Raw genomic sequence first — 848,183 nt, forward strand, 5'->3', positions numbered from 1 at the left:
ATTCGCTGTGTAATGCTGTGTTTATAACAAAATCAATAAATACATTAGAAATAAAACAACAACAAAGTAATCATGACGTCAAGATTCACAGCATGAATTGAAGTCTGTCAGAGAATTACAAAATAGGAGACAATGACTAGCCCACTTCTCTTTCGCTGTACATAATTCAAGGGGTGGGGAAAGTATTATATACCATCTCAAACAGTGGTGAAGCATAACCAAAGACAGACAGACAGATGCTGAATTCAGTGGTGTAACACAGGCCCAGTATCCACTGCGGTGTGGGGGGGGGGGGTCCCTGAGCTGCAGGAGGGCCCCCTCAGCACAGTAGTCGGGCCAGAGTGCTTCGGATTCAATCCGGAGCAGGGCCCCTCCATGTAAATTGCAGGGGGTCCCCTCAACTTTCGTTACTCCAGTGGCTGAATTTTATCCAACATGGTTATGCTCTTCCTTTCAAGGTACCTCCTTCTTCTTTAACACTGAAGAAGCCACCCGTTTTTCAATTACATTTTTGAAAAATGGAACATAGATTCTTTAGCAAAAGAGAGCCATAGCACCACTCCCAACATCCCAAAAACGAAAAAGCACCTAAGTGTGTTTCCTCTTTCATAATACTGAATGGTTTTGGATCAAAGAAGGCAAAACAGTGAATTAGTAAAGAAAAGTGTTGGATGCTGGCTTTCCTTCAAATCATTGCCCAGCTAAGACTAGAAGTAACATAGTTGGACAATGTAGGAAGGTAGGATCCTTCTGCATGGTTACCCCCACTTTTTGCTTGGTGCTAAGCTATTTTTGACTAGTCTGACTGGGATCTTGCTAATCAGGACCCCAGTCTATCTGCTTTCTCCCTAAAGAGTGTACTTAGGTACATCCCCGATTGGATACTGGATTACACATTTAAGTCCCTAGTATATGGTACTAAGGTACCCAGGGCATAGGTACCCTAGAGGTCTGCCATGGGCCGAAGCATGCATGATGCCACCCATGGGAGACCATGAAAAATGGAACCACAGGCCTGCCATTGCAGCCTGTATAAGCTGGTGCTAGCACCACTTACTAAAGATATAGGTTTCCTATATCTAGGGCCACTGCTCTCAAAACCTATAAGTCACCTTTATAGCAGGCCTTTGCAATCCAGACGGTAGGGTGCTTGGTTCTGAGTGAGTGGGTGCCCCTGCATGAGCAGGACACTTCTGCAGCCTATGGAGTCTATTTTCCCGGGTTGTCAGTGAAGCAACCATATAGAGGAGCACCCCGTAATTATGCGATGACCATCTCAAAACTGGCTGCAACGAATCCTATCATGTTTGGCATCAAACATGCTGGAATCATACCCCCACACCATAAATGGTGTGGGAGGTATGATTCCAAGTACTGTAAGAGCCCTTCATTATGCTCTCCATGTCCCCGGTACCAGTATTCCAGACACGGACAGCACAAAATGGTTGCTGTCGCCCAGAGACATGATTTTGTCCTCCTGTGGCTGAGCCAAGCTCGAACAGGGGAAGGCAGAACAATAGGCATCCTGTCACAGGAAGGTGTGACCACCTCTCAGACAGGATTTAGTGTATTGGGGCAGGGTGGGTGCGCTTACCTGCGCCACTCAGTGTGTATGAGGGGCTCATTTAGTATCCCCATGCATAGTCCAGTTCAAACTAGTCCTGGGAGCCGTTGGCTCCCGCTTTGGCACAAAACTGGACAAAAAACATGGGAGTAACCTCCCCACTGTCCAGACCCTTCCCTGGGTGGGTACCCTAAATCATCCCAATCCTTTCCCTAGGGTACTTAAGGGCTTACCTGGGTGTAGGTCCCTAGATTGTTCGTGGAATAAGATTCAGATCATATACCACTTCTTCTACTGTCTGGGCACTCTGGACTTCGTTTGGGCTTGACTACATCTCCCTTCCAGTCTGCTGCATCATCAGTGCCTGTGCACCATACAATAACCTTCCAAGGCCTGTGGGCATCCAAGACACCTGAAGGAGTCACTCCCCTGCATTTGATGGCACCGCAACTAAGCCAACCGGTCTGCTGACCCTGAGCTCCTCCGGACTCCGAAAGGTTCTGCATCACAGGTGGCCTGCCCTGCCCTCAAACCAAGTTTGAGGCCAGTATCCCTTGTTGGGGTTGCAATAACCGAACCCCTGTGCACCGAGTCAACTTGCAGTTACAAAGGTTTGTTGGGTTCCTTCCAAGAAGATCTTTGGGCTCCAGGTAGCCCCAAACTTGAGCTGCTCCTGTGACCAGGATCTTTAGCCACACCACATTGTGTGCATCATGGCCTGCATCTTTTGGTGAGCTGCTTTAGGTCCACTCGTGACTCCAGTGCCTCTGGCCTGTGCGTCCATTTGAGGATCACCTTTGCTTCTCTTGGGCTCCCCTGATTGCTCAGGCCTGCTCTGACTCCCCTGCTTGTGGTGAGTCCCCGGGACCTTGCTGGTCCCGACATTGCTTCTTCTTAAGCCCCTGCATTTGTTACATTTGCCAAGGCTTTTAGGTGCTCCCGCCGGACACCAACCCCTCAGCACTTGATATCCTTTGGGGGACAGCTCGTGCACGGCTCCTGGATGTCCTCAGCATCGCCTGGTCCTCACAGCTGCAGAGTCAAGGTCCTCGTCATCTCTCCTGCAACATCCGACATCGGAGGGCATTCGTCGCCCAAGTCTCCTGGTCACTTCTGAGTGACAATGACTCTGTCCCCTCTGCTTGCAGGTACCTCTCAACTTGAATCCACCTTTGGATTCCACTGGAGACCTTCTCCTTCTTTAGCAGTGGCACTTTCCTGAAGTCCTCCATTGGGTCCTACGGCAGTTTCCGACACGACTTCACATGGATGCACCTGGCTTCCCTATTGTATGTAACGTTGGTACCAGGGTATCCACAGGTGGGGTGGCTCTCCAACCATCTGTCTTCTACGAGGTTTCTTCAGGGTCCTTTGGGAAGGGTCCTTAATCTTTAAAAATCAAACCACTACTTACACGTAGACTTGTACGTAGCACCTAGTCGTGTTTCTACACTGCACACGCTCTCCATGGGGTTCCTATTCACTCATCTTTGGTGGTTGCTTGGGCCCCCAGCACTTCTAACCCGAGTTGTGGCTCTTATATCACTTTCTTAGTATATGGTTTGTTCCCCCCTGGGGTCCACCGTGTATTACCTGCTATCTACTGTTTTTTTTTTGCAAAGTATTGTGTGCATTTTGCATATCTCCAGGTAGGAGATATTTGTAAGTGTTAGAGAGTATTATATAATAAATACATATTTTTAAAAATAGCTTGTGTGGTTGTTTTTCACTTAATCAATACTATAAGATTGCATTATGGTAAAACAAGCTGCTTTACATTTCTTCTGGAATAAGCCTGTAGGTTGCTCTGCACAGCTACCAATTAGAGAAATCCTAACTTGTCAAAACACTGCAAGGGCATATTTGACAGATCCATAATTCAAAGGTGTCAGATGCTGTCATATAGAACGTTTTCTTCCTAAGGTGTCAATAGAAGAACGTAGACTTTATCTCATATGAAGAAAATGTAATTCTTCCACACCCCCTGTATTTAGCTAAATAGGCCTACAGCATTAATCAGTTAGAGTGCATTTAGCCACCATCAATGCCCTATAGAAAGTGCTGTTCTCAGATTTGTTTTTACCATTCCTGTTATTAAGGATTTCTTCAAGTGGTTAAAACACCCTTTTTCTTTCCATTCGATAACACCTTCTCCTTGGGAACTTAAAGTAGTTTTATCATGATTTCTGGCTCCTCTATTCGAGTTGTTGTGCAAGTCCTGTTTTCAACATTTTTGTGGAAAATAGTTTTTCTGATTGCTATCACTTCATTTCTTGGAGTGAGTGAAATCCAAGCTCTAATACGTTTACATGGTTTTCCACTCAGTGAGATTTTAAGGACGACTCTGCTTGCTCTCTTTTCTTTTTCTTGACACACAACCAATGATGTAGACTGCCCCCTTAGCATTGTTTTGTATGCTTCCTGGAATGATATACTAGTATCTACTGTGCCAATACTTTCCTTAAACAAGCATTTGCAATGCAATCAGTCTTGCCTTTGGGACGTTATATATATTTAGCAATGCAGCTCATTAGAGTGCTGAAACATCTACTGTTCTTTAACATTGAGGAAAGTAAGCACCAAGCTGCATGACACGCCAGGTATGGGAACTCATGGATAGAAATATTGCTTTTCAGCAGGAAATGGTATAGTCCAAAGCTGTGTTTTTATGGTAAAAGCAGGGCCTTCTGTGGTCATATCACTGAAAATACAAGATTTGAAAAAAATATTATTGTCTACGGGTGCTTGTGGAAGACAGTTTCTATGGACTGGAATCTAGATAATGCTAAAGTGATTCTGGTATTTTACTGACCTCTGCTCTTCGTTTTCTATCAAGAAAGACAAATAGAGGCAGTTGCCAGAAAAATAAAAAATAGAAAGTCTCTAAGCAGAAAGCAACTACAGAATTTTACTGACATCTACTGGTCGTTTTCTATCAAGACAGTTAAATAGAGGCAGTTGAACAAGCAGAAAGCAATTCTGGTATTTCACTGACCTCTACTGGTCGTTTTCTATCAAGACAGTTAAATAGAGGCAGTTGACCTAAGTGGAAGCAGTCAAGTCCCAGGGCTGATCTCCAGAGCCAATAAAACACATACACATATAAGTATATAATAAAGTATATACAAGGGGTCTCGAATGCTCGACCTAAAAACGGAGCCATGGCCTTTTTAATCTTAGTCGGCAGGTATTTGTTCTTAAAGTACCATGGATCCAATGGCCAGCCTTTCTTAGACCTTCCATCCAGCCCTAGAAACACCTCCCACATTGAAGAATGGTCTGAAATTCCTCTACCAAGTATTCTGGCCCTGCAGAAGTGATCCACATGTACATGGTGCATGAGAAAGTGTCTGTATGTGAAAAGTTGTTGTGTGCACCAGAATAGAAGGTGCAGTGTCTGTCTGATGGGTTTCGTGTTCTCCTTCCATCGGAATCCAGCAAGGGGTACAGTCACCGTACTAACTCTCTATGGAGTTCTCCTATCCATTTCCTCAATCAGGATTAAATTAATAATACCACCCAGTATAAACACTTCCATCTGTAGTTGCAACAACAAAGAACCCTGGGGCAGATTACAAGAAACTAACGCAGCGTGCTGCCACATGTTATTTTGCAGCCACGCGTTGCATTCGTTTCAAAGCAGAGGGATTGAGACATCTTTTCAACAACTTGTCACATCTCTGTGCTTCCCTCTGCGCTGGCACACAGATTGCTGCCATGCACCAGTGCAGACACCCTTGCACTATGGTGCAAGGATGCCTGCGTCATGGGTAGATTGTTTTTGTTCAGGAAGAGGCCCCTTCATGCACAAAAACAATCAATTGAGGTGATTTCTTCTTCCAATGAGTTCTGTAAAATGCAGCACGCATTGAAAGAGGGGAAAAAAGGAGAAATTAAAACATTTCTGCTTGTTGGACCTCGCCACACCACCCCTAGGGTGGCGTAGCATTTTGACGAATTTCCAGATTTACGATTGGTCGTAAATCTGGAAATGCATCAATGGACACGGGTGTTATGTGGGAACACAGTAACACCCATGTCACGCTCATAAGACGCAAAGTGTTGCTTGAAAAGGGGTGATATTGGCAAGCACAGGTAATGCCACGCGGGGTGGCTTTACATGTGCTTGTTAATATCACGCAGCAGGTTGCTGTTGGAAGCTGGAGTCCCCGTCCCGCACTACTGTCACCAAGTGTGCGACTTGGGGCTGCCCACTCACGTTAGGTAAAGGAAGGACACCATTTGAGATAGCCCTGCTCACTCCCTTAGTAGCTTGGCACGAGCAGCTAGGCCCATCTCCAAGGCACAAGTGTTCTGTATGTGCAACCACGCCCGCAGCAAACCCCTGGTGACACCACAAATGGACTCCACACGAGTTTGATCAAAACAAGTATAAAGTTTATACAAAAAGATATACAATCAGACCATACAATACATAAGCCAACATAGAATAAAGGGTAATATGCGTTCCGGCTGGCTGGTAGGTTCAAATCCCAACCACCTCTTTCAAAATGCTATGCTGGTCGCATTGCTAGAATCACACATGTTGCAAAAGACAAATGATAGTGCACTGCGTAACAATATAATCCTGTGCTATGCAAAGGAGATATAATACAATGCGCAATGATACACCCCGGTACCTGCAATGGGAGAAATAATGCAATGCGTACCGCTACTTGTATGTACTGCGCAATGAAGGAATAATGCATTGCGTCACACCCCAAGCATGTATGCTGCAATGAAGAAACAATGCAATGCGAGCCGCTACAATCATGTACTTTGCAATTAAGTAATAATCCAATGCGTAATGACAAACATGTACTTTGCAATTAAGAAATAATGCAATGCAGGCCGCTACACAATCATGTACTTGGCAAGGGAGAATTAAAGCAATGCGTAGCGCTAAAATCGTGTACTTCGTTAGGCAATAATAATGTCAGGCGTCCTAAGACAGCCCGGCAGTTCGTTACCAGCAAAATTGGCAGTGTGTTTTGCGACAATCAGCCTCTTCGATAACAGTTGCCCCCCACACAGTTCAACGATGACACAGAGTACAGCTTATTACTCTGGCCCCTGTACTGCCACTCCTTTTGTCAGTTCAGGCCTCACTGATCCAAAGCAATAGGCTCACGTCGTTAGAAGGACTGGGAGGCCGAGAGAGTGTCCCTCCGAGAGCGCACCCTTCCCAGGTAGTAATCCACATTCCCTGGGGGCGCGACCCCACTCTCCTCTCCTCCATCCTTGAAGTAGGCCTGCCGTGCAGAACTCTCTTGATGGGCTTTAGCGGCTCGACCTGGCAGCTCATCTCTTCCGTGGCTGCCGGTCTGGGCTGCGACTGTTAGGAAGGTCTCAGGCGGTCGTAGAGCACACATACCCACCTCCGATGCACACGCCGACCAGGCGCTCTTCACTAACGCCGGCAGGCACTCCTCCTTGCGGTCTCAGTAGGCATCAAGACACGCTCATCGCGCTGCAGAGACTCACTTTCTTCCGGTGCACACGATGATCAGCCAATCACCTCAACAGTCCCAGGTTGCACCAAAGCACACATGCTGCTTCACTGAGACTTACTCCAACTCTGGTGCCCCGATATCCAGGTGCTCTTCACCAACGCCTTCAACCGCACCTCGACACGCTCACCGTGTCCGAGCCTCACTTCTCCTCCAGTGCACTCGATCACCAGGCGCTCTTCACCAACCCCTTCGATGCACCCTGACACACACCCTGCGCATCCGAGGCTCACTCCACTTCCAATGCACATGTTGGTCATGCACTCCTCACCAATGCCTCCTATGCACCACGACATGCACCCTGCACATCTGAGACTCACTCCACCTCCGATGCACACCCCAACCAGACGCTCCTCACCAGCACCTGCTGTGCACCACGACACGCACCCTGCGCATCCGAGACTCAATCCAGCTTCGATGCACACGCTGACCAGCGCTCTTCACTAGCTCCATGGGTGCACCACGACACGCACCAAGCACATCAGAGACTCACTTCAGCTTCGGTGCACACATTGACCAGGCACTCTTCACTAATGCCTCCTGTGCACCACAACATGCACCGGGCATGTCTAAGTCTCCCTTCTCCTCTGTGTGTCCAAGATCACAGGGCAAACCTTCCGAGGGTCTCAAGCTGCCACAACACGTGCCCACCGCATCGCTAGAAACTTCTCCGGAAACTTTTATGTTCCTGTGTTTCCAAACAGGAAGCCAGCTCACCTCGGGCCCTTGGGGTTAGAAGACACAGCACAAAGCGCAGTCTACGTCAAGCAGGGGGACCCAGCGCCTCCAAGCACTGTCCCAACTGCCTCTTTCTTAGAGCAGTAACCTGCAGACCAGCCCCAGATCACGAAGCAAGGATTGGTCTTACCCCAACTGTCTCTTCAGTTACTCCTTCTTTAGCAGAGGTTCCTCTTGACCACAAAAACTGGTCCAAGCCTTTTCAGTATCAATCCATTTCTGTTTCATTCCAAAGTTCAGGGGTTTCAGCTCTCCTAGTTATACCCCTTAATGTCTTTGAAGTTTGTTGTGCTCAGGGTCCCTGACCCCTCCCTAAATCAGTTCTGGGTGTCTCCCAGTGTCACCTTTCTACCTTTGATACTGGGGTCAGGATCCTTAATCAATCAGCAGGAGATGGGTCAATCGGTTTATAGCACCAGCCCAGGCCTTTTCACCTCCCAGGCTTCTCCTCCCCCTACTCTCCAGATTCAGGGCAGCCTGGTGCCATCTCAACCCCTCCCTGGGTCACGACCTCTCCCAGCTCCTCGCACCTCTCAGATCCAGACAGCCAATCCACATTCAACAGAGACACACCAAATGCTTAAAGCACAAAACTCAGCCACTTTCTAAAAGAGTGGTTTCTGAACACACTGTGACAAAACCACCTTCATAGAAAGATGTGTTATGACATTGGGAGTTCATACATACTAAACTTGACCTCTCCATTATAAACTTACAGGAAACTAGGCTAACAAAATACAATACCCAGCCTCCCCCCTTCTGTCCTGTGGGCAGAACAAACTTTCACCAGTGAAAACAAAATGGAGTGTTTTTCACTGTTAGGACATAACACACACCTCAGTATATGTCCTGTCTTTTACTTACACTGCACCCTGCCCAGGAGTTACTTGGGACCTACCACAGGGGTGCCCAGGGTGTATGCAAAAGGGAAAGTAAGCCCTGACAAGTGGTTAAACTTGTCAGGACATCCTGCTAACTTAGCTCTCTGCGTGCAGGCCCTACACTGAAGGCCTGAGTTCCCTTCTCTGCACGCCTCTGCATTACTAGCCCTTGCACCCACAATGCACAACACTAGGGACTTTACTAGTAAGGCAAACATACCAAACATGACCAACTAATTACCTTTACACTTTACATAGGGAATACGTTTACTTTGATACTGATCAGCAGTGGCAAAGTACCCAAAGCATCTAAATTGGCAACTCTATAACAGGAGAACGGTCTAGGGAGAAAGCAAAAAGTTTAGGGGACGTTATCCAAAATGGCCAAGTCCTACAGTTGCGCTGCAGGTGCGTTACGTAATGTGATGCACCGGCAGAGCAAGGGGCTTGTAAATGTACCCCCAGTGCTTCTGGTCCTGGGAAATGTAATTTAGGAGTTATATACACAGAACAGAGATTGAACCTCATTTCATCCCAGTGTTCTGCCAGCGACATATATCTTCCATTGGTGTCTACCATGTCTGCTGTGGAAAATCAGGTGTTATCTTCCTTATCAATAGGCTGCCTCATTGTGAATCTGAGGTATAACCTAAGTCAGTCAGTACCTTGTATCCTTCCCTCTCGAGTGCCTCACAACTATTTCCTCTAAGTCTTCTGGAGCATTATCATATCCAGTCCATGCCTCTTAATATATTTTGTGACAATCCCTTTCTATATTTTACTACCCCATCCATTGACATTCCAGCATATCACTTTCAGGTTAGAGCTACCAAAAATCTCTGACTGTATTGGGTTATCTGGAGGAACCAATAATCCTTCTACCTCCCCCAAGTCCCTCCATTTCTCTTAATGGTCAGTTAGGTCTTCAATGTAGGGTTTCAGAGATATGACTCCCAGTTGTACCCCTGAATGTCCCTCCTCCCTGCTGCCCTTATTTGCAAATGTAGAACTACCTGTCCCCCCACCAATGTTCTGAGTGCCTATTGCCCCAGATAAAACATAGAAACCAGTTCTATCTCCTGGAATCTTGCTACCTTTCCAGTGCCTCCCCCACCACAGTGTATGCATAGTATGTGCACTTCCACTTATCAGTTACCGATTATATTGATATATTTTTTTATCTTTTTTCGGCTGTTACCTACAATTGCCCAAGATTCTAGTTTGCACTCATATTAGGCGTTGACAGCAGAGACGGCTGTCCACATCCCCCAATCAGAGAGTGAGCCCTTATTGCCAATCATCTCTCTCTCTTTTTCCCCCAGATTGCAGGCCCTAGTACTGCCCTCTTACTGTTTCTGTCCACTGTGTTCTAATTCCCGTGGAGTTTTCCCCCTCCCCCAATAAGATCAAGGTTTTTCTGGAGCATCATCGACCTGATCGGTGATTGGTCTCCTTGAATCACTCTTTTTTTCTTGCCTTGCCATTGCACACCTCCTTCCATCTCGTCTCCATCCATCCATACTTTCCCAGGCTTCTTCTGGCATCAAAAGTTCCATGTTTTACCCTTAGCTAAAATCTGCAGCTTAGTTGGAAATAGCATTATGTATTTGATGTCTCTTTCTCTCAGTATGTGTTTGACTTTGTCGTTGTCTCCAAATGTTTAGGGTAAAGTTTGGGAAGATCCTTATTTCTGGACTTTGATATTGTAGATGTCATGCAGTTTGGTTACATGGAGGATGGCTTTGCTATCTCGATTATTGAACATCCACACTATTATTTTTTGAGAGAGAGGGCTAGTCTCGCTGGTTGCAATGGGGCTCTGTGGGCCTATTCAATTGCAAAAATGTATGAGAGGCCCTTTGGTTTGAGTGTTTGTATGATGACGTCCTCTAAATATAGTTCAAAGTTGGGTCCTTACACATGATAGTATAATTATATTATATCTTGTGAACACCCTTCAGAGTCCCCCAGTCTTACCTGAGGGATGTCAGTCAGTCAGTTGACCATGACGCAGTGGCCCTTTGCTTCTTTTATGAAGGCAATATATTTTCTACCTGTGAGACTGTATCACTCTTCTTTCTGATATCTCCTCTCAGAGGAGTTTAACTTAATAGCCGCTGAGTCTATTTTAGGCTGCAGTTATTGCTTAAATTTGTGTATTACTGACTTAATATCCTTTAGGGAGGATTCCATTTCTTCTGCACCCTCCTCTGCATCTCCTTGAGGCGAGGCCACTGCCATCAATGGGGCACTACGACTGCCAGTTTGCAGCAGAGCAGATCTGTCCATCTTATTCTGTTGCCCATTCTTACTTCCCCTGTGGTAGCCCATTGTGCTTCCCGACAACTGAATTAAAACCAAACCAGTTCAGTTTTAGTGGAGGTGGAACTAACTCAAGAAAAAGCGGAGCTCACCTTTGCCTACCTGGGATGGGTGGGAGAATGGGTGATGCACTTTCTCCATGTTAAAGTGGTGGCGCTCATTCTGGGACCCACCCAATCACTGCCTCTATTAGAACAGCACAACCAGGCTGCTGCACTATGCTCTCTCCAATAGACAAGTGCCCATAGGTTTGCTGGCTGCAAAAGGTGATCAGATTGCTATGTGGGAAGATCCATGTGAAAATATGGACAGCAGGCAGGTGGCTACGCTGGTAGTAAGTATGCTGTTTTTGACAAAAGATGCTCTTTTCTCCTCCTTTTAGCACCCTTTCTGTTTCAGGACTTAAAGTCCCAGGAGCGGCAGCCATCTTAGGTTGGGTCTGGGCTTATAAGAAGTAGCCCCGTCCAGGCTCACGTGATCACTATTGACGAGATGAACTTCCTGACAATCATTTTCTCTCTGTCTACGGCAGTGTCCTAGGCAAAGCAGTGGCATTGCAAACTCTGGATGTAGTCCTCCCCATCTCCCGATTCTGTAGCCTCACAGCCTTAACAAAACCAGTCTCGTAAGTAAAAACTAAATTTTGAGCTATTGCGTCAAGAACTTTCAAATCTATTAGGGACATGGAGGAGAGGATTAGGCTTCTCTTTCTTTACTTAAGCATTACAGCGGCCATTGAAAACTTTAAACTACAAAACCCAATAGGCTTTTCCACTTCTTCACCAATCACAGGTCACCCAATAGGGTATACATATAACAGTGTCACCATAGTCCCTGCTCTTTCTTTGCCACCCAACAATTCAAGTCCATGAACATCGAACCCATAGAAATAGAACTCTGCCAGCCATCGGACATTGTTCACAAACCAGCTCCCATGAACGAAGATGAAACTCCTGCGTTATAATCAGGTACAGCAGCAGCCACACTTCAAGATCCATCAGGTCACTTTGGTCTCAGAGCCTGAAAGAGAACAAAAGCCATAATATCCCACATCCAGGAACTATATTACAAACTCTGGGGGGGAGAAGAATATCAAATCACAACAATCATATTGTTAATATAACAAAACATGTATCCAATATACACACATGAACAACAGTCAAAGTTATGACAAATCATATCCTAGGGTGGGATAATCCTCGCTTCCAAGTCCTTACTAAAATTGAAAATTCTTGACACAGAAGCTAGACTTTTGTTTATTCCATTTCGGGAACAGAGGCTTCAAGTTATGATAGTTTTAAGTCGAACCACCACATCAGAATCAACATCAACAGTTGGCTTATGATGAAATACTTTAAATGTTGAATCAGAAGACCAATCCGCAGCAGCCATAATGTACTCCAAGCAAGAACACAACCTTTTGAGGCCATAGCCTTCCTCACTGAATGAGTCCCAATGATGGAGACATCAATACCAGCTTCAGACAATAACTACTTAACCCACTGTCAGGACCCTTACACCTCAAGTGTCCACTGTGGCGCACACGAGGTCGTGGAAGAAGAGAATAACGCCAGTGCAGGTTTCCTGGTCAATGCTGATGCAAATTTGGCACTCTAGGATGGCGGCCGGCTGCCCGTTCTGCCCAGCGGTCTAGTCTTCCACCTAGTTGCCGCTGCAGTTCAGGTGAAGCACGCGCTGATTATCATCTGCGCACTTCACCGAGTCGTTTAGTCGGAGCAGTCATGGAGTTCGAGTGAGGAGAGATTTATAGCGCAAAAGTATTTAAAAATCTAAGTTTCTACTCAGAAGACTAGTTTGTTGGAGCTTACTATCTCCGGTGAGCATTTTCGTCCGATTTCAATCAGTCCTTGAAAACGCCGTTGGAGTCAGTAGTTCCGCCGCGAGTTACAGACTCAGTCAGCCTTGTCGGGTACCTGTGGAGAAGAAACGCGAAACAACAGAGATAAGTGATATTAAGAAATTCGCACAGAGTACTTGCAAATAACTAAAGACTTGTACAAATATAAGGTGTTGTTAAATCGTACTTACCCCAAAACAATCTTGACTTCACTGCAACCTACAAAAGAAAGAAAAAGAATAGGAAGTTAGTTTAAAGAATATAAGAAGAGGATACACGCATACACAGATAGTTTATGTAAGTATAGAGTTACCGGTCATAACAGAATAGTGAGTTAGAATAGAGAAGTGGACAGCTAATAATCTTTCTATGATTAAATACACAGGAGTGTACACACCAAGAAGAGAGAGCATTTAGGAAGATAACAGACTACAGAGTTCCTGAAGAAAATAAGAGGAATAGAATAGTTATCATACTCCTAACAAGCAGCACAGAAAAGAGGCACTATCTTGGGAGCACACTGGTAGGTGTAGAGATAAGAAATCGAGCATTTAGGGAGGTAGAGTAGGAACACAACAGGTATTTATGTTTCCTTTCCCTACAGGTTCCAGCCATAACTAAAGGTCTGCAGGTCGGACAGGTTAAAAGGAGCCAGCAAGGACAGTCTCTTCTTCTCTCTCGGTTTATTTTATCCAATATCCCCCTTCCCCCTGGAATAACAATTGAGAGACTCATGCCAATTGAGCTCTGGGTTGTTGTTCGGGGTGGTTTGGGGAATAAGCATCTCTGTTCCTGTGCAGTCAAATTAGAAAGAGTTTTCTCGGATCCTGATACCCATCGGGCAAAGGTCGCTGAAGAGACTGGGCAGAAAGGTTTCTGCAAAGAAATCAACAATTAACCTGCCACATCATTTATTAATTCATTAGTACAATCCTCATAACATTTTCAACCATTTACAGCCCAGTTTCTGATGATGTTGAAAAGCAGGACAACTCACATCTGAAATTTTTCTTTGTGCGCTAAGAGATTGCAAAAGAGAACCCCGAAAGGGTAAATACTCAACCTGCCAAATCCAAGGCCTTACATCAGAGACCCGTCTGCAAGGAAATACTGCATAACCGCAAAGTGAGTTTCGCCAAAAATTGTTTGTGCGAAAGATCTTAATTTCCAGGCAAATCCCTGAGAAAACAGAGTGTGATATCAATATCCCGCACTATAGAGTACCTTGGTTTTGGTGGACCATCCAACCTAATCCCCTCAAGAGTTTACAAACAAGAGGGTGCTCTCCCAGAGGCTTACCAACCAGATGAGGACGACCAGTCCATACAGCTAAACCGATGTGATTAACTGTCCTATATGCCAGCCCCTGACTTGCCAAATAAGTTAGAAAATTAGCAATCATATGGATGCCTGATCCCAAGGGATCTACCTCTCATTCACCACATCAACAAACCCACCTATGCCAAGCTGATTTATAACGCTTGTGTGGAAAGGGAGCCAAAGATTGTGACATGAAAAACATTGCATCCTGTGAAACTCCCGGCACTTGCCAGCATCGCCAGAAAGACTCCAGACCATGAGGGACAACTGCCTCTGCATCACTAGTGGGTGTGGTAATCCAATTGGATCCCAAAGAAGATCCAGGAATGAGAAAAGTCACACCAGAGGTGCACATGACAGGGTTAACATCACTAGAAACCATGACATGCCTTCCAATAGGGGGAGATCAACATAATCTCTGCTCCTTGATGGCAAATTTGCATCAGCACTTGCTGAATCATGGCTAATCGGGGAAACACAAAGTTTGCCCATTGACTAGGATTGGGATTCAACCTCTAGCTGTAAAATAGGGGTTGTTGCACATTCAGTTGGGACACAAAGAGATCCATTATGCACTGACCAAATTTCAAGTCCAGTTGTTGAAACACCATGGGGTGAAGTCCCCAGTCGCTGTAAGCCCAAAGAAAATGAGAGTTCCAGTCTGCCACCACATTGGAACTGCCCAGAATGTATTCCACTGTCACCGATATGTGATGTTGCAGACAATAATGCCAGAAGTCTTTGGCTATCTCTGCCAGGAGACAGGACCTCGTGACCCAAAAATGATTAATGTACTTTAGAGCCAACACACTGTCCATATGCAATAGGATGCAACAACTTGTTTTCCTCAGGGACAGAGTCCGAAAAGCAAAGGAACCTGCTTGGAGTTTCAGGCAATGAAGGTAATGTTCTTCCGGGGACCCACTGCTCCCTGTACCCGCTAAGCCACAACCGGCTCCCCAGCCCCATCGACTGGCATCCAATTCCATCCCTACCTACAGGACGGATGCAAAAATGGCTTTGCCGTTCCATGCATCCATGTGATCTAGCCACCAGAACATTTCCATCCTGGCTTTCATGGACAATACAGTCTGTTCTGTGTAAGCTAAACCCTGCGAAGATGTAATATCTTAAACAGTTGCAGCCCCCAATAATGCAGAGGGCCCGGAAATATTGCCTTAATCGAAGAGCCCAAAAGACACACTGGGTGAGCCAGAATCCTCAAGGAGATAGTTAGAAAGGCAAGTGCTGTCCTAAACTCCTCCTTGATCAAAATCCAAATTTTTAACAGAAGCAACGGTTGTGTCAAAATTGAGTCCACTCGGAACCCCAAAAACTCCAGACTTGTGTGAAATGATGATGAATGTCAGATCCTGAAGGAGCCGAGTCATCCAAAAGAGGTGGAGTAAGACCAAGTCCACGCTCTCTGGCATGACTAGGATATCATCTAAGTAAATATTCAGACAAACCCACCTTTCCTGGAGATACAGTACCACCAGTCTGAGCAACTTGGTGAAGCACCAAGGAACGGAGGAAAGGCCGAAGAGCCTAATGATAAACTTGAACCATCGATAGTGCCATTAAAATTGCAGACACCTCAGGCTGAAGAGCCTAGTGATAAACTCGAACCATCGATAGGGCCATTGAAATTGCAGACACCTCATATGAGGCGGAAATATAAGAACCTCTACATAAGTGTCCTTGAGGTTGAGACGTACCATCAAGTCTCCCTCCAATAACAGATCTCCCAACAAGGGTATGTCCTCCATCTTGTAATGTTGCTAAACAAACCAGGAGTTGAATTTCAGAGATTTAAAACAAGACTGAACCCGTGGTCCTTTTTTAAAACCAGATAAATTGTGTTGATAAACCCATGAGGGTATGTACTTGATTTCAACTTTCTGCAACAACAATGAAACCTCGTCATCTATAAAAGTGCTCTCTGTTAGGGAAAAATGGAGAGGGCTCTGCCTCAGTCTTTGAGACGGGGAGGAGCAGAATTCCAGGTGAAATGCCTGAACCGTCTGAAGTACCATGGATCTTGAGTAAGCACCTCCCAATTGTGGTAAAATATGCTTTCCGAAGACGGATCTTTATCTAAATGAGGTGCCACAAGAGTTGTTTCCTCCCTTCTATCCTCCACGGTTTTGTCTACCTCTACCACCTCAATTGCGGGTGTGGTAGAAACTGGACCAGGGGCTCCACCATGTCCTTTGGGCGCATATCCTCTTGAGGCCTGACAGAATCCTCGGCTAGGCACCCGACCCTAACGTGTCTGGCATGATAAAAAGGCCACTATAAAAAACCTTTTTGAGTCACGTTTGGGCTTTGTCTAGGGCAGACAAATTGGACACATATTTTCCCAGGTCTTTAACCAATCTATTGCCAAACAAAAGACCATTGGCCAGGGTGCCCACCTCCGTGGAGGCCAAATCCACCAGCTGAAGATTGATCCACAGAAGAAAAGATTTTCATCACTCTGTGGACAAGGCACAGTTAGCATTCCCTAAAAAGCACAGTGCTCTTTGTGCCCATTCAAGGACTTCCGTTGGGTCAAGATGGGTGTTTGGAATTGGGGTCATATAGAAGGTGTTTGTAGGCCCGAATCTCTGATCCCATACAATGCGTCTTTCACTTACGTTTAAATACTGGGCGCAGCTAATCCTGCGCCTCCTTGGAATTAGAAGTATCAGGTGAGGAAGGAGAAGACATCAGCCACCTATGCTGTGGAAATCGATTAGGTACACAAATTACCCTGAACAAATGAACTTCCATTTCCACAGTCTTTAAGGACCGGAAATGCCATCTGTGACAGCACTTCTGCAGAGGAATATTTTATTGAAGGCACTTCCCAGGCAGAGCCCTGATCACCCAACTTCACTTCTTTGACTGAGGATTCTCCTATAGGACCTCCCAACACACATCTACCTATAGTTCTATAAATCCAAGCCCTGAATCAATGCTCTACTCACTGAGTGTTGTACATGTGAATCGAGAGTTTCCAAAAGCTGTTCTTCCAGTATGGCACCTCTTCAAATTCAGCATATTCAGTATAGTCATCTCCCTCCTCTGTTTACTATGCCATTGTTGTAATGGAGGGGTGGAAGAGGTTCAGGGGGAGAATATGCCCAGGTCCGATCCAATTCTGGACTGTCACAGGCTTAGAGCCTCAAGCCAGCAAGTCTGGAAAAATAATATCTAGAAACTGCACCCATACTGGTAACTATTTTTATTGAGTGCGGAGGGAGCCATCCCAAAACTCTCCTAGGGCAGTGCCCTTGACCACCCGTTTACTTGCCCCTTTGGGTGTTCCAGGGGCTGGAGAGTAGTCCGTTCGGTGTAGCACAGGGCGAGGAGCTGATCTGACTGTATTTATCTACGATCGGCTGCTCGCGAAAGCGCAAACCAGGTACCACTAAAAATAGGGCTTCCCTTGTAGAACAAGCGATGCGCATCTGTCCCGCTCCCACTCCACAGATATGTACGGGTGTCAATAAGCCTAATTCATGCGTGTAAGCGCAGTGCCCTTATGGAAAATGTTGATAAGCAAAGCGCTTAAGCACATGCACAGTAAATCAATCTTAAGAAATAAATGCACTTAACTGGCTGCTGCAGCTGCAAAAAAAGAGGGCGGAGTTTGGTGCCACTGTTATATATACACCCTATGGGGTGACTTGTGATTGGTGGAGAGAAGGAGTGGCAAAGCTTACTGGGTTATGTAGTGTAAAGTTTTTATTGGCTGTTGCTTAAGTAAAGAAAGAGAAGCATAAGCTGAAGCCTCTGTTCCTGACATAGAATTAGAAGACAGGTCTAGTCTTCGGTGGTAAGCTCATTTTTGCCCGAGGTAAAGGTCTCAGGCTGAAATTCAGGTTGGGCGCGCATTCTCGTTTTCTCTCTGTTTGTTGTAAGCTACTATGCCAATTCTCTGTCTGGAGTCAAACTAATTAGGCGACTCACAGTGGTTAACACGCATTGGTCAAAGTATACGAGATTTTATGCATACTGAAAAGATATGATTGTGCGCCATACGTGATTAGTCTATGGTGCCATTAACAAGGAGAATGTGTTTGGAGATTGTGCAACAGTCAAAGAGAGTGTAGTTAACTCTGAGGTTATCCCTCATTCATATAGTGACACAAGAGAGTAAAACTAGGCTGATGCAATGTGCAACTGTCAATCGAAACCAGATGTGAATTCCCCAGGCAGACAGAGGCATGGGATGGTAAAGCAAGAAACTGACCACTTTCTAGAAGTGATGTTATCCACACCAGGTGCAGCCCCACTCCCCAGAACCTGGGGCAAATAAATATAACAGCTATACTGGTTCAGGGAGAAACGTATGTGAGAAATGTGTAACTGACCACCCCAGAAGAGTTTGTCAGAAAATATCTCAATGAAGAATACAAACAATATATAGAAAAGTACAAATGAAAAAGTACAGACAGACCAAATAGTTTTTGGGAAAAAAGCTTTCTGTTACTGAGATAACTTTTTATAAAGCATAAACTATATCAAAAAAGTAATACAAACTTACAAATGGTGCTCATAAAGTTGTGCATAACAATATAATACAAATTACAGTCTAAACAGAAAACAAACACAATGGAAGGTGAAAAATACAACAAAAAGTGTTTGATACATATAGCTGGTTGACCAATGCAATAAATACGTGCTCTTAGTTGCCAGAGAAAATGTCAACAACGTTTTAACCTTATCAATTTAATAGGTCATAATCAGGACACAAGGGGAAGCATTTGAAAGCAACCATGAGAAAACTTTAGTGACGCAATAAATGGTTACATCAAAAATCCAAGTTCATTTAGATGCCTCAACTTGATCATAGGACTCTAAAAACCGTAGCCTAAAGTTATATCATAAATAAGGAATCTGGGGGCATATTAGCTAGAACCTCATTAAAATTATCGCCGTTTTAGCGGCAGGAAACTGCCGCTAAAACGGCGATAATGGGCTTGCTAATATGCTTTATAGAATTCCAATAGAAGCCCAGGTTGGCACAATTCAGTGGTCTAGAAAGATTCAGTTAAAAAGTAGCTGCTGCTCCTTTCAGCCGGTTTTGTGGGAATAAGACAAATCCACCATTAAAAAATCGTAAATCTCTTTCAGACCACCAAAAAGGACCGGAAGTCAGGATTGGTGTACAGGACTAACACTGTTTATGGTTTTGACACAATTCTGTAGGAAATCAAATAGTGCTAATACATTATTTAGCCAACAATATCGTCAAATTTTCTCTTTTCTCAAGAAGTGAAAAAATTAAAATGTCATGTTCACAAATTTTTCAAATATTTGAATGAATTTATATGTATTGTTGTAAAATAATCGAAACATGGTAGCATTGTAATGTTTTGATGTTCTTTTGTATAAATGTTAAGGTTTTTTCAGAAGATTGAAAATTGTGGTGTGTACAAGGTGAAAGGAACACTTAAATGTAAAAAGTATAAATAACTACAAAAAATAACTAAACAAGCACAGAGTCAATAAAAGGGACTTCGGTGGTAAAACATCCAGCGTGATTTATGGTGTCAGAGGTACTTTGTTTAGTTGGAATTAGTGTTTTTGATTCTAGCCTCTGTTCTCCTTAAATGAATCATTCCCCTTAATTATTTAAACACGGACATCTAACCTGGGCTTCTATTGGATTTCTGTAACGCATATTAGTAAGCCCATTATCGCCGTTTTAGTGGCAGTTTCCTGCCGCTAAAACGGCGATAATTTTAACGAGGTTCTTGCTAATATGCCCCTCAGTTCGAAGCTCAAATTAACGACATTCGCAGGACCACATCCAAAAACAGCAGTGATTTACCGTGGATGGAGAGCACAGCAAACTGGCTAGTAAGTTGAATTATCACTTGGTGAATTGTCAAAGTCCCCAACATTGAAACGCATTGGCACATTATAACTTTTGAGAAGCTGATCACAATTGATGTGTTCGTATTAATAAAATCGATGTCAATATGCACAAGATACACTTGCATACACAAACGAAATCTCATCACTTTAGCAAATTTGCTGGACGTAAACTCTCTATAAACCCAGACTTAGAAGTACGTGGTCAGGCAGGCTCCGGCGTCTAGACCTTGGGTTACTGATTTACAGGTGACAGGTGGGGTGGTACGTAGCCAGCAGACAAACACACAAACAGGAAACTCTGCTCAATCCCAGAGGCAAGCACAGTGACACCACAATGTTCCAGGTAGATTGGTCCCGATAAAGCACACATGGCTAGAGGGGTGCACGAGTTTCCAAAACACCATAAAGTCAGATACCACATGAAGTTAGGAACACACAGACAATCAGCAAACAGCATACAAAGTACATGCAGTGATCATGAGCATCTCATGCCGGACATTTGGTCATGTTACCCACTGGCCTCAATTGTATCCACGCAAGGTCAAGGCCCACCTGCATTTGTTATCAGGGGCCTAATTTACAACTCCACAGACAATGCTCACAGTCTTTTACCAAATAAGGTTCATTGGAAGCACTTTACAATACCCAGAGTAGTATATAAAAATACATTCAAATTGATTGTACTTTGAGACAGTCCTCAGACCCACTCCTGTAACTGTGCTATCGGCCAAAGGGTTTAATTAAACCAACTGTTTCAATCTTGCCAAACACCTCTTGTCTTTTGTTTTTTTCAAGGTAAATTCATATTCAAGCAACATATGGACGTTTAACCTAATATAAATTCAGCAGGAAATAAGACAAAGAAGTACATTGCCCTCATTACGGACCACATGAACTGTATTTTTATATTCTTATATTGTAAAAGAAGCAATTCTCTGCATTACTAATAATGAGGAGCATGAACATATCGGATGAACTCGGAACCTGTTGCAAATTTAGCAGGGAATGGCATTTATGACAAGGAAGTACATTTCCCTCATTAGGGACCACAAGAACTTTATTTCTATGTTCTCATACTAGGGATGAAGCAATTCTCAGTATTTTTATTCACAACATTTCTGTGGATGAACTCAGTAAGAGTCAATATTTGTGACTGTTGTATGTTATGTTCCTATATATTTTAAAGAGATGATAGATCAAAAATCTATCATCTCTATGAAATTGTTTTTCAGTCACATATTAGCTAACATAGGATGAATGCATAAAAATAGAACAGCATAAAAAATCTTAGGAGTTAACGCATAGAATAAAGTCCATGTGTTACAACAAGCACATTGTTAAATAAGTTATGACCTGGTAAGGTGTTTGTGTATGCATTTATACTGCCCTGTCAAAGCCCAGCACACCGGATGTGTGTGGATCAACAGATTGTCATGGATTTGGAGATGTGGGTGGTTAAGGAGAGGAGCAGTACACTATTGCTGTGTCTGAGGGCTACAGTGCAATACTAAAAAGCAGAGGAGACAGAGGGCAACCCTGAATAGTTTTTCTAATAATATTGAACATCGGAGATGTAAAAACCATTACATGTCACTACAGCTGCAGGATTAGAGTACAGCCATTTGAACTTGCTGATAAATCCATCCCCCAGTCCTACACTTGCTAGCTCCTGGAACAACTATTCCCACTTAACTCAACGGAATGATTTTTCAGTATCCAAGGATAAGGCTACCTTTTCATCTCAATAAGCCAGAGGTCGATAAGTAGTGGGGGACACAGTCTACCTGGGTGGGGTGTATCAGTAGTGAATCTTATTGCCCGCATTAATTAATAAAATCATCCTGTGGCTCCCACACTGCACAGGGTCTTTATCTGACTGCTGGAGAAGAGAAATACATGCAGTATTTAATTCTGGGAGGCAGTTACGTTTTACCAAACAGGCAAAGTTGGCCCCGGCCTATGGGCCCCACTCCTTTTAGGGATCCATTGACCAGGGATCAAAATAATTTTGATTTGATCTTGAAGGAAAATTACTATCAAGCTTTCTTAAAATGTTTTTAATTAGTTTTTGTTTAATAACGTTAATAATAGTTAATGTTTTGTTTTGTGTAATAAAATTGGTTTATTAAAATTGTTGATTGGTAAAATTAGAAATGTATTAGGAAATAATTTGTGGGAGAGGGGGAGGAGGTGAAATTTCAACTGCCAAGGGGCCTCCCCGGTGTTTAATCTGGCACTGCTGGGAGGGGTTGGGGAGCTGGGGGTGATTTCTGAAGAGTTTTGGTAACGGGGGCACAACTCTGACTTTGCACATTTCATAAAATTCCTTAAGATTCCTGTCTTGGCCCGGGGGTGGACCTGATGGCATTGCGTCAGTAGTCTTTACTATTTCTTCTTCCGATATTTAGTCTTGTAGTTGTAGGGGTCAGGGCTCCTTTTGTGGCCTGTCCCTGGTGTGCAGGAAGGCCTAGCAGAAGCAGCGTACAACATACACATCACACAGATGTACTGGGTGCGGGCGAAGATCCCGAGCGGTCTCCAGCCCCTTTATTTAACAAGCCAGAGGAGTGTTGAAGGGTGCAACAGTGTCGTGAATAGGCTGGTTGTCTTTCTACATACCTCCTTTCCTTGAGTGGCTACATCCCACTCAGCTGCCGCTCTGGATGCAGGAAACACACAAAGTCTCAGTCACTGACTCGGGGCAGGATTCAGCCGCAGACCACATGTCTGGCTCCAGGAGCTGGGGTTGCATTCTGCTCCAGCCGGGTACTCGAGACGGTACAACTTCGAGGGTCTTGGTACAATGGGGTTTCAACTGGAGTCGCTCCATTGACCCTCACTGGCATAAGGCACTCTCCAGCAAGAGAGGGCGTTAGATCAGGGGCTTTGTCTACTTCTGCCTCACGATTAAGGTTCCACTCACTTCCTGGCCGGGGTCAGATCACTTATTTGAACCAGGACACGTTACTGGTCACCACTTGTGCCCCCCTCCATGGAGAGACCATGGTCCCATTGGTAGTGATGATCTTCCAGACCTCGGGCTCGTATGGCGTCTGGAAATTCCACCCTGGGTACCAGACATTGATGACAACGTAGTCGCCCACGCATAGCGTGGAGAGCTGTGCTTCTCACGCAAGACTTGCCTTTTGATTGGTAGCTCCTTTACTGGCCTGGGTTCCTTAGCTGTCAAACTCTGAAGGGTGTCAGGCAGGGTCCGCTGGGATGTTGTCATGCAGGGCCTGTCGGAACAGCAGGTGAGATGCCAGTGGTGCTAGGCGGGGTCTGTCACTAGCCGTTTAGAAACTGGTGGAGACAGCTTTCAGCATCTGCTCCTTTTTTAACCCCAATCCTCTGCGCCTGGTTGGGGGTCAGCATGAAGCACTCCACCTCACCATTTGCCTGTGGCCATCGCAGTGTGATCTTCCTGTGCTGTATGGAAAGAACCTCCCTCTCAATTTGGGTGTACCTCCTCTCGGTCTCTGAAACCGCTCTGCTTGCATACACCATGGGTAACCAGTCCTTGTTTGCGTTTTCCTATAGGAGGACAGCTCAAAGGCCTACTGGGCTTGCATACACGACCAAATATATGCTCTTCCCAGGGTTAAAGTAAACCATGACTGTCTTGTCCATCAGAGCATTCTTGATAGCATAGAAAGCTGTGTTTGCTTGCGCGGTCCAATCCAAGGCCTCTTCGTGTGAGGGCTCTCAGAGGTCCAGACAGAGATGCAACTTTTGGTATGAAGTGACCACAGTAGGTAGCTATCCACAGAAAGCTGTGGACTTCAGTCGGCATGGTGGGTATCTGCGCAGTCTGTATGGAGACAGCTTTCTTCAAATCTACTTGGAGGCCATCGCGCGAGAAGATATGTCTGAAGAGGTACACTGACTCTTGGTAAAACAAGCATTTTGTTTTGTTCAGGGAGTGTCTCTCGCAGATGCACATGATGTTCCTCTAGGCTGCTGGAGAATATCAGAATGTCATTGCTGAGGTTCAGGATGCCCTGCAGGCCTGACAGGGCCTCCCGGATGGCATTTTGAAACACTTCAGCAGCCAACAACAACCCAAAGCTCAGCCATTTGTATTGTCTCAAGCCCACATCAGTAGAGAAGGTGGTAATGTACAGGCTCTCAAGGGCAAGTTCGAGCTGGTGCTACCCTGAGTTAAGGTTGAGCTTGGAGAACCCTTTCATCCTGTTAAGATCAGCTAAGATATTGTCCATGGTGGGTGTCAGGTGGCGTTCCCTCTTCACAGCCTGGTTGGGAAGGTGCATGTCAACGCAGAGACTGATAGCTCCTGGCTGCTTGGGCTTTGGGGAGATGACCAGGGGTGACACCCATGGGATCGGGGCTGTGACCTATTCAATAATGCACAAATCCTCCAGTTTCCAAAGCTCTTCCTCTACCTGTGGACATAGATGCAAGGGTACCCTTCGGTGTCTCAGCACTGTCGGCAGAGACCCTCAACAGCTGCGGAAATTCGTGCAGGATGGAGTCTGCATGCGAGTCGTAAATTAGGTTGGCGAAAGATACCAGCCCCAGGTCTTCCACAGTGTGGCAGCTGAGAAGAGTGCCTTTATGTCCTTTTGTCATGTGAAATCCGGCCCGGTGGTATGTTTCTCACTTGCCTCCTCCTCTTCTAGCACCCTTTGCAGAGGGAGGGGCTCCCCACCATAGGTGTAGATCTTCGCCTTGGTGGGGGCAAGAGGGGGAAGGGTGTGAGGTGCTCATACTGCTCTGAGTCCATGACATTCATGGATGCTCCGGTGTCAATGAGTGCGGCTGCCGCCGAAGCTGGTTGGTGCGGATGGCAAAAGACACCATGAACACATTGTCTTCTTCCCCTTTGGACCCACCCAATGGGGTGACGTCTTCCTGCCCGATTGAGTCTTTGAGCAAAAGTTGCTTTAGGTTGGCTGGCATTCCACGCAACCTGCCAAAGATGGCTTTGGATCTTCCACTCTGGCAGACCTTTGCAAAGTGGTTTGCCGCACCTGGAGCAGACGTTCCCTCTTAAGTTACAAAGAACGTATGAGGAGTGCTCAGTACCACATTTTCTGCAGAGCTCATCCGTAGGCATCTTTGGGGCTGCGCAGGCAGGGCCTGGGCACTTCTGGATGGCACCCAACCTTTCTTCCTCGATGTGGGCCAGTATGGAGGCGCTGGTTGTGGCCTGGTGCCTGTTGAGGTCCACTTTCATCTCTTCAGCTTGAGAATTCGATAGCTCATGGATCGAGCTAATATAGGGATATCATCAAGTGATATTCCTGGCTGTCTGAGGATTAGCCGTCATAGCATCACCGACTAGCACCCTTGTGTATGAGTTGGGCCTGTATCACCTCCTGCTGGTCGTGGAAGGTGCAAATGCTTGCGAGTTTTCTCAGGTATTCGTAGAAGACGTCAACAGATTCTGTATCGGACTGTTTTGCTTGGTGTGGTTTGAAACGCTAGACACCTGGGTTGGTCTGGGGGTCAAAATGCCTGTTTAGCGCATTCACCGTGGCTTCAAAATTTTCATCACCTGTGTCTTGGAGAGTCTCAAACAGATCATACAGGTCCCTGCTGCCATAGTGCATGAGCAGCGACCTCTTGACGGCTCCATCCGACTCTCGAGCCTCTGAAGTAGTGATTGAGGCATGCAATCCATTATCTCCAGCAGGGGGCACTGTTGTGGGTCGGAGAGCTCACTGAATGGCTGGAGAGGGGGTCACTGCCAAGTGGCTGTGGTGTTTCAGTGGCGGGCAGCATCCTTTGGCGATCCGGCTGTGCTGGCTTGTGCTGGTGTGCTCATGGTGCAAGAGCTGGTCCTGTGAGCATTTGGGGCTGTGGTGACAGATTACCGGGGATGGGCCTGACCCGAGGCTGGCAAACCATTGTTTGTGTCTCTGGCCACTCTCCCCTGGTGTGTTGCCTGGCACCTCCTGTGGTCTTGAGTGTTGTGGCCTTTGCGCCAGGATATCCTTTGAATTAGTAATCCCTTCTTAATTTTTCATGCAGTGTCGCGTGCCTGATCCGATTTCCTTTATGTACGTATTTATTTCATTTTTTGCTTCGCTTTTTTTTTTTTTAATGTCCTGGCATGCTGCCATACTCTCAACCGGATGCTGGACAGTCCTCACGCTCTCGCCGGGAGGCGGGCTCCTGTTGGGTAGCTTTCAATGTGCCACATGGCTGCTGGGGGCCTATGCAGCAGGTGCGTGGTCTTCAGTAGGGCGGGGCTGGGCCTGCTGAGACAGTATCAGCATTGGTATGCTGGGCAGAGCTAGGCATGGTGGTCCACAATCACCGCGGTTCAGCAGCAAACGCGGGCGAGAGTTAGACCGGCAGCTTAGCTCTCACTTGGTGGAGGAAATGACCGGGCATCAGCGTTCTGTAAAGGGGCCTGCGGCGGTCAATACAGGCACAGAAGGGGCTTGACATGGAGCAGTGGACAGGCTGCCACCAGATTGGTGCAATAGGATCGCTGCACAGCGACTATAGCCAGTAATACCAGGAACGATAATAGCGGCCAGCTGAGTCCCATCGGGGATGAAGCTCATGCGGTCTGCTGTACAGGGCAGCCGACACGTGACCTGGATAGTGCTGGTGAGTACCGGCCTCGTAGCTAGTGTATAGGGCCAGGCCTTCTTTTGTGGCCGGTCTCTTGTGTGCAGGATGGCCTAGCTGAAGCAGAGTACAAAAGACACCACACAGATGTACTGGGTGCAGGCGAAGACACCTAGCGATCTCCCGGCCCTTTATTCATCACCTCTCAGCAAGCCCGTTCCGAGGAGTGTTACAGGGAGCAACATTGTCATGCAGAGGCCGGGTCGCACTCTACAGTAGTGACTGTGCTAAGTCAGAAGATATTGTCATTCAGGCGAAGATGAGAAAAGTGTCTTCCTGTGATTTAGAGTCATTAGTATCAATTGTATACAGTGATTGATATTAGTCTTTCAAAGTTAGCATAACAAAAGTGTGTCATTAATTTACCTCGTCTGTTAAGGATTGCTAGAATAGCGTATTGAACTTCTTCTTGATTGAACTGGAAAGCTAAGAGGCATCCTGCCTTTTCTTTCCTTCAATAATAAGAGTGCCTCTGCTTATGACATCAATCAGTAAGGAATTTAGTTCATATTTTGCACTAAAAGAAGTTTGAGCATTGTCACACAACAGTCAAACATGTACCCATCTGATAGTTCAATAACCTTTTTTTTTATAGAGCATCTGTTGGGTAGGCATCTTTTTCTTTCTTAATGGTGACTCATAAGCTCTCTGATGTGGGCTTTCCCTGCTGCCCAGTGCAATGGAGAGGAGGTGACTGTACCCTTATTATCTGATAGGTATGTTGTCAGTAATCTTGAATGCATGACTTATCTTTTAACTTGTAGTAGGACATGTTTAATGTCTATTGCCTATGTGCTGGTTTCTGTAGTCCTAGATCTAAATGAATTTGTAATGTCAGAGGACCAGAACCTTGGTAGTATGGCAACGTATGTTAGATGAAATTCAATTTGAATGCGAGTGCCACGTTTACAAGATATAAATGTATAGTTACTTCCCATGGGATGAGTAATACGCCAGGGGTCTGTTAGTGAGAAGTTCTGGCTCAAGTATTTAAGAAGATGCAACAATCTAGGGTGTGCTATTTTACAGTGATCGTTTTTATCTAAATATGGGTCCAGTAACTGGTTTCAGTCATGGCATACCAGTTTTTTACTTCAGGACATGAACAATGATAGTCTGAAGAGATCTCTAAAAAAATGGCACTATTATTCCCCACTGGAGTTTATATGGATCCCGAGATCTTTGTCTGTTGATGTATGGGTAGTTTGATTAAAATAATGTGGCCAGCAGGGTCATACATGACTTGCATGTGGAGTCTCATCCGCACTAGAATTGCTACCTCTCTTTCCTATCTGCTTTGGAGGAAACACCTGTTGGGTCCAACTCTGGGGGTTTACATGAAAGAACACCCTTGCACACCCATTTGCTCTTTGATTTATTGCTTTCCTGTGGGGAAAGGTGTGCCTCTTGTAGGAGGGCAATATCAGGTGATAGTGACTGCAGGTACGCAAGTGTTTTTTCCTTTTAATGTAGTGTATTAAAAAGTTAATGCTCAATGACAATCGACATAACATGTTTAACAGTCATAGATATTTAGGGTTTGCAGATAATACATTTTACAGGACTCAGCAACTTACCACTCCTATTGAGGAGACAAATGTATGATAAAAACTAAATATAGGAAGCTGGCTCTGTATATACTATACCAAAGTAAAGCATAGTGTTCACAGAGTCCAGTGGCTCCCCAAAGCCTTACAGAGGTACTAGTAGATAATACCATACTCCTTGTGGTAGTGTGGGCGAGCGGTAGGCTTATCAGACGGTAGTGTTAAGCATTTATTTTACACACTCAGACAAGAAATGATGTCACACACTCAAAGACTGAACTGAGACTAATCGTTTGTATCAAAAATATTTCTTTAGTTGTATTTTATTTTTAGAACCAAGCGGGACTTGGTACAGGTAAATAGAATTGTACTTTTCAAGACAGATTGATCAAAACAATCAAGCTGGATGAAAATTACTTGTTGCAGGTTTGTACAATATTTCAAAGCAATAAGTACTTGTTATTTCTTTGTGATTACTTTTTAGAGTACTTTTTAAATTTGTTTTTCTACTCAGTGTGGTACGCCTAGATATCACACTGGCTAACAACAAGACACATGCAAATACTGATAGAAGATCCACAATCTACTTCCTCATATCACATGTGACACTCATTGTGGTTAGAAAAAAAACTGAATTATTTATTCTTTAGCTTCCAAAGGAATTTTTTGATCCAATTTTTTCAATAAATCTTGTTTGTTTGCTCAATATTCAATTAATCAATTTTTCATAGACCACAGAAAATTACATCATATAGCAAAAATTACATCACATACATAACATATATTCCATGTAGTATTTATACACATGTTTTAGACAACACTAGACATTAAATAGACAACACATTCATGTTTGGTTGTCTTTTATTTCTTGCTCTAGAGTAGGAATTTCATATAGTTGTTGTTGTGAAAGTCGTTGTGCTGTCTCAATGTTCAAGACCATTAATAGTAATACGTGCATTTCTTAAAAATAGTCTCCAACCCTTCTGTTCTGGTCTTTTTCTTCTTTCTTTGTCCCTCCCCCCAGTTTTTGTTCCATTGATGTAATTTCCCTATGTTGTATGTGAACTTTGTTTGGAACCTCAGCTTGTCCTATTGTTGTTTATTTAGTATACTTTTTTTGTCTTTTCAGTGGCTAGTGCTGTCTAAAACATTTGTATAGATACTATATGGAATATATGTTATGTATGTGATGTCATTTATTTGTATGTGATGTAATTTTCTGTGGTCTATGAACAATTTATTAATAGAATATTGTGCAAGCAAACAAGATTGTTTGAAAAAATTGGATGACACAATTCCTTTTGAAAATAAATATATCAGTTTGCTTTCCAATCACAATGAGTATCATGTGTGATATGAGGACTTAGATTTTTTATCTTCTATCAGTATTGGCATGAGTGTTGTTAGCTATATAAATTGGCCTAACCTTACTGCATATGGGCTAGAACCCTCGATTGTTGATCATAGTGTAGCTGGGGCTGGCTTGCGAGGTTCTTCTACTTTATTTTGAATTTTGGAGGTCAAACTAAATATTCTTTCTTCTATAAATCATTTTCTTTGTGGTACACTTTTGCACCGCTTCGGTATGCACCTATCCATGACAGGACAAGACAATTTTGCTTACACTGAAGACCACATTAAAAAACGTTTGACCACACCATCCCTATTTGCTTCCATTGCCTTTAGCACTACGGCTAAACAACAAAACTCATCTGAAAAACTCATCAGACTCAAGAAGAAGCAAATTAGGACGGATTTGCATGTTTATTTTGTACTTGAACATTTGAAAGCAGGCACAATTTCGGCAGGATTGCAAATATTGATCATTCCGGTACTTTTACTGAAGATCCCATGTACAAAAAAGGCTACAGCTTCATTAAGACTAAATGCAGCAGGGACCTAATGGTCTTGACCATTGAGACAGCACAACAACTTTCACAACAACTATCTGAAATTTCTACTCTAGAGCAAGAAATAAAGGACAACCAAACAATTACAGGTGCAAAGACTCTGTTGGCTAAAGTGGAAAAAGAGAATGCTGAATTGAAGGATTTCACAGTAAACCAAAAAAGATATAAATAAAAAAAAACAAAAAAACTTCTCACTGGAAACAACATATCCTTATCTGCAAGCAGATTTTTACTCTCGTCCTCATTCGAGAAGATACCTCTCTGATTTCCAAGGAAGGTCAAGGAATAAGGTAATTTCCTTTTCAGATGCATCATCCTCCTTTGGTGGTATAACGGACACCACAGAAGGAAATCAACAGGGAATCCGTCGTACTAATAACCAACAACAGCAATTAGGAAGAGGCCATAAGAGGCCACAGGGATGAAACTGTCACGGTTCGCGGCGATGCCGCTTCCGGCCATCCCCGCAATCACACACACAGAACGCCGGAATACTCACTTCCGGCCGGAAGTTGAGTCCCGGTCTAGTCCCGGGCAGCAACCTGGGAGCACAGAAGCACTTCCGGGGGAATCGCTTAACCATCGCGTTTCCCGCCGGCTCTGTGCTTCGAATTCCTTGCTGGAGGTTCCTGTGAGGCGGACTTCATTTCGCCGTTGCTGAGACCTGCCAGTCACCTGCAGAGCCAGCCCGCGCTGGAGCGCTGCTCTGCTGTCACGTCAGCTACACGCGCAGGAGCGCTTGCTGAGACTCGTCTGTTCCTCACAGAGTCACGCCGCGCTGGAGAGCTGTTCTGTTTTCACGTCTGTGCTGCTCAGGAGCGCTTGTTTGTTCTTCCTCCTGGGTTATCCAGGGATGTACCTGTTTTTGTTTCTTTAACCCTTACCGCGCAGGAGCGCCTTGAGGGGGTTAATAGACTTTGCACAGGAGTGTTTGTTTTGATTTTGTACAACTTTGGTTTCCCACCACGCAGGAGCGCTGCTTGGGAAACAGCTCTGCTAACAAGAGTACTTAAAGAAGTTTGGGTTACTTATTAGGGATGTCACAGGTTGAGTGACTACGCACTATTCCCTGCTACACGCGCCGGAGCGCTTGCTTACCAGTATTGACTTAGTTCATTTGCACCTGCGCAGGAGCGCTTCTTTTGGTTTGGGCTTGGGTGAAACGCACAGGAGCGCCTCACCTTCGCTATTCTTATCCGGAGCTGAACCTGTCTGGGGACCATTATTCCCGGAAGCATTGGTGAGTTCTCAGAGGGTTACTAGGTCTGTGTGTGCATTTGTGGGGTGGTTCTTTTTCTGGTCTGACTCCTTATCTGATCTGGCTCTTTATTGGTTTCTAGTTGAAACCAGGACACCCCGCCAGCTCCACGCTATCATTTAGCCTCTACACCCTGGCTCCCATGCCTGCGTCCATCTCATCCCTGCTGGGTCTTACCTTCCACGAGGGTCAGGTGGGTACAGGGACGGTTGCTCTTGTCGTCTCTGCGGAATTTGTCGTCTCTGCGGAATTGCGTCACAAGCAAAGGTAAGACTTGTGGGGCACCTGACAGAAACAGGTACCAAACCAACCATGAGAAATGACAACCATACAACAATACTACAAGACATAGTTCCTTCTCCCATTTTGAATTTACCCAACTGCCCTCTCACAGAGACTGAAGAATCAGTTTTGCGAAAAGGTCTTTAATTTGTTCCCACAAATACAACCAATTTCTCAAAATGAATACAGAGGTAATTGAGTTCTGTAGAAAATTAGACAGAAGTCCTTCTTTTCAGAAAATGACACTCCAATTACCATGGTACCCACTGAGCTGAGAAATAAATCGACTCTGTCTTTCATCCAACAAAGTTCCGAAGGAGATATTAAACTTTGAAAATTTTTTCTGCAATAACTCATACGAAAGGTAAAAAAAACTTTGTTAAACATAATATCTTACAAGTAGAAAAAGATGCTATAGCAACATTGAAGACTGATTCAGCCATAACAATCAAGCTGGCAGACAAGGGGGGCTCTATAGTAATTATGGAAACCTCAGACTATCGGGCAGAAGTTGTCAAACAGATGCAGGACATACAATGTTATCGCAAAATAAAAAAAATCCCACACCTGCAATTCAGGGAGAATTATTGATACTTCTCAAAAATGGTTTAGACCAAGGAATAATTAGACAAAAAGAATAAGTTTTTAAATAAAAAACGCAAACGGATTCCTTTGATGTATATTCTGCCGAAAATACACAAAGGTGAAACCTATCTCCCAGGTCAACACATTATTTCTTGTTGTGGGTCAGCCTTAGAGCCCATATCAAAATACGTTGATTTCTTTTTAAAGCCATTCCTACAAAAGGTACCATCTTACCTCCAGGACACCACAGAATTTATAAATAAAATGGAATCCTTAGAGTTCAGACCTAGTGACCATATCTTGGTCACATTAGACGTGGTATCATTATACACCCAGATACCTCAAGATGACAGTCAGTCTGCAACTGAGGCTTTTTTAGAACAAAGACCAAAACCTGCAAGAGTTCCAACTGATTTCATTTTAAAACTGGCCAGCTTTGCCTTGAAAAAAAACGACTTCAGATTTGGCAATGATTATTATTTCAAAACCAAAGGGACTGCCATGTGCTGTCCCTTTGCGCCGAAATTAGCCGTGTTGTACAAGGCAACATTTGAGGATAGATTTGTTTACAACAATAACCCATTTTTCCAACATATTTCAAATTGGGTACATTACATTGACAATGTGTTTTTAATACGGAACAGTGATGAATGCGAACTATTACAATTTCACGTGTGGTTGAATGCACACACACAGGATAATAAATTCAGTTTAAACTACAACTCTAACAGGATGACATTTCTGGATGTTGAGTTATTTGTCTCAGATGGAATGCTTATTACAATGCTCCATAAAAAAACAACCGATAACAACAAAGCCTTACACTATACAAGTCATCACCCAGGAAGTCTACGAGACAACCTCCCATTTAGGCAATTTCTTAGGATCAAACGCAACTGTACACTAAAATCGGAATACATACAGCATGCAACTACTTTGCTTGAGAAATAAAAATTACGAGGCAACCCAAAAGACTAATGAAACATGCCATGAAATGGTCATGGTGGACACGAGAGAAGTCCTCTTGCAGGAAAAAAGTAATACCCAAAACTGAACGTCTTGTATGTTTTACCACCTTCTGCTCATGCATCAACCTATTGAAAAGAGTAATTACTCAGAATTTGCATCTAATTCAAAATGCACATACATCGTTCTCAAGACCATTGTTCGCTCTAAAAAAGAAAAGCAGCATTGGCAACCAAATTATTTGTGCAGTATTACCACAAGCACACACTAGAAGCACACTAAGGGAACAGCTACATTTACCCCCAGTTGTTGGGACACCACAGATGTGGAACTTGTGCATGTTGCCCTCAAACAATCAAAGGATCCCTATTTTCATTTAAGGATACCAAATGGAAGCATTATGCTTTCTCCAACTGCAAAACAAAAAACGTAGTCGATGGTATACTGTGCCCATGCCCAAAGCTCTACATAGGCAAAACGAACCAGGAGTTAAGACAGCGCATAACACAGCACAAATCCCGGATTTGCAAGAAAACAGTTAATGCCCCACTAGTAAACCATTGGCTATACAACACTCATACCAAAAACGATCTAAAGTGGACTGTGTTATTGTGGTGGTGACCTGGATAGGAAGCTCATACAGAGGGAGGCAATGCTTATTATTAAATTTAACATAGCTGTTGGTGGGTTAAATGAGCTGTCAGAAATTTTTAACATATGACCACATTCCGCATCCTGGAGTTGATTAATCATGGATCCTTATGCTACCCACATCGCATTGAGCTCCTACGTACTCTGTTTAAACAAAGATTACATTATTTCACACCCATTGTTCAAATTTGACACAATCCTGCTGCAATATTCACAATTTCAAGGTATACATCCGTAGTTGTGCATTCACTTGCATTGCCCGAGCTTATTTAGACTATACATACCGTCAAACTCAGTTTGCGTGGCCGCTCGATAGCGCGCCATGCAACATGCTATTGAAAAAGACCTCGTTGCACCCGGAAGCGATTAGAATGATCCAGAGAATGGGACCCAGGGGGACCTTGGCGTTAGCCGGTGTCCCCCTGGTATCATTCGCGCGGTGGAACAATCCACCTAGCGCGTGAGGTTGAGGTTGGGAAAGGGGGCGGGATTAGGGGAGGTTACTTGGGGAGGTGCTTGGACGGGAACACGTCACTCGGGAGGTGCAGGGAGCCAGATTCTTTGTTTGTGGACGTCGCATTTCTCCTCACAGCGGAGGCCTTTCCTGGCAGTTTCCATGGAGGGTGACTGAGTTATAAGGGACGCTGTACGAGCCTTGGTGGAGTCAACCTGCTCTGTCCTGGTGCCTCTGCGGTCATGGAGGTGGGCTTCAAGCGCCCGAGGCGTTCTGCTGCGCAGGGGGTGAGTGAGGCTGTGGCGGCGTGTATGCCGTCTAAGAGCCGCGCACAGCTGCTGCCATTGTCAGCCCAGAATTTACCGGCTGTAGTGCGCAGAGGGCGCTCCTCCGGTCGGAGCGCGCGTATGAAGGGAATTTCTTCGCGCTGTTCTTCTTTGCCAGACATGCCAGGGAGGCGTTTGGGGGCCATATCCTCTTATTGTTTGGGACTGCCTAGGAGGCGGGACAGCAAGCGAAGTGGAAAAGATTGTTGTAGTCTACCAGCACCCCTCTCTCGAGTCATTAGCGAGGAGGGAGAGAGTCATGTGGGGGTCATGCAGTGTCTTGAAGAAGCGGAGGGTGCTTTTCCAGCCAAGTCTGTTCAGTTGAAGGGCAATTTTAAGGAGAACTGCCCTCCTTTGCAAAAGGAGTTATCGTTTACAAATATAGCTCCTCCTGTCCTTGGTGTTGGATGCTCTGCTGCGTTGGTGGACTACTCTACTGACAGTGAAGAGGAGGAAGAGGGCCATTTTGAGGTGGCAGATGGTTTGTCACTACACCATGCTGAGGGTGATACTCAATCGGTTGGGGCCACACGGGGTGAGGCTAGGATTGAGTTTGTATTGGCCCCCCGGCCTAGAGGCCCCCCCGGTCAAAAGCTGCTTTAGAGCGTACTAAAGTGGCTTACACTGCTGATATGGCCTTTCCAGACGCTGTTGTTGAGCGGGTTGTCATTTTGGGGCAGGATGGGGAGGTATGCCCTACAAGGGAACATGTTCACGAGCATGTAGAAGATTGTGGGACTCCTGCAGACATTGTCAGAATCTCGCCCCCCCCCTTTTCACCCTCAGGTCGACTTTGATTCTTCGCTTGGGCCTCAAGGTGGACAATGGGTATGGGTTGAGCATTCTGATATTTCGGCGGCGGAGGTTGGAGGTTCCATCCGGGATCCTGGTCTTGGTAAGTTCACAGCGGCTTCTGGCAGGAGCGGCGGTAAGAAGTTTGTAGCGGATTCAGTCCCTAGGTCAGCGTCTAGTGTCTCCAGTTCAGCGTCTGCGAAGCAAAGTGCGGCTTCTGGTAGGTCTCTTTCTTCACGAGGCGGATCAAGTGCAGATTTTGAGTCATCGGCCGGGCTCTCTAAGCGAAGACCTGTGACCTCTTGGACAGATTATGATGGTGGGGTTGGGGATGGTGAAATGCTTAGCACAAGTAATGATGTTTGGGATTTATCCATGGTTCATTGTGATCAAGTTTATGGGAATGATAATGCATATGAAGAGGTTTTTATGGAAGATTTGGATAATAATGCGACTCCTTTGGGTTCTAATCAGGAGTTGGCTAGAAGGGATCGGGGTACAATCAATTGTTCTATTCTGTTACAGAGATCAAGAGCGGATTTTTCGTAGGACCAAGATCAGCGAGGCGGACATCATGGTCGCGATCATCCTCAGGAATTTCAGAAGTGTGCAGCTCAGTTAACATCAGGTAAGCCTAATTGGTGGGCTGCTTGGTCACAACCTTTGGTGGCGATACTTGCCGCCCCTGCTACCCCGGTCCACCGCAAGCGTTAGGCTTGTTTGTTTTGGACGGTGCAGGGCACTACCTACTTCCGGGCTCTTTCCCGGTGCCGGGCAGTGATTGGTTAGAGGGTGGGGAGGTGGTGCTGAGTGATAGGGCGGCCCCTACAAAGCCCCAGGAACTCCAGACGCTCTTTCTAAAGACACGCGCATTCGTTACTGCTCCTAGCGCGACCTGGATGATGATGACGCTCTGTGTGAATTGATTTTAAAAATTACACCAAGCACGACCTTTTAAAATATTGTATGTGAATTTATGCACTGTGTTTTAACTTGCTCTTTTAAAACCACGATTGCACTTTACTAACCTTTCTGTGGCGATACTTGCCGCCCCTGCTAGCGTTAGGCTTGTTTGTTGTGGAGGGTGCAGGGCGCTACCTACTTCCGGGCTCTTTCCCGGTGCCAGGCAGTGATTGGTTAGAGGGTGGGGAGGCGGTGCTGAGGGATAGCGCGGCCCCTACAAAACACTCAGATGCCTAACACGCGCAGCGGGGACGCGCAGCGCTCGCGGCAATCCTGCGCCGAAGACACGCCAAAGACCAGCCCGTCCGTGCCAGGACGGGCCACAGGGCGAAGGGCAATGTCCCTCAACTCAGCCCTATACAGGTAATGTCATCGGACCAAATAAAAGCTCTGCGCCCTACGCCAAACGAAAATTGCATTTTGCTCGATATTCCCGACTCGGGAACAACTACCTGTCCCCATTGCAGTTGACAATTTCATCTATTCAACCCTACCCCCCTCGTAGAACTAGACGCAGGAAGCAAGTAAAGCAGCCCCTCCCTACTAACGATAATTACCTGTTTTATAGTATTAACTGTCGCTCCTTGCCTATGCATAGGTTAGATATCTTTGATTTGCTAATGGACGATAAACCCAGCGCTCTGTTTCTTACAGAAACCTGGCTACATACAGGGTCTGGCCCTGATGTAGCCATGGCCCTTCCTCCGAACTACGCGATTGTCAGGATGGATAGAACTCGCAAAATGGGGGGCGGAATCGCTATTGTTTATAATAAAAAATTTAAATGTACATTTGAGCCAGTAGTAATCCCTGAGTGTGAAGCTGCATCTTTTAAAATCTGCCTCAATCCCAATTTTACATTGTCAGGCATCTTAATGTACCGACCTCCCGGAAACGGTACTAAATGGGCAGCTGAATTGGCCAATCATATTACCCCTTTCCTTTTAGTATCCAAAAACTTCTCCATCTTTGGAGATTTAAATCTTCCTCTAGAAGACAAATTAAATACGACATGTGTCAATTTGTTGGAAGATCTCATAGCTCTTAATATTCATCTCATAAACTCAGGGCCTACCCATAGGGCAGGACATCTACTTGACCCTTTATTTTCAAATCTCCCCCAACTTACCTGGCTGGATACCACCCCTGTATGTTGGTCAGACCATTTTTTAATCAAATTCAAGCTTAAAGCACTTAGTGTTTCCACTGACCAAACCAGGCTATTGCCCTTACTAAAGAAAAATTGGAAATCCCTAGACATCTCCAAACTTAATGCAGAACTTAGCATGCACCCACCTAACAAAAACCAAACTATGGATAGTATTGCGATGGCCACTCAACAATGGCTTACAAATGCGGCAGAGTCCTGTTTACCCACCCCTAATACCAAGAGGAATATTCATCGTCCTCCGGCCCCATGGTTTAACGACTCACTTAAGGAGGAAAAAACAAAATGCAAGGCACTTGAAAGAGGGTGGTGAAAAGATTTCGATCCGGATAAAAAAAACAGATATCATACAGCTAGAAATCTTTACCACACTGCATGCAAAAAAGCACGTGCCACATATGTAGCTAACACCATTACGGGAGCTGCAAATAAAGCAAAAATACTGTTTAATACAGTTAAAGATCTCGCTGGAGCACAAACTACTGCCCCATCGCGTCCTCTGAACGAGAAGCAGTGTCAGGACTTAGCCCAATTTTTCTCTGATAAAATTGAAAAACTAATCACTGAGATAGATGGGAACAACCCAGACACTGCCTCTAAGGAAGAGTGGGAGTCTACTCCGACCATAAACCAGACCCTCCAAAAATGGCCACCTATTACAACTGATACCCTTATTTCCATTATGAAAACGATTAAATCTGGCTCTCCACAGGATCCTATTCCCATTAACATAATTAAGTTACTGGACGCACCCGCCCTTGAAATTATTGCAGAAACTTTAAACTCATCTCTAGAGCTTTCCGCAGTACCCACCGTATGGAAACATGCCATAGTGACTCCACTCCTGAAAAAACCTACAGCAGATCCAGACATATTGGCCAATTATAGGCCTATTTCACTCCTCCCAGCCTTTTCCAAATGTCTGGAAAGACATGTGCATTCAGCCTTATCTCTTTTCTCAGAGGAAAATGCCCTTCTTCACCCTACCCAGTCAGGTGTTCGAGTAGGTTTCTCCACGGAAACTGCCCTATTGGGTATCTCTGAAATTATTAGGAAACTTCTCGACGATGGTCAGACGGTTGAGCTTGTTCTACTTGACTTAAGCGCAACCTTTGACACTGTGTCGCACAAAAAGTTACTTACCTTGCTGGAAAAAAATGGAATCGGCGGACCTGCTCTGCAATGGATTAGATCCTTTTTGAGCCAACGGACATACCAAATAGCTTCGACTGCTGCATGCTCTGGACATTTCAATTCCCCCTATGGAGTACCACAAGGTTCCATCCTTAGCCCGCTTTTCTTTAATCTCTATCTCAAACCCTTAGCAGACCTTGTGGAAAAAGCGGGACTTACCTTCATGTCATATACAGACGATTCTCAGATTGTCTTCTCTTTGTCTGAACCCCAGATATCATCTTCGTCTCGCCTTAAAGAGGGCCTTTTGAACATCTTCAACTGGATGACAACTAACCAGTTGAAATTAAATGGAGACAAGACGGAGATTCTCCTCCTGGGCAAGCAGCCAGAGCTGTGGAGTACATCACACTGGCCTGCCCAGATGGGCAATCTTCCTATACCAGTGACTCATGCAAGGAATTTGGGAGTAATTCTGGACAATTCCTTGTCTATGAAGCAACAGGTCAACAAAGTAGTTGGCCTCTGCTTTACAATCATGAAGTGGCTCAGGAAGCTCCTTTGGATGCTGCCTGTCCCCATGCAGAAAACGGTGGTCAACGCCTTAATTACATCTCGGCTCGACTACGGGAACATCCTGTATCTGGGTGCAAATAAGGCAGTAACAAAGATGCTGCAGCTTGTACAGAATGCGGCTGCCCGACTCCTTTGTTTTATACCTAAGAACAACAGCGTGTCCCCCTACCTGCGTGAGCTGCACTGGTTGAGGGTGGAAAATCGTATCAGGATTAAAGCCTTAAACTATATGTTTAAAATTAAAGCAGGTACCGCGCCCAAATACCTTCAGGCATTAGCCCTTCCCTACATTCCAAAAAGAAATCTACGATCCAAATCAGCGGAAAAATTTTGTGTACCTAGATTCAAGCTAGCTAGGATGGGAGGAAGATCTTTTGCCCATCAGGGTCCATCCATCTGGAACACACTCCCAATCCATATACGAAAGGAGCAAAGTCTTACCAGGTTCCGAAAAGAGATAAAGACCTGGTTGTTCGACCAGTGTTTTTGAACAACCTCTGCTGTATATTCCACCATTTGTGCTGTGCTCTTAGGCGCCGGGAAACCCTTTTTGGGTAAATGTTTGCGCCATATAAGTTTAAAAAATAAATAAACAGTACTGTTGTCTCGGAGGATGTTGAGGGCGGGGTTGCAAATCAACCTTTGGGCGGTCTGAAACAAATGGGTGTAGAGTCTGTTACCGATTTGACAACTTCGCCTCGTAATGTTACAAGGGTGGATAATAGTTTGTGTGAAGACAGGCAAATGTCTGAGAGGAACATTTCTAGTAGTAGTCAGGTTTCAAGTACTATTAATGTCCGGAAAAAACTTCCTTATATGGGTTTAGCTATGCCTTTGGGTATGCATCTCTCTGAGAAAACTAAACAAAAGATTTGGCAACATAAATTTGTTGATGTGTTTAAATTGCTGCATAGAGATATTCAAGCCAGGGAGGGGTCCAAGGAGGAAGAATGGGAGTGATCTAGACGCCCCAGAGTACCCAAGAATATTGAAAATTAATTTATGCCAGCTTGTACTGTGAGAGACATCAGGACAGGGCGGTAGCCATGTTTAAATATTTAGATAATATTCGAAGAGCACAGTTACAATTTGGTGGTTACGCTTGGCTCAATTATGATGAGGAATTTAAGGCCAGAGTCAGCATTTTCAATGACAAACCTTGGGGGGAGGTGGATCAAGAACTTTGGTTACAGTGGATGTCCTCTACTCAGCCGCCTGCAACGATACACACTGCTAGTGGTTTGCCCATAACTTATCGGCCCTTTCTGCATCGTCCCGCCCACATGGGGGCGGGTGTATTGGGTAGGGAACAATTGCCTGCAGCAGGTGCCTGCTGGAATTTCAACCGACTGATTTGCATATGGCCATGTCTGAACTGGGGTGGCCGAGTGAGTGAGTGAGTGAGCTACATCGGGTACAATTTCTGTAATGGCTCCAACTGGCTCGGGAGAAACACTGGAGCCATTTTCCGTAGTCATTAGTTCTGGAGCTATGTTTGTAGACAGTCAATCAACCCCTTCCAACCCCCCCAAACAGTTAAACCGATTATAATGAGCAAAAGGGGTATCCGGCAGTTGGTTAGCTGGACGTACGGCATGTTCCCGATATCTGGGTCTCCGCTCTACCCTTGTCCAGTTGCCTTGTACTTGCTCATGGTACATACGGGTGGGGGGGAAGAAGAAGGAGACTGGCAGGGACTGTATAGTGGAGTCCAGTGATCTATTTGTCCCTGCACAAATATGTAGAACTGTGCCTGGGTCGCGAAAGGACACCATGATGCAATCCCCCATGATTGTTTTCCTCGTCCTCCCCAGCCAAGGTACCCTTCTTACCATGGTGATCTCATTATTAAAATGAGGAGGTAGGGGCCTGTTCCAGTTAAGCCACTTGATGACTTTCCTCTTTAGTGTTATAACATTTTCTTTTTCACCACTTTCCAAGGAAGGGGCACCCGCCAGTACTACCATAAAGCTATTGGCTTCCGGGGGCAAATCCGGTCTCCGGGTTCTAGGTGCAAGCCTCCCTTCCTGAGGGGGGGAAGAACTAACGTTTGGTTGGGATCTATGGATTGTGCCAAGGGATGGACCATGTGTGGCTGCTGCTGCTAGCTCAAGAGGGACAGTATTAGGGCTACTCAATGGGGGTGGTAGTTGAATAGACATAAGTGGTTGCAAGGGGGCGACTACGGGAGTGCCCTGTGTGGGGCCCACATTGGGGTGGGATGTTAGTGAACCCTGCAGAGGGATTTGGCCCAGCAGCTTTATTCTGTTTGCTAGTCGCAGCATTCAGACTAACTAGGGTAGCTTCTAAGGTAGTAAGCCTGGTCTCTATTTTTTTTAGACTCTCACTGATAGGCGTCAGAAGTGATTTTAGTAAAAATTCTATGCTCCAGAGAGTTACAGCAGGGTACCGCGAGGTATGGCAGCAGAACAAGCAGTCCCAGCAAAAAGGACCTCGCAGGAACAGAGCTCGCGCTCAGAGGTCAGCCAATGTCTCCCAAAGAGCAAGGAGCGAGCAGGCTCTTTCAGCGGTGCTCAGGGGGCGTGGCCAGCAGGGAGAGCGTCCAGGTGCAGGAAATGGTGGCAGCACAGGGACTCCTGGGCAATGGAGTCCCTGATCCTCACCTGGCGCTCGCAGCCCTGCTCCCCGCAGTTCTAGCAGTTCCCCTGTCCCAGCAGGCAGCAACGGTGCGCCCAAGCACACGGGCGAAGCGGGAACCGCGGAGCGGGTACCGCGAGGTATGGCAGCAGAACAAGCAGTCCCAGCAAAAAGGACCTCGCAGGAACAGAGCTCGCGCTCAGAGGTCAGCCAATGTCTCCCAAAGAGCAAGGAGCGAGCAGGCTCTTTCAGCGGTGCTCAGGGGGCGTGGCCAGCAGGGAGAGCGTCCAGGTGCAGGAAATGGTGGCAGCACAGGGACTCCTGGGCAATGGAGTCCCTGATCCTCACCTGGCGCTCGCAGCCCTGCTCCCCGCAGTTCTAGCAGTTCCCCTGTCCCAGCAGGCAGCAACGGTGCGCCCAAGCACACGGGCGAAGCGGGACCCGCGGAGCGGGTACCGCGAGGTATGGCAGCAGAACAAGCAGTCCCAGCAAAAAGGACCTCGCAGGAACAGAGCTCGCGCTCAGAGGTCAGCCAATGTCTCCCAAAGAGCAAGGAGCGAGCAGGCTCTTTCAGCTGTGCTCAGGGGGCGTGGCCAGCAGGGAGAGCGTCCAGGTGCAGGAAATGGTGGCAGCACAGGGACTCCTGGGCAATGGAGTCCCTGATCCTCACCTGGCGCTCGCAGCCCTGCTCCCCGTAGTTCTAGCAGTTCCCCTGTCCCAGCAGGCAGCAACGGTGCGCCCAAGCACACGGGCGAAGCGGGACCCGCGGAGCGGGTACCGCGAGGTATGGCAGCAGAACAAGCAGTCCCAGCAAAAAGGACCTTGCAGGAACAGAGCTCGCGCTCAGAGGTCAGCCAATGTCTTTTTACTTTTTAGATACCATTACATGTTCTGAATCTTGGTTGAGACTGCTTGATAAATAGGCATTCGAATTTATAACAGATAGGGTAATAAGAATGAATCATGAACCGATTTGGCAGGAGATTTTCTGACGTTCTTAATGCAATATGGTTATACCTCCTGCCTATCGGGTTCGTATATATATATATGTTTGTACATATGGTCTTTTTTCTATGTATTTTGTATGTATATTCTACATGTATATATATTTTCTGTATATTTTTGTATGTTTGTATATGTGGAGATGTATATGTGCTGCTCAGAAACAACATTGGGTACATGTTTGTTACATATTATGTTTTGTATGTGTTTTGATATTACAGCCCTGAAGAAGTTCTGATCTTCAGAACGAAACGCGTCGGCTGGCTTTGGTTGACAATTTTAAGAAATTAAATTACATTTTGAATACATACCAGGATTCAGCGTCTCAATAAGGACGTTAATAGAAATATCGATGAAAACTTTTTGTCGTGCTATGGGTATCAAAGTATTGTCTCATGAAAACATCACAGGTGTTGAACAGCATCTCTTTCGGGAGGATGGGGTACACCTGTCCCAGATGGGTCAAGCATACTATTTGATGGAATTGAGAGATTTGCTGGCCGGTTTGTGGGGCGAAAACTTATGGTGTGATAGCAATATTAAATAGTTTATTTCTTCGCAGGTTTGGGTGGGGCCAGGAAAACACTTTGGTTTTCCTGGGTGGCGCTTTTTGGGGGTCTGCATAGTCTAGAGCGGACTTATCCTTTCCCTCTGGGTGGGGGGAGGGTAGACAGAAAGATGGTTATGAAAATATAAAGAGGAGAGAAAGAAAATGTTGGGATTGTACAGTATGTGGATGTTATTGATAAGTATTGTTGGGAATGTTTTTGAATATATATTTATGATGAAAACGTTTGCGAAATTTGTCAATGTGTTTCTTTCTCTCGTAACTAGTTTTGCTTCAATTAAAGGATTATCTGTTTTGCCTGTCTTAATAAAGTGACCTTTTTTGCTAAGTCTATTAAAGTGTGGATCGTTGTTATTGCGCGATTGGACCCAGAGGGACCTTGGCGCGAGCCGGTGTCCCCCTGGGATGATTCGCGTGGTGGAACAATCCACCTAGCGCGTGAGGTCGAAGTTGGGAAAGGGGGTGGGATTAGGGGAGGTGCTTGGGTGGGAACGCGTCACTCAGGAGGTGCAGGGTGCCAGCTTCTTTGTTTGTACCTCCCACCCACCCCTTTTTAGATTTAATTTATTTATTTTGATTATTAAAAAAAGAAACACGTCACATTAAGACAGGTAACAGTTTTTTATCCTTTTGCTGTTCTACAGGTTGGGCGCTTTTTGGGGGGTCTGGATAGTCTAGAGCGGGCTTATAATTTCCCTCTGGGGTGGGGGGAGGGTAGACGGAAAGATGGTTATGAAAATATAAAGAGGAGAGATAGAAACTGTTGGGATTGTACAGTATGTGGGTGTTATTGATAAGTATTGTTGGGAATGTTTTTGAATATATATTTATGATGAAAACGTTTGGGAAATTTGTCAATGTGTTTCTTTCTCTCGTAACACGTTTTGCTTCAATTAAAGGATTATCTGTTTTGCCTGTCCTAATAAAGTGACCTTTTTTGCTAAGTCTAGTGAAGTGTGGAATGTTGTTATTGCGCGATGGGACCCAGGGGGACCTTGGCGCGAGCCGGTGTCCCCCTGGGATGATTCGCATGGTGGAACAATCCACCTAGCGCATGAGGTTGAGGTTGGGAAAGGGGGTGGGATTAAGGGAGGTTACTTGGGGAGGTGCTTGGGTGGGAACGTGTCACTCGGGAGGTGCAGGGAGCCAGCTTCTTTGTTTGTACCACCCACCCACCCATTTTTAGATTTAATTTATTTATTTTGTTTATAAAAAAAAAACACATCACGTTAAGACAGGTAACAGTTTTTTATCCTTTTGCTGTTTTACAGGTTAGGCACTTTTTGGGGGGTCTGGATAGTCTAGAGCGGGCTTATCCTTTCCCTCTGGGGTGGGGGAGGGTAGACTGAAAGATGGCTATGAAAATATAAAGAGGAGAGAAAGAAAATTTTGGGATTGTACAGTATGTGGGTGTTATTGTTAAGTATTGGTGGGAATGTTTTTGAATATATATTTATGATGAAAACGTTTGGGAAATTTGTCAATGTGTTTCTTTCTCTCGTAACAAGTTTTGCTTCGATTAAAGGATAATCTGTTTTGCCTGTCTTAATAAAGTGACCTTTTTTGCTAAGTCTATTAAAGTGTGGATTGTTGTTATTGCGCGAGACGATGGACTGAAGCAACGAGTCATACGGAGGTAAGTGTTTTGCACATTGATGCAACAGGCAAATTCCAGGGGAAGTCAGTAGATTGAAGCTAAACTTTAAAGCCAACCGCATACTGAAAAACAACGCTTTGCACCGCAAGCTTTGGGAGGACATTCAAATAAGGCACTTCGGCATGCGATTGAGTCTACATTAATGTGGCTTTAAATCCTATGAGCATAGCTCACATGGCGAGCTCCTTCCCGCATGCTTTTCACACTGTTATCACTTAGCCAAAAACGTGCCAAATTGAACAACCAAAATACACAAATCTTCAAAATGTAACATGCAGTGCTCCTATAACCGCATCGCTGCTAGAGAGATTCTCCTGCTGTGCTGGACAGCAATAAAAACGGGTGTGGTCATGACGAGCTCAGCTCGTCATGAGCACAGGAGCACTGTACTGCATGATGAGCTGAGCTCGTCATGAGCATGGAAGGGGTTAAGAACGGGTCCTTTCATATTAAACGTTTTTCACTTGTTTCACACACGAACGTCTTGACAAAAAATTGGATCACAAATTTCCTTTGGAAACTCAAGAATAAATAAATCAGTTTTCTTTCCAATCACAATGAGTGTCAAGTGTGATATGAGGAAGTAGATTGTTGTTCTTCTATCATTGGCATGTGTGTTGTTGTAAGCTATATAAATTGGGCTAGCCTTACTGAATATGGGCCAGAAGCCTCTGTTGTTGATCATAGATATCACACTGGAACATTTCCTAGTTAAAGGAAGTAAACCAGTTTTTCAATAAAACACAGTTGCTTAGGTTTCCATATAAACATAATTCAATACTTTTTCAGAGGAAAACATTCAATGCATTCCTATGGAGAAAAATTAAATCGGTTTGCAGGTAAGCAATCGGTCTTTGGGGTTGAGTTTCTGGGGTTAGAACAAGAGTTCCTCTAGTGTCAAGTAAGCGCTCAAAAAGCACTTACAGCAGCACTAGGGCAGCGAGGTGCAGAGTGCTGTTCCCCAATGTTAGCCTTTGGGCAGGGGGGCCGTTGGTGGCTGCTCTCGGGCAAGCCACTGGGTTGAGGGAGCAAAGCTTCTAGGGTTAAGCTTAGGGCACTGGGGGACCCGAGTTAGCACACAGGGTGTGCCCACAGTGGCGGTGGGGTGCAGGGTGCTGATTTGGCGTCAGGTGCCCTTTTGTTTTCAGTGGGAGTTGCCAGTTTTCGGTATTGGCTGCAGGCTCGGTCCAGGAAGTCTTCCGGGAGGAACCAATAGCAGGGCTGGTAAGTTGGAGGGCATGGGGATGTAGGTGCGCCTCAGGTCCTCTTTTCCAGGGCAACTGGATGCAGGAGTGCCTTTTGAGGTCGGATTGCACCATACCGGACCATCGCGGTTGGGAGGGGAGTCTCCATGCAGAGGCTGCAGGTGACGTCGGAGAGTCCTGGATGGGGCAACCCACAGTGGACTTGGACTCTGGTGCGCTGGGGGACCCCGCTGGTAGTGGTGAGCCACTCTGACTTGGACCATAGGCTACTGGTGCAGTGGTGGCTGCAGGCCTCTGGTTTCTTTGTCTTCAGCAGACTTGCAGTCCTTCTTTAGAGACTCTTTGGAACAGAGCTGCTGTTCACAAAGAATCCGGTCTTAGTTGAAGGCAGTCAGTCCTCCCAGGGCTTCTGGAGGTTGCTGGCTGCAGGACAAGGTGACGTTTGGCGCAGGATCTCTGGAAACTGCAGATGGGCCGGTTGGGTCAGTTCTTTTCTGCCATCTCCTCTGCGTTGTGTCTTCTTTCGTCCTTCGTAAGATGCGGGAATCTGCCTTCTGATTTCAGGGCTGCCACCTAAATACTACATTTAAGGGGCATTTTAGGGGTCTCGAGGTAGTAGCCAATGGGCTACTGACCATAGGGTGACTACACCCTTGGTGTGCTCACCCCACATGGGGGAGTGTGCACAATATTTTATCCTGATTTGAGAGTGCCTGCCATCTGCAAAATCGCGGGCACTGAAGAGTGGGCTTCACCTCGCCTCCCACTACCTGAGGGGTGGGGTTGGCAGAGGTGGGCACACCTTCTAGGCCGCTATAATTTTTTCCTACCTAAAAGGGGGTGAGACAGGAAGGGGGGCTGCTCCTGATAGCAGGAGAAGCCGGGGGTTGCGTTACAAAGGTGCAAGGCCTTTCAAGTTTGCCTAACACACCTGGGGAAGGTGTGAACACCTCCACTAAGGAAAGGCTTTGTGTCTGGGCCCAGGGAGCGACGTCTCCCACCCCAGGGGTCCAGAAACTTGTCTCATGGTGGCAGGCTGGTGTCTACCAGTCAGGGAACCCACCAGAGGATGGTTGTTTTTCAGGGGGCATCTCAGAGATGTCCTCAGAGTGCATTGTATAATAAATCCCACACTGGCATCAGTGTGGGTTTATTACGCTGAGAAGTTTGCTACCAAACTTCCCAGAACTCAGTAAAGCCATTATGGTGCTGTGGAGTTCATAATGGCAAACTCTCAGACAATATACTCTTTATGGCTTTACTACACTTACAATGTCTAAGAATGGACTTAGACACTGTAGGGGTACAGTGCTAATGCAACTGTACCCTCACCAGTGGTATAGTGCACCCAGCTAGAGGGATGTCTTACCAATACCATAGGCAGTGGGTTGCACACATGTGTGTGTGCCATGTTAACTCTTCACTTTTCTCTGCACCAAAACACACATCCTGCAATGGTAGTGTGTGTGTGTTAAGGTACAGGACTTCTAAGGGTGGCACAATATGTGCTGCAGCCTTTAGAGGCCTTCCCTGGTCAAGGTGTCCTTAGTGCCCATGGTACATCTCACAAGGGACTTACATGTGCCAAGAGAGGTGTCAATTGGGGGTACAAAGGTGCAGTTTTGGGAACTAACACAGGCCCTGGGAACCTGATTGGCAGGGACCCAGGGCACATCAAGTTAAAGTGCATCAGAAATCTGGCAAAAAGTGTTGGGGGTGTTATTGCAAAAGAAACCCACTTTCCTATGCAAAATATATGCAGAGGACTCCTCCTACTGTTATTAAAAAATTGTGTATGGTTCTGCTAACACCATGATTGTAGGGAAGAGGAAGGTTTGGACTTCCCTATGTATGTAGTGATATTTGGAGAGAGCTATATAAACCTGAGGATAATTCTTAAAGAGAAGCATATTACCTACACAGAGCCCCTTAAGTGTATGCATTTTGGACAAACATGTTGAAACTGTATTAAGTGTTTTACTGGAGTACCAAGCGAAGGGGCTGGCCCTGGCATGTAGATTCCATCTATATTGTCATGAGGATGGAGCTTGCTTTCTATTTTGACGGTCATCGTTAGGATGACTGATGGAGGCAGTGAGATGACAGAGGTTGAATCAGTGGCTTCCAATATTACAGGCCAACCAATGTGTTTGAGGGCTCTATTCAATGAAGTTATGTATTCTTTACCAACATAAACAAAAAGTGGGCATCGTATGTCTTATATACCACTAAGGAGAATTGCACCGGTTAAGAACAATAAAAATAATGCTTCCCCCTCACAGTAGTGTCCCCAGTACCATATTGCCCAGAAATCTGGTCAATCAGTGAGTCCCTCCTGACATCAGTGGTGCATATCCAGTTTGTATAGTTTGTGTGATGCAAACACGAGGGAGTCAACGATAAACCGGTATCAATATGTCAGCACTGCTTTGTAAAGTCTACCCAGTTCCACTAACTTGTATCAATCTTCTTGTATGAGAATGCTGATAAAAATTTTCATGTTTCTCCACTGTTGCCCAACTGCATTGTGAGCAGGCGGTCTGTCTAGTCCACTGGGGAAGTACATTAAGTTGACGCCTGACTGTTGTTTCCATATCTGTTGGTGTCCCTGAATCCAAGAAGCGTTCAAGCTTGTCTTTGTCATGGAATTCCATTGTCTAAACATCGCACGTGATCCGCATATTAGCCAGCTCCAAGAGGCCAAAACAAATCTCCATCTTCTTGAGCCTCACCCTTTGCACCAGAAAGCGCTTTCTATTTTGCAAAGTTTCAGTCGAGTAGTCCTGTAAGGCCAAGTCTTTGAGGTCTTGTGAGATGAATGCACCTTTACGCTTCGGTTCTTGAAGTATCCGGCACCCTTGTTGAGACTGGACGAAGCACAGTATAATTTGTCTCAGGGTAGTGGCTCGAGTGTGGATTATATGAGTATGCTGCAACTTGAGCAGGGAATCAACCATTTTTTAAGTGGAATGCATTAGAGAAAGGTGATCACGTCACCCTTTTTCTGATACCCCAAACCACAGAAAGACATATATTGTTTCTGAGAACCCTCCCCTCCAGCTCAATGAGCGTTGTTTGTATATGCCAGTGATCTTGCTCCAAGGCAATTGCCTTAGTAATTGTTCGCTCCACCTTCATCACCCTCTCCCATGTCGCCATAAGGCAGGTGTTGAGCCCTGCAATGTCTGTTCTAAGTGGCGTTATTTCTTAAGAGGTCCTTGTTGTGTTTCCTCCAATAGGGAATACCGACATTTTGAGTGCAGCGAACTCCTTAAAATGTGACCAGGGCAGTGTCTTTTGAAATGCTGTTCAGTGTTGTCGTTGTTTTGGCAGTGGTTTTGCCCACAAACTGTCTCAGGAAACATCAACTGCCATTCATGTTTCAATATGAGGGGGGGTGTATTGACAACAGAAATGTCCTTATGAGCGCCCCTCCGGCTATTGGCTGTGTTTGCCTACGTTTTAGAGGTTTTATTGCAGTATTCAGTTGGGCTTCATAAAACAGTCGCCTTCAAATGAGAAGCACTATGAGAAGCAGCTTTAATAAAAGCAGATAGGCTTATGGTGTATTCATGGGGACTTACACCAGTTCTCCGCTGTCATAAATAGCGTTTAACACTATGATATAAATGTATACCAATTGTAAGGACGCCAGAATTATGGTTTCCTATTGCTTAGGGCTGGGCAACGTGTCTGCCTGTAAATTTGCATTGACAATATACAGCATTGAAGATGATGCCCACGTACTGAGAATCAAAGACTATGCATTAATTGCAGGTTGGTCTTTCCAAATGGCCATTACATCATGAGCTGGTCGTCCGTAATATGGAGAGTGGTGACCTTTCAGAAAATGCACCATGTTGATAACACCAGTGAAACTCTGCACCCAATATGGTTGCTGCCTACACCTGTCCCCTTTCTGGCTCTATTGCTGCCTACCAATACCCCTTCTTTCCCGCCAGTGGTTGCAATTCACCTCTGTCAGCTGGTATGTCAATCAGCTGGCCCGCTCACGGTCACTCTGAAGTTTGGTCTAGGCCCACGTCATGCTCCTTACTGCTCACAGGGTCCAAGGGATGCTCTCTCTCATGCCAGTCAGGGTTTCAAGGCATTAAACCTCAGGCAGCCGTCTGTTTCTGCCTTCTAAATATGCCTCACAAGCACGGGGTACCCCGTAAAGGTTATGAGATGTTAAAATGCTTTCTAAAGCGCACAACTGCCCCAGAAGGGGCCTCCCTGTGCTAGTCAATGGATAGATCATCAACCTAACTGGAAAACAGCCAGGTTTTCATCTGATTCCAGAATTTAAGTGGTCCTGAATCTGCCAAAGGTTGGGTGGCATGGAGGTCCATAGGGTCGGAGCTAAGACTCAAAAGGAGCAGCCAACCATGCTGGCAATGATGTGGGACAGGTTTATATCAGCTTTCACTGTATGTAGATGTGCATCATGGGAGCTAGGCTAGGTGCTCCTTGCTTAAAAGAGATTTTATGGGAGAGGCATATGGCCTTGAACTCAGTGCATTTGCTGATGGGAACCCAATGAACCTTGGACAAAAGATGGGAAGTGGAGCTGAATTTAAGAAGGGATAAAAGCAGTCTAGAGGTGGCGACCTGCAATTGGTTCAGATCAGACTGTATTGTGCCCAGATACAGGATGTTGCAGTAGTCAAGATGTGAGATGACCAAGAATTGTACAATAAATTTGCCTACTTGCTAGGAGTTGAGTCTGAAACTTGGCTTAAGGATCCTAAGAATACCAAAACATCTTAACTTGGGTTTCAAAGGATAAAGTATTAGCCATCCATACCCCAAGATTTTTCACCCATGATTTTGGGTTGGGTGGGGGGGGCATAGTATTTCTTACCACCATTGATCACTCCAGAGATGGGTGTGCCTGCCCAACAGGAGGATCTCCGTTTTATTGGCATTGAGTTATAAGCAATTTTCATACATCCATCCCACGACCGCTGTTAAGCAGTTTTTAAAGTTGATGCAGCTGCTGGTTGATTCTGCTGACAAGGAGATACTCAGTTGAGTGTCATCAGCATGACACTAGTGAAATTCCAAAGGACTTCACTAGCACAGCCAGGGGTCTGACGTAAATGTTAAAAAGGGTGGGGCTAAACACCGATCCCTGGGGACGCCATTTGCCAGCTGTCTTTGGGATGAAGATGACGAGGGGATACAACTTGAAAAAATCACTCTTGTTTAAAAGAAAAAGAGTGAAAACCAAGTCAGCACTTTGCCCTGTACCTCCAGTTAAGAGAGGTGAGATAGTAGAATCACACGATTGAGAGTGACAAAGGACACACTTAAATGTAGGAATATCAGAGCCTGGGTTATGCCATCATCTCCAGACCTGCGAAGGGCTTCAGTGATTGTTAAAAGAGTGGTTTCAGTGCTGTGTGATGGTCAAACCCAGTTCTAATATTTGATTTTGTTCTAGAAATTTGTTTATGATATTGCTTACATGCATCTCCATGACATTGATTAAAAATTGCAGGAGGGAGATTGAACAATAGTTTCTGGGTGTGTGCCATCTAGCGAAGGCTTTTTTCAACAAGAGGGATAACCTTGGCATTTTTCCATGATATTGATACTACTGCAGTACTCAGGTAGATATTGGGTACCCAGAAAGATAGCTGTAATACACTCTTGAAATTTTAAAATGCAGTCAGGTTTCCATGGCTCTCCGGAGATCTAGATTGTACTTGATGTATTAAGTTTGAAATAGTGTCCATGTCAAGCAAGACCAGTAGATCCAATGGTGGCCATTGCATGTGGGTAGGCCTTGTGTCAGGGGAGGGAGGCAAAACTGCCTCCTCTTCCTTGTTGAAATGAAGAAAGATATAGTTGACCTTATTGACAAAGTAATCAGCAAGTTCTTCACAGTGACTGTTTGAAGCCGCTGCTAATCCGGGGGTGGATGCAAGTTTAGTCAGGCTATTAACAATAGAAACGATTTCCCAGGAGGGATTACAGATTTTTTTTTTATTCTGTCTGCAAAATAGTCAGCAGGCGCTCTTTTAATCAATGTCTGGTAGCATTTAATTGTTCCCATATATTGAGTTGATGAGACTATCATAAGATATGCGCCACTCACGCTCTAGTTTTTTACAGTGCTTCTTTCCCAGGAGCAGTATTTTGGTGAACCAGGCAACTGAGGGCTGTTTCCTAATTCTGTAGGACTTGGCCGGGATAAAATGATCTAATGCAGTGATGAGTCATGCTTTTGTGCAAGACTCTGCCCGATCTATCTTAGAGTCCAGTTAGGGGACCCTACTCTCAATGAAACTTGAAAAGGTAGATGGGTCCAATTTATGTCATTGCAACTCAGAAGTGCTAGTAGTGGTATTCATAGTGCTAGAAAGGTCTATGGTCATAGGCACTATGTAGTTGTCTGACAAGGTCACGGGGATAGAGACATTTGTTAGAAGGAAAGACATATTACAAAAAAAACAGGGTCCAACAGACGGCCGGTCAAATGAGTGGCCTGATTTACTAACTGGGCTACCTGCTGGGTAGCAAGGTCATTGGTAATATCTTGGATTTCTTTGTCATTGATTAAATCAAGGTGCAAATGTAAGTCTCTGATGATGTTGAAGTTAGACAGTTGAAGCGAGAATGAGAAATTCCCTGAACTGTTTAGAAGGGCCAGGAGGTCTGAAAATCAGAAGGCCTGAGAAGGTGATAGTTTTATTAATGGATAGTTTATATAGCATAATTCCCAGTTCTCGATAAGTACAGGCGACAGAGTGCACTCAATATTGGTTCTATGAATAATCGCAATGCCACACCCACTGCTTGTATGCCTGTCACACCTTTGAATGTGGTAGGCCACAGCAGGTTCAGCATGTGTGGAGTGGGTGAGCCATGTTTCCGTGAGAAATAGAACATCAAGCTTATGACCCAAAACTAGGTGAAATATAGCAGCATAGTGCCCGACCAGCGAAAAACAGTTAATGCTGTGCATTTTTTAAGTTAGTGACATAGATTTAGATATAGTTAGTTACTCATGCCTCGGCTAAGCTAGTGCAGAGCGCCAAAAGGGTCCATCTGCCATCTTACTTTGGCACCAGGTTCCTCCCCCTTTTGCTTTTCAACTTTGGCTGGAAAGACCAGGTCAGTCTTTTAGTCCTTTGGTTCTTTCAGGTTCTGTACTCTTTGTATGAGGTCAGTTAATTATAGTAATCACTATTTTTAGTCATATGTAGTTTTCTGACATTTTTTCATGACAATGTAATTTGTGCACCTTAACCTACAAATCCGGAAGTTTCCTGGAAATCTGGAACTGCTTTCTCTCTTCCTATCTTCAGTGGATCACCTTCTTCTGGACCTGCTCTGGGAGAGAATAATTGTTCAAGGATCTGGAGGTATGGCCGTCTTGAATGCTTTTTTCTATGATTCAGTTGGTTCTGTTCGGTTGTAGAGTGTTTGGATCACCTTGATGTTTGATTTCTTGCTCTGGGTCTCTTATTGGGCCACCTCCTGCTCACATAGGGTAGAACTACACAGCTCCCTGGAAGGGGGGAGGAGATTCTCTCTTGCTACTTAATCACTCTGTGTTTTTATTCCACTGACCATGCTTATTCACTTTTTGTCCAGATGTTTGACATGACTTTTTTCTTCCCCTGCTGTTTCTGGTATCCTACAACTGTTTGATTACGTAATGAGGTGGCCATGAAATCATGTCGCTCCTTGTGTGGACCAGAGTGGATATTTTTCCAAGAGGAACTGCATGAACTTGTTTTCCTTTAGTGTCTTTTGGATTTTAGTACACATTCAGTTGGACATCTAATGTCTAACCCCCTCCTTCCATTTCAAGGCAGGTTTTTCCCACCAGTTGTACAACTTGGTGTCTCTGGATTTGCTCCATCTGCTCGTGAGAGTTGCCTATGGTTTTGTATACTTCTGATCCTTGGTTGTAACAGAATGTTTGGTTTGCTTTAAGAAATGGGGTCTCTCTCAGGATGATGCATTTTAAATGCAGGTCCTCCTCAGGGAGGCCTGGAGGGTTTGGCATGTTTGAGGATGGTTCTTTACACTCATCAAGAATTTGATTCACCCCTGTTTTATCAGTGGTCTGGTATGGATGGTGCACTCAGTACTGTTGGTTGTGCTTTGTCCAGAGGAATAGGAGGCTGTGGGATCCTGAACTTTGGGTGTAATTTGTGTCACATATTCCTGCAGAGTGTCCTTTTATGTACCTGTGTCTCTGCTCAATGTAGTTTTCCATCATCAGTGCTGCTGAGTAACTACTCTAGCTGTTGGGGCTCCACTGCTCAGATGTCAAGGGGAGACATTCCCCATCTTCTCTCCTGCTAACAGGCTAATGTAAGAGGATGTTCCAGTTCAACAGCAGAATAGGGTTGTCATCACAACCGGTGATAAAGGGCACAGTTGGGTGGCCACCTGCGGGTCCTTTCGAGCTTCATTCTCCCGGCTCAAGATGGAGTGTCATTACTCTTTTTTGGTGTTGTAGTAGTAGCTGCCTTTTGATCGTGGTAGTTGCAGCCTCATCTCATACATTGTTGGTCACTGCTACCTCCCAGCTTCCTTTCCCCTCTCTAAAGTGGTTTAAGCTTATAAGAATTTCATTGTGTATGTCTCCTGCTGAACTGGGCAGAATTCCCCTTCTCTCTCGACAACACAATTGCATGTGCTAGCCATCAAGCAGCCAGTTGCCCTCTGCTGAGTTTTTCTCCCATCTCCCTGCCCATCTGTTTTTTAGTCTTTCTTCAAATGTTCTGTGTGACATGGGGGCAGGTCAGTGCTGGCTGTATTGAACCTTTGGCACTTTGTACATCATTTGTTTTGCATATAAAGGTTGAAAAGATTCTTGCTATTCTACCTTGAGATTTTAGTGGTAGGCAATCAGAGATGTCTGAGGTTGATTTGAACGGACTGGCACTTTCTGCTCTGTAGCTCCTCTGTGGTTGATCTGTGACATGGCTCCTGCCCAGAGCTCATGTTCTTCACTGGGATATATTTCTGATTGAGAGTGCTCCGCATTTCTCTTCTTTGGGAGATTTTCCTTGAAAAGGATACTCTAATGGGTCAATTTGTCTCAGCCATCATGGCTGCTGTGCTGGAGTATTTTACAGACAGGTTAGCTAAGTTAGTCTGTTCTTCCCATCAGTTCCCTTGGGCAAGTGGTGAGCTAGGTTTTTGCTCTTCCTTCTTTCTGTCACAACCAATTAGGGCTGTTTTTCCCTGTCTATGTACAGTGTGATTTGCATCTCCCTGTTTGGGTGACAGGGTATAATCCTGGTATTTGTCAAGTACGGGTGTGCTTCGACGCATTTAAGCAGATTGGATGTTCTGTCATGTGATGGTTCAAGTCTGTGAATTTTTCAGCCTACTGTCTGTGTTCTTGTTTAGCCTCTTAGGTTGAGATGGTGCATAAACTGGAGTTGAAATTTGGTTCCTAGGTGTTCTCCTCTGTATCTTTAGGTTGATTCTTTGTTGTGTTCGGCTGCAGTGCAGATTTCACATGTACTTGTAATTATTTGGTATTTCATGGAAAGTCTCCATGTCCAGTGGGTGGCATTGGCTTGGGACATCCTCGCACTGTAAAGGAGGAGACAATGCATTAACCCTAGGATGTAATTTCCTATTTAGTGCTAAACTTAAATACTACAGGAACCATCTTCCTTGGCCTATACCTTAAATACCCTTCCCTCCTTCCTTAGTGAGTCTTGCCTTTCATCCAGAACTATTGGCTTTGACCTAGTTTCAACGCCTAGTGTTGCAGGTTTGGCTGTTTGTTATCCACCCATCATTGGACTCGGTTTCTTCTCGTTATTATCCAAATTGTAATGTCCTGATTACTTAGCAATAATTTCACTACTATGAGTATAAGTTCTTCTGAGTGGCAGAAATCATGTTCAGTCCCACCATGGCAGGCGACCTACTACCTATGTAGAGATCTTCGGCTCTCAGATTGAAATCTTTTTGCCAAGAAGGGAGCTATTTCCACAGTGGATCGGTATAAAACACTGAAGGGTTGCTGCGTAGGTGCAAGGAGTTTTCTCCCTGCTAATGGGACTCATTCTACATTTTCTCTGCCTGTGTCTGCCATGCTGGACATTGGAAAGGAAAAAGAGTGACAGTAGTACCACCCTCAGTGGGGTGATACAACCTTCACTGTGATCTGGTGGTCCCTTGATGGTTGGGTCACCAGTACAGAGGTTTACACCGGCAGAGGCTCCGCTGATATAAACCTTGTGCTTACCACAACTCTTACTGAGTATTAGGTGCAACATTCCTAAACTAGTAAGGGAGAATCTTGTTTTGGGAATAAATAAATAAAACATTTTGGAAAACATTTTTATAAAAAACATGCGAGGCTGTGCGGCAAAAACACTTCTCAAAGAATTGTTATGTTATGTTATGTTATGTTAATTTATTTCTTCTATAGCGCACGGCTACTCCATGGAGCATCCCGGCGCTTTGGCGAAGAATATCCGCAAATAAAAACAACCACACAACAACAGAAGGCAAACAGAAAGAAAAAAAGAGATCTATTTAGTATAGAGCCACGTTTTCAAATCTTTCCTGAAAGCAAGAAGACTGGGAGCCTGTCTCAGGGATAATGGTAGATCGTTCCAGGCCTTTGGTGCTAGATAGCGAAACGACCGACCTCCCATTCTCGCACGCCTAATTGCAGGAACTGTCATCAAGGATAGACAGGATGACCTCAGGCTCCTGCTCGGTAGATACCGGGAGAGACGTTTTCCAATGTACTTAGGGCCTGTGCCGTGTAGAGCTTTAAAGGCCATAGTCAGGCTTTTGAAAAGAATTCTCTTTGCGATAGGTAGCCAGTGTAAGGTGTTCAGTAGAACAGTGGCACCTGCTCTTCTCGGGAGTCCATAGATGGCTCGGGCTGCCGAGTTCTGAACTACTTGCAAACGGGTCAAGAGATATTTTGGTAGACCCAAAAAGAGTACGTTTGCGTAGTCCAGTCGAGAACCAATCAGGGCCTGAACAATTATTTTCCTATGATCAAATGATACTAAGGGAAGAAATTTCCTCAGCATCCGCAAAAAGCATTTTCCTGAAAGACACGAGATGTGAGGCCCAAAGGACAGATCACTGTCCACTATCACTCCCAAGTTTTTGGCCTTGAAAGACACATTGTCAGGAGGAAACATGTCTTGTGGCCACCAAGATTTCCAATTAGGTTCGGGAGCGCAGCCAAAAAAGAGCAGCTCCGACTTGTCGGAGTTGCATTTCAAGCCATGACACCTAAACCACTCAAAGACCGCACCAAGACATCCCCTAATCTGTATGCAATTAAACGACCCGCCCCTATCACATGTGAATAGGAGCTGGGTGTCATCGGCGTATGATATGATCTGGGCGCCGAACGACTCCGCGACTGCCGCCAGAGGGGCCATAAAGATGTTAAAAAGCATGGGGCTAAGAATGGAGCCCTGAGGGACTCCCACCTCTAGCGGAGCCATGTCAGCGGAAAAAGGGGGCGCCCAGATCGTTTGCCGGCGGTCGGCCAGAAAAGATTTGAACCAGTTCCACACCGTTCCACGAAGGCTACATTCCCAGAGTCTTACAAGGAGGCCATCGTGAGGAACGGTGTCAAATGCCGCCGACAAATCTAACATAACTAGCATGGCCTTTCCCCCAGAATCGAGCACTTCCCTGATGGCATCAGTGACCTCGAGTAAAGCCGTCTCCGTGCTAAAATTAGCACGGAACCCGGATTGCGAAACGTGCAACAGGTCGTTTCCTTCGATGAAACTGGAAATTGTCCTGTGCACGTATCTCTCGGTCACTTTCGCCAGAGCAGGGAGAAGGGAGATTGGCCTGTAGTTGGCATGGATGAGGGGGTCCAAGGTAGGTTTCTTGAGCAGTGGTAGAATCATGGCGCGCTTCCATGCCTGTGGCACCACACCTGTAGACAAAGAAGAGTTCAACAGAGGGTTTAACAAGGCATTTAGGGCAGGCGCCACTTTCCCCAGATGTTTGGCCGGGCATGGGTCTAGAGGGGAGCCAGATTTCAAACCTGACAAAAGATCCAGAGATGTATCAAGATCCATAGGGGGAAATTCGGAGAGAAAAGGGCCTTGACCCTCCACAAGAGATGATAGAGGTAAATGACTCAGATCAAGTCGTGGGCAAGAGTAAGAGAGAGAGGCTTGAATAGTTGTAATCTTGCTAACAAAGAAAGTGGCTAGTTGTTTTATCCATGATTCATCATGAGTATGACTAGGAGTACAGGTGACAGGAGAAGTAAAGTCCTGAACCACTTTAAAAATTTCTTTGCAGACATTTTCAGCCTCATCAATACGACGTTCGTAGTAGGCCTTTTTTCCATCCCAGATTGACTGATGATAGGCTTTAACTACTGCTCGAAATTTCAATTTTTCTGTCGGATCATAGGCCCGCCTCCAAACTCTCTCAGCCCTTTTACAATCCTGCCTTTGCATCCTCAGCTGGGGAGTGAACCACGGGGCCGACGCTCTTCGCTCACCTGGTTTAGACTTCTTTTCGGGGATTAGGGTCTCACATCTGGCTATAAGCCATTTTTGGAAGAGAGCAAGATTCTCTTCCAAATTGCGCAAAAAAGGACAAGGAAAAGTGATGAGAGCCTCCGATAACATATCCGCCGAGAGCAGATGGAAAGGGCGCGAAATCCGGGTTGCCTCTATTACTTCTCTCTCCCGGGTGAGGGCAGTAACAGGCAAAGAAAAGGAGATTAAAAAATGATCTGACCAAAGTACTAAGAATAATAAGTAAGAATTGAGGCTGTGACAAGGAAAGTGTGGTCTTCAAGTTATGAATATTACCTATTAGTATTCTAGATTTTTCTTTTATGTCAAACATCAACATGTAAAGTTCTGTTCCTCTTGTGCTTGGATAAGACAAGGAAGAGGATTTGTGAATTGGGGTACTAACGGGGAACTCTGAAGACAGCAAAGGATTTCACTACACCAGTGAAACTCAAAGTGGAACTCAAAGTACCGCCCTTTACAATACGGGCTCCTGGTCATCAGCAGCACTATTTGACTGTTCCATAAGCTATTCACATAAACCTTAGACCATGAATTCAAAAGGTTCACTGGCTTTATTAAGCTTAATTCATATTATTTGTATACACAACACAAGTAATCTTCTTTATAAATGTCTTGAGAAAAGAATCACAAGTGTAACAAAACAACAGTATCAGACATTGAACATTGTCATACAAAACTCATAATGACATGAAACATAACAAATTGGTAAGGAAGATCTACTACACAGATCATTACATAAACACAACATATACACATATGTATCAACTAAACCAGTCCTAGATTACCGTTATACACAAGGAGGACAATATCTTGTTGCAAGCTAAGCCTGCCGTCCTGCCTATGAAAATGAGACAGGGGTAAAAATTCATTAGAGTTCGAGTCTGCTAAGGGGGGCTATATTGGCGTATCTTGTCATGCATTACGGAGCTGCACTGACGATTTTCATTGGAGTGTGAGCCTGCTAAGAATTTAAAGTAACGGAGGGTTGGCAGTCATTCAAACAGATTCTGCCCTCACGAGCTTCCGACAGCACATCACATAAGGAGGATTGCGCACCATCTGTTCACAGATAACAGACCTGTTTCACGCCATCTGTAAAGAACCAAAGACCATGTCTGAGTCCTGAGAAGAACCCTCAAACAATCAGGGTTTGTAACGCATTGACTATCAAGCAAAGGGGATCATCCAGGTGTTGTGCCGCAAGAAATTGGACAAATGTAGTTTCCTACTTTTAGGCAACACCCATAGAATTTTAACCCCTTGCTCATTACCACAGGCAGGACGGTATGCTTTGCTTGAGACAAGATGCTGTCCTCCTAGTGTATAATGGTAATCTAGGACTGGTTTAGTTGATACATATGTGCATATGTTGTATTTATGTAATGATTTTTGTAGTAGCCTTCCTTACCAATTTGTTATTTTTCATGTCATTATGAGTTTTGTATGACAGTGTTCAATGTCTGATACTGTTGTTTTGTTACACATGTGATTTCTTTCCCAAGATATTTATAAAGAAGTTTACTTGTGTTGTGTATTCAAATAATATGAATTAAGCTTAATAATGCCAGTGAACCTTTTGAATTCATGGTCTAAGGTTCATGTGAATAGCTTATGGAACAGTTCCCCTGGACACTTTCTTCGTTTCCAAATATAGAGTGGTCCAGTCCAGGTTGTTTAGGACCCAAGCCTTGCTTGTTTACACTGTTTATTTGAATAAGCACTAACATTCAGAACATTGATAAATAAACAAGCAAGGCATTCATTAATATGCAGGAGCGTTTCACCCTAGTACGTCAAGTCATATCACTGCATTGCAAGGCATTTTTTTTCAAAGCAAATGTTTTCAAAATGAATTTAGAAACATTCCGGTTTCCCCCCCACCCAGACAACAATGCCATAGTAAAATTAGGAGACAAGACAAAGCAGTTGTCATGTGCACCCTGTGGATGGCCTGGGTTACTAATATAGAAAGACAACATTATAGTTTATTAAATCTATTAGAAGAGACAGTTTTGCACAGTGCGCATCCTCAACTCATGTATTTCAAGGTCCACTTATATGTGATCATGAAGAAAAATTCGACAAAGTTGAAAAAGCAGTTGCTTAGGATCACACAATTTGGTAAAGTGAGAAAGCCAGGATTGATCCCAGTTTTTTGGGGTTTCACATTATGGAATTCAGCCACTAGATATACGTGCTTTGATTCCTTTATGCCCATCTTACACCCCACCCAAACATCCCAGCCCGACAGCCAACCTGCTGACAGACAGACCAAAGGCCATGATGTGTGGCCCCTGGTAAAATGTTTGCTTGTACCCATGCCCTAAACTCAAGTGATGATAATAATAAAGAGACTATGACGAGGAATTGCCCAGACAATTTGCATCAAAATGGGACAGTTTTATTGGATGATTATTAGGGGACGACAGCAATGAGTGTTGCTTACTGTGGATTCAGGAGAACTGTTTTCTAATCTTGGTTTACATCAAAACATATGGTTTGCACTTTTGCTCCCCCCATCCCCTGGAAAATCATCTCAAATAAGGAGCTGTTCCAATTTATTGTAAACTTTGCAATGTATGAGAATTGTACAGTCGTCACCAGATCTAAACTCAATTTCATACTAGCCCCCGGAACTATTTGGATTTCCTGAACATTTGCTATATTGTTTTAACTACCAATGAAACTGGTTGAGGTCTCTTATTTTTCTGTGAATATTAGAAGAGGGCGAGACATGGCCTAGCTTTAAAAAAATCAGTGATGTGTAAGGCCATTCAACTCAACCATAGCGTCTATTGTAAACAGTTTCTGAATTCAGGCTCAGCTGGAGCATGTGTAACTTAACATAGAATTTGTTTGACAAATGCAATGATGTAAATTCACATACTTTTTGTGGATGCTAGAAACAGACAGTTTCCTTCATTAAGCAATAGTCTGATCATGGTCACCTTCAGCGTCACACCAACAAAATGGAAATATACCACAGCATGGCTGCAACCAGGGCTTCCACATAGCATTATACAAAGAGAGCTGCTGAGGAACCGGCGTTATGGTCTTCTGATGGTCTGCTACGGCCTGGTCAATTCTTTTTATCAGCTCGAGGAAACGGGGCTCGGTATCTTCAGAAATGGGTCTATCCTCAGAGGGATCTTTGGACAGGTCGTAGAGCAATGGAGGGTAGTGATGGGCTACAAAGGGCCCATCACATTGGCAAAACATTAAATCAAAACAGCCAACACCCCCTTCTGGGTGAAATATTGGAGTGATATAATGAGCCTTCCATATTGCACCACCTATGAAAAAAAATAGTTAGAGATATTGAATCTTTTAAAAATGGTGTTCCTCTGTATCTCACAAGACAACCATTACAAAGCAAGATAGTGAACACATTGGCTCCAGTCTATTCATCATCATGGTAATACTTTCATTTGGTTTATTAGAAAATGAACCATACAGAAGCAATAAATATACATCACAGCAATACATATCATATAATAATGCCAAATACACTAATTAGAACCATAAGAAGAATATCATACAAAATAATTAATACAGCACTCCAAATTAGGAGTGGTAACAGTTCATTAATAATCCCAATTTAATGGGCTCTTTCAGAAACCCAACCCCAGAACAACAAATATGCTCTGTAGATAATTGTCAAAATAAAAAGGTTTTAAGTATAACATGAACGCCTTAAATGTGGAACTATAAATCTGTCCCCCTAAGAGCTTAACATCTACAAAAATGTATAAAGTGCATAGTGTCCAGTGCTAGGCTGAATCACTCCCACAAGATGGCAGCCTCTCAACCTTGTGCCATCCTCCAAGTAGCAAGCAAGCAGTATAACATGCCTAACCTAAATCTAGTCAAGAGATATTTAGCGTTTATACTGTTCACCATGGCCAGATATGGCTCCTTCTATGGGGTGGATTTCACCACAGCATGCGCAGGAACTGTAGGTTTAACTAATTGCTTCAGCTCCCTCATGTCTTTCCTGTAAGCATAGAAAATAAATTAAGTTAATTTCATATGTTCTCTAGTAATGCTATAAGGGTCATTATATAGATATGGTCGCTCAAGAGCACAGAACATCTGTGAGCTGCATTCAATTGCAAGCAGTCTCTTGTAATAATCTTATTGCTGGATGATCCACTCGTGACCCAACATATAACCATCTAGAAGGGGGCCATGACATTGGAAATACATCCCACACAGAGTTCCAGGTGAGCTATATATGCCAGAGTGGTCTGGGTAGGAACAGGAGTCGCCTAAAAACGGAGTTCTCCGCCATTTGTAAATAGATGGATCCTCATAGCCCCAAATGTCGCTCTCATAAGCAGCGGCAGAAAGACACTTTACTTGATAAATTGAAATAATGGTTGGAAGTGGCTTATTACCCTGCTTGGCGGTGAAGTCGCTGACTGCTGAGATGGACCTAATCAGTGAGAATTTAATGGACCATGATCCGTCTATTGCTTTTAAACAGACAAATGTATATAGGCCTCAATTCTAATGCAAAATGGTTGATTATTAAATCCGCTTTTTAGATTAATCCTGCACTCGATATGTGTAACCAACTAGTAATTTGGGTGTTAGTAGTCTAAGTAAAAGAAGGTGATTCTTTCATGTATGCATTGGGTGTGAATAGAATGTCTTTGAATTGAGCCTGGTAGTAGGTGTCTCTCTTTTTTTTGCCTGTTGGCACACATCTGTGGCAGAGCTTTCTTTTTTTGAAACAGCAATAGGTTATTCAAGCACATGTGCTTCTTTGGTCTCTTTGTGCACCCATACAAGCTATACGTTTCCCCCACCACCACAATCTGGGTATGTATTGGCGCAAACCAACATCATTATCCTATTAAAACATGAACAACTAACACAAAAGTGGAGATATTTTATTTAAAGTTTCAATTTACTTTTTCGCACTATTTTATTGCATATGAAAAGCTGGCTTAGGGTAACTGTCTCTTTTGTAGTTATGGCCCTTGCTATGTCTGGAATCATACCACACCCATATATCATCTAAGCATCCTAAGGTTTGTAGAACCTGGTGCCATAACTTTCTCACTGATTTGTTGGCAAGGAGATTACTTTGAAAATGAAATGATTTGTAGCATTTGTTTTTAAATTGATTGCTTTCCCAGCCAGTTTTCCTTCCACTGGAACACAACTTGCCAAGGCTTGACCCACATCTGTGTTCCCCTGATTTTCTAGGGATTGAGGTACCAGAAAGTAACTTTGAATCAATATCCCAACACTGGACATCAGGTAATGTTTTAGAAGGAAAGGCTTTCATAGTTGTTTCTGCAGTATTTCAGCCCATGTTGACTACCAACCCTAGATATTTGTCATAAAGTAGCTACAGAGGGAAATCTGGGATGATGCAGCTTGTATGATCCCCAGCTGGTTTGATTAACAAGAATGCACTGAAAATGTCAAAGTGTAGGTACAAAAATCTTAATTTCTTCACGTTCCCCTGACAGAAAACTGCAGAAATTCCAGTGAAAGTCCCACCATTCAATATTTCCACACTTCTCCTGATAGAAAAAGTACCCCACATGTCAGTAGGCCCACTGCATGGGATAGGAATAGGCCAAAACTTGAACAATATGAAAATACCATTGACAATACACGGATTTCACTCAGTCAAAGTTTTTGCCAGTATCTTTTCTTTATGGAATTCCCACCCATGCACGTGAGATTTAAAAAAAAATCTTTTTATTGATTTTAATCACAGGTAGAGTGCATTGATCTACAGCAAATTTCCATTCCACAATGCATCAAACAGGGATATTCCCCAATTTAGGGAGTCGGCCAAGTAGTTGTAGATATCAAAGACTTTTAAACAATCACATACATGGGGAAGAATTATGCGAGCAGTTCCATCACTTACTTACATTCCACTATGTAAGACTGCACAAATGACCTGCAGGCATTCCACTATGCAAGATTTAACTGTTTCTTCAATAGTTTTCACTACCACCTTCGAAAATGACCACACGTGGCTAGGCCTTAACATTTGTGCTAGTGTCCATAGCTCTACACATTTTCTCCAACCCAAGGTGCCTGCCCGGGTGTCCCCAGTTTTGCCTGTGTATAGTGCCAGATCTTAAAAAGAGCCTCTTTTCCCTCATATTTCCTGTGAAGGTGTTGACTTTTGTAAGAATGTCATCTCACTGTTCTCTGTCAAGGGTTTTCCCCAATTCCCTCTACAGGCCCTCTGGAACCAAAATATTTCTCCTGATTTCGGGGTATTCAGTAAACAAATGCAGGAAATTCAATATCCCCCCTCATTGTAGTCAACAAAGAATTTCTCAAAACGGCATAGAGCGGTTTGTGATTGGTTTTTAACCAGAAGCTGTTCAAACTAGTGCAGGACTTGAAAATATCCTAATTGCTCAGATTTTTACAGGTTAAAGTCCCCTTTGGCTTATTAGAAGATTTTAGCCTTCTCTCATTAGGCCTGCCCACAATGGTGTATAGCCCCCCATCTTTCCATGTTGGAATGCTTGCCTGTCAACACCCGGTGCGAATTTCTCATTTTCCCACAGTGGTGTGAAAGGAAACGCATATGTTTGTAAGCCTCTTCTTAGACATACACCACCAACAATCTCTGGGTGGCACCTGCAAAGGAGGTGATGCATCGTTTGGGGCTCTGTGTGCTTTCATGGTCCATTAGACCTCACAAAGTGACTGCTTGGTGTGTGATCAATCGTACACCTTCCATTATCTGTTTCCATTCTAGTCTACTCAATTAAGTAGCACAGGTGTAATATTTAGAAAACTTGGCACACGTTGTCCATCCTGTCTTCTCCCCATTTGAGTTCAACCTTGCTAATTCTCGCTCTTTTTTTCTGCCATATAGACAAACATACTTTGCATATTAGGTATGTATTTTCTGTTTAGGCACTGCACTACTATTTAAAAGATAAACAAGCTTTTAGGAATGATAGTCATTTTAAGGACTGCAATTTGCCCGGTCAGGAGACAGGTTTGTTCCTCTATCTCCAATTTCAGTGATGTTTGTGCACTCCATAAATTCTAAGTTTATGTCCCTAGATTTTGCTAGTGATTTGATCAACAAACAGGAAACAATCCCCCTAAGGTCTTGATTGTTGTGTTTGGAGATTGAGACATTTGTCCCATCAGATTAGCATTAGCCGAAGCAGCGAGCTAACAGGGCCAGTTAAATAAAGCAGTATGTCATCCGCAACTTGTTTGAACTTGTAGCCTCCCAGTTTGACACACTTTGTTTGATTGGTCCCTAATACACTGTGCTTTTGGTTCAAAGTTGAGTGTAAATATGAGTGACTGGAGTGTGAACCTCTGTCCTCTTACTTTTTCTAGCCATTGGGATAGCATGTTATTCAGTGTAATTTAAGCCCTGGAGGAATGGTAATCTATCAACACCCAGTTAACAAATCTCACCCTACAGTCGATCTTGCCAAGGGTATTCTACAAAAAGTCCCTATCTAACCAGTCAAGGGCTTTTTCAGCAGTCAGGAGGACCAGCATACGTTTCCTATTCTTAATATCACGAGATTCAACACCATCTGCCTTCCAGGGGTATTACCTTCCCTGTCTGGGTGCACTAAGTTCCTTATAATGGCTTGCATGCGGAGTCATTATATTGGTTAGGATTTTTGCATCTATATCAAGTAAAATATTCTGTCTATATGAAGCAATGTTAGTGGTCACTTTGTTTAGTTATAAGAGAGATGATGGATTCTGAGATTGTTAGGTTTACCTTTCAAGCCTTTACTGCCACTTAAAAAAACTTCCCAGTCTCTAAATTCTTTAATATAGCAATAAGCTTGTTTTGTCATAAGTAAATTCAATAGAGGTAGAGCTGGCTTATTTTCTGATTCAAAATACAACATATCTAGCTTGGTTAAGAAGCAATTTACTATTTCCAACATGCTTATCTACCCTCTTAATTCCAATCATCTTCCTGTATAGTTTTGGGATTGTGTCCATTTGTGGGTCACCTCCTCTTCTCTCAATTTGCTCCTCTGTTTTACTAAGAAAGGCTCACCTAATTTTTTCAGCTGTGCAGCCTTCACTTTGAAGTTGCCCCTCAGTACTGCCTTCATAGCATCTCATAGGTTTGGTGCACTAAGTTCTCCATTGTTGTTAAGTCTAATACACTCCCTTATGCTTTGGCTACTGTTATTCACAAGCACCTCGTCACTAAACAGGGCGTAGATAAGGAATTACATCTATTCTGCCTCTTTCTGGGGGGGGGGGGGAGGAAAGCGGGTCTTTCAAATTACACAAAAGTGATCAATGATCCAACAAAGTTATGGGCCTCGGGGTCACCTCCTCTAACTCACACAGCAACATTTTACCTATGGGTATATGCTCTATTCAGCCACAATTCTTAAAAGATGCTGGTAATAAGCAAAATCGATCACCTGCATGTATCTGAACGATCATCTGTCCTCTAAACCAAATTTCTATAATAAATTACTTGGTGGATAAAATTACCACAGTTTCCCCACACTGGTTTAGTGTCTTATTAACCTTCCCATTCATTGTTATGTTTATATCACACCTGATTGCAATAGGTCTAACTTCCTACCTCCACTAAGAAATGGGGTCCCTGATTAGTGCTGTAGATTACAGTGAGGGTCAGAGGTCTGCCACCTTGTGTGCCTCTAACTGCCAACCGTCTCTGCACCCAGTCTTTCAATTGCACTTCTACTTGGAAGGTGGATGTGCAGTACATCAGTGTGCCTACTCCCATTGCTTTCATAACAGATGAGAAGGACTGTGTGGAAATTCCTTGGCTATAAGGCAGCACTGATAGGTTATATGTCAAAAAGGAGGGGAGAAGATGGATCAGAAGGAGATCCAAGGGCTCAGATTACCATTCACGGAAATTAGAGAATGGAAGGTCCAGCCACAGTCAGAGCCCCAAGGGACAGTGACAAGCAAAGACAGACTCTGCTGTTCCTAAAGGATAGAAGGAGGGAAAAGTGCGGTCACAGGAAAGGTAAAGGTAGTGGTCAGTGGAGTGCTACCCTGGGTATCCAATTTGTTGGTTTTAATGGCCTCACACACCCTTGCGAGTGTCATGCTTCATCATTGGCGTTTGCTCCTCGTCGGGCAGGCGGTGCAATGCCCAACGGGCTCACCCCAAAGAGGGGCTCTTTGGCGGAGATCTTTTTACCAACTGCCTATGGGTGAAGTGTGGGTGAGGGGCCTGAAAGGAAGGGATAGTGTAGATACGTGGATTAAAATGTGGCACAAGGTACCGGAGATCAATTTATTCTGGTGGTCCCCTGCCACAAGTAAAAACAGTGGGTAGCCTACGATTGTAGGAAATTAGGATTCCACGTCACGATCTAGGACTACTATAAATATTGTGAGGTCAACATGTTTCTCGCCTTTGCACAATGGCTGCGATTCTTCAGGACCTAATTAGTTACATCTATCTCTAGCAAAACATGACCTGGTTTAGTGTCAGTTAATATTTTATTATTATATAGTTGTACTACCTGTATGGGACAGCTCTTGCCTAGGGAGACAAAAGAAATCATTACCATAGTTCAGTGACAACAAGTGCCTTTTGTGACCGTGAACACGCCGTGTTTTTGTGGATCAAGTGACACATTAGCAGTGACATACTAGTGAGTAGTGGTGACCAGTATGTATTGACTTATATCACAATTCAACAAAACACAACATCCATAGATTAAAACCACAGTAAAAGTTAAAAACAGCAGCAGTTTCTTCAAAGTCTTAGGTCCAGAGACCTATAGTAAGGGTAACATGTTTACTCACCTAAAGGTCAAGGTGTATAGGTGTCAACAGTACCCCGTAGGTTAGACATCAAGGGGGGAGAACCATAGGGGTTTAAGGCTATACAGGGAACAAGCAAAATTGCAGGCTAAATGACTCATTTATCTTTATTAAACAAACGCCTGCCGGTGTTAGGATGAGGAAGGAGTGGCTGGCTATGAACAAGAGACACTGTGACCTCTCTGTATATGGAGGATCGAATGGCTTCGTGAGCCTAGTTGCCAATATATGCTGTTCGCTATTTCGATGGTTGATTCCAATGTTAACATAACCAAATGTGAGGCTTCATGTGCTTGTGAGGCTTCACGCGCTTGTTGGGAAGATACCCCAAAATAAATACATCTTGGAGTAGCGTCATGCACAACCCTTATCATGGATGTAAGTTAGAGGGAGGTTGGCTGTGGTTAACCCCCATCTATAGTTAGCTAAGGGCATTTAAGTCGCTTAAGTGGTGTGTCATCGGTCACTAGTTAACAAAGTGTACTCCCTGTATCACATCCGGGTTGAGGGTGGCCTGATCTTGGCTATATATTTTTAAGAAATGGTGAGCGTTCCCTCACAGTGCCCATATCGTGTTAATCGGAGTGCGCTTCGTGAGGCACATCTAGTATGAGCTCGCCAGAGTAGTTAAGGAAATGTCGAGCTGTTTTATGCTCCCTCCCGGTGCCCGTATTGTCAATCCTGATTGGGCCAGACTCGGAGGATAATATTGTTCAAGCGATGTCTATACCGCATATAGGAGTTAGCTCGTGGTAGGTTAGTTTAGCCGGAGACATCGCCGCTGTGCGGCTTAGTGGAGTGCAGGTCGCGTTACCATAAGCCAGTCACAGTGTGTGCTGACTAGTCTATTGGAGTTGGCGCGTAGTGGGTCAGGTTAGCGGGCACTGATAGGTTGCCAGGAGATGGATCTCCAGAATGAACCCAATATCCATAACTAATAGAGAGTTCATGCAGTATTCTACCTGTTCTAGCATCTGACAATAAATGTTGTAATAGTAAGTCTAAGCCTATGCTTTACCTATACATGCATGTTCTATGATATGGTGTGTTATGTTCCATTGTGTCATTTACTGTATCAATTGCCCCCGCGGTATAGTAGAGTAGTCTGATTCTCCCCCAAAGTAGCGTCCCCAATCTTTAATCCAGTCATGACTCGTTCGCAATTCTCTAATGTCATTTGTGCTAAAGATGATGACTGTCTCAAAGTTATGTACTATAATAAAAGAGTGGATCTACTTGTGTTGGCCCCAGTTGGCCTTTCCTGCTACAGGATTTATTCTTAGCAATGTAAGAATCTCTCGCCTGCTAACCTCCCTTCATTCAATTTCTTTTATATACCAGCTCAAGCATCTACATTTTCCTGTTCTGGTAGGCCTTGCCTCTGTACACCTTCAGAGTCTGGTGCATATACTGTGGCCCTGGGCAGTTCTGAGTTGACTTTCTGAGGCTGTTCTATTGCTAGTTAATAAAATTGCCATGTCTGTCTCATTCTGGGGCCAGGCTGTGTTGATTCTAAAATCTTTACTCGATTCTGGTTTCTGACCGGTCCCGCCAGTAGTTTCACTCTTGTCCCTCTTTCATTGGGCTTATTTTCTAGATGGTGCAGGATTCTGTGGGAAATGTTGTTGCCCATTGCCTTGCCTTGCTAGTCTAAGATGATGCTGAATGGGTGCCCCGTGTTTATATGACTAAATCATGACTTTTCAGGAATTATGTCACAGGTTTTAGGCTGGCAGTTTTTGTAGTGTGACTACCAGGCGGTCATTCTGAACTATAATTTGTTCCTTAGTAAGATATTGAACTGTTTCACAGCTCCCTGCAAAAACCTGTTCTATGTCACTGAAATGGTGTGCCCATGCTAGGATGTCCACCAGTCTCACTATGCAGAGCTTTTCTATACCATCCTGTGAAATCTGAATTTAGATGAGCTCGCCCCTGACCTCTCCAAGAAGGTCTCAAGAAGGCTCTGCAACTTATTGGTGTATTTGCCCTCCATCCTTTTGGGAACTCCTCTGATTCAAAAGTTGATTGGTCTGAAGCAGTTTTCTAAGTCTACTTGTAACTCTTTTAAGAGCATGACATGAGCATCCAGCATCATTATAAGTGCTTTCTAATCTGCAAGTAGATAAGTTCTTTCGTCCATCATGGTCTCCACTATGGTGACCTGTTTATTAGTTCCTCTGTATACTTCCTCACCTACTTCAGGGCTTCTTTCAAAAGTATTCTTACTGCTAAATGTAGCTCTTGAAAGAACTCTATCACGAAGCTTTTGATTATAGTTTCATCCTCTTCATGGTTTAGCTCTTTCAAATCATTTGTGTCTCTGTCCATGTGCTTGATGAGGCAAGAGGGTCCTTCAAATATTTTAGATTATCCTTGTTGGAGCCGGATTTTGATATTTTGATATTTACTTCTACTCGATTCTGCATGTAGAGAGGCAAGGGCCCATGTTGCAAGAGGCTGTCTGATTTTCTTAAGTCACTGCAACTGTGGGGCCACATCTATAACTGAAAATGGTCTGTCCGTGACAGATCAGAATTTTGGCATGTGCCTTTCTTTCTGTGGCAGTCTTAAGTCGCTTATAAGTGCAGGCTGCCCCCACCACATCAAAAGGCTCTTGCAATTTTCACTTCTGCTCCTTCAAGCTGTATGCAAGAACAGTTCTCTGTCCTTGTCCTTTCAACCTTAACCTTAGTCGATTTCCATAATATCCTTTGCTGGATATCATGGGATTCCAATCCAGGACTCTGGGGTTCATTTATGATGGACCATCCCTCCCCTCTGCACTCCGCTACCCTTTTATCTGTCCTTGCTTATATTTAGGGAGAGTCCTTTATAATATGGTCAACCTGTTGCAATGCATACTATTCTGCTCATTATTACTTGTTATTTTCAATTATAGGCCCAGCTCCCTGTACACACAGATCTCCAATCATTCAAATCTGAGTGCCCTTTACCTGCCCTTTTATTTTGTCAACAGAGTGTCTGGCCTAGGTTTTGGCTCGAGTCCTGTCTATGGTTTAAGGTAGTGTCAGGGGTTCCATCTACATTTGTGGGAGTTGCTGTCCTGTGCCTCTTCTAAAGGCTGTTCTCAGTTGCTCCTCAGACATTTATTTTTGGGTGCCCTTCTTAAGAGGATGTCCAATCCCCAATACCAGGCAGTCTCTAATAATTATTTCAGGATGGGCTGTAAATGCTAGCCAAGTCAGCCAGTTATTTGCTTCTCAACCCTACTGGTGATGTCTTTGTCCTAGCTTTTGGCCCCTCATGCATCCTGGTTCACCACCCGTCTGCCCCATCCTTTTCAGAGGTGCCAGTGACTTCCACTAACCTCCATCCTTAATGGGTAGCACTCCTGCATGTCTGCCGGGGGCCTCTCTCACATGCATTACAGCAGGTTATGCATTTAACAGAGGGCCGCAACGCTCTTTCATGCTGTCTGCCTAGCTCCTCCGTATGCAACATACACGAAGTTGAGCTGTATCTGGTGCTCTTTTCTCCTGTGTTGCTTCACCTGAGTCCCAACTCTGAATCCACCCATGGGAGTCTCTTCTAGGGCCTCTATCAGGTTTAGCTAACCTACGCGAATCATTATCAGGAGGGAAGTTGCGTTTACCTCCATTGGGGCATGGAATACTTGGTCCATGCAGTCATCAATCACACTAGACTGAAACCCAAAGACTGAATGAAGGTGTCAAACCACAGGACTTTCTGGTTAAGAAAAAATGGTAGCATCCTGACAAGCCAAACATCCCGGGACTCCCCAGACGTGCAGTTCTTATCATCATTGCATCTTTATTTCGACAAATTTTGTCATAAAAAGAATTCACAAGAATTAAACATTTTGAGAAAATTAATACAGATTACACAAATTATACAATTAGTAAGAGCAAGAAAAGTGCAAATAACCAAAGGGCCTGATAATCATGAACAGTCCATAGTTAATTAAAAACGTCTGTGGGTTCATCCATAGCGTACCTGGAATATCAATTCATTCATATATATATATATATCGGTGCATCCACAGCTTATGAAATAAATAGGTCTACATTCAGGTAATGTTAGTTAGCAGCCTTCTCTTATTCCACATGGCTGCCAGGTATTTAGCTCCCACAAATACAGTCACAGTGGAGAGATCCGTTTTAAAAATTATATAGGCTTGCATACAATGTGTAAAGCCCAGGTTTTTGCATAGGGGAATGATCCAATACCTTCTAAACTTTTGGTAGGCTGGACAAAAAAACAATACATGCAAGTCGTTTTCCTGCTCGCAATTACAACCAGGACAGTTTTTAGGAGAAGACGGACACCACTTGCTCGTGAAAGCTCTGATTGGCAGGGTGCCATATCTCCACTGTAAATACAATTTTCTGGTTAAAACAGGGTAAATATAGTTTAAAACACCTTCAAAGTAATAGAAGTCTTTAATATGTAAAAATGTTGCAGATAAAGTGCCAGTTCGTGCGTTCTGTGTCAGGGCAGATAGTTTACTTTCGTAGTACAACTTTGCCAAGTGCTTGCGTGGGACCCGAAAGCAGGCTGTCTCTGGATCAGACCACAGTAGAAGCAGACCTAGCCTCCCAAACGCTTCTCTCAAATACTTGAACCATGGGAGTTTCCCCACGGTAGGGAGTCTTAGGATTTCCTGAAGCTCCAGCCTGTAATTCATGAGCTCTGGGGTGGTTCAAAGCCTCTGCCAAAACGTTAATGGTTTCAGACCCAATTCCTCATCTATGGGTCTGAGGCCCAGGTCAAGCCTAAGCGGTGCGAGGGGCGTGCTGGGGGGCAGAGCTAAGAGGCGCCTTAAAAATTTATTTTCAGTGGCCACAATCTCAGGTCTACACTGGTGCCCCCAGAGTTCACCACGATACGTTACTGCCCCCCTTGCCTGTAGTTTATATATTTCTAGGGGTGGGCCAATCGGTTTAACGGAAGATTTGTTTGATAACTTGAAAATGGCCCCCGCTCGCTGCGCCAATTTAAGTTGAGATTTAATTTGATGGGGGGCCCAGGTCATGGTTTCATTTAAGGTCACCCCCAAATACTCAAAAGTCTGGACCCTTTCAAACCTTGCTACACCTATCCTCGGGGTTGGTCGTGTGGTTACTGGAGGATTAAAAATCATAAATTTGGTTTTGAGGGCATTTATCTCTAGGCCCCGTTCGAGGCAAAATGCCTCAAAACCATCCAACACGCGTTAAATACCCATAGGGGATTTAGACAATAGCAAAGTATTGTCTGCAAACATAATTGCAGGCATCCGGCAACCAGCGAGCTTAGGGGCATCGCTGTTTGGTACCGCATTCAGGTGAGCGATTACCCCGTTGACAGAGGCAGAACAGGGTCGGTGCAAGCACACAGTCCTGTCTCACCCCCCTGTCAACGGGGAACCTGGGCGACAGCACACCGTTTTTTCCACACCTGACCTGTGCAAAGTTCTCCTTGTGGAGCCGCATTATTATGTTCAGAAGTTGGAGAGGTACTCCCAGCTCTAATAGCACAGACCATAATTTCCCCCGTGGGACCAGATCGAAGGCCGCACGGAGGTCCACAAAGACAGTGTAAAGTGTACTGCCCTCAATCCTGACAGTTTTCCAGAATAGGAGGGTCAGACGAAAAATTTGATCTGTAGTGGATGTATTTTTCTAGAACCCTGCCTGCTAGGGACTCAGGATTGACCCCCTTTTGTACCACAGGGACTCAGGATTGAGCATTCCTCCATCCAGTCTAGGAGGCGGTCTAAAATCAGCCTCGCAAAGATCTTTTGTGGCACATCGATGAGGCTGATGGGCCTGTAGTTGGCTGGGAGAAGAGGAGAGCCCTTCTTGAAGATAGGGACAATCTCTGCTCCCAGTCAAGTACTGGGGACCGCCATTCCCCTCTGGACGGCGTTAAATATGGCCGTTAAGTAAGGGGCGCAGACCATGGGTTCATGCTTAAATAGATCGCCTGGGAGTTTGTCCAGCCCCGGCGTTTTGCCAGCTGCAAACTTAGATATTACTGCACAGACCTCTTCCACAGTGAAAGGGTCCCCGTCCGTTTGAGCAGTAAGATTTGACAGCGAGCCCCCTTGGTCCCCAATATTTTCGGCAATAGCCCCTCCGTAGAGGGTGCAGAAGTGATCCTACCACACACCTGCGGCAATATTTGGTTCAGCTGCCGGCAGAGGCTCGCCTGACCCCGTATTCACGATTAGCCAGAATTTCCGAGCGTCTCTTGTTTTGAGGGCAGACATTAAGGTCCCTGCTGCCATAGTGCATGAGCAGCGACCTCTTGACGGCTCCATCCGACTCTCGAGCCTCTGAAGTAGTGATTGAGGCATGCAATCCATTATCTCCAGCAGGGGGCACTGTTGTGGGTCGGAGAGCTCACTGAATGGCTGGAGAGGGGGTCACTGCCAAGTGGCTGTGGTGTTTCAGTGGCGGGCAGCATCCTTTGGCGATCCGGCTGTGCTGGCTTGTGCTGGTGTGCTCATGGTGCAAGAGCTGGTCCTGTGAGCATTTGGGGCTGTGGTGACAGATTACCGGGGATGGGCCTGACCCGAGGCTGGCAAACCATTGTTTGTGTCTCTGGCCACTCTCCCCTGGTGTGTTGCCTGGCCTCTGTGGTCTTGAGTGTTGTGGCCTTTGCGCCAGGATATCCTTTGAATTAGTAATCCCTTCTTAATTTTTCATGCAGTGTCGCGTGCCTGATCCGATTTCCTTTATGTACGTATTTATTTCATTTTTTGCTTCGCTTTTTTTTTTTTAATGTCCTGGCATGCTGCCATACTCTCAACCGGATGCTGGACAGTCCTCACGCTCTCGCCGGGAGGCGGGCTCCTGTTGGGTAGCTTTCAATGTGCCACATGGCTGCTGGGGGCCTATGCAGCAGGTGCGTGGTCTTCAGTAGGGCGGGGCTGGGCCTGCTGAGACAGTATCAGCATTGGTATGCTGGGCAGAGCTAGGCATGGTGGTCCACAATCACCGCGGTTCAGCAGCAAACGCGGGCGAGAGTTAGACCGGCAGCTTAGCTCTCACTTGGTGGAGGAAATGACCGGGCATCAGCGTTCTGTAAAGGGGCCTGCGGCGGTCAATACAGGCACAGAAGGGGCTTGACATGGAGCAGTGGACAGGCTGCCACCAGATTGGTGCAATAGGATCGCTGCACAGCGACTATAGCCAGTAATACCAGGAACGATAATAGCGGCCAGCTGAGTCCCATCGGGGATGAAGCTCATGCGGTCTGCTGTACAGGGCAGCCGACACGTGACCTGGATAGTGCTGGTGAGTACCGGCCTCGTAGCTAGTGTATAGGGCCAGGCCTTCTTTTGTGGCCGGTCTCTTGTGTGCAGGAAGGCCTAGCTGAAGCAGAGTACAAAAGACACCACACAGATGTACTGGGTGCAGGCGAAGACACCTAGCGATCTCCCGGCCCTTTATTCATCACCTCTCAGCAAGCCCGTTCCGAGGAGTGTTACAGGGAGCAACATTGTCATGCAGAGGCCGGGTCGCACTCTACAGTAGTGACTGTGCTAAGTCAGAAGATATTGTCATTCAGGCGAAGATGAGAAAAGTGTCTTCCTGTGATTTAGAGTCATTAGTATCAATTGTATACAGTGATTGATATTAGTCTTTCAAAGTTAGCATAACAAAAGTGTGTCATTAATTTACCTCGTCTGTTAAGGATTGCTAGAATAGCGTATTGAACTTCTTCTTGATTGAACTGGAAAGCTAAGAGGCATCCTGCCTTTTCCCTCCTTCAATAATAAGAGTGCCTCTGCTTATGACATCAATCAGTAAGGAATTTAGTTCATATTTTGCACTAAAAGAAGTTTGAGCATTGTCACACAACAGTCAAACATGTACCCATCTGATAGTTCAATAACCTTTTTTTTTATAGAGCATCTGTTGGGTAGGCATCTTTTTCTTTCTTAATGGTGACTCATAAGCTCTCTGATGTGGGCTTTCCCTGCTGCCCAGTGCAATGGAGAGGAGGTGACTGTACCCTTATTATCTGATAGGTATGTTGTCAGTAATCTTGAATGCATGACTTATCTTTTAACTTGTAGTAGGACATGTTTAATGTCTATTGCCTATGTGCTGGTTTCTGTAGTCCTAGATCTAAATGAATTTGTAATGTCAGAGGACCAGAACCTTGGTAGTATGGCAACGTATGTTAGATGAAATTCAATTTGAATGCGAGTGCCACGTTTACAAGATATAAATGTATAGTTACTTCCCATGGGATGAGCAATACGCCAGGGGTCTGTTAGTGAGAAGTTCTGGCTCAAGTATTTAAGAAGATGCAACAATCTAGGGTGTGCTATTTTACTGTGATCGGTTTTATCTAAATATGGGTCCAGTAACTGGTTTCAGTCATGGCATACCAGTTTTTTACTTCAGGACATGAACAATGATAGTCTGAAGAGATCTCTAAAAAAATGGCACTATTATTCCCCACTGGAGTTTATATGGATCCCGAGATCTTTGTCTGTGGATGTATGGGTAGTTTGATTAAAATAATGTGGCCAGCAGGGTCATACATGACTTGCATGTGGAGTCTCATCCGCACTAGAATTGCTACCTCTCTTTCCTATCTGCTTTGGAGGAAACACCTGTTGGGTCCAACTCTGGGGGTTTACATGAAAGAACACCCTTGCACACCCATTTGCTCTTTGATTTATTGCTTTCCTGTGGGGAAAGGTGTGCCTCTTGTAGGAGGGCAATATCAGGTGATAGTGACTGCAGGTACGCAAGTGTTTTTTCCTTTTAATGTAGTGTATTAAAAAGTTAATGCTCAATGACAATCGACATAACATGTTTAACAGTCATAGATATTTAGGGTTTGCAGATAATACATTTTACAGGACTCAGCAACTTACCACTCCTATTGAGGAGACAAATGTATGATAAAAACTAAATATAGGAAGCTGGCTCTGTATATACTATACCAAAGTAAAGCATAGTGTTCACAGAGTCCAGTGGCTCCCCAAAGGCTTACAGAGGTACTAGTAGATAATACCATACTCCTTGTGGTAGTGTGGGCGAGCGGTAGGCTTATCAGACGGTAGTGTTACGCATTTATTTTACACACTCAGACAAGAAATGATGTCACACACTCAAAGACTGAACTGAGACTAATCGTTTGTATCAAAAATATTTCTTTAGTTGTATTTTATTTTTAGAACCAAGCGGGACTTGGTACAGGTAAATAGAATTGTACTTTTCAAGACAGATTGATCAAAACAATCAAGCTGGATGAAAATTACTTGTTGCAGGTTTGTACAATATTTCAAAGCAATAAGTACTTGTTATTTCTTTGTGATTACTTTTTAGAGTACTTTTTAAATTTGTTTTTCTACTCAGTGTGGTACGCCTAGATATCACACTGGCTAACAACAAGACACATGCAAATACTGATAGAAGATCCACAATCTACTTCCTCATATCACATGTGACACTCATTGTGGTTAGAAAAAAAAACTGAATTATTTATTCTTTAGCTTCCAAAGGAATTTTTTGATCCAATTTTTTCAATAAATCTTGTTTGTTTGCTCAATATTCAATTAATCAATTTTTCATAGACCACAGAAAATTACATCAAATAGCAAAAATTACATCACATACATAACATATATTCCATGTAGTATTTATACACATGTTTTAGACAACACTAGACATTAAATAGACAACACATTCATGTTTGGTTGTCTTTTATTTCTTGCTCTAGAGTAGGAATTTCATATAGTTGTTGTTGTGAAAGTCGTTGTGCTGTCTCAATGTTCAAGACCATTAATAGTAATACGTGCATTTCTTAAAAATAGTCTCCAACCCTTCTGTTCTGGTCTTTTTCTTCTTTCTTTGTCCCTCCCCCCAGTTTTTGTTCCATTGATGTAATTTCCCTATGTTGTATGTGAACTTTGTTTGGAACCTCAGCTTGTCCTATTGTTGTTTATTTAGTATACTTTTTTTGTCTTTTCAGTGTCTAGTGCTGTCTAAAACATTTGTATAGATACTATATGGAATATATGTTATGTATGTGATGTCATTTATTTGTATGTGATGTAATTTTCTGTGGTCTATGAAAAATTGATTAATAGAATATTGTGCAAGCAAACAAGATTGCTTGAAAAAATTGGATGACACAATTCCTTTTGAAAATAAATATATCAGTTTGCTTTCCAATCACAAAGAGTATCATGTGTGATATGAGGACTTAGATTTTTTATCTTCTATCAGTATTGGCATGAGTGTTGTTAGCTATATAAATTGGCCTAACCTTACTGCATATGGGCTAGAACCCTCGATTGTTGATCATAGTGTAGCTGGGGCTGGCTTGCGAGGTTCTTCTACTTTATTTTGAATTTTGGAGGTCAAACTAAATATTCTTTCTTCTATAAATCATTTTCTTTGTGGTACACTTTTGCACCGCTTCGGTATGCACCTATCCATGACAGGACAAGACAATTTTGCTTACACTGAAGACCACATTAAAAAACGTTTGACCACACCATCCCTATTTGCTTCCATTGCCTTTAGCACTACGGCTAAACAACAAAACTCATCTGAAAAACTCATCAGACTCAAGAAGAAGCAAATTAGGACGGATTTGCATGTTTATTTTGTACTTGAACATTTGAAAGCAGGCACAATTTCGGCAGGATTGCAAATATTGATCATTCCGGTACTTTTACTGAAGATCCCATGTACAAAAAAGGCTACAGCTTCATTGAGACTAAATGCAGCAGGGACCTAATGGTCTTGACCATTGAGACAGCACAACAACTTTCACAACAACTATCTGAAATTTCTACTCTAGAGCAAGAAATAAAGGACAACCAAACAATTACAGGTGCAAAGACTCTGTTGGCTAAAGTGGAAAAAGAGAATGCTGAATTGAAGGATTTCACAGTAAACCAAAAAAGATATAAATAAAAAAAAAAAAAAAACTTCTCACTGGAAACAACATATCCTTATCTGCAAGCAGATTTTTACTCTCGTCCTCATTCGAGAAGATACCTCTCTGATTTCCAAGGAAGGTCAAGGAATAAGGTAATTTCCTTTTCAGATGCATCATCCTCCTTTGGTGGTATAACGGACACCACAGAAGGAAATCAACAGGGAATCCGTCGTACTAATAACCAACAACAGCAATTAGGAAGAGGCCATAAGAGGCCACAGGGATGAAACTGTCACGGTTCGCGGCGATGCCGCTTCCGGCCATCCCCGCAATCACACACACAGAACGCCGGAATACTCACTTCCGGCCGGAAGTTGAGTCCCGGTCTAGTCCCGGGCAGCAACCTGGGAGCACAGAAGCACTTCCGGGGGAATCGCTTAACCATCGCGTTTCCCGCCGGCTCTGTGCTTCGAATTCCTTGCTGGAGGTTCCTGTGAGGCGGACTTCATTTCGCCGTTGCTGAGACCTGCCAGTCACCTGCAGAGCCAACCCGCGCTGGAGCGCTGCTCTGCTGTCACGTCAGCTACACGCGCAGGAGCGCTTGCTGAGACTCGTCTGTTCCTCACAGAGTCACGCCGCGCTGGAGAGCTGTTCTGTTTTCACGTCTGCGCTGCTCAGGAGCGCTTGTTTGTTCTTCCTCCTGGGTTATCCAGGGATGTACCTGTTTTTGTTTCTTTAACCCTTACCGCGCAGGAGCGCCTTGAGGGGGTTAATAGACTTTGCACAGGAGTGTTTGTTTTGATTTTGTACAACTTTGGTTTCCCACCACGCAGGAGCGCTGCTTGGGAAACAGCTCTGCTAACAAGAGTACTTAAAGAAGTTTGGGTTACTTATTAGGGATGTCACAGGTTGAGTGACTACGCACTATTCCCTGCTACACGCGCCGGAGCGCTTGCTTACCAGTATTGACTTAGTTCATTTGCACCTGCGCAGGAGCGCTTCTTTTGGTTTGGGCTTGGGTGAAACGCACAGGAGCGCCTCACCTTCGCTATTCTTATCCGGAGCTGAACCTGTCTGGGGACCATTATTCCCGGAAGCATTGGTGAGTTCTCAGAGGGTTACTAGGTCTGTGTGTGCATTTGTGGGGTGGTTCTTTTTCTGGTCTGACTCCTTCTCTGATCTGGCTCTTTATTGGTTTCTAGTTGAAACCGGGACACCCCGCCAGCTCCACGCTATCATTTAGCCTCTACACCCTGGCTCCCATGCCTGCGTCCATCTCATCCCTGCTGGGTCTTACCTTCCACGAGGGTCAGGTGGGTACAGGGACGGGTGCTCTTGTCGTCTCTGCGGAATTTGTCGTCTCTGCGGAATTGCGTCACAAGCAAAGGTAAGACTTGTGGGGCACCTGACAGAAACAGGTACCAAACCAACCATGAGAAATGACAACCATACAACAATACTACAAGACATAGTTCCTTCTCCCATTTTGAATTTACCCAACTGCCCTCTCACAGAGACTGAAGAATCAGTTTTGCGAAAAGGTCTTTAATTTGTTCCCACAAATACAACCAATTTCTCAAAATGAATACAGAGGTAATTGAGTTCTGTAGAAAATTAGACAGAAGTCCTTCTTTTCAGAAAATGACACTCCAATTACCATGGTACCCACTGAGCTGAGAAATAAATCGACTGTCTTTCATCCAACAAAGTTCCGAAGGAGATATTAAACTTTGAACATTTTTTCTGCAATAATTCATACGAAAGGTAAAAAAAACTTTGTTAAACATAATATCTTACAAGTAGAAAAAGATGCTATAGCTACATTGAAGATTGATTCAGCCATAACAATCAAGCTGGCAGACAAGGGGGGCTCTATAGTAATTATGGAAACCTCAGACTATCGGGCAGAAGTTGTCAAACAGATGCAGGACATACAATGTTACCGCAAAATAAAAAAAATCCCACACCTGCAATTCAGGGAGAATTATTGATACTTCTCAAAAATGGTTTAGACCAAGGAATAATTAGACAAAAAGAATAAGTTTTTAAATAAAAAACGCAAACGGATTCCTTTGATGTATATTCTGCCGAAAATACACAAAGGTGAAACCTATCTCCCAGGTCAACACATTATTTCTTGTTGTGGGTCAGCCTTAGAGCCCATATCAAAATACGTTGATTTCTTTTTAAAGCCATTCCTACAAAAGGTACCATCTTACCTCCAGGACACCACAGAATTTATAAATAAAATGGAATCCTTAGAGTTCAGACCTAGTGACCATATCTTGGTCACATTAGACGTGGTATCATTATACACCCAGATACCTCAAGATGACAGTCAGTCTGCAACTGAGGCTTTTTTAGAACAAAGACCAAAACCTGCAAGAGTTCCAACTGATTTCATTTTAAAACTGGCCAGCTTTGCCTTGGAAAAAAAACGACTTCAGATTTGGCAATGATTATTATTTCAAAACCAAAGAGACTGCCATGTGCTGTCCCTTTGCGCCGAAATTAGCCGTGTTGTACAAGGCAAAATTTGAGGATAGATTTGTTTACAACAATAACCCATTTTTCCAACATATTTCAAATTGGGTACATTACATTGACAATGTGTTTTTAATACGGAACAGTGATGAATGCGAACTATTACAATTTCACGTGTGGTTGAATGCACACACACAGGATAATAAATTCAGTTTAAACTACAACTCTAACAGGATGACATTTCTGGATGTTGAGTTATTTGTCTCAGATGGAATGCTTATTACAATGCTCCATAAAAAAACAACCGATAACAACAAAGCCTTACACTATACAAGTCATCACCCAGGAAGTCTACGAGACAACCTCCCATTTAGGCAATTTCTTAGGATCAAACGCAACTGTACACTAAAATCGGAATACATACAGCATGCAACTACTTTGCTTGAGAAATAAAAATTACGAGGCAACCCAAAAGACTAATGAAACATGCCATGAAATGGTCATGGTGGACACGAGAGAAGTCCTCTTGCAGGAAAAAAGTAATACCCAAAACTGAACGTCTTGTATGTTTTACCACCTTCTGCTCATGCATCAACCTATTGAAAAGAGTAATTACTCAGAATTTGCATCTAATTAAAAATGCACATACATCGTTCTCAAGACCATTGTTCGCTCTAAAAAAGAAAAGCAGCATTGGCAGCCAAATTATTTGTGCAGTATTACCACAAGCACAAACTAGAAGCACACTAAGGGAACAGCTACATTTACCCCCAGTTGTTGGGACACCACAGATGTGGAACTTGTGCATGTTGCCCTCAAACAATCAAAGGATCCCTATTTTCATTTAAGGATACCAAATGGAAGCATTATGCTTTCTCCAACTGCAAAACAAAAAACGTAGTCGATGGTATACTGTGCCCATGCCCAAAGCTCTACATAGGCAAAACGAACCAGGAGTTAAGACAGCGCATAACACAGCACAAATCCCGGATTTGCAAGAAAACAGTTAAGGCCCCACTAGTAAACCATTGGCTATACAACACTCATACCAAAAACGATCTAAAGTGGACTGTGTTATTGTGGTGGTGACCTGGATAGGAAGCTCATACAGAGGGAGGCAATGCTTATTATTAAATTTAACATAGCTGTTGGTGGGTTAAATGAGCTGTCAGAAATTTTTAACATATGACCACATTCCGCATCCTGGAGTTGATTAATCATGGATCCTTATGCTACCCACATCGCATTGAGCTCCTACGTACTCTGTTTAAACAAAGATTACATTATTTCACACCCATTGTTCAAATTTGACACAATCCTGCTGCAATATTCACAATTTCAAGGTATACATCCGTAGTTGTGCATTCACTTGCATTGCCCGAGCTTATTTAGACTATACATACCGTCAAACTCAGTTTGCGTGGCCGCTCGATAGCGCGCCATGCAACATGCTATTGAAAAAGACCTCGTTGCACCCGGAAGCGATTAGAATGATCCAGAGAATGGGACCCAGGGGGACCTTGGAGTTAGCCGGTGTCCCCCTGGGATCATTCGCGCGGTGGAACAATCCACCTAGCGCGTGAGGTTGAGGTTGGGAAAGGGGGCGGGATTAGGGGAGGTTACTTGGGGAGGTGCTTGGGCGGGAACACGTCACTCGGGAGGTGCAGGGAGCCAGATTCTTTGTTTGTGGACGTCGCATTTCTCCTCACAGCGGAGGCCTTTCCTGGCAGTTTCCATGGAGGGTGACTGAGTTATAAGGGACGCTGTACGAGCCTTGGTGGAGTCAACCTGCTCTGTCCTGGTGCCTCTGCGGTCATGGAGGTGGGCTTCAAGCGCCCGAGGCGTTCTGCTGCGCAGGGGGTGAGTGAGGCTGTGGCGGCGTGTATGCCGTCTAAGAGCCGCGCACAGCTGCTGCCATTGTCAGCCCAGAATTTACCGGCTGTAGTGCGCAGAGGGCGCTCCTCCGGTCGGAGCGCGCGTATGAAGGGAATTTCTTCGCGCTGTTCTTCTTTGCCAGACATGCCAGGGAGGCGTTTGGGGGCCATATCCTCTTATCGTTTGGGACTGCCTAGGAGGCGGGACAGCAAGCGAAGTGGAAAAGATTGTTGTAGTCTACCAGCACCCCTCTCTCGAGTCATTAGCGAGGAGGGAGAGAGTCATGTGGGGGTCATGCAGTGTCTTGAAGAAGCGGAGGGTGCTTTTCCAGCCAAGTCTGTTCAGTTGAAGGGCAATTTTAAGGAGAACTGCCCTCCTTTGCAAAAGGAGTTATCGTTTACAAATATAGCTCCTCCTGTCCTTGGTGTTGGATGCTCTGCTGCGTTGGTGGACTACTCTACTGACAGTGAAGAGGAGGAAGAGGGCCATTTTGAGGTGGCAGATGGTTTGTCACTACACCATGCTGAGGGTGATACTCAATCGGTTGGGGCCACACGGGGTGAGGCTAGGATTGAGTTTGTATTGGCCCCCCGGCCTAGAGGCCCCCCCCGGTCAAAAGCTGCTTTAGAGCGTACTAAAGTGGCTTACACTGCTGATATGGCCTTTCCAGACGCTGTTGTTGAGCGGGTTGTCATTTTGGGGCAGGATGGGGAGGTATGCCCTACAAGGGAACATGTTCACGAGCATGTAGAAGATTGTGGGACTCCTGCAGACATTGTCAGAATCTCGCCCCCCCCCCCTTTTCACCCTCAGGTCGACTTTGATTCTTCGCTTGGGCCTCAAGGTGGACAATGGGTATGGGTTGAGCATTCTGATATTTCGGCGGCGGAGGTTGGAGGTTCCATCCGGGATCCTGGTCTTGGTAAGTTCACAGCGGCTTCTGGCAGGAGCGGCGGTAAGAAGTTTGTAGCGGATTCAGTCCCTAGGTCAGCGTCTAGTGTCTCCAGTTCAGCGTCTGCGAAGCAAAGTGCGGCTTCTGGTAGGGCTCTTTTTTCACGAGGCGGATCAAGTGCAGATTTTGAGTCATCGGCCGGGCTCTCTAAGCGAAGACCTGTGACCTCTTGGACAGATTATGATGGTGGGGTTGGGGATGGTGAAATGCTTAGCACAAGTAATGATGTTTGGGATTTATCCATGGTTCATTGTGATCAAGTTTATGGGAATGATAATGCATATGAAGAGGTTTTTATGGAAGATTTGGATAATAATGCGACTCCTTTGGGTTCTAATCAGGAGTTGGCTAGAAGGGATCGGGGTACAATCAATTGTTCTATTCTGTTACAGAGATCAAGAGCAGATTTTTCGTAGGACCAAGATCAGCGAGGCGGACATCATGGTCGCGATCATCCTCAGGAATTTCAGAAGTGTGCAGCTCAGTTAACATCAGGTAAGCCTAATTGGTGGGCTGCTTGGTCACAACCTTTGGTGGCGATACTTGCCGCCCCTGCTACCCCGGTCCACCGCAAGCGTTAGGCTCGTTTGTTTTGGACGGTGCAGGGCGCCACCTACTTCCGGGCTCTTTCCCGGTGCCGGGCAGTGATTGGTTAGAGGGTGGGGAGGTGGTGCTGAGTGATAGGGCGGCCCCTACAAAGCCCCAGGAACTCCAGACGCTCTTTCTAAAGACACGCGCATTCGTTACTGCTCCTAGCGCGACCTGGATGATGATGACGCTCTGTGTGAATTGATTTTAAAAATTACACCAAGCGCGACCTTTTAAAATATTGTATGTGAATTTATGCACTGTGTTTTAACTTGCTCTTTTAAAACCACGATTGCACTTTACTAACCTTTCTGTGGCGATACTTGCCGCCCCTGCTAGCGTTAGGCTTGTTTGTTGTGGAGTGTGCAGGGCGCTACCTACTTCCGGGCTCTTTCCCGGTGCCGGGCAGTGATTGGTTAGAGGGTGGGGAGGCAGTGCTGAGGGATAGCGCGGCCCCTACAAAACACTCAGATTCCTAACACGCGCAGCGGGGACGCGCAGCGCTCGCGGCAATCCTGCGCCGAAGACACGCCAAAGACCAGCCCGTCTGTGCCCGTCCGTGCCAGGACGGGCCACAGGGCGAAGGGCAATGTCCCTCAACTCAGCCCTATACAGGTAATGTCATCGGACCAAATAAAAGCTCTGCGCCCTACGCCAAACGAAAATTGCATTTTGCTCGATATTCCCGACTCGGGAACAACTACCTGTCCCCATTGCAGTTGACAATTTCATCTATTCAACCCTACCCCCTCGTAGAACTAGACGCAGGAAGCAAGTAAAGCAGCCCCTCCCTACTAACGATAATTACCTGTTTTATAGTATTAACTGTCGCTCCTTGCCTATGCATAGGTTAGATATCTTTGATTTGCTAATGGACGATAAACCCAGCGCTCTGTTTCTTACAGAAACCTGGCTACATACAGGGTCTGGCCCTGATGTAGCCATGGCCCTTCCTCCGAACTACGCGATTGTCAGGATGGATAGAACTCGCAAAATGGGGGGCGGAATCGCTATTGTTTATAATAAAAAATTTAAATGTACATTTGAGCCAGTAGTAATCCCTGAGTGTGAAGCTGCATCTTTTAAAATCTGCCTGAATCCCAATTTTACATTGTCAGGCATCTTAATGTACCGACCTCCCGGAAACGGTACTAAATGGGCAGCTGAATTGGCCAATCATATTACCCCTTTCCTTTTAGTATCCAAAAACTTCTCCATCATTGGAGATTTAAATCTTCATCTAGAAGACAAATTAAATACGACATGTGTCAATTTGTTGGAAGATCTCATAGCACTTAATATTCATCTCATAAACTCAGGGCCTACCCATAGGGCAGGACATCTACTTGACCCTTTATTTTCAAATCTCCCCCAACTTACCTGGCTGGATACCACCCCTGTATGTTGGTCAGACCATTTTTTAATCAAATTCAAGCTTAAAGCACTTAGTGCTTCCACTGACCAAACCAGGCTATTGCCCTTACTAAAGAAAAATTGGAAATCCCTAGACATCTCCAAACTTAATGCAGAACTTAGCATGCACCCACCTAACAAAAACCAAACTATGGATAGTATTGCGATGGCCACTCAACAATGGCTTACAAATGCGGCAGAGTCCTGTTTACCCACCCCTAATACCAAGAGGAATATTCATCGTCCTCCGGCCCCATGGTTTAACGACTCACTTAAGGAGGAAAAAACAAAATGCAAGGCACTTGAAAGAGGGTGGCGAAAAGATTTCGATCCGGATAAAAAAAACAGATATCATACAGCTAGAAATCTTTACCACACTGCATGCAAAAAAGCACGTGCCACATATGTAGCTAACACCATTACGGGAGCTGCAAATAAAGCAAAAATACTGTTTAATACAGTTAAAGATCTCGCTGGAGCACAAACTACTGCCCCATCGCGTCCTCTGAACGAGAAGCAGTGTCAGGACGTAGCCCAATTTTTCTCTGATAAAATTGAAAAACTAATCACTGAGATAGATGGGAACAACCCAGACACTGCCTCTAAGGAAGAGTGGGAGTCTACTCCGACCATAAACCAGACCCTCCAAAAATGGCCACCTATTACAACTGATACCCTTATTTCCATTATGAAAACGATTAAATCTGGCTCTCCACAGGATCCTATTCCCATTAACATAATTAAGTTACTGGACGCACCCGCCCTTGAAATTATTGCAGAAACTTTAAACTCATCTCTAGAGCTTTCCGCAGTACCCACCGTATGGAAACATGCCATAGTGACTCGACTCCTGAAAAAACCTACAGCAGATCCAGACATATTGGCCAATTATAGGCCTATTTCACTCCTCCCAGCCTATTCCAAATGTCTGGAAAGACATGTGCATTCAGCCTTATCTCTTTTCTCAGAGGAAAATGCCCTTCTTCACCCTACCCAGTCAGGTTTTCGAGTAGGTTTCTCCACGGAAACTGCCCTATTGGGTATCTCTGAAATTATTAGGAAACTTCTCGACGATGGTCAGACGGTTGAGCTTGTTCTACTTGACTTAAGCGCAACCTTTGACACTGTGTCGCACAAAAAGTTACTTACCTTGCTGGAAAAAAATGGAATCGGCGGACCTGCTCTGCAATGGATTAGATCCTTTTTGAGCCAACGGACATACCAAATAGCTTCGACTGCTGCATGCTCTGGACATTTCAATAATTCCCCCTATGGAGTACCACAAGGTTCCATCCTTAGCCCGCTTTTCTTTAATCTCTATCTCAAACCCTTAGCAGACCTTGTGGAAAAAGCGGGACTTACCTTCATGTCATATACAGACGATTCTCAGATTGTCTTCTCTTTGTCTGAACCCCAGATATCATCTTCGTCTCGCCTTAAAGAGGGCCTTTTGAACATCTTCAACTGAATGACAACTAACCAGTTGAAATTAAATGGAGACAAGACGGAGATTCTCCTCCTGGGCAAGCAGCCAGAGCTGTGGAGTACATCACACTGGCCTGCCCAGATGGGCAATCTTCCTATACCAGTGACTCATGCAAGGAATTTGGGAGTAATTCTGGACAATTCCTTGTCTATGAAGCAACAGGTCAACAAAGTAGTTGGCCTCTGCTTTACAATCATGAAGTGGCTCAGGAAGCTCCTTTGGATGCTGCCTGTCCCCATGCAGAAAACGGTGGTCAACGCCTTAATTACATCTCGGCTCGACTACGGGAACATCCTGTATCTGGGTGCAAATAAGGCAGTAACAAAGATGCTGCAGCTTGTACAGAATGCGGCTGCCCGACTCCTTTGTTTTATACCTAAGAACAACAGCGTGTCCCCCTACCTGCGTGAGCTGCACTGGTTGAGGGTGGAAAATCGTATCAGGATTAAAGCCTTAAACTATATGTTTAAAATTAAAGCAGGTACCGCGCCCAAATACCTTCAGGCATTAGCCCTTCCCTACATTCCAAAAAGAAATCTACGATCCAAATCAGCGGAAACATTTTGTGTACCTAGATTCAAGCTAGCTAGGATGGGAGGAAGATCTTTTGCCCATCAGGGCCCATCCATCTGGAACACACTCCCAATCCATATACAAAAGGAGCAAAGTCTTACCAGGTTCCGAAAAGAGATAAAGACCTGGTTGTTCGACCAGTGTTTTTGAACAACCTCTGCTGTATATTCCACCATTTGTGCTGTGCTCTTAGGCGCCGGGAAACCCTTTTTGGGTAGCTGTTTGCGCCATATAAGTTTAAAAAATAAATAAACAGTACTGTTGTCTCGGAGGATGTTGAGGGCGGGGTTGCAAATCAACCTTTGGGCGGTCTGAAACAAATGGGTGTAGAGTCTGTTACCGATTTGACACCTTCGCCTCGTAATGTTACAAGGGTGGATAATAGTTTGTGTGAAGACAGGCAAATGTCTGAGAGGAACATTTCTAGTAGTAGTCAGGTTTCAAGTACTATTAATGTCCAGAAAAAACTTCCTTATATGGGTTTAGCTATGCCTTTGGGTATGCATCTCTCTGAGAAAACTAAACAAAAGATTTGGCAACATGAATTTGTTGATGTGTTTAAATTGCTGCATAGAGATATTCAAGCCAGGGAGGGGTCCAATGAGGAAGAATGGGAGTTATCTAGACGCCCCAGAGTACCCAAGAATATTGAAAATTAATTTATGCCAGCTTGTACTGTGAGAGACATCAGGACAGGGCGGTAGCCATGTTTAAATATTTAGATAATATTAGAAGAGCACAGTTACAATTTGGTGGTTACGCTTGGCTCAATTATGATGAGGAATTTAAGGCCAGAGTCAGCATTTTCAATGACAAACCTTGGGGGGAGGTGGATCAAGAACTTTGGTTACAGTGGATGTCCTCTACTCAGCCGCCTGCAACGATACACACTGCTAGTGGTTTGCCCATAACTTATCGGCCTTTTCTGCATCGTCCCGCCCACATGGGGGCGGGTGTATTGGGTAGGGAACAATTGCCTGCAGCAGGTGGCTGTTGGAATTTCAACCGACTGATTTGCATATGGCCATGTCTGAACTGGGGTGGCCGAGTGAGCTAAAGAATGGTGATGGATTAAACCCAGATCAGTTGACTGGGGGTGAGTGTTTGATTTGCTCAAACGCTCCGTCCATCATCCCCTTTTGTATCGCTTTGTTCGCCCTAAGTGTGGCAGGGTATGCTCAGACGTGAGTCCCTTGCTCACTTGGCCACTGGATTCAAGATAACCTGGCTGAGGAGGATTATGAATCCGAAACCGGTCCCAGGATGCTTGTTTCCGGTCCAGGGAAGACATGGCTTGGCAGTTCGGGCTGGACTGTTCCCATGAGGCACAGGGTCAGACTGATTTGCATATGGCCATGTCTGAACTGGGGTGGCCGAGTGAGCTAAAGAATGGTGATGGATTAAACCCAGATCAGTTGACTGGGGTGAGTGTTTGATTTGCTCAAACGCTCCGTCCATCATCCCCTTTTGTATTGCTTTGTTCGCCCTAAGTGTGGCAGGGTATGCTCAGACGTGAGTCCCTTGCTCACTTGGCCACTGGATTCAAGATAGCCTGGCTGATGAGGATTATGAATCCGAAACCGGTCCCAGGATGCTTGTTTCCGGTCCAGGGAAGAGATGGCTTGGCAGTTCGGGCTGGACTGTTCCCATGAGGCACAGGGTCAGACTGATTTGCATATGGCCATGTCTGAACTGGGGTGGCCGAGTGAGCTAAAGAATGGTGATGGATTAAACCCAGATCAGTTGACTGGGGGTGAGTGTTTGATTTGCTCAAACGCTCCGTCCATCATCCCCTTTTGTATCGCTTTGTTCGCCCTAAGTGTGGCAGGGTATGCTCAGACGGGAGTCCCTTGCTCACTTGGCCACTGGATTCAAGATAGCCTGGCTGATGAGGATTATGAATCCGAAACCGGTCCCAGGATGCTTGTTTCCGGTCCAGGGAAGACATGGCTTGGCAGTTCGGGCTGGACTGTTCCCATGAGGCACAGGGTCAGACTGATTTGCATATGGCCATGTCTGAACTGGGGTGGCCGAGTGAGCTAAAGAATGGTGATGGATTAAACCCATATCAGTTGACTGGGGGTGAGTGTTTGATTTGCTCAAACGCTCCGTCCATCATCCCCTTTTGTATCGCTTTGTTCGCCCTAAGTGTGGCAGGGTATGCTCAGACGTGAGTCCCTTGCTCACTTGGCCACTGGATTCAAGATAGCCTGGCTGATGAGGATTATGAATCCGAACCCGGTCCCAGGATGCTTGTTTCCGGTCCAGGGAAGACATGGCTTGGCAGTTCGGGCTGGACTGTTCCCATGAGGCACAGGGTCAGACTGATTTGCATATGGCCATGTCTGAACTGGGGTGGCCGAGTGAGCTAAAGAATGGTGATGGATTAAACCCAGATCAGTTGACTGGGGGTGAGTGTTTGATTTGCTCAAACGCTCCGTCCATTATCCCCTTTTGTATCGCTTTGTTCGCCCTAAGTGTGGCAGGGTATGCTCAGACGTGAGTCCGTTGCTCACTTGGCCATTGGATTCAAGATAGCCTGGCTGATGAGGATTATGAATCCGAAACCGGTCCCAGGATGCTTGTTTCCGGTCCAGGGAAGACATGGCTTGGCAGTTCGGGCTGGACTGTTCCCATGAGGCACAGGGTCAGACTGATTTGCATATGGCCATGTCTGAACTGGGGTGGCCGAGTGAGCTAAAGAATGGTGATGGATTAAACCCAGATCAGTTGACTGAGGGTGAGTGTTTGATTTGCTCAAACGCTCCGTTCATCATCCCCTTTTGTATCGGAATTTCAACCGGGGCGTCTGCACCAGGCAGTTTTGCAGATTTAAACATGAATGTCCGCAATGTGGAGGGAGGCATGCCCTTACGCAGTGTTTCACAAACCAGAATGTTGGGGAACAAGGGAGGGGCCAAAGAGGCAGAGGGAACACTCACCAATTTATTTCAAAATGCTCATACCCCAGTTAATTTGCAGTCAATGTTGGTATGGTCGGAAAGGTATCCTGATGCGGACGCTGCCTCTAAATTGTTTTGGTGTTTTACGGTTGGTTTTAAAATAGGTTATCAGGGGCCATGGTACCATCATTGGGCTGATAACTTAAAATCTGTCAAAGAGTTACCTCTTTGGCACCCTGAAAGCACCTGATTTCGTCTGATCTCAGAAGTTAAGCAGGGTCATGACAACACAGTATGGTTCCAAGGCATAAATCACATTCCACCACATCCCCGTGGGGGCAATCATGTGCTTAGCCTGAGAAGAAGAGAAGCCTTATGGCTATGTCGCTTGCGCTGTTTAGAAATGGGACACAATACCGATGATGAGATGCATTATTTCTTGTAAGAACATCTGCACAGATTCTGGTAAGAATGAACTCATGCTATAAGTGCTACAAGCTACACTACTGTCTAAGAAATGTTTATCAATGTATTGATGTGACATGCTATCCTAAAGTGGTTAGATGTATATATCTCTGAATATTATCTGTTTGACCTTCTTCCATCATACGAAATATATTCACTGACAATCACTGTGCAAACATTGGTCCCGGATGGGAGCCATACCAGTTCTTTATTATATATATATTTTTTGTTGTTTTTATTGTTTATTTTTATTTTTATTAACTTTTCATTGTGCACCTTTTGTTCATATATTATTTCTATTTATCTTTGCTTTGGCCTATTTGCACCTTCATAACAACATTGAATATAGAGGGCATGATAAAACTAGGGAGGAATAATCTGATACGTTAAAATGATTAAAATAAATAACTTTAAACAGATTATTAGTGTTCCGATTAAACGATCGATGCAATGCATAGTAACAAATACATGTTCTAAGATGGCCGCGTCTGTTGCCGCGTCTCCTCTGTTGGACCTTAATACAGCCCGGAGGCACACGTGACCGGTTGGGGTCAGGTGGGGCGGGGTGGTAGTACTTTATCGACTACCGGTTCCGGGTTTTGCCTAATACGATACGGGCGGGCTTTTCAAGACTTCGGAAGATCGGTGTTTGTGCATATTTGACCTTTTGCCGAGGTAAGACGACTATTTCTTTATATTTCACCTTTTTCTGTATGGTAACCTGGGACACCAAAACCCTCACTATATATACCACGATAATAACTTTCCACTGTTTGTGCCTTTCACTTGCGACGTTTTTTTGAATGGGTACTTGGCAATTAGTACTGTTCACTTGTGGACACCTTCCGACACATCGAACGTTAGCAGCACGGGTGAATTATTAAGACAATATATATGGCAGAACTTTAGATCGGTCGCTTTCCTACAACCTGAATAAGTATTTATTTCTTCTTCGTCCAATTATTTCTTATGACAAATGTCGCCATTTTTTATTTTTTTTTGCTCTCTTAACTAGGAGACTACATTGTATGATAATTCATGAATTGGACCTAATTTTCATTTTCAATCTTTATTTCGATCTATTTGGATCATAAAAGAAGTACAAACAGTATGCAATCAATTTAAAATGATGCCAAATGAGACAAAGATTAAGGGGCATTACAATAAGCCTGTTAAAATCGATTACAGTATATTACATTTAAAAATCATCAGTACATTTCATTTATCGCGAATCTATCTCTGACTTCATGTAGCGGGTACAGGTGTGCCACATCGCTGTTAAAAATGTTGCCACCGCAAACACAATTGGGGTTGATAGATCAGTCTTTAAAATTCTGTAAGCTGGGAGGTAGTGCCTGAAACCTAGATTTTTAAGAAGTGGGACGAGCCAGTATTTCCTCGATCTTTGATAAGCATTACAGAAGAATATAATATGCAAATCGTTTTCCTGATGGCATGGGCATGACGGGCACTGTTCTCTCAACGATGACTGGGCCCAACGGTTAGTGAATGCCCTGGTGGGGAGTGTACCGTATCGCCACTGCATAAATAATTTTCTGGACAAAACGGGAGTAATACCATCGAGGACTTGCTCTAGATAGTATGAGTCTTTAGATTTGATAAACAGATTTGTGAGGGACCCCTCCCGTGTACTCCCTCTTAAGGCCAGTAACTTTAGCTCATAAAAATCCTTCGAGAGGAGTTTGCGTGGGATCCTACTGCATGCATTTCCTGGGTCTAGCCATAGCTCAGGTCTTCCTAGGCTCTCGCATGTTTGTTTTATGTATCTCAGCCATGGGATTTGTATTGCATTGGGTAAGCGTAGGATCCCTTGGAGCTCAGTCCTATAATTCGTAAGTTCTGGCGTGCTCCAGATACGGCGCCAAAAGCTAATTGGTTTTAATCCCAGCTCTTCTGTAATTGGTCTAAGACCCAGGTCCAGTCTCATCGGGAGAAGCGGGGTGCTTAGGGGTAAAGCCGCCAACTGCCTGATGAAGTTATTTTCAGTAACCAACAGGTTTTGGGCAGGTGTGTGACCCCACAGTTCCGCCCCATATGTGACAGCCCCTCTTGCCTGCATTTTGTAAATTTGAAGCACGGGACCGAAAGGTTTATAGGTCGACCCACTTGCCATCCTGCAGATGCCACCCGTTAACTGGACCAATTTCATATTGGCCTTGGTCCGGTGCGTGTCCCAGGTCATATCCTGATTGATAGTTACCCCCAGGTATTCGAAAGTGGGAACCCTCTCTAGTCTCAGTGCACCTATGGTGGGGTTGGGGCGTGTTGAGGAGGGGGGTTGAGAATCATGTATTTGGTTTTCAAGGCGTTGATCTCAAGCCCCCGCTCCACACAAAAAACTGAAAACCCGTCCAAGACCCGTTGTATTCCCATGGGGGACTTGGACAGCAGCAGGGTGTCGTCCGCAAACATAATAGCGGGCACCCTGCTGCCATTGAGCTTGGGAGCGTCAATGTCGCCTATCCTAGTCAAGTGGTCGATTAACCCATTGACAAAGAGGCAGAACAGGGTCGGTGCAAGCACACAACCCTGTCTCACCCCCCTGTCAACAGGGAACCTTCCAGAGAGAGCCCCGTTTCTACCGCACCTGACACGTGCAAAGTTCCCCTGGTGTAATCTTATCAGAATGGTCAAGATGTCAGCCGGAATACCCAACTCCGCCAGTACGGTCCATAGTCTGTCTCTTGGTACTAAATCGAAGGCGGCTCGCAAGTCCACAAATACCGTGTACAAACTGCCGCCCTCGATTACCGCAGTCTTCCAGAACAGAAGATTCAGATGGAAGATCTGGTCCGTGGTTGAGACCCGACTTCTGAACCCCGCTTGGTAGGGACTAAGGATGGTGAATTCCTCTATCCAATTTTGGAGGCGGTCGAGTATCAGCCTGCCAAATAATTTCTTGGGTACATCTATGAGGCTGATGGGCCTGTAGTTGGCTGGGAGCAGAGGTGATCCCTTCTTGAATATGGGAACAATCTCTGCGCCCAGCCAAGTACAGGGGACCTCCATACTCCTCAGGACAGCGTTAAATATCGGCGCCAAATAAGGGGCCCATACATCAGGCTCCTGTTTGAATAAATCGCCCGGTAAGCCGTCCAATCCAGGCACTTTGCCTGATGTCAGCCCTGCAATGGCTGCTCGTACCTCTATCCCTGTGAAGGGCTCCCCTTCCACTAATACGCTGGTGGTAGATGGAAAGTTGTCAGAGGCCTCGTCAACAACCCTGTAAAGGGACTGGAAGTGATCCTGCCAGGCCTTGGCTGATATATTGGGTTCGATCGCCGAGGCTAGGTCCTCGGACCCCGTGTTGACAATACGCCAGAATTTACGAGAGTCCCTGCTAGCTAATGATATGGTGAGGTTTTCCCATTTTTCCTGTTCCCATTCGCTTTTGGCATGGGTAATCAGGCGCTTGTAGTCCCTTCTCCTGGCCTGTATCACAGATCTATCTGTACCTTCCTTAATCGAAGTCAGGAGATCTAATTTGGCTTTGCGACATACAGCGTTATACCAAGTGGGGCGGTTAAGACGAACAGCCCCACTCTTTCCTGTGGAAAAAAGGACTTCGGCCACAGACTTGATGAGGTCCTCGTGCGTCGACCACAATTGCTTGTGTGTGCCCTGGGAGGTGGGATACTCCATTATTGCACACACCTTTTCGAGAATGGGGATAAGCCGGGCGTAGAGCCCAGAAACCTTCTCTGGATTCGAGGCTAGCTTCTCCCACCTCACTCTCCATCTATTATTCGTCAGCGCCAGCCCTGAGGAAGCGGCGTCTGCCTCAGCCCCTCTATCTTCTAGTTCGGGAAGGGCATATTCCAGTTCAAGCACATTGTGGTCGCTGTCTTCCCTGGGTATCACCCGGAAGTCAGTAATATGCGACCACAAAGAGAGTTGAACCAGGATATAATCCAGTCTAAACTCCCTGCCCTTTTTTATTGTATGTGGATTTGGGAGGGATATCGGAACTTGTACGTCCATTGCAAGCTCGCACGCCGTGTTTCAGGGTTAAGGCAGTAATTTGGACAGCTAGAGGAGTCCAAGCTCTAGGGGGGGGCTACCGAGGGGGGTACCGACCACGCGGCATCCTCCTCCTGGGATAATCCATCCAATAAACCTGAGAGGGGCTCAAAGTGACAGTTGAGATCACCTCCTACCAGAAAGGGTGTACCCTGTGGGATGTCACTGAGAAAGACAGAGTTCCTCGATGGTATGTTACTCTTGTGTAATGTTTACCGGCCTGGAGTAAACATTTACCACAGCCAGTCTACTCAGGTTCGGCCACTCCAACAGAACGCCGAGAATGTCCTCTGAAGCTGTGTGGAGGAATGTGGCCTCACAACCCAGGTCGGTAGCCACCCAGGTTGCGAGACCTCCAGAGGGACGCCCCTTACCCCCCCCACTTCGCAGGAATGGAAAATGCCGCGAAACCTGGACGGGATACAGCCTCTCTTGCCCAGGTTTCTTGGAACAGGCATATGTATTTGGCCTCAATAAGTGAACTCCAGTACGGGCAATTCAATTTATTCCCCAGGCCAGCCACGTTCCAGGATAATATCTTAAACGAGGGTGGACTGGGATGAAAGATGGGAGGAGGGGGAGTGACCATATCAGTTGGACTCGTAGATGGATCAACAATGTGCGGTCGTTCCACTAGCTCAACTATGGGTTCCCTAGGAGTGGATGGGGGTCCTGTAATGTTCAAATCAGCCACTTTAGTATGGTTTTGCTCCTCGCAATGGGCCTTCTCCGGGGTTTTGGCGGGACATTCAGTAGGGGGGATACTTTTTCCATCCTTGGGGCCCCTATGTAAGCCACCAGCCTCCCCCCTCTTGACCCAGTTCTGTCAATCCACCATGTCTAGGCAGCTGTACCTATTGTATGTTGGAAGATAAGTAGGCTGCTGGAATCTAGGGCGGTGGAAATCTCCTCTCTCTCTGTTGCCCCAGCCCCCCCCTCCTGGAGATTGTTTCCCAATCCTCCTCCTCGCGTACATGGAAGGGTGGTGGGTAGAAGAAAGATAGGGGTAAGGACTGGATAGATGTCCCCTGCTCAGGGTGCGACATCTGCATATGTGTGAAACGGTCCTGGGATCCCTGAAGTTTATTAGGACACAATCTCCATTGATTGATTTCCTTGTGTTACCCATCCATGGGACTCTCCTTACCATGAGAACCTCGCTCGATATTCCATAGGGTAGAGGTCTATTAAAGGTAAGCCAATTGGCTACCTTGTTTTTCAGAGCAGAAACAGGTTCTTTAGAATCGGATTTCAGCTCTGGTACCCCAGCTAGAATGACTGTGTAAGGACTCGCCTCCAGCGGCAAGTTTACTGGCCTAGGTTTTTTATAGATGACATTTGCTCCCTGTGTGCCTGTAAGTTTCTTTGGAGGGTGACTAGATAATGCAGCGCAATCAGTCGGCTGAAGGGTTGCAGTGTGTGGAATAGGCGGCTGTGTTTGTAATATCTTGGGAACTAACCCAGCATCCTTCGCTATGGGTGCTGATGTAACCTTCTTGTTGCTGAGCTCTACCCCGCCTCTAGCTACATTGTTGTTTGTTTTAAAAGTGTCAGCAAATTGCACAGTTGCTTTTTCTATGGTCACTAGCCTGGCTTCAATCTTTTGTTTTGGACCTAATACCTTTGTCGTTATATTGACATGGACACGATTCACATTGATTTTTGAGAATAGACATCATATACTCGAGGTATGTTGGTCTCGTTTATATATAACTTTTTGGACTTACTTATTATTTAATATTCTTTGTTCTGGAATTTTGTTGGAAGCGATTCGCGTGTTATTTTATGTTCTGTAGAATAAGGTTACTCAATATATCTTCCTATTACATCTAGCCCGTGAATACCTGATGAATACCAATTGATATAGCCACATGGTTTGGATATGGTGATATATATTTTTGTTCAACAGCGACTAAAAACTAATATAAACGAAGTATTACATTTCTACAACAAGAGGATTATTGTCGCTTTTCATTCGATAACTTCAATCGGTATATTCCTCCCTTTTTTACTGCTCCTGTCTTTACAGACTTTCAGGCCTTCCTCCCTGTGCCTTGCAACTAGACTAGAGTAGTCACTTATTTCTCGCTTGACTGAAGCTCCGGTGATGCGAATGGTAGCATCTTGAGCTGATGGGTCGTAGTCCGATAATAGATTTCGAATTAAGTGAACATGACCATCAGTTTCTCCCCGCAAATGATTCTATAACATTATATGTGGATTACATAATGATGATAAACACCAACAGAGCTAGGATTTATAATTCCCCCACACAATGGTCTATGTTTTTAGACATGTTATCAGGTCAATGTGGTCTGCAAACTGCGTATAGAATTGGGAAATCTTTTTGAATTCCAAAAATCTTTATTTCGGCCATACGGCCATCAAAGATACACAACAACATAAAACATATACACCATAAAACATCGTCAATAGCATGATACATGTTTATACATTATAAAATCATTCATATCTGTAAGTTGAAACTATCAGGGTTACATTTAAAAAGACTTGGAGCTAACTCAAGGACCGTGGCTTCAGCAAACTGGTACGAATATGCCAAACATTGGTAAGAAATTTAGCCAATGCAAACACAGTTGGACTCGAAAGATCAGTTTTTAAAATTCTATACATTGGGAGATACTCTCTGCCACCAAGGTTTCTAATAAGTGGGAGGAGCCAGTATTTCCTCGCTTTCGAGTACGTGGGGCAGAACAGAACTACATGCAGATCACTTTCCTCAGCATAAGAGCAGGTTGGACACTGCTTGGGGGAGGGCGGGTTTGTCCAGGAGCTGGTGAAAGCCCGCAGGGGCAAGATGCCGTATCTCCATTGCAGAAACAGCTTCCTGGCCAGCACGGGGGACATGGCGTCCAGCACCCTTTCCATCCTGTATATATCTTTACCTAACAGAAACACAGAAGTCAGTGATCCCTCTCGCTGATTTTCCATGGCCGAGGATAGTTTATGGGCATGATAGGCATCAACCAAATTTCTGCGTGAAATGTTTAGTGAGGCCTCAGCAGGGTCGGACCAAAGATCAGGAAACCCCAGTACCGTACATAGATTCTGAATATGTTTTAACCAGGGGATCTGTAACGCTTTTGGGTGGGATAGCAGCTCCCCTAGTTCAGCCTTGTAGGCATAGAGTGCTTCACTGCTCCACAGTCTTCGCCAGAAGACTATGGGTCTGAGTCCTATTTCATCGGCTATTGGTCTCAATCCTAGATCTAACCTCAGGGGAAGGAGCGGGGTGCTTGGCGGGAGTGCAGTTATCTGCCTGATAAAATTATTCTCAGTTACCGACAGACTGCGAGTTGGTGTGTGTCCCCACAGTTCCGCCCCGTACATTGTGGCGCCCCTGGCCTTGTATATCTGGATGAGCGGACCCAGAGGCCGATAAGTCGAATTTTTCAGCATCCGCGCAATGCCCCCAGTAGTCTGTACCAGTTTAAGGTTGGCCTTGGTCCGGTGTGCCCCCCACGACATGGACTCATTCAGGGTTACACCTAGGTAGTCGAAGGTGGAGACTCTCTCCAACCGTGCCTCTCCCAGTAGTGGGTTCGGGCGCAATTTTTTACTTGGATTCAGGACCATGAATTTTGTTTTTCCAACATTAATTTCTAGGCCCCTATCCATACAAAAGGCCACGAAAGAATCAAGGATCCGCTGGATCCCCATTGGGGTTTTGGACAGCAGCAGGGTGTCATCCGCAAACATGATTGCGGGCACCCTGCTGCCGTTCAATTTAGGAGCGTCAGTGTGTTCAATGCCATTCAAATGGGCGATTACCCCGTTGACAAAGAGGCAGAACAGGGTCGGTGCAAGCACACAGCCCTGCCTAACCCCCCTGTCAACGGGGAATCTGTCCGTCAGCTCCCCTGACTTTCCACACCGCACCCTGGCATAGTTGTTGTGGTGTAACCTCTGTAAGATTATTAAAATGTCCGCAGGTACGCCCATCTCGGCCAGGACCCTCCAGAGTTTGCCTCTGGGCACCAGGTCAAAGGCGGCTCTTAAATCCACAAATATTGTGTATAAGCTGCCACCATCGTAAACCACTGTCCTCCAGTAGATGATGTTCAGTCGGAAGACCTGGTCCACCGTTGATACTCCCTTCCTAAATCCAGCCTGGTAGAGGCTAAGGGCTCCCGTTTCTTCTGCCCAGTCCTGGAGCCGATTAAGCAGTACCCTCCCAAGGAGCTTCTGGGGTACATCAATCAGACTAATTGGTCTGTAATTGGCTGGGAGCAGGGGAGAGCCCTTCTTGAATATGGGAACCACCTCCGCCCCCAGCCAAGTACTTGGGACTTCCATGCCGCATAAGACTCCATTAAACAAAGCGGCTAAATATGGGGCCCACACATCTGGTTCCTGCTTAAAAAGATCTCCAGGCACGCCATCCAGTCCTGGCGCCTTGCCCGAGGCCAAACCAGCTATTGCTGCCCTAACCTCTCCCACTGTTACTAGTTCCCCCTCATATGCCACCTGGGCACTACAACTATCACCCATGCTATCTCCCCCCATCGAGCTATAAAGGGTTTGAAAATGAGCCTGCCAAACCCCAGCTGCGATGTTGGGCTCAATAGCTGAGAGGAGATTCCCCGACCCCCCATTCACTATTCTCCAGAACATTCTATGGTCTCCTATTACAAGGGATTTGTTGAGCTCCTCCCATTGGCTCTCCTCCCATTCAGTTTTAGCATGGGCGAGTACTTTTTTATATGCCCGTCTGCTTTCTCTTACCGTCTCCCCACCTGAGCCCTCCTTGATATTTCTTAGAAGTTCTTGTTTTGCTTTTTTACAGGCTGTATTATACCACATGGTTTTTGGCGCTTGCCCCCTCCTTGCATTATGTGCATTACTATACAGGATGGGAGTCATACCCTCTATAAGATCTTCATGGGCCTGGTATAATTTACCAAGTATTTCAGTATTGCCCCTCTCGATGTCCAAGCCTCCTACACTCTCTAGGATAGGGATTAGCCCAGCATAAAGCTTCGGGAGTTTCTCCTGACTTGCAACTATTTTTTCCCACCTGATCCTTTTTTTGTTGTTGGCCAATAGCAACTCAGGTAAGTTCCCCTCACTCGGTATTGTGGGTTGTTGAAAGCCGGGGTGTATGAGATCCAGTTCTAATGCGTTGTGATCACTATCCAGCCGTTCGGTAACCCTAAAATCCCTAATGGTAGGCCAGTTGGTTATCTGTACCAGAACATAGTCCAAGCGGGATTTTCTTCCCGCTCTGTTAAAAGTTGTTCTACTAGGTACATCTGACTTAATTCGCCCATTACAGGCTCTAATTCCAAACTTTAGGGTTAGGGCTGTGATCTGTAACGCTACGGGAGTCCAAGCCTTCGGGGGAGGAGCTTCTACCAGTGGTACTGACCACCTGGCCTCTTCTTCCATCTGGAAGCCTTCTAAGAGGCCAGGCAGTGGCTCAAATTGGGAATTTAGGTCCCCCCCTACTATATAGGGTAAGTCTCCCGGTATTTCAACTAGGTAGGCTGCGAGCTCATCAATCGTAGGTGACTTCTGGCTACTCCCACTGGCCTAGAGTAGATGTTGATTAAGGCAAGTTTTACTTGATTCGGCCAGGATAGTAGGACCACAAGGATGTCGTCAGATGGTACCAATAAGCGTGAAGCCTCACAGCCTAGGTGGGAAGCTACCCATGTTGTTAATCCACCAGAAGGACGGCCTTTGCCCTCCCACCTGGCCGGAATAGAAAAAGACTGGTATCCCTGATGGGTATGTTCTTCCCTGGCCCAGGTCTCCTGAAACATGCAAACATCCCCTGTCTCAATGTATGCAACCCAGTCTGGGGTAGACAGCTTGTTGACAATTCCAGCCACATTCCAACAGATAAGTCTCAGATGCTCCGTATCAGAAGTTACGGGAAGGGGAATATCGGATTTAGCCGGCTCAGTTGGATCGTAGTTTGTTACATCGGGTACAATTTCTGTAATGGCTCCAACTGGCTCGGGAGAAACACTGGAGCCATTTTCCGTAGTCATTAGTTCTGGAGCTATGTTTGTAGACAGTCAATCAACCCCTTCCAACCCCCCCAAACAGTTAAACCGATTATAATGAGCAAAAGGGGTATCCGGCAGTTGGTTAGCTGGACGTACGGCATGTTCCCGATATCTGGGTCTCCGCTCTACCCTTGTCCAGTTGCCTTGTACTGGCTCATGGTACATACGGGTGGGGGGGAAGAAGAAGGAGACTGGCAGGGACTGTATAGTGGAGTCCAGTGATCTATTTGTCCCTGCACAAATATGTAGAACTGTGCCTGGGTCGCGAAAGGACACCATGATGCAATCCCCCATGATTGTTTTCCTCGTCCTCCCCAGCCAAGGTACCCTTCTTACCATGGTGATCTCATTATTAAAATGAGGAGGTAGGGGCCTGTTCCAGTTAAGCCACTTGATGACTTTCCTCTTTAGTGTTATAACATTTTCTTTTTCACCACTTTCCAAGGAAGGGGCACCCGCCAGTACTACCATAAAGCTATTGGCTTCCGGGGGCAAATCCGGTCTCCGGGTTCTAGGTGCAAGCCTCCCTTCCTGAGGGGGGGAAGAACTAACGTTTGGTTGGGATCTATGGATTGTGCCAAGGGATGGACCATGTGTGGCTGCTGCTGCTAGCTCAAGAGGGACAGTATTAGGGCTACTCAATGGGGGTGGTAGTTGAATAGACATAAGTGGTTGCAAGGGGGCGACTATGGGAGTGCCCTGTGTGGGGCCCACATTGGGGTGGGATGTTAGTGAACCCTGCAGAGGGATTTGGCCCAGCAGCTTTATTCTGTTTGCTAGTCGCAGCATTCAGACTAACTAGGGTAGCTTCTAAGGTAGTAAGCCTGGTCTCTATTTTTTTTAGACTCTCACTGATAGGCGTCAGAAGTGATTGTAGTAAAAATTCTATGCTCCCGAGAGTTACAGCAGGGTACCGCGAGGTATGGCAGCAGAACAAGCAGTCCCAGCAAAAAGGACCTCGCAGGAACAGAGCTCGCGCTCAGAGGTCAGCCAATGTCTCCCAAAGAGCAAGGAGCGAGCAGGCTCTTTCAGCGGTGCTCAGGGGGCGTGGCCAGCAGGGAGAGCGTCCAGGTGCAGGAAATGGTGGCAGCACAGGGACTCCTGGGCAATGGAGTCCCTGATCCTCACCTGGCGCTCGCAGCCCTGCTCCCCGCAGTTCTAGCAGTTCCCCTGTCCCAGCAGGCAGCAACGGTGCGCCCAAGCACACGGGCGAAGCGGGACCCGCGGAGCGGGTACCGCGAGGTATGGCAGCAGAACAAGCAGTCCCAGCAAAAAGGACCTTGCAGGAACAGAGCTCGCGCTCAGAGGTCAGCCAATGTCTTTTTACTTTTTAGATACCATTACATGTTCTGAATCTTGGTTGAGACTGCTTGATAAATAGGCATTCGAATTTATAACAGATAGGGTAATAAGAATGAATCATGAACCGATTTGGCAGGAGATTTTCTGACGTTCTTAATGCAATATGGTTATACCTCCTGCCTATCGGGTTCGTATATATATATGTTTGTACATATGGTCTTTTTTCTATGTATTTTGTATGTATATTCTACATGTATATATATTTTCTGTATATTTTTGTATGTTTGTATATGTGGAGATGTATATGTGCTGCTCAGAAACAACATTGGGTACATGTTTGTTACATATTATGTTTTGTATGTGTTTTGATATTACAGCCCTGAAGAAGTTCTGATCTTCAGAACGAAACGCGTCGGCTGGCTTTGGTTGACAATTTTAAGAAATTAAATTACATTTTGAATACATACCAGGATTCAGCGTCTCAATAAGGACGTTAATAGAAATATCGATGAAAACTTTTTGTCGTGCTATGGGTATCAAAGTATTGTCTCATGAAAACATCACAGGTGTTGAACAGCATCTCTTTCGGGAGGATGGGGTACACCTGTCCCAGATGGGTCAAGCATACTATTTGATGGAATTGAGAGATTTGCTGGCCGGTTTTTGGGGCGAAAACTTATGGTGTGATAGCAATATTAAATAGTTTATTTCTTCGCAGGTTTGGGTGGGGCCAGGAAAACACTTTGGTTTTCCTGGGTGGCGCTTTTTCGGAGGTCTGGATAGTCTAGAGCGGACTTATCCTTTCCCTCTGGGTGGGGGGAGGGTAGACAGAAAGATGGTTATGAAAATATAAAGAGGAGAGAAAGAAAATGTTGGGATTGTACAGTATGTGGATGTTATTGATAAGTATTGTTGGGAATGTTTTTGAATATATATTTATGATGAAAACGTTTGCGAAATTTGTCAATGTGTTTCTTTCTCTCGTAACTAGTTTTGCTTCAATTAAAGGATTATCTGTTTTGCCTGTCTTAATAAAGTGACCTTTTTTGCTAAGTCTATTAAAGTGTGGATCGTTGTTATTGCGCGATTGGACCCAGAGGGACCTTGGCGCGAGCCGGTGTCCCCCTGGGATGATTCGCGTGGTGGAACAATCCACCTAGCGCGTGAGGTCGAAGTTGGGAAAGGGGGTGGGATTAGGGGAGGTGCTTGGATGGGAACGCGTCACTCAGGAGGTGCAGGGTGCCAGCTTCTTTGTTTGTACCTCCCACCCACCCCTTTTTAGATTTAATTTATTTATTTTGATTATAAAAAAAAAAACACGTCACATTAAGACAGGTAACAGTTTTTTATCCTTTTGCTGTTCTACAGGTTGGGCGCTTTTTGGGGGGTCTGGATAGTCTAGAGCGGGCTTATAATTTCCCTCTGGGGTGGGGGGAGGGTAGACGGAAAGATGGTTATGAAAATATAAAGAGGAGAGATAGAAACTGTTTGGATTGTACAGTATGTGGGTGTTATTGATAAGTATTGTTGGGAATGTTTTTGAATATATATTTATGATGAAAACGTTTGGGAAATTTGTCAATGTGTTTCTTTCTCTCGTAACACGTTTTGCTTCAATTAAAGGATTATCTGTTTTGCCTGTCTTAATAAAGTGACCTTTTTTGCTAAGTCTAGTGAAGTGTGGAATGTTGTTATTGCGCGATGGGACCCAGGGGGACCTTGGCGCGAGCCGGTGTCCCCCTGGGATGATTCGCATGGTGGAACAATCCACCTAGCGCATGAGGTCGAGGTTGGGAAAGGGGGTGGGATTAAGGGAGGTTACTTGGGGAGGTGCTTGGGTGGGAACGTGTCACTCGGGAGGTGCAGGGAGCCAGCTTCTTTGTTTGTACCACCCACCCACCCATTTTTAGATTTAATTTATTTATTTTGTTTATTAAAAAAAAACACACCACGTTAAGACAGGTAACAGTTTTTTATCCTTTTGCTGTTTTACAGGTTAGGCACTTTTTGGGGGGTCTGGATAGTCTAGAGCGGGCTTATCCTTTCCCTCTGGGGTGGGGGAGGGTAGACTGAAAGATGGCTATGAAAATATAAAGAGGAGAGAAAGAAAATTTTGGGATTGTACAGTATGTGGGTGTTATTGTTAAGTATTGTTGGGAATGTTTTTGAATATATATTTATGATGAAAACGTTTGGGAAATTTGTCAATGTGTTTCTTTCTCTCGTAACAAGTTTTGCTTCGATTAAAGGATAATCTGTTTTGCCTGTCTTAATAAAGTGACCTTTTTTGCTAAGTCTATTAAAGTGTGGATTGTTGTTATTGCGCGAGACGATGGACTGAAGCAACGAGTCATACGGAGGTAAGTGTTTTGCACATTGATGCAACAGGCAAATTCCAGGGGAAGTCAGTAGATTGAAGCTAAACTTTAAAGCCAACCGCATACTGAAAAACAACGCTTTGCACCGCAAGCTTTGGGAGGACATTCAAATAAGGCACTTCGGCATGCGATTGAGTCTACATTAATGTGGCTTTAAATCCTATGAGCATAGCTCACATGGCGAGCTCCTTCCCGCATGCTTTTCACACTGTTATCACTTAGCCAAAAACGTGCCAAATTGAACAACCAAAATACACAAATCTTCAAAATGTAACATGCAGTGCTCCTATAACCGCATCGCTGCTAGAGAGATTCTCCTGCTGTGCTGGACAGCAATAAAAACGGGTGTGATCATGACGAGCTCAGCTCGTCATGAGCACAGGAGCACTGTACTGCATGATGAGCTGAGCTCGTCATGAGCATGGAAGGGGTTAAGAACGGGTCCTTTCATATTAAACGTTTTTCACTTGTTTCACACACGAACGTCTTGACAAAAAATTGGATCAAAAATTTCCTTTGGAAACTCAAGAATAAATAAATCAGTTTTCTTTCCAATCACAATGAGTGTCAAGTGTGATATGAGGAAGTAGATTGTTGTTCTTCTATCATTGGCATGTGTGTTGTTGTAAGCTATATAAATTGGGCTAGCCTTACTGAATATGGGCCAGAAGCCTCTGTTGTTGATCATAGATATCACACTGGAACATTTCCTAGTTAAAGGAAGTAAACCAGTTTTTCAATAAAACACAGTTGCTTAGGTTTCCATATAAACATAATTCAATACTTTTTCAGAGGAAAACATTCAATGCATTCCTATGGAGAAAAATTAAATCGGTTTGCAGGTAAGCAATCGGTCTTTGGGGTTGAGTTTCTGGGGTTAGAACAAGAGTTCCTCTAGTGTCAAGTAAGCGCTCAAAAAGCACTTACAGCAGCACTAGGGCAGCGAGGTGCAGAGTGCTGTTCCCCAATGTTAGCCTTTGGGCAGGGGGGCCGTTGGTGGCTGCTCTCGGGCAAGCCACTGGGTTGAGGGAGCAAAGCTTCTAGGGTTAAGCTTAGGGCACTGGGGGACCCGAGTTAGCACACAGGGTGTGCCCACAGTGGCGGTGGGGTGCAGGGTGCTGATTTGGCGTCAGGTGCCCTTTTGTTTTCAGTGGGAGTTGCCAGTTTTCGGTATTGGCTGCAGGCTCGGTCCAGGAAGTCTTCCGGGAGGAACCAATAGCAGGGCTGGTAAGTTGGAGGGCATGGGGATGTAGGTGCGCCTCAGGTCCTCTTTTCCAGGGCAACTGGATGCAGGAGTGCCTTTTGAGGTCGGATTGCACCATACCGGACCATCGCGGTTGGGAGGGGAGTCTCCATGCAGAGGCTGCAGGTGACGTCGGAGAGTCCTGGATGGGGCAACCCACAGTGGACTTGGACTCTGGTGCGCTGGGGGACCCCGCTGGTAGTGGTGAGCCACTCTGACTTGGACCATAGGCTACTGGTGCAGTGGTGGCTGCAGGCCTCTGGTTTCTTTGTCTTCAGCAGACTTGCAGTCCTTCTTTAGAGACTCTTTGGAACAGAGCTGCTGTTCACAAAGAATCCGGTCTTAGTTGAAGGCAGTCAGTCCTCCCAGGGCTTCTGGAGGTTGCTGGCTGCAGGACAAGGTGACGTTTGGCGCAGGATCTCTGGAAACTGCAGATGGGCCGGTTGGGTCAGTCCTTTTCTGCCATCTCCTCTGCGTTGTGTCTTCTTTCGTCCTTCGTAAGATGCGGGAATCTGCCTTCTGATTTCAGGGCTGCCACCTAAATACTACATTTAAGGGGCATTTTAGGGGTCTCGAGGTAGTAGCCAATGGGCTACTGACCATAGGGTGACTACACTCTTGGTGTGCTCACCCCACATGGGGGAGTGTGCACAATATTTTATCCTGATTTGAGAGTGCCTGCCATCTGCAAAATCGCGGGCACTGAAGAGTGGGCTTCACCTCGCCTCCCACTACCTGAGGGGTGGGGTTGGCAGAGGTGGGCACACCTTCTAGGCCGCTATAATTTTTTCCTACCTAAAAGGGGGTGAGACAGGAAGGGGGGCTGCTCCTGATAGCAGGAGAAGCCGGGGGTTGCGTTACAAAGGTGCAAGGCCTTTCAAGTTTGCCTAACACACCTGGGGAAGTTGTGAACACCTCCACTAAGGAAAGGCTTTGTGTCTGGGCCCAGGGAGCGACGTCTCCCACCCCAGGGGTCCAGAAACTTGTCTCATGGTGGCAGGCTGGTGTCTACCAGTCAGGGAACCCACCAGAGGATGGTTGTTTTTCAGGGGGCATCTCAGAGATGTCCTCAGAGTGCATTGTATAATAAATCCCACACTGGCATCAGTGTGGGTTTATTACGCTGAGAAGTTTGCTACCAAACTTCCCAGAACTCAGTAAAGCCATTATGGTGCTGTGGAGTTCATAATGGCAAACTCTCAGACAATATACTCTTTATGGCTTTACTACACTTACAATGTCTAAGAATGGACTTAGACACTGTAGGGGTACAGTGCTAATGCAACTGTACCCTCACCAGTGGTATAGTGCACCCAGCTAGAGGGATGTCTTACCTATACCATAGGCAGTGGGTTGCACACATGTGTGTGTGCCATGTTAACTCTTCACTTTTCTCTGCACCAAAACACACATCCTGCAATGGTAGTGTGTGTGTGTTAAGGTACAGGACTTCTAAGGGTGGCACAATATGTGCTGCAGCCTTTAGAGGCCTTCCCTGGTCAAGGTGTCCTTAGTGCCCATGGTACCTCTCACAAGGGACTTACATGTGCCAAGAGAGGTGTCAATTGGGGGTACAAAGGTGCAGTTTTGGGAACTAACACAGGCCCTGGGAACCTGATTGGCAGGGACCCAGGGCACATCAAGTTAAAGTGCATCAGTAATCTGGCAAAAAGTGTTGGGGGTGTTATTGCAAAAGAAACCCACTTTCCTATGCAAAATATATGCAGAGGACTCCTCCTACTGTTATTAAAAAATTGTGTATGGTTCTGCTAACACCATGATTGTAGGGAAGAGGAAGGTTTGGACTTCCCTATGTATGTAGTGATATTTGGAGAGAGCTATATAAACCTGAGGATAATTCTTAAAGAGAAGCATATTACCTACACAGAGCCCCTTAAGTGTATGCATTTTGGACAAACATGTTGAAACTGTATTAAGTGTTTTACTGGAGTACCAAGCGAAGGGGCTGGCCCTGGCATGTGGATTCCATCTATATTGTCATGAGGATGGAGCTTGCTTTCTATTTTGACGGTCATCGTGAGGATGACTGATGGAGGCAGTGAGATGACAGAGGTTGAATCAGTGGCTTCCAATATTACAGGCCAACCAATGTGTTTGAGGGCTCTATTCAATCAAGTTATGTAATCTTTACCAACATAAACAAAAAGTGGGCATCGTATGTCTTATATACCACTAAGGAGAATTGCACTGGTTAAGAACAATAAAAATAATGCTTCCCCCTCACAGTAGTGTCCCCAGTACCATATTGCCCAGAAATCTGGTCAATCAGTGAGTCCCTCCTGACATCAGTGGTGCATATCCAGTTTGTATAGTTTGTGTGATGCAAACACGAGGGAGTCAACGATAAACCGGTATCAATATGTCAGCACTGCTTTGTAAAGTCTACCCAGTTCCACTAACTTGTATCAATCTTCTTGTATGAGAATGCTGATAAAAATGTTCATGTTTCTCCACTGTTGCCCAACTGCATTGTGAGCAGGCGGTCTGTCTAGTCCACTGGGGAAGTACATTAAGTTGACGCCTGACTGTTGTTTCCATATCTGTTGGTGTCCCTGAATCCAAGAAGCGTTCAAGCTTGTCTTTGTCATGGAATTCCATTGTCTAAACATCGCACGTGATCCGCATATTAGCCAGCTCCAAGAGGCCAAAACAAATCTCCATCTTCTTGAGCCTCACCCTTTGCACCAGAAAGCGCTTTCTATTTTGCAAAGTTTCAGTCGAGTAGTCCTGTAAGGCCAAGTCTTTGAGGTCTTGTGAGATGAATGCACCTTTACGCTTCGGTTCTTGAAGTATCTGGCACCCTTGTTGAGACTGGACGAAGCACAGTATAATTTATCTCAGGGTAGTAGGTTTACAAGTGGCTCGAGTGTGGATTATATGAGTATGCTGCAACTTGAGCAGGGAATCAACCATTTTTAAGTGGAATGCATTAGAGACAGGTGATCACGTCACCCTTTTTCTGATACCCCAAACCACAGAAAGACATATATTGTTTCTGAGAACCCTCCCCTCCAGCTCAATGAGCGTTGTTTGTATATGCCAGTGATCTTGCTCCAAGGCAATTGCCTTAGTAATTGTTCGCTCCACCTTCATCACCCTCTCCCGTGTCGCCATAAGGCAGGTGTTGAGCCCTGCAATGTCTGTTCTAAGTGGCGTTATTTCTTAAGAGGTCCTTGTTGTGTTTCCTCCAATAGGGAATACCGACATTTTGAGTGCAGCGAACTCCTTAAAATGTGACCAGGGCAGTGTCTTTTGAAATGCTGTTCAGTGTTGTCGTTGTTTTGGCAGTGGTTTTGCCCACAAACTGTCTCAGGAAACATCAACTGCCATTCATGTTTCAATATGAGGGGGGGTGTATTGACAACAGAAATGTCCTTATGAGCGCCCCTCCGGCTATTGGCTGTGTTTGCCTACGTTTTAGAGGTTTTATTGCAGTATTCAGTTGGGCTTCATAAAACAGTCGCCTTCAAATGAGAAGCACTATGAGAAGCAGCTTTAATAAAAGCAGATAGGCTTATGGTGTATTCATGGGGACTTACACCAGTTCTCAGCTGTCATAAATAGCGTTTAACACTATGATATAAATGTATACCAATTGTAAGGACGCCAGAATTATGGTTTCCTATTGCTTAGGGCTGGGCAACGTGTCTGCCTGTAAATTTGCATTGACAATATACAGCATTGAAGATGATGCCCGGGTACTGAGAATCAAAGACTATGCATTAATTGCAGGTTGGTCTTTCCAAATGGCCATTACATCATGAGCCGGTCGTCCGTAATATGGAGAGTGGTGACCTTTCAGAAAATGCACCATGTTGATAACACCAGTGAAACTCTGCACCCAATATGGTTGCTGCCTACACCTGTCCCCTTTCTGGCTCTATTGCTGCCTACCAATACCCCTTCTTTCCCGCCAGTGGTTGCAATTCACCTCTGTCAGCTGGTATGTCAATCAGCTGGCCCGCTCACGGTCACTCTGAAGTTTGGTCTAGGCCCACGTCATGCTCCTTACTGCTCACAGGGTCCAAGGGATGCTCTCTCTCATGCCAGTCAGGGTTTCAAGGCATTGAACCTCAGGCAGCCGTCTGTTTCTGCCTTCTAAATATGCCTCACAAGCACGGGGTACCCTGTAAAGGTTATGAGATGTTAAAATGATTTCTAAAGCGCACAACTGCCCCAGAAGGGGCCTCCCTGTGCTAGTCAATGGATAGATCATCAACCTAACTGGAAAACAGCCAGGTTTTCATCTGATTCCAGAATTTAAGTGGTCCTGAATCTGCCAAAGGTTGGGTGGCATGGAGGTCCATAGGGTCGAGCTAAGACTCGAAAGGAGCAGCCAACCATGCTGGCAATGATGTGGGACAGGTTTATATCAGCTTTCACTATATGTAGATGTGCATCATGGGAGCTAGGCTAGGTGCTCCTTGCTTAAAAGAGATTTTATGGGAGAGGCATATGGCCTTGAACTCAGTGCATTTGCTGATGGGAACCCAATGAACCTTGGACAAAAGATGGGAAGTGGAGCTGAATTTAAGAAGGGATAAAAGCAGTCTGGAGGTGGCGACCTGCAATTGGTTCAGAGCAGACTGTATTGTGCCCAGATACAGGATGTTGCAGTAGTCAAGATGTGAGATGACCAAGAATTGTACAATAAATTTGCCTACTTGCTAGGAGTTGAGTCTGAAACTTGGCTTAAGGATCCTAAGAATACCAAAACATCTTAACTTGGGTTTCAAAGGATAAAGTATTAGCCATCCATACCCCAAGATTTTTCACCCATGATTTTGGTTTGGGTGGGGGGGGGCATAGTATTTCTTACCACCATTGATCACTCCAGAGATGGGTGTGCCTGCCCAACAGGAGGATCTCCGTTTTATTAGCATTGAGTTATAAGCAATTTTCATACATCCATCCCACGACCGCTGTTAAGCAGTTTTTAAAGTTGATGCAGCTGCTGGTTGATTCTGCTGACAAGGAGATACTCAGTTGAGTGTCATCAGCATGACACTAGTGAAATTCCAAAGGACTTCACTAGCACAGCCAGGGGTCTGACGTAAATGTTAAAAAGGGTGGGGCTAAACACCGATCCCTGGGGACGCCATTTGCCAGCTGTCTTTGGGATGAAGATGACGAGGGGATACAACTTGAAAAAATCACTCTTGTTTAAAAGAAAAAGAGTGAACACCAAGTCAGCACTTTGCCCTGTACCTCCAGTTAAGAGAGGTGAGATAGTAGAATCACACGAGAGAGAGTGACAAAGGCCACACTTAAATGTAGGAATATCAGAGCCTGGGTTATGCCATCATCTCCAGACCTGCGAAGGGCTTCAGTGATTGTTAAAAGAGTGGTTTCAGTGCTGTGTGATGGTCAAACCCAGTTCTAATATTTGATTTTGTTCTAGAAATTTGTTTATGATATTGCTTACATGCATCTCCATGACATTGATTAAAAATTGCAGGAGGGAGATTGAACAATAGTTTCTGGGTGTGTGCCATCTAGCGAAGGCTTTTTTCAACAAGAGGGATAACCTTGGCATTTTTCCATGATATTGATACTACTGCAGTACTCAGGTAGATATTGGGTACCCAGAAAGATAGCTGTAATACACTCTTGAAATTTTAAAATGCAGTCAGGTTTCCATGGCTCTCCGGAGATCCAGATTGTACTTGTTGTATTAAGTTTGGAATAGTGTCCATGTCAAGCAAGACCATTAGATCCAAGGGTGGCCATTGCATGTGGGTAGGCCTTGTGTCAGGGGAGGGAGGCAAAACTGCCTCCTCTTCCTTGTTGAAATGAAGAAAGATATAGTTGACCTTATTGACAAAGTAATCAGCAAGTTCTTCACAGTGACCGTTTGAAGCAGCCGCTAATCCGGGGGTGGATGCAAGTTTAGTCAGGCTATTAACAATAGAAACGATTTCCCAGGAGGGATTACAGATTTTTTTTTTATTCTGTCTGCAAAATAGTCAGCAGGCACTCTTTTAATCAATGTCTGGTAGCATTTAATTGTTCCCATATATTGAGTTGATGAGACTATCATAAGATATGCGCCACTCACGCTCTAGTTTTTTACAGTGCTTCTTTCCCAGGAGCAGTATTTTGGTGAACCAGGCAACTGAGGGCTGTTTCCTAATTCTGTAGGACTTGGCCGGGATAAAATGATCTAATGCAGTGATGAGTCATGCTTTTGTGCAAGACTCTGCCCGATCTATCTTAGAGTCCAGTTAGGGGACCCTACTCTCAATGAAACTTGAAAAGGTAGATGGGTCCAATTTATGTCATTGCAACTCAGAAGTGCTAGTAGTGGTATTCATAGTGCTAGGAAGGTCTATGGTCATAGGCACTATGTAGTTGTCTGACAAGGTCACGGGGATAGAGACATTTGTTAGAAGGAAAGACATATTACAAAAAAAACAGGGTCCAACAGACGGCCGGTCAAATGAGTGGCCTGATTTACTAACTGGGCTACCTGCTGGGTAGCAAGGTCATTGGTAATATCTTGGATTTCTTTGTCATTGATTAAATCAAGGTGCAAATGTAAGTCTCTGATGATGTTGAAGTTAGACAGTTGAAGCGAGAATGAGAAATTCCCTGAACTGTTTAGAAGGGCCAGGAGGTCTGAAAATCAGAAGGCCTGAGAAGGTGATAGTTTTATTAATGGATAGTTTATATAGCATAATTCCCAGTTCTCGATAAGTACAGGCGACAGAGTGCACTCAATATTGGTTCTATGAATAATCGCAATGCCACACCCACTGCTTGTATGCCTGTCACACCTTTGAATGTGGTAGGCCACAGCAGGTTCAGCATGTGTGGAGTGGGTGAGCCATGTTTCCGTGAGAAATAGAACATCAAGCTTATGACCCAAAACTAGGTGAAATATAGCAGCATAGTGCCCGACCAGCGAAAAACAGTTAATGCTGTGCATTTTTTAAGTTAGTGACATAGATTTAGATATAGTTATTTACTCATGCCTCGGCTAAGCTAGTGCAGAGCGCCAAAAGGGTCCATCTGCCATCTTACTTTGGCACCAGGTTCCTCCCCCTTTTGCTTTTCAACTTTGGCTGGAAAGACCAGGTCAGCCTTTTAGTCCTTTGGTTCTTTCAGGTTCTGTACTCTTTGTATGAGGTCAGTTAATTATAGTAATCACTATTTTTAGTCATATGTAGTTTTCTGACATTTTTTCATGACAATGTAATTTGTGCACCTTAACCTACAAATCCGGAAGTTTCCTGGAAATCTGGAACTGCTTTCTCTCTTCCTATCTTCAGTGGATCACCTTCTTCTGGACCTGCTCTGGGAGAGAATAATTGTTCAAGGATCTGGAGGTATGGCCGTCTTGAATGCCTTTTTTCTATGATTCTGTTGGTTCTGTTCGGTTGTAGAGTGTTTGGATCACCTTGATGTTTGATTTCTTGCTCTGGGTCTCTTATTGGGCCACCTCCTGCTCACATAGGGTAGAACTACACAGCTCCCTGGAAGGGGGGAGGAGATTCTCTCTTGCTACTTAATCACTCTGTGTTTTTATTCCACTGACCATGCTTATTCACTTTTTGTCCAGATGTTTGGCATGACTTTTTTCTTCCCCTGCTGTTTCTGGTATCCTACAACTGTTTGATTACGTAATGAGGTGGCCATGAAATCATGTCGCTCCTTGTGTAGACCAGAGTGGATATTTTTCCAAGAGGAACTGCATGAACTTGTTTTCCTTTAGTGTCTTTTGGATTTTAGTACACATTCAGTTGGACATCTAATGTCTAATCCCCTCCTTCTGTCATGTATTCCTATAGGTTCTGAATCGATCCCCCTATTCCTGACCCTATTCTAGTTAAACAAACCAACAAGTTAACTAGCAGTCAGCCCATGAGGCAGAAAACCCCCATGATGCAGATACCGTTATCTGACGCAGTCACACTACGGCACAGGAACGTGTTATCTGATTAGGTCATAACACTTGCGATCTAATTAGACAAGCGATATTCCTCCAGCCCCTGATAAGGCATACGGAGTTCTCATAACAAATCAAACCTATGACAACCTGGGCAAAACCCTGCGGCCATTGTTTTGATTTCACCAAGAACTTTAGTAAAAGAATGTGCTAACGAGCAAGTCGTATGACATCTTTATTGACGTATCTATGTCCATCCTTACGTCAATCTCGGCACCTTAAAGGTATAAATATTACCGATCTTGCCATATGCAAACACACGCGTGGTGACGAGACGGAGCAGCCATACTTGCCGAAGCGAAGAGCAGAGCAGACCCCGCTGGCGCAGCCCCGCCTTTCTGACGCGCTGAGAGACGCGCTGCTTTCTCCTGCCGAGAATCCAGCACCGGCGTTTCCGGGTAGCCCTCGCAGGCAGCCTGGAATATCGAGACCAGAGAGAGAGATACCATTCCTCATTCATCCTAAATTCCAGGTACAGAACTGAATAACCCCTCACAGAGAATTCTTTAGTTATTCACTTGGCAAAAACAAACTTAACTTAAACTGTAACTATCTATTCCCGCCCACGTATTAGACTTAGGTCAGGTACACGGGGTAGGCGTATCTAGAAACACCAGTTGAGTATGTTTAGTCAAATGTATATGTGTATATAATATATTTTATTCATTTTAAAACATCTTATGGCTTAGAAACCATATCAATGTTTTTACAGTATTATTTTATACTATTGCTTTTAATGTATGCACTTTACTTAACTATAAGTATTGCAATAATATCGATCCATTTCTCTTGTATGAGAAAAGAGACTGATCAATAAATAACACCTTTTTATTGAACACGCCCGTCTCTTCCTTTTCTCTACATTCTGATGAGACTAAGAATGCACGTACTGACTGAGTAAAATAATTTGCCTTTTGTTCACACGACTCTCGAGATTGACTCTTAATTAGGGGAGAGCAAAGTTGTCATGTTCTATGGTTGTCAGAAACTAAATCCCTTCTTGTCTAATCAGGGAAGTTAATTCCTCCTTGAACATTTGAGAAAGTTTCTAGTGAACTCTGAGCTACGCTGGCAAACCCAAAACTTTAAGTCTAGTATCGACAGTAGTAGACCTAGTTAACGTCTGGCCTAGGCCTTTACTGCTGTAGGTATTATTCCAATGCGCAGAGCCTATTGGGAAGATAGGAGCTACACTACATGGCGCCCAACGCGTTTGGAAAGGGCGATAAAACTAACGTAAGACATTTAGAGTAACTCAGTCGTGCTTTCTCACTCAGACCCCTTTTCCCAAATACTCCAAAGACGTCTGGAGTGGGTGAAAGGTTATATCCGCCAGACCTCGCAGGAGGGAACTCCTATGTATGGTTCTTGGTAAAGTCAACGTTGAAGGATAAACAGTTCCAAAATATTGTGCATCTAATCTTTGTTTCCATAAGAAACCTGATCTGCAAACAAACAAAATAACCATCCTGTCGGTAAAATGACAGACAGTGATGAAGAAAGAGAGGCAGTTAGATTAGCAGCTGACATAGCAGAAGCTGATACTGCACTACAAAATGCAGACCCGGATATAATACTCATCCCGGTCATTAAAAGAAAATCTATAACCTTGAAACTTATAGAAAATGGACTGACACCTAGAGGTGGCACAGTCATATTCGTAATTGAGGCACACGAATATCGGCAGACAGAGGTATGTTATTCATGGATACATTTTCCAGCAGCAAATGCTGTAACAAAGTACTTCCACTATTACAAAATAGAGGAACCTCCTAATGAGTACACTCCTTTCGAGGAGGTGGAAGTACCACTCAAATTCCAAGAGCATTTGCTCTTATTTGATGGCGCCCTAAAACATAATAATCACATCACCAGGCTCGGTCCTTTAGGTAGACCAGGAGCAACGTGGCCGGTCCTAGCCGGATACACACCACATCCAGACATCAATGGGATGTCTGCAGCAGAGCTGTTAACACAGCTAAAACAATTAATAAAAATTCATAGACAATTAGTTCAGTATGTGATGCGGACTTCAACAATTCAGCCAGCGATTAAACTTCCACAGCTGACCCCTCACCAGGGGAACACAAATAAAATTACACCACAGAACATCCAATCCTGCCTAGGTAAAGTACCGGCTAAACGGGAATAAATACCATTCTGGTTGGCACAGAAAATTACCCAAATAGAGGCGGTGTTTCCTGACACCACCCCGCTAGAAAAACACAGGATTCTGACTATCTGTCTCCCAATGGGAATCGCACCACATATAGAGGACTGTGACACTTGGGGTACAGTCTTTGCTTCCATCTACACAAAAACGCACGGTGTTCCATCCATTTCGGTGATACCAGATGTGCTAAAACAAATTCAAGACGAATACGGTCCAGAACCCGCTTTAACTCTTGGTATGAAATTACTGAAAGACTTCAAGCAGGTCTCGGCTATATTATTAGCCAACATAAAAGGTGAAGCAGCCAACGTGGCGATCCGCCAGAGGTTAAAAGAGACAGATATAGCAGACCAACCAGCTGAAATTGCCAGAATCATAGAAAAATCCTATGAGGAACTAGGTAGAGATAGTTTAGGTGGAATACCAGTAAAACCGCAACTGACTGAAAGTCCAGAAAAAATATTTTTTAATAATAATTCACCAAAAAAGAACTGGGATGGAAACAAACAATCCAATCCTAAAGAAAAGAAATTCCAGTCCAGAGGAAGGTCTCCTAGGCGAAGAGAAAAATCTCCGAACCAAAGACACAGGTCACCCCAGAGTGACCCCTCTGGGAAAAGATATAACCTTAGAAATAGGGATAATATAAAAAAACCTGATAGATATCAAGACATTGATACGCGTCCCTCTCAATCTTTTCAGACTTCCTCGCAGAAATCGGAAAGAAGAGGACGATCAGAACAAAGAGAAGAGCACGCCAAGTCCAAAGACAAGGAACCTGCTCAACTAAAAAAGAAATTACAATTTCCAAAAAAGAAGGTAGCCAGTATCAAGGTAGTTAACAATGCCGAGAATACTGAGGACACAACTGAAAAACGGAGAGTGGGCTCAGACAATGCTAGACAGTGCAGCAGAAGTGAGCATAGCTCGCAAAGTCCTTATGAATCATCTGGAGACAGTGGACACGAATGAATATCTTCAAGTGGAAACTGCAGACACCAGGGTTAGCAAACCTCACAAGATATATGAGATAACATTACGTATAGAGGGAGATAAGACTAGGAAAATAAGGGGACTATTTTGGGATAACCTCTCCAAGGGTTATGACATCCTTCTAGCTGAAAAAGACTGGCCACCAGAGTTTGTCAGGGAGTGCCCTCATGGCGAAGAAGTAATTATGCCTGCCTTCTCAAATCAAATTCCAATTCATAAAAAATGCACACTTGCTAGAAAGTGGGCAGTGGCTCTAGCACCTGCTTTATATAAAAATCATGTAGGATGGGATGAGGATTCTCCTCCTCACAAAATCCAGTTAAAATCAAAACCTACTGCACAAAGGCAGTACCCAATTAAACAAGAAGCTAAAAAACAGGTAAATGAACTACTAGATCAGCTAGAATACCAGGGGGTGATTGAAACTTGCACCTCACAAATGAACAATCCTTTGTTTCCGGTCTCCAAACCAGACAATTCATATCGTCTAGTTTTGGATTACCGACACCTTAACACATGTTGCAAATCTTTTGCAGTGCAAAACTCACACAGTGCTGCACTAATGAATAACATAGTGCGTAAAAAATACAAAACAACCTTAGACATCTCTAATGGATTCTTTTGTCAAAACATAGCACCAGAGAGCAGATATTTAACTGCATTCTCAGTAAATGGCACTCAAAAACAATTCTGTCGGTTAGCCCAGGGGTACAAGAACAGTCCGGGGGTATTCTCAGCGAGAGTAACAGAATTACTACAACTATATGATGATGAAGCATTATCTTATGTCGATGACATTTACTTAACAGATGATGACTTGGAGACTCACTTGAAAAGAGTGAACACCATAATACTTGGGTTCGCTGCAGAGGGTTACAAATTCAACTTTAAAAAATCCAGAATTGCCCACCTGAAAGTCCTATACGAAGGATATGAATTATCAAGTATAGCCTGGTTGACAATTTTTTGAGAACTAGAAGAATTAAAAAATCTAGAATATGAAGAAACATATCCTCTGCCAATCGACATTCTGCCTTTACGACATTACGCCTGTGTAATCTATACAGACGGACATGCTCAACCCTCCGTTTGGGGAGAACAAGCATACAACCCCACATGTGAGATTACAAAAGAAGTGTGGCGCGGAGGTAAACTAAAACCTCTATTAACAAAGACACACTCAGTAGAAAGTAATTCAGAAAAACAAACTGAAATATTAGCTTTGAAAATGGCGCTAGATAATGCGGATCGCGAATTCCCGACACTTATAGTGTCAGATTCATATTACTGCGTCAAATCATATAACAGCGATTTGCAGACATGGATTCAAAAAGGTTACAAAAATGACACAGATGCACCAATAAAGCAGAAACTGCTCTGGGAACAAATAGCTCTTTTACAAAAAGAACTACCAAAGACTCACGTGACACACTCACTGAGTCATCAGCGTGATGGCGTTCACGTTGCAGGGAATTCATTGGCCGAAAAAGCCACAGCGGCAGCCACTAAATCGGCTCCCGTAGTTCGAAAAAAGCGTACATTAAAATACATTGACGGTGAAACAGTGCTGGCAGTGAAAACGTCATCAAAAGGCGACTGCTCAGCGTTACCGATCAACTATCCACTCAATTATACATACATAATCGATGCAAACTCCGTCCCTTTTGCTCGAATCCCTGGAGTGGGGGATAGGGTGATTCCAAACATGGACAGGAGAAACTTGTTAATCGCAGACGCACATATGGGCGAGGGTCTCAGACACCTTAAACTAAAAGATTCTCTGGAAGAATTACAATCAAGGTACTGGTGGCCAGGCATGAGCCTGCGTCATACCATGTTTGTAAAAAACTGCCCAAACTGCAACAGAGATCGCAGTGGGGAAAGAAACAGTTTAATACCTCGTCGTTCTACTCCAGGAAAAATCAGGAGTAAAAAGGAAGGGTTGCGATTAACATATACAGGCTAGTTCCACTTATAATGTAGATCACCAGCACTCGGCTGACGCCAGAACTGTTATAAAAGATTTGCGAGTCTTTATCGGCACATACGCAATTGGCATGCTGCATTCGGACAATGGTCCTGCTTTTAGCTCTCGGGCTTATAAGGAGGCCATGGTCAGCATGGGCGTGCAATTGCGGTACTCTTGTCCATTTCACCCTGAGGGGAACGGAATTGTTGAAAGAAAAAACCGTGACATAAAGCAATCTATAACGGCAAAGGTATTAGGTTCGGGAGCTGGGTGGGTCAAACATCTAATAAGTGTCCAACGTAGTCTCAATAACTTGCCAAGAAATTCTCTGAAGGGATTCAGTGCGTACGAATTATTATTTGGAACTAGGATGATGATCTCTGACATTGATAATCAGACTTCAGTGGTGAAAGAAAAAACCTTTGATATCAAAGAACGTTTGGCTATTTTGCAGGACTTAAACAAAACAAGAAAAGACCTGAGCAACATAAAGTTGAAACAACAGCCAACAACCACTGAAGAACCACCACCTGTCCCAGCAAGACCTGTCTGGATTCCAAAAGTCGGGGATCTAGTCAGGGAGAAGATCGCGGTAAAGAAGGAATTTGGGCCTTCTTACAGAAAAGCAGTTCCTGTCTTGTCTGTCAACGGGACAAGATCAGTTGTACTACCGCCACTTGCTGGTAAAAAGGAGAACCGAGTTGTATCCATCGACCTGGTAAAACCACAACATGTGGCCGATAACAAACAGTAGGCCAAGTGGACTCCCAATAAGTAGCAGAACACCAAGGTTTGCTACCAGTACAGAGGTCCTAACGAAGAGGCTCATCACATTCGAAACGCCTACAGAAGAACAACAAGGACTATGCAACAATGCAATAGAACTAAGACCTCTGAATACCCAAATAAAAACATTTAGCAGAGACACACCAATCTATAATGAAGTACCAAGTGAAAATGCAAGAAACAGAAATCCTGAACCAATTGGAACAATTGACAGAACTGCATCCGGCTACTTCATTAACTTCGATGATTCCTCTGAGGGCTTCAGCGAATCAAAGACACAGCCATCATCAAAAACCTTTAAAGACAAAGCTAAGGAACTTTTGAGACAACTGAAAGAAACATATCTGATTTCTCCATGGATTGAATTTTGGGTGGGTTTTGGTGCATTTATCCTCATACTTTGGCTCATCATGGTACTTACTTTGGGACGCTTCATTGAGGGAAAATATGCTAAAATGGACACAGCAAGTCAGAATATCAACTTGATCCTCAAACCACACACATCTTCACACATCGAGAAAAGAGAACTTTCTTCAGCCAACTTCACAGCCAATCCGATACCTGGTGGGGTAGCCTGGGACAACACTGACTATGAAATTTATGGTCCGGTCGAGATCCTGAAATATCCACACCAAATTAAGATCTCATTGAGTGACTTTGCAAAACCAAACTCATTTGCTGATGATTGGGACTTCGAAAGCATTAATAATATGATGTCTGACTTAGTAATGTCTGCTAAATTTACCAAACATGATTATTTGCAGGGTTCTACAAATTATGACAGTATGTATTGCTATAACCACTATGGTAACCACTTTTTACATAGATCTGCACAACCTAGAAAGGTTTTAAATTATAATCAATGGGAACATTGTGCAACACCTCCAAAAGGGAGCTCAAGAACCGTTTACGACAAATATTCATATTTTTCAGGTTTTAACACAAGTAATGCTGAAACATTTTATTTTAAATTGTCGAACAAGACAGGAACCAAAACCATGATAACCAACACAAAATTGTTATATTCAGACTCATTTTTTGAACAAATTAATACTTTTGGATTTGATTATTGGGACAAAAATGTTGAATTGAAAAGTGTTTGGGGTACAAAAGAATGGCAAGTACAGGGTATAGAAGCTTTGTTTAGAGCCTGCATGATCCCAGAACAAATTATATTTTTAAATGACACTGTTCAACAGACCACCTGTCTTGGCTTAGCCAAAATCAAAGATTTAAATAAACCGTCTATTCCAAAGCCAATAATGTTTAGCAATAACTCTGATACAGATGAAGAGATAGACGTAAACCATATATTAAACCAAAACAGAACACATCCTGATTGGAAACAGTGGTTGATCTGGCCCACAGATACTAATAACTGTCAAGACAGATTCCTGAACAAAACACAGGGGTTCAAAATGACCAGGCCAGACCCTAGATATCCTCAAAGACATCACCCAGGGATAATAACCACCTACAGTGTGGGCAAATTATGCCTTCAATGGCTACAAACTTCCACACTGGCAGAAATTAAGCAACACCTAACTTTACTTACTGATGGTGCTGACTTGCGTGATTTCACTTTCGGACCACGCAAACAGCGTCAAAAGCGTTTCATAGCAGCCTCTGTATATGCAGCATACAATGAGGCCTGGAAGGTTACTCAAATTGAAACAGCAGAGAGGATACGGGAAATTGACCGTATTAATTTGGAAAAATCACTTTCTGTAGTGGACAATGGGTTAATGACTCTGTCCTCCAGAATTTTTTCTTTGGACAGCATTGTGTCGTCAGCAATCGATATATTATCGCAAGACTTACTGCTATTACAACACGGTCAGTCACAATTGCGTTCTATTGTACAGCTTGGCTGGACGTTACAAAATCTGCGTTCAGGCTATGTGCCTTGGCGTTTAATCAACACAACGTCACTATTCCAAATCTTTAACCTTACTGATAGACAAATCAGTATGGCGCAAAAGGGTGCTGATTATACAATCTTGAGCATTGAAAAACTAGAAAGATTACCAATGACAATGTCAGAACGACCTGTCAATGAATGGATAATACATGGGATAATAAATATTCCAATCTCAACCTTCAGGTTTCAATACTGCCAAAAATATATACAGGCTGGCATGTACGAGAAATTGGGAAAGGGGTACCTTAAAACAACATGGAACCTGCCCTATTCACATGCATGTGTCAGTAATAAAGGACAGAAAGTGTTTCTTAGTGGCAACAATTGTGCGATGTCACTGAGTGGCACACTTCTGTGTAACGGAATTAGTTTGCATGGAGCCTGTGAAGGGAATTCATACAACCTTTCATGTCACCAGCAAGGCGCACCTGCAACAGAAATAGAACCATTCTTTCAAAGACTCTATAATGGGAGTTACATTCTTATTGTAGACCGCAGATGTTGTAGTCTTATGCCCGGGACTCCTTATCTAGTAACTACTACTGCGAAGGTCAAGTGCTGTGGACGCACATTGTTCCCCAGCTCCTTCCCAGACAGGGAGGCAAGGGCATGGCCCGATTTGAAAATTACTTCTATTCGAATAGATACTTTAAGCAGAATGAAAACAGTCCTTCTTCAGACGCCTACCAGGCTCTCGTCATCAAAAGAAACGTATGATCTACAAGTCGCAAGGACGACTGCAGAGATACATACATTATTATCAACTAATTCCCCCGTACATTTCGCGGAAATCCTGAATGAAATCTTAAATATTTCTGATACCAATGGGGTCTCAAAGGTATTTAAGACAGTATTTTCGATGGCATTAACACCATTCAAAGCCATACTGGGTATTTTTCCAGATTTCGTCCATTCGATTTTTGGCGGACTTCCCCTGATCCTGGGACTAATTGCAGGAATCCTATTCTTAGTCCTTATTTTTCGTTATGGCAACCCATGTCACAGACAAAACTCTTGCGACAAGGGAAGAAACAATCCTAGCCATTGGATACCGGGACCGGATATCAAAAATCCTGGGACTCTCCCGGCTTAGAGACCTGAACATGACTTGGTTTCTATCATTTCGACCAATGTGGCAAAGATGTGTTTTACCTGTATTGAGGTGTCTGCTATGCGGAGAAGAATGCGTGTTAGACACCTGTCTGACGCTACAATCGGATGCGAAGATGGATGCAGAAACATTGTTGAGCCCGATCAAGGTTCATGCTTTGTGCTGCCCTCAAAGGCTACCAATCCTGATGACGGCATTCGTGGAAGCTTCACCACTACGATTGATGGGTAGTGAAGTTCAAGATGAAAGCAGCATCGAACAGGTCTGACCTTCTGTCAGTAATGCAAATCAGAATGTCAATGGAGACAATCATGCGCAAGAATGCATGATTACACCTATTTCCGAGTTAGTGGAACTTTCCCAGGAAGCTGTTGACAGTTTTTTCGAAAGCCTAAATGATATGATGTTCTCACCCGAACAGAAATAGAGACTTTTGAGCAAGCTCGCACACGGCGTTCCCTGAATTCGGCCTTCAACTTTAAAAATAAAGTCACATGAACATTTTCGCTCCAGTTCACGGACAGCAGTTTTTCCAGCAGCCCCAAATATTTTTGCATATTTTTCGGGACACTATCTTCTGCTTAAAGTAAGAACTATTCTTAGAGAACTAAGGTTTCTAAATTTTAGATAGCTTATAGACATTAGCTGCCCGCTGGCATGTTCATAAAGATATTTTATTCTGTGATGGAATGGTCTCGAAACTTTTTTCTGTAAGAAACCATTTCATGTGTAATTCTCATATACCAAATAAGCAATAATGTATACAAATGCGATTACTTTGGCATTTTTCTACAGCTTGAGTGCATACCATATATATATGTCTGCAATTTTTTTCAGTATATTTGAAAATTTCAAAATGCATTTATGTATTTTGGGGTGGTAAGGTATACACACTACTCTATAGTATGTTGTACTATGTTATACTATGCCTAGATTAGTAAATATGTCCATAGTTAGCGTGGAGTGGGTGTCATGTATTCCTATAGGCTCTGAATCGATCCCCCTATTCCTGACCCTATTCTAGTTAAACAAACCAACAAGTTAACTAGCAGTCAGCCCATGAGGCAGAAAACCCCCATGATGCAGATACCGTTATCTGACGCAGTCACACTACGGCACAGGAACGTGTTATCTGATTAGGTCATAACACTTGCGATCTAATTAGACAAGCAATATTCCTCCAGCCCCTGATAAGGCATACGGAGTTCTCATAACAAATCAAACCTATGACAACCTGGGCAAAACCCTGCGGCCATTGTTTTGATTTCACCAAGAACTTTAGTAAAAGAATGTGCTAACGAGCAAGTCGTATGACATCTTTATTGACGTATCTATGTCCATCCTTACGTCAATCTCGGCACCTTAAAGGTATAAATATTACCGATCTTGCCATATGCAAACACACGCGTGGTGACGAGACGGAGCAGCCATACTTGCCGAAGCGAAGAGCAGAGCAGACCCCGCTGGCGCAGCCCCGCCTTTCTGACGCGCTGAGAGACGCGCTGCTTTCTCCTGCCGAGAATCCAGCACCGGCGTTTCCGGGTAGCCCTCGCAGGCAGCCTGGAATATCGAGACCAGAGAGAGAGATACCATTCCTCATTCATCCTAAATTCCAGGTACAGAACTGAATAACCCCTCACAGAGAATTCTTTAGTTATTCACTTGGCAAAAACAAACTTAACTTAAACTGTAACTATCTATTCCCGCCCACGTATTAGACTTAGGTCAGGTACACGGGGTAGGCGTATCTAGAAACACCAGTTGAGTACGTTTAGTCAAATGTATATGTGTATATAATATATTTTATTCATTTTAAAACATCTTATGGCTTAGAAACCATATCAATGTTTTTACAGTATTATTTTATACTATTGCTTTTAATGTATGCACTTTACTTAACTATAAGTATTGCAATAATATCGATCCATTTCTCTTGTATGAGAAAAGAGACTGATCAATAAATAACACCTTTTTATTGAACACGCCCGTCTCTTCCTTTTCTCTACATTCTGATGAGACTAAGAATGCACGTACTGACTGAGTAAAATAATTTGCCTTTTGTTCACACGACTCTCGAGATTGACTCTTGATTAGGGGAGAGCAAAGTTGTCATGTTCTATGGTTGTCAGAAACTAAATCCCTTCTTGTCTAATCAGGGGAGTTAATTCCTTCCTTGAACATTCGAGAAAGTTTCTAGTGAACTCTGAGCTACGCTGGCAAACCCAAAACTTTAAGTCTAGTATCGACAGTAGTAGACCTAGTTAACGTCTGGCCTAGGCCTTTACTGCTGTAGGTATTATTCCAATGCGCAGAGCCTATTGGGAAGATAGGAGCTACACTACACTTCCATTTCAAGGCAGGTTTTTCCCACCAGTTGTACAACTTGGTGTCTCTGGATTTGCTCCATCTGCTAGTGAGAGTTGCCTATGGTTTTGTATACTTCTGATCCTTGGTTGTAACAGAATGTTTGGTTTGCTTTAAGAAATGGGGTCTCTCTCAGGATGATGCATTTTAAATGCAGGTCCTCCTCAGGGAGGCCTGGAGGGTTTGGCATGTTTGAGGATGGTTCTTTACACTCATCAAGAATTTGATTCACCCCTGTTTTATCAGTGGTCTGGTATGGATGGTGCACTCAGTACTGTTGGTTGTGCTTTGTCCAGAGGAATAGGAGGCTGTGGGATCCTGAACTTTGGGTGTAATTTGTGTCACATATTCCTGCAGAGTGTCCTTTTATGTACCTGTGTCTCTGCTCAATGTAGTTTTCCATCATCAGTGCTGCTGAGTAACTACTCTAGCTGTTGGGGCTCTACTGCTCAGATGTCAAGGGGAGACATTCCCCATCTTCTCTCCTGCTAACAGGCTAATGTAAGAGGATGTTCCAGTTCAACAGCAGAATAGGGTTGTCATCACAACCGGTGATAAAGGGCACAGTTGGGTGGCCACCTGCGGGTCCTTTCGAGCTTCATTCTCCCGGCTCAAGATGGAGTGTCATTACTCTTTTTTGGTGTTGTAGTAGTAGCTGCCTGTTGATCGTGGTAGTTGCAGCCTCATCTCATACATTGTTGGTCACTGCTACCTCCCAGCTTCCTTTACCCTCTCTAAAGTGGTTTAAGCTTATAAGAATTTCATTGTGTATGTCTTCTGCTGAACTGGGCAGAATTCCCCTTCTCTCTCGACAACACAATTGCATGTGCTAGCCATCAAGCAGCCAGTTGCCCTCTGCTGAGTTTTTCTCCCATCTCCCTGCCCATCTGTTTTTTAGTCTTTCTTCAAATGTTCTGTGTGACATGGGGCAGGTCAGTGCTGGCTGTATTGAACCTTTGGCACTTTGTACATCATTTGTTTTGCATATAAAGGTTGAAAAGATTCTTGCTATTCTACCTTGAGATTTTAGTGGTAGGCAATCAGAGATGTCTGAGGTTGATTTGAACGGACTGGCACTTTCTGCTCTGTAGCTCCTCTGTGGTTGATCTGTGACATGGCTCCTGCCCAGAGCTCATGTTTTCTTCACTGGGATATATTTCTGATTGAGAGTGCTCCGCATTTCTCTTCTTTGGAACTTTGAGATTTTCCTTGAAAAGGATACTCTAATGGGTCAATTTGTCTCAGCCATCATGGCTGCTGTGCTGGAGTATTTTACTGACAGGTTAGCTAAGTTAGTCTGTTATTCCCATCAGTTCCCTTGGGCAAGTGGTGAGCTAGGTTTTTGCTCTTACTTCTTTCTGTCACAACCAATTAGGGCTGTTTTCCCTGTCTATGTACAGTGTGATTTGCGTCTCCCTGTTTGGGTGACAGGGTATAATCCTGGTATTTGTCAAGTACGGGTGTGCTTCGACGCATTTAAGCAGATTGGATGTTCTGTCATGTGATGGTTCAAGTCTGTGAATTTTTCAGCCTACTGTCTGTGTTCTTGTTTAGCCTCTTAGGTGGAGATGGTGCATAAACTGGAGTTGAAATTTGCTTCCTAGGTGTTCTCCTCTGTATCTTTAGGTTGATTCTTTGTTGTGTTCGGCTGCAGTGCAGATTTCACATGTACTTGTAATTATTTGGTATTTCATGGAAAGTCTCCATGTCCAGTGGGTGGCATTGGCTTGGGACATCCTCGCACTGTAAAGGAGGAGACAATGCATTAACCCTAGGATGTAATTTCCTATTTAGTGCTAAACTTAAATACTACAGGAACCATCTTCCTTGGCCTATACCTTAAATACCCTTCCCTCCTTCCTTAGTGAGTCTTGCCTTTCATCCAGAACTATTGGCTTTGACCTAGTTTCAACGCCTAGTGTTGCAGGTTTGGCTGTTTGTTATCCACCCATCATTGGACTCGGTTTCTTCTCGTTATTATCCAAATTGTAATGTCCTGATTACTTAGCAATAATTTCACTACTATGAGTATAAGTTCTTCTGAGTGGCAGAAATCATGTTCAGTCCCACCATGGCAGGCGACCTACTACCTATGTAGAGATCTTCGGCTCTCAGATTGAAATCTTTTTGCCAAGAAGGGAGCTATTTCCACAGTGGATCGGTTTAAAACACTGAAGGGTTGCTGCGTAGGTGCAAGGAGTTTTCTCCCTGCTAATGGGACTCATTCTACATTTTCTCTGCCTGTGTCTCCCATGCTGGACATTGGAAAGGAAAAAGAGTGACAGTAGTACCACCCTCAGTGGGGTGATACAACCTTCACTATGATCTGGTGGTCCCTTGATGGTTGGGTCACCAGTACAGAGGTTTACACCGGCAGAGGCTCCGCTGATATAAACCTTGTGCTTACCACCACTCTTACTGAGTATTAAGGTGCAACATTCCTAAACTAGTAAGGGAGAATCTTGTTTTGGGAATAAATAAATAAAACATTTTGGAAAACATTTTTATAAAAAACATGCGAGGCTGTGCGGCAAAAACACTTCTCAAAGAATTGTTATGTTATGTTATGTTATGTTAATTTATTTCTTCTATAGCGCACGGCTACTCCATGGAGCATCCCGGCGCTTTGGCGTAGAATATCCGCAAATAAAAACAACCACACAACAACAGAAGGCAAACAGAAAGAAAAAAAGAGATCTATTTAGTATAGAGCCACGTTTTCAAATCTTTCCTGAAAGCAAGAAGACTGGGAGCCTGTCTCAGGGATAATGGTAGATCGTTCCAGGCCTTTGGTGCTAGATAGCGAAACGACCGACCTCCCATTCTCGCACGCCTAATTGCAGGAACTGTCATCAAGGATAGACAGGATGACCTCAGGGTCCTGCTCGGTAGATACCGGGAGAGACGTTTTCCAATGTACTTAGGGCCTGTGCCGTCTAGAGCTTTAAAGGCCATAGTCAGGCTTTTGAAAAGAATTCTCTTTGCGATAGGTAGCCAGTGTAAGGTGTTCAGTAGAACAGTGGCACCTGCTCTTCTCGGGAGTCCATAGATGGCTCGGGCTGCCGAGTTCTGAACTACTTGCAAACGGTCAAGAGATATTTCGGTAGACCCAAAAAGAGTACGTTTGCGTAGTCCAGTCGAGAACCAATCAGGGCCTGAACAATTATTTTCCTATGATCAAATGATACTAAGGGAAGAAATTTCCTCAGCATCCGCAAAATGCCGAAGCATTTTCCTGAAAGACACGAGATGTGAGGCCCAAAGGACAGTTCACTGTCCACTATCACTCCCAAGTTTTTGGCCTTGAAAGACACATTGTCAGGAGGAAACATGTCTTGTGGCCACCAAGATTTCCAATTAGGTTCGGGAGCGCAGCCAAAAAAGAGCAGCTACGACTTGTCGGAGTTGCATTTCAAGCCATGACACCTAAACCACTCAAAGACCGCACCAAGACATCCCCTAAACTGTATGCCATTAAACGACCCGCCCCTATCACATGTGAATAGGAGCTGGGTGTCATCGGCGTATGATATGATCTGGGCGCCGAACGACTCCGCGACTGCCGCCAGAGGGGCCATAAAGATGTTAAAAAGCATGGGGCTAAGAATGGAGCCCTGAGGGACTCCCACCTCTAGCGGAGCCATGTCAGCGGAAAAAGGGGGCGCCCAGATCGTTTGCCGGCGGTCGGCCAGAAAAGATTTGAACCAGTTCCACACCGTTCCACGAAGGCTACATTCCCAGAGTCTTACAAGGAGGCCATCGTGAGGAACGGTGTCAAATGCCGCCGACAAATCTAACATAACTAGCATGGCCTTTCCCCCAGAATCGAGCACTTCCCTGATGGCATCAGTGACCTTGAGTAAAGCCGTCTCCGTGCTAAAATTAGCACGGAACCCGGATTGCGAAACGTGCAACAGGTCGTTTCCTTCGATGAAACTGGAAATTGTCCTGTGCACGTATCTCTCGGTCACTTTTGCCAGAGCAGGGAGAAGGGAGATTGGCCTGTAGTTGGCATGGATGAGGGGGTCCAAGGTAGGTTTCTTGAGCAGTGGTAGAATCATGGCATACTTCCATGCCTGTGGCACCACACCTGTAGACAAAGAAGAGTTCAACAGAGGGTTTAACAAGGCATTTAGGGCAGGCGCCACTTTCCCCAGATGTTTGGCCGGGCATGGGTCTAGAGGGGAGCCAGATTTCAAACCTGACAAAAGATCCAGAGATGTATCAAGATCCATAGGGGGAAATTCGGAGAGAAAAGGGCCTTGACCCTCCACAAGAGATGATAGAGGTAAATGACTCAGATCAAGTCGTGGGCAAGAGTAAGAGAGAGAGGCTTGAATAGTTGTAATCTTGCTAACAAAGAAAGTGGCTAGTTGTTTTATCCATGATTCATCATGAGTATGACTAGGTGTACAGGTGACAGGAAAAGTAAAGTCCTGAACCACTTTAAAAATTTCTTTGCAGACATTTTCAGCCTCATCAATACGACGTTCGTAGTAGGCCTTTTTTCCATCCCAGATTGACTGATGATAGGCTTTAACTACTGCTCGAAATTTCAATTTTTCTGTCGGATCATAGGCCCGCCTCCAAACTCTCTCAGCCCTTTTACAATCCTGCCTTTGCATCCTCAGCTGGGGAGTGAACCACAGGGCTGACGCTCTTCGCTCACCTGGTTTAGACTTCTTTTCGGGGATTAGGGTCTCACATCTGGCTATAAGCCATTTTTGGAAGAGAGCAAGATTCTCTTCCAAATTGCCCAAAAAAGGACAAGGAAAAGTGATGAGAGCCTCCGATAACATATCCGCCGAGAGCAGATGGAAAGGGCGCGAAATCCGGGTTGCCTCTATTACTTCTCTCTCCCGGGTGAGGGCAGTAACAGGCAAAGAAAAGGAGATTAAAAAATGATCTGACCAAAGTACTAAGAATAATAAGTAAGAATTGAGGCTGTGACAAGGAAAGTGTGGTCTTCAAGTTATGAATATTACCTATTAGTATTCTAGATTTTTCTTTTATGTCAAACATCAACATGTAAAGTTCTGTTCCTCTTGTGCTTGGATAAGACAAGGAAGAGGATTTGTGAATTGGGGTACTAACGGGGAACTCTGAAGACAGCAAAGGATTTCACTACACCAGTGAAACTCAAAGTGGAACTCAAAGTACCGCCCTTTACAATACGGGCTCCTGGTCATCAGCAGCACTATTTGACTGTTCCATAAGCTATTCACATAAACCTTAGACCATGAATTCAAAAGGTTCACTGGCTTTATTAAGCTTAATTCATATTATTTGTATACACAACACAAGTAATCTTCTTTATAAATGTCTTGAGAAAAGAATCACAAGTGTAACAAAACAACAGTATCAGACATTGAACATTGTCATACAAAACTCATAATGACATGAAACATAACAAATTGGTAAGGAAGATCTACTACACAGATCATTACATAAACACAACATATACACATATGTATCAACGAAACCAGTCCTAGATTACCGTTATACACTAGGAGGACAATATCTTGTTGCAAGCTAAGCCTGCCGTCCTGCCTATGAAAATGAGACAGGGGTAAAAATTCATGAGAGTTCGAGTCTGCTAAGGGGGGCTATATTGGCGTATCTTGTCATGCATGACGGAGCTGCACTGACGATTTTCATTGGAGTGTGAGCCTGCTAAGAATTTAAAGTAACGGAGGGTTGGCAGTCATTCAAACAGATTCTGCCCTCACGAGCTTCCGACAGCACATCACATAAGGAGGATTGCGCACCATCTGTTCACAGATAACGGACCTGTTTCACGCCATCTGTAAAGAACCAAAGACCATGTCTGAGTCCTGAGAAGAACCCTCAAACAATCAGGGTTTGTAACGCATTGACTATCAAGCAAAGGGGATCATCCAGGTGTTGTGCCGCAAGAAATTGGACAAATGTAGTTTCCTACTTTTAGGCAACACCCATAGAAGTTTAACCCCTTGCTCATTACCACAGGCAGGACGGTATGCTTTGCTTGAGACAAGATGCTGTTCTCCTAGTGTATAATGGTAATCTAGGACTGGTTTAGTTGATACATATGTGCATATGTTGTATTTATGTAATGATTTTTGTAGTAGCCTTCCTTACCAATTTGTTATTTTTCATGTCATTATGAGTTTTGTATGACAGTGTTCAATGTCTGATACTGTTGTTTTGTTACACATGTGATTTCTTTCCCAAGATATTTATAAAGAAGTTTACTTGTGTTGTGTATTCAAATAATATGAATTAAGCTTAATAACGCCAGTGAACCTTTTGAATTCATGGTCTAAGGTTCATGTGAATAGCTTATGGAACAGTTCCCCTGGACACTTTCTTCGTTTCCAAATATAGAGTGGTCCAGTCCAGGTTGTTTAGGACCCAAGCCTTGCTTGTTTACACTGTTTATTTGAATAAGCACTAACATTCAGAACATGAATAAATAAACAAGCAAGGCATTCATTAATATGCAGGAGCGTTTCACCCTAGTACGTCAAGTCATATCACTGCATTGCAAGGCATTTTTGTTCAAAGCAAATGTTTTCCAAATGAATTTAGAAACATTCCGGTTTCCCCCCCACCCAGACAACAATGCCATAGTAAAATTAGGAGACAAGACAAAGCAGTTGTCATGTGCACCCTGTGGATGGCCTGGGTTACTAATATAGAAAGACAACATTATAGTTTATTAAATCTATTAGAAGAGACAGTTTTGCACAGTGCGCATCCTCAACTCATGTATTTCAAGGTCCACTTATATGTGATCATGAAGAAAAATTCGACAAAGTTGAAAAAGCAGTTGCTTAGGATCACACAATTTGGTAAAGTGAGAAAGCCAGGATTGATCCTAGTTTTTTGGGGTTTCACATTATGGAATTCAGCCACTAGATATACGTGCTTTGATTCCTTTATGCCCATCTTACACCCCACCCAAACATCCCAGCCCGACAGCCAACCTGCTGACAGACAGACCAAAGGCCATGATGTGTGGCCCCTGGTAAAATGTTTGCTTGTACCCATGCCCTAAACTCAAGTGATGATAATAATAAAGAGACTATGACGAGGAATTGCCCAGACAATTTGCATCAAAATGGGACAGTTTTATTGGATGATTATTAGGGGACGACAGCAATGAGTGTTGCTTACTGTGGATTCAGGAGAACTGTTTTCTAATCTTGGTTTACATCAAAATATATGGTTTGCACTTTTGCTCCCCCCATCCCCTGGAAAATCATCTCAAATAAGGAAGCTGTTCCAATTTATTGTAAACTTTGCAATGTATGAGAATTGTACAGTCGTCACCAGATCTAAACTCAATTTCATACTAGCCCCCGGAACTATTTGGATTTCCTGAACATTTGCTATATTGTTTTTACTACCAATTAAACTGGTTGAGGTCTCTTATTTTTCTGTGAATATTAGCAGAGGGCAAGACATGGCCTAGCTTTAAAAAAATCAGTGATGTGTAAGGCCATTCAACTCAACCATAGCGTCTATTGTAAAAAGTTTCTGAATTCAGGCTCAGCTGGAGCATGTGTAACTTAACATAGAATTTGTTTGACAAATGCAATGATGTAAATTCACATACTTTTTGTGGATGCTGGAAACAGACAGTTTTCTTCATTAAGCAATAGTCTGATCATGGTCACCTTCAGCGTCACACCAACAAAATGGAAATATACCACAGCATGGCTGCAACCAGGGCTTCCACATAGCATTATACAAAGAGAGCTGCTGAGGAACCGGCGTTATGGTCTTCTGATGGTCTGCTACGGCCTGGTCAATTCTTTTTATCAGCTCGAGGAAACGGGGCTCGGTATCTTCAGAAATGGGTCTATCCTCAGAGGGATCTTTGGACAGGTCGTAGAGCAATGGAGGGTAGTGATGAGCTACAAAGGGCCCATCACATTGGCAAAACATTAAATCAAAACAGCCAACACCCCCTTCTGGGTGAAATATTGGAGTGATATAATGAGCCTTCCATATTGCACCACCTGTGAAAGAAAATAGTTAGAGATATTGAATCTTTTAGAAATGGTGTTCCTCTGTATCTCACAAGACAACCATTACAAAGCAAGATAGTGAACACATTGGCTCCAGTCTATTCATCATCATGGTAATACTTTCATTTGGTTTATTAGAAAATGAACCATACAGAAGCAATAAATATACATCACAGCAATACATATCATATAATAATGCCAAATACACTGATTAGAACCATAAGAAGAATATCATACAAAATAATTAATACAGCACTCCAAATTAGGAGTGGTAACAGTTCATTAATAATCCCAATTTAATGGGCTCTTTCAGAAAGCCAACCCCAGAACAACAAATATGCTCTGTAGATAATTGTCAAAATAAAAAGGTTTTAAGTATAACATGAACGCCTTAAATGTGGAACTATAAATCTGTCCCCCTAAGAGCTTAACATCTACAAAAATGTATAAAGTGCATAGTGTCCAGTGCTAGGCTGAATCACTCCCACAAGATGGCAGCCTCTCAACCTTGTGCCATCCTCCAAGTAGCAAGCAAGCAGTATAACATGCCTAACCTAAATCTAGTCAAGAGATATTTAGCGTTTATACTGTTCACCATGGCCAGATATGGCTCCTTCTATGGGGTGGATTTCACCACAGCATGCGCAGGAACTGTAGGTTTAACTAACTGCTTCAGCTCCCTCATGTCTTTCCTGTAAGCATAGAAAATAAATTAAGTTAATTTCATATGTTCTCTAGTAATGCTATAAGGGTCATTATATAGATATGGTCGCTCAAGAGCACAGAACATCTGTGAGCTGCATTCAATTGCAAGCAGTCTCTTGTAATAATCTTATTGCTGGATGATCCACTCGTGACCCAACATATAACCATCTAGAAGGGGGCCATGACATTGGAAATACATCCCACACAGAGTTCCAGGTGAGCTATATATGCCAGAGTGGTCTGGGTAGGAACAGGAGTCGCCTAAAAACGGAGTTCTCCGCCATTTGTAAATAGATGGATCCTCATAGCCCCAAATGTCGCTCTCATAAGCAGCGGCAGAAAGACACTTTACTTGATAAATTGAAATAATGGTTGGAAGTGGCTTATTACCCTGCTTGGCGGTGAAGTCGCTGACTGCTGAGATGGACCTAATCAGTGAGAATTTAATGGACCATGATCCGTCTATTGCTTTTAAACAGACAAATGTATATAGGCCTCAATTCTAATGCAAAATGGTTGATTATTAAATCCGCTTTTTAGATTAATCCTGCACTCGATATGTGTAACCAACTAGTAATTTGGGTGTTAGTAGTCTAAGTAAAAGAAGCTGATTCTTTCATGTATGCATTGGGTGTGAATAGAATGTCTTTGAATTGAGCCTGGTAGTAGGTGTCTCTCTCTTTTTTTTGCCTGTTGGCACACATCTGTGGCAGAGCTTTTTTTTTTGAAACAGCAATAGGTTATTCAAGCACATGTGCTTCTTTGGTCTCTTTGTGCACCCATACAAGCTATACGTTTCCCCCACCACCACAATCTGGGTATGTATTGGCGCAAACCAACATCATTATCCTATTAAAACATGAACAACTAACACAAAAGTGGAGATATTCTATTTAAAGTTTCAATTTACTTTTTCGCAATATTTTATTGCATATGAAAAGCTGGCTTAGGGTAAGTGTCTCTTTTGTAGTTATGGCCCTTGCTATGTCTGGAATCATACCACACCCATATATCATCTAAGCATCCTAAGGTTTGTAGAACCTGGTGCCATAACTTTCTCACTGATTTGTTGGCAAGGAGATTACTTTGAAAATGAAATGATTTGTAGCATTTGTTTTTAAATTGATTGCTTTCCCAGCCAGTTTTCCTTCCACTGGAACACAACTTGCCAAGGCTTGACCCACATCTGTGTTCCTCTGATTTTCTAGGGATTGAGGTACCAGAAAGTAACTTTGAATCAATATCCCAACACTGGACATCAGGTAATGTTTTAGAAGGAAAGGCTTTCACAGTTGTTTCTGCAGTATGTCAGCCCATGTTGACTACGAACCCTAGATATTTGTCATAAAGTAGCTACAGAGGGAAATCTGGGATGATGCAGCTTGTATGATCCCCAGCTGGTTTGATTAACAAGAATGCACTGAAAATGTCAAAGTGTAGGTACAAAAATCTTAATTTCTTCACGTTCCCCTGACAGAAAACTGCAGAAATTCCAGTGAAAGTCCCACCATTCAATATTTCCACACTTCTCCTGATAGAAAAAGTAAATGTAAATGTAAATGTATACTTGTAAAGCGCACTGTTACTCCATCTCGGAGTGTCCTGGCGCTGTATACCGCTGGGGAACCCGTCCTGGCTTTCCCTGTGAGATGGTCCCTCCTGGGCACCCCCAAGGTGCAGCCAGGCATCCCCGGCGCTGATAGGGCCGTTGTGAAGATTAAGCAAGCTATTGCCCAGAGTTGCAGAGTGGGACCCATGATTAGCTTAGGCACCTAGGCGAGAATTATCGAGTCCGCGGACATTGACCCAAGACCCTGCCGCGACGGGAATTGAACCCTGGTCCCGGGTTGACATCTGTTTCAGGGTCTGCCGCTTCTAACCAGTGAGCCACACTTCCCAAAAAGTACCCCACATGTCAGTAGGCCCACTGCATGGGATAGGAATAGGCCAAAACGTTAACAATATGAAAATACCATTGACAATACACGGATTTCACTCAGTCAAAGTTTTTGCCAGTATCTTTTCTTTATGGAGAAGCGTGGCTCAGTGGTTAGAGGCGGCAGACCCGGAAGCTGAGATCGACCGTGGACCAGGGTTTGATTCCCCGCCTCGGCGGGTCTCGGGCTCAAAAATTCCACGGACTCGACAATTCTCGCTCTGGTGCCTACTCAACTCACGGGGTTCACACTCTGCGACTCTGGGTAATAGCTTGCTTAATCTCCACTACGGCCCCTCGCGGCGGGATGCCTGGCTTTCACCTTGTGGACACCCTCCCGGGGTTTCGCACAGGGGAATACCAGGACGGGTTCCCTAAGCAAGCGCCGGGACGCTCACGGGCAGCCGTGCGCTCTACAAATCCAGCACATTTACATTTACATTTACACATTTACATTTACATTTATGGAATTCCCACCCATGCACGTGAGATTTAAAAAAAATCTTTTTATTGATTTTAATCACAGGTAGAGTGCATTGATCTACAGCAAATTTCCATTCCACAATGCATCAAACAGGGATATTCCCCAATTTAGGGAGTCGGCCAAGTAGTTGTAGATATCAAAGACTTTTAAACAATCACATACATGGGGAAGAATTATGCGAGCAGTTCCATCACTTACTTACATTCCACTATGTAAGACTGCACAAATGACCTGCAGGCATTCCACTATGCAAGATTTAACTGTTTCTTCAATAGTTTTCACTACCACCTTCGAAAATGACCACACGTGGCTAGGCCTTAACATTTGTGCTAGTGTCCATAGCTCTACACATTTTCTCCAACCCAAGGTGCCTGCCCGGGTGTCCCCAGTTTTGCCTGTGTATAGTGCCAGATCTTAAAAAGAGCCTCTTTTCCCTCATATTTCCTGTGAAGGTGTTGACTTTTGTAAGAATGTCATCTCACTGTTCTCTGTCAAGGGTTTTCCCCAATTCCCTCTACAGGCCCTCTGGAACCAAAATATTTCTCCTGATTTCGGGGTATTCAGTAAACAAATGCAGGAAATTCAATATCCCCCCTTATTGTAGTCAACAAAGAATTTCTCAAAACGGCATAGAGCGGTTTGTGATTGGTTTTTAACCAGAAGCTGTTCAAACTAGTGCAGGACTTGAAAATATCCTAATTGCTCAGATTTTTACAGGTTAAAGTCCCCTTTGGCTTATTAGAAGGATTTAGCCTTCTCTCATTAGGCCTGCCCACAATGGTGTATAGCCCCCCATCTTTCCATGTTTGAATGCTTGCCTGTCAACACCCGGTGCTAATTTCTCATTTTCCCACAGTGGTGTGAAAGGAAACGCATATGTTTGTAAGCCTCTTCTTAGACATACACCACCAACAATCTCTGGGTGGCACCTGCAAAGGAGGTGATGCATCGTTTGGGGCTCTGTGTGCTTTCATGGTCCATTAGACCTCACAAAGTGACTGCTTGGTGTGTGATCAATCGTACACCTTCCATTATCTGTTTCCATTCTAGTCTACTCAATTAAGTAGCACAGGTGTAATATTTAGAAAACTTGGCACACGTTGTCCATCCTGTCTTCTCCCCATTTGAGTTCAACCTTGCTAATTCTCGCTCTTTTTTTCTGCCATATAGACAAACATACTTTGCATATTAGGTATGTATTTTCTGTTTAGGCACTGCACTACTATTTAAAAGATAAACAAGCTTTTAGGAATGATAGTCATTTTAAGGACTGCAATTTGCCCGGTCAGGAGACAGGTTTGTTCCTCTATCTCCAATTTCAGTGATGTTTGTGCACTCCATAAATTCTAAGTTTATGTCCCTAGATTTTGCTAGTGATTTGATCAACAAACAGGAAACAATCCCCCTAAGGTCTTGATTGTTGTGTTTGGAGATTGAGACATTTGTCCCATCTGATTAGCATTAGCCGAAGCAGCGAGCTAACAGGGCCAGTTAAATAAAGCAGTATGTCATCCGCAACTTGTTTGAACTTGTAGCCTCCCAGTTTGACACACTTTGTTTGATTGGTCCCTAATACACTGTGCTTTTGGTTCAAAGTTGAGTGTAAATATGAGTGACTGGAGTGTGAACCTCTGTCCTCTTACTTTTTCTAGCCATTGGGATAGCATGTTATTCAGTGTAATTTAAGCCCTGGAGGAATGGTAATCTATCAACACCCAGTTAACAAATCTCACCCTACAGTCGATCTTGCCAAGGGTATTCTACAAAAAGTCCCTATCTAACCAGTCAAGGGCTTTTTCAGCAGTCAGGAGGACCAGCATACGTTTCCTATTCTTAATATCCTGAGATTCAACACCATCTGCCTTCCAGGGGTATTACCTTCCCTGTCTGGGTGCACTAAGTTCCTTATAATGGCTTGCATGCGGAGTCATTATATTGGTTAGGATTTTTGCATCTATATCAAGTAAAATATTCTGTCTATATGAAGCAATGTTAGTGGTCACTTTGTTTAGTTATAAGAGAGATGATGGATTCTGAGATTGTTAGGTTTACCTTTCAAGCGTTTACTGCCACTTAAAAAAACTTCCCAGTCTCTAAATTCTTTAATATAGCAATAAGCTTGTTTTGTCATAAGTAAATTCAATAGAGGTAGAGCTGGCTTATTTTCTGATTCAAAATACAACATATCTAGCTTGGTTAAGAAGCAATTTACTATTTCCAACATGCTTATCTACCCTCTTAATTCCAATCATCTTCCTGTATAGTTTTGGGATTGTGTCCATTTGTGGGTCACCTCCTCTTCTCTCAATTTGCTCCTCTGTTTTACTAAGAAGGCTCACCTAATTTTTTCAGCTGTGCAGCCTTCACTTTGAAGTTGCCCCTCAGTACTGCCTTCATAGCATCTCATAGGTTTGGTGCACTAAGTTCTCCATTGTTGTTAAGTCTAATACACTCCCTTATGCTTTGGCTACTGTTATTCACAAGCACCTCGTCACTAAACAGGGCGTAGATAAGGAATTACATCTATTCTGCCTCTTTCTGGGGGGGGGGGGGGGAAGCGGGTCTTTCAAATTACACAAAAGTGATCAATGATCCAACAAAGTTATGGGCCTCGGGGTCACCTCCTCTAACTCACACAGCAACATTTTACCTATGGGTATATGCTCTATTCAGCCACAATTCTTAAAAGATGCTGGTAATAAGCAAAATCGATCACCTGCATGTATCTGAACGATCATCTGTCCTCTAAACCAAATTTCTATAATAAATTACTTGGTGGATAAAATTACCACAGTTTCCCCACACTGGTTTAGTGTCTTATTAACCTTCCCATTCATTGTTATGTTTATATCACACCTGATTGCAATAGGTCTAACTTCCTACCTCCACTAAGAAATGGGGTCCCTGATTAGTGCTGTAGATTACAGTGAGGGTCAGAGGTCTGCCACCTTGTGTGCCTCTAACTGCCAACCGTCTCTGCACCCAGTCTTTCAATTGCACTTCTACTTGGAAGGTGGATGTGCAGTACATCAGTGTGCCGACTCCCATTGCTTTCATAACAGATGAGAAGGACTGTGTGGAAATTCCTTGGCTATAAGGCAGCACTGATAGGTTATATGTCAAAAAGGAGGGGAGAAGATGGATCAGAAGGAGATCCAAGGGCTCAGATTACCATTCACAGAAATTAGAGAATGGAAGGTCCAGCCACAGTCAGAGCCCCAAGGGACAGTGACAAGCAAAGACAGACTCGGCTGTTCCTAAAGGATAGAAGGAGGGAAAAGTGCGGTCACAGGAAAGGTAAAGGTAGTGGTCAGTGGAGTGCTACCCTGGGTATCCAATTTGTTGGTTTTAATGGCCTCACACACCCTTGCGAGTGTCATGCTTCATCATTGGCGTTTGCTCCTCGTCGGGCAGGCGGTGCAATGCCCAACGGGCTCACCCCAAAGAGGGGCTCTTTGGCGGAGATCTTTTTACCAACTGCCTATGGGTGAAGTGTGGGTGAGGGGCCTGAAAGGAAGGGATAGTGTAGATACGTGGATTAAAATGTGGCACAAGGTACCGGAGATCAATTTATTCTGGTGGTCCCCTGCCACAAGTAAAAACAGTGGGTAGCCTACGATTGTAGGAAATTAGGATTCCACGTCACGATCTAGGACTACTATAAATATTGTGAGGTCAACATGTTTCTCGCCTTTGCACAATGGCTGCGATTCTTCAGGACCTAATTAGTTACATCTATCTCTAGCAAAACATGACCTGGTTTAGTGTCAGTTAATATTTTATTATTATATAGTTGTACTACCTGTATGGGACAGCTCTTGCCTAGGGAGACAAAAGAAATCATTACCATAGTTCAGTGACAACAAGTGCCTTTTGTGACCGTGAACACGCCGTGTTTTTGTGGATCAAGTGACACATTAGCAGTGACATACTAGTGAGTAGTGGTGACCAGTATGTATTGACTTATATCACAATTCAACAAAACACAACATCCATAGATTAAAACCACAGTAAAAGTTAAAAACAGCAGCAGTTTCTTCAAAGTCTTAGGTCCAGAGACCTATAGTAAGGGTAACATGTTTACTCACCTAAAGGTCAAGGTGTATAGGTGTCAACAGTACCCCGTAGGTTTGACATCAAGGGGGGAGAACCATAGGGGTTTAAGGCTATACAGGGAACAAGCAAAATTGCAGGCTAAATGAATCATTTATCTTTATTAAACAAACGCCTGCCGGTGTTAGGATGAGGAAGGAGTGGCTGGCTATGAACAAGAGACACTGTGACCTCTCTGTATATGGAGGATCGAATGGCTTCGTGAGCCTAGTTGCCAATATATGCTGTTCGCTATTTCGATGGTTGATTCCAATGTTAACATAACCAAATGTGAGGCTTCATGTGCTTGTGAGGCTTCACACGCTTGTTGGGAAGATACCCCAAAATAAATACATCTTGGAGTAGCGTCATGCACAACCCTTATCATGGATGTAAGTTAGAGGGAGGTTGGCTGTGGTTAACCCCCATCTATAGTTAGCTAAGGGCATTTAAGGCGCTTAAGTGGTGTGTCATCGGTCACTAGTTAACAAAGTGTACTCCCTGTATCACTTCCGGGTTGAGGGTGGCCTGATCTTGGCTATATATTTTTAAGAAATGGTGAGCGTTCCCTCACAGTGCCCATATCGTGTTAATCGGAGTGCGCTTCGTGAGGCACATCTAGTATGAGCTCGCCAGAGTAGTTAAGGCAATGTCGAGCTGTTTTATGCTCCCTCCCGGTGCCCGTATTGTCAATCCTGATTGGGCCAGACTCGGAGGATAATATTGTTCAAGCGATGTCTATACCGCATATAGGAGTTAGCTCGTGGTAGGTTAGTTTAGCCGGAGACATCGCCGCTGTGCGGCTTAGTGGAGTGCAGGTCGCGTTACCATAAGCCAGTCACAGTGTGTGCTGACTAGTCTATTGGAGTTGGCGCGTAGTGGGTCAGGTTAGCGGGCACTGATAGGTTGCCAGGAGATGGATCTCCAGAATGAACCCAATATCCATAACTAATAGAGAGTTCATGCAGTATTCTACCTGTTCTAGCATCTGACAATAAATGTTGTAATAGTAAGTCTAAGCCTATGCTTTACCTATACATGCATGTTCTATGATATGGTGTGTTATGTTCCATTGTGTCATTTACTGTATCAATTGCCCCCGCGGTATAGTAGAGTAGTCTGATTCTCCCCCAAAGTATAGTCCCCAATCTTTAATCCAGTCATGACTCGTTCGCAATTCTCTAATGTCATTTGTGCTAAAGATGATGACTGTCTCAAAGTTATGTACTATAATAAAAGAGTGGATATACTTGTGTTGGCCCCAGTTGGCCTGTCCTGCTACAGGGTTTATTCTTAGCAATGTAAGATTCTCTCGCCTGCTAACCTCCCTTCATTCAATTTCTTTTATATACCAGCTCAAGCATCTACATTTTCCTGTTCTGGTAGGCCTTGCCTCTGTACACCTTCAGAGTCTGGTGCATATACTGTGGCCCTGGGCAGTTCTGAGTTGACTTTCTGAGGCTGTTCTATTGCTAGTTAATAAAATTGCCATGTCTGTCTCATTCTGGGGCCAGGCTGTGTTGATTCTAAAATCTTTACTCGATTCTGGTTTCTGACCGGTCCCGCCAGTAGTTTCACTCTTGTCCCTCTTTCATTGGGCTTATTTTCTAGATGGTGCAGGATTCTGTGGGAAATGTTGTTGCCCATTGCCTTCCCTTGCTAGTCTAAGATGATGCTGAATGGGTGCCCCGTGTTTATATGACTAAATCATGACTTTTCAGGAATTATGTCACAGGTTTTAGGCTGGCAGTTTTTGTAGTGTGACTACCAGGCAGTCATTCTGAACTATAATTTGTTCCTTAGTAAGATATTGAACTGTTTCACAGCTCCCTGCAAAAACCTGTTCTATGTCACTGAAATGGTGTGCCCATGCTAGGATGTCTACCAGTCTCACTATGCAGAGCTTTTCTATACCATCCTGTGAAATCTGAATTTAGATGAGCTCGCCCCTGACCTCTCCAAGAAGGTCTCAAGAAGGCTCTGCAACTTATTGGTGTATTTGCCCTCCATCCTTTTGGGAACTCCTCTGATTCAAAAGTTGATTGGTCTGAAGCAGTTTTCTAAGTCTACTTGTAACTCTTTTAAGAGCATGACATGAGCATCCAGCATCATTATAAGTGCTTTCTAATCTGCAAGTAGATAAGTTCTTTCGTCCATCATGGTCTCCACTATGGTGACCTGTTTATTAGTTCCTCTGTTTACTTCCTCACCTACTTCAGGGCTTCTTTCAAACGTATTCTTACTGCTAAATGTAGCTCTTGAAAGAACTCTATCACGAAGCTTTTGGTTATAGTTTCATCCTCTTCATGGTTTAGCTCTTTCAAATCATTTGTGTCTCTGTCCATGTGCTTGATGAGGCAAGAGGGTCCTTCAAATATTTTAGATTATCCTTGTTGGAGCCGGATTTTGATATTTTGATATTTACTTCTACTCGATTCTGCATGTAGAGAGGCAAGGGCCCATGTTGCAAGAGGCTGTCTGATTTTCTTAAGTCACTGCAACTGTGGGGCCACATCTATAACTGACAATGGTCTGTCCGTGACAGATCAGAATTTTGGCATGTGCCTTTCTTTCTGTGGCAGTCTTAAGTCGCTTATAAGTGCAGGCTGCCCCCACCACATCAAAAGGCTCTTGCAATTTTCACTTCTGCTCCTTCAAGCTGTATGCAAGAACAGTTCTCTGTCCTTGTCCTTTCAACCTTAACCTTAGTCAATTTCCATAATATCCTTTGCTGGATATCATGGGATTCCAATCCAGGACTCTGGGGTTCATTTATGATGGACCATCCCTCCCCTCTGCACTCCGCTACCCTTTTATCTGTCCTTGCTTATATTTAGGGAGAGTCCTTTATAATATGGTCAACCTGTTGCAATGCATACTATTCTGCTCATTATTACTTGTTATTTTCAATTATAGGCCCAGCTCCCTGTACACACAGATCTCCAATCATTCAAATCTGAGTGCCCTTTACCTGCCCTTTTATTTTGTCAACAGAGTGTCTGGCCTAGGTTTTGGCTCGAGTCCTGTCTATGGTTTAAGGTAGTGTCAGGGGTTCCATCTACATTTGTGGGAGTTGCTGTCCTGTGCCTCTTCTAAAGGCTGTTCTCAGTTGCTCCTCAGACATTTATTTTTGGGTGCCCTTCTTAGGAGGATGTCCAATCCCCAATACCAGGCAGTCTCTAATAATTATTTCAGGATGGGCTGTAAATGCTAGCCAAGTCAGCCAGTTATTTGCTTCTCAACCCTACTGGTGATGTCTTTGTCCTAGCTTTTGGCCCCTCATGCATCATGGTTCACCACCCGTCTGCCCCATCCTTTTCAGAGGTGCCAGTGACTTCCACTAACCTCCATCCTTAATGGGTAGCACTCCTGCATGTCTGCCGGGGGCCTCTCTCACATGCATTACAGCAGGTTATGCATTTAACAGAGGGCCGCAACGCTCTTTCATGCTGTCTGTCTAGCTCCTCCGTATGCAACATACACGAAGTTGAGCTGTATCTGGTGCTCTTTTCTCCTGTGTTGCTTCACCTGAGTCCCAACTCTGAATCCACCCATGGGAGTCTCTTCTAGGGCCTCTATCAGGTTTAGCTAACCTACGCGAATCATTATCAGGAGGGAAGTTGCGTTTACCTCCATTGGGGCATGGAATACTTGGTCCATGCAGTCATCAATCACACTAGACTGAAACCCAAAGACTGAATGAAGGTTTCAAACCACAGGACTTTCTGGTTAAGAAAAAATGGTAGCATCCTGACAAGCCAAACATCCCGGGACTCCCCAGACGTGCAGTTCTTATCATCATTGCATCTTTATTTCGACAAATTTTGTCATAAAAAGAATTCACAAGAATTAAACATTTTGAGAAAATTAATACAGATTACACAAATTATACAATTAGTAAGAGCAAGAAAAGTGCAAATAACCAAAGGGCCTGATAATCATGAACAGTCCATAGTTAATTAAAAACGTCTGTGGGTTCATCCATAGTGTACCTGGAATATCAATTCATTCATATATATATATATCGGTGCATCCACAGCTTATGAAATAAATAGGTCTACATTCAGGTAATGTTAGTTAGCAGCCTTCTCTTATTCCACATGGCTGCCAGGTATTTAGCTCCCACAAATACAGTCACAGTGGAGAGATCCGTTTTAAAAATTATATAGGCTTGCATACAATGTGTAAAGCCCAGGTTTTTGCATAGGGGAATGATCCAATACCTTCTAAACTTTTGGTAGGCTGGACAAAAAAACAATACATGCAAGTCGTTTTCCTGCTCGCAATTACAACCAGGACAGTTTTTAGGAGAAGACGGACACCACTTGCTCGTGAAAGCTCTGATTGGCAGGGTGCCATATCTCCACTGTAAATACAATTTTCTGGTTAAAACAGGGTAAATATAGTTTAAAACACCTTCAAAGTAATAGAAGTCTTTAATATGTAAAAATGTTGCAGATAAAGTGCCAGTTCGTGCGTTCTGTGTCAGGGCAGATAGTTTACTTTCGTAGTACAACTTTGCCAAGTGCTTGCGTGGGACCCGAAAGCAGGCTGTCTCTGGATCAGACCACAGTAGAGGCAGACCTAGCCTCCCAAACGCTTCTCTCAAATACTTGAACCATGGGAGTTTCCCCACGGTAGGGAGTCTTAGGATTTCCTGAAGCTCCAGCCTGTAATTCATGAGCTCTGGGGTGGTCCAAAGCCTCCGCCAAAACGTTAATGGTTTCAGACCCAATTCCTCATCTATGGGTCTGAGGCCCAGGTCAAGCCTAAGCGGTGCGAGGGGCGTGCTGGGGGGCAGAGCTAAGAGGCGCCTTAAAAATTTATTTTCAGTGGCCACAATCTCAGGTCTACACTGGTGCCCCCAGAGTTCACCACGATACGTTACTGCCCCCCTTGCCTGTAGTTTATATATTTCTAGGGGTGGGCCAATCGGTTTAACAGAAGATTTGTTTGATAACTTGAAAATGGCCCCCGCTCGCTGCGCCAATTTAAGTTGAGATTTAATTTGATGGGGGGCCCAGGTCATGGTTTTATTTAAGGTCACCCCCAAATACTCAAAAGTCTGGACCCTTTCAAACCTTGCTACACCTATCCTCGGGGTTGGTCGTGTGGTTACTGGAGGATTAAAAATCATAAATTTGGTTTTGAGGGCATTTATCTCTAGGCCCCGTTCGAGGCAAAATGCCTCAAAACCATCCAACACGCGTTAAATACCCATAGGGGATTTAGACAATAGCAAAGTATTGTCTGCAAACATAATTGCAGGCATCCGGCAACCAGCGAGCTTAGGGGCATCGCTGTTTGGTACCGCATTCAGGTGAGCGATTACCCCGTTGACAGAGGCAGAACAGGGTCGATGCAAGCACACAGCCCTGTCTCACCCCCCTGTCAACGGGGAACCTGGGCGACAGCGCACCGTTTTTTCCACACCTGACCTGTGCAAAGTTCTCCTTGTGGAGCCGCATTATTATGTTCAGAAGTTGGAGAGGTACTCCCAGCTCTAATAGCACAGACCATAATTTCCCCCGTGGGACCAGATCGAAGGCCGCACGGAGGTCCACAAAGACAGTGTAAAGTGTACTGCCCTCAATCCTGACAGTTTTCCAGAATAGGAGGGTCAGACGAAAAATTTGATCTGTAGTGGATGTATTCTTCTAGAACCCTGCCTGCTAGGGACTCAGGATTGACCCCCTTTTGTACCACAGGGACTCAGGATTGAGCATTCCTCCATCCAGTCTAGGAGGCGGTCTAAAATCAGCCTCGCAAAGATCTTTTGTGGCACATCGATGAGGCTGATGGGCCTGTAGTTGGCTGGGAGAAGAGGAGAGCCCTTCTTGAAGATAGGGACAATCTCTGCTCCCAGTCAAGTACTGGGGACCGCCATTCCCCTCTGGACGGCGTTAAATATGGCCGTTAAGTAAGGGGCGCAGACCATGGGTTCATGCTTAAATAGATCGCCTGGGAGTTTGTCCAGCCCCGGCGTTTTGCCAGCTGCGAACTTAGATATTACTGCACAGACCTCTTCCACAGTGAAAGGGTCCCCGTCCGTTTGAGCAGTAAGATTTGACAGCAAGCCCCCTTGGTCCCCAATATTTTCGGCAATAGCCCCTCCGTAGAGGGTGCAGAAGTGATCCTACCACACACCTGCGGCAATTTTTGGTTCAGCTGCCGGCAGAGGCTCGCCTGACCCCGTATTCACGATTAGCCAGAATTTCCGAGCGTCTCTTGTTTTGAGGGCAGACATTAAGGTGGCCCAGTTGTCATTGTCCCATTCGATCTTGGCATAGTGAATAAGTTGCTTATATTCCAGTCTCCTGGATTTTATTAGTGCCTTGTTATTATTTTGCTTCACAGCCCGTAACAAATCTGCCTTCGCCTTTCTGCAGGCCGATTTGGCGCCAGGGGGTTTAGTACCTCTGCTAGAGTGCTGGTTAGCTCCTGTTGTAGGTCCCCTAGTTTTTGATGTATGTCAGGGGTGCAATTCTGCGTAGTTAGAGCACCAACAGCTCCCAGTACAGGGACAAACCGAGCGTAAAGCTCAGCCACTTGCTCAGGGTGTGTTACCAGTTTGTCACATCTAACTCTACGCCTATTGCTAGATAGAACCGCCCTTGAATCAAGAGCATCATTTGGCATACAGGTATCATTGGAAATGCCAGGAGAGGAAAGCTCCAAGATCAACGCGTTATGATCACTCTCGCCTCTGGGAACGACCCTAAAGTTGATGACCTTGTCCCATGCACGACTTTCAACAAATATGTAATCCAAGCGAGACTCTTGGCCAGGCTTGTTAAAAGTACATGTTGGGGGGGATATCAGATTTTTGCACGTCCATTACAGGCCCTAATTGAATGATTAAGTGTTGGAGCCATGATTTGGACGGCTAAGGGGGTCCATGACCTGGGTGGGGGGCCCTCTATTGGGGGTATATACCAGTGCTCATCCTCATCCAGGATAGCACCATCCATCAAGCCCGGGAGTGGCTCGAAGTGGCAATTCAGGTCACCCCCTACCACAAGTTAAGTACCATGAGGAATGGTGTTCAAGAATAAAGAAAGCTCCTCAATGGTTCTGGACTCGCTTGTAATGTTTGTAGGCCTGGAATACACATTAACCAATGCGAGCCTTGAGGCATTTTGCCACTCTAAGACTATGCATTGTACATCCTTCGACAGAGTGTTCATGGTCCTGGCTTTACAACCCAGATGGGAACCCACCCAAATAGTTAGTCCCCCGAATTGCCGACCCTTTCCCCCCCACCTAGCCAGGACTGAAAATGAGGCAAAGCCACTCCGTAGTAGGTCCTCCCTAGCCCAAGTTTCCTGGAAAAGGCACACGTCATTATTATCTATAAAATAACCCCACTCTGGACAGCCCATTTTATTACGCAGATCAGCCAGGTTCCAGGACAATATTATCAGTGAGTCAGCATTGGTTCTAAGTACCCTGTTTGGGGAACATTGTCCTATTTTAATTGTATTGACTAATAGGATGTGTAAGGTATTTGGGCCTGATGTCAAAGAGTCACAATTGCTGGCTCCAGTGGGTGCGCATGCCAGTGGGCTTAAATGGATACTCTCCCCATGGTCAGCTCCTTGGGACTTTTCCTCACTTTTGTGTTTAACAAGCCCCCTCTGGTGAATTAAGTTAGGGGTAGAACCATCGGTTGTCCAAGGTCGGCCTGCTACCCCATAATTACGCTGTAGTCAGTCGACCTGGTCCAGGCAGCTGTACCGGTTGTAATCAAGGTACTGGGTAGGCATATAGGTGTTGTGGGCCTTGTCCCTAGGCCCACTGCTCTGCCCTCTGGATACCACCCTGGTCCAGCCCACCTCTATTTCCTCTTCAGGACAGGAAATATCAGATGCATAGAAGAAGGACAATGGTAGGGACTGGATGATTGTATCGTGGTCACTGGCCGGCCAACTACAGATGTGGTAAACGGTTCTGGGGTCCATGAAGTTAACTAGGACACAATCCCCGCTAATATTCTTGGTAGTGTTGCCCACCCAGCTAACCCTTCTAACCATCAAGATTTCACTTGAGATATGTGGTGGGAGAGGTCTGTGTTTGTTCAGCCAGCTTGTGACTTTGTTTTTAAGTGATACAAATGATTCAGGAGCTAGGGTATCGAGCTCGAGGACTCCCGTTAAAACCACTGCAAGGGGAGCTGCTTACGGGGGTAAATCTATTACCATTTTCTTACTCGATATGTTACCCTCAATGACTTTTTGCTCCCCGCGCGAGGTAGGCTTTTGGGCCAACCTCGTAGAGCTAACAGGAGGGGCAGAATGGGTAGTCCTAATTGGAAGACCCCGAACTGTAGAGAGGGTAGTTGCTGTGGACTGGATGTTAGTTATAGGAACAACTCCCTCATCGGTGTCAGGCTTCCCCTGCTTGATTCTGGCAGTTTGTAAACAGTCAGCCATAGCCCCAGCAACTTTTTCTAGATTTATTAGCCTGAGCTCAATTTGGGCAAGTCTAGCATCTAAGGGGCCTAACAGGGACTTCAGAAGAATACCTATATTAGAAATCGATAAGTCTCCCTCGGCCAGGGTTACCCCACCAGTATTAGAGTTGTTGGGCATCACTGTGGGAGAACTCAAGTCAGAAGATGTGACAATTCCGCTAGTTGCAGGGGGAGCCACCTTGCCTTGTACCTGGACCATGGAATCCTGGTGGCTGGATTGTTTAGCTAGCTTCGCCTTTCTCCCCCCGCTTGTCTGGGCCCCACATTTTCTTTTTGGAACAGCCCCCTCTCGATTCCCTCGCAGCTGACGGGTATTAAGCTCAGGTAGGCTGTCAGCTGCCGAGTTGTCACAAATGTTGGCCACTGGAATGGACTCAGGGATAGCCTGTAGGGAATCTCTGCCCCTTGCGAGGCTACTCCTGGGCTTCGGCGAGGCAGTGGTTATCAGACAAACGTCCTGGCTTGGGGAGTCAGCAACAGGGGAACCATGCACCTTTCCGGAGTTCTAGCATTTGCTATGTGCCCCAGCGAGGATCTCTTAGCATTGTCAATTCCCTGGGACAATCGCCGTTCTAAAATAGTTATTTCGTGTGATCACACCGAATTTGCTCTAACCAAGAAATTGCCCAAAGTACCTGCCACATATGTGCCTGAAGACATTGCTTTACTCTTGGTCTCTCGGCTCGTCATTGTCCGACCTGGCGTGTAACAAGATGACCAGTATTGGTGGAGGCACTGGGTCACACCAAGATAGTCGTGGTGAAGGCCAAGAGGGGTGGCCCGGTCCGGTCTTTCACAGTCTCGAACGGCTTAAACGGGCCCAACCTTGGCCCGGGGTTCGCCCGGCGCACGCCCGCGCGCGTTCCGCGCAGCAGGTGGCGTGCCGAAAGATGTAGAGCGTGGGGGGAGGGGCGGGAAGAGCACACAGCGTCACTCCCCACGGGCTGCTGGTCCGCGCAGTCCCGCTGGCGTAGAATCAGTGCCCCAGAACACACCAACAGAGTCCTTCTCTCGAGCGGCTCCCGTGAAGCAGGGGCCGCGAGGCGCTGCTTTTATATCCGACGTGGAGGGGGGGGGCAGGAAGAGCACAAAGCGTCACACCTCACGGGCTGCTGGTCCTCGCAGTCCCGCTGACGTAGAATCAATGCCCCAGAACACACCAACAGAGTTCTTCTCTCGAGCGGCCCCCGCTTCTTTGCGGGGGCCGCGAGGCGCTGGTTTTATATCTGACATGGAGGGGGGCGGCAAGAGCACACAGCATCACACCCCACGGGCTGCTGGTCCTCGCAGTCCCGCTGGCGTAGAATCAATGCCCCAGAACACACCAACAGAGTCCTTCTCTCGAGCGGCTCCCACGAAGCGCGGGCCGCGAGGCGCTGGTTTTATATCCGACGTGGAGGGGGGCGGGAAGAGCACACAGCGTCACACCCCACGGGCTGCTGGTCCTCACAGTCCCGCTGGCATAGAATCAATGCCCCAGAACACACCAACAGAGTCCTTCTCTCGAGTGGCTCCCGCGAAGCGGGGGCCGCGAGACGCTGGTTTTATATCCGGTTTGGAGAGGGGTGAGAAGAGCACACAGCGTCACACCCCACGGGCTGCTGGTCCTCGCAATCCCGCTGGCGTAGAATCAATGCTTCAGAACACACCAACAGAGTCCTTCTCTCGAGCGGCTCCCGCGAAGCGGGGGCCGCGAGGCGCTGGTTTTATATCTGGGTGGAAGGGGGGCGGGAAGAGCACACAGCATCACACCCCACGGGCTGCTGGTCCTCGCAGTCCCACTGGCATAGAATCAATGCCCCAGAACACACCAACAGAGTCCTTCTCTCGAGCGGCACCCGCACATTCAGGTTGATCATAAACACACCTTAGATGGGATTCAGTGACACATTTTTCACCTGTAGATCGAGGCCATGTTCGGGTGATGTGGGGGTTGTGAAGACGCTGTGTTGTTGGCTTGACCAAGATGGTGCCCCGGGCCGTCTGTCAGTTCTTATACGTTTTATGTATATTATGATTTTGAAGCCAACAATGAAATATTACTGATCATTAGAAATGTGTAGAAATAAGCTGCTTGAAGGATTCCAAAAGACAATTGAAGGATCCATTGATAATGCTTTTTGACCAAAATCTGTTGACAGAGGGAGAATAAGAATGTTCGTACTTCACGAACACAGTTTTTTTTTTCTCCAAAGATACACATCGGGGCAAGATCCCACCTCAAAGACCTATTATTTTTGGGATGGGGTCACATACAGAAAGAGTTTCAGAATATGTTGACATCTTTTTGGGTCCCATGGTTTCCACTTTACCATCTTTTATTAGAGATACTAAGGACTTACTGAATCAGATCTTGGGTGTATCTTTGGAAAAAGACTACTTCCTTCAAACAATGGATGTATCTAATCGATGTACCATAATAGATCATTGTAAAGGACTAGAAGCGCTTAGATTTTTTTGTTTATGAAATCCTCTAACAATATTCAACATTTAAGAACGATATTGGATTTGATGAAATTCGAGATTGAGAATAACCTTTTCTTATATCAGGAGGAACTGTACCATTTGGAATGCAGAACAGCAATAATTATTAGGTTTGCTCTCTTATGCGAATCTATTTATGGGTTTGTATGAGATGAAGCATGCCTGGAGTGGCGATGTATACTGCCCCAACAAAGTGATACTTTGGGGCAGATACCATGATATTTAAAATACAAAGGGAAGTTACGACAGGATGTTATTGACACTTACGCTTAGGTAACTTTCACAACACGGTTACATTTACAAACAAACGATTGGTCACGCCCCCTAGACCCTTGCCCATGTGACTATATATCCTCACAGACCACGATTCACATTATGTTTTTCTGCAATTTTTATACATTGTTAAGGAAAAGATGAGCTAGGACTGAGACAATGCCTTCCCGCATTTATTAAATTGCAACTTTTAGATAATGAAATTTTGAATGATTGTATAGCTACATATATGAAAGGGGTTGTTAGATTGAGAGAAACAATGTAATATATCATCCCCTAACTGCGATCAACCAGATGCCATTTCTAACCCATGCACATGTTTGAATGATGAAGTATGAGGCTGATGTCTTTTTAATAACGTTTTTTAATGGCTTTTAAATCGTTTTGTAGAATTGATGTATGTTCTTCTTGTACCATGCTTTTATGGTTTAATACTTGAATTGAATAAAGCGAATTTTGATTTGATATGGAAGTTGGGCAGAGGATGAACATAAATATCATCAGTATCTCAATGACAATATCTTTAATGTGACCCTAAGTTTGGAATATCATACAATTAATTTACTCTTTTTGGATGTAGAACTTTATATAGAGAATCATCAGTTACTAACATGAATGTTCCGCAAACCAATGGCTGTGAAAACATTGTTGCATGCTAGGTGAGCCAATCCTCTAGAATAATAAGATAATACACCCACGACGAGTTCCTGTGCTGACTAAACGCATTTAACATCACCGCACACAACTTCAGTTTTATGGACAAGCAATGGCTCTAGTGCTTTATTGGATTAATGCATTCCCCTAAGGGATGGGCATTTAAATGTATTAGAGCAGTTTGAATCTGGGAAGGTCCACTCCGCCTTTCATCATTCTGAGGTTGACAAAATGATTAACATGGAGTTGAGTAACACCACATATCCAAGAAACTCCTCAGGCTGAATTTGCACTTTATATGTACATATTATGTTATCTATAGATCAGTGGAACTTACTGTTCCACAATGTGCAGCCAGGCCGTCACAAAGTGTTCTGATGCTAACACTATACATCAACTTCAGTGACTGAAAAATGAATACGAATAAGATAATGTAGACAAATGTAGAATTCCGTAGCTATCCTTAGCGCAGCAAGTGCAGTGGCATCAGCGCCCAGGCATGAGAGGGATCCACTGCACGCAAATATACCTATCTTTTATTGCCCAGCATGGAATTTGGAGGCTAATTTCAATTGCTTCTACTATGCCCATGACACCCTTGCTACGCTAAAGGTGAACTTGAAAAGGAAATTACCTGATCATGCCCCTTAACTATTCCAAACATCTGCCACTAATCAACTAAAAATATCAAGAATCAAAAAGCAATTCTAAGAGAAGAGGGGAAGCCCCGTAACTGCAAACTTAAAGTATGTAATCACTCAGTGGCCATGCAGAAGGATCCCAAAAAAAAATTTAAAAAAAAGAAAAGTAAAACAGGGAACTCTGTCCCACAAGGGTTTTTTATTGGTGGGTTGTTCTTCTAAAAAAAAAAAACAAGAGATGTTCAGGGAAGAGTCCGCAGACAAGGGAAGTAGTCCTCTATAATGTTCCTTTCTCTCTCCCTTCCTCTGGTTCCCAATTGGCTCTTGCGGGGCTTGACAGTTCGCTCTACTTATCCCTCAAATGAAAACACACAAAAGAAAACAGCTGAGGGTTAGGAGAAGGGCTACTGGACTCTAGTAAGCCTCCACCTTATCACCCAAGTGACTGTGTTTTACAGGTGTTTCAAAACGTGCAGTGCTCTGGTGTTTCAAATCTCCCACCACTTCCCAATCACAAATTAGCGATAAAGTGGTACTTGCCTTCGGCCACGACCCTCCGGGGTCGTGGCAGAAGGAGTCCAGACATCCTTCTCTCCCAGGGGACGGTTGGACTGATAGCTGTTGTCCCTGGGCTGGCCTCTGCAGTCTGCCTCCTTCTCGTGGGTCTTCCTCCCAGGTTCCTCAATCCTGGAATCCTCTCCTGAAACACCCGGTCCTTCCTTCAGCGCGTCTTGCTCCAGCGTCTCTCTCTCCTCCAGCATCTCTTTCTCTAGCATGTCCTGCTGTTTCAGCGTCTCTCCCCTCAGCGTGTCCTCTTCCTCCAGCGCTTTAGACGCCGCGGTGGTCACGTGTTCTGCATTCTATATCGCTGACACGCAAACTGGCTTGGCTTCCTGAGGCACAGTGGCGGCCATCTTAGGTGTCCCGATCGCTGGATTACACTGCCCCTCCGCGACCCACATTATAGCTAGACATTCTTTTTCAACAGTGGCATAATGTCTCTCCCTGGGGAACAGTTTTCTACTGAGGTATAACACAGGTTTGAGATGCCCTAGGGTATCTGGCTGGGACAATAAGGCACCAATCCCCCTATTTGATGCATCTGTCTGCAAGACAAAAGGTCTTTTGAAGTCTGGGCACATTAAAACCGGTGTGGTATACAAAAGGGTTTTCAGGGAATGGTAGCTGTTTTCTTGTGCTTCTGTCCATTCTATTTCATTGTCTGAATGTCTTTGGGCTAGAAAGTCGGTAAGAGGACTAGCGATGTCTGCAAACTGGGCTATAAACCGTCGGTAATAACCTACCAACCCAAGGACGGCCCATACCTCCTTCTTAGTACTGGGGCGTGGTATGTTCTGTACCGCTTCTACCTTGTTGTGTTGTGGGCTTATCGTACCGGCTCTGGTGGTATAACCTAAGTACTCAATTCGGTTGGTTGCTAACGTGGTTTTCTTGGGATTTAGTGTAAGTCCCGCCTGGTACAAGGCAGAGAAAACTTGGTTCAGGTGAATCATATGGGTGTCCCAATCTGGGCTGTAGACGACTATGTCATCTAGGTATGCTACAGCGTATTATTGGTGATGTTTCAGAAGGACATCCATTAGCCTCTGAAAGGTGGCGGGGGCACCGTGGAGACCAAAGGGCATTACGTTAAAATGATATAACCCAGAGGGCGTTGAGAAAGCTGGGTTTTTTTTGGCTTCAGGACTTAGAGGTATCTGTCAATACCCTTTGGTCAGATCGAAAGTGGACATCACTGTAGTTCCCCCCAGACGTTCTACCAATTCGTCTACATGGGGCATGGGGTAACTATCGAACTTGGAGTGAGCGTTTAGTTGACGAAAGTCTACACAGAATCGAAGGCTGCCATCATGTTTGGGTACAAGGACCACCGGGGAACACCATTCACTTTCGGAGGGCTCAATAATACCAGTCTGTAGCATGGTATCTACCTCTTGCGTACAGCTGCTCGTCGGGCTGCAGGGATCCTATAGGGTTTAAGTTTTATCACTTTTCCACTTTCTGTTTTGATATCATGTTGTACTAAGGAAGTACAACCAGGCATACTAGAACACAGTCCTGCATAGTGATCTAAAAGGTTATATAGCTGATGCCTTTGTTGGGACGTTAAGTTGTCGCAAACTTTGGGTCTCTCTGTTGTGGTCTCTGAAATGGTAGGGAATGTGATTTCGAGGGGTTTTGTGAGGGTAACATGTTTAACCGCAACCTTAGTCTGGGAAGCAGGGTCCTCCCATTTTTTTAGGAGGTTAATATGGTATATTTGATCATCCTTTCCTTTATGGGGAATGGAGACTCTAAATGTAACGGGGTCCCTTTTTCCTTTACTATATAGGGACCTTGCCAGGTCGCTAACAATTTTTTTTCACAGGATGGCAAAAGGATTAGTACCTTGTTTCCCACATTTAGGTGTCTCATCCTGGCTCCATTGTCATAATAGGTCTTTTGCTTTTGTTGTGCTTGTTCCATATTACTATGTACTTGCTTCCATAGAGTGGATAGGTTGTCTTTTATTGATTTTGTGTACCCAAGAAGAGCTTACCCTCGTCCTCTTCCTCGGTCCATTGTTCAGCAGCCATTGCAAGGAGCGTACGGGGTTTTCAGCCGAATAGGAGTACGAAAGGGCTGTATCCAGTAGACGCTTGTTCTTGGATGCTGATAGCGAAAAGGACAAGGGGAAGTTTCCGGTCCCAGTCCTTCCTGTTTTCATTGATACTTTTTTTAGTATCGTTTTTATGGTCCTATTACACCGCTCAACCAAACCATCTGTTTGAGGATGGTAGACGGCTGTTCTGATGTGGCGAACATCAAGTAATTTTCATATTTCCTTCATAAGACGGGACATGAATGGGGTTCCTTGATCGGTCAGCAGTTCACAAGGAAACCCCACTCGAGAGAAGAAATCAACCATGGCCTGTGCTACCGAGAGGGTGGTGGTACTGGTGAGAGGAATGGCCTGGGTACCTGGTGGCATGATCCACCAGAACCAGAATGTATTGGTGACCCCTTGCCGAGGGAGGAAGGGGGCCTACCAAGTCCATACCGACCCTCTTAAAGGGTACGTCAATAATAGGCAGTGGGTAGAGAGGGGCTTTTCTTTCATTTGATGGATTAACCAATTGACATGGGGACATGAGGAACAGAACCTTCCCACCTCACTGTAAATCCCCGGCCAGTAGAATCTCTCTAACAAGTATTTGAGGGGGTGTTCTTGCCCATAGTGCCCGCCCCCAGCATGGTTATGAGCAAGATGCATAGCTTGTTCCCGGAAGGATATAGGGACAACCAATTGTTCTATCGGTTTGTCAGGGAGCTCACACTTTCTAGAGAGAAGACCTTGTTTCATACATAAGGGCCTACCTTGTTGTGGTCTTCGTGTTCCTCTGCTTGTTTCCATGCATACACTAAACTCCTGTCATCTCTCTGGTTTGCCCTGAAACTCCGGGGTGGCATGTATGTGCTTTCTGGGGAGGAAAGAAAACACGTGACAGAGGATTCAGAAGATTGTCTATACCGCTCCCTCTCTCTCCTTTTTTCCACCCTTGTTTTATTAATCTTTATGGGGTGCTTTGTATGTCTTCTGCAGCGAAAGGAGCAGTTGTCATTTGTCTTATTGACTACTCTTGAAGCAGTGCTGTTAAAAACATGAGTGTCAGACGTGACCGTAATTCTTCAGCTAAATACTTAGCAGTGATTGGCTGTAAACCGGGAAAACGAGGTAACCATGTGTATTGGGTGGTATGGCACGTTTACTCCTAATATTTTTTTCCGCGGACTTTCAGTCCGCATACCATTACTCCGCGAGGTCTTTGACCTCACATTCCATCACTCCGCATTTTTTCACAACGCTTGTGCATTTACCACGCATACCTTTACAACGAATTACGTTGTAAAGGCATGTATGGTAAATGAACATGCGTTGTGAAAAAAAAATAGACTTCAAGAAGATGGAACCAGGAGGAGTGTGGAACCACGACGATGAGAGAGGTAGGGGGTTTGGGTTAATTTTTTAGGGGTGGGGGGTCATGCTGGGGTAGTGATTGTGTGGTGTAGCGTAGTGTTTGTGTAGTGTAGTGTAGAGTTGTGGTGGCTGTGTAGTGTAGGGTCATGCTGGGGGTAGTGTTTTAGGGTTTAGGGTAGTGTTGTAGTGTTTGGGTAGGGTCATGTAGAGGTAGTGTTTTAAGGTTTAGGGAAGTGTTGTAGTGTTTGTGTAGTGTAGGGTCATGCTGGGGGTAGTGTTTTAGGGTAGTGTTGTAGTGTTTGTGTAGTGTAGGGTCATGTTATGTTATTTATGTTATGTTATTTATTTATTTATATAGCGCTCGGCTACTCAAAAAGAGTGTCCCGGCGCTTTATTGGAGAAAGGAAACACTGCAACATAATAACATAACACCAGATAAAAAGAAAGAAAGAAAACCAAGATACCTGATAAAACTCACAATAAACAGACTACTGACTGAACAGCCAAGTTTTAAGGCCTTTTCTAAAGGCCAGCAGGCTAGTGGCTCCCCGTAAAGCAAGCGGCAAAGAATTCCACAACTGTGGCGCCAGCAATCCAAAAGAGCGACCTCCGAGGCGCGCTTTCTTTACACGAGGAACAACTGCCAAGTACAGGGATTCCGACCTCAGAGACCTGGTCGGTTGGTAAAAGACCAGTCTCTTTTGGAGGTACTTGGCTCCCCCCTTGTGAAGAGCCTTATAGGCCAAAGTTAAGGCCTTAAAGGCAATCCGCTTACGGATGGGAAGCCAGTGCAGAGTTTCTAACAGGCCCGACGCACTGGAACGCCTATTCAAACCATAGATTGCTCTTGCAGCGGCATTCTGCACCACTTGAAGCCGCTGCAGCAAGTACTCTGGTAGGCCCAGGTAAAGAATGTTGGAATAATCCAACCTGGACCCAATCAGAGCCTGGACTGTCAATCTCCTGTGCTCCTCAGAAAGCAGGGGCAGAAACCTCCGCAGCATCCTAAGGATGCCGAAACAAGTGCCCGACACCCCCAAGATCTGGGATTTCAAGGTTAGCCTATTATCCATCTTGACCCCCAGATTCTTGGCAACCTGAGAGGAACAAGACGGGGGGAACATATTTGATGGCCACCAGGCCTGCCAGTCTGGCTCTGTGTCACACCCGAAGAAAAGTACCTCGGACTTATCAGAATTGCACTTGAGGCTGTTCAGATGGAACCAGTGAAAAACAGCCCCAAGGCAATCCCGGATACTCTCCCCATCAAAGTCACCTCCTCTCGTACAAGAGAAGAGGAGCTGGGTGTCATCCGCGTAGGATACGACCTGGGCGCCAAACGACTCCACCAGCGCCGCCAGAGGGGTCATAATGATGTTAAAGAGGGTCGGGCTCAAAATAGAGCCCTGTGGGACCCCGACTCCCAGAGGCGGCATCACGGCGGAATCCGGCGGCGCCCAGATCGTTTGCCGGCGGCCGGCTAGAAAGGAAGAAAACCAGTCGAACACCGTCCCCCGAAGGCCTATCTCAAAGAGTCTGGCGAGAAGACCATCGTGGGGAACGGTGTCGAACGCCGCCGACAAATCTAACATCACCAGCATGACTTTGCCCCCCGAGTCCAGAACCCCTTTAATGGTTTCTGAGACCTCGAGGAGCGCAGTCTCTGTGCTGAGATGGGGACGGAAGCCCGATTGGGTGGCATGCAGGATCTCGTTAGTTTCCAGAAAATTGGACAACACACCTTGTACGTGTTGGGGTAGTTTTTAGGGTTTAGGGTAGTGTTGTAGTGTTTGTGTAGTGTAGGGTCATGCTGGGGGTAGTGTTTTAGGGTTTAGGGTAGTGTTGTAGTGTTTGTGTAGTGTAGGGTCATGCGGGGGGTAGTGTTTTAGGGTTTAGGGTAGTGGTGTAGTGTTTGTGTAGTGTAGGGTCATGAGGGGGAAGTGTTTTAGGGTTTAGGGTTGTGGTGTAGTGTTTGTGTAGTGTAGGGTCATGCTGGAGGTAGTGTTTTAGGGTTTAGGATAGTGCTGTAGTGTTTGTGTAGTGTAGGGTCATGCTGGGGGTAGTGTATTAGGGTTTAGGGTAGTGTTGTAGTGTTTGTGTAGTGTAGGGTGATGCTGGGGGTAGTGCTTTAGGGTTTAGGGTAGTGTTGTAGTGTTTGTGTAGTGTAGGGTCATGCAGGAGGTAGTGTTTTAGGGTCGTGTTTGTGTAGTGTATGTGTAGTGTAGGGTTTTAGGGCTTAGGGTTGTGTTTGTGTAGGGTAGTGTATGTGTAGTGTAGGGTAGTGTTTTAGGGTTTAGGGTCATGTTAGTGTAGTGTAGGGTAGTGTATGTGTAGTGTAGGGTAGTGTTTTAGGGGTTAGGGTAGTGTTGTGGTGTGGGTGTAGTGTAGGGTAGTCTTTTTGTAGTGTTGGGTAGTGTTTTAGGGTTTATGGTAGTGTTTGTGTAGTGTAGGGTAGTGTATGAGAAATGTAGGGTAGTGTTTTAGGGTTTAGGGTAGTGTTGGTGTAGTGTAGGGTACTGTTTGTGTAGTGTAGGTAGTTTTTCAGGGTTTAGGGTAGTGTTAGTGTAGTGTAAGGTAGCGTAGGGTAGTGGGTAGTGTTTTGGTGTAGGTGTAGTGTAGGGTAGTGTTTGTGTAGTGTAGGTTAGTGTTTTTTGCAGGGTACTCACTTACCATTAAATCTTTTACAATGAGTATACCTTTAAAATGCATGCCTCCGCGTTGTAAAGGCATGCGCGATAAAGGCATATTCGTTGTAAAAGTTTGCTTTGTGTTAATTTGAGGAGTGATAGTATTTGCGGAATCATTTTTGCGGAGTGATGGTATGCGGGGTATTTGTATGCGGAAAAACGTCACATATTCGTATTGGGCTGCCCGTGAGGTTAAGTAAAGCGTTCTGATAGTCGGGTGCTCAAAATTACGTGCCAGCGTGCAACAAACAGTTTGGTGCTCGCTCGGAAAGCAAGGCGATTGAACATGGCGAATTCAAAAAAGTTATCTTGCATGCAACGTGAGACATTAAAATGTCGCACTACGGCTGGTAACTCGGAAAAATCATACTGTTCATCGTTGTTACAGATCGGGCTCTTAACTCCCAATAGATGTAAACACTCAGTGGCAGTATGTTACAGGATTCAAGTAAGACGCCATTCAAATCTGGTGTCTTTTAAGGAAATAGACGATGGATTACTGACCACGTGATCTATTACCCAGGCATAAGTTTGAGCTCCATCTTTTAGTGGGTAGTTGATTATAGCATCGATTGAGAGTTCTCAGTGTGTCTGATTCAAATCTTTCATGCACATAAACTGTGCAAAAGAATGAAAAAAGCGGCTGTGCCAATGTAAATCTTATCCAAAAGAGTTAAAACGTCGAAGTGTAATATTGTGAACTTAGGTGATGAATGATGTGCGGTGTAAGCGCCATTGAGGATCATGGTGCTTTCAATAGTACATATCTATGTAAAAAAAGGGGGCAATGTGTCAACTTCATGAGGTTATAGAAATCATAAATTTCCAAAACATAAATGGCACGTTTCTGAAATAAGAATATGAAGTAAATTGCATGAGACTAACAGGCGTTTAAAAAACGTGATTATCAATCTGTGAGTGACAGATTCTTAGTTCATAATAACTTTATCACAGAAAACACGCAAATTCCAAGTGGTCGTTGAGTCCCTTGGGCTTCATTGAATCTAGCCTGTAGATCCAATCGTTCTCACTCTGTAAGAGAACTTCAATTTTCATCACAACTTCCAAGATGGTAAATTTTAGTTGTGCGATGTTGTGTTTTCTCTCATTGAAATGAGTTGCAATGGTTGATTTGGTGGTTTTTGTCCTGATGTTACTTTTATGTTCTAGTATGCAAGTCTTTATTTTTCTGTTACTTTTCCCAACATAAACTAGGCCACACGGGCATTTTAACAGATACATTACATTTGAAGTGTCACAAGTGGCTGTGACATTCAATTTGATTGGTGTGGCTTTCATCAGGTGCGTGATGGTATTGCCTTTAATTATACTGAGGCAGTTGCTGCAGTTATGACAGGGAGTGGTCCCTTTGTAAGAGACTGAATCTGATTTGGCTGTGGGTTTCAAACGTTCTTGGATGTTTCTGCTCCTAGTATAAGCGAATATTGGTTTATTCTCGATAGTACTGTGCTAATCCTATGCTTAAAGACTTTGCTGTAGAAATACCAAAATACTTTGTCCCTTTCTGTCTCAGCATGGATGGGACTGAGCTAATCCTACGTTTAAAGACTTTGATAGAAAAGCAGATATTTGAGGTGAGCAAATTTAGAGTGTCGCCGGTGTTGAGAGTGCTCTATACTGGAGCTGTTTACCGCCTGTACTTATGAACTACCCAGAGTTCTCTGCTTTTTGGCTTATTTTATGTGTCACTCTATGCCTGAAAGGGTATTATGTTGACTTATACTGAGTGCTCCCTTGTGTCTGGACAAAGCTTTACCTCTCTGAAGAGCTCTAACGAGAGCAAAACACGTGTCAGGGGTTACTTTTATTAATTTCAAGTTGGCTTGTATGGTATTTTACCAGTCCTAAACTGTAAAACTGAGCCTGGAGTGGTAAAAGGCTTTGACCGACATTGTAATGAGGCCATAAATGCTTTAACTATTTAGTTACGGTTTTCAAGATATTTTGGAGGCAATACAGCACAATAACAATTAATCAGCCATGTACAATGTTGTAATCGATGAACCAAATAATTTCAGATGTCAGTCATGTCATCAATGTCATAGAACATATTGTGAGTAATGTAATATGTTTGCTCGTATGCAGTGCATGGCAAGGGCGGCGGTATAGTTACTTCAGTTAACCATAACTCATTGAATTTCAGTGGTTTGTTGGAGTTTAAAATGTGATGCTTCAACTGACATTTTCACCTAATTATAACTTTACATTTTTTTAAATGTAAAGTAATATTTTATTACCATGTGTAACTATGCCAACCTCTGCTGAGAACCGCCTTTGGTTGTGAGTGGCATGAAGTTGGCTGCAGGCCCTAGCCTGTGGCCAGGGCCTGTGGCTAATACTTAGTGGGTGGAAAACGTTTAAGGGAGGAGCTAAGGTGGATGAGGTTTGTTAGGGAGAGTTTCATGAAAATTTGTCAAACGATGCAATGTTATTAGCAAACAAAAAAATACATTTCTTATGATAACTAGGTCCTAATTGTAAATATACAATTGTGACCACCCCAGTGAAATATATATACAACACATAGGATTCTGCAATCCCTGTGCAAAAACCTGCCTCTTATTTAATTAAGATAGAGGAATTGTCATGCATCCAGTTTCTTAGGATAAAGAAATTACATCAGAACTCAACTTTAATATCTTATTACAGTTGACTTTGGATTTCATAATGCTGTTGTGAGAACCAGCATTCCAGGACCAGAAGGAGGTACAGTGTGGATAGAGTCCACAAACCCCAGAGGTATAACAGAGGTTAAAGTCAGGACTGACCTTACTCTCAAAAGTGGTAGCTTGGCTGAGCAGTAAGGCAGTACCAGAGGACAGTGTAAAGCATTTGTTGTACACACTCAGTCAGCAAAGGATTTCACACACTCAAGGACTGAACTCCAGGCCAATTGTTTCTATATCAAAAAGATATAGTTGGTTTATTTTTAGAACCAACAGGCATAAAAATATACTTTTCTCTATATGAGTACTCTCATGTAATTACTTTGCAAAGAGGCAATACACTTTGTAAACACAATAGATTCAGGGGTTGGAGGAGGCAACACAATTCGAGACACACTATAGCATTGAATCAATGGGTTTTCAACATGTAAATACAGTGGATTACTTTGTCAATTACTTTGGCAGTTCCAGGACTGGATTCTAGATTCAGTCCTGTGGTCTAAGCTGAAACCAATTTAGTAAAAACGTTTTAGATTTTGCAGTGATTTTTCAGAAATATAAAGCTGTTTTAAAAGTTCACACTTACAAACTTTTCAATGAAAATCTGGCAATGTTATCCAATGGGAGAAAATTCAGGTTGCAGGTAAAGTACGATCTCGTTACTTTTGTAATCCAGTACTGGGTTTCTAAGCCCAGCACTGGGGTCTCAACTTAAAATAGGTAGGTAATTGCGTTTCAGTATTTCGTAAGATTTTGAAAGAATATTTCAAGTTTTCAAAAGTAGACACTTAAAAGAAATTTCATAGAAAAACAGACAATGGAGTCCTATGGAGAAAATACAGATTGCTAGTAAACCTGGCAAGGATTACTTGTATGGTTCAGTACTGGGCTACAAGGTACAGTACTGGCTTCTCACCTGATCACAGGTGAGTACTTCGGAATTCGGGTGATTTTATATGAATATTGTTAGTTTCCAAAACTTCACACTTAGAAGATTTTTCGAGTCAAGCCAGTCAATGTTATTTAATAGCAGGTAAGTGAGTTACCGGTTTCCAGGTGAGTACTCGACTGGTGAAGTTATGGTTCTAGTACCCCAAAGGGAGGCACAGGGAGCTGTAGGGCGCGGGTTCTGGGGTGTCTTTGGGTGTCGGAAAAGCTTACCCTCAGCTCGTCGCGGTTTGGATTGCTCCTGGTTATGAGTCTGCAGGCATCATCTGTTTGGTCGAGGAGGGTCTTTGGGCACTGGACTTTGGGTCCCAGTCACCGGGGGACGTCCTCGTGGTCTTGGTTCGCTCGGGCACAGGCCGGTCTCGCCGGGTGCAGAGTGGGCTGGTTCGGAGCTTCCTGGCTGGCACCAGGGGCTAGGTTGCAGCAGAGCCTCTGCTGATGGGAGTCCCAATCTTGAGATGGGTCAAGGCAGGCAGGTCCTCTGGGTGTCCCAAGGTTGCTGTCCGCGTGATTTGCCGGGGATAGGTAGGAGCAGGTTCCAGGGTCGACAGGTTGGTAGGGCTGGGGCCAATTCAGTTGTTGTTGTCCTGTTGTTAGCAGCTGCGCGGCGGGTCCTCTTCCTCTTGATCTACTTTCTTCTTTTCTTATCGGGATCTGAGGGAGGAAGGTTCAGGGAGCCCCTAAATACTGAATTTAGGGGTGTTACAGGTAGGGCAAAGGCAGGGACCAATAGGTCCCTGTCCTGGGGTGGGTACACCCCCTAGCCTGCTCCTCTCCTGTGGGAGGGGGCAGGAGCCTAGCTGTGATTGGGCAGGGCTCCCCATCTTCAAGATGGCCGGAGCCCGGGGTCGTGCTTCACCTCGTCTCCCCCACTTGAGGGGTGGGATCGGCACAGGCTGGCACCCCCCCTTCCTGGTGTAGTTTTTCCCGCCAGTCTTCCCGCCAGAGTGGGGGTCAGAACTGGTGGGGGCCAGTTTCTGGGTACAGCAAACGGTCTGGAGAAGCTCACAGAGGTGGCATGCCTTTGAAGCTTCTCCCTGCCCATCCTGGGGGAGGAGACCTAGCACTTCGCCCAGGATGTGCATTGTTGCAGGCCCAGGAGAGTGGGGGCTCTCCACTCAGGGGTCCAGCAACATGTCTGCTGTGTGGCAGCCTCTGCAGCCACTCAGCCCAGACGTGGATTGTAGGTTAGGTTTTAAGGGGGCATCTCTAAGATGCCCTCTGGTGCATTTTACATTAAATCCCACACTGGCATCAGTGCGGGTTTAATGTGCTGAGATATCTGGTACCAAACTTGTCAGTCTTCAGTGTAGCCATTATGGTGCTGTGGAGTTTGTAATGACAACCTCCCAGCACCATATACTCTTAATGGCATCACTGCACTTACAGTGCCCAGGAATGGCCCTGGGTACTGTAGGAGCACAGGGCTCATGCACCTGTGCCCACACCTCTGGCATAGGGCACCCAGCTAGAGGGGTGACTGAAGTATGCCAGGGCAGTGGGTTCTCTGGGCATGGCAAACAGGGATGTGTGCCATGTGGACTCCTTGTTTAGTTCTGTACTTAGACACTCAGCCTGCAAAGGCAGTGTGTGGGTGTCAGAGTACAGGGCCTCTGAGGGTGGCACAATCAGTGCTGCAGTCCTCAGGGGTCTTCTCTGGTCACCATGCCCTGGGTACCTAGGGTACCATTTACTAGGGGCTGATAGGTGACCAGAGAAGCCAATTGGGTTTTAGTTTTGACACAGTTTTAGGGAAGCAACACAGAACCTGGGTACCTGGTTGGCAGGAACCTAGGGCAAACGCAGTCAAAGCACATCAGCAGTTCAGAACAAAAGTGGGGGCATACCAATGCAAGAAAGATGGCGCTTTCTCGCACTTATCACTTCTCAGAGTTCTCTGCTTTTTGGCATAATTTATGTGTCACTCTATGCATGAAAGGGTATCATGTTGACTTATACTGGGTGCTCCCTTGTTTCTAGACCAAGCTTTACCTCTCTGAAGAACTCTAACGAGAGCAAAACACGTGTCAGGGGTTACTTTTATTAATTTCAAGTTGGCCTGTATGGTATTTTACCAGTGCTAAGCTGTAAAACTGAGCCTGGAGTGGTAAAAGGCTTTGACTGACATTGTAATGAGGCCATAAATGATTTAACTATTTAGTTACGGCTATCAGGATATTTTGGAGGCAATACAGCACAAGATCAATTAATCAGCCATGTACAATGTTGTAATCGATGAACCAAATAATTTCAGATGTCAGTCATGTCATCAATGTCATAGAACATATCTTGAGTAATGTAATATGTTAGCTCGTATGCAGTGCATGGCAAGGGCAGAGGTATAGTTACTTCAGTTAACCATAACTTATTGAATTTCAGTGGTTTGTTGGAGTGTAAAATGTGATGCTTCAACTGACATTTTCACCTAATTATAACTTCACGTTTTTTAAATGTAAATTAATATTTTATTACCATGTGTAACGATGCCAACCTCTGCTGAGAATGGCCTTTGGTTGTGAGTGACATGAAGTTGGCTGAAGGCCCTAGCCTGCGGCAAGGTCCTGCGGCTAATACTTAGTGGGTGGAAAACGTTCAAGGAAGGAGCTTACGTGGATGAGGTTTGTTAGGGAGAGTTTCATGAAAATTTGTCCAATGGTGCAATGTTATTAGCAAACAAAAAAATACATCTCTTATGACAACAAGGTCTTAGTTGTAAATATACAATGGTGACCACCCCTGTGAAATATATATACAATAGATGGGATTCTGCAATCCCTGTGTGAAAACCTGCCTCTTATTTACTTAAGATAGAGGAATTGTCATGAATCCAGTTTCTTAGGATAAAGAAATTACATCAGAACTCAACTTTAATATCTCATTACAGTTAACTTTGGATTTCACAATGCTGTTGTGAGAACCAGTATCCCAGAGGAACGGAATGTCAAGTCATGGAAAATAATTAAAGCAGAGGTTTAAGGAACAAATGTAACATTTTTTTTCTGCAGCTCAGTTTTCTAGCCGAACAGAGACTAGCAGAAAGAAGATATTTACTGCAACATGTTTATGTTTTTGCTCTCCTTAGGTAATTATAGAAAATTTAGAAAGGTTACAATATTGTATATTCATACACTTTCTGAGATCCTGCACCTTTTGTTTCTTATAAAACAGATTCTAATATCTTTTTGCAACAAATAGCTAAAAGCTTTTTTGATGAGTTTTATTTTCCACTTAAGTTCCTCCCCTAAAGTAACTATAACTTGTGCCTCCACCATACACAGTGTTGTCAACAATGAGGTCATTTCAGATGTTGCAGTGAAATTATCAATCTTGTCCTGGTACAAGTCATGACTGAGGTAATATGGGAAGTAATTAGCAGTACATGGGGGGGTGAGTTATAGAAACTTTAGTGCACAAGTTATTGTTACTTAAGATAACTAAAACTAATTTCACTGGTTTTATTAGTTTAAAATGATGTGTCTTCCCTTACATTTTCACCTAACTATACATCCCATAATTCTTTATTTTTTTCAATTAATTTTTTTAACGGAAAGCAATATTGTATGCCGACCCCTCAAAGTACACTGCCATTGCAGCCAGGCCCTGTGTCCAATCACCGGGAGCAGTCAACCCCATACCAAGCATGGCCTGCTCAGTGTAGAGATTGATCCAGGGCCACGTGCGCACCAATTCTGGCATGTCTATATGTTTCTTCATTTGAAAATCAACACATCTTCAATGAACTAGCCCCGTTTTACGAGAATGTATCTAAATGATCCTGCTATATAAATGACATTTTCCTTTCATGGCAGGGACCGCGAGAATCCTTGGAAGCATTTATTCAGTGGCTCAATTTGGGTAATGAAAATCTCAAGTTCACTTCATCAAAAGATAACAACAGCTGTGATTTCTTGGACATTAGGGTTGAAAATAACAGTGGCACCTTGAAAGTTGAGCTTTATACTAAACCAAGGTATAGGAAATCAATGCTTCACTATGATCGCAATCGCCCTATAAGTCAAAAAGACAACATCCCGTTCGGCCAATTTTTAAGGGTCCGCCGGAATTGTACCAACTTGGGAGATTATAAGTTCCATGCCGAAAAGGTAATACAAAAATCTACTGATAGGGTTTACCCTAAGAAATTGGTAAAAAGAGAGTATACGAGAGCCAAAAACTATCATAGAGACTCCTTTTTTTAACCTAAAATAAAAAATACAGAAACTAAGAAACAACAAATTCATTTGTTACTAATTTCAGCAATACATGTAATAAAATAAAAAATCTAGGGCCAGATATAGGTAGCCTAATATCGGTCAGTAACGGCCGAAATTACAGAATTTCAGCCGTTACTGACCGGTATTAGACTTTTTAGATGTAGGAGGCCAAATTTAAGGATTCGGTAATTTACTGAATCGGTAATTTAAGGAATCGGTAAATTACAGAATCCTTAAGATACCGATTCGGTAATTTACCGAATCCCTAATGTAGGGAGCACTCAAGTGAGTGCATTTCTCATTTAAGGATTCGTTATTTACCACCAACTACAAGTTGGAGGTAAATATCGAAAACCGTTAAAAAAGCAATTTTGTGATTTTTTTAACAGTGCCATGTGGCAGACATACATGCCCTTAGGGCATGTATGTCTGCCACATGTGCACCCATGCACTATTCAAGGGTGCAACAGGGTGTCAATGTGACACCCTGCCACCCTTGTAAGTCTTCCCCCTATTACCGATTCGGTATTTACCGAATCGGTATTTCCCATTCATTCCTATGGGCCTTCAGGCCCATAGGAATGAATGGGAATTACCGATTCGGTAAATACCGAATCGGTAAATACCGAATATTACCGATTTGGTAATATTTACTGAATCATTAGCTACATCACATTTACTGATTCCTAAATACTAAATCGGTAAAGTTCAGTATTTAGGAAACGGTAATATGTGATTACCTACATCTGGCCCCTAATTACCAGAAACGGGCAACTTATAAATGGCAAAAATATAGCTACTTTCAATAAACCGATCTTTTCATACAAAATAAACCGCACCATAAGAAATTGCTTAGTACACACCTGCAGAACAAATACCGAAAGCAAACAACTTAGTATAACAGATGGTATGGTACTTAAGGGCAACTTCCCATGTAGTTCCTGTAACAGCTGTGCAAACATAATAAAAGGGTAAGCAATAGCACATAATGGTACTACACACTATTTGAGAAGTCTGGTTAATTGCCGGACAAAAAATGTTATTTACTTAATAGTATGCCCCTGTAACAAAGGTTATATAGGTGAGATTTCACACGAAATAAGAATAAGACTGAATGAGCGCAAATCTGCAATTCTAACAAAAAAGAAAAACACTCCGCTAGTGGATCACTGGAAAGAGAGGAATCACACAATAGATGAGTGAAAATGGTGCATTGTAGTAGTAGTACAAATAAACATAAGAGGAGGTGACTCAATGATTAAAAGGAAAAGGGGAGAACAATATTTCATGTCTAAATTTAACACCTACAAGAACGGATTGAACAGCAAAGAAGAATGGGAGAGGCTTATATAATAATGTAGATACCTAAGTCTCCCTTTCTACTCATTCTGATTAGAACTAGCATATTAATCATAGTAGCTGTTTAATCTAGTTTTATATCCTGAGTATTGACATCAACGCAAAAAATGTTTTTAATTGAGTGATAACGATCTCTGTATCCCTAGCCAGATTTCATGTAATATAATGGCTGGGTGGTAGTTTTAGATACAATGTATTAGTCATTGTAGATCATGTGAAGACAACTAGTCATTAAAATTAAACACTGTATTCTTTTCCGCTAGGCTTTATGTTGAATGACTATTTCAAAATGGCCGCAGTCTTTTGCAGGATATATACTACTACATCATAGCCAGTACTGTTAGTTGCAAATAGGTTCGAAAAACACTTCTCCATAGGTTTTGGAATAGCCCCCCATATATAGCTGATATAACTAGTTTGGTAGAACCAGTGGTTTTGATGTGTCTAATATCATTCATTGAGAAACTAGGTCTGGCCAGTGATAACAATAAAGACCATTTTAAGATGGCTGACTCAGTCCGGTAATACCTCCAATATGGCAGCCGAGTAACTCCGCAGCATCTCTTACACAATGCAGTATAGTGGAGCGGTTCATTTACAGTCAACCTGCCGGTTTCCTGTTATAAAAGGAAGCAGCTCCAGGCAGGGTGGTTTGAAACATCGGGAATTTGAGGATAGAGATGCAGAGCCGGTAGAGCTGTGATATGCTGAGTCTTGACGAATCCAAAATAGTAGTATGTAAGTCGTTTTTTCGTAAGTTTTACGTTTGGTAAACAGCAATTAGAGGAGTGGTCATTGCTGTTTTAAAATAGTTAATCTCAAACCTTGAATTCAAGTTTTCCATCCTTCCTCTTTTTTCTCATAAACGACAAAGTCACACACCTTTGGATGTGTGATACGCAATATAACTGGTGATTTGGCTTTATGAATAGCGAAAATTCACCTTTGCATTTTGGTTTAGTAAGTGTACTAACCGGAATGTAGATAAAACTCTGATATAAAAAGAGATCTTTAATAGCAAATATATTGCTTTATGCTTCTGCCGGATTACCATACACTCATAGAAATTTCTATTTTTAGATTGTGCAGAGGACAGTGATTTCCCAACCTGGGCCTCTATAACCAAGCCATACAGCAATATACAAAAGCAAGGTGGCAGTTTGTCCATACCGATTGGGTTGCAAGGTAAGAAGTTGCTCCAGCAGATAATTATGCATATTTAATGATTTGAGTTTTCATATTGTAAAAATGTTATCTGTTACTTTGTTTTTTTGTATGGCGCAAATCACCACTGGTCTCTAAGCGCTTTGAAAAAAGAGGAACACAACCAAGTCACTAATACTCCGCCTGCTGCCGGGCTAACCGTTAGGCAAGAGCAATTGCCTTTTTAAACAGGTAGGTCTTCAAGGCCTTTCTAAAGGGGAGTAGCAATGGTTCTCCTTGTAGAGCTTCCGGCAGCTCATTCCAGATTTGAGGAAGGAGAACCGACAACGCTCCTCCACCTTTGGATTTCAGTTTGAATCTCGATGATGCAAGCTTACAGGCCTTGGAAGAGTGTAAGGCCCTGCCTGGAATGTACCTTACCAGTCGATCTTTAATGTATTTTGGAGCATTCCCATAGATAGCTTTGTGGGCTATGCAGAGGCACTTAAATTGCACTCTATGTTCAATAGGCAGCCAATGCAGTTTAAGTAAAAGGGGGGTAGCTCGTGTTCTCCTTGGGAGGGAGAAGACAAGCCTGGCTGCATCATTCTGGACCACCTGCACTTTTCTGAGAAGTTTCCGAGGGAGACCAAGGTAAAGAGCATTACCATAGTCCAGCCGAGAGATAACTGTGGTGGACACAATGGATTGTAGTACAGGGAGAGAGAGGATAGGGACCAATTTCCTCAATTGCCTAAGTAGGCCTGTACAGGTGCCAACCACTGCGGATACTTGAGAGGCCATGGACAGGTCTGAGTCAATTTTCAGCCCTAGGCTTTTTACCACTGTCCCTGGAGTTGGTACCTCCCCCAGTTCGGGGGGGCCAAAAAAGCTCACACCACGGGCTGTTTTGAGATGCGATGATGAGCACCTCGGTTCTATCAGGGTTGACCTTCAGGAGATTGTTTGCCATCCAGTTAACCGTGAATCTCAGAAGATTTTTTACCCGGTCTTGTGCTTGGCTAGTGTTGTCCAGCTGGACCAACAGTTGAGTGTCATCCGCATAGTTAAAAACTTGGCAGTTTCTATGTGTTAGCTCTTCCACTAAGGGTTGCAAATAGATATTAAATAAAAGAGGGGATAATGCTGAGCCCTGGGGCACACCACACGTTACTGGGCTGGCCGATGATAGTTGATCTCCCATTTGCACTCTCTGGGTCCGACCGGTTAAAAAGGAGTTTAGCCATTTAAAAGCTTGCCCCTTTATCCCCAGATTCGACACACGGTTCAGCAGAATGGAATGGCTGACCGTGTCGAATGCTGCTGACAGATCTAAGAGAATCAGGGCGCAAGGCTGTTTATGGTCAGCCCTGAATCGCAAGTCGTCAACAACAGAGGCCATCACCAGGTCAGTGCTGTGGTGTGCCCTAAAGCCTCCCTGTCTAGGGTGGAGTAGTTCATGATCTTCCAGAAAAGTGGCCAAAGTGGTCAAAACCTGTTTTCCAGGATTTTAGCCAGAAATGGAAGTTGAGAGATGGGCCTGAAGTTTTTTTAGAACTTTTGTATCAACCCCTACTTTATTCAAGAGGGGGATAACCCTAGCTTCCTTCAGATTCGCAGGCAGGTACCCTGAGTCTAGTGACTCATTAAGTAGATCCAGGAGTTGCTTTTCCAAACCCAGCAGGGCCATTTGAAATATCCTCGGCGGACACGGGTCCATCCTAGAGCCCGATTTAGTCTGGTTGGCTATTGCCGCCAGACACGTAACGTCCATGTGGGGAAAGCTATTCAAATTCAAATTCCCGCTCTTGCCAGAAGGGCTGGGCGGGTCTACAACACTGAGATCAGTCGAGGTTGTAGTGATGTCCATGATAATGTCCCGGACTTTCTGAAGGAAGAACTCCTGAAAGGTATCACAGTTTGGGAGGTCGATTGAAGCAACTCTGCCCCCCCTCTGTGTGAGTTCCTTCAAGATGGCAAAGGTCTCTTTTTGTTTATTACCGGCCTTGCCAATTCTATCCTCATAGAAAGCTGCCTTCCTTAGTAGGATATCTGATTTGTACTTGACCAGGAGGGTCTTATAAGACTCAAGGTCCGTAGAATTATAATTGAGTCTCCACTTCCTCTCGGCTTGACGGAGGAGTTGTTTTTTTCCTCTTAAAGTAGCATCAAACCAAGGGGCTCCTTTCCCTTTCACTTTAGCTCTCTCAGTCCGTTCCGGGGCTAGTGCATCAATTGCGACCAGAAGCCGAGATGTAAAAGCTGCACTTTTTTGGTCTAGATTACCCTCACATATGGATGGAACGGGGATTGAATTAAGCGTGGAAACCAAGGATTCAGCTACTATTGACTTCCAGGCTCTGACCTTCTTCCATAGGGGCACGGTCGATACAGGAGGACCGTCACACGGTACCCAACATTTTATCAAGGAGTGGTCCGACCACACGCAAGGACTGATATTAGTAATCTCCAACCGGGGTATAGAAGACCAAATCAGATCCAGAGTGTGGTTCCTGACATGAGTGGGGCCATTTACCAATTGCAAGAGGTCCAAGGAGGTCAAATTTGTTTCACACGTAGCCTCTACAGAATCTCTGGGTAACTTATCCCAGTGATAATTAAAATCCCCCACCACCAAAAGGTATTTATATCTTGATCCAAGATCAGTTAGGAGCTCCAGAAAAACATCATTAAAATCTGGGGAAGGTTTAGGCGGGCGGTAGACTACCATCATTACGATGCAAGAAGATTTCAGGAAGACTTTTATTCCCAGTAACTCTGCGCTATCGCAGTTTTCTGCCATGATTTGAGTCACCATAAGAGTCTTTTTAAATATGGCCGCGACTCCCCCACCCCTAGTATCCCCGGGTCTGTTATGCCATACCGCATCAAAATCCATTGGCAATGCTGCCAGGATATCTGAGGTGGATGTATCCCCCAACCATGTTTCCGTGAGAGCTAAGATGTCAATATCCCCATCAAGGAGCAGGGAGAACACTTCAAGATGGTGTTTATGCAGGGACCGCGTATGGAGTACTGCTACCTTCAGGTCATGTATCGTATTCACCTGAGGGAATCTCTGGGCCAGTCCAATATCATTCCCCTCCAGACTATGATCCCTCAATAACGATTCCTCTAATAACTTTGCTTGTATACTTCCTCCTAACACCTCATTGCCTAATTTTAGTGCTAGGAGTGTCTCAACAGAGTATATATATTGTTGCGCAGGGGTCCTGGCCCCTGGGTCTGGCCTGGTGCGGACGGGCACAGACTGGCTTGCCTCTGGCGCGCCACCGGCGTGCCTGCTGCGCGCGCGCGCTGCGCGCTTGCACTCCTGCCATTTAAATAATGTTGAGCAGGATTCCCTGCAGCGCTAAAACGCTAACCAAGATGGCGTCTTGGAAGCGTGCATCGGTCCCTGATCCCACACCCAAGATGGCGGTCAGGCGAGGCGAGGACGTGAAGGCTCACCAAAAGGGTGAGTTGTGCAATAAAGTTTTATGTGCAGACAATGCGGAGTTCCCTGGGATAGTCGCTATGTTGGGCATCCGTTTTTAAAATTTTAATTCCCAGCAAGTCAAAATATTCAGGACGAACAAATTTCCACAGGCAAGCAAGTTAAAATATTAAAAACGAACAATTACAACGGACAAAGTGCAAAGTGCTAGGTCAACGTTCCAATCGGCAAAGCGTTTCAGTGCCTCAGCGTGTTTCTATTCTAGTGTCTGCGCGCTTGCACTCCTGCCGTTTAAATAATGTTGGGCAGAATTCCCTGCAGCGCTAAAACGCTAACCAAGATGGCATCTTGGAAGCGTGCATCGGTCCCTGATCCCACACCCAAGATGGTGGCCGGGTGAGGCGAGGAAGTGAAGGCTCACCAAAATGGTGAGTTGTGCAATAAAGTTTTATGTGCAGGCAATGCGGAGTTCCCTGGGATAGTAGCTATGTTGGGCACCCGTTTTAAAAATTTAAATTCCCAGCAAGTTAAAATATTCAGGACAAACAATTTTCCACAGGCAAGCAAGTTAAAATATTAAAAACGAACAATTACAACAGACAAAGTGCAAAGTGCTAGGTCAACGTTCCAATCGGCAAAGCGTTTCAGTGCCTCAGTTTCTATTTTATCTTTATTTAGGGAGGGCCAATTTTGAGGAATACTCCGGCAACTCCAACACATGCAACACTATAATAAATAGGTTGTCTTTGTGACCCCTTTTATCATAGGTGAGTCCTTGTTTTTATGAGAGGAGCATGCCTCATATGTGAACAGCATGTTCATTGTTTTTGTGCAAATATTTAAAATGTGTGCCTTTGCCTTGTAGATACTATCTACGCTCTACTTCATACATTTGATTGATTGTATATTGTGAGAAATTAATCATTGACGTTAAAGTGTGTGTCGTGTATCATTCATAGATGACCACATAGATTGGTGTATCCCTAAACTTTACATTTTGTGAAAGTGTGCTAATATTTAGGCAATAACTCAATATCTCTCTATCTTCTGATAGATTCCCATGACACAGTTCTCTTCCATTGGCTATTTATGCTATTTCAAACAAGAGACGACTTCTTTTGGGTCTCACTATAATTTGATTTGGTGAGGTTTTTTCCCTTAGTCCTCTTATTTAGAGGTTACTAATGGGTAAACAAGTAAATAGACAACCACAAGGATCGTGTGATATATGCACATAAAAAAATTCAGAAAAATATATTCAATACATTTGGGTTAGGAATTATTATGTATAGCTGCTATTATAGGTAGATTAATTCAGTAGCGGGGGATTGAAAGAAAAGTGACCTCAAAAGAACAGTTAATGTTACTTTTCTAGAGAATGTGTTCAAAACATAGAATGCTTTTATGTACTCATAATTTTGATAATAAATGTTCCGTATTGTTATTTAAATAAATTGAAAGAATTTCTGTACTGAAGGCGAAGAACGATCAAACTTTTTGCCGAAATGCTGCATCGACAATCTCTCTGTTTTTAATGTGACATTTTTAAAAACGTATTTGTTTTTGTTTTTTGAAATAATTAAATGATACCAATGTGCTTAGGAAATCACTGTTTTGAAATACACTGGTGACCATATGAATTTGCACTTCATGAATTAGCACTTAAATAATTTCAAAACAATTTGTTTATGTTTTTAGAATGATTTTAGATAAATAATTACAATTTGAGTACATTATTGATTCTTGAGCAATGATTGTTACACAACTCAGCAACTTGAAAATTATTATTTTTTTCCTGTATGTTATAAGATTAGGAAGATCTGTTTGTGATACAGCCAGTACCTATACCACATGATCCAAATTGTAGGTGGGTTTTAATATCTACTCGTATATGCATCTTGTTTATATTCGTAAAAAATGTTTCCTTTGTGTTTCACAGACTGGTCCCTTTTCCAAGCATCAGGGTACCTCCCTTCTGTCGTTGAAAATTCCCAGGGCAAATCCTACACCCAACCCACCACTGGCAGTCAACCCATCACTGTGTGTGGCCTTTGGCTGCACCCTGTTAGGGGTTGGCTGCAGGGCTTAGCCTGGGGCCAAGCCTTGTACCCCACCTGCAGCTGTTGAGGGTTGGGAGGTTGGGCAAAGGGGCTGGCACCGGGCGCATACAGCTGACACTGATGTTACAATATAAAATATACAATCTACAAGGTGCTATTTTAAGTAAAGTAGACCTACAGACTTTCTCAAAGGGTCAGAACACTAAATTAAAAAAATGCACCTATTGGTTTTCTGACGGGGTCAACATATTAAAAAACAAAGCACACCTATTGGCTTTGTCCAATAATTAACAAACATTATAATCAAATGTATATTTCAATAATGCACACACTGCAATGTTCAATAAAAGTGAGAGTTAAATATAGCGTATTTAAAAATAAAATCAACATATCTACGAGTATTTTTTAAAACATTTTAAAGCTACAAAGTGCAGCCATAGAACCATCCACAATGGGGGCCCTGCTCCCCAGCTGAGAAGCATGGAGCTCCAGTTAGGAGTGCTTTAAAAAAAATATGGTAAGCTCTCCCGGGGCCATGGATTTAACTATCCAGGAGACTTACTATTTTTTGGGGGCTCTGAAAGGGGGACAATGCACCCCCTCACTTGTAAATTACTATCCTCGGGATGGGGTCACCAGTTCTTCTGGAAGGCCCAAAGAGAGAGTGTGCTCGTTCCCCTCCCCTTTTTCAAATTACCAGCCAAGGGGAATGTGGCACACCGGTTCTGTTTAAGGCTCAAAAGGGGGGCGCATGCCCCTTTGCTTTAAAAATAAATCCGGGCTGTGGCATGGGGTCCCCATGTAAAAGGTTAAATGATGGGGACTGCACATCCCACTCTTCTCCATAATATTAGCTAGGGCTCCCTGGCGGATCACGTACCCAAGCCCTATTTAAGACTCAATGAGGCTGGCCCCATGTCCCCCTCCCCATCTTTCATTCATATAGCCCACCCTCGGGCTCTGGCCCACCCCAGGTGAGTTTTTTTTTTAGCACAGGAACCCATGCTTTTTTCTACGTTTGCTGCAGATCCACTGCAAATTTGTGTCAAATTTAAACAAAATATGTTTTTGGCTTGGGTGAGTCCTTCTGGGACCCCATCACCAGGCCTAATGGAGTATGGTATACTTACCCTTCCCTCATATCTTTATCAAGGTTTTTTCAAGGCAAGGGACTAAGTACTGATTCCTAAGATGGCTGCTGCCATATTGTTTTTCATAGTCTTGAAGTCTGCCAAACCCCCGGATCCCTCACAGTGTAAACTATACCAAGTTTTTGAGGCTTAATATCTCAAAAACTGCTGAACGAATTTATATCAAATAACAAAAAGCACACTTTCAGGGCCCTTTTCTCGGCCCAGCTTGATGGCTTACCCCAAAACTTTCCAAGATGGAGCTCAGCTGGAATAGTTTTTTTTTCAAGTTTTGTGAAGAATCATCAATAGGCACCAAAGTTATTAGCAAACCAAACAATGCATTTTCTATGGAAACGTGGTTCTAACTATAACTAACCATGTAAATGCACCCTTATTGTTGACAAATTGATGGAATTATATTGTCCATGGTCATTCATTAATTTACCGTAATGGTTAGTCAATTGATGATGAATGAATGCACCCCTTGCTTGTTATAGTATTTAAGTACCACTCAAGCATTTGCTCCTCACATACATAGGATAATTTAAGTCTAACTATGGCAATTCAATCCATTTACCGTCTCACGTTGGTTATTTATTTTATGTTGTGATGATGATATGTGTTGCATCTCCTTCGGGAGTTGATTTTAGGGCTATATTTCATCCAACAAAATCAATATTTCATTTTATTTATTGGCAACAGCTGATCTATAGAAGAGTCGCAAATTGATTTTGGTGCAGGAATTTGATTTATTGCAAACAAAACTCATTATTGCTATTAACCTATTTACATCTGATACATTATGCGAGATAGGATGATTGAAGAGTGTATTCAGGCATGAATTTTTCACAATTAAATACTATTTATTAAAGTACTTTTCAGTTGTTTATTTGAAATACTAATGCTTTCATGACCACATTATTCCTCATCCAACTAGTGCATCAATAGAATGAAAAGACATGCTGGATTACTCACTGTCCTTTTGATGCCAACGCACTGCATGCAAATGTATCCCACAGAAGTGAAACAGGAACTCATGCTCTGAATGAGGAACATGACCTTGAAGTAAAGGCATGAGGTTTTTTCCATCAATTATCCTGTTTCAACAGAAGTAGACAATATTTGGTTATGGTGGAGTCATTGTTATAGATACACTTTACAAATGATCAGTACTGCAGTTTAAAATAAGGTTTGCTATTGAGAACATGCATTTTTCAAAGTTCACTCGAGGAACCAGGCTTTTCAAAATGTATTAAAGCCTTGTACCCAGTTCCATGTATTCAGTCGCCTTAGTGCAATGGAATATCAATATACAAAAATTATTAAAATTGTATGTAGGAAAGTAGGATCAGCTTTCATGGTTACCCCCAGTTTTTGCGGGTGTTATACTGTTTTATGACTAATATGGCGGGGATAGTGCTAATCAGGACCCCTATCACAGTACTCTCTCCCTAAATTTGACTATGGTAATTACTTTGGTACCTTCCAAATTGGCTATTGGTGTACCCTTCCAAGTCCTTAGTATGTGGTACTAAGGTACCCAGGGCATAGGTACACCAGGGGTCTCCTATGAGCTGCAGCGTGTATTATGCCACACATGATAGACCACTCAAACTATAACTACAGGCCTGCAATTGCAGCCTGTGTGAGCTGGTGCTAGCACCATCCACAACAGATATACGCTTTCTTTTATCTGAAGTCACTGCACTTAAAACCTTTAAGTCACACCTAAGGCAGGCCTTTCAATCCTGAAGGCAGGGTGCTAGGCTATAAGTGTAAGGGTACCCAGCATGAGCAGGTCACCCCCCTACAACAAACCCTTGGGTTGATTCTCCAGGCTTTGTAAGTGCAGGCAGCCTTTTTATGCATCTAGTGGACATCAGGCCAATTATGAGATGTCTAACTATATATTGGCTGCACTGTGTTGACTTGCCAATGCCAAGGCTTGTTGACTCTCTTCACCAGAGATCTTCAGGCAACAAGAAGCTCCAGTCTCCAGCATTTCGTTCTGCCAAGATCTTCGTCCTCACTGCATCCTCTGCACTGTGGGCCTGCAGCTTTAGTGAGCTGGTCGAGGTCCTTCTAGGACTCCTGTGTCTTTGACCTGTGAGTCCTCTTGAGGGTCTTCATTGGCTTCAGTGGGATCCCCTGCTTTCTCAGGGCCTGCTCTGACTCTCCTGCATTTGTGGAGTCCCCTGGACCTTTCTGGTCCTGACACTGCACCTTCTTCTTTCTTCAGGCATGTTATTGCTGCCAAGGCTTGTTGGTGCTGGTGCTGGACACCAACCCCCTGGTTCTCAACTGCCAACATCTCATGAACAGCTCGTGGTCTTCCACAGTATCGCCTGGTCCTCACAGCTGCAGCAACAAGGTCACCATCAACTCTCTTGCATCTTCCATCATCAGTGGTCATTCAACTTCCATGCCTCATGGTCACTCCCGAGTGGCATAGGCGCTGTACCCTCTGCTTGCAGGTACTTCTTTTCAAAAATCCATGCTTGGATTCCACTGGACTCTTTCACCTTCTTCTCCAGCGGCATCTTCACTGAAGTCCTCCATTGTGGTGTACAGCAGTTTCAGACATCACTTCGCACCAATGCACCCAGCTTTTCTGGTGCAGGTATCCTAGTTCCTGGAGTAGGCACGGGTGGGGTGACTCTCTAACCTTCCATCTTTTACAGGGTTTCTTCAGGGTCCACTGGGAAAGGTCCTTCTTCAAACCGGCAACAACCATTTCTTTATTTACTTGCATTGAGAATGCAGCTGTGTTACCACTCTTCACACAGCCTCCGTAGGTTCCTGGGTACTTACCTAGGGTCCCCAGCTCTTCTGACTTTTCTGGGTCAATTTTCAACTTCTGTCGCAGTTTGAATTCCACTTCTTTAGTATATGGTTTGGTCTTCCCCTGGAGACCACTGTGTATTTGTGCTTACTTACCTGTTTCCTTTTGGAATATTGTGTGTATTGTGTTCATACTCTGGGTATCAAATCTACAAATGTGTCAGTGAGTGTGTTTAATAAATATAACTATTTTTATAACTAGATTGTGTGGTTCTTTTTCATTTAACCTACACTATGATTAGTTCTGGTAAATCAAGCTGCTTAACACTTCCTTTGGACTAAGACTGAAGGCTGCTCTTCACAGTAACCACTTAGAGATTAGTGGAGGGTGTTTCCCTTAAATATGTGAGCACCATATACTAAGACAGCCTCCTACATTGGTGTGCAGAGGTTTGGATTTAAACCTGCACTGTTTTACCAGCTAATCAAGGCATGGGTTACATAAAAAACCATCACTAGCATTAGGCAGATATAAAAATATTGTTTTAGGCAAGTAACTTCTACTGCACTTTTAGATTGATTGTTAAGTGCCTAGCACACCCCTTTCTCCAATCTTTGGAAGGTTAGTTTTCACTAGGGTAGGTAGGATCAACACAACACTACACCTAGTCACCATGTTTTTAATTATGGAACCCAGTGGGTCCCAACCCTATAGATACAGTGGTCCCCAGTTCAAGGAACTGAGGACCCTGTGTACCTCTACACAGTTAAAGACAGGAAGTAACCCACCACTAAGCTCCTCTTAGAGATGCTTATGCTAGTTGGCCTCCAGAACCCTGATCGATCAGAAGAGCAGGACCTTAATTCTGAGCATGATCAGGAGGAGTCTGATGACTCCACCCTGGTAAACTCTGATCCCCCAGGGAATAATCAGGATAGTACAGAGGGTGTCCCTACAGGTAGGCCCACCTTTGTTCTTCCTAGGAGGGTACAGAGGAGGCAGGGGTGGTCTAGGCCCTCCTTTACTCATTTGTAATTTCACTGCTTCTGGTATTTCCATTTGGAACTCCATCTCCAGCAGGAGGGAGGACTCTTTAGAAGGAGAATACCACCCGATCAAACTTGGGAGAGTTAGACTCCAGCTCAAGCAAGAATAGTTGGCCCTTGGTAAAGAGACCCTGGAGGTTCAGAGGGCTAGGATGAATTTGGGACTAGAGTCCCATGGTGGCAGCACTGGTGTACCTAGAGTCAGGGAATCATCCTTTGATACTAGGAACCTGAGCAGGATAGTCCCAACTTACCAGGAGGGGGGTGATATCCTTAAAATTATCACTGCTTTAGAGAGGGCCTGTAAAGTATAGAAGGTCCCTCAAAGGCAGTGGGCATCTATCCTGTGGCTCTCCTTTTCTAACAAAGGTCGAGACAAGCTCCTCACTGTTAGAGAAGAGGATGCTGATAATTACTCAGTCTTAAAGAGTGCCGTCATAGATGTGTTTGGCTTAACTACTGCACAGTACAGAGTTAAATTTAGGGAGACACAGAAGGCACACACTCAAGACTGGGTTGGGTTCTTAGACAATGCTATTAAGGCTATGAAAGGGTGGCTTCATGGAAGCAAGGTCCAGGACTATGCGGAATTGTGCAATTTGCTGATGAAATAGCACATCCTTAATAATTGATCAGAATCTACAACTGCATCAGTACCTGGTGAGCTCTGATCTGACCTCTCCCCAAGAATTGGGAAGGAAGGTAGACAAATGGGTCCGCACCAGGGTTAAGCAGAAAAACCATGGTGGTGGAGGTGACTAGAAGAAGCAAGATGCTTCTAAGGCCCCAGAGAAGGGTGGGTAGAAGGGTAAAGATAACAAGGAGTCTTCCCAAGGTCCCCAGAAACCTGCCTCTGAGGGTGATTCCCTGAACTTCAACAACACGAAAAAGAAACATTATTGCTACCTATGTAAGGAGAAAGACCATAGGCCAAGGGATGTTCATTGTCCTAAGGCTAGTACCAAGGAAGCTACTACCACTGCCCCTTAGGCAACGAGTCCCCTCGCACCAGTACAAGAGTAGTACGACTCCTAAGGGATTGGTAGGGTTAACCTTGGGTTTTGAAGTAGGTGTAGGTTCTGGCCTAGTCAGAACACCGACTCAGGCGATCCTTGTCTGTGACAGAGGCATGGATCTTGCCACTATACTTGTAAGTCCCACTAACTTTGGCAAGTACAGGCAACAGGCTTTGATTAATGGAAAAGAAGCAAGGCTTACAGGGACACGGGCAAGTGTCACAATGGTGACAGAAAAACGTGTGGCCCCTGAACAGATCTCACTTAGTCATCTGTACCAAGTGATCAGCACCAGCAAATGTTAGGACTTATCACTCCTTGGCAGTTGTGAATCTCGGTTGGGGAGGGGTAACTGGCCCTGAAAGAGTTGTGGTTTCTCCAGACCTACCAGTAGATTGCCAGTTGGGCAATGATTTAAAAGCTTCAGCCTGGTCTGAAGTAGAGTTCAAGACACATGCACAGATTATGGGAATCTCTGCCACTGCAATTGCTGTCAGCAGGTCTCAGGCCAAACAGCTAAGCACTGAGGGAGCACCGGCTCCTGAAGAAATGGACCAGCTGGCTCCTAAGAGAAGGTGCAGGAAGGGTGTATCCTCCTCCCAAACTCCCAGTGAGAGTCAGTATTGTGAGGGAGCTGATCTCAGTCCCTGTGAAGGAAATGCTACAGAGGAACTTGACCTTACCAGGCAGAGTTCTTGGGGGGCAGTGGGCCCATCCAGGGCTGATTCGACTTTGGAGCGAAAATCCTGCCCCTCTCTTGAACAGCTCAGACAGCAAGCTGCTGCTGAGGAATCAGGGAATGTCAGTGGGTCTCAGAGAATTTATTGGGAAGATGGGCTCCTGTTGTCTGAGTGTAGAGACCCCAAACCTGATGCCACAAGAAGGTTGGTAATACCTCAGAGGTTCAGGGGTTTTCTTCTATCCCTTGCACATGACATTCCCTTGTAGGACATCTTTGGCAAAGCAATACTTGGGACAGGCTCGTCCCTCATTTTCCCATGCCCCATATGTCTGAAGACACCAAGGAGTTTTGTCATTCCTGTGTCACCTGCTATGCTAATGGTAAGTCAAATGGCACTATGAAGGCCCCCTTAATTCCACTTTCAGTGGTTGGAGTTCCTTTTGAGAGGGTAGGAATAGACTCTGTTGGTCCCTTAAACCCTCCAACAGCATCTGGACACAGTTACATCCTAGTGGTGGTGGACCGTACCACTACGTATCCAGAGGCTATTCCCCTTAGGACCACTGCCGCTTCTGTAGTAACTTGTGCCCTTCTGGGAGTCTTTTCCAGAGTGGCTTTGCCTAAGGAGGTCTTAACAGACAGAGGTACAAACTTCATCTCTAGTGATATTACTGCAATGTGTAAAGTGTGTGGGTAAACTACAAGTTTACCACACTCTACCAATCACAGTGCAATGGGCTTGTCGAAAGGTTCAACAAGTCCCTCAAGGGTATGCTCATGGGGCTCCCAGAAAAGCCCAGGCAAAAATGGGATGTCTAACTACCCTGCCTTCTCTTTGCCTACAGAGAGGCTCTACAGAAGGGGTTTGGCTACAGCCCATTTGAACTTTTGTTTGGACATCGAGTTAGGGGTCCATTGTGTCTGGTTACAGAGGGCTGGGAGCAGCCTCTCAAACCTCCTAAACAGGCTATTGTGGACTATGTCCTTGGCCTGCTTCACGTATGGCTGAGTACATGAAGAAGGCCAGCAAAAGTTCAGCCAGGAGCTTCAGAAAGCTTTTCATGACCAAAAGACTGTACTGACTGTGTACCAGCCAGGAAAGAAAGTGTGCGTGTTGGAGCCTGTGGCCCCGGCATCTCTTTAGGACAAGTGGAGCGGCCCACACACCATTCTTGCGTAAAATGGTGAGGTCACCTATTTGGTTTACCTAGGTACTCTTAGAAGTCCCCAAAGGGTACTTTATGTACCGCCTAAAGCATTTTGTTTTCCCTGACATGAGCTTTCTAATGTCCACTGTTGAGGCACAGTAGGAAGAGAGAGACCCTTTCCCTGATCTCTTGTCTCATGACCCTGTTGATGGGTCAGCTGATGGAGTAGCCTTAGCAGGCAGCCTCACTGACCAGCAGTAACCTCATTGCAGGAAAGTCCTCAATCAGTTTAGCACATATTTTCTCTGACTCTTAGTCAAACCACCTTGTGTACCCATCAATTGGACAGATGTGACAGTGTGCCTGTGAAGAATAACATTTCCAGACAGCCTGACCATGTCAGAGATTGCATCAGGACTGAAGTCCAAAAAATGTGGAGTTGGGGGTGATTGAGCCTTCAGATAGCCCTTGGGCTAGTCCAGTAGTTCTTGTGCCAAAACCTCACAATAAAGATGGTAAGAGAGATACAAGGTTGTGTGTAGACTACAGAGGCCTCAATGCAGTCACATGGACTGATGCCCGTCCAATTCCAAGGGCAGGCGAGATTATAGATACGTTGGCCTCACCAAGTATCTTAGTACATTTGACCTGACAGCTGGCTACCGGCAAATCAGACTCTGAGGATGCCTAGCCAAAAACAGCATTTTCAATCCCAGTGGGCATTATCAATTTATTGTAATACCTTTTGGTCTGAAAAATGTACCTGCTACATTTCAGAGGGGGCTGAACAAAGTTCTCACCGGTCTGGAAGCCTGTAGCGTAGCATGTCTAGATGATATTGCTGTCTTTAGTTCCACCTGGGAGGATCACCTGGTCCACCTCAGACATGGTCTGGAGGCCTTGCAAAAGGCAAGCCTTACTATCAAGGCCACAAAGTGGAAGATAGGGCAGAGCAAGGTTGTATACTTGGGTCACCTGGTAGGTTGATGCCCTGTTCAACCATTGGAGAGCAAAATCCAGACCATAATGGACTGGGTTGCTCTCCCACTACCTAGACTCGGGTCAGAGCTTTCTTGGGTCTGACTGGGTACTGCGGGAAGTTTGTTAAGGGATATGGGTCCATTGTGACTTCCCTTAATGATCTCACCTCCAAAAGGATGCCTAAAAAAGTTCAGTGAACAGTTAGCTGTCAGAAGGCATTTGATGACTTGAAGCAGCCATGTGGACAGATCCCATTCTGCAAATATCTGATTACTTCAAAACCTTCATTGTCCAGGCAGATGCTTCTGAGATAGGGGTAGAAGCTGTTTTGTCAAAACTTAATGCACTGGACCAGGATCATGCAGTAGCTTTTATAAGCAGACGGTTGACCTCCAGGCAGAAATATTGATCAGCTATTGAGAGGGAGGACTTTGCTGGGGTTTGGGCCTTGAAGAAGTTTAGGCCACACATGTTTGGTACTCACGTCATTGTTCAGACAGACAATAAGCCCATCTTTTGGATTAAACAGATGAAGGGTAAAAATCCTAAACATTTGAGGTGGTTAATTTCCCTACAGGGGATGAACTTTTCTGTGGACACCGACCTTGGAATAACCATGCCAACGCAGATGGACTCTCCAGATATTTCCACTTTCAAAATGGAGACTAAATTTTGCAAGGTCAGTCTTATCTCCTTTCTTTTGGGAGGCATGGGTTGTGTAGGAATCTTGGATTTGCTTTCATGGGAACCCCCACTTTTTGCTGGCGTTAGTCTGTTTTTTACTAGTGTGACAGGGATCCTGCTAATCAGGACCCCAGTCACTGTGCTCTCTCCCTAAATGTGGTTATGGTAAACACTTTGGAACCTTCCCAATTGGATTCTGGTGTACCCTTCTAAGTTCCCAGTGTATGCTACTAAGGTACCCAGGGCATAGGTAAACTAGGGGTCTCCCATGGGCTGCAACATGCATTATGTCACCCATGAGAGACCACTCAAACTGTGACTACAGGCCTGCCCTTGGAGCCTGTGTGAGCTGGTGCGAGCACCACTCACAACGGATATAGTTTTTCTTATATCTGAGGTCACTGCACTTAAAACCTATGAGTCACCCCTAAGACTTTCAATCCTGAATGCAGGATGCTAGGTTCTAAGTGTGAGGGTGCCCTGCATGAGAAGAACACCCCCTACAAACCCCAGAGTCAATTCTCCAGGCATTGTAAGTGCAGTCATCATATCCCAACACTGATTCCAGTGTTGGATTTAGGTCCCATGTACTGGGGGCTACCTTAGGGACCCCCGTGGTATTCCCAGTACCAGCATTTCAGGGTCTAACAGCAAGCTAATGCTGCTGCAGACCACCGATGTGTTTCTGCCCTCCTTCTGCTGAGCTGAGCTCTGGGAGGAGAAGGTAGATCAATAAGTTTCCTGTCACAGGGAGGTGTGACCATCTCCCAGACAGGACTTAGTGTATTGGGCTGGGGTGGGGGCACTCACCAGCACCATCAGTCTGCTTTGAAGGGCACATTTGGTGCCCTCCCTGCATACCCCAGTTTAGAAACAGTTCAGGGAGATGTTGGCTCCCACTCTGGTGCAATACTAGACAAAGGGCATGGGAGTATCCTCCCCTCTTTCCAGCCCCTCCTCTGGGAGAAATCCCTGAATCGTCCCAACCCTTTCCCTACGGTACTTAAGGGCTTACCTGTGTGTGGCTCTTCAGAATCATAGCAGGACAGGATTCAGATCCAAAACCACTTCTACTTCTACCATCTGGGCACTTTAGACTTCGCTTTCGGAACCAAGACTGCATCAAGGAAGAATCCTGCTGCTCCTGGTCTCGTCATCATTGCGAGTCTTCTGCATCGTCTGTGCCTGTACTTTATCCAGGGTCTTCTCCAGACCTGTGGGCATCAAGGACATTCAAAGTATTCTCCCTTGGAGTGAAGGAGTCACTTTCCTGCATCTGCTGCTCCTGACGTCCCACAGACTTTGAACGGCAATACAAGTGACAGTTCTGCAACTCCCTCGAGACCTACACTGTCTTATCAGCAAGTTTGAAGCCGGTATCCCTCATTGGAACAGCTGGAACAGCATCCCTGTGCACCAGGTTGACTTGCCAATGCTATGACTTGTTGACTCTGTCCTTTAGGGATCTTTTGGGCTACAAGAAGTCCATCAACTGTTGTTTTGCACTTCTCACCCGAGTGGGATGGGTATGATCAGACGTGAGTCCCATGCTCTCCACACCACTGGAGTCAAGCTATCCTGGCTGAAGACGGCTGATAGCCAGAAACCGGTCCTAGGATGCTTGATTCCGGTCCAGGAAAGACATGGCTTGGCAGTTCGGGCTGGACTGTTCCCATGAGGCACCGGGTCAAGGCTGATTTGCATATGGCCATGTCTGAACTGGGGTGGTGTGGAGTGCAAAAAAACGATGGATTTAGGCCCAGATCTCTGTACTGGGGTGAATGTATGACATTGTTCTGCATTCTGTCCATCAACTGTTGTTCTACAAGAAGCTCCAGCCTCCAACATCTCTTCCTACCAAGATGTTTGTCCTCACAACATCCTCTGCACTGTGGGACTGCATCATTGGTGAGCTGCTCATGGTCTTTGTGCGACTTCTGTGCCTTGGCATATGTTTTTTTTTAATGTCTTCTTTGGCTTCAGTGGGCTCCCCTGCTTGCTTGGAGCCTGCTGTGACTCTCCTGCATTTGTGGAGTCCCCTGGACCTTGCTGGTCCTGACACTGCACCTTCTTTGTGTTACCATGTCTGTTGCTGCTGTCAAGGCTTGCTGATGCTCCTACCATACACCGACCCCCAGGTTCTCGACTTCTGATGTGGGAAAGCATGCAAACAGCTCCTGGTCTTCCATAGCATTATCTGGTCCACATTGAAATTTTTACAGCTGTAGTGACAAGGGCACCGTTAACTCTCCTGTATCTTCTGTCATGATCATTGGTCTTCCGTGCCTCCTGTTTACTCCCAAGTGACAGACTCTGTCCTCTCCGCTTGCAGGTACTTCTCTTCAAGAATCCACACTCTTTCACCCTTTTCTTTTAGTTTTCTATAGTGCGAACTAGACCCGAAGAGATTGGGTATCAGAACGCTTTACATAGCAGCAGTTTAGTTACATAAAGACCCATTAATTTTTTGTTAATAACAGGGAGATTAAGTGATTTGCCTAGAATCACAGGATATTGAATGTTGTTGCAGAGATGCACTTGGTTCCCCAGCTTCAACGTCATCCGCTCTAGCCGTAAGGCTACATGATCTCCACCTTCTTCACCGGTCGATTCAACACTGAAGTCCTCCATTGTGGTGTACTGCGGTTTTCAATTTCACTTTGCACCTATTGACCTGGCTTCCCTGTTGTAAGTATCCTGGTTCCTGGGGTATTCACTGGTGGGGTGACTCTCCAACCTTCTATCTTCCACGGGGTTCCTTCAGAGTACCCTGGGAAGGGCCCTTCTTCAAAACTGCCACTGCGACTTCCCCATTGACTTGCTTTGAGCACGCAGCTGTGTTTCCACTCTGCACACAGCCTCCGTTGGGTTCCTGGGTACTTACCTTGGATGGTTCCTTGGATCCCCAGCTCTTCTGAATCAAGTCTCAACTTCTGTCGCAGTTTGCATTCCAATTCTTTAGTATATGGTTTGGTCTTCTCCGGAGACCACTGTGTTCTTTTGCTTACTTATGCGTTTCCTTTTGAAATATTGTGTGTATTATGTTCATATCTCCGGGTAAACCAATATGTTAGTGAGTGTGTACAAAATATAACTATTTTTATAACTGAACTATGTGTTTCTTTTTTATTTAACCTACATCAAATTTGTTCTGGTAAAACAAGCTACTTAGCACTGAACTAAGCCTGAAGGCTGCTCTCCACAGCTACCACATAGAGAGCTTTCTATGGTTGTATAAGACCACAAGTGTTGTTTGGATTAGTGCAGAATGCTTCACTTAAAAAATTGTGCACCACATACAAGCCAGCCTCCTGCACTGTAGAGCAGCTTAAACATGATTATATTTTTCTGAGGAAAAGAGATGTAGAGGTAATTTGCCCTCATGGCAGGTTGCCATTTATGAATGTTTAGGTTCTGGTTCTGGAATACCACCCCAGGTATCCTGAGTCAGAACCTTAACATGCTTCTTTATAGATTACATTTTACAACATATCTCTTCTTAATACCCACAAAAATAGTACACCATTTAACTAAATACAAAAAATAATGTGAATGAAAAGAAGGAATTCAATGAAAACATAGAATTAATTCCACATGTTTAGAATCTACTATTGTAGAACATTTAGCTTAATTAAAGGCCCTTTAAGGGTAAACAACAAGTGAACAAAATGAGCCTAAGCAAGGAATGGGATGGATGAAGTAGTCTACCTTTGGGTTTAACCTTTAACAAAGGGAGTCCAGTGGGATAAGGATGAAAGTGATGTTCAAACAATATTCCAATGCTTCAAATAGCCTTAGATTGAGTGGGTGGTGAAGAAGATTACATTTTATGCAGAAGAAATTGTCCTTTGGCTCTTAGTTGTAGAAGTCAGGATTACAGATTCAGTTTGAGCTTTTTTGCTGCTGGGTCTTCTTCAGAATCTCTGGATCTCAATTTTACCCAGCAGGCAATGCTGATGGGGAAAAGCTGAACAGTGGTCAACAAGTGAGACTGTAGTTGTTGAAGCTTGCATTGGATGGCACTTCAATTTCCTTTGAACTGGTCATGTTTATGTTGCGTTGGTGCATTTTATCTTTGCAACACTTTTTCTCTGGATCAGTTTTCTACTCAGTAGTTTTTAAGCAATAACAGAAGTACATCCCAAATGAGCTTTTGAGGTTGTTCAGACAAATGGAACAAAATTAAACAAGAGTAACCATAGGCTAGCAAAACCCTCCTCTTAACAAAGGCTAAGGTGAATGCTGAGAGGACATAGCTCTTGGCTTCAAGGAGTTACTTTGTGTATGTTACTGACTCCAATGTTTTCGAAGACCCTGCAACAGCCAGGCAGGTACAAAAACTAAAAGAACGAAGGTGCCAAACAACCAGGCAAGGAGAGAAACTGAATAAATTACAAATGGGGCTGACGTAGCTCTGGTAATATTTTCTCTGTAGAGGGAAAGGCACAGAGTATAGGAAACAGCTAACTATCATCTTAACCAGAGATCCAGTATCATCTTTCTCCAAAGCTTTCAGAAAATGTTGACACTCACTTTTCATTAATGTTGCAAGTCTCAGGTCCTAATAGACTGGGTCTAATGTAGCCATGGCGTAGTAGGGCACTCCTTCTGCACAACACCGAACTCATCCCTCATGGAACAACCTTCCTGCTGCCACTGGGTTAGCAAAAGCAGGTTCCCTAGGTCGGCCACTTCTTGACCTGTAGGTTCCGCAGCTCCCTCTCAGGTTCATCCTCCACTGGAACGTGGGATATTTAGGAACAGGTTTCCAGCACTCCTTAGCTCTCCTATTCTTGACAGACATCTGAGCCAATGTTTCAGGCTCCAGATCCTTCTGATCACCTTGGGCTGCCATGGACGGTGTGGTAAAGCATGCCCACTCAGGCAACCACAACATCTCCAAGTGAGACCTGTATTTCACCTCCCTTCAGGTACTGTGTTCCAGGTTGTTACCTGGCAGACAATCCACAGTCATGGACAGGCTCACAGCTATTTTCAAAGAATGTGACGACCCCCGCACTCGAAGGGAACCTGAGCCACTTTGCGCAAGTGCTCACTGTTGTCTACTGACACAACTTGGTGAAGTACATTAGGGACTACTTCCTCTTCGACACCAGGTGACACCTGATAGTAGTCACACTGGCTCCTGTGTCTCTCATTGAGGGTCATCGACTTCCTGTATTTCTTAGTGTTATCATGTAGGAAGGTTCTCTGGACCATCTCACTGTCTGCTAGAGAGACCAGTCATCTCAGCTGGGTCCCAACACCCATATGGGATCAACTTTTCCTCAAGTGCTTTACTGGCCATCTCCAGTATCTACCCATCAGCGGGGGTCTGTGCCCACCTGATCACTAGCAAAACATTTCTGGGATACCTTCTCTGCAGGTTTATTTGAAGAGAACCATGGTTTCCTATTGCTAGGATGGTGGGAATCCTTACCCTGGGAACTAGATCTGGGCCCTTTAGAGACCTCATTCTTACTTATTACACTTGTCACCTCCCCTCTGCTGTTGGGGACCCTGCCCACCTTTAAAGAGGTCTCCTCCATTCACCTTCCTGTGGACCCTGGTACTCACCCAGCAGTGTACCTCTAGAGCAAGATTCCTGGGGTCAGTCAGCTTGCTGTGCATCAGGTGCTTGCACAGCTCTGCAAAACTGAGTCCAGACAAATGCTCCCACACAATCAAATTATACAGCCCCTGGTAATCTGTAACATTAGTGCCCTTCAACCACCCATCCAATGCTGTACAAAAGGAAATCACACACTCCAGCCATGTCTGGGTATCAACTTTCGTACTAGGTCTAAACAAATCCCTGTATCTCTCAGGGTAATATTATATCAGGTAAGGAGGGCTGTCTTCATTTCTGGGTAGGAGAGTGCATGTGCATCCACTAAGGCTAGCAATGTATCCCTCCCCTCCACTGTGAAATTATTCCATATGCCTGCCCCATAGCATCTCTCAGGCACCACATTCATGTGAAGCGCTGCCTCATAGCCCTGAAACCATCTCTGGATGTCATCCCATTTGGCATACTCTTTTCCTGCATGCTTTGGCGAGTGCAGTACTTTCTCAGTGCATGGAAAAAATGCTGCCACCATCTGTGTTGGGAATTAGCTTTCAAGTCCAACTCATTTAACCTCACTTCTTGAGCTAACATTATTTTTTCTTCTCTACTGCCAATTGAACCTTTTGTGGCTCCCTCGCATGCTATCTCGGAGCCTTTCCAGCACAAATAACGTCTCCTGGTATCCCACTTGTCCTCTGGCTAAATGTGGGGAAAGTGTGTGTTTTTAGCCAAAGTTTGCAGTTTACAAAAGCTTCTGTGTAAGACACCATTGTAGGAACCACACTAGTCACACCACCGCGAATACTTCCAGGTGTCTAGTTGTCAGAAATGGCTGGATATGGTAGATTTCCCCGGGTGTTGCCTAAGCTAAGGCCCAAAATCCACAGCTGGATGCATTGTAAAAAATGCTGTATGAAATATCTCTCCAGCTTGAGCTTTATGTAGCAGGTGCTAGGCCCAGCCACACAAGTGGGCGCCCATTGCACAACATCGTTCATGTGTTTCCAGCTATAGGATGTCACCTATTGATGTCCTGCTGGTTGGATATCTTTGATCAAGGAGTACTCCATCTCTATTGATTACTGTTTTTTTCTGCGTTCCAATCTTTCTTAATGCATCAGTAACGCATGTGTCCAGGCTATTTTGCGTACTCCAAACATCTATAGCTGTATAGTAAATGATACATACTTCTCTGGATGTTAACCCAAGTATTACCTTTCCATGTGTTTCTGCTCCCTCTTGTTGGGTTCCATCCGTAAAATGATTCTATAAGCATGTTTGTTACCCTTAGGTACTTCTGTTATGTTTTTTTATCCCATGTGTTACATAAGTTTTAGAAGTACCACTCGGACACTCCTTTGAGCTTGTTTTCCAGGTTTTGATGCAGGAGAACCTTAGGTGCTCCCGTTCTTTCTGCCAATAATTGTACTGATTAATCTGTGTTTATCATTATGCCTGAATTTTTCTGAAATGGTCTTGGATATGTTGGCTTAGTTCCCAATGTGTACTTCACACAAATACCACTTGACAGGAGTACATCACATGTATGTAAACTCCTACAATCAACAATAATTACACCAAAGAGAAAGAGTTCTTCGAATTTTAGTCTACACATCTGTGGAGTCCCTGATGTGTAAGAGTAGGTCCTGCAGAATGAGACTGATGTGTGTCTACATGCTCCAATGTCTTGAGAAGTGAGGCATACTGTTGGTGGGGTACTTGTGTATTTTGGGAAGAGCATAGAAGTCTGGTATCCTAAGATGTGACTCACTGTTAAGTACTGGTGTTCGTCTTCCTTCAAAAGAATCATGACTTCCCAGAATTGTAGTTTCTGATGAAATATCTGTAAACTGTAATGCATGAGGGCAGAAGATGCTTCTCATTATACTACTTTTTAAATTTCCAGGATCACTCTTACATCATTTGTTGTATACCACTACATTGCCACTTTTGTCTCAAATTGTTTGGTATGTACTTTTCCTTGAACTTTACGGGGCCGTATTTTTAGGGCTCGCCCCTAGCGATACAGTGCACAGCACTCCTCGCACAGGCGAGAGCCCCTTTGTGGAGGGTTCCAAATTGGACCCTGGAATTGCACACGCTCGTGCGTGTGCGATTCCTTTCTGTCCACGGTATTGGCGTTTGTGGTCGTCTTTTTTAGAAAGACAGCACGCAATAGGCCATGGCAGTCGTGTTGCTCCGCCCATGGCCTATTGGTGTCTTTTACCCGCATGCCGACATCTCTTTTCAATTATCGTGCCCAGACACGGGCGCGATAATGGAAAACAGATCGCTCACTGTGGCGCACGCGCACCACTCGCGGGATTGTTATTCTTTTGAAGCATGCGTGTGGGGAGGCGCGGGGGCAACTATGGGAAGGTAGAGCTTATATCCAACTCCGTATCTCACTGCTCCAATAAAGTATCTTTGCAGGATCCGCAAAAACTGCCCAATATGCCGGTCCTGCTTATGAAATACGGGTTATCAGTGTGTGTATTTCAAGGCTTCGGCCTTGACTCGTGTCCTAATCCCACTGTCCAATATGACTAAAATGTGTCCCCCTGCCTCCAAATCTACAGGGGTGTGGATAATTTAGAGATAGGCAAGCACCAATGGGCAACAACATAAGCAGCAAAACATGTCTGGGCGACAGTCGGCATATTGCCCAGCTCGGTGCAAAATGGTGTAGAGCACAGAAACACGCCAATGACTCCCCTTCGCTGCGCTGCCTCTACCTGTCCCTGCTTCGTTCACTGCAGAGCTCTTGTTTACTGACCTCTGCTTCTTTTAAATGGGGGCTGCCGCTTGCACCGTCGCATCTTGTAAACAATACAGGGAGGAGCCTAGAAGGGGCTGTGGGGCTGAATTTCTGCTGATTCGGCAGATCCGGTGTGACAGCGGCGGTGATGTCCTAACGTTTGCGTAACTCTTTGCTTTCGTAACAGATGTCGCAGGATGTATTGAGGGATCTGAGACCAGCACATCACCTCAAAGCTGGTAAGATTGTACAAAGTGTTAAAATACCCGGCGCTGGCTTCCTTGCAATTAGCCGAATTCAGTCGCATGGGGGAGACTACATTTTTGTACATTCGAGATCGACAAAGCGAGCAAACATCCCAGTCTCGACTCTGAGACAGAGCCAGCGTTTCACTTTGTCTTTCTGTGTGCCCTCCTGCCGGCATGCGATCTTGGATGGCAAAAGTGCAGTCCAAACCCTGGGCCAATCTCACCGCAGGACTGACAAGATGGTCGAAGGTCTTCTGTGCCGGCATCTGTGAGAGAATATAACCCAAAGGCGGCATGCGGGGCTCTGTAACTCAGCTCTTTTTTACGCAGTTTTACATGGCACGAACTCTCACTCTCTTTTCACAAGTACCACTGCCATCGGGCAGTGCCCTTGTAATGTGCAAACCCTACGCCATGCACTGTGCCTGTTGTCAAGCATTCTGTAAACTTCACTCGCTGCTGCCAGCTTACAGTGCAGCTTGGAGGCCGCCCAGTCTTTTGTGATGAAATTGGAAATTGTGTGAAGTGTGAGCCACACTTATGCCTTACATCATAGGACGCGACAATTATAGCAGGCAGCGGCCGGTGAGATTAAACTGTACTTTGCAGAAATATGACAGCAGGACTCTGTACCCGCTGTGCTCAACGGGCCTTTCATCAAAGAACGCGACAATTATAGCAGGTGGCAGACACCCTGCCATTAAACCCGACTTTGCAGTGATGTGCTGGTAGGGAATATTGTGTGCAGTTCTGCATGTCTTCCGTTGCCTTACGAGGGCATGGGATGCGTTGCACCGCAGAGCCCACTCTGTGCAGCCTAAGTGTGATGGCTTACAATCAGTCCGTCAGTTGGTTTGTGGAGCGCTTCTTGTCGCCCATGAGCGTATCGAGGCGCAGGCAGGGTCAAGTTGATTAGCCAAATGGCCAGGTCTGCAGGGCTTACCTCTGTGGGATGGAGTTTAAGCTGATGTCGAGGTGCTCGGGGAATACATCAGGGAGGAAGGCGGCCTCTTCTGCCACTTTGGAGCTGCCCCTCTGTCCGGCCCCTCGTCATTGCTGCTGGGGGTTGGGGGCTTTTCATTTTGTGTTACGTCTCTTCTATACATGTGTAGTAAGTCTTGAACTCCAATCTTTAAGTGTTTAGACATGAATGCAAGTACTGGGCTTTGAACTTGAAGGTCCTGAATTTCGAAGCGAGTGGACAGGCCTTACAATATTTGAATTTGTACAATTTCTGAGGTAGCGTTAACTAACCAACTGGGGGTGACCTGCAGCTTACGTTGTTCGAATCCCGGCAGGGCAAGCTCAACCTTTCAAATTACCAAGGTTGATAAGCTGAATACCTTTGAATGGGTCAATAGTTATATCTGCTATTGATCGTTCTTGGAAGTGATTCGCGATAAGTGGTGTAGTGTGTTTTATTTTTCAAATTAGAGCAGTTTTATTCATTTCACCTCAAACAGTTTAGCACTGTCCAGAGGTGTTTACAACTAGAAGCTATATATGTGTAAATGAATAAACCTGCTGACAAATAGCGTGATATGAAATGCTATATAAAAGGCTCATCCTTGTTGTTGCCCTTTTCCTCCCCTCATGATGTAATCCTGTTACATTCTGTCAGTGACCTGTTGATTGGTGGTCGGTTGCCTCAACGTGCATTTTGCGCTCTAGATATCTGCGCTGGGGTCGCTGTGCTTCATTCACCTCCTTCACAGCTAAGGTCAGAGACCTGCCCTGCCCCTGTAAGGTCACTACCCTCACCCACCCTGTCCCCGACACTGCTCCGAATTAACAGAAATAGCCAAACCTTTTTGTCTTTGTTGTATTGGACTTTTTTTTTTTTACAATTTGGCAGATAATCTGTTGTGTTTTACGACAGGAGAGTATCACGTTGCATAGAAACCAAGTACCCACATCCCGCCGGAAATACACTGTAGAAATATTGTTTAGAATGTAATCTGTTCATTTACACATGCTGTTAAGTTTTCCCTTTAAGCGCTATAATGCCCATGACATGTGCTTTAAATGTCTACTCTTCTAAAAGGAGCACACACATGGCCGCATGCTTTGCAGGACGACTGCTGGCACTCGCACGGGCTGAGTTACTGTCCGCTTCAGTGAACATGTAAGACTACATCACGACAAACAAGCATTTGCAATGCAATCGGTCTCGCATTATTAAAGTTTGATCTATTGGTGTTACTTAGCAATGCCAATAGCTCAAACGTTAATAATGTGAGACCTATTGCATTGCAAATGCTTGTTTTCTAGGTAACAGGTATCATGTTGAAGGTCACACTTAAAAAATGCCATCTGAGGAGCATCAAAAAACATAAGGCGATTGCCCGGTTACTTACCGGTAATCTTCATTACTCCGAGTCCTAGTCTTCCTCGCCACAGTAATTAACAGTGAGCATTCTGCTCCTACAGAAACTCCAAGTAAAAAGCTACATACTAGTCTTACTATCCCTCCAATATGGCCCCCAGTGGCAACCACAAATCAGATAAAAGGACACAAAAGTCCCAACACGATTTGAAAAACAAAGCCGTAGACATGAAGACACTAAGAGGGACGGGAGGGAAGGGAAACTATATTGTGGCGAGGAAGACTAGGACTCGGAGCAATGAAGATTACCGGTAAGTAACCAGGGCATTACCTCCTCGTCCGTCTTCCTCGCCACAGTAATTAACAGTGAGCCGATACCAAAGCAAGAACAGCTTCATGTAAGGAACACAACCCGCACAAGTAATGCATTAGAAAAACACATACATAAATGACAATAATGGAAAGAGATACACATCTCACAAAGTAACAGAACCGCGGACTGAAGAAGCAAAGGCCACAGAAGCCCCACCCCCAACCTCAAGCCTGTAATGAGACATGAAGTTATGAGGCGAAGACCAAATGGCCACCCTGTAAATATCTGCCATGGAAACACCTGGAAAGGCAGCCCATAAACAGCAACAGATCTAGTAGAAACGCCCCTGAAGCGGATGAGAGGGAACCATAGAGAGAGCAACATATGCCAAAAGAACAGTCACCTTAATCCACCGTCTGAGAGTGGAAAGAGACGCTCTCTGCCCCTTTCAAGTCAGACCAAAAGTCACAAATAAGTTGACCACCTTACAAAAGGAAGAGGTGGGGGCCAAATAAATGACCAATGCGCGCCTAATATTGAACAACAGGAACACGAACAGCACTAGGAGTAGTGCAGAAATAAAAAAGCAGGTCGTGTTGGGACTTTTGTGTCCTTTTATCTGATTGGTGGTTGCCACTGGGGGCCATATTGGAGGTATAGGGAGACTAGTATGTAGCTTTTTACTTGGAGTTTCTGTAGGAGCAAAATGCTCACTGTTAATTACTATGGCAAGGAAGACGGACGAGGAGGTAATGAAATTCCGATATAGGGTAGCAATGCTGGGCCTACTGCTGGTGAAGCAATTTAAAGCCATATATATTTTTACCTTGGGGGTTCTAAAGAACGTGACTGCCAAATGGATGTGATTGAATAGGCATGGGCTGAAGAATTAAGGCTTAAGGTGACTAGACGCTATGAAAAAGTGAGCATTTGGCAGTGTGGGGGAATATGTAACATATGGTGAGCGAGAATGAAAATGATTAACAGGAAGCAGTTCAATGAATACGGCCTGTGGGAGATGCACAGGCATGAAGTACCTAGGGAGCAACATATGTGAGTATGAACCATCTCACAGTAAACTGAAAAGCAAATACTTAATATAAGGACTGGGTAGTATTTTATTAGCATATACACGTATTTGTTTACAAATGTATTATAATGGAGTTGTGTTTATTAGCTGTGTGGCTCAATATGTTAAAATACTGTATGTTCATAAGAGAGTGATAAATACAATAACAAAAAAATAAAGTTATGACATCCTGGTATACAACATGGAGTGAAGGATTTAATGCGTAGAGAGCAGAGTGTTCCAACTTCCAGTTTGTTGGTACCAAAATTATACTGACATTAAATAAGACTGATCGGTGTATCAACAGGGATCTTACTGACAAAGGAAGCTGAACATTCCCAAGAGCACATATTTCACAGTATATTAGATAAGTAATCAGGATTAGGTCCAACCATCAACACATAGCATCATTTAAACACAGTTAAGAATTTAAGTAATATATATTGATTGAACTCAAAGTAAAGCCTGCATTTACTTTAGCAACAAAATTTGCCGTTGATGCCTTGGTATCCACATGTAATTCACTTTCCATATGGATGATGACATCTTTTTCATGCAACTCATCTGAGCCCTTCCTTCACCCCAGGCTGTGTTTTGTTGCTTCACTGAGGCCCACGAAGTGAGTAGCTATCACGCATTGTAGTCTGCATTTATAAAAATGTACTAGGGACAGAATAGTGGGATGGCATTGAATATCGTACCTGTCGTCTGGTAGTTCACCACCTCCTAGATGAATTACTGTAGGAAAGATGTCCATTAGGCTTGTAGGTTCATCAATCTCAGTCCCAGCAGGTAAGACGCCTGGCCATCGCAAAATTCCTGGTACACGGATGCCACCTTCCCAACCTGCCATTGCCTTTCCACCTGCAGACAATCATTAAGACAACACATTTATATAAAGTTGTCGGGGCACCAGTAAATGCGTTTCCACAGTAAACATAGTACCACGTGAGTTCATTTTGAATATTTTATTGTATATGTTTATGTAGCTCAGTAAGAACAATATGGTATCAGTGTGCTTTACTATTAACCAAACAGATGAAAGCAAAAGAATCTCACTTACACAGTCATGTGTACAACCGGAAGGCTAAACAGGGAATAAATAGAATGCCACTGGGAATCCATATATCTGTGTGTATTACTTTGCCTTCATTTTATGCATGGGAGGCAAGCTCAGTGCGGTTTACTATGAACCAAACAAATGAGAGCACTAGATCAATTGTGAACCATTTGAACAGCAACAAATCCAAACAAGGAGGGAATTAAATATATCCATTTCAATTAGAGATCATAAGCAATTTGTAAATTGCTACTCTGTAACAAGGGCTTTTTGGAATTCTTCTAATGAACAAGAAAAAAGCTTGGAAGTGCAAGGGCATTGGAAGGTAAGTCTGGGTGGTGAACCCTGCTCTCTTCACGGAGTTTGCGTAGATTTCCACACTCCGCGTTACGCGGAGAACGCAGAGGTTTTTTTCCTTGCCCGTGTTTGTCAACGTCAATTTGGCAAGTGCAAGCGAGGAAAATCCACCTCCTGCGAGCTTTTTCCTTATTCGCGATCGTCAGCATCAAGTTGGCGAGCGTGGAAAATCAACCTCTCGTCGAGATTTCTCAATGCAGGTGGTCAGATTTCTCATTGCGAGTGGTCGCACATGCTTGCGACTGCTCGCGTTGAGAAACTGTCCGTTCAATTTGAGAAAGCTGCCACTGGAGTAAAAATCTACTCAAGTGGCAGAAAGGAAGCAGGGCCTTCTTGTGCTGTGCATGGTGCCATTCTCAACGATTGCACAGTGTAGACAAGCACCTGGCACTGAAAACCACCACGAACAGAATTTATCCAACGCACTATGTAGCATGGTGGATTTCTTTTTGCACTTTGCAGAGTTACTCCGCAAAATATGCCCAGGCTTATTGGAAGGGTAACATTAGAGCATTAGAAGAGCTATGTGTGGAGAACAAAGGAGAAAACAAAGGAGAAAATTGTGTGAGGTAGAGTGAATTTACATTAGTTCACAACTACAAAGGAAAAATGATTCAATAAAATGCAATGGTGAACTACACTTACATTTGTGATGAAGAAAGTACAATAAATCAATATTGGAAGACACAGAGAGAGCAGAGGGCAAATGAGTGCGTGTCTGTTTCATGAGTGGAAATATTAGCACTTTCAGACTGACCAGTCTTAAAAAGGTACCATAGCGAAAAAGGAAGAGAGTATTTTTATGCTAACTACATGACAACCGCAATATGGAAATAAAAGTTGGTGTGATTGCCGCTGTGGGTGTGTTTGTGTCATTAGAATTGAGGACTGATACAGACCTGTGATATCAATACAGCGATGAGATTTGTATCAATAAAGCCAAAAAGAGCACGACCAATTCCTGCAAACAACATTGAACTATATTGGGGAAACTGTTACTGTAAAGATGGTTGCAAGTGTCAGTTCTGCAGCCTCAGCCATGGTATACTTAGTCATACAGACAGGTGAGCTATCACTAGTAGTGCCAACAACTGAGATATCTGCAGTTACCCTTCTAACTAACCAAGCCATTTCAAAATTGAACTTCCTGCATGCATGTTTCATAGACCTGAAAGCAGCCTTCGACACTGTCCCGAGACTCAAGCTATGGTAAGCTCCAACCAAACTATGAGATGCTATTATCAACCTTTATTCACAAACATGGGTTCAAATACAAAGGAGACAGGTGAAGCCTTACAAACAAAATTCCAACAAGTAACGATCTAAAACAGGGGTGCTTGTGTGCCCCCTGTTTATTCAACATATACACAGCCAATTTGGAGAAAAATCTTCGCTCAACAAAAGGTATTCCCCCATAATTGGGGAAAACAGAAATAATAAGTCTCCAATACGCGGGCAATATTGTCCTCCTATCATAAATGCCACTTGCTGTGCAGCGGTTGATCTCCCAACTTGGAGCATACACCACCTCCGCCCAATTAGCAATCAACCATCAAAAATCAAAGGTGGTGCGCTTTTCCGACTGCTATAAAAAACGCACCAAATTCATTTTGACGCGAAATGTTAAACCTTCGTCCCAGGTGGACATATACAAATATCTAGGGTTCCAATTAGACCTACATCTCAATTTAAAGCAACACATGTGCCAAGGGCTAACAAAAGCCAAACAACTGGTATTTGCATTCAAAACCCTGCACAAAAAACTCAGCAGCTGCTCAACAAGCCATTTGCTCAAGGTTATCGCAGCAAAATTCTTGCCATCCATATCGTACGGATCTGAAATGATAAATGCAAAGGACTCTAACGTTGTAAACGCTGCACAATCTTGTGTCTTCAAGAAATTGTTTTTAATTCCACACCACATTTCACAAGCATAGATAAGACTAGAATATGGTCTAAAAAAACAGATACCTGCAAGACAAGGAGCCTTAGTTAAATACCATTGGAGGATGAGGGCAGCTGAAGCTAACACCCTGGCCCATTACTTTTGCAGGAGCTCGAAAAACTATCCAGGCTAAGCAAATCCGTATTCCCAGTCCTAAAGGAATCGCTTTCTGCATTACTGTTAGACATGGTTTGGTACACATTATTGACATACTCTGAGTTTAAAAATGCAGCGAACAAAGCCATCAAGCATCACTCATTGCTAATAGACAAAGCCGCCTTGGTACAGAAACCCCAGGCATGGGCCGTGACGCAATCTTACAAAATGCTGAAACTCCAACCGTACCGGTCAGAACATTTTTCATATAAAAAAAAGCAGAACCGACCCCTACTAAGGCTGAGGGATATATGATTTTTCAACGATTTCAAGTTCCACGCATGGCATAACCACGCGAATTTTACATCGCAAGTGGCTTTACCACGCTGGAATTTACAACGAAGGATTGTACCACGTCTTACCTGCACGTCTTTCTCCAGCAGCCCTTACTTCCATCTACCATGGAAACAAGCGTCAAAACACGTCTTCCAAAATAAATAAAGGACTTCTTTTTTGACGTACACTGCACGTCTTTGGGGGAGGCTCTTTCCTTTTACTTCATTAATAACACAGAGCGTTTTTTTTTTTTTTAAATCTAACTCGCTCCTTAATTGTTGTTATTTTTTGGGGGGGAGACCCCCCCAGCCCCCCCAGCCCCCCTAGCCCCCCTCCCAACCCTCCCCCAGCCCCCCCAGCACGACTGGACGGAATACCACGTCTCCCCCCAACCCACGCTGAACGTACTTTCGTGGTATAGACGGTCGTGGAAGGCACCCACGTTGAAAAAACGTTTGCGTGGTAAGTGTACCGTGGTAAACGTTATGCGTGGGGATGCCTTCGTAGTAAATGATGTTTCCCAAGGCGGATATATTTTCCTTCGACAGATCTCAATCCAAAATGGAAACAGACGTGGATGACAAAAGCATGCCGCCTTTACGGACAAAGAGACAGGCCGCTTTTACACTTTTTATGTATTTGTCCTGTGCTACTAGACATTCGGAAAACACTGCTTCAAGAAATACTGAGGAGAGAACAAATAAGGACCTGCAGAGCAGCGATCGTAAAATGTCTTGGAGGCTTGTCAGTTCAAAAGTCCTGCAAAGGACTAGACAAGAAGGAATGCTGAACCGAACTGTATAAGTGGGGACTACTTTGCACATTCACTTTTTTAATGTTGTCGTTTATACTTTCTTAGCGCTTGCAGCACATTACATCCTGTCGAAGAAAGCAAGTCAGTTCTTAACTTACCTATTTAGAATGTTTGTTGTCCTTCACACACATGAAGCCTGACGTGTTTATACCTTTCATGCCTTTTTATTGGACTAATCGCTTTGACGTCTTAAGCATGCTGGTGGCTTGTTCCACTCTTTCATGCTTTTAAAAAATTCTAATAAAAGTATTTTTTTTACAACTGAGAACAATTACACATTATATGATTCAGTGTGTTATTCGAAATCATTTTCTCATTAAATTGAGTCAAATCCAGCTACATTCCAAATAATGTCAGCCCTCAAAGAGCACAAAGAAGACAACTGTGCAAAACAGTTTAGTATTATATCTTTCAAAACGCGACTATTTCAATATTGCAGGGATCAAAGACATCCGATGGATGGTTGAAAGTGGCGAATCTGAAGTTGAGCAGAAAATCAGGGACACAGCAAGGATTTTGTTTTAGAGTTTTATATAGCGGGAACTCGACCCTAAGTTCTCAAGTATCAGAGCGCTTTACATGAGCACCAGTTTCGTTACAGATGGACACATTCATTTTTGTTAGGCACAGGGAGGTTAAGTGACTGGCCCAGAATCACAGGATGTTGAGCATCCCTGCCGAGACTCGAACCTGGTTCCCCAGCTTCGAGATACACCCTCACAAGACTTAAACCGCTCTAGCCCTAAGGCTACATCCTCTCCCCTATCTTAAAACGTGATCAGTCCTGCTTTTAAACCAACATTTGCATCTGTTCACTCCACCTCAGTCTCAATAGAGAAGATCCCAAAGAGGACCAATAACAGCGGATTGCAAATAGTAAAACGTGAAAGTTTTACTATTTGCAATCCGCTGTTATTGGTCCTCTGAGGAAGCTAAATTTAAGAGAGTAAACGTCTCTGTGCTCTTGCCATGAAGACCTAGGTTGCATCTACTGTTGAGACATTTGAATTCTCCTGATGGAATTCATAATTGACTGCTCTTGTCAATTACATATCAACAACGTTGTAATAATTACAAGATGAAACTAAGAAGACAGCAGCATCACCGCCAATTTAACTGGCTGTAAAACATATGCGTTTTTAACAGTTTTTTGTTGTTTTTAATAATTAGGGAGTGAGTTGGAAATGCAGATTGACAAATCGTGAACTTTTTTCCTGCACCTGTGAAACCATGATTTCATACTTGTAAGAGTTGAAATCTTACAGTTTATGAGAGAGACATTTCTTGCTCAAGATGCCAAGAAGTCCACTAGGCATATTTACCAGGATGAAGAGTTATATTGGTTTGTTCAGTGGAATTGCTTTGCAAGCAGTAAACATATATTTAATATAATCCTTGACTCAAAACCAGAGTAATTGTATACATATTGGGGAAGTATGAACACAATGTTCCTGTTGAAGAGATAAGTCTAGGTAGGCTGTGAATAGAGAAATGCTTTGAGTGGAAGAAGACATTATGGAATGGCACCCACCATACTGGTGTTTCTATAATCCTTACAAGATAAAACCAAAACATGAGCAGAAGCTTCTACTTGGGTAGGCACCAGGGCACAAGTCCTAAAAAAAGAAGTGGGGGGACTGACCTAGTTTAGCAGTATGCAAGTGACATTACGGTGTGCGACAACACAGCGCGTGACATCATGGCGAATGACAACACAGCACGTGACATCACGGCGTGCAACATTACGGCGCACAACATCACGGCGCACAACATCACGTCACACAACATCACACATGGCATCACAGAAATTGACATCATAGAAAGTGGCATCACAAGCCATGATTTTACAAGAAGTGGCATCATAAGAAGTGACATCAGATCTGAAGCCCTCACATATATGTTTAGCAGGTCTATCAAGTGTACGGCTGAGCACATTGCGGGGATAATAGCAGTGCATTGCGAGAGTAATAGAACAGTGAGCTTCTACACCTTACAAATCCTCAGTTATATGTGATACACCCTGTACATTCATTTATAAAATTATATAATTTATTGTTCTGTGGTAAATAAATAAATAATACCCTATTTTTGAATGTATAAATGAATAACAGATAGCTCAATAAATAAGAGTCAAGATTCGAGGTAGTAGGAGTTTCGCAGGTTTATTACAGCATAAAGGACAGGAACAGGACAACCTGCATAGGAATAGGATGGCAGGGCCCAGCAGCTGCCGGGGCTGGATCTGGGATGAGCGCGCTAGCATTTAATAACAATACACAAGCATATATAGTAAAACAGTTGCATTACAGTACATATGATAGGCGGAGCAGTGGGTGGAGCAAAAGGCGTATACATAGACATGTGATGCAAACGTAACAGAATATGTCATGAATGGGGCGGAAACATGGAGGGGGCTACCTAAGGAGCCGGGACCTCTAACCTGGTGGTGCGCGCAAACTGGCAATGACGTATCACTAGGAGAAACTGGGGGCTATGAACTCTGTGCTAGGAGCAGAGACTGAAGTCTGGAGAGTCAGGGCGACATGTACCTAAGCAGTATCTAGTATCTGATGTTTAGAGAACATGTTGATATAAACTAGAAGTCAGGAGGGGAAAGGCTAACTTGATTCTAAGACTGGACCATGCATTATTCTACATGTAGTGCGTGATGAAGAATATTAAATGACCATTAAATGCAGTATTTCTCTTACATGGAACCGGAAAGGCTAGACAATGACGGAAACTATTGATGCAGTTCAGTAGCTTAGGAATGCAGAGAAGGAGGACTGAACTGATAACTGAAACTATAAGATACTCTTGGCAGACTCAGAGGCAGAGCCAGGCTGAACCGGGCACTGCGAGGCAGGAAGTAAGTGAAGGGTCGAGGATACAGGTGGGGGCTGTATCGCTCCTCAGCGAGGTTTCAGGAGACAGGAGCTGAATCTGGTGTCCAGGCCCTTTTGAGGCCTAGAAACGGGGACTTTATAATGGAATAACGTGCACACTGAGAAACGTGGAAACGTAGCTTTACATAGACCTGATATTCGTAGTATTCACGAGAACTGGAAACTGGCATACTAGAGGTGGACACAACTATAATTGCGTCTTGAATCGAACATAGGGAATACATATGCATATTAATCATGCACACATAACATATGATGGATGACACGTAGGGACACAGAACATGGCAGAATTTACTTTTCCACATTCCCTCCTTGTCACTACGTTTCCATCAGGAAACATCAATATTCATGATACCATCTATCATTTCATACAGTATCATTTGCTCGTCTCGAATTATCCTGGAACGGGATTTAGAACGGGGCTTGGGATTAGGAATACAAGAGGTAGCACAAATGCCGCAAATCGCAGGGCCACATTGTATACAGAGACAGCAGCTGAATATGATTGCTACTGCAATACCTAGGAAGGACAAGACTTTCCATCCCCAGGCGGAAATTATATTCCAGAACCAACCGGACCATGTCCAGGTGCCTGGATCTTGGTGTATCAGATGGGCAATTTTATGGAGTCTGGTTATAGCTGAATAAACAGACGGCGCGTTATTTGGAATGAAAATGCAGCAACTAGATCCGATGACTCTACAGGCCCCGCCCCTATCGGCCAGTATGACGTCAAGGACGAGACGATTCTGTAAAACGACAAATCTCATAGCAGATTGCTCTTCGGTTAAGTTACCTAGAGCAGAGGCAGTCTCATTTACTACAGCTTCGAGGGTTCTGGTTAACCTACGGATCAGTTTACTATTCTGGATAGGGCCTATAAAGAAGAAGAAACCTCTGTTGAAATCTGTATACTGTTCTAGAGCAGTTTCAGTATAATCGACAATTGGGGACTCCCTTCTATGTCTAATGTGTACTAGATGTGTGTTTCTGTGATAATCAGGTGGGGCTAGGAAAACAGGTGGCAGTAGGAAGGCAATGTAACAGGTTCCCTCCCAATCGAGGGGCAGACGAACATATGCAGTTTGACCACAAATAAAATAAGAATGACGTGAAGCTTTGAAAATAGATTTCCCACTGTCACTATACTTGACAATAGTAGTACAATCACTATGTCCTATATGTACAGAACCATAATTTCGGACACATAATTCGCCTTTGACTGGTAATACTGAAATAGCAGGTAAGTCTGGAGTAGTATCAGACTGAACATTCAGGACCATGAAATTCGAAGAATAGTTACCTAAATTATACACTTCATTTTCTAGATCTAAACCTGTTCTGTGGGGGAGACCTTGCCTGTCTGGAAAACATGTACTGTTAAGAAAAGACATATCTGTTGAGGATGACGTTAACGTGGACCATGCTCCACACGAACCATTATGTGAAAATGGATAAGGAAAAAGTGGCAGAACTCCCTTCGGTGTCTGGAAAGGGGGGAGTCGACCACACACCCAACAATTAGTGGCATTGCTGGTCTGGTGTGAGTAATGTAACATGCGGATAAAGGAATTATTTCGCATAGCGAGGCGGTAAGAGAGTTCATGGGGAGGTAGGTCACTAAACATGTGCTCTACAATAGCATTAGAAGACATATTTACATGAGGAACTGGAAGATACAGGTAAAATGCATAACTGGTGCAGGAAATCATAATGCTGAGGAATAATATGAAACTTAGAAAAACGATACATCGGATTGAGTTTTGACTGACTCTCTCACTATGGGGGTCTATTTTATACATGTCAGAAACAGTCTAACCGTTTCACCTAGGGGAGGACTTAGACAATCAAACTGACTGACTTATTTTACTAGACCGGAGTTTTAACTTATACTCCTGTTGCGGAGTTTTCTCTAACAGGAGGGGTGTAGTAACATTGTCTTTTGCGGGACAGTCCTTGAGAACAATATTTTGGCAATCCTTCAAATCCTGGGAAATGTTCTTTAAGACGGGTTTCAGTCCATAAAACTTTTTTATATGAGAAAGGTGCACCCAGCCTTTGCGACCTTCCAACTTCACGGCTGTACGGGTGGTGAGGAGGACCTGTCGGGGCTCCTTCCAGCGAGGCTCCAGCGGACTTGATCTGTCAAAATTCCTCACCAACACCATGGATCCTGGAACGATTTCATGCGGTGCCACCTCGGTATTGTCTGGAAATGCGGCGGCAACCTGTGAACGACATGAGTTGAGGGCAGACATCAAGGAAGCTAGGTAATCTGTCAGCATATTACTTGAAACATCGGTAATACTTCGGGGTCTAGGAGTACCCCACATATTTGGGGGGCGGCCGAATACGACCTCATACGGGGACAGACCTGATCTGGAATGTGCGACCATGCGCATATAAAATAAAGCAACTGGTAGAGCTACCAGCCAGTCCACACCTTTTTCTTTGCATACTTTAGCGATACGGATTTTCAGAGTCTGATTATGTCTCTCTACGAGACCGGCTGCTTCAGGATGGCGTACACAATGAAACTTCCACTGGTACCCTAACAACAGGGAAACGTGCTTCATGAGTTCAGATGAGAATGGCTGACCGTTATCAGAATATACGACTCTAGGGAGTCCATAACGGGGGAAGAACTCACGAACCAACTGCTTGGCAGTGGTCGCGGCTGTGTAATCTGGGACTGGATATGCTTCTGTCCACCTGGACAAAGCGCATACAACTACAAGGACATACTTGAAACCTCGACATCGCTCCATCTGAATATAATCCATCTGGAGGACTTCAAAAGGGTGGTCAGGGGGCTGGAATCCACCTTGTTCCACCGGGACACTTTTACCTGGATTAAACTGACAACATATCATACAGGTACGGACTTTCTGCTTGGCTGCAGCTCGTAAATGCTTGTTGAACCAAATGTTCTGGATACTGTCTAACATAGCTTTTTCTCCTAAATGTGCTGGACTATGTGCGGTATTAATAATGACTTGAACCATAGAGTCGGGGAGAAACCATGTTGCTCTACCCTTCGTTAGCCATCCTTGATCTGTCTGGACCCCTCCTTGTTCGGACCATTTCTTAATTTCTTCGGGAGTAGCATGTAACTGTATATCTATGACATCTTGTGTAGGGTCCTTAACTGTCATGCATGTAGTCGGATCTGGAGTATGTGTCTGATTAACTGGAATGTCTGGAGTCTGTGCTGTAAGCTTGGCTGTGCGATCTGCTAGATCATTACCTTGGGAAATAATGTCAGTAACTTTCGTATGTGCTTTGCATTTCATGATAGCGATAGATGTCGGTAAGTGTATGGCATCTAACAGAGCTTGAATAAGGAGACCATGCTGAATCTTGGTTCCATGAGAAGTCATGAAACCTCTCTCCTGCCAGAGCACTCCGAAGTCGTGTACGACTCCAAATGCGTAACGTGAATCCGTGTAGACATTAACTTTCAAGTTCTTGGCGTGTATGCAGGCTTGTGTCAGAGCAACTAGCTCTGCTGCTTGAGCGGACAGGGTGTCAATACGGTGTGTCTCAATAACTTCAGTGTCAGTAGTCACTGCATACGCGGCGACTAGTTCTCCTGTACTTGTTCTCATACATGAACCATCCACATAAAGTGTCAGGTCGGGGTCTGGTAACGGAGTATCTGTCAGATCTTGTCTTGGCTTTGTCGTAATGTTAACTACTTCCACACAGTCATGTGTGGCTGGATTTGAATTAACTGATGGTAACAGTGTAGCAGGGTTCAGGATGTTGCAGCGTCTGATTTCTATGTGTGGCTGGAATAATGTCAATTCATAACCTGTTAAACGTGCAATTGTCAAGTGCTGAGTTTGTGTTCGGTTCAAAAGAACTTCCACAGAGTGTGGAACCTGTACTGTCAGGAAATGTCCTAAGACTATGGAATCACTTTGCCTGATAGCTAGTGCTGTGGCTGCAACTGACTTGAGGCACGCAGGCAGAGCCTGGGCTACAGGATCTAATGTGCTCGAAAAATAAGCACATGGCTTGTATTGTCCTGCTTGATCTTGTGTGAGAACAGATAATGCTGTACCTTCGCGTTCAGTAACGAAAAGTGTAAAAGGCTTACTGTAGTTCGGTGTCGCTAGAACTGGAGCTTGGCATAAAGCTTTCTTTAACTCATTGAAACTAAGTGTATGTTCAGATGTCCAAGGGAGAACAGTCGATACGGCTGCCTCCTGTGTCGTTAACTGTATCAGTGGTTTGGCTAGAAATGCATACTGAGGAATCCATTGTCTGCAATAAGAAGTAAGGCCAATAAAAGCACGTACCTCCTTCTGGGTCTTGGGCTGAGGAAGACTCGCTATTAACTGGATACGGTCTGGTGTCAACTGCCTACCCCTCTTGGACAGTAAGTGTCCTAAGTATACCACTTGCTGGACACAGAATTGAAGCTTAGAAGGGGACACCTTGTGCCCTATCTCGGCTAGGAAATACAAGACTGTAAGGGATGCTCGCTCGCAAGCACGTTCAGAACGGGCTGTGATCAGTAGATCATCGACATACTGGAGCAGGGCAGTGTCAGTTGGCATGTGAATGTTGTCTAGTTGTCTCTTAAGTGCTTGACTGTAAATACTAGGACTTTCTGTGAAACCTTGAGGAGCTCGTGTGAATTTATAGCTCCTTCCATTTAAACAAAATCCGAAAAGGAACTGGCTGTCTGGATGAATGGGAACACTAAAAAACGCGTTCTTGAGGTCGATTACAGTAAAGAACGTGGCTTCGGAATCAATGGCTGTTATGGGTGCATTTGGATCAGTACGTTTCATGACTGGAATGATCGGAGAATTACATACATTGGAGTCAGTTTCTACAACCACTCCTTGAGCAATAAGCTCGTCAATAATTTTGGATAAGGCTGCTACAGCCTCAGGTGGCAATCTGTACTGTCTGATTCGTGGTAACACTACACCTGGCTTGAGAGTCACACGATAGGGTGTGATTTGCATATAACCAACATCAGTTGGACCTTGCGCCCATAAGTGCTGTGGAACATTAGACAGTCTTGAATCAAAATCTCGTAATACATAGTGACCCTTAAAGTCACGTAGGAACAATCGTATTCCCTCTGGGGAACAGCATATAACTGCACCTAATTCTTTCAGTGTCTTAATGCCTAATAGATTTTCTGGACATGACTTAGTAAGTAACAGATCAGTAGTGCGGGACAATGGACCTACTTCTAGAGAAACTGGCTTTGAGATCTCATTTACGATAGGCTTTCCTGAAAATCCAAGGGAAACATTTCTTGAGCCTGAGAGCGGAGCCCCTGGAACTTCGGCGTGACTAATTGTGGTCCTACTTGCCCCTGTATCAATCAAAAACTTTCTGTCTTTCCCTAATACTTGACTATGAACATAGGGACTTTCTTGATCTACAGGTATCTCGATGAGAGGCAAGCCTACCTCCCTCTCTAGGCTGTTTCATGAATACTGTTGGTACTCTGGATACTCAGACTGTGCATACTGGTACATCTGCTGTGTGACATGCTGTGTTGCAGCGATAGGCTGCGGTGCTGTAACTGTCTGTGGTGCATTCTGTAACTGAGGAGTCTGTGAAACTTGTTCTTGTCTAGGCGGACGTGGTCTTTCTTTAGTCTTACCAGTAGCTATGTTGTGTTTCAGAACTGCACACTCGTTTATAAAATGACCTGGCTGTTTACAATAATTGCAATTCCCTTTAACGGGAGCTGCAGGATGACTGGCTTGATTCGGACCCCTCTTCTGACTGTCTTGAGGAACAGATTGTGCAACTAGTACTTTCATTTTCGTGTCTTTCATACGTTTTCTTTCATGTTCTTGCTCTTCTCTGATTCTATTCTGGTGGTATTGGAGCATCTGCAACATCTGGGACGGGGTATTAGCTTGCCAGGTACTTTCGACTTTCAGAACTCGATTTTTAATTGATGAACTTGAATTCTCGACTAATTTAGTAACAAAAAGGTGAGGGTATGACTCACTACTTGTCTTGAGGCCACTGTTGATGCTAAAACATTTCTCGAATCTAGAATAAAAATCACTAATATCTTCGTCTTGTTTCTGTTTACAGGCTGAGATTGCATCCCAGTCTTCCTTTTTAGTTGTTAATAATCTGGGTAAAACTTGAATCAATAATTCTGGTAATTCTTTACATTTATCTCCGAGACCGGTACCTGGTACTCGTATCTTATCTTCAGCTTCTAGAACTGCCCAATCGATCTTTTTCTCTCCCACCTCCCAGTCTTTTTCCTTGAGCTTTTCATACACCCCTGCGGGCAACAGAACCTTTAACATTTTAATTATATCTGGATACGTGTATTCTCCCATACGGAGCATGTCTTTTAATTCTCTATGGAACCCTGCTGGATCTTTATCATGACAGGGAATTAATTTCTTCATCTCCAGAAGTTCCATCTTTGTGATCGGAGTGTATACAAACACTCGCTGCATTTCGCCACCCGTTCCTCTAACTGGGTGGACTTCTCGTAACGGATTCTGTCTGTCTATGTAAAATGGTTTACTTTCTGGGGGTGAGACATGAACAAAATGCGGGTTCAGAAACGTTCTATATTTGTGGCGCTGTTCCAGAATGACACTAATTAAATCGGTACCTAGACCTCTCCATCTATACTGGAGTAACTCGTTCAGGATATCATGTAACGGACCTGGATCAGAATGTTGACCCTCATACAGAGTAATGAGGTGCTGAATCATATACATACCCACCAGTCGTTGCTCGGCTGGGGGCATTTTCAGAAACATTTGTGCCACTATTTCGTCTGGAAAAGTGGTAGAATCAGTAATCCATCGGACTGCTGATCGGGCTAGTTCTTGTTCATGCATAGTACTTAACTCACTGTAACCGATTCGTGATTTCAGAATGTGATCGGTAGCTTGAAATACTTGTTCTAGAGAACCTTGGTCTGGTACTGGATGATGGAACGTAGACTTGGGTTCTAGACGTAAATGGCGATCTGGAAATCTAGGTTGTCCTACATACGCTATTCTGGCGGAATTCTCGTCGTCTAACTCTTCAGTATCAGAGTTACTTTCTTTCTCGTTTACTTGTGCTGCTTTACGTTGTTCGTGTAACTTTATTATTTCTTTACGGATTTTCTTGTACATACTCTCCATAGCACCGATAGTCTTGTGCTTACCCTCGGCTATACTATTACTCCACTTCATCAGGGCTTTCATTTCGGCCTGATTTTTGGACGGGTAATCTTGTTCTCTTATTAGACAATTAATCAGAAACTTTAATATCATGAGCTGGGTCTCAGCTTTCCTTTGGGACATGACATCACTAATACTTTCTGGATCTTCCCCTGTACGGATGAAACGATATATTCTGTCTAGATCCTCCTTCATATCTGGTAGGGTGACTAGATACTCGGCCACATTTCTTACGCGTAATGAATATAAAACCATATCATCTTCGCCTGGGACTGGGTCATAGCAGCATTCGGCAAGGGATTTTCTTATTTCTGCAACAGACAGTCTGGGCGTACGTTGTGACGCTTGCATATGTAATTCGGCTGCCGTTAAACGCTTATGTGGCGGCGGGGTTCGAGGAGGACCTCCTCCTGCGGCCCCTAGACTAGAATCATCAACTGATGCTTTTCGTCCTGGCAGGGTGGGAAATTGGAATGCGGGCTGGACTTGTATGGCGGGCTGGACCGGGGGGACCGTAGCAGGTGCTGCAAAGGGTTCCCGTGGTGTCTGGAGGAACGGGAAGTGCCTGATTTACAGGGACTGGTGGAGCGGGAACAGGATTTGCATATTCTGGGACTGTGTCGTCCAAATAGGACGAGATGAAAATATCAGCTGCGGTTGGTTTGTGACGTAACTTGATCGGAACTAATGGTGGCGGGAAATTACTGGATGCCTCCGGGGTCGCTTTTGGCAAGCCCTCGGCAAGGAGAGGATACATACCCTTAATGAGGGCATTCCTCTGTCTGTCTGACTGTTCGGCTTTGACTTGTTCACCTATCTCGATTAGTTCTTTTTCTTGTGCTCGTTCCGAGGATTCTCTACTTAATTCTGACTTTCTGATTTCTTTTTCGGTTCTTTTATGAGCTTCTTTACGCCATAGCTCGATGGCATCTTTCTGTGATTGTCTGGCTTTCTTTTTCCATAATGCCTCTTCTACTCGCATGATGCACTCGGCATCCCATGTACCCGATACGGGCCATCTATACTTTTCTTCTAACTGTTTTGTATACTCTACCCATAAATCTAGATATAGTATGGCACTTATGCCATGCTTCTGATACATAAAATGACCTGGACTGTCCCTAGGCGGGACAGGAACTGCTTCCTCTAACAAACCCTTTCTAGTTTTTAACTGACGTAATTTTGAAAACAAGGGCATGACTGGACTGTAATCTAGACACAATACAATACACAATGAACACGATACTTATTCCCCATTCATACCACGACATTAAAATACATGAAAAACATTTAGAAATAACAGTTCGAACAGAATACTACCTGGAATACTGGCTACAGGAAAACAGAATGCATGAATTTTTCTCGAGAACTGAACTGACTAGAACAGAAACTAGATGCACTGCTGAAACAGTACGAAACTTACCGGTCTCATAAAGAGACACGTCAGGACCCGTATCCACCGAAGTGGACACTTCGTTTGTGTGTCTGGGTACCACCGACCCACGGACCAGAGTCAATTAGATTGACCCTGTCTAGATACTACCCCAGTAATGGTACTCACCGGGCAGCAAGAACGGAAGGCCTCGGACTGGACTGGACTGCTTCGACGACGGACAACGAACTTCGGACTTAAGTTACGGGTGGACCTCCGGATACCTCGGACCTTGGACTCTTGGCTTGGGCTCTGGTCGGGACTCGCCGCATTCCTCCACCGCCTCGTCTGGATGCTGGACCGCCTCCTCCGTCTCCTCCGTGGGCCTGAGGGATACTTGAAGCAGAAATATCTGCACGTGCACGGTATGGTTCCGTCACGGCTGCAGAGGGTCAGGGGGCCGGCGTGGCTTCACCGGCGCGTGGGGAAAGGGCAAGTCCCTATTCGGGCGCCATTATGTGGTAAATAAATAAATAATACCCTATTTTTGAATGTATAAATGAATAACAGATAGCTCAATAAATAAGAGTCAAGATTCGAGGTAGTAGGAGTTTCGCAGGTTTATTACAGCATAAAGGACAGGAACAGGACAACCTGCATAGGAATAGGATGGCAGGGCCCAGCAGCTGCCGGGGCTGGATCTGGGATGAGCGCGCTAGCATTTAATAACAATACACAAGCATATATAGTAAAACAGTTGCTTTACAGTACATATGATAGGCGGAGCAGTGGGTGGAGCAAAAGGCGTATACATAGACATGTGATGCAAACGTAACAGAATATGTCATGAATGGGGCGGAAACATGGAGGGGGCTACCTAAGGAGCCGGGACCTCTAACCTGGTGGTGCGCGCAAACTGGCAATGACGTATCACTAGGAGAAACTGGGGGCTATGAACTCTGTGCTAGGAGCAGAGACTGAAGTCTGGAGAGTCAGGGCGACATGTACCTAAGCAGTATCTAGTATCTGATGTTTAGAGAACATGTTGATATAAACTAGAAGTCAGGAGGGGAAAGGCTAACTTGATTCTAAGACTGGACCATGCATTATTCTACATGTAGTGCGTGATGAAGAATATTAAATGACCATTAAATGCAGTATTTCTCTTACATGGAACCAGAAAGGCTAGACAATGACGGAAACTATTGATGCAGTTCAGTAGCTTAGGAATGCAGAGAAGGAGGACTGAACTGATAACTGAAACTATAACATACTCTTGGCAGACTCAGAGGCAGAGCCAGGCTGAACCGGGCACTGCGAGGCAGGAAGTAAGTGAAGGGTCGAGGATACAGGTGGGGGCTGTATCGCTCCTCAGCGAGGTTTCAGGAGACAGGAGCTGAATCTGGTGTCCAGGCCCTTTTGAGGCCTAGAAACGGGGACTTTATAATGGAATAACGTGCACACTGAGAAACGTGGCAACGTAGCTTTACATAGACCTGATATTCGTAGTATTCACGAGAACTGGAAACTGGCATACTAGAGGTGGACACAACTATAATTGCGTCTTGAATCGAACATAGGGAATACATATGCATATTAATCATGCACACATAACATATGATGGATGACACGTAGGGACACAGAACATGGCAGAATTTACTTTTCCACAGTTCATGTAATAAGTGCATGTTGATGTAAAGCGCTCTGACACACTGCATTGGAATGAGTAAAGCTATACAATAAGAATTAGTGGTACTTAAATTATTTCAACACCTCCTCACGGGCAGCAAGCTCTAGATAAATGCAAATTGCTATGTGTAAATACTCGGAAAGAGCAACACATCTGATATTTTTACAGTGCATGCATATCTCTTAAATAGGGACTGAACAAAGTGAAAAGCTGCCTCTCTTAAGTATGTGTGAAGTGCTAACAAGGTGTGAGATTTTGTTTCACCTCCGCTTCATTTGCATCAGGTGAGAGGTTCCTGGCTGCTCCCAGACAAGACTGGAACAAAAGGAGGCTTGATGGCCCCTCAAATTCAGCCTTTGTTATGGGTCCAGCAGGAGTCTTAAATAAGAAAGCCCCATCCCCACGTTGTTGCTTGTTTCAGATGGAAAGTAAACAACTTGTGGGCGCTGCTGAAAGTGTTCAGGTGTTTGGAAATTACACCTGGACAAGTTCAGCACATTATTCAGTGGGCCCAAATTCTTGGCAGGGTTGACAGTGCTTAACCTGTGAAAAAAGTGGGTGGACACCGTCCACCCAGGTGTGCCTCCGTTCCCTGGTAAGCGCTAACAGGTGGTTGATTGTCTTTCGAATTAATATGGAAAAAGGGAGAGCGGTCTAGTTTGTTGATGTGGGGAGCGAGAGGGGTGAGAAAAAAACATTTTGGTGTTTGGAAATGACAAGGCAAAATCATTTTGGGGGAATTTAGCTTTAAGGTGTGGTGTTGCCTCCATTATTGTAATCTTTGTATGCATGAGCAAAGAGTACATTAACGACAATGTTTCAGGTCAGCATATTGATTAATGGATTTTCCTAACCAGTCTAAAATTAAAGGGGGTGGTTCGAGAGTTGGATAGACAGTGCCACCACAGACTACCTGAGCCCACTGCAACAAGAGACAGCACAAATGTAACAATAAAAAACGTGTGAACCATAACAAACTCGGTCAAAATGAATGCTTCAATTTTAGGAGTGGGCAGCAACAGCCTAGTGAGCAATAACAACGGCATGACTCAGCTACACAGCTTTCTACAATAAGTCGGCATTGAAATAGGAGCTGAAGGTCATCAAGGTAGGTTTCCACCAGAGTTGATGGAACATAAATTACCCTAGAAATCTGGCATTGCAAATAATCCTTGAACAGACACACCCATCACATGGTTCGAGATTCTAGACTGCAAGACAAATGAAGTTGAAGAGAAAAATGGGCAGAGGTAGATTTTAGGATCCTACTTTGGAGGACTCGCTGAGCATAGGGCTGCCAAACTACGCATCTGCTTGCGCCACATTGAAAAGCTTGGGGTCTCATAGATTGTTAGCATCCGCTTGTCAAAAGGCAAAGAACAAAGTTAAGGAGGGGAGTTTAAAAAAAACAGGAAAAAAAATTGTTTCCCTTTTTAGCTCCTCTCGGAAATTTTGCTCATGCCTACAGCCTGAAACCACAGAAAAGACAGGCACAAAACATTTTTTTTTAGGTTTGGTGTAAATTTGATCAGCAACTTTTTATGATATTAGCATTTACAAAAGGTGAGTAGTGGTATTTAAAGGGTTAACACTTTAGTACATCTCTGCTGGTTTAATTAATTAAAAGTTATTACTTGTAATTTCTTTTGCGCTCCTGAACTTTTGAAGAAATATGATGGCTGTAAAAGGGCCCTGAAATACTTTTTCTTTCGATCTTGAAACTCTCAAGCAAGTTGTGAATTTAGAGTTTGCAAATGTGCAAAAAATGCATTTGCGCAGCCATGGGGGCCAAATCTTAGTGAGGGCCACCACCAATGGATACGAAGGGTATCTGAGGGTAAGTAAAACTCAAGTCCCAAAACAAAATTGTGCATGACTTTAGAGTCAAAGAATTTGAAAGTCATATGACCGGCCATCCTAGGTACTGAAGCAACTGCTATTTTGCGGTTGAATCCCAAATCACTTCTCACTAAAGAAATTCATGACCAAAGGCAAACGTGTGCCTACAGTCAGAGTCCAAGGACTGGAGCTCAATCCCTCCTACAAGCAGGGGAGAGGGCATATGGCTTATTATTAGGTCCTTGCACTCAACACCTGCAGTGCATGACCGGAGCTGTGCACAGCTGGAGTTAACTGACCGAGGGTGTAGGGCACAAAGCCTGGCCACAGGCTCAGTATCAAACTCCCACTGCACCCGGCCCAAGGACATGTGCAGTGGTAGCTGGCTGACAGCAGAGGGTTGGGAGGAGGTCTGGCTACAAGCCAGGCCCTCCTCCTAGCTCCTAACCTTGCAACCAATCCCTGCTATAAGTGGGCACGCACTGTGAGGGTTACAGTCAGTGGTGGGTTAGTCCAGTGGCAAAACCCCAATGTACATGAATGAAGGCCTTGCGCTGCAAGGGTTGGCTGACAGCAAAAAGGTGAGCCATTTCACTTTCCACAGGCCAGGCTCTCTGGCTGCTGTAGGTCGTGCATCATTGCTGTTTTATGTGTTGGGAGGGTTCACAGGCCTCGTACTATAACCAGCTTCTGCAGTGCACTGCTGATGGTAGTTTTCAGCAGGGGCTGGAAATTATTTCAGCGTAGTTAACTGAAAAAAGCAAACCGTTCAGCTTCAAAATGGCAAGTCGCTTAAATTCGCCCTTTACTGCTACTAACCCAAAGAACACATGCAATAAATTGTGCTGATCACCATATTCAAATCACCAATTTACAAATAATCCAGAAACAAAGGGAGGAGAAAAAAAAGAGAACAACAAGGTGGGTGATGCAAGTCATGGCGTATGTTGTGTGTGAGTTTGGTAACCATAACTGGAGATTTATATTTATGTCGCATTTGAGCCAGAAATACGACTCTGTTTTTAACGGTTTGTTACAATGAATCAATATAGGATAGCCTAAAGCCTTGATCCCTGTTGGTCTGGCAGCAACAAACAATATGATGGTGTCAAGAGTCGATCAAGAAGTTTCCAAAAACTTCCCAGGAGCAGAATAAATCCTTTTCCCAATGTCTCTCCAAGATCCTCTCCACACCCTTTAATAGAACTAAGAGGGGGTGTAGGATTTCCCAGGGGGAAAGGAGATGGGGAAAAAGAAGAGGCTGCCTCCTTTTCTTCTTAAGGTGTCCTCAAGTTCTACCGCTACTTCTAGAGCTTTTTAGCATTAATATTTTTATGAACATTGTAAAACAAATTAACACCCTCAATATGGCTCTTGTTTTATTCGGAGAGGACGGTATAGTTAGTAAGTGGCTGAAGAGCCCGCAAAGAGGGCTGTTATTCTATCTGATCCTGATTGCCCGAAGGGAAATTTTTATAAAATGGAGGGTCCCCCTGTCCCCGAAGGTGGAAGATTGGGCTAAGGCAGCCATTAAAATAACTGGTTTAGACCAAGCAGTGACGAAGGAGACTAACCCCGACATTTGGCCTGACTTTTTGACATGGAGCATATCCTTGGGTCTTGAATATCATTCTTTAGTCCAATGATTACACCATGACACCAACAAAGGTGTTGGTCTGGTAAGGTGTGCAGACCGAAGCGAATGCAGTGGCCGCAGAGCGTACAGTTTAGTGGGCTGCTTCATAAGTATTGCAGACGCTTTTCTGGTGATATGAGCATTACATTTTTTTTTAACCACTTGGATGCTAAGGCACTTGGAGGTGCTTCATGTAATTTCCATTGAAATCAATGGAAACTCCATGACGAGTTACCCTTGTCATTAGCATCCAAGTGGTTAAAGAACTGTGTACCATGATCAGAAATGAGAACCTTCGGAATCCCATGTATCTTTCCTGAATGCAAGTTAAACTGTTTAGCCATTTCTTTAGCACTAGGAATGTTATTTAATGGGACATAGTGAGCATTTTTCGTGAAAGCATCTACCATAACTAATATTGTGTGGAAACCCTGTCTAGATGGCAGGTCTACAATCAAGTCTATTGTCACAGTGTGCCAAGGATGAGGGGAAATTGGCAATGGCTGTAGCAAACCCTGAGGGGACTGCCAAATTGATTTCCCCTGAACACAGATCCCACAGTCCAATACATATTGTTCAATATCATTGGTCATATTCAGCCACCAAAATTGTCTCTTGATCAGCTCTTCAGTCTTATTGATTCCTTTGTGTCCGGCCAATGGATGACAATCGTACAAGACTCTCTCCTGTAGCTCAGAAGTGGGTATGAACAAGCCCCCACCGCAGCATGGTAGACCATTTCAGATTTCCCTAGAAGGTACTTCCTTGACCCATTGTTGCATTTCTCCTTGTGGCAAGGCCTATTTGATCTTCTTATCCAAATTGTGCTGGCTATAACCCCCACTATTCTAGATTTCGGATTATTTTCTAAAATTCAATAACCACCTTTTGCCCTTCAGTGTCAATTCTGGACAAGGCATCTGCTTTTCCATTCTTGTTTCCTGGTCAGTAAGTAATTACAAAATTGTAATCTGCAAAGTAGAGGGACCACCAGAATTGTCGAGGTGTAAGAGTTCTTGCCGACTTAAGGAACTGCAGATTTTTACGGTCTATAAATACTGGTCTAGCTCCCATCAGATAGTATCACCACTCTTTGAAGGCATCCTTTATGGTTAGTAACTCCTTTTCAGTGATGGTATAGTTGGATTCTGCTGGAAGCAATTTCCGGGACCGGTAGGCAACTGGATGCAATTGGCCTGTTACCTTGTGTCTTTGAGACAGAACCCCGCCAATAGCCTGATCATAAGCATCCGTTTTCAAATAAACCGGCTCTGTTGGATCTGCATGAAGCAGAATTGGTACTGAAGTAAAACTCTCTTTTAGGGACTAGAAGGATGCTTCAGCTTCTCTGGATCAAACAAATGGAACTCCTTTCTTTAAGAAATGAGTTATTGGAATCACTTTTTGAGAGAATTCTTTAATAAATCTCCTATAGAAATTTAGGAATCCAATGAAACTTTGTATTTCTTTGATGGTTGTAGGAGAAGGCCATTCCAGAACTGCCTTTCTCTTTCATTCATCCATGGTTATTCCTTCTGGAGATAGGATGAAACCAAGGAAATCCACTGTGTGAACATGAAAGCACACTTCTCAAGTCTCATGTATTAGCTGTTTTCCCGCAGCATTTCCAAGACTCCTTTTACATGTTCTTGGTGTTGCTCTTTCGACGCTGAGTAAATTAGTATATCATCAATATGACCGATGGCAAATCTCTCTATATATTGGCTCAGGGCATATTTTATGAAGTGCTGAAAGGTATCTGGGGTGTTACACAGACCATAAGGTATGACCTGATATTCTTATAGGCCAAACTTAGTTCTAAAATTGGTCTTCCATAAATCTCCTTCTCTGATTCGGACAAGATGATATGCCCCTCTGATATCCAGCTTTGAGTAAATCCGTGCTCCTTTGAATTGATCCACTAGCACAGAGATCAGCGGTAAAGGGTACCTCTTCCTAAGGGTTCTTCGAATCAGAGCTCGGTAATCTTTACAGAGCTTTAATTCTCCCTCTACCTTCTTGGGTACAAAAAACAATGGAGAAGAAACTGGGGACTGGGATGGTCTGATAAACCCTTTCTTTTATTATTTTAGAATGTATTCCTTCAGGAATCAAACATACTTTTCTGTTAGGGCATAAATTCTGCTGCAAGGTAGATTAGCCCCAGGTTGCAACTTTATTTTACAATTGTAGGATCGATGAGGGGGAAGCTTCCCAGCCTCAACTTCACTGAAGACATCCTGGTAATCCTGGTACATCTCTAGAATCTCTTTGTATGTATAACACACACGGAAACCCTGGTCTCACACAAGCAGGTGGCCAGACTAGATTCTTTCAATTGATTCTCAGTGTGATAATAGAACTCCTTACAATATTCAGAATTCATCTTGATTTACCTTTTTTCCCAATCAATGTGAGGTTATGTTGTGTCAGCCACGGGAGACCTAGAATTAACTGAAACTGTGGTGCATTGATTAGATTAAACTGCAAGAATTCTTCATAACCATCTGGTAAAATAAGTTCTACCTTTTCAGTGTGACTCACGATAGGACCTCAAGAAAGGTTTGTGCCATCTATATCTCCAACCGCCTCACTTTTGTCCTGCGGAATAGCTTTTAATCTAATTTATGTAGTGAACTTCAAATCACAAAAGTTTCCTGTGGCTCCCGAATCGATCATCACTGGCATGTCTGTTTGTACAGAGGTTCTGAATTTTAATGTAACTGGTAAGGTTAAGTGTGGAGCCGAAGATTGTAGAGTATGTGCTAATAAATGAGAATCTGGAGCTGATGCTTCTTTAGCACTCACCAATTTAACCCCTCCTGCTGGTGGTGCCACAGGTTTTCTTTTGACAAGGTCTTTGGTTTCTTGGGACAGACTTGGACAAAATGGCCACTGACTCCACAATATAAACAGAGATTATTTAGCCTCCTCTTCTCTTTTTCTTCTTTCGAAAGAGAAGCTCGCACTACTCCGATTTGCATTGGTTCCATAGATTGATTATTTTCCAATGTTCTTAACCCCTTCGACGCTCATGACGAGCCCAGCTCGTCATGGAGTTTCCATTAACTTCAATGGAAATTACATTCAAAGCCATAAAACACCTTAGCATCCAAGTGGTTAATCCTTCTGGTCTCATCCAGTCATAACCGGGCATGCTTGAGAGAAATTCCCATCTTTTTTCTCTTTCAGTCTGTCGATAATCTAATTCCAGGACAAAATCAATAAGAGCTGAAACTTCTGAGTGTCTATTTGGTATCTGCAACAAGGCAGCTTTCAGTTAATCTTTTAGACCTCTGTAAAATAATGCTGTCCTCTTTTTTTTCTGGCCAATAAATCTCTATGATCAATTAGTTGAATTGAGCAAGGTACGCAACTGGCTCCTTGTTTCCCTGTCTCAACTCCAACAACTCATTGTCTGTGGCCTGAGGCTTGTGCAACCCTTCTCCTTTCAAATATTCTCAAAAACTCCTTCTTGAATTCATCAAAGTCATACAGGAAAGCTGAGACCTTGTAAACCAGTGGTAAAGACCAGGCGGCAGCCTCCCCACTTAGATAGGACAAGATAAAGGCTGCCCGGGTCTGTGCATCAGGGAAAATTCCTGTCCGGCACATGAAATGAAGAGATCACGGAGTTAGGAAAAGTTGGGCTTTTTGAGGGTCTACACTAAAACGCTCCGGAGGAACTAACGGAATAACTGGTGACAAGGAGTGAACAACCTGAGTGGTGCTTCTAGGGTGAAGAATTGGGGTGAAACTGGAAGCCTGAGACTCAGGAGATAATGCTGCAAAACTGGTTCTGGAGAAATAACCGTCCATTTTACTAGCTAAATCTGTAGTTTCTCTTTTGGAAGCCAAAAAGTCCTGCCTCAAACTACTGTTCTCTTCCCTAATGGCTAACAACTCTTTTTGAATGGCTTCCAAAATCCCGCCTACATTTTTAGATTAAATGCTTCTGCCATTCTGGTCAGGAGAGTAATTAAATCATGGGCACTTCACTCTGTCGAAAGTCTATCAAGAAGTTTCCCAGAAATTCACAGGAGCAGAATAAAGCCTTTTCCCAATGCCTCTCCGAGATCCTCACCACACCCCTTAATAGAACTAAAAGGAGGGTGAAGGATTTCCATGGGGGGAAAGGGGATGGGGATAGATAAGAGACTGCCTCACCTTCTTCTTAAGGTGTCCTCAACTTCTACCGCTACTTCTAGAGCTTCTTAGTGTTAATATTTTTTGAACACTGTAAAACAAATGAACAGATTACTTCATGCTAGAATATGCTCTAAATACACTATGCTTTTCAATTTGTTTCTCTTAAAGAACATACCCTTAATAAGACTGGCTATTGCTCCTCTTCTGATTATATTTCTTTTGTTTTGTATTGACTATTCTTTTCTCATACGTCAATTTAGTTAATTTCATTACAAAAGCCCTTAATTGCTAATGTGAGAAAATACTTTTCTGAAAATAGTTATTCTGCAACACACAGAACTTGTAAGAATTACACTTTTCAATTAGTTCTAGTTAATATTCATTTTTCTTGGCTTGAACTGAAGTTATGTTCTAAAAACTTATTCTATTAATTCCTTTTCTTTATATTTCTCATATAGGTACTAGCGTGAACTGGTACTGGGTGATGCTGAGGAAAAAAGGTAAGTGACAACCTTCAGCCTTGGACTCTCTGGGGAAAAGCAATATGCTATTGAAAGCGTCTTCTGTCATTTTCTTTTTTCTTTGTAGACTTCTCCTTGAACCTGAAACAACACCTGATGAGAGACGGAACACTATCTCTATCGATGAGTTTGGGCAAGGCAGAACTAAACTACACTATACTATTCTCTAATACGCAGGAAAATACACTCTACTACTCTCCTGACTAAACTCAATGGAGTGCGCCTTTGGGAGAGTGGGTGTGTGCTTTACAGTTATCTGTGATTCTAGCTCTCCCAGCTGGAGCGCTAGGATCAGCTGTTTTCTCCGAAACACTTCCCCCACCATTTAGTAGGTCTTGTTTAGCATTTGCTGACAGATGGGCCATAACACTCTTCTAGACCACCTTGAAGATGGGCCAGAGTCTTGGGCTCAGGTGTAAAGTTGTTTGATGTTGCATCATACTAAAGCCACCAAATCGGAATTGATCTTACAATATTACCATTGAAACGGGTCAACTATGGTGCCCCCCAATGACTCTTATCACCTTTAATGTTTACATGCAACCCATGACTGAAGTCATCTCATCTCCAAGTAAAATTCCAGAAGTGTGAAAATGACACACGTCACATTCGATTTGGGAACAATCTAGCACATTGGAGAAATTTCACTAACTGTCTTTGAAACTTACTGTTGAATGAAATGCAATCACTTAAATGATGGCAGAACCAAGCTCATACTGGCCATGATCCTGCCAGAACGTCCCTCCCATTCAAAAGGCACCAAGAAATAGGTGCACAACCAGCCCCAACAAAGAAGATTAATACAATGTGAACCTAGTTTGACCCAGACTTCTCTTTCTCACAGAAGTTCACAAATGTGATACAGAAGATAAGTTGATCACACTGATGAAGGGTCAACCAAAGTGAACTTCATATCACACCAGTGGTGGAGCTTGTAGGGGACATAAGCACCCCCCCTGCTTCCTTCTAAAGTCTTAGTGCTCCCCTAAGTCTGCCACGTAAAAAGATACAAAAATGTGTTTTTTCAACACAATTATTGGAGCAACTGTGGGGCCTTTTGCAAAGCCTCTAGGTTTCAATGTGTTTACCTGTGTGGCAGGCCCCAAACAAAGGTTTTTTATTATTACTTTTAAAGTAAAGGTACAAAAAGAAATATATAAGAAGGCAGAGTGACATTAATGGCAGGGTATTCAAGGGTGCAACCAGCAACAATCATCAGGGGTGAAATATACTTTAACAATCATACCAAATCTCAATGTATAATATAGAGGTCTTCAGGGGTAGGTACATCATGTGGAGTCAGAGTCCGGGCGAGGTCCCCTGTGTGTGTGATGCAGTTTAGCACAGCTGGAGTTGTAATGGGGTCAGTGAGGGAGAAGAGATAGTGGACTAGGGGTGTCATATGTCAGTTGGGCACGCGCATAATGGTATTAGCTCCCAAGAGAGGGTTAGTTGTTTGTGCAATATCCCAGATGGCGCAGACAAATATTAGGCTTAGTGGACTGGTGGTGTTACCAATGCATCGCAACTTTGCACTTGGCTAAAAGAAGCAGCATTGCAGGAAGATGCCTTACATCATTAGGAATCTCCTTCACATAGTCCAATAGGGCCACCAGGGTAGTCCTACAGGGGCCGTAGTCACTAATGGTGATGGCATTATAGAAAGTGGTCCAAAAATGGTCTCAAAAGGGGGTGGTGATGGATGGAGCATCTGAATCAAATAAAACACTCACACCCAGTCAAAAGATCTGGGTTTAATCCATCACCGTTCTTTAGCCCACTCTGCCACCCCAGTTCAGACATGGCTATATGCAAATCAGTCTGACCCTGTGCCCCATGGGAACAGTCCAGCCCGAACTGCCAAGCCATGTCTTCCCTGGACCGGAAACAAGCTTCCGAGGACCGGTTTCTGGCATTCCAGCCGTCTTCAGCCCGGCTTGCTTGAATCCAGTGGCAAAGTGAGCAAGGGACTCACGTCTGAGCATACCCTGCCACACTTATGGCGGCCAAAAGCGGTACAAAAGGGGGTGGTGATGGATGGAGCATCTGAATCAATCAAACACTCACACCCAGTCAAAAGATTTGGGTTTAATCCATCACCGTTCTTTAGCTCACTCTGCCACCCCAGTTCAGACATGGCTATATGCAAATCAGTCTGACCCTGTGCCTCATGGGAACAGTCCAGCCCGAACTGCCAAGCCATGTCTTCCCTGGACCGGAAACAAGCTTCCGAGGACCAGTTTCTGGCATTCCAGCCGTCTTCAGCCCGGCTTGCTTGAATCCAGTGGCAAAGTGAGCAAGGGACTCACGTCTGAGCATACCCTGCCACACTTATGGCGGCAAAAAGCGGTACAAAAGGGGGTGGTGATGGATGGAGCATCTGAATCAATCAAACACTCACACCCAGTCAAAAGATCTGGGTTTAATCCATCACCGTTCTTTAGCCCACTCTGCCACCCCAGTTCAGACATGGCTATATGCAAATCAGTCTGACCCTGTGCCTCATGGGAACAGTCCAGCCCAAACTGCCAAGCCATGTCTTCCCTGGACCGGAAACAAGCTTCCGAGGACCGGTTTCTGGCATTCCAGCCGTCTTCAGCCCGGCTTGCTTGAATCCAGTGGCAAAGTGAGCAAGGGACTCACGTCTGAGCATACCCTGCCACACTTATGGCGGCCAAAAGCGGTACAAAAGGGGGTGGTGATGGATGGAGCATCTGAATCAATCAAACACTCACACCCAGTCAAAAGATCTGGGTTTAATCCATCACCGTTCTTTAGCCCACTCTGCCACCCCAGTTCAGACATGGCTATATGCAAATCAGTCTGACCCTGTGCCTCATGGGAACAGTCCAGCCCGAACTGCCAAGCCATGTCTTCCCTGGACCGGAAACAAGCTTCAGAGGACCGGTTTCTGGCATTCCAGCCGTCTTCAGCCCGGCTTGCTTAAATCCAGTGGCAAAGTGAGCAAGGGACTCACGTCTGAGCATACCCTGCCACACTTATGGCGGCCAAAAGCGGTACCAAAGGGGGTGGTGATGGATGGAGCATCTGAATCAATCAAACACTCACACGCAGTCAAAAGATCTGGGTTTAATCCATCACCGTTCTTTAGCCCACTCTGCCACCCCAGTTCAGACATGGCTTTATGCAAATCAGTCTGACCCTGTGCCTCATGGGAACAGTCCAGCCCGAACTTGCCAAGCCATATCTTCCCTGGACCGGAAACAAGCTTCCGAGGACCGGTTTCTGGCATTCTAGCCGTCTTCAGCCCGGCTTGCTTGAATCCAGTGGCAAAGTGAGCAAGGGACTCACGTCTGAGCATACCCTGCCACACTTATGGCGGCCAAAAGCGGTACAAAAGGGGGTGGTGATGGATGGAGCATCTGAATCAATCAAACACTCACACCCAGTCAAAAGATCTGGGTTTAATCCATCACCGTTCTTTAGCCCACTCTGCCACCCCAGTTCAGACGTGGCTATATGCAAATCAGTCTGACCCTGTGCCTCATGGGAACAGTCCAGCCCGAACTGCCAAGCCATGTCTTCCCTGGACCGGAAACAAGCTTCCGAGGACCGGTTTCTGGCATTCCAGCCGTCTTCAGCCCGGCTTGCTTGAATCCAGTGGCAAAGTGAGCAAGGGACTCACGTCTGAGCATACCCTGCCACACTTATGGCGGCCAAAAGCGGTACAAAAGGGGGTGGTGATGGATGGAGCATCTGAATCAATCAAACACTCACACCCAGTCAAAAGATCTGGGTTTAATCCATCACCGTTCTTTAGCCCACTCTGCCACCCCAGTTCAGACATGGCTATATGCAAATCAGTCTGACCCTGTGCCTCATGGGAACAGTCCAGCCCGAACTGCCAAGCCATGTCTTCCCTGGACCGGAAACAAGCTTCCGAGGACCGGTTTCTGGCATTCCAGCCGTCTTCAGCCCGGCTTGCTTGAATCCAGTGGCAAAGTGAGCAAGGGACTCACGTCTGAGCATACCCTGCCACACTTATGGCGGCCAAAAGCGGTACAAAAGGGGGTGGTGATGGATGGAGCATCTGAATCAATCAAACACTCACACCCAGTCAAAAGATCTGGGTTTAATCCATCACCGTTCTTTAGCCCACTCTGCCACCCCAGTTCAGACATGGCTATATGCAAATCAGTCTGACCCTGTGCCTCATGGGAACAGTCCAGCCCGTACTGCCAAGCCAAAAATGGTCTACCACCGGGCATTCCCATGCTAAGTGAAGAAAGGAGGCATTGTGTGCTCCACATCTACAGCCCCACACATATTCAGAGATGCCCATGTGGTATAGATGGGCAGGGGTTCAGTGCATCTGGTGGAGAAAGCAAAGATGCAGCAAGCACAGTCTATTATGGGGGAGAGGACCACACCTGGGAAAGTCAAGACAAGAATTACTGTCTTCTTCTCCACTATATTAAATAAACAAATAAAATATCAACCGTTAGTGTTTCCATTATGGGACCTTGAATCGTTCTCTTCATGGAAAAATGGATTTGTTGGCTTACACAAACCACCAATGGGAAACATCCTTTACGACGCAACTTTTACTACGCAGTACCTTTACAACGCAGGATTTACAACGCAAGTCATTACAACGACTTGCGCTGGAGGGCGCTGTAGGATAGGTAATAGTTTAATTTACTATCCAAAACCTTCCCTACTATCCACGGGGACTGGAGTTGGAATAGTAAATTAAACTATTGAGGAAACTATCCTGAATGCATCCAATAAGTCAAAAACTTTATTCATCATAGTAAATGACATGTCTAACCCTGACTGCGCAAATAATACGATTCTGGCCTCACAAGAGCTATGTGATAGTTTGGCAGTGTTTTTTGAAGATAAAATCATTAAAATTTTAACTGGGCTAAATACTCCTAATGAAGGAGAGAAGGATAGTGAAGCAGATACTCAGGTTTTGCCTAGTAGCAGTACCCCATGAAGGAACCAACAGAGAACTTATGCCGACTCTGAAGATCTTTCAGATCCCTTCACAAGAGGAGTTTAACATAATTGCAGCTGGTATCTCCTCAGGGGGAAACATCCTTTACGACGCAACTTTTACCACGCAGTACCTTTGCAACGCAGGATTTACAACGCAAGTCATTAGAACGACTTGCGCTGGAGGGCGCTGTAGGATAGGTAATAGTTTAATTTACTATCCAAACCTTGCCTACTATCCACGGGGACTGGAGTTGGAATAGTAAATTAAACTATTCACTATCCAGCGCCCCCCAACGCAAGTCGTTGTAACGACTTGCGTTGTAAAACCTGCGTTGTAAAGGCATGCGTGGTAAAAGCATGCGTTGTAACGACATACATGCACCACCAATATAATACCTTCATACGTTAACACTATTATTGTTTGTATGGAAATCTCTAGCAAATGGAGTGGCTTCAGCTTTCAATTGTCTCCATTTGTCTTGGTCAGCAATGCAGGTCCCAATACTGCATAGCCAGGGCAAGCAAGTATCCAGCTCTGCAGATGATAAAACCACTTTGTGGAGTAATAATAAAAAGTCAGAACTGATCATTCTCGTAATATATTAACAAAGGGCATCTGAGCTCTACAAATAAGCCTGTTGGTTGCATAGAGGAAAGCCTGCACACACCATTAAGGTGCAAATCGGACACCATATACTTCAATATGAGGCGTGAAAAATGTGTGACACCCTTTCTGTCTTAGAAAGGGGAAATTTGCCACTAACTATGTGTCATTCCTTTTTCAGAAATAACGAATCAATACAAACGTATGTATAACACGCATGTTTTAGAGTAAACAGCGTAGAATGTTTTTTACTGTTTATTGAAATTGCACACCCTAAATAGGGGCTCATAGGAGTGGTAAATACAGGGCTGGTCCCTGTATGGCCCTGATGAAAAGCCTTGGGGAGCTTGAAACATGTTGACCGCACACTGATTTAGCCCTCATAAAAGGTTAAATTGCAGTGTCACCCCCCTTTTTTAATATACCAACCTAGGAGCTAAATAAATTTGTTGAGGCCCACTCGCACGGTATTTTTAATCACTCACACCCACTCCACCACCATCTCACTCACATCACACATAGTCTTTCACAACAGAGTGCTCCTGCGTATTTCGCTAGTCGCAGCACGCCCCTTTTCGTAGAGAACTGGGATGGCCCCAATGATGAAGCATGTCACCATGGGGAAACCCCGGTGAGTGAGGGGACACTAGAAAGAAATTTTTCTTTCTCATTGGTTTGTACTGACAAAATCTGATCAGTGACCATCACACAAGCTAGGTCTCTGAATCCAGTACATTTGATTCCTACTATTTATACTACATTATTTGGAGGCCGACCTAGCCTTGTCTAACCTCCTTCTCCCTCCCCTTTTTTGCATTTTGGTTGCATAGAGGTGAACATTAAAAGGAACTGTGTGATGCATTTCAGAAGAACCCAAATATGCAGCAGCGTTATATTTCATAATGCAGTCCCATGGGCAGTAAATGATAGGCCTCCTCTGCACAATAATTCAAACCAGGGTATGGACTGGTGGACATTGCTTTCCAGGGGGGAGGCCTGGGACAGCTCAGGGGATCTTGTTGTGATTGCTGAAAAATATTCTTATCTAGCTTATCAACCATTAAAGTGGACATTTACTCTCTAAGTCATGGCTGTGAATTCTTACCTATGTGACAGCAGCCATGAACTCTGTTTTCTTCGTGAGGAGTTGCAGTCCAACACCTATGGGTGATGATGTCTATTCAAGCACACATATTTCAATAGGAGGCTTCTACTAGGAAAAATCAAAACTCACTAGTTTATTGTTTTCTTAGAATGCCCAGGGATTAGCCTGACTGCACTGGTTAATATGAAACATTAATGGACAATGGAGTAGACTGGTGATGGTAATAAAGTTTGACCGAAACATTTCCAACAGACAGGTTAATAGGAATTCTTGAATTTCTTGCAGAAGTGGAAAGAAATTTTCATATGTAGAACTGGATTTCGTATAAAAGTTACAAAGACATCTGCAGTCAGGCGTAAAGGCACATGTAAATAAGATGGTATAATGGAGAAAAATAGCAGCATATTGCTGTTGCTTACAGATATCAGGTCAGCAATAAAATATATTTGATTTTCAAAATAATACTTAACTTAGAGTATCTGCCGCATATATTAAGGTGTTTGCCTGATACATTATATGTTATTTTCTCTGAGGTAAAACTTAGTTTACTTTACATTCCGGTGCTCCCCTTTCCTGCCTCGCAAAATCAATTTTTCCATTTATTGAAAAATGGTGCATGGCAGACTGCAGCAGTTTTTCGAAAATGTAAAAGTGTTCTTAAGTTCAGTGACATTCATTACCATTTTCCTAAACAAGTGTAAATGACCTGATACCACTGGACTATCAAGTTAAAAATATTATGGTACTAAATCACCATCGCCTAAATTTTGACATCCAAAATATTGTGAAGGTATGTATATGGCTATGTGCAGATGCACTATTCTTAACTGCAGATGTATCTCGCTTAACACTATATATATCTTGAAGAAACATACATGTGGATCTAAGAATACTACATCTATCCGTGGATGTACCCACTTACCTTCATGATAAATTGCTTCTTGATATTAAGGGCACAATATTCTGGCATCTCAATATTTTTGTATTTGGTATTCTGACCTACAACTGTAAATCAGAAAGCTGTCTCTTGATCCCCATGAGCAACCCGTAACTGTATTGAACAGCCATAGTTCTTTGTCAGCCTCTTTATTTCTTAGCATGGTCAATAAAACATTTGCTGAGGTTTCTACTATTCCTCAAGGGTTGAATACCATGGCAGAGGGAGACCTTGGAGGCCAGTTGGAAGTGAGCAAAGCAAAGAGGAAAAAATAAAAATAAAACATATGCGATCTTCTGTAACATTTGTAAATTATGCCCGAGTGAAGTTAATTGTTTGAACTGTGCCTCACAAATATAGTTTCAAATAATACACATTAGTATTTGCTTGTGTGCTTGTATGTTTGGATGTTTATTCTATCACATTTGTTCAGAGATTGATTTTCCTATGAGTGTGTCCTTTGAGCTTCTGAGAGGGAGTTTCAGTCGTCTCCCATGCTAAAGCAATCACTTACACTATATTGGTGTGTGGTCAGAGCAATTAACCCCTTTTTCTCTCACTAGAAATGCTCGGTGAAGTTCCCTTTTTTCAGTAAGATAATCTACATATCCTTGACAAGTACTGCAGTAATGACACATTTCAATAAAATTTTGGCATTTTGCAGTTTAGAAATGACAAATGAGAGAGAAGATTTTTAATGTTTTCGTGGTTATCTCCATCACTGATAAGTGTGCTTAATGGCTTTGCGCTATTGTTTTTTTGTCTTTTGTTCAAAGAATGTTTCACCAGACTACTTGTTAAAGTCACCTCTCACCTTTGTATATTCCATTCCAGCCACCAACTTGAACATTTCCTTTTCTGTCCTCTAAATGCGCTCCATGGTCAGAGGCAAAGTAGACCAGCGTATTGTTCTTCAGTCCTTTTTCGTCTAGAGAATTGAGAATTTTCCCTGTTTGAAAAAATGCAATTTACATGTTAGATTGAAGGTGCAGCCAAAATAGGCATCTAAATTTTGCATGAAATGCAAAAAATACCCTCGAACAATTCTTTATGATAACCAATTGAATGAATCATCTTAAGTAACTTGCCCTCTTAACCCCTTGGCGCTAGGGGGGAGGGGGGCCGTGCAGCACCGCCATGCTCGTGACGGAACCACTCCGTCACGAGCCGCGGTGGCGCTGTGCTTGTGATGGAATGGTCCCGTGACGGCCCCACCCGCCTAATAGAACGCTCAGCGCAGGTGCGAAATCAGCACCGCACGGCGCGGCGGCCGGGCCGTGACCGAACCATTCCGTCACCAGCACAGCACCACCGTGGCTCGTGACGGAATGGTTCCGTCATGAGCATGCAAGGGGTTAAAAGACATCTGTACTTAGCTTGTACTAAACCACAATCATTCTTTCAAGAGGTGTTATAGATCAAGTGCTCTGTCTACAAAGTGGTTAAAACTGCGCACCAATGTTTTGTGACCAGTAAATTATTGTGAGCCCACCTATGGGCCAATAGGCCAGTTCATAAAATAAGGGCATCGTAGTGGGTTGCAGACCAATCTGCCTAATGAATATGAATTACAGAAATATATGACCCAGTACGATTGGCTGCAATCACAGGGATGATGGTCTGCAATGGTGAGCAAAGCACCATGCCTGCAACTACTTAAAAAAAAAAATGCTTTTTAACAAATGTTTTTAATGCAGCTCGATTTCTATAAAGGATAAGGGCCTCATTTAAAAAAATGAAGTTTTGTTTTCATAGAAGTTTCAAAGAGAGTTGATAGTGATCCCCTGACCCGCTTCCTACTTCCCCAAAACTTTTACACTGCAAAAGCTGTTATTACTGTTCTTAAAAAGAAGAGGGAACCCTGCAATCTTTGCCAGAATTCTGCTCTCTGCTCCCCAGTAAAAGATCTGCACTGGAGAGTTGGGGATGAGGTCTATTCCCCCGCTGCTCATAACGTAGGCTGGTGCAAAGGCATTAATAGGGCCCATGGCAGCGGATCGCCATCACAATTAGACCCCAGAGGGTGTGGCTTGTCCTGCTATTAAGATCAATGCCTTTATTGTTGCAGTCCTGCCTATGCCGGAATCTGAAACAGGGAGCCTTAATACTGTGCTATCTGCAGTGCCGTGGTCTACCTGGGCTGCTGATGTCCATCTGATTTTGTTGTAGCGCTGGATCACATTATTGGAGGCATGTGGCCAGCACAGCGGCCAGTCAGCTGCTTGCCCGCACCTCCAGGTACCATAGGGGAGTTTGAACGTATAGGGGAAAAAAAGAGACACAAAATGGCTGACCATGTTCTCCGAGGCCCATCACACAAACCAGTCTACTTCATGTTACTGTCGAAGAAATGTCATTGAGACAATAAATCACTCTCGTTGTCCTCTGTTTATTACCTGCTGGGATTAGAGGCAAGACATTGGCAGATGGGGTGTGGGAAACTGGGACAGCCATTTGACTCACTGACTCTTACCATCCTAGTCAACTAAAGATCACCCAGGAAACAGATTGCAGAGGGAAGGACTATACCGGCTTCCATTTACATTTCTTAATGATCTCCTTCCATTTATGAGGTGAAGAACCGGTGCACCAGTGACCTGACAGAACACCACTGGCCCCTTTGACTGACCTTGATCGGAGTGCAGATCCACCACCTCGTGTTCTTAAGATAAAGAGCTTAGCAATTTCACTCACTGCAAGCACAGGAACATTGAGGAAAGACAAATCAGATGGCCAAGCACAGTAGGCCAAGACTGACATATATGTCAAGTCATCTCAGGGAACCACTTAGCAGAAGGTCACACTTAGATAAAATGGTTGTGGATGGCTCAAACTACACTGCCTCAGCAAATGCAATCCTGAATGTGTCCTAATACCTGTGCCTCCCTGTAGGGGAACTGGTCAAGGGGATTTGATAGCTCTCTCCTTTTTAAGGATCTTTGTAATGTGGATGATTGTGTCACAGAATCAGGAGCCTGCATTCCACTAACAGAAGACACTGTCACCCAATTACGGTATAAAGTGACTCGCCATCAGTCTCATCTTCTACAACACCATGTGCCTTGAAGAGAGAACTGAAGATTCAGAGGCGAGAGCACAAGTAACAGCCTCAGGATTGCTGGTATGTCACGGGAGTGGAAGTATCCGGCCTGAACAATCTCTCCTCTTGTAGCTCAGAACTGGGGTCCCACCCGAAACCCCAACCCCATTCTTTATTATCAAAAATGCATGAGGCACTACTCCGGAGCCCTCCCATCCATCCAGAATGCCACCTAGATGAAGAATAGTGAGAATTCTCAACCTTATGGAATATAATGCTATCTTAAGTTCTTCCTGCCAAAAAGGAGAGAGATTTTACAAAACAACCCATGTCATACTATTCCCAGACTATACAAGACTAGTCCAGCCCCAATGTAGAGATGAGAAAAGATCTCCAGGGAGTGGCCAGCAAACTCAAGGCATAGACACAATAGGGAAGCACTCTGGAACCCTAATGCCTTGATAGGGCATAATCAACATACCAGAGGAGTTTAGTTTAATCAATTGGAATATGAGCATCTTATATATAGACAAAGACGAAGAAGAAGGATGTAATTCAAAACTGGTGAGCCTCCCCATCGTTAATGCAAAGAACACTCTTAAAACATGACAGTTAATTGTCTGTTTATAACACCTTTTTCTTGATGAACTTTCATGCTGCCACTATCCAGTCTGCTCTCTGACCAGTGATTATTCATTTCTGTTCATATCATATTTGCTACCTCCTCTCTTTCTGTTGTTGCTCAACAAGATCACTGATTAACAATAGTCAATTTACAGCTATTCCATGTCTTAATAGTAAGCCTGGGATAAATGTAAATGATGCTGGTGTAATTTACGTATATTCAGGAATTATGTGACACAAGGACACATTCAAGCTAAAATATAGCACTAAATGCCAGATTTGCTTTTTGCATAATTATATGCAATTTTGCGTAATTTTCCTGATATCACATCATTATGTGAAAGCCAATTATATGAATATTGTACTGTGTCTAATTAATAGATAGAGGTCTCTCCTCAATGTCAACTGTACGTAGGCTTAGAATATAAGTTACACGAGTAGCATGTCACTTTCCACCTGCCATACCATTGCTGGGATGGACTAGGTTTAGTAATGCACTTTAGTAAATATAAACCAGTGGTCTATGCTAGCCTTTTTGATGCACAGCACTGATGCCTCCTTGAAAGTAAACACTAGCTATTAAACCACTGGACACCTGGATAATAATGGGAAGTCTGATACAGGGTCTAGACTGGGGTGGAGGGAAAGACAACAGTATGTCATTATGAGCAGACAACCTGCTACTATATGCCATATTCCTCAGATGGACATGCCAGATGCTTAACGAAAACCTTTGAATTTTGGTATGGCCTGGAGCCTACAAGTGGGAGAAATTGGTTATCTACCCATTACAGGGAAGAGACTTAGAAGTAAATTGACAAACCAGACTAGAAATAGCCCAAGAAAGCTTTCAGTACTCATGGATGAACCACATCAATGACCCACAACGAGTTTTGGACTTAAACCTAATACCCCTGCAGAGGTCTACCTGAGATGACCTAATCAATGGAAACTCCCTTCCTATTTCAGTTGTAGGAAGAGTAGCCCAACTTACAATGGACTGCCTCCCAAACTGTTATACGTCCAGTGGAATTACCCCATTGAAAATCCACAGGGTTTTTTCCACAAGGTGCATGAATACTCCCCAAGCTTCCTATGGGCCCATAGACGCACAGACTGATAATTGAAAATTTTGAACAATCATGCTATGGTGGAGCATTGGTGATGGCGAACATGCAGCGGAACTACTGGGTGTCTTCATTGATGGTGCTCAATGAGTGGGTAGTTGGTCAACAAGATGACCTGGCCGCATGGGTGGGGTTGGAGGGATGGATGGAGCAAGTCATACTTTTTGCCATCTATAGAGGGCAGGTGCCACTGACTCTCCCCAAACCACACAGGTGGCCTTCGATTGCTGGGCTAGTTTGATTACTTGGGACAGTCGAGTGAACATGAACAAGAGATGCCACAGGACATTGGGATGTATAAGAATACTTAGTGTAGGTGATGTTTGGGACCATGATCACATGATGCCCATCCTAGAAATATCCAAAGAATTTGAGATGAATGAGTCGCACTTTTAGAAACAGCTCCAATTATGACATGCACTAGTGTGTAATCAAAGGGTGCAGATTGATCGCCTAGAGTCCAACCCACACAAAGAAAAATGAACACTTGGACTACTGGATGGAATAAAATCTCTTAGATGCATGACAGTCTGGCATTTAATCCTCTTGACAAGGTAATTGAAGTGAAACAAAAAGGGAGACAGATGTAGGTCGATTAGACAGCAGTGATTGGTAAGAAACTAATATGGCAACCCCAGTTAAAGATTTTAGCAAATCTCTGATTTAATTTCTATACATGCAAAGAGTATATATTCTTTCAGAGCACATTTGGAAGAGCAGTAGAAATCTCTTACCATAACACTTAGATGCCATACTGTGGAAGGGGATTTTTTTCCATGTGACCTTGATATGCAAATTGATGAAAAAATACTGGACTTCTATATGCTAAATCCTGACACGAGTCCTCCAACTACCTATGGCTTTGTCCTCCAAATCAGCACCAGAGACAATCAATAGGAAAGGAGGGTTTCCAACTGTGCGCCAGGACTCTCATTGGTCTTGGGTTTTTTTTAGCCATAGGGGTAATTGCTAAATATTGGATATGCTACACTGCCCCCCTGTTTATGAGTGGGTCCATGAAAGGAGCAAGGATAGAATAATGGAAAACCTTTACAGCAAGCAAAAAAACACCACTTCAAACATGCCAATATTTGGGGCCCCTGGATGACTCTCTTTAGCATTGCCTTGTGAATCATCAATGTTTTTAAGCAGAGAATGTAACCTTTGTGTGTATTGTGCGGAGTGGTTTGTTTGGCATTTGTGCCAGCCGCCATGTCAAACATGAAGTCGGTGTTGTTATACCACAGCATATTTACACTAGCTTTTATGAAAATATCAATAGTAAGAGTTATAAAATGAAGAGGACATTATTGGATTTGTGATGTATTCCTATAGGTTCTGAATCGATCCCCCTATTCCTGACCCTATTCTGGTTAAACAAACCAACAAGTTAACTAGCAGTCAGCCCATGAGGCAGAAAACCCCCATGATGCAGATACCGTTATCTGACGCAGTCACACTACGGCACAGGAACGTGTTATCTGATTAGGTCATAACGCTTGCGATCTAATTAGACAAGCGATATTCCTCCAGCCCCTGATAAGGCATACGGAGTTCTCATAACAAATCAAACCTATGACAACCTGGGCAAAACCCTGCGGCCATTGTTTTGATTTCACCGAGAACTTCAGTAAAAGAATGTGCTAACGAGCAAGTCGTATGACATCCTTATTGACGTATCTATGTCCATCCTGACGTCAATCTCGGCACCTTAAAGGTATAAATATTACCGATATTGCCCTATGCAAACACACGCGTGGTGACGAGACGGAGCAGCCATACTTGCCGAAGCGAAGAGCAGAGCAGACCCCGCTGGCGCAGCCCCGCCTTCCTGACGCGCTGAGAGAAGCTGCTTTCTCCTGCCGAGAAATCCAGCACCGGCGTTTCTGGGTAGCCCTCGCAGGCAGCCTGGAATATCGAGACCAGAGACGAGAGATACCATCCCTCATTCAACCTAGATTCCAGGTACAGAACTGAATAACCCCTCACAGAGAATTCTTTAGTTATTCACTTGGCAAAAACAAACTTAACTTAAACTGTAACTTTCTATTCCCGCCCACGTATTAGACTTAGGTCAGGTACACGGGTAGGCGTATTTAGAAACACCAGTTGAGTACGTTTAGTCAAATGTATATGTGTATATAGTATATTTTATTCATTTTAAAACATCTTATGGCTTAGAAACCATATCAATGTTTTTACAGTATTATTTTATACTATTGCTTTTAATGTATGCACTTTACTTAACTATAAGTATTGCAATAATATCGATCCATTTCTCTTGTATGAGAAAAGAGACTGATCAATAAATAACACCTTTTTATTGAACACGCCCGTCTCTTCCTTTTCTCTACAATCTGATGAGACTAAGAATGCACGTACTGACTGAGTAAAATAAATTGCCTTTTGTTCACACGACTCTCGAGATTTACTCTTGATTAGGGGAGAGCAAAGTTGTCATGTTCTATGGTTGTCAGAAACTAAATCCCTTCTTGTCTAATCAGGGAAGTTAAGTCCTCCTTGAACATTCGAGAAAGTTTCTAGTGAACTCTGAGCTAAGCTGGCAAACCCAAAACTTTAAGTCTAGTATCGACAGTAGTAGACCTAGTTAACGTCTGGCCTAGGCCTTTACTGCTGTAGGTATTATTCCAATGCGCAGAGCCTATTGGGATGATAGGAACTACACTACATGGCGCCCAACGCGTTTGGAAAGGGCGATAAAACTAACGTAAGACATTTAGAGTAACTCAGTCGTGCTTTCTCACTCAGACCCCTTTTCCCAAATACTCCAAAGACGTCTGGAGTGGGTGAAATGTAATATCCGCCAAACCTCGCAGGAAGAAACTCCTATGTATGGTACTTGGTTTAGTCAACGTTGAAGGATAAAAACAGTTCCAAAATATTGTGCATCTAATCTTTGTTTCCATAAGAAACCTGATCTGCAAACAAACAAAATAACCTTTTGGACAGTAACATGTCAGACAATGAGGATGAAAGAGAGGCAGTTAGATTAGCAACTGAACTCGCAGCAGCTGATGCTACCATGCAAGACGCAGACCCGGATATAATACTCATCCCGGTCATCAAAAGGAAATCTATAACCATAAAACTTATAGAAAATGGACTGACACCTAGAGGTGGCACAGTCATATTCGTAATTGAGGCACACGAATATCGGCAGACAGAGGTATACTATTCATGGATAAATTTTCCAGCAGCAAATCCTGTAACAAAGTACTTCCACTATTACAAAATAGAGGAACCTCCTGAAACGTACACTCCTTTCGAGGAGGTGGAAGTACCACTCAAATTTCAAGAGCATTTGCTCTTATTTGATGGCGCCCTAAAACACAATAATCACATCACCAGGCTCGGTCCTTTAGGTAGACCAGGAGCAACGTGGCCGGTCCTAGCCGGATACACACCACATCCAGACATCAATGGGATGTCTGCAGCAGAGCTGTTAACACAGCTAAAACAACTAATAAAAATACACAGACAATTAGTCCAATATGTGATGCGGACTTCAACAATTCAGCCAGCGATTAAACTCCCACAGCTGACCCCTCACCAGGGGAACACAAATAAAATTACACCACAGAACATCCAGTCCTGCCTAGGTAAAGTACCGGCTAAACGGGAACAAATACCATTCTGGCTAGCGCAGAAAATCACCCAAATAGAGGCGGTGTTTCCAGACACCACCCCGCTAGAAAAGCACAGGATTCTGACTATCTGTCTTCCAATGGGAATCGCACCACACATTGAGGACTGTGACACTTGGGGTACAGTCTTTGCTTCCATCTACACAAAAACGCACGGTGTTCCATCCATTTCGGTAATACCAGATGTGCTAAAACAAATTCAAGATGAATATGGTCCTGAACCCGCTTTAACTCTTGGTATGAAATTACTAAAAGACTTCAAGCAGGTCTCGGCTATACTATTAGCCAACATAAAAGGAGAAGCAGCAAACGTGGCGATCCGCCAGAGGTTAAAAGAGACAGATATAGCAGACCAACCAGCTGAAATTGCCAGAATCATAGAAAAATCCTATGAGGAACTAGGTAGAGATAGTTTAGGTGGAATACCAGTAAAACCGCAACTAATTGAAAGTCCTGAAAAAATATTTTTTAATAATAATTCTACATCACCAAAAAAGAACTGGGATGGAAACAAACAATCCAATCCTAAAGAAAAGAAATTCCAGTCCCGAGGAAGGTCTCCTAGGCGAAGAGAAAAATCTCCGAACCAAAGACGCAGGTCACCACAGAGTGACCCCTCTGGGAAAAGATATAACCTTAGAAATAGGGATAATATTAAAAAGCCTGATAGATATCAAGACATTGATACACGTCCCTCTCAATCTTTTCAGACTTCCTCGCAGAAATCGGAAAGAAGAGGACGATCAGAACAAAGAGAAGAGCACACCAAGTCCAAAGACAAGGAACCTGCTCAGCTAAAAAAGAAATTACAATTTCCAAAAAAGAAGGTAGCCAGTATCAAGGTAGTTAACAATGCCGAGAATACTGAGGACACAACTGAAAAACGGGGAATGGGCTCAGACAATGCTAGACAGCGCAGCAGAAGTGAGCATAGCTCGCAAAGTCCTTATGAATCATCTGGAGACAGTGGACACGAATGAATATCTTCAAGTGGAAACTGCGGACACCAGAGTTAGCAAACCTCACAAAATATACGAAATAACATTGCGTATAGAGGGAGATAAGACTAGGAAAATAAGGGGACTATTTTGGGATAATCTCTCCAAGGGCTATGATATCCTTCTAGCTGAAAAAGACTGGCCACCAGAGTTTGTCAGGGAGTGCCCTCATGGCGAAGAAGTAATTATGCCTGCCTTCTCAAATCATATCCCAATTCATAAAAAATACACACTTGCTAGAAAGTGGGCAGTGGCTCTAGCTCCTGCTTTATATAAAAATCACGTGGGATGGGATGAGGACTCTCCTCCTCACAAAATCCAGTTAAAATTACAACCTACTGCACAAAGGCAGTACCCAATTAAGCAAGAAGCTAAAAAACAGGTAAATGAAATACTTGAACAGCTAGAATACCAGGGGGTGATTGAAACTTGCACCTCACAAATGAACAACCCTTTGTTTCCGGTCTCCAAACCAGACAATTCATATCGTCTAGTTTTGGATTACCGACACCTTAACACATGTTGCAAAACTTTTGCAGTGCAAAACTCACATAGTGCTGCACTAATGAATAACATAGTGCGCAAAAAATACAAAACAACATTAGACATCTCTAATGGAATCTTTTGTCAAAACATAGCACCAGAGAGCAGATATTTAACTGCATTCTCAATAAATGGCACTCAAAAACAATTCTGTCGGTTAGCCCAGGGGTACAAGAACAGCCCGGGAGTATTCTCAGCGAGAGTAACAGAATTACTACAAATATATGATGATGAAGCATTATCTTATGTCGATGACATTTACTTAACAGATGATGACTTGGAGACTCACTTGAAAAGAGTGAACACCATAATACTTGGGTTCGCTGCAGAGGGTTACAAATTCAACTTTAAAAAATCCAGAATTGCCCATCTGACAGTCCTGTTCTTAGGATATGAATTATCAAGTGAAGGCAAAAGCCTGGCTGACAATTTCCTAGAGAAATGTGCCGTAATCCAAGCACCTAGAACACTAAAAAACCTACAGTCGATTCTAGGCTTCCTAAATTTCGGAAGAACATACATTGTAAATTACGCAGAAAGGGTCAAACCCCTTTATGATCTGATAAAACCAGATTTTAAAAGATCCAATTGGACTCAAATACACACAGAAATTTTGAGATCCCTACAAACAGACATGCTAATTAAAACAAAATTAGAAACACGTGATAACACACGCAATCTTGTGATTGGAGTCATCCCAGGGAGATGCGGATTCACATACCTAACCTCTAATGAGGGAGAAAAGGTACCAATTGCATTCAAATCACACTTGTACACTAAGGCTGAAATGAAATTCAGCCCAACGGAAAAAATTCTTACCGCAACACAGACAGCTATAGCAAAAGAACGAGCCCTGGCACAAGGTAAACGAATAATAATCGTGACACCAATACCAGCCCTAGAGGCGGTAACAAAGGCAAGCATTCCAAATGCTAAAGCACTCCATCCGAGATGGATACAATGGGCTAATTCTCTTGCTGCAACAGACGTGGCGTACGAATTTGATCCTTACTTAAAAACACAAGAATTTCTCCAATATGAATTTGAATGTCCTCAGCCGACCGAAATTCTGCCTCTAGACCACTACGGCTGTATAATATATACAGACGGATCAGCACAACCCGCAGTGGGGGGTAAGCAAGCTTACAGTGCTGCGTGCGCGATCGTTAAAGGTCGCTGGCACGAAGGAAAATTTAAACCAGCAATCACTAAAACACAATCTTTAGGAGATTGTACAGCTCAGCGAGCTGAACTACTGGCGTTCAAGATGGCGCTTGAAAATACCGATCGAGAATTCCCCACACTCATAGTGTGCGATTCGTATTATTGCGTTCAGTCTTACAATGAATACTTGCAGATCTGGCTTCAGAATGGTTTCAAGGATGCGAAAGGTGGCACAATCAAGCATAAAATGCTCTGGGAACAAGTAGTTCTTTTACAAAAAGAACTACCAAAGACTCACGTGATACATATGCTGAGTCATCAACGTGATGGCGTTCACGTTGCAGGGAATTCATTGGCTGATGAGGCCGCGAAGGCAGCTGTGCAAACGGCTTCCGTAGCTGCCATCACCCGGTCAAAAACAAAAATAGACAGCGAAATATTACAAGCTGTCAGCGCTTCAGAAAAGGATCCGATAGAAACACTCCCGAAAGGCTTTCCAGTAAAATACTCATATATAACTGATGCAAACAATGTTCCTTTTGCTCGAATCCCTGGAGTGGGGGATAGGGCAATTCCAAACATGGAACATAGGTTAGGACTAATAATAGCGGCACACGAAGGGCTTGCTTCTATCCATGCTGGCGTCTCAGCCACAGTATCATTATTAAAACAGAGATACTGGTGGCCACAAATGAGAAGACAAACAAGGAACTATGTTCTAGAATGTGAAATATGTCAAAAAATGAAAGTATCAACGGTGAGACGTCCAGCGCAGACGCCCCTTCTAATCTCGGATAAACCATTAGCCTGTGTTTATCTAGATCACTGCGGTCCCTTACAAAGGGACGGTAACTATAAATATATCTTGGTCGCAGTGGATTCATGCACGAGATTCATATGGATGTGGCCCCAGCGAACGGCTGACGCCAGAACTGTTATAAAAGAATTGCGAGTCTTTATCGGCACATACGCAATTGGCATGCTGCATTCGGACCACGGTCCTGCTTTTAGCTCTAGAGCTTATAAGGAGGCCATGGTCAGCATGGGCGTGACATTGCGGTACTCTTGTCCATTTCACCCTGAGGGGAACGGAATTGTTGAAAGAAAAAACCGTGACATAAAGCAATCTATAACGGCAAAGGTATTAGGTTCGGGACCTGGGTGGGTCAAACATCTAATAAGTGTCCAACGTAGTCTAAATAACTTGCCAAGAAATTCTCTGAAGGGATTCAGTGCGTACGAATTATTATTTGGAACTAGGATGTTGATCTCTGACATTGATAGTCAGACTTCAGTGGTAGAAGAAAAAAGCTTTGATATCAAAGACCGTTTGGCTATTTTGCAGGACTTAAACAAAACAAGAAAAGACCTGAGCAACATAAAGTTGAAACAACAGCCAACAACCACTGAAGAACCACCACCTGTCCCAGCAAGACCTGTCTGGATTCCAAAAGTCGGGGATCTAGTCAGGGAAAAGATCGCGGTAAAGAAGGAATTTGGGCCTTCTTACAGAAAAGCAGTTCCTGTCTTGTCTGTCAACGGGACAAGATCAGTTGTGCTACCGCCACTTGCTGGAAAAAAGGAGAACCGAGTTGTATCCATCGACCTGGTAAAACCACAACATGTGGCCGATAACAAACAGTAGGCCAAGTGGACTCCCAATAAGTAGCAGAACACCAAGGTTTGCTACCAGTACAGAGGTCCTAACGAAGAGGCTCATCACATTCGAAACGCCTACAGAAGAACAACAAGGACTATGCAACAATACAATAGAACTCAGACCTCTGAAAACCCAAATAAAAACATTTAGCAGAGACACACCAATCTATAATGAAGTACCAAGTGAAAATGCAAGAAACAGAAATCCTGAACCAATTGGAACAATTGACAGAACTGCATCCGGCTACTTCATAAACTTCAATGATTCCTCTGAAGGCTTCAGTGAATCAAAGACACAGCCATCATCAAAAACCTTTAAAGATAAAGCTAAAGAACTTATGAAACAACTGAAAGAAACATATCTGTTTTCCCCATGGATTGAATTTTGGGTGGGTTTTGGTGCATTTATCCTCATACTTTGGCTCATCATGATACTAACTTTGGGACGCTTCATTGAGGGAAAATATGCAAAAATGGACACAGCAAGTCAGAAAATCAACTTGATCCTCAAACCACACACATCTTCACACATCGAGAAAAGAGAACTTTCTTCAGTCAACTTCACAGCCAATCCGATACCGGGTGGGGTAGCCTGGGACAACACTGACTATGAAATTTATGGTCCGGTCGAAATCCTGAAATATCCACACCAAATTAAGATCTCCTTGAGTGACTTTGTAAAACCAAGCTCATTTGCTGATGATTGGGACTTCGAAAGCATTAATAATATGATGTCTGACTTAGTAATGTCTGCTAAATTTACCAAACATGATTATTTGCAGGGTTCTACAAATTATGATAGTATGTACTGTTATAACCACTATGGTAACCATTTTTTACATAGATCTGCACAACCTAGAAATGGTTTACATTATAATCAATGGGAACATTGTGCAACCCCTCCAAAAGGAAGCTCAAGGACCTTCTATGACAAATATTCATACTTTTCAGGTTTTAACACAAGTAATGCTGAAGCATTCTATTTTAAATTGTCAAACAAGACAGGGACAAAGACCATGATAACCAACACAAAATTGATATATTCAGACTCATTCTTTGAACAAATGAATACTTTTGGTTTTGATTATTGGGACAAAAATGTTGAATTGAAAAGTGTTTGGGGTACAAAAGAATGGCAAGTGCAGGGTATAGAATCTTTGTTTAGAGCCTGCATGATCCCAGAACAAATGATATTTTTAAATGACACTGTTCAACAAACCACCTGTCTTGGCCTAGCCAAAATCAAAGACTTAAATAAACAGTCTATTCCAAAGCCAACAATGCTCAGCAATAGCTCTACAGATGAAGAGATAGACGTAAATTATGTATTAAACCAAAACAGAACACATCCTGATTGGAAACAATGGTTGATCTGGCCCACAGATACTAATAACTGTCAAGACAGATTCCTGAATAAAACACAGGGGTTCAAAATGACCAGGCCAGACCCTATATATCCCCAAAGACATCACCCAGGGATAATAACCACCTACAGTGTGGGCAAATTATGCCTTCAATGGCTACAAACTTCCACACTGGCAGAAATTAAACAACACCTAACTTTACTTACTGATGGTGCTGACTTGCGTGATTTCATAATGGGACCGCGCAAACAGCGTCAAAAACGTTTCATAGCAGCCTCTGTATATGCAGCATACAATGAGGCCTGGAAGGTTACTCAAATTGAAACAGCAGAGAGAATACGGGAAATTGACCGTATTAATTTGGAGAAATCACTTTCTGTAGTGGACAATGGGTTAATGACTCTGTCCTCCAGAATTTTTTCTTTGGACAGCATTGTGTCTTCAGCAATCGACATATTGTCGCAAGACTTACTGTTATTACAACACGGTCAGTCACAATTGCGCTCTATTGTACAGCTTGGCTGGACGTTACAAAATCTGCGTTCAGGCTATGTGCCTTGGCGTTTAATCAACACAACGTCACTATTCCAAATCTTTAACCTTACTGATAGACAAATCAGTATGGCACAAAAGGGTGCTGATTATACAATCCTGAGCATTGAGAAACTCGAAAGATTACCAGTGACAATGTCAGAACGACCCGTCAGTGAATGGATAATACATGGGATAATAAATATTCCAATCTCAACCTTCAGGTTTCAATACTGCCAAAAATATATACAGGCTGGCATGTATGAGAAATTGGGAAAGGGGTACCTTAAAACAACATGGAACCTGCCCTATTCACATGCATGTGTCAGTAATAAAGGACAGAAAGTGTTTCTTAGTGGCAACAATTGTGCGATGTCACTAAGTGGCACACTTCTGTGTAACGGAATTAGTTTGCATGGAGCCTGTGAAGGGAATTCATACAACCTTTCATGTCACCAGCAAGGCGCACCTGCAACAGAAATAGAACCATTCTTTCAAAGACTCTATAATGGGAGTTACATTCTAATTGTAGACCGCAGATGTTGTAGTCTTATGCCCGGGACTCCTTATTTCGTAACTACGACTGCGAAGGTCAAGTGCTGTGGACGCTCGTTGTTCCCCAGCTCCTTTCCAGACAGGGAGGCAAGGGCATGGCCCAATTTGAAAATTACTTCTATTCGAATAGATACTTTAAGCAGAATGAAAACAGTGCTTCTTCAGACGCCTACAAGGCTCACGTCATCAAAAGAAACGTATGATCTACAAGTCGCAAGGACGACTGCAGAGATACATTCATTGTTATCAACTAATTCCCCCATACATTTCGCAGAAATCCTGAATGAAATCTTAAATATTTCTGATACCAATGGGGTCTCAAAGGTATTTAAGACAGTATTTTCGATGGCATTAACACCATTCAAAGCCATACTGGGTATTTTTCCAGATTTCGTCCATTCGATTTTTGGCGGACTTCCCCTGATCTTGGGACTAATTGCAGGAATCCTATTCTTAGTCCTTATTTTTCGTTATGGCAACCCATGTCACAAACAAAACTCTTGCGACAAGGGAAGAAACAATCCTAGCCATTGGATACCGGGACCAGATATCAAAAATCCTGGGACTCTCCCGGCTTAGAGACCTGAACATGACTTGGTTTCTATCATTTCGACCAATGTGGCAAAGATGTGTTTTACCTGTATTAAGGTGTCTGCTATGCGGAGAAGAATGCGTGTTAGACACCTGTCTGACGCTACAATCGGATGCGCCAATGGATGCAGAAACATTGTTGAGCCCGATCAAGGTTCATGCTTTGTGCTGCCCTCAAAGGCTACCAATCCTGATGACGGCATTCGTGGAAGCTTCACCACTACGATTGATGGGTAGTGAAGTTTAAGATGAAAGCAGCATCGATCAGGTACGACCTTCTGTCAGCAATGCAAATCAGAATGTCAATGGAGACAATCATGCACACGAATGCATGATTACACCTATTTCCGAGTTAGTGGAACTTTCCCAGGAAGCTGTTGACAGCTTTTTCGAAAGCCTAAATGATATGATGTTCTCACCAGAGCAGAAATAGAGACTTTTGAGCAAGCTCGCACACGGCGTTCCCTGAATTCGGCCTTCAACTTTAAAAATAAAGTCACATGAACAATTTTACCTCCAGTTCATGGACAGCAATTTTTCAGCAGCCCCAAAATCTTTTTGCATATTTTTCGGGACACTATCTTCTGCTTAAAGTAAGAACTATTCTTAGAGAACTAAGGTTTCTAAATTTTAGATAGCTTATAGACATTAGCTGCCCGCTGGTATATATTTTATTTATTCTGTGATGGAATGGTCTCGAACTTTTTTTCTGTATTAAGAGCCATTTCATGTGTAAATTCTCATATACCAAATAGCAATAATGTATACAAATGCGTGATTACTTTGGCATTATTCTACAGCTTGAGTGCATACAATACATATGACTGCAATTTTTCCGTATATTTGAAAATTTCAAAATGCATTTATGTATTTTGGGGTGGTAAGGTATACACTATACTCTATAGTATGTTGTACTATGTTATACTATGCATAGATTAGTAAATATGACCATAGTTAGTGTGGAGTGGGTGTGATGTATTCCTATAGGTTCTGAATCGATCCCCCTATTCCTGACCCTATTCTGGTTAAACAAACCAACAAGTTAACTAGCAGTCAGCCCATGAGGCAGAAAACCCCCATGATGCAGATACCGTTATCTGACGCAGTCACACTACGGCACAGGAACGTGTTATCTGATTAGGTCATAACGCTTGCGATCTAATTAGACAAGCGATATTCCTCCAGCCCCTGATAAGGCATACGGAGTTCTCATAACAAATCAAACCTATGACAACCTGGGCAAAACCCTGCGGCCATTGTTTTGATTTCACCGAGAACTTCAGTAAAAGAATGTGCTAACGAGCAAGTCGTATGACATCCTTATTGACGTATCTATGTCCATCCTGACGTCAATCTCGGCACCTTAAAGGTATAAATATTACCGATATTGCCCTATGCAAACACACGCGTGGTGACGAGACGGAGCAGCCATACTTGCCGAAGCGAAGAGCAGAGCAGACCCCGCTGGCGCAGCCCCGCCTTCCTGACGCGCTGAGAGAAGCTGCTTTCTCCTGCCGAGAAATCCAGCACCGGCGTTTCTGGGTAGCCCTCGCAGGCAGCCTGGAATATCGAGACCAGAGACGAGAGATACCATCCCTCATTCAACCTAGATTCCAGGTACAGAACTGAATAACCCCTCACAGAGAATTCTTTAGTTATTCACTTGGCAAAAACAAACTTAACTTAAACTGTAACTTTCTTTTCCCGCCCACGTATTAGACTTAGGTCAGGTACACGGGGTAGACGTATTTAGAAACACCAGTTGAGTACGTTTAGTCAAATGTATATGTGTATATAATATATTTTATTCATTTTAAAACATCTTATGGCTTAGAAACCATATCAATGTTTTTACAGTATTATTTTATACTATTGCTTTTAATGTATGCACTTTACTTAACTATAAGTATTGCAATAATATCGATCCATTTCTCTTGTATGAGAAAAGAGACTGATCAATAAATAACACCTTTTTATTGAACACGCCCGTCTCTTCCTTTTCTCTACAATCTGATGAGACTAAGAATGCACGTACTGACTGAGTAAAATAAATTGCCTTTTGTTCACACGACTCTCGAGATTTACTCTTGATTAGGGGAGAGCAAAGTTGTCATGTTCTATGGTTGTCAGAAACTAAATCCCTTCTTGTCTAATCAGGGAAGTTAAGTCCTCCTTGAACATTCGAGAAAGTTTCTAGTGAACTCTGAGCTAAGCTGGCAAACCCAAAACTTTAAGTCTAGTATCGACAGTAGTAGACCTAGTTAACGTCTGGTCTAGGCCTTTACTGCTGTAGGTATTATTCCAATGCGCAGAGCCTATTGGGATGATAGGAACTACACTACAGATTAATCAGTTAGAAATACTACACCTGTGTGGACTGAATGAATTGTGGGACTTGGAGTTTTACTTATAAATCAAATACTCTTTAGTAAGTAGATAAGAGATACTGTTGGAGGTACAATAGAGAGCATAGAGAGTCTTTGTAGAAAATTACATGTGGTAGGTCAGATCCTGGTTACACAAAAGAACCGTATGAAGAAGAAAGGAACTCATTTGATCAATAGAGTGCATGGCATTGGAGAATATATTGGTTGAACCAACAGGTTTTGATTTACTGTTTTGTTGGCATAGCCAAGATGTAGAATTTCAGGACTTGTTACAACTGAATCACTGATTTGTTATTTTGTTTTACTTACAAGCATCTTCTGATGAGAATTGTTTACGAGAACTGAAAATTGAAATGTTGTCCCTGATCTATATTGAGATTGCACCCATCACAAATACTGATGGAATAACATAGTTTAATTCATAATTGATTAAAAGTTTGCAAAAATTCCATTTTATAAACTCAAATGGAACAATAAAAAATCCAATACTTGATCAGCAAGGATGGAATAAAATCCTATACTAAATATTTCCAAATTATTATAGTCTTCTTTGTGGAATAGAAAATATGCATGCCTTACACCCATCAAACTGATGGGTCTTTTACATGTTTGAGAAGACTCATGGACCAGTCACCTTCAGAGCATAACAATATAGTACAAATAATTGTGCGCATTTTAAAAATAGATAGAATGCAGGTGCGCTGCACAGAAACATTTCTCTGACCATCGCTATTTGGCATCTGGTCGAGCTGTCCCCTTACACTCTTTAAAAAAATATTTTTATAAAATTGTCCATTTAAATATCAGAACTTAGACATCAGAAATTATCAGATAACAAACAACTTCCACTTTGGAATTCACAGAAGAAGCACTTGAGATAGGTACTTCAATTTAACATACAGCAACCAATTCCAAAGAAACTAGAAGACCAGAAAAGCATGAAAAAGGTGAAAAAAATTTGGCAAAGAAAAACTATTGCCTACACTGTAATACATTATTCAAATACTACAGAGAAAAATGAATACTGGTTTACTTTAGAATAGGTCTGAAACTGACTTGGTGTCAATATCACAACACATTTTTAGACAAGCGGTACACAACACTTAACAAATGTAGCTTAGATATGATGTCACTTACTATTGAACAGCTTTCAAGCATTTGGAAGAACATTGAAGTGACCATTTTACAACTGAAAACCACATTACAAACCCAAATTAATGACAGCCATTAGTATAAAAGTTTGGAAGAAATCAATATTAAAACATATTCTTGCAAAAATGAAATCAATGACATAAGACATTATCAGCCAGATTCATCAAAGCTAAATCGGCTCGCAAAGGGCCAGATTCTGCGAATCTGGCCCTTTGCGAGCGCTATTTTTGCATTTGGGATTCATCATCCCAAATGCAAAAATCGCATTTGTAGAAATCGCAAATTTGCGAAGAATTGCATTTAAGGAATCTTAATTAGAGATTCCTTAAATGCAATTCATGAACCATTTAAAAATTGCGAATTCGCAATCTGGTGCCGCTATTTACTGCGAAGTCTGACTTCGTGGTAAATAGCAAAAAGTTAGAAAAATGCACTTTATTGCAGTATGTTACACACAAACTTTGGACATGTGTGTGCGCAACACCAGTGTACATGAGCATTTCAGGGGTGCTACAGGGACACCCTGGCACCCTTGAAATCGCATCCTTATTTGCGATTCGCAAATTGCTAATCGCAAATAAGGAATGACTCCCCATTCATTCCTATGGGCCTTTAGGCCCATAGGAATGAAGGCCCATAGGAATGAAAGGGGAGTTATTCCTTATTTGCGATTCGCAATTTGCGAATTGCAAATAAGGAGGCAGTAGAAATCGCTATAATTTGTGCGATTTTTACATGAATCCCGTTTTGCGAGTCCTTAATAGCGTTTCCTTAATAATCGCTATAAAGGACTCGCAAAACGGGACTTTGATGAATCTGGGGGTATGTATTGATGGAACACCTACAATCACTTAAAAGAAGAAGTTAATGGCGGGGCAGAAGTATTAATGAATAAACAACAAATGTCATCAGAATCAAGCAATGCATATAACGTTCAAAGGTCAACACCAGATATATATATGTAGGAAGCACTTAAAATGTTAAAACAAATATAAAACCAGATAGAAGTACAGGTTGCAAACTACTCAAATATTCAAAAGTCCTTTTTCAGAGGTATGTTACACAAACATGGGAACACCGAGGCGACACCATAAAAAGACCATTTTGTATTCCAAAAGAAACATTCATATTTTAAAGCATAACCGCTCACCGAAGAGACAATAGTGCCTTGAAGGGGAACTTTATTTGTATTGATTCATTCCAGCACAATTTTAGAAACAGAAGCCTAAGCATTATTTTCCGCTCTCGCAAGACAACACCCAAAACTTGGTCTAAATATAAGGAGTTTGACTCTAGTACTAAATGTGTGCTTCCAATGAGTTAAAGTTGTGGACCTATTTATAACTGCAGTGTTGAATGAGCTAAGGATTGACAATTTTGATAAAGTAAAATACTCCAACTTGAGTAATAAAGAAAAAGCTGCCATTGAGAGGCTCAGTAAGAATCCAACAATGGTCTAAAAAATAGCAGACAACAGCAGTGCAATTCAATCAATCAATCAATCAGGCACATTTATAGAGCGCGCTACTCACCCGCAAGGGTCTCAAGGTGCTGGGGGGGGGGGGTGCTGCTACTGTTCGAAGAGCCAGGTCTTGGGTCAGTTGGGGGGGAGGGAGTTCCACATCTTGGCAGCCAGGTAGGAGAAGGATCTTCCTCCGGTGGTGGTTCTGCGAATCCGTGGGACGGTAGCGAGGGCGAGGCTGGCGGAACGGAGCTGACGGGTGGGTGTGTAGAACGTGAGGCGGTTGTTATGTGGTAAATAAATAAATAATACCCTATTTTTGACTAGGCATATAGCATAACAGATAGCTCAATAAATAAGAGTCAAGATTCGAGGTAGTAGGAGTTTCTGCAGGTTTATTACAGCATAAAGGACAGGATCAGGACAACCTGCATAGGAACAGAATGGCAGGGCTAGAGTGGCCCGGCAGCTGCCGGGGCTGGGTCTGGGATGAGCGCGCTAACTTTTAATAACAAAACACAGGCATATATACATAGCGCGAACACATAGCATTACATTGCAGTAGGCGTAGCAGTGGGTGGAGCAGAAGGCGTGACGCGTAGCAGTCGCGAAAGATAACAGTAAAAGTGGGTGTAACTGGGCGTATACATAGACATGTGGTGCAAACGTAACAGAATATGTCATGAATGGGGCGGAAACATTGGAGGGGGCTACCTAAGGAGCCGGGACCTCTAACCTAATGGTGCGCGTAAACTGGCAATGACGTATTACTAGGAGAAGCTGGGGGCTATGAACTCTGTGCTAGGAGCAGAGACTAAAGTCTGGAGGGTCGGAGCGACATGTACCTAAACCCTATCTAGTATCTGATGTTTAGGGAACATGTTGATATAAACTAGAAGTCATGAGGGGAAAGGCTAACTTGATTCTAAGACTGGACCATGCATTATTCTACATGTAGAATACTAAATGACCATTAAATACAGTATTTCTCTAACGTGGAGCCGCATAGGCTAGACAATGACGGAAACTATTGATGCAGTTCAGTAGCTTAGGAATGCAGAGAAGGAGGACTGAACTGATAACTGGAACTGTAACATACTTTTGGCAGACTCAGAGGCAGAGCCGAGCTGCACCGGGCACTGCGAGGCAGGAAGTAAGTGAAGGGTCGAGGATACAGGTGGGGGCTGTATCGCTCCTTAACGAGGCTTCAGGAGACAGGAGCTGAATCTGTGGTCCGGGCCCTGTTGAGGCCTAGAAACGGGGACTTTATAATGAAATAACGTGCACACTGAGAAACGTGGCAACGTAACTTTACATAGGCCTGATATTCGTAGTATTCACGAGGACTGGAAAATGACATACTAGAGGTGGACACAACTGTAATTGCGTCATGATCAGACATGGGGAATAACATATGCATATTGGTCATGCACACATAACATATGATGGATGAGGCGTAGGGACACAGAACATGGCAAAATTTACTTTTCCACATTCCCTCCTTGTCACTACGTTTCCATCAGGAAACATCAATATTCATGATACCATCTATCATTTCATACAGTATCATTTGTTCATCTCGAATTGTCTTGGAACGAGATTTAGAACGGGGCTTGGGACTAGGAATACAAGAGGTAGCACAAATGCCGCAAATCGCAGGGCCACATTGTATACAGAGGCAGCAGCTAAATATGATCGCTACTGCAATACCTAGAAAGGACAGGACTTTCCATCCCCATGCGGAAATTATATTCCAGAACCAACCAGACCATGTCCAGGTGCCTGGATCTTGATGTAACAGATGGGCAATTTTATGAAGTCTGGTTATAGCTGAATAAACAGACGGCGCGTTATTAGGAATGAAAATGCAACAACTAGATCCGAGAACTCTACAGGCCCCGCCCCTATCGGCTAGTATGACGTCAAGGACGAGACGATTCTGTAAAACGACAATTCTCATAAAGGATTGCTCTTCGGTTAGGTTACCTAGAGCGGAGGCAGTCTCATCTACTACTGCTTCGAGGGTTCTTGTTAACCTACGGATTAGCTTACTATTTACAACTGTACCTAAATAAGGGAAGACACCTTTATCAATATCAATAAATTGCTCTGCGGCGGTTTCAGTATAATCGACAATCGGGAGATTTCTCTTGTGTCTAGTATGTACTAGGAAGGAATTCCTATGGTAGTCAGGTGGGGCTAGAAAAACAGGTGGCAGTAGGAAGGCAATGTAACAGGTTCCCTCCCAATCGAGGGGCAGACGAACATATGCGGTTTGACCACAAACAAAATAAGAATGACGTGAGGCTTTAAAAATAGATTTCCCACTGTCACTATACTGGATAACAGTAGTACATTCACTATGGCCTACTTGTACAGAACCCTTATTTCGGACACATAATTCGCCTTTGACTGGTAGTACTGAAATAGCAGGTGAGTCTGGAGTAGTATCAGACTGAACATTCAGGACCATGAAATTCGACGAATAATTACCTAAATTATAAACTTCATTTTCTAGATCTAAACCTGTTCTGTGGGGGAAACCTTGCTTGTCTGGGAAACATGTACTGTTAAGAAAAGACATATCTGTTGAGGATGACGTTAACGTGGACCATGCTCCACACGAACCATTATGTGAAAAAGGATAAGGAAAGAGTGGCAGAACTCCCTTCGGTGTCTGGAAAGGGGGGAGTCGACCACACACCCAACAATTAGTGGCATTGCTGGTCTGGTGTGAATAATGTAACATACGGATAAATGTGTTGTTACGCATAGCGAGGCGGTAAGAATATTCGTGAGGAGGCAGATCACTAAACGTGTGCTCTACTGTAGCATTAGCAGACTTATTTACATGAGGAACTGAAAAACACAGGAAAAGTGCGTAGCTAGTGCAGGAAATCATTATGCTGAGAAACAATATGAAACTTAGAAAAACGATACATTGAATTGAGTTTTTACTGACTCTCTCACTATGGGGGTCTATTTTATACATGTCAGAAACAGTCTAACCGTTTCACCTAGGGGAGGACTTATACAATCAAACTGACTGACTTATTTTACTAGACCTGAGCTTTAACTTATACTCCTGTTGCGGAGTTTTCTCTAACAGGGAAGGGGTTGTAACAATGTCTTTTGCGGGACAGTCCTTAAGAGCAATAGTTTGGCAGTCTTTAAAATCCTGGGAATCCTTGGAAATGTTTTTAGAAACGGGTTTCAATCCATTGAAAAGTTTTACATGAGAAAGGTGGACCCACCCCTTCCTGCCTTCCAGCTTGACGGCAGTACGGGTGGTCAAGAGGACCTGACGTGGCTCCTTCCAACGAGGCTCCAGCGGACTTGATCTGTCAAAATTTCGGACCATCACAAGGGAACCTGGAACGATTTCATGCGGTGCCACCTCGGTATTGTCTGGAAAAGCGGCAGCAACCTGTGAACGACATGAGTTGAGGGCAGACATCAAGGAAGCTAGGTAATCTGTCAGCATATTACATGAAACATCGGTAATACTTCGGGGTCTAGGAGTACCCCACATGTTAGGGGGGCGGCCGAATACGACCTCATACGGGGACAGACCTGATCTGGAATGTGCGACCATACGCATATAAAATAAAGCGACTGGCAGAGCTACTAGCCAGTCCACACCTTTTTCTTTACATACTTTGGCGATGCGGATTTTCAGGGTCTGATTATGTCTCTCGACTAGACCGGCTGCTTCGGGATGGCGTACACAATGGAACTTCCACTGGTACCCTAACAACAGGGAAACGTGCTTCATGAGTTCAGATGAGAATGGCTGACCGTTATCAGAATATACGACTCTAGGAAGTCCATATCTAGGGAAAAATTCACGAACCAACTGCTTGGCAGTGGTCGCGGCTGTGTAATCTGGGACTGGATATGCTTCTGTCCACCTGGACAAAGCGCATACAACTACAAGGACATACTTGAAACCTCGACATCGCTCCATTTGAATATAATCCATCTGGAGGACCTCAAAAGGGTGGTCAGGGGGCTGGAAACCACCTTGTTCCACCGGGACACTTTTACCTGGATTAAACTGACAACATATCATACAGGTACGGACTTTCTGCTTGGCTGCAGCTCGTAAATGCTTGTTGAACCAAATGTTCTGGATACTGTCTAACATAGCTTTTTCTCCTAAATGTGCTGGACTATGTGCGGTATTAATAATGACTTGAACCATAGAGTCGGGGAGAAACCATGTGGCTCTACCCTTCGTTAACCAGCCTTGATCTGTCTGGACCCCTCCTTGTTCGGACCATTTCTTGATTTCATCGGGAGTAGCATGTAACTGGATATCTATGACATCTTGAGTAGGGTCCTTAACTGTCATGCATCTAGTCGGATCTGGAGTATGTGTCTGATTAACTGGGATGTCTGGAGTCTGTGCTGTAAGTTTGGCTGTGCGGTCTGCTAGATCATTACCTTGGGAAATAATGTCAGTAACTTTCGTATGTGCTTTGCATTTCATGATAGCAATGGATGTCGGTAAATGTATGGCATCTAACAGGGCTTGAATAAGGAAACCATGCTGAATCTTGGTTCCATGAGAAGTCATGAAACCTCTCTCCTGCCAGAGCACTCCGAAGTCGTGTACAACTCCGAATGCGTAACGTGAATCTGTGTAAACATTAACTTTTAAGTTCTTGGCGTGTATACAGGCTTGTGTCAGAGCAACTAGCTCTGCTGCTTGAGCGGACAGGGTGTCAATACGGTGTGTTTCAATAACTTCGGTGTCGGTAGTCACTGCATACGCGGCAACTAGTTCTCCTGTACTAGTTCTCATACATGAACCATCCACATAAAGTGTCAGGTCAGGATCTGGTAACGGAATGTCTGTCAGGTCTTGTCTTGGCTTTGTCGTAATGTTAACTACTTCCACACAGTCATGTGGGTCAGGGTTCAAACTGACTGATGGTAACAGTGTAGCAGGATTCAGGACGTTGCAGCGTCTAATTTCTATGTGTGGCTGGAACAGTGTCAATTCATAACCTGTTAAACGTGCAATTGTCAAATGCTGAGTTTGTGTTCGGTTTAAAAGAACTTCTACTGAATGTGGGACTTGTACTGTCAGGGAGTGTCCTAAAACTATGGAATCACTTTGTCTGATAGCTAGTGCGGTGGCTGCAACTGACTTGAGGCACGCAGGCAACGCCTGGGCGACTGGATCTAATGTGCTCGAAAAATAAGCACAGGGCTTGTATTGTCCTGCTTGATCTTGTGTAAGAACAGATAATGCTGTACCTTCACGTTCAGTAACGAAAAGTGTAAAAGGCTTACTGTAGTTCGGTGTAGCTAGAACTGGAGCTTGGCATAAAGCTTTCTTTAACTCGTTGAAACTAAGTGTATGTTCAGATGTCCAAGGGAGGACAGTCGATACGGCTGCCTCCTGTGTCGTTAACTGTATCAGTGGCTTGGCTAGAAATGCATACTGGGGAATCCATTGTCTACAATAAGAAGTAAGGCCGATAAAGGCACGTACCTCCTTCTGGGTTCTGGGCTGGGGAAGACTCGCTATTAACTGGATACGGTCTGGTGTCAACTGCCTACCCCTCTTGGACAGCAAGTGTCCTAAGTATACCACTTGCTGGACACAGAATTGAAGCTTCGAAGGGGACACCTTGTGCCCCATCTCGGCTAGGAAATACAGAACTGTCAGTGATGCACGCTCGCATGCACGTTCAGAACGGGCTGTGATCAGTAGATCATCGACGTACTGGAGCTGGGCAGTGTCAGTTGGCATATGAATGTTGTCTAGTTGTCTCTTGAGTGCTTGACTGTAAATACTAGGGCTTTCTGTAAAACCTTGAGGAGCGCGTGTGAACATATAGCTCCTTCCATTTAAACAAAATCCGAAAAGGAACTGGCTGTCTGGATGAATGGGAACACTAAAAAATGCATTCTTGAGGTCTATGACAGTGAAGAACGTGGCTTCGGAATCAATGGCTGTTAATAGGAAAGAGATATCTGGGACAACTGGGTACTGAGGAATAATACATTTGTTAAGCTCTCGTAAATCAATCACTAAACGATATACTGGGGGTGCATTTGGATCAGTACGTTTCATGACTGGAATGATCGGAGAATTGCATACATTGGAGTCAGTTTCTACAACTACTCCTTGAGCAATGAGCTCGTCTATAATTTTGGATAGGGCTGCTACAGCCTCAGGTGGCAATCTGTACTGTCTGATTCGTGGTAACACTACACCTGGTTTGAGAGTCACACGATAGGGTGTGATTTGCATATAACCTACATCAGTTGGACCTTGCGCCCATAAATGCTGCGGAACTTTAGACAGTCTTGAATCAAAATCTCGTAATACATAGTGACCCTTAAAGTCACGTAGGAACAATCGTATTCCCTCTGGGGAACAGCAAATAACTGCACCTAATTCTTTCAGTGTCTTAATGCCTAATAGGTTTTCTGGACATGACTTAGTAAGTAACAGATCAGTAGTACGGGACAATGGACCTACTTCTAGAGTAACTGGCTTTGAAATCTCATTAACTATCGGTTTTCCTGAAAATCCAAGGGAAACATTTCTTGAGCCTGAGAGCGGAGCCCCTGGAACTTCGGCATGACTAATTGTGGTCCTACTTGCCCCTGTATCGATCAAAAACTTTCTGTCTTTCCCTAATACTTGACTGTGAACATAGGGACCTTCTTGATCTACAGGTATCTCGATGAGAGGCAAGCCTACCTCCCTCTCTAGGCTGTTTCATGAATATGGCTGGTACTCTGGATACTCAGACTGTGCATACTGGTACATCTGTGATGTAACGTGCTGTGTTGCAGCAATAGGCTGCGGTACTGTAACTGTCTGTGGTGCATTCTGTGACTGAGGAATCTGTGAAACTTGTTCTTGTCTAGGCGGACGTGGTCTTTCTTTAGTCTTACCAGTAGCTATGTTATGTTTCAGAACTGCACACTCGTTTATAAAATGACCTGGCTGTTTACAATAATTGCAGTTCCCTTTAACGGGAGCTGCAGGATGACTGGCTTGATTCGGACCCCTCTTCTGACTGTCTTGAGGAACAGATTGTGCAACTAGCACTTTCATTTTCGTGTCTTTCATACGTTTTCTTTCGTGTTCTTGCTCTTCCCTAATTCTATTCTGGTGATACTGAAGCATCTGGAGCATCTGGGACGGAGTATTTGCTTGCCAGGTGCTTTCGACTTTCAAACTCGATTTTTAATTTGTGGACTTGAATTCTCGACTAATTTAGTAACGAAAAGGTGAGGGTATGACTCACTACTTGTCTTGAGGCCACTATTAATACTGAAACATTTTTCAAACCTAGAATAAAAATCACTAATATCTTCATCTTGTTTCTGTTTACAGGCTGAGATTGCATCCCGGTCTTCTTTTCTCGTTGTCAATAATCTGGGTAAAACTTGAATCAATAATTCTGGTAATTCTTTACATTTATCTCCAAGACCGGTACCTGGTACTCGTGCCTTGTCTTCAGCTTCTAGAGCTGCCCAATCGATCTTTTTCTCTCCCACCTCCCATTCCTTTTCCTTTAACTTTTCATACACCCCTGCGGGTAGCAGGACCTTTAACATTTTAATGATATCTGGGTAAGTGTATTCTCCCATACGGAGCATGTCTTTTAATTCTCGATGGAACCCTGCTGGATCTTTGTCATGACAGGGAATTAATTTCTTCATTTCAAGAAGTTCCATCTTTGATATTGGAGTGTATACAAACACTCGTTGCATTTCGCCACCCGTCCCTCTGACTGGGTGGACTTCTCGTAACGGATTCTGTCTGTCTATGTAAAACGGTTTACTTTCTGGGGGTGAGACATGAACAAAATGCGGGTTCAGAAACGTTCTATATTTGTGACGCTGTTCTAGAATGATACTAATTAAATCGGTACCTAGACCTCTCCATCTATACTGGAGTAACTCGTTCAGAACATCATGTAACGGACCTGGATCAGAGTGTTGACCCTCATACAGAGAAATGAGGTGTTGGATCATATACATACCCACCAGTCGCTGCTCGACTGGGGGCAGTTTCAGAAACATTTGTGCCACTATTTCGTCTGGAAAAGTGGTAGAATCAGTAATCCATTGGACTGCTGATCGGGCTAGTTCTTGTTCGTGCATGGTACTTAATTCACTATAACCGATTCGTGATTTCAGAATGTGATCGGTAGCTTGAAATACTTGTTCTAGAGAACCTTGTTCTGGTGCTGAATGATGAAAAATAGACTTGTGTTCTAGGCGTAAATGGCGATCTGGAAATCTAGATTTTCCTACATACGCTATTCTGGCGGGATTCTCGTCTTCCTCTTCAGGATCAGAGATACTTTCTTTCTCGCTTACTTGGGCTGCTTTACGTTGTTCGTGTATCTTTATTATTTCTTTACGGATTTTCTTGTACATACTTTCCATAGCACCGACGGTCTTGTGCTTACCCTCGGCTATATTATCACTCCACCTTGTCAGGATTCTCATGTCGGCGGAATCTTTAGACGGGTAGTCTTGTTCTCTTATTAGACAATTGATCAGGAACTTTAATATCATGAGCTGGATCTCGGCTTTCCTTTGAGACATAGTCTCGCTAATACTTTCTGGATCATCCCCTGTACGGATGAAACGATATATTCTGTCTAGATCTTCTTTCATATTTGGTAGGGTGACTAGATACTCGGCCACCTTTCTTACGCGGAATGAATATAAAACCATATTATCCTCGCCTGGGACTGGATCATAGCAACATTCGGCAAGGGATTTTCTTATTTCTGCAACAGTCTGATGTCTAGGCGTACGCTGGGATGCTTGTGCATGTAATTCGGCTAACGTTAAACGCTTGTGTGGCGGCGGGGTTTGAGGAGGACCTCCTCCTGCGGCCCCTAAACTAGAATCATCGACGGACATTCTTCGTGGCGGAGCGGGAAGTTGAAATGCTGACTGGACCGGGGGTACCGTAGCAGGTACTCCGGTGCCTGGAAGAGCGGGAAGTGCCTGACTTACAGGGACTGGCGGAGCGCGAACAGGATTTGCATATTCTGGGACTGTGTCGTCCAAATAGGACGAAATAAAAATATCAGCTGCGGTCGGTTTGTGACGTAGCTTGGTCGGAACTAATGGTGGCGGGAAATTACTGGATGCCTCTGGGGTCGCTTTTGGCAAGCCCTCGGCAAGAAGAGGATACATACCCTTAATGAGGGCATGCCTCTGTCTGTCTAACTGTTCGGCTTTGACTTGTTCACCTATCTCGATTAATTCTCTTTCTTGGGCTCGTTCCTGGGATTCTCTACTTAACTCTGACTTTCTGACTTCCTTTTCGGTTCTTCTATGCGCTTCTTTACGCCATAACTCGATGGCATCTTTCTGTGACTGTCTGGCTTTCTTTTTCCATAATGCTTCCTCTACTCGCATGATACATTCGGCATCCCATGTACCCGATACGGGCCATCTATACTTTTCTTCTAACTGTTTGGTATACTCTACCCATAAATCTAGATACAATATGGCACTTATGCCATGTTTCTGATACATAAAATGACCTGGACTGTCCCTAGGCGGAACAGGAACTGCTGCTTCCAGCAGACCCTTTCTAGTTTTTAACTGACGTAACTTGGAAAATATAGGCATGACTGAACTGTAATCTGGACACAATACAATACACAATAAACACGAAATCACGTCACACTCATACCACAACATTAAAATACATGAAGAACATTATAAATAACAGTTTGAACAGAATATTACCTGGAATACTGAGAGCAGAAATACAAGAATTTTCTCGAGAACGGAACAGACTAGAATTACTGGATGCACTGCTGTAACAGTACGGAACATACCGGTCCCATAAAGGAACGCATCAAGACCCGTATCCACCTAGGTGAACACTTCGTTTGTGAGTCTGGGCACCACCAACCCACGGACCAGGAGTCAATTTAGATTGGTCCTGTCTAGATACTACCCCAGCAATGGTACTCACCGGGCAGCACGGAACGGAAGGCCTTGGACGGGACTGGACTGCTACGACGACGAACTTCGGACTTCGGACTTCAGTTACGGGTGGGCCTCCGGATACCTCGGACCTTGAACTCTCGGCTTGGGCTCTGGTCGGGACTCGCCGCGTTCCTCCACCGTCTCGTTTGGATGCTGGACCGCCTCCTCCGTCTCCTCCGTGGGCCTGAGGGATACTTGGAGCAGAAATATCTGCCAGTGCACGGTATGGTTCCGTCACGACTGCAGAGGGTCAGGGGGTCGGCGTGGCTTCACCGACGCGTGGGGAAAGGGCAAGTCCCTATTCGGGCGCCATTATGTGGTAAATAAATAAATAATACCCTATTTTTGACTAGGCATATAGCATAACAGATAGCTCAATAAATAAGAGTCAAGATTCGAGGTAGTAGGAGTTTCTGCAGGTTTATTACAGCATAAAGGACAGGATCAGGACAACCTGCATAGGAACAGAATGGCAGGGCTAGAGTGGCCCGGCAGCTGCCGGGGCTGGGTCTGGGATGAGCGCGCTAACTTTTAATAACAAAACACAGGCATATATACATAGCGCGAACACATAGCATTACATTGCAGTAGGCGTAGCAGTGGGTGGAGCAGAAGGCGTGACGCGTAGCAGTCGCGAAAGATAACAGTAAAAGTGGGTGTAACTGGGCGTATACATAGACATGTGGTGCAAACGTAACAGAATATGTCATGAATGGGGCGGAAACATTGGAGGGGGCTACCTAAGGAGCCGGGACCTCTAACCTAATGGTGCGCGTAAACTGGCAATGACGTATTACTAGGAGAAGCTGGGGGCTATGAACTCTGTGCTAGGAGCAGAGACTAAAGTCTGGAGGGTCGGAGCGACATGTACCTAAACCCTATCTAGTATCTGATGTTTAGGGAACATGTTGATATAAACTAGAAGTCATGAGGGGAAAGGCTAACTTGATTCTAAGACTGGACCATGCATTATTCTACATGTAGAATACTAAATGACCATTAAATACAGTATTTCTCTAACGTGGAGCCGCATAGGCTAGACAATGACGGAAACTATTGATGCAGTTCAGTAGCTTAGGAATGCAGAGAAGGAGGACTGAACTGATAACTGTAACTGTAACATACTTTTGGCAGACTCAGAGGCAGAGCCGAGCTGCACCGGGCACTGCGAGGCAGGAAGTAAGTGAAGGGTCGAGGATACAGGTGGGGGCTGTATCGCTCCTTAACGAGGCTTCAGGAGACAGGAGCTGAATCTGTGGTCCGGGCCCTGTTGAGGCCTAGAAACGGGGACTTTATAATGAAATAACGTGCACACTGAGAAACGTGGCAACGTAACTTTACATAGGCCTGATATTCGTAGTATTCACGAGGACTGGAAAATGACATACTAGAGGTGGACACAACTGTAATTGCGTCATGATCAGACATGGGGAATAACATATGCATATTGGTCATGCACACATAACATATGATGGATGAGGCGTAGGGACACAGAACATGGCAAAATTTACTTTTCCACAGTTGAGGTATTCGGGGCCCATGTCGTGGAGAGCTTAGTGAGCGTGAGTGAGGAGCCTGAACGTGATCCTTTTTCTGACGGGGAGCCAGTGCGGGTCTCTCAGGTGGGCAGAGATGTGGCTGTGTCGGGGGATGTCCAGGATGAGTCGTGCAGAGGAGTTCTATATGCGCTGGAGTCTTTTCTGTATTTTGGCTGTGGTTCCGGCTTAGAGGGCGTTCCCGTAGTCCAGTCGGCTGGTGACGAGGGCCTGGGTGATCGTCTTTCTGGTGTCGGTGGGGATCCACTGGAAGATCTTTTGAAGCATGCGCAGGGTGTTGAAACATGATGACGAGACGGCGTTGACTTGCTTGGTCATCGTGAGGGAGGAGTCCAGTATGAAACCTAGGTTGCGTGCGTGGTCCGTGGGCTTGGGGGCGGTGCCCAGTGCAGGTGGCCACCAGGAGTCATCCCAGGCGGAGGGGGATGGTCCAAGGATGAGGACTTCTGTCTTGTCTGAGTTCAGTTTCAGATGGCTGAGCTTCATCCATTCCGTGACGTCTTTCATTCCTTCCTGGAGGCTGGTTCTGGCGGTGGCGGGGTCGTTGGTGAGGGAGAGGACCAGCTGGGTGTTGTCAGCATAGGAGATGATGTTTAGGTTGTGTTGGCGTGCGATGGCTGCGAGGGGGGTCATGTAGATGTTGAAGAGGGTGGGGCTGAGTGAGGAGCCTTGAGGTACGCCGCAGATGATCTTGGTGGCCGCTGAGCGGAAGGGAGGGAGGCGGACTCTCTAAGTTCTGTCGGAGAGGAAGGAGGTGATCCATTCCAGGGCCATACCTTGGATCCCGGCGTGGTGGAGGCGGCTTGTTAGGGTGCGGTGGCAGACTGTGTTGAATGCGGCCGATAGGTCGAGGAGGATGAGGGCAGCAGTTTCCCCGTTGTCGAGCAGGGTCCTGATGTCATTGGTGGCTGCGATGAGGGTTGTCTCGGTGCTGTGGTTTGCTCGAAATCCGGACTGCGAAGGGTCGAGGGAGCCGTTGGTCTCGAGGAAGGAGATTAGCTGTTTGTTGACAGTTTTCTCGATGACTTTAGCGGGGAACGGGAGGAGCGAGATGGGGCGGAAGTTCTTGAGGTCCGTGGGGTCCGCGGTGGTTTTTTTCAGGAGGGCGCTGATCTCAGCATGCTTCCAGCTCACTGGAAAGGTGGCGGAAGCGGAGGAGTTGTTAATGATGTTCCGGAGTTGGGGTGCGATGATGGAGTTGGCTTTGTTAAAGATGGGGTATGGACGGGGTCGGCTGGGGAGCCGGAGTGGATGGTGTTCATCACGTGGGTGGGGTCTTCATTGCTGACAGGGGTCCAGGCGCAGAGGGTGGTGGTGGGGGGCGTTGGTTCAGTGGTTGGGTGCGTGGTCTGGGCGCCGAAGCTGTTGTGTATGTTGGGGATCTTGTGGTGGAAGAACGAGGCGAGTGCGTCACAGAGGTCTTGCGAGGGCGTGATGTCGTTGTTGCTGGCGCTGGGGTTGGAGAGCTCTTTAACGATGTTGAAGAGTTCCTTGCTGTTGTGGGTGTTGTTGTCTAGTCGTTCTCTGAATGCTGTCCTTTTGGTGGTGCGGATCAGCTGGTGGTGTTTGCAGATGGCGTTCTTGAGGGCTGTCATGTTTTCTGATGACTGGTCGTGGCGCCAGGCTTTCTTGAGGGTACATCAGGATTTCTTGGAGTCTTTGAGGTCGTTGGTGAACCACGAGATTTTCTTGCTGCTGGGTCTGCTGGGAGGATTCCTCAGCGGTGCGAGGGCATCGGCGCAGATGGTGAGCCACTGTGTAAGGTTACGGGCTGCTTCGTTGGAGTCCGTAGTGTTGGTGGGGGGGTTTTGGCTCAGGGAGGTGGTGAGCTGGTTGGTGGTGATCTTGCTCCAGCATCTTCGGGGAGCCAGTTGCGAGTGGTGGTGAGTCATTGTTTTCCTGAAGTTGAAGTGGACGCAGCTGTGATCTGTCCAGTGAAGTCCGGTGGAGTGGCTGAAGGAGATGTGGTTGCTGGAGGAGCAGACTGTGTCAAGCGTGTGGCCGGCGTAGTGGGTGGGGGTGTTCACCAGTTTCTTGAGTCCGAGGTTGGCGAGGTTGTCCAGCAGGGTGGTGGTGTTGTTATCGTTGATGTTTTGCAGGTGGAAGTTGAGGTCCCCCAGGAGGATGTAGTCTGAGGAGGTGGGGTCATGCGGGCTGATGAAGTCTGCGATGGCATCGCTGAACTGTGTACGTGGTCCCGGGGGTCTGTAGATGAGAGTGCCTCTGAGGGTGGTCTTGGGGTCGGTGTGTATCTGGAAGTGAAGGTGCTTGGCGGCGGTGAGGGTGTCGTTGGAGTTGGTCGTGATGCGGATGGTGTTTCTGTGGACGATGGCGATGCCTCTTCCGGTTTGGTTGATGCGATGCCTCCGGGTGATCTTGTAGCCATCCGGTATGGCTATGGCAATGTCGGGGGCTGAGGAGGCGTTCATCCAGGTTTCTGTGAGGACGGCGAGGTCTGGTGCTGTTGTGTCGAGGAGCTTCCAGAGTTTGACGTCATGCCTGTGGACGGAACGGGTGTTGAGCAGGATGCACTTGAGGGGATTGTTGATGGTGTCTGGCCTGGCGGGTGTGGTGCAGGTCCGGAGGCAGGTACATTTGCAGGCTTGGCAGGTGAAGGGTCCGTGGGTGCATTTCGGGGTGGCTCGGTGGCAGGCGGGGTTCCGGCTGGTGTTGAGAGCGTGGAGGGTGGCGGTATCGTAGGTCAGTCGCTTGGGCTGGTATCGTTGAGGACCAGGGGTCCTGGCGCTGGGCGCGGTCCAGGCGCAGACGGGCTTGCCTTTGGTGCGTGTGGACTCCGCTATAAATGGCGAAGTGGGAGGGAGGGGCAGCTGGGAGCCGTGAGCGGGGAGGCGAATGGGAGGGGGTACAGAAGAGAAAGGGGCGGGGCCGCAGGGGAGCAGCGGCGGGGAGCGGGGGGAATACAGAGCGGGAAAAACGGACGTGAGGGGGCAAGAACAATACTGTCACGGCAGCAATACAGACACAAAGTACAGAAACACAGAATACTCAGCTGCAGGAGCAGCGGCGAATCACGGGCAGAAAAACAGGCACAACTCAGCTGCAGGGCAGTGGTGAACTCGTGGCAGCAGCGGGGAATCCCGGGCACACTCACGGGGAGTCGCGCAGTGCGTGGAGCGACAGGCCCTGAAGCAGGGTCAAGGGTCACAGCTCACCACTGCATGGACTCCGCCATAAATGGCCAAGTGGGAGGGAGGAGCAGCTGGGAGGCGGGAGCGGGGAGGCGAATGGGAGGGGGTACAGAAGAGAAAGGGGTGGGGCCGCAGGGGAGCAGCGGCAGGGAGCGGGGGGAGTACAGAGCAGGAAAAACGGAGGCGAGGGGGCAAGAACAATACTGTCACGGGCAGCAATACAGACACAAAGTACAGAAACACAGAATACTCAGCTGCAGGAGCAGCGGCGAATCACGGGCAGAAAAACAGGCACAACTCAGCTGCAGGGCAGAGGCGAACTCGTGGCAGCAGCGGGAAATCCCGGGCACACTCACGGGGAGTCGCGCAGTGCGTGGAGCGACAGGCCCTGAAGCAGGGTCAAGGGTCACAGCTCACCACTGCATGGACTCCGCCATAAATGGCCAAGTGGGAGGGAGGAGCAGCTGGGAGGCGGGAGCGGGGAGGCGAATGGGAGGGGGTACAGAAGAGAAAGGGGCGGGGCAGCAGGGGAGCAGCAGCGGGGAGCGGGGAGAGTACAGAGCAGGAAAAACGGAGGCGAGGGGGCATTAACAATACTGTCACGGGCAGCAATACAGACAAAAAGTACAGAAAGACAGAATACTCAGCTGCAGGAGCAGCGGCGAATCACGGGCAGAAAAACAGGCACAACTCAGCTGCAGGGCAGCGGCGAACTCGTGGCAGCAGCGGGGAATCCCGGGCACACTCACGGGGAGTCGCGCAGTGCGTGGAGCGACAGGCCCTGAAGCAGGGTCAAGGGTCACAGCTCACCACTGCATGGACTCCGCCATAAATGGCTAAGTGGTAGGGAGGAGCAGCTGGGAGGCGGGAGCAGGGAGGTGAATGGGAGGGGGTACAGAAGAGAAAGGGGCGGGGCCGCAGGGAAGCAGCGGCAGGGAGCGGGGGGAGTACAGAGCAGGAAAAACGGAGGCGAGGGGGCAAGAACAATACTGTCACGGGCAGCAATACAGACACAAAGTACAGAAACACAGAATACTCAGCTGCAGGAGCAGCGGCAAATCACGGGCAGAAAAACAGGCACAACTCAGCTGCAGGGCAGCGGCGAACTCGTGGCAGCAGCGGGGAATCCCGGGCACACTCACGGGGAGTCGCGCAGTGCGTGGAGCGACAGGCCCTGAAGCAGGGTCAAGGGTCACAGCTCACCACTGCATGGACTCCGCCATAAATGGCCAAGTGGGAGGGAGGAGCAGCTGGGAGGCGGGAGCGGGGAGGCGAATGGGAGGGGGTACAGAAGAGAAAGGGGCGGGGCCACAGGGGAGCAGAGGCGGGGAGCGGGGAGAGTACAGAGCGGGAAAAACAGAGGCGAGGGGGCATTAACAATACTGTCACGGGCAGCAATACAGACACAAAGTACAGAAACACAGAATACTCAGCTGCAGGAGCAGCGGAGAATCACGGGCAGAAAAACAGGCACAACTCAGCTGCAGGGCAGCGGCGAAATCGTGGCAGCAGGGGGAAGCCTGGGCACACTCACGGGGAGTCGTGCAGTGCGTGGAGCGACCGACCCTGAAGCAGGGTCAAGGGTCACAGCTCACCACTGCGTGAACTCTGCCATAAATGTCCAAGTGGGAGGGAGGAGCAGCTGGGAGGCGGGAGCGGAGAGGCGAATGGGAGGGGGTACAGAAGAGAAAGGGGCGGGCCGCAGGGGAGCAGCAGCGGGGAGCGGGGAGAGTACAGAGCGGGAAAAACGGAGGCGAGGGGGCATTAACAATACTGTCACGGGCAGCAAAACAGACACAAAGTACAGAAAGACAGAATACTCAGCTGCAGGAGCAGCGGCGAATCACGGGCAGAAAAACAGGCACAACTCAGCTGCAGGGCAGCGGCGAACTCGTGGCAGCAGCGGGGAAGCCTGGGCACACTCATGGGGAGTCGCACAGTGCGTGGAGCGACCGTCCCTGAAGCAGGTACTTATAGACAGGGATTTTTATGAGAGAAAAATTGAAGAACACTTTTGTGATGACAGTAAAGAAGACGTTTCTCTGAACAACTGATACAACTTCAACAGAGCAATTCAAATAATTGTTGGACACAATCTTGAAAAATGCAATGGTTTTGATTTGGATTACTGTTATGACAACAGGCCTGAAACACATTGTGGGGGATCGTGTAGTTTCCATCATGATCGCAGAGGGCATTCACTCCACCATGCCAAGGGCTAACGCAACTTTGTTGAAAATAGCTATGCTGCCTTGAGTAAAGCTCTTAAAATGGATGCCTTCAAGGTAGTTGTATGTCACCACTGTATAGCCAATACTTGGGGCACCAGACTAGCATTGATCAGGAGCATTATGGAGACGAAAAGGAAGATTTGTGAAGCTGGAAAGCTGTTGGGTTTATCACAAGGAGCTTAATGACATGCAGAAACTGCACTGGAAATAATGCAATGTCTGGGGCGCGTGGACTATAGGGTATATATGTCCCAGTGACATGGAGAGGGAGATAGACCGGGGCATATATTGTTGTGGTTGGAGATGCCTAGGTCTGTGATGGGAGCCAAGAAGATACAAGGTGGATTGATGCTTAGCACTCAGGTTGAGATCAATGGTGCCTTTACAGATTACTATCGCTCATTGTACTCTGCTCCGCTAGAGCCAGACTATGCTCGGTTGAGGGCTTAAGTACGTTTAAATCCTCTTCCTCGCATAGACTGGCTGCAATTCCAGGAACTAGAAATACCCTTGCAGCAGAAGAAATTCAGGCTTCTATGTTCTACATGGCTTGGAATACAACACTGGGGCTTCATGGGTTTTACGCCGTGCAGAAAGTGTTAGATATGTACCATGCTTCTAGACACATGGACCATCCACCGGAGCCTCTGCAAAGCAGGGGAGGCTTCCCATGGAGGTTCACTCTTACTGCCTTATGTCTGCATTAAACACTGATTACAAAATCCTTGACAAGATACTTGTGAATCGTTTGCTACCGATTCTCAAGAACTTGATCCACCGAGATCAAAATGACTTTATAATGGGGAGGCGCATATTTTAGAACATTTGGTGTCTTCTCTATCTGATGGGCGCAGCTGCAATGTAGCAGGGTTGGTCTTTCCTTATGTCAAGGCTAAAGGCCACGGGGTTGGGACCTGTAATACTCTGCTGGATTCAACTACTGTTTTCTGATAGGTTGGCTAGAGTTAAAACCGGTTCAGGGATCTCAGCATGTTTTTTACTGAGAATAGGAGCACGAGGCAGCCCTTGTTCCCCTGTCCGTCCTTATCTTTGAGCTTACCATGGAAACTTTGGTGTACTTGCTGTATTTCAGGTTCCCGGCAAGTGGTATTCTTTGCACAAAGTCTGGTATATCATTTTGCTTTATGCCGATTATTCGCTTCTCTTCATTTGGAACATTATAGGGTACTCCTGTTTGTTTCCCTTCAATTACTGGGCTCCTGACAACCAAAGTGTGTTAATATCACAAGGAGGGACAGGGGCTTGGGAGGTCCAGCACACAGGCCCCATGCAACTGTGGACAAACAGAAAGAGTATGCTATTCCTATGAGGGAGATAAGAGAGAAGGAGAAAGGGGAGAGGTGGGGATTGGGGGGGTTTACAACCAGGTGTTGGAAAAAGAGAATGCGTAGTTGCACTAGGATAGCTCCAATAAAGAGCAAAGGCCCTCACACACCGAAGGGTGTCAAACTTCATCATAGGGTAGCTCCTCATTGGGCCGGTGCTGCAATGGCCAACGGGACCCGCAAGGGGGCTCTTTGTCGGATGTTTTCTCTGGTTGCTGTCGTGAAGCTTAGGGTATTGGGAGAGCCCTTGTGTAATGAGTAGAGGTGGGATGGAGTGAGTGTGATTTTAAAAATAGCTACAAGGATCTCCAAGTGTAGTTTATTCACTGGGATCTTGTGTTACGAGTTAAAACACTGATTGGTAAGTCTTGGACTGACTGAGGAGAACTAGACCCACTTCTGTTCAAAGGATTGTGTAAGGTGGGGTGCTAGAGGGCGCACGGCAAGATGGTCGCACTTCAGTGAGGCTCTGCCTGACCGAGCCATCGTCCGATCAATATCTGCTGCATCCATAAGTTACTTCATTGAATATTGGTGGTTGCGACCTGCTGGAGCATTGAGGAGCGACATAGAACGGTTTGCGGGCTCTGGGGACGCTGAGTGCAGGACATTGCTGACCTGCTGAGTGGGCCGTACGGCTCCTGTACAATGGCGGCCTAGCCGGAGCTGGAGGATGGAGGACGGAGCTCATCTGCCTGTATACTGCCGAGACCCCGGTTGACTAAAGCGCTGGCTAGAGAGTTGCTGGACCTGCGGTGGGGTCGCGATCAGGAGCGGACCCCTTGAGCATTCGGCGGCAGGTGGGGACTGAGGCTGCGGCTGGGCCTCGGAGGCGGCGGTGCGTGGAGGCCTGAGCGGGGCTCTGCGGCAGGTGAGGACGGAGGCTGCGGCTGGTTCCTCGGAGGGCAGCGGTGAATGGAGACCTGAGCGGAGCCGCGGGAGCCCTGGTGGCAGAGAAGGCATTGCGGTGAAAGCGGAACATCCGGCGGCCTGATATACAGAGGACGGCGGGTGGTGCGGAGCTCCCGAACTGGCTGGGGGCTGCGGGCCTGCTCTGAGACCGGCGGCGGACCCTACTTGCCTTCCCCCCGGAGCTGTTGGAGGCGGAGACGGATCCCTGCCTTCCCTGCTGCTGCCGGCTGTGGTAAGCGGGGCTGGGGTCCTGGGGATGATCGGGATCGCGGAGGCGGTTTCGTGCTGGACTCAGGGCCGTGGCCCTGCGCGCTGTAGCCGGGGAGAGGGGAAAGAGCAGCGAAGACTTAGGTGAGCAGCATTGGCGTAGAGGAGTTGGCAGGCCTACGCAGCGAGGAAGACGTGGGGGAGATGGCAGTAGGCCGCGCTTCCCTGGGCTGTCCTGGCAGTGGTGGGATCTTGGGCCTGATGCTGGTGTGTTCCTGGGCCCTTTGTAAGAGGAGAGATGTATGACTGGCATGATTAAGTAAAATACGCCTCTGCATCCTAAGACTCATCTTTCAGGGATTTGCTGCTGGTGTAAACCGGAGGCCGCACTTGTCTGGAGGTGGGGGGCGCTGGGGGCCTGCGGGGTCTGCTCGCGCTGGACTGCTCCATCTGCCGCATTTTGAACGGTCGCTGGACCTAGTGGAGCGATTACTCAATGCTCTCTGCTGACCGGGACCTTGGGCCCCCTGCTGGGTGTGTTACCATGGGCTGTAATGATAGAACGCAGTAGAAACTATCGTTTGAGGCTAGGCGGCAGCCATCATCCTCGCAGCAGGCGGCAGCGGAACCAGAAACAGCGGAGGTGGCGAGCACCTCCCCGACGTTAGAGGCCACTCTAACTGCCATGCAAAGAACGCTGCAGTCCATCAAGGGCACGATGGCTGCGGTTAACCACAGGCTAGATCACATATCCAACCAACCGGAGCGCTAAAACACGCGGATGGGAGAGGTGGAGCAGAGGGTGTCTGCCGCGGGAGATGGTCTGACCACGGTATCAGATAAAGCGCTTAACATGGAGCGGGTTCTATCGCTTATTCAGGCGCGCAATGAGGATTTGGAGGCGCAGTCCCGGCGCAATAATATCCACGTTACGGGACTGCCGGAATCCACCAATGTGGGCAGAATGGAAGAATACATGGATCGGCTTATAACAGAGATCTTTGGCGTCGAACACTTGTCCCGCATGTTGATAGTGGAGCGCGCTCACCGCTCTTTAGCTGCCAGGCGGCCCCGGGTGCCCCACCGCGCCCTATAATAGCACTCATACTGAATTACAGAGACAGGGATGTCATCTTGAGACTGGCGCGGCAAAAGGGCACTATTGATTATCAAGGGAACCGATTGACCTTCTTTCCGGATTTCATTGTGGTAGTACAGGCGGCACGACGAGAATTCGCCAATGTGATACAATTTCTTCGTAAAGAGGAAGTTCCTTACGCCATGTTGTACCCAGCCCGGCTGCGCATTGGTGCAGCTGCCGAAAACAAGATCTTCACTTCTCCAAAGGATGCACTGGAATATGCGAAAAAATTGAAAAGGCGCAAGAGAGACTCTGCTGGCGGTTCTGAGGAAGACATGCTGGAAGCTGCGGAGAGCTAGGTGTTTTGGGTCCTTTATTTGTCGAACTCCTTGTTTGCCACGTAGATTATAATGTTCCGTTGTGCAATGTTTGTAAATGTCAATTGGGGGTTGGGGGGGGATGTGAGGGTATATACCCGCTATGCAAAACTGGATGGTCTAAACTGCTTGGACTGTTGTGCTCTATTTTGGTCCTGGACTCAGTGCCGTAGCTCTGTGCAGGTGAAAGCGAACTGTGCCTAATACGCCATGCTTTTTGCTATGCTACAGGTGGGACAACAAGGCTGTAGTCCTTCTGATGGGAAGCTTTGGGTGTTGTTTACAATGGTGGTATGACAACTATACTGTGTTGTGATGTTACCCTATTGTTGCTTGGTCACCTCCTAGGGAATGGGAGGCTTACGCATCTACGCCCCCCTGAATGGGAGAACCCCAAATACGGCAGAATGTTGGTTGTGGGGGGAGGGTGGGAGTGGGATGGGATCAGCTTGGCAGGTTGGGGGTGCTTAAGTGGGAGGGGGGTGGGCTCAGAGGGAAGCTGGGTGGAGGGTTTGATTGCAGGTGGCAGTTTGTTACCGAAAGGGGTTTGTAATGTGCAGCTCTGTAATGTGTGTTTCTCAGTTCTGTTACTTTCTGATGCAGGCAATTGTGTTCTGTATGTGTCCAGTATCACGATACAATGACTCCCATGGATAAAGGGGGCAGGATTAATTGGCTTACCTGGAATGTGCGGGGGCTTAATAGGCCACAAAGTCCAGGCAGGTGATTGCGTATTTAAACAGGCATAATATCCAAGTGGCATTTTTGCAGGAAACTCATCTGAAAGGACGTGTTGCTGACGTAGTGGCTAAACAGTGGGCGGGGGTCCGACTTGCCACTTCATACTCGTCATATGCCCGGGGAGTTATATTATTGATTAAGAAAAACGTTCCCTTTGTCAGCTCCTATGAGGATATTGATAAGAAGGGTAGGTACATTATTTTGCAAGCTCCACTCTGTGGCACTTTGGTCACTATGGTTAATGTGTATGGGCCCAAGGTGGACGACCCGGAATTTTATGTAAATTTGTGGAATAAGGTTTACGCTTTGCCGCCATCTGCTATTATTTGTGGAGGGGATTTGAATGTGACTCTCGATCGTGACATGGATCGTAAAACCGGACCGCTGGCTGCGGACAAGAAGGCTGTGCAAGCGGTGAAGGATGGTATGATTGAACTTGGTTTGGTGGATATGTGGTGCTTAGGGCATTCTGGAGTGAGGGAGGGGACCTGCTACACATCAGCGCATGACACCTGGTCCCGACTGGATTATTGGCTCACTACAAAAGATGTGTGTGGGTGGATGTTAAGAGTGGTACACTTGCCTTGCATGCTATCTGATCATGCACCTGTCCTGCTAGAATCGTTGATGCCGGCACATGCGCCCGTGCCTTTCTCCTGGAGGCTACAGCCTACAGCGCTCCTAGATCAGGTGTTTCGTGAGGGTCTGCGTGAGGCGGTGGAGAGTTATTTTGACACGAATGTTGGTTCTGTGGAGGATTTGGGTACACTTTTGGAGGCATTTAAGGTGACTGTGCATGGGGTGTGCATAGGCATGCAAGCTGGAGTGCTTAAAACGCTGAGGAACTCTATGGAACAGTTAGAGCGTGAATTGGTGGGGATGGAGCGTCAATATGAGAGTGAACCGGCGGGCCTCTATTCTGGCATCTATACGATAGAAGGTGACTGAATACAATGATTTGGCTGAACAAGAGGTGAGGCATTTGTCTAAGAGGACAAGAGCCCGATATTATGGGGAGGCGGGCAGGCCGGCTTGTGGGTTGGCAGACAAAATCAGAGACCTTTGGGCTAAATATTGTGGGGTGCAAGAAATCAGAGATGGCGGTACTGTCGTGACTGATGCCACGGGTATTTTAGACCACTACGTCCAATTCTATACACAGATGTATGCTTGTAGGGAGACCGCAAATGAAGAGGACATAGCACGTTATCTTGATGATGTGGCCCTAGTTTGGTTATCGAAGGCACAGCAAGATTTCCTAATGCACCATATCACTGAGGGGGAAATTAGGGACGCCATTGCTGGCCTTCCGAATGGAAAGGCTGCGGGCTCTGACGGGCTCCGGTCAGAATTCTATAAAGAATATGTGGATCTGGTCATACCTCACCTCACGGCGATGTTTGCGGAGGCACTGGATCAGGGACGGCTGCCGGTATCGTTGCGGGAGGCACTTATTGTGGCACTGCCGAAGCCGGGGAAGCCCTTGGATAGCTGCGAATCGTACCGGCCATTGACGTTAATGAACACAGATGTGAAAATACTTGCAAAAGTCCTGGCGACGCGCTTGCGCTTGCTGCTTCCAGTAATGGTATTACCGTACCAATCGGGATTTGTCCCTGCGCGTTCCACGGCTCACAACTTACGGGCACTGTTTGCGGTGCTTCATCTGCTCAAACCTGAATTGGCGGCGGCAGCTGTATTATTGGACGCTGCCAAAGCGTTTGATTCTATAGCATGGCGTTACATGTTTGTGGTGCTGGATCGCATGGGGGTACCTATTATATTTACGTCGTGGATTAAGCTGCTGTATACGGCCCCGATGGCACGAGTGCGGGTTAATGGGCGGATATCTGCTGATTTCCCATACAAAGGGGCACCCGACAGGGGTGTCCACTCTCGCCACTGCTTTTCGCCCTCATACTAGAACCGTTGGCGTGCATCCTGAGACAGCGACACGCTGCTTCAGCGCTTAGATTTCATCTCAGACCATTGGCGGTGTCAATGTACGCTGATGATATGGTGTTGTATGTAAGAGAACCGGAGAGATATCTGGAAGGGTTGATCAGGGAATACGTCCGTTTTGAACGGTTTTCTGGCCTTGCTATTAATTGGGACACGTCCATTATATTGCCCCTGACGGATGTCACTAAAACCTTTGAGCTGGAGTTTCCATTGGCATGGGCTACGGAACCTGTTCGGTACTTGGGGTGTGGATCCATAGAGACCCTCAAAAAGTAATTCGAGCTAACTATGGGGTAGCCATATCTAAACTTGAGGACCAGGTGGTCCGCTGGACGCGTCTGCCATTGACATTCACAGACCGGGTCGCGCTGATTAAAATGGTGGTACTACCCAAGTTTTTATATTTATTTGTGAATATACCGTTGGACCTGACGTCTCATTTCTTTGCATCTCTTAAACCACTGCTGATCACGCTGGCCTGGGGGGGTAAGAAACCGAGGGTAGGGTGGGACACGTTGACTAAACCGCATGAACTGGGCGGATTCGCAGTTCCGGACATGCACCTCTGTTATCTATGCGCCCAGGCACACTTTGCTACCTATTGGATTGCGGCGCCGCCATACACGCCGCATGTGGCGATTGAGGCGGGTGTGGTCCACCCGCTGCCTCTTAAGGCTATGATTGTGAACCCTCACTCGGTTCTTCAGAAAGGCGAAGTTGACACAGTGCAGTGTACCTCTAGTGCTTGGGCCGAGCTAGGTAGGCGTGCGGGGCGGCTGCCGCTATATGCACCTGCCATGCCGCTGCTGCATCATGCCAACATATCGGTTTCGACTGAATTAGGGGCACTTCAGTAGTTGCACGCTGCTGGGCTGTGGACTATGGGGGATATGTTCCCTGGGGGCACTTTTCTCACGACGCAAGCGATGTTAGAATCTGGAGGTAACGCTGCTATGGCCACGTTAACATATGTCAGGTTGCGGGCCGCGGTGCGCAGTCTGTATCCATCCTTCCCTGATGAACCGGTCACCTTGGGGGCGTTGCAGTTGCTGTATGCGACGAACACACGTGTAAAATTGGTTTCTAGGCTATACCGAGCCTCGCAGGTAGACGAAGGTGCTGTGAATGTGTCCTCTAGAGGTAAATGGGATGACTGTCTCTTGGTACCTTTGACGGATGACGAATGGACTGAATGTTGCTCGATGACTGGAGGGCTCACCATCAATGGCAATTTTAAACTTATACACTATAAGTGTCTACATCAGTGGTATTACACCCCCGCGCAACTGCATAAATACGGGCTGCGTGACTCTGCGTAATGCGTGCGATGGATGATGCCGATTTTATGCAAGGTGCTTGGGCTTGCTCACGGGTTGCTACGTTCTGGGCGGAAGTAACTAAGGAACTGTCTGACATGACGACTGTTGCTGTTCCTTGTGACCCGAGGGTGTGTTTATTAGGGATTGTGTCAGGTATACCGGCGGGGATGCGTAAATTAGTAGCCCTATCTTTACAGCTAGCGAAGTGCAGAGTGGCCATGTGTTGGGGGGGGAGACGAGCGCCGGATTTCAAGAGTTGGCTACAGGACATGGCCTACTGCCGTGATCAGTTGACATGCTATTATGAGGAACTACCGTCTGCATCGAGACCGCAAGACATTTGGGACCCTTACACTACTTATATGTTAGCAAAGGTGGCTGAAGACTGAAATAAGTTCGCACATTTGTTATTACTGTTTCATGGTGCTAACTCTGTAATCATGGATCATGCTCTATTCTGTATGTGTTTTAACTGCTTTATCCTCCAGGTAGCCATACCAACTCGGACTTGCCTATGATTACTGCCTTGAATGCCATAGCTGTGTTTTTTCTTGTTATGTATCAGCGATATAATGTCTGCTTCTGGTAATATTTTTGTGAAGGCTGTGATGCACACATCCTGGCTGCACACGGGATTTTTGACTGTCTGTTATTTTGAAACTGACAAATAAATTTAAAAAAAAAGGATTGTGTAAGGTGTGCAGGGGGTCGACATGTTTCATGCCCTTTACTGTCCAAACTGATCTAGGCATTTCATCAGGACCTAAATATCACCTCCTACTCATAAGGGATGGCTTTGATTAAGTAAAACTCTAAAAGAAAGTCATCTCCCCTAAAGTCTGGACTCTAAAGTAGTCCTGTTAAGTGGTGAAAGAAAGAGGTGAATTGTATACCTTCTGGATAAAAGGCACCTCTTTAGAGGAATTGATTTTTCCCAACCGTGTCTGGCCAGGGTAATTGCTAATTTAGCGATTGAGGGAATCTCGAGTTGAGTTTCTCATCTGAGTGGGACCTACCTACATCTGGCCGTCACAGGACTACTATTTTTACAAACGATATTAAACACTTCCATATTTTGTACATCAATATTACTTACCTAAAATCAATATTCTTGACCATAATATTTTGTTTGATGATATTTCTGACCCACAATTTTTTTACCTCGATATTTGTGTAAGTGGATATTTTTACATCGATATTCCTACTCTGCACCTTTGGAAGGGGCTCGTTAAGGGCCTTAACTTATGTATTCATGTTTTGCGACTGAAATCTGGTCGCAAAACACTATTTTGCCACATCTTCAAAGGGGTAGATAAGACATTCACTAACTGGAAGGGGCCCTGTTATACCTGTCAGCCTTAAAGTGGTCTTCTCCTAAATAGCTTGCCTGATTGCCTCCAATTTTGTGTAATTCTTTTTGTTGGTCCTAGGACTCTGAGCCCTTTATCACTGACAACCAGCGGTAAAGTGCAAGTGCTCTCTCCTCTAAACATGGTTTCATCGACTTATCCACAAATGGCATATTTAACACCTTGAATGCTACAGCAATTCCCGCTGGGTGCTGGTCTCCCTTAAATCCCATTGTTCATGACGAGCTGAGCTCGTCATGAGCACACGAGCAGTGTACTGCATGACGAGCTCAGCTCGTCATGAGCATGAAAGGGGTTGATTTACTTTCATGCCTCTAGTAGAGTGCACTCCACCTCCACAGGGCCTGTAAATGAAATGCTACGAGTGGGCCTACAGCACTCATTGTACTGCCCACACACGTAGCCCTTTAAACATGTCCCAGACCTCCCACTGCAGAGCCTGTGCGTGCAGGTTACACTGTCATGCCGACTTGCATTTAAAACACCTTGCAAAGCTTTAAACAGCCCTACAGAAGACTCTTGGTAGCACATAGGGCAGGGTGATGTGTAATCAAAAAGTAGGACATGAACTTTTAGGTTTTACATGTCCCGGTAGTGATAAACACCCAAATTCATTTTCACTACTGTGAGGCCTAACCCCTCTGGTAGGTTACATTGGAAATTCCTTATTACACTTTATAAGCTGTAATTTCGGATTGAGAAGGAGTGGATCTGTCATGTTTCATATCATTGGAATGGTAATGGTAAATCATATTTACTGGTAAAGTCAAAATTATCATTACCTTTTTAAAAATGTCACATTTACAAAGATGGAAAAAAAACAGCTGATGGATAGAATGCAGAACAATGTCATACATTCACCCCAGTACAGAGATCTGGGCCTAAGTCCATAGTTTTTTGCTCACCACACCACCCCAATTCAGACATGGCCATATGCAAATCAGCCTTGACCCTGTGCCTCATGGGAACAGTCCAGCCCGAACTGCCAAGCCATGTCTTCCTTGGACCGGAAATCAAGCATCCTAGGACCGGTTTCTGGCTATCAGCCATCTTCAGCCAGGATAGTTTGACTCCAGTGGTGTGGAGAGCACGGGACTCACGTCTGAGCATACCAGTCCCACTCGGTGTGACAAATGCAAAAAAAAGTTGATGAACAGAATGCAGAACAATGTCATACATTCACCCCAGTACAGAGATCTGGGCCTAAATCCATCGTTTTTTGCTCACCACACCACCCCAATTCAGACATGGCCATATGCAAATCAGCCTTGACCCTGTGCCTCATGGGAACAGTCCAGCCCGAACTGCCAAGCCATGTCTACCTTGGACCGGAATCAACCAACCTAGGACCGGTTTCTGGCTATCAGCCGTCTTCAGCCAGGATAGTTTGACTCCAGTGGTGTGGAGAGCACGGGACTCACGTCTGAGCATACCCGTCCCACTCGGGGGGACAAATGCAAAATAAAAGTTGATGGACAGAATGCAGAACAATGTCATACATTCACCCCAGTACAGAGATCTGGGCCTAAATCCATCGTTTTTTGCTCACCACACCACCCCAATTCAGACATGGCCATATGCAAATCAGCCTTGACCCTGTGCCTCATGGGAACTGTCCAGCCCGAACTGCCAAGCCATGTCTTCCTTGGACCGGAATCAAGCATCCTAGGACCGGTTTCTGGCTATCAGCCGTCTTCAGCCAGGATAGTTTGACTCCAGTGGTGTGGAGAGCACGGGACTCATGTCTGAGCATACCTGTCCCACTCGGGGTGACAAATGCAAAAAAAACAGTTGATGGACAGAATGCAGAACAATGTCATACATTCACCCCAGTACAGAGATCTGGGCCTAAATCCTTCGTTTTTTGCTCACCCTGTGCCTCATGGGAACAGTCGAGCCCGAACTGCCTAGCCATGCCTTCCTTGGACCGGAATCAAGCATCCTAGGACCAGTTTCTGGCTATCAGTCGTCTTCAGCCAGGATAGTTTGACTACAGTGGTGTGGAGAGCACGGGACTCACATCTGAGCATACCCGTCCCACTCGGGGTGACAAATGCAAAAAAAACAGTTGATGGACAGAATGCAGAACAATGTCATACATTCACCCCAGTACGGAGACCTGGGCCTAAATCCATCGTTTTTTGCTCACCACACTACCCCATTTCAGACATGGCCATATCTGAATGTACTGGGGTGAATGTATGACATTGTTCTGCATTCTGTCCATCAACTGTTATTTTTGCATTCGTCACCCCGAGTGGGATGGGTATGCTCAGACGTGAGTCCCATGCTCTCCACACCACAGGAGTCAAGCTATCCTGGCTGCAGAGGGCTGATAGCCAGAAACCGGTCCTAGGATGCTTGATTCCGGTCCAGGAAAGACATGGCTTGGCAGTTCAGGCTGGACTGTTCCCATGAGGCACAGGGTCAAGGCTGATTTGCATATGGCCATGTCTGAACTGGGGTGGTGTGGAGTACAAAAAAACGATGGATTTAGGCCCAGATCTCTGTACTGGGGTGAATGTATAACATTGTTCTGCATTCTGTCCATCAACTGTTGTTTTTGCATTCGTCACCCCGAGTGGGATGGGTATGCTCAGACGTGAGTCCCATGCTCTCCACACCACTGGAGTCAAGCTATCCTGGCTGAAGACGGCTGATAGCTTGAAACCGGTCCTAGGATGCTTGATTCCGGTCTGGGCAAGACATGGCTTGGTAGTCCGGACTGGACTGTTCCCATGAGGCACAGGGTCAGAGCTGATGTGCATATAGCCAGTGTCTAACCCAGGGTGGTGTGGAGTGCAAAAAAATGATGGATTTAGGCCCAGATCCTTGTACTGGGGTGAATGTATGACATTGTTCTACATTCTTTCCATCAACTGTGTTTTTTGCAATTTTCACCCCGAGTGGGCTGGGTATGCTCAGATGTGAGTACCAGGCTCTCCACACCACTGGAGTCAAGCTATCCAGGCTGATGAAGGCTGATAGCCAGAAACCGGTCCTTGGATGCTTGATTCTGGTCTGGGAAAGACATGGCTTGGTAGTTCGGACTGGACTGCTCCCATGAGGCACAGGGTCAGAGCTGATTTGCATATAGCCAGTGTCTAACCCAGGGTGGTGTGGAGTGCAAAAAAACAATGGATTTAGGCCCAGATCCTTGTACTGGGGTGAATGTATGACATTGTTCTACATTCTGTCCATCAACTGTGTTTTTTGCAATTTTCACCCCGACCGGGCTGGGTATGCTCAGACGTGAGTCCCAGGCTCTCCACACCACTGGAGTCAAGCTATCCAGGCTGATGAAGGCTGATAGCCAGAAACCGGCCCTTGGATGCTTGATTCCGGTCTGGGAAAGACATGGCTTGGTAGTTCGGACTGGACTGTTGCCATGAGGCACAGGGTCAGAGCTGATTTGCATATAGCCAGTGTCTAACCCAGGGTGGTGGGAGTGCAAAAAAACGATGGATTTAGGCCCAGATCCTTGTACTGGGGTGAATGTATGACATTGTTCTACATTCTGTCTATCAACTGTATTTTTTGTGATTTGCTTATGGCCATGTCTGAACTGGGGTGGTGTGGAGTGCAAAAAACGATGGATTTAGGCCCGGATCTCTGTATTGGGGTGAATGTATGACATTGTTCTGCATTCTGTCCATCAACTGTTGTTTTTGCATTCGTCACCCCGAGTGGGATTGGTATGCTCAGACGTGAGTTCCATGCTCTCCACACCACTGGAGTCAAGCTATCCTGGCTGAAGATGGCTGATAGCCAGAAACCGGTCCTAGGATGCTTTATTCCGGTCCAGGAAAGACATGGCTTGGCAGTTCGGGCTGGACTGTTCCCATGAGGCACAGGGTCAAGGCTGATTTGCATATGGCCATGTCTGAACTGGGGTGGTGTGGAGTGCAAAAAAACGATGGATTTAGGCCCAGATCTCTGTACTGGGGTGAATGTATGACATTGTTCTACATTCTGTCCATCAACTGTTGTTTTTGCATTCGTCACCCCGAGTGGGATGGGTATGCTCAGACGTGAGTCCCATGCTCTCCACACCACTGGACTCAAGCTATCCTGGCTGAAGACGGGTGATAGCCAGAAACCGGTCCTAGGATGCTTGATTCCGGTCCAGGAAAGACATAGCTTTGCCGTTCGGGCTGGACTGTTTCCATGAGGCACAGGGTCAAGGCAGATTTGCATATGGCCATGTCTGAACTGGGGTGGTGTGGGGTTCAAAAAAACGATGGATTTAGGCCCAGATCTCTGTACTGGGGTGAATGTATGATATTGTTCTGCATTCTGTCCATCAACTGCTGTTTTTGCATTTGTCACCCCGAGTGGAATGGGTATGCTCAGACGTGAGTCCCATGCTCTAAACACCACTGGAGTCAAGCTATCCTGGCTGAAGACGGCTGATAGCCAGAAACCAGTCCTAGGATGCTTGATTCCGGTCCAGGAAAGACATGGCTTGCCAGTTCGGGCTGGACTGTTCCCATGAGGCACAGGGTCAAGGCTGATTTGCATATGGCCATGTCGGAACTGGGGTGGTGTGGAGTGCAAACAAACGATGGATTTAGTCCCAGATCTCTGTACTGGGGTGAATGTATGACATTGTTTGCATTCTGTCCATCAACTGTTGTTTTTGCACTTTTAGAAAGATGGCATTTTTCTGCTCTTATCCCTTTGTGCCTGCAACCTGTCTCCAAAAACACATCTGGGGAGGGTGACAGCTGGAATTTGTGTATTCCCTCTAAACAGCCTCACACAAAAGGTGCTTAGGTGTGACAGAGTGGCCATCCTCTCCCAGATGGGCAATCTTTAGCAGGATGGGAGGGAAGAGCTGACACAGCTGAATAGGTGGTGTCCTGTCCTCACCCAAAGGTCTCCCCTGTAGTGAGTCTGGAGCCAGAGATGGGAGAGAGTATCTCTGTGCAGTTGACAGCTCTTCTTTGAAGTCACTCTCACTTCAAATGCAGCACTGGGTATAACAACTGGACATCTGACCGTACCACTTCAGTGCACAAATGGACCTGTAAAGAAGTCTGCCCGGTGGAAGAGCTACTGTGCTTCTACACGGACTGACACTCTGCTGGGGTGCAACTTCAGAAGAACGCTTTTCTGTTGTGCTGTCCTGATGACTGTTACCCTCTGCTGGAGCCATTTCACTTGAACCCAGAGTGCCTCCAAGGGCATGCTGGCTTACATCCTGTTTCAAGTCTTAGGGATATGAAAGACATCAACTCATCCGGCAACAGCACCTGGACTTTGCTTGCGGCAATCTTTGCCCTGTCAAGTGCTGCCAATCCAGTCCCGGGCCCTTGGAAGTGGGTATAAAGTGTTGCTACAACCAGAACTCACAAATCAATGCCATTGCGCTGATCGAAAATGGCGCATCTCCTTCAATGCATCAATGCTGCTGCGAGGACCATGGGCACCACAATGCCAACAGTGCAGGAATCCTCTCAAGTCTCCGATGCATCTCGGTCTTTGTGTGGCTGGGTGCTGACGCATCGACTAATATTGTACTTCGATAACAACACATTGCCTATTGCTTCTGCATCTCAGCTCCGTTGATGGCACATCTAAGGTACTTTTCAATGGGCCAACGCTGGTCTCTATATCCGACCCATGCTCCATGATGGTCAGCCTGAAATGTTTGATCTACCCTGGTCTAACGTAACCAGATAGCCCTGGTTGACGATTTAAGCCTCTAAGCTCTACCATTTCATTTAATCTTTAAAAAAATTCATCATTCCGGCTATACTTATTGAATTTGTAATTTTGGTCTTATTTTGTTCATAAAAATAAAAACTTTCTAAACTGGTGTGACTTTACACATTGCCTCTTACGTTAAGCCAGACTGCTCTGTGCCAAGCTACCAGAGGGTGAGCACAGGCTAATTTATGGTATGTATCTGACTTACCATGACTAGGATTATGGTTTCTGTAGTGATAGGGTGCATTGCTCCGCCAACCTAAAACCCAATTTCTAAAAGGTCCACAAAGGACCACTTACCTTTTGTGAATGTTTCTATTGACCACTGCCTGCTCCTAATCAATATATATATATCATTTTTTTTAACACATCGCGTTCTCCATTAGGGATAAATACATTGCTTTATTTACAAGCAATCATAGACTTGGTGGTCTTTTGACATCAGCAGGCCACCATGGCAGTGTATTTAGCCAATCGTATTGGGTCATTATTTGCCACCTACCTTATGCATATTAATGAGGTAAGCCGAATTGGGAAACACTGTAAATCAGTATTTTGTGAACCTACCTCTTAATACCTATGTCGGTTCATAAAATACCAATGGATTCGGTAATAGCTGGTGGGCAAATTGCGTCCACCATTACCAAATCCATTTTTGTACATTCTGTTAAAGAAATTGAAAATTACGAATCGCTATCTGTTGCGATTTAGGATTTTTGGGTTGGAATCTTTGTAAATGAGGGCCTTAGTGTCAAAATTAATGCCTAGCTGTAGTTTGCAGAAACGGGGTGGGGGGTTGATGTCCCAGAGAAACGAAGGCATTGCAAATGAGTTGCAAAGCACAGCACACATTCCAATGGATACAATTCTTCTGTGATAGTGTATGCATAGGAATTTGCACTGGGGTATGCTGCCACTACAAATTCAATGTTGGACAGCACAGCAGACATTGACCTAGGCGCAATTTGTTTTTAAGAACACTTTATTAGTATTCTTCAATTTTTACACTACTACATTTAGTATTACTTTATGACCTATAATTGTTATGTTTACTTCTTCCTGTACCCCACAATATTGAGCTTGAGTTACATTTGTGGAATTTATATAGTTGTGTATTCGTAGTATTTTTATATGTATTTATTACACACAGACTGGATGGAACTTTTGGGTGCCATTCATTACTACTTGTTTCTGTCTCCCCTGGGCCAAGTGTGATATTCCTTCCTTGTGTGTGACATGTGGGTCTACAGATCTATTGTGTGTTTTTTTGTCTGGCTATTTCCTTGTGCACTAAGTTTATATGAATTGGAATGCCTATGATCTAGGGTGGTCTATCGTTATTTCATACACTTTATGTAATGGAACAACTCAATTCAGTGTCCGGCAATAGGATCTTTGTACATCCCTCTTCTTCCCTTTATGGAGCGCTCTACTTTCTATTTGGCCTAGGCGCCATTGTGCGAGGCTGTGTCTGGTGCAAGGTAGGCTGTTTGTGCAGGGGCACAGGTGAGGACACCAGCAGTAGTCCAACTATAGGTGATATTGCTCTGCACTGTGTTTTCTTTCCCCTTTCAGCAACACATGCAGCATGTCATTTTTGCTATGCTGTGGTTTATGAAAATTAAATACATGAGGGCCTTTATTTCCTCTATTATGGATTCTATATCTGCCTCCCTCTGGCTTACGCTCTTAAATGTAGCAACATGCACTGGTTGAGGTAACAGCAGATATTAAAGCATCAGTAGCATTAGTCCCGGTCGGACTGGTCCCAACGGCAATGAGGGAGTGCCCGCTGGGCTGGTCTGACAGATCAATGTGTGGGCAATTTTTAGCAGTTTGTCGGCCTGCTTTATGGCCAGGTGCGCCAGTTCTTTTCTTTGTATTTCCTTGATAATACAACAAACATTGCCTGCAGCAAACACAAAGGTAGTAAGTGTACCATACCTTGGAAAATATCCATACAGCGTGTCTTTACAAGTTCAAAACTGGCCTGAGTTGCTAAGGATGGTCACTTTTATTTTGGTGCCCCTGCCGATTATTTTGTCCCAGTCTGACCCTGGCATTCATAAGCATGCTGTGCAAATTCAATTCTCATGGTTAGGGAACCATTGCACTCCACAGTTCTGTGTGGCACTGTGGGCCTCTGCACACGTGGCGCAGTTGTGGGGGGCTTGCACTTTTGGCAGGAGCCATACACGCATGGCGGAACTTCTTCAGTGTAGTTTCTTATTACCTAGGTCCCGCAACCATTCCGGGGGCCCCACCATTGACTGCTGGGCCTCTGCCACAGTTCACAGTGGGGCGTGGGTAGGCCCAGTTGCAGAGGAGCCACTTCATCCTTGAAATTTGATTCTGTCATGTGACCCTGGTCTCTGCCTTCCTCTTCACAGGTGTACAGAGCTATTCCAAGTCAAAAGGTGAGCCTCTATATATGCAAACGTAGTCAGCTAATAATCAATGGTAAACAAAGTTGGACTCACACATCTGAAGGGCTACAATTATTTAAAGGGATTTCCCCTAAGGCGTGACACAGATGTGTGGCATCTAGCCTACAAGGTGAGCTGTCACTTTTGTTTTATTGACTGGAGCCTAACAGCCTCTGTCCCATCAGTGTCGATTGCTGGCTCCTGGCCACATATAGAAAGCAGACAAAGGAGGTGGGGTATGGGCATGTAGCCCATTTCCCAGCCAGGTTGTTTAGGTTCCTGGCCACAACATTGTGCCCTGGTATCACTTCTCTCAAACCATAGGCTGAAATGCTGAAACTCACTTGATCCAGGGAAGGTGAACTCAAAGGGTCCTTCCCTTTCCATTCATATTTATGTGGCTTAAAATCAGCCAGATACACTTCACTATACAATAATTTCAGCACGGAGAGGGTAATTGAAAGAACAGCACAGGGAAGCTGGCATGAAAATCAAAGAGCTAACTATAACTAAAACTAAACCCTATGAGCCAGCCTCAACAGTAAAGGTTATAAAACATGGGAAGAACGTTCAACTATGGGTCACCCCCCTCTGATGTACCCAAGTACAGCTCACAGACACTACTTCCTATCAGGAGAAATCATATGGTGCTGTCATTACAGGTGACAGATTTTTAGGGCTGGGATTATCCCATTCAGATGCAGATAAAGAGGTCTATACGCTAAAACCCCTAATCAGGAAACAAAAATGCCTTCCTGCATTTCTAAACCAGAGGTCCAATAACCTCATAAAGATAAATGCCTAAACCGACTGAGGCCGCAACAAGAACACCTTAAGTGCTTATTGCACTCTGCAGATCGGCCATAGAACATAAAGCAAAAATATAAGCCACGCTCGAGTTCCCAGAACTGAATGCTTCATTCCTTATGGAGGGATGACTTGACACCCGTATCAACTACCGAAACATGCTCTACTAAGATATTTAGGGCCTCATTTATGAGGTTTTGCCGTAGGGAAGCTCAGCAGGCCTTCCTGCTGCGCTACCCTACGGCAAAAGAAAAGGGCAGGAATGCACCGTATCTATAAGATACAGCACATTCCTGTCCTTTTCCCTGTGCCAGCGCACAATGGGCTGCCTGCGCCAACACAGGCACCTTTGCACCACGGTGCAAAGGTGCCTGCGATGCGGGGATGATTATTTTGGTACAGGAAGGGAAACCTTTCTGTACAAAAATAATCACAAGAGGCCTTTCCTCTTTCTATGTGTGTTGCAGAATGCAGCACACATAGAAAAAGGAAAAACAAGGAGAAATAAAGATATTTCTCCCCGTTGCGCCTCCCTTACGCCTCCCCTGGGCAGGCGTAAGCTTTTGGCACTGCCTCAGATTTACGATTTTTTCCGCCACCAAACCTTTCAGCCAGGTCTCTATAACTGTCACAGCATCGTGACCCTCAGCCCCCTCCGGAAGGCCTATTAGGCGGACACTATTGCGACGAGAGCTGCCCTCCACGTCCTCCATCCTGTTTTCCAGGCAGCGAAGCCTTTGTTCATAGTCCTTCATCTGCTGGCTCAAAGTGTTTGTGGCCGGCTGAACTTCAGCCAAAGTATGTTCAACAGTAGTGACTCGTTCTGACAGTTTTCGATGATCTGCATGAAGAAGTTGCGTGTGAGCTATTACCGAGCTCCACAGCGCCTGTCCCCAAAATGGCTGCAGCAACCTCGAACCCCCAATGTAACAGTCAGTGGACTGTTCTCAACTCGTAAATGCCCCTCAGTGGACTCACGAGAGTCCTGGCGGCCCAGGACCATAGCGACAGACGATCTAACACTAGAGAACTGCTGTAAGAGCTCTGCAGTGCCTGTCCACTAGATGATAGCCCCACATCAATCTGGTAAAGGTAACCCCTCACATCCACAGATGCCGACATAATGCTCTCCATGAAGATTGCTGCCATGCAGAACGAACCAGAACTGAAATAGGAGAAAGCAGCCAGATAACCACCAGCGCCGCTCCTGAAGCCCAGGCCGCCTGATCCCGTAATGGCCGCCACCCGAAGGACGCTCCACGTGAAGCACTCCGACTGACTGGATTTGGCCTCCCCAAGAACATGCAGCCTCCACAGTGGGTCGTCTGTGACCTACTTCATTGAGATGGGGGCCCTGACTCAGAATGAGGGCTCTGGGGTGCAACACGCATGGACCCCCGGCTGCCTGACCCTGGAATGGCCGCCAACCTCAGACGCCCGACCTAAGCTGACTAGAAAATTCACCCCCAATGAACTATAGTGAACCCCCCACGAACCTGCAACCACGGTCTTCACTCTCTGTCCCTCCTGAGGCTCAAGAGGAAGGTCCTCGTCATCTCGTGCAGGAATCTTCAGACCCTCTGGGGGCAATGCCGAACAGACCCCCCCAGACACCGAAATAACCCCTCCCGCACCCCCTCAGACACCGAAGCTAAGGGACAACTCCTCAAACACCGAACCGGCCCGAGGAGGAGGAGAGCCTGGAAGTGTCTGCTCCGGACCCCGCTCAGCGGCACTGCATGGAGAACTCCATTGTGATGCCTGTGAAGAAATGGACCTGCTTTCTGAATGCCTCGCAGCAGATCCATGGGAACTTTTTACTGAACTACCTACCCCCTACCTCTCCCTGCTCTACTCCTCTCCTCTTTCCTGCTACTAACCTTTGCCCTCACCTGTCCTTGCCCTAGTCCCCACCCTGTTTACCTGTGAATTTTCCACGTCATTTGAGAGCTAGTTATCTTGTCTGATGCCCGATGGAGCTACCTGGTTTAGCTATAGGGGAGACAGGTCGGGGATTCCCTCCTTGGATGTCACCTACCCAGTCGGTCTTTAGCCAGACTTCCTTTCGTCTCTCCTGTCGTCTCTTCCCGCTTCCTCCCTCTATTTATATCTCTACTTCTCTCTCAATATATTGAGACTGAACTATTTTGTCTGATGCCCGATGAAGCTACCTGGTTTAGCTATAGAGTAGATGGGACGCGGATTCCCTCCTTGGTCGTCACCTACCCAGTCGGCCTTTAGACACATTTCATTTAGTCTCTCCTTGTTGTCTCCTCCCCTATCCTCCCTTTCTCACCTTCCCTGTTCCCTCCCCTCTACGCTCCATTTATTTTGCCCTCCATCTTATTTAAATGTTTCCCATTGAGACCTAGCTATTTGGCCATAGCCCGGTGGACCTACCTGATAGCTATAGAGGAGATGGGTTTTGGGACTTCCCCCTCGACTGTCACCTACCCAGCCGGTCTTTGGGCAGATTTTCCTTCGTCTTTCTGCAGTTTCTCCCTCCCATCCTGTTTTTCTGCGAACCTCTTCCCTCGACACTTGAGACCGAACTATTTTGTCTGACGCCCGATGGAGCTACCTGGTTTAGCTATAGGGGAGATGGACCTTGGTCATCACCTACCCAGTCGATCTTTAGACAGACTTCCTCTCGTCTCTTTGGTTGTCTCTTTCTTTATTCTCACGTTCTCACCTTACCTATCTCCCACTTCTTTTCTCTCTCCTTCCTCTCCTCTCCTAATGTATTGCTGATGGTTTAATGTAATGTGTAATTGTTGATCTTTTTCTGTTATACTGTTAAACCACATTGTTGCACTTCCTTTCGTCCCTCCTGTCATCTCCTACCGCACCCTCCCTCTATTTATGTCTCTCCTTCTCCCCTCTCTCAATGTATTGATACTGAACTTTTTTGTCTGATGCCCGATGGAGCTACCTGGTTTAGATATAGGTGAGCTAGGCCGTGGATTCCCTCCTTGGTCTTCACCTACCTAGTCTGTCTTTAGACAGACTTCTTTTCGTCTCTCCATATTGTCTCTTCCCTTATCCTCCCTCTCTCAAGTCCCCTGCTCCCTCCACTACTTTTCTCTCTCCTTTCTCTCCTCTCCTAATTGTATTGCCTAATTTTTGGGATTTATTGTGTTATTGTTGAACTTTTTCTGTTACATTGTTGTTTCTCATGTAAAGCGCTCTGATACCTCCGGGTCTAGCCAGCGCTATATAAAACTCTATAAATAAATAAAAATAAAAATTGTAAATCTGGGGCAGTGTCATGCCCCACTGCACGCCCCTTTAACGCAGAACACGGCGTTAAAGGGACTGATATTTATCTGGCAGCATTAAGCCAAAAAAAGTGGCTTAGTGCTGCCTGATAAATATCATGCAGGCTTCTGCGCCACGGAATGTCACAAAAAGTGACGGTGCGATGGTGCAAGGGGCCTCATAGTCATAGCCTTCGCAGGGACGGACAGAACAGAAAAGGGGTAGTAGCCCCTACACATAAAGACTCCTTGGGCATCAAACTCCTAAACGAGCTCAACTCCTAACAGTCAGTGCCTCGAAACTGAATTTGAAAACTAAATGAAACATCAATTTTATGCAATAATATTTACCAAAGTCACAAGAAGAACTTCCTTGAAGGTAGACTCCAAAATCATGTTTTTAGCAGAATTTAACGATCGCTTCGGTAACAGAACCAACTCTGTCCCTTGAAATGTTGTTTTCGTCTTTTAAGAAAGTAATCTCATAAAATCATAATCATTGTTAGTTTATTTCGGCAAAAAAATCCATAAAACCACAATTAAACAGTCAGGATATTTCCACCATATGTAGTCACAGCAGTAAAATCACACAAAAAGAGAAAAAGAAAAGTAATATTGTATAAAATGCAAGCATAAAAACATAGACCATATTCAAGGTGCATACAGTACTGAAGACTAAATAACAGTCTTGGTAAACAAGTATGAGTTCCAGTTCAAGAAAATATCACATTGCGGTCTTTGATTATCAAAAAGTGCCAATCCAGAGTGCATATTAGATAATAACCTTTTGCAAAAACTTTCAAATATACTCCGGTGGTCACCAACCCCTGGGATGGTGAGACGTTAATCACCGGAGCATGACAGCATCCGAGTGCTCACCTCTACCAGATTACCTTCGAAACCATAGGAGCCTTGCTACATGAATATATATAGATGCTGCAATGACAACTATTTCACTGGTGTCTGTGTGCAGAATTTGAGTGCAGTGATATACTGTCTAAAGTGCAAGAGCTTACACAATGGCTTAAGTCATTTCCCAAGAAGGCGGGCATATGCACTACAGAAAAAGGCAAAGTGGTGAAGAGTTACTTCTTCCTGATTGCAAGAGGGGCACTTGTAGAGGGACCAGTTCGCGGTGAAGCTTTTAACAGGGAGTATACCATATCTCCACTCCAAAAATAGATGATTAGCATGGCACCCCAGTTTGACGACACAAAATTATTCTTATGCAGGAGCAGGTTTAAAATCTAAAAATGCATAATTCAGGTTACCAGGATTGATTTCTGTCATCTCTCACTCCCAGAGATTTTCCTTATAGTGATCCTTTATTAATGTGTAGCAGACTAACTTAGATTCATCTGTGTTCTCCCACAATTCTGCTAAGCCTATTTCCTGGAACTCAGACTTGATAAAAACAGACCTTGATATCTTTTCCCATACCTTTTGGCAAAGAAGCAGTTTGATCAACTATCTATAGGATACAAACAACTTGGTAAACCACAGCATGTGCCAATAAAGCAGGGATCTGAGCAACAAGGTAAAATTGATTGAAAAAAATGCACACATCAAGCCAAGGAGCTGTAATCACCCCTTGCTTAGATATAGTATACCTATATCTAAACCTATATCTGGACACATATATACCTATCAGTCACTCCTATGGCAGGCCTTAACAATCCTGGAGGCAGAGTGCTTGGTTTTATGTGAGATAGTGCTCTAGCATGAGCTGAGCCTGTCTGCAGAGGTCGGAGCCATTTCCGTACTGCTGTTCCAGGGATACTGCCATACCATATACTCTTAAGTGCATTATAATCCTCGGGGTTAATGCTAACTTTGGTTTGGCTTTATCAAAACATGTCGTGTTTGGTGTCATACACTTTGGAATACTACCCCCTCGACGGGGGTAGCATTCCACCCTTCTAGAGGGAGAAGACATGTTACTGTACTTAAACGCGGTTAATTCTAACCAGAGCCTCAGCATCACAAAATGGATGCTGCTGCCCCGACACAAGTCTGACCTCCTGCTGCTGACCGAAACTTGGCAGGGGAGGCCTGGACAAAGGGTTTCCTGTCACAGGGAGGTGCTACACCACCCCAGACAGGAGATAGTGGATTGGAGCAGAGAGGGTTGAAAGAAACTAGACACTGCCTGGGGCACACAAGGTGTCCCATGCAAAATCCAGTCAAACCGGTTCTGGGGCACTCCAGCCCCAGTCCTGGCGTGAAACTGGACAAAGGGAAAGGGGTGTAACTACCCCCTTCCTGGGTCCCACCCATAGGAGGGACCTAGCAGGTAATCCAGCCCCCAGATTTGGAATAAAGGGGGGAGCAGTGCCAATGCACATCAGATTATCCTGACTGAAACTTATGAAACGAAACTCTGGACCCTTCGACATCCTACTCGACGTAGACGACTGAAGAATCTCCCTTGTGGTCAAGGAGTGACCACCCTGTGCAAACAGGCACAATCCAGCACCTCACCATTTGCTTTGTTGTAGTTCCTGCCAGAACTCGAGCAACAAACATCAACAAAACCCAGCTTTCCTGCTTTCCAACAGCCCGATCCACACTCCCTGCAAAGCGGAGACCTGTGGAGGCGACTTGAAGCGTGGGGCCGGTCATCTTGGAAAAACTACGAAGCGCTGACCGTGCAGCTCCCCAGGGTCCCTTGAAGCTGTGCATTGGAGTTTAGGAAGATCCAGCCCCGCGCAGCTGTTGCTCTGAAGCTCACCCCTCCACACTCACCGAGTGCTGCATGGGGCCCTTTTGCATTTTCCTGCTTGACGCTTTGGTCCGGTCGCTTGCCCGTTGGCTAGTGGCCCCAGTACCGACGAACCTTTGAATTTGCTCTGCTAGTCTGGTTGCTCCAGACTTGCCCTCGCTCCCCTGAAAAGCAGCACCCGCTCTGACCTTGCTGGTCCGAGTAAGAAGCACTCTTCGAATCCTGCGTGGGTTGCCCTTGCCAAGGCTTGTTAACTCCGATCCGGGAGACGACACCGCCAACAGCGAGAGCCTTTGTCGGACAGCTCGTACTTTGACCCTGGTCATCCTCGATGCCCCCGAGTCCACGTGGCAGCGGAGACAATCTTCATGACAAGCACCTGATTGCTCCCGACATCGCCTGGTTCCTTCCTTGTTCCTTCCTGGTCAATGGCTAGTGACCCAGACTCTGTCCCCTCTGCTTTCAGGTACTCTAAGTCTTCGATCCACCCTTGGATAGCACCAGACACTTCTCTTCTGGCCGCCTGCAGCATCTTCATCTCCTGGCTCCATAGATCTACACGACGAGACCCGACACGCTTTTGCACCTGTGCACCCGCTTCCTGTGGGTGAGGTAACTCTTGAACGCTGGTGCCCCTGTAGTGGTTTACACCTCTAGTGTCTAAGTCTAAAGTTTTGTCCTACTAGTCCAGTCGTAAGACTCTTAAAACTGTAACTCGATAACTTTTACGCACCATTGACTTTGCATTGGTGCATGCGTGTGCTTTTAGCGCTGCACCCGAATCCCGCGGGCTACTCCCGTCCTAACTGCTGTTAGTCCAGTGTAGTCCCAGCGATTCCCAAGGCCCTAGGCCTTACCACTGATCGAATAGTGATACTTATACCACTTTTTTGATATATGGTTTGAGTGACCACCGGCCTCATCCATAAACGTGCAACTTTCATATGTTATATTGTGCTTTTGTTTAAACGCTTGTGCTTCTATACTCATAAAGAGCACAGGGGATTATTCTGAGAATAAATACATATATTTTTATAATATATAACTTGTGTGGTGTCCTTTCATTTGATATTACAGGATTGCATATGGTAAAACAGCTGCCTTCACATGCCCTCTTGAGTTAAGCCTTTAGGCTGCTTAGTCCATGCTACCCCTAGGATAGCTTGTCTTTTAAGGTTGACTTACAATCACCACCATAAGGGATTGTTTGGACTGATACAAGGTGCCCACAGAATTGTGGACATCATATATCAGGCCAACTTCTCACATTGGTGTGCAGCGGTGCGGATTTGAGCTTGCTGTTGTTTTACCATTGCAATCTTTTTATCAAATTGAAAGATCACATTAAGTATCTTAGGTACATTTAAACAAAGCTTACATATTTAAGTTCTACTGAACTTAGTAGTTGTAGATCAAAGGGCTTAGCACACCCTGCCTACAACTCACTAGCAAGGTACAGTAGGAAAACACTTAGTGTAGGTAATTGCATCACTTACACCTCACTAGAGTCATGTCTGGCACAGGTGAAGCTCCCAGCTCTCTACCTGTGTTGGTTGACCTTACCAAGGCACCTTCCAGCTATGACAAACTCAGCCACAAGGACTTGAGTGCCTTGTGCACTGCAAGGAAGCTGAAAAAGGGTCACAACCCTACCATTCCCATCCTGATAGCCATCCTGGAGAAGGATGATCTCGAGAAAGCTAGTACAGTTCCCTCAGGGTCAGGAGAAGGAGTGAATCCCCCAGATACTGAGAACACCACCCCAGAGGTAGAAGATGAGGAGGTGGACCCTGAATCAGAAGAGGAAGAGGAAGAGTCAGATCATGATCAACGGGATAACCAGGTACCAGTTGGAAGGCTTAGCCAAGTCAACTTGGACCTACATGGAAATGGAGAGGGCCAGCACCTCCCCAGAGTACATAACAGAATACTTCCAGGCAATAGAAGGGAGAGATCTCCTTCCAGGGATTCTCACCTTTCTAGTGCTTCAAGGGACTCTCAAAGGGGAATGACTTCCCCCCAGAGAAAAGAGCATAAGGCCAGGATGAGAGCTGTCAAACTCCAGATAGAGAGGGAGGAGGTAGCCCTGGCCCAAGCTAAACTTGCTTTAGCAAGGGAACACAAATTGAGTGGGTTAGAACCCACTGGTGGCATCAGTATTCCCAAAGAGAAAGACAGCTCCTATGATACTAGAAACCTGACAAAGATTGTGCCCCCCTATAGGGAAGGGGATGACATCCACAAATGGATAACTGCTCTGGAGAGAGCCTGCATGGTACAGCAGGTTCCTCAAGAACAGTGGGCAGCAATTTTATGGTACTCCTTTCTGAGAAAGGGAGAGATAAGCTCCTCACAGTTAGACCTGCGGATGCTAAAAACTACACAGTCCTGAAGAGTGCTCTTATTGATGGGTTTGGCTTAACTACTGAACAATACATGTTGTTGTTCAGAGACACCCAAAAAGCTCGGACTCAGGACTGGACTGATTTTGTAGATTGCGCTACTAAGGCTCTGGAGGGTTGGCTACATGGCAGCAAAGTACATGACTATACAGGATTGTATAATTTGATTATGAGGGAGCAGATCCTAAGTAATTGTCAGAACCAGCTTTTGCACCAGCACCTGGTAGACTCAGATCTGACCTCTCCCCAAGAATTGGGTAAGAGGGCAGACAAATGGGTCAGAACCAGGATTAGGCCTAAGAATCAGGGTAATGACCAAAGGAAGGATACTCCCAAGGCTCAAGAGAAGGGTGGGGATACATCTAAAGACAAGTCTCCCACAGGGCCCCAAAACTCCACGGATGGGGGTGGGTCCCAAAACACTTCCTCTGTCCAGAAGAAACCTTACTGCCATGCCTGTAAGCAGACTGGCCACTGGAAAACAGACAGCTGTTGTCTAAAGAATAGCAATAAAGAAAATATACCTCCAAGTAGAGCTCCAACACCTCCTGTTACTATTAGTAGTAATCCCCCAGGTGGTGGGAGCACCCCCAAGAATTTGTCTGGGTTTACTTTTGGAGCTCCGGTGGACTCTGGCCTAATCAGGTCCCCAACTGCAGCTACTCTTGTCTGTGAAAATGGCATGGGGTTTGCCAACTTCACTGATTGCCCAAACACTTTGAGCAAGTACAGGCAAGAGCCCCTCATCAATGGTCAAAATGTTGAGGCCTACAGAGACACAGGGGCTACTATCACAATGGTGACTGAGAATCTAGTCCCCTCAAGGCAACTTTTACCTGGTGCCACATATCAGGTGACTAATATTGATGGAGTGCAGAAAAATCATCCCATGGCATTGGTAAATCTCAGCTGGGGATGTTTCACTGGCCCAAAGAGAGTGGCAGTGTCAACAAACTTGCCTGTAGATAGTCTACTTGGGAATGATTTAGAAATCTCAGCCTGGGCTGAGGTGGAACAAGACACCCATTCTAAAATGGTAAATCTCCATGGAAAGGTTAGTGGGGCTGTGATGGCCACAGCCCCAATCCAAGATGTCCTACCTGAAAAGGTTGGTAGGGCTGTGCAAGACTCAGCCTCATCTTCAGCAGAATCCCTTCCTGAACAAGTTAGCAGAGCTGTTATGGTAACAGCCCATACCCAAACTGAGTCCCTTCCTGAAAAGGTTGGTGGGGCTGTGATGGCCACAGCCCAAACTCAAACTGATTCATGTGTTGTGAAGCCTGAAACTATGGATCACTCCACACAAACAGAGAGCATTGAGGAGGAAGAGAAATCTCCCTCATACCAGACATTAGGAAAGGATCAGCCTCCTCAGGGAACTGATCTTACCCCTTGTGAAGAAACTGCCCCAGAGGTAGTCAGGCCTAGCCTGGCAGAGCCCCTGATGTCAGTGGACCCTTCCAAGGTGGGACCCAGTCTGGAGCAGGTAGCCTGCCCCTCTCTACCCTGCCTCAGTCAGCCCAGGGCTGCAGAGGTCAAGGAGGTCAGTGAGCCCCTAAGGGCCCCCTGTCAAATAAAACACCCCCATCAGCAGATTAGGGGCACCAAAGCTAGCAGCCCTAGCAAGGTGAAAACTTTAAAAACTTCTGAGGGATCCCCCTTACAACTAGTTAGGGACCCCCCCGATTGATGGAAACTGTTGGGCACAGCCAAACCTGGGACCTAAGTGCCCCAAACCTGACCTGTCCCTCCAGTAAGCCAACAGAAGGGACCCAGCCTCCTGCAGTAGGCAGCCAGAGGTTGACCCTGAGAGCACAGTGCAACTCAGTCAAGGAAAGAAAGGCACACATGGTGGAAGACGATTGGAGGAAGCTGAGCCCTGCAGTAGTGGAGCCTCACTTCAGTACTCCATCTCAACACCAGCCTTTTACTTTGCCAAAACACACCACAGGTAGTGATTCCCTATGGTGGAGACCCTCTGATACCCTTAGGGTAAGGGATTGCTTACTGGACCATAAGACAGGGGGTAACCATGCTAGTGCAGGTACTTCCTTATATGGCCACTTAGGCAATATAGGCTTACCTGGTCAAGGATAGCCTTACCTCCTTTCGTTTGGGGGGGGGGGTTATGTAGGAAGGTGGATACCTGACTATGGTTACCCCAGATTTTTTGCCTTGTGTTTAGCTGGTTTTCGACTTAGTTGGCCTGGGATCCTGCTAATCAGGGTCCCAGGCTATCTGCTCTCTCTTTAAATGGACTCCATGTACCCTAGGTACATTACCAATTTGGTACTGGACACCTTATCAGCCCCAGTACAGTGCACTATAGGTGCCCAGGGCATAGGTGCATCCAAGGCCTACCAGGGGCTGCAGCATATCTTTTGCCACCCCTGGCTGGTACTTAAATTGACACAACTGGCTGATCACTCAGCTGGGGCAAGGTGGTGTAATGACCCCTTGCTTAGATATAGTATACCTATATCTAAACCTCGATCTGGACACATATATACCTATCAGACACTCCTATGGCAGGCCTTAACAATCCTGGAGGCAGAGTGCTTGGTTATATGTGAGATGGTGCTCTAGCATGAGCTGAGCCTGTCTGCAGAGGTCGGAACCATTTCCGTACTGCTGTTCCAGGGATACTGCCTTACCATATACTCTTAAGTGCATTATAATCCTCGCGGTTGTTGCTAACTTTGGTTTGGCTTTATCAAAACATGTCGTGTTTGGTGTCATACACTTTGGAATACTACCCCCTCGCCAGTTCTGTCAACGGGGGTAGCATTCCACCCTTCTAGAGTGAGAAGACATGTTACTGTACTTAAACGCGGTTAATTCTAACCAGAGCCTCAGCATCACAAAATGGATGCTGCTGCCCCGACACAAGTCTGACCTCCTGCTGCTGACCGAAACTTGGCAGGGGAGGCCTGGACAAAGGGTTTCCTGTCACAGGGAGGTGCTACACCACCCCAGACAGGAGATAGTGTATTGGAGCAGGGAGGGTTGAAAGAAACTAGACACTGCCTGGGGCACAATCAATCAATCAATCAATCAATCATGCCATTTGTATAGCGCACTACTCACCCGGGAGGGTCTCAAGGCGCTTGGGGGAGGGGTATGCTACTGCTCGAACAGCCAGGTCTTGAGTTGTTTCCTGAAGGCGAGATGGTCCTGGGTCAGCCGAAGGTGGATGGGGAGGGAGTTCCAAGTCTTGGCAGCCAGGTAAGAGAAGTATCTTCCTCCGGCGGTGGCTCTTTGGATGCGTGGTACAGCTGCGAGGGCGAGGCTGGTGGACCGTAGCTGGCGGATGGGCGTGTAGAAGGTCCGGCGGTCGTTGAGGTACTTGGGGCCCAGTTCGTGGAGAGACTTGTGTGCGTGGGTGAGGAGCCGGAACGTGATCCTCTTGTCGACGGGGAGCCAGTGCAGGTTCCTCAGGTGGCTGGAGATGTGGCTGCGTCGGGGCACATCCAGGATGAGTCGGGCGGAGGCGTTCTGGATGCTGTGGAGTCTTTTCTGTAGCTTGGCTGTGGTTCCGGCGTAGAGGGCGTTTCCGTAGTCCAGTCGGCTGGTGACGAGTGCCTGGGTGACAGTCTTCCTGGTCTCGGTCGGGATCCAGCGGAAGATCTTGCGAAGCATACGCAGGGTGTTGAAGCACGATGAGGAGACGGCGTTGACTTGTCTGGTCATCGAGAGGGAGGGGTCCAGGATGAAGCCCAGGTTGCGTGCGTGGTCGGTTGGCTTGGGTGCGGTGCCCAGGGCTGGGGGCCACCAGGAGTCGTCCCAGGCGGAGGGCGAAGATCCCAGGATGAGGACTTCCGTCTTGTCCGAGTTCAGCTTCAGGCGGCTGTCCTTCATCCACTCAAGGTGTCCCAAGGTGCACACAAGGTGTCCCATGCAAAATCCAGTCAAACCGGTTCTGGGGCACTCCAGCCCCAGTCCTGGCGCAAAACTGGACAAAGGGAAAGGGGTGTAACCACCCCCTTCCTGGGTCCCACCCATAGAAGGGACCTAGCAGGTAATCCAGCCCCCAGATTTGGAATAAAGGGGGGAGCAGTGCCATTGCACATCAGATTATCCTGACTGAAACTTATGAAACGAAACTCTGGAACCTTCGACATCCTACTCGACGTAGAAGACTGAAGAATCTCCCTTGGGGTCAAGGAGTGACCACCCTGTGCAAACAGGCACCATCCAGCACCTCACCATTTGATTTGTTGCAGTTCCTGCCGGAACTCGAGCAACAGAGATCGACAAGACCCAGCTTTCCTGCCTTCCAACAGACCGATCCACAGTCCCTGCAAAGCTGAGACCCGTGGAGGCGACGTGAAGCGTGGGGCTGGCCATCTTAAAAAAACTACGAAGCGCTGACCGTGCAGCTCCCGAGGCTCCCTCGAAGCTGGGCATTGGAGTTTGAGAAGCTGCAGCCCCGAGCAGCTTTTGCATCGAAGCTCACCCCTCCACACTCACCAAGTGCTGCGTGGGGCCCTTTTGCATTTTCCTGCTCGACGCGTTGGTCCGGTCGCTTGCCCATTGGCTAGTGGCCCCAGTATCGACGAACCTTTGAATTTGCTCTGCTAGTCTGGTTGCTCAAGACTGGCTCTCGCTCACCTGAAAAGGAGCACCCGCTCTGACCTTGCTGGTCCGAGTAAGAAGCAATCTTTGAATCCTGCGTGGGTTGCCCTTGCCAAGGCTTGGTAACTCCGATCCGGGAGCCGACACCGCCAACAGCGAGAGCCTTTGTGGGACAGCTTGAGATTTGACCCTAGTCATCCTCGATGCCCCGAGTCCACGTGACAGCGGAGACAATCTTCATGACAAGCACCTGATTGCGCCCGACATCACCTGGTTCCTTCCTGGTTCCTTCCTGGTCACTGGCTAGTGACCCAGACTCTGTCCCCTCTGCTTTCAGGTACTCTACATCTTCGATCCACCCTTGGATCACACCGGACACTTCTCTTCTGGCCGCCTGCAGCATCTTCATCTCCAGGCTCCATACATCTACATGACGAGACCCGACACGCTTTTGCACCTGTGCACCCGCTTCCTGTGGGTGAGGTAACTCTTGAACGCCGGTGCTCCTGTAGTGGTTTACACCTCTAGTGTCTAAGTCTAAAGTTTTGTCCTTCTAGTCCAGTCGGAAGACTCTTACAACTGTAACTCGATAACTTTTACGCACCATTGACTTTGCGTTGGTGCATGCGTGTGCTTTTAGCGCTGCACCCGAATCCCGCGGGCTACTCCCGTCCTAACTGCTGTTAGTCCAGTGTAGTCCCAGCGATTCCCAAGGCCCTAGGCCTTACCACTGATCGAATAGTGATACTTATACCACTTTTTTGATATATGGTTTGGGTGGCAACCGGCCTCATCCATAAACGTGCAACTTTCATATGTTATATTGTGCTTTTGTTTAAACGCTTGTGCTTCTATACTCATAAAGAGTACAGGGGATTATTCTGAGAATAAATACATATATTTTTATAATATATAACTTGTGTGGTGTCCTTTCATTTGATATTACAGGATTGCATATGGTAAAACAGCAGGCTTCACATGCTCTCTTGAGTTAAGCCTTTAGGCTGCTTGGTCCATGCTACTCCTAGGATAGCTTGTCTTTTAAGGTTGACTTACAACCACCACCATATGGGATTGTTTGGACTGATACAAGGTGCCCACAGAATTGTGGACATCATATATCAGGCCAACTTCTCACAGTTCCCAATAAAATTATTTTCAGCTTTGAAAGAGCCTCAGTTCTCTCCTGCCACCATAGCTATGATCCATACATAGCTGCACTTTTAGCTTTTGTATTATAGATATCCACTGCAGGTACTAGAGGACTTGCCTGGGTTTTCTTCTGCATCTTAATGACAGCACCAGCCTCTGGCCGAAATTTCAGGGTACTCCTATTAATCTGCATTTCTCAGCTAAATTTGTTTGATAAACAGATCCCCAAATAAACAAATTCCTGGACTTGCTCAAGCAGAGACTCTCTAACCAGAATGTTCATTCTCACCTTTTTTTATGGGTTGAAATTCATAAATTTAGTCTTATTAATACTCAGCTCCAATCCCCTATCACTGCAGAATTGCAAAAACCTATCCATTATGGCCTGCAGACCACACACGGTTTTTGATATTAAGAGATTGTCGTCTGCGAATAGCATGGTGGAAATTCTATGGCTATCTAATTTAGAGGGCATCATTCCCAGAGTAGTCCGGTGCTTTAACCAAATCATTAAAATAAAGCGTGAACAGGGTCGGGCCAAAACACACCCCTACCTCACACCTGTCTCAATCAGTAAGGGGTCTTTTAATTCACCTTTATTTCCAAATCTAATTCATGCTTAATTTGCAGCATGTAGTTTTGTAAGAATCACCAGAAAATTCTCAGGGACACCCACCTGCTTCAGCACCTCCCAAAGTTTCGCCCAAGGAATAGAGTTAAATGCAGATCTAAGATCAACAAATTCCACATACAAATGGCCCTGGTTCAACAATACAGTTTTCCAATAGAGACAGGAGAAATCTAACATTTGGTCTTTTGTACTTATAGTTTTCCTACGGCCCGCCTGAAAATCAAAGTATGTAATTCACTTGTGCCTACTCTAACAGTTCCCCAAGTATGAGGCCGCAAAACATTTTGTGACATCAATTAGGCTGATCAGTCTATAATTACCATGATAATCTCTTAAACCCATTTTAAAATTGGGACTATTTTGGCTTTCTGCCATGACCTAGGTATAGGGCCACCTCCCAAGATAGATTTAAAAAGTGCATGGAAATAGGGCCCCCAAACAAAACCTGACACCTAATCGGGACCTGGAGCTTTATTAGGGCAGATAGTCTTGACTGCCTCCACAACATCGTTGAGTGTAAAATCAAGCTAATCAGCAGTCTTAATCAAAGTGACAAGCCAAACTGGGGAAATGTTCGGGGCAGTAGCACCCCTGGCTGCATAAACTTCTCTAAACTGATGCACCCAAGTCTGTGGCTGCAGTTAAAAATCAGTGCAGGCTGTATCACGTTGACAACCATGTGCCAATGTGCCCCAGAAAAGTTTGTCTCCCAGAATGACTGCTTCAACCAGAGCCTCCCACATTCCCAGTTCACACTATGTTTCCACTGTGGGCAGAGTAGATTTATAATCCTTGCTAGTAGTGCAAATTTGCAATCTATTATTAGCCTTTAATGCCCTATTCAAGTTGAGCCTAGCTGCCCTACACTGGCTATTAAACCAGGCACCCTGGGTTTGCAGCTTACTTGTTTTACCTAGATCTTTAGTTAGTAGCACCTGGAGATCTTTATAAAACTGATCTTGAATGTTATTTACAAAACGATCAAGAAAATCAGGGGAAGTGGAAGGTTGTCTACCCAGTTATATACACCGGCTTCTTACACCAGGTTTCTTGCAGAAGACAAATGTCAAAAGTGTCCATAATTGGGGGGGCGTGGCTTGCGCGCCGCACTGAGATGGCGGATCCCGCTTGAGCTCGGGGACAACAGCGGCTGTCGGGACGATTTTGGGATCCCGTTCGTTGCCGTTTTCACTCCCGAACTCCAGCTAATGTATCGGAATGTACTGTGAGCATCTGGATGTACATTACAGCAACTGAATAAGGCAAGAACTATCCTTTTCTTCGCTTAGAAGCCTCGCTGCTGGAACTCTAGCGAGCGGCCGCCATTTTGTTTTTGCGGTGGCGACGCTCGTTTTTCTGTCACGAAGCACTAAAATAGAGCGTTGGTTCTTTTGAAAATGACAAGAGGAGGTGGTATTTATATTTTTCCTTTATTCTGTTAGTCCTTTGGACGTGCCTTTATGACTACAAGCGCAGATATGTTTGACTGGATTCTTTTACCTCCCTCTGCTGTCTCTTCTGGTAAGCTACTTCACCTGAGGTGTTAGTGCTGCGTAACCTAAAATAGAGCGTTGGTTCTTTTGAAAATGACAAGAGGAGGTGGTATTTATATTTTTCCTTTATTCTGTTAGTCCTTTGGACGTGCCTTTATGACTACAAGCGCAGATATGTTTGACTGGATTCTTTTACCTCCCTCTGCTGTCTCTTCTGGTAAGCTACTTCACCTGAGGTGTTAGTGCTGCGTAACCTAATCTAGAGGTTGCTTGTCAATTGGTCGATACTGCTGTTTCTGCGCTCTAGTGGTAGCTTGCGTGTCTTTTTCTTTTGCCTCAACTGTACCTGTCAGCCATTGTGAGCTCTCCTATCACAGCCATAGTCTGCGCTTCTGGATTATACAGTGTTAACTGTCAGTGAAACTTGGTGAAGTGTCAGTTGGGTCCCGTTTGGCCTATTTTTTGATTGGTCCTTCTACGCATCCCTATCCTGGTGCATTTTTGGTGCATTTACTGGGACCTTGCTCCTATGGCGGACAACATGGGGCCTGCTTCTACTAATAAAGACTCTAAAGGGACTCTAAAACGATCTAAACAACAGTCCCCCACTCCTGAGTCCTCTCAGAAAGATTCTACTACCACTTTGGATGCTATTTTGGCGCGTTTAAATGTTGTCCACGATATTGCGCAGTCTACCAAGACTAATACCAATTTACTGCAAGTTGAGGTAGCAGCTATCAGGAGTGACTTTAAAGCCTTATCTGTCAGGGTTTCCACTGCAGAATCCCGTATCAGTGTGGTGGAGGATAATACGCACCAACACTCGAGGGCTCTTCACCAGATGGAGCGTTCCATGGCGGCTTTGAGTAGAGACCTTACAGAGCAAGAAGATTGTAATCGGAGAAGTAATCTACGTATTTTTGGTCTTCCTGAGGATACGGAGCAAGCAGCCTCCTCAATGATTGATTTTCTATCCAAATGGCTTCCTTCTACCTTGCAAATTTCCTTTCAGAAAGACTTTGAAATTGAAAGAGCTCATCGAGTTCCTACGTTCAAACCCAAATCTTCAACATATCCGAGAGCGATCATTTTTAAACCGCTGCGTCATCAAAATTCGGAACAAATTTTGGCTCATATGAGGAAGGTTAAGTCGGTGACTTGGGAAGGACATCGAATTACTATCTCACAAGATTTTGCTAGAGACACTGTAATTCGGAAAAAAGGTTTTCTCAATCTGCGTAAACGTCTTTTGGACATGAACATCCCCTTTTCCTTTGCTGGTCCTTCCAAGTTTCGTATCACTGTTGAGGGTCGATATCGTATTTTTGATGAACCTTCTGACCTTTCTTCCTTTTTAGATAACCAATCTGAATCGCAGATGGATTCTTCTCCTGCTCCAGGTTCCTCTTTTCCTGCTCCTGGTTCTTCTGGAACTTGATTCCCCTTCTGTTTTCTTTTTTTGTCTGGCTCTTACATATGCCTGTCTGACATATGTCGCTGTTTCAGTGTTACATGCTGTTTTTGTCTCACCCTCCTTTTCAGGTGATTTGCTTTTCGTATCTCTATCATCATGGTTACCTGTGCTTTTTCAGTAACCTATTAGTTTCTTTGTTTTCCTTTTTTGTTTTGTTTTCTTCTTTTCTATCTATTATTCCATCTGCGTTGGTTGCTATTTTGTGTCCTCCGTTATTTTCCCTTTACACTCGTGTTATTTTCTGATTGTTAAATGTCATTATCTTTGACACTTGTTTCTTGAGGTGTTCTTTTGTTTTTTTGTAGTTTTTATACCTCTTGACAGGATTTTTCATCTCTCCGTCTTCCCCTTATGTTGTATTATTCCGATTTGTATTATCTTGTTGTTCTTCCTTCTCTGTATGGTTTTTCACTTTATATGCAGTTTTGTTTTTCATTCCGTTTGTTTTGGTCTTTCGTTGATTCTCTGTTTACTAGTGTGCTTCGGATGTGTTATTTCACTCTATATCTTGTTGCTTCCTTGTTATTACGGTTCTCTCTTCACCCTCTCTATAACTTAGATACTGTATCTATCGTTTCCTTGTACACCTTAGTGATTCTGGTTCTATTTCTACTTTTATACTGTTTATGTAGGTATAGGCCCTCTTTCTACGATCATATGTTTAATTCTGTCTTTTTGTTTTGTGCTTGGAGTCTCCGTTCGAGTTATACTCGGTCCATATATTTGATTGCTTTATTATGTTCCCGTAATTTATAGGCTCCTTGTCTACTTTATCCACATGTTTCCGTCTATATTCCTTTTTCTTGCTCTTTTGATGAATTTCTATTTATTGTTACTTCTCATTCACATTTATTGCTGATATTTTTAGTACAGTATTTATTAAGTATTAATTATGCCTATTGCTATGTTTGATTAATTCACTGACTGTTTCTATTATATGTATATAGTTCATATTTTTTCGGTTCAATAATTTATAAGCTCATTGTAACCTTTATCTAAATGTTTCATTATACGTTTCTTTTTCTTGTACTTTTAATGAATTTCTATTTATTGTTATTTCTGGTTCATATCCATCCATTCATAATGTTTTCTATTACAGTATGCCTTACGCATTAATTGTGCCTGTTGATATTTTTGCTTCCTTCACTGGTGGTTTATATTTCATGTATATAGTTTGTTATATTGTCCATCTTTGACTCATAGTTTTGCATTATGTCTCTTTCTTATAGAATTTCTTAAACGATAAGTCTGCATATTTTCTACTTATGGTCCATATACAGGATACTTGTTATTTCTTTTCATTTAGTTGTTTGTTTGCTTTTTAGATCGCCTTCTTTTTATGATGATTGCTTGCTCATATATTTTCAGGATGTTTTTATTTTATCCTGTATTGCGCCTTTGTTTTCCTATTTTTCTTTAGCTCACAAACCTCTTAAGACCTTCACACTTCTATCTCGCTCTCTTTTTTGCATTGCTCTGCTTCTTTTATTACCCTTTTTGCCTATCTCCTACTTTTCTGGCTATGATTGGGTTGTTAATTTTACTTTGATTATTGGCTATTTCCCGGCAGCCTGCTTGCTTCCCGCATCCATGTCTCCCCTGGTATGAGTTTGGTCCTCTCTAGACCTCCCCTGGTGGGTCTCTTTCCTTTGCTTTTTCTATTCTTTTCTGGTACTTCTCTTTCTCCTCTTCTTTTCCTCTTCTTCTCTTCATTCCCTTTCTTTCCCTTTTTCCTTATGGATCCTCGTGTAGTGCTTTCTTTTGGTATAGAGCGTTGTTGGTCCTTGGTATGTGTTCTGTTTGACGTCTTACTCCATCTACCATACGTCTGGTTCGGTTTTTATTTCTTTGTTAGCCTATGTCTGGTTTGAATGTAGTTTCCCTTAATGTTAAAGGATTAAATCATCCGGTTAAGAGGGCCAAGGTTCTTGATTATTCTAAATCTCTCTCTTCGGATTTAGTGTTCTTACAAGAAACAAAGGTCTCCTATAAAGAAGCGTTGTTATTACGGAAAGAATGGGTTCTTGATGTGATGTGTTCGGATGCCCTTGGTAAGAAGAATGGGGTCATAACTCTTATTTCTAAAAAATCTGGGTTATCAGTAATTTCTGTTGAGCATGATTCTGAGGGCCGTTGGTTATTATCTCGATTGTCTAATGGCTCTGCTGATATTTATGTTTTGAACATCTATGCCCCAAATGCTGATGATCCTTCTTTTTGGCAAAAGATCACAAAACATTTAGCTCTTACTCCACATAATGGTCATCTGATCGTTGGTGGTGACTTTAATTTACCACTTGATCCAGTGCTGGATAGAAATTCGGCTTTCTCTTTCCGCCCTCCTAGATCTCATAAACAATTGTTGAATGTGTGCTCTTCTGCAAATCTTCAAGATATTTGGCGCCTTCATAACCCTACAGGTAGTGATTTTTCCTTCTTTCCCCCCTCATTCTAGTTTTTCCCGTATTGATTATCTCCTAGTGCATCTTCTTTAGTACAGCAATCATCTTCTCCGTACATTCATCCTATTCTTATCTCTGATCATGCGGCTGTTTCTTTCTCTCTCCTAAATCTCGCTCCTAAGAGTAAACCTTCCTCTTGGAGACTTAATACGGAAGTTCTCCATGATGATGTTCAAGTTCAAAACATACACGATGAAATTGAACATTTCTTTTCTGATAATGAAGGCTCAGTTAGTTCTCCGGTGGTCTTATGGGACGCTTTTAAGTGTACTCTCCGAGGACACATTATTAAAGTTATGGGGAAATGAAACGCTGACATGAAAAGGGAACTTGCGGAGTTAGCAGACAGTATTAAACAGCAGGAGCTTATTTTTTCACGTACTAATGATAAACAATTGTTGCAATCCATCAAAAATTTGAAATATTCCTACAACACTCATTACCAAAAGAGCTCATATTGGGGTTCAGGCCCAGAAATCCAAACGGTTACTCCTGAAGAATCGGGCTGGTAAGATACTAGCTGCAACTTTAAAATTTCAAGAGTCAAACTTTAAATCCTCTCAAATTTCTTCTATTACTGATAAATCTGGGGTTAAACAATTTCAAACTAAAGAAATTCTTGAGGTGTTTCAAAATTTTTATAGTTCTCTTTATACCCCCACTAATCAATCCTCATTTGATGCTTGCCAGGAATTTTTAAAAACTATTCCTCTAAATTCTGTCTCCTCTGCGGATGGAGAGAAATTAGGTGGCCCCATCACATCTGCTGAAATTATACATGCTATCAAGTCTACTCGGTCTGGTAAAGCCCCTGGGCCGGATGGTTTTCCTATTATGTTTTACAAGACCTTCCTCCCTTCTATGGTTCCTCGTCTTAAAGCTGTTTTCGATGTCTTTATTCATGAGAGCGCGGTTTCTGGTACTGCGGCAGATGCCACTATTGTCGTACTTCCGAAAGACGGAAAAGATATCTCAGACCCTAAAAACTTTCACCCTATTTCCCTTCTTAATATGGAGACTAAAATCTTTGCTAAGATTCTTGCCAAGCGGTTAGAATCTTATATTCCATCTTTAGTTCATTCATCTCAGACGGGTTTCGTGAAGGGTAGACTTGCTAGAGACAATATCCGTACCTTCTGTCATATTCTCGGTACTGCTAAACGGTCTACGCTTCCAGCGGCGGCTCTCGCCTTAGATGCCGAGAAGGCCTTTGATAAGGTTTCTTGACCTTTTCTCCAGGCTGTTCTTCGTGCCCATAATCTTCTGGACTCTTTTGTCAACATGGTTATGTCCTTATATGCCCAACCGAGAGCTAATATCCGTGTCAATGGAGCTACTTCTGAGTTTTTTAGTCTCCGTCAAGGTACCCGTCAAGGCTGCCCTTTATCCCCGCTTTTGTTTTTATTAGCTATTGATCCTCTTCTTAGACTCATTGATCTACATCCAGATATCAAGGGGTCTACTTTTGGTCCGCATCGCATAAAAACAGCGGCTTATGCGGATGATGTTCTTATTTTTTCAGATGCTATTGTTTCGGCTCTTCCCGCGCTTACAGATATTATTGCTCGTTTTTCTACGTCTCTGGTTATACGCTTAACAGAGACAAGACTGAGATGTTTCCCCTGAACGCTTATTGTTTCCCGGCGCATATGGGTACTGCTGGCTTTAAGTGGCAATCTAAACATCTCAAGTATCTAGGGATTTGGTTTTGTGGTACGCTCTATGATACGGTGGCACATAATGAGGCTAAAACTCTTCTCAAAGTTCGTCACCTTCTAGATACTTGGTCCCCTAAACACATTTCTTGGTGGGGTCGTATTCAAACTCTTAAAATGATGGTTACTCCTATTATTAACTTTGTTTCCTCTATGCTTCCGGTGAAATTGTCCTCTTCTTTTTTTCGTGAGATTGACTCCATTACTACTAAGTTTCTTCGGAGTGATAAGAGGGCTAGAATTGCGTATAAGTATTTGAGGAAACCTTATGAGATGGGTGGTTGTAATTTCCCTGATTGGGAAAGATACCAGACTGCTTTTTTGGCTTCCAAAGGTACTTTGTGGTTTTCCACGTCTCCTGTCACACGCCTTCCTGGGTGTTTATTGAGCAACATCTCTCATTTCCCTTACCACTTTCCTCCTTTTTAACCACATCCACTTTATCTATTCCTTTTTCACGCTCCATTATTTTAGATACTATTGCAGCGATGAAGTCTGTGGATAAGAAAGTGGCTACCCCGATCCATAAATCGAGGTGGTCTTCTTTATGGCGTAACCCTAGATTAAAATTTGTTATTGATCCTGCGTTGATTCCTTATTGGTCCTCTAAAGGAGTAACTTTAGTTCGTCATTTATATGACTTCAATAATGATCCTTTGTCCTTTTCCTCTTTAGCTAAACAGTTCTCGCTCTCCAATTTGGACTTCTATACTTTTCTAAAAATCAAAGTAGCTCTTGCTAAAGTACGCCTGGAGCCCAATTCTCCTACTGTTATGTTATTTTCTTTGTGGCTTCAAAGATCTATAAATTTCTGTCTTCCACTTCCTATGCCTTACATACTGTTACCCAACAAAAGTGGTTACATCATTTTGATAAGGATCTTACTGACCATATTTCGCCAGACACCTGGCAGCTGATTGGCAAATTTTCTCTCCGTGATAAGATCGCCCCTTCTTTAACCCAATCTAAAAAAAATTCTCTCAACCTTCTCCATTGGACTCCTGTGCGTTTGCATTCGTTACACTTGAAGGATGATGATCTCTGTTGGAGCTGTGGTCTGGCTACTGGCGATTATCTGCATATGTTTTTTACCTGCTCTCTTTTACAACCCTTCTGGGATCTCATAAATAAACATCTCATATTAATTTTTAATACAGATTTTCAGCTTTCCTTCCCTATGGTCCTCTTGGGCCCTTTAGCTTCCCGAGTGCCCCTGCCTTTGGATACCTTAGACTTGCAATTGCTTGATCTTTTACTGACAGTTGCCGTTAAGGTAATCCTTATGTAAATGAAATCTTTTTCTTACGTATCCTATCATACATGGTGGGCATGGGTTTCTTTTTTACGCAGCGCACACATTTCAGTCGATGTGGCTCATCTTACCCCTACAATTTCTAGTAATGTTTGGAAAGCTCTGGACGCTTATATGGATTTGGCTTCGAAGGGTTAGGTTGCCCAGTATCTTTTCGTGTCCTCTACTTGATTGCTGTTTGTTATTTGTGTTGTGTGTGTTTGTAGTACTGCAGTGGATCCTTCCCTTCCCTTCCTTTTCTCTTTTTCCCTTCTTCTTGCTACCTCCTTTCTACTTTTTCTTCCTCTGTCTTCTTTTCCTTTCTTTTTCTCTCTTTCTACTTCTCTCATTCATAATAGTGATACTGTTTGCGGATATTTTGGTTCATTGATTTTCCCCTTATGAATTTCTTATATTTTTACCTCTATATTGGTTGCGGAAATTCTTTCTATTTGACTCAATCATAAGTACTATGTCTATGGATTTCGAGTTTATCACTATGTATTGTATTTATCTACTTCTTATACTTTTAAACTTAATAAACTTATTGAACACAAAAAAGAAAGTGTCCATAATTGTCCCGCAATCAGGATCAGCTACATTCGCTTTCAGGCCAGCAACATTACATGAGATAAAATTCAAGTTTGTAGATTGCGGCTTGGAAGATATAAACTGCAAGGAAGGATTCCCTACTGATGGGACAAGTCATTCTTTTAGGGCTCCCATAACCTCCTGCGGCCCTGGGATAGATTCTGGCCCCTCATTAGCCTGGGGTGGTTTGGACTTTAGGAGGATTAAGGTTTCTGATGGACATGAACAACGTAGTTCCAGGCCTATAATGTTACTGGCTAATTTATGGGAAACTAGTTTGACCTCCAGATAGTCAAAATCATTCTCCAAGTGGGTGAAACGCTTCACCCCATGACGTCCTGCCAAATGAATAAGGGGCATTTCCTGATATTACGCATCTAGTAAGTCACTTTACTGACAGTGACTCACTGCCTTCATTTGCTTTTAGTGGGAGCCTTTGGTCCTTATGCACGTAGATCGTATCTCTTCTACTGCCCCCCACCAACCTTTGCTCCCAAAAAGGCTGGGTCGTTGGAATACCAGAACCAAGGCCATGGGATAACAACCTCCTTGTAGTTGGAGAAGCAGTAATACCCTTGCTGCTCCTCACAGGTCCCAGGCCCCCTGGATCAGATCTCATTGATGTAGAAGGGTTAAGACTGGAAGAATGTGATGCTGATCCTCAAGAACGGATCCTTCCCGCCCGTGCCGCCGCTGATGCAAATTAGTCAGGAGGCTTTGTTCCAATGTTTTTGTGATAATGGGCAAGGGTACTGCAGGTTCATCTGAATGGAGGGTGCCTCTGGAATGAGGAGCACACATGGAATCCCCACACGATGCACACTGCTCCGTGACATTTGCCACAGAGTTACTTGACTCTGAAAATCGGTCAGAAGTGTAAATTGGGCTCTCAATTTAATTACCAAGTCTGTAACAGCTTTAAGGAGAGTGCATGTCAAATCAGAGGGGTGGGGAGGATTGGCTCGTCAGCTTTTCAGTGCCCCCCAATGGTATTGGCACAGACTCTTTAGCACTGTGCAAAGTGGCAAGAGGGGCTAAGCGATTGCTACATGAAACATCAGGCATGATGGTAACCACACTTTATACTGTGTCCAAAGTGTCTTCTGTTGCTGGCATAGTGTCTAGAGGAGTACTCACGACAAAGCCATTGTTTGACCTCAAGAGTTTTCCAGTGCTTGGCCGCATAAGTGGGACCATTTGCCACCATTTGTTTTGTAAAGATTTCCACCAGAGATCTCCCAAGCTCCCCTGCGCTATGAGGCTGAGCCAGTTAAGTGGCCAACTTAGGTTTATGACAGCTCAATATCAATTTTTCTTCTTCTATTAGTGTGTCTATTTAGGCTAACGTGTTTTTACTTTGTTCCACAATCGACTTTTTCTTTTTGCCGAGTGCCTGCATGGATCTCTCCAATTGTCCCCTCTTCCCCATGCTTGTCTGCCAGGTACCACGCAGTAAGACTACCTAAAACCTCTGACCAATGTACAAGCAGTTAGGGGAATTCAAATTCCTACCTTCCTGAAGTTGAAGATGCCAGTGGGGTGGCCCTGCCCTGCCTCTTCCCCACTGCAGGAGTTGATGGCGTGCTTTAAGCACAAGGAATGGGGGCGGCACCACCTAGTGCGATGATGTCTGGGCCGGAAGTCCTCCCAAATGGCCCCCAGCAGCAGTTCAGCTGCGTCCCGGGCTGTGGGAGTTAATGGCACACTTTAAACGCAAGGAATGTGGGCAGCGCCTCCGGATGCAATGATGTTTGGGGACTGAAGTCCCCCCAAAGAGCACCCAGCCGCAGTTCAGCAACATCCTGCACTGCAGGAGTTGGTGTGCTTTAAGCACGAGGAATGTGGGTGGTGCGTTGTCATCTGCAGCCTGAATCCCCCAAGTGGCCTCCAGCAGCTGTTCAGCAGCGTCCCACGGTGCAGGAGTTGATGGTGCTCTTTAAGCGTGAGGAATTCGGGCGGCTCTTCCTTGCGCAATGATGTCTGGGGCCTGAAGTCCCCCCAAAAATGACCCCCAGTAGCAGTTCAGAACCATCTCATAAAATAATAAGACAAATAACGCTTAGCAAGCGGTCTACTTTTGATTTGTTCATCATTAAAAAAAAAAGACTAAATAATGTTTAAAACCCTATTTCGATTGAGTAGACAATCTATTTGAAAATTCTGATCAACATGCCTTTCTCCAGCACAAGTATAAAAGAACAAGCCAAATTTCCCTTGATGATTGACTAAAAAGTTATGAGCAAAAACACTGCAAAATAATTACTCACAACCAGATGGAAAGAAGTAAATCGCCAAGCAATACGCTATAACAACATTGCAGCATCAACTAACTACAAGGTGCCTCTAACCACCTTAAAAGCAAAATGGGTATATGAAATCAATTAGTCAAATGGAAAAGATATAGAACAACATTTTACATCCAATTTTAAAAGCCCTAACATCAGCCGAGAAACCTTACAGAAAACATTATTGCCCACATGCATCAAAGTGAATTGCATTCGCACACGGTGCGAATCGCAAAATTCGGCCGTTTGCGAATGCAATTTCATTTTTTGGGATGCATCATGTTTTTTACTATTTTCACAATTTAAGGAATCGCAATTATGTTGCAATTTCTTAAATTGCGATTGCATTTAAGAAATCGCAATTTGTGATTTCTTAAATGCAATGCGTGAATATTTTTTTTTGCGAATTCGCATATTGGAAGAGGTAAATTACCATGAAGTTGAATTACATGGTAATTTGCGAAAACTTTCAAAAATGCACAAAAGTGCATTTTTGAAAGTTTCATTGTAAACACACACATGCCCTTGGGGCATGTGTGTGTGAAAAATGTTCTTAAAGTTTAATTTCAGGGGTGCAGGGGGGGGTCCTTGGGACCCCCCGCACCCTTGAAATAGCATTCTCATTTTGCGATTCCTTAATTGCGAATCGCAAAATGAGAATGGTTTCCCATTCATTCCTATGGGCCTCTAGGCCCATAGGAATCAATGGGAAGGGATTCCTTAATTGCAATTTGAATCGCAATTAAGGAAAATTAAGAAATCGCAAAAAAAATTGCGATTTCTTAATGCATAGCATTTTGCGATTTCTTACTTGTGATTCCTTAATTTTCGTAATTAAGAAATTGCAAAATGTCACAATGATGCATGTGGCCGTATACTGCTAACCAACTTGTCAATTTTCCACAAACTATGTAACATAGAGAAAACAGACCCAAATAACTACTTGAAATTATTTAAAAAAAAACTATGAAGCCCCTTCCACTCGTTATGCTAGACTCTTCTCAATTTAAATACAGTTCACAAAGTTCCTAAAAAATGCAGAAGGTGAGGAACATATTTTTGTTGACACAAGATTTCACTCCTTCAAAATAGATGTGCAATTATATAGCAAAATAAGACTCTGTTGAACCCTTCTTAAACTACACCCTTGAAAATAACATAAAACTCCATGACCACCCTCTTACAATGAAGATCTGATTTCCTCCTCTTTAACCCAAAAATAGCATCACACTTCTTTCCACGTTGAGTCAAAATCATTAAATACTCCATGGATGATAAAAGATTTCGCATCTGCCTAAAAAGGTAACATCAACCCCCTAAAAAATGCCCTCAGCAGAGATAGAAGAACTCACCAGTTTCACACTGATTAAAAGCCATCAAGCACAGTCAGCTAACAGTTGAAAGAACACATTAATAAAAACAAGACGTTTATCGGCAGTTGATGACACACTAAATATCTCTGAAAAAGCAGAATCTTACACAAAGTCTCTCTCAACCTCCCAGCAGATTTTGACATTGCTGACAAGCAGACTCTCCTTGGAACCCAGAATAAGGATGGCAAATGGAGGCATTGTCTTAAAATCTATAAAGTATGAAGGGTAGATCCTACTCAGTAAAAAAGACATCTGATCATCAGAACTTTCTATGCTACTATGTGGAATGCCACAATAATCCTTTCCAGCTTATCACTTTTCAGTTTGTGTGAACAACTAGTTAATGTACTGATCAGGGAAACACGCCTAAATATGCATCAATATGTGGATAACACAGAGCTTTACCTAAACATAAACTCTGAACTTTTCACAGTAGATCTCCATAAAGACCCAGATTTATCTCAGTAGGATCAATCCAAACACTTCCTAAAACTGACTAGATTTGTATTTTAATCAAACGGAGTGACAACCTAACATATTAGGATTAAAAAAACAGCAATCTCTAGCGAAGCAAAGACTCTTGTTTTTATAGTGGACAGCAAACTAGCTGCAGAAAAACTCTCACAATATAACATAACATGCTCATTGGCAACGGTGCATCAGTCACAATCTCAAATAATTGTTCTATTGACTGAACAGACTGAACAAAGGCACGCCCTGAGCTGCATACCTTCATAAAGCTAGTGTGGCTCCTGTAAAGCTTTCCTATTCTCAGCAGCAAAGGCAAAATATTAGTACAAAAAGACAGACAACAGCATACTTAGGATAGTCTACATCTATACTAATATAACAAAGAGAGAACCCAAACCTTTGAGGCGGGTAATCTCAGGAACCACAGCACCAATCACAACACCCAATACAGCGTTGGAAAGGGCAGTTGCAGCAAAAGGACATAGGCTATGCAGACGCCCACCATATACATTTAAAAGGTAAAAGAACCGTGCTAGCAAAGTAGTCCCTTGTGGGCGTGTCTGCGTTGTGCTGTGGGCGTGTGCTGGGGGCGTGACAAATGCTGGGGGCGTGTGGTACGTTCCGCCCTTGATGCCATGTCTCATATTGTGTGTTAATCCCACCCTGCTCCCTTTAAATACCCCTGCACCCCATATTCATAACACACCCTTACTCCTTAAAATACACCAACACCCTTAAACACTAACCCATCTTAACCCTATAAATATACCCTGTACGCCAAAACCCAAACCTGTCCCTAAACCCTAAAAATACCCCTGTACCCCAAAACCCAAACCTACCCCGAAACCCTTTAAATACCCCTGTACTTCAAAACCCAAACCTACCTCTGAACCCTAAAAATACCCCTGTACCCCAAAATCCAAACCTAGCCCTGAACCCTAAAAATACCTCTGTACCCCAAAACCCACACCTACCCCTGAACCCTAAAATACCCTTGTACCCCAAAACCCAAACCTAGCCCTGAACCCTAAAAATACCCCTGTACCCCAAAACCCAAACCTAGTCCTGAATCCTTAAAATACCTCTGTACCCCAAAACCCAAACCTACCCCTGAACCCTAAAAATACCCCAATTCCCCAAACCTAGCCCTGGTCCCTAAAAATACCCCTGTACCCCAAAACCCATACCTATCCCTAAACCCTAAAACTACCCTCGTACCCCATAACCCAAAACTATATCTGAACCCTTAAAATACCCAAACACCCCAAAACATATACCTCAGTACCCCAAAACATATACCCCTATACCCATACTTACCTTATCCAAACATTAAAAAAATATGCTTTTACCATTCATGCATTTACAACGAGTTTCGTTGTAAATGTATGCGTGGTAAAAGCATATCAAATGTAATGCCATGCGTTATAATGGCATTGCGGAGTCAGGGTACTTTGGTAATGAAAGTATGCGGAGTGATGGTATGCGGAAAGAAAGTTGCGGAATAATGGGTGTTTACCCTCCCCAGGTAAGAACATTGGTGGCACGGCAGCCCACATCTCCAGCAACATACTCATATTTTTTCACCACCCATTTGAAAAATGCACAGGTCTCTCTCATTGATGGCCAGCACCGACATACACTTTTAGAAACACCTCCTGCCACAAGTTCTAGAATTGCAAACTTTAGAGCTGGGGAGCTACCTTCAAATCTCGGCATCAGCTCAACATCCTGTGATTCCAGGCAAATCGCTTTGTCTCCCCGTGCCTACCACAAATGAATGTGTTCTTCTGTAATGTAAATTGTGCTCATGCCATGTTGTCGAGTTTGCGCGATATAATATTGCAAGTAAAAATAAAGTAGGGAAACTCAAGTTCACACACTACTGAACGCGCACTCTTAAGTGCATCAGCAGTGCACTGTGAATCGGAGCGTTTCACAGGCCTGGTACAGATAAGAAATGCTATCAAAACGAAATCCTGCAAAACAATATACTACTGGCCGGCAGCAATTCATACTCTGACAACGTCGCGACGGGCTGCTAGTATGTTATAAACACCTTACATCATAACTTTATAACGTACTTAGCTACGAAGCTTAAAATCCTACGAGAAGACAGAAAATCCAGATGGACAGATTGGCTAATGCTAGAAATACAAAAATCTAATAAGCAAAATATATGCAACTAATCATTTTCTGGGGCAGCACCTAATATTTGCAGGAAAATTGCTCCAGAACATACTGATGCTCCCTGATAATTTTTTTCTAAGAGGAGGGTGAAAAAACTAATAAGGAAGCAACATTATAACCTAACATACAATATAACACAGCATCACAATTTCAGAGTTCTTCGGACTTACATTACGATGCGACTAGAATGATTTTCTTCTGAACTATGGACCTGATTCAGAATTTGTCAGACAAAGTGCTCCATCACAAATGTATGCTTTTGTTTTTGTCTCACGAAGTCCCCCGGAATCATCAATAGACTGAGCAGTGGAGGGGCAGGGCACTTTTGATATCCTTTGGTTCGTTTGCCTTCCATCCAGCAGCTCCAGTGTCATCAGGAAAATCAATCTACATGAGGAAGGAGGTTCTTCTTCTATGCCTCAAAAGATTGTGTGCAGGGAAGACAAGTCATCAGGGTTTTATTCAGAATGAGGTTTTTAATAGATAGTTTCATGTTCTCTCAAGTTCCCCCTCTCTTCCTTGTCTGAGTGGTGGGTGAGGAGAGACTACTTTTTTCTAATTCGATTTAAAATTAATTTCTTAAATAAGCTGTTCTTTTTTGTTGCGAATAGGTTATTATTATTTAGGGAGTCATTTATGGCCTAGAGGTTAAGGTCTATGACTCGCAGACTGAACAATTTCTTTCTTAGCACCAATTTTTCTACACCCCTGTTCCCTGAAGGATTTAAAAAATTTACATTTTTAGACAGATTTTAGGCCAACCTTGGGGACTTCTTAAGGGCTTATAAGGAGCGGTTTCTTTCCTTTATTGTACTTTACGACAGGAGCACACTAAACAATGCAGATGATCTTAACTATGTCAACACCAATAGAGGGTTACTACTCTGTCTTCCATCATACCTGGGAAGAAGAAGTCATTGGCACATGGATTCTAGAGGTAATTTGCTATGGTTAATCTCTGGAGTTCAAGATGATAGGTCTAGTTACAAAACCATTCTCTACAACTTACGCCCAGAATTCCTTCAAACAAGGAGCACTGGAACAAGAAAGGTATTGTCTGTTTTTGTGGTACCATGGATTCAACTGCAATGGGGATCGTTAGCTTGACATCTTCTCCTACATTGAGCACCATCATCCCAGGAGATGGGATGTCAGGTTCCACCACTAATCAAAAGGGTGGCAAAGGTTTTAAAAAGGCATATTCTTAATTCAAAGTAAAACAGTGGAATTATTCTTTTGCCCCGCACCTCATTAATCCTGACTAAAGATAAATGCCAGATTGGTTGAACAACAACTAGTGTCATCAAATAATTCAAGTATAAGGTCTTCCAGAAGAGATGCTACATTCATTAAACTATAGAGAGATGATAGTGGACAACACTCACCAAAGCGTACCCCAACATACAGTCAGGGACAGGATCTCTTTCTCTGCTGGTCTTCGTGTATCAAATAATCAAATGGGCAAACAAACATTTGGCCACTATCCAAGCACCTATATCCAATGGAATGAGAATATAGTAGCATACAGATTAAGCAGAGACTTTCAACTTTTCCACAATTTAGTCAGGCTCAGCATGTCTTTGGGGGAATATGTCAAATGTTTGGGATCCATCAGATAGACTTTTTTCCATTCCTGAAAATGCTCTTCTTCCGACATTCCTTTCCAGATACCCAGAAGAATGGTGTTGGGAAGACTGCTCTAAGATTTCCATGGCCTTATCTCCTCCTTTGTACATTCCTCCCATTTTTACTGATAGCCAATTTAATGGCTCATCTTCATAAGGAAAAGTTGTATCTGATTTTTGTAACTCACTTTAGCAAAGAAGGAAGTGGTTTTCTTTACTCAGAATAATGTCCCAGATTGGGTTTTTCCAATAGAGCCATGTCCTCTGTGAAGGCATCTTCTTCCGCCAATGCCTTGTCAGAGGATGTGTCAATCAATTTGGCTGTTAAAAATAAGGGTTTGAACTGCTATTCTACACCTGTTGCTCTTTCAGTACAGGAATAGCATTATCAATCTACTGGACAATCTTACGATCTTCTTATTAAGATCTTTCTTCTCAGTGTTCTGATCCTGGTCCTTTAATCCCTCAAATTAAAAACCTAAGTGGTTTTTCAACTCCTGCAATATCAAACCAAGACTGAACTCAGAATCAAGTTCAGAACAGAGGGTAAGGATGGAGATAGCAAGCGCAAAAAAGCCTGGTATGAACGGGGTATACAGTATATGATAGTCACAGGAATACTACCACAAGCATACATGCGTCAATTAAAATAACTATGACATAAATAACCGAACATTATATACACATGTAGTTATAAAATAGGGTTATTTGGACTATCCTGTTGGAATCTGCTCTTCCTATTCAAATTATATGCTTTTCTTTCAGAAATAATCAAAAAGAAACAAAATATATGCTTCAAGAAGCAGTTATCCCACTGAGGTTTTTCTTTATAATTCATCACATAGAGAGAACCTGACAGCAAAATAGACATAGTAACAGAATATACAGAAAGATATTGTGATACAGAAATATTGCATTTAAAGCACTGACTACACAAATATAATAAGCGATAGATGGGATTTGGTTTAGCATAGCTATCTCCGCATTTATGTACTTTGATTACAAAATATATATATATATATATATATATATATATATATGCGATATATGCATTTAGATGTGGAGTTAAGAATAGCATACCTATACTTACCAGTACATACTTACCTTCACAATGTTTTGGTAGCCAACATTCTGTCTACAATATGCTGCAGCACAATATTTTTGTGCTTAATACTCCGATATATAAATCAATGCCCTCCAACGATGAATGCAACCCTACCACATACTTTAGGTGAGCCACATCTGTAAAGGTAACTTACCAACCATATCGTCCATCTCTTCAACATAGTCTCCATATGGCCCATGTTTACTCTTTCCACTACACATTTTAGTGACAATGAGTGGGCTGTGAACATGCAGGAGCGAGAACATGAGGAGGAAAGGTCTTTGTTGGTTTCTTGAAAACAAAACAGAACACCTCCATATTACTGAATGTTCATATTCCACAAGGGACTTAAATAATGACCCATTATCTGCTTATGTTCAGTAATTATTTATGCTTCAAAATAATTTTGCTTTAATATATTGAACTGCTATGTGGCATACCAGAGTGCTGCAGTGTACTGCAATTGCTCACACTCTATTGAAGACCTTAATCATTACAAACTGTTTTTAGATATTACTTTATACCATAGTTTTTGTTGCTTGCTAATAGTGGTAGAGAAGGAATGCTACTGTTGCCCAATTTGATGGAGCTCAATGTGTCCAAGAATGGTAGAAACTCTAATAGTGTTGGTGCTGGTGACATGAGTAACTGTCACTATCAAAATTATAAATTGTGAAGGATTACCACATACACACACACACACACACACACCCACACACACACAGGCATTTCACCAGCTTCAAGCAGGCAACGTTTCCAAAGACTGATTACCCCCTGAACGTCCTGGAACTTTCATTTTATTAATCATGGTTACCTGATTTTAGAGTCATCAGGCTGTTTTAAAAGGGGCATTTTATATATTTTTAAAATGGTACTGTTAGCACTTATCTGCAAGCGCGGTATTACTATTGACGCCGCTTTTAGAATATTCATCGTAGAAGTGTTTTTAGGACCTAACCGCATATGCTGTACCTGCACATGTCACTTTAGAGCCAGCAACTTGCACTGTATTGATTGTTAGCGCTACCAAGGTGTGCTGGTTTTCTCCATCTGTAAGAGTGGGTCACCGGAAGTCACGCCATCTTGGTTAGCGCTCTAGTAGCCAGGTGCCCTCCTCACTACTTACGAAGATGCAATGCAAGCGAGCAGCGCACGCGCAGTGGGAGCACAGACGGCGCGCCAAAGGCACTGAGCGCTGGCCACGATGCATCTCTCCCCCGTCTTACCTACACCAGGGATGAACTTATTACCATTGGCACTGAGAGACTTACAATCACTGACAGCAGGGGACAGACCTGGGGTAAGGATACTCTCAAAGACACTAGGTGAAAAGCGCTTAATTGTGGTATGATTAACGCAAGATCCCTTGTTAAATACCACTCAGAAATCTACTCATTGGTAGAACATCAAAGTGTGGATATTCTGTTTCTTACAGAAACCTGGAAGCGACCGGACAGGGAATTCAAACTAGGCCTAGCCTGCCCTCCAGGCTTCAAGATATTTCATAAGCCAAGGGCAGCTGGGAGAGGGGGAGGGGTCGGAATTATATACAAAGCAACCTGGAACTTGGCTCCTTTGACTATAGAGGAGTTACAGGGCATTTGAGATACTTGGGTTCTCACTCACAGAATGCAGCAGCAACTTGAATTCTGGTATTCATGTTATAGACCTCCTGGAGGAGTTGCCCCTTATTATCAAGAACTGATCGACGTGGTATATAACCTCTCACAGACTCATGCTAAATTAATGATTCTTGGTGACTTTAATCTTTGGGAGAACAGGAATGATGATACTGCCATTAAAGAACTGCGCCAAGCCTGTGAGAATATTCACTTACAGCAGTTGGTATTAAGCCCCACCCATCTGGGAGGTCATGCGCTGGACCTAATTTTTGCTAATGACACAGATGTTGTTGTAGGGGAGATACTCCCGTTATGCTGGCCAGACCACTTCCTGGTTCTTTTTTCATTAGGGCTAGCCACTATAAACAAAAAGAGTCTTAACCCGACCCTTATGCGTATGGGTAGGAAATGATCTAAGCTCCCATGACTTATTGATGATAGTAGCTTTGGTATTAATAAAATTGTGGATGTGAATTATGAGAATCTGAGCAGTCAGATCATCAATACATTAGATAAAGTGGCCCCGTTAAAAAGATTTAAATGCAAAAAGAAGCCGTCTGCTCCCTGGTACAATGAGGAGCTGATGCTGATGAAAACTGAATGCAAACAGGCAGAAAGGAAATGGAGAAGGAACTATGAGGACTCAGATAAAATTGCATTGAAAAAACTGCTTCATATCTATAAGAAGTGGTGGGTAAGACCAAAGCTAAATATCGAGGAAACTTTCCTGAATGCATCCTATAAGTCAAAAACCTTATTCATCATAGTAAATGACATGTTTAACCCTGACTGCGCAAAGAATACGATTCTGGCCTCACAAGAGCTATGTGATAGTTTGGCAGTATTTTTTTAAGATAAAATCATTAAAATTTTAACTGGGCTAAATACTCCTAGTGAAAAAAAAAAGGATAGTAAAGCAGATACTCAGGTTTTGCCTAGTAGCAGTACCCCATGAAGGAACCAACAGAGAATTTATGCAGACTCTGAAGATCTTTCAGATCCCTTCACAAGAGGAGTTTAACATAATTGCAGCTGGTATCTCCTCAGGCTCTCCTCTGGACCCTTTTCCACATAAACTGTGGAAAGTGTTCTGAATGGAGCTTTTCCCGCTTCTACCCCAATTATGCTCCCACCTCTAACCAACGGCACAGTCCCAAAGTGCTGGAAAAAGGCAGTTGTGTCCCCTCTTCTAAAGAAAGCTTCATTGGACCCTTCGTGCCCATCCAATTACAGACTGATATCCTTGTTACCATATCCGATAAAGATCTTGGAAAGAATAGTGAGTAAGGCCATCTCGAAATTTGCAGAAGAAAAGAAACTTCTAGATGAAGTTCAGATTGGGGTCCGACCGGGACACAGTGCCAAAACTGCACTTGTGCCAGTCCTTGGTGACCTTCAAATGCGGGCCAACAATGGCCAAACTGCCATCTTAGTGATTTTGGACATGTTGGTCGCATTCGACACTGTCAATCATAAGATCCTGATTAAAAGACTCTAGGAGAATGGTCTCAGGGACAAGGCACTGGACTGGTTGCAGTCATATCTCTCAGGTAGACAGTAGGCAGTAAACCTGACTCAATTTCTCTCTCAGAATAGTCCTGTAAAACATGGTGTTCCACAGGGTTCGGCTATTAGCCCAATCCTTTTTAACTTTTATTTGTGCCCACTTATCTCCCTTATAAAATCCTTCGGCATTGAAGTTATTAACAATGCTGATAACACCCAACTTGTCTTTTTCTTTGAGGGTAATAAGGCAATTCCCCCAGAAAAATGTCATAGCTGTATGCGGGAAACAGCAGGCTGGCTCAGAGCTAATTACCTTCAATTTAATGGCAATAAGACAGAAATACTCTACTGTTCCGCGAGTAAAATATCTCGTCCTCTAACGTCGGATTTCTGGCCAGCCTCTGTAAACAATCCTGTGATGCCTGCTAAGACAGCTTGTAACTTGGGAGTAATATTAGAAAGTAACCTACAGCTGCACCTTCAAGTGAACAAAACAGTGAGCACCTGTCTATCTCTGCTCCGAGCTCTGCGAAAAATTATTCCTTTTCTACCGACTTCAGCTAGGCCTCAAGTGATAAGGAGCATTATTATGAGCAGACTAGACTACTGCAATGCACTATTACTGGGAGCCCCTGACTCCCTGTTAAAAAAGCTGCAAAGGATTCAAGTAATTGCAGCTAAGCTTGCACTAAACAGACAATGCAGAGCGTCTGCCTCACTTGCCTTGAAGGATCTCCGTTGGTTACCTATGGCACAGAGGGTATAGTTCAAGGCACTCTGCATTGTCTATAGGGCAGCCCACAAAATGGGGCCTATGCCTCTGCAGAGGAAATTCTTCTTGTATTCTCCTACTCGAAACCTCCACTCTTCCTCAGCTAATCTGATGTGTATACCACACTTCAACAAGGCTCGATTAGGAGGCAGATCATTTAGTCTGGTAGCACCTAGACTATGGAAATCATTGTCTATCAAGATTAGACAAAGTAATTCTTTGCTGAGGTTTAGGAAGGATTTGAAAACCAGACTTTTTCCAAGAAACTTACTCTTAGCCCCTCTGTTCAGACCTTCAGTAACACACAGTGTTTTTAATGGTAATTTCAGCGCCAGGATACCTGTAGGGTGGCAGCCACGGTATATAAGTGTTTCTTACATTACATACCAGTGAAATGCCTGACAAAAACATGCTAAAGTATACAAAAAAGTGATGGATGGAATGCTTGAATTAATTTCAGTCACTAGTAATTACTCAGACCGCATCCCAACCCTTCGTTCTTTTGTACACCATGTCACCTCAATTTGGACCCATCTATATACAAATCAGTCTTGACCCTGCTCCAATCGGAGCAGTCCACCATGAGCTGCCAAGCCAGGTCCTCCATGAACTGGACCACAAGCAACCCAGGACCGTTTCGACCTAGCTATATCTGGATGAAGAGCCCATATTAAGGGCAATACGGCTGGGCAGCATGCTCCCATTCACAGAGAAATTGCCTCTCTTGATCTCATGTGATTTGTTTCAGAATTCCGACGTTTGATGCTCCTAAATGTATATGCCAGGACTGTATCTCCTATTAACATCTCTGCAACTGTGGTTTTATTGGATGAAGTAATTGAGATGGTCCAACATGAGGCTAAAATCCTGGTTGGAGGTGATTTTAATGGAAATTGTGAGCATTCTCCTGTTATTAACGACCTGGTAGAAGTGGAGGATGGGCAATGGGAATTCCTTGTCTTATTGATAAATCTGGACAGTACTCCTTTTCCAATTCTACTATCCATCTGGCATCTCCTGTGGTTAGGCGGGAAGTCAAAGCTTGTAAAGAGCGCACTCGCTCTGACTGTAAAAGATCACCCACGTTTGACAGTCAGTCAGTCAGTCAGTCAAGATTTCTTTATTTCGGTTAATAAAAACCATAAAATCAATACAGAATTCATTATTACACATGTTAAAATTATAAAAATTGTACACATGATTACAATTCAAGTTTTGCCAGATAAAATGATTAAAATCTTGGTACAAAGACAGAGTGAAATGGGTATCATAAATCCATAAACCAACCACAATTTCAGACAGTCCACGGTACATTATTAAAATAAGTATGGTTTTTGGGCGATTTCACCCTACAAATGAATTCAGCTAGGGGAGTCTCAATTTGTTTAGGCGTGCTGCCGCTACCAAAAAACTAGCTACACTGTAGGTGACCTGGACAGAATCAAGCATTTGTAGGTGTAGGAGGGCAGGCCTCACCTGCACAAATTTAATTCCTTCAGGATTGGATTTAAAAACTTTTTACGGACCACCGAGTAGTGCTCACAGAACATCACTAGATGGAGTGTGTCCTGTATGGAAACATTATCACAGGTACATGGTGGAGTATCTTCTGGAGTCCCCCATTTAGGATAAAAACCCAACGTAAGGTGAATGAGATTAAACCTGAATCTGACCAGAAGGAAGCGATGGAAGGGCTTAGTCACATACTTCAAGTACGGTTCCATAACTGGGAAGATTGCCAGGCCATAAATTGATCTCACTGTGGGTTTCCTGAGTTCAACCTCCTCCCTCTCTAACTCCAACAAATTGCAAAAGTTATGCTTGACCCACCCTACATCCTCATTCCTTAGGCCCTGTGGTGATAGATACATTTCTGGACGCCCTAGCCTATCGCATACCGCTCTAACATACGAAAGCCAGGGTATTCTATCCGCCTTATCTAGGGCCACACAGTCCTTGAGTATCAGATGGTTTAACGTAATCTCCTCATTCCACCATGTTTTGACCCATCGTAACAGCGGGCCATTTTCAGATGGTCAGAAACATACCCCAAGCCCACTTCACAGTGAATCGAAAATGTGGGGGATGATTTTGGGAGTGACAAGAGTGATCTGATAAACTTATTTTCTACGATTTGGATCCTGGGTGATGGCACATAGCCCCACATGTCAGACCCATATGAGGCAATTGCCATACACTTTGACTTATAGATCCTAATCATAGCCTCCATGGGTCCTGCTCCCAGTCTCTTGGAGAAGTGTAAGAGAGCTGTGGTAGATCTTGCAACCACATTGCTCTTAAGCTTCAACTGGGGACCGCAGCTCCCCCTTTCATCAAATACAACTCCCAAGTAACAGAAAAAAGGCACCCTAGAAATTTCTGTACCGTTACATGTGAAGGTTTTAACCTTCATGTTCTTTTTACGTGTTCCGGTCACCATTACATGGGATTTTGAGGTATTAATTTTTAAGTCCAGGGCTTCCATAAAAGTACCGAAGTGATCTAACAATCTCTGCAGCCCCATGCCTGTAAGTGCAAGTAGGACGGCATCGTCCGCGTACAGAAGGACCGGGATGCCCGACCTGCCCATAGGCGGGAAGTCCAAGGTGGCCAAGTCCAATGATTTGGCCATGGCGTTAATGTGGATCGTAAATAGAAGAGGGGCCAGAATGCAGCCTTGTCTTACCCCTCTTCCCGATCTGAATTGCTCAGTACACCTGCCATCCCTTGTTACCCTAACGGAAGCAGACAGGTTCTGGTGGAGATCACTTAAAAAATTAACCAAGGAGGCGTCTAGACCCATATCCCGCAAAATAAACCAAAGTTTTGAACGATTGACTAAATCAAATGCAGAAGATAGGTCCATAAAACCCAAATATAAAAGACCCTCCTTCACCACTGTGTATTTACTAATAATAAAGTGCAGATTTAGACATTGATCCATGGTCCCCCTGTGAGCTCTAAAGCCATACTGGAGATCAGAGAGGACCCCACTCCCCTCAAGCCAGTCCCCCAGTCTCTGTAGGATGACTCTGCCCAGAATCTTAACGGCAGAGTCCAGCAGGTAGATCGGCCTGTAGCAAGCGGGGTCCCCTCTATTCCCCTTCTTAAAAATGGGAACAATGATGGAGGATGACCAGGAAAATGGAAAACCTGCAGTGGGTATTGCATTAAAAACATTTGTTAAAATTTTGGACCAGAATTGTGGGTACAGGATATACAAATCTGCAGGGACCTCATCCGGTCCCGGGGCCTTATGTTTACTTGTGTCTTTTATCGCCTTTTCCACCTCCGAAGTATTAAACTTAATGGGCATAGTGTTTCGGACCACATCAGTGTCAGGGGGAGTTAAGGCCCCTTTCTCTGTGTCATAGATGTTTTTAAAGTGCTCAAGCCAGCTCTCATCAGCGATTACACAGTCCATGTCTGATTTCCCATCCTCTGTGAAAAATGACTGATTGATAATGGCCCAGAATTTCTTGCTGTCCCTTAATACATCTGTGGATCGCAGACTATCCCAGGCCTCTTCCTTAATTTGGTGCTTGCGTGTTGCAAGTGCCAATATATATTCCTTACGGAGGTTCGCCACTAATGCTTTATTCCTTGGTCTGTGTTTCAGTGTTTTAAGTAAGGCACCGTGGGCGAGTGAACACTTTTTGTCGAACCATTTATGGACCCTTCCACAGTGTGCACTGTCACCAGACTCCAGATTCTTAGAAATATGTAAGCAAACCTCAACATAAGCAGCCACAACCCTCGGCCCCTGATGAAGTAGCATCTCTGCAGACGGCCATTTTAGCCTCGGTTTCCTGTGCGAATTCCTCAATAAAGGCCTCTGGAATGACCTTCTTCCACGTAAACCGCCTACCCTGATCCCTGGTTAGCAGGTGCCTTGGTGCCTCAACTCCTAGATCCCTCCCAGACATGAAGCTACCGAGGTCCACTACCAACAGAACCGGGTTGTGGTCGCTAAAAATTGTGGTCACTACCCTATAAACCAGGGTTTTAGACAACACCCCAGGAGATAAAAAATATAATCGATAATGGTTTTAGCACCCCTACCTATAAATGTTGGTGCTCTGACCTCATCTTTGCCTAAGCCTGGTTTGAGTAAATTTAGGTTGGAGAGGAGGCTCTCGAGGGCATCTCCCTCCTTGCTATGCTCAAAATGGGGCATCCCCTCCCCAGGCGATCCTCCATATCCGTCATTGTAACAGTCCCTCAGACAGGGATGAATGTTAAAATCTCCCAGGAGAACCATCTCTGGGACAGAAATGCAATCGTGTTTATAGACTGACAAAAAATGTTCCAGGGTAATCAAATGCTCATTCCCAGATGAGCCCTCCCTAGAATTATAAAAATTAATGAATACAAATTTCTGATGGTCCGAAATGGACCATTCAATTATAAGGAAGTTCCTGGGAGCAGATTCTACTTTCTTAAAAACCCCTACCAGATTTAGTGAAAACAGGGTGAGCAGACCCCCTGCAGGCACTGCTGGGGTAGAGAAGCTGAGATAACCATCCAATAAAAAACTGGACGATACATTCCAGCTCTCTTGGAAAGCCAGTATATCATACTGTTTGACAAACTCCTGCCAGATAGGATCCGAGGCTTTAGAACTAACTCCCGCCACGTTCCAGATGAGAATTTTGCATCGGGGCCACTGTAGACTAGGCTCCCCCCTATCGTCCGCTAAAGTATCGAGGAGTCAATCGTTCGTCTCCATTGAAGTCAAGGGGGAGAAACGATTAGTGAGACTAATGGCTACTGGGTAGGGGCCATCCTGTAACACAGGGCCAACTGAGCTAGAAGAATCTCTAACCACCCCTCCAAGCAGCTCTCGACTGGATCTTTGTTGTGCGATGTTAAAATGCTGCTGGTAAGATGGGCGTGAGGTGACACAGACAGGCCCCTCCCGGCGAGTCGCCAGAGGTTTGCCAAAAGATCTTGTTGGCCTAGCCGGGGGATAAAAGAAGCCCAGAGGGAGCGGTCTAATGCCATCGTTTGACAAATCTGAGGCATCCCAGAGCAACCTATGTACACTGTCGTAGTTGTTAAAATTTACCACAAGGCAGTCCCCTGGGATAGTTTTTGGATGGTACCCCACCCAGCTCACTCTCCTTGCCGCGATAACAGTGCGTGTGATGTCTGTACCTCCACTGCTTAACTCTGCGCAGTATCCCTAGCCAAAGCCATCAAATCATTACTTGCTTCCCCTTCACCGGCCCCTATTGGTGACAACCGCCACCAAAGGAGCCGCCTCTGGGGGCAGATGCAAACATTTTGCTCTATAAGGAGCCCCACTAGCTTCATGATTATTTATTTATTTATTTTTTATATTTCTTTTTATTGAAACATTGAACAGAAAACAAGCAAGGCATAAATACGTTACAAGAGGCACTGGTTCAGACGAGAAACAATAAAACAAAGTCAGCAAATAATACGTTGAAGCGGGGGGTAGGGGGCAGAGCGGCCAGGTCCATGTACATACAAAGCATGGTTGAAGTGTGGGATCAGGGGGAGGGAGGAACGTCAACAGTTGCTAATATAGGAGGTGTACAAATCTCGCCTCGATAGCTATTCCAGGATCCCCATACTCTACACCACTTTCTGGGATGACCCCTGGCCAAGTATACAGTTTTTTCCCTAAACATGCACCAATCCATGTTTTCCTTCCACTGTTCGACCGTAGGCGCCCGGTGGGAGCCCCATAGTTGAGCAATATCTCGTTTAGCGATCATGGTTCCCAGGGTCGCCCACTGCGTCTGCGCCACATTGTAATCCGTGGGTTCCCAGACGTTTAATAAACATCGTCTAGCTTCAGGCTGAAGGGCAACCCCAGTTATCGCGCTCATTACCTCGTACACTCCCCTCCAAAAAGCTGCAACAGCACGTCACTCCCAAATAATATGCAGGAATGTGCCTATCTGCCCACATCCCCTCTTGCACAACCCCTCCTCAGAGAAGCCCATGTGAACCAAACGGGGGCCCGTGACGTACACTCTATGCAGAATTTTAAGCTGTACTAGTCGGAGTCGAGCTGGAATCGCAACCTCCTTTGGAGAGATTGCCGACTGCCAGTCCTCGTCATCCAATTCAAGTCCGTCACGGGTCCACAAGTCTCGAAGATGTAAGAGGAGGTCTGATCTTCCGTTAATCAATTTTTTGTAAACCAGGGAGATAGTACTGTCGGGTACGTATCCATCCAACAACCTATCCTCAAGGGGGGATGACTCTGGAATAACCTCCCCAGCCGGAAAAACCGATCGTAAGGCATGGCACACCTGGGCGTAGCGGAAGTATTCTGTGTCACTCAAAGCAAACTCCTCCTTCAGCTCATCAAACGATTTAACCTGGCCCTTGTTCCAAAGGTCACCCACCTTACTGATACCAATAAGGTCCCATTTGTCGAAGCCCTTGGTGTTCCATAGCTTGCCAAGCCTATCAGAAGCAAAAAGAGGGGTCACCAAAGTCAGCCGATCCTTCCACCCCGTCGAGGTATTGGCGTCCCGCCACAATCGCACCGCGGTCTTAGTGGGTCCCGTCAATTCCCTAAAGACCGATCCAGAATACAGCGCTCTATAAAAATTACCCCCAGGCAGTAACCACTTGTCCATGGCAAAGGCGGGATTCGACTCCTGACCATATATACAATAGTTAATGGCTCCCAGGTGGGATGCCCAATAATAACGTTTTATATCAGGCAGAGCAATACCCCCGTCATACCACGGGAGTGTCAGCTTGGCAAGTGCGATACGGGGTCTACTGTCCCATATAAGTTTCCTCTGAAGTTCCTCTACCGATCGAAAATAACTCGCTGGGACTAAATCAAGGGTATTCTGGAGAGCATAAAGAAAACGCGGCAGAGACATCATCTTAAAAAGGGCCGCGCGACCCAAAGGCGAGAGCGGTAGCCCCCGCCAACGCGCGACATCTTGTTTGCAATCTAGCGAGGGGAGGAAGAAGATTGCGGTACTATCTAGTCACAGGATCCAATGAGACGTATATGCCGAGATATCTGAAACCCGTCGTCGCGATCTGAATCGGACAATTACCCGGGAGAAGAGGAACCTCACCAGAGAGAACGTACAAGTAAGATTTCGACCAGTTAATAATTAGACCAGAGTTCCTGCCGAAGGAAGCCAAGACATCACACAAAACCATCAGCGACTTCCGGGGAAAGGTCAGATACAACAAGATATCATCTGCGTATAGGGAGATGCGGTCCTCAAACTCGGGTGACCACCGAATACCCCTCATCGAAGGCTCCCATCGAATCCAAGCAGCAAGGGGCTCGAGAGCCAGAGCAAACAAGAGCGGCGACAAAGGACAACCCTGACGCGTTCCCCTCTCAAGACCAAAAGGGGCTGAAACTCGACCATTTACAACAATTTGCGCGAGGGGGCTTTCATAAAGCAGCTTAACCCAGTTGATAAAGGCTGGTCCGAATCCAAACTTGGCCAAGACCGCCCACAAATACGGCCATTCAATAGTATCAAAGGCCATCGTGGCGTCCAAAGACGCCAAGATGGCCGGCTCACGCAACGTTGCGGCGCTCGCGAGAACACCATGCAGACGCCGAAGATTCAAAGCAATGTTCCTATGTGGGATGAATCCGGATTGATCCAGATGAATCAACTCACTAATGACCGTGATCAATCGGTTGGCCAGCACCTTCGCAAGGATCTTAGGCTCAGCATTCAAAAGAGAAATAGGTCTATACGAGGCACATCTGTCCCTTGGTTTCCCTTCCTTATGTATGACAACAATAGAAGCCAACCGCTGATCACGGGGAAGGACGCCGTGCTCCATGGATTCCAAGAACATAGCACGCAAATAGGGGGACACCTTATCAGGACGCAACTTGTAAAGTTCGATAGGCAAACCGTTGGGGCCCATGGCCTTTCCCGAACGTAGGGAGCGAATTGCGAGGGCCACCTCATCCACGGTCAGCGTAGCCTCCATTTGTTCTCTATCAACTTCGGAGAGGCACAGCAGTGCAATATCTCGCAACAGCAAATGCGAATCCTCCTCTGGTCTGTCAGACACCGAGGAGTACACAGTACGGAAGTGTTCCGCAAAAGACTGTACAATACCTTCAGGGTCAGAGACCCGAGAACCATCAGACGTCTCAACCACAGGCACTACTTGACTGGCTCTATCCTTCTGATCAAGCCACGCAATCAGTTTACCAGCCTTATCCCCCACATCATACAGGCGACCCTGTTGTTTCCTACTCAGAGCCTTAGCCGCGTCAGTAACCAACGCCCTATAGTCAAATTGTTTTAATTGCAAAGCATGTGTCTTGGCGCGCGTAACCCCAAACTCCAAATCAAGCTCTAAATCCGCAATCTCAGCCTCGATCTTGACCACCTCCTCGTCCCTCCGTTTCTTAAGACCAGCGATCAACGACAGGGCCTGACCCCTCAACACCGTCTTAAAAGCCTCCCACAGAGATACCGCGGACGACACAGATCCCTCATTTTCCAAAAAGTATCAATCGAGCGACTTCACCAGGGCAGCACGAGTTACAGGATTCCGAAGGTACCAAGGGTTAATTGGGGCGACCCGTCCCTCAGTACTGGGCTCCAAGTCCACCCGAAGCCCCAATGGAGAATGATCAGAGATTCCGCGAGCCAAGTGTCTGACCTCAACGATGGAGAGGGCCTGAGAAGCTGGCACCAAAAGATAATCGATCCTCGAGAGGCTGCCATGGGCACCAGAATGAAAGGTGTATTGCTGCTGCACAGGGTGCAACAGTCTCCAGCAATTTACCACCCCCAGGGTGTCAAGGAATTCCGGAAACCAGGGTTGCGCTCCCCGCAAATCTCTGGGCTGATATCTATCAGCCATACCAGAAACCACTGCATTAAAATCGCCCCCTATAAAGAGGGGCCCCTCAGGAAGAGCCAGGACAACCCGCCCCGTCAGAAAAAGTAACCGACTGAAGTCTAGGGGCAACAAACAGAAATCAAGGAAAGGCAACGACCCTCCCACCTGCCCATAAGAGCGACATAGCGCCCCCTATCATCCAAGATAACATTATCAACCACAAGCGGAAGTGAATTACGAACGAGGATACCAGCCCCCCTGGAACCTGAAGAAAAACCGGCGTGAGCAACCAACCGGTATCCCCTTCTGTTCAAGGCACAGCAAGCCTTGCCAATCAAATGCGTCTCCTGTAGCAATACTACATCAGGAGCAAGTCGCTTCAAAAGCTGCAACACTACCCCTCGCTTTATCTTATCCCCCAGCCCATTCACATTCCAACACAGTATCTTCAGCCCCCTACCCCCTATCCCGAAAGAGAAAGAAGTCCCAACTCCAAGGAGAACTCAGCACCCCGAACAAATTGACTAAAAGTACATTGCCTTGCAAAATAACAAACACACAGCCCAACAAACCCCCCAACCAAAGACCCGTTACAACACCCCCCACCCTGCACCCCTGCATAAAACCTCAGAAACCACCCAAAAGTGCAGTGTGCCTGTCGCCCCCCGATCTAACTAAGCTACAGAAAGAAACGTAGAGGAGGAAGAAGACTCTCCATTAACCCCCCCACCCCCCAAATGTACATATAACCAATGTCAGAATAGTCGAACCACAGTTTGAGGCCCATCAGGGACCCCAGGATCCAAGCCGTAGGCGCTTATTCTTGTTCCACCAATTCACCGTCGGCTCCGCCTGATTGCTCCTCCGATGAGCGCTGATTCGGCAAAGTGTCCAGCCAGTCAGAGACCACGTCTGGTCGATCGAAAAAATATGTCCGCTCTGCGTGTTCAATCCCCAGCCTGGCGGGGAAAAGCATGGCATATTTCAGTCCCATATCACGCAAACGTCTCTTCACACCAAGAAAACTGAGTCTCTGCTTCTGAACCGCCTGGGTGAAGTCTGGATAGAAACTGATATTTGCATTGTCAAACTTTGTAGGGCCACCAATCCGTGAGGCCTGTAAGATAGCGTCCCTATCTCGAAAGTTGAATATTCGAGCAATGATGGGCCGCGGTGGGACGCCCAGTTTCGGTGGGTCCCCCGGGACTCTGCGGGCGCGCTCAGCCGCAAAAAATTTGCTGAGGCCCTTAGGTGCAAGGTGGCTGACAATGAGGTTTTCAACGAAAAGGTCCGCAGCAGGGTCTTCTGCTCTCTCTGGGACTCCAATAATACGAACGTTGTTCCGCCTGGCCCGTCCTTCATAATCCTCCAGACGTCGTGTAAGAAGATCGCCATTAGTCTTCAGACGATGGACCTCAGTCTGTAGATCAGTAACATCACTCGTCAGGCTGGAGGTCTTAATGTCCAGAGATTTGACCTTCTCGTTTGTTTTGGCCAAATCAGTACAAATCAAATTAACATCAATCGCCACCGTATCCAGTTTATGGGCGAGAGTCTCCATTTGATGCCCCAAGGAGGAGTTAATCCCATCGATTGTAGCCATGACATCTTGCAGGGTCAACTCAGCAGTAGAAGATGGCGGATCTTTAGCGCCATCTTGTGGTTTGCCCGAGCCACCGGGGGACCCCTTGAACTGGGCATATCTATCCATGACGTTAGTCTGGGTATTGCTGCCTCGCCGGGTGGTTTTACTCTTAAGCTTCTCAGTATCAGGTTTCCCTGCCATGACGAGGGACCCGGCAACACAGCCTGATACAGCAAGTCAGGAAGATGATAAAGACGGGTCTCCGCTGATAGAAGCGATCAAGCATAGAAGCAGGCCAAACGTAGTCCGAAAATGACCAAATGAGGAAAAAGCACGGTATAGGTTGGCACAGCGCGAAAGTACAGAGGCACCGGGGTGGGCACTGACACAGTCACAGAGATCCCCAGCAAAATCGAAAGTGAAAGTTACACGACTGGTTGATTCCACCCCAACAGGCCATTGTTGTTCAACTACCACTCGGGCACCGTTCCAATTCCACTGCCAGGCGTCGCGGAGACGAAGGCCTCAAACTTCAAAGCACCATAACTTCGGAATCCAAGGTCCAAATCGAAATCAGATTGCAGGTACCGCCTCAGTCGCGGTTCACCTTCACAAGAACGTTGATGTAAAACAGGATAAATGACAGGATAAATGCAGGAGGTTCGAGGGTCTCGGGAGCCCTAAGCTCACGCGGCCATCTTGGTTGCGCGCGAAGCTCCTTCAGCTTCATGATTATTGATATATAAGCCAGACCTAGTGTGTCTGGGCCCCTCCACAGAACCCCCATGAACCTGGGTACTCTCACTCAGACTTTCCCTATGATTGTTTGCAGTATTACCACCTGGGTTACTAGTATTACCAGGTGGATAGTTAACCAACTTCTCGTTATGACTTGAATGTTGTTTAAGAAGGGTATCAATTTTCTTACACTTAGCCAATAGACCGGTTACACATTCATTTAAAGTATCCACTATATCCTTTGCTACTGCTTCCAGAGCTGGTTCAAGTCTTTTTTTATAAACAGTTCTTCCACAATGTCACAAACATGATCCCTTAGGGTAGCAGCTTGGTGGTTAGATTTCCCATGAGCAGATTTCCTCTTGGCACCCTTTGCATTAGATCTTCGTCTGCGCGTAGTCATGAGCGAAGGGACCAACGGGGTTGTGACCTTACTAGGAGGATGTAGAGGTGGTGGACTTACAGGAGCGATTAGCGGGGCTGCTGGACGGGGGGTATTAATAGTGACAATAGTAGGTTCCAATGGTACGCACTGTGCATGTTCAGGGATAGGTCCATGGTCAGTAACAGAGATATTATTGATAGGTTCGAGGCCAAGTTCCTTTTCAGCATGAGCTATTTCCTTCGTCAAAACCCCCACCGCAGAAGTCAAATATGATATTATGGATTCAGATTTCCGGGGAATCTTGGCAACCTTACCTTCCTGGTCGCCCCGACAAGTCTGTTTTCTCTTCCCCATGACGGGAGTTGGAGAGGTGGCCCGACCCGACCTCTGCTGTCCCCTGATGGCCACAGATGGCCACAGATGGCCCGCCCTCTGCCCGGGCTCAGCCCGGCGTCGCCCGCGCGCGTCCCCCGTTGCGAGAGGCGGGCGCGCTTTTGGTGGTGCAGGGGGTCGCTGTGGTGTCGTCAGCAGCCTGCGCCTCGCAGTCACTGCTGGGTAGTGTAGTTCTCAATGGCCGTTTCCCTCACGGCGTGCGGGCCCCGTCCTCCAGTTGGGAAGTGGAAAAGACAAGGAGGCAACAGCGGGAGGCAAGCCGTTCCCCTCATGGCCGTGTCTGAAGCAGCAGCGGCTGGTGTTATCCTGCCCCCTGAGGTAAGCACGTTTGACAGAGGAATTATACTAATTTCATGGATTGTGTTCTTTTGGACACTAGGCTTTGGCTGCTATTGATTGATGTGGCAGTGGTGAACCGAATAGATCGTGGCCATAACCCTCTTACTACTTTTTTTTAAAAGTGGATGCCATGAGAAGAGCTAGGATTGCTTGCGACATGGCAGTCAAAACTTCGATCACTGATCACGGCCCTACATTGTCGCCAACCACAAACTGTAGGCACCCCGTCTGATGCCAACAATTGCTTTTTTTCCCTATGCAGACTCCTTGTTGGCCCCCTCTTCAGGAGAGTAGAGTCCTTTTTTTAGTTTGGAAGATACCCATGCTGCAATTCGTCAGTTAAAAATGGCCAAGGCCCCCAGACCTAACCGAATTCCGGGTGACTTGTTAATGACTGTAGCTTCTGTGTTGGCCCTTTACATACATTTTCTATCAATACAATTGTGGCAGGTGTGGATATTCCAGACACTTGGAAGGGGATGGAGATCTTCTCAATATTTAAGTAGAGTGATGCAGGCAGTCGCTCGAACTATAGGTCTATAAGCCTAATTGACTACTTACACTTATTTTTTTGGAAAGGCAGATACTTGCTAAGTTACTTAGCTGGGTTAAACAGAATAACATTCTATCCCCCCTGCAGGCTGACTTTCGTGCCAAAACAGGCACTTTTGACCAGGTTTTTAGGTCTGCACTCCTTTAATAGAAGTATGCTCTGATAGGTGTAACGTTCTAATGTTTGCCCGGCCCGCTGTAGACCCGGAACCAGTTCCACACAGTGTATCACTCTCTGGCCAGGCGTGGCCAGAGAGCTATAAATAAAAGGGCCTGGGTCGCTTGGGACTTCCAGCCCAGACCGAGTATCTGTGTGGTCTCACATCATTCATTGCCAGCGTAATCGCAATAGCGCTGTGCCTTCGCGATGCCCTGTGAGCGGCACCCCTGTGGTCACCACACGTCACACTGGCGACGAAGGTGGGATCACAGTGATCATAATCATAGCGCAAGAAAGAACGGCTTACCAGATGGCAGCGGTAGCGTGAAGACAAGCGAAGTCCCGCCAAGCCCAACAAGACCAGCTACGTCATCCAGAAGGATCACAGAAGCAGCCAGTCCGAGGCCGCGGGGTGAGCAGTCTGCAAATTAACCCCAGCGGCAGGCACCCCTGCCGGTTAGGACGCCAGAAAGACCTGTGTGCGCCTCTAGCTGCGCCCAACACGGCTGGAGAAGCGACGCGACTAAGGTCCCGGCGTGCGCATGCGCTGAGAATAGAAGAGGCCTCAACGGCCTGACCACACTGCAGACACAGGCCCCAGAACACGGGAAGACATCGCGACTGCACACAGCGGCTCCTAGAGAGCGCAAAGGAAACCCAGTGACAGCACAAATCTAGAAAGCGTGATTCCACGTGAGCAAGCATTGGCAGAAGCATACCCCAGGAAACAAAAACCAGCATTGGCAAATGCAAATACGGCAAAGGACAGCGGAGCACACGGTGCACAGCACCAAAGCGAGTAGGACTATAGAAGTATCAAAGGCGATAATCCTACGAGTGGCCACACACACACAGAAACCAGCACAACGCTGTAAGGGTCACAAGCACGCCTAGTAAAATAAAAGGACAGACACCCACAAAAGCCAAGTCATGTCGAACGTGCCAGGGCCTGCAGCCCAACAAGCAGCGGCACAACAAGCTGCAGCGCAACAAGTGGTGACGCAATACCAAAGATTCTCCAGGAATAGTATCTTATGCTGACCACGGCCTAATTGCCGGGGACAAAGATAAGGTCATTCATACCATCATTGGCAACTTACACCCCACTTTTTCAGTATCTGAATCAAAAGAGGAGGAGGAAACAAGTAAACCGGACAAAAAGCACCAGATAAAAAATGCAAGCATGGCCGTAAGAGAACAAAAAACCTTACAACACGATCATGATCTGAGAGCTTTAAAGATTACGACTAACGCAACAGGCAGGTGTGTCACAACAAAACAAGATCTTCGCTAACCTGTGGAACCAGCTCAATGTACAGGAATCAGATTAATGAAGCAAACAAAAACCAGTAGGGAGACATTAAGAGTCCACGAAACAGAAAGCGATCCAAAATTAGGGACCTCAAGTGAAAAAAATACCACAGAATCTCAATCGAACAACATGAGATCAACATCAGAGGAAATTGAACCAGTAATAACATTCATGCCAGAATTTGAAACAAAGGGAAAACACGACATCCTCAACAGAGGAAACATCTTAAAATTGTTCAAGGAAATTCCAGCCCTAAAGGGAATTGTTTCCCAAGACATGGAAACTGTAGAGTTCCAGCAAAATAAAGCAAGGCCAGGAATAGAAAACTCAGTTACCACTTGGAAATCAAAAGAGTTAGCAGCACAAATCTACGCACACAAAGAAACATTTGAGAACTGGGGAATTAAAATATTTCAACACAAGCAACCGAAATACCCTTATCCTTTACAAAACAGCTCGGATTATCAAAAGGACAAGGAGCCCCAAAGGCCCCAAATGAAATCATGTTTACAAGCAGCTAGAGCAACCTCCCCCGAAAAAGGAACAAACACAAAAACCGGATTAAAAAATCAGACACTCATTTACCGGCACCAAGGCGGTAACCAAGACTGGTCTTGGATCCCATCTGTACTAAGCGGAAAGGGCTCCTAGAACTGACAAAACAACTATACTCAGAAAACAAGTAACTGGCAGACAAAAGTATAATACAAGTGGGGACCAAATTAAACTATGCTCCTGGAACGTGCATGGCTTCAATTCCATGGAGCAGGACCATGAAACTCTAACATTTTTCGACAAGTCGGACATAATACTTTTACAAGAAACATGGAACTTAACACAAATAGGAATCCCAGGTTTCACGGACCATCATATACTAGCAGAAAAACATGCGAAATATGGACATCCCCGGGGAGGCTTATCAATCCTCATCTCACAGAAATATAACTGGACCCAAGAAACAATGGATGTTGGACTAAACTGGGTTCAAGCTATAAAAATCACAATACAGCCCCGGCAACAACTGCTAATACTAAACATTTATATACATCCAGATCAGAAAACAAAAAAGGAAAAAATGGAAACACTGTTAACCCTGATCAAAACCTTACAAAAAACCAACAAACAATGTTCCATGATAATTTCAGGAGACTTCAACCAAAATTTACACAACACCAAATCGACCAGAACGAACAGAGATAAAGGGGCAGCAGAAGCGACCACTCAAATTAACCAGAAGAAAATAGAAAAAATGTGCCTATCAATATTAAAAAGTAAAAAAAAGGAAGGTTTGACTCAACCGTGCATCACCTATGTAATCGGTAACGTTAAATCAGTACTGGACTTTACACTAGTAACAACGTACCTGACAAACTTAATCGTGGAATACACAATAGTCCAGCGCCTGGAAAGTGATCATAATCCGCAAATTCTCAGGTTGAATATCACTGCACCCAGAGCCGAGAGAACAAGGTCATTAAACCAAGAAACAGAAAAATTCAACCTACGAAAAATAAAATGGAGGGGCGAGGACACACAAAAAATCATGACTACGGCTACCAACTTCATGCTGCAACACGGGAGCCTCGACAATGGTGATCCAATAAAAATCTGGGAACATTTGTTGGAGGTTTTAATTGAAAACCACTCAGCGCATCCGAGAGGTAATAGAAATCAAACAAGAGCACCAGCGCCCTGGTTTAACAAGGATCTAAAACAAGAAAAAAAGAAACTAGCAAGGATCCAGCGAACAGCAGTAAAGAGCCAATATACAAACATAGTAGATCTCAGAAGTATGAGAAAGGATTACCGGCGAAAACTATGGGCAGCAAAAGGCCTATATAAAGAACAGGTATGGACAAGGCTACTGATTTCCACCAAAAAACCCTCCTCCAGAGAGTTCTGGGTAATCATTAATGAACTAAATCTGGGACAAACACTACAACAGGATCCCGGGATCAGCAACAAGGAATGGGAGAACTACGTAAAGAATCTCTACCTAACAAAGGATCCCAAAAGAACAAAAAAAAAAGGACAAGGGAGAGCGAGGATTATAGTGCAAACCCACTCGTCAGTGTCACCACAGAACCAAATTTTAACCAGGAAGAACCAACGATAACCCAAGCCCAAATAAGAAGGCTACTACAGAAATTAAAATCAGAAGGGGCCCCGGGGCCAAATGGCATGCCAACCGCAGTCTACAAAACAGACATGAATTTCTGGGTGGACCTATTAACTACACTATTCAATGACATCTTAAAAAAAGGAATCCTTCCAGAAACATGGAGAGGTAACATCATCCACCCAATTCACAAGAAAGGGGATCGGAAGGAGCCTGGAAACTATCATTTAATTTCTTTAATTGACGTAGAAGCAAAGCTGTACGCCTCATGCCTGTTGAAAGAACTGCAGGATTGGGAAACCTCAACAAAAATAATACCTAGGTTTCAAATCGGATTCAGAATGGGGATGGGGACAACAACCAACCTGGTTACCCTGTGCTTACTAACCGAGAACGCCAAAAAAAGAAAACACCACCTATATGCGTGTTTCGTCGACATAAAATCAGCATTCGACCACGTAAGCAGGCCCAGGTTGTGGAGAAAATTAAGAGGTTGGGGGATGCCGGAATATCTAATAAATGCAATTTCAAGACTATACAGAGAGACATGGGCCAAGGTCAAACTAGGTAACGGTAGCAGCCTTACCAACAAAATTGAAACACAAGACGGACTAAAACAAGGCTGCGTCCTCGCACCCAGTCTCTTTAACCTATATCTTGCCGATATCGGAAGAAAAATAGATGGAATAGAAAGCCATGCACCGAAACTAGGCAACGTTCCGGTACCTATTATGCAGTACGCCGACGACATAGTCTTACTAAGCAAAACACCGGTCGGGCTGCAACGCCTAGTGAATACGCTGGTCACGTACTTAACTGAGGAAAACCTGGAGCTGAACAAAACCAAAACCAAAGTGCTTCGAATTACGGAGCGTAAGAAATTGAAATACACATGGACAATTAATAATTCTCTCCTCGAAGAAGAGGACTCGTACAAATACCTGGGGATGACCATCGAGCGGGGTAATACAAAAAAGAAGCACATTCAGGTACTAAGAGGGAAAGCACAATCTTTAATATACGCATACAGACAACTGCAAAAGACTGCTGGTGGTCCAAACTATACCCACTTACTGAAAGTCATGGCCGCCCAAATAATCCCTACCTTGTCTTACGGTCTAATCAGATGGCTTGGGAGCGAATCGGTAATCTTAAACAGCCTTCAAAACAAAATATACAAAGTGGTGTTTGGGTTGCCAAAAACAGCATCGGCAGCCCAAGTTCGCCTAGAATTTGGTTTACAAAACCAAGACATTAGGTCAAACTCCACATTTGTAAAATTTTGCCACAAGATCCGATCCGCACCCAGTGACTCCTTGAACAATATGTGCTGGGAGGAAATAAACCTTTTAGTAGAAAAGCCTAACACCACACATTGGGGAGAATTCCTTAACCAGAGTTTGTTAACCCTGGGACTCCATGAAGTGTGGAAAAAAAACATCGATCACAAGCAGTTTTGCAAATTAGCAAATGGTGCGGCAAAAAAGATCTCCTTGGTCAAAGACAAAATAATTCTAAGCAAACGGAGACACGCCTGGACAGTAGTAAACTCCTATTCCACCCAAAAAACACAAGTTTACTTAGGCCAACACTACTGCCAGTACTTAAAAAAACCTCTAATAGCGTACCGTCTGGGCATGCATTTCACAAAAGACCTAATGCCTTCCTGGAAACGAAAAAAAGAAAGCGCAAACTGCAGACTATGCGGATAGAAGAACGAAACAGTGCAACACCTACTATGTGTATGTCCCGCACTGCAAGCCTTAAGAAGAAGATATCTGCGGGCAATCTTCAACACACTGAAAATCGGCACATGCAGACAGGCGGTCATACGATGGTTAAGCGGTGCCTCCCCCACACTATCATGTCGGGGAATCAAATTTATGTCCTTGGCAACAAAACAGATATTAGAAAAGGAACAGACTTAAGGAATATATAATGACTAAACTGAAACCAACGGACCTAACACGCTGTGTCCGGGGACCATGACAACGATAAAGACTATTGATAGACAATTTTCAGACTCTACGACATTTTTTTAACTCGTATTTTAAAACTTGTTGCGGTACTGTTTTTTTTAATTATCTTTAAACATTGTAAAGATTTTAATTAATCAAACAATAAAATCATGATGATGATGAAGTGGTGACACACCCAGTACATCCCCAGATCACAGCACTCCAGCCGTTCAGCGAGCTCGCTGACCCGGCTACCGCATCTCCAAGGTGAAAAGCATGGGTTAGCCGCCTCAACAATTATTTTATAGCTACCAGAGAGACAGATGGAGCGGTAAAGAGGTCGTTGCTATTACACTTTGCTGGTGATGAGATATATAAAATGTTTACACACCTACCAAACACTGGCGCTGCCACGGACCATGACGCAGCCGTCACTGCATTAAATGCTCACTTCGACCCCCAACTCAACCCTCATTACGAACGTTTCAAGCTAAGGCAGGCCAGACAACGACAAGGGGAATCCATGGATGCGTATCACACACGTCTCAGAGAACTGGCCAGTACCTGCACGGATGATGACCAAACCAAAGAGGTGACAGCGCAGCTCATCCAAGGGTGTTGCAACAAGACGCTAAGGACACTCATATTACGACAGCCCCAAATTACCCTAGAAAAGATACTCATTTTCGCACGCTCGCATGAGCTGTCAGATGTCCGAGCGACAGCTATGGAAGCAGCACCAACTTCACACCACGATCAAGCAACCAACGTCAAGATAGAGCGGGCCAACGCAATTCGCACAGTACCCCGAGGAGGAAGGGGTAGGTGGCCAACCAAACAAACATGGCAAACATCGTGTGGATGGTGTAGACGGGAAGAACATCCCCCTGAGAGCTGCCCGGCAAGAGAAAAATCATGCTCGAAATGTGGAATCCCAAACCACTTTGCAAGTGTGTGTCGAGGGGGCTTACGAGGAAGAGGTAACACTGGAAGAAGGCCGCCAACGGGAATCTGACACTAGAGGAGCCATCGACATCAAAATCGAACAGAACACCCACTCGCCTAGATGACTCGTCCATGGAGGAAGAAGAGGAGTGTTATTTTGTGTCATTTGCGAGTGGCCTTAAGAGGAGGTGATGGCAGCAACCGAAGTGCAACATCTAAATCGACGGATCCCGGGTGACCTGCTTAATTGACACCGGGGCGACTGTCAATGTGATGGGCTCACAGCACTACAAGAGACTAAGCCCGAGGCCAGCCCTCACTCCATCAAAAATCAAGATCCTGACCTATGGAAGCACAACTCCGCTTCCCCTAAAAGGAAAGATGACCGTTCAAGTAAGGTCGGAAGGTCATGAAGTGACGACAGTCTTCCATGTCATGGATAGAGAAGCAGACATTCTAGTTGGAAGCCATACGGCTGAAGATCTCGGTCTGATAGCTTTTGCGAACGCTCTTAAGATTCGACAAGCTGATGATATCCTGGAGATGTTCCCACAGCTATTCAAAGGACTAGGGAGCATATGGAGGCCTCCCGTGAAACTACACATTGACAAAGCCATAGCCCTGACGTACCGACGGATTCCGTTTCATCTTCGACCGCTAGTCGAACAGGAACTACAGGAGCTGGGACGACAAGGAGTTATTGAAAAAGTGACTGGCCCGACACCCTGGGTGTCACCCATGGTGATTGCAGAAAAACCAAAACAACCAGGAAAAATCTGAATATGTAAGACATGAGAATGCCGAATCGAGCGATCAGACGAGAGAGGCACCTGACCCCTACAGTAGACGATATCCTAGCGGACCTAAATGGTGCACAGTGGTTTTCAAAGCTAGACTTGAACGCCGGCTATCACCAACTGACGCTGGTGGAGGAAAGCAGATATATAACCACGTTCTCAAACACATCTAGGACTTCGGTGCTATAAACGGCTCAATTTTGGGATATCCTCAGCGGCGGAAATCGTCCAGATTAAGTGTAGTACTCAATGTAAGTGACGATATTTTGATCCACTCAAAAACCATCGAAGAACATCACCGACGAATACGAGCCACCCTCCAACAATTGGCAGAACATGGCATGACGCTCCATAGAGAGAAGTGCCAATTTGTCCTAAATTCCATTGATTTCTTTGGATATGTCTTCAGCGCGGATGGGGTCAAAGTGGTTCCCTGAAAGTCTCAAGCAATCCACCTCGCTCCCGCACCAACAAACGCATCCAAGGTGAGAAGCTTCTTAGGGATGGCAACGTACTGCGGACGTTTCTTTCCGAATCTGGCAACTATTGCAGAGCCGTTGCGTAATCTCACGAAAAAGGAGACTCCGTGGAAGTGGACCACCGAAGAAGATAGGGCATTCAAACATGTGAAGAAGGCTCTACTGGATAGCATGACGATGGCCTATTTCGACACATCACGTCCCATGGAACTGATTGTGGACGCTAGTCCGGTGGGTTTAGGAGCCGTGCTTACCTAGGAGACGGAACCAGGGAACTGGGTACCGTTAGCATTCGTGAGCAAGGCCCTTACTGCAACCGAAGCAAGATACTCACAGATAGAACGGGAGGCACTCGCGATTAAGTGGGCATGCAATCACTTTCACCTTTATGTGAGTGGAAACCCGTTTCGAGTGATAATTGACCACCAACCACTCTTGCCGTTATTCAAAGGGACAGCACCACATCCTCCCCCCAGGATTGAAAGATGGGCAATCCAGCTGCAACACTATCAGATGAAAGTACTGTACCGACCAGGTGCCAAGAATCCAGCAGACTTCCTGTCCTGCCATCCAGCCACAACAACTGAACCCATCTTAGAACAGGAGACGCAAACAGAAGATTTCATCGACATGATATCTCAATGGTCGTGTCCCCGAGCGATCTCGATGGAAGAGATCAAGGAACACCTTGACAAAGACACCTGCCTCCTGCGAGTATTAAGCGCATTGAGAGGAGGATCGTGGGAAAAGTTTCTCAAAGACGTCCAAGGGTGGAGTGAGTCTGACCGCGATCGTCTTGGCAAACTCTGGAAAGTGAGACACGAGCTCAGCTCGACTGAAGGTGGGGTCGTTCTAAGAGGATCTCACATTGTAGTGCCAGTCAGCCTGCAGGAATGAGCAACTGTTCTTGCACACAAAGGACACCAGGGCATAGTACGGATGAAGTCCCGTATGAAAGAAAAGGTGTGGTTTCCGGATCTGGAAGCTCATGTTGAGGCCGTTGTATGCAACTGTAGTGGGTGCCAACTCACTGGCCATACGGCGGCTTCAGCGCCCGTCATCACGGAGGATCCAGCCCCATCCCCGTGGGCATGGCTAAGTCTTGACTTTGGAAGTTCCCCAGACATAAGAGTCACCGTAGTCATTGTTGACAGCTACACCAAGTACCCCATCGTTGAAGTCATACGGTCAACGTCGTTTAACAATTTACAGCCCGTTCTAGAGAAATCGTTCGCATTGTTTGGCATCCCGCACATCATCAAGACCGACAATGGGCCCCCGTTTCAAGGTGGGGAATTCAGAGACTTCCTGGCACACCTCGAGGTCAAGCACCACCGGATAACTCCTCAATGGCCCCAAGCTAACGGCGAGGTGGAGTGCGATAAACAAAGTGCTGCGAATCGCAACAGCTGAGGGTGCAGACCCAGAATACAAGCTTCAACAGTTTCTGAGAGAGTATCGAATTACACCTCATTGCATGACTCTGAGATCTCCGTGGTCACTCATGCTGGCAGGGCCACGCAAGGACATGTTTCCAAAGGCAGAGTGCAAGGAACAGAAACCATATGATCCGACGATGGCTCAAGTGAAGAGACAAAACACCAATAATCGAACCACCAGATGACGCAAAGCAAAGACCCGTGTCCTGCCACCCGGGTGCTCTGTACTGATTCGAAATTGTTGGAACCCTGGGAAGTTCAGAACACCCTATGAGCCTGGTGTGTGGGTGTGAGGTCCAACATGGAACCGCTGTCACGGCGGAAAGGAACGGCGAGACCGTGCCAAGGAACATCTCATGGTTCAAGTGAAGTCCCACTCCTGCCACAGAACCACCGGTGGCAGAACGGCCGGAGCCCCTGGAGACACCGAAGGACGATGCCGAACATGGGGTCGGGGCGAGCGTCCCGTCGAGTCCGGAGAGGCTCCAAACACTAGGATCCTGCAATCCTGAACAACCGGATACCCGTGTGGGAGCTCCAAGTTTACGAAATCAAAGAGACACTCGTCATCAGTATGGTCTCAGGCCGAATCCAAAGCCAAGCCGAAGATTGGCAGACTTTATTTGCTGAGAGTTCCTGACTTTAGTTTGATTAAATACCAACCTGATAAGGGATGTAAAGTTCTAGTGTTTGCCCGGCCGGGTGTAGACCCGGAACCAGTTCCACACATTGTATCACTCTCGGGCCAGGCGTGGCCAGAGAGCTATAAATAAAAGGGCCGGGGTCGCTCGGGACTTGCGGCCGGATGTATGACATTACAACGCATGCTTTTACCACGCATGCCTTTACAACGCGGTTTTTACAACGCATGCCTTTACAACGCATAGTGCTTTGGGGCGCTGGATAGTGAATAGTTTAATTTACTATTCCAACTCCAGTCCCCGTGGATAGTAGGGAAGGTGTTGGATAGTAAATTAAACATATTCCCTATCCTCGGTCGCTCCCCAGCGCAATGCGTTGTAATGGTTTGCGTTGTAAAAGTTGCGTCGTAAAGGCACTGCGTGGTAAAAGTTGCGTTGTAAAGGATGTTTCCCCATCCGGCCCAGACCGAGTATCTGTGTGGTCTCACATCATTCATTGGCAGCGTAATTGCAATAGCGCTGTGCCTGCGCGATACCCTGTGAGCGGCGACCCTGTGGTCACCACACGTCACAATAGGTAGGCAAAGATTATGTGTTGCATTTGTGGACCACTGAGCAGCATTCAACTTGATACAGCGTGAGAGGCTCTGGGAGCTGCTAGCTAAAAGTAGGGCACCTGTCACTCTTCTAAATCTTCTCATGAGGCTGGATGAGGGGACTTATGCCCAGGTCCGCTGGGTCAATAGAGGAGAGTTAACTCTCTGTATTTATATTGCGCGTGGTGCGAGGTTGTGTCCTTGCTCCTTAGCTATTCACGTTATATACAAATGGAGTGGTTGAGGAGCTTCAGGCCTGCAAAAATGATTTCTCGCCATTGAATGGCAAGAAGGTACTCATTTTATTATTTGCAGATGACTCTCTGCTCATTTCAAAGACCCCTATGGGATTATAGTTGCTTCTGAATACATGTCTGGGCTTCTGTAACCAGCGAGGTTTTGAGCCAAATGCCAATAAAACCAAATGTATGATTTTTGGATCTGGGAAAACCTGCAACTGTTTTAAAGGTAGACGATGTGCCTCTCGAGTGAGTCTGTAGCTTTGATTACTTGGGAGTCAGAGTGACTGATAATTTGAGAACTCCAGGTTAAATTGGCAAAAGCTCTTTGCTAGTGACCCCAAGATCCAGTGCTATTTATCACTTCCATAAGCCCTCCTAATCATGACCTATCTGCCCTGCTTTTGTGGCCTATAAGGCAGAGGCTCAGAGGGCAGAATTTTTTGGTGCCGAATGATGGGCATATGTTGAACTTAGAGACTGATCATGGCTGAGAACTCATTTATTAGGTCACTTATTCCATTCCCAATAACTACGCCTCTTCTACCACTTTTCATAGATTTAGGTCTAAAGCGAACTGCAGATTTAGTACAACTGAAGCATTTGACCTACTGGGTATGCATCTGGACTACACCTGAGCTCTCAGCATATCTGGAGTGCCTGACGACTGTCTGGGCACATGAAGTATATCCAAAGTTCCCTGGTTCAAGTTCATGTCGAGCTGGTTTAGGAAGCTTGGCCTGACTAAGCTATGGGACAACTCTTGTGCCATTCATAGGTCAGAGTTGGCAAGACTGAATGAAATTTATTTACTAAAATTATTTTCTTGAGAGGCAGATACTAAGTGGGTTCTCTGGCAGCAGCAACAAGGTGATGGATGGAATGTTTGAATTAATCTCAGCCACTGGCAATCGATCATGTCCAATCCCAAGCAATTGTTATTTTGCACACCATGTCACCTCAGTTTGGACCTATCTATATAGAAATCAGTCTTGACCCTGATCCAATCGGAACAGTCCAGCCTGAGCTGCCAAGCCAGGTCCTCCCTGAACTGGAACACAAGCAACCGAGGACCAGTTTTGTCCTAGCTATACCTGGCTAAAGAGCCCATAATAAGGGTGAAAACAGCAAAGTTTGAACTGAGGTGTCATGGTGGGTGAAAAATGATGGACAGGTGTGGCCTGAGCAATTGCCAGTGGCTGAAATTAATTGCAACAACTACAAAATTCAAGAGTACGATTCGTCTATACAGCTGCTCACAAGCTACTGCACCGCATTAAGGTCATAAAATAAGCACATTGATCCTAGTGCTAAATAATTAGAACTACTGCCGATACCCCCTATGTGTCGAATCTAAAATCTGCTGCTCGATACCACATTTAAGAGTGGTACATCGTTTCACAAAATTTCCTGTAGGCGAGACCCTAACAAATTACGCTTAAGGTTACGCCATATCAATCAATATATAGTTTTTCGATCACATCTGACTGTCAAAATAACGACTTCTACTAGAAAGGGATTACAATAGGGCTAATACAAATACAAATATTCATCGTCCTGAAGATGGTCTCACAGATTAATACCTAAGAGACCGAAACATCAACCAGCACCTTGTCCTTTTCCATTCATTAATTGTATTATGTTTAAGGATAGGCTCAACCAGGATCTACAGAGTTATATATTCATGTATAGATTCTTATACTTGTAGAAAACTGTTTTCCATCTATATTTGTATTATATAATTTAATGCCTTTTTTATGAACTGATAAATTCGAGATTTTTCTACACACCTGTGTTCATGTATATCTGTCTTTGTTCGTTTCATGTTTTTACAATAATGTGCATTGTCTTAGGTTAATAGTGAACAGTATATAGGATTTAGTCCTTTAGAGGTTTATTAAATTATCCTCTTAATTTTTACAAAATAATACTATTTTGTTTAAACAAATTCCCTTAAAGGCACCCCTTACCCGTCCTAAAATTAATTCAAGCATTCCATCTATCTCCTTGTTGTTGTTGCTGATGCAACAATCTGCACAATAAATGGATTCCAGCAAGTTATACTCCAAATTCTCGTTATTTACGCCCATTGCAGAATTACTAGGACCAATAGTAACAGTAATTCAAGGGGAGGGGAAAATGGTGATTATTCTGAGCCAATCACAATGGGGGCGTTGATGGGTTATGGGTCAGCTGTGAAGCACCTGTGTACTATCAATGGAGCTTTGAACACCATGGATTCCACATGTAATGATGCACCAAATAAGGAGATTCTCCTTTATAGAAGCTTTTCTATTTACCCATGGTACACCAAGTTGGTATGTGAGTGTACTGACTGAGGCACTCCACTCCCTTTCATCAAAATGTGTTATCAACCTCCTTTATTACTGATCTGAGGTGCTGGTGCTTTTAATGTTCCCTAAATGGCAAGGTTTGAAATGAGTGACGAATCTGTTTGATTATCATTCTAAACAAATCTTCACCCAGGACATACTGAAGTATTTGGTGGAAATGACTCCTACCAGGATCATCTACATCTTACCAAGTAGTCACTGCTTAGTTTCTGTTTATTGGGTCCAGAGTCTCATGAAGAGTTGATGTATCTAAGTCAATAAACTAAAATAGTAGATTGAAGGTGCTCTGTGCGACAGTTTCTTTTTTTTGCAGCAGCAGCAGCAGCAGCAATAATTGTCTACTTCTAAAGCCTGTTCATCAATTATTATTTCTGCATTACACAACCCTGCGTTGATTTTGGAAACTCACATTTAGTTCTCCAGAACAAACAAGCATTTGCAATGCAATAGGTCTCGCATTAGGAAAGTTTGAGCTATTGGTATTGCAAATGACAAATTGTTTATTTATGTGTTGGTTATGAAAATAGCAAAATGAATAGCTATGTCATTTACAATGCCAATAGTTTTAACTTTCGCAAATGTGACACCTATAGCATTTGTAATGCAATATGTGTTGTATTTACGTGACTTAGATGTATTGATATCACAAATAACAATGGCTTTTACATTTTTTAATAATTAATACTTAAATAAAAGTCATTGTAATTTATAATGGCAATAGCTTAAACTTTTGTAAATAACTTTTGTGAAGATTATGTTCAGTATATTTTATTGTGATGAAAATCCAAGAACAGAAGTGAAATATTAACATCTTTTTGTGACATCTATACTACTATTATAAAGCAAGAACTTTGAACCTTCGAGGCGGGTAAACTCGGGAACAGCGCCAATCCATACACCTGATACATCATTGTAATCGTCAGGGTGTGCAGATGGACATAGGCTATATAAACTATAAAAATATGCGTTATTTAAAAAATGTACCTTAAAAAAAAGTAGTCCCTTCGAAGTAGCGCCGGCCGCAACCTGCGTGCTGACGTCAGGAGCGCGGGGAGGAGCGGCGTCCAGGAGCGGCAGACATGGCGCGGGGGAGGAGCGGTGATGAGCGGCGGACAGGCGGTGAGGACCGGCGGACAGGCGGGAGGAGCGGTGACAAGCGGCGAGGAGTGGCGGAGCGGTGAACTGAGGAGCGCGGGGGAGGAGCGGTGGCTGAGGTAAGACTCCGGGGGACCCACGGACAATGTTGGGGCAGACGGGGGTTGGGGCAGGCGGGAGATGTGGCGGGCGGGGTCCCGGGCTGCTGGACAATGTCGGGGCGGGCGGGGGGCGGGGCGGGCGGGGTCCCGGGCTGCTGGACAAAGTCGGGGCGGGTGGGGGTCGGGGAAGCCTGATTGCTCCCGGAGAAGTTCGGGACGGGCTGCTAGTTTGTAATAATGCTTGAAACATTGAGAGAACATATTTGAACCAGTTCTTGTTGAATGGTTGCACAGATTAATGCGGTGGTGGCGCTGAGTGATGTTGTGGTGGTGACGAGTGATGCTGTGGCTGCAAGAATTAGGTAGTAGTGTTTCCCAAGGAAACGTCTGCACAATTCAACAACTACAATTGTATTATGTACATCATGTAACGCGTGACACAATTCGTATAGAGCACAACATATATGTAAAATTCGGGTGCTAAACCACCCCAGGCACCTACTACCCAAAAGTGCTGTCTGAACCCAAAAACAGTGAAAACCAAATAGCAAAAAACAGTGATGCTGAGGCGTTCAGTGATGCTCTGGTAGCGCATAGTGATGTTGTGGTACTCCTGAGTGATGCTGTGGTGGTGCTGAGTGATGCTGTGGTGATGCGATAGATACATAGAGTGAGTGCGATAGATAGATAGAGGGAGGGTGATAGATAGAGAGAGGGCGATAGATAGATAAAGGGAGGGCGATAGATAGATAGAGTGATGGCAATGGAGGTAGAGCGATAGATAGACATAGAGTGCGATAGATAGACAGAGTGAGGGCGATAGATAGACAGATAGAGTGAGGTCGATAGATAGAGTGAGGGCGATAGATAGAGTGAGGTCGATAGATAGATAGATAAATAGATAGAGTGAGGGTGCTAGATAGAATGAGGGCGATAGATAGATAGATAGAGTGAGGGCGCTAGATAGATAGAATGAGGGAGATAGATAGATAGATAGATAGATAGATAGATAGATAGATAGATAGATAGATAGATAGATAGATAGATAGATAGATAGATAGATAGATAGATAGATAGATAGATAGGAGTGAGGGCGATAGATAGGAGTGAGGGCGATAGATAGCTAGAGTGAGAGCGATAGATAGCTAGAGTGAGGACGATAGATAGCTAGAGTGAGGGCGATAGATAGATAGATAAATAGATAGATAGAGTAAGGGCGATAGATAGAGTGGGGTCGATAGATAGATAGATAGATAGATAAATAGATAGAGTGAGGGCGCTAGATAGATAGAATGAGGGCGATAGATAGATAGATAGAGTGAGGGCGCTAGATAGATAGAATGAGGGAGATAGATAGATAGATAGATAGATAGATAGATAGATAGATAGATAGATAGATAGATAGATAGATAGATAGATAGATAGATAGATAGATAGATAGATAGATAGAGTGAGGGCGCTAGATAGATAGAATGAGGTAGATAGATAGATAGATAGATAGATAGATAGATAGATAGATAGATAGATAGATAGATAGATAGATAGATAGATAGATAGATAGATAGATAGATAGATAGATAGGAGTGAGTGCGATAGATAGGAGTGAGAGCGATAGATAGGAGTGGGGGCGATAGATAGATAGAGTGAGGGCGATAGATAGCTAGAGTGAGGGCGATAGATAGCTAGAGTGAGGGCGATAGATAGCTAGAGTGAGGGCGATAGATAGCTAGAGTGAGGGCGATAGATAGCTAGAGTGAGGGCGATAGATAGCTAGAGTGAGGGCGATAGATAGCTAGAGTGAGGGCGATAGATAGATAGATAAATAGATAGATAGATAGATAGATAGATAGATAGATAGATAGAGTGAGGGCGCTAGATAGATAGAATGAGGGAGATAGATAGATAGATAGATAGATAGATAGATAGATAGATAGATAGATAGATAGATAGATAGATAGATAGATAGATAGATAGATAGATAGATAGATAGATAGATAGATAGATAGATAGATAGATAGATAGATAGAAAGAGTGAGGGCGATAGATAGAAAGAGTGAGGGCGATAGATAGAAAGAGTGAGGGCGATAGATAGCTAGAGTGAGGGCGATAGATAGCTAGAGTGAGGGCGATAGATAGCTAGAGTGAGGGCGATAGATAGCTAGAGTGAGGGCGATAGATAGCTAGAGTGAGGGCGATAGATAGCTAGAGTGAGGACGATAGATAGCTAGAGTGAGGGCGATAGATAGCTAGAGTGAGGGCGATAGATAGATAGATAGATAAATAGATAGATAGAGTAAGGGCGATAGATAGATAGAGTGAGGGCGATAGATAGATAGAGTGAGGGCGATAGATAGCTAGAGTGAGGGCGATAGATAGCTAGAGTGAGGGCGATAGATAGATAGATAAATAGATAGATAGAGTGAGGGCGATAGATAGAAAGAGTGAGGGCGATAGATAGCTAGAGTGAGGGCGATAGATAGCTAGAGTGAGGGCGATAGATAGCTAGAGTGAGGGCGATAGATAGCTAGAGTGAGGGCGATAGATAGCTAGAGTGAGGGCGATAGATAGCTAGAGTGAGGGCGATAGATAGCTAGAGTGAGGGCGATAGATAGCTAGAGTGAGGGCGATAGATAGCTAGAGTGAGGGCGATAGATAGCTAGAGTGAGGGCGATAGATAGCTAGAGTGAGGGCGATAGATAGCTAGAGTGAGGGCGATAGATAGCTAGAGTGAGGGCGATAGATAGATAGATAAATAGATAGATAGATAGATAGATAGATAGAGTGAGGGCGCTAGATAGATAGAATGAGGGAGATAGATAGATAGATAGATAGATAGATAGATAGATAGATAGATAGATAGATAGATAGATAGATAGATAGATAGATAGATAGATAGATAGATAGATAGATAGATAGATAGATAGAAAGAGTGAGGGCGATAGATAGAAAGAGTGAGGGCGATAGATAGAAAGAGTGAGGGCGATAGATAGCTAGAGTGAGGGCGATAGATAGCTAGAGTGAGGGCGATAGATAGCTAGAGTGAGGGCGATAGATAGCTAGAGTGAGGGCGATAGATAGCTAGAGTGAGGGCGATAGATAGCTAGAGTGAAGACGATAGATAGCTAGAGTGAGGGCGATAGATAGCTAGAGTGAGGGCGATAGATAGATAGATAGATAAATAGATAGATAGAGTAAGGGCGATAGATAGATAGAGTGAGGGCGATAGATAGATAGAGTGAGGGCGATAGATAGCTAGAGTGAGGGCGATAGATAGCTAGAGTGAGGGCGATAGATAGATAGATAAATAGATAGATAGAGTGAGGGCGATAGAAAGAGTGAGGGCGATAGATAGCTAGAGTGAGGGCGATAGATAGCTAGAGTGAGGGCGATAGATAGCTAGAGTGAGGGCGATAGATAGCTAGAGTGAGGGCGATAGATAGCTAGAGTGAGGGCGATAGATAGCTAGAGTGAGGGCGATAGATAGCTAGAGTGAGGGCGATAGATAGCTAGAGTGAGGACGATAGATAGCTAGAGTGAGGGCGATAGATAGCTAGAGTGAGGGCGATAGATAGCTAGAGTGAGGGCGATAGATAGCTAGAGTGAGGGCGATAGATAGCTAGAGTGAGGGCGAAGATAGCTAGAGTGAGGGCGATAGATAGCTAGAGTGAAGACGATAGATAGCTAGAGTGAGGGCGATAGATAGCTAGAGTGAGGGCGATAGATAGATAAATAGATAGATAGAGTAAGGGCGATAGATAGATAGAGTGAGGGCGATAGCTAGATAGAGTGGGGGCGATAGATAGGAGTGAGGGCGATAGATAGATAGAGTGAGGGCGATGGATAGCTAGAGTGAGGGCGATAGATAGCTAGAGTGAGGGCGATAGATAGCTAGAGTGAGGACGATAGATAGCTAGAGTGAGGGCGATAGATAGCTAGAGTGAGGGCGATAGATAGATAGATAAATAGATAGATAGAGTGAGGGCGATAGATAGATAGAGTGAGGGCGATAGATAGAGTGAGGGCGATAGATAGATAGAGTGAGGGCGATAGATAGATAGAGTGAGGGCGATAGATAGATAGAGTGAGGGCGATAGATAGAGTGAGGGCGATAGATAGAGTGAGGGCGATAGATAGATAGAGTGAGGGCGATAGATAGAGTGAGGGCGATAGATAGAAAGAGTTAGGGCGACAGAGCGAGGGCGACAGAGCGAGGGCGACAGAGCGAGGGCGACAGAGAGAGGGCGACAGAGAGAGGGCGACAGAGAGAGGGCGACAGAGAGAGGGCGACAGAGAGAGGGCGACAGAGAGAGGGCGACAGATAAATAGAGTGAGGGCAATAGATAGAGTGAGGGCCATAGATAGATTGAGTGAGACAGATAGATAGATAGATAGATAGATAGATAGATAGATAGATAGATAGATAGATAGATAGATAGATAGATAGATAGATAGATAGATTGAGGGAAATGGACAGATAGAGTGAGGGAAATGGATAGATAGAGTGAGGGCAATGGATAGATAGAGTGAGGGCAATAGATAGATAGAGTGAGGGCAATAGATAGAGTGAGGGCAATAGATAGAGTGAGGGCAATAGATAGAGTGAGGGCAATAGATAGAGTGAGGGCAATAGATAGATGGAGTGAGGGCGATAGATAGAGGGAGGGCGATAGATAGATAGAGGGAGGGCGATAGATAGATAGAGGGAGGGAGATGGATAGCTAGATAGATAGATAGATAGATAGATAGGTAGATAGATAGATATATAGGAGGGAGGGCGATAGATATAGTGAGGGCGATAGATAGAGTATGTGCGATAGATAGATAGAGTGAGGGCAATATATAGATAGAGTGAGGGCATTAGATAGAGTGAGGGCAATAGATAGAGTGAGGGCAATGGATAGATAGAGTAAGGGCAATGGATAGATAGAGTGAGGGCAATGGATAGATAGAGTGAGGGCAATAGATAGATAGAGTGAGGGCAATAGATAGATAGAGTGAGGGCGCTAGATAGAGGGAGGGCGATAGATAGTTAGAGGAAGGGCAATAGATAGATAGAGGGAGGGAGATAGATAGCTAGATAGATAGAGTGATGGCAATAAAGTGAGTGCGATAGATAGACAGATAGAGAGTGCGATAGATAGACAGATAGAGTGAGGGCGATAGATAGACAGATAGAGAGTGCGATAGATAGACAGAGTGAGGGCGATAGATAGATAGACAGAGTGAGGGCGATAGATAGATAGATAGAGTATGGGCGATAGATAGATAGATAGAGTATGGGCGATAGATAGATAGAGTGAGGGCGATAGATAGACAGAGTGAGGGCGATAGATAGCTAGAGTGAGGGCGATAGATAGCTAGAGTGAGGGCGATAGATAGCTAGAGTGAGGGCGATAGATAGCTAGAGTGAGGGCGATAGATAGCTAGAGTGAGGGCGATAGATCGCTAGAGTGAGGGCGATAGATCGCTAGAGTGAGGACGATAGATAGCTAGAGTGAGGGCGATAGATAGCTAGAGTGAGGGCGATAGATAGATAGATAGATAAATAGATAGATAGAGTAAGGGCGATAGATAGATAGAGTGAGGGCGATAGATAGAGTGGGGGCGATAGATAGGAGTGAGGGCGATAGATAGATAGAGTGAGGGCGATGGATAGCTAGAGTGAGGGCGATAGATAGCTAGAGTGAGGGCGATAGATAGCTAGAGTGAGGACGATAGATAGCTAGAGTGAGGGCGATAGATAGCTAGAGTGAGGGCGATAGATAGATAGATAGATAAATAGATAGATAGAGTAAGGGCGATAGATAGATAGAGTGAGGGCGATAGATAGATAGAGTGGGAGCGATAGATAGGAGTGAGGGCGATAGATAGATAGAGTGAGGGCGATGGATAGCTAGAGTGAGGGCGATAGATAGCTAGAGTGAGGGCGATAGATAGCTAGAGTGAGGGCGATAGATAGCTAGAGTGAGGGCGATAGATAGATAGATAAATAGATAGATAAAGTGAGGGCGATAGATAGAAAGAGTGAGGGCGATAGATAGAAAGAGTGAGGGCGATAGATAGCTAGAGTGAGGGCGATAGATAGCTAGAGTGAGGGCGATAGATAGCTAGAGTGAGGGCGATAGATAGCTAGAGTTACGGCGATAGATAGCTAGAGTGAGGGTGATAGATAGCTAGAGTGAGGACGATAGATAGCTAGAGTGAGGGCGATAGATAGCTAGAGTGAGGGCGATAGATAGCTAGAGTGAGGGCGATAGATAGCTAGAGTGAGGGCGATAGATAGCTAGAGTGAGGACGATAGATAGCTAGAGTGAGGGCGATAGATAGCTAGAGTGAGGGCGATAGATAGATAGATAGATAAATAGATAGATAAAGTAAGGGCGATAGATAGATAGAGTGAGGGCGATAGATAGATAGAGTGGGGGCGATAGATAGGAGTGAGGGCGATAGATAGATAGAGTGAGGGCGATGGATAGCTAGAGTGAGGGCGATAGATAGCTAGAGTGAGGGCGATAGATAGCTAGAGTGAGGGCGATAGATAGCTAGAGTGAGGGCGATAGATAGCTAGAGTGAGGGCGATAGATAGCTAGAGTGAGGGCGATAGATAGATAGATAAATAGATAGATAGAGTGAGGGCGATAGATAGAAAGAGTGAGGGCGATAGATAGAAAGAGTGAGGGCGGTAGATAGCTAGAGTGAGGGCGATAGATAGCTAGAGTGAGGGCGATAGATAGCTAGAGTGAGGGCGATAGATAGCTAGAGTTAGGGCGATAGATAGCTAGAGTGAGGGCGATAGATAGCTAGAGTGAGGGCGATAGATAGATAGATAGATAGATAGATAGATAAATAGATAGATAGAGTAAGGGCGATAGATAGATAGAGTGAGGGCGATAGATAGATAGAGTGAGGGCGATAGATAGATAGAGTGAGGGCGATAGATAGATAGAGTGAGGGCGATAGATAGATAGAGTGAGGGCGATAGATAGATAGAGTGAGGGCGATAGATAGATAGAGTTTGGGCGATAGATAGATAGAGTGAGGGCGATAGATAGATAGAGTGAGGGCGATAGATAGATAGAGTGACGGCGATAGATAGAAAGAGTTAGGGCGACAGAGCGAGGGCGACAGAGCGAGGGCGACAGAGCGAGGGCGACAGAGCGAGGGCGACAGAGCAAGGGCGACAGAGAGAGGGCGACAGAGAGAGGGCGACAGAGAGAGGGCGACAGAGAGAGGGCGACAGATAAATAGAGTGAGGGAAATAGATAAAGTGAGGGCCATAGATAGATTGAGTGAGACAGATAGATAGATAGATAGATAGATAGATAGATAGATAGATAGATAGATAGATAGATAGATAGATAGATAGATAGATAGATAGATAGATAGAGTGAGGGAAATGGATAGATAGAGTGAGGGAAATGGATAGATAGAGTGAGGGCAATGGATAGATAGAATGAGGGCAATAGATAGATAGAGTGAGGGCAATAGATAGATAGAGTGAAGGCAATAGATAGAGTGAGGGCAATAGATAGAGATGAGGGCAATAGATAGAGTGAGGGCACTAGATTGATGGAGTGAGGGCGATAGATAGAGGGAGGGCGATAGATAGATAGAGGGAGGGCGATAGATAGAGGGAGGGAGATAGATAGATAGATAGATAGATAGATAGATAGATAGGTAGATAGATAGATATATAGGAGGGAGGGCGATAGATATAGTGAGGGTGATAGATAGAGTGAGGGAAATAGATAGATAGAGTGAGGGCAATAGATAGAGTGAGGGCAATAGATAGAGTGAGGGCAATGGATAGATAGAGTAAGGGCAATGGATAGATAGAGTGAGGGCAATAGATAGATAGAGTGAGGGCAATAGATAGATAGAGTGAGGGCAATAGATAGATAGAGTGAGGGCGCTAGATAGAGGGAGGGCGATAGATAGTTAGAGGAAGGGCGATAGATAGATAGAGGGAGGGAGATAGATAGCTAGATAGATAGAGTGATGGCAATAAAGTGAGTGCGATAGATAGACAGATAGAGAGTGCGATAGATAGACAGATAGAGTGAGGGCGATAGATAGACAGATAGAGAGTGCGATAGATAGACAGAGTGAGGGCGATAGATAGATAGACAGAGTGAGGGCGATAGATAGATAGAGTATGGGCGATAGATAGATAGATAGAGTATGGGCGATAGATAGATAGAGTGAGGGCGATAGATAGATAGAGTGAGGGCGATAGATAGACAGATAGAGAGTGCGATAGATAGACATATAGAGTGAGGGCGATAGATAGACAGATAGAGAGTGCGATAGATAGACAGAGTGAGGGCGATAGATAGAGTGAGGGCGATAGATGGATAGAGTGAGGGCGATAGAGGGACAGAGTGAGGGCGATAGATAGACAGATAGAGTGAGGGCGATAGATAGACAGATAGAGTGAGGGCGATAGATAGACAGATAGAGTGAGGGCGATAGATAGACAGATAGAGTGAGGGCGATAGATAGCGATAGATAGATAGATAGATAAATAGATAGAGTGAGGGCGCTAGATAGAGTGAGGGTGCTAGATAGATAGAATGAGGGCGATAGATAGATAGATAGATAGATAGATAGATAGATAGATAGGAGGGAGGGCGATAGATATAGTGAGAGCGATATATATAGTGAGGGCGATAGATATAGTGAGGGCGATAGATATAGTGAGGGCGATAGATATAGTGAGGGCGATAGATATAGTGAGGGCGATAGATATAGTGAGGGCGATAGATATAGTGAGGGCGATAGATAGAGTATGGGCGATAGATATAGTGAGGGCGATAGATATAGTGAGGGCGATAGATATAGTGAGGGCGATAGATAGAGTGAGGGCAATGGATAGATAGAATGAGGGCAATAGATAGATAGAATGAGGGCAATAGATAGATAGAGTGAGGGCGCTAGATAGAGTGAGGGCGCTAGATAGATAGAGTGAGGGCGCTAGATAGATAGAGTGAGGGCGATAGATAAATAGAGTGAGGGCGATAGATAAATAGAGTGAGGGCGATAGTTAAATAGAGTGAGGGCGATAGTTAAATAGAGTGAGGGCGATAGATAAATAGAGTGAGGCCAATAGATAGATAGGAGTGAGGGCGATAGATAGATAGGAGCGAGGGAGATAGATGGATAGGAGTGAGGGCGATAGATGGATAGGAGTGAGGGTGATAGATAGATAGGAGTGAGGGCAATAAATAGATAGGAGCGAGGGCGATAAATAGATAGGAGCGAGGGCGATAGATAGATAGGAGCGAGGGCGATAGATAGATAGGAGCGAGGGCGATAGATAGATAGAGTGAGGGCGATAGATAGATAGAGTGAGGGCGATAGATAGAGTGAGGGCGATAGATAGATAGAGTGAGGGCGATAGATAGATAGAGTGAGGGCGATAGATAGATAGAGTGAGGGCGATAGATAGATAGAGTGAGGGCGATAGATAGATAGAGTGAGGGCGATAGATAGAAAGAGTTAGGGCGACAGAGCGAGGGCGACAGAGCGAGGGCGACAGAGCGAGGGCGACAGAGAGAGGGCGACAGAGAGAGGGCGACAGAGAGAGGGCGACAGAGAGAGGGCGACAGATAAATAGAGTGAGGGCAATAGATAGAGTGAGGGCCATAGATAGATTGAGTGAGACAGATAGATAGATAGATAGATAGATAGATAGATAGATAGATAGATAGATAGATAGATAGATAGATAGAGTGAGGGAAATGGATAGATAGAGTGAGGGAAATGGATAGATAGAGTGAGGGCAATAGATAGAGTGAGGGCAATAGATAGAGTGAGGGCACTAGATAGATAGAGTGAGGGCGATAGATAGAGGGAGGGCGATAGATAGATAGAGGGAGGGCGATAGATAGATAGATGGAGGGAGATAGATAGATAGATGGATGGATAGATAGATAGATAGATAGATAGATAGATAGATAGATAGATAGATAGATAGATAGATAGATAGATAGATAGATAGATAGATAGATAGATAGATAGATAGATAGATAGATAGATAGATAGATAGATAGATAGATAGATAGATAGATAGATAGGTAGATAGATAAATATATAGGAGGGAGGGCGATAGATATAGTGAGGGCGATAGATAGAGTATGGGCGATAGATAGATAGAGTGAGGGCAATAGATAGATAGAGGGCAATAGATAGAGTGAGGGCAATAGATAGAGTGAGGGCAATAGATAGATAGAGTGAGGGCGCTAGATAGAGGGAGTGCGATAGATAGTTAGAGGAAGGGCGATAGATAGATAGAGGGAGGGAGATAGATAGCTAGATAGATAGAGGGATGGCAATAAAGTGAGTGCGATAGATAGACAGATAGAGAGTGCGATAGATAGACAGATAGAGTGAGGGCGATAGATAGACAGATAGAGAGTGCGATAGATAGACAGAGTGAGGGTGATAGATAGATAGATAGATAGACAGAGTGAGGGCGATAGATAGATAGATAGAGTGAGGGCGATAGATAGATAGATAGAGTATGGGCGATAGATAGATAGAGTGAGGGCGATAGATAGATAGAGTGAGGGCAATAGATGGATAGAGTGAGGGCGATAGAGGGACAGAGTGAGGGCGATAGATAGACAGATAGAGTGAGGGCGATAGATAGCGATAGATAGATAGATAGATAAATAGAGTGAGGGCGCTAGATAGATAGAATGAGGGCGATAGATAGATAGATAGATAGATAGATAGATAGATAGATAGATAGATAGATAGATAGATAGATAGATAGATAGATAGATAGATAGATAGGAGGGAGGGCGATAGATATAGTGAGGGCGATAGATATAGTGAGGGCGATAGATATAGTGAGGGCGATAGATATAGTGAGGGCGATAGATATAGTGAGGGCGATAGATAGAGTATGGGCGATAGATATAGTGAGGGTGATAGATATAGTGAGGGCGATAGATAGAGTATGGGCGATAGATAGAGTGAGGGCAATGGATAGATAGAATGAGGGCAATAGATAGATAGAATGAGGGCAATAGATAGATAGAGTGAGGGTGCTAGATAGAGTGAGGGCGCTAGATAGATAGAGTGAGGGCGCTAGATAGATAGAGTGAGGGCGCTAGATAGATAGAGTGAGGGCGATAGATAAATAGAGTGAGGGCGATAGATAAATAGAGTGAGGGCGATAGATAAATAGAGTGAGGCCAATAGATAGATAGGAGTGAGGGCGATAGATAGATAGGAGCGAGGTCGATAGATGGATAGAGTGAGGGCGATAGATAGATAGGAGCGAGGGCGATAGATAGATAGGAGCGAGGGTGATAGATAGATAGGAGCGAGGGCGATAGACAGATAGGAGCGAGGGCGATAGAGCGAGGGCGACAGAGCGAGGGCGACAGAGCGAGGGCGACAGAGCGAGGGCGACAGAGCGAGGGCGACAGATAAATAGAGTGAGGGCGATAGATAAATAGAGTGAGGGCGATAGATAGATAGATAGATAGATAGAGTGAGGGCAATAGGTTGAGTGAGGGCAATGGATAGATAGAGTAAGGGCAATGGATAGATAGAGTGAGGGCAATGGATAGATAGAGTGAGGGCAATAGATAGATAGAGTGAGGGCAATAGATAGAGTGAGGGCGCTAGATAGAGTGAGGGCGCTAGATAGATAGAGTGAGGGCGCTAGATAGAGTGAGGGCGATAGATAGTTAGAGGGAGGGCGATAGATAGTTAGAGGAAGGGCGATAGATAGTTAGAGGAAGGGCGATAGATAGATAGAGGGAGGGAGATAGATAGCTAGCTAGATAGATAGATAGAGTGATGGCAATAGAGTGAGGGCGATAGATAGACAGATAGAGAGTGCGATAGATAGACAGAGTGAGGGCGATAGATAGATAGATAGATAGATAGATAGATAGATAGATAGATAGATAGATAGATAGATAGGAGGGAGGGCAATAGATATAGTGAGGGCGATAGATATAGTGAGGGGGATAGATATAGTGAGGGCGATAGATATAGTGAGGGCGATAGATATAGTGAGGGCGATAGATATAGTGAGGGCGATAGATATAGTGAGGGCGATAGATAGAGGGAGGGCGATAGAGGGAGGGTAATAGAGGGAGGGCAATAGATAGAGGGAGGGTGATAGACAGATAGAGGGAGGGAGATAGATAGCTAGATAGATAGATAGATAGAGTGATGGCAATAGAGTGAGTGCTATAGATAGACAGATAGAGAGTGCGATAGATAGACATATAGATTGAGGGCGATAGATAGACAGATAGAGAGTGCGATAGATAGACAGAGTGAGGGCGATAGATAGATAGAGTGAGGGCGATAGATGGATAGAGTGAGGGCGATAGAGGGACAGAGTGAGGGCGATAGATAGACAGATAGAGTGAGGGCGATAGATAGACAGATAGAGTGAGGGCGATAGATAGACAGATAGAGTGAGGGCGATAGATAGATAGACAGAGTGAGGGCGATAGATAGATAGATAGAGTATGGGCGATAGATAGATAGAGTGAGGGCGATAGATAGATAGAGTGAGGGCGATAGATGGATAGAGTGAGGGCGATAGAGGGACAGAGTGAGGGCGATAGATAGACAGATAGAGTGAGGGCGATAGATAGCGATAGATAGATAGATAGATAAATAGATAGAGTGAGGGCGCTAGATAGATAGAGTGAGGGCGCTAGATAGATAGAATGAGGGCGATAGATAGATAGATAGATAGATAGATAGATAGATAGATAGATAGATAGATAGATAGATAGATAGATAGATAGATAGATAGATAGATAGATAGATAGATAGATAGGAGGGAGGGCGATAGATATAGTGAGGGCGATAGATATAGTGAGGGCGATAGATATAGTGAGGGCGATAGATATAGTGAGGGCGATAGATATAGTGAGGGCGATAGATATAGTGAGGGCGATAGATATAGTGAGGGCGATAGATAGAGTATGGGCGATAGATATAGTGAGGGCGATAGATATAGTGAGGGCGATAGATATAGTGAGGGCGATAGATAGAGTATGGGCGATAGATAGAGTGAGGGCAATGGATAGATAGAATGAGGGCAATAGATAGATAGAATGAGGGCAATAGATAGATAGAGTGAGGGCAATAGATAGATAGAGTGAGGGCGCTAGATAGAGTGAGGGCGCTAGATAGATAGAGTGAGGGCGCTAGATAGAGTGAGGGCGCTAGATAAATAGAGTGAGGGCGATAGATAAATAGAGTGAGGGCGATAGATAAATAGAGTGAGGGCGATAGATAAATAGAGTGAGGCCAATAGATAGATAGGAGTGAGGGCGATAGATAGATGGGAGAGAGGGCGATAGATAGATAGGAGCGAGGGCGATAGATGGATAGAGTGAGGGCGATAGATAAATAGAGTGAGGGCGATAGATAAATAGAGTGAGGGCGATAGATAAATAGAGTGAGGGCGATAGATAAATAGAGTGAGGCCAATAGATAGATAGGAGCGAGGGCGATAGATGGATAGAGTGAGGGCGATAGATAGATAGGAGTGAGGGCAATAGATAGATAGGAGCGAGGGCGATAAATAGATAGGAGCGAGGGCGATAGATAGATAGGAGAGAGGGCGATAAATAGATAGGAGCGAGGGCGATAGATAGATAGGAGCGAGGGCGATTGATAGATAGGAGCGAGGGCGATAGATAGATAGGAGCGAGGGCGATAGATAGGAGCGAGGGCGATAGAGCGAGGGCGATAGAGCGAGGGCGATAGAGCGAGGGCGACAGAGCGAGGGCGACAGAGCGAGGGCGACAGAGCGAGGGCGACAGAGCGAGGGCGACAGAGCGAGGGCGACAGAGCGAGGGCGACAGAGCGAGGGCGACAGAGTGAGGGCGACAGAGTGAGGGCGACAGAGTGAGGGCGACAGAGCGAGGGTGACAGAGCGAGGGCGACAGAGCGAGGGCGACAGAGCGAGGGCGACAGAGCGAGGGCGATAGATAAATAGAGTGAGGGCGATAGATAGATAGATAGATAGAGTGAGGGCAATAGGTTGAGTGAGGGCAATGGATAGATAGAGTAAGGGCAATGGATAGATAGAGTGAGGGCAATGGATAGATAGAGTGAGGGCAATAGATAGATAGAGTGAGGGCAATAGATAGATAGAGTGAGGGCGCTAGATAGAGTGAGGGCGCTAGATAGAGTGAGGGCGCTAGATAGATAGAGTGAGGGCGATAGATAGAGGGAGGGCGATAGATAGTTAGAGGGAGGGCGATAGATAGTTAGAGGAAGGGCGATAGATAGTTAGAGGAAGGGCGATAGATAGAGGGAGGGAGATAGATAGGCAGATAGATAGCTAGCTAGATAGATAGATAGAGTGATGGCAATAGAGTGAGGGCGATAGATAGACAGATAGAGAGTGCTATAGATAGACAGAGTGAGGGCGATAGATAGATAGATAGATAGATAGATAGATAGATAGATAGATAGATAGATAGATAGATAGATAGATAGATAGATAGATAGGAGGGAGGGCGATAGATATAGTGAGGGCGATAGATATAGTGAGGGCGATAGATATAGCGAGGGCGATAGATATAGTGAGGGCGATAGATAGAGGGAGGGCGATAGATAGAGGGAGGGCGATAGAGGGAGGGTAATAGAGGGAGGGCAATAGATAGAGGGAGGGTGATAGACAGATAGAGGGAGGAGATAGATAGCTAGATAGATAGATAGATAGAGTGATGGCAATAGAGTGAGTGCTATAGATAGACAGATAGAGAGTGCGATAGATAGACAGATAGAGTGAGGGCGATAGATAGACAGATAGAGATTGCGATAGAGGGACAGAGTGAGGGCGATAGATAGACAGATAGAGATTGCGATAGAGGGACAGAGTGAGGGCGATAGATAGATAGAGGGAGGGCGATAGATAGATAGAGGGAGGGCAATAGATAGATAGAGTGAGGGCGATAGACAGATAGAGTGAGTGCGATAGATAGAGTGAGGGTGATAGAGTGAGGGCAATAGATAGATAGAGTGAGGGCGATAGATAGATAGAGTGAGGGCGATAGATAGATAGAGTGAGGGCGATAGATGGATAGAGTGAGGGCGATAGAGGGACAGAGTGAGGGCGATAGATAGACAGATAAATAGATAGAGTGAGGGCGCTAGATAGATAGAATGAGGGCGATAGATAGATAGATAGATAGATAGATAGATAGATAGATAGATAGATAGATAGATAGATAGATAGATAGATAGATAGATAGATAGAATGAGGGCGATAGATAGATAGATAGATAGAATGAGGGAGATAGATAGATAGATAGATAGATAGATAGATAGATAGATAGATAGATAGATAGATAGATAGATAGATAGATAGAAAGAGCGAGGGCGAAAGAGCGAGGGCGAAAGAGCGAGGGCGAAAGAGCAGGGGCGACAGAGCGGGGGCGACAGAGCGGGGGCGACAGAGCGGGGGCGACAGAGCGGGGGCGACAGAGCGGGGGCGACAGAGCGGGGGCGACAGACCGAGGGCGACAGAGCGAGGGCGACAGAGCGAGGGCGACAGAGCGAGGGCGACAGAGCGAGGGCGACAGAAAAATAGAGTGAGGGTGATAGATAAATAGAGTGAGGGCGATAGATAGATAGATAGAGTGAGGGCAATAGGTTGAGTGAGGGCAATGGATAGATAGAGTAAGGGCAATGGATAGATAGAGTGAGGGCAATAGATAGATAGAGTGAGGGCAATAGATAGATAGAGTGAGGGCAATAGATAGATAGAGTGAGGGCGCTAGATAGAGGGAGGTCGATAGATAGTTAGAGGAAGGGCGATAGATAGACAGAGTGAGGGCGATAGATAGATAGATAGACAGAGTGAGGGCGATAGATAGATGGAGTGAGGGCGATAGATAGAGTGAGGTTGATAGATGGATAGAGTGAGGGCGATAGAGGGACAGAGTGAGGGCGATAGAGGGACAGAGTGAGGGCGATAGAGGGACAGAGTGAGGGCGATAGATAGACAGATAGAGTGAGGGCGATAGATAGACAGATAGAGTGAGGGCGATAGATAGATAGAGTGAGAGCGATAGATAGATAGATAGAGTGAGGCGCTAGATAGATAGAATGAGGGCTATAGATAGATAGATAGATAGATAGATAGATAGATAGATAGATAGATAGATAGATAGATAGATAGATAGATAGGAGGGAGGGCGATAGATATAGTGAGGGCGATAGATATAGTGAGGGCGATAGATATAGTGAGGGCGATAGATATAGTGAGGGCGATAGATAGAGTGAGGGCGATAGATAGATAGAGTGAGGGCGATAGATAGATAGAGTGAGGGCGATAGATAGATAGAGTGAGGGCGATAGACAGATAGAGTGAGTGCGATAGATAGAGTGAGGGCGATAGATAGATAGATAGATAGATAGATAGATAGATAGATAGATAGATAAATAGATAGAGTGAGGGCGCTAGATAGATAGAATGCGGGCGATAGATAGATAGATAGAGTGAGGGCGCTAGATAGAATGAGGGCGATAGATAGATAGATAGATAAAGTGAGGGCACTAGATAGATAGAATGAGGGAGATAGATAGATAGATAGATAGATAGATAGATAGATAGATAGATAGATAGATAGATAGATAGATAGATAGGAGGGAGGGCGATAGATATAGTGAGGGCGATAGATATAGTGAGGGCGATAGATATAGTGAGGGCGATAGATATAGTGAGGGCGATAGATAGAGTGAGGGCGATAGATAGATAGAGTGAGGGCGATAGATAGATAGAGTGAGGGCGATAGATAGATAGAGTGAGGGCGATAGACAGATAGAGTGAGTGCGATAGATAGAGTGAGGGCGATAGATAGATAGATAGATAGATAGATAGATAGATAGATAGATAGATAAATAGATAGAGTGAGGGCGCTAGATAGATAGAATGCGGGCGATAGATAGATAGATAGAGTGAGGGCGCTAGATAGAATGAGGGCGATAGATAGATAGATAGATAAAGTGAGGGCACTAGATAGATAGAATGAGGGAGATAGATAGATAGATAGGTAGATAGATAGATAGATAGATAGGAGGGAGGGCGATAGATAGAGTGAGGGCGATAGAGAGATAGAGTGAGGGCGATAGAGAGATAGAGTGAGGGCGATAGAGAGATAGAGTGTGGGCGATAAAGGGATAGAGTGAGGGCGATAGAGAGATAGAGTGAGGGCGATAGAGAGATAGAGTGAGGGCGATAGAGAGATAGAGTGAGGGCGACAGAGCGAGGGCGAAAGAGCGAGGGCGAAAGAGCGAGGGCGACAGAGCGGGGGCGACAGAGCGGGGGCGACAGAGCGGGGGCGACAGAGCGGGGGCGACAGAGCGGGGGCGACAGAGCGAGGGCGACAGAGCGGGGGCGACAGAGCGGGGGCGACAGAGCGGGGGCGACAGAGCGGGGGCGACAGAGCGGGGGCGACAGAGCGGGGGCGACAGAGCGAGGGCGACAGAGCGAGGGCGACAGAGCGAGGGCGACAGAGCGAGGGCGACAGAGCGAGGGCGACAGAGCGAGGGCGACAGAGCGATGGTGTTCGGGGTGGGGTCACTCGTGGTTGGTTCTGGCGGTGCTTTGAAGCTGTCGTGGATGTCTATGATCTTGCGGTGGAAGAAGGCGGCCAGTGAGTCGCACAGTTCTTGCAAGGGCGGGATGTCATTGGTGTTGGCGCTGGGGTTGGAGAGTTCCTTAAAGATGCTGAAGAGCTCTTTGCAATCGTGTGCGTTGTTGTCCAGGTGGGCTTTGAAGGAGGATCTCTTGGTTGTTCTGATGAGTTGGTGGTGTCTGCGAATGGCGTCCTTGTGGGCTGCGCGGTTGTCTGACGCGCAGTCTTGGTGCCATTTATTTTCTAGCATCCGGCATGAGTGTTTGGAGGTCTGGAGTTCTTTGGTGAACCAGGTGACTTTCTTGGAGTGGCCCCGCGTGTGCCCGGTTAGTGGGGTGGAGGGGATGGGTGTGTGTGTGTCTGTATGTGTGTGCGCGCGTCTGCGTCTGTGTGTATGTGTTATCCACTTGCTGGGAATCTGAGACAGGAGATGTGCATGGCGCGTGGGTGAACGTGTGCGCACACATGGTGAAATCTCCGACGGCCTTGTGCATGCCCAACCCCAGTCCAACATTCCCAGCAAGTGGATAACAAAAGATCTTTCGCTGGACGCAGAGCTTCGCGCTGCTAACACCAGCTCGACCTAAAAACGTGCCCTGGAACCATGATAGACATGGCTGACGAGCCCCAAGCAGGACGACACTTGTCTTGGGTTGCTCGTGTTCAGGTTCAGGGATGGCCTGGCAGTTCTGGCTGGACAGTTCGTATTCGAGCAGGGTCAAGACTGATTTGTATAAGGCTGGGTCTAAATTGAGGTGGCATGGTGGGCAAAAGAACGATGGATTGGAATGCTACTCAGATTGCCAGTGGTTAGACATCTTGCAATCATTTCTCCCATCACATTTTGTGTATCTAATAATAACAACAATAATATTGTATGCCTAATAATAACAGCAATAATAATACTAATAATAATACTAATACTAATACTAATACTAATACTAATACTAATAATAATAATAATAATAATAATAATAATAATAATAATCTTGCACTTATTTTCAATCAGCGATGTTGTCAGTACCTACCTTGCTATGTATGCCTGTGCCTCCTTCACCATCAGAGAGGCAGACCTTTCCAACCTCATGGGCTGCTCAATGATTTCATGGTTTCTCATTATTATACAATTCCAATACCGAGCAAATCCATACCATGAATACCAAGAGATAAAAAACAGAAGGCCACAAAAAGTAAAACAGGTATAGACTTTCCAGCTAATTGACAAAAGACCAGTGAGCTTTCCTATAAGTAGTGTGAAGACTGCAAGGGCGACAAGTTGACTGCATAACATCAGCCTGGACTGAAGATGGGGATTCAAAATAGTACCACCCATAGCATCACAGTCTTCAAAAAGGGTAAAGGGCATGCCGTAGAAATAATCAAACCCATTCTTCAAGGGATGGTGACAGTGGTCATTTCTAGATTCACAGGACAGTCCAAGGTGCCATTTACCTGCAAAATAAGACGACATAGACTTTACTGAAATGTCTTTCTCAACCAAAATATACAGTGTAAACATGCATTTCAAATTAAAGCTGTTGGTTAAAGAATCACATAGAAATAAATATTCTCAGCTGGAAACAGTGCATCATTCTATAACTAGTGAAGGTTCAGTAGTGGGAAAACTCACCAGTAGCTGAATCCTATCGTAGCACAGACACTCACCTAAGCCAATACACATAGTATTAGGCCTAGTAGGAGAGACTGGGAGTAATTCAATAGTAGGTGTCCTTTACCACGCTTACATGGGCTGTGCAAAACGTGCCATGCCAATGTCAATCATGGTGACATTTTGTACTTAAAATACATAAACAAAACACGCCATTTCCATCACGTGGCTCAGTGTTAAAAATTCCAAACTACCCTGGAAGTTTCAATGAAGCTTGAAGCCTAGGTAGGGCTTCAGGAGGCCATATACATTGTCTCAAATGTTGCACTATGTCAGACAGTGTGCACAGACTACAAGAATGGGTAGTGGCCAGGGGAGTACCACAGGGACCTGGTTTCTAAGTGCCAGGGATGGGGACCTGCAAGCCTCCCCTGCTCGCCCAAGATAAGAAGCTCTGTCTGAGCCCTGGGTCAGAGCACCGGCTGGCCCAGGAGTGTAAACCTCCAGCCCTGAATTCCACTCCATGGCCGGCTATGTCACTTGGAGCCTGAAACAAGGATCAGCAGGCCTGGGAAGGCCTTCCCTGAATGCCTAAGATAAGAAACTGTCCAGACCCCTGGTCAGTGTTGGGCTGGCTTGGGTGGAAGGCACAGCCGTGGCCACCTTGTCTGGCCTGCCATGTCACAAAGAGTCCGGGACAAGGTCCCACAGCCACGTGGAGGTCTTTCCTGGTTGCCAAGGTTTATAAGCTCTAACTGGGCCCCAGGTCAAAGCTCTGGTGGGACCTGGAGTGGAAGCCTACAGCCCTGCATTCCCTTCTCCAGCAACCAGTGTTGCAAAGTGACTGTGACAGGGTCTGCAGGCCCATGGTGGTCTCGCCTGCTTGTCTGGGTTCAGAAGCTCCAACTGGGCCCCAGGTCAGAGCTACAACTTGCCCCTAGGTGAAAGTCTCCAGCCCTGTGCACCGTTGCCTGACCTGCCATGTCTGCAAGGGCCCCAGATTGGGACATGCAGACTCAGGGAGACTTCCGTAGCATGCCCAGAATCAGAAGATTGCACCAGGCCCTGGGTCAGAGCCACAGCGGGCCCTGTGGTGGAAGACCCCAACCCTGGGCTCCGTTCCCTAGTCCACAATGTCTCAAAGTGCCCCGGACAGAGATGGGCAGGACCGCAAAGGCCTTTCCTGATTACCAGGGATAATATTCTCTGACCAGGCCCCAGGTCAGAGCCCCAGGATGGAAACCTTTGGCCCTTACCTACTTTCTCCAGCCTACCGTGTTGTAAAGTGTGAACAATGAGGTCCTGCAGGACCGGTGTGGTTGCCCCTGCTTGTCTGGGTTTAGGAGTGCTGATTGGGCCTTGACTCAGAGCTCCGCAGGCCCTCTACAACCTCTTGCCTGATAATCAGCTCTGGCTCTAAGAACCTGGGCCTCAGAGCCCCAGTCCCCTCCAAGTGTGAGCGGAATCTGTTTTCAGAAATGACAGCACAATCAGATGGATATCCTTCAAGTACAGGCATCTGGTCGCTCCGAGCCCTGAACATCTGCCATGTGTTCCTTTGGCATAGTCAGATGGCTGGGCTACCCTGGAAGCCCTAGTGATGGGCTCATTTGACTGACCCCAGCCTGGGCTCCAGGAGGTTGGGTGCATTTTCTCAGACATCCCAATCTGTCACTCAGTCTGCAGGTATTCCAAGAACAGGGTTTAACCTTGCTCCAGGTTGGTGGGGACAGGGTACCTGGGACCCCAAATTCTCTGTTCATACCCACTCAGGTGCCATCAGAGCCTGGGTGGGGCTCACTGGGGGCCTGAGTATGTAGCTGCTTTCCAGCCTTGTCCGAAAGGCCTTTCCTCCAGGCTTGATTTTATGAAAGCAGACAGGGATATGAAGCTGACATCCCCATGCAGGGCAGACTGTTTAGGGGTGTTCTAGCCAGCACTATACTGTGATTACAAAGGTGCGGCAGTGAGCCTGCAGAAGGATAATAAACGATGGAGAGGCTTGAGCGACTGACAGTAATAGCCTGAACCCTCTGGCATCTTTCAGAGGTAACCAAAGGCAAAGTTCCCAAACCTCCCCTTGTGTGTTCTGGCCAGCAGAGCTGTCTCTGGATGCAGTGCACTTAGGTGAAGACAGGGCATGGGGTGTCCGTTGGGAGGATCCAACTGACATGTGAGGGACAGGGCTAGTAAAGTCCTGGGCCCTCTGTGAGGGGCACGATGGGAGAGATGCCTCTCCTGAGAGGAACCCATGCTCACTTAGCAGGCACCTGGGGAGGTCAGTCAATCAATCAATCAATTAATAAACCTCTTGTAGAGAGCGACTACTCACCCATAAATGTCTCAAGGTGCTGGGGGAGGCACTGCTGGTCCATTGAAGACGCTGAGGTTCAGCCGCAGAGCCAGGTCTTGAGTCCTTCATGAATTGAGGCTGAGATGGTGATTGCCTGAGGTGGAGAGGTAGGGTGTTCCAGTTCTTTGCTGTGAGTAAGAGCAGGGTCTTCCTCCAGCTGTGGTCATGTGGAAATATGGTACAGTGGCCAGGGCCAGTTGTGCGGAGCAGAGGACTCTGGGAGATACTTGAAATGCGAGGCATTGGTTGAGATACTCAGATCCAGAGTTGTGTAGTGCTTTGTAGGCATGAGTGAGGAACTTTAAGGTGATTCTTTTGTTGACTGGGAGCCAGTGGAGGTTTCTTAGATGGTCGGTGATGTGGCTGCGGAGAGGGATGTTGAGGATGAGTCTGGTGGAGCTGAATGTTCTGCAGTTTGTTGAGGAGTTTCTGAGTGATGCCAGCATAAACAGCACTGCTGTAGTTGATTCTGCTACTGATGAGTGGATGGGTAACCATCTTTCTGGACTCTGTGGGGAACCACTTGAATGTCTTTCGGAGCAGGCATAGCTTGTGGAAGCAGGATGATGAGACAGCGTTGATCTGGTGACACCAGGATGATACAGAGGTTCCGCACATGGTCTTTGGGTGGGGGGTCCATGTGCTGCGGGCCACCAGGAGGAATCCCAGGTGGAGAGTGTGGAACACATGATGAAGACTTTGGTCTTATCCGAGTTGAGCTTGAGGTAGCTGCTCTTTATCCAGGCAACAACAGACTTCATCCAGTTGTGAAAGTTGCTCATGGGGACTGTGGCTTTGTTGGTGAGGGAGAGAATCAGCTGGGTGTCATCGGCATAGGAAACTATGTTGAGTCAGTGGTTAATGACGTGACTATGTGCAGGGCCATGTATATGTTGAAGAAAGTGGGTCTCGGGGAGGAGCCCTGAGGCACTCCGCAGCTGATCTCTGTGGGTTCTGAGAGGAACTGAGGTATTCTGAGTCTGTGTTCAGCCGGTGAGGAAGGAGCAGATCCATTCCAAGGTATTGTCATGGATGCCGGTGTGGTGGAGTCTTGTGCATATGGTGCCATGAGAGGTGGTATCGAAGGCGGCCGGGAGGTCCAAGAGGATGAGGGCAGCAGTTTTGCCTCGGTTGAGAAGGGCATAAACATAGTCTGTGGTGATGATGAGAGCGTCTCATACTGTGGTTGCTTAAGAGGCTGGATTGGGAGATGTCCAGGATGTGGTTGGCTTCGATGAACTCTGAAAGTTGGGCCTTGATGACCTTCTCGATGACTTTGGCTGGGAAGGGAAGAAGAGAGATGGGTCTGATGTTCTTGAGATCGGTCGGGTTGGCAGAGGGTTTCTTCAGCAAGGGTTTAAACTCTGCGTTTATCCAGAGAGGTAGTGGAGTTGCTGGAGCAGTTGATGGTGTGGCTGAGTTGTGGGGCGACGGTGGAGCCTGCTCTGTTGAAGATGTGATCCGGGTACTCCAGAGTGGATGCTGTTCATGATCTTGAGGGTGTTATCTGTGGTGAGGGGGGGGTCAAGCTGAGTAGGGTTTGTTAGGGTTCAGAGTTGTAGGGTGCAGTGGTTGCAGGGGGGAGGGTCTTGGGCACCGAGGCTATCGAAGCTGTCATATATCTCCTTGATCTTGTGGTGGAAGTAAGTGCAGAGGTTGTTGCAGAGGACTTGGGGGGATGTCAGCAGTCCATGTTGGGTCTGGCAAATACTTTGACCACAGTGACATTTTCTTTACCATTGAGTACATTGGTGTTGATCCTTTCTTGTGGGGCCTCTTTCTTCGTTGTTCTGATCAGGTGGTGGAGTTCAGAGACTGTGGTCTTGAATGCTTAGTGGTCTTCCAGAGTCTTTCTGCTCCTCCATCTCTTCTCAAGTCATCTACAGGTGCATCTGGACCCATGAAGGGCAGGAGAGAACCAGATGGCATTCTTGAAGTGTCGCTTGCTTCAGGCTTTCCTCAGGGGAGACAGAGGGTCAGCGCAGTCTGAGATCCCTCAGTGAAAGTTGCGTGCTGCGGTGTTGATGTCTGTGGATGTCCGTGGAGGGATTTCACTGAAGGAGGTGGTGAGCTGTTCTTAAGTGACCATGACCCAACTTCTGTGAGGGTAGCGGTGGGTTTGGTGGTGTACGGTGGGTTTGGTGAAGGAGAAGTGGATGCATCAGTGATCGGTCCATTGGAACTCTGTGGTGTGGTTGAAGGTGATGTTGTCGCTGGTGGAGAAGATGGGGTCAAGAGTGTGTCCTGCTGAGTGGATTGGGGAGGTGACCCATTGTTTGTGTCTCCTAAGGTTGGGACCCCTGAAGGAGCTATCACCTTAGGCATTTCAAACCTGATCCCTCCTTGGCTTCGAGTGACAAAAGAGTGGCTTGTCTTGAGTGGCAGGGCAGCCTGGATAAGAAGCCAGACCATGAGGGAACTTTGACTCCTCTTAATGGAGATTCAGTGCCCCCTCAGTGTGAACTACTTCGAGGGGTGGGAGGAGATTATTTCCCACCTTCTCAAACTTCCATATGTGTATCAAAAGACGGTGAGGTGTGGGGGAACCTAGCTCTTCTTCCATCTGAAGCCCTAGCTCCAACCTGCCCTAGTGGATAGTGGAGGGCTGAGGTGCATGTGGAGCAAACCTCCTTCATTGCAAGGTACCTGGCAGACTGGTCCCATGTGTCCAGACTGGGATTTAAAGACTCGCATGACCCTATTTGGTAGGGCCGGTGGTGGAGCTTCCTGCCCCTGCTTTCATTGGAGCCTCTTGCTTGCCTGCCTGCTGTGGCTTGCCACTGGATTCAAGCAAGTTGGGCTGAAGACGGCTGGAATGCCAGAAACCGGTCCTCGGAAGCTTGTTTCCGGTCCAGGGAAGACATGGCTTGGCAGTTCGGGCTAGACTGTTCCCATGAGGCACAGGGTCAGACTGATACAGAGTGCATTTACGGTATAATCTGCATTTATATCAGTGTGCATACTAATGTTTTCCTTACAGTGTCACAGAATTGCAGTTCTCATATATAGCTACATTTGTGTGGTTTGACTAATATTGCATAATTTCTGAATAATCATGTATTCATTTAACTGCTAGTCAGCATTTGTATTATCACTGTATATGTATCCATAACCATGCAATTAAACATGTACTGAATGATCGTTAACTTGACCAAATGCCTTAATCACTTAGATTTAATGATTATCCTTCAACAAAAACGCTTGCTTGGGTTGCAATGTTTCTCTCTTCTGCAGGTGCATTCATATGATCTCACAGTTAGTGAAAGGACATTGTGTGTGAGAGATAGTGAGGCTCAAGAGGTGTATTATTGGCAAGGACGAGAGGCGGTAATGAACAAAGGAGGACAACGGTCCGTGCTGTATCTGAAGACGGAAGGAATCCAAGAACATTCTAATGTGTGGATCAGAACATGGGAGTTTCAAGTGTACTTGCCAAAGTTTTACCATGTGAAGGTGGATGAGACAAGGGATATGAGAGTCTTAAATTGATTATCACACCTTAGCTTCAGGCAGATTCCTTTTAGACTTCAAGGGGCACAGACCACTTTGCTTTTCTCTATTGTGTGGCTTTATTCTACAAAACCTTTCATGTGAGAGAACCTCTACAGTAGCTCTCTATAAAGCAGACAACTTTCTGCTCTATTGGATCAAATAATTAAAGTTTCCCTAGTCATACTAATTAGGTTAGGCTTAGTTATGGAATCTGACTTTACTCATGCGGAGGCAAGGGGAACATAAATCATATTCTGATAAACAAATTCTGTTTTTAATCTTCTGCATTGCCATTACTAAATTTGTTTGTTTCATGTTGTTAAGGCTTTATTTTGTTAGACTGTTTGGTCTGCCAGTATTGATTCTGTAGTTGTATGTTTTCTTAAGCCTAGTGTACATCAGCTTAGCTCTGAATTTGTAATACATCTATACTTAATCAGTTCAATCTTTTATTGAAGATCTGGAACTTGTATGAGGTCCACATAAAAGTACATACAAATTATTGCATAAAAAAATTAACCATAGCAAAACTCATTCCACAAACCATCGTAAGTTATCAGAGGCCTGCAGTAGCATGTCTAAAAAATTCTTTGGATAACATTAATCAATATTGTCAATTATCCTTATAGGCAAAAAAATTAAGATTTTCACCAATGGTATAATTTTAGCTCATGGACAAAAACAGAGGCGCAATGACCTCAAGCATTTGGGCAACAACAAGAAAAACCGATCCAACAGAAAAAACATTTGGAATTAGCAGCAGACGGATTGAAGTGGAAGGGCGTATCCTAAAAAATGCAAAAAATTTACATAGGGCAGTAAATAGCAGCTAATTCGAATACAAAGTAAAGTCCAGAATTCATCCTCAGCAGAACGTTCAATTTGGAATTAGCTGCAAGGTAAAGGAATGACAGGAAATGTCCTAACCTGTGCAAAAAGCTTAATCCTATTTACCCACTTTGGCTCCTCACTGTGTGGCCAAATGGCCTACACTGTAAATCGAATTTGTGGATGGAGCTAACTCTTCTTTATTGTTCAGGCACCTAGAAAGTTCTGTTGCAGGGAGATTTGGACAAAGGGCCCAAGTGCTCCAGCAGATGGTGCCAGAGGATGGTTAGGTCCTGAGATAGGGGTGTTAGAATACTTAATATTAAATTATTTCAGATCTCAGCCCAAGCCCTTGCCCTAGACTACATATTTTTGTTAGGAACGGCAGAGTTCAAATTTTTTGTTACAGGGTTGTAAAGGTGGAGAGTTATCAGGTCTGACGTGGCCAAGATTCTGGGACGATATTAAAAAAGTGTAGAAGACGCTGTTTTGCAATTGTCTGCTAAGTTTTTGTGGTGCTTGTCATGGAACGTCGTTGACAGCCCAATCGAGATAGGGAAATTCATCTTGTGTGTGAAAATGAGGTGTTTTTAGTGTGGTGAACCCTTTTGCGTGGGGGAAACCATACTACTCAGGGTATTTTCCCATAGGTCGAAGTTTCATTTGAGTGTGTGTTGGAGTAGATCAAAAAGTGTTATTCCAAATAATTTCTTGAATGATTGAATATTGTTGATTTCTTAAGCGGAGAAGAAAAAGTAATTTGTTGCAATTGCTTTACATTTGCTTGCATGCGTATTGATGAGGAGAATGCATTCATAAAAATTGTAAGTGAGAGTAAACTGCTGCAAGGAGTGAGGCTAATGTCAAGGTGTGTTGCACTGATATTGGTCATTTGGTGTAAAGCCATGCAGTTATTGGTTGTCTATGTCACAGATTGCCGCTCTGGTATTGGTTGTGAAGTCTACACAAGGATTGTGAGTAAACTATTAGTTTTTGTTCTGAAATTAAATTCTATTAGTGATTATCGGCATTGTTATCTGAAAATGTATGAGATTTGATTAGGGCAGATGTGACAATAACCTTAAAGAAGAGGCATCACCCGAGGATACTGCAAGTCTTTATAGGACAATACACGTAGGTCTTCACATTTGTATTTGGCTTAAACAATGGCATAAGATCACTGAGAAAGAAGGTGCACTGGCATTTCCATACTATGGACATTTAATGTGAGAAATATTGAACATTTTAGGATAGTCACAACCCAGACTTACACAGTTTGGTGCACTCAATACTTGGGAGTGTGTAGTTCATGCCACAGAGAGGGAAAGGTATCAGGGAAGAACAAGAAAAGCAGTGCGTACATATGTTAATGCATGGTGGGATGCAGAACAGAGGAAATGGAAAATCGACATGATAGAGGGGGCTAAGTTATATCCTGCATTCACGGGTGATAAACTTCAGAAGGGAAGGAAAAAGAAGAAAAAGAGGGGATGAGTCAAAGGAACAAGATGAGAGAGACGAAAATAGTGACAGTGACTCTAGCGACAGTCTTCTAAATGTGTTGCTTTTCACAATGCCCACCTCCGTATAATGAGATTCTGGAAGGTGGAAGTGCTAATGCAAATGGAAATTCAAGAGTGGCTACCTCACCAATAAGTGTGAACCCTAGTATGAAAGGAGCCATCCCTATAACTGTGAATCAAAACCAGATAGGAGAAAATCCAGGGATTTGTGTCTCTGGTACCTCCACAGGTCGTAACATTCCAGATGAGCTCATTGTTCTGGTTACCATTGGTCCTGTGGTTTCTATATGTATTCCCAGTTTCACAGGAAATGTAAGATGTAATTTTGCTGTCCCAGCCCAGACAAAAGCCACAGAGAAGGCCCCCGCAATCTGGAATGTAGAAAGATTTTCCCTCTTAGTTCCAATGAATGAGAGTTTCCCTTGGGCACTTCTACGCTGCGCCAGGAGAGACAAAGTGTGTTTGGCCCCAGCTACCCTTGACAAAAGTGTGACTATAGGGAGCTGTCCTCACTACACCGCCAGTTCAAGTCTAGATTTTAATTGAACTCGGTTTCACTCAGAGAGCAAGGGGCTCTACCACATTTAAGCTGAGCAGTGTCTCAGTAGGGTGACTTACCCATACTCCTGGATCTTAAGGAGGTAGGGTCAGTACCTAATGGGTCATATTGTTGAGAGTCCTGATGAAAGCTGGGGTAGTACATTTTGCAGGCTGAAACATGTCGACGGTTTTGCAGAGTGGAGGGGTAGGTGTCTCATTATAAGCTCTTCAAACCAGCATCCACTAGTCCATTCTTAATCTATACAGGGTACCCAGTATTAAAATTGTAATAGGGACTCCCTGGTACCAGTTTTAAACCAATATATCTGCACATTTTTCACGTATGATCCAGTTTTTCTCAATTTATGTTGTATTGTCTTCCCCCTCCCTATTGCTTCACCTCCAGCGTTGGTCTGCGTGGAGGTGTGTTAGCAGCCCTATGATGAAGCATGACACAGCTTGCTGCTTGTGAGGGCAATTTTAATCACTCTTGTGTATTTCCCCCACACAAACTTTCTATTATCAAGATTTCTTGACCCTCTTCTAGGTTGTGATTAAAACAATAAAAAAAGCTTCCCTTGTGTGGCAAGCACAGATTCAAAAATGAACCAGACAGGATTTGGACCTTTAAGGTTATTCCTGGGATTTGCTGGATTTAGGTACACTTAATAAGGAGCCACCCTTAAACACACACAGTGACAACCCTAGAGAGGGAGCAGCACCTAAAAACCCTGAATGTTAACAGTTCTAACACTCAGGGGCTCAGTTTTAACACTCAGGAGTTAGAGGAGAGGTTGAATGGTCCAAATACAACTTTGAACGAGAGTGGAAGCACACAATTAAGTCAAGAAATGATTAAGTCATCATTAAGGATACACTAAGTGGATGTAAGTAAATTAAAACTTGAAGTGGATGAAATGATAAGTGGAAGTCTTGAAGTGGCTCAACTGGATACGTTCCAAGAAGGTAAACTTTGGTTTAGGAATAAGGATTTTACTAGACGAGCAAGGCACGTCTGTGACAAACTGTCTAACACATCTCAAAAATATTAAGCAGATCTAGATAGAACCAAGGCCACACAGAAACGCCACAGCTCTGTTTTAGTGATAGGATATAGTGTACGAGAATACCAGGAATTAAATTGCAGATTCAAGAGTTGATTCATAACATTCAGATCTCGAGTGCATTAGTTAAGTGGGAGGGTAAATGGGTGAAGAAGCGGGGTACCAAGAGATCCATGGGGGAAATGTTTCATCCTGGGGAAGGGGGAGCACATACTACAAGCTTCCCTTTACGGGAAGTACCCAGTTGAGGTGATGCTCATGTACCTTGGAGTAAGAGATCCTACTTCATTCACAAATGACTTTTTGAGATTAAGAGTGAAGCCTGTAGAATGGTACAAAGTTGAGCGGTTTGTGAAAATCTTTAAGGTGTTCTGGGCTGATTTGTATACTCTGTTTGATATTGTGGTCCCATGTGACTTGTGGACAGCAAGTAAAATAGCTGGGGAAACATGGCGGCAGCTAGCTGAGCTGTTGCGGTGCTCTGACCTGAGTTCCAGTCCGTAATGGTCTGCGGGTGAGCGTCGAGTGGGAGAGTGAGCGTTTGGCGGATTGGCGGATCGGCGGATTCGAGCGCGTTTTGACAAAATTCAACACCCGAGTGCCTCGGTGTTCGGAGTTTGATGTGCGGAGGCAGAGAGTGCTTTTTCGGCCCCGGAGCCGTTCCTGGAGTTGCTGGTCTAAGCGGTGATTTTGCCGGCAACTCTGCAGCCGGGTGTACCGCAGTGTGTGCAGCCGAGCTTACTCAGCCTTCCGACCCCAACCCCGAGCCGGCTGTAGCAGGGAGGCGGCCCGGTTTGCTGCCCGATTTTCAGCTTTCTCGGACAAGCACAAGACTGGCTGCTTTTGGCTTGCAGCTTTGGAGCTTGGCTGCGCTGGAGCTCCGCCGCGGGAGGAAGATCCACAGCCTTCTCCTGTGCCCGTGAAGAAACTTGGTGGAATCCAGCCCCGGCATCTCCTTGGTATCCGGTAGGAGGTGCGGGGGGGCGGAGGAGGAGAAAGACACAAGGGGTGTAAAGTCCAGCGTAGAGGTTGTCTCGGCTAAGGCTGCAGAAACACCACAGGGGGCTCACAGCAGGTTCGGGAGTCCGGAGGTACATAGCGTAATATCTGCGATATCTGTGCCTGCGAATCTGGAGGTGCCTGATATCAGCCATATCCCCGGTCTATTGCCTCCTCTAGAAAGCGGTACAAAAGTGAGTACCCCAACTACAAATTCAAAGCATAAAGCCAGAAGGAGGGGGAGAGGTACTTTTAGCAGGAAGGCTAAAACTGCTGGGGGGCCACTGACCTGGGTGTGGTGGTTGAGGTAGAACTGAGCCCAGAGGCAACAGCAGCTTCGAGTCAGATAGCACAGGGGGTCCCCTCAAAGAATACAGGGCTAGATGTAGGTAAATGATATTTACCGATTCATAAATACCGAATTTTACCGATTCGGTATTTATGAATCGGTAAATATTAAGGGGGGAGATGTAGGTATTTCCAGATGTGGAAATACCGAATTGTTAAAATTCGGTATTTACCGATTCGGTAAATACCGAATCGGTATTTCCTATTGATTCCTATGGGCTGTGAAGCCCATAGGAATCAATGGGAAATACCGATTCGGTAATTACCGAATCGGTAAATACCGATTCCAGCAAGGGTGCAGGGGGTGTCACTTTGACACCCTCTGGCACCCCAAAAATAGGCATGTGCGCCATGTGGCACACAGACATGCCCTAAGGGCATGTCTGTGTGTCACATGGCACAGGTGTGCATGCACACATGTGCATGCACACCTGGATTCTGTATTTTACCACCCAATTGGATTGGGTGGTAAAATACCGATTCTTAAAGCCCTGTGGCACTCTGACATGTGCCAGCTACATCTGCATTTACAGAATCGGTATTTTACCGAGTCTGTATTTACCGATTCGGTAATTTTACCGAATCGGTAATTACAGAATCGGTAAAATACCGATTCTGTAAATGCATGCCCTACATCTGAAAACCCTAATACCGGTCGGAAACGGCAAAAATCGGCCGTTTCCGACCGGTATTAGGGCTCCTACATCTGGCCCAAAGTCTCCTCATATATAACTGGTGAGGTTGAATCGAAACGTGCTTTTACTTGCAAAATGGCAAAGGGCTCTAAAAGCGCCAAAAACGCTAAGGCAGCTAATAACGTAGGGTCTAGGATAACGCCGTTTTTGCGGTCTTATTTTAAGGTTGTCCCGCAAATCTTGCGTCTTTCTGACCAACAACCACCTGAAGCCCCCTCTCTTACGATGGCGTCGCTGGTACATCACGAGTCCACTGCCATCAGCCACAGACACAGATTTAAACACCTCTATCTTAGTGCTTGTTCCTGCTACAAGGCTAGTCTCTGCTACAGTGAACACCCCGCAGGACCTAGCTGAGGTGGAGGATGCCGATGCTGAGGCAAATATAGTTTATGCCACAAATGAGCTTCATGAGATAAGGGTGGTTCTTCCGGATTGAAGGCCGGGGCTGAGGGTGAGGTTAATGTGGATGGGCCCCTAGCCCAGACTATGAGTCCTCGCGGATCGCCGATTGTCCTCCTTTCCGACACCCCGGTACAAAAACCAACAGATGGATTATACTCTATGGAACCGCCGATCGTCAGTCCGCCGGCTATCCGTGTAGAAAAAGACTCTTCAAAATTCCACGGAGCCGCTGATTTTCTCGCCCCCCTCAACACACCTGGCTACAGCGTCATTGTCGTTGGCACCTAACCCAGGGTTGCTGTCATCAGAGTTGCTATTTAACACTGAGCTACTACAGGAGGACTTACGGGGGGCTACGGCATTGTGAATTGTGGCCAGCATCAGGTCTCCTTTCTGCTTATGCCGGGTAGCCCGAGTGCATTGGCAATACTCCTAAAGCGTTTATGGTAGGCATTTGCTTTAATGCTCCTAAAGGGTACGACAGCACTCCTGTCCCTAATGTTTCTCAATATGTATTTTACTAAAATAAATAAATAATGAAAACACAGTGGCCTCAGTTAGCCACAAGATTCTGGGCTTAAATTTGGTAACTGTTCTGGGAGCAGCGGTGCTCACCAATGCAATAAAGTGCTGCCAGGAGCCTGAGCCTGGACAGAGAGGGTCTAAAGGTCTACCTCCTTCAGATGGTAGGCAGGGTAGAGCATATGTGCCCTCCCCTTTAAGGGGGTCTCTCAGGCCTAGCCCCCCTTTAACTCTTACGAAAACGCAGTGGCAGCTGGCATGGTTTGCGGGTGGCGGGGTGGGTGCGGGCGCGTGGGGGTCTCAAGGGAGGGGTGGAGGAAACTGAAATAATTAATAATAAAAGAAACACTTACATTGCCATGCGGATCCCACGTCTCTGCTCCTGCTCTCCTCTTCTGATCGAGGCACAGGAAAGGCTCCCCTGACCAATTGCAACACTGCAATGCAGCTTTGTGATTGGTTTTGAACATCCTGGTTTGATCCTCAACCAGGGAATAGGGGCCTGCACTTGTTCACAAACGCAGGCTGTAATGCAGCCTGCACGTAGATGGAGGAAAGTGCGCATGAGTAGTTTGGGCAGCTCAGGAGGGCCGACCCAACAGTCATCATGCACTTAGGAGTGGGCAATCCATGGCTCCCCTACCCTGCTCTGAGCGCAGAGCAGCCCCGCCCACCCACCTGCCCACAAAGCAGTAGAAAACATAAAATGATTATAACTCAAAGGTGGGATTATGTTATGTTGCCTTTACTTTGCAGTGCACTGCTTAAAAGCAGTGGGGCGACGCACCTCTGCCGTAGCGGGAGAGATGCCCTTGCCAAAAAGTAAAAGGACAAATGAACCTCTGGAACAAAGGATAAAACTGCAGGAATAGCACAGCTGCAAAGTGTTTTGATTTTTGTTTTCAGTGCTGTAGACAGGTCCAACCGGGAAGCAATTGATGTAATTTCTATAAAATGACAATCACAATATCAGATAAATGAGAACGCAGGATTTTATTCAGTGGAAATGTTTGGAGGGGTAATATCCTGAGCCCAAGTACTGATCCATTATTCACAGCAGAATTTTATCCAACACTTCATTATCTTCAATTGAGGGTCCTGGTGCACCCAATACCATGCACTGTAACTAAGAGTCATAGTCATGGTCAGAGTCAAATATTTTGTGTTCGGTGAATCATTTGTACGTTGTTCCATTCTCAGTTAATTTAGCCTAATAAGATGCTTTACTCCCATATTGGAAAGTAATGAATGGACACAGAATTATTGCCTCCGTGCTATGCTTTATCACAGAGAATACGAAGGCAAGGCTCCTTCCTACTCAGGGCACTGTTATCTACTGTCTTCATATCTTCACCCAGGGGCCCTCTTCCCAATCGTCCTGAAAATGTAGGATATTTGTAGTCATCTTAGTTCCCATGTTTTAGCGCAGTAATCTTTTTTTGACGCATTACTGCATCATGAAAATAGAGTAGTATTACAGTATGTTGTTTTTATCATATGCAGAAGTAAATGTTGGTATAGTAACGTATCATCACCACTGGGCAGCTGACATGTAACCCGCAACCTCAGCTGGCGGGCTAGAACCTTGGCAACCTTGTAAAGAGAGACTGGAACAAAAAGGTGCCATGGTGGGAGGAATGGTTGCGAGGTAAGCAGAGCCCACCATGTTAACAAAATAGTTCACTAACCACATAAAAAGAAAAGAAAAACTGACGATTATCACCGGTGAAGAGCTGGCAGTACCCACTCTGCTCATAATTGTAGAAAAACTGGGGCACTTAATGCACAGTATTCTCTTAGCTGATGTGCATGGAGGAAAGGAGTATTCAGCTGGTTCGGAATGAGTAGCACAATAATAAGGGACAGATTTTCCTTGGATGAGCATGTAAGCAACGTCATGTCACAAAAGAAAAAACAATTTTTTTCACATTTAAATATGTCCCATATTACGTAGCCACCAAATCTGAAAAGTGGATCTCATAGAATCCAGAACATATTTTTTATCTACAGATTGCTTCCATGGTTACACGCAACAAAGGTGCATTTCAGGGTGATATTTAAAATATACTGTACCTATGAGCCCAGTACTATAACCCTGCTGCTGCATTATTTCTGCGAAGGTCGTCTCATTTGGAGGAATCCCACCAGATGCTGCTAACCACATCAAAACACGGTGCCAACTACTGTAGTCCATTCCTATAATCAAAATAACATATATTTTGGCTTAGTATACCTACAAACATACCTGGGCATCAACATTTAACAGTTTATGGTTGGCAGATACTCAATTATTTTGCACAATAAGCTGCTCGTGCGCAGACTGAAAATAAACAAGCATCAAGGGGTGAAGGAAGTGACCCGCGTTGGGCCACCTCTCAGCCTTCCATACAAAATGAAGTGTCGGAAGAACAATGGAGAATATACCAATACTTGTTTTATTCAGATACACAGTCTCAGAGTGTTACAGAGGGAACTGAAATCAACAAGCATAGAGATACATTATGTACATTTCATAGCTGGGCAAAGCAACACCCACAGTGGAATTTTCCAGGCAGATGCAGCTGGACAGTAAAATACAAAAAATAGGTTTGGTTCCCGTATCTCTCACAACCTAGCACAGTCCAAGATTGCCGCGCCCACCACCAGACAAGTGTGAGAGGGCCTCCATCTTGTAAGAAAGGTATGCACTAATATGAACAGTCTATTCATTAGCGAAGCAAGACCTAACATTTCAGAAACAAAACTTGGCACCTATGGCGGGCGGTCCAATTCCACGGGAGGATGGCGGGCGGACAAAGTCTGCCCCATCCTAATGGACCCCTAAGTGTTTATATATTGTATCTTTAAATCACTTTAAAAAACATAACGTTACAGTTAGGAATTGTAATTATATCTTTCTTTGAATTAAAAAAATCTTAGAAATTCACTGAAAAAAGGAGGGTAAAAAAACTGCTAAAGTTAGGTGAAAATATCAGTGACAATGTAACATTTGAAAAAACTAGAATTCACCAGTTATAGTTATCTCAAATAACGTTGATTGGTGCAACTACAGTAACTAAGATGTGAGCTAACGCCATGCACCGTCTTTTCATAAATCATTTCATATGCTGTAATCATGAAATCAAGGATGTCATAGATAATATAATGAGTGATGTAAAATGTGGAGTAATTAGCAATGCATGGCAAGGGCACGCGTAAGAATTACAATTCTTAACTATAAAGTCACTTTCATTTTTTTAACGTGAGGTCATATTTTTTTACCATATAATATGCCAACCACATGCCACAATGGCCTTTAACAGAACATGCAGTGGGGTTGGCCACAGGGCCTGGCCTGTCGCCAAGCCCTTCAGCAAACCCCACCACAGCCCTACACCAGCCGGTGTCAAGACCAGCCTCTTCAGGTAGTGCTGCTTGTCTGGAGTCATGAGGTGCAGCATACACATATTTACATTGGGCAATGCAACACCTCCACGCGGTTCGGTGACTAAATATTGAGGTACAAAATATAGACTGCCCAAATTATCGACTCTAAAATATCGAGGGACAGAATATAGAACGCCTATCTACAAACAGGTAAGTACTAAAATATCAAGTACAAAATATAAAATGTTAAAATATAGTTAACTAACATATTGAATTTTTTAAATGTATTAAAAAAAATAACAGTAATTAAATAATAAACACAATTAAATAAAACATAGTTTAAATAATGTAAAAAAGCCTAAAATGTAAAAATAATAAATGTAATGTATTTTTTTTAACATATATATTTACTTATTATAAAATAATTATTAATCTTAATTATAAAATATTTAAAACATTACAAATATATTTACATATATATATATATATATAAATAAATCTATTATCTAAATACAACAATAAATATTATATAATAATTTAAATAATTAAAGTAATACTTTTGATGTTAATTAACAATTTACACTAAATATATAAATATAACAACATTAAAAACATTACTAAGCTAAGGGAATAAAATTAATATTCACACTCCAACAATTGAAAAAGTAAAGAATTTGTTGGATAGTGGGAGGGTAAAAATTACTATTCCCTCACCAGTTAGTGCTACAGTGGGGAAAGCGTTGGATAGCGTAGGGGTAAAGATTACTATTCCCACTCCAGAGAGTGCAACAGTAGGGAAAACGTTGGATAAGCGGAGGGTAAAAATTACTATTCCCACTCCAGAGAGTGCAACAATAGGGAAAGCGTTCTATAGCATTGAGGTAAAAATTAGGGGTGGGCGGAATTTGCGTAATGGCGTTACGCAAATCCTTGCGAAACGGTAAAAAATCTCTGCGAACACGCAGGAATTCCGCAAACACGCGGAATTGCTTGCTCGCAATGCTTTTTACTGGTCGCAATCACTGTTTTCGTGCTTGGGGGGAAATATCTCGCAAACACATACTTGAGAACACGAACAAGCAAAAAATGTCACAAAGTCGCGTAACGCAGCATTTTGAGCAATTTTGCAGTTTCCGTGGAACGCAAAATTACCCAAATTCAGCAAGCGGAATGGAATTTACCACCCAGGCCTAGTAAAAATGACTATTCCCACTCCAGAGAGTGCAACAATAGGGAAAGTGTTGCATAGCGTTGGAGTAAAAATTACTATTTACACTCCAATGAGTGCAACAGTAGGGAAAGCGTTGGATAGCATAGGGGTAAAAATTACTATTCCCACTCTAGAAAACAGTAAGAAAAGTAATGATTTAATATTTAAATAAGAATACATTATCAATACCAATAAAAAAATGAATTAAAATTAATTACCAATCACAAAATATTTAATAATTAATTATAAATAGCAATACATATTTGTTAATGCAAATTAATTACCTATTATTAATTATTTAACTAATTAATTTTCAATCCCAAAAATGTAATAAGTAATACAAAATTACTTATAATTAACAAATTATTTATCAATACATAAAAATATTTTCAATAATTACTTAATTACAATTAAATTACTTCACACCCTATTCCCCTATAACCCACAACCCGCTACGGAATTAAATTATGCAAAAATTAAATATTATAACATTCATTACTTTGAAAAAATTAAACATACATTACAAAAATGATATATCATTTTAACACATATACTAGCATACATAACGATTTTTTTTTTAATATTATGAAAAATTATATTTTAAATTCGATATTATGGAAATCGATATTTTAAACCTCCATATTGATATTCTATCCAACTATATTTTGGTAATTCGAAATTCTGGCCTCTCTATATTTTTAACTTGATATTCTGGCCAGTCGGTATTTCAAATTCGATATTTTGGGTGTTTATCCCTCCACTCATCTACCACGACATCCGATGCCATCCTCACTCTTATCAAGCCCCTCAATCTCTGCCCCACCACAGAAAAATGTAAGACAAATCATTTATCACTATGAATAAAAAAGAGAATTATGCCTCCTTGCAATAAACAAATAGCTGGCTGCTATCAACACATTGCCATTTGATTTTCAAACACTCTATTCCAGAGCACTTGTGCTTTGGAAACAAAGAAAAAATCTTAACTTTTGAGGGTCTTCTTCGTTTTGTCTGACAGGAGAAAAATGTCCCCATTACTGCACGCATTTTGAAGTGGCACCTGTCTCCCTTTTGCATCCCCCAATGAAGAAGAAAAAAATCTGTCCAGATCGTCAATTGCAAAAAAGGAAGAAAAGATGGAAAAAACACAACAGCTCGGTGTTCAGCTTTGAATTTTTTTTACCCTTCAGTCAACACACACATGCATTGACTCACAGGCTGCACTATCATTCTTCAAAACAAGCCTCCATCAGAATTTCGCTCCTAGATAGATTTCCTTGTTCCTGGTCTGGCAGCAGACGCATACAAATATTTACTGGAGCTTATCAACATAAAAATACAAGCAGAACCTTCCTCTCAGCCCCTCTGGTTCCTAGCAGCAGCCTGTGGGTCTATCCAGAAAAACTATGATGCATCACACCCAGTGCATATTAAACTACAACCCTGCAGGCACAGCGAGGGTCTCCAGAGAGGTGAGGGATACAAGCTCACTCAGTTCCACCGTGAATGAATGAACCTGTGATATAGCGTGTGAAAATAACAACCATGGCACTTGAATTGAGAATAAATTCTAATTAGATACATTAAAAAAGAGGAAGTAGAAGGTCTGTACTCAGAATTTATTCTAAACTTTGTTAACAGTAACAATTACAAAACATACATTTTAATCGTTAAATAAACAGTATTAAAATATTCATAAATTCAACAATACATAATCAAAATACATTCAAAATGTATCACATCAATTTAAAAAGTGGCATAACAGATAGTTCTCTTTTTAAATTGATGTGATACATTTTGAATGTATTTTGATTATGTATTGTTGAATTTATGAATATTTTAATACTGTTTATTTAATGATTAAAATGTATGTTTTGTAATTGTTACTTTTAACAAAGTTTATAATAAATTCTGAGTACAGACCTTCTACTTCCTCTTTTTTAATTTATCTAATTAGAATTTATTCTCAATTCAAGTGCCATGGTTGTTATTTTCACACGCTATTAATCCCTGACCTTGGACTTGTAGTATCCATTTGTTTCAGGGGGTCCTTGTTTTCTTCGCATAATGAACCTGTGATGTAGACATTAAAGTTGCTGAGTGGAATTTGAATTCACGGCAAATAAAATAATGTTCCTGGGAAGGGAATAAGAATCTTTCTAAACATGTGACCCACTGAGCTCATGTTCAAGGAGAAAACACATCAATGCAAAATTGTGAGGTCTGTTGCTTGTGTCATTTGGCATTAAAATATAAGTTTTTCCTTCCGGTTTATTAGGCAAGTCGAATGCCAGCTCATAACTAAAAAGGGAATTATGTAGTGAATCATGTTGTCAATTAAAGATTGATTGCACCTCGTAGGTTTAAAATGTGATGTTATAGTTAGGAAATAACATTAAACCATAGAAATTCACTGAAAAAAAACAAAGGTTACAGGGATGTTGTAGTTGGGAAATATAATTTGGTTGGAAACCTTAGAAATTTACTGAAAAACCAACAGTTACAGGGGCGTTATAGTTAAGCTTGGAATTTAATGGTAAAAAAACTGTGAAATTCAGCAGTTCTAGTTACCTGTGCTAACTCTAACTTACACCCCCGCAATGCACTGGTTATGACTTCACATACTGTTGTATGCTCCTGCATGGCCCATTATAGTTTTCCCTATATTAGCTGAACTGTGCACCTTTTAGGCCTAATTTTCCTTTGCACACATTACTATAAAAACACAATTTGCTTTTGTGCCACATTTAACTTACCTAACCTGCATATGTTTTTGCATTATGTCCTGTTTCTAGGATTTATTCTGAACACTAAGCATGGGCGGATTTTGCGAATTGGCAATCTGCGAACATGCGTATTTACGGATTCGCAATCCGAAAATCCGCGAACTCTCGCGAATTTGCGGATTATTTTTTTGTGTGTTCGCAAGGGATTCTGCCAGTTCGCGAGGGTTGTGTACCAATTCGCAATTGCGAACTTACTTGTCGGCTCGCAACGGCCGCGACTATGTTGTTTCTACGTCTGGTTCATCATCACAGGTTCACAGCACCCTCTGTTTCACCACTGCCACCCTCTGATACACCCATGCCACCCTCTGGTACATCACTGCCACCCTCTGGTTGGTTTATCACTGTAGATTATGGGGGTGAAAAAAAGCAAGCACACCTGCCCTGCTTCAACTGACATGAATTAATTTGGGGTTGATTAATGTGTCACTGAATTTAAACTTCCAGTCTGGCTGGCACCTGCTTCCTTATCTGTAATTTGCTTTCTGTTGCAGTGCAATTTTTTTCACAGGACCTTTGTGGCCTACTTGTAGCTATTCTCTGAGCCTGCTGGGAGGGTCAGAGCAGGGTCATAGAATAGTTGCAAGTAGGCAACTGATCTCTGAAGGGGCCCCTCAGGAAGCACTACAGGGAATGGTTACTAATGATAAGATTGAACTTTTGCACCTGCTGAGTGCTTTCAGTTTTGTCTGTAATTGCTTTCTGTTGCAGTGTAATTTTTTTAACAGGACCTTTGTTGTTTACTTGTAGCTATTCTCTGAGCCTGCTGTGAGGGTCAAAGCAGGGTCATAGAATAGTTGCAAGTAGCCAAATGAACTCTGAAGGGGCCCCTCAGGAAGCACTACAGGGAATGGTTACTAATGATAAGATTGAACTTTTGCACCTGCTGAGTGCTTTCAGTTTTGCAAAAATCCAAATATCCAGCAGCATCCACAAAAAGTAATCCTTCCAGGTCAAGACCCAAATCAAAGTGACCAGCACATGAAGAAAGCACTGGGAGGAGCCTGCTGGACAGGAACAGGAAGTTGGAGACTGTGGGGCACTTCCTACCTCCCACCCCCCCCCCCAAAATGGACTCCTTGCAAAGAAAAAGTGCAGGCAAATGTCAACCTGAGGAGTTATTCTGATAAAAATCATAATTTTCAAGGTTTATGCTGCCTGCTGGTGGATTTCTTGTGCAAAATTGCAAATTTTGCAATCTCGCAATTGCGAGATTGTCGCTGCCCGCCGCATCTACGGGTTCGCAAGTGTTTACTCCCGCGAAATTGTATAGTATTCTAGTTGGCAAGTGCGACCAAGCAAAAAATCCGCTTCGCACGGATTTTACGAATTTTCGGCAAGTTCGCGAGAGTTCGCGGATTGCGAATTTGCCGAAAATCCGCAAAATCCGCGAGCGGAACGGATTTTACGCCCATGCTTACTGAACACCATAGACAAGGTCAAACAACAATGTTATTCTTAGTGGGCAGGCACTAGCACATAGACATAACACAAGAATGCAACTGCTATTTATGCACACACACGTTCTATCATACAGATGAGCACATGAGCAAAGAACAAACCCGGAATGAGAGTTCTGCAACAAGAGCCATGCATCTGCTGAGATGTGGAGTGTCCATCTGTGTTTACTAAGGGGCAGGGTCTGCCAGTAATCCCAGAGATCTTTAATATACATCATTTAACTTCATTATCGAGTGGGGATTAGGTTACTCTGTCCTATAAAATGACAGAACTTTTCATTATATGCATTATTAACCATGCTAACAGTATTTGTTTTCCAATTGTGTCACGTATACTGCAATTCAGAGAGTCTAACTAAATATTCTAAACTGCCTTCATGTTTCCTGATCATCTTACTGAGGACAAGTACAAGTCAGAGAGAGAAAGGGTGCTTCCTGCAACCGCGATCCTTGAGAGGGTCAAGCATGTTGTGTTCTGCGGTTCCAATTCACTTGTTCCTCTGGTAAGGTTAGGAGGGCAGGTAAGGCACTATAGCTTGTTCGACTTAAACCCATAGGTACTGAAGTCATATGGTGACTCAGTCTCTACATACTGATGTTCTATGGTTCTAACCATGGTCCTGTTTAGGATCAGAAACCCAGCAACATGGTACTTACTTGTGGGAACCCTGAGTAGTGCTTGTACTTGTCCACAATACCACAGCACCTTTTCCCAGAGACATCTGTGGTGCTGGGGATCTCTCCGCAGTTACTAGGCAGTACCTAGTTTTGTTGGTTTTTCAAGCTTGAACATTAAAAGGTTTTTTACACCCTGATTGCGCTCCATTTTGAATCAGTTTTTTATATCGTTATGGCCCAGCCCGCAGCTACTGGTGTTCATTGCAGTCCGGCAGCAACTTAACATTTAATGCAACATGAAGTTCCTTGTGCTGGCTCTACTGTGATTTTTGTAGTTGAAGTGGATGCAGTTTTACTCTTTGAGGTTATTTACTCCTGGGTCACTTTCCCGGCTGGGGACGCTAATGAAAATACATTTTATGAATACACCCTGCCGGCTGTTTCTAATATATATCGTCCGTATACACTTACTGAAATTCCACCTACTGTCTGAGTGCACCAGACTTGGTTAAATAGTTCCCTTCCTGTGGCGCTGTCTGGTCCCAAAGGGGCCACCCGGCAGTCATTACCAGCGTATAACTCGTATCTGGACTTAGTTAATATTAATTTAGTACAAACTAGAGCTTTATACACAGGTCTTGCTCTCTTATTTCCTCACTTGATCCAATTTATTGCATGCGCCTTACTGCCCAGACCAGCTAGGGTTGCCTTGCAAGGACAACCACAGGTGCTGGCAGGTCATGTTATTAGTCCCGCAATTGTTAATTCAGTTTTGGTCTTATGATGCACAATTCACTCAGGACTTGGCCAGTGACATCTCTGATGACATCATCCACAGAACCACTCACACACCCACTCATTCCCACATAGAACCTCACATACACACACAATAACTCACCTATCCATTCAGACCAACCAGTCACTCACACATCCACTCACTCAAACATGGAAACACTTAGGCAGAGAGTCACTCACCCTACTAAGAGAGCTCCTCACTCCCCAAGTCAGCTATTCACACAGCCATTGACACACACACACAACCACTTACATAACAATTCACACATCCGTACAACTACTAACACGCCCATTTACCTACACAGCAACTAACAAAGACATGCACTCTAATACAGCACTCACACCCACATTCACTTTCCCATACATGCACTCACACACCTACTCAACCACCCACAGAGCCACCCATACAGCCACACAAACACTTACATATGCATTTAAACATCCATACAGGCAATCACATACCCACTGACTTACCCATACAGCCACTCAGCCATAAAACCACTCACTCACCCATAGAGCTATTCACACAGCCGCACAAACACTTACATATGCATTTAAACATACATACAAGCACTCACATGTGCACTCACCTATACTACCACTCACACACACACACACACTCACCTACCTAGGTCATAAGCTATGCATTGTGGAGGGCATACGTTACAAGTATACGCACAAGGATACATACAGTCACACGACGACTCACATAACATACATTAAAAGTAGTATGACTCTTTAGTAGTACAACTACATAATACTTTACATTTTGTAGTACCTCAGTATATATGTTTAACAATCATACAATCTTACAAAATACTTACACTCACTGGATGGTGTCATCAGTGATGTAATTTGAGATTACATCAGTGTTGTCACTGACCATGTCATGAGCAATGTAATTGTGAGGTCATAAGTAGTGCATTGCGGGGGCATAAGTTATAGTTAGCTCAGGTACTATAACTGCCGGTTTTGTACCAGTGAAATCTAAGCCAAACTATAACCTCTCTATAACCTTTGTTTTTTCCAGTGAATTTCTAAAGTTTTTTTAAATTCTTTTTGCTAACTATAATGACCCTGTAAACTTTGATTTTTTTAAGTGAATTACTATGTGTTTTAACCAGTACTCATGCTTGCAGAGTGGTGGACATAGGGGTGAGGCCTCTGACCAGCTCTCAGGAATCCTGCTGAGTTGGACTGACAGGAGGTATTAGGAGGTCTTATTGTCCCCTAAGGACCCTCAGCATCCAGGAGAACTTCATCCCCCAACCAGCAGTGTCCAAGGAGGCACATGTGAAGAGTGGTGGAGAAAGGGGGCATGGCCACTGAAGACCACTCTGAAATTGCGCTGTGTTTGACTTACTGGAGGTGACAGGAGATCTTGTTGGCCCCCCAAGGACCCTCAGCAGCCAAGGGGACTTTATCCAACAGCGTGCCAGGAAGCCCAATTGCAGATTGGTGAAAAAAGGGGGCTGGCCTCCAACATCGGGCCAATAGCTTTTTCCATATTCTTTTTTTTGATTATATAAAAGAAGGGGGGTGTGGCACCATCCCCCGGGGACAGAAGTTTTAAAATGGGGAGTGGGCCACTTAGCCCCCTTACCTGGGCCAAATATGTCCCCCAGGAACTGACTTTTCAAAATTAATGAAGGAAGGTGGGCACCCCAGGACATTGCAGAAGCCGGCCCTGGGGTGGCGGTCCCCAGGGGCAATATTGGCTCCAGGAAAGGGGCCATGCGGCCTCCCCCTCCATTGTTTGATTCAGACCAAGGGAGGTGGTGTTCCTGGGGCTGTGGAAGGCCACTTGGGCTCCACTGCACTCTTTTTGGTTAAACCGCAGGAAGGTGGTGGTCCACAGGGCTGCAGGGGCCTAACACATTCAAATTTAAAGTCTAAGGAAGGTGGCATCCACCAGACTGTGGGGGGCCTGCATGCCCCCGCTTTTATTATACAGAAAGGAGGTGGCGGTCCTGGGGCTGGGGGGGGCAAGAGACCCCACCTTTATAAAAATATAAGTTCCAGGAGGTGGTGGTCCCCAGAGGAGGCCATGCGGGCCTCCCCCAGATGAATGTTTTAAGAAGCCCTGGGGAGGTGGTCACCCCCAGGGCATAATAAACCCAAGGAGGGGGCCATGTGCCCCTTCCTGTTTTTGAATAATGCCCCAGGGCCTTCGCCCCATCTGGGGGCTGATAATTCACAAAGCACAGGAGAGAGCATTTCTTCAAAAAATATATATATATTTTAGGTGGGATTTGTGGATCCAGTGCGTTTCCCGCCCAAATCTTGTTTTTTAAATATGCTTTTTAGGCCCTAAGAAGTCCCTATAGGACCCCTCCAAGTGGACTTGAGGGTCAGGGTATTTCAACCCTGCCTCCTTTTCTTTAATTTTTTTCTGTGACTCAGTTCAACTAAGTCACAAGATGGCTGCCAACACTTCCTGGTTTCAAGTGTTGGCAGCCAATCAAATTTCAGTAGGGTTTCAGCAGGATCCTGGGTTCCCACATATCTATATTTTTTAACCTTAAATATCTCTGAAACTGCTGAATGGATTTATACTAAATCACAAAAAGCACACTTTCTGGACCAACATCTAACTTATTTGCCAAATTAGGTATACTTCTGTTCAGTGGTTCGGGCTGTAATTGTGTTCAATTTTTTTTAAAATCCTAATAGACGTAATATGGTGAAAACGCATTTTGAGTCCCCCCTTTTTCCTCGGCCCCTGCTTGACATATTAACCTAGAACTTTCAACACCTAAGATGACCCAAAAAGGGGAAGATTTTTGAAAGTTTTGTGAGGATTCATCAAGCGGGGTCAACGTTATTGGCAAAAAAATAAACACTTTTCCTAGGTAAACTTTGTTCCTAACTACCTACTGGGTATCACAAGTAGGATATATAAATATAGATTGCATATATATACTCACAGACCCACACATAACTCTCACACACCCACTCACAGACGCAGACCCATACCACCTCTCATACATACACTCAGACTCATATAGCCACTTACACACTTATTTACAGACCCATACCACCACTCGCAGATCCACCCACACAACTAAGCATACCCCTTGTCACACACCCATAAAGCCACTCACACATACACTATACAGTTATTCATGTAGCCACTTAGAGACCCATACAGCCATTGATACGCCAACTTGCAGACCCATACAGCTGCTGAGACACCCATTCTCACCTATACAGGCACTGACACACCTCGTCACCCACACACAGACCCATAAACACTGTAATACAGCCCCTCACGACTCAGGGCCATGCACATGTCCACTGTTTTAAAAGTGTTGTTCTGTTAAATTAATGTTTTTGGTTACGAACGGAGCCGTGGATAAATCTCAAATTCTAAATGTACTGCTTTGTATTGGATGTGTTCTTTTGGTTTGTGGATTTACGACTGAGCAGAGTGAGAAACAATAAAAATGATTCAAACAGAAAATGAACCAATGTTTGGGAAAAGGGTTGGGTCTGATAGAGCCTTTGTATTTATGGGGTGTAGAAGATAAATACACATAAAACATGATGTAGTCTTTCAAGCTATTGAGTAACCTTCATTAGGATTTCCTGTCCAACACCAGTAAATGTGCTGAGGTCATTGCCACTACAGTGCACAATCATAAGATCTGGATGTTAGTAATCCACAATGCTTTCAGCTAAAGGCAGCAATTGATGCTACTTTAATCCTCTCTGGCCAACCAAGTAAGGACTACATTATATAACCCAAGTCCCTGTCAATGCCACTCTTGCTAGCACTTTCTCTGGTCCAAAACACAAAGCCAAGCCCCACAATCCAAACTCTGACTATTTTGGAAGCAAACAGGAGTAGCATAAAGGTGAAGGCTGCAGCTGAATGAGACAGTTTTTAAAATGAAAACGCACTTTAAATGGAGGAAAGCACCTACATTAAAAAAGAACCTATTTGATTGGATGGTATTAAAATGTAGGTAGCTAAGATGAAGTCGTGATTTTATGAAAAAAGTAACTGCATCTGTAATTGGCTTTGAAAAACATGTAAAATAAAGTTATGCTGGTTGGGATATGCTTATAATTCTAATCAGCCAACCACACCTGCTACAGTCGCATTTTAAGTTAGTATGCTGCTCACAGAAAACCTTTGGCCTAGTGCTAACAGTCAGTGTTCCAAACATGGTTGCTATGGAAATGGAGCTAAAAGTGCTCGCGGGGGGAATAAAAAAAAAATGAGTATACTGGTAATCTGATCTGCAGAGTGGTATGGAAATATTGTTCCTTAGGGAGTGTTTGGGTTATAATATATTACTTTTTAAAAAGTAAACTATACATTTCTTGGTTTAATAGCAGATGTTTACATGGATGTATTGGCTGTGTGGATTCAAGAATCCGCAGCGATGTTACACAGGGCATTGCAATGAGCGCCTCTGTGGATTAGCGAATCCAGTCCAAACCACTACAAAATTGGGCTTCTTAACCGGAGTGTTAGAAAGGGTTAAAAAAGAATGACCATTCAGAACTAGTATTACAAATGTAAAAAATTAAAGGAAGGGTGTGATTTGCTTACTACATCAGTATCACTGAAAGCAGAGTGGGAAGGGTTACCATTTATGGTTTGCTTGTACTGAGAGTGGTATACTATTCCGGTACCTTTGACTTCCGGTTTTCACCGACAATAGATTCTAACTGATATTGAGATAAAAATTGAAGAAAAGCAAAGCATTTCACAGGTATATCAATTGTGGTGTACTTTGAAAAAGTATATGCATATAAAATGTTATGAGTGTAGATAAGGTGCAATAAAATATGTAGGTTTTACACAATAGTAAAAGGGAAAAGAAAAAGGAGGGTAGATGACAATATTAAGATAATCCATAGGGTGCAGCAAAGGAGAAATAAATATGTCTTAAGACAAAATATAGTTCATTTATTAAGCTGCAATGAATGAATGTGTTTGAAAGTAGATGTCGGTGATTGATTACCCTATATAGTATTTTATTTGCACCCACACACACAGTGAGGCAGGCACTCATACAATCAGTTACAGTGCAGAAAGCACATATCTATGCATCACTGATATGGCTAGATTGAGACTGACACACAGATGCCCATCAAATAAATAATTTACAAATTTCTCTACATACGTCACCCCTAAGGTAGGTCGTAGGAAGGCCATGATGTAGGGTGCCATTTACTTAAAAGGTAAGATGTGATTTTAACTTACACTGAGTTACACATGCACTTGCAGTCCCATATGCCCAGTTATACTCTCAGTCTCTCACCCACACTGCGACTCACATAAATGTTTAAAAAAATAGGAGCCACTCATACACCCAGACACACAGAGACCAATGCACTTACACATTCAATCACATACCCACACAGCACTTATGTCTCCAGCAGTAACAGAGCCAGTTGCACACACTTTTTTTTACCACAATACTCACTAACACAGCCAGTAAGCAATCCATACATTCACTTAGACACACTTTTAAAGACCCAGAGAGTTGCTAAGTGAGCAAGTCATATGCCAACATAGTTTTACTCATCCAGTGTACACACCCGTAAAGGCACTGATCGACTCAGATATGTATTCAATACTGACACAACCAAGTTACTCATCCATACAATAATAAACACATGAATACATGCACAAGAAAATGAAGATGCACTCTGATTGAAGTTAGTCAGGAAACATATGTAGTCCAAAGTTCTTCTCTTTATTAAAGTTGTTTGTCTTTTTAAAACCGGTACACAGCCAACGTGTTTTGTTCCCTAGTGCCACAGGAACTTTGTCAGGGCTTGCAAAAGAGTCAGCCAAATTAATATAACCGAAATATTCCCAAAAAGTCCATTGAGGTGTATCGTCACCTACTTATGTTGCCCAATTAGGTTCAGTCCAAATATCTGTTGAACATGGACAGTTATTCCAGAAGGACATATTATGTGTTATGTAGCACAAATGTAAAAACAGCCGCTCCGCTTCACTCTAAGAGGACAAGAATGAATAGTACCAAAACAATAATATCTTTGACGGGATCAAAAGGGCATCCAAAATTTAGTCGTCTTCAGATTTAGAGCAAGCAGCTGTAGAAAATGCCCACATTAGTGTTCTTCCAGGGCAAGCAAAGAACAAGCCATTCCAGTTTGCGGTTTGATGGTCAATTTATTAGAGCAAAAAGACAACGCATTTTGGCCTGAAGGCCGAAACATGTTGTCTTTTTGCCCTAATAAATTTATTAGTTTTAATGTAAAGCTACTTTTATTGTTTATTTGCTTTTCAGACATCCACTTGTATTTTCAAAGGAAGATTTACAATGTCAAAAAACAAGCAAGAAGCAAAATAGAAGAAACAGTACTATCTGCTTAAAACTGACAGTGAAAAGGGACATAATGCAGAGAATGTGCTTATTGAGAAAAGAGATGCTAGTAGGTTAACTAAGACGTTTCTTAAAATATTATGAGAACAAATGCAAAATGTTAAAAAAAATTGCAAATAAAAGTGAGGATTGAAAACAAGTCAGAAAGGAGAAGCAGTAAGTGGCATTGAAAGTAAAAATGTTGTCAGCAAACAGCTAGTTTGACAAGGAGACAAACAATTTGAAGACATTCGAGTGAGAATGTTTCGTAGTAGCATAAAACTGAATTTGATTTGAAACATGAGGGAAAGCAAGAGAAGGACAGCATTGAAGCAAAAACAGCATATTGAGACTGTAGTGGATAAAACATTTGCTCTGAAGCACAAAGTATTCATCTTGATACTTAACAGAATGAGAACAATGGATAACACAGTGTTGTCTATGAACAAATGTACTAATGCTAATAAATTAAAGTAATTTTTTGTTAAACATTTCAAAGGAGAATAGAAGCATACATCTTGTACTGAGGTTTTTGTTAATGTAGAAAACACATTACTGCATGTAGTTGAAACAAGTGTTCAATGCTATGATGTAAATGTAGGATTCCCATTGAAAAGAGGAGATGGTTACTAGAAGTGTAGATGAAGAGAAAACTGAAGATGTACAAGGAAGGCCTAGGCATGGCTTTGTGTATAAAGTACTTGATTCTAATATCAAGTTTTGTAGAGTTTGGCAGGAATCAATTGATGTTTTAACGCATTGTCTACGTCAATTTCCAGATAGAATTGTGAAGCAGAAAATTGCAAGCTTGCAAGGTTTAGATCCACGCAAAGTTAGGAAATACACTTATTTACAAGGACACTCACATGGGTGTCTATCCAGGAAAGTGTGCACAAGTACCTTTCATCATTTTAGAATGTTAGCTGTAAATCATTCAAAAATGCTTAAATTAGTTAGAAGTCTTTACTTTGTAAATAGTCCTGCATTGTCTTTAGTACTGTTGTATGGTACGGTATCAGAGGTTGAAAATGTTTGTGAAAATATTCAGGTATGTTTCATTGGTGCTAAGGAGGAGTCTAGGCAAAATGAGGGGTTGGTATGGTCAGGTTTAGAGGAAGAGAACACAGGATGTTAATACTGATAACTGCACAATAAAATAGCAACTTTTAATGCATTTTCTACAGAGAAACCAAATTATGTTTGTATATGTTGTTAACGCACTCACTACAAAAGCCAAATTCAAAATGTAGATTTATTCTCAAAATATGAGCAAGAAAACAGAGATAAGTGGCTAAAATCTGCTGTGCATTTATTTGTGGAAAACAGTTTGATTTGTCAACATGGCAGATTGTATGCAAGTATTGCTATGACAAATTAGAGGACAACAAAATGCTTGCAAGAGCAATACATAATAAGTTACAGTTGGTTCAAATTCTAGAGAAACTTCTACATCTAAATGTTTATGAAACAATACGTATACCATCTATACACCCTTTTCAAGCAATAGTTCATATGGAATCAAAGACTGGTAAACTACCACCAACTGAGCTACAGAGAGGTAACGCTGTGTACTTCCCTGTAGAATTTAAATATAATATTGAAACTGTAGGTGCAGAGAGAGAGACATAGATTAACCGCTTATTATTCTAGTGAATAGTGTGCACACAAAAAAACAAATAAATCTGGAAAGAACTAGTGGATATGAATAAGGTAACAAAAGCTATATTCTACCTCAAATCAAATAATGTGTATTATGAAGATGTAAATGTTCTAACAGATGAAAGTTGTATGAAGGAAGAAATGTTACCTTCAAGTGGACAGTTTAAAAAAGTGGATAGAACTAAATCTGAAGAAATATGAGCACTACAGTATCCATCCACTGCCTTAGAAAATGCTGTAGAGGATGCCATTGAACTATATCTGATGCAACAAGCTAAAGGAGCTCCAAATGAGTGTGTGGGAGAAAGGTTTACAAGCTCGCTATTTTCCACAACAATTTCTAACTAGAGTAGGTGGACGGTATGATGACCGCCCATTGGAAATACAAGCAGCTGACTTTAGGTTAACCAGATAATATTCTGTCGACCCTAGAAGCTGTCAAAGTATTCCATATATATTCCATCTGGTATTTGAAAGTGGTTTGTAGGGACTATCATACACTTTTAACCATATTCAAGTCACGTCAACCATATTCTTAAAGACTGGAGTTAATATACAAAATATGTCCACAAAAGGCTTTGTCAGCAAAATTAATGGAAAGGATGAGAAGTTTGAAAACACATTGATAAATGTGATGGTTTGCTAATGTGGCACTGTTAGACCTGGCATCATTGGCATGAGTCTCTCCTCCATTTTTTCTGTTTGCCGCCTCTGTTTACGATGTTTTTGCTGGTATATTGCTTTGGGCACTGTGCCACTGCTGATCAGTGCCACAGTGCGAGTGCTCCCTATGTGAAATTTATGTATTGATTGGATTCCATGTTTGGCTTATTTGGTTTACTGTCAGTCCCTAGTAGAGTGCACCAGGAGTGCCAGCGCTTGTAAATACAAATGCTGCTAGTGGGCTTGCAGCACATGTTGTGCCACCCACAAGAACGGCCTAGTAAAAGTATGTCTGAAGGTCTGCCATTGCTAGACCACGTGCAGTCTTACTGTCACGAGGACTGCGCAAGTATACCTACTTGCCAGTCCCTAAACCTTCCCTTAACTTCATGTTAGTCACCCCTATGGTAGGCCCAAGGGCAGGGTGCATTGTAAGCATAAGGTAGGACAAGCCTGACAAGGTTGGCATGTCCTAATAGTGAATTACAGCAATATTCGTTTTTCACTATTGTAAGGTAACCTGCTCTCCATAAGTTAGAATGGGCTGCCAGGATTATTAATGCTATAATCCTAGCGGGCTCGGGGAGCATGGTGCAATGTCGAGTTTGGTTTCCCTGAACTTAGGGTTTAATAACGCATCCGTTTGTGTGGATGGTTTTTGGACTCTGTGTTTGAAAATAGCACTTTTAGAAAGTAGCTATTTTCTTGTCTAACTGTCTACCGGTCTCTGCTGGTTCTGGTGTGCGTGTGACAGGAGCTGGGTGGCTCCAGAGGTCTGAATGAGTCAGTGTGGGGTGAGTGGGGCATTTGCATTGAGAGTAGGGGAAGAGTAGCTCCTGATAGCCTGCCCTGCCTGATACAATGCTGGCTCCACCCCCCTGCAAGGCGACTGATGACTCTGTGCCTGCCAGGTACTTTCCTGGCCCCACCTCCTACCGGGCGACTGATGGCCCTGCCCCTGCCAGTGACAATGCTGGCTCCGCTCCTGCTGGGCGGCTGAAGACCCTGCCCTGCACAGTGAATAGGCCAGGTTCCTCGGCCTGGCAACACCCACAACAAACCCGAGATGTGGGGAAATTCCCCTGCATGGACAAAGGGATCAAAGCCAAAAAGGGGTATAAGAGAAGGACCCCTGAACCAAGAATTTAGATCACTTCTGACAAGGAAACCTGAACCAAGGACAAGAAGCCTGCTGATCCAAGGACTTGCCTACCCCTTCTGCCAGTGTGCTGTTTGTTGGGGGAATCCTGCAGTTGCTTCTTTATTTTTGCCAAGGAACCAGGAGAGAGGAACTGAGTGTGTACTCTCAAGCTTTGCCAAGGAAATCTCCAAGGGCTGGAAGAGTGCCAGCCTCCTGTTGAAGTCACAGGGCCAAAGGACTTCATTTATTTGCTGAAAGTGCTTGTTGCTGGAACCTGAAATTCCAGCACCTCTGAAGAATCCAGCAATCTTGACGCCGACGGACGCCGCCGAATCCAGCTCGACATTGTGAGTGCAGCTCCCGTGTCCCGCACCTTCGACGCCGGCCGCCGGGCCCGATCGACGCCAGTAGCGACGCCAGTGAGTAGCGAGTTCGGCTCCAGCTCCAAGTGACCCTGTGTCGACGCCGCCGCTGATCGCATCGACGCCGAGCCCGCTCGACGCCGTGAGCGCTGCTCACTCTTGCAACATCGACATCGACGACGCCGTATCCTGCTTCATCTCGTGAGCGCTGCTCCTGCCTGACATCTGTCGACGCCGCTGCAGATCGCCCCGACTCCGAGGCCCGATCGACGCCGAAGACGCGACGCCGGACATCTCGACGCCGCTGATCATCGAGTGCTTCACTTTTCCAAGGTACTGTGTTGTGGGGGTCTGTGCGACTCCGGGCTCGACGTAGCGCTCCTCGCGGTCGACGCCGAACCTTTGGATTAACTTTGCCTCGACGTCGTGTGACTCCCGTGTGGGTTACATTGTTGCCAAGAACTGTGTTTTAAAGAAGAAGAGTTGCTTTTGTTACTGAAGACTTTGTGCTAAGAAGAACCCGTACTTGAACTATTATTTTTCCTTCCAAGAGTATTTTTTAAGATTGTGGTATATTTTTGTCGTTATTTGGTCTTGTGCTAAGCCTTATATAAACATTCTTATTTTTATAATACTACTGTGTCGTGTCCATTTGTAGTGTATTCACTTTATTACTGTATGTGGTCATAAATGCTTAACGCACTACCTCTGAGATAAGCCTGTCTGCTTTGCCAAGCTACCAATGGGGTGAGCAGGGGTTATCTAAGTGTGTGATCCCCTTGCCCTGACTAGAAATGGTGTGTCCCTATTTGTCAGAAGTGTATACCTCTGCCAACTAGAGACAGCCGCTTCTAACATTGGTGGGTCAGCGGTGAGGATTTGAACTTTGCATTTATGACCCATGTGCAGTGATTAGTGTGCGCTACATAGTGAAAGCAGACCATAGCGCAGCCACAATCTGTTTTTGGTTGGATATTCTATTTTTGCTCTCCGCTTTCCTGGAGCTTGATTTTTGAAACTGCCAGTTTTGACCGTGAGTGATGCCGGAGTCACTACCCCTGTTGTTGTGGAGGAGTTTGATAGGAGTAAGATAAAGGATTACAAGTTACAGGATCTGAAATCCTTTTGCAAGCAATTTAAAGTTCCTACCCCAGGCATCACAAGGAAAGAAGATTATCTCAAAGCATTGGAGGCCTGGTTAGAGGCCAGAGATTCCTCTGTTCTGGTGGTGGTACCGCCAGGGGAAGGGGAGGAGGAAGTGCCAGTGAATGGGCCCACATCCCCTCCCGGCAGCAGTGTTTCCTCCAAAGGTCTTTCTCCTGAAGAAAGAGAAGAAAGGGCGAAGGAGCGCGCATACAACATGGAGATGGCAAAACTTAAGATGGATGGGCAGTTGGAGATAGAGAATGCAAGAGGCAGGAGAGAAGCTGATATGGAGATCAAAAGGTTGGAGTTTGAAAGAGAAAAGTTAGCTTTTGAGCGTGAGAAAATGGTGAGGGACATGGAGCTCAAAGCTAAGAATTTAGAATTGAATCCCTCTGGTGGCAGCATCCCATCTGTGCCTACAGAAAGTAGGTTTTATTTTCCTAAAGATGTGATCAAAGATTTTCAGAAGAATGAAGATATTGGTCAATGGTTTAAAGCATATGAGTTAGCATTGTTGGCCCACCGGGTCCCTGAGAAAGATTGGGGAGCGGGGTTGTGGGGTCGCTTTGTGAATGAGGGAAGAGATAGCCTGTTAGACATGCCTGTTGAGGATAGGATGTCTTATACTCATATGAAAGATGCTTTAATGTTAAGGTATGGCCTAACCCCAGAAAAATACAGACAGGCCTTTAGAGAATGTAAGAAGTTGCCTGGTACTACGTGGGTTGAATATGTGTCATGTTTTTTGCAGAGCCATGGATGGTTGGGTAAAGGTCAGCAAAGTGGAAAGTTATGATGCTCTTTATGATTTGTTTGCTTGGGAGCACTTGTCTAATAACTGTTTTCCAGAGCTGCGCCAGCACCTTATTGATAGCAAGATATCTAACCCTAGAAAACTTGCTGAGGAGGCGGACCGCTGGGTCAGTACCAGGGTCCACAAGGGTCCACTGGGAGACTCAGCCAAAGTTGGTCAGGGTCCCTAGCAGAAGAGTGGGGGGGACAAGGGTAAACAGAGGGAGTTCCAGAAAGGGCCCCAAAGTAATCCCCAAGGGAACCAAGGGAAGGGTTCACAGCCTCCCCCAGTGAAGAAGTCAGGGGCCCCGACAGGTAAACCTGTTCATAGGGGCCCATTAACCTGCTATGTTTGTAAGCAGGTGGGACACCGTTTTTATGATCCCCAGTGTCCCTTGAAGAACTCTAGTGCACCACCCCGTGCACCCCCCCGTCAGTTGGCGAGTGTAGCCCTGGGAGGGGAGGAGATGGTTGCCCATGGTGGGGGGGGTCCCGCAGAGATGTCCCTGGTCTCTTTAGGAGACATGGAAATGGTCCCTCCACCCCCTCTGCCTAGTAACACTTAGAAATATAGGCAGTGGGTGACCATTAATGGCCATAGAGTGGAAGCTCTCAGAGACACCGGAGCGAGTGTGACAGCTGTCAAGTGTCACTTGGTGTCCAGAGAGCAGGTGGTTCCCCACGCATTCTACCCTGTGATAGCTGCTGACAACTCCCAGAGAGAGTGTGAGGTAGCTCAGGTTTCCTTTGAATGGGGGGGAGTTTCAGGTACTCTTCAGGTTGCTGTAAGGCCCGCCATGCCTGTTGATTGTCTCCTGGGCAATGATTTGGAAGACTCCCCTTGGGCTAAGGTGGAGAGGGAGACACATTTCAAAATGTTGGGTGTGCCAGAGTGGGTGTGTGCAACCACTCGCTCGATGACAGCAAGTAAGGGTGTTGATGGGGTTCTGGAGCCTGAAAGTATGGCCCAGGACCCAGCTGTGAAGAGAAGAGGCAGGAGGCGCGGGAAACCGGCCCCCGTAGTTCCCGTGGTCCAGGAGGAGGCAGACCTTGAGGGGGATGCCCTGGAACCCACAGGTGAACAAGTTGATGAACTGGGAGACCTGCCCGAGCTGACCCACTGGCAGAAGGATGGTGGTCCCTCCAGGGAAGAATTTTGTGCAGAACAGAAAGTGTGCCCTTCTCTTGTGGGTATGAGGCAGCCGGCCTCAGCCCAGACAACAGGTGATCAGTCAGGGACACATTGGGTCTACTGGGAGAATGATCTCCTGTATAGCGAGCCTAAGGCTGCTGAGCCTGGGTCAGCCCGTGTGCTGGTGGTACCCCAGCGCTTCAGAGCCTTCCTACTGGGTTTGGCTCATGACGTTCCGTTAGCTGGACATCTGGGGCAGGACAAGACCTATGACAGGCTTGTCACCAATTTTTATTGGCCTCAGATGAGAAGGGATACAGATATCCATTGCAAGACCTGTCAAACTTGCCAGGCAAGTGGGAAAAGCGGGCGGAAGCAGAAGGCTCCCCTCCAACCTTTTCCCGTGGTCAGTACCCCCTTTGACCGGGTAGGGATTGACATTGTTGGGCCCCTGGACCCCAAGACAGCCATGGGCAACAGGATCATCCTGGTCTTGGTAGACCATGCCACATGGTACACGGAAGCCATCCCTCTCCGAACAGTGACGGCCCCCGTGGTGGGACGGGCACTGATGGGTGATTTCTCCCGCATGGGGTTCCCCAGAGAGGTGGTGTCAGACCGGGGCACCAACTTCATTTCCAATTATATGAAGTCTCTGTGGAAGGAGTGTGGGGTAACCTACAAGTTCACCACTCCTTACCACCCTCAAGGTAATGGGTTGGCTGAGAGATTCAACCGTACCCTTAAAGGCATGATTATGGGTCTTGAAGAATCAATGAGGCATAAATGGGACGTCCTCTTGCCATGCCTGCTGTTTGCTTACCGTGAGGTGCCACAGAAGTCTCTAGGGTTCAGCCCCTTTGAGCTTTTGTATGGACACCCGGTAAGAGGACCTTTGAGTCTGGTCAAAGAAGGCTGGGAGCAATCTCCCAGGAAACCTCCCCAGGATGTATACAGTTACATGCTGGCCTTTAGGAACCAGACTAGGCGCTTCAGAGATCTTGCTCAGGCAAATCTGGAGGCCAGCCAGGAAGAGATGAAGCGGTGGTACGACCGGAATGCCACTCTGGTGGAGCTTCAGCCTGGTCAGAAAGTTTGGGTCATGTCCCCTGTGGAACCTTGTGCGCTCAAGGACAGGTGGACTGGACCATTTGAGGTTGTGGAGAAAAAGAGCGATGTCACCTACATGGTGGACTTGAAGTCTCCCAGGAACCCCTTGCGGGTCCTGCATGTCAACCGTTTAAAGCCCCACTTAGAAAGGTCCGAAGTGGGCATGCTCCTAGCTACAGATGCTGGAATGGAGGAGGAGAGTGAGCCTCTTCCTGACCTCCTGTATGCAAAAGAGCAAGATGGGTCAGTGGATGGTGTTGTCCTCTCTGACACACTGACCCCTGAGCAGCAGCAGGATTGTTGCCAACTGTTGGGACAATTCCCTGATCTGTTCTCCTTGATTCCTGGTGTCACTCAGTGGTGTGTCCATGATGTGGACACCGGGGACAGCACTCCTGTAAAGCACAAGGCTTACAGAGTGACTGACAAGGTCAGAGCATACATCAAGGAGGAGGTCTCCAAAATGTTTGCCTTAGGGGTGGTTGAGTCCTCTAGCAGTCCTTGGGCCAGCCCAGTGGTCTTGGTCCCAAAGGCTGCAGCGCCTGGTGCTTCACCGGAACTTCGGTTCTGTGTGGATTACCGAGGACTCAATTCAGTCACCAAGACTGACGCGCACCCCATCCCCAGAGCTGATGAGCTCATAGATCGGTTGGGGGCTGCCTGGTACCTTAGTACGTTTGATCTAACGTCTGGGTACTGGCAGATCGCCTTGACTGATGGGGCAAAAGAGAGGTCAGCGTTCTCCACACCAGATGGGCACTACCAGTTCCGGGTTATGCCCTTTGGGATGAAGAATGCCCCTGCCACCTTCCAGAGGTTGGTCAACCAGGTCTTGGCTGGACTAGAGGATTTCAGTGCCGCCTACCTGGACGACATCTCAGTGTTCAGCGCCAGCTGGGAGGAACACTTGCGCCACCTCCAGGAAGTGTTGTTGGCCCTGCGCAGAGCAGGCCTCACAATCAAAGCCAGTAAGTGCCAGATTGGGAAGGGTTCAGTGCTGTACTTGGGACACCAAGTAGGGAGCGGCAAGGTGGCCCCCCTGCAACCCAAGATTGATACCATCCTGGCATGGGCACCGCCCAAAACCCAGACTCAGGTGAGAGCCTTCTTGGGTCTCACGGGTTACTACAGGAGGTTCGTCAAGGATTATGGTAATATTGTGCACCCCTTGACTTCGCTGACTTCCAGGAAGCAGCCAAGACTGGTGATCTGGACTGACGCCTGTCAGACGGCCTTTGACACCCTGAAAACTGCAATGTGCACCGCACCCATACTCCAGGCACCCGACTTTTCTAAAGAATTTGTTGTCCAGACGGACGCTTCAGAGCATGGCGTGGGGGCTGTTCTAGCTCAGGTGAATGAAGAGGGCCGAGACTTACCTGTAGCCTTCATCAGTAGGAGGTTACTTCTCAGGGAACAGAGGTGGAGTGCGATAGAGAGAGAAGCATTTGCTGTGGTCTGGGCGCTGAAGAAGCTAAGACCCTACCTGTTTGGGACTCACTTCCAGGTTCAGACAGACCACAGGCCCCTCAGATGGTTGATGCAGATGAGGGTTGAGAATCCAAAGCTGTTGAGGTGGTCCATTTCCCTACAGGGGATGGACTTCACGGTGGAACACCGCCCTGGCACAGATCACGCCAATGCTGATGGTCTGTCCAGATTTTTCCGCCTTAGTGATGAGGACTCCCTAGGGTAAGGGTAGTTCTCCCCACATTTCAGCTGGAGGGGACACGTGTTAGACCAGGCATCATTGGCATGAGTCTCTCCTCAATTTTTTCTGTTTGCCTCCTCTGTTTACGATGTTTTTGCTGGTATATTGCTTTGGGCACTGTGCCACTGCTGATCAGTGCCACAGTGCAAGTGCTCCCTATGTGAAATTGATGTATTGATTGGATTCCATGTTTGGCTTATTTGGTTTACTGTCAGTCCCTAGTAGAGTGCACCAGGAGTGCCAGGGCTTGTAAATACAAATGCTGCTAGTGGGCTTGCAGCACATGTTGTGCCACCCACAAGAGCGCCTAGTAAAAGTATGTCTGAAGGTCTGCCATTGCTAGACCACGTGCAGTCTGACTGTCACGGGGACTGCGCAAGTATACCTACTTGCCAGTCCCTAAACGTTCCCTTAACTTCATGTTAGTCACCCCTATGGTAGGCCCAAGGGCAGGGTGCATTGTAAGCATAAGGTAGGACAAGCCTGACGAGGTTGGCATGTCCTAATAGTGAATTACAGCCATATTCGTTTTTCACTATTGTAAGGTAACCTGCTCTCCATAAGTTAGAATGGGCTGCCAGGATTATTAATGCTATAATCCTAGCGGGCTCGGGGAGCATGGTGCAATGTCGAGTTTGGTATCCCTGAACTCAGGGTTTAATAACGCATCCGTTTGTGTGGATGGTTTTTGGACTCTGTGTTTGAAAATAGCACTTTTAGAAAGTAGCTATTTTCTTGTCTAACTGTCTACCGGTCTCTGCTGGTTCTGGTTTGCTTGTGACAGGAGCTGGGTGGCTCCAGAGGTCTGAATGAGTCAGTGTGGGGTGAGTGGGGCGTTTGCATTGAGAGTAGGGGAAGAGTAGCTCCTGATAGCCTGCCCTGCCTGATACAATGCTGGCTCCGCCCCCCTGCCAGGCGTCTGATGACTCTGTGCCTGCCAGGTACTTTCCTGGCCCCGCCTCCTACCGGGCGACTGATGGCCCTGCCCCTGCCAGTGACAATGCTGGATCCGCTCCTGCTGGGCGGCTGAAGACCCTGCCCTGCACAGTGAATAGGCCAGGTAACACCCACAACAAACCCGAGATGGGGGGAAATTCCCCTGCATGGACAAAGGGATCAAAGCCAAAAAGCGGTAGAAGAGAAGGACCCCTGAACCAAGAATTTAGATCACTTCTGACAAGGAAACCTGAACCAAGGACAAGAAGCCTGCTGATCCAAGGACTTGCCTACCCCTTCTGCCAGTGTGCTGTTTGTTGGGGGAATCCTGCAGTTGCTTCTTTATTTTTGCCAAGGAACCAGGAGAGAGGAACTGAGTGTGTACTCTCAAGCTTTGCCAAGGAAATCTCCAAGGGCTGGAAGAGTGCCAGCCTCCTGTTGAAGTCACAGGGCCAAAGGACTTCATTTATTTGCTGAAAGTGCTTGTTGCTGGAACCTGAAAATCCAGCACCTCTGAAGAATCCAGCAATCTCGACGCCTACGGACGCCGACGAATCCAGCTCGAAATTGTGAGTGCAGCTCCCGTGTCCCGCACCTTCGACGCCGGCCGCCGGGCCCGATCGACGCCAGTAGCGACGCCAGTGAGTAGCGAGTTCGGCTCCAGCTCCAAGTGACCCTGTGTCGACGCCGCCGCTGATCGCATCGACGCCAAGCCCTCTCGACGCCGTGAGCGCTGCTCACTCTTGCAACATCGACATCGACGACGCCGTATCCTGCTTCATCTCGTGAGCACTGCTCCTGCCTGACATCTGTCGACGCCGCTGCAGATCGCCCCGACTCCGAGGCCCGATCGACGCCGAAGACGCGACGCTGGACATCTCGACGCCGCTGATCATCGAGTGCTTCACTTTTCCAAGGTACTGTGTTGTGGGGGTCTGTGCGACTCCGGGCTCGACGTAGCGCTCCTCGCGGTCGACGCCGAACCTTTGGATTAACTTTGCCTCGACGTCGTGTGACTCCCGTGTGGGTTACATTGTTGCCAAGAACTGTGTTTTAAAGAAGAAGAGTTGCTTTTGTTACTAAAGACTTTGTGCTAAGAAGAACCCGTACTTGAACTATTATTTTTCCTTCCAAGAGTATTTATTAAGATTGTGGTATATTTTTGTCGTTATTTGGTCTTGTGCTAAGCCTTATATAAACATTCTTATTTTTATAATACTACTGTGTCGTGTCCATTTGTAGTGTATTCACTTTATTACTGTATGTGGTCATAAATGCTTAACGCACTGCCTCTGAGATAAGCCTGTCTGCTTTGCCAAGCTACCAAGGCGGTGAGCAGGGGTTATCTAAGTGTGTGATCCCCTTGCCCTGACTAGAAAAGGTGTGTCCCTATTTGTCAGAAGTGTATACCTCTGCCAACTAGAGACAGCCGCTTCTAACAGGCACCAATGAATATTGGTATCATCGTCATGGTGAACTAAAATGTATATTAAGAAATGTAGGTGCACCAACTTGATTTGTGACCCTCAGTTACGCAGACTACACATGGGATGACTTACATGACTTTTTGGGAGAAGCAAACGGTAACATTAAGGACATCAATGTCAAGACAGCAGGAGAACTTGAGCTTTAGATTCTGCAAATGTGTGTAGGTATGTTAACCATAGATTTCAAGCCATGTTCTCCTTCAGCTGCAAAAGAAAATACACCTCTTTAAGAAGTTACTGATTTATTTTTGCATAGAGAGTACCAAGCAAGAAGTGCTCCTATTTATATGTTTTTCTGGCTATAAGATACACCAAAATTTGGAAGAGGCACAGCTAGTCTGCACTTTTTTTCACAGAACAGTATGTTAACATGTACCATCCCAGAGACAGTGACAAAAAAGGCCTAAAACTGCAAGTTCTGCATTTTCAATCATGTGGATGTGGGAAGGACTGTCAGCGGAAATACAGAGCAAAAGGAAACTTACAAAAAATGTATTTTTGGATTACCAAAACCTGTCATTTTAAAAACCAGAGTCAACAGGTTTTTTATCCGCAGTGAAACATACACTTACTCAAAAATCACAGAAAAACATATACAACCTGAGAAGAACAGAGGCTTAGAAATATATAAATGACTACAATCCTGTCCTACTGAAAATGTGGAATGCCAATATGGGTATTCAATTGGTGGCAGGCTACTCCATAGCTGTTGCTCGTTATGTAACTTCATACATACAACCTGGGAAGACTGAGATGAAGGATATCTGGGAAAATATTTCTGCTGAAATGTCTTTAACAAAGAAACTGTACAGCTTCAATTTAAAGATGCTTTCACACAGGGAAATTGGATCCTATTAATGCTATTACCGGTTGAGTTCAGCTAGTTTCCATTCTAAGTTGAGAGGAATTGTTTGGGTGAGTCTAGGCCCAGCATGCACATGAAAGTGAGTTAACGCCTTTTCCTGAAATTCAGTACCTTGCAAAATGTGACCCAGAAAGCACAGACATTGTCAAAACAAACATGTTGGATACTTACTATCCAAAAAGGAGTCTACATCTTGAAAATGTATGTCTGTATGAAATACTTCAGAACTAGAGATTACGAAACAATGTCACAGAAAATATAGATGAGTTGGATGTGATGGTTGTTTGGTCAGGCACAGCAAAATCAGTCTAATTCACCTTAGAAAACTGAGTTGTCAGACTGCTGAAAAAAGAGAGTCTTCCTATTTGACACTTTTGCACCAGTTCAAATCTTGGTGTTCTGAATCAGAATTACTAGGAGAGTTTGACCTCTATAAAGGCTATTTCAATTCTGCAAAGGATACTATTGAGTGTTCAGCATTTCCAAACTATGTGAACAGGTTACATGATGAACCTGAACCTCAATAAAACAAATGCTGCTGAGGTAGCTAAGGAGAGTTTGCAGAGCAGCCAAAGTTCAGGTTGTGAAAGTAAGATCCACCTAGACAGCCAGTGATTGAAAATGAAGCTGCTACTGCAATGAATAAGGTGGGCACTGCAATGGAACCAGCAAGACAGGAAACACATCATTTGGAAGACTTAGTTGACCAACTAATGATGAGGAAACGCAAATTTAAGGAGGTGAAAGCAGAATTTCAGCATGGATTGCCCCATGACAGGAAAGAGTGTGCATGCACATCATTTAAGTCTATATTGTTGTATTTCACTTGGCAAGCTGGTACAGGTAAAAGCTTTTTAAAATACGTTCTCACTGCTCTCCTACCGAAGACCACAGACTAATTTATCATTTGTAGTTACAGCACCCACTGGATCAGCTGCACACAATATCAAAGGGATTACATAACATCGACTTTTGATGCTGCTTGTGGAACATGACAACAAACTGGAATACAAAAATATATCCAGTGAAGCTTGCTATGGAGTGTTGAGAGTGCTTAACAAGTTAAAGCTATTATCAATGAAGTAAGCATGGTCTCAAACTTGATGCCTGCTTTTATACATCTGAGAATGCAACAGACTCTAAGAACAGAACCCAATGTCTTATTTGGAGAAAACACTTATTTTCTAAGATCTACTGCAACTTACGCCTGGAGTATATCTGAGATGGGGATGGTTCTCAACATAGTTAACATTTTGTATACATTGCATTTGGATCTTGTGGCCTCAGTTAGATATAACCAAGAGGATAGGTTGTCTGAACATATAATATTACATGGGGGGGGGGGGCACATCATGACTGCATCTTGGCCCCTTATTTATTTATCTTGTATGTTAACAAATTGGGGCCGAAGTTTTGTAGGGCTTATAAGGATGTACCAAGGGTAGGTTCTCCACTTATACCGGCTCTTCTTTATGTAGATGATGCTGTCCTAATTTTGAGGACATCGGTAGGGCTCCAACATCTGGCAAAGCATTTTTTATCTCTTACGAGCTCTTTGGATTTATGCACCTACTTTTCACAATCTCATACTATGGTAGTCGGGAAAAGGAAAAAAACATAACAAATGTTATGGGGAAGGAACCAAACTCGTGAAGGTATCAATTTTTCTATATTTGGTGATCCTTTTTGATGATCAAGGTTCATGGATTCCTCAAAGGATACTAAAAAAGGAATGCCTTCACAGGTCGCTATTGCTATTTTAAAATTTTCTCACAGATTGGGGGCAAAGCCGGTTCAAGCACTTATTAAAGTATTCCGGGAAAAGTGCATCTCGGCAGCCAGTTACTGTAGTGCTATTTGGAAGTACACAGATTTGAAGGATCTGCAAATTGCAGAGAATACATTTCAAAATTAGTTATTATTTGTCCCCAGTCCGTACCTTCCTGTATCTTGCATGAAGAGCTGGGAATGGGGTATATTGCCAACCACTTAGCACTTGCACCTTAGCCTCTGTGGATTAGGAGTTGGTACATTAAGGATTTAGCGCTTAACCGAGCAGTGGCAAAGAACTACCTTTCTATGGATAGGGCTTTAGATGTCCCATGGCTCAAATATTTAAAGAGTGGTATGGGTGAATTAGGACATCTCGCACTCTGAGAACCTAAACAATATAACCAAAAAAAGATATGATTTGGGTGAAAGAGCATTTTCTTCAGCTTAGGTGCAAAGAAAGAGAGGCACATGAACTCACCAAACCTACTGGGCTGATCATATATTTTATTAAAAACCTGTCCATACACGGAGCCCAATTTGAACTTAGTCACATCTCTCCATCATCAGTGCTTATTGAGCAGATTTAGGTTAGGTCTGTGACATTGGTCCCTGGTGGTCCCACAGGGGAAACATAAGGTGTCTGAAATTGGACCCTGTTCATGTGACAACTTTTTTCCTCAAGATACTATGGGTTTTATTATGTTTTGTTACAAATTTACAACTATTTTGTCCTTGTTAAACGAGAAGTGTTTTAGTTCTTTCAGACCAGCTATGGTGTACCTGCAAATATTGCCCAGCCCTGTTGTCTGTTTTAGTGTTGTTAGTTTCTGATGGTTAGAGGGGGTGCATAGAGTCAGGAGAATGTGCCAAGTTAAATTATTTCTTTCCATTATTAACTTTTTGGAAACACAGCTGTCTCTGTTTTTGTTTAAACTCCATTTTTATTGTATTATGCATGTTTAATGTTTTTTTATTTGCTTTTATGATTTTATATTTAACCAAATAAAGCTTTTGAGATGGTGAGGATGACAGCCTCTGTTCAATCAAAACACTGCTTCACAATAAAACTCTGAATTCTTTGGAAAGCATTGGAAATGTTGATATTTGGTTAAACTTCCAATGCAAATAATTTCTTGGGAATATGCGACAAGCATATGACATTGAATATGGTAATATTCTGAAGGATATTAGAGTAGGTGTTCATTCAAAAGAGGGAAAGCATTTGCTAGAAAGTCATCTTCTTTAAAAAATCGGTTCCAATGAAGAAGATGACAGCAAGCTAATGTTCACTTTAATTCAAGTAGGAGAACTAACTGTGTACCTAATGCTTACACTAGCAGGCATGAGCCTCTCTCAAAACAGAATTGGTGGAATTAACGAAAAAGGGAATTTTGGAACGGACAGCCATAGACAAAATGGAACACCAGGGAGTCACAGTATTCCTAGATGTAAAATTGCAAAGACAAGTGGATTCATTGGAATAATCTGTTTCATAAACTGCAGCACTAGCGGAATGTTTACTTGTATGCAAAACTGTAGAGTAAATTTGTGTCAAAATGCAAATGTTGAGGGAGGACTAGTTAATGATGCCATGGGTAAAGTTATTGATTTCATTTACTTTCCTAAAAGGAGTGAGGTGGAATACCTAGCAATACAATATTATCAGATTGCTGGCGTAAAGCAGATTGGAAGGTCCGCTGCTTGTGAAAGACTTATTTGTTCACAGAACATGTTTTACTTTCTCTGGCATACACTGTTACTATTCATAAATCTCAAGGTTTGTGTGTAGATGCAGCATTTGTTAATATTGGCAGTACAGTGTTTAGGGAAGGTATGTCATATGTAGCCTTATTTTGAGTTTGGACATTGACCTGTTTGTATTGAGTTCTATTTGATGATAGCAAAGTAAATTCATATCCAAGTTGTGTGAAAGAATAAAACCAATTAGAAAGTCTTTATGCTCCTTATTCAGGACAGTAACTAGTTTATAAAAAATGTTCCATCTGTCCAAAGCGAAAGCTTATAAAGGAGTGTAGTAATGTTGAAAAGAAGGAAAAGAAGAACACTGAAGTTATTAAGAAAAAAATTGACAATGATGAAGATATTGTTGGTTACCAATTGTCAAATACTTCTGCCATTAATTGCTATGCTAATGTTGGTCTAAACATACTCTTTACATTATCTCATGTTGCTTATGCAATTAAACAGAAACAGAAGATGTATTCTGCAATATGTGTTTTGTTACAACGTCTGCGTAGTGACAGAACTAAAACACATTTTGTGCCACACATTGGAGACCTTGCTGATAAAAGTAGTGGATCTGTACAGTTTAGACCAAACACTGAACAGGATGCATAAGAGTTTTTAGTGGTGATCGATGCAGTTATAGAAGAAGAGGAAATACCTATAGATGAATTATTTGGACTTACTTCCTCATGATACCATGAATATGAAGATTGCTCATTCAAATCAAGTAAAGAAATATTTATTTAACACTACCAGATTGCAAAACTGTAACTTTTGATGGATTGTTCAAACAAGCTACACAAAACAATACCTGCCCAAATTGTTGATCAGATCGTATGTCAACACCACGTGTACAAAGAAGTGGCAAGTATCTTATTTTAATGCTATAATGATGCAGCGCAGACTGCAGTAAATTGGAAACAGAGATTACAAACTTCACAGCAGGACACATATCTATTTATGGAAAAATGTATACTACAAGGGCCATCATATTTCATGAAGAAGAATTACATCTGGTCACTACACTATTTTAAAAGTAAAAGTGGATGGACAAAATTTAATGATAGAAACCTCTAATTCAAAGACAGACTACTTTTTAATCTACAAAATTCTTATCTTTTGTTTCAGGAATCATACTTTTAAGGAGGATTAAGGTTGGAAAAGTGGTATAGTGTATTTGTACTAGATCCATTATCAGTATTTATGATATCATTCGGGTGATGTATTTATAAGGCTTACCATAAGCTGGTGTGCCTTAAATATCTATTAGTAGTTTGGATGACAAGGGTCTCATTTTCAGCATACAGTGTCTTAATTTAGTAGTGCAAGTATAGGTAAAACAAATGTTGAAAGAAAATTGAAGTGAGTGCAATGCACACTGTTGCAAGGGGTGTAGCTTGGTCAGTAAGATTGGGGGAAGGGGGTGGGCTTCAGATTTTCCAACAGTTATGCTGGCATATAATGTTAGAATAAATTATACAACAAGCAGGATGCATGAGAGGTTCTAAATGGGCAATAGAAAGGGAGCAGAATGCAGATTGGTAAGGGTACTAAGTGAGGGAAAACACAATATTTTGTAAACTAACTTCATTTTTGAAGACCTTCAAAGTAGAGAGAGGGAAAGTGTGTGTGCATTTGCTTATTTGTATGTAAAACTTTCTGGTGAGATCTTGTGAGATCCAAACATACCTAACCGCACCTGACTAAAAGCACCTGCACCCAACTATTTACCCGAAAATATATTTATTAAGGGGGTAACACCCCAAACACCTCCCCCTGAAGCTACCCCTCTGACTGTTGCTTAATTGAGTAATATTGTGCAGTTATGTTTATTTTCCCTGCAATCTTTATGAGTGCTTTTCCCCCCACTGTTCAATTTCTTCTATAGTACATCATTTATGGTGTAGGAGTAATTCACCTGAGAACCATAAAAAGGGAACATGAAATGCTTATTTATATTATAACATACCTTTCCAGCATGAGAAATGTGTACTCATTTGTGGTATGCATTGTTGAAATTGGAAGTTTATTTTTATTTGTTTTAAATTGTAACACTAATTCATATTTTTCTTTTGGTTTTAATGCAGATCAATGGCACCATTTATTGGAGTAATGTAGTTTGCTAATTAGTTTCTTCCATAACATTGCACATTCAGGATGATCCAAAGTACAATTAAATTCAGACTCACTTATACTACTATATAGACACTCAAACACTGAGAGATATTCACACACCAAATCACACACTGATACACACATCAGTACAGCCACTCTCATACCCAGCTACACACCAATACAGCCACTCAGCTACTCACACACCGATACAGCCACTATCACACCCACATACACTGACACAACTACTCACATAGCCACATACACACCCATACAGCCACTCACACCCCCAGTCAATCACCCATACAGCCAGTTACTCACCGACACAGTCACTCATGTAGCAATTCACTCTCCCATACAGCCATTCATGCAGCCACTCATTTACCTATATAACCACTCACACTACCATTCACTCACTCACAGACCCACTCTCACCCATACAGCCACTCAAACACCCACTCACTTACCAATACAACCACTCACAGATACTCACTCACCTATTCAGCCAGCCACAAGGCTACTCACTCAACCATACAGGCAATCACACAACCACTCACTCACCCATATAGCCAATCACACAGCCACTCAATGACCCATATAGCTGGTCAGTCTCCCATATAGGCACTCACACACCCATTCACTCACCCATACAGGCACTCACACACCCATCCAGCCAATCCCTCGCCCATACAGCCACTCATTCACCCATACAACCACTCACACAGTCACTCACTCACTCATACAGGCACTGGCAAAGCCATTCACCCATAAAGTCACTCACTCATCCAGACAGCCATTCACTGCCAGTAGGAAAGTGCCCTTTTGTATGGTTACCCCCAACTTTTTTCTCTGTATGCTGTGGTTTTAGAACTGGAAAGGCAGTGGGACCTGCAAACCAACCCCAAGTGCCGGTGCTCTTTCCCTTAAAAGGTAAAGGTGAATTGGTACACCCAATTGTCAAGATGCTTTAACCCCCCCTTAACAGTCCCTAGCATATGGTACCAGTGGTACCCATGGCAAGGATTTTTGAGACGTCACCAGGGCTGCAGTACTATTTGTACCACCCTGATTGACCCAAGTAAAAGTAAAGTCTGCAGGGCTGCTACCGCAGCCTACTGAGCAACTTATCTGCTCGTGTCCGACCCTGCACACATTATGTGTGTGGCAAGGTCACTTCACTGCCTTAAGGTATCTTAGACACCCCTAGAGTAGGCCTCCTAAAGCCCAGGAGGCAGGGTGCATTATCTTAATGGTGAAGGAATATATGTACAGACATATATACCTCTAAAGCAACCTTGCCCCTCATGTTTACTGTAAGTCACAGGCAGTCAGTCAGTCAGTAAAACTGTATCCAATCTAATTAAATGACATTGATCATAAAAGTATACCCTTTTAAAAAGAAGCAGTTTAAACATCCTCTTATAGAGTTAATAAACTAATGATAAAAGGGAGCCTTTATGACTCTACCAAAATAGACTTCAAGTAACTCTGGGCACATTATTTATTCATACAGCAAATCTTACCCTGCCTTCTTCCATTTAGTTAATAAAAACATAAAACACATTTAAAAAGGATGACCTATTTCTGATTATACAAACATATATAAAAAACAAAAAATAGCAATAGTTTTATTTATATTATTAAAAACTCAAACCTAAGAAACATGATTACCCTTCCTATTTACAATGAGACTTTATGGGAGACAATTGATTAAAACTGACAACATTTTCCTTTATAAATTGCGTCTTATACACAGGTAGGCACACAAAAAGGATGCCACACAGAGTAGGGATCACAAAGCTTCTTTATAAAAAGAAGAGCAATTCGACATTGGCTAAAGTTGTACTGTCTTAGGAATGGTACAATACATCAGGGTCTCTGTAATATTTAAAAAAATGAAAAAATCAAGGTCAGATTGCATTGATAAATTATCATAGGGACATTAGTCCCGATCACTATGATGGTATTACTTACTGGAAAGGTCAGCATCAAAGGAATCAAATTGGTGCGAAATCTTAAAAGAATAAACCTGTGTTGGGGGTTATTTACTTTCTCTAGATAAGAGTATTCCCCTTCATTTATGCAAGGAATCTGGTGATAGGAATTTGCTACTGTTTTTACTCGATATCTCTCCTTCCTAGCATAGTCTGCCTTAGTCAAGAACAAGGATTTAAGTTTCTTTTTTGGGAATTTGGAGCAAGAACCTGGGCTTGTATACAGTTCCGGGATATATAATGTGGTGTATAATGTGGTCTTAACGTAGTCTAGCCTAGCAATTTTATGTGCATTGTCTAATGACAAGCAATTCTGTAAGATGGTCTTGTTGACATCCACATTATTTCTTCTCCAAATTGAATACCACAACATAATCGGTGCAAGTCTTATTGTGTCTGTTATGTAAGGGAAACCAAATGCTAAATGGCAAACATAATTCGAAAATGATGCGGGAAGAGATGTGAGCCTTTTTAAAAAAAAAAATCCTCTATCTTTTGAATGGGGTCTATTAGAACCATGCCCCAACAATCCAGCCCCGTACGTTGTTACTGAAATTTCTTTTCCATTGTAAATCTTCCTTATCGTCCCTATATATTTGGATCCCAGTTTTTTTCCAAAAACTGGAATTGCAACCCAAGTTCTCTCCATTGTTGTGGCCCTGAACTTTACAATTTGCACCAGGATTGTTTATTGTCAAATAAAACTCCCAAATAGGAGAACGTTTACACTATTTCTAATTTTCTAGTCTCTATATAAAAAGATGGTAGCCTATTGGGAAGTAAAGCACCCGACACCATAACGAAAGATTTAGGCTCAATAACTTTTAGGTCTAGTGATGACATAAACCCTACATAGGCATGTATTAGGTGTTAGAGCGCAACACCCGTTCTGGCTATTAGGACCGCATCATCCGCATATGCCAGGATTGGTATTGAGGCTGTCCATAGGTTATATATATATATAGAGAGAGAGAGAGAGAGAGAGAGAGAGAGAGAGAGAAAGAGAGAGACAGAGAGAGCGCGAGAGAGAGGAAGAGAGATGTATCAAAGTGTCCTTCTCACCACATACATTTCACATCATGACCCCACTGATCTGCCTCGACCATTTTACAAATGACAAATCTGTCTGGCCTTTCACAGTATAGCCCCATGTACCTGTGGAGAAGCGTGGCTCAATGGTTAGAGCGGCAGACCCTGATGCAGACGTCTGGCCCAGGACCAGGGTTCAATTCCCGCCTCGGCGGCTCTTGGACACAATTTTCCCGGACCTGATAATTCTCGCCACGGTGCCTAGTCTAATCATGGGTCCCACTATGTGACTCTGGGCAATAGCTTGCTTAATCTCCACAACGGCCCCAGCAGCGCTTGGATGCCTGGCTTCACCTTGGGGGTGCCCAGGAGTGGACATTTCACAGGAAAGCCAGGAAGGGTTCCACAGCAGTATAAATACAGCACTACGAGACCTCCAGGTAGAAGGCGCTATATAAATACAACACATTTACATTTACTTAATGTAATTAGTCTGTATTTTTAATTATTAACTTGGTTTGTGTCCTGCTGTCTAAAGGGCTAAGCTGCAGTTTTAGCAGTAAGACTTCTTTCCAATTTTGTGTTTTCCTACACTTGGTAGAGCTTGAGGGGACTGCCTATGGTCATTGCTATGACATCATTCTGGCGGGTTGGTCATTTTGGGTGAACTCCTTTCAGTGCATGACATCTAGTGGAAGTTATGGATGTTTGAGTATGCTTCTCTGGTAGGGTACTAGAATGTCTTAAAGTAAGAGTTATATATACTAACATTTTGTATTTGGTTTGCATCACAAAAGTGTTGCAAATAGGTGCAATATGCTAATTTAAAATTTCCCTTCCAGTGCAAAGCTGGTTTTGCAGTGGAAACTCACAGGAGGTAAAGCAGAGCCTAGTGCTACTTTGCATTGCTTAATATTATTATTATTATTACACTTATTAAGCGCTCAGCTACCCAACAGGGTCTCCCGGCACTAGACAGTGCTTAGGGTCACAAGGGTGTTGTATGGGTGGTAAATAGGCATGCACATTTTTTTAAACAAAATCATATCTACTACAAAAGTGCACTGGGTTTTACACGGAAAAAAACTGCTGTTTGACACTGGCATTTGAGGAGAGATGCTTTTATTTCTCCAAACTTTTCTGGTTTTGCATGTGTGCTGCACTATACAGCACACATACAAAGTAGGAAAAGATTACACGTTAGTCTAAGCATAGTATTTTGTACTGGAGAGGTACCTTTCAGGTACTAAACCTATGCTAGACTCACGCAGATACCCTAGCACTAGAATGAGGTGGTGTGTGAATGGAGCTTGGCAGCCTGACTGAACACAAGTCCTTGAGAGAGAGCAGAACAGTGCCATATCTCTGTAGATCTGACGCTTTACTGCTCTCTATCTCACTTGCATAACGCAGCGCAACACCAACTTTGGTGGCCGCATTGCATTGCAATGCATTTCAGTAAATATACCTTTGATTTGGGTAACAATAAACATCTGTTATTCAGCGCCAGGACACCTTCGGGTAATAGTGCAGTTTACAAATACACCTGTTATGTCACCTTGAATATTGTGCCCTAAAATTGTTTAAAAGCATTCCCCAAAATGAGTTAATAATAGAAAATCAACACAGCTGGATATTGTGTTTGTTAAAAATATTAAGGACACCATAATTATGTTAAACTATTTTATTAACGTATGCCGACATACTACCACTTCTAGTTGTAGGAGTAGTTCTATTTGGATGCTCTCCTCCTATTCTTCCCTGTCAACTCTGAACATAACGCATTTAAAGCTAGTACAATTAGGACATAGGCTCAAGAGATGTTATTTAATCTCCTGCACTACTTCCCCCCTAACATAGCCCTTCCTCTATTGGTTTACATTTCTATGGTCATTATGCTATGTTCATCAATAGTTTTTTTTAACTGGAGCAGCACCATGGTGTTATTTCTGTGAAGCTATGTGAGCCACAGGTAAAAATGCTACTTGCTTCAATTCTCTTCGCTTAGTGTGGCCTCACAAGAAAGGCCCGGAGACTTCACAGGGGGAACTGTAGCTCATGTTCTCCCTCTTCATGTACTTTTCTTGGTCAGATATGTATCTATCGTGGACTGAAAGGAGCGAGTAAATTGCGTGAGGCAGAGGAATAAAGTCAACCCTGGTGGTCATCCTTGTTTGGCTGGTGACTTTCTCTGCTGAAAGCGTTGTTGATGGCCCTGTTGTAGTCCCTATACTCTAGGATAACAACCTCCACCAAGGAGGATGGAGTATGTTTAAGATGTGGAGAAACATGAGGTGTGTGTCCTGACTTCTTTCAGGAGCATGTGCAATATTCTGCTTCAGCTCAGTTAACAGGAGCTGTGGATGACTGCCATCAAAACAGTTCCTTGCACCTGAGACATGCTAGATGTGGGCATTACTGATGTTTGTCAAATCGCTGTTGGAGCTGTTCTTGAAAAGTGTGTGAGACTACCTGGAACATGTCTTACTCCAGCAGTAGTTTCATTTTTAACATTTTAAACATGTCCACCTAGATTTGTGATATCAAAGAGTTAATGGTGATTGTACAGGTGTACCATCATTGTTTTTGTTTTATATTCAAATGTTGACTATATTAACATGTATTTAATGTTTCCAAATATTATGTCAGTATTGCATTGTTGGGGTGTATTGATGTTTATGGATATTAATAGGATTGTGATTGTTTCTTCAATATTGTATGTTTTTTCAAATCGTTGTACTAATTTTCAAACTCGATACAATATTTTGCATAGTATATCACATGGGGGTAAGTAACCAATGGGAGGATAGTGTTCAAGAATGAAAATGTTTGGAAAGCAAAACAAATGCTCTTCATTGCCAGCCTGCACTTCATTAGGTGTCATGAGGGGTGCAGTTTGTTAAATTATTGGCGATGGGGGACTCTATTGGGCCAAGCAATATGCAGTGAAAGTGGATTTGAAGAAAGTCCTCCGACAGAATGGGCTGGTTGTGAAATGTCTTGAATGAAGCAAAATGTGCTAGTTCCATAATTCGACTACGTATCTGATGAGATACATCCAAACATAATTGTACAAACTATTGCCAAGGATCGTGGATATACTTTAAGCAGTCATCTTTTGTTTTCCAAATGAAGAGATACTTGTCATTTTGTGCAGCCAGTTTCTAAATATGCTATTTCTTTGGCCTTGCACTTTTGTTTTGCTGTTCAATGTAGTGTATTTTCAATACATCGAACAGTTAGAAAATTCGACCATGCTTGTCATAATGTTAGCCAAATAGTGCATATGCATTTCTTTTTCAAACCATCGTCCATGAGTCTAAATTTCAATGAACATCAATTCTTCTGAAAGACGGTGTGCATCTGTCAGAGGTACTAGAAGAGGGAAAAACAACACGATTAACAAAACTGAACACAGAATGATGAAGGCAGTACCTTCTAATTGCTGCTCAGTGAATCAAATCGTCTGCCAAAGGTATCATCTGCCACGATAAAGAGTATAGTACGCAATAATGGAATGTGGTCTTAATTAGTAGTTTCGCCATATTGTAAAATATGTGGATGTCCCTATGTTGTAACGCATCATTTTACAGAGTACATCCTCTGCAGATTTCTGATCTGATCCATCTGTAGCGTCCCATAAATTGCCACACCCATACATCAGATGGCCCTCTTCTGCTATTTACCAGTGGTGATTTAGGAACAACGTTAGACTGTTCTACTTTATAAACTCAAGTGACAGCATCCACATGTGATATTAGTGCTTGAAACAGAAGTGCAACTGTGTCATCCTTGTTTTATTCATCCAGTCTCTTTTTTTATTTTTCTTTATTGAAAAATAGGCATGTAAACAATCAAAGCACAACATTACTCAGATGATCCGTGGAGCACATTGATAGGGCATTAGTAGCTCATTGCACAGCACATTATAAATGTCATCAGGAGTCACATGCTATACAACTTCAGCAGCACCCTCATCTCCGCTTCCAGCTGGTTCACATATATCCCCTCGAAAAGTGTTCCAAAACCCCCATATTTGTGACCATTTCGTCAGACACCCCCTAGAGGCATAAATAGGAACTTCCGTCACCATACATCAGTCCATGTCCTTGGCCCAATCGGCAATGCTGGGTGGGTTCGGGGCCCTCCATAGACGTGCAATATTTCGCTTGACCACCATGAAGCCCAAAGCCACCCAAATTCTATACTTAGTGCTGAGGTCCGTGGGGTCCCAAATATTCAATAAAATCACTTTGATGTTACATTGTATCTGTTGTCCCAGTGCCTCCTCCATCAGAAGTGCCAGCCCCTCCCAATATTTCTATATTATAGCACATTCCCACAGAGTATGAATAAAGGTACCCTCTACGCCCACAGTGTTGTGCACAACTGCTGTCTTTGGCGTAGCCCATATGAAAGAATGAGGGTCCAGACAAATATGTTCTGTGAAGGATTTTCAGTTGGACCAATCGGAATCTGGAGAAAATGGCGACCTCACGTAGAGATGCCACCGCAGCCCGCCACTCCTCGTCATCCAGCCCAGCCACGTCATGGTCCCATTTACTTCTAAGGAGGATCAGGGGATCGAGCATGTTATTAATGAGCTTCCTATATATGAGAGATATAGCCTTCTCAGGCAAATCGCCATCCAATAATCTGTCCTCCAGCAGAGAGGACGCAGGGAGGTCAGCCCCTTTATGGAGAGCTGCAAGCAGAGTGTGCCTGATTTGGAGATGGTGAAACTGTTCAGAGTTGGCCATTTTGTATTCTTGCTGCAGTCGGGAGAATGGTATGACCTCGCCTGATTTCCATTTGTCCCCAAATCTGGAGATACCGATGACCTCCCATTTATCGAACCCCTGGGAATGCGACAATCGACCCAACCAGTCACAGTACCCGAGTGGTGTGGCCCTGGTGAGCTTACCCACCCAACCCAGGCTTCTAGCAGCGTTTTTCCCTACTTGCACAGCATGTTTAGTTGGACCAGACAGGGCGGTTGTCGGAGATTGTCTATACAACGCCCCCTCGAAACACCTCCTGGGAGGAGCCATCGGTCTATCCGAAAGGCCGGGTCATCGTGCCGTCTATATCTGAATTGATTGATAGCAACAAGCTGCGAGGCCCAATAATACCTTTTCTTTTCCAGAAGCCCAATGCCACCGTCAAACTATCCCAACGTGAGTTTTTGCGTGGCGATGCGGGGAGGCTTACCCTCCCATAGTAATTCCCGCACTAAAGACTCTAGTTCCTTGAAATACGATGCCGCAACAGAAATAGGCGTGTTCTGCAGCACATACAGAATTCGGGGGAGGGACATCATCTTAACTAATGTCGCATGCCCCAGGATAGTTAGGGGAAGCGACTTCCAGTGCTGCACTTCAGATTTAAGATGTGCTAGCGGAGGCCGAAGGTTAGTCTCATAGAATCGAGACAGGTCTTTGGATACCCAGATTCCCAGATATTTAAACCCTTCCACAGCCTCTGTTAATTGGCAACCCCAGGGAAGTAGAGCACAGATTTGGACCAGTTGATCCTGTATCCCGCGAATCTACCGAAGATGTGAAATATATCCATTACCACGTTAAGTGACTTTACTGGGGAGGCTAGATAAAGCAGGATATCATCCGCATACAATGATATGAGGTCCTCCTAGCCATGACTCCATCTCACGCCCCTGATAGCAGGGTCCCGACGGATCCACACCGCCAAGGGCTCCAAGGCCAAGAGGATCGGTGACAGAGGACAGCCCTACCTGGTGCCCCTATCCAAAGAAAAAACAGGGGATTTCCGATTATTGACGACCACCTGCGCCAATGGTTGGCAATATAAAAGGCGCACCCATTTAATAAATTCCAGGCCAAATCCTAGCTTGTGGAGCACTGCAAACATGTATGGCCATTCAATGGTATCGAAGGCCGATGCAGCGTCTAGGGACACCACCACAGCATCCTCTCTAATAGTATCTGACCTGCAGAGTACACCTTGTAGTCGGCGGAGATTAAGAGATGTGTTTCTTGCCGGCATAAACCCAGACTGGTCCGGTGGATCAGGGTGGGAAGAACCTGCAACAGACAAGTGGGGAGAACCTTTGCGAGGATCTTAGCCTCGCAATTGAGCAGCGAAATAAACCTATATGAAGAACACTGATCTGAGGGCTTGCCCGGTTAATGGATGACATTGACAGTAGCCAGTCTGTGGTCTTCAGGAAGAATGCCAATCTCTTTACCCTCCTGTGGTCCTCGGGAAGAATTCCAATCTCTTTACTCTCCTGGTACATGTCCGTGAGATAAGGGGCAGTCATGTTTGCAGTCAGCTTAAATAATTCTATGGGGATCCCACTGGGACTCGATGCTTTACCCCCACATAAGTCATGGATGGCTATCTCAACTTCAGTCATGGTGAGGTCACACTCCAGATCGGAGCTGTCCTCTGCAGTAAGAGCCGATACATAAATATCGCGGGGTGGAGATGAAGCCTCTTCCTCTGAATAGGTTGTGCGGGAAGTATATAGGGAGTGGTAGTGTTCTCCAAACATATCCGCAATGTCTTGTGGTGCGGTAACACGGTAATGCTGGTCGGTGGCAATTTCAACCACTACGTGCCTCGCCCCATCTCTGCGGTCCAGCCACACCAGAAGCTTGCCTGCCTTATCGCCTACGTCATAGATCCTGCTAGGAGTCGCCCTGTAATGTGCTTTAGCTGAGTCAGTGGCCAAGTCAGAGTATTCTTTCATCTTAATACGGAGCTTGTGACTCGACTCCTCCGAGTCCTGCGTATGGATTGTGTGTTCTAAGACCAGGACCTCCCCCTTTAAGCGCACCAGATCTGCAGTTTCCTCCTTGCGTTGTCCAGCAATCTGCCCCAACTCTACCCCCTGAATTATAGTTTTCTAGGCTTCCCAAAGGGAGACAGATAAACTGATCGAACCCTGGTTCACCTGAAAATAGAGGATACATTTGCTCAGTACTTTATCCCTAATGAAGGGAATAGTAAGATACCAGGGGTTAAGCGGTGCCACCCAGCCAACCGTGGTTTCCCCCACTTCCACCCTGCACAGCACGGGCGAGTGGTCCGAAATCCCCCAAGCCAAATGTTGAATATCTTTGACATTGTGGATCTGCTTTGTGAGTGTAAGTATATAGTCTATGCGCGATATGCAGCGATGGGGCCCTGGGACATGCGTATATTGTAGATCACTGGGGGGTAGACACTTCCAGACATCCACTAGACCATAGCCCCCAGAAAATTATGTATGAGTTTGTGTGATGTCAGCAGGTCCTTTTGGGGCCATCGATCCAGGGAATCAGAAACAATGGAATTAAAATCCCCCCAATCAACAATCTCCAGTCCGGCAGGTTCAGGAGAAGATCACCAAGGTCAATAAATGCCTGTGGGTGTAAACCCGGCGGAATACACACTGATACCAGGTTAAGGGCAGCCCCCTCCCATACCCCTGACACTGCCACAAACCAGCCCAGGGGGTCCGTATGAACCATAGTGACAGTCAAGGGGAAGGACATACACACTAAAATGCCCACCCCTCGGGAACCAGAGCCAAAGGCGGAGTGAGCAACCATCTGGAATCCCCACCGAGACAGGGCCTTACAACCGTTACCCAACTTCTGCAAAAGAATAACATCAGGTGAGTGTCATTTCAGGAACTGGTGAACCACCCCTCTTTTAATTTTATCTCCCAGCCCATTTACATTCCAGGATAACAAGTTGAGTTTCTGTTTATGCATGGTACCCATCACTCGGTGTCAAAGGTGCAAGGTACCCCAGTGAGGAGCACATCAAAGGGGAAAAGGGAAGGATGTCATTGCTTTCTTAAGCACTGTAGCCGATGAGAACATTACAAACACCTCATCTGTCCCATCCTGCTCTCGAGACCAATCGGAGATAACATGCATGAACAAAAATAACACTGAAATCAACACACAACTACAATCACCTCCCGCCCGGCCCCAACCCAGCTTCCGAGAGCCCCCTCACCCTGCCTCCCGTTGGAAGAGGTGTGGGGCAGTGGCCAGGGCAACTGACACCGTAACCCAGGAACTCAGGGTTCAATCCCTGGTGCCGACGGCATATCAGCCCAGCACCATGAGACTCTGGGCAATAGCTTGCTTAATCTTCCCAAGGGCCCCCAGCACCTTGACACCTTCGGGCAATTGTCCGCGCTTTACAAATACTGGACATTTACATTTACACTCCCTGCTCGGCGGTAACAAAACCTCCCGCCCCCCAAACTAGGAGAGTGCCTATCGCCCACCCTTCCAAGAACTTACGGGTTCGTGCAGCCGAACCGAGCACCCGTCCCGGAGTAATTTTGTCATACCAATATCTACTTTAAGGCCTAACATGTTTAGGCTAAGAGCATCGGCAAGGGCCCAATATACACTCCTCACTGCCCATGGAGTGAGCAGGGGAACATGAAAAGTTTAAGAAGATAGGGTCGTCAAAGTCATATACGACATTCAAACTCCAGGCGACAAAAGTCCAACGCAGTTCTCGGGGGCAGCTGCATCCCCACAGCCCTCCATCCACCCAAACACCTTCCACCTCCCTAAGGGAAAACATACAGGCCAGTTATTCGGCACTACCCATCGCCTTATTCAGATCTCGATGTGGTGAGCCGCCCCCAGAAGCTCAGGCATCACCGTCTCTCCTCACATCCCACACAGGGGTGTTGCAGCGGCCCGCCGTGTGCAATCCCTTCAGCCAGTCCAATGGCTCTTCCGGGGGGTGAAGAACCAGGATTTCCCCTCCGATTCCACCCTCAACTTGGCCAGGAACATCATAGCATATTTCAAGTCCTTGTCGCGGACCACCTTCTTCACTTCCAGGAAACTTCATCGTTGCACCTTGAGGGTGAAGTCCGGGAAGAAAGTGATGTGACTGTTTTGGAATTCCACCAGCGGGGCGGAGGGGCACACTGCAAGATGACATCCCTGTCGCGGAAGTTGAAGATCCTGGCAAGAAGTGGTCTGGGGGGGTCTACAGGCTTTGGTCAGCCTCCTGGCACCCGGTGCACTCGCTCCACTGAGAAGAAGTTGGAGTGATCAACTCTTCTACAAAAAGGTCAGCAGATGGCCCCTCCACCCATTCCGCACCCCAATTATACGGACGTTGTTGCGCCTGGAGCGCTCTTCATAGTCATCCAACTGCACTTCCAGTTTCATAGCGTGCTTTTTCAGATCATCTACCTTTCTCTGCAACTCTGACTTATCTTCTACTAGTGAGGTCGCCTTGATTTCAACATCCTTTTATCGCGAGTTCATTGAACGCATATCTTCCCTGATAAGAGAGACTTCAGTGGACACTGTGTCAATACGTGACTCCAAGGACGTTCGGACGGTGGTTATGGCTTCATGAATGTCCTGCAAAGTTGGTTCCTTTGTCTTCACTACAGGCTCAGATTTGTCAGTTGCAGTTAATCATCCTTTTGGGCTCCAGCTGGGACCCCCCCTCCCATGCATATTTCGTCAGTTTGGCCTGGAAGGCAGCTTTTGAACTGCGGCCCCCCCGCCATGATGTATACAAGTCTCTCTGATCAGGCTTACTTGCTACTGGTACTGAGAGCAATGAATAGCCAAAACGCTATTTTGACATTGATGCTGCATTATTGAGAAAGGAAGCTTATCTCATTTTAAAATTTGATAGTGCCTCCACGGATTGAATGGTATGACTGAATTATCCAGAGTGTAGTGTGTATACTACAAATCCCATAATACAATTCTTGAGCATTTGCAAAAAGATGGACTTTAGAGCGTTTTGATTGGGCAAAATCCCTTTTCCCATGAACAATAGCTCTCCAAACAGGAAGTGCTCTGGTTTGAGATGCCGAGTTGAGTCACAACTAGCATGGTGCATGATTTGAATATTCCTTCTCGTTTTTGAGTGAAAAGTAAGTCACTTTTTTGCCCCTGTGTTTGTTTGGTTAAAAATTACAATACTAAAAAACATACGACCGTATGCTTAAGAGCGCTTACGTTTGTACTTCTTATAGATAATACTAGTGAGGGAAAGCACGTCTGTATTTGAGCAAAAGGATAGTCCATTGCATCAAGAGTTTTAAATTGGTGAAGATGCGGTAAAGTAAGTCCGCTTGCTAATAGTCTTTTAAAGTGCTTCATGCATTTTGCCTGTTTGGATACATTGTTAAATGAGGACAATATCGTTTTTTCATTTGTAAAAAAAAAGAGTCTTCAAGGAACTCAGTCCTGCCCATACTCTGCAGTAAAAGTACATATCTTTTTGGTGCTTCGGGTTGTAAGTCGAGAGTAGAAGTAGATATATTCAATACTTTGGTTCTTTCTTTTCAGAAATTTATACTGGCAAAGTTAAGGGAGCCTCATAGGCAGTAACATAAATGAGTCCAGTGGCAAAAAAGCCAATAACTCTTGGAGTAAACGAGCTGGAGCGGCTGCTCCAAATCTAGAAAATAGGTACACATTAAGGGGCTGATTAGGATGGCGGTTAATCCGCATCCCCCGGGCCGGCGGAAGCCACCGCCGGCCTGGAGGATGCGGATTAACCGCCTCAGCCACATACAACACCCACCGCCAGATTAGGATGGCGGTGGGATTGAGGTTGGACCAGCGGCGGAGAGCAGGTCCGTCCGCCGCTGATCCGCGGGGTGGGGAGGGTCATTTGGTGACTGTGTCTGCAAGACACCGTCAGCCAAATTAGGATGTTCAGGGTGACATGCTTTTCCGCGGCGGCTTTTCCGCCGTGGAAAAGCATGTGGACTTTGGCTTTTGGGGGCCCGTTGCGGGCCTCCAGGGTGTCAGGGGGTGGGGGTTGCACATGGGGGGTACCTATGGTACCCCCCAACATTTTCATGCACAAAGCGGCAGGCACCGCGCGGTGCCTGCCGCTTTGTGCATGTAAATGTAAATCATGCATTTTTAACATTGAAGCAGCACCCGCTGCAATGTTAAAAATACAGGATGTGACCGCCAGGGTGGCGGTCACATCCTAATTTGCACGGAGGGACCGCGGCTGCCCCTGCGGACGGTCCCTCCACCTCTGGAGTGGCGGACGGACGAAGGTCCGTCCGCCATCCTAATCTGCCCCTAAGTTAGTTACATGTACAAGAGAGAGAGTCAGTTCCGGTTGACGCTGATTTTGCATCATTTGTTTTTTTTGTTTTTTGTGGAATATCCGATCCATTTATATGAAGCCCTGATGATAGTCCCAGTACTATTCGCCTGGGTCTTGAAACGCGTTGGCATTTTGGGAGGCATTTAGTTAATTCTGAATGCGGCGAGTGTTGAAGGAAACTATTGGATAAAGGATTGATACATTATTCAGATACTCTTAACGCTGGAGCTGGAATTACATATGTAGTTCATAACATTTGATATGTTCATGTTTATTACTAAATTTTATATATGATGTGAGTTTTTCTAAAAATTTGTTTTGCATCAGATTTATGTATGAATTCATTTGCTGATTTTGTCATGTTGCAAGCTGTTGCTAATAATTTTTTCACAGTTTCTAAGTCCATTTTTTCTTTAAGTGTATGTTATTGTGAATTGTATATACGTGTAAGTTCATGCGTGAATTTGATAAGTCTATGTTTCTATCTCAGTCCAATAAAAATAGTTTTGATTAACTTTAAAGAAACAGGAATGGTCGAATAAAAATTCCATTCGGACAGATAAAAGAGTTGACTGTTCGTTACTCCATGAGTAGTAGGAGTGTATGGTAGTACGGAGCCAGGTTTATTGCTTGGTGTTCTGAATTTTGAATAGCCCTATCTTGCCCCGGTCCTTTGGGCTTAACCCCGATAGGTTTTTATTTTTTTATTATTAACATCATTTTCCATAAGTAAATAGTGATTTTGACAGAGTTCCCTGTTGTAAAGCCCGCTTAGGAATCCAAGCTGCACCATTGATACAATCCCTGCTTTATCAGCCCATTCTTGCAGTCTCGCAAGGTGAATTCTCCCCAAGCTCTTTGCTGAAGAATCAATTTGGCAGCTCGGTCAGTAATAATTTTGATTTTAAAGATTTCTTTTTTTAAAGTGGAATTCTATAAGATAATTTCAGGACTAAGGAAGTGGTTGATGTATAAACATAAATTAAAACAGTCGACAATTGAATCCATGCTGAGAAATTATGTTTATAGAGGTCAAATGGTACCCTATCTGGTCCCAAGCTTTGATGAAATATGTTAACTTTCAGGCTCTTCCGAACGTCCTATACACAGAATGTTATATGTTTTGAAGTAATGCTGTGCAAAGCTCACAACATGCTTTTCCGTTAACTCTAGTTGCAATTCTATGCACATGGTACAAATATAATATTGTGTAACTATGTGTGTTTATTTTGAAAATTAGTTGCAAATTGTATAGTACAGGCCAGATTTACTAAGGATTTCAGGCCACTGAAAGGAATGCAGTGCGTTGCAAAGCATTGCAAAGAAGTAACCAGCAGCTACGATTCATATTTCACACACACATGCTATTTTGATGCTGAAAGTGAACCCTCACGCACATTTGCACTCTACCCCAGCTGATATATGCAAGGAGCAGCACAATGCTGCTTGATAAACATCTTTGCAGCTTAGAAATGGATGAACACGTCACACCAAAGTCCTCACAGTAAATTATTTGCACATCAGGCTTGCATAATCTGGTGTAATAACCATCTAATACAGGAGTAAGACACAGATTCTCATAGAAAATGCACTGAATATTCCCTAACCGAATCGCTAGAGTATTCACAAAGGTTCCTTGCATAGGTCTCACATAATCAGGAGAAATAAGGCCAATGTAATTTAAATTCCTCTCTTTCTCTTTTGCAAGGTGACTGTTCAGTAAGTGTGTGCATGTGCTGTGATATACCTGATCTGGATGGGTAGCGCCCAGTCATGAAAGCTGCTCTGCTTGGTGTGCACAGTGGAGCAGCAGAAATGTGATGAGTAAGCTTCACTCCTTCTTTTGCCAAGCCATCAATATTAGGGGTTCTGAAAAGGAATGCCAAACAATCAGGTTACAAGGCGTTTCATTGCAGCGGTAAAACATGTTTACAAGGAAGGAAGAATCACTTCTACAATCAACACAGCCTTCCAAAGGACATGTTGTAGGAGTATAGTTAGATTGGTGTCAAAACTACAGAAGAGGGGCAGACAAACTTCAGGGCACAAGTTTCAACCGCATACTTGACTATTCAAAATGTTTGACTGAATTAAAGGTAAATCAACACTCAAAAACCTGTATTCTATTTCCTAAGTACAAAGCAGTATCAACCTCCAGCACGCATAACAAGTAGTGGATATGTCACTGCGTTCCCACCTATATATTTGCAGGTGCTTCTGCTGCAGAGAAGATCACGTTCAGTTTTTACAATATCATTAAAACAGGTTAATTTACAAGTCTTACATTCTTAAAATCATTTTTTTTAAAACAAGTCAACTACAGATAAAAAAAATACCTTCATGTAAGAAAATATTGGAAATGTTATACATGAGTCGAAATGCTACAGTAATGACTAGATGTGACTGTTATTCACAATTTGGATAAAATTGTGACTTTTAAAAATCTTGATGGACACTAACTTAACGCTCCAGGGAACCCTTCTCCTGGTTACTTGTGGATTCTATAATCAACGGGGTTGGTCTTAGGTATGCCCATCCAAATCGTGAAACCACATTAAGAAAGTTCAAAGACTGTGTACCATAAAAAATATTTTTACAGCCATAACTTTGCCATACCAGTCTCAATTTTAATCTAACTTATTTTCAGCTATGTATTATGTTATTACAGTTCCTCATAATTGTAGCACCTTATACTAAGTGGCATAACTAGACCTTTTGCCACCCATTGTGGTAACTGCCGCCACTAAGAGCTGATGTGGATGGGGGAGTGCTGGTTATTCCTGCGTTAGCTCCCCTGTGACGGCCGCAGGTAAGAGCAGTGGGGAGGCTGCCGCCCCCAAAACACATGCTGCCCAGAGAGGACCGCAACACCTACCCCCCCTTGCTACGCCACTGCTTACATCTGTTCCATTTCAGTGTTCTTGAGCTAGATGATTAAATGCTCCATATCGCAGTTCTAGCACTAATGTGTTTTCATTCCAGTTTTATTCAAGGCTTCTGAGGATTTCTGCATCTATGGAAGACACTCCACCATGGGAATGGTACTTAAAGTCAAGTATAATAAATCCTGCAGCATGTTTTGTATTCCGCCAAAATATTGTTTCAAAAATATCGTGAGACAAACATTTTGTCAAAAATATTGTGATGCCAAAGATGTAAATGGACAGAATAGTTGTATAGCTTAAGGGTTATTTTGTTTACTTTCTGTAATTATTATGTGGGCTGTTGGGTTTGTAGGGGAATAAAGGGAGACGTTTTCAAATACTTTTTGAATTAAATATACATTTGTTAAAAGTGTTCATTTGTTAATAATCCAATTTTATTTAGGTATTTAATAATGCTTAAAATATGGTAATAATTTATGTATTTGTTAATTAGATAATGGTGTAACTTTTTGATTATTTTAATAATATGGATTCTATAATCAACGGGGTTGGTCTTATGTATGCCCGTCCAAATCGTGAAATCGCATGAAGAAAGTTCAAAGACCGTGTACCACCAAAAATATTTTTACAACCATAACTTTGCCATACCAGTCTCAATCCTAATCTAACTTATTTTCCGCTATGTATGATGTTATTACAGTTCCTCATAATTGTAGCACCTTATTCTAAGTGGCATAACTAAACCTTTTGCCGCCCATTGTGGTAACTGCCGCCAGAAAGAGCTGATGTGGATGGGGGAGTGCTGGTTATTCCTGCGTTAGCTCCCCTGTGATGGCTGCAGGTAAGAGCAGTGGGGCGGCTGCTGCCCCCAAAACACATGCTGCCCGGAGAGGACCACAACACCCACTCCCCCTTGCTAAGCCACTGCTTACATCTGTTCCATTTCAGTGTTCTTGAGCAAGATGAATAAATGCTCCATATCGCAGTTCTAGCACTATGTGTTTTCATTCCAGTTTTATTCAAGGCTTCTGAGGATTTCTGCATCTATGGAAGACACTCCACCATGGGAATGGTACTTAAAGTCATGTATATTAAATCCTGCAACATGTTTTGTATTCCTTCAAAATAGTGTTTAAAAAAATATCGTGAGACAAATATTGTGTGAAAAATATTGTGATTCCAAAAATGTAAATGGACAGAATAGTTGTAGAGCTTAAGGGTTATTTTTTTACTTTCTGTAATTATTTTGTGGGCTGTTGAGTTTGTAGGGGAATAAAGGGAGACGTTTTCAAATACTTTTTGAATTAAATATACATTTGTTAAAAGTGTTAATTTGTTAATAAACCAATTTTATGTAGGTATTTAATAATGCTTAAAATATGGTACTAATTTATGTAATAGTTAATTAGATAATGGTGTTACTTTTTGAATATTTTAATAATATGGATTCTGATGAATGATATTATGTTTAGTGTGTTGTGTGCAATATTTAAATATATATATCGTTTCTTTTTTTAAATATTGTGAATTTCAGTATAATTGGGTGGGATGCGTTTTAAATCTACTTTAAGTTTTGCAATTGATGTGAGTTAGTATTTCATACATACATTTATGTTAATTTTCTACTACTTTTCGTTTTCAGTAATAAATATAAACAATATTTGTATATGTTTATGGAAATATAGTTTTATGCTATCTCTCTCTCTCTATAGATATAGATATATATATGCTACCTTTTTTTTTTTACTAACTTAATTTAGGAAAATTCAATCTCATCATTCTAATGTTTTCATTTTCCCAGCTGTTGCTGACACTGTAGTGATGTAGTGGGAAGGAAATAGTAAATCTGATCAATCCAAGTCGAACACTTTCCTTTCTGCTGATTATGTTGGAATGGGAATAGTGTACAGGACTCCATGGAAGTTTAACACATTCCCTACTGTTAAGTCAGGTTGATGGGGAAGTACTGAAATGGGACTCCTGCAAATCTACATTTATTATCTTTTTAAACAGATATATATGTTTTAATTTTAATTAAAGTAAACTATTTTTACAATTTGTTATGTTAATTTTATTGTTTACACTTTTTCAGTATCTATCGTGTGTCATTTTAATAATTATTTGTATTCTTAGGTTTAAATGATACTTTCCTTTTTCATTATAAGGTTTTCTATTTTTTGAGATTTTGAAGTATATATTTAATGTTTGTAAGTTACCATTTATGTACATGTTATAATACATCTATATGTTTATAACATAGCATTATTTTTCAAGTTAATATATGTTTTAAAGTTAATATAGTGTATAATAGTTAGAATGTTATGTACGTAAGTATTTCATGCTAATATTGTGGTTGTCCATATTTTGTTCTTGATATTGCTGACTTTACACACAAACAACAGTTAATATCTGTGCTTTCAATATCTTTTTGCTATGTTGCTATGTCACTGATATGTTTGTCAGTGATATTTTGTTAAACAACCCATTGTTCCATGCACAAGTTTAGATTAGCATTAAATGGTTAGCTGAATTGTTGTAAGGTCAACCAAGTGAGACTCCTTCCAGGGTATCATATAGCCAAGTGTCAAGCTTTTCCTCTGACAAGTGATTGTGTGACGATGAGGTTAGTACATTTCAAATGCAGCTGTAAATTTATTATGAATACATTTAAATAAACATAATCCCGATCTTTATATGGAGAATAGAGAGCTCTGGAAACCCATGCATTAAATTGTGCAGCCACTAACAAACCTCTCCTGGCAAATTGCAGTGATTGTCAGGGTCTATGAAAAATGTTGTAGACAAGATCCTAGATGCTATAGGCCAATTTCACTATTAGACTATATAGTCAAGATTGTAGGGCGTATAGTAGGGTCAAGACCTGAGTTGAGCAGGCCACGGTGATTTCCCCCATCCCAAAATTGCTTCAGAGAAGGGCTTGGTACCCAAGAACAGTGCCTTAACTGTACACCGGATGATCAGTAAATAAAGAATGGGGACATTATTGCTCTCCTTCATGAACCTCAGTAGTGCCTTCAGTAAAGTAAAGTGCTATAAATTATGGAATATTTTCACAGACTAGAGTTTGGATGAAGATTTGGCTGATTTCCTAAGGGCCTTGTATTCTGGGGTCACCGCCTCAGTAAGGTATTGGCTGCATGGAGAATGTTCTGAGCCCTTTGCCTTAGCACAAGGAGCATGTGAAGGGTGTGTGTTGGCCAATATCTTGTTTTTATTGTACATGAATGTTCTAAATGCCTTTCTGCAATCTACAGTGAAGGGCATGCCAAAGATCAACTCAATTGCAGTCCCGCCTTACGATAAGTAATTGCAAACTTTGTGATGTTTATGAACAACCTAATCCTAGAGATAAACTTTTCAAAAGCAAAGTTTATGGTGTGTAAACTGAAAACAAGGAAAATGAGCCCTATCCACATTAAGGTGAAGCAGATTGAGAAGATAAACAACTTTCCTTATCTGGGGTCATTTGTTTCATGCAGAACATGGTTGCACTGTATCTCGAATAGATGTCTGCATTTTAATCATTCTGTGGGCGCTTTGTTTAATTTTCATAGGAGTGTGAGTAACAAACTAATTCGGCCACTCACTCAAATATATGAACATAAATGCTTACAGGGCTTGATTTATGTGGCAGGGATTTGGGGTTGCAAATTGAAGATAACCGAATTTGCAGGCATTAATTATGTTTTTCACCTTCTACGCCTCATATTTTGTGCTTGAGAAATTTGGCTTAACCTATGCGATTGATCAAATGAAGCTTGCTCCATAGTTGCTTTGGGTTTTAATTTAGGTCAACAAACATGCTAACCTGAATAAAGCAATTATTTTCAACTGCTTGTCATGTGATAGAGGTCATACAATTCCATAGCTCAAATATATTGAGTCAAGTCACATATGTTTAATTCAAGCCAAGTTCATAAAGCACATAGCTAGCCTGGTTATACATAATAATAATACAAAAAGCATCTAAAAAAAATCCAACAAAATCTGTACATTAGAATTAATATTTTTTACAAACAGAAAAGAAGTATAATAGCAAACATGGGCATTCTACAAATGCTAACCACTGCCAGAGTGCCAAGCCTTGAATAGCTGCAAACATATCTATTGTAGTTAGTTACAAGTCCTTCCCAACTTTGTTCTTAGAAAGCCATACACTGTGCACCAATCTGCTCAGAATGAACACAACTAATTAAGAAGAGTCAGTCTGAGTGATCCGAAAGGCCTCCAGGGAATGACCGGAGGTCCAAGTTTATACAAAGGGGTCAGATCCATATTCGGCTTGCAGTTTGATAAGCATTACAGAAGAAAAGAACATAGTAACTGTTTCAAATACTTTGTTATCACCCATAGTGCAAATTGTGCTACCATTGTCCATTTAGAAGTGTAGTTTTTAGAGTGCCATAACGGAATTTGAGAAGTTCAATTTTTGCTCTGTTTGGGGTGATGCAATCTAAAAACCTTTCAATGGCAGAAGAACGTCTGAATTGTAAAAATTTGTCAGTCACTGTGCACTTGTGCCGTTTTGGTTTATGAAATTACGACCCATAATCCTAATGCGTCTTCTTTAACATATCCTTTAACATCATTTGCAACTACTAGGGTTTATCCTATAGGGTGGACATGCCCAAAATTGCAAACCATTTTTTAACATGTATAATCCATGATGTGGAGTATGAACCCTTCAACTCCAGTAGTTCTTCCAAACCTTTCCTCTAAATACAATGCTGCGAGTTGGTAAACTTTCTTTTACAGCTAGGTCAAAAGGAATGAGTAATAGGGGGCGCTCCCTGGGAGACTAAGTAACAATCTAACTAAAGAGTTTTCATCTATGTTCAGTGCAGTGGAATCTTCTGCACCCCCAAAGTTCTGTGTTGGCCACGTGGGTACTGTCTCCCTGCTGGGACACACCTGTGAGCAAGCTAAGGCTAGGTGCTGCACAGATGGTGTCCACAGGTGAGGAGAAGGGTTCTCCATTGGTTAGCTTATTGGTCCGGAGAGTATGGACAGAGGGAACCAACTGGGTTTAGCAAGGCGTAGAACCAGAATGTGGCCTGGTTGTTGTGGGCCAGGTCTAGGTTCTATCGCCTCAAGCAGGCAAGTTCGTCAAGGGATTGATTAGTCTGCTCTAGCTTTTGGCTGGGAGGGGTTTGTGTTAGACCTGGCTTTTTCGGCTGGTTGAGGCCCAGACTTTTTGCTTTTTTGCCTGCTGTTTCTGACCTGTTTTTGTTGGTTTTATGACTCTGGGCACTGCTGATCAGTGCTAAAGTGCATATGCGCTTCCTGTAAATTATTTTGATGGATTGATGGATGGATTACATGACTGGCATATTTGATTTACTGGTAAGTCACTAGTACAGTGTACAGTGTGCGCCCAGGGTCTGTAAATCAAATGCTGCTAGCAGGCCTACAGCACTGATTGTGCCACCCACATGAGCAGCCTGTAAATGGAACTCTGACCTGCCACTGCAGTGTCTGTGCGCAGTTTAGTACTGCCATGCCGACCTGGCAAGGGCACCCACTTACAAGGACCTAACCTTCCCTTTTCTTACAAGTGAGTCACATCTAAGGTAGGCCCAAGGTAACCCTGTGGGCAGGGTGCAGTGTATGTGAAAGGTAGAACATACCCTGATGTGTGAGGCATGCCTTGATAGTGAAATACCAGCATTTTCATTTTTGACTATTGAAATGCTATCTGTGCCATAGGATAGAATGGGAGTTTACTTATAACATCTTATAAATATAACTTCCCATAGGGACAAAATGGAAAGATGGCGTTTAGTATGCCTGAACCCAGAATGCAAAAAGCATCTTTTAGTAAAGATTATTTTTATATTTCTGTGTTTGAAAATACCACTTTTAGAACGTGACATTTTCTTGCTTTGCCATCCTGTGTGCCTCTGCTGGTTTGTGGATTGCTTGTCTGACTTTTGAATGACAGGGGCTGGGGATGTGCATTCTCTCAGATGGCCACTGGGGGGAGGGGGGGTTGATGTGTTTTCTTCCTTTTCTGGATAGGCTGGGCTGAATAGACCTGGGCTGCATTCAGAGTAGGGGGAGGAGATTTTTCACACCTGAATGGGCCTGGTCTGCCTTGGACAATGCTGTCTCCACCTCCTGCCAGCCAGCTGCACCAGAGAGGACAGAAATGGTTTTGGCTGTGCAAAGAGTTTTTGGCTACTAGAGAACAAAGGAATTTGTGCTAAAAAAAGTGGGGCCCAGACCCCTGAACTTTAGATTACTGCTTAACTAAGGAACCTGCCAGTAAGAAAAACTGGGAAAGCCGGAGGAGTAGTACTGCCCCTGTGCTGTGTGCTGTTGGGGTTGGCCTGCTGTGATTGCTTTTGTCTTGGGCAGGGAAAGGACTGGACTGTACTTTCATCATCCTGCTGTTAGAGTTTTCTCCAAGTTCTTGAAGTATAGTTTGCCTTCTGTTGGAAGTCTCAAGGATAGAAAAGACTTCAAAGATCACTTCTGGGAATCAAGGGGAACCTTTACCATGGAGCAGAGCTGGAGAAACTGAGGAGGAGTACTGTCTCTTTCCTGGTTGCTGTCTGAGGTTGGGATCTCCAAGGGCTTGAAATAGAGCTTGCCTCCTGTTAAGAAGTCTCAGGGACACAAAAGACTTCCTGCAACTCTGCTGGAGCTGCTGGACTCTGCCATCTGTGAGCCCTACCCATGCCTGAGGTGCCTCCTGCAGTCAAAAGGCCTCAGAAGTGGGTTGTGCAGCTGCTCTCTGCAAGAACCATCGTGAAGCATTGCAAAACAGTGAAAAGACTCTTGGAACAGACCGTAGGCAATGCACACCTGTGCCGAGTCCCGCTGGGTGATTGGATGCCTCGCCATGCTGCCCCCAGCACAGATGCTGGGCGTTGCGAAGCCTCGCCGCACAGCCAGCAGCACCAACGCCGGACGTGAAGCCTTGCAAAGTGACACCTCACCTCTGGTGTGCAACACATTGCACTTGGACGCCAAGTCTTCAAGAACACCGGCGCCGCAGTGAAAAACTGATGCATCACCTGCACACACAACAAGAAACTGACACAACCCCTCCCCTTCAGTAAGGAACCGAAGCATCACCTTTCTTAGGCATAAGGAATTGACTCATCACCTTCCATGTGGCTATTTTTCTGTGACTGTGACTGTGATTGATGCATCCAAGGTACTTTGTGTTGATAGTGTTGCATCCATAGTTTGCTATAGACAGGACTGTTTTTGCCTACTAAGGATTACATTTTGATTCCTGTATTGTGGATTTTTGTTATTTTGGTCTTGTTTGGTTTAAATAAAGATTACTTAATTTTCTAAACTGTGGTGGTGTCCATTTGTAGTGTTTTCACTGTATTACTGTATGTGTGCACAAATGTTCTACACACTGCCTCTGAGATAAGCCTGTCTGCTTTTGCCAAGTTACCAAGGGGGTATGCAGGGGTTATTTTAGAAGTGTATACCCCTTACCCTGACTAGGAAGAAGGGTCCATGCTTGGACAAAGGTGCAAATCATTGCTAACTAGAGACCCCCATTTCTAACAGCCCTGTACACCTTCAAGGCCTGAGATATAGCCCTGGTGTGCAAGGTCATGTGATGCTTAAGAACAGCCACACTTCTGTGTGCCTTGATTGTCTTACTCTTTGTGATATTTGGGACTCAAGAGGATCAATAATCCACCCGATCCCCAAATAGGAGGTACTCGCTTGGAACAAGCAGTGGATTTGACTATCACTAACCTATCCCTATATGTTTTTTGGGAGTTAATGGCCATATATTTAATTTTTAAACTATTTATGTCTATGAGCTTGTTTTCACAGTAGGTCTGGAATTCTTCCATCACTTTGAGGCATAGTGCGTTGCGAGACACAAGCAAGATATCATCCACAAAAAACAAAGCAGGAACAGGGTCGCCATTACATTTTGGGGCATCGTGGATACATTCCATTACTGTCACTAAGATCGCTCAAGTAAATGGAGAAAATAGTTGGTGCCAGGATGCACCCCTGTCTAACTCCTGAAGTGACATGGATGCACTCTGTCAACTCCCTCTCATCTCATGTGTGCGTAAATGCCCTTGTGAGTTCTAGCGATGTGGTGGACCAGCGACTCTGGTGCCCTGATCGCTCATAGATGTTCCCAAAGTCATTTCCTGGACACTAGGTCAAAAGCTACTTTTAGGTCCACAAATGCAATACATGCGGTCCTTCAATAACTTAGTATATTTCTAGGTTATCAGCTTGAGATGAAAGGCCTGGTCAATAGTGCTTATTTTAGGCCTAAAGCCCGTCTGAATATCCATAAGGTCATTTACCTCTGAATTGTCCAAGCATTCCTTTAAGGCAGTAGCAAAAGAATAGTGAATCTAGATCATCACAATTTTGCTGGGATGTAAATGGACATATGGTGTTAATGCTGTGCAGAATAGGTCATACATTTTTACATGATGTAATTTAGGATGATACTTCTCCATTTTACAGTTTTCCAGGAATAAACAACGATGGGTTACCTCATGATCTCAGGTACCTGAAAACCGAAATCCTTAGGTCACATATAATTCATTGTCAATATTAAGGCATTAAGATCGCTATCATGACTATCTATTATGATGAAGTTTATCAACTCATACCAGGTTCTGGTATCTAACAGTATTTAATCTAGTCAACTAACATATTTGCCCCTCTTAAAGGTATGCTTCCTCTTCCTGTCGGACATAGACCATCCATTTCAAGCCCTTAAGCCATATTCTAGACAGAGGAAATCATTGAGTGGCGTACGTTGTGCAAATCTCCAATGGTTCCTTGTCAAGGTAAGGAATCCCAAGCACCTTGTCCTTTTCTTGAGTTATCTGAAATAGGCCAATAACTGGTTCAAAAGAGGTATTAAAATCCCCCATAATTATTTTGTGATGTTCTAAAGGGTCATCTAACAGGGTCAGTACAGCTGACTTTATTTCTATCTGCAGTGTGATTATAAATATTATAGAAATTAAATGTGTGTCGATTGATATATCTCAGTGACAAACCTAAGCTCTCTGAGGAACCATTATACACGTTTATCAGTGTAGAATAGGTGGAGATTCTAATCCATGTGATCAGGCTTCCAGAGGCCCTTCCTGATTTCATTTAACCGGTATAGTTGGAAGGTGAAATGTCAAAAATCCTAATTTATGGGGCTCGGTCACCTCTCTAGGTCTCCTGAAATTGGCACAACTCATTGTTAGATAAAAGTAGGCCAATCTGGCTCCAAAAACATATAGGGAGTCCTGTGACATTCCAGGATAGGAGTTTAAGTTCACAATCTGATTATTTAGATTTGAATTAATATAAGTGGACCTAGGGCAATCCCTCATTTAAGTATCTACATCTAAGTTCTTCGCAATGTGTTGGAGAAAGGAAAATTTCAAATCTAGTCCCAGTGAGTTTGTATGAGATGCCACAGGAAGTACAATTGCTAGATGCCAATGGACCTGTTCGAATAACACAGTCGTAGGGTGTGAGTCAATCAACGTATTTAAGATCCTTGCTGGGTATGTCCTCAGTAAGATCAATACACAGAGTTGGTAGGCTAGCCACAGTGTTAACGGTACTGCTGTGTATAAAATTCAAATGATTAACATAGTGTTAGGGTCATTGAGTTTAAAATGTACATCAGAGCCAGCCTGAAGTTTGGCACTTAAATCAAGTTTGATTAGCCACTCCTCTATCCAAGAGTCCCTCATCCGTAGTTCAATAAAATCTAAAGGGCAATTAGAGCAACTTCTAGCATCTATAATATCCAATATAATAACAGAGTAACAATGTCTGATGTATTTCATCCAATGTATGATTTTGTTTTTAATGAGTCCTGGTTCTCTCTTGTTCCTAATACTAGTGGTGGTACATTAATCAAACAAATTAGTGCCATGTTCACTGGGTAGGTTTGCTATAGGGGAGCCACAAGGAAAATGTGTATGCACCCATTATTTGCCCTGGCTGTAGTTAAGGTGGCTAAGTGGGGGCATTTGTCTTTGTGGGATTGGATTTTGGTGGTTGACCATGTTCTTATTAGTTTGGGATGAGTTACAAGTTAATGTCAGTCCCCTCAGAGATGATGTTCCCGGTTCAACCCCCTTTGAATGCATATATATACACCATTTGACCCCCACCTCACCAGCATTGAGTCTAACAGGAATTACACTAATGTCTTAGTGGCATGCCCATCTATCAGATGACTTAGATTGAAGGTGAATGGCCTTATCTGACTCTCCTTCGGGATTAGCCCTAGATGAGTTGAATCTCAGCAATTTTGTTGGTCAGGTCTGTAACAGGTATACTGAGATGGTTAACTTCACCCATAAGAAAGTTAAAGACCTTTATCTGCACTTTGTTAAAAACAGTGGCTGATTTAGACTATGAATTACAAGTATTATGAATACTTTTTAAGACAATAGATTGCTCAGTTGGAGGGTGAAGCTCCTTGTGCTCCTCAATGTACACAACTTCCAGTCTATTAGAGCATTTGATGCCCTAAGAGCTATCTATAGGTTTTGTGGATGGTTGAGGCTTCTGTTGAGGTCAGGTATTGTCGCTCGATTTGGCCATGCCTGTTTGCGGAGCATCCTGAGGTGTAATATTTTTAGTAATCAGGAGTGGGGCATCAGTCTTAGCAAATGCCTGCAATGGGTGTTTAATGCCGTCCCCTCGGCCCACCTCGGAGGGTGGTTTACCATGGGGTTTACTGGCTTTGGTAAAAATGTGCTACTTTGGACCTGCTCTCGCCTCCACTCCCTTGATTGCCTGTTTTAGCACCACCTCTTTTAGGAGTTTACAGTATTATTAGTAGCTGCATGTGTTTATAACTTTATATTTTGGTGGCACCTTGAGGGTAATCACTTGCTTTCCTTTTGTCTATAATGAAATTTTGAGATTACTTTCAAAAAGCAATTAAGGCATTAAGGAGGATACTAGATATTACTGCACTACTCACTATTACAAGAGGACAGGCACTAAAAACGTCTCTGCAGGTCTTCTGAGCACAATACGGCCAAATACAATAGTAATATAACTCTCTTCTTGCAATATCGCCTTGAATGACTTAGAGATCAAAACAAAAAGCAACACTTCTATCAAAACACAACAATAATACAAGTACAAATAACAGCTATATTTGTATTACTATTAAGATACCTGTACAATGCTCATGGGTGGAACCCAAGAGAGTCTCTTGCTAACTTATGAATATGAGTTGATCTGCATAGGCCAACTATAATTCATACAGCAGGGTCCAGGCCCAGTAATTAAGTGCATCTCTGATAGTAATCCAATATTGGCCAGACTATGTTTAAAACAGCCCAGCAAAAAAAGAGTGAGTCCAGTGGAGCTCACATGAACCAATAAAACTGTTAGGGTCCAACAACTAAAATGGTTCAATTTACAAAAGTTTGTAACAACAAATGTGACCTTACCGAAAGCAATAAGTTAGAGGGGTGGCCCAGCTTAGCCTCATCCAAGCACTGACAGGTGGGGATGGGCCCGCCTTAGGCCTGGGTGTTGACCAGGTGCATCCCATGTGAGTACCAGCCACAGGAGTGTGAGAAGTGCTTTGTAGCCCAATGGTTCTGGCCACATCTCGCCCTGGCCTCAGCGTGTAATGATATATGGGGTGTGGAGTCTCCAGATACAGAGTTCTGTGTCCCCCAGCGCGGCAGTAGAAGAAATGCTATATAGTCGATGGTATTGGCCACGCCTCCTTCTGGCCTCATCGTGTGATGATTTATAGGGCTTGGAGTCCCCAGATGCAGATATCTGTGTGCTGCACTGAGGGAGTGGAAGAAGTGCTATATAGAGTGTTTGTGTTTAACATACCTCCTCCTGGCCTCAGCATGTGATGACTTCTGGTGCTTGGAGTTCCCCGATGCAGTTCTACATATATTCCCAATATATTGAGTCTATGACCAAAGCCGTTGGCAGACCTGATCTGGTTACTTACCCTCATTAGCGAGCGAAGGCGGATATCAGTAGTGAGAACAAATTATACATGTCATTTTCCACAGTGGTCTTGGGAAAAAAGGAAATGGGTAAACCAGTGCTGCGGGATTATGCTATTGTCCAGACTGCCAAAAACATTCAACCATATCTGACCTAGGTCAGCAACCCGAGGAAAAGACTGTTTTTGTCGAAGTTTTGGTTGGAGACTAAACCATCCCAGTTAAATTAACTCCTCGGCTAATTTGAATATGTGTCTGTTCTTGTTTACCCCTGTGACAACGTTTCTTTTCAAACTCTGGCACGCTTGATCCTCTTTTGCAAATAAGATTGTTTCACCAATACTTTTTCTTAAACCTATTCTTAAACTATATGGATTCCATCAGCACAAACGAGCTTTGCATTTTTTGTGTATGTTACCTAATCAAGTTGTTTGTTATCATGCTTTTTGAAATCTGCCTTAGGCAAATAAATCAGCTGAATTTCGGAATCTCTATTGCAAAGTTTTTAAAGATGCTGCGGTGTTAGAAACATTCTTATTTTCTCTTAAAGCTATCTTGTTTTTAATTATGTTTTTTATGGCTTATGCATTTTTACGATTTGTTTTGAAATATTCAAATAAAGCTATTGATTGAATCAAATGAATGTATTAAGAAAGGGAGGAGCAGGTCCCATGCTGGATAAGATCATATGGGCAGAGAAGAATACTTGAAGGAAGAGGGGTCACTCCGGAGAAATATTAGCAGGAGAGACTAATACATGTTCTGCCCCCAACTCTATTTTACTCGATTGAGGCACTTGCCACATTAGTATCTTGCTTATTTCCGGAAATTAATGTTTAGAGTTCTTCTGGATGAGTCAGCATTCCCTGATATATAGCAACTTTCCCATTGCATACCAAAGCAAACAATTAACTCAGACAATGGAAGAACTGACACAACCAAATGGTTTGTGCAAAGAGCAAGTTCATCTGAAAGTCAGAGAAGGAAAAACATATTAAAGGAAATACATATGAATATCTACTGCTTTCCTTCTTTTGTTGATTTGACCCCTGAAAGTGGGTCCTTATCTTTTGGTCATCCCATCCCGCTGCTGAACTTAAGGAACAGCATTCTTGCTAGAGTTCGCTAAACGTAACCCAACCAATATAAGGCTGTTCTACAAGGAGTTTCAACAATATCACCCAAATGCTTTTTTGTACTGGCTACCAACTGAAGCAAGAGTCAATTTTGAATTGGTTGTCAGATAACAAACCCTTGCACCTGAATGAGACTTGGCTAAAGTACTCTGCTTCACATGCAGGCTGTAAGATCTAAGAAGTAGGACTCGCTATACTTAAAGCGCCTAAATTTAGAACAGCTCGTGCTCAACAACATTATTTTTCAGAACCTGGAACTACTTTTTGTAGCAGCATTCCAAAAGATTTATCGACCAAACCACCTCTCGAGCTATTTTAATGACACCAACATGCCCACCATTTCTTCTCTGCTTGAGGAATGTACTATGTCTATCCCTACCTATTGACCTATCTTAGCTCTCTGATGTTACCAGTATATGAATCTGTCCTTGAACTATAAACCACCCATTTACTTTGTGCTTGAATCAGAACTATATAAAACTGTATAGGTGTATAGGAATAAAACCCTGACAGACATCATTCAGGCACATTCACTCAGTCTAGCAAGTGTAATCTGATTTTGTTAGTATATCGAACACAGCATAAGATATCTCTTATGGGCTGGTGGATAGCCAGTATTCCAGGCATCAACTCTCCTCTCTCTGGTCGAGGTCATGCTCTTTGTTCTCTTTCGAAGTCTAGGAATAACCTAGACTTCCAAATTCTCACACGTGGCTCCTCCAAATAAATAGATTTTCTTCACACCAGAATTCAAAACGACATGAGTCAACCAACTGGTGCTAATTCCCTCAGGCTCAGGCGGCTGACCCCCATTCCCACCAACAATTATGATGAACTGATTGGCTTTCCTCTCCAAAAACACACAAAGCAAATAGGAGTGTCTCTGCCCCAGTCTCTGAGGAATAGTGTTAAATTAGAAGTTGCATGTCTGTACTTTCTCAGAGAAAATGTAGACGGATGCTGATGTTATTTGCAAAATCCTGTCTTGCTCAGGTCTTAGAAAAGGAGACTGATTTGTTCAGCAACTACTGAAGTGGGTTCAAGCTTAATATTGTATACATCATGATTCCATGGTAATTTGGTCTTGTTTCTACTCGTTCCTTGTTTGCACACATTCTTCTTCCATACGGAAACACATTATTTTAATAGTAAGTATCATTTTGAGGCAACCTTGAAAAATTCAAAGTTTAGCACTTTCAGGAAAAGTCTCTACATCAGGAAAGTTTCCCTCTACTGGCTGATTTGTAAACTAGCAAAGTTAGAAGTGAGGGTAGTCCCATGTGGTATCACTGGCATTACTTTTGCTAAATTATCAATTAGGCGAAACACATAAAAAATACGTACATTTTAGAAATCACTAAATCAGCTATTTTCTAATTGGCGGTTTCTGTCACTTAAGATAAGTAGCCAATGGGAGAAAAGAGATTATCGTATTTTACTCCCACATTCGGGCAATCAGACGTTCTCTTATAGCAGTATGCTACTGGGTTCTAAATCTGAGCTAAAAACTCTATTGGATATCTAGTGGATTTTACTTGTCAGAATAACAAAAAAATATTTTCTTCCCTCAAGTCCGAAAAAATTGTTAAAGAAAGTGTTTCTCATGCGTAAGGTGTTTTATCACTCATGCTGGATGGAGCATTACAGGAGATGTTGCACTACTGTCACACCACTTGACATCTCTTTATGGCCTTACGGACGGACCTTGTGGTCCCTACCATCAATGGCCCACAACCGTAGCCTGGAGCCGGAGCAAGGTTCTGAAACTCAGACACATTCCTCTCTCACAACGTCCCCTTCACATGGATTCTGTGCCAAACTGGATGCTTTCAGAGAAGTGGGAAGTGATTTCAGCTGACCAGAGGATTGTGATGCTTCTAACCTGCATTGCAAAACCAGTTCAAATGAATACTTGTGTTTCCCTGTAGATATTTTCCTAATAAAACCTTTTTTTGGTATGTCTTCAATGAAAAGACAATAATTCAAGTCATCTTTAGGTTATCCCACCATATTTCTAGCTTGTTCAAGGTCATTTATTTATTTTATTTATTTATGACATTTGTTAAGCGCGCGGCTACCCCCAACAGGGGTGTCCCGGCGCTGCGGACAGCAACGACGTAGAACCTAAAGTTAGCAGCTGGAAAATAGCAATGTCTTCAGTTTACATCTGAACTGCGATTCTGATTCAACCAGGTGAAGATTTACTGGAAGGGAATTCCAAAGTTTGAAAGTAACCACAGCAAAAGCTCTACCACCTTTACTAGCTCCATCGAAGCGGGGGGAGCAGGAGACGGGGGTGGTTAGATCTAAGAGCTCGTGATGAATGGACTAGCTTCAACCTTCGTCTGAGATACCCCGGACCTTTCCTGTTCAGAGCCCTGAAGGTAAGTACCAGGGCTTTAAACTGGATTCAAGATCCACATATCTTTCCATTCCAAGGAATGTTCAGATTTCTATCAAATTTGCTTACCAGAATACTGTAACTGGGGGGATCTCTAAGCCTTCAGAGTTACCGGGGGTGTGGCCTTTTCTATCAGGGTTGAACAGTTTGCAGAATAGCACCATGATTGTTGTGCCCATTTATATTGTTTTTTCCAAGAATAAAGTTCTGATTCAAAACTGGATGCGTTGGTCCTGCCAACAAGTTTTCCTGGGATCAAGCAACTCAAACACCTGTGTTCAAGTCCAGAACCAGTCTGACTTCAGAAGAGAATAGGAGCAAGCTACCGGGAGAAGACTCCTCTGAATGACCGGAACTAGCCTTCATTGAATACATGGCAAGGAGTCAACACTATAAAGCGGCACTACCAATTCACTGTCTAACATGTGAATGAGAGTTTTCTAATTCTATAAATACAAGCTTTTATACAAAATGAAAAATATGTTGCATTACAGTATAACACATCTAAACTTATATGTAGGCTTTAAACATAGTCTTTCAGATGCAGAGGAGTCTTCTTGATTCGTTGAGATCTCAACCCAGTTCACTTCTAAGAGAGCATTATCCAACACACAACGGTTACCTGGAGACTCAGGCACAGCAACCGAAGATTAAGCATCATCCACCACAGGATGGTATTAGGCTACTCTGTTCAGATTCCTCATTTTGTGATCACTTGTTTTAACAGCATTTTCAAACACTTTGATGATTTTCAAAGTATGGCTGAGCTTCAAAACCTTATTCCTTACTGTAGGAGATTTCATTTTAATACAATCACCAACGTGCACTAAAGTTCTCTTCAACGCTCTCTGTAATTGCTTGAAAATGGATTTTTGATAGACTAGGGTGCGGGCCAAAGCCAGGCAAAAACCACCACTCTAGTCAGGATAAGGGAGTTACACGTCTAAAATAACCCCTGCTCACCCCCTTGGTAGCTTGGCAGGGGCAGCCAGGCTTATCTTAGAGGCAGTGTGTAAAGCATTTGCACATAACCAACAGTAAGACAGTGTACGCACCACAAAAGGACACCACGCCAGTTTAGAAAAATATCTAAAAATTTTATATAATTAAAACAAGACCAAAAACGATGAACATCCACAATACTATACTCAAAAGTTCACAGTTCAAAAATATGTTGAATAAAAAGAGTTCATTGTGTGGATAACTCCATCCGGGCTTCCACAGTGTCATGAACACACAAATCTAAAAACAGTTCTGGCTATACCGGACGTCATCAGGGCTCTTTATTAAAATATTACAACCAGTATTGATAGATTTCAGTCTTAATAATCATTCAGTTGATTTCTTCTTGTACTCAATTCAATTAAGTCTAAAAATGATGAACAATTCTAATGATGTATATCAATCTTTAATTATTCAGTCAACCTCTACTGGCTCTCCAGACAATTCTAGCCAGACCAATATTCAATTCTTATGAATAGCTATATTAGCTTAAACTCTATTCGAGCTTCCTTGGTATTCAAGTCCACAGACCCTTAATATATACACATAAATATTCGGTCTTCGTAAGTAGTTTCCCACAGTATCCAGTACTCCAGGGTATCTATTCGTTCCTAGTTTTGCATTAATGCAACATGTTGGTTCATCTGCAACAGTTTTGGAATACAATTTGTTATATTTTATTGGAACTTGGCCTGCTTTCTGTTTACTGAAGAAATACTATAATAAATTGTTGATGTGGACATTACTATAAGACGTTTCTTTCCATTTTGTGATTTCTTTCCAAAGTACTTTGTCTTGTCCTCACACCTTCTCACAGATTATCTCAACTTCTCTTCAAAATAAAATACAACATTAACACTCATCTATGCTACTTCGCTCTGCTGTCACTGCTAACTTTAATGTTCCTCGCTATAAGAAGAGACATGGTGGAGGGCGCTCTTTTGCAGCGCAGGCAGCGAGGGAGGGGACATTTCTTCTCCTTCCTCTTAGACTGACTTTCAATCATCTGGGTTTCAGGCAAGCATTTAGTAAACTGCTCTTTCAATATCACTTTTTTGTCTAGTTGCTCCTTCATCTCATTCTATATCCCTTGTGCAGCAGGACACCCTTTTAGGTAATAGTTACTCTCAATAAAACATTAAACATAACATTAACATAACAGTCTTGGGCTTCTATAAATCCATGCACTGCAATTAGCACCAGGTAACACCAGCACACACTCATTCTAATTCAGTTCCCAATACGGTTCAATCATTCCTCTCCCTCCTGATTAATTTTAATAATTCACACTAACAGTTTCTTGTGTTTTGTATTTATTTTCTCCTTTGTCTTACTTAAATGACACAGTTATTGAATTTACAAACAAAAATCCATCTTTGGATGCTGAAATCGGATATGGGATTACAATCTCTAACCATTTCAGGGCCGGTGGCTCTTTGTTAGGTGAATTAAATAACTGCTCACTGTATTGTTCAAGCTTTGAAACAGAAGTGCACATACAAACAGCATAGTGATTAGTTGTAGGAAATTGGGTTAAACCCTACTTAAGCGCCAACTACTATTCTTATTTGGGCCTAACACAAGGAAACTCAAATTATCCTGTGGTTAAACCCCTGGTAGCTTGGCACAAAAGCAGTAATGCTTGACTTTGAAGTACTTCATAAATTCTTTATACATTACCTCGATCAGTAATTCAGTGGAAACACAGGAAAAATCCCACACCAAGTTAGTAAACTAGAGTAAAATCTAATAAATTGAGACCAAAACGAGATAAGCAAATTCAAAGATTTAGGTAAAACAGTGCTTAAAAGCAAAAAGTGCCAACTGTGGGCATGTGGTTGCTACAGACCTGGACATAGTCACAAGTTCAGGCCGAATGTGATGGAGCACGCCCGGATACTGGGGTCAAGTTAGGCCCACTGAGCAAAGCACCTAAAATCCTGATGCACAGTGTGTGCGGCGTTGCTTTGCAAGGCTTTCCATCATCCGGTGTCAGGTCCAAGGGGTTGCAAAGGCCGCGATGCAAGATCCTGCATCGGGTTGCAGAGTGCTGCGTTGGTTACAATAAAGTGGTGCTGTAAGGTTTCACGTCGAGTTACATCTGTTTTGATGAAGCTGGCTTGGCGAAGTTTGAGTCACTCAGGCTTATAGCTGTATGGGTTTGTGGGCTTTGCTTCGCTTCACACTGGGTTTGGTGACTCCATGGCTGGGCACCTCAATCTCACTTCCAGGATCCAGGACTTGAGGGGCATAACTTGGGGAGGGGGGTTAGGACTCGCAGCAGCAAGAGTACAGGTGCAAGGTTCAACCTTTTAAATACAATGCACCCTGCCCTCTGGACCACTTAGGGCATATACCCTATAGGTGACATATGTATTAAAAAGGAAGGTTTAGGCCTAGCAAAAGCTATGTTTTGCCAGATCGAAATGGCAGTTTAGAACTGCACACACAGGCTGCAATGGGAAGCCTGGGCAAGCCTGGGACATGTTTAAAAAGGCTACTTAAGTAGATGGCACAATCAGTGCTGCAGGCCCACAGGTAGCATTCAACTTAGCAGCCCTGGGGTATATGTAGTTCAGATTTACTAGGGACTTGCAAGTCAATTAAAAGTGGCGATTAGATGCAAGCCAATTCTACAATTGTTGAAGGATAGGGCACAAGCACTTAAGTATTGGATAGCAGTGGTAGAGTGTGCAGAGTCCCAAACGCCAACAAAAATGGTTTCAGAGAACAGGAGAGTGAAGGTAAAACATTTGAGGATGACCCTGCAGAGAGGGCAAAGTCCAACATTAGTGCACCTCTAATACTCATTGACAATACATAACAAGCATTTGCTAGGCCAATCGGTCTTGCTTACCACATGGTGGGTCATCACCCCAGCTGAAACCGCTGCCACCATGAAGTACATCAACTTAGGTGCCCCATCGGATCCCTACCCATACCACACCTATTCCGGAGGACTGAAACCCATCAGTGCGATGCGCAAAACCATTTTGGATGCCACCACCTCTTTCGCGACCTTTCCAGAAGCTTGGAAACATGCAGCTGTCATCAAACTTTCTTCATCAAGGCTTCCACAAACCTTCCAGACACCTCCACTCTTCTAAACTCCTACTTGCACACATTCAACGCACACGGAAAACTGGATTTGATAGTTAAGCCTTCTCATAAACTGCTCCTAAAGTGTAGCACGACCTGCCACTACACACAAGAGCCTCCTCCTAACGTCTTGAATCCCGCAAGAAGCTGAAGACCTAATTATTTTATTAGTCCCACTAGGCCATAGGCTTGGCAAAGCACACACTTGATCAGCACCAGGATACCCTCCATAACATAAAACATAACTTAACACACGACACACAAAACACAACATACAAAATACGACACACAAAACAATGCTTGTTTATACTAGTCTCTCAAGATGGATGTTGTATCATTCACATTTCTGCTACAGTTTTCTGTACCCACTAGGCGGTACTGAAAGACAACCAATTGGTGTTGTTTAAACATGGCTCTGGTTGCAATGCTGTGTTCAGAGTGACAAACCGACAGACAGCAACACCACAAAGCTCCCGTGAGCGAACCCAACACAGAAAGGGAGGAAAGCAACAAATAGGAGCAAGGGAACTGGGATTGATACAAAAATTCCTCCAATCTTGAGCAAAGATTGGCATTCTGGAATATGGTATACAATGCTGTTTCCTGACAGTCAGCTGAAGCAGTCTGTAGTGAGACCGCAAAAATGCGAACTTTTGAACAATGTACTTTAAAACTGTGACCGTATTTCATCCCAAAACATCTCAATGTGAACAACCCATTATTTATGTCCAAAAAATGTCCCTGTTAATCTTCTTATTTATCTTGCCTCTTTCACAAATGTGTTCCTAATAATTCAAGACATTTTCTATTTCTGGGTTATATACAAATGTACTAATTGACATTCATTACTGTGATTAGCGACTGTAATTATACCTTGAGACCTATCTCAATTAGTTTTACAGATCCATGAGAGATTTGGAGCTGTAAACATAATACCAATATCCAATCACCTCAGTTCAACAGGGGAAGAGCTCACAGATTAGATATTTTTGGGATATTGACCCATGAGAGCAGAAATGACATTTTCTACATCGTGGCCTCTCATCACGTTGTGGCCATCATGCATTAGTCATCACACCCTAATATCTCTTCTATATCATTTGCTGTGTCACATGTACTGCAAAGTATTTTTTAATTGAACCAAATTCAAGGAATAAAAAATAAAATCATCAAAACTACATAAATATGAATGAGTATTTATATAGACCAAGCTGGGTTTTATAATTCATCAGTAGAGATCACAACAAATGTTATCAGGCATTGCTGAGAATGCTCAGCTCACTGACTCAAGAGAGCCTTTAAAAAAAAAAAAAAAGGATAAGGATAAAATCCAGAAACATGTATAGCGATGAACAGCCCTACCGGCCCTACCTTTGGTGAAACACTATTACTAATATTAATTTAACTCAATGTTTGCATTTTCGTTTTTATTGTAATCAAATGATTAATACAATAAAGCATTTTATACTACTACTACTACTACTACTAATATTCAAGTAAGCACTAATTGTGAACTGCACTCACCATAATGCAAAGGAGCTAACTCTCCTGGGATCTGAGGCAGTGTGTTCCCATCCCCATTCTGTTTAAAACGGCTCTGTTGAGTCAGTGAGCGGACAAGCATTTGGAGATGCGCTGTTGCGCCTGTGAGAGGTACTAAGACTGGAGAGGACTATGGCAGCATTCTCAAACAGCCATGACAAAGTTTGTTTTTCATCTCTACTGATGAAGGATAAAATACAGAAACGCATGTGTCTAGAGATGAACACCACTACCTGCACCTACTCTGGTAAAATACTACTAATAATATTCAAATAAGAGCAAATTGTGAACTGCATTCACTATAATGCAAATGGGCAAACTCTGCAGGGATGTGAGGCAGCGTGCTCCCATCCTCCTTCTGTTTGAAAAGGCTCCCTTGAGCCAATGAGCTGACAAGCCGTTGCAGCTGCACCCGTTAAAGGTTCTGAGACCTGAGAGGACTGTGGCAGCATTCTCAGCAACTCCTGCTAACATTTGTTTTTGATCGCTACTGATCAAAGATTAAATCCAGAAACACACGTCTAGAGATGAACACCACTACCTGCATCAAAAATGGTGAAATACTACTATTAATATTCAAGTAAACGCTAATTGCGAACTACATTCACCATAATGCAAAGGGGCAAAATGTGCTGGGATGTGAAGCAGTGTGCTACCATCCCCAGTCTGTCAAATAACTATATTCTGTTATGTGCCAAGAAAAACAAGCAAGAAATAGTACAAATCAGTCTCAATGACATACACATTGACAGTGTTGAAACCCCAAATTTGATCAAATGCTCAGTTACTTGGATTCATAAAGAACAATTGATGGACAGAATACTGCACAAAGTCAAACATTCACCCCTGTACAGAGATCTGGGCCTAAATCCATAGTTTGTTTGCTCCACATGCCATTCCAGTTCAGACCCACCCATATGCAAATCAGTCAAGACCCTGTTCCCCATGGGAACAGTCCAGCATGAACTGCCAGGCCAGATCCTCCCTGGACTGGAACCAAGCATCCTGGGACTGGTTATGGGACATCACCCCTCATCAGCCAGGCTATCTTGACTCCAGTGGCATGGAGAGCAAGTGACACACGTCTGGGCATATCCACCCCACTCAAGGTGACACATTCACACCCAGTACAGAGAGCTAGGCCTAAATCCATAATTTTTGTTATCGCAGGCTCACAGTGCCACTGGATTCAAGCTAGCCTGGCTGATGAGGGGATATGACCTGGTTTGGCAGTTTGGCCTGGACTGTTCCCATGAGGCATAGGGTCAAGACTGATTGTCATATAGCTGGGTCTAAACTGGGATGTCATGGTGAGCTAAAGAACAATGGAGTTAACCCAGATCTATTGACTGGGGGTGAATGTTTGATTTGCTCTGCATTCCATCCATCATCTGTGTGTTTTTTGCAGTCGCTTGGATTCAGCCTGGACACCGACATCACCCTTAAGGAACACATTGCTGAACAAATGTAGACAGCTTGATCTCAGCTTGCTCTTCTAAAGAAAGTGAAACAGTTTCTTCCTCAAAGCGACTTCACTGCTGTTCAAGTCTTGCACTCTTGCATTTGGAAGATGGTAATGCTCTGCTCCCTGGCCTCTTAAAATACACTTTGGGCTCACTTAAGGGCATCCTACATGCCACAGCAATCTCATCAGGGGCTTGAAGAAATATGATCACCTCACCCCCATCTTGATGGCACTCGATTTGCAAGTCCAAACCATCTTTAAAATCAGCTGCATCATTTACAGAGCCATCACAGCCAGCATTCCCACTTAATTGCACACAAGCTTACGGTCTCTGGTGGGTCTTGGAACATCCGTGGCCAGAACAAAATCAGACTGGAGACTAAGAAGTGTAAAAAAAGAAAATAACAAGGCAGCAGGACTTTTCCACCTATGCACCCATGATCTGGAAAACCCTGTACCCATCAGGACTGTCAGAATGCTGCACCGATTTAGGACAGAGTTGAAGACGCACCAATTTAAAGAACCATACAACACAATTCTGTTAACAGTACATGTCTGCTCCCAGAACCTAGCTCCTCTACTATCACTTGTTCACTGTATGCTTCCCTTTAACTGTGGACAACACTCTTGTGCCTTTTGGCTTGATTTGTGCTATAAACATACCATCATGCATAAAGCTATCTGTAGTTAATGACTAAGAACTGATAACTTTTTTCTCCATCAAACTGCAACAACATACAAGTTAATTTCGAAAGGTAGAACATTTTGGAGTTAAACATCAATATATTGCGTATTTGTAACCTAATCAAACAAATGTATTCTGTTTTAAGAACTCTGAAATCATTTATGCTAATAAAAGACTATGATTCAATTGATTTATTCAGATCAATAATTTTTACCTTATTGTGTCATTGCCATAGCACCCAATGTCCCCAATGCCGAGGTCATCAGCCATTATCAGTAATATATTTGGTTTTGAGGGAGTTGCAGCATTTGATTGGCGGGCAATAATTAAAAGGCTGCACACCAGAAAGATGACAAGGCTCCTGAAATATATAGAAAACCAAAATAATTGAATAAATGTGCATTCTATTTCCAATTTATTAAGGTAAGTCTCTTACCTGTGCCAAGTACTCCTATTTCTTCCCACCAAAGTTTTTATTCATATAACACCAAATGTATAAAAAAGGTTCGCTTCTGTGCAATACAGGGAAAACAAATTAGACAGTGAATTGGAGGATAGATGGGAAAAGGCAAGAAGAGAGCTTAGGACACAGTAAAAAATAGCGAAGACAACAATTGTGACGGTGGAAGAAACCAAGTGCAAATTAACTTTGTTAAACAAAAAATAAATCGCCTTGCGATTAGCAAACATTTTAAACAGTGGTGTTTTAAGGATCCTACTGAAGTGCTTGTGGTCAGAGACTAGTCACCCACCAGACGACAGTTCTAGAGATCAGCTCCTAGATTATTAAAAGTCCCACCTCCAATCTACGGCTTTTTGATTTTCTGCTAAAGAACACATTTTGGGCTTGTCACTAAAATCACACATAAATACCAAGATACAAATCTCTTTTGACTCGAACATTATCTTCTCTCCCGTTGCTGCATAAACAAGAAACAGTTCACTCCTCCCAACAGCTCTAGAATGTGATTTTGCAGACCATTGATAGATCTGCCATACCACAAGGGGCCTCATCTGTGTGAGAGGTGTAGAGCACCATATTCACTCCTTAATCTACCACCCCCTCCCATACAAATGTTCATGCTTGAAGAACTAATAAGAATGAATCAATAGTGGCAAAGAACCAGAATCTCATATGTGTTGTAACAGAGACCCTCAAACACTCTAACACCGTGAGGGGTATATGCTTTCTCCGCTTGTGTGGTCAAGTGAATAGTGTCATCATCAGGTTGTAATCACTTGAGTGTTCGTTTCTCCATGTGATTCACCAACCTCTACCAGGAACACGACTGGCTGTGTGGTTCGCAGTCGTGAAGCGTGACTAGTGATTAAGAACGTGTCCTGTATAAAGAAACTTTATTAGGTCAGGACTAGGACATGATTAAAAGAAAAGGCAGTGCATAAGTGAATTGGTAATTTGTCCACTGCAACTAGTGAAGGGTAGACATGTTTTAGCCTAAGGATTGCTTTTACGAGTCAGGTGGCCTTCTTGAGGACCATAGAGTGTTAGGTGGTCTTCAAATTTTGGAGCACTTTTTTTACAGAGGGGGTGAGGAAATTCACTAACCCTGCTTCCTAAGTGAGCTCAGTGGCTCACGGTTTATGTTGTCATAGGAGCATACTTTACCTATGACTTACAAAGGAGGCTTGAGTCCTCCTCGGATGTGAGAGAAGTTGGCAGTCCTTCTTTTTAAGGGCAGCCTCCTCAGCCAGTGCTGCGGTGTCCCCAGATACTCACATCCACCCAAACAAACTGAGGGAATAGAAGATATGGACAACAGCAATCCTTGCTGGGCTCTGTTCGGAGACCTAGTATTTTGCTTAGCCAACTGTAATTTTGAATAGGTTTGTACTTTTATGACTGTATTGCGAATAGGTGCCTTGTGGAAAGCTTACTCTCAGAACAGTGGACTTGAGTTGGTTATGGCGACAAACCAATGATAAAGGCTACGTGCTTGATTGTTTATTATGAAAAGTTAAGCTAGCTACAGTAGGCTTGACATGTTAGTTGTTAAAAGCATGTGTAAAAGACAATGAGCAATTAAGAATGGAATTTTAGTTCTTTGTATTAAAGCCTAATGTTTTTATTTGTTCCATGGAATTTCTTCTATTACCTTAGTAGGTAAATGTTTTGGTGTGGATTTCCTCTCTCAGAAGCCAGGAGTATAGAAGAGTTGCACTGTGAGTAAACTTGTTAATCCCCATTAGGATAAATTGTATTTGCTTTGCCAACTGACATTTTGGATACATTTGCAAATTTATGACTGTATGCTGCTTGTTACTCCGAGTGAAAGCTTAAACTCACTAGAGTAGGCCTGAGTTGGTTATGGTGACAAGTCACTGATAACTGCAATAGACTTGATTGGTGTGCTGGGGAATGTTATGGCAGATGCCTTCGGTCTGTTCTGTTTATTATGAAAAGCTATTACAAAGGTAGTAGGGCTTGGTTTTTAACTGTGGAAAAATATTGTAAAGTCAATAGGGCTCTAAAAGTGGATTGTTATCACATCATATTACCGGCCATAGAACAGTATTGGGTTACATGTTATATCAATTACCATAATAGACAAGAATTTTTATGTTGGTCACCCACTCTGATAAACCCTTGGAGTACAGTTTCACTGTGATTATTATTGTTAGGCCCTGTTAAAAGAGGTGGTATATTGTTTTCGAAATGCAATTTTTGTACATATTTTCAATTACATACAATGTATGTGTCCACGCAAAGATTAAGTGGGACTGCTTAAGGGATAGCAATCCTGGTACAGTTCTCATATTTTGTTTCATTTAATGAGTGTTGTGCTTGAGGTCAGAAATTACATATTCATACCTATTTGCAAAAAAATGAATCTCTTTATATTTTGATGCGGCTAGGTATGTCCTTCGACATACTTGCTTCATCTCGTACAGCAACCATAAGAGGACTGTGCCAGGATTGCTGTCACTTAAGCAGGTCCGCCTTCCTTTGCGAGGACTCATACATTGTGCACCTATAGTCAAACATTCCTTCGTTTGGATTAGTAACAGAACCATACTGTGGGTTTTGCGCAAGCTTTTGGACATTCATCTTCTCCCATAGTTTATTATGGTTACATCCGTTTCATTCCTGATTAAGGCGCTTTTGTCGCCAAAACGAGCGTTGATACGATCCCACCAAGCTTTTGCCATGTTTAAAGCATGATGGTTGCCTTGTCGGACACTCAAGTTCGGTACAGGAGCCTCAGTGGTTATGGTGAGAAGTCAATGATAGGAGCTAAGGACCTGCTTGGTTCACTACGAAAACATTTCCAGTGCCAAATCTCTGATCAGTTTATTATGAAAAGCTAGATATACACAGTAGGCCTCATGAATCAATTGTGAAAAGCACATGTTAAAAAAGATGCCCAAAGCATTAAGACGCACTCTGCATCGATCATAATTTAATGGCAAAACCTGCATAGTCACACAAATAAATTTGTCAAGCCTTACAGGTTTCAGACCACCTGGTCCTTGGTCACAGGCTGGGATTCACATTAGCAGAGCAATGTGATTTGCTTCTTCTTATTAACCTCTCAGTGGGGCCTCGCAGGTGAGTACAATTAGTATTGCATTGTGGGACATATAGTATTTATATTGAAGCTTTGCTCTGCGCCGATGTTCCCAAAGTGATGTCACTGACCATGTTGTGAATGTTGTAATATGTGACGTCATCAGCAGTGCATTAAGGGGTGGCGCAGGTTATAGTTAGCTCAACTAACTATAACAGCCGAATTTCTATAGTTTTGTATGAGTGAAATGTCAAACTAACTATACCATCCCTTAAACCTATGGTTTTTCTGTGAATTTCTAAGGTTTTTTAAATGCTAATTTCTAATTAAACCTAACTTTTTTTCTGTTTTTTTTAATTATAATCCCTTTTTCATCCTGGTGAAAACTGCAAATCTCACCACTCTGCCATTAATACCTTCCACCAACAAAATCGCCACAAACGAGAGCCACAACTAACGCTAATAATATACAATGAAGGTGTTCCCGTGCAAAAAACCCACAAAAACACCACTTCCCCATATTTTCAACAACCAGCCAAATATGCAATGAGATCCAAAAAGCAGGCGATAAGCCGAGTTAGCAGTAACAAATTAACATCAACCTTTAACTGGTGTGAGGAGGTCGACTATCTACTGCGTGAATTAGACCCAACTCACAACCACATCTAAAGACCAACACGTGATAGAGCTACTGATCATGCAGGTCCAACACTCAACAAGACCACAACACCCAGCGCCACCAGAACCTCCCCCCCAGACCACCCCCCGCTACTACCATCAAGGCAGCGCAAAACAGGACAACGGACACTCCCAAAATACCATGCCCCCTCAGCCGCACAATAGCTGAATGTTGGGAAATGTGGCAACCAACTATATATGAAGAAAGTAAGTCACTGTGATAAAGATCCATTCACGGGCGACGCTGACCTACCCAACATGGCCGCTGATGCCGAAACCAGAAGTGGGGTTGGCGCTCTAGCGTCCGACAAGGAAGCAGCGGTTGGGACAGCTGAAAAGGTCAGTGGGCGCGCAGAATGGCATTCGGTGTTTTCGGAGCGAAAGGAGGAGGACGACGACACAGAAGCCGGACTGGAGGACAATCAGCGGAGTGCGGCCACGAGGAAGGCAGAGGAGGATGCGGAGGAAGTGTGCACCAGTGGACCAGCCCAGGAGCCCCAAGACAGCAAGGAGGAGACGACGAGGGAAAGCAGCTCCAGGAGCACTACACCCGGGACCAGTGCACTCTCTGACGGCGAGGAGGCTTGGTCTCCCAACACCACGGCCCAGGAGGGTCATGGCAACAGGCAAGTACCCGCTGCATGCTCAGGACTTGTAGGGAGGCTGTGGGCTCGGATACTGGGGCGTCACTGAAGTCCCCAATTGTTTTACCCCACCTTAGGCACGGCACATTAGGGACTGGTGACGGTACACTTCCCCTCCCCCCCTATGTTTAATACTTAACGGTAGTCTGAACCCGTATTTTTTTTTCTTTTCCTTTTTGGGTCCACCCTCACCCACCACGACAAGAAGCCGGGGAGAGAGAGACAAGGAGTCTACAGTGAAGGCCACCACATCTACATTGTGTTTATTCCCCTATTGACTGTCTGTTTTGCTACCGGCTGAAATATACTAATGTTAAGAAACAAAAGCCTAAGCCTCTACTAATAAACCACAACCACCCAATCTATATAGTCTGGGACTACTTTCGTGTGAGACTATTTAAAGACTATTTTAGTATCAGAAAGGAAGGGGGGTAACCGAGTCCTAAGAGCCACTACAACCACAGTGGTGTCAGAAGTGGGATAGACTTCTGGGAAAAGGCAGAACCCCGTCATGGAAGCCATCATCACTCAGCTAGCCTAAGGGCAGCGCCATTTACAGCTAGTATTTGAGGAGCAAACCAAACAGGCACAAAAAGAGAGGGAAGCGTTGCAGGCAGCCTTAAAGGACCAAGCAGCTCTCCTGACCGCAAACCAAAAAGTGCAGGACACCGCAGTTCTTGGCCTGACCGACGCCATTTCAAGTGCAAGAGTTCACCCTAATGTACCTGGTTCGGTCCTTCAAAAATTCCAAATGGGGGACGACCCGGATAATTTCTTGTTCAATTTTGAAAGAGTTGCGTCCACAGCCACCTGGCCTCCAGAAAGATGGGGACAGTACATTGCACCCCTCCTGTCGGGCGAACTACAGGCCGCATATCAGGCCGCCAATCCGGCAGGGGTCACCAGTTATGCAGACATAAAAAAGGCCATCCTAGAACGTTTGGGGTGTGACCAGGAGTACTATAGATCATGATTTAGAAAGGAAAAATGGACAACAGGAGACAATCCTAGGGCCTTGTACTATCCCATAAGGGACTTGGGTAATCGCTGGTTACAACCTACCGTATCTTCTGTGGATGAACTCACCGAAAAAGTCTACCTTGTGCAGTACCATTCAGTACAAGGGCATGGATCAAGCAACATTCCAAACTGACTGTTTCCCTTGCAGTAGACCTAGCCTGTGCATTCCACCGTTCCCCGGAGTTTAAAGCTCCATCTCACAAAGCCCCAACTGGACTCCCAAGGATACCATCTAGGCCTACCCCACCCCCTTTAGAACAAAAGGGACAAAGCTTTCCACGAACCCAACCTCGACCACCCGCCCCAAACACCCTCTTAACAGGGCCACAGTGTTTCCACTGTGCCGAGTGGGGACACACAGCTCGGAATTGCGCCTAACGCCTTCCCCCACAAGAGCCCATGGAAGTAGGGTATACCCGAGGGAGGGTGTTGGTGACTGGAAAACCCCCAGAAAGGTACAGGAAACAGATATACTTGAATGGAAAGCCGGTGTTGGCTTTTCTAGACACATGGTGCTATCACACAGTAGTGGACAGGTCTCTGGTACGGGAGTCCAAGTCAGTAAATGAGGAATGTATATAAGTAACATGCGTCCATTGAGACAGAAAACTGTATCCATTGGCGGAGGTGTTAGTGGATATAGAGGGAGAATCCCAACTAAGGAAGGTAGAGGTGGTACCAAACCTCCCTGAGACAGTTTTCTTAGGAACAGACCTTCCCAGGTTCCATGACTATCTACAGGCATATACCGCATCTCCTCCCTCTGCCCTCTGGTTAGATAGTGCCCCTTTCTACACAGAAGAAATAGAAGAGACTTTCCCTAAAATGCAGAAAACCCGCAGTAAAAAAAAAGGAGGGAACGCGCTAGGTATCTTCAGTCAGAACCCCTCTCACCCTCTCCTCTCTTTACCTCCCCAGAGATACCACAAGAGACAGGACTAAGCTTCCGGGCCGCCCAGAGAGATGACACCACGTTACTCAATGCCTGGAACCGGGTGCAGGAAGACCAGTCAGAACAGGTAGGCCCTATTTTCTGCGTGAAAAAGGGACTTCTATACCACGTTTTTCATGAGGGGGACAAAAGAAAAGAACAGTTGTTGGTGCCGCGATCCTACATAGCCAGACAGGGGGTGGACATTATGGCAAAGGGCATACCTTGAAGTACTTGTTGCCAAAGTTCTATTGGCCAGGGGTATATCAGGAAGTAGCCAGGTACTGTACTAACTGCCCACGTTGCCAATTAGTCAACACTCCAGTTATTCCCAAAGCCCCGCTTCAACCCCTCCCCATTATAGATGTTCCCTTTAAGAGAGTGGGGATGGACTTGGTAGGTCCCTTGATTCCCTCTGCTAGAGGACACCAGTACATTCTTGTTCTGGTAGATCATGCTACCAGAAACCCAGAAGCCATACCCCTTTCCTCCGCGAACACGCCAGCTGTAGCCCATGCCATGGTTAAGTTTTTTTCGAGGGTAGGGTTCCCTGAGGAATTATTAACAGACCAGGGAATCCTGTTTATGTCTTGTTTATTGAAACAAATATGTGCCATCCTGAAAGTAAAGCAGATACGCACGTCAGTCTACCACCCTCCAACGGATGCGTTGGTAGAAAGATAAAACCGCACAATTAAAGCCATCCTAAGGAAGAGCATAGACAAGTCAGGGAGGGACTGGGACCGGCAACTTCCCCTTGTCTTATTCGCTATTAGGACACACAAGCAAAAATCAACAGGGTTTTCCCCCTTTGAACTCTTGTTCGGCCGACAACCCCGGACACTCCTAGACATGGCCATAAAAAAGTGGACGGAGGAAGAAGATGAGGGCAAACCTCTACTTCAATATTCAGCCAGTCTGAAAAATACATTGTCTTCCCAGTGGGAGGAGGTCCATGTAAATATGGAGAGCGCTCAAGCTAGACAAAAACAGTAATATGACCATCAGTCAAGGCTTAGGGAGTTCAAACCAGGAGATCAGGTACTCATTCTATTACCCAGGTCAGAAAACAAACTATTAGCCTCCTGGCAGGGCCCCTACAAAATATTGAGCAAAGTAACCCCTGTGACCTATAGAGTCGATGTCCCACATAAAAAGAACCAGGGACAGATGTATCATGTAAATCGTCTTAAAGCCTGGGAGGGACCCCTTCCTGATACTCCAAATACAGACACCTCCATAAACCACATAACCATAGATAAGCCCATGAATGTGTCCTTCGTTCCCCATGGACATAAGGAAGACAACCCAATCCAATTAGGACCACAAGTAACAGTAAAACAAAAACAACAGATGTTGGATCTATGCACAAAATATGCCACTGTCCTATCAGGGATCTATGCACAAAATATGCCACTGTCCTATCAGGGAATCCGGGGAGAACTACATTAGTAGAGCACGATATTGTCATAAAAACCACCCAACCAGTTATGCTAAAACCGTATCGAATACCTGAAGCAAGGAGGAAAGCAGTCGATCAGGAGACACAAGCAATGCTGGAAGCCAATATACTCGAACCTTCCCACAGTGCCTGGTCCTCTCTGGTCGTTCGCGTTCCAAAACCTGATGGGAGCATCAGGTTTTGCATAGACTTTCGTCAGGTGAACGCGGTATCAGCGTTTGATGCCTACCCAATGCTCAGGGTGGACGAATTGATCGAACGACTGGGGGAAGCTCGGGTAATGACAAACATAGACTTAACCAAAGGCTATTGGCAGATACCATTAACTGAATCGCAAAAGAAAAAAAAGCCTTCTCAACACCGATGGGTCTATATCACTTTAAAGTCCTGCCTTTCGGCGGTTAATAGACAACATACTAGCCCCACATCTTAAATTTGCAGTTGCCTATCTGGACGACATTGTCGCCTATAGTCCAGACTGGGAGACACACTTAACTCACCTAGAAGCTGTACTGCGGTCTTTAAAAGAGGCAGGTCTCACGCTCAATCCCAGAAAAAACACTTTTGGGACTGACCGCATAGAATACCTAGGGTATACTATCAGTAAAGGTGGTATAAAGCCACAAGTCAGCAAGATAGAATCCATATCACCGATACCCCGGCCCTCCTGTAAGAAAGATGTTCGGTCCTTTCTGGGGTTGGTGGGGTATTACAGAATGTTTATCCCTCAGTTTTTCTGAATTGGCTAGCCCCCTCACCGATCTGCTCACAAAAGCCCACACGGGGAAATTACTTCTTTGGGCAGCCTCCCAAGAAGAAAGCTTCCAGAAACTAAAAAGCATTCTATGCACATCCACAGTGCTTACCTGTCCGGATTTCAAAAAGACATTTGTCCTTCAAAACGAGGCCTCGGGAAGGGGTCTTGGGGTTGTTCTCTCCCAACCAGATGACTTCGGAGACCGACACCCCATCCTCTATCTTAGTAGGAAATTGTTTCCCAGAGAAACTAGATATGCGACAATTGAAAAAGAGTGCCTAACACTCAAATGGGCCATGGAGGCACTCCAATATTATCTCCTGGGGCGTTCCTTTATAGTTCTGACTGATTATGCCCCTCTCACTTGGCTCTCTTTACATAAAGACTCTAATCCTAAAGTCTTACGGTGGTTCCTTGCATTGCAGCCCTTCACCCTTGAGGCCATACACGTTCCAGGAAAACTCCAAACGAATGTGGACTATATCTCCAGGTTCCCGGTCTTAGAATGGCCCGATCGTCCATTCAGAAGGGGAAGGCAATGTGATCAAGATCCATTTACAGGCGACGCCGAAACTGGAAGTGGGGTTGGTGCTCTAGCGTCCGACAAGGAAGCAGCGGCTGGGACGGCTGAAAAGGTCAGTGGGCGTGCAGAATGGCGTTCGGCGTTTTCGGAGCGAGAGGAGGAGGACGACGACACCGAAGCCGGACCAGAGGACAATCAGCGGAGCGTGGCCACGAGGAAGGCAGAGGAGGACGCGGAGGAGGTGTGCACCAGTGGACCGGCGAGGAGGCGACGACGAGGGAAAGCAGCTCCCAGAGCACTACACCCGGAACCAGTGCACTCCCCAACGGCGAGGAGGCTTGGTCTCCCAACACCACGGCCCAGGAGGGTCATGACAACAGGCAAGTACCCGCTGCATGCTCGGGACTTGTAAGGGGACTGTGGGCTCGGATACTGGGGCATCACTTAAGTCACCAATTGTTTTCCCCCACCTTAGGCACGGCACATTATGGACTGGTGACGGTACACTTCCCCTCCCCCCCATGTTTAATACTTAACGGTAGCCTGAGACCATGTTTTTTTTTTCTTTTCCTTTTTGAGTCCACCCTTGCCCACCACGACAAGAAGCTGGGGAGAGAGAGACAAGGAGTCTACAGTGAAGGCCACCACATCTACATTGTGTTTATTCCCCTATTGACTGTCTGTTTTGCTACCGGCTGAAATATACTAATGTTAAGAAACAAAAGCCTGAGCCTCTACTAATAAACCACAACCACCCAATCTATATAGTCTGGGACTACTTTAGTGTGAGGCTGTTTAAAGATTACTTTAGTATAAGAAAGGAAGGGGGGGTAACCAAGTCCTAAGAGCCACCACGACCACAGTCACTCATCAATAATAATGCACACAATGCCAACTGCAACGCTGATGTGCTGCACAGACCTCACTATGCAGACCACAAACATCTCCATGTGGAGATATACTATTGATACGTGTAGTTTAGTGCACAGTGGACGCAACCATGTTACCCCAGGCAGTGGGGAAGATCTCATTCATGTAGCTGTGTTGTCCCCACCCGGAAGCAGAAGCGGAGTGGTCTGATCCAACATACGCCACTCCAGTGTAGGAGTATGAATAAATAGGCCAGGCCCTAGGCGTGGTTCACTTCTGGGAAGACCAACGAGTCAGCCAGAGTGGTGGCCCTCACCCTGGCAAGTGGCTGCTGCCATGACAGCAGGCCTCCTCGACACAGGCCCCCTACGAACCCAGCGGCACAGCACCGCAGACTTATGTCTGTACCGACTACTGCCTTCGATCTACACTGGACAGCAGGGTTCACAATTTTAATTCAGCCTTGATTTATTAATTGCACAGAGAATTGTACTCTATGTCCTCGGATTTTGTCAAGAAGTGACAAAAGGCATTTCTCGATGTCTATGCTAACTACTGCTTCCAATCTACACTGCGGAATTCAGGGCTCACAATTCAGATGCTAAATCAGCATGCAAACGCCTGGAAACGCGGTGGAGAAGAGACTTCTCAGTCCATGTGAAGAGCGAATATAAAGCAAGTCTTAAGAGATATCATGCGCTCATTAGAAAGGCTAGGGCTACCTATTACAAGGAAAGGATTGAGATGGCAGAGGATTCGGCTAAAGAGCTGTTCATAGTTTATAAAGAGATATCCTCCCTGGCTAAAAGAATGCCTTGCTAAATTTATTGTGCCCCTTCCAGAGACTCTCAATAAGACAGCCATTAGCATTAAGTCAGGCTCACCCAGAGATCCTGCTTCCTCTAAGGTGCTGAGAGGGAGTATCGAGACTCTTGAGCCCAGTATAAGACATCTTTTGGAGCTCTCTTTCACCTCAGGCATAGTCCCAAAAAAATGGAAAGAGGCAATAGACACCCCATATTAGAATGGACCTACTAGATATTCTGCGCCCTATTTCATTGCTACCATACTTTGCAAAAATTGCGGAGAAGGTAGTAAATATCAACAGACGGCACACATCTGCAACCGTAACGTACTTCATCCTACCCAGTGGGGGTTTTGGGCTCTCTACTCTACCGAATTGTATTGCTTTTTTCTATGGAGACCATTTGGCAATATGTAGTTTAGAGACAGATGGCGGCCTTAATCTTATTAGATTTAAGTGCCGCCTTCGACACGGTTGCCCATCACACCCTGCTATAATGTCTTAGGAAAGGAGGTGTTGCAGGTAGTGCCTTGAAATGGATGGAATCCTTCTTTGAGCACAGTTTTCAGGTGGGGCAGGGATCCCACTACTCTAATGATATCAAGTTGAAACAGAGGGTGCCACAGGGGTTCACCCTCAGTCCGACCCTGTTTAATCTCTACGTCACTCCTTTGGCGGAGAATACGGAAAAATTTGGGGTCAATGTCGTGTCCTATGCCGATGATACTCAACTGGTTGTGTCTCTTACACAGGCACAGGAGAAGGAAGCCTTCAATTTTGTGACCTGCCTGCATGAACTGGCATCTTGGATGGCGAACAACTGCCTGAAATTTAATGGCAACAAGACCGAGGTACTTGTGATAGGGAAAGCACCATCAGTATGGTCGTCGGCATGGTGGCCCCAGACTCTGGGACCCACTCCTACACCTTGCGAACAGTCAAAGAACTTAGGGGTTTGGTTGGACACTAAGCTCTCTTTTGAGCACCATACCAGGCAAGTGGCAGGTGTCTGTTTTGGAGTCCTGCGAGGTCTCCGGAAAACCCTAGATGTCCTGCCTACTGCAGCCAGAAAAACCATGGTGCATGCCCTGGTGACATTGCGTCTGGATTATTGGAATGTATTGTAGCTGGGTGCAGTTGCTAAATGCATTCAGAGACTTCAACGTATCCAGAATGCAGCAGCAAGCCTAGTCTTAATGCTTCCTAAGAGAACCTCTTCTAAGAGGGCCTTAGTCTCCCTACACTGGCTTACGATTAGGGAGAGAGTTCTGTTCAAGGCCCTGTGTGTTAGCCATCGGATCATACAAAGGAAGGGCCCCACCTACCTGCATGAGCTATTAACTCCTTACTCCCCGACCCGGCAACTAAGATCTAGCGGGACGGGGCAAGTGTGTGTCTCCACCATCAGGAGAGTAAGGATGGGTGGTCGCTCCTTCCGCTATCTGGCAGCACAGCAGTGGAACAAACTCTCCCAGAGCCTCCAACTGGGGTTCTCGGAGACTACTTTCCGTAAAGAACTAAAAACTCACCTTTTTCCTTCTGCTTAGACCTCCATCGCCAGTCCCAGCCTATTAGCTCCCCTCTTGAGATGCCTGTTTGCAGATTGTACCGCAGCGCGTGGACACACTAGTCTAGAGTAACCATGCACTTTACAAATGTGATTATTATTATTAGTATTATTATTATTATTATTATGGAGTGGCGATTGCAGATGACGCAGCCCAATACGCAGGAGACGTTGCTCCCAGTGAGGCTGTATTGCGGCCGGTATTTTTGTCTCCTCTTCTTCATGTTGTAAAGCGCTGTGATACCCTTGGGTCTGGCCAGCGCTATAGAAAACCTCTAAATAAATAAATAATAAATAAATCATGGCAGAATGTGCACACACTGTGTGCTTCAGGTGCTACTAGCTCACTGCACCATAAGTCATCTCCATGTGGCCATATCAAGGCAAGACATTGAACCGAGTGCGGCCCGCCGGGACCACGTATCATCGCAGGGTGCGCACACGCTAAGTGCTCCAGGTGCCACTAACTGTGCAGCTTAACTCAACGCCATGTGGCTGTGCGCCCATCCTGACCACTGCCTATGCCCTACACTGGGGTTACACGGTTCACAATTCAAGATTAGTAGTGACGCAAATTGTGTAAGAGACTATAATGAGTTAAGATGACCAAATGCTCCAAATCTCTTCAGCTCAAGTCAACATCAGCTGCCTGTGAGCCTCTGTTGACCGCTGCCTCCGGCCTACACTGTAGAAGACCGGCGACACATGGTGCCAACTAACCCTGTTCAACGCAAGCCGATCTCACATGTGTAACTGTTTTTCCTGAGTCCTGAAAAGCAGTGACCCCAAACTCTGTGAGACAACTACAGCAGCAGACTCCCTTCAATCAGTTAGGCATATTGCTATATGGAAGTCTGGCGACACGTGCTGCCACTAACTCTGTTTAACACAAGCGACCACAGCACCTCACTCCCTTCGATTACTGAGCAGTATTTACAGATTAAAGTCGGCCGACAAGCGGTGCCACTGAACCTGCACTACGCAGGCCGGTCGAGCCACCAACGTATGCACATGGCTGTGGGCCCTTCCTCATTGCTACCTCTGGCCTACACTACGGTCAGCAGAGTTTACAATTCAGATAGAGTCCTAATTCCACATGACACAGTCCAGTAGGCAACACACATTACTCCCAGTGAGGCCGTCCACACCAAGCACCATCACATGCTCATACAGTCTCAATGCTGCTGGTCTCACTAACCCTATTTAACACAAAGCAATCCCACGTGTGTAACTTTGTCCTAAGTCCTGAACTGAAGTGACCCCAACTTCGTGGCAGCTACCACAGCACCAGACTTTCTTTAATCTTATTTGTTGTTCTTTTCTTTAAATAATTTTTTTATACGTAAATCTATACATTCAGGACTCAGCGACATCTATAAGACCCGCATAGAATCTCATGTGGTGTCCGCCATTCAGGACTCAGGATTCAGTAGCACATCTGAGATCGGCAAGTATCTGATGTGGTATCCGCCATTCAGGACTCAGCAACACATCTGAGATCGGCGGGGTTTTGATGAGCACAAGGAGTCCGCCCACTGCTGCACACTCCGCTGGCACCAGGTAAGTATTTGCTCATGGATGCACAGAGGCAACATACTCTCTCTCTTTCTCTCTCTCTCTCTCTCTCCCTCTCCCTCTCCCTCTTTATTCCTTTCCTTGTGTCTCTCTCTCCCTTTTCCCTTTCTTACTCCCTTTCCTTCCAGCCCTCTCTTTTTCTCTCTGGCTTGTTTATCTTTCTCTGTTTCGCTCTCAGTCCTTTGATATGCGCATTACACACGTCCCTATTTTGTGCTTTATTTTTCAGACTCTGTTGTCGACATCCATGGTCCCCACAGGAGTCTTCCACCTTGTATTTTTCTATTATGTTTGTGTTTATTAAATTTTATTTATTGGTTTATTTTTTATATATAGAATAATAAAAAATGAAAATTTAAAAATAGTTTATGGTTTATAAAAAAATTAAGTTTCACAAAACAAAACGTATTAACCTTTTCGGTTGTTTTCTTAACTGCTGTGTGACTCTTTCTTGTTCTTATTACTGCTATTTGCTGGTATCCACCATGGTGTTAAATTTTGGACCACTTATCGCGGGAATACTGGTGATCTCTGCAGTTTGCACCAACGTCTGAATACAGTGTTAGATTTATCTCAACTTTAGTTGCATTAAAGTGCTGATAATAAAATGCAGAGTAACCGTGCCCTTGCAAAAAGACACGAGGTACACCTTTGCGATTTATTTTAAATACTAAAATCCTGTATTGAATTGCACTGAGGTAGTGCCTGCACTTACAGAGTACACACAAAATCAATGAACAAATCTCATTGTATTTATATTGATTAGGAATAGTGCGTCAGGTGCTGGATCTTGACGGGACAAAAAGGGGGTGGTGATGGACGGAGCATCCGAACCAATCAAACACTCACACCCAGTCAAAAGATCTGGGTTTGATCCATCACCGTTCTTTAGCCCACTCTGCCACCCCAGTTCAGACATGGCTATATGCAAATCAGTCTGACCCTATGCCTCATGGGAACAGTCCAGCCCGAACTGCCAAGCCATGCCTTCCCAAGACCGGAAACAAGCTTCCGAGGACCGGTTTCTGGCATTCCAGCCGTCTTCAGCCCAGCTTGCTTGAATCCAGTGGCAAAGTGAGCAAGGGACTCACGTCTGAGCATACCCTGCCACACTTATGGCGGCCAAAGCGGTACCAAAAGGGGTGGTGATGGACAGAGCATCCAAAAAAATCAAACACTCACACCCAGTCAAAAGATCTGGGTTTGATCCATCACCGTTCTTTAGCCCACTCTGCCACCCCAGTTCAGACATGGCTATATGCAAATCAGTCTGACCCTGTGCCTCATGGGAACAGTCCAGCCCGAACTGCCAAGCCATGCCTTCTCTGGACCGGAAACAAGCTTCCGAGGACTGGTTTCTGGCATTCCAGCCGTCTTCAGCCCGGCTTGCTTGAATCCAGTGGCAAAGTGAGCAAGGGACTCACGTCTGAGCATACCCTGCCACACTTATGGCGGCCAAAGCGGTACAAAAAGGGGTGGTGATGGACGGAGCATCCGAACCAATCAAACACTCACACCCAGTCAAAAGATCTGGGTTTGATCCATCACCGTTCTTTAGCCCACTCTGCCACCCCAGTTCAGACATGGCTATATGCAAATCAGTCTGACCCTGTGCCTCATTGGAACAGTCCAGCCCGAACTGCCAAGCCATGCCTTCCCTGGACCAGAAACAAGCTTCCGAGGACCGGTTTCTGGCATTCCAGCCGTCTTCAGCCCGGCTTGCTTGAATCCAGTGGCAAAGTGAGCAAGTGACTCACGTCTGAGCATACCCTGCCACACTTATGGCGGCCAAAGCGGTACAAAAAGGGGGGTGGTGATGGACGGAGCATCTGAACCAATCAAACACTCACATCCAGTCAAAAGATCTGGGTTTGATCCATCACCGTTCTTTAGCCCCCTCTGCCACCCCAGTTCAGACATGGCTATATGCAAATCAGTCTGACCCTGTGCCTCATGGGAACAGTCCAGCCCGAACTGCCAAGCCATGCCTTCCCTGGACCGGAAACAAGCTTCCGAGGACCGGTTTCTGGAAATCCAGCCGTCTTCAGCCCGGCTTGCTTCAATCCAGTGGCAAAGTGAGCAGGGGACTCACGTCTGAGCATACCCTGCCACACTTATGGCGGCCAAAGCGGTACAAAAAGGGGTAGTGATGGACAGAGCATCCGAACAAATCAAACACTCACACCCAGTCAAAAGATTAGGGTTTGATCCATCTCCATTCTTTAGCCCACTCTGCCTCCCCAGTTCAGACATGGCTATATGCAAATTAGTCTGACCCTGTGCCTCATGGGACCAGTCCAGCCCGAAAAGCCTAGCCATGCCTTCCCTGGACCGGAAACAAGCTTCCGAGGACCGGTTTCTGGCATTCCAGCCGTCTTCAGCCGGCTTGCTTGAATCCAGTGGCAAAGTGAGCAAGGGACCCACGTCTGAGCATACCCTGCCACACTTATGGCGGCCAAAGCGGTACAAAAAGGGGTGGTGATGGACGGAGCATCCGAACCAATCAAACACTCACACCCAGTCAAAAGATCTGGGTTTGATCCATCACCGTTCTTTAGCCCACTCTGCCACCCCAGTTCAGACATGGCTATATGCAAATCAGTCTGACCCTGTGCCTCATGGGAACAGTCCAGCCCGAACTGCCAAGCCATGCCTTCCCTGGACCGGAAACCAGCTTCCAAGGACCGGTTTCTGGCTTTCCAGCCGTCTGCAGCCCGGCTTGCTTGAATCCAGTGGCAAAGTGAGCAAGGAACTCACGTCTGAGCATACCCTGCCACACCTATGGCGGCCAAAGCGTGAGTCCTTTGCTCACTCTGCCACTGGATTCAAGCAAGCCGGGCAGGCACAGGGTCAGACTGATTTGCATATAGCCATGTCTGAACCTGGGGTGGCAGAGTGGGCTAAAGAACGGTGATGGATTAAACCCAGATCTTTTGACTGGGTGTGAGTGTTTAATACGTTCAGATGCTCCGTCCATCACCACCCCCTTTTGTACCACTTTGGCCGCCATAAGTGTGGCAGGGTATGCTCAGACATGAGTCCCTTGCTCACTTTGCCACTGGATTCAAGCAAGCCGGGCTGAAGAAGGCTGCAATGCCAAAAACCGGTCCTCGGAAGCTTGTTTCAGGTCCAGGGAAGGCATGGCTTGGCAGTTCGGGCTGGACTGTTCCCATGAGGCACAGGGACAGACTGATTTGCATATAGCCATGTCTGAACTGGGGTGGCAGAATTGGCTAAAGAACGGTGATGGATTAAACCCAGATCTTTTGGCTGGGTGTGAGTGTTTGATTGGCTCAGATGCTCCGTCCATCACCACCCCTTTTGTACCGCTTTGGCCTCCATAAGTGTGGCAGGGTATGCTCAGACGTGAGTCCCTTGCTCACTTTGCCACTGGATTCAAGCAAGCCGGGCTGAAGAAGGCTGCAATGCCAGAAACCGGTCCTCGGAAGCTTGTTTCCGGTCCAGGGAAGGCATGGCTTGGCAGTTCAGGCTGGACTGTTCCCATGAGGCACAGGGTCAGACTGATTTGCATACAGCCATGTCTGAACTGGGGTGGCAGAGTGGGCTAAAGAACGGTGATGGATTAAACCCAGATCTTTTGACTGGGTGTGAGTGTTTGATTGGTTCAGATGCTCCGTCCATCACCACCCCCTTTTGTACCGCTTTGGCCGCCATAAGTGTGGCAGGGTATGCTCAGACGTGAGTCCCTTGCTCACTTTGCCACTGGATTCAAGCAAGCCGGGCTGAAGAAGGCTGCAATGCCAGAAACCGGTCCTCGGAAGCTTGTTTCCGGTCCAGGGAAGGCATGGCTTGGCAGTTCGGGCTGGACTGCTCCCATGAGGCACAGGGTCAGACTGATTTGCATATAGCCATGTCTGAACCGGGGTGGCAGAGTGGGCTAAAGAACGGTGATGGATTAAACCCAGATCTTTTGACTGGGTGTGAGTGTTTGATTGGTTCAAATGCTCTGTCCATCACCACCCCCTTTTGTACCGCTTTGGCCGCCATAAGTGTGGCAGGGTATGCTCAGACATGAGTCCCTTGCTCACTTTGCCACTGGATTCAAGCAAGCCGGGCTGAAGAAGGCTGCAATGCCAAAAACCGGTCCTCGGAAGCTTGTTTCAGGTCCAGGGAAGGCATGGCTTGGCAGTTCGGGCTGGACTGTTCCCATGAGGCACAGGGACAGACTGATTTGCATATAGCCATGTCTGAACTGGGGTGGCAGAATTGGCTAAAGAACGGTGATGGATTAAACCCAGATCTTTTGGCTGGGTGTGAGTGTTTGATTGGCTCAGATGCTCCGTCCATCACCACCCCTTTTGTACCGCTTTGGCCGCCATAAGTGTGGCAGGGTATGCTCAGACGTGAGTCCCTTGCTCACTTTGCCACTGGATTCAAGCAAGCCGGGCTGAAGAAGGCTGCAATGCCAGAAACCGGTCCTCGGAAGCTTGTTTCCGGTCCAGGGAAGGCATGGCTTGGCAGTTCAGGCTGGACTGTTCCCATGAGGCACAGGGTCAGACTGATTTGCATACAGCCATGTCTGAACTGGGGTGGCAGAGTGGGCTAAAGAACGGTGATGGATTAAACCCAGATCTTTTGACTGGGTGTGAGTGTTTGATTGGTTCAGATGCTCCGTCCATCACCACCCCCTTTTGTACCGCTTTGGCCGCCATAAGTGTGGCAGGGTATGCTCAGACGTGAGTCCCTTGCTCACTTTGCCACTGGATTCAAGCAAGCCGGGCTGAAGAAGGCTGCAATGCCAGAAACCGGTCCTCGGAAGCTTGTTTCCGGTCCAGGGAAGGCATGGCTTGGCAGTTCGGGCTGGACTGCTCCCATGAGGCACAGGGTCAGACTGATTTGCATATAGCCATGTCTGAACCGGGGTGGCAGAGTGGGCTAAAGAACGGTGATGGATTAAACCCAGATCTTTTGACTGGGTGTGAGTGTTTGATTGGTTCAAATGCTCTGTCCATCACCACCCCCTTTTGTACCGCTTTGGCCGCCATAAGTGTGGCAGGGTATGCTCAGACATGAGTCCCTTGCTCACTTTGCCACTGGATTCAAGCAAGCCGGGCTGAAGAAGGCTGCAATGCCAAAAACCGGTCCTCGGAAGCTTGTTTCAGGTCCAGGGAAGGCATGGCTTGGCAGTTCGGGCTGGACTGTTCCCATGAGGCACAGGGTTAGACTGATTTGCATATAGCCATGTCTGAACTGGGGTGGCAGAATTGGCTAAAGAACGGTGATGGATTAAACCCAGATCTTTTGGCTGGGTGTGAGTGTTTGATTGGCTCAGATGCTCCGTCCATCACCACCCCTTTTGTACCGCTTTGGCCACCATAAGTGTGGCAGGGTATGCTCAGACGTGAGTCCCTTGCTCACTTTGCCACTGGATTCAAGCAAGCCGGGCTGAAGAAGGCTGCAATGCCAGAAACCGGTCCTCGGAAGCTTGTTTCCGGTCCAGGGAAGGCATGGCTTGGCAGTTCAGGCTGGACTGTTCCCATGAGGCACAGGGTCAGACTGATTTGCATACAGCCATGTCTGAACTGGGGTGGCAGAGTGGGCTAAAGAACGGTGATGGATTAAACCCAGATCTTTTGACTGGGTGTGAGTGTTTGATTGGTTCAGATGCTCCGTCCATCACCACCCCCTTTTGTACCGCTTTGGCCGCCATAAGTGTGGCAGGGTATGCTCAGACGTGAGTCCCTTGCTCACTTTGCCACTGGATTCAAGCAAGCCGGGCTGAAGAAGGCTGCAATGCCAGAAACCGGTCCTCGGAAGCTTGTTTCCGGTCCAGGGAAGGCATGGCTTGGCAGTTCGGGCTGGACTGCTCCCATGAGGCACAGGGTCAGACTGATTTGCATATAGCCATGTCTGAACCGGGGTGGCAGAGTGGGCTAAAGAACGTTGATGGATTAAACCCAGATCTTTTGACTGGGTGTGAGTGTTTGATTGGTTCAGATGCTCCGTCCATCACCACCCCCTTTTGTACCGCTTTGGCCGCCATAAGTGTGGCAGGGTATGCTCAGACATGAGTCCCTTGCTCACTTTGCCACTGGATTCAAGCAAGCCGGGCTGAAGAAGGCTGAAATGCCAGAAACCGGTCCTCGGAAGCTTGTTTCCGGTCCTGGGAAGACATGGCTTGGCAGTTCGGGCTGGACTGTTCCCATGAGGCACAGGGTCAGACTGATTTGCATATAGCCATGTCTGAACTGGGGTGGCAGAGTGGGCTAAAGAACGGTGATGGATTAAACCCAGATCTTTTGACTGGGTGTGAGTGTTTGATTGGTTCAGATGCTCCGTCCATCACCACCCCCTTTTGTACCGCTTTGGCCGCCATAAGTGTGGCAGGGTATGCTCAGACGTGAGTCTCTTGCTCACTTTGCCACTTGATTCATGCAAGCCGGGCTGAAGAAGGCTGCAATGCCATACGTCTCCAGAATTTTACCTAGATAGGGGAGAAGGGAGATAGGCCTGTAGTTGCTCAAAATCGTAGGGTCTGCATTGGTCTTTTTAAATATTGGTATCACTACTGCCTGTTTAAAGGAGTCCGGGACCACCCCCGTAGCCAACGAGTTGTTGAGTAGTGCCAGTGGAGGGTCAGGACAAGCCAGAAAAATTTCCTTAAGAATTTGGGAAGGGTAGCAATCGTTGGGAGAACGGGAACTCACTTTGTGTAGTAATGAATAAAACTCCGTAAGGGAAATAGGAGGAAAAGCGTCCAGACAGCATGGGTTTTTGGGAGGTGAAGGAAGAGGAGCAGAGGATGAGGGCGAGGGGATGTTGTTCTTAATGGTAATGATTTTATCTAAGAAGTAAGAATTAAGGGAGTCACACAAAGCTTGTGTCGGTAGAGGTTGGGGAGTGACACGGTCTGGAAGATAGAGCTCATTTACTATGGAGAAGATGTCCTTTGCCTTAGAGGCAGACTCCATAATTTTTAGGGAAAAGTAGGTTGTCTTAGCCAACAAGATAGATTTTTTATAGGCTTTCAGGCAATCCACGAATTCAATTTTGAGTTGTTGATCATAATTACGCCTCCAGCGGCTTGGTTCAGATACTCCGTCCATCACCACCTCCTTTTGTACTGCTTTGGCCACCATAAGTATGGCAGGGTATGGTCAGACGTGAGTCCCTTGTTCACTTTGCCACTGGATTCATGCAAGCCGGGCTGAAGAAGGCTGCAATGCCAGAAACCGGTCCTTGGAAGCTTGTTTCCGGTCCAGGGAAGGCATGGCTTGGCAGTTCGGGCTGGACTGTTCCAATGAGGCACAGGGTCAGACTGATTTGCATATAGCCATGTCTGAACTGGGTTGGCAGAGTGGGCTAAAGAACGGTGATGGATTAAACCCAGATCTTTTGACTGGGTGTGAGTGTTGGATGTTATGTTATGTTAAAATTATTTATACCGCGCTCGGTCACCAAATGGTTTCATGGCGGTCATAACAAATGCGGAGAGAAGGAACGAGGGTTCACTCAAACGCTGACTGAAAGAGGAAGGTTTTCAACATCCGGTGGAAGCAATCATAGGTTGGACAATGTCGGAAGGCAGTCGGGAGGGAATTCCAGATTTTGGGGGCCAGAAAAGAAAAACAAAGACCACCATGCTTTTTACGTTTGATTTTAGGAATGACTAGAAGATTGTGTGAGGTGGAACGGAGATCTCTCAGGGGCACATATTGCTTCAGACAAGAAGAGATGAAGACAGGAGCTTGATCAGACAGAGCTTTGAAAATTGTACAACCAAGTTTAAAGGTGCAACGCTTAGCCACTGGGAGCCAATGTAGGCTCTGCAACAGTGGCGAAACGTGCTGGTGTTTAGGCTGATGGTAAACTAGGCGTGCTGCCTGATTTTGCACCAGCTGCAACCTGTGAAGATGGTAAGCCGGAATTCCCATGTACAGAGTGTTGGCATAGTCAATTCTGGACGTAACGAGAGCCATGATGACAAGTATAAGTGCATCTCTGGTGAGGAACCTACTGATTTTGCGTATCCTACGCAGATGGAAGAAGCAGGATGACATGACAGCATTTATCTGAGGGCTCATAGATAAGTCGCCAGAGATGACTACGCCCAAACTCTTCACTGAGTTGACGGGGCAAGGTGGAGACCCTAGTGAGGGAGGCCAAAAGCTGGCATTCCAAGGGTTGGTTGACCCGCCTACCAACACCAGCTCGGTCTTATTAGGATTTAATTTGAGCTGACTGTGATACATCCATTCCGATATATCAAGCATAGTAGTTTGGAAGTTAGTGCAAGAGGATAAGGAAGTGTCAATAGGAAAGATTAACTGGAGATCATCCGCATAGTTAAAGATTGTGGCCGAGGATTTGCAGAGAGAGGCGATTAGGGGCTGCATGTAAAGATTAAATAGTAAAGGGGATAGGGCGGAGCCCTGTGGGACTCCGCAAGATAAGGGGGAGTAAGAAGCGGAGAAAGTAGACAGGTGCACTGCCTGGGATCACTTATCCAAAAAGGATCTGACCCAGTCGAGAGCTACGCCCTGGATGCCGGCATTATTGAAACGGTCGATCAATATCGCATGATCGACCGTGTCAAAGGCCGCCGACAAATCCAATAGGACAAGTGCCTGGGAGATGTTATTGTCGGCGCCCTTTCTCAAGGCATCCATCACAGCCACAATGACCGCCTCGGTAGAATGTAGCGGACGCAAACCGGCTTGCTGGGCATCTAAAAAAGACGAGCTCTCAATAAAAGCACTCAGGCAGCGAGTGACATACGTCTCCAGAATTTTACTTAGATAGGGGAGAAGGGAGATAGGCCTGTAGTTGCTCAAAATCGTAGGGTCTGCATTGGTCTTTTTTAATATTGGTATCACTACTGCCTGTTTAAAGGAGTCCGGGACCACCCCGTAGCCAACGAGTTGTTAAGTAGTACCAGTGGAGGGTCAGGACAAGCCAGAAAAATTTCCTTAAGAATTTGGGAAGGGTAGCAATCGTTGGGGGAACCGGAACTCACTTTGTGTAGTAATGAATAAAACTCCGTACGGGAAATAGGAGGAAAAGCGTCCAGACAGCATGGGTTTTTGGAGGTGAAGGAAGAGGAGCAGAGGATGAGGGCGAGGGGATGTTGTTCTTAATGGTAATGATTTTATCTAAGAAGTAAGAATTAAGGGAGTCACACAAAGCTTGTTTTGGTAGAGGTTGGGGAGTGACACGGTCTGGAAGATAGAGCTCATTTACTATGGAGAAGATGTCCTTTGCCTTAGAGGCAGACTCCATAATTTTAAGGGAAAAGTAGGTTGTCTTAGCCAACAAGATAGATTTTTTATAGGCTTTCAGGCAATCCACGAATTCAATTTTGAGTTGTTGATCATAATTACGCCTCCAGCGGCTTGGTTCAGATACTCCGTCCATCACCACCTCCTTTTGTACCGCTTTGGCCACCATAAGTGTGGCAGGGTATGGTCAGACGTGAGTCCCTTGTTCACTTTGCCACTGGATTCAAGCAAGCCGGGCTGAAGAAGGCTGCAATGCCAGAAACCGGTCCTTGGAAGCTTGTTTCTGGTCCAGGGAAGGCATGGCTTGGCAGTTCGGGCTGGACTGTTCCCATGAGGCACAGGGTCAGACTGATTTGCATATAGCCATGTCTGAACTGGGGTGGCAGAGTGGGCTAAAGAACGGTGATGGATTAAACCCAGATCTTTTGACTGGGTGTGAGTGTTTGATTGGTTCAGATGCTCCGTCCATCACCACCCCCTTTTGTACCGGATCTTGACGGGATACACTGCCCAGTTTGTATATTGTTCTGCACACGAAAAAATGACATCACAACGTTCACAACTGCAATGCAAAATTAATTCCGGCAATGACCCACGTTACCACCAGGAATTTTACACTTGCTTTCTGCTGGTGTTAAGCAGGACGACTACCTGCAGCATGAAAGAAAACACAGCCACACCAGAACACCCACAGGTGCCATACAGTCAATGAGCATGATACAGAGATAACTATGAGGACCACAAGACACATTGCACCAACCCCAGGACCACCAACACCCCCCCAACCCGCATCTGAGCAAATGTGTCTGTGTGGTCATTGTGTTAGCATGATAGGCACGGGCCCTGCAATATCACAGTGTGCTGTCTTCAGCAGACTTTACCATGTCACCTCAGCATTGGCAGTGACCCTGGACATGTAGCTACGCATGCATGCTCCTGCAAGCATAACACACATGTGCTGGTCCGGCGTACACAGGTCAGCGCAGGGGTGTGACTATCCGGCAAGGGAAACGGGCTGTCTCGGACATGTCCATGTGTAGGAAGTACGATAAGTGTGCCTTTGTGTTCTGGCATGGCCTGCCACATGGGCCTCAGCAGTAGGTGTTGTAAAGTGGCATGCACCACCGCCAAACGGCACTGTCATGGTGTAGTTGGAATGCAGCAGGACATGCGCAAATATGCATTACAATGGTGTGCCGTTTGAGTGCATGGGATACAACAGTGCACTGTACAAAAGTGTGGGGGCTCTTGGGAGGGAGGATTAGCTGTTTGGCAATGTAACACACAGTGAACCCGCCCGTGTGCCATGTGCTCGGCATCTCATCTATGATGACCACGATCGCACACATCCCACAACACTCACGACCGGCCTTTGTACACATCCTGTATGAATGCAGCGTGGTTTTCACTTCTATGCTCGTTCTTTGGTGTTATGTTGCCGGATTCTGTGACTTATGCGCCTTGTTCGTGTTTCATTTTGGTCATTGTTTCTCTATACTTATGCTGTATTTGATTGTACAAGTGTGACATTGTGCCCATCTCTCCCGTCCCCCCACTCCCTGCTTCTTCCTCTTCCTGCTCCTTTTGTTTCTGTACTTTTGCTTCTCCACACATAAATACATGTAAAGAACAAATTAGAATACTTCCTTGATTTTTTTTACGTTTCACAACTTATATCTTTTAGTTTCTATTTAATTTTCCATCTAAACAGTTTTTTTCATATTCAACGACACATCGAAGTCAGCAGTGCAACGTATTCTATCAACACACTTTCTAGAACATTCTACAACACGTGCAGGTTAAAAGCTCATCAATTTTTTTAATCCTAACGATATTTTTTTGCAACATTTTCTCAAACATTTAATGGCACGTGCAGGTTAAAAGTTCACAATTCTTTTAACTACGAACAGTGCCTTCCAAATCCAAAGTAGCAGGTGTGGTTGGGTTAAGCACATTTTATCCTATAATATCTACTCCACATTCAAACTGTTTTTTCTTAACCAATCACAAACATGCTTTTCCACAAAATGAATGTTTACCCTACTTTTAAAAAACAATAGTTTTTATCTCCCAATCAGGTATTGTTTTGTAGGTGAAATAAACATGTTCCCCATCTTTCAACATATCTCTTATTCTACGAATTAACTGCATGAGCTACAGACATCTTTCCATACCTTTCAGCCATACCTTCAAAATGCTAGTGTGGATTGTTGGACATAGCCATGTTTTCTGGTGCAAGAGGTATGCTGAACAGAGACCTATTGACTTGGACCTAGTTTTACAAAATGTGGACATTAAATGGTTTCCACAGAGAGGATTGAAGTGGCACCAATTGTTGCCTTTGGTTAAAACCTGTTTGCATCTCCAACACCATGCCCTCTTGATTGTGCACTGTGGTGGAAACGACCTAGGCACATTGACTGGAATAGGTTTGGAAATGCTAATGAAGGACACCTTTGGACAATTGATGTTACTTTTGCCTCAAACTGTCTTTATATATTCCAATATATGCCAAAGACAGAAGTGGAAATGGTCAAAAGAATTGTGTCATCAGATTGAAAAATCTAGGAAGAAAGTCAACAAATCTGTGTCTGCATACTTCAGAGACCACAAAATGGGGTCCATCTACAACAACAACATACGTTTTGACATGTTGATATCTACAGAAGTGATGGAGTACACTTCATAGATCAGGGAAATCGAGTTTTCCTGAATAACTTGAAGCTGTGCATCTGCCCTTTTATGTAGCTCCAACTAATGAACACAAGGGCTCTTTTTAGAGCCACCCTATACTTCGTCGCAATGCTGACATATACTAGAGAGAGCCTATATTCCATCGGTCAGGTGAGCCATAGATGTAATCTTCCGCCTGTCCCTCCGCTCCGCGGCCCATACCGCTGCCCATGCAATGGTTGGGTACTTGATCCTCCGGGGTCCACCCCCCGGAAAAACTGTTCAGATGTTCACCGCATTAGGGGTTCTCTCTCCTCTCTGCGGATCCTAAACCTAAATGTTAGATCGGCACTGAAACATCATCAGAACATCTACGATCTTATTGAGGATGAAGCCCCAGACATCTTTGCCATCACTGAAACCTGGCTCCAGGAAGCGGACGCTGCTATTTTCAATCTGGCATGCCCCCCTGGCTACTCTATGTTCACTTTGAATAGATACTCTAGAGGTGGGGGCATAGCTCTTATAGTCAGGTCCAGTTTTTCCTGTGTGTGGAGTGCCCTCAATATTGCTGGGTGTGAAAGTGCTTCCTTTAAGGTTTCTGTGAGTCCTGAGTTTACACTCTCCGGGATGGTTGTGTATCGCCCGCCGGGTAGCGAAGTGGCGTTCAGAAATGCTTTCCCCGACATTGTTGGCACCTTGGTCACCGACTGTGCCAACTTTTCCATCATGGGTGACCTGAACCTTCACTTCGACACCCCTTCTAATCTGACGGTACGCAGCATTTCCTCAGACTTAGAGGCCTTTCAACTCTCCCAGCTGGTTTCTCAGTCCACTCATATCGGGGGACATATTCTTGACCCCTTCTTCACCAACCTGCCGGAGACTAAAATTACATCTATTTCTCCGGTAGAGTGGACTGATCATTTCCTGGTATCTATTCTTTGTCCTATATTGGTTACTCCCTCTACCTTTTCGGCGAGACGAGTACCTAGGAGGTTATGGAACAAACTCAGGCTAGAAGACTTCCATCGTCTTCTGTTAGAGGAGCCGCTGGGTCCATTGAATGGCGTAGAAGAGGGATATGACCTCTTCTGCTCTTGGCTTACTAGGGCTCTGGACACTCTGATACCTATCGTATCGACTAAAATCAATACTAGAGAGTCGAGTCCCTGGTACGACGGTGCCTTACGTGCCTTGAAGGGAGCCTGTAGGCGGGCGGAGAGGGCATGGCGGAAGACGTATGGGGCTGATTTAAAAGCTGCATACACTATGTCCGTCAAGCTCTACCATCGGGCTATCTGTCGAGCTCGAGCGGCATTTTATGCCGCTGAATTTCGAAACAGCACTAACCCGTCGAAGGCCATTTTCAAGGCTGTGAAAGACCTCATGGCGAAGCGAACTACCTCTATGACCGTGAGCTCCATCTCTCACTGCGAATCCCTTGCTTCTTACTTCTTGGGAAAAGTCCAAGCAATTTATCGGACATTCCCTAGCATAGGGATCGGTCTGGGAAGTTCCGACGGGACATCTCATCACATCACCCTGTTCTCATTCCCTCCTCTCACTTCGGAAGGATTTGACAAACTTGCGTTGCAAGTTAAATCTGGATCTCCATCTGACCCAGTAAGATCTGCTCTCTTCCGAGATCAGACCTTTATGGGGCGCCCTGCTGTGCGTGCCCTTGTCAACCTCTCCCTAGAGTCGGGTGTAGTTCCAACTAAGTGGAAGCAGGCGGTGGTGTCCCCAATTATCAAAAAACCTTCCTTGGACCCGTCTAAACCCGAAAGTTACCGACCCATCTCGTTGCTACCCTAGCCGGCAAAGATTACAGAGGCCCATGTCAATCTGGCCCTGTCAGAACATCTTGCCCGGACCAATGCCCTCGACCCCACACAAAATGGCTTCCGTGCTGGACACAGCACGGAGACCGCTCTTCTTGTGATGGCGGATCATCTTCGTGCGAGGTTGGATGCTGGTCAAACGGCGGCGCTGATATTGTTAGATCTCAGCGCCGCCTTTGACACGGTATCCCACAGCATCCTCCTGCATCGGCTCGAGGAGACTGGGATTGGTGGCCAGGTGTTGCAATTGGTTCCGCTCCTTCCTGGACAATCGTTCCTTCCGTGTTTCCATCCCTCCCTTCAAGTCCAGCTTCCAGCCTCTGGCCATGGGGGTTCCGCAGGGGTCCTCGCTGAGTCCCACGCTATTTAATCTTTATGTGAGACCGCTGGCTGATGTCGCTAGGCAGTGGGGCCTTACTTTGGTCTCATATGCCGACGACACACAGCTGGCGGTCACTCTCAGCGGGGACGCGGAACAAGATGCCCCCAGGTTTCAGGCTGGACTGAAGGCGGTGGCAAGCTGGTTGACAGGAAATTGTCTCCAGCTCAATGCCACCAAAACGGAGGTAATGAGTGTCGGAAGGGGAGTGGAGCTGTGGGGTGACCAATGGTGGCCTCCAGAGCTGGGACCTACTCCGACCCCGGTGTCGGAGGTGAAAAATCTGGGGGTTTGGCTGGATGCGGGCCTTACCTTTGTAGGACATACTAAAAAAACAGCAGCCTGTTGTTTTGGTCTGCTGAGAGGCTTAGGACCAGTACTTAAATGTTTTGATGCCCCAACCAGACAGCTGGTGATCCAGGCAACTATCATCTCTCGCCTGGATTACGCTAGCTCTCTGCTGGTTGGGGCCAACCAGGCTGAGTTAACTCGCCTGCAACGGGTTCAAAATGCTGCGGCCAGAGCAATCGTCGGCCTGCCCAGATTTTGCCCGGTGGCGAGTGTTCTTTGCTCCCTACATTGGCTTCCAGTGAGGAAGCGCATCCTCTTTAAGGTCCTTTGTTTGACCTCTAAGATCCTGAGAGGTATAGGCCCTGAAATCTTGTCCAGCTGTCTTTCTTTCTATGTCCCCACTCGCACCCTCCGCTCTCAGGGCCAGGCCCTTGCTGTAGTCCCTAGGTTCAGACTCTGCCGCATGGGGGGTCGCTCCTTTCGTGTAAAAGCTGCATTAACCTGGAATTCTCTCCCGGTCGAAATCCGTTTGCTAGAGGACCTTATGACCTTCCGGAGAGCAATAAAAACTTTTTTGTTTTAGCTGTCCCCATTATGTCTTATCTTATCCTGTTGTGTTATGTTTCTCCTTGTCTATGCGCCGGGACGCTCCTTGGCTGGAGTAGCTGTGCGCACAAAAAATTAACATAACATAACATAACATAACATACAACTTAGGTCCACTATTTTAGGGCCAGGTAACGGCAACTTCCGGACCCTTGCTAAAATGTATTCTCCACACAGCTGTGCAACAGCAGCCACACCATCTCACTTTGCAGCACAGAGCTCTCGCTTTGCTCACCGGCTCTACTCACCCATAGGGTTCAGTAGTTTGCGCTTCACAAATACCGTATTGATTTACCTCTGCACTCCCTATACAACACCACCTAAGCACCATATACAAGTTGGACAGGCGTGGCACAGCGCCCAGAGCACATGACTTCACAGCATAGGACACACAGTTTGGGCTCACTGTTTCATCCCAGAGTCCAGCAGCAGCTCAATTTAGCAGAATGACACTCTAGGCAATACCTCACTTAATTTCCGTACGCAGCACTTTCATACCAGTAGGGGTCAGAAGTTCAGCGACTTTATCCTGACTCCTTTCGCAGCTCAGCTTACGCCCCCAGCGCCATCACGCCCGTAGGAGTGAGTAGTTTGCACTTCACAAATACCAAATTCATTTGATAGGCGCAAATGTACCTTCGCACTCCCTGTATAACATGCCCTAAGCACCATACACAAGTTACAAGGTTCGAAACAAAAGTTCCTCCGAGTAGGTATAACCACATGCTGACACTACTTGGACAGATGTGGCACAGCAGCCAGAGCATATGACTTCACAGCATATGACACAGAGTTTGGGCTCACGCTTTTATCCCAGAGTCCGGCAACAACTCAGCTTAGCAGCATGAAACTCTAGACAGTGTCTAACATATTTTCCGTACCCCAGGACCTTCAAACCAGTAAGGGTCAGTAGTTCATCCTAGTAGTTATAAACACATGCTGACACTACTTCCACAAGTGTAGTGCAGCGGCCACGGCACATGACTTTACAGCATAACACACACAATTTGGGCTCACGCTTTAATCCGCGAGGCCTGTACCAGCTCACCTTAGCAGCATCAGACTCTAGGCAATACCTCACTTAATTTCCGTAGTCCAACACTTTCACACCGGTAGGGGGTGAATACTTCGCTTCGCACCCTCTCTAAAGCCCACCCTAAACACCCCACAAAGGTTATAGTGTTCCTACCCTCCTTTTTCCCACTTTTTTTGCCCTTTTATCCCCTTACTCTCTTCAATGAAATTACAAATTGGCGGACAACACTTCCTAGTTGCAATCGCTCGCACCGCTCTCAGCCAATCAGTAGTAAGCTTGTGCTCGTAATGCCTTGGCCAATCAGATGGCAGAATTCCCAAATATTGATATCTGTAAATTTCGATACTTCTCCAAAACTACTGAATGAATGTACAACAAATAAGCAAAAGCGTGCTTTATACACCAAAACCCTTCTCCCTGCCAAATTTGGGGTAATTCTAAAGTTTCCCATGGAAATTAACATGGAGAAAACACGTTTGGGACCCCCTTTTATCTCGGCCCCCCTTGACCAATCACCCCCAAACTACATATGAGTTGATATGGACAAAGAATTAGTTTTTACAATTTCATGAAGATTCTTCAAATGACGCCAAAGTTATAAGCAAAACAACAAATGGTCTTCCTAAGGAAACTTGGTCCTAACTTTTGCATCATGGTAGTCGAGGTTCAACATGAGGTATTATTCCTAGTGGGTGCTGTCAAATCCCATAAAAATGCTCATTTAAAAGACCACAGTGGGTTTCTGATCGAACAGGACCCATAGCGCTAGGGAAGTGAAAGCGCTCACGTCAACAGCTTCTCTGTTGGTGGGACATAAAAAGAAAGGGTAACAGTTTTATTTGTTTTAGCAACCCACTGGTCTTTTAAATGAGCATTGTTATGGGATTTGACAGCACCCACTTGGAATAATACCTCATGTTGAACTTCAACTACCATGATAACATTTTTGCACACGCCCACAAGGTGAGACATATGAACTGAGTGATGTCACTGACCATGTCATGAGTGATGTAATGTGTGACGTCATCAGCAGTGCATTGCACGCGCAAGTTATAGTGAGTCCAACTAACTATAACGTTGGAATTTCAATGGTTTTATGCGAGTAAAACTTCCAGCTAACTATAACTGGTGTGAAACCTATGGTTTTTTCAGTGAATTTAATAGGTTTTTTAAATGCTAATTCCTAACTATAACTGGTGTAAAACCTATGGTTTTTTCAGTGAATTTCAATGGGTTTTTGTAATAGCAAATCTCTATAGGTATGAAAAGTAATATTTTTTATAACCAATTTTATATTGTATAATTATGTAATAGTTTTTTTTTTGTAAATTTTTTGCCCGGAGCGCTCCCGGGGCGCGTACTGATGCGCTCACCGGTAAGCGCAGTGTTACGGCACGCCCCGGGCGCGTACCGGTGAGCGTCCCGTTAGCGCTATTGCCACGAACGAAAACAACATCGTAACGTATCGCGTAGCCGCGTCCGCGTGATACGCATGGCGTAAGCGCACCCAGAAGCACCCACGTGCATACGAACGCGCTACGTAAGCGCCCCGGGGCGCGCCCCGGGTGCGCAGCGTAAGCGCGTCGGGTCATGTGACCTGAAAATAACACTTTTCATTGGTTGCTAACATTTTTTTTTATAAAGAATGAAATCCCCACACATTTCCTTCACTTCTTCTTTCACTTTTGTGACTGAAAGACCTGCCTTTTTGCTCTCTGTTCTTTGTTGGATATCTTGGATTATCATGGCTGCCAGACCATCCAGCAGTGAAGATGACTCCAATGAATTCATCGATGAAGAGCCTCCTCAGCCAAAATACAAAGAACATTTCATCTGGAATTTTTTTTCCATACCTGATGACCAGAAGAAGGTAAATGCTCCAAAAGTGGAGTGCAGGATCTGTCACACAGTCCTGTCATGGGGTGACCCCACTAAAAAATATTCTTTTGGGAACTCCACAATGATTCGCCATGTGGAGAGAAGGCACCCCCAGAATTTTGCCCGGGAAAGTGTCAGGGCTCTGGCACAAGAGGTTCCCAGTGATGGGGCCTCTACATCAACCGGAGGACGAACAACATCGGTGAGGGGGAGATCACAAGAGCTGGTTCCAAACATTCAGCCTGCATTTAACAAAGGCGTCCTTAAATGCAGATACTGTGATCAGCTACTTTCCTGTGGGGAGCAAAGTGTTCTGCTCATGGTTCGAGCATTGGAGAACCATCGCTGCCGTTACCAGCCCTAATTTTTATTTTTATTTTTTGCTCCTGTTGAGCAGTTTCCATTCCCTGTTTTTGTTTTAAAAAAAGAAAAAAGAAGAAAAAAAAAGTTCTTTTCAGAACTACCTCCAATTCTCATCAAAGAGCTATATTCTTAAAAAAATGAAAAAGAGTAAGTGAAGTGGAGTGCATTGATAAAGGAAAGGAAAATGAGTAAGAAAGAACAGAAAGGTATGAGAGGAGAAAGGAAGTGAAGTAGGGGGACTGAAAGAAGGTGAGTGTTGGGAACGAAAGTAAGGAGAAGGAGAGTGAACTTGGATAATGTGGTTATTCAAAGAAAATGTAGAAAAGGAACGGGGGTGTGGAAGGGTAAGAAAAGATGCATTGCTGGAGTTGCATAATTTTTGTGACACACTCCAGCAATGCGCTTACAGATACGTCTGAAATACTGACGTATCTGTAAGTACTTGCGACATAATACGTCATATATTTAATATCACGCATGACTAGAAGACTGAAGGCCTCATTTATGAGGCCATGCGTCACTTTTACGCCACCGGTGCGTCACTTTTTGTGACGCACCAGTGCTGTTAAAAATGCACCTTATTCAGTCATATTTACAAAGTGACGCATCTAGGTAGATGCATCACTTTGTAAACCCCTGCGCCACATTATACCTACGTCAGGTTTAATGTATTCAAAAGGGACGTATTAACGCAAGAAAGGGTCGTAGAGGTGACACAGTAAAATCTATGAGATATCACTACGTCACTTTTATGACGCTGTTGCGTCCAAATCTTGCGCCTGTTTCACAGCAGGCGTAAGACTGATGCAGGCCCTTTCACCTGGGGCCTGGCCCCATGTGAAAGGATACATTGCTGGAGTTGCATCATTTTTGTGACACACTCCAGCAATGCATCACTTTTGCGCTTACAGATACGTCTGAAATACTGACGTATCTAAAGGTACTTGCGATATAATATGTCATATATTTAATATGACGCATGAGTAGAAGAATGAAGGCCTCATTTATGAGGCCATGCGTCACTTTTACGCCACCGGTGCGTCACTTTTTGTGACGCACCAGTGCTGTTAAAAATGCACCTTATTGAGTCATATTTACAAAGTGACGCATCTAGGTAGATGCGTCACTTTGTAAACCCCTGCGCCACATTATACCTACGTCAGGTGTAATGTATGCAAAAGGGGTGTATTGACGCAAGAAAGGGTTGTAGACGTGACACAGTGAATCAACTGGGTTTTCCCCATGCTACGCTCCCCGGTACGCTCTCCGGTGCGCGTACTGGGCGCTCCCCCGCGAAAATCGAAAAAAAAATCTTTTTTTTTTTGCCCCGCGGGGCCTTTTATGGCCCCCACATCAAACCTAGGGGGTCAGGGGGGGTCTACCCTGCCCCCTTTTGGTCATTTCCCCCTTTGTTTTTGCCACCTCTTGTGTCTCGATCCTACCAAGACACAAGATGGCGGCCGCTCCGGACTGTTTGGAATGTTTACAGACACCCGAGAGCCAATCAGCTTTCCACGCGCGAACTCGCGTAGTGCGCTGGTACGCTCCCAGGTGCGCGTACCGGGGCGCGCCTATAGATATATATATTTTTTCGAACTTAAATTACTCAAAATCCACTGGAGCGCATATCTTGAGACATAGCAAAGGCACATCGGGCTACCAGTCCCTACAATTTTGCCAAGTTTGGTGGAAACCCATTCAGCCGTTCGGGCTAAAAGTGAGTCCAACCGCCCTATGGAAATTAACATGGGGAAAACACGTTTTGGGACCCCCTTTTATCTCGGCCCCGCTTGACAAATCCCCCCCAAACTTTCAGTGAAGGAGCGGAGCGTAGCGGGCCATCTTCTTCGAGAAATTTGCGAAGATTCGTCCACCGGCGCCAAAGTTATTCCCAATAGAATGTTGCGGATTTCCTATGGAAAACAATCCTAACTATAACTACCTACTGGCGACCGCCAGTAGGTAATATATATATATATATATATATATAGACACATATACATACATATACATACACTATAAATCCATGTAGATAGTGGGTCAGCTCTGTTGGCAATTTTCTCCTTTATTGTTCCCATTTCTTTTTTTCTCTTTTTATTTTAATATTTCTTTTCAAGCAGTGCTAACCGAGTGCTTAGTTGCATCACATATCATCTGGAGTGGCCCGTGTCCCATGTGGCTAATTCTTCTAAACCAAGAGATCATTATGGAACATTGCTGTCCGCAGCGTATCACTGTTTTACCATTCCAAAAGGGCCAACATTTGATCATACAGTTATGGGGGGATCTACACAAAGAATTATCAATATTGGGTGGGGATTGGAACAATGTCATGGCACCTCTGGATCGCTGACGGAGATCCGGGCAAGAATTCAAATTCAAACTCAATCTCTTAGCCTCCACATTGCGGTGGTCGGATGCGTGGCATGCCCACCACCCATCTGAAAATGGCTTCACATACTCTTCTGCAGTATATGATACGGTGTCAAGTCTTGAATATATTTTTCTCCCCCAAAGTTACACACACAGAATAACCCACTGTTCCATCTTGGCTAGAGGACTATCAGCAACGACAACATTCCGTGGAACAGCCTCAGAAGGCCTCCATGATATCAACACATGGCAATTTCTGTCCAAAAACATCACACCAGGGGTGCTACATTTACCAGCTAAGGAGGCCTAAACTGTATTCTCCAAACCCCGTGTTCGCATAGAACACCCCATGCATATCTCCAGGTGGCGCATTAACAACAAGCACTTGTGACCACATCACAACTGACCCACATGCAACACTATGGGGCCTCCTCTATCGGCCCTTCAAAATGTCATATTCTTAATGAATCGGACATCGTTTTCCACATTTTGAAAGCAAAGCAACAATGAACGATGGTACGAATGGGGTATTAGTGTCAGTTCTGGTTTCCATCAGGACGCTCAAACCAGCACGTATCTGGCAGCGCTGGTTGGCATAAAAGCATTGAGCACACTAGTGTTCTTTACCAGCCCGGACAACAGGAGACCACAGCAGGTTTCAAGCGGGATACTCTTCTAAACCAAGTAAGGTTGCGCCTCCGTTATTCTACCCCGAGACATTGGAGCTCTTACGGACATCAGTGCTCACCGTATCTCCCTCTTTTGATTTCTTTTGAGTCGGACTTCAGAAGAGACCCCTACAGAGCCTCGAATCTCTGTGCAAAACCTGATTCTAGTGTAATTATGAAATATCTGCTTCATTTGCGGATGTTGGCAATCTAGTTTTCACTGTTTTTTTACCTCACACGATTCTATACGACCGCATGTTAACTCACACATGTGTCCACCTTAGCCTAATATAGCGCGCTGCCAGCAATCTAGGGGCTCACATGGTTAATACAATGTCCTTGTGATGTATTTATTTATTTTTAAACACGCGATCACCAATGACGACACGCAGTCAACGCTGCATAAATATCTTCAGCTTGGAGTCCCTCGCTGCATGTAACAACCTAGCCACTGTGCACACCTACAGTCATCAGTAGCATGCGCCGCCACCTACTCACGGCTAAGTATTCAATCACTGTGGTTGTCACTCAACAGAGACAATGACTGCAGCACCTTCTTAAGATTGCATTTTATGTTGCTAAATATGTGTATTGTCTTGTCCTTTTCTTTCTCTAACAGGTTTTTCATTGACAGAGTGTCTGTGAGTATGCCGACACTTAGAGCACACACCTTAACGCGTGTGTAGGTACTTCACCCTTTCACGCTGCAATTTTACATTTGCCACTCATCTTTTTTCACAAACCCAGTCCTGAAGAAAGCCCACCTTACTCATCTTTTCGGGCTGAAACATGTAGACCACACCACATAGTCAACTAAGGGTAATAACTCCCTAGTAGTTGTATCACATATTTTTATCCATATACTGAGCCGCCATAAATACATTTCATATGCAAGGATTCACAGAGATATTTAAAAGAAAAATTCACAACACTTCACATAATCACACACCACCAGCTCCGCTGTAATCAGGCATTGTAGCACAACCCGGGGTCATTTGGCCACCCGGTTGGGACACCAAAGATGAAGCATGACACCAACTAGGTTGGTGTGTGAGGGGTCTTTTGAATAAACCTAATAGGTTCATGTACTTACCACAAAAGGGATTGTTAAACACCTACTCAGTGGGTCCGTCCACATTGTTTAGTCTAGAGGACTATCGGACCATTCTCCAGTTCCGGTTAAGATATGTCTGAAGGCACAAGGACCCCTCTATTGGTGGCGAATGTCGTCCTGGAATCTCAAAGATCCCACTTACCAAGAAGTCCTTCGACAAGCTATTACTAAATATATGTCAATTAACTCTGATATAGCCCAGTCGGAAATTATTTTATGGGAGGCTCTCAACCCTATGATTCAGCTTCCGGGCTGGTGAAAAGCGTAAACTACTAGTCCCTTGAAGCACAAGTAGCTGCAGGGACTGTCCCTGCAACACAGCGCAACCTGCTTTAAATACAGCAACAAATTCACCAACTCCTCACTAATGATGCCCAAGAAACCTGGTTGGTGTCACAACATAAAATTTATCAGTGGGGAGACAAGTCTAGTAAAATGCTCCACTGGCTATGTCAGGCCAGGACAGCCTCTGTCCCAGTACCGTTGCTACGCGATGCGGTGGGTACACTGTATTCGTCCCAGGAGATGTTAGCCCAAGTCTTTGCTACATACCATGCGTCTCTATATCAGTAGATATAATATATTTCAGGTTCCCTGATCGACGTGTTTCTAGTAGATATTCCCCCTCGTAAAGTCTTGGATCAAGTATGGGACTTACTGGACGCCGCTTACAACCCTAGACGAGATCAGAGCAGGTTTGACCAATACCCATCCTAGCAAATCACCAGGTCCCAACGGACTCCCTAGTGATTTTCTACGATCGCAAATGACAACATTAGGCCAACACCTGCTGGCGGCATTACATGAGGTACTTAAGCAACAAATCCTACCCATGGATTGGCATCACGCCAAGATAGTGTTGTTTCTAAAGCCCGGTCATCCCCCCGAAGGCCCATGCTCCTATAGCCCCATCTCCTTGCTTAATTTAGAGCCTAAGCTCCGTGGCAAGGTCCGGGTTGATCGCCTTCATACACACATTCAGGATCGGATTCACCTGGACCATTCTGGGTTTATGCCACAGAGATCTATTTGGCATAACAATAGACTGGTCAACAATGAGCTTGCAAGGGCCAAGGAATGAGACCGGCTTGCGGCCGTCCTATTGGCTGATATTGATAAAGTGTTTGACTCCTTAATTTGAATGTATCTTTTCAAAAGACTGCATGCCATTAATCTGGGCCTCCATTTTTTAGAGTATGTTCAATTACTGTATACTGACCTGGTCGAGCAGCTCTCCCATGTCAAGGAGGGATTCAAATATCTAGGGATCTTTATTTCATCAAATCCTACGACTTTGTGGTCGCAATATATTACCACTCTTCTTCTTGCTGTCCGGGAGGAAACCACAATCTGGTCTCAACTTCCCCAGTCGATATATGGCCTATCAGCCATTTTCAAGATGGTCTCTCTGCCCAAATACTGTATCAGCTACAGAACTACCCCACACTATCCCCCGCTCTTGGTTTTCCCAAATGAATGCAATCCTAAATAAGTTCCTATGGTTGGGTGGTGCAATCTGAGTTGCAATAACAACATGCACCTAATTGACTATTGCGGAGGCATCGCTGCGGCAGATATACACGCATATTATACTGCATCCCATCTCTTAGTTATCAACGAGTGGTGGTACAGTTCACAAGCAGACCCGGTCTATGCTGTAGAATGGTTTGCCATGGAGGGCACTCCCTTACAAAAACTTCTGTATAGCCAAACCAATATAGAAACCCTCCCTATAGCCAGCAAAATAGTCATACAACTATGGAGCTCCACGGTTAAAGCCATGGGAGAGTTGGGGCGCCTGACGTAATGTGGAAAAGTAAATTTTGCCATGTTCTGTGTCCCTACGCCTCATCCATCATATGTTATGTATGCATGACCAATATGCATATGTTATTCCCCATTTCTGATTAAAGACGCAATTACAGTTGTGTCCACCCCTAGTATGTTATTTTCCAGTCCTCGTGAATACTACGAATATCAGGCCTATGTAAGTAATGTTGCCACGTTTCTCAGTGTGCACGTTATTCAATTATAAAGTCCCCGTTTCTAGGCCTCAAAAGGGCCCGGACCACAGATTCAGCTCCTGTCTCCTGAAAGCCTCGCTGAGGAGCGATACAGCCCCCACCTGTATCCTCGACCCTTCACTTACTTCCTGCCTAGCAGTGCCCGGTGCAGCCCGGCTCTGCCTCTGAGTCTGCCAAAAGTATGTTATAGTTCCTGCTATCAGTTCAGTCCTCCTCTTCTGCATTCCTAAGCTACTGAACTGCATCAATAGTTTCCGTCATTGTCTAGCCTTCTCGGCTCCACGTTAGAGAAATACTGTATTTAATGGTCATTTAATATTCTTCACGCACTACATGTAGAATAATGCATGGTCCAGTCTTAGAATCAGGTTAGCTTTTCCCCTCATGACTTCTAGTTTATATCAACATGTTCCCTAAACATTAGATACCAGATAGGGTTTAGGTACATGTCGCTCCGACCCTCCAGACTCTAGTCTCTGCTCCTAGCACAGAGTTCGTACCCCCAGCTTCTCCTAGTAACACGTCATTGCTAGTTTTCGCGCACCATTAGGTTAGAGGTCCCGGCTCCTTAGGTAGCCCCCTCCTATGTGTCCGCCCATTCATGACATATTCTGTTACGTTCGCACCACATGTCCATGTATACTCCCAGTTACACCTCTTCTCACCCTTATCTTTCGCGACTGCTACACGTCACGCCTTCTATTCCACCCACTGTTACGCCTACTGCAATGTAATGCTATGTGTTTGCGCTATGTATATATATATCAATGTTATGTTATTGAATGTTAGCGCGCTCATCCCAGACCAAGCCCCAGCAGCTGCTGGGCATCTTTTTCCCCTACTGGGTCCCAGTTGTCCTGCTGGGCCCTGTCGTTCTGCTCATCCTATGCAGGTTGTCCTGATCCTGTCCTTATGCTGTAATAAACCTGCAAAACTCCTACTACCTCGAATCTTGACTCTTATTTATTGAGCTATCTGTTATTTATTCATTCATGCACTCAAAAATAGGGTATTATTTATTTATTTACCACATAATGGCGCCCGAATAGGGACTTGCCCTTTCCCCACGCGTCGGTGAAGCCACGCCGACCCCCTGACCCCCTGCAGTCGTGACGGAACTCTTCTGGCCAAGTGCAGATATTTCTGCTTCAAGTATCCCTCAGGCCCACGGAGGAGACGGAGGAGGCGGTCCAGCATCCGAACGAGACGGTGGAGGAACGCGGCGAGTCCCGACCAGAGCCCAAGCCGAGAGTCCAAGGTCTGAGGTATCCGGAGGTCCACCCGTAACTGAAGTCCGAAGTCCGAAGTTCATCGTCGTAGTCCAGTCCCGTCCGAGGCCTTCCGTTCCGTGCTGCCCGGTGAGTACCATTGCTGGGGTAGTGTCTAGACAGGGTCAGTCTAAATTGACTCTGGTCCGTGGGTTGGTGGTACCCAAGCCCGCAAACGAAGTGTTCACCTAGGTGGATACGGGTCTTGATGTGTTCCTTTATGGGACCGGTATGTTCCGTACTGTTACAGCAGTGCATCCAGTAACTCTAGTCTGTTCCGTTCTCGAGAATTCTGTTCTGTTTCTGTTTTCAGTATTTTTCAGGTAGTATTCTGTTCGAACTGTTATTTATGATGTTGTTTAATGTATTTTCAATGTCGTGGTATGCCTGAATTGTTTTCCCAATTGTTATTGTTTTTCGTGTATTGTATTGTGTTCCGATTTAAGTTTAGAATGCCGCTCTTTTCAAAGTTACGTCAGTTAAAAACTAGAAAGGGTCTGCTGGAAGCAGCAGTTCCTGTTCCGCCAAGGGACAGTCCAGGTCACTTTATGTATCAGAAACATGGCATAAGCGCCATATTGTATTTAGATTTATGGGTAGAGTATACCAAACAGTTAGAAGAAAAGTATAGATGGCCCGTATCGGGTACATGGGATGCCGAATGTATCATGCGAGTAGAAGAAGCATTATGGAAAAAGAAAGCCAGACAGTCACAGAAAGATGCCATCGAGTTATGGCGTAAGGAAGCGCATAGAAGAACGGAAAAGGAAGTCAGAAAGTCAGAGTTAAGTAGAGAATCCCAAGAACGAGCCCAAGAAAGAGAATTAATCGAGATAGGTGAACAAGTCAAAGCCGAACAGTCAGACAGACAGAGGCATGCCCTTATTAAGGGTATGTATCCTCTTCTTGCCGAAGGTGTGCCAAAAGCGACCCCGGAGGCATCCAGTAATTTCCCGCCACCATTAGTTCCGACCAAGCTACGTCACAAACCGACCGCAGCTGATATTTTCATTTCGTCCTATTTGGATGACACAGTCCCAGAATATGCAAATCCAGTTCGCGCTCCACCTGTCCCTGTAAATCAGGCACTTCCTGCTCCTCCAGACACCGGAGTACCTGTTACGGTACCCCCGGGTCAGCCTGCCATACAAGTTCAGCCCACGTTACAATTACCGACCCTGCCAGGACGAAGAATGTCAGTCGACGATTCTAGTCTAGGGGCCGCAGGAGGAGGTCCTCCTCAAACCCCGCCGCCACACAAGCGTTTATCAGCACTCGAATTACATGCTCAAGCATCACAGCGTACTCCTAAGAGTAATAAGTCTGTCGCAGAAATCAGGCAAGCCCTTAACGAATGTAGTTATGATCCAGTTCCAGGCGAAAATACTATGGTTTTATATTCCTTGCGTGTAAGAAGAGTGACCGAGTATCTAGTCACCTTGCCGAATATGAAAGAAGATCTAGACAGAATATATCGTTTCATCCGTACAGGGGATGATCCAGAAAGTATTGGCGAGATTATGTCTCAAAGGAAAGCCGAGATTCAGCTCATGATATTAAAGTTCCTGATCAATTGTCTAATAAGAGAACAAGATTACCCGACTAAAGATCCCGCCGACATGAGAATCCTAACAAGGTGGAGTGATAATATAGCCGAGGGTAAGCACAAGACCATTAGTGCCATGGAAAGTATGTACAAGAAAATTCGTAAAGAAATAATAAAGTTACACGAACAGCGTAAAGCAGCACAAGTAAGCGAGAAAGAAAGTGCCTCTGATCCTGAAGAGGAAGACGAGAATCCCGCCAGAATAGCGTATGTAGGAAAATCTAGATTTCCAGATCGCCATTTACGCCTAGAACCCAAGTCTATTTTTCATCATCCAGCACGAGAGCCGCGCTCTCTAGAACAAGTATTTCAAGCTACCGATCACATTCTGAAATCACGAGTCGGTTATAGCGAATTAAGTACTATGCACGAACAAGAACTAGCCCGATCAGCAGTCCGATGGATTACTGATTCTACCACTTCTCCAGACGAAATAGTGGCACAAATGTTTCTGAAACTGCCCCCAGCCGAGCAACGACTGGTGGGTATGTATATGATCCAGCATCTCATTACCCTGTATGAGGGTCAACATTCTGATCCAGGTCCGTTACATGATATCCTGAACGAGTTACTCCAGTATAGATGGAGAGGTCTAGGTACCGATTTAATTAGTGTCATTCTAGAACAGCGCCACAAGTATAGAACGTTCCTGAACCCGCATTTTGTTCATGTCTCACCCCCAGAAAGTAAACCGTTTTACATAGACAGACAGAATCCGTTACGAGAAGTCCACCCAGTCCAAGGGGCGGGTGGCGACATGCAACGAGTGTTTGTATACACTCCGATATCAAAGATGGAACTCCTCGAGATGAAGAAATTAATTCCCTGTCATGACAAAGATCCAGCAGGGTTCCATCGAGAATTAAAAGACATGCTCCGTATGGGAGAATACACCTACCCAGATATCATTAAAATGTTAAAGGTTCTGCTACCCGCAGGGGTGTATGAAAAGCTAAAGGAAAAAGAATGGGAGGTGGGAGAGAAAAAGATCGATTGGACAGCTCTAGAAGCTGAAGACAAGGCACGAGTACCAGGTACCGGTCTTGGAGATAAATGTAAAGAATTACCAGAATTATTGATTCAAGTTTTACCCAGATTATTGACAACTAGGAAAGAAGACTGGGATGCAATCTCAGCCTGCAAACAGAAACAAGAAGAAGATATTAGTGATTTTTATTCTAGATTCGAGAAATGTTTCAGTATTAACAGTGGTCTCAAGACAAGTAGTGAGTCATACCCTCATCTTTTCGTTACCAAATTGGTCGAGAATTCAAGTCCACAAATTAAAAACCGAGTTTTGAAAGTCGAAAGCACCTGGCAAGCAAATAGTCCGTCCCAGATGCTCCAGATGCTCCAGTACCACCAGAATAGAATCAGAGAAGAGCAAGAACACGAGAGAAAACGTATGAAAGACACGAAAATGAAAGTGCTAGTTGCACAATCTATTCCCCAAGACAGTCAGAAGAGGGGTCCGAATCAAGCCAGTCATCCTGCAGCTCCCGTTAAAGGGAACTGCAATTATTGTAAACAGCCAGGTCATTTTATAAACGAGTGTGCAGTTCTGAAGCACAACATAGCTACTGGTAAGACTAAAGAAAGACCACGTCCGCCTAGACAAGAACAAGTTTCACAGGCTCCTCAGTCACAGAATGCACCACAGACAGTTACAGTACCGCAGCCTATTGCTGCAACACAGCACGTTACGTCGCAGATGTACCAGTATGCACAGTCTGAGTATCCAGAGTACCAGTCATATTCATGAAACAGCCTAGAGAGGGAGGTAGGCTTGCCTCTCATCGAGATACCTGTAGACCAAGAAGGTCCCTATGTTCATAGTCAAGTATTAGGGAAAGACAGAAAATTTCTGATCGATACAGGGGCAAGTAGGACCACAATTAGTCATGCCGAAGTTCCAGGGGCTCCGCTCTCAGGCTCAAGAAATGTTTCCCTTGGATTTTCAGGAAAACCCATAGTTAATGAAATATCTCAGCCAGTTACTCTAGAAGTAGGTCCATTGTCCCGTACTACTGATCTGTTACTTACTAAGTCATGTCCAGAAAATCTATTGGGTATTAAGACATTGAAAGAATTAGGTGCAATTATTTGTTGTTCCCCAGAGGGAATACGTCTGTTCCTACGTGACTTTAAGGGTCACTATGTATTACGAGATTTTGATTCAAGATTGTCTAATGTTCCGCAGCAGTTATGGGCGCAAGGTCCAACTGATGTAGGTTACATGCAAATCACACCCTATCGTGTGACTCTCAAACCAGGTGTAGTGTTACCCCGAATCAGACAGTACAGATTGCCACCTGAGGCTGTAGCAGCCTTATCCAAAATTATTGACGAGCTCATGGCTCAAGGGGTAGTTGTAGAAACTGACTCCAATGTATGCAATTCTCCGATCATTCCAGTCATGAAACGTACTGATCCGAATGCACCCCCAGTATATCGATTAGTGATTGATTTACGAGAGCTTAACAAATGTATTATTCCTCAGTACCCAGTTGTTCCAGACATCTCTTCTCTGTTAACTGCCATTGATTCCGAAGCCATGTTTTTCACTGTTATTGACCTCAAGAATGCATTTTTTAGTGTTCCAATTCATCCAGACAGCCAGTTTCTTTTCGGATTTTGTTTAAATGGAAGGAGCTATATGTTTACACGCGCTCCTCAAGGTTTCACAGAAAGCCCTAGTATTTACAGTCAAGCACTCAAGAGACAACTAGACAACATTCACATGCCAACTGACACTGCCCTGCTCCAGTATGTCGATGATCTACTGATCACAGCTCGTTCTGAACGTGACTGCGAGCGAGCATCACTTACAGTTCTGTATTTTCTAGCCGAGATGGGACACAAGGTGTCACCTTCAAAGCTTCAATTCTGTGTCCAGCAAGTGGTATACTTAGGACACTTGCTGTCCAAGAGGGGTAGGCAGTTGACACCCGACCGTATCCAGTTAATAGCGAGTCTTCCCCAGCCCAGAACCCAGAAGGAGGTACGTGCCTTTATCGGCCTTACTTCTTATTGTAGACAATGGATTCCCCAGTATGCATTTTTAGCCAAGCCACTGATACAGTTAACGACACAGGAGGCAGCCGTATCGACTGTTCTCCCTTGGACATCTGACCATACACTTAGTTTCAACGAGTTAAAGAAAGCCCTATGTCAAGCTCCAGTTCTAGCTACACCGAACTATAGTAAGTCTTTTACACTTTTCGTTACAGAACGCGAAGGTACAGCATTATCTGTTCTCACACAAGATCAAGCAGGTCAACACAAGCCCTGTGCTTATTTTTCGAGCACATTAGATCCAGTCGCCCAGGCGTTGCCTGCGTGCCTCAAGTCAGTTGCAGCCACAGCACTAGCTATCAGACAAAGTGATTCCATAGTTTTAGGACATTCCCTGACAGTACAAGTTCCACATTCAGTAGAAGTTCTTTTAAACCGAACACAGACTCAGCACTTGACAATTGCACGTTTAACAGGTTATGAATTGACACTGTTCCAGCCACACATAGAAATTAGACGCTGCAACGTCCTGAATCCTGCTACACTGTTACCATCAGTCAATTCAAATCCAGACCCACATGATTGTGTGGAAGTAGTTAACATTACGACAAAGCCCAGACAAGACCTGACAGACATTCCGTTACTAGATCCTGACCTGACACTTTATGTGGATGGTTCATGTATGAGAACTAGTACAGGAGAACTAGTCGCCGCGTATGCAGTGACTACTGACACTGAAGTTATTGAAACACACCGTATTGTTACTCTGTCCGCTCAAGCAGCAGAGCTAGTTGCTCTGACACAAGCCTGTATACATGCCAAGAACCTGAAGGTTAATGTTTACACAGATTCACGTTACGCATTCGGAGTTGTACACGACTTCGGAGTGCTCTGGCAGGAGAGAGGTTTTATGACTTCTCATGGAACCAAGATTCAGCATGGTCTCCTTATTCAAGCCCTGTTAGATGCCATACATTTACCGACATCTATTGCTATCATGAAGTGCAAAGCACATACGAAAGTCACAGACATTATTTCCCAAGGTAATGATTTAGCAGACCGCACAGCCAAGCTTACAGCACAGACTCCAGACGTTCCAGTTAATCAGACACATACTCCAGATCTGATTACATGCATGACAGTTAAGGACCCTACACAAGATGTCATAGATATCCAGTTACATGCTACTCCCGATGAAATCAAGAAATGGTCTGTACAAGGAGGGGTCCAGACAGATCAAGGATGGTTAACGAAGGGTAGAGCCACATGGTTTCTCCCCGATTATATGGTTCAAGTCATTATCAATACCGCACATAGTCCAGCACATTTAGGAGAAAAAGCTATGTTAGACAGTATCCAGAACATTTGGTTCAACAAGCATTTACGAGCTGCAGCCAAGCAGAAAGTCCGTACCTGTATGATATGTTGTCAGTTTAATCCAGGTAAAAGTGTCCCGGTGGAACAAGGTGGTTTCCAGCCCCCTGACCACCCTTTTGAGGTCCTCCAGATGGATTATATTCAGATGGAGCGATGTCGAGGTTTCAAGTATGTCCTTGTAGTAGTATGCGCTTTGTCCAGGTGGACAGAAGCATATCCAGTCCCAGATTACACAGCCGCGACCACTGCCAAACAGTTGGTTCGTGAATTTTTCCCTAGATACGGACTCCCTAGAGTCGTATATTCTGATAACGGTCAGCCATTCTCATCCGAACTCATGAGACACGTTTCCCTGTTGTTAGGGTACCAGTGGAAGTTCCATTGTGTACGCCATCCAGAAGCAGCTGGACTAGTAGAAAGACATAATCAGACTCTGAAAATCCGTATTGCAAAAATCTGTAAAGACAAGGGTGTGGACTGGTTAGTTGCTTTGCCAGTCGCTCTGTTTTACATGCGTATGGTCGCACATTCCAGATCAGGTCTGTCCCCGTATGAGGTCGTATTCGGCCGCCCCCCTAACATGTGGGGTACTCCTAGACCCCGATGTATTACCGATGTTTCATGTAATATGCTGACAGATTACCTAGCTTCCTTGATGTCTGCCCTCAACTCATGTCGTTCACAGGTTGCCGCCGCATTTCCAGACAATACCGAGGTGGCACCGCACGAGATCGTTCCAGGGTCGTTGGTGATGATCCGCAACTTTGACAGATCAAGTCCGCTGGAACCACGTTGGAAAGAGCCACGTCAAGTCCTCTTGACCACCCGAACTGCCGTCAAGTTAGAAGGCAGGAAGGGGTGGGTCCACCTTTCTCATGTAAAACTTTTTAAAGGACCAAAGCCAGTCGTCAAAGACATTGCCAAGAACATTTCCCAGGATTCCAAGGATTGCCAGAACATTGTTTTAAAGGACTGTCCCGCACCAGACTTTGTTACAACCCCTCCCTTGTTAGAGAAAACTCCGCAACAGGAGTATAAGTTAAAGCTCAGGTCTAATAAGTCAGCCAGTTTGATTGTATAAGTCCTCCCCTAGGTGAAACGGTTAGACTGTTTCTGACATGTATAAAATAGACTCCCATAGTGAGAGAGTCAGTCGCAGTTCACTACAATGCATCGTTTTTCTGAGTTTCATATTATTTCTCAGCCTAATGATTTCCTGCACCAGCTACGCATTTTTTCTGTATTTACCAGTTCCTCATGTCAATATGTCTGCTAATGCTACAGTAGAGCACACGTTTAGTGATCTGCCTCCTCACGAATATGCATACCGCCTTGCCATGCGTAATAACACATTCATCCGTATGTTACATTATTCACACCAGACCAGCAATGCCACTAATTGTTGGGTGTGTGGTCGACTCCCCCCTTTCCAGACATCGAAGGGAGTTCTGCCACTCTTTCCTTATCCATTCTCACACAATGGTTCGTGTGGAGCATGGTCCACGTTAACGTCATCCTCAACAGATATGTCTTTTCTTAACAGTACATGTTTTCCAGACAAGCAAGGTTTTCCCCACAGAACAGGTTTAGATTTAGAAAATGAGGTATATAATTTAGGAAATTATTCGTCGAATTTCATGGTTCTGAATGTTCAGTCTGATACTACTCCAGACTTACCTGCTATTTCAGTACTACCAGTCAAAGGCGAATTATGTATCCGTAGTTATGGTTCTGTACATATAGGTCATAGTGAATGTACTACTGTTGTCAAGTATGGTGACAGTGGGAAATCTATTTTCAAAGCTTCACGTCATTCTTATTTTGTTTGTGGTCAAACTGCATATGTCCGTCTGCCCCTCGATTGGGAGGGAACCTGTTACATTGCCTTCCTACTGCCACCTGTTTTTCTAGCCCCACCTGATTATCATAGGAATTCTTTCTTAGTACACACTAGACCTAGAAGGGAGTCCCCGATTGTCGATCAAACTGAAACTACTCTAGAACAGTATACAGATTTCAATAAAGGTTTCTTTTTCTTTATAGGACCTGTCCAGAATAGTAAACTAATCCGTAGGTTAACAAGAACCCTTGAAGCTGTAGTAAATGAGACTGCCTCTGCTCTAGGTAACCTAACCGAAGAACAATCTGCTATGAGACTTGTCGTTTTGCAAAATCGTCTCGTCCTTGACGTCATACTGGCCGATAGGGGCGGGGCCTGTAGAATTCTCGGATCTAGTTGTTGCATTTTCATTCCAAATAACGCGCCGTCTGTTTATTCAGCTATAACCAGACTTCATAAAATTGCCCATCTGTTACATCAAGATCCAGGCACCTGGACATGGTCCGGTTGGTTCTGGAATATAATTTCCGCATGGGGATGGAAAGTCCTGTCCTTCCTAGGTATTGCAGTAGCGATCATATTTAGCTGCTGCCTCTGTATACAATGTGGCCCTGCGATTTGCAGCATGTGTGCTACCTCTTGTATTCCTAGTCCCAAGCCCCGTTCTAAATCCCGTTCCAAGACAATTCAAGACGAGCAAATGGTACTGTATGAAATGATAGACGGTATCATGAATATTGATGTTTCCTGATGTAAACGTAGTGACAAGGAGGGAATGTGGAAAAGTAAATTTTGCCATGTTCTGTGTCCCTACGCCTCATCCATCATATGTTATGTATGCATGACCAATATGCATATGTTATTCCCCATTTCTGATTAAAGACGCAATTACAGTTGTGTCCACCCCTAGTATGTTATTTTCCAGTCCTCGTGAATACTACGAATATCAGGCCTATGTAAGTAATGTTGCCACGTTTCTCAGTGTGCACGTTATTCAATTATAAAGTCCCCGTTTCTAGGCCTCAAAAGGGCCCGGACCACAGATTCAGCTCCTGTCTCCTGAAAGCCTCGCTGAGGAGCGATACAGCCCCCACCTGTATCCTCGACCCTTCACTTACTTCCTGCCTAGCAGTGCCCGGTGCAGCCCGGCTCTGCCTCTGAGTCTGCCAAAAGTATGTTATAGTTCCTGCTATCAGTTCAGTCCTCCTCTTCTGCATTCCTAAGCTACTGAACTGCATCAATAGTTTCCGTCATTGTCTAGCCTTCTCGGCTCCACGTTAGAGAAATACTGTATTTAATGGTCATTTAATATTCTTCACGCACTACATGTAGAATAATGCATGGTCCAGTCTTAGAATCAGGTTAGCTTTTCCCCTCATGACTTCTAGTTTATATCAACATGTTCCCTAAACATTAGATACCAGATAGGGTTTAGGTACATGTCGCTCCGACCCTCCAGACTCTAGTCTCTGCTCCTAGCACAGAGTTCGTACCCCCAGCTTCTCCTAGTAACACGTCATTGCTAGTTTTCGCGCACCATTAGGTTAGAGGTCCCGGCTCCTTAGGTAGCCCCCTCCTATGTGTCCGCCCATTCATGACATATTCTGTTACGTTCGCACCACATGTCCATGTATACTCCCAGTTACACCTCTTCTCACCCTTATCTTTCGCGACTGCTACACGTCACGCCTTCTATTCCACCCACTGTTACGCCTACTGCAATGTAATGCTATGTGTTTGCGCTATGTATATATATATCAATGTTATGTTATTAAATGTTAGCGCGCTCATCCCAGACCAAGCCCCAGCAGCTGCTGGGCATCTTTTTCCCCTACTGGGTCCCAGTTGTCCTGCTGGGCCCTGTCGTTCTGCTCATCCTATGCAGGTTGTCCTGATCCTGTCCTTATGCTGTAATAAACCTGCAAAACTCCTACTACCTCGAATCTTGACTCTTATTTATTGAGCTATCTGTTATTTATTCATTCATGCACTCAAAAATAGGGTATTATTTATTTATTTACCACAGTAGACAACCCTATTGTGCCAAGGCACATACATACGTGCTGCCTCTTCACTTAAGGGCTTTCTTAAATGGGACCTTCTTGGAATCTCCGCATTAGGCGACATTATGCATGGACGCATTCTTAAATCCTTTCAACAAATGCAATCGGAGTTTCGGCTACATAAATTACAGTTCCATAAATATCTCCAATTGCGACACGCCTTAACCCCCCAAATTTGTCTATTAGAAGAACTACCACAGTTCCATCCCCTAGAGGGTTGCTTATTAATGGGAGACTTGGGGGTGCACAGAATTAGGCAAATTTATCAAACACTGACCACACTCATACGACATACACTACATGAGACGAGAGATGCCTGGGAGACCGACATACCTACAATAACTGACGATAATAATAATAATAATAATAATAATAATCCACATTTGTAAAGCGCACAATCACCCGTTAGGGTCTCTAGGCGCTGGGGGTCGTCGGGAAGATTAAGCAAGCTATTGCCCAGAGTCACATGGTGCTGGGCTAACCTGCCGGCGGAGCCGGGGATCGAACACTGATCCCCAGATTCCAGCGTCAGTCGCCCTGGCCGCGGCGCCACACCTCTTCCACGATGACTGAGCCGAGGCCCTAGCTAGCCCCCAGAATGTGGCAGTCTCTAAAAGACACCGTATTATTGTGTTTAAATATCTTCACTGTGCATATTATACTGGATTTAGTTTATGGAAAATGGGGGTTATTTACTCCCCCACTGCGGAGACGCTGAGAGCACATTCTTACATATTGTCTGGAGCTGTGAAGTGCTGTAGCCATTCTGGCCGAGGACTGCGTTCTACCTGGGTGGTGTCTTAGCCTGGACCATTCCACACGATGCCAGGTTATCATTACACCATAGTAAGGAAGACAAAGGCGGAAATTGCCACAAACAACATTTGCTGTTCCTAGGCTTCACCCTGGCCAAAAGGGGCATCGCTCACATATGGAAGGTGGTGACTCCGCCGAGCATTGAGAATTGGATAAAAGCCATAGATAGATGTATGGGAGCAGAAATCTCAGTCTTTCAGGCACAGGGTTGCCTGCAAAAACATAGAAAGATTTGGTCCGGCTGGGTGACATACCGAGGAATAGATCTACCCCCTTTACTATATCCTGAGCCCCCCATAGATTCCCCAACATAACTCACGATTCATCAGTAAGCCATATATTGGCAAGTGTATTTGTTGTTATACAAATGTCAAATTGCATGCGGTGCCAGATGCTCGGTGGGGACAGGTGCTATTGTTTAGTTTGCAGGCCAGATGTTCGACTCACTGAATTGTTAATGTTATTTCAAAACTGGTACTTTCTACATCGATTGTCATTTGCATGGTCTACATCGGTCTCTGACCCATGTGTACCCTTAAAATCAAATAAAATTTGTTGTGAAAACAAAAAAGGGCCAACATGTTGGATCTAAATGCGAGGGCTATGCTGGAACTTTAAAACATTGAAAGACTATTGACAATACCTCTGCAGGTCAGACACCCCACTGCAATGTTAAGTTGTGTTATTGTCAGCATATGCCAGCTTTCATTTATTGTGAAAATGTTGTTGAGTTTTTGTGTGTCTAATTGCGGTAGTGTGAAAGGGAGAATGCAAGAATGAGTCAGTGGATGGATGAATGGCTCCATAAGTGCAAAAAAAGTTGCAGAGCGCATGCATGATGACTTATTGAGTGCCTAACACCATCATAGGCCATATTAGGCACTGTCCTTTAAACCCAGATCTTTTGACTGGGTGTGAGTGTTTGATTGGTTCAGATGCTCCGTCCATCACCACCCCCTTTTGTACCGCTTTGGCCGCCATAAGTGTGGCAGGGTATGCTCAGACGTGAGTCTCTTGCTCACTTTGCCACTTGATTCATGCAAGCCGGGCTGAAGAAGGCTGCAATGCCATACGTCTCCAGAATTTTACCTAGATAGGGGAGAAGGGAGATAGGCCTGTAGTTGCTCAAAATCATAGGGTCTGCATTGGTCTTTTTAAATATTGGTATCACTACTGCCTGTTTAAAGGAGTCCGGGACCACCCCCGTAGCCAACGAGTTGTTGAGTAGTGCCAGTGGAGGGTCAGGACAAGCCAGAAAAATGTCCTTAAGAATTTGGGAAGGGTAGCAATCGTTGGGAGAACGGGAACTCACTTTGTGTAGTAATGAATAAAACTCCGTAAGGGAAATAGGAGGAAAAGCGTCCAGACAGCATGGGTTTTTGGGAGGTGAAGGAAGAGGAGCAGAGGATGAGGGCGAGGGGATGTTGTTCTTAATGGTAATGATTTTATCTAAGAAGTAAGAATTAAGGGAGTCACACAAAGCTTGTGTCGGTAGAGGTTGGGGAGTGACACGGTCTGGAAGATAGAGCTCATTTACTATGGAGAAGATGTCCTTTGCCTTAGAGGCAGACTCCATAATTTTTAGGGAAAAGTAGGTTGTCTTAGCCAACAAGATAGATTTTTTATAGGCTTTCAGGCAATCCACGAATTCAATTTTGAGTTGTTGATCATAATTACGCCTCCAGCGGCTTGGTTCAGATACTCCGTCCATCACCACCTCCTTTTGTACTGCTTTGGCCACCATAAGTATGGCAGGGTATGGTCAGACGTGAGTCCCTTGTTCACTTTGCCACTGGATTCATGCAAGCCGGGCTGAAGAAGGCTGCAATGCCAGAAACCGGTCCTTGGAAGCTTGTTTCCGGTCCAGGGAAGGCATGGCTTGGCAGTTCGGGCTGGACTGTTCCAATGAGGCACAGGGTCAGACTGATTTGCATATAGCCATGTCTGAACTGGGTTGGCAGAGTGGGCTAAAGAACGGTGATGGATTAAACCCAGATCTTTTGACTGGGTGTGAGCGTTGGATGTTATGTTATGTTAAAATTATTTATACCGCGCTCGGTCACCAAATGGTTTTATGGCGGTCATAACAAATGCGGAGAGCAGGAACGAGGGTTCACTCAAACGCTGACTGAAAGAGGAAGGTTTTCAACATCCGGTGGAAGCAATCATAGGTTGGACAATGTCGGAAGGCAGTCGGGAGGGAATTCCAGATTTTGGGGGCCAGAAAAGAAAAACAAAGACCACCATGCTTTTTACGTTTGATTTTAGGAATGACTAGAAGATTGTGGGAGGTGGAACGGAGATCTCTCAGGGGCACATATTGCTTCAGACAAGAAGAGATGAAGACAGGAGCTTGATCAGACAGAGCTTTGAAAATTGTACAACCAAGTTTAAAGGTGCAACGCTTAGCCACTGGGAGCCAATGTAGGCTCTGCAACAGTGGCGAAACGTGCTGGTGTTTAGGCTGATGGTAAACTAGGCGTGCTGCCTGATTTTGCACCAGCTGCAACCTGTGAAGATGGTAAGCCGGAATTCCCATGTACAGAGTGTTGGCATAGTCAATTCTGGACGTAACGAGAGCCATGATGACAAGTATAAGTGCATCTCTGGTGAGGAACCTACTGATTTTGCGTATCCTACGCAGATGGAAGAAGCAGGATGACATGACAGCATTTATCTGAGGGCTCATAGATAAGTCGCCAGAGATGACTACGCCCAAACTCTTCACTGAGTTGACGGGGCAAGGTGGAGACCCTAGTGAGGGAGGCCAAAAGCTGGCATTCCAAGGGTTGGTTGACCCGCCTACCAACACCAGCTCGGTCTTATTAGGATTTAATTTGAGCTGACTGTGATACATCCATTCCGATATATCAAGCATAGTAGTTTGGAAGTTAGTGCAAGAGGATAAGGAAGTGTCAATAGGAAAGATTAACTGGAGATCATCCGCATAGTTAAAGATTGTGGCCGAGGATTTGCAGAGAGAGGCGATTAGGGGCTGCATGTAAAGATTAAATAGTAAAGGGGATAGGGCGGAGCCCTGTAGGACTCCGCAAGATAAGGGGGAGTAAGAAGCGGAGAAAGTAGACAGGTGCACTGCCTGGGATCACTTATCCAAAAAGGATCTGACCCAGTCGAGAGCTACGCCCTGGATGCCGGCATTATTGAAACGGTCGATCAATATCGCATGATCGACCGTGTCAAAGGCCGCCGACAAATCCAATAGGACAAGTGCCCTCTTGATTGTGCACTGTGGTGGAAACGACCTAGGCACATTGACTGGAATAGGTTTGGAAATGCTAATGAAGGACACCTTTGGACAATTGATGTTACTTTTGCCTCAAACTGTCTTTATATATTCCAATATATGCCAAAGACAGAAGTGGAAATGGTCAAAACAATTGTGTCATCAGATTGAAAAATCTAGGAAGAAAGTCAACAAATCTGTGTCTGCATACTTCAGAGACCACAAAATGGGGTCCATCTACAACAACAACATACGTTTTGACATGTTGATATCTACAGAAGTGATGGAGTACACTTCATAGATCAGGGAAATCGAGTTTTCCTGAATAACTTGAAGCTGTGCATCTGCCCTTTTATGTAGCTCCAACTAATGAACACAAGGGCTCTTTTTAGAGCCACCCTATACTTCGTCGCAATGCTGACATATACTAGAGAGAGCCTATATTCCATCGGTCAGGTGAGCCATAGATGTAATCTTCCGCCTGTCCCTCCGCTCTGCGGCCCATACCGCTGCCCATGCAATGGTTGGGTACTTGATCCTCCGGGGTCCACCCCCCGGAAAAACTGTTCAGATGTTCACCGCATTAGGGGTTCTCTCTCCTCTCTGCGGATCCTAAACCTAAATGTTAGATCGGCACTGAAACATCATCAGAACATCTACGATCTTATTGAGGATGAAGCCCCAGACATCTTTGCCATCACTGAAACCTGGCTCCAGGAAGCGGACGCTGCTATTTTCAATCTGGCATGCCCCCCTGGCTACTCTATGTTCACTTTGAATAGATACTCTAGAGGTGGGGGCATAGCTCTTATAGTCAGGTCCAGTTTTTCCTGTGTGTGGAGTGCCCTCAATATTGCTGGGTGTGAAAGTGCTTCCTTTAAGGTTTCTGTGAGTCCTGAGTTTACACTCTCCGGGATGGTTGTGTATCGCCCGCCGGGTAGCGAAGTGGCGTTCAGAAATGCTTTCCCCGACATTGTTGGCACCTTGGTCACCGACTGTGCCAACTTTTCCATCATGGGTGACCTGAACCTTCACTTCGACACCCCTTCTAATCTGACGGTACGCAGCATTTCCTCAGACTTAGAGGCCTTTCAACTCTCCCAGCTGGTTTCTCAGTCCACTCATATCGGGGGACATATTCTTGACCCCTTCTTCACCAACCTGCCGGAGACTAAAATTACATCTATTTCTCCGGTAGAGTGGACTGATCATTTCCTGGTATCTATTCTTTGTCCTATATTGGTTACTCCCTCTACCTTTTCGGCGAGACGAGTACCTAGGAGGTTATGGAACAAACTCAGGCTAGAAGACTTCCATCGTCTTCTGTTAGAGGAGCCGCTGGGTCCATTGAATGGCGTAGAAGAGGGATATGACCTCTTCTGCTCTTGGCTTACTAGGGCTCTGGACAGTCTGATACCTATTGTATCGACTAAAATCAATACTAGAGAGTCGAGTCCCTGGTACGACGGTGCCTTACGTGCCTTGAAGGGAGCCTGTAGGCGGGCGGAGAGGGCATGGCGGAAGACGTATGGGGCTGATTTAAAAGCTGCATACACTATGTCCGTCAAGCTCTACCATCGGGCTATCTGTCGAGCTCGAGCGGCATTTTATGCCGCAGAATTTCGAAACAGCACTAACCCGTCGAAGGCCATTTTCAAGGCTGTGAAAGACCTCATGGCGAAGCGAACTACCTCTATGACCGTGAGCTCCATCTCTCACTGCGAATCCCTTGCTTCTTACTTCTTGGGAAAAGTCCAAGCAATTTATCGGACATTCCCTAGCATAGGGATCGGTCTGGGAAGTTCCGACGGGACATCTCATCACATCACCCTGTTCTCATTCCCTCCTCTCACTTCGGAAGGATTTGACAAACTTGCGTTGCAAGTTAAATCTGGATCTCCATCTGACCCAGTAAGATCTGCTCTCTTCCAAGATCAGACCTTTATGGGGCGCCCTGCTGTGCGTGCCCTTGTCAACCTCTCCCTAGAGTCGGGTGTAGTTCCAACTAAGTGGAAGCAGGCGGTGGTGTCCCCAATTATCAAAAAACCTTCCTTGGACCCGTCTAAACCCGAAAGTTACCGACCCATCTCGTTGCTACCCTGGCCGGCAAAGATTACAGAGGCCCATGTCAATCTGGCCCTGTCAGAACATCTTGCCCGGACCAATGCCCTCGACCCCACACAAAATGGCTTCCGTGCTGGACACAGCACGGAGACCGCTCTTCTTGTGATGGCGGAACATCTTCGTGCGAGGTTGGATGCTGGTCAAACGGCGGCGCTGATATTGTTAGATCTCAGCGCCGCCTTTGACACGGTATCCCACAGCATCCTCCTGCATCGGCTCGAGGAGACTGGGATTGGTGGCCAGGTGTTGCAATGGTTCCGCTCCTTCCTGGACAATCGTTCCTTCTGTGTTTCCATCCCTCCCTTCAAGTCCAGCTTCCAGCCTCTGGCCATGGGGGTTCCGCAGGGGTCCTCGCTGAGTCCCACGCTATTTAATCTTTATGTGAGACCGCTGGCTGATGTCGCTAGGCAGTGGGGCCTTACTTTGGTCTCATATGCCGATGACACACAGCTGGCGGTCACTCTCAGCGGGGACGCGGAACAAGATGCCCCCAGGTTTCAGGCTGGACTGAAGGCGGTGGCAAGCTGGTTGACAGGAAATTGTCTCCAGCTCAATGCCACCAAAACGGAGGTAATGAGTGTCGGAAGGGGAGTGGAGCTGTGGGGTGACCAATGGTGGCCTCCAGAGCTGGGACCTACTCCGACCCCGGTGTCGGAGGTGAAAAATCTGGGGGTTTGGCTGGATGCGGGCCTTACCTTTGTAGGACATACTAAAAAAACAGCAGCCTGTTGTTTTGGTCTGCTGAGAGGCTTAGGACCAGTACTTAAATTTTTTGATGCCCCAACCAGACAGCTGGTGATCCAGGCAACTATCATCTCTCGCCTGGATTACGCTAGCTCTCTGCTGGTTGGGGCCAACCAGGCTGAGTTAACTCGCCTGCAACGGGTTCAAAATGCTGCGGCCAGAGCAATCGTCGGCCTGCCCAGATTTTGCCCGGTGGCGAGTGTTCTTTGCTCCCTACATTGGCTTCCAGTGAGGAAGCGCATCCTCTTTAAGGTCCTTTGTTTGACCTTTAAGATCCTGAGAGGTATAGGCCCTGAAATCTTGTCCAGCTGTCTTTCTTTCTATGTCCCCACTCGCACCCACCCTCCGCTCTCAGGGCCAGGCCCTTGCTGTAGTCCCTAGGTTCAGACTCTGCCGCATGGGGGGTCGCTCCTTTCGTGTAAAAGCTGCATTAACCTGGAATTCTCTCCCGGTCGAAATCCGTTTGCTAGAGGACCTTATGACCTTCCGGAGAGCAATAAAAACTTTTTTGTTTTAGCTGTCCCCATTATGTCTTATCTTATCCTGTTGTGTTATGTTTCTCCTTGTCTATGCGCCGGGACGCTCCTTGGCTGGAGTAGATGTGCGCACAAAAAATTAACATAACATAACATAACATAACATACAACTTAGGTCCACTATTTTAGGGCCAGGTAACGGCAACTTCCGGACCCTCGCTAAAATGTATTCTCCACACAGCTGTGCAACAGCAGCCACACCATCTCACTTTGCAGCACAGAGCTCTCGCTTTGCTCACCGGCTCTACTCACCCATAGGGTTCAGTAGTTTGCGCTTCACAAATACCGTATTGATTTACCTCTGCACTCCCTATACAACACCACCTAAGCACCATATACAAGTTGGACAGGTGTGGCACAGCGCCCAGAGCACATGACTTCACAGCATAGGACACACAGTTTGGGCTCACTGTTTCATCCCAGAGTCCAGCAGCAGCTCAATTTAGCAGAATGACACTCTAGGCAATACCTCACTTAATTTCCGTACGCAGCACTTTCATACCAGTAGGGGTCAGAAGTTCAGCGACTTTATCCTGACTCCTTTCGCAGCTCAGCTTACGCCCCCAGCGCCATCACGCCCGTAGGAGTGAGTAGTTTGCACTTCACAAATACCAAATTCATTTGATAGGCGCAAATGTACCTTCGCACTCCCTGTATAACATGCCCTAAGCACCATACACAAGTTACAAGGTTCGAAACAAAAGTTCCTCCGAGTAGGTATAACCACATGCTGACACTACTTGGACAGATGTGGCACAGCAGCCAGAGCATATGACTTCACAGCATATGACACAGAGTTTGGGCTCACGCTTTTATCCCAGAGTCCGGCAACAACTCAGCTTAGCAGCATGAAACTCTAGACAGTGTCTAACATATTTTCCGTACCCCAGGACCTTCAAACCAGTAAGGGTCAGTAGTTCATCCTAGTAGTTATAAACACATGCTGACACTACTTCCACAAGTGTAGTGCAGCGGCCACGGCACATGACTTTACAGCATAACACACACAATTTGGGCTCACGCTTTAATCCGCGAGGCCTGTACCAGCTCACCTTAGCAGCATCAGACTCTAGGCAATACCTCACTTAATTTCCGTAGTCCAACACTTTCACACCGGTAGGGGGTGAATACTTCGCTTCGCACCCTCTCTAAAGCCCACCCTAAACACCCCACAAAGGTTATAGTGTTCCTACCCTCCTTTTTCCCACTTTTTTTGCCCTTTTATCCCCTTACTCTCTTCAATGAAATTACAAATTGGCGGACAACACTTCCTAGTTGCAATCGCTCGCACCGCTCTCAGCCAATCAGTAGTAAGCTTGTGCTCGTAATGCCTTGGCCAATCAGATGGCAGAATTCCCAAATATTGATATCTGTAAATTTCGATACTTCTCCAAAACTACTGAATGAATGTACAACAAATAAGCAAAAGCGTGCTTTATACACCAAAACCCTTCTCCCTGCCAAATTTGGGGTAATTCTAAAGTTTCCCATGGAAATTAACATGGAGAAAACACGTTTGGGACCCCCTTTTATCTCGGCCCCCCTTGACCAATCACCCCCAAACTACATATGAGTTGATATGGACAAAGAATTAGTTTTTACAATTTCATGAAGATTCTTCAAATGACGCCAAAGTTATAAGCAAAACAACAAATGGTCTTCCTAAGGAAACTTGGTCCTAACTTTTGCATCATGGTAGTCGAGGTTCAACATGAGGTATTATTCCTAGTGGGTGCTGTCAAATCCCATAAAAATGCTCATTTAAAAGACCACAGTGGGTTTCTGATCGAACAGGACCCATAGCGCTAGGGAAGTGAAAGCGCTCACGTCAACAGCTTCTCTGTTGGTGGGACATAAAAAGAAAGGGTAACAGTTTTATTTGTTTTAGCAACCCACTGGTCTTTTAAATGAGCATTGTTATGGGATTTGACAGCACCCACTTGGAATAATACCTCATGTTGAACTTCAACTACCATGATAACATTTTTGCACACGCCCACAAGGTGAGACATATGAACTGAGTGATGTCACTGACCATGTCATGAGTGATGTAATGTGTGACGTCATCAGCAGTGCATTGCACGCGCAAGTTATAGTGAGTCCAACTAACTATAACGTTGGAATTTCAATGGTTTTATGCGAGTAAAACTTCCAGCTAACTATAACTGGTGTGAAACCTATGGTTTTTTCAGTGAATTTAATAGGTTTTTTAAATGCTAATTCCTAACTATAACTGGTGTAAAACCTATGGTTTTTTCAGTGAATTTCAATGGGTTTTTGTAATAGCAAATCTCTATAGGTATGAAAAGTAATATTTTTTATAACCAATTTTATATTGTATAATTATGTAATAGTTTTTTTTTTTGTAAATTTTTTGTAAATTTTTTGCCCGGAGCGCTCCCGGGGCGCGTACTGATGCGCTCACCGGTAAGCGCAGTGTTACGGCGCGCCCCGGGCGCGTACCGGTGAGCGTCCCGTTAGCGCTATTGCCACGAACGAAAACAACATCGTAACGTATCGCGTAGCCGCGTCCGGGTGATACGCATGGCGTAAGCGCACCCAGAAGCACCCACGTGCATACGAACGCGCTACGTAAGCGCCCCGGGGCGCGCCCCGGGTGCGCAGCGTAAGCGCGTCGGGTCATGTGACCTGAAAATAACACTTTTCATTGGTTGCTAACATTTTTTTTATAAAGAATGAAATCCCCACACATTTCCTTCACTTCTTCTTTCACTTTTGTGACTGAAAGACCTGCCTTTTTGCTCTCGGTTCTTTGTTGGATATCTTGGATTATCATGGCTGCCAGACCATCCAGCAGTGAAGATGACTCCAATGAATTCATCGATGAAGAGCCTCCTCAGCCAAAATACAAAGAACATTTCATCTGGAATTTTTTTTCCATACCTGATGACCAGAAGAAGGTAAATGCTCCAAAAGTGGAGTGCAGGATCTGTCACACAGTCCTGTCATGGGGTGACCCCACTAAAAAATATTCTTTTGGGAACTCCACAATGATTCGCCATGTGGAGAGAAGGCACCCCCAGAATTTTGCCCGGGAAAGTGTCAGGGCTCTGGCACAAGAGGTTCCCAGTGATGGGGCCTCTACATCAACCGGAGGACGAACAACATCGGTGAGGGGGAGATCACAAGAGCTGGTTCCAAACATTCAGCCTGCATTTAACAAAGGCGTCCTTAAATGCAGATACTGTGATCAGCTACTTTCCTGTGGGGAGCAAAGTGTTCTGCTCATGGTTCGAGCATTGGAGAACCATCGCTGCCGTTACCAGCCCTAATTTTTATTTTTATTTTTTGCTCCTGTTGAGCAGTTTCCATTCCCTGTTTTTGTTTTAAAAAAAGAAAAAAGAAGAAAAAAAAAGTTCTTTTCAGAACTACCTCCAATTCTCATCAAAGAGCTATATTCTTAAAAAAATGAAAAAGAGTAAGTGAAGTGGAGTGCATTGATAAAGGAAAGGAAAATGAGTAAGAAAGAACAGAAAGGTATGAGAGGAGAAAGGAAGTGAAGTAGGGGGACTGAAAGAAGGTGAGTGTTGGGAACGAAAGTAAGGAGAAGGAGAGTGAACTTGGATAATGTGGTTATTCAAAGAAAATGTAGAAAAGGAACGGGGGTGTGGAAGGGTAAGAAAAGATGCATTGCTGGAGTTGCATAATTTTTGTGACACACTCCAGCAATGCGCTTACAGATACGTCTGAAATACTGACGTATCTGTAAGTACTTGCGACATAATACGTCATATATTTAATATCACGCATGACTAGAAGACTGAAGGCCTCATTTATGAGGCCATGCGTCACTTTTACGCCACCGGTGCGTCACTTTTTGTGACGCACCAGTGCTGTTAAAAATGCACCTTATTCAGTCATATTTACAAAGTGACGCATCTAGGTAGATGCATCACTTTGTAAACCCCTGCGCCACATTATACCTACGTCAGGTTTAATGTATTCAAAAGGGACGTATTAACGCAAGAAAGGGTCGTAGAGGTGACACAGTAAAATCTATGAGATATCACTACGTCACTTTTATGACGCTGTTGCGTCCAAATCTTGCGCCTGTTTCACAGCAGGCGTAAGACTGATGCAGGCCCTTTCACCTGGGGCCAGGCCCCATGTGAAAGGATACATTGCTGGAGTTGCATCATTTTTGTGACACACTCCAGCAATGCATCACTTTTGCGCTTACAGATACATCTGAAATACTGACGTATCTAAAGGTACTTGCGATATAATATGTCATATATTTAATATGACGCATGAGTAGAAGAATGAAGGCCTCATTTATGAGGCCATGCGTCACTTTTACGCCACCGGTGCGTCACTTTTTGTGACGCACCAGTGCTGTTAAAAATGCACCTTATTGAGTCATATTTACAAAGTGACGCATCTAGGTAGATGCGTCACTTTGTAAACCCCTGCGCCACATTATACCTACGTCAGGTGTAATGTATGCAAAAGGGGTGTATTGACGCAAGAAAGGGTTGTAGACGTGACACAGTGAATCAACTGGGTTTTCCCCATGCTACGCTCCCCGGTACGCTCTCCGGTGCGCGTACCGGGCGCTCCCCCGCGAAAATCGAAAAAAAAATCTTTTTTTTTTTGCCCCGCGGGGCCTTTTATGGCCCCCACATCAAACCTAGGGGGTCAGGGGGGGTCTACCCTGCCCCCTTTTGGTCATTTCCCCCTTTGTTTTTGCCACCTCTTGTGTCTCGATCCTACCAAGACACAAGATGGCGGCCGCTCCGGACTGTTTGGAATGTTTACAGACACCCGAGAGCCAATCAGCTTTCCACGCGCGAACTCGCGTAGTGCGCTGGTACGCTCCCAGGTGCGCGTACCGGGGCGCGCCTATAGATATATATATTTTTTCGAACTTAAATTACTCAAAATCCACTGGAGCGCATATCTTGAGACATAGCAAAGGCACATCGGGCTACCAGTCCCTACAATTTTGCCAAGTTTGGTGGAAACCCATTCAGCCGTTCGGGCTAAAAGTGAGTCCAACCGCCCTATGGAAATTAACATGGGGAAAACACGTTTTGGGACCCCCTTTTATCTCGGCCCCGCTTGACAAATCCCCCCCAAACTTTCAGTGAAGGAGCGGAGCGTAGCGGGCCATCTTCTTCGAGAAATTTGCGAAGATTCGTCCACCGGCGCCAAAGTTATTCCCAATAGAATGTTGCGGATTTCCTATGGAAAACAATCCTAACTATAACTACCTACTGGCGACCGCCAGTAGGTAATATATATATATATATATATATATAGACACATATACATACATATACATACATATACATACACTATAAATCCATGTAGATAGTGGGTCAGCTCTGTTGGCAATTTTCTCCTTTATTGTTCCCATTTCTTTTTTTCTCTTTTTATTTTAATATTTATTTTCAAGCAGTGCTAACCGAGTGCTTAGTTGCATCACATATCATCTGGAGTGGCCCGTGTCCCATGTGGCTAATTCTTCTAAACCAAGAGATCATTATGGAACATTGCTGTCCGCAGCGTATCACTGTTTTACCATTCCAAAAGGGCCAACATTTGATCATACAGTTATGGGGGGATCTACACAAAGAATTATCAATATTGGGTGGGGATTGGAACAATGTCATGGCACCTCTGGATCGCTGACGGAGATCCGGGCAAGAATTCAAATTCAAACTCAATCTCTTAGCCTCCACATTGCGGTGGTCGGATGCGTGGCATGCCCACCACCCATCTGAAAATGGCTTCACATACTCTTCTGCAGTATATGATACGGTGTCAAGTCTTCAATATATTTTTCTCCCCCAAAGTTACACACACAGAATAACCCACTGTTCCATCTTGGCTAGAGGACTATCAGCAACGACAACATTCCGTGGAACAGCCTCAGAAGGCCTCCATGATATCAACACATGGCAATTTCTGTCCAAAAACATCACACCAGGGGTGCTACATTTACCAGCTAAGGAGGCCTAAACTGTATTCTCCAAACCCCGTGTTCGCATAGAACACCCCATGCATATCTCCAGGTGGCGCATTAACAACAAGCACTTGTGACCACATCACAACTGACCCACATGCAACACTATGGGGCCTCCTCTATCGGCCCTTCAAAATGTCATATTATTAATGAATCGGACATCGTTTTCCACATTTTGAAAGCAAAGCAACAATGAACGATGGTACGAATGGGGTATTAGTGTCAGTTCTGGTTTTCATCAGGACGCTCAAACCAGCACGTATCTGGCAGCGCTGGTTGGCATAAAAGCATTGAGCACACTAGTGTTCTTTACCAGCCCGGACAACAGGAGACCACAGCAGGTTTCAAGCGGGATACTCTTCTAAACCAAGTAAGGTTGCGCCTCCGTTATTCTACCCCGAGACATTGGAGCTCTTACGGACATCAGTGCTCACCGTATCTCCCTCTTTTGATTTCTTTTGAGTCGGACTTCAGAAGAGACCCCTACAGAGCCTCGAATCTCTGTGCAAAACCTGATTCTAGTGTAATTATGAAATATCTGCTTCATTTGCGGATGTTGGCAATCTAGTTTTCACTGTTTTTTCACCTCACACGATTCTATACGACCGCATGTTAACTCACACATGTGTCCACCTTAGCCTAATATAGCGCGCTGCCAGCAATCTAGGGGCTCACATGGTTAATACAATGTCCTTGTGATGTATTTATTTATTTTTAAACACGCGATCACCAATGACGACACGCAGTCAACGCTGCATAAATATCTTCAGCTTGGAGTCCCTCGCTGCATGTAACAACCTAGCCACTGTGCACACCTACAGTCATCAGTAGCATGCGCCGCCACCTACTCACGGCTAAGTATTCAATCACTGTGGTTGTCACTCAACAGAGACAATGACTGCAGCACCTTCTTAAGATTGCATTTTATGTTGCTAAATATGTGTATTGTCTTGTCCTTTTCTTTCTCTAACAGGTTTTTCATTGACAGAGTGTCTGTGAGTATGCCGACACTTAGAGCACACACCTTAACGCGTGTGTAGGTACTTCACCCTTTCACGCTGCAATTTTACATTTGCCACTCATCTTTTTTCACAAACCCAGTCCTGAAGAAAGCCCACCTTACTCATCTTTTCGGGCTGAAACATGTAGACCACACCACATAGTCAACTAAGGGTAATAACTCCCTAGTAGTTGTATCACATATTTTTATCCATATACTGAGCCGCCATAAATACATTTCATATGCAAGGATTCACAGAGATATTTAAAAGAAAAATTCACAACACTTCACATAATCACACACCACCAGCTCCGCTGTAATCAGGCATTGTAGCACAACCCGGGGTCATTTGGCCACCCGGTTGGGACACCAAAGATGAAGCATGACACCAACTAGGTTGGTGTGTGAGGGGTCTTTTGAATAAACCTAATAGGTTCATGTACTTACCACAAAAGGGATTGTTAAACACCTACTCAGTGGGTCCGTCCACATTGTTTAGTCTAGAGGACTATCGGACCATTCTCCAGTTCCGGTTAAGATATGTCTGAAGGCACAAGGACCCCTCTATTGGTGGCGAATGTCGTCCTGGAATCTCAAAGATCCCACTTACCAAGAAGTCCTTCGACAAGCTATTACTAAATATATGTCAATTAACTCTGATATAGCCCAGTCGGAAATTATTTTATGGGAGGCTCTCAACCCTATGATTCAGCTTCCGGGCTGGTGAAAAGCGTAAACTACTAGTCCCTTGAAGCACAAGTAGCTGCAGGGACTGTCCCTGCAACACAGCGCAACCTGCTTTAAATACAGCAACAAATTCACCAACTCCTCACTAATGATGCCCAAGAAACCTGGTTGGTGACACAACATAAAATTTATCAGTGGGGAGATAAGTCTAGTAAAATGCTCCACTGGCTATGTCAGGCCAGGACAGCCTCTGTCCCAGTACCGTTGCTACGCGATGCGGTGGGTACACTGTATTCGTCCCAGGAGATGTTAGCCCAAGTCTTTGCTACATACTATGCGTCTCTATATCAGTAGATATAATATATTTCAGGTTCCCTGATCGACGTGTTTCTAGTAGATATTCCCCCTCGTAAAGTCTTGGATCAAGTATGGGACTTACTGGACGCCGCTTACAACCCTAGACGAGATCAGAGCAGGTTTGACCAATACCCATCCTAGCAAATCACCAGGTCCCAACGGACTCCCTAGTGATTTTCTACGATCGCAAATGACAACATTAGGCCAACACCTGCTGGCGGCATTACATGAGGTACTTAAGCAACAAATCCTACCCATGGATTGGCATCACGCCAAGATAGTGTTGTTTCTAAAGCCCGGTCATCCCCCCGAAGGCCCATGCTCCTATAGCCCCATCTCCTTGCTTAATTTAGAGCCTAAGCTCCTTGGCAAGGTCCGGGTTGATCGCCTTCATACACACATTCAGGATCGGATTCACCTGGACCATTCTGGGTTTATGCCACAGAGATCTATTTGGCATAACAATAGACTGGTCAATAATGACCTTGCAAGGGCCAAGGAATGAGACCGGCTTGCGGCCGTCCTATTGGCTGATATTGATAAAGTGTTTGACTCCTTAATTTGAATGTATCTTTTCAAAAGACTGCATGCCATTAATCTGGGCCTCCATTTTTTAGAGTATGTTCAATTACTGTATACTGACCTGGTCGAGCAGCTCTCCCATGTCAAGGAGGGATTCAAATATCTAGGGATCTTTATTTCATCAAATCCGACGACTTTGTGGTCGCAATATATTACCACTCTTCTTCTTGCTGTCCGGGAGGAAACCACAATCTGGTCTCAACTTCCCCAGTCGATATATGGCCTATCAGCCATTTTCAAGATGGTCTCTCTGCCCAAATACTGTATCAGCTACAGAACTACCCCACACTATCCCCCGCTCTTGGTTTTCCCAAATGAATGCAATCCTAAATAAGTTCCTATGGTTGGGTGGTGCAATCTGAGTTGCAATAACAACATGCACCTAATTGACTATTGCGGAGGCATCGCTGCGGCAGATATACACGCATATTATACTGCATCCCATCTCTTAGTTATCAACGAGTGGTGGTACAGTTCACAAGCAGACCCGGTCTATGCTGTAGAATGGTTTGCCATGGAGGGCACTCCCTTACAAAAACTTCTGTATAGCCAAACCAATATAGAAACCCTCCCTATAGCCAGCAAAATAGTCATACAACTATGGAGCTCCACGGTTAAAGCCATGGGAGAGTTGGGGCGCCTGACGTAGACAACCCTATTGTGCCAAGGCACATACATACGTGCTGCCTCTTCACTTAAGGGCTTTCTTAAATGGGACCTTCTTGGAATCTCCGCATTAGGCGACATTATGCATGGACGCATTCTTAAATCCTTTCAACAAATGCAATCGGAGTTTCGGCTACATAAATCACAGTTCCATAAATATCTCCAATTGCGACACGCCTTAACCCCCCAAATTTGTCTATTAGAAGAACTACCACAGTTCCATCCCCTAGAGGGTTGCTTATTAATGGGAGACTTGGGGGTGCACAGAATTAGGCAAATTTATCAAACACTGACCACACTCATACGACATACACTACATGAGACGAGAGATGCCTGGGAGACCGACATACCTACAATAACTGACGATAATAATAATAATAATAATAATAATAATCCACATTTGTAAAGCGCACAATCACCCGTTAGGGTCTCTAGGCGCTGGGGGTCGTCGGGAAGATTAAGCAAGCTATTGCCCAGAGTCACATGGTGCTGGGCTAACCTGCCGCCGGGGCCGGGGATCGAACACTGATCCCCAGATTCCAGCGTCAGTCGCCCTGGCCGCGGCGCCACACCTCTTCCACGATGACTGAGCCGAGGCCCTAGCTAGCCCCCAGAATGTGGCAGTCTCTAAAAGACACCGTATTATTGTGTTTAAATATCTTCACTGTGCATATTATACTGGATTTAGTTTATGGAAAATGGGGGTTATTTACTCCCCCACTGCGGAGACGCTGAGAGCACATTCTTACATATTGTCTGGAGCTGTGAAGTGCTGTAGCCATTCTGGCCGAGGACTGCGTTCTACCTGGGTGGTGTCTTAGCCTGGACCATTCCACACGATGCCAGGTTATCATTACACCATAGTAAGGAAGACAAAGGCGGAAATTGCCACAAACAACATTTGCTGTTCCTAGGCTTCACCCTGGCCAAAAGGGGCATCGCTCACATATGGAAGGTGGTGACTCCGCCGAGCATTGAGAATTGGATAAAAGCCATAGATAGATGTATGGGAGCAGAAATCTCAGTCTTTCAGGCACAGGGTTGCCTGCAAAAACATAGAAAGATTTGGTCCGGCTGGGTGACATACCGAGGAATAGATCTACCCCCTTTACTATATCCTGAGCCCCCCATAGATTCCCCAACATAACTCACGATTCATCAGTAAGCCATATATTGGCAAGTGTATTTGTTGTTATACAAATGTCAAATTGCATGCGGTGCCAGATGCTCGGTGGGGACAGGTGCTATTGTTTAGTTTGCAGGCCAGATGTTCGACTCACTGAATTGTTAATGTTATTTCAAAACTGGTACTTTCTACATCGATTGTCATTTGCATGGTCTACATCGGTCTCTGACCCATGTGTACCCTTAAAATCAAATAAAATTTGTTGTGAAAACAAAAAAGGGCCAACATGTTGGATCTAAATGCGAGGGCTATGCTGGAACTTTAAAACATTGAAAGACTATTGACAATACCTCTGCAGGTCAGACACCCCACTGCAATGTTAAGTTGTGTTATTGTCAGCATATGCCAGCTTTCATTTATTGTGAAAATGTTGTTGAGTTTTTGTGTGTCTAATTGCGGTAGTGTGAAAGGGAGAATGCAAGAATGAGTCAGTGGATGGATGAATGGCTCCATAAGTGCAAAAAAAGTTGCAGAGCGCATGCATGATGACCTATTGAGTGCCTAACACCATCATAGGCCATATTAGGCACTGTCCTTCATAAGAAAGAAGACCTATTGACATTGGCACTGCTTGTTTTGACAGGAAGGTTACCCAAGTATTCATATTGGAGCGCCTCTCCTATTTGTATGCTTCAAAACTAAAAGTGTTGGTGTTAGACCTGTCATCTTCTGGCGTGGTTCCCCTGTCTTTTTTGCTTTCTGACCTCACGGTTTTGCTGGTTTATTGTCTCTGTGCACTTCTGGCTGATGTTCAGTGTTAAAGTGCAAGTGCTCCTATTGTAAATTGGGTTATGGATTGGTATTTCCATGATTGCCATATTTGATTTACTAGTAAGTCCCTAGTGAAGTGCACAGAGGGTGCCAGGGCCTGTAAATCAAATGCTGCTAATGGGCCTGCAGCACTAGGTGTGCCACCCACACAAGCAGTCCTGCAAAGGATTCTCAGACCTGCCACTGCAGTGTTTACGTGCAATTTGTAACTTACATATCAACCTGGTAAGTGCGCCCACTTGCTAGGCCCTAACCATCCCTTTTCATACATGTGAGTCACCCCTAATGTAGGCCCAAGTTACCCCTATGGGCAGGGTGCGGTGGATATGGTAGGTAGGACATGCCCTGGTGCGTGTGACAGGTTCTTATAGTGAACTACAGCATAGTGCGCCTTTCACTGTTGCAAGGCTATATGCCTCATAGGATAGAACGGGGAATACTGTGTAACCTTTTATAAGTATATCTTCCCATGGGGGTGAGATGAAGAAATAGAGTTTAGTATGCCTGAATCTCAGAATGTGAAAATACATCTTTTAGTAAAGATGATTTTTATATTCTGAGTTTAAAAATACCACTTTTAGAAAGTAGGTATTTTCTTGCTTAGCCATCCTGCGTGGCTCTGCTGGGTTTGTGGAATGACTGTCTAGCTTTGGAGTGACAGGGACTGGGGATGTGCATTCTCTTCGGACAGCCGAGGGGGAGGGGGGTGCAAGGTGTGCTCTACCTTTCCTGGATGAGTCAAGGCTAAGCTGAATAGACCTGGGCTGCATTTAGAGTAGTGGGAAGCGATTTTTGCACCTGAATGGGCATTGTATGCCTTGGACAATGCTGTCTCCACCTCCTGCCAGGAAGCCAGGCCAGAGAGGTCAGAACTGGTTTGGCTTGGGCACAGACACTCTTTGCCCAAAAGAACAAAGAGAAACTGAGTGTAAATATTGGGGCCCAGACTCCAGAATTTTAGAACTCGCTGGAATCAAGAAACCTGACAAGAAGAAGAGCTGGAAGGACTGCTAGGAGGAGTACTGCCTGCTGCTGTGCTGTAGCTGTGGTAGGTTATCCTGCAGTTGCTGCTTCTGCCTTGGGCAGTGAAAGGACTGGACTGAACTTGCTTACCTTGTGCTGAATATCTCCAAGGGCTTAAAGTAGAGCTTGCCTCCTGTTCTGAACTCTCAGGGACTGCAAAGACTTCACTGACCTTTGGGTACTGCCTCTGGAACCGTGGTTTCAGTTGCCACAGAGGGGGGAAAGCAGCCAACTGTCACCAAATCCGTTGCTGGCTCCGTGTCCTGAATGCAACGCAGAGGGCACCGCCGCCTCTTGCACCACAACCCTGGTCTCACAGATGACGACCAACGCCACTGCCACTGAGCCGCTGCTTCCACCCTGACCTGTGGGCACCACACTTCACACAGCCTTGCTTCACTTTGCCACCCTGGTCTCACTGACTCAGTCACTGCCTGTTGACTTCTGTACCCCTGATCGTACCGTGGCTTGGGGGCACCGCTTGTAAATCTCACAAAGCACCATCCTGTCCCACACTGCAGTCCAGACAGACCGACTCCAGCTCCCAGCAACCGGCTGTATGGCGCACACCGTGATCTCTCAGCAATGCAATGAGCACCGCCTTCTCTCCACATCATAGCCCTGGTCTCACTGACTCTGCTGGACGACTGTCACCAAGCTGCTGCCTGCATTGCTGATTGAATGGCATTGCACGTTGCACCACTACGCTTCGCATGACATCGCAACCGAGACGGTTGCCACGACCAGCCCACACCAACGTGTCGGCCACAACAAAAAAGTACTGTTTACGAGACTGCCTATGCCACGACCAACGTGATCGGACGGAATTGTTAGATTCTTTTGTTTTCAGGACTGCGGTAGCCCCAGACTGAGATATCAACTCCAAGGAACAGCATTTTAAAGTTATTCTTGCAAAGTGCATATTTTCAAGTATTGTATGTTGGATTTTTACCGTTCTGGTGTTTTTTTTAAAATATATATAAATTATTGGATACTTTTCTAAACTGGTGTGGTGTCCTTTTAAAGTGTTTTCACGGTATTACTGTTGGTTATGTTCAAATGCTTTACACACTGACTCCGAGATAAACCTGACTGCTCACGCCAAGCTACCAAGGAGTAAGCAGGGTTTTTTTCAGTAGTGTATCCCTTTGTATCCTGACTAGGAAGAAGGGTCCCTACTTGGACAAAGGTGGAAATCATTGCCAGCTAGAGACCCCTAATTCTAACATTTGGACATTTGGTAGATATACTTATGCAGAAAATCGCAAGTTTTTTAAATGCACACATTTTGCATTACTTAACACATCTCCCTTTTAATAGGGATGTTAGAAAATGGCCCCATGTCACTCTGTAAACTTAAATTAAATATATTGGTATTTTACGTCATTGCAGAAACACAATGTTATTTATGTAGGTATCTACTTATTTAATACTAATAACATGTGAGCGAAACAATTGCATAGGTACCCTTTAGCTTTTATCATAACAGTGGGTAATTTGCATATCTTATGAATTCCTTGTAGAAGGCTATGTTCTCCACTGCTGTTTATTTAATAGTGAGTTCAGTTAATCACCTCACTTCACCTTGAGGACTCCTTGGAACTAAAAGCCCCACTATAGGTTGACTGCTGTGCTTACGGAGTACAGTCAGTTATTTGGATGCGTTTGCCATGGAAATCGTATCTGAACAAGAATTGTTGCTCAGTGTTGAAGAAAGTTGGGAGATTAGAACTAGGGAGAAGGTGATTAAATAAACGAAGATGTGTGTGAGGTAACGTGATGGTGGGGCGGTTGATGACACAAACTTGCGTATAGGTCAAGAGTTTGGGTAGGAGGACATTGGTGGCGTACACAGTGCAAACAGGTACAACACCTTCTATAAAAGGCGAAGTGTGCTGCCTGGTAATGGTTGACTGGAAAGATGCAGAGTTGTTCTGTGCTCCTGGAAAAACAACATTTTGGCTAGCAGGAGTGCTCTTAACGCTTTGAAAAACTGCCATGTTCTAGCCACTAGATGGCTCCTACAGCTTCTCTCTTAGGGCCATATGTACAACCATTTCATTTTGTGCCTCTCTCACTGTGATTTTTTTCAAGACTCGCAAAATGAAATGTACTAATGTGTCTCAGACACATTTAGCAATTCCCAATCGGGTTGCAAATGACCTGCCACAAATATTCATGAGGTCGGTCTCAATTTGCGACCCATTGGGAATAGCCTGCACTCAGAGGGATGGTGCCCTGCTAGGGTCAGCAGAGCACCATGCCTGTGATTGCTTTTTAAATAAAGCATTCTTTTTTTAATGGAAAACAGGATGCATTTTAAAAAGAAAAGAGAAAGTTCCCTTTTCATTTTTTAAGAGCAAAAATGTTGATGCCCACATGAGATCCCTTTGCATTTTCGAATGGGTTACTACCTCCTTCACGGAGTTTGTAAAGTATGAATGTTTTGCTACCGTAATCAGGTCACAAAACATTTATTTATTTTATTTTTATTTGTATTTAAAGAGTTTTGTATAGCGCAAACAAGACCCACGGGTATCAGAGCGCTTTACATGTCCTGAGGAAGAAAGGAGACATATCTTATACATGTCATGAGGTATAAGGGAGACATATCTTGTACATAAGGGTTGCACAAAGGGATATAAAGTAATTTACGGGTAGAGGTCTCTGGTTACCGTGAAAAAGAAAAAGAAAAGAAAACACATTATATACAGTGTCTGAGACCATCCTAGCAAATACAACGGTTTCTATAGTGCGTTTTCCTGATTGCATAAGTTCTTGGTAGTAGAGTACCGGTCTTGGCCGTCTTCCAAAATGTTAGTGGGTTTCTACATCGTGTTAACACAATAAGATCAATGACATGAGGTAGATATGGCTTTTAGGATTTTTGAATTAAACTTGTCCTGTATCTTGACCGATGATTTCCCTCTTCTCCAACCCTGGGGTATATTATTCGCGTATGACCCTTTCCGCTGTTGTGATTCTATTCATTTCCTAGGACTAAGTGACTTGGACTTAGTTCAGACCTTGTGTTAAGGGTGATCCATCTTGAGGAATGGGAGGAATTTGCTCATTTGAAATATTTTTGTTTCCCTCTTAATGGTTACTGTGTTTGTTATCTTTCTAATGTTTGGTGGAAGAGAGTTCCAGATTCTAGGGGCTGCTCCAGAGAATGCTCTATCATACGTTCCCTTCTTCCGGAAAATGGGTGGTCTCAGAACCAGCTCCTTGGCACTCCTAGCAGGTCTATTTCCTCCAGATAATACTATTTCCTGGGCAAGGTATCTTGGAGTGTTGTAGTGAAGAGCTTTGTGGGTGATACAAGCCATTTTTAGCTGAATTCTGGCTTCGTACGGCAGCCAGTTTAATGCTTTTAGGTGTGGAGAGATATGGTTGAACTTCTTTGAGCCAGAGATAAGTCTTGCCGCTGCGTTGAGGCATGGTTTTAGTGGTGCTGTGGAAATTAGTGATAGGCCTGCTAATGTAGTGCATCCATAATCAATCCTCGAGATGACCAAAGATTGGACTACCAGCTTGAGATCTGCTTTTGAGATGAAGGGTTTCAACTTCCTAATGTAGTTCATGTGAAAGCGGGCACTCTTTGCCATTGCTTTGATATGTTCTTTCATATCGAGGGTTGCATCAAGAGTTATTCCTAGTGATTTAGCGGAGTCGACTAAGGTAGGTGTGCAGTTAAGCGCCGTGATCATTTTAGTCCATTCCTTAACTTCTGTGTGCTTCTTTGAGGGTGATATTAGAAGAAATTCTGTTTTTTGAGCGTTTAGTTTTAGATGATTGATTGTTAACCATTGTAATGTCATTTCTAAGACCTCATTCATTAAGCTGATGTCTTCCAAAGACGATAACTTGAGGTATAGCTGAGTGTCGTCCGCGTACATGTGAAAGGCAATTTTGGAATTTCGAAGAATTTCTGTGAGTGGTTCGATATATAACTTAAACAGTGATGGGGATAGTGTGGATCCCTGAGGTACTCCAATTGTGTTAAAGCGTGACGTTGAGAGAGATTGATTAACTAAGAATCTTTGTGTTCTATCCTGCAGGAAGGATTCAAACCATTTCAGCACCGTACCTGATATTCCCATCCTGTCCTGGAGCCTGTTCAGTAATTTTTCTTGATTCACCGTATCAAATGCGGCTGATAGGGTCTAGGAGGATGAGTAGAGATGATCTATTTTGGTCTAGGGCCTGTAAAGCATCATCGACTCGACTATATGTAAAATCGCCGCTTCCGTGCTGTTTCCTGTTCTGAAGCCCGACTGGCATTCATCCAGTAGAGAGAAATTGTCTATGTGTTGGCTGAGTTGATTTTGTACACATTTCTCTATTAGTTTGGCGAGTACCGGTATGTTTGTTACAGGGTGAAAATTGTTCGGATTTGCCTGGTCCGCCGTCGTTTTTTTGATAATGGGGACTACTTGACCGGTTTTTAGGCATTCTGGAAGTATCCCTTGTGATGGAGAGGCGTTAATAATTTTTGTCGAGTTTATCGTCAACGGTGAGGGTCGATGTCGTGCTTTTACGAATCGCAAGGGTCGCTGAATTTTGCAATACCTGCAATCTATGGTATGGACTTTCTTCGCATGTAGAAAATTCTAATTTTTCTCTTCACTTTAGATTATGCATTAACAAAATCTTATCCCTCGCCGGCCGAGCAAATTTGAGTCTTAATATCTCGGCACCAGTTACAAATGTGCATGCTTTGAAGATTGAGTAAAACGGAATCCAATTACCATCTTGGCTACGTTAAATTGGGCTTCAAAAAAACGACATCATTAATAAGCCACTTATATGGGATGAAGTGCTTACCAACTGCTGACATGAAGCTTTGAAGTTTTGACGTTTTCTGACTCCACCGTGACCGGTGTTATCGATGCTGTGAGTCTGTTTCTATCCTACCCATGATTCCACCCACATAATCTCAGGTGATAGGATATCCTTAAATTTCATTATTTCCTGGTACTTGTTCAAACATGATGAAAAAGGTCCTGATGAAGGTGGCCTAGAGCCGCCGAAACGCGCGTAGACCTGTTGCAAGGGCCGAAAATTACATCTTGGGGCCCTAACAATAGCATTGTGATCTTGCTAACTATAACCCAGTTCCTTTTCTTCATTTGAGTAGGTGATTTGATTGTGGTATGAGTGCTAGTATGTGAGTAGGTTGATTGGTTTGGTTGTTACCAAGGGGTATATTTTTTCTTATGATATGGTTTCTTGTTATTTATATTTATGATCTATTTGTGTTATTTCTGACCTTAACTATGAAGTAAAAATCTCTCTCTTTGAAATAAATAGATACATTTTTTATGAAATCCCTAATTCAAAACAGTATTTATATGAACTTTAAAAAAAGAAAAAGAAAGTATATTTTTTTGAATAACTCTTGTTTAGAATAATTCCTTTTTGTCACCAACCTTTGAAATTTATAGATGTACACCAATAATTGAAATATATGGCCACCGAAGGAACAACCCTTTACATAATAATCTTCGACAAACTTAGCCTTAGGATCAAATCAGGCTCCCCTTTGGACCCGCTGAAGCCGGTTCTTATCAACACACTCTCCCCGCTGTGCCGGACTCCCATATTGAACCTTATCAATATGTCGCTGTCCAGTGGAGTAGTTCCCACCGCCTGGAAACAAGCGGTGGTTACTCCTATACTAAAAAAAGCCAACTCTGACCCTCGGTTGTTAGAAAACTATCGACCCATCTCCCTATTGCCTTGGATCTCTAAAATAGCGGAAGCACATGTCAACTCGGTTCTGGCTGAGCATCTGGCCCGTAACCAGATACTGGATCCCAGTCAGAACGGCTTCCGGCCAGGACACAGTACCGAGACGGCGTTACTTTACATCACTGAACATCTTCGCCAGGTACTTGATTCGGGTCGTACAGCAGCGCTTCTATTACTAGATCTTAGCGCTGCTTTCGACACTGTGTCCCACCAGATATTGATCCAACGCCTAGAGGAGGCTGGAGTCTCTGACACCGCTTTGGAGTGGTTTCGATCATTTTTGTCTGATCGAACCTTTAAGGTGGCGATATCTCCAGGCCAGTCTACCATCTATCCCCTGGAGCTTGGAGTCCCGCAGGGCTCTTCGTTGAGCCCTACAATGTTCAACCTCTATGTGAAGCCGCTAGCTGCGGTCGTCAAGCAGTGGGGTCTGGTCATGACCTCATATGCGGACGACACGCAGCTGGCGGTGACACTTAGTGGAGATCCTGAGGTGGAGGCTCCAAGATTCCGGGCGGGACTTGTGGCAGTAGCAGGCTGGCTTCGCACCAATTGCCTACAGTTGAATGCCACCAAAACTGAGGTGTTGGTATTAGGGAAGCACGCCGAGCTATGGGGAAAGCAATGGTGGCCACCAGAGTTGGGCGTCACTCCGATTCCAGCGTCCGGAGTGAAAAATCTGGGCATCTGGTTAGACCCTGGGCTCTCTTTTATGGAACATACAAAAAGGACAGCCGCCACGTGCTATGGTATCTTGCGGGGTATAAGACCAGTCTTGAAATACTTTGATCCCCCCACCAGACAGCTAGTGGTCCAGGCGTCGATTTTATCCCGACTGGACTACGGCAGTTCGTTGATGTTGGGGGTGAATCAGGCGGAGGCCTCTAGGCTCCAGAGGGTACAAAATGCTGCGGCACGAGCCATCGTAGGCCTCCCTAGACACTGTTCGGTGTCAGGTACCATCTCGGCCCTTCACTGGCTTCCGGTCAGACAGCGGATTAAATTCAAGGTGCTGTGTCTGGCCTTCAAAATCCTAAAATCCTCCTCGCCGCCGGCTCTTGCTAACCTACTCACTCCGTACATCCCTCTAAGATCATTAAGATCAGAGGCGCTGTACTTGGCAGTCTGTCCCCGCTTTAAACTGAGTAGAATGGGCGGCCGCTCATTCCGGGTGCTCGCAGCGGGGATATGGAATTCGCTTCCGGTTTCTATTCGAGCTCTTAATGACCTGTTCGCCTTTAGGCAGGCGATTAAAACTTTTCTGTTTCCTGTCTTTTAATATTCTTCCGTTTTAATATGTGTTATGTTATAGTACCTGCCAAAAGCGCCGGGACGCCCCTTTGCTGGGGCAGCTGTGCGCGATAGAAATATAATTAACATAACATAACATAACATAATATGTGTTAATAATTTTTATCCATAAGGGAATCACAGCCTGGCTGATTTCTTTCATGCATTTCGACGGGAGAGGATCACTGTAGTGGTTATTGGGTTTGATACTTAGTAGTGTTTTGGCAATGTTCTTCTGGTCTAATAACTTGAAAGTATCCCAGTGGGCCTTGTTTTTCGTCCCACTTTCCTTAATTAAGGCGTTGGTATCTCTCGTCGTTGGTTTTTGGAATTCTAGTTTATCCGCTGCGCTCTTAAGCTCACTATCCAACGAGTTGGCTTTGTCTGTGAAGAAGGAAGAGAATACTTCGCAGTTTAGTGGAGTTTTTGTGAATTCCTGAGTCGTTTTGGCTGTCTTGTTGGATTGTTGTTTTAGGATTTCGAATAATTTACGAGCTCTGTTTTTGGCGGAATACAATTCTGATCTGATAAATTCCTTTTTGGAGTTGAGGATCTTTTTGTTGTACTCTTTCCTGGTTTTTCTAAGAGATTTCAGTACGGGGAAGAAGGGTGTTGTCTCCATTTTCTTTCCGCCATTCACAGTTTACGTCTTTCCTCATTAAGTGCCCCATTGAACCAGGGTTTTTTAATCTTCTCTGTAACTCTTTTCTGTCTAAGCTGCATTGTGGAGTTAACTATATCCGTTATCGAGTTATAGCAATGGTCCGTTAGCTCATTCACATTCTGTAGGTTCTTTGGTGGGTCTAGGTTCTTCTCACAATTTTCTAATAAAAGTTCAATGTTCGAATCGTTAGTGTCTCTCATCCACTTTTTAACTCTATTAGGTTGCGTGTGTTTATTCTTTTTCCAAGTGGGAATCATGAAAGTTATTGCATGGTGGTTTGACCAGTCGCATGGCTCTATTGATAGGCCTGTAATGTTCTCGTTTTTTGCAATTATCCAGTCCAATGTAGCTCCTTTCGAGTGAGTTGGCTGTGTACACGCTTGCAAAAGAATAAGCTAGGAAATAATTAACATATTTTATTTGTTTGTCATTGTTGTCGTTCCAGTGTAGATTAAGGTCCCCTAAGAATATGTTGTTCGCGTCAGTGTTATGATTTGTCGTGATGATCTCCATAAGTTGTTCTATGAACGGCGTATTGTTACCAGGTGGGTGGTAAAGTGCATGCATGTTGCATATTTGGTTGTTGTCCGTTGTTATATTGAAACCTAGGTATTCGCACTCATTGAGAGGTTCTGAGTGGATTTGGCCAATTTCTATATCTGATCGGTGTATGCAGGCTATGCTACCCCCTTTCTTTTTTTGTCTATCCAGTCTCGCAATGTTATATTGAGGGGGCACTAGTAGGTCCAAAACTGGTGATGATGATTCTGAGAGGATTGTCAGGTCAGTTCCTTGACTAATGGTGAGGTCAGCTATGTCAGAAGCATGTTTGGCTGCGGACCTGCAGTTGATCAGAAGGCATTTCAACTGTTTTTCAGCGCAGTTTGGGGTCGAGATTGGCGGTTCTGAGATTATCTGAACTTGTTGTAAGTAATTGAGGTTGGGTTTCCTATCATTCAGCCTAATCTTTCTATTGCCATTGATCTGGACTGTTCTGATTTCCTCTCCTCTCCTGCTTTCCGAAATCTCATAGTACCTTAGTAGAGATAAGGTTTCTTCTTCCGTTAAGTCTTTAGGTTTCCCATCTGGTCAATTATGCCTCTTTGATAAAGGCATCGCAGTCTCCTTCCTTTTTTCTTTGCGAATGATGTATTAGCTCTAAGATGCGCTCTATTTTTTTGTGTGTTTTCTGTAATTTCATAAAGTTTTCCTATCTCTTGCAGAGAGCTTCGAATGTCTTGCGACATGTTGTTCATTTTTGTTTGAAGATCTTCACAGACTCTCATGGTTTGAGGAGATGTGTTTGTTGTATTACCCCGTTTGATGTGTGATCCACCTTTAGTCTTTCCTTTTTTTTGTGTTCTGTTTTTTTCAACTCGATTCTTATCATTTTGGGATTATTTTGGTTATCTGTTCTACCTGTATTAGTTATGTCGGATGTTCTATCCTGATTTTGTGTATTTACTACAGTGTTTGGGAGAGATAATTTTCTCGCCGTACTAGGTGTTCTTTGTGTGGTTCTTTGCGCTGGAGTAGAGTGGGGTATGGCTGTGGTGGGGTTTTCTATATCTGGGCTTTCTCGAGTTTCAGAGCGAAGCCTAGTCGACGGAGATGCTTCCTGAACGTGGCGGGATGTAGCATCTTCCTTCTGAGTTTCTATGTTGTTATTCAACTATTGCGTATCAGTTTCCGATATCACTGGTTCATTTCTGGACGATGTGCTTCTTAATCGGCTAGTGTCTGTTACTTGCATAACCTGTTGAGTATCCTGTGGTTCTCTGATTAGTATGTTGTCTGTGTGTGTAGTGTTCCTGGTATCCGGGCTGTCTTCTTGTTGATTTATGTGTTGTTTCGTTCTTGTGCTCTCCGTGTCCCCTTTTAATGTTGGGAATATGTTATCAAACTTTTCTAATTCGTTGTTCGAGGCTTGTATTAGCACTATACCACTATACCATTCTTGTACAGAGTTATGCTGAGGTCAGCTCTGCATCTTGGAGCTGATTTTCTCAGGATTTTAGTGCCGTGGGCAATATTGGTAATGGATTTTACGTTTAGCCACTTAGTAATGGCATAGCGCCATTTAGCCATTCTCCTTGTAAAGAATATCATGGCATTCACTATAGTGCCTCTAATTATGTTGGATGTGGGGTCAGATATCAGCGTGTCTGGGTTTCTCCTCAGCAGGTTATGTTTGAATTTTTTCGCTGCATTATTGGAAATTCTGGTAGGATACCTTATGATGTGGGAATTCATGCCTACAGGTTCTAAGCCATTGTCCACCATGGTAGTTGATTGGTCGTGTGTGGTATAAATAAATAAAATGCTGTATTATACTCTAATACACTGATCCTTTGAAAGCTCCCGTAATCTTTTAGATAGGCCCTATTTTCAATTTCTTATGGGATACCTTATGCTTTATTTATCTATATATCCAGAACTGAGTTCGTATTCAAGATTGTTCCACGATTATTTCAAGATGGCTGCCTATTATTTCAGCCTTTGCAGTGATCTTACTTCCTTTCTCTATCTCTCTATCTGCGTAGTCCTCTTTCCCTTGTTCTTAACCTATGCATTAAAATAGCCCTTTGTAGTCCTTTCTTTGTCTTTCTTGTTGGGTAGTCCTCTTTCCCTACTACAGCCATGTGTTATTTTCTGATCAGTGATGATCACCTGATTTTGCCGTCCTCTGCGGGCGCCATTTTAAGGTCAGGCACTCTGGGACATGACTCCATCGTTCTCTCCTCCCACAGTTCAGCCCAACTCGTGATTCTTTTTTTAAAGACTCTGCAACTTGCTATTAGGAAGGGACGGCCTTGGCACACCTCTCCCTAATAGTGACTCGCACACCCTATTTCGCAAGTCGTTAATAGGTTACCGACTTGCAAATTAGGGTCAGTACATGCCAGAAGCCATTTTAGCAGTCGCAAAAGGCCTGACTCTCTGTTTGCAACCGCTAAAACCAGTCGTAGATCTGGTCCCTACATCAACTTATGGATATGCTACCAGGGGCATAACGCAGTTCACTGCAGCCCCTGCGACATAGGTTAGACCCCATCCCTCCTGAGGGTCTCCTGCTCTCAAAGACGGGCCTCATTCAGCCCAAGCGAATGAATATCTGTCATATATGGGAGGCTGGGGGGCCCCTCATCACATTCTGCAGGGAGGCCCCATTATTTTGCGTTACGCCACTGTGCACTACTCCTGGTAGTTGACAACAGGTGGTTCTGATGGGGGTTTCTGAATAACTCTGCATGCACTAGAACATGACCCTGTTATTGGAGGTGGATGCCTACCAAGGCCAGGGGCCAGAGACACTATCGCATGGCATCAACAGCCTGTTAACTTCCTTCTGATTCTTATAATCTTCTTTGTTGAGCTGTTATAATTGACAACTGACAATTAAAAACATGGTGACCCAACAGGGACTAGAATTACACAGCTGCAGCACATGATACATCTGAATTAATGGGGGTGCCAATGCCAAACCCGAACTAGAAAACCCTTGATTCGAAAATGATAGAGAACAGCAGCGTTCGAGATCATCCCTGTCCCTTTTTTGATGTCGAAGATACATATAAAGAAGGAAACTGTATAGTATTGAAATACTTCCTGTCTACTAAGTATTCTTGTAAAAATCAATCACCACCGGCTAGAGCATAATTTTTTCCCTATGCATTTACACTGTTGCAAGATATAATTTTCAGGAAAACGAAAGACAGAAAAGCGTGTACTACTGGAACCATTCTGGGACTATTTTGCATTGCAAATTTTAGCATTCCATACTTAGTAATATTTTAAGCTTTCCTTAAGTGTGTCGTTAAAATTACAATTTTAAGCTAGTCCAGTTTGTGAGAGGAAGGGATTAGGCATAATAGAACAAGCACTGACAAAGCCAATAGGATTACACCTGCCAGCTTTTTGGTTTTGTAAATGTTCATTTCATTTTGTCATGGGATTTGCAAAACTGTTTTGCTGCGGAAGCTGCAATGTAATTGCCAATCTGAAAAGAAACCGTGGCCAAACAAAAATATTTTTGGTCCTAAAAACACACATTGCCATGTTACTTTGTGTGGATGTGCTCTTTGGAAAAGAGCAGAATGCGGCATTCACAGTGAAGTCAGGCAATGCCTGAAACGGGCTGACCAGTGCCCCAAGATCATTGCTGTAGGCCGTGTAAAAAGTTAATCATACAATAACAGACAAATGGGAGAAGAAGCCTTCCTAAATGCCCCTATTAGTAAGTTAATTATTTTAATGAAATCAAAAGATCGTGGGTAACGCCAAAACCGAAAAACACGCAATGACAAAGCCAATAGGTCCGGCATTGACTATCAGCCTTTTTACTTTGCCAGTGCTGGTTTTAGTCATAGTGGTTGTAAACCTTTTTTGTTGGGATAGATACTGGGTCCTTAACAATAAAAAAATAATAATATTCGCCAAAACCAAAAGTCACTTCTGGTCTCAAAAAGACCACCTTGCAGTCCTGGCAATGTAGACAGCTACTTTGTGTGTGGATGTGCTTGGTGTGGAAGGGTGCTATGTCGTCACTAACAGTGAAGTTTTCCAGTGGCGGAAGTGGACTGATCCCTTGTCCCACGCTGTAGTGTGCGAATGGGGCTTTGGGGGGGGGGGCGGCGGACCAGCGGGAGGCCTGCCACCCCCGGGGAGTTTTGGGGCCGGGGGAGGGGGGGTAGAGCCAGCACCGTACGTGGGCTGGTTTTGGGCTACTTGGTAGCTTTGGGCTGGGGTGGGCTGGTTTTGGGCTGGCCCCCTTTATATCCGGACATCTCGAGCACAGGCCACCATTTTAGAAAGAAGGTGGCTGGTGACACAGCAGCCGGGCGGGGGTGTGGCGGAGGTAATTAATTTCCCACCCTCCCTCCCTGGGTTTCGATCAAGTTGATTGGGGGGGTTTTCAAGTATGGGGCCTGGGGGGCTGGGGGGGAGGGGCGATTGCTTTTCTTCGGGTGTAGGTGGGGTTTTTTGCGGTGTGCGGTGGTTTTTGGAAGGAGTTTTCTTGGGGGCCGGTGCATCTAGTTTTGCTCAATGGTTGTGGGGTTGGTGGTGTCGCTGGAGCAGGTGTGGGGTGAATTTTTGCCTTGGGGCGGTTCTTCCTAATATATGGGGGAAGTGTAGGAGATCGGTTGTGGGATTAGTGGGGGGTAGGTCAAGCATAATAAAGGATTTAGCCAGGTGGAGAGGCAAATTGACGTTTCTGCTAATTGTTTACTGTTTGTGGATTGAGGGAACCAGTTAGAGGAGGGGGTGGGGGGTGTTGTCAGGAAATTGCATATTTAGTGAGGTATAGTTTTGTACGGCGCCGGCCAAGGGTTTTCATTGCTTAAGGTGCACCTGCTTCCAATAAAGCGGCCTTCATCACACCTAATTTTGAGTCTCTGGTCTGTGCTTTCCTCCCCCCCCTCCCCCTTTGGGCCCGAAACAACAATGTGAATGACGCAACAGGCAAATAGAAGAGGAATGTCTGAAAGCCCATATAAGTAAACATATTATATATATAAATAATTTTGTAAAATTTAAAGGTCTTCGCTAACTAGGGACAAAACAAAGTTAATAATGTGATCTCGACTGGAATATAGGACCCCACAGCCAAAACGTATGTGTGGTCTAAAATCCCTAACAGCTAGACCAGCATTTCCCAGTCATCGCTGGCCTGCAAATAATTGTAAAATCAGTGGTGGACAACATTCTACATTTTAATCACAGACCAGTGTCATTTACACTGACCTGTGGAAATGAGTCCTCTAGCATTGAGTGACAGTACACAGCTAGTGATCCAACTTTATTGCTAAAATATTTATGACTGGGCAATGGGCACTTATATGCTTCAAGCACTAACGTTGAAAACGACGTCTGCCTTTATATGTGGGAAATCAGGCAATTTGTTGCACGCCCGGCACTGCAGAAAGCCGTGCTTAAAAAATAAGCTAGCACCTACAAAACAAAAACTTATGTCGAATCCTTGTAACGTTAAACAAATGAAAAATATAATCAAAGCGGTTGAGTTAGGGCTATCGTTTGAAAATAAGTGCGGCAACACGTGACAGGAGTGGATGTTTGTTGAGAAAGCAGTCAAATATTATCTGCTTCGATTCTGTAATAGATTTGGGGCGGTGTCGCATAAGGGTGCATCAATTTATTCGAATGGTTTTTCTTACCTGTTATGTTTTAAGTATCCCATGTTGACGTTCAGAAACTGTTAAGAAGCTTAATACATTCCGAATCTGTAAAATAAAACAAGGCATGGGTTGGTTACAACCTCAACATGACGTCGCATCTAGTGTTAAATAATACACAGGTTCAATTGTTCAGTGCAGTTTTGAATTTGGGGTTTGGACTCATTCTGCATTTGTTAAAGTCAGAAAATAGACATGTACAACCCCAAAAATGTTCCACCCAAATATCCTAAAAAACATGAAGCTACATTAAAAGTTACTTTTCAAATTCTAAAAACATCTGACTCACTCAATATTTTACAAAACAAAGAAGTGTAATATGAGAGGGTTGATGCTGAATTTGCGGATGCTCAACCATGTTTTTACGTGGGTTTCATGCGGAACGTCCAGTTGACCACATAAACCTCATGTTTTCTCATTTTTTTTTATCTCACTGCTTCTGTTATGTAGACATGTGATGTGTTCATCTATTCGAGTTCGATTTCATGTGAATGTTTTTCATGAATTCATTTTCCAGTGCACATTATTAACTTTGCAAAGACCTTAATGCCGCCTTTCGCAATGATTGCCCAGCAATTTCGCTTTGAACCGTATTTCACCTTGTGCATTATCAGGTGTTTTTCCAAAAATCCACAAGACCCTATTTTTGACAGAACTAGGGCGAAAGAGCATCTGACTTAATTGCGGATTGTTACCTCCATAAATATTCAACAAAAGACCCTTATGTTATAATTGCTTATCAAAACAATCCAAAGAACAGGTATATAAGGTTATGATACTACATTAACTAGGCAGATGTCATTCCAGGCTTCCAGACTGTGGAAGCACGTCAGATGGGATCTGGGTGGGTGTTGGGAGAGTATCAGCTAAACCAGTCAGCCTCGCTCTTTATCTGCTGGATAACATGCTAGCTCCCTGCATTTCAGAACAGTATGCCTGTTTGTTATGTTAAGGTATGAGGGCAAATGCCCGAACATTTAACACCCGCACTGTGCCCATTCCAGGACTGCATGCAAACCTTCTTATATGTGAATTACCAAAGGACAGCCAACACTCGTTGTAGTTTGTGGTCAATATTGGCTGCAGTTTTAATATACATATATACATACTTATTTTGCAATCCCCTGGACATACATTTATGTACAGGGTCATTAATCATTATCACGAACTATCATGCAATGGGGGGTCATAAATCATTTAGTTGCTCATCATAAATTCCTTGTCATAAATCATTCTGGCATCGTAAATCATTTGTGTCATAAATCATAATGTGGTCATAAATTGCTTGCTTGTCACAACTCATTTGCATATCGTAGTCATAAATCACCCTGACAGTTCGTTATTCTGCTGTTTTGCAGGTGTATCTCCTTCCTTGCCGCTTTTGGGATCCAGCCTTGTTCTGTTGGTTTCCACACCCCTTTGCTCGTGGGAGTAACCTCTTCCCGGAGAGTGGCCACAAGTTGCTCCCTTGCTAGTCTCTTTTTGTGCCCTGCCATCTGGCGGGGTCTGGGCTGTGAGCGCCCTCTCCATTTGCTACCCCCTCTTGTCAGGCCTACTCACCCTACCCTAAGGCATCCCAAAGTGAGTGGCACTCCTTCTACACACCGCCCTGTCGGTGTGGCTCCATTACCAACCAAATGAACCCCTCTTATCCACCATGCCTCTAGGGAGGCTCATGTCTTCCTGCAGCTCTGCCTGTGCTGACAGTATTTCATCCTCATTCTATGTTAGGTGCTGCTTGCTAAAACCATTGCACCTCACAGGTTGTTCCAGAATACACACATGCCTTCCTCTGACAGGTGCACCCCAACACACCCGTAGAGCTCCGGGCGGCCTGGGTGGATGAGGCCATGCCGAATGCTCTCCAAGCCATTGGTCCTGCAATATTAGCTTAAAGCGCTATTCAGTTTCCTTTTCGAGTTCTTGACTGCCTTATGCAACTCTGCCCCTCACCACACCAGCCTGCTAATCAGCTCAGACCAAACGATGATGGTACTCCTGAAGCACCGAGCTGCCTCTGTTAGATCTGCCTGGATGGCAAGGAGTAGCTCATTTCTCCCCAGCCGGGCTAAATCGTTCCCACCTAGATGGATAATCAGCACGTCTGTGTGCCAGTCTGCATCTCCTTGCAGTTCCGTGAGCACTTTTGGAAGTTGGTCCAATCTCATACCTGGGCGACTGCGCCTACCCTTATACAACATCTGCAATTCTTTCTTTCCTCCCTGCTCTACTCCTCTCCACTTACCTGCTACTGACCTCTGCCCTCACCTTGTCCTGGCCCTAGTCCCCACCCTGCTTACCCGTGAATTTTCCCTTGGCACGTGAGATCTAGCTATTTTGCCTGATGCCCGATGGAGCTACCTGGTTTAGCTATAGGGGAGAAAGGTCAGGGATTCCATCCTTGGACGTCACCTACCCAGTCGGTCTTCAGCCAGACTTCCTTTCATCTCTCCTGTCATCTCTTCCTGCATTCTCCTTCTATGTCTCTCCTTCTCCTTCTCCATGCTTGTTTTATGTTTTCCCTTGAGACCTAGCTATTTGGCCAAAGCCCGGTGGAGCTACCTGATAGCTATAGAGGAGATGGGTTTTGGGACTCCCCCTCGACCTTCACCTACCCAGCCGGACTTTGGGCAGAGCTTCCTCCGTCTCTCTGCTGTATCTACTCTCCACTTACCTGCTACTGACCTCTGTCCTCACCTTGTCCTGGCCCTAGTCCCCACCCTGATTACCCGTGAATGTTCCCTTGGCATGTGAGATCTATCTATTTTGCCTGATGCCCGATGGAGCTACCTGGTTTAGCTATAGGGGAGAAAGGTCGGGGATTCCATCCTTGGACGTCACCTACCCAGTCGGTCTTCAGCCAGACTTCCTTTCATCTCTCCTGTCATCTCTTCCCCCATCCTCCCTCGATGTCTCTCCTCCTCCTTCTCCATGCACGTTTTATGTTTCCCTTGAGACCTAGCTATTTGGCCAAAGCCCAGTGGAGCTACCTGATAGCTATAGAGGAGATGGGTTTTGGGACCCCCCCTCGACCTTCACCTACCCAGCCGGACTTTAGGCAGACCTTCCTTCGTCTTTCTGCTGTATCTCCCCTTAACCCCTTCCCCTCTATACTCCACTTATCTCGTTCTCAATGATCTTGTAATTGTTTTTCTAGCAACTGTTGTATATTGTAACGGATGTAATCTTGTAATTCTGTTGAACCTCATGTAAAGCGCTCTGATACCTCCGGGTCTAGCCAGCGCTATATAAAACTCTTTAAATAAATAAATAAATAAATCTGACGCATGTGTTGCCCGGCCTGCCTCGCTGCCTGTGGCCTCCCCGCTTCCACCACATATTCACCCGAGAAACAAATGAGTGACCCCACTACCCATAACAGCCGAGGGTGCCGCCGTCCTGCTGAGGCAAAATTCACAATGTCAGGAAACCACATACTCCTGTGGTCATGCCCCCTACCTCTCCTTCCCCATGGGGTCTCACGTAAGTCCTGTAAGCCTTGGACTTCCACCCGCTGAGGGCCTTGATCCCCACCTCGGGCAGCAGTGGTCGCCGCCCCAATCCTAAATGAATGAGAGTCAAAGGAGGCCGGCGAGAGGCCTGCCCAATCCAGGGATTGGTGCATCACAGCCGTAAACTGGAATTTACTTAAGAGGTTCCCATCTCTATGCTGGAACAGGGGGCCCTCCCTCACCAGGCGTGATGCCATGTAGGTCAGCAGGCAGCCTACTGTGCAGCATTTGGGGTCTGAGATGCACTCCAGCCTTACTACTATCCCTTTGCCCACCTGGTCAGTTTTTGACCTTCTTAGCCGCAGTTCTACTGCAGACACCCCAGGCCTGACATCGGCTGCTTGAAGGCAGTGCCCCTCGGAGCCTGTCCTACCTAACCCTAAATGCCCCAAAGAATGCGGTCGCAAAGCCTATTTTTAACATGTTCAGTTCATATGTGTCCTTTGCTATTTCCCCAGCGCATCCATGAGTAACGCCAATCTATTGAAGTCTATGGGTATCCAGTTATCCGCTTTTACCCTTTCTGACAGCTTACAACTCTCCATTGCTACCTTGATGTAGTAGGAAGCAGCGGGATCCTGTCCCGTGATTAACTTGGCGAAAGGAGTTATTGCTGACAAGTGGGCCTGGACCCAGGACCTTTACCTCCTGTTAGTAAATACCCACTGAATGAACTGTTCCACTGCCCCCTGCGTCTCACCTGTGTTGCCAGTGTCTGGATATTACCTATTTGCATCACTGTCTCTGTGTATTTCTTGTAGTGCGTGGCTGTGTCGGGAGTAAGCCCTTGGCTCACTAGAACTGACGAGTCCGTCCTGCCAGGGACCATACGTTTTTGGGGAAGGGGGTCTTGTCTTTCTCCGCCCTTGGTGCCAGGTCCCTGAATCTGTTCATCTGTGACTGGGAGAGGGCCTCTGCCACTTCGTTCTCCACCCCCTGTAGATGGTGCGCTTTCAGCTCTATCTCTCCTTCAAACTGTAAGTGAACAAAGCTAAGCATTAACCTCAATGTGTCAGGGCACCTGGCTGTGCCTATGTTGATCGACCTGCACTACTCCTTTATTTTCAGACCAGAGCATCTGCTTCATGTCCCTCAAATCCTGCTTCCAGACCGTCGGGCCACTATAATGGGGAAAAACTCTAGAAATGTGATGTTGCTTGTGACCCCCAGTCTACGCCAGCTGTCTGGCCATCGCCCTGCGCACCACTTGTCACCTAGAATTGCCCAAAAGCCAGTGCTACCAGAAGCATCTGTGGACAAGGCGATCTGCCTGGCCGTTACCCAACCATCTCTCCAATTTAACAGGCCATTAAAATCAGCCAGAAATGTGTCTCACATATTGAGGTCGTGCTTGACCCCTACCCCCAACCTGACATGGTGGTGTCTATGCATAAGCCATGCAGTAAACTAAGTTAGGCGTCTGGCAAAGACCCTGTCGGCAGGGATGATCCTGGCTGCAAAGTGGAGCTTTCCAATAAGCAGTTGTAACTCGTGAAGGGTTGGCTCCCTCTACCGTACACATTTCGTACGTCGGCCCTGAATTCTCTTACATTAGTATCTCGGAGCCAGGACGTTCCTGCAACTAAGTCAAGCTCAATCCCTAAAAATGTGAGCTGTGTGGATGGACCTACTGTTTTGTCTGCTGCTAGTGGCACACCAAGCCCCCTGAAAACGCTCGGAATGCTGCAAGGTTCTAACCACACTCCTCTGACCTGGGGGACCTATGAACAAAAATTAATCTAGGTACTGCAGCGTGCCCCCCTGCTGGGTGCTGGTCATGCAAATCCCATTCCAAAAAGGTGCTAAACTGCTAAAAAAATATGTGCAGGACACAGGACATCCCATTTGCATTGCTTTGTCAAAATAACAACCCCAATGGAGAGATCACCAATCCCTTTGATACCGGGAGGGTCAGTGGCCCTTCAATCCTTCCAAAGGGATTTCACTTTCTCTTTTTCTCCATTTTTTGACACACTATCTCTGGATGCTGCATCATTACTTTTAGATTGTTGGGATTGGCCGTGGGTAGAGTGCCTTCACATGGTATAACAAAACTTTCATCAAAACCTTTCACTAGTATACTTGTGCACTCTCCGTTATGGTACTTGTTAGCTAGCTGCCTTAGCTGGGGCGTGTTAATGGGGGATATGGCTAGCCAAAAACTGCTCAGTTCCTCTAGTCCTCCTGCACCCCCTATGTCAGTGTTTGCTCCTTTTTTTTCTCATTCTCCCTCACTACTCCTTCCTGCGTCTGCACCCTGCTGCTTGGTGTCCCCCCCACAGATGGAACATATGTGCTGAAACTTACAAGAGGATCCCCAGGTGCATTTATTGGCCTCGTACTTCCAGCAGATGGCGGCTGGCCCGCTGGTGGGTGGGGTTTTCCAATTATTATACGTTTTGAGAATGTGAAATGACCTTTCCTTCCCTCTGTGGAAGGAAACCCCAAAAGGGCTGTTCACCCTTTCCTGCACTTGTTTTGACCTCTTTCACCACTATCATTTTATGTATATAACCGGACACGTTATCCTTGTTCCACTCCATCTCAGGGTGGGTCTGCATTTTTAGCCGTTATATTCCAACCATGCCTCTCCTGGGAACTTCCTGTGTGCCCCGTGTATATTGGCTTCTTACAGCCAAAGATCCATTGCCTTCTGCGAAAATCTCTCAACAATAATGCAGGCCATTATTCTGAAGGCATCCAACCAATTATCAAAACTTCTTTCTTTCCTCTCCTTTCTCTCCTGTTCTCATCCTTCTTATCACACACTGTTAGGTCAAGCCCATTTAATTGGATCTCCAACAATGAGAAAACACTATTTACTACTTTCTTCATATTCTCTTTCACCGCCAAAGGGATGAGGCTTGCTAACTCAGTGGCCCTTGTGGTAAAGGATGAGAGGCCCAGTGATGACCTAGTGTATGCCTCAGGGGGTTGACCGGTTATATCTTGGTTACTTGCTCGGTTTGCACTTCCCCATGCCTCTATTGGGGATGCCATCCCCCTCTCTGTCTCTGGCGCTTGGGTGCAAGGATCTGTTGACTCACCCGACTGGTTCCATAACCATTCCTGTCGCGAGCTGCCAGGGTTAATAAGATGCCATGGCAGCCCAACACCCCTTCTTGAGGTGAAGTGCCTGTAGCCCCCAACCCTTCTGCGCCTAGGCTATTAACTAACAACGGAACAAATGACTTCAAGCATTCCTGTACCATTGTGCCGATATGCTCACCACTCGTTGTGTTGGCACTTCCCCTCGGCACTGCTGGTGCCAGGTTGGCTACAGGCAGCAGGCCGTCTCTCTTGGACCCTCTCTTGGCTGCCAGCTGCCTTAGTGTCTTCGCTGGAGCCCTTGGCCTCTTCCAGGGAGCTGGAGAACCCGTGGCTGCCACTGGTTGTCTAGCTCCTTCTACTGCCACCTCCTCCAGGTCTGTCTGCAGCCAGCCGGTACCATGTGCTTCAGATGCTGCCCTGATTTGCTGCAGCAAGTCTCCTATGTCTGCTGGTTGGCCCCCTCTGCTGCGGTTTACCATCCTAGAACCAGCTTTTAACTTAAAAGCTGCTGTATTATTTAATGCGGCGGGGTGCTATCACCTTAAGTATGCACCAACACTTGCGCAATTGTTTTTTTATTACACAGGATCATAAATCATGAAGTAATTCATAAATTATGGTCTGAGGAGTGAGAGACCCTGTGTCCCATGTTCACCCCTCTTCTTTGTTTTCAAAATTGGGGCACCACTGTTGCTGATGTTCAAATCCACCCGGGGGACGACCAGAGTGCTTTACACAAGCCCCAGTTGCATTATTGATGGGAAAAGTGTGTACATGTTTAAAGACAGCCACAACAATCCTTTTAGCCTCTTACTGGACTCTTAACTCGGTTCGTGAGGTTGGGTCGCCTAGCCGTTAAGATTAGAAACAAGCGTTCTCTGCATCCGAGAACAAGGATTCAACTCTCAGCAAATTTTTGTGGAACACTATACCAGGTTGTATTGATTAAAGTTGGATTAACCCAACCGCCTGGATTACATTGTTGCACTGTGTAGGCGGGCCAGGTTTCAATGCCAGACCACACCTTGGGAGGGGCGCCAGCTCGCTCACCTTTCTCCTCGCTGCCTGTTCCTCTATTCGCAGCAATGCCTTCTGTGACGGAGAGGGGAGAGGGGATCCTGCCCGCCGCCTCCTGCCTTTCTCTGCTTCCAGGTGCCATGATGCAAAGGCAGCCAATTGTCCTTTTCCAGTGTTGGGTGGGGGAGAGGGAGGGCCCGCACACTGCCCACTGCCTTTTCCCTCTGAACCTTCGATGTCTTCCGCAATGGAGGGGGAAAAGGGGTTTCAAGCCAAACGCCAGATGCCACACGCTGTAACGCCACACCAAGCCAGCACGAAGGAAAGCATCTGGCGAGAGTTGCACCGGGATAGAAACCTGTAAGCTGTTGATCCACGATCCTCGCGGTCATTGAAAATCTTTGCCGCCGTTTCCCAGCTCCACGATATAGTAGTGAGCTGAAATGTAGGAAGCGGTGCCACATATCCCCCCCACGCTGTTCCCGCCGCTACTGGGATTACACAATGATTAGGGGTTCAAACATCACCTGACCCCCCATTGGCCATGTGATTAGGCGTCTCTCTGGCTCGAATTTGGCGCAATGGAAGCTCCTCTTCTGCATCAGTGCACTTCCAGGCGGCTAAAACCAGTTCCTTGCAGGGCTCTGGCGTCAGTTATCGCACTGGCCCTCGAGGCCCCCTTCTGGGGCTGCCTCTGCGATAACGCTCTTACAGGCTATGTTCTAGAGAAAATTTAGCTAACAAGGAGGTAGGAGTTTTAGCAGATTGTTGCAAATTCATAATGAAACCTTGAATCATTTTGTTTATATTTAATTTAATAATTAAAATGACTGCAATTTCAACGTTTGGTTTTATAGTTACAACTATACAGGTGCTTTTCACTAGAAAGAAATTTAAAAGATTTCTTGTGCATTTCCTAGAGTGTGGCTATGTATGGTGAAAAGATGTTTTGAATCTGCTATTTTCCCTGTCTTTCATAGGACTGTTGGTTGTCCAGAAAGTGCCACTCATTTAAATGCGATCGAAGGATCTTTCTACTCAGAATTGATATTTTGACTAAGTTTGTATTTATCAAATGGTTGAGAGTTCCTAAAACTCAGTCACTTGTCATTGTCTTGGCTAGATGCCAAGAAATGTGACACAAAAACTTCAGAATTAACAAGTGCAGAAATTCCACCGTACTGACAGAATTGTCATATTTGCAAATGCTCTTTGCACAGATAAAATATGCCATCTCTGATTCTGAGAGCCAGGATTGGAATGTCTGTGTTTTGCACATTCTGGTTCAATTTAGGAGTATGAATACTTCGTAAATAAGACCAAATAAAAGCAAGATGATAAAGTTCCTGCAAGAGTGTCGTAAAGGAGTATGAAGAGTGTTGGTGGAAGAAAGAGGAATAAGGTCAAATCAAGACTAGACAACCCAACCATTCAGCACAGCCGCCAGTGGAGGACTGCAGTGGCCACTCCTTCGCTAAGGTGGAGGAGCCTCGCCACACTGCTTTTTGCAGTGTTAAAAATAAAAAATAAAATAACTGGAGGTTATTATCATTTTAGTTTTCCCCGTTACATCGTCTTTGTGGAGTGGGGCTGCTCTCAGAGGAGGAGTGATTTGCACTCCCCATGTGAGAATGAGTGCTTGGCCAGCCTTCTCGGGCTGCCCAAAACAGACATGCGCACATACCGTGCATTACAGCGTGCATGGAGAACATGCCACCCCTCCAGCCCCTGGCTGAGAGCCCTGTCATGGCGCTCAAACCAATCACAATGCTGCATTGCAGCATTGAGATTGACTGCAGGAAGCCTGGGAGCCCTGGTGTTTCCTGTTCCTGTCTCCCACAAGAAGCCAGGAAGAGGACGTAGAAGAGGCGGCAGCCAGCCAGCCGGCCAGACGGGAGGTAAGAGATTTTTTTTAACCCATCCCCCTGCCCATTCCACCACCTTCGCCACTGCTGCTTTCAGGTAGCAGGCACCGCTGGACAACTGACAAAAGTTTAGGCCCTTGCACTTATTCTTTTACAAAAAGTAAACCCTGTCAAGCCTCCAAAGCCCACTTTCCACACTGACCTTTTAACATTTCATTCACATATTATCACTCAAGCAGGCTCAGTAAACACCCATAATAGAGGGCATAGATACAATACTCCCCTTCCTTTACGAGGACATGAGAAGGCAGAGATGTAAGACATCCCTCTCACTTACAAGGGAAACAATCATGTACAACAATCATGAGTATCACACTCCGCATTCTGTATGCCAGTGTAAAAATCCATCAAACAAAGAGAGCATTACAAATGCACTACAAACACATCCCTGACAATCAACATCCATATAATAGTCTGAACACACACAGCCATCAGCCTACATAAACATCACCACACTGACACTTATCAGCCATCCTTTTTCCGCAACCCTCAGATGAGCAATCACCATACCAGGAAAAATAAATTATTCTACATAGAGAAGATCTGGCTCCGTGAACGAACACCGGAAAGCCACGCAGCCCACAAGAACGCAACCCGCAAACACCATCACCTCATCAGATCTGCCTAAAGGGCCTCCTTCAAAAACCGCCTAGACAACAACGCGCACAACAGCAACGAGATCTTCAACATCATGAAGGAACTCTCCAACCCCAGCTCCAACACCAACGACGTCCCACCCTCGCAAGACCTGTGCTACTCGCTAGCCGCCTTCTTCCACTGCAAGATCGCAGACATCCACGACAGCTTCAACGCCATGACCGCCACGACAACCACTGAGACCTCCGCCCCCACGACCACCATCCTCACCAACTGCCTGCCCTCCTGGACCAACATCAATGACGATGACCCCATCAAGATCATGAACACCATCCACTCTGTATCTCCGTCAGACCCATGCCCACTCCACATCTTCAACAAAGCCAGCACATCCATCGCACCCCTTCTCCGGAAAGTCATCAACACCTCCTTTGAGACAGCAACCTTCCCGGAGAGATGGAAGCACGCCGAGATCAACGCCTTACTCAAAAAACCCAAGGCGGACCCCAAGGACCCCAAGAACTTCCGGCCATCTCCCTGCTCCCGTTCCCGGCAAAGGTCATCGAGAAGACAGTCAATGAACAACTGATCCGCTACCTCGATGAGAACAATATCCTGGACCCTTCCCAGTCCGGGTTCCGCAGCAACCACAGCACCGAGACAACCCTCATCGCCGCCACCCATGACATCAAGTCCCTACTGGACAACATAGAAACGGCTGCCAACATCCTCCTGGACCTGTCAGCCGCCTTCGACACGGTCTGCCACCACACACTACAAACACGCCTCCAGAATGCCGGGATCCAAGAGAAGGCCCTAGACTGGACCACCTCCTTTCTCTCCGGCACAACACAGAGAGTCCGCCTTCCCCCTTTCTGCTCCGAAGCCACCGAGATCATCTGCGGCGTACCTCAGGGCTCATCCCTCAGCCCAACTCTGTTTAACATCTACATGGCACCGCTCGCCCACGTCGCCCGTCAGCATAACCTCAACATCATCTCCTATGCCGATGACACCCAGCTGATCCTCTCCCTCACCAAGGATCCCCACACCGCCAAAACCAACCTTCACGAAGGAATGAAGGCCGTCGCTGAATGGATGAGGAACAGCCGACTGAAGCTGAACTCGGACAAGATGGAGGCCCTCATCCTCGGATCCACCCCTTTGGCCTGGGATGACTCCTGGCGGCCGACCGCACTGGGAACTGCACCAACACCCACCGACTACGCAAGCAACGTAGGGGTCAACCTCGACTCCACCCTCTCCATGACTAAACAGGTCAACGCCGTCTCCTCCTCCTGCTTCAACAGCCTCCGCATGCTCTGCAGGATCTACAAGTGGATCCCCACAGAAACAAGAAGAACGGTCACCCTGGCCCTCGTCAGCAGCAGGTTAGACTATGGAAACGCCCTCTACGTAGGATTCTCAGCCAAACTCCTGAGACGGCTCCAATGCATCCAGAACGCCTCTGCACACCTGATCCTCGACATCCCTCGCCGCAGCCACATCACACCACACCTGAGAGACCTGCACTGGCTCCCGGTAAACAAGAGGATAACCTTCAAACTCCTCACTACGCACACAAGGCACTCCACAACACCGGACCAACGTACCTCAACAGACGACTCAGCTTCTACACCCACACCTGCCAGCTTCGCTCCGCCGACCTCGCCCTCGCCACAGTCCCCCGCTTCCGAAGAGTGACCTCCGGTGGCCGACCATTCTCCCACCTTGCTGCCAAGACCTGGAACACCCTCCCCATCTTCCTACAGGAGACCCAAGACCTGCTGTCCTTCAGAAAACTCCTCAAGACCTGGCATTTCGAGCAGTAGCAGCATTCCCCATTCCAGCGCCTTGAGACCCTCACAGGTGAGTAGTGCGCTTTATAAATGATATGATTAATTGGTTGATTGATAGAGTATGACTCCCATATGCCAAGGCCCGCAAAACAGCATCACAACTATTGCACACAATTCTTGCAAGCAGGTTCCGTACTCAAACACACATTGAAATAGCACAAGAGCATTTGTGCTAGGGAATATCAGAGACCAAATACTGAAAGGCCACAATACCATGGCCAGAGTATCAAGGGACAAAATATCGAACCTGCAAGTGCACAGAGGGAGATAAGATTGACAATTTTTAACTACACATCACATACTTTGAAGATATATATGTATGTATATATATATATATATATATATATTACCTACTGGCGGTCGCCAGTAGGTATATATAGTTAGGACCTAGTTACCATAGGAAATTCCGAACATTCTATTGGGAATAACTTTGGCGCCGATTGAGGGATCTGCCTGTAATTTTCCTTAAATTTGCCTCGCTGCACTCCGCTCCTTCCCTGAACGTTTCAGGGGGATTCGTCAAGCGGGGGCCGAGAAAAAAGGGGGGTCCCAAAACATGTTTTCCCCATGTTAATTTCCATAGGGACATTCTGACAAGGCTACAGCTCGAACGGCTGAACGGAATTACACCAGATTTGGCAAAATGGTAGGGACTGGTATGCAGCAGTGCCTTTTGTATGTTTGGTGTAAATCCCTCCAGTAGTTCTTGAGAAAATTGAATTTGAAATTTTTCAAATGGCATTTTCTATGGGACCTTTAGACACGGCTACAGCCCGAACGGCTGAACAGAATTACACCAAACTTGGCAAAATGGTAGGGACAGGTATGCAGTAGTGCCTTTTCTATATTTGGTGAAAATCCCTCCAGTAGTTGTTGAGAATTTGAATTGGAGCAAATTATATATCTATATGCGCTCAACAGTCTATTGGGAATAACGTTGGCACCGATTGAGGAATCTGTGTGTAATTTTCCAGAATTTTGGCCAGCTCCGCTCCTTCCCTGAAAGTTTCGGGGCGATTCGTCAAGCAGGGGCCGAAAGGGTGGGTCCCAAAATGTGTTTTCCCCATGTTAATTTCTATAGGGACCTTTAGACACAGCTACAGCCCGAACGGCTGAATGGAATTACACCAAACTTGGCAAAATGTTAGGGCCTGGTATGCAGATGTGCATTTGCTATGTTTGGTGAAAATCCCTCCAGTAGTTCTTGGGAAAATTGAATTTGAAAGTTTCAAATGGCATTTTCTATGGGACCTTTAGACACGGCTACAGCCCGAACGGCTGAACGGAATTACACCAAGCTTGGCAAAATGGTAGGGACAGGTATGCAGTAGTGCCTTTTCTATATTTGGTGAAAATCTCTCTAGTAGTTGTTGAGAAAATTAAATTTGAGCAAATTATATATCTATATGCGCTCACCGTACGCGCACTGTACGCGTAAGTGCGCATACGCTTACGTGCATGAGCGAGTTTCTGATTGACTGGCAGTCGACTGTCAACATTCCAAACTGTCCAAACCAGGAAGTGTTGGCCACCATCTTGTTTTTCAATAGAACTGAGGCACAAGAGAGCCCAAAACAAGAGTGGAAAACACGAAAAGGGGGCAGGGTAGAGACCCCCAACCCTCTAGCCCTTCTCAGGGGTCCCAAAAGGACCCCCAAGGGCAAAAAAAAGAAATTTCGAGGTACGTGCACCGTACGCGTGCGGTACGCGTACTGTGCGTGTACCCCACGATTTAAAAAAAAATACATTTTCTTTGCACTTGGTGGTCCTTCTGGGACCCCCTGAGAAGGGCTAGGGGGTCAGGGGGTCTCAACCCTGCCCCCTTTTTGCGTTTTCCACTCTTGTTTGTGCTCTCTTGTGCCTCACTTCTCCTGAGAAACAAGATGGCTGCTCTGGTGGTCCCAGAAGGATAATAACATATATAAACGTTATCCGCTAATAGAATTAGCATTTACAAAACCTTTGAAATTTGATTGAAAAAAAATATAGGTTTCACGCCTGATATAGTTAGGAATTAGCATTTAAAAAACCTTGCAAATTCACTGAAAAAACCATAGGTTTCAAGCCTTATATAGTTAGGAATTAGCATTTTAAAAACCTTGCAAATTCACTGAAAAAAACATAGGTTTCAAGCCTTATATAGTTAGGAATTAGCATTTTAAAAACCTTGCAAATTCACTTAAAAAACCATAGGTTTCAGGTCTTATATAGTTAGGAATTAGCATTTAAAAAACCATTGAAATTGCTCCTATATAGTTAGTTCTACTAACTATATTTCGCGCACCCGCAATCCACTGCTGATGATGTCACATATTACATCATTCATGACATGGTCAGTGACATCACTGATGACATCTCAAATGACATCACTTCACGAACCCCGTTGTTTTTAGCCACTCATCCTTTTTTGTTTTTTTAAAATGGCTATGGATCAGATGATCCTTGAGGTTCTTTGCCCTTCTGTAGGTGATCGTTGGATGTGGTCCCACCATGTCTTTCACAGTTTCGTCCAGTTGAAGTATTTTCCAATTACGCTTGAGGATATCAGCAATTCTTTTGCTCTCGTTAGAGTAGTCCATTATCATGCGTATGGGTTCCGCTTCCTCTGTTGATTTTTTAGGTTTTCTCTGGAGACATTCCTCTCTTGTTTTTTTATCTGTTCTTTCCCAGCATTTTTTCACAATGCCTTTGTTGTATTTGCGTTTTTCGAATCTTTTCGAGGTTGCAGTGCTATGTTTTTCCCACTCTTCATTTTCGCTGCAGATCCTCCGGATTCTCAAGAATTCCCCATATGGGATACTACTGATCAGGGAATGTTGGTGGAAGCTGGTTGCTTCTAGTGTGGAGTTGGTGGCAGTGACTTTACGATGCAATGTTGTTTGAATTTGGTTCCCTCGAATATAGATCTCAGTGTCCAGAAATACAATCCTCTCATTGCTTATAACATAGCTAAATTTGAGATTTGGTATGCTGTTATTCATGATGTTGAAGTATCTCTGGAAATCCTCTTTGCTGCCATCCCAGATGATGAGTAAATCATCTATATAGCGGGTCCAGCTTATTACTTTATTCAGTGCTGTTTCGTTGCTGTTGCTCCACGCTATTTCCTTCTCCCACCATCCCATCGCCAGACAGGCATAGCTGGGACTGAAGGAAAATCCCATCGCCGTCCCGCTGTTTTGGGAGTATAGTTCGTCCCCAAACATGAATATGTTTCTGGTTAAACAGATCTGGATCATATCCAATATCATCTGGTTGTGATGTGAAAATTCCATTTTTCGTTCTTTCAGGAAATAGTTACACGCTGTAAGGCCCATGTCATTCCCTATGTTGGTATAAAGGGAGATGACATCCATGGATACCAATTGGTACGTGTCCTGCCATGGAGTATTTTCAAGTTTCCTGAGCAGATCACTCGTGTCTTGTACATAGGAGTCCAGGTCTAGTACAAACGGATTCAGAAAGTGATCGATGTAGTTGGCAATGGGTTCCAGGAGTGAGCCTTTGGCAGAAAGGATCGGGCGTCCCGGGGGCATCTTTGCGTGCTTGTGCAGTTTAGGTAGAAAATATATGGTTGCGGTAACTGGGTGCGCTACCGTTAGATATTTCCTTTCTTCTTCGTCAATTAGACCTTTTTCTGACCACTCAAACAGTCTTGCATCCACCATTTCCTTTATTTCCATGGTGGGATTTTTTCTCAGTTTGTCATAATACTTTGTGTCTCTTAATTGACGGTGCGCTTCCGTGATATATGCCGTTTTTTCCAGTATTACCACATTTCCGCCTTTATCGGCCATTTTTATTTCAATTTGTTGGTCTGCCACAAGTTCCTCGAGCGCCTTTCTCTCCAATTCTGTTAGATTGTCTTTGTACTTGATGTTTTTCAGTTTATATAAGTCTTGGGTTACAGCCTCCTGAAAGAGATCAATCTTATTTCCAGGTGCCAATTGGGGATAAAACTTAGATTTAGGTTTCATCCCACTCAATCCTGCACCTGTTTGTTCGCAAGCTTCTTCCAGGGTGATGTCGCGATTCACATCATCATTTAAGTTTATCAGGGTCATCAGGGCTTCCGAGTCTTTGACTGATAAGGCTATGACCCCTTCCTGTATAGGGACTTTCTTGGTCCTTTCAGCTGGCGATGGGATGGTGGGAGAAGGAAATAGCGTGGAGCAACAGCAACGAAACAGCACTGAATAAAGTAATAAGCTGGACCCGCTATATAGATGATTTACTCATCATCTGGGATGGCAGCAAAGAGGATTTCCAGAGATACTTCAACATCATGAATAACAGCATACCAAATCTCAAATTTAGCTATGTTATAAGCAATGAGAGGATTGTATTTCTGGACACTGAGATCTATATTCGAGGGAACCAAATTCAAACAACATTGCATCGTAAAGTCACTGCCACCAACTCCACACTAGAAGCAACCAGCTTCCACCAACATTCCCTGATCAGTAGTATCCCATATGGGGAATTCTTGAGAATCCGGAGGATCTGCAGCGAAAATGAAGAGTGGGAAAAACATAGCACTGCAACCTCGAAAAGATTCGAAAAACGCAAATACAACAAAGGCATTGTGAAAAAATGCTGGGAAAGAACAGATAAAAAAACAAGAGAGGAATGTCTCCAGAGAAAACCTAAAAAATCAACAGAGGAAGCGGAACCCATACGCATGATAATGGACTACTCTAACGAGAGCAAAAGAATTGCTGATATCCTCAAGCGTAATTGGAAAATACTTCAACTGGACGAAACTGTGAAAGACATGGTGGGACCACATCCAACGATCACCTACAGAAGGGCAAAGAACCTCAAGGATCATCTGATCCATAGCCATTTTAAAAAAACAAAAAAGGATGAGTGGCTAAAAACAACGGGGTTCGTGAAGTGCTACGCCTGCAAGGTGTGTCAGATCGCCAAACCCATTAAACAGGTACAAATGTCCAACAAAAAGACCTGGGAGATAAAGGAGCTGATCACATGCAAAACAACCCATGTGGTCTATGTCGTGGAATGCCCATGCCCCATGAGGTATGTGGGCAGCACAATATGTGAACTTAAAAAACGCATACTGGAACATGTGCGTGCCACTATCCACAAAGACAAGGCTAACGCAATAGCCAAGCACATGGAACTGTATCATCAGAGTGACTGGAGCCAACTGAAATTCTTTGGTCTGGAAAGTGTCCCCAAGAAAGATCGAGGAGGAGACAGAGAAAGACTCTTAAGACAAAAGGAATCCCGCCATATCCTAAACCTACGAACCTTAACGCCCTATGGGCTGAATCAATCTGAAGAACTGTATATACATTTATGAAAACTTCTCTTTTCTTAACTTTTGTGACGCCCAATATATATTTACTCCATGTTGACTGATGTTAACAGGTGCAAAAGAAATAAGTAATGACGAAAATGTGATATTATAATAGTGAAATCACCCAAGCGGTTGTTAGAATAATGAAGGTGGAATTAAGCATTATGGGGAATCTGTGATATTAAGAAAGCCTCACACTATGTGAGAATCAAATTATACTTATAAATCAGTGATACCGATAATGCTGAGTTTAATTATATGATTCCTACATATATAATGTCATCCCACCAGAGGGAAAATATTAGAAACAAAATAATGCAGCTGCTCAGAAACAAACGGAGTCAAAATTGTTACCATACTGTTTCCTAATCCCACTAGAGGGAACTTAATATCACCATCATGTCACAACATCTTTATTTGCATCTAATGAAATATAAAATGTAAAAATTGATCGGAACATCTGCCTGTGGAAATGTAACTTAAAAACGATAAAATAAAAAAACTGCAAAAAGAATACCCGTGGAGTGCGACCCATTTGTTTCCTGTGAGGGAGCTGTGGACAAGATATCAGCAGCGTGGTTCAGCTGCAGGGCGCCGCACCCGTACTGAGCGCTGTTGGAGTGGCGAAAGGAACCAACCATGGAGAATATATATATATATATATATATATATATTCACTTAAAAAACCATAGGTTTTACAGACGTTATAGTCAGAAATTAGCATTTCAAAAACCTTAGAAATTCACTGAAAAAACCATAGGTTTCAGGGGTTTTATAGTTAGTTGGACATTTCGCTTGTGCAAAACCATAGAAATTCCCCTGTTACAGTTAGTTGAGCTAACTATAACTCGCGTGCCTGCAATGCACTGGTGATGACGTCACATTACATCACTAATGACATGGTCAGTGACATCACTGATGACATCTCAAATGACATAACTGATGACATCATTGATGACATCATCCTTGTGATAGAGTGGCAGACCTCCTCTCACCCTAATATAACCTTTGATACACACACTCAAAAATAAAAACTAACATTTTCAAAACAATGGACATACCAATACCAGTTACAACATACCTATTCAGTAATTCCAAGATCTACACACACATCCACTCATTCACCAACAGTCCTATACAGTCACTCACACATGTACTCACTCATATGTACTCATACACCTATACATCCTGTTACACACCCCCACTCATCCATGGAGTTCCTCACACAGTCACACATGCAAACAAAGTATCAAACATCCATTTACTTACATATACAGTTATACAGCACCACACTTATTTCTACAGAAATTTACACATACTTACTTTCTTAAACAATCACTGATAGAAACACATACTTATTTATACAGGAACTCTTCCAATCTCTCACTCTCAGATATACTCACTTATATACACCAATACTCAGTTATACTAGTTTAAAACATACGTAGTTACTTACATAGAGATACTATTGAGACAGTTGTTCACTCAGTAACACACACATACACACACTCATCCACCCATACAGTCCTGCACACATGCTGTCTTCAACACATACAGTGAGTCACTCATTCATGCATCTATGCACTAAGTAATACCCCCCACCGAATCATACAGACACTCAGACACTCATATTGATAACTCAAAAAAACAACTAATAACCGATAGACACTCATGTAGCTACTCACTAACCCATGCAGCCACTTATACACAAAGTGAGAGACTGATACAGATATTTACATATTTAAACATTACACTCTAATCCATGTATTTACTAAGATACACTTAGTCAGTTATACAATCAATTAAAAAATATATCATCCTTTTAGACACTTATATACCCATTTATTGTTCCATCGACCTTGAGATATACATATATAAAACATATTTAATTTTCAGAAAAATACACATTCGCAGGATGGCCATGTCTGAACTGGGGTGGCGGAGTAAGCTAAAGAATGATGATGGATTAAACCGAGATCAGTTGACTGGGGGTGAGTGCTTGCAATGTTCAACACTCTGTCCATCATGCCCTTTGGTTTTGCTTTGTTCACCCTAAGTTGGCAGGGTATGCCCAGACTTGGGTCCCTTGCTCACTTTGCCACTGGATTTAAGCTAGCCTGGCTGATGATGGCTGATTAGCAAGAAACCTGTCCCAGGATGCTTGTTTCCGGTCCAGGGAAGACATGGCATGGCAGTTCGGGCTGGACTGTTCTCATGAGGTACTGGATCAGACTGATTTAAATATGGCCATGTCTGAACTGGGGTGGCGGAGTGAGCTAAAGAATGATGATGGATTAAACCCAGATCAATTGACTGGGTGTGAGTGCTTGCAATGTTCAACACTCCCTCCATCATAACCTTTGGTTTTGCTTTGTTCGCCAAAAGTTGGCAGGGAATACCCAGACGTGTTTCCCTTGATCACTTTGCCACTCGATTCAAGCTAGCCTGGCTGATGATTGCTGATTAGCCAGAAACCGGTCCCAGGATGCTTGTTTCAGGTCAAGGAAAGACATGACTTGGCAGTTTGGGATCGACTGTTCCCATGAGGCACAGGGTCAGACTGATTTGCATAAGGCCATGTCTGAACTGGGGTGGCGGAGTGAGCTAAAGAATGATGATGGATTAAACCCAGATCAGCTGACTGGGGGTGAGTGCTTGCAATGTTCAACACTCCGTCCATCATACCATTTGGTTTCGCTCTGATGTCATCAGTGATGACATCAGTGATGTCATTTGAGATGTCATCACTGATATCATGAGTGATGTCACTGACCATGTCATGAGCGATGTAATATGTGATGTCATCAGCAGTGCATTGCGGGCGCGCAAGTTATAGTTAGAACGGGGGAATTTCTATAGTTTTGTACGAGTGAAATGTCTAGTTTCTATCTATGCCTACAGAGGTAGGACATGTGAAGAAAGAAGTAAAAGCACACAGAAAGAAGCAAAATAATTGCAGAAAGAAACAACAGAAGTCCTCAAAGACGAAGAAAAGTGCAGGAAGAAGCAAGATGTGCAGAAAGAACAAACAGAAGAGCAGAAAGAGGCCTTGTTGCAAAATCATCCTGTGCCCTCAACTTTTTCAGATCGGTACTGGTGGTAACGGACTCTGACTAACCATGCCTAGAGCCAGTGCTATGCTAAAAGACACTTAGAATACAGTGAAAACACCTACATACACTAGGGAACACTATGCGTTGGGGTACCCCAGTGATTATCCTGACCTCCTCTGTAAGGCCCTAGTACATAATACGGTAGGGGGATTAAAACTACCTCTAAGTCAGAGGTGCAGAAAGGCCCCGCCCCTTCCTTCAACACTGTGCAAATGCGCCCCATGGCACATTTTAAATTGGGGGATTAAGTCCCCTTGAATCCTGAGGTTCCCAAGGGTCCAACTAGCCCACTAGGTACCTCCAGTAAGCGCCACAGAGTTGCATTGTACAGAGGTGTGAAAAGGTGCTTGGCCTGGACCACCTCTCTGCAACACAAGCCTCTGGCAGTTACTGGAGGTACCTGGTGGGCTAGTTGCCCCCAGGGGCCCTCAGAATTGAAGGGGAATTAATTCCACAACTTAATATGTGCCACAGGGCGTGTTTGCCTACATGTCAACTCATGCCCTGCCCCCCCCCCCCTTTACCACTGTGCAAAAGCGGCCCAGCGCATTTTAAGTTGGGAGATTAAGTCCCCTTGAATCCTGAGGGTCCCCGGGATCCAACTAGCCCACCAGGTACCTCCAGTAAGGCCCACAAACTGCATTGCATAGAGGGGTCATGGCCTGGCCCACCTCTCGGCAACACAGGCCTCTGAGGCTTTTTTGAGGTACCTAATGGGCTGGCTGGCCCCCAGGTGCGTGGCCTGGACCACCTCTCTGCAACACAAGCCTCTGGCAGTTACTGGAGGTACCTGGTGGGCTAGTTGGCCCCCAGGGGCCCTCAGGATTGAAGGGGAATTAATATCCCAACTTAAAACACACCACAGGGCGTGTTTGCACACATGTCACCTCAGGCCCCGCCCCCTTCCTTCACCACTGTGCAAACGCACCCTATGGCTCGTTTTAAGTTGGGAGATTAAGTCCCCTTGAATCCTGAGGGTCCCTGGGGTCCAACTAGCCCACCAGGTACCTCCAGTAAGCGCCACAGAGCTGCATTGCAGAGATGTGTAAAAAGGTGCGTGGCCTGGACCAGATTTCTGCAACGCAGGCCTCTGGCACATACTGGCACATACATCTCGCATACGCGAGATATACGTATAACGCGGCGTGACAGACGCGCGGTTGCGTGTGTTGTCATATACATATCAGACGCGATGTGTGCGTGACTTCCGCAATTTTTTCAATGTTGAAAAACTGATTTATATATATTTAATATAAATATTATGACAAGAGATTATCTGAGATTATTATTTTAATAATTTTCTTTAACTTTCTTAAAAAGTACATCACTGTTATCCTATGGGATGAAATTCACTTAGCAGGTAAATAGTGTTAAAGTTACCTTTTCTTACTCGGTGGTGGATCCGGGATCTAGCACTGCTGCATCTCCTCTAAACAGTTGAAAGAATGCAAATTACCAAAAACGCCCGGAAGCCCACGTCTTTTTTTTTTTTCAAATATCGCTAGAATGCGTGGATCTTACGCGCCCCCCCGCGATTTCCCCCCCAAAAAATAGGGGCCCTGGGAGACCTTGTGGGACCCCCTGAGGAGACCTAGAGGAAAAGGGTGTGTCTACCCTCCCCCTTTTCATGTTTTAAACACACATTCACACGCTTCTTTAGCCTCCCTTGTACCGACACATAAAAGGGCTGCCAACATTTTCTAGTTTCGAATGTTGACAACCTTTTGACAGACAATTAGCCTTCAGTGCGTGATCGGGTGGGTGCGCTTATGGTACGATGACAATAGGCGGAGTATACGTATTCAATGTTTTTATGGATAGTGGGCCGCGTGGCCTCCCTCCCGTGCCCAATTCCTTGCACTGTGGTCCCCAGCCCCCGGGGCATGGCCAATTATATATTATTATTTTATGGAGGAGGTCTGCAAAGCCCCCTCCTGAAGCCACTTCAAGAACATGGGGACATCCGAACTCAATCTATGTATGTACCCCGTAGAAGTTGCCTTCACTACGCGCATGCATGTTTGTGGTAGCGCATGCATGTTAATGTTACGCATGCGCACAATACGTTCCACCGTCTGACTATGTACCCCTAACGTATTTCATTTTATTTGCACATGCTCAATTACAACATACCCAATCACAGCCCTCACACCCAGTGACATCATGCTCAACCAATCATCCTTCTGCAAAGCATTTATAAGCTGCCAACCTTCTTGAACTTTTCCTATTCCGCAGTCACAGCCATTGAGTGTTCGTATCCACTTCTTCGTAGGTGAGCACTTTTTTTAAGAGTAATTAAATTAATCAAAACAATCTTTAAATACCGCGTAAATTGAAATTTATGTTCGATTTGACAATGTTGTTTTTGAGCACGATTTCCTGTTTTTTTATATTGTTAAAGTTGACTTTGTAACTTTTGTTTCTAAGCAAATCACTTAATCCTGTTGTGTTTGTTTAATTTGCCAAGCACCACGTGGCCGCTCCTACAGCAGTGTGCTAAGTGCTGTTCAAGTGAATGCGATGGAGTTTTTCTCGTGTAAATAGTGCGTCACGTGCCCCATGCATTTCAAAACTAATGTTTTTTGCAATAGTGTATTTTAGCACAATTTCCAGCTCTTATACCTCAAATATTTTGCCTTCGTAGGCGATGTTTCTGGGGAAATCCCTTAATTCTGCCGCTTTTCATTATTTAAGTAGCGCGCCACGTGCTGCTTCCTCCCCATACACTGCACATGTAATTGATTGGTGAAAGTTGTATTTTAGCACGATCTCCATATTTTTTAATAACGTTAAACTTGATTTGCTATCCTTTGTTCTGTGCAAATCACTTAATCCTACTGCATTTGTTTAATTTACCAAGCGCCACGTGGCCGCTCCCACAGCAGTGTGCCACGTGCTGTTCAAGTTAATGTGATGTAGTTTCTCTCGTGTAAGTATTGCGTCACGTGCCCCATGCATTGCAAAAGTAATGTTTTTGGCAAAAGTGTATTTTAGCACGGTTTCCAGCTCTTATAACTCAAATATTTTGCCTTGGTAGGCGATGTTTCTGGACAAATCACTTATCCTGCTGCATATAATTTTTTAAGTAGTGCCTCACGGGGTGATTTATCCCCATGCACTGCACATGTAATCGATTGATCAATGTTGTATTTTAGAACGCTCTCCATGTTTTTTAATAACCTTAAACTTCATTTGCCCAGTTATGTCTCATTATGCAGATATCTCAACCATGGGACGGACTGGTCACCACAAGCTGTCCTGCCCATACACTATACCACGTGGTGGTGAACAACTCCACACACCAGATCCACTGACTGCTCTCCATATGTGATCAGCCAAAAATTGCAATGGACCTAATGGAGTTATCAGGTTTGTCTTCAACATTTCATGATCGAAAACCATTCTGACATAAGCATTTGTGTATTTGATGTGTTTGCAGACGGATAACTGTGTTATTGTCATGTTTTACTAGAATTCGTAGGCATTCTGAATTTAACCAAACGTAAAAGCAGGTCCTCCCGATTTTATTGCCCAAATATGTGATTTAAAATTGAAATATGTATGAGTTATCATTTTTCTTGCTTCTATAAATATTTTTATAAAATATAAATCTGCATTGTGATAGTCTTATAGACGTGTCTTTCTGAAACCCATTTCTCATTTAAATGCTCGTTACACCTTTTCAGCCTGTACTTCAAATACAAAGTAAAATTGTTGTTTTTAATTTACATTTTTTTGAAAACTTGTCTTTTAATTTTCCTTGCTATTTATTTCCGAATTTCTAGATCAGTGAATTCCAAAAAGGGTTCTATCAGATTAAGCCCAGGAGTTTGTGAATGAAGCGAGTGACCAATCTCGGCCTAACATTTGTATAATGCAATACTGTTTCCTATTTTGTTGTCCAAATATAACCTCTGATGATTACTTTTCATCCCCAATCCTATTGAGAACAATTGTTTTTATGAACATTAAAATTAAGCTTGGACATATGTACAACATATACATTTTTAACTCTTTTTTCAGTTACCACAATGTTACATAAGTCAGCAGCAAGTTACCAACATTGAAGAAAGAATATCCTCATGTTCCAGTTCATTTCACGGATGTCTCAAATAAGGCATGAACTAGTTGTATGAAGCAGAGAGATTCACAAATTTTTAGCGGACAACTTTAAGGTAAATACTCACAATACGACTACTCTACGAAGTTTAAAAGTAACGGATATAAGTACTTGAGGCGTTTTCGGTGGCAGATAATCTCTAATTTACACTTGTACGGATGAGTCTGATACAGGGTAGATCTCTGTATAACTAAAGGATGATTAGGTATTAGGATGGCATACAGAGCTCCCAACCTTCTTACTTTTTTTCTTAAAGGGTTCCAAATTGGGGACGAATATTAGGATGTGCAGTAGAGGTTGACGGTGTTGCTCCACTGGTACTTGGGCCTCCTCATGAAGCAGGAGGAGCCTCTCTCAATCTCCTTAACTCTTCCCTTGCAAAGTTGACCAGAATCTTAGTCTTCAACTGCTTCCGCATACTTGCAGTTCCACACCAGTCTTCTTTATTGGGTTTTCTTCTTGAAAGCAGTCTTGTATATGCGGCAAGTAACTTTTCTTGCATTCACCTTTTTTAAGGCTTGTGAAAATTAATTTCAAAACATTCAATAAATATGGTGTCACTATGCATTGTGTCAAATGCTTTATTAACAAGCATTTGCAATGCAATAGGTCTCGCATTTATGCGAGTTTGAGCTATTGACATTGCAAATAACAATGCCTTTTATTTTTGTTTTCGTTTTTAAAACATAAATACGAAAAGAAAACTAAAAGCCATTGTCATTTACAATGCCAATAGCTCAAACTCGTGTAAATTCGAGACCTATTGGCTATGCCAGTGCTTGTTTTATGTTTGAGACGGACCAGAGAGGTTTTGACCAGAGAAACAGTGCATTGGCGAAGTAGGAGGAGATGGTACAATCCGTTGTAAATCTGCCACGCAGTAAAGATTGATATCAGTGTTGAAAGAAGCATCTTTGTTTTTTATTGCACCGTGACCATGTATTAGTAAATGTTCCCATTAAAAAGCGCTCGCATACGGGTGGGGCGGGAGGCATGGGGGTTGGAGGTTAGAGGAGGGCTATTTAACCATGTTCAGGGACTGCAAATAGACTCCTGTAGCGTTTTTTCTTTGAAAAAATGAAGGTGTAAGCACAGTAGAAGGTCCTTTAGTCTAAAAGCGTTTGAATACTAAATTAACTTTGCAACGAAACTTGGGAACCTTTGGTTGCAAAGATAGTAAATTAGCAAAACAAAAAGGGTGGGGCAGCGGGAACAGGTAGAATGCTTTGTAATTGTGCGAAGCTATAAAGACTGCTATCGTCCTTCTAAGAAGCATGTCTGTGTTTTGTCGAACCGAAAACAGTTGTCTCTGAAAGGAATCAACAGGAAAACACATGGTGGGGGCTGGTGGGAACGCAGGGGAGTGGGGTTAGAGGACTTTCTGTATTAACTATGTTGGGGTCATTGAACACGGTGTGCTGAATACATTGCGTGCACTTCCTTTATGTGCAAACAGGAAAACAAAATCCCTTCCATCTGAAATAAAAACAATTTAAGCCAAAGAACACAAAACAAATTGTAAAATAAAGCAAAGCCCTTTGGAAGAAAAAAACACGTCCGTTCCAAACAGGGAAAAAAGCCCTTCCATCAGAATTAAAAGCGGATCTAGCCAGGGAACAGAAAATATTTCTCAAAATAAAGCACAATTCCTTCACAAGAGAAAACAAGAAGCGCAAGCAACAAGAGCGGCCGGGAAACAAAGTACGGCCGGCCACCGACCAGCCATGAATAATTAGGGGAGGAGAAGCCGCAGAGCACACGCTGGGAGAATCCCTTTGATGTGGTGGCGGCCGTGAACAAAATGCAATTAGGAGGGAGGGAGGGAGGCTGATGCGCGTGCTTGTTTGGTCACGTGATTCACGTGAACTCAAAGAAAACCGCACCAAAAAGCCCTTGGTTTCACGAGTATTTTGAGCACTTGAATTCTCTCCATTTCCCATTCCTTCGGAATGGAAAAGGCGAGACCTAAAATATGCAGAAAATGTTCCCTTTAATTGTTGTTAAGGTCTTTACAAGAGAATTTGAAAGGAGAAAGTAGGAGATGTATAACAGAGGTAGGACTTTATATCTCAAACTGCAAAAATTGATAAAAAGGGTGGACCAAAGTCTGCATGTACAATGCCAGTGGTAGCATTTCAGGCATACTGCAAAGATTTTAAAAGAATATAAATATTGTCAAGTGTTACTTTGACTTGTAATGTTTGACCTCATTTAGGAACATCAATCTAATTCTAAACACTAATTTTCTTTTTTGTTTTGCAGATTAACGACAATACTTCTTTTGGAGTCCATATTATATGTTGTTTATTATATTGGTTTTTAATCTAATGATGAGGCGTGACTCCGCCTGTCTCAGCTTTTTCCGTCTGTCGCCTCCTCTTTCATTTGGTTTTATCATGAGAATTCCATAATATGTCATGGCTTTCCAATTGCTGTTTTGACAGGATGCCATGTGTTTGGCAGTTGCATAGGACATGTCCTTGTTCTTCACAGACAGGCGGAGTCACGCCTCATCATTAGAGTAAAAACCAAGGTGCAGAGAGGCATGAACAATGACGAAGAACTTTATGTACATCTCGAGTAATGAAAGAACAGCAAATGAGAACAGCAGCGGCGAAAATGACTCGTGTCATCCTGCTTATTTAAGTCCCGCCCTCCTGGGCGTGGGCACAGCACTGTAGCGCATTGCCTCTTGGTCTTTGCAGTTTGCTTTATTACCCCAGTGGGTGTCGCCGGTCCTCTTGATAAAACTGTAATAAAACCCCAGTGGGTTGATGCAAGAATGGGGCTACTGCACACTGTCCATATGATGTCATCAAAAAGCGGGCCCCCTGTTCCATTAGTAACACCTTGTTGGGCTCACCGGATCTGCTTGGCTCACAGCGGGGCGTTTTCGCGCTGGGCAGCCGCTCATATTCCAACGTAAAAGGTGGCCCTCTAAAGAAAACGCCACTCACAGGGGGTTAGTTCCATTCTTTATTTGACGACTGCAGGGTGTCAGCTTCTATCCGTGCATCAAAGTATCCAAAGCCTAACGCGTTTCAGACGTCTCTCGTCCTTGTTCACAGGCTCACACAAATGAGAACAGCAGCGGCCAAAATGACTCATGTCATCCTGCTTATTTAAGTCCCGCCCTGCTGGGCGTGGGCACAGCACTGTAGCGCATTGCCTCTTGGTCTTTGCAGTTTGCTTTATTACCCCAGTGGGTGTCGCCGGTCCTCTTGATAAAACTGTAATAAAACCCCAGTGGTGAGCCTGGTGGTCCCAACAAGGTGTTATTAATGGAACAAGGGGCCCGCTTTTTGATGACATCATATGGACAGTGTGCAGTAGCCCCATTCTTGCATCAACCCACTGGGGTTTTATTAAAGTTTTATCAAGAGGACCGGCGACACCCACTGGGGTAACAAAGCAAACTGCAAAGACCAAGAGGCAATGCGCTACAGTGCTGTGCCCACACCCAGCAGGGCGGGACTTAAATAAGCAGGATGACACGAGTCATTTTCGCCGCTGCTGTTCTCATTTGTGTGAGCCTATGAACAAGGACGAGAGACGTCTGAAACGCGTTAGGCTTTGGATACTTTGATGCACGGATAGAAGCTGACACCCTGCAGTCGTCAAATAAAGAATGGAACTAACCCCCTGTGAGTGGCGTTTTCTTTAGAGGGCAACCTTTTACGTTGGAATATGAGCGGCTGCCCAGCTGCGAAAACGCCCTGCTGCGAGCCAAGCAGATCCGGTGAGCCCAACAAGGTTTTACTAATGGAACAGGGGGCCCGCTTTTTGATGACATCATATGAACAGTGTGCAGTAGCCCCATTCTTGCATCAACCCACTGTTTTTATTTTACAGTTTTATCAAGAGGACCGGCGACACCCACTGGGGTAACAAAGCAAACTGCAAAGACCAAGAGGCAATGCGCTACAGTGCTGTGCCCACGCCCAGCAGGGCGGGACTTAAATAAGCAGGATGACACGAGTCATTTTGGCCGCTGCTGTTCTCATTTGTGTGAGCCTGTGAACAAGGACGAGCGACGTCTGAAACGCGTTAGGCTTTGGATACTTTGATGCACGGATAGAAGCTGACACCCTGCAGTCGTCAAATAAAGAATGGAACTAACCCCCTGTGAGTGGCGTTTTCTTTAGAGGGCAACCTTTTACGTTGGAATATGAGCGGCTGCCCAGCCGCGAAAACGCCCCGCTGCGAGCCAAGCAGATCCGATGAGCCCAACAAGGTGTTACTAATGGAACAGGGGGCCCGCTTTTTGATGACATCATATGGACAGTGTGCAGTAGCCCCATTCTTGCATCAACCCACTGGGGTTTTATTACAGTTTTATCAAGAGGACCGGCGACACCCACTGGGGTAACAAAGCAAACTGCAAAGACCAAGAGGCAATGCGCTACAGTGCTGTGCCCACGCCCAGCAGGGCGGGACTTAAATAAGCAGGATGACACGAGTCATTTTGGCCGCTGCTGTTCTCATTTGTGTGAGCCTGTGAACAAGGACGAGAGACGTCTGAAACGCGTTAGGCTTTGGATACTTTGATGCACGGATAGAAGCTGACACCCTGCAGTCGTCAAATAAAGAATGGAACTAACCCCCTGTGAGTGGCGTTTTCTTTAGAGGGCAACCTTTTACGTTGGAATATATATATATACATATATTACCTACTGGCGGTCGCCAGTAGGTATATATAGTTAGGACCTAGTTACCATGGGAAATTCCGAACATTCTATTGGGAATAACTTTGGCGCCGATTGAGGGATCTCCTTAAATTTGCCTCGCTGCGCTCCGCTCTTTCCCTGAAAGTTTCGGGGGGATTCGTCAAGCGGGGGGCGAGAAAAAAGGGGGGTCCCAAAATGTGTTTTCCCCATGTTAATTTCCATACGGACATTCTGACAACGCTACAGCTCGAACGGCTGAACGGAATTACACCAGATTTGGCAAAATGGTAGGGACTGGTATGCAGCAGTGCCTTTTGTATGTTTGGTGTATATCCCTCCAGTAGTTCTTGAGAAAATTGAATTTGACATTTTTCAGATGTCATTTTCTATGGGACCTTTAGACACGGCTACAGCCCGAATGGCTGAACGGAATTACACTAAACTTGGCAAAATGTTAGGGACAGGTATGCAGTACTGCCTTTTCTATATTTGGTGAAAATCCCTCCAGTAGTTGTTGAGAATTTGAATTTGAGCAAATTATATATCTATATGCACTCAACATTCAATTGGGATTAACTTTGGTGCCGATTGAGGAATCTGTGTGTAATTTTACAGAATTTTGGCCAGCTCCGCTCAGCTCCTTCCCTGAAAGGGTACAAGGATTACGGCGACAGATGCCCTCAGCAGCAGAGACTTGCCAACAATTGAGGTCCTTGAGGATTTACGATTAGAACAGGACTCTGACACCAGTCGATTGAACACCGTTCAACGAGCCATCCTACAAGGAGTAGAACAGGAAAGGGACGAAAGTACATTTAAACCCATCTCTGTATTTGTACCACAATCGCCATGGGATGCTGTGGATGTTTTTACGGAGGCCATGAAGAATGACCTAATGCAATATAGGAAAGCGGAACACCGAGCTGTAAGGAATAACATCACTGACGGACAACAAATGGCTTTAAAAAACCTGATGAGTGATAAAACCCTCGTGATCAAGCCCTCTGATAAAGGGGGGAACGTGGTTCTAATGAGTAGAGACCAATACACAAGAGAAGCACTGAGGCAACTTGCAGATGACAAATTCTGTATGAAGTGCACTACTGCAATATATCAACAAAGTATCACACAATATGAGACACTAATTCAGAAGTGGTACAGTCTTCAGATGCTGGGTAAAGACCAACATCTCTTCCTTAGGAATAACAACCCGATGACACCCACCTTTTATCACCTCCCCAAGTTACATAAGAATATGGACTGCCCTCCAGGCAGTCCTATTATCTCTTCCATCGGCAGCCTGACGGAGAATATGTCCCGGTTCGTGGACAACATCTTGTTTCCCTTGGTGATAAAACTAGATTCCTATATACAGGACACCAAGGATTTTCTAACTAAGATCCAGGATCTAGTATGGAGTCCAGAGTATCTGCTGATGGTGCTGGATATCACCAGCTTATACACCAATATAGAACATGGACATGGCCTGGAGGCAGTCAGACATTTCTTAGATCAGCGCCAGATGAGATTTGCTAAACATAATGAAATGATTTTTGAATTCACAGAATTTTGCCTAACCCATAACATCTTTCTATTCGAGGACCAAATGTACATTCAAAGGTCTGGCACGGCGATGGGCACCTGCTTCGCTCCCAGCTATGCGCACTTGTTCGTAGGCTGGTGGGAGGAGCGGGTGCCCAGGAGCTGTGAAGTTGGGCAAGATAGAGGGGAGGTAGTATGCTGGCATCGTTACATTGACAATTTATTTATCGTCTGGAACGGTGGGGCAAACACAGCAGAGGAATTCATCAGGGTACTTAACAACAACGACCTAAATCTGCATTTCTCTGGTTCAGTCAGTCCGGTGGCAGCGGAGTACCTGGACCTGAGGGTGTTTGTCGAGGGGGACCATCTGCATACTGCCCTATATAGGAAAGAAACTGCTGGCAATTCAACACTCTTTGCCAGCAGCAGTCACCCTCCCCAACTTATACGGACCTTTCCTTACGGAGAACTTCTCAGGCTCTGAAGGAATTGTTCAAGGGATTCAGAATTCGAGGCGGCTGCCTCGGAATGTTTAGCGCGCTTTTCCATTAGGGGCTATGGTGAGGAACTACTGAATAAAACACTAAAGAAAGTAAGAAAGATCCAGAGGGCAACACTATTGACCAACAATAAACCAGGAGGTGGCCGCGAGAAAAATGCAGTCGCCAACAAAGGGAAGTTTAGACTGATCACTCCCTACTCATCAGGTGCTAATGACCTCAGAGCAATGCTACATAAGAACTGGCATATACTACAAACGGACAACATATTGAAGGAAAATCTACCTGTACACCCTTTATTAACATTCAGCAGAGCAAGATCATTAGGAGACATGCTGGTCTCCAGCCACTTAGAGAAACCCGTACCGAAAACTAACACTTTAAAAGAGATGAGGGGATTCTTTCCCTGCGGGCGCTGTAAAGCCTGTGCCGGCAGCAGAAGAGTCCTGGCATATGTCATACCCGATACAGGGAGAACGATGCCTATTAAGAAATTCATAACCTGCAGCTCCCAGTTCGTTTTATACTGTCTGCTCCTGTGGCCTCCGCTACATCGGCAGTACAATTAAGGAACTCAAACTGAGGATATTAGAGCACTTGCGGGCGATCGAAAAGGCGGATCCCGCCTATTCGGTCGCCCGGCACTTTGCTGAAGAGCACGGCATGGATCTTGAGAAACTCCAATTCTTTGGGCTATTCAATCAATCCAATCAATCAAAGCATTTATATAGCGCACTACTCACCCGGAGGGTCTCAAGGGGCTTGGGGAGGGGGGGTCCGCTACTTCTCGAACAGGTCTTGAGCTGTTTCCTGAAGGCGAGGTGGTCTTGGGTCAGGCGGAGGTGGGTTGGGAGGGAGTTCCAAGTCTTGGCGGCCAGGTAGGAGAAGGACCTTCCTCCTGTGGTGGCTCTTTGGATGCGGGGGACGGCGGCGAAGGCGTGGCCGGTCGATCGAAGCTGGCGTGTGGGATTGTAGAAGTTGAGGCGGCTGTTGAGGTATCCTGGGCCTTGGTTGTGTAAGGCTTTGTGTGCGTGGGTGAGGAGCCGGAAGGTGATTCTCTTGTTGACCAGCAGCCAGTGCAGGTCTCTCAGGTGTCCGGAGATGTGGCTGTGTCGGGGGATGTCGAGGATGAGTCTTGCTGAGGCGTTCTGGATCCGCTGGAGTCTCTTCTGGAGTTTGGCAGTGGTTCCGGCGTAGAGGGAGTTGCCGTAGTCCAGTCGGCTGGTGACGAGGGCCTGGGTGACCGTCTTCCTGGTCCCGGTGGGGATCCACCGGAAGATCTTACGTAGCATGCGCAGGATGTTGAAGCACGACGAGGAGACGGCGTTGACTTGTCTGGTCAAGGAGAGGGAGGAGTCCAGGATGAAGCCCAGATTGCGTGCGTGGTCTATTGGTTTGGGTGCGCTGCCCAGGGCGGGGGGCCACCAGGAGTCGTCCCAGGCGGAGGGCGAGGAGCCCAGGATGAGGACTTCCGTCTTGTCTGAGTTCAGTTTCAGGCGGCTGTTCATCATCCACTCTGTTACGTCTTTCATCCCTTCGTGCAGGTTGGCTCTGGCGGTGGCGGAGTCGTTGGTGAGGGAGAGGATCAGCTGGGTGTCGTCGGCGTAGGAGATGATGTTGAGGTTGTGTTGGCGTGCGATGGCCGCGAGGGGGCTCATGTAGACGTTGAAGAGGGTGGGGCTGAGCGAGGAGCCTTGAGGAACGCCGCAGATGACTTCGGTGGCTTCTGATCTGAACGGGGGAGGCGGACTCTGTGTCCTTCCGGCGAGGAAGGAGATGATCCATTCTAGTGCCTTCTCCTGGATTCCGACGTTGCAGAGGCGCTGTACTAGGGTGCGGTGGCAGACAGTGTCGAATGCCGCGGAGAGGTCCAGGAGGATGAGGGCCGCTGTTTCTCCGTTGTCGAGCAGGGCTCGGATGTCATCGGTGGCTGCGATGAGGGCGGTCTCGGTGCTGTGGTTGGCCCGGAAGCCAGACTGCGAGAGGTCGAGGGATCCGTTTGTCTCGAGGTAGGCGGCCAGCTGCTTGTTGACGGTCTTCTCGATGACTTTGGCGGGAAACAGGAGGAGCGAGATAGGGCGGTAGTTTTTGAGTTCGGTGGGGTCCGCTGAAGGTTTCTTCAATAGAGCGCTGAGTTCGGCGTGCTTCCAGCTCTCCGGGAAGGTCGCGGTGTCAAAGGAGGTGTTGATGATGTCCATCAGGTGGGGTGCGATGACAGAGTCGGCCTTGTTGAAGACGTGGTGAGGGCAGGGGTCGGTTGGAGATCTGGAGTGGATGGAGTTCATCGTGTGGATGGTGTCTTCGGTGCTGATCAGGGTCCAGGCGAGGAGGGTGGTGGTGGGGGGCGTAGGTGCGGTCGTGGGGTGCGTCGGTTGTGAGCTGAAGCTGTTGTGTATGTCTGCGATCTTGTTGTGGAAGTAGGAGGCGAGGGAGGTGCAGAGGTCTTGTGAAGGGGTGATGTCGTTGTTTCCGGTGTTGGGGTTGGTGAGCTCTTTAACGATGTTGAAGAGTTCCTTGCTGTTGTGTGCGTTGTTGTCCAGTCGATCCTTGAATGCAGTTTTCTTGGTGGCGTGGATCAGTTGGTGGTGTTTTCGGGTGGCGACCTTGAGGGTGGTCATGTTGTCTGGTGTTGGGTCTCTGCGCCAGGCTTTCTCGAGGGCTCGGCAGTTCTTCTTGGAGCTCTTGAGTTCGTCGGTGAACCATGGGGCTTTCTTGCTGCCGGGTCTGCTAGGCGCGGTCCTCAGAGGGGCGAGGTTGTCTGCGCAGATGCTGATCCACTTCGTGAGGTTGTTGGCGGCCTGGCTGGGGTTCGCTGCGATGGTGGGAGGGTTCTGGCTCAGTGAGGCGGCGAGCTGGTCGGCTGTGATCTTGTTCCAGCTTCTGCGTGCAACCTGTTGCTGGTGGTGGTGGATCGTGGTCCTTCTGAAGCTGAAGTGTACGCAGCTGTGGTCCGTCCAGTGGAGTCCGGTGGCGTGGCTGAAGGCGATGTCCTTGCTGGATGAGAAGACGGGGTCGAGTGTGTGTCTGGCGTAGTGGGTGGGGGTGGTCACCATTTGCTTGAGACCGAGGTTGGCGATTTGTCCAGCAGGGTGGTGGTGTTGCAGTCGTTGTTGTTCTCCAGGTGGAAGTTCAGGTCCCCGAGGAGGATGTAGTCCGCGGAGGGGAGGGCGTGTGGGCTGATGAAGTCGGCGATGTCCTCACAGAATTGTGTGCGTGGTCCCGGGGGTCTGTAGATGAAGGTGCCTCTGAGGGTGGTCTTGGGGTCGGTGTGGATCTGGAAGTGCAGGTGTTCGGCGGCTTTGAGGGTGTCGTCGGTGTTGGTTGTGATGAGGATGGTGTTCCTGTGGCTGATGGCGATGCCTCCTCCCGTCTGGTTGCCGCGGTCCCTCCGGGTGCTCTTGTATCCGTCTGGGATGGCGATGGCGATGTCGGGCGCTGAGGAGGCGTTCTTCCAGGTTTCCGTGAGGAAGGCGACGTCTGGAGATGTGGTGTCGAGGAGGTTCCAGAGTTCGATGGCGTGTCTGTGAACGGAGCGGGTGTTGAGCAGGATGCACTTCAGGTGGTTGCTGATGGTGCTCGACTTTGTGGGTGCGGGTGTTGTGCAGGTCCGGATGCAGGAGAACTTGCAGGAGTGGCAGCTGAAGGGTCCGTGGGTGCGTCTCGGGGTGGCTCGGCAACATCCCGGGATTCGGCCGTCGTTGAGTGCGTTGAGGTCGGTGGCGTCGTAGGTCCGGCGGGTGGGCTGGTGTCTGCGGGGACCAGGGGTCCTGGCGCTGGGCGCGGTCCAGGCGCGGACGGGCGCAGACGGGCTTACCTTTGGCGTGCCTTCGGCGCACAATCGGCGCGCCCGCTGCGCGTCAACGCTGCACGTGCGCACGGTCGCCATTTATGGCGAAGTGCGAGGGAGGGAGGAGCAGCTGGAAGGCGGGAGCGGGGAGGGCACAGAAATAAAGGGGGCATGTCCGATCACTTGGCGGTGGGAAGAGGGGAGCGGGGCGGGAGGGCACAGGGGGCAACAACGGTGAAAGACAACACAGGGGGGGCACATAGAAAAGAGAAAAAGGGTCACAAATGCCTAAAAAGCAGTAAGGCAACAGAAAATCAGCTCAGCACACACAGACTGCAGGAGACCACGCCGAGCGACGGCAGGGGGCATGGTCAGCAGGCAGCAGGCCGGCTCAGTGAGGCAGGCGGGGGACACACGCAACAGCTGGTGGCCGTGCGGCGCGGGGGTGTCCTAAGAATAGGTCACACTCACCTGTGCTGCACGGTCGCCATTTATGGCCAAGTGCGAGGGAGGGAGGAGCAGCTGGGAGGCGGGAGCAGGGAGGGCACAGAAATAAAGGGGGCGTGTCCGATCACTTGGTGGCGGGAAGCGGGGAGCGGGGCGGGAGGGCACAGGGGGCAACAACGGTGAAAGACAACACAGGGGGGGCACACAGAAAAGAGAAAAAGGGTCACAAATGCCTAAAAAGCAGTAAGGCAACAGAAAATCAGCTCAGCACACACAGACTGCAGGAGACCACGCCGAGCGACGGCAGGGGGCGTGGTCAGCAGGCAGCAGGCCGGCTCAGCGAGGCAGGCGGGGGACACACGCAACAGCTGGTGGTCGTGCGGCGCGGGGGTGTCCTAAGAATAGGCTAGATACTGTCCCTCCCAATGTGAGAGGAGGAGATCGCCTGAGAAGACTACGCAGGTTAGAATCGAGGTACATCATAGATCTCTCCACTAAATATCCTAAAGGACTTAACAGTGGAGAAGATATGGCATTCCATCTAGGAAAGTGACATAGTAACAACTCGGCTGTCATCTGAGTAGAGACTCCTGAGATGATACAATAGGAATTCCCTACTCCCATGTCACTACTGGATCTACTGTATTTACATACCCTTTTCTCTGAATAGGTGAGGGAGATGATAGAAGGCTTAACACACACATGCAAATAGAAAAGGGACTTTGATTATTAATTCTGAGTTCTTGTTTTAATCAGAAAGGTCTTCCTCTTGTTTGTTTTGTCCTTTACATTCTCTGAGGGATGCTCTGCACTTAATCACCATCTAGGATGTCAATGCAGGGCACATAGACTGTTATTTCATAACTTATGTTACTGTGATTTGAACTGAGTATCATGATAGAGAATTTTTTTTTTTAATCGAGCAGTTTACATTCATTAATTGAACTAGAATAAGAAATATATTGATAATGTATTGTATATATGCTTGAATTTTTTGATCTGACCATTGCCGACTCTTGATAAACTGTTATATTATTTCCATTATGTTGTGAATGCTACAAAATAATGATGGGACATCTTATACATAGGACCATAGCCGATCCACGGCTCTATTCTTTGTCAAAACTTGGTGACATTTTTGATGGAAAAAATACACTCATAACATGAAAACGAAGTCCATTAATGGACCAAATAGGTTTTTTATATGTGGAATAATGTTTAATATAGACATTCCAATATGGCGCTCTTGTTATTATCTGAGGGGTTAGTCCTATGTTGATGTCATTGATTGTAGAGAAACGTTATCAACATGATGATTCTGAGTCACAATTGACACACTGACGAAGGCAGCACGCCGAAACGCGTCTGTGCAGTTTCCCCTAAATAAATTGCACCGTGATTTCACAACCCCTCCATGAGTGCTGCATCTTTTCTTTGAGAATATGGAAAGTTCGAGCGCTATATATATATATATATATATATATATATATATATATATATATTACCTACTGGCGGTCGCCAGTAGGTATATATAGTTAGGACCTAGTTACCATGGGAAATTCCGAACATTCTATTTGGAATAACTTTGACGCCGATTGAGGGATCTGACTGTAATTTTCCTTAAATTTGCCTCGCTGCGCTCCGCTCTTTCCCTGAAAGTTTCGGGGGGGTTCATCAAGCAGGGGGCGAGAAAAAAGGGGGGTCCCAAAACATGTTTTCTCCATGTTAATTTCCATAGGGACATTCTGACAAGGCTACAACTCGAACGGCTGAACGGAATTACACCAGATTTGGCAAAATGGTAGGGACTGGTATGCAGCAGTGCCTTTTGTATGTTTGGTGTAAACCCTCCAGTAGTTCTTGAGAAAATTGAATTTGAAATTTTTCAAATGTCATTTTCTATGGGACCTTTAGATACGGCTACAGCCCGAACGGCTGAACGGAATTACACCAAACTTGGCAAAATGGTAGGGACAGGTATGCAGTAGTGCCTTTTCTATATTTGGTGAAAATCCCTCCAGTAGTTGTTGAGAATTTGAATTTGAGCAAATTATATATCTATATGCGCTCAACATTCTATTGGGAATAACTTTGGCGCCGATTGAGGAATCTGTGTGTAATTTTCCAGCATTTTGGCCAGCTCCGCTCCGCTCCTTCCCTGAAAGTTTTTGGGGGATTTGTCAATCGGGGGCCGAAAGGGGGGTCCCAAAACGTGTTTTCCCAATGTTAATTTACATAGGGACCTTTAGACACGGCTACAGCCCGAACGGCTGAATGGAATTACACCAAACTTGGCAAAATGGTAGGGCCTGGTATGCAGATGTGCCTTTGCTATGTTTGGTGGCGATCCCTCCAGTAGTTCTTGAGAAAATTGAATTTGAAAATTTTTCAAATGGCATTTTCTATGGGACCTTTAGAGACACGGCTACAGCCCGAACGGCTGAACGGAATTACACCAAACTTGGCAAAATGGTGGGGACAGGTATGCAGTAGTGCCTTTTCTATATTTGGTGAAAATCCCTCCAGTAGTTGTTGAGAAAATTTAATTTGAGCAAATTATATATCTATATGCGCTCACCGTACGCGCACCGTACGCATACCGTACGCGTACCCTTACATGCGCGAGCGAGTTTCTGATTGACTGGCAGTCGACTGTCAACATTCCAAACTGTCCAAACCAGGTAGTGTTGGCCACCATCTTGTTTTTCAGGAGAACTGAGGCACAAGAGAGCCCAAAACAAGATTGGAAAACACGAAAAGGGGGCAGGGTAGAGACCCCCCAACCCTCTAGCCCTTCTCAGGGGGTCCCAAAAGGACCCCCAAGGGCAAAAAAAAAAAAAAAAAAAAAAAAATCACGGGGTACACACTGTACGCGTGCGGTACACGTACCGTGCGCGTACCCCGCGACTAAAAAAAACAAACATTTTTTTTGCACTTGGTGGTCCTTCTGAGACCCCCTGAGAAGGGGTAGGGGGTCAGGGGGTCTCAACCCTGCCCCCTTTTCGCGTTTTCCACTCTTGTTTTGTGCTCTCTTGTGCCTCACTTCTCCTGAGAAACAAGATGGCTGATCAGGTGGTCCCAGAAGGATAATAACATATATAAACGTTATCCACTAATAGAATTAGCATTTACAAAACCTTTGAAATTTATTGAAAAAAAATATAGGTTGCACGCCTGATATAGTTAGGAATTAGCATTTAAAAAACCTTGCAAATTCACTGAAAAAACCATAGGTTTCAAGCCTTATATAGTTAGGAATTAGCATTTAAAAAACCTTGCAAATTCACTTAAAACACCATAGGTTTCAGGCCTTATATAGTTAGGAATTAGCATTTAAAAAAGCTTGCAAATTCACTCAAAAAAACATAGGTTTCAGGCCTTATATAGTTAGTAAATAGCATTTTAAAAACCTTGCAAATTCACTTAAAAAAAACATAGGTTTCAGGCCTTATATAGTTAAGAATTAGCATTTAAAAAACCATTGAAATTGCTCCTATATAGTTAGTTGTACTAACTATATTTCGCGCACCCGCAATCCACTGCTGATATCACATATTACATCATTCATGACATGGTCAGTGACATCACTGATGGCATCTCAAATGACATCACTGATGACATCACTGATGACATCTCATTTGACATCACTGATCACATCACTGATGATATAATTCATGTGATAATACGATGCACCTCCTCACACTCTAATATAACCTTTGATACACCCAGTGTTAAATACAGACTACCATTCTTGAAACCATTGACACACCAATACCAGTTACTACATACGCACCCGCTGATTCCTAGGTCTACACACACATTCACTCATTCACCTATAGATTCACTCATACATACAGTCACTCATCAATACAACACTATCATATGCACTCATACACCTATACAGACACTCACACACTGCCACTCATCCATGGAGTTACTCACACACCTAGTCAGTCATGCAAATATTCAATCACACTTCCATTTCCTCAACTATACAGTTATACACACAACACCTTACTTATTCAAACATATACTAACACATACTTACTCTCTTATACAATCACTGATACAAGTACACAATGATCCATACAGCCACTCGCACATTCACTGGCTCTCATGTATATTCATTTATATATGCCAACTCTCACATCCACTGTGTTTTACATATGTACTTACTTGGACATGTAGCACTGAGATATCCATTCACTCACCAACACACCCATGCACACAGTCAACCGCCCATATAGCTGTTTCCACATGCACTCTTGAACTCATACACCTAGTGAATCAACTGCTCACACATCTATGCACAGAGTCACACACCTACCAGCCACCCACACACACACTCAGTCTCCCATTCAAATACTTGGGCAACCAATCAATAACCCATATAGCCACTCATATAGCTACTGATCAACACATGCAGCAGCTTACACAACAACAGACATACTGATGCACACATTCAGACAGTTTAGTCACTAACCCATGCATTTAGTAAGACACATTTAATCACTCACTCATACAGTCAGCCACGCACCTACTAATCCTTCATCCAGACACTTATACATCCACTCATTCTTCTATATGTAAAACATATTTAAACTTTACAGAAACACACAGTCACTAAATGATGTCTTTAGTGATGTCATCAGTGATGTCAAATGAGATGTCATCAGTGATGTCATCAGTGATGTCATTTGAGATGTCATCAGTGAAGTCATCAGTGATGTCACTGACCATGTCATGAGTTATGTAATATGTGACATCATCAGCAGTGGATTGCAGGTGCGTGAAATATAGTTAGTACAACTAACTATATAGGAGCAATTTCAATGGTTTTTTAAATGCTATATCCTAACTATATAACGCCTGAAACCTATGGTTTTTTAAGTGAATTAGCAAGGTTTTTAAAATGCTAATTCCTAACTATATAAGGCCTGAAACCTATGTTTTTTAAGTGAATTTGCAAGGTTTTTTAAATGCTAATTCCTAACTATATAAGGCCTGAAACCTATGGCTTTTTAAGTGAATATATCGATAGCTAGATAGATATATTAGATATATGTATATATACTCAGAAACACAAAAGATGCCGCACTCCAGAGATTAGTTTCAGAGTTGCTTTATTTTCACCACGACTGGTGGTAGTGGTGGTGAAAACAAAGCAACTCTGAAACCGGTCTCTGCAGTGCGGCATCCTTTGTGTTTCTGAATTTAAATATCGAGTAAGGATTTTACACGTTGCTGCCTGCACCAGGTATTGAGCGCACTGCCATTGAGAATTAACCCCTTCGATGCGGATGACAAAGCCAGCTCGTCATGGGCGTTACCTGCGCTACGCGCATGACGAGCTGGCTTGGTCACGTAACGCGGGATTTTCGAATTTTCAGCGCGCAACGGGAAAACCCGCTAGCGCGCATGCGGTTAATTGTGTATATATATATACACATTTTTTATAGACATTTTTATATAGAGTTATTTCTCAGTGCTGAAAATATGAGACTGTGAAAGAACTATAATGAGTATCTTTGAAATTACCTGAAAGGCAGTAAAGTGTGATACTGCTGCAGAGTACAAAAAAAAACCTGCTAGAAAGAGATATCTGACTTTTGTGTAGTGGCAGTTTTGGCGCCATAAAGGTTATGCTGAAACAAACAGATCTGTATTATTTAGACAGCTAAGTGGATTTGTAAAGCCACGCAGTAGAAACACTTTGTAACAGATTAAATGTATGTGAGAGAAGGGCTATGGAGAGATGAGGGGCAAGTTTTTTTAAGGATGGTAGTGGGCTCATCAAAGGAGGTCATAGTGTGCAACTGTAAAGCACACGTTCACCCGTAGGCATCTTGGTGCCAGAAGGATGGTCGCACTGGCTCCCACCAGCAATAAAATGATGCTATGATGGGTATGTGGCAAGGTAAAGTAAAACTGTATCTTTTTTCTCTCTTTTTTTAGTCTTTTTGGAGTGTGTACGGGTTTTGCAAAGCTAAGCTGACTTCGTCATTATTGACTTAAGCACTTCACTCACTCACACACCCACCTCCACTTTAGCACCACCAACCTATCTGCCTTCTATGTAGGATAGTGTTTGAAAAGGATAGTTTAGGCACTAGGAGAGATGGCATATCATTGGATGAATGCTGCCCAGGCACTAAATCTGGTTCTGGAGTCCAGCTCTGAGGCAGGATCAGAGACTGAGACAACAGATTCTGAGACAGCATCTGAGGGCGAGGACAATGGAGCCGAATCTGGGAGTGACTTTTCAGTCGGCGCAGTTCCATCCGATGACTCATCGTCCAGCGATTCCGAATGAAATTATGTGAGTCATGCTGTCCCTTTGCAAGCACAGTCTATGCAGCAGGACACCTGTAACAGGGCAAAGCAACCCAGAGTGCAGGCACTTGCGGCCGCAAGTGCAGATGGAGTGCTTTCTTGGCAGCCTCCCAATTTAGTTCAGCCCCAAATTCCACCTTTCACTGGTGATGCTGGATGTAAAGTAGATACAGCAATTTTTTTGCCAATTGATTACTTCCATCTCTTTTTTGGTGTTTACTTCCTAGACAAAATTTTGCTGCACACAAATGTGCGTGCCGAACAATTTCTGAAGGAGCAAGGAGGCACTCTTGGGCCTCATTCTAGGGCGCGCAAGTGGACTCCCACTACTCTAGGGGAGTTGAAGATATTTTTGGGCCTCACACTTAAAATGGAGGTAGTGCATAAACCAACCTTGCTATTCTACTGGTCTACTCGCACAGTTTGGTTAACCCCCAGCTTCAGGAGCAGAGATCGTTTTTTGCTATTGCAGTGCATGCTGCATTTCAATGACAATTCTGCTGCATTGCCCTGTTACCATCCAGACAATGACAGGTTGTTCAAAATTCAGCCTGTCGTGGAACATTTGTCTGCCAGGTTTCCAGAGGTTTATATTCCTGGAAAGAATATAGCCATTGATGAGCCCTTGATCTTGTATAAAGGGCGGCTGCTGTTTAGGCATTACATTCCGAGCAAACGCGCTCACTATGGCATCAAGCTGTACATGCTGTGTGAGAGCTCGACTGGCTATGTGTACAGCTTGAGAGTGTATACAGGGAAGGACACAACTCAATCCTGTATGTTGCCCTCCCATGCTAGGGGTCACAGGAAAGATTGTATGGGAGCTTGTCCAGCCACTTCTTCACAAAGGTTATAACCTTTACGTGGACACTTTCTATACCGGAGTAGAGCTGTTCAGTGAGCTCTACAAAGCTGGCACCGTGGCTTGCGGTACAATTTGTTGTTGCCGCAAAGGATTCCTGCAGGAGCTTGTTTGCAAGAAGCTCCAGAAATCCCAGAGCACTGTGTTGCGTTCCAACAAACTGCTCGCAGTCAAGTTCTCAGATAGGCGTAACGTGTACGTGCTCACTACAATTCATGCTGAGAGCACTTCCCCTGTTACGGTTTGGGGTCAGATAGCCGAAGTCCACAAGCCCACCTGTATACTTGATTACAACAAGTACATGGGCGGGGTGGACAAGAACGACCAGGTTCTTCAGCCATACAACGCGAGTCATAAAACTTGCACTTGGTATAAGAAACTGTTTACGCACCTGATCCAGATGGCAACATACAATGCGTATGTTGTTTATCTTGAGACCACTACAGAAGACTCATATCTTTTCTTGACTTCCAGTTGTCTGTGATTGAAAGTCTTATTGCTACAGAAGCAGAAGCCTCCACTTCATGTGTTCTGGAGGATGTGGCAAAGGCTGCATGAGCAACATTTTGCCGATAAGATTCCTGCAACACCCAAAAAGGAACGACCATGTAGTTGTTGTAAAGTGTGCTCGATGCAGGGAAAGAGGCAGCAGACTCGTGTTTACAGTCCCCAGTGCCCAAGTAAGCCTGCCTTCTGTTTTCCTACTTGCTCTATGTTGTATCACACTAAAGAAAAAATACTGGGAAATTGACTGAGGTGGAGCTGCCAATAGGTTAACCTTTCACTTGGTGTGAATGGACACCTACTGTCTGTGGGTCACTCCATCACAACCAAGCAGCTGCAGGATATTTCTTCCTCTACTTCATGATATCATGGACTTCTCAACACCTTTATCTGCTTTCAGAATGTGGTAGTTGTTCGGTTCGCCAATTGACAAGTGCAATATAGTCCCCACGCAGCACATACTGGTGGACAGAACATATGCCACGTTGTCATGGAGTAACCGTGTTTCACATTCAACCGTTCTTTGTAGTTTATGATGTTTTCTTTCGGATGTTTTTGAAAATTTCCAGCATGTTTGCCTTAGTTTCAAAGGTAGATATGCTTGCTCAGCTCGAGAAATGTTTTGGCGGCATACTCAGCACCCCCCAACTTGCATCCACAAACTAGAAGGAGTTGGATAGAGCATTGTGAGAGCATTGATAGCTTGTGACAGAAATGTTCACTCAAGGTTCAAGTAGCTAGAGATGGAAGGCATTAGTATAGAGTCTCTTAACAATTGGACAGGGTTAGTCAGGACTCTGAGGACAGACACACGAACGGGTTAGAACAGCTTACGATAGGTACCCTTTCCAAGAAATATTGCAAAGGTAGAAGGCAGATAGTAAAGGTAGTATAGATACATGTCCTGACTTCTTCACCCATGGGTTCAAATCCATTGCTGCCACACTCACACTGAATTTACTGTAGTACTTATGGGTCAATGATGCTTGCCATGTTCATCCTTCGTTAGAATGTCGTAGATGGTCAGTTTGCTGTATGGTAACTGCATTACAGTCAATGCACATAAGGGTGGATTGGACATATGCTACGTTGTCACAGACTACCCTTGTTTCACATTCATCCGTTCATAGTTCATGACGTTATTTTTTGAAAATTTCCAGCATGTTTGCCTTAGTTTTAAAGGTAGATATGCTTACTCAGCTTGAGGAATGGGCTTTGCAGCATACTCGAGCACCCCCCAACTTGCATCCACAAACTGGAAGGAGTTGGATTTAGCATAGTGAGTGCACTAAAGGTGCATAAAATACATGTCTCCCTGAGCCTCATGTGGCTGTCATGGAAGCCATTAGTAAAGGTTTACTGGGCATGCAGTCGGAAACGTTCTGGAAGAAGGAGGTGGAGACTTGACAGGTGGTAAAATATAGTCAAAGTCATTATGTCTTGTGGCATATGAATGTGATGGGCCCTTGCATGGCAGCAGTATGTTTGTGTGAATGCAAGTGATATTGTTGTTTGGGCCCGTGACTGGCGGTATGGAAGTCGTGTGTGGTGTGTTTGGTGTGTGAATGGCGTTTGAATGGACCATAAAGTGGTTGGTGCCATGAAGTGGCTTTATGCCTCCCCTTCAGAAGGCTTGGCTTCAATATTTATATACAAGTATTTGTGCATTGAAGCCAGCTTTTCTGAAGGTGCTAAAACCAATCAGTGTAAGTGGTGGATTAGCTTTATCAAATTAGTGTTAGATTTATATTAGTGTCGGTTTAATGGCCTTTTGTAAGATTTTTTTTGTCAAAACGGGTAGCAGGGTACTTTCTGCCCTAGCTCAGTTGTCATCTAGGCAAACCTTTACATTTTTGAGTAGTAGACAAAGGGGGAAGTACAAGGGTGAATGACTTGCATTGCTCTCACTGCTTTTTTTTACACAACATGCCCTGCTAGCCTCATATTTAGTTGAAAAAAATCACTTGTTCCACACATTTTTGTGTGGGAAAGTTGTGGCGTCACCGGGCTGACACAAATTTCCTACCACCTAGCGTTCCTCCAGGTCTCCTGATAAAAATGGTGCCTCACTCGTGTGGGAGGACCTAGTACCCATGACCGGCTAGGCCCTAAAACGTATGGAGGCGACATCAAAATTGCCTATCACAAAACAACCTTGTTTTGCGAGGAGGTCACCTGGGATTTTGGCCCGAGCTCGGCAGCCAGCAAGGGAAACCTATCAAACCCACACATTTCGAAAAACTAGACACCCGCGGAGTTCCATGGAGGTATGGTTTGCGTGGATTCTCCAATGTTTCTTAAGCAGAAACCCCTGCAAACCTCAAATTTAGCTTAAAAAAATAACTTTTTCCACACATTGTGTGGGAAAGTTGTGGCATCGCCGGGAAGACACACATTTCCTACCACCCAGCGTTCCCCAAGGTCTCCTTATGAAAATAGTGCCTCACTCGTTTTGAAGGCCCAAGTACCCGCCACAGGCTAGGGCCCTAAAACGTATTGAGGCGACATCAAAATTGCCTCTCAAAACAAACAACCTTGTTTTGTGAGGGGGTCACCTCGGTTTATGGCCCTGTGCTCAGCGACCAGCTAGGGAAACCTATCAAACCCACACATTTCTGAAAACTAGACACCTGGGGGGTTCCAGGGAGGTATGGCTTGCATGGATCCCCAACGTTTTCTTACCCAGAATCCCCTGAAAACCTCAAATTTAGCTAAAAATCACTTTTTCCTGTAACAGCAAACAGCAGTGTCCCGGGGGTGGGCACTCCGGGACACTGCCAGGGCCATCACTGGCTCCAGGAGGGGGCTGTGCGGCCACTCTCCCATTACATGCAGAGCCCAGAGGTGGTGTTCCCCGGGGTTCGGGGGTCAGTAACAGACCTCCAAATTAGCATATTAGTGCCCCGGGGAAATGGCGGTCCCCGGGGCGTGTGGGGGGGCTTGAGCCACCCCACACAGGTGTTATTTATTTATTTTAAAAGCCCCGGGGTGGGGGTCCCCGGGGCAGTGGGGGGGGGGCGTGTGACCCCCACAAATTAAACAATTAAAGCCCGGGGGTGGCGGTCCCTGGGGCTTGGGGGCCTGTTAAAATTAGTCCCGGGGAAGGGGGGCTGCGTGCCCTCCTCCCCAACTATGTTATCAAGCCCTGGGGAGGTAGTGGTCCCCGGGGCAGTGTTGGGGGGATTGGGGCCCTCCACACTTTTTTTTTCACTGCCCCCGGGACCTGGCCCACCTGGGGGCTAAATATTAAGAAAGGGCATGTGGCCGCGCTTTGTTTTTTTCATTTTCTCGTCCGAATCCGCGGATCCTCCTCGGATTTTGCTGTTTTAAAAAAATATATGCTTTTTTGGCCCTGGGAGTCCTTGTGGGACCCCCTGAACAGGCCTAGGGGGTCAGGGTGTTTCTACCCTACCCCCTTTTCTTCTTTTGCACGTTTCTTTTTCTCTTTTCTTGTGCCTCAGTTCTACCGAGCACAAGATGGCTGCTTGTGCCTCAGTTCTACCGTGGCACAAGATGGCTGCCAACACTTCCTGGTTTGAAGTGTTGACAGTCAATTAGAATGCAGCTCATGGTTGGGTGGGTGCGCGGATCCTCCGTGCCTCTATATATCGATACTTTTGTTTTTTTACTTTCTCAGCAACTACTGAACAGATTTACAGACACCCAACATAAAGGGGTTGTCAAGAAAAGGCTTCTCCCTGGAGATAAATCTTTTATTTGTGGAGAGATTATTTTTAACATGTAAGAAACTGTAATTGCACTCATACCAAAATGTACGCTATGTACACGAGATATTTTTCATAAGTTTCCAGGAGTACTGCTTAGAAACTTAAACCTTTGGAGCCCCAAATGAGTATTCTTGGCATTGCGATGTTATTACACGTAACAGTGAAGGTGCATTTGTATTAGTATATCCTATTTCCCACCCAACCAGCATTTGAACCCAGATCATGATTGTAAGAAAATGCCTCTTTTTGACTGGTCACACCCGTATTTTGGGACGGATGCTGCCAGTCTTTTTAATTACTACCTCTGTGCTCTAATCCATAATGCATGTTGAATTTGGCTACATTCCTAATTAGGACATTTAACTAATTTATGTGTCCCTGGAATGTGGTACAAAGTGTACCAAGGGCCTGTAGGTTAAATGTCACTAGAGGTCTGCAGCACATACTGTACCACCACAAAGCATGTCTCTGGATCTGGCCGTGTAGCCTGGGTGTGTAGTTTTAAAACTGCCACGTGAAAAAAAAAACTTTTGCCATGCCTATACATTACTTTTTCATACTTATTAGTCGCCCCCAAAGTAGTTCCTAAATGCCTATTGGACAAGATGTGTGACATTTAAAAAGTAGGACATGTATATTTTATGATTTACATATCCTAGCAGTGAAAAACCTCCAAAGTCTTTCTTCACTGTGGCGATGTTGTCTCTTCCACAGGTAAGCATCGGGTTACGTTATAACACCTTATAATGCTTACCATCAGTTTTGTAGTAGCTGGAAAAATGATTCAAGGCCTCATTTTAATAGTAATTTTAAATCAAACATAACAGTCAAGTCAAAATGTACATTACTATTTTGAAAAGAGCACTTTTAGAAAATTGCCATTTTCCTGCTTAAGCCAAGTGTGCCTTTTTGTCAGTGTTCATTGCTACCTGACAGTTGATGGCTTACTTGTGGCAAGGTGTAAATTGGTCCCAGACAATAGAAAAAGAGCCTGGAGCTGGGGAGATAACTTTCCTCCCTGAAAAGGATGACCTGAGAGCTGTGCTCAGCCCCTTTCTGGAACTTCGAAGGATGCCTACCCTTTCACAGGCAGATGTAGCCCACACCTTTGTCTGCCTCCCTTTTGCCTTCATGGCCAGCCTGTCTCCATTTCCTGTTGGAGTGGGAGCTACCCCAGTATGGGCGTGGAGTGACCACAAGGGAAGGTTTTCCCATTACCATAGTGTCAGCTCCTGATTGACACAGTGAGCTCTGAACAGGGGGAAGACAAAGTCTGTCATGTTGGTTTTAGGTAGCAAGGGGCACTGTGGGATTTTTTGCAGTACATGATACTTCTATTGACTAAGAGACATGCTCAGTATAGGACATGCTGCAAAAGTGTGCAGGGTCACCATGAGAACTTTTACCCCATTGGCAAGAGAGTGGCTAGGAGTTTCTCCCACCCACAGGCTGGCACTTAGCATAAATGTGGCACCCCCGACTAGTACCCACTTCAGAACATCTCTTGACCTGGGGAAAAGGACTGCACTTGCTGTTGTGACCTATAAGGAGAGCCACAAGTTTGGATCTGCTCAGAATCATTCTTTAAGAGACTTCAAGACAACATAGCCACCCTTTGGGATCAGGTCACCACAGATCTTAACGAAGTCAAAAAAGATGTTATGGAGATGGGCCAGTGAGTGATGTCATTTGAAGCTTGCTGGCATTCCAGAGAGGAGGTGCTGGAGGCCCAGAGGTGCAAACTGTTGGATTTCCAGGAGCAGAATGAAGAACTGCAGATCCACTAGGAGGACCTAGAAAATAGGTTGTGCCTCTGCAATATAAGGATTAAAGGTATTTCTCTGCAGTCGGACTTAGGGGACATGGAAGCCTACATCGTTTGCCTCTACTGCCATATAGTCACGAACCCGACTGACAAAGAGATTGTCCTAGTTCGCACACATAGGGCTAACCACCCCTTCAACGCCTGCAGCAAGCCTCAGGACATTCTTACATGTGTACACAGCTATCACCTGAAATAAACTATATGAAAGTGGCACAGGTATAAGAGCTCAATCTCCTTCAAGGGTGTCAAAGTATAGCTTTGTAAGAATATGTCCCCCACCACATTGCAACACTGCTGCAACCTCAAAGTAGCCAGCACCTTCCTATGCAACAAAGGGGTCAAATATGAATGGGGTCATGCTTCATGCTTGACCTTTGTCTGCAACAAAGAGACTCACAGCATATGCACATTGGAGGACGCAAACTCTAATGTGGGCTTGCATGGCCTATGGGCTACTCTGAAAATGAAGCCCTATTTCATGGCACCAGGTCCCTCAAGCTGTCTGGCAACTGGCACTGATGTGCTACCAGGAGGGATACCCTTAGTTCATCTTAAGATGAGAGTTATCGAAAACAACTGTGCCCCTTCAACAACTTCAGCTCTGTGACAAGAAATAGGATCAGCAGTCGGTCTAACTACTGACCACCCATTCTCACATGCCATCACCCAGGCACCCACAGGGTAACCAAGCTTGACCAAGTGGCTGCCCTGGTAGTAGTCTGGAGGCTGGCCATTGTTGGTACATGTAATCACAAGAAAGAGCCTTGCCTCTAATCAGTAATTCACCTCAGCCTGGCTGACGGCATGTTCCAGTTTTTGAACTCCTCAAGGACTCCCTCCTTTTTTGGGCCTCACTCTTAATGACCTGCATCACCCGGGAGTGACTATACCCCATTTCACAGCTGAAAATCCATAGGGTCTCCCGCACATTCACCCTGCATCACATATCCCCTTGCCACGCCCTCGAGCCTCAATGCTAGGGGCCTTAATATACCAGTGAAGCAGCTGGCCCTCTTGTCCCTTTTCTGAGAATCTGACTGCGATATAGCACTCATACAGGAGACCCACCTTTTCGAAAAAAAGACTGGAAAGGTTGTAGTCTTGGGGGTTTGACAGACAGTACTTCTCCTCGGGTCCCAGCAAGAAATCAGGGGTAGCGATTTTGTTGGCCAACACATTCATACTGGCCATGCTGTATGCCCCGAAAGACCATGACCACCAGGAACAGTTCCTGCTGTGAGCACGGAGCTTGGCGACCACTTCTCCAAACACAGAAAGGGGGGGAGGGGGGCGGGCGGTCGACTTTAACCTTGTCCTCAATAACACTCAGGGGTCAGTAGAGATCATCTTAGAGACAAAGCCAAGCTGGGGTCTTTACAGGCTGTGGCAAACACTGGCTGGGAGGCATTCACTTTATCGATATTACAAAAGTGACAAAGCCGGCCACCTCCTTGCCAAAAAAACTGCATGCCCAAAACCAACAGGGTAGAATCTCTGTAGGCTATCGTGCGTGGAGAGTCAACACAATTACCCAGGCATTTGCACAATTTTATAAGACCTTCTACTCAGTGGAGGAAACAGACCTGTTTCAATCCACTGATGGAGGGATTAGTTGACCTGGACCAAGCGGAATTCATCCCCGAAAGTGGATTTAGCGATAATACTAACCTCCTGCCCCATCTTACAGACAAGTCCAACCAATAGGGTACCCCATTGCTGGTATTATCTTTATAGGCTTTTGACTCCGTACAATGGCTGTTCCTGGGACAGGAATAGAGCAAGCGAGGCTGGGGCAATGTTCCATCATTGGGTATGGAATGCATACACAAATCCATAGCTAGGGTGAGGGTTAACAGTATCACTTCTGAGCCTTTTTTCGATAATGAGGGACACCCTCCAGGGTTGCCCATTGTCTCCCCTCCTCTTTGCCAAGGACATAAAACCCTTTGAAACCATTTGCAGAGAGACTACAAATAAACTCAAATATGAGAGGCATTCTCTTTGGTGGCAAGGAACACAAAATAGCCCTATAAGCTGATGATGTCATAATTTGGTTGGCACAGCCCCAGTACACAATTTCAGCCCTCATTAACACACTTGACGCCTTCAGAGATGTGTCAGGCTTCAAAGAGAACATCCAAAAAACACAAGCTTTAAACTTGACCAAACCTCAGACTGAAAAGACTCTGCTGTGAGGGACTCTTTCCCTTCTCATGGGTGAGCAATGAAGTGTCCTATCTGGGGCTAATGATACTCCCCATAATACGGGAGACTGCATAACATAATTATGCAGACCTCGTTGAAACAGCGCGCAGGAACCAAGAGTCCTGGAGGGGCGGAGACAGGGGCAGTGAAATTGACGCTATTGCCTGAGATCCAATGAACTATGCAGACCCCCCGCCCGAGCCCACCCACCCAAACACTGGGTAACCTCCAATGCATGCTGGAATTTCTTTTTCTCTGGAATCAGAAACGGGCCCACATGGCCAGAAAGTGAGCATACCTTTCCATGAAGGAGGGGACTTGGGTGTCCACCACCTTAGAATTATTACATGGCAGCCCAACTTCGATCTCTGGTGGCGAGAAATAGGACAATAACAGAAAAGCATTGGGATTTTTTAGACCAATCAACAGCAGGAGTCCATATGTGGAAGATCCCTTGCAGGTGCGGCCCGTGCAGGTAAGAGCCTTGGGATGGGGTAGTCAACAGACAACAACGAGGGAAACTTAAATAAGAAAAACAAAAAACACTTTGTTTGCACTTGCCTCATCGTAGACTCGGTGATATGGCGAGCGCGGGGTGAGGGGTTTTTGTTTTTTAATTTACATTTCCCTCGTCATCATCTGTCAACTCTCCACCCACTCCAACGCCCTCCACACTGCTCTTACCTGCACAAGCTGTGCCTGGTCCCCCTGCATCCCAAAATTATCACCCGTCTGGGGTTTACATCTCACTCGCCACTCGGGTGACTATGCCAGCCTGGGTTTCCACTGAAATACAACATCTCAGAATTTCTAACCTGGAAAACCTCAAAATGCAAGCACATCGGCGACCTCTTTGATCATATGGGACTAATGGACTACCTCACCTTCAGTCAAACTATGGCCTCACTGCCAGTGAACAATATCTGACGACAGCGGTCAGACACTGAATCACTCAACCCACAATCTGCCCTCACAGTTCCACAAAGTTTGAAAAATGGTTGTTCACCAATATCGAACGATAAACTACTGCTCTTCAAGAGATATTACTTCCTAACATCCCAACAGAGGCCAGCAAGTCCCTGGCCCAGAGTTGCTGAAAGAGGGAGCCGAAGCGCACCTTCACACCCAAAGAGTGGACTGACCCGCACCTCCTCCATTAGCGCAGCGGAGAAAGAATCCATGTTAAATAACACATTATTGGTATGATCTCCCAATCTGCGTTATCACCTGGAAAATTGACACCCCTGGCACCTACTTACACATCTACTATGGAAATGCCCCAAACTCAAGAGATACTATGAGGATGTGCTTGGGGACCTTGATAACATCTGAGACAGAAATCCCCTGCTTCCCCAGTTACACATTATTAGGTCTCTCAAACCCACTAACATACCCATTCAACTTCGACAGGGGGTGGTTAGTGATGCGGGCGCTCGGCACCATGAGGAAGGGGATGCCAGCTAAAAGGGGCACGTACACCCACAAGGACTGGCTTAGTAAATTGTGAGATACCATAGCCATGACAGAAATTAACAGCCTGTCCGGACCAGACATCACCACGCGTCGATAAAATGTGGGCTCCATGCATCCACTTCTTCAAGCAAAAATATAGAGAACTGACATGCCCCTGCTATCTCTGAGTGCACTAACAGGGGCAAACGGCCACAAACTCACAGAATGGACTCACCCCAGACCCTCTAGGCTTATTCCAGAACTGCGTTCTATGCCCCATCCTCTGAATAGGCAGATGGGACCCCCCTACACTATCAACTCAATCATCCACTCCCTACACCCCCCAAATAAAAACCTTTCCTCTTCAGCCCTCCTCTGCGCCCTTACCTTCACCTCTCTTTCTTCCACCTCACTGGCCTTTGGATGTAGGTGAGAGTATATGTTTGTTATACATTAATAAAGAGATTTGAACTATAAATGGCCACTAAATTAAGAATACAATGGAAATATTTCAGGAATAGAGATATATAATTAGTACAATAGAAAGGACCACCGATTCATTGCAGTTTTACAACTAGGAAGCTGGACATTTCGAAAACAATTCAAAAAGGCATATAAAGGTACACAAAAGAGTGTCCCTTTAGTATTTCATCCCATTGTGACAAATACTTTGGTGAATTGGCCGCAGAAACTCATTGTCCAGTCTGTATATTTTCAATTGACACACAAAACGTATATAGAAAAGGAAATAATCCATCAAGATTAAACGTGCCACTGAAAATTGTTAATGTGGTTTAAACAGTTATGATATTTTGGCTGCTAGCTGAGCCATGCGAAGCTCTTTCAAATTAGTGCACTTGTCTTCGCATAAGTTTTAAGATTTGGGTTTTTGAAGGCTTTGGTTACATATGAAAAGGCGGGAACTACAATGATGGTTGGATCTGCTGAAAGTCTTAAAAGAACAGTATTCAGCTGCAGACACATTCATTGTTTGCGCCCACGGCTTGATTACTTTGTCTCGACCGAGCTATTATGCACTTAACTGTGCAAAAAGAGGAGCAAACAAAGGAGTACGGAAGTCAAACAATTGCTCCGGACTACTGCTAGTGTCACCTTGCCTTTTCTGCTTGAATGCTGAATAATGGCAATGTACAAACCGAAAGGTTAAGTTTTAAGTCCAAAAATAGAAAACACTAAACTCCAATCCTTCAGGAACAGTGTAAATGTATGCTAATACAACAAGGCTCAAGGTTTAATGAAACAATCGTATGTGTGCCATCTTGGAGGATGAGACATGGTGTGCCTACTTGTTTTTCAAAACAGTTGGGAACTATTCAGCAAAATGTTTTCTTAAGGAACTTCGAGACCAAAGGACAAATTTTAATGCACAGCAAGACACGTGAAGAAAAAAAAAAGAATAGTTGATTTTTATCACTTTCACTGGAAGGAACATGCTCAAATTCTATGAAGTACCGTCGGGGTTCCCACCAGCACCTTTAACCCCTTTCCACTATCAGTTCTGGTGCTGGAATAAAATAAATTTGCTTCGGAGCACCTTAGTTTTGGAATGGTAGCAGAAGCAGCTGGAGTCATGAGAGGGGGAATCAATGAGGTTGCGATATTATTTGGTCCACCACATTGTTGGAGCTCCCCTTCAAAGTTTTAACATACCCACATTTATCTGATTTTCCTAAACAGATTATTCTCATTTTGCATCTCTGAATCCATCAACTCACTTCCTCCCCACCCATAATGGCAAACAACACAAAAAAGAAGACTACTCACCACAAACACTTACACTGGGAGCAATATACAGAAGACTGTAATTCCGTCAGGCTTTTCAAAGAAGTCTATGTAAAACATTAAGCTTAACACTTGTACCACTTTTTAAGTGTATTTTTATCAAAACTGGCGTCACTTTGTTTTACTTCAGACATGCAAACATTGACAGAGAAGTTTAGGAATTTTTTTTAGTGTTGCAAGAAACTCTAGGATTGCTTTCGGACAAAAATTAATATTTAATCCTTTTGTTAATCAGACTTGTGATCTTCATATCAGTATTTTTAACAATGCAAGATTATGCTCAAATCTACACTAATAAATGTCCATAATTTTACCACCATTATCAACTGCCTGAAAAACCTAACACCAGCAGCTCTCACATTACCACTCCTACAAACTCCACTTCTACTTCCAACATCATAGATGACCACACTTACACTCAGTCAGTGATCGATATTACCAAAGATCTCACTGATAAACAGTCCGTCACCAATACTAACTATGATGATAAATATCCTCAGAACTATACATCTGCAAATCATATTACAAATGAATCAGCCTCTCCAACACTCACAGATATACCCCAAAACCATCACAGTCCTAATGTCTTTCCCCAGACCCTGAACCACATGGTACCCAGGGAACCACTCTTGCTACACCAAAGACTGTTCTTGTGAAAATACTACTCATTACCTTGCTACATAGATCACTACTGCATCCCTCACTTCTCTCCCATTTACTTTGGCAACATTGTGAAGGTCTTCTATGTCTGTCTCAAACCACAGATAACTTCAAATTCAAGTGTTCAGTACTGCATGAAAAACTATGATACTGTAAAACTATGATACTGTATCCAAATTGCAGACTACATGTCTTTCCGTGCCCAAATCACAAGCTCTTATATTGCTGTCCCTCTTCTCTCAGCTGTCGGTAGTTCACCCTATAGTGCATTTCAACCGACATCTCTATTACTAAAGTGAACACAGAATCACACTCATATGCCAGTCTTCCCCTTATCTCCCCTCCTTCATTCAAAATATTGACCCACTATCTAATACACACCAATAGTAGCCCCTATTTGAATCTTCAGAACAAAATAGTTGAGACTGAGGGCTTCATTATGGTGGTGGCAGTGCTACGGCAGTGAGAAGCCCACCGTATTACAAGTTGGGCAGATTGCCTTTGCCAAGATAGTAGCTGTACTTGCAGTACCACCAGCACACCACCGACCGCTGGGGTCACGGTCGGGGTAGGCAGCCTAAATTGGGTGGTACAGAGGAGCAACACCGCCATTCGTATTATGAGTTGACTTCCTGACAAGCCGGCAGTCGGACTGCTGCCTAAAGGTCGGCTGGAAATGAAGGATTTGGGATGCACACTGACCAAATTCCTGTTGTTTGTTCCATGCAGATATCGATGTGGATCCCTTTCTCCGGGTCCCCACTACACAGGATCTTCTTCACCATGAGTAATATGACCCCATCTTCGGAAAAATACAGGTAAGTGCTTTGGTATCATGTACCCATTTCTGGGACTGCCCACATATGGGTCGGACTCCAGCAATGGGTAGGTGGTATTTTTCCACATATATTATGCAGTTGGAATGTACACACAGTCAGCGATATATGTGGAACTACTTTATCCACTGCCACAAGACCGCCACAGCCACACTGCCGACCCCTCGGGAAACTCATAATACGGCAGTCAGAAGGCCACAGGTGCAGTTGTTTCCTTGCTGTCCTTCGGCGGTTCAGACCGCCAAACTCATAATAAAGCCCAAACTCTCCACATTCTCACCAAACCAGGAATAGAATTTACAGACCAAATTTGAGATCAATGTTCACAAATAGCATCATTTATATCCTCCTCAAAATCTAACACAATCAGTCAATCAAGCATTTATAGAGCGCACTACTCACCCGCGAGGGTCTCAGGGCGCTAAGGGGGTGGGGGGGCTGTTGCTATTGTATGAACAGCCAGGTCTTGAGAAGTCTCCTGAAGGTCAGCAGGTCCTGGGTCAGTCGCAGGTGGGTGGGGAGGGTCTTCCAGGTCTTGGCAGCGAGGTGGGAAAAAGATTTGACACCGGTGGTCGTTCAGTGGATGCCTAGGAAGGTGGCGAGGTCAGTGGACCGAAGCTGGCGATTGGGAGTGTAGAAGGTGAGTCGTATGTTGAGGTATGTTGGTCCGGCGTCGTGGAGTGCTTTGTGAGCGTGGGTGAGGAGCTTGAAGGGGATCCTTTTGTTGACGGGGAGCCAGTGCAGGTCTCTCAGGTGGGCAGTGATGTGGCTGTGGCGGGGGATGTCGAGGACGAGGCGTGTGGAGGCGTTCTGTATGCGTTGAAGTCTTTTCTGGAGTTTGGCTGTGGGTCCTGTTTAGAGGGCAGTGCCATAGTCCAGCCTGCTGGTGACGAGGGTGTGGTAAATAAATAAATAATACCTCTCTTTTTGAATGTATAAATGAGTAACAGATAGCTCAATAAATAAGAGTCAAGATTCGAGGTAGTAGGAGTTTTGCAGGTTTAATACAGCATAAGGACAGGAACAGGACAACCTGCACAGGAACAGAATGGTAAGCCCTGGCAGCGCTGCCAGGATCTGGACAAGAAGGCTAGGAAGGATAACTTTTTAATAACAGTACATGAGCATATATACATAGCGCAAGCACATAGCATTACATTGCAATAGGCGTAGCAGTGGGTGGAGCAATAGGTGTGACGCGTAGCAGTCGCGAAAGATAAGGGTGAAAAGAGGTGTAACAGGGCGTATACATAGACATGTGATGCAAACGTAACAGAATATGTCATGAATGGGGCGGAAACCATGGAGGGGGCTACCTGAGGAGCCGGGACCTCTAACCTGATGGTGCGCGCAAACTGGCAATGACGTATCACTAGGAGAAGCTGGGGGCTATGAACTCTGTGCTAGGAGCAGAGACTGAAGTCTGGAGAGTCAGGGCGACATGTACCTAAACCCTATCTAGTATCTGATGTTTAGGGAACATGTTAATATAAACTAGAAGTCAGGAGGGGAAAAGCTAACAGACTCTAAGACTGGAGCATGCATTATTCTACATGTAGTGCGTGATGAAGAATATTAAATGACCATTAAATGCAGTATTTCTCTTACATGGAGACGTAAAGGCTAGACAATGACGGAAACTATTGATGCGGTTCAGTAGCTTTAGGAATGCAGAGGAGGAGGGCTGAACTGATAACTGGAATCATAACATACTCTTGGCAGACTCAGGGGCAGAGCCAGGCTGAACCGGGCACTGCGAGGCAGGAAGTAAGTGAAGGGTCGAGGATACAGGTGGGGGCTGTATCGTTCCTCAGCGAGGCTTCAGGAGACAGGAGCTGAATCTGGTGTCCGGGCCCTTTTGAGGCCTAGAAACGGGGACTTTACAATGGAATAACGTACACATTGAGAAACGTGGCAACGTAGCTTTACATAGGCCTGATATTCGTAGTATTCACGAGAACTGGAAACTGGCATACTAGAGGTGGACACAACTATAATTGCGTCTTTAATCGAACATGGATAATAACATATGCATATTAATCATGCACAGATAACATATGATGGAGGACGCGTAGGGACACAGAACATGGCAAAATTTACTTTTCCACATTCCCTCCTTGTCACTACGCTTCCTTCAGGAAACATCAATATTCATGATACCATCTATCATTTCATACAGTATCATTTGCTCGTCTCGAATTTTCTTGGAACGGGTTTTAGAACGGGGCTTGGGACTAGGAATACAAGAGGTAGCACAGATGCCGCAAATCGCAGGGCCACATTGTATACAGAGGCAGCAGCTAAATATGATCGCTACTGCAATACCTAGAAAGGACAAGACTTTCCATCCCCAGGCGGAAATTATATTCCAGAACCAACCGGACCATGTCCAGGTGCCTGGATTTTGGTGTAACAGATGGGCAATTTTATGAAGTCTGGTTATAGCTGAATAAACAGACGGCGCGTTATTTGGAATGAAAATGCAGCAACTAGATCCGATGACTCTACAGGCCCCGCCCCTATCGGCCAATATGACGTCAAGGACGAGACGATTCTGGAGCACGACAATTCTCATAAAGGATTGTTCTTCGGTTAAATTACTTAGAGCAGAAGTAGTCTCAATTACTACTGCTTCGAGTGTTCTGGTTAATCTACGTATCAGTTTACTATTCACAACTGTACCTAAATAAGGGAAAACACCTTTATTGATATCTATATATTGTTCTAGAGCAGTTTCAGTATAATCGACAATCGGGAGGTTTCTCTTGTGTCTTATATGTACTAGGTGGGAATTCCTATGGTAGTCGGGTGGGGCTAGAAAAACAGGTGGCAGTAGGAAGGCAATGTAACAGGTTCCCTCCCAATCGAGGGGCAGACGAACATATGCGGTTTGACCACAAATAAAATAAGAATGACGTGAAGCTTTGAAAATAGATTTCCCACTGTCACTATACTTGACAATAGTAGTACAATCGCTATGTCCTACGTGTACGGAACCATTATTTCGGACACATAATTCGCCTTTGACTGGTAGTACTGAAATAGCAGGTAAGTCTGGAGTAGTATCAGACTGAACATTCAGGACCATGAAATTCGAAGAATAATTACCTAAATTGTACACTTCATTTTCTAGATCTGACCCGGTTCTATGGGGGAGACCTTGCTTGTCTGGAAAACATGTACTGTTAAGAAAAGACATATCTGTTGAGGATGACGTTAACGTGGACCATGCTCCACACGAACCATTATGTGAAAAAGGGTAAGGAAAGAGTGGCAGAACTCCCTTTGGTGTCTGAAAAGGGGGGAGTCGACCACACACCCAACAATTAGTGGCATTGCTGGTCCGGTGTGAATAATGTAACATGCGGATGAAAGAATTATTTCGCATAGCGAGGCGGTAAGAGAGTTCATGAGGAGGCAGATCACTAAACGTATGCTCTACTGTAGCATTGGCAGACTTATTTACATGAGAAACTGGAAAATACAAGTAGAATGCATAACTGGTGCAGGAAATCATAATACTGAGAAATAATATGAAACATAGAAAAACGATACATCGGATTGAGTTTTGACTAACTCTCTCACTATGGGGGTCTATTTTATACATGTCAGAAACAGTCTAACCGTTTCACCTAGGGGAGGACTTAGACAATCAAACTGGCTGACTTATTTTACTAGACCGGAGTTTCAACTTATACTCCTGCTGTGGAGTTTTCTCTAACAGGGAGGGTGCAGTATCATTGTTCTTTGCGGGACAGTCCTTGAGAATAGTACTTTGGTAATCCTTCAAATCCTGGGAAATGTTCTTTGAGACGGGTTTCAGTCCATAAAATTTCTTTACGTGCGAAAGGTGCACCCAGTCTTTGCGACCCTCCAACTTCACGGCTGTACGGGTGGCGAGGAGGACCTGTCGGGGCTCCTTCCAGCGTGGCTCCAGCGGACTTGAGCGGTCAAAATTGCGAACCAAGACCATGGATCCTGGAACGATTTCATGCGGTGCCACCTCGGTATTGTCTGGAAATGTGGCGGCAACCTGTGAACGACAAGAGTTGAGGGCAGACATCAAGGAAGCTAGGTAATCTGTCAGCATATTACTTGAAACATCGGTAATACTTCGGGGTCTAGGAGTACCCCACATGTTAGGGGGGCGGCCGAAAACGACCTCATACGGGGACAGACCTGATCTGGAATGTGCGACCATGCGCATATAGAACAAAGCGACTGGCAGAGCTACTAGCCAGTCCACACCTTTCTCCTTACATACTTTGGCGATACGGATTTTCAGGGTCTGGTTATGTCTCTCTACGAGACCTGCTGCTTCAGGGTGGCGTACACAATGGAACTTCCACTGGTATCCTAACAAAAGGGAAACATGCTTCATTAACTCTGATGAGAATGGCTGGCCGTTATCAGAATATACGACCCTAGGGAGTCCGTAACGGGGGAAGAATTCACGAACCAACTGCTTGGCAGTGGTCGTGGCTGTGTAATCTGGGACTGGATATGCTTCTGTCCACCTGGACAAAGCGCATACAACTACAAGGACATACTTGAAACCTCGACATCGCTCCATCTGAATATAATCCATCTGGAGGACTTCAAAAGGGTGGTCAGGAGGTTGGAATCCCCCTTGTTCCACCGGGACACTTTTACCTGGATTAAACTGACAACATATCATACAGGTACGGACTTTCTGCTTGGCTGCAGCTCGTAAATGCTTGTTGAACCAAATGTTCTGGATACTGTCTAACATAGCTTTTTCTCCTAAATGTGCTGGACTATGTGCAGTATTGATAATGACTTGAACCATAGAGTCGGGGAGAAACCAAGTGGCTTTTCCTTTCGTTAACCATCCTTGATCTGTCTGGACCCCTCCTTGTTCGGACCATTTCTTGATTTCTTCGGGAGTAGCATGTAACTGGATATCTATGACATCTTGAGTAGGGTCCTTAACTGTCATACATGTAGTCGGATCTGGAGTGTGTGTCATGTTAGCTGGAATGTCTGGAATCTGAGCTGTAAGCTTGGCTGTGCGATCTGCTAGATCATTACCCTGGGAAATAATGTCAGTAACTTTCGTATGTGCTTTGCATTTCATGATAGCAATGGATGTCGGTAAATGTATTGCATCTAACAGAGCTTGAATAAGGAGACCATGCTGAATCTTGGTTCCATGAGAAGTCATGAAACCTCTCTCCTGCCAGAGCACTCCAAAGTCGTGTACGACTCCAAATGCGTAGCGTGAATCTGTGTAAACATTAACTTTCCGGTTCTTAGCGTGTATGCAGGCTTGTGTCAGAGCAACTAGCTCTGCTGCTTGAGCGGACAGGGTGTCAATACGGTGTGTCTCAATAACTTCGGTGTCGGTAGTCACTGCATACGCGGCGACTAGTTCTCCTGTACTTGTTCTCATACATGAACCATCCACATAAAGTGTCAGGTCGGGATCTGGTAATGGAATATCTGTCAGATCTTGCCTTGGCTTGGTCGTGATGTTGACTACTTCCACACAGTCATGTGTGGCAGGATTTGGATTAGCTGATGGTAACAGTGTAGCAGGATTGAGAACGTTGCAGCGTCTGATTTCTATGTGTGGCTGAAACAGTGTCAATTCATAACCTGTTAAACGTGCAATTGTCAAGTGCTGGGTCTGTGTTCGATTTAAAAGAACTTCCACGGAGTGTGGAACTTGTACTGTCAGGGAGTGTCCTAATACTATGGAATCACTTTGTCTGATAGCTAGTGCTGTGGCTGCAACTGACTTGAGGCACGCAGGCAGAGCCTGGGCTACAGGATCTAATGTGCTCGAAAAATAAGCACATGGCTTGTATTGTCCTGCTTGATCTTGTGTGAGAACAGATAATGCTGTACCTTCACGTTCTGTGACGAAAAGTGTAAAAGGCTTACTGTAGTTTGGTGTAGCTAGAACTGGAGCTTGGCATAAAGCTTTCTTTAACTCATTGAAGCTAAGTGTATGTTCAGATGTCCAAGGGAGGACAGTCGGTACGGCTGCCTCCTGTGTCGTTAACTGTATCAGTGGCTTGGCTAGAAATGCATACTGAGGAATCCATTGTCGGCAATAAGAAGTAAGGCCGATAAAAGCACGTACCTCCTTCTGGGTCTTGGGCTGAGGAAGACTCGCTATTAACTGGATACGGTCAGGTGTCAACTGCCTACCCCTCTTGGACAGTAAGTGTCCTAAGTATACCACTTGCTGGACACAGAATTGAAGCTTCGAAGGGGACACCTTGTGCCCCATCTCGGCTAGGAAATACAGAACCGTCAGTGACGCTCGCTCGCAGTCACGTTCAGAACGGGCTGTGATCAGTAGATCATCGACATACTGGAGCAGGGCAGTGTCAGTTGGCATGTGAATGTTGTCTAGTTGTCTCTTAAGTGCTTGACTGTAAATACTAGGACTTTCTGTGAAACCTTGAGGAGCTCGTGTGAACATATAGCTCCTTCCATTTAAACAGAATCCGAAAAGAAACTGGCTGTCTGGATGAATGGGAACACTGAAAAATGCGTTCTTGAGGTCGATTACAGTAAAGAACGTGGCTTCGGAATCAATGGCTGTCAATAGGGAAGAGATATCTGGAACGACTGGGTACTGAGGAATAATACATTTATTAAGTTCTCGTAGGTCAATCACTAATCGATATACTGGGGGTGCATTTGGATCAGTACGTTTCATGACTGGAATGATCGGAGAATTGCATACATTGGAGTCAGTTTCTACAACGACTCCTTGAGCGATGAGCTCGTCAATAATTTTGGATAAGGCTGCTACAGCCTCAGGTGGCAATCTGTACTGTCTGATTCGTGGTAACACTACACCTGGCTTGAGAGTCACACGATGGGGTGTGATTTGCATGTACCCTACATCAGTTGGACCTTGCGCCCATAAATGCTGCGGAACATTAGACAATCTGGGATCAAAATCTCGTAATACATAGTGACCCTTAAAGTCACGTAGGAACAGACGTATTCCCTCTGGGGAACAGCATATAACTGCACCTAACTCTTTCAGTGTTTTAATGCCTAATAGGTTTTCTGGACATGACTTAGTAAGTAACAGATCAGTAGTACGGGACAATGGACCTACTTCTAGAGTAACTGGCTTTGATATTTCATTTACGATAGGTTTTCCTGAAAATCCAAGGGAAACATTTCTTGAGCCTGAGAGCGGAGCCCCTGGAACTTCGGCGTGGCTAATTGTGGTCCTACTTGCCCCTGTATCAATCAAAAACTTTCTGTCTTTCCCTAATACTTGACTGTGAACATAGGGACCTTCTTGATCTACAGGTATCTCGATGAGAGGCAAGCCTACCTCCCTCTCTAGGCTGTTTCATGAATACGGTTGATACTCTGGATACTCGGACTGTGCATACTGGTACATCTGCTGTGTAACATGCTGTGTTGCAGCGATGGGCTGCGGTGCTGTAACTGTCTGTGGTGCATTCTGTGGCTGAGGAGTCTGTGAAACTTGTTCTTGTCTAGGTGTACGTGGTCTTTCTTTAGTCTTACCAGTAGCTATGTTGTGTTTCAGAACTGCACACTCGTTTATAAAATGACCTGGCTGTTTACAATAATTGCTATTCCCTTTAACGGGAGCTGCAGGATGACTGGCTTGATTCGGACCCCTCTTCTGGCTGTCTTGTGGAATAGATTGTGCAACCAGTACTTTCATTTTCGTGTCTTTCATACGCTTTCTCTCGTGTTCTTGTTCTTCCCTGATTCTATTCTGGTGGTATTGGAGCATCTGTAACATCTGGGACGGGGTATTAGCTTGCCAGGTACTTTCGACTTTCAAAACTCGATTCTTAATTTGTGGACTTGAATTCTCGACTAATTTAGTAACAAAAAGATGAGGGTATGACTCACTACTTGTCTTGAGGCCACTGTTGATGCTAAAACATTTCTCAAATCTAGAATAAAAATCACTAATGTCTTCGTCTTGTTTCTGTTTACAGGCTGAGATTGCATCCCAGTCTTCCTTTTTCGTTGTTAACAATCTGGGTAAAACTTGAATCAATAATTCAGGTAATTCTTTACATTTCGCTCCAAGACCGGTACCTGGTACTCGTGCCTTATCTTCAGCTTCTAGAACTGCCCAATCGATCTTTTTCTCTCCCACCTCCCATTCTTTTTCCTTGAGCTTTTCATACACCCCTGCGGGCAGCAGAACCTTTAACATTTTAATTATATCTGGATACGTGTATTCTCCCATACGGAGCATGTCTTTTAATTCTCGATGGAACCCTGCTGGATCTTTATCATGACAGGGGATTAATTTTTTCATCTCTAAGAGTTCCATCTTTGTAATCGGAGTGTAAACAAACACTCGTTCTAGTTCGCCACCCGTTCCTCTAACTGGGTGGACTTCTCGTAACGGATTCTGTCTCTCCATGTAAAATGGTTTACTTTCTGGGGGTGAGACATGAACAAAATGCGGGTTCAAAAACGTTCTATATTTGTGACGCTGTTCTAGAATGACACTAATTAAATCGGTACCTAAACCTTTCCATCTATACTGGAGTAACTCGTTCAGGATATCATGTAACGGGCCTGGATCAGAGTGCTGACCCTCATACAATGTAATGAGGTGCTGAATCATATACATACCCGCCAGTCGTTGCTCGGCTGGGGGCAGTTTCAGAAACATTTGTGCCACTATTTCGTCTGGAAAAGTGGTAGAATCAGTAGTCCATCGGACTGCTGATCGGGCTAGTTCTTGTTCATGCATAGTACTTAACTCACTGTAACCGATTCGTGATTTCAGAATGTGATCGGTAGCTTGAAACACTTGTTCTAGAGAACCTTGTTCTGGTGCTGGATGATGGAAAGTTGACTTGTGTTCTAGGCGTAAATGGCGATCTGGGAATCTAGATTTTCCTACATACGCTATTCTGGCGGGATTCTCGTCGTCTACCTCTTCAGTATCAGAGTTACTTTCTTTCTCGCTTACTTGTGCTGCTTTACGCTGTTCGTGTAACTTTATTATTTCTTTACGGATTTTCTTGTACATACTCTCCATAGCACCGACGGTCTTGTGCTTACCCTCGGCTATATTATCACTCCACTTTGTCAGGGTTCTCATTTCGGCTTGATCTTTGGACGGGTAATCTTGTTCTCTTATTAAACAATTAATCAAAAACTTTAGTATCATGAGCTGGATCTCGGCTTTCCTTTGAGACATGACTTCGCCAATGCTTTCTGGATCATCCCCTGTACGGATGAAACGATATATTCTGTCTAGATCTTCTTTCATATTTGGTAGGGTGACTAGATACTCGGCCACCTTTCTTACACGTAATGAATATAAAACCATATTATCCTCGCCTGGGACTGGATCATAGCCGCATTCATTAAGGGCTTTTCTTATTTCTGCTACAGACTGATGTCTGGGCGTACGCCGTGACGCTTGTGCATGTAATTCGACTGACGTTAAACGCTTATGTGGCGGCGGGGTCTGAGGAGGACCTCCTCCTGCGGCCCCTAAACTAGAATCGTCGACTGATCCTCTTCGTACTAGTGTGGCAGGAAATTGAAATGCGGGCTGAACTGGTATGGCGGGCTGGACCTGGGGGACCGTAGCAGGTACTGCAAGGGGTACCCCGGTGTCTGGAGGAACGGGAAGTGCCTGATTTACAGGGACTGGCGGAGCGCGAACAGGATTTGCATATTCTGGGACTGTGTCGTCCAAATAGGACGAGATGAAAATATCAGCTGCGGTCGGTTTGTGACGTAACTTGGTCGGAACTAATGGTGGCGGAAAGTTACTGGATGCCTCCGGGGTCGCTTTTGGCAGGCCCTCGGCAAGAAGAGGATACATACCCTTAATAAGAGCATGCCTCTGTCTGTCTGACTGTTCGGTTTTAACTCGTTCACCAATCTCGATTAATTCCCTTTCTTGGGCTCGTTCCAAGGATTCTCTACTTAATTCTGACTTTCTGATTTCTTTTTCGGTTCTTTTATGAGATTCTTTGCGCCATAACTCGATGGCATCTTTCTGTGACTGTCTGGCTTTCTTTTTCCATAATGCTTCTTCTATTCTCATGATGCACTCGGCATCCCATGTGCCTGACACAGGCCATCTATACTTTTCCTCTAACTCTTTGGTATACTCTACCCATAAATCTAGATATAATATGGCACTTATGCCATGCTTCTGATACATAAAATGACCTGGACTGTCCCTAGGCGGGACAGGAACTGCTGCTTCCAGCAGACCCTTTCTAGTTTTTAACTGACGTAACTTAGAAAACAAGGGCATGACTAAACTGTAACTGAGACACAATACGTAATTACACAATAAACACGATAACTACTTCACACTCATACCACAACATCAAAATACATGAAGAACATTTAGAATAACAGTTCGAACAGAATACAACCTGGAATACGGAACACAGAATACATGAATTTTCTCGAGAACAGAACTGACTAGAACAGAAACCAGATGCACTGCTGAAACAGCACGAAACTTACCGGTCTCATAAAGAGACACGTCAGGACCCGCATCCACCGAAGTGGACACTTCGTTTGTGGGTCTGTGTACCACCAACCCACGGACCAGAGTCAATTAAATTGACCCTGTCTAGATACTACCCCAGTAACGGTACTCACCGGGCAGCAAGAACGGAAGGCCTCGGACTGGACTGGACTGCTACGACGACGGACGACGAACTTCGGACTTCAGTTACGGGTGGACCTCCGGATACCTCGGACCTTGGACTCTCGGCTTGGGCTCTGGTCGGGACTCGCCGCGTTCCTCCACCGCCTCGTCTGGATGCTGGACCGCCTCCTCCGTCTCCTCCGTGGGCCTGAGGGATACTTGAAGCAGAAATATCTGCACGTGCACGGTATGGTTCCGTCACGGCTGCAGAGGGTCAGGGGGCCGGCGTGGCTTCACCGGCGCGTGGGGAAAGGGCAAGTCCCTATTCGGGCGCCATTATGTGGTAAATAAATAAATAATACCTCTCTTTTTGAATGTATAAATGAGTAACAGATAGCTCAATAAATAAGAGTCAAGATTCGAGGTAGTAGGAGTTTTGCAGGTTTAATACAGCATAAGGACAGGAACAGGACAACCTGCACAGGAACAGAATGGTAAGCCCTGGCAGCGCTGCCAGGATCTGGACAAGAAGGCTAGGAAGGATAACTTTTTAATAACAGTACATGAGCATATATACATAGCGCAAGCACATAGCATTACATTGCAATAGGCGTAGCAGTGGGTGGAGCAATAGGTGTGACGCGTAGCAGTCGCGAAAGATAAGGGTGAAAAGAGGTGTAACAGGGCGTATACATAGACATGTGATGCAAACGTAACAGAATATGTCATGAATGGGGCGGAAACCATGGAGGGGGCTACCTGAGGAGCCGGGACCTCTAACCTGATGGTGCGCGCAAACTGGCAATGACGTATCACTAGGAGAAGCTGGGGGCTATGAACTCTGTGCTAGGAGCAGAGACTGAAGTCTGGAGAGTCAGGGCGACATGTACCTAAACCCTATCTAGTATCTGATGTTTAGGGAACATGTTAATATAAACTAGAAGTCAGGAGGGGAAAAGCTAACAGACTCTAAGACTGGAGCATGCATTATTCTACATGTAGTGCGTGATGAAGAATATTAAATGACCATTAAATGCAGTATTTCTCTTACATGGAGACGTAAAGGCTAGACAATGACGGAAACTATTGATGCGGTTCAGTAGCTTTAGGAATGCAGAGGAGGAGGGCTGAACTGATAACTGGAATCATAACATACTCTTGGCAGACTCAGGGGCAGAGCCAGGCTGAACCGGGCACTGCGAGGCAGGAAGTAAGTGAAGGGTCGAGGATACAGGTGGGGGCTGTATCGTTCCTCAGCGAGGCTTCAGGAGACAGGAGCTGAATCTGGTGTCCGGGCCCTTTTGAGGCCTAGAAACGGGGACTTTACAATGGAATAACGTGCACACTGAGAAACGTGGCAACGTAGCTTTACATAGGCCTGATATTCGTAGTATTCACGAGAACTGGAAACTGGCATACTAGAGGTGGACACAACTATAATTGCGTCTTTAATCGAACATGGGGAATAACATATGCATATTAATCATGCACAGATAACATATGATGGAGGACGCGTAGGGACACAGAACATGGCAAAATTTACTTTTCCACAAGGGCCTGGGTGACCGTCCTTCTGGTTCCGGTGGGGATCCATCTGAAGATCTTGCGAGCATGCAGAGGGTGTTGAAGCAGGAGGAGATAGCGTTGATTTGCTGGTCATTGACAGTGATGAGTCCAGGATGAACCCCAGGTTGCGTGCATGGTCGCTGGGTGTCGTTGCAGCACCCAGGAGGCCGGCCATCAGGAGTCGTCCCATGCGGAGGGGGTGGAGCAGAGGATGAGGACCTCTGTCATGTCCAAATTCAGTTTTGGCCTTCATTCCTTCGTGGAAGTTGTTTTGGCGGTGGCGGTGTCCTTGGCGAGGGAGAGGATCAGCTGGATGTCATCGGCATATGAGACGATGTTGAGGTTGTGCGATTGGACAATGTTGGCGAGTGTTGTCATGTAGATGTTAAAAAGGGTCGGGCTGAGGGATGATCCTTGGGGTACGCCGCAGGTGATCTTGGTGGCTTTGGATCGGAATGGAGGGAGGCGGACTCTCTGGGTTCTGTCAGTGAGGAAGGAGGGGATCCAGTCCAGGGCTTTGTCACAGATCCCTGCGTTGTGGAGGTGTGTGCGTAGGGTGTGGTGGCAGACGGTGTTGAAGACAGCCGAGAGGTCTAGGAGGATGAGGGCCACGGTTTCGCCATTGTCCAGCAGGGTCCCGATGTTGTCAGTGGCAGCGATGAGGGCGGTTTTGGTGCTGTGGTTGCTGCAGAATCCAGATTGGGATGAGTCCAAGGTTTCGCGCTTTTCCAGGAAGCAGGTCAGTTGTCTGTTGATTATCTTCTCGATGACTTTCTCCAGGAACGGGAGCAGGGAGATGGGCCGGAAGTTCTAGAGGTCCTTTGGGTCAGCCTTGGGTTTCTTGAGTAGGGCGTTGATCTCTGCATGTTTTCAGCTCTCCGGGAATGTGGCGGTCTCAAAGGAGCTGTTGAAGATCTTCCGGAGTTGGGGGGCGATGATGGAGCTCGCTTTGTTGAAGATGTGGTGGGGTAAGGGGTCTAATGGTGATCTGGAGTGGATGGTGTTTATGGTTTTGATGGTGTCTTTGTCATTGACCTGGTCCAGGAGAGCAGGAGGCCGGTGTGACTGGGGGGCGGTGAGTCAGGGGTGTCGGCGGCTGTCGGGGGGGGTCTGAGTGTTGAAGCTGTTGTGGATGTCTATGATCTTGCGGTGAAAGAAGGTGGCTAGAGAGTAGCAGAGGTCTTGTGATGGCGGGATGTCATTGGAGCCGGGGTTGGTGAGTTGCTTCACAATGTTGAAGGGCTCTTTGCTGTTGTGTTCCTTGAAGGAGTTCCTTTTGGCAGTTCGAATGAGATGGTGGTGCCTGCGGCTGGCATTCTTGAGGCCTGCATGGTTGTCCAGCTACTGTTTGTGGCGCCACTTCTTCTCCAGTCTTCGGCAGGCCTGCTTGGATGTCTGGAGGTCAGTGGTGAACCAGATGGCCCTTCTGTTGGTGCATCTGTTTGAGGGATCCTTTATTGGGGGAGAGTGGTGGCTCAGTCGTCGATCCATTGCCTGATGTTGCGGGCAGTTGTGTCGGTGTCAGTGTGTTCAGTTGGTCGGTCTCTGGCGAATGTGGAGATTAGCTGGTCTTCGGTGACCTTGTTCCAGCTTCGGTGGGGGATCCGTTGCGGGTGGTTGTGTGCGGTGTTTTTCTCGAAGGGAAGTGGATGCAGCGGTGGTCGGTCCAGTGGCGTTCGGTGGTGTGGCTGAAGGTGACGTGGCTGCTGGCAGAAAAGATTGGGTCGAGCCTGGGTTAGGTGGAATGGGTGGGTGTCATGACTAGCTGTTTGAGTCCGAAGTTGGCGAGGTTGTCCAGCAGGGTGGTGGAGTTGCTGTCATTGGTGTTCTCGAGGTGGAAGTTCAGGTCTCCGAGGAGGATGGAGTCTGTGGAGGTCAAGGTGTGTAAGCTGACTATGTCTGTGATGGAGTCGCTGAACTGTAGCCAGGGTCCGGTGGGACTGTATACGAGGGATCCTCTGAGGGTGGTGTTGGGATTGATGTGGATCTGGAAGTGCAGGTGTTCGGCGGTGCGGAGGGTGTCTTCAATGTTGGTTGAGATTCTGAGGGTATTCCTGTGGACGATGGCGATTCCTCCTCCCGGTCTGTTGGTGCGGTCCCTGTGGGTGGTCTTGTAGCCATGTGGGATGGCTATGGCAACGTCGGGTGCGGATGAGGGGTTCATCCAGGTCTCCATCAGGAAAGCGACGTCCAGGGAGGATGAGTCAAGCAGGTCCCACATTTCAACTGCGTGCTTGTGAATGGAGCGGGTGTTGAGCAGTATGCATCTGAGATGGTTTTGGCCTGTCCTGGTGGAAGGGGCAGGTCGTGCTGGTGTACGTGGGCTGGTGAAGCTGCAGTTTCGGCAGCTGAAGGGTCTGTGGGTGCGCTTTGGGGTGGCCTGGAAGCAGGTAGATGAACGGCCGGTGTTGAGTGCTTGGAGGAGGTTGGTGTCGTAGTGGCGTCGGGTGGTGTGGCGCTTGGCGGCAGAAAGGCCAATAGGTAAAGAGAGGCGTATGGAGACAAGAGAGCAGAAATGGCAAAAATAGGCAGGATAGTATAGAGTTAAGCAGACAAGTAAAAAGGCAGAGTGAAAGGCAAAAACGGTGAACGGGAGCAGGAAAAACAGAGAAAGTAGACAAGTAAAGGCAAAATGAAAGGCAAAAAAGAGCGAGATAAGCAGAGAAGTAAAAAGGGAGAGTGAAGGCACAAAGACGGTGAACAGGAACAGGAAAAATGGAGAAGCAGCACTGGAGGCTCGAACTCGCGGTGAGGGCAGGAGCACGGGCACAGTTAGGTGGAGCTGTGCGGCATGGAGAGCAACCTGCCTGGAACAGGGTCAAGGCACAATACAAGACACTTCCTACCAGAGGATTCACTATAAACTATAGATCTACAATAGCTAACTTGGAAGACAAACTAGCTTTCTTGTATGCACAGAATCATGATTCATACCCTCATCCAGACTTTTCCTTGACCCCTTCTGTCACCCATCTACAAAATAATTCAAATCAGAAATGAGGAAGCAGGCGGCGGGGGTACCTATATTTTTGACAAAATCATCCTGTATTTTGATAGATACCCCCTTAGCTAAACCTTTCTATCTCTTACTGTTGACACTGATACCGCCACAGACTCTAAAACTAGAATGTATATAATTAATCACATCTGTTGGCAGGAAGTATTTCTAGAAGTTTATAAAATTAATCATAAATTAGCTACTTTCAAACTGTAAGCACATCTTTCTCAGAGACTTTAACCTCCCTCGGAAAAACTGACAGACACACTAAAACTCAATTATTTTTTCCAAAAGAATGACCTAACAAAACTCTGCAACTTTCCTACTTCCAAAAAAGGTGCAACTCTGAAGTGATTACACTAACAGGTAAGTGTAAGAGCACAAGCTTTATTGACTGTTCGTCTCCACAGCTTCCAGGAACTGACAAGATCCTGGGATTCAAATCATAGTGTTCCATTACCATGACAATGACATCATAAGCAGTGCAAATCACATGGACAGTGATCTAAAGGAGAAACTACTACAACATCTCCTCTCTTTTCATTAATACAAAAAGAAATAGAAAAATAAAAACAAAGGAAGAAAAGCAAAGATACAGAATAAGGAGAACACGAGAAATAGCAAGGATTACAAAATAAAATAAAAGTGAATTGTAAGTAGAACAAGATACAAGTTCATTTGTGTAAAACAAAACAGCACACTACAGATTACAGTGATTTGGCAGGACACTCATCCTACTACTCCTTCGTAGAGGGACATATTTCAATGAGGTTTACACAACCTGGGAAGGTCTCTGCTCACTCTCTTTAACTGATTGTTTTCTTAGACCTGATTGGGGCAGAACTATGTTCTCCGATTCAAGACCCAAGTGCATCACAACCCTCTAAAGGATTCTGTAAACTCTCGACAAGTTCCACCAATTTTTCCCATTGACTCTCACAGCAAAACGTGATGTAGCATCCACTTTAACAGGAGGACCAAACTTTGACAGATCCTTAGGAACATTACGAGGAGATTTAATTCTCATCCATTATCCTACATTGATCAGAGACTTAAAACATGTCTCATCAGACACTACAGGTTGTGGAAGTGTGCCACAATCATTTTGTGACAGAAAATCAGGACAAAATTGTATAATTGTTTTTTCCCTCGTGTCTCGACCCTTTGACAACAAATCCCATTTCTTTATACACGCAGGATACATATGAAAAGAAGCTTGTCTACCTCTAAGTAGAGCGAAAGGACTGAAACCAAAGATAACACTTGGAGTAGTGCGAAGTGCCCACAAGATACTCTGGACAGCCTCTTTAATATCAACTCTGGCTGAAAAAGCCCACTGAACACACTCAACAAGAATACGGTTGGTGCGCTCAATGAAACCATTGGCCTGTGGGTGATATAGAGCCACACGCTGGTGAGAGATGCTACATTGGTACAAAAAAATCTGAAATTTCCTTGGACGTAAACTGTAGACCATTGTCAGATACAATCTCCTTGGGAAAAGGCTCTCTAGCAAAGTGACTTTGTAGAAATCTGATGACCTCTTGAGAGTTAAGATCGGTCATAAAATGAACCTCCCACCCCTTGCTGAAGTAGTCAGCAACAACTAATGCAAACTTATATTTGTTGGGTAGAACATTGAAGGGTCCCACAAAGTCATGCTAACTTCAACCAAGGACCCTCAGGTGCCTCCAGGTGCTGAACTGGAGGTGAAACAATCTTGATAACTTTATTGCTGGTACAACATGTGACACACCCCTCCACAACATCATATATTTGATGGTCCATGAAGGACCACCAATACACACAACTAATTCTTTTTTTGGTGTTGGTCTGACCAAGATGCCCCTCGTGACCATAGTCAATGATACAACTTCTGAGAGACTCAGGAGGGACAAACGTATTACCTGCATAGTTATTTCTCTATCCTCCATAGTAAGTTCATCAGCAACCTTGGCAAAAGTATGAAGATGACTGTCAAGATGTTTTTCTTTAGACCAATCTGACATGATACAATCTTTCACTTTTTTTAGTGTAGCATCAGACTCCATTCCACAAAAGCAATCACACTCTGAAAAACAAACCACACAACTACCATCCACTGCAGCAATCAAACACTCTTCATCAGTATCGAGATCACGATCATCTTTACCTAAAGGCAATGGAGATCTTCAAAGATAATCAGCTCTCGTGTTTTTCCCACCCTGCATGTGGGCAACCCCAAAATGGTATGGCAGCAATTTCAAACTCAACCTCACAATTATGGGTGTATTGTCTTTGACAATTCTACCTTCAAGAATGGGAATAAGGGGCTTATGATCAGTAAGAAGAGTAAATATCTTTCTCCACAAAAATCATTAGAACCGCTCAACAGCCCAGCAACACACTATCAATTCTCTCTCAATAACAGAGTAGTTTTTTTCACTCAGACGCAGAGCTCGGGAGGCAAAACCTACAGTATACTCCTTACCCTGCTTGATCTGAGAAATCATTCCCCAAGACCATCTAGACTGGCGTCGACAGACACAGTACATTGAAAACAGGGGTCAAAAGGGGTAAGAATTTTACTAGACCATAATTCTTTCTTAATTTTCATAAATTCCTCCTGACAGGAATCACTCCAAACAAACGCTGTTTTCATCTTAAGAAGATCCCTCATGTGGACTGTCTTGACAGTGAAGTTAGAAATACATTTTGTGTAGAATTCGCACAAACCCAAAAATGAGGTAACTTGTTCTTTTGAAGTAGGAGATGGAGCATTGGAAATAGCTTCGATGAGACCCTCTCTTGGCACAATACCATCACTAGAAATTCGGTGACCTAGGTACTCAATGGACTCCACTCCAAAAACAGAAATGACCTTGTTAGGAACAATCCCCCTCCTCTCCAATCTCTCTAAAACTTTTGCAACATTTCGGTCATGTTCATCCAATACACTTTCTAGATACCAAGATATCATCTTGGAAGACAACAGTATTTGTGACACCCTCCAAAACCTTTTCCATGATTTGCTGAAAAACTGAAGCTGCCAACTGTAGTCCGGATGGCATCCTTCGAAACTGAAAGGTGCTGATGGGTGATACAAAAGCTGTGAGGTGCTTGGAGACCAAATCTAACTCAACCTGATGATACGCCGAGGCTAAATTGATCTTAGAAAAGTATTTTGCACCAGAAAATTTAGACAAATTGTCATCAATGCTGGGAAGGAGGTGCGAGTTAACCCAGATCTCCCTATTCAGACTGCGCAAACCAATGCATACCCTGAGAGTCCAATTATTTTTCCTTGCGACCACCAAGGGAGATAACCAGAGAGATTACTCAATAGGTTCAATGACCCCACTTTCACACATATTCTTAAGTTCAGAAGACAGATCTTCTCTGATGCTGAAAGGTACATTACATATTTTGTGTTTGATTGGAAGAGCAAACTACAAAAGGGGATACTTGGTCATGAGTGTGTGTTAGCACAAAATCTAAGGAGAAAGACACCATATACTATATATGCTGAGTCATATCTAGCTGAGAAATACCCATCCGACCACCCTTATTGGCGGAGTGTCGTCATATGGGAGTTGGTACATGATCTTAGTACCGCCCAAGCCATCGAACGACGGTGCGGGTCTGGATCTGTAAAGAGACTCTAGCCAAGATAATGCTCAAAGAGTGGAAAAAGATGAAGGTAAAGTGCAGTGCTCTAAGTGATAAGTGAAACTAAAATTGACTACTTAAACAAAAAATATGTTTAATCAGAATTGTCTAAGTGCCAAAATTAAAACCACGCCCTGTAGTGGAAATTAATAACTACAAAGTGGCGCTGTGCAGGACGGTCAACATGTTTCAGCCAGTGGGAAAGATTATCCGGCTTTCTTCAGGACACAACGATGTAACAGCTACTGCAAATATACAAAGTGTAGTGAAAAAGAAAAATTGATACTTTACAAAAACAGCAGTCTCCCTGGACCTTGGAGCCCCAATGTATCCTGGAGAACTAGCTTTCCTTTCCTGTTGTAAAAAGAAAAACTTTCAGCGTACATATATGTATAGTGTATATAGCCACCTTGCACACATAGAAAAATGTAAGAACCACACACTAGCATAAGTGATTTTTACTAAGCAGCAACACAAGAGTAGTAAATCTCTGATTCAGGGAGGTATTAGCCTCCACCAAGATACTCACCCAGCTTTATGTGGGAGAAGACCTCACCTCACCCGGCAACCTACTCGGGAAATTGAGGCCCCGCTCTAATTTGCAATAAAGAAAAAAAGGGGAAAACATAATGTTAATCATACAATGTCCCCAGCTCACTGGCTTTGCATAAAAAAACTAATTTTAAAAATAATGGACTGCACGCCCAGGATCACAGCCCGACCAAATACAGGACTAGTTGATATCAAAGTTTATTTAACCATGTTGCCAAGATTTGTTTATTAGTGTGTTTGAAAAAACAGAAAATGGCAAACAAGGCTCCCAAGAACAAGGGGAAATGACCCCTGTTCTAACTCAAAGTGTAGAGTAATATTAAACACAAGGAGAGGAGCAAAACGATGTTTACATATAACCAGAAATAAATTATATACAGAGCTAAGATGTCACAGAGCTCATACAGAGACCGATTTCTATCACCACAGAACGCCTAAGAGCTAAAGAACTCACCTGTCCGTCGGTACCTCTCGCAGTCATCCAAGCGGAAGTGGAGGTACCGACCGGACAGCCTTTTCCGTTTAAGTACTCTCGCGGATTGGTCGAAATTGCGAGATTGCTTCTTGCGAAAGGCCAATTAGTATTTAAATTGCCACTTAACCTTGTTGTTCGTGTAATTGATCGCTAGCGCCTGCGCACTAACTCAGGCTTCGGGTCCGCTTATCACTCTCAATGCCCAGCGCGCATGCGCGAAAGTGTAGTGAACTAGGCGCTCGCAATGCGCGTGTTCACGGAGCAATGTTGTTTGTTATGCTCATGCGCAATAGCCCACTATTGTATTTGCTCGTGGAGCAAGGTGAAAAGGAGGAAAGGGAGGTGTTATTTCATATTATTATGTTGATTATGTAGGGCCAGAAAATATATCGATAATAAGGGACATTCTTCCTTAACTGCAGTAATATTAATAATTAATAATTACTTTGTTAGTGCGTGCTTGACGCAGAAAAAGTCACAGAAGAAACCAAAAGCAAAAATGAGTGCAGTGTTAGCTTTATTAAGAGGCGGTAAATACTGTATGGATGGCAGTTGCTCACCGCTATGTCCGTTTATCAGTGTACTAGTATTGTAAGAGATGGGAAATTGTACCCACCACACTGAGGTCCAAAAGAACATACATCATACTGACTAGTCATGACTACAAGGAAACCCAGGGAATGGCATCATTAAGGCCCTTGGTGTCACATTGAAGTTTGAAAATCCATTTTTGTTCTTTCAAAAATAGGAACTTCGAGACGTCACTGATGTGTGGTGGAATGAATGGATGCTCTAATATCAACCACCGCAGGTCCTCTGCTTGATGTTTAAAAGAGATGAAATGGTTGGTAAGGCAAGTGGACTGTTTTTGGCGTCTAATGGTACTCTTATGTTCACTAATTCGAATTTTCATTTTTCGAGTGGTGTGACCAACATATCTTAGTGAACAGGGGCAGGTTATCATATATATGACGCCCTCAGTATTGCAGTTGGTATGCTTTCTTTGCAACCATGGTCTTTCTGTGCCTATGTCTACTTGGTTGATCTTATAGGTTTGTGGACATGCGCTACATGACCCGCAGGGGTAGTGACCTCGTACAGGTGGAAGATTCCACAATGTGTTAGTGACATCAGTGGTCTGTAATCTCGGTCTGGTGTGTACTAAGGTGTCACGTAAACTAGGGGCTCTTTTGAAGGAGAAGAGTGGTGGTGTTACTGCAGTCTGTGCCACATTCAAGATATTCCAGTGTCGCCTGATGGTTCTTTGAATCTGATTTGAGAGGACACTGAAAGTACTGACAAACGTTAGTCTCTCCAATGGTGGTTTTTCTGTTTTCTTTTCCAACAGAGCTTCTTGATTATTGTTGGAAGCCCCTTTCCATGCTCGATTCACGAGATGGCGAGGATATTCTCTTTCCTGGAGTTGTTGGGCCAGTTTTGTGACGTGTTTTTCATAGAGTGGTAGGGACGAACAGTTTCTGCGTACTCGCAAAAACTGTCCCACTGGAAGATTTTCTCGTAGGGCCCGCGGAGGGTGGCTATTAAATGAAAGCAGTGAGTTCCTCGACATAGGCTTTTTATATAGTTCACTCTCAAGTTTGCCACCACTTGGAAAGATTAAAATATCCAGGAATGGCAACTGATGTTGGCTATACTCTACGGTAAATTTCAGGTAACGATTCTGCTGGTTGAGTCATCCATGGAATGCTCCAACCTCAGATGGTGTGCCTCGCCAAATCACCAAGATATCATCAATGTATCTCTTCCATAGCAACACCTGGTGGAAGTACGGGTTGCTATGGTTGAGTACATGAGCTTGTTCAAATAAGTGAACATAAAGGTTGGCAAGGCTAGGGGCAAAAATGCTACCCATGGAGGTCCCTGAGGTTTGGAGATAGATCACATCCTCAAATTTAAAATAGTTCTCCATCATCGCCAGTCTGGCGCACTCCATGATGAAGTTGACCGGGGTGATACTGTTTAAGTCTCGAGCATCCAGAAGCGATCTAATGGCCTCTAAGGTTTCTTCCTGCGGAATGCAAGTGTACAACGACTCAACGTCAAAACTGACTAGAAGGTCAGTCCTGACGTCGAAGTCTACCTCTGGTAGCAACCTAAGTACGTCAGCCGTATCTTGAAGGTATGTAGCCATCTCTTTCACTAGAGGCCTAAGAAAAAAATCCACAAAAGTGGAAAGTGGTTCCAAAAGAGAGCCAATGCCTGAGATGATGGGTCGCCCGGGGGGGGCCTGGTTGCCTTGTGTATTTTTGGCAGGCAATAGAACCCTGGCATTACGGGATTAGGAGTAACCAAAAATTGAGCCTCCTGGGGTGTAATCCAACCTTCCGCGTTGCACTCATCGACCAAAGTTTTAATCTCCAAGAGTAACCTTGGAGTGGGATCACTGGGTAAACGTCGGTACGACCTGTGATCGTTCAATTGTCTGAGGCATTCATGGCGGTAGGTTGTCATATCCATGACAACCGTTGCGCCGCCTTTGTCTGCCAGCTTGATTATGATACACAAGGCAACCAGGCCCCCCCCTGGGCAACCCATCATCTCAGGCATTCGCTTCTGGATGCTCGAGACTTAAACAGTATCACCCCGGTCAACTTCATCATGGAGTGCGCCAGACTGGCGATGATGGAGAACTATTTTAAATTTGAGGATGAGATCTATCTCCAAACCTCAGGGACCTCCATGGGTAGCATTTATGCCCCTAGCCTTGCCAACCTTTATGTTCACTTATTTGAACAAGCTCATGTACTTAACCATAGCAACCCGTACTTCCACCAGGTGTTGCTATGGAAGAGATACATTGATGATATCTTGGTGATTTGGCGAGGCACACCATCTGAGGTTGGAGCATTCCATGGATGGCTCAACCAGCAGAATCGTTACCTGAAATTTACCATAGAGTATAGCCAACATCAGTTGCCATTCCTGGATATTTTAATCTTTCCAAGTGGTGGCAAACTTGAGAGTGAACTATATAAAAAGCCTATGTCGAGGAACTCACTGCTTGCATTTAATAGCCACCCTCCGCGGGCCCTACGAGAAAATCTTCCAGTGGGACAGTTTTTGCGAGTACGCAGAAACTGTTCGTCCCTACCACTCTATGAAAAACACGTCACAAAACTGGCCCAACAACTCCAGGAAAGAGAATATCCTCGCCATCTCGTGAATCGAGCATGGAAAAGGGCTTCCAACAATAATCAAGAAGCTCTGTTGGAAAAGAAAACAGAAAAACCACCATTGGAGAGACTAACGTTTGTCAGTACTTTCAGTGTCCTCTCAAATCAGATTCAAAGAACCATCAGGCGACACTGGAATATCTTGAATGTGGCACAGACTGCAGTAACACCACCACTCTTCTCCTTCAAAAGAGCCCCTAGTTTACGTGACACCTTAGTACACACCAGACCGAGATTACAGACCACTGATGTCACTAACACATTGTGGAATCTTCCACCTGTACGAGGTCACTACCCCTGCGGGTCATGTAGCGCATGTCCACAAACCTATAAGATCAACCAAGTAGACATAGGCACAGAAAGACCATGGTTGCAAAGAAAGCATACCAACTGCAATACTGAGGGCGTCATATATATGATAACCTGCCCCTGTTCACTAAGATATGTTGGTCACACCACTCGAAAAATGAAAATTCGAATTAGTGAACATAAGAGTACCATTAGACGCCAAAAACAGTCCACTTGCCTTACCAACCATTTCATCTCTTTTAAACATCAAGCAGAGGACCTGCGGTGGTTGATATTAGAGCATCCATTCATTCCACCACACATCAGTGACGTCTCGAAGTTCCTATTTTTGAAAGAACAAAAATGGATTTTCAAACTTCAATGTGACACCAAGGGCCTTAATGATGCCATTCCCTGGGTTTCCTTGTAGTCGTGACTAGTCAGTATGATGTATGTTCTTTTGGACCTCAGTGTGGTGGGTACGATTTCCCATCTCTTACAATACTAGTACACTGATAAACGGACATAGCGGTGAGCAACTGCCATCCATACAGTATTTACCGCCTCTTAATAAAGCTAACACTGCACTAATTTTTGCTTTTGGTTTCTTCTGTGACTTTTTCTGCGTCAAACACGCACTAACAAAGTAATTATTAATTATTAATATTACTGCAGTTAAGGAAGAATGTCCCTTATTATCGATATATTTTCTGGCCCTACATAATCAACATAATAATATGAAATAACACCTCCCTTTCCTTCTTTTCACCTTGCTCCACGAGCAAATATAATAGTGGGCTATTGCGCATGAGCATAACAAACAACATTGCTCCGTGAACACGCGCATTGCGAGCGCCTAGTTCACTACACTTTCGCGCATGCGCGCTGGGCATTGAGAGTGATAAGCGGACCCGAAGCCTGAGTTAGTGCGCAGGCGCTAGCGATCAATTACACGAACAACAAGGTTAAGTGGCAATTTAAATACTAATTGGCCTTTCGCAAGAAGCAATCTCGCAATTTCGACCAATTAGCGAGAGTACTTAAACGGAAAAGGCTGTCCGGTCGGTACCTCCACTTCCGCTTGGATGACTGCGAGAGGTACCGACGGACAGGTGAGTTCTTTAGCTCTTAGGCGTTCTGTGGTGATAGAAATCGGTCTCTGTATGAGCTCTATGACATCTTAGCTCTATATATAATTTATTTCTGGTTATATGTAAACATCGGTTTGCTCCTCTCCTCGTGTTTAATATTACTCTACACTTTGAGTTAGAACAGGGGTCATTTCCCCTTGTTCTTGGGAGCCTTGTTTGCCATTTTCTGTTTTTTCAAACACACTAATAAACAAATCTTGGCAACATGGTTAAATAAACGTTGATATCCACTAGTCCTGCATTTGGTCGGGCTGTGATCCTGGGCGTGCAGTCCATTATTTTTAAAATTTGTTTTTTTTATGCAAAGCCAGTGAGCTGGGGACATTGTATGATTAACATTATGTTTTCCCCCTTTTTTCTTTATTGCAAATTAGAGCGGGCCTCAATTTCCCGAGTAGGTTGCCGGGTGAGGTGAGGTCTTCTCCCACATAAAGCTGGGTGAGTATCTCGGTGGAGGCGAATACCTCCCTGAATCAGAGATTTACTACTCTTGTGTTGCTGCTTAGTAAAAATTACTTATGCTAGTGTGTGGTTCTTACATTTTTCTATGTGTGCAAGGTGGCTATATACACTATACATATATGTACGCTGAAAGTTTTTCTTTTTACAACAGGAAAGGAAAGCTAGTTCTCCAGGATACATTGGGGCTCCAAGGTCCAAGGAGACTGCTTTTTTTGTAAAGTATCAATTTTTCTTTTTCACTACACTTTGTATATTTGCAGTAGCTGTTACATCATTGGGTCCTGAAGAAAGCCGTATAATCTTTCCCACTGGCTGAAACATGTTGACCGTCCTGCACAGCGCCACTTTGTAGTTATTAATTTCCACTATAGGGCGTGGTTTTAATTTTGACACTTAGACAATTCTGATTAAACATATTTTTTGTTTAAGTAGTCAATTTTAGTTTCACTTATCACTTAGAGCACTGCACTTTACCTTCTACTTTTTCCACTCTTTGAGCATTATCTTGGCTAGAGTCTCTTTACAGATCCAGACCCGCACCGTCGTTCGATGGCTTGGGCGGTACTAGGATCATGTACCAACTCCCATATGACGATACTCCGCCAATAAGGGTGGTCGGATGGGTATTTCTCAGCCAGATACGACTCAGCATATATAGTATATGGTCTCTTTCTCCTTAGATTTTGTGCTAACACACACTCATGACCAAGTATCCCCTTTTGTAGTTTGTGATGTCATTTAGGGGTAAGGGATACTAGGTCGGTAAATATTCCCCTCTGACCCTCTTTTATAGTGTTATTTGTGATTGGAAGAGCCCCATCCTTTACCTTGATAAAATGTTTGAACCCTGTAATGTATCCTAGTTTTTCTCCAAAAACTTTGGGAAATTTCTCGGACCAATAGACCAAACTCTCCCCTACAGGTTGTTCACCCACTACAGAAACTTGTTCTAACATGCCAGGCTTAAGAGTCATCCCAAACAATCCCTGGTGATACCAACCAAGAATGTTGACACCCTTTTTGGCCACAAATACATTCCCTTGGATGTGCCTGTCCCTAAAAACTGAGGAAGTTTCAAAATATCCTGTTAAGTCAATTCTCCTCCCTTCATAGGAAACTGGACTTCTATCAGGAGGATTGAGAGTACTTTAAATAACTCCTCAGTAATCATAGTCTTCCTCGCCCCCGAATCCATTGTGCTATGCATGCGTAGGTTTGTATCCCATTCTCGTCGCCAAATGTGAAGTGATTACACAAACAGGTAAGTGTAAGAGCACAAGCTTTATTGACTGTTGGTTTCCACAGCTTCCAGGATTTGACAAGATCCTGGGATTCAAATCATAGTGTTCCATTACCATGACAATGACAATGACATCATAATCAGTGTAGATCACATAGACAGTGACCTAAAGGAGAAATTACTACAAACATTTCATTTAGTGATTTCTAAACACAGCAGCATCATTATGTATAACTCCTTACATCCTGAGTGGTCAGACCACATTTTCCTCCTATTCAGCACTCATGACCTATCCCTACTTTGCTGAGCCGAGAATGAGAAACTACTAACAGTCAGAGATGTAAAAAGCATCAATCATAAATTTTAATCTATGACCCACTCTCCGACACTGAATTGACCTCCCTCTATTGACCCTACTGAACTAAACAAGCAATGCAATGTTCAATATACACCATAACTAATAATGTTGCTCAAGCAAAATAGTCATCACAAATATCCTAAAAATAATAATAGTCAGAAAAAGCACTGCTTCTCCCTTCAAATTCACATCTGTATGTAAGTAATAAAAACCTCGTTTTCTATACAAACACCTCCTTTATCAAGCTCGTTCTTCTACAAAAACAGTCCGTGAAATTATCTTTCAGGCAGGAGGCCGTCAAGTTTGGTGGTATTGGAGCCGGGCGCTGTTGTGGTGTCCCACTCCAAGACTGCCAAACTCATAATCGGGCCTAAAGCCTTCTTCCTAATCCAATGAACCAATATCACTGCAACATACCCTTTCCATGGAATATGCTTATGCCTCCTGCCCTTATGGCATGAAATCATAAATGCATTCCTGTACAAAGCACTTTTCCACATGTGCCTAATGTTGGCCATGTTTTGCCTTTAGTAACAAAAAAATCTAACGCTGAACCGGGCAACCTTTAAGATTACAGACCATTATATGGCTACCCAGGATAAATCATAGAGCAATGTGTAGTAACTCCGGTAGAGAAATATACATGGGAAGTACAATTACTGGAACAGCATGAAGCTGGTATTACATCTGGTCACAGTCCAGAAACCTCCATATTAAAGATCATAGATTACCTTGTGTAGCTCTTCAGTAAAGGCATACACTGCATGCTAGTACTCCTTGACATATCTGCAGCTTTCAGTACCATTGACCATTGATCTCAACTTTCTCCTACAACACACTACTACACACTTTATGCAAAAAGGTGTACATAGACGTCATGGTGCTGAGTCTTTGCAAGTCATACCTGCCAAACAGAAAACATTCCAAAGAAATGTGTGATTATCTGGCCACTCCTCCTTCCAATCTTAAACATAACCCTCAAAAGATTGAACTACTCTTATTAACTAACAGATCTAAGCTCCTTTCTCTGAGTCCTGACTGGATTGCTGAGTTACAAGCCCTAATCATATTTCCAAATGTTGTTAAATCAGCTAAATCTGAAGGTGGGTATTCACCAAAAACATAGTTTAAAACATTTTGTAAGTCATAAAATTCATGTTGAAAATATTGCAATGTCAACAATGGTGTGTGGCAGAAAATAGAAAATAAGACCATCACTTTTAAAGTCTTTTATATTCTTTTTTAAATGTAGTGGTAAATCATTTTTCTTCCTTGGTTATTACATTGACTTTTATTAGTTGTGTGTAATAATTTGGTATTATCTTAATGTTAAGTATATTTATATAGTATGATTTTGTTTTTTCTCTGATTTGGTAACATACTTTTTAAATATGTTATTTTCTTTTTTTCACAGGATTTTTAATTGATTGTAAACGTTTTTATGTTACACTTTATTTAGTTGATAATTATGTACTTTAAAAAAAGTTATAGATAGCTTTACAATTATGATAAATATTTGGTAATTGGTTATTTAGTGTCTTGATATGTCAGGAGCAAAAGATAAAAAAAAGACGCCACTAACCTTAAGTATCGGCCAGCAGGGACGATGGCCGGTGAGGAGCCCCCCACCTCCCCTGAGCGCAACCTTCCACAGAGTAATGAACACTACTGCTGAAGGGAGCACGCCGGGGAAAAGGGTAGAGGATAACATAAGAAACAATGTTGCTCGACTGTTCCTCGTCACCCTATGCCGGCTCTGGGATTTTGGAAGTCATCAATATTCTCCTCATAGGAATACTGTGCAAAAGTGAAAATAGAGGGGTTACAGCAGGAACAGAAAGAACCAGACTACACAGGGGACCACCAGTACTTGGAAATACTCACAAGAAGATGGGCAGCAATTAATCTTATGTTGGCAGGGTGCACGGTTCCCAGCAGAAATGATACTATATTTAGAGGCCCTTGTAGAGAGTTTCAGAAAGAAGTGCTTCACCACACAATCAAATTCAGTACAACAGGTAGGGATAGGACTTTTAAACGAGGATGCAGGTACAACATATATGTCCCAATCGAAAGGAAGTCTATGAGAGTCAATGCCAGCAATACACAAAAGGTGTGTGCCCAACGCTGTGTCACCTATACAGTGGGGACACACTAGTTCTGAATATGTGAGGCGCCTCGCCGCTGTTTAGAATCACAGCGTGGGAGGACGCATTCAGCCCGATACAATAGTCACTGAAAATGCACTCAGGGATTCACTGTTATCCTCACAGTGAGAGTACCAATGCCTGGAAACGGGCACGAGGAAAGAATCACCAAGGTCTCGGAAGGAGGAAGGCGTGGAATATATATATATATATATATATATATATATATATATATATATATATATATATATATATATATATATATATATATATATATATATATATATATATATATTTTTTTTATTTTTTTTTCTAGCCTGATTGGAGTGGATTGTGTGGTAATATCTCTCTCTCACTCTCACTCTCACTCTCACTCTCACTCTCACTCTCTCACTCACTCACTCACTCACTCACTCACTCACTCACTCACTCACTCACTCATCCTGACCATATACCTCCAAAGGGAGGGGTCGGTCTGGTAATCTCATGTTAGTGGGGCAGGGTTGGAGCAGGGATACATGGAAAACAGGGTGTATATGCTATGAACGGGGTATGGGCAACCTTGAGGCCACTGGATGTTTTACTTCCTCGACACTATAGGGACCTATGTTTTGAGGTTTCAGTTTGTCAACCCCCTTTAGACGAAGGTTTTTAGTGGCAAGCCATACCTTATTCCCACCTGCTATACGGGTTCTGTGGCTCTTTTCCTATCTGCAAAATGTTTCTGTGTTGTTTGTGCCATGGCTAAGTGTCGTTGTAGCGGGTCCAAAACTGCCTTCACGTGAGTCACTTGTTCCTGGGACTTGGACAAGTAGGTGAGAATGTCATCATTGCAAACTACACAAACTGTTTCTAGAAACCCCCAAACAACCTACTCTATGAAGTACTGGAAGGCAGCTGGGGCATTGCAAAGGGCATCACCAGGTATTCGTAAAGCCCAAACTTCGTTTGAGACGCCGTCTACCACTCGTCTCCACTTTGAACATGTACCAAGTGATAGGCTCCTTGTAGGTTCAGTTTTGTAAAGTAACGAGCTCCCTTAAGCTGGTCCAATAACACAGGTATTAGTGGTAGTGGTAGCGGGTAGCAGTTCTTGATGGTGACACTGTTAATTGCTCTGTATTCTAATCTATACATGTGCCTAGTTTGTTGCAGTCTTTCTTAGGAATGAAGAAGAGAGGGGAGGAAGTGGGTGAAGAGGAATGTCTAACTAACCCAGACGCCAAACTTTCCTCCGGGTAAATCTTCAGGTAATGTGTCTCCGGTTTGGTGAGAGCGTAGACCCTGCTGCAAGGAATGGTGGCTCGGGGCACTAAATCAATGTGGCAATCATTCACCCGATGTGGGTGGTACTGAGTGGCCTTTGGTTTATCAAATGCATGTTGGTATTCCTAATAGACCTCCGGTAAGGTGGTAGAACAGCAGTATATGTCCCTCTCGCATCCGGTAGCCAGAAGAAAGGCCAAGGTATCGCCGGTTCCTTCTTGACGTATCTCTTGTTTGGTGCAATGCTCTCTACAAAACTTGGAACTTAGTGATACAGTGCAGGCTGCCATTGAACAACCGAATCATGAAGTGTTAGCCATGGCATACCGAGGATGAGGTGGAACTGCGGAGCATCAATGAGATCAAACTGAATGTTCTCGAAGTGGTCTTCACCGAACTGCATCATGAGAGGAATGGTGTGATACCGTACTGGTCCGGAGGTGAGTGCTGTTCCATCCACAGCCCTCACGTTTTCTGGATTTTTCTTTCTCTCCCATAACACCCTGATATTCTGGGCGTATTTCTGTTCTATGAAGTTCCCAGTAGCTCCGGTGTCTAGTAAAGCAGATACCTCCAAGGGGTGTTCCTTCGTAATCCAAAGAGTGACGTATACCGTTCAAATGTGCCACCGTGGTTTCTATGGTGTTGGCGATGACTAAGGAGATTGTTTCTTGCCCAGCAGCCGAACCAGTGATCTCGTCCTGCCTCGGGCTCTTCAGTTTTCCAATGACTCTGCTTTAGCCTCTTACTGGAAGGTTAGTGCTTGCAGCCGTTACTGGTTGTGTCAATCCGGGAGTTTGTTCCGGGCTCTGCACTCCCTAATGAAGTGTTGACTCTTCCAATAATACAACCAGCTTCATCTTCCATCTTTTCTCTCTCTCTTCGAATGTGAGGGAACCATGGCTACCCCCAATCTGCATGGGTTCGTGTCCATCTTGTGGTTTGGCAGGCTCCTTGAGGGCAGGTTTTGGACTAGGGAATAAAGAAAGATTTTCCCCTCTATTTCGGTCCCCCCTTCTTTCTTGGATGCGATGGTCCAGTTGTACCGTAAGATTGATCAATTCATCGCATGTTTGGGGCAGCTGTACCACTTGGGATAAGAAGTCCTTTAGCTCTCTGTGTAATCCCTGATGAAACAGAGTCATTCACTTCTCCTGGGGCCAGTCAGTTTCTACGATAAGACGATTAAATGTAGTTATATACGTCAGTAGATCCTGAGATCCTTGTCTAAGGATAATCAGTTCCCCATCCAACGTCATCATATGGGATTTCCTGTCAAATAGTTTCCTCATTTCTAAGCAAAAGTCCGCAAATCTGTGCAAAATGACATCGTTTTGCTCCATTACTGGGATTGTCCAACTGGCAGCGGTCCCTCCCAGATATGATGTCATGAATGCGGTTTTAGCTGCCTCGTCTTGAAAGACAGCAGGTTTGTACAAAAAATGCAGCCGGCATTGATTTAAGAATGTCTCAAATTTATTTGGATCCCCTTAGAAAAGTTCAGGATGTGCCAAGGGAATTTCAGTGTTTTGTATTACATGGACAGTGGGAGTGGTGTCTGTGGGATGTGAAGAAGCCGGGGTAGCAAAAAAGAACCCTGACCCTTGTGAGGTGTCAGCTGAGGGCGTAGAGATAGTCTGCACTGGAGGGGGAAGCGTCCACTCCCTAATATAAGATCCTGTTCCCCTACTATATGGCTTGCCTTTTCTGGATAGACCAGCTACCTCTCTTGGTAAGGTACCCATCTCTTTTTTAAGTTCCTGGTTTTCTACTCTAGAGGTATGGACCTCCTGCTGAAGACCTGCAAGGCTCTCCAGTAGGGAGGACAATACCATGCCAGTATCCATCGTCCAGGCTGGGTGTCAACTTGGGCTTGACAATCTGTCACGATATGTCAGTAGCACAAGATAAAAAAGACACCACTAACCTTAAGTATCGGCCAGAAGGGACGATTGCTGGGGAGGAGCCCCCCCACCTCCCCTGAGCGCAACCATCCACAGAGTAATGAACACTACTGCTGAAGGGAGCACCCCAGGGAAAAGGGAAGTGGATAAAATAGGAAATAATGCTGCTCGGACTGTTCCTCGTCACCCTATGCAGGCTCTGGGGTTTTGGAAGTCATCGATATTCTCCGCATAGGAATACTTTGCAAAAGAGAAAAAAGAGGGGTTAGAGCAGAAACAGAAAGAACCAGACTATACAGGGTGCACTGTTCCCAGCAGAAATGAGGGTACCGTATTTAGAGGCCCTTGTAGAGACAGCCAGAAAGAAGTGCTCCATCACACAATTGAATTTGGTATAACACGTAGATAAGACTTTTAAACGAGGATGCAGGTACAACATATATGTCCCAATCGAAAGGAAGTCTATGAGTCAATGCCAGCAATACATATGAGGTGTGTGCCCAACGGTGTTTGCACCCATACAGTGAGGACACACTAGTCCTGAATATGTGAGGCGCCTCGCCGCTGTTTAGAATCACAGCATGGGAGGAAGCATTCGGCCCCCCCAATCCATCCACAGTCCCAACCGGCTCCCCGCCTCCTGCGGGAGCTGGCATTGCTTTTCCACATAGGGAGCAGCTAACATGCCGCTCCCCATGTGGAAAAGCAATTTGGTTTGCATTTTTAAAGAGAGAGCAGGTATCCTGCTCTCTCTTTCAAAATGCAAACCAAGTTTGCTATGGCAGGGCGGGAGCAGCAAACAGCAGTGTCCCGGGGTGGGCACCCTGGAACACTGCAGGAGACGGCCCTGGGGGGTGGCAATTCCGAGGGCCCTCGAGGGCTCCAGGAGGGGGCCGCACGGACCCCTCCCACCGTTTTCAGAGCCCCGGGGGTGGTGGTCCCCGAGGCTGGGGGGTCCATCACAGACCCCCCAATTTACATATTTAGAGCCCTGGGGAGGTGGCGGTCCCCGGGGCATGTGGGGGGGCCCCCGACTCAGGGTATTTTTTTTTTAAAAGCCCCGGGGGTGGCGGTCCCTGGGGCTTTGGGGGCCATTAGCCCCCACCATTCTTTTCTAAAAGCCCCGGGGGTGTCGATCCCCAGGGCTGGGGGGGCCTGAAATCCCAACGCAACAAATTTAAAGAAGCCCCGGGGGTGGCAGTCCCTGGGGCTGGGGGGCCTGAAAGCCACCCCCGAACCTAATTTCAAGAAGCCCTGGGGTGATGGTCCCTGGGGCTGGGGGGCCTGAGAGCCCCCAACCTAATTTTGAGAAGCCCCGATGTGGCGGTCCCCAGGACTGGGGGCCTGAGAGCCCCCCACTCAATTGAAAGGGTGACGGTCCCCAGGGCTAGGGGGCCCGAGAGCCCCCGCACATAATTAAAAAAAGCCCCGGGGTGGCGGTCCTTGTGAGACCCCCTTAACAGGCCTAGGGGATCAGGGTGTTTTTTTGTGTTTTTTATTTAGGTTTCTTGTGCCTCGGTTCAAGGCACAAGATGGCTGCCAACACTTCCTGGTTTGGAGTGTTGACAGCCAATTAGCATAAAGCTCGTGCTTGGCAGGGAGCGTAGATCCTGGGCGGCCATAGATGTATATGTGATTTTGACTTTCTCAGGAACTACTGAATGGATTTACACCGTTTCAGCAAAAGGCACGACTCTTAACCAAGGTCTACCTTAAATTTGGTGTAATTCCGTTCAGCAGTTCGGGCTATAGCTGCGACTAAAGGTCCCTATGGAAAATTGCATGGGTAACACGTTTTGGGACCCCCCTTTTTTCTTGGCCCACGCTTCACGAATCACCCGAGACTTTCTGGATAGGAGCGGACCGGAGCGGGCCACGAGTTTTGAAAATTTCGCGAAGGTCGAAGATTAGTCAACAGATGCCAAAGTTATTCCAAATATAAAGTTGCGGATTTCCTATGGATAATAGGCCCTAACTATAACTACCTACTGACGACCACCAGTAGGATATATATATATATAGATATATATATATATATTACCTACTGGCGGTCGCCAGTAGGTATATATAGTTAGGATTTTTTCCCTATGGGATTTTTGAAAATTCTATGTCTAATAACTTTGGCGTTTGTGGACGGAATTGGCTGAAATTTTCAGCAAAATGGAACATTTTGTTTCTGAGCAGCCCCTGGAAATTTGGGGGGAGTTGGTCCAGGGGGGGCCGAGAAAAAAGGGGGGTCCCAAAACGTGTTTTTAACATTGAGTTTTCCATAGGGCGGTTAGCCTCACTTTTAGCCAGAACGGCTGAATGGATTTGCATGAAACTTGGCAAAATTGTAGGGACTGGTAGCCCGATGTGCCTTTTGTAGGTCTCAATATATGTGCTACAGTGGATTTTGAGAAATTAACGTTCAAAAAAAGATATATATCTAGAGCCGCGCCTGGAGCGCTCCTCCGTACGCGTACCGGGGAGCGCTCTAGGCGCGCAACGCGACTTGCGCACGGCAAGCTGATTGGTTCTCGGGTGTCTGGAAACATTCGAAACAGTCCGCAGCGGCCGCCATCTTGTGTCTCGGTAGGATTGAGACACAAGAGGTGGCAAAAATCAAAGGGGGAAATGAGCAAGAGGGGGCAGGGTACACACCCCCTGACCCCCTAGGTTTCATGTGGGGGCCATAAAAGGCTCCCACGGGTGAAAAATTTTTTTTTTTTAAAAAACGATTTTCGCGGGGGTGAGCGCCCGGTACGCGCACCGGGGAGCGTACGGGGGAGCGTACCATGGAGATTAAAAATGACAGACTTTTAAAAAAATAAAGCTTCTTTTTAAAAATTGGAGGTAGTTCTGAAAAGAACTTTTTTTTTCATTTTGTTGTTTTATATATTTTTTTTTTTTGTTTTTTTTGTTTTATATTTTTTTAGACTTTTTAAAACAATTTTATATTTTTTTTGGATTTTTTTCAAGGGAAAAACAAAAACAAGGATTCCAAAACTGCTCAACAGGAGCAAAAAAATTTGAAAATTTAGGGACTGGAAGAGCAGCGGTGTTGCTGTTTCTTTAGGGCAATCAGTTCAACACTCTGCTCCCCATAGCAGAGCAGTTCGTCACACTCTGCGCACAAAAATTTGATGCCCGCAAACACCGGCTGAATGTTAGGGATCATTCTTCCACGGGGTGGTCCCGAAGGTGTTGCTCCACCAGTGGAGGTGCTGCCGCCATCTGTTGGTACATTCCGTGCCAGCTCTCTGACACTCTCCCTGGCAAAGTTGTTAGGGTGTCTTCTTTTGACATGCCGGATCAAATTGGCATTGCCAAAACTATATTTTTTCAGAGGATTGCCTCTGGATAAACTACTCCCACATATTTTGCATGTTACTTTGGGAGCGTTGACTTTTTTCTGTCCTTCTGGGATGTCGTAAAATTTCCAGATGAAATGGTTTTTTTTCTTTTGCTGAGGAGGGTCCTCATCTAAAAATCCCTCTGAATCACTGCTGGATGACTCTCTTGCAGCCATTGCTGTAGATCAGAAAAGTAGGAGATAGAGTAGACACAACAGCTCTTGCTCTCTCCAAGTACAAAGCAATAGTGAGAGAAATGGGTGGGTTTCACACAATTTGGAAAAAAAAAAGTTCTGAACCAATGAAAAGTGTTATTTTAAAGTCACATGGTTTGACGCGCTTACGCTACGCGCCCCGGGGCGCGCCCCGGGCGTGTATCGTAAGCGCATCGGGGCGCTTACGTTGCGCGATCGTATGCGCTTCCGGGTGCGCTTACGCGGTGCGTCATAAGACGCATCTCGCGGCTACGCGATACGTGTCTTATGACGCAAGGCGTGGCGGCTACGCGATACGTCACGATGTTGTTTTCGTTCTCGGCAATAGCGCTTCCGGGACGCGCATTAGTACGCGCCCCGGGGCGCGCCGCAAGATTGCGCTTACCCGTGCGTTCACCTGTCCGCGCCCCGGGAGCGCACTAAAAATAATATTAAAAAAAAATAAAAAAATTATAAAATATAAAATTAGATTTAAAATGTATTATTTTTATAAAGATTTGCTATTAAAAAACCTATGAAATTCACTGAAAAAACCATAGGTTATAGACCATATATAGTTAGGAATTAGCATTTACAAAACCTTGAAAATTCACTGAAAAAACCATAGGTTATAGACCATATATAGTTAGGAATTAGCATTTAAAAAACCTTATTTTACTCACACAAAACCATTGAAATTCCATATATAGTTAGTTGCACTAACTATATATCGCGCACCCGCAATCCACTGCTGATCATGTCACATATTACATCATTCATGACATGGTCAGTGACATCACTGATGACATCACTGATGACATCTCAAATGACATCACTGATGACATCACTGATGACATCTCAAATGACATCACTGATGACATCATGATACAGCAATACCAGTTACTACATACGCACTCACTGATTCCTACGTCTACACACACATTCACTCATTCACCCATACAATCACTCATACATACAGTCACTCATTATTACAACACTATCATATGCACTCATACAGCTATGCAGACACTCACACACTGCCACTCATCCATGGAGTTACTCACACACCTAGTCAGTCCTGTAAAGAATCAATCACACTTCCATTTCCTCATCTATACAGTTAAACACAGAACACCATACTTCAGTGACATCACTGATGACATCACTGATGACATCTCAAATAACATCACTGATGACATCTCAAATGACATCACTGATGACATCATGACACACCAATACCAGTTACTACATACGCACTCACTGATTCCTACGTCTACACACACATTCACTCATTCACCCATACAATCACTCATACATACAGTCACTCATTATTACAACACTATCATATGCACTCATACACCTAGTCAGTCCTGTGAAGAATCAATCACACTTCGATTTCCTCATCTATACAGTTAAACACAGAACACCATACTTTTCACACATATACTAACACATACTTACTCTCTTATACAATCACTGATACAAGTACACATTGATATGCACAGTCACACACCTCCCAGCCAGCCACACACACACTCAGTCTTCCATACATCCACTCATTCTTCAATATGTAAAACATATTTAAACTTTACAAAAACACACAGACACTAGATGATGTCATCAGTGATGTCATCAGTGATGTCATTTGAGATGTCATCAGTGATGTCATCAGTGATGTCACTGACCATGTCATGAATGATGTAATATGTGACATGATCAGCAGTGGATTGCGGGTGCGCGATATATAGTTAGTGCAACTAACTATATATGGAATTTCAATGGTTTTGTGTGAGTAAAATAAGGTTTTTTAAATGCTAATTCCTAACTATATATGGTCTATAACCTATGGTTTTTTCAGTGAATTTTCAAGGTTTTGTAAATGCTAATTCCTAACTATATATGGTCTATAACCTATGGTTTTTTCAGTGAATATATATATATATATATATATATATATACCCATATACATACACACACACACACGTATATATATATATATACACATACACACACACCCTTTATAGTTATCGCTGACATACTTAAGCATGTGTAGGAAAGAAGGCATATGCATTAAAAAAATATATGTATATTAATATGTATTTTTATACACACATACATATATTTATGTATGTGTGCGTATATATTTACATATACACATGTATATATATGTAAGAAATATACTGTATATTTAGATTACAATGGAGGATGTCTTTACCCGTTGAGATTTTGACCAATAGAAGCATATCCAGGAAATATTTTGGGACCATTGTATTTATGAGGAAATGTAGATAAGGATATATTTTGAACTATGAGGAAAACAAAACAGACACAGTTGTAGATTGAATATGGTTCATTTAAAGATTACATTACTCCCAATATGTTCATTTATAAATCAAGATGTATGTACTTTATGTATATTGCGTGATGAGTGCCACAGTTCAAAAAAAAAAAAAATCTTAAAAGATTAGTGTACTTGACTAATAAAGTCAGATGTTTGCCACAGGTCGAAAATGACTGGAGATAAGAACATTTTTGAGCAAGGTACATATTGTATATAGACTATTGCAATATGGGTGTTTTAGTCAATTATATCCACTGTATAAAATCGGCATTATTAACATAGGAAATGTATTGTACGCAGTGGCCACCAATATGTAAACAGGAAGTAATGTGTACAGTCTAGGTGGGGGGAATGAGTGATGTTTCCCTTTGAATAGGCACTCTTTAGGTCACCAGTCTATGGCCCAGTTAAAGGCTTCGGCCGAAACGCGTAGGCTGTCTTTCTTTTTGTTCAGCACAATGTACCTTGGCTTGTAAAAGAAAAAGAAAATAAATTACTAAGGAATCCTATTGAAGTGTACTGTCCTGTGCCTAAGCATGTAATTGGTAGTGTGGATTGCTGGCTTCTTGATTCAGGAATGGGTATTCTATATAATAATGTATAACTTTATCTAAAATAATATATATATTACCTACTGGCGGTCGCCAGTAGGTAGTTATAGTTAGGACCTGGTTTCCATAGGAAAAGTGTTTTCTCTTTTCCCAATAACTTTTGCGCCAGTGGACGAATCTTCACAAAATTTTCAAAACTAGTAAGAAACTCCGGTCAGCTTCTTTCTTAAAAGTTTTGGGGTGATTCGTCAAGCGGGGGCCAAGGAAAAAGGGGGGTCCCAAAGCGCATTTTTCCCATGGTATTTTCCATAGGAATTACACCAAATTTGGCAAAAAGGTAGTGCTTGGTTCAGAAAGCGACTCTTTTTTAAATGGTGTAAATCCGTTCAGTAGTTCCTGAGAAATTAGGAAAAGAAAAAGTTTAGATATCTTTCACGAACCCTCCCGAGCATGAGCTTCATTCTCATTGGCTGCCAACACTCCAAACCAGGAAGTGTTGGCAGCCATCTTGTGACTTGGTAGAATCTATTCACAAGAAAACAGTGATAAAAAGATGAAAAACAAGAAAAGGGGGCAGTGTAGAAACACCCTGACCCCCTAGGCCTGCTCAGGGGGTCCCACAAGGCTAGGGTCGTGAATCCCGCAGTCATTTGAGATGTCATCAGTGATGTCACTGACCAAGTCATGAATCATGTAATATGTGATGTCATCAGCAATGCATTGCGAGGGCACGAGTTATAGTTAGCTGAACTAACTATAAAGGCAGAATTTCTCTCGTTTTGTACGAGTGAAATGTCTAGTTTCCATAGGAAATACACAACATTCTATTTGGAATAACTTTGGCGCCGGTGGACAAATCTTTGTGTATTTCTCCAAGAAAATGGACTACTTGGCTCCGCTCCTTCCCTGAAAGTTGGGGGGTGATTCGTCAAACAGGGGTCGAGAAAAAAGGGGGTCCCAAAACGTGTTTTCCCCATGCAATTTTCCATAGGGACCTTTAGCCAGGGCTACAGCCCGAACGGCTGAACGGAATTACACCAAATTTGGCAGAGAGGTAGAGTTCTGTTCGCAGATTGTGCTTTTTGTTAAATGGTGTAAATCCGTTCAGTAGTTTCTGAGAAAATTGCAATATCTAGAGACGGAGTTCAGCACGCGTACGGAAATCTGTTCAATTACGAGCGCGAGCTGCATGCTGATTGACTGTGAACTGTCTGTCAACACTCAAAACCAGGAAGTGTTGGTGGCCATCTTGTGCCTCGCTAGAACCGAGACACAAGAAAACAGTAAAGCAAAGTTGAGAAATAAGGGAAGGAGGTAGGCTACAAACATTCTGACCCTCTAGGCTTGCTCAGGGGGTCGTACATGGATATTTAGGCTCTATTTTTTATTTTAATTTTTTTAAAGGAAAATCGCGGCGTACGCGTATGGAAATACGTACAATTACGAGCAAGAGCTGCATGCTGATTGGTTGTCAATACTCCAAAACAGGATAGGTTGGCAGCCATCTTGTTTGTCGCGAGAGCAGAGTTACAAGAAAACAGTAAAAGAAAGTTGAGAAATAAGGAAAGGGGGCAGGGTAGAAACATTCTGACCCTATAGTCTTGGTCAGGGGGATGGTACATGGATCTTTAGGCTCAATATTTATTTTAAATAAAATAAAAAATGGTGGGGTACTCGTGCAGTACTTGTACGCGCTGGAAAAGGTGAAAAAAAACTTGAAGTCAGTTTTGTTTATTAGGTCCCGGGGGGGGGGGGGAGCAAATTACGGGGGCAATTTTTAGAGCTATATTTCTATGACAGTATGTAAAACTTACCGTTTTTTTTTCCTGCATCAGTTGTACTCTCTACGCATGCGCAGCCTTGTTTGCAAGTGCACTTTTTTTTCTTTTTCTTCAAGTTTACCAAGCAAACCTCTCCTGATTTTAGGTATTAAATTTGCCGCTTTCTTTTCCCGGGTCATGTGTGTCATCCAGTGCTATACTTTTGTAATATATTAATAAACATATTTATGTATATTTATTTCAAATGTAGTGGCGAGGCGCCAAACGTTGATTACATACTCCGTCCAACCACCATTTTAGTAATTTTTCTCCGTTATTTTTATTTATACCTGTTACTTTCATTTTACCCTTTTGCATATTTTCTCTGTGATCGATGAGATTTCGTGCCACAGATACCACGGTGTTTGTCCTTGGTCTCCGATCTTATCAGACTTGGTCACACGTATAGCTAGAAACTAATTTGAAGGACATGAGGCACAGACATTACAACACGTATTGGTCAACAAAAAAACATTATTAAGATTATGCATTTATCCTGTTTGGCAAATGCATACTAGTTGTAAAAGCATGTGTGAAAAAGTGATATGCGTGCTAATGGTTTTGTGGTGACGATCACGCGTGCTTATGAACCGGGTTTGGGCGTGGTGGAGTCTAGGGTACCAGGCGGAGGGGCACGCAGCTGCACTCATACAATATAGAAGTGATATAGGATTTTTAAAACTTAAAAAAAATTATTCCATGATTATCCTATATTAAGTCTTCTGTTAGTATGTTCATTAAATACATGAATATATGTTTTTAAACAATTAAAAACATTTGCGTCTTTTTTGTACGGGGCGCCGTACATGACGTCACACGGAAGCTTTGATGCGACGTGTAACGTCAAAGGGTATTCGTAGCGTATGCTGACAATTATTAGAAGTACAAACTATGGTGTGATCACTCGCTCACTGTCAAATCAGAGCACAGGGCACGCTATGAGAATGGTTAGAAGTGGTCACTCATTGGAGATCCAATTCAGGTGTGTGGCTTATCCAGAGTATCATAACGTTATTTTTTAACCTGGTTAAGTTTAAGGTTTGTATGAAATACTATGCTATAGACAGATATGGATGTTTAGGGAGCGCTGATCTGCATGAAGCTTGGTTATTACCATTTACATATAGGTGTCTAAGGGAGGGAAAAGAAGTCTATGTGAATGGCGAGGATTGCACAGTAGTACCAGATCACTACTTAATTTGTAGACACATACAATTGCATGGCTCTTGTATACAAGATGCGCCTACTTTGGACTGAGTTTTGAAAGGTAGTCCGACACCTGCTATCATAACAACGTTCACCTTACTGGAAATGGGAGTTATTTACTTTGAAATAATGGAGATTGTTGTGCAATGTTAGCAGGCATCGCTTACAAGATTACGGTAACTGAGCGTGTGGTTTGATTAAAAAATAGTTGTGTTAACTCCTCTGTTTGAAAGCTGGATGTTTCCATCTGGCTGTCGATTTCGACCTTGAAAGCAGAATCAACCAAATGAGTCGTATAAGAGCGCTATTGTCTCAAAAAGAGGTTGCTCTTATATCTGGTACAGAAACATTTGTCCTTCATGTAGCAAACACCCGCGCAGAAGTGCATGCTTTATTAAATACAGACGTGCTCTTGAATTTTGGGGAGTTAATTTAGAGTATCTTTAATGTGTCCTTGACTACGGGGTTACCTTACTTTTTTAAAGTTAGAAGCAGTGGCCTTGTGACTTTTGTAGAAAGTATATTTGGTTTCTTTTCGGGATTTTTTCATTCGATTTTTTGCAGCATCTTTGGTGGTTTGCGCTTAATACTCGCATTAGTTGCCGGTGTGCTTCTATTAATTTGCTTACATAAATATGGATGCACATCCTGCAGCAGACGATAATATGTCCCGGCTGTTGCTGCTTCACAACCGAATGATTAGTTACTATGGAGCGCTGCCTCTTGCAACGTTGAGTGCAGTTTATGGATTATCGTTTTGAATCTCCTTTTTCACATGTGTTCAACCTGTCTTCCATTGCCTGAGCTGTGATTTCGACTGGGCCCTGGATTTGTGTCTCTGCAGTATGATGTCTCCCAACGCGGATTATGACCAGCTGATGAGCCCCTTACTGGTTCATGACGTGCTCTGTTCTGGTGGCGGGATTATGGCTTTAGCAGCGACACATGGAATAATGGGACGTTGGAATGTTTTTGCAGCGGTGCTTGAGTTCTTGGCATGCAGTTACATTGAAGATGACCAGAGTTTCCTCCGATGGTGATAGAGGCTCCGGTCGTTGAGGAACATGAATGTTCATTCCCACTATTGAATTGGATGGCTGAAATGTTTTCAGATGAGAACAATGACTTCCTATTGGAGGCTATTGCTACATACTGTGCTTACACGCTGTTGGATTAAGACTCTTTGATTTTTCTACGTATTCTTTATTATTTAGCTACTGCTTTCTATCAAAGAGCGAATAACTTTTTTTTGGAAATGTGAACTTGACTCTGCTTTTTAGGCTTGGGCTTTTTTACTTCGCCCACGTTTATATCACGTGCTTTGATCAAGAAAGGGTGCCTTGGGGCTGAGCGTTGCACTCACACCCTGTTAAGTTAGCATGGGTTTATTAGAAGCTTATACGCTATTTTTGCTTTCCTGCTCTGCTTTGCACACGACACGTACTTGTGATATTGTTTAGAGAAGGCTGAGTATTTTGCTTTATATGAGAATAATTTGGTATGCTAGATTTGTAAACTGCCTCGCTAGTTTTGTGTGTATAGTGAGAGCATGGAACATCAAGGTTATCTTGAATACTGTGTCTGTTATTCAGAATGATCCTCGCACGTTCGAGCCATAATACATATGGAGCAGTGGCCACCTCTGATACTTGCGAGTTTCATAATCCATTGTGGAGGCAAAGTTACACACAGTTGGAGAACATTGGTATCTTGACAGTTTGTGGACCACTGAATGTGATCCACTACAGCTGAGTACCAGAGGTATGGGTCTGCCCATGTAATCATATGAGACTTTCTGTAGTTATAAACTAATCTGCTAGGTAGGGAGGGTGAAATGTAGGTATGTTTTAAATTTGTTTACCTTTAGCATTATAGGATGCTTTTTCCGTTTGTACTTCATAGAATAGTAACAATGCTGACAACCTTGTTTCTGATAATATGTTTGGTTGTATTTTCTAAGGTACTGTGCATGAGATTATGGCGTTAGAAATAAACATTTCAAAGTTGCACGTGTCTTTATTTACATCTTGTTTTGGACTGGTGTAAGACTATATTGAAAGAGCGTTTTTGTTATCCACTTTACTTCATGTAATCTAAGTCGCATGTTCTGGGTTGACTAGTCATTGGTGTTTTTGCTCTAGGGCGAAGAACCAGTGAGTCACTGATTGCTGGTTTGGTAGGGGATTTGTGTAGTAAGGTGGGTTTTGGAACACCGTAATTCACTGAGGTCCTAAGTCTTTATGCACAGATCTGTGTATGAGCAGAATTCCTGGAATAGTAGTTACAACAAAAAGGCTCGATAAAGGGCTTGCACTTTGAATCCACACTAATATTATAAAGAGAGAGCCCAAACCACAGCACCAATCACAACACCCAATACAGCATTGGAAAGGGCAGTTGCAGCAGAAGGACATAGGCTATGCTGACGGCCACCTTATTTTTTTATTTTTTTAAATTTTTTTTGCAGAGTTTTATATAGCGCGAACTTGACCCGAACTGAATCAGGTATCAGAGCGCTTTACATAGCACCAGTTACGTTACATGAGGACACACAATCATTTTTGTTAGGCACGGGGAGATTAAGTGATTTGCCCAGAATCACAGGATGTTTGGCGTCATTACCAAGACTCGATCCCAGATCCCCAGGTCCGAGGTCGAGCGCCTTAGCCGTTAGGCCAACTCCTCTATACATTTAAAAAGTAAAAGAACCGTGCAAGTGAAGTAGTCCCTTGTGGGGGTGTCTGCATTGTGCTGTGGGCGTGACTAACGCTGGGGGCGTGTGCTACGGCCATCACATCATGGGCGTGTGCTGGGGGCATGACAAACACGGGGGCATGACAAACGCTGGGGGCATGTGTTCGCCCTTCATGCCATGTGAGTCATACATACAAGCGCCAATTACGTTGCTGCGCAGAATCAAGGGGCACGCTGGGGTCGTGACACGCAGGGGGCATGTGAAACGCTGGGGGCGTGTGTCCGGCCTTCATGCCATGTGAACGTAATTGTGCCGCATCATGGGGCAAGCTGGGGGCGTGAGAAACGCTGGGGGCGTGTGCTACGTTCCGCCTTTCATGCCATGTGGGTCGTACATTAATCAGAAGATCGCCTGCTGTGGCCGTGTGCTGGGGGCGTGACAAATGCGTTCGCCTGGAGGCTTGGTAAGTAACGTTACTGCAGCCTCTCCTGCGCCCTGTTACTGAACTCTCTCATTCAACGAAATTACACGCGCCTGCTACCATCAACCAGGGTTCTAGCCGGGCTCAGGCGGCGGAACAGTACACTAATTACACGTACCTGATAACATCAACCAGGGCTGCAGCTGGGCCTCAAGCAGGGGAACACGCGCCTGCTAACTTCAAACAGGCCTACATCTGGGCCTCAAGCGGGGGAACACGCAAATGAGCGTGTCTGCGGGGACAATTACTGCAGCCTTTCCTACTCGCTGTCAATCAACTCTCTCATTAAACGGATTTACCCGCAGCGGATAACTCTCTCATTCAATGACATTACACACGCCTGCTAACATCAACCAGGGCTGTAGCCGGGCTCAGGTGGCGGATCACTACAACTATTACACGCGCCTGCTAACATAAACCAGGGCTGCAGCTGGGCCTTCTCTGTCCCTATTCTAATGAGAAATTTTTTTTTGTCTACCGCGAGATTTTAAAATAAATTGCTTTTGCCAAATACACACATTACACCCATTCTATTTCATACCCGGACAACGTCGGGACGGGCTGCTAGTATGAACATCATATATCAGAATAGTTGATAATCACAACTAAGGAATGCAGCAATTAGATGTGTGTATGTGTGGATGATGTGTAGATTGAGTGGAAGATGAAAAACTTGAAAAATAAGAAAGGTTGGAGAGACGCAAACTACCCACTGCATTGTCAGTGAAGTGGATCTTTGGATTTCCAGGTCATTACACAGATAGGGTGTTGGATTCCACAGTGGGAGCAAGTGAAACTAGCACAACAACTAAGGAAGAAAGCTAGTGCATAAAGTACACACAGTTGGGCAGATTTACAAGGTTGTGGGAAAAATGATGCAAAAGTGGGGCAAGGGGCTTGTAAACCTGTCGCAGTGTGTGGTAGAAAAGACGCAAGAAAGGACAGAAGTGTGCAAATTACCCACTGCTATTCACGGGCAGTAGTTACCAAGAAGGCTGAATAAAGGGCCTGCACTTTGAATTTGAATTAAAGAAGAATAATTGATAAGCTTAGGCAAGAATGGTAGGAAGTAGGTGTGTGTATTTGTGGTTGTTGTGTTCATTGAGTGGAAGATGACTAAGGTCAAAAATTAGAGAGGTTGCAGAGATTCCCCCGTTATAGTTAGTTCAGCTAACTATAACTCGCGCGCCCGCAATGCACTGCTGATGACGTCACATATTACATCAGTCATTACATGGTCAGTGACATCACTGATGACATCTCATATGACATCACGGATGACATCACTGATGACATCACTGATGACATCACTGATGACCTCTCAAATGACATCACTGATTAAATCATCCATGTGAAAGAGTGGCAGACCTCCTCTCACCTTAATAAAACCTATAATACACACATTCGAAATATAGATACTAAAATTTTCCAAAAAATGGAGGTACCAATACCAGTTACGACAACCTATATAGTAATTCCAACATCTACATACACATCCACTGATCCTCTGACAGTTCTATATAGTCACTTAAACATGTACTCAGTCATTATATGTACTCATACACCTATACATCCTGTTACACACCGATACTCATCCATACAGTTACTCACACACATACTCACACATGCAAATAAACTATCAAACATCTATTTGTTTGCATATACAGGTATACACACATCAGTACACTTGCTTTTACAGAAATGTACACATACTTACTCTCTTAAACAATCAGTTATAGAAAGACATACTTATTTATACAGGACATTTTTCAATCTGTCACTGTCATATATCCTTACTTATATACATCAATACTCAAATACACTAGTTTACAACATATGTACTTACTCATAAAGACACTATTGAGGCAGTCAATCACTCACTAGCTCATTCATCCACCCGTACAGTGCTTCACACATGCTGTCTTCAAAACACATACAAACAGTGAGTCAGTCATTCATTTATCTGTGCCCTAAGTAATACCCGCCACCAAACCATACAGACACTCATTCTGATACTCAAAAAACCAACTAATAACCTATATAGACAGTCCAGCTGGAATTCCAAATGATGGCACTGGCCATGAAGGGCAGTTGATGGAAATCCTTCTCCTACCTTCCCTCTGTAGGTTCTGCTGTATCTCTTTGTGTGTCCGCATTTAGATATAACTGATTTTTTAAGAAACCACCACTGGTCTCTCTTTCCTTTTCATTAATTTGTTTTTCTAGACCACCAGTTTGCACTGTTGTTATTATGTATAGGATTTGGGGATTCAATCTGGTATAGGTCTATAAATATGTTCCCTAGGAACCTTACTCCCTGGAGGAGTGGTATTGGTAACACTCCTCCAATGTCCCATTGAGCACCCTACACAAATTCATTCAGTGTAGTAATAACTAAGTACTTATACATTCTCTATGCACTGTGTTTGATACAGTCAAATGTGCACAATGTATACAGCCCCCTAACCCCTTGCAGACAACTGAGTCAATCCTGCAAAAGTCAAGGGAATAGTCATGCTTGTCTGGAATCACATTGTGAGTCTGTGTCCACTCCTACAATCATCCTGACAGAAGCACGTCCTTATCTAATCTCTCTGCTGAAACATAAGCAATTATAAACTTATTCTGCTGTCAACTACTAGCACTGTAGGGACCCAGTCACTGTGTATGCACTTGGAAAATGACTCAGGCATTGAGACAAGCAGTGGTATAGTGAAATGTGCACAATGTATGTGGTCCCCTTGCTGTATATGCTTTTAGGACCGTAGTGTAATTTTCCCGATTCATGCCCATATATAGGTATAAATCACCCTATCCTTATATAGGCATAGAAATCATAACCATATTTAGACTTGGCCTATGCAGTCCAAATACAGCAGGGCTACTTCCACTAGTTCTGAAAATCCACAACGATGTCTTGGAAAAACCCGCCTTCAGCAGTCAGGGACTTCCCGTTGCTTGACTAATAATTTAACCAAGAAATCATGGAGTTTTCAAAGAACTGAGTCGTTGATGACGTTATTATGTCCAACCTTACGTCAAACTCAGCACCTTCAAGGTATAAATATGCCCACACTTGCCCAGGCAAACACACAGTGGTTTGGAGCAGTTCAACTATCTACCTACACGACACAGCTCGCCGTAGCAAGTGACGAAGGAAGCCGACCCTCCAGCCGACGCACTGAGAGAGACGCTGTCTTTTCTCTTGCCGAGAAATCCAGCTCTAGTGTTTCCAAGCTACCCTTGCGGGTTGTTGGGAAATCAAGTCCTGAGAGAGAGAGATACCAGACCTCCTTCATTCAAAACCAAGGTACGGAGCTGATTAGACCCTTAGACAATTCTTGGAGAGATTCTTGGCAAAAAGATTTCTAAAACTAAGCTACACCTCACTTACTTCTTCCCTTGTACTAGACCTAGGTTAGGTACAACGGGGTAGGCGTATTTTAGAAGCACCAGTTGAGTACTTTTAGTCTTTATTTATTAATGTATGTATTTTATGTATTTTATTGCTTAAAAACCATATCATGCTTTAACAGTATTATTTTATAATACTCTTCGTACTGTACGCATTGTACTTTGCAACCAGTATTATGATTGTAGAAGTTCATTTCCTCTGCATGAGAAAGAAGACTGTTCAATAAATACCTTTTATTGAAAACGCCCGTCTCTCTATTTCTCTGCACCTCTGGTGAAACGAAGCATGCACGATTGACTGAGTGAAATCACTATCTATTGTTTCCGCGACTCTAGAGATACATTTCTTATTCTTGGGAAACAAAGTTGTCATGTTTATGCGGTTGTCAGAAACTAATCCCTTCTTGTTTATTCAAGAACGTTTCTAGTGACCTCTGAGCTAGCTGGCACTCACAATTAACTCTAACATATTCGATAGAGACCTAGTAGACCTCAGCCCTACGTCAAATCTATAGTATATATTATTCCAATGCGCAGAGCCTATTGGGAATATAGGAACTAAACTATACCCTAACCCCTTGCAGACTACTGAATCTGTCCTGGAAAAGTCCAGGGAATAGTCATGCTGTCTGGACTCACACAGTGAGTCTGTGTCCACTCCTACAATCATCCTGACGGAAGCATGTCCTATCTAATCTCTCTGCTGAAACATAAGCGCTTATAAAGTTATCTTGCTGTCAACTATTAGCACTCTGGAAACCCAGTCACTGTCTATGCACTTGGAGAACGACTCAGGTATTGAATCAAGCAGTGGTACAGTCAAATGTGCACAATGTGTGCGGTCCCCTAACTCCTTGCAGACTACTGCGTCAGTCCTGCTAAAGTCAACGGAATAGTCATTCTTAACTGGAATCGCACTGTGAGTCTGTGTCCACTCCTACAATTATCCTGACGGAAGCATGTCCTTATCTAATCTCTCTGCTGAAACATAAGCGCTTATAAAGTTATCTTGCGGTCATCTACTAGCACTCTGGAAACCCAGTCACTGTCTATGCACTTGGAGAACAACTCAGGCATGGAGACAAGCAAGGTACAGTCAAATGCGCACAATGTGTGCGGTCCTCTAACCCCTTGCAGACTACTGAGTCAGTCCTGCAAAGGTCCAGGGAATAGTCATGCTTGTCTGGAATCACACTGTGAGTCTGTGTCCACTCCTACAATCATCCTGACAGTAGCATGTCCTTATCTTATCTATCTGCTGAAACATAAGCACTTTTAAACTTATCCTGCTGTTAACTACTAGCACTCTGGGAACCCAGTCACTGTCTATGCACTTGGAGAACAACTCAGGCATTGAGACAAGCAGTGGTACAGTCAAATGTGCACAATATATGCGGTCCCATAACCCCCTGTAGCGTAGTGATTCATTCCTGCAAAAAAACAGGTATTACCCATGCAGTTCAGCCATCACACTGTCACTCTCTGTGCACTCCAGCAATCATCCTGACAGAAACTTTTTCTTATCTAATCACTGCACAAAAACGCAGGCATGTATAAATTAACCATTCTCTTTCGTTGCAGTACTTTAATGGTCGAGTCAATATCCATGTTCTCATGTAATGACCCAGATTCCAATACATACAGTATTACAATCATCTATCCACTATTGATGCTGTCCTCTAAACAGTTAGTATCTTTCTCTTGCAGTGAATGGATTGTAATTTTAAAAGAAAGTGCTGAAATGATTTGTATATACAACATGTTTGTTTAGTAACACAATATTATGTTTTATAAATTTATTTTAATAATGTCATATTTTTTTACAGGTATTGTTCATCCTCATTAAAAATACTTACCATGTCTAGAATAACACAAAAGAGGAAACAACAACAAAAAAAGAGTATTATTTGATGAAAACACAACAGGAAGCATTACATGAACTACAACTTTCAAACCCTAGAAACAGTGTGCACATTGTGGAAAGTACAAAGAATGCCTCAACAACAAAAAAGAAGAAAAGAAATATAAAAAATGGGAAATCACATTCAAAAGACATAATGTATGGTAAAGGGATGAAGAGTCAGTATGAAGAAATTAGAAAGAAAATGTTTTACAATAGAGTAGTCTTTAATTTGTTGAAAGATGTGAAGAAATACAAAAGAAGACCAGCATTTTTTAAAAAGAAGAAAGAAATTGAAACTATTGTTGAGAAAGCTGTTGAATTAAAAATTAAATTATTCATTTAAGTTTTAAACAGAATTCAATCACTAGATAAGCCAAGCCAATACATTTTATGAAGGCCAAAAGTAAGAAGAAACGAGTAATTAACAGAACTAACTTTTGGGATATTTTTTTGGGTGAATGGAAACACATTTCAAATTTAGAGCCTTTTTGTAATGGAGAGTTATTTTCAAACCAATACATTATTGCTTGCAGTTGATACCAGTGGTCGAGGTTATAAATGGTTGTCCAATTGAGAAAGAGAAGATGGTTCCTAGAAATGTAGAAGAACTAATAGCTGATGAAGTTTTAGGGAAATGTCCTAAAGCCCAAGTGTATATTTGGGATTGTAGTAGTATTTGTAGTATACAACATGAATCTATTGATATTGTATGCAATTTGTTATGAGAATATAGTAAACAAAAGTGTTAAACAAAAGATTAAGATGTTGCAAGGACTAGATCCTTCCAGAGTGAGAAAAAAGTACTGCTTTGCAAGGTCATTCTCTGGCTTGTCTTTCTAGGAAAGTATGTCAAAGTGTTTTTCATCATTTTAGAATGTTAGCAGTACATCATTCTCAAATGCGGAAGTTAGTCAGAAGATTGTATTATGCAAAAAGTCCAGCAATAATTTAAATGAGTTAAACAGTGCTCTTTTGCATAGCACAGTGTCAGATGTAAAAAAGGTTTGTGATAAAATAAAGTTTCTTACTTTAGTCCTGAAAAAGAGAGTAGAGAAAGTGAGACAATAATAGAAGTAGATGTTGAAGAAAATGTGGAAAATATTACTACCGAAAAGTTTGAAGAACAAATTACAAAGTTTAAGGTGATTTAATGTGAAAGGCCAAATTATTCTTGCATTTATTGTTGACGAACGCACTATAGAAATCAGACAAGAAATGTTGATTTATATTTAAAAAGTGAAAGAGAAAATAATGATACGTGGAAAGAATTTGCAACTTATTTGTTGATAGAGGATTGCTTTGATTTGGGTACTGATCAGCGTATTTGTAAATATTGTTATAACAAATTAGTTGATCATAAAATGCCTGCTAGAGCTGTCCATATAATCTTGAGTTAGTAACTATTCCTGCAGAATTAATAGGTTTAAACACATAGGAGTCTATTCTGATTAAACGATAAAACAGGTAAATTGCCTCCTACAGATTTACAGAGAAGAATAAAAGGAAGAGTTGTATATTTACCTCTAGATTTAAAGAAAAAATATTGAAACTATTGGTGTAGAGAATGTAGAAAGTGAACCCCTAGTTATTCTGGTTAATGGTGTTCCTACGAAGAGTAAGAAAATCTGGCAGGAATTAGTGGACATCAAAAACGTGCAAAAGGCAACATTATATCTGATAGAAAAACAATGAATACTTCAAAAATGTGTATGTGGAAGAAGAAGAAATACTTTTAGGAGATGATAGTGAAACATCAAGTGGTCAAATTGAAAAAGTGGACATGTCCAAAAGTGAAGAAATTTATGAACATTATAGTGTACATCCACTTCATACAAAGAAAGTGAAGAGGAATACTATTGAATTATTTCAAATGAAGAAAGCAAAGGGGACTCCTATGAGTGTATGGGGAAAAAGTTTGAAAGCTCGTTTTCCGCAGCTCTTCGCCACTGGAAAAGGTGGTCGATATGACGAACGATCAGTGCAGATTCCTGCATCAGAATATCGGACAACAAGATTGTATGCAGAAGATCCAAGATTTCAACAATGTATCCCATATATATTTCATCTTTTGTTTGAGAGTGACTTGTCTGGACTTTCATATGCAGTCAACCACATATTAAAAACAGGAGTACATCTTCAAAATGTTTCTGAAAAGGAATTTATGGATAAAGTACATCAGAGAGAAAATCATTTAGAATCTCAACTGATTAATTTGATGGCATGTCAGCGTGGTACTAATGAGTATTGGTATCGTCGTCATGGAGAACTTAAATGCATGCTAAGGAACTTAGGAACTCCAACGTGGTTTATTACCCTAAGCTGTGCTGACTACGCTTGGGATGATTTACTTGAATTTCTTTGAGAAGCAAATTCAAATATACAAAATATTGAATACAAAACACCTCGAGAATTGTGCTCTTTTGATCCTGTAAATGTATGCAGATATTTCTTTTATCTGCAATAAAAAGAATCCTCCTCTTGGAGAAGTTGTGGATTTCTATTGGAGAAAGGAATACCAAGTTAGAGGTGCACCTCATATACAAATTGTTTTATGGATCAAGGTTGCACCCTAATTTCGAACTGATTCAGATGACATTGTTTTATCTTTTATTGAAGATTATGTCACATGTGTGATACCAAAAAGCACAGAAGAAAATACTTTAAGGCAACAAGTGTTACGATTCCAAAGTCATCGATTTGGCAAATACTGTCGACGAAAGTACAAGTCCAAGGAAAAGTTTTATACCAAATGTCGTTTTGGATTTTCACATCCTGTAATATCCAAAGGAAGAGTGAACAGTTTCATGTCAGCTGTGAGACATACCATCACTAGAAAATCTCCCAAAAATACAATTTGAGAAGAAGTGAAGAATCAAAGTATATCAATGATTATTATCCAGTTATTCTCTCAATGTGGAATGCTAATATGGATATCCAATATGTTGCAGATAATTCCATTGCTGTTGCCTGGTATGTGATATCTTACATAACAAAATCGGAAAAGACGGAATTGAAAGAAATGTGGGAAGAAATTTCCCACGAGAAGAGTCGTAGTAAGAAATTGTACTGTTTTCGTTTGAAGATGTTATCCCATCGAGAGATTGGAGCATACGAATGCTCAAGTCAGTTATCATCTGCAAGTTTATACTCAAAGTCTTGGGTGAGTCTAGGTCTTGCTGCAACGTGAAAACGAGTACTTTAATCTATACAAGAAATCTAATATTTAGCAGTAAATGAACCAGAAAGTGCAGATATTGTCGAAACAAACACGTTAGATACATACTATCCAAACAGAAGTCATCATCTTGAAAACATATGTCTCTATGAAGTGCTGCAATATTACAGTTTTCAGAGAAATACTGCAGAAAACATAAGTAATATTCTAATCAAGGAAAGAGACCATCACTCAATATTAGAACAATACAAAATTGTGTTTTATTTAAATATTTTTTTTCAACGATTATGTAATATTATGATATTTATAACAGAGAAAACAGCATTTCAGTCTACAAACATACCGCATTCATCCATTTATACATACATGTTAAGCTTACTTTACATGCTCTGTACATCTACTATGCAATGATTGTAAACAGATCTCAATACAATATCAATATAATAACATGATTGCACTATTTATAAATCCAAATGGGAGAAGCACCAATGAGAGGTGTGGCAATATTCATCTAAGCCCTAGAAACATGCCAATCATGGCCAACCAATCACCATAACATTTTACATAGGATTCTTGTGTGGAATCCAATCAAGTTTAAAAAGCTTAAAAAGCAAGACGGTATACAAAGAAAACACAAATACGTGTATTCGTGTTGTTCCTCTTGATCCTAAGGTATGTCGTTTCTACTTGGGTTCTTTAGATTAAATCATCTGGGTTATGTATCTCCCGTCTAGTGAAAGTAACATCCGATTCTGCAGAACAGAAACATAAATGCAGTGTTTTCATTGTATACCATCTTGCTTTTTAAACTCAATTGGGTTCCACACAAGGATCCGCAAACCTAAATAAAGATTGAAAAGCACATTGGAGCCCTAAAGAAGTCCGTATGAAGACGAAACGCATTGGTGATTATGAATTTTAAGAAATTAAAAAAAAATAATAAAGAATTTTCAGAACTATAATCAAAAACGTACCAGCGTTTCTCGTATTTTTGTTTGGGAAGATGTTCACACACTGTTTACTGGATGTTGAGCTTCAAAAATTTGTGGTATTGCTTACAAGTTCCACCTACAAGATATATTAATCTGAGTGCTGGGCCACCCCTTGTTTGATTTGTCATAGTGGTATTTGTGGCACTTCTTTTTTTGGAACATATGGAGGTCGTGTTCCAGGCCCCTGTACACCTGAAAGTGTCATTATAGACTAAGCCTAGATAGGGTATTGCTGACTGGTGCGGGATCTTTAGCCTTGACCCTCCTTCCCTTTTTGAATTTTTTATAGGTCAAATTTAACATGTTTTAGGGAGTGAGCTCAAGCACTTTAGCACTAGTTAGCAATGATAAAGTGTCCAGAGTCATAGTGCCAATAAAAGCGAAATCAGAAAACAGGGGAGGGAGGCAAAATGTTTGTAGGAATACCACGCCAAGGAAGTCAGCTCTAACATATGCATTCCTGTTGCCTTAAAAAATAATGTGTCCTTACACATGTGATATCACAATGTGCACTGACATAGCACATAAATCAAGTTGATCAGCTTTAACATGAACATTAGGTTTTATGATGTCCGTAGGCCTACAAGCCATTTTATTCAAGCTAGTACTTCTGCACATTACCTGCATCTCATAATGAAATGGCGCCTCCACTTCCAATGTTAGCAAACAAAAGCGTGATTTTAGGAAAACAGTGAATTCAGCAGTATGTTATGTATCTTTATCAACATTTCAAGGCCTTTGCTCTGTGAGAAGATTGTGCCTCCTGCTCATTAGATCATTTTGCTGAAGTAACAGTTTACGTCATGTTTTTATGCTCCTTAGACTAGTATTGAGAGAAAGGTGTAGAAGAACCATCCAACTCTGCATGTGTTAGCATTACATTACATTATTGCATCATTCTCAGTTTACACGGCCATTTGCCTACAGACCTGGGGCTGTCGGCGTGTCTCATTGAAAATAAATGACACAGCTTCTTCGCCAACATCCCTTAGGGCAGGCAACGATTGTTAAACTGTCATGCATGTGATCGGTATAGACGAATAATGCTTATAATACTACCAAATGCGTCTAAACATGCAAACCGTCCTAGAACTACTACCCCACCTCTGCCATCCTGTCAATTCAAGAGCCTAGCACCTGTAAACTGCATATAACAACTGAGATATTCTCTTGCAAGTTTCCGAACATCATTTTTTTTACCCCTTCTGTTGTGTTTCTATCTAGGACCCTAATTTGATATTCCCGATTTATGCCCTTATATGATTATCATAAATAGTATCCTTATAAAGGCATAAGAATCATATCCATATTTAGTAATAGCCCATTCAGTCCAAATACGGCAAGGTTACTCCCCTAGACTCCTAGAAAGTACAACGCGTTCTTTAAACAAACCAAGCCTCCAGCAGCCCGGGAATTCCCCCTGCTTTTGTTTTGATTTGCACAAGAATTCCTGGAGTCCAGAAAGAACTGTTAGTTCTTAGTGACGTCTTACGTCCAACCTTACGTCAAACCCGGCACCTTTCAGGTATAAATATACCAACGTTGCCTTAAGCAAACACACTGTGGTATGGAGCAGAGCGGCTATCTACTTGCCCGAGAGCCCAGCTGATGCGAGAGCCGAAGGAAGCCGACCCTCCCTTTTGACGCACTGAGAAAGACGCCGTCTTTTTCTCCAGCCGAGAAAATTCCAGCTCCGGTGTTTCCAGTCACCCTTGCGGGTTGCTGGGAGATCGAGTCCTGAGAGAGAGGTACAAGACCTCCTACATTTTAGAACCAAGGTACGGAGCTGACTAAAAGAGATTTCTTGATTCAGATTCCTTGGCAAAAACCAACTTAACTTAAACTGCAAGCTACTTACTCCTTCCCACATATTAGGCTTAGGTCAGGTACACCGGGGTAGGCGTATCTTAGAAGCACCAGTTGAGTACCTTAGTCAATGTTTTTATGTATGTATATATTTTATCCATTTTAAAGTATCATATGGCTAAGAAACCATATCAATGCTTTTACAGTATTATTTCATAATACTACTTTTACTGTATGCACTTTACTTAATGATAAGTATTGCAATAGTGGCAATTCATTTCTCTTGAATGAGAAAGAAGACTGCTCAATAAATAACACCTTTTATTGAAAACGCCCGTCTCTCTATTTCTCTGCACTCTGGTGAAACGAAGTACGCACGATTGACTGAGTGAAATAGTTGTCTATTGTTTTCACAGGACTCTAGAGATACACTCTTTATTCTGAGGGAGAAAAGTTGTCATGTTTATGCGGTTGTCAGAAGCTAATCCCTTCTTGTCTAAATCCGGAGAGTTAACTCTTTCTTGAACATTCGAGAAAGTTTCTAGTGACCTCTGAGCTAGCTGCCAAAACTAATTAAGTCTAATATAGTCAGTAGAGACCTAGTCGACCTCAGTCCTACGACTACACTGCTGTTTATATTATTCCAATGCGCAGAGCCTATTGGGAATATAGGAACTACACTACATGGCTCCCAACGTTTGGTAAGGCGATAATCTACCGCAAGACAATAGAGTAACTCAGTCGTGCTTTTTCAACACATACCCTTTTTCCCGTAAAAACTCCAATAGACGTCTGGAGTGGGTAAAAGGTTAATATCCGCCGGAACTTAGTAGGAAGAGATTCCTATGTATAGTTTTTGGTTTAGTCAACGTTGAAGGATACAGTGTTCCAAAATATTGTGCACCTAATCTTTGTTTCCCTTGAAACTTGATCTGCAACAAAAAATAACTTTCTGTCAGTAAGAATGGTGGAAAGTGACGATGAAATGGAGAGAGCTAGAATAGCAGCTTAGCTCTTAGCGGATGACACAACTATCCAGCAGAATGACCCAAATATTACACTCATTCCGGTCAATGTAAGGAGAACTATAACTCTTAAACTTATAGCAAACGGACTATCACCAAGAGGTGGTACAGTCATATTCATGGTAGAGGCCCATGAATATCGGCAGACAGAAGTATTCTATTCATGGATAAACTTTCCAGCAGCAAACGCTGTAACACAAGACTTCCACTATTACAAAATAGAGGAACCTCCGGATGAATACACTCCTTTCGAGGACGTTGAAATCCCACTAACATACCAAGAGCACCTGCTCTGGTTTAAAGGCGCCCTAAAACATCAAAATCATATCACCAGGCTCGGTCCACTAGGTAGACCAGGAGTCACGTGGCCGGTTCTAGCCAGCTACACACCACATCCAGACATTGAAAAAATGTCAAGTGAAGAACTTTTAGTTAAACTAAAAGAATTAACGAAGGCATATAGAGAATTAGTTCAATTGGCAATGGAGGTTATAACATACCTCCAGAAATTGAAAGAAACAGATATAGCAGAACAACCATTTGAACTTGCCAGAATCATAAAAAAATCCTAGGAAGAACTAGGAAGAGATAGTTTGGGTGGGAAACCAGTAAAACCCCAACTACTTGAAAATCCTGAAAAACATTTATTAAAAATAATCTAAACACTCCAAAATAGAGCTGGGATGGAAATAAACAATCCACTCCCAAAGAAAAACGATTCCAGTCCAGAGGGAGGTCTCCTCAATGGAGAAATAGATCTCCAGAACAAGGAGGCAAGTCTCCCCAGAGGGAGCCCTCTGAGAAAAGATATAACCTTAGAGATAGGGATAAATTAAGAAAACCTGATAGATATCAAGATATTGATACACGTCCCTCTCGATCTTTGCAGACTTCCTCACAGAAATCGGAAAGAAGAGGACGGTCAGAACACAAAGAAGAGCACGTCAAGTCCAAAGACAAGGAACCTGCTCATCAGAGTAAAAAATTACAATTTCCAAGAAAGAAGGTAGCCTGTATCAATATAAAACATGCTGTGGATACTGAGGACACAACTGAAAAATGGAGAGTGAGCCCAGACAATGCTAGACAGCGCAGCAGAAGTAACAATAGCTCGCAAGATCCTTATGAATCTTCTGGAGACAGTGGACACGAATGAATACATTCAGGTTGAAACTGCAGACACCAGGGTTAGCAAACCCCATAAATTATACGAAATAACATTGCGTATAGATGGGGACAAGACTAGGAGTGTAAGGGGTCTCTTTTGGGATAACCTTTCTAAAGGCTATGACATCCTGTTAGCTGAGAAAGACTGGCCACCAGAGTTTGTCAGGGAGTGCCCACATGGTGAAGAAATGATTGTGCCTGCCTTCTCAAATCATATTCCAATTCATAAAAAATACACATTTGCAAGAAAATGGGCAGTTGCCCAAGCTCCTGCATTATATAAAAATCATGTAGGATGGGATGAGGATTCTCCTCCCCACAAAATCCAGTTAAAAAATCAACCCACTGCACAAAGGCAGTACCCAGTTAAGCAAGAAGCTACAAAGCAAGTCAGGGAGCTCTTAGATGAACTTGAATATCAGGGGGTGATTGAAACATGCACCTCACAAATGAACAATCCTTTGTTTCCTGTCTCCAAGCCAGACGATTCATATCGTCTAGTTTTGGAGTACAGGCACCTAAACTCATGCTGCAAAACGTTTGCAGTACAGAACTCATACAGTGCAGCACTAATGAATAACATCGTGCGCAAAAAATACAAAACAACATTAGATATCTCAAATGGATTCTTTTGTCAAAACATTGCACCTGAAAGCAGGTATTTGACCGCTTTCTCAACAATGGGGTCATAAAAACAATTCTGTCGACTCCCACAGGGGTTCAAGAATAGCCCAGGATTATTCTCAGCAAGAGTAACAGAGTTACTACAAATATATGATGATGAGGCATTATCCCATGTCGATGACATCTAACTCACAGACAATGACCTGGAGACACACTTGAAAAGAGTAAACACCATAATACTTGGGTTCGCAGCTGAGGGTTACAAATTCAACTTTAAAAAGTGACGAATTGCCCATCAAACTGTCTTGTTTTTAGGATATGAATTATCAAGTGAAGGCAAAAGCCTAGCAGACAATTTCTTAGAGAAATGTGCTGTACTCCAAGCTCCAAAAACGCTGAAGAATTTACAATCAATACTAGGTTTTCTGAATTTCGGAAGAACATACATTCTAAATTATGCAGAGAACACACAGAAATTTTAAGATCATTACTAACAGACATGTTAGCTAAAACAAAACTGCAAACACGCAAGAACATACGCAACCTTGTAATCCGAGTCATCCCAGGAAGATGCAGATTCACGTACCTGACCTCTAATGAGGGAGAAACGGTACTAATAGCTTACAAATCACATTTGTACTCACAAGCTGAAATGAAATTCAGTTCTACTGAAACAATTCTAATAGCGGTTCAAACTGCTGTAGCAAAAGAAAGAACCCAAGCCCAAGGCAGAAGGATATCTGTTTTAACAGCAGAATCAGCCCTTGAGGCATTAAGAAGCCCATGCAATCTAAAGGCAGTGGCATTAGATACAAAATGAATACAATGGGAAAATTCTCTTGCTGCAGAAGACGTGAAATACTATTTTGACCCAAAAATGAAAAAACTAGAAGATCTAGAATATGAAGAAGAATATCCTCTGCCAGTCGAAATTCTGCCTCTCGAACAATACACATGTGTAATCCACATGGACAGATTCGCACAACACTACGATGTAGAGAAAAAATCCTACAACGCAGAGTGCGCGATTGTTAAAGGTCGCTGGCGCTTTGGTAAATTCAGACCAATAATCACCAAAACTGAATCACTCAGAAACTGTTCAGCTCAGCGAGCTGAAATAAGATCTTTAAAGATGGCGCTTGAAAATGTCGATCGTAAATTCCTGACACTAATAGTGTGCGATTCGCAATTCTGCGTCAAGTCTTACAATAATGACTTGCAGAACTGGGTTCAAAACGATTACAAAGATGACACAGGTGCCACAATCAAGCATAAAAAGCTGTCGGAACAAGTAGTTCTTTTGCAGAAATAACTACAAAAGACTCACGTGATACATACACTGAGTCATCGACGTGATGGCGTTCACGTTGCAGGGAATTCATTGGCTCACAGAGCCATAGCGGAAGCGGTCCAACCGGCTTCCGTAGCCACAAAAAAGCGTTCTAAAAAACACAGACGGAGAAACGATGCTGGCGGTAAAAGTCTCGTTAAAAGGCAACTATGCAGCATTACCTCTCGGCTATCCACTCAGTTATACATACATAATTGATGCAAACTCCGTTCCTTTTGCTCAAATCCCTGGAGTAGGGGATAGAGTAATTCCAAACACGAACCGGAGAGTCTTTTTAATAGCAGAGGCGCACATGGGATTGGGTCTGAGGCACCAAGAGATCATGAAATCTCTAAAAAAAATTACAATCAGAATACTGGTGGCTGTGGATGAGCCTGCAACATTACAAATTTGCAAAGGATTGTCCAGACTGCAAACGAGATCGCAGTCATGAACCGGACCAGACTAGTGCCAGGACACCTCTATTAGAAAGCATAAGGCTATCTATACGCAAAAATCCAGCAGGAGAAATGCGTTCCCATAAATAGTAAGTCTAGATTCACTTAAAATGCAGACACCAGCGCTCGGCTGACGCCAGAACGGTTATAAAAGATTTGCGAGTCTTTATCGGCACATACGCAATTGGCATGCTACATTCTGACCAGGGTCCTGCTTTTAGCTCTTGAGATTACAAAGAGGCCATGGCCAGCATGGGCATTGCATTGCATTGCGGTACTCTTCTCCCTTCCATCCTGAGGGAAATGCGATAGTGGAAAGAAAAAACCAGGACATAAAGCAATCTATAACGGCGAGGGTATTAGGTTCGAGTGGTAGGTGGGTCAAACATTTAACAAGTGTCCAACGTAGTCTTAATAATCTGCCAAGGAATTCTCTGAAAGGTCTCACTCCTTACGAACTATTGTTCAGCACTAGAATGCACATTCAGGATCTTGATTGTCACACTTCAGTGGTAGAAGAAAAAGCCTTTGATATCAAAGACCGTTTGGCTGTTATACAACACTTAAATGAAACAAGAAGAAGTCTTAGTAACACAAAGTTAAAGCCAACAGCCATTGAAGAGAAACCACCTGTCCCAGCAAGACCTGTCTGGATTTCAAAGATTGGGGATCTAGTCAGAGAGAAGATCGCGGTGAAGAAGGAATTTGGGCCTTCTTACAGAAAAGCAGTACCTGTCTTAGCTGTCAGCGGAACAAGATCAGTAGTACGACCGCCCCTTGCTGGTAAAAAGGAGAACCGAGTTGTATCCATCGACCTGGTAAAACCACAATCAATTGGCCAATAATAAGTAGTAGGCCCAGTGGACTCCCCAAGAAATAGCAGAAGACCAAATCTTGCTACAATCCAAGAGGTTCAAACTGAAAGACTAATCACATTTAATAAACCTGCAGTGAATAAAAAAGGACTATGCAACAAAGCCATGGAACGTGTGCCTCTTGAAACCCAAATTGCAAAGAAACACCAATCTACAACGATGTAGCCTCAGACTATGCTAATGAAACAAAGAAAGATCCAAAGGCAAATGAAAATCCGGAAGCAATTCCAACAATTGACAGAACTGCATCTGGCTACTTCATCAATTTCGATGACTTTTCTGAAGATCCAAGCGAGCATGAAGAAACGCCAGCAACAAAAACTTTCAAAGACAAAGTGACTGAACTTTTTCACCAACTAAAAGAAACATATCTGATTTCACCATGGATTGAATTTTGGATTGTGTTAGGTGTACTTTTCCTCCTGCTTTGGCTCATCATGGTTTTATGTTTGGGTAGATTTATTGATGGAAAATATAGTACAATGGACACAGCAAGTCAAAACATCAACTTGGTCCTAAAGCCTCACACATCCTCTCACATCGAGAAAAGAGAACTGGCATCAGTGAACATCACAGCCAATTCAATACCCGGTGGGGTAGCATGGGACAAAACGGATTATGAAATCTATGGCCCGATTGAGCTCTTGAAATATCCACACCAGTTTAAGGTTTTCTTAAGTGACTTTGTGACACCAAGTACTTTCTCTGATGATTGGGACTTTGAAAATATTAATAATATGATGTCAGATTTAGTAATGTCAGCAAAATTCACAGAACATGATTATTTGCAGGGTTCATCAAATTATGAAGAGTTATATTGTTATAATCATTTTGGCGATCACTATTTGCATAAATCTGCTCAACCTAGAAATGTTTTAACTTATAATCAATGGGAACATTGTCCAACACCGCCAAAAGGCAGCTCGAAAACATTTTTATGAGAAATTCCAATACTTCTCAGGGTTTAACAACAGTGATCCAGAAACGTTTTATTTTAATTTCAAATGTGTTTTTATTGATTTTTGAAAGTAGAAAGAAGTAGAAAAAGGCAAGCAATACGATGTTATACATATGCAATAGGCAGGTATGGCGATCGGGACAGACATACAAGTCTTCCCTAGTAGTCACAGGGAAAGCAAATGAATCATGCCCCTGTAGAAATGCGTTGCCTAGTTTTCGGGAAAGGAGCCACAGAAGAGTGGTCGCTGAACAAAACAATAAGAAGAACCCTACCCCCTCCCCGGAACCCAATTGCACCCCCCTCCCCCCGCCCTGACCAGTATGCCTGTCGTCCGATTCGTCCAGTTTGGCACATCCTAGCGTGTGTGCGACGCTATGTGCCAGTTCATGGTGGATCACGCGGGTGGTCCGTAAGCCGTAGAATGCGGAGATATTTCGGGCATGTGATTTCGTGAAATTCCCTGGACAGGAGTGACAAGAGTGGTTGCCAAGTTTTCTGGAATGAAGCAGCAGTATGTGTAAGTGTGGTCTGTATACGCTCCATGCCTATCGTGAACCATAGTTTATGTAGCCAGCCAGTGTGGGTGGGTATTGTGGTAGAGCCCCATAGTGACAGGACGTGTTGTGACGCTGCCTGTATGGCAATACCCATCTGCTTGCCCCGAGGGGAACGCAGGGGAAATGTGAGCGCGTTGGGCAGTCCTAAGATCGTGTATGTTGGAAAGCACGGAAGTTCAGTGGCAAATGTGGAGTCTATGTCATCCAAGACAGCTTTCCAGTAACCCTGCAGTTCGCGGCAGTCCCATAAGAGATGTGTCAGGGTGCCTCTTTCGCCACATCCCCTCCAGCACAGCGCACTGCGGAGAGCGTTGCCTTGATTGAGTCGTGCTGGAGTGAGATGCCAGTAGATGGCCAGTTTCATCGCAGATTCCCTGGCGTGGGTGTTGCGGGTGGTGTGTGTTGCTCTGTGGTATATGAACCCCCATTCTTTGTGTGAAAGTGTCCGTCCGAGTTCCAATTCCCAGCGTCTCTGCCCTGCCGTTTTAACTAGGCTAGGCTCAGGGGATAGCATCTTATAGAGCTCTGATATAAGGTGTTTATCCGAGTCCTTTGACACCAGCCAGCGTTCGAAGGGTGTCATCCGGCGACCGACTAGAGGGGCATACTCCGGAGTCAGGAGCCAATGGCAGAGTTGAAAGTATTGGTACATGTGGGGGTTGGTTATTCCGTAGCCCTGTGTTATATCGGCGAAGGGGAGAAATCCCTCCATGTCGAAGAGATGGCCGGCTGAGCGGCAGTCTGTGGACCGCCACTGTAGAAAGGCGCGAGGGTCCGTGCCCGGTGGAAATTCGGGGTTATCAAAGAGTGGAGTAAGCGGTGAAGGAAAAGTCGTCAGGCCTCGCTTGACCGCTACCGAATCCCAAACCCTCATGACGGTGCGTGTTATAGGGGATCGGAGGAGATACTGCGGTCTGTGCTGGCGTGCGAGAAACGGGATCTTCCACAGCGACGTCTGAGCCATCGCCCTATCCTGAAATAGCCATCGCTTCTCAGATTCGGGTCTGTACCACTCCACCAAATAGCGGAGCTGAGAGGCCCAGAAGTACTGTAGGAGGTTAGGGATTCCGAGGCCACCCTTGTCGACGTTTCTATATGCTGCCTGTTTGTGCAGACGTGCGCGTTTCCTTTCCCAGATGAACTGGTGGATGGCGTGTTGCAGATCGGTGAGCACACCTGGAGGCGGCTGTACCGGGAGAGTCTGGAAGATGTACAGGATTTTAGGTAACACGGACATCTTCACTGCTGCTACGCGACCTAGTAAAGAGAGGGGTTGTTTCGACCATCTCGCGAAGTCGGCTCTGATCTGGGAGGCCAGTGTTCTGTAATTGAGGGCCACCGTCGAGGCCGTGGCGGAGGTAAGTGTGATCCCCAAGTACGGGAGTTGCGCGGTAATTGATAGGTCGCAGCCAAAGTCAGGCGTCGGGGCATTAGGATGGGCATAACTGCCCAGGGGCAGTATCAGGGATTTCCCCCGATTGATTTTGAAGCCAGATACCGCTCCGAATGTCTCCAGCTCCTCTAGGAAAACGGGCACCGAGCTGGATGGCTTGTCCAGAGCAGCTATAATGTCATCGGCATACAGCCCCAGCGTGTGGGGTTCATGGCCGAAAGAGACGCCGCTAATGTTGGGATTATCTCGGATTTTTTGCGCCAGGGGTTCCACGTAGAGGGCGAATAGAAGGGGCGAGAGAGGACACCCCTGGCGGGTGCCTCTTTGGATCTCGAAGGTGTCCGATCGGAGGCCACCGAGCCGAACGCGGGCTGAGGGGTGGTGGTAACAGCTCGCGATCCACGCCTGGAATCGGTCCCCCAGGTGGTATCTCTGCATGACCGCTTGCAGGTAAGTCCAATCAACATGGTCAAACGCTTTCTCCGCGTCGATGGCCAGCAGGACCGATTCCGAGTTTTGGAAGCGAGTCTTGTCGACGAGGTGCAGTAGCCTTTTAGTATTGTCGCTGCATTGGCGATTTGGGACAAAGCCCGATTGATCCGGCTCAAGAATTCCCGGGAGGCAAGGGCCCAAGCGGGCCGCCAGCACCCCAGTGAACAGTTTCAAGTCCAGATTGAGTAAAGAGATGGGGCGGAACGCAGAGCAGTGTGTCGGGGGTTTGCCCGGGTTGGGCAAAACCACTATATCAGCCGTCAACATATCTGATGGAATGGAGCTCGGGCCCTCAAAGGAATTAAACAGCCTCGTTAGTATGGGAGCTAGGGTGCGGCCAAAGGTTTTATAAAAGCCCGACGAGAAACCATTGGGGCCCGGCGACTTGAGCGGGCGGAGGCGTGCAATAGCAGCTAGAACCTCGTCCACATGAATAGGAGCCTCTAGAGCCTCCGATGTCGTTGGGCAAAGTGGCGTAATGTTGGCCGACATCAAATAGTCATTGACCGCCGTAGGTGATACCCTATCCGCACTGTACAAGGAGGCGTAGAAGGAGCGAAAGGTAGAGGCTACCTGCGTGTCATCCGTAATAGGGTGACCAGACTCATCTCGTAACTCGGTTATTTTCGAGCGTTGAGTCTTTGCTTTTAGAGCGCTTGCCAAGAGGCGTCCGGTACGGTTGCCCCCCACATAATATGTGTGACGGAGACGAAGTGCAGCAAATTCCGCCCTGTCAGTGTCGAGACTGGCCAACTGAGCCCTAGCAGCCTTCAGCTGGCGCCATATTCTCGGGGCACATGTACGACTATGGGCTCTCTCCAGTTCAGCCACTCGAGCTGTGAGGTCCGCCCTTTTTTCTTTGCGAACCTTGGCGTCAGCAGCAGCGATCGCTATCAGTTCCCCCCTAACCACGGCATTCAAGGCTCCCCAAAGAGAGGATATCGAGATCGTAGGGGTGTCATTAGTGGCGAGATAGTCCGAGATGCGTTCTTGAAGTTGTTTGACAACGGCTGGTCTCTGCAGGAGGGGCTCATTGAGCCTCCATAAGCCTGGCTTGCATGGAGACCTGGGCACCCTGAGGATCAGTTCTACTGCATCGTGGTCAGAGAAGGCCGCTGGGGTTATGGAAATCTCGGCAATGTGAGGGATCAGGTCCGAGGCGCCCAAAAAGTGATCTAGATGCGCATAAGTGTGATGTACGTGGGAGTAGAAGGTGTAGCGCGCTGTAGTGGGGTGTGTCGATCTCCAAAGATCTACTATGTCCCTTTCATGCAGCCATAATCTGCCTGTGTCTGAAAGCGCACCAGTGTCACCATAGCGGTGCCCAGATCTGTCCATATTCGTGTCCATGACAAGATTGAGGTCCCCCCCCCAACGATCAACTGAGAGGGAGGTGATTGTAGAGCCTCGGAAAGTGCAGCTTTCAGGAATGTTTCTTGGTTCGCGTTGGGAGCATAAATGGAGCCTATCGTGTACGTGTTATGCCCCACAAGGAAGGTGTGTGTCAGGAGGCGTCCCTTGATCTCCCCTGTTTTGGCTCCCACCCTGCCTCGGAAACGTCGAGACACTAGAATGGCAACTCCCGCCTTCTTAGACGGTAGAGAGGAAAAGAATTGTTGGGGAAAGGCCTGGGAGCGCATCCTGTGCCAATCCTTGGGCAGGAGGTGCGTTTCCTGCAATAAGCAGATGTCAGCCTCCGAATTTTCTAAGAATGAGATGACCGCTCTCCGCTTAATCGGATTGTTGAGGCCTTTGACATTAAGAGATAGTACTTTAAGTGTGTCAGCCATCATGTGAAAATGCGGGAAGAGTCGGGCAAAACAGTGCTGGACGTCTGTGCGCCGGACAAAGTGGGAGTGGCGTTTGAACCCTGTGTGAATCTTCTGGCATACTGGTCCCCACCCTTGCGTCCCGCACCCCACCCCCAGCCCCGGTCCCCTTCCCCTGTCCCCCCCAACTCCAACTCAAAAGGCCCCCCCTAACCCCAACAGAGCAAACCTTCCCAATCCCCCCAGAGCCCCCCTCCGCCCCGACACCTGTCCCCTCCCCCACCCCATAACAACCCCCAGAACCAGAACTAGTTAGAGTCTCGGGCCTAAACGTGTATGACACAGGTCCGTAGAAAGTCATCAATAGGGGTACCATGGTAGCAGCCGACATGGCGGCTCCCCGACCCATCGCCCCGGATGAACGGGGCCAGAAAGAAAAGCCCCATAGTCTACATAGTCTTACTCATCTGCCGCGGTATTGTCCGCCACCTCTTGTACTGCCGCCTCTCGCTCCTGCGCGACTGTGGCCGGGTCCGGTTTCGAGACAGTTCTTGGGGAGCGCCTCCGGCGCACCGTCTGCCAACCATCTCTCGGCCGCTGGGACGAGTCATCCTGCGATCGACGTGGAGATGCGTCTCTGGATCCTGACCCCTCCGGCATCTCAATGTTCAGGAGGGTGCAAGTGTCCCGGAGTGTTCTGAGTTGATGGAGCGTTCCCTTCCATTTAAAGATCAGGCGAAACGGGAGACCCCAAGAGTAGGGTATACCATTGTCTCTCAAGAAGTTTGTCGCTATCCGAAAGGATTTGCGTTTCTGTAGGGTGATGGTGGAAAGGTCCTGAAAAAGAGCCACAGGTACATCACGAAAGTGAATAGGCTGTGCCTTGCGGGCCTCTCGCAGGATGCGTTCCTTGAGGGGAAAGTCCGGGAGGAAGGCCAAGATATCCGGAGGAGGGGCTGGGGCACGACGCGCCAGGCCCACCCTGTGAGCTCGGTCGATTCTTATTGCAAAATCCTGAGGTTCTTCCAAAATCTCTCGGAACAGTTCCTGCAGGTATTCCACCAGGTTGGGCTTTTCTGCGTTGGATGGAACTCCTCGGATTCTTATGTTATTCCGCCTGGAGCGGTTCTCGAGGTCTTCCGAGTGCGATTGCAGGTCCACCTGTTGATCCTGGAGCCGAAGAATCTCCTGCTGCAGCCTCTCCACCTCCATGCTGCGTGACTGATCCGCCTCCTCCACTGAGGCCACCCGCTCGCCCAGGCCGTTCAGGTCCTGACGCAGTTCCCTCTGTTCCCCCGTGAGTTCTTGTTTCAGAGTTTGAAAGTCCTCTCGCAAAGTGTTGAAGAGGGAGGCCAGGAAGGCCTTGGTGATAGGGGCGGAGTCGTCCTCCTGTGTCTGGGGGCTCACTTGAGGCTTCGGGGATGTCGCCGCCTGGGTCTTTTCCCCCATCTGTGCAGCTTTATGTAAGAGGTCCGCAATGTTTCGATTACCTTTGCGGTTGGAATGAGCCATGGCGTCGAATCCAGGAAGCTGCGGATCCAGGCAGAGGGTGAAGGAGGAGCACGAGCAACTCCCCGTGGGGCTCCGGAGTTCGATGCAGGCACCGGTACTGTCGTGGGTCAGGGGGCCAGAGTCGAGCGTTGGCCCTCGGCAGCTAGGCGCAGGCGGGCAGCGGGCTGCGTGTGGAGGCCAAGCAGGCAGGTCCGCAGTGGTCCCAGGGCGGCGTGCTGGATGAGACGATCAGGTATCCACTGACAGCGAGGCCGGGGACCTACCCCCCGTGCACCTGAAGGTGGGGGGCTCCGGTCTAGGGGGTCTGCGCCACCCAGCAGTATCCGTGGGCGTTGGAGGCGCCGACGACCCTCAAATGCGTGTGATGAACCGTCCTTAGGCCAGGAAGGGAGGCAGCAGGCCGGCCGGTAGCTGGTCGCCACCATCAGGGTCAGAGGCAGGACTCGAGGCTATTTGCTGAATCCACGTGCAGAGCGATGTGGTGGCGTGGTGCGAGAGTACACAAAGGTCAGGACCAGTGGTCTCGATGGCCGAGCCAGGCCCCTATGGTCCGAGTCCACGCGGTGGGTCCTCCGACCTCGAGTCCGCAGCAGGCCAGGGGCGGCAGGCGTGAGTCGCCGCGCGGTGGGGCTGAGAAGCTGGGTACCCCGGGAAGATTCGTGAACCACGTCGGCTGCTCAGTTCTTCGTCAGGGTGAGGTCCCCCACCGGGCACCCGGTGTGAAGGAGTCCCAATGGAGGAACCGGCGTCTCCTCGGTGCCGGGGCAAGGGTCCCTTGTCTATGTGGCAATCCAGACAGGGGACGGGGCAGCAGGGCAGAAGGGTGATGAGGGGGGGCCCGGATTCCAATATCGCCGGGGGCCCCAGACGCGCTGGCGGCGTGGTCTGCTTCCGCAAATTAGGGCCCGCGCCGGGGCCTCGAGTATGGCGCAGCCCCCGCAAGAGGATGGGCAGTGGCGAGCAGCGTCCCCGCCCCAAGGTGAAGCTCTCCGCCGGGTCCTGGCTGCCGAATGGGGGCTGGGGCGGGGTGTGCGCCTCGAGCGGGCAGTGGGTGGCACGAGTCAGCCCCGAACAGGCCCGTCCCCGCCGGGAGGGATCCCGGCCGTGCGCCGCGCAGGCCCCGAGCCGGGGACTGGATTAGAGGGGTCCCGCCGGGTTCCTGCGGGAGACCCCAGAGCAGAGATCCCGGGCGTTGGGCGATCGGCCGCGGGCAGGGCACAGGGATCTCTCACCGTCTCTTGTTGTGTCCCTGAGTCGGCGTGCTGGATGCTCCACTCCGCCCGCTCGGTCGAGCAGGGTCACCTCTGCTCCGCCATGATGCCGGGCCTCCCGGGCTCTGCCGCGATGCTCGGAGCAGGGCTCCCGGGCTCTCCACCGCCTCACAAGTCGGCCTGGGGGTTGTCGCGGTGGGGTCCTGCTCTGTGGTGGTGACGGAAGCTGGTTTTGGGGAGTAGTTTTGGCTAATTCAGCGTGCTAAGGGGCAAAGGGCCGGGGAGCCACACAGAGCACGTCCGCTCAGGCCGCCATCGAAGCCACGCCCCCAAACGTTTTATTTTAAAATGCTAAATAAGACAGGAATGAAAACAATGTTGACAAATTGATTTATTCTGAAAAATTTTATGACAAAATGTCTACATTTGGTTTTGAATTTTGGAAAAACAACATTGAAACAAAAACCCTCTGGGGTTCAAAAGACTGGCAGGCACAAGGTCTAGAAGCATTATTTAGAGCCTGCATGATCCCAGAACAGATAATATTCCTGAATGACACAATTCAGCAAACAGCCTGTCTTGGTCTAGCCAAGATAAAAGACTTAAACAAACCGTCTATTCCAAAGCCCATACCTGATAGTAATAGCACTACAGATGTGGAGATAGGCGTATCCCATATTTTACACCAAAACAGAACAAATCCTGATTGGAAAAAATGGTTGATCTGGCCAACAGATACAAATAACTGTCAAGATAGATTCCTGAACAAAACACAGGGGTTTAAACAGACCAGGCCAGACCCTAGATACTCCCAGAAACAACATCCAGGGATAGTTACAACATACAGTGTAGGGAAACTATGCCTCGAATGGCTACAGTAATCCACACTGGCTGAAATTAAGCAACACTTCACTTTATTTAAAGACGCTGCTGACTTGCGTGATTTCATACTGGGACCACGCAAACAGCGGCAAAAACGTTTCATAGCAGCCGGTATATACGCTGCTTACAACGAAGCTTGGAAAGTAACACAAATTGAAACAGCTGAAAAAATACTAGAAATTCATCGTATTGGGGGGCGTGGTCACGGAGGCGACCAAGATGGCCGCTTCGATTGAAGCTCCGCCGTCCGGGCGACCAACCTTCACCATCCTGAGGCTCTGAGGCGGATTTAACCTCGTAGCTCAGCTCCATCCTGCAACTGCGGCGACCCGCTGCCATCCGACGCCGGTTTTGGGTCCGTGGGGGCACCGGAGGGGTGTTTCAGGCGGAGGAGCGAGGCCACCACCCCATCGGCGTCCGCTCTCACTACGCCCGGCCTGCTGGTAGGTGTTGCGCTGGGGGCGCGCCGCTGGTCTGCTCGCGGCTTCTTGTGGCGCTGGGGGCTTGGGGCTGTTTGCTGCGGTCCGGCCTGGGGGGTTGTCGCGCCGTCTCCGGGACTCCGTGACTCACGGTGGCCTTCGGGCCTGAGCAGCGAGGCGGAGCCGGGGCCTTGGGTGACGGCTGCCCCGGGCTGTGCGCGGGGGACGTTCCGACCTGGGTGGCGGGTGGGTGGCGGTGGGTGCCCCGGGGGCTGGCGCTGCTGCACGGCCGAGCGGCCCCACCTTCCCTTGGTGTCCCCCCCGATTCCCACCGGTCACGAGGAGTGAGGGGACGGCTGATAGCGAGGCCCAGTACCTGCAGCCCTGGCCGTACATTTTGACTGTGGATCACGCTACCGCCACTCGACGTATCCTGGCACCCAGGAAAGGCACATTAATAGCTGGCAGTCACGCAGCAACGGACGACTCACTCCTTGCACGCGAGTTGCACTCGGTGCCACCAGACTCAGCTATACCTAGTTGCCATATCCTCGGAGGCGACCTACCCCATTTTGCGCATTCCTCTTGGCCTGCTTGCCCGAGACCCTGACAGTCGCCCTGCTCCTGGCTCCTTGTTTGCTGCCCACACCAGACGGGACTCTGACCACAACGGGGAAAAGAGACCCCAATCAGCGGAAACTCAGTTTTGACAAAACCTCCATACTCACTGCAGACGCCGCTACCGGCTCCTCATCTGACGCCATGCCTCCCCCTCCTCAGGACAACGCCGCTGCATTGGTCACTACCATGATGGCTGAGATGAGGGCTGGGTTCAAGTCTCTCGATGGTAGATTTGACACTTTGGAGCAAAAGCTAGCCGATCTGGGCTCTAAGGTTCAAGTACATGACCGCAGACTGGATGTGGCTGAATCTCGCGTCTCCGACATCGAGGATGCTGGCGCCAAAACGCTGAAGCGCTTTGAACGTGTCGAGAAGATACTGAAAGAGGTCACCATTAAGAATGAGGACTTAGAGGCACGCGGACGACGAAATAACGTTCGCATATTAGGCGTGGCGGAGTCAACCCAGACTGGCCGAATGGACGTCTTTGTGGAGAACCTTCTCATTGAACTGTTTGGCAGGGACCAATTCACTCCAGGCTTTGTGGTGGAGCGGGCCCACCGGTCTTTGGGACCCCGACCGAAACCGGGATTGCCACCACGGCCCATCATCGCAAGGATTATGAACTTCAGGGACCGTGACGCAGCCCTCCGTGCAGCTCGAGAGAAAGGAGAGATAAGGTGGCAGGGCGACTCACTTTAATTCTACCCAGACTTCACCGCCCTGGTGCAAGAAGCGCGGCGAAAGTACACTGGGGTTAAAGCTACTCTGCGTAACCTAGGCCTTAAGTATGGCATGCTTTACCCTGCCCGCCTCAGGGTGGAGGTGGCTGGCAGGGCCCACATATTTGACAATCCGACGGAGGTGCAAGAGTTCTGTCATTCGTATAAAACCAGAGATGCCCAGAATGCGGGCGAATCCAGGGCTCAGTCACCGCTGCAGGGTGACTCTCAGAATAGCGTCGATCTATTCTCCACCTCAGGCCAGGGCTGACACTTGCACTCTCGCAGACGCATCTGCCTCCGCAGCTTGGATGTTTGACACTCTGACTCAGGACTCATTGGATTGATCACTTGAATCTACGACCATGGTCTTGCCCGGAGGACGGGGCGTTACCACCCCCTATGGCGGCTGCCCTTCTATTTGGGGAATTTGTTGATTTCGACGTGGTGGGATGGGGTTCCATTCTGTTTGTTCTATTTGTGAGATGCTATCCTGCCGCCACGATGGGTTGGGTGTTCCTCTGTGGGTTTACTGAGAGGTTGGGTGGGGGGTGGGCTATGGGGATTGTTTGGTTATGTATTTTTTGGAAGTGTCACGAAGTCTTCATAATTCCGAATGTTGTATTGAGCTGCTTATGTCATAGGTCACCTACACTCACTTGTCACTCATGGCTAGGTTAGGACTGCAGGTGGGCCCCTCGGACCTATCATTGATGCCCTGGAATGTAAGGGGATTGAATGACGCCAGGAAATGCAAACAAGTGTTTAATTATATTGCCAGGCATAGGATCGATATAGTCTTCCTGCAAGAGACTCATTTGACTTCAGAGTCCACTTCACAAGTTGGGGTACGCATCGCTTTTTTTCCCACTACACTAGGTATTCCAGGGGAGTGGCTATCTGTATACACAAGCGGGTACCCTTTGTGCTCACTCACTCCGTCCTTGACGGGGAAGGCAGATATGTTATCATCTCGGGGACCCTACTGGGCCACAAGGTCACGCTTGCCGGTATTTATGGTCCTAACACTGACAGCCCTGCCTTTTTCAGTGACTTTCAGCTACGCCTATTGCAATCGGAACCGGATTTGCTGTTGCTTGGTGGTGATTTCAACCTATTTAATTTTTGGAGAGATAGTACTGCAGCCACCCCAGACACCAGGCCTCACTCATGCCCCGTTTTGCGAGACATATGTACACATTTTTCTCTCGTAGACATTGAAGCACAATTACATGCCCCCACCCCTGCTTATACACATTACTCTGGGTTCCATGACACATGGACGAGACTTGACTATTGGCTTATCTCCCCGGAAGTGGTTGGGTGGGTAGACGAACTCCTTACACTTCCCCGTACACTATCAGACCACTCACCTATAGTGCTTAGATTGCGGGTCCCTCGGGCGGGTGGTTACGAGAGGCAATGGCGCTTTCCTGGGAAGGCTTTGTCGGACCCGGTTTTCACTGAGACCATCAGGGACGCCATTGAGGAATACTTTGAACTCAACACAGGCACAGTCGACACCTGGGCTGTCCTATGGGAGGGCTTTAAGGCAACCATCAGGGGAGTTTGCATTGCTACGCACACTGGGGTGCTGCGAACTATACGTGCGACCCTCTCACGGCTTGAACGTGACATAGCGACACTGGAGGCAGAACAACTCCATCTACACACTGCAGAGGGGGACCTTAAGCGCCTACAATTGCTGATGGGGTTTAGGGAGGAAGCGGATAGGGAGCTCAGATTCCTGACTAGAGCACACACTGCTAGGCAGTATGGGGAGGGGGACCGACCTGGCAAGGTACTGGCACAACTACTTCACCCACCACGCGCCTCTTCCTACATCACGACACTCGTGAGCCCGGCGGGAGACACGCTACACACTACCCCCGAGATATGTGATGCATTTTTATCCTACTACACTACACTGTATACATCTACTTTATCTGACGATGCCGCTGACCGTAGTGGTTACCTTAACGAGATCGCATTGGTATACTTGGATAAGTGGATGATTGACTTTCTGGCGGATCCCATTACATCGGATAACGTGGTGGAGGCGATAGACTCCATGACGGGATCCTCAGCCCCGGGGCTGGACGGATTCTCGGACAACTTTTATAAAGCCTATAAGGATTTATTGGTTCCCCGTCTGGTTGGAAATGTATGCTGAAGCATTAGAAACGGGTTGTCTTCCCCCTACACTCAGAGAGGCAGTCATTGTGCTCCTCCCCAAACCGGATAAAGACGCCACTCTCTGCGCTTCCTATCGCCCACTATCTTTACTGAACCTAGACTACAAAATTCTGGCGAAAGTGCTCGCCATCCGACTTTCGCTTTTAATGGAATCCATAATCTCCCCTGCCCAATCAGGCTTTGTACCGCATCGCTCCACTTCTCTTAACCTTCACACCCTTTTCTCCATCTTGCATCGTGTTGACCCTGACGTCCCGGCGGCGGCGATACTGCTAGACGCCGAGAAGGCATTTGACTCTTTAGAATGGCCTTTTTTTATGTCGGTGATGCGCCGTATGGGGATACCTGAATGTTTAGTTAACACGGTGGAGTTATTATATGCTCTCCCGGTGGCTCGCCTACGCCTAAATGGAACGGTCACTGCGCAGTTCCGCCTGGTGCGAGGTACGCAACAGGGCTGTCCCCTGTCGCCGCTCTTGTACATTATTGGCAATGGACCCGTTGGGCCGGCACTTCCAAGAGAAGCATTTACACCGTGGCCTCCAATTTAGGACGGGCCCGCTCTTGATTTCGCTATATGCAGATGACACCATCCTCTATGTCCGACAGCCCCAGACCAATCTTGAACCATTGCTATTAGAAATTACCAGATTTGGCAAGTACTCAGGCCTGCGCATTAACTGGCATAAATACGTAGTATTTCCACTCACGCCCACTACGATTGAGTGCTCGTGTCCCTTCCCCCTCACATGGAGCCGGAACTCTGTAAAATACCTGGTCATCCATGTGCATTTAGACACGGAATCCATTATTAGACCAAACTACGGTACGGCGCTCACAGCCCTAGAGGTGCAGATTGAAAGATGGATTCGACAGCCATTATCCATGGTTGGGCGTATCGCCATCATTAAAATGATAGTACTGCTGCGGTTCTTATACTTATTCAACAATATACCCGTGCCCCTCACGAAAACATTTTTCACACAACTACGCTCACTGTTGTTGAAGCTAATGTGGGGGAATAAGTCGCCGCGAGTGTCCTGGCAAGTACTGACGCTCCCCTATGAACGAGGGGGCCTTGGCGTCCCTGATTTTTATCTTTATTTTCTGGTGGCACAGTGCTCCTACGCGCACCCATGGTTCCACCCAGACGCCCGGATTCCTTATTTGCGGCCGGAGGCCGATTTGGTCTTGCCGGGATCGCTGTCCACCACCCTGCCGTCTGGCTTACCTAGAGACCCTCGAGACATTCAAACGGTCTCGTCGACCTGCTGGGCCTGGGGTAGACTGGGCCACCTTGTTGGCCTTCCTCAACTGTATTCCCCCAGCCTCCTGTTGCCCAACTCCACCTGGCTACCAATTACTGGGGAAACAGTGGTGCAACACACGCTATCCAAATTTCATATTATTACCATTGGGGATTTGTTCCCTGATGGCCATGCGTTCACGCTTACAGAAGATCACCGCTTCCTGGAGCGGACCTTCATGGATTCATTCGTGCTGACCAGGCTGCGCTCCCTCCTGCGAGCATCTTTCTCTTCCTTCCCGCTCCCTCCAGAGGAGATGACTCCCATCACATTCATTATTCAACACACTTCGGGCACTCATTTGGTATCTAAGCTATATCAAATGTGTGGGGATCTCCTCCCCTCCAGGGATCATCTGGTGCGTGCCACCTGGGAGGCGGATTTGGGTAACACCATTATGGATGACCAATGGCATTGGTGCTGCAGAGCGACTAAAGACATTTCTCTTAACAGTAAACACAAACTTCTGCACTTCAAATTTCTACGTAGGCTGTACTTCACCCCAGCGAGAATGCACAGAATAGACTCCTCACGCTCCCATGCTTGCCCCAAGTGCGGCGGCCCATTTGCTGATTTTGCGCACCTTTCATGGTCCTGTCCCGTGCTCCATAGTTATTGGTCCCAGGTCCACGCCACACTCAGCGCCATGCTGCACTTAAACTTGGTTCCGATCCCTGAGATTGCCCTTTTGGGATATATGGCAGAATTCCCGAAAAATGTACGCAAATTGGCTGCGCTCAGTTTCTTATTGGCTAAACGGGAAGTGGCACTGCGGTGGTGTGACAGACGCCCCCCGTTACACAGCTCCTGGCTCCGAAGCTTGGCACAATGCAACACCAATAGTACTGAATACTCGGCCATGGTTCCCTCTGCATCCAGACCTATTGACATCTGGGGTCCATATCGCACATATGTAGCTGGCGCAGTGGATGGTACTCAGCCTCCATCCGCTCCTGCAATGGCACCTGAGGGGATTGGTTGAGGGATGGGGGGAAATGATGCTTATTCAGCTCTTGTTTTTTGTTGCTTGATGTACGGTGTTTCTGCTTCCTCCCTACTGATTATGCAGTGACCTGGGGTGTATTGTACTATTGTTCCACTGCGCTCCTTATCTTCTGTTTTAGTAGTGTCCTTTGACTATGCTCGTACTGCTATGATTTTGTATATGTGACTTTCATGATGACACTTGACGCAGATATATATTGCAACATGTATGCTTCCTTTTTGTTTATGTATTTTTTTGGGAAAATGATAAATAAAGATTTAAAAAAAATAAAAAATTAAAATTGATCGTATTAATTTGGAAAAATCACTTTCTGTAGTGGACAATGGGTTAATGACCCTGTCCTCCAGAATATATTCACTGGACAGCATTGTATCATCTGCTATTGATATAATAGAGCAGGACTTGCTAATGTTACAACATGGTCAGTCCCAATTACGTTCTATTGTACAGCTAGGCTGGACATTGCAAAATCTGCGTTCAGGCTACGTGCCATGGCGTCTAATCAACATAACGTCATTATTCTCTATCTTTAACCTTACTGATAAACAAATCAGTTTGGCACAAAAAGGAGCAGACTATACGATTCTGAGCATTGAAAAACTTGAGAGATTACTATGGACAATGTCAGAAAGACCTGTCATTGAATGGATAATACACGAAACAATTACAATTCCGATAACAACTTTCCAGTTTAAATATTGCCAAGAGTATATACCAGCAGGCCAGTATGAAAGGTTGGGTAAAGGATGCATCAAATCAACCTGGGATTTACCTTCCACACACACATTTTATAGTGAGGGGAAAAAGGCGGTATTCCTTAGTGGTAACAATTGTAAAAAATCACTAAGTGGTACTCTTCTGTGTCAAGGCATTAACTTGCATGGAGCCTGCGAAGGGTCTTCAAATAACCTTTCATGTCACCTGCAAGGCACTCCTGCAAAACAGATAGAGCCATTTTTCAGACAGCTTTCCAACAGCCGTTATGTTCTAATAAGGGACCACAGCTGTTGTGGCATGGTGCCAGGAAAACCTAATCTCATAACCGTCACTTCCAGGGTCATTTGCTGTATGCAAGTATTGTATCCACACAGCAATCCAGACATGGAGGCTGCGTTATGGCCTTCTTTGAATATCTCTTCTATTCGAATTGATACTTTAAGCAGAATGAAATCCATTCTTTTACAGACAACTGTGCCTTTAACCTCGTCCAAAGAGACGTATGATCTGCAAGTTGCAAGGACAGCAGCAGAGATACATTCCCTATTATCAACAAATTGCCCTGTACATTTCATAGAAATGTTAAGCCAAATTTTAAACATGTCTGATGCCAGTGGCATTGCACATGTATTTAAGACAATTTTTTCGGGACTGTTAACACCCTTTGAAATAGTTCTGGGCATTATTCCGAATTTTGTCCATTCTGTATTCGGCGGCCTGCCTCTACTTTTGGGACTTGTAGCAGGAATTTTATTTTTGATCCTTCTGCTCCGATATGGCAAGCCAAGCCACAGACAAAACTCCAGCTACAATGGAAGAGACGATCCTAGCAATACGCTACCGGGACCGCATCACTAAAGTCCTCGGATTAGCCCGGCTAAGAGATCTAAGTGCAACCTGGTTTCTTTCATTCAGACCAATCTGGCAAGATTGCATCTTACCTGTGCTTCGATGTCTGCTATGGGGAGAAGAATGCGTGTTAGACATTTGTCTTACACTACCATCAGCAGTACCGATGGATATAGATACCTTGCTAGGTCCGGTAACGACTCATGCATCGTGTTGTCCCCAGCGGCTACCTATTCTGATGACGGCATTCGTTGAGACTTCACCACTATGAGTAGGTGGCGGTGAGGTACGAGAGGAAAGCAGCGGCAAACAGGTACAACCTTCTGTGAGCATTGCTGATCCTGACATCGACGATAGCAATCATTCTCACATATGCACAATTTAAGCATTTTCGAACTTGGTCGAACTTTCACCTGATGTTGTAGACCAATTTTTTGCAAGCCTGTCTGATATGATGTTCTCCCCTGAACAAAAAGAATAACTTTTAAAACAATGAGCACACAGTGTTCCCTGAATTCGGCCTTCAGTTTTTTGATAAACACAGCAACTGAAAACATTTGGAACTATTTTTCCCCTGAAAGCGAATTTTTTTTTTTCACTTCCAAAATATTTATCTTTTTCTGGCACATGGTACTCTGCTTAAAGTAGAACTATTATTAGAAAACAGAGCTTCTATTTTAGGAACTCTAGAGACAATATTTTACCTCAGCCTCTAGCACATGTACAGCATTTGTATATATATGTGATGGAATGGTCTCGACCTTCTTTTCTGTATTTTGAGCCATTTCATGTGTAATTTTTGCAATTCATTCAGCTGAGATATATTTGCATTTAACTGAATGGTAACACTGCTTGAAAACCGTACAGTACCAATACTCATTTTCGTGTGTTTACCATATACCCTTTCAAATGTGAATTATGTATTTTGGGGTGGGTTGGAAAACACATGCATTGTTATATGTTTACTATTGCTTAGTTTTTAGTAATGATGGACATTAATATGTGGAGTGGGTGTTGTGTTTCTATCTAGGACCCTAATTCGATATTCCCGATTTATGCCCTTGTATGGTTATAATAAATAGTATCCTTATAAAGGCATAAGAATCATATCCATATTTAGTAATAGCCCATGCAGTCAAAATACGGCAAGGCTACTCCCCTAGACTCCTAGAAAGTACAATGCGTTCTTTAAACAAACCAAGCCTCCAGCAGCCCGGGAATTCCCCCTGCTTTTGTTTTGATTTGCACAAGAACTCCTGGAGTCCAGAAAGAACTGTTAGTTCTTAGTGACGTCTTATGTCCAACCTTACGTCAAACCCGGCACCTTTCAGGTATAAATATACCAACGTTGCCTTAAGCAAACACACGGTGGTTTGGAGCAGAGCGGCTATCTACTTGCCCGAAGCCCAGCTGATGCAGAGCTGAAGGAAGCCGACCCTCCCTTTTGACGCACTGATAAAGACGCTGTCTTTTTCTCCAGCCGAGAAAATTCCAGCTCCGGTGTTTCCAGTCACCTTGCGGGTTGCTGGGAGATTGAGTCCTAAGAGAGAGATACAAGACCTCCTACATTCTAGAAACAAGGTACGGAGATGACTAAACCCTTAAGAGAATTATTGATTCAGATTCCTTGGCAAAAACCAACTTAACTTAAACTGCAACTTACGTACTCCTTCCCACGTATTAGGCCTAGGTCAGGTACACCGGGGTAGGCGTATCTTAGAAGTACCAGTTGAGTACGTTAGTCCATGTTTTTATGTATGTATATATTTTATCCATTTTAACCCCTTCGGTGCTCATGACGAGCTCAGCTCGTCATGAGCGTAACCTGCGCTACGCTGATGACGAGCTGAGTTCGTCATGTAACTCTGGTTTTTGTAAATCGCAGCGGAAAAACTGCTAGCGCGCATGCGGTTAAAGTATCATTTTATTTATTTATTTGCTCATTTATAAAGCGCATGAATCGCCCCACATGGGGTATCTCCGCACTACAGACTAGTGAGGTAATGTTAGTTGACTAGAACAAGAATGTTTTCAGCTGCTTCCTGAAGCTAAGATAATTGTGATTTAATCGCAGCGTCTCAGGGAGCTGGTTCCATAACTTGGGCGCAAGATGAGAGAAGGCTCTGCCACCCCATTTTACTTTCTTAAAACGGGGAATAACTAGGAGGCCTTTGCCTTCCGAACGAAGCCTACGTGAGGGCGTATAAACTGTCAATTTGTTTTATAAATATGACGGGCCAAGTTGATGAAGACTCTTGAAGACCAGAACACATATTTTGAAATGGATTCGTTTGCGAACCGGAAGCCAATGTAATTTATGGAGAAGGGGTAAAGAGGGAGTGCCACGAGGGGCATTTGTAACCAGTCGGGCTGCAGTGTTCTGAATCACCTGCAAAGAACGCAGTGCAGAGTCTGTAGCTGAAATGAGAAGTGCATTACTAAAATCCAGCCGGCTCAGGACAAGAGCATGTATCAACGTCTTACGAGTGGTGAGGGGGAGGAAGTGAAAAACCTTCCGCAAAAGGCTAAGAGCATGGAAGCAAGATCGTCTCTTAGATGCTATATGTTCCTCCATGTTTAACTTGTTATCCACAAGAACCCCTAGATTTTTTACAACTGATTTGGGGGTTGGAGCCGCACCTAATTCTTCCGGCCACCAGCTCGGGGACCAGCTGTTAATTGCCTCCGTGAATAGCATAATTTCCGTCTTCGCTGTGTTAAGCTGGAGGAAATTTCGATTCATCCATGTCTTGATTTTAAGCATGCCTTCCGCAAAAAATTCACGGATGTTAGGAGCATTAGTATCATAGGCCAGGAGCAGCTGTGTATCATCTGCGTAGGAGACCGGGATAAACCCAATCTCTCTAAGCAGAGTAGCCAATGGAGCAATGTAAATATTAAAAAGGGTAGGGCTGAGACAGGAGCCCTGCGGGACTCCCTTAGTGACCAAGGTGGTTTGGGCTTTAAATGATATGGCTAAGAAACCATATAAATGCTTTTACAGTATTATTTCATAATACTACTTTAACTGTACACACTTTACTTAATGATAAGTATTGCAATAGTGGCAATTCATTTCTCTTGCATGAGAAAGAAGACTGCTCAATAAATAACACCTTTTATTGAAAACGCCGTCTCTCTATTTCTCTGCACTCTGGTGAAATTAAGTACGCACGATTGACTGAGTGAAATAGTTGTCTATTGTTTTCACACGACTCTAGAGATACACTCTTTATTCTGAGGGAGCAAAGTTGTCATGTTTATGCGGTTGTCAGAAGCTAATCCCTTCTTGTCTAAATCAGACGAGTTAACTCTTTCCTGAACATTCGAGAAAGTTTCTAGTGACCTCTGAGCTAGCTGGCAAAACTAATTAAGTCTCATATAGTCAGTAGAGACCTACTCGACCTCAGTCCTATGTCTACACTGCTGTTTATATTATTCCAATGCGCAGAGCCTATTGGGAATATAGGAACTACACTACACTTCCAACAAACATTCCCCCCTCCAAATACGATCTATATTAGTAGGTGTGCCCTATACAATCCTTTACAAGTGTAACTGTACATACCAAGCTGACAATTATGATTGCTTTACATGTCTTGTTCGCTTTGTAGGTCAATACCACCCGATCTCAGCCAACTAGCAAAGAGCTCCCATGTGTCAGTAGGTCTAGATCTGCTCGGCATTAGCTCCTAAAAGTGGGACAGTTGATCCTTGCAATATGTGACAGTCTTTAACCATTCAGCTTTTGTAGGAGGATTTTGTTTCTTCTAGTGTATGACCACCTGTCGTTTCGCCAGCAACAGTAACATGGCTGTGAGTTTACGGTGACCTTTCGGCACCTCCTGTACATATCCTAGTAGCGCTATCAGAGGAGTAATAGATAACTGACTGTTGGTTATACTGCTAATGTGTCTAAAAATTTCCAACGAATATCGTGCTATTGATCTGCAGTCCCAAGCCAGATGAGAAAACATGTCGCTCTGGTCTCCACATCTCCAGCATCTCGCATCCGGGTGCAAGCCCATGCGGTGCAATTGAGGTGGGGTGCGATACACTCTGTGTAGGAAATTAAAGTGAATAAGTCGCAGTCTATAATTCGGAGAGAGGTGCTTCAGTTGGGAACAGCAGAACTTCCATTGTTTGTCTGTGATGATGAGATCGGTGTCCCTCTCCCATTCCGCCTTTGGTTGTGGTGTGAACAATTGGGGATTCCCCCTGTGTATTACTGTAAATGTGCGTTATCAGTTTATGGGGAGATGGATTGCATAAAACATTCCTCAATGCAGGCAGTGTAGGTGGCAACTGGGAAATCTTCATATCTAGCCCGGCACGCCACCCTAATTTGATAATATAATAACATCTGACGCCGTAGGTGTTTGTGGATTGCATATCTGTTGAAGTGTTAAAAATGTGCCATCTGGGAAAAGATCGCCTCCCTTCTCAAATTTTTTTGGGACTTCGCTCTCATTTTGGTTGCCTTATCTAGTAACGGGGCAAGAAGAGGATTACCACCTATAGGCATGGACGGTGCATATAAGACCTTCTGGCTTGCCCTCTTCGCTATTGCTTTCCATGCCTACCACAATGTCTCTATTGTGTCTATTTCCAGGTGGGGTCGCTTAATCATTACATGCTTTAACAGGCTTTTTGAGCAAGAGCTGTTTGGCTGAAATGACAATTGTTCCCTTATTTCCTGTACCGCCTGCTATTTTTTCATTAATTGCACATAATAGAAATAGTCCTTCTGGAATGTTGTGTTTTATTTTACCACTCCAAATATGACACAAAGTTAAACCTTTACTCATAAAGCATGTTTGATTTGTTGTAAATCTGTTCACTGGTTTTTTAAAAGGGTGCTCAAGTTGCCTTCGTGGATCCAAAATTATATAAAATACTTAATTGTGATTGACTGCTGGAGCTTTTTCTCCTGGCTGCTATTTCAGTACTGTGGGTCCTTAGATGAGGGCAAAATGTGATTGGCTGGCTCAAACATCATTAGAAAAGTTGGGTCCACAAACAGAAGGTGCCTAGATTAGGACCTTGAGTCCTGCAAATTAGAATGATTTGGGCTCATAAGGAGGCAGGGAATGGAAACCCTGGCCCATGCAGAATAGTCCAAAGGAACCACACTAGTTTTTAAGAATAAAAAAATATATATTTTTGGCATGGATCAGCATAACGACCATGGGACCCAGGGAGTGTGGGTCTGCGGTACACAGCAAGCTTCTCAACCATAGTTTTGTAGGCCCATGCAAGCGTAATTTGCAGGTACTAGGTCTGCATTACCAGTTTCCATACCACGGTACAAACATTAGTGAATGCTTTGTTCGAGGTAAAGCGATACCTTGGTAGAAAAGCTTGCCAGTTGGTCCAGTCCAGAAACCATGTGCAACAAAGATGTATGGTTGCATGTGCAGGCTCTGCTCCAACTCTACTGTGCATGGTCGCAGGCCTCAACTGCAGAAAGGTGGCCAGAATCTGTGGCCAGCCTTCTCCTTCACACACCCTAAGACAGGGTGCTGTGCAGAGATTGGTTGATGTGAGAGGAGGGTTAGGTGTATGCTACACTTAGGCTATGATCCAAAAACAAAGAAGTTCACTTGTGAAATCAAGGTTAAAGTGACTTTATAGTAAGGTTTGCTAATAATATATTAGCATATTTTGAATAAAACAAAAAAACTGGGAAAAAACAAAGGTTAAAGTGATGTTATATTTAGGTGATGAAATGTGATATGAACTTAAGTTTAAAAAAAGAAAACCAATTGAAATGTGCCTGTTCTAGTTTAGTGAACTAACTAACTTGAGGGTATAGTTTAGGGAACTATCTAATACTTTTGTTATTGTGAAACAAAGTTTTCATATATGTCAACTAGTGGTGGCTAAGATAGAATTCCTGTTGTTGATTCTAACGAACACCAGCACCTGTAAAACATAACATAAGCTGTTGATTTAGAAAATAGTTCACTTTTCTGTTGTTATTTTATGTTCAATTTGTGATGCCACGGACAGATCTCAAACAATTCAGAAAACCCATCAATTTGACTTCTATGACCAAAGAGCTGAAAAAATCCTTGCCATGAAGATCAAGGAGTCAACCTGTGTTGAATTTTAAATCATGTCGTTGCCAACTAAAAACAAAATCAGATTTTTCTGGAATCAACTGGTTATGAACTCATTTGGGTAGATTACTTCTCACCCTTTTAAGTGCACAAATGTCTGGATTGAGGAGACCATCAAGTAAATCTGTGTGTTATCTCCATATTACTAAATAGCCACGCCTACCTTTTCCATCGGGATTCTTAATGTGCAGATTGAACAATATACTCATTAAAACCAATACTGAAGAACACTACAAGGCAGGGATGAGTGTTGTCCTTAGCTCTTACAGTTGCTTATGTTTATTTATTTAAAGAGTTTTATATAGCGCTGGCTAGACCCGAAGGTATCAGAGCGCTTTACATGAGAATCAACAATGTTACAGAAAAAGATCAACAATTACACAATGAATCACAAAATTATCAATACAATTAGGAGAGGAGAGGAAGGAAAGAGTAAAGTAGTGGAGAGGGCAGGGGAGGTGAGAAAGGGAGGATAAGGGAAGAGACAAACAAGGAGAGACTAAAAGGAAGTCTGTTGAGAGACCGACTGGGTAGGTGACGACCGAGGAGGGAATCCACAGTCCATCTCCCCTATAGCTAAACCAGGTAGCTATGTATGTGTTATCAGGAAGGGAGCTACCCAGTTCAGGACCACTAATGCATGTGTGATTTTCAAGGGGCCAGACTAGCCTACTGTAATGGACTGTATTGATAGCCACCGACCAATTAGGATGGATGAGGAGGCAAGCTTCACCAACATACATTGTATGTTGTCCAACATTTCGAGTGTTTGTTTCTCTTCTGCAGCCTTTTCAAAATCCACAATGTTAGGGTGCGAATCATTTCTTGAATAGCCAGATTAGTTAAGGGGAGCTAAACATGGAGAGACGCCAAAGGGTGGCAGATGGTTAGGATGATATGGTCCTTCATACTGGGGAATAGCAAAAGGACAGAAGATGCAGTGTGTTGAACAGACACCTTCAGGTGAAAGAAGAAAGATGCATTATTGAAAGACAATACATAGATGAGAAAGATATGTATTTATGAATTACAATGCAGTGATAAAGAAAAAAGGCAATCCAGGATGGTAAAAGGAGTCAATAGAAAACGAGAAAGAGTGTGATTGCCAAATCTGTCCCACAGGCTGGAGACCTTATTTATTTAAAAGGTTTTATATAGCGCTGGCTAGACCCGGAGGTATCAGAGCGCTTTACATGAGCATCAGATCATAGTTACAGGTTACATTGTTACAAAGGTTACACAGTTATTAGAACATAGCAACATAGTTACTTGTAAGGTCAAGATAAACAATAAGAACAAATACGTAAGGGGAAAAGCAGGCAAGGGGAAATATTCAGGGGAGGGGGGAGGAGCTGGGGAAGTAGACAGGAAATGAAGGTGGGAAAGGGGAGGGTGAAGGACATCGCATGGGAAGAGGAGGGGAAGGGCGACGGGGACACAAACCAGTAGACGAGTCAATGCACGTCCAAAGTCCAGTAAGCTGTGATCCCAGGGGAAGTAGTATCACTTCCCTATCTCTGTTGCAGGAGGCTCCCTTTACGAAGTGTAACACAGAGAGCCACTAAGCTAGACATATACAATAAGAGTAAAATGCAGCACTAGGGAGCATTCACATACAGTGGACAGTAAAAACATCTCTCTAACATTTGCAGGAGTAGCTGTTCACAACTGAGGAAACAGAGGCCAGTAGCACATCCCTTGAGGTAGAAGGCAGATGTGCAACACCAGACTTAAACCAACAGTGTACTATTCCACTCATGTATTTATTGGCCTCTCACAATATTTAGCCTATGAATTAAACTCTGATAATTAAAGGTGAGCAAAGAGGTGAATAAATGCGGAGAATGATAATGTCCAACAAAGGCTGATACAACTGAAGGAGCAGAAGATGTCAACAAGTTCCTTTGAGGAAGGTCACAAAGGACAGCAAACACAATTGTCTGTTTAAAAGGCTACTGTATATGATAAGTCTGAGCTTCCATACTTTGTCACAACCAAGTTCAATGATAATACAATTCAAACTAACTTTAAATATCTACATGACTTACAACTTCCCCCTTCCTTAATAAACTAACTATCTTGTGTCTAATAATATTTGCACCTATCAATCAGCATGCCAGACTTGGTGGTCCCAGCTTGCAATGTAAAGCTGTCTTGCTCTCCCCAAGTCCTTCTCCTCAACACCATACATACGGGGGTGCCTTCCATTATTTCCTCAGAAATGTGGCCAACGTGTCTCGAGAAACTAGTCTAGCCTTTAAATACAAGTGTTCTATTTCCATTTTTTTTAAAACAAAAATCCAAACTCTTCAAGGGCTCTTGGAAATAGGATACATTGACCGTTCAAAAATGAATTGCCATGTGCAAGTAGTTACCCCTACTCAAGACCCTGATATGACAAACACTCCTGTGAACCTCACATCTTCCAAATCCATTAACAAATAAAACATATTTCAAATTTGATGACATTTGGAATTGGATGATGGTACTCACAGGCACCAAAGCAAACGTATATCCACCACTACGCCTTCCAGCAGTTTGCAGCTCACGACTGATGACCTTTATGTCTCTCTGACCAATCTAGAAGGGGGATTCCATTGCTGTTGTCCTTACGGCTGACCTAGGCCATACTATCTCTTTAAATGTGAAAGACAGGGTAATCACTTTTGCTTGAACCCCTTTTTTTCTGTCACAGCCAACGAAATAGTATAGGATTATTAGGTGCATTCCTGTACTGGCAGTCAACCAAACAAGTTAGGTATCTTGAGAGGAGCAAAAAAAGTCAAATGCCTGCCGCTTGTCAAACAACATTGTGGTAATTATAAGGATATTGTCTTTACTGTGTGTATTGTTTAGAGCAATTCTCAGACAGATGTGCACCACGGCCTACTAGAATGGTACTATTTGAACAAGTACATTATGGATATGTTAGCACTACCAAGATACTATAACCAATGCCACACAATCTTTTTTTGTGTCGTAATTCTTTTATTGAGTTAACATTTAAAATAAGGTAGCAATGCAATAAAGGCAGTAGTAAACAACACTGAGTGGTAGAATAATAAATGGGAGGGGGAGTGGTGGTAAGGCAAGGAGACGGGTGTGTGGGGGTGAATGGGAGCGGTGGGAATGGCAAAGGGGAGGATACAGGTTGCTAGCAGGGATATTACTCCCAGCCTTTCACCCTATTGCTGGACACCCAGGCAGCAGCTGCAGTGTGGGTAGCTGCAAACAATTCTCTTAGTGTCTTTAGCAGTGGGGCCCAGGGGCCGATGTACCTCGGGGGAGTGTGGATATCTTTAGGGACCCGCTGCGTGAATTCGGAAGGGGGAGGGTAGAGTGCGAAGGTGAGAGGCTATCACCCATGCTGTGGGGTGAGGTGGGTCATAGGCCCTAAACCATGATGAGTGTGCCGCAGCGGGGGGGATGTGTTGCAGTGGTGGTGAATTGGGGGTCTCGGGGAGGGGGCTGGGGGAATCCTAGGCCATTGTCTGTTCGGGTGTACAGCACCCTCAGGGGAGGACAGCACGATGGATCGGGGATATGCGGTAGGAGGAACCCATGCAGGGCGTCTTTCTTTCAATGTGCCTATGAAAAAAGGAGGGGGGAGAGAAACTGGGTAGGGATTTGATAGGGGGAGGAGGGAGACCCTTGGCCTGGGAGGGGAGGCGGGCACCTCAGGGGGGTGGGGTTCGGTGAAGAGATGTGCATGGAGGAGGAGAAGCGGATAAGGAGAGAGAGGAAAGGGTAAATCAGAACAGGGTGGTGGAAGAGGGATGAAGGGGAGGGGAGGTAGACGGGAGGGGGCTGGGGTGAGTATGAGGGTGATGAGTAGTACCAGGGGAGAAGGGGGGACCTGACAGCACGTGGGTGGCACGGCCCAGGTGGGTGTGTTGGGGACCAAGGGGAGGGGAATAGATAGCTATCAATCTCCACACATAACAACGTCTGCACCTGTGAGGAAAGGGGAGGGAGGAGGTGGTGTTGACCCGATCTACCTTAGGGGCCATCATGTAGGAAGGGGGCACATGTCTGGGTGAACACCTCTGCCTGGTCCTGCATATCGTGGAGAACATGTTCATGGGATGCCATCTGTCGGATTTCCACCATCCAGGGTTCTTGAGAGGGGGGTGCAGGCAAATGCCACTGGAGAAGGATGCAGAGCTTGGCGGTGGACCGCGCCATGTGATGGAGGCGGCGTTGCAGCCTGACAGGTCAGGGAAACCTCTGAGGTGGTGCAGGAGAATGACAGAGGGCGTGCAGGGACGTTGGAGAGGCATGGATGCCCCCGGCGTGGGCCCATAAGGGCCGGATTGAGGGGCAGTCGCATAGGAAGTGGGTGAGGGCACCTCCAGCAGTTCAAGTGGGGCAGGAGGCCAGCCCTTTCCAGCCTTTGCGGAGTCCAGGGCCTCTCGTAGAGCATGTTAAACAGGTAGAATTTCAAGCAGGCTTCCTGGGCACCCCTGACGGTGATGCACCGTTACATCGCAACTTTTACAACGGGAGTCTTTTACAACGGAACTTTTACAACGCAGGATCCATTACATCGGATGCCATTACAACGCATGGCATTACATAGCAGATGCTATTACAACGCATGGCATTACATCGTAAGTATAGGTAAGTATTTAATTTTTTTAAATTTTATTAATATTATTTATAATTAAATATATTTATTTATGTTTTTTAATATTATTAATTTATTATTTATTATATTAATTAAAGTAATTTTTAAAATAAGTACAGGTGTACAGGGGTGTTTTTAGGTTTCAGGGTAGGGTTTGGGTTTTGGGGTACAGGGGTGTTTTTAGGTTTCAGGGTAGGGTTTGGGTTTTGGGGTACAGGGGTGTTTTTAGGTTTCAGGGCAGGGTTTGGGTTTTGGGGTACAGGGGTGTTTTTAGGTTTCAGGGCAGGGTTTGGGTTTTGGGGTACAGGGGTGTTTTTAGGTTTCAGGGCAGGGTTTGGGTTTTGGGGTACAGGGGTGTTTTTAGGTTTCAGGGCAGGGTTTGGGTTTTGGGGTACAGGGGTGTTTTTAGGTTTCAGGGTAGGGTTTGGGTTTTGGGGTACAGGGGTGTTTTTAGGTTTCAGGGCAGGGTTTGGGTTTTGGGGTACAGGGGTGTTTTTAGGTTTCAGGGCAGGGTTTGGGTTTTGGGGTACAGGGGTGTTTTTAGGTTATATTAAATTAATTATATTATATTAATTACATTTATTAATTAAAATAATTAAATAAATTATTTTAATTAATTTAATTTAATTACAATTAAAAAAATATTTAAATTAAATTAATTTCATTATATTAATTAAATAAAATTAATTACAATTTTTGTTAAAATTAATTTAAATAAATAGATTTAAATTTATTAAATAAAATTAATTACTATTTTAAAATGTATTTTAATTCAATTAATTAAATTAAATTAATTAAATTAACTTAATTACATTTTTTATACTTACCTATACTTACGATGTAATGCCATGCGTTGTAATAGCATCTGCTATGTAATGCCATGCGTTGTAATGGCATCCGATGTAATGGATCCTGCGTTGTAAAAATTCCGATGTAACGGAATGCGTTGTAAAAAACCGCGATGTAGTGACACCAATCCCCCCTGACTAGGGCTTCCAGGATATTAGGCCAGTCCTCTTCCTCAATGGCAATCTGAAGGCGGTCCTGCCACTTGGTGCGGAGTCTATGAGAGAGGGGTTGGGAGAAGAGGTGACTTGTGATTGTCCTGTAAAGCCCTGACATTAAGACCCAATGGCGGCCCCACGTGGGCAAGTATTCCACAACCAGTGGCTGGAGGCTGAACTCCTCCTTCAGGCGGTTCAAAGGCTTCAGGTCATGGTCCAGCAGCGCCTAGTGCAAGGTGCGCATGCCCGCTTCTGCCCAGTATGGCTTGTGAAAGACCTGGCCATTGATGCGGATGCAGTCATTGCCCCCACTGCAGCACCCTGGTATGCAGTCGGTGGTCCACTCCGAAGAGGCAATGGGCATGATGCCAGGGTTTGGAAGTGGCTTGCAACACAGTTTGTGGAGGAGATGATTGGTGAGCATGGTCTCCATAGAGGCAGAGTCCGTCACTGCACACAAGGAGTGATCGTTCTATGTGAACATATTGCAGGGGGGCTGGGGTGTACAGGAGTAAATAGGCAAGTTTGGAAAGGTCCAGGACCAGAGCATAGTGCTCCACCAACGGCAGGCCCAGACCACAGCAGGAGCAGCGCACCATAAGTTTGGACACAGCATGGGTCGAGTGAATCACCACACGAAGGCCCGAATCCGGGAGTTGGCAGGGTGGAGTGTGGCCTGGGGTACTGTGATGGGGAGCATGCTGAGTGCATAGGTAAATCGCGGTAGCATGACTTTCCGCACTGCCTATAACCTGCCCCATAGAGAGAATCCCAGAAGAGAATATTTGTCAAAGTTCCGCTTCATCTGTGACCATCCTGGCTAGACCCCTGTTGACCAGGTTCCCCAAGCACTCGATCCAAAAGGCTTGCCAGCGGAAGAGGTATCTGTGAATTGCTCCATTCGTGGTGCAGGTTGACAGTGGGAGGGCCTCACTCTTGTCCCAGTTCACTTTGTACTCAGACAGGACACCAAAGTCATCAGTAATTTCCAGCAATGCTGGCAGGGAGCTGCGGAGATGTCATTGGCATATATTTACACTTTAGCGAGGCCTCCCGTGATAGGGATGCTGGCTACAAGGGGAGAGCTGTGATGGTGGAGGCCAAGGGTTCCATTGCCAGAAGGAATAAGAGTGAGGAGAGTGGATAACCTTGGTGGGTGCCCCTCCAGATCTGGAAGGGGTCCCTGATGAACCCTCCACAATCGACCTGGGCCGTCGGGCAATCATACAGAAGCCGCACCTTGGAGATAAATTGGTCCCCCAATTTGAACCACTCCATGGTGGCAAAGAGTTAGCCCCATTCAATGCATTCAAACGGCTTCTAGGCACCCAGGGGGAGAGTCAACGCCTCCTCTGGGAGGTCCCTGGCTGCCCAGAGGGTATTGGTCAATGTATGAAGATGGTTCTTGAAAGAGCGGCCCGGCATGGACCCAACTTGCGCATTATGGATGAGGGAGAGGAGGATCTTGCTTAAGCGTGACACCAATATGCTGACGAGGATCTAAATTTCAATGTTCAGGAGAGATATAGGCCGGTGGCTGTCGCATAGCAATGTGTCCTCTTCGGGTTTGGGGAGGACCTCGATCACTGCCCTATTAGAGAGGGATCCTCCTGGAAGTGCTCATAAAGGGGGCAGGGGCGGTTCGCTTTATTTGGCATAAGAGCGCCACCCCTATCTTTATTTTGCTGTCCTTTTCTGCCATAAATTAAATTTTGTAAAACGTACTTGTAAAGAAAGACGCACACACTTAAATTTAGTACTTGTGGTCACAGTACTCGTAACCAGGGCCGGACTGGGAATCAAAACTGCCCTTGTCAAAAGTACTCGGCACCCCTCCCCCTTCCCTCGTGGGGGGGGTCGGGATGCCGACAAGCTTTTTCCAGGGCCGGTTTTCGGCCGATTTTGTTACAGGGCCGATTTTGCAGCTATGCCCAAAACCCGCCCCCACACGTGCGGCGCACCGGGGGATTGCCCGGTGCCCGCTACGGCCAGTCCGGCCCTGATCGTAACACATACACCCACACACACACACAACTTAACATACTTCTTACTCACAGGCAGCACTCAGCATTTGTCACAGACAGTCACTGGAGAATGGAACGCATGCTCACTTTGCGCAGTCTTTCCTCTCAGGCTGCTATCAAACAAACTGCCGGGCTGATGACCTCGCATCTCTGAGGTCTGTGAGGTCATCGGGCCAGCATAGCAATAGCCTTGGGGGCTGATCTCCACCCCTTGAGGACATTTTAATACAGTTTGCGCTTTAGGCTGAAGCCCTGCAGCGGCAGGGGCTTCACGTCAGTCAAGGTGTGGAACCATGCCATTGACTCCACCCTTCCCTAACTCATCACAGGGTGGGGTGGGTTCAGGGGGCCTCATTGACCCACCGCACTCTGACGAGTTGGTGAAGGATGGGGTTGGAGGATACAGGACGATGCTGAGCACTGGATTGAGATTCTGCGCAGTGTATCAGCTCGAGTTTTGGTGACCCACTGCGCAGAATCTAGTTCATAGCTCTCCACGCTTTCAAAGTTTGCTGCAATGAAATCCTGCTGATTAGACTCTGCAAGAAGGCAGTTTATTTTATACACTCCGTCTTGTGACTGAATCGCAGGCTGCTTGAGCTGAGTGAATCTTCAAATTAAAAGCAGCCCTGCGAAGTTTTCTGTTTACTCATGTGCGATATTTCCAGATCTAATGTGTGATGTGCGACACCTTCTATGCCACTTTATAGCAAAGGTAATCACTCACTGGCACAGCACAAAGGAAATCCTCAAAAATTGCAGGTCCATAATCTATAAATGCAATGAAGAGGAATTCCCTCAGTGACAGCAGGAATAACTGCAGCCGTGCAATTGCCTCCATGTAAAATGGTTCGAGCAGGAATCTGCCATTGTGCTGCATCTGTGCCAAAACTTTGTTCATCATTCTTGAGAGCACTGGAAGCCCATTCTTGTTTACGAATAGAGCTCCTTCCCAACAAATGCCTGGAGCATTCCTTCCTTTTGTCCTATAGAGTCCTGCACAACTTGTTCTATTCTTGCCAGTTCTGGACACAACCTCTGTCATCGCTTCTCTCTGCAGCACACCCTTCTTGTCATTCAGACTCCTTTAAGCCTCTATCCTGAGTGATGTCGTGCTAATTTTTCCTGATATTTCCAGAACTTTGTTCTTCTGTATGTAATGGTTTGCAGTGCCTCCCTTATTCCAGGCTTCCACCGCGTTTCTGGTTCCTATGCTCCTGCATTGCTTCAACCCTTTCAGTTCCATGCAGTTGTCCCTCACTTCAGGCTCCCATTTCACTTGTCTGTATCTGAGTTCAACCAGCCATTTCTTTCTTCGAGTCTCTTGCAGCAAGCACATGCCTTCCAAGGCTCCGGAAGCACATAACTTCTTCTGGAACTACTATCCTTCAGGATGCTGCAGCACTCCTGCTCCAAGTTACTGCACCTCTCTCAGGTTCCTGTAACTCTTCCCACCCTTAAAGCTCGTGCTACACTACTCTCGCACTTGACTCCTGAAGCTTCTTACTTCAGGTCTGCATCTTTAAGAAGCTTCCTATGCACTTTGCTCCTTCAGGTTCCTGCAATGCTTGCATTTTGCCTGCTTATTGTAACCCTTCCACCAAACTCTTGCGGTGCTGCTTGCCCTGCAGTAGTCCCCTACTTATAGGTTCCTGCATCTAGCTCCTCCTTCCAGGCTCCTATTGTACTTCCATCGCTCCAGGTTCCTGCAAGGTGCTACTACATCTAGCCTATCCATTCTCTCTAAGGTCCTACTACAACGCTTCCATCTATTCAAGTTTCTGCACCCGTGATGTACCCGCAGGTTCCTGCAGAACTTCAGATACTGTGGAACAGATTTCCTTCAAGCTCTCAATTCAGTGTCCCACCAGCTTCTTCTTTCAGCACATCCTCCTTATGTTCTTTTCAAGGCACTCTCTTTAACCACAGATGTCCACAGATGTCATCCATGCACAGTCTGTGTTCAGTCTGCTCTCCTAATCCTTCAGTAGCAGAAGCGTACATACAATAGTGTAGTGGCACGGGGCCCAGATTTCCACTGAATTTTTTGTTATCTCTGTATTTTACTATTCATCTAGCAGAGTGGTGACCCATGTTGCTTGCCTCCATTATCACCCTTCCTTGAAACCTCTCCCAAACACCCCTCAGGACAGTTGCGCTTGCTCAGGCAAAGTCATGCCTTCATTTTAAGCCTCACCAATTTCAAACTTCACCAACCGTCACTGGAAGGGAGTCTATCACATGCTCCTCCAACCACTGGTAAAATTCAACTGGGAAGCAGTCTTACCCCGGGGTTTTGTGATAGTGTAGCTTGGAGATGTCCACCGCAACCTCCTCCTTACTAATGTACCCCGCTAGGTGGTCACGGCTGTTGTGGTAGATCAACCTTCTCAGGGAATGTGGTTACCTGATCCTAACTCACTAATGCCTTTGGTGTATATAGTGTTTCATAGAACGACGCACACTTGTTGACGATAGCCTGCGGCAAGATGAGCATCTCCCTGCCTGGATTGCCGGAATAGCCATCGACACCTACCGTTGTTGCTACTGGGCTGGCAACAGGTGGTCTGTCTTCTTCCCCTTTTCGTAGTGCGTCCCCTTCAAGCATTGGAGGGCATACCCAGCTTTGGAGGTGTAGAGACAATTGAGTGCCATGCTGGCCTGCTCCAGGTGACAGTGGGGTGGAAAGAGTAGAGGCAGATAAGGGTGGTGATCTTTATCCCCAACTCCGCTCGGCGGGGAGAAGCCTGTTTATTGGTCCCTCAGTAGTTGGAGAGTATGATTGCCATCACAGCCACCCAGAGCACCCTGCGGGAGTTCATGGAGTGCTTATTTATTGAATTGTTTTTACTGGTTTTATATTGAAATACTGTGGTTTTATGTGCGCTTTTATGACTTAATTGTCGAATAAAGTATGATGATTGCTTGTTGTCTGTCAGGTATGCCAAGACATGAGCCCGCAGTTGAGACTTTCCCTGGGGGAGTGGTATCTTGGTACATTCAGATGCCATGGTTTGTGAGCCCGGGGAGGACAGGTACGCATCTAATGACAGTAGGACCGGAGATTGGTCGGGCCACAGAGTGGGAGATGGGGAAGTTGTCTAGCCTGGATTGCGTGCATTAACAAGAAGGTATATTCCTTGTCCATTGGATAGCAGAGATGCCAAAGATCGAAGAGGCCATAGTCGGAGGTGACATCCCCAGCAGGGCCCTGTCTACATCATTTCCCCTATCCAGGGGGCCCATCCTGTCCAGAACCTCGTCATGGGCAAGGTTCCAATCCCCTCCGATTACATACTTAGACCCACCTCCTTGTGGAAATTAGCACTTCAGATGGAGAAAGAAAGGGCATTTGTCCCCCGTCGGCATATACACAGAGCCCACACACAGGGACCTATCCCCCACTTCAGCTTGCCAAATGCATATCGGCCGTCCGGGTTGGACCATGTCTTCACGACCGTGACAGGCAATGATTGGCGGAGGAGTATCTCTCCCCCACACACATGCTGTAGACTGTTTTGGGTGGTGAATGCCTCAGAAGCGCTTCTGTGTATCAATTTGCCCACCCAGTCACTGTACAGTTTGTCGGCCTCTAGGCCACCCAAGTGCGTCTCATGGTAGACAGTGCCAGCACAAGTTGCTTTGGAGACTCAGAAAGAGTGTCCGAGTGACCATCCCCCGACCGCGGGAAGTTTCCCTCTATATAAGTTGTAGACACAGTTGCATCTACAACACGTACATGTCCAAATATGTTCACTTAAGAAGAAAGGTAAGTACACTACTTGCCCCGGCATGTAACCTCAATCCAATGTGCATTCCTGAAGAAAGCCCATAGACCTGATTAGGCACACACGGGATAAAACATGTCGACCACTCACAGACAGGTGCGATAATACAGTAATCCTTCTAGCACCGCACCATCACTTTATTTTTAACCTTTGTCCCATCTACGACATAATAAACATTGGATCGACAGATGCAGGCAATTTTAAGGACACTGCACTTTCACATTCTCTTTCCCTAATCACTACTGTCAATACCAGTTGGTCCTCCTCCGGGTGGAGGTAAGCAGAGTTCGAGACCCAATGATGATGCTTTTCACGTAACCATCCCTGCGTAAAAACAAGATATACTGCACATAAAGTTCATTTGTGAATGAGGATTTTTTAAGACGATCAGGAACCCTGACCCTAGTAATACACAGAACAATTGTCTTTTGATTATATCTCTCCTGTAGGAGAGCCACATCCGCTCCTTTGGCCTACAGGTACAAGACCACCCTTTTCCCTGAAGTAGGGCTTGAAGTGACTGATGTTCCAGGAGAGAACACAGAGAGGCTGGAGTGTGCGCGGTGCAGGAGAAGTCATGTGGAGTCCAAAGTCCCACGGGGCATCAGCAATTGTGTGTGGGGGGGGGGGGTTGCAAGGGTGGCTGACTAAATCCAGGTGGGGGGGGGGGGGTGCAATGGGGTGAAGCAGGCAGCAGGCATTGTATGCCGTCAGAGGGCCGGGCTGGGGCAGGGTGGTGGGGGAGATGTGTAAAGTAAACGGGAAGGAGTGGGGCTAGAGAGGTGTGGAAAGAGAGGTGTGGAACAGAGAGGCAGGGGAGCTGGGCATGTAGAGGGGGTGTCTACTGGCAGACAGCAGCTGGGCAGAGTGGAAGATTTAGAAGTGTGTGTCAGGAGAGGGAAGGGTGGGGTGGGGTGGGAGGTGTAAGGAGGGAGTTGATGGGTGGGTGGGTTGTATGAGAGGAGCACAGGGTAGAGCAGTGTGCCAGGGTTTCTAAACTTTGTGATGTGGGTCTAGCTTGTTTGGAGGGTACACAATAGTGCAGGTGTGAATGCATGATGGACAAGAGCTGATCAAGGGCTCGAGGGTCCCCGTGTGTAGCATGGGATGAGGACCCGCTGCATCCGCTGGGCAGCGTGTCACCTAAGGCAATGCCATAGGCAGGGTGGGCAGTGAAGAATCAGTGCATCGACATGTATGGAGCCCCACATTAACCAGACGCAAGATGCACGCAGGCAGCATGGGTGCGCAGGGGTGATGAATAGCAGAGAGTAGCAGTATGCCATCCTCCGGCCAAGGGGTCAGCACAGTGGCATGTGCATTGATCGGGCAAAGAGACAACACAGGGAGCATGCAACAGTTTAAACACATTGCCAGCAAACAAGAAACCTTCTATGAGAAAAGGCAGTCTACAAAAAAGGCATACAGGTACTCAGCCGTCCCCCGTCTTTGGCTATCAACACTCCCGGTGCAGTTCCCCCCTGGTATCAGGATCGGTGCCGCTTCACAGACCTCAGGGTTCGACATCTGGGGCAGAGGTGGGCTTTTAAGGGGAAGCAAGACTTGTCACTGTCTGTGACGCTCTGTTAGGGTCTCTGCTCCTGTGGCAGGAGCCCTCATAGTTCAGCCAGAGGCAGCTGGTGGTGGTGGCGTGGGAGGGCGATGGCAGGCCATGGCCCTCCACAGTAGCTGAGGAGGCAGTGTCCATGTTCTGTGTGGAGAGGTCATCCAGGAAGCGGCATTGGTCCTCCGGTTCGAACAATTATTTTGAGTCCCCCACCTTGGCGATTCTAAAGCGATCAGGCTTGATGAGGCCATATTTGATGTCCAGTTGGCAGAACTGAGGGTAGAGGGACAGGAAGGCTTTGCGACGCTTGTTAGTCTCCCTGGAGAACTCCGCAGCCATCCGTACCTCATGCCCCTCATAGACGTATGTGCCATGGGCGCGGGCTGCGGAGATCAGCTTTCAGGCCTGTTCGTAGTGCAGAACGCGGGCTATAAGGGGCTGTGGGCACGTGTATGTGCCCTGTACGGTGAGTTGCTGCATCTCCAAGGGAGGGTTAAAGGTCAGACCGGTAAGCGCGGGAGCGTGTCCTTAAGGAAGACTTTGGCATCTGGCTTCTCCAAGGACTCTGAGAAGCCAAAAAAGCGTACCTTGTCCCACTGACTCCGGTCCTCCAGGTCAATTACCTGCCAGCGGAGGATTAAAAGTTCAGGAAGCCTGCTATATCTGAGCAAATGGATTTGGACTCAGCCATCAGCGAAGAAATGTTTGCGTCCATGCATTTCAGGGGGCTGCCCACAGTGGTGATTTCCTGAAGGATGCCCTCCACGGTAGTTTCTGGGACACTGGCTGCGACGGGGCAGATCCGGTGCAAAAGGGGGCTGAGCCCGGTGAGGTGGGCATGGTGCGAGGCTGGTTGAGGGCCTCAGAGACGAGCAGCTGCCACGCATGTTTGCCCGTCACCTTTCGAGGTGACGTACCTGGTCCTTATGTACTGGTGGGCAAACACTCCGTGGTAGATCGGAGGATGGCAATATAGGAGGCCCCGGAGGGGACTGCCGGCAATAGAGCATCATTGCATGTGGTCCCCCGGTGGCATCAGTGCATGGTCTCTGCTGAGTCGACGGGTACCCTGGTGCTGACGGTGCAGTAGACGTGAAAAGAGGGGTGGGAGACTCTAGCCCGGGCCTGGCAGCCCATAACCTTAGCATGCCAAGCAGCCTTCAGGTGGTACCACAGCCTGGGGCAGTGCTCCACATTGCACAGGGGGGTACCGTGTCATGAAGACTGTAGTAGGTCTAGTGTCCTTGGGTGTCCTCAGTGGGGCTCATAAATGAGGGGAGAGCTGCAGGGTCCTCACACAGCCTGCAGTGGGCTGCCAAAGCGATGAAGGTCTGCAGTGGAGCAGAAGCGGTAGGGCGGCAGGTCCGCACCACACCACCAAGTCCAGGCCATGGTGCAGCAAGAGCACCGGCACTTGTTGAAGAGAGAAGAGGGGGATAGTCAGGCAGCTGGCAGTGGGTGCCCCACAGCTGGCAGTGGGTGCCCCCTTGCCTCCCACGCCCCCTCACCATTGTCTGGGCCGTGGGGAGCCTCGGGACGCTGTAGAGTTTGCAGGAGGTGATGTCCAACTGGTGAGGAGCGCCCCACCTGGCAGGCGAGCAGGACACGGAGAGTGTCTTAGGTGGGAGCAGGTGGGGACCACTCCAGGCACGAGCAAGGCAAAGAGGGTGGCCTCAGATGTGGGACACCCCCTGGAGGGAGGCCGCAAGTCATCACGGGCTGCCTGCCCGTTGTGCCCAGAGGTGCAAGTGTCATCAAGGCCAGGAGGATCGTGGGTTGCAGGTTGAGGCCGGAGCTGCGCCCCGCCGCCAAGGTGCATGGCAGACGGGGTGAGGGTAAAGGATTTTGGGCCCGACCATCCTGTTAAGGAGAGTGCCTTATGCTGATGAGGATCCCCGCTGTAGAACAGCCCAACCGGGCCTCCCACTGTGGTGAGGGTTGTGGCTCCTCCTCGTGGCATAGGCCCACCTGAGTCCCTGCATGGCTGGGACGAAGGGTCCGCTGGTCCCCCGGTGGCTTCAACCAGCATTGTGGTCTTGATGGCGGATGCCATGTTCAGCAGGAAAGGCAAGTTGGGGAGCCCCCGTGTTGCTGAGAGCACCACAGCTGCAGTCCGGGGCCCGTCCCTGTGCGCAGCTTCCACTTCAAGTGGCCATCCGTATTTGTAACCAGACAATGCCACCCACACAAGCAATATTAAAATGATTTTTTACAGTATTCTTAACTATGAGGCAGACACCTACCACCTCTGTTTGCCAGCATCCAATTAAACCGACTCAATATACCTTTTTAGTCGGAAAGTGAGGATCAACAGTAACAAAATATCACATTAGTGAGAGTAAGGGTTGTACTGTTCCTACAGTCAAACCAAGAAGAGTGAATTCTTAATGACTGCCCCCCTATGACAGCAACTTGAGAATTTTAAAAAAATGTGCCTAGAAAACATGGAGCACCACTGTTTCTGTTGTTCTTACTTGCCAACATTCTTTGCCCCAAGACATAGAATTAGTCAGACATCAATATAATTTTAAGAAATAGGACACCACAGGAAGTTACATGTATGACAAAAAGGCAATGGGTGGAACGCTTGAATTAATCTCAGCCATTGGAAATGGCTCAGTATTGGCCACATTCTAGTTGCTCGATTATTAATTTGTCAGTGTGAATGCAGAAAGGGTCCCATGACAGGCAAATCTATCTTGGCCTTGTCTCACAAAGGCAGCTCCACACAGAATGGGAGCAGTCAAAGACTCAGTAAGCCGCGTGGAGCCATATTAGTGAGGTGAAATATCTTTAGAATTACCAGCAATGAACAAGTGTTTAAATTAGAGGTAGGATTTTCTGGGTGAATTTAACACTGTTTTTCATAAGATAGGTCACAGTCAATAATCTACTCCCTTTCATTTAAATGATGAATTATATTTTATTTCATAACATTAGTAATTATTATGAAGTGAAACAGAGGCAATCATTTGTAATCAATGCATATACACAGAATACTTATTAACTCATCCACTGTGTGATTCTTGCATTACTCTCACTCTGGTTGGATAAGAGTGCCTAGCAGGACTATGTAGTTTCAGCTGGTTGTCTAGACGGCTTTACTTGCCGACCATAAGAACAAACTTCTGACATTTCCCTGGAAGGTTGTAGGATAGGAGGCTGGATTCAAAGCAGGATGGTCTCTCATGACCCAACCCTGTCACCATAGCCCTGTTCTAGACACTGCCTCCTGAAGTGAGAGTCTGGTTTGAACATTTTGTCAGGCTGATTTTGATTTTTAATCTCACTCTGTTGTAGTGTGAAACAAATGAGACTATCATCTCTCACTCTTTTAAAAAAAAACAGCTTAAGCAGTGCTCTAGGCCACCGCCTGGTCAACAATGCTCTTCAAGTTTGACATTTCTATGTATTTATTTTTCAGTTTTATGTTCAACAAACCTACCTCAAAGACATTAGAGCACTATAGATGAGCACCATAATGTGTTACACATTTTGCAGGCATGCAGTGCTAAAGGGCCTGAATTAGAGTTTGGTGCATGGGTACTCCGTCACATTGGGACAGAACTCCTGTCTGATTTATTATTCTGGATTATGACAAAGTGGATTATCGGTTAGGGTGGATGGGAGTCCACCACAAGTAATATTGATACTACCTTGCTAGGTTCAGTAAAGGATGAAGTAATTTAAACCGGAGCTCAAACCCTAGTAGTTATGGCACAGAGCAGAAAGGCTTAGCTTAAGAAAATGTGTAAAGCATTTAGAAGTACCAATACAATTAAAAGTCAAAGACACCACAATACAATCCCTACTGCAATTCATAAAAATAGAGAATAATGTAATTAATACAATGACATCAAAACAACAAAAATCCAATAAGAGGAATTAGAGATATGAATGTTCAAAGCTTTAAATAAAAAAATTCCCAAAAAGCAATACGCGTCAACGCCAGTCAAATGGTAGCTGTAGACCAGGATCCAGGCAAGATTTGATGCCAGCAACAATAGAGAGCGAGTTGAATACACCAACCAGGTTCACCCAGTCAGAGGTTTTACCTTCGTACTGAATCTTTTTTCTGGATGCCAAAATCCTTAAGCTGGACAAGGGCGCAGAGTATATCTGAAGAGGGCTCTGTGACGTCAGATAGAAGTTGGACAAGGTGCCTGTGAAGCCACTGGTTTAGGCTGGAAATGCTCAGAGTGGGAAAATTCAAAATTCACATCCAAGGAAGACCTCTCGCCATCCGGATACTATTGGTACCTCTGCCTGGTCATGTTTTCTACTTTTGGACTTGAGCACTTTTTTAGAGCTTGGATTTCTTCATCAGGGTAGGGCTGAAGGCTATAGCCATAGAGGACTTCACCAGACCAGATAATGTCCTTGCGAGGTGGTGCTGAAATTATGCTGTGGAAAAAAGCCCAAGCTAGAGAAACCTAAATCTCCAGGCCAGTGGTAACACACCCTAGTTGGAGCAACCAAAGCTCTTTGGATCCAAAAAGTTACTAAGTCCCAGATTTCTAAAGATACACAGTCAAGTGTCCCAGAGATTGGCTCCTCAGGAAAAGGGCTTCTTGCAGATTGTTGTGTCCCTGTAGTTTAACAGGTGGTCAGCCAGCTGAACCTTGGCGTCCACTTCTTGGTTCTGGGTACAAGTTGGAGCAGGTCTAGCCCTTCAAGTGTCCTCACAGGTCTCAAATAGCATGTGCATGCTTTCTTCTGTTCTTTCACAGGTCCAGAGTGCTCTAAGGAGAGTGCAGTGGGTGCTACATTTATGCCTGGCACTAGGCCTGGGACGAATTTCAATTATGCTGGAGTCATTGTGGTAAATCCGCATTGCTCTTTGAAGCAAAATTATCGATAATAATGGAATTAATTCCACTTGTGTAGTTAAAAGTAACTTGGGGTGAAAAATAGTCCTACTGCAAGAACACGTAATGACTGCTGGTAGCTACTCATGCTGTTGTTTATTTTCCACTATATTTAGTTCTATTTTCTTAGTGAAAAATAAATGATCGCGTCCATTCGACATTGCTAGGAGCAAGATGGGGGAAATCCTACCCCAAGTGCACATATATCAATGTTGTATTTAGCACTATTTTTAAAACAAAATGCATCCTTACGGCTATTTTTGACAAGAGGGGACATTTTTATGCTAAGAAAACAGAGCTAAATCCAAATTACTCTTCTTACATAATTCCGCACAACCTTGTAAAATTTTCTAACACTTCCGCCCTGAGCACTGAAAATTAAAACAAATCAAGCATCTAAGTAAACAAAATTGTACAATACAATATTAATCAAAGGTGCAGGTCATCCATTTATAATTGCTTCAATGTCCCAATGTGGGTATCAAGATATTTAATTATCAGTTCAACAAAAGTGTAAACCCTTATTCATATCCATTAATCACAAATCCATCGGTTAATCACAAGTCCAAAATATTCTCCAATTTCAACACAAATCTTCTTCACATGAGTTATGATACAAATCCAAGGTGTTACTGTAAACTTCATAAGTGCAGCCAATATGTGTTTCGTCATGCAATTTCTAACGCATAATGACTTCATCAGGGCTGCAACCCAAAATAAATAACATAAAACATTGTACCACAAAAATTGTTTCATTATTACGTTAATTAAACCTTAATCCAAGATCAGATCAGAAATTAAGAAGGAAGTCACAGTTCATCCATTGTGATATTTTAGTAGACTGAAAAGAACTTGTTAGATAAAAAAAATACTAAGTTCAACACCCATGTCCACTTTGGACCCAACAATATATTGACACAAACAAGATTCACCTTTATCACCATTAACTCTATGGTACTCCTATAACCATCTGTCTAAGTACTCTATCAATTCAGCCATCTGGAAGAAAGAAACAGTCTATCTTAATACACTATTTTTACCACTAGCTTCACAGACTACAAACTCAACTAGAGTCCGTTACTCGTCCAGTTTAGTGTCAATTTCATGCATTCCTCCTCCTACACCAACTCGATCAAAGTCCAAGTCCACTGTTTGTCATAACTAAATGCACATCAAGTCAAAATGAATCCCCTTAATGTATTCCAATTGCGCTATTCATCATGGTATATCTCCATGTTGAAAACCCACCAAGCTTTCGCCACTCCCTTGTAGAATTTTTATTTTAGTAATTCTGTGTGAATATGCTACACAGAACAGCGTTGGTTATGCCCACCCCTACGTGGCACCAGCCTGTGAGTGAGGGTGACTTCTGAACACTTTTAACCAACAGGAAAAAGGTTGCAGGGGCAATCCTATTCACTTTTGTAATGCTAACTGTAGATCAAACTCCCGACAAATTTTAGAAAATCCTCCAGATTGGAGAACTGCAGGAACAAATTAAAGACATTCTTGTTCTAGTTACAGGTATTATTGAGGGCAGTTCGCTGTTATTTACATATTGCAGTGTTCAGAGACTACATAGTTGTGGAGCTTCTATACAAATGTTCCATTAATTAAATTGCCAACTCAAATAGTTGATAAATTGATATTTAAAAGGGTTTTGTTGGAATTCCTAGTAAGACTCGGACTTCACTATACATATTCATGTCACAATATGCTTGCATGTCAAGAATATTAATGGCCCAAAAACCATGGTTTCTAAGACAACTTAGTGTAGACAGGGTTCCTCACGTCATTGACCACAAGTTTTCAAAATTTGGATGGACTCTTCACCATGTTGTTCAACCCCATGAACTTTTTGTCCTCCAGTATATCCTTCAATGGTCAGTCTGATTCACAGGTTTAACACATTAAATTATGGATGTACTGGGTTTTACTTAAACTCCGCTTTGATTGGAGATCAACTAAAGGACAAATAAAAATGTCTTCTCTGAAACATATTTCATCACAGATAGCTTTAATTGGTAAAATGACCTCAAATTGAGGCGAAGTCCCTAATTTAATTTGACTAGTAGGTCTTATCTTCTCATTTCTGAGAATATAACTGCTGCCTCATTTTTGTAGTCTTTCTACAGACACTCTAACAGTTTGTCGCAAACAGTACTAAATACTCTCGCAAGTCAATCCTCACTAATGATTAGCTGGCTTTGTCAATTTTAGTTCTTTGGAGTTTACTGGCGGCTCTCCTCCCTACTCTCCATTTGTTCCTCCTTTGGTGCATAGTTTTAGTACAGTTGCTTAGCTCTGGTGTATATCCTTCCACTACTGACACCATGGAACTATTCTTGGAGGCCTATTTACAAAGGTAAGGTTTACATATGCAAATTTACCCTTACACTTCATAGTAAACTTACTGCTTTTGTCTATTCGCCATTTTCGAGTGTTAATTTGACTTCAAAGTGTAGATTCCCATGTCTCAACCCCATGAAACAGGGGGTGGAGGCAAATTTATGAACATAAAGTTACTACTAATACCTTTTAACACGAAGGCAAATGTCTCTACCAACAAGGTGAAGATCTTCTGGTAAATTGCAGGTGTAAGAAAATACATCTCTTTGCATAATCACCCCAATTATGTGAACTGATGCTATTGGTTTTTCAACTCTTTACGTTGGGACCCTGCTAATGAGGTGGCATTGCATGTGCTCTGACCCCTAAAAGCTTTTCGAATTAGTTAAAAATCCTATTCGCCACACTTAACATTTAATAATCCACTAAATTGATCTAGACAGATTTTAAGTTACCATTTTAAAAATGCCACTTTTAGAAAAGTTGGCTATTTTCTGCTGAAAGGCTCCAGTAGCCTTTTCAGAGTTAATCCCCACCTGCTGAGAGGTGTGAATGGGTCCCACAAACGGAGCAAAAAAGGCCTTAGGTGGGGGAGACGTGACCTACTCCTGTCAAGATGGCCTGATTGATGCACCCACCAAATGCACAATCTTCAAAGGGAATCCTCTGGCAGCCAGGGGATTGGTAAGAACCGATATGACCAAAAGTCTTCCTTGATGGGGTTCTTAAAGTGTAGGTGATGGAGCATGTGGCTCCCAGGGCTTCCAGGACATGTGGCTTGGGCCCTACACTGTGCTGGGAAAGATGCTGTCATGCTGGGAAAGATGAGAGGTCACCTACCTGAGGGACCTGGGCACTCCCAGAATCTCTCACAGGGTGATCCATGTCAATTGGTTAAAACCACACATGCCCATTTTCATGTTAGCTGATGAAGGAGAGTGAACCTCTCCCAGACTTCATATCCAGTAATGCCATACATGGGTCAATAGAAACGTAGGCCTCTCTCCCACCCAGTCTGAATAGCAGCAAAAGGACTGTCACCAATTATTGGAACAGTTTGATGGGCTGTTCTTTCTGGCCAGACCCAGTGATGTGTCAATGACATAGAAACTGGTGACAGTTTACCAGTCAAAAACAAGGTCTACAGGCTATCAAATAAGGTTGCAGAAGTTGCCAAGATGTTGTATTTGGGATGATTGAGCCCTCCAGTAGTCCCTGAGCCAACCCTCCGTTTCCCAAAGCCAGCCTGAAAGGGAGGACCCCAGAACCCACATTCTGTGATTACTATTGGGGACTCCATGTGGTCACCAAAACTGATGCACACGCCATCCCTAGAGCTTATGAGCTCATATGCAAACTAGAGTCTGCCAAGCACATCTGTACTTTTGATCTCACTTCTGCTTACTGGCAAATTGCCCTGAGGAATAAAATTAGAGGTCACTGTTCTCTGATTCTGAGGGCCATCTTCAGTTCAAAGTGATGCCCTTTCATATGAAGAATGTCCCTTCCACAGACTGGTGAACAGGATACCGTCATGATTGAAGACTGTTCAGTGTGGCCTATCTTGATGATATAGCCATCTTTTGCTCCATGTCCCATGACCACCTGACTCAATTGGGGGAGTGAATCAGGCACTGTAAAGGGGAGTCTTGACTGGCTATGTGAACAGGTGCCAAATATGGCAGTGCTCTGGGGCGTACCTGGACCACCTTGTTGTTAGAGGACATGTACAGGTTCTCCAACCCAAGACCCAAACCATCATGTATTGGGCACCTCCTAAACCACAGACCCAGGGTAGAATATTTCTGGGTCTGACTGGGTAATACAGGAGATTTGGAAAGCTGTATGGCACCATTGTTGCCCCTTTAGAGAGAAGTGTGGCTCAATGGTTAGAGCTGCAAAAAACACAGTTGATGGACAGAATGTAGAACAATGTCATACATTCACCCCAGTACAAGGATCTGGGCCTAAATCCATCAGTTTTTTGCACTCCACACCACCCTGGGTTAGACACTGGCTATATGCAAATCAGCTCTGATCCTGTGCCTCATGGGAACAGTCCAGTCCGAACTACCAAGCCATGTCTTTCCCAGACCGGAATCAAGCATCCAAGGACCGGTTTCTGGCTATCAGCCTTCATCAGCCTGGATAGCTTGACTCCAGTGGTGTGGAGAGCCTGGGACTCACGTCTGAGCATACCCAGCCCACTCGGGGTGAAAATTGCAAAAAACACAGTTGATGGACAGAATGTAGAACAATGTCATACATTCACCCCAGTACAAGGATCTGGGCCTAAATCCATCATTTCTTTGCACTCCACACCACCCTGGGTTAGACACTGGCTATATGCAAATCAGCCATGACCCTGTGCCTCATGGGAACAGTCCAGTCCGAACTACCAAGCCATGTCTTTCCCAGACCAGAATCAAGCATCCAAAGACCGGTTTCTGGCTATCAGCCTTCATCAGCCTGGATAGCTTGACTCCAGTGGTGTGGAGAGCCTGGGACTCACGTCTGAGCATACCCAGCCCACTCGGGGTGAAAATTGCAAAAAACACAGTTGATGGACAGAATGTAGAACAATGTCATACATTCACCCAGTACAAGGATCTGGGCCTAAATCCATCGTTTTTTTGCACTCCACACCACCCTGGGTTAGACACTGGCTATATGCAAATCAGCTCTGACCCTGTGCCTCATGGGAACAGTCCAGTCGAAACTACCAAGCCATGTCTTTCCCAGACCGGAATCGAGCATCCAAGGACCTGTTTCTGGCTATCAGCCTTCATCAGCCTGGATAGCTTGACTCCAGTGGTGTGGAGAGCCTGGGACTCACGTCTGAGCATACCCAGCCCACTCGGGGTGAAAATTGCAAAAAACACAGTTGATGGACAGAATGTAGAACAATGTCATACATTCACCCCGGTACAAGGATCTGGGCCTAAATCCATCGATTGTTTGCACTCCACACCACCCTGGGTTAGACACTGGCTCAATGGTTAGAGCGGCAGACCCTGATGCAGTACTCTGGCCGGGACCAGGGTTCAATTCCCGCCTCTGCGGGTCTCGGGCTCAATTTCCTCAGACCTGATAATTCTCGCCTCAGGGCCTATTCTAATCATGAGTCCCACTCTGCACCTCTGGGCAATAGCTTATTTAATCCCTACAACGGCCCCAACAATGCTGAGGATGCCTGACTTCACCTTGGGGTGCCCAGGAGTGGGTCGTCACAGGGAAAGGCCAGGAAGGGTTCCTCAGCGGTATTCGTACAAGCGCCAAGATGCCTACGGGTAGTCGTGCGCTATACAAGTGCTTAATCATTTCATCATTTCATTTCACAGACATCACCTCAAAGAAACAGCCCCAGAAAGCTTTTTGACTAGAAGAGTGTCAGAATGCCTTTGACACCCTGAAAGGGCCACTGTGCACTTGACTTTAGCAGAGAGTGTGTGGTTCAAACAGATGCTCCAGAACATGGAACTGAGGCAGTATTGTTGCAAAAGAATGATGAGGGCTAGGATCAATCAGTTGCCTCCATTAGTAGGTAACTCCTCCCCAGAGAGCATCTTTAGGGTGCCACTGAGCCATAAGTATTTCCTGTGGTTTGGTTCCTGAAGAAGCCAAGACCCTACCTGTTTGGGACTCACTCTAGGTTAAACTGACCATATCCCTGTCAAATGGCTAATGGAGACGAGCAGGAAAAAAACAGAAACAGTTGAGGTAGTCCATCTCCCTAGAAGAAATTGACTTTACAGTGGAACAAAGACCTGGGACTGCTAATGCCAATGGAGAAGGCATTTCCAGTTTCTTCTGCTTAGAAGATGAAAAAAACTACCATGGGATTGGTTAGTTGCTCCTCAGCTTTCATCTGGAAAGGTGGGGGCATGTAAGTATAAGCTTTTTTTGCAAGAACACCCCACTTTTTTTTTTAACTGATGCTGTTTGCTTTGGACTTTGCAGGCTGGGAGCCTGTTAAACAGACCCCAAGGCATGCACCCTGACCCCTAAAAACTTGTCAAACTAGTTAAAAATCTTAATTGGCACATTAAACTGTAACCTGTAAGTCCCTAGTATGTGGTACTCACTGGACGCAGGGCCTGTAACTTAAATGTCACTAGTGGACTGCAGCGCCTATTGTGCCAACAGTAAAGTGAAAATGCAAAGCAGGTCTTCAAGCCTGCCCCTGCAGCCTGAACGTGCAGTTTTAAAACTACAAATTTGACCTGAGAAAATAAGCCTAGACCTAAGCACGCTTTTTTAATACATACAAGTAAAGTCTTGGGTAGACCCTAAATGCCTCTATGGCAGGGTGAATGGTATTAAAAAAATAGGTCATGTACACTAAGGTTTTACATGTCGTAGAAGTGATAAAAATCTCAAAACCAGTTTTTCAAGGTGACGAGGCTCGCTATCCCACAGAAAAGCACTGGGCTACATTAGAGCACCTTATATGGCATAACTTCAGGCTTCGAAAAGCTAGAACAATGATTGAAGGACTCAAATTAATACTAACTTAAAATCCAGTCTAATGGTCAAGTCAGATTGCTAATAATAGCTTTGAAAATGCCACTTTTTTGCCTAAAGCCTCTAGTAGTCTTTTCAGAGTTAATCCCCAACTGTCATCTGGCAGTTTGCAGGGCGATGTGAATGACTCCCAGGAAAGGAACAAAAAGGACCTTTGCTGGGAGGAGATGTGACCTCTAACAGGATGGCATGAGGGATGTACCCATCATATTCACACGCTTTGAAGGGGCATCTCCTAATACAGACAGATGTAGCGCACAACTAGGCCTGTTGCTACACTTGTCCAAGTTGTCAGAGTGGCCCAATCCCTGTTCCAAAGTCATTTTGATGGGGTGTTTCTCATTTCCCTAAGACATACATCAAAGGTATGCCCAGAGCTCTGCACAAGTGATGAAAGGTTCTGCCATATTGGTTTCACGTAAAGATTGACACTGCGGTCTAGTTTGCAATAAAACACACAGGAAGTGCTACAAAAGAAGATGGGTGTGTGTGAGAAAGTGCCATCTTTCTTGCATAGGTATGCCCCCACTTTTTGCTGAATTGCTGATGTGCTTTGACTAAGTGTGCCCTAGGCTCCTGCCAACCAGATGCCCAGGGCCTTTGTTCCTTCCCTAAAACGGTGTTGAAACCAAAACCCAATTGGCATCTCTGGCCACCTGTCAGCTGCTAGTAAATGGGACCCTAGATACCCAGGGCATGGTGACCAGAGAATACCCCTAAGGGCTGCAGCACTCATTGTGCCACCCTTAGGGGCCCTGTACCCTGACACCCACACACTGCCTTTGCAGGCTGAGTGTCTAGGTACAGAACTAAACAAAAAGTCAACATGGAACACATCCCTGTGTGCCATGCCCACAAAACCCACTGCCCTGGCATACATCAGCCACCCCTCTAGCTGGGTGCCCTATGCCAGTGGTGTGGGCACAGGTGCATGAGCCCTGTGCCCCTACAGTACCCAGGGCAATTCCTGGGCACTGTAAGTGCAGTGATGCCATTACGAGTATATGGTGATGGGAGGTTGTCATTACGAACTCCACAGAACCATAATAGCTACACTGAAGACTGACAAGTTTGATATCAAACTTCTCAGCACATTAAACCCACACTGATGCCTGTGCGGGATTAAATGTAAAATGCACTACAGAGGGCATCTTAGAGATGCCCTCTGAAAACTAAACTACAATCCACGTCTTGTCTGAGAGGCTGCCTAGGCTGCCACCCAGCTGACATGTTGCTGGACCCCTGGGTGGAGAGCCCTCACTCTCCTGAGCTTGCAACAATGCACATCCTGGGACGAGGTGCCAAGTCTCCTCTCTCAGGATGGGCAGGGGAAGCTTCAAAGGCATTTCCCCTATGTGAGCTTCTCCAGACCATTTACTGTTCTCAGTAACTGGCCCCCACCAGTTCCGATCCCCACTCTGGTGGGAAGACTGGTGGGAAACCCTACATCAGGAAGGGGGGTGTGCCAGCCTGTGCCAACTCCACCCCTCAGGTGGGAGAGGCGAGGTGAAGCACAACCCCGGGGTCCGACCATCTTGAAGATGGGGAGCCCTGCCCAATCACAGCTAGACCCCTGCCCACCTTCCACAGGAGATGAGCAGGCTAGGGGGTGTATCCACCCCAGGAGAGGGACCCATTGGTCCCTGCCCTTCCCCTACCTGTAACACCCCTAAATTTAGTATTTAGGAGAACACTGAACCTTCCTTCTTCAGATCTCGATTTACAACAACAACAAGTCCAAGAAACACAAAGACCTGCTGTGCAGATGCTAACAAAAGGACAATGTCTACTGACTTGGCCCCAGAACTCTACAGGCCTGTTGATCCTTGAACCTGCTCCTGTGAAACTCCTGCGTCTCCAGCGGACAGCAACCTCAACAACCCCGGAGGACCTGCCTGCCTTGAACCTTCCTATAGACTGGTACTCCCATGAGCAGTGGTTCTGCTCCAACAGCAATACCCCTGGTGCCAGCTAGGAACCGCAAATCCAGCCCACTCTGCACCCACCAAGCCCGGCCCCTGCCTGAGTGTTACAAGACTACGAGGACGTCCCCCGGTGCCTGGCACCCAAAGTCCAGTGCCCAAAGACCCTCCTCGACGACCCAGACGACGCCTGCAGCCACAGAACCAGGGAACCCTCCAACCGCGGCCAGCCGAGGGTAAGATTTCCCGACACCAAAAGACACCCCTGCACCCGGTGCCCCACGTCTCCATGTGCACTCCTTTGCGGTACCTACCTCTTCCCCAAGATCCCAACTTACCTTGAAGTGGTGGTCGCACCTGAAGAATCTCCGTCCCCGAGCCTGCAGCCTTTGTTCACTTTTTAACTTTCCTGTTGGATAACACTGAGCGCCCGCCGCTCAAAAGCACCCTGCACCTAGCTGCCCGAGTTCTGCTGGAAGTTCAACTACTACCCTACTCTACTTCCGCACTTGCCCCGAGTAAGTGACCAGGAGCTCAGCTCCCACAGCAGCGTGGCCTGCCTGCTTGCAGCCACCAACCAAAAGGCCCCCTACCCTCCATTGGATTACATTGGGCCTACTCTCTCTGCACCCGGCTGCCCCTGTGCCGCTGAGGGTGGAACAACTGCACCTTTCCGACCCTGGGTGACCCCTGAGTCTATGCCCAAAACCTTAACTCCACCAGTCGAGCACTCGCCTGAAAGCCGATAACTCATTTCCTTCCATAGGCTAACATTGACTGGTTTATACTGAAAGTGTGAAGTTTTTAAATTTTAAAATATTCATCTAAAATCAGCCGAATAATAAAATCCGAAATACTCACCTGTGATCAGGAGAGAAGCCAGAACTGTACCTTTTAGCCCAGTACTGAACCGCAAAATTAATCCTAACTGTACTTACTCGTAACTCTAATTTTTTTCCATAGGAAACCATTGACTGTTTTTTTTTTATTTCTTCTGTGTCTATTTTTGCAAACTAGAAATATTGGGGAGACGTTTTGCGGGAGGAGAACACTTGTGTGCAGCTTTCCCTCTGTTGGACTGAGTTCTTGTAAAGGGGAAACCTCGCGGTACCCGCTGCGCGGGTCCCGCTTCGTTAGCGCGTTGAGGCGCTTTTCTTGTGGACTTCAACACCGGGGGCAGGAGGAGGAAGCACAGGGCTGCGAGCGCCAGGTGAGGGACAGGGACTCCATTGCCCAGGAGTCCCTGCGCTGTAACCACCTCCACCTGGTCGCTCTCCCTGTTTGCCCCGCCCTGGAACACCTTCTCTCTATATTAGGAGTAGTCTTTGCCGCTGCGCGGGAGCGCGTCCGGGAGAAGCCCGGGACAAGGGCGGGACCGTCTGTGGCCGTCAGGGGCCGAAGGAGGCCGGGCTGGGCCCATTTTCTTTCGCCTGCACCCTTTTGATACCAACTGAACCAAGGAATAGGCCACGGCCATGCCCTCACCGGCACCATGTGAAACTCCATCAAAGGTGGGGGGAAGTAACACTGGGACTCTGGACAACTATTTTAAATCGGCTAAGGGCGAAGGGGGAAAAGAAAGCTCCTTAGAGAAGCGAAGGGCAGAGCGTCGACGCTCTATAGAAACTATGAAAAGTAGACCCCTCAGCGAGATAATTCCTTACCCCATCTCCCAAGAGGAAGGCACCCTTAATGATAGTCAGGACCCATCAACCCAAGATGGTGTCCCCCTATTATTAAGAGATAGCATTACCATCCTCGGTACATTGTCCGAACAAATCATGGAGGCCATCCCACCTTCAATCACTACTGATATAACTCTTGATCTGGTCACCCAAACTCTTCCCACAGATAAAATTAAGAAGACTAAGCCCAAGCAAATTGTAGTGGCGGAATTGCATGCCACCCCACCAAACAAGCGCAGAAGGAAGACGGGGGGGGACAGGGGAAAACCAAAATATCCCATTTAGACTTTGGCAAAAAACACAAGCCTGCATCCACCCCCACCCCCGTCAGGGCCAGAGAGAATGTGCATACCGATACCCTACCCAAGGATATAAGCACTATCACTGTTGTTACTAACAGTGATTTAGGGGCTAACCCGTCCATTACATCTCCCCCTATTACATCTTCAGGGAGTATAGAATTCTTACTTCGTTCACTCTTGCTGCCCATCAGCGAAAGCTTGAAAAAAGTTGAGATCAGGCTTACTATCCTAGAGGCAACTCTAACCACTCTGAACACCTCGGTTAGTAAGCAGACCAGAAATATGGGGCCCAATCCACCCCTAGGAAACTTCCCCAACAAACAAAACCCTCCCTCTAAAATAGGAGATTTACGGGGCCCTGATGTAGGAACTCTGAAGGGCACTGCCACTGCCCCCCCTTTGCAGCCACTTATGGCTATCCCTGTTCGGACCCCACGTAGCACCTTAAATATCATGCCTCCTCAGATAATAGACCCTGCCCCTCACAGTCTAGAGCCAAGCATAAATCTTGGATTCCCTCCTACTGCTAGTAATTCCTCTTCCCCTCCTGGCCAGCCCGTTCAAAGACCACGGAGACCAGATTTGCCACCGGAGGCCAACAGCCTTATGGTGGTTTTAGCGGGTGCCCCCCCTTTACAAAGGGGTGAAAACGAAGATTTCCAGTCTCTCAAGAAGAAAGTCATCAAATGGCTGAACTGGAACAGACCCCTACCACCACATTTTAATAATGAGATTATTATGGTCAGAAGGGTGCCATGGTTGGGGAATACGAGGAAAACAATAATAGGGGACTGCATAATGGTGACCTTCAGGGACCCTGGCACTGTTTTGCATATTTGCGCAGGGTCAAATAGATCATTGGACTCTACCATACAGACCCTGCCAGTCTCCTTTTTTTTCCCAACTATTCGCATGCATTATGACCCGCCACAAGGCAACTGGACAAGGGGGGAACGGAGACCCAGACATAAGGAATATGTCCGACGTTTAAACTACCAGCTACCTGAAACTCCTTATTTCCACTTCAATCGCTTTAACTGCTTGAGTGGGCTTGATGGGGTTGATTGACTGTCCTCCAATAATCTTGCGACCCTGGACAATGGCCCCTGTGATCCCACTGAGCCATCTGGATTCACCGTTGACAATGTCTCCGATGTAACAACTGACGTAACACCTGGAATTGTCGCTTCTTACTCTTCCATCCCGGCAACTCCCGTCATTGAGCATTTGAGACTAATCTGGTGGAATGTGGCCGGATTAGCTAATAAGCTGGCTGCTCAAGATTGGGGAACTTATATTGAGACTGGGGATGTCTGTATGTTCCAGGAAACCTGGGCATGGGAAGACTATGGGCACCAAGGCTATCAGTCATTTTACATCCCGGCCAGGTGGGAGGGCAAAGGACGCCCTTCTGGTGGGCTCACGACCTGGGTGGCGTCCCACCTAGGCTGTGAGGCCACACGGATACCGATCCCCTCCGACGAGATCCTTGTGGTTCTATTGTCCTGGCCAAATCAAGCGAAACTCGCCCTAATAAACATCTATTCTAGGCCAGTTGGAATTGCCAGGGAATCGTCCACCATAGACGAACTCTCGGATTATTTGTCCAATATACCGAGAGATCTACCCTATGTAGTGGGAGGGGATCTAAACTCCCACTTTGAGCCACTGTCAGGCCTTCTAGAGGGCTTTCCTATAGAAGAAGAGGTCAGGTGGTCGGTGCCTTCGGTAGAAGCTCCCTCTCCAAAGGCATGGACTCCTGTAGCATTGCAGATCACAGCTCTTACCCTAAGGTTCGGAATTAGAGCCTGTAACGGGCGTATTAGATCTGACATACCAAGCAGAACCACCTATAATAGAGTGGGAAGAGAATCTCGCTTGGATTATGTCCTGGTACAGATAGCGAACTGGCCAGCTATTCGGGACTTTAGGGTTATGGAAAGGCTAGATAGCGATCACAATGCCCTTGAACTTGACCTCACTCACCCCGGCCTTCAAACCTGTATAATGTCTGGGGAGGGGAACATACCCATACCTGAACTTCTACTGGAAAACAACAGGAGAAGAATCAGGTGGGAACAACTGGCCTCGAGTGAGGAGAAACTTCTGAGGCTTTACGCAGGGTTGATCCCCACTCTAGAAACTGTGGGAGATCTAGCTACCGGGGTGGGCAATAAAGACTCACAGGTCAAATTATATCAGGCCCACGAGGACCTCATAAAGGCTGCGGCCCCCACCCTCTTCAGTAATGCACAGAATCTAAGGAGGGGGCAGCCAAACAAATCCTCATGGTATAACACAGTCTGTAGAAGGGCAAAGGGGGAACTCCTTAGATCCATTAAGGAGGGTCTAGGTGGAGAACAGTTAAGAGAAAGGAGACGGGCATATAAAAAACTAATTGCCCACGCTAAAATCGAATGGGAGGAGAATCAATGGGAAGAGCTCACTAAGTCCTTAGTAACAAAGGATCATCGAATGTTCTGGAGAATAGTAAATGGGGGGTCGGGGAAACTCCTTTCGGCAATTGAGGCAAATATTGCACCAGAGGTGTGGCAGGCACACTCTTAATCCCTTTATAGTTCTGAGCCGGGAGAACCTACTAACGACTCCGGAGTTGGTTGGCCTGATTATGAGGGGGATCTAATAAGATTGGACGAGGTCAAGGTTGCAATTGCAGGACTTACCTCGGGAAAGGCGCCAGGAATGGACGGCCTACCCGGGGACCTGTTCAAGCAGGAGCCCAACATCTGGGCCCCCTACTTTGTTACCCTGTTTAATGGAGTTCTCAGCGGCATGGAAATCCCCAGTACTTGGCTGGGGGTGGAGGTGGTCCCCATATTCAAAAAGGGCTCGCCTCTTCTTCCAGCCAACTACAGACCAATCAGTTTAATTGATGTGCCGCAGAAGCTGTTTGGTAGGGTACTGTTGAACCGGCTTCAGGATTGGGTAGAAGAGCTGGGTGTTCTTAGCCCGTATCAGGCGGGATTTAGAAAGGGAGTCTCCACAGTGGACCAGGTCTTTCGATTGAATATTATTTATTGGAGGGTAGCGATATTCGAGGGCGGCAGCCTATACACAATTTTTGTGGATCTGCGGGCCGCCTTTGACCTGGTGCCCAGAGGGAAACTTTGGAGCGTTTTGGCTGAGATGGGCGTTCCACCGGATATCCTGATAATCTTGCAGAGATTACATCACAACAACTATGCTCGAGTGAGGTCCGGGAGGTCCGGGGCACTGACGGATAGATTCCCCGTTGACCGAGGGGTTAGGCAGGGTTGTGTGCTGGCACCGACCCTGTTCTGCCTCTTTGTCAACGGGGTAATCGCCCATCTAAATGCCACCGAATATACTGACGCCCCCAAATTGAACGGCAGCAGGGTGCCTGCAATCATGTTTGCAGACGACACCCTGCTGCTGTCCAAAACCCCAATGGGGATACAGAGGATCCTGGACTCATTCGTGTCCTTTTGCACTGACAGGGGCTTAGAAATTAACGGGGCTAAAACCAAGTTTATGGTCCTGAACCCAAGGCAAAAAGTGCGGCTGAATCCATTATTGGGAGCCTCACGGCTAGAGAGAGTCTCCACCTTTGAATATCTTGGTGTAACTCTCAATGAAACTATGTCTTGGGGATCACATCAGAGCAGGGCCAATCGCAAACTGGTACAGACCACAGGGGGTATCATGCGGATGATGAATGGCTCCACATACCGTCCGCTGGGGCCGCTCATCCAGATCTATAAGGCACAGGCCAGGGGTGCTACCATGTATGGTGCGGAACTGTGGGGACATACATCTTGCCGCAGTTTGTCCTTAACTGAGAATAATTTCATCAGGCAGATAGTTGCACTTCTGCCCAGCACCCCACTCCTCCCCCTGAGGCTAGATCTGGGTTTGCGACCAATAGCTGACGAACTAGGTTTGAGACCCATAGCCTTCTGGCGAAGGCTTTGGAGTAGCGAAGAACTTCTCGCCTATAGGGCGGAATTGATGGAGCTATTAACCCACCCGAAAGCGCTATTGATCCCCTGGATAAAATACTTCCAGAAATCCTGTATGATCCTGGGGTTTCCTGACCTTTGGTCCAACCCCGCTAATGCCTCATTAAACATCTCAAAGAGAGCTCTGGCCATCGCCTATCATGAACAAAAACTAGCCATGGCCCTAGACAGCCAGGGTGAAGGGTCACTAACCTCTGTATTTGCGCAAAATAAGGATTCATACAGGTTGGAGAGGGTTTTAGACGTTATCTCCCCTGTGCTGGCGAGGAAGCTGTTTCTCCAATGGAGATATGGCACACTGCCACTACGATCCTTTACCAGCTCCTGGTCAGTACCCCCTTCCACAAAGCAGTGCCCGGCCTGCGCAGGTGCGGAGGAAAACGATCTACACGTGGTCCTGTTCTGCCCAGTGTATAAGGCAGCGAGGAAATATTGGCTCCTACCATTGATTAGAAACCTGGGTTGTAGGGAGTACCTCCCAATGTACAGAATTTTAAAAACCGATGCTTCAAGCCTAACTGTGTTTGTAATAGCAAAATTTCTTACTAATGTTTGGCATACTCGCACCCGTATTTTGAAGACGCAGGCTCCCTCCTTATATTAAGGTTTATAGTTTTAAATGTAATCCTATTAGCACGCAATTTTAAGGTTTCATATTGTATAAGTATGCTTCGATTGATTATGCATGTTGATTTTACAGTGTTTTATATATGTTTTATTGTATATCTTTGATGGCCAATGGCCGAAATAAAGATTGAATGATGAGAAATATTCCTTAAAAATCGTACCTAATACTAAAACATAATTACTTACCTGTCTTAGGTAGAGGTCCCATTGCTGAACCTAGGAGTCCAGTACTGGATTGCAAAAGTAACGAGAACCTACTTTACCTGTGACTTGAATTTCCTTCTATAGGATAACATTGCTAGTTTTTCACTGAAAAGTTTCTAAGTGTCAACTTTGAAAATACATTCATATTCTTTAAAAATCGCAACTGTAACCAATACGCTTTTACTTAACTGTTTACAGCTTAGGTCCCAGGACTGAATCCAGGATCCAGTCCTGTGGTTAGAAAAGTAATCCTTAAAGTAATCCACTGCATTTATGAAGAAAAACTCATTGCGCTCAATGTTAAATTGTGTTTAGAATTGTGTTGCCTATTGCACCCACTGTAGCTATTGTACTTACAAAGTCTAATGCCTTTCTGCAAAGTAATTACCTAAAGTCACTCATATTGAGAAAAGTATATTTTGTACCGGTTGGTTCTAAAATAAAACAATTACATCTTTTGATATAAAAACAATTGGCCTAGAGTTTTGTTCTTGAGTGTGTGAAACTTTTTGCTGACTGAGTATGTACAACAAATGCTTTACACTGTCCTCTGATATTGCCTTACTGCTCGACCAAGCTACCCCTTTAGAGAGTAAGGTCTTATCTGATTTTAGCCTCTGTTATACCTCTGGAGACTGGGGACTCTATACACACTGTACCTTACTTTGGTCCTGTATATATAAACTCACTTTCTTACTTTGGTGGATCAGCGGTGGGATACAAACTTGCATTTGTTGGACTACTTGGTTACCATCTGATCACACAACAGAACTCAGAAATTGCCTTTAGAATTCTGAAATAGTTTTTTCCAAAATACAAAAAAATCTCGTGGGGTCTTGCTCAAGTCCCTTTAGAATTTTAGAAAAATAAACATCACTATAGTCAAGGGTGGAGGGTTAGAACGGTCAGGTTAGAATGTCTCAACAGAACCCAGCTATTAGTGAAGATGACACAATGGACCTGGTTGAGGAGTTGGACCTCACACCTTACTTACACGTGTCTTTCAAGGAATTTAGGTCCCTATGCAAAAATTAAAAATATACAAATGGGCCTGCATACAACCAAACAAGGGCTCCAGGAGCTCCTGGCTGAGTATGCCACCCCTCTGAACATGGTGATAACCAGTCAGTAGGGGGAGAGGTGTCAGAGGAGGAGGAAACCATCCGCCAGTCATCTCTAGGGAGGAGAGGGCCCCCATACCCTTTACTCCAAGAATCACTCTCTGGGATCCTAGACCTCACACAGGTGGGACAGGTCCCAGAGAAAACATTGGGAATATTCCCAGTGAATAGGACTGCTTTCTAGCAAAGCTGGCCAAGAGACTAGACCTAGTGTCCAGACTCCTGGCTCTAGAAAAAGAAAGGAAAGAGATGGGTTTACCACCCATCAATGGTAGCAGCAATAATACCAATAAAGATAGAGAAGAGAATTCTGCTCCTAAAACCCCCAAAGGGATTGTCCCTAAATTTGAGGAAGGTGATGAAATCACCAAGTGGTTCACAGCCTTTGAGAGGGCTTGTGAAATAAGGAGAGTAAAGAATCTTCCTTGGGGGGGGCCTCCTGTGGGAACTGTTCTATGGTAAATGCTGAGACAGGCTTCTGACCCTCTCTGGGCCAGATGCAGGGTCCTATGACCTCATGAAGAACACTCTGATTGAGGGATTTGGGCTCACTACTGAGGAGTACAGAATTAGATTCAGGGGGGCTCACAAAACCCAGACCCAGTCCTGGATTGACTTCGTAGACTACTCAGTAAAGACACTGGATGGTTGGTTAGCTGGACATAATGTGCATGATTTCACTGGACTTTACACTCTGTTCATTTAGGAACATATATTAAGTAACTGCACAAATGAAAAGTTGCATCAGCATTTGGTAGACCTAGGTCTAATTTCTCCCCAAGAATTGGGAAAGAAGGCAGACCACTGGGTCAAGACTAGAGTGACAAGGACAACCAATGGGGGTGACCAAAAGAAGGTGGTTACAAAACCTCCCCAGGGGAAAGGTGGTGATAATCACTAAGATAAAAAGTCTGAGTCTTCCAAAGGGCCCCAAAAACGTGTACAGGTGGGTGGGTCCCAAACTACTCCCCATGTGCCCTATAAGTGAAGAACTTTGATCCCTCCAAGGCCTATTGTAACAACTGTAAGAAGTTGGGATATTTAACTGTAGACAAAAATTGCCCTCACAACAAAGCCCCTAAGGCATCCAGTACAGCTACTCCTGGGGCAGCAAGTCTATAAATGGGATGAGAGGAGTGCCCAGAGCAAATCTGGGAATAGACTCAAGCAAACCTAGTCTCCTTATGGGAAGTGGAGTTTACCACTGTAGCTGTGTGGCCACCCAACTTGAAAAAGTATTTGCAATACCCTTAAATAATGGAACTAGGATAGAAGCCCTGAGGGATACAGGTAGCTTTGTCACTATGGTGAGAAATGCACTGGTTCCCCCAGAGCAATACCTGATTGGGAAAACTCACCCAATCACCAATGCTGACAGTGTTACCACTATTCATCCTATGGCTATGGTGACATTAGGTTGGGCGGGGGGGGCTACTGGCCTGAAACAGGTAATGGTCTCAGAGGTTGCCAGCTGGCTGTCTGCTTGGAAATCACCTAGAAACTTCAGCCTGGGCTGAAGTTGAGCAAGTAACCCATGCAGCCATGCAGGGTATCCCTGAATTGGTGTGTGTGCAAACCAGAGCACAGAGCAAAAAGAAGGGTGAACAAGTAGATTTGGAGCCTGAAAGTATGGCCCAACCAACCAAGAGAAAAAGCAAGAAGACTGGACGACCATCTTCTACACAGCAAACCTCTCAGGACCCCTCTCCTCTGGGAGAGGACTTGGAAACCCTAGAGGGAACTGAGCCCATGGAACTTGAACCTTACCAGGTTGAACTCCTTGGCCCAGGGGGACCCACTAGAGAAGAGCTGTGCCAGGGTCAGCAAGACTGACCCACTCTTGAAAGCCTGAGGCAGCAAGCTATTTCAGTAGCACAGGGAGATGTCAGTGGTACCCACAGAGCTTATTGGGAAGAGGGATTACTGTATGCTGAGGCAAAAAACCCCACTCCTGGAGCCACCAGGCGAGTGGTAGTGCTAGAGAAGTGCAGGGAGTTCCTCCTAATTTTGGCTCATGACATCCCCCTAGCTGGGCATCTGGGGCAAAACAAAACTTGGGAAAGGCTAGTTAGTCACTTCTACTGGCCCTAGATGCATCAAACGGTGAAGGAGTTTGTCAGCTCCTGTGTTACCTGTCAGACCAGTGGCAAGACAGGTGGCCATCCAAAGGCCCCCTGCTACCACTGCCAGTGGCGGTGGTCCCCTTTGAAAGGGTAGATGTGGACATTGTGGGTCCACTTGAACCTCCCACAGCCTCTAGGAACAAATTAATTCTAGTGGTAGTGGATCACGTTACTAGGTACACTGAAGCAATTCCCCATAGGGTTACTACAGCTCCTGCAGTAGCGAAGGCCCTCCTAGGTGTCTTCACCAGGGTAGGGTTTCCTAAGGAGGTGGTTTCAGACAGAGGTTCCAACTTCATGTCTGCTTACCTGAAGCAAATGTGGAAGGAGTGTGGTGTGCAGTACAAGTTTACTACCCCATACCATCCACAAACCAATGGCCTTGTTGAGAGATTCAGCAAGACATTGCAAGGTATGATCATGGGGTTCGTTGAAAAACTCAAAAGGAGATGGGATGTCCTGCTGCCATGCCTGTTGTTTGCTTATAGGGTAGTGCCACAGAAGGGAGTAGGGTTTTTCCCCTTTGAACTTCTGTTTGGTCATCCTGTAAAGGGACCACTTTGCCTTGTGAAAGATGATTGGGAGAAGCCTCTCCAAGAACCCAAGCAGGACATTGTGAACTATGTGCTTGGATTGAGGTCCAGGATGGCTGAGTATATGGAAAAGGCATCCAAGAATCTGGAGGCTAGCCAGGAGCTTCAGAAGCACTGGTATGACCAAAAAGCTGCACTGGTTGAATTTCAACCTGGGCAGCAGGTGTAAGTTTTGGAGCCAGTGGCACCAAGGGCTCTCCAAGACAAATGGAGTGGCCCCTACCCTATCCTGGAGAAAAACAGTGAGGTCACTTACCTAGTGGACCTGGGCACAAGCAGGACACCCAAAAGGGTTATCCATGTAAACCACCTTAAACTCTACAATGACAGGTCTGACATCACCATGCTGATGATGACTGTCGTGCTTGCTTCCAATTGTCGCAGGAGTGCCACGGAGCCTGATGCCTAGCCCTCAGTTTCGCCCCTTATCACCTCCCAGTGTTAGAAATGATAACTAACACTTGAGTGATGACTTGGGGAAAACAGGGGAACACAACAAGGAAAGGAGGGGAAGACACTGCACTCTGCACTCGTCTCGACAGGACAGGTTTCTATTTTCACCGGAACTGTATCTAAGGGAAGTTGTGTATAATCTCTGTCCCCTGTTATTATGAAGAGTCTTGATCTTCCTATTGTTGTACCTAGAAATAAGGTCACAGGAGATTAGGTATAGCCAGGAGAGGTCTAGGTCATAACTATAGAATTGTATATACAAAGTACCTCTTAGCCTCAGAGGATACACGAAAGAAATATCCAATGTTGTACAATCCCTTGTTAAATATCTCACAAGGAATGTATGTATCCACACTAGGAATAACGGGGCGCCAATAGGAACCCGACGCTACTGAGAGAAACAAGGAAATAGCTCAAGCGAGCGACCACGGAGAGAAGTCTACAAACAGAGACTCGACTCGAAACCACCAACAACCAAAGGGCAAACGCGAACTAAAGAAAAGAGAAGTGAAATAACGGTGACGAATCAGCCGACTCGACACCCACAAACTAGCAACCAGACTTGCAAAAAGAATCAAGAAAGGGAAATGAATCCCCGCACTCACGAACCGCAGCACAACGCCGATGGAGGAAAACGCCAACCACTAACTCCTCGGACGCTCCCCCGTGACCCGGAACGAATTCAGGAACACTAGCTTAACGCGAAGCGCTTCCGGGCTAGTGAGGCGGTCCTAAATGCTCCGACAATCTTCCTGCGCATGCGCATTACTCTCGCCTTCAGATGAGACGTTCTTGCCAACCACGTCTATCTTGCCAGCCACAGCGTTTGTTTGTGACGCTGATTCCGCTCCAGGTAAGCAGGCATGACAGAATACCCCCCCCACAGCACCCCCCACCGGTTTCGGCTTCTGAGGATAGCGTCTATGGAAGGCCCTGAGTAGACGAGGGGCATGCACTTGGCTGGCAGGTTCCCACGACCTTTCCTCAATACCAAATCCCTTCCAATGCACCAAATATTGGAGGCGACGACGCACGCGTCGGGAATCAAGAATAGCTCCTACTTCGTATTCCTCCTCATCGTCAATCAAGACAGGAACAGTAACTGCTGGGATACGAGTACCAGGCACAACAGGTTTCAATAAAGACACATGAAAAACGGGATGTACTTTCATGGATGAGGGCAAGGTCAATTTCAAAGCTACAGGATTTACCACTTTTGAAATCACAAAGGGACCTACATACTTAGGTTTAAATTTACAGGCGCCCTTGAGATTCAGATGTTTGGTGGAAAGCCACACCTTGTCTCCCGTTTTATAGTCTGGCTCTGTCTTTCTGTGTGCGTCCGCTTTGTTCTTGTACACCGTCTTGGCCCTATCAAGATTGTTCTGTATCTGGGAATGAACAGATTGGACATGATGCACTAAATCAGTCACAGCAGGAAGAAGACAGTGTGTAGTAGGGACAAAAGGCAGGATTCTAGGGTGATAACCATGGGACCCATAAAAAGGTGTAAACAGGGTAGAAAAGTGGTGGCTGTTGTTGTATGATAATTCAGCAAGCCAAATTAACTCATCCCATTCCTTTTGGTCTTGCAACGTTTGACATCTGAGAAATTGTTCCAGGCTCTGATTCACCCTCTCAGTTTGCCCATCTGTCTGGGGGTGGTGACTTGAGGAGAGACGTATTTCAATGTGCAGGGCCTCACACAAAGATTTCCAAAACTTGGAGACAAACTGAGTCCCCCTGTCCGTGATCAATACGGCCGGTAAACCATGCAACCTGACAACATTATGCAAAAAGATCGAGGCCAATACTTGTGATGAGGGTAATTTCTGTAGTGGGATGAAGTGAGCGTATTTGGTAAACAAATCAACTACTACAAGAAGAGTGGTATGACCTTTCTTCGTGCATGGCAATTCGACTATAAAATCCATGGACATGGTATGCCAGGGTTCAGGGGGGGTTGGGATAGGCTGTAGTAGACCCACTAACCCTTCATGAGACGGCTTCCCCTGGGCACACACATGACATGTACGAACAAACTTTTGCACCTCTCCTGCCATATTAGGCCACCAACAGTATCTCCTCACCAACTCAAGAGTCCTTTTATACCCAGGATGGCCCGCTATTCCTGAGGAATGACATAACTCCAGGACGTGTTGTTGCAAGGGTTGTGTAGGAATCACCAATCTACCCAGAACATAGAGCAAACCATCCTTAACCACAGAAGATTGAGGAGCTAACGAAGTTAGAAAAGAAGGGTCCTGCTGAGCACTACGTATTTGTTCAATCAACTGCTCTTCTGAGGTAAGCCCACAAATAATCTTGCAAGGACTAATAATCTGGGGAGGCTCCTCATCAATGGGAACTGGATCAAACCCCATGCGGGACAACGCATCAGCCTTCCCGTTCTTTCTCCCCGGCCTGAAATGGATGACGAAATCATACCCACTAAAAACTGTGTCCATCTCATTTGCCTCATGGATAATGCTCGAGCAGTTTGTAAATACTGTAGGTTTCTGTGATCAGTTATGATGGTGACCGTGTGATGGGTGCCCAATAAGTACTGTCTCCATTCCTCCAGTACTTTCTTGATAGCAAGAAGTTCTTTCTCCCCTACCGCATAGTTGGATTCAGCAGGTGTGAGTTTGTGTGAATAATATGCCACGGGATGTAATTCCCCTGTAGGAGATGCAGCTTGGGAAAGGACTCCCCCCACTGCCACCTGGGAGGCGTCCACCTCCACTATGAACGGACTGTTGAGATCAGGATGTTTCAGAATGGGTGCACAAGTAAAAGCTGATTTCAGTGTTTGGAAGGCTTTCTCTGCCTCTGCAGACCACACAAAAGGCACCCCTTTACGCAATAGCTTAGTGATAGGGGACACTACATCAGAAAAGAGGTGGATGAAGCGCCTATCATCCCGGCTACGTCTGCTAGTGTAAGTTCCATGGCACTCGGGAGACAAATAGACAATGGGCTTAGCGTTCTGTCGTGCTTGCTTCCAATTGTCGCAGGAGTGCCACGGAGCCTGATGCCTAGCCCTCAGTTTCGCCCCTTATCACCTCCCAGTGTTAGAAATGATAACTAACACTTAAGTGATGACTTGGGGAAAACAGGGGAACACAACAAGGAAAGGAGGGGAAGACACTGCACTCTGCACTCGTCTCGACAGGACAGGTTTCTATTTTCACCGGAACTGTATCTAAGGGAAGTTGTGTATAATCTCTGTCCCCTGTTATTATGAAGAGTCTTGATCTTCCTATTGTTGTACCTAGAAATAAGGTCACAGGAGATTAGGTATAGCCAGGAGAGGTCTAGGTCATAACTATAGAATTGTATATACAAAGTACCTCTTAGCCTCAGAGGATACACGAAAGAAATATCCAATGTTGTACAATCCCTTGTTAAATATCTCACAAGGAATGTATGTATCCACACTAGGAATAACGGGGCGCCAATAGGAACCCGACGCTACTGAGAGAAACAAGGAAATAGCTCAAGCGAGCGACCACGGAGAGAAGTCTACAAACAGAGACTCGACTCGAAACCACCAACAACCAAAGGGCAAACGCGAACTAAAGAAAAGAGAAGTGAAATAACGGTGACGAATCAGCCGACTCGACACCCACAAACTAGCAACCAGACTTGCAAAAAGAATCAAGAAAGGGAAATGAATCCCCGCACTCACGAACCGCAGCACAACGCCGATGGAGGAAAACGCCAACCACTAACTCCTCGGACGCTCCCCCGTGACCCGGAACGAATTCAGGAACACTAGCTTAACGCGAAGCGCTTCCGGGCTAGTGAGGCGGTCCTAAATGCTCCGACAATCTTCCTGCGCATGCGCATTACTCTCGCCTTCAGATGAGACGTTCTTTCCAACCACGTCTATCTTGCCAACCACAGCGTTTGTTTGTGACGCTGATTCCGCTCCAGGTAAGCAGGCATGACAATGACTGATGCGGAACAGGAAGCAGAGTAAACCTCTCCTTGATCTCCTCTCTTGCAGCCCAAAAGATGGGTCAGTGGATGGAGTAGTCTTTTCAGACACCCTCTCTTCCCAACAGCAGACTGACTGCAAGCAAGTCTTGCAACAGTATGCTAGTCTCTTTTCCCTGACCCCTGGTCTGACCAACTGGTGTACCCATGACGTGGACACTGGTGAGAGTAACCCGGTCAAAAACAAGATCTAATGAAAATCAGACCAAGTCAAGGGAAGCATCAAAGCTGAAGTCAGCAAGATGCAGGAGTTAGGCGTTATTGAACACTCTGAGAGACCCTGGGCTAGCCCAGTGGTTCTGGTCCCCAAGCCTCATCAACAAGGTGGAAAGAGAGAGATGAGGCTCTGTGTGGACTATAGAGGGCTCAACTCTGTCAACAAGACAGATGCTCACCATATCCCAAGAGCAGATGAGTTGATAGATAAGTTGGAGGCAGCCAAATTTCTCAGTACCTTTGACTTAACTGCAGGGTACTGGCAGATTGGCATAGCCCTAGGAGCAAAAGAGAAAACAGCATTCTCTAACCCTGATGGGCGCTATCAGTTTACTGTAATGTCTTTTGGGTTAAAGAATGCCCCTGCCACCTTCCAGAGGTTGGTGAATCAAGTCCTGACTGGGTTGGAGTCCTTTAGTGCAGCTTATCGTGATGATATTGGTGTCTTTAACGCCACCGGGCAGGATCACCTCATCCACCTTGGGAAGGTTTTACAAGCCCTGCAATTTGCAGGACTAACTATCAAGGCATCCAAGGGCCAGATAGGGCAGGGCACTGTGGTGTATTTGGGCCACCTTGTTGGTAGAGGCCAGGTACAACCCTTACAGCCCAAGATCCAGAGTATCATGGACTGGGCAGCTCCAACCACCCAGACCCAAGTCAGAGTATTCCTTGACTTGACTGGGTACTACAGGAGGTTTGTGAAGGGATATGGGCCCATTGTGACTCCCCTCACAGAACTCACCTCCAAGAAAATGCCCAAGAAACTAAACTGGACTGTTAGTTGCCAAATGGCTTTTGACACCCTAAAAGAAGCAATGTGATCAGCACCAATTCTAAAAGCACCCGATTATTCCAAGAAGTTCATAGTGCAGACTGATGCCTCTGAGCTAGGGATAGGAGCAGTCCTTACCCAGATCAATGAAGAAGGCCAGGACCAATCTGTTGCTTTTATAAGCAGGAGGCTACTCCCCAGAGAGCAGTGTTGGAGTGCCATTGAGAGGGAGGCCTTTGCTGTGGTTTGGTCCCTGATGAAGTTGAGGCCCTACTTGTTTGGAACTCACTTCCTGGTTCAAACTGATCACAGACCTCTCAGATGGCTAATGCAAATGAAAGGGGAAAATCCCAAACTACTAAGATGGTCCATCTCCCTACTGGGAATGGACTTTGAAGTGGAACACCGACCAGGGGCTGCCCATGCCAATGCAGATGGACTTTCCAGGTTCTTCCACTTAGACAATGAAGACTCCCTAGGGCAATGTTAGTCTGTGTAAGAAAGTGGCATCTTTCTTGCATAGGTATGCCCCCACTTTTTGCTGAATTGTTGATGTGCTTTGATGGAGTGTGCCCAGGGCTCCTGCCAACCAGGTGCCCAGGGCCTATGATCCTTTCCTAAAACTACGTTGAAACCAAAACCCAATTGGCATCTCTGGCCACCTGTCAGCCCCTAGTAAATGGGACCCTAGGTACCCAGGGCATAGTGACCAGAGAAGACCCCTAAGGGCTGCAGCACTCATTGTGCCACCCTTAGGGGCCCTGTACCCTGACACCCAGACACTGCCTTTGCAGGCTGAGTGTCTATGTACAGAACTAAACAAAAAGTCGACATGGCACACATCCCTGTGTGCCATGCCCACAAAACCCACTGCCCTGGCATACATCAGCCACCCCTCTAGCTGGGTGCCCTATGCCAGTGGTGTGGGCACAGGTGCATGAGCCCTGTGCCCCTACAGTACCCAGGGCAATTCCTGGGCACTGTAAGTGCAGTGAGGCCATTAAGAGTATATGGTACTGGGAGGCTGTCATTACGAACTCCACAGCACCATAATAGCTACACTGAAGACTGACAAGTTTGATATCAAACTTCTCAGCACATTAAACCCACACTGATGCCAGTGTGGGATTAAATGTAAAATGCACTACAGAGGGCATCTTAGAGATGCCCCCTGAAAACTAACCTACCATCCACGTCTTGTCTGAGAGGCTGCCTAGGCTGCCACCCAGCTGACATGTTGCTGGACCCCTGGGTGGAGAGCCCTCACTCTCCTGGGCCTGCAACAATGCACAACCTGGGACTAGGTGCCAAGTCTCCTCCCCCAGGATGGGCAGGGGAAGCTTCAAAGGCATTCCACCTTTGAGAGCTTCTCCAGACAATTTGCTGTACTCAGCAACTGCCCCCCACCAGTTCTGATCCCCACTCTGGCAGGAAGACTGGTGGGAAACCCCGCATCAGGAAGGGGGTGTGCCAGCCTGTGCCAGCTCCACCCCTCAGGTGGTAGAGGCAATGTGAAGCATGACCCCGGGCTCCGACCATCTTGAAGATGGGGAGCCCTGCCCAATCACAGCTAGGCTTCTGCCCCACTCCCACAGCAGAGGAGCAGGCTAGGGGGTGTACCCACCCCAGGGGAGGAACCCATTGGTCCCTGCCCTTGCCCTACCTGTAACACCCTTATATTTTGTATTTAGGGACACCCTGAACCTTCCTTCCTCAGATCTCGATTTGCAACAACAACAAGACCAAGAAACACGAAGACCTGCCGTGCAGCTGTTAACAAAAGGACGACGCCCACTGACTTGGCCCCAGAACTCTACAGGCCTGTTGATCCTTGAACCTGCTCCTGTGAAACTCCAGCATCTCCAGTGGACAGCAATCTCGACAACCCCGGAGGACCTGCTTGCCTTGAACCTTCCAATAGACTGGTACTCCCATGAGCAGTGGTTCTGCTCCAACAGCAATACCCCTGGTGCCAGCCAGGAACCGCAAATCCAGCCCATTCTGCACCCACCAAGCCTGGCCTGTGCCTGAATGTTACAAGACCACAAGGACGTCCCCCGGTGCCTGGGACCCAAAGTCCAGTACCCAAAGACCCTCCTCGACAACCCAGACGACGCCTGCAGCCTCAGAACCAGGGACCCCTCAACCGCGACCAGCCCAGGGTAAGATTTCCCGACACCAAAAGACACCCCTGCACCCGGTGCCCCACGCCCCCTGTGCCCCTCCTTTGGGGTACCAACCTCTTCTCCAAGATCCCAACTTACCTCTCGAAGTGGTGGTCGCACCTGAAGAATCTCGGTCCCTGAGCCTGCAGCCTTTGTTCACTTTTTAACTTTCCTGTTGGATAACATTGAGCGCCCGATGACTCAAAAGCACCCTGCGCCCAGCTGCCCGAATTCTGCTGGAAGTGCAACTACTACCCTACTCTACTTCCCCACTTGCCCCGAGTAAGTGACCAGGAGCTCAGCTCCCACAGCCGCGTGGCCTGCCTGCTTGCAGCCACCAACCAAAGGCCCCCTACTCTCCATTGGATTGCACTGGGTCTACTCTCTCTGCACCCGGCTGCCCCTGTGCCGCTGAGGGTGTAACAACTGCACCTTTCCGATCCTGGGAGTCCCCTGAGTCTATGCCCAGAACTTTAACTCCACCAGTTGAGTACTCACCTGAAAGCTGATAACTCACTTTCCTTCCATAGGCTAACATTGACTGGTTTTCACTGAAATTTCTTCTAAGTGTGGAGTTTTGTAACTTTAAAATATTCATCTAAAATCATCCGAATAACGAATTCCGAAATACTCACCTGTGATCAGGAGAGAAGCCAGTACTGTACCTTTTAGCCCAGTACTGAACCGCAAAAGGAATCCTTACTGTTCTTACTAGTAACTTGAATTTTCTACAATAGGAAACCATTGGCTGTTTTTTTCTCTGAAATTTCTTGTGTTGATTTTTGCAAACTAGAAATATTCCTTAAAAATTGTACCAAATACTAAAATGTAATTACTTACCTGCGTTAGGTAGAGGTCCCAGTGCTAAACCTAGGAGTCCAGTACTGGATTAGAAAATTAACAAGAACCTACTTTACCTGTGACTTGAATTTCCTTCCATAGGATAACATTGCTAGTTTTTCACTGAAAAGTTTCTAAGTGTCAATTATGAAAATACATTTATATTCTTAAAAAATCGCAACTGTAACCAACACGCTTTTACTTAACTGTTTACAGCTTAGGTCCCGAGACTGAATCCAGGATCCAGTCCTGCGGTTAAAAAAGTAATTCACCTTTATTTTTCTGACCCTACCTCTTATTGCCGAGGGTGCCGCTACATTGCCGTGGGTCCGGCCACTTTGCCCTGGACACTGTCGCCGTTCTCGCCATTCAAGTTGGCTGCCTGAGAGGCATTGTGGCAACAAGGACTGCATCTCCCTGTGTGCCTTGGGTCGCGCACATCGGGGGACGTCATCGAAAAGCGCCCGGAGGCGCTTAAATCAAGGCTGCGCCTCCCGCGGCGCCGGATTCATCTTTATTTTGCTGACCCTACCTCTTGTTGCCGGGAGTGCCGCTAAATTGCCGTGGGTCCGGCCACTTTGCCCTGGACACTGCCGCCGCTCTCGCCATTCGAGTTGGCTGCCTGAGGGGCGTTGTGGTATCAAGGACTCCATCTCCCAGCGTGCCTGGGGTCGCGCACATCGGGAGACGTCATCGAAAAGCTCCCCGGAGGCGCTTAAATCAAGGCTGCGCCTCCTGCGGCGCGGGACGTGCCCGGGCCAAAGGCGGCCCCGTTTAAGCCCGTTGTAGCCCGGAGGAGGCTGGGCTGGGCCAACCCCTGTACAACCACTCATCGGTGTCTAAATCATAGCTGGTCAGTGACTTAACTTTTTAACTGTTGAACTCTTGAGTATGTTTGTAACAAGCCCTTGCTCTCATAATTGTAACATGCGCAAGACTACCCAAAAGGTGGTTGTTGGGACACTAGATGCTTTTCTGTTGAGAGCTGAATCCGTTCTCATCAAAGAGATTGAGCTCACTCAAAGACGGTTATCACTGGATCCACGGAGGGGCTCCTCTTACCAGTGAGCAAGAGGGGGCTGGTTCGGCAATGGATCACTCCGTACATCTACCCCTTAGTCCCTCTCCATCTGTGTTATTTGTACCTGGTTCCCAGTCTATAGCAAGTGATCATAACTCCAGCATTTCTTCCCCCGACATTATTCTAACTCGCCAGCAATATCAATCCCAGGCTAAAAAGGGTGAGGGGCGGGCCTCACTAGCATCCAAAAATAGGAAAGCGGGGGGGCTCCCGACCACCCTCCATTAGGCTAACAAAGTGGCTTAAACTAAAGGGCCCCCACGTGGAAAAAAGGGAGCGTACAGAAGGTTGTCATACCTCAGATTCTAGCCCCGCTAGGTGAGACTCATTGCTAAGTTCGAAGAATTACTGCAGGCAAAGCTTGACCCTTTGGCATTAAAACTGACAGACATCAGCATGAGACTAAGTAAAATAGAACATCATTTATTAGCTAGTATTCCTAGTTGCTCTATAGCTACTAGTAATGCCCCAGTTTTAGGTCCACCTGTCTTAAATGCTTCTGTTGGTTTACCCATCATCCCCAATGTGTGAGCAAGTTCTCATGTGGTAGTACCCCCCCAGGTTCTGAACGATTTTACACTGGATCATAATCCGTCAATACCAGGTAAAGGGGTATCATTAGGGCCCATTAGTGATAAAAGGGCTCGACAGGGTGGTATGGGTAGTTTCCATCATAACGAAACCCTAAACACACCTCCTGAGGCAACACCCTATTCAATAGTTCTCTCTACTGTTCCCCACCTCCAACATGGTATTGAGGAAAATTGGGTGTCACTGAGGAACAAGGCACTCCATTTTATAGACACCAACACAGGATTGGGGGGTCAATTATTCAGGGATTACAAAATGGCATGCAGAGTCCCTGGATAGGAAATTCTAATAAAACTAGCAGAGGCGACTGTGTGGTGGTCAACTTTGGGTCTCCCCACTTAGTCAAGTCCATCCTGGATAGGGGTGGCTCATGCATTTGAGTGAGGAAAGTATCAACATCTTACCCCTGGGGTATTTCCACAGAGACAATCGATTGACGCATATGGCTGCGGGTCCTGCCAATCGGGTTCCTTTAGCACTGGGGCGCTATGAGTACAATGTCCCAACCTTCAATATATTTGACTCATTTACCAACCTGGAGGACATTGACTGACTGGGTATAGCGTCCAAGCCAACCAATGATTCTCGCCGATGGTTTAAGGCATATAGAGGTCATGAGGTACCTAGCACCTGTGGTAGGGATTCCAATGTATCCCAAAGTCTCTGTCTGGGTAGTAAGGTTACACCGAAGTCAGGTGTTCTAGATTTGGTTGGAGCGATACAAAAGGGGATGATGGACGGAGCGTTTGAGCAAATAAAACACTCACCCCCAGTCAACTGATCTGGGTTTAATCTATCACCATTCTTTAGCTCACTCCGCCACCCCAGTTCAGACATGGCCATATGCAAATCAGTCTGACCCTGTGCCTCATGGGAACAGTCCAGCCCGAACTGCCAAGCCATGTCTTCCCTGGACCGGAAAGAAGCATCCTGGGACCGGTTTCGGGTTCATAACCCTCATTAGCCAGGCTATCTTTAATCCAGTGGCAAAGTGAGCAAGGGACTCACATCTGAGAATACCCTGCCAACTTAGGGCGAACAAAGCGATACACTAGATTTGGTTGGAACCAGTTCTCCCAGCATTAATGTCATACCCCCACCTTTGTTAAACATCGCCAGAGGTCCCACACAAAGTTTACCTACGATGCCATCTGCAGTCCTCAAAATAGTGTCCTGGAACGTGGCAGGGCTTATAAGTAAATCATTTTTTACAGAGTGGACCACCTTCATTGAAGAACATGATATATTCTTACAAGAAACATGGGCGGTGGACAAGGTGTTTCTTGAGGGATATTCTAATTTCTTTAAGCCTGCTGTACAGGGAGAAAAGATTAGACCGAAGGGTGAGTTAACAATTTGGATTAGGCAGTCCCTTCCATACCATCTTGAGGAGATTATAATTGATTCTTTGGATATTCTCACCCTCAAGCTATCCCATGGCAACACTCGGGATACTCTTCTTATTAAAGTCTACTCGAGGGGTTTACAAGGTGGGAAGATGTCTGACACAGTAGATTCACTAGATGTCTTTTTAACCCACCACAAAGGGTTCTGCAATATCATAATCGCAGGAGATTTTAATTGCACTTTCGAACCACTAGACTGTGAGGATTCTAATTTTAGCCAGGAGGAGGATGTCCAGTGGCTAATTCCTTCACTGGACATCACTCCTATTAAAAAGTGGACTAGAGCAGCGTTCCAGTTAAAAGCTCTGTCCCTAGAACATAGGTTAAGAGCGGCCAACGGCCGCACAAAGCCAAATAAGCAGGGGGCTGCAACATTTAGCATAAGGGATCACTCCAGTCGGATAGACTACCTTCTGGTTAATTTAGAATTATGGCCAGATCTGCTTGATATGGAGGTTGTTTCCCGGCCTGAGAGCGACCATAATCCCCTTGTAGTGTCTATGCGGGATGCCACCTCCAATATTCCGGAAGTTCAGACTTGATAACGTAGAGGCCCAGTTGACGAACGACACCAGACGTCTTAAATGGTGTAAGGTAGTATTAGACCCAGCTAAGCTGCAAGCAATTAATTCTCTGATAGTAAATCACATTACTACCCTCCAGGCTGAGGTTGCAACTGGGCTGTCTAGGGACTGAGCTGCTAATACACATGAGCATCTTTTTAATCAATTAAAGGATTTTTTCATTACACATTACACAAAAGGCCCTGCTCCTGTCAGGAGTAAAGCAGCACCTTGGTACAATTCAGACTGTCGTGCCACCTACAAATTACTAGCCACTGCAATAAGGAGTAAGAATCAAGCTCAGATAAGAGAACAGCGGCAGGGGTATAAGTTATCCAAACGCAAGGCACAGCGAGATTGGGACGAGGCACATTGGACGGAACTCCGAAATGCCTGCTCTGGTAGGGACATGTCACAATTTTGGCATCTGGTGAAATGGGGGAGCTGGGCTCCTGCCAAAGCCCCCACTAATCATGTGGTCCCGGATCTGTGGGTTTCACATTTTAAAGGTCAATTTGCAAATAACCCGGGTTCTCAGGACACTTTTGTGATGCCATTGTCACCTCCCCCCACTTAGTATATCTAGCAAGGAAGTAGAAGTAGCATTGCTCAAAGTTCCAAAAGGGAGGGTGCCGGGTCTAGATTGCATTCCTGCAGATCTTTTTCTCCAAGACCCTGCCCCGTGGACCCAATATATCCAACTTCTAATCAATGCCATTGATCAAGGGGGTGCCGTTATTCTCCCAATTTTTAAAAAAGGGGATCGGTCACTGCCAGGAAACTATAGACCGATCAGTTTGATTGATTGTATTAAAAAAGTGGTAGCTAGAGTGATACTAGGGCGATTACAGTGTATGAGAACAACAAGGACCCCCTGATTGACCAATTACAGATAATTTCTAGGTCAGGGATATAACATTTGAAAATAACAACCTAGGCAATTAACAATAAGCTTGTAAACTATAATCAAGGAGAGGCAATAAAAGAAATGACATAAAAAGTTATTGCTTTTTTATTAGTTCCGTGGAATTAGCAAATAAAGTTCAGTGTTAAAAAATATACATTATTAAAACAGTATATAGCTCGCGGGAGCGAGAAACAATAACGACAATAAAATTCATAAATTCATACAGTTACAAAGAACAAGGATTTAATATAGAGACACACAAGTGGCACAGTATTGTTATCTCGACGCGCGTTTTGGCGACCAGCGCCTTCTTCAAGAGTTGCCACGTTCAATAAGGTTGCATGATAAGGTACTTTAATAAACTTTTTTTCAAACAGGAGATTAGGATTTCTTATTATTTCACTTGATTTCAGAAACACTGGTACCGACTGAAATGGTTCTTCGTGATTTGTACGCTTACTATTCAGGTCTTCACAGAGCTTGTTTTTCTGGTACGTATTAACATTCGGAGCCCAGTATTAACCTCTCTGTACGGAACTCTTTATGATTTAGCGGGTACCAATTGAATTAACTGGGCTAAGGAGTCTGAGATCTGAAGCTCCAAATAGAACGTTTTCAAATATACTCGAGCGATATAAAATCTGCGTATAGCGATATTTAGATTTGCAATCTCGGATATTCAAGTTTCATCATGAAACTTGAATATCCGAGATTGCACCGGTCCTGGCCCCTGGTCTGCGCATTTATTTTATCAACCTAAAAGTTCCCCACGTGGAATAATTCCCTGAAACTAAAGAATTTGGTTATTTTGTCGTTTCTAAGTATCTGAACATCCCCATATCAGGAGGACATCACGTGATACACACTATCAGAATATCTTAGAAGAAAACCTTCAGTATTTTTGTATCCAGACCAGGTGGCAAATCTAAATATCGCTATACGCAGATTTTATATCGCTCGAATATATTTGAAAACGTTCTATTTGGAGCTTCAGATCTCAGACACCTTAGCCCAGTTAATTCAATCGGTACCCGCTAAATCATAAAGAGTTCCGTACAGAGAGGTTAATACTGGGCTCCGAATGTTAATACGTACCAGAAAAACAAGCTCTGTGAAGACCTGAATAGTAATCGTACAAATCACGAAGAACAATTTCAGTCGGTACCAGTGTTTCTGAAATCAAGTGAAATAATAAGAAATCCTAATCTCCTGTTTGAAAAAAAGTTTATTAAAGTACCTTATCATGCAACCTTATTGAACGTGGCAACTCTTGAAGAAGGCGCTGGTCGCCAAAACGCGCGTCGAGATAACAATACTGTGCCACTTGTGTGTCTCTATATTACATCCTTGTTCTTTGTAACTGTATGAATTTATTAATTTTATTGTTGTTATTGTTTCTCGCTCCCGCGAGCTATATACTGTTTTAATAATGTATATTTTTTAACGCTGAACTTTATTTGCTAATTCCACGGAACTAATAAAAAAGCAATAACTTTTTATGTCATTTCTTTTATTGCCTCTCCTTGAATATAGTTTACAAGCTTATTGTTAATTGCCTAGGTTGTTATTTTCAAATACTAGGGCGATTACAGACATGGTTGGACGATTGTCACATCTTATCAGACCTTCAAGCTGGTTTCAGACAAAGTATTAGTACAGTGGACCAGTTGCTAAAGTTTATTCTTATCTACTGGCGCACTGTTACTCTGGGAAAGGTGCTATTTATGCAGCATTTGTGGATCAAAGATCCGCTTTCGACCTAGTTTCTCGCCCCAAATTGTGGCATAGTCTGCTAAAGCTGGGTATACCCCTGGAAATCTTGTTGTTTATAATTAAACTGTATACTGATAACTATGCCCAGGTTAGGTGGGATTCGGCCGGTCATACTACAGACAAATTCTCTGTTGAAAAGGGTGTCAGGCAGGGGTGCGTGCTTGCACCCACCCTATTCTCCATCTACGTAAACGGGGTTTGAAATATTATGAAGATTATCCAACGGATGCCCCGAGTTTAGGTGGGAAAAAGATACCACTCCTGATGTTTGCTGACGATACTCTTATTGCATCAAAAACAAGACAGGGCCTCCAACATGCCCTTTTTCGTTTTGAGGAGTTCTGTGAGGACCATGACCTTGTGGTCAATGTTGACAAAACTAAGTTTATGTTCATCCAAAGCTCTTCAAAACCTACCGACGCAGTAAGGATGTGGGAAGGTCCACTGGAACGAACGGAGACATTTACATATCTTGGAGTAACACTAGATAAAAAGATGAACTGGAAACCCCAAATTGATTGTTTATTGGTTAAACACGCCCAACTTTCGGCGGCGTTGATTAGGGATTTTAATCGTTCCCACACCAAACTGGCGGCCCCAGTTCTCCAGATATATAACTCTAAAGTTAGTGCGGCCATTTTGTATGGTTCCAAGTTGTGGGCGTATGTGAACTTAGACGCACCAGTAGTAAGCCAAAACAAATTCCTAATATCTGTAACTGGTTTGCCGCAATCTACCCCCCTAATCCCGCTTTATTTTGACCTGGGTTGTCACACACTAAGAGACGTTGCCCGACTTAGATCAGTTTTATATTGGAGAAGACTTTGGGTGACCCCGGAATTAATCTCCTATGCATTGGCGGCCCAGGAGATTAGTGAATTGTATGTGTACAATAAAATTGAGTGGTTTAGGGGCATCAAATCTACTCTTACTGAGTTGGGTTTGGTTCGGCTGTGGTCCCACCCTGAGGGAAGTGTATTTCCCACAAAAAAAGAGTTCAAGACGTTATATTGGAACTGGATCTATACTCGTCAGTTTGCATCTACCAGTAGCCCCACTCTTTCTAGCACCTTCTTATATTTAAAGTCGGAACCCCGATTCGAGCAATATTGGGACCTAATTACTTCTACTCGTGACCCCAAGCTTTTTCACCAATTTAGAGTTGGCAGCCTACCAACCAAGGCCTTTAGTTCCAAATGGTTTGGGTCTTCAAATAGCAATAGTAAATGCCTATTCTGCCCAGATAGGGTAGAAACGGTGGCCCACATATTATTTGCATGCCCAGATTACTACAGCTCGAGACGCTACTGGATTAAACCCATCTGCATCGCGATGGGGACTAGGGATCACAGTGAGGCATATAGACTATTTAAATCTGCTGTGGACGGCCCCTATGTGGTCGCCTTAGCCAAGTTCCTGGGCCTTGTGTGGGTCACTCGTTGGGTTGAAGGAAAGTCCCTGTAATCTTTATTATGTGTCTCTTCACATTTGTACATATTTTTTATTGTCTTTTTAATCTCTTGATGTATTTCTAACTATGAACTGCTTCTAGTCTACAGAAAAAGAAGATTTTTATCCATGTCTATAATATATATAGTTTTAAATGATCTATTTTGGGACTCTGCTCACAGTCTTGTGTATTGGAATAGTGTGATGTAATGCTCTCTGATTAATCCCTTGATTTTGTATTCTGTATTTATATATATATTGTGCTGACTTTTGCGCTTTTTAAAATCGAAATAAAGTAAATATGATGATGAAAAGTAATCCTTAATCAACTGCATTTATGTAGAAAAACCTATTGAGCTCAATGTTAAATTGTGTTTAGAATTGTGTTGCCTATTGCACCCACTGTAGCTATTGTACTTACAAAATGTATTGCATTTCTGCAAAGTAATTACCTAAAGTCACTCATATTGAGAAAAGTATGTTTTGAGACCTGTTGGTTCTAAAATAAAACAATTATATATTTTGATATAAAAACAATTGGCCTAGAGTTCAGTTCTTGAGTGTGTGAAACATTTTGCTGACTGAGTGTGTACAACAAATGCTTTACACTGTCCTCTGATACTGCCTTACTGCTCGACCAAGCTACCACTTTTGAGAGTAAGGTCAGCCCTGACTTTAGCTTCTTTTATACCGGTGGAGACTGGGGACTCTATACACACTGTAACTTACTTTGGTCCAGTATATATAGAGCCACTTTCTTAAAGGCAGTCCTTGGAACTCTTACCCCCCCCCAAGGTTACCGTAGGGCTGGCACAGGGCTTGAAAGTGGCACCTTCAAAACACCCTTAGACTTGTTGAAGCCAGAAGAAGGACAGCACCTGCCATTGAACCTGTGGAAAGAAACCCTCAAGGGATTGACCTATTCCCCACTTGTACCCAGGACTGTGTATGGACTCAATGAACTAATTGTCTAGGCTCCTGTTGAGCTCCAGGAACATAAAAGTTGCAAGAAGATCAAGACTCTGTTGAGCTCACCTGATGAGTTTTACCTAGATTTGCCCTGGACCCTTTTTTGCGGCTTCTGGGAGGTTGAGTCTCAACCCCCAAGTGGTGCCCAAAACGTGCTGGACCCTTGGCTGTCGTAAAAGTGTACTCTTCCTCCCTCAAAAACTACAAGACTGGACACTTGAGAACTATTTTCAATGTTTCTGCAAAAAGAACCAGAGGCTACCACAGGACTGCCTTGAAAGCCTCCAACATCGAAATGCCGGTCAGACTCAACTTGCTGGTAAATCCCGCTAAAAGGATCTTGAGTTCCATAACAGTTCTAAGTGTGAACGAAGAAGACCTCACCGGGACAATGCCGAGCAGCATCCTGCCACTGACTATACCCTCCTAGGCCTGATCTGCAGACTTCACCCACTCATAGTTTTCCCACCTTCGATATTGAGAGCCTCAAACTTTCAGCCAATGCAAAGGCTCCCACGGAGGTCCTGCACCATAGTTGACTGCCGATGACATGTCCCCCTGCTGATCCAGCATGCACCCTGACCCGCAGATCAACTCGTCAAAAAGTGCTTTTCTCCAGAAAAACGAAAGATAACCTTTCCACTGGAACAAACTTGGTCCCGGTCTTTGACCCTCGCTCAATTGCGGTCGTCCTTACCTTCTGACTTTGATCCGGTCTGCTCCGACCAGATATGCATGGTTGGCACTTTGTGCTTTTTGGCGCTAGAAACAACTAAGTATTTGAAAAAACATATCTCCAGTTTCCTACATCAGATTTGAGCTATTTTGAGGTCTGTTTCTCTATGTTCATAAATTGGGGTGGGATTTCCTTTTTGTTGTTTTCTACTTTTAACTGTTTTGGCAATGACAAATACTTTATACATTTCTCTTTAAATTAATCCCATGTGCTTTGTGCTGCAGTTGCAATGGTTTGAGCTCAGGTATCAATTATTGAAACCTAGCTGGACCAACTGCGGAACAGTGCCATTACTATTTGAAAAAGACAACCATCCACGTAATCCACGTAACAAATAATCCAATATTTCACAGACTTAAAAATAATAAAGTTTAGAAAAAAAGCAGTACACATTTTTATGTTAAAGAATAATGTAAATTAATTGCATGTATTTCAAACTTATTACAAACAATTCAACTTAAAGTAAAATGTTTGCTAAAAATTAACATAAGTAGTTTCACTTAAAATGTTTAGTACCCTCTTTTAATTTGAAAATAATTGGAACTTAATTATCATAAAATATTCACTATTAATTTATAATTAGTGTTTTACAACAAATTAATTGTATATTCATTTTTAAAGAACAAAATAATTTATTTTACTTTTATTTGCTAAGATGGTATATGTTCAGCCCCTGTCTCCATTATGTTCCATGGGAGGGTTTTTTAGTATCAGTGGTTGAGGGATAAAACTCCGATTTCCCCTATGTTAGTGTATGGGTCGTATATGTATATTGTGGTAGCATGATGTATCTATATATTTCTTATATATAGGTATACACAGAATGTAATCTATAACTTCTTTCAATGAGTTAATAAGGTGTGTGTCCTGTTTTCCTTGTGTAGGCCGAAACTATACAGACGCCATCTTTTCTTCTCTGCGTTAGGCATGAACAGTGAATCACGTGCTACCTTCCAAATGGCTGTCAGGCCCTAGCTTAGATGATTTGCTGGAGACAGCTGAAGACCCGTTATTCTTTCTCTGTCCTGAGACTCAAGGTCGCATCTAGCTTTGGGTGCGATAAGCGCATTCCTGAAGGCGCTGTGCCTGCACTCCCGGGCACTGAGACGAACGGAAGTTACCCCTCCTGACCTCCCCAATAATAACTAAAGCAGAGCTTTGTACTAATCATGTGTGCCATATATGGTCCTTATTCGAGGGCCAAGAGCCAAGTAGTGTTTTTCCATCTACGGTGTTTCATACGCTATGTCGAAAGTATATATGTTTTGAATGTAAGCCAGCAGTCTTCTCCACACACCTGGATGGGTGAGGATGGGAGAGGCTCCTCTATAGAGTATTCTGTATAATAAACAATTGAACTTTCTTCACTGCCAACTGACTGGTTATTGGGTAATTGGTATTGGGGATATTGATAAGTATAGCTCCTTATGTTATTTTTTATGGTACGTCAGTAGCGACTCTGGTGGGATCGTTCTCCCATAAACGGGTAGAAAAGGAGAAAGAAAAAGGGGAGCTCTGGTCGAGTGGGTGGACTGACCAGAGATTCTGACTTACTCCGCTCTCGCAATCAGGGAGCCCCAGCTGCTAGTAACCCTTCGCTGGAGTCCTATGGGTGTGTCAGAACACAAAAACTTGCTCTCGGCTTACCAACTACTGCACAGGAACAGAGATGCTAGAACCCAAGTCCCTCTCAGCAATGCTGGTAGGTCTTACACAGAACCTCCCATCATTACCTTAAGGGATGGGGGAATTGGATAAAATAACAAACAGAGAAGAGACTGGTCCTGCGTAGGCCCCCTCAGTCAGCTACTATTGGACTTGGCCCTTCTAGCAGGTTCACCCCTAGACTTTTTGCTTTTAATGGTGACCTGGTGATGGGGATTTTTGGGTTCTGTGCATTTTCACTGTGTCGCAGTGGAAAGTGCGTGCGCACTCCGCGTGCGTGGAGTAAGGTTGGCCTGCCATCCCATAGGGATGCATGGGGAATGTGTGTGTCCCTGGTAGTTCCGGATGCGTGGGGTGTACAGGCTCGAGTCTGGTATGTGTGGACTCGTGTGATTAAATGCTTCGCGGTGATGTATGTGGCATGATTGTGTCTTGTGCGGAAGTACCACTTCTAGACATGGCTATGTGTGTGCTGTGAAGGTGCTAGCGTGTGATTGGCTGGAGCTGGCTGGCATGCCAGGCCCCAGGATGTTTGGATGGGTCTGTCCTGTGGTGAGTGCTGAGATTATCATGCTGATGGCTGGGGAGGAGTGCACCTGTCTCCCGAATGAGGCTGGGTTTTCCCCCACACAATGCTGGCTCCGCCCCCTGTGGTGTGTCTAATGACCCTAGCCCTGCCAGTGAATAGAGTGAGGGGATGGGCCATCAAGGGTGCTCCAAGACCAGCTGCGACTGGTCTCCCCCCACTCCTGCACCTACAGACAAAGGAATGTGGTGTATAAAAATGGGTTGTGTCCCCACACAAGTTTTTCTCTTCAAGGATCCTGCCTGAGGGGGCTGCTGCTGTTGCTGGGCCAGAGGACCACCACTTGAACTGTCTCCCTGCCTGGAGACCCAGTGAGCTGGCTCTGGGCCCTGCCTTGCTTCCTATCTTCATTTCTGCATTTCTCTACCTTGCCCCTGGACTTTTGAGACATCTGCAGCCTGCTGGCGCTTGGGAGCGCTTTATTTGGGGCCTCTAGCGCTTGAGAGCGCTTTATTTCGTCCTAGCGCTGGGAGCGCTGTAGTTTGTGCCCACAAGCGCTTGGGAGCGCTTTATTGTCCAGCAGCGCCTGGGAGCGCTTTGGTAAGGCAGATGCCCATCCTGCATTTTGCTGCTCTAGCGGCTGTCCACGCCGCATATTTGTGTGATTTATTTAAATTAATGGGAGCTCACCCCGTGTTGAAATCACCGCCGCAGCCCAGGAACCCTGCCGGGCCGCCGTGCTGCCTACGGCGACCCGGAAGTCCCACCTCCATTCCTCCAGCACCGCGCTGCAATTGGCTGCAGCCCGACCCGGAAGTCAGGCGGAACAGGCGGGACAACCGGAAGTCGACGGGAGCCAACCCCGCGCTCCAGTACCAGGAAGTGCTGCGACAGGAGTAGGGCGGCTGCAGAGGCAGACAGGGCTCCGGTGTCTGAGGAGAGCCCCACGCTGCCTAAAAGAGGAGCCAGGCTGCCGTCCCTCCCCCGGCGCTCCCAACAGCGAGGGAGAGACCCAGAGTGCAGCCGAGAAGTGCTCAGGAACGGAACCGGCAAGAGGAGCACCAGCCACCCCTACACCGGAGGAGCTCCCGAGGGAGTCCAGTGGAGACTTCCTCTTACCCCAGGAGAAGCCGGTGAGTGGGGCCTCTGTATTCCGGGTGGTGAAGGGGGCGTCGGGGCACACCATCGGTGCCCGCCCCTCATCTCCTGCCGGTGCTATGTCGATGGTCGGCCCCATTTAAAGGGGGCATATTGGTGTTAGAGCTTGCAAGGCTCCTGGTGGCATCTGAGTATTTCGAGTCCCCAGGGAGGGGACTCGACGCTCCGGGGGCATTTTGGTGTGCGAGCCCCGAGAGGCTCAAACCGCCCATTGTTCTTCGAGTCCCCTGAGGAGGGGATTCGGACGCACAGCAGCATATTTATTGGTGAGCCCAGAGAGACTCACGGCGGGGTTTTCATTCTCGAGCCCCCAAGGCTCTTGGGGGCCACCAGTATTCCCGAGTCCCCAGAGAGGGGACTCCTATGTGCGGGTCATATCTGTGCTCGAGCCCAGAGAGGCTCAGGGGGCCATTTTGGTTGGTTAAAGCCCCGAGAGGCTATTGAGGGCCTCAATCATTTCTAGGGTCCAGAGGGGCTCAGGGGACAGTCAGTAGCCCAGAGCCTGGGAGGCTCCAGCGTTGGCCCCTCACTGTCTTCACAGCTGCCCAGCACTTTGTGGGCAGCTGCCACGTTTAGGACCCTGACACTGGGACACAGGGCGTCCTAGCCCCCACAAGGCCAGTTGGCCTAGGGACAGTCACAGGTGGTGACTAAAGTGAGTTTTGGCGCATTTATGATTTAGGTGCCAATGGGATTACTGCGCAATGGTTATTGCTACACCTCTCTATGTTTTTAGGCATCATGTGTTTTTCTTCCCTGCACCTCTGAATGTGTTGTTAATGCGTCATGTGCCTTGTTCCTTACACCTCTGAATGTATGTTATGCATCATGTGTTATGTGCTTATACCCCTACAGGTATTGTGATACTTAGGTGGTTGTTTTTCTCCTAGTGCAGGTGGTGCTAGTGAGGTCCTGGTTACCAGTAGTTACTGGTTGTGTGCTACAGTGATTTTATATTCTAAGTGCTATTTCTAAAAGTGTCACTTCTAAAAGTGCTGATTCCTGACAGTGGTCCAGGTGGCCCTGTCTTGTACATATCCCCTGTAAATTCTGCCCGTGCCTCTGGCACATTGTAAAGTGTGTGTTTTTATCTAATGTGTTTTGGTGTAATACAAAGGCTATTTTTTTATATAACCTTGTGTGGAGTTTCCTTTGTGGTGGGCCCTGAGTGTTGTTGCTGGGGGTGCGTGCGCAAATACTTAACTCACATCGCCTCCGAGTTTAGCCTTGCTGCACGCGCCACGTTACCTAGAGGGTGAGCCGGTGTTATCTTGGTGTGTAACTCCCTTGCCCTGACTTAGGAGTGGTGGTCTCTGACTGACTTTGACGAAAGCCCTGGCCAGCCAGGGATCCCATTTCTAACATTGGCGGCAAGCGGTGAGGATGAGCATTTGTGTTTGCGTTGTACCACAGTGGCAACTGGCCGCACTACAAAACTCTGCATTTTAGATAACCACATTTTTGGGGATTATTGTTTTTGGAAGTTCCATTATTTTCTTCTCCTGAAGGTATCATTGTGTAATTGTGTCAAGTACATTTGTACCCCGCCCTGCGCCCAGAGTCGGTACCTGTGTCACGTGTGGCCAGGTTGAGGAATCAGGGGTGGTTTAAACTGCCTAACCAGTCAGAGGGGAGGGTTGTGTGTGGATGAATGGTGTGTGGCACTAGACAAGAGTGTGAGTTCTCTGGGATAGAGAGCTTGCTGAAACCTTTGTGAATTGTGTACTCCTGTTTAAGCTCAGGTCCTTAGGTTCCCTGTGTGATCTTGTCTCTAGAACGTCCTGCCAAGATGGAGCTTGTTTTTGATTTCAGTGATCTAGATACCTACAGTACGTGGGAGCTGGTAAGGTTCTGTGACGAGAGAGACATAGGGAGGGGTGAGTCAAACCCGTACGAACTTAGGGACCGCCTGGTCAGATGGCAAGAGGGTCAATGGGATCTTGAGCGCAGTGAGGAAAGGGCCTGGGCCTCACACCATGAGGGTGGTGGGTCTGTGGGGAGCCCTGAAGATTCAGAAGAGGAGGGAGAAGATGTCAGTACCTGGATGCCAGTAGAGAGTGAAGACCCCATAGGTAGGGAGTCCCTTGCTGGGTCCAGTATAGGAGGCAGCGCCTCATCCCTTTCCCTGTCCCCAGAGGAGCTGGAAGATAGGAGGAGAGAAAGGGAGGAGAGAAAGGGAGCACCAGCTGGCCTTAGACAAGCTCAGGTTAGAGCATGCCCAGGCTATGGTGCAGCTGGAGATTAAGAAGCAACAGCTAGAGACTGAGAGGGTCTTAGTGCAAGAAAGGATAGAGGAGGCTGAGAGGGCCTCCACCAGAGGCAAAGTAGCTCTGGAGGGTAGACTATCCCCTGCGCGCAGTGTTGATTGTCTGGATTCCCCAGGGAGGGTTGAGTCCAGTGGTGGCAGCTATATAGATTTCAGTGCAGAAAGTCCCAGTTCCCAGAGTATGGTACCTGTTTCCCCAGAAGAGGAGTATAGGTTGAAGTTCAGGGACAGTAAGAAACTGTCTCACCAGTCTTGGGAGGAGTTTGCAGGGGATTGTCAGTGTGCACTGATTGAGTGGTTAGAGGTTCCCACGGGACCTGATTTTGACAAACTGTTTGATCTTATTCTCAAGGAGCAGGTGCTCAGTTGTTGTTGGCCGGAGTTGCGGCAAAACCTGTTGAGGTTGGAGACCTTTGATCCTTGGGAGCTTGCAAAGGAAGCCGACAGATTGGAGAGTGCTAGAGGTTCTCTAGAGTCATTGGTGAGTGACTCCAAAAGTAGTGGTTCAGGGATCTTCCAGCCCAGCGTGGTGGAAGAGGCTCAGTGTAGCCCAGCTAGGTCCCAGGATAGCGAGGAGGGTGTAGGGGCTCACTGCCTGGCTCATTGGAGCAGAAGTGAGGGGGAGACCGAGGGTCCCCATACTCCCGAAGCCCTGCCTCAGGACTTGGATGGTTTCTGTAGGGAACACCAAGGTTGGGGACCAAGGCTGTCCTGTTAGTCCATTTGAGGAAGATCTCTTAGTGAGTAGAGGACCTGGAGCGTCTGTAAACAGAGCTCCTGTGGTTCTAGAGTCCGGCAGTGCTACTCTAGGAGGGAGTGCACAGAAGTCCGAAGTGAGGAGTGATTAGGGGATGAGTGTCCCAGTGGATGCACCAGTGGACCAGGGACTAGCCAGTTGGGCTAGATCTTCTTGGGGGGACCCGGGTGGCGCCACTTCTGGTCTGGGGGATCTCCGCGCACTGTCAGGTGGACAGGGGACGGGAGATCTGCGCCAGACAGACCGTCACACGACATATGTGTCATTTGTTAGCCTCAGGGGGATGGTGTGTGAATCCCCAGAAGTCCTGGAGTGCCAGGCAATTGTTCCACCAAAGGTTTTAGACCAGAGGTTGGGAGGCCAGGTTCAGGATCAGCCTGACCTGAAGGGTAGGACGACTGTAACCAGTGTCCTGACCGGTTCTTCTTCCAGAGGAACTTCTCCAGTTGGGAGAGGGCAGACCTCTGGAAGGGGGTGCAGAGGGTGGGAGAGCCCACCTCTGACCCGGTACAACCTGAGGGGTTAAACCCTGGGTTGGAGTGGTGTTGTAAGGGTACCCCTCGCAGGAGGAGGAGGAACCCTAGGAGAAGAGGTAGGGGGAGGAGAGCCTTCCCTGAGACTCCTGGTCCGCCTGAGGTTGTAGACCCTAGGCTGGAGAACCAGTGGCAGTCTAGTCCTGTCTTGCAGACAGGAAGAGTGGAAAATGGCTACTATGTGCCAGGGGTTACTACCCCCCGCTCTGCGAATAGGCAAGGATCGGTGGCACCTGGGTGGCCCAGGGCCTGGTCCTGGCCGCGGACAGCTCGGGAGTACCAGTGGGGTAGCTCAGTTGGTCCAGACAGTGGTTTGAGAAGGAATCCCATGGGTTCACCGTGGCGTAGAGCAGGAGGGTGTCCCTGCAGTTGCGGGCCCGTGTCCGTGTTCTATCGCCCCAAGCAGGGAAGTCCATCACGGTGGTGATTGGTCTACCCTGCATTTTGGCTGGAAGGGGGTTGTGTTGGACTTGGCCCTTCTGGCAGGTTCACACCTAGACTTTTTGCTTTTAATGCTGACCTGGTGATGGTGATTTTTGGGTTCTGCGCACTTTCACTGTGTCCCAATGGAAAGTGCGTGCGCACTCTGAGTGCGTGGGGTAAGGTTGGCCTGCCCTCCCATAGGAATGCATGGGGAATGTGTGTGTCCCTGGTAGTTCCGGATGCGTGGGGTGTACAGGCTCGAGTCTGGTATGTGTGGACTCTGTGATTAAATGCTTCGCAATGATGTGTGTGGCATGATTGTGTCTTGTGCGGAAGTACCACTTCTAGACATGGCTATGTGTGTGCTGTGAAGGTGCTAGCGTGTGATTGGCTGGAGCTGGCTGGCATGCCAGGCTCCAGGATGTCTGGATGGGTCTGCCCTGTGGTGAGTGCTGAGATTAGCATGCTGATGGCTGGGGAGGAGTGCACCTGTGTCCTGAATGAGGCTGGGTTTTCCCCCATACAATGCTGGCTCCGCCCCCTGTGGTGCGTCTATTGACCCTAGCCCTGCCAGTGAATAGAGTGAGGGGATGGGCCATCAAGGGTGCTCCAAGACCAGCTGCGACTGGTCTCCCCCCACTCCTGCACCTACAGACAAAGGAATGCGGTGTATAAAAATGGGGCTGTCCCCCCACACGAGTTGTTTTCTTCCAGGATCCTGCCTGAGGGGGCTGCTGCTGTTGCTGGGCCAGAGGACCGCCACTTGGACTGTATCCTTGCCTGGAGACCCAGTGAGCTGGCTCTGGGCCCAGCCTTGCCCCCCTATCTTCCTTTCTGCATTTCTCTACCTTGTCCCTGGACTTTTGGGACATCTGCAGCCTGCTGGCGCTTGGGAGCGCTTTATTTGGGGCCTCTAGCGCTTGAGAGCGCTTTATTTCGTCCTAGCGCTGGGAGCGCTGTAGTTTGTGCCCACAAGTGCTTGGGAGCGCTTTATTGTCCAGCAGCGCCTGGGAGCGCTTTGGTAAGGCAGGTGCCCACCCTGCATTTTGCTGCTCTAGCGGCTGCCCACGGCGCATATTTGTGTGATTTATTTAAATTAATGGGAGCTCACCCAGTGTTGAAATCACCGCGGCAGCCCAGGAACCCTGCCGGGCCGCCGCGCTGCCTACGGCGACCCGGAAGTCCCACCTCCATTCCTCCAGCGCCGCGCTGCTATTGGCTGCAGCGCGACCCGGAAGTCAGGCGGAACAGGCGGGACAACCGGAAGTCGACAGGAGCCCACCCCGCGCTCCGGTACCAGGAAGTGCTGCGAGAGGAGCAGGGCGGCTGCAGAGGCAGGCAGGGCTCCAGTGTCTGAGGAGAGCCCCGCGCTGCCTGAAAGAGGAGCCAGGCTGCCGTCCCTCCCCCGGGGCTCCCAACAGCGAGGGAGAGACCCAGAGTGCAGCCGAGAAGTGCTCAGGAACGGGACCGGCAAGAGGAGCACCAGCCACCCCTAGACCAGAGGAGCTCCCGAGGGAGTCCAGCGGAGACTTCCTCTTACCCCAGGAGAAGCCGGTGAGTGGGGCCTCTGTATTCCGGGTGGTGAAGGGGGCGTCGGGGCACACCATCGGTGCCCGCCCCTCATCTCCTGCCGGTGCTATGTCGATGGTCGGCCCCATTTAAAGGGGGCATATTGGTGTTAGAGCCTGCAAGGCTCCTGGTGGCATCTGAGTATTTCGAGTCCCCAGGGAGGGGACTCCGACGATCCGGGGGCATTTTGGTGTGCGAGCCCCGAGAGGCTCAAACTGCCCATTGTTCTGTGAGTCCCCGGAGGAGGGGATTCGGACGCACAGCAGCATATTTATTGGTGAGCCCAGAGAGGCTCAAGGCGGCGTTTTCATTCTCGAGCCCCCGAGGCTCTTGGGGGCCACCAGTATTCCCGAGTCCCCAGAGAGGGGACTCCTATATGCGGGTCATATCTGTGCTCGAGCCCAGAGAGGCTCAGGGGGCCATTTTGGTTGGTTAAAGCCCCGAGAGGCTATTGAGGGCCTCAATCATTTCTAGGGTCCAGAGGGTCTCAGGGGACAGTCAGTAGCCTAGAGCCTGGGAGGCTCCAGCGTTGGCCCCTCACTGTCTTCACAGCTGCCCAGCACTTTGTGGGCAGCTGCCACGTTTAGGACCCTGACACTGGGCGTCCTAGCCCCCACAAGGCCAGTTGGCCTAGGGACAGTCACAGGTGGTGACTAAAGTGAGTTCTGGCGCATTTATGATTTAGGTGCCAATGTGATTACTGCGCAATTGTTATTGCTACACCTCTGAATGTTTTTAGGCATCATGTGTTTTTCTTCCCTGCACCTCTGAATGTGTTGTTAATGCGTCATGTGCCTTGTGCCTTACACCTCTGAATGTATGTTATGCATCATGTGTTATGTGCTTATACCCCTACAGGTATTGTGATACTTAGGTGGTTGATTTTCTCCTAGTGCAGGTGGTGCTAGTGAGGTCCTGGTTACCAGTAGTTACTGGTTGTGTGCTACAGTGATTTTCTATTCTAAGTGCTATTTCTAAAAGTGTTACTTCTAAAAGTGCTGATTCCTGACAGTGGTCCAGGTGGCCCTGTCTTGTACATATCCCCTGTAAATTCTGCCCGTGCCTCCGGCACATTGTAAAGTGTGTGTTTTTATCTAATGTGTTTTGGTGTAATACAAAGGCTATTTTTTTATATAACGTTGTGTGGCGTTTCCTTTGTGGTGGGCCCTGGGTGTTGTTGCTGGGGGTACGTGCGCAAATACTTAACTCACATCGCCTCCGAGTTTAGCCTTGCTGCTCGCGCCACGTTACCTAGAGGGTGAGCAGGGGTTATCTTGGTGTGTAACTCCCTTGCCCTGACTTAGGAGTGGTGGTCTCTGACTGACTTTGGCAAAAGCCCTGGCCAGCCAGGGATCCCATTTCTAACAGCTACCTTCGGCGCTGTCTTGTTTGATGGAAACCTAAAAACAATAACACATCATTATAATCCTAACCTCCTACTCTCTCTATTGGAATCTACTCTGTCATCTTCTCTCACTCACCATTAAGGTGCTGGACCTTAGCGCCTCTTCTGTAAATTGGTAGTGATTCTATTCTCCTCTATAGTTGACACTAGTGTGAAAGAAGAAACATTATTTATATATATATATATATATATATATATATATATATATATATATATATATATATATATATATATATATAAACTTCCCTCCCTAGTGATTCGTAACTATTCAATCTATTACTCATAGTAAGTGCACTTACTTCACTATTAGTGGAGTCTTTTTCTAATTGGGGTTCTGTTGTTCTTTTTCTACTGTTGAAGCCTTTTGAGGGTCTAACCTTGCCTTTTTTAGTGTCTCTTTTGGTTGGCAGGGTTAATCAACACTTCGTAGCTCCTTGGTGAGTATTTAACATATTTACACAATATTTACATTTTCTTGTAGGCAGAGTACTGTCCATATTTAATCTCTCCTTATCTTTCTTTTTTCTAAAACAGGTATGTTGTCAGACTGAATTCTCTTTCAAACGGTAAGTAACTTAGTACCAGAACAATCGGCTTTAACATCTATTATCTTTCACTTAGCTTATCTCTTTGAGAGTCTGTGTTCCTGCGTTGAACTCCTCTCCTCAAAATTTGTCTTTGGCTCTTTCTCCCTCCGAGGTCCTCAAGTAGTGAAAACCCCACCTGCTCCTTTAACCGCTCGACGCTCGACACCTTCCTCTTCAGGCGTTCTCTCGCAAGCGGCAATTTTTCAAGTAAATGTTCTTCAAACTATGCTCGGCAACTCGCGCTTGGATGTTCTTTGGGTGACAGATTAGCGCTATATAAGTATGCCAAATAAATAAATAAATTACGCGCCGAGTTACGAGCTGAATTGCTTCTACAATCTATGTTGCGGCAAGACAGCAACTCCGCTATTAAACTTTTACCCATAAATCAGGATCTAAGGACCTCTTCAAAATAACAAACTTCTCTGGTCAGGTTCTTTTAGTGAAGTGCGCATTCTTCCCAGCGCTCGCGCTTCACATAGAATTCATGCAGCTGGGGCCTGGGAGGCTAGAGCGCCTACTGGGCATCTGCCTCGGCAACAGCGGCGGCCATCTTAAGTCTCCAGGTCCGCACCTTCTCTGCCCAAGCATCTCCATCAGCACCTTGCCCAGTTTGTAACGTCGTTGGGTAGCAGAGGATGGAACCCAGAGTTCGGGTCCTGACAGGGCGTAACCCAGGAGCTGACCGTGTTAGTCTCCAGGAGTTGGCAGTGGGGAATACGCAATTGTGCCTGCGTGCACCAGGTGAGTGAATTGTGATTGGTGTCCTTAGGAAATATGCTGTTGGGCACCGTTTTGTAGCAGTTAACTGTATTTGATGTGGTGGTCGGTACACCACGGAGAACTATGGGGGTCTGAGGGGGCAGCATCGTGGCTGCACGGGTAGATGCTCCATGGACTTGTTTGGTGAATAATAGAGATACCGATCGGATGCCTTGGTGTGACACGTGTGGTGTGCACCCGGCCGGACTGCTCTCGGAAAAGCCTGTGGTTGTACCTGGGTAGCCTTTGGGACATATCTGGAGCGCGCTAAGGCAGCGGGCTTAGTCAGAATAGTCCTGAGGGTGTACCAGGAAAATTGCGGGACGGTCCGTAGGTCGGTCTGTGGTTAAACCCTGTCTGATGGTCTCTTGGTAGTCTCCAGACTACCTGATTTTGGTATCTGTTGGTCCAAAAATCTGCAGTTGAATGGTTCTCCATGAACGGGAGTTGATGGGCTCCGTTCTTTTGCATTGAAGACGACATGTTGCTTTGAATTTTTCCCTTTGAACATGTTTCTGTTTGCATTGTCTTGTTTGAAGTCTGATTGGTGAACAAGGTGTGAGAATGTATGAGCATGTTTGAAAGATCATTTTCTGAAGGAAATCAGATTGTTAGTGAATAAGGATGTCGTGTTTTAGTAAATTGTGTTATGGATGCTGTTGTCGCCGAAAGGGCACACAATTGGATCAAAGTCAACCTGCCCCGCCAGAGGGTAGTCCGAGTTATGACATGTATGTTAAACATGGTCTTTTGCCTATTTTGTTTAATACATTATGGCACAAGTATACCAAAGATAATGTGGAACTGTAATGGCCTTTAACCGGGTCTTTTGATGAGAAAAAAATAAATTACCAGCAGGATCGATTATTTTCTAAACTAAGTCGACAAGCAATGTTTGATTCTTTGGATATGTGGCAGAAGGAAGCAAAGTGCAGGCGCATTAGGGAAGAGAAGTTATGCAAATTGAAAGGAAGTCAGACGATCACCCAAAAGGCCATAGCGTATGATAAAAATCAGACTGAGGCAAATATTGACTGCGCAAATAGACAACATAGGTTGCAGGTGGATAAAAGTTATGTGACTAGGACCGGACCAGAGGATGAGAAATTTGTTAGATACGTGTCCACCTCCCCCTTATGCCCCACAACTCATATATCCTGCAGTCCCTTTGACTCCAGCTTTGGCCCTGGTGGGCTCGGCTCCCATTGTGGCTCCTATCTCTACCTCTTCGGGAACTCCTTCTGTGTCATCTCCCTCAGTATTGGGATTGGCTACTCTAATACCGGATAGATCATCCCCTCCTTCTGTAGCTATGGTTGTTCTGGCTTCCCCTTTCCCAATTTGGACTTCTCAGTCTTCAAGCACGACCCCGCCTTAGCCGATCAAACTCCCTCTCGTGGTCCGGGGGGTCTTGATACACGGCGATTGCATACTCTATCAGCGGTAGGGTTGGAAGAGAAACAGATGGTTGCGAATCAGGCATTCCAATGGATGCGGAACCCTGTGTATACTATTGCCGATATATGGAGTACTCCTAGAGATTATGAGCCTGTTATGCAACAACACTCCCTGGAGCATATGACTACACGTCTTATTTCCTTGTGGGAACAGTGCTTTCCGGATGGAAGAGCCCCACAAGTAATGTATGATATTTTGGACTGGGCTCATAAGTTTGAATTAGGCTTGGAGGATGTGTATAGGAATGTAGAGACTCTAGTGAAATAGAGGGCGACTGCATCTGAAATGTCCAAATTTGTATTCCCAGTATCCTATGCGGGAATTCCATCCTATTTATCATCCTGAGATACCAGAGTTAAGAGATAATCAGAATCAGGTAACTAGAGCTCATGTGGAGGCAGGGTTTCAGGAGCAATGGGTCTACACCCCTTGGAAAAGGAGTGAGGTCCTTTCCCTGAAAGCGCAACTCTCCGACCCTCTTAAAAATCCTACTGCCTACTATAAGGAACTCACAGAGGCAGCCTCTTCAGCTGTCATGAGCTTAGCTGACATTGAATTATTTTTTGGCTTACTAGTCCCCGTTGACGTATGGCCTCAGGTGCACGATCAGGATAATGGTGCGGAGTTGGGAGGGACTTGGGACCAGATTAAGGACTGGGACAAGTAACGAAAGCCTGGCGATAAACCTAGACTTGAAGTATTTGCTTTGCCAGGTTGGATTATTACTTACATGCACTCCTTGATTCCGCCTCGTAAGGTAGACTGGGATAAATTGACAGCGTGTAAACAGAAAAAGGACGAGTGTGTGTCGGATTTCTTTACTAGATTTGAAGGGGTATTTATTGACTTCAGTGGCTAGGATTTGTCTGTGGAAGGTGGGGTACGATTATTTGTTAATCATTTTGTGAATAATTTGTTACCCGAGATATCTGCACGGCTGCAAGCCGCTGAGAGTACTTGGACCACTTCCACCCCCTCGATTATACGAAGCATGGCTCAGTATTACGAGCATAGGGAAATGAGAGTAAGGATAAGTCAGAAAAGAAAGCAAAAGATCTTAAGACACGAGTATTGCTACAACAAATTATAAAAGGATGAAGCGGAGATCGAGGCGGGAGAGGCTTTGCCCTGAGGGGGGGCAGGAACTGGACGAGGAAGAGGTACAGCTGTTGCTTGGGGAATAAACCAGTGCTCTTACTGTAAACAGGAAGGGCATTCGGGAGCTCAGTGTCCATTGTTGCTGGCTCAGAACGGGGCAGTGAGGGGAAGAGGCAGCATAGATTGAAGTGAGATGCGAAGAGAAGAAGCATCGCATGGTGAGTCAAGAAAGATTTACTTTGATAATCCAAGAGGAAGGCAGTATTACAACGAGGATTGTGTGTTTGAAGGAGCCTATCGGTATGGTTATACATAGGACAGCCATGGACAGAGTTGGGGCCAGGTGTCAGTACCCATTGATTAGCAAGGGCCCTATGTTAAAGGGTGATTGATGGGGACTTCTGAAAACTTTTTAGTTGATACGGGTGCAATGAATAGTTCGATCGCCCGTTCACTGGTCCCGGGGGCTGCTCTGTCTGGGCGAAATAACATTTCGGTGGGATTTTCTGGAATCCCGGTAGTGAGCCCTATCTCTTAACCTGTTCTGTTTACAATTGGCCCCGTCACGGTGGACTCTGAGTTTTTGTTAACTTCACATTGTGGGGAAAATTTGTTAGGATTGGATTTGCTAAATAAATTGCATGCTAAAATTCATTGTTCTCCTGATGGTGTTTATTTGACTATACAATCACCTGGTGATCATACCCGACAATGTTGCACCAAGAATGAACCCTTCCCTCCGGAGTTCGCTGTTATTCCATCGACTCTGTGGGCAACGGGGGATACGGATGTCGGTTTATTAAAAATTCCGCCCGTCTCCATCACTTTAAAGCCAAACGCTCATTTGCCCCGCATACATCAGTACAAGATTTCACCGGCTGGTGAAAAGGCTTTGCTTGCTATCACTCAAGATTTGATTGATAAAGGTGTAGTGGAAGAAACGGCTGCAAATGTATGCAATAGCCCTATATTACCGATCTTAAAGAAAGCCCCTGTTGGAAATGAGTTTGACCATGTCGATACCTATTGTTTTGTAACTGACCTACGAGAAATTAACAAAATAGTGATGCCGCAGTATCCAGTTGTTTCAGGCATCACTACTAATCTTACCATGATTCCTCCTACTGCAAAGTATTTCTCGGTTATCGATCTGAAGAATGCTTTCTTCAGCATTCCAATCCATCCGTCATATTTTCGGCTTCTCCTTATCTGGGCGCAGCCTTCGATTTTGCCGCGCACTCCAGGGGTACACCGAGAGTCCTAGCATTTATAGCCAGGCTTTGAAAGCAGTATTAGATGGGTTGACCCTACCCCCTGGCAACGTGCTCTTCCAATATGTTGATGACCTGTTAGTATCGTCAGATACTGAGGAGGGCGGCAAGGAAGCCACGGTTAAATTGTTGTCTCATTTGGCAGCCAACGGTAACAAAGTATCCCTCTCCAAATTTCAATATTGTCGACAGAAGGTGACTTATCTTTGTCATCTACTGTCGAAAGAGGGGAGGAGACTAACCCCTGAATGTGTGACTACTATTTCTAACATGTCTGTACCTCGTACTCAGCGTGATGTTCGTGCATTTCTTGGCATAACCTCTTACTGTCGGCAATCGATTCCTAATTTCTCCCTTCTTACTAAACCTCTCCTATACTTAACCACTAAAGATGTGCATGAGCCTCTACCCTGGACCGCTGAATGTCAGAAAGCTTTTGACTCTTTGAAATCTGCGCTTTGCTCTGCCCCCGTCTTGGGTACTCCTGATTACCGAAAACCTTTTCTGCTCTATGTACATGAGGTGGACGGTTGTTCGCTTTCAGTGTTAACACAAGGATTTGGTGGTAAGCAAAGACCTTGTGCATATTTCTCGGCGGTGTTTGATAACGTCCCCAGAGCGCTTCCTAGCTGTCTAAGGGCTACTGCTGCTGTTGCGGTGACCATTCGACAATCGGAGGGGCTTGTTCTAAATACTGACCTCACAGTGATGGTACCGCACGCTGTGGACGCATTATTGAACAAAATAAAGACTCCGCACCTTACGAGTGCTCGTCTTATTGGTTATGAATTGACTTTGTTTGCTCCCCATATTATGATTAAGCGGTGTGCCTCGTTGCTACCCCTCCCTTCGAATGAAAAAAACATTTGTTATGTTATGTTAAATCATTTATAAAGCGCGAACGGTTACCCTGAGGTGTCCTGGCGCTCGTTAATACTCCTTACAGACAAAGCCTGAGTCAGCTAAAATGCCGTCTTAGTTTGAAAACAACAACGTTTTCAAGGCCTTTCTAAAGGCTAACAGATCAGAGGTCCCCCTAAGATATAGAGGGAGAATATTCCAAGCCTTGGCTGCTCCATAAATGAATCTCCGTCCACCCCAAGAGACTCTCTTTGTAGATGGAATAACAACCAGTTTGGCACCTGATGAGCGAAGGTTTCTACTAGGAAATCAGGTCCTTTACATTGCAGTGCCTTATGCACCATACATAAGGCTTTAAACAGGACTCGCTTCTTTACAGGGAACCAGTGTAATTTTCTTAATCCATTTATAACCGACGTAAATTTGGGCACCCCCGTAAGAAGTCGAGCTGCAGCATTTTGTAATCTTTGCAATTTATTTATACATCTTTCCTGCATATTCAGGTACAAGCCATTACAGTAGTCAATCTTTGACATTGCAAGTGCAGTAACCACTGTTTTCCTACTTCCAGATGGTAAATAAGGAAATATTTTTTTACTGTTTTTAAAACAAATGCCATAGAGGATGATACAGCATTAACTTGAGCATTCATATTTAGTTTGTCATCTAGTAAGACGCCAAGATTCTTGACTTTTTCCACTGGTATGGGACGGATGTATGACATTACAACAAATTTTTACCACGCATGCCTTTACAACGCAGTTTTTACAACGCATGCCTTTACAACGCATAGCGCTTAGGGCTGCTGCATAGTGAATAGTTTAATTTACTATTCCAACTCCAGTCCCCGTGGATAGTAGGGAAGGTGTTGGATAGTAAATTAAATCTATTCCATATCCTAGAGCGCCCCCCGCGCTATGCGTTGTAATAGTTGCGTCGTAAAGGCACTGCGTGGTAAAATTTGCGTTGTTTCCCGTATGCGAAGGGTCCCCAATTTTGGCAGCCACCAAGTTGGACTCCAAAAATTAGTGTTATTCCCAAAAAGAATGGCCTCTGTTTTATTAGAATGCAGCCTCAGGCAGTTTTTTGCCATCCAATCCCCAACCACTTCCATACAGTTGCAAAAGCGCCAGTTCATGCCTGCTTCCTGTCCTGGCAGGAGGGCCACTACAATTTGTGTGTCGTCTGCGTAAGACGTGAGGTCAAAGCCCAGGTTGTTGATAATCGGCGCCAATGAGGAGACATACACATTAAATAAGGTTGGGCTCAATGCTGATCCCTGTGGAACACCACAGGGCAGCACGAACGGTTTAGATTGAAATTCACCCATGGAGACCACTTGTACTCTGTCACTTAAAAAGGACTGTAAAAGCTCCCACGCCTTATTGCGTAATCCACATCGCCTTAAATGGTCCATCAACAGGTCATGATGGACCGTATCAAAGGCCGCAGATAGATCCAGTAGGATCAACGCAGCATTACCGCCCAGGTCAACTGCTTTCCTAATTTCATCGGTAGTCTTTATGAGTGCTGATTCGGTACTATGATCACTCCTACAGCCAAATTGGGATACGTCCAAAGCTTGGGTCTGATCCAGAAAAATACTGAGTTGAGTATTTAACTCCTTCTGCATTAGTTTTGCTGGCAGGGGAATTAGGGCGAAAATTGTTAGGGTCCTTAGGATCCAACATTGGCTTTTTTAAAAGGGGTAGAATAGATGCCACTTTCCAAAGTTTAGGGAAAATGCCAGTTTCGATCATTTTATTAAAGATTGATGTAAGCGCCCAAATAATGGGTACCATAGCCAGTTTGGCAACAACCACTTGACAGGGGTCATATGGCGACCCTGATTTAGCTGCTTTGAGAAGAGATTGAGTTCTATCCAAAGATGGAGCCTCAAAATTATCCAGAATTCTCAATGGTTCTACAGGGGAGGTCTTAACCTCCTTTTCAACAGAGTCCTTAAGTGTGGTAAAGATAGCCTCTACTTTATCCAAAAAGAATTCAGCGAGGTTATCGCAGAGATCCTGGTTCGGCTGGATAAAACTTGGACGTGGAGATGCCAAGTCCGCAACAGCTTAAATAGATCTTTGGCTGAGTTTTTAGCTGAGTCAATTTTATTAAAATAAAATTCTTGCTTCGTGCTAAACAGCAGTTTCAATTGTTTAGCTCAATTTGATACGCTTTATCATCTACCTCCTTGTATTCCTTTCTCCAGGTTCGCTCTAAATGCTTACACCTGGATTCTTGAATTTTCAGATCCTCTGAAAACCAGGGAGCAGAAGGAGCTAACTTTCTAGGTCTAATAATAATAGTAGGAGCTTGTTTCTTACAGGCACTATCCAACCAATCTGTGTAAGTGCTTGTCTCCACCTCCACTCTAAATGTGTTTGTTTTGATGTTATCCTGAGAAGTCCCTGCAATTTCTCACCGTCCAATTTATTCCAGGATCGAATATTAATTCGTTTTTTGTCCAGTGACAACATACATGATTGTATATTTAGGACCGAAGAAGAAACGAAGGGACGGGTAGGCCTCACAGACATTCCTCTATCTGACCCCCCAAGGGGAATTGTATGTTGATGGCTCTTGTTTCAAGTTACCAGATGGCACGACAACAGCTGCATATGTGATTACGACCCTCCGCACTGTAGTTGAGGCTTCTCGAGTACCCTATCAGTCAGCACAAGCAACTGAGTTAGTGGCATTACTTGCTTGCGAGCTGAGTGAAGGAATGAAAGTAAACATTTATACAGATAGCCCGTACGCCTTCGGCGTGGCTCACAGTTTCGGCCACCTATGGGCAGAGAGAGGTTTTCTCACTTCCCACGGTCGAAGAATACAACATGGGCCTTTGATTTTACGATTACTAACAGCTTTAACGTTACCAGAAAAGGTGGCTGTAGTTAAATGCAGCGCACATAAAGCAGTAGTGGATGAAGTGGGTGAAGGAAATGCTTTTACTGATCAGATAGCGAAGAAAACTGCAAAATTTAAAATGTCATCTATGTTTTTAACCACCTCTGCTAGGTGGGTTGCAGAAACTGAAATGTTTGATAATACTATGGAGAGTGTCCGAGAAATACGAAAGAAGCTACCCCCGCTGAATTGGCTCGTTGGGAAAAGGAAGTGAGAAGATTAGATAGAAATGATTGCTGGGTTGATTTGACTGAAAAACAGAGGTGGTTGCTACCCAACACCGTGGTTAACGCTGTAGTGACCATGGCTTATGGCCCAGCACACATAGGGGCAAAGGGCATCTGCGCTCTTTTGGACCCCGTGTCGAACAATCCTAATATTACTAAGACCGCAGCCCATCTGGTCCAGTATTGTATGGTTTGTTTGCAACACAATCCGGGGGGAAGGGAGCGAGTTTTCAGTGGGAACTTTGCACCACCATCTTTGCCTTTTGAAGTGTTCCAAATGGATTACATCCAATTGGACCGTGTGAATAATCTGAAATATGTCTTGGCCGTGGTATGTGCCTTTGGTAAATGGGTGGAGGCCTACCCGACCAAGGAAAACACTGCCTTAGCAACAGTAAAAGCTTTGATAAAGGAGTTTTTCCCGCATTATGGATTACCACGGGTGATCTGAACAGATAACGGGGGACACTTTAATGCAGAACTTATCAGTCATGTTTGTAATGGATTGCAAATTAAGCAGAAGTTTCATGCAGCCCGATACCCCCAGTGTGCCGGATTAGTTGAGAAATACAATGGAATTTTGAAATTAAAAATGGCCAAATTCAAGAGGGTACTGGGCTGAAATGGCCCAATGCCCTACCATTAGCATTGATGTCTTTACGAATTACCCCACATTCCCGGTCTGGTCTGTCACCTTATGAAGTCATCTTTGGACGACCAGCCAATGTTTGGGGTGTCCCAAGACCTAGAACTTTTCGAGATATTGACTACCCTTTGATGACAGATTATTTGTATGCTTTGACTAAAGATCTTCATTCCATTCATCAACAGGTGTCAGCAGTGTTGCAGCCCCTGCCGGAGGGCCCCGGACATCGCTTGGAACCAGGACAGTGGGTCCTAGTCCAAAACTATCAACGGAAATCCAGTTTGGACCCTCGCTGGTCAAAGCCCCATCAAATTCTCCTGGCTACGCGGACAGCGGTGAAAGTGGCGACAAGCGACATTGGATTCACATATTCCATGTGAAGAGAGTGCCCCTCCCGCTTCCATATGATCAGCAAAATGAGGAAGGAATTTTGACCCAGGAGAGTGAACGAGCCCCTCGTTTTGTTCCTTTTTCTGACGCCCTGGAAATCAGAGAAGGAGAAGGAGTACCAGGCTCGGAAGGGGTTTTGGCATCTGAATCAGCAATTGCCCCGGATTCGGTTGCTCCTGTTGTTAATCATCAAGTCCATGATATTCCGGTCACAGAGAATGCACCTTCCTCTGTTTTATTCCCCAATCAGGAAACGCCTGGTCATGTTCGATACAACCTGCGGGCCAGAAGACAACACGGTACCCCAGATGAAGACGGCAGGAGATAGGGAAAGACTTGAGTAATAGGTTTGTTAGAAACCTTTCTGGGGTGCTGAGCAGGACACTGGACTGAACACGTTGAGAGCCTGGAACATTTTGTTCGCTCTGTTCAGAAAGAAAGACTGAACTTCTTGTAAAGGGCCCAGGCTGTTTACTCGTCCAGAGTTGTGTAAGAGCATAACTCCAACGCGAGAATTTGTCTTTTTGGTTCTCTTTGATGAACGATAGGAGCCTGCCTGTGAGGGTCTAGACAGACACAGGAAAGAAGAACCCTCTGGCAGGTCAGACTGCATTGCCTGAGTTTAGTTATTGGACTTTTAGTTAGCATGTATCCCTTTGCCCGTTTTGTCCTGGAGGAGGAACGACCTTTTGCACCTCGTTATTACCATACATATGAACCCATCTTTTCCAGTTGGACCATGTGTGTAAAGATAGCCTTTGTGGTTATTATTATGATTTTGTTGATGATATTAATGAGTGTGTTTGTATATTAGGAGTTTCACCATCCTATACCTACTATTCTGGAACAACGACCCCATCCCCAGAGCACCTATTCTATACCTTGGCCCCGCACAAAGAAAGGCACCGTCAAACTTATACTAAAAATGTGTTTGAAGAAATGCTTCATCAGACACACAGTGCAACGAATGCTAACAATTGTTGGGTTTGAGGTCTTTTGCCATCAGTAATGCACCAACATGATTTATTTATCTCTTTGCCCTTATCATATTTAGGAAGTTGCGAGGCTTGGTTTAAATGGTTGTCCATGATGTATAAGCACTATACCGTAGATACTGCTCGTTATTCTGAAAGAGACTACGAGATGATTTTGGCATACATAGAATTGCATCAGGGTTTCGACCCTGAGGGAAATAATAGAGAAGGGTCTTTAGATCCAAATGCCTGTATGAATATGTACACGGAGTATGAAAATGTTACTTGGCTCAGGAATGAGATCTTGCATTTTGCAGAGTTTAATTTCACCCAGCATTTCCAACAATTTAAAGAAAGAAATGTCACAGATGACAAGGCAATCCCAGTACCTATACTAAACAGTACTTCAGCATTTTGTATTCAGGGGGCAGGACAAATATCAGTAGGAAGAGCCAGTGTAATTATACTTATCGACTACGCACTTTCAGTAGCCCTCCATTATTGGCCCCTCCTAATGTATATTTTGTATGTGGAGAAAATGCATATACCTGCCTCCCTCGTGGTTGGGCGGGTCGTTGTTATCTGTCCTTCCTGTACCCTCCAGTATATATAGCTGCTGCTAATTATCATAAGGGTCATCGATTAGAGAAACGAGGCCTACCCCTTATTAGAAATGTGAGGGAAATAGACACCACTGACATTGATCAAACAGATCCTGCAGAACAACATTTTGTTGACATAATGAAGGGAGTATTTCCTATTTGGGGACCCATTATCACCAGTAAGGAAGTGAGGCATTTGTCTAGGGTAATTTAAAGGGTAATCAATACCACTGCAGGCATATTAACAAATTTAACTGTAGAGCTTCAAGTTACGAGACTTGTCTCGCATCAGAACAGAATGGTTCTAGACGTTATTTTGGCTGATCGAGGAAGAGCATGCCGTGTGATCGGCAGTTCCTGCTGCGTATATATCCCTGACTCCGCCCCTTCTGTTCATTTGGCTATCCAGAAGTTACACCGCTTGACATCTGAAGTACATGCAGATACAGGGACCTGGGCTTGGTCATGGATGGTTCTGGGGTCTATTGTCCATTTGAGGATGGAAAATTTTGATGATCCTAGCTGGCATAGCGGGTGTTATATTTACCTGCTGTCTGTGCGTACATTGTGGGCCAGCTTGTTGTTCTTATTGTGCTACTAAACTCGCCTCTTCCATAACCACTCCTTCCCCAGGGGCTGCCAAGGCTCAATTAGTTCAGTAAGAAATAAAAGCCCTGATGCAGATTGATGAAGGGATTTTTGAAGACTGACTTCTTTTTAGTTAGCTACATCATGCTCAAAGGTTGGTTCTGAGGGATAATACTCCGATTTCCCCTATGTTAGTGGTATGGGTTGTATATGTATATTGTGTTAGCATGATGTATCTATATATTTCTAATATACAGGTATACACAGAATGTAATCTATAACTTCTTTCAATGAGTTAGTAAGGTGTATGTCCTGTTTTCCTTGTGTAGGCCGAAACTATACAGACGCCATCTTTTCTTCTCTGTGTTAGGCATTAACAGTGAATCATGTGCTACCTTCCAAATGGCTCTAGGCCCTGGCTTAGTTGATTTGCTGGAGACAGCTGAAGACCCGTTATTCTTTCTCTGTCCTGAGACTCAAGGTCGCATCTGGCTTTGGGTGCGATAAGCGCATTCCTGAAGGCGCCGTGCCTGCACTTCCGGGCACTGAGACGAACGGGAGTTACCCCTCCTGACCTCCCCAATAATAACTAAAGCAGAGCTTTGTACTAATCATGTGTGCCATATATGGTCCTTCCTCGAGGGCCAAGAGCCAAGTAGTGTTTTTCCATCTACGGTGTTTCATGAGCTGTCGAAAGTATATATGTGTTGTTTTGAATGTAAGCCAGCAGCGATATGTAGTGCTGGAATTCTCCAGGTCTGGACTGGAGCACATTTACAATTGTTTAGGGTCATTTTTGGCTGTAGTATCTTTAGCAATGCAGTTTGTGAATAGCAATGGGCTTACGCTTTGTGGGGAGGTCCCTTTCCCTTTCTAAGCCCGTCCTTACTCCTCCCTAAAGCCTCCCCATTTGGTAATACGTATTCCCCAGTTTCCAACCCCTCCCCTCGATTCCACACAGTTACAACTAAAACATAGGCTTACCTGTGCAGACATCTTGACAATTGTGGTGGCGATCTCTGAATAGAACAGATAGAATAGGTGCAGGTCTCCACATTTTGGTTTGTGTATAGCATTTTGTAGGGCCAGTATTACTCCTGGTTTGTTTCTTAATGTAATTTTTTGAACTTCAGGTCCTCCTCCTCTCTACCTGGTGCTCATGCTGACAGTCTCCTCCCTTATCTGTCTCAGAGGCGTTTTCTCTCCCATGAGCTCTGTTAGAACTGGGGGTCTCTAGTTGGCTGAGGCAGTTACCTTATTCCAAATAGGGTTCCTTGCTTCTAGTCAGGGAAAGGAGGGACACCCCTTTTGATGACCCCTGCTCACGCCCTGGTATCTTGGCACAAGTAGCCAGGCTTACCTTCAAGGAAATTTGCAACTACACTCCCAGTGACACAGTGATAACACCACAAATGGACACCACACTGATGTATGAAAATAGCGGTATCTTTATCAAGAAGAAAAATACGGTAAGACCAAACAAGAAAAATCCAACATATGCGTATTCGTAATATTTCACTTTGTCGGTTATTAGGCCAACAAACACTTGTAAGTTCTTGCGGTATTAATAAGCAGGTTATGATGTTCAAATGCACTTCTAATGCAATGCTATGCAGTTCGTAATGCAGTTCATATTGTCAGACTAATGCAGTTCGTAATGCAAGAATAATGCAATCCTCAATGCACGTAATCAGGCAGTTCGTAATGCAAGAATAGTGCAATCCTCAATGCACGTAAGTAGGCAGTTCGTCATGTAAGTATAATACACCCCTTAATGCAAGTAATAAGGCAGTTCGTAATGCGAGAATAATTCAATCCTCAATGCACGTAATCAGGCAGTTAGTAATGCACGAAGAATACAATCTCTAATGAAAGTAATAAGACAGTTTGTAATGCAGGAATAATACCAGGCTAATTGATGCGATTAGTGCGGGTACCACTAGGCCCCAACCTCAGACAACAGTCCTGAACTTCCGAAGGCGTCCCGGTACTGCCGGGTAGGTCTGGGCCACTCGGGGACTCCGCATGTCGAACATGATGCAGGGGGTGAGAGACGGGTGCACTCCTGTACTCCTCCTGTAAGCCTCCCCAGGCCACACACGCTTGCGGCTCCTCACCGGAGTCCAAGCCTTACCTGGGGGATAACCTGCCACGTTCTCTCTCTCTCTCTCCCCGCCTGTCGGAAGTCCTGCTGGGAGCTCTCGGTGATGAAGCAGCTCTGATACAAGAAGACAATGTAGCCGGACAGATTACGACGTTGCCTTCTCAATTGTTGACGATCTTGGGCAGATTTCTTTTGTGAACAACAATCACGATTACCTCACGACTTCCTCAACTTTACGCAATCCTTCAGCATGTTGCGGCTCGGGCCAGAAGCGGCGATCTTGATCCTCAGCCTCAGTTACGATGAGGGCTTGGGCCACAAACAGCTACACAGCAGCGTGGATGATGATTCATGCTGCAGGGACACTGCAGCCACAGGGCACTTCCCAACCAGCACCACAGACCCCACGGCAGGCTCAGGCTGCACACGCACAAAGTGTTGCTGAGACTCAGTTGGGTTTTGGGCCACACAGAGACACTGAGACACTTGGAAATTTTAATGTTCCTGAGTTTCTACAAGAAGAAGCCAGCTCTCCTCGGGCCCTTGGAGACAAGTTACTTCAGGGCACAGCATACAGCAAAGTCTTTTCAAGCAGGGGCACACAGCAAAGTCCCTTAGCCTCTCCTTAGTTAAATCAGCAAACTGCAGGCCAGCCCGAGAACACACAGCAAGGGTCAGTCTTTCTCTTCAGTCTCTTCAGCTGTTCTTCCTTGGCAGAGGTTCCTCTTTATCACAAAAAAGTTTCAATCTTTTTCAGTCATGATCAGTTTAATGTTCAGCAGGTTCAGCTATCATAGTTATACCCCTAAATGTCTTTGAAGTCATTTTGTTCAGGGGCCACTGACCCCTGTCTAAACCAGTTCTGGGTATCTTCCTGCCAGTGGCACCTTCTTCCTTTGATAGTGGGGGTCTAGTTTCTCAGACACATCCAGGGGGCTACTCCTCCCCCCTACACTCCAGATGCAGGTCAGCCTATTGCTGTTTCACCTACTCCTCCCCTGGATCAAGACACTTTCCAGATCCTATCACATTCAAATCCAGACAGTTAATCCACAACCAGGCAGAGACATACAGAATTGTTAGAACAAAAAAATAGCCACTTCTAAAAGCGTGGTTTCTTAACACACAATTCAAAAACCACCTTCACAAAAAGATGTGTTAATAAATTGTGAGTTCAGGCACAATAAACTTTAACTCTCCATCTTAAGCCTATGGGAAGATAGGCTGGAGACATATTACCCAGACTTCCCCATTCTGTACTATGAGCAAGATGGCCTTGCAGCAGTGAAAAATGAAATAGAGAGTATATCACTGTCAAGACATGGTACACACCTCAGTACATGTCCTACCTTTCACAGACACTGCACCCTGCACAAGGGTTACCTTGGGCCTACTAAAGGGGTGTCTGATGTGCATGGAAAGGGAAGGGTAAGGCCTGGCAAGTGGGTGCACTTGTCAGGACAACATGGGCGTTCGCAAACTGCGCTCAGGCACTGCAGTGGCAGGCCGGAGTTCACTTTTGAGGGCTACTTATGTGGATGGCACCATTAGTGCTGCAGGCCCACGAGTAGCATTTGGATTACTAGCCCTGGCACACAAAGTGCACTTTACCAGGGACTTTACTAGTAAAACAAATATACTAATAATGGAATCACTAATCCATACTACTTTATACAGGGAGCCCTTGCACTTTGACACTGATCAGCAGTGGCAAAGTGCCCAAAGCATCTAAGCCAGTAAAACGAAATCCATCACAGCATCAAAAATAGAGGAGCTAGAGGCAAAAAGTCAGGGGTACCCAGGCCAAGAAATGGCAAGTCTAACAAGCTCCTTTAGAAATGGTTGAAGATGTTAGTTTTAACAAATCCTCCTTGCTAAAAAGAAGCCTTAGCTTCATGGTCTTCATTTACTTTAGTGTTCGGTTTGCTTTCTGTGGTATCCTCGTGTTAGTGCTCACGTTCTCTGCATGCACCTGGAACTTGGAACCCTCGGTCTAGGGAATTCCAGGATACAAGTGCAGCAGTTGGCGTGGGCTCCTGTGCATGCTATCTTTCCTTAGTCAATAAATTACCTTAAATATAATCTCCTCTGTGTTCCACGTTCCTTCCTTACATGGATTCTTCACTGGCGACGAGGGAGAAGTGAACCTACGCGATTCGGGAGCCTACAGCCCCGGGACCTCCGGACCAAGATTACCGTTGCGAGAGTGGAAGATTGAATCTCCGCCACGAACCTTTCGGAAACTCCATCATCATCTGCTTTATGCATTTGTGAAAATCCCGCTCCTTCTTGTCAAGTGGTGAGACTTTTATCCTTTTTTCTTCATTTTTCTGAAGACACTTTCGCTTCTGTGCATGCGCACAGACACACGCTCAGAATCCTTGTTAAAACGCACGAATTAACGCATGCGCACAGGCGCGCGCTTAATATTCTAATTAGAACCTGTGGGCTGTGTCAGCACAAGCACATTCTTAAGCTGCCAGATTTCCAAAGCGTCACTCGTCTTTATGACATCATAAAGGGCTATTTCAAAGAAGTTTCTAGTCTACTAAACAAAGGACTGTGTCTGCGTCATAATGAATTTCTTTCTCTAATACAATTTTAAAGGAATTGACTGTGCCAGAGACTTTATAATCAAATTGCTACCACAGTTGTTTATGACATCATAATAGTCGCTGCAAAGATAATCTTTTTGTCTAAACCAAATATTTTATCACTATTATTCTAATAATTTTAGTATCCTTTGTTATTATTATGGAGAGTTTCAACGCTCCTCCTCCATTTTTGGCAAGCCCAGGTGAACCACCTTTAGAGTAGAAACAATGGCGTGAAGGCTTTGAAGCATATCTAGAAGCCATTGGTGGTGAGAATTATACAGATAAACGTAAGCTCGCCATTCTTAAACATTCACTTGGCGCAGAAGGAAGACAAGTTCTCTCTCACCTTCCTCCTCTGACTTTAGACAATTCCTCCGAAGAAGAAACTGATGTTTATGAAAACGCCATTATGCAGCTTGACAAACAATTTATCAAAAAAGTCAATGAAGTTGTGGCACGTCATAAATTTCTTAGTAGACAACAACTGCCCATTGAACCCATCGATTCCTTTGTAAAAGATCTAAGAATACTTGCTGCCAAATGCAACTACCAACAATTCCATGATCAGATGGTGAGAGACCAACTAGTACATAATGTTTCTGATGTGAAACTCCAAGAAAAATTACTTGATGCAAAAGATTTGTCTCTTTCCAAAGCTCTTGACATTGCACATCGTTTTGAAGAGATGAAATTAGGTATCAAAGAGTTGTCCGATAAGAAGCCAAAAGAATCTTCTATAGAAAAATCCAACGTTTCGGAAGTTCAAGTCGTCAGAAAGAAACAAACGGAATCTGTTTCCAATAAACCGTCGTTTTCTTCTTCTATGAATCGAGGCTTTAAGAAAGAAGTGGTATGTTTCAAGTGTGGTTTTCCTGGCCATGTAGCAACTGATAAAAGATGTCCTGCAATCGGACAATTTTGCAACTATTGTAAATCTAGTGGCCATTTTGCAAGAATGTGCAAAAGTCGCAACAAATCTAAAAGTTTTTCGTCAGATTCTAGACACACCAGATACACGGATGTCCAAGTCGTGGACAGCAATGACGATGACTATGATGATATTTGCACGGTGTATGAAATTGGAAAAGAAAAGAAAGATTCACCTTTCTGTATGCTACAGATTGGTTCCAAATCTATAAAAGTCATGGCGGACTCTGGTGCAAAATACACTTTAATTGGTGATGATGTTATGATGAAAGAATTTCCTGATGTAACCCCCTTATTTCCTTCTGACATTAGACTGCTGGGTTATGGAAAAAAACCAATTGAGGTGTTTGGATATTGTTGCTCTACTCTATCGTTTAAGGGAAAATCTATTTCAGCTAAAGTCTATGTGGCTAAAGATGGTTCATGTTTGTTGGGATGGCCACAACAAAGAGAATTGATGATGAAGCTTGATCCCAATCATCCAGATCAAGTTCTTGGGTATTCTGATTTTGTCAACTCTATTGATGTACCTTCTAGTAACAAATGGGAAACACTTTTTCCTCAAGTCTTCTCTTCTAACTTAGGTTTACTAAAAAAATTTAAGCATAAGATCATTTTGAAACATAATGCAATTCCTAAGGTACATAAAGTATGCAACATTCCTTTGGCTTTAAGAGAATCTGTTAAAAAAGAATTTCAGAGATTGTGCGACCTTGATGAAATTGAAGAAATTGAATCTTCTGAGTGGCTTTCACCTGTGGTCGTTGCCCACAAACCGAATGGGAAGATTCGACTTTGTGTTGATATGCGGGACCTAAATTCCAACGTGTGGGTTGATAGACATCCTCTCCCAAATATTGGAGAGATGTTCTCTAAACTTAAGGATGCATCTGTTTTCACTACGTTGGATTTATCTAACGCATATCATCAGATAGCCCTCCACGATGATAGTAAACATCTTACGTCTTTCATAACCACTGAGGGTGCATACAGGTATAAAAGGATGCCTTTTGGTTTAGTGTCTGCCTCCTCAGTGTTCCAGCGTGTCATGCATAAGATGTTCAAAAACAAATCTAATGTTCTATACTTTCAAGACGACATCTTGGTTTTTGGCAAAGATGATTGTGAACATTCTGAAATATTATTTAAGGTTTTGTCAATTTTACAGGACAATGGTCTTACTCTCACCAAAGAAAAATGTAAATTCGGCAGAGATTCTGTAGATTACTTAGGCCATTCCATCAGTAAGAAGGGCATTTCTCCCAAGATGTGCTTAATCAAAGCTATAGAGAATGCACCTGAACCTGCCAACAAAGATCAACTCAGGTCCTTTCTAGGATTAGCCGAATATTATGCCAAATTTATTCCTTCTTTTGCTGACAAAACCTCTCACTTAAGGAAGTTGATAAAAAATCAACAGCAATTTATTTGGGGTATCAATTGTAAAGATCAGTTTAATTTTGTTAAAAAATGCATTATTTCTGCTCCAGCTCTATCCCCTTTTGACACCAATTGTAAATCGTTCATTGTCACTGATGCGAGCAATGTTGGCATTGGTGCGGTGTTGATGCAGAAGCAAAAAAGTGGTTTCGTTACTATTGCTTTTGCATCAAGACCGTTACGTGGTGCTGAGACAAAGTATTCTACCTTAGAGAAAGAAACCTTGGCTTGTTGGTGGGGGATTGAATATTTTCGCAAGTACGTGTAAGGCACAGATTTTGTTGTACGCTCTGATCATCGTCCCCTTGTAGATCTTTTCACAACTAAAGGTTAGGTAAGGCTACTTCCAGAATTGCGAGATGGCAGTATAAATTACAAGATTTTCATTTCCTAGTTGAATACATTCCTGGTGCGAAAAATGTTCTAGCTGACTTTCTCTCAAGGTTGCCTGTAGAAGATGACAATCATGTTGCTCCAGATGATGATCCTGATAAGGTTGTATCAATTTGTGAAGTGTCCAATGGATGTATCAAAGAAGATGAATGGATAGTTGCTTGTGGTGATGATCGTGATTACTTAGATGTTTTGTCTTTTGTTAAAAATGGTTGGCCATCCAAAACAAATTTATCTCCAAGTGTTTTACCTTATTTCCATATTGCTCAAGAGTTATCTATCCAAGGTGAAACTTTATTGAGAGGTCTACTTTTAGTTGTTCCTCAAGGTTTAAGAGATACGATTTTGGACATGGCTCATGAGGGTCACCCTGGCATGTCCAGTATGAAAAGGAGAATAAGGAGTGAATTCTGGTGGCCAGGCATTGACAGATTTGTTGAAAGAAAAGTAAGATCTTGTGTTGAATGTTGTGTGAGTGACAAGTCTCAAAAAGTTGTGAAATATCAACATGATTCTGTCTCTAGGCCTTCCAGGCCCTGGGAGTGTGTCTCTTTAGATATTGCTGGTCCGATGAGCTTTGGTCGTAGTCCTGTCTATGCTATTGTCTTGATAGATCAATTCTCAAATTGGCCTGAGGTGAAATTTGTTCCCCAAGTGTCTTCTAGAGTCATCATCGATTTTCTTATTGCGATTTTTGAAAAAGAAGGTTTCCCTACTTCTATCCTATCCGATAATGGTACGCAATTCACCTCTATTGAGATGAAGTCTTTTTGTAGCAATCATGGGATATTGCACAAACGTTCTTCTGTATATTATCCTCAAGGTAACGGCATGGTAGAAAGGTGGATCAGGGTCCTTAAAGAAGGTTTACAATTGGCTGTGTGTAATGGTGAGTTTTGCTACGATGCTGTTAAGAAACTTTTATGGAGTTATAGAAACACTCCTAGGTTTTATGGTGATTTGTCTCCTTTTGAAAAAATGCGGGGGAGAAAGGGTGTTTGTAACATGAGCCAACTGTGGATGAGAGATCTTATTAATGGTAAGTACAGGAAACGTGATTCTCCTTTAGTATGTGCTAGTGTCAGCAATCCGTGCAAGGTTGGAGATTGGGTACGTGTGAGAAAGTCTGGTTTCATTAAATCTGGGGAGTCACATTTCTCTGATCCCATGCTAGTTGTCAGAGTGGGGAGACAGGTCGTGGAGTCAATTTCCATTGAGGTGTTCAAATTTATTATTTCTTACTTTTAATGAACCACATTACTCAGTACCCTAAAATTTTATAGAGGGGTTCATATATGTTACTGAGAGGAGTCATGCATTTTCTTTTATTGTTGTGAACCATAAATGTGCTCAAATTATTTTGAGGTGTTCTTTTCAGAGAATTAGTTGTCCTAGTGTTAGATTTATTGGATGTGTATTATGCGGAGCCACATTTTGTGCTCAATTTTGAGGTGCTCCATTTTTTCCAAGTTAGTTTTAAGAGCAGTGCTGTGCTCTATTTTGCGGAAGATGTTCATTTATACAAGGAGTTATGCAGTGTTATACGAGGAATTATACTGCTTCTAGATTTTATGTATAAGGTTTGCATCCGAGGATGAGCCATTTTTCAGAAATTTCATTGTGTTAAAAGCGTTAGTGCTGTGCTGAACCACTTTATTTAGTGCTCTTATATTTTAGAGGCGTTCAGTTTGTTAAGTTTAAAGGAGCTGTTGGTGGCTCTATTTACAAATGTATTTATTTATCTAACCCATCCATTTTCATTCTTGTGGATGTTATTATGCATCAAATCCATATTTTCCATTCTAGTGGATTTTGTTGTGGATGTTATGTATCAAATCCATATTTTTCCATTTTAGTGGATTTTGTTATATTATGTATCAAATCCATATTTTTCCATTCTAGTGGATTTTGTTATGTTAAGGGCGACTGTACTTCTTTCACCAATTGAGGTTTTAACCTTTTTCTATTAACTTTATTTATAATATTTACTGTGTAGGTGTGGTATGTTCTATCTTCTCTACACTATTCATTCTTTCATTCTTGTGGATTTTGTGTTGTTGTGCATGATTGTATTTTCTTCCATGCTTTCACTATTTTAACTTCCTCCTTTGTATCTTTTCAATAATATTTGTTGTGTAGACATTGTATGTTCTTTCATCTACTTTTCTACTTTCTTTGTTTCTTATCTGTTTTTATTTCTATTAAAGGGGGAGATGTGCTATATCCTGCTTTTCTTTCTTCGCTGTCCTTCTTTAGTGTTTGTTATAACTTGCTCAGCATACATCTATGATGTCACATAGAATGCTGGTTGTGTATGCTTGAGATGAGAGTCAGTTACATCTGAGGCTGAGCAGCAGTCCAGCTGCTCAGATTTTGTTGTACGCTCTGATCATCGTCCCCTTGTAGATCTTTTCACAACTAAAGGTTGTGGTAAGGCTACTTCCGGAATTGCGAGATGGCAGTATAAATTACAAGATTTTCATTTCCTAGTTGAATACATTCCTGGTGCGAAAAATGTTCTAGCTGACTTTCTCTCAAGGTTGCCTGTAGAAGATGACAATCATGTTGCTCCAGATGATGATCCTGATAAGGTTGTATCAATTTGTGAAGTGTCCAATGGATGTATCAAAGAAGATGAATGGATAGTTGCTTGTGGTGATGATCGTGATTACTTAGATGTTTTGTCTTTTGTTAAAAATGGTTGGCCATCCAAAACAAATTTATCTCCAAGTGTTTTACCTTATTTCCATATTGCTCAAGAGTTATCTATCCAAGGTGAAACTTTATTGAGAGGTTTACTTTTAGTTGTTCCTCAAGGTCAGGTTTAGTGTCAGCAATCCGTGCAAGGTTGGAGATTGGGTACATGTGAGAAAGTCTGGTTTCATTAAATCTGGGGAGTCACATTTCTCTGATCCCATGCTAGTTGTCAGAGTGGGGAGACAGGTCGTGGAGTTGTCAGACGGGAATGTTTGGAATCTGTCCAAGGTTTTTAAAGTTCCTTCTCAGTGTGTAAGATCATCTCCATCTACTGGTGGTCTATCCCATAACAAGTCTGGAATCTCTCAGTTGCCCTATTCTGGACATTCCACTACAACTATATCTGCACCCCAATCTGTCCCCGTTCCTTCTCTCAACAAGAGTAATCCTCGGTTAAGGAAGCCTCCTTCTTGGTTCAAAGACTACAATGTTGGCAAATAATTCAATCTTAACAAAATGTAATGTGTAACTGTTATTCACTGTGTTTTAATTATTTACTCTAGATGTTATATTATTCCTTTTCTAGGAAGGAGGATGTGTGGTATCCTCGTGTTAGTGCTCACGTTCTCTGCATGCACCTGGAACTTGGAACCCTCGGTCTAGGGAATTCCAGGATACGAGTGCGGCAGTTGGCGTGGGCTCCTGTGCATGCTATCTTTCCTTAGTCAATAAATTACCTTAAATATAATCTCCTCTGTGTTCCACGTTCCTTCCTTACATGGATTCTTCACTTTCCTAAAATAAAAATGATGATTGAGTTTCGAAGCAGAATGCCATTACGTGACTCTCTCTCAGGAAAGGCATCTTTCTTCCTCTGGCTACAGGAGGACCAGAATTAATCATTGGCACAGAGCTGCAGGTATGTTAGGTTGCAGCAGCCAAGAGTCACCCTTCCCCCATTCCTCCTCTCTGCTGTCACAACAGTTTTGAAGAGTAAGGACTGTGTTGTGCAAAAGTATATCTCAGTGTCTGGGATAAGCTGCACAGATAAAACAAACACACCCATTGGGACTGATCCACAAAGTGTTTAGGAGTATGCGAAGTATCATTACAGGAGTAACCTTTTACGTACTCTACCATGCCTTTGTGAATCCTCATACCATCCAACTCCCTATTACTAAAAGTGAAAAGAGGGTACAGTGGTTTCTATTTGTAATAGTTGTATATGAATACTCTCAATTTATTACCATTTTAGAGGTTTTGAAGACAATTCACAAAGGGATTTCGACTACTTAAAATAATACTATAGGAGCACTACTGTATGTATTCTAAAATGCCTTTGTGAATAGCTCCCATTGTCTTCATTTTCAATGCGCCATATTCTGGTGATCTGTCGCAAGAACATGGTGTGCATATAATGATCTGTTTCCCTGTGTTTTTTAAAGATGGCATTAACCAAGACCTTTTGATTTTTACTAAACTTTTTATGTGTAATAACATGCACATATTGGCGCTTTTAGTTAGCCGTCTCCATTTGTCTCTTGTGTCATTTGCAGTTTTCTTCCACCCAACATAATATGCAGCAAGGGGATATAGGTCAGCCCACTTCAGCCACTGCTAACATCACTGAACCTGACTGCGTTTTGCTAGTTCAGAAGGAGCACTCCTACAAACAAAGCTGTACCAGTACCAGTACCAGTGTTTTTCTTTTTACTTAAATATTACATTAAAGTTGCCTTTGTGTTTAGATCCTTAGTGGTACAGCAGTACACTTTCTACCAGCTCTTCATGTTGTTTTTTAAAGTGAGCACAGGGCAGAGTCCATCTTTATAATTTCTTATCAGCTAATAAGGCTGTTGTGAATTCATTTCTGAGTGGTCTGTGTTCATCCAACTGCTGCTACTTTAGAACATTTCAGTTTGTGTTCATTTACACTGTTCTTTATGAGGCAGTCAACATTTTAGTGTTCGTGCAATTAAATGCATTTATAACTTCACTCTTAAAGGTCAGCCTGTTATGTATTTTAAGGGAGGACGACATTTATATTGATTAACTAATTTAGCCTGTATGTCCTGCTTGTATGGCCTTCTAGTTTGTTTTCAGTGCTTTTGTATATGCCGCTGCCCTTTAGGGCCATTTGGGTACAAACGCCACCCCTACTGGTCTAAGGGTGGGACTCAGGCTTGGAGTCCTTCGCCTTGGCGCGCTCAGCGCATCACTTCCAGTGCACAGAGGTCGGGAAGGGTACTTATACCTCCCTCCACCTCTCTGGTGTTCTCTTTGCACCAGACACGCGTCTCCCACCCTACCGCTTACCCAGCGTGGGGTTGGCAGGCAATGTATATAGAACGTTGTAATGTTTTCTTTTTTTGTTGCAGGCGGAGTTACAGGGCGATCTGGAAGCAGACTGGTACAGTAAGGGTACCTCTGCGGCACACGGGTACAGTAAGGGTACCTCTGCAAGGCACAATAGGCGTGCCAGAGCCAAAGACCAGGAGACTCAGGGCAGGGTCTTGGAAAACCGCGACAGCACCCCATTAGTCCTTCGGGCGGTTGGGGGCCTGACCAACTGGGGGTTTGCCCTGCTACACTCTGCCCTGAAAAGGGCGTGAGTAATAAGGGACCAACAGGTCGCGTGATCCGGAGAAGGATCACCCAAAAGGTGTAGTACTGATTGGGTTCCCCACATTGCTTGTATTGACATTTACCTATTAAACTACTAATGACCAATCTCACCGGTTATCTGACCGATCTATCCATCATTGCAACCCTCTCTATTTATATTTAATAAAGATTTACGAAAACAAAAAAGCATTAACCCAGGCAAGAAACTTGCAGTCAGTATCAAGTCGATTGGTTTTACCAATACATGTTTTTATTTTTGTCTGACACTTGCCAGGAAATTGTGCACTCCAGTGCAGGGTAAATCAAAAGCTGCCAGAATTTCAAGTTTATCGTGTGTGAGGTATAAAATTTAACTTGTTAGGACACAGTATGAAAAACCTTCAGCTGAATTGAACGATTGAATTCGGCATCCTATACAAGTAAAGGTTTATGTAAAGCCTTTGTTGACAGTTGGTTCAAACAACTGTATTTAGATTTTTGCCACTTTGACACTGGCTAAAATTCTACTTTCGTCACATGTTAACACTATCATGTTTTTTAAATGCATCTTCTATTTTTAATTTACTTAAAATACTATCCCACTCTCCAAAATAAAAATTCTGCTTGAAAAAATGGGTGAGGAGTGTCAAGTCCTTTCGATGGCAAACGTGTCCGCGCATTTAAGTATATGAGAGATTCAGCCTGTCCTAGATTGTCAGCCAGTAACAAAATGCATTATGGAACGAACGGCTTTCACTTTTAACACGACAGGTATCCTGCTCCAAAGTTTTCGAGTTTCTTATATGTGACCTAACCTTTACAGTGTATGAAATGACATAATGAAGGTTTAACTTACTTTGATGACTGAGAAAGTAATATATGAAAAAAACTAAATGAGGAGGAGGAAGAGGGCTGGCAAGTATACATAAAAGATGATGGCTTATACATTGCCGCCAACAGACCCGATTAAGGCAGGAAACTTAGGGCAGTAGCCAAGAACCTAGGCTTCAGGCGGCATGTTCCCCCATGACAACGAGAATACACCATAGATACATCATTCTGCATAAGGACTCGTTGTGGAAGACATCGGGTGCAAATAAACATCCTGTTGAGGAACGCTTCTAGGCATATTATTCAGTATTGCCAAATGGTGTAACTTGACATGTTCAATGGAAATTAACCGATTCTCCTTCCGACCAGGCAGTGGAGGTAAAATCACAGTACGAGTACCCTTTAATCCAAGAACTGGGAACTGGGACTTGTGCACGATAGGATGGACCAAATTCTTTTTTGCTCTTCAACTTCTCTCGGACCAGTGTTCCAACTTTAGGAAGCCAGCCAGTTACAGGAATCAGCACAGCTGCATCCTTGGATAAGGGAAAATGATCCTTTTGCAAGAGCATCTCAAGTCTTTTGTAGATCCTGTAACATACAACAATGGTTATCTACGTCAAAGGTTGTGGAAGCTGCTGCAATGTCTAGACCAGCAAGGTCTGGCACAAACATTTTGATGCCAAAGAGCATTTCGTTTGGGGTCCGCCCACCCAGAGATCTTCTAGGGAGATTATTTAGTGCACGTTGGACTCCATACAAATGAGTCAGTCAACTCCGGCCAGTACATAAAACTCTAGCCGTCAAAGATTGCTTCAAGTCTTGATTCATTCGCTCCACTTGCGGAATTGCCCTCAGGCCGGTATAGAGACAAAAATTGCACCAAAACCCTCAGTGACTTTATCGGGTCCTTGTAAGCTAGAGGCAAACAATGGACCTTTATCGGAATGGAAGGTGGCGCAGGCAAAGGCCCAGACAAAGAAAGGCAATTTTCTAATGCCATTTCAAGCGTCAGCACTACGTTGTGGCCAAACCAAACAGAGTCTAGTGCATGAATCCAATGCAACTAAAATATGTTTATATGCAGTGTCTGACCGCAGTGATCAAGGTAAATACAACCAAAGGGATGATTGGAAATGTAAAGTTGGGTTTGTGGTAGACGTGTAACTGTGGACGGCTTAATCTGTGGATAAATGTCACAAGGAAGTACATAATTGCGAGTCTGTCTATACAAGCCACACCACCAATAACGTTGCTGCAAAAGAGATACTGTTGCTGAAACTCCTGCATGTGCAGACGCCATGCCTTCATGAGCGGCAATGATCAAAGAAAGTCTGCGGTCCTCGTTGGAAATCAGCCGATCCCCAACGGACAGTATCGTAGCACATGGGACTTGCTCAGGTGACAAATGATAAGAATACTTTGAAGGGAAATCTTGTGGGAACTTCGTCCCATCCTTTTTCGCAGTTAGAGCCGCAAGAATATCATTATTATTTTAGCCATGGACCTAGTTACTGCTGCTACTGAACATGTGGCCACTGCAAATTTGGACGCTTCATCAGCCAAAGAATTACCTACAGCATGTGCTCCCACATGCTGATGGCCAAGAGTATGGATTAGATGCACGAGTGGCAAATGCTCTTTAAGAGCAGCCACTCCAACCCAAAGCGTTTTATGCATTAGCGCGCTACCTTTAGAATCGCGATAATCATTTTGAGACCAAAAGAACAAATTGTCATTAAAGGATTGCACACATTAAAAGGAATCACTACAATATTGGGTACATCAGGGTCAGTGAATTCTAAAGCCAACACTAAAGCCTGTCGCTCTGCAAATTGAGCTGTACAGTCTCCAAGAGCCTGTGTGTGCACCAAGGAAGACTTAAATTCCCCGTCAACCATGGAGCCTGCTACAATAGCATAGGCTGCCGATTAAGCATGTTTAGATTCTACGGCCGGTTGCGCAGAACCGTCAATATAAATTATACATTTGCACCGATCAAGAAAAAGCAATGATGACTGGAAGATGAACTTGTTCATATTATAAAATCTCCTGTGTCTGTAACGATGGGTCGGAGATAAACGTGACATCAGCTGATGTCAATGAACTCGCCCATTGAATCCAACGAGGATGTAAAGCCTTAAAATTCAGAAAGTCACCTTAGTTACTGCTTATAGCGCAGGCACAGGTGAAACCATAAGAATGTGTTTACCTTTAGCAAGAGAGCTTTCTTTAAGATTCACCATCTGAACTGCAGTAATAATTTTTTCAATGATGGAAAAACACATCTCTACTTATACGTACAAATGTAACTTGTAAGCATTTAATGTCTACTAAGTGAAACCTATTGTTCCTGGCACAATCCTTATGACCAAATTTGTAGAATGGTCACGAGTTAACAAGATGGTCGCAAGCACATCAGACTGCAAAGACCGAAGAATCGTGGTATGTTCCGGGAGCCAGCTCGAAGACGATAAAGAGCGTTGTATCAACACGTAAAGTGGTTTGATATGCTGGGCATAGTCAGAAATATATGTCCTCCTGAAATTTAGAAAACCCAGCAAAGATTGTAACTTCTTTAGAGTGGAGGTGGTTGCAACTGAGGACATTTCTCCAAAAAGTGGGGGGCCAACCCCCTACCTTAATCGTTGAGCTCGTAACCCAAGAAGAGTACCGCCGAATATGCGATGTATGACTTAGCAAAATTAAATTTGTATCCAAAGTTGGCAAAAGACAGAATGATGCCATCCACATGCACAAGATGTGGTATTAATTTGTCTTCTGTTAGATAAATGTCATCGACGTATGAGAAAGCATCAGGGTCTATGTTGTGCAAAAGAGACACGACACATGCAGCAAAAGCCACAGGACTATTCCTACAGCCCATAACCAAGCATATAAACTGTTTCAGATTGCCGACCAGGGTGAATGTGGTTAAGTAACGACTGTCAGAAGCCAAATTGTGGCTATACTATCCATTGGCTATATCGAGAATGCTTTATACTTCTCACGAACTATGTTATTTATCAACACAGAGCTGTGGGTGTTCTGTACTGCACACTTACGAACATGACTGTTTAAATTTCCAAAACTATGTGATATGAACCATCAGGTGTCAATATCCTAATATTCCAGTTGCATTAAAAGGTCACTTACGGATGCTTTTGCCTCACACTTGATTAGATATTGTGCTTCTGGCTGTGGCATGGATCCGAAAGGAATTTCATGCACTGGTGAATCTCTAGCCCAGCCCACCTGATTATGATACACAGCAGACGCAAAGGGAAAAACTCAGCAGTATTACGTCCTCCCCTGGAAAGAAGCCAAAACAAATGGAGGAGGCTGATCTGCCTCCACCAACAAAATGTCATAAGAGGAGGCAATGTTGTTCCAAAAGACTGCCTTAATTGTGCGTTTAATATCACCTTCAATTTGGAGGACTATCTCATGAAGCCTATCGTGGGGTGCAACTTGTGTATCTGCTGTTTCCACTGTAATGAAGGTATCAGTTGCTCTCGCCTCCCTTCAAGAATGGAGTGCCTCCTGCAGTATGCTAACTTCCACCATGCTGTCGAGGAATGTCACTGCCCATCTCCAATCGAGGAGCAGGGTTCTCACCATCTGAGGCATTCTTTGCTGTTAAGGCAGCAACTTTCTTCTTCTGAAACTGGGCACGATAAGGAGGTTGTCCCTCTGGCTTGGCCTTTACGTCAACCTGGCGTGGCGGAGCACGTCGTTGTTGAGTGGTCTCACCTTGCCTGCGATCCTGCCTCTCCCCTCCACTGAATTGCGGATGTGATAATTCTTGAAAGGAACGAGGAGAGCGAGGCTCAGGAACCTGAAACCTCTATGATGCCTTAATTTCAGAGCAGTCACGCAAATCATATCTACATTCAGAAGTATCAGGTGTTGGTGAACCTGCACATGAACCTTGCTTCTGTTGTTTCTGCCCTTGATTTCTATTCCAAGCCTTTTTAGGAAAGGTAATTTTGTGTCTTAATAAAAAAAGTCTTATTCCCAAAGTATTGCATCCCAAATATTTATATACGTATGCAATAAACGTTGGGAATTCACGTTTATCCAAATCAGGCATTGCCTCGAAATGCTGATGAACCTGTAAACTTAATGTTTCCCCTTTGATGTTTGTAAGAATCATGTCGGAGACAGTAGGGAACATGCCAACTAATCGCATCCTCAACTCCAGGGTGGCCTTCGCCCGTGTTCATCTTGAACCTTTTTAAGCACTGTCGGAAGCATGGTCATGGAGGGTGTGCCAAAACACAGTGAGTAAACCGCTGCATACACCTTGCCCCAAGTGATGTAATCAGCCAAATTGAGATTAAAGTGGTACAAAAGGGGGTGGTGATGGACGGAGCATCTGAATCAATCAAACACTCACACCCAGTCAACAGATCCAGGGAAGGCATGGCTTGGCAGTTTGGGCTGGACTGTTCCCATGAGGCACAGGGTTTGATTTGCATATGGCCATGTCTGAACTGGGGTGGCAGAGTGGGCTAAAGAACGGTGATAGATTAAACCCAGATCTGTTGACTGGGTGTGAGTGTTTGATTGGTTCAGATGCTCCGTCCATCACCACCCCCTTTTGTACCAAATTGAGATTAAGGCATTTTGGTGAACTCACTATGAGGATCCTGTGTTTATCCACAGGAGACGTATGTGGAAAAACAGCTTCAATTTGCTCAAATTTTTCGACCAACCAAGAAGGAAAATCATCCCTATTCGGAGGACTTTCCCCATCATGGAATTAATCATGATCGGACTAATACCCATGCCACCATATCCTGGTGGCTGAGCAGCACCAGCTGGAGACATGGGTATATTATGAGACATATATTGTATGATACTTTTGTGAATATGAATAAAAGATCTGTGTAATATGGTTAGCTCTGCGTGTCTAACATCAGTATAATTTGGAATAGGTGTAAATCCTGCCAAAACGGGCCATGTGGCCCAGTCACCTGGTAAAGGGCCGAGATGGACAACTGAAACCGGGTGAGGAAGGGCGCCTTGAAACCAAATAGTATGCTCTCAAGCTGACATCAGAACTTCAAACAAACAATACGGATGGTAAATTTGTGGAACCCCACCACGTTCATATTCATGAAAGAAAATATCTTTTCCATCAACAGCTGGAAACTTAACCCAGGGGTAAAAAAACCTCAAAGCGGAAAACAGCATCCACCTTTATGACAAATATAAAATCCGCTCCAGCATCCGCTCCAGCATCCGGGACTCAATGCTGGGTCAAATTCCCAGTAACTGCGGCGCAGTTAGGCGCAGCAATATTATTTGCCATGATAGACACTGTAAGGAAAAAGGTAGTGCAATACTGGGTCAAAAACAAACAAAACAAAACCTTTTTGAATTCAAGCTTGAAAAACCTAGAAAATCTCAAATATAGGAGTTAAACTCCTCCACATAACATTTGAGAGGGTTTGGTGGACCAGCACAAGATCTACTCAAGGGTCCTGCAAATGAGTACCAGACCAAACGTTGGTGGTGCCATGTTGCAGGGATTCTACACATTCACAGAACTATGCGCGGGATTATGGGACCTCGGTGTATAGGGTCTGTGCCTTCATACCACCTTAGTGCCCAGGAGCACTGGACTGACTAGCTATAGTGTCTCACTTGCTCTCCTACACAATCATGGAGAATCAAATGATTAGATACCCCAGAACACAACACTCCCTGGTCTCTCAGGAATCGGGGTAACAAGACCACCTTTTCACTCACACTCTCGTATCTGTCCACAATAGGATTTGACCGAGACACGAATATAGTTTTAAATGTTTATTTTAACTAATGTGCTCCAACATGCAGTATACGTGCCACAAAAAGCAGAAAAATGCAAAACACGAATATAGTTAGCATTGCAGCTAGGCTGAGCATAATAAAGGGAGATGTCATCATATAAAGATAATGGAGAAAGGGCCATACTGCCTAATCTCCCTCCCCTTGATTAGAAGAAGTATTAATATATAATAGAAGATCTCTGGGCTTTGTCAGAAGACCCCATACTTTAGACTGTAAAAGGTATTCCCACATCGTAGATGCATGTTGCTCTTCTCCCTGGAAAGATCTCTGGGCTTTGTCACCAGACTCATTACCTTAGACCATAGATGGAATTTCTACATCGTAGTTGCTTGTTGCCCTTCTCCTTGGAACGGTACCTCTCCAAGTGTGTGTTACCTAAACATGTCTCCCCATTATACCAAATTACGAGCTTCCAGCTGCACAACTGGGTTAGTGTATTTTGTCTAGGTAATAGGGCCTGACCAGAACACTATGTAGCCTGCTAACCCGGCACCGAGAGATCCTCTTGGGGATGATTTGTGTGCCCTACAAATAATTTATAAAAATAATAACAACAAGGGGCATTGTTTATCGACCTTGCTCACAATGTTCGGACAAAACTCCAGGAACAGGCCAGGACCGAACACAGCAGACAGTTCTCATGTCAAAGTCATTTACTGAGTGTTGCAAAAACAAAGCCATGTAGTAACATGCGCAAAAGCTGCATCATGGCTGCAGGGCTTATGCTAACTTAGTGATGCCGACAATGTACCTATCAGCCACGTGACAGCTGCTGCCAACAGGATAGTTCTCATTTGTCATCCCACAATGACATTCTCAGAACCCTTTAATATGCTAATCACAATATTTTGGAGTAATGATTGGGGTCTTTAAATGTATTACAGTGATCTTTCCTCTCTTGAAGTCAAGTACTTTAATATGCAGGTATATTCCTCCTACCTGAAGGTCTCCCCAAAACTCTGACAAAACTCATGTGATCATAAGCATTTTATCCTCCCAGGAACCAAATGTTAGATTGTTTTGGTGATGCAATTGTGGTACCTGTTCTAGGCCATTGACTTACAGACATGACAAGATCAGTCCACTGACTTGTTTTATGGTGATGGGTTAAATTGAAAAGTTATTGACTTTGCCAGGAATATTCAACAAGAACCTTGACTTGAAAGAGAGGGGATGTTTTGCATGCAGGATTTGTGAGAATGAAAGATTTCCTAGCTAACGTAACGGAAAGTTTCAATTCTATTAAGGACTCGGAGGTGAGGATTATGCCTTCTTTACTTCACTTTATTAACAAGGCAGAAAAACAACAACAGACTACATTTCCCATCAACAAAGGGGAAATAAGTAGTAAAAACAAAATGTCCTTGGTCCACCAATCAGGGTCCTGCTGCTCCTAGAAAGGCTTTCTCTACTGTCCTTTCTTCCTCTTTCTGAGCACGAAGACAGCCAGGAGCCAATCCTCATGCGCCTTGTTTTGCAGTATCTGAACCTGTGGGAGTTAAAGGAGCCATCAATTCACAAAAGGAAATATGATGCAGCAGAGTGCAACTTGAAACTTATGAACATCATCCTGTATGAAAATACATCCAGATAAAGGCTGGGAAGCCCAACTGAGAATAGATTGTATCTACCAATGCTGGATTGGCAAACAGAACATTTGCAAAACCCACCACATGTAGGTAACCCCAAAACGTTTTACTTACTGACATACGGGGCGGGACTCTTCCAATGATACCTAAGGTGGGATAATCCTCGCCTTCGAGTCCTTAATAGAATTGAAACTTTCTGTTATGTTAGCCAGAAAATTTTTCATTCTATGTCAGGACTGGAGGCGAGAATTATTTATTTATTTTATTTTGAAAGTTTTATAGAGCGCGAAAAAGACCCTTGCGGGTATCACAGCGCTTTACAGTACATGTGTATAGGCATATCAATCAATCAATCAATCAATCAGAACAATTTGTATAGCGCGCTACTCACCCGGAGAGTCTGAAGGCGCTGGGGGGGAGGGGTCCGTTACTGCTCGAACAGCCAGGTCTTTAGCTGCTTCCTGAAGGAGAGATGGTCCTGGGTCAGCCAAAGGTGGCGTGGTACGGTGGCGAGGGCGAGGCTGGTCGATCACAGCTGGCGGGAGGGCGTGTAGAAAGTGAGGCGGTTGTTGAGGTACTTGGGGCCCAGCTCGTGGAGAGCCTTGTGTGCCTGGGTGAGGAGTCTGAACGTGATCCTCTTGCTGACGGGGAGCCAGTGCAAGTCTCTCAGGTGGGCGGAGATGTGGTTGTGGCGGGGGATGTCCAGGACGAGTCGTGCGGAGGCGTTCTGTATGCGTTGAAGTCTTTTCTGTAGTTTGGCAGTGGCGGAGTCCAAGATGAAGCCCAGGTTTCGTGCGTGGTCCGTTGGCTTGGGGGTGGTGCCCAGGGCAGGGGGCCACCAGGAGTCGTCCCAGGCGGAGGGGGATGATCCCAGGATGAGGACTTCCGTCTTGTCTGAGTTCAGCTTCAGGCGGCTGTTCTTCATCCATTCGGCGACGTCCTCCATTCCCTTGTGTAGGCTGGCTCTGGCGTTGGCAGGGTCGTTGGTGAGGGAGAGGATCAGCTGGGTGTCGTCGGCGTAGGAGATGATGTTAAGGTTGTGTTGGCGTGCGATGTCTGCGAGGGGGCTCATGTAGAAAATTAAGCAGGACCATAAGAATAACGTCAGAAAGCTTAATAAACAAAAGGACAAATCAAACATTAAGGATAAACAGGACCATAATGATTAGCAGCAAAGACAATAACAGATAGAAGGGCAAATCGGATAAGGTGTAGAACCGGACCGGTCGGTCTGAAGGTTGATGGTAATGAAGTGATGATGAAAATGTCAAAATAAATGGAACAGACTGAACATATTAAAAGCCAAGCAGTGAGGTGCACAGCAAGGGCGAAACAGTCATGTGAGGCTATGTTTACGTACATTTTGCCATAAGGATGCCTTTTACTTCCAGTTTGAAGGAAGAGGTGGAGGGGTTCAGTCTTATTTCTGGTGGAAGGGCATTCCATATCCTGGGTGCCATTCCTGAAAAGGAACAATTATATGTTTTTTTCTTATTGAAATTTTGAGGTTTTCCGCACTTCTTGTTGATCTTGACCCGCCAGATATTGTGAGTTTTTGTGAGAGATAGCCGAGTGCAATATGATGTAGGGCCTTGTGCGTCATGAAGCTATTTTCAGGTGGGTTCTGGCTTCAAATGGCAGCCTGGTTAAAGATTTTAGATCCGGGGAGATGTGGGCCCTTCTTTTCAAGCGAGGGATGAGTCTCGCTGCCGCGTTTGTGGAGGCTCTTAGAGGAGCTGTAGTGGCTTTGGGGAGACCTCATAAAGAGACACTTCCATAGTCCAGCCGAGGTAGAACTAGAGCCTGAACTGCTAACTTGAAGTCATTGGGAGGTAGGAAGGGCTTCAGCTTCCTTAGTGTATTGATCTGAAAGTTTGCTCCCTTCGTTGCATTACTGATATGCTTCTGCATATTGAGGTTACAGTCCAGAGTTATAACCAGTGATTTCGCCGAATCCACAACGGTTGTTTGAACATCGAGTGCTGTGAGGTGTTTGATCAAATTGTGCATTGTGGGGACTTTGGTGGGTGGGGCAATAAGGAGGAATTCAGTTTTTAAAGCCTTCAGTTTGAGGTGATTCACTGCCAGCCATGTTTGGGTGGTCTTAAGAGTATTGATAAGCAAACTAATGTCGTCCAAGGTGTTGATCTTGAGGTAGAGTTGGGTATCGTTGGCATACATGTGGAATTGAACGTTGGATGTTTGTAACAGATTGGTGAGTGGTTCCATGAACAGGTTGAAGAGTGTAGGGGATAACGAGGAACCTTGTGGGACTCCTAGCGTAACAGGAACTGGTTTGGACAGGGTGTTGTTGATCTTGAATTTTTGAGTCCGGTTATGCAGAAAAGAGGTAAACCTATTGAGCACTGGTCCTGAGAGACCCATTCTGTGTTTCAACAGATCTATCAAGTGTTCGTATTTGACCGTGTTGAACGCTGAGGAGAGGTCTGGTAGGATGAGGAGGCATGCTTCGTTATGATCAAGTAATTGAAGTGCATCATCAATGATGTGTGTCATGGCTGATTCCGTGCTGTCATTTGCACGGAAGCCGGATTGGTGTTTATTTAGGAGGTTGAAGTGATCGATAGGTTTTGTCAGTTGGTAATGAACACATTTTTCCAGAAGTTTGGCCAGGGTGGGAATATTGGAGATAGGGCGGTAGTTGTTTAGGTCCGTGGGGTCAGCTTTGGGTTTCTTAAGGATGGTAGACACCTGCCCTACCTTTAGGGAGTCAGGGATGCAGCCTTGTTGAAGTTAACTGTTGATGATCTTGGTCCAGAGGGGTAGTAGCATAGGTGTAAGATCTTTAATCGCATTTGTGGGGAGAGGGTCAGTGAGGGGATTGGAAGGCTTCAGGGCACTGATAAATTTGCCTATAGCTTCTTCAGAATAGCTGTAAAAGTATGACCATGTTGCTTTGTTTTTTAAGGTAAACTTTGATGGGATTTGTTGAGAAGCGTTTGGGGTGGGGGGAGGTTTTGGTGAGGGGGCAAGAGTGAGCGATTAGGTCCTTGAGGGGATCTTTCTTGATGTTCAGTCTTTAGGTTAAAGTGGTTAGAAAATCATCACATGATGGTTGTGGATGAGTTAGTTCTTGTGGCCGTTGAGGTTGGTCCTTAGATTGCGTTTTGATTAATTCAAAAAGTTTTCTGGGTCGATTTCTTGCCTGGTCAAGTTGTTGGCTGAAGAAGTCTGCTTTAGTGCGTTTGACCTTACAAAAATAAGCCTTTCCCTTTCTTTTTAGAGTCAAGAGGAGCTTGGCGGATGGTACTGATCTCCAGTTGCATTCGGAAGTTCTGAGAGAACATCTGTCCTCCTTAAGGAGACCGTTGAACCAGGGTTTAGAGTCTTTCGTGGAGACTCTTTAGTTGCAGGGGAGCAAATTTGTTAATTATCGAGGTCATGGAGTTTAGGTAGTGGTTAGTGAGGTTAATTACGTTGGAAGTTCCAGCAGGGGTAGAAGTAGATTTGGCTAGAGGAGGGTAACATGTTTGTGTTGAGCTTTTTCCAGTCTCTTTTCCATTCCTTAGGTTTTGTAGCTTGGGCCGAGATCAGTTTGATTGTTTCATTGATGAAGAAGGTGATGATGTGATGGTCAGACCAATCACAAGGGAGGATCAATTCCAGATGGGTGGAATCAGTCTTCGAGATTATTAAGTCTAAGATTGCGCCTTTATTGTATGTCGGGCTGTTGCACAGTTGGTTGAGGTCTAAGGCGTTGAGGAAGTTTTGGAGGCTGTTGACCACTGTGTCATTAGGGTCATTCCAGTGGAGGTTAAAGTCACCCAGGAAAATTTGTGTGTTTCATTGACCGGTGAGTGATGTGATCAGGTCCATGAGGTGTTCTGTGAATAAGAGGTTGTGATAGATGATGTGGAGCGAGCAGACAGGTTTACCATTACTGTTGATGTCGAGGCTGATGTATTCACAGGAAGGGAGTAATGAGGGTATGGCTTTGTTTACGGTGATGTTGCTCCGATGTATGCAAGCAATAACACCTCTAATCTTGCCTCACAACCTGTCTAGTCTGATGATGTCATAGTTAGGGGGAACCAAAATGTTGATGAGGGGCAAGGAAGATTCCGTAAGCCATGTTTCAGTGAGAATTAGGAAGTCAAGGTTAGTCGAGGTAATGAGGTTGGCTATGTCAGTGGCGTGTTTTGATGCCGATCTGCAATTCAGGAGTGTGCATTTAAGACGGGGAAGAGGTGTGTTCCTGGATGAGTGAGACTTTACAGAGATTGAAAATAATTCCTCTGTTGTTGTGAGTTGAGGGCCTGTTGGGGTTTGCGAGGATAGAGGGGATGGGCATGTGTGTGAGAGGATCGGGGGTAGAAAAGGCCAGTTCATAGGAGAGCAGGAGAGAGAGAGAGAGAGAAGATCAGTCTCGGAGAGATGGTTGTTGGTACGCGATGGGCGGGAGGGTAGGTTACGGGAGGGTACTGATATCCACCTGGGAGCAATGTGTTTGGAGGTGCAGTGGGGGTGTGTGGGGGACTTGTTAGGAAAGTTGGATCTTGGGAGCCATGGATGACTCGATAGCATGACTTTAAAAGCGTGGAGATCTTCTTTGATTAGATAAAGTGTGGACATGATCTCATCCAATCTAGTGTCTACTGTGGTTATGATGGGGGGGAGATGCGATGAGTGTGTGTGTCTGGGGTGTCAGCTGGTTGGGTGTATGTGCTGGCACCGGGGTGCATGCGTTTGACTGTGCAGCTGTGTGTGTGTGTGTGTGTGGTAGGGATAGTGATGTAAATGGTTGAATAGAGGGTTTGCCATGTCGGTGGGCAAGAGTGGGAGGTGTGGAAGGAGGCATTGGTTGTTCAGAGGGTGGACTGGTGTCTGAGAAGTCGAGGGGTGGACCGTGGCGTACAGGGGACTGAGCTGTGGTGAACTGGTTGGCATGTGTCAAGTCCTTGAAAGGTGCGATATTGTGAGTAGGGGAAGGAGGGTAAGCTATGGTGATTTCCGTAGTGGGTTCCGTTGCTAATGGGGGTAAGTAAGTAGAAAAAGTCGAGTTGGAGGGGGATAGGTTGAGCTGTAGGTAGTCGATGTTTGGTGTGAGGTGTGACTGGGTTGGGGGAGAGATAATGAGGTGGATAGAGGGGGAGGAGGGGTGGGGAGCTATGGTCAGGCCTAGAGTGGTATCCGTAGAAGTGTGAGGTGCAAGAGTGGTCTCAGCCATGATGGGTAGGGGAAGCGTGAGCTGTTTCGGTGTGGTGCTACTAGGTGTATAAGTGGGGGTGGATGTCCGGGTAACTGGGGTCGTGGAAGCAGATGAATCAGAAGCCTGAGATGGACAGGAGGGAGGGACAGGAGGGAGGGAGGGAGGGATCGGGGTATATCATCCCTACTAGTGTTGGTGTGGGTGTAGGTGAGTAGTGAAGCAGTTTGCGGTTTGTCCACTTGTTCTTTAACGATGGGGAAGATGTTGTCTAGGAGGTTTAAACTATGGTCAGTGGCTTGTATGAGGATGGTACCGTTGTTATAGATAGTGATTGTTGCTGAAGCTTGAAAGAGTTGGAAAGGGGCAATATAAATAGCTAGACCGTGTGCCGATTTCCTTGTGGAGGAAATAGGAAAAGTGGCTAGGAGTACTTTCCTCCATTGTGCTCCTCGTTTTGTGTGGAAGATGATGTCGATGGTTGAGTGTCCGTTGCATGGTGAGTAGTAGGGATCAGCGAAGAGTGTTTCAGGGTGTGATTTGATGAGGTTGTGTTTGAACCGTTTGGCCGATTTTTTTGAGAGGCCAGGGGGATAGATGATGATGTGTGTGTGAGTGCCTGTGAGTTCCATGGTATGAGTGGGCGGGTAGGCGAAGGTGAAGAGGCACCAAAGAGACTCTGGGATGCTGGGGCCGGGAGGGGGCCTGAGAGAGGGTTAGGGGGAGAAGGGAAAGACGGCAGCAAACAAAGCTTAAAGCTCGCTCACCCCGAGGTGAGCCATATCGAGCACAGGCTTGAAGTAAAACAGCTTAAAGGTGGAATCTGAAGACCAATCAGCCACGTTTAGAAAATCTTTCAAACGGGCACCCAAGCCAAATGCTTTTGAAGCCATAGCCCCTCTAACCGAGTGGGTGCCAAAGATCCGAAGGTTGATGCCTGCCTCCTGCATAACCCACCTAACCCATTTGGCGATGGTAGGGGAGGAAACTGCTTTAAAGGGCTTGCGGAGAGCAAAGAGGAGTTGGCGTTCGCCCGGAGGGTGGATTTCCTCTGTCATTTCCTCATAAACCTTTAGGCAATGAACCACGCACAGCTTAGAACAGTCAGGCAATTATGGGTATGAAATCACTCTAGGTTACTCCCAAAGGAGTAAATATCCGAGAAGAAACGTCCAAAGCTCTGACATCAGAGACGTGCCTGCAAGAAACCAAGCAAAGCAACATTGCTAATTTGGCAGACAACTCCTTCTAGGACAGGAAACTATTAGGTTGCCAGGATAAAAACAGGTTCAGAACCTGGTTTACGTCCCAAAGAGAAGATTAACAGGGCTTTGGGGGAAGAGAGAGACTAATACCTCTTAGCATCTTACAAATGAGGGGATGTTCCCCCACAGGAGAACTGCCAATAGGCATGTGAGCTGCCAAAATGGCTGAACAAAAGGTATTTATGGATCGATAGGCCAGGCCCTCAGAAGCCAGGTGGGCCAAGAAGTTCAGGATGTAGACCACATCCGCGTCCAGGGGATCGGAACCCCGTCGCAGACACCAACGGGACCATCTACCCCAAGCGGATCTATAGCACTTGATGGTACGGTCTGCCCATGCCTTGACCATGACCTCTTCAGCTTGTGCCGAAAGGCCTGGGACTTCCCAACATCCCCTGAAATCCTCCATGTGAACAGACACAACAAATTCTGCAGAATCAGAGGATGAGGATCCCTGTCGGGAATGAGGAGAAGATGAGGAAACAGGGGGAGTAGGATTGGAGAATCCCAGGAAAGTTCCAGTAGAACCGGAAACCACACTTAAGACCTCCATAGAGGGGAGAGGACGACCAACTTCGCTTCCTGGTGTCGGACCTGAGCTGTGCCGTGAGTTAACATTGCAAACGGGGAAAGGCGTACCCCAACTCCTGAGTCCAAACCAGGACAAACACATCTGTGACTACCGCCAGGGGATCCGGACGCCAGCTGAAGTACCAGGGTAACTGATGGTGAGATTGGAAATCCGCCACCCGGTTCTTGCGTCTCTGAAGATATTCCGCCGACCCAGAGACGGGATGATCGAGGCAGTAATGCCAGAAGCTCGCTGCCAAATCGGAAAGTGCTTTAGACCTGGTACCTCCCAGGTGATTGATGTAGCGGACCGCTGAGATGTTGTCCATTTTGAGGAGAACTGATGATTGAATGCGATCTCTCGTCCAGCATCGAACCGCAAAAGATCCCGCCAGAAGCTCTAGGCAGTTGATATGTAAACTGTGTTTATCTGGAGACAACAATCCTCCTGTAGAAAAATCGCTGCACCTGGCACCCCATCCCAGGTTGATGACTAAATCTGGCGCAGACCCAAAAATCGCACGACCATTCAAGGCCTCCATATGTTGGAGCCACCAATGAATCTCCTCTCTCACATCTGTCAACAGAGTCACCTTGTGAGAGTAAGGACACCCTTTCCGCAGGTAGAGAGCCTTGAGGCGCTGCAATGCCCGATAATGAAGGGGCCCCAGGAAGATTGCTTGGATGGAGGCGGAAAGCAAGCCGACTATCTGTACGAGGTCCCTGAGAGACACATAAGACGTGGCTTGTGTCAGAGCAACTAGCTCTGCTGCTTGAGCGGACAGAGTATCAATACGGTGTGTCTCAATAACTTTAGTGTCAGTAGTCACTGCATACGCGGCTACTAGTTCTCCTGTACTAGTTCTCATACATGAACCATCCACATAAAGTGTCAGGTCGGGGTCTGGTAACGGAGTATCTGTCAGATCTTGTCTTGGCTTTGTCGTAATGTTAACTACTTCCACACAGTCATGTGGGTCAGGATTCGAAGTAACTGATGGTAACAGTGTAGCAGGATTTAAAATGTTGCAGCGTCTTATTTCTATGTGTGGCTGGAACAGTGTCAATTCATAACCTGTTAAACGTGCAATTGTCAAGTGCTGAGTTTGTGTTCGGTTCAGAAGAACTTCCACAGAATGTGGAACTTGTACTGTCAGAGAGTGTCCTAAAACTATGGAATCACTTTGTCTGATAGCTAGTGCTGTGGCTGCAACTGACTTGAGGCACGCAGGCAAAGCCTGGGCGACTGGATCTAGTGTGCTAGAAAAATAAGCACAGGGCTTGTATTGTCCTGCTTGATCTTGTGTGAGAACAGATAATGCTGTACCTTCACGTTCAGTAACGAAAAGTGTAAAAGGCTTACTGTAGTTCGGTGTCGCTAGAACTGGAGCTTGGCATAAAGCTTTCTTTAACTCGTTGAAACTAAGTGTATGTTCAGATGTCCAAGGGAGAACAGTCGATACGGCTGCCTCCTGTGTCGTTAACTGTATCAGTGGTTTGGCTAGAAATGCATACTGGGGAATCCATTGTCTACAATAAGAAGTAAGGCCGATAAAGGCACGTACCTCCTTCTGGGTCTTGGGCTGAGGAAGACTCGCTATTAACTGGATACGGTCTGGTGTCAACTGCCTACCCCTCTTGGACAGTAAGTGTCCTAAGTAGACCACTTGCTGGACACAGAATTGAAGTTTAGAAGGGGACACCTTGTGCCCCATCTCGGCTAGGAAATACAAGACTGTAAGGGATGCTTGCTCGCAAGCACGTTCAGAACGGGCTGTGATCAGTAGATCATCGACATACTGGAGCAGGGCAGTGTCAGTTGGCATGTGAATGTTGTCTAGTTGTCTCTTAAGTGCTTGACTGTAAATACTAGGACTTTCTGTGAAACCTTGAGGAGCGCGTGTGAACATATAGCTCCTTCCATTTAAACAGAATCCGAAAAGGAACTGGCTGTCTGGATGAATAGGAACACTGAAAAATGCGTTCTTGAGGTCTATGACAGTGAAGAACGTGGCTTTGGAATCAATGGCTGTCAATAGGGAAGAGATGTCTGGGACAACTGGGTACTGCGGAATAATACATTTATTAAGCTCTCGTAGGTCGATCACTAATCGATATACTGGGGGTGCATTTGGATCAGTACGTTTCATAACTGGAATGATCGGAGAATTGCATACGTTGGAGTCAGTTTCTACAACCACTCCTTGAGCGATGAGCTCGTCAATAATTTTGGATAAGGCTGCTACAGCCTCGGGTGGCAATCTGTACTGTCTGATTCGTGGTAACACTACACCTGGTTTGAGAGTCACACGATAAGGTGTGATTTGCATATAACCTACATCAGTTGGACCTTGCGCCCATAAATGCTGTGGAACATTAGACAGTCTTGAATCAAAATCTCGTAATACATAGTGACCCTTAAAGTCACGTAGGAACAATCGTATTCCCTCTGGGGAACAGCATATAACTGCACCTAACTCTTTCAGTGTTTTAATGCCCAATAGGTTTTCTGGACATGACTTAGTAAGTAACAGATCAGTAGTACGGGACAATGGACCTACTTCTAGAGTAACTGGCTTTGAAATCTCATTTACGATAGGTTTTCCTGAAAATCCAAGGGAAACATTTCTTGAGCCTGAGAGCGGAGCCCCTGGAACTTCGGCATGACTAATTGTGGTCCTACTTGCCCCTGTATCAATCAAAAACTTTCTGTCTTTCCCTAATACTTGACTGTGAACATAGGGACCTTCTTGATCTACAGGTATCTCGATGAGAGGCAAGCCTACCTCCCTCTCTAGGCTGTTCCATGAATACTGCTGGTACTCTGGATACTCAGACTGTGCATACTGGTACATCTGTGATGTAACATGCTGTGTTGCAGCGATAGGCTGCGGTACTGTAACTATCTGTTGTGCATTCTGTGGCTGAGGAGTCTGTGAGACTTGCTCTTGTCTAGGCGGACGTGGTCTTTCCTTAGTCTTACCAGTAGCTATGTTGTGTTTCAGAACTGCACACTCATTTATAAAATGACCTGGCTGTTTACAATAATTGCAGTTCCCTTTAACGGGAGCTGCAGGATGACTGGCTTGATTCGGACCCCTCTTCTGACTGTCTTGAGGAACAGATTGTGCAACTAGTACTTTCATTTTCGTGTCTTTCATACGTTTTCTCTCGTGTTCTTGCTCTTCCCTGATTCTATTCTGGTGGTACTGGAGCATCTGGAGCATCTGGGACGGAGTATTAGCTTGCCAGGTGCTTTCGACTTTCAAAACTCGATTTTTAACTTGTGGGCTTGAATTCTCGACTAATTTAGTAACAAAAAGGTGAGGGTATGACTCACTACTTGTCTTGAGGCCACTATTGATGCTAAAACATTTTTCAAACCTAGAATAGAAATCACTAATATCTTCCTCTTGTTTCTGTTTACAGGCTGAGATTGCATCCCAGTCTTCTTTTCTAGTTGTCAATAATCTGGGTAAAACTTGAATCAATAATTCTGGTAATTCTTTACATTTCTCTCCTAGACCAGTACCTGGTACTCATGCCTTGTCTTCAGCTTCTAGAACTGCCCAATCGATCTTTTTCTCTCCCACCTCCCATTCTTTTTCCTTTAGCTTTTCATACACCCCTGCGGGCAACAGGACCTTTAACATTTTAATGATATCTGGGTAAGTGTATTCTCCCATACGGAGCATGTCTTTTAATTCTCTATGGAACCCTGCTGGATCTTTGTCATGACAGGGAATTAATTTCTTCATTTCGAGGAGTTCCATCTTTGTAATCGGGGTGTAAACAAACACTCGTTGCATTTCACCGTCCTCTGTCTTAACTGGATGCACTTCTCGTAACGGGTTCTGTCTTTCCATGTAAAATGGTTTACTTTCTGGGGGTGAGACATGAACAAAATGCGGGTTCAGAAACGTTCTATATTTGTGGCGCTGCTCTAGAATGACACTAATTAAGTCGGTACCTAGACCTTTCCATCTATACTGGAGTAACTCGTTCAGGATATCGTGTAACGGACCTGGATCAGAGTGCTGACCCTCATACAGAGTAATGAGGTGCTGGATCATATACATACCCACCAGTCGCTGCTCGGCTGGGGGCAATTTCAGAAACATTTGTGCCACTATTTCGTCTGGAAAAGTGGTAGAATCAGTAATCCATCGGACTGCTGATCGGGCTAGTTCCTGTTCATGCATGGTACTTAACTCACTGTAACCGATTCGTGATTTCAGAATGTGATCGGTAGCTTGGAATACTTGTTCTAGGGAACCTTGTTCTGGTGCTGAATGATGGAAAATTGACTTGTGTTCTAGGCGTAAATGGCGATCTGGAAATCTAGATTTTCCTACATACGCTATTCTGGCGGGATTCTCGTCCTCTACCTCTTCAGTATCAGAGTTACTTTCTTTCTCGCTTACTTGTGCTGCTTTACGTTGTTCGTGTATCTTTATTATTTCTCTACGGATTTTCTTGTACATACTCTCCATGGCACTAATGGTATTGTGCTTATCCTCGGCTATATTATCACTCCACTTTGTCAGGGTTTTCATTTCGGCCGGATCTTTAGACGGGTAATCTTGTTCTCTTATTAGACAGTTAATTAAAAACTTTAATATCATACGCTGGATCTCAGCTTTCCTTTGAGACATGGCATCACTAATACTTTCTGGATCATCCCCTGTACGGATGAAACGATATATTCTGTCTAGATCTTCTTTCATATTGGGTAGGGTGACTAGATACTCGGTCACCCTCCTTACGCGTACTGAATATAAAACCATATTATTCTCGCCTGGGACTGGGTCATAGGCACATTCGCCAAGGGCTTGCCTGATTTCTGCGACAGACTTATTACTCTTGGGAGTACGCTGTGATGCTTGAGCATGTAATTCGAGTGCTGATAAACGCTTGCGTGGCGGCGGGGTTTGAGGAGGACCTCCTCCTGCGGCCCCTAGACTAGAATCGTCGACTGATATTCTTCGTGGTGGAGCGGGAAATTGAAATGCTGGCTGGACCGGGGATACCGTAGCAGGTACTGCATGAGGTGCCCCGGTGTCTGGAGGAGCAGGATGTGCCTGATTTACAGGGACTGGCGGAGCGCGAACAGGATCTGCATATTCAGGGACTGTGTCGTCCAGATAGGACGAAATAAAAATATCAGCTGCGGTCGGTTTGTGACGTAGCTTGGTCGGAACTAGTGGTGGCGGGAAATTACTGGATGCCTCCGGGGTCGCTTTTGGCAAGCCCTCGGCAAGAAGAGGATACATACCCTTAATAAGGGCATGCCTCTGTCTGTCTGACTGTTCGGCTTTGACTTGTTCACCTATCTCGATTAATTCTTTTTCTTGGGCTCGCTCTAAGGATTCTCTACTTAATTCTGACTTTCTGATTTCTTTTTCAGTTCTTTTATGAGCTTCTTTACGCCATAACTCGATGGCATCTTTCTGTGACTGTCTGGCTTTCTTTTTCCATAATGCTTCTTCTACTCGCATGATGCATTCGGCATCCCATGTACCCGATACGGGCCATCTATACTTTTCTTCTAACTGTTTGGTATACTCCACCCATAAGTCTAGATACAATATGGCACTTATGCCATGTTTCTGATACATAAAGTGACCTGGACTGACCCTGGGCGGGACGGGAACTGCTGCTTCCAGCAGACCCTTTCTAGTTTTTAACTGACGTAACTTGGAAAATATGGGCATGACTGAACTGTAATCTAGACACAATACAATACACAATGAACACGATACTTATTCCCCATTCATACCACGACATTAAAATACATGAAAAACATTTAAAATAATCAGTTCGAACAGAATACTACCTGGAATACTGAGAACAGAAACACAAGAATTTCTCGAGAACGGAACAGACTAGAGTTTACTGGATGCACTGCTGAAACAGTACGGAACATACCGGTCCCATAAAGGGACGCATCAAGACCCGTATCCACCTAGGTGAACACTTCGTTTGTGAGTCTGTGTACCACCAACCCACGGACCAGAGTCAATTTAGATTGACCCTGTCTAGATACTACCCCAGTAATGGTACTCACCGGGCAAGAACGGATACCTCGGACTGGACTGGACTGCTACGACGACGGACGACGAACTTCAGACTTCGGACTTCAGTTACGGGTGGACCTCCGGATACCTCGGACCTTGGACTCTTGGCTTGGGCTCTGGTCGGGACTCGCCGCGTTCCTCCACCGTCTCGTCTGGATGCTGGACCGCCTCCTCCGTCTCCTCCGTGGGCCTGAGGGATACTTGAGCAGAAATATCTGCCACTGCGCAGAAGAGTTCCGTCACGACTGCAGAGGGTCAGGGGGTCGGCGTGGCTTCACCGACGCGTGGGGAAAGGGCAAGTCCCTATTCGGGCGCCATTATGTGGTAAATAAATAAATAATACCCTATTTTTGACTAGACATATATCATAACAGATAGCTCAATAAATAAGAGTCAAGATTCGAGGTAGGAGTTTTGCAGGTTTAATACAGCATAAGGACAGGAACAGGACAACCTGCATAGGAATAGGATGACAGGGTGACAGGGCCCAGCAGCTGCTGGGGCTGGATCTGGGATGAGCGCGCTGGCTTTTAATAACAATACATGAGCATATATACATAACGCAAACACATAGCATTACATTGCAGTAGGCGTAGCAGTGGGTGGAGCAATAGGTGTGACGCGTAGCAGTCGCGAAAGATAAAGGCAAAAGTAGGTGTAACTGGGCGTATACATAGACATGTGGTGCAGACGTAACAGGATATGTCATGAATGGGGCGGAAACCATGGAGGGGGCTACCTGAGGAGCCGGGACCTCTAACCTGATGGTGCGCGCAAACTAGCAATGACGTATCACTAGGAGAAGCTGGGGGCTATGAACTCTGTGCTAGGAGCAGAGACTGAAGTCTGGAGGGTCGGAGCGACATGTACCTAAACCCTATCTAGTATCTGATGTTTAGGGAACATGTTGATATGAACTAGAAGTTAGGAGGGGAAAGGCTAACTTGATTCTAAGACTGGACCATGCATTATTCTACATGTAGTGCGTGATGAAGAATATGAAGAATATGAAATGACCATTAAATGCAGTATTTCTCTAACGTGGAGACGTGAAGGCTAGACAATGACGGAAACTATTGATGCAGTTCAGTAGCTTAGGAATGCAGAGAAGGAGGACTGAACTGATAACTGGAATCATAACATATTCTTGGCAGACTCAGAGACTGAGCCAGGCTGGGCCGGGCACTGCGAGGCAGGAAGTAAGTGAAGGGTCGAGGATACAGGTGGGGGCTGTATCCCTCCTCAGCGAGGCTTCAGGAGACAGGAGCTGAATCTGGTGTCCGGGCCCTTTTGAGGCCTAGAAACGGGGACTTTATAATGGAATAACGTGCACACTGAGAAACGTGGCAACGTAGCTTTACATAGGCCTGATATTCGTATTATTCACGAGGACTGGAAACTGGCATACTAGAGGGGGACACAACTGTAATTGCGTCATTAATCAGACATGGGGAATGCATATGCATATTTAATCATGCACACATAACATATGATGGATGACACGTAGGGACACAGAACATGACAAAATTTACTTTTCCACACTATGACTATAGGTCTGTTGCTCAGAGTTCTGTTCCTCTTATGGCGAAGCAAAGTGCGGCTTTAAGTACATCACAGCATATCATTAGCGAATCTGGTGCGGATTTTGGGTCATCGGCCAGGCGCTCGCACCAGAGGCCTGTGTCCAATTGGGTAAGATACGATGGTGGCATTGGAGATGGTCAATGCCGAACACGAGTTTTGAGGATACTAGGGTACATGATGATTACGATAGTGAATATGATGATTTTGACAAAGAAAATGTGGAGAATCCAAGGGAGTGGGTGTCGAGGGAGGCGGCTCCTGGTTTGGGCGGTCAGGAGTTTGGGGTGAGGGGGGGGTCATCTCACATCTTCTAGTGTGTTTCAGAGAACTGGAGCGGTTTTCTCTGCAGATCGGGGACGGCGTGGCGGACATCATCAGCGTGATGGTCTTCAAGAATTTCAGCAAAGGGCTACACAGCTGCCATCAGGTAAGGAAGACTGGTGGGCTGCATGGACACGGCCTTTGGCGAGCGGCTCACATGTGGGACCTGGGGAGGGTGGTCCTGAGGGGAGTGCAAAGGTTCAAAGAGAGTTGGGCAAGGTGCCACAGGATGCACCGCAGTCAATTTTGGGGTCTGGGGGTCAGGTGGAAGGGGGTGGGGGGGCAAGCCCTGTTTCATCTTTAGGTAGTTCTTTGCAGAGTGAGTGTCAAGGGTGTGGTCGTACAAAATTACCTTATATGGGTGTCGCCATGCCCTTGGGCACGCATTTGTCGCAAAGGATGAGACAAAGAATTTGGAGTCATGACTATGTGAACGTTTTCCGTCTCTTACATAGAGATCTGCAGGCTAGAGAGGGTTCGAAGGAGGAAGAGCTGGAGTTGTCCCGCCGCCCAAAAGTGCCTAAGACGATAGAAAACTGGACGGCTGCTTTCATAATCTTTGCAAGTGTATATTGTGAGCGGTATCCAGAGAGGGCGGTGGCATTGTTCAAGTACATCGACATCATCAGGAGGGCACATTTGCATGCGGGAGGCTACGCCTGGTTGAATTATGAGGAAGAGTTTAGGGCCAGAGTGAGTCTTTTTAACGACAAACCGTGGGGGGAGGTGGACCAGGAGTTGTGGCTTCAATGGATGTCAGTCATCGGCCACGATCCATACGGCCAGTGGTCTCCCCATAACATATCGGCCCTTTCTTCAGTGTCCCACTGGGGGCGGGTGGGTTGGGAAGGGGACAGTTGCCTGCCACGGGAGCATGTTGGGGCTTCAATCGGGGTTCCTGTGTGCGGCAATATTGCAAATTCAAGCACGAGTGTGCTTAGTGCGGGGGTAGACACGCCATATTCCAGTGTTTTCCCAATCAACACCAGGGGGACCACGGGAGGGGGCAGAGAGGACGAAGGACCCTTCCACCTCTTGTACCAAAAAGCTCCTACCCCAGTTAGGCTTCGGGCTATGCTGAACTATCTGGAGGTCTACACGGATAGTGCAGCAGCGGTTAAATTGCTCTGGGGTTTTAGGATAGGTTTTCGAATTGGGTACCAAGGTCCTCGGGTGCAGCGTTGGGATGAAAATTTTAAATCAGCAAAAGAATTACCTCATGTGGTCAGAGCTAAACTAGATCAGGAATTGGAACGGGGCAGAATAGTGGGTCCTTTTTCTCACTGTCCCCTGCCCAACTTGATGGTCTCGCCTTTGGGGGTTATTCCAAAGAAAGCCCAGGGTGAGTTTCGGCTCATTCACCATCTGTCCTGGACGGAGGGTCAGTCGGTAAATGACTTCATCTCAGCGAATTAAACGGTGGTGTCATATATGTCTCAGTTGATGATGCTTTGCGTCTGGTTCGCTTGGCTGGAGTGGGGGCGCAACTTGCAAAATGTGATATTCAGGAGACGTTTCGGTTGATGCCTATACACCCCTTGGATTTTGAGCTATTAGGAATGTATTTTGAAGAGGCATTTTATGTGGATCGTGTGTTGCCCATGGGCTGTTCCATTTCGTGTTCCCTTTTTGAGACTTTTAGCACGTTTTTGGAATGGTGTGTAATACGGAAATCTGGGCATACAGCAGTTTGTCACTACCTGGATGACTTTTTGTTTATTGGACAGGCAGGAAGTGAGCAATGCAACAAAGTTTTGGCTTGTTTTCAGGAGATGGCAAGTGAATTTGGAGTGCCATTGGCTCCAGAAAAAACGGAGGGTCCAACAACGAAGTTAGTCTTCTTGGGCATAGAGATCGATACTGAGGCAATGGTGGCTCGTTTTCTCTTGGCTAAAGTGCAAGAGATCAGGGCCTTTTTGCAGGAAGTTCTTGGTGAAAAGAAGTTGCAGCTCAGACAGGTTCAGCGACTGTTGGGGTATCTCAATTTTGCCTGTAGAGTGGTGAGAGCGGGAAGAACCTTTTGCAGACGACTTGGTTTTGCTATGTCGGGGGCTTCCTTGCCGCATCACCACATAAGACTGACAAACAAAGTGAAGGAGGATTTGGTCATTTGGTTGAGGTTCTTGGATTAATTCAATGGTGTGTCGATCAACTTTGTGGAGGATGACACGGTGTGGCAGGTCCAAATTTTCTCGGACGCTTCAGGGGCCCAAGGTTTTGGGCTGTTTTGGGAAGGGCGCTGGTGCGCGGAGAGTTGGCCGGAGCGTTGGTTAGCACAGGGCCGTAGTATTGCCTTCCTGGAGTTCTTTCCGCTACTGGTGGCATTGCAGGTGTGGGGAGAGGAGTTCAGGGATCGCTGTGTACTATTTCACATCGACAACATGGCGGTGGTAAGCTTGGTCAATGGGCAGAGAGCGAGAGATGTGAGGGTACTGCATTTGTTACGAGCATTTATGTTGCAAACCCTTAAGCTGAACATTGTCTTTAGAGCCAAGCATATTCCTGGGGTGAACAACTCAATCGCTGATGCTCTGTCTCGTTGCAATTGGCAGAAGTTCCGGGTGTTGGTGCCAAAAGCAGACAGATGCAAGACGGTGATCCCTTCGACCATTTGGGACCTGGGGGAGTGAGGATCGCGGAACTGGTGGATCATTCCATAGCTAAGTCCACGAGAAGGAGCTACCAGCAAGCGTGGTCTGAATTTTTAACTTATGCTTCTGCACAAGATCAGGATGGCACAGCAGTCGGAAATGAACAGTTCATGTTAGGTTTTGTGTTACAATTGATGGACAAGGGTTTGTCGCATACAACGATTTCAGGCAAACTTGCGGGCATTTCATTTTATAGGCAGTTGTTAGGTAAGGAAGTACAGGTTGGGTTTTTGTTACGGTGGATGCTGAAGGGTTTTGGGCGAAGCAAAGTTCATGTTAAGTCTTTGAGAGAACCTATCACATTTGAACTGTTGAGGCGGATTTTAAGAGTTCTGCCTAGTTGTTGCTATAGCGACTGGGAATTAGTTAGGTTCAGGTTGTGCATGGTCTGGATGTTCTTTGGCGCGTTCCGGGTTTCGGAACTATTGGGTTTTAGGCACCAGACTGGGATCCAGACATCGGATATAAAACATTTTTGAATGAGAAAGTTTTACAGATCAGGCTGAGTGGAGAAGTGTGGCTCACTGGTTAGAGGAGGCAGACCTGGAAGCAGAGGTCAGCCCGGGACCAGGGTTCTTTCCCGGCTCGGCGGGGTCTTGAGTGCGAAAATGTCCATGGACTCGACAATTCTCGCTCCGGTGCCTACTCGATTCACGGGCTCACACTCTGCGACTCTGGGCAATAGCTTGCTTAATCTCCACAACGGCCCCTCGCGGCGGGATGCCTGGCTTTCACCTTGCGGATACCCTGCCGGGGTTATCTCACAGGGGAATACCAGGATGGGTTCCCTAAGCAAGCGCTTAGAAACCGCTCGGTGATTTGCGCTATATAAATTCCTGTACATTTACATTTACATTTGAGACAGTCAACGACAGACCAAACAGGGGTTGGAACTTGGATACAATTGGGAGGGAGTGGAGTGGTGGGTTGTTGTCTGTTGGAAGAGTGGGAGTCATTTTTAAAGTCAAATGTTTTTCGTTCTGGGGTAATTTTTTGTTATGATCAAGGGGGACAGTTGACTTGTTTTCAGTTTTTATCCGTACTGAGAAAAGGTCTATCATTGGTGGGGGAAAATCCACAGTGCTTTGGGACCCATTCTTTTAGAATTGGAGCTGCTACTGAAGCTGCCCGACTGGGTTGGGGGGGAGGGAGGAGATACAGCGCATTGGAAGGTGGAAATCAAACTGTTGCTACAGATATGTTTGGTTATGAAATGCATTTCCCCCTTTTTCTATATTAGTTAATGTTGGTTTTTTATCATAGGTCGAGTGTTGGATTTTCCCCGGAAAAAAGAGGACATGGATTGTGGGCCATTCTTTGGTAAAATGGTCATCAGTTTTTGCCGAACAGCAAATCTGTGGAAGGGGTTTGGGTTTGTATGGAAAAGACCATGAGGTGTTGTGGAAAGGGGTATGAAGTGGAATGAACTATTTCCTTTGCTGTCCAAACTGGCTGCTGAATGGGGAATACCAGATCTCCTAATCATACACCTGTGAGAAAACGACTTGGTTGAATTATCAGGACTAACCCTGATAAAGCAAATGAAGCTGGATCTAGCAGTACTTAAAAATAATTGGGTGGGAACAACGGTTGTATGGACAGAATTTGTGTATAGGCACCAATGGAGAGTGGCTAGATTACATTCGGCGGTGGAAAAAGCCCGTCGAAAATTGAACAGAGCGATGAAAATTTTCTGCACGGCAATGGGTAGAACGGTCTTGGTGCGTGAACATTTTTCAAGCAAGATGCTTCACTTGTTCAGAGGCGATGGGGTGCATTTGTCGCAGATGGGGCAAGCGTATTATCTTATGGAACTACGGGATGTGTTGGCAAAGTTGTGGGGTGTTGATTTATGGTGTTCTCATAAGGAAGTTTAAATTTGTTCTATATTGCAGGGGTTTTGGGTGGGGCAGGAAAACACTTGTGGTTTTCCTGGGTGGCGTGTTTTTAGGGGATAGGATAGTCTAGAGCAAATGTATCCTTTCTCTCTGGGGGGTGGGGAGGGTAGGTGGAAAAGGGAAAGGAAAAGTTGGAAGGAAAAACATTGGTTTGGTTTTAAAACAATTTTGGAGTTTTGGCAAATAATGAAATCATTGGGGAATGGTGATGTACAAACCATGTGGGGAAAAGGTTTTGGAAAATTATACAAAGATGTTTGTTTAATAAATGTAAGGTTCGGAGTCTGTCTTTGGCTGTCCTAATAAAAGTTACCTTTTATGCTATATAGCAGAGTTGTGATGAGTGTCCTTATTTGCGCGATTGGATCCTGGGGGGACTTGGCACGAGCCGGTGTCCCCCTGGGATATTTCGCGCAATGGGACTTCCCACGCGGCGCGATTGGCTGGTTGGGGGAATGGGGAGGGGCTGGTCCATACTCGGGGTGGAAGCGGGAGGGTGACGTCACTCGAGAGGAGTGAAGGAGCGGTGGCGTCGTGTTTTTTGAGCCACCCCCCGCCCTCATTTTTTTTTGGCAGGTCGGTGAGGGGGGGGTTTTGGTATATATGTCAGTCTTTGTTTGTTTCAAAAAAAAAAAAAAAAAAAAGCAGAAAAAAAGAAATGTCACTCTAGGGCAGTCTTGACAGTTCTCCTTTTGTGTTGTATTTTTGTTTAGGCGTGTTTTTAGGGGATAGGATAGTCTAGAGCGGATGTATCCTTTCTCTCTGGGGGGTGGGGAGGGTAGGTGGAAAAGGGAAAGGAAAAGTTGGAAGGAAAAACATTGGTTTGGTTGTAAAACAGTTTTGGAGTTTTGGCAAATAATGAAATCATTGGGGAATGGTGATGTACAAACCAGTTGGGGAAAAGGTTTTGGAAAATTATACAAAGATGTTTGTTTAATAAATGTAAGGTTCGGTGTCTTTCTTTGGCTGTCCTAATAATAAAAGTGACCTTTTATGCTATATAGCAGAGTTGTGAGCAGTGTCCTTATTTGCGCGAAGGCTCTTCAGAGCATAAAATGCGTGCAGAGTGAACACTCCTCCTGCACCCACTGATGGGTGGAGGAGTATGGACACATCAGACTAACTACGTAGGAGTAGCTAATAACAAATGGCGTTCGTGAAAGGCACTGCCAACGGAAAAAAAACACTGAAATCGGAAGGCTCAAGTGATTAAAGCGCACCGGGACACTGCACACAGATAAAGACTCTAATGAGGCGAGAAACACGGGTGAACCGGGCCTGAAGCGCCACGCTGTGAGGAGAGTGTGAAAACACAAACAGCACAGAGCGCAGCAAAAACCTCAGACACGCTAAAGCATTAAATAAGACAAGCGCGACGCGTCGTATATACATCTCAGGCTCAACAAGCAATTAACAATATGGTAATCAAGAGAAACAACAAAGACACTTATCTCGGCTGCTGAGCAGTGAAGAAAGAGGAGGAAAGGACAGTAGAGACAAGCTATCTATGAGCGGGAGGGCCCTGATTGGTGGACCTAGGACTCCTGATTGGACATTTTGTTTTTGACTACTTATTTCCCCTTGGTTGATGGGAAATGTATTCGGTTGTTGTTTGGCTGCTGTGTTATTAAAGTGAAGAAAAGAAGGCATAATCCTCGCCTCCAGTCCCGACATAGAATTCCACAAACCACTGGATGTCTGAGCCCTTTTGATATGGAGTTCATTGATGTGTAATGGAATTTCTCCACTGGTTGCAGAAGAGGTCAGCTAAAATCACCCATGACCACTTGTTCCTGAGTCTTTAGACATACTTAATGAAATGTTCAATGGACAAATAAAGATTGAAAGTTAAAAAAGTTTAACATTTTAAACTAAAAGGGAGATGATTGTTCCCTCAAAACGAAAGGAAACTACTTGTTGCAAGGTGGAATATTATGTGGTATGGCTGGAGGGCCTTACCATGCTATATTGTCACAATGCAAAGAGATGATCCTTTGATTTAACAACAATAATCCTTATCCCAATCCTGGTAGTGTAGCGAAGAGCAGTCAGGCATTACTGGAGGAGTGTGTAATGCATTTTACAGTACTGATATGGTGCATAAGTCATTGAGACGACTCAAAAGAAATCAGAAAACACTTTTAAAAAATAGACCTTGTATTTATATAAATTTAGACACCAAAATTAACTTTTTATCTTACATATAACCAGAGTTGTAGATTTTCAAAGCATTCAAAAACGAATGCATTCAAGAAATCTCACATCTTTCATTGCGGTCAATGGGAAGTGCTGCAAGTGACAAACTGTCACTAAGGGGTTGAGTTACTTTCCACCGTCTTGAGGTTGAGGTCTTTGTGGTCCCAGGACCAGGTTTCCATGGTCAGATTACTTGTACTCTGTTCGGGGGTCCCCAGGTGCAGAGGTAAATTCTGAACTATCAATGGGCTTTAAATTGGGACTTTTAATGTTGCGGTCATGGGGAATAAGCCCTCTTGTGACTTCTCGGTTAAATTCATTTTCACTCTCGCAGGGTAGAGGTCTTGGGGTCCCAGGACCAGGGTTCAATAGCCTGCTCGCTTTTACCTTTGTCGGTGAGTCGGGGTGCAGCAGTAGCTTCAGCTGTCAATCACGGGGGATGGGTTGCAGATATGATACTTTTACCACAATGTCGACGTCACCAGTTTGAGGATGCAGAAACACAGGAGCGGGGTCATTGCTGATGTTGGTTGCAGGTGCTGTGAAGTGGCCTCCTGCTATAGATGTCACTTAAGGGGTCTGTTACCGGATTAGTGACCACCAAGCCTTGGTTGCGGTTAATTTAAAGTCACTTCATCGGCTGGAGGTCCAAGGGAGGTGTTGTAGTTGCGCAAAACTTGATGTGAGCCCAACTACAACTCCCAGCATGCACCCCACCACTTTTGTTCAGGCTCTCTCTTGGTGAGCACAGTGGATGGTAATTCTTCTGAATCAGCACATCGATTTACCTGCAGTTTGCAGGGAACTGGTCACACCAGTTCAGGGGAGTCTGACTTGATTTCTAGCATCCACAGGAGTCCCTCTTGCAGGGACAGTAGAGTTTCAGCCACGGTCTCAAGTTGTTCACGCAGTTTCAGTATATGGTGTCACAGGTACTTAAGTATTGCTCCTCGAGCTTTGCAGCAGGGTCCAAATCCTGTTGTTGGTGATCACTTGTTTCTTAGCATCCTTCTTCGTACTCTTGTGCAGAACTGAGGTTCCTGTGCTAGGGAGCAAAATCCTTCTATGGCTGTACAGACCTCTTGGCCCGACCTAAAGGTGTGGCTTACCTTTTGGGGTTCGCGCGTCCAGACGGCCTACTTTCCCCACCTGCTTGCATGTTAATCTGCCGGAGGCACAGAAAGGGATTTTTCCTCCATTGGGGTACAAGTTATTTACATACCAAGGGCGGTGAAGCCTTTGAGGCTCACCACTTTGATTACTCTTTCACTAGTCATCCTGGGAGGGTAGACCTCTGTCCTTCCCAGGTCCACTGTCTCCCATTTTGTGGACATACTAGAATGACCAGCAAGAGAGCAGACCTGCCTTGGCGGGAAACTGCTAGGGGAAGCCCACCAAGGCACTGGGTCTCTATTTTAGGGGGCACCCCTGAGCATTGCAGCTCACCCTTGAGATGAGAATTGTGCCAACTATGAAAAGCACAGTGCTTGAGGCCAAACATGACAATTGGGTTGTACCATAATGAAGCTGGGTATCTAGAGTTTGCTCTGTAGCCAGAGCATGCTATCCTATGGACCACATGTTACTTACAGTAAACCTTGCTTAACATGGTTACTGTAGGGATATCTGCACCTAAATATATTTATCCACACCTTTAATATTATTCACCACCCTTCCTCCTGGCCTATAGGAAGCCTGCCTTAGATGTCGCTTATTTACATTAAGGCACTAATAGTGACCCTGCAGCACATGGTGTGCTCAGGGTCTCTCTCAAGACATACAAGCATACAGGCTGCAATGGCAGACCAGCAGACACACTTTTACTTGGGTCCCACAGGATGGCACAATACAGTGCTGCAGCTTGATGACCCCTTTACCACCCTTGCCCTAGGTACTACAGGTATCATATATTAGGGACTTATTAGGATGGCAATGTACCTTTCCAATTGAGTGTACCAATTCACATTACTTTAGGGGAAAGAGCAATGGCACTGGGGCCTGTTTGGAAGGTCCCCACACCCTATCAAGTCAAAAACCATCAACCAGCAGTGCAAAATAGGGGCTCAACGTTGGGGGGTCTTTTTTGTTTTTTGTTACAATCTTGTATTTTGCACTTTGTAAGTGTGCACTGCTTTGTGTTTGGATGACACCCATGTTCAATACAATACCACTCATTACGAATGGCTTGGCTAATTTTGGTGTGTGTGGTAACTGGTGTTACCACAAATATAGCAGTTATGACTCTGACAAATGGGCATCAATGTCCACGATATTCCCCAAAACCTGTAATCTGTGATTTATTTTGCACCAAATAAATTCGGACTGCTGAGTTGCATTTTATTAGGTGTGATAAATATCACACCATTTACAACACCACATGTAATGAGGGCTAATATGTATTCAGAAATATATATGGCATTTAAATGGATGCCTCTGAAACCGAAGAAGCTCAGAGTTGTAGAGGAACATTCTAAAGGTGGACAGGCAACTGACTGCTTGAGCCAAGATCAGGCGAAATACCTGGTTCATATTAACATATTAGTGAAGCTACTTGGTACTCAAGATCAAAGTGAGCCAAGCTTTCATATGGCTACCACCACCAACGTTCTAACCTCATGCACAAAGAAGATGAGCAGTAACCTTTGAAGAAAAGCAGGCAAGATAAAGAAATACTCATCTAGTAGCTGAATTGCACAGTGTGAAAGTAGAAAGCTTGGGATCAATCCCTGCTTCCCTACTTGACCAACATGTCTGGAACCTACTTCTGATCATCCATTTTTATTTTTGAGGTTGCTGGCTCCTCGCTGAATAAACTATCTTGTCCCCATCCATCCCCCTCCTTCTCACTCACACTCCCTCCAAGGGCCTCTCATTTCTAATTCAGCATCTAAATAGACAATTTAGGTTAGGCGAAAGGGAGCACAGCACCAACCTCTGAACAGAGTAGTGAGAGATCAACGGGAGATCTCTGCCATGGTAAGCACCAGACAAAACAATTCAAATAATTAGTGTTCTCACGCTCCCAGTCACTGGATCATTGTATCTTTGAAAACGGAAGTGTGCGCCATACACAACATCTAGTACGCATGCAGATTCATGTGTAAAGTATTACACTTCTGAGACACAGCCAACACTTACGTGCCTTCCCCCTTTTTTACTTTTTGTAGTGTTGCAGGCCTTTGGTACTGGCCATCAGCCCTGTCACATGGGTGGGTTAGGCTTGGGGAGAAATGCAGCCATTTTACATATACACGTCCTTAAGTTCTTTTCTTTTCTACACGTTGACTTTGGACACACATTGTGCATGACTGTGCAGGATATGGTTCTTAGAAAACACATTTGCTTACATTTCTACTTCATCGAAACATTATCACAACACCTTGAAACATTCAGTACAAGGGATAAAATTCACAGTGCAAATAATGTTTGTTTATCGTCCGTTAGGAGACATAGCTAAAATAAGAGAATAAACACTGACAGCCTGTCTGAGGTCTCAGCACAGTAGAATGGATCCATCTTATTATATAAACAAGAGCACTTCTGAGTTCAGATCAGAGGAGCATTCTGCTGTCACTGCAATGTCGCTGTTCGTCCCGTTTACCCTCTGCGAGGAGAGATGTTCAAGTTGTGACCAATACAGGGACCTACATACGCTCACATTTAGGTAAGGGGGAGTTCGATCATCCAGCAGATCACCCCTAGGTTAGGGAACACATAGTAGGAACACATTATGCACAGTACTTTTATGCCAGGATATATATATACTGCTTTAGTACAATGACAAAATTGTTTATTCTTTTCACCATACTAATATTTTAATAACTTCTATTTGCTTCTATTATTTGTTGCAGTGCATATATTTTACACAAGCCTCTTTTTGTGTATTTTGTGTGTTTCTCTCTGGGTATGCATTAGCAAAATGGTTCTCGTCTGTTACCACAATTCCATGCAAAAAAAGGGGTGTCATGTTCTCAGGTTGCCCAATCCATTTGTTACCTTCCCAGGTTTTTTTTTCACAACAACATTTTATTATCAAAAGCCAAAAGACGCCCGACAGGGCATTGCACAAAAACAGTGTTAAGTACATAGCACGAATACTGTTGTCGCCATTTTGTAACAGATTATATAATAATATATAATAAAGAATCCTGTGCAAAACCGTTAAACAGAATAACAAATAAACGTGCCATCAATCTACAATAGATATAGAGCGTAGAAGGTCCATCCAAAACTGAAAGGTCTACATCAGAACCATCTATATATCCCCACATATCAACTATGTTCGGGTCACTCTGTTGGTGGATCAGGATTGGGCTCTAATAGATCTCCCTGTAATCTGCCTATCTCTTCCATATCTTGGGATGCTTCAGAGGGCATCCCGAGCAGCAAAAGCAGGTATCTGTAGCCCGATGCAGAAATCTAAGCCCTTTTTCCAGACCCCTAAAGAGGGCGGGGAAGTGTCTTTCCATTTTTTCGCAATGTCATGCTTTGCAAGTGTAAGACCCAGTAGCAATAGGTGTCGTTTTTCCACGCTTCCCCCAAAGTAGTCTGTAATATGTAAGAGGGTCAATCTGGGTGTATAAGGGATGTACAAAGGATATAGTCTGTGCACTCACTATTTATACACTATAAACCATGAATGTATTTCAAACTTAAACAAAAGATGCATGCTGCCTGGTAGATGGGCGGCCAGCCCGACAAAAATGATCAACAGTTAGTGGAGAAACCACTGGTATACCAGATGCACTGCTGCTGTAAAGTATAAGTAATGTCCCACCCCAGTACCTGTGACATACAGGAAATAACACCATGGCAACATTTTTAAAGAGATGTGCATGACCATACAGTGTGAAGGAAGGTACTGTCGACAGCACTGCACCTCAAGCACAGTGGGGAGGCAATGAGTCCTGCCCGCCATAACCGATGTCTTGTGTAGTACACCCTGTGCAGGTGTTTAAACTGTATGTATCGGAGTCGTGTTACGAAGGCAGCACTGCGCGGGGACTACAGCGCCTCAGTCCAATCCTCATCGTCCAGTGGGCCCAGGTCAGCCTGCCAGGCTTCTCGTGTATGATGGAGTATTGTGTGACTATTTGTGACAAGCGTTCAATAGATTTTTGTAATCTTGTGTTCCCCCGATTCCTACATGAACATCTTAGCCTTAAGGGGGCTAAACTTGAGTATGGACTCCTGTAGTGATAGATAAGGTGTGAGGACATAGTGGAACTGCAGATATTTGTAGAACTGCAACCTAGGCATCACATACTCTTGTTGCAGCTCCTAAAAGGACTTCAAAGTAAGTCCTTGTAGGACATGTCCGACTGTAGAAATACCTATTTTATCCCATCCAGAAAAACCCGGAAGTCCGGCCAGTTGCGGCAGGAGACCATTGCCCCAGAGGGAGTTTCCTTCGTTATTCTGCCCCACCACCTGAGTTGCCGAAGAGTGCACGTCCAGAGATTAAAGATTGTGGCAGTCACCGTGGCAATGCCTTCTGGACAATGCCGATTCAGAAAAGGGGGTGGTGATGAACAGAGTGCCTGAATTAAGCAGACCACTCTTACCCAGTCCAAAGATCAGGGCTTGATCCATCACCGTTTTTAGCTCACTGCACCATCCCAGCTCAGAACTTGGCTATATGCAAATTAGTCTGTTCCTGTCCCAGTGCATGATGGGAACAGGGCAAACCAAACTACCAAGCCAATTCTTATACTGGGAAGGAAACAAGCTACCGGGGGCCGGTTTCTGGCATTTCAGCCTCGTCGGCCCGGCTTGCTTGAATCCTGATGGTGCAATGAGCAAGGGACTCACATCTGAGTATACCCTTCCACGCTTATGGTGGACAAAATGATTCAGAAAAGGGGGTGGTGGTGAACAGAGTGCCTGAATTAAGCAGACCACTCTTACCCAGTCCAAAGATCAGGGCTTGATCCATCACCGTTTTTTAGCTCACTGCACCATCCCAGCTCAGAACTTGGCTATATGCAAATTAGTCTGTTCCTGTCCCAGTGCATGATGGGAACAGGGCAAACCAAACTACCAAGCCAATTCTTATACTGGGAAGGAAACAAGCTACCGGGGACCGGTTTCGGGCATTTCAGCCTCGTCGGCCCGGCTTGCTTGAATCCTGATGGTGCAATGAGCAAGGGACTCACATCTGAGTATACCCTTCCACGCTTATGGTGGACAAAATGATTCAGAAAAGGGGGTGGTGATGAACAGAGTGCCTGAATTAAGCAGACCACTCTTACCCAGTCCAAAGATCAGGGCTTGATCCATCACCGTTTTTTAGCTCACTGCACCATCCCAGCTCAGAACTTGGCTATATGCAAATTAGTCTGTTCCTGTCCCAGTGCATGATGGGAACAGGGCAAACCAAACTACCAAGCCAATTCTTATACTGGGAAGGAAACAAGCTACCGGGGACCGGTTTCTGGCATTTCAGCCTCGTCGGCCCGGCTTGCTTGAATCCTGATGGCGCAATGAGCAAGGGACTCACATCTGAGTATACCCTTCCACGCTTATGGTGGACAAAATGATTCAGAAAAGGGGGTGGTGATGAACAGAGTGCCTGAATAAAGCATACCACTCTTACCCAGTCCAAAGATCAGGGCTTGATCCATCACCGTTTTTTAGCTCACTGCACCATCCCAGCTCAGAACTTGGCTATATGCAAATTAGTCTGTTCCTGTCCCAGTGCATGATGGGAACAGGGCAAACCAAACTACCAAGCCAATTCTTTTACTGGGAAGGAAACAAGCTACCGGGGACCGGTTTCTGGCATTTCAGCTTCGTCGGCCCGGCTTGCTTGAATCCTGATGGTGCAATGAGCAAGGGACTCACATCTGAGTATACCCTTCCACGCTTATGGTGGACAAAATGATTCAGAAAAGGGGGTGGTGATGAACAGAGTGCCTGAATCGTTTTTGGCCACTATAGGTGTGGCAGGGTATACTCAGACATGAGTCCCTTGCTCACTGCTCCATCAGGATTCAAGCAAGCCGGGCCGACGAGGCTGAAATGCCAGAAACCGGTCCCTGGTAGCTTGTCTCCTTTCTGGTGAAGAATTGGCTTGGTAGTTTGGTCTGCCCTGTTCCCATGATGCACTGGGCCAGGGACAGACTAATTTGCATATAGCCAGGTTCTGAGCTGGGATGGGGCAGTGAGCTAAATAACGGTGATGGATCAAGCCCTGATCTTTGGACTGGGTAAGAGTGGTCTGCTTAATTCAGACACTCTGTTCATCACCACCCCCTTTTCTGAATCGTTTTTGGCCACTATAGGTGTGGCAGGGTATACTCAGACATGAGTCCCTTGCTCACTGCTCCATCAGGATTCAAGCAAGCCGGGCCGACGAGGCTGAAATGCCAGAAACCGGTCCCTGGTAACTTGTCTCCTTTCTGGTGAAGAATTGGCTTGGTAGTTTGGTCTGCCCTTTTCCCATGATGCACTGGGCCAGGGACAGACTAATTTGCATATAGCCAGGTTCTGAGCTGGGATGGGGCAGTGAGCTAAATAACGGTGATGGATCAAGCCCTGATCTTTGGACTGGGTAAGAGTGGTCTGCTTAATTCAGACACTCTGTTCATCACCACCCCCTTTTCTGAATCGTTTTTGGCCACTATAGGTGTGGCAGGGTATACTCAGACATGAGTCCCTTGCTCACTGCTCCATCAGGATTCAAGCAAGCCGGGCCGACGAGGCTGAAATGCCAGAAACCGGTCCCCGGTAGCTTGTCTCCTTTCTGGTGAAGAATTGGCTTGGTAGTTTGGTCTGCCCTGTTCCCATGATGCACTGGGCCAGGGACAGACTAATTTGCATATAGCCAGGTTCTGAGCTGGGATGGGGCAGTGAGCTAAATAACGGTGATGGATCAAGCCCTGATCTTTGGACTGGGTAAGAGTGGTCTGCTTAATTCAGACACTCTGTTCATCACCACCCCCTTTTCTGAATCGTTTTTGGCCACTATAGGTGTGGCAGGGTATACTCAGACATGAGTCCCTTGCTCACTGCTCCATCAGGATTCAAGCAAGCCGGGCCGACGAGGCTGAAATGCCAGAAACCGGTCCCCGGTAGCTTGTCTCCTTTCTGGTGAAGAATTGGCTTGGTAGTTTGGTCTGCCCTGTTCCCATGATGCACTGGGCCAGGGACAGACTAATTTGCATATAGCCAGGTTCTGAGCTGGGATGGGGCAGTGAGCTAAATAACGGTGATGGATCAAGCCCTGATCTTTGGACTGGGTAAGAGTGGTCTGCTTAATTCAGACACTCCGTTCATCACCACCCCCTTTTCTGAATCGTTTTTGGCCACTATAGGTGTGGCAGGGTATACTCAGACATGAGTCCCTTGCTCACTGCTCCATCAGGATTCAAGCAAGCCGGGCCGACGAGGCTGAAATGCCAGAAACCGGTCCCGGGTAGCTTGTCTCCTTTCTGGTGAAGAATTGGCTTGGTAGTTTGGTCTGCCCTGTTCCCATGATGCACTGGGCCAGGGACAGACTAATTTGCATATAGCCAGGTTCTGAGCTGGGATGGGGCAGTGAGCTAAATAACGGTGATGGATCAAGCCCTGATCTTTGGACTGGGTAAGAGTGGTCTGCTTAATTCAGACACTCTGTTCATCACCACCCCCTTTTCTGAATCGTTCTGGACAATGCCTGCATACAAGACAGAATACAAAGGTTGGGTGCCCATGAGCCAGTACTTTACTGTATAGGCAGGATCTGACCTATCCCCGTACCACCAGTCATTTATAAATAGTACGCGAGAGGCCGCATAATAAGCTTGGATATCGGCCGTTGCCAATCTACCGCAATAGGTTGATTGAAAACAGGTCTTCAAGCCGACCCGGGCATATTCACCTCCCCAGAGAAAGTGTCGGAGTGTAGTGTTGAGTTGTGTAAACCAGGTAAGTGGGATCAAATAGAGATGATTTTGAAGCTGGTACAGAAGTTGGGGCAGGGATACCATTTTAAAGATGGCGGATCTATCAAACAACAAAAGAAGAAGATGTGACCAAATGCGAGTCTGTACCCCCAGCGATGCTAAATTCCTTTCTCAGGACAAAGGCTGTGAATCAGCCAAGAAGGACCCAAGGTATTTGAAGCCATCAGACACTACGGTGACCTCCTCAGACCATGGACCAAGTTGTCCTGTATTTTGTAGGGGCCATAGAAAGGATTTTCGTGGGTTCATATAGAGTCCTGAGGTCTTGCCAAAGACCTGCATGATCCTGAGAAGTCGAGGGACAGAGCGATCCGGACGTGTTAGATAAAATAATACTTTGTCCGCATACAATGCTATGCGATCCGATTTTGCCCCAGGCCACTCGAATCCCCCGTACCGAGAATCTATCTGCACCCATGCAGGAAGAGGCTCCATAGGTAGTGTGAAAAGGTATGGAGAGAGGAGGCAGCCCTGGTGGGTGCCACGTCCAATAGAATAGGTATGTGAAACAGAGTCTGCCACCTGGACCAACACAGTAACATCAATGTACAGGAGTTCAGTATATCGCAAGAGCCGAGGACCAAGATTAAGGTAGTTCAACAACGCAACCAGGTACGTCCAGCTTAAAGAGTCGAACGCCCTATCTATGTCCACCAGCAGGAGGGCAGCAGGCTCGACCAATATATCTACCGACGCAATGGCGTTATGACCACGTCAAATGTTATGTCACGTAGCACAACCCGGCATAAATCTGGCCTGATCAGAACGGACTAGGTCAAGGATATGTGGGACCATGTGATTGGCTATAATTTTGGTGAGCAGTTTTGCCTCAGCATTAAGGGACAGCGCAACCTACACTGTCGTGCAGTAAGCGATGTCTATTCCTCGCATTGTGGATTTCATCACCTCCCACACACACACAGGCAAGTCCACAAACCTGATATTGCATAGAAAATATTCTGTAAGGGATGTGTGTATAGGTGACCGATACTTATCATGCATCAGGAGCCACTGTGAAAGGCGCCACAGGAACGGGGAGCACATAGTGTCCTGTAACGGGGATGGTCAGACAGGCCCTGGGGCAATATTTCGGCTGTCGCCAGGTTGGGTGTATGTGCGGCAGATAAGAAAATATGGTCTATGCTGGAAAAGGAGCCATGGACACTGGAAAAGTAAGTGTAGCCCAGTATGTTGGGGTGCAGTGGTCTCCAAGAGTCCACCCAATCCAACCCCCAAAGCAAGGTCCCGAGTTTAGACTCCCGGGTCTCTGCCACATTCCCCGTAGCCCACCACCTATCAATGGAGGTACATAGCGTGTTGTTCCAGTCCACCCCCACCAGGGTCAATCCCTGAGGAATCTCCACACAAAGCCGCAGCAAGCATTCAGTCAGAATCCTTGTAAGGGGCGGGGGCACACTCCCTAAGACAAACAACTTGCCATGAATTGAGCCTGTGGAAACTGCATATCAACCATGGGAGTCAGTCCACGTTTTCTCATGGACAAAGGGGACCCTATGGTGGATTAATATAGCTACCCCACGCAAACCTCGAGTGAAGCCAGACTGGAAGATTTGAACAAACCCAAAGCGTGTTAAGCAGGGAAAGCTTATTGCCAAGCAGGTGTGTCTCCTGCAAAAAATACAATGTCTGCACCATATAGTTTTGCTTGGCTCAAGACCGCCCCTCTCTTGAACCTATCCAGTAGTCCCCGCAAATTCCAGCTGAGAATTCAGAGCCATCTCTCAACCGTTCCAGACATAGCAGTGATCAGAACAGACATCAATGAAGACATGTGGGGCGCAGACTGTAAAAAGCATGCATTTCACTACGACTACAGAATGGACATATGTAAGGCACTTAGAAACAAACAACAAAAATAAACCCAAACAACTCCCATCCACCCCACACCCCAATACCTCAAAACAGCATAAGCATCTGTCGTGGCATGAGAGGACTCCAGGCCCCAACGGGGGTCAAGAGAAACTCCCGGTCACTGGATCCCTAAATTGCAACCCCTAGACACAACAATATTTCAGAGTCCAGGAAGAGCAATTGGAGGTGAAGGCCATATGTAGATGCCATCTATCAACAAGTCCAGTGCGCACATATGATGGGCGAAGGAGTACAGAAGCTTCTCATGTCAAACAATGTGGGTCAGACATGTGATTTGGTGCATGTTGTGGAGTGTTTCTTTGATAAAGAGCTCTGGCGCTGCTAGCCTGGGACCTAAGACCGCTCCCTGTTAGGCCCACTAGAAGAAGAGTCAGAGTCGAGTCTGGGCGGAGTGTGCGGCCGAAGCTTGACGTGTTTATCAGTCCACACAAGGACCTCTTCAGGGGAATCAAAAAAGTATGTCTGTTTGTTAAACAATATCCCTAACTTGGCCAGGAATAACAAAGAGTATTGGACCTTAAGATTCCTCAGTCTGGCCTTCGCTTTGGGGAAAGATTGCCTGTGTTGGGGCACCACTTTGGTGTAATCCGGGAATATTGTGATCATTTGTGAAGCAAACAACAGGGCAACTCTGCGTCTGGCCTGCTATAGGATAGTGTCTCTGTTTCTAAAGTTTAGAAATCGCACAATCACTGTTCTAGGTCTTGCGCCCGGCGGGGGTTTCTGGAGCAAGGCTTGATGTGCGCGTTCAATGACAGCAGGGAGATAGAAGACCAGGAGGAAGCCAGTCTGCCATCCATTTGGCCAGAAAGTCATCCACATCTCTACCCTTGTACCCCTCTGGGAAACTGACAAAGCGTAGATTGTTTCGGGGGGAGTGCCCCTCACATCTTCCACCCGCGTCTACAGCCCCTTGGCGATGGACTCTAAGGCCTGACCTTCTTCTGGGGTGTCATGATTGAGTCTTCGGCCATGGATATCCTGGACTCGACTTCGGTGATATGCTGTATGGGGTTTCGGAGGTCTTGTCTGAGGAGCATCGCATCAGTACCAACCTCCCCAATCTTAGCCTTGAGCGTATCGCGTGACTGCATAATAGCAGCCAAAATAACTGCGTTGTCCGGCATATTCGTCTGTGCACCGCCCAGTACAGGGGGCTAAACAGTCGTACCAGTTAACTTGTCTAGGGTGCTCTGTTGGGCTGAAGAGACAGATATTTCATCTTTAGACATGGTGTCGTATCGCTCCGTGTGTCAGGCCACGCCAGTCCAATGGGCAACAGGTGAGCAGAGCCAAAGGGGCAGGTGACCCAGAGATATAGAGAGAGGGAGCCACCAAATCCAGGGTCCAGACAAAGCAGCGTGCCTACGTAAATATCTCAGCTCAGTAGGGGGCCAATGTGCAGGCCTCCCGTGTCCAGGATCTTGCCAGCATAGCAACTTTACCCAACCGTCGAGGCCCAGACTCAACCTTTCAAGCAGAGTTGCACACAACGCCGGCGGCAGAGCCCATCTAGCATCCGCCCTTCATGTACACCTCAGCAGCTGGCCAGGAGAGGCTCACCCCAACACAAAGGCCAGATAGGCAGGGTCCAGGTCAGCCAAGGTGCATCACATTAGCATGTCCCATGGTGGCAAACCAAGTATTGAAGCTCAAGGCCAGCCCCTCAGGGGCAGACGGCAGTGCACCGTGGCCCAGAATGTCCACCGAGTCGCCTGCCACAACATGCCTTCACACGTTGCCGCTGCCTCTTTCAATGAGCGGTGGTAGAAGTGCGGCTATACTTTAAGGATACAGTGCAGGCATCCCTGCAGTTCCTCTGCGAGTGTCCAATTGGGGGCAGGCCACTGAAGCACCAGCCCGGCCTCACCCCACACTGGTCTGCAGCAACCGCTTGCAGTGAACCAGTCGTAGGGGCCCCCAGACCAATGAAGCAGGCAATATACCCAGCAGGTCTAGGAGGTGCACAACCCGGCGTGGCCGTCGAGTCAGATCAGCGCCAAGCCCCGTAGAAGGGAAAGATGCCCCGTGCTGCAGCAGTTCCCTTCAACACGACTCAAAAGAGAGTGCATTGGGGCTGCCACCATGGCTCAAAAAAGCTGAGTCTCTAGGCGACAGATAGAGAGGCACCACCCCACCGCCTCCAAGGAACGGCACAGGGACCTGCTCCCACGGCTCCTCTCTGAGGCCTGTCCGGCACCACCCACCAAGCCAGAGTGAGGATTGCCAGACCTCAGATCACCACCGGACTCAGGAGGCCGCCAGACCAATGGGACGGGTCGTAATCGGGGTCCCAGGCTCCACTCGGCTAGTGGATCTATACCCACAAATTAGGACAAATGAGAGCCGAAGAATCGGCAGGATTATGGCTGGATTAATGAGGGTTTACGGGAGCCAGTCTACAGCACGTCCACCATGACCCCTACCTCCCCAGGCTTAGGGGTATTTTTGGTGGCACTGTGAGCTAACAGGATCACAGGCCAACATACCATGAGGGGGTGCATGGAATCAGTCTGACACCATCCTTATGTTTATGTTGTCCCTCAAACTCACAGTTCCTACTGAGGAATTAGAAGCCATATGACGTGGCACCACCAATGTTGTTAGATTGGGTTCTTATTTAATGGATCATCTGAGTAACTCTCTTGTGTATACCCAAACACTCCTACTCACCCCTTAACCAGAGACATCAATGGTGGTAGGGAATATCCTCAGCTGGGTAGATAACCCCAATCTATTGGCTGCAGGTTGTTCAAGCTTGAACCTTTCAAAGGAGGTTCCCATTGGGATACCCCCTCTGAATCCCATATTTCTATTATGTCAGGAACAAATGAACTTAACTTTGCTGAGAACTGCAGGCATTTGGTACTCAGAAATTAGGACAATATTTTGGTTTCACACTTATAGGTGGGATGGTACCTTCATGGTTGAGGCTCAAGGCACATTTGGGAGAGAGGTATTCTATTCATGGGTTACATTTCCAGCAGCAGACAACACAACAGGGCTATTTCACAACCCAGATGCGGAAATTCCAGATAACTACACTCCACATGAAAATATTTGAAACACCATTAACATACCAAGAACATAGAAATTGGTTTTTAATCAATCAAATTATTCGGATAAAAAAATATCCATAAAAGCACAATTCATCACCACCATCAGGGAAAATACAATACAAGTATAAAAACACATAGATACACATTATGATCCAGTACAAATACGAAATTACAACAAAGTTCCAAGATAAAATAATAAAATCACATTAAAAGAGTTGGACGGGCGTACGAAATCTAGCAGCATTAATGACATAGTGCAAATATGGGAATTAGGCCAATGTGCAAAATCAACAGCGTGCTACAAATAAAGTGCAGTTACGTGCAATCGCTCAAGCAGCAGTTGACAGCAGGGTGCGGATATGGTACATGGTGACCCCATTTCTAGTTGTACAAATACTAGCAGCAACATAATCAAATAAAATACTTTGTTTACGGGCTGTATTAATGAACACCATAGGAGGAGGAACGATGGTAAGTGCATTACACTAAGCAGTATTACAAGTTTGTTGACACATTAAGATTCGCTCATGGAGGCACGTGAGCGAACCGCAACTTGTAAAAACGCACTTACACGGAGGATCAGATCGTCACTTCCAAGCTGTAAGATCTCTAAATATGCCGATTTGAAATCCATAATAGCCCATGCCTTAAAATACGGAATTAAATACTGTTTTGTATATTTTGCATAAAATTTACAAAAGAGTAAAAAATGGAGCACCATTTGTTTACTACCAGTGCCACAGGGGCAGCACAACTGCTCCAGATTGTTGCTGAATCCTATCGGAAAGCAGAGTAGGTATTTTATGCTACCATCCGTAAGGCGAAAAAGTAAGCACCTTTTCCATCTCCCTATGCTTTTCCTGAGATATTCCTGTGGCATGTGATGTTGAATGCCCGGTACCTCCAGAAGGGGCATATACCTGACAACCGATGGTTTAAGGTGCTCCGTGTTGTGTCTTTCTTTATGGTACTAATCATACAGTGCCCCCCTAAGTGATTTTATGCACATGCCCTCTGATGTTAGAGGATGTAAAAAGGTATGTTCCAATTCTACGCTGGCTAAACTTTTTTTTGACTGCGGCAAGCCAAGGTATACTACCGCCCTTATCGCACTTAAGGCAATCTATGATTATTTCGCTCGTAAGAATTGCAGCAGGATTCTGCCATATTTTCAACCAAAATATAGCTGGACGGGACCTAATAAAATCCTCTACATAGCACAGGTTCAGTTCCTTGTGACATATATAGGTTGAAGCTGAAAATTGGGCCTGAGAACTTTTCTGCAAAATCTGTTTTCTTCTGTTTGAATCCCGCTGCAATTTATATATCCCCAGACTTCCGCGCCATAGGTGGCCGTTGGGGACACATTGCGATTTGTAAATCTGGTTTAGGGGTAACACCACTTCTGCTTGTTTTGGCTGCCGGAAACTAACAATGGAATTGACTGCTTTAGAGAATTTGCTTCTGCTATGGGCCGCTTGGGCTTGCCAAGATCCTGTATCTGAGAAGACTAGGCCCAGATAAGGAAAAGTGCTTGTGCATGTTAAAGATTCACTGCCCGATGTTATAAAATTAATGCACTGTTTTTTCGGGCCGCAGGTCATTAAATAGGATTTCTAAAAATTTGTGCAAAGCTCCAAGTCGGCCATAAAAGTCACAAACCCTGTGACTAAAGGGCGTAGTGCATTTGGCGCGCGGCCCATAAGTACCGCATCATCTGCATATAAAAGCACGGGGAGTAATTTGCCATTAATTTTGGGGACGTCGTTGGTCAATTTAGACAAGAAGTTGTGTAGTTCATTTATATAAAGAATAAAAGTAGAGGGACTGGAACGCAACCCTGTCTGACCCCTCTTGGTTTTTAGCCACAATGGATTTAGAAAGTCTAAGGATTCTACAATCAAGCACAAGATGCTGTAGGAATAAGTGGCAAAGCTGAAAGATTGCTTGCCATAGACTCATGTAATACAGACCTCGAGTCACCAACATGTTGGAGTACATGTTGCAGAGAATTCAATGACTGATGAAGCCGCAAAAGCAAGAGTGAAAATTGCTACAGTTGATGCATTAATTTGTTCATGTATGATCATAGATAGAGACATCGTGGGGGCTGTCAATGCTGCATTCAATGACAACCACCAGCGGAAAGGCTTGCCACTCAAGTACTCCTACAAATTAGATGCGCAAACATACCATTTGCTCATATTCCTGTGTGAGGGATAGGGTAATATCGAATTCAGACCACAGGTTAGGTTTAATCCTGGCAGCACATGAGGGTCTTTCATCTGCTCATGCAGGGGTGACGGCTATAATTTCACTATTGCAGCAACTTTATTGATGGCCAGGTCTCTATAAATAGACCAAGGATGTGGACCTCAAACTTGACATGTCAGCAGATGAAGGGTCCTACTGCGGCTCATCCACCACAGACACCAATATTAATTTCTAACAAGCTGCCTGCTTGTGGTTACATAGACCATTGCGGGCCCTTCTTATCAGAAGGGGCTTAACGGTACATCTCAGTAGCAGTAGATTCTTGGTCTCAATTCCTATGGGTCTGGCTTCAGGGGTCGTCTGACACCCAAACTGTTATAAAGGATCTGTGAGTCTTTATTGTGACATACAGCAGTTGGCTTATTTCATTCCAACCAAGGTCCGATGTGCGCCTCCAGGGTTTACAAAGATGCTACAGTAAGTTTGGTTGTGACCCTGCGGCATTCCTCCTTGTATCATCCTGAGGGAAATGCGGTCATGGAGAGAAAAGAACGGGACTTGATGAAGTTTTTAACAGCTAGGGGTTTAGGTTCAGGTCACAGTTGGGCCCATCATCTATATTGGGTCAAGAGGGCAATGAACAATCGGTCTAGAAATCCCTGGTTTGTCGTACTCCCTAAAGGATCCTATTTAGGGCTAAAATGTGGGTCCCAGACCTTGACTGTTTGAGCAGAATGGCGGCTGAAACACCATTTGACATAAACAAACTTTGGGCTGTTTTACAGTAACTGAAAGGTTTCTGGGACAAACAAAGCAGCGTCCAAGTAAAACGCACCCCCACTGATGAAATGAAGAAAGTGCCAGCAGCTCCTGGCTGAATCACAAAGGTTAGGGACCTAGTCAGGGAGAAAAGTGTAAACAAAAAAATATTCGGGACCTCCTACAAATCGCCTGCATCTGTCCTAACTGTTGAAGGAACCGTAACTGTAGTTCTTCCACCCCTTGCTGGCTTCAGAAACAGGAGATTTGTCTAGATTGATCTGATCAAAACACATTACAACATTACATGTGTATTTGTAAAGCCCATGTTCACCCCTAGGTATCTTTGCGCTGAATAACAGATGTATATTGTTACTTAACTCAATGGTACTCATTTTATCGACCTCAGATGGATGAAAGGCTAAGTGGAACCGCTGGGATTTACACCTGTGACCATGAGGTCGAACACTGGCCCCTGCACTACCTGATATTCTGGCCACTCTCCCTGGCGACTACTATATTTTTGCTGTGAACCGCCCCTCAGGCAAGAGAGGTGGCGGAGTTGCCGCCATTTTCAAGAACTCCCTTAAACCCCTACTGTTACCCTCACTTGAATTGCCAGGCATTGAAAACCTTGTCTTCAAAATTGATACGGACTGTGGCGCTATTTTAACTGTTTTAATTTACCGTCCCCCCTCTTCCATGCCTGCTTTCCCCTCAGCCCTAGCGGAGCAACTTGCCCCACTGGTTACAACTTATTCTAAAACCCTTCTCTTAGGGAATTTTAACCTTTGGTTCGACGCAGTAGAAGTAGATGCTCAAGCAGGTGAACTAAAAGACCTCCTGGTCGACCTTAACCTATGCCAACACATTGAGTCTTCCCTTCCACTCACCGGAAGGGTCACAGCCTTGACCAGGTATGGTCCTATGACCTTAATATATCCACGTTGGTCGCCGAACCATGCATCTGGTCAGACCACTACCTCATCCAATTCACCGTTTTGGCGAGCTGTGACAAGGCCTTGAGACCCCAGAAACTGGGGAAAATTAGGAAATGGAAGAGTATCAGTACTCCTGATTCTCTACACTCGCTAATTACAACCTTACCTTCTATTGGAGGTAGTCCAGACGAGATGGAGGAATCTATTTTCCATTGGATTGGAGGTGCTGCAGATCTGCACGCCCCATGGACTCTCCCTCCCCGCTCCCGCCCGAATAACACACACAGATGGTTTACCCCACAATTGCGGGCGGAAAAACTTGCAGTCCGTAAAAAAGAACGGATCTGGAGATCTAACTATTCTAAGCAGGATAGGGAGAATTACCGCGCTGCTCGCAAAGAGTATCAAAAATCCATCTCGTCACAGAAAACCACTTATTTCTCTGAGCTTATTGCAAATTCGCAAAACAAAAGCAAAGATATCTTTAAGATGGTGAACGAGTTGTGTGACAGCGATAGAACTGTTCCTCCTGTTGTCCCCACTCAAGATATGTGCGATTCTTTAAACACATTCTTCATCAATAAAATTCTACATATAAAACAAGGCATTATCAACTCCCCGGTCCCTCCTTCATTGGAGGACGCTTTTTTCAATCCTCACACACTTGAAGTTTTCCCATCAATTGACAACAAATTGCTGTCCCAACTGCTTACCCGAGTTAAATCAGGCTCCCCTGAGGATGTTTGTCCTCCACATATATATAGAGAAATAGGACAAACCTTGCCTCAAACTATTCTATCTGTACTGAATTCCTCACTGGTGAGTGGCATGGTCCCCCCCCCATTCAAACAGGCCCTCCTTATTCCTCTATTAAAAAAACCTTGGGCTGATCCTCAAGCCTTGGTCAACTATAGACCAATCTCTTTACTTCCATATTTGTCGAAGATATTGGAAGCGCACATCTACACATCCTTTTCCAAATTTATAGAGGATAGTGACTATCTTGAAACCAACCAAGCAGGTTTCCGTCCCTGTCACTCGACGGAATCTGTCATTTTGGCCGTTCAAAACACATTAAGATCAAATGCGGATAAAGGCATCCACCAGGCACTGGTTCTCCTTGATTTGTCGGCCGCGTTCGACACAGTTGATTTTTCTATTCTAATTAGCCGTGTCGAGCAGGCCGGCCTCAGGGGCGCTGCCCTTGAGTGGATCACTTCCTTTATCTCGAACCGCACTCAAGCGGTTCGCTTAGGGCCTTTCACTGCTTCAAGAACCACCTCCACTTGTGGGGTCCCACAGGGATCCTCACTTTCCCCTTTGCTTTTCAATTTGTATCTGCGCCCCCTCCTTCACCTCCTAAAACAATTCAATGTCACAATCTTGAATTATGCTGACGATTTACAGCTAATTTTCCCTCTGAATACTCCTGATTCACTCGCCCACTTTCAAACTATGCTTATGATACAACGCTGGATGAGCTTAAACCACCTCAAGCTCAACCCGGGTAAAAACGAGTTAATTCTTTCCGGGGACAGCAGTATCAGCTGGGGCCCTCATTATTGGCCTTTGAGCCTTGGTCCTGCCCCAGTCCCTGCTTCTTCAGTGAAGAGCTTGGGTGTTACACTTGCATCGGATCTTTCATTAAAAGCTCAAGTCGGAGCAGTTGTTTCTGCTAGTTTTTACCAGATTAGGAAAATAAAAAAGATTGCACAATTTCTGACATACTCAGCCCTTATCCAGGTCACCATCGCACTGGTACTCTCCAGGCTGTACTTTTCTAATAGTCTGTACCTGGGCCTTCCATCTGGCCTTTTAAAAAGACTCCAACTAGTGCAGAACCAGGCAGCCAGACTTGTTCTTAAACAACCTAGGCGGTGTTCCATCAGGCCTGGCCTAGAACAATTACACTGGCTGCCTGTATCTCAAAGAATCATGTTTAAGTCCGGCTGTATCATATACAAGAGTCTACAAAACATAGGGCCTCAGTTCATCAATCAGTTGGTCTCCAAATACAAGCCCACTCACAATCTTAGATCCATCAATAAAGACTTGCTGGTTGTTCCCTCTTACAGGAGAAAGCGTCAGGGCGGCAGCTGTTTCCATTACTTAGCTGCTGTCCTATGGAACTCCCTACCACTTTCCCTTCGGCTCAGCCCAGACTTTCTAACTTTTAGACGTTCTTATAAAACTTGGCTGTTCAGACAGGCTTATTTTCAGTAAGTTGTTGTGTTAGGTTCCTACTTCAACAGCGCCATGAAGCCCACGGGCGTACGTGCGCTTTACAAAAAAACCCTAACATAACATAACATAACACTGAGCCACGTATGAAATTCAACAACCTAGGCAATGCATTCTAAATACTCAAGCATATAATGGCAGTAAGAGAGAGAATCAAAAGAACATATAATCAGCAATTCAACAATGTATTAACACAATAAAGAGTAAAAAACACAATAGTAAAAAGTTGATTGCTAGTTATCATCAAACAACTATCACAGGTCATAATTGGATTAGCATAAAAACAATCAAGACACAATAAAAAACAGATTTAAAAAAGGCAGACAATTAAGAAACAAAATGCCAAAGAATTGGCAACCGAGAGCAGAACAGAAATAGAGGAGTTAGAGGAAAGAATTAAAAAGATTGGGAACATAGAAGATGCTATTAAAAAGATTGAGGAATGTAATAAGGAATTAGAGTCTTTTACTAACTACTTAGAAAAAAGAAAAAGTGATAAACTAGCCAAAGACAAAAGGTTTAGCACAATAGAGAACACCTATCCTTACCTTAGAACAGATTTTTATAAACAAAATCACTACAGAGATGAGAATAGGTCTCAGCCACAGAGAGTGAATACTTTCTCTGATACATCAGACTCTGATGTAAATGAGAATGATGCATATTTTTAATCCGAACCTAATTACAATGCTGCCCAATCAAAACGTAACCAGGGACAACCTCCTTTTTTAGGAAATCGAGGGATGAACCGGGGACGTCCTCGGGTACGTTTCCAGGGCCAAAACAGAGGAGGATACAAACCTCAGCATCATTACCGACAAGAGGAGCCCCAGTTAATCAGAGAAACCAGGAATCGCCAGTACTGGAACTCAGGGAAGTAATCTCAATCTTTAACCTATCCAAGACCGAGCTAGACATTCATAGAATCAGTCTGTTATCAAAAGGACTATTGTATGTTCCTCATTCTACAGTCAACCTCTGAGTTACATCAGGATATTATTTCCTTCTTCAGGAAGATCCGTTTTAAATTTTTTTTTGTGCTGCGACGTTCTTGAAGAGGAAAGTAATAAGACTACCAAAAGTCTTGCACTTCCATCTACCTTCAGTCCGGGTTTAGAACAATTAGGACCAGAGGTCACTGCATTTGAGCTAGTGGTTTTAAAAAAATTAGATCAGGCATTAAAATTCATTCCAAAACCACTATATAACCTAAATAAGGAGGAACACCTAGCCTTGCGATCTCTGGCCTCTAATGAAAAATTGACCAAAACTGCGATAAAGGAGGTGAAATAGTCGTAATGGAGTCCTCCCAGTATGAGACCAATATGTATAAGATGTTAGACGATCCAGCGTTTTATACTAAGGTTAAATCTTACTCAATAATTAATCTTGCAAAGGAAATCCGGGGTATTACCAAACAAGCCTTAGATAATGGAGAAATTTCAAAAAAGGAACATGATTTTTTAAACTAAAATCAGGGAAAAGTGGCCTGTGTGTATGGATTACCTAAAATCCACAAAGACCAAAGGAATCCTCCATACAGGCCAATTGTCTCCACGATAGACACCGCCACGGAACGTTTGTCTAAGTATGTTGACAACTTTCTCCGCCCTTACATCCCTAACATTACATCATATGTGAGAGACACTGGCCACATGATTGCTAAAATTGAAGATCTCCCCTTTAACCCTCTGAAATACTTGTTAGTTACATTAGATGTAGAATCTTTATATAGTAACATCCCACTTTTGGCCGCAATGGAAACCACTAAGTGGTTCATTGAAGAACAGGAGATACCATGTCCCAAGTCCTTTGTTCTGGCATGTTTACGAATTGTCCTCACCGAGAACATTTTTGAATTCGGCCCTCATATCTACCGCTAAATCAAGGGGGTAAGTATGGGTGCTGGGGTAGCCCCATCAGTGGCTAATATATATATGGCTGCATTCGAAAATCAGTGTATTTACAATGAAATTGCCCCTTTCTTTGAGTCTGTCTCCCATTGGTCCAGATATATCGATGACATTTTTTTTGTCTGGACCAATGGGAGAGAGACTATCAGAATTCCTCAATTGGATCAATGCGTCTGACAGTAATCTAAAATTCACTGCACATGTAGGCGCTGGGAGGGTGGAATTCTTGGACATTGTCATATATAATGATAATGACAGGTTAAAAGTTGATCTATTTGTTAAACCGACGGCAAGAAACACCCTCCTGCACTATAAGAGTTTTCATCCCCGCAACCAGAGGGACAGTATTCCCTTCTCGCAGTTTTTGCGAGTCAGACGTAATTGCTCCAGTCTTGCTGACTTCGATAGACAAGCAAGTGTGATGCGGTCTAAATTCAGAGACAGAGGATATCCTCACCGGCTGGTGAGGGACTCCTTCAAAAGAGCTCGTTATTACGATCGAGACTGTTTACTGAGAGCTAAACCAGTGAAAGAGAACAAACAGTTAGTTTGTGTTACTAAACATTCTACTGTGAGTGCCAAAATAAAACGGATCATCAATTCTAGCTGGCACATTCTTAACAGCAACAGCTCAAACGATATGAAATTGACAAAACCCATTTTTGCGCATCGACGCAACAAGAACCTTAAGGATTGCATCGTGGGCTCGAGTTTTAGAAATCCTTTAAACCAACAAAAGCTGGTACAGAAATCCATCACGATGAATAACCCTATCAAAGGCACTATCCCATGCTCTATGTGTAAATCTTGTACCAACATCATTACTGGCGAACAATTTAGCCACAATGGTCATACTAATAGGGCCAAAGAGTTATGGAACTGCAAAACAAATAATGTAGTCTATTTTTTGCAGTGTCCATGCTTGTTTGGATACATAGGGGAAACTTCTAGACCGATCCAAGTTCGTCTAACAGAGCATCGCTCAGCAATCAATACTAAGAAAATGAATGCTCCCATGGTAAAGCATTTTGTTGAATGCAACCACAGTTCAGACGATTTTAAATGGAGAATATTAGAAAAAATCCATACACCTGAAACCAAAGGCGGTCTACAAATCAGGAAAAAACGTGAAGTTTTTTGGATTTTTGTCTTTGACACATTTAAAAATGGGTTGAATAGTGACATCCCATGGGAGAACGCCATCTGCATTTGAATTGAGAATTTTTAAGTTCTCTCGTAAAAATGATCTATCTCAGTTAAAAATTCCATATTCCCCGTCAAATCCTATTAGTATTGCATATTGTGATGCTACCTATATCTGGCTCTGAACCGGTTTACCTTTTATTCCATTCCTTTTATAAACCTACCATGGATCCAACATTATGTATACAACAGGGTATATCCAAATAGCAGTTTGCCAATTATGTCCTATATTGTGACATGTACTGAAATAATTTCGGAGTCTGAGTTCCATAGGTCGGTACATAGAGAAGTTTCCGTCTTCTTCTCCCCTCATAGGCAGTAAGCTATAGTCTGCCTTCATGTTTATTATTTTTCTGCTCTTGAATGGATCCTAGTATGGAATGTCCTAAATATAAAATTGCAAAGAAAGATAGGTAATTTAGTGAGTACTTTTGAATTAGAAGATTATGTAGGTTTAATGTAATATTGACAATAAATTCAAACCGTGTGAGGTATCGTTTCCACTTCCGGTTTTTTGTAATCATCCCGATCGTTTGTAGGATCACTTCGATCATTTGTATTGGTAATTCAATCCATGTGAGCTATCGTTTGCACTTCCGGTAGTTTGTAGCCATCTCGATCGTTTGTAGGATCACTTCGATCGTTTGAAGGAATACTCAGGTGTCGGACATTCTCCCCCGTATATATTAATACCGCAGGCACGCCGAGCCCTTCCAGTTCCTGTAAACTCTAGCTGTGAGAGCCCCGAGTTGTGGACTGCCCCTGGTCGGCTGTAATCTATATTCATTCGGTAAGTACACATGCTGTCAGACGTTTAAGCCGACCCGTATACCGTAAGCTACAAACACGGTTTTCTGACATGGCGCCCATGTCTATTACTTACTTTTTAGATGTTCGTATCGTAAACATTTACCACCAACCTCATATTCGGAGGTCTGCAATTATTGCCGAACCCACCAGATATATGCTTCATCAAAACCAGCGACCAGGAGGCGTAACCTTCTCTCTCTTTATCCTTTATAAAGGTAAATTATTGGTTAGTATCAGTGTCAGAACAAGCTTTATTCGATTGCATTTAAAATCATAAAAGCAACAAACGACATATAGTAAAAAATTGATTACAATTTTAACAAAGTTCATGAAGTTAAAAAACAATCGAGGGTTCAAATCTGTCAAGGTATCCACTGTACATACGTATAAAGGTTCACATCGGTATAAATCATACACAGTTTAAAAAGTTAAAAATGGTTAAAAAGTCAATAGCAGGAATACAGGATGATAAGGTCACCCTTCAAGTTGTCTCGGGGATAGCGTCCTGGTCCTTGTATGCATAGCTGCGACCAGGAAGCTAGCAACCCCAAAGATTGTCCTGGTACTACCTAATAACCGGAGATAAAGTAGAGCAGGCCGTACCTGGACGAAACCTGCATCTCTTAAAATGGGTGCCAAGAACCTCAATCTACTCTCTTTGTAATGGCTACAAAACATGACAAAGTGCATGAGGGTTTGCTCAGAAAAGTTATCACAGCTACACGGGGTAGACTCATCAGGAACACCCCACACAGGAAAATCACCCAGGGAGTATTGGATTATGTTGAACCTAAATCTAATGAGCAAATGGCGATGGAATGGTCTGCTCACGATTTTTAGATAGGGTTCAATTTGGGGCTTGGTCAGAAGGAGAAAGTTGGCTCTAACTCTAGGTTTAGTTAGTTCTTTCTCCTCCCGTGTTTGAACTGCCCTCCTCATAAAGTTTTCTTTAATCCATTTCAGGTCTTCCTTGAGTATAGTGTTTGGGTGACTGAAGAGGTTTGGTCTGCCAAGTCTACCCATCTCCCCCTTTATGTATTCCAACCACGGGATTTTTGAGGCATTATCCAAGGACATACAGTCCCTGAGAATTTTATGGTTCAATATAATGTCCTTGTTAAGCCAAATTTTGGTCCAGCATACTAGAGGCGCTATTTGGAGCAAATCAGTGATATATCCCAATCCTAACTCAGTGTGTATTGATAAGACTGGTGTGGATTGTGGAACGCCCAATAAGGACCTAAGAAAATGATTTTCTGCTGTCTGTAGTTTGCCGCAGTGTGAGTGGCCCCACAATGGAGCTCCGTAGGAGGCTACAGATAAACATTTGGTTTTGTAAACCTTCAATAATGCCTCCATCGGTCGAGACCCAAGACGCTTGGCAAAGCTCAAGAGTGCGGAGGTGGATCTAGTGACAGCTAAAGATTTTGCATCCACCTGTGGGGTCCATGAGCCCTTCTCTTCGAATATCACACCCAGGTAGGTAAACACTTGTACCTTCGAGATCCCCTCTTCGCAGCAGCTAAAAGATTTCAACTTTTTTGGTCTTTGTCGCTTCCCTGCCAGCATGATGTGTGATTTTTTATTATTAACCAAAAGGTCTAACGAGGACATAAAGTGACCAAATGCATCAAGAAGCCTCTGTAACCCCACCCCTGTGCGGGCTAGGAGCACCGCGTCATCCGCGTAAAGGAGTACGGGTACTGCGGACCCCCCCACATAAGGGATATCAAGTGTAGACCGCTCCAGTGCTTTGTCTAGGGAGTTAATATAAATAGTAAACAGGAGTGGGACTAAAATACAGCCCTGCCTCACACCTCTTCTGGAGCTAAATGGTCTGGTGGTGCTGCCTTCACGGTTAGTTCTAATAGTAGCTGATAGGTCAGCGTGAAGTACGGCCAGGAAATCTACTAAGGGGGGATCAATCCCAATACCAGCCAGTATGGCCCATAACTTGGCCCTATTGACCAAGTCGAAGGCCGAAGAGAGGTCCATAAAAGCCAAGTATAAGTGGCCCTCCTTTGCTAAAGTGTATTTACTGACCAGCATGTGGAGGTTCAAACACTGCTCTATTGTACCTCGTTTCTCCCTGAAACCATATTGTAGGTCAGAGAGCACCCCCTTCTCCTTAATAATGTCGCCTAATCTGTGTAGAATGACTCTGCCAAGTATCTTTACGGCAGAGTCGATTAACGAGATCGGCCTGTAACAGGCCGGATCAGATCTTGAACCCTTCTTAAATATAGGGACAATGGTTGAGGTGGACCATGTTATTGGGAACCCCACATTAACAGTTGAGTTAAAAACATTAGTTAAGATTTTTACCCAGAATAGTGACTGGGAGCTATATAGGTCTGCAGGGACTCGGTCTGGTCCCGGGGCCTTGTGTTTAGTCATTTCTTCAATCGCCCTGATAACCTCATATTCGGAAAAGGACAAAGGAGATGATTCAGTAAGAGGTTGATGGGGATGGGGTGTAGCTGGCAGATCTACACTATTATATATTTTGCTAAAGTGATTCACCCAGGCATCCTCAGGTATCACGCAATCTAAAACGGTGTTGTTAGAGGAGGCAAAGTAAGGGTGATTTAAAATCATCCAGAATTGGGAACTGTCTCTCAGTACACTAACCGATGTTAAACTATCCCAGGCCTCACTTTTAATTGTTTTTTTGCGTGTCTCGATAGCCTGCCTATATTCTTTTCTTAACCGGCCCACCAACTCCCTATCTCCAGGCTGATGTTTGAGTGCCAGAAGGAGAGCATTATGTTTTGTTGAGCACTCCCTGTCAAACCATTTAGGGCTGGATGAATCGGCTCGTTTCTTTGTGTCGTCAGGTCATGGCTAATTTGTGTACATATAGAGGTGAAGGAAGTAATGATGGCAGTGCCCTCCGAAGTGCTGTCCGTGCAAATTGTAATGTCAGCTTGTCTGTTATATAGAAGGTTGTCCATAAAGTTCTCCGGGACAACCTTTGCCCAATTTGGTTAGTATATATCTTGCTTGTCTAGGGTAATTCTTATCTCTTATACTCGTAGTTCAATTCCCCTTTTATTTTATTTTTTCTTGATTGTTTAGATCTCGTCACCTTATCGTGTTACTTCACATCATAGCTAATTCGGGTCTCTAGAAAACAAAGTGTGTATACATCATCAAGGTGAATATGTTACCCCATTTATCAGTAATTAAGACTTGCTACCTATTCATAAAGTAATGATCTTATAAAGAAAAGGAGAATGAACATGTCATTTATTTTTTCTTAAAAATCAGTTTTCAATGTTACTTTTGATTAATCGTGATCCATCATAAAGACAAACGAGTTTATCTATCTATTATAAACAATTATATGTACGGCCCATTACGGCGTTTCTTCACTGTTCCATTTCAACATCCACTGGTGTATTCAGTACATGAAATGCTGTTTTCCCCTAATGAAATGCTGTTTTTTCCTATCTATAAAAGACCATGATTGTTTCCGTTTATTGCACAACTGAATATGAAATACCATTCCCATTCATAGATTCGACTTTGAAGATAATATTTAATATAAAACGTGCATTATCGGACTTAATCGCTGTGAGCTTATACCAATGGAACTTTGCCCTACATGAAACCAGCGTATTTTTCTGACTACTTAATATTGTAAGTCAATTTGTTTTTTTTTTTCTTTAAATCGAGTCATCCCTGATGTAACTTTAATGTTACAAATACAAAATAAATAAATTAAAAATCTGCCATCTTTTCTGTAGTTTACAACACTTGATACACAGGCTACAGCTACAACTCTTGATAAACTGCTTCAGTAGTAAGTATTTAAGATTTTTATCTAAAAAAGCTATATAGCTAATAAGTTAGAAACCCTTGAAATAAAATAAACTAGATGAGGAATAGACTGACTGACAGCAGTCTGTCTATTTTTTGTAACGTGCCATTGTTGGTTATTACACCAACAACTGCACTATCCTGTCCTTACATGTGTTTGAGCGATGAAATGAACCTGTCAAGTGTTGCTAGAATTTTGTTGATAATATTTGCATATTATAAACTCGGTTTGTGAACTATAGAGAGGTCATTCGAACTATAGTTAGCTATAGAATGATGTCATAATCAATGATTCTATCTAGTCAAACACGTTAATAGAACAACTGGCAATTTGTTGAATTGTAAATAGATTGATTAATAATATATTACCTATGTTATGTCATTGATTTTAATAGATATTACGTGGCTACTCCAGAAGAAGGCGCTGGTCGCCGAAACGCGCGTCGAGAAATTACCTTTGCCACTCTTGAATATTAACTCATGTTATTGCATTTTGTTTGTCTTAATTGTCTGCCTTTTTTAATCTGTTTTTTTATTGTGTCTTGATTGTTGTTATGCTAATCCAATTATGACCTGTGATAGTTGTCTGATGATAACTAGCAATCAACTTTTTACTATTGCGTTTTTTAGTCTTTATTGTGTTAATAAATTGTTGAATTGCTGATTATATGTTCTTTTGATTCTCTCTCTTACTGCCATTATATGCTTGAGTATTTAGAATTCATTGCCTAGGTTGTTGAATTTCATACGTTGCTCTTTCCCTGACCTAGGAATTGGTATATCCATACTCTCAGGGGGTTCTTATTACTTATAAATATATTAGTCCACTGAGCCACCACACCCAGTTAAATTAAAAATGATGCGGCCGATTATAAACACAAGCCACACACGCTCCTCTCACTATCATACAGAAAGTTCCTATGGAAGCTTTAATCACTGAAGAAGCCTTCTCTGTCTGACTGTCGATAGAAGAAAACAACAACGAAGTATCCCTTTAACCTGCTACATCAACAACTACTATACGACTGACTTGTACAGAAACACAACTTTCACTTCGGAAGCATGGCACAAAGGTTCTTTACATCAATTCACCACAAATCAAGTTGTCTCCCAGTACTACACAAACAACAGAGCTGCCAAAAATAGATTGGACTGCCTCTGGCTACTTCATCAACTTTGAGGACTTTTCTTTGTATTCATCTGATCAACCTAAACTTCCACCTCTACCATTCCAGATGAAACTACATGTTTTATATATTTGGCTGAAAAGGCAACATTTGGTTCCTTCATGGCAATACCTTTGGATTACAATTGTGTTACTTTTCCTGGTCCTTTAGACTGGTTTTGTTACTGTCTTTTTCTTGCTCCTGAATGGACACCATCTACATTAACTCTCTGCTGTACAATTTCTGAACTTTGTTCTGACACCATATTCCTAATCACACAAGGTATGAAAAGACCTTTCCCTGGTGAACTTTTCAGCAGTTCTGGTTCCTGATTAAATTATTTTGGATAGGGTATTGTATGATGTATTTTGTCCTACAAAACTCTTGCAAACTCCATATGTATCCTACAATTCTCTAAATGATATCATCCCCTTACTGTCTATGATGATTGGGATATAGAGACAGTGCATGGAATGCTAGAAGACCTTGAAAATTCTACTGTTTTTTCCTTCTGATGAGATGTATGCAAGCAGGACTAAGATGAGACGTTCTGTTTTCAGCATTATGTTAATCATTTCTTGCATAAAGCAAGCACTCCACATGTAGTATTTAATTCCACACAATGGGAACACTGCCCTACACCACCAAGACAGACTAGCTGAAGTCTTGGCATGGTAGAATCAATCAGTCTTATTATATAAACAAGAGCATTTAAGTGTTCAAATCAGAGGACTACTCTGCTGTCACTGCAAAGAAGCTGTTCATCGAACGTCTCAGCCCAGCTTACTTAGGTTTACACCCACGAGGAGGGATGGCCAACTTGTAACCAAGACAGGGACCTGAATACACTTTTGATCAGGTAATGGGGAGTTAGATCATCCAGGAAAGGATTTTTGCAGATGACCCGTCCTAAGTAAAGAGGTTAGAGAGCACATAGTAGGAGTACACTATACACAATACTTATATGCCAGGATATATATACTGCTTAAGTACAATGGTGGAATTGTTTATCCTTTTCACTGTCCTCAGATTGCTAATCACTTTCATTTGCTTCTATTTATCATTGCAGCACATATATTTTACACAAGAATCACAATGGTTCAATAAATATTGAAACACTCTTTTTGTGCATTTCTTTTGTATCTCTCTGGGTATACATGAGTGAGTAGGTGAAAGGGTTCTAAATATTTTACCACAATTCCTTGGGGAGTCAGGGTTGTCATGATTTGGGGTTGCCCAATCCATTTGTTACCATCCCAGTTTTTGGAGTAAGTATGGTGGTACTACGAGCTAGCATGACTAAAGACCAACATACCATGAGGAGTGGATAGAATCAGTCTGGCCCCATCCCAATGTTTGTTGTCCAACAAACGTACAATTCTTGCTGAAGAAGTAGAAGCGCCCAACAGCCCCCTTGAAGCAGAAAAGCTCATCCTTTTTAACAAAAGGTGCTGAAATGTTGAGGATTGCTTTTTTATGTGCATAAAATAAGCAACATGGAGCAAGTAGCCTACATTTTAATTTGTTAATTTTTATCGGAGAGAGATCCCAACTGTTTGGGACACGTTTTTGTCCTCAGAAGGATGAAGGGATGAGTTGATATTGCTGTTGGTTGAAGCTGTGTTGCTCAACCTAGCAAGCTATCTTACATACTTTTCTAAAGTGCTTGTACAGGATTTTAAAAGTGGATGCGCCCTTTCACATTGACCAAAGAAGGAAGATTCAGTTCCATGTAAGACTTTTCTAATCCACTGTTTTGAAGGTCTGAACATATTGTAAAATGTGCTGAGCTGGTTAACTAAATAGATTGCTAGAAACTGATATAAGGGAGTACATTGTTATTTAGGAAGAAGCATCCATCGGGTTTTATGAGTAACTGATAAGACCTCCTGTCTAGAGCAACAGAGTATTGAATTGTCTACCTTCCCCTTAAGTTACATTCTCAGAATCTCCTTTAAAAGACAGATCAAAAAAATGTTAAGTAATGAAAGATGCTCTATACATTGTTGTAAGAGATAGGTCATGTGAAATTGAGAGGGTAAGTACCAATAACCATGGGGAGTGTAAAGTCTTCCGTAGAACACCACATAAGTACTGGAATAGTTCTTATGTGTCCTTCAAGACCTTTGAATTTTCTAGAGCATTTATTTGATAACGATGCTGTGAAAGTCACCATTTGTACAGATTTATTTTGCGTGAACCCCCATTTGTACCTATTCAGTAGGTGTGTCAGCTAATATTGCTTCCATGCGGGCCTGGTGCAGGCACTGAAGACAGTGGGCAGTGGAATGATGGCCCAGTGGGGTAAGTGTGCTGCTTCAGTGCTGAAAGTAGGGCGCTAAATGGGATTTCGCCTGCAGCGATAGCCTAGTAATGGATGACCCTGCATGTCCCAACCTTTGTGGATTTCCCCGGTTAGTCCCAGTTTTCGGTGGACTGTCCTACTTTCCCAACACATTTCTTCATTTAGAATAAATGTCCCAGGTTTTTGGAGAAAGGTCAGGTAATTGCAATTTTAAGAAGGATAAGAAGGCATGCTCCTCTTACATGCGCTCCTCAGAAGAATTAAAAAATTAAGCAATTTATTCAGCTTCTGTCAGGCAGCACAGGAGGAATTTGGCTGCAAGCTCCCGGATAGAGGGCGGGGAGCATAAGGTGGACGTCCTACAATAGATAATGTTAAGTACATTTAGCATTGTAAATGTATGCCTGTATACGTGTGTGTGTATATGAACAGAGCTATCGACATCAAGGAACTATTTTACAAGCATATTTTGATAATTGAAGATTTTTAAGTACTGTATTGGCGATTTTTATCATTTTTGGTCTTGTCCTAAAAATATTGGATATTTTTCTAAACCGGTGTGGTGTCCTTTCATAGTGCTTACACTGTATTACTGTTGGTTAAGTTCAAATGCTTTACACACTGCCTTTAAGATAAGCCTGCCTGCTCATGCCAAGCTACCAAGGGGGTGAGCAGCGGTTATTTTAGGAGTGCAACTCCCTTATCGTGAGTAGAGTGGTGGTTTCTGCCTGACTTTGACACATACCCTAGCCGATCCAAAAATACAATTTCTAACAAGTGGTATCAATCATTAGTAGTTCACCTAGTATGCTACTTTAAGTTTTGTAGTACCTTAGTGTATATGTTTAACTATCATAAACATTTACAAAATAGTAACACTCACTGGATGGTGTCATCAGAGATGTTATTTGAGATGTCATCAGTGAAGTCATTGACAATGTCATGAGTGAAGTAATGTGTGAGGTCACAAGCAGCACACTGCTCGGTGTACGTTATAGCCAGAGCAGCAGGTAACTATAACTGCCAAATGTATGAGTGAAATCTATGATTATATATATATATATATATATATATATATATATATATATATATATATACACATATATATAGATATACATATACATACACACACACACATTTACAAGGCTACATAAAAACCGGGACATGCCAGATATAGATCCCTCAAACAGTATGGATCAAACTTATGGGCATCTTCAATAATGATCCCTAAGATGAAACTAGCATATATACAACATCAATCACACGCAGATATCGAGACAGAACAATATTCTTGCTGTTTGGCTTTCTTTATTTATATTGTAAAAGGGTTTCTTTAAAAACATTCCCAGCACACGATAGCCGACACGTGTTTCGTCTTGTTACTAAGACGTCAAGTCAAAAGTCAAAAGATCTTTATTCGGATTATAAAACATCCATAAAAGTACATGTCAAACAGAACATAAGTAATAACACAGTCATAAAAGATAAAATATAGACAATTAACAACCTGCGAAATTACAAATTCATAGCAATAGATAGCTTTATCATGTTTAAAAATGCAACCGCTTGTGCAAAATGTGCAGTGTGCAAAAAATGCATAGTGCAAATTTCTCAGTTAATGAGCAGAGAAGCACGGGACCGGACAGCGGCTTTGAGAAAGCAGCTCACTCTAAAAGTTGCTTTGTCCGTCTTTAACATCAATAGGTCTTTAAAAGCCAATTTAAAATCCATCAAAGCATTTTTTCTACAGTACGGTATTAAAAAGGGCTTAGTGTGCATTCCATAAAAAAACACAGAAAAAAGTAAAATGGAGCAAACTTTGTTTTCCACCAAGGTTACAGGGACAGCTTAGATTTTCCACATGTTTGTTGAATCCTAGCGGGAAGCAAAGTAAATTTATAATGCTTCCATCCCTGAACCGAAATAACAAGCTCCTATTCCACCTGCCTAACTTTATACGGAGAAAGGCATGAAGTTTGTCACATGGCTCCATAAGGGAAGTATACCATATTGTGGACGGCTTTCCCTCTCTTTACAATAAAAATCATACAGAGCCCTTTTTATTAAATTCTTGTTCGTGCAATCGATCAGTTGGGGGGAGGTAAAAAGATGCCCCTGCCCCACGCTTAATAAGCTTTTTTTCCACAGCCTTAAACCATGGTATAAAATTGGCCCTCTCACATTTTAAGCAGTCCAAAATTATGTCACGGGACAAAGAGGCAGCGGAATTCCTCCAAGTTTTTATCCAGAAAAGGGCCGGTCTGGATCTTATAAAATCCTCTATATAATGGAGGTTTAATTCCCTGTGACACACATAAGTTGGGGCTGTGATAACCCCCCAAAACCTTCCGACAGAATCTATTTTCTTCAATCTGTAATTGAGTGCATCTCAGCACCATAGGTTCCTACAGGTAAGCATTGTGTTCTGTAAATTTGTAACAATGATGTAATCACATCTGCCTGGATAGGTTGGCGGAGGGAGATTAAAGAGTTTATAGCTTTACTCAATTTGTTCCTTCCCTGGGCAACATGAGGCTGCCAAGATCCAGTATTGGAGAACAACAAGCCAAGGTAGGGAAAAGTGCAAGTGCTTTTTAAAATGTTATCCCCTGACAGAATCTGAGTTATTTTATAACTTTTTGGGCCACAAGTCATTATAAATGATTTCTTAAAATTGGTACATAGGCCCAAATCTGCCTTATATGTGACAAAGCCAGAAATTAAAATATGCAATGCATTGGGTGTGCGGCCCATAAGGACCGCATCATCCGCATAGAGGAGTGCGGAACATCATTAGTAAGATTGCTCAAAGAATTACTCAATTCATTTATATACAAGATAAAAAGCAGGGGGGCCAAGACACAACCCTTTCTGACCCCCCTGCCAAATAAAATATCATTAGAAACTTCGCCGTCATTGTTAATGTGATCGCGGGCTTTCAAATTGCTATGAAGATGGGCCAAAAAGTAAACTAAAGATTCATCTAAACCATAATTCAACAGGACTGACCATAAACGGAATCTATTTACAAAATCAAAAGCAGAACTTGAATCCATAAACCCAAAATATAAAGGAGATTTTTTAGCAATTGTGTATTTGGCCATAAGCAGGTTTAGGTTTAAACATTGCTCTACCGTACCCACTTTACTTCTGAAACCTAACTGGCACGAGTGTAAAATGGTGTTTTCTTCCGCCCAGGTTCTGATTCTATTAAAAAGGACCCTGCCTAGAACCTTTAGCGTATTATCAATTAAAGATATGAGGCGGTAGCAACCAGGGTCAAGTCTGTTGCCTTTTTTGAAAATTGGCACAATGGTGCTACTAGACTATGTTACCGGGACAGAAGTGTGAAATAAATTATTAAAAACATTGCATAGCAAAGGTGCCCAAAAATCTAGTTCAGATTTAATTTGGTCGATGGATAAACCATCGGGTCCCGGGGCTTTGTTCCCCGCACTTTCGGTAATGGCATCCTCCACCTCCAACAACGTGATAATCAAGGGCCTAACTGGAAAAACTGTTTCTGTGGGGTTGCCAGAGGCATCATAGATCTTAGAAAAATGGTCAACCCACACATCCCCTGTTATATTAGAATTTATAGGGGTGATATTAGAGCCCAATGATCTCAGGTTTTTAACCGCCCTCCAAAACCCGGCTACGTCTCTTAAAGCTGCTGTACGAACAAGAGAATCCCAGTGGTCTTTTAGTAACTCTTCAGATCTGATTCTTAAGGTGTATTTGTATCTAGATCTCAGAGTCCTTACCAGGTCCAAATCACGCAGTTCGGCTGTAAGACCGGCCCTAAGTTCCCGGTTGGCTTTGGAGCATGAGGTGTCAAACCACCTTGGCTTACTATTGTTATGAGCTAGGACAGGTTTAGAAATGTCCTTTTTTATAGCCTTACAAAGTTCACAAAATGAATGAACAATATCAGGCCCAGGGCTGTCAGTTGATAGGCAGACCGGCACTAATGTGGGGTGTTTTTTAATAACTCGAGCTAAAACGCCCTGGTTGTCTATCCCCTTCCAAACAACCCTTAGCCTGTCTGTCGATGCCACTAGGTTTTTTGCCCCAATTTCTCCTATCTTCCCATGTTTTTTAGTTGATTTAAGACAAATTAAAATTGGGTAATGGTCACTATATATATAGTTCTAACAACCTCTGATTTTAATAAGAGATCCCCAAGAAGAGAAGAAATGAATACATAGTCAATGGTGGTTGAACTCCCACGCCCAATATAGGTAGGAACGGGTACATTATCCACACCAGTGACTATATCCTCCATTACATTAACTAGATCGCGTGTGGCTAGCAGATCTAGTAATTCAACTCCTCTTTTGCAGGTTGGAGTTCTGGGGTGGATATGCGCATTAAAATCACCTCCTATGCAAATGCCATCAAACCTGCCATATTTTTGTCCCTCCACAACTTCATCAATGAAATTAAACAATCTTAAGAAGTTGGTGTTGGGATGAGTTGTGAAATCGTTATTATAAAAGTTAATAAAACAACTTTATCCTACCAGTATATCTCAACGCCATGAAATTTTTGTTGTTTGTCTGCAATGGTTCGATTTTGGCTGCAGCAGTGATTTTAACCCAAATAGAGAAGTCCCCGCTGGGACGGCCCATAGGCGGGGAGGGTACAATTACGTTATGGCAACTATATCCTTCATGAAGCAGAGAACTCATACACCAAGTTTCCTGCATCCTAAGGACATCAAAATTGGATACCCAATCAGTCCAGGCCTTAATTTTCATTTTCGCGTTGAGACCTGCAATGTTCCAACTCAAGATAAAAAGATCGTCAGACAATATGGAGGAGATGTGACCCTGTGTACCTGTTGTGGAGCCAAATGACGCCCTGGGCCTACTGGGTAAATTGGGCAATATTGCGATAGGACAAATTGACAAATTCCCTGCAAGATCATGCGTATTAATGTGATCACTGACTACAGTGTCGGTTGAAATGACTAATGGTCAGTCCAAGCTACCTGTTTCAGCTAGTGCAGTATATCTATTATAAAGTAAAAAAGGCGGTGGGGCTGGGCGAAATGGTCTTGGTGGGGGCCTGTAGAAGTAGCTCAAAGGTAATGGAGTAACAACAGTAGATGGACCCGGGTAAATATTGTTGTTGTTAAGTATAAATTTGGCAGTGCCAGGGTGCCTAAAATTGACAACAATACAGTCCCCATCGAAATTTAGATGCCATAGCCTACCCCCTTATGTTTGGTCAGCCAGTCAATGCACTTGTTGTGCAACTGAACCCAGGACTCGCCTTGTCCATCCCTAAGTGGTGGCGCGCCTGCCAATACTAAAACATATGGGCAGGCGTCAGGAGGTAGATGGAGAGCAGGTTCCTGATGTTTTATGGGTCTGCTAACAGCCGATTGTCCCTTGCCCCCATTGCTGCTACTAGGGGCCACAGATTTCACACTAGTTGAGATAGGGCCCTCCTTCCGTGTATTACTAACTATAGTAGTGGTATGAGAGGGCCAGCTGCTACGGAAGGAGTGGGCTTAGCTTTTACGGCAGGTTGAATTTGCTCTACAGTATCACATCTAGATGTAATGTTGGGTATGGTGTGCTACTGATAATTTTAGGCCCACCCTTAGATGTTAAGCTGCAGCTGGTAATAGGCCCACCACACAAGATAGCCTTACTAGCAGACTCTAGATCTATCAAAAAACGGTCCCCCCTCATTTGATCAAGACGAATCACCCCTTTCCTTTTTACATCTTCCTTTTTTACAAGATTTTCTAATTTATCAAGTCTTTTAAAAACAGTATTAAATTGTTTGATCAATTGACTTTCCAGTTGTTTAAAAATGGTATCAACAATTGTCTCAATAAAATTCCCGTTAGGCTTAGATTGAATGATACTTTCAGTTAAAAACTCAGTCTGTGTGCCCACTGAGTTATGGTCTTCTGTAGGGGTGGTTGGGGGAGCGGCCACCTCTACAGATTGCAAGCTTTCCATATTAGCTGTATGGCTCCCAGATTGTTGATGCTTCCCTCTGGTCCACATACTCTGGGGGTTGGTTGGTTCTTATTACGGGTAGGTTGCTTCCTCTTATTTACTGTAAGTTTCAAGGGGCTCCTTTTCCTTTTTCCGTTGACAGTCTTATTACTTGGGGACGGGGAGGCAATAACAGTCTGTGCAACGGGGTCAGGCTGGGAGTCAATAATTATAACTGGGCTGCTGCCCCCCGGCAACACTCCCAGCAGAGTAGCCTGGGTAGTAGACTTCAAGATGGTAATTGCAGGTGAGAGCGGTACAGTATTAATAGGGCTTACTTGGGATTACTGCGGGTGACTGGTACTACAGCCCAATGACATCCTCCTTTCGGTATTAGCAATTTTATTGGTAACCATATTAAGGGCGTTCCCCAATAAACAATCAAAGGAGGGATGCAAGGCAGAAGGGTCAACAGAAGCAAGCATTGTGGAATTGGTGTTACGTTTACCCATGATAACTTTACCCAGGCTCACCTCTTATGGCAAGACTTAGAGGGGTGGCCCGCCCGACCTCTGATATCCTCAGAGGGCCTAAGAGGGCCTAAGAGGGCCCACCCTTTGCCCGGGCTTAGCCCGGCGACCGCCCGCGCGCGTCCCGCGACGCAGATGGAGCGTCTGTGTTAAGTAGCGCCTCCGGGCGCGCTGAGGGCAGGAAGCAGGAAGTGCCCGCAATGCTCCCTGGGAGCTGTAGTCTCCAGCCGCGGGATGGCGGTACAGCAGCGGTGAGACTACAGCATGTGGGACCCAGGAGCAAGTGTCCAGACCAGCGGGTGAGTTCTCCGGCCGCAGCACCGTATGAATGGCCCCCCGCTCCACCGAGGGAGCGTCTGTGTTAAGTAGCGCCTCCGGGCGCGCTGAGGGCAGGAAGCAGGAAGTGCCCGCAAGGCTCCCTGGGAGCTGTACTCTCCAGCCGCGGGATGGCGGTACAGCAGCGGCGAGACTACAGCGTGTGGGACCCAGGAGCAAGTGTCCAGACCAGCGGGTGAGTTCTCCGGCCGCAGCACCGTCTGAATGGCCCCACGCTCCACCGAGGGAGCGTCTGTGTTAAGTACCGCCTCCGGGCACGCTGAGGGCAGGAAGCAGGAAGTGCCCGCAAGGCTCCCTGGGAGCTGTAGTCTCCAGCCGCAGGATGGCGGTACAGCAGCGGCGAGACTACAGCGTGTGGGACCCAGGAGCAAGTGTCCAGACCAGCGGGTGAGTTCTCCGGCCGCAGCACCGTCTGAATGGCCCCCCGCTCCACCGAGGGAGCGTCTGTGTTAAGTAGCGCCTCCGGGCGCGCTGAGGGCAGGAAGCAGGAAGTGCCCGCAAGGCTCCCTGGGAGCTGTAGTCTCCAGCCGCGGGATGGCGGTACAGCAGCGGCGAGACTACAGCGTGTGGGACCCAGGAGCAAGTGTCCAGACCAGCGGGTGAGTTCTCCGGCCGCAGCACCGTCTGAATGGCCCCCCGCTCCACCGAGGAAGCGTCTGTGTTAAGTAGCGCCTCCGGGCGCGCTGAGGGCAGGAAGCAGGAAGTGCCCACAAGGCTCCCTGGGAGCTGTAGTCTCCAGCCGCGGATGGCGGTACAGCAGCGGTGAGACTACAGCGTGTGGGACCCAGGAGCAAGTGTCCAGACCAGCGGGTGAGTTCTCCGGCTGCAGCACCGTCTGAATGACCCACTAAGACTTTTTCAAGGCATAAACATCAGAGTAAATCCGGTCCTTGCCGCAAGCAATTAATGTCCCATTTCGCGTATTGCAATACGTACAAAAGCCCAAGCCAGGGGATAAGTGTAACCAGCCCAGATCCAAATGTCCCAAGACTGTCGACAGCACAATCCTGACACCCGGAAGCACGTTAAGCGGGTCACAATGTTTCTTTAAGTTGCCAATATGCAACTCATGTTCCAATAAGGTCAATCACACCTGGGTTAACTGGCTCAGAAAGACACAGCCTATTTCAATAATCCACTTCTCCACATTAGAATATACAGCTACGCCAGGTTCGAGCCAATTACTGGACCTACGGTCACGAATCTCCTAGAAGTGATCCATCACCTCATACATACTCTACTATTCATCAATCCTCTCTTAGGCATATCTCATATGGTGCCTTCAGATGTGCAACCTTAATAAGTTGCCCCTTTAAGTATCATTTGTTTTAGTTCAATTGCTCCGCCCCTCCTCCACCACAGAGCGCGTCTTGCGGCCGCTTATCTTGAAAAAGAGATTGTACTTCAACTTTAAAACAAAAAAACACCAAGAATGCAAAAAGTGAACACAAAGCTTTGTGGAAAGATTTAATACGTAACAAAAAAACTACACCCGAATATAGATACAGTAAATGTAGTTCTGCAATTTATTTTTGTATGCACTAACCGGTCTGTGCTGTGCGAGTTTCAATTCTTTGGTTAAACGATTTAACACGGGAAATATAGTACACAAGTTCTACCTCTGTTGCTGTGTTTGGTTTTATTATTTTCGGGATACGATGCCCCAGGCCGGTATGGTTCATCATGTGGCTCCCTGAAGACTGGGTTTATGACATCAGCAAATTTGCTTTTCAGCTGCTCACACTGCTCGATACATCATACTGCTGAGGGCTAATTAGCTTTTTATGTATATTCTTTGTTGGCGTTCTGTGCCTGCCACAGAAGAGGGTGGAGTAAATAGGAACTTGTTGAAGTGCTTTATGCTGTGTAGTGCTCATAGTGAATGTTTTTGTGCAGTTTACAAGTGGTGTCAATGATTAATGGCTTTCCATTTTAATTCAATTCAAGCTACGTCCTGTTGAGCCTCCTTACAATGTGTCTCTGTCTCATTTCTTGCTGGGGATCCCGAACCTATGGTTTTCGCAATTTAACTATGGGTGAAGGCAACAACATTGCATGAAGTGAGCACACCATTATTGAAGCTATCTGCCTTGCTCTTTAACCACATCCATGCTTATGACGAACCCAGCCCGTCTAGAGGCACAGTGGAGCTGTGCTTGTGACGAGCTGGGCTGGTCATAACGGCCGCGGCGCTCCCATGTGTGGCGAATTCCCCCCCTGTGCTGGGGTTCTATTGGAGTGGGCGGAGTCATGACGAGCACAGCTCCACTGTGCCGAGTACCGCAGCGCCGCGGCCCCCCCCTCCCCCAAGCTGTGGGGGGAATTACCACTGCAGTGAAGGGGTTAAAAGATGTTACCTACTTTTTGGGTTAAAGGTAAAACATGTGTAAAGTGGCTCCACTCCCCCACCCCCTCTCCCCGCACCCATTATGGTGAAGTTTCATATATTAGCAGTATAGGGATACGAGAAAAGAAATACAATCAACCCATTTCATGTGCCCATTTCTTCACATGCACGGTACAAATGCAAGCGGTATTAGCTAATTCTGTAGGTGAACGCAATATTTTTAAACCTGTTGACTTAATTTAGATTCATAGTTCTCTGGGGTCGGTAGTTTCCCATCATTTTAATATTGGTTTGGCTTTACTCTTGGCTTGCGGTCCGGGTGTATTTCTTCAGCAGAATGTTGTTTGATCCGGCACATTTTACATTATGGACTTTATTATACATTATTATAATGTTCAAAATTATCCGATTTACAACGTGCAGTGTTGCCGATGCTCCGCATTGTGTTTTCAGCTAGCATTATTAGCAAGCCTCTATTAAGAGAGACGTTAACCCGAAGTCCAGATTTATATTCAGGTGAGGCACTGGGCTGTAAGCACTTCTGCCGCCTTGTCCACACCCCTTTATGCCACATCCAAACATTCACCCTCCGACATTTGACAGTCCTGTTTCCACTTTGCACGAGTAGGCATGTGCTTTTTGTGCAAGTGAAAGAATAACCTATTGGGCGCAGTTTACCTTATAAAAAGTCTCTTGGTGCTACCGCAAGAGCATAGAAAAATAGGTTTTTATGTCAAACTAGAACCTAGTGAACAAAAGGCAAAACGCTACATTTTAGAGAAAGGGTATTTAATAAAATGGGGCACACCACAGCATCACTCAGCACCACCACAGCATCCCTCAGGGACACACCAATATCACTCAGCGACTTCACAGCATCAGTCAGCACCACTACAGAATCACTCAGGGACAGACCAATATCACTCAGCACCATCCCAGCATCAGTCAGAACCACCACATCATCACTCAGGGCCAGCACAGCATCGCTCAGCAGCACCATAGCATCAGTCAGACCCACCACATCATCACTCACCTTCACCACAACATCACTCAGGAACACCACAACATCACTCAGGAACACCACAGCATCACTCAGGAACACCACAGCATCACTCAGGAACACCACAGCATCACTCAGGAACACCACAGCATCACTCAGGAACACCAGCATCCATCGGCAGCTCCACATCAACAATCAGCATCACCACAGCATCAGTCAGCATCACCACAGCATCACTCAGGGCCACCACAGCATCACTCAGGGCCACCACAGCATCACTTAGGGCCACCACAGCATCACTTAGGGCCACCACAGCATCACTTAGGGCCACCACAGCGTCACTTAGGGCCACCACAGCGTCACTCAGCACCACCACACCGTCACTCAGCACCACCACAGCATCACTCAGCACCACCCCAGCATCACTCACCTTCACCCCAGCATCACTCACCTTCACCCCAGCATCACTCACCTTCACCCCAGCATCACTCAGCACCACCACAGCATCACTCAGGAACACCACAGCATCACTCAGGAACACCACATCACTATGCGCTATCACAGCATCACTCTGCAGGACCACAGCATCAGTCAGACCCACCACATCATCACTCACCTTCACCACAACATCACTCAGGAACACCACAACATCACTCAGGAACACCACAGCATCACTCAGGAACACCACAGCATCACTCAGGAACACCACAGCATCACTCAGGAACACCACAGCATCACTCAGGAACACCAGCATCCATCGGCAGCTCCACATCAACAATCAGCATCACCACAGCATCAGTCAGCATCACCACAGCATCACTAAGGGCCACCACAGCATCACTCAGGGCCACCACAGCATCACTTAGGGCCACGACAGCATCACTTAGGGCCACCACAGCGTCACTTAGGGCCACCACAGCGTCACTCAGCACCACCACACCGTCACTCAGCACCACCACAGCATCACTCAGCACCACCCCAGCATCACTCACCTTCACCCCAGCATCACTCACCTTCACCCCAGCATCACTCACCTTCACCCCAGCATCACTCAGCACCACCACAGCATCACTCAGGAACACCACAGCATCACTCAGGAACACCACATCACTATGCGCTATCACAGCATCACTCTGCAGGACCACAGCATCAAACAGCATCACCACAGCATCAGTCAGCACCATTACAGCATCACTCAGGTTCACCACAGCATCACTAAGGCCCAGCACAGCATCACTCAACGACCACAACATCACTCAGTGCTTCTTACACCTTTTTTTATCAATATCTTTATTATTTAAAAAAGTAAGATTTCATACAGTTATAAAGTGCAATACAATAGAGTAGAATGGTCCATAGACAAGTAAATCATTTAAGAAAATACAGACACCACAATAGAATTAGGTCAGAAAAATAATGAGATCTCAAAAAGTACCAAGCCAATATATAATATCCAAGGAGTATCTCATACTAGATTGATAACAAAAAAATTAGATGTATTGCACAGAAACCAAAAAATATCAGAATAAATGGAAAAAGAGAAAAGGAAAGAATAGAAAGAAGAAGGAACAAGGGAAGAAAGGAAGAGAAAGAGGACGAGAAAGAATGCTTCTTACACTTTTTAATTACAACTTCTCAACATGCTGCACAGCAGCCACACTTCTCTACTGCACAGCTTAGAAACGTTGGCAAAGTCAATAGCTCTACCTAAACACTTATAGCCCCCCCCCCCCCCGCAAAGCCAATAGGTCTCGCCTTTGGGACATTATAAGTGTTTAGTTATCCAGAACAATATCCTTCATTAAACAACATCAAGTGTTGCATGGCATGGCTAATCACTTATAAGGTCCCAAAAGCGAGACCTATTGGCTATGCCAGTGCGTGTTCTAAAATGTCAAGAAGTCTCTCTGCTGTCTGTCACGTCTGTACCCTGTGCGGATATATATCGTAGGAGCCCTGGCCGGTTATCGAGGAAGGCCCTTTGCCCATTACTCTCATCTGCCCCTGTTGCTGGTGTGATGGAAGTGCACCCCTGACTCCTGCGCTGCCCCACAGTCCGTGCACCTTTGTCCTCGTTGTAGACGCTGTAAAAGCGCAGCTTCCCTCTAATGTCGTTCTTGCTTCCAGACTGTGCGGCCCTCGTTTTCCCCTGGCTTTATAGTCACATTAAGCACCGCAGCACGAGATGCATCCCTCCTCCGTCTCTTTATAAACCTGTCAGCTGTGCACCGGTCGCAGCCAGTGCTGTAGACGCGTAGCCTCCAAGCAGCACTCTTGTGGCCCCATCTCTCTCCATATCCCCTCCAACACCATTAGAGCTGTGGAGATACAGCTCCCCAGTGAGGCACACACCTACGGACCCAAGCTCTCGGTGAATCTCACCTCTGCCCTCGCCGTCTGTGTTGTCGAGTCAGGTCCCCTTAAAGCTCGTTTCGCCTTCGTCCCCCTCTGTGCTCCGCTCACATCTGCCCCTCGTCCATGGCGTTGCGGATATATGGTACTTTTCAGCTGCCCTCAAGCCTGTCAACGCCACCTCTGCACGAGCCTACCTGCTCGGACGTTCTTGCGCCTCCTTCTCTACAACAAGTGGAAACCCTCCTGGGCACTTCGAAGACGAAGGAGGGCGGGGCATTCTCCCACACCTGTGTGCACCAAAAAAGACACGTGGGCAGGAGCTGTCCTTTGAAAAGAGAACCTGGAATCGTCAACATATGCACGAATCTCTAAATTGTTTAATAACGGCAACTTCAAACCATTCTTACAAGAAAAGCACAATGAAACATTCAAGTTTATCTGGTAATTGCCTTTAAGGGGCGTGGTCCCATTAATTCTTGTACTAATGACGAAGTGCCTGCTTGAGTTTATAGAGTGTACATTTTGAGGTGTTTGTCCCACAACTGAATTTTGGCAAAATCAATGAATGTTTTTCTTTACAGAAAAGTTGTTCTAAGGTTTCACTAAGAATATAGATCATATACAGCCCGCACCCCATTGCAACAATGGAGGCATGGGGCAGTATGGCATAGGGAGAGGTGGTAGGGCGTGTGTGGAAATAGTCTTTGTGAAAAAAAGATCTGTGCTGGAACTCATTTCATTTACTTGTGAGAACAAAAGGTTGAGCTTGCCCCGTCGAGGCTCTAATTTGTGACTTGGAGGTTTCCCATATCTGTCTTTCTGCCACAGTTGCTGAGCCCACTGATCTGTCGTCTTACAGGTGGCAATTTAGTTGACCCACGTAC

The 848,183-nt window shown here is 45.0% G+C and overlaps 1 protein-coding gene across 3 annotated transcripts; it reads right to left on the reverse strand.

Moving 5' to 3' along the window:
- Positions 1–133,630: 133,630 nt before the first annotated feature.
- Positions 133,631–847,566, reverse strand: LOC144771763 (arylsulfatase D-like). Of its 3 annotated transcripts, XM_078656061.1 has the most exons (11): positions 543,128–543,189; positions 459,717–459,863; positions 435,057–435,178; positions 386,034–386,156; positions 370,611–371,034; positions 321,136–321,272; positions 232,928–233,062; positions 199,299–199,461; positions 178,951–179,072; positions 157,687–157,790; positions 134,462–134,557 (listed from the first exon to the last, which is right to left on the reverse strand). In XM_078656061.1, exons 1-11 carry the CDS (start codon positions 543,148–543,150, stop codon positions 134,483–134,485), a joined length of 1,575 nt encoding a protein of 524 aa, XP_078512187.1. In that variant the 5' UTR covers positions 543,151–543,189; the 3' UTR covers positions 134,462–134,482. The 3 variants fall into 3 exon arrangements, with proteins under 3 accessions (XP_078512185.1, XP_078512184.1, XP_078512187.1); XM_078656059.1 differs by lacking the exons at positions 157,687–157,790; positions 543,128–543,189 and adding an exon at positions 847,327–847,566 and having other exon boundaries at positions 133,631–134,557; XM_078656058.1 differs by lacking the exon at positions 157,687–157,790 and having other exon boundaries at positions 133,631–134,557.
- Between the last annotated feature and the right edge of the window lie 617 nt (positions 847,567–848,183).

This window comes from Lissotriton helveticus, chromosome 8 (assembly GCF_964261635.1).
Source record: "Lissotriton helveticus chromosome 8, aLisHel1.1, whole genome shotgun sequence".
Taxonomy (NCBI): Eukaryota; Metazoa; Chordata; class Amphibia; order Caudata; family Salamandridae; genus Lissotriton; species Lissotriton helveticus.

Bases quoted from the DNA above. Each gene is read 5' to 3' on its own strand.
- LOC144771763 (XM_078656058.1), bottom strand. From the start codon at position 543,150: ATGGGATACTTAAAACATAACAG. The intron at 371,035-386,033 runs GTACAGTATATT...CTTATTTTGCAG, and splicing joins TTATAGTACTGGGCTCATAG to GTAAATGGCACCTTGGACTG. The intron at 233,063-321,135 runs GTAAGTTACCTT...TTTTTCAAACAG, and splicing joins AGAGATGGACGATATGGTTG to GGAAAATTCTCAATTCTCTA.